Here is a 956,968-nt window from a genome sequence, read left to right on the forward strand (position 1 = left end):
AATCTAAAAGAAATTAGAAGTAATTCCTTTGGCAAAGCTGATTTTATAGCACAGCTTTTAATATGCTAACTCTTTGTGTATTCCAAATGGGTAAGTATTATAAAAATAGCTAAATAATGGAGGAGTAATCAAAAATATTACATTGCAATAAAATAGAGTTCAGAATATTTTATGGTACTTGAAATAGCAGATACTATAATTGTGGGTCAAAATGGGTACCTTTAAAAATGTATGCAATACCAGCATAAAGTATTAGCTGGATAGATTTGATGTCTCTTGATTTCTTACTATCCATGTTTTAATATTGCCAAGTGAAACTGTGGCAATCATAGTTGGAGGACAGAAATGAAGCATTTGTAGATAAAACAGGACGCTGTGTGCTTTCCTGATCCTCTTGGTGCCTTTTGTATGCGTATGTTATAAGCAAGAAGAATTACTTTCATGAAGTTATTGATAGCAAACAAACCACTTGGAGGTTGTTCTCATGGTATGAAAACAAAGACACGATTCTACTTCTGATCTGCCATATTAGAAGATAGTGACAGTATTCTAGGAAGTGCCAGTAGGTTTCTACTAATTTAGGGTGCTGATTCCTGTTAATTCAAGGACTTGGTAAATTCTCCTTGGCTAGGAAGGAGGTGGAGGTTGTTCTCTGGCCATGTAATCTAAAGCAGCAGAGACTGCTGCTCTCCTGAACTACTTCTTGTCAATAAAGTAAACTTTCAAGTATTTTGCATTAGATTATATTGTCAGAAGATCTCTGTGGGTTTTCAACTTGTTTTGAAACCAGATTAAAAAATGCTTATCATTGAGAAAGATTTACTGAAGAAATAGAGTCACATTCTATGAGATATACTTACAAATAGCATAACCTTTCCAGGCAGAAGGCTCAAGGCCATGAGGCAGTTTTAGGTCTGTGTAAAGGTGAAAAGCAGCATACCAGTCTCTAGGCTTTGTATGACTTTAAGTCACTTTTCTCCCATCTGATGGGCTATCATTTGAACTTAGCAAAGCTGCTGTAAAATACAAACATTTCAGTATAAACAAGAGCAAGGTGTTGTTTCTGGAAGGAGTCATAAATTCTGGATTCTTCCCAGTCCACTGGTTTTATTACTCTTTCAAGCACATTGCAAAACCAGCCTTTTTTTCATCCCTCTTTAGAAAGTGGTCCTGAGCAGAAAAGTGTGGGAGCTGAATACATATTTTAAATGACTTGATGATCTTAAAGGTCTTTTCCAATCTAAATGATTCTATGACTCTAAATAAGATTTACAGTTTATCTAAAGATACAGGATTAGTGTATTTGTTCTTAAAATTAGAAGTGGCAGTCATGTGAGTCACTCATTTATGTAACCTTTGTTATTGGCAAATTTGGTAGGGTATTACTGTAAATATTCAGGGTATGTTTTTCAGCTACACAGTCTTCTTTAGGACTCTAGAAACCTTGACTATAAACTAACCAAGACTGAAAAGAACTGTCCCATTGCTGTCAGAAAAGAGTTGTTTGTCATGTTTTGAAAATGTTTTATAGCTTTTCAGCTTAAAAAACCCAGACCAAAGTGATTGAAATGAACCTCTGTAAAGAATGCATCTAGATAGAGGCCAAATGGTAACTGCAGTTTCAACATTGCAAGCTTTTAGAAGTGGCTCACCGTATTAGCATTACCACTGCAGATAGGAGTTTAATGGAACTTAAAGTTTAACTGAGTGGTTACTTACTTTTCATCTGAATCACTGATAGCTGTTCCTAGTAATGAATCTCCTTTGCTTAATGCAATTCATGTATACAGCTAGAAGATGTTTTATGCAAGTTTTTAGAGACAATTCTGAACAGTTTTTGAAAAACATTGAAATTTACTTAGGTTGTATTTCTGTTTTTAGAGGGTTTTTTTTGTCAATTTATTAATGGTTAAGAGCTTACTTACAGAATTCTGGAGTTTTACACCCTGCAAGTTTTCACTTGCATGTATCACTTAGTCCATGTATCAATATAAAAAATTGTTCAAGTTGGCAGAATACTTCACAGTATTTGATAAACATTTGCCCAAAGGTCATGTCTGGTATCTTTCTATTGTTAAATTACATCCTAGGAACTTCCCTTTTTATAAGTTGAATTAAACAGTAGAATGAATACACAGCATGAATGTGACAGAGACTGTAAAATGCAGTAGTAGCCTTTGACTTTGTCAAGAGAAAAGCTGTCAAGATGTGAATTTATCACAAGCTGGAAGTGATCAATTTATACTCACACTCAGGTTTGTTCATCATTCCTCTTGACCTGCATTTTCCCGTTGTATTCAAATCCCATCATTCATTCTTAAGTTATGGTTCAAAGGTCTGTCTTCACTGAGTCTGTAGAGCAAACCCTTTTTTCCAAAGAAAAGTTTTTTGTTTTGCTATTATGATTAGCATAGACTTTCTTTTGAGTTCTGCATTGCTATATGTATACAATTTAGAACCCTAATCACATCTGTTGTCTATGTTAAGTTTTTCCATAGGCCTCATCTTTTTTTTTCTTCTGGTTCATCAACCTTAACCACAGGACTGCATAGTTTCTCCTTGTTCATTCCTTTCTTGTTTGTTTTGTTTTGTTGATGTGCTTAGCAGCACTTCCATGCCTACGTACATCATAGTCCTCCTTTTGTACAGAGGTATCATCTGTAAATGAACTTCAGTTTCTAGCTCTTCCCTGTACAAGTGGAACTTAAAATCTGCTTCTTGTAAAATGCTTAAAAGGTAGAGATTTTTTAATTGTGCACTAGACATCATAGTGAGATCGTGCTTATGAGATGCTGACTGAAATAACACAAAAACTTAAATACAACCATAGAATTTAAACATTTCAATTTGAAAAAGGCAGATCATTGGTTTTCCTTGAAAAATACAGATTTATAAATTTTATGTGCTATATATTTTATTTGCTTGCTCAAGCAAAACCAACACGTAGCATGAAAGAGAGAACTGGAGAGAACCTTGCTTTTCAGCTGACATATTGTCATAGGAGACTTGTGAAAGGATAAACTGAAAGCATTCTCCATGTTTTGCGTTACAGCTTCAAAACAGACAGCTGGCTGTTTCCAGATTTTTGTAGGTTCTTAAAGAAGACAACATTATACCCTTTCCTCTTTTTTGTTGAGCTGCACCCTTGTAACAAAATGTGCAGGCTACAGTACTTTTGTGGTGAATTTTAGAGAACTGAACATTGCTTTGAGAAAAGTAATGATAACTCTTACTCAATGTCTGGTTTTCTTGCAAGTGGGACTCTACAAGGCAAGTCCTGACTGTGGTCCCCTTCCTATCTGAAGAAGTATTTACTTTCTTAACCCAGGTGCTTGGTATTTTTTGTTATGATGCGTATACAGGTGACTTGTCTTGTTTTTACAAGTTGTAGCTAGAATAGCACATTAAATATATTCAAATATCAGAGCATGTTTTACTACGGAGTTTGGGAACAAACAGAAAAGAAGGAAGAGCTACTTGCTTCTGTATGTTGTTCTTCATGTTGCAATTTTTGCTCTGTCTTTTGCCTTAAAATGTAAAAAGACTTATGAATAATAGTAAAAAACCCACTTGACTGCACACAATCCTGATAAAAAGCCAGTTACTTGTACATTCCTTTATCATCTCGTGATTTTGTATAATGATACAAATTACATATTTTTGTTTTTCTCCATATTTAGCTCTATATTTACTATAAAAATTCTGTAGGAAATTAATTTGAAGATTTTGTTGCATTAAATTTGTTTTTCCAAAATAAAGGATTGAATAGAAATCAATACAGAATCTGTTCCCAAATGAGTTAAACGCTTAGAAATTTGCTCAGTGCTAACTGTGTTGACCTTGAGTGGCCCAGTCTGTGCATTCAAAACGTAACAAGTTTGTGAACTGAAGATTGCCAGGCTTCAGAGATCAGAAAAAAAAAAGAAACCAAGAAACGAACAAACAACTAATTAGGGTAGGATAGGATGACAGGAATTGGTTCAAAAAAGGGAGGCTATATACCTATGTAAGCTTCCCCAGACTGAACAAAAAGTAAGATCAGGATGCAGGTAGCAGTCTCCCCAGTGAAATGCAATTTATTCAGTTTGCTTTAATGTGACATGTATGATATCTACATACAAGACATGTTTTAATGTACTGCTGCAAAAAGCATAAATCTTGGGAAAGGACAACATTCTCTTTGCTAGGAGGAATCTAGTCTCTTAGGTGAAAAAATGAGACCTGGTGTCTAGCTGAGGTGACAGTGTCCTCTTGCACCAAGAATGCTCCTGCAGTAGAGACTCTTTCTAAGGATAGGAGGAAGTGGGTGTTTTAGATAAGATAAGGAAAGCTGGTTTATTTAAAAAAAAAATGTCAACAATAGTTGACTGACATATTAATCAACAGTATGAAGAAATAATTTACAAGTACTTCTGTGCCAGAAGCCCAGGAAACAAGATGTGGAGCTAGACTGCTTGGCATCAGATGACAATACTGACACACTAGGCTTTTCAGTGACCTGGAGGAAGAAGAGTAATCTGTGTGGTACAGTGTTGCCTGGGAACTAGCTTTGCAGGAATGACAGAGTAGGATTACCTGGTGAGAGAGTGTCACTGTATGAAAAGGATTATTGAAGTGTAATTAACAGACAGGTATTACAGAAAAAGGGAACACTGTGTAATGCTTTTGCATAGAAGTCCTGTATTTTAATAATAAATAAGTAGCAGTGAGATTGTACTGCTGATCTCTTCATCAGGATGCTGACGATGCAGAAATAAAAAGGGAGATTCAACGAGTTGTGAAGGACAGGCTGTAATCATGGAAGGTTTCAACTATCCACATGGAGCCTGCATCATTATCTTGCAAGGCAAGATGTAGAGATACAAAAATTTTGTGGAATAAGTAAGTTTTTTAGAACAAATAATCTTAGAAACCAAAAGGAAGAATACTGTCTGGATGTTGAATGGTACGCAGAACTTAAAAAGCATTAGAGAGAAAGCCTCTCTGTAATAGTTACCTCAATACAATGAGAAGTACAGAATCATGCAGCTTGGAAGGAGCCTCTGGAAACTGTCTTGTCCAACGTGCTGCTCAAAGTGGCATTTTGGGAAGGATCTTATCAAGTTTTGACAGAAGATGGAGGAGATGAAGCCCAAGGATGGAGATATCAGAACCTTTCTGGGTGACTGGTCCAGGGTCTGGCCAGCCTAATGAGCAATTCCTTTTTTATATCTAGTTGGAATTTGATGTATTCTAATTTGTGCCCCTTGGATTTTGTATCATCCACTGTGCTCCCTGGGAAGAGTCAAACTCCATCTTTTTGATACCCTTGCATTAGGTAGACAGCAATAAAATCTTTGCTTCTCCTAGGACTGAATACTCAGATCTTTCACCTTGTTGTTGTAAATCATGTGCTCAGTCCCTGACCGTTTGGTCCCCCTTTGCTAGACTTAATCTAACAGGTCAGTGTCTTTGTTGGAGAAGCCCAAAAGAAGACACAGCCACACATGCAGTCTCAGGAATGCCAAACAGAATCAATTTTGTAAACCCAATTTGACTATACTCTTGCCCATACAGCTAGTATGTTCTTAGCCTTTGCCACAAAGGCATGTCACTACCAAATGTTCAACTTGTTGCCCAGAAGTACCCTACTTTTTTCTGAAAAGCTGCTTTCCAGCCAGTTGGTGTCCTAGAATGACCTGTTGTCAAGAGTTGTTCTGGCAGGACCTTTGTCTTTGGTGAACTTCATGAAGTTCCCATCAGCCTATTTTTTCCACCTATGCGGTCTCTGTGAGCAGTGGTCCAGCCCTCTAGTGAGTGTATCAGTTACTCCCTTTAGTTTTATATCATCTGTGAACCTGCTGAGAGCAACTCTAACCCATCTTTGAGGTTGTTAATAAAGATATTGAACAGTATTGGTTCTGGTATGGATCCCCGAGGGATGCTTTTAATTACTAGCTGCCAGTTGGACTCTGCACTACAAATCATCACTCTTTGAGCCTAACAGTCCAGCCAATTTCCCAGCCACCTTACCTAGTTTTCAATTCAGATCTCAACTACTTGGCAATAAGGAGGTGGGAGACCATCTCAAATTCCTTGCCAAATTCAAGGTATACACCATTGCCTGCTCTACCTTTATTCTTACAGCCAGTCATCTCCTTACAGAGGCAGTCAGGTTGGTAAAGCAAGATTTTTCCCTTGGGAAATCCATGCTTGCTGATTCCAGGAAGGAATCACCTTCTTCTGAATTAAGTGGCTGGACATGACTTCCAGGATTATTTGCTCTGTGACTTTCCAAGAAAAAGAGGTGAGGCCTTTCCCCACATCTCATCCTTTATGATGGGTTCATGTGACAGCCTGTTTTTTTTTCTTCTTTTTTCTAAATTAGATTTGAATAGTAGCAGAAGAGAGTGGACTAAATCAATTGGACTGGGAATATTAACTTTGCAGAAAGGGAGCCACATAAAAATGAAGCAACTAGAGTCAAAAATCTGCAACCCTCCAAACACTAGAACAAGCAGTACAGAAAGGCTATGAACAGCTGGAGGCTGTTAAGAAAGGTACTGCAGCTGAAACCCACCTGAAATATGTGCTACAATTTAAAAAGTGACATTAAAAAAAACCCAACAAACCAGCCACCACCCCAAAACAGTGTTAAAAAGCTTTCTGTAGAGACTCACTGGGGAAGTTTATGTGACCTTCACAGAGGAAAGGTCAGTGTTTAAAACATAAGCTTGCATTGGTGCGGACAGGTACGTGCATGAACAGTGGCAGGACAAATGCAAGTGAAAAGTTGAGGGGGCAAGAAAAGCTCTTGGAAGGGCGGTTTTCAAAGATTCTTAGGCTATGAAAGTAACATTTTTCGTAAAGAAGCAGCCAGTTAGGAAATTTGTGGGTTTACAACGCCATGAAAGAACAGCTCAGTGAATCTTTGCCTCAGTCTTCCCTGGCGTTAAGATGCTGAAGATGCTAAGAAGGTGCCAACAACTCATGTATTCTTTGTAGCAGATAGATCTAAGGTGTTTGATCTGTTTGAAGTAACTGTACAGCAATTAGGAGGTCAAGCAGGTATGTTATTTGTTAATATCTTGGCGTTAGGATCTTCACACCCCGAGGAGCGTGAAGAAACTGGATTCTGCAGTTACTGAACTGCAGCCGCATTGGGAGCAGCCACTGTGCCAGTGGGCTGCCGTGCGCTGCAGCGACCGTCAGTGGGGTTGGCTCCAGAGGGAGCGGCAGACGTGTGAGCCTGACTGCAGCCATACCTGGGAAGGTGGCAGGCTGTCTTTAGGAGAAGGGGCGAGACACCAAAAATGGGAGACTGATCACTGAGCACAGATAAACACAGTTTTGTTGGGGAAGCGTCGGTGTGGCTCCTGTAAGGGGAAATCCTGCTTCATTAACCTGCTGGAATTGCAGAAGGGTTACAGTAACTATGTGGTAACAGTGATCTGATCTGTATTTCCCAATTGCCTTTGACAAGGCTCTACATGAAAGGCTATAAAGAAATTCCATTCTTGTGGGATTGGAGGAAAGGTCCTTTTAGCAGGGGGCAAGTTAAAGCAAGGGAAACAAAGGGTAGTGCTTATGTGCCACTTTCAGGATGGAAAGTTGGGAATCAGACTGCATAAACTGTTGGGCTTGTGCTCTCTCCTGAGTTGCATCTGCTTTTGCCTCTGCTGGAGGCAGAGCATTGGTGATGGATAGACCCAGTGCTGGTCTAACCCAGTTGGGCATTTCCGTCATTCATGCAAGCCAGTCACTGACTTGTATGGGTTGGATCTTGTATTACAAATTGTAATTTCTTGTCTAAGCTTGTCTGACATATTTCCAGCTTAGATATATCATAACTTCAGTTGGAGACTGTTTCACAAATTAATTTATTTGGAAGTGCTTCAGATATTCAGACTATAAACCTACCCCTTTACTTACTTCATATCATGTATTTACTTCTGCATGTCTTTCATCACCCTAAAAAAATTATGCAAAAGTTAAATCCTTTTAAAAATCTTGTACAATTATCATTGTAAGCTTTCACTTAGTGTGTGGCAGGTAGTATGTATAGATGCATGTAAGCATGTGTTCATTAAAAAAAAAATTTTAAAGGTGAAAAATAGCATGTCCAGAAGGTGGAGGTTCAAGCAGGAAGCATGTAATGTTGAATATAGTCTTTTAATTATGTAAACAGATAATGTTTTTTCAAGGACACGTTTTGCTATTCAGTCCAAAAAGTGAACATGCTGTGAAGAGTTAGAACAGTGGAGGTAAAGGCCACCAAGTCTGCATTATAGAAATTGATGATGACTGGGGCGTGGCGAATGAAAGAAGAGCAAAGAAAGTCAACCTGTGAGGGCAGCTGAGTGATCCTGGAAGTAGCTGAAGTCTTTATGTGTCATGCAAATCAAGTCACTTCAACTTTTCGTGTTTCTCATTTTCTTTACTTTGTGTGTTACAGCTGAGTCAGGGATGCATTTAACATATAATGTGCTTTAAATAAGTTGTATACTGAAAGACCTTTTTTTAAAATCCTTTCCTTACATTAGCAGATATTTTGGCAGCCATTTCTTTGTGCCTTATCCCAGAGGGATTTCGTAGATCATAAATTTCCCATGCAGCAGTTCAGAGTACAGCAGAAATGGCTGTGAGAAGATTGGCAATCCGGTGTTCAGAATGGAGCTAGAATAATATGCATTTCTACAGGACATCAGTTTATATTTTAAGCAAAGTTTGCATATTAAAGGACTGCCCAGTGTTCTGTTTACTGTAGGATCTTAGGTTAAAATGTGGGGACTTTATTGCTAAGTTAGTGCACAACTGTATTGTTAAAGATCGTGTCAGAAAACACAAGTATAAATGAACCGTTTAAATTAATGTCATTCATTCTAGTATTTCACAATGTGACTTTGAAACTTTAGCATTGGAATCCTGACAACTGCATTTGTATGTGATTTTAATGGAATGAAAACCAGTAATTCAGAGATTTTGTTGTACAGAGCTTACCTGGTTGATATGACAGGACAAACTATAGTAGTAATGCAGTAGTAGATCAGGTCTGAAAAAGCGTAGGAGGCATAATAATAATTTTCTCAAATATAATAGTAAGTTTCTCAAGTATTTCTCAGATGGTCGCTGGAAAAAGAGGAGTGGTAATGTATATCTGTACAAGGTTGGCTGGTGCTTTCCCCTAAGACTGAATACTTACTCCCCTCTTAACAGGATTCCCTTTACTGGTCTCCTTTTAATCTCAGGCATTTCCTTACATAAAATGACTGTCTGAAACTTCTTAGTGTATGTTAAAACCAACATTATATCCGAATTTTGTAAGTTCAGATATAGAAGTTTTAATCACCTGTTGTACAAATGACTCCTTATGTTTGAAATATGCTAAGTGTCATCAAATTAAAACTAATTCCTTGGTGTTAACAACGTTTTCCACAGTAATATACTGATATGGGTTTGGTTTCCTTTTTAAAACATTTTTAGTGGCATGTATGTGATTGTTCTGTGGTTGTTACTTTTTTATTTCTTCTTTTGTAGACTGAATCTTGAAGAAGAATTGGATCAGATGAAAGTACACCGATCTGTGGGTAAGTTCACGGTACACCAGTTTAATTGTTGGCATCAAAAAATGTAAAGTATAGTATTTTGTATGGTTGTATGTAGTCCATTAGAAATACTAATTTTAAGGGTTTTTTCTCTCTTAAGGGTAATTTCTTTTTCTTGAATGTGTGTTTTGTTAGCATAAGGCCATATGTATTCTTATTTCAAAGTATGTTTACCCTTAAGTTATCTACATGCCTATTAAATCAATTTCAATTTTTATAGATACACATAATATGTTTGCAACTGATATGTATGTACTACATATAAAATTGTTTTAAATATCTATCTATATGCATAAAATATGCATGAAATCTAAAACATGTTTATATGTTTATGAAGCTTTCCTCCAGAATCGGAGATGTTTTTTGCAGTATTGCAATACAGTGATACAGAAGTTTCATGATACTTCAGACTTTTTTTAATATTAGTCTCAAAAAGTATGTGAATTCAAAAGTAAATCAAAATGGTGGAATTCTTATAAGAATTATCATGGATACCTTATTTTATATCTTTACAAAATTTACAATAGTTGATGGTTCTGTGAAGATGGGTCTTTGTCAGTCAGATAGGTAATATATTACCATTGCCTCTCCATCATTGCTCTGATTCTTTGTATTGTTTGCTGTTCCTGGGTCTGGGAGGAGTATTCAAGAAAACATAGTTACAGTCCAGCTGGGTTTCACATTTGTGGTGAATTCTGCAAAGGAGCAGAGTAGGAGACTTGGAGAAGTACTCTGCATGTTCTCAGCAATAAAACCTTACCATTCTTTATCCCAGTTTTCTTTGGGTTTGGTGTTGGGTTTTTTTTTTGTTTTGGTTTTTTTTGTGGTAATCTTGGCCACTTGAATGAAAAAATTAAGATTTTTTTCCCCCTCTTGATTTTATATTTGTTTTATAGTACCTGTAAAACTAAGTGGAAGTATCTGCTGCTGAGGATTGGAGTTACTGCTTTCTTTTGTGTTTCTTCTTATCTGTTACTTTCATAGCCCCAGATAGAGCTGAAGGGAAGTAGTGAATGTTTCAAATATTGACTTTAAAAATCACTTCTCTTTTTTTTTTTTTTTGCAAATTTAGTCAGTCTTTGCACCGAGAACAGTGGAAAGGCAACCAGCAGTGAAAAGGAGTTGAGGGCCTGCTGGGCAATAACCATGCGTTTCCAAAAAAAACCAGTCAGATCCCTGACACAGCCAGTTCTTGACATGTTTAATGCTTTAACAATTAAGTCTTTTATTCCTTCTTTTTTCAATATCTTCTCAGATTGAAATACATCCTCCTGTGTGGGTGGATACACATTTTTAGTTTGGTTATTGTTCTGATGATCAATTGTTATATTGGGACTTAAGGGTTAAACTACTAGTGAAGTGTGTTAGCCAAATTTTATTTACCTTTTCCAGCATTTGTTGTTTTAGGTTTCATTTAGGACAGGAAATTTTTGGCAAGATTCAAAATCAAGTCCAAAGATATGTATTAAGCAACACTTTTTGTTAGCACATAAGACACAGCTGATTCCATCCATTTCCAAACTTTTACCACTTGAAGTATTAAAAAAAATAGTTTCTCACCAGTCTATAAAAAGTAATTTCCTTGTTCCCCTTGCAAATCCTAGGGTACTTCAGTGTGGTGGATACTTTTATCAATTAGTTGACATTTTCTAGAAGATCACACTGTAGTGACTGAAACTGCGTGTCCATCTTGAAAGATAAATAAGTGCATGTGAGCAATCTTTGCTCATGTGGTAAGAAAGTGTGCATACCCTCTGCCCTGAAATGCGTATTAAATACCTTCTTCCAAATAAAAGTGCAGCCTCAGGTCTGTTCCCTGTAGTTTGCTGAGAATCCAAACTTGATACAGTCTAAACAGACTTTGTTCAGGGTCTTAGTAAGTATATTTTCTTTTCTAAAAGTAACCCTGACGTGAATTTACTCAGCTTATGAATGAAGTTGGAATTCACTTTCACCTTAGCAGGTTACCTGTTTCCGTCAGGCATTCTCACATCAAGGATGAATTCTGAAAGAAGTGGGTGAGTTACCCTGTATTAAAAGAGATGAGCCTTATCCTTTTGCTTGATTAGATATCAATTGTGTATGTCAGGAGGAAGTACTGGATAGCTTTGTTGCTCCTCCATGTCATTTTTCAAACCCTGCTGGTCAAAGATGAAGGAGGTCAGGGGAAAAGGAAACTCTGCTCCTGCCGTTCCTGAATCCCTTTCCATTCTGATTCATTTGCCCAAAGTGTCTCTTTTGCCATTGTCAGTTATTTTCCAGCAGTCATCACATCCAAATTCACTATTCATGCTATTCATGTCATTATTTGTTATGAATGTAAGGAATGTGTTGGCAGGCACTCATGCCATTTCTGCCAAAATCAAGTGAGGGGGTCCATCTAATCCTATCCAGAAAAATAGCAAGTGCCTTATTAAAAGAAGGTGAAATGTTGGTCCCCTATTTCTTCGAGGAGGAAGTTGAAAGGCTTCTTCCATTGTGAGACTTCTGAACCTACCATGTCCACAGCTGATCTGTGAGAATGGAATTTTTTTCTTCTGGTCTTCACAGTGGTTTTTCCTACCAGCTGTTTCAGACTTGGCACATCTTTGGGAGCATGCGTGGCTACCACTGGAGTCAGTACCACAGTGGCTTTCTGTACCACAGCGTGTCCTGTCTGTTGGGGGAATCCTTTACCTGGTGCATACCAGAGGTAGAAATGTCATTCTTTTTGTGGTTCTCGTAGGTACTCTATGAGTGCCTAATACACAGCTCTGGTTTTTTTGAAACTGGTAGTTTTTTCTCTGTGTAAGAAGGCTTCCTGGAAATAATAATAGTGAACTGTAGTATCACAGTTCAAGTACCGTTTTGGCAGCAGTGTTGAGCTAACTTAGCATCAGATTTGGTGACTATTAATTAGGAATTAAGTGTTCTGTTCTAAAGCTGGCAGTTAACTATGTTTTCTCAGTGGGATGTAAGTATACTTGTGTGAGACCATGGTAATTTGATCACTGAAGATAGTGGGGTTTGTGACCTGTGGGCTTGTTCCTTGAGAGAGAGCTTGGTATTTTTTTACGTAGGAGTATGGTGGGTAGAGCGTATGTCTTGCTGAGTAGACTGATAGGATAAATCTTAACTGCTATCGTAGACAGACAGACAGTTACAGGCAATGCTATTTCACTGTCTCCCTAACCAATTCCTGTGAACAATTACATAACAATTAAAAGGGAGGAGGGAAGAAGAGGGCTGGATAAGCCATTTATTTTTCTGCTCAGTAGAAAGGGTTATGTATCAGTGACCTTTGACTTTAATAAAAGTTGCTTCTGATTTCTGTGATAATACTGAACATGTGTATAGTCTTTTGTATCTGTTTGGCTGTACTATATTCTCTGCATATAATATGTTTATTTATAGAGTTTTCAATTGTATTTTAATATATCCACATAATAAACATAACACCTTGTGTGCTTTGATCAGTTTCTTTAACTATGGGAAATAATTTTTCTTTTCAGTGGAGTAAAGTAAATGCTGATATAAAAGCTACAGCAGACATTCAAATGAGTGAATATTTAGAAAAAGATGAAAAGCATGTTCATATTATCTTTGTGTGTTACTTAAAGAATGTTGTAAATGTATGCAGTACCACTGTGCTGGGGGACTGTAGTCTGAAATAACATGGGAACTAACATATTAATATCAAGGTAAAGGTACATATTCCCCAGATGCATAGTTTTACCTTTTTCAGCTTTTATTATCTTTAGAATAGTGTTCCATTTATTTCATGAATACAGAAGTATTAATTGGCCATGACATGTTCCAAAGACAAAAGAAAGGTCTAATTCACTCTAACAAACTTGTTAGTCACTGTTTATATCAAGAGGATTGTGAATCTACAGAGAGTAACACTGTTTTCTTCTACAGTTGCTTTGTTTATAAATCAAAAATTTTTAAGTGACCTGCAGTGTCTGCTTGTAGTTTGAAATGATACTTCTGAAGGAGACCACCATGTAGCACAGACATTTATCCCTTAAGATTAATTCTTTAAGTTAATTTTAGGGGAAGAAGTGCACAAAAAGAAATGTGAATATTGTGGTGTTTTTGAAGTGTTGGGATTTTTTGTTCTTGAACGTAGTATTCCATATTCTAAGAAAAAGTCCTTCTCAAGTATGTAATTGCTCATTTCTGTGAGCAGTGGGCAATTTGTGAATGCTAAGCTCTTGGTTCAAATCTTAACAGAAGGCATTACTTCTGATTTACTGTATGTACTAGTACTTCTAAACTTTTTCTTTTCATTATTCTCTATGAATAGATCTGATTGTTAACTTGTCTTTTTTGTGGGATTTTTAGTACCTAAAGTGCACAGCTGTCTCAGAGTGATAATGCTTAGAGTCATGTTTGCTCTCATTAGTTCTATCAATTTCTAATTGTTATGAATTCACAGTATTACAGTGGAGTGATTTGTGTGATTTATCTGGTGAAGTACATGATCTTTCACTTAACAAAAAAAGGAGTTTAAAGTTTTCATCCATCCTGGTTCTGTTACTGTTTGCTTTGTTCACCAATCACTCTGATCCTCCTAGCAGGGGACAAGACCTAGAGAACAAAACTGGTAGCGACTGTGTAGATAAAAAGCTAGTGAATTCTGCTTTTAAGGCACAGAGGGAATAGTATATAAAAGAATAAAAATTGGAATGAAAGTACAGCGTCTTTAACCTGCAGATCTATTGTACCTTTGAAAAGCTTGTACTCTGAAAAAACATACTGTGATGCTACAAAGATTCATAATTATGTGACAGAACACTTTGAAAAGAGGTCACTCTTTAGAAACTGACCACAAGGCTTACTGAGAAAATAGACTACATTATGAATAATTGTAGAAGTAAAGAATGCATTTCCTTAAGATGTCTAGGTATTGTTTTATTGAAATACTAGGTGTCACGATGTAGTTTATTTATTCTCTGATACAGATGTATTATTTATTTTCTGACAGAGCCACTTTTTAAAGTTAGTGAAGATGATGGGGTCAAGAACAGTGCTCCAAAGGGGAATATGAAAGAAGTTTCACATCAGACATTACAGAAGGTAAGATACCAACTCCAGCATATAGATCTACATTTTAATGTAAGAACCATACATATATATATATATAGATAGATAGATAAAAGTCAGTACTTATTAATTGAGGCCATGATTTTTTTTCCTATTTCAAAAATACAGATTTCCAAAATTGTGTCAGAAATTAATTCTAGTGAAGTAGCTGTGAATGCATCCTGTGAGATAAACAGGGTTAATGTCAGAAAAGATGAAAAGCATGTTTAGAGATATAATATTAAAAATTAACAAATTATATAAATTGGAAGTAATACACACTTAGCATTTTACCACTGTTAAGTTCAGAAACCTTCATTTCTTTTCCTTAGTATTTAACTTTAGATGATATCAGGGTTAATCTCCACAGAGCTCTTGCTATGGAATAAAATTGATACATAATAGTGATAAATCCACCTTTTGCTGTATTTAAATTTTGGCACAATGTTGCATGTGCAAATGTTTTCTATATACGTGGGTTTATCACTCTTCACAGATAGTACCATATCCATTTAGTGTTCTTTGACTTAGCAAACATGATGAGTATTTAATTATTACTGCTCAACATTCTACATGTTTTACTTCATACCATAACAAGATGTTCTTAACTAGTTGTTATTTGTATTGATATTTGTAATATACACAAGTAGTTCAGTATGTTAACAGGTGTTCACTTAAGAGGGCTCACTTGTATTTTACCATATGTTTTGTTTGCTGCAAAGAAAAGACATCCTTCAGACAGTATCATGCCTTTTGTTTGTCATTTTGCAAAACAATATTTGTTTAATTACTTATAAATCTTTAAAAGCATGCTTAAATTGAATAAACACAAATCTATAACTTTGAATGTCAGTTCGGGTATGTCTATTTATTTTTTATTTGTGAATTAACTTGTAGGAAGTATGGTAATTTACAGCAGATGATGTGATTGCATATACTTGTAGCACTTGCCATATGGTCAGGCAATGAAGTCTGTCATCTCGTTATTACTGAATGACAAACATCATGTTAAAATAATAACACACAGAATAGGAAGTGCTCACATTCATTTATCTTAAGGTAGAGTGAGTAATTGAAATAATATGAATGCTACCATCTGAATTGTCACACAGTTTATGCTTGCTTATCATCTATATTTCAGAACTATAATTTTGTTTGCCAGGTACTACATAATTTTTATCTCTATGGATATACAGAGTTATGATGGTACCTTAGGGACAGGTGTAGAAGCTATTCATTGTTTGTTTCCTTCCAGCTGTCATCCATGACTTTAAGCATAGTGAGTGCAAAAACTTGCTTTAAAGAACTGAGAAAATAATAGCAGAATCTCAGTTCAGGAAGGTGGCTGAAGAAGGGTACTGGTCCAGCTCCTTTTCATTGGGGAGGAAAGTATAAACTATGATTTTAGTCATAAACCTTGGTTTCATTGAAGCATTTGGAAAAATACCGTTTGTTTCTAATTTCACGCAATAACTGTGTGTAGCCATAAGGCAATCCCTTTTAGTTGTGGGAGTGCTACAATTTCCATGAAAGGAAGACAGCAATGGATAGGCATGCTTATTAAAACTATCAAACTCGCAAATGCAATATCAAATTCACAAATGCATATGAAATTTGAGCATTCTTGCCTCTGTACACTAAGACCTCTCATTTATCTGAATCAAATCTGTAGTACCAACTTTGTAAATCATTCCATAAGTTTTAAAATAATTTTAATGCATTGACAAAATGTCCTTGGAAAAGCATATAGCGTTTATTGAGAAATACTATGGTTTCAATTATTTCAATGTCAAAGCAAGTTTTGATGTTTCATATTGCTACAAAGTGATGGAATTGGCCAGTATTTTAGAAGGTGAGTAGCTGAAGTTGCTACGTGCATTCTCTATAGCTCCTTGAAAAACAGTCTTTTCTACCCACGGCCCTAGTGAAAGAGCGGGCATGGACCTTGTAAAAACCAACCAAAAATATTTCTCAAAAATGACTAAGTGGTTACTGAGCACCAAACTTACTCTGATGCCCTTTGCAAGCTTCTGGGGAAGTCTCACAGACTAGATGTTCATTTTAGTATCCCCTGAAATTAAAATTGCACCTTATTTCTGGAAATTGTGGGCTTTGCTTGTAACTTTAAGCAAATATTCGAGAAGAACATTGAGAATCATTGTATTGTTAATGGCCTCGATTATGTGTAAGCCTTGGAGGACTGTACAAACAAAGCATATGCATCATACATAGGTAGAATATGCTGCTTTAAACTACATATGAGTTTACAAAGCAGATTCATTGAAACAGGGTAAATTGTCCCTTTCTGTGAGTAGAAAATACATTTCAGCCTTCATACTCTCAGGTGCTGAGCTTGGTTGGTTGGTTTGGAGTGTTTTGCAAGATCAAATTAATATTTAATTTGTGAACTTACAACACGTGAAAAAACTTGTTGATTTAAATAGGTAGGGCAAAGTTGTCAGTATTACAAAAAAAAATCCTATCTGAAAATGTGTTTTTTAAATTCAGTTAGTATGTATAACCATAACCAAATCAGTAATGAGCTCAAGATGCATCAGGAAGGTTCATTAACATACTTAAACTTCTGTGTCACTTTGCCTGGAATTTTAAGTTCTTTTACCATCTGCCCTTTGTTCAACAGCTGTATTATTGCAGCTAAAATGTTTTCATCTGCACTACATTAGAATTATTTTTAACTTAAGGACTATAGATTGCTTTTGTCCTTGTGCTCTAATGTAATATTATTGTCATATAATAAATACATTTGAAACCATAGGGTTTTTTTGTACGTAGAGGCTAAAATATTATGAATGCTAAAATCGCTTTTGTTAGGTACATCAACTAGAGAGAACATTCAAAGCTATTGAAGGGGAATTAAAGAAACAGAAAGAAGTAAATAAAGACTTACTGAAGGAGAAGAATTATTTGAAAGCATCTTTAAAAGTGCAAAAGGAAGATGCAGACACAAGAGAAAGAGATCTGGAAACTCTACTTAAGAGGATTTGTGAAATAAAAAAAGACAAAGCAGAGCTTCAGTTAGCTCTTGATGAGCAGGAAAAAGAAGCTGCATCTTTGAAGAGGCAAGTGGCAGAAGCTAACAGGTTGAGAAATGAAAGTGAAGATTTGCTGAGTCAAGTGCAGGAGCTGAAGTCTTCACTGGATGAAACCAAAGCAGTGGCAGCCTCTGGGCAATGTAATTGCAAGATAACAGGCACCAAGGTTAAATTAAAAACAGCCAAGAAAAAGAGCTCTTTGGGACATCATGGAGCTTTTCTCAAACAGTCCATCAAGGTTATGAGTAATGTATTTGAGAACTTCAGTAAGGACGGCTGGGAGGATGTAAGTGAAAGCAGGTACGGCTCTCATTAACTTAGCCCTGTAGAGGGGACACTGTGCATATGTAAAACACTAGCAAATGGAGATTGAATTTCAACTACTGTTGATTTGGTATTCAAAAAAAATACTGTCAGATCCTTTGAAATATCTTGGGAGGTCTTGTTCTGAGCTTATTGACTGAAATTTGCATGCAAAATTAGCCACAACTGCATGAGTATTTGAATAGGTGCCAGGAAACCCAAAAGAAGGCAATGCTTGATTTCTTCCAGTGATGCTATTTTCATGCAGTCATGAGGCTTGAAATTGACAGTTTGGCAGGTTGATTTAATTTGCTGGCCCTTTGCATATTCACCACTGACAGCTAAGGATTCCCAGGCAAGCCTACTAAGTCGGTTTAGTTATCTTGTGACATGCCGACCCGGGAGGAGAAACATTTTTTCCCCTTAATTTAGTTAGATAAATTTTGAATGACCCATTTCAGCTTGCTAGCAGATGTCTACAAGCTGTTTAACATCCTTTAAATTAAGAACCATCCACACTAATTATTTCATGTATGTTTTATGCACTGTCATTGTACTAACTTTAATTGAATGATGGTTAAAAATCAGTTCTTTAAAGGTAATTGTTACTGCATAGAGTCCCAGTCATGACTCACAAGGCCCTCAGAAAATTGCACTGGCAAGCTTCATAAATGTTTAGAATTTTTGCTTCTGCTTCTGTTTGTCCACACGTACTTGGGAAGGCAGCAGTAAACCACTAGGTAAATGGGTGTCACACCTTTTCAATACTTTGTCCTAAGAGACATGCAAAGAAATTTCTCAAGCCCATGTTTACCCAAAATACAGAGAAGGTGACAAGACAGTGAGGTAAATGGAATTATCTTCATAAGCTTCTTGTTAGCTTTATATGTCATATGGAGCAGATCAACAGTGGCAAATGAAGCCCTTTTCCTGCTTCTCCCCATGCAAAACAAGGGGCTCCTGAACATGGTATCTTGAGAGAGAAAACAAATAAAGAACTATGTAATTGGTCAGTTGCTATCATTAATGTAAAGCTTGTTTGTTTTTCTGTTTAATACTGCAGATCTGATTTTACAGAAAACATATGTTTTTCTGTTGCAATTAGCGAGGTTTTTTTTTTTTAATTTACTGTGTTTTGCTTTTTAAGAACAAAATCGAGCAAACAAATTGTCATTGCAATTTTTAATTTGACATGAAGCGGAGAGTAATTGTAAGGCTTCAGTTGTCGCAGCTGGCCATAAATACAGCTTCCAATAATTGTACAAGTATCAGGTTAGAGGATTCTTGCTGTAGAATAGTGAACATTTTGGAAGGTGATGTTTCAAGGTGTGATTCTCAACAAGTTAGGGAAATACCTTCATTTAGTGCCCTCTTCTACATGTTAATAAATATTTTCTCTGAGTTTCTAGATTCAAGCCTTCCATTTTCTAAACAGAACATTCCTTGAAAGCATTCAAGTGAGGGAAACTCATATACAGTTAGAAATACCTCTGTGCTACTGCAGCACCTTTAAACCATTACTCTGATTTCTGTACTTATCAGTCAGTAAGACATACCAATGTGTCAGGACATGTTTTGGATAGTATAAACACGTTTCTGTATGAACTCTTCAATTAGTGGCCATTTCTCAGGGTAAGTAGCCTCCATCTCTAAACTGTTGATTTCTATGGTGGTGCAACTTAATTGAAACTCAGTTGTGCCACCTTAAGTGTCTTGGTTTAAGAAGTTACAAATCAAAATTACCTTCTGTCGAGGGATTCGTTCACAAATCCAATTACACAAATGGTTATTTCTATGTTACAGAAAATGACATATCCAAGACTTCATGTTTTAAGGTGGACTTCACTAAATATCTGAAAAGAAATGATAATTTGGGGCAAGGCAGTGAAAAACTGGAAATTAAGAGCACATTGAGTGCAAGTTAAGGGAAAAATTCAAAGTAGAATGGAAGTTTCAGGTCCAGTTTCTCTGTGTGACCGTGAATTTCAGAAGGACTGCCAAGCTTGCAGAATTTAAAAGCACTCCAGAGAGGTGCTAGGCAGAGATTTCACTGCAGTGTGATTTTTGAGTTTGTCTCAGTTGACACTACAAATAAAGTTCAATTGAAACAAAATGTTATTGAGTGAAGTACTGTGCTTTTGTTTCTTTTGTTACCAAATGTGAAAGTGAAGGGAAGTAGAAACATAGTATGACTTTGTGAGCCATTCACAGACCAGAAGTACTATCAGGTAGTTTTTCATGTCTGTCACTTTTGTTAGACTGTAAGAAAAGCTGTCCTTTAAGAAGCAGTTGAAGTCTCAGACCATGCATTGTGGAGTGAGATTCCATTTGAGAGAATAGAACCTGATAATTTCAGAGATTTCTTCTTCATCATATTTGTAAGCATCTGTTGAATAGATCAACTTAGTACTCTTTGGATTTTATATTACTCTTCTTTCTTGCATGTGTTATTTTTGATGTGATCAAGCATTGGCTGTTTGGAACTTTTTAACTTTTAGTTTTACTGCGTTCTGTTTTCCTGAATGTGCTGTTTTAGTGACTCTGAAATACCAACTTCTGAAAGTTTGGAAACAGTGATTATGAAGACAATGCAAAACATTGATCCACTGCCCGATAGAAGTAAACAACAGGGAAAAAAGCAAATACAACATGGTCAAAAGCACTGCAACATTGATCATTTACAAGGCAAAAACCAGCAGTATAATAAAAAGGTATGTAGCAGAACTTGTTTTGTTCTCCTGTGCAGAGTGTTGAAGTTTAATGGTTCATATTATCACTGCTGTTCTCCTCTTAATTAATTTGACTCTTGTTGTAACCTGAAAAGAAAATCTGCTTCCAGATATTCAATGGATTGTTTCATTATAATTTAGAATATTTTCTGAACAATTAGCCTGCAAAAGTATTTGCAGGGACTGTCAGGAGTGCAAAAGCTGATTAAAACGTGTAAAGCTGCTGTAAGCTAGTCCTGCTGTCTCACAGGCCAGACAAAGAATGCTGCAGACATCACATTAAATTATTTCTCAATCAGCAAAGCCATACAGAACAGGGTGACCTAACCCATAACAAGGAAACAGCAACATCCCCTCCTCCCCTCTAGCCAAATGGTGTGCTGATTAATCAAGCATGAACACCTCTCGGTTCATTTGGTGTGTGCAGAAGGAGTTGTCTCCATCTTAGAAAGATGCTTTTGGCTCTGCTCTGTCCAGGAGATTCTATCTAGAGGAAAGTTTGCTTTTAGCTTCTTCTTAGCCCATTTACATTCATTGTCTGGGATTTGAACCCCTCATCTCATTCCTAACATCTATATGCTGTTTTCTCACAGAAGAGGTCCAGCTGGTTGTTTCCCAGGTCTTTAGAGGCTCTGTACAATCTGTAACAGATGACTCATTTTTGGACTTTTGAACACTGTCTAACACTTTTTCCCATCTGCGTTTGGCCAAATAAATCACTTCATGGAATTTAAAACGCAAGCAGATATTGTTGTTTCTTAGTTCAAGAAACAGAATACTGAAACACTGAACAACTTGCCTCTGTTAGAAAACTAGTTTGAAATTCTGTTATATATGGTGATACAGTGAAGTTTGAAAACAGATTATATTTTCATAGTCTCTAAAATTTTAAAGCAAATACAAACTCTGTGGTCATGTTAAATATTCTTGATTGTGTGTTTCCATCAAAAGATCTATTTTTCTGGCAGAAAAGGCGAAAAAAAGGGAAATTCTTCTGCAACCATCTTTTGGTACAGAATACACAGTATGAGCAGGTGCGCATGATATATGTGAAAATCTGACAGGGTGTGCTACTCCTGTTATCTCCTGCTGCTCCTAAGTGAAGATATACAAGGCAGGGAATCCAGGAGGCTGTGGTCTCTCTTGCTTCATAGTGCAGGCACAGCCAGCCTCTCCTGTTTGCCTATATAGCATTTACTCTCTCTTTCTGGAAAAGCCCAACACAGGTATATTCTGATACACACATGTAACAGATTGGTGGACTGGGAGCCTACACCAGAAGCATCCCAAGAGCTCTAAGCAGGTAAATATGCCTCAGCAGGAGTCCCCTGTTGCAGGAAAAGCACCTGAAAACATGGTTTGTGAGTAGAGAAGATAGTATTGCAAAAAGGTTTAGTATTGACAATTGGGAGCACCAGTTTTAACACAAGTCTTAAATCCCTCCTGAGGTTTTAAGGCCACTCCAGCTGGGTCATGGTATTCTCATACAAAAAGAGGGTAGAGAAATCTCCCAAACCTGAGCTATGCCTGGGGTTGGAGAGGAGATCATTTATGACACAAGGACTTTCTCAGTTTTGCCTTTTGTGTTGTAAATATGTAATACCCTGTGAAGTATCAGGAGAGTTACTGGCACTCTCTTACAACTCAAGTATTTATCAGAGCTGTGGTGCAGAGTGGAGATCTCCAGCTTTTCATTGCAGGCATGGATTGTTTGCTCATCATCTGCCAACAGCTCTGTTCCCTGTAACATAATCACTATTGCAGACTAACATTGATCATGCAATTACGTATCTTCAGTGAGTGTAAGATCCTCTGGACATACAGATAGGGACTTAGTACTGGTTTCCAGTGTTGTCTTTGAGTCATGGAATAAAATAATTAAGAGACTACTCGAAGGAGACAGACCTACAAAAGCTTGATCTCCTTTGTTTTGCTTTCATTTTAGCCTGAAAAAAGTGGCAGTTATATTTCTTTTTTTCTAGCATATCCTGTTTCCCTGTCCTTTGGATTTTGTGGTGATTGTATAAACCTAGAATTCAAAAAAGCTATCCTGCAATGTCAGTAATTTCTTCAGTGCAGTTAATAGATAGTCTGATGCTGTTTACTCTTTTAAATTTGATGAACAGCTATGTTAATTACGAATATTTCCAGAAACGTGTGTTATCACATAGAAATTGCAAAATGAAGACTTTAAGAATTGGATTCATGTTGCAGAATTCCGGAACAAAAGCATTTCAAAACACACTGAGTATTTAAGAGCTAGGGAAACAGTATTTTGATTTTGGAGTAAGCCATGCTCCAGACATTATCATTTAACATACTGCAAGGAGCATTCTTCTTTAGCCTCTGCTTCTTTCATTGAACATTTGATACGTTCTGGCAATAGCTGATTTTTCAAATCAGGTATTTAAAAGGCATGCAGCTGACTTTTGTTAAACCCTGTACAAACACAGGAGTTGTATTTGCATGTTCATATATATTCATGCATTTTCCAGTTACAGCTCAGTGTCTAATCTGATCTTCATCCTTTTGAACTAATAAGACTGTTACTCCTTTTTATTTTCATTTAAATAATCTTGATAATTAGGATATTGTAAGTTTTCAAGTAATACATAGCATCTTTTTTCCCTAAAAGTAAATGCATATCTAAAAAAATTCAAATGTTCCAGAACCTATCAAAGTGTAGGCATTAACAGACACTTCATTTTTCTCTGGGATTCTTTGGAAAGGGTTGTGGTTTACCTATAACAGTTTGTTATTTCTTCTACATTTGATGGGAAAGATAGAAGTTTGTACTCTTTGCTGGTTGATGTAAGATTGGTTTTCAAATCAAAATTATTTTGTGTATTATTTGAAGTAATTTTTGTTGTTTCAGTTCAGACTGCAAAACTTTGGAGTATTGTGGTTGCTAGCTTTGTACTTCTGTTTTTTATTTAACACCATTCACAGAATAAAGACACGGAGAGGTTGCATTCCAAAAGGAGAAAGATCTGCTGTCTTACAACATCTTATCCAACAATTCTAAGCAAAGGTAGGAATATCATATATTTTTGGCAGCTTCATAAGTAGGATTGACAAAGCATTCCTGCCTGATATTCCAAAACCTCTTGTATATTACATAAACCCACTTATATACTTTTGTAGGATTTGCTTGTTTAAATTTCCACAACCGTATTTTCAAAGATTTAGGTCATTATTTTAAATTGAAATTGTCATATAAAAAGTGACCAGCAAACAGCATCTTTTCAATGCAGTTAAAATATACTCTCTTTCTACTAGGTCCTACCTATTGAATCTAATCAATGAAATAGGCTTTTCACTGCCTGTTGTTGTTTGTCCCATGTAGCCAACACAGCCAATGAAACAAAAGTAACTGTATTTTGTCTTAGACCTTAAAAAAAATATCTGTTAACAAGACAGTGGTAATACCAATCAGAAATGAGACACATTTAACTTCCAAGTCCTTGTTGAGTTTGCAGCATTGGCACTTCAGAAAATTAATAACATAGAGAGAGCACTTACAGGTTAACTGAATTAATTTACCAGTTTGCTTCCTGAGAAATATTGTAGAGGCTAGAAAGAACATTGTTTTGAAGGGCCAAAGATAAATTAGAAATCATTTTATTTGCAACGATCTTTCAGTTTAATAACATGCTGTTTTATGTTTAGTGAACAGAACAAAAAGAAGAAATATCATTGTCCAGAAACCAGGCTACTGTGTTACTCTACTGCATGAAAGAATCAAGTCATTGCAGCAGCAGATAGCTATTTTACAGAATGAAAAAAAGACAGCAGTGTCTTCTGTGAAGGGATTTAAAGAAACCAATGAAAAACTAACAGCTCAGCTACATTTGGCTGATCAGAGACTTCAAACTAGTAAACTGACCATAGAGGTAAAGTACTTTTCATTATGGTGTCTTACAATGTTCAGCTTAATTCTGTTGTAATGCTGTGAAATTTTGATATCATTAATTCCTGTCTCTTAATATGTTTTGATCAAAATTATGAAATGTCATATACCAGCATGCTTTATATGAGATACTGAATCAATGTATAAATTATATTGAGGACTGATTTACTGTTGTATCAACCCAGTTCATTAATCCTTCTGAAAAAGAAGTGGTCCTCATGCTGACGTTTTACCTGCATTCAAATGGGTGAGGGAAGTTTCACTTTTAGCCTGTGGGCTAAGAACTTGCCTGACTACCTGGTCAGTCCACGTGACCACCACCCATTCCACTGGGAAGAACAGGCACTTCTGGAGAAACAGACTATCTGCATGGGCCCCAAGGGTGGAGCGATCAAGGCAACTGGAGTTTTCTTCTAAAGGGGGCTCAGACCAGTTCTGTATCTATTTAATCCCATCTCTTTGTCAAGGTGAAAAGCTAGAGAACAAGATTTATGAAAACAGAGACTTGTAAACTATTTGGTTAACAGCCCCAAAGATGCTAGCTTTCTTCTCTGCTTCAGTCTTCATTCCTACTTAATCCTTTCCCATACGATTACTCCTTTCTGGTTTTCCCCATTCTCATTTATATATATGTATTTTGTGTTAATCTATATGCAGCTCCTCAGCTGGAATTCTTTTCTAGTCATACTGTAGTGATTGGCCTGCCCTTTATAGAGCTGAATCAACAAACACTTTTGCAGTAATTGTCTCCTGTTGGTCACACACACATCCTGCTTCCAGAATTATAGTGCTACAACAGATGGACTTGCTGGAAGGAGGCAGACATTAAAAAAGAAATCAAATCCCCTCCCCCTCAAACTTCTCTGCATTTCTGTCTTCACACAGAAGGCAGAAGCAGTATCAGGAGCAGCACTTTTCACTTTCTTAGGGCTGGGGAACTGCTAATTTCTAGAGGAGAGAAAACCTAATTTCTGTTACTCATTTTGCATAACTATATATATGTAATGAGTTGTTCAAAAATAGTTTCCAAGGTCATTGGAACCAATGGAGAACTGCATATCTCACAAACAGTATCATAATGTAAAGTTTCATGGACAGTATAAACTTCACGGAGAGTTATATGTGTGATTTAGGTAAAATATTCTGCTTGCTCAGACATCTTCATGATTTGCCTTCCTAGAAGACTACACCTTAGGTGTCCATACAAGTGCAATGTGAGGAATAAAATAAAAAAGGCCATTATCAGGAAACTTAAAAAAAAAAAAAAAAAAAAAGAAAAGGCAGAATTCATGTCAAGATAAGTGCTGCTGTAATGTAAAAGACTGACTAGAAGTGATACAGCATTGTCTTTACACCAAACCAGTTTTATTTCACTCAGTGTTTCTGGAAAGTTTAAAAAAATTGGTCACTGGTCTATTTAAAGGGTGGTGCATTCTAAGCAAAAATAAATAAATGGTCTTGCAGTTACTCAAGGAAAAATCTTTATTAGGCATGCACATTTTTTTTCCTTCTCAGCAAACAATTCAAATTCCCTTTCTTACAACTAATTACTCTTCAGGTGCCATACTAGTGCTACCAAGTGGGAAATTTAAAGCAGAGGCTTGGGCTACTTGCCAAGTGAAAATTAAGGAGGTAAAGAACCTAAACCGTCACTGCAGGGTACATGCATGTTTTAGAGAGAGAACCATGATTCAGACAGATCAAATGGTTGTAAAGCACACATTTGTGTGGGGGTTTTGTGTTTTTTTTTTTTTTTTATAAGAAATACTACCTAGAAGTGAAGTTTTAAAATATTGCAAGGGAAATTACAATTTTTGGAAATAACTTTTTCACTAGCAAGAACACTTCTCACTGCTTCTGTTATTTTAGATTTTAGAATTTTCTTGAACAGGTAGAAGGTAAAAAACAGGTGAACAAACCATGAAAGACTGAAAGATTGAGACAATCTCTGGCTTTAGGGAGACTTTTTAACACTTCAGGAGTGTCAGAATGACTAATATATAAAAATAAGCTTCCATATATCATCATTAAGTTCTGAGTAATCTTATAATAACAGTGAACTGGTGATGCTGCCCTAAGGTAAGTATGGCATTGTAGCAACTGTAAACATTAACATCATGGCTTGGATGAGATGCCATGTTGCGTGAATTTAGCTAAGAAAATAAATCCATTAGTAGACAAGGGCAGAAGTTTTTGCAGTCAGTTCTTCATTATAATCCCCAAGGAATCTAGTGCTAGAAGGTCGACTCTAGTTTTAAGATGTAATGTTCCAGATGTTCATTTTGAGATAGATTTTACAGCTTGTACAGCCTAAGGACTGTCTAGCATCTCTTGATTTTCAGAATGTATCTACATGTGTGGTTTTGTGTATTTTTCTTGAAGATCCACACAGCAATGTATGTATGTATATATTTGTCTTTCTGCTTGTAGGAGTTCAGAATGCTGAAATACTTTTTTTTGTTTGGCCTTGTAAACACTTAGCAGTAATGTAGATTTCTTGCTTTGTTTTGTTTCTGCAAAAGCAATTCTTTGCATATTTCTGAAAAAATGACTGCACATGTGAGTCAAAGCTTGCATTCTCCAAGGATTCACATTACCACTGAGTCAAGACTGTCTGTAAAGAAGTACAGTAGTTCCATTTTGCTATCAAGTGTATAAAAATCACAGCTGGAGCTGGTACTTAATGTAGAAGTGAAGGGATTTAGCATTTTCTTAGTTTCTTTGAGAAATGTCTGAAAGGAATTGTTGGAAAAATTCAGGAAATTTTTTTCTAAGATTTATTCTGCCCCTCTACTCATTTTTATCACTGACTGCTTATACGACAACTGTATTTATTGCATACAGCACAGTAATTATCATTAGTTTTATGCAGTAGGTATCATTCTCATTGCAAAAGTTCAAAGTATATTGAATAAGAAATAAAAATCTTAAGCAGGTGAAGTCATTAGTGCTTATCTTATTCATGTCAAGGCCACTCACAGGTCCACTGCCGAAAAGTACCGCAGGATCTTTTACATCAGTTCTCCAGTGTTTCTCAGGTGATGTCACAGGAAAAGGTGCATTTTTTAATGGAATGCTGTAGACATTTGCAAAGTGCCTGTGTAAGTCTACCTCAGCAGGAAACCTGAATCTCAAAGAACGGTAACAAGTCAACCAGTCAAATGCTGACAGATCATTTGGAGAGAATAATGTGAAGGTTCAGATGCATTCCTGCAGATACATAACTATATTTTTGCTGAATTGGGAAGAAAAGTAGCTTGCTTCCCCCCCGCGCCCCCCCAAGAAGCCTCTGCTCATATTAGCCGTAACTCAGCCTAGGAATTTTTTTCTGGTACATATTTCTGAATTTATATGCACTGTAAATTACTGATGTAAGTGTTACTTACACAAAGATCTCACTTAGACTGGTTTTCATGAAGAGTGTTTTCAGTCATGTTTAAAGATGTATTGCTATTTACATAACAATTTTAGTATGACTGTGGTTTCCTTAAAGTAAATTTTAGGAATAAGCTTGAAATTATAAACTGAATGCTTTTTTAATTACCTTGCAGTAAGCTAAAACTGCTTTTGGAACTTCCTAATTTTTGTTGATTACAGCAAATGTGTAATTGTTTTGACAGTTTTTGGAGGCTTCCTATATAAACATTGTCCAGTTAGAAATTCTCATAGACAATCAAGTTGTTTTCTCAAAACACTTTTACCGGTGTTCTGGTTTTATCTTTTTGACTCCTCTTTCATAGAAACACTTCAGAGCATTTGTGCTTTTTTTAATTAAGTTTATAAGAAAGCTTCTGCAATCAGTGTCGTCTTTTCTAATTAAGTGGTGGGGTTTTTTTTCTACAGTAGCATGGAAAGGTATTTTTCATTATGTACATCAGGTAATACTAATCATACCTACAGAATATCTGAATGATAAAATTTTGTAAAAGGTTTTAGAAGAATTAAAATTTTGAAGACTTTAATTTAAACCTAAATATGGTGGTGTTTACAGATAAATTGTGTAAGAGGTTTTACTACTATGTCAGCAGTATATGCGGGAATTATAACTTTCACATACAGAAGCAGGAAAAAAAAAAGCTGCTGTAATGATCCCATATTTTAATAGGCAAAAAATAGTCTAATAAGAATAGAATTTGTTTCTGCTCTGTTCAACAGTGTCCCTTTCCATTCTTACAGGACACTTAAGTCTGGAAAATTTTACTTGTATCCATCTTAAAAATAAAATATAAAGCTAAATATACCCTATTCAACACTTTTGCCGATCTCCGTGCAAAATCATTTCTGCAGCCCTCCACCTTTGGCACAGAATGTAATGAAACAATGAAAGAATTCTGTGAAGCTGTTTAGGAGAAGTTTGTTCCCAGAAACATCAGGAGAAATGTGATCTTCCCCCTCTCCTCCTTTAGAAGCATACAGGTTATCCTTTCCTAACTGCTTTGAATAAAAGTAGTCTTGGTTAATTTGCCAAACTGTAATCTTTGGGCACAATACTGAAAAAGAAGTAAAGGCAGTTGCTCAAAAATACTTAAAAATCAAACCAGCAAATTTGCTATACTAGTTTTTCTTAAAATACAGCAGAAGTGAAAAGGTAAACCAGAAGGGATAAAGGTATGATGAAGTAGGATATACAGCCTGACCTTTCCAGGGTTTGCAAATAGAGTCTAAGAGAGCAGAGGTTTATCTGGTAATTGAACTAAACTATGTGCCAGTATGAGGACTAAAGTCTTCTCAAAATCTGATTGGGTATAAATTCTGTGTTTTTTTCTTCTAAGGTCACACTGCTGTTATCACCATGTATGCATGCCTTGAAGAGACCTCTTTGCAGGCACAGTGGGTAATTCAAAACTCAAAACACATCCTCAGTCTGTGTATTCTTGAAAGAAAGCCATTCTTCCTAGACTCACCACAGTGTTCCAAACCTGAACAGCAGCATTATCTGTAGGTAGGAAAAATTGTCTGCAATGTAATTCAGACTTTTAATTTTATGACATTTAGGTTCAATTTCTGGACCCTACCTGTAGCTTTTGAAGGCTTTGAATTGACAGCATTGAGGAGAATAGATTGGGCAGTATTGCAGTTTTATTAGAGCTTTGCTGAGCCTAATAAATTGGAAATTGGGCTGTGATGTCACACTTGAAAAGTCTGGAAACAGAGACAGACAATGCTATGTGACTCTGTGAGACTAGAAGTCACCTCTTTCAAGTCCTAGTCCAAAATTCTGCTTGGAATGAAACTTGATCAACTAGTTAAATAAGTTTGTTCAAAGATTTTGCTTACTAAATGGGGAAATCCCTATTTAATTTTTCCTCTGGTAGTACTGATTCAGTGTTGCTGCTGATACAAAACAGTTCTCAAATTTCTGCTTTCTCCTCTGTCAGAGAACTTGACTTGGAAATAAATTGAGGAATTTCCAAATGGTAAACATGAAAATAACTACCCTTTTAAAATGCATGTACTCAAAAAATTTATTTTTTTAATAGTTTGCCACATTGAAAACTTGCAGCTTCCTGAAATCAGTTCTGTTAACAGAACTACACTGTAAAATATATTTATCATGAAACTGTGTTGTCATTACAAAACAAAAATAAAGCAAAATACCTTTTACATTTCTATTGATCTCTGAAGAAAAATTACAGTAGACCTGTTGAATTATTGATGAACAACAGTTGAAGTACATTGTATGTAGGAAATGAGACTCATTCATAAATTAAAGAGAACAGTTGGCATGAACTTAGAACTATGAGAGCTGTATTATGCTGCTGTCAAAATGAAATATCTTAGAGACAGGTAAATTCTAGAAAAATACATAGAAAAAACTGAGAACTACGTGAAGTTCATAGAATATACTTGCAATCAACACGATTTATATTGCTGTATCATTTAGAAATCCTACGAAGTATACTTCTATATTAAAAGAAAGGACCTGTATCACAAAAATTAGCATGTTCTTGTAATGTTACAAATAGAGATGGTACACATATCTATAAGCATATCTAATATATTTCTATCTGCTAGTACAATACAGTAATAGAATAGACTTGTATGTAAATTACAGTAAACTCTGGAAGATACCATCCTGTAATTTTTACTTTATGGTTTTCATGTGATAGGTAGCTTATTTTTCTTCACCTTCCCTGTGATTTGTTCAAACTTTCCTTGTGCATTGAATCTTACCTTATTATTTTACAAAAAATAAAACTGGGTTTGCAGTTTTTTCCCCAAAAATTTCCTGAATAAGACACTGTTTGAAACCTGGAAAAGCTCAACAAATACTTTCGTAATAGGATTACCTTTTGTGCTCACAGGAATGTCTTCATTGAATGCAGTGTGATCTGCTCATTTATTTAAGCTATACTGGGTTCTTGAACCTTCTCTTCTACGTAAAGTTCTGTGGATAATACATGGTTTTGTTGCATAATATATTTTCACCAAAAATCTCACCCCAAAAGATTCATTGCTTTGGGAATGATTATTCATCTGTAGACAAGAGGTAACATCTTAGCTCTGGCAGTCTGATTTTTCTCACAGATTGTCACAGAAAACTGGTTTGGGCTGCAACTGGGTGAGTGCTCTTAGGCTTGTTCAGTGGAGTGGGCCATGAATGACTCATTCTTAGTAACTACCAGTATTAACTATGAAAGTGATGTACTAACCATTTTATGCATGTGCTTATTTCCACTGAATTCAATGAAAATTCAAGACCTCCTGGGTATGGTGGTAAAAATGTTATTAGTTCTAGTCTTGAATATATAGACCTCACTATGGTGAGAGATTCTTTTGTGTTTTGAACTTGCAGGGTAAAAATTGCAATAGAAGATGTAGCTGCATATTACCTTTAGTATTTTATGATTTAGTGTTCTGATAGACTATGCAATAACACCTCTGTGTACCATTCTATATAGGTGTTACTAAAATGCAAGAAATAGATGTCTTGGGTTTCTATCAGCCATATATCCTACCCTGGAAGTTTGAATTCTCTCCCCAGTTGTTTGCAATTGTCTGTTTCAGGATGGATTTTTACCTAACAGTCTCTCTTGTCTGTCTTTACTGGCCTAGGTAAAGGTTTTCCTGATAATGTCCTTACTAAAAGTTTTCAAGAGTCATGAGAAATTGGGGACATACTTCCACATCCCTTTATATTGTGAATGTCGAGTGAGTTGATTCTTCAGCTTTCTCCTAATGCATCCTTTTACTTTACTTTCCTTGCCTTTGTTCCTGTCATAATCTGTTAGATTTCCCTCATTGCAAAGTTAGGGAACAGAAGAATGGTGGAGCCAGATGTTAGCAAGGTAGACACATGTGATAGGTGAATCAGGTTTGTTCCTTACTTGAGCAGCTGGATTTTGTAAGGAGTGGAAGAGGCAGAATCATGGGATTACAAGAAAGGCTCTGTAACCTGAAAGTATCTAGAAGTCTTACAAGCACATCCACTCATTTTTGTTGTGTGCCCCTATGCAAGAGTGATTGCTTGTATTAAAATGTACTTAGGAGATTAAATTCCAAAAATTATCTTCATCATCATCAGTTTTACTTGGTATTGGGTTGGAGCTAAGCACTGACACATGGAACACAGTGTAGATTCAATGTGTCAATTCATGCCTTAAGGTTAAATTGGTGCATATAAGTACCACTTAATCATTTTCACTAGCTCAGAATCTCACGTACCATGAAATTAATTTTTCAGTTGATCCCTCACATGAATGATAAAATTATTTTTTTCCCCAAGATAATGGTTTACACCTTCCACATCTATTCTGTTTGGATATACTGTGAAATATATGACAGTCTTTTTGCTGTTTGTTTTAGAGGTAAAATCTTTCAATCATTTTTTAAAAATTAGTGGCAACGTAAAAAATCCCAGCCAGTGCAAGAGGATATCTTCAGTCATTGACGGCTACTCTAAGCTTTCAATCATCCACCAGAGACTGATTGAGAAGTATAGATCATTATGACCTCACAGTGTTTTTAATGAGGAAATCATTACATCATAATGAAAACCAATACATTGCTCAAGTTCATGTTGAGCGAGGCTGAATGGCTGTCTCCTGGGAACCAGAGACTTTGAAGAAAAATGAGAGTCCTAGTAGGTAATGAGCTGAGCATGAACTCCCATTGCCATTGTGAAAAACACTAGTGCAGTCCTTGAATGTATAAACGGGGGGCCATACAGCAGCAGCAAAGGAGTACATTTTTTTCCACTTGGCATGATTTGACTGCTCCTAGAATACTCTTACGTAGCTCTAATACCCAGAATCCAAGAAGGAGATTGATGGAAGTAAAAAGCATTTGACTTAGGAGAAAGATTTGAAAATACACCGTTCCAGAGAACAGTTTGAGATTTTCAGAGAGTAGATTGAAGGGCAACTCAAGTTTAGATATCTGAAAGTCTTCAGTCTAGCAAAGGAAGATTGAAAAAAAAAGATTCAGGGCTGCAGAGCTGATACAAGATAGACTTATACCAGATACGTGGTCTTTAATTTTTATGTGACTGTAACCGACCATTGCCTATTGGAGTCAGAACTGCAGTGATATTGGACAATTAATCTTAAAGGGAAGAATTAGAGAATCAACTGCTTGTGGTTAGCAGTGCGCAGAGTCTGAAGGGAATAAAAAAATGCATGTTCTGTAGGAAGCATTAAAAAAATAGAGATAGGAAGAGGGAGGATATGTTTAACGACATGAATTGAATTAAGGAAAAATTCAAACAGGAAGCTATGTTCTCAACTTCAGTAACACTGTTCATTTATCTGAAGAACTGATGGAAGAAATGTGCATCCTTCATAGAACACTGCTAGGCAACAGAGTTTTTGTAATGAAACCCAGCATTTAGTAGAGCTGTGGAGAAGAGATACAAACATGGATGATAAATTTAAGAAAAGTCAAACCAGTATTTTATAAGGTTCTAACTGAAGCCAAGGTGGAGCGTTGTGATCATGTTCAAACATCAGGTTATAAAGAGGAGAAATTCCAAGGCAAAGGAAGAAGCCATGGCCACTCAAGACATTAAAATACAGAGTCATGGCACAGGGGAAAATGGACAGTGAAACAAAGGAAGTAACCTAAAGGAAATCCATGTTTCACAGTGTGCATACAACAGGAACATTAAGAGCAGGTTATTCTTTAGCAGAAGAAATGCAGAGAAGTAACAATCACTTTTGTGGTGTACTATACACAGAATTTAGGATTACATTGGTCTGGTACAGCCCTTTAGAATTGCTGCTGCAGACCTGTAAGAAGACTAAAGCTCTTTATTTTAGGTAATGCATAGCTTGGTAAGGAAAATTCAGAAAAGAAACAGATAAAAAAAACATTTTTTAATACTTCCTTCATTTTTTTGTCTACCTGTAGGGCTGGGCATAAGGAAACAGTTTTTCAGTAAGGTAGTAGTGAAATATTTAAAGGAGAAAGCTTTTCGTTTTAATTGGGAGCATAGAGACAGATTAATCTTTTTTGAGTCAAAATCTTGATACAGGACTCAAGTAGAGATATTTTGTTAAAGGTTTGGCTTCCAAAGAATAAAAATACTTATTTTTCAAAGTATTGTTTGAAATAGAAAAATTGGCAGAGAAAAGAAAACTGAATTCACTACGAGAAACAAATGAAGGAAAGTAATTTTGATAGATAGTAATTTCAATTAAAAATCTACATGTAGTGCACTTAGTTGAAGATATAAATTTTATAAGTTCTGTGACTGAAAAATAAAGTTAAGGTAATCATGAGGAAAGCTAAGCAGCAGGAGACATAAATTTCAATTGTTGCCTTAGGAAAACCTATACTGAATCCTGAAACTACAGGAGTTATATGATGATATACAGTCTCAAGACCTCTACTCTGAGTAGTTTCCCTGAAGAAGAGAAAAGTTTTCTGATGTTCTCTGTTTTTATGAACCTAATTTTGGTAAGAAAGCATCACATATAGCTTAGAGTGCATTTTATTGCAGCCCACTGTCATATGTATTATTGTGTACAGTTCAAAAAGTACTTGCATTTTACAGTAAATTCCTCAAAAGATTATGAATATTGGATTGTCCTGACTGCTTCTATTTTTCTGTCAAGAATTGTAAAATTTTAGTCTCATTTCCATTGTTCAGTTGCTGCTTTGTGATGCTTGTTCTTTTCATAAAAAGGAGTTAAAAACTTCTCTATATATACAAATACATGTTTTCTTATTTACATACATCCACCGTGTATCTTTAGACTCGTCTTTACACTGGCAGCTTTTGTAGTAGACATCCTGTGTAGGGTATTCAGTTTATATATGTCAGATCCTCAAGGGCCGTGGCTTTTGCCAGATGAAGCACTTTTGATTTTGAGGCTGATGAAACACAGTGCTATTATTGATCTGTGCATGACACAGCCTGTCTCTCTGCTGGCAGAGTGTAGCAACATTTATCCAGGAATTTGTGAAATGTCACTCGGATCATGTTCATAAGGTAAACTGTGCAAAAAACAGGATCCAAGCTGAGAATCCATGAGGAATTGGACGTGACTGTCTTATTCCATCATCTTATCTTCTGGGTCAGCCAAGTGTTATTTGTTAAAACAATGTCTGTGTTTTGTATGTTGAAGACAGTATGATTATCACTAGCAACACCCTGTATATTATAGTCATACTGTTGTTTTACTCAGTTTTTTAGGTCACTTGGGAGAACAATATTTTAAGGCGGTGAAAATGATCTAAACATTGCAAGTCTATAATTTCTCTTCTGTTTGTAACAAAATGATAGTTCCTGTACAGCACCAACCAGGAAACTCTGCTTATATTTTCTAAAAGAATTTTCACTTCTTGCTTCACTTTGCTTTTAGAGAAGTGTGGCAATACATGTTATTAAAATCTCAGTAAGCAGTTGTGGTCAGAAAGGGTGTGTGACTGTTTCTACACATAAACCTGCCAAAACACTCATATTTACATGTTTTGTTTCTTTATAAATTATGATTGAAAAAGGCTGTGCATTTTTGTTAGTATCAAAGGCACGTCATGTAAAAAATAATGAAAACTAAGGTAAATAATAAAAAGGAAGGTTCCATATACTATATTATATGCTTGTAAAGGGTCAACTTTTTTATAAGTAATGTTTTTATAAGTTTTATATAAAGTTTTTTATAAGTAGTATTTCAGCAATAGACTCACTGTTATTAGCAAATGGATGTTGCACCTTCTCATTAAAAAAATGCTTAAAAATGTAAACAAGACACAAAAAGCTGCAATTCTTAATTTTCATTTTCTGTTTCTAAAACTGTTACGATATACAACAATAAAAATTTGAAAGTTAGCCATGAAAAAATATTGTGGTATTTGCCAACATTTTTTTATTTTAAACATTCAGATCTTTAGAAAAGTCTCTAGATCATTTGATTTAAAAATCATTTACTAGTTAGAGGGAAGAAGAAACTGGTTTTATTGAAGCTGAAGGTTTGCATTTGGCTATCTTGGGATATTTTCGCAAGTGTAACAAGGATTTTATTTCTGTAAGAGACTTTCTGTAGTTTGAATCCCATAAGACTAAATCAAGATTAAATGAAATATCACTTTTTACTTAATCTCTACTTTTTAAATTGTTTTTTACATGTTTGTACATAGAAATACATTAAGCCAGGAGGCAAAAAGTAGGTTTTGCTCATGAAAATATTTTTGGATACATGATGCATATATTTTTACATGTTATCCCTCCCTTTACAAGACTTGACATATCACAAGCGCATGAGTAGTGGAAAAAGCCAAAATTGCAGTTGGCTGGGTTTGGGGGTGGGTTTTTTTGGCTAGTAGATGTGTGTATTTACTTTGCAAAGGTCCGTAGATTGGACAGATACTGGCGTCCGTTTCTCAGGAACATGAAGATGGTATTTCATAGCATGAAGGCCACCTGCTTGTCAAGTCTACCACTCTTCACAGTAGAGCCATTGCCAGCTTGCCAGGCATTGTTTCTTACAGAGAATTTTACAGAGGACATTTATTTTGCTACTTGGCAGTGTCAAAGCACTCTGTGAAATACTGCATCTTGTTTTGGGCACCATACATAACATACACATATTGGAACGAAGGAGCAGTAATTCTAAGTAGTTTTGAGCATGTTAACTGTGAGAAAAGATTAAAGGAGTGTAATTAATGAAACCTATAAAATAACAGATCAGTGGTAAGGGCAGAGGAGTGCAATAGCCACCTTGCAGTGCAAGTAAAGGGCTAGTGGTCAGTTTGTGCTTTCTTAAAGGAAGGAAGATTTAGTTTTTCAAGAAAGATGATTTAAATATAAGGCAAATTTTCACTCTGAAGGCACTGAAGAACTTCAGAAGGCTGCCAGGAGAATCTTCTCTATAGCTAGACCAAAATTTTCAGGAATACTTTACTTAGGCTCTTTTGCACATGTGCTGAATTTAATGTATTGACATCATTACCAGTCTTTCTCTTGTAGAAATAATTTTTTTGTCCTCATTCTCAAATGGAAAGACTTTTATTTTTTTGGTTTTTTGTTTGTTTTTTTTTTTTTTTGGGGGGGGGTGTAGGTAACTAGCACAGGAGAAGTATTTTAATACTGAAGAGTTTGAACAGTGGGGCTAGCAGCTAGTCTTTGCAAACTTTTACTCCTTGGTTACCAAGTTCTCCTTTTCCTCCATGCGGCTTATTACTCTTTGGTTTCTGTTAAGGTGTATCAGTGATCTGAAAGCAGGACCGTAAGAGCAGCTCCCACATATTGTCCTTGGGGGAGCAATATCAGAAAGAAACGTATTTGGTCCTAGAGTTCTTTTGAACTCCTCCTGATTTCAGAAGGGGAATGCTCTCCACCAGTTCAGCACTGTTAGGACTTCTGCAAAGCACCAGTTACCTGTGTTTGACCCTATTTTCTTACCCATCCCACACGGAGATTTCTTTGTCTAGTGTATTGCACAAAAGGAATTGGCATTTTTGTTAGAGCTGGAATCTTACTTGAACTTTCTCATTCCCACAATCCCTTGTTTAAGCTTGTATGTTCAAAGTTAATGCTGGTGCTCTGTTGTCCTGGCTACTCCCTTTCACTACAGGAAGAAACTTCAAAAGACACATCTGTAGACAGGAGTACAAACCAGAAGAGTACAGCCATCCTCATCGCTTTACCAAGGAAGATGCATAAACCTTCAGACTGCATTGATTTTCTGGGGTTTTTTGGTCTCTAGGTATAAAGGAGTCAAGAACTAAGGCATTTTCAACAACAGTAGAAAAGGAAAGTGTAACAAACTAAGACTATTTCTGAGACAAAATTGGTGTCTGGGAACTACACCTGAGATTCCTTTTTAAAAATGGTTGTCTGTGGTATTCCCTCCTTGAGATTGTCCTTAGTTTTCACTGCCTTAGACCCTGGTTGTTGCAGACAGTGAATACTGGCTTATAGGATTCTTTAGCATCCCTACAGAAGTCAGATACTATTACTGTCCTTGTAACCCAAGCAAAGAGTTTTTGTGGTTTTGAAGCCATGTTTGTTTGCCTGAAGTGCCTGGACCTCATGGACTCAGCCAGTGCTAGAGGAGGTAGAAGAATGTTTTACTTCCTTACTAATGCTTTGCACCATCTGATTTGCTCTCCTAAAGTTTCATTGCAAATGAGTCATAATATTGATGATAGTCATGATAAAGGGAAAGTATATTTTGTTTTCTACATTAGGCTGAAAACATGGCTTTTTCTTGTGACGGTCTCTTCAGCTATTTAATATGTAATAAGGAGTACTTTTACGCTAAACTGTTCATTTATGCCTGTAATTTTAGCAAGGGTTCCAGTGATAACATAAATTACAAATTAAAGATAAGACTGTAGGGGTTCATTTACAAGAATCCAGGGATGAATTACTACTTTAACTTATATGCAATACACTGTAGTGGTAATTTTTAAATGTGATTCATGATTTTGAAAAACATCCCTGTTTTTGCATCCTCCACGATGTCTGTCATCAGCTTCCTCTTACCTCTCAGAAGTGGCTAGCAATATGCCTTTATTTTCTTACATAGAAAAGTGAATAATACATTAATATTTGTACATTATCTCCTTTATGTGACTAGAAAAATTCATGGTGTTTTACCTTTTTTTTTCCCCAACTCTTTGTTGTGTGTTGTATTTGTCCTGCTCTGTGAGAACATAGAACTTTTCCAGTATTTAAATTTGTTAAAACAGTTTACACTTAAAATGTTTTGCTTTTGCACAGCTGTCTACATTAAAAAATAAAAACAGCTTCTAAGGACATTTTTTACAGATTTTGTTGATATCTGAAGCAGTTACAAATGAGATGTTTAAATAATTCTATAAAATTAAATATAGAGCTATCTTTATAAATTTTGTTCCTTGAATAGTGCAGCCCCCTTCTGATATCTGATGTACATATTTTTTAGTAATTTTAATGTACAAATGCTTATATCACTTCCTCAAACCTTTCTGTCTTTTAGACATGTTTTCTGTAAATTGACAGCAAATTTAACAGCTGAAAAGTTGAGATTTAAGGAAAGAAAACCATATATAGAGGAGGCCAGAATGTGGGAGGTGGAACATCTTTCCCTATAAGCACAGAATTCCTACCCACTTACATTTGAGATGCAAAAGTATTTAAATGGAAAATGGTTCGCTCTCTGAAACAGATGGAAACGAGGAGAGGTTAGATTAATATTTCACCATTCTTTCAGCTGTTTTGCTTGTTTCTTTCTTCTATATTCTTTTAAAAATATTTTTAATCTGTAAAGGTACAAAGCTGTATGCTTTGGAAATAAGCCGGTAAATCAAAAGAAAGTTTAAAAACAGTCTTTAAAATAGCGTTTTCATTTTGGTTTCTCTCTATTTTATGTGAGCTATACGGAAAACAGATGGAAGCATTATTAATTTTTTCCCCCAATGAGTTTTAGTGCAGCGTATTTGTATGTGTTATCTGAAACATATGAATACTTAGTATTGCTGCTGTTAAATTCGTAATGAGTTGTAGGGATTGTGAAATTCCCTGACTGGCTCTCATGCAAGTAGTTCATTTGCAGTGCTTAGATGTGTAAAGATTAAGCAGGGGGAATATGGCAAGCACTATCCCTGACCCTAGATGAAAAATTCAAATTTCTAGCTTTATGAGCTTGCTCCAACTCTCACGTTTGGTGAAAATCAGATAAATACTATGTAACCCTGCAAAAAATCTTGCAATAAAACCTGATCCTAACTATAAAAGATTGCATGGATTCCATGTCTTATATTGAAAATTCTCCAGTAAGTACAAAGATGTGGAAATCTTGGGGCAAATTTTATGCATCAGATGCAAGTCTCTGCTTGTGTGTAGCAATACTTAATGTGCACAGGCATGTTAGGTGTTGGAACTTGTATTTGTGTAAATAGCAATGATGGGTACATGGGAACATTGGGTTTGGACTTCAGCCACATCTTGACAACTGGCTTGCTATAATACTCGTATATTTTCAAGTGGAACAAAGTGGTATGAAATTTGTCTGGTTATACTTTAATTTTTATTTTCATTTTAGTAAAACTTATTTTAATGTATGGTGTTGTGTCTGTGTAGATATTAATACTACAAAGAAATTTACGTATGCAAGATGAGGATAATATACTGTAATCTTAAGTTGTGGTTTTTTTTTTTAAAGAAGTGCTAATTTTTAAAGTTCTTTAATTCTTATCCAGAAATTTTAAGGCCTTATAGGCAGATCCTGCACATCTGTATATACTGGCAGTTTGCATCACCACATTGGAAACCCTGTCCCTACAAAAATTAAAGCACATAGTTGTGATAATATAATTGATCATATGAAACTACTTATATAAGTAATGTTACATACATAGTTAATAGTCCTTATATTCCTTTGAAATTTGCAAGAACAGATGGAGTGGTGCATCTGCTTCAGTATGAAGGCAAGATAGTGTTCTTAATATGTACAGAAATTAGGCATGGGATACAGCAATATTTACTCATACAGAGGCATGAAATGAAAGTGATAGAAAATGCAAGCTAAAAATATAATTGCTGCAGGTTTTCTTTGAATTGGTGTTATCACTATGCAGATGACATGATTCAGAAGCATTTTCATCATATTAAAAAATTTTACCTATATTATTACTAAGTTTTTTCCTATTCTGCATAATTTATTTGAGAAATCATTGGTTTTGCAGTGTACAGGTCTGTACTCAGGTTTGTCTGTTGTTTGTAACAGCAGGTGATTTCTTAGAGAATTGGGCAGATAATATATTGCTCTAATTCATTTAGACATGAGTATTTGTATGTTTCTCTAGAATAGATGTATGTGTTCTGGTCTTGATAGATGTGGTATTATCATTCTTTCAGAAAAAGAAAAAAAACCAAAATCTAAAATGGACCTATGTGTTCTGATTTTATTGATTTTTATTTTTTTTTAGTATTTCATAAGATACCGTAGCCAGATCAAATGTTGTAGTACTAAGCTTTTATGAGTTGTAGATTGAATTTCGCTATAAATTAGCTATAAAGTAGCTGAATTAAAAGTACAAGTAAAACATTTGTTTATGAAGTGGCATACAGTAAACAGCCTTTTATAAAGATGATTACTCTGATCAGTACTAGTGCATGATTAAGAAGACAGTCAAAGACTGATAAGAGACTTTGTTAGTGATTACAACTGTATTCCTGATAATAGCTGAATTTATAATTTCTACATGTGAAAGGGCCGTTCTGTAGATAACAGTGTCATCATTGCTTTTATAAAGCTGATGAACTGCAATTGTGTTACAGTGACATTATCAATATGACAAATAAGTCTTTTCATTAGTGAAATACTTGAGAAATAATACCTCTTATCTGCATGCTGATATCTCTGTTTCTCTGCTGGGAACTAATTTAAACACTTCATGAGAGACTGACATTTTCAGTGCCTTAAACATCCTTAAAAGCTGCTTTGTTCATTGCAGACCATATTTAGTATGACCTCATAATAATGTAGCACACCTCAAGTGTCGTGCCTGTCTTTACTATACACATTGGAGCTGTGTTCATCTATACTAGACAACTGCACTTTAAGGAAAGATATTTTTTTTCTTGATAGGCAATTAGCAGTAATTAGGAAGATTCACTTCAGTAAGATGTCAACATGAGATTGTTTAAAAAAGTTGAATGTCAGTGGCTTTAAAAGAGGGTGTTTTTTTTCCCTGACACACAGGTATGGCATGTGAAACATGAAATGTTAATTTAACTTTTCTGCTTATTATTCATGCACAATATTATTTTGTCATTCAGATACTACACTGACAGAGTGCAAAGGGTGTTAAAATAGTGCTGCTAGAATAAAAAGAGGATTAATCTACCATTGGCCAATTAGCCAAAGGGTACTTAATGGTCTCTAAAGGCTACTGAAGTCTAACAACTAGCTAAAGCACTGGCAAAAAGTCCTCTATATTACCTTCATTTACTTGACATTTTATGAAACAGTCAGCTGCTGATAACTGCGTCTGGCTGAAAAAAAATTAGAACTGAATGATACTATAGTTTTTACTAAAATTTCAGAAGAAGAAATGACAAATAACATTTTTTTCTTGCTTTTGGGGGGTCTTTGTTTCAATTTAGGGATAGGATATTAAGTCACTGAAGACTTCTGTTTCATATTTTGTCTTCATGCCTGGAATACTAAGTAATCAACCACTTAACAGCACTTGCATAAAAAAAATTTCACTGAGGATTTGGAGTTATTTGCCTTTTCTCTATATGATCACATTAAGTATGCAGCACAGTTGGCTTTCTAGTTTGGTATATATCTTTTCATATTTTCAGATAGCTACATACCATCTTTATTAATTTTTGCTTTTTTTCTGTGACCCATCAGGTAGAAGTAGGTTTTGATGCAAGAAAACAAAACAGGGTCAAGATTAGTGGGGTTGACTCCATAAATTTTGCCATGGGTATTGTAAATAGGTTTGTCTTTATGTTATAGTAACATTTGATAAGAGTGTGTAAAATCATAAATATCTAACTCTGTGCCTGCAGATTTGTTTTGAAGAGTTCTTTCATAGTTTATATGTGCAACAGGTAGTGCTTATCTTGTGTATTTTTCATTATCAGGCTAAAGCTGTGAGAAAATTGCATTCTGTTAAAACCTTCAGATGAGCACTGTTAGATTTTAAAACAGAACTTGATACAGGAGCTGTGCATATAGCAAATGTATTTTATTACCTACTGTAGCAAGGTTCCTTAGAGAAAAGAAAAGAGTATGTTGACTTCAGGTTTCTTACAGAGATCTCTATGTACATTGTGATGTTTTTGTCTACCAAGATTTTAGGATGGGAAGCTTCATAGTAAATACGATTTTTACACATCTGAGGTTATTTATATTAGTTAATAGTTGGCTTACAGTATGAGTAGTAAAATAAGGTTATGTCATTGCTTAAAAAGAGTTTCAAGAATACCTGATCTATATCCTATTTTGTGATTTCCCCTAAAAATATATTCTATATAATATAGTCTGCAAATATAAATCCATGAGATCATGTACAGCAGTAGCAGTGCAATATCAGCCACCACCAACAGAAATGACATTTTCATACATGCCAGTTGCAGTAGCAGGGTGACTGCTGTAAACTGAGCTAGAAGCTCCTCACCGAGTTGTGATGCCAAGGAGCAATAGGTCATTCCAGGAGCTTCCAGCATTAATCCATTGGGCCTTCCATGTAGCTGTCTTTCTGAGCATAGAGCTTATGGGAAAAAGCCTTGCTGAGTCACTGGAAGTTTTATGCCGACTACATAGAAACTGAGATTTCATCACTTATCCCTTTGTGTACAGCAGAACAGAGTGTCATGGGTATACCAGGAGCAAGGAGATTAAGATAGATGGATGTTGAAATACTGAATCTATAAACATCTGTTAAGCCAAAACACTCTGGAGGAGGTGCAGCGGACAAGTGCTGCTACATCACGGAGGAGCAGCGATAGCCTGCCTTTAACAACATCTGGTCTAGCTGGTGTTTAAGATTCTACCTTTCATCCTGGTGACCTCTTCCCCTGGAGTAAATCCTTTTTACTCTGTCACTCAGGATTTGTGTGCGTGGTAGCACACACACAAAAACGTCCCTCTGTCTGAAAGAGGAGAAAGAGCAAAAGACTTGACCCAAAACTTAGCAAGTGGTGAGGGACAGCAGGGTAGTGAGCTTGCTTGTTAAGCAAGTTAACGTAAGGAATATATATTTTGGGCATAAATATGTCACCAGGGCAGGGGGGCTGTTCGTCATATCCTACATAGATTGATACAGAATTTTCAGATACCCTTTCAATATATTGCAAATAGAAGAATAGGGTAATAGAATTATCAACCCTGTAACACCATTTACATAGTCTCCAGACTTGCTAAGAGACGATGTTCTTCATATCTCTGATTGCAGTTGCATGTCTGTCTTTGTCTGCTTTCACAAGTTGGCGGATGTTTCTCTTGTATATCATATACTACGTTCACTTCACCCCCATAGTTCTGGTGCCGTTTCTGAATTTATATTTGCGTTCATATTTTAAATAATCTTTTCTACATCCTCACTTAAGTAAATTCAATAACCAGTGTAGCACTGTCATCCTGGGCAGCTGTCCTATGAAAGCCCTTTCTTTTCCAGTATATTTGGTGTTACAGTTTTTGGTAATGTGACCACTGCAATCATGTCATTTTAGACCAGACACATTTTGGCAGCAGCAGTAGCCTGAGAGACTTCTGAGGGTCAAGGCTATCTTGGGCATACGTGGGGGCATTTCTAATTTTAATCGGAAATATTGATCTAGCTATGATTATTTTTTTCTTTCCTTTTTATGAATAATTTATTATAAAGACACTGAATCATGAAATTCTGCATGTAGAAATATTGGCTATACTGGAAAAATTAACCTAATCCTTGTATCTTTCTATACAACTACTGGTTTTGCTTATTAAAGAAAGTAGCCTTCATTTTGTCTTTCACTCAGACTGTATTAATTGTGAGAATAATACATTGGATTAATGAGTAGCCAATTGGAAAATACATTAACACTTACTTATGTCTTGTTCAATAATGACAGCAGACATGGAAGAGAATGGAAAGATTAACCCCATTACTAAAAACAGTACTTACCTCGGATATACATGTAAACTGCCCATTGGCTTTAATAAATGCACTTAAGTGTGAAATACTGTTGAGTTTTAACTTTAAATACAGAATACGTTTTGGTGTACCTGTGATACTCTTTTTAAGCTAATGCAAAATGTACAAGCATTCTCATGTCATTCATAATGGCAATAAACATGACCATAAGTAGTTTTTCTTATATTTGGATAGATGCCTGATCCTGAGATTAATAGCATGGAAGTGCCTGTGTATATGAACACATGTATATAAAAAGTTTTTTCTAATAACATCAAACAGTATAAAAGCTATTTTTAATTAAATAATAAAATGCTTAGAATTTTTAACTTTTGCTCACCTATGCTACTTTGTGTACCAGCATGTAATTGGGCATACATTCAGTTATTTCAAGGTGTAGTATCTTCTCCAGTTTCTTACCAGGATCCTTCATAAAGGAAGTTTTTTGGTTGGGTTTTTTCTTGCTCTTTGACAGATTTCAATACCATTTTGTGTCACTGTTCCTTACGTTGAACTGCTGTATTGCAGTCTTCTTTGGAATAATAAGATAGTACTGTAGTTACCCTCTTAAGGAGCAGTTGTTAGGCCATTGGTGGCTTTTGCCTGACCACAGATTTGTGAAAGTTAACCACTAGCATGAAGATTATTTCAGTTCCCCTTTTTGCAAAACAACATTCAATATTATTTAAATTAAATATTTTATTTATAAGATTACCTCTATAAGAAGTACTGTGAAATATATTGTTACAAGGATTGAATAAGTCTTGTCAGTTGTCAATCAAGTGCAACAAGACTGAGAGTTTGTTTGCATGTTATTTATTTGAACTAAATCCCTAACAAGCCTCGTCTGCTAATTGGACTTAGCATTTATGCTGCTAAATGAGAAGCGTTTTGGCTGCAGTATAGGGTGGTAAGACCTACCCAGTGGAATAAACAACTAACATCTGTTATCCTGTCCTGCTCCAGCTTGGCTTTTACCACTTAAGTACCTCAGCCCTAGAGTCAAGGTTATAGAATGTGTGGTTCTCTGGCTATGATGCATATATGTGAAAGGGAAGAAATAACACAACATGAGTAAAGACCAGCCAACCAGAAGTTATTTAGTGCAGCTGGTCCACTTTGCTTTAACCTCTACAAGCCCTACAAATATCAAAACAAAAGCCAAGAGAAGGGTGTATGTTTTATAGCAGTTGTCAGCACAGCAATTCAAGTGAACTTACAGTGGTCACCATGAAAACAGATCTGAAATTTAACCACCTTTAATATGCATTGGTGTCTGAGACACCTTGGTATTTCTTCACGTTCTGTGTAGAAATAATTACTGAATCTCAGAGAGGCTATAGATAAACAGGTTTCAGCAGTAACTACTGTTACAGTTTTGTATGATATTTTTTGTCGTGGTCAAAATAGCAATGTGTACAGTCAAAATTGAATTAGCTTGCCTTTTAAAAAAAATTGCTTGTTTTTAATTTTAGTTGGCTTCTCTTTCCTGCTGGGTTTGATCTTTGCATAGACTAGAGAATTCAACCGATAGCTATGCAACATAATTACAGATAATATATACTGGTTTATTCCTTTTGAATTCTGAACCAGAGAAACATCTCATATGATCAAGCAGAAATATTTTTAGGATGCAATTGTGATTGTTTCCTCTGTTTGCAAAACAGGTGTTGACCTCCAACCTGGCCAAGTGGCAACAGGAGAAGGAATATTTACAAGGAAAATTGAAGTTGAGAGAACATCTGTCTCAAACTGCCAGCAAGAGTGAAGTCACACCAGCTCCTTCAAAGAATATTGATTCCGAGATGAAACAGCTGCAGTGCAAACTAAAGGTGACAGAACAGATTATTTAGTGCTGAGGATAATTCTTATGAACAGTACTTCATAACTGGGTCAAACAGATACACGTATACTCACATATGCATATCACTTATCTTAGCCAATGATCAGCAACTGAGGTGATGTTCACTAGAAGCATAGTCATAAGAGAGAATTAGAAGTTACAATTAAGACCATTTTTGCAGATCAAATAGGCCAGACAGGGAGGCTTGCTGGGTTTTCACACAATGATTAAATACGTCTTGTTGGAAAGTGCTGTGGAATTAATTTAATGAAAATTGTGTTGATTCCTTGCTTCATTTAAGACAGATGTAAGCAATAGCTAGCTATCTGTGGAAGGGGAAGGGGAGCAAAGAATTTGAGCTGATGGGGCAGCTCATGTAATGTGACAGTGTCATGTTACCTATATGTCACTGCTATTCTTGTCTTCAAAGCGACAACGCTCTTTTTGTATTTGTATTTTTGTAGATTAGCTGGTAGGAAAATAATAACTCGCTGATTTCTTTTTTCAGTCTCCAGTGATGCTGTTAGATGTGGATGATGGTAGGTGCTGGTCTGCGTTGATCTGAGAGGTTTCTCAGCAGGTGGCCTGGCTCCAACATACTAATTCTTCCTCTCTCCTCACTGAAGGAAATACATGTGCAACAGAATGTCTCAGAGTTGGTTTTTTCCCATCACTTTGTGTTTAATATTTGAGGAGAGAGAAAAGGTCAAAATAGTACAGCTTGTTGCTGGAAGAAATGGCACACTAGCAAGCTGGCTGCCAAAGGATCAACTAGAAGAAAAGGCCATATTACATGAACAGTATAGCTGGCTCTGTCTCTGAGTACTGGATTAGCTGTGCTAGCGCGGGATACGGGTAGTGCTCGGACCTCTTTGCTGTTGATGGTAATCATGGTATTACAGATCTCGGTTGTAGCACACTGTAGTAAAGGCAGGCCACATTGATAAAGAGATGAGGGCAGCAGGGAGTAGCCATAAAAAGGCACATAATTTGATCTGCTTTCATGATGAGAGAGAGATCTTGAAACTATACACACTGACTTCTTGAGTGTTGATTTTAGATTTGGGTTTGACTAATCTGCTTCTGTTTCTGGTGAGTGGTAATTTCTGTTAATTAGGGTTGTTCCTTTTAGATGAGTGTCCTCATTATCCAGAAACCTAGTAGTCAGTTGCTCTAGAAAAGTAAGAAAAATACAAAACGAGGACTTTAAAAAAAAATACTCTTAACAGTAACACTCATGCTAGAAACTTACTTTATTTGTCTGCTACATGTGAACTGCAAAATATATTGCTGAAAAATCAGGGGTGGGGTTTTTTTTTGTTTCTGCAGCAGAGGAAAGTTGAGCAAGCATATGTACATCTGATGTCAAAATACTAACATGACTTTTAATTCCTTCTTGAAGATGTATTCGATTTTTAATGTAAAAAATAAACCATATATGCAAAACTACATTTAGAATAAACATAATCTGTGACCCTAAATCCAGATAGTAAATTCACTGGTTGCTGAATTGAATTAGAGTTTTGACTATAAGGGTCTTGTAAGCTACATAAGTTACTGAAATTTGTAGTGTTATTTCAACCTAGAAATTTTTCAAAAATCAAGTCCTGCAAGTCGTTTCTACCAGAAGAAACTGGCAAAAGTTGTCAACTATTGTTCCAGGCTAACTAGCTTGTTTAAAAAGGAGATACAAAGTTACTCTCCTAAAATGACTGAATGTAGGGGCAGCAAAGGCTTTCCTTATACCTCAAAAGCTCAAAAGTACCTGGTTTTGTTAGTTATTTTTTTTCCTCAAAACTGTCTTTGCACTGTTTGTTTATGTTGCGTGTATTGAACCTTTGCCAATAGGAAGAAATGTGTTAAGTGTGGGTGGTGAGTTTGGAAGCAAAATACCATAAGCATATGTCTGCCTCTGAGCCTGTGCAGAGGCCCACCTTACCAAGTGTTCGAGTTGGTATCTGGTGTGTAAACCGTGTAACGGGGTGCTGTGCTTCACACTAATGAAGCGCAAGCTCAACAAACAGGTCTCGGGAAACTCAGGAATATTCAGCTAGCATACATCATTTTAACAATTTTCTGGTTATACCTCACATTATAATAATAGTAAATAGACTAGACAAGTTATTAAGAACAGTATTTTACATCTAACTATGCACACAAGAATATATGCTCCCCTTGAGGTGCACAGAGTTATGTACAATACTGCCATTAATGTTAATAGGCATTACAAGTCTGCACCAAGCAGAGAAATTCTCCTGAAGTATCTTTGTTTACAGCATGTCTGATCTGTTCGCTTATTGTTTATATGTAAAGAGTAAAAAGCTTGAGTACGGTGGGTGAACCTGCATGCATGTATGCACACATACGTCTTGTGTGTACACTTAACACGTATGTATCTTTTGGCAACACCTTTTGGAGTTCTGAAATCTTTTTATACGAGATGTTTGAGCTGCCATTTTCAGCAATGGCATTCAGTGCATATGCTCAGATTGCTAAGATGGCTACTTAGTTAAATATCATATTTTTATTTATGTAGAGTGATTCAGTTGTTCGGTATTTAAATCTTGGGTAGATTATCTGTGTGTTTGCATGGACGCATTGAGGCTTTTTTCTTTACTTCCTACTATATACAATGAGCAAAGGCCAACAACTGTATAATTCTCCTTAACTGGAATTACACATGCCTGAAAGTTAGGGTCATATCTTTTTTGGTACTGAAATGTAGGATTTGTGTTAGTATGGCCAAATGGAAATGTCTTTGTCTTATGCTTTGAGTTTTAAGGGACACAAAAACAACTGCGCTTGTAGATTGTCTTGTATTTCTCAATGCAGAAGATGAAAGGGATCATAGGAAATTGTTGCTCTGTAAGGGTAGGCCCCTTGTGCTGTAGATCTGTACCATTCAAGGATGTAGCTCAAATGAAGATCCAGTTTTATTTCTCTTCTTTTCTGTTACCTTTTCAGCTGACCAGGCTATGCAAGAGGCAGTGTGGTCCCCATAGGTACACTGGGCTTGCAGGTGTCCTGGGGAATATCTATTAATCATGTATTATGTGCAGTGGAAAAGTATTGATTTTGTTCATATTTTCCAAGGAATATACTTCTACTTAAGTGTTGCTAGAAAGTAAGAATGCTCCTTTTGTGCCAATTAATTTCTAAGAATGTTCATAAAACACGTGGGAGTTTACACGGCCTGTTATTTCAAACAAATTTACTGTTGACTGTGATAATATTCCGTGTGATTTATTTATATTTTAATATTTTTCAATATAGAATTCGAATAATGAAATCACTAAGCAATCGACCACCATTAAGTCACTAAAAAACCAACTCCAGGAAAAAGAAGAACGGATTCGGGAACTGCAAGTGAAGTACGTTCACTCTTCTATCCGTTGTGTTTGGTGCCACCCAGTGGCAGCTCTATAATTGTTGCAACGTTAACCATTAGATTTTTAAGAGAATGTTTTATTATTCTTTTTATTGCAGTCTTCCAGGCTGTCAGAGGTGGGTTTTCTTTAGAAACTGGAGCAGTACATGTTAAAATTGTATTTTGTTTAAACTGATGAATGATTAGCTAGCTACAGTATCAGTATTGCAGTAAGAATACCTTAAATCAAAACGCAGACTCTAGAGTTGACTGTTTTATCCTTGACGTAAGTCTAAATGAATTCCTCAGCACTGTTATACACAGTCCTTCAAATACAGTAATTCTTTGCCTAGGGGCTAAGAGCTATGTCAAGGTTCAGATGCTTAAACAAGATTAAATATTCAGTCTTACATTCATAAAAAGTTCAAAAGGACAGTTGTACTTGCTTCTATTTGAATTGATTAAGGCTTACTACTGATTTTGGAATTCATATGTATTGTTGTGAAGTATTCAACTGAGATTTTTATTCTACCTACTTTAACTGATAAAATACTGTTCTTCAATTATATTACTATATAGACATAATCTATTGGTGTATCTGTGAAATTTTTGCATGTCCCAGAGTTTTAACTCTTCTAACCATTCTAGGTTTTTTTTATTTGTGGAAAGTATGCAGTTTACTTTTCTGAAATTGGTTCATTTCAAAAATAGAGAACTCTTTAAACTGTTAAATTGTGTACATTGGTTTTTTTTCTGTTTCAAAGTGAACCTGAATTTTTCCACCATGAGACCTCAATTTAAAATAGAATTTCTGGTTGTCATGCTTCCTTTATAAAATAGATACTGTTAAATAGACACTGTTTTTTTGTAAACTTTAAGATAGAATCACCAAAATAACATTAATAGTATAAATGTAATATAGATGGTAGAAATTTAAAGGTGCACTCTTTTCCTGGTTTTTTTTTTTTAAACGGTATTGACACAATATCAACAATGTTTTATTCCTGAACATTTTACCATCATTCATTTTGCTTTCATTTGAAGAAAAATAATATCCAGAAATCTGAACACATTCAGGTATTGTTTATGTTCATATTTAAAATATTAATTTGCATCATAATGGTGGAAGCATTGTATATGGCATAATTTTCCCATTGAACAGAGATAACGTTGTAGTACATGAGAGTTTATTTTTTTGAGAAGTTTCTGAAAAATTCTGATGTTATATCTAGGTTTTGCAGGTTTTAAGAATTATTATCTTATCTGACATTATTATAGGAATAGAGACTTTTTGTGTGTTTCTGTGTAATAGCTGGATGAAAGGAGACTTCCCCCTTTCACTTTCTTTGAAAAATAATTTTGTACAAAGCAGTGTTTGAATGATACCTGCTTGAGATATCTGAGAAATCTAATTGATTAAAATTTGTGTGTTCAACATGATTTTTACCTTTTTTTTATAATAGCTTAAGATTAGACAAGTTGGAGCATCAACCACAGCAAAAAGGAAATCACAAATAAATTGCATATTTAGAAATAGGTCTGTTTAGTAAGAGACTTGCAACTGGTTTTAATGATTGAGACTAGGATAAATTGCAAGAATTGCATCAGCTTTTATTTTTAGAAATATTCTAAACTACAGGAATTATATTTTGTCTGCTGCATTTATACTTTTTAATTGTTTAAAACATGTACAGGTTAACAATATTTTCTAACAGTGACATGCAGTGTCACTTCTTCCCTTCTAGGATTTCTCGATTGGAGAGGGACCTTAATATGAAAAGACATTTGATAGAAGACCTAAGGTCTCGTCTAAAAGCAAATGAAGAAAACGAGAAAGCCTCTAGTGTTTCATTAGAAAGTCTTGAGAGAAAGGTACTTCTTTCCTGCAGGGGATAGTTTTCAGAAAAGCAAAAGCTGGTAGATTTACATAAGTTACTTCAACACAGTATACATATTAAATCAATAGATTGCTTCAAGTAAACAATATAGAGTTAATTTAAGGGTGTAATTCCTTCCACTGTAATTTGTATGAAATCAGTATATGGTGATAGCTTGAATGGATTCAGCATAATTTCATGTATGTTCATAAGAGGTATCATTAAATATGAAGAATATTTAGAACACTGAATTGCAAGGATATACTGTAAGTAGTGACATCTAGTTTTATGCACTATAAGTTCATAAAATGCAATAGACCTGAAGCAAGGGTGATTTTACATGACACACTAATGAAGTCCATGCACCTTTCCTGGTTATAGTAGTTAAATGCTTTAATATGTAATCTGTTTTCTATTGCAATGTTATAAACGATTCACAGTTCTTACCTTAAATTAATTCTGTGTAAGCTAGACCTTACATTCTATGGCAAATTATTTTCTCCTGCAAAATTCTAGGATGATTTCGCTAAAACTAGGAAAACTTGTATATGTTTTGACATCTTTCTGTATTATCCAACCAACATACCGCACTTTGGCCTTTAATACCACAAGAAGATTATGACATTTGGTTGTCTTTGAGGTTATGCAGTGTTTGACCCCAAAACAGAAAAAACAAAACAATTTACTAATTTGCTTTTGCTTTCCTAGAATGGGGGTGCTTGGTGGGTATCACAAGCACTATCACTGCTTACAGTCATATAGCACTTTCAGCTCTAGAGAGAACTACTGTCTTACCCTCGGTGCCAAATACAAGGTGTTACTGAGAAATCTGCAGCCAGAGAGTGAGAGCAAAAGTAAGCAAGGGAGCTGAAGTATGGAACGAGAGAAATACCTGGTTTTGGTGTTAGATGAAACATCTTGAATGGAACAATGTGCTTCAGTGCTGGGTTTTTCAAGTATTTTAAGTGCTGCATTTCTTAGATTCCAGAGAATCAAATTCCATACATTAATTGGATTATTCCATGTGGAAAATCAACTTGATAAATTTTACATTTTCTTCAGCAGAAGATCAAAGAAATTCCCTGTTACACAATATTGCCAGGAAAAGTTTGTGATTAATACTGTCAGGAGGGCTGAATGATTTTCTAGGAGCATTGGTCTATTTCATTTTACCCAAAATCAGTGTTTGCATTGTATGGCAAAATTACAATAATTATCTAAGAGGCTTTACAGACTATTAACTTGTAGACAGTTATGTTCTCAGCAGAGTTTTGATTATTGTTTTTACCTCTGGTAGAAGAAATGAGTGGAAGTTGTGGTTTACTCCCTTTTGCACACACTGTAGCAGTGAAATATATATAAAAAAGAGCTCTGTAAATGAAGAGCTTTTCTTTACACTTAATATAAGTCAAAACTTTTATGTAACAAGATTGTGTGCAGACTGATCTCTACTGGATCAGCCATAGAGAATTATTAAAGACTGTAATTTCAGAAAAGGGTACTTCAGTCAAATTATTTATATAATACAGGCATGTTTATGTGATATAGGTAAGCATAGTTGTGATTTGATTTTCATTTTTAAGTTTTGTATCTTAATAGCCAATTGCTTTTGACCTTTCATTATTTCAGGTAAAGGCACTGGCTGAAGACTGTTCAAATAAAAAAACTTCCATTGACTCACTGAAACAAAGACTTAATGTAGCTACAAAAGAGAAGTCTCAGTATCAGCAGATGTATCACAAGGCTAAAGATGAGTTGGAGAAAAAGGTATATTAGCGTTGTGATGGCTCCACTGTGGAACTTTTTCCTACCTCACTGTCCAATGAAAAGTTGCAAAGTCATTAGCTTAGACTTTTTAAATACAGAAAGGAAGAAGAAAGCAGCTCAGTAATAATGTGTGTCTCTGATATAGTTCAGTCACATCACTGAACTTTAGATGCTGAAATGTGGACATAATAACCGAACATGAAATCACTTTTTCCCATGAAATTACATTTCATGTCTTGCAAGTAGAATGTTCTGTGATGTTTGTGGTCTACCATAGCTGTCTATCAGCTTTTACCATACCACTGCCATTTCTCTGTGGATTTATTTCAGGATCTCAAGCTTACCCGCCTAGAGAGCAAAATGATGGAGACTGAATGTGCCATGACTGAACTGGAGACTGCTGCATCTCAACAACTACATGGCTTGGCTAAACAGAGCGGACAGGCTTTGGAAACAGTACATAATAAGCTGCTGCTCACCAGTGACAAAGTAGAAGAGTTCATGACGTTTGTGAAGGTTTGAGTTTTGATTTTCTTTTGAGTGTTGAGCAAGATAAAAGTATTCCTTAGTGAAAGCAAAGTGTAAAAGATTAAATGAGTTTAATCTTTGGTGCATTCCCTGTTGTAGAATAATCTTTGGAGTTCCTGCACTTGCCTGGTGTCAACTCTGAACTGGTCTCAACAGGGAGAAAGAGTCGCTGGCTCTAGGTCTCTCTCCTAGACTTCCAAAGACTTCCATAATTGTTATTGGTCATCTCTTTCTATATGACTGCCAGTCTACTTGTTCATGAAAAAGCGCTTAGTTGTATAGGAAATTACTCTGCAGAAAAAAAATCTCCCAGCACATTAAAGAAAAAAATTCTTATCTGCTGATTAGTGTGAATTACTTCATTTTCCACATGCATTTGCTTTTTGTTGCAGAAATACTAAATAAGGAAACCTCTACATTGCAAATTTGAAAGCCGTTTTAAAAGCAGTATGTAGAATATTATTTCCATATTTTAGTTAAATACTTAACAATCTGCTACAGTGTATCATGCAATAATACTGTCTGTGGTGTTATGTAGATCTCTTTATCATCAGTGTGCAGTTCTACAGAAGGGACTAATCTGTGTTTTGTAACTTAATATTTGAAATATAAGTATTATTTGCTTTTCTGAAGTAACTATGTAACTAAGAATTACAATGCCTTATATATATATATATACACACATATATATTGAATATAGCATGTACCTACTATATACCTACCTTCAGACAAGGTTATATCTTACTAATCCATGAAACAGATCCATTTGTCTACTGTTCATGGATTTCTGTAGAGGTAAGCTGCTTTCAGATATATTTGAGCAAGCCTGATAGCATCCGAAGTAAAGGGCAGTGCTATTCTTATGCACTGTAAAAAGAAGACATATATAGTTATCTCTTAATGAATAACTTTCCTCTGTGGACTGAAATTTAGTAACTTAAATATTTGTGCATTTTACCTTCTTTCTTTCATCATCAGATAGCTAGTCACACTACATGGCAGTTTTCAGACCTCTGGCATGGCCTGAAACCATCCCATGTTCAGTTCAGTTCAATATAATGTATAACATTCAGTTCAATGTAAAATTCACATCAACCTCATTATGAAAAAAGACTGAACAATGTTGAATGCACTTTAAAATCCTAAATTCAAAGAGGTTGTAAGCTAAAAGATATAAAGTAAAAATTATGATAGATGTTCATGAAAAAAATGTACCTTTTATTTAAAAATTGTGTTCTTTTTAAAGTTTGTGATTAAACTAAAAGCTATCTTCTGTTTGTCCTGTTTCATAACCCTTGGGAAAGTGGTATAAAACTCATCACTGTGCCTGATGATTCAGAATTATCTTGTCTGTTCTTGAACAAGCTGTTATTTTTCAGGGGGGAAAATTGCTTTCTTTTAATACAGAATGCTTCCTCTAAGTGGAAGAAATGAGTGTTCTTCCCACAGCTGCATGCTTGTTTTGGCTATGCATGGGAAAGTCTGAATTAGTCTAATATGTTACCTATTTTTTTTAATTAAATACTCCTGTGTCATTGATGACAGAGAGATGCAATTCAGTCTCCATTCAGGCTGCTATGAATTTTGGAATTACTTCATTGAATAAGTTGCAGTAGCAATTACAGACAAAGAAGATGAATAAGTGTTCGTACTACCAATACTTTACATACTTCTATAATGAAAATTTTGTAAAAAATTGGAAAATGTGTAAGTAGATCTTCTGTTCTCAGAACTAGCTGTAATGAGGAAAATCACCTATCAGCAACTATTATGATACTTCATTCACTGTTGAATAAGATGGCTGCTTCTCTGTTAGTTACCATGAATATCATTAGTGTTTACATGGTTGTACTGTATGTGAAAAGAATATTAATATATAGTTTCTCTATAAATAATAAGAATATTTAGTTAATAAAGTAAAATATGTAGTTTCTCCCCTGGATAAAAGAGCATGCATGCATATTTCAGGTAACATTTTTGCTGACTACTGTTCCTCTGCAGCAAGATTTTTTTGAAAATAAAGACCGTGTCTACAAGTCAAACATTGATGATCAGGGAGTTCCTCAGTAGACTGCTTTGTTTAGTTATGTACTAAATATTTATGGAAAAAAAGTTCTCTGAAATCAGATTTTATTCACAGTATGCCACTGTAAAAAATACACTTGAAAATCCTTCTCATTTCAGTGGAATTTTGTAGTATATCAAGTAAATCCTATTAAAATGCCTCTTACATATCTCAGGCTATAACCTGTATTAGGAAGATCGAGGTGGCACAGTAAGTAGCAGTACTCCTTCCTGCACCAGCTCTTCCTTTGAAGTCTGGTCTGTCTCATTTTCACTCTCTCCTTCCAGGTAGCTGCCAGTTTTCCCCTGATCTTGGTTCTCACTTAAGATTCAGTAAATCAAATAAGTTTTTCTGTGTAGAGATCAAATTTGATCAAGTTTAAAACGTCTCTTGCTTAATCTGTTCAAGATACCTGTATTACCTTTTTATCTTTGTGGGCTATTCTGATCACTTCACAAGCCTTACTTGTTTTTCTGAGTGCAAGTGTAATCTCCTCATTAATCAATTGAATGTAGTTACTTTTTCTAGCTGTTCCATGTCTCTCATGACATTATATAGTTCTTTTTTTAACATACAACAATTAAGTCATTTCAGCGTTGTTAATTAATAGCTGCAGCTAGTAATAGGACAACAGAGGAACTTCGGAGAAGAGAGCGTGGCTCTTTCTGTTTATAGCAGACACAGGTACTTGCGTTTATAGTTACTGGTAACTGGGAGCCACACAATCCTGAATCCATTTGGATCAATATACCAAGTTACTAAAGCTGGAGAAAAGGTTTCTGATATGTCTGATGCACACTACTGGATCAAATTAGAGAATATGATGAATTACTGCTGAAGCACATATTTGTAATGACAATAAAGCGTTCTGTTGCTATGGGGAGTCCAGTTTGGGACACTTAGGCAACTAACTGAAATTGCTGCATTGTAAAATGTAGTGATAGTTTCTAAAAATGGTGGAAGAAATAATCACAAACAAAAGTTGCTGCATCCAATATGTTGTCAGTCATTATTGGACTTATTTTTGTTGGTGTGGTATAGGGTTCAGGTGTTACGTCCTAAGTTACATTCAGTGGGAACCAACAGGGCTTCTAAAATAGGTTGATTCAGAGCAGCTTATTTCTCTAAAGCTGTTATGAGGAAGATACAGGCTAGCAGAAAATATGAATAGAAATTGTGCATCATAACAGTTTAAGTAACCAAAAAAACACAGTTCCATAATTAGAGGGTAATACCTATTTCCATTTGATAGGAAAGAGAACACAGTATTTAGAAATAAAAGGGCAATATAAAGGAACTGGAAAATGGTTTATAGATAATAACCTGAAAATATGAGCAGCAATTGAGTATAGCAGCTGGAGAAGAGGCTGAAAGAATCAGGAGGAAATCTGTGGGTCGCAAGGCCAAGAATAACAGTAAAGGGGCAAGATGTAAAAATGCACTAGAAGATAGCTATTACAGGGTGGATATGATCCACTGTTTGATAAAACAACTTCGTGTAAGGATAGAAATCTTGTGCGAATATTTCTAGTTTGTACCTGCAAGGAAGTAGGCTGATGGTATATGAAGATGATGAAACATTCACAATCTGTTAGTAGCCGACGGAGGATTTTAAACAATTTCTTGAAAGAACTAGCATTTTTAAATCGAGAACTTTCATGGTTACAACTTTATAGGACTGATTAAGGGATTTTTCTCTTGCTGATCATCATTTTGAATAAGTATTCAAAGTAAGTGTATATATACACTATAACACTGCCATGACTCTAAATAATATTGAGTCGCTATCCAGAAAAGGCAGTCATGACAGGTATTTTTAGGTCAGTTAGTCTGACTTTATTTCTGGCTAAAATAGTGAAAATCTGATATGAAATCCAGTTATTAAAGTAGTAAAGCAAAGTGTATAATTATATTTCTTAGAATGGCTTTGTGGAAAGTAAGTTGAATAAATCTCATTTCTTTTCTGGAAGGCAGTACAAGTCAGTTGATAAAGACTACTATTCACTTTAATATATTCTTTTTTAAGATGTCTGACCTATCAGTGAGGTGTTCAGATAAAAAATGTAGGCTATTCAATACCAATAATATGTTAAATGGATTAAAAATGGCCTGTGTGGTTGATCTGAAAAGTAATTCATGAAATTTAGGAGTTTCTAGAGTTCTGTAGAGATCAGAGCTAAACCTTATTATTAAACATGTTCACAGAATTAGATATCAAATCCTGATAAAATTTGTCAGTGGCATTTATGAAGACTGATAAATATTAATGACAGTAAGGCTGTAAGCATAATGTAAGCCAGGCCCAATAAAACATTTTTATTACAGAAAAACACTAACTACCTGTAAGAGGGACCAGGTGGCTTTGAGAGTATTTTAGATGCCTTTTATAAAGCTACATGTTTTTATCCCATCCAGTTTCCATTAGCACCATAAATTCTCTTTGAACCATGCATCCAATTTCTATAATGTACCATTGTTCAGTATTTCCTATAACATGTATTACACTATCGGATCCTCAGATGGATCTTGCTATTTGCATGCAGCACAGCAACCAGAGCACAATGTTCTTTGTTGTGCTTGTAGTACCTGTGACAACACATGCAGAAAACAGCCGTTGCATAAAAGGAAAAAAATGCTATTAGACTACTTGACTGGATGCCTATCAAAAGTAGGGTACAGCATACTACTTTGCTATAAAATTGTCCAAAATCCTGCCCAATTCTGAGGAATTCTGTTTTCCTGCATTAGTCATTTATTTATTTGTTTATTTATTTGGCTCACCTAGACTTTGACCATATGTTGTTGAAGTTACAGACCCTTGTAAGTACAAGACTTAGTAGTGGTGTCTGTCCCATTCAACTTGTACATCAGCAAAACTCCTTTTTGTAAGTTAATCTGTGGTGATGACATCTGCCTGAGCATGAAAGTATCTTTCCTGACTTTTCTGACCTTGAGGAAGATGTTTTGAAGTATTGATAAGGCACCTATTTTAAATTGTAGCTGTAATAAATAGGTGATGGAGGCTGAATGCTTCAGAGTCAGTTGAGTGCATTTCTTAATTCCATAACGCCTTTGTGATCTGGGACTTGTGTGCCCTCCACAGTGGATACCCACTGAAGTACAGTTCACATCTGGTCTGTTCTGGCATTGCTCTTGATAGGTCTTCAGTATAACCATCTGATAGAACCGACTGCCAAACCCGAGACCCATGGCAATTTACTTGGCAAGCTCAGTGGATCACTCAGGGAATATAACGCTCACTCTCTTAAGACATCTGCCCTCATTTCTGCTTCTCAGAGCAGGGCTTAAGCTAGGTGCAGTTCTCCCTTGCTCTGTTGTTTGACACACAGCTATGTGGAGCCACACATGTCAGAGGTCTGCTTGGCTGAGTGATGTTCTGCCAGTTTTTGTGCCATTCAGTCAGTTTACCTTATATCCCAGTATATGTCAGTCTCTCTTGTCTGTCTGCAGTTTACCTTGAATCCTGGCATCAGTTTTACTGTGGCATATTTTCTCACTGCTATCTTGGGCTGTAGTTTAATATGCAGTTTAAGATAAAACTTCTGTTAAAAATTTCCACCTCTGAGTGACCCTCACTGCTCATATCTCCCCCTGTGAAACTTCCTCCCTCCTCCATTTATGAAATGTTATCACAAACATTATATGGGTCAGTTGTGAGCTTGCTCATGAAAATGCAGTTAAGCTCTGGAAAGCCCAGAGCACCGGCTTTTGTGTACCACAGTGGGTCAGAACAGGGACAGCTTTACATGGTTGCAGGCTAGATATACTGGGACTGCCCTTTAGTGGCAGTGCTAATCAAAAATGTCATGTGAAACTCCTGTTACAAAGAGTAAGTCTAATTAACAACTCACCATTTCCATGTTAAAAATTCCTGTCATTTGGCAAATTCCCACGATTGTCTTTTTCTCTTGAACTGTTTTGTGTTGGGAAAGATAGAGCATTGCCAAGAAACGTGTTCTTCCCAGAATAGCCATATGCAGATAATGTCCTATTAGTTCCTTATCTCAAAATAAACAAACAAACAAATAAATAAATACATTAGAGATAATGAGTAGTTGGGTTGGGAGTCTGAATATTTGGGAAATATTCTGTTGGTTTTTATCAGTTCCTTTCCAGCAAGAGAAGCAGCACAAGTACACTGCTACTGCCTGTACCCCCAGCTACAGAACCAGTTTTTTGGATGGAAGTAAATCCTTACAGGGGACTCTCAGAATTCTCTAGTTATGGTGAAACAATAACACATCTTCTTCACAGGACATCTCCACTGGTGAATGTATTCTCACATCCCGTGGGTTCAGTTTTCTTGGCAGTACCACTGCTCCAACTTCTTCCAGGCCTAAGGTGTGCAGAACGTGCTTTTTGTGTGGGTGCCTAGATCAGATGCAGGATGCCACTTGAATGATCATTTGTTTCTTCATCTAAAAATGCTAAGCATAATAGATATTTGTAAAATTTTATAGTTGGCAATAATGAACTAACTTTTTATTGAAATAGAACTATGGTTTGCTGTGCAGATAAAATTTGATTTATTTTGAAAAATTTGCAGTTGTATATGAACTGTGCTGATTTGGAGGTGTTGTTTGACCAAACAAAGATTTCTTCAGCAGGTCACTGGGATATTTTGCAAATGACATCAGATAGTATCACTTACATAAATCAGCACTGTCAGTTTTGATTTGAAAGTGGACACCTTTAATATAACTTCCAGTTGCTAGAAAACGTTCCTCAGTGGGAACACTTGAGAGCCGAAAGTAAAGTATATTTCATTTATTACACTCCAAACTGTCAACACCTAGAAAAGTATACCCAGGGTGATTGGTTTGCATTGTATGGAGCAGATGATGAGTGTGCCAATCTGTGTTCAGTCAGAATCAGCACAAAATTTGGTCACAGGCATGTGTTCCAGTCTGATGAGAATCAGTATACTTACCTGCAGAATACACACCTTTTAGAGAAGGTGTCCTATATGCAAAGCAAATTACGTGTAACTGAAAAAAATCTCACTATTAAAAAAAAATCAGGCATTTATTGCTTCTTTTTTGCTATGTGTCTGCTTTAGGAAAAAAGGAGAAACACAGCTTTTATTATGAAATACCAACCTTTCTTGGTTCTGAGAAGAAATTGGTGATAAATTAAGCTAATCTCCATCAGGATTACTCTGCATCTGGGATTTAGGCAAATTGAATCAGAGGCCTGAATAGTGACAGTGAATATCTATTAGACTGTAAACAGAATAATAGGCCCTGTGAATTTTAATGAATGAAGTGAATGGCTGAACTCTTACAGTTTACAGAAGGCATATGGTTAGTGATGCATACAGTGTGCCAGGAACAACATATAATGGAGATCTCTTAATGGATAAAATCTTGATTACTAAAAATGAAGAATAAATAGATTTTGAAAAGCTTTTCCTTACTCTTCTTTTTCTTTGCTTTTTATGCTTAGAAGCATAGCACTTGACTTTGGTTTTTGATTATGATAGGTAAAGATGATAAAGGATGTAGCTTAAAATATGTTGACTTTTTTTTTTATAAATATCGCCCTCTGTATTAACAGTTTAGAATTGATTTAAACGATTCAACCTATGTAACCAAATTGCAAGGTATGTCAGTTTTCTGTAGCTGCCCATACAAGTCTCACTTATGCAGGTGATTTTCTTAATATTCGTGCTGCTTAAATTTTTCTTACAGTGCCTGAGAACGATGCTCCTAGACCGTGACTATCAGATATTAGCCACTGTGTGAACAGGTCCAACAAGTTGAGCTGAACAGGAAATTGTTTTCACCAACTTGCAAATAACTTCCTTTTCTGCCTCAGGAAAAAAGAAAGAAAAAAAAAAGTTTTTCAGAGAACTAGTCTGCAGCAGGCTTAGCTAGGAGCTGCTTGGGGACTCTGCAGCGCACTCCCTGTAAGGGTATAGATCCACCTGTGATTCCTTTAAATGGCTTGGAGAGACTGCTTTGTAAAGCTGGTACTCAGCCCTGTGCGTAACCTGGAGATAGAAAGACGCCTAGTTTAAAAATAATGGGCAGTTCAGGGTCTGAAAGACAGAAATGACATTGACTGGAAAAGGGATAACTGGAGGACTTAGGGGACTGGACACTAGTACCAAGTGTATAGAAAAGGTTCTGGGCACGCAGCAATTGGAAAACAATTTGGCAAAATGACAGGAAAATTAGCAAAACTTGGAAAGGAGGAGAAAGGTCTCCAGTAAAGATTTATTTAAGAGTTGGTGTAGAAGTAATTGTTTGGTGTGTGTTGATCAGATTACAAGAAAGCAAGCTGAAGCAGAGAGAACAGAAAGCACCTATACACAGAGCCTTGTGAAGTCTGCACGGTAATTTGGAAAGGTGGGAGTTGAGGGGTTTCCCCAACGCATGTGCTGAAAGAGCTACAGAGAAATGGGAAGAATTCTAGGAGGGTGCAGTCATAAAAACCATGTGACATTATTTTGAGAAAACACGGTTGATAGGATTTATGGACTTTTTAAAAGAGTATAAGGAATACCAGAGCTGACCTCTTAAATGAGGTTCCAAACACATTTATTTCAGCAGTGCAGTGGCCTTACACAGGGCACATGGTTTATAGTTTTTATGCTTTGTGGGTGTTTTTGCAGAAAGATGGCATGACCTCAGACACTGAACTGAGTGTTAGGAGCTCTTGGTGCTCTTCACACCTTGGCCACTGACCTGCTGTGTGACCTCTGGAGTGCTGCTTCACCTCAGTATTTCTCGGTTTGCCCTGAATATTCTTTGTTTGCCATGTCCAGTATAACTGTGCTGACTTTGTCTGCTCTAACTCTTCAGATAATAAACTCTCTGAGATCCCAGGTATTTCTTAATGCACGTGTATGAAACTCTAATCTCTGTCAGTGCCTTTTTTTTCTCCTCTGTGTAAATAACTGTAATATATGATGTTTTAAAGCAATGATGCTAGTTTGGCTAGCACCTGAGTAAATCAGAGGTAATTCTGTTGAAACCAAAGAATTTACAGCAGGGAAGAAATTAATGTAAATGAGGTAGGACTTAAATGCTGAAGTAAATAGGACTTTAAATTATTATTATTGCCCATTTCACATAAATATAACTTTAGAAACCAATATATTTTGACAGAAATATTCTGCCTGTCATCCCACGCTGATTATACATATTTCAACTCATTCTCTGCTATGAAGAAAACTATTATTTTTTCCCTGTTATAGGTCACAAAACACAGTAATTGTGTTGAAAATTTAGCAACACTACAGCGAAAACTATGGAGTGTTTGCTGACGCTTTAAAAAAAAAAAAGCATCAGTCTGAAAACATTTGGGTCTAGAACTTAAACTTTCGACAGTCTTAAAGCTTAATGTACAGGAGAGATTAGGTAACTGTAAAGCTGTAATTTTATATATGACAAAATGTCCCTCATACCAGTGAGCTTCAGATGTACATTCTGTAAATGAGGTGCCCAGCTGATGCAATAAGAGGGGCTTCATTCCACGTGAAGTCGTGTTACAAAGAATGCTATGAAAAGAAACAGATTTTTAAGACAAGATTTCAGGTGTAAATGGAAGTGTGATAGCTAAACAGTTGCCAAGAAAGGATTAGAAAAGAGACAAAGCTGACCAGTAATACAAAATCCTCTCATTTTGAATCACAAGGGGAATTTTAAAATGCGCAAATATACTCATAAATATATATTGTGTACTTCTCTACAAAATATAAACGATATCATAATTGGCCAGAATAAGTCTATTGGTGCATCTTTGTTTAAATACAGTTTGTTTAAAAAAAAATCTAAAATTAAAAACTGTCCATGACTTAAGGTCACTTTTCTATTGATTTGTAAATAAATTGAATTACCTTTTAGACATAACACAATGTATTCAATTTCCTTGTCTTACAAATTTCAAATGTAGGTTGAAATATTTCTAATATTTTCCCCTATGGTTTTCTGCACCTAGAACTGGTTAAGAAAATGCAGTGAAAAGAGTGTTCTCAATTTTGCACTTGAAAATAAGTGTTTATAAAGAAATAATTTGTTTTCAATGGTTTTGAATCAGGAAGGAATGGTATTTTGGTAGACGATGTAGGATGAGATTGGTAGCAAAGGTATTTTTGAGAAACGTTGAGAAATACAGTATTTAAACAGTTGACAGCCAAGCGATACTTTTTCCCCTCTGTTCCCCTAATGGCAAGCAGGAATAACACAACTTAAGCCAGCAAAGTTGTACAAATTCAAATCTTACCTGTAATAGGAATCAGATTATCAAATTTTATGCAACACAGTTTCTCATTTCTGTTATTGTACCTTAATATTCTTCTCCCTTATTGCATCCTATACTGGGTTTTGGGTTGCAGTTCTAAATGCCAGGAAGCCGAGTCTTGTGTTTGAATACTGGAATCCTTTCTTTTACTGTGTGACTCAAGGGTTTTGTCAGGAAAGCCACAGTGGGTTTACCCTTAGTAGTTGAAAAACAATACCATGCAAATCTGTCTACACTTTTGCAGATGTTCTTATAACCATAGTTGGGTTTGGGATATTACTGAATTCACCTTTTCTAGTTCACAGTCTATCATCCATAGCTCGGAGCCATGAAGAAGGGAGGACTGGGCTGCTAACTGGAGATAACTTTTGCCACAAGGGTAGAAGAGGCTAGTAATATTTCAAATTTAGATAATTTTCCAGAACTTATCTGTTAGATCTGTAGTTATGCTAATGTGTGTTCAGATTTGCTTGTATTAATCAATGTGGAAATTCAGGTTGTAGATGCAATGACATTATCACATTATTTTGTATGTACATTCTGTGATTTCTCAATCTTTATGTAAAAAGAATTCTTGCACATCATCAAGTGAGGCATTTCTTCCAGGCAACGTGTGCTTTCATATTCCACTGATCTCTATGTAATGCTTTGAGCACTATTCTCAGTGCCAATCCACATGATTGTTTATTTAAAATCAAATATATCAACCTGTTACTTGTCTTTACTGGGTGTATTTCTCCCTTTCAGCTCTTTATTAAACTAGCCTTTGAAACTTCACAATTCTACTAGCTTTTATGTAATGTCGTCACTCTCATGTTCCCTTGTGTATCTTTTTCTTTTGTTTGGGTTTAAATACATTCTACAGCTTATTTGTTTACTTTAATCTTAATGGAAAAGGTAATAAAAGCTGATCTTAATTCCTCCAAGTATGTACAAATAAAGAGCTGAGCCATGTAGCTTGGACATATATGTTCGTGAATTTTAGAACTGAAGCAGAAACTGTGATTGAAGACAGATAAAACCATCACACCACATTATAAATTACCGGTGTGGCATTGGTAAAATACTGTTTCTGCCACTTGAACATTTGGCAATTGCATTCTTGGTTGGTATTGAATACTGAAGTTGGCAGAGGGAGATAAGACTGGTCTGTATCTCTTCTACACCTTTACACTCTGCTTTCAGGGCATCTGCTGGAATCACTGAAATGACATGTGATCTCTGGGGATCATAAGAATTAAGTTGACCTCCTGAGGCTGACTCATTTCCATGGGTCAGAATGCTACGTTACAGCCCTTGGCCAGACAAATCTACTGCAGTGGTCTGTCTTGTCTTTCTTTCTTGTCTGCACTCTTGTCCCTTTCCTGATTGGAAGAAAAGTTACGCCTAGAAGATATACTTGTTCAAGTGAAGGAGCTAGCTGTGGTAACTTAATTTATTTATATCTACATATACACACACATATATGTATAAAATTACGTTACTATAGAAGAGTTTTTCATTGACATACAGGACTCGTACTGTGAGATCAGTTTAAACATTATTACTAGAAGTATTTTGAAAGTCATTTTTAGAGAGGCAGTAAGGACCAAGTAACTGTACTTTCACTGAAAAAATGTGAATGCTTGTTTCAGCTGCTGAAACAGTGAATGACATCATCTTCCTGTGGCACTTTGTCCATTTGTCTTGTTGATCGTGAGCTATCTAGGGTGGTAATGCTTTCTCAAGCTTTTGCAGTGCTAGCGTCTACACTAAGCTTAAGCCAGCAATAACTGTTCTACCACAAAAGTGGAGAAGTTCTCTTAACTCAGCTTTCAGTTCTGTGAAATTCAGATCTTTTCCACAGACAGCTGCAACATCTTCACAATACTTTTGTTTCTTTAGGAAACTAACCTTGTTTCAGAAAAGATTTTCAATTTCATTTTTGGTGTAATGTTCTGGGTCACATCCTTGTACTGTCCCAATCTGCAAAACAAGTGGGTTTCTAAGAACACATTATTTGTATCTAAGGACACTCGTGTTGAACTACATGCAATATATTATGTGTAGGAATGTTCTGTATATTACACTGTCCTGTACATCTGTGTGGTTCATTGACCCCGGCCAGCAGTTAACCACATAGCTGCTTGCTCATTCCCTGTCCCCAGTGAGACGGGGGAGAATAGGAAGAGCATTCATGTATTGAGGTAAGGAGAGTTTAGTAAGTGAGGGAAAGAGGGGGAAAAAACCCCAAGGGATGTAGACCAATGCCCAGCCAGTGTCTGAGCAGTGTCTACCTGCCAGACCAATCCTCTGTGCTCCTCAGTTTTTATTATTGAGCAAGATATTATGTGGTGTGAAATGTCCCTTTGGTCAATTCTGGACACTTGTCCCAGGTGTGTCCCCTCCCTACTTCTTATGTGCCCCAGCCTACTTGCTGAGAGGGAAGGGTGGGAAACAGCGAAGGCCTTGATGCTGTGCATGCACGGCTTGGCAATTGCTGCTGTGTTATCAACACTGGTTCAATCCCAAATGCAAAACACTACACCATAGGATCTGCCAGAAGACAATCAAATCCATCCCAGCCAGACCCAGCACAACATTATTACTATTGTACAAAGCACAGTAAGGCTTAAAATATTCCATAACTAATGTAAGCCATGACTTCAGCCATGAGATCTGCACCAGTGCAAGACTGAAGACTGGCTACACATAGCTACAGTTCTAGCATCAGACTTTGGTTTGTCTTGGGGCCGTTAAGTTTTGTTATACTACAAACAATGACAATAGAGTGTGTAAATTAACATGGTAATTATGAGAATAATTTCAGGCATTGGCTTGGTCATATGACATTAACTGGGGCTGTTGATCCATTTGTATAAATTCCAAGAACAACTACTGTCAGAGCTTTTTCAGACATAAAGACCTTACTAACAGTGTGTTGTTAGAGTCTGTGTATCACCACAGCTTCTTTGAGTGTTTAATTAAATATGACCTTTTAAATGAAAGAAGATCTTCATCTTTATACATCTCAAAACTGGCAAAAGATACAGTGCTAAAAAGCAATTGCATGCTGAGACCAAAATCTAAAAATGTTATCTTAAGAATGGGTATTTTGGGTTGTGAAAATTAAGAGTAAAAAGGCTTATAAGGGAGGTATTATGGAACTGTATGCAACCCAGCAGATGTAATATATACTGTATAACCATACGGAGTTGGTAGATAATGCAACAATTGCTACAGATTAAAAAGAGATGGGTACTTTAAGCTCATGTTGTTAGAATTTTAAGCCTTTTTTTTTTTTTTTTTCCCCTAGTCAGACCAGTAGCAATTGCACTGGTCCAATAAGATGTGTTGTAGATTTGTTTTCAGGAATTAATCAGGGATTCCTATTCTAGTTGGCTGGCAGCAGCTAAGTGTATCCCACAGGAGCAGTGCTGATGGTAGCATCTAACTTGGGAAAATGGCTTTACTAACAAAATATCTCCTAGATTTGACACCAAAGAAAAACAAAGCGAAAAAATCAAATCCTAGTATTACTAGTACTAATAAAGGCATTGCTATTGTACATCAATATAGTACTGATAGTACTGAAGTCATATCCTGCACTGATATCATTGTAGGCAGTTTGCATCACCAGTGTATGCTTAGAAGTTTAAAAACTAGTACTTCTGAAATACACAGTGGGATATGTTTTTGTTTAAAGTCATACACTTAGCTCCAGAGTGTGTTGGATCAATTTCTTAATCAAAGAATAGATTATACTGGCTTCAGTACACTCACAAACAAAACCTGTGTTGGTTAAATCCTGGGTTTTTGTCATCTTCAGTTTGGAAATGGTTCTTCCTAACATAGTTAAAGACCTGTGTGGCTTTGATGTTGAACATTTCTGTAGTAAAGCGTGAACTGACATATAAATGAAATCACTAATAAGTAAACAATTACGCACATGAATACATTAGTATATGATGGATAAGGATATATCAAGAGAAAAAGCAACTTAAAATAATAGGGAGACTATCATTTTTTAAGGCATTTAGCCAGGGAAAAATGTGTATCAAAACATGATTATTACAACTTAATAATGTGAAGGCGGCAGGTTCAAAAATAGCTGGTCTTTGAGAGTCCAATTTGAAAGTCCGTTAAGTAGCCTTGTTTTTCACATATGGTATGTATTTCACTTAGGCTTCAGTGCCTTAGAACTGCTCAGGGAAAAGAGGAATTGAAGCACAAGTCCTCTGTATATATGGTCTACTGTGGTATGCTTGCATATCAAAATCTATTACTTGTAATTTTCTCTGTCCTTGTTTTTTGTTTAAAATTCCTTTTTTTTCCTTATTTTTCCTTTTTTTTTTTTTAATTGCTGTTATGGATTCTTCATGGTCTTTCTGGTACCTTCCTTTCTGGAGCTCTGAACTAAAAGGCAAGCACAGTGGAGTTGCAGTTTTGGGGTTCCACTGTTGCTACCTCTGTCAGCTTGTTCATTCATCATGCACCTCTTTTGGAGCTTGGATACACCAATGAAATTTATCTAATAATGCCATAAGGCTATTGTCTGGCAATGAGATGATGTCTGAGATGTTCAAGTGAATGTTTAACTTTGATTCTTCTCATGCTTTTTGTTTATCTGTGCTTGGCTATTTGACATTATTTGTAGTCTTCCCATGTGGCTTTGCAGTTAATTTCCTTGATGTTTTACTCCTTTAATTTACATTTCTTATTTGCACCAGTATACAAGTGTGCCTCTTCTAGCTCGATCACTTACATCTGACAGAGACCTCCTTACTTTTGAAATTTGGGAAGCTGATTCAATTTGATTGAAAAATTACCGTTGAGCATATTTTTTCCATTTTCAAATATATCTCCTACATGCTGCAGCAGCCAGTTTACTGTTAGACCATTTCAAATGCTACAAAAACATGACTTATCTGTAAATTTTTTTTCATAGTGTGTGCTTTTCTTTTTGGGGCTTTCTGCTCTCTTATTTGTTTCCTTCTATGAGCTTGGTCCAAGTTGCCCTAGCTCCCTGCCTGTAACATTTGAAGTTCTTCATTCTTTTCAGCAATGTACTTGCAGACATGTTTATGTAAAATACATTTTGTTAGAAATACTGTGAATGGAGAGACCCACCATGAATCACAAAACGGGACAAATTTCGTTGTACCTCCTCTCCCCAAATCTATAGTAGTGTAATTTTGGTTTTAGTAATTAAATTTTACCTAAATACAGAAAAACATTAAGTTAGGTAGGGGTAGAAATATAAACAAATCTTGGAATCAGATGAATCTCTTGTGCTTTCTTCAAGATATATCAGCAAATGCTCTTTAATGACTGTATTTTGAATACACTAGAGTCTGTAGAGTACTTACCGCAAATGCCAATAAACAGGCTTCATAATTCTGCACTCAGTTTCTATGAGATGAAGGCATTCTGCAGAAAAAGAATTTTCAGGAGTTAATCAGATACTGGTGAGAGATAGTTTAATAAGATGAGCCCCACATGTGATGATCGAAAGAAAACCTTATTCTCTCATTTTAAACTCAGCCAAGGTGCCTGTGTTGACAATCACAGTTCTGCTTGAGTCATGGATGTTGAATGCGCTAGGAGGATCTTCTGACAATAACAATGAGTTACTGCTGTTGTCTCTCAGCCAACAATTTTTAAATAAAAATGCTTTGCTCTGCTTTTGACAAAATGCTTTTGTCATAGTTGCATAAATATTGAAACAGAATAACTTAACTTACACAACTGATACACAACTGATGATTTATACTAATGCTTAGTGTTATTTCACGGAACCAGAGAACTGTAGCAATGGGAGAAGTAGGCATGTCAGCCATCAATTCTTTGTTGTGCAGTTTGGCTCATGCTCAGCTGTAGAAGGTATTATTCAAGCCTGTGTGCTGTTGGGGAACAAGAACCAAAATCAGGTTTGGATTCCATTCAGCTTTCATTCAGGTCAACAAAGTCTTTTCAACAGGATGTTTCATACTGTTTCTTTTATTCTAGTTAGAAATAAACAAAGGAGAGTGTCCTCACCCCTGCTGGGTTTCTTCTTTCCCATTAATTGCAAGTACTATTTTTTATCTAGTAATCTTGCAATTTTTTACTTTTCCTAGATTTTTACTTCAGTTTTACTAAATCCCAGTAATCCCTTTTCTCCCCACTCCAAATAATGGTTCTCCTTTCCTGTTGTTTAAACCTTGCAGTTTGCTTTTAATATTCTGGTTTTTATGGATTTCTTTTAAGCTGCAAGCATCTTTCTGGCTTAGGCAGTGTGTATCACATTTCAGAAATGATCATAGAAAAATTGTCCTTTATTGTTACCTTATTTATTAGTCACTAGCAAAAGGCAGTTTAATTATGCAGCATTAGCGGGATCAGACATCCTATCAAGCTCTAGTTCTTGCTTAAAATTAACTATAAGTCTTCAACAGCAGAAATGAGATCTAAAATTGACGCTTCTGTTGGCACCCCTGCTTCAGACCTTGTCAAAGCCAGTGTTAAAGAACAACTGCAACGGGTTTGGTCTGGTACCTGGTCTTCTTCCTCCCACCTGAGCTGGTGCCCGTTTAAAACACCCGCTAAGGGCACCCATGCAGAGAGGCTCCCTGCCCAGACCTTTTGTATGGGCCAGCTGCCTAGAGAATACAACCCTTCCCGTGCAAGCCTTGGATAATAATACAGCGGGCTTGTGTGCTCCTATGCTGGTTATCAACAATGGATAACCACTACTGTGATGATTTAAATTGTAGAAATTGTATCGGGAAGAATTGGTGGCCAGGGCAGGTTTGATTTACGGGAAACAAAATTTCAGGTTTTTGAACAAAAGGTGTTTTCACCAAATACTGGTATTTCTTCATGCAGTGAGGTATGAGTAAGTTTTAAAAAGATCTCTGACCACAGTGAAGTCTGACATTTCTGTTGTTATTTCAAGTACAGTAGTAGACTGGATCAGGAAGGGATTTTTAATTGATTCTACAGGAGCTGCTTTGTCTTAACTACTGATGGCATTATAAATATAGTTATATTGCTAAAGACATTGAAAAAATGTACCTATATTTAAGACCATTTTCTGTTTTAACGTTCATCTTTTGTGTTCTAAATACCATGTTATTTACTACTACAGCAGGTATGCTATTCAACCAATAATACAGAATGAATGTAATTCCATTCTAAAGGAGCTTAGTCTGAATGATACTGTTTTTTTCATAGTGTTTGCACCTCAAGAAAAATAGCAATGGAATGTTTTTTGCTTGTGCATCTTCCAGGCTCTAACCAGAGAGTTACAGCGCAGCATACAAGAGCTGAGAACAAAAATCAAACAGGCAAAAAAAATGGGAGAAGTGAGAGTGTGCAAAAAGGGTCTTTCCCAAGAGTCTGTTCAGTTGGCAGCATCTATCCTTAATGTTTCAACAACTGATCTCAAGGAGATATTAGAAGTGGATGATGATGAGGTAAGTTACTTTAAGGACTCTTCAGTAAAAAGGTGCTAGATCAGAAAATGGTATTCTGATCCTGAGGAAAAGTACTTCCAGGTAGAGACAAATTTCACTGTGCAACATCCAGCACAAACAGAACAGAACAGAACAGCTGGATTTAAATAAAAAGGTCAGGTTAGTGACTCGTAAAGTGTCAAGACTTCGGGCATGTATAAATAAAATATAAATGTACTGTTTTGAGCATGTAGATGTAGAGACATTATTTGAAAATCCTTAGTAGTTTGCTTTTTCATGAGACTGTTTGGCAAGGTTATACATTTTAAATAGACTTCTGCATTAATGAAAACAAAATTAGAATGTATCTTGCTGTACCAGATTGATTCCGTTGGCGCTTTCTTTCTTGAATTGTGATACCTATTAAAAGTATTTCTAGTAGACAGATGGTTTCTGGGGGAATCCATTGCCTTTTTTTGTTGATTCTATCATACATTTTACTATGCAATATTTGATAGTGTTTTATCAAATCACCCTCTATTAAATAGATATAGTAATAAGATTTCTTATTCAGATTTATTTAGGCCTGATCAAATAATACATGAAAAAGCTAGTACACTTACCTTAATAGGAGTGTCTGGGTGTTGAACATTACTGGACAGTAACAGTATTCTGGTGATGACTTAGGTTTAGCCTTGTTGGAGCTTTATATTTCAGAACTCACAAAAGAGAATTTTCACATTGATTAAATAAAGGTGCATTGTATGTGTATGCATTGATACAGATTATGTTCTTGAATACAAATAAAATGGACTGATGCCTGCCCTGTTTACTAACATTTATACACCCCTGTAAGGTGATTCACTTTTGACAGATTTGTTCCATACTTACCTCATTCTCAAAGTAATTTCTATGTCTTTGGTTGTAATCACTGTTGTGAATATATGTGTAAAATACACAATCATATGTAACTATAAATTGATAGCAGATTTAAAATACAGGTCATGAATTTACGGTACACAGATTTTATAAACATATTCCGTTTACTGGTGTGTAGACTCAGGCACCTTTGATCTAGTAAAATTTACACATAGATCACACGTACACCTTTATATTAATGTGAAAAGAACATACCATGCATATTTCCAGGGACATGCACAGACATTAACAGAGTCCTCATACTTGGTGGATATGCTTCAGATAACTAGTTTTGCAATCATAGTTCCCACTTGCACATGCTGTTTATTTAATTTATATCCAGTCACACATGTCCTTTATTGTTCGCTATGTTCTTCTCAAGTGGTGTCAAAATACTGTTTCTGTGTTATATGTCTCTATTTTTAGGAAACAGCGAAGACAAAAATGGAATTTGAAAAAGATAAAGAATGGCTGCAGTATATACAGAAACTTCTTGAAGCACAGGTGCTGAATTTATATCTTCCCTTAATAAATTATAACTTTCTAGTCAGAGTAGCTATGTGTTTTTAGGTTGTAATTAATCTTTTGCATTTGTATTATGTTGCCATTGATGGTCCCAAACTATACTGTGACAAGGCAACGTAAAAGCCTTGTTTTATATCATTTCCTGTTTATTTCTATTAAAATAGGAGTCAATGGATAAAACCAAAGAGATGTTAACCAAGGATTTGTGATAGCTAACTTAACAGCTGGAACCAGTGAAACAATGCTAGAGAAAATGAGCGCAGACCTTCCTTGGCAAATGTGTTAATTGAATTATTGAAACAGTGTGTAATGCTTGCTAGAGTGACAAGAATCCATTCTCTCATACCTCTTAGGAAAAAGAGATTTTTTTATTATGTGCCTTTAAAGTTAGTAGTTGATATGGACACCTGAGGAGTTCATGGGTTTCAGTGACCTTTTACTGTGGACCTGTTTCCAGTCAATTCATGTTTTCCTCATAGCCAGACAGCTGTTTATTATCGTGTCTTCTCGCATTCTCTACAATATTTTCTACTGAGACCTCGAGCAGCTTGTTAGTGGGAAGTAAATATTGATTTGGCATCCTGTCAATGCAGAAAGAATGAAAAAATTTCCACCAGAGGCCCCTCAAACATTTTCCTATCGACATTTTCTGGGCAGAGAGGAAAGCTGCATAGAGGATGACAAGGCTGAGACTAGTAGAAATCCCTGAGGGGTCCATTGAGACTGCTGCTGTGACCTGTGTGATACTTTTTCTTCTCTTTCAAGTCCTTTTTTTAATACACATGGAGTCTGCTGGGATGCTCCCCTCTTGTAAGTGATCAAGGGCAGTTTATTGGCAGGTGAGAGCCCTGCTTTTCTAGCCATAGTCAGCTTTTGCTTGGACATCACTGACAACATATACTGACTCTTGAAACTTTTCCATTTTATTTTAGTTGTCTGCTTTATTCAGATGATGGGTAGCTGATGTCTGAAAAGAAATAAAATTTGATTTACAAATCCAGTGTTCCTAATGCATATTCACTAGCATGGGTCCATTAGCAATGTAGTTCATATCAGTTAAGAATGTGAATGATTGAAAATATTTTGAAAGCCATTTCAAGGGAACACTCACATCCAAATTTATATATTTTATCATTAATAGCTTTTGTCTCTCGATTGTGTCCTATGACCAGATTTTTAAGAAGTGACAGTTTTTCCACTCTTTCATTATCAAAACCTACTACCATTAAGACTGCTTAATTGCTGCAGTGGAGGAGATGGAAATATCAGTTTGCTTTTACTGGCTTTGTCAGAAATACTGGCATTTTAATTTAGCCTTGTAATGTTATGTGGAACTCAGCAGTAAAAGCACAAATATTCCTATTCACTAAATTGCCTTCATTTTAAGAACTTCGAAAAAATCTATAAATTTCAAGATTCTGTTCATGTAAGGGACTCCAAAACACAAATCAGATTCATAGAATAACACAAAGAATTCTTATTCTTTTTTTTTTGTCTTGTTATCATTCTTTGGTTAATTGTTAAAAAATCCAAAGCAGAATTTTATCACTTCTCTTCATCTGATACAGGCAGCAAAAAGGCAGGGCATGGAGAGTTAGGGGTTTTTTGACTATGTAACCAACTATATTAGGATTGCAAATGTTAGCTAAGATAGAGGAGCTTATTGCTTTTAGCCGTATAAGTTTGTGTACAAATTAATACTGTTTTTCAGTGATTTTTTGTTCCATCTTATGGGGTTCCTCAGGAGGAGCTCTGAGGGTAGAAGTAATTCTTGGCAAGCTAGCTGTCTTTAGAATTGCAAGGGGATTAGTGCTTTTTGGAAGCAGTCAGCTCTGCTTTTCATTTCTGTCCATGCTGTCACATGGATGGAAATTGTTAAGATCTCACGGTCTCTATTTGGGAGCAGCTCACAGAAGATTCACTGTCCTTTAAATCCCTTAACTTACATCTTGTAGAGATTTGGGGGTTGGTTTCCTTTAGTAGGTATTGGTAATATTTCTGATCAGAAAACTGAAGCTAGAGGTGAAATGAAAGGTTTCTGTCAGCACTTTCTCATAGCAAACTGCTCACTTAGTGTTACAGGTTGGCAAACTGTGTAACCATTTGCATCTTGAACAAAGATCCAGGCTTGCCCTTTTCTGTTATTCTGAAAAAAATGTTTAGTTGAAAATTGCATCAGATCACTTAATATTGCAGTTTGATATAGTGTCTTTTTGTGCCATTGAGCCCAGACTTTGGAACATAATTGCCCAGCAGTATTGATTTAATTGCCTAAGTTTATTTGTGGACTCCTAATTATTGACTGGAGGTAAATTTAATGGAGAAACCTTTATGAACACTGGGAAGCTGCTGCTGTTGCTGTTATACATAATGAACTGCATCATATCCCTTTAGATCATTCTTCAAGCTAATTTTATTCCGCTGTGACAGTATGATAACATTTAAAATGTCATAGACATTTTATTTTTATTACTGACATACGCCATTTTACTGCTGCATTAGAATTTTGGGGGGGACTGAGGGAAGCACTAGTTGCTTTTTACTGTCATTTTATGGGTTCCCCTAAAGTGTAATGATAAAGGATAGCACACCTCTGTTTTACACTTCATCTGTACCTTTATTTTCCATACTCTCATGGCTTGAAAAAGTCTTAATTTCTGTCAGCTTTACAAGAATGTTAATATTTCTGTGATAAATATTTTTACATTCCCAAGGCTCACAGATACCAGTCCTTGTTTTATCAACTACTATAGAAACACATGTGGAGAAACTACAGCACTACTAAGAAGCTTACAATTTGATAGAGGCATCTCTGCTTCAGGATGTTATTATGTAAATAAGAATCATATAACTGAAAAGTACAGTCATGTTCTGAATTCCACAGAGCTAGTAAAAATCACTTATTGTCTAAACCTATGTCTTGAATGGCCAACAAGTGGTTTTTTAGTTGCCTTTTTATGTTTGTACATTAACACCCAATGACTAGAGTGTTCTTACTAAAGTATAAAAATGGAACATCTTAATAACTGACATTAGGATAAAAGGTTCTCATGCCTATGAATAGCCTGTATGTGAAGAGGCTTCACAGGAGCACAGGCAGAGATATTTGCTGCCAGCACAGGGGTATCTGAGTCATCTTGTATAGAGACATCAAACTGATTATGCATTAGTGATTGGGCATGGGAGAGAGAAGCTGGGAGAAGTATCGCATTATAGACCATTGAGTTTTCAGCAGTTCATGGTATTTGGGAAAGGAGGGAATGAGTATGGTTATCTCAATATGTATGTGTGTTTACAGCTTGCATGGGAAGTGGTGAGGCCTCTACCTACTTTCTCCCTCACATCTGGGTTTGTATGTCCGATTATTTGAACCTGGCACAGTATAGGCACTCTCTTTTTATAATCATACAAAAACAACCAAACAAAAATGCAACCAAACAAAATAGCAACTTTTCCTAGCTTTTTCCCATCATAGGAAACTTATATAACTAAACCAAGAGGATGACTTCCTTTCACGTAAACTTAGACAAGATTTCTTGTACCACCCTAGGCTTTCATTCATTGTGACTGATTGTAAGGAACAGCATCTCCAAACAATCCATTCATAATTTTGTATGCGAGTACAGCATGTTTGCAGGATCCAGATTACTGCCTGAAGTCTCCAAGAACTACTTTTTAATAAAATACAGATCATCTGCCTCACTCTTCCAAGCACTGAACTAAATGACAGCATTGATTTGGCATGTTCCTTATCCGACATACAGCAGCACTTGCCTGCCCTTACTTCTCATGTACTCATGGGGATGTCACATCTCACATAAACAAAACTGCCTAGTAAAAGCTTTCCTCTCATGACATCACGATGAATATACAAATCATATTCCATTAGTGAAAATTTCCAGAAGAGCTCCCTGCTGTCTGTTCTGTGGGTGCTCTGTAGGTATGTGTATAATCCATCTCTAGAACAGGGTTTGGAACACTATATTCACTCTTCATCAGTAGGAATTTTCTCCAGTCCCTTTTTAGAATTTGCACTGGCTACTAAATAGAGATTTCCTCTGGTGTCATCTGGGAATGTGCACTAACAGCTATGGTTGTTTCCTTATAAATTTCTTTTATTGAGTTGGAACTCGCCTGCTTTGCTTTCATTAGTCTTTCTCCAGCCTGAGTCTGTCTTCTGCTCTTTGAACAGGTCCCCGCTCTTTGCCTGACCTCTGCTCACACGCACACTTATGTATTCACTCATACATAAACACACCGGTGCACTCACCACTGCCGCCATCACCAGGTGCTTCAAGTACCTGCACCTGAAAAAGCAGCACCAGAGCAGTCTGAACTGTATCCTGGGCAGCTAGCATCGATACAAGGCCATCAGAATGTAATCATTATTTTCTTGTCATTATGAGAATAAGAGCTCAATCCTGTACATTGACAAACCGTTATGATATAAACCTATGTTTTATCTCATGCACACAAACAAAACCACATACCATCAATTCTGGGCTGAAAACAAGGAGAAATCGGCTTGATTACTCAGGATAAGAATACAGACAGGCACATATATTTTATATAATCATGTATATACAGCCATCACAAAGCAGAATGGCCAAAGAACAATAGTGAAGTGAAGCATTTCTCTATTTTTTTATTTTGTTTTGTTTTCACTTTTAGTTTATAGTGAAATTAGGAGGGTTTAGTCATTGTAACCTGAGTTCCTTTAGTTTTATTTCGGGTTATTCCTTGTGGTTCACTCAATTCAATTTGAGGCAGTTCTGCAGTGTGTTTGGATAGTTTTGTTGGGCAAATGTATTATACTGATGATGCATATGGGGAGATTTAAAACAGGTGTAATCACTGATTTGTGTATTCCAGAAATTAAATACTTTTATTTTTATGTTAACACATTTTAGACTTTGTGAAGCAGAGGCCAAGTAATGCTGTACTCTGTAAATGGAGACACTATGTCTCATTAGAATAACAACATTGCTTGGATTCATTATGAGTGTTTTCACTGACAAATCAGTGTATATTTATGCATTTGTGCTGAGTGAGACTCAGTCATGTCATGTAAGGTTGATAAACATTACTAGTTTATTTTTTACAGAAGGGATCTCCAAAAGAAGCATACTCAAGGTCAGAATAAATAGGTGAGGGAAATATAAGTAAATACCAGTATTCCTGACTCCAGGATCATACTGCTTTACAGTTACCCATACACCAAGATACCTGTCTGATAAGTTGTGTAACAAATATGCTATTTCATTCCTATGGCTTTCTAGTATCAAAGAAGAAATCTGTAATTCTGGTAAAGATAAACACGTAAATAAAACTCTTTAAATCCACATGTAGTTTGCACTTTCAAATGTTGTGAATTTATACAAATCATGTAAATACTACTTCTCTTAAGCCTACCACAATTACTGATTCAGGATCGCTATCATTGTTAATGCTTAGTGTTCAGTTGAATTGGTTGTGGCATAGATAACTGGAAAACATTTGAAGAAATATCATTCTATATTAAAATACATAATTATCAGTAGTATAAATAAGCTTTCACTCCTTAGGTGTGCACTTAGCACTCACTGAACTCCCAAAGCCTTCCCCAAGCATATGGCAGGTTTGGAAGCTAGGATGAATACTTTGGAGCAGAGACATCTTCAACGGTTGTGAAGTTCTGGGGAGAAATGTAGAGGGAAGCTTCCCAGGATAGTTACAGAGCCGTCATTAGAAGTAAATCTGACAGGCTTCTATTAAAGATTAAGACTGTAGAGATCATCCAGTTCTCGGTGTTTGTATGGAAGGAAAACCAGATAAAAACATACAGCACTTTCTCTGAAACAAACAAATGTTGAAGGAATGATATAACATTCAACTTCCAAATGCTCTTGATTTAAATGGAAAGAGTTCTTGAAAGGTCACTTTGATATGACATGGAAGCCACAGAGGGTAGTGAGCAGCAAGTAAAATGTAGCTGGAATTATACGAGCCAGAGACATCAATAAGAAACCATTCATCTCAGGCACAACATTAAAGAGGTGAAATGTATCAGAAATGAATGTAGTCAAGCTAGGCAAGAAGAATTAGAGACTTTGAGGTAATGGTATAGTGTTCTCATAAAAAACATATTTAGACGAGGAAGGAGAGCAATTAAGAATGAACAAGATGCTGGAGTCAGTGTTTTTAAAGCGCAGTAGCAAGTAAGTGTCACAGAATTTCAGATAAGATTATGTCTTATATTACTGTGAATAGATTTGTGCTCAGTGAATTGGATCCCTCTATTCCCCAAAAAGTCATCACAATAGTGTACAGGAGAAACCTGACAGGTGTAGGAGACTACTAGAAAATTCTTACCAGAGACAGAAGTTATTTATGACAGATGGAGACATGTCTGGCTAGCAAGTACCAGCTCTTCAAACCCCCCTTTTCTACAGAAAAGGGAAACAATGCATATTACTGTATTTTTTCAGTAACTGCAAAGTGGCTGGTGACCAACACGTACGATTGCCATTACAGCCATTTCATGACAGATGCTTGCTATTAACAAGATTTTCCTTGCTACCTTTTTAGGTTTTTTGTATTTTCCTGGCCTGTTAGTAATTATAAATATCAATATATTGATTCATATCTGTATATCAGTTCAGACATTACACCAGCATTTGTATTTGATAGACTTTTATGTCTGGGGTTTTGGTTTTGGTTTATATTTTTTATTCCACATATCTAGGAAACAGGCAGTACTCTATCTGGTGTAAGTACCATACAGTTTTCTCTCTAAAGATGGAATAGAGAAGTGAAAAAATAAAATCAGAGCAGCGATACTCAAATGCAGAAACAGAGGGTGGTCTAGATGCAGAAGTATTGCCTTGAACTACAGTTGTGAAAAGCAGAAGAAACTGGTGATTGCCCTGCTCAACGAACTGCTGTACATTACCTAATCTATTTCCTGTGGCTTTATTAAAGTCAAATTATCTTTCCTTCTGATATGAGCATCGGCTGTTACTTTTGGCGTGGGACTGACCCCTCGGTCACGCTGGTCTCAAGAAAGCTGACAGAGCTCTGTGAAGCTGACAAGACGTTTCAAGTGTAAACAGAAACTGTTCTGCTCTCCTCTGGCATAGCATCTGTGGCTGGAGCTGCAATGACGAGTGCTTTCTACCACCTCCAGAAGTACGTCCCAGCATACAGTGCACTGATGCACCAAGACTGTGAAAGAAAACCTCTTTAAGCACTAAACCAATGACACTGAAAAATACACCAAATCTCATTCTTTGAAGACATTGATTGTGTAAATACGTCTTTTAGGTTGAACGAGATGTAAAAGGGATACAAATTCACTTTTCTCTGTAAATACAAAATTTTGATAGTGTGTTTTAGAGGAGCAGACGTTTCTGTCATATCCCAATCCATCAAGGCAGTTGGAGCTTTTGGGGTTTTGGGGTTTGTTTTGCTTTGTTTTTTTTTGTTTACAAGTTTTCACATGTGAGTGTAAGACAGTTGCCACAGTACTGAGAGCTGAACTGGTAGTTCTATCTCATCCTCCTGAGAGTAGTGAACATACACTACCATTTCTGCATGCCCTAGAGATGACTGTAACCTTTTATTGATCAGCTGATTGAAGATAAATGACAGAGATGCTGGTACTGCAGTTTACATCATTAACATGGTCAGTAAAGCATGAATTGTTCAATAACGCGTTTATCTTTTTTCATTTTACTCTGTTCTTTTATCATTTTTATGGTAGAGAGCAAATTTTCAGACACTAACCAGGCAGGTGAACTTTAAAGATCAGATGTGTGCATGTGTGGTAGTTGTCAGAACCAAGTGAAATCTGGTGGTTTAAAGATACTTTATAAATGTTTTTCACATGAAGAAAATAGAGTTCAATGATCATTTTTCTTACTGTTTTTCTTTTTCAGTTTCCTTTTGCCTCATACTTAATGGATGCCATACTGGAAAAATTAAATGAGAAGAAGAAACTGGTAGAAGAGTACAGTTCTCTCATGAAATAAACTGTATGAAATTGCTAAGACCTATCTTTGCAAAGTGTGACTAAAATATGTGTTTCCTCCTGTCTTTCCTCTTCACATAAAGAACTGTCAATATGCATATCCAATACATAAGTAGAAACTCTGAACTAATTAATTGTTGAACAAGAGGAATTAATTGCATTCCTGTTCAGAAAGGAGTGTGGTATTTGATTCCCAAAGACAAAAAATGCTGCAAATCAATGCAAAGTTAGGAATTATTTTCCTTCAGGTCTGTTAGCAGTGAACACCAGTACAGGCTTTGTAGAAAGGGGATGTTTTTGCTACAACCAATACGCATCTGTAAAATTCTGAAAGTACAAAAAGCAGCTAAGTAGCTCCTGGTTGTACTAGTCAGACAGTAGAAGTAGAATTTGCAGAGGAACTGGGGATATCATTGAGATTTTGCATACCTAATTTCTTTTAGCTTCTTTGTAAATCCCAGCTTTATGATACATGCTACGTAAAATAATATGCTTTATGTTGGAAAACGTGAGAAAAATGAATGTAGAAAAAAGTATTCAATGTAGAGTAATACTCCTAAGAAAAGCTGTATTTTCTTCTGTGTTGTAGTGTATTGTGTACAGTGAATTTAATTGTATTTAAAAAATTCAATTCAGTAGAGTTATTTCCAGTGTGGGGTTTTTCACTAGTAGTCCCAATTCATTCCCAGCTAACACCAAGCTGCGAGCTCTTACTTCCCTTGGGAAAGTGGTAGAGTTTTTTTTACTCAGTTGCTTCCATAGGATTTCTCTGGCAGTACTAACAAATAATTGCTGCTTCTTCACATTTCTGATGTTAAAAGAGTTAGTATTCCTCTGGACCAACCCACCTGAAAAAAACAAAAGACCCAGGCTTCTGAATTCATGTGGCAATAACATTTAGCTCTTATATATGGCTCTTTGTCTGTGGATAGCAAGTTGTTTTACACAGGTATCATTATTCATGTCGAGTGGGGAATCGGAAGCAAAATCTATTTAATCAACAGAAGCATGAAACAGAGAAGTTTTCTGCATGTCAGTCCAGTGCTTTTCCTGCGATATCACTGTGCTACTTTTAATTTATGGAGTTCATTATTTGGTGGCTCTAAGAAAAGGATGAGGAAGACATCACTTAACTTCTGCTCAGTTTCATCTGGTGATAACCGGGGCTTGAGAGAATTTTTATTGCAGTTACTGAAAAATCACGCAAACATATTCTACCTGCACCTGTAAATTAACACCTAGAACTAGCCCTATATAAAATAAAGAAATACATCTTGAGGAATGGTTGACCACCAGCTTTTCCAAAGGAAGAAATAAGGGAATCATATGAAACTATTAGGTGATATATTCAAAGCAAGCAGAAGGAAGCCACTCCCATGCAAAGGGAACTGAGCTGCAGAACTGTATGCCTCAGAATTTTACTGAAGCTAAAAATTTATATGGGCTCCAGTGCCAATAAAATTATGCCAGTAACAATTACGGAAGATAAATCCATCAAAAGACGTGCAAACCATGTTCATATGATTTTCAGCAATTCCAGTAAAATGTATTTGAAAATAATTTCAACATAACATGTGTTGCTGGGTAGTGGTAGTGGAAAGAACTTCATGAGGCTGGAGCTCTGTACAGATTAGCCCCTTTGTCTTCATTTCCACGCTCCAAAACACATGCTGGTGTAAGTCTGATCCTGGTGCTGATCTTCTGTCTTACTGAAAAAGCAGGAACGTCAGCTAATTTACACGGAAGACTTTTTGAGACAATTTCCCAGACTAAGACCTTTTTCTTGTAACTTAAACATCTTGCTTTACTGGCCCTGCAAATTCCTTTTATCTCCTGGGCACCTGGGTATGGAGAGAGCTCTTTTCTTGGACTGACAGTAAACAAGAGCAGTGAATGCTTGTAGTGGGTTTTCACGGCAAGGTTTTGATAGTGGAGGGGCTACAGGGTTGGCTTCTGGGAGAAGCTGCTGGAAGCTTCGCCCACGTCCAATGGAACCAGTGCCAGCCGGCTCCAAGATGGACCTGCTGCCAGCCAAGGACAAGCCCATTAGTGGCAGTGGCAGCACCTCTGTGTTAACATATTTAAGAAGGGGAAAAAAAATATGTGCAACACAAAATTGCAGCAGAAGAGAGGAGTGAGACTGTGAGAGCAACAAGTCTGCAGACAGCAACGTCAGTGCAGAAGGAGAGGGAGGAGGTGCTCGAGGCACCAGAGCAGAGATTCCCCTGCAGCCTGTAGTGGAGACCATGGTGCTGTCCTCCTGCAGTCCATGGAGGTCCAGGATGGAGCAGGTGGATGTGCCCAAAGGAACCCATGGGAAGCCTGTGCTGAATCAGGCTCCTTGTAGGACCTGTGGATCTGTGGAAAGAGGAGGCTATGCTGGAACAGGTTTGCTGGCAGGACTTAGTGACCTCACAGGGGACCCACGCTGGAGCAGCCTATTCCTGAAGGTCTGCACCCCATGGAAGGACCCACGCTGGAGCAGCCTATTCCTGAAGGTCTGCACCCCATGGAAGGACCCACGCTGGAGCAGTCAGTGAAGAATTGCAGCCCATGGGAAGGACTCATGTTGGAGAAGTTCACAGAGAACTGTCCCCCATGGGAGGGACCCCACACTGAAGCAGGAGAAGAGTGTGAGGAGGAAGAAGCAGCAGAGACAGTGTGTGATGAACTGACCGTAACCCCCATTCCCTGTTCCCCCGTGCCACTTGAGGGGAGGAGGTAGGGAAATCGGGAATTAAGCCTGGGAAGAAGGGGGGTTTGGGGGCAATTTGTAAGTTTTGATTTTATTTCTCATTATTCTACTCTGACTTCAATAGTAATAAATTAATTTTCCCCAAGTCAGGTCTGTTTTGTCTGTGACAGTAATTGCTGAGTGATCTCCCTGTCCTTATCATTACTGACAAGCCTTTTGTTATATGTTCTCTCCCCTGTCCAGCTGAGGAGGGGAAGGATAGAGTGGCTTTGGTGGGCACCTGGCATCCAGCCAGTGTCAAACCACCACAATGCTGCAGAACCAAATTATTATTTACTTCATCTGAAGAGAAAGCACAAAACAAAATCCTTAAACCCAGGTGGAGCCAGAATTACCGCCATTTTTTCAAGGAATGGAAAATACAGCAGGTGTTGCTTATTTGCAGCTGTTTCCTTTGTGCATCATGTCACGAGACTCAAAAATGCTCTGCAAAGAATTCTTCATAAATCTCCATGGCCTAGGCCCTAAGAGTGACATTTGTTTTCTCCTTTTGAAAATTATTAGTGTCAGTAAGCCTGATAAGCTTGCTTGGCCAAAATATCATATTTGGACTCTACCAAACCAGGCTCTGCAGAACATCCTTCAGTAGAGATACATCTGTTTCCTTTCATCCGAGCCTTCTGTAATTGTCTGCCTTGTCTCTGATGAGATACTAACTTCTTCAAGTCAACGTGCTCTTGCTCGTAAGTGAGCCAGCAGAGCTGCCATCAGCACTTTTGCTCCATGGAAGAGACAGATGACAGCTCACTCTGGGAAAGTGAGTCACTGATGGCAGCAGCACAGTGCCTTAATCAAGTCACTATGTTGGGACTGCACATACTCTTCCAATGAGGGAAAAACCTCCCTCGCTTGATCTAGCAAAAAGTCTTTCTAAAAGATCACTTGAAGAACTTTTTGCCCTGTGTTGTCATCACGGGCAACACAACGGCTTCACGTTGGAGAATTCCCATCAAATTAATTTATTAACAAGCTTTTAATTACTGATTCTGGTATTGAGAAAGAAACAAATACATGAGTGCCTTGGGCAGTCCCAGGCCTGGTCCCACACAGGTTGCCTGCAGTGCCATCACCTGCCAGCTGTAACTGGATGCTCTGTCCTTCCTGCCTGCGTGTTAACCTGGAAGCCTTACCAAGGAAAAGTCTCAAGTTTATACTGAGGAAGCATGTGGTTAAGTACCTGATGTAAAGATTGGACACAAAATCATACAGATTTGCAATTTCTGCATTATTTTAGCTACCTGAAGTCTGCATGGCATTGCATCCCCAACCACTGCCTTGGGATATTCAGTGGGGTGGCCGTATTTGGCCTGCACTAGCAAGCAGTCCTCAGAGACTGCTGTACAGACCTGGCTGCTTTCTTTGGCCGTAGGTCTTTAAGCTTGCTAACGCACTAGCAGAGTTAAATGAATTCTCAAAAGAAATCATGGCAGCTATAGGGTTGCTTTTTCAGTTTCTAAATTTAGAATTACAACATACAGTCCATTTCTACCATTTATGCCGTTCTGCTCAGAGAAGCTAGTGCGCACAAGCCTTGTGAGCCATCAAAAGTGCAAAATGAGTGGTTGCCAGGTCTGTTTCCTCAGTCCCTCAAGCAGCCTGTTTCTGGCTGGTGCTTTCTCTTGAATGCAGACATGTGGAAAGAAGCAGAAGAAATCTCACGACATTTTATTTGCTATACCAACTTGTTCCTTCTGATGCAGAGAGGGTTAACTTAAAACATATATTTTAAGAAATGTTTTTTAAAAACCTATATCCAGCACTAATATTTGTAACTGGCTTTTCTGAAATATAAAAAGAAAACATTTTGAAAATAGGAGCACGCAGACAAAGGCATGTTTTCACTTGGATTCTGGTGTGTCTGGTGTTCTTTCCATGGCATTTATCACTCTTTTGGGTCAGTGGTGTGTCCTTCATCTCACAAGTCAGCTTCTAATTTCCAAAAACATCAGACTGGGGGAGCAAGGCTCAGATTATAATTTGCTGTCTCAGTTCTGCAGTGAAAATTCTGGATCAGCCTACTTGGATGTAGACTCAGCTTAGAGCCTGGGAGCTTGGTGTCTCCCTTACTGTGCTGCAGGGGCGCCTTCCCTGTGGGAAGGACGGAGCCTGGGCATTGATGACATGGCTTAAGCTCTGGCCTTTAACTTCCAACACCTGCTTATTAAAGACAATGCCGCAGCACCCGTTGCAGCAAGACAGAGGTTGCTATTAGCAAGCCAGTGTAGGTAGAAGTCATGATGCCAGTCTCCAAAGGCCATGGGACACTTCATAAGTCATCTGCTTATTAAATTCAGCAGTAAATAACTTTGTCTCTTCCTCTTTGTACATTGTACCGGACAGGGTATCTTGATTCACCAAGGAAGATGGTTCCAGAGAAAGAATACATGTATTGTCAGGTACCAGTTTGTCTCTTTATAAAAACCTCTGGAGTGGCTAGGATGGGATGGGAGGATGGTGGTTATCACTTGAAATAAAACCAATGTCTGCTGAATACCTCATTAGTCTCCTAAAATTATTTGGCCTACCGTGGCAAAGATTTTCTTCCTTCTTACATTTTAAAGTGGTAGGTACAGTTCCCTGCATTTGAAAAAGATACTTTTAGTACAGTTTTGTAGTGTGCAAATGGAACCCAAGTACCCTAATGAGAAAAGGAGCAGGAAAACAACCCAAAGCATAAATGAGATGTTATGATGAAGAGGAAGAAAAATAACTATACTTGACAGGTGCCTGAAATTACAGCACTGCTAGTCTTTCTGCAAACTTTGCTGGAAAGGTCTCTTAAGTATCTTTGATGTCTCTTCATCTTTTAAAGGTATTTCCATTCAACATTTCTGATTTTATATATACAAATGAAAGTGAAAGTATCAGCATTTTTCAGTGAAAAAGTTTTCATCTAGTTTGAGTATTTTGTAAGGAGAATAAAAATGCTGGTATTCCAAAGAAAACGAATTTTTACCTTTTTCTGCCACGAATATTGAAGTCTGTCTCTGCAATGAACATACTTGGGTTTACTGCTTATTTAATCTTTGACCCACCAACAGAAGAGGAGAGGGCTTCTGAAATAACCTATCTTACTACAAAATGATTAAAAGTACATGTCTGTATTATGTTTTATGAACAGTATAAAAATCCCTTTTTTGCTGGAACCAGGCTCAGATTACACATGCATGTTACAAATTTAGCAAAGAACTGATACTATTTTGGGGAAAAGTATTAGCTCGACACTTTCAAGATTATATTGCCAACAAAGCTAAATATAACAGATAATAAAAGCAGTGCTGTTTTGAACGAAACCTACAAATATCCAGAAAATCCATTTAATCTGTGTTTCTTTTATTAAGGTAGTAATTTTATATTTTGGTACTTGCTGATGTGGCCTCTAGATGGCAGACTTCCACAAAAAATGGGTCAGTGCTGGCTTCTGACAACGGCAGATGGCGGGTTCCCCCACGCAGCCTGGCTGGGACCTTGATTCCTGCAAGCTTCCAGATACTGTGTCAGACAGGCCTGTCACATAGCTGGTATCTCAACATGTGGAATATATGGGCTATTTACAACCATTACGTACAGTGTCTCAAGGGTGGGTGAGTCCCTAAAATTTAACAACTTAGAAAGACACACACAGACACATATATGTGCGTATGCACACAAGCATGTGTGTGTACACATACATGAATGTGAAAGCTTCAGAGTTGTGCAGAGCTTCAAAGTTTTTTTAAATGTTCTAACCCTTTCAAAAATTTTCATTATGTACTCTAAAATGTCAGAATTCAAGTCGGAGCATCTGTCAATAGTGACTTCTCACTTTATGTTTCTGTAGTACCATCTGTTTAATCCACACAAGTCCTAATTTACTCTGACAGGAGTCAAAGACATGAGTCTTCCAAAACATAGATTTCGTATTACAAATTATATCCATCTGCTTCCGTCCTGAGGATTCTCTATTAGAGAAATCATTGTGGGTGTCTCCCCATGTGCCTCAGCACTTCCTCATTGTCTGAATAATCTGGTTATATTCGGGGTGCAATTTTTAAGGCTAGGTATTTACATGATTGAGACTCTAGCTGGTTAGTGTAATTATATTATATGACCTAATGGTCACAATAAAGAGGAGTTCAGGGAGAATCAAAAACATTCCAAAGTGTTCATGTAGCCATCATGGAGTGTCTCACTTTTTGTATTCTTGCAAAAGAAGGGGAAACCTGTTTACACTATTACGTTTTCTCTGTAGTGCCTTGAAGAAAAATATGTAGAATAAAATATTATGCCGAGTCTGCAAGTCCTTCAGCCATGTACTTCCATGCTTTGCTTTCTTTCATTATGCACTATTCTCGTACATAAAATAAGGGTCTATTTTTGCAATTTCCTGATTTGAGATTTAAGAATTCCCATGGTACAATTATATGAAATTTCTTCTGGTATAATGAACGCTTGAGAGAGCTGGGAACACTCCCTGACTTCTGCTATAATCATATATTTAGAAATTAGTTGTGTTGCTAGCTGCGTTAATTTTTTGTTACTTTCAGGAATGCAGAGAGGCTATGGAGTCAGGAAGGTCTGTGTTTTAATTCTGGCTGTCATTCCTTCAGCCAGGTTATTTGCCTTTTCTGTTTTGTCTTTGCTATTGAATTAACATTTAGCTAAACTACGAGGGAAAAGGGAGCTAATTTCAATAGCTGAGCCGTTGTACACAGTTTATGCATCACCATTGGATTGCTTTGTATGATTAAAACTGGATATGAAACTAGTATGTGAAAGCAGTATGTCTCCAAACAGGTAGGTCCAGAGCCAGAGAAGCAGAGTCCAGCTTGTTGAAGATATTGGCTGGATATCTTGATGTTTTTAGGTCTGAGATAAATGGATTAATATTTGCATCCTTCTCAGCTATATATGATATATATATATGAGATATATATATATATATATATAAATATGAGGACTGTTTTACAGCATATTTAACTTGCTGGGGAAATTTAAGGCTCATGTCTTTCTGAAAGAATAAGCTTACCATACTAACAGCCTATTCTGATACCTGTGACAGACACTATAGAGAAATAGTTCAAACTCCAAAAAAATAGGGTTTTTGGGTTTTTTGAGTCCAAATCAACAATATTGAACTTACTGCAGAGCACTGATTTGACATCTTCCTGAAACAGGATAACTCCCTTGGTAAAAGAATCTGTAATTCAGCCAATCCTAGCTTTTGAAGAATGACAGCCAGATTTCCTTCATGGTTGGTTTCTGCAAAAACAGAATTTGCAGCTTAAAATGTCACAATTTGTATTTAAGAAGGTACTGAACCTGGGCTGAAGAATTGATGTGATGGAGAGTCCAGTCTAGTAGCCCTATGATCGATAACTCTTACAACTCAGGATTTCCTATTGAAATTGTCTAGCTTCAGTTTCAAAGCTTGGCATTTATGACTATCAAAAAATTCCCCCTGTGCAGGAAATCAAGGCTGTGAGCTAGACAGAACTTTAATTTTAAGTCATGGTGTGCATATGGGGAGGAGAAGCATGAGTGGACCACAATGGATCTTTGCTACATCTTTACACATTGCTTATTCTGCAGAAAAACTGTTTAAATTATGTGCCAAGTAATGGTCTCATTACACAATTATTTTTCAAAAAGTAGTGCTATTTCCCTATTGTATTTGATCGTTCTCAAGTTACACATGCAAGAATCACATTTACACTTAGCTACAACTTTGCATTAGGAGCTCATGTTGAACTGGTTATTTCAAGGCATTAACCTTCATTCTCTAAGTATGGCCAATGTCTTTATTCTTTGGTTTATGACCACACTTCAGAAATAAGTGTAGGCAACAGGAGCTCTACCTATATCTTATCGATGTGAAAATCAGGGTTTACAGGTGTCAATTGAAAATGCAATGATTTTTATTCTAAAAATACTGATTTTCTCTATGGTGTGCCTTTTACAAATGTAAATGGAAGAATAATAATGACCTTATAGAAACGCTAAGATGAATGGTTACTTACACGCTTATTTATGTAACTTACTATCTGTATTAAATTTAATTGAAGGTGCTCTTATAGTTGCTAATTCTACACTTTTGAAAATTAGACTTCTAAGTTCTGAAGAAAAATAATGCTTCAAAAATGAAATCTGGTTGTACTAGAAGAATATCATACACATAAGACATTTACTGATTTGGGAGTGCATTGCTGTGTTCTCCATATAGGCTACCCTTGAGCATCTGGCTCAAGACACGAATTTCTCTTGTCAATTTCTCTTATTGTCATGCATGTTTTCCTAGCACTAAAAAGCAAGTGAGGCTACTAGCTGGCACAAGTGAAGCATGAGCTACCCCCAGGGGTCTGTGATCTGTTTCAGACAGGACAGACAAGCTCGATGGTCTGAAAACCCAAAGACAGTGTGAACTGGGACTCCACCCCACCGTGTTCCCTGGGCCCTGCCATGTGCTTACTCCAGAAGCACAGTCTCATGATCCATGTCCAATGTCAGCCCAGGAAACCCAAACAATTCAGCAGCCGCAGGAGACAAGACTGGAGATGGGCACTCCTACAGCATAGCTCAGCCTAGGACTGGTGCCTGAGCCCGAGCTCAGGTGGGCTTCTGAGCTGAGGCGCTGGAAGTGCTGGGTGAAGGTTCCTAGAAGAGCTTCTGTCTCTGAAGAATTTAGGGCTCAGACAGCATTTTTCCTTCCTTTTCTGGCAGAGCAGAGTTCACTCCCCACTTCAGCCCATCAGGCTCCATTGTGTTGCTCCTCTCTTAACTGTGCTTTTTGATTCCTTCCTCTTTCTCGGCTCCTGCTGTGGTCCTGACCTGGCTTTCCAAGCCTTCACTGGATTAACATGGCTGTGAAGTTAACGTTCATACGTTGTTCATCTAGTTGTTGTCTTCACATATTATTTCAGAAGTAATGCATACTAGATAAGAATGCCTGTGAGGTGAGTCTGAGCTACTAGAGCTCATGAAAAAAATCTAGTACAGCAGTTCAACGCTGACTGAAGATCATCTTCTTTAAAGTCAGCAAAGTGAAATGCCATGGTCTCTTCCTCTGTCAGTTCAAATGGAAGAATAAGCAGTGATTTATTTTTTTTTTTAGGATGTTCTGACATTAAAATGGTTTCCTTCAAAAGAAGACTTTAGTAGGGCTTCCTATGGAAGGAAGTGGTTACAGGGTGGGGTTTCAGTCTTTTAAGACTGAAACAGCCACGTCCTCCAGATAGGATAGACCTCCCCTCCAAAAATGAACAAACAGGGAGCACATTGTTTGAAACTGATCTGAACTGCCACTAAGACAAATAGGATTCAAATGATCTTTGAACACAGAATTTCTCAGATCACTGTGATCCTCTTCCTTTTCTGTTTAGCATTTGAAACTCAGTAACTGGATTAAAATTTGAATGTTTCTAAAAGATGTTGAGACAGTAAGTGGGTGGATATTGAACATATGCTGTAAACTTTAAGTGGTAAATCAGGAACTGAAGTATTAAAGCAGCACAGGTTACCTATTTTAGGTAAAAGACCTGCCTAACAGTGGATGGCACTGAAGTACACACTATGAGGCCCAGTAGGCTACAGGAAGTGGCTAAGTTCCACTACAAAGCTTCATTTCGCATGGAATTAACTGGATAAGGGGTTTTCCTAGTATTAACCTCCCCCAAAATAGCATCTGTATTTAAGGTGCCATGCAAAGAGGATTTCTAAGTCATCTGTGAGGTCTAATTCAGAAGTAATCTTGGCATTATGACAGAATCTCAGCAGACACTTGGCATAGTGATGATTTAATAATTTACTTTGGGACTTCAAGGAAGGCTTTGATACGATGCAGGCTAACATTCTGTCTGGTCTGATATGATCCTGGCTTACCTACTGACTGACATACGCAGTTTGCTGAGACTTGAATATGTGCTTCCTGTTAAAGAGGAAGATTTCAGTATTCAGCAATATAAAGGGTTTGCAGTGGTGCGACACAGATGAGGAGGGGAACAGATTAAGTGCTGAACTTGAAGCACACTAGAAGTCACCTGGATATTAAACAGCCTCTTGAATCAGTGCTGACTCTGTTGCAAGCAGAATGAAGAACAATGATGCAATCGAAACACCAGATGAGCGGCAACACCTCCTTCCTGCCTTCTCATATCTGCAACTGCTGTGTATTCTACAGAAGGAAAGTCTCAAAACAATGCATTGTGGGGTGACTTCAAAGAAGTTGTCTTACCAATATTTTAAATTTCGCATTTTTGTTACTCTTAGAGCTCTCTGGATCTTGATATGTCTTGTGATTAGTGGAGCAATGAAAGGTCAGGATCCCTCCTGTTCTGAACCTGTCTTAAGACCTTGTCAAGTCACTTCTTGTTTGCTGTGACACAGAGGCTATTTGCAGGAGCTGTTCGGATTCCTTCATATGGCTTTCCTTTTTTTTTAAAAAAAAAAAAAAGTAATAGGCAGTATTTTCCACAAATCATTGTTCTTTTCCAAACCATAATGATTCATTATGATCTATTTCTACTCTTGTGCTTGCATATGTGCTTTTAATTTTGATCCTTGCACTTACTTGGAATATGATTCTGTATTTAGTCAGAGATAGATAAAGAATCAGAGACTGCTCAGTTATTAAAAAAAAAATCACTTTCCTTGAACAGTAAACATGGCCTAATAATAATTTTAATATTATCATTTTTATTGCAATAATTACCTGAATTAAATCTCCCAGCTTCCTGTATATGCAAAGTTTATTCGTCAACAGCTTCCTGGTGGCCTCAAAAACACCTTCTTTGTTACAGCTTTGAACTGGAGGATGTTCTGTGTTGCAGGTATAAACTAATCAAAGCCTAATTTTGATACCCTCAATCTAAAAAGTACCTTTGTCCACAGACTACTGAGATTTACAGAGTTTTTATCAAGAGTTGTATGATGGAGACTGGCACATCCAGATGCAGCAGCATCTGGAACTAGACTAGCAGCAGCATCTGACTGGTAATTAAAATTTAAGCTCAATGATAAAAGCCAACACACAGATACCAGCTATCTAATATTATTTGTGTCTTACATCCAAGGAACTCTTTGCATCCAAAGAACTGAAATATGGGGACAAGACTACTGTGTCCATCTAGAGAGATGGAACAAATCAGTTGTAGTCCAAGTCAGGCATAAAAAACAGAACTGTTGTTTTCCAGTGCTGCACCACACAGATCACAGATCCTGATCATATATGACAGCCAGTGGAATTCATGTTTCTTTTTAGCTGAGATGGGCACCCATGCTGCTTTTGCTATGATTTACTTCTATCACGCTGCTTTGCTGCACACTATCCTGTGCCAGTAGGTTGTAATTCAGATACCTAAACCTAAATGGCAAGTGATTCTGTTTTGAATCCGCTGAAAGAACTGGAGATTTGTGCAGGTGCTATGAAAAGGATAGGAAACCTCTGCAGCAAGGAGATAACCTGAGAAGCACATTTTAGTAGTTAATGTCTTTTATGAGCATTTGCAAGAAAAAAAAAGCACACTAATAGAGAATATGGTTTCAAAAAAGGTTTTAATCATTCATAAATGGAGATGCAAACCTATTGTAATTCTAACATAACTTTTACATTATCCAGTAGTAAAATCTGACATCAGTGACTCACTCCACCCCTCCCTATTCCCTCCAAACCTCTAAGAAAACTTTGTGACAGCGACAAATAGTGGCTTTTCACTTTTAAGCTCTATTCCCCTGAAACCTGCTGACTGAAAAAAAGCAGTGACTCATTCATTGTTCTTGTGTGTAGTTCTTCACTACATCATATTTATTGATAATGTGTGAAATGGTACACATATAAACCAAAAAGAAAATGCCTCTTGTTACGGTCTGTAGGTTGGAGACATAAATCCTAAAACACTACTAAAAAGACAGTGACTTTCCAACAAGTGAGTGAAAAGTGTCTCAATTTTTCATTAATTGCTGATGCTCTCAATTAGTCAATGACTTGGTTTAAAAGGAAGTGTGGGTGCATAGAAAAACAAGCCTTCTGTCTTGTGAAATATCCAATGGCACTTACTTTACAGGGGTTACATAGAAGTCTATCAAAACAGAGAGGAAAATAAATCAATTGTAACATGTCTATAGGTGGTCCCACAAAATAATCCTGATCGATGCTCATGAAATTTTCAGTAGAGTTCAATCCTGAGTAGCAGTAAATTGCTTCTGACATTGCAGTGGTTTATATACCATTTTTATTGGCTTAATGAAATATACATGTGTACATTCTCCCTTGTCTGCCCTTGACTCTTCTTAATGAGCTCATCTTTTTGTAGCCTTCATTTGCCATAGCAACCACCTTAAAGCAAAAGGAAAAATATAAACAATTTGATAACTGCTGCAAGTTAAACATGATATTAGATGTATTCTACATATTATGTATTATCAAGACTTCATACCATTGCCCATTCAAGCCATCTGTCCTAATTCTGCTTCTGAAAAAATATCAGTTGTCATTGAAAAAAAAAATTATTAGAGAAGATTATTTGGCCATAATTATTCTAATCATCTTATTAATTATTAATCACAATTTTTTATATTAACATATTATAACCCACCATAAAACCAAGAAGGCAATCAGGAGGAAGTGATCATTTTTAATGAAGAAGAGATCTATGTTTTAGATGTTGATTTCTAATCAAACTGAAGTCACAGGAGAAATGTTTGAGCTCACTCTGGGAATAGGACAATGCTGAGGCCTTAGAATTTAGGCAACATTTTGTGACCCAAGAGCAATAATCTAGGATACCTTTCTGGCTGGTTAACCTGTGAATGGTTTTGATTTAGACCATTGTTTGATATTAGTGGTAGCTGAAGGGGAAAGTGCACAGAACTGAATTAATTTATTTAAATTCTGATGGTATTATTAGTTCAGGATAAGCTCATCACTCTTAGTCTTGTTCACCTGTTCTACCATACTTTCTGCTTTGCTAGGACACTTTTTGCCTCCAGTGTCTGCTGCATAAATGCCACAATTGTCCAGCCTTATTCCATTGCCAGAAGAAATAATTTTAGCACATGGCTGATGTCACCTTTGTACAATGAACATAACTTTGCTGATGTTTGGAAACTTCTGAATTGTATTTCTTGGCTGGTTCTCTTGTATATTGAGAATTGACTGTATATATTTCTCTACATTTTCTTGTATGTATCTTCTAGCCATCTAACCTTTTATACTTGTTTTGTCTGAAACAGAGTTAATTTTACTTCTTAGCAGCTTGTATGGTGATGTGTTTTGGATTTGTGACTAAACCAGTGTTGATAACAGACCACTGTTTTAGCTGCTACTGAGCAGTGCTTGAACAGTGCCAAGGCCTCCTCTATTTCTCAAGCTGTGCCCCCAGCAAGTTGGCTGGGGGTGCACAGGAGTTCGAGAGGAGTCACAGCCAGGACAGCTGGCCCCAAAGGGTTATTCCATACCATATAACATCACCCTCAGCAATAAAAGCTGGGGGAAAGGAGGAAGGGGAAACATTTGGAGTTATGGCATTTGTCTTCCCATGTAATCATTACACGTGATGGAGCCCGGCTTCCCTGGGGGTGGCCGAACACCTGCCTGCCCATGGGAAGTGGTGAATGAATTCCCTGCTTTGCTTTGCTTGTATGCACAGCTTTTGCTTTCCCTGTTAAACCGTCTTTATGTCAACCCATGCATTTTCTCACTTTCACCCTCCTGATTTTCTCCCCCATCCTACTGAGGGTGCATGTCGGTGGATAGGTATGAGCAAATGGCTGCATGGGTCTCAGCTGCCCACTGGGGATAAACTGTAACAGTCTTCCTCAGACATTGTTTCTTAAAGGATTGCATGCTCAGTTACAGAGTGCTGTGAACTCTCACTTAGCTTCATTACAGACTCCGACTTCCTGTCCCTGAGAAAGTCTTACTGTTTTGTTAGGAATTCATTGTGTTCCTCCCTCCCCGCCCAACCCCAGTAAAGCCTGTGAGCTTCTTGTCCCAGAATCTGCTCCTGATGACTCTCTCAGCAGATGTCCAGCCCTTCAAAATCATAAGACTGGTTTGTTTGTTTTAATGAGGTTAGGCACTCACTGTCTTTGTGTTTTTTTAAAAAATAGAAATGTTTTCTTACATTGCACTTTTGTATAGAGTGCCATTCTCCCTGGCTTCATAGAATTCACTTGCCATTGCCCAGCTTAACTAAAAGGCATTCAATTTATCATGTACTTCAAAACCAGCTATTGTCTTCAACTTGCAAAGTGAACTTTTGTTTAAAACTTTTTCCAATACCCATCTCTACAGACTCAAAAGTCTATACTCATCTGCACAGACTAAACTTGTGGCAGGTTACTTTGGCTGGATGCCAGGTGCCCACCAAACCTCTCTATCCCTCCCCTCCTCAGCAGAACAGGGAGAGAGAAGATAAGATGAGAAAAAACCTTGTGGGTCAAGATAAAGGCAGTTTAATGAAGAAGCAGCAAAAGTCCTGCATGTGGAAGCAAAGGAAAACAAAAGAGGTTATTCTCTAGTTCCTATCAGCAGGTGATGTTTGGCCACTTCCCGGGAAGCAGGGCTTCAGCACAAGTAGTGGTTGCTCCTGAAGACAAATTTAAATAATGAATGCCTCCCCTTCCTCCTCCTTTCTCTTAGCTTTTATTGCTGAGCTGATGTCACATGGTGTGGAATATCCCATCGAGCATATTGGGTCAGCTGTCTTGCCTATGTCCCCTCCCAAGATCTTGCCCACCCACAGCCTACTGGGGAGGGGGTGGGAAGGTTGGAGAGACAGCCTTTATGATGTCTGGTGTGTTATGGCCACCTTTTCAGCTACCAATAGAAAGCACAGCACTATGAGGGCTGCTATGGGGCTCAGCCAGACCCAGTACAAAACCACAGTGGAGCTTTTAACTGCTTCATCTTTCCCATTAGAGTTTCTTTCCCCTGTAAGTGATGACCAGGCATTGCTTAGGTTGTGGTTTTACAGCCACCTAAGCCAACAGAAAAATTCACTGTCATTAAAAGTGACAACCTTTCCATCACTTTCCTGCTTTGGCTGCATGTCCCCCTACTCCCTTTGGGCTAGTGCTAGCAGCTGTGTAGGTAAATGCAAAACAAATCTTCTTTCTTTCCTTTGATTACTTTTCAGTTGTGTTGGTTTCCTGACCCAGCTTGCTACAGAGATGCAGAAATGAGCAATTCACAGTGTGCAGGGGAGCAGAGGAGGGCAGAATAAGTATGGACTTGGGGAGGACGAAGTGGAAGGAACTTCATCATGTCTTAATCTTCCTGCAAGAGATCTACTTTGTGTTCACCTGCATCAGCCTTGTCAGGCGACCTGTCCAGACCCAGGTGTAATACTGAGATTCTAAATTCAGGTTCTCCTATGTGTCAAGAGATTTTTTTTTCATCAGATGTAAGACCCCGTTTGATTTAAACAGAATAAAGACTTCACTTTGGGGAACACAGAAATCAAAGTAGTCCTTGTTGGCTGCTATGTGCTAGACATATCTTTCAAACTGTTTAAGCACACTTAGAGTGCTAAGGCTGGGGATGATCCCAAAATCAGAATTGATTGGAACCTGCAGAAAACTATGTAGCTTTTGTATGCTGTAAACAAGTAGTACAGGCAAACAGGATAGTCCCACTGTTATTACCGAGCATTATGAGCACAGCCCTCCGTTTTACCTTTGAATGTATAGATGGTATCAACTCAGATTCCGACCTTGTGGATACACCTACACTGCAGATTTGGTATGTAACCTCACAGGAATGTCAAGGTATGTTGGGTAGACCCTGCTTGGATGCCAGGTGCCCACCAAAGCTGCTCTATCCTTACCCTCTTCAGCTGGACAGGGAAAAGAAAACATGATGAAAGGCTCATCGGTCTAAATAAGGACAGCGAGATCACTCAGCAACTACTGTCACAGACAAAACAGACCTGACTTGGGGAAAATTAGTTTAGTTTATTACCACTCAAATCAGAGTAGAATACTGAGAAATATAATGAAAACTTAAAAACACCTTGCCCTCAACCCTTCTTTCTTCCCAGGCTTAACTTAATTCCCGATTTCCCTACCTCCTCCCCTCAAGTGGCACAGGGGAACAGGGAATGGGGGTTACAGTCAGTTCATCACACACTGTTTCTGCTGCTTCTTCCTCCTCACACTCTTCCCCTGCTCCAGCGTGAGGTCTCTCCCATGGGAGACAGTTTTCCATTAACTTCTCCAACATGAGTCTTTCCCATGGGCTGCAATTCTTCACTGACTGCTGCAGCGTGGGTCCTTCCATGGGGTGCAGCCCTTCAGGAACAGACTGCTCCAGCGTGGGTCCGCCATGGGGTCACAAAGTCCTGCCAGCAAACCTGTTTCAGCTTGGGCTCCTCAGTTTCTATGGGTCCACAGGTTTTGCCAGGAGCCTGATCTAGTATGGGCTTCCCATGGGATCACAGCCTCCTTTGGGCATCTACCTGCTCCAGTGGGGGGGGTTCTCCCTGCGCTGCAGGTAGGTGTCAGCTGCACCATAGGCTTCACCACAAGCTGCAGGGGAATTGCTGCTCCGGTGCCTGGAGCACCTCCTCCCTCTCCTTCTCCACTGACCTGGGTGTCTGCTGAGTATTGCTCTCACACATTCTCACTCCTGTCTCTGGCTGTAGTTGTGCGGTTTTCTTTTTCCCCTTCTTAAATAGAGTATCACAGAGAAGCACTACCACTGTTGCTGATGGGCTTGTCCTTGGCCAGCAGTGGGTCCATCCTGCAGCTGACTGGCACTGGCTCCATCAGACACAGGGGAAGCTTCTAGCAGGTTTTCACAGAAGGCACCCCTGTAGACCTCCCCTCCCCCTCGCCCCCCCCGCCCCCCCCAACAAAAGCTTGCCATGCTTTTTAAATTTTATTTTATAATTTTTATTTTATAGTATTTTATTATTGCCATAGTGCAAATGAGAACAGTGTAGCAAGTGCACCATGGATCTTTTCAGGTGTCTCCTTGTGGAAATGCCCTGCAAGGTCCTAAATACTGGCAGAAGTATTCAGAAAGGAAAAAATTAGTTTTAAGTTCAATAGAAAAGTTGTTGGTTCCAGGACGCTTTGGATTAAGTAGCACCTTAAGCCAAGTTTCAGTAAATGCTAACAGTATTGTAGACATTAAAACAGTGAGTGCCCAATCTCATTTGAAAAACCAAAGAAACTGTTACAGCTATGTTCAAAACTATTTTGTGAGACTGTTTCAGAATGTTTTACTCTACCATGATAAATCGAATTTTTTCGTTTTATGAAAAACTTTTCTTCCTTTCAGATAACTTCTCATGACATCTAAATAACCACATCAGTTTATTTCTTTTTTTCTTGGCATAAGGTACTAGAGCGCCAGGGTCTGTAAGAACAGTCATAGCCCCCATTGTAAAGAACATGGCACAAAGAAGGAGAGTGCTTTAAGGTTATCTAGTGATGTTGAAATTGCAAACCAGGTGTTTTAATTTGAAATCTAAACACAGAACAATGTTGTACAGATACAGGGAGTAGACATAAAGAAAAGCAATGCTTCATGTGTAGATGTGGTGCTTAGTGGTATGGATTAGTGGTAGACTTGGCAGTCCTGGGTTAACAGTTGGACTTGATGATCTCAAAGTTCTTTTCCAACCTAAATGATTCTATATATTTGTTTTAAAAGGCAAATCAAAAAGTCTTTTTTCTTTACTTTCAGATGAAAAGCATTAGTGCTTATCCACTGATAAGTAGATCATTGTGGATTCAAAGTCAGCAAACTATTCTGCTGTGCTCAATTTTCTATTTGGAAACTCCGTTCAGATTGAGATCACTGCACACATCAAAGAGGATACAGCTTTGGAAATCATTCTGTCATTCGGATTGCCCTTTGGAAACAACTCTGTCACTTTTGCACAGATAGTATGCTATTTCTTGTATTTGAGAAATAATTTTGCAATAATTAAAATTTCCCAACCAAAAATCTTGCCCTTATCTGCTAAGTAAGGCAATGTGCAAATCTCCACCTGAAACCTTTCCATACATTGGCTTTTATATTTCAAATAAAAAATCTATTGCTAAGCATTATCTGATAGAAGCATACACATGAAAATCTTTCTCACTGGTTGAATAAGACCAGACACAACATTGATCAATTTCTTTAAAATGATACTGTATTTGGAGTCATTAATTCCCCAGCTTTCTCTTTGAAGGAACCCATAAGCACAAGCCATTATTTTTAAGCAAGTTTCTTTGAAGATCTGGACATTTATTTTTTTTTATTTCCTTTCTACCATGAGAAAGAACAGTATCCTCCCAACAGATGCAGGTAACTTCCTGCTACTTCTTTATGATTTCTTTCCCTTGTGAAGTATAACTTGGCACCCAAAAGACAAAACACACATGGAAAGAAGAATGATTACAAAAGAATGAAAAGATGTAAGAGAATAGTGTGTTTAGTGGATGAGGGTCAGGAGGAAATTACAAGGAAAGACAGTTTTCATGGCTTTGAGTTTGTTAATGACTGCTTTGAAAAATCATGTGAAAGACTACTCTTTGGATGGTTAATACAAGTTGGTTACCTTATCAGATACACCATACTTTAGCCTCTTTCTATAGTGGCATAACTGGAACTATCTAAACACATGAGAAAATTAATGTTAAAAGCAATGTAATGCAGAGATCACACTGAATAGGAATTGGGAAGATTTGGGATTTGGGGCTTTTTATAGGTACTCCTTAGAGTTGCCCTTTCCCACATGCAATGAATAACTCCAGAAAGCATGATGCTGAGATTTTGGAAGTGAAATAAAATAAGAACCTGTTAAGAGCTGTAAGAACAAAACTGCAAAAATCTTACTCTGAGCACAGAATCACAATATACAGTTAAAGGATTTAATTCCTTAGTTATTCTATACATTTTTGCTTTCTAAGCAGGTCCACTAATTGTGATGATGTGAGAGTTTAATGCATTAATGATTGTTCACTGTTAATGCTAATCCACTGACCTTAAGCAGCTTGAGCTGAAGATATTTATAGTTTGGCACTGCATGAAGTCTCAAACGTTGAATGGGAAAGCAGTAAGTGCTTCCTTCGATTATTCGTTTCAGACTGTCAGCTTGGGCTCCTGGCATTCCATCAACATCTGGGAACAGCTGGCCTATTTTGTTTTGTATGCACTACTGTTGATAGAATATTTAAAATGACATTAGTAAGAATGGTCTGATGACAGTACTGTGCTACATGACCCATCATCCAAGGTCAGTTTCCAATTTTAAAGCATTATGAGAGAGGCAAGTGTAGGGCAGTACCACTTTAAGCAGTTCTTGAGACCCTAATGGGTTCTGAAAGACCAAACAACAGATGGAAAAGAACATCTAAAGCATTTCTTTTCAGAACAGGCCTAAGGCAAGTCATTGCTCTTTAGAAGAGGAAACAAAAGAGGTAGTTTTTTAATGCTTGGATTAGGTCATTGCAGAATCTGCCTCTTTTTTTTTTTTCTTTTTTCCCCTTCTTTTTTTGTAAAGTTAGTTTCAAGAACCCAAATGCAATCTTGAGGGAGGAGACTGAATCTTTACAGCTTCCATCTCTTTTACAGTAGGCCTGACTTTCTCACTAGGCTTAAAATCCAGTTTGCAAAGGAAAGTGTGCACAAAAATAGGGATTCTTAAGATGGGTTTTCTTTTAACATTGATATTTAATTTAAGGAGCATAGACCAAAAAGTAATAGTAGCAGAGTTCAGGGTATAATGTCGGGACTATGTTTTACTTAATGTGGTGAGCAAGGACCGCACCCCTGAAAGTTTAAAACCACCTTAGAAGGTCCCACAAGTATGCACACATCAGTACTCCCTTTCGATAACCAGACTGGCATACTTGGAGAAAGAAGTCTTCTGCACAAAGTCACTAAAGTTTTTAAATGTACCAAAACCCTGCCTGTTTTTCCTAACCATATCCTTTGGTCTAATGACCTACCTATAAAACATGCTTTGTGTGCATTTCAACAAAATACCATGGCTACACAATTAAATAAAGTTCACTTTTGCTGTTTACATACACAGTGTTTACTTCTTATGGAAGTCTCACTGGGACTTTAGCAAAGCATACCTACTCATGCTTAACTGGAAGGGGAGACACTATCCCTTTCCTAACATGTTAACCACATCTCTTTTTCCTTTTATTAATTCATCTTCTCTCCCAAAGCATCATCACTCACATAATATTATCTTTACAAAGTGAAAAACTTTCCAGCAAATAAATATTATTTTTAAATGTTGAATATTTATAACAGCAGAGTTTTTATTGATTTTGAGGTGTTGTTTTGGCAGTGTAGAACCTCAGTGTAAATCGTTGCTATATATAAAATACAAATTTACTGATTCATAGTGAATGTGGCATCACTGGCAAAGAGCAAAGATACGTTGCACTAGAGTACAAAACCACAAATGATGTTTCTTTCCAGCTATGAGGAAAAGGCATGCTTAGAAAGAGATTTTTGTTTCCAAAGATAGCACACATTTTTCAGTTATTGATTTCTTACCTCGAACACTTCTCTTCCAGATACGATGTAAGCAGTCCTCAGTTCCAGAATTGCCTGTTGGACAGGAAATACGGGTTACTTACGAGTTAAAAAAACAACAATCAAACAATTGAGTCTGTAACAAGTAGCTGCAGTCTTCCAATGGTAAATTAGTCTGAAGAGTATCTGAACTAGCTGCAAATTAAAAAAAGTATTAATGAAAAAAAAGAGAATTCCCCAAATATTATAAAATAGGCATCACAAATTAAAATGCTGCTGTCTCTAATTAGCTCTTCTGTCTCTCCTTTCGCCCTCTGTCATTATGAAGTTTTAGGGTTATTTTTGTAAAGAATTAAATAATCTCTTCACAGTAGAGCAGAGTCTCTCTAGGGAAGAAATTGCATCCTGTGGGCTTATCAGGGAAGCTGTGAAATCCTGCCTGAATTCTCTTTCTTGAGATGTCAGCATTGTTTGGTGTGTGAGTGTCCATGGCTGGTTTAATCATAAAACCTCCAGTTAGCAATAAGTGGAAGTATCTCTGTTTACATCTGTACCATTGTGAAAATCTGTCTTCTGCATATCTTTTGTACTTTTAACACACAAAAAAAATATACTTCCGCCCCTGCACCTATGCTGTCTTCTCCTCTGTCCCCAGCCATATTACCGCCACCTAATTTTAGGCATCTGCTTTGTAAGAAGTCTACATCAAAGCTGGTTGTCTAGTTATCTCTTAGAGTCCATTGAGAGAACAGGCCTATCTGGAAGGCAGTTCGTGTCATCTGAAAACATACAAATAAGGTAACTCCTACTCTAGAAGTAAATGTCTCTTTTTGTTAATTAAAAAGAGAGCTGTAGAGAGAGATTAGATCTACCCTTAGCAAGTTTGTGGATGACACCAAGCTGAATGGTGTGGTTGATTACAAGGAAGGGATGCCATCCAGAGGGACCCTGACAGGCTGGAGCGGTGGGCCTGGGCAAACCTCATGAAGTTCAGCAAGGCCAAGGCCAAGGTCCTGCACCTGGGTTGGAGCAATCCCAAGCACAAATACCGGCTGGGCGCTGAGTGGATTGAGAGCGGCCCTGCGGGGAAGGGCCTGGGGGCGTTGGTGGATGCGACACTCAGTATGAGTGGGCCACGTGCGCTTGCAGCCCTGAAAGACAACCGTATCCTGGGCTGCATCAAAAGAAGTGTGGCCCGCAGGCGGAGGGAACTCTCCCCCTCTACTCCGCTCTGATCAGACCCCCCTGGAGTGCTGCCTTCAGCTCTGGGGCCCTGTCATGGTTTAACCCCGGCCAGCAACTAAGCCCCATGCAGCCATTCACTCACTCCCCTACAGTGGGACAGGGGAGAGGATCGGAAGGGTAAAAGTGAGAAAACTCATGGGTTGGGATAAAGACAGTTTAACAGGGAAAGCAAAAGTCATGCAGTCAAGCAAAGCAAAGCAAGGAATTCATTCACCACTTCCCATGGGCAGGCAGATGCTCAGCCATCCCCAGGAGAGCCGGGCTCCATCACGCGTAACGGTTACTTGGGAAGACAAACACCATCACACCAAACAGCTCCTCCCTTCCTCTTTCTTCACCCAATTTATATATACTCAGCATGCCGTCCCATGGCATGGAATACCCCTTTGGCCAGTTGGGGTCACCTTTCCTGGCTGTGTCCCTCCCAATTTCTTGTGCCCCAGACTTTTCTCTTGCAAGGTCTGAAAAAATGAAAAGTCCTTGACTTAATAATATAAACATTACCCAGCAACAACTTGAAATGTTCCTGTGTTATCAACATTGTTCTCACACTAAAGCCAAAACCCAGCACTACACCAGCAACTGAGAAGAAAATTAGCTCTGTCCCAGCTGAAACCAGGACAGGACCCCAGCATAAGAAGCACGTGGACCTGTTGGAGCGAGTCCAGAGGAGGGTCATGAAGATTACCAGAGGGCTGGAGCACCTCTCCTGTGAAGACAGCCTGAGAGAGTTGGGGTTGTTCAGCCTGGAGAAGAGAAGGTATTAAGAGACCTAATACTGGCCTTCCAGTACTAAAGGTGACCTACAGGGAAGATGGAGAGGGACACTTCATCAGGGAGTGTAGCGATAGGATGAGGCATAATGTTTTTAAATGGAAAGAGGGTAGATTTAGATTAGATATTAGGAAGAAATTCTTTACTGTGTGGGTGGTGAGACACTGGAACAGGTTGCCCAGAGAAGCTGTGAATGCCCCATCCCTACAAGGCCAGTCTGTATGAGGCTTTGAGCAACATGATCTTGTGGAATGTTTCCCTGTCCATGGCAGGGCAGACATGTAACTAGCTGATCTTTAAAGTCCCTTCCAATCCAAACCTTTCTATGACTCTATGTCTTTGTTTGTCGTGGTTTAACCCCGGCTGGCAACCAAGCACCATGCAGCCGCTTGCTCACTCACTCCCACCCAGAGGGGTGGGAAAGAGGACCCGAAAGGAATGTAAAACTCAAGGGTTGAGATAAGAACAACTTAATAGGTGAAGCAAAAGCCAGGCATGCAAGCAAAGCAAAGCAAGGAATTCATTCACCATTTCCCACGGGCAGGCAGGTGTTCAGCCATCCCCAGGAGAGCCGGGCTCCAGGCAAAGCTCCCGGTTACTTGGGAAGGCAAACGCCATAATGCCAAATGTCCCCCCTTCCTTCTTCTTCCCCCAGTTTATATACTCAGCATGACATCAGATGGTATGGAATATCTCTTTAGCTAGCTTGGGTCACCTGTCATGGCTGTCTCCCCTCCCAGTTTACAGTGCCCCTCCAGCCCTCTGGCTGGCAGGGCCCAAGGAACTGAAAAGTTCTTGATTTAGTATAAACATCACCCAGCAACAACTAAAAACATCCATGTGCCATCAACATTGTTCTCACATCAGAGCCAAAACACAGCACTCTACTAACTACTAAAAAGAAAATGAACTCTATCCCAGCTGAAATCAGGACATTGCTGTACATATCTAAAGCCAGGTGAGAAGAGTAATGTAACTGAATATTTACAATTTTTTTTCTTTTTGTTTTCAATATGATATGCTTACACGAATTGAGAACGTCCATTTGTTTCTACCTTACAGATTTCCATTGCCTTCAACACTGCAGCACCTTCATGCAAATCAGAGTTGCACTTACAGACCAATGTGGGTTTAGCCTTGTGACATCACACTTGAACAGAAATTACAGGAATGCTAGCCCATTGGGAAAAACCGGGAAAATGCTTATGCGTTTACTAAATAGTGTGTCTTTGAACTGTATAATCTACCACTGAACAGTAAGAGACAATCTTGTTGTTTTTTTTGTGTGCAGGGAGTGGTGGTTCAAATATTACACAGACGACTACACAAGAACAGAGAAATGTGGTTATAGCATGTGCAAAAAAAATGCATGGTTGTCAAATTACAGGTGGAAGCGGTTGTGGATTCCTGCAATAACTGGATATTAAACCTCTGGCATAAGCAGATTAATGAGCTAATTTCTGTATTCTCCTCAGAAGCATCACTATTGTACTCTGGAATACGGGTGTTTGTTGTGGATGTATATGCTGGAGGTAGGACAGGAAACACAAAAATGTAACTTTGGATTATAATCCAGACAGGAAGGAATGAAATGAGCTACCCAATGCTTCAAAGAGGTCATGTGTCACAGAATCCCAGAGATGATGTTATATTATAAAACATAGGCTAGCCTATAGTCATATCCTCTTTAGGCTACTCAGCAGAAGATGGGTTGAGAGGTTTGCACAGTGCTCAAAATTCACTCTTTTCTTTTTGACTTTCTGCTTCCATTTCTTGTGGGGCATTGACGTTTATTTTTATGGAGTACTGAACACTTGTACAGCTACTTGCATTATTGCACTTCCAGAGTTAATGAAGTCTAAATACTGGAACCTTTCTAAAAAAGCATTGTGTTCTGGCAGGAGGCTGCTGTCTGCTTTCATGAGGCTCTATCTCCTCTACAATGCAGTGCAAGCTCAGAAGAGGCATACAGGAACTCTGCCTGTTTCAGCCTGCCTGCTCAGGTTGCACCGATTCCCCCATGCAGGTACAGAAAAGGTTATGAGAAAATACAGCTTAATAATCCTGCAATATTTTTGTGAGTTACCCTTACATTTTTTGAGAGAATGGCTAAGAAGCCCTGTAGCAAAAGAGCAGATGCTGTAGTGAAGAAAGAAGTAAACTTTGTTTCCACAGTATATGACCAGAACCATTTCTTCGTTTTTGTGTCAGTGGAGGTGTGGGACTTGGTATATGTACACATACACACACACACACAAACATTATATATATATAATTGTTTATATATATATATAGTTTATATAATTGTTTATATAATATATATATGTTGGGGGGGTGGGGGGGTGTAGAAGCAGCAGAATTTATTCCTTTTTCTTTTTCTGTCTAGTTTAATCCTTGAGGTTAGTCCAAACTGTGATTCCTAATCAATTGTATAAGCCAATTACATTTGCAGTATGACTTCACTGTAGCCACTGGAGATGCATTGATGGTCAGTCTTCACTTTCTGTACAAACTCTGTTATAACTCCAGTCTGATCAAACAAATGGGACAAAACCCCTGTACTGGAATTCTGAACGCCCCTCTTGTGCAGGGAAAAGACAAAATACTAATTATCTTGCTAGCTGAGAGAAGTGTACTGGTTACTTAATCAACAGAAAGGAATCTATAAAGTGAAAATTGTGCGAGTGATGCCAAGTTCTGGTTTGGATGCTCTACCTGTTTCAGCTTCCAGTGATTTTGTGAAAGTTTGGTCACTAAGGAGAGGGTAACACAGGGCTGAGAACCTGGGGCATCCCAGGCCCATATTAACACAGATGCTTTTGCAGTACCAAACCAAGTGAATGTAGAAACATTCCACTTAATGGGGGCATGATGTATGCTGTGTAGCAAAGGCCTCTTTCTTTCCATCTTCAGTATCAGCACTGTACAAGTCAAGGCACATGCATTTTTGATTGCGGTCCCTGGCTCAGTACCTAGTTGGGTCCTGTTACATGGTACAGTATGTAGCATTCTTATACGATAATTACTGCAAGTTTTTTACTGGAGCTGGTAATCCTTATCTAATTAGTGGAAACAAACAATTTAACAAAAAAAGCTCAGAAAGGAGGGAGAGGAAGCTGAGTGTTTCATTCACACTACTAAATATCGAAAGTTTATTATCCAGTTATTATTTATCCAGTCATTATTGGGCATTCAGTAGTACAGAACAACCAATCAGTGCCCAAAACCTCACACAGATTTGCAGTAATGCTGTGAAAAACACACATATATGGGCAAGAAATTGCATGTTTTGTTCTGACAAAGGTTAAGAAGTAATGGCACATCACTGAACCAGAATTCACTGCTTCAGCTGTTGCTGCAGAGCTGAAAGAGCTGTTTGTCCTTTAAAGATCTTATTATAATAAAATTTGCTGTGAAACTTCAGTTGTTTCATGCTGACTGCACAGGTAATTTGAATCTCTGATGATACTTTCACCGTAATAAATCCATAAAAATAGAGTACATTGGAGGTTCCCCAGTTCCATCTAGTATTTATGTAATTTACTCCCACCCCACCTGTCTGAAATGTTTTGTCCTCTATTAACCAACCAATGCTTCCACAAAAGAAAAGAGATTTGAAAGGTGAGTGGAAAGTCTGGAAAAACTGGCCAGTCACTGATTCTCAGGGCTTACAGTCTGAGGAGCCAGGAGTTTCTTTAGAAGGTCTACATTAGTTTGTATGAGATGCACATGCACCGCAATAAGACAAAGATAATAGGCTAAACATTTCTAAAGGTTAAAATCCTTAAAAACATCTCCAAGGGACAAAAAATAAAACCAAATATGAAACGGTCATTTAAGTACAACTGGAAATATAGCACTGAATTGAAAACCTGAGTAAGATTTTCGCAACTTTATTTATACATATATATAAGCAATTGTGATGAGTTTTCACTGCACAGTCTCTGTCTGAACATTGTAAACTATAATGAACAAAACAGTGACATATTTGCACCAATAGTGAAATATATCACCATGTGTACATTGGACTAAGTTATCTGAAATAAGACTATGCTTGCTGCAGTGCTTTATTTATGAATCTTATTGATACAGTACTGTGAGGGACAGCTCACCAACACAGAGATCACAAGAAGCACTCATTGATTTTGTCAAGAATAAAAGATGCTTACATTCTTGCTGTCCTCTATCTCCTGGGAATCAGGGATGTGGCCAGGCTAACACCTGTGCAGCTTAGTAGCTGATAGTGTGTTGCAAATAGTGACAGAGTATGAGCAATTAAGCCTAACTCTATTGCTGATTAAATCTTCTATTAAAAAATCTAAGCTAGCTGCACATCTAAGGCACATTTTTTATTCTACTACACACACACACAAACACAGGCATGTGTGTGCATGCCTCTTGTCTGCACAAGAAACAACCTGAAGGTATCCAAAATCCACTCCCAGGACTTCTGGCCCACTAAGACACCAATGCCTAGACAATGCAGAAGCTATGTAAGCAGAGTAGCTGTAAGGTGCTCCAGCATGTCTGAAATTGAGCTAGGTTATTCTCTGCTGCTAGCTGCCCTAGCTAAAAACTGGTGCTAAACGTCCTAGCTAAAGGCCTCTGTTTTGTCTGCAGACATTTTTCTGATATTCCTTAGTTGTTATATTGACAGGGCTGCTGCCTCAAAACATACATAAAAATTGCTAGTCAAAAAAATAAAGGTGTCTGAAAATTAATTTCATTTGTGTATCTTAATGATCTATTTATTATCCAGATTAACCAGCATCCAGTGAATGAAGGCTCTAACTACTTAACTACTTGCAAAGCTGAAATTAAAGGAGACTCAAAGATTGAAAAAAATCAATCCATGCTATCTCTTCGTAACAAGTGGAAACTTACTAGCTTACCAGTGGTGGTAAACCACAATGACAAGATTCATGATTGCATTGACCTGCATTTTTCAAATATGGAATTAAAATGGACAAGGCAAGACATATGTGCAGAACAGCACGATTAAGAACAGACCTCATTCAACATGGAAGGGAACTACATAAGTATCTTCGGGAACAGACAGGACAGACAGTACCCAGCAATCAATAAACTTATCAAAAATGTGCTGTCAAAAAAGGCTCTTATCAGCTAAGACAAGCAAAAAAATATTAGCAAGGTACTATGGAAAGCACACAGACCGTGTTTTCTGTTAGGCGTGGTGGCAGAAAACCTGCAGTGCTTTAGCAAACGCATGTTGAGCAAGTATACAATCAGAGTATTGGTACTGTGTCAAATTAAGCTTTGTGTACTTTTATAAAGAACTCTTGGACTTTATAGGAAACCTCATCTATCAAGAAAGAAAACTGAAGCTGCAAATCCATGAGACTGGAGATGGATGATTTGGAAGCGTAAATCTATCAGGACTGAACCTGGATAGTCTATGCTATGCTTAAAACAAACACAGAAATTCAGCTATTTAATTTGTAAGCTACTGTGTTTGGAAGAACAACAACACCTGCTAGGAACAATGCTGTTAATCCTGCTTTATTTTATTGGTTTGTGTGAAATGAAATGGTTTATGTAATTCATACAAGAGGATGGAGGTTATCGACATTTCTCTGTCCTGCTTCCTTCCTTGTTAGATGTTTCCACTGTAGAATGAATCATAGCATAATAGAATGGTTTGCGTTGGAAAAGACCTTAAAGATCATCAAGTTCCACTCCCCTGCCATAAGCAGGGACACCCTCCACTAGACCAGGCTGCTCAAAGCCCCATCCAACCTGGCCTTGAACGCTGCCAGGGATGGGGCATCCGCAATTTCTCTGGCTAACCAGTTCCAGTGTGTCACCACCCGCACAGTAAATCCTGTTTCAGCTTAAAGCCATTACCTCTTGTCCTGTCACTACATGGCCTTGTAAAAAGTCCCTCTCCAGCTTTCTTGTAGGCCCCCTTTAAGCACTGGAAGTCCACAGTAAGGTCTCCCTGGAATCGTATTTTCTCTAGGCTTAACAGCCCCAGCTCTCTAAGCATGTCTTCACAGAACAGGTGCTCCAGCCCTCTGATCACTTTTGTGACCTTCCTCTGGACCTGCTCCAACAGATCCACCTCCTTCTTATGCTGGGGGCCCCAGAGCTGAAGGCAGCACTCCAGGGGGGTCTGATCAGAGCGGAGTAGAGGGGGAGAGTTCCCTCCGCCTGCGGGCCACACTTCTTTTGATGCAGCCCAGGATACGGTTGTCTTTCAGGGCTGCAAGCGCACGTGGCCCACTCATACTGAGTGTCGCATCCACCAACGCCCCCAGGCCCTTCCCCGCAGGGCCGCTCTCAATCCACTCAGCGCCCAGCCGGTATTTGTGCTTGGGATTGCTCCAACCCAGGTGCAGGACCTTGGCCTTGGCCTTGCTGAACTTCATGAGGTTTGCCCAGGCCCACCGCTCCAGCCTGTCAGGGTCCCTCTGGATGGCATTCCTTTCCTCCAGCACGTTGACGTCACTACACAGCTTGGTGTCATCAGCCGACTCGCTGAGGGTGCAATCAATGCCACTGTCCATGTTGCTGACAAAGACTTTAAACGGCACTGGTCCCAATACTGACCCCTGAGGATTTCCACTTGTTGCTAGCCTCCACTTGGACACCTTCCCTTGCTTGGAATTTGTTACCTATGTTATTGTAACTCCTTAACTTCAGAGGCTGCCAAGATATCTCCTAATCAATGGAGGAATTAATCTTTTTAAGAGATAATGCAATAAGGGATTATTTTGTTTGTTTCCTTTATGTCTCACACTTACACAGTGTCCTGGTTTCAGCTGGGATGGTTACTTTTGCTCTCAGTAGCTGCTGCAGTGCTGTGTTTTGGCTTTAGTGTGAGGACAATCTTGATAACCCACGGACCTTTTTAGTTGTTTCTGGGTAATATTTACACTAAGTCAAGGAGTTCTCAGTTTTTCAGACCTTGCCAGAGAAAAGGCTGCAGAGGCACAAGAACTGGGAGGACAGGTGACCCCACTGGCCAAAGGGGTATTTCACACCATGGGATGTCATGCTGGGTATATAAGCTGTGGGAAGAAGGAAGCAGGGGACATTTGGTGTTATGGCATTTGTCTTCCCAAGTAACCATTACACATGATGAAACCCTGCTTTCCTGGAGAAGGCTGAATACCTGCCCGCTGATGGAGTGATGAAAGAATTCCTTGTTTTGCTTAGCTTGCATGCACAGCTTTTGCTTTCCCTATTAAGCTGTCTTTATCTCAATCCAAGAGTTTTCTCACTGTCACTCTTCGAATCCTCTCCCCCATCCCACTGTGGGGGAGTGAAAGAGTGGCTGCGTGGTGCTTAGTTGCCAGCCAGGATTAAACCGCAACACAACACCCAACCATCATGTTTCATTCTTCTTTAAATTAAACATTGGTTTAATGTTCACATGATTATTCAGTGCCTGCTGATTTACAGCCCTTGAATTCCCCCATCTTTGCTAATTGACCTGTAGTAGACTAGCTCAGATTAGGTTTGAAATGAGAACTCTGACACATAAGTTTTAATTTCTGGCTTAATTTCTGACTGAGCTATACAGCTTCTAAACAATTATAAGCTATTGACTAAACCTTCCCCAGCTCCCTGAAGTCCCACTCATAAAGGTGGTTTATATTTTTCATTCTTATGAAGATAGTATCAACAAAGGTTTCACACAAAATCATTGAAAGAGCACCATAAATAACTTCATAAATACACAAATTCTTCCCCAGTGAAAGCTGAATGAACACTTTAAGTACATTTTGGTATTTCTATGTTACTTTGATAAATTTGTATTTGTAATGCCTGATGGTTTCTTTTTTTGTTTAATTATATTGACCTTTGATTTTCCAATGTGCTTTTATAACCTAAGTGCTGAGCAGAATGATTTGCTTCCACTGCACATTCTGCAAGGACCTAGAATATGCAGCCACACCACCTTCCCCTGGAATTAGTTTTTTCCATCCTCTGGCTCAAGTACTTTTTCCTAAAATTTTTATATTATTTTTTTCATTTTGTTTTATTTTGGTAGGCAACTTAGCAAAGGATTTTGTTTTGCCTTACAACCCTCTGTGCTGTTGCAGTATTAGCTAACTGAGTTTTAAGAAAAAAAACTTCTAAAAAGCAGCTTGTATCAAAAACCCCGTATGAATCAAATTCATTGGGATATACTGAAGTGAATTTTCCCACTTACTTCACAAAATGATTTTCAGAATAAGAATAGCTGTACCACCTTTCATAGAAGCAATGTATAGTTTCTAAAAGAGATATTTAACTTGCGTAGAATTTGGATGTGAGATTTACAAAGCAAACTCAAGAGACAATGGTGCCATTCTTCCTTTTGAATGAAGTTCTCCAGTATGAGTTAGAGAACGTTGGTGCAGCTTCAATTCTTACTGGCTTTAGAGCTCAGCTTTGTGCAGTAGAGCTGCATCTTTAAATTATCTTACTTAGGAAAGGAGTTACAACAGCATGGGAGTTATTCTGTCTCATGCCACTGCTGGAAGGTTCCCAGCTAACTCTACCTCTGTTGCAAACACCCTAGCAGAAACTCTATCTGTAGAGACTGAAGCCGTCTGGAGCTTTGCTATGCATCTTCACCTCTCAACACTGGGAAGTAGACCAATTCCCAAATCCCTACAAATGACCTAATTATGTTGCCCCTTTACCCTCTGTAAAACGGGTTTAAGTTCCTTGAAGGAAAATATGAGAACTTGAGAACTAATCTAAGAATGGCCAGATAACAGGAATGAAACATCACTGTAAATGAATTACATGAGGATTTTGAGAAAAAACTGAGCACATTTAGTTTGCCTGTGCTCAAATGAAGTAACAGAAACACAAGACTGAAATCAGGGTGCAAATCGAATGGAAACAAGGTTTAGACCATGTGTTAAAGAAAATACTGATGACTGCCAACATTCAAATGTGGCAAAAAAACAGTGGAAAGGTTGTTGTACCATTAGGCTTAATGTGGCAGTGTGCTGCAAATTGCTACAATGACATTTATAAGGAATTTATTTACCATCTAGATATCCATAAAAGATTTTTACACGGTGTTTTGCTGAGTAACACAGTTTAGATTACTTATATTTTAAAAAAAGATGGTGCAATTTCATGTGTTCTGCTAGAGAAAGCCAAGGTACAGTTTTCAGAAATGTTCTGTCCCAATAACCCTGACAATGTTTGTCAGAGGTTCTGAAAATCAGGCAGCTTCAATGAGTAGCTTAACATATGAACTATCTCAGATTAGTTGTTCTTTTGAAGATCAGGTACAAGACAGTTTTGGTGTTTTGTTTTCTCTTTTTTCCTGTTTTCTTCTACACCTTCTCTGAAAAACAGATTTCATGACCAGGCAACTGGAAGAATAGAGAAGAATCTGATTCTAGATTCTTTGGAATGATATCATCGTGTAGGTTAATAAAAGCATCTATCTGCCACACTTACCTACCTACTATCAGTATTTACAAGGTCACACTAGAGCCCTTTGGTGATAAAAAATGCAATTCTTTCTGTGCAGATGGGTTATTTCCTATGTATTACTCCCCATTGTACTTGCATGACAGGTTTAAGTTAGCAAAGATTTTTGCTATTAAAATCATCAGATAATGCAAACAAATATTGCTAGAAGTAGCATGCAGTGCTAAATTTGCAAAATCAAGTATATGTAACATAAGAACAGATGTGATTAGCAACCTAAAGTCATAACGGTGTGCACAAAAGACAGGATTAGGGTTGCACTGATAAAAGCACTTACTGCATTTGGTTATTGCTTGAATATGCAACAATGATGTTTCCTTTATTTTTTTATTGTTAGAATTTTATTTTGCCATATAGAATAAAAAGAAGTGCTTAGCATATTACGTTTATTTATGTTAAAATGGGATTTGCATTTGGAATATATATAGACACATATACGTACATGTAGATCTCATAAATACATACAAATATTTCAAAATAAGATGTGATACATTATAGGCAAACATAATTTGCTATTGTTCACTACAGTTTATTAAAAACAGAAGTTATCTCACTGGAGCAGATTTAAAAGCATTATTCATGTAGATTGCTCCAGGAGATGAAGTCAAAATGGCATGATATACTGAAGGGCAGACACTAAATTAAGTTCTCTTTGGCTGACAAGGGTCACCATTAAATTTACTCAAAGTAGTTTTAAGTCCATTGACACTGACACACATAAATTTTGTTTTAATAAAGAAAATATTTTCGGCTCCCAGGAATATAGATGTTCTAGGAAAAAAAAAAAAAAGAAAAAGAAGTGTGAGCATGAGTAAAAGTGTTAGATTCAGCTCGGAGAATACAAATATGCATAGCCTGTAATATACGGTGAGTCAGGGCATTCAACTCCTTTTTGGTCTGATTTATAGCCAGGCAGCATACTAGTAATCTCAATCAACAGTCAGTGGAAGCTCCAGGGGCATAATACCCTTGAAAACAAGGCCTTGTATCACCAGGCTATCACACAGAAACTGAATTTGGTGGACCTTTCTATGCCCACATCGTCTCTTATTTATACTTCTGTTCACCCAGTTTGTATGTAAAATTTGCAGCAGACAGGAATATACTCTTTTGAAATAGCCAGCAAATGCCAGATCCTGAAATGTAACTTATTCAATTCTTATTCAAAATAACATAGAAAGTAACATAGAAATATATTCTAAATTTTCTATAAATAATTAAAATTATGACATATATAATTTTCATAGGTCTGCTTTCTACCTCTCACTGTGTTTTGCAGACAATGGAGCCCTTTCCCAAATACTAGGTACAATGGGGGTTTTCTGTCAAAAGCACAATGGCTCGCACAAGAAACACCCACTCCTTTCCTGGAATCTCCATATGGTCTCACTTTTCATACTTTAAAATAATATTAACACGAAAGTGGATGGAAGCATCTCTATGTGGACTTGGGACTAGGCCAGGAAGTGGTGCCTGCTAACATGCCCAGGACAAGGCGGCGGTAATCTCCCACTTAGTTTGTCGTTCTTCACTTTGGTAGTATACCCAAAAGTGCCGATGCGACTCATGTTCAAGATCCTTTCCCTCATCGCAAGTCACTTCCAAGAACTGCATTAAGTCAGTAAGACTCGGTGATCTGGAGGCATTGCTCTGCCTCTGGATGCCCTGCTGCGTGGTATAGTTGCTTCCCCAACACCTCATAGACCTGAGACAGGAGCATCAAGCCTGTGTGGTGGGGGCACAATGGCAAGCAAGTCCACGTAGAGTTTAGAAACAGCTTTAGGTACTTCTGAAAATGTTGTCACCCTGTCTGACTAGCTTGTGTTGAGCATTTGTTGTGACGGAATTACAAAGCCAATATAGGATGGCTGCTTTCAACCCGCTGATAAGAGCTTTGTGCGAGTGTGCATCTCCGTCGTACTAATTTGCAGCACACATATGCTGTGACTGGTCCAGCCTGCAGAGAGGGATCATTATGTTTGGATCACATTGCTCATGTTGTTTAGCCTTTTGCTGGCAGAGCCTGAGTTGTTAATTACTGTTCTGCCAGTGTTTTTAACACTGAACAGCTGAAGTACACGACTTTCACCTGGGTTCTAGACGTTTACCTTCAAGCCAACAGCCACCCCAGCAGGTTAGGACAGGCAGGCTTTAGATTTGCTTTTCTACACATCTCTGACATTGTGATGGGAGAAGAGCACTTGTTGAGGGATCCCAATTAGGCAGGCTATGACTAGCACCTGTGGTGTAAGGCAAAGCGGGCCTGAAGGAGCTGGTATGGCTACAACCGTTTCCTCAGCTATCTGGACCACAGCGATCCTGCGTTTGCTACAGCTCTTTTCCTCGTTACCGTTCCACCGATCCCTTCCCTGCGGGCTCCTTTACACCGGTGGTGCCGTGCGGGTCCAGGCGCCCCGCTCCTGGCCGGCGATGCTGTTGAGCCGAGGCCGCGGCCCGCGCAGGGCCAGGCCGCCGCGGGGTCCGGCACCCGTGGGCCGCACGGGGCGACCCCGTACCCCGGTGCTGGGGCCACTCCAGGGCGGGGGGGCCCGGCCGTCGGTCCCGACCGCTGGGCCGCCGCGGGCGGGCGGGGTGGCGGGCAGGGTCCCTGGGGCCGGCGGCCGCGCTGCAGCGGCCCCGCTTAGCGCCGGCGGCGGGTGGCTGCGGGGGCGGCCGGCACCTGGGGGGCGGTGGCGAGGGGCGGCCCCGCGCGCCCGGTGGAAGGCGGCGCGTCACCCCCCTGACGTCACGGCACCCCCGCACCGTCGCCGCCGTCTGACAGCCTCCGCCGGGCGCGCGGTGCGTGCGGCGCGAGCGGGCAGGCGGCCACCCCGCATCGCCCCTCGGCTCCCCTCGGCTCGGCTGCCCTCGGCTGCGGCGCCGCCCTCGCCATGTCGGTGGCCGGGCTCAAGAAGCAGTTCCACAAAGCGACCCAGGTACTCCCCGCCCCGCGGCGGCGGGCGGGCGTGGGGCGCACGCGTGGGTGAGCGGTGCCGGGTTATGCCCGGCTGTGCGCCCGGCGCCCGTGTGCGTGGGCATGCACGGGTGTGCGAGGCGCACGAGTGTGCGTGGGCGTGCACGCGTGTGCAAGGTGAGTGCGCTTGGACGGATGTTGTGCACGGGTGTGCGTGCTGTGCGTGCGCACGAGTGCGTGAATGTGTACGGGTGTCCGTGGTGCGCGCGTGTGCGTGGTTCACAGGTTTGCACGAACGTGCACGGTGCGTGAATGTGCACGAGTGTGGGTGGGTCTGCACGGGTGTCCGGGGCTTTGTGTGAGTGCGCAGGTTTCCCTCAGTGAGTGGGCTGTGCAGTACACGCGTGGGTAGGCCAGGGGCTGCCGGCCGGCCGCATCGCCGCCCCCCCCCCCCCCGTCGCCCCCCGGCTCCGGCAGCGCTGCGGCAGGCGGGCGGGGGCTCCCGGGGCGCGGGAGCGGGCACTGAGGTGGCACGGCGGGCCGGTGGGGCACGGCGGGGCTGTGGGCAGCCAGGGTGGCCGCGGGCCTCGGACCTTCTTTACCGAGGGCTGCACGCCGTGTTCCCACTGGCGAGCCTGACTGTAAATCAGCAATAAACATTACCTTTTTGTTCTGTTTTCCGGCTCCAGAGTACAGCTGAAATCTGAATGTTGAGGTTTGGTCCTGTTGCTTTAGGCACAGTGTGATATTGCAGGAAGGTCAGAGTGGATGCTTCACCAATCTTAGAGTTGTTTCATAATACAGAATCTCTGTGTTGTATTCCGTAAGGGTACTGTTTCTGAATTAGGTTCTGACTCAGCATGCTTTAGCGATAAATCTAAAATGGTTTCATAGAAGTCAGGGAAATTTTTTTGGAATTCGGAGTTTTGAGAACAAGACCAGCGTTATGTGACTTTTTTGTGGTTGGGTTTTTTTGGGGGGTTTGTTTTTTGTTTTTTTTTTTAGTTTGCTTACAACTAAGTACAAAAATCCTGATTATTTCCTACTAATTGTGTTTGCAGGCATCTTCAGGTACCAGTCTTGGTCACTGTAAGCAGTCTGTAGGTGCAGGCATGCAAGATGCAGCAGTCGTTACGCTTTCAGCACCTGTGTTTTTCCCTTTGTCATCCATCTCATCTCTTGTTGCACTGTGGGGAAACGTTACTGAAAGAAAAATTCTTAATACAAGCTCTCGTCCAAATTCTGATTCTCAGTGCCTTGCATTCGCAGCAATACCCATTATGATTCTAAATGCAGTGGGATATGTCAGGTCCTGCAGGTGCTCATGCAGGCATCAAATGACATTGTGTCTCACCTTTCATACCACATTGAGCTGCATCGTTGTTAAAGTAAGCTTCACAAGAAACCGGCTGTACTCATGACAGATGCAGGAAGGAGCAGTTAAGGGTATCTGAGCCCATCCTGCAGTGCCCATCTGCCGCTGCTGCTTTGTTATTTCTCCCCCTACTACCTACAGTGCTATCAGAAGCCCAGGAATCATCATTGCGGTACTGAGTTCTGGTAGTAAGAACTACATGTCTGTGTTATCCACATTTAGCAAGCAGGCAAGCTGAAGTTCACTTTTTAATAACAGAAGTCTCAGTTCGCTATGATTGTAAACTAATGACCATGCCTCCACAGCAGCAGAGGTAAACACCTTTTTTGGAGGGACCATGGTGTGAGAGGTCTGTGCATGCTGTTCTGTCCTTCAGATGACACTCCCACACTGATTGTCAGCAATAATGTCATTTAGAAGGAAAGGTTTTAGCTGGCTGAAACCAAAAACCTATGTTTTTGATGCCAGATTTAGCAGCCTGACATCAGATGACCCAGGAATTTTTGGGCCCAGCCTTGACTTTCACAGACTGTGTATGCAGGCCATGAAGATGGGAATGACTCACAAGTAGGTTGCGAGACTGATCTGTTTATTGGCTTGTTTTCAGTATAAGTGAGAAATCCAGGACTTAGTCGTGCTGACCTTACTCTAGGGAGTAATCCTTTTGACTAGGGGTTAATCCCCAGGTGAAACATGGATTGACATTGCTGGTATGAATGAAGCTTCCCAGATAGGACCAAAGTTTGGAAGTTTAAAAAATTCTCGATTATCCCTTTGGTTCTTATTCATGTAAGCACATGTGTATGATGTGCTGTCATAATAGAGCCCTAAATCATACCAGAAACAATTTCAAGTTATTTCTCAGGTTGCTATGTTCTTTAACCCAGTTCAGCATTGTGAAGTCTTGAAGTCTTTCGTTTAGTTTCTTTATATCTTTAATGCTATTTTTCTTGTTGTAATGTCAGTACCCCTTATACACAGAGAGTTTATGATCATGAGTGTACAATATTGTTAATACAAAATACAGTTCCAGTTAGAAGTGTAAAGATTTGTGGCCCAATTTTAATGTTATTAAGAAGTTTTTCTCTCATCCAGAAGCCCACTTTCCATAGCACAGCTTAAAATTATGTGACTTCTGTGTCTGGATTATTTTATACAATGTAAGCATTTTGCTTTCATTCATCGTTTTCTGACTTGTAAAATGTCAAACTAGCTTGCATGAAATAGGGCCATTCTTTTTTTTTACTAGAAGCCATGCTGAAGGACTTAATGCCTGTCAAATTCCGTGCACCAACTGCAACAGCAGTGAGTCATTGAAAAGCAGGAGGAAGCTGCTCCTTCCAGAATGAGTGGAGTGTTCACCCTTTTGCCTTTCATAAAAACTTCAATGGTTTTACCTCTGTGTGGCATCATAAAGTTTAGAAGAAATATTCCTGAGTTTGTAAAAGGAGGGTCAGCCTGGAAGTAGTGACATTCATGCAGAATTACAAGGTGTTAGATTGACAGGTATGGAGCAGGTTAGATTATTAACTACTCTATCCCAAATCTGGGTTCTTCACCTGGCATGCAAGAACCAATCCACACACAGAGTCACAATGCTTGTTTATTGCCTGTCTGTGCAAAGATGGGTGCTAGGTGGTAAATCCACAAAGCTACTGCACCTCTTAACACATGGTGAAACATGTTATACTCTTTGAACATTTGTTGATAATTATGTTTAATCACACTTAATTCTCGGTTGTTCTAGGAGCGTCTTCATTTATAGGTATAATACTCTTGCGCATGTTCTGTGGAGAGGGGGCTTTGTTAGTAGGTGGCTCTCTTTGCTCGAGGGTGGATCTTTTAGTATGCCAATTAGGGTAATTTAACATAGTTCAAGAAATTTTCTGTCTGGTCTCATTAACCATTTCTCCTGGTGTTTATCTCGTTATTTCTTAGCTTGACATATTTATGGTGTCTATTCCTTCTCCCAAGGCCACGTCTTGTTAACTGTTTGTAAGGGTTAATTAATATCCTCTGTTTTTCAAGTTCTTTCTTGGTTTTCATTATAGATATTGACTTTTTTTTTTTTTTTTAATAAATCATTCTTGTATTTACCCACAGAACACTTAGGAAGAAGTAACGCTATTTGAATGTTAACTGTGCTGCTGCAAATCTGTCAGACATCCTGCTGCAAAGGTTTTTTTTCTAGAAATGGGCAGCTAAGTGGTGTGCCACCAAAAGGTCCCTTTTTTATTTAGGCTTGCAAAATCCTCTGCCATTAGTGCTATGTCAGCGTGACCAAGAGACTGTTACTTCCTATAGGTCTGTATACAGTTTTAAAACCACCAGAGTAATTTTGGGTCATACAGATTTGACAGTCTGGGGCATTTGAACAGAGTTGTTTTAAAATAGCGTGAGCTTTGTTTCCACATGACTGCATTCATTGTATAATATGGCTCTTGTGAGGCACAGTCAAGACTAAGCTTTCAGAAAATAATTTCATACAGAAAGAAGTGAACAAAACTCCTGGGAATGGCCACATCCAACTTTCCCCTGGGAACCACTGACATTTAAACATCAGTCTGAATGTGGTGATTTGAACAAAAAGGCCTGTAATATGACTTACTTCCTACCACTGTGTTCTGCTTTTATGCTAGAACATGATTTGTCTTAACACTAGGACAGAAGTCGCCAGTTTGCACAGTTTTATAGAGAGACAGGTTTATTACTGACAGAAACAGCTGAAGACACAACTTCTACTCCACTCGTAGTTGTCAGTAACTTGTTACATGCCCTTGTTTTCAGGTGGAAAATACCATGTTTCCTCTGTAACAAGGCAGCCTGTGAAGAGCACAGTGAGTGACTGACCCTAGTGTTTAGTAAGAAGCAAATGAGACTCCTGCCTTGCTGTGGTATTACCCACATCATGGGGATTCCGCATTGATTCAGATCGGTCTATATAGGTTCATTCACAAAGAAGAGCACATTAGGGTTGAAGCAGAGTTTGAAATTGTTGATAATCTCTTTTGAAAATGCCCTGGAAGAGTGTCTGCTTAGTGTGGATCCAGCAAACCTTCTGTGTGGACCACTATAGAGGGTAGTTCCACTGAAATCAGTGGGAATATGAGTGTGACAGAAATTCATCACCTTGCCAAATGATTTTTATGTTGTGGTTTATACAGCTGAATGTTTGTTAAATTCGTTGGTCAGAAAAGTGTAAAATATTTTTCACTGGGGTGAGGGAAGCAATCCCTTATACACAGCACGTGTTCCACATTTGCTAAACTCTCAAACTGCAACAAACCAATTGATGTACCGTTCCTTTCGTATTGATAGAGAATGTGGACAGTGATGTGTTGATACCAGTATTTCCCTAAATCCCCATCAAGTCCCATATTCATATATTCCTGACTGTCCCACGGTGTTGAGTGGGACCTGTGCATGCTTGTCACATGGATTTTTCCAGTAAAAGCACGTCCCGTGGCTTTTCCATCTGACTGTGACTGAAGCTGGGCTCACACTGGGTCTGCCTGTCTCCTTCCATGTTTTGCCTCAGCCTTGCCCAGCAGGTTATGCTCAGTTCCCATGTATGTATGTGAGCTGGTCTGTGAAGCTGGACAATGCTGCATTTGTCCTGGTGTGTCTGCTGCACTGTGTGTTGCTTATGTTGGGTGCAAAAGAGCTCCATCCTCCTGCGGTGAGGAAGCTTGTGAGCAGGTAGAGGAAGGAGAGCCATTTGCAAGGTGGTGTGGTTCTGAGGATAGTGCCCAGACTGGCTATTAGAGACCTCTCTTCAAGAGCCATGTACCACCAACAGTCTGTTGGTTTTGTCAGTGCAGAGTGGTACGTTTTGAGATGAAGGAAATTTTTGATCTGGGAATAAAGACTATTTTTAGAGGAAAGCATTTACTTAGCTGTGGAGGGAATTATTTCTGTGGCAGGTAGGGGAGACTCTTTCTGTTTGTGCACTCTGGCTTGATTGCCAGATACAGTATTCACATTTGGCATCATTCCCATGTGTCCTTTTATTGATACTACATAATTGAAAGGGTGAAAAATTGACTGTAATCTAAATTGCCCTTTAGTTGGATGCTGTGTAACCCTTCTGAGTTGTTGATGGCCTAAAAAGCCTGTTCCAGTTTCTAACCCTGTTTCTGAATCTAATTGAAAGAACTGTTGCTTTGTGTACAAAAAATATAATAGCTTGTTTAGGGGGTGGGATTTCTCAAGCACCTGTTGCTGCAGTATCTTTTCAAATGATATATGCAGTTTCCGTTTTTATGTATATATGTATGTATATATAAAGCTGGAGCACTGATTGACGCCCATCTGCAATTTTTCTCTCAGTGATCTGCGGAGGCAAAGAATATCTGTGGAAGCGATGCTCAAAACACAGCCTGCATCAGATTTTTTATTTGTTACCTTGACTTTCATCTTTGCTGGAGATGTTACATAGCAAGGAAGAGCTGCTGCTCTTGTGCATTCATGCAAAACAGTGTCTTTAACACTTAAGTGTGCCCTGGTGACCATGACTAACATACTGATTGATAGTGTGCTTTATGAAGGTGCTGAAGCAGTGCAAACAGGTTTAACCAAAAAAAAAAACCCAGATTTTGCAGCGGTTACTGTGCAGAACATTCTGTAGTTCTACATGCTGTGGAGTGCAGATGGAAGGGAGGTGCCGGGTTGGTCTTAGACATTTGTTATGGAGGATGGAGGGTTGAGGGGCTTGAACATATACTGTCATGACCTATTAGTGTGACAGTGAAGTCTTTGACTTTTAAAAGCTCAACAGGAGGGAGGGAGTTGAAAATCTGCTTTGCAGGCCACAAGGGACTGTTGGAACTCTGTAGTGCATCTGCAGAGAAATTGCAAATCGACAGCATTGGGTGGAAAGTGCCCTGATGAAGCAGGCCCATGGCCCAGTGAAAGTGTGTGGTACTCTCGAGGGCAGCTGAAGCATCTTTTCAACAACCTTTTCTCCTGCAACTAAAAAGTCTCGCTTTGTGCTGCTTTCTGGCAATTTCTGTGACTGTGGTCTTCATTTTCTTCTCACTTAGTGGTCCCTGATGGACAATGGTGGTGCCAATTCTGTCTTAAATATCGGTAGGTGTGCAGACAAAAGAAAACTGAGCGACAGCATGGTATTATTATGACGGTTTTTGCCACAGCAGAATTACCTAGCCTTCAGTGCTTATCTAATCCTGCACTTAATCCTGGAGACAAAATAGTAGCTTTTCTAAACCCGAGGTTACAGCACATGTCACAGGAATCCATCCAATCTGTCACAGAAGTGATGGGAATTAAAATAACCTTTTTTTCTTCTGATGTGAAAAAAGAAAGGATGGAAATTCATATATACTGTGCAAATATTTTTCATAAGCTTTCCCTTTATGGAGTCTCTGTAGACGTGCATAGGAGAAAATAAAAAATGAGAAGCGGCTGTTTGAAGTTCAGCATAATTTCAGCTTGTCTGTGGATGGAAACCACTGTGGCAGACCTGGACAGAGTGAGTCATGTATATGTAGCTGTAACAGATGTATTACTGATGGTGCTCTTGTGCCCATGATGGAGGGCATATCTATATAACTAAATACTGTTTTAAAAGATATTTCCTATTACATAGACTGAAATTGGTAGCTGAAGTAGTCGTTGCAACATCACTTGGGTCACACCAAGAAGCAGCAGCAGTGTAACCTTGCTAGTGGCAGCCTGTAATGGTGGCTTGGTGTGATGCCAGAGGGGCTCCTGAAAGAACGAGAAAGTCAACCACTGGCTTGGTTAAGGGGCCTGTTACTAGAGGAGGGCTGGTGAAGTAAATATGCCACTATTTCACAATAGATAGGTGCCACGCTGGGTTCATGGTCAGCAAAACAGCAGGTATCGTATTGATGTGATTTCCCATTGGGCTGTGTTTTGGTCATACGTTCCTTGGGTTTGTTATCACTTTGTCAAATGGGGATACTATACCGAATCCTTTGTAAGCAGAAGTTCTAAAATAGAGAAAAGTGTTGGCTTTTCCCCCTGCTGTGATGGCAGAAAAGCACTTTACACTGTTAAAATGTTTATATCTTCCTCTGCCTTTTTTTTTTTTTGTGAATTTGATTTTTTAGTCATTTGTGTTATTTATGTATTTATCTACCAATTGTTAATTTTTTGATTGCCTAAATTGCAGTTCTTACTTGCCGCAAAAGGTCTTTAAATATTAAAACAGTTTATCTAAACATTTTAAAATAGGGCTTGTTTTTCACCTTTGTATTAAGAAATAGGTATGGTGTTGTGCAGTAACAGGGAGGATACAATTTATTTTCCATTTTAAAGTGTCCTTGAGCATTAGACATCATTTCTGATCTGCTTCTGTGGGGAAGAGTGCCACCACAACAAAATAGTGTGAAAAGGGGTTCCAAAAGGGATGAAAGTTGTTGGGTTTTCTTCCTTAGAAAGAAAATTCTCCTGGAAATTATTCTTGATTTTATCTTTCCTGTCTTTCAGTAGACTTAACAGCTCTTTTAAGCAAAACTAGCCAATTAGGTACTTTTGCTGAGTTCTGTTCCAGTCTGTACAATTTTCAGTCTTCAAGATATATGCCAAAAAATCCTTTTCATGTAAAATCAATCTAGATGCAGCAAACGAGTTAATAATTCATAAGGTATAAATGTCAAAAATAATGTTTTTCTTTCAGATGAGTCACTTAAGAGTTTGTCTGTCTTGGAAAGTTATAGCATCATCGTCTAAGGACTGAACTTGACGTGCTGCAATTTTACAAGTATAACTCTAAAATGGATGGACTTCATTCTCCCAGTAGATGAACAGCTTTTCAGCTTAATTGATTTTGTTTGGAAAGGGATCTGAGGACAGCCAACTAGGCCCTGTCCTTCCATTGGAATGACAGTGTTTGCACAGAGCTGGCCAAGGCATTAAAGATGACCAGTTCGTGTATTTTTCTCAACCAGTTCACCAGCTGAATTTGTATTTCTCTAGGAATGCTATCTTTGGCATCAAAACAGAGTTAGTTAAATGTGGGTCTGGCTTAAAGTGAAAGGAGGTTTCAGTACTTACGAGCAGGTCCTGAGTTGTCTGTTGGTTGCTTCATGCCATTTTTTGCATTGTCAGGAACGGATGGAATTTGATTTTACTTTCTGATGTAGTGAAAGGAAGTAAGGACATTTAAAACAGAGCTGAGACACAAGGAAAGTTCAACAACTTGCAGGTTTTTTTAGGAACCAAAACCTTTGAATGTGGAAATGTGCCTTGACATGCAGAATATATATATATATATATATATACACACACACATGTATATATGGTTTACTGATTAGACTCTGTCATCCAAGGAGCCTTCCACTAGCATTAACACATGGAAGTTTGTCTCAAGAAGGATGGCTAGATCTTACGGTACTTCTGTTACTTAAGTCTAAATTTGTTTTTTAAACTATGACCATACTGCTCTGAGGCTGGCAGGGAAGTCTCCTTCCTTTTCCACAAAAGTGCTGAAAACCATCTTGCTGTATATGAGGCGGTTCCACTGCTGTCAGAAGTGAATATGACTTGCAGGTAGTAGGCATAATGTACCATACGTCTGCCCTGTCTTAAGTGTAGACAGGTAAAATGTGAGTTTCTGGAGGAGAAGAAGACTTAATTGCTGAAAGCAGAGGCAAGCTTAGATAGGTGAAACAAACTGGACAAAACTGGTAGAGGAAAATGTATTTTTCTGCATAAAAAAACCTAAAGATTACATCACCTATGTAAACTGCTACAAAAGGGCACATGGCAGCAAAAATTAAGCTTTGCATGATAGGAATGGAATTCTCTAACTAAAGTAAGAGCCACAAATGCCTGATAGCAGAAGATACATGACTTTTTTTCTTTGTTTTGCAATGTTGTAATTCAAAATAATTTAAGTCAGGCTTATTTGGGATGTGTAATGTTCACGGATGTCACGTCCCTCCTCCAAGGTCTGGATTGGCACATTTCAGAATGGCTGCATTGTGGTGGCCAAAAAAACCTGTAACGTTTGAAATAGAATGTCAGGCTTTTGGTATTCTCTGGAGAGAATTCTGTTTTTTATTTAACTGTAAAGATGGGAGGGGAGTGAGATATTCCAAAGGAAAATGAAAGAGGATTAAAGAATGGAAAGGTCCTCAAGAGGAATCCCCGAAAATGTAGCAGAGGCAAATTCTGTGCTCTGGTATGTATGAGTGACTCTGGCTAGAGGCAGAAGTGGCAGGTATTAGTGAATGAAGCCAGCACTATCTATTTGCTGCTTCATTAGCCTATTGTGTCCAGGATCCTCAGTTCCTGATCATATACAGCTTAAATAACACCAGTGGGTTAAAGGGGTAAGTGTGGATGTGATGGTGTCTGTTGGTATGCATAGAATCAAATGTGACTAAGGAAGGGAAAAGCCTACATTGTTTCTAAGATGATGATGATCCCATCTGTTGCAGATTTCCTGTCTCATGGGGAGGAAGAATAAGGAAAAGGAAATACTCCTCCAATCCATGGCTCTGATTTGGGAATAATCTTAACAAAAAGTGCTGGACAGTCACTGGAAAGTAAGCTCTGCGTGACTCAGGTGCTTGTTCCTTCCCCTAGGGAGTGTTTGCTGTCCTGAGCCGGCTGGCAGGGTCTTTGTGTTTTGCACGTGTAAAGTTTCCCCAGTGCTGACTGCTAAAGGTTCTGCTGGGTTTTGGTCAGCGAAGTGCCTGCTTCAAAGCATCGACTCATTCAGACAGTTCAGTGAAGTTCGGAACTGTCCTGGGCAGAAGCTGAGCTCTGTGTCAGCATGTTCCTGGGGCTTTGCAGCGCTGTGACGTCTGCGTGGGGGCCTGAGGTGCTGTCAGTGACTGAAAGCACCTGGCTGGGTTGCAAAGGCAAAATGCGCGAATGGATTTATTAGCTGTACACATATATGGCTTTTCATGATGAAAGGCAAAGTTGTCCCCATTTGTCTTGCTTCTCCGTAACCCTGATGTAGGAGGGAAGACTTACTTTAATGTGAGAAAGCATTGGTGCAAACTCTTAAGGTAGGTTTCAGTGTATTTTTAGAAAATCAGCTATCCTGTTCTGTGTTGCTCGGTGCTTAGCGTAAGTGACTAAATTATCTGTCCTTCCTCATATCACTGTTAATCTCTGGACATACATGTACTTGTGGCACTTAAAGTCTAGAAAACCTCAGCTCCAGGAGCTTAGCTGGGGGTTTGGCTGTTGTGTTTCTTGATGCTCATCACAGATATACTGGCCAAGAAAGCAGCTGAGCATGCTTGGGTTGCCTTTTTTGACTGGAGCCTACTGGTACCACTGCAGAATCCATTTTAAAAATAAAGTAAGTTCCTGAGATAAAAACAAATTGGAACATGGATGGACTTAAATTTGAAAATACCTGCCAAACTACAGGAGAAAATTCAGTGATGTCCGAGGGCAGGTGTTACTCTAATTTCTGTTGCTGTGATTTTGTCTCTGGTAGGGTAATTGCTGATTTACTCCTCTCATCTTGAGAACAAGATGACTTCCCAAATTGTACATTAAAATCAGCTATATGGGATTTTTAACAACTTTTACAAAAAGTAGGCAGTTTTCCTGAGCAGGTTTGGAAGGTTCTCTAGAGGCATGCAGACATGGTGCTGTGCGTGCTTGTTCACTTGTATTCTGTGAAGGACTTTTTCTCTCTCTTCTTGCACAGCACATTGGAGCAAGAGAGGTTTGAAAATTTAATGAAGCTGCAATAAACCAGAGTATTCTAGTTCCATATTTTTCTCATTTGTGTTTGCAGATTAACTACCCTTGTGTCCAGGGAAATTTCTTGATCTATAAGAACTTAAACAGATTCACTGCTGTAGACTTTTTTTTCCCCTGATTTCCTTCTGATAATTGTTTAAAACCTTTGTAAAATATTATTACTGAGAACTGTATTTCCTTTAGACTCTACATTCATTTTCTTGCAGTGTAATTAGTTGGGAAGGTAAATTAAGCAGCTGAGGGAGAAGCCATGCATGTCAAATGAGCTTTTTGTTAAAGAATGAAGACCAGACCACTACAGCCTTGTGGACAGCTGAACCAGAGGTGAAGTTTGTTTGAATCTTAGCGCATTTGTGATCACTTGGATTGAGCAGGTAGGAGAAAGCCAGCAAAAGGCAAGAGTAGGACCAGGTGTTGACTTTGCATGCTGTGTTTTAGGAATTTTATTAGCACTACACTGAGGACTTAATAGAAGAGCATGTGAGGAAGATTATGACGGTTTTATTGTGTTTTCTATTCTCTAATGCAACATCATGCAAGTAGGACAGTACACTGGCTGTGTCACTTTCAGAAGTCAGCATTTGATTGCGGTGTCAGTTTTCTGGCTTAAAGTCTCCACTGTTGCCCTTGAGAGTGACTGGGTTTGTGGTTATAGTTCTGAGATGCGCAATGTTGAAACTTGCTGGCATGAGTAAGCATGGATGAGCTAATGACAGCTTGCTCTGTAGTATTCCCTAGTGAGAGGCTCAGAGTGCTTTGAAGTATTGCTGCCCCTTTTTTACTTGCATGGGCTTGCCTTGGAGGTTACCTTCTGTACATTGAAGAAGGAGGTGATAGCCGTTTCTGGCTTTCTTATGCTAAGCTAAGGCTTAAGGGAAAGATACGGGAACTCAGTCCTGTTCTATCATAGATAAACCTACCTTCCTGACAGAAAAGCTCAGGGATGGGATTTTGATCAGGTGGGGTGGTGGTGGTGGCGTGGGTGGAGAAAAAAAGAAATGAAAGCTTAGTAAACAGCAGATTTGTTTCCTGCCACAACCCTCCCCAGCCTGTGCCAGCAGGGAAAACTCTACAGTGCACTCTTCTGCAACCATTTTTCTTCCCACATCTCTGCTGCAAAGTGACCAAGAGGGATGAAAAAGCAACCTTTGCCTCTTTTCCTGTGCCATCCTTTGACATCTGAGGAATTTCTGGCAGAGTTCGTGAGCCTGATTTCCTCTGCACCGTCTCAATGTCACCAAGGAGCTGGGATTTAAGCAGTTAATTCATTGTAACTATGATTGTGACTCCTTGGCTGTACTGACATAATGTGGTTGGTTTGCAGGTGGAAAACCTAGGGTATTGTTGTGACGCCTGATCTATTCTTAAACAACAAGGGTGCTGTCATTTGCAACTGCTCTAAATTATAAAACAACGTAATATGGCTCTTAATTCTTAAGTGTACTTAAAAGGCAGCTAAATCAGTTCACAAAAGCAGACAGTGATCTTTTAATAGCAAAGGTGTTGCAAGCAAGCAATGCATTACCAAGACAGTCATCAAAAATGTTCCTAAAATTTCGTCTGCTACTGATAGTTGTTGCAAATGAACAATGGATGTGACCTGGTTGTTGATAGGAGACATTCACTAATGTATGTGCTGTTTGCCTTTACTCAGCAGCAAGAAAACATTCTGTGGACTAAATTCTGCTGATTTGGGGTGTTTTGCTTATTTATTTTAAGTGTTCAGAGGTAATTTCTAACAAAGCTTTTCTTTTTCTTTTTCTTTTTACTTTTTTTTGAAATCAAGTATTTTTGCAGCATATGATCCCAAACATGAAGAAAACATTACAAGATCAAGATGTTTTAAAAATTAACAATGCTGTCTCATTTTTCTTTTTTTTTTTTTTTTTTTCCTGAATTGTCTTGACATCAGGGTTTAAATTGTTAGTTCTTCTGACCGTAAAAGCTAATGTTTTGTTATAGGCGTATGATTATAAGACTTAAAAGTTAGTTATGAGGGGAAAACAATGCATTGCAGCAGACAGATGACAGCCATATCAAAGGCCTGGCAATAATTCCTCTGAGCCGTTTTGTCTTCTTAAAACTGAGCTCCTTTGGGAGCTGTTCCAGTTTAAAATGTGTGCCAGATCTTTGATGGGTGCATGGTTGTGGCTGTCCATTTTGCTTTCTTTCAGATTAAGTGATGTAGCAGCTGATCTGAACTTCTGAAGCTATGTTGGTGTTGGAAAGCAACAGTGCAAAATGCATGGGTCTGTAGAACAAAACAATTGGCACAGAGGATGCAGTGTCCCCCAGTGGAGGTGTATGATTTATTTATAGTTTGATTTTGGACTAATTCTAGTCTGGTCCTGTGAACTGAATGCCTGTTACTGGTTGAAGCACATCAGGTGAGCTCCTGGAGAGAAATTTCTGCTTCAGTTTCATTTGAAAGAAATCCAGGTCACACGCTGTAAGACTGCTCTGCAGTCTGAATCTTAGTAGAGGAAGTGGGGATGACCATGAGATTTATTTAATAATAATATTAATAATAAAATTAATAATAAAGGCATGAATTTTAACTGCCTTCCCATCCTTTACTTGCACTGCAGCTAGCTTGTTGTGTGTGGTAGGAGGAAGATGGGGACATACTGTACATGTTACTGATCTTCACTGAAATGATAATGCACCTGCAATCTGGAAAAGGTACTTGCTAGTTGCTGCACATTTGTCTTTTCAATTTATTTGCACTACTTAAAATACTTTTACAAGCCAGGTGCTTGTGAGAACTGCAGGAAATAATCCAAGTCCAGGAGGACTTTTCTATGTTGTGTGAATTTTTAAAGTCTTGTTTTCACACAGCTGTGAACAGCTCTCTGTTCAGCTGATGCATTACCTTGAGTTTTAAATTTAGTAAATTGCTTGGCTACTGCTAACTTCCTTTGCCAGCAAGGGTGTAGGTAGATAGAAGGAGAAAAGTAACATCATCCACAGGGAAAAGAAGTAATTCAGATTTATGGACAGAGATGGCTGTATTTTAAGTAATGGTGTAATAGTGAACAGATGTGGCAGAGCAAGTTGCTTTACCTTGAGCACTTTGTAAAGAACTAGGTTGTATCTTCTGAGACACAGACCTACATGGGGGCTGTTACAGAGCCATGAAATATTAAGAAGCCATTGACTGCTGAAAAGCAGTGTGCCTCGCTGTGATCTCTGGTACTCTGGGTACTGTCCTGCCATCAAGGAGCTGATCTGAGGTACTGGATGCCGTGCTACAGCACTGATTGTTCACATCTCCGAAGTTTGGATCATGGAAACCCAGAAGGCTGTTGAGGAACCACTTCTGTTGCTCTGTTGTGAACTCTGATATCTGCCTTACTTGGCCTGAAAAGTAAAGGATCCTTAACCACTACCTTTCTGTGCAGCCAGATAAAAGCTGGGCAATAGATATTCCTACTAACTAAGGGATCCCCACTGGCACTGCAAGCTTTGCTGTGAATTCCTCTCTCCCTGTTCTGTGTCACTTTTGTCTCCCCAATAATATGCCAAAGCTGTGATACTGAAAAAACAGCTGCAAGCTAGTGAGGAAACTCTGTGAATTCTTGGTCTCTTGATATTCCAAGAAGGATAGTTATTGTAAATGTGGTCCTTGAGGCAGATGTTTAGTTATTTGGGTTTTATTGCTGTTACGTATCTCTTTGTTTATTGCTGATGGGAACCATTGCTGTCATACGACCAGAGCCCAGTTAGTAGAGTGGAGTATGGTCTTGCCTTTGCTAGTCTTGCTGCAGGGGCATGCTGTATAATTCCTGATGTGCTAAATTGCCCAAATACACAGTGCTGGTGAGTAATGGTTCTGCCATACCTGTCTGTTGTCACTGATTTGAAATATGTTGTTTTAAAACTGTGGTTTGCAGCCAGAGATAGACCCACAGTTTCACTGAGAGATACCAGCTGAGATTTTGCCATTGATCAGGTATGCAGTGGGGCTGGAAAACCTGATGGATTTAATCTACACCCAAGAGGCAAAGCTTGTTGTAGGAACTGTAACATCTTTGTTAAATAAGGAAGTCCCTGGACTCTGATGCTGCTTGGATTCTGAAGGCTTAATCTTTCCTGATACTTCCAGTCAAGCAATGCACTTCATCAGAGCCACATGGCATGAATTTTAACTGCCTTCCCATCCTTTACTTGCACTGCAGCTAGCTTGTTGTGTGTGGTAGGAGGAAGATGGGGACATACTGTACATTTACATGATTTTTAAGTCCTTATATTTAACTTCTTTATAGAGTTGAAGATTTGGATGGGGAAAGTTTATTTGGACAGGTAAATGTTCTGCACTGACAATGAGTTGATCATAATGCATCATCTTTTTAAAATTTGGGCTGGCTACACTTCCCCAAAATTCTCACAAAAGCTTGAGAAATTGTAATAAACACTGCTTCTCATTAATAATTTCACCAAGGAGTTTGTAGTTTTGTTGATATATATAGTGAGAACCATTCTCTCTTTAAACAGATTGGTGTACCTCCTATTTAACCGTAGTTTACTCCAGACATGGAAGTTAAAGGTTTTTCCACAGGGATGCTCCCTGAATCTGCTTTTTTTGTGTGAACTTTCTTAAGTTGCTAGACATATAGGTGGAGCAGAGTTGGCCCTGAGATGCATAAATGTCCCTTCTGGTTTTAGAAACAGAGATAAAAAGCACCGTAGGGTATCTTCTGTTTTATCCATGAAAAAGCTACAGCTAGCATGAAAAAGTGTTTTCTTAGTAGAAGAGTAGGAGATGCCTTGGAGCACTCTACGTGTGTCTCCTGGGCAGTCATGCTGTGGTTTACAGTAATCGCTACAATGTAAAGGAAGAAATTACCCTTGGAATCGAACCTTTTGTGCCCATCTTGTCCTGCATTATTGGGAGGACTGTAACCACTCGTGGAAATGAAGTTGTGGGAAGACTGTAGGATATTTGTTCTCTGTTTATGCTGCCCATAGTAGTTCAAGTGTAGAAGTCCTATTGATAGTACATAAGTGAAGCAGTGCCAGTCTGTGCAATTTTAATCATTGTACCTACCCACAACTGTTTTTCCTGATCTTTGAAATGGAGTTGTGGATTTCAAAAGGTTTGGAAGATCACTGGTGAGAGAGCAGTTTGAAATAGTACTGTGTGTTTTGACCATGCAATTTTTGGGAGCCTTTTCTTTGAATTTGAAGAAGAGATTTTTTTTTTTTTAATGTCAGAATGTTGTCTAAGGCATGCAAGGTCTGAATCATAGAATCATTTAGGTTGGAAAAGACCTTTGAGATCATCATGTCCAACCATTAACTCAGGACTGCCAAGTCCACCACTAAACCATGCCTCTGAGCACCACATCTACACGTTTTTTGAACACTTCCAGGGATGGTGATTCCATCATGTCCCTGGGCAGCCTGTTCCGATGCTTGACCACCCTTAAATGGTACTTTCCAAGTAATTTTGAGGGAAAGAAAAAAAAAAAAGCTGAAATTCAGGAGAAAAAAAACAGTGTTATTTTTGCTTCTTTTTTAACACACTTCAGCATTCAACACTACAGAAGTTGTTAAAGGATTTATTTTTTTTAAAAAACCAATAACAGTTTGCTACACAGCCCTGAAAGGATTAAAGAGATGCTCCTATTGCCCATTCCCTGAATAGTGTTGGAGCCATGCTGTTCTTCATCTGTTGTCTTTCATAGCTGTGCTCCTCAGAGACAGATTTCAGTAAGTTTTAAGATATATACTAATATGTAATATAAATAACGGCTTTTGTGCTTTTATTGAGACGTGAGAATAGAATGGTATGGTCATACCAATAAAATATATAGGTAGCTAATTCTTTTCATGGATCAGTTAGATATCTTGTGTTTGGTTTAGCCTGTATTTCCTATTTATGATACTGACTCATAGAGCTTAGCATGCGTTGAAGCCTGAACATATTGATGAGTGGGGTGAGGAAACCATTAACTGCTCTAATTCCTTTTATTTTTGTGATGGGACATTTGTATCCCTGTAATAAAATGATACAGTATGTACGAGTAACTGCATCAAATACACTGTTTTACTATGTATGTCATTATATGTCTCTCTGGTTGTATCGAGTCATTGTGATCTCTACAGTCTTGCTTGGTAGAAGCATGTGGATGTCAAAATTTTGAAGGCTCCATAGATCTTTGAGGTTTCTAGAAAGATATTTTTGTTACAGAGTGCATTAATGTAAAGTGGATAGATATTTTTTTTTTCATCTTTCTAAGTCAAGTGTCAGCTCCATGGTGTACTTTACTACCGTGCTGCAGAAAGGGTGCTTATCTGTGCTTACACAAATAGCCTTCATGAGAGCTTTCTTCCTTCTGTTTACTTGTGTTTTCTTGCGCTGTTATAATTTTCTGCTCATATGACTTATAAGCATTGGTGGACAGCACTGCGAGCGATCGTGGTTTTTTCATGTGAACTAATTCCTTGCAAAGAATTGTCTAAGCAGTGGACCTCAACCTGAATAAGCTGTGTTGTATTTTTTCAGTGGTGTGTTCAAGGGAGCTGCACACTGCAGAGGTCTAGGAGGACGTGTGTCTAGGTGATAACACGGAGATTGCTTTGCCCTCAGACTGCTATAGCTCATGCTGCAAATAATTTTAAGGATAGGCATCTCCTATTGGCATCCTACTTGCATACCCAGTCCTCTACCTGACTCCTTGCTGTGAGGACAAAAACAGTGTGTGAAAGGCACTTCTGTTATACACCTTCCCTTTATACAACAGTAACTTGGTATGCACAGTTTTACAGCTCAGTTGCTTGGGTGACATCATGAAGAGTTGGTGTGCCACTGAGACTAACCCAGCTTTGCCTATTTTCAGATGCTTTGGCAGTTTGCTCCTTTTGGGTGATACTGTATATGGCAATTACTCTTCCTCTGTTCTGGTCCTGGTCCTCTCTCAAGAACTGTGAAGGTCTTGGGAGCCACAGAAATAACATTACTTGTACTTGCTTTTTTACACTATGAATGTATTTGTTTTTATAGCAGTTCTCCTGCCCACATAACCTTCATCTTCCCTGCTAATTGCACCTCTGCATGCTCTGCGGGAAAGCCTGTGAGTTACTCTTTGCTTCTCTGCATTTGGGCATGGATTTAAAATTCTGGAATCCAATTAGAGTCTCCCTGTAGACATGCAAGCCTTTTTCATTTCATGTTCCTCTGCTTTACTTGTCCTTGTGGAACTAGGAGTGAAATTACTGCAATGCATCCCCTATTCACAGATCTGTATATGATTATGTGTCAAGCACTCCAAGCTATGAGGATGTGCACATTATGCTCATGCAGAGGAGATACAGGCTTTTGTGTATGTGTCCATTTTTCTCATGTGTCAGCATGGGAGGTATTTAGGTGTATACATCCTACCTCTGGTAATTTACAGTACCTCTTTGAGCAGACTTTAGAATGAAGCGGAAAGTCACAGAAAATGACACCTACTGCTACCATATGACCAGTGCAAAATATCAAAAAATGGTGCTTCTGTTATATATGTGCCTGCTGCAAATGTAGGTGAAAAGGCAAAATGTGGATACTAGCAGAAAATACATTAGCATGCTTTTTGGAGCAGAGTTAAGCAGAGCATTATCCTGTTACAAATTAAAGGATGAAAGTGACTTCTGAAGTGGTGATTTTTATATTTTATCTTGCATATCCAAGTTGCGAATTATGGTAGTTTAATGAGACAAGTGGTACTATTTTGATGTATAGCATGGTCAGCTGTGAACATTTAAAAAGCATGAAGTGGGCCGTTATGGTACTGAGAGGCTAGATTAAAAGCATGAGTTCCTGAACTGGTTTTGTATTGTTCTTGATTTGAAGTTTTGGGTGTTCCTGTTTCCAAACCTTCCGGTGATTGCAGGGGCTGAATGCTTACTTTACAAGGCCACGAGGTAAACATTTTCATGTAAACATTTCCTTTAAGTTCTGGAGCTTTTGGGAAAATACTAAATAAAAATGAAATACTTCAAATTAGTGAAAGCTCAGAAATGTCAAATCAATAATTTCCCCTGTAGAGTAAATATAGTATATTGTCGCAGCATTCTCCAGACTATCAAGCTGCAGCAAGGTGTTTCACCATCTCATACCAGCACACTCTTCATGCCAGTCCCTCTGCTGCCTTCTCCTAGTCCTTCCTCACCCAGGGTGCACTCTCCCTCTCCTCTCTGCTTCTTCCCTCTCTTTCTTCCTCGGCTGCTCCCTCTTCGTTGGCTGCCCAGCGTCTTCCCAGAACCAGCCACAGCTGCACCTTATCTACATCGGCCAACCCACCGCCCCTGAAGCCAGCCCACAGCTGTATGTTATCAATGCTAATTACCCAGCTTCATTACGCTACAGTATATGACTTTTTTTTTTGTTGGTGTTGGGTTAATACCCTTCCCAACAAGTGGCCTCAACTGCTCCTACTAAGTCTTGCCCTTGAGGCCTCTTACCATCTTGGTTGCTCTCCTCTGCCCTCTTAATACCTTGATGTCCTTCTTAGATTGAGGCGCCCACAACTGCACACAGTACTTGAGGTGGAGTGTGTGTAGAGTGGGACAGTCACCTCCCCCGACCAGCTAGCAATGCTGAGCTTGATGCACCCCAGCACATGGTTGGCTCTTTTGGATACTGGGGCACGCTGTTGGCTCATACTAAACTTACCACCAACCCAAACCCCCAGATTTCTTTCTGCGGGGCTGCTTTCCAGCCTTTCGTCCCCCAATTTGTATGCATAACCAGGAGCACGTGTCCCAGGTGCAAAATCCTGCGCTTGCTCTTGTTAATTCCATGCGGTTGGTGATTGCCCAGCTCCCTAGTCTATACTGATCTCTCTGTAAGGCCTCCCTACCCTCAAGGGAGTCCACAGCTCCTCCTAATTTGGTGTCATCGGCAAAGTTACTTCATGTACATTCAATTAATGTGTCCAGATCATTTATAAAAAAACTATTAAAGAGCACTGGCCTTAATATTGAGCCCTGGGAACCCCACTGGTGACTGGCTGCCAGCCTGATGTGACCCCGTTTACCATAGGTCTGTGAGCCTATGTATTAGCTAGTTGTTCACCCATTGTATTATGGGCTGGTCTAGCCGTGCGCTGCACATTTTGTCCAGGAGGCTGCTGTGAGAGACAGTATCAAAGGCATGGATAAGGGATGCTTTAATTAATTACTACTCATCCTCTCCATTGCATAGTGTGTTTTTAACTACTTATGTTCACAACAGCAGAGCGTAAAACTTCTTTAACCAGTCGTTAAGGCTGTCAGGAAAGTTATTCTTGAGTCCCCTATAAAGTTTGCTTTAAAAGTCACCTCCTCCAGTTCTACTTTGTGAATTGTTTTCCCGTACATAAAACTGTCGAGATGACTCACCTGCAGTGGGTGATCTCTTCACCTCAGTGGAGTAGTTTTATAAAACAGGATTGCAGCTTCGTTCTTCTGCACGGTATAGAGGCAGTCAGCTCTGGATAAATTTCCCAAAATGTGCTCTGCATGTCAGATCCTCTGCCTATAAGGTGTTGTTCAGTGGCAGTGGGAAAGGAAGGCTCCAGCTAAACAAGGATCACTGTGCCAATATGGAAGTGTTATGACCCTGGCAAATACCTGTGATTGCTGTATTAACAATACCATTTGTGATTAAAGCCACTATGAGGCCCATACAAATAAAACAAACTATAGAAAAAAAAAAATTGCTTTGTTGCTTCTGTGCAAGTGGCTCCTTCTGGCAGGAGTCAAGTCAGTTCCCAGGCAATACTCAGGTAGCTGTGTCAGGACGAAGTATGCAGTGTGGATCTGCCTGAAGTGATTGGTGGGTGGGAAAAAGGAAGGACAGGAGAATGGTCGTGTAGGGTCACTCACGCTGGCCAAAGAGCCTGAAGCAATAATGAGTTAGGGAGAAATGGAGAATACGGAGCTTGAAGAATAGACAAGGCTGCAGAAGGCTGCTCAGAGGTGCAGTGTCTATGTACATCTTGGAGATCAACCCAGATCTACCGGTTCTTGTCGGATGCAGGACCAAGTATTCAGGCACTGTGCAGGTAAATGTTTTGTCTGGGCTCCAGGTTTTGATTTAAGGCTAGGAAGACAGAGTTTGATTCATCAAAGTAAACAGGAGCTTGTGAGATATTTATACATAGCGTATAGAAGTTTTGTATTGGTAATTTGTGTAGCTTAGTTCATTCCTGCTACAGAAGATGTATGGAAATTTTTAAGATCTTAAAATCCTAATGTTTATTATTACTTTATTGTAATATATTATAGAATTTTTGTTCTACATATTATGGGAGAGAAAGTAGATTATTTTTCTACTTAACTTCTGCACAGTCTTTTTCTTTGAACTTGAATTCTCAAATAAGTGGTTTTTCCTTGAGCTACTTCTGACATGTTGAAGACTATTCAAGACAAAAATATTTTAAAGGTTTGGTGATGACGTGAAATAATACATACAGTGATGACACCAGCTACTGTGGTGGTGGTTAGAACTATCTGTGATTCTGAGGTAAGAGTTAAGTCAAATCAAGAGGGCTATGGCATGCTCTTTCACTAGTAAACAATAACTGAACAATAGTTAAAGCCCAGTTAGGCTTGTGGTATATTTAAAGCACAGATATGTGCTTGGAAGTAAGTATTCTCTGTATGACTAAATGAAATATAAGTAGATATATGTGGCTTTGTATCTTCCAAGACATCCCTGACTCTCCCTGCTAAGTTCCAAATCCAGTGTTTATTCTTTTTGCTGGTGAGGCCACTGGATGATTTGTCCTGTGGAGATGGTTCTTCCTAGTATTATAATCATGTGATACGGGAGTAATGCTTTAACCCTATAATGCTTTAATAAAGGGGTCCTCAAACTACGGCCCACGGGCTGGATACGGCCCCCCAGGCTCCTCAATCTGGCCCCCTGTATTTACAGACACCCCCGCCCCACCCCACCCCCACTCCCCGCCGGGGTTTGGGGGGGGGAAACCAAGCAGCCGCAAATGGCTGCCTGCCACTGCATCCGCGTGCCGGCCCCCTGGTTAAAAAGTTTGAGGACCCCTGCTTTAATACTATAGAATAGAGTATTTTTTGCTGAGAACTACAAATTTCTGTCAGGTGTTGATAGACTGCAACATTTATCTGTGGGATGTAGAGGATGTGGACAGAAAGTCCTCATAAGCGCTTGGTTGGGGCACAGAAGTGTCAGTTTGCACTTGCAAGCATTTTTTAAGCCAGAGTTTGATTGGCTGTCTGCTATTCTTTTTTTAGGCAGCTTCAGTTTCTTAGAGCAGAGAGGTTATTTAGAAGTGAAAGGCTCTGAAAGCAAAAAAGGCATCCAGTGACGCTGCAAACCACAGCGTGCTTGTGAGCGAGTAGGGTATAGTGTTGTAAGAGCAAGGGAGCTTACCTGGTGATAAATTCCATCCTTCCTTTGATAGTGGTACAGAAGACCACCCCTCTGGGCCTTTCCTGGAAGCCCTGATGCTGCCTCAGTCAGCAGAGTGAGTTTTGGTTCAGCTGGCCAAGTGAGGGACTCCTCAGTATCAGGGATGCAGGTGGTAGCAGAATTACCATTGAGGGAAAAAATAGGGAAGGCTTTGGTTGCCTGTCATCCTGGAAAACACTGTGTCAGGAGACAAAACCGGGCTGTGGGTGAGCACAACAGTGATGATTAGTGGGTGAGACTGGTAGATGCAGCCCCACTGGCATTTTAAGCCAAATGAGAGTATTTGGTTTAAAATACTTTTATCCCTCCTAGGACCTCCTGTGGAAGCAGTCTAGTTGTGCAACTATAAGAGCTGGGCATTTAATTTTCCTAAAAAAAGGGATATTGAGTAAGTCCTTTCATATAAATAATAGCTTTTTCATAGGAACAGAAAGACCTCTTGAAAATTTGGGTTTCCATTGTAAGCTGTCTAAGAGGGAGAAGCACAAACATTCAAAACAGTAATACTTGGATTAAAAAATGCGTTTGTTTAGAGTTGGTCTGAGAGAGGAAAAGTGCTGATCCATTTCCAGATGGGAATGCAGTCTTTGCAGGAAATGCTGACACACTACAATAATCCCCTTTATGTTCACACAAGTAACTTTAGGAAACAGTGGTAAACAATTAGTTAAGAAATGAGTCACATGTGGTAATATACAAATACTTTTGACTGTACAGTCCAAATTATGGCAAAGACAATCGGTCTTTCAGTCTTGTTTTATGTGATGAGAGCGTCTTTGTGACACAATGATGGCTAAAGTTCTGACACATTTCAGGCTCTGACATGATCAGTGATGCTCATTATCAAAGTGCCACAGCACAGCTAAGCCACGGTAATTGTTGTATTGCACGCTTTTTGTCTGCAGCAAGCATAAATTCAACTTAATTTAGTAAATAATTTTAAACTGCTTTTGACCACTAACCTCTGCAGAATCCATCACTGTCAAAGGGATTATTCATTGTTCAAGGCTTTTAAGCTTATCTTTTCTCTGCTTTTCACCCCTCAAACTATGTGGAGGTCTACAGAGAGGATCTGTAGAAAGTGGATCTTCATGGAAGATTCAGGAGAATTGTGTGTTGTAGGAATAGCTTATCTGATTAAGACAGAAGGGGGGATGATTTGCAACATATTTTGGAAATTCAACAGCATCAATAAAATGATAACTTTGTAATTTAACTTAATATATAGGAAAGTCCATTTGACATTTTGGTCATGTTCAAAATACCCAAATCTCAGTGTACATGCTTGAGTTTTAGGTACTTGCTGTGCCAAGTAGATGGATTATTAGTGAACTAAGGGTTAAATGACTTCTGATGTATTGCAGTCCATAAGTAGAGAAAAAGAAAAAAGGTTACGCTGTTTGTCAAGGGAGTTTTCAAATGAGACAGTAAAAATAAGTACATTGATTTCTTGACATTGTGGATGAGACTACATAAATATATTCATTTTGAGCTTTGGCAATTTGGGAATCGCAGAAGAAGATGCTCATCTGAAAATCCAGTATAGACCTGAAATATGCATCGGTGTGTAATGGTGCTGTCTGTGGGACATTACAAGGTCACGTTTCTTCTAGGCTTCCCCAGAACACTGCTGATTTGAAAACTGAGTCCTCCTCTGTACTCTCCTTTGTGCTTACTCATGCAGAGATCAGTGACATTGGAATAGTGATGCCTCTTTTGGAACGTTCGGTCAAGTCTGTGGTTTCTAGCATAGAGCGTGCTATGTGTTGGTGTCCTGGAGTGTATTGCTCCCCTGTGACCTCTCCTTAAAGGGAAGCTGCACTTACTGTCAGCTCTCGCTTTTGTTTTATTTCAGCCTAATAAAAAGCTGTGGAGAAGCTTGACTGTGGTCTGCTTTTACCTTTCTTCCAGCACAACACTATTTAGTTCAATTTACATCCCTTTTCCATTCAGAAATATTTCAGATGTCTACTACAAGAGGGAGACTGAAGGAAATCTTGTATTTCTGTGTTCCATCTTTACTTTGAACTCTCCTGATACTAGTCTTGAAGAGGCAAGTGGGAAAAGTATTAATTTGCAGGAATTAACAACACACGCCAAGAGAAGAAAAGAAGTTCAGGCTTTTTGAGAAGTCCATCTTGACATAATCATGTTGCACCAAGCTGGTGGACGACAGATTTGGTACTGTTCATGTATGTGTTTTGGTGGCATATAAAGGCACAAGCATACAGGAAAAAGGGAGTGTTCACGAAAGTATCACTATGACATCTGCTTTTCTCTAAAAACATGTAATAGTGAGTAATAGTATGTAATAGTAGTGTTATCATTTAATACTAATTCTTGCCATGGTAGTGATGTCCAATATTTAATTCAATAGAAACCTGAGTTCCTTCTGTCTACGTGGCATTCACTGTTTGGTTCTTCAGTGTTTTTATAGTACCCTCTGTAGAGCTTATTTTCATTTTTGATGGAACCATACATATTTCTCTTAAGCAATTACACAGAGAAATAGTTTGCTCTTAACAACAAAACAAGAACTTGGCTAATTAGTACTGTTGAACTAGTGGAAAATACCCACCATTTTTGGCAGCAGATAAAAGGTTTATTTTCCATTTTTTCTTTTTTCCCACTAGAAGACTTATTTTTTTAAAAATACCACTGTCAGTTGCCTACTAGATGAACAGAATTATCTATATTTCCAAGATGACAAATACTCGTTTCAGTGGGGAAATCCAGAGCTTCAGCCAAATACTTGTGGGTTTACTACTTTCTTATTTTTAAAAATTTTACTAATTTACTAGTTTTTACTTTTGCAGACTAGGGGGAGTGGAAACGGGAAAATAAATTTGCTGAATTCTTTATTCTCATTTTTTTCTTGTCTGGAAGGCAACTACAGGGAGATGTGGAAGCTGGGAATAGCATTGTCAAAGCCAGACCAAAGGCCTGCAGAGTTCTGCTAACAGCAGTGTGGTTTGGCTTTTGGCATCATCTCTCACTAGGATGGAGGTACAACTGACGTAATAGAAAAGGGAAGAGGCTGTTCTGAGTGTTTATGTTGTATGTACCATCCCTCTTCACTTAGTTATCAGTGCAGACTGCTGCCAGTAGTTAAAAGGGAATTGAGGAGTTCACGGCAGCCTGTTCTCTGCCTTGACACTTGTGGCAGCTGGCTTATGGGTGAGCTGGAAGCAGTGATGCATTGGACACATATCTTAGGATTTCTTTGCTGAAAGTCTACAGGGATGTTTAAGGAAGCTGTGTGATCTCGGTGGTGGTAAGAGTGCCCCTGTCATTCTAGATCCTGCTGAATCTTTTGACAGAGATAAGTTGTCATTAGGGCTTGTAAAAAATTCATAACCACGAGTCTTGTGCTGCTGAAATGAATTTTAGACTGCTGATGGGTTGAAGTAGGAGAAAGCAGCATGAATTTCTTAGTTGTGGGAGTCCCATACTCACACACACTGTGCATGGTACCAAACAGGTTTTTGTAGATGACCTCTAGAAGGGTGCTCATTTGGCTCAGCTTGATGACATATGGTGTCTTACGATAATTCAGAGTTAAGCTTGCACTGTGATTCTGAAAGAATTCGAGCTTTCAGTCCATGAAGGCTTTGTTCAAGATACCAGGAGTATGTCTGCTGTCATTTCAGTACGTGCTTAGAAGAAAGTAATCTGGGATCATGTGTTGACTTCTTGCTCGTCACAATAGCCAGGAAATGGAACAGACTTTGTAACTGTCATGTGGGGCTGGATCCCTCTGTAATTGAAAGTAGTGGGAAAAATTGCAGTTGTCTTCAGTGATGGAGAGATCGGCCTTAGATTGAGTGTGGGCTGCTTAGAAATTAAGGAATTTTTATTCTGTTAGCAACTTTCTCAGGCATTTCATGCCATGGTCTGTCTATTGTAATCTCACAGTTACACAGTGTGGGCATCTGAATATCCACTGGTAGCTCAGGGTCAAAGTTATTTAATGGGCATTTTATTACATTAGAAATGTGTCCTAATATTTCGTGTGTTCTCTGTGCTGACAAGAAGCGTTGCTAGTGCTTTGAATAGTGATGTGGATTGAGACTGCCCGAAGGGAACAGTGGCATCGTCAATGTAAGTGTATTGTTCAATATTATTTTCCATTTAAACCTCACGCTCTTGCAAAGGAATAAAAAGTTAATAACACTTTGCCATTTGGACACGGCATTTTTAGGATACAGAGAACACAGCTACAATTTCTTATGCTTGCTATTCCTTCACTTTCTCACTATTAATAGTGTGGAAACAGAAGTACTTGGGAATTTGCAGTCAGATAAACAGTGGTTCCTGCAGGAATTCACCAAGGAAAAAAGGGCATCTCTGCAATACTTTGCCTTGCTTTGCACTTCTGGTTATATGTGAATGAACTTCACGTTCCAGACTACATCTTGAGAAGTTAACTTTTTCTGTGTAACATAATCAATTCATTTTTATATGCATATAAACAGAGGAAGACTTATTACAGTCTCAGCCAGAGACCTTGGCTCTGGCTCCTGCTTAAATAGTGGTTGCTGTTGCTGACTGTTGGGTGCTAAATGAGGAACATCCGTGACTAAAAGTGCAAGATGGTTCAGGTTAATCTTGGATCCAGAGGCTCCCTGGCTTGGGGTTATGACTGGTTTCTATGCTGCAGAGGGAGAGGATAGGAAGGAGCTGTCATTAGTGGATCAGAGCTAAATCATTCTGTCCATCCCTTCAGAAATACTTTTGACACTGTTGTTATTGGGCTTGGCTCAAACAGGGGTAAACCCTGGGACAACGACAGCAGAAGAAATTCTCTGTTGTTTTTCTGAGTCACAGCTCATTCAATTCCTGATGAGCTGTGCTTGGAGCATGTTTTTGCTGTAGAGGGTTTGTCACTGTCCTCATGTCCAGATAGTCAAATATGCTGTTGAAGCTGGGTCGGTAGCACTGATCAACACATTATCTCTTGCTAGGACTTACAGCAACTATGCTAAACCTTTTTAAGCTTGTTCTTGAAAGAACTATATTGGTTGTTTGCATTGGTCTGTTTTTGGGGTGTAGAGCATCATGTCAGCATGGGAGTGTCAGCAGTTGTTAGGAAAAATTTAGAGATGGCACCTCTGATGCCTGCAATGTCTGTGCCTGTACGCAGTTTCTCTCCCGTGTCTTGCACGGTGAGCACTCCCTTTGCCTCTATTTGGTGTGATGTGGGGCAGCTCGAGGCGGGGGGCTGATCGCTGAGGGGCAGCGCTGTGCCCCCCACAAGGAACGCTGAGCTCTGGGAGCCATTTGGGTCAGACCCCAAGCCCGGGGCGGGCAGCTGGGAGGTGCTCAGTGACTTCAGCGCAGCATGGGGTCAGGCCCTCACTTAACAAACCTCAGTTACCATCAGCTGTAAGCAGTGAGGGAGGAAGGGGGCAAGGGAACCGTGCTTTGCCCTGTGTCTCCCTTTTGCAGTTGATTTAAGAGTATTAAAGTGCTTACATAACGCTGCTGCTGCAGTGTCCCAGGAGGCTGGGCCAGCAGATTGTGTGCTGGAGGTCGCCTGATCGGAGACATTTAGGTTTATGAGCCCTTGTCAGACGGTCTCGCCCCCTACCCTCCTGAACTGATTTATTGCCAGCTCATAAAGTGGTGCAAGCTACTTTTATTCGCTCGATTTGCCTGATAGGAAGTAAGACTGTATTTATTCATGGGGTTCGATAAGCTTATGGGGGGTTTGTGGCTTATCCGTAGGTTACATAATGTCCCACAAACACAGGCTGGGGGCTCCGGTGGTCTTGGGCTGGTGGTGCTGGGCTGGTGCTGTGGCACTGTTGTCATGGAAATATGTATCCATTCATTTAGGATCGTCTCTTCCATTGCACATGGACATTTACAGAAGATGTTAAGGACAACTCTTCAGAAGCCAAAGCATCTAGAATAAAGACCTTTTTTTTCATTATTGTTATTATTCAAAGTGCTGCATACATGGAAAGTGAATAGGTGATATCCCAAAATAGTTGTTTTGCCATTTCTAAACTTTCAGATACCTTAGTGAGAACTGGATTTTGCCTGAAATCTCTCCAGTTTTGTTTGCTTAAATACTAAATATTAATGATTTGTATTATATTTTAAAAATACTTAAGAAAATTTTTGTGACCAGTAGCTGATACGATAATCCAGTAATAAAGACTCTTAAATTCTTGGATATTTGACTTAAAGATCATCGTTAAAGTTTAGCCTTGAAAGGATTTTTAAACTGTTTTCTTTGTACTTTATGAGCACTGCTGTTTTAAAAATTCTTTAAATAATAGCATATTTGTATCAGGTAGTGCTGCAGGTATTTGTGAACTTTGAATCCCTTCTGAAGTTCACGTATCTGGTTTCCGTTATTAGCACTGTTTTTTTAAGGCAATTGCAGTATTTCTTTGAAGTGTTCAAAGGCTGCTTACAAGATTTTCATCTTTATTAGAGAAGTATGAGAATTATAGGAATGGAGACATGCTTACTGGGGGATCTTACACCGCTTGGATGGTGTTTAAAGACATTTTTCTTGAAAGAAACTTGTATGTGGAAACCTTTTTTTTCTATATATTTTTTCTCCAGTTTGGTATAGACTGGCTTATGGTTGTAGACCTACTGGCAGAGTACTGTGTTTCTGAAGTACACTGCTCACAACGACAGCATCTTATGAAACAGCAGTATAAAGCAAGGAATTCCATTTATCAGCCTTTACAATGTCCCTTTAAATCTCTGGGCTCTTGTGACTCCCTTGAGTCATTTATGCTGGTTCCTAATCTGCTAGAAAGGGTTGCTTCAGAGAGAGATTGTAATACTAGTCTGAATACTGTGAAAGACCAAGAAATCTGAGAATATACTACTATAATACAACCAGTTAACCAGTAGTGAGCAAATTACCAATGTACAGCAAATGTTGCTTTCTCCCAGGATTATTTCCACTGAAGTCATAAACAAGAATAGAGCTGTGGGGCTCCTGTGACTACTTATAGATGGTGAATAATGTTTCAAAAGCTTTCAGATCTTGCAGAAATTATTTTCATCATGTTTGACAGATGAACTTCTGATGGCTGTAATACAAATGTACATTGGGAAAGCACAACATTTAAATAGATGTGGGTTACTTATCATTGAAGGCTTACCTGTGAGCTTTTACTAGTGTGCATTTGATTGCTTATTTATGTCAGGAATATACTTGCTTCTGTATGAAAGAGAATGTCCCTGTGTTGAAAAGCTGTCATGTAGATGCTGTTAAACATGTTGTGTTTCCATAGAAATGCCACTAGAAATAATGCATGAAAAATAAGAACTTTTGGTAAGAAATCATTATCATACTGTAATTTAGAAGATTCTCAGATTCAGGCCCAGAAACCAGTTAATACTGGAAAGATTATTTGTTTCCATTTCTGAATATATGGAAACTTCGCAAGTCACAGTTGCACTGCAGTGATATTCTAACTTGTCATGGATGGACTTAGAGCAGCCTGATTTTTAATATATTGAGCTATTAACTGATGCTTTGAATACAAGTCATCAGTGTGCAAGCATGGAGATACGTGTTCACAGATGAGATATTCTAAAAGTAACTGTCATGACTGCATGAAGAAATAAAAGATGAGTAAGCAGTGAAAGTGTGAAAACTTCAAGAAGTTCAAGTTGTTGCAAAAATTTCAATCCATATAGGAGGAGATGCCATCACTTAGGCTCTGATCTTGCAAGGATATTTTACAAGGCATGATTCTGGTTTCAGTCAAAAAATATATTAGGGTGCAGGTGCCTCATTTTTGTGTGGAACTGATGCTTTAGCCATGGAATAGTTTTAGTCAGTCACTCCAAAATCGGTTAATGTCTTCTAAAAATAAATAAATCTGTCTGCAATAAAGCAATTTACTTTTGCAAAAGTATTGGTTGTTTTCCTGTCTCTGCCTTGTCAAGAGTTTCTGTGGAGTTACCTTTGATAAGATGAAGGCTGCACCCTAAAAAAAGATTCTCAATAAATTAAAACGTTTAGTGAAGTTATGTATTAGGCACATGGGAAATGCTTGGATCAAATATGGGTGGGTAGTCAGTAAACGCATTTCACCGTAAACTGTCTTGCAGTGTTTCAGCAGAATCTGGTATCCCATTTACTGTATCCAGGTGGAAAAAAAAAATCACTAAAATAAGAAATTTGCAAGTTCTTATTTTGTACTAAAAGCTAAATGAAGATTTTGATTTTAAGCCTATATGGAATCATATCAAACCCTAGGACTTGTGCTTTGAATAAAGATTTCTCTAAGTATACTATGGAGAACATGGCAAAGAATCTCTTAATGCCTTTTTGCAAGTCAGTGTATAACCAATTGAGATTTCTGATAGGAAAGAGGTAGACAGAAATCGAAATTGAAACAGCTGGAAAATGAAAGTACATAGACAGAGATGCTACAACCACCCCCGGGTAACCTTGCTGTTTCCTACTGTAATGCATTTGTGAGCTAAATAAGAAAAACATATACCATTATCTATAACAGTAGGCCCTTCCCAGAGTCTTTCCCCCATGGGCAGATTTTAGGCAGAAAATGGCAAATCAGTTACAGAGTAAGATATAGGAGATGCATGCAAAACATTCTCAAAAAAGTTGAAAATGTCAAATTTCCATGCTTTTAATCTATACTAATCTGGGGTTTTAAGAATAGTAGTTACTTCAAGAAAGAGCTGTCGTTGTTTAGAAATTAAATTTGTGTTTTGTTTTGGGTTTTTTTCTGGAAAATAGTAGCCTTTTATAAATACTTCCTTAATGTCATAAATTGAAAAAAGCTGGACATAGCAACTGAGTTCAGTAATAGCAGCAGTGCTGGCTTTCACTAGCCCAACAGTGGTTATCTTTTTGAGTGAATGAGTAATCCGCAACCTAAATTGAACCCAGCTGTCTTAGCTTGTTATTTAACTGCTGCAGCTTCTGGATAAGCATGTGTTCGGCAGAGACTTCCTGGAGATTATCCATGCCAGTGAATAGGAAATTGTAAAACTCTGATATTGCCTAAGAGTACTGGAAAAATTAATTTGCAGTCTGATGATCTGAGCGAAATACTTAGAGTTGATGCCTTCTAATTTTGATGTGTTATGATTATACCAGTAATCTTGAGACCTTTCCTTTACATATAATCTTCTAGGGTTTTGGTCCTTTTTTTTTTTTTTTTTTTTTTTTTAGGAAATACATTCATGACTCATCATGAAGCAGATGGAAATTGGCAGAAATACTGGTCAGTATTTCTCAGCCTTTATCAAACTACATGCAAAGCTATGCTTCAAAAATTGATGCTTATTTCTGAAGGAAGGGAAGGGTAAACTGTGAAGTCTTCAGCTAGCCAAAAGCAAAATCCCTGGAAAACTGACATCTTAAAGATGCCATTACCTCTCTGGTTCTCTGTGTCAACTTGTATCAAAATGGAAAGACAACAGTAATGTCAAGTCCAGAGAATTTCTATGATTTTAAATTAAAGCATAGATTTTGGAAATCTATGTGCACATCTTTGGAATAATTCTGCATGCTTTCTAGACCTAGAAAGGTATGAGAAATATTTTTGTTTTTTATTTGCGAGTCTGTGAAACCTACCATATGTATACCCAGAAAATTCCTCTGCCTATCAGAAGAGGTAAATGCAGAGATATGTTTTGTTTTGAATGGCTTTTGTAGTCTTGTTGCATGTCAGTTTTCTGAAAGGATTATTTCCACTGGTCACTCTCCATTCTGTATTTTTCAGTGTGGCTTCATTTTGAAATTATGGGAGGAACTGCATGGGTCTTATATAACAATCCCTTATCAGTTAGTGATGACTTCTAGTTAGTGATAAAGTCATACTCTTCCACTCTCCTATTTAATTTCCAGCTTGCATGTGAATCAGGGCCCCAAGAGGATTTTTTCCCTTCTCATTTTCTTGGATTCTGAGTTGATTTTCGTCTTAGTTAAAACTATAACCAAAGGAGAAATTAAGAGAAGAAGGAGGCTCATACAGTCTTGTCATTTGACACTAATACAGTCTTTGCTTTCTACTGTGGCGGTAGGTGCCATTCTTTACTTGACAAGAAAACATAAAGAACACGGAGCTTGGTATGCGTCCCTTGTCCAGACACAAACAACTGCATCCAAGAATGATTAATATTTTTTTTTCAGCATTTGGATAGAGGTTGTAGTTTTGCTATTTTTGGTGGGGATGTGTTTGTTTCAGTTTTTTTCCTAGTGCAGAGTCAGTGTTGTTCACTGGAAATTAATTCAAAGACCATGCAAAACCCATCTTCAGTGGAGCTAGTACATGGTAGTAAACGAGCAGGCTTAAAATGTTTTCAATAAAACTCTATTTGTGCTTATGATTTTTATTTTTCATAGAAATAAAACTTTCAGGTAAACTTCATTTTCACAAGAATTTTCAGCTCCTTAAGTAAAATTTTAACTTATTTTATTAAATTTTAAAAAAAGTATGATTAGGAAATTTTTCCTCTGCTTGGGAGATGTATTTCAGGTGTATATTCCCCTTTATGGGCTAAGCTCTCAAGCTGGACTACAGCTGTGTGAAAAGGGGTATGGTCTGGTATGATATATATGCTTATGCTATTATACTTCTGTGCTATGTATACTTATGCTATTATACTTATAAAGCTTTTCAGAGAAGACTGGGCTGTATGAGGATTTTAGATTATAATTCTTAAGGACAGCATAATACCTTTTCTGAGTCATGTTTTTCTACTAGTAAAGGATAGAGCACAGGTAAAGTGATGTATTTTGACTATGTTTTATTTGATGCGATTAAGAACATTTTAAGATGATTATCAGACAATAAAACTAGCTTCATTCAGCAAGTCTACTAGTTCTGTTGAATACAAGAGAGATGAAAATGATACCTTGAAAAATTAATGTGTAAATGTTACTTCTTGATGCGGTCCTTTGTGTTAAAGTACTAATGAAATATTTGAATTTCTCTTTGTACAGTAAATCTTGATGCCTTTATTCAGTCTTTACACAAGAAGTACATTCATTGGCTTCAGTAAGCCCTTACCTGACTAGTAACAGAGCAAAACTGTACATTCAGTTGAGGGTGGGCAGGTCTGAGCTTAAATCAGTTGGTGAAGTGGTGGAGACGCTACTTTTGTGACATACTATTTTACCTATATTTTCTTTTCCTTGCTGCTGGTTTGTTTCTGAAGATACGTAGGCAATCAAGTAATGTTGCTGTCAGATGTGCTTTCCTACAATGTAATAGCTGCTAAAGTACTATGTCATGTAGATGTCTTTCAGTGGCTGCCATCCTATTATTTCTACATTTATCTTCACACAGTTAACTTTTATTTTTTGGTAAACAGGAACAGAGACTGAAGAAAAGACTGACTAGCCCATATTTTTCCATGGTGGTTTTGGTTTTACCAGGTAATTTTGTATAATTGTCATCTCAGTGCCTCCTTACTTAGGTCAACTGTATTCCAGTACTTGGAAATGTGTTTAATTGTTGGAGCTTGGGTGTTCTGATGGAGTGTAGTAGTATTTTGAGTATAGGATTATTTAAAGTGCCCAGATTTCATTGATTTGTAATCTGCTTGTATGCCAAAAGCTACCTATCTCTGTTGCTTTATGCAAACAATCTAACAGAGAAACCCAGCTAATGAGGACAACTTGCACTTAGTGCTTAATATTAGAATCTGGTAACAGTATGCTGCTGACTTTTATGTCCAAGAGCAAACCAAACAATCTGTAGTTTCCCCACTTGGAAAATTAGTGGGATGTCAGTCATTCATCTTGAAATCGATTTGCACTGATACTTGGATGTCTTCCACCATGCCTCCAGAATGAGTCTTTTATCACTTTCTGCAGAGAAAACCATAGGCAGAAGAAATACTGGTGAAATTCCTCTTTACATAATGTAATGTAGTGATACTGTGAAGCCACCAGAGTATATGCAGTAAGGAGTGTATGTTATGTAAGTGATTTTAATTACTTGCTTATATAGCTGTCTCATCATCATCCTGAGATTCTTCTTAGCTCCTGTGAACTACAGAAGAACCTTTAGGGTTTTTATACAGAATTTTTAAGTTTTGTGATTATTTTCCAGAGTCTATGATGGTGTGCTCTTTTTCACATGCTTTTTATTCAAACATGATTCACAGTTGAAAAGCAAGGCAGAAGTACACATTTTTATTGCAGTGGTGTAAAGTTTACAGGTACATAGCATCCCAGCATCATCTTCTGATACATTTACTGGGCTCCTCTGAGGTCCAGACTTGCTGCCATGTAAGACTTGGCTAAACATTTATGTTTTAATGAAGGACAAGGAGGAACAAGTTTGAAAGAATACAGATACTCCAGAACAGATCTCTGTGGTCTAGAATAAGAAACCTTTTACCATACCATAGTAACTGGTAACATGGCTTACTATACTTCTGAGTTATACCAGAGGCTCCTTCATATGATATGTAGTAATATTTTTGTGGACTAAAACAAAGTCCATTTTTGAAACACTTATTAAAGTTTTTTCAAGTAAAATAAAAATGTGATATGAAGAAATTGATACGGAGTTTATTGCTTGGCCAACTTTGGTGTTTCAACAAATGCAAAATGAATTTAATAAAAAGTTGGAACCCACAATAAATCACTGTCTCACTACAAACTATCAAGTTTTCTTGTTAGCTGCTAAATTAAGCAGGCAGTAGCTGCTAGCTGAGATGCATATAGGCCTGCAGTCATGTATTCTTAGCGAGTCACTCTGATTTTGCTTACCTTTGTGTTACCTACAATAAGTATCTCACCTAGTCATTGCTATGTATGACATTCATCTGCTTATTGCACCATTTCTCCAGTCCGAATTTCTTGCTAGAAGATACATCATCATGGTCTCTTAGCAATGAATTTTATTAAATTGTTGTATTTGTCATTTTAAGGGGTTGATGCTTGTAACCCTTTCTCAAGTGGTAAAAATTGTGCTTCTGAACTGCTTACAGGAGCATGCTGTCTGCTTAAGCATCAAATTTGAGTAAAAATTTAGGATTTCATAGAAATACGGTAGTTATACATTGCTTTATAAAGTCAGTGCAGTGTGACCCGAAATGGTGGATACACTGGAAGAGCGTTATGTTCTGATATTAAGGAATAAGAGCAGAAAAAAATGTGTCTCAATCACTATGCTTCTTTCCCCTCTGATTCTTTCTGGCCTGTTTGGATGCAGTTCACACTGGTCTTGGACAACAAGCAATAGCTGCTTTTTAGTGGAATCATGTGATTTTTGCTTCCTCCAGACTGAAGAAGTGTCAGCCACAGTTGCCTGTCAGTTGACTTCAAGTACTTCTGAGAGCCAGTCTTATCTTTGACTTTGTGCTTTGTGCGCAGGCATTGTTGGCAATCCAATTCAGTAATGAAACATGCATCTATTATTTTTTATTGGGGGCATATCAGGGAAATGGATCATTAACTTACAAGCCATTTTTATTCCTGCATAGATTTACCATTCTCTTGAGTCCAGGGGAGAATTTTGAAATTCTCTATATAGTATGTCTTCTTGACTAACAAAGTTTTGTGAAGGTGCTGCATTTCAGTGTTAGGAGGTGCCTACCTGTGCAGTTGTGTAGTTTTACTTTGGTAGGTAGCTAAAGTTACCTTTTGTGGTTTGGGGTTTTTTTTGCATCCTAAGTGCAGTGATTTTTTTCTTAATGGTGTCAGGATTCAAACTTAACTTGAGAAATAAAAGTCTGGCAGATTCTGTTCTCCAGTACAAATGGTAACAACATATGTTTTGCAGGCCATTTATCGTTACAGCTGGATCTGAAGGCAGATTTAACTGAAATCTGTCCCTGAAATTGCAAACTTGAAGTCCTGACAAATCCTGTTCAGCTTACCTCTAGGCCAGAATGCATCCAGACTTTTACTAGCTTTTAAAAATCTCTCAGTGACTTCAGTTCTGTTTGTGTGGATAACCAGTTCAATGTATTTTTCTCTACTGCCTTCACCTAACTGTTCTCTGAGGGCTTGGAAAGCTGCTAATGGAACAGAATCCCAGCTGTGGATGGAACATGAAACATGGGAAGAGCAAACAAGACTAAAAAATTAGCGTGCTCTGGTGCACGTGTGTGTGAGTAGAACTTTAAATGGTCTCCAGATGAGTGGATTGGTACATTTTCCTTTTCAGCAAAACATTGTGAACAATTAATTCCACAGGACACAGGGTCTGCTGGCATCTGTAGGAGCAAAACAGGTTTTAGCAGTAACTACATAAGAAAAGGGGGAAAAAAAGGAAATCTAATGTTTTGGTTTCCTCACAAGGTATTTAAATGCCTATGTGTTCTGGGCCAGCTGGTTCCAATTAACCCTGTGCATTTAGAGCAAATGATCCAAACAGGTTTTGGAGACATCTGCTGTAGTATAGAAGAAGGGGAATAGGAGGGAAGTCAGTTTACAGAATATGCATCAATGTGTCCAGATACTGTGACCAAAAAGGTACCCTGTCTGTCAAATACAGTCAAGCAAGGAATTTATGTGTCTGTTCCTATGCTCTTTATCATGTTGGTGTAGCTAGGCCCCACAAAGCAGAACTTAACAGCTGTTCATCTTTTTCCAAGAGGAATATGTGTGGCATCGCATCTGTTGAGTCTAACTTCACCCACGTTTTGCTTCACATTAAGAAGTTGCCTATAATGCCACTGCTTCCATGAATTTTTGTAGATGCAAAGTTCTTGCAATCATTTTTGTAAAAGCTGATTTCAAAAAGGGGAGAAGCATGTAGAGAAAATGGCCTCATAGGAGACTGAGAGATTTAGCTGGACAAATCCTGTTTCATACAGCAAGAACATATTTCACTGCCTTCCATGGCAGCAGCTCAAAGATTTTTATCAGGTTTTCACAGATGAGGAAACTGAGGTAACAGGATAAGCCATTTACTTGGTCAAATTGTAAGATAGCTCTCCTGTCCCCCCAAAAAATCATTTGTATGGGATGTGCATTTTATGTTAGTAAAATCAAAGGGTGTTTTGTTAAGGCTTTCAGTGGGAGAATGGATCGTGTAGAACTCTCTCAGGATTATTGATACAGCATTACTCAGATCCATTTATATCCAAGTAGAAAAAATCAACCCCAATAAGCATAGTTTGCTTGGAAGAGTTATATTATTGCTACTGTTGTGCAGGCAGAGAAAATCCGTCTTAGAGAGTTATTGCTCTGACAGCTTCATCTGTAGAGTTAAAAAGCAGAGTGAATCCATGACCTGCAAATGGCTAGCACATTATTTTTACCCTCCTGGACTTGTGAAGCCCTTAACAGAGAAAAATATGTTGCTACTAATGCTTCAGCCCTCAGTTTGAAGAGATTGTACGCTGAAAAATAAAGGGAAGGGAAGTACTCTTACCAGTTCCTGGTTTTGTTCAAAATGGACAAGCTCAACTTTTTATATTATTGTCATGATCACATAGACACCTGCGCATTTATCACTGTTTCAGTTAAGCCCCATAGACTTTAACACCAGACAGGATCACTCTTAACACTCTAAGTTTTATTTAAAGACTGTTCCGGGCATGATAAAATCTATTTCCAGGAAAGTGGGGCAGAGGCATAAGGATAAAAGCAGAGGTGTGATTATCTCACAGCTACTTACATCTGTATTAGTCAAAATCCCTGGCAAAGTACCCAAATGTACTTGTTCCCTTCCAGAGAAACAGACACTACATGTAAGTGAATAGCTTGTGTTAAAAATGTTGATCTGCTAATTTAACTCTGCCTTAGTTTTCACATTTATTTCATTTAATCACTCGGTGAATATAATCCTCATAAGTATCTTGCAAGAAGGAAATGTACTTTGTGAAACTCCAAATTCTTGACAGACACGGAATAGTTAATGACTCTTGATGTTCAGGTATCTCCCTATCCGGTTTAAAAAAAGAAAGTCTGCAAGTACTTGACTTTATATTTGATTATTCATGTATCATCCATAATGAACAGAAGCAATAAATCATCTCTAACTCTGATGATCCTTTGTAATACTCACAGCTTAAGAAGCAGGTTCCTGTCTTAAATCTTTCTAAAAATAACGATTTGACAAATGACAGGAGGATCTCTATGTCTCTTTTTTCCTTTATGACCATGAACTGTATCAGTGAATTTGAAATTAACTAACAGGTGGCACTGCAAACTCTTTAAGAAATCAGTCTCTTGGAAATCGAACATGAGCAATGTTCTCCCCTTAAGAGATTGCTTTGTGCCTGTCGTAGGTGATGATCACCGGCCGTGATCGTAGGAGTTACTTTATGATGGAGACACAATGCTGTGTAGTTGAGACTGTATCTAGGTTTTTTCGGATGACTGAACAGTATCAGCACTTATCTACTTGACTTTTAAAGAGACGAAATATTCCAAAGCAAGTCTGTCAAGTAAGTTTAGCACATGGAATATTGCAGGAGAGTGTGGTGTGTAGCTAATGTTATGCGGAGAGGGAGTTGGAAAGTGTTGTTTCTTTTGGAGCTGTCTTTAGGAGAAGTGGTGCATCTGTTTCATTTCAAGGCAGAATTAAAATACATATCTTCTGAAAAATGTCAAGGACTGGTAAGTGGTGCTTTTTCACCTTCTGCTGTCATGCTGTGTGTCCTTAGAAGTGCTCTTTTTTATCTCTAGTACACTGCCTTTTGATAGTTTTACTCCAGAATAAAAGAAAACTTGAATGTTTATGTGGGAAATTTTGATTAACTGTGCTTAATCTCATTCTTTAAATGCAAGTGAACAGGTATGGAAAGAGCATTTGCTATTGTGATATATGCACCAGCTTTGTTTGTACCTAGCATGATTACGAATTGCATTGTTATTATGTTGCATTTTTTGATGACTATAAAACAGAGAAGTGCACTTCTTTGTATGTAAATGATTATATCTGAAGTTCCAGCACTGGCTTCCATTACTGCTGGCTGCTATGGTGGATGGCATGTTTCCACATGGGGCCACTAATGAAGAATAACTGAGGAGTAGGTGACTCCTCTGGGGAGGAGGTGATGACCTCAGATACCCTTTTCTTCAAGCTGAGCTAGACATCCTTGGGAGCTAAATGTCACCAGTGCAAGGATAAGGTCCCTCTGCAGCTGCAAGGCCTGATGCCCTGGTCCTGCAGGTTGTAGATGGCTGACATGAATGACCAGGAAACATTTTGATACGTATTGCAAATGGCAGACTATGTGAAAACTCAGCTGAACAGTAGTCAGCATCCTTGAAGCTGACTCTGGGTTTAAATGCGGAGGACAGCAGTTTGCCTGGCCTGTGTGCTACTAGATCCTGGCCGGCAGCCCCCCTGCTCCTGGCAGTGAGTGCCAGCTGCTGCCCCTCTTTGCCATTGGGTGGGATTTTTCTTTTAATGAGAAAAGGGACCATGGCCAAAACTATCTCTTTCTGAGACAGTTTAGCTAACTTGTATTCTTTGGCATTTCTAATGGAAAGTACTGTAGTAGTATACATAGTGTGAAAATGCATGTTTCGTAGATCGAGTTGTAGACCTGCCCACAGCTTTACAGCAGTAGTGGTGGGTATGAACTGGTGCATTTTTTGTGCTGTTTAGTTACATCTGGAAAGAATACCTGTTTTATTGGTGATGCCTCCTCTTCAGGACTTCCACAGCTAATTAAGACCCAAACTTCTCCTGTTTGTTCTGTGATGCGACATGTCTGGGTTAGCTTCTGGGTCCCAAAGATGTGGGTTTTGCTTTGTGTGCTTTGCTCATGTTTATAGGGGTAGTAACCTGAGAATCCTCATTTCCCTATGCTGATGTTCTTCTCAGGTTTAAAAAGCAGCTAAGGTTTTAATGCTGCAGTAGGGCATTGAGGATAAAAACTGTCACCTCATATAGCACCTTACTGTAGCACCAGGGCAGACAGTCTAATAGGGCTTTGTAATGCAGATACTGTCATTAGAACCGAGTGAAGCTGCATAGTCACATTACAAGTGCCGCGAGTAACTGCCATAAAGGCAAATTCCAAAACCAGAAGTCTTGAGTTCCCATCTCAGTATTCCTGTGGGGTGTCCGGACCCATTTTCCTTGCTTTACACTTCCTTTTGTAATCTATGACTCAGTTTGTGTGCTGTATATTCATGCTATATCACTGAGAGATAAGAAGCTAGAAGTCTCAAACCACTGAAGAAATAGAGCCTTACTGCACCTTTCCTTGGCATGTCTCTGATTCTGTGCTTTGGGGCGTTGTCCTCTAAATCTAAAAAAAAAAATCTAAATCTAAAAAAAAAAAAAAAAAGCACAGAATAAGAAAGGAAACATTGCTGCTGGATGAAATAGCATAAAGCCCCTCCAGCTTAAAAGCTAATACAAACATTTTTTTAAAGCATTCTGCATCATCAGGTTAATCCTTCAATACTCGGAAGAATAGCTGACCTTTCAGCCCTTAACTTTGTGGTTAGGCAGTTCTGGTAGACCTTCCTGTAAAGTCCAGCGTGTCATCTTGTATGCTTGGAAAGCCTCTGGCTGAAGCTGGCTTTGCCACCAGATAAACATGGTTGGGCTGAAATGCATCTAGCAGATTTAACAAAACCTTGACCCCAGGTGATATATTTTCACCTTGAAATGTTCATCTTTTTTGAGTGTGTCTCTGACATTCTGCATGCTGCAGCTCAACATCTTCCTAACATAGGTAATGGTTTTATTGCAGACGTCAAGCAGCCACCGTGTCCTAATACATTTCTATAGATTTTTGTGCTGTACCTGCATTAAGTAATAATAATTCTTACTATCTTTGCTGCAAATGTTAATATATATATATATATATATAAATATGTATATATATACATATACATATATATTGAAATTTTGAAACTGTTTTCATAGGACCATAATGTTTCTGGAACATATTCCTGTTTAAGCAAGGCTTGTTTCAGTTTGATTTAAAGAAATGTGACTAAGTTAGTTTAAAATCTCATTACAAGTTAAAAATAGTGCAGCTGCTGATGGTAGGCAGACTTTTCCTACAGCTAGATACTCTATTTGATGTTAATTTGGAAAGCTCACTGCAGGCAGGGAAGAATAGAAGAAAGGTCTTGACCTGTGCTTTCATACTCTAAGAAAAACCTCCAAAATTCACAGAAATGCTTCTGTACAGCCCTTACTCATTGTTTTGCAGGCTACATCTTCTGCAGGTAGGGGAAGGGGTAATTTCATCAAGGAACAAGAAGAAATGTAGCTTAAATAGTAACCATCCTAACCAGAAAGTGGGTTTAGGTTCTCTCCAGCTGCTCGATTTCAACTGCTGCAGAAATGGTATAGCTTGATTGATTTCACTGGAGATACTCTCACTGAACTTCAGCTGGGGATTGAACTCGCAGATTCTAGAACCTCTGTTTACTTACTGTGTGTACCCTATCAGTATCATTAAGAGGAAGAAATGTGAATTGATAAAAGAGCTGAAGGTAAATTAGGATCAAGTCCTAGGGTGGAGTAACATACTTCATTGATGTAGTGAGTAGCAAGCTTTTACGTACATCATTAAAAAGTAATAAAGGCTCTGATGCTGGCAGTTTCTGCAGGGATAAATCCCCATACTGGTCTTGCATAAATAAGAGCCGAGTCCTTATGCGCAAAAGAGAAGAAATACTCTCATTCCTTGAAGTGAAAGCAACATAGTTGTAGAAAAATAATTTAACTGTTGTTTTTTTTTTCTTTTGCCCTTTAGATTTATTTCATTCATGATTTTGTGGCTTTTAATTAAGCAAGACTTTCACAAATTCATAAAGTTTTCCCATGGCATAAAAGAAAAGTCAAATATGCTTGCAATTGTAATAAATTGTTACTACAACCATATCATACAGTAACAACTATTTTAAATGTGACAATTTTTTCAATTTTTTGTGCGTTTTATTAAAAATGGACTTTACCCTGTGTTCCATGATGCTTTTAGAAATGGTGTCTTTGTAAAGACATTAAGGAGTACTTTTGCTAGGGGTATGGAAAGGCAATCCAAGTAACAGTTTTTTTTCTTTTATATAGTACAATTGTAAATATTTAGAGAAAAAAATCCGTCTTTTTACTGTTCACATAGCATCATGCTCAGAGATGTGGGTTTTTTTCTTATGTTTTGTCATAGTACTAAATATACTAAGATAAAATGTTAGTCATAAAAAGTTAAGACTTTTGAAGTAGCAGTAGCCATGACAACCTTCAGTCTTCTGGGTGCAGTACAAGGTCTTTCACAGTGTGGTTGGATAGCTTATGCTGCAGGTGGCTGGAGAGAATGTTACTGTATATAGTAAAAATAATTATGACTTCATTAGAAGACTACTTTTTCCAGGTCATGCAACAAATTAGCAGCAAACTGCAAGTCAGGAAATTAGTTGTAAGTGCTATGCTTCTTCCATCAAAGAATAGGTAGAGACTGTTGTGCAACCAACGACTATTAAAAGAGGCAAGTTTTGTGGATTTTTTTCTTTCTCTTTTCTGTTTTCTTCTCACATTCTGCTTCCTTTTCTTCCTTTCCTCCCTTCCTTTTTTTTTTTTTAATTTTTTTTTTATTTTCCTGTTTTCTGCACTTGATCATCCTCTGTACTTAGTACACACTTCATGACTGAAATCAAGTAGGCAATTTTGTGCATATTGACTTAGGTCGTGGGAAGAGGGGTATGAGTCACCTGAGGTGGCACTTCTGTTGCTGGGCTCTTGAAGCTGAGACTAATTGAAAATAACATGAAGTCAGAAACCGATAAATTTGCTGCAGTTTCAACTTGATAAGTTAATTAATACTGTTTTCATATATATAGTGCTGCATGAGGCTAATATTAAAGAGAGGAGTTTTTCAGGTGAATGCCTGTAGTGGTAGGTCTTGTGGTTACAGCCTTACAGTAGCTTCTATAGTTTTAATCATATCTGGGAGTCAAAGGAACCTTTCATCCATCGTTATTAACATTTCAGCTACACCTGTGAATTTGAAACAAATGTCTAGGTGAAAACCAAGCAAATAAACTCTTTTTTTTAACTTGCCTGGGCGATGTGCATGTGTTTTAACGTCATTTGACTTGTATTCATCTTCAGCTGCTTAATTCTCACTATAGTCAGCTGGAATAATTCAGATGTCTTGTGATACACATCTTTCATGACTTCAGAATTGAAATATGATGTATTTTCTGAAGGGACCTAAGGACATGTGGGTTTTACCAGGGATATATTTAGATGAGTGATGTTCTCTCAAGCACTTTCGGTAGTCAGCAATGCAGCTAGGAATGGCTGAGTAAAACTGTCTCTACTGTAGTGGGAAAAAAATCCTTTATGCAGAGGTTAAGCTTTGTACATAACCCCAAAGGTGTTTATGATCATTTGTTCTTGTGAATCTATAAATACTAGATTAAAAGGATATCAGGAACTGTAACTGCCAAACATAAAAATTAGGGCTTTCCACAATCTTGTAGAGTTGTTATTAAAATAAATTAAACCATAGTTTTGGGGCACTCAGTTTAGGTATTAATGAATATGGTGGGGAAACAACATTGTGAAGAATTTAATCTTTAGGCAGGATACTGTTTTGTGGTAAGACAGTCGTCCACAGATTGCGCAGTAGAGCTAAAGCAAAGTAAAAACCAAGTCTTTCTTAGATGAATAGTGCTCATTCAGTACAGCGAATGAGAAAATCATAATAAAGCTGAAAATGGCTCAGAACCAGTAAAGGTTTATATATATCATACTGGATATATACAGAGAGTCTAATTAGAGTTACATAGTAATTTTAATTGTGTCGTTTCTTGTATTTTTAATAGGTCTCTGTAAAACCTGTTACAACAATTTTATGCATGCAGTTTACCTTTTATATCTGTAAAATACAAAGGTGTGTAGACAGTTTTAGAAATAACTGTAGATAAGTAACACATTAGAAAGAAAATTATGGTTAGAATTAATTACAGTTTATATTATAATAAATTTATAAATATAAATTCATATATATTCAATTGAAGAATAAATATCTTCAATTTAAGACAATTGCTTGATTAATTCTTTGAAGTTTAGGGAATTTTTGCTTTTCAGTTGAACAATAAGAACACAGCTAATCTGTATTTTTATAGAGTCATTTGGGAATGAAGTAGGAAAAAATTGTATCCAGGCAACAGCACTTTAATAATTTTACAGCTCCTTAGGTCCACTTGGTTTATGCAAAACCATTCCTCGGCATAAAACAACATCTTGCATAAACTACTTACTTTGTACAGGTTTGTATGCATTTCTGGTGGATGTAAGCGTTCCTCCCCATTAATACGCAGCTAACAGTTAATAAATTAACAGTTAGTTAACTTGTGCCTGTATTCTTAGAGACATACACATCAGGCTGCACTGGCAGCGGTGTGAAGTGCAATGGATCGATAGGCAGTGGTCTTTGTACTTGAATGCAAGTGTTAGGTGCTGGCTTTCAAATGGCAGAAGGAGATCAGCGTAAAAACAAACAAAAAATAGGATCTGGTGGCATCTGCTTCTGGGTGGAAGCCAATGCAAGAGCCTTCTGTTCTTGCTCTTTTGGGGTAGCAGAGACCTGTCCCTGAGCCCACGCATGGTGACCCAGCCTGCTAAGAGAGAGGCCAGCGGGGCATTTGCCCTAGTTCCCCAGAAACAGTCATGGAGGGCAGGGGACAGGGTGGTAATGCACCATGGACCGTGACAGTTAATGAAGTTGTGCGTGCAGAGTGAATGCCTGGGAAATTCCAGGGAGGGAGGAAGAATCTAGGGAAGAGGAAGGTTCACCGGGGCATTTCAGACTATCTGGTGTGGGGACAGACTTGTGCATGGCAGCCCTTCGCTACGGGAAGTAAGGACAGCCCGGCATGCGTGGTGGTGCTGCCCACACGCTGTCAGTACCAGCATCTCTGTTAGTCAGGTCAAACTGGTCTCTACTGGAAAGACCCACAGAAGTAAGGATCCTGCTTGTGGTCCAGCATCTTCAGTTAGAGTTTGCTTTTCCTTTTTGTTCATTTGTACAAAATAAGAGAAGAGAGAAATCTGGCCCCAGGAGGGCTCCTTGTGATCAGCACAACATCCTGATACGGTGCACAAACCAGCTGACATGCTGCTTATTTGTATCTCACACAGCAGTGTGAGCAAGCAGGGTAAAAATGTGATTATAATGGTACAGTTCATATATTAGTTATGTAATGGCCCCTATTTCTTTACTGAACCTGAACATAATTATGTTTTCTTATATGTTTGACTGTACACCTGCATAGAAGATTAGTAACTTCTGTATTGGAAGACAGTCTTCTCTAAGGTGTTCTAGCATATAGTATGTGAGCATGTCAAGGGTGAGGATGGACTGCATTACCTGTACTTTAACGGGTGATGTATGTCTCTGATTTTGCTTTGGAACTGTGGCAGATGAGACTACTGTGTTTCTTTCTGTTTGGCATTAGTAGGAAGCTGCAAGTTTGTGACGCTCCACTAAATCTACCCCTGATAGGGCTATCACTTCCGATACCACATTTTCTCAGGATCACCAGTTTTTGGTATGGCTTTTCTGAAACACTTCTGATAAAGTTTTAATATTTAAATTTTTTTTATTTCCAAGGCTGTCCCTTGGACTTTAACATCTTTTTTTTTTTTTTTTTTTTTTTTTTTTTTTAAATTATAAGCCTATCTGTACCACCATTAAAGAAACCTGTCTCGTATACTAAGAACAACATGCATCTTGAGGGCAAAAATGGGAAAAGGGGTAAGTACAGAAGTATGTTGAGATCTTGTGCTTTGTGGCACTAAAGTTTTCATTATTCCTTGAAAGGAATAGCCTAAATAGCCAAGTTTTTCAGGAGCTATTGTTTTTAGCTAATTTAATGAAATAAAATGCACTGACATTTTCCCAAGTATTTCAGGATGACTCGGGAAGCTCATTGAACAGCCTATAACCAATACTAGGGTACAAAAGTAGAAAAAAAAAAAATTGCTCATAATTAAGTTGTATTTACTGATGAGAAGTCAGTACGCCTCTGTCTTAATGGTCTTAACATGATATTGCAAAATATCCTGTAGTTCTTAAAGGAGAACAGAGTTTTCATTTTTTCTTTTGTTTTATAGCTGCTTGGGATCACCTTATTTTGCAACTGTGGAAGGATTTACTTCTATTTTAACTCGTCTGAATTATTTTTTTCAACTCCTACCGCATTGAATGTTTATGACAAAGACATACAGTGAATTTAAAACACAGATGACTTATTAAAGATCAGGTAACAACCTCTATTTAAAAGCTGCTAAACTTTTTTTCATGGCAAAAGGGATAATGTTGAAGTTGCATATCTTCACAGAGATATGCAGTGTGCCGTGTATAGTGATCCCATGTAAATCACACACTATCTATACTGAAACATTCAGGCAAAACTGCCTGTGAAAATTATTTATTTTTAATTGTGAGTTACCTGAAAATCTGTGGAAAATTGTTCATAAAATAAAGCTAACCAAACCTGAAAATTGACTTCTGGTTGTCCTTGCTTGCTTTCTCACAGTCTGAAGGGGTGAAGTATCTATCCATCCTTGGACAGTATTTGCTTCAGAGGCTCCCAGTGCCCACCTACCCTCTTTATTTTGGAACTGTCTGTGCAACACTGCGTAGGAGATACACCATAGAGTCAGGCCTGGTGTATTAGTTTTCAACCTCAGCAGGCCAGATTCTGTTTTTACATTGTATAGAGCTCTAGAGCAAAGCTGTCATAGCTTACTGGGTTCTGTATGTTTCTTCAGATAAACTATTTTCTTGCAACATACATGACTCCTATGAACCATGCAAAGCTGAGAGGGAGATGTGGGACCTCCATCACTGGCAATCTCACAAGACAGCAATTTAGTCTGAAGGCTAATTCAAAGGTTCAGCAGAAGAGAGAGAACAGAGCTGACCTGCTGCTCCTGGTAAGGAACGAGTGAGCAGTGTTCTGTGTAACTGGAGCTCATGGAGGTCACTCTGAGCCTTGCAAATAATGAATTAGAGCAGTGAAGCTGAGAAATAGCAGGCTTAAATCACTGTCTCAGGACTTTCCTGCCAAAGAGGCATCTCAGCTTGAAAGCAGTCCACAACTGGCTAAAGTGTTTTGCTCAGTGCTGTGTTAGGGAGGCTGTGAAAAGCAGATATTTCTTCCAGAAAAAAAAGCAGAATTTAAAGCCCCTTCAGGGCTGAGATTTCAGTGTCACCATTAGCTAAGTCAGAAAGTGTTTGTTATGTGAGAGAAAGGACTGATAGTTTCCTGAAGCAAAATTCTGTTTGATATAAAGAAAAGAGGATTTAAGACTAGAAGTCTACACTATAAAGAGACAAAGACTTGTCTGTCTTGGCTTTTATGTCCTCAGCTGTCACAGTGGGTCTCTGTAGGCAGAGGACTTTCTGCATAGAATGTAATCATAAAGTCATTTTTCTTTTGCAGATGGTGGTAGGGAGAAATTTAAATTGTGTTTTTAATTTTCTACTTTAAGAAAGCACAATGGTTCTCATTCTTACACTGCTGCAAAAGCAATGTAAAATAGTATAAACTGTTTACATGAAAAAAAAGAGGAAAATCAGTCCTGTCAGTTGAACTGATGTTTACATGTTTGAAGAAATTGCTTCAAGAAAGCTGTATTAAAAGGATGATTTTGGATTCTATGAAGCAACATGTGGACATATAACAAACCATTTAATGTAATCTAGTGTAACCTAAGATCTGTGAATATATTTTTACATGATTTATTAAGGTCATTAAGTGACCTGTCTGAAGGCCATTAAATAACTCAGCACTGGTAATGAGGTTAACAGACTTTGGTCTTAAAGATCATCTTGTATCAAGATGAATGGTGTAGGTGGAGCTAAAAGTAATGATGCTTTTGGTCTGCCGCAAAGCCTTCTGCTAGCCTGCTTATCTCTACTCAGAGAATTGATAAAATAAAACCCTGACCACATATAGGGAATTAATTAGTCTTTTAACTTCGAGGGGTGTTGGCTGTGAACACAGAGTGATATGGCAGCTTATAAACTCAGCTTCTGCCATTACCAATCTGGATGTATCTAGACTGTTGTAGGGGTTTATTCCCTGAAAAAGTAGTCTCTCTGGCAGTTCATCTCTGTCTTCGATTAAAAAAGAACAAAGTATTTTTTCTCATGGGCCTGTTTGATAGCATCCTTGGAATTGTGTGTTCTGGTAGGTCAGAAATTCAGTGCAGCATTTTGTCTGTGCTGTGTTAGAAACGGAATGTGGTAATGCAGTGTATTTGCAAATGGATTTGTTTGTGTGATGTATTAGTGTACAATTATATCAGTATCCTGATTCAATACGTACAAAACAAGAGCACTGTTTTTGAAGTATGTTCCCTGTGAGCCAGTTTCATAAATTGAAGTTGCTTGCTAATGAACTTGGCTTTTTCTTGGTTTTTTTTCCAGCAATATTGTTTATAAATTCAAGGTTTCTTTGATATTCAAATGGATTGGTATTGGCAGAAAGCGTATTATAATGTTTTGTTTACACTGCAGAATTCAAAATATATTGTTGTCTTTTCCATTTTCCACAGAGACCTGGCAATTCTACCTGTTGGTAGAATTGATCCTGGCTGAATTAATTGGTACGTGAGCCAGCATGTGCTAGACTTCCTCAGGAAAACTTAAAGAACTGTACCAATTATCTTTGTTTCAGCAATCTGATTACAGGAAAATTAGTTTCACATTCCTTTTATTCCATTAAGATATGTTATTTTAACTTCTGGAGAAGAATCCTGCACTGTTCCTTCATCTGCAAAGATTTTTAGGTTCTTGTTCATGGGATAGCAAATTTGGGGACCAAAAATCCTGGTTTGTATTTGCAACTATATAGGAAGTATTCTTGCAACTAGGCAGTTCCCATTAAAAATAACATAATTTAGGAAAATTAATACAACCTGTATATTTAGTTACTTGAATACCCAAACAACTTTTAACCTTAATATCTACAAAAATTCTTGGAGTTCAATACCCATAAGACTGAAGCTATTCAGCTTTGACTAATAAGATACCATTAGAGACTTACAAAATAGTAAAGAATTGGTACAGAATTCTAGGGTGGGAAGACTCTGAGTTGTGACCTTTTGTGGCATTTTGTAGATGTGATGTGCAGAGGCACTGCATTGTTTTGTTACAAAGGCATCTTTTTACCTCTCAGGAGGTAAAGAGAGTATTTATTGTGACCCTCACTTTCCCATCAATCTTTGTACCTGTGCAGCGAATTGAAACTGCAGTGTTTACTTTCAGAAATGAAGCCCTATGGATTTACAAACTGTCCCAGAGTTTGCAGATGTTTTCTGCAGGGCACATTGTGGAATGTGTACTGCATATGAGATGTGGAGCATGGTAAGGCCCACATCTCTGATTGTAAACCCAGAAACAAAGGTGAGTTGTGTAGATCAGGCTTCAGAATTGTTTAGAGGGTTGGCAGTCAGCTGTTTGAGGACACTGATGTTATCTAAACGTTCTTTCTAACATACTCTAGGATTGAAAATACTCTAAAAACTACAGTGCAGTTGTGAGATTTCAAGTATGTCACGGAGAAAAATGTATGTCATGGAGAAAAATGTGAGGAAAGTTTTTTTGACTAGTAACTGTGGTTGGCATTTTTTCAGTTTTACATACAAGCTGTGTGCTTCTCTCTTAATTTGTGAGGAAATATATGTATTCTGATGAGCAGGTATTGAACTGGTGTATCGTAGGTTACCTGCTTAATTGCTGGTCACAATAAACTCAAAAACCCATCAAAGATCAGGGAAAGATCCGAGGAGTGATGATCGGTGAAGGAACTCCTGTAACCTAGTGCAAAGTACACTAAATCAGCATTTGGCATCAAAAACCACCAAATAAAATCAAAGACCATCAGAGGTGAGTGGCTAGATCATTGTACTTAATGCAAAAGCTAAGATGATTTAAGGAAAAAAACCTCCCACCCCAATTACTAATTGAGAGAGGTCCTCCTTATGGTTTCAACTGACAGCAGAGAAATCCTGTACTTTTTTGGCAGAACTTTTGTACAACTTAATCCATTACCAGTCGCTGTCCCATCAGAAGATACAGTTACTTCTCTGACAGAGTCTCCCCATCTACTGCATGCAAGAATAACAAGTAAGAGCAAAATTATGCCTCTTGCAGGAAGTTTGTGAAACAAAATCGATTATAATGTGTTGCTGAGACCATTGCCAAGTGCTTAGGTGAGATTATGGATGTTGAAAGGCTTTTCCAGTTCAAGGTCTTGCAAAAATTCAGCTTTCTTTTTGTTGCCATGAAGATCTTTTCCACCATAAATATAAACACAGCAAACATTTTAGATAGTAGAGAAGAGCTAAATGGATGGAATTAAGAAAAACAGTTTGTACTGTATCAGATTCCAAGTGTTACTGTAAATTTCATTCATACTTAAAGGAAAAATGTCTTATCTAATGGTGTCATAGTTTAATCCCAGTCAGCAACAAAGTACTACACAGCTGCTCACTCACACCTTCTGCCACAGTGGTGTGGGGAGGAGAATTGGAAAAAAGGTAAAACCCGTAGGTTGAGATAAGAATGATTTAATAATTGAAGTAAAATATATTACTACTACCACTAATAATGTTAATAATTGTAATGAAGAGGGAGATAACAGAATAAGAGAAATAAAACTCAAGGAAACAAACAAACAAAAACCAACCCCAAAATGATGCACAATACAAATCCTCACCACCCACTGACCGATGCCCAGCCAGTCCCTGAGAATCTTAGCAGCCTGATCCACCTGCTGGTTGTTTTGATGCTCTTCAGCGGCCCAACTCTTGGGTACGTGAACATCTATGTGACATACCTTCACAACCAGGTTCTCCATCTGGCCAGTGATACCTTGCCACAATGCAGCAGCCCAGGTGGGTTTACCTTTGTGCTGCCAACTGCTCTGCTTCCTTTGCTGCAACCACCCTCACAGGGCATTTGCCGCCATCCGTGAGTCAGTATAGAAGTAAAAGTATTGGCCACCTTTCTTGTTCACCAATGCCTAAAGCCAGCTGGATAGCTTTCACCTCAGCAAACTGTCTCGGTTCACAACTTGTCAACTTTCTGCAATTTGTCAACTTTCTGCAACTTGTCATAGGGGACTCCATAGCAGCTGCCTTCCACTTCTGATGCTTTCCTACAATATAGCAGGACCCATCACTAAACCAGGCATACTGCTTCTCATTTTCTGGTAATTCATTATACAGTGGGGCTTCTTCAGCATGTGTCATCTGCTCCTCTGGTGACGTTCTGAAATCTTTGCCTTCTGGCCAGTCCATGGTCACTGCCAAGATTCCTGGATGACTGGCATTTCCTATGCGAGCTTGTGTGAGAGCGTGACCCACTTACTCCATGTAGTATCAGTAGCATGTTGTGTGGAGCAGACCCTCCCTTTGAACATCCCACCCAGCACAGGCAGCCAGGGTGCCAGGAGGAGCTGCGCTTCAGTACCAATCGCTTCTGAAGCAGCTCAAACCCCTTCGTAAGCTGCCAGTGTATCTTTTTCAGTTGGAGTGTAGCGAGCCTCAGATCCCCTGTATCCCAAGCTCCAAAACCCTAGGGGTGGGCCTGGAGTCAGTCTCCCCTGGTGCTTTCTGCCAGAGGCTCCAGGCAGGGCCGTTCTCAAGTGGTTTGTTTGAGTTTACCTCCTGTGCGACTACAGGAAGTATGTTGGTAATTTCTCTTTGCAAAGGTCCTAACATTAGTACTGAAGAAAGACAGCGTTACAATCATGCACATCTTTTCTTGCCATTACACAGCCAGCCAGTGCACACAGGGGTTAATTTGAAACAGGAACAAATGTTGAATCCATTCAGGATATTGAATATTTGCTTGGGATGTAATCCTTGTCCAGTAGCTTTATGTACTGCTTGAATTAAAAAAAAAAATGTTTTGGGTCTGTGTGAGACTGAGGAAAAATAATAACGTGAAACTTGGTTTAGGTGGTTATTAAAGAGAGGGAAAGAGTTCAATTAAGGGCATGATATAAATCATTTTAACACAGTATTAACCCACGTTAAATGCTGTTTCTATAGCAAATAATCTGTTGTATGTGACTATTGGTAACACACAAAAGATCCTGATCCCTGTCCAAAGCCTTAGGGTTTTTTATAATAAAAATCCTTATTCCTGGGTCTGTGGCATCACATCCCTTTCTTACTTAGTTTCTACTTAATAGAATCATTTTAATTTGGCTGGTGCCTGTCTGGAAGCCTTAAGTCAGTCACAAAATGAAAACTGGACTATGGAGCATGTGAAGGATTCAGCTCTGCAGAAGACCTTCCCGTAGTATTGAGAGTGCTGTGTCAGCCTTGCTAATTGCAAAGATCCACCGGAAAGTATGAACAACACATCTTTCTGTTGGCAGGTGTGACTGGGTTGTGTCCTTCGTGCTGCAGACCTCAGGGCAGGCTGCTCAGAGGCACTGTCCTTCAGCTAGCCAAATTCAAACCAATCCTTCCCAACTACCCAAGGCATTTTGATGCCTGTTGCAAAGGTGGATTCGGCTCAGTCTTGAACTGTAAGTGGAGTATAGACCTTCAGTTTATAAGGAGAGGTGGAATTCACCCCAAGAAGAAATTGCTCCAGTCTCTTTCTAATACAAGTACTAGTAATTTTCCTTCCTGTCAACTTCAGCTGAAATGTAGACCACAGAATAATGATGATAGTGCATATTCTCTTAATATGTTAGAGATTTTGCTGGTATTGCCTCCTTACCTGAAAACCACTTGTTGGTAATTTTACACTCTCTCTGGGACTCAGCTCCCTCATGTCCAAACCACCTGTGCTGGTATTTTTTATGCTGGTGAATATGAGCTGCACAGCTCACAGCTCCATGCTTACATTGCTGTTTCAGGTATCCTTTTTCATTTTAGATTGATGTAAAAAATCTCTGCACGCATTAGCATTTCTTTTGCTCTATGTAAGTTTTGTTATTCCTGCTTCTAGCAATTTCTCTTCAGTTTTCTGTTTCTCAGCTGTTTAATTTTCATAATAAATTAGTTTGTTGCTAGTTGCTTTTGTCTTTTTTTCTGCAGCTTTGATGATTGATTATATTGTCTTTACAGTTCTGTTCCATGTGATTTTCACTTGCACTTGTCAGTAGATATCCCTTTCATTTCACAAGTAAGAAAAAATAAAATTTTAACCTGTATTTCTTGGAAACAATACTATTATCAACTTCACTGACAGTTTGAGATTTGTAAAATGACATTATAGGTTTGAGAAGTAATTGTCATTTTTAACATGACATGTCATGGTTTAACCCCAGCTGGCAACCAAGCCTCACGCAGCTGCTTGCTCACTCCCCCTCACCCAGAGGGGTGGAGAGGAGAATCAGAAAGGAGTGTAAAACTCGAGGGTTGAGATAAGAAAAATTTAATAATCTAAACAGAATAAAAAGGTAAGAACAGTAATAACAATAGCAACAATAATAATAACAATTAGGATGGAACCATGGGGAAAAAAAGGGTAAAATCCCAAAAAAGGGAAAAGGAAAAAAACCCCAAAAAAGTCATGCACAGTACAGCTTACTCACCACCCGCTGACCGATGCCCAGCCAATCCCCGAGCAATGATCCCCCCTAGCCAACCCTGCAAGTGTATATACCAAGCATGACATCCCATGGTATGGAATACCTCTTTTGCTGGTTCAGGTCAGCTTCCCTGGCTGTGCCCCCTCCCAGTCTCTTGTGCCCCTCCAGCCCTCTGGCTGGCAGGGCCCGAGAAACCAAAGTCCTTGACTTGGTATAAACATCACCCAGCAACAACTAAAAACATCTGTGTGGTCATCAACATTATTCTCACATCATAGGCAAAACACAGCACTTCAGTAGCTACTAAGAAGAAAATTAACTCCATCCCAGCTGAAACCAGGACAGTAACTTAGAACTGTTCATTCCTTAGGGAATTGACAAATACATTAGCATCTGAAGAGAGAGAGGATGTTGTAGTGAACTTCTTTGAACTGCTTGTCTTCTCCAGAAGTGGGGCTGAAGTGCAGTCATAATCTGTAGTGCAGAAAAAAAGGAGAAAGGGAGGAAATAGCAATAATTCGTACACAAAGGATTCTGTGCTTTGTTTCATTCTGCATCTGAGAGTCTGAACTGTCCCATGTCCTGGTCCTGTCTAGCTCCCTGGCTGGTCTGTACCTCTTGCACCTTTAAGCTGATTTCCTGCATTTCTCTTCCTCTTTTTTTCTCTCTCCTCTTTTTTTTTTTTTTTTTTTTTTTTTGGTAAGGGCGTCTGTGTAGTAAAGTGTACCAGTGTCTGGCAGGTCAGCTATTAGTAACAGTGACCTGAAAATCTCTAGCCTTTGGGCTTTAAGATCACACCTCTGCTGCATCAAGGGCACTGAAAGTATTAACCGGTGTATGTGAAGTCTTTGCGATGTCATGTGGTCGATAGCACTAGATCATGACCAGCAGCACTTTCTAGATCTAAGCTAATGCACTTCAGCCCTTCTGAGACCTTTCGTAGACATAGATTATTAACCCTGGGTAATGATTTCATTATATGAGCAGGTGGTCTGTAAGGTGAGCTTGAAACCAAACACATTTTCTTTGTAGGGTTAAGTGAAATTAAGCACTGAAGTGAGAGTGTAGTGTACGCACATCAACTCTGCAAAAGGTGAATCCAGGGAGAATTACTTTCATTCACGACGTCTGCAGATATTCTTTAGTTGTCTATTACAGAATGACATTTAGGCATCTACTGCTGTTTTTAATTTTGGTTTTATAGCTACTCTTTGAAAAGTGTTTATATAGCCCTTACAAAAACTGAAAATCCCTTTCAGTTTGGTAGTGTTAGATGTTAGAAGCATGGTGAACTTGCAATAAATTGGTGGTGTGTCCAAGGAGAAAGAAACCCACACCACCATCTGTAATGAGAGAGCTCTGTCGTGGTTATGAAACACAGCTCAAACATAGCATTCACTGAGTCATAGCTCTACCACAGTTCGTATAACTGTTGTAGGTGAAGCTAAACTGTGTACAGAGATGCATCTTACAATTTTTCATATTAAGGATTAGCTGGGCCTAGGTACAGATATGTAACTTGCAAAATGAAGCAGAACCATGGTTCATCCTGAACAGTCTTCAGACAAGTATGGTAACTTCTAATGTGTCTCCAATAGCTGCAGTAGACAATAGCAAAATATGCCCTGTGTCTTTAATATAATTCATGTAGAGCTTCATGTAATGGTGGTATTCTCCAGGAAAATAAGATCTGTATCAGCATCTTGAATATCCAAGGATAGTTATGAGATGTCCCTGTTGATAGAAGCTGGCTAAATTAACAACAGCAGTTACAGGCTGTACACCCTTCTTATGCATGTGAATTAAAGTTTAATCAACACAGTTATTTTAAGGAACTGTCTTGTAAAAAGAAGAGAAAGCATTTTACTGGAAACCTTTTTTTTTAATAATTAAAAATTTATATTGTGAATATACATTGAATATGTTTTTTATCTCTGAGTGTAAATAGGGATTCTGAATAAAGAGAGATACACACTATAATTACATACATGTTTTACAAAGGAAAGTAGTAGCATTCCCCTTTTTCTGAGAAACTAATATACCAGCAGGTGAAATAATGTGCCCAAAGCAATGCAGCACTGGTCACTGGCTGAGACTTGGGACAGGTGTTCAGATTCTTCACTGTCACTTTACAGTAGCTTTCCTGAATTTCTTCTATGTGCACGTTATAGTGACATAATATTGTTACATAATGTTGCTGGTTACAATATATGTTTATACTTGCACTTTTAAAAGTTTCAGACATAATATTTAATATATATGGTTGCATGTTAATTTAATTTTCATTTCTGTGGAAGTCCTGTCTCTATTAATTTCTGATTTGGAAAAAAGCCCTCTCATCTGCCTTTTCAACTCTGTATTTGATGCAAATAATGTATCAATTCGATCAAACTGTGCAGCCAAACATTCTGACACTTTCAGTGCATCTTTTCCTTCTGTCTCATCAGAATAGCAAATTGTGTATTTTATGTACAGGAGCTTCAGTGTTTGTGATGTCTGTTTCTTTAGTGTCACTCCTGCTGCACATAGATTATTTACCAGAGGTGTAATTAGTAAAATACTTCAACAGCTGAGATTACTGGCAGATAGTTCATCTCTTTTTTACAGATACTTAAGGGAGAGAGACCTGTGAGAGTGGGGGAGAGAAACAGCAGCAGTACAGAGAAGCTGGGATTTGAAGAAGGGAAATACAAGCGTGTGTAGTGGCTGAGAGGAGCACTGTGTTACCTGCAAACAGTGAAAAAGCTTTAGAGGAAACTCAGGGGGAAGAATAGAGTTCAAGTCATTGGACCTTGGATTACTGTTTTACTGTAGGCTAGCGGTACAGTATGGCCAGATAAGGGAACTGTCTGTAGCTGAAAATCTGTAAGCCTGAATGGGGCTGGACATCTTACTGTACCTGCAATCTTGCATCTTTTACAGAAACACCTTTTAAAAATACCCTGTGCCCTCCTAGTTGGCGTAGGAAGAAGTCAGGCAGCAATTCCTTCAATAGTGGGGAAGTTTGTGCACAAAAGATGTGTCAGGATCTGTTTTGTATCAGGGCTGGGGCTACTCGAAGATGCTTCAAAAGTCATCCGCAGGTATCGAGGCTTTTGTTCTGTCTTTCTGCTTGGGTCCTGTTATTTTTGTTCATGGCATTGTATAATGTCTGTCTTGTGACTCGTGGCTTACCGGACATCTTCCTAAAACAAAACTAAAAGAGCTGACCTGATAATAAATTGGACAAGGTAGTAATAAATGCTTCTTGTGTGGGAAGTGAGAGCAAGACTGTGAGTGAGAGTAAGACTGAATTATGATACCTCAGAGAGCGCCCCTCAAACCCAAAAAATGGGGAGAAAGGCACGTCAGGATGGATATATTACTGACTGCACACCTGGGATTTCTCCGCTCTTTAGCTGCCATTGAAAGTGCTTGCAGAAAAACAGAAGCAAGTTGAGGTGTGGATAGCAGTTTCAAACTTTCTACTGCTCTATTGGTAATGTATTTCTTCTCCAAGACATAAATTTCTGTAAAACCTAAAATTGTATAATAGTAATTAAAAAATGAAATAAACTTGGAACGAAGACACTTTTTACTTCTGAGTTGTTGCAATAAACCCATTATCTATGATGATTTCTGTGTGGGAATGGTTATTAAAGACATTGTACAAATCTCTGTATGATTAATACTGTTTCCTCTCTGTGCAATGCTAATTTAGGTCTAACACAGGAACGAGGCTTCTTTGTATGTGAAATTGGTGACAGGTAGATGTTAAATATAAAGCATATGTCCACTACTTTGCTGAGTAAGTGTGTTTACATGACCTTGTGACCTTTCTTGGTGTGAATTCACCATTTCATCAAATAATTAGTGCTCTTTTAAGAAAAACAAAAAAGTTGATGTGTCATTGATTTGACAGACCTGTCATATTTCCCAATGTTTTCAACAGGCATCACTATTGGAGAGTACAACTTTTACGAAGGTGTTGATTTGTTGTTGTTTTTTTTTTCTTTGAGTGTGCATAATTTTGGGTCCTAGCATTCTCTTTTTGGTTTTTTTTTCAATGCATACTCACAGTTAATGAATCCGTACAAGATGATATACTGTGCCTCTGAAACTTTATGTTAACCTGTGGTGCTTGGTGGTTATCAGCCTTGAAGCCAGCAGATTTCTATTTCTGCATGTATTTTGAGATGACACTTCTGTAGCTGTGCACTGCGGTTGTGGCCTAGTGATGCCCTGCTGTCTTAAAAGCTTTTCTTCTCTAAATATTTAATTTGAGCCAAGCTAATTTAGGAAACCTGTGCCACTGGCATTGGTACAGAAATTGGCCTAATGCAGCAGTCAGCTTAATGAGCCTGAAGACAAGAACTTAGATATGTTTTTGCACGCACTATGTGCATGCAGCAGCTGCTCACCTGTCAGGAAATACCTTATATTCAAATCAGTAAGACCTGCCAGTTTTACTGTAGCAGAAAGCAATTAAAATTTAATTTAGCAATTAACCACATAGTGAAAAGATTATCCTTCATTTCTTTAACAATATTTTTTTAACAAAAAACCTGGTAGTAATTATGTGCAGTCTAAGGACATATTTTTGTATTTGCACACTATTTTTTACATGCAGATGTAAACCGAAGGGAATTTGTGAGCAACTACAACAGCAATAAGTAACAATTCCCTCTAGCATTGTATAAAATGTTAAATGATTTGGTATGCTGCCATTCCTGTGCATAGTGTTCAACTGGACTTTTTACTGGGAACAGAGTCTGAAGTTTAAATACCAAATTTGTGGTATGTTTCCTACAACAAAAGATCTGCCTATGGGTTGGGTCCAGTCGGCATATCAGACCCTCCATTCCTCTCATAGTGGAGTCACTGGATGATCCAGCTATTTTTTCATTCATCTAATTGTTCGTGCAGACTGTAGCATCTCAGCCTGGTTACTGGGATGCTCTCAAGAGCCTTGGTAAAATTACATTAGGTGACATTTTCTGTGCTTTCTTCATGTCCAGATTTAGTCATTCTGCCCCAGAAGGCAATCAGGTTGCTTTGCCTTTGATAAATCCATGCTGACTGCTTCCAGTCACATTCTTCTCCTTCATGTCCCCAGAAACAGCTACTGAGAGGACTTGCTGTATGATTTTCATAAGGACTAAAATGAGACTGTAGTTCCCTGGATCTACCTTCCTGTCCTGTCTGGAGATGTGTGCAATATTTGCACCAAATTGTTCTCCCCCAGTCTTGCATGACTGTTCCAAAATGATAGGGTGCACCCTTGGTATGATGTTGGCTGGCTTGCTCAGCAGCCATGGATGCAGCCCATCTGATCGCATGGATTCATAGTAGTCACATTCTCTCAAGACAGCCCCGACTTAATGCTCTTCCACTCCCATAGCTCCGCTCCTCTGAACTGTGGCATAAAGTATGGAAGACATTACTAGTGGACACCAAGGCAGTGAATGCACTAAGTACATAGGCCTTAGCAACCCCCCTTGCAGGAATCCCTGCCCTGTTCAGCAAGGGGCCTCTTACTGCATCTCTTGTTGTCCCTTGCCAGTTCTGGCTCCAGCTGAGCTTTCAAGATTCCCAGCATGGTCCCTGCATACCCAGGCAAGGTTCCTATTTTTCTTCTTTGTAGCCTGTCATTGCTGCCATTGCCTGTATACAGCATTGAAGCTCAGCTGAGAGTGCCCTCCTTCGCCAAGCTGATCTCCTGACATGTTTGCCTATTCTTCCGAGCATGGAGACCATTCTTGTGCTCAGAGGTGGCTGCCCTTCAAGGCCCACCAGGCTTGCTGTGCTCCTTTGCCTTCCTTCACTGCCTCCCGTGGGACCACATCTACCACTTCCCTGGACAAGCTGAGGTCACTTGCTGTCCACAGCACTGTGCAGTGCTCCTGTTGATAAGCCAGATTTCCCAGAGGTAGCTGAGTATCTTTGATGTGGGGCTGCACTGTGCAGTACAGACGTGCACATGTGCCTCAGCGGTGTCAATCAAGACATGTTTGATACTACTCACAATTTAGTAGCTTTGTCAACATCCTTAACATCAGCAGGTTTTGTTGCCTCTGTTGGTCAGAGTATTTCCATTAGGTAATTAGGCATGTAGAATTGAAGATAAAGCATGAGAGTGGGATGTCTAGACGCCAAGGTTTCACTTGCTGACTTAGTCCTTAAAAAATTCTACGCAAAGGAGCTGGGGTAAAATGCAGCAATCCTATGCAGTGCATTGCTCTATTTGTCTGAAATATTCACAAAGCAGCAAAACCTGTCTGAAAACCTTTACCATTTTCTTGATTGGAAAGACTGACAGAAGGAATGGATGATTATCATTCTGCTGTGAATAATTGGCACTTATTTTAGCCTTTGTCAAAGCTGATGATTTAAAAGTAAAACCTTTTATTAAGTGTAGCAGGCTACCATAAAGTAGTTCAAACATCTCATTACAGTGCAATCGAAATAGGTAGTTTATACCTTGTGGCTACATACAAAAGAAAGGAAGATTTGCTGTGTCCTAGCAGCAGCAAACTGTGATGAGTGCCAGAATGCCTTTGCCTGAGTAAGCACAGTTGATCATTTAACTTCTCAAGAGCTATAGATGAATGGCTTTTTAATGGCTAGTTAAAACAAGAAACTTTATATTATCACGTCCATGGATCATGAAGAATTTATTTTGCTATTTTGGCTGGGCAAACAAATTGTTTTCCACTGGTGTATTTAGTTACCGTAGCTCTCTCTTTCTGGTACCTTTTTAAGTGGGAATCACCCAATGAAACCTCACTGATGCCATGGTAAGGCAAACCTGGTGGTTTTTGATTTACACATATGGAGGGAATCACACATTTTGCATTTGTAATGTTGTCTTCTACACTTCTTACCTTACTTTGTAACCTGAACATATTGACTGCTGACTTAGTTCTCAGTGCTGTCAATATTGTGATAGATAATGGGTTTGTGAACCAACTTGTCATCAACCTCCAGAGCAAGGTATCTTCCATAGCATCTATTAAAAACACAGCACACCTAGAAGCTCTGTAAGGAATAATTCATCAGATAAGGAAGAGCATGATTTTCTTGCTGTATGCAACTTTTCGAGATTTTGAGAAAATTTCCTAACTTGCATGACACTGGAAACAGTTCTGAGGTAGCAGAGAATTTTGGTGGAAAAAGCTGAAAGCAGCCTACTGAAATATGTACTGTTCATGCATATTTCTCCTGTGAACTGGCTGATCTTAATCTCTCCTTTCAGACCTCTTCCCCTTTGTGTGAGTTCCTTCTCCCCTTCCCTCACCTCCAAGTATAACTTTTACTGAACAGCTAAGGCTGTGAGACGTCAGAGACCCATGTTTTAGTCTCCTTTACATGTCACTTGTTATGTCCGGTTTTGAACAGAATTTCTGTCCTGGCATGGAGAAAACATTTCTCAGGTTATAGTGAAATGTAGAATCCTGTAAAAAAAAATAAAGTCTTTGGGCCAATTGGCATTATCTGTCAAATAACTATTTGAGAAATTCATAAACATCTTTAAATTTACTGTATAGTATACTGGTAGTTTCTATTTCTGGTTGCCATCCACAAGCCCTAATCTATGAAGATCTTTCTGCAGTTATTAAAGGCATTGATGCTGTGGGTTCCCAACTGTTTTTATGAAGAGCATCGGAATGATCAGAACCTGTTATGTAGAAGAAATTCCGGGGAAGAACAAGACATTGTTACATAGCTGTAAAATCTGAGCTGTTTAAACAGAGCTCAGATCAGTCATTTTCTTGATTGTCTTACACGAGATGCCCAGTGTTGTAATAGCTTCAGTTCTGTTGCTTTGTCTACAGTTGGCAGGAGGCTATAAAGCTCATGTGTAATGAGGAAGGTGAAAGGATTTTAATTTTTAGACTTATCCTTGGGCAGCTTGATGCTGGAAAAGTTTTGCTATGTTTTGCTTGTCAAAATGAAGGTATACATCTCCTCAGCACCAGTATCAAGCTGATAGTCTTGATAGATTGAACTAGCGTGATGATGTATACTCTGCATAAAAACAGTCTTGGCTTTACCCAGGCAGACTTACAGCTCAAATAAGCAAGAGGGTGAAACATTGAGGAAGAAAATACCACTCTCCAAAGAACAGTAACGTAGAAACCTTAGCAGCCTCATTTCAAGAAATGGCTAGCTCTGTCAGCTTGAATGGTTAATGCATCTGGTTCCAATCCTGCGGTCTTTTAGAATTATAAATAGTATTCCTTCCTGTGTCAGAATAGCGAAATCGGAACTATTAATTGTTTCGGTTTGGTTTATTTTTCTACCTTCAAATTTTACAATGATTGTAAAAGTTGTTGTTGATAAGTTATTCAGGGCACAACGTCCTTATTTTAAACTTTTTTTTTTTTTTCAGTGATATTACCACAGTATAAAGAAGCAAACATTCATTTGCAATTCTAACTTCATTTTGCTCTGTTTGACAGAAGCAACTTCATATGTCAAGGAAAAGTGAACTGGAAAAAACCCAACTTCACAAAAGAACGTTACACAGCAAGTAAGAATTAGAAACTGATGTTACACCTAAATACAAGTACAGTGTTTGTTACAAGAGCAAATTACATGCTCTTTTGCATTAAGCACAGTAATTTTTTCTTCAGTTTCCTCAGTAATTTATAGTAGCATTATCACTTAGAGTGGCAGTGCTGTGGTAAGATAAGCTTGAGAGTGAAATGGGAACCGTAGAGCACCAAAGCCTTCTCATGTCCCCGTTTTCTGCTGAACAAAATAGGTCATCAGTCACGAGAGTGGAGTGCGCTGCCAGCTTATCTCAGCAAATGACTGCAGTTGTACTGATGCTGAAACTGTAAAAATATGAAGTCAGGCTGGCTTGTGCCGAAACTGATGCATGAACAGATTCTAGTGTGGTATGTGATGATGGGAAATGAAAGAAAATGGTTGGGTAGCCACCAGGTCATGTGAGTTTCTAATGATTTTTCTGACAGCTCCACTACTAGACACTGCCTCACGTTCGTGGTGAAGAGCAGGAGATGGTGTATAGCTTGGGGTAGCCTTTTTTCCCTTAGAAAGAAGACTAGTCTTTGCGGTTTTGGCATTTTAAAAAGGAGATGCTGTTGGCCTTAGTTTTCCTAATCTTTTCCCCTGCATGCTGTCCCCTTTCAGAAGCATAGTGGCAGTACCAGTTGTCTATTGAACATTTATGTGGTGCTGGAAGGCAGTCTTTGCTAGGCTTCTGTTTCCCCACCGCTATAAGGCCACAGCTTGTTTTCCTGTGTGGCTCTTTCAAAAGTCCTAAGCCAGACAGGATTCAGTGGGTCATGGCCCACCTTGTCATGTCCTGCATATTGGTAATGGAGAACCTAAGGTTTGACAAATAAGAAGTGGGTAATAAGTCTTGAGAGCACCACCAGTATATGTACCCATACAATTTCTTTAATCTGCCCTGATTTGTCAGATTGTGTATACCAAGCTTATTTTCACAGTGTTACTTGTGTGTGGTGTTCATTCGGCTTTTGAAAAGGGCTGCTATATTTATATGTCAAGAGTATTCTCTTTTTGTAGCTCCCGTTGAACGTTTGTTCATGCCTGTGTTGGCATTGGGCGGCAGGCATATGAAATTAGCAGATCATAATCAGAAGGCAGAACATGACTGATTTGTAGATCCTATCACAGCTCACGCACACTTTTAAGAAGATACAAAAATGCTTTATTCTTCTGGGTATTACCATTTCACACAAGAGCTAAAGGAACTGGGACACAGAGAAAATGTTATTCACAGGTTCATGCATATTCACAATGTGGCTGATTTATTGTCCACCAGTTTACACAACTTCAAAGAGAGTGACATATTCAGCATAAATGAAGTACGAAAAATGAAATACTGCAAAAGCCAGTTTGACTGTCTGTCTCTGTACTCCCTAGCTTCAGTTCTAGATACTCTTCAACCACTACAGTCCTCTCAGTTTTGCACTGCCATTGGCTAACGGTGGAAGAGAGAAATACTAGCACTTACGTATCTGCATTTATGTATATTATATACATTTTTTATTATTATTTTAAAAGAACAATAACTTCACCTGTACTCATGTACTGCTGGTTTTCACATGTGACATGATGACCAATTATGCAGCAAATTTCACACCAAATTATTGTTAACAATATGGAATCTCAAGACACAAATAGTTCTTTATTCTTAAGGAGAGGGAACAAATTTTCTTTTTTTGGTTGCTGTAATGCCATTAGTCCTGTAGAGCTAAGTATTAAGGATGGATGCACCTAGGAAAGAGATGGGTATACTGTCTTTAGTGCTTTGTAGCCTTGAATTTTGTGTAAATAATTTCTGATCTTCCACATTTGCATTTAGTTTAGTGGATCAAAATGCTTTTATTTGTGTATTTAGGATATTCATAGTTAAAGTGTAGCTATATTTTCACTCATTCTAGTACCTTGAAGTCAGTCAAAGAGAAAAACCCTCCAAGACCTGATGGGAAGTTTTAGAAGGCAGGCATTCTTTATTACAGCCCTGGGAGTGCAGGGCAACACGTCCTCCGGGCATGCTCACCAATTTACTCGAGAGTACACATAATATACAGTAGAGTACTTGCACATTCACAGGGTATTACATATGCATTTCCGTTCACGTACAAGATTGCTTGTAAGTTTCTCACTTCTAATGCAAACTAGTACACATCCTCAGACAGCACTAATGAAGTTTTTTACTATGATACTCCCCAAGTGGAGGTTTGCCCTCTCTTGGTGGGACTTTTAGTCAGGTGTTGTGATTTCCCACTGCCACAGTTACTTTTGTCCTACCTTCAATCAACTTTCTATGAATGCCAACACTTTATCAACTTGCCTCCTCTTGTGGCCAGAACTTCCTCACTTAGAGGCTTCTTTCTGTGTAATTTAAGATAACTGTGTTCTTTTCACCATCCATTCTTTGTTTCCTGTCCTTCCCAAGGCTGACTGTCTTGATTAGAAGTCCCTTCATTGGTCACTTTTCACATCTTTAGAGAGTCGTCTTGGCCTAAACTTTGTGCACAGATTTGTTTAACTTATAAGCTACACACTAAATCAGAGTTAGTTCGGGAGTTTAGACATCTTGTCCCTTACATGGCAGCTGGCCGCCTTGGCCACCTGGGCACACTGCTGGCTCACGCCCAGCCGGCTGTGGACCAGCACCCCCAGGCCCTTTCCCACCAGGCCCTTTCCAGCCGCTCTGCCCCAGCCTGTAGCGCCGTGTGGGGCTGCTGTGACCCAAGGGCAGGACCCGGCACTGAGCCCTGTTGAACCTCACAGGAATGGCCTCGGCCCATCGCTCCAGCCTGCCCAGGTCCCTCTGCACAGCCTGCCTGCCCTAAGGACAGCAACACTCCCCCCAGCCTGGTGTCACCTGCAAACTTACTGAGGGTGCACTCAGTCCCCTCATCCAAACTGTTGATAAAGACATTAAACAGAACTGGCCCCAGGACTGAGCCCTGGGGAACACCACTTGTGACCAGCCACCAGCTGCAGGTCACTCCATTCACCACCACTCTTTGTGCCCAGCCATCTAGCCAGTTTTTTACCTGGCAAAGAGTACACCTATGTGAGCCGCAAGCAGCCAGTTTCTCCAGGAGAATGCTGTGGGAAACGGTGTCAAAAGCTTTACTGAAGTCTAGGTAGACAACATCCGCAGCCTTTCCTTTGTCCACTGAACACATCAAATGTTTTAAAGCCCATCAGTTCTGCTGCTTTGCTTGATCCTGTATCAATAATTATAAAATTAAAAAAATGCAGTGGGAATTTTTCTGCCCATCTCTGTGGTAAAAGGTCGGCTCTGGAAGCTACAGCATGTTTGCCAAGAAGCAAGTTTTGCCACCCTTCCGCTAAGAAAATCTGTACTTTCCAAGCATTCTAACGTGGTGGAAACTGTGATCCTCACTAATTAATCCATGTGGTGTAGGGAAGAATATATGTATGGTGAAATCTGATCACAGGTGATTAAATGACTTCACATAGGTCAAGCTCAGTCAATCAAATACCTCACTGGAAAAAAGCTGCAAAGCCAGCAGTGTGACAGAGACCCACCTGCACACAGGCTGAAGTGGCAGCTGAAGCTGTCTGTAGGGGCAGAGTATCAGCTGTAACACAGTTTCTGTCACAGCACTAGCTAAAGTAGCCAGCTGCAACAAGGCTTTTACCATCACATACCAGGTTAACTTCAGTAAGTAGTTCCTGCGCCTTGCCCCAGCACAGCCACCAATCCCCCGCAAGGTTTCAACAATTCATCTACTGTCCCTGCTGTTTCTTCATCCTTTTCAGGCCAGTCCACCCTGCTTCTTGCCTCTGCTGCATCCAGAGTCTTCCTTCTCGGGGTTCCTCTTCCAGCCAGCCTCTCCTCATCTGGGCCCCCTTTCTTCTCCGTGCTTCTCCTAGGGCCCCTCCTTGTCTCTACTACATCCAGAGCGCTCAGTCTCATCCCTGTGCTTCTTCCAGGTCTCTCTTCCTCTAGTGCTCCTCTTCCATACCCCTTAGAGCTATTTAACTACTTAGCAGGAACCAGCCACAGCTGCACATTATCCATGTCGGCCAACCCACCGCCCCTGAAGCCAGCTCACAGCTGTATATTATCAATATTAATTAACGTGCCTACATTCTTCTATAATTCCTCTACAGGGTTCCTTGATTGCTAGCTTTTTAGAAGGCTGTGAGGATAAATGCATTTAAAATATCTTTAAATTTTATAAATGTGAGGCACCATTGTAAGCAGGTAACAGTGAAAAATCCGTGCTTCTCAGAGTCTCAGTAGCCTGCAGGTTGTACTGCGATGGATACCAGGAGCTTGTCACGGAACGTTTTGTGCAGGGTAGTCTAGGATCTTTTCTAGATCTGAAGGTGCGTTAAGAGAGCTCATGACTAGCAGAGCGTATTTATAGATTTCAAACCACCCATCTCTGTGTATATTTTCTGCTTGTATGTTGTCTTTGGAAACTAATTCAAAAACTAATTTTAAAGCAAGAGAAACAGTGTGAAAGATTTGGGATTTCTCAATAATTACTTTCTACCTTAGACCGAGTACGCTGCTAAGCAGCTTCCCAGGCAGAGTAAGCTGGTGAACTATTTAGTAGCCATTTCTGTCTCTGTTTCTTTTACATCCAGCTGCAGGTCTGAAAGCTGGGAAAGCATACTAAGCCTAGCTTATTCTTCCTCCCACCCCTGCCAAGATAAAACTGTTTGGGTGTAAGGAACATGTTAGTGGTGTAGTTGTCTGCACAACAGACAGTAACTCTGCATACATTGGTAGTTAGGTTAATTAGGCTCATTAACTAATTACATCAAGAGGCTACTACTGGTTTTTTATTTATTGAATTCAGACATTTGAAAATCTCACCTGGTCTGCACTTTTTGTTCATTTTTTGCTTTTACAACCCCACAGAATTGTGTAAATTTTTGTATTTAATATAAATGTTATACTAAATTTCATCAGCAGAGTGACATAAAGTATCATACATGCTTTAATATCACATGCAGATGGCAAGATATTTGCATCCTAAAATTCAAGACAAATTTTAATCCTTACCAGTATGGGAAGTATGAGGAGGAGGGAGGGAAGAAGTGGTGTTACTTTCTTCTATACTGTAAGGCAATTGTCTTTAAAAATATTTTTCTATAAGCTACTTAAAATGGAAGACAAGTCTTACACATTTAGAAGGTATGTTTTACATGTCCCTTACCTCTTGTTCTGTAAAGTCTGCAGATACCTTTTGATGAAACTTGGTACCTCTGGAATAGAACCTGGCACAAAACAGATCAGCACCTGTCAAAAAACAGATCAGCATCAGACAACACAACAGAAATGTTTTTAAGAAAATGCATGAAAGAGGAGTTGGATTTTTCACTGACAGGGGCAGCACAGAAGATCTGTTAGATTTACTTATGTCATAAAATGGAAGCTGGTTTGTGTATGTTACACCAGCTGAAGATTGTAACTGCTTTATGCACTGCTTCCGTTGCTCTTTTCACATCTCCCTTTCTCCTCCTCCCAGGTACTCTTCTGCAGGTAGCAGGTAGTAACCTCCAGGTGTTTTACAGAAACTGGAAAGCCCCTTGCATGTGGCAAGGACTGTATAGCATGCTTTATGTCAGCTGTCTACCACAGAATAGATTCAGTCCAGAGAAGATAGGTGTCAGTGAGATGGCTGTGGATGTATAGGCAGGCAGGGTCTGTGGGAATGGGCCACAGGGGCTGCCTTTCCTAGTCTGTCAAAGACAAGCATGGTCTTTCTAAATGGGATGAGACAGGTTTGAACCACTGCTATGTAACTGTACTTGACATGAGTGTGCAGCTCTCTTTCTAAAAAAGGCATTTTTAGGATGGTCCCTCACCTGCATTAATGTGCTGAATCAATCAGGTGGGGATTTAGTATCAAGTAGTATATTCCCATATATACATTTCTGCACTGTAAGCTGTGAATATTATTCCCTTTGCATAGCTATGATTTTATTTTGTAGTGCACTGTCTAAAAGGCGATTGCCCTTTTTTTTTTCAGATGACATGCCTATGGTGTGATGTCAGCATTGAAAAAGTCTTCTCATTATTTTATGCGGAGGCTTCTGTATTTTTCAGACTTTTATCTCTGAAAGTAGTCTACCCATATGTGCATGTGCGCGTTGGAATCTACCTTGCCTGTTTCATTTTCTGCATAGGCTAATGCAGTGTGAGAACACTTCCATTATAGATGGTGGACTTGCAGAGGACTTCCAGACACTGAAAGCAGGGACTGAGGTAACAATAGATTAACTCCCAAAAGGCAATTCAGAAGAGAATCTGTTGTCACTTTTCATATTTTCCTATTAAGCAAGAAATGTAAGCAGTTCCACTTTTGCATCTTCCTAATCTGTTTTAAAATTAAAGGGCTGTAAATGACCCTGCACGGCCAGTTCCTGAAGGCTTCATAATATTTTTAGGAAAATTTATGGAATCTAATAGCTTTATAAAACTGAACTTACTCATTGCAATAATTTATTCTCATATAATGTTAAAATACAGGGCATATAACCTGGCAAAAAACAGCAACTGAATTTGCACTTTAGAAGGAACATTCTTCTTTTCTGTGAAACTTCAGCTATGTATGTAATTTGAGCCACAGTGTCTTAAGAGCTTCAGCTGCTTTAAGAGGCTGAAAGACTATGACAGACTGTAAAAGACTGTAAATATCTTGAGATAGTCAAAGGTGTAAATATTTACAGTTTTTAAGCTGGCCACAGATCCTTTTACCTAGACCAACATTCTTTCTTATAATATTTTCATCTGGATTCCATTGTTCAAACAAATTTTGAGCTAACATTAGCAAAAAGTGCCTATTTCATTGTTCTCTGTCAAAAATCTCTGTATCGCTCCTGGTAGTAAGACACTGCTTTGAAAATCAGGTAAAACCTTTAGGTTTTCATTTCCCTTTGTCCTTCTTAGAGAATCAGTATCTCCAATACTAGCTAGAACCATGGGCACATGTCATTACTGCATTTGTAGCAGAGTTTGTTGTGTTGATCCATATTATATTATGATCAGTCCTGACAGTGGTCATGAGCCAGTTAGTGAGATCATTGCTATAGTTTGATTCGCTTCCAGGGGATTTTATGCTCATTTTTCTCATTTCTTCAGTACCTCTTAAAATTTCCAAGTAAGTGTCAGAGCAGCAGGCTCAGCCCTCCTTTTGTTTTATGCCAGGTGTATTTGTATTGTTGCCTGGACTTAAGGGGTGCTGCTGGTGGATTGCAGTGGTGTTCAGATCAGAGCTGTCTTGGGTCTCATGTCTGTTTATGCAGGTTTTGTTTTCTTACGTTTTAAAATGTCCTTTGTGATTGGTAGCTGATACACACAGTGGTGAAAGGAGGAAAATTACCATCTTCAAATTTAAATATTAATCCCCTAGGGCTGTGGCTGTACACTCATTTTGGTAGTAATGGGCTACTCCTCCTCACTGCTAGGGACTCTTGACAGAATCCCCCTGCTGACCTTGCTGCAGCTGTGGAAGCAAAGATGATCGGCTCATGGATGCTGTGCAGCGTGCCCATACACAGTACAGTGTCAGGCTAAGTAGTGCCTTTTTTTCTCTCTTATATCTGGATGTTTCATCCAGTCCTAAGTCATCCAGTCCCCTTTCTCTTTTTTTTCATTTGTACACCTCAGAAGCACAAAAAGGCACACAACCATTTCATCAACCAAGGGCATCACCCCCAAAATACCCAGAGACTGAGCATTACTTTGTACTGTAGTGCTCTCCTGCCCCTGGTAACAGGCCTGTGCTTTGGCACAGACTGCTCTTACACAGTGAGTGTGAGACATGGGACATGAATTTAAGGAACGGTCATTCAGCTTCATTTATGTAGTGCTCCTAGGAAAACTTTGAACTTAAAGCAGATCTGAGCAATTTCTAAATGTGCTCCTATCGAAATGAAAATGGTGGATGGCTTTCAGTTGCTCTGTATGTAGTTAATAAATTATCAACACTGCCAGCAGCATAAGCAAATCCATAAATAGTTTGGACTGGCACTTCATTATCCTGTACAGAACGCAACCTTTTAGACATTGTGGCCATAGGAACACCAGAAATAAAATATGCATCACTACCAGCAACAGCTTAAAGACATACTTTCCCTTACAAACTCCTTTTAACACCTTGTCTTTGGCAGATAACTATGAATTTACTGGCAGATTCCAGCAAATGCATTTTCAAATGTATAAAAGACAAGTTCACAATAGCACAGTTTGTACAGCTGTTAAATCAATGAATCATGTTTAAGCCATGTTTTATTCTCTTGGCCTCTAACAGCTTCAGAATGTTCCTGGCATTCTCACATTTCCAGATGTTAAGGACTAGGCTGACTTGCACCCAGCAGAAGGCAAGCTAGACCAGTATACATTGTGTAGAGTTATGAAATATACCTTATATGGGATTTAATTGCTGTGCATTTCTTGTGCTGTTATTTCCCCATTTTTTCGGCCTGAGTATGCACTATTGATTTCTGCTAAACTGTAATTAATTCCTGTACTGAGAGGAAAAAAATTGCAACACCCTCAAAGCTTTAATACTCTGTAAAAATTAGTATTAATTTTTGCCTGATAAAGCCATGTGTTGTTTGTGCTTTACCAATCAACAGTATGACATTTAATCACTGCTTGCATAATGCTGCTTAGATATTTGGATTCCATGTTTTGTAGAGATCTTAGGAAAGTGTAGACTGGGCCCTTGTACTCTTCACCTGCTGTGCCTGCATGTGAAATACTCTAGTTTTTCAAAGCTGACATTTAGTGCTTGTAAGTTAGCTGGATCAGTAGCCAAGGCTAAATGTTACTCTTCATGAGGAGTGAATGTGATCTCTGCCTCCCAGCTGGCAGCTTAAACCACTGCTGCAGCAAGAGTCTTGTGCTGAAATGCAGTAGGTGAGCTGAAGCAGCCTGGTGACATGGTTTAAGAAACTGCGGGACTGTTTAAGCCATCCTGTAGCCAGATCAGGTCTGCTGTGTGCCAAGTGAAGCAGTGGGAACTAAAGTTTCTGCTTCCTTATTTCTGCTGAACTTAGAAGCTATGTGGATAGAGGAAGCATGAATGTGTGTATTCATGGAAAGAGGGATCATGATCCATAAGCATGCTGTACCTGGGATCCAGATTAGGATGCTGGATGGATGGATACATGCTCAGTGTTCTCCTCTCTTTTTCTGCTCTGTTTACTGTCAAACACCTCCATATATGTTTTTAAGATCCATAGGTCACCTGCCTGAAAGTGCAGCAGTAAAACTTAAAGCTGCAATTCTCTCTACCCAGAGGAAGCATCTTTCCCCTTAAAGCTTCATAAAAAATTGCTTTGGAGACATGAAAGAAGTATGAAAGTTTGAATGAATATGTAATTTCATGATTTACACTCACCTTCTAAAATGCAAACCCAACATATATTTATGGCAACAGAGCGTGATGGGTCAGGAGGTAGCAACGGATAGCGTTCCAGATGAGAAAGCTGGTGCTGTGTACCTCTCTAGGCAAGAAATCTGAGAGCCACCAGAACTGTTAGTGTTCTTGTATTGGTTTTGCCCCTCTCTCAGACTTTCCTTATCACCACCAGATGAGTGAGCCACTTAACTTTGAAGAAACAATCAGGCACCTACCAAATTTTTGGCACTCAGGGAAACAGAGCACAGATGTCCTCTTTTTCTGTGGCAGGGCAGGGCAAGGCAGGGCAGGACTCCCGCTGCTGCTGTGTGGAGAACTTGTAAGGATTGTAGGTCTGAATCCAGATCCCTTTGCACAGGACTGAAAAAACCTGTGAGCATTTTATTGCCCACAGGTTCACTAAAGGGACTGGGTCATGGTACTGTTGTCATCACAAGTAGAAATACTATGTGGGAATAGATAATGTATTGGAATAGATTCTCTGCTCCTTTTCTGTACTGCAAAAAAAGCAGATTGGCACATCTAGCTAATACAGCCACCTTTTTAATGCCAATTTCTCTGTTCTCTCATACTGGTGGCCTGCTGAGGAGTGTTAAAAAAGCACACAGTGTTCTGACTGTCCTCAGGTCTCTGGCAGTTTCTGAGCTTTTGCCAGCTTCTGTTTGCTAGCTCCTTAGGTCACTAAACTGCAAAGGTGCTGGGGTTATGACCAGCTTTCTGGCTGAAAAACTTTGCAGAGAACTGACCTACTAAAATGTGTGTTTGGTAAACATGTGAAACTTCAGTAATAAGTTTAAACGTGTGAAATGGATTCTCCTGGTTGTGATGGATTCACTGCAGTGGAATGCATCATACTGATGTAAATTCTTGTCTGCCCTAGGGATGGTTCACAGCGGATGCCCCTGTGCAGCGACTTTACATACAGAGACAGAGTGCAGGGCACTAGTACTTCCTCAGCAGTTCTGCCCCTTCTCTCACCCTGCTATATTTCACTTACCAGTGGACAGCTTCCGATGTAATGCAGTGGCATTGCAGCAGAGGCTCTGCAGTACTCCTGTTAGCGCAGGAGCTTGTGGCATAGTTTCATATTGTCTTACAGTGCTGAATGTGAATGACTCCCCCCTGTGATATTGGAATTGCAGGAATTTTGCAGTGTTGTCCTGGCTAGTAGTCAAAAATCAAAATGCTAGATCAGATTGATCAAAGAAAGGATTGATCCAGATACCACCTTCCCTCCCTTTTGACTGTTTTAACTGAAAATTAAAAACAAACAAACAAAAAAAACCCCACAAATAAGGGTTTGCATCTAAATGAGGAGAGTAAGAACACAGAACAGGTTCTCAGTGTGTTTTTCTTACACTGCAACAATGCTGAAGGTTGGAATCCTGATCTCTTTTTATGCTTCTTGAGGAGAAATAGTTCCACTGAGCTATTTTGCTTTTGCTCCAGACTATAATTGGTGTTACCAGAGATCCTATCCCATGAAGAACTTCCTTTGTGACTGAACAAGCTTTAGCAATGGTTTGCCTTTAGCGTTGCCAGTTCCGGTGTTTTATGTACAGCGCATCTATAGCCAACTTCCCTGGCTTTCTGACCTGCCTTCAGACTGTTAGAAGAGCTCTTAGCAGGACTGTGGGTCCTACTACTAGCAGCTGTGAGGACTAGCAAGACCAAGCTATTGTATAGATACATAAAGGGTATGTAGAAGACGCTTTGTGAGATGAAGGCAAGGCAAAAGAGTCCAGTCATAGCCTTCCCTTTTCATCTTGAGTTTCCATAATTCAGTTCACTTCCTGCTCTTTGAATAGTTGACATTCTGCATCCAAAAGCAGTCAAGGGAAATTTAAGGGAGAATAAACCTACTCAGCCTGTGGCTGGTGTGGTGGAACAGGCCAGTGAACGATGATTTCTAGCAGGAAGAAAGTTATTTTAGTGCTGTCATGGGAGGGAGTATATAATGTCCTGATTAAATACATCTGTTGAGTGACAGAAGGGAAAAGGAAAAGATAATCTCAGGCTTGTCTGGCAGATGCTTACCTTAACTACATCATGAACATTTCTGCTAGATACCCTCCTGATGGCAAGCAGTAGCAGGTGCAAATTAATGTTCACAATTTTCCCATGTGGCAGGCAAGTTTATTTCTTCATTTTGCCAAGAAGAAAGCAAATCTTCAATGTCATAATCAAAGTCTCAGTGCAAACAGGTGATAAACAATGAAGTTCCCTGGAGATTCATGGATCTCTCATTTTTTCCCCTTTTGCACTGTCTTCATGACCCCTTACAGCTTCTGTTGTAGCAGTGGAGTCACTGAGAATGTTCTGATGAGTTCCATCTGGCATTGTGGACTGCCCTTGTAGCAGTCTCAGCTGAAGAAGAGAAATTTACTAATGAAATGTGAATGGGCATTACTGTATCTTAAATGTGTGTGAAGTTGGGATCCTACTGTCATTTTACTACTGAAGTGGCTTGTTCTACATTCTCATGCCATGACCTATTGACAGCCCCTATTTTGCACAAGATGTTTACAAATTAAAAGAAAAACAGAATAAAATTCGAAGAATTTTAAATGCAAAGGAGAGGGTGATAAGCTTTCCTGTCTTGTGAAATCTTTTGTGTTTAATGAAAGTGGTTTTGCTCAGTTTCTCAGACAAATGAGTGCAATGTCAGTGTAAGGCTAATCAGACACTTCTGATGAGGTCTATCAAATATGTTGAGTTTCCTGAAGCTTTCCAAAACTAATGATACTGGATCATCTAGCTTGTAAATCATGAATTCCCTCATCTAGATGGCAGTTTGGAAAAGCTTGAGCAAAATCACTCTACCTCAGTTTGAAATCAGATGTTAATTTCCTTTCCAGAACAAGGTAGAGTGCTATGATCCAACACTGATGTTTTCCATAGCCTTTTAGTATTTCTGAAGATAAGCTATCTCCAGACCAGTCTGAAAAAGGCCCTTCTTTTCTTTTATATTCTGATGTCAATTGGAGAAGAAGTCTAAAATACAGCTAATTTACATATGGTTTTGAGGTGTTGTTTTTCTTTTCTTTTAGTCCTTATCCTAATTTATCTGAAATCAGCAGAAAATCTCTTGCTTACTGTTATTGCTAAGAGTGTGACTTGCCACAAGGAAGTATGCCTCATTATCTGCAGAGAACCAGGGCCATGACCATAAATTTGAATTGCAGATGTCAGGTGTTTTCTTTGGTAACAAATTCTGATACTATAAATGCCAAACTGTGCAGGATCTAACAGAGAGAAAGATTAGCCTGCAAGAAGCGGTTTTGTCTTACTCTAGTATGTGAAGTAGCAAAGGATAGAAAGCCCATTTTTGGTTAGAAACTGTACTTTTTATAAATGTTCTTTTTCAACTGTTTTAAAGCCTACAGTATTGGCAGACCTTCACTATGTGTACAGAGTTCTTCCCAATAAATGACAGACTTCCCATTAAAATTTGTATTTCTCACTACTTTCTTTTGCAAGTCAGCTATGTCTTCTTTGTGTTTGCAAAGCTAACAAAGCATCACAGTGTTTTAGATCCTATTTGAATATCTTCAACAAACCTGAAGATACTTTGGTCTCTGTGCTGCCAGAACATGAACGCTTACAGTTTCAGGCAAAAGTCAAAAAGGCAAAAACTGCACGGAAGAACTATAGTTCTTCTGTATCTGTGGACAGGCACTAAGCAATCAGGAATGAGGAATCAACAGGGTGATTTGCATTTATCAAGCACGAGCTACAGAGAGTGTTATTTTTCTCCAGCATGAATTTGTCATCTCCATCCATTACTGTTTCCTGTAGCTTTCATATTAATAAAATTTTGTTCCTACCACCCTTTCCACTGTGTGGCAATTTTATAGGAGTATAGTGTCAACAGCCTTCCTTTTAGGAATAGATAAGTTGTGCCATGGAAACAGAACTATGTGGTAGATAAGGAACATTGTGGAAGGACGATCTCCAAAATACCTGAATGGGAAAACTAGTCTAGGATTGCAGTAATGATAAAAGGTATAAAGAAGTAGATCACAGTCTGCTGTGTGCTTTAAAATGTTGCTGTGCTTTGTAGTTGGAGCTATGGATGAATGCCATAATGAGACTGTTCATTTTCAGTCTTACAGAGGTGTGACTGCTTTGCAAACTGGGCATTCAGTTTGCATCATAGGCAAAGACAGTGTATTGTGGTGGTAATGTATTCAAAACTGGTTTTCTGCTTCTACATAGAAGCAAGGGTGCCTTCTATATGTGCTACCGAACTAGTATTTAATGAAATTAATAGAGCTGCAGCCTCAGGTGACTACATTAAACTAAGTAGTTTAATGCTGATCTTGCTGCATTTTCAGGTTTGGGTAGTCATATATCATACTGTGTAAGGCTTTTCTTGTAGCAGGTGCGTGAACTTGTTCAGAAGGCACTCTAGTATGCTGCAGTGTCATAGTACTGAAAAGCATAATTCTTAAGGAATAGCTATCTAGTGTACATTTACGTTAATAGTTTTATGCTAATATCTTGTGAGTAGTGAGAGATGACAGCGTCAGATTCATACCGTCATTAGAGGACTGCTGTGTGGAGTATTGTACGAGTGATCGTCAGTGTATTCTATAAAAGGCAACTGGAGTTTTTAGTATATTCATAGTGACTGCACAAGCATTTTTTTTGTCCTGTGCAATGTGGTGCGTCATGACATAGCAGTACAAAAAAAATCTTAATTGAATAACTATATGAAAAATGGAACAAATGGCTCCATAAGTAATACCTAACAAGGTTTGTTGTTTCACATCAAATCCGTCTACCAAACCACATTCCTGCCACTATGGTTTATATTCCAGATCCTGTCAGCATTTACAAAAAAACCCCACCTTTTAAATATTATCTGCCAGGGGAAAGAAAAAAAAAAAGTGTTATTTCCCTCCTGCCCACCCCCCCCAAGTGTAGCATTCATGCCAGTTTTGTTGTCCCTACTGAAACCATTCTGACCAGCAGATGTTAACGTTCTGCCTGATTGGAAGTGGGATCTTCATAAAATTGGAATTTGAACGAAGACACATAGCACTTGTTTTCAGTCATATAAAATATGGCAATCCCAACTGCAATAGGTGTAGAAAAGGTCTGCATTTTTTTGCTGCACGAAAATGTTTTCATGACATTTCCCCCTTACCCAGATAATGATGAATAGGTAATCAATATTAGAAAGAGAAGGCATGATCACAAAATAACTAAATAATGTTGGCTGTGGTATCAGGTTAGGTCTTGATTCTTCCATGTGACTAGGAAGGGGTGCAGTATTGCCATTTTTAAAGACAACTCAAAGGGCCTAATTTTCATTCTGTTGTAAAGCAAGAACCCTGAAACCTTGACTCAAATGACATGGCAAAGACGACGTTTGTTTTCTGGCTAGCTGTAACTGTTAGCTGGCAATGTTTCTGGCTGCTTCACATCTTTAGCTCCAGAGCAGATCCTCAGCTTATGTAAACTGGCACAGCTTCATGACCTATAATAATAAAATCTGACAATCTTTAGAGAATGCTGGAGTGGTAGCTTTAATGAAATGCTTTAACAGTTCATTTGGAGGATGGGTAGAAGAGGGCTGTAGAATATCTCTAAATTTAGTCAATACAGTGATGAGATAGATGTGGGCTCTGTTGCAGATGCTTAGGCTGCTTTTCTCAGGCCCACTGCTCCCACCTGTCAGCTTCAGATTATGGCCTTGCAAAGAGGGCTTAGTATTCTCCTCTGAGTAGATTTCCCCCTTCCGCCCTAAGGGGCAAGAATTTTTGAGGGTTTAGTTTTTAATGTTTGGGTTTTTTCTTAAATTTGAATCCTTAATTTGAATTCTCGTGGCAGACTGCTGAGTGGCTCCTTCAAGAAGAAAACCAGTATTTAAATTTTCAAGTGGGATTTTGGTTCAGCTGCTCTCTTCCTGTGGTCTGTCAGTGCTTTTCCAAATCAGACTTTTGTCTGGGTAATGGGGGTGGAGGTACTTCCTTGAGGGCCTGTGAGGTAACTGTCCTGAAAGAAGACTCACCCAGCTCCAGAAGGGCTGAAGAGTTCACAGCTCCGCTCACTCCTTTGACTCACTTCTGTTGTCAGTGACAGTACGTGACGCAAAGCTTTAAAAATGAATTTTCTGCTTGGTACATAGCCTTATTAGTCACCTTACATGAGTGACTTATGACGGTGATTCTGAGAGTAATATTTACAAAGTGACCAAGAGTGGAAAGCATGTTTAGAAGAGAAGGATGACCTACCTTTTTGACGTGGTGGTGGGACCACTCCAGCAGGCTACAGAGCTGCACTGTAGACACACTAAGAATGTGTCATACGTTCCTTAGCTAGACTAACGATGAATATGAAGGAAAGGAGTGATTGCTATGGTTTGCAGATGTGAGATGGGATCTTTAGGGCATCTGTGGAAATGATAAGCCATGTTGTTGGAAATTCTCATCAACTATGAAATTATCCCAAAGTGATGAAAGGTAAAGCTACAGCTAAAAAGGTCTGGGACATTAATTACCTTTGGGTATTTTGTATCCTTAGAGTTCAACTTCAGTTATTAAAAACCTGGTTTGCATATTTAAGTACTAACATATTTGCATAGTGTTGTTTTCAAGGACCTGCAATCTTTATGGTAGAAAGCTCCTGTGCAGATTTTGCCACGTCATATGTGGTGTGAGGTCCATTCATGGGTTGGTGAAGAAAGCTTCTGGTCATTTGTGCTTCTTTTCTTACCATTTTTCACAGAAACTGCAAATGAATGGCACCTTTTAGGACACTGAGTCTATCCATTGTCCACTGCAGAATTGTTCCTAACAGCAGTGAGTTTAAGATCTATGATTTTTTTGTGGCACTTCGCTAATATCTGTAAGGCATAAGTTCACTAATACAGACCACACAAACTCATATGCATTCAGATTAATGACAGGAAAGTGTCTGCATGGATTTGCACATCTCTTCTGCATAGGAAAGAAGGAATAAGTATAGTTTGTTGTTTTTTCAGGATGTTTCATAGTATTGATGTCTCATTAGCGCACCATTTTGGGAACTAATTTTCGAGGAGCTGACAGAAAACAAACAGAGCTGGTAGCCATTTCCCATTGCACAGATAATTATAGCTTGCATTAATAAGTGCTTGGCCATGCTGAACTTGCAGCTTTGTTGGAGTGAACTGGAGCGAATTTGAAATTAATCAAATGTCTGGATTTTGTTAATGGCATGTAAGTGATTGACTGTGACGACTCCTCTTCTTTATACTAAAAGCAAGCTATGGAAGAGTTAACACAGTGATTGAAACCAAGAGAAAAAAAAGTACAGTTTTTCTTTTCTTTCTCCGTGTTTATTGTAGGAGTCACTTCACTGAAATCAGTAGATACGCTTAGTTAAAACAGTCTAAAGATGATTCAGAGACATCTAGGAAAGTTTGTAAAATTATGTGTTCAGTACAAAAAGCTAAAAATGGATAGAAAACAGAAAGTCATATGTCTGATGAATTTCTTGTGACAAATACCAGCCCAGTGAATGATTAGTACATTCAGTGGATCATATGCACCTGACTTAGTTATGGAATTACACCACTAAAACACTTTGTGACTGACAGTGCAATTGCTAAAATCTATTTTGAATGATGCTGCATAGCAGTTACCATTCAAATATGTTACTGTCACTTTTACTGACAGTAAGGGGAAACTCAGTTCGGTGTGTTCCACTGAATTAGGGAAATGAAAAAGTAGCACAAAATCATTTTCCAATTAGTTTGAGTATTTTTTTTAAAAAAGGACTATTGCTAAAGATACTGCACCAAAGTTCCTTTTCATTCTTTTTAATAGATCTGTCAGCTGGATATGTTATGTGTAACTGCTGTTAACCTCAAGCTCTTGCATGGTGTGAATGTGGGTTTTTCCATATCTGTCTATCACTTTTATTTATAAACCCAATTTTCAGCAACAAAGGTCTGGCTGTGGCTTGAATCACTATGTTTCTGACAGTTCTTAGGCATGGGTGCCTGTTGTCTTCTGTGTAGCTAGGGTCAGCCTTGGGATCGTCTCCTTGCTTTGTGCTTAGGCATGATTATTACTGTTGATGTTGCTTTGATACCCACTGGACAAAGCAGCTGGGGCCATGTTTCATCCCCACATAAAATATTCAGAAATATTTTAGTGCCTTGACTCCTTCCCCAGTTCATTCTATCTAGTCACCTCCTTCTTCATCAGTACACACAACCATGGATATTTCTGTCTGCTGAATACAGAACTGTCATTGTTGATTAATTGCTTGATAAGTTCTGAGATACAGACATTCATTCAACTGAGGAATAGAGGTGTGGTTTTGCAAAGACATAACAGGATGTACTTCTAACACCAGCAGAAGATTGGGTTTGTGAGTCTTAAGCAGTAACATTATTTTCTGATTAACTTAAGTTAAAATGTGTTTGAAATTTTTCAAAACGAATAATACGTCTGACTGTTGTACCAACATACAGGAAAAAAACCAAACATCTCCTCAGGAAAAGTGGCTAGATTTTTCAGTTATTGCTGAATGTGTTTGTTGTTCTTTTTTTAACTGCAGAAAGTGAGTGAAAAAGTAGGAGGTGCAGAAGGAACCAAGCTAGATGATGACTTCAAAGAAATGGAAAGGGTAAGTCTAAATACAGATGTGTATATTCATTATTGCCATTCATTTTTCTTTCTAGGACAGGAATTTCAAAGTTTTTGTCCCTGGATGACTCAAATAATTTTGAAAGACTTAAATTTATTCGGCAGGACCGAGCGTTCCATTTCTTACTTCTTTCTAACCAAGACATAGGTAATATATTGCACTCTATAATATTTCGTTCAGAGATTGAGGTTCAGGTAAGCTACAGATTAGTCTCAGTTAAACCATTGTAGGAGATCTCTGAAAACAGAGAGTCCATCTACAAGATGGCAATTCCAATAGCAAAGGGTGCCTGTAGTTCTCAGCTGTTTGACCATCAGTCAAGAGGAGCAAGAGCTAGCTGCCAAATGGGGCTGACAGTGGCACTGGGATACTCATTCTCAGGTTCAGAAATCCTGTTAGGCAGCCTCCACTGGCCGAGTGCCATGGGTAGATGGGGCTTATCCCCCAACAGTCTGCTTCGTGAGGCTGGCAGTGGTAGCACTGAGCGTTTCTGTGGAGTGCAGGCGATAAGAAGGAGCCAGCTGTGCGTGGTGGTAATATTTCAGTTGGAAGGATCGGTAGGGGCAGGATTTTTTCTGGCTTTGATTTTGAAAGGTACTATCAAATCTTGTAACACAAACTACTGCTAGGTGATTTGTAGGGGATGTATCTGACATAGAACTCTGATCAAGATAAACAGAGCCTTTTTATCTGTACATTTGTATAGTGAGACGGCAAAAAAAACCTTTAATGGAAAATAAAGGAGAAGGGCGTATTTTTTTTACATTTTACAGTGAAAGTACAGCAGAGCTGGTTTCTCTCCTTCTGCCCAGCTTTGCTTTGAATGTGCCACAAGTGTAGGCACTGCTGTCAGAACTGGAACATGTTAACGAAGATTCAGAAAACTGATGCAAGGTTTAGAGTGGAAAATAGGACATTGCAACAGCCAGGGGTGAGTCCCAGGTAGTGCTTGTGGGTGGCATGCGTTGGCAGCCCAGGAGATAAGAGCACTGAGAGTTGAGAAGAGAATGGACTAAACTCATTGACTGCCTCCCAGTTCCCCACCTGGCCCTGTATCCCCTGCCAGCTTTTCTGCAGGCAGTGAACATACTCCTGCCTATGCCCAGCCTTCTGTTCCCTTGCCCCCACTCTCCTCCGCAGCCTTCTAGCCATTTCTGGGCTCCTTACCAGACAGTTCAGCTACAGTCACCCAGGGCTGGCAGACCTCTTTCTGCTTCTTTGTGTAAAGCATAGAGCAGGACCTGGCAGATGGCAGTGGCAACAGGAAACAGGAAAACGTAAGTCACAGCATGCTGCAACCAACCTGTCTCAGGTGTTCTTTTTTTAAAATAGGAACTTGCCCTTATGGTAAAGGAGTTCACTCTGTGGGACACAAGTTACCCTGCAGAGAAATGCAATGTGTCTTCATAAATGCAGAGTACAGGACAATTTACAGGGATCCCCAAATCTGCCTTTTTTCTTTGAGGCCTGATTCTGGGAGGGAGAGTAGTTGCATACTTTGCTATATGCAGCTTAGGAAGCTAATGCAGCATACTTCTTAAAAAGCAAGAATTCCTATTACAGTAGAAGAAAGTAATGCTATTCAGTTCTAAGTATTTTAAATTCCTAAATACAAAATAATTTTCCATGGAGTCAGCCAGGGGAAATAAATGGTCAGTGCATCCATGCTGATAGGTTTCTTGAAACAAAACTGAGCGGTACCAAGCCTTCCTTACCCCATTTTTACCAGACCTTGCTCGGAAAGAGATAGACAGCCCATTTTATCATTGGTAGTTGGCTTTGATTGACATCAGCTTTCCCCTCATTTTGCCAGTTATTAGGGTATCAAGGATGGCTAATTCTTCAAATAATTTTCAGTGATCATTCTATCAAAAAGTTCTCCCTCTTGTGGACGCTTCACAGTGTGATGTGAAGTATCAGCATGGTACAGTGAGTTGTAACCGAATTCCTAACACATCCTTAGGTACTCTGTGCTAATGGCCTCACTTAAGAATGGATGTGCTATAAACAGAAATAGTGGACTCATGCTTTGGTAGTTTCCCAGATACTATTACCATTCTGGTACCATGGCTGTTCTCAGGGATACAAAAATAAAATTATAACAAGAGTTAAAAGAATTTATTAGAAGAAAAAGAAAGAAGGAGAACATCTTCCTTTTGTCTAACATCTTTTTTTCATGTTTCTTTCTGTTTAACTCTCTGTCCTTTAGAAAGTGGATGTTACCAGCAGGGCAGTTGTGGAAATAATGGCAAAGACAATAGAGTACCTTCAGCCCAATCCAGGTAATGTAATTTCACAGTCTCACACAGTATTTGTAGCACTTTTTGAAAATACTCTTTCTCACCAGTATGTAATCTGACAGATCTCATCCTCACTGGTGCAGTTAAGATGAACACAAAATTGGTGAATTTACTGTGAAGTAGAAGACAGGGAGAGTACGGGCTTCTGTGTTGTGCTGTCAGGGGTACAGAGACTGTCTTTGGAAGGGTTGTTTTCCTTTTGTGTGTTGCTTTAATTAAGGGGGCAGCATGTGCCTGGAAACCAGATGTATTTACCTGCAGGCATCCGAATGCCCGCGCTGTGTGCATGGAGGGCTCCCTGGGCGATGGAGGTGGTTGTAAACTCCCCAGGGATGGCAGGGCACAGGCTGGCAGCCAGGGCCCATCCCACTGCTCCAGCCAGGAGCAGGGTGGCCTGGGGCACAGGGGCAGCAGCAGCCCTGGGCGTCAGGCACCTCCCCGATGTAGTAATGGGTTTGCGTGGCAAGGGCTTGGTAGTGGGAGGGCTACAGGGGTGCCTTCTGTGAGAAGATGAGCCAGCTGACTCCAAGATGGACCTGCCACTGGCCAAGGCTGAGCCCATCAGTGAAGGTGGCGGCACCTCCGTGATAACATATTTAGGAAGGGGAAAAAAACCCTTGAGCAACAAATTGCAGCAGAAGAGAGGAGTGAGAATATGTGGCAGCAACAAGTCTGCAGACACCCAGGTCAATGGAGAAGGAGCAGGAGGAGGTGCTCCAGGTGCTGGAGCAGAGGTTCCCCTGCAGCTCATGGTGAAAGACAGCAGTGAGGCAGGCTGTCCCATGTGGCCCACGGAGGACCCCACGCTGAAGCACATGGATGCCCAAAGGAGGCTGGGACCCATGGGAACACCTGTGGACCCACAGAGGGAAGAGCCCTGTCTGGAGCAGGTTTCCTGCCAGGAACTGTGATGCCCTCAGGGGACCCACGCTGGAGCAGTCTGTTCCTGAAGGACTGCACCCCATGGAAAGGACCCACGCTGGAGAGTTTGTGAAAAATTGCAGCCCATGAGAAGGACCCTTGTTGGAGAAGTTCATCAAAGACTGTCTCCTGTGGGAAGAACTCCATGCTGGAGCAGAGGAAGAGTGTGAGGAGCCCTCCTCTTGAGGAGGAAGGAGTGACAGAGATGACAAACGGACCACGACCCCCATTCTTCCTGTGCTGCAGGGGAAGAGGAGGCAGAGAAATCAGGAGTGGACTTGAGCCTTGGAAGAAGAGAGGGGTGGGGGAAAGGTGTTTTGAAGCTTTGGTGTTATTTCTCATTATCCTACTGGGACTTGAATGGCAATAAATTAAACTACTTTCCTTGAGCTGAGTGTGTTTGGCCCATGATGATAATTGCTGAGTGATCTCCCTGTCTTCATCTCAATCCATGAGCTTTTTGTTACATTTTCTCTCCCTTGTCTAGCTGAAGAGGGGAGTAATAGGGTGGCTTTGGTGGGCATCTGGTGTCCAGCCAAGGTCAACCACCACACCTGAGTCCTGAGTATGGGGACAGGCCAAGGCCAGGCAATCAGCCCATGGGTGGGGATCAGGACAGGCACAGTGAGGATGTCTGCATGAGGCATCCCTTTGTTCTGCAGTCCCAGTCATTCACCCTGTGTGAGGGACAAGCACCAGGCAGTCCTTGCAGACCACAAGAAGAAAGACAAATTTCTGAAGCAACTTCCTCCAGGGTACAGGAGGAGACATAATAACACCTTTCACCTGGTCCTCTAGTGATCTACCATCCTCCTTAGACGGTGCAAAAAAGGATGGTCATGCTGAACTGGAGAAAAAGGGCAGATGACCAGACATAATCAGAGATGACTAAATTGAACCTTTAAAATAGAAATAAATGTTTGGTTTTCATGGGGAGATGAAAGAAAAGTTTTGTGATAGGGCAGATGGAGAGCTACATGCTCCTGTCTTGCCAAAGGAGCCTCACAAGTAGGGGGTGATCTGGAGCTGTTATAGTCAAGTAAACCATTCAATTGAAGAACTTAAAGATTTCCTTAGTGATCTAGGAACATAAGAGTTTTCATACTAGCATAAGTCAATGCCAGCTTCACTGATGGCGTCAGTGGAGTTAGGCTTGTGCAAAATTAGCATAAAGATGAGGCCTTCTACCTGTCATAAATGTCTTCAAGTTTCGTGGGAGTACAGACCAAATTCAGTCATTCACTGTTAGGAATTTGTTTCCTATAAGCTGGAAACACATTTGAACCAGTGTGAACTCCAGTGTGGTAGGATGAAGGGCTGTTGCTGGTATAGCTTAACTGGTGTTATTTTTATGTTAGATTGCAGAGGAAAAGAGGGTAATTTGATGATGCTGCCAGTGGATTGAAAAAAGTAGGAATAATATTTACAAATTCAGGAACAGCTAGAACGGTTTCTATGTCAACAGATGAAATACTGTTTATGACTTGAGTCTACAGCTTCATTGCCCATCGTCAACAAGCACTCTGCAGGAAAAACAATAGGATTGATAAACGTTATGGGGCTAGTGATAAAATTGTTAACTACTGTCAAGCTGCTGTTGTGCAACATCACATAGATTGAATAGTAAGCTTTGGCTGTTTAGTGCTTCTCTGGCTTCCTTCCTGACACATCTGACTGATTATGATTGCTGTGAATCATGGAAGAGGCTCACAGCAATGGCAGAGAGCAAAATTTCTGGAGGTAGCCAACAGTGTGATTTCAGGCGACTCAAGCTGATGTTGCTTTGTAGTGCGCAGGAAAGAGCAGTTTCCATATTCTAGCTACACATCCCTTCATCTGCTTGTGGCATGTGCAAGTGATATCAGAAAATTAGAATTGTAATAGGCAAGAGGAAGATTTACTTTCTAGCATATCAAATGAGATCATGTTATTAATTCCATGGCTGGGCAGTGGTATCAGTTGGAGGAAAAGAGGACTGACTCTTTTCAGTTCTCACCTGATCTTAGGTTGTTTATGCCAGTTGCAAAAAGGCTCCCTATAGTGAGAAGAATTACATGGAAAATTTCCTTCTTAAAGTTGTCCCTGCAACTGTATTACTATTTTTCTGGGGCATCAAAAATGCTGATTTCGAGTATCTCCTGTTTGCTTTCTCATTTTCATAAAAAATAGAAAAATTACAGCGGAGGAGGGAAATTTAATTAAACAAAAATCTTTAACAGCAATATTTAACAGAAGAGTTTCTTTAAAAGTTTGCCTGGATTTGGCAGGGAGAAGAGGGTTTGGGATGGAGCACGCATTCTGTTATAAGTAAGATGTGCCCAGAAAACATCAATATGCTTGGATAACATGGTACTGCAGTGCTAGAGATCAGCTGGCTTCATGGTGTTTTGAAGGATCAATAAATGAAGTATGCAGCATTGTCTAACTTCACTGAACAGTTAATCAGTGCTGGAAGAAAAAGGAAAGGAGGAAGGGAAGGGAAGGGATGGAAAGAGAAAGGAAAAGAATATTAAAGACAAAGTGAATTTATTGAAAGATGTTGATCTGAGGTTCGTGTGAATGAGAAAGATAGCTTTGTAGACTTCCCAATTATAATATAAAAACCTGAAGGACAGCTGAAAATAACTGAAGCTGAGCATGGTGAAGGCTCAGAGACTTTCACTGCAGGTGTACATGACCATAATTTCAAGAAAAAAGAAGATGCAGGATCAACAAGATTGAAAGTACAAGGTATGAGCAATTGAACCCAATGCTGAAGTTTCTTCTGAACTCTTTTGGCAGTATTCTTAGGGTTTGCCATGGCTCTGTTAACACTTTATATTAAGGCAAATAATTAGCGACACCATGAAAGTGAGAGAGAGGGAGTACAAATGGGAGAAGAATCAAGCATTCAGGTCACTTCCATGTATACATCTCTGCCTGTCCTCACTCAGGTTGAAACATAAAGAAGAAAGCATGTGGCACTAGCACAGTAAAGCAACGGAAATGAAAGGGCTCAAGAGCTCAAGATGGGATTTTAGATTGACTAAGCACAAACTTACCTCTGTTCCCATGGAAGTTGCTGGAGCCAACTTTAAAAGAAGAAAAGTGGAATGAGACCATTGGTGGATGTGTTCTAATATTTCCTACTAAATCAGGATTCTAATGTAATCATTATTAAATGATTAGATGAATCATCGAAGCATGAAATTTTCATGCTTACCTTTGTCTCTTCATGATTTATTTCTTCCCCCTTACCTTATTGTCCTTTCATTTCTTTCATTTCTTTCATTCTTTCCTGTATCTTTTGCTTTCTACTCTTACCTACCTGCCCAGAATATAGCCTTTTCAGTTTTTTTTATATTCCCACTTATATTTTTTCTTTTATTTCTGAACATATGCCCCCATTTGTTCCTGCTTTAATTCAGCTTGCTGCCTCCATTCCCCTGACTGATTTTGTTTGGGCCTTACAGTTTTTTTATGCTTCTGTATTTTCCCATTGCCACTATCATTTCAATGCCATTTTTAAAGGCCAGACATTTCATTAAAATGAAGTTTCTTATACTGAACAGTCAGCCAGTCTGCTGACAGTAGTTTTGTACTGGGTAGAAACTGAAGGCATCAAGAAATTCAAATGCTGAAAAGCATGATCTGGCAGCATTCAAGGGTAGTGAGTAGGCTTATGAAAACAAAAGTACTATATGTTAAAAATATGTTATCCTTTCATAGCTACTTGTCAGGCAAAGTAAGTACTGCAACACTTGCCTGATTTTTCTGTATCTGTCTCTGTGGCTATGTCTGTGCATACATTTTCGTGTCACAAAGCGAAACATTCAACAAAAAACATCTCATGATATGCACTTTCAACAAATTAAGAGCAAAACAGTTGTTGGCTCTAGTCTGCTAATGTTTTTGTTTTGTTGCAGAAATGTATGCAAGGTTAAGTTCTGAGCAGTGGAATCAGCAGACAACAGTGTGAGCTACTAATATTTTATAAACAGAAATACTAACTCATAAGAGCAACTTACAAAGTCAAGCCTTTGCAAGGAGCAAGATAGAGGCATGCATAGTTGCCTTCCTGTAGCACACACAATAACATACATAGAAACACCCACTGAGTCAGCTTTGCTGGCAGTGGGATTTAGTTGGAAAAATTTGAAGTCAAGTGCCGTTAATTAATTCACTCTCTGCAGGCCAGTCACATTCTGTACTTGCAAAAATTCCCTAAAACACGTCATCAAACAAATCAGTTCTTCTGTCTTTGCTGTCTTTGTTTTCATTAATTATGATAATTGTATGCCTTCTTCCGATCTCAGTTGTGTATCTGAAATAAAATACAAGCTGAAGTACAGTTGAAAACCATATTGAAGCAGGAGTTTCCCAAATCCCTGTAAAAAGCAAAAAGTGTTTCAAAGTTTGTTGGACATGATGTTTGGGGACATAGGTTTTATTTAATATTGTACAACATAAAAATTTACAAACATTTAAAAAATGTGGGGCACCAGAGTTTAATCTTGAGTGTACCTAGTCTGGACTTTTCCTTGAGAGGAAGGCTGGCTCATCTCCTATCCTTCTGGTACCTGAGTATTTTAAGGTTAAGAATTTGGGGATAGCTTAAATATTTATTATCTGCGTGAGTTGTAGCATGTCAAATGTGCTATCTTGGGAGTGTTCGTGGGCTTTCTTCTGTCCAAGTCGTTTCAAGGGAAGCTTTGTCTTAAAGTTAAGGTCAGAGCCCCCTCTCTAGCCTACCAGCAGAAAAAAAAAAGTCAGTGACCAACATTTCATTCCTTTGCTCTAAAAATAATTGATGATAACCAGGGCTTAGTCCTAAACTTAGATAATGTCCTTCAAATACATTGCAGGTAGCTCAGATAAATTTAAGGAGTTCATTCCTGTCTTGTCTAGTCAAACTGTTGCATGTTTGTAACTTCTTTTACTTGCCTGCTTCAGCTTCCAGGGCTAAACTCAGCATGATCAACACCATGTCAAAAATTCGAGGGCAGGAAAAGGGACCAGGTTACCCTCAGGCTGAAGCCTTGCTGGCAGATGCGATGCTGAAATTTGGCCGAGAACTTGGAGAAGAATGCAACTTTGGTAACCTCATTACTTCCCTTTCCATTACAATGCAATAAAAATGGCAGTAAAATTTAATATAACTTTTATTATTAAAGTGTTGCGCTCTTATAAAGGAAGAACTTCTGCATGAAGTATCAGCATTCTGCTTCATCAGACTTCCCCTTTAAAGTTGGTCTAGGCCTGTTGAGTATCATTTGCAGATTTGCAGTCGAGTTCTTTCCATTTGGACCCATATCCACATAGACTTTAGGCTGCCTGTCATAGATTATGTTACTGGGCATGTGTTGGGATGAAACATGTTCATGTTCAGAAATCATATTATAGTCTAAGTGTGTGTACAATAAAACCCTTTTGTCCTCAGAATCCTTATAATAAATGTTAACTGTCTTCATTACAGGCAAGGAACAAAGGCTAATGTTTTTTTAATAGACTTTGACCTTTTTTTCTGACCAAATTCCACATTTTCAGGCACTAGTGAATACTCCTGTCTTACGTGTCAACCATTCCTCCCTCCAAGCCCCAAATGGGTTTACAGCTACCTCCGTCAGAAATGTTAAACTGAGATTTAACATCATGTTCTTCAACAGTAGAGGTCTACTTAAAAGAGATGACATTCACGAAAGGATCCTTTGTCTTTCTGTCCTATTTATGTAGGCCTCTCAGTGGCCATTTTTGTATGGCAACACACAGGGTCCTCAAATAGGACTGAAAATTCTACTTCATATTTGAATCTTTATAAAATGTTGTTTCTGGCACAAAGATATCGGCAATGGAAAAGGTACTTTCTTGTTTGTTTTATATAATTTACTGGTTAGTTTGGCAGATGTGAGTTAATTTGTGCTGCAGACTACTGAATTGGTTTTATAATTGGTTGCCTCTCATTTGCTAAATTTCAAACACATTTTTAAAAGGAAAATGAAGAACTAAGAGAATTTTGTTTTTGCAAATTGCTGTATATTCCTTGATGATTGCAGTAGCACGCAGAAAAATACATATGGCAATTATTTTCACATTGTTAACTAATAGCAGCTGTTGTAACTGTTTGTCACTCTTCATCCGGGTCTGGCAGGCTCTCTGGTTTTGCAGTGCATTGCTCGCATCCCCTGCTTGGGAGACTGCTCCTGATTTCTCACATTTTTAGGTTTTCAAACCCTGTATACTCTTTGAAAATGCATTTTTTTCCATGAACATACATCTCAAACCAGGAGGGTATTTTTGAGCTTCATGCTTTTGTTTTTATGCAGAGGAGGTAAACCAGAGTGGTGGCTTTTGTGGCCCTCAAGTTAATATTGGAGATCTCGGAAGGCATCTAATTATTCCTGACTTTTATGAATTTGAGTAGGTATATGAAGATGATCATTTCATCAAAAATTTTTTAATCTAAAAAAAGTTCTGTGAAATCATTAAGAATTTTTACATTTGATACTGTTACCAGTTTCACTGATACAAACAGGGATACCTATACTTGCATCAGAGCTGTTTTTGTACATGGTCTGGTGTCTGGTGACAGCAACACTGCAGCAAATACGGGTAATTATTTTTTAGCATGTTTGTTTCACCAGAGTGGCGAATGAACAGATAACGAGGGGTGTGGAGGAGGCTGCCTTGATGCAGCATGGATCCTCAAGTTCAGCTGTGTTACAAGGCATAAACTCTGGGGGCTGCTGAAGTGTGAAATCCATGTTGCCCTTTCACACAGTGCGTCGTGCTTTGTTTCTTTCCTGACTTGAGACTTGAAATGTTAACTGAAATTTCCATGACTCAATTTCATTCTACAGTGATTTGGAATGAAGTTATTTTCAGATAAACTGGACGTCTTTTCTTTCAGGGCCAGCACTTGCAGATGTGGGAGAAGCTATGAAGGAGCTTTCTGAAGTCAAGGACTCTTTAGACATGGAAGTGAAACAAAACTTCATTGACCCACTTCAGAATCTCCATGACAAAGATCTGAGGGAAATACAGGTATTGCCCTCAACGTAGCTTTTTAGTTATGCCAAATGAACAAGTTGCGTATATGTTCAAAATTTATGTTAGTTGTGTAGTTTAAAATGGGCTTTCAGATTCGCAGATGATCTAATTTTAGTCTTTTTTGGTTTGAGTTTTACTTTTCAGTTCTGTCTCTTGTGTTGATGGTTTAGAAAGGGAAAGATCAAAATCCTAATTTTTTTTTATGGTAGCATCACCAAGCTTATGCAGGTATGAACCCAGTACTCTAATCCTACCATTTGGAAGCTCATTTCACTAAACAGATGAACAGATGTTTACATTCAGTTTTCAGGTGTATGACACATGAGGGCGTTTTGATAGTTGCCTGTAGACTGGCACTACTCTCTTATCTGCACGAAAACTGTTTCAAAAACATTCCCAGGAATTTTGAACACGAACACTCTTTGCTTGCATGAATTACATAATTAGTAATCCAAGAACCAGCCAGCATTTACCGAGAAAAATCTGTTTGCACACATACTTCTGTGGACACAATGTAGTTTTATAATTGTGGAAGTTAAATTGCCTCCCAATTCAGCAAATCCTTATCTGTATAAGCAGCTATTTTTCTGAGCTCAGTAAGGCTTTCATATTGTTAAATGTATGTGGAGAAAAGATGTCTTAGGCAGTTTGATATAATTTAAAAAGTTGGCAAGGTTATAAATATCATAATAGGTGACGAATTGATTCTTCTGAGGGAAAGTAAACATCTAAACTAACCATGATCATGCTGACAGCATTAACTTTTGGCCATCTTGATATGGCAACTGCTAAACACATTGACATGAATGTTATGTCAGTTAACAAACTAGAAAACCTTTAATAAAAGATAACATAGAAGATCCTTCAGCGGTCTGATGGAAATGATAATATTTTCTTTGTTGCTTTGTTTATGAGAACTGTTAAACAGGCAAAAATGTACCAACTTGTCCTTTTAATAGAGTTTTCTTTTAAGCATCTAGGGAAAACCCATAGTGTTCAGGTAATTCTGCACCAGAATTAAAAAGCTGGAAACTTGGTTATCTTTTGTACAGATGGCAATTGCAATTATCCATTCTGCGTGGCCTTTTTTGAGTATTGAAAGTCTGTCATTTACACAGCAGCACACCATCATTTCTTAAGTGATACGTAAAACCACTTAATTGTTCTGTATTACTCCCCTCTGGGGAAGGGTTGTTACACAGCAAACAACACAGGCTTGCAAATGTACATGGACTAACTGGTTACAATGTGGTATAAGGAGGGCTGGGGAACATCCTTTTTTCTGTGCTTGTGTTTGTGTTTTTGTTTTCTAGCACCACCTAAAGAAAATGGAGGGTCGACGCCTGGATTTTGATTACAAAAAGAAAAGACAGGGCAAGCTGCCTGATGAAGAACTTCGCCAAGCTCTGGAGAAATTTGATGAATCAAAAGAAATTGCTGAATCAAGCATGTTCAACCTTCTGGAGATGGATGTGAGATATCCCTTGCTGATCTTTGAGCTGAATCTTAAAAAGAGAAGGATACAAGTTCAGCAGTGAAGGCAGTCTGAAGCAGTGTAGAACTTGAAATCTGTATTAAATCCATGATGCTACAGATTCCTGTCACTGTACAATGGGGAAGCACTTGCTTTCTCATTGGACTCAGTGAGAGGCTCAGAAACCACAGTAATGTACCACCTACACATTAGTGTAGGACTAATTTTATAAGTATTTTATAGGTAACTGAGCTAAAGAACATAAATCCTCGGTAGCATCATTGTGCTTCCTAACTGCATAGTATTACTTAGAAAACAAAAATATATTATTTCTTAAAATTAGTTACATGTAAGTCATGACTTTTACTTAGCTGTGGTTTTAGGGTTTGAGCCAAGGCTTTTGCTCAAGTGTGTGGGCTGCTGAGATGATTGGTGAAGATCAGAGATGATGAACTCACAGCCCCATGGTCTGTGCTGTAAGCAGATGCAATAGTGACTAAAAAGGCCAGTTACTGTCACTGCTTAAAGCTGACTGCAGCATATTTTGTGCTTACAGACTGGCTTAGGACTGAGCATCTTAGTTTTTTTAATCTATTTATAATTAATGTTGAAACTGTAAAATCAAGTGAGAAGAAAAAATTCTCTTTTGGAGGAAAAAAAACATTTCAGCTGAAGTCTGTCTTACAGAATATGTAGTCAAAGGAAACTCGGTTTAAATATTTCTGTTGAAGTAAATGATTGGATATATTCAAAGTTTAAATACACATCTAATTCTAATTAATTCTTCACTTTGTTACCAGATTGCTGTAAGAGGGGCCATAACAAACCTGAAAATATTTGCATTTAAAAACTAAATACAGCTGTGCTGAAATGAAAGAAGTGTAACAAATTTGTAGTTTTAATCCTTGCAGTAACATCCAGCCCTGTGTGGCCAGATAATACTGACCAGCACTACACCACTCTATGTCTACCATGGAAACTGCTGGCAATTGCATTGCCAACACAAGAGTTTTGGATGTTTTTTCCCTCATGAAGTGGAATGCTATCTGCCTTCACTACAAATACTCTAAACCCCAAACGTCATAGTATCGTCCCATTGTTGTCTGCTTCACAGGCCAGAATACAACAGAAGCATGACCTTAGTCCATATGGTTTTGTGCCCCTCAAAGGCAGGGTGGGGAACATATGTAATGCTTTCATGGCAGTCTCATTACGGTCCTTTTATTTTCGTAGCGTATGCTGACCAGGGTAGGTCTGTAGGTTGCTGTTTGAGTAAATCAGCCATGGAGATGATCAGCAGAGAAGGGCTTCATTTACTATTCCAGTTCAAGTCACAACCAGTCATGGTAATGAGTAAAGACTGGTGCGTAACTGTTTGCATGCTACAAAGATGAAATCAGGTGTTTAGAGAGATAAGTAAAAATGCCTTTGCAGTGTCAGTGTGACAGTGGTCTTTACTCACTATTGCTGAGCTGTTAGCACTCGTCTAAGATCTGATGCTTTAATGTCAATCCTCAGATTGAACAAGTGAGCCAGCTTTCTGCTCTTGTACAAGCCCAGCTGGAGTACCACAAGCAGGCCACGCAGATCCTACAGCGAGTGACTTCTAAGCTGGAAGATAGGTAAGCACTTTTTGTAAGTTTGTTGAATTGTTTTATTTTTGTTTTACAGAGGCAGAGAACCTATGAATAGAATGCAACACTGTTACCTTTTGCAATCTGGTAATTGTATGTTTATGAAAACAAGGGCCATTTCATTAGGTAATTGCAGGCTAAGGTTTATATGTTTTGGAGATGCATATACTTCTGAGTATGATTGAGTGAGGACCAAGCTCAGGAAGGTAGCTCAGTGAAGCTGTTAAATGTGATATAACTGAAATCAAGTGTTTATAAAATACTGGTAGTCAGTGAGACTTACAATTTGGATTCCTTACCATTCCTGCATGTATTCACAAAGCACTCTCTGAGAGATTATGTTAATGATTGCTATTGAAAAAGAACATCTTGTTATGTTCTCATCTATGTGAAGATCTTCCTGAGCCAGGTAGCGAGACCCCCATCATTTGCAACTTATTAAATATTCTTTTTTTTCCAGCTTTATTATCAGATCAAACTTGATACAAGGCTTAACTGATTTTACCTCTTCCATCTCTTTTTCTGTAACTGCAAATGCTATCTCAGAGTTGATACAAAATCTTTTAAATAGAATTTTAGAATTTTTGGTTTAGAATTTTTGTTTTTATTAAAACAAAACAGATTGTACTCCCTTGAAATGAGGAAAATAATGTTTGTAAAAGCTTATCAGCTTCCCACACATACGTCCTTCTTCAAGGAAACTTCACATACAGGAAGATTTCTTTAGTTCGCATGGTTCTAGAGGACTCTTCCTAAAAGTTAGACATAGTTACCAAGAGCAGACAATGTTCACATACTGTGTGAAGGCAGCTTGTTAATCATGTATGATTCATTGCTGTTTTCTGATGTCATTAGTGTAGATCTAATGTTTTTGGGTACTACTGTGTCTGTCAGTGTTTATTTTCTCAGAGCACACAGTCTGTAAGCCTCATCCGGTTCAAAGTCCTAAAATTTCTTTGCAATTAGGAGCAGCGCTTGTTTTGTTAGGTAGGCTGCCCAACAGGCTGTTTCTGGATAGTTTGCAGTACTGTCTAAACAGCTAACAGAATGATTTTCAGCACTTAACGACTACTGCAATTCCGTTACTTTACATAAGCATTAAAAAATCCTCAGGAGCAGGTTGTTCTATATTGTTACATATAATGTATACATTACAAGACAAAGTGAGGATACCTTTCTCCGCAACAGATTTATCTTTCTGTATCAATTCAGATAATCCTTTGTCCTTTTGAAACTTCTGCTAAATGATCAGTATCTTTATTTTAAATTTCAGCTCAGTTTTCAACAGCCTCAGTCAACCAACCTCAATCAAACTTCTGTTACAGATCAGCTGAAGTAAAACTGCATAAACGTAGTGTGCATCCCTAATTGTAAAGAGTCTGCTGGCTAAATCATCCTTTGTCCACAGCACTGGGCACAAATTAGAGCACAGTGATATATGCTCATGCCAAAATATATCTTGTCTTTCCCTGCTGGTGGTATGCAGGCAGCAAAGAATGCATGGCCCTGGGTTTTAAGGGTTGTTTTATTGACCTTATGGACTAGAAAATAAATAATTCTTTACTTTTAAGCTGAGAAAATTTGTTACTGTTCACTCTCAGTGATGTCTACAACACATACTGCCCATTTTCTAGATCCTTTTTTAATAAAATGATGTGAATGAAACTTGTTCATGCTTTTCTTTGGCATGGACAATGTCTTCTAACTGCTAAGACTTTCGTGTTTAAAACATTGTCCAAAGAATTTTTAAAGCTATGAGTTAGACTGCAAGACCATGAAAAATTTTAAAATGCACTCAAGTCTTCTATTCTTTCTGCGCTCTTTAGCTTAGGCTTCAAAACTTTCTTCAGGAACTGTCAGTGCAATAATTTTCATTTTTCTTCTACACATTAGTGGAAGGAGTAAGCTTCCTTAAAAAATGCCACAATTACAGGAACTGGGACTTCAGAAACTTGACAAACATTGGGAGATTTGCAATAAAACTAATAATGGGAGGTCAGAAAAGGCTTTTCCTTTCAGACTCTTTTTCATCAAGCAAAAGGAGGCTGCAGTTTCCAAGTGAACAAGTGACAGAGCAACTGGGAAGCAGGAGTGGTTTCCTTGGAGATGTTTCTTTTCTTAAGAAACATGGCTCCTGCTGAGCTTTTGGGTAATTTTTAGCAAGTCACTAGAACTGTCACCTTCTAGTTCATAATCTGTATAAAATGGTGTTTGTTTCACAGAAGTATTAAGTGTAATGGAACTTGTTTAACTATTTCTTTCTTCCAACATTATGGTTTTGAAAAGGTAACTTCTGTTAATGAGTGAATCACAGCAAAGCCTTTTTATTTGTTTATCTTGACATCATTAATTTATGCTTTCAATATGTTTTATGTTTTCGTTTATGAAGAAGAAAAGCAGTCTCTGGGGACAGACTAATATTAATAACATTTTGGGTGAAGAGGAAACCCTTGTTATGAGGACAAAACCCAGTTAAGTTAGAAGCAGTTCTTTTAAACAGATAAATGAAAACATGCTATCAACACGCCTGGGCCAGATCTAGAGAAACTTAGGGCAACCAACTTGTCCTTTAAATTCAGAAGTCTTGACTCAAGTATTCTTTCATATGCAATATTAGAAATATATATGGCAGTTTTCTGCATAAGCTCCTCTGATTCTGTTGTCATCCCTTCCCTGGATGTTACCCTGGAATTTGAAGATGTACCCTTTTCTAGTAATTCTAGATTTCTCAATTAAAAGAATAAGTTGACATCAATGATACATAATGTTTTAATTTTGAGAATCAGGAAAAGTGGAGTTGTGTGCCTTTGTGAAACAAGTATTCCAAATTACAGATTACTGAAGTCTGCAACTGAAGTCAGTACATTCCCACACAGTCTCCTCACATAATGACAAGAGTTGGCATCAACCAAGTGACTAGTGAAGGCTTGCCAGGGACAGAAGCAAAAATCATGCTAAAAATGGGAGAAGAGATGTTTGTACAGCTCTTCTGTAAGCATTGCTCATCACTTAACAAGTTTTTCCCCATTAGAAGCGCTTTGTTATTGTTAGACAAAAAGAAGCCAGACAAAATGTTAAGTTCCTGGAGTGGAACTTCATGGCATAGTCACATCAGGTGGTTTTTGGTAATTTAAACTAAAGTAAACTAAAAAACACTCCAAATGCCAGAATGTGTTTAATCTGGATCATTGGTGGATGGCAACTTCAGCCATGGAAATAATGTTGTTTGGTGCATCTCATCTGTTAACAAGAATCTAACTCTTGACACTTAACTTCATGTTTTGGCAGAATAAAAGAGGCATCTTCACAGCCCAGGAGAGAATACCAGCCCAAACCTCGTATGAGCCTGGATTTCACAACTGGTGACAATACTCAGCACAATGGAGGAATATCTCATGCCACCACACCCAAACCATCAGGTAATGGCAGTAGCAATGTGAGAAGAAAAGCCAGCTCTGTCTGAAGTTTTGCTACAATGCAGAAGTTCCAAGTTCCATGCTTTCTTCTAGAGACCAGTTCTTCCATATTGAGGGAAAATGAGAAGGAGGATAGTATGGGTATTTCTTTGTAAAGTGTTCACATCCCCAGGCAGGAGAACAGAGATGGATCAACCATTGCTTTAAGTGTGTCTTTGGGTCAAAAATTTTCTTAGTCCTATGCGATGGTATGACCTTGACTGGATGTCCAGGTGCTCACCAAGCCACTCCATCAATCCCCTCCTCAGCAGACCAGGGTGAGAGAAAATAAAACAAAAGAACTCGTGCGTCAAGATAAAGGCAGTTTAATAAAGCAATAGCAAAGGTCGCATGCAGAAGCAAAGGAAAGCAGAAGGTGTTATTCAGTACTTCCCATCAGTAGGCATTGTCCAGCTAATTCCTAGGAAGCAGAGCATGAGTACACAGAGTGGTTGCTCTGGAAGATGTATGTCTTAAATATGCCCCCCCACCACCACCCCCTTCCTCCTCCTTTCTCTGAGCTTTTACTGCTGAGCATACATCATATGGTATGGAACATCCCTTTGGTCAGTTTGGGTTAGCTGTTGTCCTGGCTATGTCCGCTCCCAAGATCTCGCTCACCCCCTCCCAGCCTCCTGGTAAGGGGGGAGGCTGGAGGGGCAACCTTGGCTGTGTGGGAGCGCTGCTCAGCAGTAGCCAAAACACTGGTGTGTTATGGCCACCCTTCCAGCTACCAGTACAAGGCACGGCTCTGTGAGGGCTGCTGTGGGGAGAATTAACTCCACCTCAGCCAGACCCAATACATCCTAGAAGCTCAAAGAGATGCTGCCATGCTAAATTCACCTTAAAATACAGATCTTTATGAAACAGGCATTTAGAAAACTGAAAGAACAAATGGAAGTTTTCCATGAAAATGCAGAACCCTGAACCCTTTCACCCCTCCCCCCCCCAACCTCCATAACTTTATGCTACTTTTTAAAACTAGTTATTGCAACACAAAAAGCCTGGAAGTAAAAATCACTAAAAAGAAAAACAAAGCCATTTGGATTATTTTCTTTGTCCAGTTGGGAGCAACATAAGCAAGAACAAGCATTTGTATGATTGTGCATAATAGTTACCTTAAAGAAGTATTTATTTCACACTGGCACATGCCAAGAAAGCTTTATTATTTGTTTCTCCCAGTAATGATCTGTTTTCCCATGTTGTGGTGAGGACTGTCTTCTGCCTAAACCCTGACCTCAGTTATTCCAGTTTACTTCAGTGACAACTGCTAGCACACTCCACCTTGCAAGACTGGATATTTTTTCACTAGATTTTTAATCAGTATTTCCTTCCTTCCCATCACATGTTTTATGTTCTCCCAGGTACAGGCAGCAATAGCATCTCCATTTGACACCTGCAACAGGAAACTATCTTGCATGATCTTGCAAACTCCTAGTAAGCTACTTACTGTGCTAGTGAGGAGGGGGATACAATGGAGAGGCCTTGTGTGTGAGTGTGGTTTGAGTCTTGTATGCTAAAGATCTCATGCAGCTCTCATGCCACCAGTAATTTTCTACCTCACTTCTTTTTTGTAGTGTTTTTTAGCACTTGTCTGTGCTAAGATAGTGCAGACTGATGTTTCTGTGTCTCTTCAGCATTTTTGTATCACGAGAGTGATATTTTTGCAATATTTTTGTCCTAAAATAGCTCAAGCATAGGCCTTCTAGACATAGTGAGTGTTTGAAATGAATATACAGAAAGTTTGAATCTGAAACTTATCCATCCTGAAGCCAATACACATGAAGAAGCTGAAATATGTATTCTTAAAAGTGCCATTATAGTGGAGTGGCATGTGTTGGTTCATTCTGTCCACTGGAAGTGCATGAACTTTTACTATGGAAAGTCAGGTAGGGATATAAGATTCTTTACAATTTAGTGCTGCAAAATCCGAAATATTTTGACCAGTAACAATTTTGCTTTCGGTAGGCTTGAAGCTAAAGAGACTTCGGGGAGGGGGAATATGGGAAATAGGAAAAATATTTATTAATTTCATATAATGTTTGAAAATCTAATCTAACCAATAACATAATAATTTCCATTAGCCATACTAAAGGTTTTATGGTCAGATGTTCATGAACTAACATATTAGAAAGCTTTCAATTTCAAACTAGTTCTGAATCTGTCCTGGTGGCCCTTCAGTCAGGTGTTTTGTGGGAATGGGGAGGAAAAGTGTTTGGAAACCTCAGATTAAAATTCAAAGGATTAGGAGCATCTAGAGTGGTTTACAGTATAGCTGTACCAATGAAGTCTCCAAATAAAGGACAAAGACGCAGTTGTATCTTCACTGTTGTTTTAATTACATTATTTACTTGAATTAAATAGACAAAGCATCTCTCTGCCAGTAAAGCTGGAAATACATTAGAATTTCTGCTTTACGTTTTGTGTTTTACAAACAGATAAAAAATAGATTCCAAACTGGTCATAGTCATGCTTTTAGGTGTGGGCTTGACTGTAGCTTGGTTCTTTTAGGATTCTCAGACATTTACTAGCAGTCACATAGGAAAACTGAAGGCTGCCAAAGCTGATAGCTATCTCGTAATGAAGTTTAGCAGTCCAGATTTAGATGTTACCAAAGAACTGTCATCAGCATCTGAGTGATATGAGAAGCAGCAAAATCTGTGGTAGGTACAATGGTAAAAAGGATATGCTGTAACTGTTGGGATTTTTAAGCACATTGGTTTTTGTGTTTCTTCTCCACAGGTGCTCACATGGATCAGCCATGCTGCCGAGCTCTGTATGACTTTGAACCAGAAAATGAAGGGGAGCTGGGATTTAAAGAGGGTGATATCATTACCCTCACTAACCAGATTGATGAAAACTGGTATGAGGGGATGCTTCATGGCCAGTCAGGTTTCTTCCCCATCAATTACGTTGATATTCTAGTTCCATTACCCAATTAGGATGGCTGTTCCACCACCTCTGACCCAGATAGTTGTGTCAGTACCACTGCTTTCAAAATGCTGCTTCTTACACCTTGTAAGTACAAACTGCAGGGTTTAGAGTCATCAGTTTCCACGGAGCATCTTTGGTTTATATGTTGTCATGCTGCATGGTGGTGATACTTACTATCTTCTGAGCCAGCGTAGTGTGGGTTAGTTTATTGGCCATGCTGGCCTGGTGGTAACCAGAGCCGTTACTGAGGTGAAGCTGGGAAGATGATGGCAAGCAAAGCAGGTAACTCATAGTAAAGTAGCAGGAAGTGAAGGTGGTATTGGTGGTATTGGGAAGATAATACCTATCACCACTGTATTGCTTTTCAGTCTTAGTTCTCTATAAAAGAGGAAAATGTTCTTGCCATTTCATCTTTTCCTTCCTAATGACGCAGTTCACACAAGTCTAACATGGACTAACCAGAACTGTACCTTCCAACCAAACTGGCTTGCTCTTCTCACAGAGGCAATGTAAATGTAAACCCTCTGGTTTCTCATAAAGCAAACCACTGTACTGTGTGTCCTGCTGCTCTCTGCTCATTTTTACGTTCTTAATTATTGTTAAAAGGCCTATTTCCATCTAGAGGTAAACTGTAAACCATAAAATGGGGATTCCTGTAGTAAAAACCTTGGACCATAAAGCACCTGAATTTGCCCTTCAGGAACTTTAAGCATGCTCACCAAAAATGCCAGTAAGAGGGCAAGATGGGGAATAAAACTGGCATTTGTTAACTGTTTCTTGTCAAGTCTTGGCACAAAATCATGCTGCTTAAGCACCAGATATCCTTTGTAAACTCATCCACTGAGGAATACAATAACCAACCAAACATGACCCTCACTTCATTTGTTTCTGTCTACCATGTGTTCTTTGAACATCATTTGTGCATATTCTCTCCTCAATGAGGACTAAATAAAACTTACCTTTTTGTGTTGCACAATTAAAGACATGTGGCTGTATATGCAAAAATATTTTCCATATGTTTAGTTGGTTCACTTGTGTTCCTCTGTCCTGCACTTTGTGCATACAGTGCTGTGCCTAGCTTCTTGGCATTCTTTTGGTAACAGTTGCAGAAGTTCTGTTAGTTTAGTTATCCAGAGTTCTATTTATCTAAATTGTACAGACTCTCAGAGATTTAATGTGCTGCTTTGAATGTGCCACTTCAGTACTGGATGATGTGAAATGAAGACAATTCCCTACTGCTTAATGTATAAACTATATCATGGAAAGTATTGATATTTCAAATAAATGCTGAGATAATAACTAGAATAATGTTGTGGATTATTTTTTGCTTTCAAATCTGTCATGCTAAGCAGTTAACAAGAATTTTATTTCAGAAGGCAAATTCCTCATTTCCTGCAAATGTGAAAAATACTTCTTTTGTCATTATCATGTTGCTTCAGTTAATTAAAACTCGTATGTATAATACCCCTTATAAACAGGACACTAAGCACATTAAATCAGTGGCATGATGACCAGCAATCTTGTGGATAGGAGGTTGTTTCTCATTAAATAATGCTGGTGTTCACACCCCCCCCTAGTAAAGCTTAAAGACATGCTAACTTATAGTTTAATTTTTATTTCATATGACACGGCATTTTATTTCATTTTATATTCTTTGTTGTACACGTACTGTGGTGGACTAGCCTTGGCAAAGGGCCAGACACCCACACAGCTGCTCACTCGCTGTTTGTCCTTAGTGAGAGGATAAGAAAGTTGTGATAAAGACAGGGAGATTGCTAACTGGTCACTGTCACGAGCGAAACAGACTTGACTTGGAGAAAGCTAATTTATTACCAATTAAAAGTAGATCATGTATAGTGAGAAAAAAAGGACAACTAAAATAGCACCTTTCCTGCCCCATTTCCCAAGGTCAAAGTCGCTCCTTTGCTCCTGACTCCCTCCAACCAGCAGTGCAGGGAGATGTGGAATGGGAGGTTTATAGTCAGTCCATAACAGCTTCTTGCTGCTGCTCCTTCCTCCTCAGGGTTTTCCTCTGCTCCAGTGGTCGGTCCCTGCACATGCTGTGATGTGAATATCTGTGTCATGGACTGCCTCTTCCTCATCTTCCTTTGACCTTGGTGTTCCCTCTGCTGTTTCTCACTCTTCTATTTCCCCCCTCCTCTCTCTGCCTAGCGTGTTTTGCCCATTCTTAGGTTTTCTCTGAGGGACCACCATCTTGCCTGAGGGGCTCAGCTGTGTCCTGTGGTGAGTCCCTTTGAGCCCCCCACTTCTAGCGCCTTGCCACATAACCCCACAGGCCTGTGTTTAAGAGATGTCCCCAGGCACATTGACAGAGACTCTGGCAGAGTAGAACAAGGCAAGTCTGACAGAGGTGGAGCCTCATCCAAGGCTCAGTTCAAGGTCAGGTTGGACAGGGCTCTGAATGACCTGATACGGTTGAAGATGTCCCTGCTTATTGCAGGGGTGTTGGACTAGATGATCTTCAAAGGTCCCTTCCAACCCAAATAGAAATACACACACACACACACACACACAAATATATGTACAACAACTGTTACTTTTTTTACAGTTCTGACCTAAATCCTAGGACTGGCCTCTTGAGTCAGTTTCTGTTGATGATTGGAAGTAATCTGTACCAAACAGTTGCATTAATAGTGACTTACTACAGTTAAGAACTATGTTTCAGTTAATTATGTTAATTGTCCAGGCCTAGCAATCACAGGTAGTGCCCTAGCATTCCCCTATTTTATCAAGATTATGATTGTCTAGTGTTTTGGAGAGCATGTAAACATAAGGCAGTTATCTTAGAGATAATTTTGCATGGTTTAGAGCAAAAGGATAATTGGTGTCCCACCCAGCTGAGGGGGCCTGTTTTTTAAGTTGTAGGGAGATGTTGCATCTTTCAACAAGAACTAGGCCAGAAGGAATGCAGAGAATAGTGAAAAACTCTGTTACACGCCATCACTTGATAACATTGGCCCCAGTCTTGACATGTTACATGATTCTTGGCAGTTCCGTGTTGCTCTGTTCTCTGTCTCGTACAGGTAATCCCTGAAGAACGCTTTATTCCTCAGGTGGTAAGATCAAAATCTGACTTGGCCAAGGCAGAGACTGCCAGGGCTGACAAAAGTTTGCATCTAAAGCTTCGGTGTTAGGATAAAGGGTGTGATCCAGGAGCTGGAAGAAAGCAGGAGACTGCTTTCACATCTCAAGCAGTTCAAAGCTCTGTGTGCAGAGCCCTGTGACTGTTCCATTCCAGAAGTACATGAGATGTTGTTGATGGAGGCAACATCACTTTTTCACTGGCAGACTTACAGCTTCTGTCATCCTGCTTCTTAAGGTCTATGTTTTCAGAAACATTTAAAAAATGTGAAATGTGACATGTATTCCTAATTACCAAACTTGGCTGTAGAACTGCTGCTTCTCGCAGAGGAAATCAGGAAGTCTTCCAGCACTAAGCTATCAGCTGCTGAATATAGCTAAAGGTTTAGCTTTGATCATTTTTGTTGGGTGTTTTGTCAGTTGAACCTTAGGGTTTCATGAAGCTTTTACCTTCTTAGAGTTTCTCATTTATTGTGAAGTGAAACTTCCTGAAAAATACGGAAAAAAAACCACCCTGCAACAGTTCCCTGAGCAGTTCTCTATTTAAATAAAGAAATGATTGAACCAAACAAGGGCGGCTTTTTTCCTCTTTTAAAATACCCCTTCGCTGCAGATAGAAAGAAGATGATAGTCACACCCAGAATTTTATATTTGAATCTTGGCTTAGTGATTATACAGACAACTCTTTCCTTATGATCATAATGCTTTTCCAACATAAACTACATGGAGAAGACTTGAAAACTGCTATGAGGACTTCTTTTCTGGTTTCACATTTGTAGGTCTTTCAAATCTTTATGGCTACTGCTACGCTGAGCGATAGTTCTGTTTCAGGGTGTATCCTAGGCTTGCCACATCTACAGGCTGAGGAAACTGGCTAGACTTATGAAAGCAGGAAACAGGTTGTGTACAGATGAGTTTTCTTCCCAGCGTAGGAATAGGCTGAGTTTGAGATGGGCAAATGAAGTAAAAAATTAGGGCACAATCCCAGATAACACTGTATAAAAACAAGTGCATTCTGTAGAAGTGAACTTGATCTTAATTTTCTGTAAAGCACCAGTAGGTTGTCTTAGACTTAAACTCAGAATTTCTAGAATGCTCTGTAATTATTATTTTATTATTTTTAAAGTCTAAGTGCTCTGGTAGTTGGACACAGACTTGGAATTTCCAGAAGACTTTGCTGTCCTTCCTTGCCATTTGGACTAAAATGCTGTGGAAGATGGGGATAGCTTTGTGATATATTCTTGCTGTGCACTGTGAAGTACAGATAAATTCTAAGCTATTTACCTTCAATAGTATCTCCTTGGAGATAAAGCACAAGGGAGTGGGTCAAAGCAGCAGTAGCTTCTGCCATGCCTTTCTAGAGCTGCTGGCTTTGGAAAGCCCCTGCAGCTTTGGGACTCAAATAGAGAACATCTGCCTTCCGGATGCTGCTGGGGCAGGCGGTGGACAAGCTGAAGTCCCTGTGGTAAGACTCCTCCCCTGGCCTGCAGCTCATTTGGTAGGGTCATGGCAGCCAGCCTCATGCTACTCGCACTCACTTGCACAGTGCTCAGGGCTTGTGCCTTTCACTCTCCCTTCACCTTCTGTGAAACCTGGAGTTGGAAAGAAGCACTAACAAAGCAGGGAAAAGGAAAGGGAGCTCAATGACCTGTGTTTCTCTGCTCACCTACAAGCTGGGAGGCTCCAGGAGGGTCTGGACAGCTCTCTGAGAAGTTCTGCTTTCCCAGTACATGCAGAAACAAACTGGTGCCACTTTGGGTCACTGCCTGAAACTGGAGGATTCAGTGATTTACCAGCCACCGTCAGCAGTGCTCATTTATGGGACTTTCCTGTGCCTCAGTAGTCACTGGCATGTCCTTTGCTCAGAGCATCCATATGGTCAGTGAGGTCCTGAAGTAGGCACCAGCTATAATTCATAGCACCAAAAGAGTTATTTTACTAATGTTTCTAATGATCCCCATAGACACTTTGTCTCGTCCCACACCAGAGTGGCAAGAGGATTTCTGGGGAGATGGAGAGCGCGTGCAAAGAGAGAGGGTGGCTCCAAATCGGGACTCCTTCCCAAGACCTTGGGTGTCTGCACGTCCCTGGACTATGAGTCTGCTTGGCACCCCATAGCTACTTCCCATTTCTTCTCCCTGCTGTGGTGAGCACCAGCACCAGGCTCCACAGGCTGTGAGAGAGACCTCTTATAGGCCCCTGTTAGCGGTACTCCAGGTGCTGTGCTCTGGCTCCACAAAGAACACATACCACGTACTTTGGTTTGAAACCATGAACCCATCTCTTGTCCCACTTACAGACCTCTATTGTGACATGTTACCTTCACACTTTCTAACCTTTCTCCTCAGGGACAGGATTTGGCATTTCCCTTTGCTGAAGTTCATGAAGTTCCTGTCAGCCCATTTCTCCAGCCCATTCAGGTCCCTCTGGATACTAGCACAACCTTCTGTATCAGCCACTCCTCCCTGTTTTTTATCATCTGCAAAGAAACAGAGAGTGTACTCTGCCTAATCTTCCAGACCATTAATCATAGAATCATAGTGTCGTAGAGTCTAGGCTAAAAGGAACCTTTGAAGAACATCTCATTCCAACCCCTGACCGTGAAATGGGCAGGGACATTTTTCACTATATCAGGTTGCTCAAAGCCCTGTCCAACCTGAGTTTGAACACTTCCAATGATGAGGCATCCACAGCTGCTCTAAGCAACCTGTTCCAGTGTCTCACCACGCTTACTGCAAAACAAATTCTTTCTTATGTCCATTCTAAATTTACCCACTTTCAGTTTAAAACAGTTACCCTTTGTCCTGTCACCACAGGCACTGGTAGGAAGTCTCCCTCTGTCTTTCTTACAAACCTCCTTTACATACTGAAAGGCTGTAATAAGGTGTCCCCAGAGCCTTGTCTTCTCTAAGCTGAACAACCCCAACTCAGCCTGTCTTTATAGGAGAGATGTTCTAGTCCTCTGGCCCTTTTAATGGCCCTCCTCTGGACCTACTTGAATGAAGATGTTGAACAAGATTGGACCTGCTACTGACTCGCATTCATGGCTGGCCTTCAGCTGGTCATCGTGCTGCTGAACACAACACTCTGGGCCCAGTCTTTTAGTCAGCTTTCAGTCTGCCTCACTGCCCACAAATCTAACTCCTACTTTATCAGTTTGTCTATTTGGATGTTAAACCAGAGAGAGTGTTACAACACAGGACTCTCAAGATAATAATGTACACATTTCTGTAGCACTTGCTTGTATATAGCAGACCATAGTCTCCTAGAATATTTAGGTTCTTAAATAATGGGCAGATTCTTAAATATTGAACACTTTAAGTATGAAATCTATTTTCATGTTGGTTGGTGAAACATATTTTCATAGAAGCAAGGAAAAAACTAGATTTGGAGAGTCATCTGTGAAATCTAGTCCAATGATGAAACAAATTTTCATAGAAGCAAGGAAAAAATCAGATTTGGAGAGTCATCTGTGGAATCTAGTCCAATCTTCTGCTCAGACAAGGTGTGATTAAATCATGCTGCTCAAGGCCTTGTCCAGTTAAGTCTTGAACATATTGAAGCTGGAGCTGCAGATTCCCCAGACTTTGGTTTTTTTAGAACATCTTTTAGTTTCCACTGAAAATAGAGAAGTCACAACACTGTAAAAGTTAGATGGTATATGCTATGCATCAGAACACTTGGATATCCACAGGCCTTCAGTGCTTACTGTAGTGGTTGCCTCCAAAACTTTTATGTTATGTGCAGTGGGAAGGAGACTAGTTATGACCCTGTGTAACAGTTATGGCTATAACGGTTGACCGTATGAAGTACTTGAGGGATACTAAGGCATCTAATGGTTGATGTGACAATGCACAGCTTGCATAGTTTCACTAAGTTAACTGCATAAGGAGAATTCCACAAATACCTGGGCTAGGTTTCAAAGATTTAACATGCATTCTGAGTGCCTATGTCTAAGGCTTGATTTCTCAAAGTGCCCATTTAGTTGCCTCTTAGCCCAGTGGTCATTATAGGTTTTGTTTATAAAGTTCCTCAAGTGTCTGCATTTCTTACCCAGAAGCACTGAAGACTTGGCAAAACTCACCTGGTGACCCTTTGCAGGACCTTGATGACTTAGATAATCCTCTGCCAATACTGCAAGTAGAACTCAGACCAGTATGCAGCAATATTTTCTTGATTTATGCAAAAATCAGCTGGGTGATCTGATCTTTAAAGCCTATCAGCAAAAATTGTAGCGCTAACTCTAGCTGGACAGTCCCAGTCAAACATTTTATATCCCCATGTGCCTGTGCAGGAGCGGGCTGGAAACTAGGACCATGCGTGGCAATGAGTTAGCTGAGGGGAACGTGCTCCAGTGTGAATAGACACAACAATTAACAGGATGAGTCATGCTGAGACAGTGTAGGGGAGTGGGGGACGGATGGCGCCAAGGATGGCGCCCAGGAAAGGTAACGCCTTGCTGTTAATTGATGGTAGTTAACCACCAATGGGGGATTGCCTAGTATGCAGTGCTTAGCTCAAAAGAACCAATCTGTTTAAAACGCGCGACTTCTGAAAGTATATATACCCGTGTTTCTATACAATAAATTGACATTTGCTTGCATCAAGCTGTGTCCCGTCTCTCCATTGCAGCATGCCTGGACCTTCCAGAGATCACAAGAACAGGAAGAAACCCAGAAGCTCCTGTAGTAATGAAGAAAGTATTGTATGTCAAAGCTTCAGCCCATGTATGTGGTTGCATGATGAAAAAAGCAACTTTAGAAGAGGCAGAAAGGATGTTCAATCTGCTAGTAGAAAGCTTCAGAGCCAGAACTATCCTCTCTTATTGCTGACTTTTCAGGTGATGCGAGGAAGTTACTTCCTAAATTGTGAGGGAGCAGCAGAGTACTCAGCAAAAAAAGAAGGAATGTTATTTACCTTCTGTTCTTCCAGAGATGGGACTTATGTTCCTGGAATTTCTCTGATTTTAACCTTCAAGTGAAATGTGATCAGAGCTGTTTCTGAAACAAATACTGACATGAAGAAGAAACCAGAGCACAAATAGAAAACCTTGCAAGCATACTTTGCTTCTTCAACATGAGAGAAGGAGGTAGCCTCTGACAGTCCTTTTGCAGTGGGCTGAAGTAGCTTATTAGCAGCTCACAGCTGTCATAATGCGAACTTGAACTATCAGGAAAAGATCCAGTATGATGACAGACATCAGCACACATCAGTGGTGATGTCCAGAGGAAACTGCAGATGCATCAGCTTCATCAGTCCTACAGCAATCTTCTGATCCAGTGTCGTACCCAGTTCCTGTGAGGTGAGTGTCATAAAGAGAAGAGTAATGCTAAAGTAGCTGATCACCTCCTGCAAATCCTGTAAGCAGGTGCTTTAAAGCTTGGTCTTCAAAGAGCAGAATGAAAATTGCAGATATAAAATGAATAGAAGGCAGCTGGACTTTTTATGCCATCATTTTAACACTTCTGAGCAGGCAGATAAAAGGCCTCGTATACCACATGAAAATAACTTAGATCCACAATGTCCATTGCAAAAGAGCAGCAGCTGCTATGCCTAGCTGCGTGTAAAGCTGAGACAGCTGTTTAAAATGAGGAAGCTTCCAGAGGCATGGAACATTATAGACCATTTCACCATGTCCTGAACATTCCTTCTCCCAGAAAGTGCTCCTTGCTTTCACTTTGAAGCATCATGAAGTTACTACTTGCTTTGTCCTGCCTGGAAGTCTAGAATGGTCTCATGGGGCTCCCAAAGTCACCGAGGTCACATCGTACCAGTTTCCAGATCTGTTTAAGGTCCTAGGATGGGACTCGGCGTAGATTGGATTTAAAGTACTGGCAGAAAACTGTTACCAGAAACTGAGCAGTGAATTTAGTTTTAATTCTCAAAATGTACAATAGGGCTAATAATTCCATGTTTCACAGAGCTGTTGAGAGTATATATTAATGTGCATAAAGTTCTCAGACTTTGCACAGTAGACTTGAGGAAAAATCTGTTCAGTTTTCTCTGTACAACTACGGTATTAATCCAGCCAAATCAAAATTTCTGTTTTTACCCGAGGCCAAAAGTTTTACTTTTGCCAGTTTAAGAGTATTTACTAAGCATTAATACTCTAACCTTCAGTGGAGAGTCTGGAAAAGGAATTAAGCTGAAGGTATCTTCCACTGACTACTGGAATGATGTTTGGCAACTAGAGGCATTAAGGTGCTGAAATTTCACAGGTAGATAGATGCCTGGAGGTCGCAGCTTCAGGGCTTCACTAATAAGCTGTAGATGTGCTTCTCCACACCCTCCTGTCAGAGGGCCTATCAAGGACAGTGCAACCACCACCAGTGGTTCTTTTTCTCTTCTTCTCAGACTGCAAAAATAATAAATAATCCCGTTATCTTATGTATTTTTCATTTCTTTACATCTAAAGGAAGTTTGTAGAATTCCGTAATTCCCTACAACCCAAGAAAAGCTGTCACTTCCTGCTGCTCTCTGCAATATTGCAGTTATGAAAAAGTATGAAGAAATGAGTCTGCTGATCTGGCTTGCAGCACTATGTGCAAACTTCTAGAGATTACCAGGAGGTGAAAATGGAATCACAGAGAGGTGTTAAAATGTTCCTCCGGTGTGGGAAACTGCTTGCTGAAGGTCAGCAATCACCTGCGGCCTCATGCTGAGCAAGTATTTCCAGTTCACACAAGAAGCTCCTTATTTCATGTCTGAGGTGAAAAGCGCCCTCTTCATAGTGAGCAACTACCAGTCTTGTTTGTAAACTTGATACAGGCCAACAGTCGGCTTTTGTCACAGGTCCTGTGAGGGGGGCTAAAGCTGGGAAGGACTGCGCAACAGCAGGGATTTCACAGTCCCTGCTGAACTTGTAGGCTCTGCTGAGCTGTAGAAAATGTGGCAGCACATGCTTTGTTTCTATTTTCTTACCCTGGAAAGCATTTTTTCAATTGATGATGCATAACATGGCAGCCTCATTGCTCCAGTATGAATGTGGTTTGCTCTACCATGCGGTCAGCAGCCACTGGAAAAGGCAGTCCATTTTTTCAAGCAGCATACAGCGCATGCTGCCACCACCTTTTCAAAACGTGGGAGGGATCCAAATCTGTTTTTAGCAAGTCCAACATGTTTCAAATTAAATGCATCTGGCAACCTTCTCTTAGATTTTGGACTATAGTTCCTGCCGGGTTACAAATGTTTGATTTTTGTTGCTGTTTGGTGTTAATACTGTGAGCCAGCAGAGGGCACCCTGGCATTTCATTTTAATATTATTAACAGATACGTTTTATTTCTGAAAATTAAAGTTTTAAAGGATAATGGTAGAGGTTGCTATAAATAATCGTCATTATGCAATGCTAATGGTGAAAACCTGATTTTTCAATATCATCAAAACCTGAATATTAAAATTTAAAAAAAATCCCAAGCAACCCAAAAACCTAAGCTGTGGAAATTGCTGAAGTTCACCCTACCTATTTTCATCAATCATATTTTCATAGTGTAAGCAAATCTTTTTCATACAGTTCTTCAGAACAGGTTAATAAAACACACCTAAGGTTTTAAAAGTCCAGTAAAACAGTTGAAGCACCCACATACATTACCCATCTGTCCTGAATAAAGTTGTTTTTAGCTGTCTCCTAGCTACAGAACTTTCCAGCACAAAGCCTTATAATTTCAATCGGGCGCATACATGCTTATATGTAGCATTTTCTCCCCTGACCCCCATACAATAATAGAATTACAGATGCTCACCTTCAGAAAACATTAGAAAAAAATCAGAATAGCTTCTGAAATTGTTCGTTCAAGCACGAAGTATTCATCATGAAATACATCTGTCAGCCTTTAGCTGGAAGGATAGTTATGCTTACTTTGGGCCAAATTGTCTCAAGGAATTTATTACAATATGAATGTTTTGACAGTTCATAACACCTTTCATCTGAAGTTCCCCAAGTATTTAATGTATATTAACTGAGGTTCCTTCTTGTAGCAAAATCGTTTTATTATACCCAGTTTACATATGGGCCCTTGAGGCACAAATGATTAAGGCCCACTTTTTCCAAAGTGTGTCTTGAAGCAGTTGTTTCAGTGCCTGGTTGCTCTTCATCATAAGATTAGGGTGATTTGAAATGTGTTTGGCTTTGTTTCTCTAAAAATGTATTAGGAGTAAGAGGAGGTGCAGGTACTGATAATGTCTGAGAATTTAATTAATCTGTAACTGTAACTTGAGAGTAAGAGATTAGTATGAGAATAAGGATCAAAAAGTGTTTTCATTAATAAAGATGTGTTCTCCAGAGACATTCCAAAAGTTACTTATTCTGGTAAACAGCTAAGCTGGAAGTGCCTGTTAAGAGTGCTGAAACAAGTACTCATCATATGAAATCTTAAAACCACCCTCAAAACCAGATTGTGAGAATATCAGCCTCATGCACATGTGCAGAAGGAGACAGTGTGTGGAGCAAGAGGGTAATAACCTGAGGCATTATGGGCTTGGTATAGACAAAGCAGAGAGGACTCTGGATGTCAAAGGTACAGGAGCAATGATGGCCAATGACTGCCATGTGTGCCCTGTGTGGCACTGCCAGAGAGCTGGGCTGATGTCATCAGCAATGCCAGTGCTTTGCAAAATGTGGTTTTGCCCAGCAGCACACAGAAATGCATTTTCCTCAGACTTTCACCATCCCTAGCTATCATTTGACCCTTTAGAAGCAGTCAAAAAGAAAAGAAAATAATCTGACAAAAAGAAACTAGGTCTTTTCTTGGCCTCTTTGGAAGAGAAAAATAAGTAAAGAATGAGCGTGGGGTTAAAGCTCCATGGATGGAGGCTTCTGCTTCTACCTGTACACCACTGTTGTAAGAAAGGCTTACAAGCTGTGCTGCAGGCATAACAATGTCAGCACATTCCTTGCAAATATCTTGAGTGTGCACAGTAGAAATGTTTTGTTGATGAGCTCTGGAAAATCCCTTCTAGCAACCAACCTTTGTTGTCTTTATTCCTGGGTCCTTTCAAAGCACCATTAGTGACAGTGCTTGCTTTTGCTAGTATTTTATTCCTAAAGGTTTAAAGGAATTCCTTACACTTAAACCCATCAGGATTACAAAACACAAGGTTTCCAAGGACTAGGGAGTCCCAATGCCAAATTATTTGGATATTCTGTGCAGTGATAGGTTTCCAGAATTTCTGGACAACACAGATGGCAAAATACCTTCTGATGGCTGAAAGAAAATCCTTTTCATAGGATGTTTAAACTTTCATTCCTTTCCAAATATTTAATTTGATATTTTTGTCTCCAAAGTCTTTTTTTGTTTGCTGCAGGATTATTACAGGCTTTGTCCTGATCATAAGTAAGTAACTAAGAGTGATTAGCCATGGCTAACAGGCAAGAAAGCAAGAACTGATTGATGAGCCGTGGTATGGACCATGGATCAACAACTACCAGGAGAATGACATCTGAAACTGCTGGAAAGGCCTAATGTGATATCATTGTGTATTGATTTCAGACAGCATCTGGCTATAAACCTCCCCCAGTAACAGTTTGGGAAAGCTGGTAAATGGACACCTGGCATCATGTAGAAGCAGAGGGCCCAAAATACAACTGTTGAAACCTTGCCTGCCAAGCCCTCAAGCAGACCTCACTATGGAGCGGCTGGAGGGTGTCATTTTTTCTGCAGCCTCGATTTTCTGGCATAGAAATGGTGGGGGAATCATGTACATAACCATATATGTTAGCTCTCTGTGTGTGCATCTGTGCATGCACATGCATGTGCGTGCATGTGCACATGTGTGTGCAATACTTTACCTGACAAAGCCTATCACACTATTTTGACCCACTTAGTAAAGTCAGCTCAGCCAAGTCACGTTGTCTGGTGTACTTTTCCCCATGACATTATATTATTATCAAAGAAGAGAAGTTATCTTGCATCAAAATACTTTCTCCCTTTTTGTGAAGGACTACAAGTTTCTCTTACTTTTAAAATGTTTTCTGTAAAGATCTCAAATTAGAGAATTTTGGGGGTTTTTTAAGTTCTTGCTTTTGACCCAATATGGAGAGTCAAAAGTTTAAATGTTTGGCTCTCTGTTTTTAAGTGGTACACTTTAAAATAAAATGACGGCTATTTTCTCTCTCCTATACATTTCATATGCTACGTTTTACCCAGTTTCAGTAAAAAAGAAAGTGTATGAAACGAAGAAAATGAAAAAATACAGGAATATTTCTAGCTTTGAAAAAAATATTTAACTTTTAACCGTACACTTTTCAAGTATTCTTCTCTGAGTTGGTATTCTATGAAAATGTGCCACTGGAAACAACTTGCAATTAAAAAGTTTTTACATTTTTTTCTGATAAAAATAAGCTTTGTCAAACAGTTTTTGATCAACTCCTGAGTATCTCTGTAATTCAGAGATGTCACCTAGCTACAGGAAGACTTCTTAGGCCAAGATTAAGGTACATGGGGTGTTGTGTAAGATGGTATCTATAGCTGCCTGATAGGCAAAATTACTGGACAACTTGCACCATATCTTTGCCCCTATACTAGTTTTCCAGCCTACAGACTCAAGCAACAGCCTCACATATATATTTTTTTTTTTCATGTTCGTATGGAGGATAACTATTGTTTATACAGAGGATGCGTTTAGGGACATGGTTTAGTGGTGGATTTGGCAGTGCTAGGTTAATGGTTGGACTTGATGATCTTAAAGGTCTTTTCTAACATAAAAAATTCTATGATTCTATGATTCTAGGATGCACACCTACTTGTTAAGGAGTTTGTCCTGAAGGAGATGATTACTGAACCTCTGTTATCAAGATTATTATTCAAACTTTATTTTTTTCCTGTCATCACATCTGTCTTGTGTATTCACTGTAAACCATGAGAATCTGCTTATTTTTAGCAGAGACTGAAAACATTCCTTTTTACCTCTTCTGCCCATGTATCAGAGTAGCCTCTGCAACTCCTTTGCATTTGGTCTTTGCCCCATCTATTAACATTCTATAAACTTCATGGAGCTTTTTTTATTTTTCTGTTGGGTGCTCAGAAAACAGGGATCTAGCTGAAAAGCACTTTTTAAGATCCCAAATATATTTTAATCTTGGCCTAAGTAGGTTTTCTCTATATTTTTTATAATAGTTTTATTCAGACTTGCTCTTAAAGATCTCCAGTACTAAGCTCTGTAACGACAATCTTAGAGTGTAAGGGCAATCTTCAGATGCTGCTGCTCAAGTGCACTTACAGAGAAAACAAGTAACAGGTGAAGTGTCTAGCATTAGCAACATTTAGAAATGTCTAACCCTGTGTAGTTGGTATTCTTGGGGTTAGCACTCCTGCAGACTGGAAGCAGCTAGTGGGGGTGTCTGCATACAGAGGGAAAGGGATGCTGAAGGCTAGGAGTCTGGTGAATAACTCCGGTGATAGGAAAAGGTAATTAGAAATTCCTGGCTGGCTGGTATCACACAGCGTGCCATCCAAGGTGCCTGCTCCACTTGACACAAAGGAAATAGAAGAAGCAAGAAACTTCTGTTTTATCTCAGAGTAGTAAGAGGAAAAGCACTAGGATATGTTCTTCTCTTCCCATTAAGTCTGAAGACATTTTCTTGTGTGAGCATCTTTGTTGTGGTTTAACACCAGCCAGTAACTAAACACCACACAGTTGCTCGCCCACTCCCCTCCCCTCCTTGCCGGGATGGGGAGGAGAAAGAGTTAAAACTCAGGAATTGAGGTAACAGCAATTAAATAATTGAAATAAAATAAAATACTATTATAATAATAACTGTAATGAAAGGGAGACAGAGGGAGAGAGAAGTAAATCCAAAATAACTGATGCACAACACAGCCACTCACCACCCGCTGACTGATCCCCAGCCAGTCCCCCCAGATCCATCACCAGTTTTGGCCAAACTCCTCCCTTTTTCCCACCCCCAGTTTATATACTGAGCATGACACCCCATGGGTATGGAATATCCCTTGGGCTAGTAGGGGTCAGCTGTCCTGGCTGTGCCCCCTCCCCATTCCCCGTGCCCCTCCAACCCTCTGGCTAGTAGGGACTGAGAAACTGGAAAGTCCTTGACTCAGTACAAACAACAACCTTGACCCACCAAACAACAACCAAAAACATCTATGTGGCATCAACACTGTTCTAATACTAAATCCAAACCACACCATTGTACCAGCTACTGAGAAGAAAATTAACTCTATCCCAGCTGAAACCAGGACAGTTTCATAGTTTTTGGTTTTATTATTTCCAGTTAAAGGCAAGAAAGATAAACCTTCCCACAAAATGTATTTCCAAAGTGTTGATTTACCAGTCAAAATATTTTTCTGTAAGCTTCTGTCTGACTATACTTAACATAGTTTCTGACATCTTGAAAATAACTAAAACACAGATAACCACGTTGATAAGATATCATGGGTGGGTTTACTTTATAGAACTTTATCTTTAAAAAAAGAATGGCTATATTTTCTAATGAGCTTATCTATGTTACATCTTCTAACCAGCTTATCTGATGTTACATCTGCATAAATCCAGAGATCTTTCCTAATAATTCTGTGCTGCTGATCTGACATACAGAGGAATTAATATTGACAACCTATGGTTGCTCTTCAAGAAGAGATCAAAATTCCATTCCCCATATCTGCTTAAGCTGTCAGAAAGGTCTGAAGATTTGTGAGGTTTTTCTTCCCCCAACTTTTAATGTCTATGCTCTTTCTTCACCTTTACAATCTGTTGGTGCATGAACAGAACTGAGGATCTTGCCCCGTTCAAAACTGGTTTTCATTTTGGGCTGCTGTTAGAGGCTGATAAATAAAGATCATAAAAATCAGTGTCGGGTGACACCATGGCTGTTAGTACTGAGATATGGGCATAAAAGCAAAGGTCACAAACTTTTACACAAGTCGACATGGTGAGAAGCAGAGCTGGTGTCAGGTGCAATATCCTCATTAAGCATTATTGGGAAGAAATGTTCAAAATAAAGCCTCTGTGTAAATGCTAGTTTCTAATAGCAGACGTATTGACTTGTTCACATACTGGCTATGAATTTGCTACCTTTACAGCTGCATCCAGCAATTCAGAACAAATTCTACACTTTCATCCGAACAATAGCGCCACCAACTTTCTGAAACGTAAATAGGGTAGTAATCAGAAGATGTAGGGAGGCAATTTTTGTGAAATTGATGCCAGAATACTACGTACAACTCTAATATCAACACATAAAAAGAACTGAAAACTGGAAATACAGGAGAATACTGGCTAATTTTTTGAAGGCTAGGGAAACAGCTGGCCAAGACCCAGTCCTTTTTTAGCTTAAAAAGAAACAGAAATAACTTAATCTTGATATAAATGGGATAAAATAGAGAACATACTGGGTCTACTAAAGTTCATAAATACAGTAAAGAAAGGCTGTTGGCCAAAATGTGAAGGGAAGAGATGCATCACAGTCTGTTAATGACAGGGTCACTTCCAAAATGCAGTGCGTAATAAGGCACAGTTTATAGATGTAGTTACAAACTGGCATTGAATGAAATTCTGTGGCTTGAATAAATTTGTCTATGTGTTTAATAGCCCCTACCAGTCTGAAGGACAAGAAGTTGGTAGTGAAGAAACCAAGGGAATTGGAGGGTAGAGGAAGAAATGAATGTGCCATCAAAGAAGAAAATGTTGATAACAGGAAGGTAGAGCAATATCACAGTAATGAATTTCCCTTGATTAAATGAACAACACCAACAGTTTTTTAATAATAAGTTTTGTTTGGAATACCTGAAGAATGTTTTAAGTGATTCTTCAAGGTTTCTTCTCTAAATTCCTCCCTTTTTTTCATAAAAGGATGCTGAATGGGCCACTATCCCTGACTGCCAGCAGGTCAGACCAACAGTGTAATCTCAGTTGAATGGGTTAATAGGATCTGAAAATCTTGTATTTTATATCTCTAGCATGCTCTCCAAAAGAAGCTAAATATCATAATCTTACACAATGATAGCTAATCTTTAATGGTGATGAAGTTCACAGAAATATGGTATACAGAAAAAATGCACTGTGTAACTTACAAAAGTGTGGCAATATTTAACGTATTATTGTAAATGGCAATTCTGGGTGAAAAAACATTAGAAAAAAACAGACATGTAGTGGGTTTTTTTACAACATAGTTTTTCAGTATGATTTAGTATTGTTGTGTTTAACCCCAGCTGGCAACTAAGAATCACACAGCTGCTTGTTCACTCACATCCTTGCACCAAGAGACATGGGGAGGAGAATCAGTAAAAGGTAAAATTTGAGGGGTGAGATAAGAACAATCTAGTAATTGAAATAAAATAATAATAATAATAACAACAACTGTAATGAACAAGAGCAAGAAGGGGAGAGGAATAAAACCCAAAGGGAAGACAAAAAACCCGAACAAGTGATGCTCAGTACAGTTGCTGACCACCTGCTGGCCGATGCCCAGCCAGTCCCTCAGCAGCGACTGGCAGGTCCCGGCCACCCCCCCACCCCCACCCCCACCCCCACCCCCTCCCCACTTTTACTATGACCAGCAGTTTCACTCAAGTGCTTCAAACAAGGGAAAAGCTTTAGAGAAGGACTGAGGTGTTGTTAATATTTAAACTATATTTTCTTACATCTGTGGTTTTCACGCAGCATTCATGATCTGAGATAACTTTGTTGTGATTGAAATCAATTAAAAATTGATAAATGAAATTTAACGTTTACAGAATATAAAACAGAAAAATTTGTATTTAGGGACTGTTTTTCTTTGGAAATTTAAAACCATTCCTCCTCATTCATACTTGGCCCCTTCTGCTGTTCTTTGAAGCTGAAGATTCACACTTTTGTATTTGAAAAAGAAAATATAACACAAGCATCTTTCTATTGTGGACAGGTATGTAAATAATTTCATTTGGCATTATAGGGTCAAACTCTCCAGTATTTCACCTCCATAATCCCTGAACTGAAAATTTATCTGACTTCATTCTTTTTAGTTCAATAGCATATGTATGTTTCTACAGCACATGAAGAGCAAGGCAATATATTTTCATTATAGGTGATTTAAAAGTTTTTAATGGATGCTTTAGTCCCAGCTAGACCTGAAGAATGCTCTTCCACTGTACTTGGGTACTTGTAACTGCATGCTAGAACTGCGTACTGCAACAGAAATGTTATCACATTGAAAATCTCCGCCTAGCTGGCATACGAGTGCTTTTCCTTTTCTGTTTTGTTATGGAAAACATTCCTAATGTCAAGCATTATTAGCACACCTCTGGATTCCCTGCATATTTTCATTTTATAAAAGAAACTACATTGTCCTAGGGTTGGTTTTTTATGTAACTAGGGTAAGAAATCAATTCCTTATACGGTAAAAAGTATAATAATTGAATATTTTATTTTATATATATATATGTGTGTGTATATATATATATATATATTTCTAAATACATCAAACAACTTCTTCAAAAAGTGTAAGTGGGTAAAGTATATCACATAAGACCATACTGGCTTTTACACAGATACACAAGGCAAGCTGATAAGATGACAGGAACAAATTTTTTAACAAATATCTGTGAGACTTTTTTCATGCAAAACTAGTGTGGTCCTTTGACCTTGGCTGGACACCAGGTGCACACTGAAGCCGGTCTGTCACTAAACTCTTCAGCTGGACAGAGGAGAGAAAATATAACAAAAGGCTTGTGGGTCAAAGTAAGGATAGGGAGATCACTCAGCAGTTACCATCTGCTCCACCTCAGCCAGACCCAATACAATCTCCACCCCTGTTTTGCCCATGATGGTAATTGCTCAGTGATCTCTCTGTCCCTATCTTAACTCACAAGTTTTTCATTATGTTTTTTCTCCTGTATCCATTTGAGGAGGATAGGGATAGACCAGCTTTGGGCCAAACAGACTCAGCTTGGGGAAAGTAGTTTAATTTACTGCCATTCAAATCCCAGTAGGATAATGAGAAATAACACCAAAGCTTCAAAACAGCTTTCCCCCACCCCTCCCTTCTTCCAAGGCTGAAGTCCACTCATGATTTCTCTGCCTTCTCTTCCCCAGCAGCACAGGAAGAATGGGGGTTGTGGTCAGTTCATCACAGTCATCTCTGTCACTTCTTCCTCACCAGGGGAAGGCCACCTCCCACTCTTATACTGCTCCAGCGTGGGGTCCCTCCCATGGGAGACAGTCCTTCATGAAATTCTCCAACAGGAGTTGTTCCCATGGGCTACAATTTTTCACAAACTACTCCAGTGTGGGTCCTTTCCATGGAGTGCAGTCTTTCAGGAACAGACTGCTCCAACGTGGGTCACCCATGGGGTCACAATTCCTGCCAGCAAACCTGCTCCACTGTGGGCTCCTCTCTCCACGGTCCCACAGGTCCTGCCAGGTGCCTTATCCAATGCAGGCTTCCCACGGGGTCACAGCCTCCTTTGGGGATCCACCTGCTCCAGTGTGGGATTCTCCATGGGCTGCAGGTAGGTGTCTGCTCCACCATGAACATCCATGGGCTGCAGGGGGACAGACTGCTTCACCATGGTCTTTCACCATGAGCTGCAGGGGAATCTCTGCTCCAGTGCCTGGAGGACCTCCTCCCTCTCCTTCTCCACTGACCTGGGTGTCTGCAGACTTGTTGCTCTCACACGTTCTCACTCCTGTCTCTGGCTGTAGTTGTGCGGTTTTCTTTTTCCCTTTCTTAAACAGATTATCACAGAGGCACTGTCACCATCACTGATGGGTTCAGCCTTGGCCAGTGGTGGGTCCATCTTGGAGCTTGCTGGCACTGGCTCTATGGGACATAGGGGAAGCTTGTAACAGCTTCTCACAGAAGGTATCCCTGTAGCGTCCCCATTACCAAGCCCTTGCTACCTAAACCAAACACATTCCCTTGCCTCTGTAAATCATATATTTAATAATTATCCTTAAAATCCATATTCATCACACGAACTTCACAAACCTCACTCACACCAACAAAAAGAATTCCCTACACCAAATCAAAATAACATAATTACAGGACTGTACAAAAGCGGACAATTTACACACAATCCACCCCTTGTCCCTTCAACAAAATTACAACATAAATTTCCCACGCTCATTTTGCTCTTCACTCTCTAGCTGTATTCCAATTATATCTTTATCTCAAATTCCTTGTGCCCCATGTAGGGTGCCAAAAAGAACTGTGGTGGTTTGACCTTGGCTGCACACTAGGTATCCAGGCACTAGGTACCCACCAAGCCACTCTATCAATCGCCTCCTCAGCAGGACAGTGTGAGGAGAAAATAAGATGGAAAAAAATGTCATGGGTCAAGATAAAGGCAGTTTAATAAAGCAATAGCGAAGGTCATGCATGGAAGCGAAGGAAAACAAAGACGTTATTCTCTACTTCCCACTAGCAGGTGAAGTCCGTCCACCTCCCAGGAAGCACAGTGCCAGTACTTGTAGCGGTTGCTCTGGAAGATGTAAGTCATAAGAATGCCCCTCTTCCTCCTCCTTTCTCTGAGCTTTTACGGCTGAGCATACATCATATGGTATGGAACATCCCTTTGGTCAGTTTGGGTTAGCTGTTGTCCTGGCTATGTCCGCTCCCAAGATCTCGCTCACCCCCTCCCAGCCTCCTGGTAAGGGGGGAGGCTGGAGGGGCAACCTTGGCTGTGTGGGAGCGCTGCTCAGCAGTAGCCAAAACACTGGTGTGTTATGGCCACCCTTCCAGCTACCAGTACAAGGCACGGCTCTGTGAGGGCTGCTGTGGGGAGAATTAACTCCACCTCAGCCAGACCCAATACAATCTCCACCCCTGTTTTGCCCATGATGGTAATTGCTCAGTGATCTCTCTGTCCTTATCTTAACTCACAAGTTTTTCATTATACTTTTTCTCCTGTATCCATTTGAGGAGGATAGGGATAGACCAGTTTTGGTGGGCACCTGGCATCTAGCCAAGGTCAAACCACCACAGCTAAGAAGGCTTTGTCTTACTTCCAGTTCTTCAATGACCTTTAGCAATTGGCACCAGGCCAAGACAGAAAGAAATGGATACCTACAAGCACCTTTATTGCAGTGAGAAAAGGTTGCATACCATCCAGGCAAAGTGAGAAAAATCTTGGTGATGAAGAGGGAAATGCTGTTTGCACTTGGAGGTGTTCAATAGGTTCTTTCATTTTTCTCTTTGTTCTCAGAAAGCACCTATTATTGAGTATTGTGTACTTGATCATTAATACATTAAACTCAGTGCTTATCTTCCGAGCATCTCAAAAGTGGCTCATAAAACAGTAAGAGTTATAAAGGTTGGAGGTAGACAGCTCTTGACAGAGGAGGAAAATCATGTCCAGAATCTTTTGCCTGATGTAATGGCTGCATCAAACTGTGCTAGAGCCTGTATTACAGCAACTGGTATCTAATTATTCAAACTCTTTTTATTGCCTATCTCTTTGAAAGACAAGCAGGAACTGTACTTCAGATATTAGCCTGAGAAAGAATTTGCAAGGCTTTCCTGGAGTAAGAAGTGGCAAGGTAAATGCAGGAAAGTTAAAATACTAACAGTCTCAGTGCTCTGGTATGTTACTTCCTTTGGGGGGCGGGGGGGACCAGGCAGGGAAGTCAGTTCATTCCAAAGACTTTCAGAAAAGCTCCTGAAGTCAATAGGGAGTGTTTCTATGAGGAGTGTTTCATCTAGTGATGCAATGCCCTGCAAAGTATTTAAGGGAAATCTCATACTTGTATTCAGAAGGGACTTCCTGTGTTGCATTCTGTGCCCATTGCCCCTTGTCCCGTCACTGGGCCCTACTGAAAAAAGCCTGGCCCCATTCTCCTGACACTCACCTTTAAGATATTTTTATACATTGATGAGATCCTCTCAGTCTTCCCTTCTCCAGGCTGCACCGGCCCATCTCTCTCGGCCTTCCCTCATGAGGGAGATGCTCCAGCCCCCTCACCCCCTTGGCAGCCCCCCGCTGGCCCCTCTCCAGTCGCTCCCTGTCTCTCCTGAACTGGGGAGCCCAGCGCTGGGCACAGCACTCCAGGTGCGGCCTCACCAGGGCAGAGCAGAGGGGCAGGACACCCCCCTCCACCCGCTGGCCACGCTCCTCCTGATGCAGCCCACGCTGGCAGCGGCCTCCTTGCCCACCGGGGCACACTGCCGGCCCACGGGCCACTCGGTGTCCTCCAGGCCTCCCAGGTCCTTCCCCGCAGAGCTGCCTGCCAGCAGGTCAGCCCCAGCCTGTGCTGGTGCGTGGGGTCGCTGCCCCCCGGCGCAGGACCCTACCCCCGCCTTTGCTGAGCTTCATGACGCCCCCCCCGCCCCACTGCCCAGCCTGCCCGGGCCCCGCTGAACGGCAGCGCAGCCTCTGGGGTATCAGCCGCCCTCCCAGTTTTCTATCAGAAAACTTGCTGAGGTGACAGTCTGTCCCTTCATACAGGTCATTGATGAGTAAGTTGAACAAGACGACTGGACCCAGTGCTGACCTCTGGGGGACACCACTAGCTGCAGGCCTCCAGCTAAACTCTGCGTCACTGGTCACAGCCGTCTGAGTTCTGCCATTCAGCCAGTTCTCCATCCACCTCACTGTCCACCCATCTAGCCCACGCTTCCTCATCTTACCTATGAGGATGTTGTGGGAGACAGTGTCAAAAGCCTTGCTGAGGTCAAGGTAGACAACATCCACTGCTCTCCCCTCATCCACCCAGCCAGTCATTCCATTATAGAGGGCTATAAGATTGGTCAGGCATGATTGCTCCTTGGTGAATCCATGTTGACTCTTTCTGATGACTTTCTGTTCATCCACATACTTAGACATGACCTCCAGGATGAGCTGTTGCATCACCTGTCTGGGGATGGAGATGAGGCTGACTGGCCTCTAGTTTCCTGGGTCCTCCTTCTTGACTCTTTTGAAGACAGTAGTGACATTGCCTTTCCTCCAATACTCAGGCACCTCTCCTGTTCTCCATGACCTTTTGATGGAAGGTGGCTTTGCAATAATATCTGCCAGCTCCCTCAGGGCTCTGGGGTGCATCCCATTGGGCCCTATGGATTTGTGGGCTTCAAGTTTGCTTAAATGATCTCTATGTGAACCTCCTCAATCAAGGGAAAGTCTTCCTTTCTCCAGACTTTCTCTCTTGCTCCAGGTCTGGGAAACTGGAGGGCCAGCCTAGGTAATGAAGACTGAAGCAAAGAAGGCATTCAGTAACTCCACCTCCTCTATGCCCTTCATCAGCAGGGCAGCCACCTCATTCAGCAGAGGGCCCACATTTTCCCTAGTCATCCTTTTCCTACTGATGTACTTGAAGAAGCTCTTCTTGATGCCTTTGACATCCCTCACCAGATTTAATTCCAAACGGACCTTAGCCTTCCTTGTTGCTTCCCTGCATGTTCTGACAACATCCTCCCAAGTGGCCTGTCCCTTTTCCACATCATGTAAACTTTCTCCTTCTGTTTGAGTTTTGCCAGAAGTTCCTTGCTCATCCATGTAGGTCTTCTGCCTCCTTTGCTTGATTTCTTACTCATATGGATGCACTTATCTTGAGCCTGGAGGAAGTGATGAATATTAGCCAGCTCTTTTGGAACCCCCTACTTTCCAGAGCCCTAACCCATGGGATTCCTCCGAGCAGGTCCTTGAAGAGGCCAAAGTTAGCTCTCTCCTGAAGTCCAGAGTTGCAATTCTACTTATTGCCTTGCTTCCTCCATGCAGAATCTTGAACTCCACCAACCCATGGTCACTGCAGCTAAGGCTGCCCTCAACCCTCACAACCCTAACAGTTCTTCTTTCTTTGTGAGTACAAGGTCCAGCAGCCCACCTCACCCCGCTGGCTTCTCCACCACCTGCATTGAAAAGTATTGGCAATGTTCTGCAGGAACATCCTGGACTGTGTATGCCTAGCTGTATTTTCTTTCCAGCAGATATCCACCTACAAGGCTTCTTGCCAAGCTTATGCCCCTTAGGGTATTAGCTTGTGTTGATTCCACTAAGGATGCATGAGAGATATCTGGGTCATTTCCAACACAGACACACTGTCAAGCTAATTGCTTCTGAAACAGATCAGTTTCTAAGAAAAGGTATTTAAAGAGCTGCCAGTGGTTACCTACTATTTTCCCTGTTTTCCTATCCCTTTTTCATTTTGAGTTTTGAACTTTTCTACTGCTTGGTCTGGATCCTGCCTTTTAAAAATCATTAGAAGTATGTGCCATGGGATGAAGTCTGTGAAAAAGGAGTAACAGGACCTAACTTACAACTTTTTAAAGTTCAGGGACAAATATATGTAGAACTTGCCAACCATTTTTTTAAAGAGTTCTTGCCCTATTCACCTATTACTGTACTTAAAAAGCTTTGCTCTTTTCCAGTTTATAGCATACTCAATTTGATGCAGCACTGTGTGTCATAATAATGCTCATTTGTGACACTATGTTCATTTCTACAGCAATGAAATGCAGGATTATGGCTGTCAGCAAAATTATTCTTTTACAAGCACAAATATGCCACATAATAAATAGCAAAGGAAAGGTAGAAAATGGTTATGAACAACTATGTTATTCTGCATAGAAACATAAAATGATTAGTCTTAATGGGCTACTCGAGAGGCCAGCAAAAATTGGTTGCCAAGCATTGGTTGTTTCAATTAGAGGTCACTTAAAATTGCATTAGAAAATTTAGGGATGTGTTCAAGTGTCACTAAAGACAGAAAGTTTCCTGCTGAAAATGGGATACTTGTTACAAACATTTTTGATTCTATTAAGGGTCTTGGTGTGAAAAAGGCTCTAATAGGAAGACTTACAGTGGGAATTTTCTGATTGCTCTTGACAAACCATTTATCTTTTGATAGAATCATAGAAACATAGAACAATTTGGCTTTCAAGGAACCTTTAAAGGTCATCTAGTCCAACTCCCCCTGCAATGAGCAGGGACATCTTGAGCTAGATCAGGTTGCTCAAAGCTCTATTCAGCTGACCTTGAATATTTCCAAGGATGGGGGATCTACAACCCCTCTGGGCAACCTGTTCCAGTGTTTCATCATCCCTATAATAAAAAGATTCTTGCTTGTATCCAGTCTGAATCTATCACCTTTTAGTTTAAAACCATTACCCCTTGTCCTATTGCAACAGGCCCTACTAAAATGTCTGTCCTCATCTTTCATATTATTCCCTTTTAAGTACTGAAAGGCTGGAGCCTTCTTTTCTGCAGGCTAAACAACCTCATCTCTCAGCCTGTCCTTGCAGGATAGCTGCTCCAGCCTTAGGATGACTTTTGTGGCCCTCCTCTGGACCTGCTCCAACAGGTGCATGTCTTTCCTATGCTGAGGATTCCAGAGTTAAATGCAGTGCTTCAGATGGCATCTCACAAGAGCAGAAGCAGAGAATCACCTTCCATGACCTTCTGGCCTCACTTCTTTTGATGCAGCCCAGGATACATTTGGCTCTCTGGGCTGCAAGTGCACATAACTGGCTTGTGTTTTTCATCCATCAGTAGCCCCATTCTTCTCCGCAGGGCTGCTCTTTATCCCTTCATCTCCCATCCTGCATTGATACTGGAGGTTGTGCTGACCCAGGTGCAGGGCCTTGCACTTGGCCTTGCTTAACTTCATGAGATTCACGTGGACCCACTTCTCAGGCTTTCCCAGGTCTCTCTGAATGGCATCCTCTCCCTCAGGTATGTTAACTACATCACTCATCTTGGTGTCATCTGCAAATTTGCGGAGCATGCACTCAATCCCACTGTCTCTGTCACTGAAGAGATGAAACACTACTGGTCCCAGTACGGACCCCTGAAGGCCATCACTTGTTACTCATCTCCATTTGGACATTGAGCCAATGACCACTGCTAACTGGGTGTGACCATCCAGCCAAGTCCTCATCCACCGAATACTCCATCCATCACATCCATATTTAGAGAGAAGGATACTGTGGAAGGCTGTGTCAAAAGACTTACCCAAGTCCAGATAGAAGACACCTGTAGCCCTTCCCTTGTCCTCTGATGTAGTCACCCCATCATAGAAGGCCACTAGATTGGCCAGGCGAGACTTGCCCTTGGTGAAGCCATGCTGGCTGTCTCAAATCACCTTCCTGTCCTCCATGTGCAAAGTCTATTTGAAGGACAGTAGCTAGCAGCGTATCTCAGGGGTAAATACTGGGTACCAGTCTTGTTTAACATCTTCATTAATGATCTGGATTATAGGGCAGAGCATACCCTCAGCAAGGATACACAAAATTGGGAAGAGTGGCAGATACACCAGAGCATGATGCCACCATCCAGATGGATCTCAACAGGCTAGAGAAATGGGTTGACAGGAAACTCATGAAGTTTGACAATGAGCAGTGCACGGCCCTGCACCTGGGGAGGAAAAGGCCCAGCAGCCAAAATATGCTGGGCGTCACCCAGCTGGAAAGAAGCTTGTCAGAAAAAGACTTCGGGATCCCGGTGGACACCAACTTGACCATGAGGAAGCAATGTATCCTTGCACTAAAGAAAACAAAATGACATCTTGGGCTGCATTAAACCAGGATTGCCAGCATGTGGAAGGAGCTGATTCTTCCCCTCTACTCAGCACTGGAGAAGCCAGGTCTGGAGTCCTATGTCTACTTCTGGTCTCCTCAGCATAAGAGAGACATGGTTGTAGTGGAGAGAGTCCAATGAAGGGCCACAAAGGTCATGAGGATACTGGATCATCTCTTTCATGAGGAAGTGCTGAGAAGGACTGTTCAGCTTGGAGAAAAACAGGCTCAGAGGAATCTTATTAATGCATATAAATACCCAAAAGGAGGGTGCAAAGCAGACAAAGCCAAGCCAGGCTCTTTTTAGTAGAGCCTAGTGACAGGACCAGAGGCAGTGGGTGCAGACACAGGAGGTGCTCTCTGAACAGCAGGAAACACTTTTTTACTGTAAGACTGACTAAACCCTGACATAGGTTGCCCAGAGATGTTGTAGAGTCTCCCACCTTGGAAATATTCAAAAGCTGTCTTGACACAGTCCTAAGCAACTGGCTCTGGGTGGCCCTGCTTAAGCAGGGGCATTGGACCAAACAACCTACAGAGGTCACTTCCAACTTCGGTCAATCTGTTTCTAAGCTTATTGCCATACTCTTGCAGGCAGTTGAGCAGATGCTTTTCTTACAAGCATTTCTGACAGTGTCTTCCATTTAAAATGAAGCTTGCACCGGTATGGTCTCATATCCCTGCTAACAGAGGACAGTAGCAACACAACTGTTGGCAGCACCCCACCAACCTCTCCCACCCTGACCTGTGAACTCTACAAATGCAGGTATATCCTGGTTTTCCTCAGTTGCTCTATATGACAAGCTTCAAAAATGGAAAGGGTCTGGGGATCCCATTCTGCAAAGACACTGTAGCAAAAAGCAGTATCACTCCTGGGGTGTGAATAGCGACACTAGGCTCAGAACATCTTCCTCTGCCAGCATGGTTCCTGCTGTAGGACCAGCTCCTGGTTTAAGGCAGCAGCTTCTCCCTTCGCTTTTTCCACCCAGGCAGCAAAGGACCCTGTGCCCCTGGCAGACCAAACACCCAGCCTCTTGGCCAGGATTGGGCCCCTGCTACAGCAGGGCCCATCCACACTCCTGCAAGAAACTTTTTGCCAAACTGGCATTTCTTCCCTGGCCTCTTGCCCACATGCACTCACTGTACCTGCAGAGAGAAGGTCTGGGTCAGCTCTTTCTGCACAGTGTAGGTGAATGTCCTGAATGAGTTTCGTCCTTGCCTTCCTTCTTCAGTCCCTTGGAGATAAAGCACATGGGAGCAGGTCAGGCTTGATGCAGCCACAAGGAAACGCTCATGCCAGATCCAGGCCTGTGTTCCCCACCCAGTTCCTCCAGCTCCAGCACAGTCTGGTGCAGGATGCACCAGTGGGGCTGAGTCTCTTCCTTATATGCTGCTCAAGGACCCAGAGGTGCTGGGCCAAAACATGCTAAGCAAGTCTTAAGAGGGGTAACACCACCCCACATGTCCCTTGAAATGTCCCCTCAGGGAACAGTAGTGTTTGGAAGCACACAAAACTTGGCACACAGAGAGCAGCAAGTCCCTGTTACAGCTTTTCCCTGTGGCCAGGTCCCAACTTCCAGTGCCTGTCAAAGACTTACAGAGACAGTGAAATCTCAGGGGGCACTACTGAGAGTCCCCAGAGGAGAGACTGTCTTTGAGGTGTGCTGTACAGTGACGGCTGTTGGTCATATTGGTGTGAGCAAGTCGGTTAGCACCTTGCTTCAAGACCCTTGGAAAGGCTATCAGTATCCTGAGGAAGCATGTGGCTGAAAGCAAAGGGTAACAGCAATGAACACAAGGGTGTGATGGTGTCTGCCGCGCTTCCCTGCAGACAGACGCACAGACAGCGCAGAGCCTGAGGGCTGTGCTTATGCTTGAAAGGAATGGCATGTTGGGAAGTGGACAGAAGTGCCCAGCCATCTTCCCAACCCAGGAAAGAGGAAAATAGCTAGCTAGTGGGAAATATCTGATACCCTGCACCAAGTCAGGTCTTTAAAGAAACCTCTTCTTTTGCCCAACAGCCATGCAGCCATCCCTGACCCTCCACTGCCCCACTGGGAGTGGGACAATCAGAGCTGTGGAAAGGAAATGGGGTCCTGAAGGAGAAGCTCCTTCACCCAGCAGTGACCAGGAATGGTGGGCAGAAGCTTGGCACAACTTATCTCAGCACCCTTCTGAGGGCAAGTCTTGTTTCTAGAGAGCCAAGCCCTGTGTGAGACTTCAGGTGTCAGGTACTGGATCATACCACTGGCCTGAGGGGAGACACCCCAAGGTTTGCCCCCAGCTTTATATGAGGCAAGAGAAGCAACACTGACAGTTTCTGCTACTCTACCTGCACAAAGGTATCCAGAAAGCATGGAACATACAGGAACCAAAACACCCTGGTGAGCCATGCAGAGCTCCTGGATGATCTGCAGGCCAATGGCAACCCCTGAAGGGAGAATAGAGCAGCTGGCTTGAAAAGACTCCAAGCTTGGAGGACCTGGTGTCTGCGGGCTATTTCTAAGGCTGCCTGCCAGCCCTGCATGCAGCATCATGCCCTTGGAGGTACCCCAGGACAAGAAGGGGATGCCTGTGCCCCAGTTTTTCTCTCCCAGTCACACAAAGAGAAGGTCTGCGGTGCTGGAAGTCAGCAAGCTCCCATGGGAAGGGTTGCAGTCCCAAGGCAAGGCCCTGCTGCGTGACAGCAAAGTATGACTAAGCCACTCATTTTCATTCCTCAGGAAAGCTCTGTGGAGTGGGATAGCACAGAAGTGCTGGCAGGGGCATGCCAGGGCCACCAGCAAGGTGTCTGGTGGCAGGACTGGGCAAGGGAGCCAGTCAGCCAGTCATGCTCCTGGGCCCCCTGGTTTTGTCCCATGCCCCTGTGCCTTGGAGAGCAGAGCCTGCTGTGTAGTATCCTTCTGGGAGAGCTAAGCAGGAGCCCAGTGTGATGAGAGCCCTGCCTGCCTTACTTGCACTTTTTAGTGCCCAGTCAGAATCTGTGTGGTTGCAGACACTGCCTTTCTAATTTGCCGAACTTCGTGGGAAAGACACAAATAAACAATCAGTTCTGAGCTGGCCAGGTGAAGGGCCTTTACAGGTTAAGCAGGAAAATCCCACCAACGGGCCCAGGAAGTACCTTGTGCAGGGCCCTGTTCACCCCAGCCCTCTTTCCTAAAGTGCAGGATCACCTTCATAGTACGGATCTCTGCTGTCAGGCGTGCCAGCTCATTCCTCAACTGTTGCATCTCCCTGCTCGCAGCAAGTGTGTTCCTGCAGACACTGGGAAAGCAGATCTTGTCAGAGTGCTGTGCATCTCCTCCCAGAGCCTCCAAACTCAAGAAGAGCAGAGACAGAGGTGCTCAAGTTCCCTTTTCTTTCCCCAGTTAGTGAATGCTTCCCTTCCCCTCCAGGTTTAGCAAAAGGCTCAAGCAGGAGTGAAAGGCATGAGCCTTGGGCACTGTGCAAGTGAATGAAAATAGCATGAACTCATCTGCCACTACCCACAAACGAAAGATGGCTGTTACCACAGAGACCTCAAGTCAGCTGCAGGCTGCCCCAGCAGCACTTGAGAAGAAAAGGCTGTTTGAACCCCTGAGCTGCCAAGGCTTTCCTGAGCTGTTAGCTCTAGGAAGGCATGGCAGAAGCAGCACTGCCTAGAACTGGAGGAACTGGGTGATTTACCCACACACCTGCAGCAGTGCTCCTTTGTGGGACTTTCCTGTCAGATAGCAGCAGCCTTTGTCCACAGCATCCCAATCCGCATCAAGGTCCCAAAACAGGACAGCTGGAATTCACATTACCAAGTGTTATTTTATTAGGGATTCTAATGATCCCTGCAGTCATGCAGTATCCTCCCACAACAGGGTGTCAAGAGGTTGGCAGCTGACATGGGGAAGGGGTGCAGAGAAAGGCTGCAGCTCCATGTGGGGACCCTCTCCCTGGGCCTTGGGGCTTTGCACATCCCTAGTTTCCAGGCGTGCTTGGTGCCCTGCAGCTACAACCCATATGCCCCCTTGCTGTGGTGAGCCCCAACTCTAGTCTCCATGGGCTGCACATTCATTTCCTCTCTTGACTTTGGGTCCGGGTTGACTCTGCATGTAGAGACCATCTTGGGAGCTCCCTGAGCTGCAGACGTAGCAGGTTGGAAGGGCCCCACCTGCACTCTCCCCCAATGCTGAAGCTTGCACTCTGTGCCTTTGCTGGCAGTGAGTGAATACTCACCAAGAGCATCTAGGGTCATCACCAAGAGTCTCTTCTTTTTCAAGGTAATGACCTCTTTCCTGAAAAAGAGGGAGTCCCGGTGTCAACACCGCTCAAAAGCAGAGCTCTGCACCTGGGGGATTTTCTCTGACAAGCTGAGGAGCAGCAATTTTGGAAGAACCAGAATCTCCTGGTGGGGAGCATCACCAGCCACCCCCTGCTTGCCCTGACCCACCAGAACCCTTTGTCTCTGTGTCCATACTGGACACGTGCTGTGTCCACATGGTACAGATGCCTGGGATGAGACATCTAAGGAGGGAGACCATGGCCATCACCACACTGAAGACCAGCTTGGGCAAAGAAAACAGAGAAAAGCCTCAGGAGCCTTCTTGAGGACACTAGTCCAGTGCATGCAAGATTCTTTCAGGGAGATGGGCACTGGTTCTGTGCTCTCCCTCCCTAGGGCAGGAACAGGGGCATGAGCAGTTGCAGGGGGCAGGGGCAGGGTTATGCCCTGTAGAGGGGGGCAGCTGGGACTAGGGGCCGGAGGGCCGAGCAGGATCCCCTCACAGACAGGGCACTGGTGGAATGCCTGGGGAAGGAGGGTGGCACAAGTCCTGGGGTACCCTATAGTTGCTACAGTATCCCACAAAGACATGGCAGCCAGCTCTGTCATTGTCATGCAGCCGAGATGGCCCCAGGCCTCACTTGCAGCAGGGTGCTGCTGGTTCTGCACGGCTGTCGGACCCAGCCAAGCCAAGCAGGCTTGGTGCAAACACAGGGTGAAAGGCAGCACTGAACTTGCCCTCATTTTCTGCAGCAGTGCAGCATGCAGGACCTTGCTGGCTGGTGCCCTAGGCCTCCCAGGCTCTTACCAGGCTGCTGCTGGCTCGTGTCCTTGGCAGGGCAGTTCCTTGTGCTCTTGGAGAAGCCCTCATCATCATCCTCTTCAGAACTGAAGCAGTCCTGCAAGCTTACGTGCCCCTCTTCAGCTGCAGCAGTGTTGCCTGTCTGGGCAGATCTCCTCCTGAAGGTATCCAGGAGAACATGGGCCACAGGCACACAGCCACCAGCACACTGCAAGGTCCTTCCAGACCCACAGCTTATGGCCCATAGTGCCTGACCTCACAAAGTCCTGGCCCTGCACGGTGTGAAGTCATAGCTGTGACATCACAGACAAAGCTATAGGGAGGGAAAGGAGTGGTGGTGGAGAGAGACCTTGAAGCCCACCTGGTGCTGTGTTTTGCATTTGTGACTAGACAGCGCTGAAACCATTTTTGCTGCTGCTGAACAGTGCTTGCAGAGAACCAAGGCTTCCTCTCCTTCTCTGTGTGCCCCCCAGGCATGTAAGCTGAGGCTGGGAGGGGACACAGCGGGGACAACCAGCCTAAATTGACAAAAGGGGTACTCCATGCCATGTAATGTCATGTTCCACAATAAAACCTGGGTCTTTGGTCTTTCCAAAGTAGCCATTGCTTAGGGACTGGCTGGGCATTGGTCTGCTTGGGTCAACCCAACAGAGCCTGTTTAGAGATAGAAGGGTGTTTGCCGTGTGCTTTATAGTCTCCCAGTGGTCCAGGAAGGTTCCTGTGTGGGGGCACAGGGTCCCCTGAGGGCACTGGACATCTGGTGTGGCAGCACAGAGGTGCGGGGTTACCAAGCACAGACCCCTCTTCACCCTGCCTGGGCAGGGCTGGCCCTGCCAGCTTGCGGGGGAAGGAGGTGGGGGGGCATGGAGCAAGGAGGGGGTGAAGGAGGGGGTGCTGGCTCTGGGTGACTTGCGCTGGGCCTGCATGGGGCTTTGGCTGCTCTGGCTCCACATCATCATGGGGAGCTTCAGCCACAAAAGTGGCCCCAGGCACATGCCAAGGGGCTGCTGTGCACCTCCATCCTCAACAAGATGAATGAGCACCCAGAACATCACAGCAGTTCCTTCTGGGACAAGCCAGTTTGCAGGGCCTTGGCAGATCGTGGCAGGAATAGGCACCTACAAGGGGATAAAGATGGAGCCCTGCTGTGCACTGTCTCCAAGCCTTGTGAGCAAAGAGAGGGGGGAGCTGCTAGTGCCAAGGCCCTGGCTAGAAAGAAGGCAGACCTTGGAAAACCTCTTAGCAGATGTCTTTGCCATCGCTCCTCCACCTCATCTGCTTCCTGTCCTTGCCCAGGCACCTGTGCTGCTCCAGACACCCTCACCCAGTTCATTGGATTATTGGGGGTCTGTGTCCAGGTGTTTCCAGCAGGAGGGCTGCCAAGAGAGCCTTTGTGAAGAGAAGCCATAGCCGCCCCATGCCAGACACAGTCAGTCCTAGCCAGCTCTGATGAACCCACCACAGAACACAGCTGAGCGTAACCTGTGCTTTCCTGTGGCAAGATATACTCCAGAGGTGAGTGGTGGATCCAGTCTTGTTTAACAGGACTCCTGCCACACCTGGGGTACTGTGTTTGGTTCTGGGCTCCCCAGTACAAGAGAGGTGAAGAATTACTGGAAAGAGTCCAGTGATGGGCCAGTAAGATGGTGAAGGGACTGGAGCATCTCTTATATGAGCAAAGGGACTGTTCAGCCTGGAGAAGGCACAGGGGGGATCTTAATGTTTGTGAATACCTGAAGGGAGGATGCAAAGAGGACAGAGCCAGGCTCTTTTTGCTAATGCCCAGTGACTGGACCAGAGGCAATAAGCACAAACTGCAGCACAGGAGGCTCCATCTGAACATCAGGAAACACTTTTTCACTGTGTGGGTGACTAAGCACTGGCACAGGTTGCCCAGGGACTTGTGGAGTCTCCATCCCTGGAGATACTCAAAAGCCTGGATATAGTCCTTGGCAACCAGTTCTAGGTAACCCTGCTTGACCAAGGTGTCAGACCAGATGACCTCCTGGGATCCTTTCCAATCTCAACCGGTCTGTGATTCCATGGTTTATTTCAAATGTAGTTTTCTGCTAGGAATTGTGGTTTAATATCTTTCTTAGTTTTCAACTTACAGTGTATGAAGTAATGTCACTATATTGACACACTGCAAAAATTCATACCCAATCTTTGGGTCAGCCAAGTTTCTACTCTGCTGAGTTGGTGTGGTAAAGAAAAGATTTTAATTAGTATACACGGGAATTTCTCTATCCTGAACTCCCTTGTGTTCCTTCTAGGTCAGTAACAAATGTTTACTAACTTTGCAAGGCCCCTCAGTATCTACGGCTCCTTTTCGCAGCATCTGGCATAAACATACAGCATATGTTTTTATACTCTTGACTATGGCCAGTTGCTGAAGCTGTGTCTCGAAGTGATAAACAAACTCAGACAAAGCCTAAAATTGTCCTTTTTAACTCAGCAGGCTGAAGAAGCACTTGGGGGCACCTAGCTCTGGAATGCACACAGGCTGTATAAACCCACCTTTCAGATTTTCACATACAATTTAGGTATTGCTACACAAGTGTGTTAATTAAATAACAAGTATTAAATATTATAATAAATAGTTGGTACGAACTTTGAACAACGCAACCCTTGTATATGACATTTAGTGTGCTGGTCAGGTGCTGCTGAGTAAACATGAAAGTCTAAGCGACTTTTACATGTTGTTGACGCAGTTGCTTCTCCATTAGTCAAATTCCAGTGGCTTCCCAGAGAGAGAGCAGAGGTTCAGGTAGGGAGCAGAGAGCTCATTCTGGGTTGTGACTTACCAAAACTGTGAGCACTCTGGTGGAAGGGCAGAGACCAGAGCCTGATCTCCAAGCCCTACTCAGTGAAGCTCTATCATCAAGCTGACTGTAATACTTGAATGAGAGCTGACCTTGGGTTTCTGTCTGGAATTGCATTTTGATTATTTTTTCTCATTCTTTTATGCTTGCTAGAGCAAATGTCTAACAGACAAGGGAGTGCTTGCGGTATTTTTCTGCCAGCATAAACTAGATGATGTTCATTGCTTCTGTTGACAGCAATGAGAGTGCCATAGAATAAGATTTATTAATGCAAGTGTATAACCATGAAATCAGATGCTAGAAATAATGATATGATGTTAAGTGGGAAATGCAATAACTGCAGACAGTTGAAGAAGAAAGTGATCACAGTGTTCTGGTCAATAGGAACTTGCTTTTGAGAGTCGTAGCTGCAAAAACCCTCACAATTCTATCAACAGGTATTTTTATAAAGTTAGGAAAGCACCAGTAATATTTTAAAACATACAATTGTCATTATGTATGTTGAAGAAAGATGAACTGAAATTGAACAGCTGCACAGAAGGGCTACTATGAAGATTTGCAAAAGTATTAGGGAAGTTGAAATGCTTTTTAAGTTAAAGGATAACAGGAGTGCGTATTCAAGTCATTATACATTAGTAACTGAACATTAAAATAATAACCCAAATACTGTTACAGTAGTATTTTCAACCATCTATCTAAGGAGAAATTCTGTAATATTCTTTGAAATAAGATCACGGGTCAAAAAATTCCAATTATTTTAACATGAAGCTTGAAAAACTTAGAAGCAGGGTTTTACATTTAAAATAAGATCATTCCTAGGAGAGCAGGAATTAAGTTTTGGATATGTGAGTACATCATATTCCAAAAGGAGTTTGAAAAGAGTCTGGATTACTGTTTGTTTGCAGTCTGGCTTTGCTGTATTAATATGTACTTTGAGTCTTCTACTAGTTGCTATGGAGGCTTATTTCCCTGCCAAGGAAAGAAGACTCTTCTCCCTCCCATTCTTCCTCCCTCACTTGCTCCCCTCAGTAAGCAATTAAAAGATCAGCTGCTGGGCATTGTCATCTTTCTCTGAAGCACTGAACTGAAAATAAAGTAAATACAGATAAAAGGTGATTACTGATAGTAATTTTTATCTGGTGTCTGACTGATGTGACCAACTAATATGCTCAGGATTTAACAAAACAGCAGGTTTGGGATAAAGAAGTATTTTTCCTTTAGATCAGATTTGAAGAAAAATTAGAATTATTTTATTTCTCTTCAGTAATGTATGGCATGGTTTCCTGTTGAGGATCAGCTGGGATGTTCATCTATCAGGGTCCCTGCTAGATCAGGAAACTATGAGATTTGTGAGAACTTCTGTCCTCTGCTCACTTCCTGTTTCTTTATAGTCGTGGATTTTTTTCATTTGGCTTTAACTTTTCTGTAGGCTATTGAGAAGTGCTGTGGGTTCTATGATGACACACAGAATATAAATTCTATAGACATTTATCTAAGCTGAGCCTTTTTTACACTGTTTTTTTCATTGCAGCAACTGGACTTGGCTATCCGTCTGATCCTCTCCAATCTTATTTTTCTAAAACAGACTTCTTATTGTCTTACTGACTTGCTGCAACCACAGACTCTAGGGTTATACCTAAGAGTATCATTAAATCCTCTGTTACTTATCTTAAATTTCCAGTAAGAGTGTTGATTAATTTTGATTGTTATAATATCTTCGGAACAGCTCTTTTGTTTAGCTATAGAAAGCACTGTATATTATTACCAGTCCTGTGAGATTTGAGTCTTTCTTTTGACATGAATTGAAGAATTTATTCCTGCTACTTTCTTAAAGGTTTCCTATGATTCATTTTAATAGCATTTATTCCTCTTGTAAATTAAATGGCTGCAGAAATTAGAGACATTCACTCCCTCACCATCCTTTTCCTTATTGTGTCTCCCATGAAGCAAAGCTAGGTAGAACTGTAGGACAATTTAACAGCTAGTTATAGCATGGTAACTATCTGTTTTACCGACTGATTCAGTAGGCAAATGAGAGCTCGTCCCTGCCATTGTAGATGACTGCTGTGTCTTACTTTGGTCATGATTACAGATGATCAGGATTACACATACTTAACCAAAGCTCCAGAGCAGTAAGTGCAAGTGATGTCCCATTTCCATTTCGGTGTGGATATCATCAAGTCTTTTTGTGCTGACTGACTGAAAATCCTTGGAAGCTAAATAGGTGGTTCATTGGTTTTTCTTAAGTCCCAGGGCTGCAATTTCATTTACTTACCTTGGTTCACACCAAAGAACATTTTAGTATATGTTTGCAGGTAAAGGTGATCTACAGATTGAGTGTGCGTTTACCAGATTCCCTCAAGAAAATAGCATATTACCTTGTCCGTCACTTCACTATTTGACGATGTCCATAATACGTTACCTAAGGTGGTCTAAAACAATTTCTTCTCCTTTGTGGTCCACACACATTCTTCTGCATTGTAAACCCTGTTGACAAGTAAAATATGATGCACCTGATTTTGCTCCATTTGGACATTAGTAGACCACAAGCAGATACAGAGCTTATTTAATAGACCCTTTTGCTGGGAACCTAGGCAAATCCCTTCAGTTTAGCTTTCCAGAAGATGAGTGACATGCTTTTGTTTGCTGTTAGAAGCATTAGAGCGTGTGCTGAAACAGTGATCACGAGGTGCCTCACCAGATAACCTCAAGTCCCAGTTACAAGGTATTTCAGAACAATAGATAAGCTCAAGAAGTGGGCCAATGTGAAACAAGTGCAAGGTCCTGCACCTGGTTTGGGAGAACCCCTGGCATCGGTACATGCTGGGGGATGAAGGGATTAGATTAAGAGCAGTCCTGTGGAGAAGGACGAGGCTACTGATGGATGAAAACCATGAGCCAGCTATGCGCACTTGCAGCCCAGAAACCAACTGCCTCCTGGGCTGCATTGAAAGAAGTGTGACCAGCAGGCTGAGGGAGGTGATTCTGTCCCTCTACCATGCTCTTTTGAGATCCCACCTGGAGTACTGCATCCAGCTCTGGGGCCCCCAACATAAAAAGGACGTGAACCTTTTGGAGCGGGTCTAGAGGAGGGCCATGAAGATGATCAGAGGGCTGGAGCACCTCTCGTGTGAAGACAGGCTGAAAGAGTTGGGGTTGTTCAGCCTGGAGAAGAAAAAGCTCTTGGGACACCGTACTGTAGACTTTCAATACCTAAAGGGGGCTTATAAGAAAGGTGGGAAGGGAATCCTTATGAGGGCCTGTTGCAATAAAAGAAGGGGTCATGGTTTTAAACGGAAAGAGAATAGATTCACGCTAGATTTAAGGAAGACATTCTTTATGATGAGGGTAGTGAAACACTGGAACAGGTTGTTCGGAGGGGTTGCAGATGCTCCATGCCTGGAAACATTCACGGTCAGGTTGGATGGGGCTCTGAGCAACCTGATCTAGTTGAAGATGCCCCCATTGCAGGAGGGTTGGACTAGATGACCTTAAAAGGTCCCTTCCAACCCAAACTGTTCTATGATTCTATGTTTTTTGATTCTAAGTCTGTGTTCATACAGAACTTAGTGCTTGGTTTTTAAATACAATTCACCAAGGGGTGAGGAAGGATGTATGAAGGTGAAGAAGGCAGTAGTGTGTGTTTAGGATCCAATTTTGAATTGCTGGTCAAGACTTGATCTTGGTGTAATTACTCTGACAGACACAAAGCAGTGAAAACAAGAATTAAATTGTATTCATGGCTCATTACAGGGCATTGTTTTAGCTTTTTGGACCGTGCAGTCAAAAACCAAAGTTCATTATGAGTATTTCTCGCCATATCTCTAGTTTTGTATAAAAAGCTGTAACACGTTGATGTAACTACATGCACAATAAATCTTTTAAATATGTTCCTTGCTCTCATAGAAGTTGAAACTACAAAATTTCCAAGTGCTTTCTAGAGTCTCAAAAAAACCTGGGGACAGCTAAAAAGGGCATCTACAAGACCTTGAATCTAATGAGTTTTAAGAACCTTCTACTTATGAATAGCAGTTGTGACTGTATATCTTTATGGTGTTAGAAGTGCGGTTTGATAAGTCTCTCTGAAAAGTCACAAAAGACCAAAAAAATATCCTGAAAGAAAAGGAAATTCTAACTTCCCCAAATTCTCCACTTAGAGAAAAATGTGTTTCAAAGATGGTTTTGTTATCCTGCTGCTGTTTTAGCCTCCTGGGTGAAAAACTCTATAAAAACACAGGCATTCTGGAGTTTTAATTGCAGCTGACTAGTCTTTGCAATCGATCTCCTCAGTGAAGGTGTGATTCAGTCCCCTGCAGAGCTGTAGATAAAGATGAGGTTTCACCTCTATTTCTGCTAGGCTTTCAGGCATACTGCTTCTGAAATCCAGATTCTGTCTGATGTGGGATGCTTGTACAATGTGAGTGGTATCTAAGGAAAGAGGACAGGGCCCCTGCAGCCTGGGGGAATACCAAGCATCTTCCAGATACCAGAAGTACTTGGCAAATCTCTGGGATTTGACAGATTATTTTTTCTTTGCAGAGGGACTGAAGCAAGGAATGGATGTCAGGCAGATGGGGCGGGGCAGGGAAGGAAAGGTGGGGAGAAATAGTAACTACCAGTATCATCAGATGCTGAGCCTGTTTTGTGGCAAAAGTTTAACCTTTTCAAACAGCCATTTTCGTGGCCAGCTATTTGGTCAGCTCTCTTAACTGTGTGCATCTACAAGTACCACATTTATTATAGTGGGGCTCATACTTTGTATATCTCTGGCTTGCAATAGTTATTCACTGAAAAACTGCTTTCAGGTATTTTTTGTCTAAGTATTGCTATCTCACGTGATATATATGAAATAATTAAAATATCTTTAAAACCAACAGCATTTAAAGAAGACAATTCATCTCTCTGTGGCACAAAATGAATCTGTGTGATGGCGAACAAGGAAATAAGGAAGTGTTATTTACTCATATTTCTACTTAAATAAAAAAAGCTTCTTATCTTGCAAGAGAAAATATTCTGGCAAATACCAAAGATCCTCAAGATTTCTAAATGACCTATGAAAAATGTTAAGAATTCTGACTGATATGTGAGAAAACATGCTGTAAAGAAGTGAGCAGTTTAATAGATGGTGCTTCGTGCTTACCAAGTAAAGTAATACTGTATGCAAACAAAACTGATAAAAAGCATTTAGTTGCCTCTTAAATGTCCAGTACTTTGTAATGTAAAAGGTGGAACTTATGGAACATAATGCATGTACATTCCATGGTACTAGAAGAGTGTGCACAGTTTTAACGAAGTGAATAAGTTCTAAATATGAAATTTTAAAATAAATTAGCTCTGTTTCTTAATATGATAAAGCATTTTTTAAAATGTATTTTAAAATGTTTTGGTTTTTACAAAGCTCAGTGTTTTTAGTAGCTCAGAAACATCTAAAATGCATGTATTGTAACTAGTCCAGAGCTACAAACTAAGGTCCAAATCCAACATCTTTAAAACTTAGATATGATCATATCCAAGGTTTTGGTTTAGTTCGTCACAAGACAGCTGCAAAATCTGGATTCTGATGCAGTAACTTCCTCTGACTTTGCAATGTCCAGATGTTTGGTGGGGAGTGCTTCTTGCTTGGGCCATTCTATCTTTTTTTTTTTGTCTTTTTTTTTTTTTTTTACATGTTTTTACATTATTATTTTCATCTTATATCTGACATACATCTTTTGAGACAGTAAGCTTTATGCTGACTGTATTTGAAACACTGAAGTTCCTTTATTCCTGCTTTTTTTTTTTTTTTTTTTAATGCAATAGAAACAGGATAAGCATGATACTGTAGAGAGACTGCATTAATTCATTGTGGGATTCTCCTACTGGCCACTACCTTGAATTCAGTTTTGGAATGATCCAAATGTATCACTTAGGGGCTGGAAATCTTCAGCACATTGCTACTGCCTTGTAAGGTCAGTTAAGAAAACCACTGCAATTTTTTAAAATGGAGCAAAAATATTTTTCAAATGTGAGTTTTCAGTTAGAAGATTTATCTCATGCATGCAATTGGGTCATGTTCATATTGTGTTAGAAAGGTCTCATTTGGATTAAAAAATCCAAGATAAATTATTTTCAAAACCAGAACCAAATAGACGATGAAGACCACACAGTTTGTAATATACTGGCAGATCTTGCATTTTCATTTATTGTTATGAAGTTTTTGTTACTCCTTTTGGAATTGCTTAACTCCAACATGTCATCTCTGCTCCCCATTTGTTACTGATTTGTTGCTTCCTTTACACATGATAATCATTCCAATGAGTTGAAAAGTGCCATTGTTCTTGAATGACTGTACCTTCTCTGAACTGTTCATGGAAATGAACCTGGAAGGGTAGTTCTTTATAATTTAAGCTAGTGATATCACTGAAACAAGTATCTTGACCAAATCAGACTACACTTCAAGAAATTTTGTTTTGCTTTTGAATTAAATTAAGCCCAGAGGCCAAACACAGGGATGGACTTCTAGGTCAATTTACCTCATTTAGAAAACAAGCACACTGTGAAGGTCAGTACCTTTCACCAAAAATAGTGAATATTCTACTGACTCTGTATAATAACCTGTGTGGCGTGCAAACAAAAACTTCATCTAGGAGGGTCTGTATTTGAAAATAATTTCTTCTGTGGCATCTAGACAAAACCAGAAAATTAATTCCCTGCCTCATAAATATACTTCTTTTCGGCAGAAGTGTACTGCAGGTGGTGACCATCCAGAGGCAAAGCTGGGAGCACCTCTCAGCAGAGAGCTGGAAGATGTGGCTGCTCCTGCATTCTCTCCATGCTAAAAAGCCATGGGCTGTAAAATGGTGCATGCCGGGGCGGGGAGGGCAGGGCCATTCTTTGTGTGTCTCCCGTGCCCTACGATCAGTGTTCACTTGGAGCATGCTATGTTCAGTCAGTATGACTTCATTAACAGGGGACAGTTTTCACATCTAAGGCAAGGAGGAGCAGTGCTTTCTAAGTCACAGGGATGTTGACAAAGCTGAGCCTGAGCTGCGCAGGAACAGTGTGCAGACAAATGTTTGGCATCAGAATTACACTTGGGCTCCAGCAGTTTAGCTGCTCAAGTCCGGTGAGGCTCCACAGCCAAAATCACAATGCTCTGACTTCTTACTTTATAGAGACCAGTTTTATATTAGGCATCAACCTCTGCTCAGTTTAACCTACTTCATGCTGTATTGGGAGGAACTACTTGCAGCACCCTGCAAAGGTGTAAACATTTACTTACAAAGACAGCATGCGATATGTATTTCTGTTTAAAAAGGAATGACAAAATTAGCATATCAGGAGCTGAGCAGGACTTCCAGCTTCTGCAACTCAGGATAGTCTGAAAGTATGTATACTGGCTAAACTCCTGCTGAGCTGGCTAATAACAAGAATTCTAAAAGAAAGGCTCAGGGACTATTTTGTGTGCCATCTTTACTGGCAATGAAATACTAATTTATTTCATAAGTAGCCTTATTGGTCTCTAAGGGAATACTTGGATGGTAAGTTACTATTTAAAACATGTAAGAAAAGCAAAATTAGATCATGAAGCAGAGCTACCTTTACAATCTTGGGCGATTCAAAGCAAGTGGCCTTACAGTGGGCCAAGGAATTGCTGGCCTTTTTTTTAGAGCTCTGCTCATCTAATCCATCTCAACAAGCAGGGCTCAGTCTCTGGCATTTAGCAGCAGTGTGAGGGAGTGTACAGAGTGTACTTCCAGCACCAGAGGAGAAGTAGGACGCCTCTCATTTGCTTTCTTTATGGTTCCCCTTTAAAGAGTGCCTCTAGTGCATCTGGCAATCTCCATTCACCTACATGTAGGTGCAGAAGCATGTTGTACTTCTTCATGTACTTTTTCCTGGCAACCTGCTCAATACAAATTTTTGTACTTCTTTTAGCCCATAGGCATGATCAAAGGTGACATTTTGCTTATTTCTTAAATTAACTTTTAAATCTTGTAATAATAAATGTTGAACATTTTCCAAAACATTCAGATATGCATAAGTTAGTGCTATGAAAAAGAGGATCCTTCCTTTTCCTGAAACATAATAGTTACACACAAAGAATGGAAGGAGAATTGCTTTGGGTGGTACCATGGAGTAGAGCTTGGGAGTACTGGAGTCAGATGGTAATAAAGAGAAATCAGCATAGACGGAGCAATCAGAAAAAGTTCTTAATGAGTTAGCATCTCAAGAGGCATAGGGAAAACCCTGTCATATGGAATGCTTAACATTTCATGTTTAACGTTAGACTGCAAAATGGATTGAATGAGGGAATAATCCTGCTCTGGCAGAGGAAAGTACTTATAATGCAACTAATAATTTCAAGGCCAAATTCTCTGCTAGCATAAATAAGCCAAACTCTGCTGAAGTCAAAGGAGACCCACCCTTTCATGCCAACAAAGGATATAGTCTTCCCTGCTACTCTGAATGTAGCACAGTTTTGAATGGGGATCATTAATCCCCATGAAGCAGAGGCCTGTGTGAGTACTTGGCTTTCCAGGAGTGTTTCTTTTCTCCACCCCCCCCGCCCCCCTTCCCGATGAAAGACTGAATAAGAAAAAGCAAACTGTGGCATGCTTTCTTTAACCCCCAATGTGTGGTGTTTGTTGACCCTCATAGCAGTCTTTGTTCTAGCTGTGTCTCATGAGGCTATGTGACTTTTTCAAATCAGGTACTGCCAAAGAGAATTGCATTGAAATATATATTTAATTTTTTAATCAATATGCTTGACACAGCTAAGGGCATAAAAACAAGCAACAAGCATTCTAACTACATTCACTCAGCTAAACTCTATTTGGTTTTTTTTTGTGGTCCTTCTCCCTTACTATTTATACTTAGTTTAAACAGCTAAACCTCTCTTCCTTCTCTCTTTCTTCCCTCTGCTTCCACCAGCTTCATTCCAATAAATAATAGGCTCAAATGTGGGGCTAAGACGTATCCTGGGAGATCATCTAACCTTGCACTTTCAGACCTCCAAGTTTCACATGCCTAGCAGCAATTCACAATTTATTTGTTCTTGCTAGCTCCTTTGCAAGGCTTGAGGGAATTATCAAAACTTATTAGCAATTGCAGTGGAGAACTTTTCAGCCAGGAATGAAAGTTGCTGTCCTCAGGTAAATAAAATCTGATGAGATTTAGTCAGAAATAAAAATTAAGTCAGCATAAACCTCCATCTATTCACAGCACCCCTAGGTATTTGGTTGAGTAGGCCCAGGCAGAATATTGCTTGAAACCCAAAAGGGAAAGGGCTAAGTGTGATTTGGTGCATTATGCAGACAGAGGCAGCACACAATTTTTGCAAGTGTGTTAGAATATCTTTAACTCCAGGTTTGGGATCTGAATGGGCTTGACTCTTCTGTCTGTTTCCCTTCAGCCTGGGCGGGATCACTGCATTTAATAAATCAAGAGAAATCTTGCCACCAAGACTGGCAGAAATAGGCAGAAGTGCCCTGCAGAGGTAGCATCTCAGATGATCTAGTCTGATCCTTATCCTGACTAATTCTATGCCTATGCCACTTCGACACGACTAGTGTTATGATAGGAAATGCATTTTGATGGCTCTTCAGTAGGTTTAGAAAAACCCATTTGCTTTTATGGACAGTGGGAAAGAAAGGCAAATTCTAAGTCCATAGTGCTTTCTGTCTACCTTCTATGCCAAAATGTTGCAATGACGCCAAAATGGCAATATATTGAAAGGATGATTTTGCTACAAAGCACTTTGCATTCATTCAACCTATCCAGAACCCACCCAGCCTACTAAACTAAAGCTACTTTTCTAATTTCAGCTTGATGTTTGATAGACAGCAGGTCTTATTCCAATTTGAATAAGGGTGGAAATGCCTTATCTGGTGCTCGCTTTTCAGTAGGCATCATCAGGATGTATAGACTTGGAGGGAGACATGCATACAGTAGCCTTGGAAGGAACAGGAATTTGCAGGGCATGCTTTTATTACTCAGGCTTTATCTCTTGGGGTGTTAATGGATTGCTCCCTTCAGCGTATTCTGGGCAGTTTCAGAAATGGCCTTTATCAGGTCATCAGAAGCATTGCAGATTATTGCTTTCCTCTGCCAGGGGGAGGACCCATCAACACTCCAGGAGAGACAGACACTGGGACATTGTGTTCTTAAGTCTGCACTGATCACAAAGCCAGATGTCAGTCTAGGTCCTCTCTACAGTTGAACACCAGTCTTTCTTATTTTCAATGTGTAAAAAGCCTGCTTCTTTGGCTGAAAAAGACCAGTTCTCAGCCTAAAAGCCTCTGGGGTAGAATCATTTAAATTGGCAACCAGATGCCCATGTGGTGCCTATGTAGCTTCTTCAAACACTTCTAGAAAGAACAGGGCCTTGAAGGATACATCTGCCTGGCTAGGGACACAACCTGAAGGTTGTCTCTGGGATTCTCAAATATCACCATATATTTTGTACTGAGAGTGACTGTGTCGTTGTCTTTACCCTGGCAAAAACTGAGACTGAGATTCCTGTGATGCACACACCCTGATAAAAGCTTTCTCAGTTTCGTTGTTCTCACAACCAGAGTTCATGAAATCATTGATTGCAACCATATTTACTTAATTAGGCGAAAATGGTTATCACTAAGACTTTCAGATGGGTTCTCCACAAATTTTATAAAAGAATATTTACAGAGCATTTCCTGCCAACAACAGTCAGACCACACATTCTCATGTGTAACACAGACGCAGTGGTTGGTATTCTCCAAAAGACTTTTTACAAAAATAAACTTTCCCATAGTTGCTAGACTATGCCAGAATAGCATAAAAGGGGTGCTTTCAGCACATGCCCATGATCAAAAACTGTAGGGGAGGCTTTTAAAATTTTGGTCAGTACTCCTTCTCATAGACTACCTCCTGCATCTTCTGAAGGGTCCTTGTTTCTGTTGCCCACTTCTCCTCATTCATGATGACAGAGCACTGCTCTATGACACTCTTCTTAAGGTCATCACTTGCTGTATTTGTAATACAGTCCAACATGAGATTGTTCAGTGCCTTAAAATTGATATTTTCTCTGTTGCATTTAGCATGATACTTCTAATGTTTGAACAACACTTGCCTCCAGACTGCAAGTAACCATAGGATTTGGGGCCTGATGACACAAAGTCCATAATGTGCTCATCTGGCAGCAAATTGTCTGTCAACTCACCTAAACAGTCTGTGAGCAGCGGCATCCAGTCCCCTGAATGAATCACAGATGTCACAGAGTCAGTGTCATGATAAAGGCAACAGTCTTGCAGGGCATGTAAGAGGTTGTAAAGCTCTAGGTCCAGGTATGCCATGGTGAAGCACACTAGTAAAATGTTAGCGTTGGACTCTGGGGTCACACACGCTTTGGCATGCTTCCATGAGACAGTGGGCACATCCTCATTGATACAATCTCAGGAGAATACATCATAAGCCAGGGGAAAGAGGTAACCCTACAGCTCATCTGGTTCTTTTACAATGGTGGTGTTGGGTAGGTTGGAACTCTGTCTTAATATTCCCCATAGGGAATTTAAAAATGGTTTTGCAATCTGGCATTTGGCAGGGTTTTTCTTAACATGTTCAGGCCACAGAATGACATCTTCTTTCTGCTTTCTTCAACATACTAGCTTTTTTGTAATCATCTGTATACCAGGCTGGGTAGCCTGAAGCTTCCTGCTTCTGGCAGAAGTGGAGTTTTATATAATCAGGGAAAAGACTCCTACCTCTTGTTCAAAATGTCAAACCTCATAAATTTCACAGATCCTGTAGCCCTTTTCCAGAACCTTGACTGACTGATTCCCAAGAGTATCAGGAACCCACAAGAGCTCCTTCTTCATTGCTGTGGATGCAGAGGGCCAGGTAGCTTTCTGCACAAGGGCAGCACAAGGGACACAGTAGCTTGCTATTTACTTTCATGGAAAGCACAGAGGAGAAAGAGCCCATAAGGTGGATAGACCTTTACTTTGAACATCCCAAAGTAAGCTGTCAGGGTGCCAAAACTCTTAAAAATAAATCTGGGGTGTCCAAGAGGGTAATGGCTTTTTGCTGATAACGAGATAGAAGCCAGCAAAATCATATTAGTGTATTTTTCTGTCAGTTGCTGGTTTGTTAGATTCACAAACAGCATTATTATTGCCAGCAAAAAGCACATCTCTGGCAACCAGCAGTGTGACCAGTTTGTCCACAAGCTTCACATCTGATTTTGTCAGTGACCCGCTCATGTACCCTTTTAGATCTGATGTTAAAACCTGCTCTCTTCAGGTGGTCCATTTTTTGCTGTGTTGTGTAATATATATATCCAAAATTGGCCCCTGCCAGAGGGTTCCAGTCCTTTTAATGGTAGCATTTGATACAGCCACAGCAAAAGCACCCATTAAATTAAAAAGCTGTTGGCACTCTATCAATGACTGCATGGCCCTCTAAGAAGCAAGATCCTACTTGATATTCACCATCTTGCAACACATGACGTATTTGACTGTTCTCATTTTTGGCCACATATGTAATCCATTGAATAGAAAAGGCTGAATATCTCCTTTTCCTCTGACGATATCTGTCTGGAGGAAGGAGTATAACTGTTCTAGGTTTAAGGAACATAAACTCGTACATGGCCATGCAAGTAGAGGCCAGCACAATGTTAGCTATCTCTACAGTAATAAACCTTCACCTTTTCGCTGTCCTTTCTCTCAGAATGTGATGGTTCATCACTATAATCTCATTCTTGTACGATCTGCAGGCCTCCCTCAATATTTTTACTAACTCTGTTAATTTTTCGAGTCAAACCCCTCCTGATTAGTTTTGTGCCATGCCAAGAATTTATTTTTTTTCTTCAAGCTTAATGCTGTCCACTTCATATTCCAGTGGTGGAAGAGAGACCATATAACTGACTTTCAGAAATGTTGGAAAAAATGGGGGAAGTAATTTTTGCAGGTCATGATATTCAAAGCCTGGAGAAGGCTAGCTAATTATGTGGGTAAAAAACTGAAAAAGTCTATGAAATGTATACTCAGGCCGGGTACTTCTATGCATATGAGTTTACCAACCTAGATGATTAATTGCATGTCTTTTTCATTTAGAAGCTAACAGTGAAGTAGCTATCATAGCCTTTGGCATTATGTGCTAGGAAAGTGTAGCCCCAAAACTTTGTGGCCACGAACAACTGAATAAAGTCCCTGAAACATGTGTCCCCTATAAAGTCCCATTCTCCTTCAGTTTTCCTTTCTGAGCCTTCTTCTTCCTCCCAAGGGGCATCTGGTGATAACTCCATGGCAAAAATGTAGTTTGGAATATATGTTGCACTCTCCTGCACACATTCTATATCATAGTTACTACAGCCTTGACCTTCTCCTTTATTTTTGATCATGGACACGAAACACTGGTGTTGCTTTACATTACAGACCTGTGTGTAGCACATTCAGCATTTCCAGCTTTTACATTCATGCTCTTTGTCTACATAGACATTACACTTTTAACAAAAAGTCATAGCCAAATGATCAATTTATTTTTTTTTAATATCCAGAGCTTTGTGCCTTTCTGTAAGCATCCCCTAGAACTACACAACAGGCTGCAGCTTAGACACCTCCACCTCATACTTTTCCCCTAAGATAAATGCATGTTAATGAGATAAGCAGAACTGGCAATAATGGTAACAGCTATGTCTATGGTTATACAATGCTTGACAATGCTCACAAAAGTTTCTCACCCCAGATATCTTCCTGACCTCCTTAAGACCACAATAATGTTAATCTTGTGAAAGAAAGAAACAGATCTTGGGGTATTTAAGGCTTTTGTTTCACTTAAAAAATCCCAAACCTTTTAACGCCTCAGATAGGAAGATGATACATACATTAACATGCAACTGATTCACATGCAAGGGTGTGACACTCATGCACAGACCACCACAGTCTGTCATGTAGCTTTTGCTCTACTTAACACTCCTGCATCTGTCAGGTCCCTCTTGGTTGTGAGTACTGGAAGATTCACAGCAAAACAGAGGTTATTGCTACTGTTACTTCAAGCAACGAAATAGTTCTGGGTTTTGCCTGTAATTTTGGACTAGGGGATAAGCTGCAGGGTTCTGCAAACCCTGCCCCCTATGGCTTTCACAATAATGACAGGCAGAAGGAAAGTTTGATCAAAATACAGCTTTGCAGGAGAGTACTGACCCTATCTAAAAATTCTGTTGCACTCACATCATTTAAATGATCAGTGGGAGAATATACAGGGTCATGCATGCTGACAGCTTAAAAATGGAGCTGTGCATAACCACCAGATTCAAACAGCTGTCATAAAAGATGAAAAAATTTGCTCTACACCCTGAACAAATGTTTCATAAGCTTCAAGTAGGGATACTGGATGTAAAGTAATGTACTTTTCTATGTATCACCCAGCTCTGAACCTCTGCACTGGCCAGTCTCACTGCTTAACATGTTCCATGACAGCCACAGAGCAGACTACTGCCTCCTCCACCTCTGCTGCAATAACTTGTAAATCCCTTCCAGGGGGGTCATCTTCTAACCTAGAGGTTTGTTCACTGGTCCACATATTCAGAAAAGCAGTTTGCACCTAAAGGCTCTGGTGGTTCACACTTGCCAATACGGCATTTGCAGTGATGCAAAATCCATTTGGCTTTCCTAATGAGCAGTCTTTGTTCTAACTTTTTGTTTTGTTTTGTTTAGCTGGCCTGTAAGCCAAGGACCCAGAAATAACAGCCCCAGAAGCCTTTTTATCACCACAAAACTGCTTGTTACTCCTCTCTTCTTGAAAATAATTAAAAATGGTTTGTGACTGCTAAAACCTCTCTTATCGTTTATTGTTGCACCCACCCCAAAAACTCTTAGCTGTACTAATTAATGGCCTTATTTGTTACATTGTGTTTTGTTTTGATGTTCTGTGAACAATAGCCACAGCCTTACCAGCACAACTAACACTTTTATGACCATCCTCCTGACTTCTTCAGCTCCTGTCATAGCACTACCACCTGCCCTTTTAACAGCAGCATCCTGCTCATGTTCTCTGGGAGCATGGTACTGCAGTCTGTGTCCCAAAGCCTGGGTCTTGCTGCTTGTGTAGTTACCACAATGTTCTAAGAGGACAGTCTTGATGACATGCTCTGTCCTCCACCTCTTATTTGCAGCATCAGCCTAAGGATATGGAAACACCAACCTGCACCTCATAACTGTTACAGGTAGGTTGAAGATTCCCCACAGTCACAGATAAAAGGATCTCCCCACCAATACCCATCCTCTCTGTGTGAGATTGATCTTGAAATCCAGTTTAAAATTCATGGACCCATCAGACACTTCTTCCACTTTACCCAGTGTTTCTGGAGATCCCCTTTGTGTCTTGTTGCCCACACTTGCCTGCTCTTCTGAAGCTGGCATTTTGTTCTGATTTTCCACTTTTGCAGACAGTGTTGCCTATGTCTTGCAGCACCGAGCAAAGACACAAGCCCACCCCAGTTGCCCTGTGTGGCCACCCCACTGGGCTGAGTGCAGGCATAGAAGCCTCTTGGTCCAGCTCATGGGATCAATCTCTTCTTTGCACACAACAGGGTGTGCACCATTGGCCCCTTGGTGGGCACCTTGGAAGGGTACAGAGACCTTGGGCATGTTCCCCCCCACACTTTTGGTACCTCTCCGCCCTCTTGAAGTCATCCTCCCTCAAAGTGTTTGGCTTGTTCTACAGCCTGGTGAAGTGGGCGACCCCAACCTAGTCCCAACTTCTGTTTAATTGCTTTCTATTCACAATTAAACTTTAATCAGTCATCCAATTAAGTCTTATTAAATACTGCACTTTTTTATACCTATGCTTTCATGGATTATATATATTTTATTTCTATATTTTTATAAATGCATATATATAATTTATACATCTATATAATACTGTAACTATATCTAAATATATAGATATATACATGTCTTTACACTGCTTTGTACACATATTTTTCTATCTGTGTGTACATTGAATATGAACGTATATGTTTTTATATCTATGCTCATCCTGGTGCAATGGACACAGGCAGCCAGTCACAGGGCTGCCTGAGAACATGTGGGTATGATGGTGTCAAGAAATGGCCATCAGCCAATCCTAGTGCAGTATGAAAATATGTCGGTTACTATGTTTAACTAAAGGTGCCATAAAATGTATAAAACCACATGATTTTCCTGTAACTGTTCTGGTACAGATGGGTCCCTTTACACTACGTGGTGTCCACATCCCAGCTCCCTGAATTAGGTGTTGCTTTTATTGAACTTGCCAGGCACACATATGTCCTCACCTTTTTGTTGGGTGGTTGATTCTTTTTCTATAATTACTCTCTCTCTCTTTTTTTTTTTTTTTTTTTTTTTTTTTAAGTTCAGAACAAGCAGAAAAAAAGGAAAGGAGTTGACCCAAACAAGCAAGTAATCTCTCTCTCAAATGTTCTACAGCTTTAAAAAAAAAAAAAATAAATGGTGTAGAGGTTGAAACCGCCCCCAGGCAGCTTCAGTTTTTAGGATTGGCACTTACATAATTGATCATACTAGGCCTTACTTAATTTGGCAGCCATGCAGGGGTTATGTTTTTTGCATGGATGAACTGTTCTCGAACAATTTCTCCAATGTTTGAGCACAAACATGCTTTTCTTCAGCATCAAGCATGCAGGTCTCTCTCTCCCTTTCTTACCCTTTCCTCCCCTCATCCTGTTCTCCTAACAACAAATGAAGCTATTGTGGCCCCAGTGGTAGTGGAGTGGATTCTGTCTAACAAAAAAAAAAATATTTCTGATAGCAGGGTGCTGGTAAGAATGCGGAAAAGTAAAGAAGTACAATCATTTTGGGTTGGGTCACAACACACACAATTGTGCCAAAGAGGGAACGTACAAGGATATTGCTTGCCCCTGTGCTCCCACTCCGCGGATCAGCACTAGCCACAGTCCCTGAGGAACAGCAGTGCTCCAGTACAGACAGATGAGAGCCCTGACGGATCAGGGCACCTGCTGCTCCATGCCTGGGAGCGGGGCCGTGCGGATGCTCTTCCTCCACAGCGGTACACATCCAGCCTTCAAAGAGGGATGGGAAACCTTTCTCGTCCTTACTTCCCAGGATCCAACAGGCTCAGGAGAGGGCGCAGGTAAAACACCCAAGGGGCATTGTGAGTGGTTGTGTATACTTGATCCACCTTTTGCCTGCCTTTTGGGTTGTTTTCTAAGTCGTTTCTGTAGTTCTCACTATATGAGCAGCTCAGAGAAGACGAAAGTCATAATTGATGTTACAGTTTGAGAAAGGAATCTTCTGCTAAAAAATATGCTATATAGCTATTGTAGGAGGAATGGGGAAACTGGTATGTTCTTTTTCCAAAACAGTGGCCTCCAAATAAATATTCCAAAATATATTTCCATTTTATTTTGTTTTCATTTCAGATTCTCAATCAGGAATACAGATTGAGAACCCAATGGTATGGAATTTAGTCACTTTTTCTGGATTAGCCTGTGAGCTAATAAAAGCTAACAAACCATATTTATTATATAAGAGTTAACTCAAACAGTGAAAACCTGATAGCCCCACCTGGAATTTCCTCTCAGATGTTTTGATTCCATTGTTTCACTACCCAGGCATACCTAAACGAAACTTTGGACCTATGGATGTTTCATTTTGTTTATAGTCGATCTGATTTTTCTCATTTATTGACTTTTTTGTATTCCCTGCAAGATTTCTCATGGTTGCTTTTGTTAACCTCATAGTTCAATGTAATGTCTATTTGAAGGTGTTGATTTTACATCGTGGATTCATGCTAACAGCAGTATTCCCTTTGAAGGCACATGTTCATGTTTTCTGATTTTGGGAGATTAAGGCATCAAACTCCTTTTTAACACGTGGAGAATCTATTTTACTAAATATTGCAACCCTTTTACATGACTGTCGGGTTTCTCAACTTCCCTAAAAGGCTGCAAAATGGGGACTGCAACTGTTTGTTAACTATAGACGAACTGGGGACTACCTATGAAGGGAAACATAAATATTGTGGCATGTACTACACTGTGCCATCTGCTGTTCTAAAATCAGTCTCCAAACAGGCCTTAGAGTGATATAGGACATATTCAAAGCCCAGCCTGGCTTGCTTTCAAACCCCCAGTTTAGCTTGTGTGCTACCACAAAGATAGCCCTGTGGTAAACCCTGTCTTCCAGGCAATCAATAATGTGCTTTAACTTTATGTACTGAAGTAATGGGAGAGATTAAAAAAGTAACACAGTGAAGCAGTGGTGAATTTATTAGTTTATTATCAGAGATGTCAGGTTAGCCAGGCTACTTAAAAGAGCAGCAGGTATTTCTGTACATTTGAAAATCAGACTATAAATGGGGAAGAAATTAAGCACAGCAGCTTTAAAGAACATCTGAATGCAATATGAATGCAAGAAGACACTTCCTAAAAAAGCCCCATGCAGTTATGCTTAAATAAAACTGTTCCTTGTTGAATAGTGGATATTCCCCATAGGACATACTAGCAAGATGATGTAAAGTAGTTCGGGTGTGGGAGACCATACCATGAAGCACAGGAAATAGCTGAAATCTTTTGATATGTTTATAATGCTAAGTAAATGGGAAATGGCTACAGCTGAGGTTGTCAACCACTTCACAGTAATTTTTTCTGGCAGATGGTTGCTTTTCACTGTCAACATTTCTCTGAAATTGCATACACAGGCAAGGTATGCAGGCATGTAGTACTGAGGATATGCTCTTAAGCAAGTTGCTTTCAGTTTAGAAATTTTGCTTTGTTATTCCTCATCTCCTCTTTGAGGCTCCTGAAAACTCCGCACACACTTCAAATGTTTAAATATGGTGGATTTTAATTTGCTCTGGTGCGGGCTGAATGCTCTTAACTGTACAGCACATGCTTTTAAAACAGCCATGACAATTGTTTCCTTTTTCTGATATAAAGCTGATTTCCAGACTGCTGAAAATACAGCAGATTGGGTTTTGTCCCTCCCTCCCTCCCTCTTCCTTCGTTTGTTCGTTCGTTCATTCGTTCATTCATTCGTTTGTTCGTTCCTTCCTTCCTTCCTTCAAACCATAGAATCATGGAAACTTTTAGGTTGGAAAAGACTTTTAGGATCATTGAGTCCAACAATTCACCTAGCACTGCCAAGTCAACCAATAAACCATGTCCCTAAGTGCCGCATCTACACGTCTTTTAAATACCTCCAGGGATGGAGACTCAAACACTTCCCTGGACAGCCTGTTCTGATGCTTCACCACCCTTTCCATGAATAATTTTTTTTCCTAATAGCCAATTTCAATCTCCCCTGGTGGAGCTTAAGGACATTTCCTCTTGTGCTGTCACCTGTTACTTGGGAAAACCGACCAACACTCACCTCACTCCAGCCTCCTGTCAGGCAGTTGTAGAGAGCAGCAAGGTCTCCCCTGAGCCTCCTCTTCTCCAGACTAAACAGCCCCAGTTCTGTCAGCTGCTTCTCATAGGGCTTGTGCTCCAGACTCATCACCAGCTTTGTTGTCCTTCCCTGGACACGCTCCAGCAGCTCAATGTCTTCCTTGCAGTGAGGGTCTCAAACCTGAACACAGTATTTGAGGTGCAGCCTCACCAGTGCCAAGTACAGGGGGACAATCACTTCCCTAGTCCTGCTGGCCACAGTGTTTTGGGTACAAGCCAGGATGCTGCTGACCTTCTTGACCACCTGGGCACACTGCCTGCACCCTTTCTGATGGAAAGCTGGTCTTAGCAGCAGCTGGGAAGCAGCCACAGTATGTATGTGGATCTAGGAGCCTTATTCCCTGGTTTAAATGCATTTATGGAGTGCTTGTCAATCACTAGCCAGAACCCAAAACTACATCTGTCCTAAGAGAATTAATACATAATGGTCAATAGTGCAACCACATATAAAAAAATGTAAATACTAGGAACCTATTTGATAAACGTTAGTTTGAGGCTTCTAATGCAACACACAGTTTAAGCTTCAAGCTGATGTTGAATACACAGGAAGAGTTCTTAGGCTGAATGACATATAACTTATTTTCTATCAAACAAATATTTTGACATCCCAAATTATGAGTATCTTTAAAGGTCTCTGCTACTTGTAGTTTATTGCTTTCCTTGCCCTTTCCTAAATTTAACTTACAAGCAAGCCATTCCTCACTGCCTCAAAAAAATACGATCATTGTGGTTGGGAGATCAAACTATGAATGTTTTATGATCAAGAGAAAGAAGTAGTCTATTCCATGAGATTTTGTTCTTCAGACTCAGAGGACTTTAGACCTTGCTTAATTCTGCAGCCTGTACAATATGAAAAGCAGTACTGCAAGGTTCACCACAAGCATATCTGAGTCCCTTCTGCTGTAGCTACTATAAATTAACTAAGTGGTTTGTTCTAGTTTTGCTGTAGCTTTCATCCCATCAAAATTGAAAACCTGTTTAGCTTGGAACAAATTATTGGAATTGGTAAGAATGTTTTCAGCATAATCAAAGCCCCAGCTCTACTCCATTCTGCCTGAAATTTTTATTCATAATACAACACTTACTCATAAGATAGACTATTAGGAAACGGTACTACTCTGGGACATTAAAATCCAGGAAAAAGTGGTGGTTGTTCAAAAATTCTTACAGGAAACTGTAGAATTACATATCTATATGTATCTATATCTATATAGATATAGATATCTTTAAACCTATGGTGAGAGTCTTTTTCAATGCATTAAGGAAATGCTACTTTCTGCCCAAAAAATCTACATTCTCTGGTCCAAAAGCTAGAATGGAAAATGTTTACTAGAAAAAGCAAAAAATCCCTGCTTTACTCCATTCAAACAGTGAATTTATAGTTCCATCTAAGGTAGAGTAAATTCCATATATAATAAGAAATCCAATATAAAGCCTTTTATAGCAAGAGCATCCTTCTTTTCATAGAGCTCATCAAATGGTCGTAAGCTTGCCCATAACATGTAGCAGCCTTCAGTACGAATGTAGTAGACAGTCACTTCTTTAGGAAATTAAGTTAATTTTTCATTCTGACCTCTGTGGATTAATAACTATCAATGACACTATAAGAGGGAGATATAATTTGTACCTGAATTTTCATTATGTATCATAGGTCTTCATTTTGACTAGGTTCTGGCTTTCTGTTTGACTCACAAGTACTGAAATCTTAGATGTGCCTTAGATGATGGTAGTTCCAGTCCTACTATATATATAGAATTGTTTATGAGAAAATGTACTTTGGATGAATGCATATCACGACTGAAACATACTTATAATGTGGTTTAAAAATATATTTTTGTAATAATTAGATGTGTCTTGCTGAACACAATACAAAAATTTTAACCAGTTTGCTATATTCTGAAACCACTGTTCCAAACTTTTAAAAATAAAATCCAGTCCCTCCAGAGGTAAAACTATTGTAATGTTACTGCAATGAAAGCTTTGCAACAGACAGTATCTGGTCTTACAGGTAACAGTACTCCATTTCACACTGGCTGGTCTTTATCTCCCCTAACCCTATTATTTGTGACAGTTTCCAGCTTATAAACAAGTTACGATATCTTCGTATGCCTTTCTTTCCCAATGTGTGAAAAAGACAGCTTTATACTTTGGTTTGCAAAGCATGTGGAAAATTACTAATGGAAGAACAATGCCTAAACCAATATTTCAGGTTTGATCCATATGAATGCATTTTTCTTAATTTTTTTTTTACAGCACCTGAATTTTTGCCTGTTAACAAGTGCTTGGCTTATTACCTGGGTTTTTTTGTGTTTAATTTTAAAGAACATTTAGGAATTTACTTGGTCAAGTTATTTTCCTAATCATAATATGAACAGTCAGATTAAATCAAGAATACTGAATACTGTTCATGGCAGAAGGCACTCCAACAACACTGGAAGATACCCCATCCACAAAGCAATGGGGAGAAACAGTGCCTACAACCACACAGCTCTTGAACCAAACCTGATCTATGTGCATCAGCATCCTCAAAACAGCACATCTTGGCCTCTGTTCCTACTTAGTCTCTTCTAAGACTATTAGAGAGAGATGGCTCATATTAAACTTTTTTGTAACAGTAGACGTCATTCTCTTAAAACTGTCCCAAACTGTTTAAAAAAGACATACTGTGCAGCTATGAATTGATAATGTGTTCCATGCTGGGGAGCTCCAAAAATGGTCTTCTGATGATTCAGAAGTAAAGTCTGAAGTCAGAGTAGTGTCTTAGAATACTTTAGCTTCCTGACATTATATCAGTGATGAAATATTTCTATACTTTTCTGGAGTGAAACTGTTGAATTGTAAATGACAAAAAAAAAAAAAAAAAAAAAAAAAGAAGAAGCTATTATGTCTATAGTAGTCTTTTGTCTTCCTCAACAAGCCTAGCTTTGAATGAAAATTAACTAAAACTGGCTATTGCTGTAATAGTTTGAAATCCTGTGTTCTGCATCTGAATTGTATCTGACGTTATATAACTCCAGGAATAACAGGAGTGATTGCATTTTTTTTTCTTTCTCCCCATTTTTTACTATTGGGAAAATCTTCTTTAGGTTTCTTCTGTAAAAAAATCAATTTTTTGTGGTTGTCAAATGAATACTGGTGAATACGTAAACCCAATACAGCCCAAACACGTAAGACTCACTTGTTTCCTTACATGTGAAAATTAAACTTCCTGGCAAATAAGTTAGTCATAACTGATAAAGCCCAAAGACAAAAAGACAATTGAGGCTTTCAAATTATTTTCATTTAGACTCATGGGGCTATAGGCTTTTAATATATTTTGAAGTTAATATTGCTTGGCAATATAATTAAACATGTCTTTCTTGATTCAAGCAGTCTGAATGCTAATTTTGATTTAGCCCTGAAGGGATCAGTTCAGGAAGAAGTTATGTACCTTTTGCAATATTCGTAGCTTTCTTAGAAAAGTGGAATGCTGCACAAACAAGTAGAGTCACAAAGGCTCCTTATCTATTTATATTAACCCTCCAAGCAAAGTCTGCTCTCATCTCCTCACCAATAAAATATGGAATTCACTTAAGGTGGTTGATAGTTCCATTGTAGTGAACTGTGAAAAGCTTGTTTTAAACATATGTTAGCTTTTGTGATTAAATGTAAATTCTCTGGTATAAATTTTCTATGAAACAATTTCAATTTGCAAAGCTAACAGAGTTTTGCAGTTTCATTGTGGTGTCCAGTTTCATTACCTACCAATACATTCACATACAAAAATTTATGTCTTGTGCCCATGCACAGTGTTTTACAGGGTAACTTTTGCAGATCGATCCACTGCATGTGTCAATAAATTGTCCATAGCTTTTATATACTTTGTACAGGAAGTTGCTGTTTTCTGTATGGCATATATGACAATAGGGAACTGCAAAGCACTGGCCAATTCCAGCTCTAGAAAGAGCTTGCTCTCTGAACACAATTCTCATTGATTCTCTTCAGCAATTCTTGTTACATAGCAGCAGTTAAGATGGCAGCATTGCAGCTTGAAAGTGGCATTACTATGAGCAAAGAAAAGCAAGAAAGACCAATCATTCATGCCCTATTGGTCCACTATCTGAAAGTGCCCCACATTTAGTATATAACATAGCTATTTGTGAACTAAGAGTTTGAATGTGTGTGTGTAAGCGTGTGGAGTTATTGAATGTGCGTGATTTTTTTCTTTCTACTCAAAAAAGATAGAGTTCCTATTTTCTCCTTGTAAGGTCCACGTTGACTCTTGCTTCACAAAGGAAGTCTGATGGGGGCATTCTGGAAGTCCACAGGTTGTTTCTAAAATCCAAGGAGATAATTTATAATACTGGTTAAGTTTGAAATGTTCACATGCCTTTCTGTTAACCTTAATGCTGTTATGACGTGGATCCTAGTGCAAATCTTGTTCCAAACGGGCAAATGTCCACATTAAAGAGACTGGCAATATGAAAAGATGATCTTAATCAAAATGCAAAAGGCTAATTTCTTTCTCCAGCAGAAGGTATTTCTTATGAAAAACTGAATACTAGTAGTATCCATGCTTTACGGTTCAAATTAGAAAGCAGTTTACTGCTATATAAAGCAAAACAACAAAAAAACCTCTTCTGCAGAAATCAGCATTATAGTATGTAACAGTTTATTAAAGTTTGATAACACTTTCTGTTATTACTTAGAAGAATGAATGTCATGTAGAATACAAGGATAATGACTTCTCTAATTTCTAGTGAAGAACTGGTTAAAACTTTGCTTTAAGAAATTGGCAATGGCACTATGATGGAGCCTAACTCTTATCTGTGCTTCTTTCCTCCAGACAGGCATGATAAAGATAGCTGTGTAGATACTACCTCACAAGAAGGTGATAAGTTGTAACTGGATTTCTGTAAAGTCTCATCAAATCAATTTATTTTGATTTGAAAATCTGAACAGGTTTTAAGACAGTTTTTAATTCTTCTGTGAAGCAGTATTCAAGCCATACATAGAGATCGTTAAGTAAAGATTTTATGTAAAAAAACCCCAGGGAATTCCATTTTGGAACCTGAGTTTCTGCAGAAACTTTGAGTGTCAGATATTTGAGTATTTACTTCAGTGAAAGTAGGAATGCTTTTTCACACTTTAAAGTGTTGTTCTTTGTACTTCTTTTTCACTAGGCAAAGTAGTTGGCATAAATCAAACAGCTATTTTAAACACTGTTCAGATGTTTGTGTTTGTGCGATGTGCTATATCACAATCTGCAGATTAAGAATAGGTGGTGCCATGGTGCCTCACAACAAATTTTCACCTTGGCCTGGAAGGGAATAAAAAAGGAGTACACTACTGCTGCTTAGTGTACTGATTCCTTGTGGATTCCTTTGTGGAGAATCTTAAACAGTGGCAGAGACAGCTTTTGTAATGTGAATCCTTTTAGGCTCAAAATGGCCCAAAAGAGAGCTCTGAAAACAGGCAGCAATTTTATTTTATTAGTGATGTGTCAAGACTTTTTGTATTATTAGTTATTCTCTCTCATTTTTAAACTGCAAGCTGGAAAAAAAGGACAGAACCTGCAAATTGCAGATCTGAAGCCACACCTTCCCTAAACTGGGTGATTTGGGTTTATATTTTGTCAGAGAATACGGCAGATGCTAGCAGCTATGTTCAAGTCCACTAAAACTTAATGCAAATACTAAAATCTGGCAGGTTTTGGAAGCATGATTTTAGACTGTAGTCAGATGTGATTTGCACCAGGGTAACCAGGATATATTTACTGTAAACACTGGAAGTTCTGTCTTTTTCTTTTCCTTTTTTTTTTTTTTTTTTTTTTTTTTTTTTTAAGAAATGTTTGACTTCTCATAGGATTTTGATGCATTGGCTTTCTCAAAGCTTGAAGTGTTTTATTGAAGACATAAAATTTAGTTTAACTATTATACAAGATAACAAATCAATAATCATATTTGACTACAAGTATTTCTTCACCTTTATTAAAAAAATCTAGTTTGATAGCATGTAGTAGCCAAAAGCTATCTTGGATTGTGTATTCCTCATGTTCTGCCCTTCACTTTTTCTCTCCTCTTTCTTACACAAGGATGAACAGAATTCAGCTGTGGAACAATTTTGGAGTAACTGTTGATGTTCCTATCTGCATAACATCAAAGACATCTTCAGAAATTCTAAGCCAAAAAGTAAAATTAAAACCAATATGTAATCAACGTGTCTGGAAACGATTGTTAGGGCAGAGAATACTTTGTAAAGTATAAGCTCTAAACGGAACATATATTCTAGAAATACCTTCTCTGTTTTCTTTCTTTTTTTTTTTTTTTTTCCCTTGGTCAAGAAAGGAAAAAAGGTTGTGAAGTATTTATACATGCAGCTAGCAGTCCAGTTGTGTAGTGCTCATGAGAGCAGTAGGCTCTGCAGCCTGGAGAGCCAGTGTAGATCCCTTAGGGAGTCCCTGGTGAGTTGCTGAGCAGGCTGCAGAACGTTGAAATTGGTGTCAACTGTTTAGATGCTGTGCATGGGTATTTTCTACTCAGTTTCAAAAAAGGCATACGTAGGATTGGAAGGTCAGTCCTCACCTTCCTTCATACTGTGAGATCTTATCCTGACTGATAGGAGTCCTGTAGAAGAGGAGGAGGAAGCCCAGTTCATTGTATACTTTCTCCAGGGCAGGAGTTAGTCTCGGAAGTTACTGGAATACAAACCTGTAGAGGCACAGGAAAAACTACTGCTGAGCTCATCTTTCCTGCTCCTTATTTCTATTTATGCAGGAGCTGCCATACTAGGTGAAATGTTGCCTGCTTGGCTGAGGCTCCCTGTCTCAGTGCTGGACTGACTGTGGCCATACAGGCTAGAATTTAGCCAACTGTGTGCCAAAACAATGCATGCTTCTGCCTAGTCTTCATTTGATAGCTGGAGACTGACACATGTAACCTGTCCCTGATGCTTCCTGTACACCATGTTTTGGAACTGCAGTTATTTTCCTTGCAGTATGTCTAGCCCACTTTTCCTCCTAGTGATTTTTTAGCCTCAGTGACATCTTGTGGCTGTAACATGTTCATCTTTCAATTTTCAACAAGTATATTTTTTCATCTTGTAAGAGTTCCACATTGGAAACTTTGTGAGAGAGGGTAGAAAGGGAAATTCTTAGTGATATGGAACTGTAGATTTTTTTTAGACTATTATTGTTGTCATTCTAGAAAGAACAGTTTTTTCCATGCATTGTTCCAGCAAGCCTAATGTGCACCTTCCGAATTTCATAATATTCTGTTTCAAACCATCAGGATATAATGTGCTTTTATTGTTGGCTGCTGCTTCCGTTTTGTACAGAACACAAAGTGGTAACAGAACTCCTATTTTATTTTACCATTGCACTTTTAACACTGAGATGTGACATGTTTCTTGGTGCCAAAGGAGAAGATTAAGAAGTTAAGACTGCCTGAACTTTTCAGGTTGCTTTGTCTTTATGAACACATGGGAAGAAGAAAAGTAATTTGGTTATCTGTGCATGCCACTGGTGAATGTAAATGTTTTTACTATGCATACACTGTATATGTTAGGTTAAAAGAAGATATTTTATGTTGTCAATTTTTCCATACAACAGTTGCCTTCCTTCCACACAATAGCCTAGGCTTACCAAAGATTTTGGGCCTGATTCTGCTTTCACCCAACTACTACACCAAATGTGACTCTGCAAGAATTGGTCAAATTGTTCATGCAGGAGAGAATATTTGGGATCATGAGTAGTTCTATTGGCCCCTATTTTCAAAGAGCTTGAGGAACTGTGGTTGCTCTGCTCCCCTTGTACCTCAAACTGGTGTATGAAATTGAATTCAGTGTTAGAAGAGAAAAAGTTGGAATAAAAGGGGGAAAAAATGCTGAAAATTATTAACGTCTCTAAAGCATTTTGATTTTCAATAACTCTGTCAAAAGACAGTGGTGCATTGTAAACCTTAGAGCTTACAAACAACTTCTAGAATTTTTGGAGGATGCAAGAGGAAAAAGAGGAAAAAGTTATGCCCTTGAGAAAATCTTCCTGTGCTGTAAGCAAATAAAGCCAGATTATGGCTGTAAAGATCTGGCAAGGAATGAGGTAGGTAGTTCTACTTTTGTGGGAAGTTGATCCATCTTCTGCAGGGAAGGAAGGAATAAGTGATGAAGAGGAACAGCCCTTCCAAAACAGCTGCTGCTCTATATACCTGAAGTCAACATTTCAGGAAGGAACTTGATCATTCAATAAAAACATGAAGATAACCCCAAAATTCTGGGGATTTTAGTGATTTAATTTATGTAATAATAGACTCTGATCATTCTGAGTAATAGCGAATGATCTGGACTTTTTGCAAAGCAGGGTAGGTAGAAATGGACTGTGTATATTTTGTTACATCAAATGTGTTCCTACCTGTAACTTCAAAGAAAACACAACTCACACTATGGGGTAGAAGACTGATTACAAACAGTTGATACTAAGATCCAGTGATCCAGTGGACAAAAGGTTTTATGCAGCCATGGGATGTGTGAAAAACAAAAACTAACTAGTGGTGAATAGCTTATATTACCAGTGTATCCAGCACAGATGCAAGTATTGCTGATCATTTTCTTACGTTCATAAGTCATGCAGGATGCTAAACTAGAGAAGGCTCTTAAAAGAGCCAAATGAATGATTAAGGCAAGACCCAGGGAATCAAATCTACTTAAATTTGCCAAGCATAAAATTGATGAGGCTGTAGTTCACACTTGTTCAGGAAGTCCTGAAGCCCATCTTATGCGGTAAGTCAGGATAGGCGATCAAAATGGTGTCTTTTGCCATTTAGTCTGTGAAAATAAAGTCTCAGAGCAGATCTTTAAATACAGAATTGTTTCAGGTTTCTAGCTTTCAGGTTGACACAGTGAAAGTGGCAAGTGGCTCCAGCCTGCAGTTTATCAGGAGTATTATCTGATGTAAAATAAGTAGTATTTCATGCTGAAAACTGCAGTGACGGTGTTGTCCAGCCAACCTATTGACTTTGACACATTTGGTGCCCTGTACCAAACACTGAATGACATTAGCTCAGAAACATTTTTGGCCTGTAGAGTTAATCGTTTGAAATGATGCAGGAGCTAGGGATCAGGGTTGGATGGATTCAAGTAAAACAATAGACACTGTACTAAAATTCCAGTAACGATGCTTTGGAAAGATGGTGATTTACCAATATCTGGACAGTGCAAATGAAACAATTCTATGAAATTGGTTATGGATTTATTTGGGGCCTTGTATGCCTGCTTCTTGCATTTTCATTCCCTACTGTTATAAATCTCTCTGTTAGACTGTATGTCACTGAAGACTGGATTTTGCTCTAAAATAGGGCCAAATAAACAGGATAATAGAAGCCATCAGCGTGTTTGGTACTGCAGATGGCAATATGATTTAGAGGGAGAAAGCCTATTATTATTACAATTAATCTCACTACATGTGAAAGTGTCATGAGCAAAAGCCTACAATACTGAGAAGCTCCTTAGGAGGCAAATAAGACTGCTTGTTTTTATTATCAGATAAGACTAATAAGAAATACTTAACAAATACCAAAAGTTCTATTGCTAAAACATTATGACAGAATGTAGGACTTGCCATTATTTTTTATGGAATAAATACCAAACCTCAGGAGTTTTCCAGGTATGCTATAAATACACAAAAGCAGCAAAAAATGCCCTGGTTCTATGCTAGCACACTGTTTTAATGAAGAAAAAAAGCACCAGACCATGCAGATACTTCAGCCATGTCAGAGAGTGGCATTCTACTGCAGCAGAGAATGGTTTCTGGGGCTGGAATGTGTCACTGCCTGACAGCTCCTGTATCAACACAGTGTTTCCCATGTCACTCCATCTTCCAGTAGGAGGTAAATGCACTGTGCTAAAATACTGAAGTCTACATCACAAATGGTCATTTACAGGTCAACAAGAGGGTGAATCTCTTTTTCCACAGCTCCTTACACAGCATATTCAAATGTATTCTGCTCCCATCCCCTTTTCTGAGTGATTAAATCCCTTGGGAAGAGTTGAAGAACAAGGAGATTACAGAGTTTTGCTAACACATGTGTATTTCTCCAGCACTTGAGAGGAGACTCAGAATTGCAGGTGCAGGATAAACAGGATTCACCTTAATAACAGATCTTAAATGGATCTGAGAGAGGCTTCCTTCCCCGAGATGTCGCAGCACTTTTCCTGGGATGGATATACCTTGCCCTATGTAAAAGGATACTAGCAAGTTTGAGACCTGCTGGATTCTGTCCATGGATCTGGGTTTATATGCTGTCTAACATTACAGGCTGCATTCAGAAGTCATGGGAGTTGCAGGCTTTTTCACTCTTGTCATCCCTTTTCCTTAAATGACAATGGAGAACTGCTAGAGGAGGCTGTCCTGGAACTGCCCTGAATTGATGCACTTCTTACTGTAGACATGACCACATATTTTGGCAGCATTGTTGACTTCCATCTCTGGGGTTTCCTTATTTGGATAAAGGAAATATCTTTTAAAAAGCCCCATAGATCCTTGAAAAATCGTAGTCCTACTAAATGGAATCGGAAATTAAATTCAGTACATTATTTGTACCTGTTTCCTGATTACAAGTATAGAGACTTCTAAGCTACAAATGAGGTGTTAAGGGAATCAGAAATAACTTCTGCATCCGTCTGCCTCTTCCACGAATGTTACATATCCTAGTATTTTAAGTATCTCCTGCATATCCTTGGGGAACAGCAGATGGTAAGTGATTTGGGAAGGTCTTTAAACACTTTTCCACTGAGTGACAATTTCAACAACTTTTTATTGTTATTAATCCTAGATTTTGTACAGCTAGTTAAGCCTCACCCAGAAAGCCTCACCCAACAGAGTTTATATGTGTTATTATACTTTGGAATGTTAAGTGTTTTAGATGCAGTCTCTGCTGGGAGCTTTTATATAAAGAACAGGTTTTCTTCCATGAAGCAAGCAAGTATTCGTGCACACACACACATGCACACGCGCGCGCGTGCACACACACACCCCCATCCTAAAGTTGTGCTGTATTGTTTAACTTCTTAACAGTTCATGATGTCATTTTTTATAAGTTAAGAAAAACAAATGCTGTCACATTCTGCGTTTTGAACAAGCCAAAATCAAGAGATTAAGTGTTCCAAGCACTTAAACATTTCATCCAATTAGTTAGTTCAGTTTGGCTTCTCTGTCTTTGAACTACTTCCAATAAACCTTGCATACAGAAAGATAAACCCATTGATAAGTTTCTACTACTGTACAGATATAAGTTGCCTTTCATACAAAGTAGTTTTAATGTTTAAATTTGCATATGAATTCTTTGTTCTTTTTCTATACTGATTCCTGAATTTCTGTGGCTTTTTTCACTAGTTTACTATATTCTGTTACTCTGAAACAGATTCTGAAGGGACCTGATTCTGAAGACTCCTAAAGACCACCTCTGGAATAATCAGGTGTTTGCTGGCTGAGGGGCTACAAAGACAGATCACACTGAGAAGCTGAGCAGCTAGAGACAAAAGGTGATTGTCTGCTCTGATGCAAACAGGTGAAATCTGATTTTTTCCCATTGGCCACAGAGAGTCAACAAAATGCTAGCTTTGATCGTTTTAGGAAATGGGAAATGGCAGAGAAAAAATGGAGGGGAGGGGAGGGGAGGGGAGGGGAGGGGAGGGGAGGGGAGGGGAGGGGAGGGGAGGGGAGGGGAGGGGAGGGGAGAGGAGAGGAGAGGAGAGGAGAGGAGAGGAGAGGAGAGGAGAGGAGAGGAGAGGAGAGGAGAGGAGAGGAGAGGAGAGGAGAGGAGAGGAGAGGAGAGGAGAGGAGAGGAGAGGAGAGGAGAGGAGAGGAGAGGAGAGGAGAGGAGAGGAGAGGAGAGGAGAGGAGAGGAGAGGAGAGGAGAGGAGAGGGCACAGCACAGCAGGAGAGCAGAGTTGTAGAAATTCTACTTCACTATTCTTATCATTGTAATGCATATTTCTAGAGGTTGAAGCCCATTCAGCTTCACCATCTGGGGTAGAACTACACTACCAAAACTACATGTTCTAAGGAAAATTATTCACTTTTCAAGAATGAGAGTTTTTGCTCACTAACAAATTTAATATTTCAAACATTGCTGTTTTCTGCATAAAAAGTTTCCTACGTGGGTTGACATTTATTTAACTTCTAAGGTTCAAGTCAAATTCATGCCAGATACTAACTATAAAGAAAATTCGTGTTTGCTACTTATTGCTGATTTTGCATAATGTGTAGTTAAAAATGCAGAAGAAAATGAATCTGAAGATACTTACTCATACAATGTACTTCATCCACCCTGTACTTGAACTAATTCTTACCCTTGGAATGGAAACTGTCAAACAAACTGAAAATCATTGTATCAGTGGCTAGCAGTGGAGGAAACTAAGGGAAAACTTATACACACATTTTCTATATTCTTTGAAAAGTGCTGGGGCTCTTTACTGCCTACACTGAGCAGGAGGTGACATGCAGGAATGAAGGATCTACCCACCCCGTGGGACACCTGAGGGCTCTCATGCTCAGAATCCCCCAGCCATCTAAGCAGCAACAAAGTACCACAACAACTTTCTACATTTACCAAAGGATTAAGTACTTCCAACACAAGCTGCTGCTCACTGATGCAAGTTCTATTTATGCAAGTATCTAACTGAAAACTGTGACTATCTAAATGGAAATGTGGTCTACTGTGTAGCTTCTGAGACATTGAAAAACCTGGGTCCCTGGAATTAAACCGGCAGAAATACTGAGTGATGGGACATCACTATTGTAGTGCAGCAGAGCATTTTGGCCAAACACACTGTGTAATTCCGAGAATGATGTGGGAAAATGCCTAAAGCCTCAAATGTTTAGTTTAACACCACTCTGCCATGTATTATGCCTGCTCAAAGGCTCTACCTGAATTTAAAGCTGCAAGTCTGTGTTTAAAAATGCATTGCCATTTCTGTAGGAAATAACAAAGTTATATAAGAAACACAAAGAGACACAATCCTGTCTTGTAAAACCAAGGCAATGTTGCTGGGAGGAAAAAGATTTTCTAAGAGCATACCCTGCCTGCATTCTAAATGTGGAGAAAAGCATATCCTTGCTAAGCATACTGTTTGGCTTCTTCTGGTTAATGCTAAAAATTACTTCAAAGTTGTTAATGCATCCCTTTTTCTTAACAAGGAGAGTAATTCTTTAGGAAATCTCTTTATGTATCTCTCCCTACGCATTCAGCCTTGAGCTTTTCTTAGATCTTAAGAGATCTTAAATCTTCCTAAGTCTTCTCAGATCCCTGGGCTGATGACAGTGTAGATTTGATATCTTGTGCCTGGCAATATTGTTGTGAGTCTCAAAAAGAACAAGAAGCATACTTCTGTAAGTTCTGTTAGGTTCTTCTCTGGTTAAAAATAGTATTGTTAAATGTCTTCATGTCCGTTTAATTGGGAAGAAAGCTGTCATCTGTCATCATCCCCCCGCCCCCCCTCATCATTAATGCACAACTCTGCTGTTCTTCTAGACACAACTGTAAGAAAAATAACTTTTCCTTTTTGTTACATTTCTGTTAGATGACAATGGTACACTTTCAATATCAAAGCAGTGTAAAATCACCTGTAGCTAGAAAGTCAGTGTGAGAATAGAGAATTCTTACATTTCCTATGCTAGTAACACAGAATTCATAACATAAATAGTAACAATTGTCAATAAAACATTTCCTGACAATTAACATATAGCTTGGTTTTACCTTGAACCCTCAGGCCTTTCAGACAGTTGTAAATGCAGGAAATGTCCTCCTCATTTCTTAAAAGATAAGCATAGTTTGCAACATGAAACCTGTAAACAGCTCATTCCTGACAAATTGGATGTCATGTTTTGTTCAGCCAGATTGCGTTTCTTGGATCATGCAGCGTTTATGAAATGTTTTAGACCATACTACTCCATGCATACAGGAGCCTTAACCTCTATAACTACATGCTAATAAAAACAAGAACTACAGACTGTTTACATCTTTGCACAACCATATGTCCTTAGAAAGAAAACCAAAATTCCAGAAGTTCATCTGTCATGCATGTTCACAGCTTATTCCTGGGTGTACTTGAATAAGCAAGCAATTTTCAATTTAAGCTACTGTGCTTTATGTAGCTGTACTTGAAAGAGCATTTCTAAACTGTTAACTACAGCACTTCTGTTTGTTGTATAAATAACTGGTTGTAGAGGGTTATCATATGGAATAGGTTATAAACCTCAATGTAAAAGGGCTATTATGATTTCACTTACAGACCTGAGCCTTAAACCCCACACACCTTCTCTGCAGAAGGCAAAGACTTTCTCAGCTGGGATGAAATAACACAGAAAAGATAAAATGTGGCAGTCTTTAGTCCGTGCACATGCTGCTTCACCAACATATAGTTTTATTTAGGATTCCCATACAATTTCTTTGGCTCTTCAGTGAGAAGTACATTCTCCAGGGATAATCCAAGTATGTAAATACACGTGCACATACACTATGGAAGCATTTGAATAGGCTTATGGTGGGAGCTTTAGGAACATGTGCAGTAACCATACATTCTCTTGCGGTTGTGCAAGCAACTTATAGGAGTTGCCACACACTTTTCACAATTGGCCAGCAGAAATCTGGCCGGGTCGATGTTCCCGTTTGATTGCCACAGCTTGCTGTTCTACTATTCCATTAGCAGATGCTAGAGTTGCAGGTACTAGCCAACATCTTCAAGTGAATGCTTGAAGGCAGCTGAAAGCTCTGTGTGAGGGGGCTTTGCTCCCCAGGTCGAGCAGCTGCAGCCTTTACCTCCAGGCAGATGTGAGCAGCAAGTGTCACCACACACGAGCATTTCAGCTTACGCATCCTAGAAACGTTCGTAGGTTCAGCAGGCAAGCACTCCAAAGCAAGCCGACCAGCGGGCCCGTCCCTGGACCTGCGCACCCGGCGCCTGCTCTGCTCTGCTCTGCCTGCTGCCTTGCGCTCGCCACTGTGTCCCTCCCTTGCGACTACGCGCTGGTCCTGCCTCGGCCATCCCTGCCTGCGTGCCCCATCCCCGTGTGCCTCCTGCTGGAAGGGCTACCCCTGCCTGCCCGCCCCGTGCCTGCCCGTGCGCCCCATACCTGCCCGCCCGCCCCGTTCCTCCCCGCCCGCCGCATCCTCTCCCGGCCGCCGCCGCTACCTGCGCGCTCCGTCCCCGCCCGTGCGCTTTGCCCCTGCCCCAGCGCCGCGGGCACCCCTGCGCCCCCCGCCCCGACCCCTGCGCCCGTCCCAGCGGAGCCCCTGCCGTGCCCGCGCCGTCCGAGCCCCGCGGGACCCTCGGGGGAGGCGGTGGCGGCGGGCGGGGGCGGACTGGCGGCGGCCGCTCCCCGCCTCCCTCGCCGCCGCCCGGCAGCGGGGGGCCGCGCCCCCGCGCACCTCCCTGCCCTGCGGGGCCCGGAGGCGTCGCGCACCCCGCGCCGCTCGCAGAGGCGTGCAGGGGCGGCTGAGAGGCGGGCGCGGAGCGGCGGAGCGGGCGGCCCCCGGTGCACCGGAGCAGGATGGCCGCGGCGGCGGAGCAGCGCCGGGGCACTGCCGCCTCCCTGCTCGCCCTCGCCCTGGGGCTCCTCGCCGCCGCGCAGGTAAGGGCGTCCGGGGGCTCGCCCGCCTCCCCGGGGGTCAGCGCCGGGCCGGGCCCCCCCCGGCTCCAGGGGGGCGGCGGGAGTTCCGCGGGGCGCGGCGGCCCGCTACGCACCTGCGGCCGCCGTGATGCTCCTGTCGCCAGGCCGGGGGAGCGCTGCCCGGCTGGCGGCGCGGCGCCCCCTCAGCCGGCAGGTAGTCGCCTCTGCTGCCCCTGCCCCTGCCCCTGCCCCTGCCCCTGCCCCTGCCCCTGCCCCTGCCCCTGCCCCTGCCCCTGCCCCTGCCCTGCCCTGCGCGGGGGGCTGGGGGAGGCTCTGCCAGCATCTGCGTTTGCCGAGCGGACCTCTCCGGCAGCCTGCGCCGGGCTGGTTTTGCAGCCCCTGGAAGGGAGGCTGGGAGGGTCGTTATTTTCAAAAGTTGATACTGGTGCGCTGTGCCGAGTGTCAGCGGTGAGGCTCTCCGCCTCCTTCGGGCGTGAAATGCTCCCCGAGATGCGGGGCGGCTTTGAGAGCCCTCGTGCGCGTCCCTCGGGCGGCTGTTCGGTTCTGAACGCAGCGCGCTGAGTGTCACTGCACTTCCCTTGGGTGTAATTTACATCCTCTGACATGCTCTACAGGTAGTTTGCTTTGCTTAGTCATCAATTTGCCATTGCCAAGCTTTTATTTCAGACTGTAGCCACGGGAAGGAAAAAAAAAATATTTTTTTTTTAAAAGAGAAATAGCCTCCGATGATGCCCCAGGTCAGCCTTCTGGAGACAGTGAGCTCAAATTCAGCTTTCTATATGCCCTAAAGAAAAAGTGTGAACATGGCTCTCCTAAATCATTCCCGTTTGGTTTTGTTCTTAAATTTTGTCGATGAGTTTTAAACAAGTAATAGCACAATAGCAGTAAAGATTACAATCTTTTTATGTTTCAGGCACTTAACCCTCTCAAGAAAAAAAAAAACAAAAAAAAAAAAAAAACCTGCCTCAATGAAAAAAGAAGTACAGGGTCACTTGAAATAAACTGAGAGTCATTATTCTCTGTATAACTTCAGGCTGCTGCTGAATGGGACATTTCTTGTCTCTTCCTGAGCTCCTGACCAAGTATTTTCTCCTTCCTTGAACCTGTGTGGTCACTGTACAACCATGAGCATGCTAGCCTAGGGGTCTGAGTGAAGTTCTTAATTAGACAGAGAAACTTTTATGTTACTTTGCCTTCTGTTGTTGAACCACATCTGGGTCCCCTGCAAAGGAGATAATCCAAAAGCATAGTGGGGGCCGTGGGGGATGAGGTGTGATTCCAACCTACACCTGCAGACTTGTGGTCAGTGCTGGATCATGACAGTGTCCTTGGAAAGGTTGTTGACAAAAGGCTGCAGGGTGCACTGATAGCACTGGTGTGCCTCAGGAGCACACAAACTGGCCCATAGAGATGAATGTCCTATGGGATCTGGTATCTGTTTCTGATAAAGGTTGGTAAAGCCATAATAGATGTGATATAGCAATGGGTACCTCATCTGCCACACCTTTTAACCCTGCCACCAACTCTGTTCCCAGGGCTGAGGTTGAGCTGATCTCCTCTGGCACTCAGCTCTGTCCCTGCTTGTCCTGGCCCTGTGCACCTGCTTGCTCTCTTTCTTGCAAGCAGCTCCTCTTTGTGGGGAATTAAAATAACTGCTTACTTATTTTTTTTTAACATACAATACAGAATATTCAGGCTTACTTGTGAAAATTGTGGAGTGAGTGACATGCAGTGCAGTGGCCTGGGAGCTGGAACAGATAGACAATTTAGTTTCCTGTGGCTTTTATGTTGGATACTTAGATTAATTTTATTTTACAGTTATTGAGATAGTGTTACTCTTGAAATAGCAGTTTGGCACTGCCTCTTGCCTCTAGTCTCAAATTTACACAGTGATAGTGTGAATAAAATCAGTTGTCCTCATGGACAACATTTCCAAGGGCCAAGAACATAATCAGCCCAGGAAGCCTCCTGTTGTTTTTGAGTGTTTGTAATGTGAGATAGTGGAATAAGTGGGGATTAAAATTATGCTTTACTAAGCAGTCACAGGTATGTGAATGTATCACAAAGAAGATATTAAAAAACACTGTAATTCTGTAATGCTACATTGTATTAGTCTAAATTACAGTTTAAGATGAAAAATTATTGTTCTTATGTACTAAATATGACCAGGAATTTAGGACTTGGAGGATAGTGGCATACCATGTTACGATAAAAAGGAGCATATGAACCCCTTTGCCTTTTTTTGAAAGGAGAAGTAAACTGAGTCTTCAGATTGTGCGATGTTGTTATTACTGTGAGTCCTTCAGGAACTAGACCAAACTGGGTCTTTTAATGAGTAGTAAATAGGATCTATCAATAATTATAGGTATGAACTCTATTTTCAATCTATATTTTGGAATTAAGTGCTAGTTTGCTGGGGAAGACATGCATTCCTATGGTATCCTCTGTTCATTGTTCCTGTGAACCTAAGATGGCTTTTAAAATTTTATTGTATTATATATATTGTATAGATATTGTATATATATACAGTTATATATACTGTATATATATAGTTACTGGGTAGACTCAGCTGTTAGCTCTGCTTAAGACTACGTGTATGAGCTCTGTGGAGAAGTGCAGTCATTTTCACCGGTGTTTTATGAGCTGACCAGATACGGGCAGGTTTAGGTCCAGAAGAGGTGTAGGGAAATGTAGACCATTGGCAAACTGAGTTTACATGCTTGTCATTGTACTAGATTTTTTTGTGCCTCATATTTGCTCTATCTTGTTCTATCTTTATATTTAAATCATGTGGTTGCTACAGTGTTCTCTTTTTTATGTCTACAACACATGTTACAGGGTGGAAGGGAGTGAAGTAGGGGTATTTTATTTTATAGGAATAATTAATGCGAAGAAAAAGCATCCTTCTAAAACACTCGCATGTTGTGATATAATAGTAAATTATATTAAGCATCTGCCTTTATCTTTTCTCCAACAAAATACTAAGTAAAAATCCACTGAGTTTTCTTACGCTGTCCAGAAAAGACTGTAACATTCTATTGAATAAAGTCAGAAACAAAGCTAGTCAAAGCTACTGAAAATAGGAATACACTCACAATCCCTACATTTGAAAAACTAACCATATTACATTAGAAGGTCAAGATATTTCACTCTGGAAGCATTTTAGATGAGACTGTAGAAAAAAATGAGGACAAAATTAGAATACAAGTAGTAAATTCAACTAGTTCAACTAGTCAGCCAGCGCTGAAATATCACCATGCCCCTACTTGTTCCATGTAGAATCACCTTGAAAGCATCTTGTACCCATCAAAATAATTTTGTACTGTGTTTCTTATGGATCTCAGTAGTTTTATGACAAAAACTATATTGATGAGCATAATGATGGTTGGTAATGGTAAAGTTGATCAAAGTCAAAGAAATTTCACCTTGTTATGAAAGGCTTAAATAAACTTCTGTTGCTTTAATGATTGAAGCTGTCTTTTGAGCTATGTAGCAGGTAGTATGGGTTCTTGGTTATATTGTGAGCTGAAGGCATGAAGCTGCAGGAAGGTTTATTCTCTTTACATCATCATCTATTTTATCATTGAGGTTCTTGTTTCAAATATTAAGACTGCCTCTCCCCTTATAATTAGAATGACAGAATCACAGACTGGTTGAGGTTGGCAGGGACCTCTGGAGGTCATCTTGTCCAATTGCCTTGCTCAAACCAGGTCACCTAGAGATGACTGCCCAGGACCATGTCCTGATGGCTTTTGAATATTTTCAGGAATGGAAACTCCAACATTGCTCTGTGCAACCTCTGCCACTGCTTCGTCACCCTCACAGGAAAGAAGTGTTGCCTGATGTTCAGAGGGCACCTCCTGTGTTTGCAGGTGTGCACGCACTGCCTGTTGCCCAACCACTGGGCACCACTGGAAAGGGCCTGGCTTTGTCCCCTTGGCACCCTCCCTTCAGGTATTTATATACATTGATAAGATCCCCCTGAGCCTGCTTTCCTCCAGGCTGAACAGTCCCTCTCAGTCTTTCCTCACAGGAGAGATGATCCAGTCCCCTCGTTATCTTTGTGGCCCTTTGCTGGACTCTCTCTAGTGTGTCCATCTCTCTCTTGTACTTGGGAGTCCCAAACTGGACACTGGACTCCAGGTGTGGTCTCATCAGTGCTGAGTAGAGGGGAAGGATCACCTCCCTTTAGCTGCTGCAGCCCAAGGACAGCGTCTGCCTTTTTTACCACAAAGGAACATTGCTGGCTGGTGGTCAACTTTGTGTCTAGCAGCTCTGCCCCTGCTCTGTCCTTTTCTGCATAGCTGCTCTTGACTTACAAATTTAGTGAAAAGAAGACTTTGGGCTAACTTTTTACCATGGTGGGCACCTGACTTCAACAAAATGTTTTTAGGAAAGTTTCATGCAAACTGTAAAGCCATTTCTGAGAATTCAGGTGTAGGGGGTTGGGGGGGAGGGGAGGAATGTTATCTGAGGCAGTTCTAATGACCTTTCTTTCATGAAAGCCATAAGCCCCCTTAGCTTCTTCGTGAAGAAGGGTTGAAAATTGAGCGAGAGGAAGGCCTTGCACTGGAGATGTCTATTGCTAAAATTATGAAAGCAGGACTAAACTTCCCTCAGTTACAGGCCTCTGCACATTCATAGCCTGCAGCCCAAAAGAGATTTAGGCCATCAGCATTTTCACATGTTTTCACAGGCCATGTGTGAATATGTGCATATGTCAGGGAAAGAAGGTGTGCTTCCTCCTCTCCTGTTGCACCAGGCAAAGTCAAATTATTCACAAACTCTACTACATCTGGATCCTACAGTCGTGTTTTCATCTGGACAGGTTGTGCTGAAGTGGGGTGAATTAAGTACCTGAGGGATCCAAATGCACTGAAACAAGAGCTACAACAGGTCAAGAGATAAACACAGGGAATGGGAGTGTCTTTGCACTGCTCTGGTTGTACAGCTTCTGACAAGTTATGTCATCTCTGACAGCATTACTTGTTGCTCTCTTGTGTGACCCCAATAAACAACTCTTCTGTAATAGCTTTTTCCTCCTTAAGATGAAGGGAGAAGGAGGGAATCAAACTACACTTTTATGGCGTCTATCTGATTGGAAATTTTATCTCATCCCTCTTTAGGAGCTCTATGCTAAATTTAATGGACTTCAAAATACTGCCCTTTTCAGGGACGTATCATAATGAATGACACAGAAGTGTAGGTATATTTTTTTATAATCTATATTAGATTACTAGTATCATGTTCCAGTCTCATGTCCCTGTAAATTACTTCTTTTAATAAAAATGTAACCTGTGCATTAAAATGCATCTCTGTTCTTGGTCTGAAGTTCACACAGGGTGCATGAAGTGGACAGTACTAGAGATTTATAATGGAAACATCAGAGGATGCAAATTATTGCTGCTAGGTGTCTCAAGGATTAAGGAATTCTGTGTGGCTATTAGATAAGCATGTGTTTTGTATTAGAAGCTTTGAAAATCTTGGTTAGAAATTGAATCTTTTGCTCAGACTTTGAGATCACTTACCATGAAAAACCAAGAAAAAAAAAATACCCAGGAGCTCAGGTATGCTTTTAATCCTTTTTCACTTCAGTCCACACTTCAATACTTTTTTCTTCTACTTGTTTTCTTAGAATTTTCCCCCTACAAAATACAATACAGTATGATTTTCATGTGATCAAAAAGATGATCAAATGTGATGAAGTCTGCTAATGGGGTGATGTATGGTGAGTAGACTAACAAGTTATTGCTGGATTTAGCAACAACAGTATTCCCTAAATGCTTCTGTTCCTGTATTTTAAATCTTACCGTAGCAGCTCAAGTACGTGGGTGCATGTTACTATTATGCACCTTAAGGCACTTTGCACCCTAAAAATGCAGTTGTGTCCCAGCCACAAACAAGATGTTTCTGTTTTAGTAAGCAATGTAACAAGTAATTTACAAGACTTGGTGAATAATGCCATTTGCGTCTGAGTCATGCCCCTATTAAATTTAATTAAACTCTTTAGACCCTTTTCAGTCTCAAGGGCATGTATTTTGTATGCCTTTTGAGAGAAATGTGCAGTCAGCATAATTGTTGAACATGTATGTGCAAGGAAAGTTACCAAGTACGGGAGAAATGGAAAGAAAAGACAATTCAAGGCCTTTGGGAAATATATTAAGTGGAGCTACACTAGGTACCTTGGTATAAATTATGAGATGACTAAATCACTGTGTTGTTTCACACACAGTTACATTTTCTACAAATAAGAGGGGGAAAAAAAAGAGAAAAAAAGAAATTGCATAATTTGGACTGAACATACAGGGGAAATCAGATTATAACAGTGGATTCTGCTGTATAGCAGAAAGCCTGGTTCTTTAGCACATTATTCTACTGAGTGTACAGCAGCAGTATTGTATGGACAGCTTACACACCAGTTTGGGACTGGTGTGGGAATGGAGTGGGTGATCTTGCAGGACCATCCCATCTCAGCCAATAATACCCACCAGAGGAATTAACAAAGCCTATTCTTGCATCCATGCTTCAGTTTGTTCATAGTTCTGTATGGCTAGGTGCCATAAATAATGACTGCATTACATCAGTCCCAGATACGGCTTGTGGAGTGTTGTTTGATACTGTTACTTTTGACTCAACCAAGTGTTCCCAGAATTTTCATCTGTGCAAATATATTTTTTTTTTAAACTGACCCCATGTGTGTCAGTTCTTTCAATGAGGCATTTAATAGTGGAAGAGTGGATTCGTACAAAACTGCCAGTAATTGTTTCATTTACTTTTGTTTTGACTTGCAGATTAAATAGGCATACATATTGCATTGAACAGAGAGACCTATTTGTGGATTTGACATAATTATATTAATACTGCCACTCTCCGTGTAGCTCAGGTGGGCTGCAGAAACCAGTGTTCCTTTGGGCTGCACATATGTTTTTTGATTCTATGAAGAGCTGATATAAGGAAAGACAATGTATTAGAATGGCACTACTATGTAATATAGGAGACAAACCCTAGTCCGGTGTGACCAAGTGTTTTATTTTCTTCTGGTTTATTTCTCTTGGTGCTTTTTTAAGAGGAAATAGAGGGGAGCCAGACTCAACCTGACTTATGCTAACTCACGAAGAAATGACTGATCAACTGCTGCACTGAAAAACAGCCCTTCCTTTTTGCCATGGGCTTGGCTGAGCTATGTTGTGGTAGGGAAGGGGAAATGAAGAAGGGTAGGGTTTTTTTTAACAGATGAATGACATTTCATTTTTTCCCTTCAATTTCAGAAGATATGATGTTTAAGTATTTAAAATTTTTCAGTTGGCTGGAGAATTAAGGAGGCAGCAAAGGTTGGAGTTGAATGTCTCAGTGATCATTTTGCTTAACTAATGTTTGGGAAAATGGCACACCTGTAAAACTACTCTTTTTTTTCCAAGAAAAGAATAACTACTTCATTGTAACAGGCAATAACATCAATACTTCCATGGCAATCTACTATGGTAGACTGGTGCATGGAGTGGGGCATGGGACCATTTTGAATTTAATTTTTCTCTGACGTTTTATTAGAAAATTTTCCTTTTGATATCTGACTTTTTAAAAGTGTGTTTCAATGAGAAAAAGCTGCCTTTGCAAAATCTCTCAAATAAATAAAGGTGTGCCAATGCGAAAGATGGAAATCAGTTTCCAAATATTTTTTCTCTTCCCCCCTTCCTTCTACCTGGCTTCCTGAATCCTTTTGCTACAGCCGTCTTCCTTTAAGCGTTATGTGTTCTGTGTTTGTAACTTCCGTTGTAAGTGATATCAGTGAACCTGGGAAATTAGTCCTATGAATCAATTTACGTGTTTGCAGATTTCAAGACAGTGCCTGAACAGTCCTTAGGAAGGCAACAAGACCTCTATGTTCAGCATGTTCTCCCCCATTGCCTTTTACTTCTATCCTTTAACTCACAGTTAATGGCACTGGGTATTGCATCCAAAGGCTTATTATGAGCACTGTCACTGAAGCACAATGCTTCACCTGTGATTTGTACAGTGACTTTTAAAATTCTGTTCTGTGGAAGACTGCTGTTAAGAGGTAAACTCTTGACATCCACTTAGAATTTAAACAAAGTACCTATGAGTTTCTGTGCTGTACTGCGATGACTAATTGAAGGTCGTGTTTATCCTGGAGGTGAATGATTTTAAAACTTTGAATAGAACCTTTTTTTTTTAAAAAAAAAAAAGATAAAATTGCTTAACAAGTGTGAGTCAGCGTTATATTTAATGAGCTGTCTACAAATATGTTTTTGTAGAAACAGTCCTGTTTAGGGTTAAATTCTATGAGATATTAACCAACTTTTGCTGAGTCTTCATGAAGGAGTATTTCAGATTAAAGAGGAGTTGCTAGATGGGTCAAAACCTTGGATTTGGAATATTTATGTTGGTATTGAGGTTCCTACTGAAGTTCATTTTACGAGCAAGTGAGCTCTCTGTTTGCTTTCTAAATTCCATATGTTCGTATGGCATAGTTCATAAATGCTTAAGCATTGTCATTTGCTAATACTACACTTATCCTACAGTCCTTTACAAGAATAAGCTATTACAGTTTTACGCATAGACACCTGTATATATGGGGCAAAGGCAGAAGTCATTGTAGAGAGATCCCTTCTACATCTGAAAGCTACTTGCCCTCATTACCTTAGTATTCAATTACAGAGTGTGAAGCGAAGGTGTTTTAATGGGTGATTTTGAATATGAATTACACACTACTGAAAATGTGCTTAATGTCGTAAGCAATTAACATACAGAACAAACACCAGCTGCACACAGATAGGCAAGCTCTCTTTCTTTTAACCTGGAAGCTTGTGCAGTATTAACATTTTTATTAGAAAAATGTTTCTTTCCTCTCTGTTCTGTGTTGAGTTTATGACACTTTTGGCAACAATGTCATAATACTGTTATGATGTTTTGCATTTAAGAATAAATGAGCATACTGACATGAGGACTATGTAGTTTGGGGTTTTAAATCAAAGACCAGGAAATGGCTTTATCGTGGCAACGTTTTGTTTATTCGATTTTCCCAATTTGACAGAGTGAAGTAGTGTCGTTGTAGAATGTATGCATCTTCAAAGGGAAATTTTAAATGTATCTGCCCTGGGTTAATCACGGTGAGGCTGTAGTGTACAAAGGATTCATTATTTGATAAGTAGCTTTTCAAGAAGGTTGAGCATAGGGGTTACCTGACTGTCATTAACTTCTGACAATTTGAAAACCTAACAATATTATTACAATAACCGAGGAATCTACTAGACACTGAACAGGCACACAGTGAAGGATGTTTTTATCTGCTAGGAAAGACACATAAGGGAAAGAAACAGGAAAACTCGATGCTTGGTTGCTGTTCAGAGGCAGAAAGCCAACAGAATTAACCAGACAGGGTAGTTGTGCACTTTCCCTGACTGACTGATCTGCGGCAGCCTTGGGACAGCAGGCTGGGAAGCGCTGTGCTTAATGTTTTGGGTGGACAAAACAAAAAGCTGCTGCACCCTGATAGTGGGAAAATGACCTTACCAGATGCATGTGTGAATATGAACTCCACAAAATTATTTAGACTTGTTACTAAAAGACAGTTTTGGGAAAGGATTATAAATATACAGCTGAACATTGTTTAAAGAAATGGCTACTCATCAGAAGAAAATTGAAAATTCTTCTTAAGAAAAGCTTACTTCTAGAGCTTTTAGAAGTTCTGTAAACTATTCTTATTTTTTCTAAAAGCTTGATTTGAATTATATTTGAAGTAAAAAAATGTGACTTTGTTAGGCTCAATTCCCACCCCCACCCCCCACCCCCCCCCCCCCCCGTAATTGTCTGAAAATTTATACTTCATACCCGGTCAAAGTGGACCATTCTGAAATAAATCTAACTAATAAAACGTGGAAGCTGTTCAGAGGGTTTTGGTGGGAGGTGGGTGGGTTTGGCTGTTCATTTTTGCTCCAGATTTATAAGATTTCTTGGGGGGTAGGAGTCTGGGATCAGTTTTTTTCTTCATTTTTTTTTTTTAAACTGTAGCAAGAACATTTCTGGTATCTAAAATTTCTCTAGGAGAGGAACATAAATTTCTTCTTAGGTTTGAAATGCTACAGTTAGCTTACACCATGTCCTTATTTCTCACTCTCTTGAAAGAGGTGATGGAGTAGTCTTTGAACATGTTGATGTAAATTAAATTTTTGCACTGAGTGTGAAATCTTTTTCAAGAAATAATAACAGGGGTCTTCTTCTTCTTTTGTTGTTGTTGTTGTAGTCGTTGGTTTTTTTTTTGTGGGTTTTTTTTTTTTTTTTTTGTTTTGTTTTGGTTTGGTTTTTTTACTTTTAATTTCCTGAGACTTTAACCTCACATTTCAGCAGAAATTTTTACGTAGAACAAGTTTTATTCAGTATATCAATTGTAAAGCTGTAGTCTAGGGAAAATGTAAAGAGGCTTATATAGCACCAAAACTATCTTTAACAGTAATGAATAACTGTAGTTCCAGAGTCTTTGTCACATGTCTAGCATACTGGTGTTATTTGGTTGCTGACAAAAAGTAAGGAGAATTGATATTTTAACAGGATCCCTGGAATATTCTGTGTTGCAAAACAACCCTTCTCCTGGTCTTGGAGACTGCATGTTTTCATGTCAGATCACACATAAAGCATTCTGGATGTTGGATGCAGTTAAAATAAGTATTTACTGCATCCTTTTCAAGCTGGTTTACTAAGAAGAAAAATATTACAACTATAAGCTATGCCATTCATGTGACATCAACTTCCAACAAGGCGAGAATATAGAAGAAAACAGAAGAATTCATTAGATTAATTTGAAATGCTTATATGAAAACAATGAAAGACAGAACCTGTTTAGTAAAGGATGGGCTAGTTTTATTAAAAGGAATACTCCTCTGTAGCTGATTCTATCCTTGATATAACTTGGCACTGTATTGAGACTATGTCAATACTAAGAGGAGAACAGGTATATTTTAAATTTTTTAAAAACATTTATACATGTACTTTATGCTAGTGGTTTCAAATTAATTGCTGCCTATGTTGGATTTTAATGCTGATGTGCTGCTGTGTTTTTGAAAGCTTACATCTCTCCTGTCTGTACAAAGCCAAAGTGGTCTGTTGCCATATGAAACATTGGTTTGAATTAGACAGGTACATGCAGAGTTTCAGTGCTGGTCTCTGCTTTTGTGCAGAACAGATTTTGGCTTTGTGAACCTGAGAGCCTGGGTCTTCCTAGACCCCCTTAAAAACTGAAGGTAAGATGAAAATGTGGAAGAAGGCTAAGTATAAAGCTGCTCCTCTGGCTTTTTATAAAAGTATATTTAGAGCCTTGTCAGGCTCCTGTAATATCCTTACAGGATTTTAACTATAATAGAACATGTTCTGAAACAGTGACCATAACTACAGAAGAAAGTTGACATACCACAGGGTCACTGTGGGCATGAAGTATGACAAAATATACTGATCATCAACTTGTTTAGAAAAAACACATAGATAAGTAGATTGATAGTCAGTAATCCATATGATCCAAAAATTTTTCATAATATAATGACCATTTTTAGGTTGCAGCAGATATAATTGTCTGACCCCAGTGGTTAATAAGAGTACAAGTACAAAAGTACTACTGGCATAGCTACTGTTGGGGTTTTTTTGTTTGTTTCTTTTGGAAAAGAGCTCTTGGGATTAATGTGGGAGTTAAAGTCTTCTTGCATCTTATGAAACCAACCTTAGGATGCTTTTTGTGGGCCTGTGGTCAATTTGCATCCAACATTCAGTGAATGAATTTCAGTTAAAGAAGCCAAGATGGAAAGGTATATTTTCGCATTTATTTTGTTATCTTTTACTCTCTGAAAGGATTTAATCTGTCCTACAGAAAAAAATAGGAATCTATTACATGTAGGGAAGCAATTTTGCAGAAATACAGTTTTCAGAATACTTATATTTAATACTGTATTTTGAAGACCTGTGATCATGCAGCTGAAAGTTAAGATTTGTATATTGCATTGCTCTTTTAAGTTTTGCAGTCATAGCCTACTATGATGAGGTTACAATGTTGGCGGATAAAAGAAGAGTGACTGACATCATCTGCCTGGACTTGTGCAAAACATTTGACACTGTCCTGCACAACATCCTTGTCTCTAAAGTGGAGACACATGAATTTGATGGGTAGACCACTTGTTGGATAAGGAATTGGCTGGATGGTCACACTCAGAGGGTTGCGATCAACATATCAATGTCTGGGTGGAGACCAGTGATGGGTGGTGTCCCTCAAGGGTCCATATTTGGACCAGTATTACTTAATGTATTTCTCAGGGACATAGTGGGATTGACTGCACCCTCAGCAAGTTTGCAGGTGACACCAAGCTGAGTGGTGTGGTTGATAGTCTAGAAGGAATGCCATCCAGAGGGACCTGGACAGGCTAGAAAGGTAGGCCTGTGTGAACCTCGTGAGTTCAACAAGGCCATGTGCAAGGTCTTATATGTGGGCCAGGGCAATCCCAAACACAAATACAGGCTGGGTGGAGAATGGCTTGAAAGCATCCTTGTGGAGAAAGACTTAGAGATGTTGGTGGACGAGAACCTCAATTTGCCCACCAATTTGCGCTTGCAGCCCAGAAAGCCAAGTGAAGGAGACTTTTTACAAGGACATGTAGTGATAGGACAAGGAGTAATGGCTTTAAACTGAAGGAGGGTAGATTTAGATTAGAAGTTCCTTACTGTGAGGGTGGTGAGACACTGGAACAGGTTGCCCACAGAAGCTGTAGATGCCCCATCCCTCAAAATGTTCAAGGCCAGCTTGGATGAGGCTTTGAGCAACCTGGTCTAGTGGAAGGTGTCCCTGCCTGTGGCAACGGGGTTGGACTAGGGTGATCTTTAAGGTCCCTTCCAACACAAACCATTCTATGATTTTATGGGAACTCCTATTTAGTCCTTTATGTTGTCCATGGCTGCTTTGCTTTATCATTGGTAGCTCAAATGGAAATGCCTTAATAAGCACTTTCAATCCTGTTAAGTGGTGTTTTATTGTTTGTTTATTTACATTATATGTAAAAGCACTTAATTAAGGTCAAGTATTTTGTGCACTTATTTTTTATACTTTCTGAGTGTGTTCCAATTATAGTCTTGTTGAGGATTCACATGGACTTTTAGAATGTTTTAAGGAAGAATAAGAAAGAGGGTGGTGTGTATGTGTGAACCAGCAACGTAATTTGGTGTGATCATTTTTTAATTTCCTGAATTTTAACCCTCTCTACTGTCATAAGAGGCAAAATTCTCTGTTCTCCCACAGTATTGAATCCTGGTATGGATAAAGCTCACCTGACTTCTCAAGGGTAAGGGTAATAGCAAAAGAAATGGTACACCAGTTGTTCCAGTCTTTCTCCTTCCCAGACAATGTGTTAAACAAAAGAGGGTGTTAAAGGTGCCCTGAATTTTTCCTTATATGTAAGCAACTACAGTGGCCTCCCAACATTCTGTCCTAATGTATTACATAAATTCTGGTGGTTGCCCTATGAAGTCCCGTTCTGAAAAGAGAAGCAGATAAAGCCTCTCAAATCATAGCTAATGAATCCATTGTTTGCCACCCATGTAAATCTCTGCAGCTTGTACTCATTTCTCAGTGTTTCCTTTCCTCTAGTAAATGGCATTGGTTAGATCTAACCTGGATGGAGGTGATACATGCAAAACAGATTGACAAGTGAAGACTAAAACATTTCCAAATACTTGCTTCAACTTCCTCAGTTGTGAAGGTTGGAAGAGACATTGCAGAAAGCCTTCAGCCAGGTGTTACTTACTTTTTCCTTAGCTTTTATGCCCTGGTGAATCTTGACTTCAGCAGCTTGGAAAAGTGACTCAGCTCCTTGCAGTGTAGGGGCAAGAGGCATGACTGTCTTTTGCCCTCCTGATACTCCAGTATAACTCTGACCAGCACCAGATGCAATTATGATTCTTGCTTACAGAGAAGCATGCACAAAATTCTGCTAAACAGATTTAAAATGCATTGAAAAATTATGAGTTGAAAAATTTTAAGTGTTCGGCAAAATGTGTATGAGTATATAAATATTATTTATTGCATCAGGCTTATATGTGCATGAATAGATACTTTCCAAATGTTCATAGGTTCTTGGTGGAAGTCAGTTTCCTGTAGTTCAGAGGAAGGGACAATTGGATATTTAAATGGTAAAAATATCCAGGATTTTCAAATATTCATGAAAAACAGGAAAAAGCAAACCAGGTAAGCGAAGATAGTTTAAATATGTTTGCTGGGCTGGAGGATGCCTGTTTTTAGATTCAGAAGTCTGAATGCTTTTTTTCAGACTGTGAGACAGGAAAGCGATTATATTTTTAGTCATTGAGTTTTAACCAGCTATATATCCCCAAACTTATTATTCTGAAAGTCCTCCACAGTTGCCTGATATTTTTTAACCTTTTATTATGATGTAGCCTATATTTTGTGGGCAAGAAGGCAATTTAATATTACTTAGCATTGCATCCTGTCAAATGTAACTTTGTTCAAGCTTTTATGTGTATTTTGTATTGTAAGAGTGGTGCTGACTTGCAGTTCATACTCCTACTGCTTTAAAAAAGTACACCTGTGAAAATAAAACTGAGTTTGGGACTTGAAAAATAATCAAACATCCAACACAAAAAGAATTATTTATATGGTTGAATGGATTTTGAACAGGCAGACTCAGATATTCTGAGCCTAATATATACATGAACACTGCTAAATATTGTGTACATGCAGCAGTCTATAAACATAGCTGATGAATTGCTGTGTACTGTGAACACAAGAAAAAACAAGTAGTTTTTTTTAGGGCTCCTTACAATTATTGTCTTTACAGAAAGAAAAAAATAACCTCTAGAGGATGCAGATTTGAAACCTTCAGTTTCAGAGAGAAGCAAATGCTGGAAAAAAAAAAAAAGGTTATCCAAATTCTATTAAAAGACTCTTTTTCCTTTTTTTTTTTTGTTTTAATATATATACATGGGGTTTTTTTATTTATTTCTCCAAAGGGTCCACAGATAAAAAAGATAAAATGCTAAAGCTCCATACAGAAGCTTGTGCCATATTTGTGGCCTGGGCTTTAGCAATAGCAATACTGGAAAACTGAACAGATTTGTAAGAGTTATGGGATTCCAAGGAAACTGCATCACAACACTAAGAGGGCAGTTATAGCCAATAGAGGTTTTGTAATTAATCACTGCTTTAATTTGTTTTGTTTTTTCTTCTTTAAAGTGTGGAATAAAAATTTGTCTTTGAAATATGTCTTTGAAATTATAATTGAAAATTGCCTAAGAACTCTAGTTAACTCCGTAACTGGATTTAAAAACAAAGGTCCAAGTGGGAAGAAACTGAATGCAACTAATGAGCTGATGTGGGCTGATTGCCGAGGCTGAGCCTGTGCTGGGTCCGAGGTTGGGCTAAGCTGGGGGGCATGGGAAGAGCTGGTTTCGTCAGCTGATCTCAACAACTGGGAGCTCCGGCAAGGGCTGGTGTGAGACTGCGCTGCCGGTTTCTGTACTGCTCTGTTGCTCAGGTGCCCTGGTCATGCCAGGCCTGAAGCGGCAGCTAGATTTAGGGAAAATGGAGGTAACTGGGCTAATCTGATTCATAGGTTTTTTTCCAGTTCTAAGTGGAGAGAGGGGAACGAGTCAGGGATGGGGGCTGCACTAGGTGAAAGAGATGGGTGTGGGACTCAGTAGCAGATAGGGCTGACCAGACACCAGTGGGTCTAGGATTTGTGATTCAGAACGGCTCCAGAATGGGGAGGATTAAAAAGCTGATTTTGTGAGTGCTGTAAGAGTCTAGTGTGATTACTTCAGTATGTTGTTTGAGCAATTATTTTTTTTGTTAGGAAGGAAGCAATATGTGTTGAAACAAGTAGAATCAGCTACTAAGAGAACAGTGCTGCTTTCTGACACACCTTGCTGCAGATCAGTTCTGCACATCAGACCTGAAAAATATTTCTGAAAATATCACTGGAAGCAAGACATCATCAGTGAAACTGCAAAAATAGGAGAGAGAAACATTTTTCTTTTTTCACCTGTATGAATGCAATAGTGCAGTATATGTAGATTTTGTTGTAAGTTAGGGTGGGTTTTTTGTTTATTTGTTTCAAAGTGTTTTTAAAGAAGCTGAAAGAACTGTAGTTGAGGAGATCTTTGAGGTTTTTAATTGATTTGTAATGATCGACATGCTCCTTTCATCTTCTGTTTGGTTTGTACAGGATACCTGCTTTTGTTTTTCAAGTTATTTTCTGAAGATAGGTAATGGTGTAACAGGATAGTCTTATAAAACTAGTTAGCTTCATGATTAAAGGTCCATAGGTTTTGTCAAGTCAGATATGATAAGATGTAAATTGAAATCAGCTGTGGATAGATTAGGTATGTGTAAATAGATTACTTATGAAGTGATTTCCTCTGTAGATTGACCAGTTACAGGCTTGTTTTCTAACTGTTTGTATGTATAAGTTTATAAGAGTATAGCATGTATACAAGTGCATGTTAATATATGCTACTTCTTTCCATCCGCTCTTTAGAAGGCACGTTTGTATTTCTATACATAGTGGATTCCCATTCAGCCTTTGGGACTCAGAGTTTTACAGATGGCATATCTTATTTGTGACAACATCTATTATCTACTACAACCATATTTTATAGTAGGTATATTTATTGCTGATTTTGTCTTTGTTGCAGTCAAACCCAATATTTATTCAAAGGATGATAATCCACTGTAGGTTATCACTTTGCTCTGAAGTTTATATGCTCTGTTCTATAAGGTAAGTCATTCATTAGTACAGTGCAGAGGTAACATGCATTATTAGTGCAGAGGTAACTAGTTATTTTTAAACAAAATCTAAGAGTTAACCACAAAGAGAGCACCAGGTTTTTAAATTATTATACTTACTGGCAATGTTGTTGAAATATAGACAAAATATTTTGAAAAACAGAAAGGTAAGTATTTAATAAAAATAGGCTAATAAAATTTTGATATAGGTGTTGCACAGTGAAGCTACGGATAGACCTACTGGCTGCTGTGCCAGAAATAAACAGTAAGTTTTCAGTCTAAGGGAAAATTTCCCTTGTGTTGTATAGATATATTAGTAAACTGTCTATTTAAAGTCGTTCTTGGAAGGCCAGATTTCAATGCTTTTGCATGTGTGCCTGTGTTTCATAATAAGGATGGAGTGGGGCACACAGTTACATATCATGTGTAGCAGAGGAAAGCTGAATTTCCATTTGAAGTGGTTTGATTATTGGGGGGATTAGAAGGAATAGTCACTAGCAGAAAAATCTCACTGTTGTTTTTAGGTCAGTGTGATGGGAGGGAAAGGTTCACTTCTTTGAGTGCTATATCCTGCAACAAGGAGACAGGGTTGATATGGACTATTTAGAAAAGGATACAAGTACCAAAACAAGTTGAATGTGGCTGAAAAGAGGAAACAGATTAGTTTTACCCTCAAAGAAGAAAATAATGTAAGAGAAAAGGAATACCATGTATGTATTTACATCTCAAAGAGGGAGGAATTAATTTTGTTCTCATAAACTTGAACTCTGACGTCACATTTAAGATTTTATCCTCAACTTCAAATGATTATTCGATGAACAAGACCGAATTCTGTATATCGCCTGTTTCTGTGTGAAGAGGGGGAAGCCCTTTCGAGAATGAAAGACAGGAGAAAAGACTGCTGCTTCTCTTTTGCATACCCCTTCGACACTGGTGAATGGAGAAACATGAGAAGACAAGGAGTATGTTGGACCTACATCTTACTAGTTTCCCTTTGGGCTGTGAACCACAGTCTCTTAAAAACCATTTGCCTCCAGACTTTTCTTCCTGCCCCCACAGAAGTCTACACTCAGAGGCTGATATTTTGGTCATAGATCCTGCCACAGGATCAAGCTGAGGTCTTGAATTTCTAGCATCTCTTAAGTACCCTATATTTTACATTCTTTGTACAACTTTTCCAGTTGTAAAACAGAGATGAGAATTTATATTTGCTTATGTCTTTTATATTTTATGTTGGTTCCAAAGCAGGGATTTGTATGTTCTTCAGGCAGTGCACAGCACAACACAACCTTATTCTTTGCAAAGCTCTTCAGAAAACATTGCAATTTAAATTAAACAACTGTGAAAACCACAGGCTTTAATGGCAGAACCATAGCTAGCTGCATTCTTTCTAGCTGAATATTTTTGGATTACAGGATTAACACCTGAAATTGATGTTTAAAATAGTTGAAGTTAGATTTTTGCACATCAGCTGTGAAATTCGGCTTAGGATCTGCTGGGAGGATTTTTCTTGCTTGTAGTAACAAGATTACATGTCTTCTCCCGAAAGTCTACATTGTGTAAAGAATCAGTCATGGCCACATACCCTTCAGACTCCTTCCGAGTTCTCTTTCTGTTACTATCTCTGCTTTAGTCATGATACCCAGCTTTTTCCAGGATTACAGCTACTAATAAATTTGTCTATAATACTGGGTAAAACAATTGTCTGGAAAGCAGCGTGTAAAACAGAATTAGGAAGAAACTTCATCTTTTTTAATACTGTGCTGATATACAGGTGACAGAAGTGAAAGAAGTGACTGTACATCCTTTCCTCTGGAGGTACCACCTTCATGAAAAATTCCACTTCCAATTCTGCATGTTGGTGTATGTGTCTAGCTGATTGTCTTTCCAATACAGAACCTTACAGTAAGCCATAAGGCACTGGGGATATTGAACTTGATAGCTGTACTTCATTTCTCAAACATGAGGTTTTGGCACATTTGCAGTTCTTGCAGTAGGCAGTGTTTGTCTGACCAGTGGCATCTATTATGAACTCAGAAATTAGAATAGATTCTTGACTGTATAAAAAGTACAGAATGTCAAATATCTTAAGGCTAAATAAATGCTTATACCAATTACATTTGTCTACTGCATCCTATTGTAACAAAATAAGAGGATTTTTTTTTTTTTTTTACTTTTTAAGAGTACTTTGGAAGTACTTCATGCTGTTCATATTTAGTTTGTTTTATGGGGCTTTTACCTCTGTTTGCTCTTTCTAAATACTCCAAAATGTCCAGATGAAAGACTGGATTTGTAAAATGGTGTGATGGGAGATGAAGACAGCATGGAACTTAATTCAACCTGTTAGAAGTTTTCCCACTTCTAAATCTAAAGCCTAGAGATCCAATGATTCCTAGTTTCTTAAAAGCTCTGGGATATATACTTGCAACTCTGAGAAGGATAAATAACTTATACTGGATTTTAAAAGTTAAGACATTTTAAGTAATTTTCAATGTGTGCTCGAATGGCTAGAAAGAGTATATGGCCATGGGGCAATTTGAATATACTTTCCATGTCATTGGTGGGACCTGGTTTTGTGTGCCTTTAGTCTAAAAGGGTGGATTCTCAAATTGTGAAATTTTGAAAAAAAGATTTTTTCAGTTCATGTTTAACAGCAGCTTCTTCACTTGATGCTAAATTTTCAAAGTATGAGAGAGTTAGCGAGAGATCTGAAGAACTCCTTTGAAGCTATGAATGTAACTGGAGCTTTTTTCCCAGTGTTTCAGAGGTGAGCCTTGCCCTTAACGTTCTCAGTGGGACATGTTTCTTAGGAATCACAGATCATTAGGTTCAGAAATTCTAAGGATTCTTCTTTCCAGCAATGGGGAAGGCATGAAATTACTGGGATTATAGTTTCAAATCATTGCAATTTGTTTCATGTCACTAAGGAGTGCGGCAAGAAATGTGTTCATGTCAGGGTTTTTTGTCTGTTTGTTTGTTTTTTAAATAAAGGGGATCAAACCATCTGTGGAGCCTCAAACAGTAAGTGTTTAAAATGGTTCCTTTCCAGTCTAAACATGACTGGTTTAGATGAGCATGTCACTGATCTTACTGAGGTCAACAACAAGTAGAAAATCTCCTTTGACTTTTCATAGCTGAGCTGAGGGAACCTGTCTTGCATCATTTTGACACAACGTGGAAAATAGGAAATTAATGCAGGGCATTGAAAGCTGAGGGCTTAGAGTGTGTTATGTCAATTATCCATACAGTTACTATTTTTAAGTAGCTGGACAAAAAGACTAAATATGCCTTTGGAAAGCTTGTTTACATTATTCACGGATTAAATGAGCATACACAGTATATGTTTATTATTTTTAACTGCAGTGGTAAACTACATAAAACCAAACCAGCATTGTTCTTTTGTGTTTGGGCACTATGAGAACAAAGAAAGCAAACAAAATTGTACTATGCCATTTACTGGTTAGAGTGTGTAAGTACTGCTTTGAAACAGTTTCCTTAAATATGGTGTTTTTACATTATGCTGTGATTTAGTCATACCACTACCAATTATAAATGCTTCTAAAACCAGGGATCTAGCAAGGTTATCTTCGGACCAGAGTACTTTGGAAAATACTATCCTATTTCCAAGAAAGAGAAAATTCTAAAAATGAGGAAATATATGGTTCAGAGGAAGTTACAAAAACAGACAGGGGATGACCCTGGATTTTCACTTCATGAATTCCTCTAGCAACATTTATGAGCAGGCACAGGAACCTTACTGGAAATGTTTTGAATAGTTATATGCAATAATACATTGCACATTGGAAAAGAGTTTAGAGGAAAGTGTGGACAGAAACAATTAACTGAGAAGGTAACCAGAACTTAATTATGATAAACATGCTCCTTCCTTAATCTTTTTGGCTAGGTATTTCCTTTGTTAACAAACCTTTAACTAAATATTTATTTGTTCTGATGCAGCCTTTAGACTTGGACTTCTCTTGGTTAACAGTTCATCCATTAAATTTAAAAAGAAGGAAGGGAAGAAGAAAGAAAGAAAGAAAGAAAGAAAGAAAGAAAGAAAGAAAGAAAGAAAGAAAGAAAGAAAGAAAGAAAGAAAGAAAGAAAGAAGGAAAGAAAGGAAGGAAGGAAAAGTGATTGGCGTAATGTTGGCAGTAGCTTGTTTTCACAAAATTGCTATAACCATTGCATTCTGTATAGACACACGGCTTTTCTCATGTTTCTCTGTCTTCTTCCACTCCTACCTCTTCTAGTCTACCAGCAAAAATAGTTTTCCCCACAATAACATACCATGTCTTGTTGAAAGCAAAGTTTAATACAAAGATTTAATGTTATTAATTTTATAAAACCAGTGATAAAAGAAACAGGACTTAGTCCTTCTTAACCTTGAATAACAGGATGACATGCTAGTTATCTACAGAATCTTGGAAGAATTATTTACATCCTCTCCTGATGCAGATTATTTGTTTCTCCCTCCCCCTCTTCCCCCACCCACATTCCTCTGAAGCTCTGGAAGTTTGCCATGGCTTGAAGGATGTTGAGCTGCAAGCCCAAGTGTTGCTGTTTACTTGAGAAACTTCCCTGGTGCTTGGTTGTGTCATTTTGCTCATTGCTCATTCTTAAACCACTTGCTAGGTTTCTGGGTTCACCATCCTTGTGCTTTTCTCAAGATCACCTGGGAAGTTCCATTTAACAGATACTTTGTTGTAGGGGTGCCAATAATGTGTTCAATTTTTCCCTTCTTCATGAAGTGCGCATATTTGTGACCTTAGGTACTTTGTACAAAGGCAATGTGTCTATCCATCATTCCCAGGGGCATCTGGTCGTACGTTTGTTGTAAGCAAGCTATGGAGCTTTCTGAAATTGGCCTCTTATGTAGTGACCCACGTGATTCCATCCAGCCCTGTTCTCATAGCCCTGCAAAAAGATGTACCGCCAAGTGGGTCTCTTCTCTCTGTCAGGTCATTACATTTTGTAAATAATTTGTTATCAGCTTTTGTATTATCCATTAGCATGTGCTCTCCAAACTGCCTGTCTTGATTAATATTGTAATAAAATTTCACACTGTGATTAATCTTGTTAATCAGTCTTTTCCATTTTCTTTAGAATGCTTTGGATAATTAGATCTGTGTTCCTGTAGCTGATTTTATTCAATAGAAAGAAACATGACAAAAAAGCTAATAACAAAAAATTAATCCCTTTTTAATCTTCTATTAAACTTTTTTTTTTCCTAATCAAAGCAAATTGCCAGTGCATGCATTTATATTTGAAAAAAATATTTTGTTCTCTTCATCAGGAACTGTCATAGAGCTGTTCAAGGATATCATGGTTTTCTTACTATGTTAGAAGCTAGAAAATACAAAATATGTAAAGACAACTGAATTAATAACCATAGCCTGGAATAAATTAATTGGTACTGAAGAGCTAAGAACCACATTTATCCTTGTATTTATCCTGATATGAATTCAGTGGCATTTTAATGCAATAATGCATAGGCACTGTTGAATTAAAAACTCAAATTCTGTAATGCTGACATTATTTTCTCTGCTGATGTTTTTTCCTGTTCTTACTATCCCCACCCTCACCCCAAATCCTGCACGTGCGCTGGCACAATTTCACAGGAAAGTTTAGAAGAGGTTTTTGGATTTATTTTTTTTTAATACAGTGTCCTGCCCTGGAGAGCTAAAAATTAGAAGGTAGTGGCTTTTCGGTCTTTGAAGTACCGTGACTAGAAGAGGAAAAAGTAGTATGTTGTGGATCAAAGTCACCAGCTTGAAAGCAATAGCAAGGGAAACATAGATATATGCCTGTATGTGAAAGGAGAAGTGATGAGCAAACATGATAGCAGAGCAGAGTAGATACAGTAGAATGGCATGTAAGTGAGCCATAAACACAGAAAATCTAGAGGGACAGAAAATGAGAAGTAAAAAATTATAAGCAAAATGATACTGGGTGACTAGTGGGGGTTTTGTACTTTTTTTTTGCACATCTAAGGCAAAATAAATGAAGATATTAATACTGCTTTTGTACAAAGTTGTGACATATACTGAAAATGGGACTCTGCAATTAGGAACCACACTGGTTTTTGGTATTAGTCTTACCTTCAGCTTTATCTACACCATAGAATTTTACCCAAAGAATCTGTAGCTAGACAGTGACTTGTCTTGAAACTTAAGTTCGCTATGCAAGATTCTGATATATTGACTCATAATTATTTATCTCTAATTACCTACTAATATCATTGTTGCTCAAAACTAGTAGTATCTGCCCATTACAGAAAGCACAATATTTTGACATGGTACAAGTGATGTTTTTTTTGTTGTGCAGTAAGGATATTTGATGTGGGAGAAGGAAGTGTCAGCCTCATGAACTTCGGGTTGCATGGTAAACTCTTCTTGTAGCTATGAGCCACAAATACATTCCAGACATCTTGGTGAGCACAGCTCAGAGGCAAGGAACCATGTGACTCTGCAGGGACCCTGTCCTGGGACAATGCTGGACTGGGAGCCTGCTGGATCTTGGGATTTCTTTGCAGATCCTTCCACCCTATCTGGTAATTTGAATTATATAGTAGACCCCATGTTAGTGGAGGTCTTCTGTTGCTTATGTGAGTTAGCTGCTAGCAATGTAAGAGAGTTGTTCATAAGCGACATGTAGCTAAAACCCACGTGTTGCTTGCCCATACATTAAGTATGTGAACATGTAAGGAATTCTGTACTGCCATTTATATGATGGTCGGTATCGGCAGCAGATAAATTTAACCACAAAGGGATAAATTTGATAGAATTAATGAAGCACACATTCCAGAATGTGGGCAATTAGCCAAAGATGCATATTTTGACTCTAAGGTATGTGGTGCCATTTTCAGTAGATGGGAAAGCAGAAAAGCAGGTTTACACATGTTACTTCTGCTTGGGAACCATCCTGTAATATATAGGAACGCTGTTTAGATCAGATGGTCTAGGAGATAATATTTAGTAAGATCATCACTTCATTCAAAGAAATTGAGGCTCCTGAATCCAGTGCTGCAGAGTTATTTTCTGTTTTTAGCTAACACTGCTGCACAAAATTGAAAAGCACTGAACAATTTGAATTGTTTTAGGCTAGATTAGACCTAGAGTGAATAAAACCACTATAAAATTTATTATTTGCATTTTCTCATTTTTCTTTAATGCTTTGAGCATGCCTAGTTTCATTTTTTGTGAAAAGGTTTTCTATTTATTGGAATGTTAGCTGGGAACAGCCACCATTAGCCGCTGCTTTTCTAAGAGTTGACTGAGTCAACATACCAAAATCACCATGTATGGTATGGTGGGTACATTCAGTTCCTGAGCAGTGTGTACTGCCTGTTCCATGATCTTACTGGTTCAGAATTTAGCACAGATGCCTTTTTCAAGTTAAATAAATAAGACAAAATGCACACCCCTCATAGCAACACACATTAAAGGAATGTGCACATATATATATATATGTATGTAAATTTGTATTTCTATATATGTGTGTATTTACAAATTCAGATAAGGACAGAAGGAGTCAATCTTTTGTATATAGATTTGCATATCTCCTGTGCAAACTTAGAACTATTTTATTCCTCAAAAAAATAGCTTGATGCTCAAGGATATGCAAAATAAACCTTGGTTATAAAGAGAATAAGCATTTTTCTTAAAAAGTTTTAGATGCAACTTCTGTTTTCTTGCCTCTAGCTGGGGGAAAAAATGATATAATGAATTGACCATTTAAAAGTGTTAAACTAAATTGTAATTTCAAGGTATCAAAGTTGTCTAACATTGTATAAGTACTCATTTTAGTACTAGTTAATATGGTGGCCAGCAGTCACTTTTTTGGAAGACTTATGGACTAAACACAGGTTTATTTGAAAACTGGTAGGCAGTGCTTTTAATCAGTCTGGCAGTAACAGTATGTGATTTTGCTGTTTCATTCTTTGGGACATTACAGGGACAATCTATAAAGAGGTGTATAAAGGTTATTTAATTTTCCTATACCTTATATTTCCAAAAGGATAGGGCTGCTAAAATAATGGAGGATAGGATAATACTAGATTTTCCTGAATTTGTTTTACATGTGCTTTGTGTTACTTCTTTTGAAGAATCCAAAAGGCCCACCATATGAACTAAATTCTGTCTGGGGGATGAATGGATTGAGAGCAGCTCTGCAGAGAAGGCCTTGGGGGCACTGGGGGATGAAAAGCTGGACATGAGCTGACAATGTGTGCTCACAGCCCAGAAAGCCAACTGTATCTTGGGCTGCATCAAAAGAAGCATGGCCAGTAGGTCAAAGGAGGTGATTCTGCCCCTCTACTCCACTCTGGTGAGACCCCACTTGGAGTGCTTCATACAGTTCTGGGGCCCCCAACAAAAGAAGGACATGGACCTGCTGGAGCAAGTCCAGAGGAGGGTCACAAAAATTATCTGAGGGCTGGAGCAACTTTTCTATGAGGATAGGCTGAGAGAGTTGGGATTGTTCACCATGGAGAAGAGAAGGTTTCAGTGAGACCTTGTAGCATCCTTTAGATGCTTAAAGGGAGCTTATAAGAAAGATGGGGACAGACTTTTTAGTAGGGCCTGTAGTGCCAGGGCAAGAGATCATGGTTTTAAACGGAAAGAGCATAGATTCAGATTTAAAGAAGAAATTTATTACAGTGAAGGTGGTGAAATGCTGGAACACGTTGCCCAGAGAAGCTCTAGATCCCCCATCCCTGGAAACTTTCAAGGACAGGTTGGACAGGTCTCTGAGCAATCTGATCTAGTTGCAATCTGGTGTCCCAGCTCATTGCAGGAGGGCTGGATGACCTTCAAAAGGTTCCTTCCAGCCCAATTGTTCTGTGATTCTAAATACAAAATAGAATTATTTGTCCAATGCAATGAGATAGAGGACATTTGACTGGAGTTAGCAGAAGGAAGGAATAAAGGTTAAAAATCACCAGACATCAGTTGAAAGTCAGTACCCATCGATCTGAACATATGGAGACATGTGAGAAGGGTGGTGGTGTCAACTGACCACGTGTACATTCTTTCCATATATTTGTGGAGAGTTCAGTGAACCATAAAATAGCTTGGTGAGGAGTGCCTTTGGTTTAGATAAAATGGTGAAGAAGAGCTATTTTAGTATCTTCAAGTTTGTGTTCAAGTCTGTCTCTTGACAAAGATGAATAGGAGGCTTTTCAATGAGATCTCCTCCGTTGCTTTTCCAATGCAAGCAAATGATAATTCATTTGTAGGTTGTCGTAAAGATACGGTACAGAGGATTTGTCCAAGGACCAGGTGTGGAAGCAGTGCCACTATTTGACTTTTCCCTTTGACAGGTGACTGGAACTGAACACTTGTCTGGGGCTAACATTACCTCAATACGTATTTGGCACTGGCACAACGGAAAAGATTATAAAAGAAAATAGTAATGTGCTAAAATATGAAAAGGAAAAGATTATGGTTTCCTCCATCCAAAATTTGCTTGTTCATTCATGCAGCATAGATTGTCTGTCTGAGAGTAGCTTATTTCACTATTTTGTGTATGGAAACAGGTGATTCTTGCTGGATAAGGTATGTCTGGACATCTCTAGCCACTTGAATGAACACTTTCTTCTTATGTGATGATAGGCAGTGTTATTTATCATGCTTGAGGAAGGTTAACAAAGTGGTCGTGCTGACATTTTGTGTACTAGCATATCAAGCTGCCCCTTTCTTCCTGTTTTCTCAGGTCTAATTGCCTGTGAACTAATAGCAAGCTATGTTTAAAGTAACTTCTGCAGTAACACCTGGGAATAAGGGCACCTACCAGCTCCAACATCTCTGACAACTAAGTCCACCCAGCAGTCTGCTTTCGATTTTCTCACAAGCATTCCTGGTTTTGCTTTTCAGCCTTTGGGAACTTTATGGACCAGTTTTCCTTTTCCTCTTTGAAACAAATGTCAGCAGAGTCAAGATCCATAAACTCACTGTAGAAAAGTGAAAACAAAGTGCTGACTCAGCCGCAGGGAGTTGGCACCAGGCTGCTCCCATAACAGGTTTGCATAGAAATAGCTGCTATGATAGTTGGGAGGGTCTTGTAAGTTTGTTTTTTATTGACATTTCCAGATGGGCATCTGGTGTGCTTTTACATTATTGCTTGAATTACATGGGCTGCACAAACTTTTTTGGAACATCGAAATAGTAACTCTTGTTGAGACCATTCACTTATTTGTGTGTTTTTGTGTAGATATTGCCTGGTGTTAATCACTATGTCCCATTGCTCTGAAATGTAGCTGTGTTCGCTTCTGGGAACTGTACTGATATAACTACGATCTGGCAGGTGCAGACAAAGTGCGAGTGCTTTCTGGCTTGTATTTTATTTCTCCTGATTGCATTCTAAAGGTGAAATCAAAACTATTCTTTGCTTTTAACAAGTTCTATATCTGAATTAGGTAGGGTTTGCTCCCTTGAAGGCATGCCATGTGCTCTTATCCATTTACATCATCTCTGCAGTGAGAAATAAATCTAGCAAACAAAACCGGTTTCATTAGCCTTAACTTTATAAATTTTCCATGCTAGGCAGTTATCTAGTTAACATATGGATCGTGCAATAGATGATCCCAATGTGACTATGCTGTAAGCCACTCAAGGGATTCTGCTGCTGTGATCAATCACAAGAGCATTTGCTTTAGGGCCATGTGTTATTATTTATAATACATACTGTTTATACTTCATAAAACTCCCTTATCACTCCTTATTTCATAAAATCAATTTATTGGAAGAGCCAAAAGATTCATCATTTTTATACTAAAACATCTGACTTCACCTGCCAGAAGTAGCCAAATTGATTTTTAACGTCTGTTAATGATTTAACTTTCTCTTTTTACTGACGTCAATAAAAGGGTGTTACCACTCCCAGTCCTCAGTGAAAGAGTATTTTCAGTTTACAGAAAAATATACTGCTTGTCTCTGCATTTATATATGCATAATGGACGTTACAATATAATTGCTTACCTATGAAATTTAAAATATAGGTAAAGCCTAGGTAATAGGAAAACTAGAGACTTTGAATGTGGTGCTGGAAAAGAGGGCATAGAGAGGGGTTTTGTAATGATCATATCTTAATTTACTCTTCTTCTATTTATTATGAGTATATAAATTAAGACATCACTCTGATTTGCCTATTTATCAGTACCCCTGGTTGCTGTTCAGAGATCTTCTGATCAAGTACTGATTAAGTCCCAAGGAATGTGTGTGCACATGTGTTTCTAGAAAGAAAATACATTTCAAAATGAACTGAAGTCATTAATTTAATCAATGCTGTCTAGTGCTTTGTGGTATATAACATAAACAAAGATACTATTTTCTTAATTTCAATAAAGCTATCATTAGCATCCTGTGCTGTGTAAGGCTAGAGTGAATTTCAGCCTTAATTGTGCTTGTGTAATAGGTTTTCTTTGTTCAAATGGATTTTCCTTTCTTATTAAAAGGTTGATATAAATTCCTGACCTTGATTATAAAGGGATGTGATCACTTTGTATGTAAGATTTTTATCAGCTAAACAAAATATATCTTCGTTTACATGTTCTTCCTAAAACAGAGTTAGTCAGGTTCCTATCTAGCATATTTTCAATTATTGCCTAATGTATTTTGTCAAAATATTTAGTAGAAATTTAACCAGTTCAGTTTACCAAGACTTGTATTCTGAGGGTTTTTAACATCCAGGCTGGTTCTTTGGTTTCATAGTATGTAAATAAAAAAGAAGAGCACCCGTTACAGAGTAGCCAGAGAGATGAGAAAGATGCCTGCACAGTGACGAGTTTGAGTGTATTTGTCCTGCACTTAATTTTTAAGCTGTCACTGATAATTATTATTGCAAAGTCTTATGGTATGGTTCTTTGTTGTTGAAGAAGGAAGAGGTCATTTACTCAATTCTCAAATGGGAAAAATTTTTTAGCCTCCTTGTTCAGTCAAAAGCAAGCAGGTTTATGCACCTTCTGCAAGATGTGATTTGTTTCTCTCTTCAGTATATGGTAAGCTTAGGAAGACTGCCTTCCTAATTAAGCACATGTAGGTTAATTTCTGGCATCTTGGTGATTAACCACTTTAAATCAGTGGCCCAGTTACAGCCTGGGAGGCCACAGGCTGATGGAGAGAGCATTGAGCTGCTTTGTAAGAGTTACAGGAAGCTGAATCTGAGTACTCATTCTGATGTGCTTTGTCTCAGCTTGGTGTACTTTAAGTTTCAAATGGTCATGTTTGGTTTTTCTCTTGACCAAAAAAAACCCCAAAACAAAAACCCTGATTTTTTGAGATAACTCTTGGCATGAGCTATAATAATGAATACATTGTACCTGTTGTCTTAATTCCTTAGAAGTGAAAGGTTCTTAACTCTCACTTCCTTTGAAGTCTCGTATAAGTTCCAGTCATTAAAAAAGAACATTGCTGTGTCTATATTCTGAATAAATAGTTATCACTAATGCTTATTTAAGATCGTATTTTTACTTGGTACAATTATATTATCAAAAATACTAATTTTAAAAGGTGTGTCTGAGGAGCCTAGCTTTTTGTCTGCTTTGCTCTGGACAACAGTGAAATGTTGCATTCTTCTGAAAATCCACTTGCTATAGCTTGAACAATGGGTAAACAGAACTGTGTCAAGATAATATTGATATTTCATTATTTTTTTTTAATTTATATTCAAATGAAGTACAGTCCTCTTCCTTTCCTTCCTTTTCTTTCCCCTCTCCACCCTCTGAGATCACTCTCCAAACAGAAAAAATCAGTTTTCGGTTGATCATCAAGAGACCGACCATTTCAGTAGTCCATTTATGCAGATGTGTATCTGTGTTAATGCTCATATTAATTTTTCAGCCTCAGGAGAAGACTGTTCTTGTTTTCCCAAGGTCTTGCTTACACTCAGGACAGTGATAGCCAAAGTAGTTTGTTTCCTACTCTAACAAGAGCGTGGACCGTTACAGCTATTGCATTTACCCTGATAGAAATCACATTCCATGGGCTGAACTATTTCGGATAACAGAGTATGTGACTGAGCTTGTGTGCGCTGAGATTACTGACAGTGGCAGGAACTTAATTATACCAGAGGGAAAGAAATTCCAAATACAGTAACAGTTCATAAAAATATGGTGTGTAGACCGTGTCTAAGAGATTTCAAATCTGGTGGGAAGTACCAAAAGTTAATTGGAAGCATTTAGATGTGGAAATAGGTATGACAGATGTATCAAGATTATTTTTCTCTTCATTAGCAAGTCAGCTAACTCTGGCAGGAATGAGAGGACAAGGGAAGCTTGGCAAAGACAGGTCACAGGCAGTTTAAGTAATTATCAGGCTTTTCCAGTGCTTTGCAGGACACAATAAATTGAAGCGATTTCAGCTACTGGGTAGTTCAGTGTTACTGAGTGCAATGCCGTTTCTTCAGTGAGACACCTAGGAGCCAGTTAACTGTTACTTGATACGAATTAAAGTGGAGTTCCCCGAGTTTTGTTACCAGTTTCCCGAGAGTAGAGTAGGTCTGTTAAATACTTTCTCTGAAAAACCTAGCTATAGCTGGGGACTGTGTTTTGGCTTTATGTGGAGAAGCAACTTCAAACTGGCAGGACAAATATCTCTTATGGTGGTGAATGGTTCAGTCAAATCAAACGCTGACATTTCCCCATCCCTTGGGATCTGTACAGCTACTTTTTGATTACATAGCTAACACATGCCATTTTTCATCAAGAAATATGATTGCCCATATGGTGAACAATGCAACTATATCACTCTGGAAAATTAATTTCAAAGCTGTCTATAGGTGGGAGAAACAATTCGAAATTATGCTTGGGCGCCCACTGAAGTACTGTTGTGAGTCTTGGCTAGCAATGTAGCAGTCTCTCCATTTGTTTGCCTAATTGGATAAATACTCTTTCAGGGAGGTAACACAACTGAGAACAGGAGGCTTAGCATCATGGAAAAAATTGCAGAGAAAAAGGACTTGGTTTATTCATTGACACAGGATTAAGAATGCATGGTTCATGTTAGATCATAGTATAATGAATTAACTGCATATCTGTGCAATAGTTTTATTCCGCTTGCTATAACTTCGGTACATAAAATGGCTTTCACAAAAAGACAACTAAAATGTAATAATGAATGTGAAAAACTTAGGAATAAGGTTCTGAAATTAATTTTTTTTTTCTTTGACCAAAGGAAAAAACCTGCAGAGGACTGATAATACAAGCTGACAAAATTTGTGGTTGAAATCAGAACTGTGCCCCAGCTTTCTGCTAGCAATTAGCTGTGAGGTAAAATATGAATGGAGCATCTGTGCGATCCACCGCAAGTGCAAAACTAGGACTACAAAAGAGACTGACTTGTTGTGTTACTCTGTTTATTTTGGTACTTGATTGAAAGTTCTTACTATATGAAGCACAAGTACTTACCACTGATAGGAAAAAAATTCACATGCCCAAGCCTTCTGTGGCATGTAAGGTGCTGTGTGTTGCATTTCAAATGAATAGAGCATGTAATCTCCATTGGCAAAAGACAGACAAGCCAATACAAGCAGGAGTCAGAAAGTTAAGAATGCAGTGATTGTTTAACAAAGAGTAGTAATAATACAGATTGTGTTTTCTTACCTGAGGTAATTAACCATTTGTTGCTATATTTTGACAGAGGTTACAGTTGTCTTTCACTGTATGCACGTCTGCTGTTGAAATTGGAAGCAAAAGTTAAATTAAGCACAGATCTTTTACTTTTTTTATGTAGAACTTTTTTAACACCCATGTACACACTGAAATTAGAAAATAGCAATGTAAGAGTGATTTTTACTCAGGGATTTGATCCGAGCTCTGAAGAAGCCTGACTTTTGAAGACCTGAATAAAATTTGACCTTCAACATACTTTCTGCAACAACCTACCTTATGAACTGCAATTAATACCCACACAAGCAGTTGGGTAAGACGGAATAGGCTTGGAATACATAGGTAAGACCAAAACTTCAAAAATATAAAAAAATCACAAAATATCAAAATTTTATTTTCAGAGGTGGAAATTTCTTAGTAAGAATCAATGAGATATGGAGACACAGGTGTATGCGAGAATTTTAGAAAAACAAGTTTTTGGTCAGATTAAGGACTAAAGTAATATGGACAGGACTCTGAATTGTTTATATGGTGCAAATATTTTTTTTAAGATAAACCCACTTTTTAATATTTTCTTTACAAACTCATCAGTTATTACATTGAATGATGCCAAAGCCCTTCTCAATCCAGCATTTCCTTAGCTTTTCCTCATATCACATCCAGATCAGCAGCTAACCAAAAATAGTGTGGCAAAGGGATTACTGGCAATGGTAGGGTATGACTCTTCTGTTTTTCTTCCATAATCTACCACAATCCAAACGTCACACTACTTATTATAAAAATAAAAGTACTGCTTTTTGACTGGACATAGCTGCATTCTTAATTAAACTGGGAAAAGGGCTTCCATTTATACAGGTGGCTTGCTTAACTCTGAGATATTGATAGGGAGTTTCCCAGCACACTGCTGCATTTCAGAAGTGCCTTTATTTCCTAGTGGGTATTAAAGGGTGTGGCGTGGCACTGGATTTGTCCCAGCCAGGTTTGACTATAACTCAAACTCAAATAGACATCAAAAGAGGAATAGATATTTTTAGAAGATACTAGCCTGCCAAAAGCAAGCTCTTAATTAATTTCTCTTAACTGACTGTATCTTGTAGAAGTCTGATCTCTGTTCTGTGTGACCCGAGTACTCAGCTTTAGTTCCTAAGCTCAATAACTCACCATGGGCTTGTCAAACCCTGGTACTTATTTAAAAGGAAAGATACTGTAGTTAACTTTGGGCAGTAGACAGGACAAGTCCCAGGTTGATGTCTTGTTGTTTTGATGTATGTGTTTTCCTTTCCTTTTTCTTTTTATGCACCTTTTAATTTTCATCAAGATCTGTCTCCAGCTATGGAGTGAAAACACTGGTAAGGTTATGGTTCAGAAACATTGTAGGCTTTGAAGACTTAAATGTTTCTGGGTAGAACTGGTACCAGCCCTGGTAAAAAATGACTTTGATTTCTGTCTCCCTGTTCTATAGAGAGGGATTCTTATAGTTTGCAAAATAACTTATAGGAATGGAATAAGCAGAATAAAAAGTGCGTGGGGACTGGGAAGGCATTACTGAGAGCAAATTCTTCAATAGTCAGATGGGAGTGGATGGTTTGGCAGTATCTCCTCTCTCACTCCCTTTGTCCTCATTCCTCTTGGGACACAGATCAGTGTGGGATGTGCTATCTGTCAAATGCTTTAGGACAGAACATGCATCCTATGAATTCAGCATTCTTTCAGACCTTTACTTTGATAACATATGCAGAAAACTCTCCAGAATGAAAGGGTTTGGAACAGAGTCAGATGGTTTGTGGAAGCATTACAAACTTCATAAATTAGCTCTTCTGTGTTCAGGGTTTTTTGTAGGCAGTGACAGTGACAGGTTGCATGCTACCTTTGACAAATTCCATGGACTGCTTCCCTTCACAAGACTTGAAAAAGGCTATGTCTGAAGTGTCAGCTGAAAAGGGACTTCTCTTGAATACGCATGTGGACTGTGAAAATTGCAAAGAATAACTAACATAGAAACTTGGAAATGTAGTATGAAAGAGGATTGTTTCAAAGATTTTTCTTTAAAAAGCTGAGTATTATTAACTCTGTTATTTTTTAAATGAGAGCTGTAGATTTTCAGTATTTTGTTTTTTAAAAAAAGCTGTGTTTCATTAGCTTTGTGATTTCCTCTTAGTCACTGTTGTGGCTAGTAACGTAAGTGCCAAGATCTAGTTACATGCTAATAAAGGGGCAATATTCACAGCTTAAAATACCATTGATCCATTGTGAAGTAGGACTGAAAAATGAAATCTATGGCAAATGGAAGATATCTTTTCATGACAAACAAAAATGTACATCCTGTTTCTTACTCTTTCCCCCATTCTTTTACAATTGTAAACTGTATTACGTGCCCTGTTGATGAATTCTGATATGATGTTCCCATGCTTCAAGAGTAAACTTTCACCTTTCTCTGTCACCAAGGGAATCAGGTGTGCTAGGTTTTTAAAAAAGTTAGCTCTCATTTTGTAACAGAACACATTGCGGACTGGACTGTGTCTTTGCTCGTTTCCAAGGAGCTCCCAGATGAAAGGAGCTGGTAGGCAGTGAAACAGTTACCTTGTTTTTGCCAGTTCTGAACCCATTCTGTGCCAGTGGAGCCTGCAGTATAAATCACCAAGGTGCCGTGAAGCTGGCTGGCTGCCATTTGTTCTAGAGACCTACTAAAGAATTTGGGGATGAGTAAAACTTGTGAAAGCCCTACCTGTACCACTTATTCCCTGGTTACGCTCACTAGATGAGGAAAAAGGAGGACTATATTGTATTTGGCATTACGGGGTTTTGTACCATTTGAAAGCTTTAATTTCATGTTTCATCTTAAAACTGATCTGTACATATTTTAGTAAGATAGGTAAAAATTACAGTGGAAAAGAAAACTGACTAGAGCATAGTAGATATGGTGCCACAAAACTGTCACTTACCCATCTCCTGGTGGTATATTCCTCAATAGCTGGATTACACTCAAAATTAAAAAATCATGTAGAACATGTTAACAAGGGTTCATTTCACAAGCTGCAAAACATACATTGCAACAACACATACACGTTTAGTTTTAAATGTAGAGCACAGTTTGTCAGTACCATGCTTTACTGTGTACAGCTAGTTTAAAACTAATAGCAAGATGGCTTTTTAAATTGAATTACATTTTTCAGCCAGACAGTAGCTGATAGTAAGAAACAGATTCTTCAGCTTCTAAATCAGTGTCTCCAAAATGTATGCATTTATTATGTCCTTCTAGTCAGCTAAACATAACTTTGAAATTATGTACAACAATGGAATTTTAGTTCTTTTGAGAAGATTAATGTAAAAATTGGTAAGGAAAACAATATCTCAAGAGATTATTGAAAATGAAAATTTGTTCCTTTTTGGAATTTTAATTTAAGACTAATTTAAAAGTTGGTTTTACAAAGAGTGTAATAAGTATCTAAATGAGCTATTTCAGATTTAGCCTCAGATTAATTTATAACATGGCCTGTCTTTAACAGAGAAACATAGTGAAATGCTAGTTCCAGCACTAGCATTTAAAAAAAAAAAATAAATATGCCATGACTATACATAAGGAATCCTGTCTCTACGTCATTGTTACGGGCTTGTTTTAGACTGCTCAGCAGAATTTTAACACTTCCATTATCTCTGACCAGCTGCTTGTGTAGTGATTTCTCATCTGTAGACAGATCCCTGTGATGCAGAGGAAAATGCATTAACTCAAGAACTGAGATGAAGTCCCCTAATTCATAATCTATTAAGATCAATTTTGACACCATTTTTTCCTTCCAGTTGAACTCATTTGAGAAATGACCTTTGTTTCTGCATCCTTGAATGGCTTCTGTATCCAATTATAAATAAAGGCCTATAATGACTTCAGTATTTTCTAATATTTATACATATAAAATAAGTGAATGAAAATTGATTGATTTATATTATTAATGTACAAACTGATACTGTAATTTCTTTATGTATTCAATGTCCAATGAAGAACTAAGTAAATATAAATGTGCTATCTTATATTAAATTGTCTACCTTCTATGCACCACTGTTTGCGTTAGTTTGGTATTATATAAGCAGAGAAGAGAGTAAAGAAAATACCCTTTGCAGTTAATTGCCTTTGCTGCACATGTCTTAACGTGTCCATTTAAAGCATCTGAATTCACATGTAATTATTTTATGGATTTTCCTTTGAACTGAGGCATACTTGAGCTTGAACAGCTCAATTACTTTGGGAACAAATTTCCATTTTAAAATACTTTTTTTATTTTCTGATCATGTTTGTGAAAAGCTAACAGAACACATGGTATTATCCTTGTTATAAGTTATTGTGATAAAATAATGTATTTATGATTATCATTATGTGTACTGTGGTGGTGCTCAGGTGACACTTTAATCTTGACCTTTTTCAAAGAAAAAAATCCAGATCTGAAGAGTATATTAAAAGTTAACAGCTTCACACCCCACTGCAGTCTTTGCTTTACTAGACAGTGGCTTCATGTTCATGTTCATTTTCCGGACTTTTTCACTCAGGTAAATACAGAGGCCTAAAATTACCAAGTGCTTCAGTAAGGTGGCTGTATAAAGCTTGAGAGGTGGCAGTGTTCTGCCCAACATGGTGACACCTCTCAGCAGTTTTGTGGAAGCGTTTATCTGATCAAGAAGCAGTGCAGTCAGACAGGTGGGAGCAGGAGGACGCTGCTGAAGCAGGCTCTAGGGGGTGGGTTTGGACATCGCTGTGCCGAGAGCAGCAACCCAACTCAGCGCAAAGGCATGAATGACCAACTTCATTGAAGCCAGAGGTCTTGTAATCTCTAGCCTTTGAAATAAGATGCAAACACGGTAGTGTTGGAAGTAGGTTGCTACTCACTTTTTAGGAATGGATTTTACCTTAAAACTGCTGAAAGGCTGATGAGCTCCACCTTTGTCTGCAGACCCGGTGACCTTTGAAGACATCTGTCTTGAGTAGGACCTGGCCCCTGGAAGTGCCACTGAGCTCAGGGTCCACCGCCAAATGCTGCAGGGACCTTCTTGCACTGTTGGAAATGGGTAAACAGCGGGTAGAGAGGTCAGATTGTAAGTGCCCTATAACAACTATAAAGGCTAAGGTAATCTAGTAACTCCTAGTGGCAAAGTTGTAGGACACAGTGATACAGCACGACAAACTGAATGGACAGTAAAATTTACCGACAAGAAGTAGGTGTTTCACAGTAAACACTAGAGTAGGTGAGTTTCTAAACTGTAAAGGTACCATTAAAGGACAGTACCCAGATTGCAGGAAGTCATCGTGGTCACTAGATGGACTCAATAAAAACTCTCTGCCTGCAATACACAGCTATACCACCACATGAAGTGTGTTATAGGCCACTTTCAAGTTGTAAAATTTTCTGTATTTGATTACTGTACTGCAACAGGCTTTGTCTATCTGGCATGCCAATTATACTTGTAAACATTTCTGTTTGAGCCTTTAAACCACAAGAAAATATTTTAAGTAAAACTTCATTAGTTTTAGATGGGGATTTTTCTATTAGCTTTGTAAGTTTCTGTGATACTAGTATTTTTTAATACGAAGACTTTTGCATTACTATCTCTGGCTTCTTTTCACCTGATAATTTAAAAATTTTTGTTTTCTCAGTCCCATGACTAGACAAACGAAACAAAGACAATTAAAAAAAGAAAACTGACCACAGAGAAATCAATTTGATGTAAATCTTTTTCTACTTTCAGTTTTATCTGTGCTACCACTGCAATGTCTAGCAAGGCTGACACTAGTGATGCTCAGGAGGTACAGAATTTCATCCTGACAACACCTATAGCCTCAGTGGGGTTCTCTTCTGTTTCACTTTTTGTGGCAAAGCTGGGTCTTACAGAAGGCCCTTTTCCTGCCCTGTAGTCCTATCATGAAGGGCAAGATTAATTTGAAAAATTCTGAATGTCAGTGCTGAATTACATCTCTCAGACACACCAGGAGACATCAAAGAGAGGTCACAATGTGATGTAACATTTGAGAGTCCCATCAGATCTGCTACCAGACCCTGATTAAAACTTTTATTTCAAGGAACTGACTACAGTGACATTTAATCTTCATTCCCTGTGGTCAGCTTTTCAGTTACCTCTTGAAGTGCTCAGTTATAATCCAGTCATAGCTGAAATATTGATGAGAGAGAATGGACAGTGTGAACGAATTGGCTATGCATAGATAGATGTGAAGCATTTTTCAAGTCTGCTGATGTAGCTCACCCTTGCAACACAAAGCAAAACAGGTTTAGACACTTCATATTCCCTTTATGTACATAATGACCTCTTTAAGGTGGACAAATCTGCCTGCGCTTTCATCATTGCAATCCGTGTTAAAATTTTGTAAGTCAGATGGATAGAGAAGCCAGAAGCCATCTGTCATCCTGAAATTCCCCTATAAAAAAGGAACAATGAGCTTACTAGCCCTGAAGAATTAATTTTATCAGTTCCAATACACCTGTCATCCTCTATGTATTTTTCAGAAAGTAGTTGACCATAGTCTTGCTTTCTGGCTTAGTTACATCCTCCAAGCATACTTCTCAAAGGTTCTGTTAACTATTAAACATAGAAATCTTTCCTTTTCAAGAAAAGCTGTTTTAAAAGCTCGATTTAAAAATTCTATATAGAATTCTGAAATGTTTTAATATTATTTTAAATCCATTCTACCGTAAACAGTTACTGGTTTTGAGAAAACTGATTCTAGAGTCAAGACAAGAATATGAGCAGCAATGTGATAATTGATAGCACATGTGCCAATTAAAACCAGACTCAGTAATGTACATGCTGGAATGCATTTCAGTATTAGCTCCACTGTTTTGACATTTAGAATCAAGTCTCCACCAGATTCACTGAGTAGGGAAACCTAGTTCCTTACTGAAAGAAAATAAGCCCTGAGGGTTTGAACTTCTGTGTGAATCAATGGATTCTCTTGTCTCCACTCTTACCTAGCAGTGCCTTTCACCATAATATCTTGCCTCTGTAAGGTCCTTTCCTTACTATAGCACAAAGCACTGATCTAGAAAGACGACATTTTAACGGTTTATTGTTGTTGCCCAGTTAATCTGATCATATCCAGGTCTTTTCTGTGAAGAGAGAATTTGTATGCTTCTGTGTGTTTATCAACAGCAATGCACCTAGTAAGGTGGCTCCACCATTTTTGAGATAGCCTTATCCACAACAGTATGAGAGTAAGGCAGATTGTTTTAAATTGTGCCAACAGTGACTTTCTATATCAGGTCCATACTTCACTTCAAATTTTTTGAAAGTTTGACCAAAATGTGTGAAATATACTAGTGATCAGGGGTTAATTAGCAGATCTGAATCCTGAATATTTGGAAATATAGGTCCCCTGGTAATTCCCACAGTCTTCTAATCCCACTGAGACGCTCTCATTTGGTCACATTGGTGGAGGCTGGTTATATATGAAGTTGCTTCTGAGGTTGTTTGTCAGCATACTTAATGAGGGAAGTATCCTGTGGATAAGCACATAATGTAACTAAAGACTGCATCTTGGTGAATTCATACAAGGTTACAGCTTAAGACTACATCAACAATTCTAAGTTTTGAGTGACCTGATTGCTGGATTCATGAAACCCTGGCCAGTCCTAGCTTATGACCAGAGACTTTCCCAGGCCAAGTACGGAGTGTGGTGCTTTGGTTTTGCAATGTTTTTGGGACAACATTAGCCACAATGTATCCTACAAATGTAAAGTAGTTGTGTCTTGAGATATTCCTTCTTCCCAGTGCACTCCATCCCAATGTAAGCATCTTGTTTTTTAATAATTACCACCAAAGCAGAGGTGTGCCACCAAATCCCAATCTAAACACTAGTACCATCTAAAAATAACATTTGTGGGGAGTGCACAAAGGATGAAAAGAAGCAAGCTGTCATTTTCAAGTTCTAATGCAGGGTTGAGCTAATCCTTTTATGCTGTGATGATGAAACGGTAAGTAACATGTGTGACAGCACCTGCCAATAATTTGATGGTATCTTTGACTAACTGAACCGTAACTCTCCCTGTTTCATTACATGCAATGCCATGACATGGTTGAAGTCCTGCTGTGCTTATCATATCTGTACACTATCCCTGTATTTCACATGTCATCTACACGAAGCATAGAGACCGAGGGCAAGCTGGTGGTGTTGTGTGGATAGGTGTCACTTTGTGTAACTGGTAGATTAAGAACACCTGTTGGCTGATAACCTGGTCAGGTTTATTTGCAGCAGATGCTGATGAACAAAGTGGTTGTGTTAACGGCCACAGCTAACCTACTAAATTGTGGGCTTTGTTGCTTTCCAGCTAGGAGTGTACAAAAGCAGAAAGAACCATTCAGGTACTTGAGAAGCAGGCTGTTTGAGAACATCAGCAACAGGCTCTCTTGATTGTTAGAGTCTTGCTTTACATTTTACTTAATTTAGCAACCATTAGTAAGATCAACTGCTGTAATTTCTGAGATTAACTGTAGATCCCATTGTATTGATTTCATTTTTTTCAACATCCTTTCTCGGAAGCATGGTTATTGGTCTTTTTTGAAAAATAGTATTTTGTTTTAATCTTACTTTAACACCATTTTCATCCAAGTAACTGAAATATTTAACATGGATAGTTATCCCAATACCTAGAATTATTGTTACAGATATTCTTCATTTCAGTCCTGCACCCTGTGCCCCCATGCCAATTCAAAATATGTCTTGTATGAAATTAAAGTGTTCACATTCAGTGAGAAGACTTAGAATGTTGGCTAATTGCAGCATTTCTGGGTCTAGGGTGTGGTATTTAAGTGTTCAAAGCTAAGCAGCATAAATAGAAATGGTATTGTATTCATCTGAGCTATGGAGGAGTCTCATCTTTCATGGTTAGGACAGTGGAATTAGAAGAGGAGAATGATAGACTAGAATATATTAATGAGCATCTTGGTTTTCAAAAATATTAGTGACTTAGAATAATGATCTTCTTGACTGTAAAGCTGGTAAACCTTGTGGTTCTTGAGGTAAAAACATTGTGATGCCATTTTCAGTCATTTGAACAAATCCAAGGATTCGTACTTTTAAAGTACCAAAAGTGTTATAGAATTCCTCATGTATACAGTCACCAGCCACCATTTTTCAAATACCTGGTTTTAAAGAAAGAAAAATTATATATTTTGAGATTAAGTATGATTTCAGGGGGGATATAAAAGCCTACAAAAATATGTAAGTAAATAATAAAGAAAAATATATAGGTAGAGATCTTAGTTTTATTGTTTAAAATCCTCGGATCAGAATGTAAATGAGAATTGATTCTTATCTCTAACTTGCCATGCAGCTTAGGCTTCTTTGTCTTTCCCTTTGTTCTGCCATTTATCCATCTGTAAAACCAGGTTTGTACTTAAGAAAGCTTGGCTTTCTGATCTCTACTGTATGTACAGTGGAGAGCACAACAATATCCTGATTGTATGAGAAGGTCATAATCTTGATGCAGTAATTCTCAAACTTAGAAATAACTAAGACGGAAAAAATACCTTAAAAAAACCCAATTCAACTCAGAAGAGTTTGTGCTGAGAGGAAGAACATCTTATGGCTTCATCAGTTATAAATGACCCTTAGAAGTGAATTATCTTAGTAAAAAATTGTAAATTGTGTATATATTCTGCATCAACACATTTGAGACTTTAACTTTTCCCTTTTTTGGGTGTTGTTTTTATCTGATTAGTTTGCATGACATCCTGATGCCATGAATATTTATGACAAAATCCTTGACAATGTGAGTGAGAGTAGCCTGTCAGTCAGGATGCCATCTCACTAGGACATAAGAATCTAAAGGTTGGTGAAAACAACAATCCATATGGGAAACCCAGAGTTTTGATCTTTGACGTTAGGCAGTAATGAGTGCCAAGAGCTTTTAGGCATGCAATGCAAGTATATCATGATATTTTTCACTATAAGGCTTCTAGCATTTTGTGGCTATGGATCTCTGTGTTCCTTACTGGTGAATTATCTTATGAATATGACTCACAGTTCTTTGAATCTGTCTGTGTGTTTGACATCCATAGGGTCTCTGCAGTGGTGGTAACAGCATTTTTATTTAAGGGTAAAGTAAAAGCTAAATACATGTGGACATGTATACATACATTTGTTTCTTGAGAATGGAGGATGTCTATAGTCAGTCTTCAACGTGTAGTTCCCTTGCAAGCTTCCAAGATGTGTGAGACACTCTTAAAATTATTCCTAGAAGCTTCAGCTGGTCTGTAGCCAGCCTCCCTGCCCCACCCTCCAAAACAACCAACAAAGGAAGCAGCTCCCCAAAACCTGAACTCGAGGAGCAGCTTACACATGGCTCACACAAACATGGGAACAATCGCACCAAAGGGGTGAAGTGCCATTTATTTTAAGTAATGTGTTGATTATTTACAGTTTGTTCTGCATAAGGTTTTGGAAGACAATCAAGGACATTTACAGGAACTAAAGGCTAAAAAAAGCAAGATGTATTCTTCTCCTACACAGTTACACTGGGAGCAGAATTTGACCTTTTACTGAAATTGATTACCATAGGGGTTCTTGCTTGCTCTGCCTGAAGTGTTGGTGTGTGGGAATGGTATGTGACAGTACTGGCAGAGGTGGGTGAGACCCGTGAAATGTGAAGACTGAATAATGGTGAAGTAATTGTCAACCCAAGCCATTAAAGTTTTTTGATTCTTCCCAAGCACAACAGATGCTTGGTTGTATAACTAATGTAAAGGAATTTCATACTTAAACCAGAAAATTAACAAAGAAATTACCTTTTCTTAAATCTTCATGTAGTTTTATGGCTGCTGTCTTATAAGTGATTATGCTGTTTTCTTCTTATTATGTTACAGTTACACTTCAGTTGTAAGCATACCCACACTGATTTGCACCTAATCAACAGGGATAGTATCAAAGGTATGTTAGCACATTTTTATCTGCACAGGTCAAAGTAAAGTAGGTGCTGGCAAGATGCTGAGTGTGGCAGCTTTGCTATCATTGTCAGCATAGACCTATGCTAGGCTGGGCTTCAAAATAGGAAGTTTTACAATAGAACTGGTGATTCTAGTTGTGTCTGGCCATGGAGATTCAGAAGTGGAATTTACATAGGTCTTCATCAGCTCTTTTTGAAGTGCTTTGAAGTTCTAGAAAGTGAAACCACAGTTTACATTGCATTTTCTGTTTAAATAACATGTCCTATTTATAGAAGTGCTCTCTATGGTCTCCTGTTATTTCACATGTATGGGACCATGCACGTCATACATTATGCTGTAGCTTAGGATTTTAAGAAAGCGCAACTTAAATACATAAAGCTGAAGACTGTAGTGTTGTCTTTTATGTATGAGTATGTATATATTGGGAAGCATAATTAAGATTGTAGAAGTCCTAGCTTTGTCACATCTCTGACTCTTGAAAGCTTGATACTGCAGTTTTAATGTTTGTTGCATGTAGTTTTTTTCATGTGGAATAGATGGATCACTGGTAGTCTCCATGCAGTCCTCCTGGGAAGGAAAATAAAATGAGGTCATGGTTTAAAAAAATGATAATTATCTCAGTGCAAGACGTTTGGAGAGGAAGGAAGAATTCATGATTACATCATCTGCTAGTCATAATGCAGCATTAGTAAAGAGAATTATTGGTATTTATGGCATTATAACAGATTATCTTAGAAAACATTTGATAATTCTCTATCTGAAACTATGTGAATTTTGGTTTGGTTTTAGTTTATATTATTATTTTCCCTTAATGACTGCAAGGACAGGATAGATATAAACATTCAAAGCTTTGGAGCTTTTCTTCAGCTGTTTATGTAAGAAAGACATCATCTATCTGTTCTGTGGATAGCGATATCTGTTTTAACAGTACGTTGTCATGATATGCAGACACTAAGAGGTGATCTGTCTTCCTGAAAATACATCAGTATTGCCAGTTACCATGATTTTTGTCACAATTCCCTTGGGATTTGGTGCTGTTCTTTTCCTTTTTTTTGTTTTGTTTTGTTTTGTTTTGTTGGTTGGTTTGGGTTTTTTTTGTTTTTGTTTTTTTAAGCTCCCCCTTGTGGAAGTATGTGAATATGCGATTCTCACCTTCCACTTGGAAAAAAATGGTTTCCACTTGTTCTGATTATGGAGAAAATACTGCATATATGAATTCCTGTGATTTCAATGAAGGTGAGCAAATAAAAAAGAGTCTCATAATAATTTTACATCCTTACTCCAATATAATTTGGAAGACTTGAGGTGACCAATACTGAGATCTGATTTGTTGCATCTACCTACACTGGAAATTGAGCAAGATGCTTCTACTAACATTGAGTTTTGTGTGAAACATGACAGACCTTTTAATGTGTAAAATGTGTAGGCAGATCTCTGCTGCGTTTCAGAGGCAGGATGGATAACAGTCATAGGAAAGATATGATAATGTTGAGAGTTTTTTGCATGAAATAGAAATTAAGAAAAAACACCAGAGTGTCTGGTGGACATCTAGAGACTGTGTTTAGTCTTTCTAAAAACTTTATGCCTATTCCAACCTGGTTAGCTAGACTAAAACTGTAATGACTGACTGCTAATCCATGGAATAATGTTTTCTTCAGGTGGAGGCACAGCTGCAGGCAGACAGTTATCTCTTGCTGTTGGAAGTATAGGTCACCCAAGGTAATTCCTTCACATCAGGCACCTCCTCTTCTTTCTCCATCAATTCTGTAGCCATTGTGAAATATATAACCAGACTACTGTAATAGACTTCTTATACATTTGGATAAAATACTAAAGAAGCCTGTCATTCAGGGTTACTCAGAGTTATGCTCTGATGGACAGAACCTTTTAGCTTTGTAGGGCAGCCATGAGGTAATACTGGTATAAAGCATGCTTGAGTTTGCTCAGATATTTCTGTCAATGGAGAATTTTCTTCTGTGTTGTCAGCACCACAGAATTCAGTGATATGGCCCAGCCACGGGAGTCATTGCTGAGTTGATGCTTTAGTCTTGATTCTGCCTGGCTTGCAGGAAAGAAAACAGTACCTTTGCTTCAGAATGTCTTCTTCAGATGCTTATCACTAGAAAGCACCATGTTTTCTCATTTTGGGTGGTCATGGTTATAATCGTTTGGGAATTTTTGAAGAGTAAATACAGTGGTGTGTTTTTTTTCTTGTGAGAAAATGTAGATTAATCAAAACTGAAACAAGAAAACCTCAGTTTCTATAAATTTTTGATCAAGCTCTAAGCATATTTAAACATTTTCAGAAAAAATATGATTTTTCTGTTTTACAGCACCCTTCTGTCTTGAAATGCGTTACTTATAAAAAATTAACAGACATAATAAAAAATAAATATTTTTAAGTTATACCAATGAAATGTGATAACCTCAAACTTATTTTTAAAAATTGTTCATTATGTCACATAGTTGGGTAATACATTATTATAATAAATTAGATTTATAAAATAGTTATGACTATTCTCTGGTAATTTCCAGTCCTCAATGGCCAGGGTTCTCTTTATGGGTATTAGATATCGTTATGACTTTGTCAGTTTAGAGAGCTATCTACTATTGAAACTTAGGCAGATATTTATAACTGAATTTGAACAATCTATTTTTATTTCACTTACTAAACTAAGTTTCTGAAATAAGTTGTCATGAGGCAAAATGTTTCCTTAATTCCTCACGTTATTTTTGTAATTCACTCAGAATCTTTTTGAAATGTTCCAAATCTATTTTGAAGTACAGATGTCAAAGCTGAGTGAAGTGTTCTCAACAGTGCTCTAAACGTACGATATTACAACAAATATCTCTAAGCTGTTAAGATATCTTCCAGCAGGGGAAGGTGGATTTGGTAATTCTGGTACTTTTAAAGTGGAAAAGGGTATGTACATATGCAAAAATCTTGGTTAACAATTCACAAGTAATACTGATAGTGACAAAATCTCTGTATCTCTTAACTACAGAATAAAATCCCTTCGACTACTTAAGAATGTGAAGAACTTATTTTGTCTGGTAGGTAAAAATGAATTTAAACTCCGGTAGCATTTAAGAAAAACATGAGTTTTTGTTCCTGCAGACATTCACTGGTGTGTGGTACAATCTAAATATCAGGAGAAGTTTAAGATAATATTGAGACTGGGTATTTCTTTAGTTTGAATGATGCTGATTGCATGCATTAAATACCATCATTACTTTAGATCACTGGTGATGAGCTGTGAGATCTATCAGCTTGGTGTAGAACAATGTACAGAATGCAGCTCAAGCTCAACTTAAGGTAACTACATTTGTTCAGCATTTGAAACTCTGCCAGATGAGATTTACAGCAAATTTAATAGGCCAATGGCCATTCAGGCCCATCATAGCTTGTGGCTAATATTCTTCTATTGGGGTATGCTTCATCTCCTATATACTTTTAACAACACTGTTTGGTATAAATATGATGGGGTATCTGCTGATGAGTTTTACATGGTTCCCAGAAAATATTTGGCCTAGTGCATTAATGGTGACTTCCACAGAACACAATTAGGTTAAAGAAACTGGAAATAAAGTGCTGAATTATGAAGCTGATTTATCTCCTAGTCTTTCCTTTCCTGGTGTTCCTTCCTGGAGAACACCATAATTCAGCTGTTATGCAAGGATAGAGTCTGGACCTGTGGCAATTTTCTGTTAAATGTGAGCAAATATAGAATAAAATAATAAAATTATTATTTAAATTGCAGTGCTAGTAGGGCAGGGCCATTAATTAATTTCACAGACTTCATGACATCCTTTGGCTTGTACCATAAAGTCTTTGCAATACCTAAAGTCTTCTATGGCCATGGGTATCTTTTCAGTAAAAGGTGGCAAAAGTTGTTTATAGTCTGCTGTACTGAAATACAGCTCTCAATTCAGCTGAGAGGACCCTTCTTGTCTCGAGGTGTGCATGAACTCAAGATATATTAGTAGATCTAACTGATACTTCTAAAAAAGGGGGATAAAATGTAGGAACATGTATAATAACAAAAGCACGTATCTACTGGATGAAGTTTGAGCTTTGACCTGTTTTGCCCGATGGTTTCTAAGTGCAGCTTTGCTCTTCTGACTCATCTGTACATACATTGTACTTCTCCCCGGTACAGAGAACTCTTTACCCTGGAAAGTTAGAAATGTTCACAAAGTGCCTAGTACTGTAGGAATTTGGGATATTTCAGCATGTAACTAAGCAGATGTTCACTGCACAATTTTTTTTTTTTTGTGTAGGCTGGGAAATATCTCTTCTCCTTATAAGCCTGGTGCATAGCAATGTAACTTGGTTTTTGTATAATTACCTCTGAGGTAGTGGTCAAAAATAATTTCAAGCCAATCAGGTTGAATTTCTGTCAGCTTAAGCATGACAGCCAGGTTTGTAGCTGTAGAGAAATTAGTTTGTCATTTTTCTGTTTCACCAAGCTTGAGGGCCAAGATAAAAGGGAACATCAGGCCAGGAGATGACTTTCATCTCCTCTTCCCCTCCTAGCCTAAGGGATGTGTTTAGTATCACTGAAAACTCCTAGGGAACTTTTCTGCGCAAAGGCAGAATTTGTGCTGCAAGCAGGATACTTCTACGTCATCCATGGAAGGGTCAAGGGGAATTTAGGGAAGCTGGTATTAGAAATTAATGGCTGAACAGAACACACGCACAGTGTCTGAATGGTCATTTTATCCTTGGCTCAGCTTGCTCTGTGTGTTTACAGAAATTAATACATATGGTTTATTTTTTGAGATTTTTTTAATAGCTTGCCTTAATCAAAGGTCCCAGGAGTGAAAGCATAGGTGGGTGTAAAAAAATACCTCAAATCAACCCCAGTGGCAAGGACAGAGTTTTGATGCCAATGGGCAGAGACCCAGGATAAATGGTGGAACCAGCTGCCAACCCTGAGTAAAAAGCAGAGGACTATAATGTGCCTGAAAAAGACTGAGAAAAACAAAGACATAGTTTCTCCTACAGTAGTGCCAGTAGGCAAAGGTGTGCATTATAAAATTTATCTTGAAAACTGTGACCTATCAGTTGATCCTGCTATCTTACTAGCCCATTTCTCAAAATCTTTTCATTGGTTTAGATGCTGAGAATTAGACCTTTATGGTATTTTAAACATTTTACTGGTGTACCAGTGGTAGATCTATCACCAAAAAACCAAAATTTTCTTGCATTTCTTAATGTTTTTACACAGTGAGATACTTCACAAGGTGCTTCACAAGAGATGATCCTTACTAACCTAATGCATAGTTCTACATGAATAACACCCTGAATATTGTTTGTGTTTTCTCCATGGTTCAGCTGAAAATCTTTGATAGTTGTTTCAGAAAAAAATGGTATTTGGTCAGCTTCCTCAAAATATCTTGATCCATAATTACTGCATCAATGAGTTGGAATTTTTCAGTTGCAGTTCAGGAATGTGTATATTAATATTTAAGCTACCTAGAATTAGGATAGGGCTGGCATACCTTATCATCAGAGAACTGACTGTATAGCTTTGTTCTTGTATGGCTGTCACCACTTTGAATTGGCTGAACCATTACTGAGTCACAGAATCACAGACTCACACAATGGTTGAGGTTGGAAGGGACCTCTGGAGGCCTTCTTGTCCAACTCTGCCTGCTCAAGCAAGGTCACCTAGATCTCGTTACTCAGGACCATGTCTAGATGGCTTTTGCATATCTCCAAGGACTGAGATTCCACCACGTCTGTGCCAATGCTTGGTCACCCTCACAGAGAAGGTATTCCCTGATGTTCAGACAGAGCTTCTTCTGTTTCAGTTTATGCCTGTTGCCTCTGGTCCTTTTCACGCCTGGCCCTGTGGGAAAGAGCTTCCCTTCAGGTATTTATATACATTGATAGGATTCCTCCATGAGCCTTTTGTTCTCCGGGCTGAGCAGTCTCAGCTCTCTCAGTCTTTCCTCCAGTCCTTCATCATCTTAGTGGCCCTTCATTGCACTCTCTTCAGTATGTCCATGTATCACTTGTAACCAGAACTGGACCCAGTACTCCAGGTGTGGCATCACCAGTGCTGAGTACAGGGGAAGGATTGCTTCCCTTGATTGCTTGCAACACTCAATTCTAATGCAGCCTGGGACACCACTTCCCTTATTTGCCACTTTACTGGCTTGTATTTAACTTGGTGTACACCAGGACCTCTTATCACCTGCAAAGCTGGTTTCCAGCCAGTTATTCTCTGATGCATGGGATAGTTCCTCCCCAGGTGCAGGACTTCACACTTCCATTTGTTAAATTGCATGAAGTTTCTATCAGCCCATTTCTTCAGTGTGTCATGGTCCCTCTCACGAGACATGACTTAAGTATTATAAAAATCATTAACTAAATTGACACTGCAATATATTGCTGTTCATATATTAATTACAATTAAACTCTTGCTTCAAGAGTTACCTAACTGCTACATAATTAATGAAACATACATAAATATAAGACTTATTTTTACTAACTGTTAAATAAACAGTCAAAGTCCAGTCTGCCTGTTGTGTAGTAGAGTCCAAGTTTATTTTTGGGGTTATTTTTGTTTTGTTTGTTTTAGTGTTGTTTGGGTTTGGGATTAATTTTGTAGGAAAGATCTATGAACAGTACGATAAGTATTTTTTGTCTGTCTTATAGTTTCTCTTCTTGACTTACCTGACTTTTCTTTAAATTTCCCTTTATTCTTTGCATTAAAAAAGGAAGAGTTGTATAGAATTCCTTCCTCTTCATTCATCATTTCATCTTTGACAAATTTTTCTTCTTGATCTTCTTACTGTGGTCTACGAAGTACAACACATAAACAACTGAGCATGCTGGCCCAGATTGTGTAGCCTAACAGTTGAATTGCTGTCAGTACATAGTTACGGTGTCTGAATAAGTGCCAAATGAATAATACTATTGTAAGGATCACAGCTGTTGAATTTTAAAGAAAATAAGTCTTTGGATTTAACTCTTTCACAGTGCTTGCATTCAGAGATAATCTTGGGAGAACTTTCCCACACAGAAGACATGGCTGGCAGGCACCCTTCTGGGAAGCGTGTGTTGCGTATGGAAGTACACTGTAGGAGGATGGGAGCTGCTGATATTGAGCAGTCTGGTTGAAAAAAATATTTCATACCTCTGCTGTCAGAGGTAGCATTACAGCATGTGGCATAAACATATGCAGTTTATCCGCAATTTCTTCCATCAAAGACAACAGCTGGATTTCCACACATTTACTTGCTGTAAAATTTTCCTCTGAGCAGCACTTTTCTGTTAATTTGTTAAAAAAGAAATATTTATTTTTACAGATTTTTATGTTAAAGTTCATACAGTTGTATCTCAGCAATTGGGATAAATGGGATAAATGGTGATAAGTGGCTAAGCTGAAATACGGCTAGCTATAAAAGATAAAAGAAAGAAAATGAATATCCCAGATAAAAGAAAGAATTGGAGACTGAGTTCATATACTTTTGGCAAAAACAAACTGAAACTCTTACCTGACTTTGTATGGGCTTAAGCCAAACTGAAATGTCCAAAGAAATTGTAAACATGTTCCAAAAAAGCTTTACTTCAAAGTTTTTTACTTTTTCTTTGAAATTTCAATAGACAGTTTTGACCAATCCTACTTAGATACCTTAAAAGATAGTATAGCTTTGCACACAAATATTTTAATATTTTGTTCTACTTCTGCTCTGTGAAAAATAGAAGCTATGTACTAAAACCAGTCATTTACTCTCACTTGAATTCTTTCTCATTTTGGGGGGTGGGGAGGGAGAAATAAATAAATAATAGAGTTGGCTATAAAGAATTCATGATAGGGAAGTAACTTGAATGGGTTACTATACTAGTAACTGTGTCTATGTCTTACTGCTGTCCTTTTTATGATAATGCTGAGAGTGATATGGTCACCAAGAATATTTAGAAAAACTGACAAATACCGAATTATGACAGCTACAGGAGGATCTCTCGAAAGAGGAAGCTGGATGAGCTTCCCTTGACCATCACTTTTATCTTCCCCTTCAGGAAAAGGAAACTTAGCATTGTTTTCCCCTATCCTACCAACAGATACATTTGGAGTACATAATTTCCCACATTTTTCTATCTCTAGTACCGCAGTATGGAAAATGCATTATTTATAGAATCAGGTATGTGACTGATAAAGAAAGAGATTCCTCTGCACAATTTTATGTTCTGTTTGTAAGTATACATAGGGCATGGAATGGATTAAAAAAAAATACTAAATTTAAATCACATGCCTTTTAGACCAATGAGCAGAGAAACTAGATCTTTTGTGGTGACACTTAAACTCCAGGACTGAGTCTTCACATTTGTTTGCAATATAATCTGAGCATCAGATCATCATAGATATTCAGTGTACCTAAGAAATAGAAATTAATGAGTTGATATTGTGGTGTCTTAATGAAGAAATACATTGTGCAATACATTGATCTCACATTCTTAAAGAAAAAAATAAGAATTAGTGTGTAAAAGTGTTGTTTGTACTTCCTCTACAGCTGAGAATTGAAACCGTGTCCCTCTTTCTTCTCTAGATAGTCCTAAATCCTACAAAAATACCTGCTGAGATCTACATTTGTATGTTTTCAAGCTGGGCTATGTGTCTAAGTTACCTTTTTCCCAAAAAGTATATTAAAAATAGCTATTAAAATCCTCTAAATTTGAGGCATGCCCAGACGTAAGTGGATGGAAATGCAGACAGCAACGTATTTCTTCTTCATATAAATGGTAGCATGTCAATTTAAACAAAAATATATAGTGCAAAGTGGAAGAATCTTGTTTTGAGAACTTCTGCTTGAACTATCTCTAGCACAGAGAAATCGGAGGAATTAAAGTCTCAGAGGGCATATAATTCTTAGTGAACCTAGCGAAGTATTTGTTGGCAAAGGATTTGTCTTACCATGGAAAACAGTATTCAGCCTCTGTGGCTGGATGATGAGTGTTCTTCTCCAAATAAGTAAAAGGACAAGATGGCATGCTTACTCATCAGCTTCAGTTCTTTTCTCAAGTAGTGAGATTTCCAGGCATAGGATAAGTCTTTTAATTAAAAATGCTGAGACCATCTAAATTAAAAATGTAGAAAAAATCTGACAGTGAATGTGTTACCCATGAGAGGGGAGGAAATGACCACTGATATGAAAAGATATTTTACATGACAGCAAAGTGGCATGTGAAGTAATACATTACTCTTACAAGGGGTCCACCACTGGTTAATAATTACTACATAGGCATGGTCATTTTGGACCATATAGGCACAATGGAAAGCACTAGAGTTTTGTTCATGCTTGGATATAATGTAACTCTTACATAAATGTATGGTTAATATGCAATAGTAAAGAAAATACACACAACAACATTTCATAGTCAAGCATTTACAAGTTCTTTGTTTTGAGTCATTTCTTCTGTTTTGCCATCTCCCCATGATGATGCCACTAAGTGTCCGGAAAGACAGCTTTAAAACACCGATTTATGGATCTTCTTTTGTATGTGAAAACCTACAGTGTTTTTTTAAGAATCACTTATTTTCATTGATAGTTTGAAGAATTTCAACTGGTTTTTCCAAAAATTTCATTCATGCATGTGGAAATATACAACAACTTTGAAGGGTAAAAATAAAGAATGCTAATACTTAATCTTCATAAAAAAGAAGCAAGCTTCTTGTATGTTGCTTAACTGTTCACTTGAACAATTGCAAGTATAAAACATCCACTTTTCCAGTGAAGTTCTGCCCTGCCCTTTATGTCTTGACACCTTACTCCCTGCATAGCAAAGAATTGCCCTGAAAAGATATTTCATTCTTGATGAAGAAGTATAATTTTTTTTTACACTTAATAACTGTAAATTTAGCTAAAATTTTGCATAAATAAAAATGTTTAAGGCTATGGGTTAATACCATGTGATTTCCCAGGATAATGAGTTCAGCAAATGCTTGATGAGGAAATGAAGAGTTAGGTATACGAGCACATAACTTTAACTCTGTTTTCTTGGAACTGGCAGAAACCGCTGGAAATTGTCTGTAAGTGCTCCTGTTGCATTCATTATGTTCTTCTTGTGTTCTCCTAATGTAACTATGTTTTTCCAAAGTGAGGAACATGCTGTGGTGCAATTTGTAGTCCCAACTTGGAAGGCATTTGTACTTTCAGTTGGCCTACAGTTGCAAAGTATTCTTGTAGGGGATGCCTCTACATCCTCATTCTCCCTGACCACTCTGTGTGCAAACATAGCTTGTTCTTAGTAAGTCTAAGGCATCTGCTAATGCTTATTGCTAATGCCTTAGCAGTATATTTTCTCAGAACAGTACATAGCATTTTTATACACCTATCTTTCTCACATCAGGCATAAATAGCAATGGCATAAGCATACAACCTTGTGGCAATAACATATTTTTTTTGTTTGTCTGTGTGCCTGCTTTTACAGGTTTTTGTGAGGAATACTAGTTGTGTGAAGAATGTCTTTTTAGATTATGGTGTCATACCTCGCTGATAGATTTGGTTTGGAAAGCACATGGAATAACAAAAGAGCAAAGATCTTGTGGTGATATAAATTGATGTGAAATATATGACTCTCTTCTTCCTCAGTTTGATAACGTTCAAAAGGTATAGACAGCTTAAAATACCTGGCACACTTCTCCTTAGTATCAGCTAGCTCATTGTATTAATTCTGATTTTTTTCAGCTGAGTCGGAAAGCACAATTTCAAAGGGAACATTTGGGAATCATGGATGCCTTTATTCATCAGTGTTTGTTCTTCTTCTGACCTCTCCCTACCGGTATCCCTAACTGAGAGCTTTGTATCCCTGAGAGTTGTGATTCACATAAAGATGTCCCTTAATTCCTCAGCACTCTGCTTGAGGTGAGTGCCCACCCTAGTACTCCTTAGCTCTGCATTCAGACCAAGGGCTGGCATTCCCCGCATGTTCTCTCTGATGGTTAGACAGAGGTGGAAATTTACATACTGCCAGGTACACACTGAGGGAACAAGTGGAGGAGTTTAGGAAAACTTAACTCTTTTTGTCTTTGCTTCTAATAATTACACAGAGTAAGGTGGGATGAGTAAAAAGAAAGAGAGCAGGACTAAGAAAAAGGTGAGAGGTGAGAAACCCACATCTGGAGGTGTAAGAAACTTCAAAACCTGAGCTTCTGTGGTTTAAATTACAGATGCAGAAGAAAGTCCATGAGAAGAGCACCTGGGATGGTGGTAAATTGCTGCTTTAACTGTAAAATGGAATGAAACATACATTAAGTCAATCTATGTTGGAAGACTTTGAGGGAATATAACTTCTTTCTATTCTGTGCACATGAATTGGTTTGTGATGCCGGCACCTGCCTGAAGAGGGATTTTGACTTCATTGTTACGGCTTTTGGGTTGTTTTATTCTTCCCAGTGAGAAGTAAATGTCCTGCAGTATAACTGTCAAACGAGGGATGCAGGTACAGCAGTGACAATCACAGTTTATGCAATGAAGAAAAACCTATTGGAACCAATCAAGCACTAAGAAAGGTAGTGGCAACATGTTTTGTTTTGGTTTTTTGTCGTGAGGAGGTGGGAGCTGCAGGTTATATCTTTGCTCATTCCTCTGAGATGCTGATGAAATTGATGAAATCGTTAATGGAATGGAGAGCATGTGAATAAAGAAGAGTTAGTTACTATCCCTTCCAATCTGAGAACTGGAAATGCTCAAATTACAGCAATAGATGTTACATTAAAAGGAAAAAAAGGAGTGTATTTCTTCAAAATGCATATAATTAAGCGATAGGAAGGCACAGACTTAAAGAGCTGAGATCATAGGTGAGATGAAAATAGGCTTATACTTGCTCTGTTCTCATGCTCCCTCTTAAGTGACTGCTTTGGCCATGGTGGAGGCAGGGCACTGCTAGTCAGTTTCATTGAAACCAATGCAAATTCCTTATTTCAAAAAGAAAACTATTAATTGCTATTGAGACAGAAAAACAAAAAAATAAGCCCCACAAGGAAACATCTCATTTCCTGATGAAACAATTTCAAATTAGCATAATCATAACCAGAAAACACTTCCTATAGCAATACTGGCCTTGCCTGACTGAGCCTTGTATGAATACTCTAAAATGATCTTAGATTGTGCTCAGCACCTGTTTTTGAAAACAGTCTAGAATCGCTAAGGAGAAAACTCATCTAACTGAAACATTAGCATGTACTAAAGTTGACTATATCTTATTTTCTCAAGAACAAATTTTGTAGGTCATCTGTACACAAATAAATTTAAAAAATCCCAGACCAAGTAAACCCTAAGCAAGTTTGCCTGTACCTCTACGGTATTTGTGGTGTTTTCTTTTTATGAATAAGTGAAGGAAGAATGTTTATATCTCATAAAATTTTTGCAAGAAAAACTCCAGCAGGAAAAATCACAGATGTAACTGCCAGTCTTAAATTTCTAACAAATTACTCTGCCAGTCCCATGTGACTTTGTAATTGAAAATCTCTTTTGCGCTGAAATGTAGTGGGGGTGCCCCTGGTTTTGTTGTTTAGATTATTTGCTTGTCTTGGAATCAAAAGTTACTCTTTTTTTTTTTTCCCTTTTTTTCTTTTTTTTTTTTTTTTTTTGCATTTCTTTACATCTTCCTTTCATTTTGAGGATCACAGTTTAAAATATCTCCTTCAAATGGATTTGTCCATGCCCTGCTCTTCTGTTACTCCAAATATAAAGTAAGCTTAACTCGTCCATTTTTATATTATTGTCAAATAGAATTAAATGTAGCAAGAAACCTACCTGAAAGGATTTGGCTTGCAAACTCTACACTACATTAACCTGAAGGAAACAGTAGTCTAAATGGAATAATCCCGGTGTTAGCAAAGTTTATGCATTCTTGGCAGAAATAGAGGGAGGGAAAAGAAAGATATCTCAGTGCTCTACAGAATAATCTCAGCTGTCTGAATCTCTTGATATTCTAAATCTCTTTCCTATCCTGCCTGCACATTCCACTATGGAAATCTTTAGTAGCTAAATACCTAGATTAGGAGTTTCTGCAGTGGCGGTAGCCCTGCTTGTAAATCTCTTGTCTGATGTTTGAGCCCACTGACACTGCTGTTTCAGTGCTGACTATTCATTCGTAATTTTATTCACTGCTATTAAAAAATACAGCATGTGTCTCCTGCTGTTTCTGGAATATGTAAAGGATTGAGCAGAAACACTGCTTTCCTTGGCTTGTGCAGGCGTCCAGACTCCCCGACATACATGCAGAGGGAATGCCTCTCTCCTCACCTCTTTTTCATAAACTCCATGATCCCAATGTGGATCCTGAGTGGTTTCAACTGATGTTAAAGAAATTATTAAAAGTATAACTATAAAAGATTAATATGGAAGTAAGATTTAGAGGAACAGTTAAAGGTGATACTTCAAATATGCATAAATGAAGGTTAGAGAGAGATACCACTGACATTTTACCCGATCTCTCTGTAGATCTCTCCTTGCAGTTCAAAATACTTGGTATTAAAAGTTCACTAAACAGGAGCTGCTGTTCTAGTCCAAAAATGTTTTTCATGTGCCTTTGCAGAGTGAATTGTTCAAGTTCTTCAATAACCTTCAATGGTTAGATGTCTGGTGTAATATGTAAAACACGCCATTTCTTATCACCATCTCTACAAGGTATTGAGTTTCAAAGTTAATCTCATTGACACTTAATAGCTAGCAGTAAAGGTTTTGTATGCCTGCTTGTTGCCTTCAGTAATATTTGTGCAGTGATGTTACCTGGAATGTCATTATTTGACCTCTGAGGGAAAATTAGCAAATTGTTTTCTTTCAGGATATGAAAGGAACAAAAGCCTTTTCCTTTCCACCTTAACAAGGCTAATGGGAGTAAACGGTAGTAAATGAACAGTTGTATGTTAGCTCTGGAGAGCTGACAATGTGAGGTATCAACTATGTCAATATAACATTTACCCAGAAAAAAGAAATAGCATGGTTTGCTGTACTGTACTGAAGTAAGGGTCAACATCTGATGTGTGGTAGAGACTGTTTTAATAGGAAGCTTTTCAATGGAGGTATTACTGCAGAACTGTTGGGCCAAATCCTCAAAGACTACTTGTTGTTTCCACCACTGGAGAGCCTGGCAGGATGTCATGTCAGTATTAACTAGCTGTAAAGATTTCTTTTAGCATCAGTTGTATCTGAGTACTGATTTACAATTAATTTTGTGTTGTAATTTACTCACATAAAGGGAAAACTCTGCAGACCGTGTCTTTATGCATGGCATACTTGGCTGTATACTTCCCTGGTTGTTTTACCCAGGTTGCATGTGCTTTTACTGCGACACAAACAAATTCAGGTAGATGAGTGATTGTAGTTTGTGTCATCTTTTATATAGCTAAAATTAAATAAATTTTACTTATGGAAATGCATGTTAATGTTTTTGATTAAAACCGTTTTCATATCTGTAAAAGTTGTTTAGCCTTTTGGAGAAAAGATGCTTTAGAATCGTCTCTAGCATGTGCCCTTGTTTAAAAGCTGTTCTGCTGAAAATCTTGGCTGTCACATAACACAAACTCCTCTTTTACAACAGACCTCTTGCTGTTAGGCAGATTGTTTGGCCCTTGTAAACCTCTTTTGTTGAGTGAGTGTTCTGAGTACAAGCCAGGCTCCACTCTAATTTCCGTCCAGGTTCTGAAAGGCAAACCCAAAGTGTTCACATACACTTCTGTTACAGTATCTGCTGGGTTTTGGCTTTTGTTTGTTTGCTGTGCGTGGTCTTTTTTTGTTTGTTTGTTTAGTTCTTAAAAGCTATTTTAATTTTCCCAATTTATATATATATATAAAACATATAAAATTTATATATTTCTATATAAAATAATATGCATGATATGTAATATATAATAATGTGTATAGATAATGTGTATAATACATATGATATAATATATATGGTATATTTATATATATATATTTAAAATATATAATTAGATAAGTATTATGTGCAAGTACTACATTCATGGTCAGCGTCTGGAAAAATACCCTTTTCTATTGAATTGCTATGAAAATAACTATATTGATCTCCATGTTCTTGGGACTATGCAGCTGGATACAAAACTTTGCTTTCTTAAAAGCAAAGAGAAATGAGGAGAAAAGTGAACTGGCTGACACATTCTTCTCAAGAAGCAGATCTGTGCATCCTCATTTCATTGCAGACAACTTATCACAAGCCAATCTCAATAGTTTCCATGGGTATACAAGCCCTTTGTGAATTTGTTACTTTGAAGAAATTTCAGATGAGGTTTTGGATGATAACTGGGTCTGATTTGTTTGGTGATACTGTTATGCTACCACGTATTATATCATTTTCATTGAAAAAAACCTCTCTTCTTGGGGAATAATAATTTTGGTGTGATTCTAAAAATCTAACTGAAAGATTTACGATATTGTTCTTCATCCATCCCTCATGAAGACTTGTTCATGAATGGTCTTATTCAGCATAAGAAAATCAGGTAAATTAACTCAATGATTCCTGATCAGAACCAATATAGTAATATTTGTCCTCTGAGGACTATTACCATGTATAGACTAATTCCATCTACCCTTTCTGTGCATGTGCCTGGTCATACAACTTTCCTGTATTATTTCCTATACTTTTAGCCCTTCGCTCTCTTTAGCAGTTAAAAGCAGCTGTGTGTGGCTCTAGTGAGATTTATATTATGGGCTTGTGGCCTTTCACTGAAATTAGCTTCTAAAAGGTATAAACATTTCTACTAGTTAACAGGGGAATCTTGTGGCTGTGCTGAGCTGGCTTTGACTTTCACACCTAGCTTCACCAGTGAATTATAAACAATTTCTGCAGCATCCATTCATGTCAGAGAAAAGAAGAACTATTACTAAATGTGTTTGGAGTGGCTCAATACTTTGATGGTGGAGGGAGGAATATTTCAAAACAGTGCTTTTCAACAGCTGCAAAAGCAACTACATGTAAAACTGACATCCCAGTTTAACCCCCAAAAGGGAAGGTGCTGAATCATGCAGGCTGCACTCACACATCTATTTTCCATTTGAGCATGTTTTCTCTGCAAAACAAACCAGGAGCTTTCTCAGTTGTTAAATGAAGTATCATACTGTTTTATAGAAAATACACCTTATTACTCCTTTGGCAAGAAACACATTCAGCTCATCTTGTTTTTCTGTAATCATCACTATGATAAACAAAGTCGTCTTTATCTGTGAACTTGATTTAATCTGAAAGCACCTAAAACCAGCTTTCTTGCTGATTTGCATGTGTATGAGATCATCTTCTAGTAGTGGTAGCCTAGTGCTTTTATTTCTGGGGCTCAGTATCACATTTTACGCTCTGTGACTTGTGAATTTAAAAGAGAGTGGGTTGAAAGAAAAGTTCGTCTTGTCTGCTACATGCTTTAGCTAAGCAGACCTTTGAAGATGGCAGCCAAGTGTGTGTTTTCCTCCTCTGTTTCCCTAATCAGTCTGGAGGGAGAGGCAACCTCAACAGTGCTAATTTTCATCTGTGAAATTGGAGCTCAAACAGAATATGAGTTTGCTGCAGAGAAGTAATTTCCTAGGGTATTGTGAAATTACTCAGATGAACAAACTAATAGGTCACCCATGTTAATTTTATATGACAGGTAATTCATCTGAGTACAAGTTCTTCTGGAACAAATAAGGATAGGTGAATTTTCTGTAACACAGTTTTAGTGCTGTTTGTATCACTAGAACAACAGAGGGACAAAGATTCTAGTGCTGAAGCACTCTTAAGGGCTGACTGGTGACACCTTTTTTGTTTTGAGACTCAAGGCTGTAAATTTAACCCAGATAGTTGAAACATCCCCTGATATCCCTTTACCATACCAGGAGATAAGCAATGCAATTAAAATATCTTTCCACACTCATAATCCTGTTACAGATTTAAAAAATGCTGCAAGGATGGCTGAAACTTTTTATTCATTTGGAATAGCAAAAAAAATGGATTTTCACCATAGACTATTCTGGTTTCCTAGAATTTTATCTGTTTATTCTGGTTTCCTAGAATATTTTTCAGTCCTTGACTAGTAAGTACATGTAAATGGCACATCTGGACTAAAAAAAAGGGTTTGGGTATCTAACACAAATGTGGTGGTAGCACAACCATATGGTTATTGCTCGTTAAACGTTTCCTGCTTTTGTGATTACTTCAAATCTTTCTGCTTTGAACTCCCTTTTAGAACAGAAAGTTATCCCCAGCTGAGTAAGAATTCTGTTGACACTTGGCAAGTCAGTTTGTGTCTGGACCCATATTTCTGTGACTTTTGCTCATGTCCAGTTTAATAATAATAATAATAATAATAATAATAATAATAATAATAATAATAATAATAATAATAATAATGTTTCAATTATTTTTTAAGGCTCAAAACTTACTAAACCAACTCCTGTTTTTAATGTGATTGCAGTGGCTGCCATTAAAAGGTCATCTTTCACTCCCAGTTAACATTTACAGCGTTTGAAAAAGGATTATCTAGGTTTAGAATTGGAAGTTAATTCAGTTTTGTATAGCAGATGCTCTGATATAGAAACTGATGCAAAAGGAATTTGATCTGCTAGAAGGGCCTTCCATACTTCAGAGAAAAAATAGATAGGAGTGAATACTTTTTAATCAAAGATTGTATGCCTGTGACATTACAAAAAAAAAAAAAAAAAGGAAAAGGTTACGGGATTAGGTGATACTTTTTTAGGATTTTTTTAGGATGCTCTATTGCACACAGCTATACTGCATTCATTATCTGTCTAATGAATTGTCACTGATCCTCATTCAGCTTCTCCACTAACAGAGATTTACTTTAGTTCTGCTTACTTTGGAGAGTCCCAAATGTTTATGCCTTGATTAAAACATCCAACAAGTAAGAAATACAGAATTGAGGGCTATAAAGTCCTCCTAATGTCTCTCATGGAGAAGGAAGGTGGTAGAAGTTGTACATCTGCAAAATCTTCTTAAGGGAGAAGACACAGGAGGCCCTAGAATAAGTTCAGAAGTTAGACACATTAAGTCATAGACACATCTCCAAATGACAACATGCATTTGAGGAAGAATTCCTGACCTCCCCTGGAAGGGTTGTGAGTCTTTGTGTCTTCCAGGTAGCAAAAATGCAGCCCATGCAAACTACCTACATTTTAAAAAGTAAGTTTCTCAGAGCTCTTTCTAGTAAAGCTATTTTTGCAACAGTTTGCAGATGTTCAGTTCAGGCTTCCTCTAGAGAATTGTTCACTTAGGACTCTGGAACTGATGCAAGGGAAACTTAGATCATTTTAAATTGTCCCAAGTTTGTGTACATAATCTGTAATAAAAACTGAGAAATAGGAGGAAAGAGGGATTTCAACTGGCAAACTAAAAAGTGGTTTGTTTTCTAATCTACAATTTCAGGAGCTAAGAGTTTGGTTTTCATTATTATTTTTATTAGGATATTTTAAAATTAAGAAGCTTACTGAATTTTGCGGGGGGACACAACTAAATCTGTTGTGTAATGAAGTAATTTAGCTATTTGAAGACCTCATGGAATTCTTTTGGGAAGGCATTAGTGTACGAAGTAGTTGCTTTTTAGAATAGATTGTCACGGCTCTTTAAAAAGTTTTCTATAACTCTGAAGAACCATGGGCTCAAAATCAGTTTAGAAAAATATTTTCTTCATTTTAAAATAGCCTGAGAGAAGATACAATGTTTCTGAAACATGTTGGAGTTCTTTGTGAGAACTCCAGTTTCTATGCAAGCATGTGGATAATGTTTGATATCACAGAGTGGTTGAGCTTGGAATGGACCTCTGGAGATCATCTTGTCCAGCACCTCTGCCACTCAGCTGGTTGCCCAGAACCATGCCCAGATGGTTTTTTAGTATCTCCAGGGAAGGAGTATTTGGCCCACTCTGAGCAGCCTATGCCAGTGCTCAGTCAACCTCACAGTAAAAAAGTGTCTGAGTACATTTGGAGGGATCTTCCTGTGTTTCAGTTTGCTCTTATTGCCTCATCCTGTAACCAGGCATCACTAAAAAGAGCCTGGCTCTATCCTCTTTACACCTTTCCTTCAGGTGTTTATATACACTGATGAGATCCACCAGGAGTCTTCTCCAGGCTGAACAGTGCAAACCCTCTCATCCTTTCCTAAAAAGAGAAGTGCTCTAATCCTTTCATGATATTGGTGGAGATGGCCCCTTATTGGACTCTCTCCAGTATGTCCATGTCCCTTTTGTACTGGAGTGCCCAGGGACTGCAGGCGTGGCCTTGCCAGTACTGAGTAGAGTTACATCCTCTTTCATTTCCAGAAGTCATTTGACAACATCCCTCACCGCTGAGTAGTTCAGTATTAATGAAGACAGGTCCTTGAATAGCTGGGTGGTTGGCTGAAAAATAATAAAGCAATGGCCAGTTTTCACAGCATAGCAAGATCACCCATAGAGTTTCACAGACTCTGCAACTCTGCAGGTGCAGGCAGTTCTGTAGAATTGCCAGTGATCTGGAAAAGGAGTATGTGTCATTAGGGAAGAGAGTATGTTGGCTATACTAAGTTATTTCAGGTGGGGGCAGATATGAAGAACTGGAAATACATTGTATGAAACTGAAAGACGGGACAATAAAATGGTGAATGAAGTTAAATATGAGTAAATGTGAAGTGATGTTTTATGGGAGAAAACAGGTATCTTAGGACAGAGCTTGTAATTTCAGAAGTGAAGGACCATCACCCGGGAATAATAACTGAAATAGGAGGTTCTGTGGAAACGGTAATGCCTAGTAGCAGTTAAAAATGCTAAAAATTATTAGGGAAAGAATAGAAGTAAAAATAGGGAACATTATTACGGCCCTGTATAAGTCTCTGGTGCCAGTTATTTTGATTGATATGCAGAGTGCCGATCTAATCGATCTCAGAAAATAATAATAAAAAAAAAGCAGCAACTGTAAAAACTTCAGGGAAGGGTGACAAGAGTAATCAAAAGAAAGGATGGCTTTCCTCCCAGGAAGAATCAATAGCATAAATCTATATCTATAAAACCACCACTTACAAAGGGAGGATGTATAGAAATAGTTTCTTCTTTTTCCACCCAGTATAAGAACTAGGGGTCACCAGCTGAAAACTAGCCCATGGGAAAGCAAACTCAAGGAGATTATTCTTCACTCAGTGTGTAGTGGAGCTATAAATTTCATTGTTGCAACCTGCTGTGGACACTAAAAGTTTTTGTGGGTTGTAGGATAACTGGATATTCTGTGATAAACAGAAGTCCTGTAAAGGCTATATTAAAAAAAAAAAAAAACCGTAAAAATGCCATTTTTGGCCAAGGAGGTTCTTTCAGTACAAATTGTTGGAATTGGTGAGAGTATTTTAGGGAAAAGCTGTGTTTTTACGTTCTTCTGGGGGCATGCATTGTTAGAGACAAGGTGGTGGTCAATGGAAGTATAAGTTCACCGAGTACAGTTTCCTCGTGATTTTGTTGTTCTTTGTATGTCATTCTCCTGTGGACTGTTAGGTAAAATTAATACTTGCCAATGTCTGAACTTCAAGGAAATTAACTTTAAGCTGATGTCTCCATAGAAGCTAGTTCAAACAGCAGGTGCTTTGCAGAGGAAGTTCCTATACAGCTAAGGCGTTCTGTAGCTTCTAGCAAATTGGTCTTCACTGCTTTACTTCTGCAAGACCAGGCTGTCAGCAACTGAAGCTCTATAGGCTCCTGAAACTGCATATGAACTTCTTTGGGTTGCACGCGGGAATGTTTGGGATAAGGAGAGTGAAAAATATGGAAAAAATATATGGAGTTCAAGGTGGTAATAGAACTGAAGCAGTAACTTTAATGTCCTGGCACCAGCTGTCTGCATCAGGAATAATTTTCCTTTCTGATTAATTTGTTACAAATTTTTGTGACATTAATAATCTGAATTGTGAACTTAAAGAAAGGCAGTCATGGTCTAGGGATTTTGTATTGTTATTTTTTATGCAAAATTTTAAAATTGATAATATATTTTCTTTAAAATAAAGACAAGTCTTTCCAGACTGAGGTATGAAGCCAACAGCTGGAAAGATTTACTTCTGAGTTTGAAACAAGAATTATTAATGGAAATGGGCATCTTGTGTCTTTAGCTGTAACTTTCCACAAGGGCCATCAACATAAAAATTTATGTTATACATCTGATATCATAAACGGTGTTTAACCACTCATTGATCTCCAAATATTCAACAGACCCTATGAAAACAAAAGTGGTTGGACACTATATTTTAGAGGGTAAAGGACTTAATCTTGAAAATACATATATCGTTCTTTTCAGCATACTCGCTAGAAACAAATATAAACAAAAGCATAAATTAAAAGTTTATTTTTGCAACGTCTGAGCTGAAAGAAATGCATGACATAAGGAAAAAAACACACAGACAAGAACCTTTTTAAAAAATTAAATTTGAAGAATTTCTGATTTTTCTATCTAGGTAACAATCACTAACATACTGGATAACTCCATTTCTATAAAAATGTTGACTTTTTAAGGAAGAGGGAAAGAAATAAAGAAAATGTCAAGGAACAAAGAATCTATGCTTAAGAAAATTGTAGAATTGTTCTTTAAACTTAATACTCTTCACTGGTCCTATCCCCTTACTAGCTGACCTGGTTGGTGGGAACATTCTCCGGTCTGTCAGTCACTGAGCCAAAATCTGAGAATATCCCCCAGCTATTTTTATTCTCCCAGATTGTGTATAATTACTTTCAGGTCACTCCTTAAATATATCAGTAACATCCATCATGTGCTTATAATCAGCCTGTGATCACACTTTCCAACATGCATGCAGCATATTCTTTCAAGTAAGATGGGCTTCTATAGAGTAGATTGTCATGTGGAGCCTCTGTAACCTGTCCTCATCTGAGTTGTCATCTGGTCTCTTGTAGATCACAGAGTGAAAAGATGAAACCTACCAGCTGAATGCCATGGCAAGAAAATAAATACTGGCAGCTCAGCACAGGGCTGCTGCCTTACTGGGCTGAGTGTGGCTCGTTCCAGTTGGTTGGTCAATTACTTATAGTTACTGGACATTTGTTGCGCATACTCAGGGCAGGAATAATGAAAAATTCTAGTTGTGGGATGGCTGAATTTTGCTGTGGCAATGTACTAGCTGAAGCCTTTAGTGTGGATAGCGTTCACTGGGGTAAAGCTTTTGGTGCTAATCCTTTGCACTAGAATATGTATTTATTAAAATTAATAATTTAATAATTCAGTATAATAAATAATAAAATTAATTTAATGATAGAATTAAAAAAAAAATTAAAAAAAACAACTAGCAAGGAGTTTTGGCAGTGCAGAGGCCCGCACTTTCGACTTTGTTAAGCAGAGCTACAACAAACACACCAGAGGAGGCTGCTTGTTTAAGTGATGGGGAGACAGCAGCTAGAACAGTCACTCACTGAAGACTTTGCCAATTGATCAGAATAACACCAGTTTTGACTGGCAACTAGTTATATTTTTACCTGCTTACATAAGGTACTTGGAATACCTGGGGGAAAGGGCTCACTTCAATACAACTAGATTAACTAAAATGAAGCTCAAGTCCTATTGATCGGGGGAGGGGGGGGAAGTGGTAACTAGTAAAAGAGAGAAAAATAGGATATTACAAGAAATAGTTAAAACTAAGAGCTGGGAAAGTTGTTCTGTTACTAAATGATAAAGCAAGCTAACTCTCTGCCAGAAAGCACTGCTAAATCCTTGTGATTGTTGTCCCCACCTTTTTATTAATCTTGCTGAAAATTTAAAAGTAGAAAAATAACATTTTTTTCTACTTGGCTACTAGTTGCTTAGTAACAGATTTAAAGCCTATTGAACTTCTTAAAGAGTTTCCCAGTGTCTACTGTGAGACTTCGGTCTGAGTCTTATTTCTGTTTCATTTGGTCAAAAGCTCTTTAAACGCTTTTCGAGTCATGTAAAAACATAGCCTTGATCTGTCAGTGAGTTCTATGGACTTTCAGAGTTTAGTTTGTGTCTGTCAAGGTTCATAGGGGTTTATGTCAGCAGTAGCAGGATTTCTGAACTTGCTTACGTGACTTCAAGTATATTTACACTAGCAGCTGATATGCAAAATGAAGGTGCCTGAAATAACTAAGATTGGAAATTGTTAGGCTGGATCCCTGTGCTGCCCTGGTTACCAGACCAGCTTGAGTGTGAATATAGCACTGGAGTTGCCCTAAGGATAATAGATGGCAGGTCTGAATTTCCCAAGTCATGTAAGCAGTTAAGAAAGTTTTTGTTGCTCTTCAGCTTGGAATCTAGTAAGGAAAAGCTATTTAAAAAATAATGTAGATTTTATACCCTTTCAGTTTCTCAGTCAGTTTTTGACACTTCTCACTAGTTTACCCTATGTTAAAATAAATATCCTTCAAATGACAAGATAAAAAGAATGTTTCAGGGTACAAACAACCTCTGCAATCTTCCCTCTCCCCTTTCAGATTTTTTTAGATTGTTTTTCTTTTCCTCCTAGGGGGAAAGAGCAACACAACACCACAGCAAATTGTTGGGACATGTAAAGCTGCTTTTTGCTTTGCTGTGGAGTAATTTATAAAAATTCTGTTAATTATAAGGGTTGCATAACCTCTTCTGTTTTAATTGTTTACCATGGTATTGTTGTAAACCCTTTAAAATGGGAACTGAATATTTTCTTTAATGGTAATCTCACATTTAATCCAGCATTCATAGGTATAAATCCTAATTGAAACATTTATGACCTATTTTTCAAGATGTCAGATTACCTACTTACAATCAATTGATTCTTCTACTACCATTATAGTCAAGGAACTTTGTTTGCAATACTTGCATCCTTTTTAGCAATGAAAAAGATGAACCATGTTTATGAACCTAAATTATATTAAACAGGCACAAGCAGTCACTTCGATAAATTGAACATGATATGTGCTAATCACTGGTCACACAAATAAAAATTTGAACAGAGAATTGCACTTTAATAGATAGCATTTTAATGCCACTCCCTGGTATTCGGTGATAAGACACATGGGAATGGTTCAAAGCTGCATTGGGAAGTTCAGACTTGGAATTAGGAGGCGTTTCTTTATGAGGGGGTAGTCAAAAACGGAAGCAGGCTTCATACAGAGGTGGTCAATGCCCCATGCCTGTCAGTGCTTAAGACGACTATGGACAATGCCCTTAATCATGTGCTTTTAGTTTTGGTCAAGCCTGAAGTCGTCAGGCAGTTGGACTAGATTGTTGCAGTTTTCATCCAGCTGAAATATTCAATTCTGTTCTGTTCTGTTCTGTTCCATTCCGTTCCATTCCATTCCACTCTGTTCCATTCCATACCATCCTATACATTCTTTAATATACATTTGCCTAAATAACACGTGCCATCAGTAATTGAGCAGAACATCAGCCCTTTTTATCGATGTCACCAAACCACAAATGAATGTTGAGCTAAACTTTTCCCATGGCTATTTTCTGATCTATTTGCAAAGTGATTGCTGCACTTTAACCTGAGAAATGAAATTGCATGCTAGTCTGTCACTTTTTTAATAATGTTAAAATGTAAAGAATTTATATTAAACTTAACTATCACCTAAAACTGTAATGAAATTGTGTTTTATTTACTAGCCAAGTTGTATCTTCCTTAACAGTAGAAGGCACCTAAATGACATAATGGAATCCTTTAAACTACACCTGAGTGATGAAGTAAAATCTGGCTTTAGTCTCATGTTTATCAGCAGAAAAGAACATCAGTGTGGTGGGTTGACCTTGGCTGGCTGCCAGGTGCCCACCAAGGTGCTCTGCCACTCCCTCTCTGTTAAGAGGACAAGGGAAGAAAATACAACAAAAACCCCATGGGCTGAGATAAGGACAGGGAGAATACTTACCAATTACCACTGAGGGCAGAATAGGCTTAACTCGGGGAAATTAATTTATTGCCATTTAATTGTAACAGAGTAGGATAGTGAGAAATAAGAAAAAAACCCTAAAAAATACCCCCCACCCCATCCTTTCTTTTCTGGTTCAACTTCACTCTTGACTTTTCTACTCCCTCCCTCTGAGCAGTGCAGGGGGATGGGGAATAGAGGTTTGGGACAGTTCATACTGCTTTGCCTCTGCTAGTCTTTCCTCATCATGCTGTTCCCCTGCTACAGCATGGGTTCCATCCCATGGGATACAGGCTTTCACAGCCTTCTATACTGCGGGTCCTTCCTGCGTGGTGCAGTGCTTCAGGAATGGGCTGCTTCAGTGCAGCTTCCCCACAGGGTCACAAGTCCTGTCAGAAAACACACTCCTGTATGGCTTCCTTTCCAAAAAGCCTTGAACAAAGATACAAATTTCTTAGAATCGTGAATGCCTAAACTACAGTCTGATAATTGGCCATTAACTTTTCAGAAGAAGCAAACATGACATTTGAGCTTCATGACCTCATTTTTCCCCACTTCCTTCAGACAGATTGGTTTACATTAATTTCCTGCGAAACTCTTTATGAAAGTTGAAGGATGACTTGAGGGATTAATTTGTCCCAGGAATAATAATGAATTGCATTGATATCTAGGAGGGGCTTATCTGGACCTTTGATGCAACAAATGAGAATTTTAGAGTACGATATCCACAGGCTTTCATGGTGGTAATATCCAAATCCCCATCATTACTTCATAAGTGAAATTACTGTGTTCTCTTTACTAACCCTCTTCCTATAACTTCCAAGTTGACAGTGATCATGTTTTGGAAAAGAAAGTTTCTTATGAGTAATATAAGAAGCTTTTCTTGGATGCAGCTAAGGTGGAGATTTCACCAGCGAAAGTGCTTAGTCATAGAGCTTTTGATAGGAAGTCTAAGGAGATGGCATATGTAAAGGTGTTCCAGGACATGTTTTATGAGGAGAAAAACTTGTTTGAAGTTCAAGTGGGACTTGAAGATAATGGACCTGACAAAATCAAAACTTTTGCAGAATAAGCCCAGGGTGCTTTATGCATTCTACTGCTCTGCTAGAGGTGTATGGTGTTACACCAGCCCTCTGTAAAGATCTTGAACACAGTGAGCCAGATGCTTCTTTGAGCCCCTTTGCTATTCCTAAACTGCAGCAACAGATTCAATTAAGTTTGGCAGCTGCATGAGTGATTTAAAGCACCAGGACCTAATGAAGCTCTGCTTTCAACATACTCGGATGCCTCCTGGCAAACAGAATTTAGGCTTTTCCTTCATTCCTAACAGCAATCTTAACTAATTCTGTGGATGTCAAAGGGAGCTGATTACCATCCTGGAGCTGTTCAAGGTGCCAACCATAGCCGCCTTTAACCGCTTCAGCCTACATGTGTTAATCCACCAATTTTAAGTACTGATTACTCCTATCAACACAAAAGTGATGTAGGAAAGATAGAGAAATGGGATTTCAAAATAAAAAGAAATAATTAACTTTTGCTCAGCCATTGCTAGGCAAAAATGTATGTGTATTGTGCTGACGTGCACAGAGGTACTTACTTTGACCAGATGTAGTCAGTGCTCTTGTTGGATGTGAAAGTTGGATGAATTAGTATTGTGGGTTTCTCTTCTTTGAGGGCCCTAAAATAATGTTGAAATCCATGGGACCAAGAGCTTTGAATGCAAGGCTGAGGCAGAGATAAAAAGGAGAACTCGGGAAAACAATAACTATTAAAATGAGGCCAGTATTCATCCTGGAGGAATCAATAATTGTAAAACGAGTGATTTCAGGACTGCTAAAATAAGGTGTTGTTATCACAATGGAAATCACGAAGATCAGCAGTTACATGCAAACCAAATATGGATATAATCTTTATTACAACACAGGAAGTGGGCACTATTTATTGTGTATGATTTTGCTGTGATCTTAGCTTCCAAAATAGTGGTGGAGGAGGAAATGCAAAGCTTTCAGTAGGTCATATAGTGCTGCTAGTGGTGGCAAAAGTGGACCTCCATGAAAGGAAAGAAAAACGTCAGTTTCCTGTGAGGAAGGAAAGGTGGATGATTACTATCCAAGGGGGAGTCCACATTCAGCTGTTGTGTTTTCCCTTAAGACTTCACAAGGGAAATAGAAGTTTGTGCTGTAAGAAGGCGTGGGAACAGACTGTGAAAGCTGATGAACTGATCAGCTTCTGTTGAATTGGGTGAGGCATGGGAAAAGATATTGAAAAAAGTGGAGTAAAGGCACACCTTCTGTAAAACAAAGACCAGCCTGTTGAAAAACATAGTAAGAGGAAGCATACACCACTGACATATGGTGGTAATCAATAGACTGGTAACATTGATACAGGCATGAGAAAGACAACATGGAGAAATTAGCAGTGCTTTAAAAATTCTCTCTGCTATAAAGGAGAACTTTCTTTAAGGTTCTGCATCTGGTACCTCCAGAAAATGTAAGGTTTGTTTAAGGTGCCTAACCTAGCTTTTTAGAGGTTCAGATATAGAAACAGGGTATCAAAACAGTTCAGGTATTCACCAGCAAGGCGCAGCTGTCAATCCAGGAAAAAGATGCCTAGCATATTTTTGAACATCTCATTACATTATAAAAGTATAATTCTAGATAAGGTCAAAAGTTTGGTGCCATTTACCTCCATTGCCTTTATTTATTTTTTATATTTTTTTTTACCTTGTTATCTTCCTTGTATGTTTCTCATTTAACTAAAGTTAAATGGGATTTCCACTGTAAATCACTGGTATCTGTCTGCTACTTTAGATTCCGTTTCTGTAGTTGATTATTTTCCAGCTGACATATTTGATGGGAATATTTGTGTTTGTAAAAATCTGTGGGACAAATCTTTCCCTGTCCCAAAATATGCTCAGTTTGAGAGAGAAATTGGCCATAACTCTTTAGCTCTCAGATTGTGATGAAGCCTTTAGGGTAACTTAAGTACATGAGAGACCTGATAAATTAAGAAAGCCCTTCAGAGTCCATAAGCACTCAGAAGCGCTGGGAACAGAGACAAGTTCCTTGCTGTCCTTGGTAATGGATACCTGTGGGCTGAGTGTTGAGAGAATGTGAATGCCAGCTCCCTGCTCTGAAAATTTTTCAGAGGTCTTGGTGGAGAAGAACTGAAATCTGTTTGAAATTTCAGGATAGTAATACTGACATTGAAGCTTTACTCTCTGATATATTTTGAATCACAATGTTTAAAGACTACATAGATTGTCAGGGTAGAGGATGATTAATTTTTTTTTAATCTTTTTTTCCCTAACAAAACAAAAAAGTTCATTTATAAATACTGATATATTGACTGTAGGTACCAGCTTTATGCGAAATTAACACAGGACTCGAATGAGGGCAAAATTTTTGTGCAACACAGGGATTCACAGCTTATGACATTTAGACAATAAAATTACTTCATTCAACTCTTCTAATTGTAGAACAGGGTAAATGTATTCATCCCACTTATGATGTCTTCAGGCAAAAGGATCATTCCTGCAACATACAGTTGAACAACTCTTTCAAGGGCATGTTGTGGTAAAACAAACTAATTTTAACTCCTAAAGAAGTAAAAGGCATGTCAGAGATTTAAGTAGATCAGTCAAGATTTTGTCATCAGAGTAACAACCGCCTAAAGTATTTCTGGTAAGTGTTCCTGATTCAACCTGAACTAGAGAAATAATAGACATTATCTTTGTACAAATTAACATGTTGCTTGATGGTAGGTGAATAAATTACTGATCTTAAATTCCATACACAAACTGAATTTCCAAGATGTTTCCCATTTAGTTCAGGAACTACCTCTCTACCTATGGCCTTCATGGAACATTCCCATTAAATCTTTCATTATAGAAATATAGTGAATTTTTAAAGCATAACTTTTTGATATTCATAATACTTTCCTATCAGCAGGAATTGTATTTGCAGAGGCTGAAACACAAGTATGGTGATTGTCTTAAGAAATTCTAAATTGTATGTAAACTACCTAAAAAGCCTAATTGGAAAAGTCTTTGCAGCTATCTTTTTATCAAAGATTTCTCCTGAAATCTCTAATTGGGCAGCCCCACCCCTGGAATGCTCACAGCAACATATGCCTACAATTAAGTAGAGTGGACAGTGTCATCTTGTCCATACCTCCTGAAAATCATCTGAAAATGCTGTTGGCTCTATGTGGATCAGTCAGACACACAATGTAAAATTACCATGTTTAACATGTGCAGAACTAGGAAGGTGAGGCTTTTTGGATTTAAAAACTTGTTCTTGCGAGGATGAGCAAAACATCAAGGTTAAAATATCAGTCAGACAGGGGTCTGCATCCCAGTAAGATGTACAGAGTTGTTGAGTGATTTCTATATTCATTTTTAGCCTTTGTATCTTTCTTTGAGAGAAAAAGTGAGTCAGTCCCAATATTTAAGTCCTTCTCCTTGTGTCCACTGCCTTCTGTTACTCTGCCTTTCTAAAATATTCTCAATCTTTAGAAACAGTTAAGCCTACATCTGACTTTATATATCATGGTCCTCCAAAGTCTTATTAATCTTTAATAAATCTTAAAAAAATTGCATGGAGGTGGATTATGGTGAAAGATATTTAAAACACAGTGTATTTTACATTGTGATGTTGCATGCCATTTCTTCATAATCAGTTGTAATAGCTAGGATCACCAAGATCAAAAAGAAGATGCAAGAAGTTTGAGTGTCTTTTCTCACCTGATTCTTAGATAATGATAAAAGATAAAAAAATATGGGAATCCTCAGACATAAGCTGACTGATTAATTTTCAAAGTCCTTTACCGAGAGCACATAGCAGTCTTTAAAGTAAACTGTTGTACTTCTAATTGAGGAGGAAAACTAACCTGCAAAACAAATGCTTGTATTTTTTTAAATACACAGATGCACCTTCTGAATTGTAAATGCTATGGTGTTTAACTCCTTACACAGTCAAATTAAAAAATAAAATAAAATCCTTCATTAGTCAAGGAAAATGCTAAAGCAGAAACAACCAGGACTAACTGCAGACTATGACAGTGGCAAATCCTTCCAGCTGACTATTTGTTTTGGTTCTGTAGAGCGTTAATCTGCTATTAGTGTGTTAGCAATTCTTCGTTCTGGAATTATATTATATATGAATGCTAATTATTTCCAGTAGACTAATACTGTACAATTCCAGTGTGTTTGTAAAAATTGTGTTGGATAAGGTTTTTTGTTTACAGCAGCAGCACAGTTATTCTGATACAGGTGAAGGAGAGGGGGTGAGAACTGAAATTGCCTTTAGATTCACGCTGATACATGGTCCCCTCTCTGCTCCCACCCATAGATTAGATGACTTGTATAACTAATTAGCTTGGCTTCCTGGGGTGCTTTCTTCTGGTCCCTGGAGTCCCAGGCAATTGCCCTACTGGCTCATCCATAAAACTCTCTCTGAATCATGTTTGTGACATGCATTACATCAGTCTGGTAAAATTATGAAGACCTGTGTGTTGGCAAGTATGTATGATTTGAAGTACTAATGTGAACTTTTCGTGCCTCCCCCATTAATATGCTTAATCTTTCAGTGTAAAAATGTAAATCTTTTAGTGCAAAATATCTTTTAGTGTAAAATATATTTTAGTGTAAAAGGTGTAAAAGCATTTAAACAGACATGGTTTGGTCCTTAAAGTACTTCTGTTGTTGGCCTTGTGCCCAAGAAGTAAGTGAAGTCTTTTAAGAGTTTGTGTCTCTTTTATGGGAATGTTTCTGTGTGAATTCAGGCAAAGCAATTGATACTGAGAATCACAGGCAGTTCCTCTCAATTCCTCATTAGATGTGGTGCTTCTCCATGAAAAGTAGCCTTGTCTGATTCAAGCATCTAAAAATTAAGGTACCACCAAGTAGCATAGAGACAGAGTTTTGGCCTTGTGGTTCAAATTCTTCTGACATAAACTGAGGAGGACAATGTGTTAACTTCCTAACACTAAGACAGACAAACGCTTTTCGAGTTCCCTCAGCTGGGATGAAATAGAGTGAAACAGCTAATTAGTATGTAGGATGACAAGCATTAATTAAGCATAAAGTGCTTATATTATGAATGTAAATGGCTCTGTATCCTGTACAAAGATTTTTAGATTCTCCCAAGTTGCCCAAGAAATGTAAATATCACACCAGTGAATTGAGCTGAGTAATTGTTGCTTAGGAAGAAGTTATTCAATATGGGGGAAAAGTCATCCTTCAGTATGAATAATATGTGATTGGGAATACATATTACATTTCAGGAAGGAATTGTCTTTCGCAGAGGAGTCTCAGAGAATTCCCCTCCATTTTCAATCTCACTATTTGCATCTTCTTCTTTAGTGTCCTGAAATGAATCTGTGCAGCACAATTGGTCACAGACCTAGTGTATCAGAAGCATAGCAGGTAGATTAGACCTGGATTAGACTGGATTAACTGGATTAGACCAGCACTGGGTACATCCACCAACAGTGGTTTGTTTCCAGCAGAGGCAAAAGCAGATGCTGTTTCAGGAGAGTGCACAAACCTAACAGTTGCTTCAGTCTGATCCCCTCATACTTCTCCAGCCTGTGAAAGAGGAGAGCATAAGGTGGCAGCGGACATCCCTCCTTACTTCTCTTCACTAGCTATTTACAGATTTCCTGCCCATGCATACATGTGACCCCTTTTCATACCCACTGACACTGCCTGCCTCCGCAGCCTGATGGAAGCAAATTCAAGAAAGTCGCAAGCCACCACATGACAAAGTACATGGCTTTATTTTCTTTTATCCTGATCTCCTGCCACTTTCAACAAATGACCCTTACACTCATGCCATGGCATCTGGTGAGGCGGAGTCTCAAATTTAGCTTACCTGCTGCCTTCAGGAATTTACAAACCTCAGTCATAGTCCTCTTCAGCTTTTTCCTCTCCAAACTGAATCACTATTCAGTTTTTTAGATCTCTGCTTGTAAGGCAGCCAATCCACATCCTGGGTTACTTTAGCTGCTTTTCTTTTTATGTTGTCTCATTCTCCTATCTTCCCTTTGAGATGCAAATGACATGCAGCACCCAAGATGTGGGCACACCAATGTTTGTTACAGCCACAAACAGATGACCTGGTCTTCAGTGACCTTCCTGATGAAGCCAAACTTTTCCTTGGCTTCTCAGAGGCGTTTGCACTCTAAGCGCAGAGAGAAAAAATTTCAGAGAACTACCAAGGTTGACCCCAAGATCTTGTCCCTGAGTTGAAATACCAGTTCTGCATTGTTTCTCCTCAGCATGACCTTATATTGATGCTAACCTACCATATCCCTGTGGCCCTTCTACAGTTCCTGGCCATGTGCACAGCATTTGACTACCCATAAAAAGCTCAGTATCAGCTGCAGACTTGGAGGTTTCACAGTTGCCTCTCCAGGTCGTTGCCAGGGAGGTGATGTAAGGCTGTTGTCAGCAGCAACCCATGAGGGAGGGACCCTGCTTTTGTTGGCATTTTTCCATCCTGGAAGTGACACCTAAGTACTCCTTTTTGTTTCCTATGCTTTAACTGACTCCCTGTTGCTAAAAGGACCTCTTCTCCAGTCCTGCAGTAACGGAGTTTACAGCAGTTCAAGTGGAGCCTTGTTGAAAATCCAGGTCAGATTTTATCGACATGGTTATTGTTACCCTTCTGCAATTCCAATAGGTTAATGAAGCAGGATTTCCCTTTACATGAGCCACACTGGTGCCTCCTCAACATGTTCATCACATACAAGTGACTATTAAGTAATCTTTTCTTTCTCTCCCTTTTTTTCCCTTTTTGTCTTTTTTAGAGACAGATTGCCGTCTTCCCATGGATGGGACCAGTCAGGCTCACTGGTCTGTATTTTTCAGGATTCACTCTGGAGCCCTTTTTGTAGGTAGGAAGTACGATGGCAACCTGCCAGTCCTCTGGCACAGTGGCTCTTTATAGTGGTGGGTTACATACATTGGCCAGCAGTTCAGTAATTTCACATTTAAATGCTAAAGGAACTCTCCAAATTAATTTCAAAGAAGTAGGTAAGCTGTCTTTTCCCTCTGAATTTTGATATAAACCCACTTAATCCTTTTGGTAGTACAGTGATTTGTTACAGAGAAGGGAAGGAATCATTATATTTCACAGTGCCCGATTGTTTTTAGTCTTGCATTTCGTATGTTTGACTGAAACCAAAATTCCCCAACACTCCAAAATTCACGTTCAAATCATGGTTTTTAATTTTGATGTAAGGGTTTGAAAAGAGGTACCTTGGGAACAGTTGTAAACACGAACATTTACAATTGAAGAATTGAAAGTCAGAACTTTGCACTATTATTTTTAGTGATTTTTTTTTTCATGTAACACTCAGTGGACTGTTATAATTCATAGTGTATTTGAAGAATCTGGATACTTTACAGGCATGAAATTGACATATAAACTTCACAAGTGAGATAAGTATTTCCTTTTTTGGATGGAGTGCATAGGAAATCTCTGGCAGAACTTGTATATCTTGACACTCAGCTGTGTGCTTTATTGTTGAAGATTTCTTCTTTGGATAAATAATGTTTTTGGAATTTATTGCATTTGTCTAAAAAAAAATCTGTCTCAAACACAGGCATGCAGGAGATTCAGGGAGGTTAGATTCACAAATCTTAAATTTCAGTTCTAGGATTAAACCCTCTTGAGTTTCATGGAGGTTAAGTCCTCCAGAGAAGAACATGGCAATGACAAAATACTGTAGGTGCTTTCCTTTTGCACACCTCAAGAGGAATCTTTTAAATAACAGACCTTTTTCTTCTCTATGCAGCCTTCTTAAGTTACGTTGCAGGGAACTCTGGAAACCTTCACAGGTGTAGGAGTAATACTAATCTCTGGAAATTTTGGAGGTGGTGGTTGAAGAAAGGCAAGATGTTGATGCCTGTGAGAAAATATTCTCCCCTTGGAGAAACTTCAAGATCTGTAGCGGGACTTCCCACCTTTCTTCTTCTGTGTCATGTATTAGGGTGCACCACACATCCCCATCCTTACATGTGTGCAACACACATGATCTGCCCTTTATGCATCTACCTGTCTCCTGTTTGGGAAGCAGTCTCTTTGTATATCAGGTAATTGACTAGGGCTTATGCCTTTAACATGGTTCTCAGCTTTAAAATCACAGATTTTTGTGCACTGTAGGAGACTTAGTGAGACTGAAGATGGATGCTAACATGCTAGGTCTGACAGGTGACTGAGGATCTGAGCTTAAAATGACCACGGAACTTTTAAAAGGTTATGAAGAGTTTGAAGGAACCTTATGAACAGGTTGAACCCTGTCCACAGTATGTAAGCTACCACCTACTGTTGCTATTAGCATAAGAAAAAAGTAACCTCTCTTGTGGGTTTTCTAATGCTTTTTTTGATCCTTGGATAAAGAAAGTTTTCAACTTCTTACTTTGAAGCAACATGTGAATTTGTATTTCTGTTTGGTCTTGCAGCTGCCTAGGTACTCACACACTGCAAGTTCACGCTCTAGGGTGATCCTTGTAGTTATTAGCTCATCTGCTACAACTTCCTCACTGGAGCTGGTGCTGCCTCCCACCAGGATAGTCTAGTCAGGATACTTTTGGGCCACCAACAGAATAGGGAGTTGCCAAAATAAATGTTTTCCAGCAAGATTTCACACTCATGTCTAATGAAATAGACACTTTCCTAACTGTTGCTTTAGAGCTTAGATTTTCTTCAAGGTTTGTAATGAAAATATTTCATGACCTGTTGACATATTCATATGGTGATTTTCAAAAGAGAGATTTCGGTTACAAAATGGTCTTGGCAACAAGCTGGGATATCTGGGAAGTTGAACAAGGCTGTTGACAGGCAAAATTAGGGCTGAATCATAACTGACATTATAGTTTTGCAGCCGAGCCATTTTTAAAACTGACCAATAAGGTTGGCTCTGGTGTTTGTGAGAGTACAAAAGTGAGATGGCTAATCAGTGCATGCAATGGTGAATGTGGTTGTGGAGACAGTTACATAAATGATAGGTTTTGACAGAATTGGCTAGCTTTTAACTCAAGTGGCTGTGGACGCTACAAGAACAGCAGAGAGAAAATGCTTAGCTGTTAAGAAATAACTCATGGTAAGAAAAACTCTGAACAAAAACAATTAAAAGCACTGCAAGTAAAATAAATAAGACCTTTAGGTGTCCCTATTCTGTGTGGTTTTCCTTTATATCCTACATTTATTTCTTATCACAGTGGAGCAATTCCAGGTTTTGTCACATTGTCCATCCTCCCAAGTGCATCAGGAGTTGGCAGCTCATTTCTGGTGGTTCTAAAGCTTGCAAATGCCTCAATAATTCTTCATGTTTATGCAAGAAATGAGCACAATCATTTATGTAGATTGAACTGTAAATTCACTCTTGTCAGAGGGTCATGTTTTTGTGTGATGCAGAATACCTAAAAAAATTGAGGTTTTAATTATAGTTGTAATCATTCAACATCATATAAATGAACCCATTATCATTTAAGAGGGTCATCTGTCACTGCAAGAGGGTGAACAATATTCTTTATAATAGTGAAAAAAATAGTTCAGCCTTTTAACAGTATCACTCTCAGAGAAAAAAGTGCATATTCCATGCAAGCAGTTGCAATGTGAAACTTAAGAATCTATTCATTAATATGATGCTAATCACTGCAGTGGCTACTTTTTTATATTGGAGTATTTTACATAAGTGTGATAACCTTAAAGCATAAGGTAATCTATCTATAGATATGTATATCATTGCAATATAAAGCTGAAAACACAGATTTAGATGACAATTCAGGACACAATTGTTGATCCAATACAGTATAATTTTGATTGCTCTAAAATTTAATATAGCTTATAAACTGATTTTACCGATGGTGCAAAACAGAGAGTCTTATCTGTGGCAAACAGGGAATTTACAAATTTTATCTAATGTAGCTGAGCAATTGCTAGTCCTAAAATCTGAATACTGCCTTCAAATAAAATAGTGACACTTTGATAGTATCATCAGGGTAATTGAGGATGGCTGTAAAGTTGACTTGATAGAAATGGTAGAGTTATAGAAATGTATAGCACTTTCATGTACTAAACATTTTAAATACATATGCATACACATGCATAGAAATTAAATTATATCCATGGATTTTAATTTTCTGATGAAGTTTTAAATTTGCAGAAGTAAACTTCACTAACTGAAAATAAAATGCTGTGCTCTGTCAAAGCTCATTTTACCTCACTACATGTAGTACCGCTGATAAATAAAAGCAAAATGTTAGGGTTTGCCTTTAATAAGGGATAAGTGTAGAGATTATTTAGCATAGTAAATGTAATATGCTTATTGAAGAAATGCCAGCCATCTTTTACATCATCCACATTTTTCAAAAAGCAGAATAGGCTAATTGTTTATAGGGTCTGGACCACCTCAAATATTTTTTTGGCAAATAAAGGAAGCTGTGTTAAATGGAGAGCCATGACTTTGCACAGATGTAGAGCTTCACTGCTGAACATTAATTGCTGTGTTTTGTGGTACCACCACTTGCCTGCATCTTCTAAACAATAGGCTGTGAAGCAAATGTTTGTAATAAGATTTAATACTAGTGAAGCACATTATACATATAATGATTTATCCCCCTACCCCCCCCCCCAAAAAAAAAAAAAAAAAAAAGAGTAGGATGGATTAAAAAAAAAAACATAATGAACCATAAAAATCGTACCCTTCAACTTTCCTTCTAACACAGAGTGCCAGTGGGAACAGAAGTATGGAAACTGCTGATTATTTGGAGACTTGCTAGTCCTAGGTCCAGTATTATCAATGTTACAAGTGAAACAAGTTATAAACTTTGAGGACTAAAATATTTTGACAAACACAGTTCATGCTTCTTATCTCCTCAGTATATTTACAACCATATTTTGATCATATCATAGCTCACAAGTTTAAAAGTGTTAATTTCTCACTACATAAAGTGAGAAATTTCCTAAAAATGAGTATGTTGCATAAAAAGTTCCATGTACTCAGTAGTCTGCATTCTTTCATCCATTCTAAATTACAACAGGTTGGGCAGAAAAATAACATTTCATTTTGTAACAATTTGATTTTTGCTAAAAGGTAAAATTTAGTATGCTCACAAAACATAATGGTAAATTTGTCAAAATGCTTTGTATATAAGTTGAAATAGTCTGTTTGGTTTGTGGTTTTTTTTCATTTTTTATTTCAGAAACAGAAATTTGAGGGGAAAAAAAGTTTTGTGTTGTTCCAAAGATCAGTTGGTTAGGGGAAAGATTAGGCTGGAGAATTTTTCTGAACTGAGGTTTTTTGCAGCTTTGGGTTTGACAAAGTTTTGCAACTTTGAATTTTCCAGTATGAGATTATCTTAAAACTGTACACGTTATTAGCTTTGGTCATTACTCAGGGATGACGTGGGGAGACACTGCAATATGTCTTGCCTTATCTTCAAAAGCTGAGGTTCTCACAGCTGCTGATCATATAGCATAATTTATGTAACTTCATTGTAGCATTCTTTGAACAAACAGAATGTCTTAATCTGGGGTTATACGCTGCTGCAAAATAATTTCAAGTGGTAGTACTTCTGACCTTCCTTCACTGAACTTGGTAACATAAAACCAGAGGTAAAGATGGTCTGTTCGTGAACAATTTTTTGTATTTTTCAGATTGTGATGCCAGGGACTATCGCTTATCCAAAGTAACAAAGCACTGTGCTAAATAAAGCATGCAGTGCAGTAGTTAGCCTCCCAAGCTATGGTCTGAATCGTTCTACTGTTTACATTAAGCACAATAACATTTCTTGCACTCCTTCTGTGTTTTTAAACACAGCACAATATGCTTTAGTTTGGTTAAAGCCATTCCAGTACATTAGAGAAATTACTTCAAGGAAATATTTTGTCTTTGGTTAGTTCAATCTTCAGGTTAATATAGCTAAGAATGCTGTATTCCCCCTCACCTGAGTTTATTTTCTGTAATATTCTGTGGTCTGTCACTCCTGTGGAATGACATAATGTGTCAGTCAGAGGAGAAATAGAAATATGTTGTGAAAGTTATTGGTCCATTTTTGGCAAGTTACACAAAAATGCTTGAGTTACTCAAATTCAGCCTCATAGCATCCAATGATCTAAATTTTTCAGTTTGCATCTTTTTTATACTTGTAAATTTCTTAGAGCAACATCAATATCTTGATTTTGTTTTACATGGCACATAATAGTTCAAAGATACTAAAGCTTATTGACACCTAAACAGTAAATTGCAAAAAAAAGTTTGAGATAAGTAAAATATTATTTATAAATCACTGACCTGAACAAGATCTCCCAACTCAGTTTTGTGTCTGGTGAAAGAGGCATTCCTGGTTAGAAATGACACAGCCATCACCAACGTTTTTTTGAGTGCTCTGGGAAGAATGATGTGGTATTAATACGAATTATTTTTTTAATAAGAAAATTCAAAACAATGAGTATTGAATAAATTGGTCTTTAAAAAAAACCAACACTGCAGGTTTTATCTGATTTAAAAGTGTAAATATCCCTCGTATGCTTCAAAATAAATATATATTGATAGAATCAGTGACATTGTGAAGGGTTTTCTTTAATTATTTTTAAAGTTTCAGTTGTTCAGTAAAAAGGAAGATATCTAATAGTCGACAAAAAACTTTTGGAAATTCCTGAACAGATTTTACTCTGTTTAAAGACATTAGAATTTTTGTTGTTGTTGTTGTTTTAGCTGTAGTTCTCATTATTAATGAAGCCGTATCTGATAGATTTTTTTGCATTATTTCAGTGGTATTTTAAACTGATGTTAAGGTGGTGAAATATACACTAAAGCTTACTTGGCTGGGTTTTGAAGTCCTGGAAAGCATCCAACTATTTTCCTTTAGGTGGTCTCTTTGTGTCAAAGCATGAAGTTGCTATACCACTATAATATCGATATAGAATGAACTCAGAGAACACTGTTTTTTCTCATATTTACTGATCCCAAACTATTTTCAAATAACTTTTCTTTTCTTTTTTTTTTTTTTTTCCTTAAAGCATATCATCAGTAAGGGATGGTGGAATGACAGCAATTGTGGATACATGAAATTATCATGTAGTATACGTAAAACAGGTTGTTATATTCAACCTGTTTCACAGCAAACAGGTGTTTCTATTAAAAAAACCAACATTCTTACATCTAATAATAATTGAAACTCATGTTGCTGGGTGTTTAAGAACAAATGTCAAGGATTAAGCTGGCATGAAGCCTAAACTAACCTTTCCCTCTGTAATAGGTACATACAAAAAACTCTTCCAGTTTCAAGAAAGAGCTAAATTTATTTTTTATAATAATACTTGTTGAAGTATTATATTTATGTGCACACAGAAAGCTAAACTAGAAGCCTAAGTAAATAATTAAGTAAGTAAATAATAAGTAAGTAAATAATACTTATCATTGTTTTCTATAAATTCAACTGTAGGACTTACATGCAACTAGAGATCAGTAGTGCTTTTAAAATTTAGCTATAACATTGTTTTGGAAAATAATTTTCATTTCACATATGGAAAATTGATTTAGCTATATTAGATGATCTTGAAGCTTTTACGTTGGCCCATGCATGCATACCTAAAGGTTTTTAAGGCATGTCTTTGTTCTTAGATAATAAAAGGGAATAATTTTCATTATAAAAAATGCAGTGCAGGGAAAGTATTGTTTGAGGTGATTGAAGCTGTCCATTTCCCTGAGTAAAGAAAATAACAAACATCTATTTCTTCCATAAAAATGAGAAAGACCAGGAGTAATGAAGAAACAATTAAATGGCAGTAATGAGATGTGGATTCAGTGAGAGCTTTGAAGCCAACGTGCTTAAGTTTTCTCCTATAATGAATTCCCGAAAAGGCTTTTTAAACTTAAAAAAAAAAAAAAATTACAGATTAAAACCAATAAATTCAGGTTTTTTTAAATTAAGAAGAAGACCATTTAGTATGACATACTTCAGTAAGAGCAGAAACAAACAGATTTCTAATAGCAGGTTTTTTTCTGTTATTTCAGTCCTTACAGGTCTTGTTTCCAGCCAACTCAGTGGTAGCAAATTCAGATGTTTCACCCTGGTTCTGAAGAAATGCTTTTTTCTGCTACCTCAGAGATACCATGTAATCTCTCAGACTTTCATCTCTTTCAGCATACTTAGCCTCTCTCCATGTGAAAGAGGAATAATCTTTATTCCTCTGGGGGATCTTCCTTACTTTTTCTTTTCAAAATAATATAAGCTTAGGAGGACCTTCCAGTGGACCTGGTTGAAACTGAGGTACTCTGTGCTTTCTTTGCCTCAGTCTTCTCTGACATGATCTGATCTACCTGACTGCCTTTTATGAAGGATAAAAAGGCCAAATTTGTGAATAATATGAGGGCACTGGATGTCATTTACATTGTCTCAAGCAAAGCTTTGGACATTGTCTACCACAATATTCTTGTATTTGTTTTAGGATAATGAAGCTTGGGTAGGTGGATGAGTAAAATGCTGTTTGGGTGGTCATGGCAAGCAGGCTGCCTGAGAGGGGCATTCAATAGGGTCTGTCCTGGGACCTGTTCTGTTTCATGTCTCTCTCAGTAATTGGGAGGAGGGGACGAAGGGGACACTTGCCGGGTTTGCAGATGACTCCAAACTGTGGTGACCACTTCTCCATCAAATTCTGTGTGCTTTCCTAGGATATTTCTTATAAATTTTGAAAGGCATACAACTGAAAAACAGAAAATAGATTGTGATATCAGAGTGCTCTGTTTCTTAATTGCTTCTAGTTCAAGGATATAGGTTACAGTATCAAAAATGAAAATAAGTTGATTATATGAAACACATAATGTTTAGCTTAGTGTGTCCACCTCGGCTTCATCCATTCAATTTGTGAACTGGTGAGCTACAGGCATCACAAGTGAAAATTCGGAAAAGCAAGTTGTCTTTTGGTTTTACCCTGATTATTTTTTATGTGGTTTTTTTTCTTCCCTGCCCCCCCTTAACTCCTTTTGTCAGGCTAGTGTAAAGCAGTGATGTGATTTTGCTAGTGCTTCTCATATTGATTAACTCATTCCTTGAGAAACTTCCTTGTCTGCCCCAGAGGAGTGTTTTGAGGACCATTTCATATTCATTAATTCTTAGCATGCTAGGATTAAGTTTATTTTAAAATTAACAGCCTTGTTGTTTCTGATATTTCGAGGAATCTCATAAACTTGGAAAATCTTGGAACTCTCTTTTGGTGTTACAGTGCTGCTATTTCCTGTTCTTGTTGAAGCTGGAACGAAAGAACAAAAGGGGTTATCAGACCAGCTAGCAGCTACTATTGAGGAGAACAAAGACATTGCACAATGATTAAAACATCTCTTTGGAGATGTACATTGGAAATCTAGGGCACTGTTAAATATGTTTCTATTTTTGCTTAAGAATGTTTTAGCAATAAACAGTCTCTTGTGCTAATAACTTTCCAAGGAGACTTGCCTAACATTAACCTACCTTGTTTTAACATTCAGTTAACAGACACATGGCAGTTGGACAGGATCCCGTTGTTGGGAACACCCCTAAATGAAATGCCCCTCATTATTCATGATCCAAGTGGTATGTATAAAAAGGCAAAGCAGCCAACTCTCAATCTGTGATCGCCTTTAATGGGGGCAAAGGGGGATACTCTGGAGCCACGGAAGTTGAAAACAGAGACAAACATAGAAACAGCATGGTCAGGGGCTGTTTTAATCACATAATGGGAACATGAGGATTTGATCCAGCTACACTCAACACTTAGGAATAGATGGGGCTTCTGAAAACTGAGCGTATTCCAAAGCGTAATAGTTTCAGGTTCAAATGAGTTGGACTGCTTTCAACTGAATAATCAAATATCTTTCTCTCAGTCTCATGTATTTATTACTCGGATAAAAGAAAGAGTTGAACAGCAAATTATCACAAGCTGCTTTCTAACTATAGCACAAACTGCTAACAAGAAGAGCTGTAGAAGTTGGCACTACTGTATTTTGGGGATAGAATCTGCATCCTTCTGCACAGTGATAATTAGATGGCATATATTTAGCATTAAATGTTCCATAGCCTTGCAAAGAGAGGAGGAATAAATAGTCCTTGTCTGCTGCTTAGCTACTGTTTTCAGAAAACAGAAACAAAATGTCTTCCAAAGTCTCGAACTCATTCCGCTCTTATTTTTGTGGTAGCACTAGTGCAGCATAGGGACTCCTTTTTAGAAATAATTTATTTTTATAGCAGTGTCTTTTCTGATGGTGAATGTTTTGTAATTCTAATGTGGGATTGCAAGCAAGATCATTGTTCTTACCCAAAACTGCTTGCTGTTATTTGAAGAATGAGTAGCTTCCATAAATTCCTTAGCTGTTTTTGAAGATTCAGATCTGAATTTCTGATACAATCTGATATATTTCGAAATATATATATTTATGATATAAATACCATGTTTTTTTAAAATACTAAATTTATTGTGAATATAGACATATGTCTGTGGTGTCCTGTTAAAAGCTGTATGCTCAGAGAAGGCTGCATATCTTATTTCTACTTTTCCCTAAGCGGCTGGTAGTGACAACTACCACTGGGCAGCTGGGCCACACAAAACTTTGGCCTGATGCAATATGGTTGTTCTTATGTGTACACCGTTGTAAAGGAGAACATTTCAGGTTTTATATACTGCATTGTTGTAGCTTGAATTGCTTGTCTTTGATTCATGTACACTTAACTGACTTGAAGCTGAGATGAGATGGTTTGAGCAAAATACTGTGTTAGCAGCGAGCCTGGTCCAGGTGCCGGGACTGTCACCACTGGGAGGTGGTACAGTTTGCTCAGTAAGCTAGGCTTCTGACCAAGAACAAGCACGAAAGGTCAGGGTGAAATGTGCCGTTTTACATGCTCTGAAAATGTGACTTTAAATCTCAGTTCTAACTAGAATGAAGGTAATCTTCAAAATATGAACTTTGTTTAGGCAAGTCTGATTGCTTCTACATGAAGCCTTGAAAAGCAGTGTTAGGAACCTGACAGCTATCTTAATTTCTCTGAAGGCTTGCAAATTCTTTTCTACTAGGTACAAGTAGTTTTGTCCTGAAACTAGTATTTTGATTCGCCATATAATACTGAGTTTCCTATATGATTGTTTTCAGCATGCTAAACATCTAGGGCTTGACCTGAGGGGCTTGAGTATTGAGCTGACATAATGAAGAGGGTATCACCATACTTCAACCTTAACACTAAGGAGTGTGTGAAGACAGCTTCCTGGGAAAGTAAATTTTTTTCTTGTGCTTAGCGTTAAGTAGTATTTGAATATAGTGTTATTCTCAAGTACTGTTTTATCACTGTCATTCATTTAAATTTTAAAGATGAGGAATGCTTCATTTTGCACTGTTTTTACTTTTTGATTGATTTCAGTGCACTAGAGATTCTCAGCCTTGACTCACAGCATTAGAGAGGATGTATTTTTCTCCCTGCCCATCCTTAAGGGAATTACAAGACAAAGACAAAGACAGCCCTCGTTTTTCAAAGAAATTAATAAGTATAACTGTAGGAAATAAGGAATTATTATTTTTTATAATAGGTTAATAAATGATGATAATATTTTTTTTGTTTGTTAATTGCATATACCTAGTGTTTCTGTGTCTGCCATATGTAATGAAACAACTATGCACATGTATCAACAGGTTTGGGGCTTCACTGATATTTACCCAATGCTGCTGACTTTTACTGTTAAACAATGGAACTAGTAAAACTCATCTGTGGGAGAAGGAACTTGACAAAATGGAGTGCAACTACTTTGAAATACTACTGTGACTACTGAATTTAGTACAGTGAAATATTGAGCTAATAACATGTAGCTTTAGTATACTGATGTTTTTCAAGTAGATGCTCAAACCAACACATTTGATGTATAAAATTAGTTGGTATTATGACAACTAAATATTTTGTATGGTTTTTAAAAGTGATGTTCCTGTAAAATCTGGCCATTGTCGCCTCTGTGGGATAATCTCAAGGTGCACTAGGGTATAAGCACAACCATGTAGCTGGTGGTAGGTGTCCTGGTTCCACAGCTGTCAGCTGATACTGCTTGGGCCCAGCTGAAGTCACTGCTCGGCATTTCCCTTAGTTGGTTTGCAGTGTATGTAGGATTTTAAGCATCCAAATAACATGCTGGTCTGGCAAAACAACAGCAAGAAGTGGAATGAAGGTTTTAGTAAATTTAAGTCTTAAAAAAACTGTTTTAACACACCACTGGTGGAAGCTGCCTGAAATACCAAGGAATAATCTAACCTTTAGGCAAATGATGTCTGTATAAATGGTTCTCTTGCACAGTTTCAATAACCAAGTAGTTAATTCTACATGAAGGGCTGTTGTGCTTGTAATTCACAAGCCTGGCTTGGGGTGGGGGAGGAGTGGGGTGGGGAAGGGGAACCTGGGGCTGAAGGTCCTTAGTGCTTTGCAGTTTAGTATAGCTGCATTTTCAAAAGATGTTGGGAGTTCCCAAACAAGAAGGTTGGTTTTTATTGTTCACTAATACCTCTGTTGCCAAACAAGGGGGCAGGGCTGTCTCCCAAACTGTCTGTCATCCTCGTAGAATGTGGGGAGTGGAGACTTGAGGAGCACAAAATTAAATTTCATTGTGTAGCTAGGGACTCATTGTTAATGCCATCAAGCATATGGCACAGCTGTGAAATTTTTATGCCAGGCCTGGTGAGCTAGTGGGAAAGCTTGCAAACCCAGGCATGCCATTTGGACTGATGGTGTTGTTAGTAGGAAGAAGCAGATGATAAAAAAAATTTTATTTAAAAGCTTAGAAAAATAGCCCTGTGATTTATTACCTAAGCCACCAGATGTACTGTACTATACTGTACTACATCATTGAAACAGCATTCTCTGATGTAATATAGATATAAAATGTGGGTGGGTGGGTGGGGGAGAAAGAAGCAGTGGAATTGAGGGCAAGTTGAATAAACTGTTGGAGATTTGTTGTTGGCTTTTTTTTGTCTCATTGCAGAATATAAAATCCTAATATGCCGCATAACCAAAAGGCTCTTAAAAATAATGGTAGGCTCAGAAGGGCTGATTTTTGCTACAGATCAAATCCCTGGCAAGCTATTCCCTGTGTATGGAAAGATGGTTCGGATTTTGTCATTCTTTTTCAGAGTCATTGTTGTCAGCACAGGGAAGGTTAGTGACCTAGGGATTGGGTGTGGAGAGGGGAGAGGTTCGAGCTACTTTGGCAGGCTTCAGATTATTAGCAGGAAGCATCCAGGAGGAAACACACTGTTTCTGGAGCCCCGTCCAGTGCTCCTAGAGCAACAAGCAATGTGCATCATTTTTGGTAGCACAAATGGCCACTCTGGGCAGGGAATTCATGCTCTGCTTGGCTGGTTCCCTCAGGCCACAAGGTTTTCAGGTTGCGTCCCAGCCACAATTCGAGAAGTCCTGCACAGTTGTTATGTGAACCGCATTGCCCAAACAGGGGGGCTGGGAATATAGGTCAGCTGTAGATAAGGGAGGCAGGGAAGAGAGGTGGTCAGCGCTGGCAGATACCCACTGTGTCAGAAAAACATTTGACACCTGCTAAATGTTAGTTTTGTACCTGTAGATGTCACCTGTTTTGCATCATAATTGCATAAGAATCAAAAGCCTTGCAAGAACTCTGACAAAAGCACTTCAGTGCTTTTTTTTTTCAGACAAAAGCAAAAGGGAAAAGCTGTGTGAGAAAAGAGAAGTTGTAATACTTCAGTGCTGTGCTAAATGTCTTCTTTTCATAGCAGTGATTCATGTAGTAGACATAACTGTAAAAATGAAGGGATGAGGGGAGTATCAATGTCTGTACAATTTCTGTGAGCCTCACCAAGACAACTCATTCTAGATCTAAATTTCTGGGTATCATGTCTCGTTTTACAATAGAACTAGCAATGTACAGCTGCACAATTTTTTGTTTTCAAAGATAAACTGTGATATATTCAAATAAGACTGATTATTTGTCAAAAAGGAAAGGGAAAAGGAACAGGAAAAGAAAAAAAGGACTGTTATGTCAATAGGTTTTTTACTACTTAGATTTTGACTTTGTAGAAGAAAATTTCTCACTATTTTTTTCTGTCTATAAAACTGCAGTTTTACTGTTCATGCTGAATGCAGAAGCAGCCAAAAAGGTGAAGTTATAATTGAATAACAATTCAGTAAGGAAAGAAGTGAAGCCATTTCCCTACTCTCACCTCAGCTCTGAAACTAAGTATAAGAAATTGCAAGATACATCTGGGCCAGTTTCTTACAAAAGCATGGTTTTGACGAAAAATAAGCAAACTCTTATGCAGGAGAAATGTTGATTTTGCTGGAAACTTTTATTTAAACACAAATTCAGACTTTATAAAATTATGTTAGATTCAAATATTTAATTCTGAATAAAGGAATAGTTTGATAAAGGAAAATTTGCTGTTTAAAAATATATTTGCTCCAGCACATTTGTTCCGTGATTCAGGACAAAAGCTTGTAAGTGAAAAGCACAGACATGCCCATGAAGACAGATACAAATGTGTCTTAAGGACGGGGTAATGAAGCCTTTATCTGAGCAGCAAGAAGAATGCAGGTATTTGAGACTGGAATTTAAGTCTTGTAATGCAGCAGAGGCAAAAAGGCTAGCTTTTGACCCTTAAAATTACCCTGATCTATTGGACTCATATATTGATATTTCAGGTTCTGACTTGTGCTGTTATTATTATTATTGCAAAACTTATTGGTTTCAAGTCAACATGACACTACTCCTTCCTCAAATACCACGTTTTTGATGTCTGATTTCTTCTGTAAATTAGAATTCTTTGATGGACCAAGTCTCAGTATGTCTGAAGCGTATAAAGCAATGTGGGACATATATTCTGACAGTGACTCAATTATTATAGAAGTATGGAGGCTAGAGATTTTTTTTAAGGCATACTAATAATTTTAAAATACTTAATTTCAGTTATATTTGTAATTGGAGATGCCAAAGTGTATCAGAATTTTTGTCCTTGTTTGTTTCCTAGTACTTTGATACTTTTACTGTATTCTTAACACGAGAAAAAGGAAATGTTGAAACTACAATTTTCCAGTCAGGCTTAACAATATTAAAAACCATTATAAAGCCTGTGGAAGAAATTAGTATTGGGATTTCCTGGTATCTAGTATTTGCAGATTTAAAATTCTTTTAAGTTTTCTTTTCATTGTGTTAAATTTAGGGTATTGGCACATGTGATGCCTTCCTTAATTTTGCAAGAAAACATGCATACCATGGAAAGAAGGTGGTTCATGGTAGTGACTGATGAAGTGGTAGTTTCATTCTACATATATCACAAAAGACAATTCTGCAAAAAGGAGTTTTACACTGTTTGCTCAAAAAAATCTTTACAGAAGATGGATTGCTTTTTTTTTCATCTTGTATACATGCAAAATGTTCGTATCCTACAATATTTTATCTCTTTGAAATGATAGAATGTTATCTTAAATCACATTAAATTTGGCATGGCAAAAGACGTTTCTTGCTTATATTATTAATCTTAATTAAATTAAGTGAAATAATTTTCATCATGTCAGAGAAATGGGACATCCTGTCCATGATCATGATCTCTCTTTTGTGGCAACCTGAAGAAAAAGACTGAATGATGTTGCTATGCATCTAACCTTCCAGGAATTTTTCTAGAACATTTTGGGGGAATTTTTGTACAACTCAGCTACAGAAATTATAGTTTTACTGTGAACCTGTCAGTATTTTGGGGGATGGTTTTTCTTTAAAATTCCCACATGTTTCTGATTTATGCATTTTTATGAAATGTTGCCCTAAATCAAAATGAGTGCTACCTCCCTATTCTTTTCAGCAAAGACTCCTTTTTAGTAAAGGCATCCAGGAGCTGTGCATGGACCTCCTCATCTATTCATCTACTTATCTTTACCAAACCAAGCAACTTCTGTCTCTGAAGAATTATCATCTGGCTAATCAATGGAAAGGTTACTGTGTCAAAGGCCAAGAAAGAAACAGGAGACTGCAGTGATTCCTGGAAAATGACTATATTACATGCCCAAAATTTTCAGTCAGTGTGCTTTTCAGTCACCAAAGCATGTCACCATGACCTTTCCCTATCCTGAGACTTTACATGTTGTGCAGTAACATTTGCCTTGTCTCCAAGGGACCTGTATGACAGGCTTTCATGTGTTGAGGGGTGGGAGCTTTGCATTTTTTTCATAAGATTTGTTGGGTCTGGAAAACGGGGAAAACTCCTGGAGAGTAGGAGACAAATTTGTTTCTATTGACAAAAAAAAGTGAAGTGATGGAAGACTGTGGAATAAATGGGAGAGAAAAAATTAGCAGAGCATGAAGCCAGAGCATGTGCTGAAGTTGTTACATATCTTGCGTAGGTAAGTTGTCAAAACAGCAAATAAAGGTTTTGGATCTAGATTCTCTCTTTTCCACAGGGCTGTTTTCTGTACTGTTTTAATTACTGTACTGAGTGTAGGGGTTAATCAGAAGTTGAATTCAGTGCAAAGTACATAGAAAACTACAGTAAAACTTATTTTTGAGGTTTTAATGGAATGGAATTAAGTTTTTTTTAGCCAGCTAGTTTTTTGCCATAAGGTGCTTGCAAACTGGACTGGGGGTGAGCAGTTGTCCCAGGGTAATAACAATAGTAAAAATATCTGAGAAGTAAATGAAAACAAAACTAATAGTTTTTTATAAAACTTCTTTAGCTCATTATTTTCAAACCAGTCATCAATATTTTGTGCCTGATTTAAAGCTGCTGGGCTTTGAAGGTTTCTCAGGATAAGAAGTATCCAATTTAAATATCCCTTTTCTACTATATCTATGCAGTCTAGGGTTTTGTATTAACTATTTTATTTGTAGGGTCAGAAGTTCTCTTAAATATGATTCTATGCTGTGAATTTTGTGGAATAGAATATCTGTGTGTGATTTTGACTTCATACTACCCAATGCCATTTCTTTTCTATCCCTTTGTTTCTCAAGGCCACGTAATGCTTCTTTGTGTTGATGTCATCATGACATTTTGCTTTTTGTGCCAAGGTCATGAGTAAAACATTTTATGATATTGAATATGAGGCCCTTAGAAGCCTTCTCAGATTCCTGTCCTCTCTCATGCTGACTTAATTGTTGGGTTTTTTTTTTTTTCACCATTTGCTGTAGAAGAACTATTAAATGCTAGACATTTGATTTGATAAATCCCAACTTGTCCTTATCTTCACGTGGAGCTTATTTACTGTCTCTTTCCTTCCTTAGCTTCCCCTTACAATATTGTAAGCTTTTTATTTGCTATAGCAGTTACATTTACATGTTCCTCCTTCATAATACTAATTCTATGCCTTTGCTCTTGTGGTCAATGCAACTAATATTATTTAAAATTTATATCAAAATTCCATTTGTTTTTCTAGGCTGAAATTCTCTATCTTCTACCGAGCAGCATTCCTCTTTTTTCCCGTCTCACCATCTTTATTATTTTCTTCCTCAGGGTTATATCCAGTTTGGCTTTTAGTGAATGTTGTTTTATCCTTACAGTGCTAAATCCCAGCTTTCTTTGAAATTCAGTCTCTTCTTTTGCACTTCATTTTTTGCAGGCCCACATATTATTACTGATATCCCTTTATATATAATGATTCATTACATTAGTCCTAGATGCTTTCCTTACTTGTTTGAGATTTGTGTTCCAAGTAGGCCTTTTTATGTAGTTTTGACTTGGAGCTATTTAAACCTCTACACAGTTTGAGACTTTGAACTCTTTAGTTTGCCTTAATTTGCTTACCAGAGGCCTTATTTCTTCACAGGCTGATGTTTTGCAATAAAAGCCTATTCTACCAACTTATTTTTTAACTTTCCATCAGTTTATTTAAAGAAATAAATATTTATTAAATAAATAAACATACATCTACTTAATCCAAGTATATTTTCCATTATTTCATTCCCACTTACCAAAACTAGGTAAAGTAGTATTTTCGGGAGGTTTTGTTTGTTTTGTTTAGTTAATTGGTTTTCATTCATTTTTCAAGTTCTTTTAGCTATTGCGTCTAGAAATTACTGGAACTACCATTGTTAGTAGTCCTTCCTTTTCCAAAGTATGTTTGGAATATTCGTTTTCCTTAATGACACAATTCTTGCCAGTAGGTTTCTCTCCAATAGTAATACCGAGATTTTTGCCTCTCTCCAAATGAGACTGTAGTTGTGACGGGCAGACTTCTTGTGCAGTCCCATTAGAGTCCTTTTTTTCCAATAATTATTTCTCAAAATAATTTCCTCCAAGATAATTATTAAGTACATGAATGCTTACCCAACAGTTTTATTTCCACTCTTCTTGAGAAATTCTTTCCTCATGGTACTTGTGTTCAGAAGGGTTTGGGGTTTATGTTACACATAGCTTTACATTTTATACATGTCATTCTAGTTTGTTTAGTGTGTAGATCAGCCTTCTTGCATAGTTTTATGAAAATCTTGATGTTTTCTGTCATTTTTGTGTTTTCTTTAATTTTTTGATTGATTTTTTAAAATCTGGTTTTGTATTGTATTTAACTTGATTTTCTGTGTTCTGTGATGTAGAGTTATGAAAGGAAGACTTTCTTTTCTGTGTTTAGCTCTCTTCAGCCTCCCACTGGCCCTGACCTGAGAAAGCTATTATTTTATATTTTTTGAGTCCTTTTTCCATTTCTGCTTTCTGGCACCTAAAGGCAGCCTAAAGCACCAGTTCTTGATTTTTTTTTGCCATTATGTAATTCAATTTTACTAAGAAATAAAGGAATTCCACTGCAAGTCACCTGAATGTCTGCTTCCGTGAAACTTACCCAACATGGCAACTATATAATTTGCTTGGAAACATCCTTTCTCAAGGGTGGCTTAGGCTAATCAATGACAATCTCCCATGACCACTTTGGGATAGTTTTCAGCATTTAGATTGAACTTTGTAGCATTATTTTGGCAGATAGAAGGATATTCTGCCTTTGGCATCTTTGGTGTCAAGCACGGACTGTCTTTGCAAAGGCCATAAGTTATTTAGGCAGTTGAACTAGATGATCATTGCAGTTCCCTTCCAACTGAACTATTCTATTTTATTCTGTTCTGTTTTATTTTATCCTATCTACATGTTCTTTTTTTTGTTTTTGTTTGTTCTTTTTTTATTTTTCTTTGTGACTGGGCTGTAAGTCAGATCTTTCACTTTCTTTTGCATATGAAATATATGTATTTGTGAAATATATTTTATGTATTTCTGTTCTCTATAAGTTGCTTCTTGTACTGCCTCTGTGGCTACATACTTCAATGGCCACTTTCTTTAGCTAGTGCCCTGCTATCACACAGACAATCATATGCAGAAAGTTTGTTTAAAAGAAGCGCCCCAATTTGTTTGGATCATGGCATAAGATAAAGCTCTCATGCATTCTTTCAGACAGGATAATTTGTTACTGTCCAAATAGTGGTAGCAAGGGTCCTTGCTGTCATCAAAAGGACCAAGTGAAACTCTCTGAACTACTCTTTACACTCAGGTGCTCCTGCTTGACCACTCCAGAACATGCATGATTCTTCGTTATTGGTTGTCTTGGATTACATATAAATGTCTTCTACCTATATTAACCATGTACAAAGGACTGTTGTACATGACCATGTCTGCATCTGCAAGAAGAGTTTCTACTGGCTATTTTTAACTGTCATATTTCTGTAGTCTTTATTCAGTTCTGCATGTGAATCTCTTAGGGAGTATCTGGAAGGAAGGGTGGGATTTGTCCACCCAGGATATTAATCACCACATTGAAACATACAAACCGGTCAATGCACATTGGCCACCTTACAGAAGCCATCTTCAAGAGAGTCCAAAATTCCCATCCAAAGCACTCCTGAACCAAACAGTCAGACACTTTGTTCTGAAGATGGCTAGGATTTCAGTGGGCTGCCTTTGGTGTTTCAATCATTGCTTCAAATCAGTCCACTTTTTTACCTATGCAGATGGCTGGCTGGGGGCTTCCTGGATCATGCAGGGAATTCATAACTTCACTAGGAACACAGACTGGCACATCTCTAATACTAGACTAGACTAGATCACATTTACAGCTATAGGACAAACTTGATTTTCATTCTTATATCTTAGCTATTAGCTAAGTTCTGTAGCTCTTGCTACACTATTTTGTTGTGCAGGTTTCTGTAATGTCATTTTCCGTGGAGGTTCCTCTATTCTATCTTCAAATTCATCAGGAATCCTACTCTATTTCTTCTCGACTGTCACTTTTTCTTACGAGTTCATTTGGGAAAGAGTTCAGACATAATTATCTTCTAACAGATAACCATTCAAAGAAGAGAAGGCTTTGCACCTTATAAGGAAATTTTGCTGCATGCTGGTTGAGAATTTTTTGAAGACATATTACTATTATACCACTGAAGATGAGAAAAAAATGCCAGTTGCTAACTTTTCCAAGGCTTTTAGAAGTCCTGGGTTTCAGAATGTCTTGCCTTTTCATTTCCAGATGAACTGGAAGGACATACTGAACATTAGAATCGAAGATAAGAATCTGCACCGATGAGAATCAGAGAAACAACAGGCACAGGTGGTTGTGCTGCATAAAGAGTCATCACGATTAACCTTCAGAATGGGGATAAAAAGGTGTATGAGAGAGACAGTCTTAAATTCAGAGGGAGAAAGGAATGAAAAGAAGTTATTAGGCCTAGGGTGAAAGAAGGCACGAGTTTGTATTTTTTGTTAAAATTTAATTGATTTTCCCTAGTTTATTTTTGGTCTTGAAAAACTTTTTAATATGATTGTCCCTCAGAAGAATGAGAGACAAAGTGCATACATTGAAATGAGAAATCCACTAGCTTTCCTATGCAATGAGGGGAGCTAGCCAGCAGTTTCCTAACATTATTTTTCCAGTGTCTTCTCCACTCACTTGCGATACCTTGTTTTTCTGAATCCCTAGCCCTTTCTTCTGAAGGACTAATATTTCCTCTTTTTGCAGATTTATGCTTGATTTTACAGTGTAATCTGCTTGTATCACTGTTCAGAAAATGGATTGGTACCTGGAGGCTGGAGACTTTGAACAGCATTTTCAAATATTTTGCTTGTTTTAGCACAGTTTTCACCTGCATGTCTTAATACCTTAGAATTACTTTGTTTAATGGCCTTTGTCTCACTGAGGCTGGATGCTGTCCACACCAGTGACCTACTGTGGTTCTTTGTAATCTACTCCTTTTCTGTGTCTTTCTTTGGGGAAGAGAGAAGTAACAGCCACAGGATGCTTTTGTGCATGTGGCCCATCTTCTCCCAAGTAAAGGCTGTAGATTGCACAGCTGCAATTCCTTAGTGGAAGCAGATGAACCCTGACCTACTGCCAGCGGCCACTTTGGGTTACATCATCCCGCTAGTCACCACCCACTGCTGCAGACAGCCAGAGGGACGGGGTGAACAGGAGGCCTTTCATTGACACTTCATGAATTAACAGCTAGGGGCTGCTCAAGAGGAGCACAGTTGGCATCTCTTCCTCCTCAGAGACACGGCCTTTGAGATCCGTATGGCAGGAATTCAGGGAAAAGAGGATGGATTACAACAAGAATCTCCTTGCTGTTTTGGAATGTGTTGTCCTTTTGGCAACAATGGTTTTTTTGTTTGGGGTTTTTCCTTCTGTGCTACTAGGTTAATATATTATCTAAAAAGATAACCTTCTTCATTGCAGAATGCTTGAGGGAAGCGTTGAATTCCCATTCTTCTTGCATGACATCCTTTTGGTTCTCATTAAAAGATGACTGCATGTCTCTGTTTCTTATCATCTCTGTTTTATTCTTCAACTCTCAACAGGAGTGATGTGCACTGTGGTGAGCAAATGCTTCCTCTGTCTGTCTTGCTGATTTGAGATCTACTCCTATGAAGTGATCTGTCAGGCTGCCCTTGGTTAGAATGTGGTTTTACTTTCAGATTAGAAATCAAATGACGGATCAAACAAGAAGCAGCTAAGCAATGGTTTACTTTTCAATATCAGACCAGCAAAACCTACTTGTTAATTCCCTGTAAATAAGGTAATGTTCAATACAGTGAGGTAAAAGCTGTTGAAAATCGAGCCACTTCTGAATGGCATTTATCCTGAATTGCAGCTAATCTGATGTAATGACCTCTTAATACAGAAGCAAAGAAGTTCTCCAGGGCAAAAGAAGGTGTCTCAGTAATTTTCAGCATCAATGCACTACCTAAAGTGAAGGATAAAGAAGAGGTATTAGGCAGGCAAGATAATAACCCATAGCTGGTAGCCTGATCGTAGTTACTCGTATATAGTTTTGCATAAATTACTTCATACAGATGATTTTTCACATCAGTAAAACTGCATTTAGTATTTAAACCCAACTTTGTGATTTTCTATTCTACAGAGGTATTTATGACTATGAAAAGAAATCAGAGGCTTTAGAAATTCAGAATGTACTAAAAGGCATCAAATCTAACATTTTCTTATTTGAAAGATAACTAATAGCAGCTGCATCTATGTTGTGTCATAAAGAAGTGGTACTTACCGATCTGTGCTCATTTGTTTTAAAGTATAGTATATGAAGATCTATGCACCTGCTTTATTTTTGAAAATGGCTACCAAACTTGACATGTAAAAATTTTTTTCTGTAGCAGCTACTTCCAAGATTTCATTGCCTGATTTATTTTGGTAGAATTATATTTGAAAATTGAATAGGGAAGGGAAAACCATGGAGCAGTAGAATTCTTTTAAAAAATTCAAATGTGCCTCAAGTGATGTGACAAAAGGATGTAACTTGAAATAAAATAAGTGGTTTTAGTTTATATAGTCTTCAGTTTGTTTTTGTTCAACTGCACTTATAAGAATTGTTTGTATGATGTTAGACAGTCATCATTAATTAATTAATGTTAATTAAATAAGCCTATTTCTAGAGGAAAAATAAAATGGTACTGAAGGGAAAATTAATGTGGCCTCTGTCTGTATTTTATTTAGGAAGTTAATCCTACAAGGAACTGCATGGTCCTCATTCAGTGAGCCCTGGCTGGGTGTATTTGTATGGGTAAGGAGAAAATATTGGAAGATACAGATTCTTGATTTAGTTTTTCTAAATCCTTTAAAGATTTCTAACTTTTATCCTAAATTTTGTCTGAGTCATCAGAATCTGCAAATTTATCTGAGAATTGCTTGAAAATCTACAGTAAGTCTGCTATTATTTCCTACCCCTTCTTGGTCTGGGATGGCTGTTAAGAGCAGTTGGTCTGTCTTAATGGAGTTTTAGCACTTTTCTCTCCCGGGAGAAATGAAACTGATGGGAAAAACAGGAAACCAAATATCTGAGCAACTTCAAAACCATTTGTGGTTTTGGTTTTAGAAATATGAAGCTTTTTTTAGGTGGAGGCACACATCTATTTTATGAAGCAATTTACAAGCCCATAAAAAGTTCTTCAAACCAATGACCGTTAGTTGCTCCATTGTTATCCACACATTGTTGTGTTTAGATTACATAAATGCTACAGTAATATAGGTTAAAATTATTTGAATAAAACTGAAGTGATCCATTTCTTGAGAACTAAACGTTAAGCAAACAGTTGAACAATCTATAAATCTTTTCCTGCTGTCACATGAATAAATATAACAGCTCTAGAACTGGGTCACTGTCAGGCGAGAGCAGTAGGGAAATCTGTTTAATGGAACAGTGCAATTGGGAACTGAGTTCTTATTGGAAAACACCTGTTTCTTCCATTATTTCAATAATATGAATATACTCTAGTGATCACATTTCCCATTTTTTAAAATTAAAGTTATAGGAAGAGAGCCCTCTTCAGCTTTGCTAAATCCTGGAAGAGCGCTCACAGATGGCTGAGAGTGTGTAATAGCTGAGAAAAGACATACTGTAGAGAGGATTTAGGATTGTCTGAGATGAGTCAAGTGATGGTTTCCCTGGTTCATGATATCCTCTAAATTTCTGCTATAGATTAGATTAAAATAGCTCATAGAAACTCATTTTAGGGATTATAAGGAGGTACCATTAATATTCATGGGCTAGATAAGATGCCTGAAGCAGGACAAGGTTTTTTTTAATTACACTTAAATAATCCTTTTCTACAGTTTGCCGAGATGTTTTCTGAGGTTAGTCCTCTTCTTAAAAACTAATAATAAAGGAAAGTAATATATAATAAACTACATTTTAAGTGACTTCTGATTGTGTCTGATTAAAACTTACCCGAAGAAAAAAGTATATCTGAACCAAGGCCTTGTGCCAGTAAAAGACAAAGTGTTTTGCCCTGTTTTTTCTCAAATTACTGTGGCTTTTATGTTTAGGTATACTTATCAGAAGAAGAAAGTCCCCCAGAATAGGTGTTGGAAAAGAAAAAAAATTTCTTCTGCTGTAGGAATCAATTTTCCTCCATATGAAAATAGAACCAGAAGGAGTTTCCAGGGCCATTTAGTCCCATCAAAAACATTGTATACACCCTTGCAGGTTGAATTTCAGGTTGTATATTTTAAATATTACACACACACACAGAGTACTTGCATAGAGAAGATGTTTCAAAATAACTCACAGCTGATACTAAAATAAGAGCGTGAAACATAACTTCATGTGTCAAGTCAGGCACTGTTTTGTAAATTTCTTTATTTTATACTGGAATAAAATTAGTTTCTATCTTTAGTGCAACATACACTCAAATGAGACAGAAGCAATTAGGTTATGCATTCTGTTGCTCAAAGTATGAACAACTTTGAGAAGACAGTTCTGAATACCTAATGTGTGTAATGGAAGGTAATAATACATAGAAATACAAAAGAAGAGGGCAATTGAACTCCAGGATGCATATTAATTTCCTTATCATATCTGGATTTTCTATTCGGTCAGCTATGTTTATATACTGAATGGACAGCTTTAAAGGTCTTGGCTTGACTACTGTTCTACTTAAGCTTGTATTGGCGACATTTCAGAGTAAGCATAAACTCATAATTTGCAATTCTCATCATAAAAACAAAGGTGGCTTTATTTTATAATACTTAAAGATGCAAAACAATGAGGTCTAATATTACTACATTCATTTGAACTTCTTCACCTATGATTCAGAGAAGTGTCTAAACAAATAAGCTGCATGGTGAAGTACTGCTAGTACTGTAGACCCACTTAGCCTTAGTCTTACTCATCAGTGAACCAAATGAGAAAGGTAATTATTATGATCAGTACCACTGTTTTTTAGATACTGCAATGAGACAATTTGTTTTACACAAGCTGTTTAATTGTATTCTAGAAACTGTCATTGCTGAGCAAGTTTTTGTGCAGTAAATGATTCACTAAACCCATTTAGCTGTCTGTTTGCCAGTTATCCACAAGCAGCTCTGTTCACAGAACATCACTGAGCTTTTTTATTGTTCCCTGTGTCACTGCAAGAATCTCATGTTCAGTGATTTTGTCTCTTAATTCACTGATTTATAAGGTATTGAGGAACAAGACTGAAATCAAGGTTTGACTAATCTATATTTAGAGATTGTTAAAGATTGTTTAACAGATTGTTAAAACTAAGTTGCACTTACTTGAAAGAAGGAAGCAAAGGCTCATACATGTCCACTGAAAGTTTATAGAAAGGCTTTTCTTAATTAACTTTAAACAGTAAAGCACCACTATGAATGCTAGTAGAGTTAGAATAAACAGGATGGTGAGAATATAAAATCAAAGTAGCTGAATTTATTTTAGGGAATATATTTTAAGTGTTTGCTCAGCAGTTATAACTACCAGTCAACTGCATTACAATAGACAATGTAAAAATGAAAATTTTATTAACCCTTTGAGCCAGTCAGTAACTCTTATATAACTGAAGTTTTGCACTGGGTTTCATTAAGGGGAGAAATGTTCTTCTATTAAATGAGCAGATAAGTAAAAACTGAGAGCAATTTAGAACTAAGTAAGTGGTCTCTTGTAAATTCTCTGCCTACTCCATGCTTCATCTACAGCTTTTATGATAAGTGTTTGTGCAGAACATTAATTAAAGATATTTTTATCATAGCACCAGTTTGGTTAGGAGACAGCTGTGTGTACCTCATGGCAGATGGCTTTGTTTCTTTTAAGTTTACTGACAAAGAAGCATCCAGAAACGTGTAAAATAGTAAGAAGATTTCAAACTGGGAAATCAGCAACAGAGCATAAACAGATACATTTTTGACTAAATAATATTATGTGTAGCATTCAGGCCAAATGGGAAAAATGGTGTGGTGTATTAGACTTTGAAAGGATTTTTTTCCTATGTCATCAAGACAGTGAATCAGAATTTTTTAATAGCACTGACTGTTATTAATTTGCTACCACTGAAATACACTGTTATGTTTCAGTGTGTTGCATGTTGTGTTCTTCTTTTCCAAATATATTGACTGTAACAATATCCTCTAATAATACTATGTTTACTTCCTCCTAATGCCTTCATGTTCCTTTTTTACCTTATTCTCCCAATATATGGTGCCTATGTCAGAGAGTAAATACTGTTTCTCTGAGTATATAGATTCTATTTATCTTTCTTGTTTTTGAAAGAAGTGTAGAACTGTACTCATAATTTCTTATATACTTGCAGTAACTTCATTTGAATTGTGTTTTCTGACTTCTTATCTGTTACCAAAGTTCTGGACTCTGAGACCAGAAGAAGAGTAAGCTTCTTAAGTCCTGTGGGAATAACTTTTCCATGTGTTCTCATATATAATTTTCACCACCATTGTACAAGAGTACATTTTTCCTGCTTTCCTTGCTGCTTTTTTTTACCAGAGTGCCAAGGAGATGGATGATAGTGGCATTAGACTATGGAATTAGTGAGAGCTCTTTGGCAGCTATTATGCAGTGTATCCATTTGCTGTGCTAAGATTTGGAGTATATTAGCTCTTACAAAATTTTTCATTGCCATTCATAACATCAACTGAGTTTTTCTGGAGTGTAAACATGGTAGCACAAAACGTTACCCATGCAACGGAATTTAAAATCTTCATTAAGATGTGCCTGAGAATGAAAACACTACAGGAGATACTCCGAAACTTCTTCAGGAAGCATTTCAGTTTTCTGTGGGCTGTAGACATTCAAGGTGCCTATAATAGCTTTCTTCCTAGACTTGAAGATTATGAGAAGGGTGTAAGAAACTGTCTTGTGGGAGCCAGAAAATACAGAACTGTTTCCATTCTTGAGATGTGAGAGAAATCACAGGCTGTGCAGAAAAAAGTAAATTCAGCTCAGAGGGTTTACTTTGCTACTAAAAGTATCAGGGCAGGTGATAAATCATATTTCAGCCTGTCAACAGACTCTAAAGTTAGTTTTTAAGAATCTTACTGATTGTTAACAAAAAATACATTCCTACATTGTTTCTTGTAAACCATAGCTTGATGCTGTTTTCCAGGATCATGATGGCTTGGCATGATTAAATGCAGTGGTGTGAAGCATGTGACATTTAAAGACATTTTTGTTCTTTTCATCATGGTGGCTGTTTCACAGCTGTTGAAACAGCACCTCATTTTTCTTTCCAAACTTTCTTTGAATATACTGTGACTCAATGCACTCTGTTGGAGATTCAAGAGAAATAATTTTCCCTTCACTCCTTATAATTGCCTGGATATGGGCTTCTGGACAGCAGGCAATGGCATGTTATGTATACTCCTATTAGTGCCAGATATTCTACTACAAATTGGCACTGAGTGTTGATAAGCCCCTACAACGTTCAAGTTCTTTGATAGCTATCTTCAGGAGATCTACAGCTGAGTGTGGATGAACAAACGTGGAAAAGAATGTACTTTACCTGTTAACAGACAATGTTCTTCCAGTTTAAAACTGAAATTTGAAAATCCAGGAGCTTTTAGCTTCATGGCTTTATCCACTTCTGCTATAGGGATGGAGTCTTCCAGACCTTCATGATTAAGATCATGAACACATTATTTCACTGCATTCTTAAAGGAAGATATTCTATGTAAAAACTTACTTCTGAATAAAGTCAGTCTAGTTTCTCTTTTGTATTGCTAATACAACTGTAAAACTTACAGATTGAACACCCAGAAGTTACACGCTTGAGCTTCAGATGTACCAGATGGTTGTGGAGAGACAAATCAGCTTCTTTTTAGGAAGTACCTCACTTTTGTGTGAAACAAAGTCCAGTCACTAGATTGAGCTATAAGTTCTAATTTAGAAGAGTACATAATAAATTTGCTAGAATGTATTGCAACAGGAATATCAGATATCGTCAAAAGCTGATTTTCTAGTACACTAGCACTGACATCCTGAATCAGACTGGTGTTCATCTGGTCCTGTGGTATGTATCCAGCTTGAGAAATTAGTGGCTTCAGTCAAAAGTGCAGACATGGTGAGCAGACATAGTACAATCTGCCTTTATCAAATGGAACATATAGATGTCTCTGATTTTCATGTTCCCTGAACCCTAACAAGTACTACATATTCCAGTGTATGTTACCATTCACTGTGGTCACCCTGCATACTCTTCATATTAGTTTAAATGTTGGGTTCTGTTCTAATCTATTTCAGTTTTGATCCTACTATACTCAGTTCATCCTTTGCTAGTGAGTTTCACAGATCAGTTGTCTTTGGTGAGTATGATCACACCACCCCCCTGTTTCAGCTGTACAGTTCTGGGCAGCTTGCAGGATTGAACAGTGGCATCTGAAGTCTGAGTCAATAGATCCATACTACTGATGAAAATACTACGTTTGGCAGGATGCCTAGTTGCTCATATACTAGTGGGATAGTCCCTTAAATCAGTAAAAAAATCCAGAATTAACATATTAAGAAGGTGGTTTGTCTAAAATGTGCAACAGTAAGGACCACTAGTGAAAGCTGTCAGGAGGTTTAGATCAACTGGAAGATTCTTTCCATCTGGATTTTTGATGTGTTTTAGGCTTTTTATCTGGAAACTCCTGTGCATCTTTTGTTTCTTTTAAACCTCTGCAAGGAGTGCTGCATTTTACTCTGGGTTGTGATAAACAGAAAGGAGTTAAAAGTAAAAAATATCTTTTAGAATACCAGATCAAGGTATTTTACCCTGAAATACAAATCAAACCCTGAACAGACAGAACAGACGGGAAAATTTTTCCTGTTTTACATGGATGCCATACCAATGCTTGTAGCTTCAGGCTGGGAGAGAGTCGATTTCAAATTCCTTGAAGCCAGGCAGACCCTCAGAGGAGCCTCATGGCAGGCGTTTGGGAGCTTACTGAGAGGCTGTTTGGTCCTCGCTCTGTCTGCCTCTGTGCAGACTTTCTTGGCTGCTGGATTCTGCCTCTGTCTATGCCTCAACCATAAATGCATGCAGTAATCTTCTAGCATCAATCAGTAGCTGCTGGATGTTATACTTTCTCTAGCTGCTATTTCTTTCACTCACATATACCATGATTGGTTTTTTAGCTAAGGTGTACCAAGTTTTAAACAGAAAGATATGACAAACCATAGTGAAAAGCATTTTAGGAGGGAGTTCAGGCGTAACAACTCTTTCTCTTGTAGAGTCTACTTACGCTAGTACAGGATGCTATTTCATGCTCTCTAATCATCAGGTGGTAAGATACATAATTTTGAGACTGGATGCTTCTTCTAAAAGATGTATTTTCCTTCATTCAAAAGTTATTGATGAGTAATGCAGAGTACAGTGATGGCTTAACGTAGGAATTATTTGAAACTGTATAGCCTGATAATGAATGTGGCCTCTGGCCTTCCAGACTATGAAACTCGGAAAATAGTGATAAACACCATCAGGTGAGACTAAGAGGTGTATTTAACACAGAACAAGTTTCAAATAACTCTGCCAAAAAAAGTTATGTGACTTATGTTCTAGAAAGTTCTCTCTTTTCTGACTAGGAGCACAACACAGTGTAAAAGGGCTGCTCTGCTGTATGCAAAGATAGGGAGACAACCTATAGCAGAGGTGGTGAAGGGGACCTTGGTTGTGCTTGGGAGAGGTGGTGGGATTTATCATGAACTGGGAAGTGTGTGAGGAAGGTGTTCTCTGGCTGGATTCATCAGCTCATAGCGTTGGGCAGCTGCTGTGTCACTACCCACTGCACTTGGACAGCAAGGACTCAAACATTCTGAAAAGTGAATTATAGATATAGTATCTTGCTAAACAGTGCAGCCAGAAAGATGTATGGAAAGATGAATAAATAAATAGAAAGTCCTGCTGTGATTTAGAAAAAAAGTATTTTTGTTAAAGCAGGTATTATTCTTCAGCTGGTATAAATCAGTAGCTTAAATGAAGCTATGCTAATTTACTCCAGCTGGATATCTGGTCTGTTACTTGCTAGTTTGTGTCAAATACCCAGCCCCACGATCATCATCCCCAGAAACCATTCAGCTCCTTATTTAGAGCATAAAGATCTGAAAGAAGTTAGAAATTCTGATTGCAAGAGTCTGACCCAGCTGACTTCATTGATAACACATGTGACAGAGGTTTGGTAAACTAAATATGGAGAGATAAAAAAACCCCCAACCCTCCAACCCAATAAAGACAAAGCTTCCCCCCCCCCCCCCCCCCCCCCCCCAAGGGAGAAAAAGCAGCCCAACTCTTATATCCACATACTGTTCAGAATTAAAAGGACTCTCAAGTTATTAAAGCCAGTTTTACCATTGGAAGAAAGCATTACAAATCTCATCAAATGTATTTTTAAACTAAAATACAGGACATAAAATCCAATGTGAAGAAAAAGATCTGTCAGAGTCTATGAATCAAGTCTTCTAATACAAGGACAATCACAGTGGAAAGATTTACACAAAATCTCATGCCGTGAAGCTACTCATTCTGATACTTTTCTTACCAGATGTCTTGATATTTCACAAGCATGAGAAAATCCTGGCTTCTATTTCAGCATTGTGCAACCTGTCTGAAAAGGTTATGAATCTGATCACAAAACACAAAAAAGCCAATCACTGTATTGATGAAAACAGTGATAGGTTTTTCATTTGTGCTACCCAGTCAAGAAAGTGCATACTCACTTGGACTGAATAGAATTTGCAATGCTTTATCAGAAAGAAAGGAGGTAACTGAAACCTTTCTGATTGAATTGCAGGTCATAAAGATAATGTTGCTACTGTTTTCTAATGTCTGTATCGGCTATTTGAAGTCTCTAGCTTGCTGCAAATACTGTATGATTTGATTACCAGAGAATAGTATTAATATATTAAATACTATCCAGCAGTCTGACAGGACATTCCTGAAGTTCTGGTCCCTGATAAAGCAGCAAGATGGTCAGAGGCCCAACAATATGATAAGACTGTAATGAACAAACCGAGGTTTACATAAAGAACCTCACCTTGTGAGAATGACGTTGTGATAATTGCCTTATTTTGCATTAATGTGATAGAGATACGATAAAATAAACAGGACCTTCCACCACCAGTACTTAAACTCTGTGCGACTAGGGTTTGAGCCAGAATCCATAGTGTCAGCTCAATGAATTTTATACAGCATTCACTATTGTGTAACACAATGAAGTTTAACAGTAAAAAAGAAGCAGAATTAGTAGTTCAGTTTCTTTGCTTAAAAGTTCTCTGGTATTCATTGGTCTTGGGTCACAAAAGCCCAAGATTCAAGTACTAAAGAAAATGTGAAGATTATAATTGTGACATTCTATTTTCATGAGGAAAATATTTTGCTCAGAATGACCAGCAAGACTGATGAAGCAATTCCAGAGAACTTACTCATTTCTTCTTCCAAAACTCAATGAAAACTGAAGGAAGCATAACAGATTCTATAGTTCAGCTGAAATAAAAAACTTCTGAGGAATGGGATTGAAGGAAGAACAATGACAACTTCTTTAAATTATTTGGTCTCTAGATTTAATTATATAATTTAATTATTTTCCTGGATGCACATTTGTCATTTGTTATTTCCGTACTACAGAAAAGGTGTATTTGTAGCATTTTTTCTTATATGCACAAAAATACCAAGTGCAGTAAGTCATGACAGCCCAAATACAGCTAATTATGATATATGTTGCAAAATAGTGGCGAATCTTTTGTGCTAATAATCTTTTGAAATTAGGTACTGCTGATTAGATAACATATGAAGATGACTGATCTTGCTAATCCCAGATGATTATTTGTTCATGCAATTTAGCATAGTTTGTTAGGAGGGTATTGCAGGTTAGTGACAAGGAGTATTGATAAATGAACATACTGAAGCTTGCAGAATGATTTCTGAAGTTGTTACTTGGTCTACTTTCTTACATGGCACATACTGATTCTGACCATTTTAAAACTGATTCATCTTTTGAAAAATGACAGTGAAGTTAACTATTCACCTGTTGATGGTCAGCCAAGTGAGGCAACAAACAAGTAGTAGAAAATGTGTTCTCCAGACTGTATGTCTCTGTTTCCTTTAATCGTGTGTCACATAGCAATTTGTGTGTCTGCTTTCAAGTATTTTGAGCAACAGTTTTTGTTTGGCATGTTTTTGAAATCAAATTTGGCTTGAATTCAGACACAATCTTGCTCAAACCACAGTAGTTTTTTATTGTTTGTTTGTTTGTTTGTTTTAAATAACTAGTTTGAGGAATGCAAGTCATACCCATCTAAATATTTCTTGTACATCCAGTAACTGAGAAACTAGATAATGCTCTCTAATACAATTCCAGCTCTTGTTCATGAAGCTTTCTCACATCTGTGAATTTTATGTTAGCTACAGCTAGAAAGAACACTCTAATCAGCAGAATTTAAAAGCAATTGTGTAACTTTGATTTGTTTGCTTCAGTGTGACTTCACCTTTTTTCCCTAGTCTGCTCTTCTTTTTTTTTTTTTTTTCTTGTTTCTCCTTTTTTTCTGGTTCTTTCTCTGCTTCCCCCTCCCACGTTCTTTTTGGGCTAAGGTTGCTTAGCAGCAGGAGAATTGCTGTGGTTTTGTGCATTCTGCATTTTTGCCACTCCATTTAATGGGGCCATATTGGCTTTCTCCCTTGTTGGTACACTGTGGGTCAAGTGTAGGCGTGTGCATGCTTTACAAATTTATCCCCATCATTGCTAATGTCTGTCCAAGATGTTAGTAGCTGGTGGTTTTGTTTGAGGGACACTTTATGCTATAATTCTGGAGTGCAAATCACTTTTTGTTTCTTTTGTTCATTTATAATGAGAGACTGAAATGGAGCTTAAATAATTCCTTCAATGAATACATTAACCAGACTCTTCTATTGTGGCTGTTTAAGAACTGAAAATAATTAGCACAAAGCCACATTTCCGTCACAAAGCTTTAAAAGAAATCGGGGCATTACCATTAAGATAATAATGAATTCAGTCTCTGTGGAAAGGGAGGGAGGAAAGAAAAAAAAGATTAAATATATTTCAAGACAAGCAGAAAGATTTCTGGTGGGAACATTTCACCACTGAATAAAACATCCCCTTGGGAAATAAATTGTTATTTGGGTTTGTTTTTTGAGGCATTTTGTGAGTACCTTCAGAGAAGCCAAATAAGAACCTCCTTCTCTAAAAATTCTAAACCTACAAAACCACTACAAACAGTAGCCATTTTCCTAAGAGACAGGCTATTAATTCAGAAACAATATTATCATCTCTGTTTGGAAAGACTGGAATCAGAATGCAATATTGTTGATATTCAGGTCTCAGAAAAATATTTATTTTCCACAACAGTAAAGATTTGGTTGGTTTTGTTTGTTTCTGTCATATGACTTATCCTTCCCAGGATATGCAATCCTATTTTGACATGTCAGAAGAAGATACTGCAGCAGTGAAAATGCTAGTTTAGGATTGACTTAATTTCTAAATCTAGACTTTTTCCCATTCTTCCATTTAAAAGAAAATTGGCAAGCTGAGAATCAAAGTCATAAAAAGTAAGACTTGTAAGGCAAGAAATAGCTATTAACTGTCCATGTCAAGGAAAGCTGGGAACCCAACCTCTAAAGGTTGCCTTCCAAAAAAAAAAAAATCTGCTTGAACAAAGAGAACTCCCCTTTAAACCAGACTAACAGGAAAGATTGGAATAAATCCTTTGGATAGCAGCTAGCTTAGACCTGAAACAGTCTTTTCTACCATCAGTAGAGATGCTGAACTTCTTCCAAGGGCAATAAAGAATTGAAGGTAAGAGAAAAACAGAGTGAACATCCCAAGAATCTTGAAAGATCCCAAGAACTTTCTTACAAGCTTTCTACTTGCTGTGACTGCATGAGAGTTATGGTACAATCATGTGAATTTTATCCTCCTTTCTCATGTAGTGTTAAATTTTTTCTATATAATGACATCATGCCAGCAGGTGACTGTCAAGCATGCTAGTAACGGAGATGCCAATTTGAAAGTTATCAACACCCACATAAGCATATTTGTCACTGGGCTGTGGGGTCACTGGGATTTTAACCTCGTCACCTGTGGCAGATTTATTACAATAGCCCACAGTTTCCTTTAATTTTACAGTGGCCTAGAAATGAAATATATCATCTGGTCTGAACTCACAAAAATGAAAAGAAAAAAAAAAAGCATTTTTTGTTTTATTCTTGCAAGAAAACCATTTATTTGGACTGAATCCAAACACAAAATTTTATAGAAGGGAAGGGGTTTTTCATGTGGAGAACAATCATCTTCACAGCCCTAGTTCAAATCTGTGAGAATGCAATAGTAAAAGAGAAAGAAAAAGCTAAGCTGGATGTATTACTATTGCCTAACAATCAGATATTTTGTATTGGAGTCTACTTTATCTCTCAATTCACATTAGACATGGGTTCTTCTAGTGTCTGATTTAAAGCAAAAGCTGACTTCATGACAGTGAAAGCTTCAAATTATCAACTGTGTTACAAATGCATTGACATAGCTTCTCTGATTATCTAGGCCTGAATATTTCCCTATGGGGACCTAGAAAATTTGTTTGGAAAGTTTAGAATAATTCTGCAGGACCATGGTATTAATGTGTAATACAGAAGCATAGTGTTTGGAGAGTGATGTCCCTAATTAAGGGTAATATCTCCTTTTGCATGTACTCCTCTGAAAAACATAGTGTGCTCATACCCAAGACGTTCCCAGAAGGAAATATATCGAATAGTTTTTAAATTGTGCATAGCTTTCTGGCTCTCCATGGAGGCATGAAAACTGTTCAGAATGATTAATAGTGGCAGAATCAGTCTGTAATATCTCTGTGTATTTTCAGTTCTTACATGGACTTTGGTAAAGACAAACAGCTTTCAGAATTCAGATTTGGAGCCAGGCTATAACTGCTTCTAAATCTGGGACCTGGTGTTGGGCTTGTAACCCTCTCTACCCATCCTAATTCCATTTTGGAGAATAAAGTAAAAGAAAATTTGGATCAAAACTGCAGCAAAAAACCCTGGAAGATTAAGAGCAATGATAATTTTCTTGTTTCAGAAATCCCTATAAGATGTTGCTAAACATTTGCTTGAGGCACCAGTGCACACTAATTGAGTTTATTTGGTGGCTAGAAGCTGCTTAGACTCACCTGTGAGTCTTCTAGGATGTCTTTCCTTCTTCCTTCCACACACCTGATTGTGACTTGCAGGGCAAAGGGATACACTAGAGCTCTTGTCACCCATATAAATGTGTGACACTCTTTCACTTTTAAATATGCGGGCAATAAACTGGAATGTTTTTGTCAGTTTTTACTATGAGTAATTCAGAGTTTAAATAGATGCGCAAGTTGCTGTGCTGTTTAGACTGGAGTTAAAACTGAAAGGCTGTTGCCTTCAGTAACAGCTTGATAAAAGTCTGCATTCCTCATCTCTCACTATAAAAGCCCTTGCTACCTTTCTGGTATTTAATACTTCAATTTCTGTCATATGCTTCATGTTGTAATTTGTTTCTGTCATAAAATCCAAGAGATTCAAGCCTAAGAATATTACTAACAAGGGAAAGTAATCCTTCTTATCATTGTCAAGACACTCTAGGTCTCTCAAAAAAACCCAGTAAGCTTAAGGAACCTGATTTTTAAAATCATTTTGTCAGAAGAAGCATTTTTATTGAACCAGTTTTTTCCTCAATTTTTTATATTAGAAATACTTTTCTGGGTGCTTAGGGCTTTAAATATCCAAAATAAGAAAAGCTTTGACTGAGCAACTGTTCCCTTGAAACTGCTCCTGGGATGTGCCCAAATAGTTAGTCATAAATATTTGAGGCCGCATTTGATATTTCTGCTTTTCAGGTGAGACACCTTGGAATCCCTCAGCCTCTGTGCTGAGAAAGGTGCTATCAAAGGTACCATGATTATTTGCACCAGATTCCTGGCCTGTATGGTTATTTCTGCGCCTCTTGAATTCAACAAAGTATCACTATTACACCTTGCTATCAAAGAATTGTTAGTAGTTTATTGCTGGTCACAGCAAAATTAATGAAGCTCCTTGCACAGTAGGACAGTACTCAAGTGCAAGAAAACTTAGACACTGTTGCACGGGATGCATCCTTCTGGCTTGTGTTAGGTTTTTTATTTTCTAATTCTGTGTTTGTCAGCCAGAGTCCTTAAAGATTTCTGGCCCATGGACTCACACCACTGGATCTAATGGAACAATTGATTTTTTGCACTCATCTAAGAGATATAGGAACCAAACTAAACTGAGAAAAACATTTTTGCTTACATATTTGCTGGAATTTTTTCTCACCTCAATTTCATAAAATCTCCTTTGTAATGTCTACGGGGCATCTGAATACCCTGACAGCTTTCTTATGCTGAGAAACCGGTGCTGTGCTGTTGATCTTCATGCATGCATTAGTGAAACCTCATTTCCAATGCTGTTTGCAGGTTCTTGAAAAGTGACATATTGCTGCAGATGAGATGACTGCTGCTGCTAAGGTTCAGACATCTCCCAGGACACTCTTCCTTTGTATGGTTTACTCGCTGCTTGAGAAGAGTTCAGTTGTCTTATTTTTGAAAATTGTTTTCTAAGTTGGTCTGATCATGAACTGGCGGAACAGAGATGAGAGATGTGGTTGGTGACTGTGTTACAATGATAATAGGTTTGCTGAGGGAAAGAAATGATGTGGTGATATATATGTAGCCAAGACTTTAATGAAACTGGAAAAATGGAAGGCAGTCTTTCCAGATCCAGATATTGATCCAATTCACTGACACTCAACTAATTGATTCCAGCTCTCTTGTAAGGATGACCATACTCTACTAGGACTACGTTCCATCAGCAGATGTATAAATTACAGTGAAACCAGGAGGAACTACTGACTAGTGCTCAAAGCAGAAAAGTGTATGATATAAATTAAGAGAGAATAATCTTCTTTAGATGACTGCATCCTTTTCAGTTCTCTCCTTTCTTCAAGACTTTAATATTCAGATTTTTTGATTAAAAACAAACAAAAAAAAAAACCAAAAAAGGATTCATGCTCTCATTACTACAGTTCTTTTTATTTCTCATCTTCTTCCCACATTCTCAGTTTCCCAATGTCTTTTTTTGACTCTCTTGGTCTGTCTGTTCCTCCAGAATGGTGCCTCTGGCATCTACTTCCCTCCCATGTAATTATCAGCAGCTAAAGCATTAGTACTGATATGGTAAATAGTTAAGTTTTAAAGGTTAGCAATACTTTATTGAGATTGTTGATTCTGCTAATGCATCTGTTATGAAGGCTTTATTTTAACTATTGATAACAGGAAAATAACACAGTACTTCAGTAAGATTGGTTTCCTTTTGAAAACCAGTTAGAAATTACAATAACAGGAAGCGGACTGCTCTTGTAAGGAAAAGATTTTGTAAAATCTGAGTATAGTTCTATAGAGGCAAAATACATGAAGAAGAAAGATGAATAATAGGTGAGGAAGTGACTTTTTTTACACTTTGTAATTTGACTTCGGAAGCATGAAATTGTAAAAAAACCTTAAAGAATCATAATTTTATCATTATATTTGCTGACCATAAGTGCTTAAAATCACAAGTAAAGTCTGTTTGTTGAAAGTAAAATAAAATTGCAAATTTCCTTTCTTGAAGTTTTTTTTTTATTTTTCAACATTTTTTGCCACTCCATGAAACATGGTATGAAACATTTTTATGAACTATGAACTATTTCAGGGACATTCTTATTTGTAAGATAATGAATTGTCCGTAATTTTTATTACAAAAATAATATGTGTCAGTAGCAGGGACTTCTTTTTCTTTTGGATACATGCATACTTCTTCCTTGGACACCCCTGAGGATTCTGCATTGCCATGACTCAATAGTAAAAGACTAATATCAGTGGGTGTTTCTCTCAATATTATCCACAAAATGGAAAGCTAAGTGTAAATTTTAAAACCCTACACTTGTAAAACTCTGTTCCTTTATGGAAAGTGGTTCTGTTTTTTGTTTTGTTTTGTTTAAACTTAAAATTTACAACAGAGGAGCTCAAAGCAGCTGAAAGAATTAAGTGCTCTGTGTTTTACTACAAGAGACAAGAGGCTTACGTCAGAAAAAGTCTGCTGTGTTAACCAGCATAAAGTTTGGATTCAGGGACTCTTTACTTCTTCCCATTACCCACTTCATATTAAGATATTCCCATGCCCCACTTTATTTTTATTAGCTCATCTCCTTCTAGTCACCCCGTTATAGCTGCACTAGTATTGCAGCAGCTCTGATCTCACTTCCCAGCTGGCAGGGAGGACTGCCTCCTCCCAAGCAGCAGTACCAACTCACTTGGAGGGAGTGGCAAGGCAAATCTATACTTCATCCTCCCCCTGGACACTACACATCATATTCATGGTATTCCCAAGCCCTTCTTTTTCTCTGAACTTCTCAGCTAGCACAAGCAGTGCCAGGATAACTATGGTATCTGGCTACACAGAAGGATGAATACAAGAAATCGTCATAATAAAAGCAGCAGAGCATGGGCTTTCTTCTTAGTAAAATAAATCTAGTAATCAAGCACTTGTAAGTCCTAGCAACAGTCCACTTCTGAGTCCTGAGCATATCTTAAATACATGAGGAAGTACTGTATCTAGCATTTCTGATTCTAGTATCTTGTCCTTCAGATGGAGAAACAGGAAAAGATAATTCGAAACTCCAAACTCTGCAATTATCATGTACAAGTATCTCACATAGCTTTATAGGAAGATGGATCAGTATCTCATATAAATAAATCTGTTAGACTTGCCTAAGTCGTACTAGAGTTCAGTCTCGGTTGTCAAATACCAAACCACAAAATATTCCAAATATGGTGTGAAGTACTGAAAACTGAAAAATCTACTAGATTTCCATTTGATAATATGCTCCCTCTTTCTGGTTATTAACAACCCTTATGGATATTTTTCATGTAGTGGAATTCTTTATAGTTGGTCTGATGAAAAGCAACATATTTCATTAAGGTGTAAAAATCCTTCCTTGACATTTCACCCATTTCCAACATGTAAAATTTACTTTATAGCTAAAAAAAGAATAATAATCATCCTTTGTCTTGAATAACCAAAGAAAAAAAAAGGATGTGCAAGCATGAAGAATGAGAGAATTTGTGTTCATTATTTATTTCCAAAACCTATAACAATGCCAAAATAATACCTAGGACATTTTGATATCCACTTAGCCATTTTGATAGGACATTGATTAGTTAGCCACTAACTGAAGAAACAACCTCCTTCTCAAGTAGCTTATATATCTTCCTAAACTTGAAAACAAAAGGTGTAAAGTCAATTTGAATGATTGTCAATGCATGTGCATATTTAAGTTGGCAAGCCAAAGTACATAAATTTTTTTCCAGCCCGCAGAAGTTTTAAGCTCTAACTTCTTATGGTAACACAGTCAAAATAGTGTACATGATCTGCTCCAAAGAATAAAAAATGCTCTCTAAATATTATTTCATTTCACCAAAGAGGTTTTAACTGGTAACTGCCTTATAGACCATTGTTTTCATTAATGGCAATGCTGACCAGTTAGAATCAGTTTTATAATGGAAGTCAAAGGACAATTAATGGACATTTTAATCTTCCAATCTGATATTATGATTGTGTCAATGACAGAATTAAACTTCTGCTTTTCCTAATATTGTGTTTTCCTTCTAGGTTTTTGGAGACCAAAATCAAGGAGCAGTTTTCCTACGTGAATTTACATTGATTCGGAGAGAAAGTCTTCATGATGATTTCCTGTCTGATTTACTGAATAACCACAAAACAGAAGATCCGGTAGGAATTTTCTATTATTCTAAAATATTTTATCTGAAATGCTTGCGGAAATATAGATTTTGGTGATAGGTTTTTAATTTTTCTCCATCAGTTTGTGGAAAATTACAAAATTAGATTTGCCACATAAAAATGTCACCCTAAAAATATCAGAAATTCCATGTACATAAAGACTTGTTCATAGGATGGGTGACAAATGCGTATGGAGTGTCATTATTTTAAGGACAGACTTTTTCAAAAGAAGCACACATTGGTCTTTTGCTTTCTAATGAAAATTTTTCTCATTCAGGACTTTGACAGTCTAATTGACTACTGTTGCTTGATTTGCACATGCAAAGGAAGCTTATTTTTTGTTAAATATGAATGAGTGAAGTTAAATTCACAGGTTATGTAAAAAACAAATAATGCTTTGAAAAGAACAATTTTATGAAATGCACCAAGGAATGTAACATACAGGGAAAACAGTTTTATGAAAAATATGTTTTTGTTCTCTTCCATGTATGTCTAGCAAGATATTTGTTTCAGATCTGAAGGGTCTCATGTCTGTCTAGCAGCTAATACTCAGATGTTTTTGAAGAAAAGAATGTAGAAGTAAAGAACCCTGGAATCATTCTTAATCTTGCTTTAATATGAAATAAAGTAAGCAAGCTGATTTTAAACTGCAGTAAATTTATATGTCTGACATTTTCAAGGGCTGATACATTATGATATCCAATACATTCTGGTTTAACAGAAGTGGTGGTGCATTAGCCTCTTATATTACCATGAATTGGTAATGTATTTTAGGGATTAAAGTTCAAAATAAAGACTCGATGGGACAGGAAAAGAAAAGTGATTCTAGAATAATTAAGTGTTGGCACAGCCATGCTTACCGCCTTTTAATCAACTTTTTCTCATAGCTTCAGACTCCATTGCCTGAAGTTACCATTCTTAGTGCATGAGTGAATGTTAGCCACTTATTGTTGGTGGGAGCATGTAGACCTAGGTCTTTGGAAGCATGGGGTAGTTGACTTTTGATAAGTCTTGTTGCTCAGGTCAAAGAATCCAGTTAACAAAAACAGTGAAGGTATTAAACAATCCATTGTGTTTGTGCTAATCCATCTGCTCTCAGAGAAGTATCCTTAGTGCTTTACAACTGCAAAAAGGCATTTCAGATCAGGCAAAAACAACACTGTTGTACCACTGTGGGTAATTTTAAGGCAGTTCAGGATTGTATTAAGCAACCATTTTACTGCAAGGACAATAAAGATTTTGAACAGAGAGTGCCAGTCTTCTGCTACGCCCATTTGCTCATCGAGAAGGTATGGCTGAAATTGTAATTCATTAAAAACTTTTATTCTCTGTGGTCCAGAGAAGAAAGCAGCGTTTTATTACCATTTTGTCAGTACCAGTGGACTGATTTGTTGTTTTTCTGAGTTGTGCTGATCTTATACCTGTTTATAAGTGTATCATGATTGTGTTCACACAAGCAAAAAGTACTCTGCGAATTATTCATAGATTTGACATAAAGGTAATGTTATTTTTTATTATTATTTCACAAGGGTGATGTAATTCCTGTGATATTTTTGTGCACCTATGTGTGTATGAAAACACAACTATTCTGAAAGAATATCACACAGAATGTATGATTTTGCAATCTTCATTTAGATATGATTTAAGGAACTTTTATTCCAACCTAATCTCTTTGTGTTATCATCTTCAACTATGGAAGCACATAATGTTTACTCTGCATGCTGATTCAGTAGGGAATGGGTAGTATGGAAGAGCTTGAAGTAGCTTTTCTTTGCTTTACCTGAAATATTTTAAATGTATGTGTGTACTCATGATGTTTTCTGTGTGCTACGCAGACTTTATTTCAAAGACAAACATTAATTTCAACAAGGGCTTTTCTCTGGCACTTCTTAGAAATTTCTGTTTCTTAAATACTAGTGAATTTGTTTTCCTAAATTTCTGTGGCATATACAGGGTAGTTCCTATTTTATGGAATGGATGTAGGCTCAAAGGCTCACAGACATTAATGTCAAAAGCATCTACTTTTCTTGAGTGCTCTGTCTTAGACACAAGTATCTTTTTTTCTTTTTTCCAATTCAACTCACATGTCATAGCAGTAACTTCAGGGGGGAACTATTGACCTCAGATGCAATCATGAGTGTCCAGCATCTTTGTCTATCAAGCTGAAGATAACAGGTAAGGCATCTACAGGAACAGAGTATGTGATTACTAATGTAACAGAAAAAGTGCTGCAGGTGGCTGCGGTGGAGTGATACAAAATGTGTTGCAGAGGAAGAGATACACAATTTTCCAGAACTGAAAGCACAAGCTATATTTCAGGACCAATCTTTCTCAATTCATAGGACCAGTCCTTTTTTTCCTGTAAGTTCCATGGAGATCATGATATATCTCATGAGTAAAACTACTGTGAAGGTGTTTTTCTAACAAATGAGACACAGAGAAAACACCCTCTTGTATCACATTTCCCCAGTAAGTCTCCCACTTTGGTTCTTTTCAGGAGTCTTGTGACTAAAATAGGGTAGGCTTATCTGTTTCCAACTTTTCAAAATCAGTGTGTGCATGGAGCCTCAATGAAAGCTGTGCAACTAGTATGTCATTCATCATATAGGAAAATCTTTAACCCTTGTATTTCCCCTGATTATTATGTAAGCTGATTTGGTGCTTTCTGGGAAAATTCAGGCTGGTGATCCAGGTTCTGTCTGAAGAATGTGTGCTCACTCTTAAAAACAAGACCATGTATGACTATTTTTGTGGGAAAGTGAGAACATCCAAAAAGGTTGATTCACTTATGATGCTGGAAAATAATGTCCTCATAACTCCATAACCATCTGGGAAAAGAGATGCATTTCCAGACATGCCAGATAATCCTTTTACAGTATAAATGAGAGAGTGGCCACAGTTAGCAAGCAGACATATAGTTTTATGGGCCTATGCCTTAGTGCTGTTAGCAGCGATGCTATAATAGCACCTTGCAATTCCCAGCAAAACCTGGGAGAGAACAGAAGAACTTTTCTTTTGTAACCAGTTACTGCAGCAATTACATGCTTAATGAGCAAATCCATTACCTGCTTGTGAGGCAGTTGTAAGCAACTGTTTGCAAGCTAGTGTGCTAAAAAGTAAGTTAGCCCAAATATCTTAGCTTGCAATAGTCAATGTTCAATGAAGAACACAGAACTGTATGTCGGCTTTTTTTGCTGTACCATAGTGGATGCCTCGTTTATACAATCTGTAGGCTTTAACTTAATTATTGAAATAGCTCACAGAGATGCTTTCCATATCTTTAAATTTTATTTCCATTCTTCCAAATCATAGAATCATGAGGTTGGAAAAAGCCTTTGTGATCAAGTTCCCACTGTTAAGCTAACGCTGCCAAGTTCACCTCTAAACCTCTAAGCACTACTTCTATGCATTTTTTTAACAGTTTCAGGGATCGTGATTCCACCACCTACCTAGGCAGCCTGTTACAAGGCCTGACCATCCTTTCAGTGAAGAAATTTTTCCTAACATCCAGTCTAAACATTCCCTGGTGCAACTTGAGGCCATTGCCTCCTGTCCTGTAGCTTGTTACCTGGGAGAAGAGACCAACACGCACCCACCTACAGCCTCCTTTCAGGGTGCGATAAGGTCCCCCCTGAGCCTCTTCTTTTCCAGAGTAAACATCCCCAGTTCCCTCAGCTGCTCTTCCAAAGACCTGGACTCTAATGTGATTTAGCATCTTACGTGATTTGGGCATTGGGTCTTAGAGTTTCCATTTTAATATAAGCACTAAAATCTAAGCCTATTGGTGCAGCTCTACCATCATTAACTCCAGGGGGAGAAATAACTATAACCCAGAGGAAGATTTATATTTTTATCATTTTCTGTCTTGTGCAAAGCCAATAGCTGAGATTACAGTAATGAAATTATTCAAAGGAAGCCACTGAGGTATGAAATTCAATTCCTAAATTATGTTGGTTTTCTTTCTTTTTCTGGAAAAACGGAAATAATTTAAGAACCAGGGCAAAATTGTTAAAATATAATAGAGCACATGGATTTAGAATGTTTAGTGGAAACAAAACTTAAGAAAATTCATAATTTAAAGAATTTTTCAAAGATTATTCTACTAAAATTTTCTGAAAGTTCCTACTTATATGTTCCTGAAAGTCAGGGATAATAGTATTTGGGATTCATGAATCCTGAGGTAACTCTATAAGAAGTAACCACTATACTGAGAAATTATTTTAAAACTTAGGTAAAAATCCAAAGTTTTCTGTGCTGAGGTCTGATCTGGATATAAAGCTATTGGCTAGAATTTCTCTACATCGCTATGAAGCAAGAATGAAAGCAGGCCCTGTATATAGTGAAAAAAATCTAAGATGTGTGTCTGGACTTTGTGGGTTTTTCCTGTGTAACAGGAAATTCTGTTGTTTACAGTGTACTGCTTATGCATTTCAGATAGAGGGGATAGTTTTCAGAATTTAAATATTACCAGCATTTTATTTATGCTATTTCTTGAGCCATACATTTTTTGTTCCTCTGCACTCTGAATTATTTGACGTGTACCAGTAGAGAATGCTCAGCCTGTTGAGTAAGGAATTTCCAAGTGTCTCAGCTAAAGATCACTTATTTCTAAATGATGACAAAACTGCTGCAGAATCCAGCTTTGAGCTCCTTAGGGATGGGAAATAACCAGACCACAGGAATTACAAGGCCTGCCCCATGCAAAAGCTGACATAACAGATAAAGAAAAATACTTTGATGATAGGAAGGACTCTTCTCTGACTAGGCTTAGCTTGTATTTTGCTCATTGTAGAGAACAACTCTCCCTGGTGCAAGTTAAGACAGTCCCAAGTATGTTGTTGCCAACCCAATCATTTGAAAATCATGAGTCCATCCTGGTAAAACCATGAGATTGACCTCAATATTTTGGGGTGTAAAGCAGAGCTGCTTGCATTTCCACTTGCACCCAAAGGCCAGTGATTTTTTAAGGGTTCTCTGGAAAATAATGTCCTCTGAGAGATCCGTATCAAACTGGGGCTTTGTCTGAGGTGTTAAGGTCAGCAGTGGAAAACAGTTAGGGCACAGGCATCTCACAGGACACCTCTAGCAGCTGGTCATGCAAGCAGCATGGCAGAACATGGCTTGTGAAGCTCACTGTCATGTCATAACCACTTGGTTTCCTTAGAACAACAGGATGCTCCTAGGCCACAGGTTAAACATCATAGCTGTGGGAGAATCTCCTATCTTTTCAGTTTTTTCAGTGAAATGGAAGCTTAGCTGCAGATAGTGGGATTCGCTTTTTCCACATAACCTGGCTCGGCTCTTTCATCAGAAAAATCACTCAGCCACTGGTTGATAAATTGCGTTCTGATTTTACTGAGTCACATGATCCTTTGTGTTAGTGTTCTCATAACTGATAATTGTCAAGTTCTTTAATATATCAGTAATCTTTAAAAAAAATATTTTGTTAAACTTCTGTGTCATGATTCAACGTGCATTCATTACTGTTCCTTATCTACTTGCTGTTTTGAGCATGGACTCTTCTCAGTGAAAATAATTTCCTGCCACAAATGTTTTGAAATTTTTTATTCTATACTTTAAAAAATTGTTACTTGTTTTCTCCAGACTAAGTTGCTCTTATTTGATCAAGGTTTTCATGTTAAAGTTTCACCTGCTTTAAAGAAGGTAGGTATTAAATGCATTCAGAGATCTGTGGATCATAGAAAACAAAAAATAGGATAGACCACTGGCATTTCCCATTTACTTTATTTCTAAATACCAAAAGGTTCTAATGCCTTCTTGTCCACTTGTCCATTTTTCTGATTGCTTCTTTAATGATATTATTTACATCACTTTAAAAATAGAAGCATGACCACTGAATGCTTTGGATCCCAAAATGTTCCTATTTTTTCTTTTTCTGTAAAAAAGCCAGTCAAGAAACTGCTTGGGGGAGGGGAGGGGGGGGGAAAGAGGGCAAGATTACATTCCAAAGCTTTGAATCCAGGTTGCTCAGCTGCCAAAACTGTCCTGTGACTGTATCTAGTGCTGGAGTTACACAGGGGGAAAGGAAGCTGGTTTTAGAAAGACTGAGTTATTAACCTTGCCCACATTAGGAAAATGAAAAATTTAAATACAACTAAACCATGGTTTGTGTAATGATATAAAACTGTTTGGTCTACCACAGTACTTAAACAGAGTTAGATTTATTAATTTCTGTTCCAGTTACCTCTTTCCTACAATGGAAAATTTCCCTAGTTTCTGTCAGATTAAGTAGCATATCTGTTTGTTTCAGTGCAGTACTGGGATCTCCTTTTTCAGTGCACTGTTTCCACTCTACATGAGCTTAATTCAAATAACTAGTAACTTATTTTGCACTAATACAATATGGTAATGATCTTTATGTGTGCAAGTTGTCCTTCTGTACATTTTAATAAAGGTCTTCTGAAACTAAATTACAACTGTAGTGTAAATAGTCCATGAAGGAAATTAGGCAAGAAGTGTTATTACACTCAAAATATGTATATTTCTAGCTTTTCAAAGCAAACATTCAACATTGTTTTATAAGACTGTGCTTTACTAAAATGAGCCACTCCTCTTTTTTATGTAATCAGCAAAATTTATATAATAATTGTAATGGAATTTATCAATTAAAGTACAATGAGTGAAGGGTAAGCATCAAGTAGATGAAAGAATACTTTATAAAAGGTCTCTAGCAAATAAGACAGGATGCTGACCCGATGTATTCCAAACATCCTGCTCTGTCTCAGGTCATAAATTTCACCTCTATTTGTTCTGTAGAAGGCAGAGCATGAGTGGAAAGAACTATCTTAACAACTAGTGATGATTAAGAGTGGCTCATTTAAATGTTTTGGAGGAAAGTGCTCTTTTTTGTTGGACTTCGATTACAACCTTGACTAAGAATACCTTTTTCTATTGTTAGGCAAATGTTTGCTGATTTTCTATTTTATAAATATTAACTAATCACACTAGTAAAAAATATGTTTGTATAGCTTTAGCTGCTTGCAAGTTTACCATTCCTCATACCTTCACATTTATGTGTAGGCTGGTATATCTTTGAAGTTCTGTTAGTTTTATGTCTTTCTTTGTATGTGCATATATAATACATATATACCATATATAGCTAATTGCAGATGTAGGTACTACGCACTCATACCCCTTTATAATCTGCATTTGCCTGTCTAGATGCCATGTTTGCAACATGAGCCTTGGAAGTCTAAAGCAACGTAGACATTTTAAGAAATGCTCAGTGCTAAGTTGTGCGAGACAGACTAGAGGAACAAGTCACAGCTTAATCTTTCAGGTTTGCTCTCCTGGTAGTTATAAAGAGACTTCTGACTATGGCCTGTGATGCCTTAGAACACAGGCTTTTCAAGAACAATTCTCTTGCTTCCCAGTTCTATAGAGCTCTCTTAGCTGTGCTGAATATAGGCACAGAGATTCAGGATTAACATTGCCTCTTAATAGTGACTTTGTCTGCAGTCCTCCGTCTTTGGTCAATGCCTCTCAGCATCACTGCAAATGAAAAGGGGTTTTTTTGCTGTTCCCTGGTCCCATGGGCCCATGCTGCCTCCTGATGATGGGGACTGGAGAATCCAGCTCTAGGGAGTGCTGACTGTCTAGGGGAGAGGTAACACATCAAAGGGATTAGAGAATGTTAGAAATTCTTAAACTTTTCCCTTTTTGGGCCACTCTAAGCTATGCCAGGCCTTTATTCCTAGAAAAATTATACTACTGAAAAATCACTGGCAGAGTTCAGAGTCTAAATTTAGTTTTCTGACCTAAAAGTAAGTGTATATGCCTGCATATTTCCTAGCTGTCTATCCTGGCCTGGTATATTGAGTTGCCTCAGGTGTAAGACACTGGTGAAGGGTTTTGGAAACTCCGGCTTCTGAACTGTGTTAAGTAGGACACTTCCAATTTCAGTATCAGCAAATAGCAGTGGTGGATGAGTATATGGTTTTCACCGATGATCAGAAGGCTTGTATTCTAACATTTTCAATGTCAGTACCAGAAAACCTTTGTTTCTCTTTCCCTAGGTCTCTTCCCCCCCCCTCCCCCCCCCCCCCCCCCTTTTTTTTAAGGTTGTTAATTTCATCTTCATCTCGTGGTTGCCATAAAGCTTACAGTGATGGTATTCAAAAGTGTAAACTTTTACAGTGACTTTGTACAAGCATACCTATAGACAAAACTCATATGTTTCCATGTTCAAATAAAGAAATCAGCCAGTGGGTTTGTAGACCTGGCTAAAGCCCATACATGGTCAGAATCAAGTGCTTGCTTGCAGAACAGTTTTGTAGCACTTACTCTGCTCCTAATATCTAGATTTAGAATCATAATTACTTGAAAAGCTATGAATGGATGGCCACAGAATCTGAATAAATCCTGAATTTCTCATCCTCAGCTGCAGCACCCTTAAGCACAACGTGGTTTCAGTAATCAGTTGCCGCATACCAGATTGCTAAATCATGATTAATGCATTTAATCTGTTAGCATTTTTAATTAACATTCCATAATTGTCTTATTAAATCCTTATCTGAAGATTACATTCAAGTCAGCTAGTTTTATTCTTGTACGCTTTCCATGGCTTCTCTTCCTTACTTGCAGCTTTCAGATTAGCCGTGCAGGCCTGTATCCAAATATGTTGGCTGTACTCCATTATGCCTTATAACAAGATGTTTGTGAGTCTGATCATACAAAGTTTTTTGCAGACTTTTGGGAAAGCAAGCAGCAAAAGACTGTTGGCGAAGCCTAAACCCTGGATTTATCAGAAAAATTCTGCTACACGGTGTAGGACATATAATATCTAGCCTTGAAACGACAATCCATTGTAATACTTTTTTTGCTACATGAAGACTGTTGCTGGGGTGTGCTTTCAAAAGAAATGTGTTGCATTTTTACATCATCTTGTACAACCTTTTATGCCTACAGTGTCTTATCCAAAGAGTATTAGTTATTTATCATTCTACTGAGAGATTACTATTTGAATAGGAAGCTTATTTCTGTTTCATGTAGGCTTTTGCTCTACATCATTCTTGTCTGATCTCCTTCAGTAGCAGCAATACTTGTTCTTCCCTTTTCTGCAGGAGGAATATTGTGGTCACTGGAACAATCTTCTTTTTTGAATATTAATGTGTTATGATAGGTATTTATTATCATTCCTATTTATGATGAAGACAGGGGTGAATCTGCATTAGCACCAGAAGATAGTGAGATCTGGACAGGAAGGAAGGGTGGGACATCATCCCTCTGGTAATTCATTTTTCAGTATAGTACTCACCCCTAAGAAAGTTCTTTTCATGCAGAGATGAGTTTTCGCTATACTGTACTGGATCACAGAAATAAGTCTGTTGACCACTCCCTGTGTACTGAATTCAGTTTTCACATGCTGTATACCTTGCCTGTCATGCATCTTCTGGACTAAGATCTGGGTCAAGAATTTTACTCAGAACTAATGGGGAGCAAAAGATGGGTTTAATGAGGTCTAAGTACTCAGAGCAAGTTCCTTCACTTGGCACTGAATATTCTAGATGCCATCTTCTACATGATGAGAATTTTTGCTTCTTTCCCATCATGGGAAAAGAAAACTCTGTGGAAAACTCCGTTGCATTTTTGTGCTGCAAGAAAGGTGTGATGAGGCTTTTATTCCTGTATGCATTGCTGACCAGTTGTTTTACCTTCATCAGAGATATTTCTTTTTGCCTTCAGTTATGTGTGATTTAAACCGGAATTGTGATAAAATAGCTAGTAGAAGGATTTCTCATCCTTTTACACTAAACTTGATGAAGCACTCTGGCTTACATATATGAATCTAAAACAATCAAATAGATTATTTTTAAAATTTATTAAGAAATGTGCTTAAGGATCTCCAAGGTATATTGCATATTCTGTGTCTATTTAGAAACTATAGTTTGGTGTATAGTGAAGTTGGATCCACAGAGTCTGGAATATGTGTGTATGAATTTTTCTCTCTTTGGTTTCAACCTACAGAGAAGAAAATATGGGAGTGATTTATTCCAAAAGCATCTCTATGAGCTTCTTATTTCTCCCTTCCCCCACCCCCAAAAAAAGCCCCAAAACAAACAAACAATCAAACAAAAAAACCACCAACAAAAGAATCAGCCTGTTCTACCTCTTTGTCTTAAGCTGGTGAACTTGTTGGAAGCCTGATAATATCTGAAATAGAATTAGGTATAGTATTGTCAGTAATACTGAGGGAATTTTTAATATTTAATTCAAAACCACTTGCTTTTTGTGGTTTCAAAATCCAGGAAGATGTTAGAGGTCTGCTTTGATGAAGTTGCTTGAAAAGGAGCAATGAAGGGAGAGAGAAATAAAAATTGTAAAGACAAAATATTGTATATTGGGCAGGTATTTGTTCTGTCCTCTTGTTTCTGAACTGAGAATCTGCTAAGCTTAGTGCATAGCTTAGGCTTTTTTGAACTTCAGCAAACAAAGCTGCATTTTAATTTAAATTGCTTTTTTAGCAACAAGTATGAATTTACAGTATAGGAATATGTCTTCACTGACTTATACAGACATTTACTTCTTTTTTTTCCAAAAAACCTGTTTTAATTATGTTAACAAATGTGCTTGCTTGATGTTTTATTTAACCAAATCCACATTTCAACATACTGCTGGAAATTCCCACTATTATTATATGCAGATACAGCTCAGTCATTTGGTTTCCCTGAGTATCTCTGTGTACTTAAATGTCCATGAGAAACTGCAAAATAACGCTAGCAAAATTGTTTTGTACTGTATCCTGTTTATCAGCCTTGGCATACAGAATGGAAGAAAAATCACTTCAGCAAACTTCACTGTCTTTGCACTATTTATAGTAGAGGGAAAATTGTGGGGTTAAATCCTTACAGACTGTTTCATGAGTTTAAAATTAACTTTATGATAGTTCATAATTGCTCAATTTGCACTCACTTGGTAGTGTAGATATGAATAATTGACTTCCTGTTCAGGTCTCTTTGGCAATGTCTTCTGGATCTTAATTTTCTATGTTTTTCCCAGTCTTTCTGATGATATATGGTCATTAGGAAATTAAGTAGTCACAGGAAATAATAAAGAGAAGCAGGAGGTTGGGAAGGTGTAGGGAACAGGCAATGTTCTTTGCAACAGGAAACAATAAGTCAATAATTGATTGAACTGATGAGTGGAAAGGCATTAAGGATTGAGCAGAAAGAGGCAGTGAGTCTGATGCTACAAAAAAAACAAGTAAGTGAGCATGTGAAGATTTTGGGTAGATGCATCAAGGCAAATTCTGCTGCACGATGAAAGTGGGCGAGTACCTCTGGAAATAGACAGAAGGGCAGGATTACTCTAATTCAAGATGCTATGAATGCATTCCAAGCAAGCCTAATTACTTTTTCTTTGCAAGAAGAATCACAGACCCATGTGCTTGCACAGGCTGGCAGGGACCTGGGGAGGTGTCTAGTCAGGAGGTCAAACCAGGCTGCACAGGGCTTCACACAGTCGGGACATGAAGCTCTACAGGCAGGAGACATCCCATCTTCGCCAGGGCCCCCGCCCCACTGCTGGGCTGTCCTCCTGGGTAAAAGGCTTCTCCTTAGCCCTAGCCTAAGCCTCTTCTGTTTCAGCTTGTGCTTCTTTCTCTCACCATCCCTCCATGCACTGCTGTGAAGAGCCCAGCTGCACCTCTTTCCTCCATTCCTTTCCATCATTGCCAGGGATGCTGCTGGGTGCCCCTAAAGCCATCCCTCACGTCACCTGGCAGAAGCAGCACTGGTCCCACAGCTTCTCCCCACGAGGCGGGGACTCCAGCCCCACCGCTTTGGTGCCTTCCTCTCAGCTCCAGCCAGTCGATGTCTTTCTTGCATGCAGGGTGATATTCCTGATTGATCTGATGAACCTCCCTCGCTCTTGGGACTGTCTTGTGCTCACATGCCCATGCAATGTGTCCCTTGTTGCTGCCCAGATGTACAGGTGGCCCCTGCTTAGCTCACTGCCTGCCAGACTCATCCCCCAGAGCTGCTCCCTGGCCCCAATGGCCCCAGCCTGCATCCCACAGGGTTTTGCCTTCCTGGGGAAATTGTTCCTGTTAGGAAATTTCTGTCAAAGTCCCCCTGGATGGCAACCATGACCTCAAGGACATAAGCCGTTCAAACATAGTAGTTTCAAAATGTAAGTAACCATGTCCAAGATAGTCACATGAACAAAACATTGCTGTCCACAGAAGGTCCGGTAGGAATAGGTGCGAAAATATAGGCAGGAATAACAAAGAATAAATTGTCCAGTTATAAAATGCTTAAGATCACAAGATCGCATTGTGAATTTAGTCAGTCTCACAGGCTGTCATTCTGTGTTCAGCAGCAGCTACAAATTGAAGATTTCAGTACATCAGTGTTTTAGGAGAGTTGCAACATAAGCAAAAGGAATCACCGACGGCTGTTCCATACTAACTTACTGGTAGAAGTGCTAACACCCTTGTATGCCAAAGTGACAAATAAAGTAGGGAGTCTAGAATCAGGGAGGAAATGGTTTAGATAGAGGTATTTTTAATCATAAACAGGCATAAGCCTAGGGAATGTTACAGTATCATAAACACCACATACATACCTTGTTATATTAATGGACCATTAAAAGGACAGCTAATTAACATATGTGACCCTCTCCTGCATTGCTGTTTTCTGTACAGAAACTTTTATTTCTCTTTCTTTGTTTAGGCCCCAATAGTGGGGTTATTTGTGTGGGGTTTTCTTTTTTTTTAACTTGGATTTGCTTCAAAATTTGGGGCGAAAACTAAGGCTAAGATTTCTGGTTTTACTTCTGGTTTTGAGGTCTTTGTCTCATGATAATTTTTCTACTGCAGCATGTAATCTGAAGGGTAAATCACAGCATACTAAATTCCAATAAATTGCCTTATAGAATCAATACAAAACACACACTAGGCTGCATAGGATAGCAGAAGTACAGACACATGCTGAAGCCTTTTATTACATTTAGCTTTGAGAATAACGGATATTGTTTCTTAGTGAGAAAAACTAAGAACCAAGTGACAGAACACTGGGGAAGATGTGCCATTGTTCTTAATTAGGAGATATAGTGCTGACATCTAAAGCCACATTCACAATATCAAATTTAAATGTAACTTGAAGGTTACAGTTCATTTCTTTCTGTATGGTGTTCCACAAGGGTAATCTCCTGTATACCTGTGTGCTCAGAGCTTGCTGTTTAAACAGGTAGAGAGAGGTATGGGTTTGGGTTTTTTAATATAAAAAGATGAAGGCTAGAAGAGGAATATTTCTATCTACATAGCTATGCATGTTTCTTCACTATATGTAATAAAAATACATGTACAAATACAAATACATACTCTTAATTGGTCTTAGCTCTTTCATTAACTTTATGGTTCTTTATACAGTTAATGTTGGTTATATTAAATTTACAAAGAACAGAATAATTTAAAACTTCCTAAATAGTTAAACTAATGCTTTAAAAGCATAGATACAAATAATCATAATTATATTTGTTGATTTTAAGTATCTCTGTATGGACATAAACTTATATGGCAGTAAATATGTGTTTATACTGCTAGACATAAATGTGAAGTAAAGATAAATATTATTGTTATCTATCCCTAATGTGTGTTTTCAGATAGATTTTAATTGTACTTACCATTCAGCTACAGAAGAGATAATAATTATGAGTTAGAACATACTATGGTTTAATGAAGCAAATTCCAAATTAAAAAAAAATAATCCTGGAATTCACCATTATGGATTTTACAGTATCCCAATTATTAATAAAAATAAAATAAAAAAAGAAAAAAAACTTTAAAACATGGTTTGAGATCAGCAATGGAAAATGACCTGACATGTCAGATTACCCATCTGCTGTAATTTTTGTCCTTATTAACTAACTAAAAATCAGAAGATTACCATTAATATTTATGGGCAATCTTTTGCTTTCTTTTTGCTGTAATATTTACAGATGTAGTCAAGCAGCTTGTGGATTGTAGACCTTTGCTATTATTTTAGCTGAAAGACATTGCTTATGGTAACAAGAAATGCTTTTGATACTGTTCTTTTTGAGGCCTACGTTAAAATACATTGCCTGTTGGCCAGTAAAGGTTACAGAGCACCATTAAATTGACATCATACCATACCAGTTAAGAGGTACACTTGAGAAAGAGGAATTTTTCCTTGACTTTTACCTGAGCTCTGCAGATAATAAAAGCTAGCATATTGTCTTGTGAAATTCTATATAAATGCATGGTTGCAAACATATTGTTCCTAATCATACATGAACAACAATAATAGAAATCATCCCCTTTGATTTTTTTTTTGTGTTGATATTAGTTAGAAACAGGTTGAAATAAATAAACAGTAAAGAAAACCAAGGATTGTATTATTATTTACTTCTCAATCATTTCTTCTTCTTTATTTTTCCCAATTCCTAAGTCTTTCTTAAAAATTTCAAATTATTGTATCCTTCTTTCCCTCTGGATATGCCTGGGCTGTCTTTTTCTGCTATTTCTACTCTTTCCCTCCTTAAAAAATTGTCTAGTTCTGTGGGATATAAAGTGGGATCTGTGTTAACCAAGTCTTGCCAGTTTCCACATCTGTTTTTTTCAATAATTTCTGTGTTAAATTTTATTTTTTAAATGACAATCCTATAGTTCATCTCTGAAAAGTCTGTATAGGACCCAAGTAAAGCTAAGGATATTTGACTATAATCTTCTGTGAGGCTTGTGCATGCACTTCCTTTTGAGCAAACTATCTTCAAATTTAGTGCATAAATTTAACAAGGGGGAAAGACACAAAGAAATATATGAATGGAATATACCACTTGTGGCAGGAAACTTCCTACTGTAATTCATTTTTTAAACCTTTCTGACTCATCAAAATTCTATTTTATTGCTTTTGGTGCTTTTAGTGCCTCATTGCTTTGATAGGTAGAAATATTACTTCCAACTTCGCTTATGTTGTGTTTTACAGTTATCTTACAAAAGAAATCTGATAAGAATATGCCACCAGATTATTTTTTAAATGTTTTTTAAACTCCTTGATGCAGTGGAATGGATGGATAGCTTTCTGCCTTCTGACTTGAGAGCCTTAAACTGCTGATGACTTCCTTACATGGCTGCTTTCCTTTCCATGTCATGAGTCCTATTTCAGGTTTTAACTTTTTCCTTATACTCTATATCACCTTTCTTTATGGGAGAAAAAAATCTTTACATGATTTCCCAGCTGTGTATAAATATACTTTCACCTCAACTCGATCCTCACTGCAGAACTGCCTTTTTTCTTTACCTTGTGTATTTATTCACATTATTGCATTTATTAGTTATAGCCTGAAAGACCTCTTCACATTTCCTTCACGAAGTCTAATGGCTAGGGCAGAATTGTCTATTTTTCATGAGACTATTTTCTGTGACAAGTTCTATAATTTCTCTGTCTAAATTACCAGATTTAATATAGGACTTCCTCTTACAGGTTTAGTGACTCATTGGTGAATAACTGTCTGAGCTGCTGCATCCAGAAATCTCAGTATCTTGTTAGTAACTATCCATGTTTGGAAAGGTAGCCTTCTGTAGTGACACAATTCCTATTAATATCAGTTCCTCCAGTAACATTGCAGAAACCTGTATCCAAAACCAATCCCTGATTGTCCCTACATGAGAACATTTTAATTGAGCTAATGTCTTTTTTAAAACACTGTGTCCCTTCTTATTGTTTTGCAGGCTTTAACGACCAAGTGATTTTATAGCGGAACAATTTTAACCAATTTGAAAAAAAAATAGCAAGAGGAAGTGTTCCAGGATAAGGTTTGTAGGTGACACCGGCCTGAAAGTGAGAGAAGGCAGTTGAATATCATTGATATATTGTATATACACTTCTGCTTTTGCTCTTGTCTTGCAGCATGTATAATACTTTCCAGCAGCTACATTCTTGTCATAATTATAGTTCCCCAGAGTGGGAATCTCCAGTTTCAGGAATTCATATGCCCTTAAAATGTTTTTCTTGTACTTCAGAAATTATATCCTGTCTGTTGTGCTGCCTGGGGTCCTTGCCTAAGTGCATTTTTCCTCCTTCTACATCCAGGCTACAGTCTTACGTGATCGTGGGACTTACGCTTCCACCTGTATTGGTACACTTCTATTCCTTTTAACTCTTTGTCCATTATCATGTTGCCATTTGCCTATTTCCTTTATTCTCCTCTGTACCACAGTCGGGTGAGGAATGTGTGTGTCAAATGTCCCATGTCATCATAGAGCTTATCCCTAGAACTGATGAATGGTTTGCCTTGTGATGAGGACCAAAATAGTGTGACCAGCATTATGTATCAGTCCAGTACACAGATTATACTTCTACAGTGGAAATGCTTGTCTTAATGGAAGGAGCAGAAACCAGGAAGCAGGAAAAAACCCTGAAGTCTTATTTCAACTTCTAAACTCATATTGCAGACATAAGACTGCTTTGATCCAGTTCTGACTAACTATGGTTGGCTTTCCACGTGTCATTTTTAGGATAAACAATGCAATAAAATCAAGCTGGTTCACGTTATTCACAGTGTTTATTACAATAATTTGTCAGGTAATTTTATAAAGAAGAGAGTAAACACAATATTCATGATTGAAATATCGATTCAAGCGCATAATTTTCTGAACAGTGACACCCATGAATTGCCATCTGCAATGTTCAATAGGTTTTTTCAGAAAAAAAAAACCATGTTGCAAGATCAAAACCCACTGTTTCTGCCATCTAAAAGACATGGTCTTTATCAACAGTATATACATTTTTCTGAGTCAGAAATGTTATATGTAAAATGATGGAAGATACTGAATGTTAAAAATTCAATGGAAAAGCAAGTTTCAGGGCTTCAGAACCATGCTTGAAAAATGTTTGAGAGTAATCTTTAAAAGAAAGGGAAACTGTAACGTTTAGAAAGTTTCAGAACTATAAAATGACAAGTCCGTTTAACATCAGGTATCTTTTTAAAAGATTATATGACACTGGTTTCGGTTTTAATTGTAATTTTATTATCTTCAGGTTGTGGTGTGGGGTTTTTTTTTCCATTTTATGTAAGAAAATACGCATTGGTGAATACAGTCTGTGCAAAGAAGTCTGACTCCTAGATCCTGAATTTACTGTCTGCTGGTTGCTGTTGCATATTCAGAAAGGGCTACAAGTGAAAAACTCATTGCAAGAATCTTTTTCCCTTTACTCATCTCTTGAGAAATACAATGTCATAACTGTGTGAAATGATACATGGTGTGAATTGCCCTCGGAGCTGCAGAGGAGCTGAGTACTTTAGAGGCATATAACTGGATAATAATGGAGATTAATGAAGATAGATGCAGTAAAAAAGGCTGCTGTTAATAGAAGTATTTTTAAAATGTGCCATTAAACTGAGAAATGAATAGTCTCAATGTTAAAAAGAAAAAAAAAAAAAAAAGCAACACTGAGAAGCAACTGCCTTAAGGAATAAGTTTTTTAAAGCACTAGTGATCAAGAAAGTATGGATATTGGACAGGGAGATGTTACATTAGATTATCTTATCACTCCCACTTCCACAGCAGGAAATCAAATTCTTTAGTGCTTTATTCAGCATACTGTCAGGAGTTTTACCCAGGCGAGTCTTAAATGGCTTAAACAATGGATATAGGAAATTCCTTTATATTTTTCTGGCTGATTTATGTGGAACTTAAGCACAAATGAAATTCCAAAAGGTGGTCAGTGCCCTGAAGGCATACCTGGATAAGGAGCAATGAATGTGTAACTGTGTAAATGTGCCTAAAAATGAGGCTGATGATCAAGGAGTGTGAACATGCTAGTGCATGAGATCAGACACCTCAGTAATGGATTTAAAAGCCAGCACAGAATGCTATTGCATTTGCAACCTGCAATTCAGAAAGCAGCCTAGAGAAAGGAGTTTTGATGGAACTTCAATCCTCAGTCTTGGGGAACACAGGCATGGTTATGCAATTGTGCCCTTGACCTGTACTAATAAGAATCACTCCCTGAATGCACTTTTGTGAAGACACTGCAGAATAAGAATCTGATAGAACCACCTGCGTTTATGGACTAGAATAATTGCAGGATAAGTGAAGAAAAAGGTGGCATGTATTCTGTATACCCAACTGTATTGTGTTTGCATGGCAAGGTTTTGGTAGTGGGGGGAATACAGGAGTGCCTTCTGTGACAAGATGCTGAAAACTTCCCTCATATCCATTGGAGCCAGTGCCAGCTGGCTCCAAGATAGACTTGCTCGTGATGAAGGCTGTTGTCAGTGATGCTGCAGCACCTCTGTGATAATGTATTTAAGAAGCAGGAAAAAAACCCTGCACAACAGCAATCGGAGCAGAAGAGAGAAGTGAGACTATGTAAGAGCAACAACTCTGCACACACCCAGATCAGTGGAGAAGGAGGGCAGGAGGTGCCCCAGTCGCTGGAGCAGATTCCCCTGCAGCCCATGGTGAAGACCATGGTGAGGCAGGCTGTCCTTCAGCCCATGGAGGTCCTTGGTGGAGCAGATATCCACCTACAGCCCCATGCTGGAGTAGAATGGATGTGCCCAAAGGAGGCTGTGACCTGTGGAAAGCCCATGCTAGAGCAGGTTTTGTGGCAGAACTTGTGACCCCATGAGGGACCCATGGTGAAGCAGTCTGTTCCTGTAGGACTGCACCCCATGGAAGGGACCTATGCTGGAGCAGTTTGTGAACTGTAGCCCATGGGAAGGACTCACATTGGAGAAGTTCATGGAGGACTCTCTCCCATGGGAGCGACCCTACACGGGAGCCGAGAAAGAGTGTGAGAAGCCCTCCCCCTGAGGAGGAAGGAACAGCAGAGACAGCATGTGATGTGTGACAAACTGACCACAACCCCCATTCCCCTGTGCCATTGGCAGAGAGGAGGTAGAGAAATCAGGAGTGGACTTGAGCCTGGGAAGAAGAGAGGGGTGGGGGGGAAGGTATTTTTTAAGTTTTGGGTTTATTTCTCATCATCCTACTCTGATCTAAGTAGTAATAAATTAATCTCCCCAAGTTGAGTCTGTTTTGCCCGTGACAGGAATTGGTGATTGATCACTCCTTGCCCTTATCTTGACCCATGAACCTTCCGATATATTTTCTCTCCTCTGTTCAGCTGGGGGGAAAAGTGATACAGTGGCTTTGGTGAGCACCTGGAAGCCAGCTAGGGTCAAGCTACCATGCCAATATATGACCTTGTACGGAAAGACTACATCAAAAACTTTATCAGTGCTTTTCTTTGTGCCCTATCGTATTCTCTGTGAAAAGGACAAGAGGAATTTCTCCCATGGTAACTTCCCACAAGTAGTGAATTTTCCATTTTCAGAGCCTGAGAGAACAGTGATTCTGGTGAAGCCAGCTGGTGAGATTACCTCTAGCACAAATACATTGGCTACCTAGCTATACTGTGGCCCTTCATTTAGGAACAGATTTTCCAGAAGTGCTTGAAGATAACAGAAATGGGGCAAACCAGGTTGAGATATAGAGGTTCCTTTAATTTAACAGACCAAAGTAGTATATCTCAGAACTTTCACGTTCTGCATCGTCTATATTGTCATTCTTGAAAAAGACAATTTACATGTGTACAAAAATGATCTGCTTGTAAAGTAAGTGTTATAAATCATCACAACACTTCTTTTTTGTTGGAATGGAACCATAATATTATCTGTGGCAAAAGTCTTTTACATACTTATTTATTCAGTGTTAGATTTTTCTTTTTTTCCTTTACAGTAAAGATAACCAGATACCTTTTTTTGCTCCTGCATTTGCCTTTGCAGTCCTTTTTTTTTTTTTTTTCCTCATGAGTAGTCTTAGACAGGGTAATTTATGTTTTACTTGTACAAAACATTCAAGACTAGCTGGTATGAAATGCCTTAAACTTTTTTTTTTTCCTCCAGATGCATGATAAGTGGTAGAGAATGTAATTAAAAGTATATGCAGTTGGGTCTCACTCAGAAGTATCATCATAGCTACCAGATTTCATCCCAAATAGCTCACTGCTGTTTCACCTAGAGAACTGGGTGCTCACAGAACCTTTTTTCTCCTACAATCTCAGTTCTTTCCTCAAGAAATACCTTTTTTGTTTTCTATGGATCATGGCAATGGAAAATCCTTTTGCAGCCTCTGGATGACATCTAGAAATAGCATCTTCCCCATAAGCATCTTAATTACCATTCTTCAACTTTTAATTATTTCTTCGTAGTTGTTTTGACTATTATATTTTTCATGTGTTCTTCAGAAAAGTCCATTTGTTTTAACTTGATGTAATCATCTGGAATCTACACAGCAAATAGAGGCAGTATGAATATTATCCTTCTTGTTTAAAAACACAATACACCAAATTTCTTATTAGCAAAATTACATTGGATTGTGGCATCTGTTGGTGCCATTGTCTGTATAAGTAAATTTTGATTACTTAAGTTTTGTGCTTAGGAATAAAAATAAACAGGTGAAATATCTGGTTTACTTATAGGTAGAAAGTGATTATATTATGAAACATTTAAGGATTTCTATTTTGCAGCATCTGCAAGATATCTCATTTTAAATGGATGTCAGAAATCAATTACATGAACTGGTCTTCCAAGGTGTTTCTTACAGTGTAATTTAACAATGATGTAGGATAAAAAAAAGAAACCTGCATGTGGCTGAAATGAAATAAAAGCTCAGGTTGAGTGTAGAAAGTATTTCACATTTTTTTCAGGGATAAAACCATGATTCTTTCAGGAATATTGCTCCAAATTTTTGCTTTATTTTCTTTCTGTCCTTTACATATTAAACACGTTAGGCCAGATTTGTTTTTAATCAGTTCTACTAACATCAGCTGAATTTATAGTGGTAGTTTAATGTGCAATTTGTCAGAACTTTACTGAATTTAATAAGTCTAAATTTGATGTCATTACTTTGTTGTGTACTTTTATGCAACAACTATATCCCTTCTCCAGCATTACTGTTCTTTCACTTCAGAAAAGAACCCTTAAAAAAGGATAATTTCCTGTGAATCCATGCAAATGAATCTTTTTTCAGGAACATCCCATTTCTCCCTGTTTTATCAGATCTTTTATCAGCTGACTCACCAAACGAAAAAACACCAAACATGACTCTTAAAATCCAAAATGTTGCTCTTAATGTGCAAGGAGAGGATTTATGTAAAGGCCTTAGGAGGGGAAGATAAACCAATGTTTCTTAAAAGCACACTCATTTTTTTGTTTAGCTGGAGTTCATCTGAGTTTCCTCATCCATCCCGGATCATTAGTTCAGACTCTTAAAGTTGCTTTCCCATGTCTTCCAGTCATTAACATTCTGGGCACCTTAAGTATTGATTGCTGTTCAGTTTCATAAGGAACTCTGCATTTCCTACGTTAGTCCTTCAGGTGAATTTCTCTGGATGTAATTTATCTGAAAAAAACAACCAACAAACTGTATTGCTAAATAACTTCAGAAATTCATTTTAATTTCTAGTAGTTCTTTAAGTATTTAGTCTTTTTGCTGTTTCTTTCTTCTTTTTACTATTTAATGTGAGCTTTGCAAGCTTTAGAGAATATTAAATTCTTTTCCTTCGTCTTCTTTTTCTTTGATTTATTTTGGTAACATTGATTTTATTTGGATAGGTTATCTTGTCCTTCTGGTTTTATTTTGTCTTTGTTTTCTTTGTCACCATGTACACAGTACAGAATATTTGTTCATAATATTTTTGCAAGTGTTGTTGTAGACTTTATCTGGAGCCCATCCATAATGATGTGCTTATACTATTCACAAATACTCAGCTGATAAACTATCAGTTGACCTATCCAATTTTCTACTGATTTGGCAAGAGTCTTGATTATAGTATTAACTTATATGGTGAAGAAATAAAATGGCATGCAAGTAATACCCTCAGGAACTATGTGAGTTTGATGTATTTTATATTTTTAGTTTTATATAGCTATAAATAATTTGCAGGTTGTTTGCGGGAAGGTCATGTCCAACTAATGGCAGTGCTTAAAATGGAATGGTTAAAACAGATTATGATATATTGCAGCACTGTTTGAAATCCAGCTCCAAGTAAGAAGAAAGAGTACTGAAATAGTTTGAACACCACATGCTATGCTTGATATTTTATTGCATTTATATTGAAAGTCCTTGTTAAAAATATGTCAGTTTCCATGAAAACAAGTAATTTCTTCTTTTTTTTTTTTTTTTTTTTTTTTTGTATGTTTGTCTTCAAGCTTATTCTCCTTGTTCTTCACCTAGCATATGGTGATGATGGGAATATTCTTTCTGAACAAATAACAAATCAACAGACTGTACTGTAATGCAGCAGTTGAACCACTCTGTCTGCTACTGAAACCCCAAGGATATGATAGTTCCTTTTTATGGAGTACCATTGCCTTTGGTCAAGCATGAGTTCACTGGTTTTCCTACCACCCACCCACACATCAGCCACCAATCCAGTTGCTGGAAGGAGTTCTGTGGAGACAGAAATTGCAAATGGGTTTTTCTTCATTTTCCAGCTTAACAGAGTCATAATTATTTTTCTATAATAGATAAGGCTACCTGTGGTTGTCACTGAAAGGCAAAACTTTCTTTTTTTAGATTCTTAAGCAGTGATACAGAGGTGGTATATGCTTTCTGACTTAATTCACAGGTTGCTTGTTCAAAATGTAAAAATGTGCATTTTGGAATTGGTTTAAAAACCTTTTCTCTAAGGTCGGCATTGGCTTCTAAGCATGGTAACATAAGAGTACATTTTTCAGTTTATAAATCTGTATTTCCAATGGGTGCGTTCATTCTCAAAGTTGCACGGCAAGAAATTTCTCCAAAACAGACAATTTGACATGTTCTAAACTATTTAAAAATTATGGCACAGATTTGAAAAGGTAACTTCCTGTTTTACTGAGTTTCCTAATTACAGATGTACTGTGAAGACACAACTGAACAGTTTAGAGTGGCTATTCCTAATTATCTCTTAGCTTGTCTAATTCTCTAGTGGCTTTCAGTGTGTCATGTTACTGTTAGGTCATACCTCAGCCCAAACATCTGTAAACCCTCAAACATTTTACATTTCTGTAAGTGGCTTTGCCTCAGGTGCATATGATACTGTCTTCAGAGGCCACCCATGAACCTGTGTTGATTTTTTTCTGGGGGGCAGGAAAGTAAGTCAGGAAAAAAAAAACAAAACAAACTTTTGAATGTTTTGTTACCAAATTTATAAATAAAACATAAATAAGCCAATTCCCCAAAACAATGAGTGGCTGGTGGAAAAAAAAAATGGTAGGGTCTTTCTGTGAAACTATCAGTTTAATTCCTTATCTGAGATGGGTGCTAAGTTTTTATTATGTGAACTAAATACTTTTTATAATGTTTGGTTACCCCTATGCTTTACCTCCAGGAACTTCAAACCTATAGCAGAGTAATGTGGGTCTATTCAATTTTTTGTGTGATACTGGACTTTCTTATATGGTCTAATGTATCTGTCCATAGACACAAAATCAAATCGTTTGTGGTTAATTGTTTAGTTGTAGGGAGTGAATCTGGCCTTTATAACTAGAAGGAGTGCATAGACATTTTTTCTGGTAAATTATTAATCCTCTTATTAAAAATAATTACTATTGTTGACATTGAAAAAAAAATTGATGTAGCTTAATATGACTTGGGTTTGGGAAGTATCAGAAAGCCTTGATGCATTCAAGGCCTGATCCTTCTTTGCACTCAACTTTGAGTTATTAAATTCACAGAATTCAAGGAAAGGAATAGACTGGTCCATGTATCTAAATTATTTTCCCCTGAATGCTGAATTGCATACTTGGGCTGAGGTCAACTCTAATATATAATAGATCAAGAAACTTCATACTTCTTTGAGGACTGTAAATGCTATGTGGAACAAAACTAACTTTTTCAATTTTTTGTTCCCTAAGACATAAGTTAAAGTGGCTTGTGTATATTAGTACAGGTATTAATGGTGAAATATTTGTTAATTGCACCCCTGTAGTTACTCTGAGAAAAACTCCTCTGCATGTCAAATGGTTCTGAAACAAACAAAAATTGTTAATGTTTGCCTGAAAAAGATCACAGGGCACATAACAGTGGGCAATTAGACTTATGGTAAATTTATGATATTGGGGAATATTATATATAAGCAATACCATTTGCCACACATCTTGTTTGTATGTAGTTTAGCTGTTGTTTACTAATGAAAAAACTTTTCACACTACTTCGGGTTTCCTCTGTATGTGAATTTTCTCTCATGAATTTTAAACTGTGACTAATTTCTGGGCTTTTCAGAAAGTCGTGTTTAGTTTCATGTGCTAAGTGTGCCTCTGTAGGGAGCCCTCTGTACCAAGACCCTCCAAAACTGAAAGCCACTTGAGGTTTTGGACGCCATTTTTTCTTCTCATTTTAACCACACATAAAGACTGTGTTTTCTCATAATGTTCTTTCAGTTTGGCTTATTCAATAGTGGCAACATCAGGACCATTAGCCAAAGGATTTGTAAAAAGTCTGTTAACAGATTTCGTGGCCCTTAGCTCTTTGGTGGTGATATTTGGCAGTAGACTTCCATGTGGTACAGCAGTGCTTGTGTATAAGTCACCTATAGTATGTGGCTGAAAAATACACCTTTCTCTGTTCTCCCTTTCTACCTCATTTATCAGACTGAGAGTTTTTTCATGTTTGAAAAGAGAGTTAATCGAAGAAAAGCCTTCTGATTTTTTTTATAGAAGCCTTATTACACTGGCAGGTCTTCCTGCTCAGCATTGTAGTGGGATATATCACCAGATTCCTTCATCTCACTTCCCTTGAAATTTTTCCCATACCTTTTTGGGGGGTTGTTGTTTGTTTGTTTTACCTTTCATTCTGTCTCAGGGGCTTCAGGGAATTTACCTGCCTCTTCCAACAGCGTGTTCTGCACAATGATCTGTAGCTGGACCATTTCTTCCAGCTCATTGTATACTTACTGCTCAGTACACCAGACATCCAAAGCTGAATGAAGTTCAAGAGGAAGTGGAAAACAGTGAAAAAGCAATAGCATGATACTGGTTTCACAGCACTGTCAATTCCCATGAGATTTTTTTGTAAAGCCTTAATCTTTTAAGGCTTCCCTTTTACACAGCTCATGAAATATAGCTGTCCCATTGCAAGTTAATCTACAGTTTTGTTTTGTCTTTTTTTGTTTTCCCAAAGCTGCAGGTGTAGGAACACTGGATCACAGAATAGCAACGCTCCCTCTCCATGTTTTAAGGTCCCCGGCTTCTAAAGTTTCACTGGCAGATTGAGTGATGTGTTAACAGCAAAAAAAGGTGTGCTACTTGTCAGGCCTTCTATTGTCCTTTCTGTTTAAGTCCTTATGGGAGCTTTTTCTCTGCTTATGATTAAAAAATACTTTGTGTGGTGTTTACTTCACACTTTTCATCAAGGATGACTTATATACAGATATTACCCAAAACAATTCCCAGACATTTCAACACAGTCTACATGATCTTGTGTTTACCTGAAGTACCCATCAAATTCTTCTCTATAAATCTGTCATACCTGCAAATGCTTACACACAATTCTGTAATATTTACCGGAGATGGGACTTTGCCCTTGCCATCTTTTTTTCCAGACAATATACAATATTTCAGATTTATATCCAGCTGCAGAGAGCATTTGAATTTCTGGAGAAAGAGGAAGAGTTTTTATGCTGCTCATGTTTTCAGGAAGAATGTGAAAAGAGTTTGTGGTTTGCCTCTTCAAAATTTCTAACCAAGATTTGGGGGAGCAATCAACAAAACAGCCAACAGCTAGGGGAAATTAGGAGAGCTTACAAGTTTGTGAAACTGATGAGACTCATTGGAAATTGAATTAAGTTTTTGGTTACAGATTGTAACTGTAAATACATAATATAACCCTAAACACTTCAGCTGAGCCTGAAACTGCTCTGTGCTAGCAACTGTTTAAATGCACAGAAATCAAAGCCAGTCCTTGCCTCAGGGAACTGACAATCCAAAGTATATTAGGAAGAGGAATATTAAGCTGAAGACATCTCTGGGTCAGACAGAGCTTAGAACAGAACTTCTGTTTTCTAGCAGCTCATCTGAAGCCATAGAGGAGCCTGAAGCATAACATGATCTAAATAAATTCCTATTAATTACATATAAATATAGATATAAATATAAATCAAGATGCTCAAAGAAGTTTTGCTATGGCTTCTGGTTTTCATCATTCATAGTGCGAGCATCCATCTACTGCTACCACTAGAGACTGTTTCAGGCTTGTGAAAGGGAAACACTTGTTGATTGCAGTGGTCATGAACTCCTTCAAAAGCTCTCTGCATTACTTGCCAAATGATGGTACTGTCATCTCTGAAAAACTATGCTGACTTCAGCATTATTAGGATTAAGTTTGCTCAGATGCTTCTTTATTTGTATCCTCTGACCTGTCTTCTGCCAAAAATCTTCAGGAAATCTTGTCTCCAAACAGATTCCCAAGGTCAAATAGAATATTCCAAAATAACATGAGATTAAGAACGTGGTGGTATTCTCATATTCTCACCACCAGAAATAAATACTGGTGTTTTTTTCCCCTTTGTGGTACATTTTAGCATTGCGTTGAAAAGCGCACTTGTGTTAACAACTACATTTAAATTTTTTTGTTCTAATACAAAACACCCCAATTTTTCACTTTTTATTCTAAGTGTAGATAGATATTTGTTTAATTAAACAATGTGTGAATTGCAGTATACTGGACCAGTCTGATTTTAAGTTGTAATTTCTAAGCCTTATTTCCTACAAAAGAATGATGATTATAATATGAAAACAAATCTTTTTCCTTTAATCTACCTTAGAATTTCATTTTGGATTGAACTGAATTTGAGCAATCTGCTGAAAGCAAAATAAAATGGTTTCCTCCTCAAGTCTATTCTGAATTTTATGCATGGGAAAAAGAATTTTTTAATGACTCATGCCATGTCCTTGTTTCACTTGTAATTTTACTCTGCCTTGGACCTCAGCAAAACAAAGCTGAAATTTAATTGTAAAGCAAAGGATGTTGGCTTAAAGCATCGTTAACTAGAAGGATTTCCAACAAGTAAGCCTTATGTTGGTAGTGAACAAAAGCTAATTAAAGTTATGAAGTGCTTATAAGCACGAAAATATGACAAGTCCAGAAGTTGGTGAGAATTCTAACCAGACTGTAAAGAGTGCAAATCCGTTTGGTAAATCATAGAATTCTTGGCCCTGGTAACCTCCTCTAGGGCTAAGATCTCTGCATACATCTTGCTCTGAAAACCTTATTCAAATTTAATCCCATCATTTAGGAATACTGTAAAGTATATTAAAGTATATTATGAGTCATCCAAACTTCTTAATTAGAACATACTTTGACTTTTGTTAGCTGTAGGGCAGCAGGTATTTCTGCCTACTGTTCCGTATGCTTTACCTGCAGGGAACAAAAGTCAGCTTTTGAAAATCATGGGACATGCAAACTAAACAATAAGTAAGAGTGCTTACAAGTTGCAGGATGTGAAACAATTTTAAATTGATTGTTCAGATAAAGTAAGTTATTTATTCATGGCTGTCCTACAAAATGTTGTACTTTGATTCAGAGCCTGAAACAAGTTGAGGCATAGTTAAAAGACTCATGCCCTGAAGACTCTCCTTTTCCTGTTCTATTTTTTTATTCCTTTTTCCTTTTATTCTTGTGCAAATGCTTTGCAACATGTTTTAAAAACAGATGGGTGTAGTGCTAGGATAACAAGATGCTGGATGCTGAAGAATGCAGGCTTATCTTCTCCTTTTGTTCTTTAAAGCTATAATTATAACTACCTACAAGCTGAAGTCTGGTATAGAACAGTATCAGATCATGTTATTTCTCTTTCATTTACATGTTTCTGTATCTGGGTCAAATTTTTCATTCCCATAAGAGTAGTGACCCCAGAAGACTCAGCAACGATACTTATTGGATTATTCTCAAAATATCATACTTTCTCTCAAAAAGTACACTTTAGAAAAGTTTTTCAGTATGTCAGAGAAGAAAGCTCTTTTGGTAGGAGAGAAGCACAAAAAAGAAAATACCACATCTACTTTGCATAAGCAAATTTCTGGATATAGTCATATTTGCATGGAAAGTTAATTCTGGTTAAAGATTTAATTTACACCTTAAAAGTGATGATCCAATTAAAAAAAAAAGACATGTCTTTCATTTGTCTCCAAATATGTCTATAGCTTATATCTCACTGAAGTTTTCCATGGCTGAAGTTTTCCATTTGCTGAAGGAATTCTGAGCCATTGAATATTTACTTTACTCTATTCCTTGTTTTAAATATGAATACAGGAGTTAACATAAAATAAGACTTTTTCTGATGAGAAGATTCTTTGAATTTAAAATTAATTTGATAACTGCCTTTTGAAAGAGTATATAAATAGCAAGAGGTATTCCTGATTTATAGCTGAAAAGACTTCTAAAAATTTAGATAGATGTGTACTGTTCACATGGTTTTTTTTTTTAATTTCTGCTTTTCTAACTTAATTCAGTTGCATCTTTGTTTTTTTCATTTCTGTTTGCACTCTTATCTCTTTTACCGATATAACACAAAAATTCAGGCAATTACAGTTTCTTCATTCTCTGCTTTAGGGCAGCAAATTCATTAAGACAACTAATCTCTTTCTTCTAGAGGGATATCCCCCATATCTCTGTCTTCAGAAAGCAGTGGGAAAGAGTGGCCTTTTCTTCAGCCTGAGCCTTTAAAACTTTTGAGGGATTGTCTGGACAAAAAGACTTCATTTAGAAACATCCCAGGTTTTTTTAACCATATATTTTTCAACCCCAAAGGCAGAAAGGAAACTCAGAATACCCCCTGGTCAGTTTGGGTCAGCTGTCCCGGCCATGTGCCCTCCCAACTTTTGACTCACCCCCAGTCTACTGGCCTTTGGGGATGCAGGTCTTTGGAGAAATCCATGTTGCTATGTGAGCATTGCTCAGCCACAGCAAAAACATTGGTGTGTTATCAACATTGTTTTATCCACAACTGCAAAGCACAGCACATGTGAGCTGCTGTGAAGAAAGTTAACTCCACCTCAGCCAGAGTCAGTACAATGTGGAAATTGCTCAGCTTATTGGCGTACTGATTGTTTTATTGAAATGCTCATAGAAAGGCTATAGGTGCACCTGCAGGCTGAAAAGCACAAAGGCACAAGTCAACATCTTTCTCAAAGAGAAAGACAGCATGTGTTTACAACTGGACTTGAGAAATTATTTCATTCATTCGGTTGGAGAGTTAGCCATGTAAGGGTGATTATGTTCTACTTACCCAAAGTAATTTTCAGCTATGTGAAGCATTTACTTCTGCTTCCCGCCTTAAGCTCTTTCATTAAATTTCCCAGTGGTATTAATCATGACCATGTATCCGTGGAAATGGTCAGTGTTACAGGAAGTAGCTGTGTGGGGAAAATGAAATGACAGTATTCTGCCTGATTAACAGTTGTGCATCTGAAGGGTATTCTACAGTGCTTTATCTAATTAGATAGTTGCATTAATCTATTTACCACTTGATATAGATCACCACTTGAGATTCCTAGCATATATTTATTTACAAATAAATAGACTTTTCCTTTTGGACTGTACAACCACGCTTTTGAAATGCATTATGTATCTTGGATTACAACCTTCATGTGAATTGAACTGTCTGGGTTCTTTCATATGACAGTCCTCCTTCCCTGATGAGAGGTATGTCAGAAGTCCACCCTTTGACTGTTTCCCTTCTGTACCAGATCTTTCCATATATTTTAATAATAACTGAGACCACTCTGAATAACTTCTGTAACAAAAGCCTTTTTGATGAGAAGTGAGGAAAACACTTCTGTCCTTAAAAGCGAACACTTTTCAGCTCTTCAGCAAGTTCTGCCAATATCATCCAGGTTCAACTACCTCACCAAAACAAAAATAATTTGCAAGAGCTCTTACTGCTTCTCTTCAACAGCAACCAAAGTAAGCAAAACCTACAGAGTAGGTAACAGCAGCATCTGGGTGCCTTACATCTCAGCAAAACCCACAGGCAGTAAAAAGCAAAGCACACACCTTCACACTTTTCCACAGCTAGCCAGCTTCTGTGCATGAATGACACAGACGAAGGCTCTGTGGGATAGTCAGGCTCTGAGAGGTCACAAAAACTTTGGATGCAAAGGGAGAGTTCCTTTCCATCCCCTGGGTCCACGTACCTGAAACATCTACTTGCTCCTGCGTTGCAGAAAACTGACTAATGCAGCGAGTTTTCTGTATCCCAGACTGAGTTTTGCATCTCACTTCCTGGACTTAGTTTCACCTTGTACAGAAAGTGTTCAGTCACAGGACCAAAGGAATTGCTGCCTGACCTTCCCACATTTTACAGAGCTACCTTAATTCAGAATTGGTATCTCTTTTCCTGGACAATGAAATATTTATTTGCTGAATGTGAGGAGGAAATGTTCAAAAAGGAAGTGAGAATTTTCTCTCAAAAAGAAAGCACTGTCTCTTCTCCAGTAACTGAATGGGCTACGGTGCCTGACTGGAGTACGACAATCGGAGTTCAGGTTCTTGCTGTTGAACAGATGGAAAGAAATTCAATGGGCATCCAAAGTGGCCTTCCCCAAAACACTCTGTTCCCATGCTTGTTCTCCTCTCCCAAAAGAAGAATTTTTGGCAAAAATGTCTAGCTTTCAAGAATGCCACCCATGTGGCAGGAAGACTTTGGGATTATACATTTATTAGATTTGCTTAAATTAGTTTATTTTGATGAAATATTGTTTTAAAACTGCTCTATATTCTGATAGTGAAAAAAGTCTGAGAAATATGAATGGAATCATGAGCCAGAGGTATTCATAAACCTGAATGTAGGTTTTACATACATTGAGGGTCTGTGTGTAACAATATGAGAAGCAGTGACTCACCTTGAGCTCAGCAGTGGGGCGCAAGGCCAGGTTTACTCAGTACCTGAGGCAAGCAGTTATCTTTTAATAACCTTTTATGTTGTTTCACAGATAGAACAGAGATTATTAAATTAAAATGAAACACTATTAAACAATTGTTGGTTATCAAATGTCTACCTCTTCCAGAGTGCATTTTGTGAGTAGATTGCATAGGAATATAAAAGGAGCTGGAGTATATATTTAATTATATGACTTAATTTTAATCCATTTACAATTTCATTTTGGAATATGTTATTCAGTACTGGATCCTAAAATCTCCAAAGTCAACTTCAGTTCTAGCCACTGTGTCTGCACTTTGAAGCCTTTTGAAGTAGCTTTGGATTGGACCAAAGCTGACAGATAAGTCAAAACTTGGCTGCAAGCAGAGGAATTTTTCTCCTTCAAACCACTGGTTCCTCCCTTGAGTTGCTAAGGGCAGTGTCAGCCCAATCTGTAGATACTTCAAAGACTTCAAACAGCAGACGCCGTGGCTAGGGCTGAAGCTGAAACAGGCGGTTTGACAGAACCAAAGGATCATGGGGCCTCACAGTGCTTTTCAATGTATTTTAAAGTAGATTAATATTGCTATAAAATAGAAAGAGAAGTATATGAGTCTACCTGCCTTTTTCTTTGTGTGTGATCTAGATTTTACAAGGAAGAACGTCTGTCTGTCTTCAGATCTAAGTGAAACTCTTTCCCAGGGAAAAGAACAAAATAATCCTTAGCCAGTTGGCTTTACAAAGCCAAATATCCAGTCCCACTGCTCACTTGGTTTTGCCAAATTTATTGGTTTACTATTCAGGTGGAAAGCTGTTCACTTTAAGGCTGAAAGCTTTAATTATAAGCAAAAGGAACTGAAAAATACTCTGCACATGAAAGAAAAAAATATACAACACGGTAATTACTGTATTTATATCGTATATTTCATAACTTCCACCCAAAATAAATTGCAATATTTTAAAATTATTTTCAATATCTACTTCTGTTCCCCACTCAGATACAGCATAAGGTTGATGACAGCTGGAAATTAAACTAGGCCTTGAAAATGTCGTGAATTTTAGTTATTGGGCTTTCTCTTCTAATACCAGTAAGCTGTAATACTTACACACTTTAGGCTTTATTTCAAAGTATCACTTCTTGCTTAGATCTTATAAAGAAGGTATACTGTTTACTCCTAGCTATGTGGATTTACTTACACGTTGCTTATATATAGAAAAAGCTGATTTACATGTTAGTGGAGAAGTTGCATGTTTATCATAATAAAACCTTGACTGAAAAATAACTAGGTGCATATGAAAGATTAATAAGAAAAATATGGGATTGATCTGCTTGGTACAAAGAGTCTTGTTTTAGCTGATTTCCTTAGACAACACAGCCTTTCAAAGAGAATAACTTTCCTTTTAAATTTGTTTAATCAGATAAAATTTGTGGGCATATGAAAGGGATGGTGTGTGTATGGACCCAGGGGAGATTGTGCGTGGACATGCTCTGTACTTTCTGCGAGGAAAAGACAGGACTGTTGGACTTAGACAGAGCAGTAGTGGTCTTTCTATGGAAATCAGCAAAGCTTTCACATTCATCGCCCACAGTATTCTAGTGCCCACATTAGGATATTGTGGCCTTCATGGGAGGAGAAGTAGATGGGTAAAAAGTCAGCTCAACCTTGGGTCTCTGAAATATGTGATCAGTTCCTGATTCTCTGGCTGAAGGCATTCAGCTAGCAGGGTCTTGCTGGGGTCTGTCCTGCTACCTGCTCTGTTGAACCTGGTTTTTATGACCTGGAGATGAGAGAGTGATTTTTCATAACATTTGTAAATGACACCACAGTCAAGACAGCAGACACTGCACTGAAGGAATGGTTGCCAATATAAAGGGCAGACATGCTGCAGGGATGTTTGAAAAGATACTTAATGGTATCCAATAAAGAAAAGTCCAAAGTCATGTCCCTATAGCAGACTTTTCACCTCCATTAAACTTGTTTATAATCACAATCATGAATAATCTAGTTCTGTGGTAAGTATTAGTGCAGTTCATTTGAAAACAAGGTTTACTTTTTTGATAGATGTGTTTAATAAAACTGGTTCTGGCCTTTCTTAAGTTTATCCCTGCAGGCCAGGCAAGTCATTGACACAGTGGATGCAGAAGTGTGCTTTATTCAAGTGCTCTGTCTAAAATAGTCCCATTAACACAGGACCTCAAGTTGCAGACTTTTGCCAGTAAGAACTACCTTTATTTAAAATGAAAGCCTCCAGGATCAAGGCAGGGGAGTTTCTTACCTCAGCCCCTGGAAATTTTATATCCACATATTTGAGCAGTGTCTTTCAGTCCCAGGGAGTCTGGAGGGTGGATGTCATGGCATCCCTGCGAAGAGTCTGGAAGTGTACTGGATCCTGGGCTCAGTGGTGTGAGAGCCCGTGTCCGCTCTGCGTGGTAGGGTAACTCCAGGGCAAACCCCTCCCCTACAGGGTACAGACGTTGATGCAAGTGTGCCAAGCCCAGAAGGGACAACCTAAGCTGTCTGGTGCTTGACAGGTGCTGCCCTGATGTGGGCAGAATGTCAGTGACAGAAAGTAGGGCACTAAAACTCACTGAGGAAACCGTAAGAACAACACCACTGGTACCCAGATCCCTCCTTGTCTTGCAGCAGGAACGCAGCTGAGGGACCATTCTGTCACCCCTTGGGCAGCTTTACTTGTCCACTGCTGCTCCAGTGGAGGATGCTGCAAGCAGCAGCTCATTTCATTAGGCAAGACAAAGTGTTATTGAAAGGGTTGTATTTATCTACATGGAAATTGTACCGTTACTACCTTCCAAACGCCTGATGCAATGCACTTGATACTCCATTGACACTGGTCAGCTTTACATTAAACCCTTGTTGCCTGCCAGGCACGGGGATTTCTTACTGATTGAACTCTGTGTCATCATCAGTGTATTAGCTCAGAACTGAAAATGGTACAGTACACATTATAAAATACACCTGATTTATTGTACAGGAGGGAGTGTATGCAAAGGTGACTTTTCTTGGTTTTACATGTAGACAGCTGAACAGCTTGTCCTGTGATCCTGAAACTCACATTTGGATGTCACTCCTGTTCTGAACAAAGAGGAGCAGAGAGACCTTGTTCTTTAGGAGCTCACAAAGCTAGAATAAAAGTTTACCATTTTAGTTTAACATGTAAATTAGGGGGCTTGCTAAATAGAACATGCCATACATTCTTAAACTCTTTTATTGCCAAGGACTAAATACATCATAGTGCAAAACCATTCTCTGGCTGAATGATCCTAGCGATGCAAATATAAATTTGCTAGTCAAATAACCAAAATTCAGGCTTTACTAAGTTGTTTAATTTTAAAATACTGTTCATAAAAACAAGTACTGTTCATTGTCCCAAGTGCATGAATCAATACAGACTAAACATGTTGATAGGTGAAAAGTTAATTTACTTACACGATTCCGCACTGATACTCTGGAGTACTGCAAGTAGCTCAAGTTTGTGGGAAAAAATGTTAACTAAATCTATTAGCTAGGTCTTCAGTGCACTGAAATATAGTATTATGAAACCTTGATACCAAAGAAATTAAAAATGTTGTTAACTACATGTATCAGATCTTTAGGCAGGCATGACAATAGGCTAAGTAAAGTTGGAAGAATGAAAAGAAAGAAATACATTCAACGTGTAAGCTTAGATTACATTCAACATGTAAGCTTAGATAAGGAACAGGCAGATGTAAACATCTGCAAGTAATAATTTAGGTCTTCTGCTGTTTATTTTTTATACCTTTTGTAGCTAAGTGCCTGCTCTGCATAGCGACCCCCATGTTGAGATTTCGTTACAGTGAAATCCTTTTGATTCTTGATTTTGAACAGCCTTTTGAAATATCATCTAAATGTGGCTTAGATGATAATGTAAAATTTAACCACTAAAAAGGTTTCCAGATGTAACTGGATGTCAGATATACTGGCAAAGACTTTGCACTGGGGAGAAATGTATTGAAAGGTATGACCAGAGGCAAAAATTCCACACTAAACAGGCTTCAATGTACATGTTGTATTCTCTCATTTTTCTCAGCTTCTGGGTTGGATCAATATTCAAAGAAACACATTTTGGGGCAAGGATAGGTCTTTTCCTTCTAATCTCAGTTAAAACAGTTACGGGAAATAATTTCTTAATAGGCTGTCATGGCATAGATAACTCATACACTCCCCTGTTTGCTAAGATGGTCGTTTTGCCAATCCGCAGGCTTAAATCATAGTAACTGGTTGGTGTCACAGACAAGGATGGTCAGAGCTGCTTGATACAAAATTTGCGGTTAGATCATCCTGCTTAGATGGCTTCTAAGCTCCAAGGACAGAGAACAGAAGAGTCATCTGCATAATTTTACAGTTGAAAAAGGCAGATTACCTTCTTTCAGGTATGTCCGTGGTTGTTTATTCACAAAACCAAAAGGAAACACTCTTGTGATAGCAGAACTGGCTGTACATATGTGCAGGTAACACAGACGTTTGCCCTAAACATCCCTCTTACCTGTTGCCTGTCTCTAATTCCACGTAGTTCACCTCACACTTATTTATCTCTCTTTTTCTTTTCCCTTTTTTTAAATAAATGAGGATTTATTTCCAAACAACAATACTGCAAAAGGATGCAAGTTATCTGTGTTGAGAGTCATGTGACTGAAGTTATAGTAAGTGACTTGCCCAAGGCCACAAGGTCTGTCTCAGACATGAGGTGGAACTGAATTTGAGGCTTTGTTTTTGTCTGGCACTAAGCTAAAATGCCACATTTCTCAGGTCCAAATCACTCTTCCATATTTCACAGTTACGCCCCGCTGCTGGTTCCTGTGACAAGTGACTGGGGAAAAGCAAACACAGTTGCTGCAAGTCTCCTGGGAAGGGCAACAGACTGAGATGGCCTGTAGCTGGAAGTAGTAGGGCTGTGCATCTATCCTCCTGGTGTGGTTGTTCCACCCTTGAGGAGCTGCAAGTAAGAAGAGTCATTGCTATTTTCCCTGGTGTGCCAGTAACCCTCACCTGTGCTCTGTGTAGCTGTGCTGGCACTGAGAAACAGCATCCAGTGACCCATCCATTGTGTGGTGACGATTCAAGAGGAATTTTTTCTGGTTTCAGTGCAGCTCAGGGGTAGTTTGCTTTGCTCTGATTTGACTGGATTCAGCACCAATGAATGCAGTTGGTTTTGGGGACAGGCTTGGTTCCAGTTTACCAGCTCACTTCAGGGCACAAGCTTCTGTCTGGAACTAGTATAGGAAACAATGGGTGGTGGAAATTTTGATTGTGCTGACACTTCCAATTTAACCGTTTTCATTAGACCAAGATGCCACCTTTTTCCTTTTCCTGAAACAAGAAACAGCAGAGTTAGCAGGTGTGGTTCCTGCGTACTAATGTTTCATGAGGACAACATACATATCTTTTTCTCTTCTCACTAGTTCTTGCTAAGAATTTCCACAGATAAAACTATTAAATGGAAAAACAACAGTGATGAAAATCACATGGCTGCTCTGGGTGGGTGGTGTGGAGAAAGGCTTTCAACAAGTAGAGGTGATGGTGCAGAATTATGCAATGAAAAGGCACAGAAATAACAAGGACATGGCAGCAATACTGCCACTGCGTGGGCAATGAGACATGAACTTTTCCCAACCTGCCTATTGAAAAAAAAAACAACTTAAAAAAAAAGAACAAACCAAAAAACAAAGACTGCTTGTACCTCTATTACTTAATAGACTGTAGAGAAACAGATGATTTTTGATGTCTTCCCTTTGCACTACAAGTTTGTTTCACAGAAAACCCTGTAGTGAACAGTGAGATTAAATTTTAGAGATCATTGACAGAATAAAAAATGTTTAATCCAAGTATTCTGAGTTTTCCTGTTCCCAGGTTGATTTTCTAGAATGTATGTAACAGAGAAAGACCCAATTATTGTCCTTACTTAAGGAAAGACTGCAGGTTGGGTTGAAGTGTTATTAGTCACTGGAGAAATGTAGCTTGTATGAGCTATCACTGCCATGGGAAGAGGGCAATATTCAGCTGTCATTCAATTCCAAGGGGCTCACCAAGACTCAAAAGGATACTAGAAACCAAGCTGCCATCAACTACACGGAGAATAGGGTGCTCCTTGGTTTGGGACTTCGATATCACTTGTCACAGGAACCAGCAGCGGGGCATAACTGTGAAATATAGAAGAGTGATTTGGACCTGAGAAATGTGGCATTTTAGCTTAGTGCCAGACAAAAACAAGACCAGTACATCTTTAGGTAGTCTGCATTCCTTTAGAAAAGTAGAGTAGATGACAATGTTAAGAGTTAGAACATATATGAAGTATGTATGTTATTTTCTGCACAACATGGGCATTTCTGTTTTCACTGGGCATTATTTCTGGTGTGGAAGTGTACCATGCAGGTATTCATATGACTGCAACCTTAATAAGCATAAAACAAATTCAACAGTGTTTAACGGTTCAGTGTGGATGATGTGTTGGTGCATGAAAGAGAGTTGACTGCCCTCCTGCTAATCTGTGTGCAGCCAGAAAAAGGGCAAAGCTTTTCTCCTCTTGTTCCAGTGTTGCCGGCTGGACAGGAACCATCAGTCCCCTGCGGCGGTGGAAGACTGATGTTATCCTCTTCTTCATTGAAGCCTTAACCTCGTTGAGACAAAAGCTGAAAATATGGCAAAACATAACGTGGGGGTTGCTGAAACTGCAATTCCCAGCAGAATTAAGCTGAAAGTATAGTTGAACTCTCTGCCCAGAGACCTTAGTATTTGCAGCTATCCGTTTAGAAGAATATTTTACCAAGTACCCAGACAAATATTATGGGAGAGCTCCATCAATGGCAGATCTAGGGCTGGTAAATAATGACTTTATTTGAACATGAATCTTAAACAACAGTGTTGAGATGTTTGAGTCTGGTTTAGTTCCCTTATTTGGCCCTCTGGTTCTTTGCCTTCCTGACCAAACTGTCTGCTAGGCCTAATGCATGAGGTGTCTGACATTGTAGCGGACAGTCATGGTATGAGCTGCGTTTGTGGCTGATGTTTTATTTCTAGGCAGATATTCAGATGACTAGCACTTTCTGAATACCAGAGAGAGGAATTCTTCCAATTTCCACCACACTGTCCTACTCGTGCTACTCATCCTTCCTGCTTTTCAAGCTCTGTCATCTGCACTGCTAATGGTGGTTGCAGCGGGTAATCTTTAAGGCCTGTCCATATTAGTATGGCTGTTGGCAGAGATGATCAGAGCGCTCTTTTGAAACAGAGACAGTACTCCTTAGCCCACCAACATTTCAAATCTGGTGGTGGGAGCAGGGTTGACATCTGTAAGAGGAATCCGGTAAACTACTGATTACCATAAAGCGTCTAGATACTGTCAGGCAACACAACTGATAAATCTTGTACTGCATTTTTGCAGTGTGATATTATAGACCTTCTGAACACTCTTGTCACATCCTGACAACCAAATTACCTGAAGTGCAGTATTAATAGCAGTCATGATATTCTATAAAAGCCAGAGACTGACAATTCTTTCAGTTATGCCTCAGAAATTTGCTGGAAGTTGGAAATGAACACTCTGAGTGCGACTGGCTCCAGCCACTAGCGCATTGCTTAGCCCCATTTGTTTGACCTTGTTTTAGCTTCATTGCCTGACACTATCGCTGTGGTTTCTTGGTTAGGGGAACCAAATGTGGTTAACCCTTTCCTAATTTGAAGCAATCCTGGATTTTCTTTCACTTCTATACTAATTTTATTCACAAGAAATCAAGTTCTAAAGTACATATTGTGGTAGCCTTGCCTTCCTCTCTCCCATTCAGTGAGTTATACCTAACAACATTTGGTTTTAAGCAGAAATCACCTCTTTTCTGACTCAATTGATTTTCCTTGGGTGAAATTTACTCTGTCCTGACAGACGGCTGAAGGAACACTATCTGCCCACTTGAGCATGAACTCTGCCTGTAGAAGCACTGACCTAAGCATGGGTTGCTGAGATCCCACTGTCCGTGCTGCACTGGGCGCTGATGTCCTGCACTTTCCCTGGCCAGTACAGGGCTGTCCTGAGCCCAGGACGAGCTGTTTCAGGCAGCTGTGCTGGACAAATACTTGTCTTGCTTGGAGTCTAATTGCAGGGTCAGAAAAGTGCCAGCACCAGCATAAGGAATGGGGCACGCTTTCATAAAATGTGGTCCATAGGAGTTATTCATACCTCCCCAGTGAAAGTCCATTGGACATTTGTTTGACAAGTTTGATAAGTTGATAAGACTTGACAAATCATGTTATTATGAAGGCAACTTAAAACCCCATTCAAAGGAAAACAAAAGGACTAAAGATACTTCTGCCTTAAGAAGAGGAGTTAACTTTCTGCTAAATGAAATTACTCTTTCATGTATGCTAGTTGTTTTCCCAATGTTATTTTTTTGCTGCCTTTCATCAGCTAGCGCTAGATAAATTTGCATGAACTGGTGGCAAAGATCAAATCAATAAACAGACATTTTCTTTCACTGTGCTGATAGCTATAGTTACATTTAAGAGCTTGTTGTTTTCTTTTTAGATTTATTTTAATGTCTCAAGTATTACTTTTGTATAAATATATGATGTGAGTTCTGAGGGTAATTTAATGCCTGTGCTATATGTTTCAAAACTGAAAATACGGTTTGCCAATTATATGCAGTACTTAAGGAGTTTTGTCAAATAGGAATATATTCAGATCTTAAGGGTTGTGTGGCCAATGATGGATACATCCTGATGGATAAATTAAATCTGTGCTAATTAGGGTTTAAAAACCTGTAATTACAGAGCACCAACTTAATGTGATGTTTGCAGAAGATACCTTAACTGTACTTGTAAAGTGGGAGAAATGTGTGTTGTACACACATTGTACATTATTAATTTTATACTGTGTCCCTGCAACAAGACCAGAACAAACATTTTTGTGTCTACCTGAACTGCTGGGGCGGGGGTGGGCGGGCAGCATGTCTGATTATGTCTGGGGTGAGAATGGCGTGAACCATTCTCTATTGCTAATGTCTTCCTGTCTCTCTTTACTTCTGAATTCAGATGACCAGATGAGTGACATTCGCAACTCAGTCAAACCCAACAAACAGTACTTTCATGCTTCAAACAAACAAATAAACAAAACAGGCCAACAATTAATTCCCCACCAAAATGTGCAGTCTTTAAGGAAGGCCACCTTGTTCACAGCATTAGTAACAGCCTCCATGAGGGGCAAGAGTGGGGCTGAGATGTACCTCTGAGTAATAGGGCTGACTTTAATGGTTCTCATATTCAATAAAATACAACCTTTAATGCAGATTGCCAACCTATAACAAAAATAAAATGTTTGGAAGAATAAAAAAAAATTATTAAACAAATAACACTTTTTAAACTCCATTCTTCCGGGTATGCTTTCATTAGTGCTCATGTCACATTGGACTTTTTTCAAATTTTAGATTAAATGGAATTCATTGTTCAGTTGTAGAATTTTTTATTTGTTTGTTTGTTTTTTAATTTGTAGAAATGCTCTGATTATTGGTTAAGTTTTAACACATCAGAGATGAGGAGAGATTTGGAGTAACAAGTGTATAATTTACCAGAGGGATACACCATGGAGGAGACACGGTGATGTTATTGCCACCCAGCTTTTTCTTATTTCAATGGGGTTAGAAAGTTCCTGTTGTCACTGGAGGGTGAAGGAGCCTTTTCAGATGTCTGCTGGATGGGTGTGATAAATAATAACCATTAGCATACAACCTTTCATCCGTATACCTCAGAGCACTTCAGTGTGATTGAACTACATGCTGAAGTGACTTATCTTTATCACATGGTGAGCCAGTGGCAAATTTGGTTTGGTGGGTGAAAAAAACCAGCAGACAGCATAATTTTCAACTTGCTAGCTCATACTGTTCCTGTCACTGTCCAATGTGTCTCAGTTGAATATTCCCTCAAAACAATGCTGCATATTTCTGTAGTCTGTGCTAGCCTATAAGCCACTTCTATTATTCTCTGCTGGAGACATTGGGATAATGTCAGTGATTAGTAGCAAGAAAATTTCTTGTGTGTTCTTTGAGCAGTGAAGAACAGAAGCTTCACCTACTTACTACAATTTATCTACTAGATTTTGTCAAGTGTAATTGCTTACATTTGCAGTGATTTCTTCATGACAAAGAAAAAAGAGCATGAAATGTAAAGGGATTTGACACAAATATGTCTGCAGCTAATATACATCAGTTTTTGAGCATTAGCAACATCAACATGTGCCTCTGACAAGTAACGCCCTCGAGCAGTAGGAAAGAAATCTTTTGATATCTGCAGTTGCAGGTTAAGGGTTATATAATTAATCCAGGCATACAGCAGCAACATGTTAGCTTCATCTTGCTTTGACGGTATAGCATGTCATTAGGTATTTCTTTCTTTAAAAGCAAGCATTTTTTATCATCTTCTTCTCCATCTTTTCTCCCTTCCTTTTCTGTCTTCAGACACTGAGTAAATGTTGAACAACTTCCAAAACATTTTTCCCTCCCTCTTCTCCCATTAGATCTGTCCCTTGTCATAGCCAGGAGTGAGATTTTGATTTTCTAATAGATTTTTCTCATGACTGAGATTGTACATGTGCGCGTGAGAAATGCTTCAGTTGCATTCCCCATCTATCAACAGTTCCTTGATTTGTGGCTGCATCACCATTTTAAGTAGAGCTGAAAACACTGGAAGTTTAGACATCATGTGTCACAGTGATGATATGCTGCAATGGGGAATACAATTCATATGGTGTTGCATCCTGCTTTGTTACTGGGTTTCACTCCTAGTGTGACTCCCAGCTAGAGGCTGCCATTGGGTTTTGTACTTTTCTCCTACATTCTTCACTTTCTGCTGAGAGCAGCATGGATTACTTACCCAAAAGAAGTAAGAATTGCACAGGCCATGATGATTTTATTTCAGTGATACAACATACACAATGACTGTTGAACGCTAAAGAGAATTTTATTTCCTATCAAAAGTAATGGGAACTGAAGTGTACTCAGCATGATATGTGAACCTACTCTCCAGTATGTGCAGTTAAGTTAAATCCATGGAGATATGGGGGCATCCACCAAATTTTAGTGCAAATTCTCTCTAGGTAGCCCTATTAACACTTGCCTGCCTTGATTTTTCCACTTCTTTCATAACATTTGCACCATCCGCTGCTATCTCTCTACTTGCAGAAGTTGAAAAAGGAGAGATTTGTCAGCCACATTTATTTACTGTTCTCATTCTGTGCAGTGTTTCAGTGAGAAATGTGTGTTGAAATGGGCACAGTTGTCTTCTTTCCTGGTCAGCAGATCAGTAGGCTTTTGAACCCCAGCTAGAAGCAGGTCTCAAAATGCACCGTGGAGCTTCTGTAAGTTTTCATTAGTCATCTTAATAACTCTAGATTCAATTTAGGTAAATGAAATGGATTCAGAACAGAATCCTCCTGCTGCTGTTAGGCAATTGGCAGAATATGGTGTTGTTACAGCATGACTCTCCTCCTGTCTTGGCAGCTTTCACATGTGATTAGCGGAGTTCCTGCATGATCTTTCAGATTTTTTCAGTAAGCAGTCTCACAAATGAGAAAGAATTAACACCTTACTGCTTATTTTTCCATTCTGCTAACACACAGCTTTTACTATTCCTCACCTAAACAGCTACTCGGGAATGTGGTTTTTGTTTGCTTTGCCCTTTTCTGGGTTATTGCCATTCCTGTCAGGATACTCAAGAACAGCTGGTCATTTGGAAAACTTAATGGCTTGTGGTGACAGGAACAGAGAGAGGCAAGACAAGACCTTCATTTCCTTACCTACCTGATATTTTTAAAAGTCTTGAACATCAAGGGAGAATTCAGCACTTGACAAATACTGCCAGAATCTTTCCAAAATCCCTTCTGAGTTCCCTGATGGATTGCCTTTCTGATGCCTCACTATCACATTTGAAGATCATATTTGCAATGGGTCTAGACAGGATTGGATGGTCCAGAGTTCCATGAGACCTGTGTAGGTCACCCACCAAGCATGTGTATGTGTATGAAAGAGTACGAGATAGGCCTCCGTGGTCCAGCTGCCTACAACCCTGACCAAAGGGTGTATATTCCCACAGTTTTGTTCAGTTGATGCCTGTCTCTCCACATGACACTCGCTTGCAATTTTTATGTGTTACCTGAGTGCCACAGACATCATGGAGCCATTTCATATTTTTGCATGTGGCCAAGTGCAGGACTGCAGTATTTCCTTCCCAAGTAGCAGTGAACCAAAGAGTCAGGAAAACTCTGTAAAGGAACATCTTAAACAGCTGTTCTTTGTTGGCAAGCAAAATACTGAAGAAAGATCTGTGGAAAATTTACAGAATACTGTACAGAAAACTCTCTCAAGAGTCCTGTTCTGCTCCCCAGATGCTTCCTTAGCATCTTACTTAGTCTTGCTTTCTTCTCTGCTTTGTCCTGTCAAAAAGATGGGAATAGAGTTTTCTTGACATAAATTTCAGCTTGCCTCTGTCAGTTGACTCCCCTCAATGACTTCATAGTGTAGTTTGCACTCACTGTAATTATGAAACAAAATGAAATTGTGGTTGAATTCAGACACGCACCAGCACTTGTCTGACTCAGTAGGCCATTAGCAGCATCATTTTTTCCATGTGAGTAAGGAAGTAGACTAATTGGACAGGTCTACAAAGTATAACTGAATCGGTAAAATCTTGTCAATGTAAGAGGTCCTGTTAGTTGTAAAGGTGGCAGGAGCTGAACGTGATGTTTTCTAGGACTGTGGGAAAATAACACTTCTACAGAGATCCTTTTCCTATTCAGAGCCTGCTGTTTGTCATCTGTGACAATGTCATTTTAATAATATCCATCGTCCTCCAAGAAAGTAAAATTAATGGGACACATATATTACCCTGAGTCTCTTGTAACAGTTTTAGGCAGGATGACTCAATCATATCAATTTCAAAAATCAAATATAGTAGCTGAATTAAAAAATATAATAAGCAAGCTGAACTTTATTTGTATATTTAATTTCAAAATAAAAGCTTAATTATAGCATGCAAGTGGGAGGTCTTCTGTCTCTGTTCAAAGTGTATCTGAGGAGACTTAAAATGAATGAAAGAGGGAAACAAAAGAAATAAACTCATTATATTCCCTTGCTCTTTCCTATTTTTCAAGTGCTGACTGAATAAACAGAAGCATATAAATTTAAATGTAGTCTTATTGAATCAGAGAAGCATCATCCAAATATTTAAATGCAAGCTAAACAGCTTTTTTTCTGTGTCATCCCTTCAGTCCATGTCAGAGAAATCCTTTGGTGAGTTTAGTAAAACATTTGCTTTCAGTAGAGATGCATTATACTGGCCTCCTTTCTCTCCTCATTCAATCACCACATCCCCCTGTTTTTTTATTATTAGAAGAAGGAAGAAAAAGTACTACTGATGGGACACAGATTTATTGGAACAGAATATGTTTCAATTAGAGCAGGACCGTACAGTCAGAATTTAATAAAGAGATATTATATAGAAAATTTATCTGTCAATGGCAGAAAGCATCATCCTGAAAACAGTGGCTGTCAGGCTTGCAAGGTAGAGGGCAGGTGAAGAAATCTGTTAGATCCCACTATGGGAAATAATGTCTGACTGATGCTTACAGTGTCTTTTAGCAAGTTTCAGACTCTGTGTTCATAAGAAGATAAAGGGAAGGGTACACAGTCTTCAAATTTGTAAACAGCTGCTGTAGAAACAGGGAAAATAAGTTTGTACTCTGTATCCATAAGACAAGAAATAGTGGGTTTAAATTACAGCAATGAAGATCCAGGCAACATATCAAGGAAAAAAATCAATCCAATAAGGACAGAGAAGTAGTTGATACATCTGGCAAATCTGTGAAATCTTTATCACAGAATGTCTTTATGAATATGTTAAATGATGGTCAGTCTAAAATGTTTAAATGATAATGGTTCTGTATGAGAAGGGTGAAAAGACTGGAAAGCACCTTTTAGTCTTTTCCAGTTTTATGGTTCTACATTTTGGCTACAGCCAACAGACTTCAGTTTTACAGATCTTAGTCAGCTATTGCTGGTTTGAAATGTAGAAAGACAGAGTGAGCCACCCTGCTTCATTTGGGTGGCAGTTTCTAAATGTTGACTGAAGAACAGCTGAAATAGCCAACTGACAGGATACACTTTGGTCACACTATACCTGGATAACTTTTCTGAAATAGAACTATAAATTTTTATATATAAATACTAAAGAATCAGATTTTTGCTATTATGTTTATTTATGTTGTAATACACATACCATAAAATCTTGGAAATTTTGTGCAGGTTCTAATGCTTTTCATTGATTTTTAAAGTACTTTAATTTTTAGAATGTTCCATATGCTTTCTATAGTGGTTTTAAATAACATGAAATATTTTTTTAGACCTCTAGCAGGTTTTTACTTCGTGTAATGTTTTTACAAAGGGGACTTAAAAGGAAAAAGCGCTGACTTCTCTTTCAGTGATGATTTAAGGAACTGATCTTTAAAAAACTGGAGAGTAAATGATACTTGTGCATCACTTGCTTATTACAAAAGTATTAGTAGAGTCAGATTATGGGTCACATAGATGTTGCTCACAATTGTCTAGATTATGAACAGGCTTTTTGATTTCTTTATTCTACTTCCATTAGTTCGATACTGATTAAGTGAAAAATACTGAATTTTGTGTATTGCTGTTTTCTATTTTTTTGCTCTGACCAACATGTATCAAAGTTTCTTTGTAAAACTTGAAAAACGTAATGAACAGATTAGATAACGTTCTTTGAAAAAGATTTAAAAGCTTTCTGAATAATGTTTTGACCTCTACCTTAAAACTATTGATGGTTTCATAGAGCTGTACTTTTTTCTGAAATTGATCTTTTTACTCAGTTGAAAATTTCAGTGAAATGGAGATGTGTAAATTATGGTCTGGCTTGCCCTCCATTTGACCAGCTATACAATAACTTGCTGTGCTACTCTTGGCTGCAGCTCAGAGCTGCATCTCTCCTGGTTCCTCCAAAACCAGCTAACAACCTGTCTCATGCTTATATGGCAGCAGCCCTGCAAAGCATGGGATGTATTCCTAGCCCTGACTTTCCCTGTCATCTGCATGTCAAGCTGCATTTGCTCCTCTTGCATTGCAAAAAGTGTAAGCCTACAAAAACACAGCTCAAAAATTCTCTTATACCTCACTTCCAAGTGAAAAGCTGAGTTCATTCAAAAATACCTCTTAAGCCCAAAAGCTTTTGTTAAGACTTGTGCACTTCCTGCCTTAAGAGGCTAAACTTTGTAGTTTAGGGCAGGGAATGAGACACAAAGCTTGAAAAAAGTGCCTGTAATACTAAGGAAGATTGATTAGCCATTTTTGGTTCTCCACAAATGAGTAGTCTTTCTTATATAATATAGCACATAATACAAGTTGAATTCCCTTACAGGTTTGCAGCACCCAAGGCATATGTCAAGGATCACATCTTAAAATATGCTTACAACCTGTCCTGGGTATCCATTCTGGCCTGTCTTGACTCAGGTTTATTTTGAATTTGCTTCATAATCAAAGTTGTAAATTTAAATATTATTATCTGCCATTTTCTCAGCCACTTTCTGTACTGCTCATGGCATCAAACCTAAGACATTAAAAGGTAAAGGTATTTTTCCAGAGTTTTAAGATAAATATTCCAATTATATTTGCATGGAATGGAGATATTACATATACTCTCAACATGTAACTGCACTCCACCTCAGACAAATGTCACCATAGAGCCATCTGGTGCATTTTTCTTGCAACTCCACTGCAAAAATACTGATGCTGCACAAAATCATGAATCCATTAAAAAAAAAAAAAGATAAATTCTTCACAGCAGTGAATAGCATAGAAAACAAGCACTTCATCTTGTTGTAGTTAGTTTATGAAAGAGAAGAAGTCAAAATTATTTACTGACTTTTAGATTTATAGTAACAAGAATCCTTGCTCCAAAAAGTATGATCCTTCCCATGCATTTCTCAGCTTTTGCAGCTATTGCTGTTCTTGGGGGATTGGGAGCTAATTCAGCTAGTACCATACACTTGTGAAAATTCATGACATGGAAAGTGCATAATACAGGCGGTGATTGTTTTGTTTTGTTTTCTTTTGGGTTTTGACTTTGGGGGGTTTTTTCTTTTTTTTTTTTTTCTTTTTTCTTTAATAGAGCACCTGGTGATGAGTGGGAGTGCTCCTGTGCTGGGAAAGCCGAAGACAATATGAGCACAGAGATTAATACAAAGTACTGGCATCTGCAATTCTCACTGCCTATTTGTTTCTTTTATAGATTGTAATTTGTTGTAAATTAGGTCACTGTCTTGAGGAGAAGAGTAGTGCACGGGAACAAAACTACAAGGGTCAGAGATTCAGAAAACATATACATCATACAAGCAGTTGTGCAGATGATCCATGCAGCCACTGCAGAGCCGGTGTCACTTGTACTATTTCTCTAAATTCACAGAGAGAATGAAATCAGAAAAGATTGTTTAAAATCATCACTGCAGAAGAGGGGTTGTCAGGGAAAAGCAGAAAGATAGATTTTTGTGTCATTAATGATATCTTTTGTTTAAGGCTCTGGTTTCAATGAAAATTATGGAAAGACTATGTTTCTTCTGATATTGTCAGATAGCAGTTCTGGAGAATTTTGTTATGGTAACAAAAGAAGGGATGTTTCCCTTTAGTTGGGAGTCAGCTGCTGCTGTGCTCTGCCTTAGGAAGTTCATGCCATTCAGTATGAACCTCTTTTGCCATCTGCTGAAAATACCAGAAAAGATCGGTTGCATGCAGTTTATTTTTGGATAGGTCATGTTAGGCAAATGGGCTGATGCTCCTTATGTGCCAAGGAATGAGTGTTATGCAAAAATAGGATGAGGGAACAGGATAAGTACCAAAATAAGAAAGCCCTCATCATTTGAGCACTATGCAATGAAACAGAGTCATTTGGACAGTGCCTTGTGCTAAACTACTTCACTGGCAGGGCTGCAGCAGCTGACATGCCATATCTGGATTTCAGGGTTTTGTGCATTTATTTTGATGTTGGCTGAAGGATACATGGTGACTTACCTGTGACAAAAATGGGGTACTTGAACAACATGGAATGGCAAATGATTTCACTGTGTATACCCTTTTAAAAAAAATTTAGAAAAAGTTGGAAAGCAAATAATGTGCTCTTTTCCCACTTAGTGTACACTTCTTGCCTTTCAAAGATGAATATAAACTCAACTTGCCTTAACATTACATTCTATAACCATCTCAGGGACAGGTGAAGAATGAGCAATTTGACATCTGAAACAGTGGCCAGCAATTACCTCCAAAATTTTCTGGGTTTTCTGCTGATGAAAATTATTTTCCTGTCAGTTCCTCCAACACTAGGAATCTTAGAGCTTTCAGAATCCAAAATCATGATTTAAGAAAGTGAGTAGGGATGCTTACAATAACAATTGTCAAATACCCAGTTTTCAGAGGAAGATCAAATATCTTCATCAGTCAGGTCTTTTTTTATTGTGTTTAAAGTTGGATGCTAAAAGTCAATTGTCACTTCTGAAAATCCAGCTAGTTGTATAGAAAACCAGCTTGAAGCATAAAAGCTAGAAATAATCCTTACCCAAATTGATTTTGGGGTAGCTTTGGTCGTTTTCTTTCATCTTTTCTTTTTTTTTTTTTCTTCTTCTTTTTTTTTTTCCTCTTTTGTTCTTTCTGTGTTTGAATTAGGTGACTTAGTTTGTGACTGAAAGTCATCAGATGAATTCTGCATTGTATCTTTTATTTCTCTACTTGCCATTGTCCATACTTCACCCCTTTTTGGAAATGGATTTTAACCAATTAAAGACTCTTCTTCATGTGTATTGGTAATGCAGCAGATGAAATACCAACCTACATGCTTTCAGCTGGGAAATGAAAACCATACTAAAGCACAAAGCACCATCTTTCAGTAAAAAAAAAACCAAACAACCAAATATGGTAGTGAGAAACACTGGCTAAATGGGCATGAAAGTTGATTTATCATGACCTCTTCTTGGCAAGCTCAGAGAAAGGAAAAATTCCTCACATTTTCATTCTTTGTCTTTCTTGGTGAAGATTTATGTTGCTGGAAAATATTACTCAAATTATTAGTTTCAAATATTTGAACAGGTTTTTGTCAAAAAGCAGGTGGAATAGTAGAGAGATAAAAAGAAGGGAAGAAGTTAGAAAAAGATGAAGGAGAGCTTGTAGAAGATACATGCTCCTTGAACTTTTTATGCTATTGAGAGGGAGGTTATAAGTATAGAATTAAAGAGAAGCTTTATTTTTGTTGCAGGTTTTTCATCCAAATGTATATATTCTGTGACATGGAGAAAGCCCTGTATTCTTCTCCAACTATAAAATGGAACAATTTCTGAAGTAAATATTTCCATGAAAAATGGGGAACAAACTGCTGCAGATAATGCGTACTCTCTGACAGTAGTGATTATGTGAGACTGTAAAAACATTCAGGCACAAAAAGGCAATATTTCTTGTCTTCCCTATCTGTCAGATGTCACTGACAGCTTTTTGACAACTCCAGTATCTTTCAAGCTATTGTGATTTCCTTAATGGAGCTATTAACAAAACAATACCTTTTGATAGTATCTGGAAAACACTCCAGGAAGAATACATTTTAAGAAAATGTGAAGTTATTCTTTTGTAAAAGCAGGAATGTGATCCAAGTCACACATCTGCAACAATTTTCTACCTGTATTGCAAAAATGACTGATGTGTTTTTGCAAGAATTCTGGAAAGAACCTATCAGTCGCTTCTTAGCATCTCAAGGCATGCTCATGCTAGTCCTCTTAAATCTATTTACACCACTGTTCCAAAATGCTGAGAGATCAATAAGCTGAGGCACACAATACATAGCATTGGTCCCCCAGGCTTAAAGGAAGCTTGACTCCAGATACAAATTTGGCACCACCACCCTATCTCTAAACAGATCTTATGGCAAGACCTAGCAAGCGGATTTTGTGTCATCTAGTTATTAAGAGCTTGCATTTAACTTGAGTTGTTTATTCCTGCTAAAAGTTGTGTGGACTTGCTAACAGGATGAGAATCACACTGTGGGTTGCTGTAGGTGCTTGGGCTACTTCCTCAAGTATTTTCCACATTTTATTTGTCAAAGTATAAGATTTATAAGACAGCAAAACCACCACACACAGTAGTAAATTTATAGTTGCTTTGAAAACCTAATGAAATCTTTTTAAAAAAATTCAGCTATTTATAATCTTTTTCCATAAGTTGTGTGCCAAGAAATTCTGCCAGAAGAATTTATGCTTTGGCAGATTCTTAGCTATACTGCTGCAAATCACAAGGTCCTCCGTTAGAGGGTCCCATAACACCAGTTTAAACAGAATATGGTACCACTGGTAAAGCTGTGAAAATGACCATTAAAGTGCAGGTTAAGTGTCTGGGATGAACATTGGTATTTTGGTTGTAATATGTAAGAAGAGATGTGAAAAAAATACACATGCATTAGAGGGCAATGTAGCAGAGTGACACAACGCAGGTCTAAATTCAAAGCAGTTATGAGTAATCATAAAGTAGGAAATTTTTCCTTTGTTTTAGTGTAGTTGTTTACTTCCTTCTAGCATAAGTTATTTTTCAGCGTGTCTTTCAGACTGTAAACTTGCTATCACATCTCCAGATTACTGTTATATCTTTATTGTCCTTTCTTTGAGTCTTATTTCAACATTTATTTCAGGTTCTGGAACGCCCTCCTACTCATTATGTAATATGATCTTGAGGTTTTTGAAAACATCACACTTTACATACATACTTTGGGAATGCTAATATAGTACTATAAATTATTTCTCCAGTGACTTAAAAATTGATGCCATTTTTGCAAAGGACAGCAGAATTCACTTAATGCAAGGCAAATTTATACAATATAGATGAATTTTTAATTCGCGCCATGGTTTCACCAAAAAGTAGACCATTGTCAAACAATTTGTAGTATTCAAATCAGTTCTTATCTTCTCTGTGTTTAGAAGAATTATGGTACTTGAGAGGTTCAATAAGAAGTAATTGTTCTTATAACTTGTATTGTAACTAGATAATGATTTTACATATTCTTATTAAAACAAAACCTTTTCCTGAGAGTTACACTCTAATGTCTGTGTTTCAGCAGGAAGAATTTCAATCCATAAAACTCCTTCAATGAAAACTTTCACCTGAAAGGTGCCTTGAAAATAATCTGAGGATTGTAAGGTTGTATTTTCTTTTACCTTAATGCAAAATGAATAGGATTCTGCTAGATAACTGCAATAAGCTTTTGTTTAAGCCCTGTAATTCTTAAGGTAGTTAAAGCATTACATCACTTTTCCTGTGGAAAGGCAAAATTCCACTTTTATTACTTTTTAAGGTCTGTAGTGCAGCTCTAGGACTTACACTTGCTCAATTGTCCATATCTTTTAGAAAAGCCATTGTAATATGTAATATGTAATATGAATACCAATTATTTAAAGAAAGGATTTTTCTTGTTTGATTTGCTAATTAGTTCTTGTACAGTAAGCATTTATCATTAGTTAATAAAACTTTCAGGTACTGGAGTGAAAAGAGAGGATACTCTAAAGTCTGCAAGACTTAGAAATTAATTTCTTAAAAGAAAGAAAATGGGAAATTATTATATATAACTTGAAATTTCCATTGCTCAGGATACAGTATTCCTACTGGAAGACTTAGTAAGGATTTTTCACTGAGCGTTTTTCAGTAGAACTGGCTCAAAAATGAGAAAGCTGTTTCAAAATACATAAGAACCCTAATGTTTTGCACTAAATCTAAGTTTCACTTGGCAAAAACTTAGCAGCAGAACCCCAAAGCCTCAAACAATCAAATTTGAGGGTGTAACCACTCTCAGTAAAGATAAACTCTGTAAATTTTGTCTGCCCAGGAGTATAAGCATATTAATACACAATCTGCAGTCTACATATGATAAGGATAGACTTGTACTATCTAGTTCAATTTTCACCATTCTTTCATCACCATTCTTTGTCGTCAGCTGTCCTTCCAATTTCAGGCTATGTATACAATACTTTTTTCCTATTCTCTAAGTCTGAGAAATAAACATTTGAAATAAAGTTTTGCTTCCTTGAAACTTCTATAGCATCAGTTCCTCATTATCACAGTACTGACCAGATGATAATATCTGGAAGTACTGGTAAATGAAGCTTTAAAAATTATGATTACACTCTATTTCATAGATACTTTTTAAAACATGAATTAAATCGGATTATAGAGGGCTCTATGGGTTCCAGCTTGCAAAATTTCCTGCACTATATATTTTCAGGTGTAAAAAAGATGCACAAATGACAATATACTGCATCTATAAATCTTTATATGTAGCATATGAGTCATTTAACTACTGAAGCATCGATTAAAAGGTATGTTGAGCTGCCTTATTTTAGTAATGTTACCTGCATGAACTGTGAAGCCGGAAAGCATGTCCATAATTATTTATAGTTTGAAATGGCAGATAGAAGTATAGCAAATATCAGGAAAGCTTGTTCCATGAAAGATTAAAAAAAAAAACAACCCTCACAATAGCAAAGTGAAGACAGTAGAGGATAACTGATAGCCAGCACTTCTGAAAATTCAGTCACAACTCTAGGTGGTCCATGATACAGGTTTACAGGTATAACTTTATATATCCATCTTTGAAAGCCTTAGTGTACAGGTACAAGTTAATACTGTTGCTTGAGGACCTTTAGCTGTCAGTTGTAACCTGGGGTCCTCCCCGTTAATGTTAATGGAAAATATGGACACGTGCTTTCAGTGATTTGGTGATCACGGCTTTCACCATATTCTCTAGGTGTCTTTCCATAAATTCAAAATGAATTAATTTTTGAGGAACTAAATAAATAATACTGAAAGGCTTAATTTCAAGGTTTAGGACATTTTCTGTTTATCTAGTCGTTTGTCAGTTAAAGGGGTTGGGGGGTGGGGATGGGGAGGAGGGAAAGATCAACATGTAAAAATGTTACCGAAAATCGTAATCAAGAAAACCAAAATACTTTAGAAAGCCGACATGGGTTTATTGCGGTGCTGGGTGCATGGGGGAATTTTCCTACTAACATGCACACCAAATTATTCGAGGGTACACTTATATACAGTAGAGTACTCACATGTTGGTACTAATTACACATTCATTTTCATTCATGCACAGGACTGGTTATAACTTTCTCGCTTCTAATGCAAATTAGTACACATCCTCAGATAGCACTACTGAAGTTTTTTACTGACTTCACATGATCCCCAAGTGGAGGTTTACCCTCTTTTGGGGTGGGGGTGCTATCTGAGTTGGAGCTCACAATCTCCCACTGCCACAATTATCTCTGTCCTACTTTCAACTAATTTTCTGTGGTCTGCAGCACCTTATCAGCTTATCACCTCTTGTGGCCAGAACTTTCTCACTTGGAGGCTTCTTTCTGCATAATTTAGATAACGGTGTTTGTACCATTATCAGTTCTTTGTTTCCCAAGGTTAACACCCTTAACTAGAAGTCTTTTCATTCATCAGTTTTGACACTTGAGAGGGTAGCTCAGCTCGACCTAAACTTTGTACACATACCTGTTTAGCATATAGTTAAACACTAAATTAGAGTTCCATCATTCAGGAGCTTAGGCAACAAAGCCATATTTGGCAAACTTATCGTTAGTAAAGTTTGTGAACTGTGCTGCCAGCAAATGGTGACTTTGATTCTTATTAAATTAATTCTTAAATCCAGGAGAAGGATCTTCTGCTACCTTGAAATATGCAAGGTAATTCTGCATGTTTTCCAAATTGTAATCTTTTTCTCTGAGTTTTGACATCTAACCAAGAGCTCAGAACTAAAAAGATTTTCTGCAGGAACCACTTTGTTCTCTGTTAACAGCTGGAGGCACAGCACAACATTTCTATAGGGGAGGTATAACCATGTCACTCTGGATTGTAGGTTCGGGGGTGGGGGGGAAACATGTTTGCATGTCTGATTGAAATATTGAGATAATTCTCTCAACTTGCAGTTTAGTGTCTGTATCGTATCAGTTAGGTTCAGAGCTGATCATAATATATACCTGTATGAGAGTGAATTATAGCTCTCATGCTATGTTTTCAATGAGAGTTCTTCAACCTGTCTAGAGACCAGTTACAAGATTAGTACTGTTTAGGATGGGGGGAAAAAAAAAAAAAAAAAAAAAAAAAAGAAAAGGAAATATAAGTAAAGTATAGCATTGCTTTTAAATCAGAGTTGCTGTGTATCCACTGCTTGAGAATGCCTTTTGTTTTGCAGTATCTCATTTTAAGTTTGAGAATAAACGATGGGTTTTTTGTAGGTCAGGAAAAAAAATCATGGCAGTTCATAGAGTATAATGTTCTTGTTACCTTAATTGGTTTTTGTGATTTAGTTAGTTATCTCCTTCAATTTATATTTTTATTTGTTGAGAATGTATTTTGAAATAACTAAATAAAAGTTAATTTATATAACAGTGCAGTATTTTGGATATATCTGTTAGTGCTTACCTTGCAAGGCATACAGAATGGAGATGATGGGTCACAAATACCATCTAGATTCCAGAAATATGAGAGATTAAACTTGACCCTTTTTTTTCTCAGAACTGAAAAGTTTTTGTGTGGATTTGTCTGTGTATTTGTTTTTGCATCCTGAATCAGATCAAAATTCTTAGGAAAAAAGCTATTCGTTATCATTTTGTTAAGAAATGCTTCAACATTTTTAATGAATAAAGATTTACACAATTTGATGCAAAAGGTTAATTCAGTGGTTTAGCAATCTCAGCAACTCTGTTTTGAGGGATATTGAAACCCTGAATTCTGTGTGGTTTTAGGCCATCTGAAATAAGGGAATAGCTATTCTTAGTATCTTGGGATATACACATGCTTACACATATCACAAGTCAGTATTGCATTACCTTTCAAAGGCAGTGCACATTGCAAAACTGTATTATGCTAGCTGGTGTTAAGAAAAAAACTGTGTTTTTCAAATGTCATGGTTGATGGCAACAAATAGGAGGAGGGAGGTTCTAAGTGTAATAAGAGAATGTAATTTATCCCTGGTGTCAATTTGGTACTTCTAGGAACATTAAACATAGTCTTTTGTATTAAAAAAACCCAAACAAACAACAAAGGGAAAAAAAAGCCAGAAGTATCAGCCAAGATGGACCATTTCTGAGCTTGGCTATTATTATTTGCTGGTTTTCTGTATGCATTTTAGCTGAAAGTTATGGCAGAACAGAGGTTAGCTCTTAGAACTGGAAGCTCATGAAACTGTTTCTTGTATAACAAGGAGCCCAGCATGCCTCCTTCTCAACATAATCATATGGATTCTGGGCACGTGTTTAATGGGGTGATATACTATTACCCTGATGTGTTCTTACAGTCCCTCTGTTGCTCTTCCTAACTGATGTGTTTGGTTCAGTTTGGACAAAGACACAAATGCTTTCATATGCATCTGTGGGCTACTGTCACGCTCGGGCTGCAAAGGCTTGCAGTTCTTCAGGCTGGGACCAATCTGAGTGGCGTGATAGAAAAATCAGAACTTTTTTTGCAGGCTACACAATACCTACTCATGTCCCTTCATTTCCTCCTAGTTCTTTTTCCATTCTCTACTGCCTTCAGTGCCCTAAAGATGATGCTGAAGAAGTAAGTTGGAAGTGTTCCATTTTAAAGGTCTAGATTAACAGTTAATGTCAGCATATGGTTTGTGTGTCTTAAGTGTTCTGTTCAAAAGATATACACTAGGAGGCTCAGAGGCCCAGTGGCTTCAAAGACATGTTGTGAGGGTGCCCATGGGATAGGAACATTTACCAGTAGGTAGGCAACAAATTTCTGTGTCGGACGGTTCTCAGTTTTGTCAATTAGAAAAATCAGATAGCAAATCTGCTCACAAACTGCTTTGTGCAAGCTATTCCTGCATTTATATGTTCCTTTGGCCTAGTGTTACTGCAGTAATTCTGAAAAACTTCTTTTATTCTCAGGAAAAAGCACTTGACTGGAATTTTCTATGCTTTAGGTTTGCAGCCTACGTTTATGAAAAGATTGTGTTTAAAAAAATTACGTTGTTCGTCAACCCCAGATGACCAGAATTCAGGAGGGGTCCTTGAAAATGTTCTTTTTCATGTTTGTAAACTTATTTTTAACACTTTGTTGCGACTTTTGCTCACTAACTATTAAATAAAATATTTTTTGTGAACATAAATTAGTCTGAAAACATCTATTTCTTGTTCTTCAAAAACATAAGTAACATATGCCAATCTGGTATTCCTGCTGATGTCAGAGGAAGATGATTTTATTCACCACGTTGAGAATCCAGTTCATAGGAAATAAAATCATCTGCTAAGTGTGCATTGCAGTCAAGAACATACTTAAAACTGATATTCATGATGCTAAGATTTGGCCTTTCTACCATCCCTCTTTGGGTGGTCCACATATAGGTGGAGCTTCTCTGGGATAAGTTTTCTTTGATGTTAGCCTAAATTTTGCAAGAAAAAAACCTTTACTGTCTTCTTTGTCACCTGTGGAGAATCTTTTACATTTTTCTTTGGTACTATTGCCCTTTATATAGTCCATTTATGTTTTTCTTGATATTTTATAGAGTACAGCAATATTCTTTGTTATGTAGGTCTAGTAAGTCTAGTTGAAAAGTTTGTGCTTTCCTTCTATTTTTTTCTGTGATAGCATTGATTTTAAAGGATGTCTGTTTTCCAAGGCTTTGATAAATTCAAAATCCCCTCCTTTTTTAATGTTCCTTTTTTTTTTTAATGGTTTTGGTGCAACTGGCCGAACTGGACACTAAGGGGCGCTGTTTCATACCCTTTGTGTGCAACCCGTGTCTCGCCGGCACACACGCACGCAGGACCACACATGCTGCTGCACTTACGCTAATTCAGCGTCTCTGCAAGGTTATCTTCCAAATTAAAAAAGACAACATGAAGTGCAGTCAGGTGAGCTTTTTGGATCTGATATGTAACACCAGATAAGCACAGACTGAGGAAAATCATCGTTGCTTTCAGCTGTGCAACAGTCATGGCAATGATGAAGATGTTCAGCAAACAAAAAAGGCTAAAATAGAGCTCCAGTATAACATGATGGAGGGAATGTGCTCACACTAGAAATCCAAACCTGCCTGTGTGAAATGAAAGGGTAAAAGTATTTTAAATGTGGATCACTAATGTAAATCCACTTTTAAAACAACCAGCTAAACAAGCCATGGAGGAAAGCCTTGATAATCGAGACCTAGAACCCAGGTCTGTGAAAATTTGTGTCAGCTTGGGGTGGAGCATGCTATTGGAGTGGTTATAGCTAACTTAAATAGACTTTAAAAACTTCAGCTAAGTAAAAAAGAGTATACCTTGTGTACATTAATTACTTCTGTTAAATCACGGAAGGAAAATATATTGACAAATTTTATCAGAAATAATATGACAATATCTTCTTCTTGAAAAAACAGCAGAGACAAATTGTTTTTGTGTTTTGCACAGCTCCAGCAGTTGTGAGGGTGAATGCATAAACCTATGAGTCATAGCATTAGTCAGGTGAGATAAAATACAGCAGAGGAATTTAGTATGAAAGTTAGGTATTGGATATATTTTTGTCAAGCAGCACATATTCTGTGTTTCCTATTTCTGTGATAAATCTCAAAAAGTCACGTTTTCCCTATTTTGACATTCTTTACATAAACCACATTCCCTAGCTAACAATATGTCACAGGGTTTTGGCTTCACCTGAAGTGAGTCAGGTTTTGTTCTGCAGAACAGGTTTTAAATTTACCACCTCTCTGAAAAGGGAATGCTGTTGTACACGTATGTAGTAATTGATCATCGGAGCATTCTTACGGCCTCCTACTTCAGGAAATACTGGCCCTGATTCTAAAACTGACAATGAATCACAAATTACTTATAGCTTTTCCAGCTTGCATCAGACTTGGAATTCTCTGACTAAATGTCTTCCTTGCCACTCCTTTGAACTTATATAACCATTTGTGTGATTAACTCAGAATTTCAAAGTAACATCCACTTTCTATGCCAGTTTTAAAATACGAAAAATTGTGCATTTGTACCAAGGGATGATTTAATAAGATACAGAGGCCCAGTCCGATGACCTCACAGCTACAGCCTGCTTCTGCTCTTGTGTTTTATCTCTCCCAGAAAGTTTTGCAGTGATGAGCATGTGACTTCCAGCCAAAGGAAACAAAGCTTCTGAGGGCATTCTGTACTGCAGGTATGCTTATCAAATTGTCACATATGACAGGCTGGACAGTAAAGAAGAAAGTAGGTCTTACCAGCCAATAATTGTGGCCAGAGGGGAAGAGTGGTTTCATTGGCAGTTTCAGAGGTGACTAGTACCTGAATAGATATTCAGGTTTAGGTTGCCCAGATTTTAGACAACGGTTTTTGTGTTTGGTCTCATGTTTAGTTTTCTCCTCAAGGAGTCTGGATTTACTATCAGGAAACCAATTTCCTTCAAGGCACCTTAAATAGTGTCCTCAAAAACATTAGTAAAGTTAGAAAAATTTTAGCATAAAATGTGCATTCTGGTTGCTGTTCATCTTTTAACACAATGAAGATCAATCTTTGAAGAAAAAAGTAGGGGGATATTGAGCTGACAACAACAACACTTTGAAGGATGAAGTTAGTTAGTAAGCATATAATTTAGGATGAAGGCTTATTCATGGAGGTATCACATGAATAAAAATTTGCCCACTAAAGTACAGACTGGAAACATGCATATAAATGCTACTTTTATAGGGCAGAAACAAATAAATAATTCCATGTTCATTTAATGAAAGATGAAAAACAGGTTGAACCTGTGTTAACAGCTCTGTACATGAATGCCCCTAAATGGAGCATGGCCTGGTGGTACCTGGTGGTGTCCAGAAAAGTTAGATGTGTTAGCAAATAAGCATTGCACAGTTCTTTCATCCAGCATCAATCCAAAGGATGACAGCTGTATGTTTGTTGATGGATCTCCACCACTTTCACACAATCACAGAACCACAGAGTGGCTGAAGCTGGCAGGCATCTCTGGGGGTCTCCTGGTCTCGCCTTTGCTCAAGCAGGGTCAGCTGCACCACTAAGAAGAATCTGCCTTTGCCTTCTTTCCACGCACATCACCACAACACAACCCCCATCTGATATTAACCAACACTGGGAAAGTCCCTCCAAGCCTTCTCTTCTTCAGGTTAAAAACTCCACCTAATGCAGCCCAGCAGGCTGTTGGCATTCTTGGCCACAAGGCCACATGGCTGGCTTGTGGTCAGCATGGTGCCCACCAGGATCCCCAGGGCATTTTCTGGCATTCAGCTGTCTGGCCAGTCAGCCCCCAGCCCGTGCTGGTGCATGGGCTTTTTCTTCCCCAGGAGCATGGCTTGCTGCTTCCCTTTTGCTGGGCTTCTTGAAGCTCCCATTGCTGGATCACTCCAGCCTGTCCAGGCCCCTCTGGGTGGCAGCAAATCTACTGGTGCATCAACCACTTCTCCCAATATGTATCACCTGCAACTTGATGGAGTGCACCCTGGGCCACCACCTAGGTCATTCAGGAAGATACTAAAAGCTGTCGGCCCAGGTGCGCACCTCTGGGGTGCTGCACTGCAGACTCCAGACTGTAGCTGGACTTTGTGGTGCTGACCACAACCTTTTGAGCCCGGCAATTTTGCAGTTTTCAGTTCACCTTACTGACCAGTTACCTAGCCCATAGTTGATATTTTTTTTCTATAGGGATGTTACAGAAAAGGAATGTGAATTAAAAAGATCTTCTTGCTGCTGGTAGTAGTGATGTGCTTTGGTTTAAGCTTAATAAGACTGTGCTATTTTTCATCATCTATTTTAGCACTATCTTGTGAAACATGGAGGCTAGAAGCAATTATTTTGTCATTTAAACTCTGAATCTGCTGATATAGCAATTCAATTTCAGTACTATCCAAGAAATTGACATTCCCATGTTCTTTGAAATAGAAAATATATAAAAGATGACCAAGTAAATTCAGATCAATATTCAGTTTCCAACAAAGATAAAGATTTAAAAGCTCTTTGCTCCTTCTTAACCACTTGTTTCATCAACAGTTGTTCATTTTCTTTTCTTAAATTATTGGACTGAAACAGCAAGCCAAGAGAGGAGTAAGAAAACTCACAGTGAAATGGGAAAAGCAGTATTTTAAAACAGATGTTTATGGAAGCTAAAGTGCCTGTAGGCTCCAGAGATATCTGCAAGAAAGAAATCTGGCCTACAGCACAGTTTATCACATGGCACAAGGGAAAATGCTTAAAATATGGGTTGTTTGGCAGCAGTGAGATGAAAAGAGGATTCTATGTATGGCAAAATAGCTTCCAGGATGCAGACTGAATAGTCATAAAAATCCATACTCTACCTTACATTTCATATGCAAAGATGTTCAGCACAGATGTCTTGGGTTTCAATGAACACTGTAAAAATATTATTTTCAAGATGTAGAAGTATGTATAAACCTCCTATCATGTTTGTTTTGTTGGTGCTAGGGGAGGAGGTCATTTGTGCCGGAAATGCTTCCCTCTGTTATCTGATGGCTACTTTGTCCCGTCAGCTGGTCACTGGGCCCGTATCTCCCATGGACGGAAAAGCCATTTCAGATGCCTGCCTTCTCTTCATGAAGGCCAAGCACTGGCACGGTCTAATTGCCAGTCTGGTTGCTTTCTTGTTGCCTTTGGAAAGCTGTGCTCTCACTGCGGCTTTTGTGGTTGTTTCCATCAGGCAGTGTGGTCCCTCTCAGAGGCATAAGCATGCCAGACCAGCCTTTCTGAATCAGTGCCAGCCCTCTTACTTGGGAGGTGAAGCCAAATATCATATATTTAAAACCGTAATGCTTTGCTTGTCCACCTAGCTCCTGTCTCCTAAAGTCATTAGTTGTGGTTTTACTTCACTGTTAAAATACTCTTCAGTTTTTTCCCTCTTAGCTCTAGCTATTTTCAACTCTCTGTTTAGCAAGCTATGCATAGGTAAAATAGAGACATTCTGCTCTTCTACTTAAGACCTTTTGTTTTATATTCTTTTTGTGTCCTAAGGAAGTAGAATGTGTTTCTTATTAAATGTGAAATGCTGTTTAAATAATATTTAGGAGCTCTCTTAAATCAGCTAAAGCCAGGCTACTTAAACTTATTTTTGACATTCTGTCTCTGGCAAGTGACTATACACCATAGTGGACAATGAAAGCTAAACAGTGCTGGTTAAGATAGTTATTCATATGTTTTAATTAATGTTCCTTTCAAGATTTTGATGCTCGTTTGCATACAGTGTCTCCCTGATAACATACATATCTCAACAATAGGTGATCAGGGAACACATGACTTACCCAACATCAAAACTGGTTGTTTTTGACTCATCAGTCATGCTCTAAATCCCCCCAAAGAGCTAGATTCTCACTTACAGGGCTTGCTCTATCAAGAGATAATCAGACTCATCATTAAATACCTCATCAGTTAAAGGTCTGGCAATTCAAGATTCACTGTTGTAAAGGCTAAGTCGTCTTCTCACAAAACAGGTATAACATACTCATGGTCAGGTGAGGACAACTCACAGTCTGTCTCATTTTCTTTTCAGTCTTTCTGCTTAACTTGCAAGAAATTGCAGTCAGACTGCAGTGAGACATTCTATTAATTGACAGCAATCCAGAGAAAGGTAAATTTATACTGGTGAGACATTCTATTAATTGACAGCAATCCAGAGAAAGGTAAATTTATACTGGTCTTATATAGCACACTAGATATCAAGCAGAAATAGACTACTTTAGTTTCACTCCAAATGTGATTACTAAAATAATCTTGATTTTCAAGACAGAAGTATTGGAACAACTATAGCAGAAGGAATGCCTTCCATTACAATGAAGTAACATTGTTTCTTGTAATAGAATTATAGTATCATAGAATCATTTAGGTTGATAAAGATCCTTAAGATTATAGAGACCAACCATAGATGCCTCTGACTTTGGACTGGGTCTTCCAGAGGCCGGTAACAGCCTTAGATGAGAACAAGTCAAGACATTTGTAGAAAGACTCAACTTTCATGAGTGGCTTTGTGTTGTGAGTCAGCATGTGAGGACTGTTTCTGGTTATGGGGCACACCCAACAAGACTATCTACTCACTTCAAGTTTATTTTATTTCAGCAAGTCGGGTTGTAGGACAAGAAATGAAATCTCTTACAGTCTTTTCAAATCTTGGAGTTATCTTTGCTAGGAAATCTGAAATGAGCAAATCATTCATCATATTTATGTAATAGATTATTCAGAATAATCTATTTATTTTTGTATTTTGAATGCATATGTAATAGATGTTTTTGTTGGTGGTTTGTTGTTTTTTTTCTCACATAGTCACACATTGAATGAAAGGGAACTGGCTTCTCTGATTCTATGCTAAGTGTGACACCTTTGGGCAATACCAAAGAGTGTCATGATCTGACTCTGTCAGTCATACCGAACTCTGGCAGAAAAATCTCAGTACCAGCAGCTTTCTTGGATATACCATAATATCTGGGTCTAGTTTAATTTATTATTTTTTTTAACATACCAATTTCTTTGCTATTCTAACAAAGAAATACTCACCTACAGTATCTAGGCATTCCCACATATACCACGTACTCTTGTAAACTACCATGATAAATGAAAACTTATTGAGACAGTCAGTAAACACAGAAGCAAAGACTATTGAAAGGGTCAATAAAAAGTTGCCATGGCATGTTGATAAAATTCATTATATGGGATTTATGTTTCACCACAGCAAAACACAGAGATCTGGTGTCAAGTTAGCAAGGTCACCAGTCCTGCACTTTGAATAATTTAAAATAAGAGAAATGGGTGAAGTTTAGTCTGTGACTAGGATTGCTTTAAACTAACATTGAACAGAAAAGGAAAAAAGAAAGTACTAATTCACCTCAAATAATTGTTAAAAATAATAAAAATAATGGTGGACAAATCTGGTGCACAGGATGTCATCAATGCTATATAATTCAAGACTTAGGTGTAGTTTACTTATTTCATCTTATGTTTAATGGTCAATAAATTTCTGCTTAAAAAGAAGGTAGATTCTTGAATCCTTCCAGAATAGGGTCTGAAATTCTTTCTTGTTTTCAAATCTGGACATGACAAAAAAAATCATGAACATGTTAAAAGATACTTACGTTCCTAACTACAAGAATTACATGACTTTTGAAAACTCCATTACAGTATTATGTTATAAGGACTTCATATTTACTTGGAGATTTTATTTGTACTGGAAATTTATTATGTTTTTCTCTTTCATAGCAAAACAAGTATAGTAAAGTATTTGCTATAAACCACATCTTGTTATTGTTCAGCAAAGGTTTTATTAGAAAGCTTAGACATTGGAACCTCAAATTTGTAGTATCTGTCCTTTTTGGCTTCCTTACTAGGTTCTTGGTCCTAACCTGTCTCTAACACAATGCAGAAACTTGAGATATCTAGAAATTGTGTAATTTATAGGGAGGTTTTTATATAATGGAATCTCTCTAATTAATGAGTCTGTGAGAGACTGACTCTTCCAATGATGTCAGAGTTACATTGATAGCAAGGGAAAGAGAGACAATAATAAGCTGTAAACTAAAAATATATGCTTTTTTTAACGTAGGAAAAGTAACAAGCTGTCAGGTTTCTGATAAAATTTGCTGTGTTTGAAAATTTTACTACATTTAATGTGGTAATGGCATCCACACTGAACTGCATACTGGCTACGTGGTATGCCAAATGTATCAGTGATGGCCACAGTTTTGAAAGATGGCAGCAACAAATAGGTAATAAGAATTTTAAGAGCAACACAGGTTGAGAAAAGGTGTCCATTAGACAATTCAAAAATAAACATTCTGGAAAAAGGTGCCTTAGGCCATTCATGTTTTACAGACTTACAGACTATGTATTTCAAGAAGAAAAATCAGAGCAAGATAGCTCCAGCAGGCAGTTGTGAGTCTGAAGCAATGGAAGACATGGAGTGAAAAGAGCTGATGTATGAAGTACGACTTTGTTATCAGCTCACATTTCCTCAAATTCGTTCATTCCAGAGCTACACATCCAAATCAATGAAGATTTGTTCCTCTAACAAATTACTTTCTACTGCTTTTAGGCAGCAACAGGAGAGAGAGATACAGGGCTGGGATGCCGTTTGCCTACCAGTAACTCCTTAAAACATAGCAGAGAAATGTGGTAATGCATGGCCCTACTCCTTAGTAACTTTAGCCCAGCTAACCTCTAGAGAACAACCATTATGAATTGTCTAAATGAGCTGGCAGTTATAATCAAATTAATTTTATATGTATGTATATAAAGTCATTATTCATTCTACATTTCCTTCTGAGCAAGGCACTGGCTGGTTTGTTCTACGCTAAATGCTTTTTCTGTACCTATGACCTAATCTATGAAACTTGTAAACGACTTGGTTTAGTTTATGTACTGCTGTTAACGCTAACAGCACTTTGAAATCATTAAGATAATAAGTTAAGAACGTTGAGATCAGAAAAAAAATAATGATGCTCTTTCAGCATAGTGTTATTTTATAGTGAACAGTTAAAACTATAAGAGAAAGTTTGCTTTGAACATACAGATTTGACTTTGATTAATGGTGTTGCATAACATTTGCTTATTCCTAAAGAAGAAAAAAAATCCCTTTAACTGATACACATTAAGATAAAGAATTTACCATTACATTTACTTTTGTTAAGGAAATTCTATGTCAAAGAGCTGAAGTTGCATTCCTTTTGGAGGAAGTGTATAACACTTCTGCAGTCAGTCTTCTATGTTGTCTGTTTGGGCAATTGTTTGATTTATTTATTTATTCTTAGTGTTTCCTATTTTTCCTGTAGTTGAATTGGTATTTGAAAAGAAAAAACCTTTTCAATTTTACAGCCTGGAACAAAACTAAAAAATGTTTTCAGCTTTATTATTTTTTCTCCTCACGACATATAGTTTGAAGGTGTTACATTCAGTGAAACTTTACACTGTCCTCTCATTTTCTATTCCTTCTCTTTTAGTATCAGAACTCTTCTTTACTGATGTTCATTAGTTATTAAGAAGAAATTCTTCACTGTGAGGGTCATGAGGCACTGGTATGGGTTACCCAGAGAAGCTGTGTATGCCCCACCCATCCCTGGAAATGTTCAAGACCAGGTTAGATTGGGCTTTGAGCAACATGGTCTAGTGGAATGTGTCCCTGCCCATGGCAGGGGCATTGGAACGAGGTGATTTTTAAGGTCCCTTCAAGCCCAAACCATTCTGTGTTTCTGTGATTCTATAGGAGGAAAAAAAGATGAGAAGATAGACGCAGAGCTGCATTACATGACTTAAAAACATATATCTTTTTTTAAATAATGCATACTCTTGGCCCCTGGTTATCAAACATCTGCACAGTGTTTACATTAAGTTGTTAGTCTGTATTAGTTTGTATTAAACTTTTAATGTGTATATGAGAACTATGTGAAAATTAAGTTATGTCACTGTGCTTGGGTGATCTGGTATACCTCTGAAAAGGCAAGAACTTTATTTTCAGACTCAGTGTAGTCTTATATACAGTGGGGTATTTGTGCCCGTTCCAGCTGTAAGGAGCCCTCTTTACTGTCTTACACTCATGAAACTATATTCTGAGCATAGAGCACTTAGCTGAGGGACACGTGCTTATACATGGAAATTTACATTGCTTTATATATTTATTATAAGGCAGTTGTACATCTACCAAACCCAGCTGGATGTTAAGTACCTACATTGTGATGTTCAATGACAAAGCCTACTGAAGATTAGGAAAGTACTTAAATAATAAAAGTAATATATGGCATATTAAACTCCATGGCAAAATGTCCTAGTCAAATGATTAGCATTCTTGTGGCTAATATTTTTTCTCTGGGACTATTTACTATCCCATTTGAACATTTTTCTCCTCTTATCCATGTGGTGATGCTCTTGTAGATACATGACTTGCAAGAACATCAATGCCAATTACATTTTTTATTGCGTTCGTATCAAAGGGCAACCCCAGCTCAAAGAGGTCAGACCATCTCACAACTCATTTTGGGATCCTCTGTGTAGTCTTTCATATGCAGTTTGGGTGAGATAGATATTCTAAGAAATAGAGGCTCTGGCATCGAGAGGTGATGTTTCAGTGCTAACCAGGTGTATTTAAGACTGTTGGATCCTCCAAGGTGTGGAAAGCAGATGGAAAATTACTGGAGCACACTGATACCTCTCTCAGGCCAACGTGTGAATTACAGTCAAGACTGTGTAGAAACCAAAGTGTTCCAGTCTGTAAAAATAAGAGATGCATGAACACATATGTGCTTCATTTATCAAATAGTCTGTCCATATTTGCAGTCCATCAGCCTCTAGTGCCTGATAAGAACTTACTTCATGGTCAGTTGTATTAGACAGAGGCTTCTATGATCGGCAAGTGCCTCATCCCTCAAAGAGCCTGTATCTGCTCATTTGTGTAGTCAGGAGAAAGAAGGCAAACACACCTGTCCATGAAGGCTAGTTTTGTCTGTAAACAGTAAGACTTTTTGATGTCAGTCATAAATATCTTCCAAACTGCTATAATTTTTCATGATGACCATACTAGACCACCTTGGCCTCCTCTATACAATGGGTGCAGAGCCCTCCGAATTTCCCAATTTTTAGAAGCTCAGTAATTTTAACCACACTTCTAACCCTGTCCTCCTTTGAGTTTACTTCTGTAGTTTCCAGCTTCCTTTAAGTGACTGGAAGCTCTGTCCTCTGTCTTCTAAGACTCAGCTCATGTGTTTTCCTGGCTTTCAGGTTTTCCATGCTTCTAAGATGCAGGATAATGAGACTTCTAACAAGTCTTTGCCCTTCGCATAGGGTTTGTAATACGATTGTGTGTCTTTGGCTGCTTAATATGTAATAAGCACATTAATTAGTCTCCCTAAGTGTTCTAATCACGCTAATATTTATTATTTTTTCTTGTGAGAATGCTAAGTAAATCAGGTTCCCATTGTCAAAGGCCCTATAATATTTCAAAATGAGCAGAAAGATTTTCTTCTTTTAAATTGCAATGTGAGATTTACCCCTGCAATAGTAATAGGTGGATTATGTTAACCTAAATTACCTTTAGAATTGCAACATTTACATATTAAAATGCTATTTAAAGGTCTGTTAGGGAAAGGTTGGAATTCTTATATTTCAGGTCTTTTGAGTAACATATTAAATTTGATATTAGAACAGAGCAATATGCAAGATAATCTCTCTCATTCTTATATTATAAATTCTAAACTATGCCTGAATTATTTTCCTGTATAAAATGTCTTCTAAAGAACAAATGATAGCACTGCATAAAGATTTTATTGTTGCTTCTTGGGGATCACCTACACAGTCCACTCATGACTTGACTCTTAGAAGTTCTTGTGGTCTTTTCCAGCTTGTGCTGTGTCATTATGCCTCTCTGTAATATTTATTTTTGGTATTTTATACTCTTGCATAACAAACCTGCCAAAGAAAATGTGACCTGCTGGTTCATGTGGTTGCCTAACTGCCATGAATTAGTGTCAATAGCTTCTCCAGGGAGAGCTATCTAGCTCTGATGAACTTGAAACATTAGCTCAGAAAGTGCTCCTGATCTCATCCAGTGTGAATTTTATGTTATATGATGTTGCAGCTGCTCCTCAGTGTCTTGCATGCTGACCTGTGAGAATTTTGAGTGTAGCTGTCATGCAAGCCTTCCATCAGGTGTGTTTTCATGACCTTGTGGTTAATTCTAGGTCTGAGGCATTCTTGCTGGGCTTTGCTTTTCCTCATTTTATGGTGTGATGTTAACTGGCAGTTCACTAGAAATAGTTTCAAGCGTGTCATCTGGAAGGCATCTCTTCTTTGTCATTGATCCTCAGAGGCCTCAAATGCTCAGAAGATAGGTGTGTAAAGTGGGTGAGTAAAATTCATATTGCTGTACTGCCAGCTTCTTATTGGAAATACGCATGCCGCCAGTGGAAGCAAGGCAAACATTAGGGAATTTTTAAACCAAGGTTCTTCTATGCTTAAGTGTGTGACTTGCAAAATCTGTGTCTTTAAACCTAGAGGGTTCCTCCTTACATGCCAAATTTGCTCTCCAACCCCAAAACTAAATGTCTGAGTCTGATAATACTTTCCTCAAGTCATTGGAGGTTTCTATCCCATCTGAATGAATGTTTTGCCTAATTAAAAAATCAATGCTAACTGTAGCACGGTGCTAGGGAAATAGTATTACAAAACAGTATTGTTTTGGTCTAGATGTAGCAATCTATTTTTGTGCCCAAAGGCACAAAAAAAAAATTAAATTTTGATGAATTTTCCAGTCTTTTTTCTGACTAAAAGCTGAGAAATACTGGGAGGGAGGTGAATATTCTTCTTTGACTAATGACACCTCTCTGTCTTTCTTCTACCCCGTCTGAGTAACATAACTCCTGTTTGCATCTTTACTGCTATATCTGCTCGTGCTCCTGGGAAGGACTGTCAGTTGCCTGGCACCTGATGTGTGTTTCGCAGAACAGCCTACCTGGGTAGGAGGGTGTGGGTAACTCAGAGCTGTCCAGCCTGATGCCTCAAGGCATGCCCTGGTCCAGCAGCAGCAGCCACTTTCTATGCAGTTCACATGCAATGTGCAAAGTCAAGTCTCTTGCAACTGCTTATTGAGAACCAAGCAGCCCACAAAGTGACCTGCCTTTCTCTAGCATTTTATCCTCTTCCCTTGGTAAGGTCTTTTGTGCCTAGGAAAGTGAAATCTTGCATCTAAGCCAGGGTCCCGTCATCTGTAGAGTCAGACTGCTTGGAACAGGGTCACAGGGGCCTGTCAACAGCAGCCACATGCCAGGCAAGATATCATAACTAAAATCCTGTCTTGTAGGTGCAGATGACAGGAGCATAATTATGTTTGACGTGCTACTAAAAGAGGAGGGAGGCAAGCCACACAACAGTACTTTCCCTTCTCTCAGAGCTTTATTCACCCCCTCACTGCTGCTAACGCTCTCTGTTAACTGATCATTTTAGGTTGCTGACATAATGGGAGCCCTGGGGAATTAGTCTGCACAAGATGTAAGAAGCCGCTTCTTGGTAATGTATTAGTCATTTCAAAACACTTTAAGGAGGAAGCAGAAGAAAATGACAAGCTAATTCTCTGATATATTTCAGAGGTATTCAGGCCCCTGTGAGAACAATACCTCTATTCATGCCTCAGCACTGTTGGGAATTCATTTTTCCTTCATTCAAGAGAGTGGCCTGACCAGAAACAGAGGGAGAGAGGCAACGTGCTCTTCCCTAAGCCATAATTTCTGCAACTATCAGAGTGACTGACTGGCAGTGTTCATTAACTATAATAGGAGAGAAAGCCCAAGGATGCATTACCTTTACAAAGTATTCTGTGAGCAGTCTTTCCTCTGGAAGTCTTGCCTTGGTGTAGTGCACACAGGAATCAGGCAAATCTGTTGGCTTGCTTCCTTCTGATACCTGCATTTTCATATGTAGGGCAGTAATTTTATGAGGAGAGTATAACATTTGATTTATTGGGAAAGTGTGCATTAAACACGATCACCTAGCTACCCATTCTGTGAAGGAAATGGCAGTCAAATGTAACAAGCTAAATATCATAGCATGCTATGAGGAGAAGTGTTGGCTGTTTTCCCAGTGCTGTGTTAGCTTGTTCAGTTCTAATGGGTATAGGTAACGGCAATCACGGAATATGGCACGATAAATAGAACTGTGAGTAGACTGGCATTAATTAATTAGAATGGTAGCCAGTTTCAAAACTGGGAGTTGTGACTTGCTGACAAAAAAATTCTGGGAGTGTTATGATACTTTGTTTCAGTGTATATGGATATTGAACAATAGGAGTGCAATTTTCATCTTCAACCAGTTGTACCCGTGTAAAAACCTATTTCAGTTTACAGCCAATCCACCTCAAAGAGTAGTAAGCTGTATAAACACCATCTCTATGAATAAGGGTACAGGCAAGGCTCTGAAAATGTCAGTTGGGCGCCTTTCAAAACCCAGGCCCTCTAAACCTTTCCCAGAACTTGAAATAAACTGAATTGCTACCACAAACCAAAGTAGGAAACTCCACTGAGAGACAATTTTCTCTTTCTCTTAGTCTTTTATTACGCAGCCCAGCTACATATTTACCTCATTCTATTTTCACATGCTCTGTGTTACATCCCGATCTTGTGACTTGGGAAACTGTTTTGCAAATGACAGAGACATTGCAGAGCATGCCTTACTGCTTAGAGTTATGTCTTTTCTAGAAGTTGCTTCCCAGCTTTGCAGACAAAGGAAGTTAATGGAGTTAGTAAAAGCTTTATCTGATTCGACGAAGTATTTAAGCAGCTATCTTAAAAAATAAGTGTTCAAATGCTTTGGTAAGTATGGATAAAAAATATGCCCCTTCTTGAAACGAATCTTCTCCTGGACATAGAAAACTTGTCTGAGAAAAGAAGTGCTGGTAAGAAAGCCTATTAAAATGCATATATTCCTTCAACAGTTTTAAATCAGCAGCCACAAATAAATAAAATTATATTTCTGAAGACCAAATAGTTCAGTGAGTTTTAATGAATTGTGTGAAGAATAGTGGAATCTTTTTCTAGTGACACAGTAAGCATGGCAGCATAAGCATTACTTGGTGTGAACCTGAATGTGTTTCCTTAGAGAACTGAAGCATGAGTGTGAGTTTTGTGTTACGTACTAAGAGTGATGTGTTTTGTTTGCAGAAATATCTTCCTAATAAAAACAAAAGAAAATGGAAGAAGCAGAGAGAGGTGACCCAGGAGGAAAATAGAGACACCCTCTGGGCATGCAGTGATGGGGCTAGGAAAGCCAAATCCCACATGGAGTTGGATCTAGTGAGGGGGGTGAAGAACAATAAGAAAGGTTTCTACAAGTAGATCAGCTGCAAAAGGAACACTAAGAAAAATTGGACCTGGTGCTGAGTAAGGCAGGGGCCCCAGCAGGCTCCTGAGAAGGGCAAGGGGCTCAACACAACCTTCACACCAGTCTTGTCTTTACATAAGCTTCCAGGAATCCCCCAAAACCAGATACCACCGTGCAAGCCCAGAGCAAGGAATATTTACACCACTGGAGGAGGATCAGGTTAGGAAATATTTAAACAAACTGGACACGAACAGGTCCACTGGGCCTAATGGGATGAACTCATAAGTGCTGAGGGAGCTGGCCTGCATCATTGTGAGGCTGCTCTTAGTTATCTTTGAGTGGTCATAGCAACTGATGTAGCAAATTTAATTCCTATCTGAAGTGCAAAGAATATCTGGAAAACAAGGGGCAGGTCAGCCTGACCTCAGTCTCTGGGAAGGTGATGGAGCAAATAATCCTGGAAACGATTTCCTAAGACATGAAGGATAAGAAGGTCACTTGGAGTGGACATGGATTTACAAAGGAAGAGGTCATGCCTGATCATATGACAGCCTTCTATAATGAAGTAATGGACTCAGTGAATGAGGGGAGAACAATGGATGTTGTTAGGTCAACAGTAGTAAGGCTTTGCACACTGTCATTTGCAAGATGATGAAATACATCCTAGGTAACTGGTCAGTAAGGTGAACTGAAAACTGCAAAATTGCCGGGCTCAAAGGGTTGTGGTCAGCACCACAAAGTCCAGCTACAGTCTGGAGTCTGCAGTGCAGCACCCCAGAGGTGCGCACCTGGGCCGACAGCTTTTAGTATCTTCCTGAATGACCTAGGTGGTGGCCCAGGGTGCACTCCATCAAGTTGCAGGTGATACATATTGGGAGAAGTGGTTGATGCACCAGTAGATTTGCTGCCACCCAGAGGGGCCTGGACAGGCTGGAGTGATCCAGCAATGGGAGCTTCAAGAAGCCCAGCAAAAGGGAAGCAGCAAGCCATGCTCCTGGGGAAGAAAAAGCCCATGCACCAGCACGGGCTGGGGGCTGACTGGCCAGACAGCTGAATGCCAGAAAATGCCCTGGGGATCCTGGTGGGCACCATGCTGACCACAAGCCAGCCGTGTGGCCTTGTGGCCAAGAATGCCAACAGCCTGCTGGGCTGCATTAGGTGGAGTTTTTAACCTGAAGAAGAGAAGGCTTGGAGGGACTTTCCCAGTGTTGGTTAATATCAGATGGGGGTTGTGTTGTGGTGATGTGCGTGGAAAGAAGGCAAAGGCAGATTCTTCTTAGTGGTGCCCAGCTGCAGGACAGCAGGCAATGGGCACAAATCAAAATCCTGGCAATTCCGTTTAAACATAAGGAAAATAATCCCACAAACCATTTCTACTGTGAGTGTGATCAAACACTGGCACATGTTTCCCAGAGAGGCTGTGGTCTCCCTCCTCGGACATACTGAAACCAGCCTGGCCATGGCCCTGAGCAATCTGCTGCAGCTGACCCTGCTTGAGCAGAGGTGAGACCAGGAGACCCCCAGAGGTGCCTGCAAGCTTCAGCCACTCTGTGGTTCTGTGATTTCATGATTTGGTGAGAATACTGATATATTCCACTCAGCACAAAAGTAAAAACCTGTGTGATGTGAAACGCCTTTGATGGCCTTTAAAAGTTAGACTAATATTGTGTTTCAACATGAAATATGAAAGCCTTCAGTCATTTAATTGTGCAGTAATGGATCTTAAGATTCTGCATATGCAACGTTAGGTATTATTACTACACAGACATCATAGGAGAGTAAGCATTAAAATATTTTTACAAATGAAAATGCAATACTGGCAAGGTCTGCGTGTACTGAATTAGATTTGCAGAGCTGTTTAATTCCCCTTTACAACATGTGGTATAGAGCAGAGCACACATCTGTAGTGGCTTTGTTTCTGCAATTTCAAGGTGTCTACATGGTGCTGTGGTGGTGGAAATTACAGCAGAATGAGAACTGACAGCACCAACTTCCAGTTCTAACCCCAGAGCTGAAAAATAAGGAAAAGTAAAAGTTTTTTTATACAACAGAAGTTCAGAGGAATAAGCCAATTTCTATTTCAAATGACAATTTTCTGATGAAAAATCAGAATTTACATATAATTAATTTTGCTCGCTTTCTGTCATGGGACTTCAGCATTTAAAACAGGCAAGTGTGAAAGCTTATGTATGAAGAAATAGTAAATATGCATTTAAATTCTCGTTCAGAATTATTACAGAATAGCATCCAGTAGATTTCTGTAATGAATGGCGATTCTTTTATCTTGATAATCTTGCCCCATGTGCAGTTTCATATTTGTTTGGCTTTTTTTTCACTTTTCTTTTATGTTTGTTTTTTTTTATGTTTTGGTATTTTGGATCTGAAGCAATATTCACTTTGCTGTTATAACTAAATGATATTAATATTCAACAGATTCTTGACTTCTCCCATGCACATCATTACTTTCTTGTTTTCTTACTGAAAAGTACTGATGATGTTGCTGGTTTCCTCAACTGTGCTTTGAGATGTGAAGCATCCAAGCATCTTTTCCAGCACTGCACATTGACTCAGTTTTTTCCTAGAGTATAACTCTAACGATTTGGATATTGTATAGGAACCTGAATGTTAACATTTAAATTGCACTATCGAAAATATTTGCATCTATTTGTTTAAAGCGTTCTCACCTGAGCCTATGTGAGACATCCCATTCTGCAGATACACATAAGACATAGAGTGACTGTAAACCGAATCCAACAAGACATGGGATTTTCTTGTCTTTAAACAGGATCTTAAATTGCAGAGATACACTGCCTACCCTTTACAAGAAAGATCCCTCTGAGATCCAAAATTATGAGTTTACCAGCCAACAGGATAAGCGTGCCCCTAGGCTGAAGACTTAAAATTAACATGTTTGGAATATATGTTACTAACCATATAATGACAAAAGGGTATGTCTTCAATCTTGCCTCCATGCCAGGCTGCTATGAAAAACTCACCCATTCAAGGCAGTTTGTATATCGCAGTCCTAAAGGCAAGTGCCCATGGCCTTCTTTCAAGGAGCTGAGCAAAGCCAATATTTTTTTCTTTGTAACTGGGAAACTCAAAGGAATTTGAGCCTCTGCGGCATGCCACCTGAATGAACGTTACAAATATTGAAGGGTCACCCTATTCAGAGCAGAGACACGTTCAACTTCTATGGTGCTTCAGTACAGAAAATGGGGATAGGACTGCTTAGCACAAATTGCACACAGAGGGAGGCTGGAGTCTTTCTCCAAGGGACACTACAATTTTTTTCTGTAATGACTTTAGAACCTATGAGTCTGAATAGTTTGAGAGGAGTCACTGAGCTTCCAGGCTGCAAGGTTGTGGTGCTATATGGTATGCTCAGTGCCCATCTTTCCAGCAGTCATTTCTGTCCACACACAGAGTTGGTTTCAGACCTGTTCCTTTTGTCCGGTGTGAGGGTGTCCTGCTGATACTAATAAGGTCCTCATGTAACAGAAGTAATCATACTTGACTTCAGACAACCTTCTCTTTTCATGACCCCACTCGCATTTTAAAGCAGGAGAAGACACTGAGCACAGACAGGTAATTTTTATCCCTCCCTTAGTACTGAATTTGATGACATTCATACAGAACCCTTAGTTTTTCCCATTTCTTTTAAATGAACACATACTGATTCTCTAGTGTTTTGCCCTTCTCGATGTTTCTTTTTCTCCAGTTCTTTAACCAATATGGTTAGTGATGCTGGCCTGCGGAGATGTAGGCATTGCAAGAGGGAGAAATGAATCAAGCAAGGAAAGGGGCAAAGAGACAAGCTGCATGTGGTCAATTGTTATGCAAGGTTTTGCATGCTTATATAATTTCATTTTAAAATATTTATTTCCTAAAAATGACTCAGTGGTGAAACAGGAAGTAAAGAAAGCAACTTTCAAAAATAATCTTGGTAAAACAGTTCTGCACAGCATTCTGCCTATAGCAAACCATGCTACTGTGTATATACATACATGCAACATCTGTTACTTCATGCTTATTCACAAACATACTCTCAGCAGACAGTTGTTCACCTTTTTAAGGTGTTTTGCTGAAAACTGTGATATGCAGAAATTAATCAGTAACAGTGGGTAGCAATATGACTCAACAGTGCCACAAATCTATGATCATAAAGTAAATAAATGCATCTTAAAAAACCTATTCTAGTTTGTTTTTACAGTCCTATTGATTTATAATCATACATTCAGAGGCATTTGTCTCTGTCAGCTGCTCTCTATGAGGCCTTCTTCTATCAATAAAAAACCCTACATTTGTTAATACGGTTCATGTCTGTACTAAATCAGGTTGTATGGGGGATTTGGATTTTCCATTTGAAGCTCCTGAAAGTTGGCTCTAAGTTCTTTTGAATGAGAACAGAGTGTTCTCATTTGAAAAATGCAAACCGTAAGTCAAAATAAGCTGCATTTGGGGCTTTTTGGGTTTTTTGTTTTATCAGGTTTCAGATGTTAACTCCAGTATGAAATCCTTTTATATGTTTTGATTCAAATAATTGTAATGTCCAATCAGATACAGTCTTTCTGTTTTGTTTAAAACTACCTCTGCATATTCCTGATGTAGCAAGTTTGGCCAAATGCTTCATCGAGTTATTTTTATGACATTTCTGTAGCATTCACTTTGATGCTTTGCAGTGACCTGTTCAGAGAGAGTGCTGCACTGCTGTTGACTTTACATAAAGGTAAATACTGAGACAAAGTGAAATAAGTGATTTACCAAAGATTGCATGGACAGGAAGAGGGAACAGAACTCTTATGTCAGCATTCTCAGCCTTTTGCTTTAAGTGTACACCCATATTACTCCCATAAATGATCTATGCCCACATAATAACAAGGAATACTCTGTGCTTCAGTGTCACTGAGGAGGAAAAGAAGAGAAACTGCCGAAAGATGGAAGCTAGTGCTGTCAAGAATTTGAAAAATACAATTATTTTTTATTAGGGCCATGAGTAATGATCAGCTCTTTCCTGAGTAAGTATATATCAAATGTGGAAAGGATATCCATCCCGTATATGCAATTTTCTTCATAAACCAGGTTTTCAAAAACCAATTTTTAATTGTTGTTCTTCAAAGTTTAATGTGCAATTGGTTACCAATAGTCTTCCACAGCTTAAATTTCATGCACTTTTTATTCTGCTTTTTGTCACCTTAACTAAGAAATTAAAAGGCTTAGAACAACTGTTTCAGAAGTTAACAACCTCAAAGATTGTCTTGGTAATTTACCACAGAATAGTATAAATAAGGGTCCTTTTAAAGACTGGAGAATCAAGTAGCAGCTAAGTGAATTATAATAAAATATACTTCTGCAGTATATTCCCTCCATGAATCAGTCAATATTGAACTTCTCATAAACAGACTCAAAATAGTATCACTATGGCTTTAAGTCTCAAACAGGGTAATAATTAGGTGCAACAGTGTGTACAAAGAACTCTACTAGCCTGTCCATCTTTGTTGCTTAGGAAATTGGGGGTTGAGTAAGCTATTCTAAAGAGCCCTGTAAACAGCAGTTCAGCCCAAATTAGCATATACCTGGATTACTATGCTAATTTGTTTATGAGACCTAGGAGGCTGGAGTACTAGAGCCTTAAGGCTGAAAACAGTGGGGTTTTACTCAGCTAGGTGCTTTGCATAATGGAACTGACACCCCTATCAGTTTAGAAATGAAGAAGAAATTACAAGATTTATTCCAGCCAAGACTAGTAGTCTTGGTTGTAGCAAGCTAGCAAGTAGGAGTTACTGGGGAGTTAATGATTAAAGGGAACAGCTACAAATCAAAGTAATGTTTTTTTTACATAAATTCTTTTCTTTGTTAACTCCAGGCCTAAAGCAGTAATCTCTGGCTGGAGAGCAATGTTATATTTGCAATGTGAGGGTATTTACTGCATAAGAAGTAATTGCTTGCTCATGCTGTGAGGCACTTTTTCGTAATGTACCCCCTACTATCACAGAAGAGGTGAGATGAATAGAGTACGTGTTTAGTTTTATGCTTATTCACAATGGTATAGTCTGTGCATTTTATTCATGGGACTCATATTACCATTAAATTTCATAGCAACTTTAAATTTCCTAACCCCATATTTTAATAGCCAGGTTCAACCCAAGCGTGCTGTATAAAGTGCTAGAAATGTTTCACAAGATCAATGAAGGAAAAAATCCAGGATATCTTAACTCATTTTTCTTTTCGTATACTTTTCTCTTATACTGTAACTTGTAGGGTAAGACAAATGGTTTGAATATGGCACCCTTTGTCCAAGCTTTTTATTTTCCTCCCCTTATTTTGTGTTCTATTGTCTCCCGGATAACTGGGAAAAGGGCAGGTTCTAATACTGAGAGCAAGAAGAAGAGAGTGGGAAATTCTTGCTCCGGGAGGGGTGGAGTAAATACAGGGATAACAGTTATTAGGAAAATTTAGAAAGGAAATATGATCTGGACTAAGTCTTTGGAAAATACTGCTGTGTCTTTGAAGAAAGTCCCCTTTTCCTAAGCCCCCGAAGTTTTGTTTTATCTTCTCTTCCGATTGTTCTTAATTTCTAACCCATGAACCCTTCCTGAGAAATCCCAAGAGCAGCCCAATGTGCTCCCCTCACACTTCTGCTGTTCTAAACCACTTATTGCCCATTGCAGTGGTATTTGAATGCCCAACAGAGTCACAGGCATCATTAATAATTGCCATCATCAAAATAGTTTCCTTTCCACACTTCGTCTGTTCAGTGTTTCCCTGTCTTGTAGAGCATACACTCAGGGGAAAGGCTTGATTTCCAACAGCTCCTCAGCTGTTCTGGATGGCTGAGCAGGCCCCAAGAACTTTCAATAATTTTTTAAATAGTGAAGTAGCATTGAATGCACAGTAAATTAAGAAGAAGATTTTGCAAACCGCTTTATTTCTTCTGTTTTCTTTATTATTTCCATCTTTTCATCTGGAATCTGAATGATTACCAGTAGTTGTACCCCACTGTACAGAACACTGTCATTTCTATGACAAAAATGTCTTTTTCTCTTCCAGATTCTGTCAAGTCTTTCCCTTCTTCACTTTCCAAATCATGAACTTTCACTTAGTACATACAAAATGGAGCTCCTTGTCACTTTATAAACAAAATACGGCCTTGTTTTTTCATCCTTTATTAAGTATTATGATCTGCTTCTCCACTGACCAAATGCCACTATGCTGGCATGGCACCGCTAGTCTGAAGTAAGCCCTGACAGAAAAACTGTTGACTATAAGGCATTACCTACCACTGGAGAAAACAATAGAAGCACAGCAGAAAACAATTTACTTTCTCATATGCTTCCTCCTTGATGCTGCCTCTGTTACTACATAGGAAAGACAGGTAAAAAAGCAGATCACCCACATGTCATGCAGGGATCTTTTAACATTTTATATCTGACTAGTGTAGGCTTGAATTATCATGAAAAGCGCAAAAATAAATTAAGGATGACAGAATAGAATAGAATGGCCTTGCAAGCCTCCAGTTTGGTCTTTCTTATGACGTTTATCCCTGGGTTGAGTATGGCTCCAACAAAGAAATTTCAAATGGATTGTTCATTCGCAGCTGATGGCAACAAAACAGAGCTGTCAGACTACTGGCAATGTAGGGCAAAAAACCTACTCAATAAAGGCAATTTCTGGTTATGCTCACACTGTAAACTATGCTCTACTCCCCGTTGCCAAGTTTGTTACACAGTTAAGTAATTAGGCTTCTGAAACTCAGGAGGGCTTATAATTGTGTGAAACTGAAAATCTAGAGTTTTCACCTATTAAATTTGCACACATATGCCGCTGGGAAGGAAAATACTTGATAAGCATTTAGGCATTACCCAAATTTATCTAGTAATAGGTGAGATGTAAACATACTTTTTACAAATTGAATTGTTTGGAAAAGTTAAAGAGTTGAGGGAGATGCAGCAGGCAGAGAGTTGTAGCCTAAATTGGGCATAATAAATCATGGACCATACATTTCATGCTATGAATAAAATAGAAATCATTCAGCTCTGAGTCAGTAATTTCATGTCAACATCCTGGTGCTGGCCTAAACTGTTTGAACATGATTCTTGTGGGTTATGGAGGCATCAGAATCCTGAAATGATATTACAGCACTGTAATTCATGTCTGTCCATTTTCTGTGTATATGGATTATAATTTATTATTTTCTAATTAATTTATTCTAATTTATTTCTTTTACTTAAACTGCTCTGTAAAATGTAAAGCAAATGTAGAAATCATTTGGCAATGTGATTTCTTTTACTGAATATAGAATAGTTGCAAATAAAAATCACTTAATCTTCTAATGCTAACATCACTATCATCAGCTTTAGCTTTGAAGCAAGGAACATTGTGTATGTACTTCAACACAGATGAATTCCAACATAGGTGAATTAACAGATAACACAGTAACTGTAATGCAACTGTGAACCAGTGTCAGGTATCAGTTCTTGCAGCAAACCAGCGAGACAACCTAACCATGTTAATGGAAGCATAGTACTATTGAGGTCTATTCCCTTCGTATTATATGTTTAAAATTCCCGTTGCAGGTAATAAGAGATGCATCCATTGATGGGAGGATGTGGTGACATTGCTTATGGCAGAGCAATTTCTGCAAGTTCCCCAGAAATTTTAGTAAATACATCCTTTGCATGTTTGCTTATAGCTTTCAGGAACATACGAATGTGTTTATGGTAACACCTTAAACAGAGATGAAATATTGCCTTTTTATACTTAAATACGAAAGTACAAAGGCCTCTCTTTGCCTCTAGAAATACTGGGATGGAAGGCAGGACCTGTGGCATCAAAAGGTGGTATATTCCTATACTCTTTGGAAAGCACTGGTAAATGGCAATGGCAACTTAGCGAGCTACAAGCAAGTACACACAGAAAGACACATTCGGCCCTGCCATTATTTACAAGAAATATGCCCAGCTGCCCTCTTTGTAGAAATCATGTAGCTGGGCGAGCACTTCACACGCACAACCACAGATCAGTTTTAAGTTATATAGAGACAAATGCCTATCTGCAGATGTTGAACAGTGAAAATAGGGAGGGAAATAGGGAGGGAAATACTCTTATTCTACACAGTATTTCAAGACTAACAGTAATCTGATTGTTTTGCTCATCTGCTTCATACCTGCAAAGAAAGGCTGTAAAAATACTGTAGACTTTATTGACTAATACAATTCTTTATCATACCATGCAGTTAGAAGAAAGTTATTTTTTCTTTTACCTTAGAACAAGATCAGCATAAAAGTATCTTTTGACGAGCCTTGAAGTAGCCATGGGACTTGCTTTCAGTTGTACTTCACAGTTCACCCACCATATACCTTCAGCTGTTAGAGCTGGACCTTTACACATGGTTGCGCATGAAATAGTTTTACCAATGATATAGCAGGATGAAAAGCATGGCCAAATGACAAGAGCTTCTGGGTGTTTTCTTACATTACAGCTATTGATAAGAGTACTCAATAAGAGTATTGGGTGGTATCTATATGTCTTGTAGTAAAAGACAATACACTTCAGCTACCAAAATGTGTCAAGTGCTAATGCCTCTTTCTATGTTCATAATACAGATAATATATAATGTAAAGCACAAGAAGCACAATGTGTCTCTCCCTTGAGGAAAGGCTGAGAGAGCTGGGACTGTTCAGCCTGGAGAAAAGCAGGCTCAGGGGAATCTTGTCAAAGTATATCAGTACCTGAAGGGAGGGTGCAAAGACGATGCAGCCAGGCTCTTTTCAGTGGTGCCCCGTGACTGGACCAAAGGCAATGGGCAAAAACTGCAACACAGGAGGCTCCATCTGAACATCAGGAAACACTTTTTGATTGTGAGGGCGACCAAGCACTGGCACAGGTTGCCCAGGGATGTTGTGAAGTCTTCACCCTTGGAGAAACCAACTATAGGGGACCCTGCTTGAACAAGAGACTTGGACAAGAGGGCTTCCAGAGGTCCCTTACAACATTAACTATACTGTGAAATTGTTTATGATGAGTTTTGGCTTTCATGGGACATAGAATTAAAATCTTTTTATAGACATATTTTGAGCTGAACACCACAGGGATTTGCAACACAATTAGGAAGAGGAAGAAGGAAAAGTAAAGGCAAAATTAACTGCAGAGCCTCTGTAGCTGTCCTACATAACAGGTTTTTAATAAAACCAGGTTCCTTTACACGGCATTTTAGTTCATTAGCTGTATAAAATATGCAACTAAATAGTGCTAAATCAGATGACTTTGTGCTAAAGCAGTTGAGTGTCGGTAGCCCCAGCATCACCCGGGGCCTTCAGCAATTCACCAGTTGAACTGAAATGAAAATAAGATTAAAGATTTCGTATCTCATAACATTTTTATTATATTAGTTGCCTAGACAGAAGGGGAGTAGCATCAACTTGCAATAGTCTGGCCTGTAATTATATTTTTTGTAAGACATTGGCAAGAATCCCAACAAAATATTGATGTGAAATCTGATCTACCAGCACTGTGGAATTTCTTCTGTGTTGGGATTGAGATGGGAGGTTTGAAAGTGTTTGGCAGCTGTTGTAAATTCAGAAGCTGGAGACAAGAAACAATTCCTCTAGAGCAAACCAGAAGTTAATATCTTACATGGCTTTACAACTGTGCTGTCTTCTGCATATGCATGGATGGATGACCAGCATCTTTTCCTCCCAGATTCAGACTCACATTCATTTAATTTTGCTACTTGAAGTTGGTAAAATTTGCCTTTCTTCTGTTAATTTTTAATGAGTTTTTGCAGTGATTACATTTAATAACCCAAAATAAAATCATAAAATTAGCCAGTAAGAAACAAAATGGTATTGTTAAATCCAATTATACACCACTTCTCCCAAAGAAGTGCTCAGGCACAGAGAGGTTTACCATATGTTGTAGTCATTAACACCTTCAGACTCTAGCAAATCACCAGAATATATAACTTAAAAGCATGGGATACCTCTCTGCAGTATTGTCCCAACAGCTTCCTTTTCAGCAAGAGATAGCTGATGTGGTTCACCTGATCCCAGCTGTTGTTTTGTTGTGTGGAATAATGATTTCTGAAGCAATGAGTTCTCAAAATGTACAACTTCTGAAGCTGTAAAGCTTGTATCCCTACTTGCTGGAGGCAATGCTTAGCCTTCAGAAGTATACAGCATTTTGTCTGCAAGAGCTACTCTATAAGGCACAAGTTGCAAGAGCATTGGACACTGCATTTATTTAAAAGGACCCTAAATAAAAGATTGCATACACAATTTCAGTCACCCATCAGCACTTGAAAAGACTTCCCCCAAAAATACAAGAAAAATAGTCACCTCATTCTGTTAAACCCATTTCATACCTCCTGACTGCAGGTAGCATCTGCACAGTCTAATCATTTTAATCATTGTCTACATAACATATTGGACACCAGAATCTAGTATACCTGAGTGAGGTCCAGCACCAGACCTATCACCCTATCACCTTTTCTAGTGTAAAGGGACGCACGTGGGGCAGCACGTGGCAATGCAATCCATGCCCAGATAAAAGCTTAGTAACTGTTTCCTTATAGGAATTGGAAACATTGCTTTCCTGGAAAGGAACACGAGATTTTGATTCAAGCATCAACAAGATACCAACTATTGAGTATTCTTCCAGTCACCTAAAAGCCTTGTTTTGTGATGTTACCTGGATGGATATTTACCTCTCTCTAAACTCCTCTAGTGCTAGCTGCTAGAACTTGATTTAATGCAAACAGTTTTCATGCCTGGTATTCAGAAAAAAATAATATCTTATTTGAAGGGTTTATCAGCAGGTCCTCTATGTAGATGGGATTTGCACTAATACTCTGCTTTGATTTATGAGGAAGCATCCATTAAAATTTCAGTTATAATAATATACAAAAGAAACTACTAACATTTAATGACCACTTGCTTAGTGGGATTGTATGCTTACAATCAGTGAAACCCTCACAAAACTGTGGAAATCTTTGCAGAACAAAAAGCAGAAAGATTCATCTCTTTGTAGCACTTTTTTCTTCTCCCTGCCACACACCACCACCCCCCTCCCCCATATTCTGGAATTCATTTACATTGGGAACACTAGAACTAAGCTGGGTGGCAATGAGTGATGTATGTGCAGTAGAGTCTTATAATGTGCTATGAATTACCAGCAAGAATTGTAACATTTGGATAACAAATTCTTTTCATTGTCTGAGGTTCTGGATTAAAAGTATGTTGATCAGTAGTTTTGGTGTAGAGAGGCAGTACTTTCATTCTCCTCATAATAGCAAGGTATTTCAGCTTGTAAGCTTAAAAAATGAAGGTTAAATTAATTTCATTGTCACACTGATGGATTCCCGTTAACAGAAAGCAGTCTCTATACTGTCTCCATTGTATCACCAATTAAATGTGGACTCTGAAATTATAGATCTTACAGTACATCTCTGTCCTGCTTGTACTGAATCACCAGTACTATATTCTCTTTCTCACTTGCTTTGTTTTTTTTTTCTTTTATGCAAAAGTAGTTTTCTTATTTAGCTCCATCTATCATAGTTTGGTCACAAAATGGTTCTTGTAGAAACTAGACTCCCCAGAAAACTGACTGAAGCCTAGAAGGTTATTTTGTAGGATGTAACCAGAGTCTCTGACAAACAGAAGATAGCTGGAGATCAATGGGAAAATGTGAGATTTAAATAAAAGAGGGAATGAGACAGGAAACAAAACAAAAAAAAAAAAAAAAGAGATTTTATTTTTCTGAGAGGTGGTCCATTGGTGTTTTGTATTATACACTTGATATATTTGCTGGAAGTTTTAGCTGTCTCTGTGAAGTGTTGTTCCTGAAATTGAAAAGATGGTGCTCTATCAAAGAGACTGTGGCAAGTTTTGCATTGTGTTCTTAATTGTGCTATCCACTTGTTGTCCTTTAGATAAGATGCAAGTTGTGTCAGATTATTCATTTAGCACATCATTGATTGATTTTACGAACTTCCTGTGAAAATCCAAATTTAAATATATCTTATTGTACTAGCTAGAAGTTATTAATAGACTGGTTGGATAACTGGTTTTCTTTTAAAATAATAGTACTTACTTGAGATAATACAATAGAGCTACTAATTTTTTATCAGAATCTGTTTTAAGTCAGAAGTTTTAGTGACATTGTGGATATTGCTTTTAGCGTTTGATCAATGATTTGCACCTGTGATTGAATAGAGTGCCAGTGCAGTTCTTGATTTGGTTGACTTCCTTTAAATGGTGGTACAGTTGAAGAGGAAAATATTTTAATTTTTTAAATTTAATTTTAATATTTTATTTTAATATTTTAATATTTTTTAATATTTTAATATTTTAATTTAATTTTAAATTAGAGGCCATAATAAAGTGATTGATCCAAGTGCTCTCTCTGGGGTGATAAACCACCTGCTTATATCTACAGAATATATCACAACAGTTTTACCGTCAAAAGAAACTTGCTTTAGGTTAACAAAGCTGGCAAATACAGAAGGGTAGAGAAGCTGTCACTGCTGCCATAGCATGAGGGATGTTTGCTGCATGCTACTTTCAACCTTGTTGGTTATTTTAATGTCCAGTATTGAAGAGCTATGCCAGCCCTAAAAGTTCCATCTGAGGTCAGACAGCCTCTTACTAATTATGTTGATCATTCTGTAATAAAAGTAACTGTAGATAAGAAATCTTAACTTATTAGTAAAATGAAGGTTATATGGTTCTAAATTTATCAACAGGTGTGTTGAATTTTGTTGCACTGTTGGGTTTGATTGATAGTTTCTTGGTTCAATTTTTCAATAGTTCAATTTTTCAGAATATGGTGGTATTCTAAACTTCATCAAGATTTTGTTTCAGAAAAACATCCAGAAACATAGCAATTTAAATAAAAATAACTCCACAGGCTCCAATCTGACAGTGAAACATAATAATTTGAACCTTTTCTGGCTTTGACTGATTACGAAGCATCAGGGAAGAAAAACTTTTTGGTGGCATTTTGGTTTTAGCAGGAAGCCTAAGGAATACATTTAAGGACTTTTATTTGGAGAAGTCATTTAATGCTGTGTGTAAAAAGTTGTGTTTTTTCCTAGATTTTTAATCAAGCAATGCACTCTTGTGGCAAGAATAGCCAACAGCCTCCTGGGCATCATTAGTGGAATGTTGCTGGCAGAGCCATGGAAATGATCCTTCCCCTCTGCTCAACTCTGGTGAGGCACATCAGTATGCTGGATCTGCTTCTGGGCTCCTCAGTGCAAGAGAAACGTGGATATACTGGAGCAAGTCCAGCAAAGGGCGAAATGATAGCACATGGACACAAACTGAAACACATGAAATTCCATCTGAACATAAGAAAACACTTTTTTCCCATGAGGGTGGTTGAACACTGGCTCAGGCTACCCAAATTGGCTGTGGAGTCTCCACCCATGGAGATTCCCAAACCTAACCACATGCAGTCCTGGTCAGTCTGCTCCAGCTGACTGCTTGCACAGAGGCTGCACTAGATGATCTCAGGAGGTCCCAACCTCAGCCATTCTATGATTCTACAATTCTGTGACCTTCCTATGTTAAATCCTAAAGACTAAATCCTTAATACAACACATTCACAAATTAATGATTTAAGCTGTGCACCCAAATCTTCATCTAAGTAACATAAGAGAGTTTAATGAAAATTAGATTTTCAGTGCTTCTGACATTTAGACTGTGTATTAAAATTTTCTTGATGCAGCTTATCCTGATTTAGCATTCAGATGCAATCAGAACTGTAACTAGCTCATTATCTTTATATGAATGAAAGCATGCCAGTTTGCATACGCTATATTCCCATGTAGGCCACATGGTATATGACACAAGAAAACCTGCAGAACTGTGGCCATTGTGGGAATTGTACTGGTATAACTACTTCAAAAAATCTCTTAACTCTAGGTCTAAGAGCACTCCTGTTTTGAAAATAATTTTAAGAATCTGAGTATGCACATACTGATGGGCAGATAAATGCAGATTTCATTTGACAAAGCAGAGTGCTTGAAAAGTTGCTTACACTCACTGAGATTGCCTTGTGATGAGCAGGCTAGGAAAGTTTTGCCATTGGGTTTAGCTTGGTTAAACAGCCAAACTCCAAGATGCCTGTTTCCAAACTGTTATCTAATCAATCAACATATTTTTGATTAAATAAGTATAGAATGGCAACTATACTTTTCATCTTAGACTTTCACCACGTAGCACCAGAGAATTTTCAGGAGTCTAGTAGAGTTTAAACACATTTCTAATATCTGTGGGCAGCCTCCACAGCAATACTCCAAATTCTGTCTCATGCATATGTCAACATATGTTGCTATGTCAGCAGGACATCACTTATTCCAAAGGTGTTCTGTAATATTAAAACTTTTTGCCTGTCACCCTAACCAAAACTAGTAACTGCAGAAGTGTGCCAAAGTAATGAAACATGAACAAAGTATTTTAAGATTTTTGAAGACATTTGTTTGGCTTAATATTTGAACAAAACTTTCAGGTTTTATTTCCCTTTTACCCAAGATGGGTTGTGGGTGGTTAAGCATGTTCTGTAGGAAAGTATGAAAGTTTTCTGTATGCTTAACATAGCTAGTTGTATATGAATATCCATTTGACTATCTGTACTTTCTTCAAGTATCTTACACCATGACTTTACAATTTCATGCACCACGGCCCAAACCAACTGGGATGATTGTTTAAATGGTATGTAGCTCTTATCTTGAATCAGGAGTGAGCTAACAATTTCCATACATCCCTTACTTCAAGTGCATCCTTTTCTTATCTACATTCACATCCTGTAGATGAGTTTATGGCTTTTAGCACATAAGGCAATATATACTATTGCACTGAGTAACAGGGCCAATTGTTATTTGATAGGAATAAGCAATCAGACTAGAAACTGTCCTTCATTTGCTGTTCATGGGCAAGCCCATGTAGAGGCCATTCACTCACAGAGTGTAAATCTGAGTTTTGTCTTCCTTTTCTTATCAAATGGTACAGGATTTTCCCTGTTCTGTCTTCTGATTGCCCTTGTTACATACCAACAATTTCAATTAGTTTCATATACAGGGCTTAGAACCATATTTACAGGAAGTGTGCAAAGAAAATTAGTGCTTCCAATAAGTACATGTATCAGTGATTTATGAATGCACATTTATATCTGAATCTATTAATGTAAATTAGATTTTCTTTTTTACTATTATATAAAATTTGCACTTTGCATTATGAAAAATTGTTATGTACTCATTATTTTTCATACATAATTGCTTTATTGACTTTAATGACATGAATATTACTTTCACTAATGCCTGTATTCATGTCTTTGCCTAGGACATGGTCATAGTAAGAATATTTTAAACTGTTTTTCAATTTGAATATCCAGCTAGGATGGGTTTGAAGAATTTCACTGGATTTCTTCTGTCATCAAATCTCTCACTGTGTCTGAGAGTTGAAAAAAACCCCACCTAGAAATATGAAAGAGAATCTGATATTTTTAATAAATATGCTTATTCTTAATTTTCAAGATTTCCAAACAAGAAAGAAGGAGTGAAATAAAAGCCAAGTTGAACATGATCTTTAAAAAAGAAAATTAAAAGCCATGAAATACATGTTGCTATGTTGAATGTCGACAGGAAGCTGCACTTACCTTGGAAGCGTGTTCAGCGATGCGAAAGAAGACACCTAGCATATCCTAGAAATTAAAAAGTGTAAGACATTTTTGTTGTCCTGAAGTTAATTAGAAAGTGGAAACAAAAGCTTACAGGAACACTAATCTTTAACAGACAAATATGAACCTAGTTTCTTATAAAAGGTAGCAACTAAGGAAATAGTATTATGAAAGGAATTCAGGTCTTCATGAATCAATGATAACCTCAGGGTTTAGCTGTTAAGTGATCTGAATGGATAACAACCTGGATGCTACAAAGGACTGTTGGATTAAGACTTCTTTAAGGCAGTATTTCAGGAAATCAATTCCAAATGTAGCAAAAAAACCCCAAGGAATTGCAGAGGGCAGGTGATCAAAAAAGTCTTGGCAAACAAGTCATGAAGAAACATGATATGACCTGAAGATTATTAGCTATAGCAAGATGAAGCCAAATGCCAACCCAAAGACAGAAGTGAATACATTAACAATATACTTTGAATTTTGGTAATTATTAACCTTCATTGTTTCCATTAGTTCATATTAACACTAGAAGAGTTAATCTGATGCTGGAATTACAAATTTGTTCTATGGAAAAGTAAGAGCCACAAATAATCTCTTGCTAGTTTTCCCCTTATTATAAAGCAGCCTTGCTGTTGGTGAAGACAGAAGAAAAGCCTACAAGCAAGACTTCTGTTTAATAAGGGAATAAGTCATGAGCGGTATAAGACAGAAATAAGACTGTCGTCTCCAAGACTGTAGTCTGAAGTTCCTCAAATAAAGTCTTCCAATTTGGCATACTGAGCAAGAAACAGGTTAGAACTACAAACTGCTTTAATATCTGGCATGAATGCATCTTTTGGAGTCTAATTCTACTCTAATCCCCTTTTCCTAAATTATTTTGTTAGATTTAAGAACCATTATTCTCCTACTATCCTTAATTTGCTCTCTCCCCTGCCCCCAATTACATTACTTGAAATGATACTTCCTTTTCCTAGATCCCTGCCTGAACAGTGATAAAAGAAGTGAGCATTAATTGTAAGTTGTAGCCCTAAGAGGAGCCAGCTTGGCTTCAAGTCAGCCTCCCTTGGTGAACCAGGGAAATATATAATCCTGACTGATTACTCCCAGAGAATATTTTTGTCATTTTCAGTACATATGTTTGAATTTCAGCTGTTCATTTTCCCCCAAGGTTTTGTCCCTTAATATTACAAAAGGGAAGGGAAAAGGGATAGAGATGAAAGCTTGGATTGTAGTCATGTGCAGCAGTAGGAAAACAACACCATCCAGACTATGGATGGAGCCAAGCCGAGCTTTTGTTGTATACGGAGTAATATGGATGTCAAATCGCAACTTGTCTCAAAGCGTTCATGCTTTGTATGCACCAGTTTTGCTCTTTGGGAAGAAGATACTATTTACTAAATAACCAATGAGAAAATGCTTCAGGTACTGGGCAACACTAGCATGCATCAGGGTCACTGTTCTCTCAGCAAGGAAGGGTGAATGTTCGGTTTGAAAAATGTTCCCTTTTATATAAATTATATTAATTAATATAATCCAATATAGTAATTATAGTCATAGTATAGTTTATGTAATCTCATATATTAATAGCACATGTAGATAATAACAACACAACACAATATATAGTAATCCTACAGTATTTAGAACAGAATAGAATAGAATAGAATAGAATAGAATAGAATAACTATTAAGTAATATAACTCTACCCAAAAGGCTAGACTGGCTGCTCTGCAATCTGGGGATCCTGCCACAGCACAAGTGCCTCACAAGCAGCAGTGGTGCCAGCAGTTAATATGACTTTAGCCCCTAGACACTGCTGCTGACATCTAGTATTTAGGTAAAGAAATGCGCTAAAGGAGTCCATTTTACAATACTTCAGCTAGAGAAAGAGCTAAACACAAGGACTGGATCCGAGTATGATCTTCGTCAAAGCCGAGGTGTGTGTTTCAAAAGTTCAGGTCAAGGCAATCCCTGTGCAATTTTAGAGTGTTATTAACCAGCGTTTGTGGTGATCCCTGTATTACGAATTAGAAAACAAAGAGCATGATGATAAGCAGAATTGGTCTGTGTTTCTTCATGAAATTTAGAAAACCCCATGCTAACTTTCTTCTAAATATGGATGATATTAATGAAGTCAGTGAAGTTATTTGGAGGAAGGTTAACGCATCACTCTAGAAGTGCTGTTCTCCACAAAATCTTTCCTAGCTGTTTTCCCATTATAGGACTTGGAGAAAACTGCCCAGATCCAGATATTTTCCTAAATAGAAATGATCCTTTCTTACATTCTTCTCTGTTCTTTTAAACATTTCTAGGATAAATAGAAATTCAGAAAAATAAATTAAACACTACAAAACAGAATACAGTTAGTAATTCACAAAAAACAGAGCAAAAGCTAGAAATATTTACCAATATTGTTGGTTTGTCTGAGGAGAAAGGAGAAAAGCTTACCAAAGTACTCCAGAATACCCTTTCTTTAAAATGAAAGTAATATTTTTACCACTGTCCTGTGCAGTATATATCTTCTGCTGGAGCCAGGTGACCATCATCTGCCTGCCCTGAAGCTAATGACATGTCTCATAAGCCCTCCACAGTTCTTCTCAACATGGAAGCATGTAGGCGTTAATCATTCAGGTACTTTGTTAAGTTCTACCAAAAACACCCCTTGGCTGAATAGTAAATTAACCATTCTTTGCAAATCTCTTATGCTACTACCTGTGCTCAAAAGGGGGGAAAAAGGTTAAAAAAAAATTGTTTTCTTTTTTCTTGACTCTTATTTAGTCATTATGACTGAACATAAACAAGACACTTGACATATTGAAGCTTTCTGACATTTTTAATAAGGACATTTTGGCCATTTGATTCACTGCATTCTGTTATGTACTTTTATTTGGAGAGGAAAAAAGTAAAACATGCATCAAAATCTCAAAACCTGTACTTTTTAATTCTAAGTGTTACTTCTGTTAAAGTAAGAAAATTATTTTTGTTATTGAAAACATACTTTCAAGAAAATGTTTACTTGAAATAGCATCATAATATTCTGTTGTCAGAGAGTGTTTTCAGCATTTTATATGCGTATTTCTTTTATGTATTTGATAAGTTTTTCATATGTGTTTGGCTTTCTACATGTTTCTCTGTCAGGAGACTTTGCTGGAAAATTTTGTGTGTGTGTGTGTTTTGTTTCGTTTGCCAAAACTACTCCACACAGTTTTATTTAGCAGTCATATTGCCCATCTGTATTACTGAACACAAGCTTCTCTCTGTGCAGGTGAGCACGTGAACTCCAGACTTTCAATCTATCTTCCTTATCAAAAGGGAAAACTGTTAGCTATATTAAAATCTTAATTCCTAACTTCTGTTACTGGAGTAACAGTACTGTTTCTGAACACTGACTGGTGCTGAGTACAAGGCACTGAACCTTTCTCTAAAATCAGGCAAACCAGTTAGTGGAGAGCAGCTTACGCACTCTACTTTCACGTTATTGTTTGCTGCCTAATAAACTCATCTTGCAGACAAAACCCAGATTTGTTGGTGACAGAATGACTTATTGTGTGAAAAAGTCATATATTACAATTCAGTGTTATGTTACTGTAGCAAGTGAAGTCTTTATTTGTTTTCAGTGGACTAATTGCTTGCATCAGCTTTTACTTCCCTGCCCTTTCCTTTTTGTTTAGAGAACTTTCATATCTCTATAATGATTTGGAAAAGGGTCAAAAGACAAGGTGTGCTGACAGCCTCCTAAAGGGGTGTATGTTGTTGCAGTTCATTGTCATGCTATAACGAGAACAGTGTACATTTCTTATGGTATCAGGGTGGCTGTTAATAGAAAATACTTCTTTGCAGTATGGACAGACTGCCCTGGACACACTTACAGAGTTCTGCTGGCACTGTCTTCTGCCACATGATACTTGTAGCTATTTTCATCATGGTTGTAACATATATTGTAAAAATGAGGAAGTTCACTTGTTCTTTTTATTATTTTTTTTCTTTCTTGTGATATCTAAAAGACCATAGAAAGTGGGGACTCACTTTAAGAAGCCACTGTTCTCATTAAGGTCTTCAGCTACTAGTCATGTAAGCAGAATATGTGCAGTGGAAATGCCAAAACAAGGGTTCAGATGTGAAATCAATTAAAAGCCGAGGGACAACGCATACTTCCTACATTCTCACTGAGCACCAAACATTAGGAGCAAAACTCTGGCCTGCTGGAAGCTGCTGGAAAAACTCTTACTGACCTCAGAAGGGCCAGAATTTAGTCTTTGGGGACTGTCCACCCAATGTACAAACTTTATCCATTGAAAGCTCTGGTGGCTTTGCATCAGTGGGCTGGTTTTTGACTTGCTTTAGCAGAAGGCCTAGGCAACATTATCAAAAGTTTTCCTTCTGCAGATCATAAAGTACTTTCCAAAAAGACTAAATATTATTTAAGCATAGGCCAGTTAAATGGCTGTTCCATGTTCACAAAGCAGGTAACTTGAAAGAACCAGAAAAAATGTCTTCCACTACAGTTATTCAAAGTGAAAAGCCAAACCAAACTAAACCAAATGAAAACAAACCAGAAACCCCACACCAAGAAAACCCAGTTTCCTTATTGAACTTGTATTTTGTTTCTTCTGAGTCATGTTATCAATTCTGATGTTTTGGGGTTGCCAAAGTTTCATCATTTTAAAGTACTTTTAAAAAATATGTTTTGGGAGAAAGCTGGAGAATGACATGAAGAGAAAAGAAGTATTAATAAAATCGAAATGAAGGGCCTAAGTCAGCACTAGAATTCTTGATTGTAACATATCTGGCATGATTATAATTCTCTGGATATTGTTATCCAATTCACAAGGTACTTCTGATGGCAGAAAGGCTTGCTGCAGAAAAGATCAGTCACTGATATAGCCCTATTCACATTCATCTTGTACACCCCTTGCCCTCCAAGACAGATTCATAAGTTGCCCAATGAAATGGACTCTTGTGCTTGGTGATGCAGACATGGTAGGAATCTGTCCCTGAAGTAATTTATGAAGAAGGTTTGCCACTCTTTTCTTTAAGGATTAGCAAGGGAACAGGGGACGAACAGGGACAGAGGAAAGGGAACAGTCTTCCCAGCTTCTTTGCTGTCATCAGCATGATTCTGTGTTTTCCTATAAAAAAGAAACTTGTGTTTTCTTTTCTGTCTTTGCAGTCTCTAATTGATTGTACTTGTAATTTTTAATTGTTTGTACTGCCAAATTGGCTTGAGGAAGAAAGCCTGGGAGCCTAGACGTTCATGTAAATAGATATTTTGCCTTGTGTTTGCAACAAATACAGGAGAAAATCCCCAGTAATAACACAAACATAACGTATATGACTCAAGGTTTTAGCAGGTTACACTCAAGTTACAGATGGTTTCTGAAAGGACTTTTTTCTCTTTTCCTGTATTGTTTTCTGCTTTGTGTTGCCTTTTATTCTTTAACTCACAAGAGCTCAGACATTTTTAGCTAGTCAAAACCTTCTGATTTGTGTTTTAAATCATAATCTCTCTTCTTCGTTTTTTTTTTTTGTTTTGTCGGTTTGGGGTTTGGTTTTTTTCCAGCCAGTTCCTGATTCATTTACAGGCTGTTTTCAGGTGATCGGTTCACTGCTGTCAGCATCTGTTCTCTGAGTGGCACGGTGTGGGTGCAAGTCAGGATCAGACACTTGTAGCTTTCGCTGTAAACTTAACGTTCAAATTTAGTCTCTTCTGTTCTAGAAAGTATCAGACACCTTTTTGTTTTGTTTAAAACTAAGAATTAGAATATGGAGACTGATAATGTTGGAAGTTCCAGTTTTCATTTTTAGAATCTGTCTGGGGAAAAAAAATGTTAGGAGAAAGTTTAACAGTGTTGCTTCTGATTTAGTATCACTGCTGTTCCTGGCACTGAAGTGGTGATGGAGGAAGGTACATGACCCAGTGCTTCTGCAGTTTAAGGATCCAGTTTTAGGGTTTGGCTTAAGCATTATACTGAGAGAATATATGTCTGGGGGCTTTGTGCCCTTGCAGAGTGAAGAAAGGCCTGGGACTTGTGCAGGAAGTGGATGGAGTGCTGACCAGCCACTCTTTCAGTGAGATTTAAAAAGCACTGTTACTTTTCTCCCAGGCTCAGGTAAAACCACTGAGGGGAGTACAAGATTTTTTCCTGCATTCCACAGAACCTTGGGCAAGCTGAAGACATGTCTCTCAGTCCTGGAAAAATCTGTTTTTTTTCATGCTTGTGCCCTCTGAAGCACTGTGGCCTGCATTATTTACTGGGCCAGATGGAGGGAGAAGGAAACAACTGGTGCCAGAGCAGAGAGGGAGCGTTTTTACCTGGCTTTCCATTAGACCATGATAAGCATCAGACTCTGGCACTGAGCCCATGGCAGAGCAGAGTAAAGGCTTTCAGCAGCTATCATAAATCCATGGAGGTCTTGGGAAGTTCCATGTGTTAATCTAGATGTTTACTTGTCTGCACCAATGGTAATCCTCCTCCTTCCTCACCACCAATCAGTCCCTCACAGTAGAGGATGTGTTCATCCCTTCTTAACAGATTGATACTTCCATCAAACATTTGACTAACGTTTCCTCACCCACCCTCATACTCCTTGCTGCCCTTTTCACAGCCTCACTGGTTTTGTGATACTTGGTCATTCCTGTTGCATGATCTCAGAAAGCGCTATGCACCCTAGATAATCTAGTTGTTGTATCTAATAACTTCAGAGAAACTTACTGAGGCTGCTAGTGCTTCAGAATCATAGAATCATAGAATGCTTTGGGTTGGAAGGCATCTGAAAGATCATGTAGTTCCAAGTCCCCTGCCATGGGCAGGGACACTTTCCACTAGACCAGGTTGCTCAAAGCCCCATCCAACCTGGCACTGAACACTTGCAGGGATCAGGCATCCACAGCTTCTCTGGGCAGCCTGTTCCAGTGTCTCACTGCCCTCACAGTAAAGAATTTCTTCCTTATATCTAATGTAAATCTACCCTTGTTCGGTTTAAAGCCATTACCCCATGCCCTTTCACTACATACCCTGGTGAAAAGTCTCTCTCCAGCTTTCTCATAGCCCCCCTTTAGGTGCTGGAAGGCCGCTATAAGGTCTCCCTGGAGCCTTCTACTCTCCAGGCTGAACAACCCAAACTCTCTCAGCCTGCCTTCACAGGAGAGGTGCTCCAGCCCTCTGATCTTCTTTGTGGCCCTCCTCTGGACTTACTCAAACAGTCCACATGCTACTTATGCTGGGGGGTCCAGACTTAAACACAGCACTCCAGGGGGGGTCTCATAAGACCAGGGTAGAGGGGGAGAATCACCTCCCTTGACCTGCTGGTCATGCTTCTTTTGATGCAGCCTAGCACACAGCTGGCTTTCTGAGCTGCAAACACACATTATCAAGCGATGTTGAGCTTTTCATCCACCAGCATCCCTAAGTTCTTCCCCTCAGGGCTGCTCTCAATCCTTTCTCCACCCAGCCTGTATTTGTGGGATTGCTGCAACCTACATGCAGGACCTTGCATTTGTCATTGCTGAACTTCATGAGGTTCACACAGGCCCACCTCTCAAGCCTGTCAGGGTCCATCTGGATGCCTTTCCTCCAGTGTGTTGACCGCACCACCCAGCTTGGTGTCATTGCAAACCAGCTGAGGGTGCACTCAATCCCACTGTCCACATAGCTGACAAAGGTGTTAAACAGGGCTGGTCCCAATACTGACCCCTGAGGAATGCCATTCATCACTAGCCTCCACTTGAACATCAAGCCATTAACCACAACTTTTTGAATGCAATCATCCAGCTAATTCCGCCGAGTGGTCCATCCATCAAGGCCATGTCTCTCCAGTTTAGAGACAAGGATGTAATGTAGAACAAGTATCAAGTGCTTTGTGAAAATCCAGGTAGATGACCTAGGCTTGTTCAAAGAATCTAAATGTGGTAACGGTATGCAAGAATCAAAGGCACTAACTAACCTTGCAGACCTGGGCAGTTACCCTACAAAAAAAGCAGACAAAGAGAAACTACCATAAGGAGGCCAAATGGATATTGGAAAATAATATTTTACATATGAACAACCTTCAAACTGATGCCTTGCTGTTTAGACTCTTATTGCTTATTTTCTGATAACAACCTAGGTGAATCATCCTGTAGTTCTATTTCCTATGATGCAGTTTTCAGTATAAATGAAGCAAAAATAAAATAAGAGTTAAAAATAAAGTTGTATTTTTTCCTTCAGGATTCTTCCCTAAACAAAAATTTATCAATTACTTAATTGCTACTGTGGCATGAAGATAAAGGGAAAAAGAAACACAGGTCTGTAATTATTGTTCAATTATGTAATAGGTTATTTTGGTTTTCTTTCTTCTTCAAAATAATTTTAGCGGCATGTAGCAATTCATGTTAGCTAGACAGGTGATGGTGTGATTTCACAGCATATCACAGAACCTTGTCCCACTGAGTGCCCCAAATGGAAGGGACAAAGCGAGAAGCATAAAACTGATCCCATTCATTGTGTGGAAGGTTCTGGTTTGGAATTCAGGTATTTTGAAAGTGAAAAAGAAAATCTCCAAAGAGTTTGTAGTTTAGTGAGTAAAGTACTGGACACGAGCCAAACCAAACTTAAATAAGTATGGTGGTCTCAGCTGAGTTCCTAGCAAACTCTAGCCTGCACTGCAAATTCATCATGAACAATTATATGTAATTTGGTACAATTGCCACCTCCTGCTTGTAGGCCTTTTATACTGAGCTACAGAAGAGACTGAATTACTTCCCATACCTAATGGGAGCATTACTCCTTGCTCAAGGGCATATCATGAATACAGGCACTGCTGTCAGATCCTCACTGAGCAAAAACCAACCCTCATGCTGGACCATGAGCACAGGTCTGTGCTGACATTCAAGATCAGAGTAGGTTACTCACAACAGGCAAATTTTCTTGGCTTTGATGCTGACTGTAATGCCCAGATGTAGTCCTAAGAGCTTATGTCTGAGATGTATGCATATATGCACGTTGTCCTTCAAATATTTGACATTTCTAGATTGGAGTTTTCAAAGTAGTAATGAGCAATTAGATGTCTAAATGTCAATGAAAATCCATTGGGCTCTTAGCCTTGATGTTTAAAACTACCCATGTAGCAGCCACAATAAAGTGAGCTTAAAGTAGGCATGGGTTGTCATTCCCTGGGAAGACCAGGGTGCAGGGAACTTTAAGGCTTTCGAAAGATATAATTCTTTTGTCAATATAAATGTGATATTATATCAGGAATCTGAGTATACTCAGCTGAAACAGAATTTGAACTTCACTAATTTGAACATTTAAGTGATTTTATGAATAGAAGCTGTCTTGTGAAGTCTGTCCTCTGAGGGACTTTAATGATATATAAATGTAATAAGCTTTAAGAGTTAAGACTAAGTTCCTGAGTGAAATATATCCACTGAATTTCAAATAATTTTAGAGATGATAAGGTCACAAATCTGAGGCTTATGTATAGCCTAGTTCTTGGTAAGCAATTTTCTATGCCCTTTTAGCTGGATTGCTATTCCATGCAGATTCATTGCATTTTGTTCAGTCTTTACGTTGTTGTTCCCTGAAATCCAGGGTACTCTTCTCTGATTACCTGCAGAGCTGCAGGTAGCAGCAGGCTTGGAAAGTAATAGCTTATTTGCACATTTACAGTTATGCCCACAAAGAGAGAGGATGGTAAACTTGCAATCAGACCTTCAAGCTACTGTATGTTTCAGGATGTACCAGCCTAATGTAGATATGCAAAACATAAATATAAATATTGACAAGAGCCTTTTTAGGATTTATGATACATATAGATATGAGAACAATATGTTTAAACATAGTATTAACCATGAGTGCATTTATTAACTTATAAAAGCACTAAAAACTTCTGCATACTTTTGGAGCCAGTCTGCCTCATTCTGCCTGTTTCTACTTTGTTTTTTATTGCAACACTTCTAAGGATGAGAAAGATTTGTACTGAAAAAGATAAAAAGCATCTTTAAGGTGCTGACCATGCTGTCAGCTCAAACATGCTATAGCATCCTGACTGACAAAATGTTTCTGCAGGTTCCTCATGGTATCTTTCTCTGCACCAATAAAAAATGTTTTCATGTCACGAAACAACAGGCCAGATCACCATACTAGGATTTCCTTTGTAACCTACCTCTCTTTCCTGCAGCTTTAAGTTATTGGCTCCTCTCTGTTACTTAAAAAAATGTGTATTGTTGTAGTGCCTGAGATGTGGTCATCAAAAGAACTAGGAATTCCTGTGTCACAAAACATTAAGATGTCTCAGAAGTTTATGTTTTTCTGTCCCTGAATAGGCTTTTTGATTTTGCATGCTTGTGTAATTTCTTTGTTTTCACTCTGTGTGATATCTCACATGATCCGTACTTGTCTACCTTCTGTGAATGCAGTCCAGTGCATTCTTCTCTGCTCAATGTGTTAGGTCTGTGTAGTATTTAGAAAATATTTAGAAAGCTGTGCCCAACAGGATTAGGAGGTCTGAAAGCAGATAAATATAAGAGCATCAGAAACACATGATGACAAATCACAGAGGAATAACAAGACTTCTATAATAAGACCAAAAAAATTTGAACTGTTTAATGTTGTAGTACAAAAATTACAGAGGAAGTAGAAAAAGGCTATAAGGTGGCTGCCATAAAAATATGCTGAAGAAAGTAGATTGGGTTAATTTACTATTTCTTATTAGGCTTTCAAATAAAATTCTATCAGTTGTTGAATGTGATTCAAGGCTCTAATAAATCCTTCTTTTCTATAGTGTGTAATTAATAACAGGAGTATGCTGTGATAAAGCATAAATATAAATAGACACTGTCAGAAAGCAGCGAGCAGTGCTCCCATGAGGGAGTCTGAGCTGGGAGCTGATAGTGACTGCAGCACAGGCCATGCTTACACTGACAGGCACAGTCCTGCAGAATCTGACCACAATGGGCAGCTGGTGCTGATAACAAGGTTTATCAACATCCCAGGCATGGCAAGGGAATGAACGGCCGGAGTACAGCCAGAGGCTCCTAGACATAACACAGCTCAGGCCTTAAACAGCAGCTTTGATGTTGTTATACTGCTAAGTTCAGCTCAAGTGGGAGATCTTGTGGTAGCTTGTGATAAGCTTATAAGTGTCAGTAAATGAGGGATTTATCATGTGAATATTTCTGAGTCCTGTAAAGATGTGTGTAGCACACCTGTGCAGCAGCCACTTCTGCATTGCCATTTTGTAGTTCAAGAAACACAAGCGAACTCATTTAATTGCCCCACTCAAGCTCCCTAAAGCTTGTTGTCAAGTCAGCTGTAAAAGTTGAGCCACATAAGAACCCATTCAGAGGGAATTTGGGAAAATAATTGTTGGAACAGGATAGTCCACAACATGCTGATCTAGGAGAATACATGCTGCAGAAGCTTCAGGCATTGAGCCAACAAAAAGCAAGAGGCATTGTGCACCAGCTTATGGCACAACAAGATCAAATTAACAGTGTGAGTTTACCTCAACTATAGCCAGAAGAATCAATGGAATCTGTGGCAGAAGGGAGAAGGGGTCCGGTAGGTAAGGTTCTGGTCTTCTACCACTCCAAAATTGTTACTGGGCATTGAGAATCATTAGGTCAGTGCAAGGGTTTGGCAGCATGCTGCTTCTGCCAGCTCCATTGCCTCCAATGGCTCCAATGAGGCATTGACACTGCTTTCCCGTGTCTGACTGATGTCTGGACATACAGAAAAAGTGATGGTGATATTGTCTGTACATCCTTAATGTTAATTTGCCATTGTCATTACAAATAAAAAATTTCCAATAGGAGGAGAAGTGTATTCCAACAGTGAATCTGACCAATTATGTGCAGTAAAAGCCAGTAACTGCAGACTAAATATGCCTCTACCATGTTTCTACTCTGAGCCAAACCTGGACATTTAAGCCAGAACTATTTGGCAACACTGAGCATAAGAGAGAGGCAAAGTAAGCCCCTGTCATTTGATTTTGTGTAACTAATACTGAAGATCAAGGCAAAAAATCATGTCTTATTTTGTGGGTACTGTTTAAGTTTTATTTTGAATCACAGTGGTAATTATTTAATAAAAGATAGTGAAGTTAGGCAGAAAGCTGAACAATGTACATTGAGTATTCTATCAGGCAAATGCTTTAGATCTGCCTGTTCAATCACTTCAGAGCCTTCTTTTACTGTGAGGGTTTGATATTCTTTACTATATTTAGCGAATGTGCTTGTAATACTAAACAATTGAACTCCATTAAAGATGTACTGCCTGTTAAATCATACCCCTTAATGAAGGAAATAACATGATGTTGTAAAAGCCAAGTTTAGCCTTGCCCCACAGGTCTGTCTGACAAGGCTTCTGGTAAAATCTCTGTGGGATGTGGTCTGCAATAAGATGAAGTGTCTATTTTTAAATGCAGGAAAAACATTAAAAGGTAGATGAGAATTGACAGGCTATGCATGAGCAGGAAACCTGAGCTGTCATAAAAAACAAAACAAAACAAAAAAACCCAAAAAACAACAAACTTTCATCAGCTCAAGAGGTTTGAAAAGATAGATTAAATTTACCAAATTTTACTTTGAGTTTGTTAAAGACAAGGAGTTTGAATAACCATGGAGTAACAGAAAGTTGTGCAATGTTCATCAAGAAGAATGTGAGCCAACGTTGTGAGCAGTTTGCTGCTTGTTGTTCCATTGGCTGAGCTATAATGACAGAGTTTGGCCAAGTGTCCTCTTTTTGGGGTACAGCACAACACATCAGCATCCTATTAAAAGAAATTCCATTTTCAGATTTGGTTTTCTTGGTTTTCTTTTCTTCTCCTATTTTTGAATGTGCAGTTACTATTATGCCATGCATAACTTCTCTGTTCAGTCTTGCCTTCTACTGAAGTAACAAGGCAAGACTCTCAAAATCCTTGACCAGGTTCCCATGCCCAATCAGACTTTTAAAATAATGAGACAGATCCTTAGCTTGTGTTTTATTTTTGACTTTGACATTTACATTGTATTTATCTTCATAGCTCAGGCTTATAGCACTGGATGACTAAGAAAGTAAGGGAATTTGCAAGATCTGGTGTTGAAGTACTACAGCCACTGTCAGCTCCACCACACAATTTTGGTATCAGTTATTTGTGCAGCGCCTAGCATTTGAGGTGGTGCCCTTTCGTCAAAGGGAGGGGAAAGTTTCTTCTGGACTGCTGAAACATGGAACTCATGACCCAGTATCAGGGAAGGGAAGGATTAATTTAATGATGTTATGCCTCTGAATCTGGATCATGTGTGGAGTGCTGAAACTGTCAGCTGTGCACGTCCTGCAGTCTCTCTCCCAGGATGTTCTCCAACTACTGTGGCACACCCCTTCTGTCAAAGTTAATGAAAAACTTTTAGGCTATTCCTGATGTTTAAAGAGGGAGTTAACTTTCCTGGCCAAACCCAGAGCTTTTAAATGCCCTTGATCTGGCTTTATCCTATATGAAACATGGTAAAAAGGGAGACAATGTAATAAGTGCACATAATATACTATGTTGAAAAACTGTATTGTAATCAGCATGCTGAACTTCTTTGGATTTCGCATCTAGTATTCTGTGCTGTCTTCTGTAATACCACTGGCCCTTTGCTTCTTGCACATCTCATGGACCTGCGGTTTGGTATTACTTTGCCATCTCATCTCATACTTCCATGGTATATCCAGCACAGTAAAAAATTCAGGGTTTCTGCTTTAGTGTGTTATTTGTATACTAAGAGCAGCAATTCTTTTTTTTCTTCAGACAGATTTTGATTTGACTGACACAGTTGGCTCTTACCTTAATAAAACCATATTAATGCATAAAAATAAGCTTCTTGTTTATGTAGTATGGTTTGTTGTTAAGTGTATTTTAGGAGTTTTCATTTTGGAGGTGAGTTGTGTTCCTTTGATCTGTGAGCAGGCCCAACCTGAGCCATGATGTTTTCCCAATTGCTTTGAAACTGATGAAGCATGTTTTAGGGATGAAGAAAACAATCTTCCAGTACCTTATTTTCTTCCCTTTAATTTTTTGAGCTAGAGTTAATCTTGGCTCCAGAATTTAAATGAAATGTTTGTAGATGTTCCTTTATAAAGCAGGAGCAGCTTTGGTCCAAAGACACATCAATTTTGAAGTGAACAGAGAAAAATTGCAGATCAAGTAAGGCCAAGGAGAGGATCAAAAGATGAGTTTAATTGCACTTCTGTGTTTACTCTCTTCTTGAAAGCAGATTGAATTCATTCTGACTACTGTAATCTGCTTCATTATTTATCGTTGTTCCCAATGATCAACTAACACTATTCACAAATGATAAAATCATAGCGAAACAGAAAACCAGTAAATTTATTCACTATACATAAGATCAGAAGCAATAAAATACTCTTCAAAAGCTTACACCTTTCCCATTCCACAGTTAGCCCAAGGAATGCCTGATTTGGTACAACTCTGTGGTCAAATTTGATGTACTGGAGTTCAAAACAGCTTTTGGCTGTCTTTTACCCCAATTAGCACTGGAGATTTTCCCTTCACTTCCCCATGTTTTGGCCAGCAGGTGGAAAAATACCCCTCTTGGTATATGTCAATCCCTAAATCCAGTTACGTGTTCTGTGCAGTGAGCATTGCAAAGTGTAGGCAGTCAAGTGGATGTGTTGCAGGACAAGAGTGAAAAGAGATTGCCTGATGCAAGGACAAGGGTTTCTCCAGGAGAATGCCATACTGTCAGTCCCTTTTCTCTCTTTTGAAAGGTGCCATGATATGAGCATGAAAAGGCTGTGGGCTGTCAGGGATGACTTTATCACATGTGGCAATATCAGAGAATTTAACTTTTAAGTAAACATAATGAAGTACTAGAAAAAAATATCCTGAAAGTTACATGATAATAATCTGCTCTGCTAGTTAAAGAACTTGTTTTCTGAGTGGATGCAAACTACATTGCTGTGGATCTGGATAACTAAAATATGGCTGTTTCTGTCCAGAGAAAGATGATCACATGCTGTTGCTGTAAAATATTGATGGATTTTCTTCAGTGGCTGATAATCTATATAGTTTGAAATCTTTTCACAAATAGTAGTTGCAGGAAAACCCTGTAGGAATATCACATTTTGCAGATTTCCTCACACACTGCAATCTCATCAACCTAGGCTTCAGTCACGTTGCTGTCATTCATGTCCCTATATTGCCCTGTCTAATATTGTCCAGTCTTTGGACTGAGCAAGTCTCTGATATGAAGTGATGATAGGAAAACCCAAAGCAAAAAAAATACAGCAGTTTTCCAGGACTGCTTGTTGGCTCTTTGCACAAAAAAAAAGTCATGATCATATATCTCCTAGCACGTGTAGCTACAATATGTGTGACATCTACCAAAACTCTAATTGGTATTAGACCCCTTCACTGAGTCCTCTCGTTCCCAACAGGTAACTTAGCTTGTCTTCAACTCATCATAATAACTTGATTTTTTAACCTAGCATATATCAGCTGGAAACAGTTCAGGTATAATGGCCTATCATTCTCTAACTGTCTTCAACTTTCAAAACAGATTATTTATTTGCCTGGTTCACAGCCCATGGAAAAATTTGCTAATGTTTGCTACTTAGGAATGTAAGACCGGGCACTATCTTCCTTCTTGCTTCATCTGTTATGAGTTATGTGGATACTTCCTACTATTTTAGTAGTTTCTGGTTTGCACAGTATGTCCACTATGGATGGACAAATCTAGGAAAAGGTGAGTTGGTGCTACTCAAAATTTTTCTTTTTTGTGTTGCATCATTTTGGTACATGGTGAATTCAGCTTTTTCTGCAATGCTTATTTATGCTCTGAGATAGCTGACTCTGTGGCTGAAACACAGCTTGTTAACAAAGTCAGGCCAGATTGGTTATGTAGCTGAGCATGTTGTAATTTTAAGAAATTCATGTCTATTGTGATGAACCATGATTTTTATTTTTAATACTACTAAAGCTGAGGAAGTAGGATTGGGTAGTTTTGTTTAAAAAATTCTAAAATGATGGAAAAATCCACAATCTGGAAGGTTTTGGTTTTATTTTGTTTGGGTGGGATTTTTAATGATAACACTGCCATCATTCTGTACTCAGTTAGTTTCATTTTTCAAATAAAACTCATTTACAAACTAATAGTTTGTATAATCTTCCACACATATACACTCTTCCTTCACTGTGAAGCAGTCTCTGTTGGTATATGTTTGAGTGGACCTATCCAGTACAGCTCCAGTGCCCCTATCATACAAGACATCATTAGAAAAATAGAGCTTGAAAATGCCTGTTTCCTGCAGCTGGTGGCTTAACCAGGGTGGTGTATATCTATAATTTATATCACATAACAAACAACTTATTACACCAAACATTAAATGCAAACTGCAGCTACTAGACAATTTATATTGTAACTGAAATGGGTATTTTAGTTGTTTCTTTTGTATTTTTGTTTATTAGTATACACTTGTTAAAACAAAGTATTCTTGATGTGTTTCAAGAAATCTGCAAATTAATTTTGCACTAGATACAAAACAGTATGAACAAGATGCATACAAGTTTTTATACATTATGGTTAAGATCCACAATCTGAGTGCTAGTAAAGTACTCTTTACTGTATGTCAGATTCAATATTACAGAAGTCCATGCTAGTTTGTGATGAAAATCACTTATCACAGGTGAAGAAAACATCTTTTTGTGTTTGACATATTGTTTGTTGAAACAGATTTGCTTAGCATCAAGACTGAATTTGTCAGAACAAAAAAAATGCATATGGTTGCTTCAAGTAAATGTTCATTGGTTGGTTAGTGTTAGAATACATGGATAAGACCAAAAGACAGAAAAGCAATCAAATCACTCCTGCACTTGCAAGTGAGTTTACTTGAGTATTTTTGGTGTTTTTTTCCATGAGGACTTGACAAAATACACTTCACTGTTTAAAACCAAAATTGCTCCTGACATGTTTAAGTGGAGCTAGTTTTTTAGCTACAATCCCGCTTCTGTTTCAAAGAGCTATGAAGGCACCACTGCTTTTTAAAATAAATTGGACATGGAGATAGTTTCTAGGCATTTGGGTGACAACATATTAAGTGTACCTGGGTCTGAAAGTTGAAACTCTCTTTGTTTTTGTTGGGCTAGTTAGAAGACTAAATGTTCATCAGCTTTTGGCCTGATCTGCAAACACAGAAATCATTCCTAAATATGTTGTGTTTTCCCTGTAAAGATTTGTAAGGCAGGGGGTGGGGGTGGGGGTGGGGGTGAGGGGAAGAGGAATTCTTTAAAACTTCACTTACATTTTGCATCACATTTGTCTCAGCGAAGATCCTAATGTCTTGGATAATCAATAGAAACTTCAGTCTGAACAGGCTGAGCTTCAGAACCTGCTCCAAGGTCTACTGAAATGCCACAGATCAGCCCAGTGTTTGTTACAGCCCAAATACCCTTTTTGCATTACAAAATGAGCATATTACCTTTAAAAGTAATACCATTTCTAGGTTAAACATTCTGTGCCAGAAGTAACTCTCCTGAGGGAATTACCCCTAATGGAGTAGTCTCAGTTATATCCTGAGTTTGAAAAAAGCTGTGCTTTATAGGAAAGAAAAGGGTTTAGCTTTCATGATTTTTGACAATTGCAGAAAAAAAGAGTTTTTTAGGGTAGGAAATATGTCAGCCTATAAGCTTGCTGAAGGTATCAGACAGCTGTGACTTATCTTAGGAAAGCTATCTCATTGTCACTGTTTTCTGAAGTGGATTCTTAGAATTGAGCCAGCTGTAGCAAGTATTATTTGTTTTTCAAAGCAGTATACCAGAGTTGTGGTGTGCCTAGGGGATCAAGGGAACAGAGCCTGGGGGTTCTGGGAGGATATGAGGGGAGAAGCAACAAAAAAAGCAGAGGAAGTTTTGGAGGGAAGGATAGGGGATATCTCTCCTCACCATGCGTTTCACTGTTGCTGATGCTTGGGGAGTGTGATCTCTATGTCTTGTTTTCTCCTGATACTCTACTGTCAGTTCCAGGTACACTACACATTTTCCTTTTTGCTGAGTGGTTGCTTATGGCTTCACATACAAATATTTCTGAGAGCTACCATGCCTGAGCTTATACATGGATCGTATGTTTCAGAATATTACCTTTCCATTTCACTTTGTACAGGAAATTCCAAGTGTCTAAGTGTTCTATTTTTCATGTGAGTTTAGGCTGAAATAAGTGTAGGGAAAACTTCAGATGAGAATTTACTGCTCAACGAATTCCCCAAGCCAAAAGTATAACATACATTTGTTTTAGTCAAAACACGTGCAACCTCCCATGCATGGTGTCACACTCACTAGAGTTGTGTTGTACTAGAGGTTGCACAGCAGAAATTACACTTCCTACTGTATTTATTAACCAGCTGCTTGCTTTTCACTGTAGGTTTGTTTGAGATACAGCTGTATCTCTACCTCTTTTGTCCTTTGCTCCATAAAAGAAGGAAAATCAAGTGAAACCAAAGTTATAACATCAAATCAATGATAAGAAGTGTGTGGCACAGGGATGTAGTGAGAATTACAAATTTTTTCTTCCCCAAGGTCTATGTGTATGTAGTCAAAGGCAATGTTTCACACACTGTTGGAAACTCTTATAAAGATTTCCTTTCTGCTTTAATGCATTGACAGTTCTGCTTTGCCATCCTTTGGGATTAATAGAAGTTGCCTGATCAGATTTTTACAGGAGTGGGGACTGATTTGTAGAATGTATCATATGGAAATCAGCAGTGAAGACAGAATTCAGTATCTAATTTTTTTATATTATCATTTGCCTTATCATCTATTACATTTAATATTTTCTATCTATTTTAAAGTCTATTTGCTGAAGATCCTGTATTATAAACATACAGCAAGAACCTGTATGGGGCACATTGTAGAGAGCACTTTATGTTTTAAGTATCTTTATTTAGGGTAGAGGCCAGAACATCTTTCAGAGATGGTGGCTCAGTCTCGATCTCCACTTTGACTTTTCTGTCTAGACACCAATGGCGCTTATAAGCCGATTATTTAGTATTGCTGTTCACTGGATTTATGTATTTATGGAGTACACTGGGCTAGAAGAGCATTGTGTACGTAGCCTTAGCATATGCCAGACACCTGCAGTTGTGTTCTGAATGCCTCTAGCTTGGTAGGTTAACATCTCTAGAGAAGACTCTGGAAGATGATTTAATGGGACTTTGTGACAGGAATAGAACTAGTGGAGTTTTGCAGCAAAAGTAAGGGGACAGAAGATATTTTTCACTCTACTTCTCTAAATTTGGTAGTGACTGAAACAGAGCAAAGGTTTCACCTCACTGACAGATGGGAATGCTCAAATGTTGTCCATATTTTGTCTTGTTCTTTGAAGCATTTTAGCCTGACAAGCCAATACTTGAATCAGCTTTCCAGCTGATTTTAACCTATTTGTTCTCTTTAGAGCTGACCTTCTCTCAGCTTTCTAAGAACTGTGTGATGCTTTTGCACATTGCAATGATGCTGTTATTGTAGGGTCTCTCCCCTCAGCTATTAGTTATATGCTCTATATGCTAATAAAGTATGGCTTATTTTAATATTGTTTGGCATCATGTGCACCTCCTTTTTCCACCCTTTTCCTTTCTTTAAATCCTAATGTGGGTAATTGCTCATAGAGAGCTCCCAGCTTTCTTCACTGGTGGCAGGTGTCAGATTAGCTTTTCACAACAGAAGTGAGGGGAGGGTTACTGAAAAGTCCAGCGTTCAGCAGCTCCTGTTTACTACTCGCTCAGGAGCTGGTTAGGGCTACTTTGAAAAGCCACAGGATCTGTTGTGACTGTGGGAATTTTTTGTGAGTTGTTGTGGATGTATAGAAGGGCTAGTGATTAGAGGGTAATTTATGGCACTTCTTAATCAATGTTTTGCTGAGAACAGTCTTGCTTCATCTTTATGAAAGCATTTTGAGTCCAAACATTCTTGTACCATACGTATCTATTATGGAGTTAAGATCAAGAGGAACTATTTTAAAAGAAAATTAAAACAAATTTGTGTCCTCGTATCAAGTTCAAACTTATGATACATTTTTAACAGATGAACCACATGAACAATTTTAATGAAACAAAACAAAGTTAATGAACCTGAAATTTTAATATGACGCTCTTTACTTCTATGAGTTCCTCTTTCTCTTCTGCTTTTTTTCTTTTTTTTTAAGTTACCTTTTTGCTTTGATATGGATAACATAGGATCTTTTAAAAAAATCAGTGTCTGACTTCATCTTGGCAGCAGTGACTGGGGCAGAGCATGAGAACCAGTGCCCAGGAGGAAGGACCTTATAGTGTAACAGACCTCATCTTGTTGTGTGGTTCTGATTAGGCAAGAACAGTATCATGTTATGTTAGGCAAAACTAGAATTTAATTGATTGAATGGGATTATTGAAACTGATCTTTTAGTAAGTATCATAGGTAAATTTTTAAATTTGTTTGGATGGCAATTTTAAGTGGTGTTTTGAGTAATTTTCTTTCTGAACTGTATTCATAAAGCACAGTACATTTCTGCATTTATACTCTGTGTTTGTAATTGTCATTATTGTTATAACCCATGCTTGGCAAGGTCCAAGCTTGTCTGCAACTTAGACACAATTTTTTCACCACGTAAGTTTCTCACAGCACATTTCATGCATACTATACCAGGTTTTAAATATTACAGAAAACAGCAGGTGCAATTTTTAGAGGACTTTAAGCCAATTTTGAGAGTTTGATCTTGTAAAGAACATGACATTTCCTCTGTCAAATTTTTAATAAAATTAAGTCATTTAATCCTCTAAATCCAAGATCAGACCCCTAGTTATCCTAATGAAATTAATAAGTGTTGCGTAAGCCATATCCAGAAAATAAGACTCTTGTGTTTAGCAGGAGCAATTTTGCCTGAGTAAAAGCCAGGAGATTAGCCCTTATGGATTTTGCTCCATTCTAGTATCATGGAAGAGAGAGAGACATAATACCATTCTGTATGTATAACAGCGTCATTACTGAAGCACCTCAGGATACTTCAGAAGCAAAGAGGAATTGCTAATAAATTATTGTAATGAAAAATAAATGATTGTAATGAAAATTATATAGGGTTGCATTTACTTTTGTAGAAGTGTAACATCTTTAATCACTGGCTACAGTTCTTGTAGTAAGCAGAAAACTATTAATTAAGTTTAATACAAAGAAGCAAACAAAAAAAAGGTTCCTAGCTGCTAGTGCAATTTTGGCTCTTGTTTTGACTTAGCCACTAAGCAGAACTTGGCTGACATTTTGCTTTTGCTGATGCTTGCCACATTCAGAGCTGCTAACTAGCAACACATGTCACGAGAGTGGAGTCCTAAGAAAACAGAGGCACAGCTTTTATCTTAATGGATTGTCTGTCACTTTGCATAACTTCAGCCTTAATATTTTCTCTTAGTCCTCCCACACCTTCCTCTCTCCCACAAATATGCATACTGCTGTGCTGAAATAAAGGCACTCATATTCTCTGATGATGTGCAAATTCATGCACTTGAGTAAGATACCAGAGTACTAATATAGCACCCAATTCTTGATGAGGTAGTCAACCTGCTTCCCAGTCCAGAGAAGAAATGATACCTATATGAAGCTCCACCTCATATGGACATGGTGGATCTGGTTACAGTGCTGGTACTAATGAGAATGAACCCAGAATGAAGGACTGCAATATCAGACTGAAGAAACTATCACTAATCCTACAGATTCAGATATGTAGGATGTGCCTTTGCTTGAAAAAAGTAGTTTTATCATCATTTCAGTATTGCTGCTACCTCCTTGCTGTAGTTCCATTCTCATCTAAGTTTGACAGGAGACACCAGAATTTATTATCAGTGTGGTAAATACACCTTACAGTTATTCTTAGATGTCATTTTCCTTAGCTGTGCTAAAGGGACAATCACAAATTTGGGATGATTAAATGTTGGCCAGGAGATGAATGTGTAATTATGGTGCATTACTTTGGCTAAAGAAAGCATTCACCAAGTTCCTGTCCTTCAGACTCCTTGTGCAATATGAAAAAGTAAATATTTTTCTGGATTATGTCGGCCTTTTGGTGTTCCCCAAAAAGCATTTTTGCAGTACACCCTCTAAGGGGTTCTACTGAGTTTCCATCGGGGGTGTGCCTTTAGCTGCAGTAGTTCCCAGGAATCTTGGCTGGGTGGTATTTGGTGTGGTATCAGTTCAGTCAGAAGAGGTCTCCCTACCGGTGGGTCTGAAACACAAAAATACATTTTCTATTTAAGACACTACATGTTTTCTTAGACATAGACTTAATTACTCTAGGATGGGTTGCTACTGAACATTGGTTCCTTCCGCTACAAGTTGCAGGCAAAGAAAATGCAATTTTGAGGTGATTAAAATATATAATGTACCAATTATTGCTAATTAATTCATTTTTTAAAACCAGATACAGAGCCAGGTAACACCATGAGAACAAAGAGCACCAAGTCGCTTTTAAAGTTATGTTCTCAATGGTACTAATGATTCTCAAACTGTATTTTTCCTTGTTTGGTTTACACTAAGCTAGTATTGTTAAAATATGAAAGAAAAAAAAAAGATATTAAAAAATCTTTGAAATATAGCTTTAGTTACACACAAATCCATTTTCTCAAAAAGAAAATGCATCACGCCTTTTTGAAGTTGACATAGCAGAAGGGATAACAATACCTGCATACTAGTTATAATCTTTTTTTACTTTATAGGCAAACTGATCTTCACCTCGGCCACTGATTTTAGCCATGCTACCTATTTTCCTGGATTCCAAAAGAGTAAACCTCTGTGTAGAGGTTGGTTCAGTGAATGTACAGATTACATGGAAGTCAGAAAATAATTAAGCATTGCAGGATTTCTGGGGTTTGATAAATCTACCAGAGAAGGAGTAGTCAGTAAATACTATTTTGTGTAAGGTGCTGTAGTGCACTGCATCGTATCATGTGTTAGGACAGGTTTCATAGCAGCAGGAGGACCGAGAGGCAAGAAAATCTATGCGCGCCTGTGTGTATGTGTGTGCATGTGTATGCTTGCTGTTGTGGCATGTGCAGAAGGTGGAGTGGAAATATTTCTGATTCACTTGTGCATTCAGCACCCTCATTTCTGTCAGCCATTTACTATGCTATTGTAAATAAATACAGAAAATTTAAACATTCATCCTCTCCCCAACTAATTCAAGCTAATCACAAGTTCTCTTATCTTATCCAGGAGGGAAGAAGGAGCTGGAGATAAGTGGGAATATAAGAAGGAAAATTTCCCATGAAAAACAAGAATTAGAGGATTTCCAACCTGAACAAACTATCCATCAGATAGTCATGTTCCCTTTACTAGTGAAAGGCTCTGAATTTTGGGTAAACCTGAACTCAAGCACCTACTTCTTCTCCTTCTTCTGTTCTCACCTGAGAGTCTCCTACCTTGAACTTCTGTGAATCATTATTTCAGTGGCCAGTGAAAATACGAGGGTATTTTTAAAAAACTGTGCTGTCCCAGTGTTAGAGGGAGGATGTAATGTCACTCCATTTTCTTCACATTGCTAATGCTGAGCACTCCTGGACATACAAACAAAAGGCCTCTCTGAGCTCACTGATGTAGCAGTTCTTAACTGTGGAACTGATGCCATGGTACAGGCTTTTTGTGTGGTTATTCTGTAAATACAGCTACCTTGCTTTAATAAAGCTAAGGCATAAAGGCCTTTTAAGTTCTTGGCTCAGAAATGCCTGCTTGGTTGTTGGAGGTCCATGTCCAAGTTTGAATGTTTCTGAGCCAATGCCTCTGTCTTGTTGGTTTAACACCAAGGCACAGGCTCTTCTTTATTACGGTTTTTCTAAGTAATTCCAAACTGGGCTGGTGTCACAATCTCTTTGACTCGTGGGATCACCAGAGCCTCTTCTTCAGTAGTTTGATATCAAGGAATAGGTTGTATAATCATGGGAACTGGTTTTGCACTTTGTACTCATTTGGTGCCCATGACCAGACTGCTATACATGTTCCCATCTCACAAATGAGCTTAGTGAAAGCTGTCTTTTTCTTTCTTTCTTTCTTTCTTTCTTTCTTTCTTTCTTTCTTTCTTTCTTTCTTTCTTTCTTTCTTTCTTTTTCTTTGTGGGGGTGGAGTGTGTGTGTGCACATGCTTTTGTGTGTGTGTTGGTGGTGGGATTACTGCCTTTTCTGCTCAAGATGCCTGGTTTTGTGTGAGAGCCCAGGTTTCTGCAGTGTTACTGACTCTGTTTCCAGCATGTCACTGATGTCTAACCTCAAGCCTCTTTGTAGGATTATTGACTCAATAACTTTGTTTTATTGAGCTTGTGTCAAGATCTAGTGAACAAGAAAACTCAGTTGCCCACAACATGGCAGGGTGGGTGCCAAGGCACAAGTTCCTCAGGAGTTATTTGCTCAACACTTCCAGATAAATTTGGTTACCTTTTCCAAATTATGTACAGTGTTTGGGGTGCTAGGTCAGCACACCTGGACTTAGCCATCTTCAGCTGCACAGGACAAGAGTTGTTCAACTACCCTATAGTTCACCTGTTACAGAGAGCTTTTTCGTTCCTGAGGGTGAAATTTGTCCTGTTTAGATCATCACTCCAAACAACATCTCCAGTACTACCACTTAACTGGCTATTTCTGTTACAGCGCTCTGACAGATGACTGTGTTCTTGGAATAAAGCTAATAGTTTTCAGTTTCAATACTAATAGATAGACCCTGTATCTAGAGTTAGATTCTTCTTCTGAATTTTTACAATTACGTATTTTTTGTGACTCTGCAATATCAAGTTCAGTGTTCAAATGGATCTACATGCTCTGACACTAGCTGTACCAACACTGCATCATGAGAATGAAAATATGCATGGTATCTGGATGTGGATTCAGGTATCTCAAGCTCTCAGTCACCTTGGTGTTTGTTTCCTTAGCTACCTTCTGTGGAGGCAGACAGGGGCTTCAAAGGAAATTGAATTTAAAACATTGTGATTCCTGTGGCAGTGGGTTTTGGGGAAATAGGAGATTATAAAGCTGGAAGAAGATAGCAGGTAAGATGTCTGGCTCTTACAATATTAATGACTGAAAGGCTCATCTCAGTGTAGCATAATTACCTTATTCAATTTGATTCAATATAGGTTGTACATGTACATTCTTTGCATCAAGTTATTAAATGGAACGTTTAATCAGCTGCTTTGCCAAATAAAGTCTTCCCATTATACTTGTTATAAAAACTACAATAGAAGAAAAACATAAAGGGAAACCAAAGTGTTGTAATGCTGAATATACATTCCGTGCTTCTTCTGTATGCTAGTCTAAGGTACAAAGAGCTGACTGAATGTTAATATTAGAAAACCTAGGTTTAGCTAGACCTATGCGTTCTGGGAGGTTTGAGTTTCAGATTTTGTAAACAGCTCAAGCGGTTCCCTGAATGGTTTTGTCAGTTGACCTTCTCCCTTACTCTTTTTCTGAGCTTTTTCCAGGTTTAGTATTATTTAATCCAAAATAAATCACATCATGGAAAATAAGAAATATTGTCCTGTGAAGCTGGTTAAAAAAAAATAGTTCATATTAATTCTGCATGAATTTACATAGGATTAATATAAATCTGTTCTAGATCTTACCATATACGTTTGTTTGGACCTTCCCAAGTCTGCTTTGCTCCAAGGAGGCTGAATGAATGGGAAAATTGTATATTAGTCCAGGTAGAGCTAACATCTGCCTTCAGAGACTCATACAGAAAATTAAGTACTGCATGTTATCCTTTGTTTTACCAGAAAGTGCTTCTACTGTAGTATTATTTTGATGTACTTAACACTGAGCAAAAACTGTGCTTGAATTTCTATGTCAATCAAATGATAATAAGACAGACTTTCAGCAGTATTGACTTGCATAATTTTGATGTTAGTGGAAATTACTACTGATTTACCCCAGCCAAGGACCTAAGCTTTGACACCTTGCTACAGACTTTACACACTAAAGAGAAAACATTCAGGCCATGAGAGGTCTGGACCGAGATACCATCAAAAACAAATGGCTAAAGCTGTGACATCTTTCTGACTTCTCTGGCATGCAATTCTTTGCACGGTCTCTCTTCATTCTGTGATTCATCTTTTACAAGGAGAACAGTCTCCCTAAAAAGACATCTTTGAAGTTTGTGGTAGCTTTGGAGTAGAAATACACAAAAATTTGGAGTGGATTTGCTGAATTGATCAATGCATCAACATAGATCAGAAAGTGTATGATCACCCTAGGATGACATGCTGTAACAGAGGTGAGAGGAACCATAAATACAAACTCTGAAATAGCTACAGAAATTGTTTTTGCTGAAACAGTGCTGTCACATCATTTGAGTATAGGTAAGAGAGTTATACCTGTAGTATTTATGTCTAAACTTTCAAATAAATGTAAGTTTTTAATGTTTATAAATTTTCAGATGTTACCTTTCAGGCATTCTCTGCACAATATATTAGCATCTGGCACCAAAGGAAATTGTACAGCAATAGTCTAAACATGTAAAATACAATCTTCCCCTCCCTTTCCTTTCCCACAGGAGTTAAAGAAACCAATGTTATTCCTCACATATGCAAGCTATTAGCTTATTTATGAGTACCCTGTGGGCACACCTTTACCAGCATAAAATCAATCACCCTGCTGTCACATTTGGGAGGTACAGTTTTTCTTTCATTTCTGAGATAGTGTGGTAAGCCAGTGAACTTGTACAGAACTCAGTGCTTGTGACGTTGAATGAGTGTCTCTGCTTCCTGGGAATTCATGACAGTTTGGTGCCTAGCGTATGATAGGCTTGGGTTGGGTTTGACTGTTGAGGAAGGAATAAAGCAAGCAGAGAAAATAAGCATCTTGCATTTTAATAAAGGCAGTTACGATTTATGGCTAGTAAGACAGATATCTTGCAGTAGAAGGAAAAAGACATTTACCAAACCCAAAAAAATTCTTGTTCAGGAGTAGGTTGCTCAAAACTTTGCATAGTGTACATAGATTTACATGTAAAGGTGCTAGAATGTACCTACACACATGCATCTGCCCCTATACAAATGTAGAACACACACACATCTTTTTGTATTTTGGAAATCTTTTAAAGGATCCTGGTCATAAAGGAACTTTGTTCACATTTCAAATAAAAGCAAACATACTTCACTCAAGGGCATGTAAAGAACTACTTCTACATTGATGTTACAACAGGTTTGTCTTTTCTTTCCCAATTATTTGTTTTCCTAAAACTAGTAACCAGCATCCATATATTTTAAGTGAGTTAAAAAAAAAAAAAAAAGGAAGTCAGGAATAATGGAAAATTTGTAAGCAAGGCAGTATCTGTTAACCGTTATCTGATTCAACAGAAATAATCTTTCCAGTTCTTACAGTATACATGTTATGGTTGAATGCTTTCCTTAAGGCCAGGCCGTGTGGATGCTGGCTAATTTTTTTTTCTTTTCCTGACCTTGAAAACATTGAGTTAGTGCACATTTGGAATGACAGTCTAGAATAATCACTGGAGTTATCAGTCTCATCCCATGTAATTGTAAGCAACCAAACAGAAGATATCTAATGAAAAAAGGATCCACAGAACATCCATGTGAGAAAACATCAGGCAGAAGTAACCTTCCAGCAGACAGTGCTGGCCTCATTGCCTCTGCCCTTGTTTCTTCCAGTCTTAAATAACTTACATCTCTAGTTCCTTTACATTACTACTGTTCCATCTTGTCTCATGTTATTCTTCTAATATATTATTTGTGTTCTGTGAGAATTCAAGTTAATCCATATTTGTGGCTCAGGACACTTGATTTGATAGAAAAGTACTTTAACTTCTCAAAAAAGAAGATAGGTAACTTTGCTACCATTTGTAAAAAAGAGAGGTTACTTGATGGAAAGATTAAATAGTTTGAATTAATATATCCGCTGAAAAGCTAGGAATGCTACCCTTTTCTTCAGACTAGAGGCTGAGTGCCTTTCACACTGCTTATGCTAGTCTCTGTGTTATATTTTATGTAATATTAATCTCGATCTATCTTTCTGATGATCCTTGATGAAAATACCTTTTCATATTTGGAGAAAAGTCAAAGAACATAAAAAAAGCAAACAAGAGTACTCACATGCTTCATTTCTGAGATTTAAGAGGATAATTATGTGTTCAAGACCATTCAGTCCTTAGTCTTGCAGATGGTTGGAGGTATCATTACAGAATAACTACTAGCAACACCATACAAAATCAATTTTCAGACAGCTTGAGGCTCCTGACCTTCCCACGGAGGAGTTACTACCAATTTTAATCACGTTCTTTGATGTTGTCATCCAAAAGGTAATTGTTGGCACATCTCTTTTTCTCATAAACTCCCTGCACATTATGTAAGAGCTCTTATTCTCTGTTCCTGAGACTGAAAGATGCATTTGTATTCCATTTGGCTGGAAACTTTCATGTAATACAGGAAGATTTTTGGACAAATTGGAATTTTCTTTGTTTCTTTCAGTGGCAGCCATTTTTGGTCGTGTTAACATTTAGAAGGTACTGTTACTTTTACCTAAATTTCCTTCCATTTTGCCCTAATTTAGACAATGGTCACAATTGTTCAGATCCCATATCAAACCAGAGAATATTACATTACTCTCCCTACACACAGAATTAACTTTGAATATATTCCAAAACTAATGTGTTCTTAACTAATACAACAAACTCAATATGATGCATACTAGAGCCTTCAAAAGGCATCCAACATCTTGAACACTGACTGAAAATAACAGTAAAGTACTGAAAATGACATTACGATTTGCATCCATTTCATTGGTTGGCTATCTCCACATTACATTTGCTACCCAGATTCCTGGTGTGTCCTTCATTCTAAATACGAAATTAGGAAGGAAATGTGAGGCTTATACCTGGGTGGAGGGGAGTACTTTACCTCTCAGGCACAGGGCAAAAACTCATCATAGAACCTTGGACTCACTGGAATGTGTATGGTACCACCATCCTGTTTAATTAAATGCAGTAATTTACAGAAGAAAACTGAAGGTTTACACGACCAATTATTGACTGATAGTGGTTAAAAATCATAATCATCTATAGTAGTTCAGTGGCTCATGACAAACAAGTTGATGGTGGTTTTCCACTACAAAATGCTAAGAAGAAAATGAAAAATATAAAATGAAAGGCATTATAGTAGTGGGTTTCAACAGAAATTGTATTAAGTATCTGAATTATTAATAAGGAGTTAATTCAGTCTGTAATTTGACTGAGCTTTCATTTAGGATTCTTCCTCAAATATAGAACAGATTTTTTTTTAAAAGACAGGAGGAAAAAAAAGTATTTTCCCACATACGCAAGTAGTTATTAGTGAAGTTAAAATGAGATTTGCAATAATTCAGTGTCCTTGAAGGCAGTCTACATGAAGAGGCCAACAACTAACAAGTCTGACAGCAGCCCAATATGCAATGAAATCCTACAGACAATAAAGTCAGTGACAATTTTTATTTGGGATTAAGAAGACAAGACTTGATCCATCCTCTCTTCAGGTGAAAGCTGTACAGCAGAGAAGAACACAGTTATACTTGTGCCACATTTGTTTTATATTAAGAGAACTCTGGACCCCTGGGCTGTGAATGAGTTACTGTTCAGTAACACTAAATTTTCTTTAAAAATGGGGACAGAAACTGTAGTAGAGATTTTGAAAGACAAGCAATGGTACTTCAAGAAATAGCAAATCTGATTATTGAGAAGTATGTTTGTAATTACTAAGAAACTGTTAATTGAAAAAACTAGCAAAAACACTCTTACTATCTGTCTTCAAAACTGGCTGCTACATATTTTTGAGACCACTTTGATGCTTCAAATATGCAGCTTGGATGTGAAAATATGAGAGTTTCTGCTGCTGCTGCTTGCACTCTGAATTTTGGAGGTGACTCTCAGTGTTTGTTCTTGGCATGCAAATTGGCATTGTTATGGGCATCTCAACCAACTAAATCCTCAGGAGTTTCATTGGTAGGTTGCATTCATTGGTCACTAGACTGTACAGAAGCACATTGTAGATTAGCATGTCATACAAAACCAGAAAAGGAACTCAGAAAAGGGAGCATGAAGTTGCTGCCACTGTAAATAAAACAATGCTGCTGTATACCCTGGGCTGCACAGAAGTCTCAAGTCACTGGCACTGAGAGCTCAGAGCTGATAGGCATTGATTACCCATGTTTTGAAAGGAAGATTTACGTGTTAGAGTAAGGTGGATTTAATATTGGTACAGTCTGACTTGGATAAGTATTAAACTTCCTGCTTGCACTCTATAATGATGTGCTTATGTCAGTGTAAGCAAAGACCAGTTGATCTGTGTACTCTTGTACAGACAAATATGTGTGAGATAATTATAAATAAGTATATATATTTATATATAAGTAAATCTATACTTGTATAAGTACAAATAAATAAATAAATAGATGGACAGACAGATAAATAAATAAATAAATGGTGTTGTACTTTGTCTCCAAACGAGCCTGCTACAACTGTATCTTTTTCTTTTTCAGCAGACTGTGATTAAGGATCAAAATGCAGAGCCAATGTTCAGCTGGTGCAATCCTGCATCTGTTTGCAGAGCAACTAGACTGATTTACATCAGCTGAGAGTCGGGCCTTGAGGTTTTCTTTTACAGTTGCATTGTATGAGCCCCAGGCCCCTTAAAACACAATCTAATAGTTTTCCCCTAAAATTTCACTATAGTTCAGCCCTTAGACAGACAGGTTTGCAGCTGCCATTTAGGAGCTGCTTCCCCTTACAAGTAAATATATATGGTGATTAGAAACTCTCAACTCTTTGCTTTATGCTGAGAAATAAAATCTGCATTTCCTTCATAAACCACATCCATAGGAACAATATTAAAATGGGGCAACACTGTCAAACATCTAAATAAATTGTTTAATTGAAAATGTGCAAGTTCTTTTTTGTGTTTATTTCAGCTTCTGCATTTTTAAATTATTACAGGCATTTGCATAGGCACTTTGAGAAGTCTTCTGGGTTGTAACATCTGAAGGAATAAATTAAAAATATAGAGAAGCAGACAGCAATCAGATACCAAATATCAGGAAATTCTGATTCAAAATCAAACTAAATGAGTTGGCCATGTCTCTAGTGGTTGTGTTCAAACTGGAAAATATTCTAGGTTTTGCTGTCTCTTCAGATTTGCAGTTTGAAATAAGTAATACAAGAAATACAGTCTAAAATAAGTTCCCTTTGTATTGGGGAAATACTTTGACCCTTAAGGATTTTGAAATCTTACCCTTGCAGAAGGGGAAAGAAGGCCTAGCAGAATCCTGTAGTGTGGAATAGTTCTTATTACAATCTGACTCACAGTAAAGTCAGTGATATGCAAAAGTGAGTGGCTTCATTTTTTTTTATTGCTGGTAAAGTAATTTTAATGTTTCCTTTGAGAAAAGACGGGAAGCATTTTAGGGGAAGAAAGCTGTGCTGAAGGATAGGTAGAAGTTATGCTAGCTGTAATCTGGTTGCGCTACTGCTTGTAGTGTAAGGGTTAATGAAGTATCCAGCCTTTGTGCCAGACTCTAGCATGTCATGCTTGTAAGATCCTTATACATGAACTCTCTCTCATTTGGTGGTGGCTATCTCTATCACCTCCTAAGTTCTTACAGGAACCCACCGTTACCAATTTTTCCAGGGTGTTTCACCGGTGTCTTCAAGGCCCACAGGGGTTTCATGTTGAGAAAAAAATCTGGCCATGTGCACGATTCTTATGGTGTTTTTATTGCTTCATAGAGAGAAATTACTTTCTGCTCAGTTTAAACAGGAATTCATATTTATGCTTTGGCTCTGGAGAAGAAAGATTAATAACAAAGAAAGAAAAGCTTTTAAATAACAACCAAAGTAGAGTCAGTGACATGCTCTCTGGTCTTATCCTACCTTGTAGTTCGATCTTTTTCTTTAGCAGCCCCCATGCCTGGGAAAGCGCTTCATCCCCTTTGGAGAATGGCAATCAGGATGTCCAGGAATGATTATAGGTGAGGCAAAATTACAAAAGGTTTTCAAATTGGACCATCTTGACCCTTTTGGGGTAATTTTGATTCACCTTTCTTCACGTGTTGATCGGTGATTTGATGAGGCATGTTGGTGTGAGGTCAGAAAAATGCAGGTCTTTCCCTTCTTCCACCTCTCTCTGTGCATCCCTTATTAACTGTCCACCTTTCAGCTGCCTCTCTGAACAAAGAGATTTTCCCCAGTAAAATGTACATTAAAGTCTCCCTGTATAATCAGTATCATCTTTACTGGTCTGCATTAGTGTCAAGAGCCCTGCGTTTCCACTGCCTCCAGCTTAATGACAGTGTTAATCCACAACTGAAAAGCTTCCTTAAAATAGCATTTATTGAAAGCTGAAAACAGTTCCAAAAGAAGTCACAGTCAAATAAAAAGAGAAAACAGTCAAAAAAAAAAAAAAGACAAAAGTATCCTCTTCACAGGCAGCCTGAATATAGCTCAGCAAGATCCCCAAGGTGCAGTGACCTGGTGGTGGGGATATGCTACAGACCTGGTTGGGGTGAGTAAGTTATCAAAGTCTTCTGAAGTAACCTGAGAAAGTCTGCAGGTCACAGACTGTGGGCAAGGTAAGTCAGTCAGGGTGACCAGGTTTTGCTGCTCAGAAACACAGCTGAAGACTTGCAGGGGTGCAGTATGGCTTTGGTTGCAGCACACATGAAGAAATGGATAGGTGAGTAAGGTGGATAGAGGGATACAGATCCTGCATTCGAGGGGAGCAGATCTGGACTTACTCTGGAAGCAAGGTGGTTTTCACATGGAAAGCAGCTCTGAAGGGTAGGGTAGCTCAGGAAACCTGGCAGGGATTTCAGGTCAGCCTCCTAGAAGCACAAGAATGTTCTGCTGCAGTACACAGATATATTGGGAGTTTGGCTAAGCAAAGAGCTTGTGACAGAGCTACAGTGCCAAAATGCAGCACACAGGGTGGGAACATGGGCAAAAGCTACAGACAGGGGTAGCAAAGCATTGCCTAGGCATGCAGCTTACCTGTTGGTTTTGCTGGGGAAGGGCCAGCTCCACAGCAAAAGGCTTCACAGCCTGTGAAGGGACTTCACTGCACCACTGTATTATTCTGTCTGTGTTACTATTACATACCTGTACAGTCATCATACCATTTGTGACTTTTTTCATTTTTCCATGCTTTTCCTGCTGCCTTACCTAGCTGTTTAATAAAATTGTTATAACGTAGGTTTTAGGACACTCCTATAGCATATTCCTGGAGAAGAGTGACTGGAAAGCTTCCTGGTGGAAAAGGACCTCGGGATGTTGGTTGACAGATAGCTTAGCATGAGCCAGCAGTGTGCCCAGGTGGCCAAGGCGGCCAGCAGCACCCTGGCTGGTACCAGACACGGTGTGGCCAGCAGGACCAGGGCAGCGATGGTCCCCCTGTACTGGGCACTGGTGAGGCCGCACCTCGAATGTTGTGTTCAGTTTGGGCCCCTCACCAAAAAAACAGACGTGTCCAGAGAAGGGCAGTGAAGCTGGTAAAGAATCTAGAGAATAACTCTTATGAGGAGCGGCTGAGGGAACTGGGGCTGTTTAGCCTGAGAAGAGGCTCAGGGCAGACCTTATTGCTCTCTGCAACTACCTGACAGGAGGCTTGTAGGCAGGTGGGGGTCCATCTCTTCTCCCAGGTAACAAGCTACAGGACAGGAGGCAATGGCCTCAAGTTGCACCAGGGGATGTTTAGACTGGCTGTTAGGAAAAATTCCTTCACTGAAAGGATGATCAGGCCTTGGAAGAGGCTGCTCAGGGAGGTGGCGGAATCACGATCCCTGGAGGTATTTAAAATACATGCAGGTGTAGCGCTTAGGGACACGGTTTAGTGGTGGACATGACAGTGTTGGGTTAACGGTTGGACTCGATGATCATAAAGGTCTTTACCAACCTAAATAATTAAATGATTCTCTTCTCTGACAGGTAAATATTTAGGTAAAATATTGTAATTTTACTAAAACCTTTGCATCTTCTGGCTGTCAAGGATTAATCTTTGTTGCCCTGTGCTATGAAGTCTCGCTTACACCACATGCAGCATTTGAGTCTCCTCTGAGTACATAACTGCTTTTTTAAACACTTTTTTTTTTTTGTAGAACTGGTGAGAAATAAAGGGTAACAAGAAATATACACCAGCCTAGCTGTTTTGGGCCTAGTTCAGAAGTTTTCAGTAAGATCACGTTTATCTGATGACAAATGAGTTTCAGAATCAAACAATACTTCTCTGTGAGTTGCCTTTTGCATTCAGGGCTATGGAAACTGTATGGATCTGTAACATGTGAGCACAAACCTACTGTGCTTTTCAGGCAGAGCATGCTCATTTCAAAATTGTTTTGCCTATGCAGCTGAGTTATTTTAAAATAGGCAGTGAATGAACATATCTTTTTAAAAAGATATTTGAGTACTTAAAACTGACATTTTAAAGCAAACATTGTAACTGTTGCAGAATCAGGTAGGCATTTATGATTTCAGGGAACCACAAAACCCAAAAGGAACACTAACATTTGAATGCAGAGAAATTAAGTGACTTTCATTTCTTCAAAAAGAAGCAGATAATAGTCTTTTGTCAGGACAATATTTGCTTCTTTTTCTCCCTATAGGTAGATTGTATACACAATATACATGTATAATACACATATTAAACCACAAAACACTTATATGGTTTCCCGCTATCCTGCTTCTCAGTGGTTTTTGGTATTCATATCAGTGGAGCTTCAGGTCAGGATGGACAAGGATTACTAAAGCAGATACAATTAGTATGGAAAAAAGAACATCAAATTCCATTGTAGTATTTACAAGAGAAAACATGATCTGAGATTAATGGCTGAACTGATAAAAATGTGGAAAACTGAATTAATCAGCACATGTATGTAAGAGACAGTTGTTTGTCTTTTCACATCTGCAAGCTGAACCAAACATTAAACACATCATGCAGAAGTATTGTTTGGATATGTGAGACTCCTTGGAGGACTTTAGACATATGAAAGTGAATGGATTACCTGGAGACATGAATATACCTAGGGGCAGCGCACATGGTAAGGCTGCCCTGGGACATCAGGTTTTAATAATCTTCAGCCTCAAGTCTGGATGGTAGGACTATCTCCAACTCAAAATTTTAGGAGTCCAAGCTCATAACCAGTCTGTGAGATAAACTGGCAGAACCGAAGTTTTGACTGGCCATTACTGGAATGACTGTGCACAACATTTCTGATGAAGATACATTTCATAAACATATTCCTGTGTTTTCTTACTGATATGTGGAAAAATATCAGGATATGCATTTCTCCCCACCCCAGCATCATAAGGCCCTTTATAACAGCATGTTACTTTACATTATGTTATGCTGAACTATGTTTTCATCTTTTTCTTGGACTTGGTAGTTGCTTGTAATATGTACATTCTCACTGTGCCTGCTATTAGTCCTCCCAATACAACTGAAAACATAACTACACTAGCTGAAAGCATTCATAGTTCAGCTATTGCCTTTTTCTTTTAGCTCTGTAATATGCATTTCTTTGAGTCTTAAAACTGTTGTCAAAATAAATCAAAAGCAATGTGCTGATTTTAGTGGTTTGCAAATTTTTTTCCCTGGTATATATTGCACATCAGCTTCTGATGTCATAAAATTGGACAGAATTTTACTGAAAGCAATTTTCTGTATGCATATAAGTAAATAAATTTTGTGTCCATTCTTACTAGAGTGCCGGAACTATTTTGGGTAATATTACACAAGTGTGCTTGGAATTCACAAGTTTAGACTTTCTAAATCTGACTTAATGTCTTTTGCAGCTTCCACCACATATTGTATTACTTTTTGCAAAAAATTTGTTTTCCTTGCTTAATAAATGACTGCATTGTGGTATAATGGAAATCTCTGCCATCTTCAAAAAAGCACTTTACATTCTTCCGTGGGAGGAATTTTTATGTGGTGGGGCTAGGAAAAATGAATGGGAGTGGGGGTGGGGGTGATGTATTTAAATGAAACTACATTTCTGCTTTCCTAGTTCTCTAGCCACTATTTTGATTAAAGTTGAATCACACTTACAGAAGCCTTCAGGGTAGCTCCCTCTATTCTGTGAAGTAAGCTAAATGCTTCAGGTTTCACTTGAAAAAAAAAGAAATCTTACTGGTTTTACATATCCTTTTGGATTTGCTTCTGTAAGCCTTTCATATACTGAACTCCAACTGATGTGGATGGAAATTCCACATATGGAGGGCCTGGAGAGTCAAACCTATTGCTTTTCACATGTTTTTCCCTCCTTCAAATACGCCGGAATGCATGCATTGTACTGGTATTTTATAAATTTTATGACTATTTCCAGAGCCAGCTCCAGACTTCTCAGCAGTGAAAGCAAAACCCTATCTGCCCTCCCCCCATCCCTCATGGATAAAGGCAGAATGACTTTATTCTTATTGTTAGGTCAGCAAAATTTGATTATCTCATGGCAGCTGAGTGGTTTCTGGAAAAGGCAGGAGGAGGAGAGACAGCATGGGTCAGTCAGAGGGCAAGGGGCTGAAAAGGGTCAGTGGCTCCATTCATGCCTACCTGTTTACCTTTTTCTCTCTCCTTCTCACACTCTCCCCCAGCTGCAATACTCCTCCCTTCTCAAACCCCTTGATTCTGCTGTATTTGAAAAAAAAAAAAAAAACCTGATAGGAAATTTCTATAGATTCTAGTCTCCATAGATGCAGTAAAAGGTGTGAGGAAAATAAGTCATAAGAAAAGGATCTATATCGATAGATAAATTTATTAAATAACTTTTTTTTTCTTTTAATTTTTTTTTTTTTTCTGAAGACCGGTGAGGGAATCTGTGGGACTGTGTCAAGGGGAAAAAAATATGGAGAATCTAGCTTGGGACATTTCTTTTGAAATTTCCACGTTTGAAAAAGAGGGGAAAATATGCAGGCATTGGGAAAGGATGCTCATCTTAAAATCTGTATTCTAACAAAAATATTGGAGTTATTATTTCATAGTGCTGGTGTGTAGCAGTCATATATTGATACTATTGTTTACTTGCATATCACTGAAGTCATGGACGTTCTCTACTTTTTAATTTTTTGTCTGTACAGTACTTCCACATTTTTTCTCACACTGTTCAATGCCAGATTGTTTAGACAGTCAGTATATGTGTCCCTTATTTGCTTTCAAGACACATGTTTTGCAATAATGCCTCTGTAACTGACATTTCAAGACTTTTAGGAAGATTCCCATAAAACTGTCTCACAAGTGTGCCATCAAGCAGACTTTTCCTTTAGAAGAGGATATTATGAATATTCCTTGAGGTGCGTATTATGCCAGTTCCACATGTTGATTGTCATTTAAAATAAATCTGAAACTATAGGATGTGAGCAGTCATGAGATGGGAAAGTTCCCATTCATTTAAAGAGGCTTAAATTGGCACTAATTCCCACCAGACCTCCAGAGCAAGACCATAGCAAACTGGCTTCTGAAAGGCACTGCCAACTGCCAACTTTTAACTCCATTGAAGTGGGCAATACATCACTAACAGATGTCTTTGAAACAGCTGGAAAGTACAAGGATTGAAAAGAATTGCATTCATGCAGAAGCATGAAAAAAATAGCTTACCTGTCTCTCCAAGTTTTAAATCTTTTCTTCCCTGTTCCTTCTCTCTCTTTCCTTGAGCTCTGCAGGAAGGCAAAATGAAAGACTAGAGAAATGTCACAATTGCTTTGGAAAGATCTGCTGCTTAGGTTAACACCTGAATGATAATCTAAAATATTTTCAGCTAACTTGGAACCAGTGAACAGGAATTATAATATCTAGACTATTAAATTAATGTTACTCTAATAAAGACATAAGAATGTCTTAAAGTCCATACCTGTTACCAGCCACTCTGGTAAGGTTAACATTTATCCATCATGACAGATGGTTCATTTGATTTTTCCACTTTCCGCATAGTTGCAAAGAGGAAAAGAACCTCATAGATTATTTTATACAACATGTAGCTTTGGGCCCCCACTGTTACGTGTTATACACTGAAAGCACAATAAAGAGAGGTACATCCCATAAACCAATGTTTTGTAGACTTTAAAATGAAGAATACACCCAGCAACTGCAGATCCTGTGAGCAGTAAATATCTCACTTCTATTAAAACCAGTTGCGTACTGTGAACAGGATCTCATTTCCTACGCGCATACTCTGGGAGCTCTGTTCTGCCGGCTGTGGAGCAGCACTGGCTCCCTGGGCTGCCATCGGATTCTGCAGGAGCCGATGAATATATGTCAATGTCAGCCAAGAGGAGAATCAAGCTCTTTCTTTGAGGGTCTCATGAGCTTAACAAAATATGCAGAAAAGTAGAATAATATTTGCAATAAGTTTACACTGCTTACTTCTTTTTTTTTAAATCTCTGCTTTGATCTAAGCAGCAACAGCAGGCAAACCATCTGTATCTAGCTATCTAGTTATCAAAAACTGAGGGATCTCCTGTCAGTCTCCCATATTTTTGTGGTGATTTTTTAGTCATTAATTTTTCATTGCCAAGTATTGTTTTCTCTAGGACTTCAGCTGAGTTAGTCTGTAGCAGCATAACCATTAGAAACCACTAGAAACAAGAAAGGAGATCTTGGTCTCTGGTTGTTGCCTACAAAAGTCTTTGTAACCTTTGCCTTTAGACTGGAGGTTCTGGCCTCCCACTTTGTTCTGTAATTCCCGTTTTGCCTGCTGCTCAGTCTCCGGCTTTTAATGCTTATCAGTCATATTTTCTTTGATTGTGAACCTTCTTCACTGCGGACTGTTTGGCTTCTATGGAGAGATCTTGCAGCAGACACATCTTTCCATTCCTCTCCAGCCAGTCTCTTATGTCCACTGGGCCTTCTTGCTCTGTCCCTTCCACGTTGCCTGTCTGTCTAGAGGGCAGTGGGGAGCAGTGAAGAGCCAGTTCAAGTGATGTCAATTTGTTGAAACAGCCAGACTAGGCCAAGTCCTATCTTCTGAAAATTTTACTTACTGTCATTTGCTTGTGAGCAGATGAATGACATTGCAATGTTAAGATACTAGCAATGCCTTTGACTTCTCATTCTGAGGTCTGGGCATTTTGGATTTTGGTTTTTATTTTATTGCTTGTGTTATTTGGAAGCATGTGAGATAGGTATTCTGTGGATATGTCTAATCTGAACCAGTGACAGGCCTCCAACTATTATGCAACATTGGATTCTGGTGAATCAGATGATCCAGTGTCATGCTCTTGTTTCTGTCTTGTATCCCTGGCTTTCTTCTGTTCTGTGTCAATGTCTTTGGAGGAAAGGAAGGGGAAAAAAAACAGAAAAGGAGAAATTTAAGACTGAAGCATGCAAAGAAAAACTCAAAGAAAAGCAAGCCATATGAAAATATTTAGGGATAGAGTGAAGGGACATGACCCTTCAAAGAGTGCAAGCCATGTTATCCTTCCTACAAGTAAAAGAAATAAGCAGTAGCTAATATGCTGTTTTGCGACAATGGATTCACCTTCTAAAATACTGGGACCATGACAGCCATAAATGTCCTCCAATGTCTTTGACAGGCACCATCCTTTAGATTTTGTACTTTAAAAACACAGTGATACAAGTGCAGTGTGGCCATTTTGCTGAACGTAATATTACAGAGAAGCATGAGAATCTTCTACATGCATAAACTTCGGTACCTGGGTAGCTGAAATTCTTTTAGTCAACTTTTTAGGCCAGACACTCCAGCTTAGTTCCCAAAGCTGACACAGATATGTGTATTCCGTAGCTGGAGACCACCTATGTCTCCTATGGTCTCCTTCGCTGCTGAGGATCTTTTTTCTGTGTAGGGCCATTGAAAAAGTTCAGCTTGCCATGTTGTAATGAAATGATTCTACTGCAGAAGTAGACTGAGATGATGACAGGAGATGAAGTTGTGCTGGAATGCTGAAGCAAACTCTCCTGTGCTTATGAAAAAAAAGCCATAAAATGTGAGATCTCCAGCAAGGGAGCTATGGGAATATTGTGCAATGCAATATTTGAAAGACACGACAAACTGGTCCATAAAAACAACAGCACCTATAAAGCATGCACATGTGTTCTACTTCAAGCTAGCAGACAAAAATAGGGGAAATAAAACTAATAAATGGCAAACTGAACTTTATCTCGGTTTTCTTTTGGTTTTAATTGCATATCATTGGCACTACCACCAAAGATGGTCCTTGGAAAATTTATTTCCCCCTGAAGAGGCATGATGCTCCTCTTCATTTAGAAACAGTGAGAAATGGTGTTGTCATTGACTATATCTTATCATGGAAAATCTTGTAAGTTTGGACTATTCATTTCAAGATATTTTGATGAAATGGTAACTGTTTTGTTTCTGCAGAACTACTACCTTGTATGCATGAATTTTAGAATCCTTAATTCTTTAAGTAGTTTCTGATTTTCATCACATAGTTACATATTGAACAATTGTCACAGGAAAAGTCCATTTTGAATCAGTTGCCTGTATTGTAACTTTAAAAGGTTCTACATTAAAGTTATTTTTCCCATCTGACCTTTTGATTTGAACTAAGGCTATATTTGGAAAAGTATTTAAGGCTAAAGGTATAGAAAGGATTTCTTCTTTCAGAAAAAGAGTACACAAAGCAATATTTGTCCAATTCTTACTACCATTTTGTCTATTGTTTCTAACTTGTCATTAGAGAATTAAAATGCGAGTGGCTCTCCTCTCCTGCTTTTCCTCCTCCTTTCACATAAAAACCCAAAGGGCATTAGAGAATTTCTGGTCCGGTTTGTGAGTAGAAAAAATTCTAAGCCTAAAACACATTAGCAGAAATGACTAAGAAAGACGGAATAAGACTGAGAGACAAAAATTTTCATAGTTAAAAATGGGCATTTCCAGTAACTTTAAAAAAAATCTTTGTTGTTACTTGCACGATTCCTGTACAAATATTATCAAATGAAAGTTTAATTTTATTTTTGTAGTTCAGTTGTCTGATTTATCATTTAATACCACATGAAATTTTAATTTCTTCAAATTATAAAAATAATATTATAAATAAAATATAAAAGTAGGTATTATATCATCCAAGACACAAAATGTCTTTTCTCTGTAGATAATAAAGCAATCAAGCTGCTGCTCATGGTTGAAATTTGATTTGGTCTCAGGAACTATTAATATCAACACTAAAATGTGTTTATAACTTAGATATCAAAACAACAGTTGTACTCAACACAGACATTCTAAGCAGTGTCAGCCATGGGATTTTGCAAATCTAGACAAGGCATCCGAGCCCTGTGGGTGAAGAATGGGGCAAAGGAGACTATCATCACACCGGTCAAAACAGAGGGGCCCAGCCAAAGCCATGGTTTTAGCAGTGCTCCCTCTGCCACTTGCTGGTGCCCCCCCTGTGTACCCAGGGGTGAGCTTCCTCTCAGTCCTCATAAATTTCTTTTACCTGCCTGCCTGTCACCCACATGTGTACTTTGTAGTCCTGAAGGCCATTAGAAACCAGTCATAGTGAAAATTACTCTCTCTGCAGTAACACTAACGACACGTGACAAAAATGGCTTATCTGCATCTGTTGTATGGTAAAAGAAAAAATGTTATTTTAGTTAATCAGTATCACAAGACCTTTGTCTTGTACCGTGCAAAGAAACACCTCTGTCTTGCTACAACACTAAACAAGCAGCAGGAAACCATTCATTTTTAACAATATTCCTAAAGATTGGCATTATCTTGTAATTAGCAGTGAAGTTTCTTTCCCTTGAGCTGATAGGGTTGTACTGAATTTTCTCTGTTTACATTTATTTCAGGTTTGCTTTTTGGTTTTGTTCTTCTGAGCAAGGAAAATAAAGAGCATAAGACAAAGTAAAAGACATTTTAGTTGAACTTTCAAACAAAACTGTACCAGTATACATACACATATAATACAATTATTGCTCACAGTTAATGCCTACAATCTGTAAAATTGCAGTCTCTGTGCTTGGCATTGCAGGCAGAAAACAAAATGTGCTTTGCTCCAGAGAGATTTTGATACATAGTGCCTCAGCTTTCAGGTGAATTGCAGTATGTAAGTCATCAGAGTTGACAAAATGTCTGTGAGAAAGGCTTTTCCTGCTCTTACCAGCATTTCTTAACTGTTAGGTCTTCCACAAAAAAGAGTGTCGAAGCAGGAAAACCACTTTTGTTGATCAGGACAAAATCTGTTGTAGGGTCTGTATGCCTATTGATTTCATTTAGGGTCATCTGAAGGCCAAATCTGGCCCTTCGCATATTACAGCATTAAATAACATTATGTTGATGAAGAATAAGGGTTTAAATATCTTTCCTATACAGACTCTGAATAAATTTTAAGGACACCTAAATAAATTCTTTCATTTGTATTGACAGGACTTTGGGTGAGCACCTGGCTTACTCAGTTTTTAAAAGCAAACTGAATTCAAGTATCATCCAATTGAAGAGATTGAAGACAGGGCTATACTGAGAATCTGACCCAGGTTTTTTTTTCCTGTGGAAACTGCCAAATCTTGTGAACAAAAGTGAGTAGCCTATGTTGAAAGGTTAGTAAGGTGCCACATAGTGCTATTTCTCACTGATATTCACAGAAGCAATCTTTTAATCAGAAACACAGCCACTGACCAAACAATACAATAAGAGGCATGTTAATAAATACCAGAGGACCACGTGACCTTTCCGTTATTCAGTGCTGCTTAGAAAGCAGCAGCCATGTGAAACACAGGCTGCGCTGAGCACTGAAAATTGCCGCGTAAAATTATATGCTTCCAGCTGTTATTTCTGCTATTCTCTCAGAAAAGGGGACAGATGTCATTTCCAGTGTGCATCACCACCTCCTCTGCATTCTTGAATTCTTTAAGAAAGGACAAGGATGGAAGGAAGGGGCTCATTAAGAAGCCTATTATAACAGTTTTACTGTCCATTTTGTAACTTGAGCACTTTTGCTGTTTTCACCTGGGGAAAGAAATGTGCTACCCTTACAGAGAAAGCCACCTGGGCTAGAACAGCAGCTAGCTATTAATTTCAAACAGCTGCGACTAACCTAGTTGAGTAAAATTAAATCAAAACAGCCATTTATGCATTCTTGACAGCACGGATACTTTACTGCCTGTTGTCTTTCTGCTCTCTAATAAAGAGGAGATCATGTTTTTACTCTGTAACAACCCATGCCCTTCCTAGGGTACCAAGGGACATTTCAGGGTGGAGGTGGACCTTGGCTGCCAGTGTGCCTGGGAGTGCACCCCTTCACAGAGGTGAGTCTTTCTTCCTACCCAGTAGGACTTTGAGGGTTCATTCTTGGCTGGTCCTTTAGTTTTTCTCCCTTCTCCCACTCCAAGTTGTTTCCCATCTTGCTGCTATTCTCTGCCTGATCTTTTCGGCATACCCTAGAGGGGGCTGCCGCACTGTTGGTCTCTGCAGTGGTCGGCTGCTAATCTGGGTGCTGAGCCAGTCCCATCAGCATCGTCAGACTCCCGCTCTCTCCCCTGGCACACACTTCATACATACACCTGCACACAGAGGTGCAGCCTTCATCCCCAGCTGGCTTCTAGTGGCCCATTTGAAGACCATTTTGGTAATGAGAGTGTGTAAAACAAGGGACAGTAACTTTATCAATCAACATTTACACAGATAAACTGCTCCTTATAAACCAGTGATCATGCCTAAAAGGGTGAGCAGCCTATGTGAAAGAATATGCGTTCACATTACATGGGGCTCCAACTGTGTTTCCTAACTAAAAAATGGAACAAATACTGTAAATAGTATGAAAGCAATCACCATGATGGCTCCCTGCTACAAGTCTATCCCATGCTCTGGGCACCTTGCTGTCAACAGGGAATGTCGTTTCTTACGGCATGTCAAAAAATAGCGATGATTCGGTTTGCAGATTACTAGTTGTTGTGGTTGTAAATCAGTTGTCATGCAAATGTCTAGTTTAGTTTATTATGTTTATGAAAGCAGCTACTTTTTCATTAATCTCTGGGGCTGTGTTTTGAAGATGAGGCATTCTTTCCAAAAAAGCTTATAACTGGAAATACTTAGCAGGTGTGTAGCAAGCATAGAAAGCCTCATCCTATGCTGTTCACTTGGTGTTCAGAAGAGTTCAGTATTTCATGTCCAGACTTCTATACAGACATATCAGTTCAATGCAAATAACAAATTATGCAAACACATGCCACCACCTCTTAAAAACTCCATTTTCCACAGAAGCATTCCAATGCCAATGAATATATCTTTTCAAATTCTCTGGGTCAGGCACCAAAACATGTCATTAGTTACATCTGATATCTTTGATTCAGGACATTTTTGGGGAATATGGCTTATTATGTTCCTTGAAACTACATTAGTTGCTCCAGTTGTGATACACAGGAAGGAAGCAGGATAAATCACAGCAAGTGATGACACCCACACACACAGAAGAAGCATGTATTCATGTGCTTTCAAAAAAATGATGAGAAAAAGTTTTCAGTCATACACAGCACTTCAAAAATCTTGTGATGTAGAAGCCAGTAACTGTGTGTCTAATGCTGGAAAATCTGGCACTATTTATTCCGAGATGCATTGTTTTACGGTTGCCAAGTATATGCAACTGAATCTTCTCTATACTGCTCTACCTCCTGTGTCATCTTCACAAGACTAGTGGGATCAAGAACAGGTCAGTCAGCATCACCTGAACTCCTGTTTTCCATTGATTATCCTTGACGTAGAGTCTTACCTCTTGTTGTCACTAAGGATCAAGGAATTGTTCTCTGAAATGCAATCAACCATCCATGTTCCTAAACCACAGATCCAGTAAGAACCACTGGTTGGAAAATGCTCATTGTAATGGAAACAAAGAAATTTTAAGAGATGGGAAATAAAAGTATTAAAACTTTGTGCAAAAATATTCTTTGGAATCCAAATATATGCTATTTAATCAAACTCATAATTATTTCTTCCTAATGGAGGTTCACTTTAATTGCTTTCCCCTCTGGCAACAGCTTTGAACAACATGTAAAATTTTTTCATGTACGGTATAGGACTATATAAACTGGGGAAATGGCAAGCTCCCTGACTGTGCAGGTCCAGCTCAGTGTTCTCTGGAACAGTGGCAGCATAGTCTACATGTTACATGGTGATGCTGTAGTAAAATATTCAGACTAAGTGTTTCCCAGACGAATAAAAGAAAATATGCAATGAGCAGAAGAAAAATATAGGTGGAAAAGGATGTTTTTTTCCTGAAGTACTGAATATCAGCTGTACAGTTTGACTCTGCCCTGACCAACACCCACTCCATTCTTACTGGAATCACTGGGCTGTTTTGTCAGGCCAGAGTGAGACACTATTTTTTATTGTGCAGTAAAAAGTACTTATTTTCCCTTTTTAAACTCTTTAAAACCTCAAAATGCAGAGGGGAACCTTAACTCAGCTTTGCCTCTCCCACAACTTAAGTGGTAGAGCTACTGCTGTGTTTGTACTTCAGGAGAGGAAAATAAAGCTAAGGCTGAGAAAATTTGAACCAGTAATGTAACAAGTGTTTGATAAAGGGCTGTCCTTGGACGGGTGCACCAGCTTCCTAAAGGGAGCTCTGGGTACCCTTTAACAGCAAAAATTGTATCTTGATGTTACACACGTAATTTAAAATGGTTCTGTTTTATTTTATACACACACACAGTCACTGCAGAGGGTGGAATGGTGGGTTTTACCTTCCTGGGTATCAGATAATAGATAACTAAAGCTGTTGTTTCATTAAAGTAGTCTTGATCAGTGTTACTTCAAACACAAAGCACATGACATCTGGCCACATGCTTAAAAGAACTTTCTTTATTTACCACTAAGCCAATTAGGCACAGGGTGGTTTGGTGATCATTGACCAGCATCTTGACACTTCTAGGGAATCTTTATGTGATTTTGAACATACCATGCACTTCACTTGCCTGTATCATATTCTCACATCTGTATGTGGAGAATAAAAGATACTTCCGAATCACATGGTCATAACTATGCTAATGGATAGGTATACCTATAAATTGCAAAACCTCCATTTACTGTGACACATTGAAGAAACTGGCTAATTTTTTAGTTTGTCAGAGACTTGTCACAGCAATCCTAAAATGTGCATTAAACTCACCAGGTGAACCTCATTTGTATGTGTCAACTTTTTCGTTGAGGTGGATGTTTCTTTGGAAGGGCTGCCCCTAACTGTGAATATTAGTGGGACAGTGGAATTAATGACATACAGCTTGCTTCTCTGCCTGCATTTTAAGGACTCCAAGAAAAGACTGCCTGCCTGTTAATAGAAGCAAAGCTGTATTGGACAGAAAGGCCTTAGAAATGTAAAGCCTAAAGATTATAGATGGCACTGTAAATGTATTAAAGACACATAAAACTCCTGGTGTTATAGTCTTTGCTGCTAAGTGATACTACAAAACTACAGTCCTTTAACCTTGCCCATTGCTGTTGCACAGCAAATCTGAGCAGTTTTCCTCCTCTCACCAGATAGAAGTTTTTAGTTAGCATATATCTTTCTGAATGTCCAGCTACATAAAGGTTTTAGAGAGTTGAACCTTTGATGTACTTCATATAGATAAGGAAATATATATTATAATATATTAGGCATATAGTGCTGTATTTCTGTCAGTGTGAAAGTTATTTCATCTCTAGCTTCATCCAGTTTACCCTCATCAGCTTTTCAACTGGTAATGGCATCGCAGGAAGTCATTGATGAGCTGACAGTATTTTTGATGCAGTGACATGCCATTTTCTCTGTCTGTGTAGTGAAGGTCTGTGCTCATAAATGTTAAAGAATTACCAACAAAAGAAAGCAACTCCCCTCATTACTCACAGAGAAGACACAATGCAGACCTACAATACAAAATATCTGTTCTGCTTTATCCTTCACTGAACTTTGACAGAAGTCCATACATGTGTGGTCAAAGCCAGGAGGGGCAAGGAGAGAAGGCAGCAGTAACACATAGATGGGAAATGTAAATCTTTACATAGAAATGATGCTGTAAAACCATGGTAAGCAGTTAGGGTTGCCTAGGTAATCTGCTCCTGATTCATGATTTAGATACAGTTCTTTCTTACTACATCAAAACTTTTGGCCAAAGAGTGACTATTAGCCAATAGTTGTTATACTCTGTCACTGAACAAAGACATACTCCAGCACAAGAATATTTCTCATCAACTTCCATGTTGTTGTGCAGGCAAAGAAAATTACAGTGGTCAGAACAATTGTTAACATCAAAGATACATAAAGGCAAATTTTATGAATCAGGATTCTAATAAAAGAAAAAAGATAAAGTCAAAAATAGCTAACAAAGAAATAGCTCCATAAAAGTCTTTGTAAATTAAATGTAGAACAGATTATGCAGTGCATCATGAAGAAATAGTTTTTGGAAACACGTATGCATGAAATACAGCATCCGTTTCAGTGGATAAACTGCTTAAATAAGACAAACGGCACCTGGTAACAGATGAATTATAATGACGGTTCCAAGAGGTTTTTTTTTAAGATATGTGAAGATATTTTTGTACAGCTGTGACTTCAGGCAAGATGTTAGATGTTTCAAAAACAGACCAGTCTTCACAGACTGCCATTTGAAATGGCTAAAAAGACACTGTAAAAATCTTTCAGAGAGTCGAGAGTCTACGACATACAAAGATGATGGGACTATAAGCTTCTCTTGTACATATACAGGAAGTCCTAGATCAAGGCATGCGTGGTGCAACAAGATATCTGAAAACATTAAATTCTCATGAGAATTCATCAGGTAAATGGCCTCTGAAGTTAAAGCTCTGATTTCTAGTAGGCTGCAGAATTCCATCTTATGTGCTTTTCCCATGAAAAAATGTTGGTGCAGCAGGCTTTGAACCATTGAACATGTGAATAAGTGATGTTTCAAAATAATCCAGTCCTGAAATTCAGTTAAACAATTGTTCCCATATTTGCTGACAATGTTAGGGAAATCATTTGGCTTCTGACCCCTAGTAAGTCTAGTCAACCAACTCTGCTGTGCTTACCCATGCAGCATTATCTGCTGTCCTCAACATGTCCATTAATATGTTTTGATAATATATATAGACTAGTTTGATAAAACAGGCTGTGCATGGAGTTTAGGGGCAGATATTGAGTTCTTGTATGACTGAGGGGTTTAGTTTTTACTGGTTAAAGCTGGTGAGGTTTATTTTTGAATGCTCCTTACCCTTCATTACTTGGAAATTTGTGTCTACTGCAGTAGTTGATTTGATTGGAAAATCACATCATTCTCCTCTGAGGGGAATGTTTAATGTTCTTAGTCCAGACAGTTTTCTTCAGTTCCTTGGTGAGTATTTGTCACCCTTAGTGCTGTGATGATCTTTACCTTTGATTGCCACATGAAAGGATTTTATTTTTTAAATTCAGATTAAATGAGCACACACTGAATTACATGGTAAAAAAATTATAATGCAGATGATATTTCATACAAATTTAAGATTTTTCTCTAATTCTTATATTATTTAGTTCATAAAAGATCCTACTCAGTTCACTTTCAGTATTCCTGATTTTTTCCATAAATAAGAGAAGGATTAGGCTCCTAAGATTAAATCATGTAACCACATGCCTGGCTCAGTGCAAGCTACTCATATATTTACCAACCACAATTGTTCTTAAAATGTTATATAAAGAGCCTTGTCTGTAAAGATTCAAGTCCACGCATGGATTTGAATTTTGAGTTGCCAGCCATCGTGAATGCAAACTAGAGTCTCAGTAGATCCCACCAGGTGTAAACACAGGGGAAAAAATATTTCATTTTTTCACCTGTTTCTCTGATAGTGAGAATATTTCCTCTTAGCTCGAAAGAAGAATACTCTCTGTCTTGTTTCACTGCTTCCTGTATTTCTACCATTTTGAAACTGTTTAATCCATCAAGTAGAAATGGCTGCTCTTTGCATAGTGAGCTGCAGTGCTGAGAAATTTAATATGGAACATGATAGCCTACTAGTTATTAATATTATAGTTTCTTCCAGTATTTTACTGGTTGCTTATAAATACATTTTTGTTACAACATAATAGTGTATTCATGGTCATGGCTGTATACAGGTAGGAGTTGTTCACTTTTCTCAAATATTTGCAAGAAACATAAACAAAACCCATATGTTTCAAATATTTAACTGGATACCTTTTTCCACTTCCGTGCATGTGTTGCAGCCATTTGAGCCCTGTTCTGTTTCAAAAATTCTACCACTTATCCTCATGTTTTATGACATATTCTTTATCTAAATCTGTACTTAAAATGAGTTTCGTACTCTAAGATTTTTTTTCCTCAGCACTGACCTTCAATTATTCTCCATCTCTGTGATTGTCACACAAAGAATATCAATTCCAGCTTTCAAACAGATCATTAGGTGGTTTTGTGCTGTAATCCTTGTTGTTTGGCTGCGCTGTTAATTCATATTAACTTGGTGAACTTGGGGGTAAATACTTTGTGTCTTTTGTATGGAGTCCCTGTTGTGACTGAGTGGCTGTTCCTCCATATGGCATCTTCACTAGTGTTTCGATATCAAAACACTCATGCTAAGAAAGAAGGGTTTCTTCACTGCTTAAATACCTTGCTGGTTCAACATTTCAAAGTATGCTTTGTGATGTCCAGACATTGTCATTAATTGCTAGCACAAGAGATGGGCCAAAACCCAAAACCCTTGAATCCAACTCCTCTACTGCCTCCACACCCCTTGTCTTTTGGAAACTTTGGAAAGCTGAATCCAGACACAGAGCCAAGTATTGCAAATTGGCCAAACCCCAATCCCACCTCCCCCACCTTAGGGGTTTTCCAAATCCTGATCCAAAATGTATTTCCTAGTCTTCTATTCTTCCTCGTTTCTTTGTAAGATTCTTAAAACTTGCATATTCTTTCCTTGATGATGTTTTGGCAGTTTCACCTAATTACTTTTAGGTTTGCTCACAATGGTCTAAGCCTGCCTGTAGAATCTCAATATTGATAAGAAGAAAAGGAAAGTGGAATCAAATCCCATCTGCATTACAAAAGCTAAAGAGCAATTTAAAGGATTACCCTATGCTCTACTGCCATAGAATGAAAATGAGACAAAAGTCCCTTAAGTTAAGAGACCCAAAGAGGTTGAAAAGTGTGTGTGGTTTTTTCATTTGGTTTGGTTTTGTTTCTTCAGTAATGTAATTTATAACTCATAAAGCTCCAACCAACTTCCAGCTGGGCTGGTTTACAAAAGTATAGGCTCTGTTCTTGCACTATTCAAAAGGAGAATCATCAACCGCAAGTGTTGCTGTGTAATATCTCTAAAATCACAAGCCTGACAGCTCAAATTATGAGACTTTCAATAGCTGCATGCAAACCTGTTTGCATCTGCTGTTGGTATCCAAGCCTTTAAAGATCATGTTTTCTGGGATTTTTTTTTGCCGAAAGTGAGCTAGGAACATTTATGAAAAGTGTAACAACTCGTATATTGGCCTGACATCTGAAGCTGGGCCTGTGAGTTAAAAATCTAGTAATGACTATGAAACTGGTCATGGATTTGCAAACGTTGTCAGTATAGAACAGGTCTAAGTCCGTTGCAAGATCTGAATGTGTTCTGTAAGCTAATGGAATTGCTCTGCAGTTGACATCAATTTATTGACATACTGCTCGCAGTGTATTTCTTATTGCCATACTTAGTTAAATGAGATTTACTTTAGCAAGATTTCTTATGGAACAAACGACATATTGGTCCGTGTAGCCAAGGCTGCTAGTCTGCGTCTTCTGAAATCTTGTAAAATTCTGTGCTCTGTCAGTGACTTCAGGTAAAATCAAAGGCAAGTTAGTCAATCTCCCTGTATCTACATTGCCCTCTTTGTAAAACATTAAAAACTGTATTTCCTGTATTTTGTTGGCTGTTTACAGAGTATAGCTTGTAAACAACAGAGGAAGCTGAGATACAGTACTAGCTGAGAAGCAAGAGGCGTGGAAAGACTGGAGATAAATAAATTACACAGGCTTCTGAAAGTAGACTTGGAAAGAAGCATGCAGCAGTGCAAAAACTGGGGAAACAGTCTTCTGTGAGGAAAAGAATTGGAAGGTTCACTTTCCAGAAAGAGTTTGAGTGTCCCAGAGTCATGTGTGAGCCCACTCACAGACAGGCACTGGGACGACACTAAAACTAGAGTACATCTTAGTCTGCCCACAGGGAGCATGTCCAAAGATGAGGAGAGATATTAAGAGTATGTAACGGGCACCCTAGGACAGGAACAAGCCTGAGAGATAAAGTGTTGGAATAATGATGGATAGCTGCCTGTCTGTCTTGCCTGGGATTCTCTATCAAAATAGGAGGAGGAAGCAATGTTGCATCTAATGTTGCAGAATTCCCCAATTTTGCTGTTGCAATTCAGATCTCAGGCATTTCAATTTAAGATGTTGGGCTCATCTGCTAAATTACCACACCTTTCCGATGACAAAATGTGAATACAATGTTAAATTGTTGTGAAAGACACTGCAAAAGTCTATAAACTTTTAGATATTTTGGTGACATTTTGGTTTAGATTTTTCTGATGACAACAATGGAGGGCTGTTACTGAAGCACAACAGTTATCTTAATTCGTAAGGTAAAGGGTGACAGTCTAAGGTGGGAACGGGGAGGATGTCTTTGTAGCTCATTGCTTCAATAAGTGCAGTTAAATTTATAAAAAGAAACAGTTCTCACATATGCATTCACTCCATCTCTTCCCACAATTCCCACAGAGACAGCAACTGTTCAGCTTCAATTTTGAAAGCTCAGAATGTTTCATGTGAATGCATCTCATCAGTCTGATTTCTGTCCAGCTAAACAAAACTGATTAAGCAGTATTATCTACCATCTCTTTCTTGAGATTTCTCACATTAGATATAGAGGTTCAAGTGGATGCCAGAGAGGTTGCAGCACATGAGTTCTGAGGTGACATCATTGCACCCCAGTGCTTGTGGCAACGAGTCTCTCTTACAGGTCAAAGACTGGATGAGTCTAAAGGCTGAACTATCTATCTATTGTCCTGCTAGCAGTGAATGAGATATGCCTCAGAGCTATGTTGTTCCTGCTATTGAACATCTGAATTTTATCTCAAGTCAGAAGTTGAGGTAGAAGTTTTGTATGCATCAGAACTTTAACCTTTGATGAAAGTGGTTTCGTAATCACAGGTCATGTACACCTGGGTGAGCTTCATTTTGGCAGTCCACGATACTGCAGTCTTCATAACTTTCATTCTAGTTTCTTTCATATCTACTGGAGGCACACACACGTGTAAATGCTAATCCTATCTAAAGCTCCTTATAAAGCACTGGCTCCCTCCTGCTTCTCACTTTGCATATTTGCACAAGCTTCCAGGTTCCCAGAAATCAATCCAGGCTTATAAGAGAAAAAATACCTAAGAATAACTGTTAACTGAAAAAGTGAAAAGAAATTTAAAAATTGTGTTGCTACAGACCTGATGGCAAAAGAGAGGTCCAACCTTCAGGAAGAGACAGGTGGCTTCTGAGTGAAAATGGTATCATTCTCCCCAGGGAGATCAGCTCCAAAGTTGAGTTCACTCTTTCCTGCTATAAAGCATATTGATGTTAATGGTTTTCTTCTGCTTGCACGCGTGTTTTTCAAATTAAGTATTGTTAAATCTGTAGAGCTTAAAATACTGCTTCAGACACCCTCCTTTGCTTCTACTTCAATGTCATATAATCTGCCATAGGTGTACAGTGCTGATAAGCTGCACTGCTTCTCACAAACAGATGCAAACCAATTTAATTTAAATATCTGGCAGAGGTAAAGGAGAACTGCAACTAATGACCAGTTCAGTAAGTGGAAGGGGTAATTTTCAGGACATGGAGTACTTTGTATCAGTGCATTCACTCTCCCTGAAGACAGTGAAAGGGTTATGTTTGTAATATCAGCGTTTGGAGGTGACATATTTGCATGTGTATAAAGTGTTACTGAATGCAATAATCCTGGGCACACCAATCTCTAGTATCTATTTTGCAAATGATATTAAAGGACTCAGGACTTCATCTGTAGCATTACAATTTTGCTGAGAACAACCTTTGTCTCACTGGTGAAAGAAAGTGCTGGGCACAGTAGGCACAGCTATAACTCCTGCTGCGGGTAGAAGTGTCTTATTGCTCTGCATGCTTGCATTGAGGTGCATGGCAGAGACAGTTTGGAAATGAACAAGGCCTGAGATTTTGCACCTTTCAGACAGTGTTACCTTGTTTAGGGCATCTTCTTCTTCCTACTACAGGCTTTATTTTTCAGTATGTATGCAATGCAAAAAGAAATATCCCCCCCCGCAACTAGTGTTCCCTATCTAGAATGACCTTTCAGCGAGATAAATAAATGAACTCCATAAAAGGTAGATATATGCAGTATAACAAAACTCCAGGCATGAACAGCAGGATATGGCGATGTTCAGCTCCAGAACGCTTCCAGGCACTTCATGCCTTAAAGTAATTTTTCAGTAAAGCTTCGCTTCTTTTTCAGTTTTTTTTTTTATTTTTTCAGTTAGGGATAATTCAAATGAGCCTTTAGCTAGATGCAACACTGCTCTGTAGAAATTGGCAGATATTGGGCATGACTCCTCATTAGAGCTCTATGCAAGAATTTGAGTAGACCTTCCCTTTGGACTTGATTCATGTGAGTTTCCATTCCTTGAATTTCACTTTGATTTCTAGGTTCAAATATGTGCAGAAAACTGAAAGCCAAACTTTTGGAAGTATGACATTCATGTGGTTTCACGAAAAAAATATTGGGTTTGCATGAGTTTGTTGTGAAAAAAAGAATTAAGCTGTATTTTAGAATCTGGAGTGAATCTTAGATGTGCAACAAAATATCAGGAATGGTGAATTTCATACAACTCACAGTGCTATTGTGAATGTCTTGCTGCTCTGCTACCGATTAAACACATATCTTGAATAAACAGAGTCTTTATAGCTAAATCACCTTTTCAACATATCTGAACATTGCAGGCCGCATAATTTGGTAACATTACCACAAGATCTTTAACTCACTACAAGAAAGACATTGAGATACTGGAACATATCCAAAGAAGAGCAACAAAGCTGGTAAAGAGCCTAGGGAGCAACTCTTATAAGGAGCAGCTGAGGGAACTGGGGCTGTTTACTCCGGATTAAAGGAGGCTCACAAGAGACCTTGTCACTCTTTACAACTACCTAAAAAGAGGTTGCAATGAGGTGGGTGTCAGTCCCTTTTCCCAGGTAATAAATAATAGGATAAGAGGAAGTGGCATCAAGTTGTGCCGGGGGGGGTTGGGTTGGATATTAGGAAAAAAATTTCTTCACCGAAAGGGTTATCAAGCATTTGAACAGGCTGCCCAGGGAAGTGGTTGAGTGGCTGTCCTTGGTGGTATTTAAGACATATAGATTGTGGCACTTAGAGACATGGTTCAGTGGTGGCCTTGGCAATGTCAGGTTAGCAGTTGGAACTCGATGATCATAAAGATCTTTTCTAACCTAAATGATGCTATGATTCTATGCTTCTGTTCTATGATTCCTTCTCTCGTCATCATTCTCCACACAAGATGCCCATCAACTGCAATGGGATGTCCATGAGCAGAACAATGACAGGATACATGGAATCCAAGTATAATCCGGTTATTCCACTTTAGATGATTTAGTTGCTTATCGAGACCTTTGTACTGATAAGAACAATCTCTAAAACTTCCTTTTAAAGCACACATCTTCTAAAGTTGAACAAGAAATGTCCAAAATCAGGAATTCTAAAATGGGCTTATGTAGCATTAGTGCAATATATCCAGTTTAAAGTTGGGCTAAGAGATAGAAAGAAAAAAAAAAAGAAAAAAACAACCATATAGTTATGAAAATGTCCTTCTCAGTTGTTTCATGCATTGTAAGCTATGTAATTATAACTGCAGCAGTTTAGTTCTTAAAAATAAAGCAGTTATCATTTCATCTATTACATACTACAAATGTTGCTATTTACCATAAAAATCTGGCATTGAGAATTTCATGTACAGGAATTCCAGAAGCTATCTGTAAATACTTCTCCTATGATGCTAGTCTTCTTGAGTACAGGAGAAAACAGCAGCGGCCAAAAGATGTATGGAAAACATCCTGTTGTGCAACTCTCAGGTGTGTATTGCTGGTGAAGCAAAGGATTTATGGGTTTTCTGTGGTGGTGGTGGTGTTACTTACAAAACGTACACTAGAATTCTAGTAGATCTATATATTTAGTTTCCTGAGTTTTCAAGGGCAATATGAGAAGTTGTAAATTCTGCCATGATGTCATTCTGTGGTGATTTCCCCACTTCTGAGCCAGGGGATGATGCAAAGTGGTCCATTCTTCCCCTGTCCTCCAGGAAATGGTCTCTGAAGTTGCTGTGTGAGGGTATTTGGACACATAAAAGACTCACTGGTGTAGAGGAATCTTAGTAGCCATTTTAGCCCTTTTCTCACTGCTACGTTCAGTCCACCTCGCTGGTTTTACATTGCAGCCCCTTCCCACTGAATCTTTTCAGTCTTCCTGCCTGTTTCACTTCCCATCAAGCCCAAAGGTCCTCAACCAAGCTACTGCTGCCCAATGCAACATGAAGCCTGTTTCTCCCACTGTTCCTAATTACTTCCATTTCTTGTTCCAGATTTCCCTCTTCAGCTTAATTTCCCACACCCAGCTCTGTCTAATTTCTGTCTTTTCTATTTTGGCCTTCAGATGTCTTCAATGTTTATGTTTCTGCTACTGTTGTGCCAAGCCAGACCCTCTTCTTTGCTCCTATCTGACTTCTCAACATCTGTAACTCTTTTTTTGCCCTCTCAGTTCCTTCTCTCTTGCAAACTCTGTATCATTGTCCATCTGCTAGTCCAGCTTTTCCTCCAGCCTGTTTTTCATTTCTACTGATGTGCAGTTTTCCTAAACAGTCTGTTGTCTACACTTGCTCCTTTTTCCTTTCTGTCCCCAGTCCTGGTGCCTTTGGCAGTTTCCCTTTTCCACTGCTAGCTTCTGATTTTAGTCGCTTTTAAGGCTCATTGCTAGCATACTGCTATCCACCCCTAACACACATGTACCTTGCTTTTCTCCTTTATTGTCTGAGCTTACCAAGGTACCACAGCGAAGAGCTTAGGGAAGACGGGGTTTTCTACATGTTCATCTGAATGTAGCATGCCATGCAACATTGTAATACTGTGATTGCAAGAGATGTATAGCTCAGCCCCATGCAGGAGAATGCCTTCTGCATTGAGAAAGAGTTCTTGGATCCAGTTTGCACTTTCTACTGCAGAAAATAAGAGACAGGCAAAAAAACCCCAAACAAACAAACAAAAACCCACAAACAAACAAACAAACAAAAAACAAAAACCCACCAAAAAAAAAAAAACCAACAAAAAAAAAACCACACTGAACACTGGAGACTTCAGGCAATGCAAGAGCATAGGCATAGGCATGCAAACTGGATGAACCCTGAACAGAGTGAGAGCAGTGATTTGAAACTTCTGTCAACTTAATACTTACAAGTCAGAGTTCCCAGCTTTCCTGAGGAACTCTTGCCTTTCTGTGCAAAATTCTTCCTCCCGTATGCTCACTTTCCTTCTAATGCAGAATAGGATATTTTTTAAATTCCCCCCAAAGAGAAAAGTAGTGACAGAAAGACAGTCACACTGCTAGAAACACTCCTGCTTTGCAGTTTGGGAGCAGAGTCAGACTCCTTTATCGCTGAACAAATGGTGTAAAAGGGTTCCAAGAGAGCATTTTTCTGTAGAGAATACAAGGCTTTACTGAAATGTACATTCTCCCTGGAGGATTTCAGCATTTTCCAATTGGTGCCTTTCATGGCATGTGTTATGTATTGACACAGATTAAGTTTCCCTCCTGTCTGGAACAATGCACACTCAGGAGGAGAGCTACTGACCTAGCAATAAGCGTGAACAGTTCATGGCAAGTGGTGGAGCAGAGCTCCTGGAGGACGGCTAGCTGAAGGCAGAGCGCTCCCTTCAGCTGTGCCATTCCAATTCTCTCCTCCTCCTTCTCCTCCTCCTCCTTTCTCTTTTTTCCCTTCCCCTCCGTCTTTCACTGTTACACTTTCCCTAGACCCCTTGGCTTTGTTGAGCTGCATGTCTGACTAGCAGGAGGGGATTGGCTGCCTGCCGGCTCAGGGAGCGCTTCCCGCAGCTCACCCCAACCCACCCACCCACGCCTGGGTCAGGAAATGTGAGCAGAGCTGATGGAGGCGGAGAAGCGGGGCTGAAGGTTTGCACCAGCGCTGGATGTGACAGCAGGCAGCTGAGAGCTTCGCAGCTTGCGCAGTGTCCAACCCAGGTCCGGCACAGACCTGACCATGGAGGGCTGCCACTGGACAATTGCTGGCACCCTGCTTCTGGTTTCCCTCATCCTGGTAAATGCCATTTCTTTCCTGCAAATACGTGTAGCTTGTAGCTGATACTGTATCTATGTGTATATATGCGGGTGGGTGTGCTTTTAAGATTGCAGTTACGAGTTTGTTTTGAACAAATTATATAAATCTTACCCTCTGTAAAGTATTAAAGGCTTGGAGCCGTGATATTGTGGATTGCTGCAGGTAGGACCAAGAAGCTGATATTGGCATCACTTCTATAAACTTAGAGAGCAATGACCTGTGAATGGTGATTTAACTGCTTGATATTTAGAGAAGAGCTGTTTCTCCCCACACTGTAATGTACCTGAAATGCTCTTCCTTCCTAAAACAAACCAACAAAAAAAACCCCAAGCCCACAAACAAAGAAAAAAACCCACAGAACAGAAAAAATGTTTTTCAATTGCGCACATGCACAGAAACCAGGCACTGAACTTTTTCCTACAGCCAGTTTAAATAAGCTTTCATTACTGCTGTAACTCATTATTGAGACAAGTTTATACCAACTTTTGTAAGATATGTTATGTGATATCTGGTATACTTCAGGGCTGTAAAGCTGATTGTTACTGTATGACTTCCCCTGATTATCTTGATAGGATGCTCTACAGCTGAGTGCCATAACTCTGCTGTTTGGTTGAGATTAAATATTCCATTTTGACTCCTACTTGATTTTATAAGCTGTATGTTTGCTATCAGAAAACCTGCAATAAGATTATTATTGTGCACGCACTTTTGATACCATAGTCTTGGCATACACGTCTGTTTTCTGAATATTTGACTTAATGAAGTTATTCAAATAGCAAAGAACTTACAGAAATATATGAACTTCATAGCAGCTTGTGTCTTCTTATTTATCTGTATAACTTATTTATTAAATATATCTTATTTATCTGTATAATCTATGGTAATAATTATGAATTAATCTTAACACATTTTTAGTAACCACAAGGGGACCTAAACAGTAGGATAATTCTATTCAAAATACTTACTAAAAATAATTCTATGATTAAAAAAAAACACCTTTTGGATATATAATCAGTAAATACTAATTAATCACTAGAAATAAGAATGCTATCTGGACCAATCTAAAAGTCTTATTTTGTTTAAAGGGCTACTTTCCATCTAAAATACTGCATTCACACAAAATGGCATAAAGTCAGCACAGATTTGCTTTCATTTATAAAAATGAGAAGTTTATAACCTGATGACTGTAATATATTATGATCCAATCCTGCAGTACTAATTTAGGGAAGATCAACAGGAGATATGACTCAACAAGACTGTGTAAGGACTGTAGGATTTGGCCCCGTGTTAAGCTCATACTCATAACATTTGTACTTTACTCTGCTGCCTGTGAATTAAGTTCTCAGTCCCTAATTCATAAAAATAAATAGTGCATTCTGCTGCCAACTATTATGCATTATATTCCATATATACTAGTTTATATTTGTATAACTTACCCTGCCTCAAGAGATTTCCTCTCCACCTCCCATCAAATCTCTTTGTGCCTTAAGAATAGTGATGTGAAGCAAGCTTAACTTTCTTTTTTGAATCAGGCTATTCTTTTGCTCCTTCCACACTCGAGAAAATCTCTCACTTGCTTTCAGCAGGAGATTAGGTAAACATGCAAGGATTTGACCTATAGCTTGGATAGAGATAGAGGTAAGTTGTAGGGTACCTTGGGTATACATGTTACTGGTGTAGTTTATTGCAGCATGAGTTCACACAGGGCATGGTAGGAAGTTCATGGATGTTTCTGAGGGGAAAAAAAAAAAAAAAAGAGATGTTGGATAAGGCCCATGACCTGGCTATTAACCTCCTAAGTATCAGCCTTCGGTCAAGTAGGTGGAATCTGTTTGAAAGCTGTGACAATCAGCATTTGGATATGTATGTTCCACCTTGTATCCCTTTAAAACTCCTGTCGCCCACACTGAGCAGCCTGTGGTCATGTCGCACTCTTGGTAACATCAGCAGAAGTTCACAGTTGTAACTAGGTAACAAATACTTACAGGATTACTCTTACAATAATTTATCACATGTTCCTATATTTTCATTAAGAGGCTGGGAAGCAAGGTAGCACCTAAAGTCTATGTTGGGCATCCCTGCCTCAGTAAAGAGGTTGTGTAGCCCAGACACATGCACAGCCTGTGTGCACATGATACTAAGGGGATGGACAAGCCCACAGGCAGTATCAGCAATAACCTCTCCTGCTCCCCTCGTTAGTCTGCAGGTATAGTTGGCTCCAGGGTAGGCCACCTGGAGCGGTGAAACAGTGAGTGTAGCTCACTACGCCATTAGGGTTCTTAAACTTCTTCAGAATAAATTGTAATCATTTTCAGTTGAGTGGTGTTTAAGTAACGTCTGTGGGGTCAGCAGTTTATGTGTTAACTGCCCTAAAACTTGCTCCATACTCAGACATCCAGTTTCCCTGGCATAAATGGGAGTTAGATACTTTCATAGATACTTTTGAGAATCTGAGACGTAACATTAGACGCCTGTCTTGAAAAAATAATATCAGACTGGAAGTAACTTGAAAAGACAGTTTCTCTCTTTTCAGACTAAGACCAGCTATTTGGGGAATTTTGCTCATTGATTTGTGAACTTTTGCATGCTAAGGAAATATTAGCACACCATTTTTTAAGAGAAACAAAAGAAAGCAGGCATTCTGTTCTGGAGATTTCCCTTTGTATTGGTTTAAAAATAAAAGCCTAACACGAGAAAATCATAGTTGTCTAGCTCAAAAGAAATGTGGCCAAAACCATAACCAGCCATGTGTTCATCCAAACTTGGAAGTCAAATCATGTCAGAAGGGCATTTAATCACATTTGCATTTGTTATTTACATCTTTTCAGCAGCTTTTTTTAGCTCTCTTTCTTGCTGTTGTGGTCCTTACAGAAGTGACACTAGGAATTGTAATAAAGTACATGTGTTTTTCTGCAGGATTTCTTTCTTTTGCTGTGCTAATTTGTGCATGGAAAATAGTCAAATACAATAGTCAGTTCCTTCCAGGCTCTTTGGCATTACATTCTCCTATTATCTAACTAGGCCTGTCTTGGATGATCACATGCACAATTAGCCAGTAGAATGAATATAATGTTTCTTGTTTACATCTAAATATACAAAGCTTGACAGTTTTTCCTTTCATGTGTAGATAGGTCTACCTGCTGTTGTATGTCTGCTCCTCTCTTTCTACAATTGTAGCTGTATAGGGAATGATTTTTCCAGTACAGTGTCCAAACTGCACACACATATTTTCATGCATAGTCATGTATATGTGCAGCCTGGCATTTGATCACATCAGTTGAGTAAGGATGCACTGAAATACGGAGTTCAGCTATACAAAGCTAAGGTTTGTTCACATGACAGTGTGCAAAATTTCTCACCATTGTGGTTTGCAGCCAGTGCTGCTGTAGTCCAAATGCCTCATGTCTATACAACAAAAAAATTTCTTATGTGAAGGTCTAAATGCTGCTAAGTGTATATATATACTCACCACTTTCTTCCTGCATCCCTCTGAAATTTTGTTTTTGCACTTATTTTATTAACCTCTTCCTTCAGAGATTTCTTGAAGTGTATCGTTTATTTGCTCTTTTTCTACCAAGAGCAGACTTGCATGAGCTGAACTAAAGTTGTTGATGGAATTTTTTTCTTTTGGACTTTAGTGAATGAGAATCAGTACTTAGTGTAGGCTGTTGAGACTCCTTCACCAGTGTCCATAAAGTTAAACATATTTTGTTTTAATGACTTCTGATTTAGGTCTGATAAAAGAATAATTAAAAAAAAAACTATGAAACTGAACATGTGGAGAGGCTGAAGATTGGAATATGGTCACCTGTAGTCATGGATCTGTCAGATGGACAAACTCATATGCTCAGAAGGTTCATGAGTTAATGTAAAGTCTGAGTAGTCCACATGCCCAGACAAATAGTTCTTTAGAAGAGGGGTATCAATCTCTGTATGACTGAATTTTCACTGAAGCAAACAAAAACTGAATCCCTTGTAACTGTGTTGTTATCCATCCAGCTATAACTTCATGTTTTCTGTTACAGTGTTGTCTTGTCAAATCTGCAGACAGCACTGTTATTTGTATTGCTTTTCATCTCTGTTTTCTTAAGTTTGTAAGGAAAGTCAGTTCTCTATGATCAAAAATTACCTGGGAAAAAAAAGGGAAATTGCAGTCTATTGCAAGACAGGCATGTGTTCTCTCATATAAGAAAGGAAAGCAGAATATCATCCTTACAGAAACAATCAGAAAGCTGAAGGCAGTGAAAAACCAGTGAAAACACATCAACCACTAGATGCTATGGTATCATGATGGGGAACAGGAGAAACAGAAAGAAATTACTTGTTCCAGTCCAAGCCAAGGACATTTATGAAAAAAGTCTTCTTATGTGATGGACAGCAATCAATTGAAAGCTGGCATGAAACGTGGAATTCCACTAGAATATCATACTCTGATATGAACCACTTCTTCCTAACTGGTGTATAGGAATGGCTAACTTCTGATTTTGGCATCTCTGTCTTTTCATATCAACAGATGGACAGTAGGCTTGTCTTAACAGGTTGGCTGACAAGCTTTGGATATTCAAGGTCTTATATCATCCACTAGCATGAACATAAATCTATGTTCAGGCAAAATGGGGGAAGTAAGCAAGAGGTACACATTTCATGGAGTGGTAGAAAATCTTCTCTAGGTCCTTAACCTTGTGCAGTGTTGAACACAGATCAATAATGGTCAATGCTTAGTGCAATCTGATCATTTAGATGTCCTTCTATCTCAGGGAATGTAAAACATTTCACTACAGGTCTGAGATTTGCTATTATGCATGCTAAAACTCACTGTACATGTTCAGACCTATTTTTTTAACCAGTCAAAATTTTTCTGTATGCAAAAGGAACAAAGACAGAGGGTTGTCCATTGGGCGTTAAAGATACTAGAAAGATTTAAAAGTTGGCATCATGGTTTTAAATATGCCATTCTCAAATTTGTCATTTGTCTTTCAAGATAATTGTATGCAGTATCTTACCTGTTGAAGGCTCAACGCTATCTGTTGAAGGCTCTCCCACAATTGGATATGTTCATCACCATTTACAGGTTTTGCCCTTCTTTTTGGAAATGGCAAATACCATTCTTAGAATACTAACTTTTAACAAAAATATAATGATTCATAAGCATGCTATTAGCTGAGATTTGAGAGCAAGCTTCTCATCTATATAAATCAGTTTGCCTCTGTTAACTGCAATAGTTATGTTGAATTCCACATTCTTAGACTTTGTACTGAAGTTTTTTCATTGAATAACTGTTTATATTTTGAGTTTTTAAATGTAGTATTTATATGTCATGCACAGAAGCAATTAAAATACCTCCAAAAAGCACTGGTCATTAGTATCTTCTTGTGAAATCTCTGAATGGCTAATTTATTGTATTTTCAACAGAACACCTTTTCTGGGTGTTATGCATGTGTCATGGCCTGAATCTGAGTGTGCACGTTGAACGCTACTGTAGGCCAGGACTTTCTCTGGGCTTCATTGACAGTGAGATGTTATCACATCAAAGATTACCAACTCCAGGTGCACTTCCAGCTTTTTTCTTTTTTTTTTCATTTCACATATGAGCATTTTTTTTCCTTTTGCTGCCAGAACGCAACTTTTCCAAATTTCTTAAAAAAGTACCTAAAGTTGTGGTGAAATTGGAAGGCAATATAGACAGGTGACTGGGGGAGGGAAAGCAGTGTGTGTATTTGTGAGTTTTAATCTGTTTTCAAGGCAAGCATATGTAGAAATCTTAATAGTTTTGCCACCTGTGAATTATTTGGACACTGCTTATAGGAGCAGTCCTTCTTCTAATTATGTAGAAAAAAAAATTGGTATGTTCACTGGTTCTACAGTACACTAATTTTCACATTGTTTCCATTTTCATCCTCACTGCCTTTATGGAATTTCTTCCAAAGCTTCAACCCTTTAGAGGTTGCCCTGGGATTTCTGGTTTTCAGGGACTTCTTGTAGAGCAAGTTCAGCAGGGAGGGTGTCAGGGCGGAGGGAAGGGGGTGTGTGATAATGTAAGACATCCTGAAATAAATTCCAAGAGTGCTCAAGAAATGAGACAGGAAATTATATGCAACTTATAATAAATTCAAACTGTCCCATAAAATAAATATAACTCATTTTGTTTTTGTATGAATGTACTGTAGGGGTGTTGAATTTCCCCTTCTAGCATTGTTGGATATAATCTCAGTCCCTGTTTGAAGTTTGCTAGTGTATTGTTCAGATCCTGCGCTGTATCAACAGACCCAGAAATGAAAGGGAATAAAGGAAACAATAAGGTCTCCTACTGTTCTTGTGCTGGCATCAGCTTGGCGGATTATTTATTTAGTTACTTACTTACTGGCTTATTTAAATCCCCATATTTCTTTCAGCCTGGACTGTTAAAAGCATCTGTTGTTGAGGGCAAATATAACTGCCCTTAACAAGCCCAGGGCTGTCTTTTCTTTTTTTATTATTTTGGTATGTGGATGGATTATGATTGTAAATGTGTTTTGGATATGACATTTTCATAGTTCCTGTAACTTTTAAAAAGAGTTGGGGATTTTCAAGTTACTGTAGTATTGCCAATATATTCCTTAAAGGTTTAGCCAGGGCCACATTTTAAAGATGAAAGATCTGAATTAGCTAAAGGGGAGAAGGAAGTAATTCAATGGAAATCTCTGGAATTAAAAACTTGAGCTGCCACAGCCTGAATTGTAAGACTCTACTTTGCCAATCCAAACTTCAGCAGTCTCATCATTCTCTGATGGGCTCAGCTGGTGCTGGTGAGCACCAGGGCAAGCAGGGGTGCATTATCACATCTTACCAGAACCGAAGACTGGCATAAAGAGAAAGGCATACCCTTCCCTGTGCAGCATACTGGCTCCAAAGTGTGGATATGTCTTTCCTTTTATTTGGTGACAGCAATGGAAACATAAATATTTTCATCCTGCGTGATATTAGAGGGCAGCATGAGAATAGCAGCAGCTTGTATCCTGACAGTGGTTTGTTCCTTCCAACTTTCTAATTCAATGTAAAATAATTACAAATAATCTGGTACTCCTAGAAAACTCCCCCACCTTGGTACTGCAAACACTCCACAATTGAGTGTATTTTCCTTTAAAGAAACACATTCATTAATTTGAGATCAATTACTCTGTGATTAAGAGGGGAATAAATATGTTAGATAAACTCTGAAGTTTATAGTTAATTCCTAAGGGTCCAATGAGCATTTTTTTTCCTGTCTTCCCTTTATTTTTTGGTATGACATGGGATCTTGAGCTTTCTCCATTATTTATTTATTTATTTACTTCTGCCTCTTTCCTTCCTCTCCCTTTCTTTCTTCCTTCCTTCCTCCCTCGCTCTCTTCCCTGCTTTCTTTCTCTTTCCCTCCCATTTATTTATATAAATATCACCCTTTCAGTTTTCCTGCCTCCACCAAGGCTTAACGTTTCAACCCTTTATACGGTTCCTTGATGTTAAAATAAACACATACATAGGTCCATGAGGTAACCAAGGGAGATGGCAGACCATCAGAAGAATAAGATGCTTCATTTATTTTGAATAAACCTCATAGCTGTGAATGTTTATCTGAAATCACACAAATCTTTGGGGAGCTCTCCTCCCTTCTCTGAAATGCCTCCTGTCAGGACAGTGCCATCTTCCTGTTGCAACCTATGGCACCTTGTCTTAATGCTCTGACCATCTCCAAAGGAGACTGAGCCATCCCAGGACTGACAAGCCCATTAAAACCTATGCTGATGTGACAGGTTCTTCTAGCTCAGACTTTCAGAACTGGAGTTTCTACATCCAGTCCACGTGGGGTTTGGTGCACTAAGAGGACTCATTATTAGACATTGTGACCTGTACAGAGTTAGGCTGGGTGAATATATGAAGCTTAAGGTCAATTTAGTAAAGAAAGGTAAAATGGCTAACATACACTTCAGTGTATTACCCTGCTCTTTGGGGGAGACAGTGGTTAACTTCTGGAGGTGGGAGTGTCAGCTGTATGTTGGCCATTTTTTCCTGAAGCTGACGAAGACAGCCCAGCCAGCACACAGTTTTCACTTAGAAAACACTTGGCATGCAAATGACCTTGTGACAGATACCAATTTTACTTTTCTGCCCTTTCTTTTCAGTGTGTCTCTGCGTGCTCTTTCCCTGCCCCCAGTTCTCCTATGTGGAAGGCAAACCCAAAGTCCTCGAGTGCAAGATGCACTTTTGAACCCATGCTGTTGGGTGGGTTCTGAATTCCGGAAAGTGATTTCAGCCATCCTCCATCCGAACCAGTCCTAGCCTTAAAAACCCTTCTGAGTCAATAAGGCGACAAGTCTGAGGCTGAGCCAGCTTGGACCTGCTCTGCATTGAATCACCCATGCCTGTTATTTACACCAGCATGGTAGGATTTAAGTACAACAGGGTGTAGTAACTTAGGTCTGTGAGAGCAAGAAAGAAAGCACTTGTATTCATATCACTCTCCTGGTGTATATTTTCATATGGGTAAGTGGAGTGAGAGATAGGACTGATCTGAGTTTTATAAGGCACTGTTATAAAATGTTACAGGGAGTGCAGCATGCAGTGTGTTGAAGTGATGTGGTGTCAGCTCCATCCTCTGCCAGCAACCCCCACCCCCAGCTGGCTGCTGCCCTTTTAGGAGAAGAAATGAGCTCACATTTGGCATATTTCTCCTGGGATCCAACTTCCAGTCCAGGTTTGGGGATTGCTGTTTAGCTCCTAAAGTCCTGAGATGTCTGTTTATCATTTCTTTGCTGTTTTGTTGCAGATTGGAAGCGGTGTACTCCCTATTATAAGTTTAAAAGACTGCATACATATAGCTCTGTGACTTGCTTCAGGGCAGGAAGAACCTCATGGGACTGTGGGGACAGCACTGGCAATTCTTTTATCCTTCAGAGACCACTTGATGTGTGGAGCTAATGACTGTCAGAGGGTGCAAACATGTACAAAACTGAGACCACGGACATTCTTTTTTCAGGATGACAGATTTCAGTGTGACGCCTTGTCCCTATTACTTGTTCAATAACCATATCGGGTCATATATGGCTAGGAAGGGATGAAGGGTTATTTCCCCAACATTGAACCTTTGCTTTCCTGTGCAAAAGGAAACAATGTCATAATTTCCTTTTGTCTGTTCCCCTAGTAGTAAGCATAATTATGCTGTTAAGAGTAAAAGAAGACAAAAAGGAACACCGTGTTGAAAAGAACTAACACAGCAAATTTTTACTTATGTCCCTGGGAACTGAGCTAGCTCTATGCCTATCAGGTGTCTTCCTTTAGGGTAAAGAAAAATTGTCTACCTATTGCTCTTCCCCTTGCCTGCATTCACAGAAGCAGAATAAGCACTGAAAAACTGCATGAGGAAGGATCTCAGTGAGATTTCCTCTTCTCTCCTTCTCATCAAGGTGTCTTCCCCTGTTTATTCCAAGTGATGGATGATTTTGATCCTGAAGAAAGAGTAAATTAAAAACTACCCAGAAGGAGATTTGGAGGTTTTTGTTTATTCCTTTTTAAGAGACTGGAATGAAAAAATAAATCCTGGCACATTTATTGGCACTAGCGAAGTCTGAAGCATAAAGTAATTACACAAAGTACAGTATATACCCTCACACGTGCATGCTCCTGTGCCAGGGCCTTCCTTAGGGTGTGGAGTCACTCAGATCAAGTGTTCCCTGTGCCAGGGGTTTTCCATAGGAAATACTCTCCTGATCCCCTTGCAGGCCTTTTGCTTGGTCTTGCAAGCACAAAGGAGACAACAATTCCTCAGTTAATTTCCCAGACTGTGGAAACCTGGGGCAAGTGGGGTGATACTGTTCAGCTCACTGCCCCACACCCAGCAGGAGGGAGCTGCTGCCCTCCAGGAAGCAGAGAAGCCAGTGTACAAGGTGTAGCCACTTCCAGCTCAGTATGTCTGATGCTTATTGCAGCTACTTTTCTTTCCAGGTTGTTTGCCAGAGAAAACACTAGCAGTAGTTTGAACAGTTCTGTAGGCATCCTTTTGATTTGGCCATATGGAACAGCACGTAGTTATCCCATGATTATCATGGGAGCAATTGCAACTGTCTGTCGTTGCTCAGCATCTCAGATGCAGTAAAGAGTTCTGTCAGCTTGGGCAGAAGGGCATTTTCTTTTCATCTTCTTTTAAGTTCTGTAAGACCAGAACTCCCATTACCTTGGTAAGAATGGAAGGTGGGCAAGTTTTTCTGGCTTGTGGGGTCGTTCTGGAGGGTGACTGGGTGGCAGGTCTGGTGGCTGAAGTCCTCTCTTCATCTTTACATGGGATACAGTTAGGATAATGGGAAGACAAACTATCTACCACACCAGATAAACAGTGTTCATCCACCCTGACCCTGAAGCAGACCCCTTGGGGAAAGAAAATAGGTCAGCATTCATTCCATCAAGTCCTTGGATGTATTGCTATAGCTGGCTTGGGGACCTGTGCTTTCATGAGGTGCATGAGATGGGAAGATATCTGCTTGGAGCTGAAGGATGGCTGTTGTCATGGGGAATCCTAGTGCTTCCAGGAAATTATACTCCTCACAAGGATGAGGCTTACTTTAATAGCCCTTTCTTCAGTATGGTACAGTTATTCTGGAAGAGTGGATGTACCTCCATCGTATAGTACTGTTTAAAATGATGTGCAGCTCTTGCCTAGATACATTAAACATGGGGTTTGTGCATTGCAAACTGGATGTGTCAGAATATTTTACTTAGGATGTTTCCAAGATAATAGCTCTGAAAAGTTTCAACAGCTAGTCAGGAATGTCTAGCATGTTAACATTTTGTTTGACAGTAATTATCAATATTAATTCAACTGGCTGTGATTTTGCTCTGCCTTGCCTTCCTTCGAAAGCCAGTTTTCCAAGCAGTTTCCCGTCTGAGCTGTAATCCAGCTGTTAACTTGGATAGAATGCAATAAAGATACACAACATTGTGCAACTGAAATCTTATAAACCATTTATTTACATTGGTTGAAGATTTGAACAATACATTTTGAAACTTAGGTGTCTTAAAAAGAGATGAGGTCACAGGCCTTGTCTCCTGCTGTTAGGCACCTAAGTGCTGAGAGTCATTTCTTCCTGGTTCACTACAGACAGCACTGCAGTACTGTGTGAAGTATGTATTTGACCCCAGTGACAAAATAACATCAAAGGATCCTCAAGGATTACTCAAAGAGGGAGAATGTATGGCTTGGCAACAATTCGTATAGGGATGCGCTTGGACATATCTGAAAAGGGAGAGCAGAAAGACCATATCATAGGGAAAAACACTGGTTTTCTGTCTCTAATACCATTTTCACGGTAGCAAAAGACAGGTTTAGGCAATGGCCTCAGAGCAGCCTTGCATATTGTCACTGACAGTTCATCATACCCCTAAACAGTGCGGATATGATAAGAACCAGATGATTTAAATTTCTTAACCAAACTCAGCAGTGCATATCATCTGGGAAATAACTGTGGCTTAAAGTCTGTATCAGTGCCTTAGTCCAACAAGAGGTTAACTGCATTTTCCACTATCTATATTACTGTTCAACATAGGGAGCACACTGGGTACTTGAAAAATATCTTTAGCCACATTTCACTGAACAAGGAGGCAGACTTGATCTCTTGGAAACCAAGGAGCAATTAAACTACATGGTCTTCATTTATAAGCATTCATTTGTGTGACACTGACAAATAGTTGGATTGTGTAGGGATAGCTCAGTTCCAACCAAAATTTTAAATTCAATCCCAGTATGTGACTAAGAATTATTTTCTTAAGGCTGAACTCCTTTTATAGGTCTCAGGGTATGAACAGCAGTCTTCGTACTTTTCATGTTTCTCCCTTTGTGCACACACACACGTGTATACACATGCTCTTAAAAGAAACACAGTTCTGTCATCAGGGATGCAGCTCCTGGATGGTCAGGCAGCTGTTGTGATTTAAGGATGTGTGACACTTGTGGGTTTTACATACTACTCCAGATAGTTTATTCCTGTGTAGTGTGTGTTGGTGGAGAAGGTAGGAAAGACCTGTTACTCATCTTAGTCTCAATAAAACATGAATGCCTGACAACTCTTTAATAAATTCAGAAATTACTGTTAAATACTGAAGCTGGATTTTTTCTAAGAATAAAACTGGGTACCTAGCTCTTTTAATTTTACTTGATTACGTCAGATTACTTTTGTTTATATTGTAAGAAGTCCTTTGTTAGCTCATAGTTTAAAGACTTTTTTTCTTTTGTAAGCATCTTCACCCAAGTGCCCTATCCACCAGAAGTGGTTTCATTTTGTACATGTGATCCTTCTTGCTTTCTTGTCCAAAAGCACAAGGTGATCCTTTTCTTTCTCATCAGAGAACTCTTTGGGAGTCCTGTCTGTTTCCTCTGGAGCTGGTGTGTAGGGTGGTAGCTGTGGGATCACCCTCAGGTTAACTGTGTCTTAGGGAAATGAGGGATGAAGAAAGAGCTGATTTTGATTAGGGTTAGCAGACTTATTGGTTTTATGTACGTCATTAATAAGCAAATTGCTTGCAGGTGACACATCTGCCACTGGTGCTGTAGATGTCAGGACATCATGAATTTTGTGTGGACAAAGCAGTGAGTGTTTCCTGGGAAGCTCAGATTGAGATTCACCTAAAAGGGACAGAAAGGGGAAGGAAGCTTTTTGGATTCTGATCCTATGACTCCATGATACGAGCAGCAGGGCAAGCCTTGATGACTGTCTGCATTTTGTCTTCTTTGGCATACACTGGTATTTAGAGAAGCACCAACCTAGGTTGCTTTTGGCAGAGATAAAAGACTTTTTCTAAGAGGGGAATGTTACTTAAAAGAAGCTTGAAGTGGTGGCAGCTTTACTCCTTGCAGGTTTAAAGGCATGTACACACACACACTCCCACCACCTTTGCTTTTTTCTTTTTTTTTACCCCCGTTCTTTTTTTTCATTATTTTTATTTTTTGTGTTTACTCTTCATGGCAGGAACTTTAGGGCTTTAAAGGAGTGCTGTAGGAGCTCTTGTGTTGCAGAACACTGCAATGTGCTTTACTGTTAAAGAGTATTTTGACATAGGTCCTTCAGTTTAGTTCACTGTGTTGAAAGTGGGTAAAAATTATTAATTAGTGGTATAAGCTACTTTTGAAAAATCTCTGCTAAACAGTGAGTTCTTAGCTAGTAATGGCGTACATACTTTGAAGCTGCAATAGACCTGCAATAGACAGTCTTCAGATTTAAAATGGCTTGTCAGGCATTGCTAGAATTTCAAGATCAATCTTAACTTTGTAGTTCGCAGGAGGGAAAACCACTCTACTTTTTTTGACATTAAACATGGATGGAGTTGAAATGAATTATGTTTATTCCACTTGTTAAAAAAAAAACTTGGAGCCTGTTCCAGTTTGAGATCACATGCTTTCTGGGAATATGTAGGTCTTATAACAAATCTTGGAATGCAAATAACAGGCACATGAGTCTCCTCTGGGTGGGAGTACAATTTATTTCAGAAGAATTTGGACCCTTAGAATTTCTAGCTGTGCTGATGTTTATAATCTGTGATGAGGTAAGAGTACTTGGTTCACATGACTTTACCTTCTTACCTTTACCTTAATTATGTCTTTGGGCTTTCAACCAGTGGTGAATGATCAGGACAAGCACACATTTGCAGTCTGAAGGTATTTGTTTCCTTCCTTGTTGTAAACTAAAAGCACAGGCATACATTTTCTTTTTAGTATATTAAAAGTGCAATCACACATTTTCATTTTATAAAAAGTACCCTTCAGAAAACAGTCAGCTGAAATAATTTCAGTAAATTGGAGTGCCACTTCTCTTATCTCAAATGTAAATGTTAATGAGATTGTATCTAGAGAATGCATTGCATCTGGCCATGGTCAGAATTCGATCACTTACTTTAATTTTTTCATTTATCTTTGCAATTATTGCATTGAAATCAAATCCTTTTGCATTTTATAAAGGTAAAATAAACTGAGACTGTCAAATAATTGTTACATAATCATTAGGCAAATTCATCTCTCACAGACTAAACTAATTTACCTTTTTTTTCCCATTAGTAACCAAAAATTACCCTATAATAAATGTTAAAGCAACAAAACACTGACCCAATTACCCATCTAAACTATCTTCCAAAAGCTGTTCTGCAGAAGGAGATGCTACATGTGTTTAAAATGCCACTAAAAACTGTGTATCATTAAACAAATTGAAAATGGAGGTTGGCCACACCATAGAATAATAATTTGATCTGGCGCTCAACTTGGCAAAAGTGCTAAGTTAGAGCAGCATGATCAGAGTGGACATGCTTCAGCAGAGGTAGCAGAGGCATTTGAAGAAAGCTTGCCTTCTGTGTGCTTGGTTCAGCTTCCTTCTCATTCACAAGATTTATTTGATTAATTGAAAAAAATAGTCTCTAAAAATTGTCTTGTGTCCCCTTTTCAGCCTATCTTTTAATGTTCTGCTCCTGAACCCCTTTAATTTGATGGAGTTTTCATTTGACCTCAGCATGCTTTGGACCAGATGCTAAAGGTCTTTCAAAAGGTTTGGCCTTCTTTGTGTCAGAAAGCCAAATAGACTCAACTCTATTTAAGTGTCATTTGTGTATTTGCCTTTCAAAGTACTCTGTTTAAAAAAAAAAAAAAAAAAAAAAAAGCATTCATGTTCTTGAAGAGTCTGTGAGCAGCAGCATGAGAAATGAAGCAGGCAACCATTGTGAGATGCTGGGGAGCCACCATTGGGTGGATGGTCTTGTGTGTTGTTGTACACTAGTCCTACACCTGACCCTTGCCACTCACTGAGCTCTTCCTTTCAAAAGAAATAACCATATTTCTATGCTTGCAGAAGGGAAAATCCTTTCTTTGTTTACCCATTCTGCCCAAACTGATTGACTCATTCTTCAAGATCAGGTCTGGACCATATCTTGATAAAAGCAATAATGGAAAGAGAGGAAAGGAAGAGTAAATGGCTGGACAGGTGTCCTTCAAACCTTAATTTTTTTTTTTCCTTTAAACAATATCTCCATAGAAGTTTTCCAGTTTGGCATACAGTCTGAGCTCACTTAAGCAGGTTTAAAATGACCAGCTTTCATTTAATTACCACTAGATTATTTTGCCAGTGTATCTCAGAGCAGTATCAGTCTTTTGGAAGAAATATAGCAATACAATTATTCTGTCAACCTGAGTAAGCCAAGTCATCCGTGAGCTAATGACTCACTTCAGGGAAGGAAGACTCTCACGGGACCATGGGAACAGCACTGGCAATGTTTTCATCCTTCAGATGCATGGAGTTAACAACTGTCAGAGTGTGCAAATGTGCACAACACTGATGTTACAGGCTTTTTGTTTTCAGAACAGAGTTCAGTGTGAGTTTTTGGCCTTATTACTGAGCTATGTATAAAGACAGCTAACAAAAGACATGGACTTTCACTTCAACTAATCTTATGCCTGGCTGTTTACTCAGCTTCATAGATGACACTAGTGGGTGAACTTCAATCCCCTTGCAGAATTTTATAGAACTAAATGCTTTCCATATTGGAAAATTCTCTCATTACTAATGGTTAGCACATATAATGCATTCCTGGCTCATTAAAGTATACTGAATAGTTAAACTCTTACTTTGATAAATCCCAATCACCACACATTTCATATCCTTTGCTTACAGACACAGACTGCTCAGTTTGGGATCTTGTTTATGTATAACAAATTCAGTGTCTCCCTTGAACAGATGTATATTGAAACTATTCTCAGCTCTAAACCATCACCACCATTTCCTTTATTTCTGTGAATAACAATATTCAAGACTGGTATATTTCACCAGGTTTCAGTTTTCATGACAAAATTTGTACACAGCTTCAATGAAGATGAAATTATTTCAGTGTTGAACTATCTCTGTGTCTCAAGTAATCCCTCAGTGTTGAAAGCTGAAGTTAATTTCTCTAACATGGTCTGGCAATGATGTTTACTGATGTGTCTCTGTTGAAGGCGTGCCATTGAAGTCTTCCTCATATAGTTGTCTTGCCTTCTTCTTTATTTCAAATACACTTCAAATGCTATTCTCCAGGTGCTGGCCCACCACCTAAGCCAAGCTTTGAACAAGAACACTTCCTGGTCTCCATCAGACACTGGCATTTTCCATGCACCTTTGCATGTTCTTGTAGGTTATTTAGTTTCTTCCAGCAAACCCACATAGATCGTGAGGGACAATAACTGTCTAAATGGTTAGGTCATTTGTGTCCTTACAGATCTATGTTTCAGAGATGCATTTGCATGAATGAAAATGAAAAGCTGGATACATGCATGACTGCATTATTTGAGGCAGGTACTGCTGTAATCTGAGAGAAACTGAGTGTTCCTAAGTCCATCAGTGCTGCTTCTCTATAAAGTTGTTTGTGCCCAGCCATGGGCATTAATAGTAGCACTGCCTGGATCTGTGCATTGCAGAACTTCAGCTCTTCAGGTACTATGCACTTTCTTTGTTACGCTATCAAATAGTAGGGATAAAACAGAGAATCTTTGTCCTTAAAGATTTAAAGGGGATCTTTGGACAGAGGAGCAGTAGTGACAGTTCCAGTTCGTAATGGTGAGTGCATGAAAGTCATCATGTTGAATGCCTTTGTATCACATTGATTCACTATGTTGTGATTCTTTTTTTCCTCAAGAGCATCTTGGATGGCACCTTTTAATATGTGATTTCATAGTTTCTAACACAGCAACAAAACTTCAAGGCACAATTTCTAATGTCTACAATACTCTGCCTCTTTCTTTTAATCAGGAAAAATCCCTTGTTACACTGTTGTCCAAAGTGCTTTTTAATAATTGTCATCACCAGGCTCAAATTGAGACAGAGTATGATACTCAAAGGATTGAAAACAAATTCATACAGCAAGACCCACTACAAGAACTGGCTGCCAGTCAGTAGTAATGTCAAGAGAATAGCAGATTTATTCAGTGCTTTTAATGACCAAGATGATATCCAGTAAAAAGAAAGGTTAAACTAGCAACAGTATTTTTTGTCCTTTAACTGATTTTTCATGATTTTTTTCCTTCTCTCTATCCTCAGAGCTCCAGAACAGCTCGCTCAGAGGAAGACCGAGACTCACTGTGGGATGCCTGGGGCTCGTGGAGCGAATGTTCACGCACTTGTGGAGGAGGGGCTTCGTATTCACTGAGACGCTGCCTGAGCAGCAAGTAAGTGGGTGAATGCTTTTTACTTCACTGATGGGATAATTCGACCTACTCGTATGTGTTGACCATAAGAAGTAATTAGTAAAGGTCTTAAACTGTGTGGAAATTTCCAAGTCTATGTCAAAAAATGATGGTGGTGTATTTTTTAATTCAGGCAAGCAGCCAACATGTTTGATAAGGCAACACCCTCTTAAAATAAAGTGAGACACTATGGAGATAAAAAAAAGTTGCCTGTAAAACTTGCAAGGCTGCCAACTACAGAAACGTGAAACCTCCCTACACTTTCACCACTGAAGTGGTAAGACTTTTGACATACTTGTACCAGACTACAGCTAATTCACTAGCTTTAGCGCCCCATAGTCTCAGCCATACAGAGACTATAAAAGCATCACATTGACCCAACATGGCATCCTGATCTATATAAGAAAGAATAATAATTCTGCTGGGGATATCTTACAATTAAATTTCAGGTATGAAGTCTTCCATACCAGCAAACCCTTCCCAACAGGCAGAAGTAGAATGGCCCAGTATAAAGGTGAAGTCTGGATACCCTGTCAGGTATCGGAGATTTTATTCCTCTCCAGTTACTAGCTTACAGTGGAACATGGACAAGTCATTTGACATCATTTCCACTTTATACTATATGGAAATTTTGCCTGCAAAATATTTCTAGCAAATATTATTTCTATCTACTTTAGGAAAAAATTTACCCGCAGTAAACATGGTATATGTTACAAATGTTAACAGGTTCCTGACAAAGGATATGAAGGAAACCTCCAGACCCAAACTTTGTGTCTTACTGTCGTCTCTGATACCCTATATATTGTAGTATAAAAAATGTAATACAATTTTCCATCCTGCATGTGTTTCTTTTGTATTTTCTTTCATGTCCTTATAAAAATGATGTTAATAAAACAGCCTGTGACAATACATTCCAAATTGTTTCCTACATCTGACATTTTAATACATGAAACAACACGAATTATTGAACCATAAAATCCAAATGCAATATTCTGTATTTTAGCTTTATCTGTGGACAGTTTGGTCTTCTAGTTCCAGCAGTTATTGTCTTGACAGTGTGCAAAAGTCTGCTAGAAGAAGAAAAGATAGACAAAGACATCTACTGAAACCAATGGGAAAACAGTGTTTTTCTATTCCATTCCCATACGAAAAAAATTAGAATAATTTGGTTTTTAAACCTGGGACCAAATTCTCATCTCTTGTTAGTTGCACAGAAAATAGTGGCTCTGCAAACATCTTGAAAACAGGAATTGCAGAAAGAGGAGCCGATTTTTAATCACAGTGTATCCTTTTCAGACTTAGAAAAATAAGTGACCTTCTGTATGCTCCTTTAATGTTAACATTAATCAGGCATATCAGGAGATCTGGGAAATCTAAGTAATACAAGGACTTTCTGCTCCCTCACTGAGAACTGCTTCATTTTTTTCTAGAGGGGAGAAGTCTTGAAGCTCCATGATAGCAGTAGTAGTAGTAGTCATAGTGCTCTGTAGTGTGTGAGTATAAACCACTCCTGGGCGGGCTGTCCCCATCTGCTTCTCTTTGATTCTTGTACTATTCAGGATGTCCCTGAAGCTACCCCAGTGGAACAGGGAATAAACTCATAAATCACACAGTACTTGTTTTTCATACAATACCTTACTACTGTCCCATCAGTACGTAAGTGATGCTTCCTGCTGTAAGAAACCAACTGTAAACTTTGGCCCATTCAGATGTGGAAGCCCCCTGTGCCCAGAAGAGGATGCAGGGGTTTAATTAGGTACACAGCTTTTGCTTGCCAGTGACAATAAATTGTAAATAGTAAAATTTGACCTGGAATTAGCACGGTATCAAATGTGTGATAGCTTTTCCTTTTCCCTGGTCTGTGTGCAATTGCTGATTTGATAAAGGGTTTAAATGATGAATTTTTGTGCTAGGCAAGCATTTTTAAGTCACTAAGAAAAAGGCAGAGAGGGAGCAGGTGAAGCTCATTCAGACTTTAAAGATTTTGAAATAAGCCTGTGTGCATGAGTATTTCAAACCTGGCAAGGCTAGAACAAAATGTTCACTTCTCTGGGACAATTCTTGGTACAGTTTATCTCATGTGTTTGCTGTATATAATTTCATGGCAGCATGAAAGAAGATCCTAGATACTTCTGGCAAATGAGAACTGGCAACCCATTTAGATGTTTTGGAACAAATTAATCCTAAATATTTCTCATCCTGGGAGGAATATTCATAATGCCTTATGTCTTTTAGTTCTGTATGAGGTCACTTTCAGGGCATTACATGAAAAGAGAGAATCCAGTGCATCTCCTTTAAAGAAATGCAAAAACTAATTGTCCATTCCTAAACATAGTTAGCATATGCAGCTAAATAAAGGAAAACAGTTTTCTTTCCAGCTTTTCTTTGCCAAAGTTATGTTAGTGCTTGTGTTGTTTGTTTTGGGAACATGTTTTGTGTTAGGTCTTCACAGCTGTGATGAAAGAATGGAAAGTGTTAGTGAGAAATTCTATTTTCTAGTGGTTTAGAAGGCAAACATTTCAGGGTAGGGGCTGTTTAACAGTGCAATTCATCAGAACAACTGGTCCTGATTATGCTAAGGACATTTAGTGTGATAGTGGTACAAATAAATGTGCCATTCGTACAAGCAGACAGGAGTTGTCAGCCCAAGTGAACCATGCATCCCAGTATCCCATGCTGACAGTAAGCAGCATTGGACACTCCAGTTGCAGAATAAGCCCCAGGAAAACAAAACCTTGCAATTAGTAGTTAAAGACTGGGCTAAACCTCAAAGCATAACACTTTTCATGCTCTTTGTTGGCATTATCTCTTTATAACTTCCGATATTCTTGTTATTTGCACAAAAGGACAGACCTCCTGTAAATGTTACAGTTGTTCACCTTGACTCACTTGAAAGTGAACCTCTGAGACTAATTATATATTGGGCGAAGAAGTTTTTTCTTTTATCATTCCAGAATGTTTTGCCCTTCAGTTTCAGGTGGCTTTGTTTTTGTGGTGGTGGTTTTGGTTGGTTGTTTTTTGGTTTTGGGCGTTGGTTTGGTTTTGGTTGGGCTTTTTGCGGGGAGGAGGAAAGAAACTCCTCATCCGTCTCCATCATGAACTGTCATGCAGCACTGCTGGTCAAAACCTGTAGAATGGAGAACGACAGACCACTTCTGTTCTACTTGAAGGCCAAGCTAGCAGTGCTTCTACAGAGAACTGAGTTTTATTAGTTATTGAATACCTTGGCTACAGGGATGCTGGAAATATATAAGCGGAGCAGGCGGAGAGACACTGCAATACAGTCTTAGCCCTCTTCCTTGGAATCTAGCTGTTATTTGTTGCAGTCTGCCTGTTGCACAGTACGGCTGGAGTTTGTCATCTAGAATAGTGCTTGGTAGTACCCACATACCTTCAATCCAAGTATTAATAAGTGTGCAAGCTGATTCAAGCAAACTCAAACCCAGTAATAAATAGCTGAAAGTTCATTAAATACCTGAAGTTCATTGCATTTATTTAATTTCTCTGTATCCTAATACATTTTCAAATCATAAAAGAAATTATCAATTATTTTATGCCAAGTTCACCCATCCTGCTCCTAAAGATATTCTGCATGCTCTGGAATTGTAATGTACTTATTGAGAAGTACTGCAGTAATATGAACAGTGTTTTACTGTTTCTAGGCTTGGTTACATGATAATTGTGATTGATTTTGTTTTCCTATCATATTCCAAATTCATCATCACTTTCTAGTTACATGTGTAGATAGCAGGAGAGCAGCTTGTTCTAGAATTTTGGGAATGATTTTAGGGGATAATATTTTAGGGGATAACAGATAAGTAGTCTTTTTTTTTTTTTTTCTATTTCAACCTGCTTAGAAATCCTACCTGTTACTGTTGTTGCAGTTTCCAGCTAAAACAAGAAGCAGGGAACAGCTTGTGTGAGTGTATAGCAGATTATGGTTATGGAGTCCCATAGATACTAAGTCTGGTTTAAGGGGTCAAGATTTGAGTTTATCACTCTTACCTCTGGGAAACCATGTGTAAAGTGCTGAACAAAGTGTAGGTTTTCCACCATTAGATGAGGGATGTATGTTTAGTAGCATAAGAAAGTCAACATTAACATCGTCCTGAAAAATTTCTCTTGGGAATAATAGTGACAGAGATTTAAGAAAAGAAAAAATCAAAAAAAATAAAAGGAAAAAGTCACAATCCAAGGGTTTTTTAGATGCTTCACACTGGCTCTGTTACTTGCTGGAATATATTCTTTTCCCCCATTTCAAATATCTCCCCTCCTTCCTTCCTTCCTCCTTCAGCTGATGTCTGCCTTTTGGTAATGCAAGCAAACCATCAGTGTGAAATATCCTTTCCACCAGCTCTGCTTGCTAAACTAGCTGAAATGATTCACTAGTTTGGTTGTTCAGCCCACTGCCATTGCATTCTGCAGGATGAAAACAGATCTGCATAAATGACTCGGGTTTATTGCAGTTTGACACTGTTGATCAGTAAAATAGCCACCAAGACACACTTTTAGAGGTTACATTTTATAAACTAGTTCAATGAGCTAAAATTACATCAATCCTATGCTCTATGGCATTTTTCATAAGGCAGAAGCTACTCAACATAAATTGGATTTATGTCATTAAGGAGTAGTATTTTCTCATTTTGATCACACAGATTATCAGTTCACAAATCAAGCATCAAATGACTTTCTGCCTGTCAGTTGATGATGGAATAGATGCATGTTACTCATGTTAGTTTGAAGTTAAATAATAGAGTAAGAGCCCATTACAACAACATTGGCTAGCGCTGAAAAGGGGAAACATCAAATGCTACGTATTTTTTAAAAATACTGTTAAAATATTTCAGCTCTATATACCTTTAATACCAAAACATTTTCTAATGTTGTGTTGCTGCTTCACAGCTGAATTTAGAATTTAGTCCAAGCGTGTGGGCTGTGGCTCCTAGTTTCAGGCTACCATCACAGGCTCCTCTGTCTCAGGGGCTTAGAATGCAAGAGAATCTGAAGTTTTTAACATCTAACATTATTAGTAAAAGGTCCTGTAAACTCTCTAAGTGAAAAATACAATGGAACCATTATTCTACTTTTTGGGTTGCCTCTCTATCAGACAGATGCTAACATAAATCACTGCAACTATTACGTAATGATGTAAAGGCAGTGTGCTCTAATCCTGGCACTACTAAGTAAGGCAAATTATACCACTTTATGAAATGTTCTTATGCCATCCAGAATGATCATTTTAAATATTGTGGGCTTTTATGACTTCTAGAATAAGGTCTTTGCTATCTTGAGGTCTGTAGAACAAAGAACAAAATAGTTTTGCAGAAATGCCATCATAATTAGTGGATACATCCACAAAAGTAAATAACATTCTGATGAAGCATTCCATGTCACTCAATGGAAGTACAGTCAATGTCATAAAATTCTTAGGTCACTTGTGCTACCACATTATTTTAGAGCATGGTTCTCATTACCCTGATCAAAACTATATCTGTATGCTAGCTTAGTATATTACTTCCTGCAAGTGACCTTCAGGATACCTCAATAGCTGGCTTGTTTTCTGCTTCAGTTGATAACCATAGCTGGTTTACTCTGTAGAGGATATCCTCTATGCTATATTGGGTGATTTCAAACATTTGGAAGAATTTTGAGTATATATAGTTTGTAGATGCTTCTGGTTAAAGCTGTTCCATCTAGCAACATTTTAAAAAAGGGGGTGGGAAAAATCTATTTACTTTGGGATCAGTCAAATCTGTTATTATGAAAATATTTTCTACTTTCATTTGCTGGACAAACATTTCTGTTTTTAGAGACAGATTGCAGTACTAACTCTTCCTAATGGCAGAAGCAGCAACAATCTTAAATTTGAATTAATGCTATAAAAAGCTGCACTGCACATTTCACACAATCTAGATCAGCGTTGTAATCTGTGGAGTGATTGCTGGTGGTCTTTGGAGAGCCAGTTAGTGGTCACATTGTGCTGGCTGCCCTAATTTCCAGCTTCTATGCCCCAGTGAAGTAGCTAAAAATATATTAAATGCTTTCCTAGTGTTGTTTTCTTGTGTAATTCATTGCTAGAGCTGCCACAGGAATGTTATATGTTGGTGTTTTGGGTGAAAAACTGATCTGCTTTAGTACGAATGCTAGTCAGCATTGTTCCTACAGATGAGTGATGGATATGGTTTCCATAAATCTGTCTCTCTTTTGAGAAGTAGCCTGCCTAACAAAAATGTCTGTGAAGCCTTCACTTGGATGATGAACTGTTCATAAGTCCAGGTTCACTAGAGGAGCTCTTGTATATTCATAATTCTTTCAATAAATCTGTTCTGGGATTTAAATGAAAAAGAATTAAATCAGCCAGACTTTTGCATGATGTGCAGTTTTTGTAAGCCTTATTACCTATAAAAAAGAAGTTAAGATGTAATTCTCTAAAGCCCCAAGCAATAGATTGTACATGAGAAGGCATGACCATTTCACTGGAGCTGGCTGACACACATGACTCAGATCCAGGTTTAAACTTCCTCAAAACATGGGGAACTTAGGTTCCTGTTCAGCACATTTGTTTTGTAAAGACCAGCTGCAAAACTTGGATCTAGATCTGAGTTCAGGCATGTTCAGATTTGGGGCATTAGTACTTTGGGGCCTGAAATATGTTCTAGATGCTGTTGTTGTGATATAGCAAGCCAGGTGAGGTTTAGTATTGTGTTTTCTTTCCACTTTGGCTGTGAAGAGACCTCTTGCCTCTGTTTTGCTGAAAGGCATTTCTTTAATTCTTGCTTTTTTTCTGCCTTTCTTAGCTAGTGAGCAACTGAAAAACAGTTACAACTGTAATTGCTTTCTGTACATCTGCAATATGTGTTATATGTGCAAATCTAAAGCAAAAGACACCTTTTAAAGATTCTTAAGAACACAAAAAATACTGCAGTGACAAACTGTGTCACTGCAATGACAAAATTTAGTGAGAGATTAAATGCATGGAAATAAACAGTAGGCTGAAAGCTCTCTGAAATTTTTTTCTCCTTCTTTTCCTTTATTTTTCTCAGATTTTATTTTTGTTATTTTAATTTGACTAGCCAGTTATATTTTAGTGAAACATTAGGGAGTGTCATTTAATGTCATCTGTTTCTTAGAAAATAACATCCAGTTGCTCTGAATAATGCAAAGAAGGTTTTGAAATTAAAAATTAGAATAAACTCTATTCTGTTCAGAAATCTGTGCAGCAAAAGTCCAAGGTCTCCCTGACTTTTGAGTAAATATAATGCCAGCCTCAAAGTCCAAGGGTAGCAGAAGCTACCCAGATTAAGAGTTTTGTATGGGTTGGAGCACTATTGGAGCTGTGGGTGATCATTGTTTGTACAACACTCCCAACAAAATTGCTGAATCCAAACTGTTCCCCTCATCAAAATTCCAGAATTTAAAATGAAATTGTGGCACAAGCATAATGGTATCTTTAGAAGGAAAGGCTTATGTCTACAAGACCAATATATATATATTAGCCTTCTCCGGACTGTATGCTGTTTTGGCTAGACTGATAGAAATAACAACTTGATATTGGTAGCTGGGCTAGCTACTTTTAGGTTACTTTGGTTATTCCTTGCGCTAGAAACAAAACTTTAGATTGGATGGAATTCTCTTGGGAGCATTCAACACAACTTCAGCAAGCATTAGGTAGCCAGAAACAAGTAGCTGTTTTGTACTAATACCACCGTGAAAGGGACTTCATCTTTGAGAAAGACTATTTACTTCTTCAAATTCCTAAAGTCAATCAGGGTTTTGGTTCAGGCTAAGTATTAAATAAAGGCATTTTTTCCTTTTTTTCTAACACCATCTCTTTGATATAATGTATAGTCATATTCCATACATGCGTATCCATACTCCATTCTTTTGATTCCAGTGAATTTACTCTAGATATACAGCAGAGTTTCACAGAGTAAAGCCCACTGTGATGGCTTTTTAGTTAGTTCTGTACTCATCCCCTTCACGTACATAAGGGTCAATGCTTATTTAATTATATAATCATAGAATGTTTTAGGTTGGAATGAACCTTTAAAGATCACCTAGTCCAAACCCCCTGCCATGGGCAGGAACACCTTCCACTAGATCAGGTTGCTCAAAGCCCCATCCAGCTTAGCCTTGAACACTTCCAGTGACGGAGCATCCACAACTGGGCAACCTGTTCCAGTGTCTCACCACCTGCATCATTAAAAAGTTCTTCCTTTTGTCCACTCTAAATCTATTCTCTTTCAGTTTAAAACTATTGCCCCTTGTCCTGTCAGCAGAGGTCTTGGTAAAAAGTCTGTCTTTCATATAAGCTCCCTCTAGATATTAAAAAGCTGCAGTAAGGTCCCCTGGAGCCTTCTTTTCTCCAGACTGAACACAGAATCACTGAATAACTCAAGTTGGAGAGGACTCATAAGAATCATCGAGTCCAACTCCCTGCTTCTGGAAGGACTACCTAAAACTGAACCATATGACTAAGAGCATCACCCAGGTGCTCTTTGAATTCTGACAGGCTTGGTGCCATGACCACTTCCTGGGGGAGCCTGTTCCAGTGGTGGACCAACCTCACAGTGAAGAACCTTTTCCTAATGTCCAATATGAACTTCCCCCGATGCAGCTTCATTCTGTTTGCTTGTATCCTATTGCTATTCACCAGAGAGAGTAGATCAGCACTTCCCCCTCCACTGCCTGCCTTGAGGAAGCTGTAGACTGCCATTAGGTCACGTCTCAGCCTTGTCTTCTCCAAACTGAACAAACCAAGTGACCTCAGCCCCTCCTCATAAGTCTTGCCTTCAAGACCTTCCACTATCTTGGTCTCCCTCCTCTGGACACATTCTGATATCTTGATGTCCTTACCCACAATGGCATGCAGTACTTGAGGTGTGGCTGCAGCAGTGCAATGTAGAGTGGGACAATCATCTCTCTCAACCAGCTAACAATGTTGTGCTTGATGCACCCCAGGACATGGTGGCCCTTCTGGCTGCCAGGGCACACTGTTGACTCATATTCCACTTGTCTTCAACCCAAACCCCCAGACGTCTTTCCACAGGGCTGCTCTCCAGCCTCTTGTCCACCAGTTTGTATGTATAACCAGGATTATTCTGTCTGACATGGAGAATCTAGCACTTGCTCTTGCTAAGTTCCATATGGTTGGTGATTGCCCAGCTCTCCAGTCTATCCAGATCTCTCTGTAAGGCTCTACCTCAAAGGAGTCCACAGCTCCTCCTAGGTAAGTGTCCTTGGCAAACTTGTTTAATGTACATTGGATTCCTGCATCCAGATGGTTTATAAAAACTTTAAAGAGCACTGGCCCTAAAATTGGACCCTGGGGAACATCACTAGTGACTGGCCACCAGCCTGATGTGACCCTGTTTACTATAACTCTTTAAGCCTGACTCATCAGCCAGTTGCTCACCCAACATATTATGGAGCTCTCTAGCTGTATGCTGGACATTTTGTCCAGAAGAGTACTGTGAGAGACAGTATCAAAAGCTTTTCTAAAATAAAAAAACCTCCACATCTTCTGACTTCTCTTAGTCAATTAGATGGGTGACTTTGTAATAAAAGGAAATTAAGTTACTTAAACATGACTTTTCCCTCATGAACCCATCTTCAAACCCAGCTCTTTAAGCCTTTCCTCAAAGGAGATGTATCCAGCCCTCTGATAATTTTTCTCACCTTCCTCTGAATCTGCTCTAACAGGTCAATATTTGTCTTGTAATGGGGACCCCAGAGCTGGATGCAGTACTCCAGGTGGGGTCTCACCAGAGTGGAGTAGAGGAGGAGAGTCACCTCCCTTGCCCTGCTGGCCATGCTTCTTTTGATGCAGCCCCAGATAAAATTGGCTTTCTGGGGTGCAAGTGTGTGTTGCTGACTCATATTTAATTTTTCATCCACAAGTATCCCCAAGTCCTTCTCTGCAGGGCTACTCTCAGTCAGTTCATCACTCAGTCTTTTTTGATATCCGGGATTGCCATGACCCAGGTGCGGGACCTTGCACTTGGCCTAGTTGAACTCCAGGAGGTTCACATGGTCTATTTCATGCCAAGTATGATAACATTATTTACATCAGAATTGTTGTTTCCCTAATAAGAAGATTGCAGAAAATATTATGTATGCAAAAAGTAGGCCTTTGGTGGCTGCAGACCAGTAACCATGTTTTTATTTGCCTAGCCATCTTGCTGTGTGTACTGACTCAACTTTGTATTTTGCCTCCTTGTTTATTTTCTTACTCCTGCAGAAAGAATATTTATAAGATCTTTGACTAAATTTGCCTGGGAAAGTTGGCTTGTCTATCCCTGCCCACTTTTCTTGTCTCAAAGTTCCCTATTCCTGTAACATTTCTGGTATTTCACTATTTCAACAAGGTGCAGAAGCCTATAGGAGACAGTCTCCCAAACACAAAGAATGAAAGGTTTTTACAGTTGCAATGCCAAGCTGCATGGCAAAACATACCCGTGCATCTGCACAACCCATTGCAGCAGGCAACGTGCTTATCAACAAAAGGATATGGAAAAATGTTTACACATCTTTTGAAATTATTGTCAGCTGAAGTGGACATGAAGTTGGGCAGACCCAACCAGACAGTTTGAAAAAATGAACTCATCAAGTCAATGCAGTCCTGATGCATCTTCCTTTTTCATAACGATTTGATGTCCATGGCCTTCCCTTACACCTCATTTGTGGGAAAAAGAGGTATGCTGAAAGAATAAAAGAGACTCTGTTTTCCCCAGAGAAGGACAAACATGGAAATTGTATTGAGGATGAGATTTGGGAAAGAGGTAAGAGGAACACAGAGAGGAAAGAGAGATGCAAGATGGTGTTACTGTGTGTAGCCTGGCCCCATGCCTGCTGGCACCAGGGGAATGGGAGGGCTGACACAACCCAAGATCTCATGGGAGGAAAAGGGCACACAGCATACTTTCCTCACAGGTACAGTGCAGAAACCAGAATCTGTCCCAAAAGACTGGTTATCAAGGAGTGTGAAAATAAAGGAAAGTGAAGATTGCCCAACATTACAACCACTTTCAAACCGCTGTGATGAACAGTAGCATCAGCGTTCGCATCCACAAAAATAACCCACCTCTACCCCATAGTTGCTGGTTTATGTGGAGACTTGTTTCTTAAGAAAAGCATTTCAAACCTTGACGACTGCTGAGAGTGGCAGGAGTTGATGAGGTCCTTCTCTGCAAATCTCTTTCATCATTTTTGGTAATTACAGATAAAGGCAGCTTTGGCATGGGCTTGATATTCTTTCTGGCATGCATTCCTGCAAGATTTCTAATTCTAGCTGAGCACAAATACACATCTACTTTAGACTTCTGGAGGTGGGAGGGAGTTGAACTAAGTCCCCCCACAAACGAGCCTGGAGAAATAAATACCAGGGTTTGGGGTTGTTTACATTAGAAGAAGTGAATATTTTAATATATTAAAAGTTGTTAACCTCTTTCAGGAACTTTACTGGAAACAAGTGGCTAGTTTTGAAGAACGAAACATGACTCACAATAGCTTGTTTTTCTTTCATATTCATATGATAATAATTGTCTGTCAAGCCAAACCCTCCCTCAGCTACCTTTTTCCTCTGCAAAATCCCCTGCAGCACATAGATAACAAAGATGAGAAGCACCTCTTACTGCTCCCACTCTTTGTGTGCTCTCCAGGACAAATTTGCCATTTTGGGTGACTTCTGACTTTTGCCAGGCAGCTGCATGTATTCCTTGTTGATGTGAGTTCTCATTTATACACTGCAGAGGTTAGAGGTTGTGTGGTGACTGTATGTCATGACATAATCTCCCTAATCTGCTGTGGTCCTTACTTGCATGTTAAATGCTGTCTGCTGTGACATTGTGCAAAGCATCTATGCTGACTTGTGAGACCCATAGCATTAATTTGAAGCCTGCCTAGAGGAGAAAACCTAGGCTGGCCTGGTGTCATACAAGATGCTGTGTATTTCAGTCTGGCAGGATTACGTTCACTAGATGGTTTCAGCTTCCCTATTATAAGCATAGACAGGGTCAGAAACAGAATTCACTTTTAAAAATCAAAATTTATGCCCCAAAAAGCTATTGTTTAATTATATTTTTTTTTCAGAGTCATTTTAACCATCCATTGATTTTCTACAGATCCTATGACTTGGAATCCAAAAGTAGACACCTGAGAGATTCTGGAATACTGTTCTGAAGCAACATAGATCTGAAACACAAACTATTCAGCAAATCTGTTGTGAAAATATACCACCTTAGGCTGAAAGCAGTTTGCCTGCTTTCGGGTGATAGGTGATAACTGGGAAACTAATGTGCTTAAAGAACAAAACCCCAAAGTCTGATCTTGGAGAGAGGACAAGGGGAGTTTTGCAAGAGTGGATCCTAGTGTTCATGAATCATCACAGCACTAATGATCACAATCCAGAATTGCACATTTTTTCTGAGCAACCCTGGGCGTTAGCCAGACGGAAATTGGAAGAAAAATCTGAATAGTTCTGTGGCATGTGTCTAATGAAATTATCTATTCTTTTCCCTAATGCAAAAAATAAGTGAAAAACAAGTGAGGTTTTTCTCATTTCAAAACAGAAAATGTAAAGAAACTGTGAAAATAAAAAGAAACTGTGGGGCAGCTGATAGAAAAGAACTTTAAATTTCCTTGGTAGTTCAATGGTTCTGAGGTTAATAAATTGTGGTAATTGAAATTATGGTAACAACAGGTCCGTGTGAAACAGAGAGGTGTCTGATGGGTTGAACGGCATTTCTGAGAGTCAGATGGGGTATGTATCAAGCTTGCTAGACAAGCTATTCAGTGTGGTGTACAAGGTCTGCACTAGAACTGCCTGCATGCTGCATAATACACTTTTTCCTTTGCTACCTATTGCTGTAAATCAAGAGTACGTCTATGAAATTTAGTGGAGTGTAAAAGGTTTGGCCTGCACCACAGTATCTCTACCAGATTGCCTATATTGTTCAGGATGTCTGGGGAAAATAAAAAGAAATTTTAAAAATTAAATTTTAAAAATTTTAAAAAAATAAAATTTTATTTGAACTAGTTTTATATAACCGTACAAAAGCATTTAATTAGAGGTATTTCTATTATGCTTTTAACAGCTTGCTTTATATGCCAAATGCTACACTACAGAATATGCATCTTTCTGGTTTGTCTTCTGAAAAAGTTGTAGGGTTTATGTACTTGTTTATCTTCTCTTGTGATCATTTACACCACTGTGATATGTCTGCAAAACTGTTTTCCCTTGATTTTCTACTCACACAGGTGTAAATGATTTCTGGAGGAATTTCACAGTTAAGTCTCATGGATAAAGATGGAAGAAAGGATGACTTCAATAATTTAAAGGAAAACTGCTCAGTTTATTTTAGAGTTAACTCAGTACGGAAATTTTTTTCTGTTTTTAAAAAATGGAGGACTAAAGAATGACACAAATGCATGCAGACGCTGTCCTTTCTCTTGGATAGTTTGAAATGGCTTGGATTTTAAAATTCAGTCTTGGCAGAGATGCAGTCCTCAAGGAATGTGTGCTTGTTAAATCCTGGAAAAAAAAAAAAAAAAAAAAAAGTGGGGGGGGGAAGGCTGTGAAATTAAGAATTTAAAAATGTAAAGAATTCTATTATTTTGAAAGATAATCTTTAAAAGCCAAACCCCACATTCTGAACTGTACTGTGGACCTTCACAGAGTAGCTGTCTGAACTCATAAACCACATGAAACTTCCCCTAAGGTCAAATACTCGGAATACACACTGTGGAGTTCTAAAAAGATATCTGGGTGTTGACCTCTCTTCTGGGAGCCTTGCCAGCATCAGGGCTGGCATGGATCTGCTGTAGGGGAAGAGCAGGAGAGCCATGGAGAGCACACGTCAGGGCACGTGCTCTCCTTGACCTCCTTTGTTCCCAGCTGCCCTTTGGACACTGCTGATCCCTGTGCAATAGGGGACTGGGAGTAGCAAGGGGCTGGTGGATGGGGGGAAGTTTTATGCTCTCCTCCTCTCATATCAAATTGGGAAAAAGCCCTGTCCTGCTAGCCTGTCATTTCACACCACTGCAGGCAGGATTCCTTCCTCCCAGCGCACAGGTTGCTCCCCAGCAGGCAAAGCCCAGCGCACAGGTTGCTCCCCAGCAGGCAAAGCCCAGCTGCTCAGACTGTGTCGGTGCTACAGGGTGAGCCTGGGCAGGCGCAGAGCTGTGTCCTTGTGAGATTGCTGTAGATAGCTGGCCAGACATGTGGCAATATTAATGTGATTCAGATGGTGATTTCCAGCTAGGTTCCCTACAAGGACCTCCAACCTCATTCATAAACTGATGCCACCTTCTAAAACCACCTTTGCTTTTTAAAGCAAAGGTAGGAAACTGAGGAGTTTTAGAATTTATATCTCCGCACCTTTATAGGGACAGAAAGCACTTTACTTTGGGGAAGAAGGTTGATGGGGGATTAGGTGATTAGAGATTTTTGTAGGAAAGATGCTGGCAAAATAAACATTATGTGTTTGCTTTTTATATTCAGTTACTAATGTTTTTGTGTTTGTTTTTAATTTTTGGATACAGGACCTGTGAAGGGCGAAACATCCGATACAGGACGTGCAGCAATGTGGTAAGTGAAATACAGCTTTGGTATGATACAAACTATCACATATGACAGTCACATCCATATAATGCCAGTAATTCGGTAATGTGATAGTGAGAATACTGGAGCAATCTAAACTGCCTTTATACCACAGGACCAAGGGCAAACCTTTGTCAGTTTCTTGAAAAGCTGATGCTGAAACTGTTTGGAAGGGATTGCAGTCACAGTCTTTCCAAACAGAGTGTCAGTGAAACTTCAGAGCAGCAATTTACAAGCCCCTGGCAGAATCAAGACCAGTTGTGTTCCCAGTATTACTTTGGTAACCAGCTGCCTCACATTGAGCAGTCTGTCAGGCTGGAGGATTGAGCTGCTAAAGATTGAAGACGAATTAGTAAGAGGTTTCTGTTCACCTGTGCCCTCCCAGCACTGGCATTCTATTGCATGTCTTAGAAAAGCAGTTTTAGGTAGACTGCACCAATGTTTTGGCCTTTCCAAAGGCTCTTGCTTGTTTTTTATATATAATGAATATAGTTTTCAGTGCAATAAAATAAGAAGCTTCAATTTCTGTGCTCACCAAAGTGAAAGTGTGTTTTCACTGGTGAAAATGGAAATAGAGGCTTTCATAAGGAAAGTTTTATTGGGTGCCAAGAATAGTAAAAACTCTCGAATTACATGGAGAAATGTCAGTTTTACCAGTAAAGATGGAAAATGAAATCGAACTTGCATTGGACCAAGCTTTCTCATACCTGATAGGGACATATTCAGAAGCCTTCCAATAGGTGCTTTGTCTAAAAAAAGTTTTAAAAATGAGTACATTCCCTCATATTTAGCTTATATGTTCTTCAATAGACCGCAGTTCATTACGAAAGAAACTGCTTCTATCTGAGTTGTAGTCTCCCATGCAGTAAGATGTCTCTCACTTCTTTTTCTGGGTGTATTCCTTGGGTTCCTGAAATCTCTCATTAGCCTGGACATCTGCTTCATTAACTGACAACACCTAGAATAGTCAATAAATAGGTCTGTTAGCTGATAAACAATCCAATTCTATCTCTGAGGCATTCAGGCTATACCACAACCATGGAGGGAATGGAAAGGTTGATTTGTGGCAGTGAGGTTGCGTGATGTAGCTTTGTGAAGTAGGACACAATGGGGGAAAAAAAAGAAAAAGAAAAAAAAAAAAGAGAGATACTGTATACTGGTAAAGGCTAATTGAAGTACAAATAGACCCATCAATTTTTTTTTGGTTTGTGAATGCAAGTACACTGTAACAGTCCCCTTTCCTTTCTGACCTGCCCTATTGTATGCTAAGAGCAGTGAGACAAACCCTGCTAGTTCCTGGATCACCCTTGAGATGCTGGGGTTTTACCTGTGTTGCAACCCTTATTTTGGAATTGAGTTTAACTTTTCAACATAAGGAATAACTTTTTTAAACCTTATTTTTAGCTTAGGTTCTGCTTTGAAAATGTGTACCTGAACAATTTTTCTTTAAAATAAAACCTTGCATAGTTCTGTCAGGCAATTCCTTTACATACCTTGTATTTGGCAACACTTTCTCCAGACTTTCCAACAGAGCAGTCAGGCATGCAGCTGCAGAACTCACTTAATTATTTCATACCAAATAATCCAAACTGAAAGTTTCAAAGTGCTTTACTATGTTGAAATCAGTGACAGTTCTGCCACTGACTTATGAAGGCCGAGGACTGTATTTATGATTTTTACCCCTTTGTTTGGAGAGGGTAAAAAATGGGTTGTGCTACACTGTTCTTTTCCTTAATAAAAGGACTAAATGAGTTTTCATTGTGTTTGGTTTTGGTAAACTTGCAAAACTGGCAATAAAGCAAACTACTCTGAAGCTTCTGACTGCATCATGCCTTGACCAGGCCCTCCAAATACAACTTTATGTCATAAGAAAAGTGCTTGGCTGTATTTATTTCACAGACATTTGCTTTCAGGAGACAGTATTTTCTATTTTCAAAGTATGTTGAGTATTTGATTCAGATGTTAGGCCCTTCCACTTATCACCTTTACTAATCTGAGATACTTTGCACCAGTATTCACAATATCAGTCACTGCAAGGACACTGCCTCCATGGTCAGCATCAGAACTTGTGGGAAGATCTTGCCACAGCTGTGGCAGTCCTCAAGCCCCATGTTTCTGGGGCTAGGTACCACTTTGAAATACCTTGTGTGGCACCAGTGGAAACCTGAAGCAGTTTGGGAACCCTGGATATGCATCTGCACTGAAATCCATTCTGTTACTGAATTGTGTAGCTGTACTACTGAAATACTGTTTGTCTCTCAGAATAATGAAAAAAAAAAATAATATACTTTCTCTTTAATGAGGTCTACTGTCTTTGCCTCCACAGTCCAAGGATGTGTGCACACAAATACAGCCTTGGAAACAACTCATTAACCCCATGGCTTGTCATGGCATTCTGCACTGGAAAAGGCACACAATATTGTGTGTGTGTATTTTTATAAACTCAGACTTTGCCTTTTAAGATTTCATCCACAAAGGCACTTAAAATCAGGAGGACTAAACTTCCAGGCTCAAGGAGACCTACATTTTAATCTGTTAGATGAAAGTCTGTTGCTTTAAAGGAAAATGAGAGCAAATCCCCATCCCCACCCCCGATTCCAGATTCCACCTCTGCAAATGAGGCTAACTATCATGCCTTGTGGAAAATTCCTTTTTGATTCTTGTGGAAGTCATTGAGTCCTGAAATATAAGCTTTCATTACCATTAGCCTGTGCATAGCTTGAGGACTGGTGTTACTGTTCATAATATAACCGGCCTTTTTATTTTCTGCAAACTGCCTTTCTGTGAACAGGCATGGGGGTTTTTTTCTATGGCTGTCCTTACAGGAAAGGATAGGTAATCGTGTATACTAAAAGCAAACTCCGTGTTTCAAAGATGAAATTGGAGAATGGGAAGAATACTTCTTGGAGTCTGGCAATGAACACGTTTTCATAGGCACTGTCATTTGCAAGATTTTGCTACAGCTGGTTTTAATTCATCCCGAAAGGGGGAAGAAAAGAATGAGATAAAGAAAAAGAGAGGCAAGGGAAGAGAGTGACATGCCTGTTTCTTCAGTGACCTGTATTATTAGAGATGAACCATTTTGCGTGGTATAGACTAAAAGAGAGCTTGATACTGCTATCTATAAAGCTTCTGAGCAGCCCTTAGAAGAACAAATCCTGTTCAGTGTGTTCACCACTTGCTTTGCCTGGTGTTGATCAGACACTAGAAAGATTATGGGTATGAACCCACACGTGTAAATAGTAAAAGAAGGAATGAGGGAATCTAAGATGGTTTAGGGTTTAATTGCATCTGCTTTTTTTATTTTGACTATTCATATTGACTCCAAGTATGTTTCCAGTCATTTTAGAATATAATCATGGGAGGGAGACAGGGAGTAATTTGTTTTTCTTTAGAAAATCACTCTGAACACAATAAAAAAAGTCTTTGTATCTAACTGGGTTGTTACACTAAACATTATGCAAAATAAAAAAAAAATATTTCCAAACTTTGAGTAGGATTATTTTAGTAGTCGGTTGGTTGGGGTTTTTTTTTATCCCAAGCTAGAATGCTCTCTGTTGCTTCTTCTAGGCATATTCTTAGTTGCCAGGTTCGCTCCAGCTTTTGTACCAGGCTATCATGCCACCTCATTTGTCTTTTCTCTTTTTTCAGTCCTTCTGCCACTATGCTGTTTTTTGCTTTCTCTCCCCCATTTACAAGAAAATCTATGTGGATTTTTGTTGGAATGTGTATTGTCTTCATGCCTTCTCTCTTCATTCTTCTCAATTATCAAAACCCTTACTGTGATTGAAAATATTTTTATTTTCCCTGATACTTTTTGTTTTATTGTACTGCTTTATGAACCAGACCAGAAAAAAAATTAGAAGGAGGAGACTGGCACTTCATTCCCAAAAGACTTTGCTTTTTGTATTTACTTGTTTATACCTGCCAGCATGATGATGAACACTACATATAAATCTGCTCTTGAGATTTTGCTGTTTGACATGAAAACAGACAATGATGGAAGCTGCACAAAGTTACTAGCTCTTTCAATAAGTTTTAGAGCTGTTCTGTTAAGACTAAGATAAAATTTGTAGACGTTAGATCCTATTAATCAGACCACAAAAATTTGTTAACACCACCTGCAGCTCTTTTTTATATACCTCACTTTCTTCACTTGGCTGAAATACCATCTTTAACAACATCCCACATTTTTTGGCTTGCATTCAGACAAGCTACTTCCACCCCTGTTTCTTATCAGCTCATGCTGCATTTTGTACACATCAGCACTGGTATTGCCCATCTTCACTTTCAACAAAATGACACTCCTCTTTCCGTGCACCAAAGCCCAGCCTGTTGGAAAGTGTCAAACCCAAACTTCCATATAAGGGCATAATTCTCAGAAGCATTGGCTTAAGTGTATGAGAACCATCACCATCAGGTAGAATTTTTTCAGAGCTACAAAAATGATTAGCAGGATTTAACTTTCCTACCCTCTGGTGGCTAGAAAGGCCATGTGAAGTCTTTTGCTATCAAACCTCTCAGTTTGCTTTTTGCAGTAAAATGAAAAAATAATAGCTAAAAAAAAAAAAAAGTATTAGCACTACATGTACCTGCTTATATAACCAGGTTTACTTAATGTCAGTTTAATTTTTAAGAGGAAGTTCTTCCAAACTCAGATCATTTATTGTGGCTACAGTCTCTTCTTCAAAATGCTGGATTTTAATAGCTACCATCATATTTCTGAATGGGTGCATTTTAAAGTCTCACTGTGTCATCTAGGAATTATTTCTTCAAAACAAGTGTTTTTAATCTGTTGCTGATGGTAGTAAGCTTTGACTTCCAGATTTGCTATCTTCACAGCCAGCAGCCATGAAACTTTGGTTATTGAAAAGTAGAACAAAAAAAAAACCCGAAAAACATTGCTGCCCTTCTATGTAAATATATCCAGATCTTTGTAGGCCGAACAACCTGGATCACTTCCATGACAGTGGCATATCAGGACTGTTTAGGACTTTTCAGGACTCTGAATGATTCATAGGTTTAAATTCAGTATTTCTGATAATAATATTCTTTTTTTATTTTAATATATCTTTTTTATCTGCCAGTGTAGCACCCATGGTGCATTTAGGAAAGTGTACTCCAATATTATGTAGGTGCATTAGTTTTTGACTGAAATATTTAGAGGTTTTTCAATCTGAAATACAAGTTACTGTATCTAATTTAAACTCTTCATTTTAGTATTATAAAGGTAGGAACAAACAAAAATTTTAAATAGACATGAAAGGCTGTGTATTGACTTATTTTCCAAAAATAGGAATTTGTTTTTTTTAAAAAAAAGGCATTTTTTTGTCAAAAATTGATTTTATAAATATTTTTGATGACAAATATCCATGGAGGTTTAGATTTATAATTCACTGACTATTTTAGCTATCATATCCACTCCATGTTTATTTAATAGAGTAGAAGCATCTGCTGATATTCCCTCATTTAATTTGTTCATATTATTTCTCTCATGCTTCTCTCTGTCAGATACTGCGGTGTCGGGGTTGTCAGCAAAAGCTATACTATGAGCCCCTCTCCATCTAAGCAGCTAGGCGTGATCCTAATGTATTTAGAAGTTCACAGGAGTAGACTAGTGAAAAATATGGCTGCAAGAAATTTGATTCAAGCCGGGCACACAACAAGGCTTCAAGGCCAAGTGGAGTTTCCATAACACTTTAGATCTCTTAGGTCTCTGTACTTTTATCTAAAGTTCTTATTTAGTCTTGGGCGAGCCCCTACTTGAGGACCTCAGGCTTTCTTTCTCCGTCGGGAAATCAGCGCAGCTGAAATGCCATGCGTACTTCATGGAACTGGTTCAATAAGCTGTACTGTCAGATGCTGAACAGAGTAGTCCAGTTGTTAGTCGTTTTTTGCACGATGAGGAAAAGCTCCAGGTATAGTAAATCATTCTTGGCCTCTGCAAATATACAAGCATACATATTGTAAACTGTTTTAAGGTTCTTTGACTGGTTCCACCTATCGCAGCCTAGATACGATCATCCACATTTCACCCACTAAGTAAACTTTAAGAAGCCTGACTCTCTTTTGTCCCATGAAATCTGATCTACCTATCACCATCAAGGGACATCTGGGATTCATCTTATCTTTTCCACTGGTTTATTGATTAATAGAAAATGTTTGAATGGGATTCAAACATGGCAAAACTCCATGGACATTATGAATTACAATAGGGTCAAATAGGAGGTCAATTAAAAAGAAAAAATTTTGGATGTGAGGAAGCAAATGAAGCCGTGATAATACGGCTGCCATTAGGTGCCTAAGAGGTGAAGATGAAACACCTGTGTTTATTTTAAAATAGGTTTCACACATCAAAGGAGTTTCTGATCATCTTTAAAATTATACATATATTTTCACTGCAGTGGAGTAAATCTTGACCTGATAGGATGAACAGGATTACAGGTATCCAACACAGGCTTAGTGTTTCAAGAACATCTCATGAGCCTTCACAGGCTAAAGGTCATGAAACAGCCATCTAGGACTCACAAAGTCAGAGGAGGAACAGTTGTTTCCCATTCACTGGAAATTTTCTTCCCTAAAAAGACTTAATGAATAGGAAGCGTGAAGATAAATGGACTTAGATGAGACTTTCAAGTTTATTAGGTCTTTCCTCATTCTTCAAGGTGTACAATGGCAGAGGTTTCTCATGTCTGCAGGGGCCCACAGATAATTTCCAAAAGAAAACAAAACCAGTCAGATTTGAATATAGCACCAAAGCTGAAGTAAAATGAAGCAGGACTGCAGTGCTTTTGCGGCCAGACACCAGCACTGCTGCATGCTCCAAGCCAAACACAGGCCATGCGGATGTGGTTAGCTAAATACCTTGCAGAACTACGTAACCCATGCAATGATATGCTAACTTGGGTTCATGGCTGCACTGGCTTGGTCTGTGACGTCTCGCTGTCTCAAAGTGTGGGCACACCTTTGCCTGTCAATCTGTTGTGCAGCTAGACAAACTGCACACTGTTAGATAGCTTCCAGGATCAGACCCCTTGGTGGAGTAAAACGTAACTTCACTCAGGCCAATGCAGCAGTGCTAGCTAGCTGGCAGCTGTGGAGGATCCCCTTCCACCAAGCTCCCATGGACATACCAAAACCAGGCTGATTTTTTTCAAAGGGGAAAAGACTTTGGGGAGTCAGTGTCTGTAGTTTGTCCTGTCCAGGAGCCAGCACTGCAGAAGCAAGGCACAGCAAGACTGCCTCAGAATAGCGAACACTATCTAAAGGTGTGCAACGTGTTTAGAAGAAAATGACAATTTATTGCTTGAATAAATATGCAACAAAACACTGGCTTTGCCTTACCTGTTATTTCAGCAACTGCAATGCTCATTTATAGGCTGTGAACTTATATTTGTCTTTCATTATATGATTGCACAAAGCCCGGCCTGAAGAGGCTGTGATCCCCCCTGACTTACAATACAACAATAAATAGTATGTTTAAAAAAAAAGCCTACCAAAACCATGGACAAGATGTTAATAAGCAGTACCGAGTTTTGCACGGTTCCTACTTTTTCAGTATCAGTGATCTGTGTCTAATGACGGGTAATATTCAGACCACTACTTCTCTTAACATCGTCCATTTTAGTATGAATAAATATTACACAGGTTATGCCAGCGTTATGTGTGTAGGTGCAAGTATGTATGCTTTCTTAACTGGAAGGAAGGTTTCCCCCTGAAGGAAAGGGATCTTCAAGACGTAGCTTTAGCATTCAGAATTTCAGCAGGAGAAAAGTGACAGGCCAGACTGTGACCTTTTTTCACATCTGTGTGCCAAGATAAGTACGCATGTCTGCATTTTTGACTGCTTGAATGTATTCCTCAAATGGCTTCGAGTTTCACATTAAAACTTTTTAAACACAAGCTCTACTATTTAAATCCATTGTTTTATTTTGATCATGATATCAAAGATTGGAAGTTTTTAACATTGGTCCTGGTCACCTGCCGTGTCCTGAATGCTTGTTATGTTGACTGTACTTTTTTTCCTTCTTTGATTTAAAAATAAAATCCAACACAACAAACATAGTATTGAATACTGTACAAAGCAGGATTATGAACTCTGTATGTCATGCTCTTCATTAGGCCTTTCTGTCTTTGTAAAAACAAAGCTATCACAAGCCAGGAAGTTTCAAAGATAGAGCCAAGCTTGAACCAAACAAGAGGGTTGGCTTGGATCTCTGCACAAGCCTACGCCAAGCCAATAGACCTGACTGTGTTCATTTACGGACAGAAAAATTCAGAGAAGGGTATGCATCAGAATATTTTGTGGCAGGAAATAAGACCACAGTGTTCCTCTTCGCTTATCTCTTCCCCATTAAAAAATAGAGCTAAAGCAGATCTTGGGTCAGGCTGTAACTGTCTTGTTCACCTTCTGTTTAAAAGCAGAACATAAGGACCACTTTTTTCTTTAATTACACAGCTATAGAGGAATAATGAATTTCCCACATATTTCTCTCCTCTCTTTGGTCTGTGCTGCTGTCCAAACTTTGTCCTGTACCAACATTTTGCCCAGACTGCAAAAAGGGCCTGACTGCCACTAGGTTTTTCTGGAGATTTTAAAATCAAACTGAAATATTCCCAATATTTTACTTTAAAAAAAAAAAAATCTTCCATAAAATATGAATGGAAAAACTGTCTGCTGTCTATGTCCTCCAGCAGTAAAATTCCTTACAAGCTTGGACTTTCAGCCTCTGCTTTCAAAAAGGATGAATGAGCTCTGGATTATTGCCCTTTGATATATATTTTTCTAGAGCAAGATTTAGTCCAAATCCAAATTTTCCCTTACACCTTAATCCATTTAACACTCTGTAGCAGGAACACTATTCCCTTCAATTTAGCAGAACTTTTGATTGGAGCTCGCCTCATTACTTTGGGGCTGCATCACTCTCAAATACCAAGCAAATTAACTAAAAATTTGCTTTGATGTTACAAAGAAAATAAGTTGAAGATCTGTGGCTTAAGGCCACAGCTTGTATGTTTTTGTAGTTCACTACAAAAGGAATGTTTGGAGTTGTGTGATCCAACATCACTGAACATTCAAACAGAATGGGCATAACCACATTGCCACTCTGCTGTGAATGAGGGACTGGGTTGGTTATCCTGGGTTTGAGCCAAGAGTATACGAATGACAAATTTATAGCCAAAAGTTTGCCAGTTTTCTTCAGGAGGAGAATTTGAAAGTTGATTTTTAAGACAGGTTTTACTCTACTAAACAATAATCCTTTAATGTCACAGTGACATGTGGCCCCCATGCCATTTGTGTTGAGAGCTGTGAATGCTGCCCTATTTACAAAGAGGCAGAAAAGCATTCGTGAATGAAGGTGTAGAAAAAGATCTGAGAAACAGAGGTGATTATTTAAACCTCAGATATTTTGCCTCAATAGCAGCAAGACTTTCCTAGCTGGGAGGATAAGTAGTCTGTGAATAAAGTTATCATTAACAATACTTGAATTTCTATAGGATGAAGTAGTTTGAGGACAGAGAATACAGACATCTTATAACTTATTGCCTAGTTGTATATACATCAAAATCCTTCCCTACCAAGTCTATAATCGACGTTTATTAGTCTCTACCAAAACCAAATGTTACAGTCTCAAGCAAAGGGTATGACAGGTATTCATCCCACCTGGTATTTGACCAGGTATCATTGAGGAGCAGATTTCCTTATAGCAGCAAGGTGGAGGACTATGGCACCTTAATAATCTGAGGCAGCCATATTTACTGGCATTTTCTTTTTTGTCACAGTTCTCATACTGTTTAATGTTTTTCCTAAAACTTAGCTCCTGATTCCTGTAATTATGCGAGTAATTCAGGTTACTTCTAAGAAAAACAATGATTCTCTAGCCTTTGTGGTTGGTTGCACGGGAAAACTTGAAATATTGTTCTTCAAGGACCAAAAACTGGAAAGGAAATAAAAAGAAATCATGTTTATTTTGCTTGAAGTCTCATGATTTTGAAGGTCTTCTTGCTCTCTTGAGAACTTGACTCATGGTTTTCAATGCTAAATGATGGTAAGAAAGTATATGTGAATAAGAAAAGCCTCACGTTCTCATCAACAGGAGACTTTAAGCAGTACAAGTGGTCTTTGGTTTTTGTATTGGGTGTACTGAACTCAGAGTAGGATTTCTAAGTCTCACAAACTTCCTGAAGGATTAACAAAAGGTATTTTAAAAGTCTTCCCAGTAAAATAATAATATCTAATTACGCAAGTTATAAAATCTTACATTAAAGAAATGCAAATAATGTATCACATTTTTCTGATGCTTGTTGCCCTACCTACATACAATAAATAAATTATTTAGGTCACTAAGGCAAACAAAAAAGGAGAGCTTACCTAAACAAACAATTTAATCACATAATTATTTTTTCTTCCTCTTCAAACAAAGAGGAAAATTTGACTGGAAGAGAGTGGCCATGGACACACTTCTCCACATATGTGCACACGTGGAAAGAGATTCAGCAAGAGCATTTCAGGGCTGTGGTTAAGATACATACAATGCATTTCTTATTTCTTAAGCATATTTACACATGGTCTTGATGTTCTCTCAGTACTTGTGTGGAAAGAAGAAAGAAAGAAAGGTATAATTATTCAGTTGAATTATGTGTTGCTGTAGCTATTTCAATCAGTCTTCTTTGTCTAAACAGAAAACTCTCTATATCTGGCAGCTGCGGAGCCCAGCTGGCTGCATGAGACTGTGACCAGCTGTCCCGAACAGACCCGCTGACCTTTTCCCCTTCCCTTGATGCAGGACTGCCCACCAGAAGCAGGTGATTTTCGCGCCCAGCAGTGCTCTGCTCACAACGATGTCAAGTACCAGGGACAGTTTTATGAGTGGCTCCCTGTCTCTAATGACCCTGACAACCCATGCTCACTGAAGTGCCAGGCCAGAGGAGCAGATCTGGTTGTGGAGCTGGCACCAAAAGTTCTGGATGGGACTCGGTGCTACACTGAATCCCTGGACATGTGCATCAGTGGCTTGTGCCAGGTAAGGAGAGAAGCCCTGCCCGAATGCCTTTCCTCATGACCCCTCCGCTCAGTTCTCTCTCACATGCTCACTCTCTTTCCTCCTCCATACTCATATCATTTTAGGGTTTTCTTTTTAATCATCTGTTTTCTTTATCTTAAGTTGACCTCTGTCTGGAAGAGATGTACTTTAGAGGTTATTTTTCTCACTTGATGCTGTTAACTTGGGTTTTTTCAGAGGAATGTATTCTCAGTTTTTTAACTGTTTTGTTGAGTTAGTGGCAGTAGCAGATCTCATTTGAAAGCACTGTAGGAAAACAATGCTTTAGCTTTTAATCTGGGTATTCCAAAGTTTTCCATGTCTATGAAATTACATTGTCTTTGAGGGTTATTGCTCTCTGTAAGTCACAAACCATATAGCAGCAGATGAGGTCCTAAACTGGAAAATCCACTGTTGATTGATTACAGCACTGAGCAAGCTGGTCAGCTTCCTTGTTTGTTAGAAGTGAGATACGGGGACTTTGCAACCCTTCATGTCACAGTGCACGGAGGTCTATTGATCACTCAACCAATTTATTGACATCTTAATTTGGTTTTTATTACCCATGTGCTTTCACTTATGTGCTGCTACTCTTTTGAACTTATCTACGTCAGACTTTAGTCTCCTGAATGACATGTAGGCTACAGGCTGATAGAGGGGAGGACATTTGCACCATCTCTGTTAAGCACTGGACACAGCTGAATCTCAGAAAAGGTTGAGTCTAGCTTCATGTTTCATTACTCAGTCACCTTCAAATCTCTGTAGACTTGTTGTTGGCTTTCTAGTGTATTTTAAACCACTTCATGTGCCTTTGAAATCTTTCCTCCCTGTTTCCTTTCTCTTTGATTTTTTGTTCCGAGCCAGAAGCAGTCCTGCAGCAAGTGAAACACAGTAGGCAGTTACTAGTCTAATCTCATTTGTGATCTGAAGAAGGCAATCATCTAGACCTCTTGACTTCAGCTGAGTGCACAAGTTTCTCAAAATTGTGAATTGCCTAATGAGACACACTAATTTCAGTCTTCTTTTGTGTTTTTTAATCTTTTAAAAACTTAGCTGGAGTCACAGGAATATGGATGGGAAAATGATTCAAAGTATTCTGCCTATAGTGGTCTACAAATTAGGAGTAGTGCATTCAGGCTCGGTGTCAGGCTGGTTTCTGTTTTGGTCAAAAAATGAAGCATACTTTTCCAAGAAAACCTTTGCTTAGGAGCAGAGGTCATAAGCATCCACTACTGAAAGAAATTAAATTACATTCGCATGGCACTTCTTACTCCTGGGAGGTTGAAGGTAGCTGCACTATTACAACTATGAAGACTAATGCTATTTTTTAACTGTCTCTGTGTCTAAGGTAAGTCTTTTGAAAATAAACAAGCATGCTAGCACTACTGTCCCTGAGGAATTTCAGTTAAACTAACCCTTTCCTTATATAGCTTAGAATGGTAGAGTAATTTTTAATGCATAAATGCAATTAATGTATATTTTCCAGGATCTTCAGCATTCAGTTTCTTCATGAATATTTCCCCTATACTTTACAATTACTGCATCATTTTTTAGGATGGTCAAAAAAAAAATAATAATATGAATGCTCATGCAGGATTCCTTCAGTGAATTCCTTTATTTTTGGGAGGGTGTTAAATTTAAAGCAACTGCAAGTATTCTTGTCACAATGCATCCCTGCTAGCCAGTCAAATCTTTTTGACAGTAGAGGTAGTGCATTAGAATGTTCATAAATAGGTTTGCCCTAATCATATGCTTTAGGACATATTTTTTACTATGTCACTATTAGCAATAGCTGATACTAACTAAACAGCCCAGAAAGCTAAACAGTATGAAATTTGCCAGACGTAATGGTGAACCTTCTTTGAAAGCAATGTTCTTCTGTGCCTTTTATAAAGGGTCTTTTAAAAGAATGGCAAACCGTAGTAGTATTATGGAAGAACAAAATGGAGCATTCTTGCTCTGTAACATTTGTGTCAATAAACTTTCTTCTGTAAGAATGGTGAAGGTATGTAAATTTCAGAGGAAACAAAATATGATCTTAGAAGTTATTTCTATGCATTTGCAGTAGTAGCTGCAGGCTACCACTTGTCTAAAATGGCTAACACACTGTAGACATAACAAACACAGCTCTCAGTAGTTTGTGAGGGTTTGTAATGATCTTGGGGGTTCAACAACATTTTCATGAGATGTCTCTGGAACTGCAATTTAGGGCAGTGCAACACACAGCTGTAACAATACAAAGGCATGATTTGTCACAACTGCAAAAAATGCAGTCTTCTGAGATTTGCATTCAGTCTAAGGTCGTGAAGATTAAAACGTGGAATTACGTTTGTTAACAGGTTCATTGCAAGAAGTATATACTGAGTCATGGATGAAGAGGTATATTTTCTGGATTGCTCAGAGCAAAACTGCTCAAAGCAACTTTAAATTTGCTATCCTAGCAGGCTTGCATTGATCCAAGGATCGTTTGACTGGGCCTTTATTACAGAGAAGTATATGGAATTTGATAGTATGTTCTGATTACGCCCCTAGGTATGTTTTTTTACACTGTAGTTGGCAACCAAGAAGGAATTTAATGTCTTTCAGCTAAAAAAAAATTATAAAACAAATAAGAATGTCTCTTCAATTACAATCTGTGCAAGAATCCTGAATTAGTAAGTGACATCAGTGTATGCTTACATAGACATAGTGCATTTTGCCCAGTGGATCCAACAACTGTGCCAGCTCTGAACTAACCACAGGGATATTTCTTAGCATGCAAAATCTGGGCCAGCCCCATGGCCTGTTGTGTTCTCACAAGCTGTTCCTGAGGTTGTTAATCGCAGAAATGAAGAGTTAATTGTATTGCCTTTTCTGTGCCTTAGTTTTGAGAATGTAAGCAGTTTCTGCATATGGCAGTTGAGGTTACAAAGCTGCAGTTACTGGTCTCAATTTGCCAGTGATCTTTGGTTGCACCCATGAAACTCATAAGAAATTGTCTATCTTTTGTGGAAGCTGCATTTCAGACTCACTAATCACTGTGAGTACTGAAGTAAAAACAAGTTTCCTGCTCACCTTCACATTCACTGAGAACAAAAGCTTTAAAAAACCTCCGTTATTAGCACTAAAAATTCACTGTTTATAGTACTGCATATCTGAAAGTTACATTTCTATGTCAGAAAAACTGACCATTCTATTTCTTTTAAAATATTTCATATTATGCTTTTATTTGAAATCAGGATTGTCCTTTCCTATCACAGAAACAAAGGGAATCACTGCACTGAGCATGTGTTAAAACACTTGATTTCTCCACTGTGCTTCATGCAGTTCACACCTAACGTTAATCACTCTGAAAAGGAAACAACATGGATCTTTTCTCAATTTTTCCTTCATTCTTTCCACTTTTTCTTATTTCTTTTCTTTCTTCCTTCCTTCCTGCCTTTCTTTCTCCTCTCCTTTCTTTCTTTCCTTCTCTCCTATTTTTACCTCCACCTTGCTCTATTTCTTTCTCTTTTTTTTCCCTTCTTTCTTCTTAGTTGTTCTTGAAAGAGCTGAAACTTTTGCACGTGTCCTAATTCTCTTTTCTCCATTTTTTGCAGCTTTGAAAGGTGTTGACTTTTCCCTTTTTTTCTTGTGTGAGAAGGCTGCACAAGCAGAAGGAAGTAGCTGGCTCTTCAGAAAGAATGAAAATTGCTGTCAGATTCTGACAGGAACTAAACTGGGTAGCAGTATATATAACCCTCCCTCCACCCCATCCATCCCACCCCCACCCCATTTCTTTCTGTTCTAGTAAACTCTACTAAAACATCTAGGAATTATAAAAGAAAGTGGATGTTTTCAGGGGAAAATATGATAGTTAAACTGAATGCCCTTGCTTCTAACAAGGATTTGGTCTGATCTCTGGAGCATCCATTTCTTAGTCATCTGAGGGGCCAGACAGTCTGGCAGCTACCACCACCCTCTGTTTTCCAAGAGGCTCCTGCTCCAGAGGTGTTATTACAGACCACAGTACTATCTGCAGATTGCTGGAAATTCACCCGAAGAAAAATTCTGTCATCTTTCATTCACTTCATTACACAACAGCCTGATGAAGAGCCAGCCTTATTTGATGGTCACCAAAATTATACTGTGATTTGGTAAATGTGTGGACTTCTCAGCTTCTGTGATTGCCAAGTCATCTGTTTTGTTTTCTGTCACTACACATTTTTTATCCTGTCTCACGTATGACTTCATTTGGTTGTGGACTGTGACCTTTCCTGATATGTCCCCATTGCTGCCTGCCATATCTCTAACTGGGTGTTCTCCCTTTCTTGCTCAGCCAAGCAGCTGCCTGTTGGAGCAAGTCTTTCTTCCCTCACACTTCCACACTTCAGGTTTTAGACAAATGTTAGCCAGGTTGCAGCACTGGGTACAGGAGTATGGCCCCTCACGTTTTGAAAGGCCTGTGCCCCAAACACCAATAACCTATGAAACCTATTGGGTCTCTTACTAATGAAACCAAAATCTCCTTCCTGTTAGCCAGTTTCCTGCCACAATCAAAAAATCTTGGATTCCTCTCTCTGTTTCTGCTGAAGGGGAAATACTCCATTTTCATTTGGGGCTTTTTTCTGTTTTTCTTATCCCTTTCACTTGTTCTGCCTGTTATCATGGTCTTCACACTTGGTTCTCTCTCAATTTAGTTTTTATCTTCTGCTTGTGTAAATTCCGCAAAAGTTCCTTTTGTTAACTCTGACAAGGAAGAACAAGAAAAGCCTCTGCTTTTTCAGATGGCTAATCAAGGATTATGCAAAGCTGCCTCTATCTCCAGCACCAATGGCAGAACCTGCATGTTTCAGTATAGCACCAGATCAGAATATTATTCTTTTTTTTTAATAACTAGTGTTTTTCATTAAATATGTGGCCAGACAGTAAGATGCTGTACAGTGTTTCCAAAAAGTAGGTCCCATCAATATCATAGCCAAATCCCCACAAGATGTAAATGAGCGTTGCTTCCCTGAAGTCACATTCATGGATGAGGTGCTTGCAGTCTGGGCAGTCTTTAGAAAGACTTACACATATGGAATGGCCCTCCTCTTCTGCTGTAATTTCCTCCTCCCCTCCTATGAAGCCCAGCTTCACAGAAACCAGGAAAGTGAAAATATGGCAGTTTCCCTGTTCGTGAAGTGTTGTTTCCCTTCCATTCTCACAGGCATCTCCTCTTTTCATATACTTTTGGGGTGGGTTTTGGTTTTTGGCCTGCAATACAAGCCACAGCAAAGTGTGTAATTTGGGGTTTTGCTTTAAACACTTCAGCCACAGCACAGGACAACAGGTGTCCTTCTCTATGAAAAATCGGCCTCTACAAAGCTCATATCATTGTTATATTGAAAGGTTAGATATCAAAAATGTCCGAACCAGAACACTCCCTTTTAGCTAACTGCTGAAAGGGTGCAATGATGTGAGGTGTCCCATCAAAGGCAAGAAGTGTAGCCACTGTTTCTGAAAGATGATATAAATTTTATTGCAAAAGCCTGGAGAAAAAAATTATGCTACAATTAATAGCAACATTTAGTTGAATGGTGCCTGTTAAAGACTCAGAAAGAGTCTTACTAGCCCAAGAAATTGGTGAAACCTCTGTCTGGGATATGTTAAACACTGACTGGTTTCTTATACATGCAGGTGTATAAGACCTATCAAAACCTTTACATTTCTGCAAAGAATCAAGATAAAAGAGGTCTACTTTTGCTTTCTGTTATTTCAACATAAACCTGGAATAATTTACAGCAGTTTCAGACTGTTCTGCTGTTGGAAAATCAACTCTGATCCTAATTAGATGATGATGATGATGATGATGATGATGATGATGATGATGATGATGATGATGATGATGATGATGAAGATTATTGTTGTTATTATTATTACTACTACTATTGTTGTTGTTGTTTTTATTAAAGACCACAGAATTTTTTCATATATAGTGGAATAACGTAATCAATCATATTACAGCTCTTATAGAAGGATTAGATGGAACGATAAAAAAGCTGGGTATTTCTAAGAACGTGTTTAAGTAAACTTGTTACTACATAAAGGTTGTTTGGGATTGGGAAAAGCACTTCTGTTTCTTCTCCCAAAACCTCCCCTCTTTCGCTTTTAGTTGTTGGTTAAAGAGAGCTGCATCCCAGAAATGTTTATCTTAGCGTCTACTGTTTATGATAGTATTAAATTGGTCTTTACAGATCTACTATCAGCTACTACTAGACAGTTTTTAACTTCTTTGATTTATCGATTACTACGACTTTTCCCTGTTAGGCTTCATGTTCACTTCATTAGACAGTGAATTGAAGTCAGCTGATAACAAATTCAGTTTCCTTAGTTACCTTTAACAGACAGTGCAAGTGGTCAGTCTACAGACCCCAGTATACTAAGGGCACAAGCTTAAAACCACTGATTTTAAAAAATATTAGAAAAGATGATTTTTAAAAGTGTGATGGCCTGCTGCAGCTTGTTTATTTTTGAATTCAATACTCCAATAGAATTGTAGCAAACAAAACTCAGCTGAATTTCCAATTCTGTCATTCATCTCAAACTGAGGCAGTGAATGCACTGTGTTAAGAATATTTTGCCAGAAGTGTATTGACAATAGTTTCATACAGCTTCTTCACAAATAAAACACTTTCATTTGAAATATTAGTATTAAGCACTGTTGCTTACTGGTTTTATATTACTTATTTTCTGTTATATATCTATGATAGGCAAAGAAATTGATTATGAATTTAGATTCACCAATTATAAACATATTTTTAATGTAAGGCAAAAATCAACTTCTGGATGGTCATATGCTACTTTGTTAGTTAGGGTTTGGAATTTAATAGGTGAAATAATAACATAAATACAAAATGTGATAAATAGGAACTTCTGTCATTATACAGGAGCTAGAAACTTACACACCTGATCTTCTCCCGTATCTAACTTCACAAACCTTTTGCAGACTTTACTACAATGAAGATATATTTTGTTAAATAGTTTTCCCCACTGTATAGTTACCAAATTGTTATGTTCTATATATACAAATACTGAAATAGCTATATATACACATGTGTGCTTCTAATTTTTTCTCATCAGAGACAGAGGCTACACTGGCTAGTGCATAGTATCAGAAGAGTGGAAAAACCTGCTCTCTAAATAGGTGACTGTGCTATATGGCCTGTCTATCATGATTTCAGGATGGACAGTTTCTCTTTCTCCAGTCCGTTTATAATCCGTGTTGTTGCAGGGATCCTTTCCTGTTTCTAGCTCAGCCCAAATATAGAGCTAATCAGGATAACAGTGTTACTTAACACTGTCTTTGGCGTGTTTGGTGTGTAGATATTGTACTCACTGGCACAGTAAACTTGTTTGATGCAGGTAAACCATGGATTTTCAAAAACATGGATTAGGTGGTCCCCTCAGCAGGCTCTTGAAGGCTCATGAAACTGCCTCAGGCTCCGACTGTCACTGTGGAATGCACCTGGGTCACTGCTCTGGAAATTGGCACCTGGACCCATGGTCATTCCTAGTTGTTCCTTTGCTTGGAGTCTGATATGTTTGCGTATCAGACCCTTCAAGTCAACTCCAGTTTTGAGGAAGGTGAAGGTCAGAAGTCTTTCTTGCCCTGTCTGAAGCCCTGGAAGAAAATGACCTGCATTTTTCCACCCTGCAGCACTCATTGTTCTGATATTAGAGACCATTCTCATCCATGCCTACTACCAGCAGCACTAGGGATCACATGCTTATTTTGATAAGGTCCCATTTTTATGCACTTTAATTTGTCATATTATCTAACTATGAAAACTCTGAGATACAATAATTTCCAGAAAGAGTTTTTTTACCTGTGTTGCTCTTTTACATTCACACAAGTGCCTGTTCAATTGTCTGTTTGATGGCAAAGTAAAGAAATGAGTGACCTTTGTTCCATTAAATGTCTACAAACAGGCATCATTTGTGTTTCTACCAGTGTACATTCATTGTTAAAGGCATTCAGTCCCCCATAATAGCTTGCAATAATAATCTTTTTCTTCTGCCAAGGCTATGACAGAAGTCAGGTTAAAACAAAGAAAAGCATTGGGAGAAAAAAGGTCTAGGTATTTACACGTTGCTGGGATTTCAGTCTCCTGTAGTTATAGCTATTTCTGACTCCTGTTTGTAGATATATTTTATTTTTTTATATTTTCTGGCTATAAATCACCAGAAGAAAAATGCAAAAGGTGTAATAATGACTATATTATCTAGGCAAGATGATGCTTATTTTTCCTCAAGTATGTAGAAGGTATTACAACAGGATCAGTTCTAAGTTGTCTTGCAATTTAGCCCAGACTTTTGGTGTTACGATTATAATGCCTTTTCAGTTTCTGATATCTGCATCAAGCTTCTGGGTCTAAATGCTCAAAATTAAGCTCAAAATTCAATACACTCCACCTTTTTGTGGAGTGTATTCAAATCTAGATGCTTTCTTTGGAGATAACATTTCAGAAAGTACTGGATTCTTTATTTCTGATGGTCAGGTGCTTTTGAACTGGGTCCACTGAACAGCTGAACTGCTGTTTGAACTTTTGTCTAGTGCTCTCCGTCCTCATCTGTCTCATATTCTATGGATAACAATCTTAGGTTTGTTTCCTTATTGATGAGTATCATTGTTCTGAGGTGAAAGAAGTAGCTTTTCCCCCAGCATGACATCTTTCCAGCACACAGAAAGGAGTGGGGTGGATAACCTAATGAGTCATAAGTGTAACAGCCAAATGCTTAATTTGCTGTAATCATGCCAGGTAACAACATTTTCATGTCAGAGAGTGGCAAGGAAATGGAAATGGGGGTATGTTTACTGTGTGAAAGAATCTGCATTTACATTATTAGAACTGCACTCCCCTGCCCTGAGCTATCAGCTTTCCACTTTATGGTACAATAGAGATCAGCACCACTGCAAAGGTACTTTGTTCTAGTCTTTCAGCAGAAGCAGTACCAGACAGTACAAACTGTCTGCTGTCTGCCGTGGGTATGTATTTGACCAGCAGAACACAGAGAACATCTCTTTGCTGGGGGGGAAGCATGCTGTAATTTACGACCTTAACAAAAAGAAGAAATTCAAAAGAGCTGCTTGGAGACTCCCAAGAGGTCTGTTAAAGTTACCAGGAAGTCATCTGTGTCGTATTTTCTTAGCACACCTAAAAACCTGAAGTGTGTAGAGTGGCACAGAGGGTTTAGCACTATATGAAGATGGCAAGATTTCCACACTGGCTGGGCAATTTTGACAGTTCCCATCAAAACAGATGTGTGATTCTCACTGAAGTCTGTGGCCAGACTTCCAGCTACCGTGAAGATCCAGGACAGAAGGGTTGCAGGCACTTTAGCTAGTTTCCTCTGTCATTTCAAGTGCCTTCTCACAGAGCCTGCATGCACCCTTTTACACACTGAGCAGCAGGTTGGAATACCATATAGACTAAGCCCATTCAGCAGTGGCTTGGGGACGAGCTGTATCTCTCAAGTGGTTGAACCATTGGTGAAGTCTGTTCCTTGACAGCACAGATGGTGCAACTGCCTGAAGCACCAGAAAGTCTGTGCTGGTGCTGTTAGTACCAAAGCACTGCAGCTGGATCCCCACTGACAGAGGACTGGCTCCTGTCATCAAAAGAAGCCTGTCTGAGAGAAGGAACCTTTTACACCAAACAGAAGAGAGGTCTGATGTCATGAAGTCACCAGAGCTTACAAAGGATTACAGTCAAATGTAATGTGTCACAAGTACCAATTAAATCCTTTTACAGTTTAGTGTTTCATAGCCTAGGAGAAAAGAAAGGGTCCAGAGGGCAAACTTTGTTGAATTTACTTTTGGTTTCTCAAGCACATTGTTCTAAGGAAGCTGAAGGAGAGCTGCCTTTATGAGTTTTGACTTAAAATAGCCTTTGCAATCTTTTGTTGTAGTATTTTCATTTTCCACATAACATGGCAATTCTTTCCCCTGGAAATGCTAAGCAAGCTATCTATCCAGACAATATATGCAATTCATCTGGAGAAAATGAAGCATTTTAATAACAACCTGCTATAGAGCACTGACTAAAAAAAGTTAGGGTTTTTTGTTCTACTCCATCAATAAGAGCACAAGCATGCAAGAATAAAGCAGAAAGTCATCCTTACTCTGGCAGAATATGGACACGTGAACCCAAATCTGGCCAAAACCAAATAAAAGTAAAAATTAAATGGATAAGTGAATACGGACAATTACAAAAGCCTCTTTTCTTCATCTTGTCATCTGTTTATAAACTCTTGGAACTTAATTCTGTCTAAATTTGCTCCTTACAGAATGGCAGTGTTTGGATTTTTCTATCATCAGAGAAAGAACTAGATATGGCTTCGTTTCCACATCTGTGGGCTCTCCTGTGTTGGCCCAATAAATGGGCTTGTTATGTACAACTGAACCTGAAAAAATTAATCTTTTTTTATGTAGGGAGATTCCTTCTAATGAAATTTGCATATAAGGGTAGGAGTTGTCTTTTCCCACATGCAAGATTTTAATGACTCTATAAATCTTCATTTAGAAGTTGTATCTTTAAAATTGATTTAATTGCTTCTTTTTAAATCAAGGGAGGTTTCAGAATAAGGTTACCTTTATTCTTTTCCCTGAGGGAAACATGAGAAATAGGAATTTCTCTTGAGTTCCTTCTGATGCTGGGTGTTTGCTGTTTGTTTCTAGAGCTTTGGCTGAACCACTGATTCTCAAGGTATTGTGGCTGCTGTGCTGGTCAGGTGAGGCTCCATGAGGGTCTTGTTGTGGGTTTAAAAATAGTAATAGCAGAGAACCCTGGCTAGCTGGGAATGCCAGACTGATGGGGCAGATACCCAGCAGGATCTGCAAATTGGTTCCAGTAGATCAGTGGCTGATCAGGCAGCAGCAACAAATCACTGAGCTGGTCAGCCACGTGCTTAGTGTGTTGCAAGGCGGATCTCAGTCACTCCAGTGGTTACATTTAACAATTTCACTACTGATCAGTGGCTAAAGTTTGCTTACCCTGTCTGAACGGTTGCAAGTTGTCTTTGGCTCAAATGCCAATCAAACACATTGATTGCACATGTCTCTGAGCCTACTGTTACCAGCACAAATTGCTTTGCCATTGTGAAAATCATCTTACAGTCTTCATTTACAGTTGCTGATTGTGGTGTGCTTGCACCTAAATTCCTTGGGACAGGGGAGGATTGTGCCTAGTGCTTGGTGCTGCACAAGACTGCCTGTCACAGGGTAATGTTGGCAGGCTGTGCCAGAAAAGTGCTGAGGCTGCGAACTGTCACCACAAGGTGTTAGTGAACTGAAGCGCAGATACCACTTTGGCAGAGTAGCAAGTCCCTGTATCAGAGACACCAGTCTGATTCCAGTTCGCTGTACAGCCTGGAGCTTGTTCTCTCCACAATAATTTAAGGAGTACAAAAGCTCTTCATCCTGATTGTAAAACAGGATTTTGGACCCACTTGAAACACTGACTCTGATCCAAAACTTCTTTCAGCTGAGCGGTGACAATCAACACAAGTCCCAGATTGAGCCCCACATTAATATCCATGTGAAGGGCAACTTTGTTTTTTTCGGATTCTCAGAACTTCTTGTGTTTGAACTGCAGACATGCCCTTTGAAAAACAGAGATTTATTTATAATTGGCTAGATTTGCAAGCTTGCTTTATTACATTATTTCCTGCCCAGAGTTTCTTAATACTGAATAGAAATTATTATGAAAACTTCTTACTTCAGGGCATTTCCAGGCTAGCAGGGCTGAAGCAGAACCTGTCATTGCTGGTCCAGTTTTATTTCTGGAAAAATCTGCTAAACTGAGCCAAAGTTCAAGTCTACAAGGGGAACACATACACACATAACATTCATGCACGCACTCAGCGAGTTAGTTCCAACTCCTGTTGTGGGACATTCAGCCTGATGCCTTTAAATGATACATGAGAAGTTATTCTGCTAATTTGATGACCATCTTTTTTCTTGCAGGGTCCTGTAAAAAATATTTTGCAAATGTATCTCAGAGTCAGGAATATCCCTGTTTTTCAGTTTTGCCAACTCACTTGCTGTCAGCAGAGTAAAAGTGGGAGGGGGGGGGCGGGGGGAGAATCAAACTCAGCATGAAGTATGGGACGTCAGCCTAAATTGTAATATGGAATCTTTACTTCTGAGCAGAACCATGGTATCTTATGCCAGAAAACAGTACAGGCTCGGCCAACTAGGGATTAGCTGTTATTATTCTGGCTTTTTGTTGCTAACTTTTTTATGCTAAACGCATAAAGAGAATACAAAAATCAGCTCACTTCAGAGGTGGTAAAGAACTGGGCAGGGAGTTGGTACTGGCCTGTGATAGCTCTGCATGATTTGCCTTTGCTTCAGTAAGGGCACTTAACCACAATAGCAATGAGCTTCATAGGAACACCTTTAGAAATACGCAACAGCTTCATCCAAAACCTATTGAACTTGTAAGTGCATTTTCTTGATTTTAACGGGGTTTGGATTAGATTGTCAGGCAACTTAATGGAGCTGCCTTTGACATTTGGTGTGGTAACAATCTGCAGTTCAAGCCTCTGACCGCACTTCAGCAATTTGAAACTAGAAAGATTTCAGGGTGGAAAGTCTGTGCCTCATTACACTCTTTAAGGGGAGAAAGCTTAACTTGTAATAGAAATGAGTATAAGAGCTGCTTACTTCAGAACATTTCCAGGCACAACTTGATTCAGTAATCCATTTTCATTCCTGGTGGGGGCTTCCTTCCCAGCTCTTTATGGACTCAAAAAGACTTCATCTCCCTAAACCCCCCAGGATAGATTAAGATCAGGGCTAGAATGCATTGGAAAAGGAAGTTTCCATCCCACAGAAACTTCAGAATTTCGACATTGTTTGTAGTTTCAAACCAGGATGAGGAGTTGACATTTCAAAGCTTTTCAGAGAGCGAAATATTCCCCAGACCTCTGATTCAAAAATGTCGGTATTTTGTTTTGAACTTTGTCCACCAAACCATTATTCTGAGCTGTAGATTAAGAGGTACAATGTCCCTATTCACTGGTGTGCCTACCAAGATGACCAAGCAGTGTCTACCAAGGTGCTTATTTTCATGGTGAATCCTCAAACAACCCCAGTCGGATGAGTGTGCCCATAGGTCAGTGTCTTGACAGAATTTCATAGCTCTGCAGCCCAAGTCAATCTGCTTGTCCTGATAGCTGGGTCTCTCCTAGTGTATTGCATCTTTGGCATCCTTGAGAAGAGTTATTCCAAAACCTCTCTGTTTTGTTCATGTTACGGGTGGATGCTGAAGGAAGCAATTCTGCCTTCCTGTTCCTTGCTAACTCTGTACAGATTTCTGGGGGAATGGTCTTATTTTCACCCATACCTTCATCTTTAACAGTCAGCTCTCTGCAGCCTTGATGGAGAGTGAAAATAATGTTATGGTAATTACATATTCTCACTTTGGCTCAGCCAAACCTATGTTTCTTCTGCTTATAGAGGCAAAAGTTATTATTGTCATGAAGTATGTATTTTTTCAGGAGCACTTTAGTATTTCCTTGTCTGAAGTTTGCTTTTGTAACAGTCCAGCCTATATAATGTTTTTGTGTAAGAGCTACTAAAAACTAATATAAGAGATATGGAGTAGCGTTTTTCATTTTAAGGCTTCAGTGACTCCACTGCAAACACTACCAACCTTTTTACTAAATGTAATTACGTCCAAAACATGGAAGAAGGATTTCCTTAGGTAGAAATGGGAGGAAAAAAAAGAGAAAGACAGTGAACTTGGGAACATTCACTCATAAGGGTTTTTAATGAAAATTTCATAACTATCCCCAGAGCCCAGAGCTCTGGATATCTATTAAGACAGATAATCTAACAGAGTAAAGCAAAAAGCTCTGCAGAAACCTGGGGGAAAATAGGAAATTTATTTAATTTATTCAAAATTTCTAAGAACATAAAACTATCTGAAAAACTACCAAGTACAGGAAGATTAAAATACATTTTGTAAATACCAGGTAAGTTTTGGTGTTCGCAAGAGGTCTCCATTTTGCCATACTTCCATTCAAAATACAGTATTCCACCAAAGTAATTATTTTTGTGCTATACAGTGGCAATGGCTGTCCCACTCAAAAGAGCAGCGAACCTTAATATAACTTCCTTTCACACCTGAGGTTTTCCTGGTGGTTTCCTCTACAAGTTGCAACCCAGCTCCAAATTGCTCAGTTTAGAAATTAACTTTAATCAGAGTACAGGCCATGGCAACGTGTGAGCTGATGATTCATAAAATTAAAAAGGCTTTGAAGTAGTAAAAGATAATATTGAAATTGGTTGCCTCATACCTGGATTTAAGATCCAGCCCTTTTTACATCCAGGCAGTTCACATATTCTTCTTGAAATATGTGAAGGCATACAGGTTTGGATATCACTTTAGACTGAACCATTGAGTGAATATAAAATATATGATTTGAGCAGATATGAAAGGGAATTCTGACCTTTCCTTTGATATCTGGGTTCCTCAGCAGGACTGTGCTCACCGTGGGTACTAGTAAGCTGTAATTCACTTGATGGAAATGTGTCTGATTTGTAGGCATTATGTCACACAGTGTTCAGATCATGAAAGTGATTTTTTTTTATTTTGTCTATATAGAGACATCCATGAAAGCAAAAGTAAACCAGTCTGTGTATATCAAAGGTGGTTCAGCTTCTGTAAGGGTGTTTTTATTCAGAAAAAAACAGACCTAAATCTTACATGGTGGCACTCATAGAATTTAGATATCTGTACTTGGATGCTATGTATGGAGTAGCCACAGAAAAGATAATCTTAACTTTGCTTCAGCTATCTAACCATTATTTGTCAGGGTGTTTCTAATGTGATAAAATGTCCCTTGCAATCTTGGTATGACAAGGTTTTCAGGGAAGAGTATAATTTATGCATGCCTGTTACTCCATTAGCCCTCATTAATACCCCTGGAGACGTCATAATATACTGTAGAAGAATAGGAGATTGATCATGTTCTGACCCAGCAGAAATGAGTAAAGTCAAAGACATTTGATGATAGCTTTCATCAAGTCTGAATCTAAACCTATAATGATTGAAATTAAATTAATTATACCATCAATATCACAGATAACCAAGGAAACTGCTATTCTGCCACTAGTAAAATAATGTCAAAAAGGGGAATTGAATTACTAAAAGTAAATACTGTTTATTAATCTAAGCCTGCATTTTCACAGGCAAGCGAAAAGGAAGTGTCAAACCCAGAATTACATCTCACCCTAACAGAGTTCTTCAATTCTGCACAAGTAGATTTGCACAGATAAAGAATATTATTCTGAATGTATGAGGGCAAGTTACACAGGCACTTTTATGAGCCTGGATGCTAAGTGTACTATTTGCCTTTATCAGTTTCTAGGACCCAGCTCTCTGAATTAACTGCAAGTCAAAGATGGAGGAAAGTTTAAAGCTGAAATAAACATTTTACTTATAATTACCTGTGTTTATATATACTCTCTGTTTGGCTAAGAGTCATAGCACAAACTCTTTAGAAGTAGAATTTATACACAAATATTTTTCATTGCTTCCTTTGCATGCCAGAATGCTAGAAGGCCTTTCATTTTCTAGTATGTGTAAAGATAATTATACCACTGTATGGACTTGCTTAATTTCTTGGATTCCAATTATTTATGTGCTAAATTCATAACTTGAATGCAGAATTCAAAGTTCAAACAAAAGGCCTACATTAGTACTGTGCTAAATAAATTTATATTCCATTTAATTAATTCTAAATATATTTAATTATAAATTTCTGTTTGATTCTCCAGAGAACTGTAGCTTTTTTGCAAAGTGAGAATATTTTTCTGGTTTATCTATTCAAGTTCTAAAATCTTGAGCACATAAGCATAAAGCCAGTTTCAGAGCAGGTAATTGCATTTCTGACTCTCAGTTCTTTTGTTTTAACCATTCCCTCCTTCTTTATCAGATCTTTAACAATGTCTGAACACAGGCATTGATAGTGTGGAATGAGATTATTGTCAAACATAAGTAAAACCACATGTTTTTCCCAACTGCATAGCAGGTAAAATTTCACTGACATCTCAGCCATGTTGCTATTTATCTCTGCTGCTCTTTACTTTCATCTATCTGTCTGTTTCCTATCTCTCTTCTTACCTATTTCAGTTATTTTTCTTTGTTAAACTCTAAGAAGTGAAATTCCTGATAGGACTCTGACCAAGAAATGTTCACAATCCCCTAAAAAAACAATCTTCGACAATACTCTTTCCTTTCTCTGGACTGCAAAAGCCATTGAGTACTAACCCGCTCACTATCTCACATCTGAATTCAGTTCAAACTCCCAGCCAGATTTGCTCAGCCTCTTTCATTGCTAAGGTACTTTATGGCCCTCCAGAGATGCTGAGAGAGAACTTTGGCGGTAATTAGTTGCAGAGATGGATCGAGCAGTCAGTAGGTGCTCATGTTGAACTGCACATCTTTCTTTCTCGCCAGATCGTTGGCTGTGACCGCCAGCTGGGAAGCACTGTCAAGGAAGATAACTGTGGGGTCTGCAATGGCGATGGGTCCACCTGCCGGTTGGTTCGAGGCCAGTATAAATCCCAGCTCTCAGCAAATAAATGTAAGCTGTCCCTTCTGTTAAAGCGCCATCTTCCCCTCTTAGTGAAACACACATTTCTTGCAAGCTAGATTGCACCCTACTCTTTCTCGGGCAGTTGGGTGATCATGGTCAGTCTCGTTGTCCCTACAGTTTCTTCCCTCTTGGATTAAATCAGGCTTGCTCTGACTACAGCTCTAGCTGCGGGTTTGGACAAAGGACTGTGAAAAGGTGTCACCAGTACATTCCCCATCTCAGACAGGTAATTACTTGGGAGGAGTGGGAGAACAGAAAGAGCTGGCTCTACCCACACTGCTCTGGCTGTATTAGCTGGCTAGGCACCGGAGTCAGTCCATGCTGCTCTGAACAAAGCGGGCTATGCTGCTCTGTGACAGAGGGGAACCCTGGGGAGATGGTGGTGCCAGCCTGGCACAGCGCTCCCTCCCAGACCTACCAGTGCTCCCTCCCAGACCTGTCGGCCAACTGCTGAGCATGGTGACTCGGTCCTAGGGTGGGCTGAGGTGCCTGTCATCAGGAGGTGCCTGCATGGATGGGTATGAACAGACATGGGCCTTCCTGCACACTAAGTCAGCTTTAACTCAGAGTGGTAAAGCAGCTTCAGAGTGCCCCAGTGGCAGGGTTAGCTTACCCTGAAGCCCAGGCAGAGTTACAGATGGAGCCATATAGATGGTGCTATAAAAGTTTTGGGACAGGAGATAGGGCATGTCTGGTCAGTTTGAAGGAAGGGTAAAAAGGAAGGTGCACTTTCATGCCTGTGTAGGCACACCTAAGGAATCATGTGTGCTGGCCTGCCAACCTGCCCCAGCCCTACTCAGTGGCACTAGAGTTTAATCAGACCAGCTCTACTACTTTTTCAAGTGCTCAATAGCACATGACCTAAAAGAATCAAAAAGCAGTGCAACACCTGCTGAAGACTATGTGTGTACACTTGTGGATTCCAGTATAGGTAACATGCAGTTTCTGTGCAGAACAGAGAGAGATGCTTTATACAAAAACTCTCACTGTCAGAGAATAACTGCTTGGGTACAGAGCACAGCACACAGAGCAGCAGTTAGCACAGTGCACATCTGGGTCTGGGTTTGCTAACTGAGAGGGAGACAGTAGGAGAAAGAAAAAGGGAAGGAAGGAAAGAAAGAAGGAAGGAAGGAAGGAAGAGGAAGGAAGGGAGAAAGAAAGAAAATTAATGAAAGAAAGAAAAAGAAAGGAAGAAATAACTATTTTGTATGAAGAAAGGAAAGAAATAATCCTTATAAAGGTTCCATTGCTGAGGCAGAACTACACATTAGAGGGCAAAGGAAATAATTCACAAAGATTAAGGAATGGAATTTCACCTCATTGTGCAATGTGCATGAACAGATTCAGGAATCTCCAGGCTGCTTGAGACATGATAGTATTTTTTTTTTTTTTTTTTTTTTTTTTGGCAAATGTCTTTTCCTGTAGGAATAATTCATTGTTTTTTCAGTTGCTTTGTGGTAAAAAAAGGTGCTCCTCTATTTTCTACTGGGATAAAGGCACTAATATATTATGCACAGTACTAAAATGTTTATAAAATAGCATCCCTACTCACAACGGTTTGCTATTAAGTATAAAGAATGCTATAGAGGTAGAAGAACAGATGGCAGAGAGCACAGTCTTAGAGTGAGACAAATGTGAAAAATATGTCATAGAATGGATTGTTCAGGTGCATTTGCATGCAAGTAATTGTTATACAGAATTGAATGATTTTGCATGCACTCCATAAACCACGTAGCATTATTCTCTCCCCTGCTGTAGACATACATGTTGTTATGCAACACAGTATGAGTTTTGAATATATCAAAACTAAGTGCTCCTTTAAATCAGCTTTTCACAATTGCAAAGACACACTTATGGATCTCCTTCACATATGTGAATTAATATGATGAATTCTTTTTGAGGTTTGCTTCCAAATGGTTTATGTACATGCTGCAAAAATTCAAGATTTCAAAAGTTGAAAAGCTTTTAAAAATCTGCTGTTTGGTTTTTGCATTTATCCTCCTCGCACTGTTTGAATACCTGTCACTTTCACACTTTGTGTCAGCTTCTTGCTTGTTTGTCACTGTAAACACATCTACATAAGCATATCTGGGATCAGGGACTGATTTTTTTGGTAGAATGACTGGATTACATTTGGCTAGTCAATAGCTTAATTCCAAATTATCTCTATAAAATAATCCTCATTTCTCAAGAATTGTGCCTATTTTGTCTGTGGTATGAACAAGGCATGAAAAGCCTATGTAAGCCAGACTGACTTGTGACATGAAAAAAATCAGAAGGGGCATGTGCAGGAGTGACCAAATATCAGCAGAGGTGTACTGTGGGGTCATGTAGGATTTTTGTTTGCCTAACAGAGCACAGCATTCAATTTTGTAAGGAAACTGTACAGTGACCTTTATTCCAGTGCTGTCCAATTAGTTTCAGAAGTTGTTTGTATCTCAAAACACCCCAGACCCAGTTTTGAGCTAATCATACTGAATTCATTTTCTCTTGGTGGTCATATCCAGTTCCATTCTCCATGCTGTTTGTATCATGCAGAGGAATAGGAGGACAGTACTAGAAGAAATTCATAGAGCTTTTAAACAGCACTTCCTACAGGAACAGCTTCTTCAGTATTTATAAGGCTAGTACAGATCTCCCAGTGGTCTCGGAAACAGAAGCATAGCAGGGCAGGAGGCAATGTGACATTGAATTCTCTCCAACATTTTTATGAAAAAGAAAGCCCTGTGTCTATGTCTATGATCTTGTTTCTACTTATTAAAAAAAAAAATAAAGCCACAAAAAGCTTTGTTCATTTCAGAAATATCCTTTTCTCCAAGTCCTATGCTTGGGTGGTTTAATCTTTCTAAGTCTGCAGAAAGTGATACTTTTTTTTATAATACCTCTTTCTGGAAAGGGTGTGTGTATCTTCCTGTGGAGATAAGCTAAATGTAATCAGGCTTCTTTGAATTCACCAAGGAGCTAAAAAGTTCATCCCATAATTGGTGGATGAATTCTGCTAATCACCTTTTGTGAAGGTAGTATTTCTGTAAAAGAGGATTGACATCTACTAGTGAAGTAGATTAATTTTAAAAGAGAAATGTAGAAATTGCTGTGCTGAGGCAGAATTGATACTTATCTGATTACTTTTGCCACGGTTGTCAAAAATAGTTACAGTTCCAGATTTCCATTGAACATCATTAATAATGGGGAAATAGAAACAACTCAATTTTTCATCATGAGAACTGACAGTTAGACCATTTGGACAAAATCCAAATTCAAAATCCAAAACCAGAAGAAACTGATCTCTCACAGGAACCTGAGGTATGTAACTAATATATAACCTTTTCCTAAATCCTTGCACTTTCTTCACATCCCTGGGCCACTGTCCCCCCCAGTTACCTGGGACTCTCCCTTGCTTCCCTATGCATCTTCTCTGGAGGAAACTACCTGCACATTAACATCCTTTGTGCCCCTTCAGAGTGCTCTATGTGGCTGCTCCGCAATCTGCCTCTCTGCTTATTGTTGTAGTGAGCTGTGACTAAATACTGCTATGCTTACTTCCACATGTCTCTTCACAGGAAATGTTTCCTTCTTATCACTTTTAACCTCAGGAAATTATTCTTCAATCCCTACTGCTTCTGCTTTGTGAAAGCAGGAAGCACTGTGATAAGCATAAATCCCCCAGAGCTTTGCAGTTCACGTAAAGTGTGCTAGGATTTCAAATGGAGAGCAACAAGATCAGGTGAAATACAGTCCTAGCAATACCTTGGGGCAGAAAAGACATGCTAAGATTATATGATATGTAAGCTTGCATGATCTTTAAACTGTCTGATTTTCCTCTGATGTATCAGTGAGTTGTTAACTCTAGCCCAGAGCTCATAGCTGAGAGATGGTCAAATATAATGACATGGGACTATATTTAAATAAGACTTGTAAAAATATGATTAATATTTTTAAAAAAATTGAAGTTACTGTTTTCCCCAACTCACTCCAATAAGAGTGATATATATACAGCAAAATTGTATGTCAAACTCATGGACTTTGTTCCCCAAAATGAATAAAATGTATTTATCCCAATTGGGTATCTTGAATATGAGCACCAGAATGATACCAATAAAATCAGCATTAGAATATCAATATTCAATTAATTTTGTAAGACTTGAATATTTGTCTTTTCAAATAGAAAATTTTAATTCTGATAGAAATGAAAAACATCAATCATTGCTAATTAATGCGGTATCAGAGATGTATATGAACAGAATGTGTGTTGAATAGACTTTAACCCCAGTGTTACAGAAGTCTTAGGAGACTGAAAATTCTGGATAGGTTGAGGAAACATAACCAGTCAGATTTTGAAAATGAAGATAAGGTTCAGAGGAATCTGGGCACATGAACAGGCTTTATCTCCACACGGCTCTTGTGACAGTTTTATGAGATTGCCTACATTTGGCACCTCACTTCTGCAATATTAAGAGGCCACAAAAGTATGAATCCCATAAAGCTCTCCAGTATAAGTATCAGAAATTCCTATGGTGTATGACTGAATTTAAAATTTAAAAGGGTTCTAGTTCACATTTTTGAGATATTATAGGTTTGGATTAATAAATGTCTTGTTTAAAAAAAGTCATTGTTTCGTGTAGTTTTCCCCCTTCCTGCTGCCTCTTCACTTTTTGACATAAAACAACAACATTAATAACTATTTTGCCGTTAACTGAGAATCCTGATTTAGCTAGGCTGGAACAGTTTCCCCAGTTAGGTCTAGTCAGGAACTTTAAGGCCCTAGCTCATGCTTGGATGAAAGATAATATGCTTTTCTTGGCTGAGTTAGCCCTACCTGGCAAAGCAACACATTGCTTTGAGAGCAGAGCTATAGTTCTTGCTAGCAGGCGTTACACGACACAGATGTGAGCAGCTCTAATGAACATATAGTGAAAGGGGCGTCATTCCTCTCTTGTCTAGTACTTCCCCAAAAAAACATCCTGTTAGGAATGCATACTTTTTTCCCCAACTTGTGGTCATAAAAAGAGACAGAAGGGACAGGGGAAGGTGAATGGAAAACCTAGGCATGCTGGTTAGCCCAGGTCACTGTTCTCTGGGCACCCACTCCACGACCCAGCAGAGAACTGGGAGCATTTTTTAGCATCATTTCACACCTTGCCTCCCTGTCTTCCTTTAGGACATGAGGTTGCTGCCCCTTTAGAAATGCTGACCTAACTAACTTTCACAGCAGGATTTGACCTACATGCTAAGTTCCACCTCAGTTTAAATCCACTTGGCAAAGCTCCCAAGGGCTTCATTGGTTCAAGATCCTGCTCTAAGACCTGTTTACATGACAGTTGAATAGGCTTCTGTTTTTCCAGGAGCTTTCTGTTAGTGGTGTTGAAAGGGAAGCAGAATTACAGCACTCCTAGTCATTAAAATAAAAGGTGTGAAAGCGAAGGCATGCCTGAAGGCAGTGGGAGATCATCACTAGCATGGGCAGGGTTGTGGAGAAGCTGTAGAATTCAACTGGGAAAGAATCACGTGAAGGAAAGGGTTGTTCTGGTGAAACATCTGAATAGGTTTATGCTTCTCTACTTCACCACAAACAGCAATTCAAAATACTTGGAAGAGATTTAAGTGGAGTTGTGGTGAAACAGAAAGCTATTAGGTATTCTTGAAATCCAGAAATGGTTGTGAAGGAGTTGAGAATAAAGAATATCATCAGGTTTGGGTTCTTCTAAGTAGAAGATTCTTGCCACATTTAATAATTTCTTTTTTCAGATTTTGAATGTTCTCTCATAATTTATAGGGCTGTTTCACTGGTCTGAAATCTTTCCTTTTGACTGCCTTGTAAACACCTGTTTTGCTGCTTATTTGAAAACAGATGGGAATTTCTTTGCTCATTTACTCCACCTATTTTTGGCTTCCTGCAGTGGATGATACAGTGGTTGCTATTCCCTATGGAAGCAGGCAAATTCGCCTTGTGCTGAAAGGACCCGATCATTTATGTAAGTAGAATAAGTTAGTCTACATTTGTTTAAGAAAGCCTTGTTAACCCGCAGTGCTCTGTTTACACTGTGGTCTCTGGTTTTCCTCTCTAAGATCACTGATTTCAACACAGGGATGAGTCCTGCCCTCAGAAGCTCTCCTCAGACTCAATTACATCAGTGGTACATACTTTTCAGAGCAAAACCTGACCAACATTGCAGAATCCTTTGCCCCACCATAATTTTTCAGTCATTTCTGTTTGCTTATCCTGTGGTAGGCTCACTTGGTGCCAAGTGCTTTTATTTAAAAATTATAAAATATATCCCACTGAGTGAAGAAATGTTGAGGACACTAAAGTATAAGCTTCCCTACAGCTGAGCTTTGCCATCAAACTGGTGGTGACTTTAACATGTTTCAGATATGATAATCTCTCTTACTCCTGTAGATGCACACACACACACATCCACACATGCACACACGTACAGAATCACAGTCTAAAGACCAGAAACCGCTTGCATAAGTCAAACCATGGTCCTTAGTAGTCATATTGCTCCGAAGAGTTAAGACCACTGAGTGCTGTTAGCCTGTGACTTGGTGGCTATAACACTTCCCTGCTCCATCTGACAGGAAGCTATGTATCCCAGCAGCTGTATATCCCTTTTCTTTGCTGGGAGAAGAATCTCAGGGTTTGAGAATACTCTGGGAAAGCTGAAGGTAAATCCATTTATTCTGTGAGTAGAAATTCCTTGCATACCCCTGTCTTACCTTGCAATGTAGTAGCTGCTCACAAGCTGCTCCTTTTTTCATCAGCAGCAAATGAACAGTAGAGTTGGTGAATGGGATTTACTGTCAGAAAAACCACAAACTATACTGCATAACCTCTCAGAAGCACAAATTATTGTAAGATAAGTAGGGCTCCATTTCTCCTTTTCCAAAAGAAAATAGGACTTTTCTGTAGCACGGACCAGATAAAGTACTTTGTGTTTGTCAGTGTAAATACAAACATTAGTGTCAGCAAGGAGGTAAAACACAAAATCATTCCCACTCTCTAGATTTCTTTCATCCAAAGAACTTACACTGAGTGGCAAAATAAGGGGTGGTTTATCAGCCCTGTTCTGTACTCACTGCTGGTGTCGAGAAAGCAGTGGGCATGCCATAACCTTTTAATGGTTCTTTAGATTTAGAGCTGTGTTATCAGCAAATTACAGGTTATAAACTAAGAAAAAATGTATTATGTTTTTCTTAAAAGTTCAAATGCTGCCTGTACTTCAGTTTTAAGTGGCCCTTTGGGTATTCCTGAGCTGTTTCAGTATGGTTCTTATTATTTTCCCAGTAAATGATTTGCAGTCTTCCTTTCTCTGCTGTCTTCTTTTCCAGTATAGATGTTCTCTCCCAAGGTAGAAAACTTTTGTACTAGCATTATTTTTCCAGTGAAATTGAGCTATAAGATAGCTTAGAGAGAAATGAGAATTTAGCAAGAGAGATTGATCTAAAACTGTCTTCACTTAGGCCATATCACATTTCAGGACAAAAAGATTTGAATCAGTGAGGTCTGCCTGAGTCACTGGTTGAGATTTAGATTAACTGCTCTGTGTAAACATTAATAAGTCCAAATACATGTATTTCATGTTTCAGATGTCTCCATGAATCTTTCTGTTCACCCATCAAAGGATTTTATATATGTATCATCTACAATCACTTGGTGGGGAGGGAGTATTTTGCCCTGTGAACTTTGGTTGTGGGAGAAGTCAACATGAGGCCGATTATATATATGTTTTAAAACCAGCTTTATCCCTGATGCATGCAGCCTTGTCTAGAAATAAATATATGGCCAAGTGAATCACAAAGGAAGAAACTAGTCTCACTGAAAACCAAGGAATTCATTAATACAGAGCAAATTCTTAGTGTACTGTCTCAGCAACTTCCTTCATGAATTAATTCCCATGACCCATCCCTAAAAGCAGTCTAATTACTGCAATTATCTTTTCCCCCCAATTAACAACTTAATAAATGCTAATAAAAACGTTTCTCCCATTTACTGTCTTTGAAAATACGATTCCATCACAGATTACTAGTATGTCCCCATATAATTCAGATTTTGCCTTAGATGCCTCTCTATGTGGGAGAAGATTTGTACATAATTTCACAAATACATGTGAAAGGACTACAATGGATTTGCCATCCATGATGAAAGGCATTGTCACTTTGAAATAATAGTTTACTGGTAAATGTTCTGTGAAGCATAATCTGGAGTTGGTGGGGAGGCTAGCTCAACGGAACAGATCTTTCTGACTTGATTTCCATTTAATAAATCACTTAATATCTTTATCATGATTTAACAATCAGAAGAAATTGTTGCTACCAAAGAGTATCTGAATTAATCCACTTTTTCGGTGCTGTGAATGCAGAAAGAGCTGGAGGGAGAGCTCAGGTGAGTTCAGTACTCACCTTCCCCTCCTGCTCCACTGGGATGGATCACACTGCTTCTGGAGAGGAGTCAGGATTGCTGTCATACTGATCTTTCTTTCCTGGATGTCTTGCTTTCAGTTAGTTGTCTATCACAGCAACATGTGGTTAATGACCCACCTTTGAACTGAAAGAGGGAACAGCGACTTAACAAAGCCAGCACTCATGGGTGAACATCTGAGTTATGCTCCACATAGAACGTGACTTACTCAGAGTGACTTAAATGACAGCAAATATACCTGATGAGGAATGGATTAAGATGTCTTGGAAGAGAGTAAAGACATGGCCTATGGGTGAAGAGGTGAATGAAGAGCTAGAAATCTAGGGGTTGAACAAAGACCAAAAAAAAACAAAAGAAGAAGGAAAAAGAAAAGTAAAGCATGGGAATGTGAATAAATTCTGGAAAAGAACAAAAAAGTTGGATTATCACTAATTTAGGAAGCAAATCTGCACCACCACTATTTTGTCTTGGTTTTCTTTTTCTGCTCTCACTTCCCTTTACCTTAAGTCATGTTGCTCTAGTTTCCTGATAATTTTTTTCTATTTGTCAGATTTAGAAACCAAAAGTCTCCAGGGTGTGAAGAGTGAAAACAGCCTCAGCTCCACAGGCTCCTTCCTAGTGGACAATTCTAGCATCGACTTCCAGAAGTTTCCTGACAAGGAGATACTAAGAATATCTGGGCCTCTCACTGCAGACTTCACTATCAAGGTGAGGATCATTGATCATTGACTCTTAAAGCAACATACATTAAGACAGGTTTCATTAGAAAAATTAAAGACTTTTCTAGATCTTAATTTTCCAGTATACATTTACCACAAAGCTTAGTCCAGGGTCGCTTTTGAACTCTACATGAAATTCTTTATAGCTAATATCTGATGAAAGCCTCATTGGACACTCCTCAGGAAAAAGACTGAGTTTATACCAAGAAAGGCATACCCAAGGTATGTCCTAAAGAGAAAAGATGAACTTATTACAAGAAAAAGCAGACAGCTTTCTGTGTATAAAGCTGAGGTACATATAAATCAATAATATGCAGCTTGCTTTCTCTGTGACAAGCAAAAAGAAAGTCTGTATCTTTGGCCCATAATTTGTGGCATTTATGCTAGTGTAATTGCACTGAAGACTGTAAGAGAGGGGAGAATGAGGTCCCCAAGCTCCAAAATAAATGGGATGACTTTGCTTGAGAAATGGTGTCATTTCAAAGTTCTGCTTTGTGTTGCACTGGCAATAAGAATAAAATTGTTTCCTCCCATTAGAGCATTTCTATTCTTCCAGGTAATATAAAACACATTGCTGGAAGCAGTGCACACATTCTGTGGGAAAACACACGTAAAAAAATGAACATTTGGGAATTACAATGAAATAAATCCTTTTCCAGTAGGTCCAAGGAACTTGAAGGATTTCAGCTGTAAAACTGTAAAACCTGTATCATATCCAGGACTATATAAATTTTACCCCATGGACCCCAGAGGCAGATGACATTTGCTTTAACCTAGAGCTGATGGCAGCTAGAAGTCTGAACAGTGAATTGGAAAATGCACTAAGTGATTGGGTTGAAATAAGTTGAGCTTGTTGGACTGGAATGGTTAGCTCAGGTGATAGCAGAGCGCTGTAGACTGTCCCCTACCCATCGTGGTATGTTAGGAGCACAAAAGGCAAGCTGAAATTATCAGGACTGGTTCACAAGGAGAAGCCTGACCTGAAGAATACGTTCTTTTCTCTTTGAAGGTCATAATGAAAATACCTTAATTAAACAGATCCTGGCCAATTCAAAATGTCTAAAAGCCTTTTACCTGTGTTACAGATGATATCCAGATTATGAACTTAGTGCAATGTAAACAGTATTGCTTACTTTGCATTATTTGTGCTGTCTATTGGTTAGCACATACCTGTTGGGGACAGCTGGTAGTGTAGACCAATGGCCCTGAAACGGTAACAGGTGGGTTGGACTGTGTTCCTGGTATTTCTACTGTTACCTTTTGACAGAGAAAATACCTTTATTGCTTGTGCTTGCATTTCCTTCTCTATCAAAGCAAAGTAGGAAGCACTAATTAAATCAAAGGCAGTACCCTACTTGTGTGATGACTCTCTGGCCAATATGAGTGTACAAGCTGGCTAGGAATGGGCAGAACAGACACTGCTGAGTTGAGATTAAACTGTTTTAATAGTTTTGCTGTGTGTTTTCACCTTTTGAAAATCAGACTAGCATGCTCAGCAGGTATTAATTTATTGACTTATCCTCTGTCTTAAGTAGATACAGAAAAATGCACAAACAAAACCCCTGTTCAGAGTTGTAGGATCTTTTCTAAGATTAACATTAGATTTTGCTTTGGATAAGGTACTTACAGATTTCTTGCATTTGAATCACATTTAGTTTTTTTAATAAACAGCTATGGAAGGTACTTTAGAAGGTACTTCATGCAACAAGGATATTATTCTATGCTATTTAATTATTTTTCTAACAAAATATTTTAGCTTCTGGATATTTCATTTGTTAGTTTTTGTCGGATATAGGAATGTACATAGAAGTAAGGCTAATACAGGAGTACCAAAATGCATGCAAACTCTCAGTTATGTCAGACTTAGCAATTTATATATATAAGTATATAAGTTATATACTTATATACTTACTATAGCCATGACTATTTTGCCTTCAGTTTGTGAAGGGGAAGTACTTTTCTTTAGAAAATCAGCTGAAAGGCTTCTCTGTAGTATTAGCAAGTTTTCCTTACAAAGTGGGATCTCTTCGGGTGTCAAGATTTACTTTCCTGGGACAAGGCAGTTTTTACACAAACAGACCTAGATGAATTTGTAGATGTAGAAGAACTCTAGTTTTAGGATCATTGTCTCCAGAATGACTGTTATAATCCTTTTCAGTTGACCTTGAATGCTCTTATTCAGAGGGGTCAAGTTAAACACCTGAATATAATTCAGAAATAGAAACTCAATGTGGGAGTTGGCATTTAAGTTTCTTTATAGGTGACACAGAGTGCTTTAAATTTGAAAGAAAAAACCTCATGCTGTTCCTGTAGGAGCTGAATCGTGTAATTGCTAGGTTTCTTGACTTTGTAATAGTGGTACATTCCTCATGAGCTAAACTCTTGGCAATCTTTTCACAAGGTAAGTACATGGTAAAAACAATTCAGTAAAACAGCTCTTTAAAAAAATAAAGGAGTTATCACAAAATGAGAGAAGGACTCAAGTTTTTAATGTTCTTATTTCTTATACGGATAGTTTGAGAATTACAAATTTCCATTATAAACTTTTAATGTTTGAAAGGCAGAAGCCCCGGAAAAGATGTCAGCAAACCTAAATTTCACTTGAATTTTGTTCCTAAATTCTGAGGATTTCCCTGTTTTGACATTTTTTATACAAAATTCTGATTTACATGAATAGAAGAAAAAATGTCATATTTGATAAAATCCTGGTGAAATGATGGTCAGTTTCACTTGGAAATCTTTCTGGCTGACACGGTGATCCAGAGAACAGAGCAGTATTATCACACAGGGGGACTTGCCTTTTATTGGCAGAGCTGCCACTGATCTGCTGCATTGCCAAGGTCACATGTTTATCACATATTCACCTGCCTGTGCTTGAGTTTCCTCTGTGAATACTGTCCATTTCAGACATGAAATGGAGAAACTTGGAGTGACCATTCATGTCATACGCCTGTACTCCTTTGGGCAGGATGAATCAATACTGTCAGATGGGGTCTGCACCTGATAATGTGATGCTGACACTAACCACCAGTTGACTATTCAAAGCAATCAGCCCTGTAAATATGAACAACCTGAGTTACAGGCTCGCTGAAACAGCCGGTAGGAATTGCCAGGGAAGTGTTAAGGCCAGCAAAGCACAGCATTTCAGGGTTTGTTTTACAGGCTGTGGTTTTCACATACCTGGGGCCCTAGCCCTGTGGCTGAGGTGTGAGGCAGAAAAGACTAGTGGGTTTAAAACAGGGTCTAGCAAAGGGTGTGCCCAGGCTTGGGGATGGTTTGGAGGAGAAAGCTGTTGGCCTAGATATAGACTAGACCAGGTTTATGTTGTTTTTCAATACCTGGTATCAAGATGAAGGTTTGTTTTCAGGACCTGCGTGGACCAACAGCTTTACATCAGGGTTGCGCAGGGCTGTATCAGATAAATGTTTGTCTGGAGGCTGTTAGAGGTTCTTGGATTAGGAACAGATTTGTGTTGATGTTGTCTTTTCTAATGCTAGGGCTGACAAGCTTTGGTTAAGGGATGCTGCCAGAAGAAACTGTCTGGCTCTTTTGTTTTGTTTTGTTTTGTGCTGGTGTCTGGGGTGCTGCTGGCTAATTTTGAAATGGTGCAGTCTGGGTTACCTTGAGCAGAGTTACTGCTGAGATCAGGATTTTGGTCACCAATTGTCCAAGAAGTCGTAAGAGAGTTCAAAACTGAATGCTAAGTTACACAGGTCACTGGAGCTAGCCAGACAATTCTTATCTCAGTTGTGATCTAGCAGTGGCAGAAACTTCTGGTGAGAGAAATGCATTTGATTAGAGTCCAGGTTAAGAAAAGAAAATAAGGCTGGGGCTTAGCCTAAGCTTCCTGGGACTTGCAAGGACATGCAGGAGAGAATGCAGGTACAGGCAGCCAGCTGGCAGAGTGGTTGATGGGCTTTGTCAGGCTAGGGCCAGGGCTGGATTAAATAATCACTTTTGAACAGGAGCGTACAGTGATTTACCATGCGGAATGAAATAAGAAATTACTTTAATACTCGCTTTAGGGAAGAGGCCAAAAGTTGCAAATCTGCTCTAGCAGCAAGGACCTACTGTTCATGGCTAGCTTATTGTTGAATTTTAGAGACATTACCATACAAGGATTTGGGGTGATGACAGTAAGGGTCTTCTGTGTAATTTAGTTCTGATGCTAGCAAGTTTCCAGGGGAGGTTGTGCCTCATATTTGGGAGAACGGTGCAGGTCAGGCAGGAAGTGGTGAAGGATCTAGTCTTGGAAGCACTGGCAAATCAGGGTTAGGATGGTGCTCCTGGGAATAGATGAGCTAGAATCAAGGCTGAGTGCACAGAAATAATAAGAGTTAAGGTTTCATTGTGACTGAGACAAGTTTTGTGTTATCAAGGTCAAATGGCTGAAACACTTTGCTTAATCTAGAAGAGACCATTGGAATACAGTTCCTTTATCATAAAACAATGCTACCTCTTCAGAAATATGTCTTCCTGAGGTCATGACTGTAGAGTGCAGATTGGACCTACCTGGAGGTGTGTCTGTAACATGATCTGTGTCACTTGCTTGTATTAACTTATGTTGGCAATCAATACTTTTTTTTTTTTAGCAATAGTCCTAAAAATCATACCTGATCTCCAAAAAAACCCACAATTGTAATAATTTCTAGGTCAAGCTTACAAGTAATGACCAGTTTGAAAAGACACTTCATAATTATTTATCTTGAGTAGATCTTGGGACAAGTTCAGAAGAATTCTACCCTTTTCCTCCTATTTTGGCAGATGTGGTAAAATTGATGGAAAGCCATGTAGCAGTCTTCTTGAAAACGTACAGATTCTATTTCATATCTACGGGTTTTTTTTAATGTTCAATACAAATTATTTCTATTAATAGTTCTTAGAACATGGTCATTCTCTGAACTAGTGTATTTCATCCATAAGTACATTGGAGCTGCCATACTAGGTCAAGCAAAAAGTCTGCTTCACTCAGGTTTCTATTTCAGAGAGGAACTAGTTTCAGGTACTAAAAGAGAGAGTACAGGAAAGTGATAAAAGCTATCCACTGCTTCCAGACCCTCTTTCTTGACCCTCATGTTGCATCTGTACTATTGTGTCTAACGTCTCAAAAGAACCAGTCTTCAAGAATTTCTATAGGCCTTTTTGTGTTATATTTGCCTTTCTGAAGAAATTTAGCTCATGGAAGTAGTTCCACAATGAACTATGCAGTGTATAAAATAAGGAATTCATCTTATTTTTAAACCCTTAAGTGCAATATTTTCACTGATTCTTTCTGGTTTTCCCACTCTGAGAAACATGAAATCATTACTACCATTTACCCCTTTTCTTCATTACTTCTATATTTGAGATCTCCATCATCATCATTTGCCTCTTTCCTAGGGTCCTCCTTTATTTAATCTTTACGTCTATGAAAGATGATCCAGATAAGGGTTATCCTTATTTGCCTTCTCTGTCCCTTTTCTGGTTCCATTGTGGTTATATATTCATAATTTTTATAATATACATAAATATTTTAGTTCTGACTAATATTTAAATGTATAAATGTAAATTTTTAAAATATCCATTTCCTATGTGTCATTTAATAAAATGTATTTAAAGTATTTAATATTTATTTAATATAAATCTATTAATTGTATGATATGTAAATACATATGTTGAGAAAGAATCAACTACACATAATGATCAGGACACAAATGTATTTATTTTGTGTAATGTTCTCCCCTTTTTCCTCCCTCTCTACAATATTCTGTTAATCATTTTAACTGTTGCTGCACACTGAGCTGATATTTTCAGAGGAACCCTGGACCTGCTCTTTACAAACAGAGGAGGACCGGTGGGTGATATGTTGGTCAGAGGACATCTTGGGCATAGCAATCATGATATGATAGAGTTTTCAGTTCCCAAAGAAGCAAGGAGGGGGATGAGCAGAACTGCAACCTTGGAGTTCCAGAGGGTCAGCTTTGGCCTGTTTAGGAGCCTTGTCAACAGAGTCCCTTGGGAGACACACCTGAAAGACCAAGGGGTCCACAAAGGCTGGACGTTCTTCAAGAAGGAAGTCTTAAAAGTGCAGGAATGGGCCATTGCTATGTGCCGAAAGATGAACTTGTGGGGAAGAAGACCAGCCTGGCTAAACAAAGGGCTTTGGATGGAACTTGGGGGGAAAAATAAAGTTTCCCCCCTTGGGAAGAAGGGGCAGGCAACTCAGGACTATAAGGATGTCACGAGGCTATTCAGGTAAATGGAAAGGTGAAAGCCCAGATAGAACTCAGGCTGGCCACTGCTGTAAAAGATAACAAAAAATGTTTTTACACATACATTAGAAAGAGAAGGAGGGTCAAAGGTGATCTGCATCCTTTATTGGATGTGGGGAAGGGAACATTGCCACAAAGGATGAAGAAAAGACTGAGGTACTTACTGTTTTCTTTGCCTCAGCCTGTAATAGTAAGGCCAGTTACCCTCAGCGTACTCAGCCCCTGAGCTGGAAGGTGGGGACGAGGAGCAGAATGAAGTTCGCATAGTCCCAGAGGAAATGGTTAGTGACCTGCAGCTCCACTTGGACTCTGTGGTGCTGGATGGGATCCACCCTGGATGGGATCCACCTGAGGGTTAGTGAGGGAGCCGGTGGAGGAGCTGGCCCAGCCACTGTCCATCAGTTATCAACAATCCTGGCTAACCGGGGAGGTTCCAGAAGACTGGAAGTTATCCAGTGTGACACCCATCTACAGGAAGGGCAGGAAAGATCTGGGAAATGACAGGCCTGTCAGCCTGTACTTGGTGTTGGGTAAGGTTATGGAGCCAATAACCCTGAGCACCATCATAGAGCATGTGCGAGGACAATCAGGGGATGAGACTGAGCCAACATGGGTTTATGAAAGGCAGGTCCTGCCCAATGAACCTGATCTCCCTCTAAGACAAGATGACCTGCCCGGTGGATGAGGGAAAGGCTGTGGATATTGTCCACCTAGACTTTAGTAAAGCTTTTGATACTTTCTCCCACAGCATTCTCCTGGAGAAACTGGCCGCTCATGGCTGGGATGGGTGTGCTCTATGCTGGGTTAAAAGCTGGCTGGACAGCCTAGTCCAAAGACGGTGGTGAATGGTATGACATCCAGCTGGCAGCTGGTCACAGATGGTGTTCACTAGGGCTCAGTATTGGGGCCAGTCCTGTTTAATGTCTTCGTCAGTGATCTGGATGGGGGGACTGAGTGCACCCTCAGTAAGTTTGCAGGTGACACCAGGCTGGGGGGAGTGTTGCTGTCCTTAGGGCAGGCAGGCTGTGCAGAGGGACCTGGGCAGGCTGGAGCGATGGGCCGAGGCCATTCCTGTGAGGTTCAACAGGGCTCAGTGCCGGGTCCTGCCCTTGGGTCACAGCAGCCCCACACGGCGCTACAGGCTGGGGCAGAGCGGCTGGAAAGGGCCTGGTGGGAAAGGGCCTGGGGGTGCTGGTCCACAGCCGGCTGGGCGTGAGCCAGCAGTGTGCCCAGGTGGCCAAGAAGGCTAAATAGCATCCCAGCTTGTATCGGAAATAACATGGCCAGCAGGACCAGGGCAGCAATTGTCTCCTCATACTTGGCACTGGTGAGGCTGCAGTTTGAATGCTGTGTTCAGTTTTGGGCCCTTCACTTCAAGAGGGACATTGAGGTGATGGAGTGTGTCCAGAGAAGGACAAAGAAGCTTGTGGACAGTTTGGAGCACAAATCTTACAAGGAGCAGCTGAGAGAACTGGGTTTGTTTAGCCTGAGGAGAAGGGGGCTGAGGCAGGACCTTAATGTCCTCTACAACTACCTGAAAAGAGGCTGTACACAGGTGGGGTGGGTCTCTTCTCCCATATAAATATCACCAGGGCAGGAGGAAAAGTTACACCAGGGGAGGTTTAAATTGGATGTTAGGAAAAAATTCTTCATCAAAAGGGTGATCAAACATTGGAACAGGCTGCCCAGGGAGACAGTGCAATCACCATCCCTGCAAGTGTTTAAAAAGTGCATAGATGAGGTGCCTCAGGACATGGTTTAGTGGTGGACTTGGTAATGCTAGGTTAATGGTTGGACTTGATGACCTTAAAGGTCTTTTCCAGTCTAAGTGATTCTATGATTCTATACCCATAACAACCCTACTACCATTCTGAATAGCACTAGTTAATGTGGAGAACATTTTCCTGTATAATTAGGGTATATAATTGTTTTCCCTCATAGGCATTATTTCTGTTTTACTGAACCTGAATTTAGTCTGCCAAAGCTCCAACTGCTTTTACAGACAGTTCCAGTTTAGCTATGATTCATAAGTTTTTTCATTAGCAAACTTGGTCAGCTTGTAGTTGACTCTTTACGCTGTTCATCGGGGTGTGTGTAGCTAACAACTCATGCCCTGGCACACAACCCTGAGGGATTCCACTGGTCCTTCATCCATTGCAAGAACAGGGTATAGGACTGTTCTCTGTTACCTAGTCATCAGTCCATGGAAGGATCTTCTTAACTCATGTGAACTTTGCCTGGGACCTTTGGAGCGAGACCTAAAAGAAAAGTGGTATCTAAACTACCTTTATCAGTGTCGCTTGTGAATCTTTGGCAAAGCAGACCACAATGTTTGGGAAGTATCACCCATTGCATGGACCTGTCTTTGAGTTCTGTTCTTTATTTTCATTCTATCTACTGACCTCCTAACAGAGGTAGAGATTACTGATTTGCAGTTTCATGCATTACTCATGAAGCCCCTTCTAAAAAACGTTGTTAAAATTTTCTATCTATTTTCCTGTGGTCAGGAAAGGTCAGGAAAGGCAGCTTGTTCAAGGAAATAAGCTAAATGTGATCATACATAATTTGCATTCCTGTGCTTTTCAAAGAGTACATGATCTGAAACTACTGGGTGGATGCTGCTTGGATCTGGAGATGTGTTACTGTTAATCTTACATACTTTAAAATACTGCTGATCTGAAATCTACTGTCAGGTTTTAATTTTAGGCAATAAAGACAGTTTCTTAGACATGTTATTGTCTATTCCTCTGACAAATTGTTCTCTATAATTTTTCCTTTTCTTTTTCTGCAACTTTTTTTCTGGTATCATGTATAAATTCCCCAAGCCTATCTATTTCAAAAATCAGTCAGTTTTAAGTACTGTGAAGCTTTGATACCTACCTTATTCAGTTTTCATCATTTTAACAAATTCTTTTTTGTCAAACATTGCCTTTTTGTTTTGTTAATTTTATTTTTATACAGTATCACAATAGGATCCTATTTTTTATATTAATTTCTTAGGTATTGTCATGATTAAACTAAGTTTAATAAATATTTTGTGCTGGAGATTAAGGTGGCTTACTCAAACTTGAATTTTCTTACCTTGGGAACATGTTGCTGGTGGTGAAATGGTCTTTCCATAGATGAAAGGGGTGTTATGGGGAGTATCCACAGAAGAGACACAGCTGGGCTGGCTTTTGTGTATTTGGGGTTCCCTTTGCTTCTGTTGAATAACTTTTGATCTTCTCATTTGTTGCGTTTAGTAGTGGATTCTGTACAGGTTATCATAGCTGTTATACTGATACAGCAGCTCTGTTGCTATCCTAGCCAGTCCATTGCACTCATTTTCTGTTTTGTTCTTCCTTTGGGAAGAAGGATGAAATTTGAAAAAGATTTGGACCTTCTATAGATTTTGGGTTTGGCTTTGTGAGAAATTGTGTCTAAAGGCATTTTAACAGTCATCCTATCACCTAAAGAAACAGTGTAATCCAGGATAGGGGCATGGTGAGCAAGTTCAATTGAGACATGTTTTGTAAAGCATGTAAAGTGGTGATAACGTAATTTCACAGTGGTTTCTCTGGCTGATTTAGAGACTGAATTGAGAAGCAACAGACAGAGCTGTCTTCCATATACAGACAACCCAACATCAAGCTGATCCAACACAGGACTATCATAATCAAGGGACATGAATGCATAAGTGGACAGTAGATGTTTCCTGGAGCTCAAAGGCAGAGCTCTTTCCACCATTCCATGGGAATTAAAGGGCAAGCTCAAAGGAATTATGGTGTAGTCCTGTATTATGGACAGTATGCTTGAAAGCCTTCAACATCTCTCATGATTTACATTTTTTTAAACTTTTTATATTATTTGCTTATGAAATTATTTTCCCACAAAAATATCTGGTTCCCATTTCTGTTTCATGAACAAATTATGAACAGCAACAAATTTCTTGCACATCCTCCTTTTTCAATGTAAGCTATCGTTTCATACAAACAGGAATATTAAAGCACTCTAAGTAAAGAAGGGAAAGCATCATACAAAAACTTAGCTTTTGCTGACCTGAAAAGCACAAAATTACATATGCCACATGAGGATATTTCTCCATGCCCTCATGCCTGATTTCTTTCTATGTAACTTAGAAGACTTCAACGTTGAACTTCTCATTAATAATCAAACCTAATGATTAGAGATTTTGCACATGCAGAAAGCATTTGTAATAATAACATGGAAAAATCCATTAGAACTATTTTAATAAGCATGGTGGCATGGAGCTAGATCTTAACATACCAGATCAGATTTCATAAGACAAAAGACAGTATGCAATAATAATTCCCTCCCCCTGTCTCCAGTTTGGGACACACAAAGAGAGAAATGATGACTTACCTCCTCCCGCAACACACACTATTTCATAAAATGAGAACACCTCACTGAATACACTTTTCATGGTTTAACCCTACAGTTGACATCACTGATAATTGCTCAGTTATCACTGCTGGTCATAAACTGGTGATTAAATTTCACAACTGCCCGAGTAAGGTTAGTGCAGTTTTGTAAGCCAAAGCATGCGTTCTTCAGTGAACATAAACAAGCTGTTCAGGCATATGCTGCCAAAGCCAAGCATGAAAGGACTGGGCTTTGGAGTACCTTGCTTGTTTGTTTGTTTTCATGTGAACTAATCAAATTTGGGGCTATAGGAAAAACACCACAACACAGAAGTGAAGTTAGATGCTGCAGTCTCTTTGTCACCAGACAGATCAGAATAATTCAAAAAGATTATGCTGCTTTTGTGTTTGAATTATGCCATCTGTTGTTTTCATTCAGCTTTCTGTGGATATCCCCAAAACCAACACTGCATTTTATCAACCCAAACTCACCTGAGCAATAGCCTGTGCCTCTGTTGCACCACTCCAGACAGTCATTTACAAAATCAATTAAAAAAAAACAGGTACAAGCAATGATTTTTTTTTTTTCCAAGATTTTTCTACAAGAAAAAATGGTATATCTCTGTTGCTAGTGACTATAGGCTAGACAGTTAATTTTGGTGGATAGTCTGAGAACTCGAATTTTAACTAAATCTTTATAAGACTGGTGATAACCTCTTGGGTCTTACAAAGTGGTGAGGGCTGCTGTGATGTTCAGAATACTCCAAACTCCCCTGAAACTGAAAGGAAATCAAGGATAATGTCTAGGACGTTACAATGCACAAACACAGGGCTGAGTGCTCTGCAAGATCTGAATACTTTTGCTGTTTTCTATTAACAAATTTAGACAGAATTTGATTTGCAAACATAATGAACAATTGCTGTTTTTTCTGGTTCAGTGACCTAAGGATGCAAAACTCACTGTTGGTTAAAGGACTAAAGTTTCTCAAGTATTGACCATCAGTTTTTGAAACTCTGGCATTTCTTATAGCTAGCAGGCTGTTGCAGCTACTGTAAGGGTAAAAAAATCCACCATACTCCAAAGCTGAGTATTTCAATATGTGGAAGTTGGCCCTGTGCAACAAAACCAGGACATTTATTAAAGCATTTAGCTATCAGGTCTCACTTTGAGTTTTGCAAGGCTCAAGCAGCCACTGATATTTTCTTCTGGATCAAGATCTTAGCTTTAACAAACTGTCAAACAAAATCAAAAAGAAATTTTTGCTATGTGGAATCACCATACATTGTTCCTTTTCTGCTTACAGTACCCCTTAAAAAAACAAACGATACTGTGCCTGCTTCTTTCATTTGCTTGTTTTGTATCATTTTAGCTCATGGCTGTGGCTCATTGTAATTCTTTCCCACCTATGTTGTTATCATGACTGTCTAAGTGTCCTCCACATTATGCTGGAAGAGATGTACATCTGTCTTTTCTCTGTGTCAAAAGAGACAGACAATTCTGCAGACATGCAGGAAGTCTGTGGGGAAAGGAACTCTTCTGTCTTCCTGATTTTTTTCTTTTTTAATAAGAACTCTTTTCCTCTCCCTTTCCTTTTATAGTAGGCTCTGTGTGAGCTCTTGGTCTGTTCTTCATGATTCACTGAAGACCATAGTGCTGAGTAGATCTTCTGAGTTCAAGAATTACTGATGATCCTTAAAAAACAAAGAGTAAGAGCAGAATTCTCCCCAGTGAATGCTTTTTCTGCACTTTCAGATCAGAGACCTCCCCGAATGGCTTCCAGCACAATAGAACATTTTTCCCAGGAGTGCCCGAGGCTTTCATGAGCCCAGAAAGACCCTTCTGAAGTGTGATTAATGCACCATCCCTGCACAAGGAATTAGATATCCTGTTTCTGACACACAGATTCAAACAATAGTAATCCATGCAAAAGGCCTCCCATTTGCTGAAGAACCTGCATTGCTACAGCTGTATTTTTTTTTTCCTGTTGGGAATTTACATCATTGTTTACTCTAATTAGAAAAGGGCAGCCTTAGTCTCAGTGGGCCAGATCTCTTACAGCCATCAACATCTCCTGCGGTATTTTTGCCTTCTTCCTTCTCTTCAAAATATATTTTAATTTGTAATCATGTTTCTGTCCACCTACAGGGGAAAAGAAAACAAACCCAGATTACGCTGTTCAGCTCAATTTGTCATATTTTTGCTCCTGTTTCACAGTCTACTCTTTGATAGTGTCTCTTGGTGTTTGGAAAGAGGAAAGGAAGGGCAGATAGAAAAATGGTGTTTCCAAAACAGGCCTACTTGCTGAAAACATGGGAAAAGAAAAAGTAGGCAGTGCTGAAACATTTTAAGCTGTCTGGGAAAAGGAAAAAAACCAACACCAACACCCCACCCCCACCCCAAAAAAAAAAGAAAACAAAAAAAACAGAACAGGGAGGATTACTCCTGGGAACAAGAATACTGACTTGGAGAAGGGTCCATCTTTTCTCGTTACTTGGCAGTTTCCTCTCCTGCAAAAGCATCATGCCACTGATGCAGAGGTGCTCAAGCAATGCCAATACATTATGTCTTAGGACAACTACTCAACTGGGACAGGCTTTTAGTACCAGCATTCTAATTCTTGCATTGCCAGCTGTTCTTGCAAAGGCTTAGAAGTAAAGACAAGGAATACCCTGCAGAGATTCTGAGGTTCCCATAACCATATTAATCAGCACAGCTATCAAACAGGAAGGATTTTTCCTGGGTGCAAGTGGTGCTGCTTTAACAATGTGAAGATCTCTTCTCTTACTGTATTCCTTGCACTATAAACTCTTGTTTACAAGGGAAATCCATTCGGCACATGAAGTACTGGAAGCATAGTGAAGCTCAGGTGGCTTAAAAGCTGGCAGTGCTTGTAAGCTCTAAAGACTGTTTTCTGAAAATGCGCTTGGCTCCAGCCAAGAGTCCATGCCTGTGACTAAAAGAAGCATTTTTGCAGCCAAAATAAAGTAAGCAGGACAGCCTTATAATAATGACAGTACCACAAATAAGAATAAAAAAGAGAGCTTGTGGCAGAAACAAAAAGAATTTAAATTAGAGGTTTTATACTTTTGTATTTCTCACAGCACAGCCATTTTTTACTCCAAAGTATCTAACATAATACACAGTCTCAGAAGGTGTTTGGGAAATACCGAAGATCTAAAATCCATGTCAGTGTGTCAGGTATTGGTAGATGATTTTCTGATGGAATAAAGATCAGGCCATATCCTCTGTCCTCATAAAATTATTCAGTAGCCCTAACCATGCATTTACCGTGCATTCATTACTTCAGGACATGGTCTCAGAATGGTCAGAAATGCCACTGAATATGCCTGGAAATTTAGTTGACTGTTTTGCAGCCAAGATTTTGCCACCAGTCTGTGCTCTGTTTTGTGCATTTTCCTATTGCAACGTATCTCTGGTATTTCATGTAGCTGCAAGATGCATGTGGCAGAATGCTTCGTCCTGGTATTTATGTCAGGTTCATTCTTTGGCATTACATCTTTTTCAGATCCGCTATGCTGGTGCTGCCGACAGTTCAGTTCAGTTTATCTTCTATCAGCCCATCATTCATCGATGGAGGGAAACTGATTTTTTTCCATGTTCAGCATCCTGTGGAGGAGGTAATGAATTACCACTGTATTCCAAAAACAGTCATCTGCATTCAGTACCTGTCCCAGCTGCTGCACTGAGATTTGGACCTTTACAATGGGCAAAATCTGAAAATGAAAGTAGTTACATCTAAATGGAGGGATGTAGCAACAGTGGTAGTAACCTGTAGATTTTTTAGCAACACACCAAGCTCCACACATAAAGTACATTTTGATATCCACATGACTGCATTTAATGCGACAGCTGTCAAATATAAGGGCTGGTGGGATCTGGGCCCACTTTGGAATCACAAGATGACTCCATTTGCCCAGTGCCCACCAGCAGCTTTACCCTCTGAACTGAAACCGAGTGTACAAATCTTGGTGGCCAAGAAATTTCAGCCTTTGTTTTGTCTTTTTGCTCTAGGCCTCTGAATTTTTATTTGACCATACTAGTTATCTTTTCTTTCCTACTACATGTGAATTGTTGTTTTCTCTGGGCTGTGAAACAGTAGCTGTTATGTTCAAAGGTGCTGATATTTTCGGTTTGCTTTTTACCAAACCAGAATTTAGATGCAAGAGAGAGACAGGAAGAATACCACATCACATATTATTTCTTCCACTGTGCATTGCAGGTTATCAACTAACATCTGCTGAATGTTTTGATCTGAGAAGCAACCGGGTAGTAGCAGATCAGTACTGTCACTATTATCCTGAAAATATCAAGCCAAAGCCAAAACTTCAAGAGTGTAATCTGGATCCTTGTCCTGCAAGGTCAGTCAGCTCTAATTTTAAAAGAAACTGGGCCCTAAAAAAGTAAAATAAAATAGGAAGATGTTCTGTTGCTATTGCTTACAGTGTCATTTGGTCTATTCAATTCAACATTTAGTCTATGTAATTCAACCTCTTTCTCATCCTGAGGATGTACTGCATAGAAAAAGACCTCTGTTTAGCACCTCCACATTGCACAGACTGTGATTTGAGGTGGTTGTTTCTTCCCCTCTGATTGTGTTTTGCCTCATTAAACATTATAAAGTGTGAAAAAACTAATTATCCATAATACCATCCCATGATCAACACATGCCTCTTAAGTGTTAGTCAGATGGGAAAAATTCTCTTGGGGTAAAAATGTTGTTGGAGAATGGTTGTCATCACAATTACAGGTGTTATTTTTATGGGTTTTTTACATATTCTCCTTAATAAAAAACTTACTTGCGGTCATGTCAGCTTATAAGAATATAAGAATTTGTTCTTACAATTTGTTCTTTGGCCCTGCACAAAAGACTGCTCTCTGCTCACCTGCCAAACACTCTTCCTTGGAAGATAAATAATAAAAATAGGAAGCTCACAGAGTCAGATTTCCCATCTATAAGAAAAAGAACAAAATCACAAAAAGGACCAGTCCTGTGTTGCATAGATTCCCCTGAACTTCAGTAGAAGTCAGTTTGTAGCTGCTTATAAGCTGCAAGCATCTGTTTGTGTAATACAAATTTTTCAGTCCTTTGCTAAAAGATGGTTAAGCACAGCCCAGCAGACATGCATCCAGGGATGCCCTAAAGCCATTAAATTTACCTGCTCCTTTCCCTCTAGATGAGTTTTGTGCCAAGTTTGATTAAGTGCGTTCAAACAAGTGTCACCTCAAAAGTTGCTATGGCCCTTCAGATTGTTGGAGGTTGCCATAGAAAAAAGATGTACTGACCAGGAGGAGGATGTTTTATGGACCTATGGGACTATGTATACACCTGACTGAGGATGATTGCTTCCCAAATTAGGTATACCAGCTTCAGACTAGCTAGGCATTATCAGTGCAGAACAAAACACTCCAAACCTAAGATACTTTTTACCTCTTCTAGAAATTTTTCATTAAAGTTCTTTCATTTTTCATAACTGGAGTTAATACTCAGGTTTCCTCATCACTGAAGACACATTTACATGGAGTGTATGGCAGTTAATATTCCTTTGTTCTAGTAAACACATTTTTAATGATAATTCTGTTTGTAAATAATTAAAAGTCAGATATGTTCTCATACAGTTTAAAATTTTAAGTTGAAAGCTCCCAGAATTAAAAAGTGGAAATATCAAAACTTGAAATGCAACATTATCCCACCTGTATTGTGCATTCTTTAGGTTACGTACTTTATCATGTATTTCATTAGGATGTATTAAGGATTTAATATTAAGAATGCAGCTTCACTAGGGTTTTGTGAAAAGTATTTGCTGTTAGGCATGTACTCAGAAGTGATTTATCAACTCAGACATTGCTTTCCCACAATGCAACAAGACCAGTTTTTCCTGTAACAGTATTCTGTCAAGTTCAGTGTCTGACTTCTCTTATCCTAGTACTTTATACAAAAATATACATATTTAATTTCTCAGTTTACTTAAATATATTAACAGTTGCAACTAGAAACCTTACTTTAATACAATTCTTGTATTTTTTTCTTCAGTGATTTTCTAAGATCAAAACCCGTTTCTTTGAATTCTCCTTTGAATTTTTTGAAACAAATGTCAGTAAAGTAGAGGCAAGGTATGATCAGGTAAGAAACTAAATATGAACATCTCAGAAAAAGGATTGCTGGAAGGTGTAAATCAATATGAAACCTGTCTTCTAGATTCATCTTTCACAATACCAGTAAGAAAGTAATTTTATGTAGCTGCTTTTTTTTTTTTTTTTTAAAGCTCAAGCTGCAATTTATTTTAATATAGTTCTGAGTCAAATGTGCGATTTGCCTCTGGAATATGTACTATGGATATTTTCCATATTTCCCCAATAATTTTAAATGACACATTCTCAAATGGTAAGTCAGATGACTGCATCATACATGGGAGGGAAGAGAGAAAAAAATAACAGGTGGCAGATGTCAGGAAACAATTTTTGTTTTATATAAGACATAACAAAGCAAACTTGGTGACATAAAGACCCTGAAGGGAAGAAGAGTAATTTAGAAGTACAGCTGTGCCGTCCCAAGGTACAAACAGTAACAGAGAGGAATTGACTTTTTGGAAACATCCTCACAGAATGCCAAATAGCAAATGATTATTTTGAAAAGTGCCTTTGTAAAGACTTCAAGAATCAACAACCCAGACAGAAAACCAGAGGAAATCTGTGGTAACTTCTGGAATCCTGATGCTTTCTTAGTCAAGGTAGTTGAAGCAGAACAATGGGGTCAGGAGCATGAACATGGAGGGTGTCTTGGCTCTGCAGTGTATTTGCTGTGTGGGAGCCGTTCTGCTCGGCTGGTATAAAATGAAGATGTTAATTTTTCCTGGCAAACACAGTTCCAGTGAGGCATAGCTGATTAGTGGTTGCTAACTGTTCCTATGGTGTGTCAATGAATGCCACAGAAAATAATCGTGGAAGACCACAGTGGTGCTGAATAAAGCAACTGAGAGAGGTTACTGTAGGAGAACTTACACTAAAATTTTAAGCAAAGGGCAGGCTGAAAGAAAAGTTTAAATGAATACCAGGAGTATTGTGTGGGCCTGCAACCAGTTGCCTCTTTAGGCTTAGTGTACAGAAAAGTTTTACTTTATTGTGCTTGTTATGACAATAATTAGCAGTATTGAAGGCATCATGAGTAGCAAAAAATACCATAGACTGAACGAACATGCAAAATGAATCAACTTTTCTTCCTGCAAAGCCAGTTTCTCACATACTTGGAGGAGAAGCAGTGTGTGGAAGGTTATTTATTAAACATATGTCATTTATACTTGTTCCTTTTTCACATTAAGTAAAGGGGACCCATTCACCTAAGTTTGGTAGTTAGTGTCTTGCAGGGTAGATGACAGGTCATGTCACCAAGTCCATTTTTGTCCCTGCATACTATCAGTGCTCTATCCAGCCTCTCTCATCAACCCTCTTTGGGATCCATCTCCCACCTTAGAAAGATAGACAGAAAAGATCTATTTATTTACAGGCCATTAAGATTTTACAGCACTCTGTACTTGACTGGGAAATATACTTGTGATGTCTAGTGATGTGAATAGTGCCCCGTTTGATTTAATCCATCCCTTTCTATGTAGCAAAGTCCATATTAAGTTTTCACCTATTTAATTAATTGAAAATCTTTTAACTAGCCAAAACTTCACAGACTGAAGGACTTAGGGGAGGTTTTCTAGCTATCATTAGCATCCTCCTGTCTGATATCCTCTAATGAAAGGTGAATGGAATTTTATTCTGCTTTGAGAAAAAGTATGTTTAGATTAGACTTAGCTGGGTGTGCTTGACACTCAGGACAGCTCTAACATGCTATAAGCTGAAGATACTGTTTCTTTCTTAATTCAAAGGCATTCCTCCAAAAAGCAATTTTTACAAATATTAAAAGAACTTTTACACCACTCATCATTCATCTACTCACGAGGATACTCTAGGAAGCAACTTCAGTGCTGCTTCTCAAATTCATCTTCAGCTTTTACGTGGCATTCCCAGCTACACTGTTCTGCATTTTTACCAATATCTCCTCTATTTTTTGCCTTTCTCTGTTATGTATTTATGTGGGGGTTTCTGAGTCACAAAAGCTCTAGTGGTGCTCTTACCGGGGAATTTCAATGGTGTATAAAGATTTCTAAAGGCATCTTCAGCAAAGATTCTAACTTCATGCAGCTACTGTCTCAGGAATTTTGTATTAGCAAGCTTCTAACATGTGAGCTTCTTTTTATCACTTTGCCAATGATGCCAGTCTGATCTGCACCGGCAAAAATCCTGGAATGTGCCTAGAGCATTACCTGTAAGATTGCCACCAGAGATAGGGCTAGTACCGACTGAAAGTTCAGGGGAAAAACCCCTAGTTCAAGCAAGACTTTCAACCCACAGACAACTGAAAGGATTCTCAGATATCCAGTTTATGAAGTTCTTCAGCAAAACTGCAAGCTCCTCTTCCTACTTGTCAGTTTTTCATTTGGCATTCTCACTTAATTATCCATACTGGGTAGTGGCAGCAGGAGGCAGTCATCAACAAAAAGAAACTTAAATTTAAATAACATTGTATTTTTCAGTTGTTAATTTTCAGCTAATCTAACAAGAGCAGGTAAGTACACAAAGTACAAGTAAAAGAACACAAATGACTGCTAGGATATTGCAGTCATTCAGTAGTGAGAATGTGATGTGAGTCTATACCATTTCCTGGGCAACAGTGCAAGATGTGCATAACTTTATATATTTCATTCAAAAGAAAAGGAAGTAGTAATGAGTAAATATGCATGATTAAAAGGGCAACATAGAGTATCCTCTTAATCAGTAACAGAGGTCTCCATGCTTCATTACAAATTGGCTCTCAAAGCAGGAAATCACCAAATGCTTGCTTTTTGCTTGTTATCAGCTTCCCTAAAGGTATAATATTATATAGCAATTATAAGGCAAGTATCACAGCAGTGCAGTTCCCATTTTCACTACATTCTTTCTGGGAGGTGAACAAAACTGGAGTACTGGTATGTTCCTGAAAAGACAGGCTGCATTTTCTGATTTACACAGTAGCAGCCATAGATCTGCAGTGATGAGAGGGATCTGAGACACAATGACTTACTTATTGTTGTTGCCCTCAACTGGGACATATGGTAGATTTAAGCTTTGTTTTGAATACTTCTTCACAAAAAATATCCCAGTTACTCAAGATACTGGGCTTTTTGACAACACTCCAGCTTTTTGCATGGATGTGGGACACTGGTCATGACAATGCCCTTTCCTGATCTCTGCCTCAGGCAAATGGTCATTTTTGTGGATTTGCGTTTTTACTTAAGTTCTTAATTTGTTACAGGAGGGTTGAGAAAGCCTTTATGCCTTGCAGTGCTCTCTGAACTTTGGTTGCCTCTGATTGCTGGGTCTGGTCTCAATTTCCACAATCAATCATATGCATATGAATGATCCTAAAGACAGCAAGAGATAGGCATTCCAGGGGAAGATGAGACATGAAGGGTTTAGCCGTCAAAGCAGAAGGGAGAACAAATCTTTTCCACCAGTACAGTTGAAGTGGCACATGCTGGAGAAAGCGAGACTGGTATTAGCAAAAATTATGCTGCCTGCAAATGAGCATGCACCGTCAACAAACATCAGCCATATCAGCTGTATATTTATGGAAGGTGATTTTTTTAAAGTTCAGAATTTACTGAGGAGCTACAAAGGCTGCTGGAGAGATGAACTAAAGTGATGTGTTATGCATGAAAAAAGTAGGGGGAAAGTTTAGGAGACCAAAAAAAAAAAAAAAAATTCAGAGCAGCAGGAAAAAAACAAAACAGGTAAGTTTTCAGGAAGGCTGAACTGGAAATAGTGATGCATTCAAGTAGAAATGCCAGTATGTATGCTTCCAGATACAGGAGTTGTAGATGAAGAAGGACCTGATACCAGTGGTAATGCTCCAGTAGTTGTAATTGGGGCCACCTGAGTTCAAGAGCATAATGAAGATGAGCTGCAGATACTCCTAATGCCTAAAGAGACAATTTTCTTCTCAAGAAAAATAGACAAAACCTTGAATTTTTGGGCAGGGTAAAAGGCATTTAAATTAAGCTACAAAATTATTTTGTCAGAACAGGCAGGGAATGTGAGCCAAGAAGCATTTGCCAGAATATTAAAAGATGTGAACAGCAGAGCAAATTCAGCTCTAAGGAGATAGTTCATGTTAAAAAAGGACAGAAAGAAAGGCAGAAAGGAGCTGTCAGGATGCATCAGATAACAAACTATAAGGCAGGAAATTAGTTCTTGTACTGCTTTGAGCATTAAATACAAATAACTCTCTGCCCAAGTTGAAGGTATGGGAAGAGCAGTCTACTTAAGTTCTAGAAGAGATAAAAACTGCAGCAAGTAGTAAGACAGTCACTTCGAGAGATTTTCCCTAGTTAGTCAGTTTCTAATGTTTTGTAGTGGAAAATAACAAACTGCCATCTTTTATCAAACACCACCATAAAATATTAAACTGAATTAAAATAGAGACTTTTAGAAGCATTAGTCATGCTACAGGAAGGAAATACTTTTGCTGCTTCCAATTGATAACACCCATTTCAAGCCCTGGAAAGAGATTAGGTTTTAGCAGTCTATGGCAGTGACAAGTAAACCATATGTTTCTTGGAATTTGAAATCATGACATGAACAAGTCATTTATTATAAAGGTGAGACACTGTTGTGCTGAACAGACATGCTATCTAAAGTGTGAGGGTTTTCTGGATGTAGTCACTAAAGGATAGCTTTCTCTGCAGTCCTCTGCATTTCTGAGTAGGCTATTTAAGTGTCCACGGACATGCCACTTGAAAATGTCTAGTGAGAAATTGGCTTTTACCAATCCCTAAAGTACTAAGACAGTATAAAAGGTTATATAAATACAAACTACATGGTAGTTCTTCAGGTTCCACAGTGATAGAGCATAATGTGGTAAGATGATCATAATACTATCTTTATCTCAGAATTAAGCATGGTGGGCCAGAAACCAGAAATGTAACTAACTCATACTGGTAGTATAACTGAGAGTTAAAATACTCGCTACCTGCAAATGCAAGCATTCAAAAGCCAATATTGCCTGTACCTGTGGTGTTACTGTGTGTGTTGTCTACTCCAGCTCTGAATGGAAACAGTGAGTTTTAAAGAGTAACACATGGGAAACGTTAACAGATACCATCTATTTGAGGGCCTTGACACCTGTATCTGAGGGCAGAAAGGACTCTTGTAGCTCAAGGTGATAATGTCTCAGTGTGGCATCTTCACAGAGCACTGTGACAGGAGGGTGCAGTATCACACACTGCCTTGGTGTCAGGATTTGTAGTGTTAAAGTGGAGACTTTTTCACAAGCCTGACATCCGTCCAATGAAAATCATGGCTCTCAGGGAGATGTTGATTCAGATACTAAAATCTTACTTATGTGATGAACTTAAGTATTTCCTTACATTTAATGAATGAATTAGCTGTCCATAGCCAACTTAGGCTGCTCCAACATTTTATTATTATTTGTGAATTACTATTAATACTTTTGACATACTTTGGACCATTGCTTAGACGGCATAATCCCTGACACGCAAATCATTTATTTACTCTCAAGTCCTATAGATTTCAGTGAAGGCTTATGGCCACCCAGGATTGCAGGCACCCTGCAGCTGCAGCCCTGTGGGTAGGAAACCTCCAGGAAAACAGAGCCTACAGCAGAACTGAAGGCTGTGAACCCGAGACGTCCAAGTGTCCTGCAGAGGCCGGGCACTGGACAGCAGGGTGTGGGAACACTGGCACAGGAGCCGCAGGTGCCCCTACCCACTCCATCCTCCACTTGTCATGTCCATGCAGGGGCAGACCACCCTGAGGCATCTTGATGGGAGAGTCCTTTCTCTCTGCTGGCTCTTCTCCCAGCTCTAGCCCCTGTGCCTTTGCTTGGCTCAGCAGGTGGCTGACCTGAGAGCCATGGGCATGCAGGAGAGGGAGGTGGGAAGAGCTGGCACCTCATCAGAGAGTCATCAGGAGAAAGGCGTTCATGCCTGTCATTTGTGCTAAGGGGGTGACTTGAGGACAAAAGGGAGCTACCAGGGAAGATAACACCAAACGTGACTTTCAAGGACTGTGGCTGCGGGCACCTATTGCAGGAAAAAGCTGAACATTTGCGGAGATGGCAGACCTGGGTGCAGCACACCCACCTCTGGCATGTGCAGCTCCCGCTCCAGCTGGACGTGTGCCTTGGAAGAGTGACTGTGCTGAAGCTGCCAGCACTCAGGAATAAAACAATTCAAATGTATATGACACAACTTGTTGGTCCGAAAGGCATGGGAGATTTCAGACATATGAGACACAACAGCTTTTCAAAATAATTTGCTTTGTGCTCCTGATCCTGCCAAAGCAGGTTTGCTCTAGGTGTTGCATGAATGAGTCCTGTTAGCCAGAAATCTCAGCGTAGTGGAGGAATTATTATTATTATTTGCTCTGTTCATTTAGCTTGCCATCACCTTTGCATTGTCTGAGTAATGTATAATGAATAAAGCCCGTAAACTAGATCTCATCTATCTCTTCATAGAGTATGATGGACTGATAGATTCATAGACTTTAAACCACTTTGTCCAGTCAAAAAGCACAGGATTCACCGAAGTAATCCCTAAAATGTTTTTTAAATCGTTCAGTTAGGCTTGGTTTTGTGGGGTTTTTTGTGGAACACACACGCAAAAACCACACAAGACTAGCTAGGAAAGATGCAGTAGGTATTACCAGTACAACAACCATCTGCTGTTCTGTTGTATCTTCAAGCTGATTTTTAAAGTGATATATTAAGCCATTGTTTATTACTGCAGGGGACTTTTTCTGTTGCTGAGAATCATTTTCTTGCAGTAACAGAATGAGAGCCTTTGGCAGCCTCTCACATATGCACAAGGACAGTGTCAGTAATTCTATGGACCTCTGTTACAGCATTTACAGAATTGCAATTTATGTATGCAAAATTCTTTGAGGGTCAAACCTTTCCAATGACAATATTAATCTAGTGTTTTGTAAATGTTATTTAATCTTCATAATGGTGTTTGAATGTGGTACAGTTATTTCCATTGGAATGGCTTTGGATATTATGTGTTCTAATGCATGTAGACCTGGATTATGCATACAGATCATGTTTATTAGAAAGAAAACATTTCTTACTGCAATGAGTGAGAAATGTTTTGAAAACTATTTCTTCCTTAGGCAGTAGGTGCTTTTATAGTATAATTATTTCATTTCTGAACTTGGTATATTAATCTTTTTTCCAACCACTCCTCAGCAAGCTGATGAGCTGGAAAGTGCAAAATGCTTCAGCGTAGAACCTCAGCAGCAGTGGTAGAAAAGTCAGGAAAGCAGCAGAGATTCCCAAAAGCATGAGCAAAACATCAGAAAAAATCTTCTTCCATCTTCTTAAAATACTAATACACAATTTCACAACTTCTCCAGGCTTCTACCCACCAAGCTAAGTCTGAAAAGACTTGTTCATTGGCCATATTCAAAATGACCCGTTAGACTTTTACAAAGTTTTCCAATGCCAGAACTGCCTCTCCTAGATTTTTGGGTTTTTGTGGAGACGGGCAGCTCTCCGAAGATGCAAATATGCACAGGCATGCAGAGGGCTCCTGTGACTGCAGAGACTGCTCATCTTAGAGGCAGCTGTCTAGTTCCCATCACAAGCTCTCAGAGCTCCAGTGTCTTCCCATGCTTTAGCTGGAAAATTCCAGCACTCTGACCTGGCTCTGACTCCTCGCTGTGAAAACACAATGGGATCCATTCTCCTATCGTGGAAAAGTATGCACATAAAAAGCCTGTTGACTGAAAGAATAGACCCCTTCAGCTTTAGCATGACAAGACTCCTTTGAATGCTTACAGCATTTTTCAGTGAACTCTGTTGAGTAAGGAGAATACTTTCTCCCTTCCCCCTCCTTTGCTCCTTCCCCCTTGCAGAAATCCATAGCAGCACACCTAGCACCTCTCATCTGTATAAGGCTCTCAAAAACAACTTTATTCTTTTCTGTCAGCTTCCTCTCCAAAACTTGGGTAGGGACATGCTTTTTATTTTAATGTATTTGGCATTCACTCTTCAATGGTTCTGCCCACCTGCCCCATCCAAGTCATCTGTGGCATAGTGGCTTTGATGAAACTGATAGATTGGGTGCTCTGGAATCATATGGCTGATAATTGGGAGACAACATGACAGCATGGTTTGACTTACTCTGAGTCAGAATCTCTAAAAAGTGCAGACAAAAGATGAAATTCCAGACTAGCAATTCAGTGAGACCCTATAGTTGCCAACAAGGGAAGTGACATTCATTTCACACATAACTGGCATGATGATTGTTCAGATAATTACTAATATTGCCCTCTATAACCTTTACATATTATATTATTTAGATACTATACCAGTAACACTACAGCAAACCAAGGCAACCAGTCATGACATCACCAAAACCAAACAACGAAAAAACCAATTAAACAAAGTGACATATTACTCTTCTCTCCAGCTCCTTCTTTCTTCCAGAAAAAAAAAAAAAAACAAACAAACAAACAAACAAAAAACAAATAAAGAAGCAGGTTCTGAAGATGAATTAATTTGGACTGATTTAAGGTGGAAAGACAAGAATCGCAGTTTTGAATTCTTGCACTGGGTTTCCTCAAATTTCTAATTCTGACCCCTGTAAAACCAGATGTTTTATCCAAAGGGCAGAAACAACCATATAATAGCTCAAAAAAGAGGGGTTGATGTAGAGATGTCTGAAGTAGATAGAAGTTTCCCTGTTGTCTTCAGTGACTTTGGATCCAAGCTCCAAGAAAGTACGAAGTGTAGAATTTTTTTTATGGCAAATAGAACTTCAGAAATCTAAATAAAGTTTGGACAACTCATTTGTATTACTTGTGGTAATAGATTGCTTCTTAGTAAAACAGTAATATATTCATAAGAATAAAGTAGTAATCAGTGTTTTATTCTTCGAGCAACTCAGAAACAGTAGGATGGGAACATAAGTTTTGTTTCAAATGTAATAGCAACTTAGCTAAAATATCTTTTGTGGGGTTTTTTTGTTGGTTTGTTTGTTTGTTTGTTTTTAATATTGTGTAAAAAAAATGTATAATGTAATCATTTAGTGTTTATTTTATTATGTGTACCTTCTACTCAGAGGGTTGGCATTATTGTTCCTAACAGTGATGGATACAAGCAGATCATGCCCTATGACCTCTACCATCCCCTTCCTCGGTATGTAAAACAATCAACCAGATATTAGGATTAACAAATGTATTTACTTCTTTTTTCCTTTTCTCTGCATGTCTAGCTGAAGCAGCAATGCAGACTTATTAAGTGTGCAGTCCCTTTCTTTCTCTCTTTCCTCACCCCCACCCCAACTCCCTTTTCCTCTCATAACTTTCCTTTTTCTTCCTTTTACTCAGCTCTGAACAGCACTATAAACTGTGGCTTTGTAATGAACATGAGACTTTCTCGCTCTCTCCTGCAGTGCCACTTCTTGCATGCTTATAAATTCTGAAATGTTGGGTTTAGGCAGTATTAGTGATGTGTTCTGATCCTGCAAACCCGTGCTAATGTCTACTTTAGGGGCATTAATCCATAGGGTTTCTAAGAAATCAGAGATCAGGGACAGGAGTAGGATCAAGGCCTGATTTGTATTATTAACTAACTCACAATTTAAATGTCTTTAATGTAAGACCTGAGATTCTTATGGAAATAATCACATAAGTAATTGCTCTTAAAGCAATGAATAAGACTGATGCTGATTAAAATATTTGGTGGCTGAAGGATAATAACATTTCAGTTTTGAAATACCACCTGGACATGCAATAGTATTATTATGTGTTTCCTTCTTCATTAATTTCATGTAGTATGAAGTCATAAAAAAAAAAAACCTAGGCAACTTGTTTTCATGCTGATGAGGAGACAACCTCCCTCAAATCATGGTAAGGCCTAATACAGAGAGCTTTCAGCATCAGTGCGCAGGCGCCATGCGTTCATGTTCAACAGAGTCTCCAGCCAAATTGTGGACCCCCTGAAACTGTGAGTGAGAAGACGAGGAGGTGAACAGCTTACGTGCCAGGCATTGTGGCTGCCATTCATGTTGACACCCTTTATCTGTGTCATTTGGGTTAGGCTTTTCCTAGCTAAGTGCTTATGGTTATGTACACCCAGCCATTTTCACCAAATATATCTGAGATACACTTATTAACTACATCACTGCTTCTAATTCCTTCTTTCTGGAAAACACTTTTCTCTGTTCTTTATTTTTAAAAAAACACCACATACATACCTCCTAACCTCAAAAATTAAAACTCTGTTAGTAGGGAATATGGAAGGCAGAACATTAATATGGGGTTTAACACTCTAGCTTTTAATAAAACAGATTTTATTTCAATTGTGTACAAAAGACATGTACATTGACAAAAGACAGAGAACAATTTATATCAGAGGATGATTCAGCAGTACTTGCCAGTAGAGGGACTGTACTTAATGAAAAAGTATCCTGAACTCACAGAAGCTTTTTTACTGCTGAAGAAAATCCAGGATAAAGGATCAAAATGCCCTGAGGTAATTGGCTTTCAGTAACACTGAAAGCAAAAACAAAAGGACATTTGCCTTCTGGGGGGAAAAAAAAAAAAAAAAAAAAAAACAAACAAAAACAAAAACAGAAACAAAGTGAAATGTTTCCAGTGAGGTAGAACTTTTATACCACAGGATTACACAGGAATAGCCTCACTGGGTCATGACAGTGGTCCTGGATCCTGTGACAATGTGACAATGTCTTGGATATAAGAGAGGAAATACCAGACTTATTTTATGTGGCCAGCCATGTACACGTAGAAGACGATACATATATTATTGTATATGCATCACCGTAAAAAAAGGATTATTCTCATAAGTATGCATAGCTTTTCAGCATACACCTTGTTCTCTGGATTTATCATTACATTCTCAATTGGCATCTGTAGAGAAAAGATGGTTTCTCAGTTCCTCTCACTGCCTCAACTGTAAGGAAACAAGGCCCATATCGATTATCCATCAGAGGCCACGTATCCTATCAGTATAGTCACGCTTTCTTTTTGGTAATTTCCTTCAATCTTTTTTTAACTCAACTCAATTGTTTCACTGGAAAGAAACACTGCTGCTTCCCTGCACGTTCATGCAAAAGGAACATCAGCTTCAGAGCATGCTGAGCTTCCAGTGATTAGTGACAAAGATTCTTTGGAAAATGACAAATTGTGAAAACATGATAATCTCATCACTTATGAAAAAAGGAATTAAGTTAAAAGAATTGAGTTTCTGTGGCTATAGTCACTGGGTTAGTAGGAGAGTGATTTCATATTATTAATCAGTGACTTAAAGACAGCAGCCATGAGAGTGCTTTGCTGTTATGACTCTTTATGAAAATATGTATAGGATTAATTTTTAATTACATTAATCAGGGAAATAACCCACTTGCAGATAGCAGTTTATGCATTTGGGGGGGTGGGGCTGGGGGACACAGGGTTTCCTTTTTCTGATGCCTCTCTGTTTTGGGGTTGGGTTTTTTTCCCCAGATGGGAAAGTACACCCTGGACGGCCTGTTCCTCATCCTGTGGAGGGGGCATTCAAAGCCGCAGTGTCTCATGTGTGGAAGAAGACATTCAGGGGCATATCAGCCCTGTGGAAGAATGGAAGTGCATGTACACTCCAAAGATGCCTGTTGTCCAGCCTTGCAATGTATTTGACTGCCCAAAGTGGCTTGCTCAGGAATGGTCTCCGGTAATCAGCTTAGCTTTGTTGGTTTTGTATTTACCACACTAGAAACATAAATTATAGTTTAGTGAGCTTGTGGAAGTAAACATTCCCTACTTACTTTCCTTATTATCATGACCTCTGTTTTTAATTTTGCTGTTTATCTAACTGCAAAGTAAATACTCAGGAATAATGTATTAGTAAGATTGACATGATTAAGGAGAACAATGGAAAAATAAATCAGATCTGTATTGTTAATTAGTGACCTTCTACTAACAATAGACTGGGAACATAAACAAAATGCACAAAAAAAAAGTAAGCATGTAATGGCACATCTTTATTACAAGTTTTCAGCCATATATTGAATAGCATGAATTGCTGAGAGGCTTCCAGAAATACATGAAGCCATAAATGACTCTGCTCTTTGATGCTTGTTGTTGTCTGTTCCTCACTCACCTCTCCTTCTGTATGAAAGTAAATCTCTTTGACATATCAGTTTACAAAAGAAGAAAAGTACTTTGATTTTGCACATAAAGATCTAATTGGAATGTGGTTTCTCACCACCCCACTTTCTCAACAAGTAAAATGGGGTTTAGAAGCCAAGCTATCTCACCCACAGGTGAGGTGTTCTTGAGTCATTGCAAAGTGTTTAGTGATTTCCAGATGAAAGCTGCTATCCAAGAGCAAAGTAATATTGGTAGTGTCCATAGCCCTTCCCACTGGTTAGTAGTTTTGATCCTCTCCTGTGCAACCAGAACTAAATTTCTGAAACAATCTGTACAGGGGCAAAAATTGATGTACCTTACCAAAAATAAATTTTAAAAGACACTTAAGAAATTGTCTGAGGAAAGAAAGCCCAAATAGTTTCCCATTCTGTTTGTTGCTATGTTCCAAAATAGTTGAGTGTCACCCCTGTTAACCCTTAAGCCCCAGTACTTTGTCCAAGCAAAGCCAAGTGGTTCCAGATGAAACTAACAGGGTGTTACTGAGGGACAGATGGCCACAAGCCAAGTATCCAACACTGTGAGAGTGACACTGCAAGAGAAATCCAGCAGCAAAATGTCCAAACCAAGTAAATGAGAAAAAGGGAAAAATTGCAGTCAATTTTATACCACATCTGTAACTACCAAATGTTATGAATAATTTATGTTCAGAGTTGGGTGTTTCTGCATCATGTATCACTCTGTTAAGTACACATACTGCTATTGAATATTCCCCTTACCACTCTTGTGACATTTTTTTTTCCCTCCAGTGCACTGTGACCTGCGGACAAGGACTCAGATACCGTGTGGTCCTTTGCATTGATCACAGGGGGATGCATACAGGAGGCTGTAGTCCTAAAACAAAGCCACACATAAAAGAAGAATGCATTGTACCCACTCCTTGCTACAAACCCAAAGGTAATGAGGCAGAAGGGTTTTCATACATTTTTTGGATGTCTTTGCTGCTGAGCAGTTTTGTTTTGTTGCTGGTAGCACTGATTCCACCTGCAGTGAGTTGTGTTTGCTCCTTTAAGGCCTGCCATTTCTATTCCAGTCTGCCTGCTAGCAACTTGGAGTGAATGCTGGCCCCTTCCTCTTTCTTACAAGTTCTCTGGTTTCCACTGTTAATTTGTGGTCCAGCAGACCAAGCAATATAAATGTAAATTTGACCATAAGCATAAGAAGGTTTGACCTCACTGATTGGTCTGGGCTAGATTTCCCCTGTATTTTTAAAGGCATTAAATATATAAATAATATTTATGATAGATAAATGTAACCATAATTTTAAATTGCCTGTTCATAACTTGGAGCTTGAAATAGGTCAGAAGTAAGCATTGTATATCCCAACATGAAATTCCTTTTACTAGCAGGGCTGCAAAATTTGGCAGACTGTTAAACTTGAAGCATCTTATAGCAAGGAGTACTTACAACCTGTATAGAAATGTTGCTGGACTTGGGCCTCAGACAGAGAGTAATACTGGGGCAAATCCCCCACCTTTTGTTGAGAGAAAGACAAAATATTTCTGCAGCTGTTTGGAGGTTGTTATGGGGTGGGAATGTAAAAAAAAAAAAAAAAGTCCTGGAGAATGGATTGAATTAATGGACAGTAGCCAGGTGCAGCAGACACAGGTATCTGACTGTTTCCACGGGTGTATGAGCATGCATGTGTTTGTGCATGTATACAGATCTATCGATAAAACCTCTGTGTCTGTATGCTGACTAACTTATGGAAACTTCCGGGCTACAGAGATGCAGGTGAACTGAATTTCCATAAACTGGACCTAAATCTGCCCATAAAAATAAATCAATTCCTTTTAAAAAATGAATTGCTACCCTGATCCATATTAAAAGCACTTATATGAAGCCCTGTGAAATGTGACCTATGACATCATGCTGAACCAAGATGGAACATTGAAATTTGGAATTTTAATTTCTGCACTCAGTGGCCGATGATGGACGCATTTGCCAAGTTTCAAAATTCCAGTTTATCTGGACTATGAGAATTCACTGTGCCTGCCAGCCACCAAAGTGGTGAAACCCAGACACAGGGCCTCTGGGGAGCAATGAGTATGTTTGCACTGTATTTTGCTGGCCGACATGAGCTCACTCCATTCACCTTCCAAGATGAAAAAAAAGGCTCTGTGACTGTGTTAGCATGACTCTGAGCCACATACAGAGATTGAGAGGGTTTGGACTCAGTCAATCAGCTGGTTTTATGGAACTTTACCTGCTTATGGTGTTCAGAGGACAGGTAAAGCAAGATCCTGTCTGCCTGCAGCATACAGCATAAGCAAAATGCAGTAAGATACCAAAAAATCAGGTGCTGCAAACCATGCACATCTTGCTTTTGCGTAGGGGACCTAAGAAGGGTGCAAGACCAGCTAGGAAAACTTGGCATTTGTCAAGAAGTCTCTTCCAATGGAATTTGTCTGAAAACAAAGTCAATTGCTGTTTGCTGGAAGCCCACCCTTTTAACAGAGTGGCATCTTTACCCTGGGTAAACTCTTATGCTGCCCTTTGAAGTAAAATCATGAGTGATTTCTGATTACAGGCAGTTCTTTCTTTCTTCCATTTTTTTTTCCCATGGGATGAGAAGTCCTATGTGAAGTGTATTGTTTTGCTTGTGTTTAATCTTACTTCTCATCTTGGTTCTGCAACACTCCCACAGTTCTCTCTCCATAACGCAAGTGGTAATGGTTGAAGACCCATATACCTGAAGGCTGAATCATGCTTTCAGAAGAGAGTTGGACCAGATGATATCCAGAGGTCTCTTCCAAATCAAATTGGAAAAGTGCTGGACTTTTGTCCTTTTTATTTCACAAATCTAGTTAGAAATTTAGAACAGAAAGGGTACCAAAGTACCTCTCCTCTATTGAATTTTTTTAATCTTAGCCTGCTTTGCCATCTGGAGCTGGATTAACACAAAGCAGAAAAACAATCTTCCGAGCTAACTGAAGCAGCAAGACAAAAGATGTGGAATTCCTTCTTCTTTTAACACACTGTGTTAAACAGAAATAGAATTCAAATAGTTTATGTAATTTATTTTGGTTTAGTTTATTTAAGCACTGAGGCACTTTATTTTACACCAATAATGGGGAAAAATAGGGTATCCCTGGATTAAGCAATGATTTTCAGTTTTAATAATGAAAGTTTATTCATCTAATAGAACTTTGTAACATAGAATTTAATTGCTTTTACCGAAATTGTTTTATAAAAGGAGAGACTTTACTTTAATCTGCAAAGGTAAAAAATCCTTCTTAGATTACATTAGGAGTACTTTTTATTCATTTTTTTTTTGCCATAGCACAGTGTACAGCATCAACATTTCTAACCCTGTAACAAATTTTACAGTGTAGATGGTAGTTAAGTACATCTTTAAAAAAGAAGGCATAACAGGCAATGATACACAAGAGCTTTTGCATTTTACAAGTATTTGCATCTAAGCAAAAAAGCACAGAAGTAAGATCTGGCTTTCCAAAACCCATAAAACAAGCTGCAGAACATAGAAATAGAAATAACTCCTACATATTTTGGATAAAAAATGTGGTAAAATACAGATTAAACTAAGAACTGTGCTGGCAAATATTCATCCTTAAATAGCACTAATAAATATGTTAGAGTAGGAGCTTGGCAAGATATTTCTAAGAGAAAGACATAGTAACTCTGTTACTGTCCTTTTTTTCCTGAGTTAATAACTTGCTCCAAGGAAATTTGCTTGACTAAAGTTGCAGTAGCTGTGAAATCAAGTTGTAAGTTGTTGTTCCTCTATGATACAGCTGACAGATGGGAAATTTTGTGTGCATATCTGAAAGGTTCACTGTTGTGCACAGCAAAGTCACAGAAAATACCCAACTATTCTGAACAATATTAATCTGCTCCCACTGGCAAGTAAAAATCCATGCATTATATAAACCCGAAAGGCTTAGGTGACTTGTGAGTGGCAAATAGGTCTGGCCCTGGTTCTCCTCAGTGGTCTGAGTCTCACTCCCTTTTATTTGTGTTTTTTCCCCTGATCCTAGCACAGAACATTTTGTTGAAATGCAGAGCTCCTTCTCAAATTATAGTGCCAAAATTGCTCTTTCTTTATACCCCATTAGAGCTAAAAGAGCTTCACCACCTTCAGCTCAAATATTCCACTTTGACACTGCATGAAAGCAGAGCTTGGCTCATGGAGCAGCATGGCCGGGCGCTGTGCAGAGCAGACCAGCTCGTTACACTGCACACATATCCTGCATGGGAAGAAAAGCAGCTCTACTGTTTTCCATCAGAAATGACAGGAAAAGTATCAATCTCATTTTTTTAAATCCACATAGCTGATGAATTGATAAAGTTGAAAAGTATAGCTGGTCCATTTTATTACAGTTTCTCTGTCTGTGATATTGCTCATCAAATCAAGATTTTCTTCCTTCTTGTGATTTATCAAAAACAAGCTTAATTTGTCTTCTGAAGTTCTAAAATTTAAGTGTTAACACAGGAATTTTATAAATTTTGCCTTTTCAGTGTCAGTGGAGGCTCATTAGACTTGCAAGACTCCCTCCAAAAAATACTTTCCAAAGTGTCTACTTTTACAGCCCAGTTGTATAATCTGAAAAGGACTGAATTTGCCTTTCTAGCTTTAGAGCACCATAGCCCTTCTAGCTGCAACAGTGAACTATCTGGTCATATAACCTTGTAAGCCTTATAGTCCAGGTGATGGAGTTCCTTTATCTCTCTCCTTTCTTTCTCTTTCTTCTTTGTGCTCCATGTGGATGAAGGCACATCTGCATCACACGTGTGCTTGGTGAGAGAGGGGAGACTGGCACACATAGCAGCATTACTGCATGTTTCCTATTTTCATGTGCTTGTATTTGTTTCGTAGAGAAACTTCCCATGGAAGCAAAGTTGCCATGGTATAAGCAGGCTCAAGAGCTGGAGGAAGGAGCAGTGGTTTCTGAAGAACCTTCGTAAGTCTTAAAAATTTGCTTACAAAAGGTTCTTACGATGTGGGGATATGGGGCTTGCACTGAACTAAGACAGTCTCTTGAAAATGTATTTGGGTTTTTTTTAGGGTATAAAGGCTAAATAAACCAAACCCTGTGGAAATCAACAGGCTTAAGGCTGTGTCACTTTTAGGTATGAAGAGACAGAATTCAAGAGGGCAAATGCAGATTTCATTTGAACAAATATACATATGTTTTATTTAAGATCATTTACAATAATATTATAGTAAGAGTCTGCCTACGTATGTAGTTGTGTGTTCCCCACTACCACTGTATCTCCACAGCTTAGCGCCTTTGTTTACCCTCACAATACCCCTGTGAAGTAAGAAGTAAAATACAGGCAGCCAGTGCTGATTCCCTCTCACCTCTCTGCCCAGCAAGAGTACAGTAGCAGCAGAAAAATGAATTAACTTTAGCAGAAAATAAGCTAGAAACTTCAGCCTATGGTTTGGATTGCCTTATCATCACTTTACCACATCATTTCAGGGACTTCCCCCTCCCTGCATTTCTAGTCACTTCATGACAGTCTTTGCCCAGCCATGCTTGCAAGATCAATCTTAGTCAGCACCTTGTACCCCATTAGTAGCTCCTCCTCCTGCTGCACAACCTCTTGGTTGGCAGGTTGGCCTATGTACATACATTGGCAATCCTCTCAAATTAGGGCTGCCTGAAATGACGGGAACTGTACATTTTCCTCCTAAATACATAAAATTATATCGTGTCCCATAACTGTAACTTTTAGGTTTTTTCTTTTCCTATTCATTTGTGTTCTGTTTTGTGAAAAAGTTACCATGGAGTTAGGAAGAGGTGGAGGGTGTAAAATAGCTACAGGTGATGCTGAAGGAAAATAATATTACTTTATTATTATACTATTATTAAAAAAAAAGAAGCTGGAAAAGAACACTTCCACTTAGGGTTAATAACTGCCTTTTTAGTGTATCAGTAAATAAATCTGACTGTATGAATCTGACTTGGTGTAGCCAAGTTCTTCACACAGTGCCATTGAAAATGCAGTTTAGCAGTTTCTGTATGTGCTCCATTTCATTAATAGTAGGACTACAGAAAAAGTTAGAAAAATTAGGTGGTTTAAAAAAAATCCCCAGAATTTCATTCAGGGTTGAGTTTTATTGTCATTTATGGATAATTAATCTTCCTTATCCCAATAAAACTGCAATGATAAAGAAGCTTCAGTAAAACTGGCATACTGTATAAACCTTTAGCCATGAGGCCAAGAAAATAAAAATACTGTTATGATTGTATTTTAGATTTTTTATTCTAGAACTGTGATAAATGCATGCTATAATTGTAACCTCTGTACAGACGCTCCTTGTGGCTGAGCACGTGACATTTTTTCTGCAACGACAGCTGTGTTAGTTTGAAAAACATTACTTGTTATGCAATATAATTTCAGTTTTGACATGGTTAACCTGGATTGAAGTTATGTGAAACTGGAAAATTGAAATACAGCTAGAGACCTACATAATAAAGCCCTCAAGATAAAAATTATTTTAATCCAGCTGCCATATGTGTACATAAATATATACATATATACACATACATGTATACACACACACGTATATACACATATTGGAATGCTCATATTCATATGTATATATATTAGGAGTAGCTATTGCATGTAATATAATGAGATCTTTAGCTGTTCCAGTATCATAGAATTTGTAGGTTGATTCATTCAGTCAGAGTCTAGAAAATTCAATATTTGTGAACATAATCATTTTTCATTTGTAAAGTGTACTCTATTTTCTTGTGACATTTTATGATTATACTAAACAACTTAGCTAAATGTGCATTTAGCAAACTGTAAATAAGCCCTGTAAGCATACATTAAAAAAGATGTATTATCGGGAAGTTTATCATTTCATATCTAGAATAATTTTTACACTATGAATTTTTTTGATAGATTTTGTTAACAGTATTGACAGTGCTGTAGAAAAAGCATGTAGTAATATATTTATGATTATATGTAACTTTAAATATCAATAAGAAGGAGTTTCTAGAGAATAGGCATAACCTGCAGGGAAAGATGAAGAGGCTTTTGTTTATCATGACGTGCATTTTAATAAAATATTCTGGAAAACCTTACGGGTATATTACTTGTGATGTTAAAAGACATCTTGAGAGATATAAAGGGAAAGGGGTTTAAGAACTTTAGAATATTTTAAGTGCAGTTATGACAACTCCTTGCTTTACAGTTCACTGCTTTGCTGCAATAAAGGCCCTGTTCTGCAAAAACATCCTAACATTTTTACCCCATCTCATGCAACATTTCAGTGATGCCAGTCAGATACTAGCATACCAACACAATGGGGCACAGTACAGGCTAGACTCATGCTGCCATGGGGTGATATTTTGTACATGGGTTTTTTTCCCTGCAAAGCACAGCTCTAGGAGCATGTATAATCTTTCTTTTTGGCTGATGAGAAATCAACATGACAATCAATTAAATTAAAGTATAGGGTTTTATATGTGTTGACTAACAGCTAAAATAAAGGGCGCAAAGCCAGGACCTTCCTGCAGACTTCCCCAAAACTCAGCAATATCCATGCCTTGTGTTTCATTTGGAATGGTTTTAAGTCATAAGGCATGAGACAGAGAGACCAAATAAAAACTTAGAAAACTTGTGCTGAAAGGGACATCCATGCAATCCACATTTGTAAACTGTAGCAGTCATCTGCATACTGTTCCAGAATATCTCATCTGTTGGCAGCAACCTTGAGCAGTTGAACCTCCACATAAAATTGGTTTTGGTGCCTCACTATTAATAGTGTTTTTCATTAATGTCTGACTTTAAACAGCTATTTTTTAGGTCCTGGTTATTAGTTTGAAAAACTGTATGTAATGACATAAAGAAGGAGACAAAACATTTAGAACTCACCAAGATACAATCAACAATCAACTTTCACGCCAGTTTTATAGCATCGTTTGCCTTCATTCAGCTGTGCAGGATTTCAAATACACCAGATATTGGAAAAGCAAGGTGTATTACATGATAATGCATGTTTTGGCCTGTGTTTCTGCAGCTATGCAGAGACACAATGTAATGCCTCATGGCCTACCGTGCTGACAGATGTCAGGCTATCACCCACATGTTTTGGCTGATGAATGATCAGTCTGGAGTGTAGGTGCACGCTAATTTGAGGTTTGGAATGGTCGAGAGTTTTTGAATGTTGGATCAAAAACTAGCTGGTGTAAGACAGTGTGTGATGTGGCCAGCTATTCTGCTGACTATGAATTTGAGTAATTAGAACACGGCCACTAATTTCTTACTGTCTCAAGCCTAAGTGTGTTGTGGTGTATCACTTTGCTGCAAATATTTTCAGATAACATACCGGGGGTTGCAAAAAAAAACATTGTGATTGCTTGTTTCACCTCCTCAGCAATCCATTTATTTGATTCAGCAGAGCAGAGCTGGCTGAGCAAGGTTTGAGGGTGGGCGTGGAGCTGGGCAGCCAGGATGGGATGTCTTTGAGACCCTACTCCACTCAGCAGGAGCGATGGGCAGAGGAGCGCCAATGTGGAGGGAAAGGGGAGCAGCTGCAGAGCAGGAGGAGTAGCAGAAGGCTTTCAGTGACACAGTAAGCCAGATACTGAAAAGGCAGCATTGTGTGTTCACAAGGGTGTTTTCTTGAAGCTGGAGTAATGGAAGTTTACTCAGACAACCTATGCTTATGTGATTTTCCTATTCACTCTATATTGGTGCAATAATTACTAATTACCTGACTGCACTTGGGCAGATGTCAGTAAGGACTTTTTTTTCTTTTCCTACACTTAATCTGAGGCTCTTCCCAAGCTTTCTTATGCCACCAAGTCACAGGCCCTGTTCTTTTTTACAGACAGGGTCATTCTTTGGAGCCAGCAGACCATTCTTCCCATACCACTATCACCCTTTCTTCCTTATCATTCTTTAGGCAGAGAAAACAAACCCCATCTATAAGCAGCTTTATTGTCCTTCTCAAGATGTATTTTTGCTTGGAAGTTGAAAAGCTAAAGCTGAACATTTTCAGCATATTTTTTCTATGCATTGAGTTGTCATATTTGTGAATCTCTGTATTGCTGTCTTGTGCATTTTGTGACTTTCTATTGAATGAGTTTTGTTACAAAATTGCATACCATGAATTATAAAGTTACTTTTTTTTTTTTACATTGTCCTTCCACCTGTAATTTGTGACCACTCTCTAACATATGCTGCTAGAGCAGCTGCTAGAGCAGCAGATGCCTTATTTTTATTCTATCCATGTGTAGTGCCTTTCATTATTTATTTCTTCAGGAATTTCTAAAGGAAGCAAGTCTTACCGTTTAATTTTGTCTGTATATGTCTATCTGTCAGTTGCCTTCCTCTTCTCTTAGTAATGTCAGAATTTATTCCTATTAACTGAATCTGACAGAGGTATAAAGTTGTCACGGAGAATTTTACCCCTCTGTCAAATTTGGTTGATGTTCACCAGGAAATTTCAGTGGTAGTGTTTTCCACATGTTCTACTGAACAAAATGACTAGGTAGAAAACTGACACCTTACAATTCCCCAGCTGAAGGCAAGGTTTTTGAAGGAGTTCAATCCTTAAAGAGATACCAGAGAATCCACTTGGGCAATCAGCCTTCAAATATAAATCCATGTTAAATTGGTCTTCATCAGTTCTGCTGCTCAAAGAATTAATCATAACCAGCTCAGCCACTTGAAGGCTAGAGGGAATAGTTATGTTTGTGTTGTCTGACCTGTTGCACCCCTAGATGGGGTCAATTAAATATAAATTGCTGACAGAACTACTATGAAATACTCTAGGTTGCTAAGAAAGTATTGTAATCTTTCTTAGGACAAAGGTTTAAGGTGAGAAGTCCTGTGTTGTTGTACGTGTATGTTCTCCTGTTGTTTTCCATCTCTGAAGTGACCATTCACCAGGCCTTAGAAATATGTTATCTGAGAGAGGAGCCACAGTATCTTTCTGTCTGACTTCTTTCACTGGAGCTTATTACACCAGCACATCATGACAGCCAGAGTCAGAAAGAGCAGCAGTCAGGATTAAAAAATCATGGTTTTTTCTATGTATAGTGTGATTGGTTTGGGGGGTTGTAGAGAGTTGTTTAAAAGATTTCTGTCTCTAACTCTTGAAAAATACTTTTGTGTGTTAACACCATACCCAGCTTTTAACATACTGCCATAAATAATGCTGGTGCTAGCCATAAAAAGGGGGAGAGGAGGGGGAAGAAGGAAAACAATAATATCTGGATGCCAGATGGCACCATCATAGTGATGGGGCTGGTTCAGTAAAAAACAGGAGGAAATTCCTGACATGCATTGGTGTGGGAGACAGAGCCCTCAGGGAACTGGACATGGACAGGGAGGCCAGTGTGGCAGTCACCCAGTGTCTCCTTCTTACTTTTCAGTAGTTATTTATGTTTCCAAAGACATATAAGCTCTTTTATTTTGGTTTTCCCTTTTAAATATTTTCCATCGTGATGTTTGTACCTGATTCACAGGTTAATAAGTAATTTTAGAACTTCCTATAAATGTTTTGCTTTTAAAATAAAGCATGTTATGATTATTGCATTGCCAAAAACAATAGTGAATGCAGACAGAGATACTACCAACTGCTATGTTGTTGCTTCTCCACTTCAGTGTCATGCAGTAAAAAGGAAGATGGAATTTTAGGGAAAGCTCTTCATATCAAGATCCAATGGTGAAAATGTTAAACTATGTATGTGCTCGGTCATAGGGAAGATCAACAGTGCAGCAGCATAACATTAGGTAATAATTTCTATCTGTTCATTCAAGGAGCAACTTAAGACAGTCACCAATACTTAAGATTTATGTGTATTATCTATACAAAGCAGAAGTAATTATCTTTCCCTGGGGAGAAAAACAGCAGTGAATTTATGGAGAACACGAACAGTATAGAATGATTTGACACAAGGCTGAAGGAAAAGGTCATATTCAAACTGAAGAGAAACTATAGAGGGACAATTGGTAATCACTCAGGTTGGAATTGGACCTATGCATCTGGCTCTGGTGCCATTACTCCTACAGATGGAGCCCTGAGATTTTGTTAATGAGTGATCATGACCTCTGTTACACTTCTCTGAACAATGGCACCAGCAGTTACCCAGTATTGTGTGTGAGTATCCTGTGGTGCTACCCACACCTGAAAACCTATGGAAAGGTGGCTTCTTCTGGAGAAAAAGGACAGGTTTGCATTTCAGGTCAAGACACAGAGTCTGGAAGTCTGAGCTCAGTTCCGAGTATTATCACAGAGAATTTCTAAGTCTTTGAACAAGCCACTGAGCATTTTATTTCAGCAATAATATCTGATTTCAGATGCCTTAATAGATAAGTCTCTGTGCCTTCAAACACTCAGTCTTACTGCTACATGCAGTTCACAAAACCTCAGACTTTATCTGAACCATGGATTTATCCAATGATGGATTTTTTTTTAAAAAAAGCATTAAGTAATAGAAATTAATAAACAAAAATACATTATTAAGTAGCCATGAAGAAAATAATCTCTTTTTCTCTGTAGTTTAGAGGACATCAGTCTGTAAACACTTTTTTTTCTTCATAAGGTACATTGTAGTAACCCAAGTCCTAGACAGAGGAGGCAGTGGCTATCTACATCAAGTGTTCTGGAGATCTTCACAAAACTTAGCAGGGTGCTCCAAGGGGGTCAGCTTGAACCTACTACGCTCTGCTGTGGAAGGTCTCCCATTGTTGAGCATTGACTCTGTCTTTGTGTTTCTCTTATTCTTACTTCCCCAGTTACATATATGTTACTATATGGAAGGGAATACACACCAGTCCTTAGCTGTGCTCAGAGACTGAAGGATAAAATATCATTATCCCAACAGTAAATACTGCCATTGTCATCGCTGTTCTCAAATTTTGATATCATTTTTGCTGTCTTTATATACAAGTGATATATAGCACATTGTAGTTTAGAAATGCTGGATTTTAAAATACATTCCCTTTATATTATTTAAAGAAAGGAAGTGTTTTTTTCAAACACTAGACACACTGTTGACTGAAAGAGAAATTTTCATGTATGGATGTAACTAATAATATATACAAGTGCAAATAGTCTTTTCAGCATTGAGTTGGGCAAGGGGTGTCTACCCAGTGTTCATTTATGGATGAAATTCTGTGGACAGCTGCAGTTCACTTGTACTTGCAGGTACATTGGATGTGCAGTGTGAAGGCTGGACTGCTGTGCATTTCATAGTTTGAGCAATATTTTTTATTAAGGGCTTTATATATAAACTTGGTAAGTTGGTTTGGCTGTCATTTTAAAATTTCCTTAAAATATATTTTCAGTGATTGCAATACACTACAAAAGCAATGAGCCAAAACCAGCTCACACCTGAATGACTCCTGCAGAGGTCCATCAATGTCAGTGGCAACACATTTCTTTTCCTCTGTTCCTAGAACACATTCCTACAGTGTAGGCTAATATGCACATGAAAAATGGTGCAACAATAGTCCCTTCAGCTGAACACAATCTTGTGCAAACTGTGAAACCTCAACTGCTAACAGAAACCACTGAAAGATGCAATGTCTCTTGTAAATCACTCTTTTGTGAGGGTGTTCATCTAATGGGAAAAGGTTGCTGGTCCATCACCATAAAAGTTCCCACAGGGCAAAGAAAAAGAATAAGCATTTGTGTACAGACACCATTCACTTTTCAACCAGTTTTCTTTGGAGAGTTTTCCACCTTTCGTTCCAACGCTTTTCCTTTTCCAGCTTCAGACCACTGCTGCCCATGGAGATGCCCTCTTGGTGCAGGGTGACAGGCAGAGCAACTCTTCAGCTGTCCCACAGCTGGGTGCTGTAAAGCAGTCAGTGATCCAGCAGTTGAGCAGCAGCAGACACGGCTAAGTCAGTCATAGCAAAGCAAGGCCATGATTTTCCATCTTTCCAGCCTTCACTTCTCCACTTTATAGTGATCTCTTCAAAATAGGAGTAAAAGACTCTTCTTTAAAATATTCATCAGAGCTCTCAGAACACACTGCTGTATTTTTCCTCTGGGGAAGAAGCATTGTCATGTCTGCTGGGCAGGGGAATAGATGAACTCTGAGGCAATGACATAATGTTAATCACCGAGAAATGTGCTAAGAGCTATGAACCCATGTAACCTCTTTGAGGCAAGCGGCAACTTTTTAACTTACATTTGTAGAGTTCTTAGCACAATTACATTCTGGCTGACAACTACTACTACCACATTAGTAGAACTAGTTACTATCTTTTTCTTATTTATTAGGGCTGTTATTACGGGGACTATTGTTACAGTGGGATTTAATTAAGCAACATGCAGTGACAACTGAAACACCTCCATCATTTCCTGTTTTCTAAAAAACTGGCTTCTCAGTACATCTATTCCACCACTTCCATTTTCAAAGAAGACTCAGATGTTAGCATACAGAAAATCATGATGCTGTACAGCGGCTAGTACAATATACGCAGAACGAATAACTTTAAACCCATGGAACTGACTGCTTATTACACATACTTTTTGTGTTTTGTACTCACCATTTGGCAACATTTATCATTAATGACCACACAAAGATATTTGAAAGCCTTTGTAATTTCCTGGGTTTAGGATGATGGAAGATTCAGAACCATTGTATATTTATATTATACGTTCACATTACATACATGTTCAGTATCTGATGACAAGTTCTAAAGGGAGATTTTGTTTGCAGGGTTTTCTTGGGTTTTCCCCTGCATTTTCCAGTTTTCAACTCCTTTGATTCTACCAATTGCCTCTTTAGCAGCCAACAGTTATATTAGAATTAATTTACGCTTCCAAATTTATCACTTAAAATGTAGAAATTGGACCTAGATAGATGAATAAAATATAATTTCCTGAAGGTATTCCAGTGTTTTCATTATGAGTTGCTGACTAGGGTAAAATAGAATAACCTGTGGCATTTATAGATCAAGCCTTATTTCAAAAAGGATCTAGTCTGCCTTAATAGTGCTCTTACTTCCCGTTTGTGTCCTCTCTCTTTTGTTCATGTGTTTCTACGTGTGATATACATCATGTGTAAATATTCTGAGTATATGAAGTACCTCTGTTTTCCTAAAAGAATAATTTTAGTACCTGGCAAAGTATCATCCCTTTTGGTTTGGAATACAGCAGCTCTTCAACAAAGCAAAGGTACACAACTACTCATAGTGTTAAAAAATATAAGGAAGACAATTTCTGATGAAGACCAGTGCCTTTTCTTTTTGTAACCTGATTAGGATTTCTGGCTCTTAGTCTGTCAGGTCAAGAAGCTATACATTTAAACTAATCAAAATATTGAAGTGTCAATGGCTGACATAGACTGTTTAATCTCTGACAGGAGATTTTCCACATCAAAATAGTATTATAGAAGTCGCACAGTCTTAGAAAAAACAATTTGAGTGGCCCAGCTGTACTGTTAAAGACTATAATCCTTTCAAATTGAAGGTTATCAACTTTGAAACAAGACCATTATTTTAAGATAAAATGTCTCAGAGTAGTGAAATGAAATTACTTTGCATCATTAGTTTCTCAAAGGCTTTGCTCCAGAAAGAAAAATTGTGGTCTTTGTAGCAGCATTATAAACAGTTTCAAATGTTCTAATAATATATATAATCCATTTCTTTCCTTTCTATTACCTCCTGTGTATATTGCTAGAAGTAGATATTGGATTTATAATAAGACATTATAAACACCCACAAAATGTGGGTCAAGCACACTTTCTGCTCTAGAAGACTATGCTGTTCCAGTCAGGAACCTTGCTGAGTTTGAAGGTGCTGACAGATCCCAGACAATTACTGTTAATGGGAAAGTGTTGTCAATAGGGATTGTTCCTGTGAGCTTCTTAAAGGATTGCTCTTCTGTTCTAGCCCTCCTAGTGTATCTACAACCACTGTCTTAGAATTTGCTCATGGCAGAAATTTTGGCAGAATGGCTAATATAGAAGACAAGACAATCAGACAAAGCTATCTGAATCACCCTGTAACCCTGATTCATTACTGCAGTGCCTATGACCTGGAATCATTATTGCAGTGCTTTAATACCACCAATGTGAGGTATCTCAGCATAAAGTAATGCAGGTCATGGCGTACTTTGGAACCATTGTTTCCAGAAAGATTTAGGAATCAGCAGAGATCAAGATGAGCTCAGCAAAACAAGGTCTGTTACATTTAAACGAGGTGGTAATGGTGTGGTATGAAACTGAAAGTGACCCTTCTACTTGATGTTATTTTAATTAAAATGTTAGGCCAATTTCCTAACACTGATTTTTTTAAGATGTTGAAAAAGTGGCAACAACACAGGAAAATTAAGAAAATATTCTATTGTTGAGGAAAAGAAGGAAAAACTGGAATTCAGTCCATTTTGCTTATTTTAATCATGACTGCAAGGTCCTTCTATGAAAGTATGTATGGACTTTCAGAGGCAAAAATTTGGAGCATGTAAATGTTCCTAATAGATGAGACAACAGCAACAGCCAGAGGAATACAGAATAAAATGGAATGCTGCTTTTTTAATGGGAAGGGGAATTAAATGTGCTAGGACAAAAAAATAAAAGCAGCTAAAGAGATGGTGGGTTCAGCATGTATTTTATAGCTTCAAATTAAGGCTTAAAAATTATTACTGCAATACAGGAACAATGAAATTATTTTCCATGTAATGCTGCAACTAGCTGATAACAGAAGCCTGTTCAATACTTAATAGTATTGAACTTATAAGTCTAGTAAATATTGTTACTTAATAGACATAATTGTGATATCAACTAAGGCAAAGGTGATCTACATTGAATACTAGAAAAAAGTAGTTAGGGGGATCATGATGCACGTTGGGAGATTGCAGGATGCCTCGCATTGAGACATTTCAGGATCAAAGCAGGTGCTTTAAGCATGTTTCTTTCTTCCTGGATGTAAGGAGACACTACACACGAGTACTTGAGAGACCTTCCAATGTTGCCATTGAGTTGTCCACAATATGTTAAGGCTTTTATGTGTATTTCATAATAGTCTTATGGTGAGGTGAAGCATTTGGCTCTCATTAAACAGAATTTAGCCTGGACAGGACTATACTTGCCTGGTTGGTTGTGGACATAAATTTTCTTGCTCTTTTTCTCTCACAGGTTTATTCCTGAGGCTTGGTCCAGCTGTAGTGTCACCTGTGGAGTGGGCAGTCAGGTGCGGCTTGTGAAATGTCAAGTGCTCCTCTCTTTCTCTCAGTCTGTGGCTGACTTGCCCATCGACGAATGTGAAGGTCCCAAACCTGTGTCTCAGAGAGCCTGTTACAGTGGCCCCTGCAGTGGGGAGGTGACTGAGTATACCCCAGAGGAAAGTGACCTGCTGTATGGTAGCTTGCAGGAGTTTGATGAGCTCTATGACTGGGAATACGAGGGCTTTACGGAATGTTCAGAGTCCTGTGGTGGAGGTAAGTGCATAATGTTTCTATGATGGATTTGATTTCCCTCTTCAAGTGCGTGCTTTGCAGTTGACACCCACAGATGTGCTGCTTTGCTACAGTTATTTAGAATTATAGAATCATTTAGGTTAGGAAAGACCTTTAAGATCATTGAGACCAACTGTAAGATCATTCAGTCCAACTGTATTTGAAAAGGTATGACTGAAAACAGTGGGGAAAAAAGCATGTGCACAACATGTTTTTGCTCAGGACTTTCAGGCTCCATGAGCAGGCTGTCACCAAGAGTGATCCAGTGTATCACAGGTCTCTTTCCTTGTATCAGCTGATCACTCAGAAGGCACTACACAAAAAAGACGAATGTTAAAGTGGTCTGGTGTACAGACTAAGAATCATGTGTCATTTTTAGTTTTTATCTCTCCATCTGTACTGTGCAAGTACAAACATGTGGAATAAATCGTCCACCCATAGCAGATGCACTGAATTATCAATATTGTAAGGGCTCAGCTGGTTCCCCAACTGCTACCACTAAGTGACATCAGCTCCAATTCCAGGGCAAAAGAAAACATATGGTAAAAAAGCCCTAATAGTGTGATTGTCTGAAGCTAGCAAGCTTGGCACTTGGAGTTGCTCAAAGTTAATCATGGTCTCAGCTTCCCCATGTCACAGACTATTAATGCACAGTTCTATGGTATCTTTTCTTTTTTTTATCCCATCATTTTGTCTAGCTAGTTCTGAGAAATACATCCACTGCAGTACTTTTAGAATTAGACTTCTCCTGCTGCTGACTTTTTACAAGTTTCGGGCTATTTAAAAAAGGATTAGTGTAGATAAATACGGAACTGGAAATCACTCGGCATTAATGGTGTGATCTCTACGGGTACACCAGTAATCAATTACAAATTTAAAAAACACAGTAGAAAATAATGCAAAGGTTTCCTGTGCTTACTTTTAGCTTGCTGATGGTAAGCAGTCTTTAGAGCAGTTCACAGAATGTTATCAGTCCATTGCTACTATTGCTTTGTTTCCTACATAAAAAATATGACACACTAGTGTATGCTAAGTGGTGACAAACACTGACTTACAGGAGTATCTGTCATATATTGAAGCTATCAGCAAGCAGTAACAATTTGTCACACTTATATTGTGAAACCTGAATAGATTCTAGAAGTATCCTCTTGGGGTAATTTCTCTGAATATAGTGACTATGTGTGTATTTTTCAACTATAACTCACAGAGACATGTTACTTTATAAATTTAATCTCTTTCAACTGTCAGCAGAAACTGTTAGCTTGAAGAGGGAAATTTATTTTCATCTGATGTCAACTCCAAATTTTCCAGATTAGCAGATGCTAAGTCAGATATTTTTGTAGCCATAGGTGCAAGACCAGTCAAACTAATTTTATTGGGTTTGGAGTCTCAAGAGAAGAAATTAGATAGATGCAGAAGTAACCTTTCACCTCCCAGAAGTAACAACCAGAAGGAATTAGTTAGTTATTTAGTCTGCTGTCAGTGGCTGCATTTCCCAGAGCTGTCATCAAATATCATGTAACAATTATTCTATTCTGGTAGATATAAACACAGAAAACCTCATTTGATGGTATTTTGAAAGTGAATTCAAACTGCCTAGATTCACATCCTATCCTTACACCCTTTTATATAATGATTTCCTATTGAGAACTGATTTATTTTTTCAGGGAAAGCAATTTTAAAGCAAGCAACTTTTTATTCTAGTAGTATTGTGCAGTAAATAATGTTTAGAATTCAGTTGCTTGGCAAATAAAATTCCGGAAGTTCATACACATTTTTTAATTATCCCTATACCGTGAAACTTCTGACTGATAGAGGTCTTTATATTCTCTAAATGTTCAGTGATCCATCCTTGATTTAAAGCTTATAACCATTTGCCTCATTGACCTATCAAAAACAGAGGGACAGGTGTTTTCAGTACACTGACACTCTCAGTGCCAGATTCAAGGAGAAGCTGAAGGAAGTGATTCTGAGCACATTTGTTTACTGCTGAAGAAAGCCAGATTCATTTTTTATTATTATTTTTTTTATTCCCTGGCACAAACCATTTAAAGCCAGAAACTTCTGTCAATACATCGTCTAGTAACCACAGACTGGTTCAGTTCAGGCAGGAGCCCTTTTTCTTCAGTACCCATGCTGTCAGGCAAGATTACTGGTCATGCTGGTAATTTTTTAAAAGGTAAAAAATTGTAAGATCTCTGAAAGGGAATTATAGTGAGCAGAGTAGAATACTGGTAGGATAGGCTAAAATTATTGGAAATACAATCAGAGATTACTTAGGTGGCAGGAATAAGCATGGGGAATGAACTCATGAGGAAGTCTGGAGCAGGCTAAATACTGAAAACTGAAGAGCAGTAGTATCAAAGCTTGGCTATATGAATTTGATAAAACAAAACCATCTCTGAGAAACAAAGAAAAGACTGAATTCAAGACCTTGCAGTCAATCACTTTTGAATAGTCAGCACCAAAGCAGACAATGGAAGAGTGTTAAAGTAATTGATGATCATTGATCAAGAGCTCATTAGTGACACTCTTCAGAGAGGAGAAATTGAAGCTGTAAAAGTTTACAAAATCTTGATCTGGAAAGGAAAATACCCAGCACATAGAGATGGTGAGAGAGCTGTATCCCTGGTAGGCAGGATGATGTCACCAGCATATGGCAGGACTCAGTGGTTTCCTTCCACAGAGTTAAGAGTACTTACCTGGTTTCCATACCTCTGGATTAGCAGACCTTCTCTCCTAGCTTCATCTGATTGTCTTGCTGCCAGGCCTGCACGAGTGATCAATGCAAAACAGAGACCAGTAACACACACAGTGCCATTTCCCGTCAGCTAGAGAATCACTTCTGTTCTGCAGCCAGAAGCAGTCTGTCCTGGGGAATCAATTCATACACCTGTGTTTGTGGTACATTATGATAACATCCTCAACAAAAAAAATGATTGCGCTGGGAAGATACCGAGCACGACAGGGTGGAGAACATATTGCTTGTGTATAGAAATTTCATTGGTTTCTTCTCCTAGAAATAAATCGTTGCCATTTATCTTATTATTTCAATGCACTATCCTTTTTACAGTTTTTTTAAGCATTTTGGGCGAGTACTTGAATAGCAAAAGAGCTTAAAAATATGGGGCCACCTTGTAAAGAAGAAACCCACAAGAAAGTTGGCTGACTTCAAGGACTTTGCTAATTTTGATGTTGATGTCCATGTCCAAAAATGTCTAATTTCTTTCTTTTCTTCAGCACCTTGAGTGCAGTGGAGAGGAGACACTGCCTATCCTTGAGTTATAGGCATGCCCTGAATAAGCTTGAACACATAGGAGCCAATAAAACACTCAGCATGCCACTTCACTGTGGGCCTTTCCTCAGCCTGTACTGAGGATAAGAGGAACAAACCTATGCATAGTTTCAGCAGTACAGGAACTACAATAAGTTGCAGCACTTCCATCCTATTGAATAATATTATATCATTGTTTGCTTAATGACTTGTGCTCTGGCATCAGGAACAGCAATGGGTATTGTCAGTTCTGTTATACTGCTCTCAGAGCTGTTCAAACTCTTTCGAAACTTAAAAAAAAAAAAAAAAAAATCAGTATCTTCAAAAGATTGTGAGGTATTCTGGAAAATTAATTGTTGGACTCGAGATGATGCAATTGTTACAAGTTCAGCTAATCTTTTCCTAACTCAGGAAGTAGGAATGCATGTAAAAAGCATACTTCCACTTTGCTTGAACCACTGTGGGTTAGATTTTTTTGAAGTTGAGACCAATTATTATCCTTGGACCCCCTGGGGAAGAAGTAGATCCTTTCTCACTAAGTACTCTTCTATGACATGTAGTGTTGCAGTCCCTAATTTTCTAGCTTTCTAACCTTGTGATCAAAAAAAATTGTAATATTTCCACCTTAATCATAGGAAAAATGAGACAGAGAAACTAGTATGCTGAAGAGTAAATAGGAATTGATATCACCCAGGATTTCCTGAATTAAAATATAATCACCAAATCTCCAAGCTTCTCTCTTAGTCCCAACCGCTACCCCTGTTCTGTTCCAGCTCTCAGATGAACCCTGCAGGTTAGCATCTTCAGTTTAGAAGCAGGTCTGCGGATGCAGAAGAGTAACTGAGAGCAGCTGAACTGTCTGACCTTGTTTTACTTTACATTTGCATGCATAGCAATCATACTGTTGCTTAAAATACAGCATGCTGAAGTCAAGGCCATCTTCATGTCTTATCCTCCTTGACTGACAAATAAACAGCCCTATTGCACTTATAGTGAAAGGATAAGGCACTACGGAGCACTGAAGAATTTTCTGTCTGGGGAAGGCAAGTGGTGAATGAACCTAGGGACATTCATTGTGGTTAAGACACCTAGTGATACTGAAAGCAAGGGCAAGTAAAATATGAGGTGTTCTGGCCAGACCGTCTGGTCTGGATATAAAAGGTGCAGTAAACAATTTATGACTGTCTGGAAAATTGCAAGTTGCAGATAAAAGCTTTCCCCTATAGAAGGGAGAAAAGAGCTGTGATTTTCCCTACTCAGGTGCGCGCTGTGCTGGGAAACATCCCCCTTTGATAGACACTCATACCATACTCCTCAAAGACCATCAGGCAGAGCATTTGGATGTGGACAGCCAACACCTCACTGCCATGCAGGAAGCAGCTTCCTTCCTCTTTGCAGCCTGCCCCTGCCTTCAGTTGGCCCTCCAGATGCAGAGAGCTGACAGTGACCATGCATTGTTGCGTGCAGGTGTCCAGGAGGCTGTGGTGACCTGCCTGAACAAACAAACCAGGGAGACCGCAGAAGAGATGCTGTGTGTAACCAGCCGCCGCCCTCCACAGCTGCTGAAAGCCTGTAGCCTGGACCCCTGCCCCCCAAGGTAGGCTTATTATATCTTATGTCTTATCTTCTTACATTTTGTCTCATCTCTCTTACGAGGGATGTGACCACTGATAAAGTTGAGAAACTGATCTTCAAGCTCTCCATGAATCTGAGATGTTTGGGGCCAGGGATGCTTGGATCTGGGTATCACTGAAATGATTCCTGGAGTACAGGAGTAAAACATACAGACATGAGCCTGAGATGTCTCCTCAAGCTGTAGTACCACAGACTTAGCTGTCTGGGGTCAGCGGATCCATGTCACTCCCCCAGGGACTCCCTTTAACTGACATGAAGTGAGCAGAGCTGATGTGAGCGAGCAAAACACTGCTGCTGTGTAAGGTAGCAGGTTGGTAGTGTTATCAAAGGTAAGGATACACAGGCCAGGGCTCTTCAGTCTTGTCCAGACATTTTGAAGAATCCATGATAAAAGCAAAACTAATACATAAGTGTGGGTGTTTGTATTGCAGTGAGTTGGCCAGAGCTATTTAAACAACACTAGAGGTACAAAAAAAAGAATTTTAAGTAAGTTGTGACCCCAGACTCAGTGGCCTTTCATTCCGGAGGCACACAGTGCCTCACACATGCTCTTTCTCAGACTGCAGGGGCTTACAGCATCCTTACGCCACAGTCATATCGACTAGGAAGTGCAAAGCTGTAGTAAAACCAAAGATCAAAATTCAGATGGCTTGCCTACTCAGGTTCTGCAGGGAGACAGTTTATGGGTTGGCTCAACTTTACCCAGAGTCGTGTCAAGTTTAAGGAGACTTCTCCAGCCTCCACTTTCACAAAAGGTTTTGCAGAACCTGTTCCTCCCTGGCTTCAGGCAGGTTCCACAATCCTGGCCTTAAAAATAGCAGATCTTTTTCTGCAGAGATACACATTTTTATGCTCCACAACAGAAAACAGTTGTCATGTGGTTCCAATGGTTTATTTAAATAGGCCTAGGCCTGTCAAGTCTTCAAGATGTACTGTATACATATTGTCTTTATTCCCAGCTGTACACAGGTGCATTTACTCTCCTCTGGTAGTGTGGCAGGTTTGAAATACATTGATTTATAACTTTGAACTATTTAAAACACTCAGTGCTGTCCAGATGGTAGATATTCCTTAGAGTGTATAATGGTAGGTGTATGTATGCTTTATATGACAGCAGCCTATACAGGGTTATATCATTATGAATATTAGCAGATTTTGGATACACAGAGAAGGTTCACATGAAAAATCAAATACGGTGTCATATATGGCCAGCATCCAAGAATGATAAGGACAAAAATAACTGATTGGATAATCAGGATTTTGAGTCTGTGGCAAAAAGAGTCAAATAAGCTGACACATTTCACCATAGCATTACAGGGATTGCTTATGAGGATATTGCAACCCTGATTTTGTTAAATGGTCTGTATTGCTGGCAAAAACAAACAAATATTGTATTAATACTTGAAAAGAATTTTGCAGGTAGGAATCTCACTGTAATTGGTAGATAATAACATCACTGGAGCTGAGAGTGCATCGTAAGAGATTGATCACCCATTGATTCTGACATTGAAAATAAATATTCGCTGGTTAAGAAAAAATAAGGCACACTCATGTAGGCCAGTATTTATGTGAGTTCTGTTACAAAAGTAGTCTGATAAATTGAGTGGATGCTTTTTTAATTAGTCTGTATGATAATCCATACCACTGTGGTAACCTTGCTACCAGAGTGGAGCTAGTTTAAAGCAACCTTGGGCATGTAGTTAGCTCCATGGATTACAAGATTATCTTACTGTAGGTCAGTATCAGGCTGTGAAGCAGAGGTGAAAGGGGACTGAGGCAGTGAGGGGAGACTACGAAGCTTTCATCCACCCCTAGGGCTGCAACTGAGAAAAGGGGAAATTACTCCTTTCCCTGTATATACATCTCCTCTCCCTCCAGCCCCCTTGGTCTGGAGGAAATTGCCTGTCTGCAGAAATTTAAGCGGCGCAGAATGAAGAACAGCACGTGTTCTGCAAAATGGCTCCTCTGTTAAGAGCAAGGAGGCCTAAAACTCAAGGCTGCAGGCAGCAGGCAGCACGGCTAATGGAAAAAGAGGCAAGAAAGAAAGTTCATGTGTCTCCCAGGCAGGCTGTGACAGGATAACTTACTTATTTCCTGCAAGCTTCTGAAGTTCCGTGTCTATTTATGCCATTGTATTAAATACAATGGTATATCAATTAGACTGATAATATTTAGTGTATAAAGATTAATCTTTATAATAATTAATTGCAACAGTCTTAAGACTTCAAAAAAGAACACATAAGAAAGAAAAATAAAAACAAAGAAAATAAAAAATAAAGGCTTTAGGGCTTTATTCTTTTCTTAATCATAAAATGCTTCAGTATTATAATTCAAGAAATCTTGATCCAGGAATCTGGTGGAAATTTAGGCTAAAATCCTGTCCTTATGAATGCTGAAGAAGGCATTGATACTGACTTACAAGTCCAAAACTTCTAATACACTGTGGCTGTGAACTTAGATCCTTGTTACAGAAGTTCCCAAAATGTGATCTGGGAACCATTGATATTTCCCAAAGCTTTCACTGATGGCTTATAAAGAATGCTTGCTGGTCTCATAGTGTTGGCTCTTCTCTCTGTTTTCCAGCTGCTAAAGTGCATTAACAGAAGCTAAAGGTATAACAACCACTTTCCTAAAATGTCCTTGATGTGTAAGTGACTCGGAGCATGCAGTTGTGGTGGGTAGAGGAGGCAGTCTGATGAAAAGACAACTGAGGTGGTAATGAATGTCTCAGCAGACAAGGAATGTTGTCCGCAGCATAAAGAAGCTGAGAAGTCTTGCACAAGAGAAAAAAAAAATCCCTCCTAATGTATTTAAATGAATTATTCTAGTTATGTTTCTTGAACCAAAACAGCCCAGCATGCTTAGAATTTAATACAGTTCAAGATCTTGTTTAACTTAAGTGGAAGAACACCTAAAAATTAGAACTTCCAAACTTCATGTTGCTTCTGCTGCAGGCACTTTTGGTTACATGTGGTGTTCTCTGTAGCCTCTCAAAGGGTTAGTCATGTAAGCCTCTCCTAGTCAACAACTGGTTTACCTATTTTAATACAGATAAACAAAAGCATTGAACCACTGAATCTTTCCGAAAGGTCAGAAGGCATACATTTTTAGACAGACCTGTAGAAGTAGTCAGTGAAGAGTAATTTCATTCTGGTTTTGTTTCATCATTCTTTTTGGACACTCAAGAAGAGTGATGCTAAAGGGATCTTCACTGTTGGTCTTCTTTTTGCTCCCTACTAATAATAGATGTGGACAGGCTAGAAGACTTCATTACTCGCTTAATGTTTCACCTTGAAAACACTCTGTGGTGTCGTCATCCTCTTAAGTTCCTAATTGCTCTGATCTTTCCTGGAACAAATTTTATTAAAAGCTAAAGTATACTGGCAATAGTTCAGATTTATGAAAACACTGAAAGGTGATGGTGCTTGTATAGCAGCTGAGAGAGCTTTATCATTTTCATTGAAATTCTGGCTTAATATCATTAGTAGCACATCATCAATAGCACATTGACATTCTGAGTCCTTTAAAAAGAGACAGAAAAACTAGACCACATAAATCTGTGTTCAACTATTCACAGCTATATGAGTCAGCAAAGTCTCATGCTTAAAATTCTTACAGAAGAAAGAAGAACCAGGAAGAGTTGCACATGAAAACTGTAGGTTTCATCCATGTTCAGATCCCAAAGCATCTGAGTTTCCTGTAGTTTCAGACTTTGTTGAGAGTTTTTTTTCTTGTTGCTTCAAAAACAATAGCAGAAAAAGAGCTCAGTCTCTTTCATCCAGGAAAACAGTATAACAAAATTTCCCATTTTGCTCTGAACTAAGAAATAGTGAACCACTGTGGAGGTGATTGCTAAGATGAGAGCTAGTAACTGATTTTCAGCACAGTAGGTACAGGATAAAATTTTATATCATTAATTTGGTATGCTCTTGTTTGATATTTCCATAAAAAGGATATAGCCTGTTTTGATATACCAGGAAAACCAGCATGCTTTCTCCAGGAAATAAGGGAATGAAGAACACTACGAACATTTTAATTCAGTCATTCAGTTACTTAATTTGTGTCAGTTAAGCTACATCACTTCCAGAATTACATAGTGGTACTTGAGCAGAGCAAAGTTTTCCCAGATGTACATGCAGAATAGATGTTCAATGTCTAGAAGTTTTTTTTCTAATCTCAAAAAAACAAAAGGGCAGATCACTCAGTTTTGCCAATTGCTATGTTTGTATTCCAAATTACTAAAAAAAAAAAAATAATCAAAAAACCCTGTTGTTTTCTCAGTGTTGGCTTTATTGTTTTCACCAACAAAATTACTCACATCCAAAATGTGTCTTTTCCTCAGCCTCCACAACCCAAAATACAGAGGCAGTCATCATCTAATCAGATATAATTGCTCTTTTTTATAACAGCAACAGCATAAGCATCTCATGCTGAGCCAACAAACTCTACCAAAGGGGTAAAATAGAATGTTGTAACTGTGTCATTAATTATAACTGCTCAATAGTTTGGTCAATGTGTGTTGAAAAGATTTGGTAAACATGGATGGAGGAGTGGAGAGAAGCAATGAAAGCCAGATGGCTGAAAATGGATGAAATTCCAGGCAATTTCTACAATTTTGTTCTTGCATATTTTCAAAACTGAACTTTTATCCCTGTACAACAAACAGGGATAAAAAAGCTGAATGTTACAAAACAAGTGGGGAAAAAAAGATCATTCTAGGAATAGCACACAAATTCACAACACTCCCCCTTTACTCCTTCTAGTTCTGCCTCTGTTGTTAGCAAGAAAAGATAGGAAACCGTCTGAGTGGTCCTGATACCTAGCTGAAGGGTCAAGGTAGCCTGAGGTAGGCTGGGCTCTAGCTCATTGCACAGTATCTTCTTTTTCTCTTCCTTTTCTTTTTTTTTTTCCCCTGCATCTGCTTGTTTGTGGTTTTGCAATAAATTACCTGTTATTATTTTAATGTTTATTTGATGAATGCAGTATTGTCCATCTGTTTTGCTCTGTTTCATTTCCCAGATGAAGTCAAACTATCAAGGAGAAAAAGATAAACATGTTTTCTGATTCATTTGGAGACATGAAGTATTAGGTTACTGGTAGGTCAGACTTAGTGTAAGATGGGCTCCCATCAACAATCTGAAATTAATTCAATATGTGTAGCAGGGCCAGAGCTTTCTTTAATCCATTAAAGGCGACCTCTGTTAGTGGCAGGGTGTTTTGCATCGCTCAAGTGAAATATTAGAGCATATCTGTCTAGTTCATGAAAAAGGTTTAAAGATTTGCAAGTCATTATGTCTACAGATACTGCAGGATAGCCTTACTGACTGGAGATGCCGGTTCTTCTTTTGTTGCAGTCAGTCCTCAGAGCTGTAATTTACAGCTAACATTAATGAGGCAATGATGGTGTTACTGTCTCTGTGCCACAAAAAGATGTTCAACCCCTCAGAAACCCCTGAATATTTTTTTTTAAGTGGGATGTATTTAAGTCTATTTTGATCTGAAGTGCATTGAGAATGTCTGTGACAGCCTCTTAAGTTGTAACCCACAAAGCCTTCTGGGATCACAGACCATAGCTTGAACCATTGGTAGAGTAATTGGAAAATTAGACATTAGGAGTATGCTGTCAGACAGGGTAGATTCACCCCTATTTGAAGCATTTAGGGTGAGAAACAGCTTAAACAGGAGTCACAGGCTCAGTGAGAGACTCAGAACCACATCTGTTGGCTGGGTTTACTTTGCTAAAGACAGGACTGTACAAAGACATCAAAAGAAGCTCTGTCCCTAGCTGTACCTGCATTACCTGTATGACTACCCTGCACTACTGTAATATCACCTGGGCCTTAAAATGTATTAATCTGTGACCTTAAAACATTTCTCTTTCTCTCCCGTATTTTTATAATAAACCGCCCCTTTTTTACCCTCTCCAGTTGTTAAGAGCTTATCCAAGATGTGTCTGACAGCCTGCCCTTCCCCATTCTCAATGGATGTGTTGCCTGTGGGGGAGCAGTAACTGCATGCTCCTCAGTATCTCTCATTCAACAGCAGCTACAGTGGAGTCACCGAGGGGATCCATAGAAAGCAGTCTTTTCCTATGCACGTCACATCTAAATGTGAAGCAGAGCAACATGCAAGTTGCTAAGGTCAGTGGAGCATCTCTGGAGTCTCCATTACAGTCTGGCTTCAGCTCTTCTAGTTTAAAATTTCAGACTGCTTTCCCGGCCACTTTGCTTTTTTAAATAATTTGATGGTTCCTTCATTAGATAGGATTTCACCCATAGACATTTTCCTCCATTTCAAGTTATATTCCATCCAGGCTACTATGTTTATAAAATATTAGAGGGCAATTGTAAATTATTTATTTAATAACTTATACCATTTTTCCTTCTTACTTCAAAGAATAGCAGGCAACACTTCTTATTCCAAATCCTATATACCTAGTAGATTATTTTCTTCTAAAAAATCTCTAGGTTACAAATTTCACCAGGTTAGTACACCTTTGTGTTCAAACAATCTCACCATGCCCCACCACGGGTTTTTTGTAGCTTGGTTTGTGATGAGTATGATTTTAAAGTCATGGTAGGAACTTAGTGAGTCCCTTTGCAGAGGAGAATTCCTCTTCTGTTTTTTCCTGGCACTGTTAGTAATTCCACCTTAATACAGTCAACTTCACTCTACCTTTCTCTTCTCTAACACCTGTGCTAACCAGAACTTAATATTCACTTCCACTTTATATTTTTCAGTATTCTGAACAAATATGCTCTCACTTCAGCATTTCAGAACTTCTAATTCTTAGGGTTTTTTCTGCAAATTTATCCTCAGTTTTCTTGTGTATTAATTTACTGCCTCAACAGCAGGATTCAACTCCCAAAAGAAAGCTTTCCCAGCAGTGACAATAAAGAGCACTCCTTTGCTCTTGTGCCAAATATAAAGTTAAGTAAAATGTTTTGTAGTGTAATGGCCAGGATTAACTTTTTCACTGAAGCATTAACCTGTGAAATAAGCTACAAGGTCTTATAAACGGGCTGATTTTACTGTGTCATCACTACCTTTAAAAATGGGTGAAATGAAGAGCACCATTATACCTGCCATTTACAGTACTGCTGAAGTAACTTATGATAGCAGCAGCCTAAAGAATACCCAATACTTTCAAACCAATGAACCTTCATGATAAAAAGACAAGGTATGTAAAAGGAGAACAAATAAATGTCCCCAACTGTTGCAAATGTATTGTACAGTTCTGTACTATACTTACACATCAGAAGGACTCACACATAAAGTAAATGGAGGAGGTGCCTTCATAACCATTCAGTTTGGAGTGAATTAAGTACCTATAGAAGGAGCCATACTGATTAAACAAGGAATGCTATATCTGCCAGGTAAGTCTGTCACATCTGCAGAAGCACAAGCAAGCCATCCACCTACTAAAAAACTAGAGGAAAACCTTATATGCTTGGTTTTGAAAGACAGTCTCAGTTTGTACCTTCTGCACTGGCAAAATAGTTCAGGAACAGTTCATCCTAATGAAAATATTATCCCTGTAATGCTGCCAGCCAGGTCAGAAAGAAGCTCATGTTATCTGCTGTTTTTGTGGCAGTACTGCTTATAAAACGTGGACTGGCTAGAGAATTACTTAAGCCCACTCCATTTTTTCCGAACACTGTTTCATTCATGAATCTGCTTGTTTTGTCCATTCAATCCAGTAACATCTCCTTCGCTTCTTTCCTGCACTGATCATTTCAGCAAAGGCATCCTTGAATTTTAGGAGTCTTGTTACTCTGTGGGACAAAATCACATGTTCTTCAATATTGATCTTACAAGTTGTGAAGTCAGACTTCTGGTATATTCTTCCTGTTCCATCTACATGCATTTTCAGCTATCCCATTTTTAAATTGCTTCACTTTAGATTGTATTTCAGATTACAAATAATCAGTTCATCACATATCTTTCTCACCTGCTGAGCTTTTTCTTTCTTTGTCTGTAAGCTTGTTGATTTCTCCTTTAGGAACTGTTTTTTAACATATTCCATGTAGCATAAAGTTAGGCCTAGGAAGAGGTTTATGAGACAGTCCAGCACAGAGAGCACCAGTGTGAAAAGAGCCAGAGAGCACTCAACACAAAGCAGCTCTGTCATGGGCAGCAGGGTGTTAAATTCCCTCTGCTTCTTTACAGAACCATATGAGAGCACTTCATAGACTGATGCACACAATTTATTTCATAAATTGGTGGTTCTTGTGTTTTTTCGTTACTTTAATGTAAGTTTAGGGCAAGGTGTAGTTCCCAAACTGTGTGTCCCTCCCTGACTCCTCGTTCAGTTTCTGCCATCTGTCATTTCAAGTGCAATTCATGCAATTTCTGCCGTATTCATCAAACCTCCCTATATTACTTCTTAATCAGCTTTCCACCTTTACGTTCATTTCTCTGTTCCCCCACTGTTTCCTATCTTCATTTTTGAAAGGAGTTACCAAGGACCTATTTTCATTGTATCTCACATAAGACGCTGAACAACCTCCTTGTAAGAAGTTTCTGCTTTAAGCATGAGTCCAACCTAAACTTGAGACAGAAACTGCTACTCGTTTGTCTATGAAGCCTAATCTGATCTGTGTAGCTGTATCAAAGACATCCATTGCTATCAGTGCCACAGTTATACAGAGTAAAAATCTCTTGTGAGGTACTTTTCAGTAGCTAACCTCTCAAACCAATTCCTTGCCAAACCTGTTCACCTACCTAAAATTGTCTTTTCATGTTCCTCTGTGTTTCATGTATTCTGCATCTGGAGTAGTCCCCTGAAAGACCTACTAGACAACCTCCCACTGTTAGAACTGTTGGCAGGAAAATACAAAACCTCTTTTCTGACCTGCTCTAATGGTTGATGTCCTCTGCCTTCAACCCAAGGGAACAGCAAGGTTTTTTTACTGTAAGGAACCTTCTATATATTGCTCAAAACATATCAGGTTATTCCAACAACAAAACGCACCATTTTTAGAGTTGTTGCATGCTTATTTACCCGCTGTTCTTCTCTGAATTTTGACATCCTCCTCTATTTTCTCCTATTTGGCTCTGTTCTATAAATATTGGCTCCCTTCCATGTTCATCTATAATGAGCTGCAATATTGACACTGACAAGTCTACAGAATGAATGCAGGGCACTTCTGTCAGCTCCCAGAGCACCCTCATTGAGCCTTTGATCTGCTTGCATGTGTTGGCTGCATAGGCATCTCTTTAATGGATTCCCTTCACTTGCAAGGAAGATTCTTTTCGTAGAAAAGCAGCTCATCCTCCGTTGTGCACAATGATCCCCTGAAACCTTCCCTGCCCGTTCAGCTTCCTTTCACTTTGATGATACTGAACAACAGATTTTGTCAGCTGGCAGTAACAACAACTAAGTATGAATTATTTTTCTGTCACTGCTGATAATCTAAAAGTTCTTTAACTTTTCATTTTTATTGCTTAATCAAATTTTTATTAGCTTTTTCAAAGCCTAGTTAAATCTCTGTTTTCCTCTGAGATCTGAATGAAGAATTAGTTGTAGTTAAATTCTTGTCTTTTATGCCCTTTTCTTGGAACTAGTTTGATTATAAAGCCAGGTACCAACCCTGGAGTCCTCATCTCCACCCTGTAGCTTCACTGCAGGAAAGTATGCTACCCAAACAGAATTGACAGTAATTCTCTCTGCTGCCTAAATTTTAAGATCACTTCTGGATGACATTTAAGACCTGACACTGAGGATATTTACTCAACCCAAGATAGATCTGCTAAAGGAGCCTTAAGAAAGCCTTTCACACCTATGAAACAGGAAGATTTGCCAGAAACGCAGCTCCAGATCAAGAACAGATCTCCCAAAAGGAAGGGATGAGATGTATGGGCTCTGAGTTGACTTCTCAGTCTGCAGGATCCAACAGAGGATGTGCAGGTTGGCAGAGGACAAGGGGAAGCCAGTATTGACATAGTATGTGATTTACTTAGCCTGTTGCATGTGCATATACACAGCTGCCACCCAGTCTGTGTGCACTGAGAAACATCTCTATGCAGGCAGGTGTCAGATGTTAAGTAAGACACTTCCAGACAAACCTTACTCCACACTGATGGATGTTTATTTTAGAACTAAGAAGAGTTCTTTGTATCACTTTCATATGGTTTAACCACATAAAAATGACAATAATTCAATTTTTTTTAAACTAGTTTGGGAGGTCTTTGTGTAGAAAGGTATTTACTTTTCCTATGCAGCGTTCAGTTTTCTTGGCAGAGCTTGAAGGGACTCTGTCAGGATGAAATCCTGTGTCTCTAGAAAATATTCTTGACTTATAACACCGAACAGCTTAGAATGCTTTGGGTTTTACCATATATACTATGCATATAGGGACTGATCCAAAGCTGTTGGCTCTATAGCGCTTTGGCTCAAGACTGTGTATTTTTCATGTTCTACCTACATCATTTACTTTTTCCAAACTGACTTTAGCAGTGTGATAGTTCTTTGTTCTGAAGGCTCATTGCTCCACTGGGGCAATAACTCTAATTCTAGCAGCTTCTCTTGCCATGAGTAGCTGCTTACTAGCTGGTGCCAGTTTCAGGTCTACTTAGATTGCAGAATTATTTTGTGGGCTCCAGTTCTTGTAGCAATGAGTGGCACATTTCAAAACTGAGGCAACAGTGCATTGTTGTCCCTGTTTTTATTTGTAACACACTGATGCCTAGAGGCTCCTGTCAGGCTGAGAGCCCCATTGTGCTAGGCAGCACATAAAGACAGAGTAAGAGATCATCCCTGCTGTAGGACCACAACCTAAGCAAAGAACATGGATGAAGCTCAAGGGGAAAAAAAGTATTGTTACAATTTTGCAAACGAGATGTTAAAACACACGTGGAAGAAGAGTATTATTCAGCCCAGCATCTGAGTCTTCCCATTGGACTCAGAGGGTATATTCACATAACCACAGACTAGCTCATGTTTCAGAGTTCTGATCTCAGTCACCTCTGGAGTTCAGGAACGAGGTCCTGCTCGCTTGATCCTTCAGTTCATCACCTGAAGTGCTGGGCCACAATATGACACCTATAATTTTTGTTCTGTCACAAGAAAGAAGGAAAGTTCATTTCTGATTAAAATTAAATGTCTGTAACTAATTAGAAGTTCATACTCATGTGATAGAAGCTTTTTTTCTTTTTCTTTTAGACAACTTGATTATAAATGTGCAGGCTATATTCTAGTTGAATATATGGACCCTCACTGAACTTGAAAATCACTAAAGTAAAACATGATAGAGTTTAATTTAGGGTTCGCAGGCAAGATTTTCATCAAGATAATTTCCCTTATTAGAAATAACATGGTTAAGCTGTTTTTTGAGAGCATCTCTAATGTTTATAGACCTATATTAATGATGCAGAATAATTGTGCTGTGATAGAAATCAAGATTTTCAGATTATTGGGCCTTTTTTTGGCAACTGGAGCTTCACAATTGTTCTCTTTTATGCAAGGAAGCTGCAAATAGTCACATTTTAAAATATACTGACTATGAATAATTGTGGAAACTGCTTGTTTACCTGGTTAACCATATGTGTAAGCACTGCTTAATGAAGCCAAATTTATTTAATGAGAATGTACCAGAAAATTACAGATTCTCACTGGCCATTTAGAAATTAGAATTTTAATTTGTAAAATTAATAGTATGTTACCAATTATTACTTTGATTCATAATATGAACTGGGTGTTAGATTTCCTAACTGGTGTTTTCTTATTCATAAAATCTTCCCATTACTAATTCACTTTGTTAGTTTATAGTTCCTGGAAATTCAAGAAATGTGGTGCTGTTGTTGGTTAGGCTTTTCATGAGTTTATGTCCAGTTTCTAGACCACACCCTTAGCATCGTGTATAAGAAAATCAAAAGGAAAACCACTGCCTTAAGGAGTCAGATCAGGTTCACTACTTAGTTTGCATATCTTCACATGCATTATATGTCTCTCTATATTTCAACAACCTAAAAAAAACTAAGACATCACAACAGTCTGCTGGAAGCAGGGGATTTTTCATTTGGAAAGGGAAAATTTTCTGTGATCAGTTTTATATTTTGAATTCATTATGATACTTGAAATAAAGCTGTATTTTGAGACCATACTCTGCTCATAATACATTTCCAGTGGAAACCTGGTTTTATTTATGTTCATTTGAAAGATGTGCCTATGTGTGTATTCTAATACATGATTCACTAATAGATACATACCCATTTCAACACATCCAGCCCTATGAATTGCCTTTTTCCTGTTACATTCATGTCTGATACCCATCTCTAAATGTCTTCGCAGTTTGGTATTAATGTAGTTCTCCTTCACTCATTTCAAATATTCAATGTATTGTATGTACATCAGCCTCTGCAGAGGATGCAAACCTTTTGAATTCTGTTTTTTTTTTTAAGAAGCATAGTAGTTGAAATATTTTAAAAGTCTAGTTTGTGCTTAAATACATAACCACTACTTAGGTATTCAGGAGATGGGGATGGAGACAGACAACAGAAGAACTTATAGACCTGGAGTTAGGACAATCCAAGGGTTTAGGGGCACAGACATGCCAAAGTCCTACCATTAAGAAGGCTAAAAAACCCACATTGTTTCTCTGTTGCTACATGTTAGTGTAGCATTGGGCACTAGCAAAGGAGGAAGAAGGAGGGATAAAAAGAATGTTTCAGGCCAAAACCATGCAATCTCTTCACCAGGCTCTGGGAAGCAATACACAAAGTACCTAACTGGTAACTGGCAAGTATGCAGATTTTTACCAAAGTCTTTACAGCCATGATCAGCTCACAAGGTTGACTGCTTTATTTGCACAAGGTTTCCATAGCTTGATCCTGTAACTACCATATTCACCTTTTTAAGTATAGGATTATTTCCTACTTGAATTTTAATTCTGGTGTTGTCAGCTGCATGCAGGACATGGTGGGATTATTCTTTTTTGTATGTCATGTACTTTGGAAGAGTCAGTGCAGTATGGCCAAAACACCCAAAAGGAAAGAGACAGAGCACAGATAAGGACACATGAAGTAAGACAAGGATTATTTCAGCAAGCATCACATGAAATTCTACAGTAAGGGTAAAACTGTGTTATGACAGAAAAGCACTATTTTTAGAAAAAATTATCTCCAACAGTACAAGCAGTTTAAAAACTAAATTGTAAATTTAGTAGAATATTACTTCAAAGCATTGCAAGGAACTTTAGCTCTTACATAATAATTCTGCAGCCCTGTGATTCTATTCTGTAAGATTAACACTGATCTTCTCTGTGTTTTCAGGGCTTTGTAATTCTGCTGATCGTATATATATAATCTGTGGGTTTGGTTACCTGAGCAGTCCTACTCCACTTTGCATGTCTCTGCGTCCTCTGTGTTCTTTACTTTGTATCTGTGAAAGCCATAAAAGTCACTGGGGACTATGAAAGTACAAGAGTAAGAGAGAATTTGACCTCATATTTCCTGAGCACCTCTAAGGAATCTGCTGTTTAAAGCAGCTGGAAAGAATTGTGAACAACCCAATGTTATGGGTAGGGCAACAGATGCAACCTGCAACAGAAATTTCAAACGCTGGAGAGAAAAAAAACAAACAAACAACTTCTTTTTACTGAAACACAGCATTTCTTTCTGAAAGAAGAAACAGCCACCCTCTTCTGTAGAAACCAATATGTCCAAAGAGCTTATGTGGCCTCCTAGCCACTGAGATGTGAACTGCCAACAGAAACATTGTGCACTTACACAAATAACAAGCAATGAGTTGCTGGAGGCAATAGCTATTCCCACCACTTGAATAAAAGAAACTCTGGCAACTAACCATGTATCAAAATAGCTTCTGGAATAAGAAAATGCCTTCTTTTCAGCAATGTTTACTCAAATATCTTGGTTTAGATTGTGCCAAAACTGAAGGGTAGCTGATATCCATGTTAATTCTGACTGACAGTTTTATGGGAAAATCTGGGAAGACCTTTCCCCCAGTACTATTCATATGGAGAACATACTCCAGATTAGCCTAACTGGCTGCCAGATGTCACTCCTACTCCACTACTAAATAGCTCCTGGTACACATATCAGGCTTTAGTGGTCTTCAGTGTATTATGGCCTGGAAAGTGACCATGGCAACTTCTAACTAAGTATGCAAGATGTTTTAATTGTTAGAAAGGGTTAAGCAGATTTTTTTCATTGCTACTAGCAAACACAAGTGTCTAAAAGCCAAAGTTGTCTAAAAGCAAACTATAGTGCCATTGGTGTTTACCATAATGCTCAGGACATGTCCTGCCCTGTTATAAAATCAGAGAATGTCACCAGCAGATGGAGCACAGAATTTTCCTCCATCAGCATTATCATCTAGGGAGGAAAAAATATTTCTTGCCTACTAAGTGTTCCAATTTGATTTGTGTTACCAAGAAGGAGGGAATAAATGCTCAAAACAACTTTATAAAATATATAGAGGAAATAAAATTGTTCTGTGACTGTATGATGGCACAACCTTGAATGATTATTTCCATAATGTGTTTACTAACAAGTTGCATTTTACATGTGCTGAGCAGTTTCCATTGACTGCTGGTCTCAGACTTGCTGAGTGTTTTTCCTCTGCTTCCACAAATTCTGTTTCATGCTGCTGACAGGTTTCATAACTTCCCTTCGTTGCTGTCTGCCTTCATCCTGCTTGGAGCCTGAGGATCTGTTTCTTCATAATCAGTCTCTTTAGTTTCTGCCTGGCTTTGCTTTCTTCAAGGAAGATTGCCTGAGCCTTCCTTGTCCCGAATGTTTAGTTTACTACCCCAGCAACTGGTTTCAATGACTTCATGCAGGAAAAGAAGCCATTCGTCACGGTTAGAAAAAGTGACAGTATCTGACTCTCATACCTTCATTTTACATGTGGGAGTGTGTCCATGTCAGTGTAGTGTTTTGCGTAAAGTTGATGAGAAGGCAACTATATTCTCATTTTTAATATAGAACTTTTTTGTGTACTCACTTCTGCATATCTCTGAGGTGCCTTCTAGTAGAGTACAAGAGTGGAAGACCAATATTTTATGCCACCTTCTGTGTATGGATAAGAGAATTAGGGTTTGTATTTGGTACAGGTCAAACAGCAGAAATCTGGCTTTAATGTGATGGACACTGATATTCAGTCTTCAACAATCCTGTTGGTGCAGGATTTACATAGCTAGTGCAGAGAAGGTCTGGCTCAGTGGCCCAGAGGTTAAAGAGGATCCCCCTGCTCTCAGGGCCTTAGCACTCCCTACCTCCACAACAAGGAAGAGTCTGCCAGGAACACCACAATTGGATCTTCTGGAAGAAACATCTGCGCAGTGATTCCTTTGATGGACTTTGTTAATATCTGCCCTCTTTTTTTGTTAGTGACATTAATAAAAACAGCTAATTAAGTCCATTCTATCTTGAAATGCATTAGCCAGGCTCCTACACACCAAAAACTTAATTTAGGACACAAAACTGTTACTGTGATATTGCAGGAGTCTCAAAGCCTTGAAGCCCAAGAGTTTTTGACAAGAACCAAAAATGCAGAGGAACAATAAATATTCTTCTTAGCCTCATCGTTCAGCTACAAGAAGGGTGATGGTGATCAGAGAATTCCCTTTCATTTACTGCTTCTTTATTCTATCTGATATTATAAAAAGAGAAAAATTAAGGTGACTTTATTCTGTGCTTAAGGTTTTCTCTCCTGACCCCTTCACAGATGGGAGACTGGGAAATGGAGCACCTGCAGTCTTACCTGTGGGGTTGGATTGCAGACACGAGATGTCTTCTGTTCTCATCTACTATCAAGAGAGACTAACGAGACCGTGATTTTGGCAGATGAATTGTGCTATAAACCTAAGCCATCCCTCGTGCAAGCCTGTAATCGCTTTGACTGCCCACCCTCCTGGTATCCTACAGAATGGCAAGAGGTAAGGGCATATGTGTAATCTTATTTTATGACTCCCAGAAGTAGTAGTCTTTGCATGCATTATCAAAGCATCGCTTTGCCTTAGCCCACCAAGAGGATCATTAATCATTTTAATGAGCCATTAAAAATCTGGAAAAGTGTGTCTTTTTGCTCTTTAAAAAAATGCATCAGTGTTTTCATATGTAAATAGTGACTGTGGCTACTTCTAATGCAAAGTTACTGGAAACTCTTTAGCAGCTGGCTATAGATGCCAGAAAAAATATGTGGAATATGATGGTCAGCTGCAGTGAGTGAATTTGGGTCAACAATGTCAAGATTTCTAGAAATACAAAGCTATAAGGACCAAGGAGGAGAGAATCTCTAAAGCATGTTTAGTATTCTATATATTGTCAAGTAATAATGTAGTTTAGGACAAGAAACACTCTTCATTCTTTGGAGTCACAAATGGGAATTAGGCACTTCCCTTTTGGAGATGGATGCTTTGTTACAGTAACGCTGAAAATTGCTGTTTGCACAATGGATCTGTACAAGACTTTCCATCTTTGGAAAGCAACCTGAAATGAGTTTATTTGCTGCCATCTGGTTGCAAAGGAAAACACTTGTGCAATTCAAAAGACTTGAAGATGATTCTGTTGGATATAATACTGCACAGAAAGAAAGGATCCTGCCCTGTTATCAAGAATAAAGGAAGATTTTGCTGTGTTATGGAGGTGCAAGCAGGAGGCATTCACGTCTGCTGGATGCAAGGATTCATTCCATCCTATGAGAAAACTATGAGCATTTGGCCTGGTGCTTACATATTGCTACACATTCTTCATCTATCAAATCTGCTTGTTACTTAACAGCCAGGGAGATGCTAATATACTCACTTAATGAAGCTGATTAGCCTGTGAATCTGTACTTCATGGGAGAGCTCTGAGTTTAGGCTGCCAACCCAGTAACAAAAATTTATGCCAGCCTGATGTTCTGTCAAAGCTAGGTAACTAGGCTATGGCATTAATCTTATGTTTGAAACAATTGAGTGATGATTCATGCTTGTATTTGCCTACTGTATGTGCTCAGTTGCATTTTGAATATTTCTAGGCTATAGTCATACATAAATCCTATATTTGTAAATAGCAAATAGTATTCTACTAGCACATAACATAATAAAGTCAAGCATTTCAAAGTTAGGATATGCTAGAAGGAATGCCTATGCTTGCTAAAATCCTACAGTTGGCCACAGTCCTCACAGAAAGCAATTTTCTGTAAGGTTATTTGAACACTTGAAAGAGGTGTTCATTACAGCTTGTTGAAAAATTGGCTTTCTGCTAACAATGACCATTGGCTAGAATGGTACCAAAATAGTTTCTGCTTCAGCAGTGTCCAGAGTTTTTTTCAAGTTTTGAGCATCTTCCTCAACAGTGAAAACACATGTATTTCTGCCCATCTAAAGTAATTTTTTAGCCATTTTTGTATCTGCTCAGGAGCTCTCAGATATGTTGTATTTCTGAAAGGTGTAGCAGATCTTACAGAGGATGGAGCTCAATTAAATATAAAGGCTTGACCAAGCATATTAATCGTGAATTAAACCAAACCACTCAGTTCACATGTTTTGTGTTAGCTGCTGCCTTTTCTGAGCTGTGTGGAGAGAGAGAACTTGTGCTGCAATTCATTGCTACAGCTTAACAAAGGTCATGTTATAGATCTTCTGCTTTTACTTGCGTGGGCTTTGCAGGCTGACCAGCTGTGTATGTAGCTCCTCACTACACAGGCACTGAATATTCCCTGTGCTTATCTTTCACTAGGAGAAAACAGCACAAAAAAATGTGCTTCTCTACCTACTGTCTTCTGCCTTTGTTTAGATGGGTATAGTGCAAGAAAAAAAAATAAAAACCTAATCTATCACAACAGATTTTCATTCTCTCATTTTTCAAAGGCATGTGTCTTCCATCTTTGCACCAGCAACTTCTGTGCAGTTATTTCCACCTTGTAGGAAAGCCAGTCCTCACAGCCTAGTCTCACAAGTTTCCCATGGATGACCTCCATGTGAAAACCTACACTGTCAGGCCAGTGCATTGTACTTAGGGATTATTACAGCTGTTGGCTCCTGTCATGTGTCAGGGAAAAGGCTATCTGGCCAGGGTGTGAGTAGCTGAGACTTCTGGAGGTGAGCTCCAGCCATGCAAAAGAGCTGCCATGGAGCCCTCCAGCAGAAGAAAACCTGCAGGATGATATGTTTCCTTGCATTAAGGGAACCCACAACACCTCCCATCTCCCTGAGTCCCTGAGAGGATTCCTCACATATGCAAAGCTGCCTTCCTCACCCTGCAGAAGGTCCTTTTAAAACTTCACTGACACTAGAGGGTAACTGCTCTTCACACAGCCTGGTTTGAAGCCATTTCTTTGGTCTAATCAGTGGAGTTGGTTGAGCCTTTCAGAACATTCTCTCACAATAGTTTCAAGTAAACAAACAAAAGATTTAAACTGTAATGAGCAATGTTTTCTTTTTTAAAGCCTTTTATGCTTGTTAAGCAAGGGTTGTCTGAATCAAATGCTGTTAGAAGCCCCAGTGTTCCTGGCAGATAAACACATGATAATTATCAGTGTTGTAACATTCCAAGTATTTTTTTAAATATGACTTTACAAATTCAAGACTGTTTATTTTCAAATAGTTCTGTTTCTTAGTTAAATCCATTAGGGTGTTTGTCTTGTTTTCCATAGTGGGTTTCTGGAAGAAAATGAATGTGAGCTTTCATTTTTACAAGGCCCTATAAATAAGTCCTCTGCAGACCTTAAATGGGAGAGAGACATCCATTAGTAAATCTTCATCCTCCTTTATTTTATTACTGAATAAGTGCCATAGTCTCAGTCCCAGCATTCTCTTTTAGCTGCTCGGTGCTATCCTTGCTCCAAAGATAATTAGAACAATGGCTTGACAACAGAGTCAGCATGGGAAGACTGATAATATTTTCAGATATTTTCTTAGCTAATTTTTCTCCATATTGAAAGAAGTCCTTTCTAAATCTTCAATGTCAGGCCTTAGAAAGCAACTGAAAGACCTGCTGAAAGAAAAATGTTTACTCCTTTTGCAGATGCTTTATGTTACTGTAGAGTCATAGTTGAGAATTCTTGTAGTGCTGTAGTCCCACCACCCTGAGCAAAGGACAGTACAACATTAAGCCACCTGGGGCAGCTGAGGGGTAGGATAACCCCTTCCTCAACTGTTCCTGTAAGCAGGACTGACATAAAATTACATCCTTTCAAACATCCAGCTACTGCCCCAAACTGGTAACAGTTATGGTGCTGAGTGACAGTTGCCTAGCCCTTTATTTTTTCATTAACAGCTACCTTTTTCCACAAGTTGGAGAAGAGACCAGATTCCCCGCCTCCCAAACAATGGAAATTGTGGTTTTGCCTGACTCCTGTGCATTGTATGCATGTGTGTAGATGCTCATAGGCATGAGCTGAGGTAGAGAGATGATCTGCTTTGCCTCTCTGCTTTCAACAGTGACCATCAATTCTTTGTGTTAATTATTGCTTACAGATTGTTGTACGAGCAGAACAGATACTAAAGCAGTGTCTGCTGTAAGAGAGGCAAAGGCCACAGTTCCACCAGCAATTTAGGATGACATACGCCAGCACTTCTACCAAAGGAGAGAACAGCTGCTTTGGGGATCTCTTTCTTGCTCTTATAGCACCCACTCCCTCATACCTCCAGAAGCACCATGCAATCACACAGTGGTCCTGGCTGAAGCTAGCCAGAAATACAATTAGCTTTAGCCTAGATTAATTTTCCACTCTGGTTTACTATACAGCCACATAAATGCTTACGCCAGTATATGGGACAAGGCAGCACAAAATCAGGAATGCCTGGTGCTGGCAGAATTGGGTGTATAGCTTCTTATTTGGTGTCAGCCTTGCCTCATGTTTGCTTAAGGTAATTGTTGAACTAGGCATAATCAGGCAGCAATGTGGGGAGATGCCACTCTGGAAGCTGGTACCCTGGAAAAGTACCACATCCCCTGTAAAATAACATCAGGGATGCTGGGTTTGGCTCTGCTCAGAAGCTGTGTGGAGCAGGAATATCGAGAAACATAGTTCCAATAGCCACACTTAACCTACTTGAGTGGGTGAAGTGAAACCACCCCAAGCATCTTTCTCTGTTGTAATGGTGCTGTGAGATTTTTCTCAATTGCAGAGATAGAAAGCATGTTACTCAGATGGGATACACCCAAATGAGGATCCTCAAAAACCTGCTGTTTCACATTGCTTGTAAATACAAGCAGATGTTGCTGTCATTGATTACCCCTTTTCCTGGAAAAACTTCATGGCTGGAAGCTTCTACTAGAGAAAAATCAGCAAGTACCCTACAGTAGTGAAAGCTCCAGAGGTGAAATAAAGGTACAAGCACAGTGCAATAATCCATGACTATCTTAGAAGAGCATTCCTGCAGACAAGGAGGAACCTCATTACTGTATTTGGCTCTCTCTGGCACTTAGCAATAGAGTTTGCTGTTGAGTAGCAAGTTATTCTTCACAGAACAAAGCTATGTAAGTGACTGAAGGTCAAAAAGTAAGAAAAGATCTGTTTTGTCATATTGGTAGTGATGGAAGGGCAGGGAGACTTCCTGGGATTTGACTGACTGACAGAAGGAACATGCTTTTTTTGGTATTTATACAGTGCCTAACCAATTTTGGCTCTGCTATATGGTGACAGTCCTTAGGCAATCTTGAAATAATATTTTTAATCACATTTTTCTTGATTTACTCTCTCCTCAGGAATGAATTGTCCTCAAATGAAAGGTTGATAAACGTTTTCTTTTGTTGAAAACTAAAGTATTGTTTTACTTTTTTCATTTTTTTGGAAGCCTTTAAGATTTTCTAGCATTCTAAGTAGGACAAAAGTTATTTTTACTCATTGAAGTACAAAACAAACCAAATATAAGCACATCTTTCTACAGTTCCTTTCTGTCTTTCAGGGAAAATGTGTATCCTAAATAATCAGATTGGCAGTAAAGTTTATGCAGCCTTTTCTATGCAAGACAGAAGGGCCTTTCACAAATGCAAGATTCTCTAAAACTGTCCCTTTTTAACTGCTGGAGTTTAAGTTTTAATACTTCTTCATATGGTTTTCTGCTTCTCAGACATAATTCCCAAGTTGCAAGCTATAAGTAACTCCTGGTCATGCCACTGTAGTACAAGCTCCCCCTCCTTCTTTGCTAGGAGAAGGGAGAAAAGGAGCTGAGCTGGCTGGATTGAGCAGAAGAACTGGGAGCCTGTTGCCAGCCTCAGGAAAAAGATCCTCCGGAAAAAGGGCTGAGCAACAAGTTTTAAAAAAAAAAAGATTCAGGAAACTATTAAATCTGCTTGTTTAAAATTTCCTGCCCTGCTTGGGTAGAAAATGGATACAGAGAGGGATATTTACATTAAAGAGAGGCAAGATGGATCCTCTGGGTATGAGTCATTGCAGTTTACTGTGACTCAACCTTCCTCCTTACCTTTTGGAAAGAGCACATACACACTGCTGTCATGGCAGCCATAAATATAAAAAGGCTGCATGGGTATTTAATGGTTTATTATATTAACCTTATAAACCAATTACTGAGACTAAGAGCAGATTGCAGTTGATATACACCTTTTCTGTGAATTAAAAATCAAAGAAATATCGTAATGCAAGAGATCTTCAAGGACAGGAATTCTGGACTGGATGGTTAAGTTTTGAGCTGTCTTAGCAATAGACATCATGCAGGTCACAAACAAGAAATGAGAAAATTACAAAAGGAAGAAAAAGCAAAATGATAAAACAAAAGTTATTTATCACACTCTCAAAATTCCATTTGTTTTTCTTGCTAATACAAACATTTTTTTAGCAAGCTAAATTTGAATAATTAGTTCAGGCTATCTATGTCATTCATAGCTACTGTTATCCAGTATGCATGATCAAATCCTGGAAATGAAGGTCTAGTACTAGAGAAGACTTTTCCACTCACTCAGGCACTGTCAGAAGGACAGTCAGAGCTCAGGCAGAGGCATTAGATATAGATCCTCCACATCACATGCAAGTGCCTCATTTTCCAGTTGGTGGTTACAGGAAAGGATGACTTTTCTACCTCCATACTGCAATTCTGACCCACTGTTCTGTGTCTTTTATACTAATGCCTGAAAACAAAACATTTCAAAAATGCTGAAGTATTTTTTCTAAATATTAGAAAAATAAGCTGCTTCCACATTCCAAAATATTTTTTTCATTTTTAAAAAAATTTTGGTTTGATGTGTCTGAAAATGTATTTTGTATTTTCTTTTTGGCCCAAACTGAGTGTTGACTTCCACCCAAATTTACAAGCAATTTTTGCTGCAAGTTGTCATGGTGCAAGTGTGATGTAAGGTGGCTGACTCTCATCTCCCACAGTGTTCACAGACATGTGGCAGTGGTGTCCAAAAGAGAGATACACTTTGTAAGCAGCGCCTGGCAGATGGAAGCTTGTTAGAGCTGCCAGAAACGTTCTGCTCCACACCAAAGCCAGTTACCCAACAAGCCTGCAAAAATGAGGATTGTCCCAGTGAGTGGCTTCTCTCTGACTGGACACAGGTATGCTAGTTGTATGCATGAGTATTGTGCTGTTCTGGGTGATGAAGTTCCTTGGTCACTCGTGACAGAGGAGCCAAATGAGCTCAGACAGCACAAAGTATGTCATGCCCAGTTTTGTCCTGTATTCTGTTCTTATCATCCTGGTAGGCCATGTGATCACTAGCTCAGTGTTCCTCTTTGGAGATTGCCTTTAGAGATGTGGTTTAGCCATCCTTCCAAACAATTAATCAAAAAAAAAAAAAAAAAGCCCAAATAAAACCCTGCCTCTGTCCATGCCTGTGCTTATGTTCATCCAACGCATCAATGAAGAGTAATCTTTACTCCCCCAGACTAAATGCTTTTATTTTCCAAATCCTGGCTGTTCTGATGTCAATAGTGTTTTCCTCTTGAGGCCACTCCATTCTTTCCTTATGATGCAGAGAAGAGAAGGGATTCCAGCAGCCTCTGATAGGCACATCACTACATACACCAAGCTTCTTTCTTTCTAGGACACTGCTCTTGCAATGTTAGCTAGCTACTTCCTTCCTTCAATTTAGGGATGGCAAAAACAAACTCACTCTACTGAAGTATTTTGCACTTCCCCAGATTCCTTTTCTGACCCCATATGGCTTAAGAAAAATTCCCTTTATATTTATGAGAGTATAACTGAAAATAGAATTTGACCTTTTAAGGTCAGTAAGCATGAAAATCATTCCGCATCTTGCAATCTTTGCCACCACTCTCCCAGTTCGCTTTCATGGAAGGAGGTGGAAATCATCTTATTTGTGAAAGAAACACCAGTCATCTCATGGAGCTGTCCCACCTGCACCCTGTAGGTGTACAAAGTACTACAGTACAATGTTTGTCTTTGCACTTGGTTTCTACATGTCTGTGTCTGCTGGCTGGAAAAACTCCTGTTCATAGCCAAGAGGAGACCACATTGAGTTGCACTTCACAGATACATCCTGTATAAAATCTGGCTAAAATCTGGCCTAAACATAATCTTTGAACTTTACTGTTGCAGTTCTATTACAAATAATATATGGATGAGTGTTTCAGATACCAGTGAGTTACCTCAGCCTGGTAGTTACTATACATGGCTTACAGAAAAGAGTATAAACCCTTTAACACCAGACTGTGGTGCTCAATGCACAGGTGGGCATTGTTCGATGGAATTCAGCATGCCTATTTTATTTCACATTTATGTATACAGCATCAAAGAAAGTGAGAATACAGGGACTGCCATTGCAGCAGCCTGTAAAAGTGCTGGGAAGTGGATTGAGTGCTGTGAAGTTGGTAGCTCTGAGACACGTGCACTGCTGTTACATGTAGGTGTATACATGTGGTAGTGGGAATTACAGATGAAGTGAGGAGGTGAAAACACACTAAAGGTAAGAAAAGCAAAACCATGGCAACTTTCAATTGAAATGGGGAGGAGAGAATGAAGTCAGATTTTGATTTTACTAAGTACAAATACACAGAAATGTGAGTTGTATGGATGTCAACATAAACCAAGTAGCACAACCTCTTGTGAGAGAGGTCACACTGGGGATAGAATTACCATCTTCACTGCCAGAATGACTATGTGTCTTCTGACAGCAGACACAGACATGTAGAAACAAAGTGCAAAGACAAACTTTGTACTGTAGCACAGCAATATTAGAACAAGGGACACCATCTGAGAGAAAAGGTGCTAAAGGGAGCATGGGAAGATTCAAAGCCTCAAAGGACAGAAAATACCTGATATTTCGTCTCCCTGCTGTTTGTAACTGAACGGCCAAGGGCTGCTCTGCTTTATTCCACTGTGATAGTTTGAAAGCTGTAACTGATCTGTACAGTGGTATGAGTATGCATTGTGGGTATGGGAGGTGGGGGTGAGGGTGTGTGACAAGGAGCACCCTTTTGCTTTTAATACACTTTGTTCCTCACATTTCTTATTCTGTTCCTAGTGTTCAGTGAGCTGCGGAGAGGGCACCCAGAGTCGAAATGCCATTTGCAGAAAGATGCTGAAAACCGGAGGTTTTGTCATCATCAATTCCTCACTGTGCCCACCTTTGCCATTCTCATCCTTGGTCAGGCCCTGTGCACTAGGCACCTGTGCAAGTAAGTGGAAAAGATGCTTGGGAGTGTCTGGGGGAAGGGGTCTTCCTCTAAGAAATCATCGCTCAGATATCCTCATCACTAAGAAATTCATGCTGTCTCAGGCTCCGTAACCTTCTTTTGTGCTAGTGTTACTCAGTCTTGCAGAGTGGCTGCTGCTGCTGAGTTTTTCTGTCTTGTGCTTTGTTTAGCAACAAGGCAAGCCAGTGGATGAGAGCTATAAATTTTACTGTTGGAGATGGGTCTGAGCCAATGTGCTGGAAGGGAACTACTAGTCTCTAGAAGAAATGGCTCAAAACTCTGACCCAAATCTAGAACTAAATTTCACAACTGGAATGTAAAGGCTCAGAGATACAGCATAGCAGCTGAGGGTAGCTGCAAATAAATTTTCTGCTTAGAAAGTGGTTGGTAATGGATTTTTTGGAAGATCATTTTAAAACATGTTCTATTATGTCACTCAAGCCACTATGACGTGGGATTTCTAATGAACCATACAACATGTTACATGTGTTCTATGTCATTATTTCATGCATTTGGTGTTGCCCTCCACAAGAGCAATAGTCTCCCTGTATGCCCTTCCCTGGCTTGCAGTAAGCCAGCTGGGTATGCTGTTCCAAAGACAGCCTTCCTTCAGATTAAAGCTGACTATGAACTCTGAAACAGCTAAATGTTGGGTACATCAGGGAGAAAACAACATCTGACATTCAGAGCCAAAGCTGGGACCAAACATTTCATGATATTTACTAATAATATACCTATGCTGGTTTTTTAGTGTTTCATTACAAATATCTCTGTCACAGAGATCTGGAATCTGGAAACACTGAACAAGTGTGCTTTAACAGTATTTAACATGGTTTTAAGCTTAGTCCAGAGAGGTTTTTTTCTGTTCAACATTACTTCTTGAGGTAGCAGCACTTTTACTCTTCCCTACTACCGTGAGCTGCAAGACCATGTTGCCTTTGAGGGTTTGAATAGTAAAGACTTGTCTTTTCAATGTATTTATTAAGCAACGATCTTCTTTTAAATACATTAACAACAAGACCTACATTGAAAAGGTTGTGCAGTCTCCTTCTCTGGAGATTCAGAACCTGCCTGGATGCAGCTTTTGCAAACTGCTGTAGCTTCTTTAGCAGGGGGATGCACTAGATGTCTCCTGAGGTCCCTTCCAAACCTGACCATTCTGTGATTCTGATTCCACTCGGTTTTTCTCCCACTTCTAAAGCTTTTGTCACTGGCTCTGGTTTCTGCATGTATCCGGGGCAGGACCACTTTTGCATTCCTAAAGTGCTCCTTGTTAGTTCCTCTTACTTTGATTGCCTCAACTTAATGTTCAGCAGCTGGTGTTCAGTTTCTCCCATTACTGTCTAATGGGTTGACTGCTGTCAGCACCAAAGTAAACTGCTTGTTTTGTTTAATGGTATCACATACTAATAGTTTTAATGATTATAATTTCAGGGCACAACAGGCCAGCTCATAAACAAAGCCCCCATATTATGGCCATAAAGAAAGTTTACATCCAGACAAGGAAGCAGAAGAAACTACACTTTATTGTGGGTGGGTATGCCTACCTGCTGCCCAAAACCTCTGTTATACTCCGATGCCCCACAAGGAGGTTCCGGAAATCAATGATCACTTGGCAGAAGGATGACAAGAGGCTCGTCAGCTCTGTTCACATCACTATTGCACCCTACGGGTACATGAAAATCCATCGTTTGAAGCCTTCAGACACTGGGACATACACCTGCACAGCAGGGCCAGCCCAGGAGCATTTTGTAATTAAACTAATTGGAAGCAACAAAAAGATCATTGCTGGGCAGCCAGCTGGTATTAGGGAGGGAGAGGTCATGAGAAAAGCCAGCTTAAATGAAGCCTTGCGAACAGAGGAGAAACGTATCAGTGGGATTCTCTTCAACGGAAGCAAGGCTGAAAAGCGAGGACACCTTAGTGATCCCAGCAGGTGGTATGATGATATCGTCTCAAGGCTGCTGCAGCACAGGGGCTGGCCAGGGGAAGATCTGGAGTCCTGGGAAACCCAGGAGTCGACAGAGAGAAATGCATCCTCAGAGGAGGACCAGAGCCGGGAGTATAGCTTGCCATTTACTATGGTTACAGAACAGAAACGCTTGGATGATATCATAAGGAATTTGTCTCAACAGCCTGAGGAGCTTAAAGATGTCTACACTGAGCAGATTGTCATGCAGCTAGCTCATGAGGTTTTCAAGAGCCACATGGAGCACCAGGAATCTGTCCTCAAAGCATCAAGGCGAAGAGTAGATTCAACCTCGGTGGAGTATCCTCTCCACAGACACGTTTCTGGATTTACCAGCTCCCTGAGGACTTCATCTGCTGAAGCATTTCTTCCCACCTCTGTAGACCTGGCAAAGGGCTTGCACAGACCTCATCAAAAGCCTGCCATCCTCAGAAAGATTTCAGCAGCACAACAGCTTTCTGCTTCAGAGGTCGTTACCCACCTGGGACAGACAGTGGTCCTAGCCAGTGGTACACTGAGTGTGCTTCTTCACTGCGAAGCAGTGGGAAACCCAAAGCCCACCATCACCTGGGCTAAGAATGGAGAGGAGGTGAAATACAACGATAGGTAAAGCATATTATTTAAATTTTAAGAAAATAATTGATATTTTGACTCCCCAGTTTTCATGTTTTACTGCCTGTCAGTCCCATGGACAAAACCATATTTTGCTGTAGTCCAATTTCATAGCAGAAAGAAAGGCTGACACACCTGAAGTGGTAAACAGGGCACTGTAACTCTTCAACAAGGTCTGGATGCTGGGTGGGTCTGGAGCAGCAAACAGGAACTTCTGTTCTGTTTCATTAAGCAAAAAGACAAGTTCATAAAATACTAAAATAGATAAGTGCCTACTGCAGCCCTTGGAGCACTCCACATCTGGAGACTGGAAGCCTTAGTGTATTTTCCAGTCTGAAGGTGGAGGTTTCTGCTATGAAGACTGTTTCTGAGATATGAAAACTGATTACTGATTATTATTATTATTATCCTCTGTTGGAGATATGAATTTAATTTCTCATAGTGCCCCAGCAGGGTCTATCTGACATGCTTGAGGTAGCAGAAGGTGAAGGAAGAAAGGCTTCTGCCTTCCACATGTGTATGTATGAGTAAAATCACCACAGGACAAACCTCAGGTGGCATTACCATCACCATTCTCTGTGTATGTCCCAATAGAGGCTGGAAACTGTGGAACCATACTTCATGGATATTTGCAGCTATGCTGTCATCTCAGCACACTGATCTCCAAGCACTAGCCTTCTGATGTGACTCAGTGCATCCTTGTCTGTTCAAACTCCAGTGTGCTGGCCCCACATGTAGCCTGAGAACATGACCAACAAAATGTTTTTAACAGTGTACCACAAAAATTATGCTGTTTTACCTTCGGGTAGCCTTTACCTGCATATCACTCCATGGTGTTCATTTATGTGCGAAAACACATGAAAAGACTATTTTCAGTGCTAGCTGTGTGCTTAACTGTGTTGATAACATACATTTTTCTCATATGTATACTTGAGCTCATATTTTGGTTCTGTTCTGTGAGAAACTGGTATATGAGGATGGGCAGAGTGTAAGAGGCAGTTATATTAAGCAACATTGTACAACAAAGCAGTCCAGGCATCTGATAGAAGCTCTTTCTGCATAAGATACTGACCTCAGTTAAGACATCTGCATTTAATCATAGGGTTAGCTTAGGAAATTAGAAAAGATGGAGTCAAAAATTAATTTCCAGTGTGGTGTCTGTGGATCATGCAGTAAAGTCTCGAGTACAATTGCTCCTTCTGCATAGTTTACAATAGTTTATTAGCTCCTTTCTCGTTTTAGCAACAGAATCACTCCAAAATCATTGTTTTCTTTAATGTACTGAATTTCCAGGTTCTTATCTCTCATTTTCTGTGTCTGAGGCCTAGTAAGTGTATCAGGTTTCTTACCAAAATATGGTAACTTTTGCAGGGGGAAGGGACACTAAGAGCAAGTATGTATCTTTTGCAGAAATGACATGCAGTCTCAATCAAGGCTTTGGCCTGTAGTGTCCTTCTATTTTGCCATATTCCCGTGAAAATATCCTCATGACCCTCCAAAAGTTTCACATGTAGATTTTTATTGCCAGTGGTTACATCCTGTTGGAATTGTGCCATATTAAGGGATTAATTTTCTTTTTTCTGTCTTTGAAATGACTGTAGTTTCTGTGGTATGCTTGAAAGGGAATGAAGGTTACATAAAGTCCACGTGGTTAATGCCAGACACTACACTCATGAGAAAATTACAAGTTTATCTCACACCATATAAGCAGCCATGGTGTAGCAACAGGCAGATTCATTTAGATGACAATAAAACAGTCTTACAATTTCTGAAGTTTTAGTTTAGATTTTTTTTTAATCTTACAATGCTTTTCAACCGTTTTATTTTCACTCAGTTTGGCTGAAATAGCATTAAATGCTGTGCTGTATTTCTGAATTATCAGGCAAATATGTGTGCTCAGAATTTCTATTGGAAAGACTTTGGGAAGTATGGTTTATTTGCCAGTTAGTAGCATTACTCTGCTTTAAAGGTTGAGGCCATTTCCACTTTATGAACTTCCTTCTGTACTCATCACTCCAGGTTGGTGGGTGAGGTTGATCCAACATGAAGCACTGGGCTTCAGAGATAGTCAGCATTTGTAACTTTTCAGTTAATGGAAGTTTAGAAATCATGGTGCATATAAAAATTGGGTTGTGGATGTTTTACTGGGTTCTTAACAGCGGTATTCTGGTCCTGGCTCAGAATAGTCTTGCTGGCTGCCAATCAGCTGTACAAATGAAAGCCGCGATTTAAGCAGTCTCACAGTGTAGTGCTGCAAACTGCAAGGCCATCTGCATGCAGTGGTGTTTGGTATGCTTGAGCTGTCTTTCAGCTCTGCAGCTTGTCTTCTCCACACATTGCCAGCCTCTGAATGGAAATGAGAAACCAGTTTTCTAGCCCACCTCCATCTTAATGGAGTAAGAGAATTAATAGAGATGGGTCTTCCCATACCAGTATCAAAGAGAGATACTCTTGGTGAGGAAGGTCAGAGAGTGGTGCTGAAGTCCCTCAGCTCATGTCCGACTGAGTATACTGAGATTCCAGTTGTATCTATTTTTTATTGTGATTTTTAGAGTGTAGGCTGCTGGTTTTAGGTTGGGTGATAGCAATCTGTATTGTGTATTACCAAATACCAAGATAAAGGCACGCACTTTCATGTGTTGTGGCCATGGATTTCATCTGGACCAGTGATGTAGCAACACATGGCTCTATTCCCATTGCCTCTTTCCATGAGCTGTTCCCTCCACCTGGAAGCATTTAGGACTCCCACTAGAAGTATTTATGACTCCCACTACATAGCTCCACTTGCAAAAATTAATTTCTTAGTTTAGTTTAGGTACTGTCACAAAAAGATATAACACAGGCCCCAAAAAAGTGTTGGTTTTCAGTTACTCAATAGAATGAAAACATATAACACAAAAAGCTGCAGCAGTTGAAAATACATGTGTGGTTCCAGTAAAAGATCTTTGACTTGAATTTGCGTATTCAGCCTGGGTACCTATTTAACACGAGTGTCTATAATCTCTCCTAAGGTTAAAGTGTCAGGTTAACACCAGCATGGGTTCTCAGTGCACTTTCAGAGCCTGCTAGCATCTATACCAAAGTCTGGAGACTTCTGTAAATGCTGGAAAATGTTCAATTTCAAAGAAAATTCAGATAACTTCCTTACGAACCCATTTTAGAAGTGAAAAATCTTTATGGGATTTATGCATTGTTTAGCAAGCCTTCCAAGTAAGCTGTAAATTCCACCACTGGAAACCCATCGGTACTTGATAATTCAACTTTCCAAAACCAGAAATGTGTTTTATAAATGGACATGAAACAGAATGTAAACAGTAGGTGATACAGAGTTAGGTGTTTGCGAGGTGCCATCTCAATTAGTCACAGATATACGTCCTATAATTTTTTTTTGTCTTGGACACAATGGATGCAGTGTGGAACAACTGACATGAAACTGATTAAACATCAAGCTGTATTATTTTAAGTCCATAAATGAGATTCTGAAGACATGCTGCTGACAGAAAGAATTGCTACAGCTGGTGTTTTTTTCACCACTGACAAGCAACCCAATACTTAACAAAAATAGCGATCTATGAGCAAATAGGGAATCCAACCAAAATAATTCTATACAAAGAGGGATAATAAAAGATCTGCTTTCAAGAAAAGCAGCTAGGCCAAGTTGTGACACACAACCACATTATTGAAAAGAAAAGGACATTAGCTTTGTTTCTAAAGGACATTAAAACAGGTTGAAAAGATAGAAAGATGGAGCAGCTTTGGGGTTTGGTTTTTTTTCAAGGCAGGTACCTACCTGTCCTGTTACTATTTCTAAAAATAGTTGCACTAGATCTTGAAGTGACTTAAGCTGACAGAGATTTATATCAGCAGTTGATTAACAACAAACAAATTATGATCCCTTGTGTTTTAGAAGGTGCAATATTAAGCAAGGTCTTTCCTCAACCTAAAGGTGACAGAAATAATTCTAAAAACTTTTTATATTGGGTTGTAGTTGTTTGTTTGGTGTAGGAGTGACTGATCAGCTTAGATACTATATTTGCACACATGCAGGCAGAACACACCCAGCTTTTAACTGCTATATGCTAGTGTAATTTGGGACAAATTCTGAAGCTTTAATGAATTCCTTGTAGAGATTGAACCAGTCGGTGTCAAACTAAAAAATTTATGTGTGAGCTACTGATGCATGTTAACACTGGTTTTGTAAGTAAATTACTTCATCAGTTTCTGGCACTGTTAGCAGTGGCTAACTAGAAGTCTGCCCTATTTATGACTAAGTGGTAAGAAAGAAATGATCCTTGAAAGCAGAAGTGGGGAGGGAATTCTTTCAACTATTGAGGGGTTTTTGCTGTTCAAGCAAAATGCAATTTAAAAATTATTAATGTCTGTTTTGCAAATGTGAATTTTTCTAGGCGCTTGGAAAGCTTCATTGACAAAAGGCAGGTCTTTCCTTTTATTAATAATAATATTTACCATTATTACTCAAAAAATGGTTAAAAAAGAATTTTAACTCTGCATTTTTTCCTATAATAGATTTTGATTGGTGGTCCTAATCTGGTTTGTTTTAGAGATCTACCACCCACAGTGTTGTGCAAGATCAAGTATCTGCTGAATTTTTGTCCATGAGACACCAGTTTTCACTGAGGGGGGAGGGGCGGGAGTGGAGAGAAACTCATCTATTCCAGGATCTGTGAGCAGACTTTTATTGTATGTGTTTTACAGGCATAATCCTCCCACCACTTTCACCCTTGTCTCTGTCAATCATAGTCTCAACCAAGAGTTCATGTACAACAGCTGCTGAAAGCTGCTGCTGAGAAAAATAATTTGTGATTAGGTTTTATCAACAGTTTCAGCTAAAAAATTAAGAGAAAGGAACAATAACCATGACATAACTGTGCTGAAATTAAGGGTACATAAGCATTGACAAGAGCCCATGGACTGAATTCCTGCTCAAACAGGTATATGTCACGACCTGATGGGGTTATACTACTGCAAAACTGACTGTGAAAAGTAGTTCTTAAGAACTCTAAGACCTCATTCATCCCATTTACCCAAGGGCAGTACACTGAGATCACAGCAGGTTCCTTTTAGTGGCAGAGGAAAGAAACACTTGGTACAGCCCAAGGAGGAGCTGAATATTCATTCCTCTGTATTCACTGAATATTAGGGGAGCCACAAGACTGCTGGGTTTGTACAAACGGCTCAGCAATTAAAGAATGTGGAGCCTCTTTCAGGCTTTGATGCTGAGCTTGTGCTTCGCTTCACTTCTTCCTGCCTTCTTCAGCAGGTTTCATGAATTTTCCCTTGCAATAATTCGGCATTTTCTTTACTTTACTACTTTGCAGAACTGGGAGACAGGGAGGCTAGGCAACTCCTTCAGCATTATGCAGGAGGTGACACAGCAGCAGAGGAGGTTTCACAACCACAGGCAGGTGTTCTAAATACTCAGCAATCTTTCTCTAATACACCTATCAGCAGCAGAACTGGGAACAAGACTAAAATTTTTAAAGGCCTGAACTGTAAAAAAAAAAACGTAAACCTGAAAAAATCCCAGTAAGTTTATTCATGCTCACGCAAACTAAAAGACTGTTAAATGTTTCTTTCTGCTTTACTCCAGGATGCTACTTCAGCCTGATGACTCCTTGCAGATTCTAGCACCTGTGGAAGCTGATGTGGGTTTCTATGCTTGCAATGCATCCAATGCCCTGGGATCTGACTCTGTCTCTATTGCTGTCACTCTAGCAGGTAAATTGTTCACTCTCTGTGATTGTAGGATGGTCCTTGCCACTTGTGTGATTCTGCACAGAAACTGTTAGGGAACAGGTGGCTGAAGATGCTGTGTGGGCAAGGTGGGTCAACAGAGGTATACTGCTGAAAACACAGGGTATGAACTCTGGAAAACCCTGAGGCATAGTGCAGCTTTCACAGTTAGTTTATGAGATTTGTGAATTTCTGCAAGAGATTGATGCTTTTTCTCACTTGCTGCATCTGTCATGCTCTCATCCTGGTTATTCATAGCCTATATGGTCAGCACAGTCCAAGCCTCCCAATTTGTATGCTTCCTTTTAAACCTATCACTGATCTCTTCAAGTCTAACAGACTCATTGAAGGACTTATTCAGATGTACATTAGGCAAGCCTGAAAAATAGCAGAGCTGAAGAGCCGGGCCCTTGCAAGATCAAGCCCTTGTATCATATTTGATCCATTGTGGCAGAAGAATGGCTGACACTTTCAATTGCTGGGAAATAGATGTTCACAAAAAAATTAACTTCTAGGTTTATATTTACCTAGTATCAGGTGAGTTCTAAAGCAGACTAAATATCCTTTGTTAGCTTAGATTTCTGTTCTAAAGAAAACACACCTGAATAAAAGCCAAGGGCAAGGGGAGGTAGTGCGTGAATCCAGCTTCTTCAAGGTTCATTGATAGGCAATGTCAGCAGGCTCACAACCACATCAGGACCAGCAGAGAGGCAGAGCAGCAAACGTGAACGAGGAGCTGTTGAGTAAGATGAAGAGACAGAAGAGACAGACAAGGACTGTGGCAAGGCAGAGAGGTCTTGGAGAAGGAGGATCCTATTTATCACAAAGGAAACACATTAGAAATGCTAGAAAGCTTATTGATTTTTCAGACCTCTCCATTTTACTGCTTCAGAATGTGAAAGTATTTGGAGGCCTCCAAGGTGCAGGCAATGACCATCAGCTGCCTATGTATCCATGTGTAATTAAAGGAGGGAATAGCAGTTGATGAGTTTGAGGGTTTTTTACACCAAACACAGAGAAACTTTCAGGCAAGAAGAGCATAAAGAAAATCTAAGAATGAAGCAATGGCCTGCAGTGAAGTTCTGATGATCAGTAAACCAACTGGAAAGAGACCTTGTCTGTCCCTTAGAAGGAGAACAGCTGAATCCCCCAGAGTGGAAAAGGAAGATCTGCATCAGAGCTACATATTACATGTAGGCAAAAACAAAGATACTGATCCTTTGTACACTACTGCAGATCAGCAATATCTTTGCTGAATTCCAGGCAGCAGGGCAGTGGTGTTGCTGCTAAGACAGTTAGGAGCAACTCCATAGTAATCCTCTTTTATTGCACCAGCAAGCAGCTGAATACAAGATTTAAAAAATATTTTTAATATAATTTATAATAAAAAATTATTTATTAAAGTCAAAAGTACTATTCTATCCCTATTCCTTAAGTGAGTTTAAAAGCCAGTTTTGTACGACGTAATTTGTGTGGAGACAATACTGTGTGAAGCCACAGAAAAATAAACTGAGCATTAGGTGTCCATGTGGCACAGGAAGACTAATAGCTGTTTTATTATAATTAATTATCAAGGCTGTACTTTTAACTGTTTTTAGATGAATTAATATTCATGCACCCCAGACTCAAGCTGAACTCTGCTTAGGAACTGGTATACACTTCCATCTCACATCCAAAGCAAAGAGCTGAGCGTTTTATAAAATGAGGCCATAAATATCAACATGAGATATTGAGCGGGTTTTGGAACAAAGCAACAAACTTTCTGGCAGAATGGAAGTACTTTCTCAAAAAAAAACTGGAAAGCTGAGACTGTCCTTAGAGGCATCAGGAGTGGGGCGGAAAGCTTTTTTCATTGAAGAATTTTCTGATTCATTTAACACATGCATGGAAAAAAAGATAGTGGAATATGCTTCCATTTTTATCAATGGTTTGTTACTTTTTATGGGTTGAACAGCTAAAAGATTTTTAATCTTTTAATGAGATTGTGGAAACGAATGAGGAAAATAAAAGGCTGATGTATAGCTGAAGAATTCTTTTCTTTTCTTTAGGCTTTGCCACAAAACATTAAAGCCTTGAGAGATATTACAACAATAAAATGTAATATTTTACTTTGCTATTCTTAGGCATTAAAAGCACCAAAAGAGAAATAAAAAAAATACAAAAAAAGAACCCAAACTGATATGACAGGAATTCCAGATAAAATGAATATTTTAAAAGCCCTGGAAATATATGCAGAAATTTATAGTTAGGACTGAATTCAATCTTCAAGACTCCCCATGAGCTCAATGAATCCACTTTTTTTTTTTCTCACCTACATATTTTCTTCCTTGACCACCTTCAAATTAACATGCAAATGAACCCAGCGGTAGACATTAGCCTAGAACTGCAGCTTTTGAAGGCAAATGATGATATCTGAACCTGTTTTGTATCTGACCCTTCATTTAAAGGGGAAAAAAATGTGTTTATAGATTTTTGGATAAAGAGTTTGTAAATACAAGTCAAAAACACCCAAGTCCCATACCATTTGAAGCGATGTCATGTTCTACCCCTCCATCCATCATCCTGCCTGCAAAGCATCTTGTCTGGGGCAGGGGTCTGCCTTAACTCAGCTCTGTCAGCTCTGCTGCTTCACTCCCCTTTCTCAGAGCTAAGCCCAAGTATCTCTGAACTGTTTTGTGTCATGTAGTCATGCCTTTACAGTACTCCTATGAAAGGAGTATTAGAAGGCTCCTTAAGCCCCTGGTGGTAGATAACTCCACAGCTAATCCCACATGGTCAGGGACAACAGCAGGAGAACACCTTGACCCACTTGCTTGCTGTCACCTGTGTTGGAAGCACACTGAAAACAATTTGGAAAGTTTGCTGCAGGCAAAGAAGGTATCTGTTAGAGACAAACAATGTTAATGCATAGCACCGTTACTACGGGCTTTAGGAACACAAAATGGGTTAGCTCACAGAAAGTAGCTTGTTTATGTCCCTCATTTTCTGACACTAGCCATTATGAGAAAACTTTCTGGTTATGGCGTGGTCTTCCCAATCCCGGTGTTTCCACTATAGACTATAGAAAACACATTTGATGTGTAGAAACAGCTTGCAGGTTGCTGTAAACCTCCCTCACTATTAATGTGCCTGTAGCCATCACTCCGGATTCTTTTCCCTATGTTTGGCCTTTGGCAAAGGGTGGTATTTTGGTTGCAGTACCACGCAAACATCTTGCTGCAGCAGCCTCAATTGTGCTGGTGTTTATTGATCCAGCTGGTTCTTATTTGTGTCCATATGGCTTTAACGCTATCCTGCCTCTGCTCTAAGCATGCTTTTTCTTTTTCCAAGACAGCTTTTCCCATGCAATTTGGTGACACCAATATTATAAAAAGCAGGTGGGTGTCCCAGAGTGTCCCAGGCCATCTGTCCCATGCAAGCTCGGTGTGCTTGGTCTGATAAATCATGTTGGTTCTTCTCTGCAGGAAAGCCACTGATAAAGGCATCAAGAGCTACTGTGATAAACACTGAATTTCCAGCTGTTACTGTGGATATCGGAAGCACAGTGAAAACAATCCAAAGAGCAAATGTTACAATCAGCTGCCAGGTTGCAGGTGAGAAATTACTTGGTTTCCCATGCAGATGCCTTCAGCTATAAATTTCTGCGGGGTTCTTTGCTAAGTTAGTGTCTCCAGGTGCAACTGGGTGAATGCAAGGTTTTCCTAGAACTTGGGCAAACTTCTTCACTTCCATTAATTCCTAGCATAGAAATTGCCCTCCTTTTATCAATACCAACAAGAAAAGTGTGTTGGCTTTAGAAAATCTAGAAGATACAACAGGCATCTTTGTTAGAAATACACAGTATGGTGCGGGTACAAAAAAACATATATATTCCTACCTGTTGGGCATGTTTGGTGAGAATATACAAGCATGGACTGACTGACTTATTTCCTCATTGATGAGGGTTTTAAAGTCCACTCCAGTTCCTTCTTTTCCTTCCAAACTCTTTTTTTCAAATTAAGAGTATGTTAGCACACTCTTACTGATTTTTCTTTTTTCATCTTGGGAGTGCCAGAACTCAGAGGAATTCTGCTGAAACAGGGTCCTCCCTGAAACTGTTTTCCAGCCAGAGACTGAATAGCCCTCAGTCTTATGGCAGTAGTTTGCCTGTTTCCAACAGTGACCAAAAAAAGTTGATCTGTGTGTTGCAGTTGGTGGGAATGTTGGTATGGGAAGCAGGGGTGGGCAGAGAGAGAGATCTGGGAAATCTCTACAGAACCAGGGCCAAACCTTTGATTCATTACACCTTTATGCACAGTGTGAGGGAGAACAGGAGGGGAAGGGAGCAGCTTATAAAATGCAAAGTGAGCCGTGCTGAGTATTACACAAGTATCTGCAGTGGAGACTTATATGAAGTCCCTTACACCCTTGCTTTAGCTTCTCATACCTAGCAGTTATTTCAAATTACCCTAATTAAGCATCTGCACTGCAAATATCCAAATATCCTGCTCTTTTTTTTACACTTTTTACTCACTTCAAGCACTTAGTGAATGTCAGTTTTCTTTCTTCAGGTGCTGCCAACCACACCTCTATGCAAATTATTAAGTGAAAAGAGTATTTGGCTCAAGTTTCATTATTTGGTCGTTTGTCCTTTAGCAAAACATTCACAATAGCTGTGCAAATACTAGGCTGGGATTCCAATTTATTGATTACTTTCAGTGGGATTCATGAAAGAAAAATACAGTATCATTTTTTCCTAGTGGTTCATGAGGGAATAAATTCAGTAATTCTGTTGCCCTTTCAACATAGACACTAGACACTCACTTGCAATCAGACCAATGTTCAGTGTCTTTCAAACACAAGGAGATGAAAACTGTACTGTTTTTCCCCAGGCCCTTGTATGCCACCTGCATTGCCAGTGTGTGAAAGAAGCTAAGTAGTATATGAACATAAATTATTTTAGATTTCTGGGTTCTCTCAGCTGCAGATGGGGAAGCCCCATAGATGTAGACAATGACTGCTGATTTAAGAAGTGCAGCCATTTCCCTTCAGTATGAAGACATCATGAAAAGAACGGGATGTGGCTAAGCAAAGTTGCCACAGTTCTTATTGCATCAGAAAACTACAGGAAGGGAGGACAACATGGTCAGGGGCACTAATACAGTGCCTTTTCTGAGAGGAAAATAATCTCCAGCAATTTTATGCAGCCTATCTACCAGGACAAAGTCATCCACAATGGAAAATTCTAGCAGTGTCACAGTAGAATCACTACCATATCTCCCAGAAGAAGGCTTTTTGCGATCTAGTGACTTTACTGTATATTGGATTCTTCTATGATATAGAAAAAAATTGCTTAAATTATGATTTTTTTTCATGGGCATTTATCTTCTACTACTGCCTCTGCAGAAAATGTCAAATATGACATCAGAGATTAATACTGTTGAAATTATGATAAAGTCATAAACCACAAGCTGGGATGTTACACAGGTAATGAGAGTGAGTAATAAGGAAAGAAATGTTTTATAGGAATTAGAATCCTATTTTCATACAAATAGTGTTGATAATTAAAAAACAATTTTTAAAAAGAGCTGCATATGGGAAGAGGTCTAGGAACAGAGTGATTTCCATCAGCTGTCTCACCTTTGTCTGGGAAATAGATCATCTCATAAAACCTGTTGAAGAACTTGACAATAAAAATAATTTTCCTTCTAATATAAGCACAGATTTTTTTGGTTTAGCATCAGGGTTGTGATTGTCTAACCTTTTAATATTTTTTTTATCATTCTACTTAGAATGATCAATTCTAAGGAGAAGAGTAACATGCACTATTGCTTCAGTCAGCAAATGTGTCATATCCTAGTGACTTCTTCAGAGTAGATGGAGTTTACAGCTATGTGGTTTGCCAAAGTTCCCCAGAAGGCACTAACAGTGAAATGACCATCATATCATAGTAAATTAATGTGCAATGTTTGATGCAGTAACTTCAGATAATAAAAGAAAAATTAGAATGTGAGAATTAAGTGAACATAATTAGAAAGCAAACTAACATATACAGAAATTATGTGGAGAATATCCAGATGAAAAAAAAAAAAACTCTTCGCACAGCTTTGTAAAGCTACAGTCTTTTTTCTTCTAGTACTTTCCCTCTAGTCATTTCAGGATGCCCTGAGCCAGCATAGCAACTAAGAGTTGTCCCGGATCCAGATGAGGTACCTGTTAATCTCATCGTTGTTAGCTATGTTGTTATCACAGTGTTGTATAGCCTGTAGTATAGGACCATGCATGTATTGGATCTTGGAGTTTTGTCTCATATAAGGACACATCTTTACTGAGAGTCAACAAGACAGCAGAATAAATATTTATATGAGAAATATTAAGTATAAGGATTGGTTATGACATTTTCTAAAACTACTCCTGCTGTCAAGGGACAAAAGTATACACTTGCTCCTGACAGGTGTTGATAAGCCTGGAGAAGGTTTCCTAAAAACAGGAGATAATGAAAAAGAACATTACCAGAGCCTAGGAAGTAATTTTGTATTGCTCTTTAACTTCTTATGAAAGGCATAAACACTGTCAAAATCTATGTTCTCAGCTTAAACTTACAGATACTGGCTGTAAGACAAGGAAAAACAAAATCATTCTGGGTGCATTAGAGTTTAATTGGCCCCTGATATGAATCATGTCAGGATGAAAATCTATTTTGGTTATACCACAAACAGTGGTGTGGTTTTGTTCAAGGTTGAAAATCGGCCTTATTTCACTTGACATAATTTCACTACTTTGTTCATAGAGATGAAAGGATTTCTTAAACATAGTTAGGAGAATGCAGTCAGTCCCAGATTTCTCCAGAAATAATCCTAAGGTAACTCCTACCCAGAACTCCACTCAGGAGTCTTGCAGATGCCTGTGAGTTCCAGCTGGAGGATTTTCTCCAAGCTTCAAAAAGCCAGCAGCATTTCTGAATGGGCAATTTGATTGCTGTAGGCAATTTCACTTCCAAATGGGATGTAGAAGTAATCTGGATCACATCAGTATCACTAGGAAGCTTTCTGTTGACTTCAGCACTGAAATTGTGCAGATATTCATTCAGATACCAGAAGCTTCAATCATTCTGGCCCAAGCTGTTATTGAAAATACAGTTGGACATGAAAGATGAAACAAATTTAAAAAATCTGTTTCATAGGGCATTTTTCCATGCTGTCCTTCAGACCATAAGACTTCTAACAGAGGCACCTGTCTGAAAAGTATCATATACCATTAGTCACTCTTGAGTCAGAACAGATTTGGAATAGTAACTTAAAGTACATTACTATCCTGCCTTGCATGGCCTTCTCTCTCTGATGTTTCAGCTTGAAGTTTTTTCAACTGTTCTAAACATTCCTTTCCTGTCCATTTCATCTGTATACTTTGCTTTATGACTCGTGGCATTGTAAACCAGTCACCACTGCTAGATCCTTGTATTGCTATGCCTCCTTCGTCAAAAGCTCCTGGTTTAGCAAAATTATCTTGATTAACATGCACAGTTCTGCTTGCTGCATATCCCAGGTAGCCTTTTTGTGCTGGATACATGCACAGTGATGGAGGGGAAAGCTAAAGAATAGATTTAGGTAACTATTCACTATCTAAAGACTTGCCTGCCCAGCAACATGAGTTCTGTTTCCACCTGGCACCTCTCAGACTTTCAGTCTCTGTGATTGTTTCTGCAAGGCAAACACACTCAGCCCTCTGTCCTTTGTCGTTCACTGTTACCCAGCAAAACTGAATGAAATGCTCTTGCTACTTTCCACCCCTCATGGCAATGCTGTGCAGCGATGTGTTTGCTCATCCCTGTGCTGGCTGCATTCTATTCCTATCTTGATGCTTACAAGTGTCACTAAAGGCAGAAGCACAAAGGAAAATGAAGTTGCTACTCACTGACATACTGCTTATCTTCCCTAAAGCAAACTGTAGGGACAGCTGTACAGGTTAGTTTCAAATAATGCCCTGTTATACTGGAAACTTCATATTGAAGACAGAGGAAGAACACCCTTTGCAAAGTATCAGTCAGAAAACTATTTTTGTAGAGCTTTTTAGGTACAGTGCACCTTTTCTAGACTCAACAGTAATACCTCATCAGTAAGGAGTCTTACCTTTAACCTCTTGTTGCTTCTTCTGCTAGTGAAGTGTATACAGGAGGAATCTGCCTTTCTGGACTAAGACTATCCAAGCAGTTGTCTGCAAGAAGAATATTAGTTTTATTTGTCTCCGTATGTATTTATTTATTTTATTTGAGTCCTTGCTCTTGAGGACTGTGGTCATAGGAAGTCCTCATCTTCTCAGCACTCCTCATCCCTTCCTCTTGTCCCACTATTTGCACTTATCTTCCATTATTTTCAAGAAAAACTTGAAAGCTCCACCCAGTTTTGGTCGTCAAAGAAGGAGGATGAGCCCTGGTTGGAATTAGAGAAAACTTCACAATTTCATATGTGATTGTTTATTTCTGAGGTACATTTCTTGATACTTCCATGACTGAATTCTGCAATAGCCATAATGTGAAAACCTGTGCGCTGTAAGTAGCTTAGCCTGCAAAAGAGAATGGATCATACCTTCACTAGTGGCATTCGGAGGACAAGTGCTGGGATGTGAGTGTTTTCCCATCCCAGGGGCTGCAGAACTAGAAAAGTCTCCATTTTCTCTCCTTTGCTCTTTGGAGCTCACCTCTCAAACTTCCTTTCCCTGTAATGGAAACACAATAAACATGCAGGGTTGAATAAACTCAGGGGTTGTGGTTGTTTGCTATCCATCTGTTGGCTGAACTCCCCTGAGGACTCTGGAAAAAATCAGAGTGAGGTTTTAAGTGGTGGTCAGCCCACCCATGCCACATAGGTCAAAGAGTAGCAGCCAGAGGGACAGCTGTGTAATGGTCATATCCCAGCGGGGGGGCGGGGAGGGGAGCATGTCAGAAACAGGCCAAAGCCCATCCTTTTAAAAAAGCTGAGTTGTAGCAATACAAGAGGATAAACCTTGGGAAAACAGCAGCATAGGCAAGAATGATTAGTTCTCTGGGTATGCCATGAAGGGTCCAGATTAGCATATGCTATTTACCCTCAGACAAAGGTGAGAAAAACCCTGCAGTCTTTTATAGCCTGCTTCCTGCTATTTTCTGAATGTGGACAAGACCCTCTGCCCTTACAAGGCTTCAGCTTTCCTTCCTGGCTGCCAGGCTCACACATACTCATTCCAGATGTCTTGGCAAAGCCACCAGGTGACTCATGGAGAGGTGGAAAAAAGGCCACAATCCTTTGATGTGGAAGAATAGGAAAAAATCTCCCCTTCCCACTTCCATCTGCACATGCTTAGCAAGGCACCTGCAATCAGGCACTTACTGCAAATACAGTCAAATGGGTGGCCATGCTCAGTGACCACAGCCCGAGGGAGGTATTTCTGATGCCAGGGCCACAGAACTGACAGTAGGGTGGGGTTTTTTGGCATGGAGGCACAACCAGAAAGGTAGTGCAATGGGCAGAAGAACATGTTGCTGTGACATGAGGCAGGGAATGGTTTAGGTGGGCAGCAGATACTTAAGAATACCTGCCTGTATGCATGATCTTAATCTACAGTAGACATAAGGAAACTGAACGTTCATGTGAAAGAGATTAACTGTGTCCCACATACAGACAGTACCGCAAGCAGGAGAGCATGCACTCCAGCAGTTACCAGGATTGGCAATGTGCTGCTCCTTACAGCCATGGGTCCACACAATATCATTTCCTCCCAGGCACAGCTCCAGAGGTCTATCCCATCTCTTAAGACTTCCAATACCATTTCACATAAACCAATTGCTTACTAGTCAGTAAAACTAAGTTACCTGATCTGGTATGCATTTAAACTGAGGTGGAAATGCCTATGTCGAAGAAATACTATCTACAGCAAGACCAGAGGTCTTGCCAGCTGCACATGAGAACCCATTCTGGTTTTGTTGGGTACAAAAGGGTACCCAACAGAGATAGCTGGGACCTTAGATCCAAGCCACAAAAGGAGGCAATTCTTCCTGTAGCAGGTTATGGATCTGTAACGGTCTGTTGCCTGAGGCCTCCTGGTTAGATTGCTGAAACTGCTTTTCTGAAGATGTAAATGCTAAATTGTTTGCATAATTTCAAAAAGGAAGATCACATGAGTTAAAAGAAATCCATGGGGCGCTCCTAACTGCACAGAAACTACTTCAGGCTCCAAAAGTTCCTGAGTTGAAACTACTGGGAGGCTGGGAGAGGCACGAGCTTATGGCTTCTTCCAGAGACAGCATACTAGGCTAGATTAACTTTGTTCTGATCCAATATAGGCTTGCTTTTAAGATTAATGAGTCCAAAGTTTGCTTGTGCAACTCTGGGACACTGAAAGGGAAGACTTCAATTCAGTTTTAACTCTTCTGCTCTGTCTCAAGGTGATCTAAGAAACACAGAGACAGGCAATGTGAAAGAATTGATTAAACACTTCTGAAGTGCAAAATATTCACTACAAAGTCATATTAAAATATTAAAATTAAAATTGCTCTATCTTAACATTTTTTTCTGTAGCAACCATAACACTGTTTAGCAACTACTGTATCTTACTTGTGTTATGTTTTGTCAATGTTTTTGCAGGTGTTCCTGAAGCAGAAGTTACTTGGTTTAAGAACAAGGTCAAGCTGTCCTCTGCTCACCATCTGAATGATGGGTTGCTGCTAATTGCAAACGTTTCCCTGTCAGATCAGGGGTTGTACTCCTGCAAGGCAGCCAATCTTCGTGGGGAGGTAACTGAAAGCTCCCAGCTGTTGGTTCTTGGTGAGTCCAGGGTATTTTGCACTTGCAGCAATAGTAATGTGGCTGCTGGCACATCCAGGCAGCAGTACTAATCAGAGTATGTGGAAAGAGGGAACGGCGTACAGGAAGCCCTGTTCTAAGGAAAGAACCAGTCTGTATTTGTTCACTGGGCAGCGTCACATGAAACAAGGTGGTGGTAAAAGGAAAATGGATAAGGAGAAAATGTTTAAGCACAGGGACTGCACCTCCCAGTACTGAGATACTTAGTTTCACTCTTTCAGACTTACTAGCTAACAAAAGCATTTATTAACCATTTCTTAAAGTGGCTCTCTTGAAATAAGAAAGATGCCACCTGTCCCCTGTGAAGTGCTTTGCGTCTGCTGAGCAGACATTCCGTACATGGCTGTGTGATACAGACCCATTTCACACCTGGTACACACCACACCGTTGTGCATAAACCCAGTGTGCTTTTAAAAAGCACTTCCCAAGTTCAACAAATGGCCAAGTTTACTGTTTCTTGGGTTTCTGAACAACAGACAGAAAGCCCAGCTGGGTGACTTGAAAAGATGTGTCAGCTGTGAAGTGTGGGTGGAAGTGGAAGTGTTACCTGTTCATAATCTGATGTGTGGGAAAGGGGTTTCCTTTCCTGGCAACTCATCTTCTATCATTTCTCCATGCCTGGCAGATGAATGATCCAGCTAGACTTAGTGATTCTGTACATACGATAGTGAAACCTAGTCCCTGTTATTGATGGAACATCATTAAAGCATCTTTTACAGCTCTCATCTTTCATGACTAGAGTAAGCACAGGTTCCATGGATGATGCAGCTTCCAAAAGAAGTTTTAAAGTGAAATCAACACTAAAACCCCTCTATGGATGTTCACATGAGTTCACTGTGAATCCAGACTTGCTACAGAAAATTGGTCTAAAAACATTCGGGGGTGTGGAGGTGGGGGGGTGCAGGAGAGGGAGGGACCAACTGGGTTTCAGCCTATAAATAAAAATTTCCACATGATCTTTACATCCTTTTCTGATCTTTATAAATGGTTTAGTTTTTACAGATGGAAAGTTACTGTGAGCTACACAAGCTGCTTATGTTTGTAGGCAAATGGCATGTTTAGTTCCTTGATGGAAAGAAACAGACCAAGCATCCATGACTCGTACTTCTGGTGCTAAATGTGATCAGCAATAGAAAACTTGCTTAGCATGTGCTGTCATCTAATTGAAAGGGAATGAAGCTACCATTCACTTAAATCAAACATCTCATCATTTCCATGACAAACAGAATTGGGAATGATAGGCAATGCAATCGATTTTTAAAATAGCATTATGGTTAGTGAAGAACTAAATCCCTGCAGTTGACAGCATAGACTGATCCTCTTGAGCTCTGAACTCTTACACATTTGGAGCTTTACCTAAATATACCACAGGATTTGGCAGGGTTATAACCATATCTAATCAGGGCTTGATCCAGGCTGTAGCAGACATTAAATTTTTTTCCAGCCACTGCTGTGGACACTGGATTTAGCTTCTGTGCTGTATAAATTTGCTCTTTCACCCAAGCTGTACATGGTATTTCCTGATATCATGTACCTTTGTCACATATGAAGAGGGTCAATCAGAATGCCATGGTATCCTTCAGAGAGAATTTATTTTATTTTGTGGTCATACTGATTCAGATGTTAGTTTAATACTTTCTCTAGTGCCTTACCTAAAGTGAGGCAAAGCACACCTTTAGTAGTCGCCCAAAGCTGCTTAGGCTGCCCCTCTGAAATCATTATATTGCAGCACGGCAAATAATGCAGTAGGTGTGGGTGGGGGTGGGTGGGGGTGGGGTGTGGGGTGTGGGGGGGTGGGGGGGTGTATGTGTGGAGGGGTGGGGGTGTGTGTGGGTGTGTGTGTATGTGGGTGTGTGTGGGTGTGGGTGTGGGGGGGTGTGGGGGGGTGTGGGTGTGGGTGTGGGGGGGTGTGGGGGGGTGTGGGTGTGGGGTGTGGGTGTGGGGGGGGGTGTGGGGGGGGGGTGTGGGGAGGGGGGTGTGTGGAGGGGGGGAGTGGGGGGGGGGGGGGGTAGTGTCTGATGTCCCTGAGATGTTTTCATCTATAGTGTTGCTCATCACTTCAGTCTCCCAACCTGTTTGTTACCAGAGCCTCCACGACCTCTTCCTTACCTAGAAGACTTTACAGCAGTGGTTTCCAGTGCTGGGACCAACACTCATTCAGTGCTGACCTCTCCTTCAGGAACAAAAATGACCATCAGTCCAGGAAGCTCTGCTCTCATAGGTAAGTCAAGTGGTTTAAGATTTTTTATTATTATTAAAAGGGGTTTAGAATTAGAATACAGTTAAGCATCCAGTTATCCATTGCAGTTAAGCTTCCAATTATCCAGCCATGAAGCACTGAGACAAAACACATCAAACCATCAATGCATTGTCAGTCATAATTGCTGCCAACTTGTTCTCAGAACTCAGAAACTCATTTTTAAAAAGGAAGTCCTTTTATTAGTAAAATGTCCCAAAGCATGTGGAATAAGGGCTCCGTTGCACCACACTGTGCAGCACCCTGTAAGAAGCAGTCCCTGTTCTAGAGGCTGCCAATCTCATTCGAAGCAAGACTTGGCAAACTCATGTGCCAGTTGATCTAAAAGAAGAAACACTTGTGGTTCTGTTTTTCTTTTTATTCTGCATTTCGATACTAATCCTTCCATATGTCTGATATTCATATTGCATATCCTACTTCTTCAGAGCCTTTCCTAGAGTTTTGCCTCTATCCCTCTAGACATGTTTTTCTCTTGCAAGCTCCTTGCTTCATTGTCTTCATTTTATATGTCTTTGGTATATCATACAACCAGTATCTGTGGAAAGCCATATCTGGAAACTATCCTTAATGAAATGCTTTTCTTCTTTTCATCCTTTTCTCCCTTCCATATCTCTTTCTCCTCTTTACACTGCAAGTTCTGTTAGATGCTGTAAACTCATTTCAAGTCTGTGGGTGTGATTTTTTTGCAAAAAGAATCTCATCCTTTCCTAAAGCTCAGGGTATGTTTATTTTAAAATTTTATTTCTTACGCTGATCTCGAGCCTCTACAAACTGTCAGGCTCAGACAGGCAAACAGCTTCTCTAATGGCCTTGTTACTGCATACAGTGAAATCTTGTCAAGTCCTGCAGTTTCAGAGCAATCTTTTTTCTTTTCAGAGCTAGGCATCTGAAACTTTTAGCAAAGGGTCTGTAGCTGGCCTGAGCATTTATAGCTCTGGTCTCTGTACCTTCCAAAACACTCTTTGCTTACATTTAGTAGCAATTTTAAGATTTTATTTCACAGTGGAGGCTTTCTATTTATGTTTTCAGTTTTGTATGGTTTACTTTTCCCCAGTGCTGACATTTGCATACGTTTGCAATGGCTTTTAGCTTGCAGCTCTGGATTACATTTCTGCTTGCACAAAAACTGCACTGAAGTAGTCCTTAGTGGGGGGAATACCTGAAGGTATTTAATAGCATTTAATAAATCATTTTGAGCATGGTTTTATTGTACTCACTGTTGTAAGACTAGGTCACACTCTGTTTCATCCATTTCCTCTCAGGTTTCTGGAAAGAGATCTTAAGAAGTTGTAGGGATTTTTTTATTGTTTGAAACCAGTAATTGAACCACAAAGAGTGTTCTGCACTGCCTGTGCACAACCACTTCTAAATTAATTTCATTTGGCTGTGTCACCCTGTACCCTGCGATTCTCCTGCATGGGCAAGGAAACTCCATGAATGTTAATGGCAAAACAGCAAACCAGTTTCATTCTTGAGGCAATTCCCTCGACTTCACTGGAGTTTTACTGACTTGGATTTGAGGCCTGTTATTATTAAAACCTAAGGAACCCTCCTGAGAATTTTTCTGCAATTAAAAATCAGCATGGAATGGGCTATCCAATCAATTAGAAAACTACAGTCCAGTGTGCTGCATCATGTTGCATCACTCAGACAAAAACACAAAGCATTCAGCTTCCATGTATGTTACTTAAATACATTGCCTGTGGTTGTACCAATGCATTTGAATTCATCCATAAGGAGAATAATCATTACTGGGGAAAAAAAAAAGAAGGACTCATCTCTCAGATTTTTTTTTTTTTTTTTTTTTTTTTGTATCTACGTCTAGTTTACTCTTTAGGTTAATATCAGTATGGATTACAATCAAAGACTATATTTACTCCCAAATTTGGTCTCCTCACAGTCTTCCAGTGCAGTAGCTAAGTTTATCATGGACTACAGTGACACCTTCATAACTAACCTTTGCTTGAAATGTTGCTACACTGGAAAGAAAATCTGCATATGATTCTAAGCACCAGCTGCAAACACCAATGTGTGAACAATTTCTGAACTTGTATGTCTGTGACCCATGTCTGTATTGTCTGTCCACAACGTCCCCTACAAGCTGTCCACTAATTCTTTCTATTCTGCCACCCAGCCAATTGACTTTAATCCTGTTAAGTCTTTCAGCATTGACTGTGTTGGGGTGTTTGCTCTACATGCTCTAGATTCCCCATGTAAGAACTTTAGGTATATAAATTACTATGTATAAAGTCCCGTGTCTGTTATACTGCTGACAGACACCAGCATCTCTTGGGACTCAGAAGGCATTGAATTAGACTTGGTATTTGGAAATCTAAGCATATGAGGTTTTGTTGAGTGGAGAAGGAAAATAGGACATCTCCAGAGAATGAAATGTCAAGAAAAGGAGTGGTAAGCAAGCTTTCAGGAAACTTTATATTTTAAAGGAGTTAAAAGAAACCAAAGGTGAAAAATTATGTTAGAAACCTGGATAAACTCAGGTATGGGTTTGCCAGGGTTTAAGAAAAATGGGAATCAAAACTTCATTAAACACTGGATTTGTACCTTGAAAAAAACCAGAGCGTATTAGCAGAGCAACAGAAGATTAAATTTGCAAATAAGAACTTGTTTAGAAACTAACAACTGTATAATAGATAACAACAATTAACAAGCTGAATTGAAAGGGGAGAACTTCAGCCTCCAGTTTATCCTACATGCTATGCACTTTCTTTTACAAGTGGAATTATGCAATGCTTCCACCATAATTTCAACCATTTGAAACAAAGAACTTGCTCTCTGGAGTCAGTTCCTGTCTGTTTCTTCCACATAATTTTCAGGGGATTTGCAGAGGTTGAAGGTCAGGGTCATAACACATATCTGCTTTAGAGGTCTTCCTATTCAGCAGTCATTTGTGTGCCTTCACTCTAGAAGTAGAGGAAAAGATCTGTTACAGACCCATGCTCTGCCCAATGGAGTCAGCAACCTGCCCATCAATATCTAATGTAAAACATCTTTTTGCATGAGCTTACAGAAACATCTTTGTCTTATGTATTTCTTACTTTTACTTCTAAAGGGGGAGATTTCAGGTAGCTTTCTAGGCCAACTTGTCATCCAGTTAGAGAGCATGATGTAGAGAGTGGCTTGCACATATTGATGCTTACCCTGCTCCTCCACAACTGTTGGAAGTATGTGTAGAGTACTGCAGTCCTCCCCAGCCCTCAAACAAACGTTGACAGGTTATGCAGTAGACATTTCTGTATTATCTACACATCACACATCTGAAGGACAGGACTTCCTGCAAAGCAGAAGCTAATAGCTATGAGTTTTGGGGTATTTCTGAGTTTTACAGTAGCACAGACTGACAATCAGTAATGAGCAACAGGTTGTCATGCACTTTCTGATGTCCTTGGTTCCTGGCAGGCACACAAGAAGACTTTGTATCACACATAATACAGAATACAGTGAATTTCTAGAGTGACACCAATTTATATTTCTTTAGAAAGCTTTCATGTTAGAACTTAGTCTTATTAAGATTTCTTTCTTTGAGACTCTAAATTTTGAAAAGTTTTCCTGAATGTTGGTAATGAAAGTATTATGAGAAAGTCTGCGCTTGTCCTCAGAAAGAAATTTTGTTTGTCACCTGATAAGAACTTTTGTTTTTTAACAACATTCATGACCATTTGACTTTTCTTAAGTCCTGATTACTTTGTGGAATTATCTTTTTGAAGTAAAGGAACATCTTAAGTTCATCTATTTTCAGTAGAGTTTCTTTATCTATGCTACAAGTATCGTTGTATCTTGAGCTTTGTAAGTGTTAATTTTGGCAAAACTGCATGGTGTTTCTGACTTCTAACAGTCCTGCAGAAAAGTCTTTGGACCTATCAGGAATACTTATTTTCATTTCAGTTTAAGCTTGTTGTTTCCCGTATTTGAAGACATTTCAGTAAGAAAGTCTAAAGGTCCTAGTGAGGATGCACTACAATTTCTCAAATTTATTGTGACCTCATTGGAAACCTCAGCAGCCTTGTCAAAGGATACAAAATGTAATATAAAAATGTCTCCTTATCTTAGCACAGAAGAATAATGTATTTATTGTAGATACGTGGCATAGTGAAAGCTGAAGCTTTAATGACTTTTACTTATATATATTAATTATATTTAAGTGAGGGTTCTTGCAGGAGCATTGGAAGAAATGTCAGAAATGAATACTTCTAGGAATATAGAAATGTAGACAAACCTGTAAAATGTCATAGTGAAGGAAAAAAGGTTGAAGAAGAATCTACTATACCTGTAACAGCACAGTGTTTCTTGGCATCTGTTGCTTTTTCCAATATTTTGTTGCAGATGAACCCTTGGAGTTGCACAGAAAATGTCTGTGAACACGTTTCCCCAAAGCTTCAGGTTCATGTCCCACATGTTTTTTCAGAAATCCTCACCATGGGTGAGGATTTCTGAAAATATAATGTGCACTTGAGAATACATATATTGAAGGAAGGAGTATTGTTGTATTGCACTTTGTATATGATTAAATAAAGGTTTTGGATTGTATTTATGAGGCATCCAGAGGAAGGGATGCATCTCTATTTTGGAATGCAGCACAAGCTCACAAATTTGAAGAGAAATGGGAGCATAAACAGTTAAGATAACTAGGACTGAAACAAAAAAAAATATCTAGCTCTTGCTTGGCACACTGCAACACTTAAGCAATGTCTTTTAAAAGGGAAGACACCTAAGAAGAAATAAATGTTGAGATAATGGTAGATGTTGTGTATAGCTGCAATGTATATTTTTAAGGCTAACTGTATCCTGATGAAATGTTCATATTTTGGCTAAAAAGAAAAAAAAAATACCAGCAATATTTTTTGATTGAAAGAGGAGATACCATCTTTATGTAAATTCTTGGCCTTTGTTCTGTTTTTATTCTTTGGATGAAATGAACGCAATGCATATCCTGAAGCATAGTGGTCATTCCAGGGAATGTGAAATAGAAGTAAGCCTATGGGGAAAAGCCTAGGCAATTATTTGGAATCTGGTTCCCATCCCTTTTATCTCTCCATATATGTATATTCTCCAGTTTGTTTGCTGGGAACCTATTGTCATTCCCAACTTAGGACTCTGAATTTGCACTTTTCCAGGCTACGCTACATCTATCCAATTTTGTGTATTTAGCAGAAAAAAGTCCTGATTTTTAGGAGATATTGAAAATAACCATAATGTTAGATGAGAAAATGTACTTTTTTTATGACCAGAAAAGTATAGCTCTATATTTATTGTGTTCTGCCTGTTGACTTCCATATCATATTTATTCATTTCACAAATCAGAACATGATTTTACTAACTGCCAGCATATCAAACACAGCCCTAGAAGACAGATTTCTTTGGTTTTGTACATTACCACCAATGACCACAGAGTTAGAACAGCTTAGGTGCCAAATTCACTGCTATTTCAGAAGACGAAAAGCTAGACTAAAAATTCCTCTTCTGCAGTCACCAATGTTACTTAGCGATGAAGTTGTTTTTAAAACAAAGTAATAATAGAAAGCTTAAACTTATAAGTGGCAAAGGATTCCCCTTACCAAAACCAGTATTTCCCTCTCATGTTTCTTTTACTGCTAATAGTATACCCCATTAACTTTCCAGTAGAGTCACTTAGATGCCCAGAAGAAGCCTCAGAAAACAGAATGGAAAGATATGGCAGCCACCTTGCTTGCAATGGCCAGCCTTTTGAGTATGAATAAATTACTTATTCCGAAAGGGCCAACTGCATTAGAGCTAAGGTGCAAAGTTCAGGAGGGTTTTCAGTCTAGTTTTTTGTTGGGTTTTTTTTTTTCAGAGGGGACCTCTTCAAGTCTGTGGCTGGTATTTGCCTACCTGCAGATTTAACGGTTATCTAGATGTCACACTGAACAGAAAAATTAACATGGAGCTTTTTGAATGTTCTGGGGTGCATTACAGTCAGTCAAATTCTGTGTTGCTGACTACTTTAGGAGAAGAAACAAACTGATGGCATGATCAGGACCAAACTCTTTCAGCAGAGCAAGAGAAGTTAGTGGTACAATTGTTTCCTATGTATTTTGCTTTTGTGCCAAAACATTTTAGCGTGGGACTGATACTTGATCATAATCAGTGTGAAAAGCAGTAAATAATCCAGATGAACCCAACTGATCTCACCAGTACAAATTTCTCGCAATGGTTGGTGATATACTCAAGAGCAAGTGTATAACTTCTTGAAATGTAAGTTTTCCTTTACTCCCTTTTGCCCCTCCTCTCTCTACCATGAGCCTGATCTAAATTTTTCTAGGTTTTGGAAATTACTACTTCATTAAAATTGGAAGCAGAAATGCAAAATACAAAATAATTTACAGTCTGCACAGAGTCAGCAAACAAAAGAACTCATAAGTAGTTGTGATTAAACCAGTGTCTGTTGTCCCCTAAGAAAAAAGACAGCTGCAGAAGTTGTGCAGTAGGAATTAGTTAAAATCATGGCTGTCTGAGAACTTACTTTTCACAACATCATTTTTTATCTCCTCACTCTCCATAGTAAGTTTACTATCGTGTTTGAAAAGTAGTTCTAATTCTAAAGAATGTTTTTTTAGCAACTTTATTTTATACCAGAAATACTTCCACTCTGATGAGGATAAAGCACCAGGTGCATTCATGCAGTAATCTGTCCTGTTAATTGCATTTTCCAATTACTTCCATTTTTGTCTTGGTGTAAATTCTGCCTTGTCACCCTGTTTAGGAAAATTCTCAGGTAAGTGACTTTTCTATAAAGATGAGCATTAATTTCAAGAGTATGCCATTATCATTGAAATTAATTCCCCAATCAGGCTCTATCACATTGATTGCATTCTAAATATTGTATAAAGTTCATACAGGATTGCAGAACCTTCCTTCTACATCAGACTACAGCATAATATTTTATTGAAATGTGTGGCTTTTCATTTGCATATGCATACTGTGTACATTTCAGTGTATATGGTATGTGATGATACCTCTGCTTGGTCAAACATTTTGACCACCCTGATACAGTGTTTGTTCTTCAGGCAATCATCCACTAGTCCTGCTGCTGCCAAGCTCTCAAAGCAAAGTCAAAAGAGCAAGGTCCTTTAGGCAATCTCCCGCCTTGGGTTTTTTTCCTGCCTTCTGTCTGGTGCCATGAATGAGCTAATCTGATCTACAGCAGTGGTCCAAAATGCTGCCACATAACATAGTATCACTGGTCTCTGGGGAAACATCAGTTTTAATTTTGGGTTTGTGGTAAGAGTTGTAGCCCTTGAACTTGTGTCTCTAAGCTTTTCCAAAATCGCTGACCTAGATCCTGTTCTAATGTAGATATAAATGATGCAGAGATCCACCGAGGCAAGTTCTGGTGAATAACCAGGGGTATAAAATTTGCCACAGGTATCCCAGGCTGAAGACCTGTCAGTCTGCTCCTTCACATAAAAGATCTAGCCTCTTGCACAACTTATGTTTTGCTCTAGAGTAAGTGTTAAGGGAGTTTCCAAACACTGTGAGATTTCTGACCTGTCAACTGAAGGACTTATCCATTCTAAGTTTTGAAGCACCCTCTCCCTCCGTGTTGGTTCTCAGAAGCTCTCCTGAAGGGCTAAAGCACTTCGTTAATGGGACAGAAGTTACAGCCTTTCTGGAGCCAGCAGCACCGGCTTTCCTGCCTCTATCTGTCCTCTACCTCCTCTGAGAAACACTCTTTCAAGAGTTATTTTTCTCCTGTAAATGTACTTGTACACTTAACCTGGGGCTGTAGCAGTGGTGAGGCAAAAGTTTATACTGAAAGGTACTCCTTTTCCATTTTTGTCATGCACTGAATTAACCCACCAGGGTTAGCCCGGGAGATCATTTCAGCATGCTGTATCTATTCTCTTAGGCTTTGGTTTCATGATTTGCCATTGGTGATTGTTTTCAGCCCAATCCTTATTAATACAAAGGATTCTGGGTGTATAGGATTCTGATTGTCAGAATCATTTTATAGAAAACAGTATTACTACCAGGGGTTGAAAATTCCTTTGCTTTTTTAATGGGCCCGCTCTGCAGCTGTATGTTTGGGAACAGTTTTTACAACCTCTGTGGGGCAGGGATTGGGCCTAACTCAATTTTCGTTGAATACAGTCTAAATTTACAATGCTATGTAAATGTTATCTGATAACAGCATGTGCGGCATTGAGTAACCAGTTTAAAACTGAGAACTGTTTAAAAACCATGTCATATGTTCAGTCTAGTAGTTTTCAACTGTTCCTTTGGAGCCATAAATAGATATTTAAAATATCTTCCTTTTTTTAAAAGGCTACTGTCATCAGCTGAATTGGCCTATTTCAAGAATCCCTCAATACATGGTTTTCCTGGACTAGCATAAAATCGTGTTCATTTGACCTCCTTTAACCTGTTACAAATAAATGTTATTCTTGTATTAACATTCATTCTTTCTTTTGGGGATTTTCAGGATCACATTACCTTTTATAAGTTTTATTTCATTCAGTGTATGAAAGCACTGGGAAGTAATTTGCATAACACTCTGAGTTAAAAGTCTGTTTAAATTTACACTTTGTACTGTATTGAAAAATCTTCCCACATAAAATGATAGACTTGTCACTTAGTTTTGCCACTTCAGCAAAACAGGATTTATATACATATGATTTTCAGCCGTGAACTTACCTACCTTCATTTGGTTTGACAGCATTTTAAAAAGTTGAATACATCCTGTCAAATTTTCTTCCTTATGTTAGATACAGGATGGAATGAAATTTAACTCTGTTAGGTTTAGCATGCATTTCTCATTTCAGTGACCTAAGGAGAAAATCAGGTATGGCAGGACATGTGGGCAGCACATCTCAGTGCCAGTCTGAGCCCACCTACATAGCATCAGCACAGTAGTACAGTGTGAACTACAACATTGTAGTTCAGCACCAAGCTTCTGTCTACTAGGAGGCTGATCTGTGGCTTGTCTACATTTTGTTCCAAGCATTTTGTTCTTCATTTCATCCTTAATCTTGCTTCTGTTTTGAAATTATACTTCAACTCTTTGAATGTAGAGATAGAATGGAAATACTCTCAGGTTTCAAATCCTGTGGCTCCATTATACTTGTCATTTTAATGCAGTGTATTGTGGTCTACAACACTTCTCTGTCCATTCAGTAAAATATAGAGAGAATTACAGAGTATTTTTCTAGCTTGCTTTATTTTAGTTTTAATATAATTAATAATTTTGCTGCCAAATCCTTTCTTTCCTCCTTTGCTAGGCATTTCAGATAGTAGTCCGCAATCTTCTTTCATCTCCCAGCTTTATGTTTTGCTAGGTACATGTCTGTGACTTGCAGAGGCAGGGACATAGACCTGCCGGTTTGTAAGTCTAGCTGAAGTTTTCTGTGGGCTTTCTGTGCTACATTTATTGTACTTTGTGATGTCCTGAAACATATGCCTAACCAATTGGGATGCTTATTTTGTTTTCAAATTCAGCCTTTTCTAGTTGCTGTTGATTCAAAGTATTTTGAACTGACGGAGCACAAATATTTGCCTATTTTGCAAAGAATGATCACTGATGGATAGCAAGAGTATAAAACTGAACCGCAGACATGTTGATGAACATTAATACCAATGGATCCAAACTGCATACACCACAGTGTGTGTTTGTCTCCAGTGTGGTTTGCTACCCAGACCTGTCTTTTAAATAGGAAGTAATTTCCAAAGATGAAAGCATTGGCCTAAGCCTACAGGAGTTTGATTTCCAGCTCCACTGCTTGGCCTCAGGTAAGACAGCATGCACCTCCATGTGCCTTGGTTAGCTGTCAGGAGAATGGAAAAGGTGAGCTCACATCCCACGACACAGCAGCTTCAGGGCTGCAGTTGGAATGCTAAGTAGATTGTTTTGCTCAGACTGAAGGACTATTTTGTTTAAACAAATTTCAAAGAAACTGCCTCATCTTGACCTGAAGTCTTCGCTCAGATTCCATCTTCAATAAGCATTAGAAATATTGCCTGGGATCAATCAGCAGGCCAGTAGTAAATTACAGAGCTATTTGTTAGACAAAAATGAATGCATGAAAATAATTCATATTTTAGGAATAGGTATTCTTTTTAAAGGCAATCCTGTAATTCTTTTTTACTTGTTTTACAAACTGTATTTATTATTTGCAAAATCTGTTTATTTTCACCATTGCTTTCTATACAGTTCTGTTGATGTAAGGTATCAGGCTGCTAAAAAAAGGAATCCTAAAATCAACAGCATTTGCACCTCGTTTTTTTCTGTCGTTCAAGTCTGCAAGTGAAAGAGTGATGCATGCTCCATGTATTTTGTTCTCTTAGCATTAGCACAGTACCCAGAGTCTTTGTGCAGTCATACAGAAAGTGCTGCAGAGGTATAATGGGCAACTGAATTTGGCCTGCACTGTGCATTTATTCTTTCCTCTCAAGAAATTATCAGCATTGTTGTGAAACATTGGTCTTCCCTTTCCAAATATCCCTTTGTTATCCTTGGAATATTAACACTTTCCCTGCTAAAAGATGTAATATTAATTAGATTTTTGTTTGTCTCTCCAAGTTTTGCATATCCGTGACTCATCCTATCTTTAATTAATTCAGAGTCACAGTAGGCTTTGGAAGGGAGGCTGAAGGCAGTGTTTAACTGCTTAAGGACTGAAGGAGAAGAGTTCTTTCATGCCAGAGCTTTCACTGCTCAGAAACAGTCCCCAAAAAATGTTCCCCCTTCACCCTCCTAAGGGCTCTGATGCACTAAGCCTCTGCAATAGCTGTGCTGTCTGGAAATAAAGTCAGTTTTTCCATCTCAGGTGTTATAGGGACAGGTGTTGATCTCCTGCAAGGATAAAGCGGCCAGTGTCCACAGGGTTGGGAGAAAATAGAGAATAGGTGTTGGTGATCTGCATTAAATGGTATTAAAATTATTCCTGGGAAATGAGAATGGGGTATTAATGGAACATAGCTTTTATGCATCCATATGCATGGGAAATGTATAGGACATGTCACTTGTGAAATGCAATTGATAGGTGTTAGTATAAGTTTTATTGTTAAATGTTTTAAAAAGTAATAATTACTCACTGGTAGAATGTGCCTGAGGAATAGTGTTTGGGGGCTTTTCCCACATATTATTGATTACTGGCTGTTCCTTTAGCTAATATTTTATATATACATTTTGGAAGAAGAAGTAATATACAAGATAAGTAAAATAGTCAGGACTAGGAAGATTATATTGGTTTGCCTGACAATAAAACATTTAAAGAAAAACAGGCATGAAGTAGGATCACATGCATACTGAAGTAAATCTCAGTTTCTCTGTGTTTAACATCAAACTGACCTTTCTGTTTCTTCATTTATCATGTGCAGACTGATTGCAAACAGAGTAAAACGAGCTCACAGCATGTCTTTGTCAGTTGTCATGGCTATATGCTGACCTGTGGAGATCCCTGGAATTATCTTAAAAGACAAGCAAGCTATAAAAAATTAGAATACTGTAGGGAAAAGCCATACAGCCACTTACTGTTAAGTTTGTCCATTTCCTGTATATTCCATTGTTTTCCAATGGTTTAAACTTCGGGAGCCTTAAATCTGTGAGGCTGAAATCTTTCTTGTCACTCATTCACTTGAGAATGAGTATCTTAGAAGTTGCATGAGTTGTTTTACAGCACCAGAGTAGAAAAAAACACGTCAGTACTCAGAACAAAAGGGATAATGTAAAATGAAGCATAGCAGGAATAAATAACAGAGCTTACAAGAATAGGAAAAAGGACTGAGTAGCAAAGAAAGCTGTGTCTTTGTGGTCAGGAAGTGAGCACTGGGGAGAGAACTGCTGAGGGTAAAAATGCATTAGACCTTGCCAAGGAAATTAAAACAAATAAAAAAGACTCTTTAACCTTATAAATGAAAGTGGAAAAAAAGAAAGAGGGGAGACCACTGTGAGCTGTGTGCACTCTCTCATTCTGCCTTTTTCTCCCCTTTTTTCCTTTATTATTAAAATTTAGCTGCATTAACTAGTTCTTTATCAGTGAAACATTCTCATTGTAACTGCAGACTACTGTGTGTGGCTCTCACCTTCCACAGGGGAGCCCTTGCTCTCTCCAATACCTGTTTCACACAGAGGGAAGCAGCCCCAAAGGGCAGCTTTATCCAGCCCACACCTTTCCCTGCTGTGGATGTAGGCAGAGCTTGTCAGCAACGGGGGACACGGTAAAGACCCTTGTAGCCACTGCACAAGTGAGAGGGCCAGTATTTATCTTGCTGAGTGGCAGAGGGTGTCATGGTTTAACCCTGGCCAGCAGCCAAGCCCCACGCAGCTGCTCGCTCACTCCCCCCTCACCCAGAGGGGTGGGGAGGAGAATCAGAAAAGAAAAACTCAAGGGTTGAGATAAGAACAATTCAACAGGTAAAGCAAAAGCAAAAGTGCACACAAGCAAAGCAAGGAATTCATTCACCACTTCCCATTGGCTGGCAGGTGCTCAGCCATCCCCAGGAGAGCCGGGCTCCATCACGCGTAACGGTTACTTGGGAAGACAAACACCGTAATGCCAGATGTGCCCCCCTTCATTCTTCTTCCCCCGGTTTATATACTCAGTATGACATCAGATGGTATGGAATACCCCTTGGCCAGTTGAGGTCACCTGTCCTGGCTGTGTGCCCTCCCCATTCCCCATGCCCCTCCAGCTCTCGGGCTGGCAAGGCCCAGGAAACTGAAAAGTCCTTGATTTAGTACGAACATCACCCAGCAACAACTAAAAACATCCATGTGCCATCCCCATTGTTTTCACACCAAATCCAAGACACAGCACAGCACCAGCTACTGAGAAGAAAATTAACTCTATCCCAGCTGAAACCAGGACAGATGGGTTCTCCCTAGTCCCTGGATCTACCTCTGAGCATGTAAATGGCTAGGATGTGCCCCAGGTCATCACTGGCTTTTTCCATCTTTTATGAGTTCTTCTGCTTTGTATGAGCAGGAAAGCTTCAGTTCCTGTGGGCAAGGCAGCATCCTCTGCATAGGAATAGTGTAATTGGAGGTATGATTAGTAGCAAAAGCAAAGACTACCATTGCCCAGTCCCTAGTGTTAGTTTAGGGGGGTGACCAAAGTCAAAATAAAAAGGGTAGCAAGGGTTCCTAAACAAAGTAATGTGCTCTTCAAGTCTCTAGGATTTGGTCTTGATGATGGCTGGAAATCAAACTATTCAGCTTTCCTGGGTAGGTTAATGAAAATTGTATTTTTATTCTTGCAGTGATAGGCACCTCAGTAAGGTGTAGGAAAAAAAATCTTACAGAAAAAATGTATATTTAGATACAATCTTGATTGCAGCAACTCTAAGTCATCTTACCTCTCTCACAGGAACAGTACTTGCTCACTATACATTAGCAGAGGATCTCGGGCGGACAGAGAAGAATGAGAGGAAGAACAGTAACAAAAATGTCACATTGCAGTGTCTGTTCATTGTGTAATGCAGCTACAAAGGCATCATATTCACATCCTCATTTGTCTCAGTGAATAATAAATAATAATCAAATGACATGGAGATGACAATGAAGAAATACCAGCTGGTGGAATTATTTCTTAATCTTAGAATAGCCTTCCATCTTACAGTATTTTAAATTTGTACTCTTCCTTTTGTTACCCAATTCCTTTTGAACAGTGCCAATGTGAATGTTATGTATGTTATGTAGTATACTTCTTTCAGAAGGGCTTTTGTATACAATAAGTCATTCATTACACATACATACTAATATAAACAAAAGTGTAAAGCTGCATTATAACAAACAATCAGTACAGACTGCATTTACAGAAACTTCAGCGAGACCTCTCATGTACCAGTGAGCTGCATGCAAGTGAAGGAGTAGCCTAAGCCACAAGCAGTCCAAGTAATATGCCATCCCCTGCACTTAGCTTTTCTGACTCTCCACTCCTGCAATTTGTGTGGATGCATTGCACCACAGAAATTGCCCAATTCTTTCCTTTTTTGCCAGGAGACATGTAAGGCAACTTAGCTATCTTTCCCAGGATATACAAGTCTCACAAATCTTCTGCAATTCATCATGACTGGAAAAGTGTGCCACTGGTATAAGGACCACAGGAAATAGTATCTTACGGATACTCTCCTTCAGCTTAATAAGCAAAGAACTCTTTGAACCTACACCTCAACAGCTGTGCTGATGATCCATAGGCGTACCCATACAATGCTTCTGAACAGCAGATACTTTTCCAGTTGCAATTTTTGGTTGGTTGTTGCTTGGAGAATTGCCTGTTGCTGTCACAAAAAAAATCTAAACCAGGGGTCCTCAAACTTTTTAACCAGGGGGCCGGCGCGCGGATGCAGTGGCAGGCAGCCATCTGCGGCTGCTTGGTTTCCTCCCCCAACCCCGGGGGGGGGGGGGGGGGGGGGGGGGGTGTCTGTAAATACCGCGGGCCGGATTGAGGAGCCTGGGGGGCCATATCAGGCTCACAGGCCATAGTTTGAGGACCCCTGATCTAAAGGCTCAGTTTTAGCTCTTTGTTTTTTCAATAGTTTTTTGCATAACAAGAATTTTGTGAAAACTGTCTAGAAAAAACTCTGATTTTTAATATGAAAAACAAAAGAAGAAGGTGGCCCTGTGGTTTAAATAAGAGATTTGGAGACCAAGTTCTGTTTGTATTGCTTGTTCAAGCATGCTCCTTGACCTTATACTGGGTGTGTAACCTCTCTAACTCACTTTTCTCAATACTAAAATGAGGATGATCCAAAACAATGGGAATCTGAGAAGGCTTGATATAAATATTTCCAAACTGATCTGCAATTTTCATATGGCTGCTTAACCAGCTTTTGGATAGATATTTTTTTCAGCTGATGAGAAGATATTTATTACCACAGTATTTCCATTTTTCATTATGAGAAAATGGGATGGAATCAGCTTTTTCCCCTAATTTTGACCACTTCAAAGCAGTTTTCACTAGTTTCAGTACTCAACAGGTTTCTTTCATATCCCTGTGTTTTAGGTTGTGCTGTGGATGGTCATCCAACCCCGAACATCACCTGGCTTTACTCTGGCAAGCCTTTCAGCCTGCAGCATCGCCTCCTGGCAGCAGGCCGTATTCTTCAGATATTCAACATCAGTGATGCTCCTGATGGTGAATTCAGCTGCCTTGCTCAGAATGAGGCTGGCTCGCTCACACAAAAAACGTCCCTGGCTATACAAGGTAACCTTCCAGTTTCAGTCCATCTGCCCTGTGAAGCTCTTGCCATGGACTTCCTTGTACTGCCTTTCTCATCCTGGATTTCTCCCCTCTGAGGCCAGGACTATCATGCACAACAGGAAATAGATGGTCTGATGTTTTACCACTATGGATATAGATTTGCAGGACTACCAGGTACCTTACAGTGTCTTAGGTCTTACTTTACCAAAACAACACCTGACATTTCTGGCCTGCTGAGCATAAAACATACCTTACTGATTCAAGCTACACTTACGCTTGTTGAGTCTGGACAACTTTCTCGTCCAGAAATTCAAGACAGAGGTGTCACAGTTTGAGCACCTGAAATTAGAAGCCTTTCTGTTAATCTGCTAAAGTCAGTGTTTCAGAGTCTCTTCTTGCTTGAAAAGCCTTCACTTCTAAAAAGGACGCAGCTGTTACATATACCCAAGAAATAAGCTGAAGGTGATATAGCCACAGAACAGAGAAGTGCAGATGAGATGGAACAGAATATGCAGTTTTCATTGCTCCGGTTGTCAGGAATGGACAGAAGAAGATGGACAAAATATGGACAGATGGAAAAAATGTAACTTTCCTTAAATTTTGTCATAAAACTTCAACTGTGTTGCAACGCCCCCATGCATCTTCAGAATGGATGATCTATATATCTGTCTGGCGAGAAACATACTGCTGTAAGATCGTAGATGCTGCTGGTAACTGCAGTTAACCACATCTTCACTGAAACACATCCCTTTAAAAATATACGTGCAATGTTCTGTGTCACTGGAACTGGACTTAGCTTAACTGCTCCTCCATGTCATTCACTTTCTATGTCTGATGCTTCTAAGCATCAAAAAATTGGGTTTGTTACAGCAAAGACAGTCAGTGGCTTACCTCAGCTGGAATCCTGTTCCTTCTCTGCTCATTGAATGCTTCCTTGTAAACATAGGTAATTCCCCTTCACATGAGACACTGATTCCAAATATTTCATGCTGGAGAACACCACTGACTCTTTCTTTTCTAAGGGTCTTCTTGCTGGCAGTTTTGAAGTGTTAACATGTCTCTCCTGTACTTTTTGGCAGAATACCAGTGGTCAGTGGACAAGCTAATGGCTTGTTCAGCTTCCTGTGGCCACAAAGGTGTGCAGATGCCCCAGCTGAGGTGCTTACTGGATGGGGATGAAGTCAACATATCCCACTGCAAAGAGAAGCCCAAGCCAGTCCTGCAGCCCATCGCATGCAACAGGAGAGACTGTCCTTCACGGTTCGTCTGTCTCATGTTCAAATGTCATACATGCTTTTAAGATGTGCTTAAAGAGTTCTTTGAACTGGACATCATGCCATTGCAGCATCTCTGGTGCTTTTTGAGAAAAGTCATGGCTACAAGGGAATTTATGAGTGCTTAACCTTAACAGCTGGGAATTTGTAGCAAAATTTGTGGAAAACATTGATAGTACCTGGTAGAAAGAGACTTTACTCCTCCCGTAATTAGTTTAGAAAACAATAGAGAGGCTATTGCCTACTTTTTATTAGCAAAGTTCACAGCTTGAATTGTCTTGGGTGATTCCAGCCTCACTCTGTGTTGAATGCAAGTATCATGCCAGTTCTGAGCTCTGTATATAAGGGAGTTCCGTCACCCAGGAACTGAAGGGTCATATCTTTTTGGTGTTCCACATGGCTTCATACCAGTTTACACTAACAGTGTAACAGACAAGAAGCTAGGTTTAGCAGCTATTCTGGGGGTTTATTCTGAGTCCCTGTGTTGCCTGACCATCAAAATGGGCAGGACTGGAGCTGGAGCTGTGAATTCCCTTAGCAGAATGAAAATGTCTTTTGTAAAATGGGCACATCCCATCAGATCTAGTGCAGATGAAGAGGGATCAGACTGCTCCTTTTGGTGACTGCTGGCTTGTGGTTTCCTTAGGATTGTAACTCTTCGCCTGTGCAATCCCCTGTTTTTCCTTTACTGTTAAATACAGTGAAGCCGGGGCAGCATGAAAGACTTCAGACTACACTTAGGTCTTCCTCTACTGCTTCCTCCCCATTTAAAACCCTTTCCTCTTTGACACTCTTTGGTGCAGAGAAGAATACATCCTGAGTGCCTATCCACAGAATCAGTGCAGTTTTATACTCACTCCATGTTAAAAATTGCCCTACTGATGCAATTCAGTGGCTCCTTAGCTGAGATATGTAAACATGCTTTTCCATATTTTTCTGGTTTTTTACTCCTTCATCTGCCTTATTTCCACTGTGGACATGGTGTGTTTCAGTATACAAGCACTTAAAAGTAGTCAGGATCTCAAAAGGAAGTTAGTACAACTTCTGTCATTCAACAGTGATTTGGGACTTGTATTAAAAGAGTCTAAGCTGAGGTAAGGAGAGGTGCTAAGCAATCTGATGAGAAGTGGCCAGATTTACCACTCTTGCTGTGTCTTGGGTATATGGCAAGTTTCTGTTTAATTACCTACCCCTCTTTGCAAGCAAATGTTTTCTGAGTTGTCAGCTGAGTCATAAGAAGGAAACCAAAAGAGATTTGGTGATATATGAAACACACTCATTAGCAGCAGTTTTCCTTGGTGATGGCAATAAATTCTGTGGGAATGGTTTATGTCTTTTTATACCTTCCCTGAACTGTAACACAACCCAGAATCCTCCCTCAGTTCCCAAGAAACTGCTGAGATGTGAGCTCGGAAATAAAACTTGATTGAAATGCAGAGCAGAGCTTTATGAGGGGTGCGGAAATCTCAGATTCAACCTCAACAAACTGCATGAAAAAAAGTAGCAGTGTTTTTGTTTTCCATGTTGGGAGTACGTTTATATACTTCTTTCTGTGACCACAGGAGTTAATCATGTGCAGAAGGCTGAGGAATAGCAATGGATGTCTTTCCTTGGGCCTGGAGGACATCTATTGCCTATCTTGTAAAGTAGTCATAAATACTGAGGGTTGCGATAGGCACTATTTTCCTCTCAATAACATACAAATCCTGACAAGTATCCTGAAACTTAATGAAGCAAACTGCTGACCTGACCATAGGAAAATTCATCAGAAAACTAGTACTTAGTCACATCCTTCCTGTTGCTACCTATTCCCAAACCTGACTGTATAAGTGTTTCACCTAACGATCTTTGAAGAGACAAAAAGTGTTGTCTATTGTGGTAAGAGTTTGGACCTGGACTGTTATTTGCTGTTGCTACAGGCTTTTTACTAGGAGTTTTTTACACCCCAGCACACAGAATTCAAAGTCTCAGCCCCAGCTTGTGAGTGCATGGTCTGAGCTTGAGAGGAAAGAATTAAGTTGTTCTTTGTCCCTGGGGTGACTATGCATTGGTCCCATCCCTGAGCAACATTTTCTGGGTTATCCCAGTTGTCAGGGACAGAACAGAGTGGGCAGACACCAGCAGGACCCAGCAGGCTTTTAGCCATTCTGTCAGCAGCAAGTATCAAGTGGCCTGTGAGATACTCCAGCAAATTTATGGAGATAGTTTTCCCTGCTAAGGGGCGTAAATGGGCTGGTCATTCCTGGCGTAGTGACTGGAGCCAGCAATGTGTCTCTGAGGCCCAGTGGTGTAAGAGCAGCCGTGCCCAACCCCTGTGCCTGGGCTAGAGGTATTTACTAAGCCTTTAAAAACAGCCTTAAGGGCTAGAAGATGAATTCTGGTCCCAAAGAGCCTTGAGAAAGATAATTTAATTAAAAATGTGCTGTTTCCTCACCTTTCATGCACTGAGCAGTTTTCAGTGACTGCTATGGGAGGCTGAGGCACTCAGCACTTTCCAGGATGGCACCCTAAATGATCCAAGCCTTTGTCGCCTTTCTTTGGTCCAATACATACAGACCTGTTTGCATTACCAGTGATCCTGCAGAGGGTGGCATGCATCTCCTCCCTGACCTGTTTGTCTTTCCCTCACAGATGGATGGTGACGTCGTGGTCTCCTTGCACACAGAGCTGCGGTGGAGGCATCCAGATGCGGCGAGTGACGTGTCAGCGCCTGACAGCAAAAGGCAACTCTGTCCCAATGTCAAACGAGGCTTGTGCCCAGGTTTCCAAGCGCCCTGTGGATGCACAGAACTGTAACAGGCAGCCCTGTGTTGAGTGGGTGGCCTCCTCCTGGAGTCAGGTAAGGAACAAGCTGGTAGTCCAAGGACAGCCCCATAGTGTGGGCTAGAAAACAATGACAGAAAGTGGGAGGAGTGACTTTGCACCCTGGTATCTTTACATTATGATTTGTGGGCTTTTGAGGGGGCAACTAATTTGTTCAGCTCTTTCAACTCTATATTTGATGCACTGCATGCTTGGATTTCTGTAGCTTCCCACAATTCTTAAAAATGCTGCTTGTGAACCGGACTTTTTACTGCAGGCTGCTGTATCGTCCCCAGTGGAAAGGTCTGCAGCTCCTCTTTGTAGTGACTGGTGACACATCTGGGAAATAGTCTTCTCCATGTCTTTATTCCCCTTACCACCCAGTGAGTGTGTTTCAGTTTTAGCTGGCAGGATCACAGCTGATGGTTGTAATAGGCTTGGGGCAGGGGGACTGTACAATGACCTAGTTTTACAAAGTTGCTGGTGTTGCCTGAGAACAGCAAAAAGTGGGAGCTTTCTTGATTTGTTTCACAACAAAAAGCAGAATGGAGGGCTAAAAGCATTTTCAAACTACTTCATGCTGTTTTGCAAATCTTAAAATTTTCTCCTTCATACAATTTTCTCAGCTTCATACACTGATCAGATGTTAAAAAGCTTCACTCCATAAATAGCAAATGTTCCAAGTTTTTAGAGTTAAATCACTTTATGCTGGGAATCCACAGAAGAGTTTTGTCTTCGTGTCTCTGTAAGAGATGAGATTTCCTGAAAGGACATGTGTCAATATGTAGTCAACTATAACCTGGGACTATACGCTTTCCTCCCTTTCCTCTCCACTTCAGCTTGACTGAGCCATATGTGAAGGTTGGCAAGTCCACTACAGTCCAGACTTAGGGATAAAAACTCAGATATTTTAGCCCGAAGATCTCCAGAGTGATGATTTACATGGGTGTATTGCCTTCCAGGGTGAATGAGAGACAGAGTTAAAACCACAGAAGGAAATTTTGCTAGACATTAAACTAGACACCAATACTACTTTAACTTACTTTTGGTGAAATTAACATTTTTGAAGGGAAAAAGAAAAAGCATTTGACAAAACCAAAGTAGTCGTATATCTAATTGAAATGATGAGTCCGGTAAAGATACAGAGGTGAGGCTTCTTACCATGCAAGAAAAGGCTAAGAAAATAATTACTCAGAGTAGTAACTGTCAGTGTGGATGTATAGTTAGCTATCATGAAATATTTTGCTTCCTTTCTAATTAGCACATGCTAAGTTTGAAGACAATGGCTCATTGTATTAGAGGTTAGGGTAATACAATAATATTTTATTAATAACCACTTGCATTCTGTATTTGCACAGTATGCACAATATATTGCACTGCATCAGAGTTTTTTACAATGTTAGTACAAAAAAGTGTATTTAGCTACTAGAACTTGTTCTCTATTTGAAAACATCATTTAACTCTTGCCTGTGTATTTCGGAAATTTGTCTCATGTAAGATGATTGAGTTATTGTATTACATTTTTAAGTAAAGCTTGGAATTATCCTCTTAAATGAAAAAAGCAAATTTTCACTCCCTGTGGCATTCCAGGTAATGACTCGATTATCCTTCCAAAAAGCCAGTTACCTCATCCTTATTTTGTGTATCATTATGGGCTATATTGTTCCCCATGACATCATACTTGTCTGAGACAAGCAAAGAGATCTGAATTAATTTGTCAGACCTAAACTCTGTGCATTATAATATAGTATTTCTTCTACCTAGCTTAAAAAAAAAAATCAAGTCCCACATGATTCTATACAGCTTAGCCTCCAAGCCAGAAGACTGTTACCTGATTAGTTAGGAATGTACCACTGTCTCAGTGGATCGATGTGACCTCCTTGGTGCTGTCACGGGTCCATTGCCCAGGTGTAGTGACCAGCTTCCCCAATTCACTGGGAAAGTAAACAGACTAACTGCTCTACCCTCACCTCTACAACAAATTCCTTTTCTTCATTTAATGTTAATGCCATTTTGATTTCCTCTGTGTAATCCCATACATTTTTAAAACTAGTGACTCAGGCTTGTTGGTGATGAGGACCACTAACCCCCGCAAGTATCACAGAAGTGTTCCACATACTCCATTGAACATTTCCATCCACCTTGCTCAATGAGGGCGTTGACTGGGAGCAACTGGGAACCTGGCAGCCACTGATTCTCTCTCCCAGTTGTCAAGGAGGGATAGACCTCCTACTGACGGAGGGGTGGAGCGGACAGAGCGATTGGTTAGCAGCCCACCCCGGCAAAAATTCCTCCCTCACACTAAGGTCCCTTTCTTCAACCCTCAGTATGCTCTTGAATATAATTTCCAGATATTTAGAAAAACAAAGTGTTTCCTAACAGCTGATATAATTCTAAAAGAACACAGAGACATGCTTCACACCTATAGCTAATTATGATTTAATCAAAGGAGAGGACTAGAAGAGTTGAACCGTAGACATGTGAGTGATAAGCTTGAACAGGTTAGGATAACCTCAGTAATGGAGCAAGCTTGCAGATCTGCTGTGTTCTTCACACTTGCCGCTTTTGTTTATTGTCCTGCAATATTTTGGAATTATTAAAAGGAGTGAAATACATTTTCCCTTCAATGCATTCTTGGTTATTAACTATTTGCCCAGAAATTGTGGTAGTACAAGCTGCAAAACACAATAAAAGAAATGTATTGAGATTTCCTGTATGGATCACAGGATCTTGGTTAATGACATGAGAGCATTTTATTTGGCGTAACAGATGTACTTTAAGATGTACTATTGAAGAGGAGGGATCATAAATCTGCAGAGCAGATACAGAAGTGCAGTTTTAATGCTGCTGGAGGAGAGTGAGGTAGGGCATAAGATGTCTGCGAGTGCAACCTTCAAAGCCTGCAGAGCTGCAGGAAGTGCTTGAAATCTCAAAAGTCACTGCAAAGCCATACACATTTTATTTCCCCAGCAGTCTTATAAAAGGGGAACATGTCCTGCCTTTTACCTCCCTTAAGTGATTTTTCTGTGTTCACAGTGTAACGGGCCTTGCATTGGACCACGACTGGCTGTACAGCACAGGCAAATATTTTGCCAGACCAAAGATGGGACTTCTGTGTCATCTGATCAGTGCAGTGCCTTACCGAGGTAGGACGGGAATCTTATGTCTGAAACCCTTTACGGAGATGTTGAATGGACTAGTTGACTTAACTGAAAACTTCTGGATTTCTTCTGTGTAACAGAGGTCATGCAGCAGCCCATACAGTTATGTGATACAAACCTCACCAGGCATAAACCCAAACTTTGCTGTTTGTTCCTATGAGCGCCCAAAAAAACACCAGCTGGCCAACAACTGGGAAGACTTCTAGGCATGCCAAATCCTGACTGAAAGGCTGTGCTATCTCTTCTGAAGCTGCCGCTCTCCTTCTTTCTTATTTAAACACAAGCTCCAACTTGGGGGGGGGGGGGGGGGGGCACTCCACAGCTTTTGTTTTCCTGCAGATAAACTCCACTGTCAACATAGTAAAGACAGATCTACTTAACATGAGGCTTAGCTATGTAAATCATGCCTGATCATGACTAAAAATTAATATAATTGGCTTTTTAGCTCCCACTCATGTGTTTTCATTATCTGTGCAACAAATAGGTGGAAACAAGTGTGCACCTTCTGTTAGGCTGTATTGAAGGGAAAAGGAGGGCTTCAGAGAGTCGGTTTTGTTCCCAACTGGCTGTAAAACCATACAAAAGTTACAAAGCCCTGCTGGGTCTTATGGTTGCCACTGTATCTTTTCAGTGGACCTCTGGTTTGGCATTTCACGGAGGGGACATTTCAGCCAAATCCTCAAGTAGTTCAAATGGTCATTTAACACCAGTAGTGCTATACAAGTGTGCAACCACTGAAGGTCTGGTCCTTAAGTGCACTTATAAATTGCCTTTCAGTATACTAGAGTTACCCCAACTTGTGCCTTTTGAAGAGCTAACCCATACGGTGCTTCTGAGTGAATTGTGTTTGGGATATGCAAAGCTTGCTGCCCCCAGAGCTTGCATGACACCTAGAGTGGCATTTGCTTGCTCCCTGGGCAGCGTGGTGATGGGTCACCCGCACCTCCCTTCTGTTCACAGGCCACTGAGCACCCAGAACTGCTGGACTGATGTCTGTGGCGTGCACTGGAGGGTCAGTCTGTGGACCGTCTGCACGGCTACATGTGGAAACTACGGCTTCCAGTCCCGGCGCGTGGACTGCGTCCACGTCCGCACCAACAAACCAGTGCTGGAGCATCACTGCTCCTGGAGGCCACGGCCGGCAAACTGGCAGCGCTGCAACATCACACCCTGTGAAAACGGTAAGTTGCTGAGAGGAGAGGAGGCAGTGTGGTGGGAGGGAGGAAAGAAGGCAGAGCTGTCTCTCAGAAATGCAGCACTGGACCTTGCAGCTACGTGTCCTGGGGAACCTCCAGCCCAAGCACATGCAAAATGCAGTGTCCACAACTCAGCAGCCCAGCAGGGAGTGGTGCCCATTGTGGTTTGTTGGCAGTGGTGTTAGCGCTGTGATTGCATCTCCTTGCTGACACCATGTGAAATGGCTCATGCAGTCTTAACCTCCCCTTAATAGTACAGACAGAAAGAAATCATGAATCACAAACAGACTGCTGGCTATAGTTAAAATACAATGTCTAAATCCAGTAGGTGGGTTGATAATGGGAATTCCTGGAGTGGAGGCTGCTTGCTTTCAGGTGACAAGCAACTAACTGGGCTTGCCAAAGGACTACAAAAGTTACAAATATTTTAAAAATTGAAAAAGAACAGATGATGTGCCTGTTTGGAAGCAATGAACCACTACAGGCTGCTTGGAAACACCAGGCAGCCCAAGTTAAAATCACTGTCTTTTCATTTACTCTGTCTCATTTCACGTGCTGATTTTTATGGGCAGATCCCATCCTCTAGCATGCAAGGAGGCTGCTGTGCAATCATCACAGAAGCAGCAGCAGAACGCACCTGTGCCTGCCTATGGCTGCACCAGCTTTGATACTCCCTCTCAGTAAAGGCAAAGTAGACTCCATATATCCAAACCTGTGAGCTGAGGTGGGATGCCCTAATGGAAGTGGAAGGGCTGAGGGAGCTTACAGGTACCAAGCAAGACCTCTTGTTACTCTAGCCTCTTCTATATAGAAATGTCCCACACCTAGACAACAGTGGAGTTACTTGGCACAGACAGTACTGGAGAGGGCTGTACAACTGCCCTGTGATGATCCCCCTTTCCAGCCTTTGCAGTGGGAAGTGGGACTCCCTCAGGCAACAACATACCCAAGGTCTTGCAGGCATACTGAACACGTCCCATGTGAAGCTAAAAGCATGAGGGTGCAGTCCTCAAAACCATTCCAAATGATACCAGGACTTAAGTCCTAGGGAAGTTCAAAAATTGTCTTAAGATCTTCACCCCAGCTGTGTTCTGCAACACATGCATGAAAAACACAACACAACACCCAGTCAGCTGGGGTGACACTCCACACGCTGTCTTTTCAAATGCAAAAGGTTGGCCAAAGTGCCTTTGAGATGCTCAGTTAAAAGAAGTTTCCAGTTGTATTTACTACTTCATCTTTGGTTTAACAATGGTTATGAAACTTCTACAGCCTCCCTAAAATGCTGATAGATAGACAGACAGAGTGTTAGAACAGCTTCAGGAGACCTTTCCTCAGGCTCTGAAAGCAAAGGTTGCCCACCATGTTCACCTTTGAGCCTTTGGCTGCTTCAAGTCCCCACTGAGTCTTTGCAGCAAGTCAAGCTCATGCTTACAGTGAGACCTCCCAACACAAAGCTGTCTTGGTTCCCCCTCTCAGCCACCCCAGAGAATGTTCTTAGGTAAGAAACCCTTCTTTTGTTGCTTCATCACCATTTCTCCTTTTTTGTTTCCCCTTCGGCAGTGGAGTGCAGAGACACAACAAGGTACTGTGAGAAAGTGAAGCAGCTCAAACTCTGCCAGCTCACCCAGTTCAAGTCACGCTGCTGTGGGACTTGTGGAAAATCTTGAAGAGAAAAGCAGTGAAAACGGAGGAACACGGGGATCACAGACTTTGCTTCACAGAGGCAAGGACTTTTATGGAAAATATAAATGGAATGGAATTCTTTTTTTGCATTTTATTTATTTATTTCCCTAAAAAAAGAAAAGAAAAGGAAAGAAAACCTTTTACCAAATTGTTGTTGTTAAGGGACTTAACAAGTTTTCCCTTCTGTGAATCTGGGAGACAGAGTGCAGCAAAACATGGTCGTGAGGGTACACCACAAAGAGTCAGTGAGCCCCATGGCACCAGCAATGGGCCTGAGAGGAATGGGGTTACCCTATAATCCATGTATGTGCCCGGGGATACACCAACAGTCAGATGGGGCAGCAGATCAGGGTAAAAGCCTAGCATCACTTTGGGCCACCACAATATGAAACAAATAACCAAACAGATTGACAGGCCATGGGGTACTAGATTAAAAAAAAAAAAAAAAAACAAAAAAGGCTAAACCAAACATTCATCTGAGAAAATAAGCGTACAATTTTGCTTTATAAACCTATTTGTTACATCCAAGATTGGATTCCTTTTTTTCTTTCTAAACCCCTCTCTCCTTCTCACACCAGGTCTTCAAATAATTCCAGTGGGAGATCCTCATGGGCTTAGAGGATCTGGTGTCTGGAGAAGCTGGACAATGGTGTGTAACATGAATGAGTCTAAAACACACCTGAAAATGTTCCCAGGTTGTGCTTGTGAGGGAGGATTGGGGATAGGAGGGTTGCCCTCAGCACAGAGGTGAGGCAACATCATTAATTATTACCCAGGAGGAGGATACAAAGCACCGTCTGCTGCTGACAGGCTGTAGTACAAACCTGCAAATGCTGTCCTGTAGCAAGCACATCCCTTTCTGTCCTATCTATCACATCCTGTCAAGGAAAGATAGAAACTGTCTGTGGTAACAGGAGCTACTTCCACTGCATCCTACTAACACTTATTAAAAGAGAGGAGGAGGAGTTGCCAGATTTCAGGTGCTTTCAGGCCTGGAGTTCTGAAAAGAAACTTGAGGAAGAGGGTTTTCCTGTCCTGCTAACACAAAACTTCTCCCTCCTGGTAGCCAAGCCTTTTGGACAAGTAGTGGAAAAGAGCTGTATTCTGATTTTTTGTGGTTATTTCTACTCAAGCAGAAACAGTGTGGATTCAGCATCAACCCCAGAGGACTAACACAAATAATTTTTAACAAACTTGCTTCTTTCCAGCTGCCTCCGGCAACGAAACAGGTGCTACAAAGCAGCACATTTTCAAGCCCATTTATAACACCCTGAAGATATAATATAAAAAGTGGGGCTCAAACATCACACCCACAGCACGACTTTGCATGTTGTCTGTGAGTCTTTCCCCCAGCCAGCTGCATTGGTTATTCAGCCAGTAAAGTGCTTCATGCTTTTAGTTCCTGGGCACTCTCTGATCTGCTCAAAAAGGGCCCTAAAATTAGAGGAAATCTGCAAAGTAGCAAGGTTAAACATCACGAAACTTTAAAGGAGAGCTGTCTGGACCTGAGGCTTTGGTTCAAGACCATCTCTAAATTAAAGGCTTGGCTGTGCCCCTCCTGTCACACCCAGTGGGGCTCATGCCTTGTGGTATGCTAACAAAATGCTGTTCAAGTAATGCTGTGTTACAGCTTCCATGACGTGGATTTTTCAGCAAAACTGGGAGTCTGCTTTTGAGGTCAGTGCCATCATGACATTAAATTGCCTCAAGTTGGGTTACTTCAAGACACATCTGGCAGTGAACACTCTTCTTACAAATGGGTCTTCAAGAAAGAGCATTGCTAAGCGTCAGTTTAACTTTTATTTAAATAAAGAAGAATGTCTTTGTATGTAAATGTATATCTTTTCTGTATATTTATTAGGATTTCTTGTATAAAAAGTGCAATATTAATAATTGTATATTATTTTGTCCAGATAAAACTATTTTGGGTTTTTTATTAATCTCCCCAGAATTTTGTTCCTCTAAAATCAACATTAATAGTGTATTTCTCTTAATTCTAATAGCACTTGCATTTAATTGGGGATCTGCTTCACTGTGCACAGAGTGCTTTATAAATTATGACGTGAGGTAGGGGTGATATTTTTAATTTGTGAAATGATAGTTATGCATGGAATGAAGGACAATTCCTTAATTACAATAATAATAATGATGACAATGTGGTGGATATTTATGGTACAGTAGTTAACAAAAAGCAGTACAGGGAAGTATTTTCATTTGTTTAGTATTCAGATGATCACATGTTGAATAGCAGCTGTGTAACCGTGCACAGGGTTAACACCTAGGCTCAGATCTGGAGGCGCCACTGTGTTGTCTCTGCATAGTGTGGATTTCATTTCATGTCTGCCCTCTGAACAGTGACTTGGCAGCATCTCAGTAACATAAGGATTGCTGGATATTTTATGAAAGGACACTTTCCTTCTCTAAAAAGAAAACAAAACGGCAAACTTGTATTTATATAACCTTTTGTACAAGTAATGCAGGTTACTTATTTAACTACTGCTGTCTGATGTGTTGTTTATTAATTTTAAAAACAAAAGTCAAACAAAGTAGCAAACCTGTTGGAGTACTCTGTCCCTTTTCTGTATAATGATAGCAGCACAGAGCTGTTACAGGAAGTGTATGACCTACCTGCCTTGGGGAAAGAATGTGTCTTGTTTATAGTTTCTAGCCATTAGGATACTGCACCCTTAGACATCTAATTCTTCATTTGACTTTCTTTATTCTTTTTCACTAATGTCTTGCCTCTGTTGCTCTTGCAGAAGTACAAAGCCATCACTGCTGGTCCTAGGATCATGGAAATCAGTAAAAGCATACTCCGTTTTTCCTATGCAACAGTGCTTAAAGACATCTTGTAACTCTCCTCAGCAACCTATAGCATGAAGCTATCCTGATTACTTCAGCCTTTCCTTGTAGGTTGCTGCTGCCTTCAGTAATGGAGCTTCCAACTCCTTGAAGCATCAAGTGTATGTGTAAAGGAATCCTGGTTAATGGTCAGAATTACGAGAGGGAAGGAAAAGAAAAAGAAAAAAAAAAAAACTAATAAAGCAGAAGCATGTTCTCTTAACAAAGACAAAATCAAGTTTTGAAAACTAAGCTGGTTCTGCTGTTGCCCTTTTCAAACAAATGATACAGTATCTCTTCTAAAAGGGAACAGGGATTTGCTCTGGTTTACTGACTATTTCCCTAGGATGATGCTACTGCATATGCTTTTTAGGCACCTACACTGCATGTAAGTAACACCTCACGCATACATAAACACACAGAGAGATGCAAGCCACAGACCAGACCTAAGACGTCCCAGCAACAGTACTGAAAGCAATGGGAATTCAGTCATTCATTTCGAGTAAAACAAGTATAGAATCTGGTGTTGATGTAAAATGAACAGCAGGCTAGCTTAGGTTCTCAAGAGAATAATTATTCTCTTTTTATGCATGTGGCTCTAGTTACCAGTCAAGTCAAAAAGCCTTCAAAACCTACAAAGCGAGCTTCTAGTTTTGTTCTCCCTACTAATTTTCCTCAAGGAAGAAAAACAGTTCTGCAACAAGCAGAAAAATGCAGTGCTGAAAGGTTTCCCACAGGAGACCTACTCCTGCTCCCTGTTACGCAGCAAGGTAAGCACAGCTAAACTACTCCAGGCATGTATGTCTGCATACATGCTTTTAAAACCATAGAAGCCATAAAACCATAAAAACATGGTTTTTTAAAACCATAGAACAGTGTTTTCCAAAGTAATCTCTAGCTGGAAATTTTTTCCTACTCTCTGGCTGCAGTCATTTGGACTGCAATTGAAGCTTTTTTCTTTTTAATTTATGAGCTGTTTTGCAAATTACCCTATCAAACAAAAAGCTAATGATCACCTTACTATCTGTTTGGTGCCCAAACAGTGATTCATAAATAAATTTCATATTCCCTATCAGCATAAGCTGACACCTCTATAGGTAGAGAAAGATGAGCCAAAAGGTTACTTTTCCAGGTTCTCAGTACTGTAGAAGTCCTCCTACGTTCTCAACGGCAGCTGCCAGTAAGCCACTGATCATATCAGCTAGTAGTTGAACAAATTAACTTCACTCATTCATCTGATTTTTAACACAAAAGGTTTCAAACTGTTTTGAATGTCAATTTTTTTCACAGACTATCAGTGTATACAGATGGGAAGCTCAAAACTACTAATGCTAACTGTGGCTGTGCATATTAGCTGCAGACCACAGCTTGGGAATCATCAGTTTAACCATTCCCTTCATCCTTTTGTTCAAAGGTATAGGTATATTTATCAAAAGTGTTATGTATTAACTATGTCACACTCACCTTTTTCTTGTGGAAACTAAGCCAAAGTACATGTCAATTACTTTAGTTTGTACAAAACTGAGGGAGGGGACAATCAGACACCTTTTTCTACTGATCTTACACATTTCTCACACTAAAAGCATATTGATTAAGCATCTTCACCTGCATTGCTTTTCATCATCTCCACCCAACATCTCCCCTCTAGTCACTAAGAATGAAATCTGGTCATAGGATAGCCATTTTAATAAAATCTTGATATAAAGTTCTCACTAAGGCATTTCAATAACATGCAACCCAACATATTATTTATCCAGATTTGTAAGGGGAAAAGCCATGCCTCAGCATCTCCTCTTCTGATTACAATACTTACTTCTATCCTCACCTGCCTACTCACTGAGATACAATACTTGCTTCCATTCTCAACTTCATACATGAAGACATGAGCACAATACATTTTATTTTCCATCTGTCCCTTTGAGAAGCAAATACAGTGCTCAGCCTCGTCTTCCCTTCAGTGATCACTGATTAAGACTGAGACTAGAAAGTCCACAAAATCACAGACTCCAGCCCTGTTGGGGCTTTTCGTGGGTTTTGGGGTTTTTTTCCAGAGTGTTACAAAACCCAGAACAGCCTCTACTGAGCCATCCAATGCATTTTGGGTGGGCGAGGCAGCAACGCTCAGAGTGCACAAGTGCCTTCGCATTAGAGAAGTATCACATCAGGGTTCTCTGGAAGAGTTTTTTCAAATGAAAAAAAAACTGACAAAACAGAGCACAAAGTAGCTCATAAAATGTATTTACAACAGGATCATCAACAGTACTCCTCACTGATCTGAGTTTGTACAGCAGCTCATGCTCATTGAAGAAAGCTTTAAGCAGACAGAAACAAGGTTAGCACAGCAAAAAAATGGCTTCTGACCAATAAAAAAAAAAAAAAAAAAAAAAAAAAAAAAAACAAGATGAAACAAAATCAGTTTTGTAAGTACTATTGCTAGAGACACTGAAGGCAAAGCATATACCCTGTCACTGATGTGGAAAGTAGCTGAAGCCTAAAGTAATAAATAAAAGTGTGAAAGCTGAAATATTTGCTGCCAATATCACCAGCTATAACCACAATCAGATGTGATTAAATCTCATAAGAATCTTGCCAGTGCTTTTTGTTTTGCTTTTAATGCAGGAAGCCCACTGGACACACTTTGCGCTTCACGCACAGCACCTTAACACTGGTGCTTGCCTTCAGCACTGTGACTGATGAGCACACGTGTCTGGGAGACCTGCACATGCTTACTTCACGCAGAAACAGGGGATTGCATGGGAATGTCTTTAATGCCCCTCTCTGATTCTATATCAGTCTGTACCATGTGCAAGTTATACCACCTCAGGATGCTCTGAAATGCACATGTGATTGTCCACAACGTGTGGCAGATGGGAAGCAGCGATGCAGCATTGCATCACCCATCCCACTCCCATTTCTTCTTGGCCCCTCGCTGTCCCAGTGGCAAAAGCCCAGAGCTAGTCCTCACCCCCCTCGCTTACGTAGCTCCAAAGAGTTCTGCAGGTCTTTGACCGCTGCTTTAATTACTAAATTTTATTACTAAGCATTACTTCTTTCCAAGGAGAGACTCCATCCTATCATGTTCCTTCCACACTCCCTTAAAATGACTGCCTCTGTCAGCAAGGGCAATGACTTTTCAGGAAGATGAGCACCATGTTCCTAAAGGCCAGATTCCTCTGCACTGTACGTCAGTGAAGCTACAGCAGCATCGTCACTAAGCTCACACAACATAAACAACCCTGGTACCACAAAACGCCCATCCTTCACCAAAGACACCATTCTTACCTCACAGGACACCTCCATGCTTGCCCAGACATACAAATTTCCCAGGTACCAGCTGAAAGGCCAGGCATTTGTCTAAGTGCATGAGGCTGCAGGAAGGCTGCAGCACAGCAGGCAGGGCTGCACCAGCCATGGCCCCAGCTGAACCAGCCACCGCAGAAGACTCCTCTCTGCAGGCAGAGCAAGTGCTCTGCACCAGGGAGGAGCACTTTGGCTGGCTTGAGCAAGGGATAAGGTTTATGAAACTCTGATAACTAGGGCTTTTGAGACAAAACAAGTAACAAACAGTGTGCTGCTTCATCAGGTTGCAGTTCTCTAGCCTTCCTGCTAACACACTGCTTACATCTTAGGAGAGGGGGAAAAAGGGAAAAACAAAAGTGTTGCCTAAGCCTTTAACCTCTTTGCAAATAAAAGCTTTATATTTGTGTAGATGTAAATAAAGTATGCAGGTTTATGTGGCTAAAAGTGAAGGGGACACCGGAGGGTTGTACTCTGGCTATGTATAAATACTGTTTCTTTGAGCAGTGGCAGTATGTGAACAATTGCAAAGTAACCATACAGTTATCCATGCATGCTTAGCATGACATGGGCATGGGAAACCACTCCTTACTATTATCCTCTCTCACACTGTATAAAGTGGTCTGCTGCCTCTAGGTCTCACATGAGGTCTGAGCCTACTTCGTTCACAAACTCCCTAGGGCTGGTGGCAAAGGGCAATAATAAAACCTGAACCAGAAAGATGGCACCGGACAGGCCATGAACAGTTTGCTCTTCAAGTGAGGAGCCAGGCAGGATGGCTTTCTTTTTTCTTAAGAAACTGCTTAATGATTGGTCTGAGGAGTAATTTGGTATGGGCTGCATGGAGACTCCCCCTCACCCTTTTCAACATGATGCTTTTTTTTTTTAAAAAAAAAAAAAAGGCATAAATTATTGTTTTAAATAAATAGCCCATGAGGTTTGTGGATGCTTATTAAAGCACTTCACCTACTGAAACACTGATGGAGTCAGTTTTCAACTAATAGCGTACAACCTAGTGATTTTATTACCAAAAAAGAAAAATCTCACCATTAACCCCCTACATACAAACCACAGCAAATCAAATCCAGCTGTGCAGGGAAGATCCCACAGGCACTTTTCTTTTTTAGCAGATGGCAAAGCAGAGCAGTGATCTGATTGCCCAGCAAAACAGCACACACAAACCTGTGTGATGGCACCTGGCAGCACTGCATGAGCCCTCTCACAGGTCTGGGGGCAGTTTGCCCCAGCAAAGACAGCATCAGTGAGCTGATGGAAGCAGAGAATATAGAGCCAAATATACCATTGCCTCTTTAAGAGTTGTCCTATTCCTTCCCTGCTGAATGCAGTCTAAAGCATCTGTGGGACAGACATGCAGCCACACAGAGAAGTGAAAATTTGGCTGCCCCAAAGCAGTATTTCCCCACAAAAGCAAGAAGAGAGGCACAAATCATGAAACCACTGCTTCCAATGTTGGAAACAGGTAGAGAGAGACGCTAGTACAGTAGGGGTAACAAGGATTTGTGACAGGATCAGCCAAAAGCAAACACGTTATGAAGTTTCCCATCGCAGCAAACCCAGACTGCAGTTCTCTACCCAAATGCCTCTTTGCCATAGCTCCCTCAGGGAGATCCTATGCATGCTCCAGGAAAGTTCTTTTCTTGTCTTGCAAAGAAACAGTTTGCTTTTTCACACATTGAGGCCAGTTGCCTCCTGTTTCTGGAGTACCATGCCTAGGATCAATACTGCTTCTTTCTGAATATGAATGTCCTCAGTCCTTACTGAAGCTCACTAATCTTTCAACACTTGCTTCATGGCTCTGAAACACTTGAGGTGCTGACAATTTGCTCTCTCTAGCAATCTATAGCATTGGGTGAAACCCTTTTTAGAGTTTGTTGTGGCAAACTTCTCACAAACTTTCTGCCTGTTATAACATACTGATTTTTTTTGACCACTTGCCTATTGCCAACTGCAAATCCTCTCCAGATAAAATAACTGTCTACTGGAAATGTGAGGCACTGAGGTTTTCAGCCCTTGCAGGCACTTGTAGTTGAAAGGCTGATATCATGCAGGTCAAAACCAAACTGATTAGTTTTCTCCCCATTATTCCAGATAACTTGGTTTCTTTGGGGGTTGTTTTATTTTGATTCCTGCTAAGGGCAGGGGAATAAGTATTTTTGCTCAGCCTTTTCACAGGCAGGAACCACAGTCCTGCCAGCCTCCTGGCTGTGCAGACATTCGGGATCATCCAGGAAGCTGCTACCCTTCCAAATTTAGTTTGGACATCTCTCCCTCATCCAGCTTTCATGCTTAAGACTTGCCTACAGATTGTGCTTTGCCCTGGAGGTCAGTAGCATTGATGATGACTTCTCTTCTGTGTTTTCAGGGATGCAGAAAGAAGCTACCCCTCCAAATAGGCTCTGCAGTATGTGTACAGAAGATTGTTCCTGTGCACAGCTGATGTCTATTGGCAATGATTACAGTAACTGATACCAGTGTAGCAACCTGCTCTGGCAGTGAAACTTTTCATCTGTTATTGCTTAGCACAATCCTCCTTGTTCTTTTTCGCATGCTTCATAGTACAGCTCCCCTGGATGCCTTTCTCAACCCTGACAAGGACAAAGCCCATTGCTTTCATCCTTGCATTTTGGCTTGTGAAACACTTTTTGATAGTAGCTTTTGTACTGTGTTTAGGCATTCTTGCCATCATCCATTCTTCAAAAGTACCAATGAATGAAGTAGGAGGTTGATTACAGCTGACTCTTGTCTTTGCACCCATTCACACCGAGTGAGAGGTGTTTCATGCTGCATCATGAGTTCAAGGTTCATCAGCTCCCTGAGGCTGCTCCCAACACTGGAAGCTGGGCCAAAGGTGGGTAGTCTTTTTTTTTTCACTCATTATCATCCCACAAAACAGGCAAGATCACTATAGAGCATCTGAGAGGTTTCTGAACAAGCTCTAGATCATCTAGCACTAGCATCTACTTCTGCCAGGCACACCAGTGTAGTTTCATTTTCCTCCTCTTCCTCCTGCATGTAACTTCAAAAACAATGACATAAACCTGTGGTGCCGTTCAGTGACCTTTTAAGCTCTTTTTCAGAGCTTCTAACTTACACTTGTACTTCCTTCTTTCTGAGAGTGTGACCACTCTAAGAAAAGGTTAAATATGATTGGCACAAACATAAAGTACAAGTAACTTCTGATCCTTTAACTGTACATTCATTCTGCATGAAAACAGTAACCAAATCCTGTGCCCTGCAGTGCAGCCCATCTTTATCTTGTGTTAAACACCTCCAGTCTCTCTCAAATTATAGTTTCCTCTTATGCTGGTTTTCTAATGACACTGCCCATTTTGCTCAAAATTAAAGCGCAGGCCGGGAAGAAGTTGCTTTAGCTGCATTACAGAGCAAAAGGAGAACGGCTGCCTGCACAGGAGGCTGGGAGGAGCCAAAGTGCAGCACTGCCCATGTGCCGGACAGGCTTGCCTTGTGACAAGCACCCCACTCAGGAGAGGAGGAGGCTGACAGGCAGTATTAAGCAAACCCTCCAAGGGAGGTCAAGCAGCACAGAAAGGCTCTGCTTCAGGACAAAACCAAATGATGAGGCATCAAACAACTGGTTTGGGAAGGGGGGATGCATTCCCACAGCAGTGCCAGCCCAGCCAAGTCTGGGCCACCTGAGCCACGTGTTTCTTTCTGCACTGACCTAAATTGGTAAGTGTGCAAAGTAAATGGGTCTTAACCTTACTAAAACCATGACTTGACTTCAGCCAGGTCAGTCTCTTGATGTAGCCCATCATGCAGTCAGACAGCACTAATGCTGTTACCAGAAGGAGAGGCAATGGGGGAAACATGCAACTGCAGGCAGAGAAAGGTGAGACCACAGCAGCCCAAGCTTTAATCAGCTTTAATTTCTGTGGAACCCTTTAGTCATTCAAGTGAACTCACATTGTTCCTTAGTGTTATCACATATTTGGTTTAGTAAGTTGTTGTGGTTTTTTTACATTTAGGTACAAGTCAGGAAAAAAAAACCCAAAAGTGTCTCATGCTGTCAAAGTGTTGGAATTAAACCAGTCATGACTGCTTGGTGCTGCTGTGAGTTGGTCCACTGTTTGTAAAATCAAGCCTCCTGTCGGTAATATTCAAAATCCAGTAATATGCTAAGTAGCATATTGCTATCCATTTTTATAAGACTAATTTCCACCCAGGATAAAAAAAATACACAAACCTGTAATACAGATAATTTACACGCTAGACTCTCCTGGCTCTGCATTTGCTGCCAGCCTCACATCAAGGCATTGAAAGAACAGACAGACAGTTTGCTACATAAAAGAACACTCTCTTCTGCAGCCACAAGCCCCAGCTGTTTGTTTTTTTTCTATACAAATTCTTGTTTCAGAATTGACAGAATTACAGGCTGATCAAGAAAATCAGAAATATAAATGAATAAAAAAGATAGAGAAGAAAATATATTTTACTGTCAAAGCTCAACATTAAAAGACATGAAGGTTCAAAAAGGCTGGTAAGACAGCAGGAGCTGAAAACAATGCCAAATATACTCTAGGTCAGCACTGCACTACAGGTGAGGGAATATTTTACAGATTCCTGGATTTCTGAAGGCTGTATGGAGCCATCAATGACCACATAGTTTGGCCCTTTCGTATAGTGCAATTTGTAGAGATTTGCCTAGCTGTTCCTGCTGCAAGCACATAATTTTTCGTTGAACTAGAGCATATGTTTAGAAAAGGCTTCTCAGACTGATTTAAGGACTTCAAGTGATGCAGAACCACTGTGCCTCTAGGGTGATTGTTCCGATGACTTCCCACCCTCAGGGTTAAGCATTCATATTTTCAGATGGAATATATTTGGCTTCAGCTGGCAAGCACATATGGAAGACTTCTATCCCAACAGGTGTCAAAGCTTTTCAAAAGTTTTAAAATGCATTTGTACAGAAAATTCTCTTCCACTTCCTCTTCAAAAGTAGCCACTTTGATGGTGAGACACAAGCCTTTCCTCCAGCATGCAGCAGCTCTACCTAGCACTTCAGCTAAATACTCAGGAAACAGCCAGACCTCAGACTTTGCTATCCAGCCATGACTATTAAGTGTGACTACACAGCGTGTAGTTCATCTGAAGAGGCTGCCCTGCCTCTGCCATCACAGACACAGCTGAATCCCTGTTACACTAAAAATATTGTGTGTCGCTACAAGATCTCTGTTTTAGTGTCTCAGCAGAGGGATTTCTCTCTCAAATAAAGAGCAAGAGTTAGGTGAGAAAAAGAAACAAAATGCAGAGAAACAAGCACCAATGTGTCTTTTCCCTGGATTTTATGTGTTTCATTTGAGCAAAAGATCCAGTAGAAGCCAATGCCTGGGAATTAAGTTTATTTTAAGAGCTCTCCAAATATGAAATCAGTGATTGGTTTGAAAGAAGGTTACAAATAAAATCAAACTGTCATTTGTCATTGAGGCTCTGCTCTTTGAATATATCTTGAAGAGCACTGCATCCACTATTTTTTCCTTCAGTGTCCACCTTGCAGGAATTCACTCTTGGAAGCAGGGAGATAGAATTTGTGACCATCGGCATCAGTTCCCTCAAAGACGTAACCGGGTGGGTCTTTGTAAGAGGCCAAGCATCTAACAATGCCCTTTGGTGTGTAGCTGGTAGTGTAGATCGTTTTAGCATCTAGCACAGTACGATGCTTTGGGCCTGACCAGCCAGGTTTATAGCTCTTTACAGCTGTAAGCAGATAAGGCACATAGTGGGTCTGAAAGGTAGTCAAGCCATCCATTGGTTTTGCTGGGAAAGTCAGCTCTGGAGCCTGAGTGATAGGTTCTTGTTTCTTGCACAGCCAAGGCTTATAGTCTTCCTTCATTATCGAAGAGCTATTGAACGGCTCAGTGCTTTTTTTAAACTGCTCCAAAGATCGACACATCTTGGCTGGCCTGCCATTTGGGTGCTTGTAACATGTCTGAGTAGTGGTGTGAAGGTCCATTTTCTCCAGAGGAGGAAGATATACGTCAGGGTTTTTGCTGAATTTGGGAGGCCGTGGCCAAGCTCGGTATTTTTCCTGAAACTCAGTTGTAGCAGAAAATGGAAGATCATGACACTTCAGCTGGTATGGTTTTGCAAGCTTGGCTGGTAGACCAGCCAGCCCCTTGTAAGAAACTTTGTGGGTAGTGAGATCATCAAATGGGACCTCATTGGCCTTGTATTTCTCATTTTTATGGACATAACGTTTCTCCAGAGGACACTGCACATAATTCACTCTATGACTGGTTATATATTCAAAGGGAGCCTGGGTTTTCTGGACTAGATTCAGAGGTTTGCCCTTTGAGTGGCAGCTGGCCCCCTGTAGAGATAGTCATCCTGGACAGTGGTTCTGTGATTAAATTTTTCTTCTGATGGGCGAAACCTGTTGTTTGGTCTGATCAGCTCTGTCTTTGGTTCATCCCACAGCACGTAGTCATCTGAAATGTAAGAGGAAGCCTATCTAAGTGTTCAACTGAATTTCTTTGGTGAGTTTAAGCATTTACCATATTTTGTTTCGATTATTACATTTTTCTACTGTACTAAATATTTGTTGATGTTGTAATGATTGACAAGTCCTATTAAAAGAGATCCTGTAGAACACATTATATGCCAGTATGTTAATCCCTGGAAATGTTTAGCATCTACCAAAAAAAAAAAAATTGAGTGAAAATAGTCCTGTATCCTCCCATACCTACACAGATGGTGAAATGCAATGTCCTCATGCTCAGTCAACCAGAAATCATGGAAGCAGAGTATCATGGCACTGACTTTGATGCCCTTCATTTACCTTCCTGCAGCTATGTTGTGGCTGGCTCAGAGCACAAGCAGAGTATGCCTATGTCTGCAGAAGGCTGTTCAGGTGTCTCCCACAGTATCTCTGGGGCAAAGAGAACCGGATGCCTACCATCCCACTCTAACAGCCGATTTGCAGAGCTACCCTTCCTATTTGTACGTTCTCATTTGGGGATGACCTGATTCTCAGCTGCACAGATGTGATGCTGCCTACTGTTTGCTGGGTTCAGGGTTTTGTTGCTCATCTTGGTGTCAGCAAGCTGTATTCTGTGGCATCTCCTTGGCTCTTGGCTTTGCTTTCTGTGGTACTCCTGCTGTCACTACAAGCAGAAAGCAAGGAGAAGCTTGTACTTCTGTCTCCAGTTCTTCCTTATTAGAAAAACCATGCTGGATTTTGCAGACCAAGGCTACACTGATCTGAAGCATTGAATCATATCACAGAGATAGTCCATACTCCAGAAACCTTGTCATCTAAATTCATGACCAAGAAAACATTTTAGGCAGCATTTTAGAGACATTCATATCTTCCTTCCTCAGCAGAATAGCAGGGAAAAAAATGAGGCACTGAGACTTAAAAAGATTTGCACTGAGTCACACTAGAAATCTATTGCAAAGCTGACTAACTCTCTGAACCAGTGCTGCAGCCGCAAGACTATGTATTTTCTCTTCCTAGGAATCTTGTGCAACTTACCCTAGAGAGTATCATGGTTACTGGTAAGAAGCTGAAATAGCCTTGGAGCTAACCCAAGTCTTTCTTTTTTTTTTTTTTTCATTTTCCCTCCTTTCAAACCACATTGAGAGTCATGAGGCAAATAAGCTTCCAGCTGACTCTGCACGGGAAGGAAGTCTAGATTTCAAAGTACTAGAGAGTAAATGATGCAATTAGGTATCAATATATTTGAACTTTCCAATCCAAACAGAGTTATTTCTTCTGAATGGCAGTGACTATTGCACTGCACAAACACAATTACACAAAGGACGTGTTTGTTACAATGTGATGTTGATCAAAAAATAACTTTTTGCCCCTATTAGGTGTCTGTTTAAAGTTTTTCTGGTTCAAATCAAGTTCTCTGCCCTGGCACACAAGGGGAAGCAGCAGCCACAGGTGCCATGTTGCTCCCAGTGAGCACCCTGACCCTTGAGTACAGAGCTGCCCTCGTGCCACTAATTAGCATAGCCAGCTGGGAATGCAGGCCTGCCTGCGTGTGCCAGCATAGACTCATTTGCCACTAGTGGTGCCACTGAAGCCCAGGCTGTGTGCCCTGCTAGTACAGAGGGTTTTAAATGTCCCAGGTGCTCCTGTTTCTCTGGGGGAATAGGAGATGTCCAGGCACCATCACACTGGTGGGACACTGACCTAGTGTCCATGCCTAGGTTACATCATTTTGCTGGAGAGATGGTCCACCAGGGTGAACCACGGCCATATACAGACACACCTCATTACAGGAATAAAGTCTTATAAAGTGAGAAACTAATGAGATTCAGACCATCTCTAAGCAGTCTCATTCAGAGATCTAACATTTCAGAGGCCAACCAAGATTCTCCCATCATCTTTGCTGGAAAACAGTCTGTGCATTTTGGACGTTAAAAAAGCTTTTGCAGAATATTCAGAAGAGGACAAGCAAATCCATCTGTCTTCAATTTTAAAAATTTACAGGCTCTACATATTTGGAGACCTCATAGGCATTATGAATTTATTTTACTTAATGTAACCCAGCAGTGCTACTATTCCTTCAAAATATGTTATGATTTTATTGTAACTCTAATTCTTCTCCCATAGATATTAATAGTTTCCCACGTAGCACAATCTTGAAAACATTAGGGGGTACAGAAGGGAATGGAGGATATGAACCATATGTTATTGGAGGGTTAAGGACACCTCACTATAACCAAACAAGACAAATCTAAAATTAGATTGCATACCTGCAAATAGATAGAAACAGCAATATGTGTAGCTTGGAAGAGATAAGAATTTTGAAAGCTTAAGTTTCAAATTCATCTGATATTAATTGTGATATGCAATAGCATCATCTTAAACCTACAGTGTTGTCTGGGATATGGTGTGTTTAGCAGGAAGGAGAATACAGTAGGAAAAGTAACAAAATGCCAGTGTCTCACTGTTTTATATGCTGGTTAAATATTTGAATTATGATAATTAGTTGAATAGCATGTTTCAAAATTACACATTTGAGTAGTGATCAGTAAAACCTAACAATGCTTGGAAAACAGCACAATGAAAAGTTTATTTTTTTGTGAACCTGGGCCTTTAAAGGGGAATTCATTCAGTATGCAACTTCATCTTTGAAGGGGTTTGGGCAAAGATTTCCATTTGCAGTGCTTTGAAAAATACTGTAAATTATAATCAAACGTTGCTGTGATACGTTTTATTAGAGTTCTGGAGTAACAGTTAAGGTGCTGACCTAAACACTGATAAAAAGACAAAGATATACATCTGGTTCAGACACAGAGAAGTTAAGGATATCTAAACACAGAAGGATCCTCCACTTGTGCAAAGCAGCCTTTTTTTACTGGCTTCACTGAAGCTATTCCAATGAATACCATCTGGTCACAATGCCTGTGCAAAACAAAGTGTTCAAAATCATGTAAACGTGGGTATTTTGCACCTGCAGGTCACAGTATTCACAAGTCAAGTCATTTTAAATGGACAGTATTTCCTGTGTGCTTAATGTAAAAATTCTAGTTTATGCTGTTCCAAACCTGCAGCTGCACTAGAGTCTGACTTTCAGTCATTTCAGCTGGGTAATCTTAACACTGCATTCACATACCTTTTATTTCCTTACTTCCTTTATCATTCTGAGTTCCAAGAAAAAAAAATGTTTCTGTACACTGGACAATGTACAGACATGCATGACATGCCAGCACCAATCATAAGCTTTTATATTTGTACAGCATAATGAAATGAAATGAAATTATTTTAAGAAATACACAAATGCTAGCTATCTGCTTAGCAGTGTTAGCTGGAAGGCATGCAGAGGGGAGGCAAAGTCCTCTGATTTCCTACTTATGACTTACTACCAAAACTAGTTACTACCAAAACTAGCGCAGTTGCTGTAACTTTGTAAATGGAAGTTTTCTCCCAGCGCATGCAGAAGAGAGGTAGAGAGAAGGTGGAGGAGAGGAAGGAAGGAAGCCCCCAGAAAGACAAACCACCTACACTGTTACTGCTGCTGAGGAACAAGGGCACAGTTAGATGCACACAGAGATCTATTTTATCAGGAGTAGAGCTTGAGTGCTTTGGACATTTGTGTGGAACTTCTGTGTGTCTGTAATTGCCATACACATCTCTTGCACATCCACATATTAACTCTGCAGCACACACAAAAAAAGGGTCCCATGCTTCATGACCTGCTCAGACCCAGAAAATTCTACATATATTGGATGTGTCTGATCCACTGAATGTACGGACCAGCCCTGCAAGTATACCAAGAGTATGTTCAGTGTATCCTGAAGATGATGATGCTGGACCCACTTGCAGGAGTTCACATGGCCCTGCTTCTACCTAGACTGCCTGTAGGCCTGTCAGATATGCAAAGCAGCTGAACTCAGAGAGATTCCAATGCTACCATTAATCAGAGCTGTATTCCCAACTATTTGTGTCTATGTGTTCCCACACAACTTGTTGACATATGCAGACAGAAGAAATAACAACTGCACTGTTTTGATCTGTCTCCTTCAAAAACTGAAGCTACTGGTGAAGTTCTGAGAGGAGCTGCAAGGGCACATACCTTTGTAACTGGTTCTTGTTTCCATCTTGGAGCTGAGGATGTGTCTTATCACATGGGAGAGGCATGGAGGTACTCGAGAGAGAGTGTAGAAGTTATAATCTTGTTTATAAGTGGTGGTTAAATCCATACGCTCATCACTCTCGAGATACTTTTCAGCTGTTTTAAGTTTCTGTGGCAACACTTCATGAGCTATGTAATCCTTCCTGTGAATAGAATAATTTAATTATGTCTTTTGTCTTAAGGAAAAAATTATGTTCCTTTTTCTGGACACACAAAGAAATTACTACTTCCCCTTATCTCCACAGCCTAAGGAAGCCTGGATAGAATACAAGCAGTTAATGAAACACACAAGCCTTCCGCATTTGGAAACCTGGACTCTGAAAAAGGCACTGAGGCAGCTCTGGACAGCCTCAGGCAGGCGAGATTCCCCCTTCTTTTCACCCAGTGAGGTTAATGGCCTTACACAAAGCTATCTCTGTTTTACATCGGACTTACATCAGAAGACCTAACTCCTTTTTAAAGCCAAATAATTACAGCAGGGTGTCTTGTACACATGGGAAACCTGAGAGAGCCAACAATAGCCTTCCCAGACAGTACACTGCAGAGCAATTCAGCCAGGATCAGGAGATAACAACAGAACAGCTTTATCAGCATGGTCAGTCAGTCAGCTTTTTCTCAGGTACCACTGTAAAAAAGCTATTTTAAGATACTGGAGCATTATATACTGTTACTTACTCCAAGAAAACATTACAGAAACAAGACGGAGAAGAAAATAACATTGCCATCCAACATTCACTAACCTGAACCTATTTCACTGCCCGCATCCTTTGATACAGGGCAGAGAGTCTGCGCCTGGCACCAGCGAATTCAGCCTGTAATGTCTGAGTACTTTCCCACAGGTGTGCAGATCTGTTTACACCATTGGCAGCTGGCCAGGACAAATGGTCAGTGCAGGAGCTATTCTAATAATATTGTGCTTTACATCTGGAGTGGTGCTAGGTGGGCAAGAGCCTGAGCCGCTGAATATACTTTATTAATTACATATTTTAGCAAATAACAAGGTACTCAAAAGTCTGTGTGGACCAGGAAAAGAGAACTGACATTGCAAAGCATTAGATATAGGGTTAAAAACAGAAACGCAGAAGTTAAAAAAAATCCAAGAGCATCAAGAGGTGTCCACAAATGTTGTAGCCCCTTGGCATACTTTTGTCAGCAATTTAAAACCAACAGCTCTTTCAAGAAAAAGACATGCAGGAATACAACAGGATGCAGCACCCTCAGTAGCAGAGAGGGCACAGCAACAGAGAGGGTCTTTCCTGAGCTACCCACAGCATACCACACAATCCCACATTTGAAACAGCTGAGCCTGTACAAGAGGCAAGTAACAGATCACAGGCCGGCAATTTTTCACCAGCATGATCAAGGGTTTTCTGTCAGTGGGAGTACCTTTTCCCACTCTGACTACTGCAATACAACAGAATCTGCAATGGAGATAGTAGACACTGATCTGCTGATAAGGGAGTGCCAACCTGCATCCAAGATGCCATGAAAAATGGTATGCCTGCAAGTCCCAGACTTTATCAGGGGAGTTTGTTGTTCCAGTGTGACACCTAACACTCAACAAAGTGCTATTAGAGAAGACTGCTGACAACTCAGTGCCCACTGGCCTCACAGTCCCTGCAGTTACTCTCATTCTCTTCATCAGTTCATTCTGAGTTTAGCCACATACAACCAGAGCTTTTAGCAGCCCTCCAATAGGCAGTGGCACTTTTCCATTAGGCCATGGTACTTTGATGCTGGGTGTATTTTCTTACCAGCGTTGCCTAGAGGACGGCAAGACCTGCAATCCAATGGCTAACTGTTCAGGCTCTGTGTTTTCTCCTCTTAGAAGGGTAGACAAGTTTTATATATTTGGTAGAGTACATGCTCTGAAGAAATATAGGGAGTTTCTGCACTTTCTTAGCAGACTACTTTTCAGAAGTTGTACTAAACTCCAGGAGTAACAGTTACTGTGGGAACTGCTAGCCTTTTCTGAGCCGGTATAGTTTTGCTGATTGAATGGCAAGTTTCTAAGGACTCCTTGACAGACCCCGCACAGTGGTTGCCCCTCCTTACCTGCCTTAAGAGTACACCACTGAGCCCAGGATTTAGTTATAGGCAGACACAAAGATATCTAGCTGCTTTGTCTCATGCTGGAGATGGAAGGCACATACACAAGTGAAGTCTGCTCTTTGAAACTCCCTAATTCTTTCAGTCATTGCTGAAAACTCACATGCAGACAGAGGTATCTCAAATGTAAGTTGGGCATTTCAGACTTCATCAGCTACATTTGTGATTTAAACTGACAACTTTTTAAAAGGCATAGGTAGAGGAAGGAGTTGGTAGAGCTTCTTCCATGTCAGGATGAGTACTGAAGGAGCTGGCAGAAGTGCTCACTGAGTCACTTTCAATCACTTATCAGCAGTCCTGGCTAACTGGGAGGTCCCAGTTGACTGGAGGCTGGCAAATGTGATGCCCATCTACAAGAAGAGCGGGAAGGAGGATCTGGGGAGCTACAGGCCTGTCAGCCTGGCACTGGTGCCAGGGAAGGTTATGGAGCAGATCATCCTGAGTGCCATCACATGGCATGTACAGAGCAACGAGGGGATCAGGCCCAGACAGCATGGGTTTATGAAAGTCAGGTACTGCTTGATGAACCTGATCTCCATCTTATGACAAGATGACCAGATTAGTGGATGACAGAAAGGTGGTGGATGCTGACTACCTAGATTTCAATAAATCCTTTGACACCATTTCCCACAGCATTGTCCTGTAGAAATGGCTGCTCATGGCTTGGATGGGAGGGCAAATGGGTGGTGTTAAGTGTTAAGACTTTATTAAGAGCCATTGGCATCTCATAGGTCTCTAATTCATGGAATCATAGGACAATAGAATGGATTGGGTCGGAAGGGACCTTAAAGATCACCTAGTTCCAATCCCCCCGTCACAGGCAGGGACACATTCCACTAGGCCAGGTTGCTTAAGCCCCATCCAACCTGACCTTGAACACTTCCAGGGATGGGGCATCCACAGCTTCTCTGGGCAACCTCTTCCACTATCTTGCCACCCTCACAGTAAAGAATTTCTTCCTTATATCTAATGTAAATCCACCCTATTTCAGTTTAAAGCCATTAGCCCTTAGTGTCCTTTGATGTCACAAAGATAGGGAACATCAAGATCAGGCAGCAGCTGCTGTTTGAGGCAGCAGCTGCTGTTTGAGGAAAGCAAAGTCCTCAGATTCATAACAAAGGATAAGATTCCTACTTCTTACAAGTTTCTTCTGTGGACAAGCACTTGGCACATCACTCTACCAGCAGCAGGGAAGTCTCAGAAACTACTTCCAACAGGGAAATGGGCACAGTGCAAGTGTGAGGACTTCTGCCAAACACCAACATTGAGTAACAACATGGATGAGAAGCAGAAATAGCCCAGCAATCCACCGTGACTACCCTGAGGAAAATACTAACACCCCCTTTCAGTCACCAAACTCTACCATATTCACAACTCCTTGGAAACTAGTCACTTATGTTACAGTGTGCAAAGTGCCACACAAAACCCAGAACAGAAGAAAAATATTCCTCCAGCATCATCCATACTTTCCCAGATCACATTTCTGCTTCCCAAAACAAAGAGTGAGCAAAAGTCAAGACCACGACAGTGCTTCTGTGGCCCATGTATTCTCTGACCAGATCACATCTCAGCCTCCAGGAAGTGCAAGAAAAATAGCTGCTTGTCTCCACTACAACAACTGGCCTCACACAGACCTTCACTCCTCCTTCACAGAGCCCTCATGAGAGTTTGTACAACCGTAACATTGTTCTTTTCAGGCTCCCCTTGTGAAAACAAATCATTTTTTTCTCCATTACCCATCTCTCACACACACATTATCTAAGTCACAGTTCTCACTCTCTTTCACTACTTTTCATACTTTGTAGTCGAGATGCCTTCCATGGGTATCTGTGCCATCTTGGATGCTTCCTTCGGTTTTAATGAGCCTCTGGGAAGAGTGATGGGATAAAGTGGGTATTGCTCCGTGTACTCCGACAGCATGCATGGCTTCTCACTCTTTTCATACAGCCTGGTGGGCAGGTGTGAACAACGGTGACATCTGCAAAGGAAAAGACCAGCACAGGAGTTGTGACTCACAGGTAGCTGATTAATAACACCTCATTGTGAAAGGCCACTGCAGACTGCAACTACAAAACAGTGGATAAACAAGCATTGTGATAGCTGCTACAGTCTTGATTATTTAAAGTGGAAAAGCATAACCTGCATAAAGAAAGGGTTCTTTCAGTCTGCTACTGTAGCCTGCAGTCAAAAAATTCCATGAAGCCAACAAAAACAGCCTAAGAAAAGCAAGTTCATCTAGATGAAGAAAAAAACAAGTTAATCTGAGATACAGCCATGTGTCCTAGTCTGGTAGACTAGAAGCTCTATTTAATGTCCCTTTTGTTCCATTTGTGATAAATTTATTACCATACTTTACCCACATATTGAGCTCACTAGTGTAGACAAATGAGCAAAAAAGTAACAGCTGAGGAGTCTCTATTCACTCACACTTGGGCAGCACTGCTCTGCCCATCTTTCTTTCTGAAAGCAGCTCAGTCTGGATACTGCAAGACCTCTCCACAACGTGCACCAAAATGAGGACAGTGAGAACAAACTGATTTTCTGATGAAGCTCCCTCCTGACTCTAAAATTCCACCATGGATCACCCATCATTGGTGACCTGCTTCTTTCCACATTGGGACGAGACCAGATCAGGGTGGGCAAGGCTCACCCATAAACCAGAAAGAGGTCTGGGATCCCACACTCAGACTTCTTCCCAGAGACATAACAGTTTATGTCCCTTTCTGTTTTGAGCCAAACCTGCTAGAGTCAATGCAAAGGCTGTTGATTAAGGACTTCAGGAACCAGCCTACAGGAATTACTGAGAGGAGAAGGCCTCTGGTTTTATGTCTTATGCATCGTTCCTGCCAAAGTCAGTGTTCCCTAGTGGATGTATGTTTTCCAGTGCTGTGTCTAGTCCATATATGAATTAGTCATTTGAAAGGGCTTCTATAACTTACAAAGTCCCTGTTAAATTAAATGTTGAGCAATCTAGGATCAGTAGCTGTCCAATTACCTAAATTTATACAGATAATGTCTGGTCTACATTCAAGGGCACATCTTCACATACTGAACCCTTTTCCAAACTAGCACAAGATGGGAAGAAGGACCCAGAGGGCTCAAATAAAATTCATCATCTTTCTGACAAGCCAGTTTCTCACTTGCATTATAAAGCCTTCTGTGAAATCATAAATCAGAAGGAATCCTAGTAGGTTCGGTTTTGCCTTAGAGAAGTTTTGAGTTTGGACCCAAAGGGAATCCTTACAGGGAGTAAGGCAGACTATCCCTGTCAGTTAAAGTACTAGAAGAAAAGATTTCAATGTGGAAATCTAAAAAAAAAAAAAAAAAAAATCCCCTCTCTCTTAGGAATATTATAAAATTCACATAGGTTTCACATAGGTGAGGAGGTGCAAACAGGAAAATAAAAAAAAAAGATGAATATGCTCACTCTTGCTGGTCCATGTGACCTTGCTGGAATGGATTGTGACAAAAACCTTCCAAACAGGCTGCACTGACACTTCTGGCCACCCTTGTGGTCTTCCAGCATTCCTGGGAATAATTCACTGTCCTCCAAGGGAAAATGATCTGCCTATTCTTTCTGCTTCAAATGTGCTGGCTTCATATCACCCCTAAGTACACTTTTGTCCCTTCTGCCCTACTGAAGTCTGTAAGGCAGCAAGCTAGCCTTTGGTTTTGCTTTGGAGCGTGCTGACGAGGCCCTTATGTTAGCTTTTTGTGTTAAAACTGCACTCAGACTGGAGCAGGGGAAATAGTGATACTGCTTAGTCCATCGTGGCCCTGCACACAGTACAACATACACTGGCCAACAGTAGCATTTTGCAGATAAGGAATGCCTGATCAGGAGAAAATTAATGACACTCTGCTAATACCATCAGTTAGTATCCCACTACAGCTCAGCCGCAGGCACAGCATTTGGAGACACTCGCGTGCCGCACCGGGTTTCCCAAGAGGCTTTGTGGAGCTCCCTGCCCATACCAGACAGGCTCTCCACCGCAGACACATTATCCCACATCCTGACAGACACTTGCAAGACAGAATCTTGCATCTGCCCAGCAGCACTGTTGGTGCTGGGGAAGGTGAGGGGTTCTGTGGATCAGGAGGGAAAGGGCGTGCAATGCAGGTATCCCTCCGCAGACCCCACAGGAGCCCACAGGGAACACCACTTTGTGGAACATACCTTTTTCCCCTTGCAGACATTGCTGACAGCATGAATGCTGGGGGATCTCAACAGCACAGGATGGGAAAAAGGCCAGGATCTCCTGCAGAGACAGCGGCAGCCCCAGGCTGCCAAGCTTTTTGCCCTAGGATGAAGTTAGCCTTCAGTGTGATCTGGCAATGCAGGCGGCTTTACACCTCAAGTATTCACCCACTCTTCATGTGTACAACTTTGTTCTCTTTGTTGAACTTCAGAGCACACAACAACAGAATGAGATATTTCAGGGTTATCTCTTTCCAGCAAAGAAATCCTTCCTGATGGGGCAGAGTAGTATACCTGAATGTTTTGTCTCTAATATTTTGCACTAAATTGTGATCTTTTTACAGTAACATGCACTGTATTACAGACAATACTCTGTATTACAGAGTATGAGCAGAAAATTATCATCAGTGATAATTCAGCACCAATATATGATACTATAAAAGCTTTGCTTCTGCATCCAGAAAGATATTCCTGAAAATATTTTTTACTGGAGACTACCATAAATAACAGAGCAAGACTCTTAACAACGAAGAGTGGAACAATGCTAGGTTTTGAGGTTTGCTACACTTTGTTACTCCTAGCATGATAAATATTTATAAAACAACTACATGATTCTTCAGTACTGAAGTCACTGCTATGTGACTGGAGCAAATCAGCATATTAATGTCAGAGCTAAACAGTTAAAAATACTCTATAAACATTTTGATACCACAGTTGTCACACTGTACCTTATTTTCTAAAAATTGATGAGAACTAAATTTTGACGTTTGTTATGATTGCCTGCTTAGATATTGGTAGTTTTTGTCTAACTCTACTCTGATTTTCACTTGTGCAAATTATGCTTTAGTTGATTGAGGTCTATCAAGTAAGTCTGGTCAATGTTAGTAATAAAATATAAGAAGGGGGGGAGGGTTGCACTAAAAATTACAGAAGAATAGCCGATCTCCTGCCTTCAAAAGAGTTGGGTTCATCTAAAAAGAGGCAGAGATGAAACATGTGAACAGTTTCTCAGCTTACATTAAATACTTGCTTAAACCAGGCAGGACAACCTGGAGCCACGGCTCAGGACCAGAATTCAGGAGGTCTGAATTCAATTTCTGCATTCACCATGGTCTCTCTGACCAGCACTGGCTGCCAATTAAACTGCCAGCTGGCTCTCTGCCAACTAAAGATAAAATACAGCCTTTTCCAGAGAAGAAAGAGGAAGAATCCTGTAAAATGTATGAATTTCTCAAGATAAGCCTCTCAGACTTACCTGATATTTTAAATGTCTATGATATATAGTAAAAGATTATGAGAGTGGACTTAAAATGCAGGTGGAATAGTAATGGTATTAAGTGGTATTAAAATCCTAATTTATCCCAGCTATGTGGCTTACTACTGGTAATTACTGTCCGTAGAGGTCATGGATGCCACGGAATTACTGCTTGAGAGAAAAAATATGAGAGCTGAACTGTCATTCAGGAGACTTTAGTTTTCTTCTGTAAATAACACTGGTCTTTAGGCCAGCCCTCGCAGGGAAAAGCAGTATCTCCTTGACCACATAACCCACCTCTTGTACCATCTCTAATTTCCACGAGTGGTCAGATCAAGTCAATATATTATAGAAATCTCTGGTCCAGATGGAATGATGATGCTGTCCAAAGAAAGACAGGGATGTAAAAATGTGCCAAAGAACTGGGGCAGAGTCTAATAGCAGGAACTGATTGCCCACAATCAGGCTGCAAAGAAAATCACTGAAAGTGAGCCTTTATTTATGCAAATCTTTTCCAAGCAATGGAGGTGCCCATCAGACACACAGCTACCTGACTGGGTTACAAAAGGAAGGATCACAGATTAGATGTTTGTGAAGGGAAGAAGAGCATCCATGTGCAAAGTATCGAAGTATGTCACATATAAATGTTGAATATGGTAAAAATATCAGGAAAATAAAACCAAATTGTGACAGGGTCATATGGAAAGTAAAACATTCTGCTTTTAGATAGTGAATGGTTTTGGAAAAAAGAATTGAAAGTAAATGGACAATAAGAGTAAGAGATCCCTTGAGAGAAGTTTGAAGTCCTTGTGTTCAGAACAGGACAAAAAATATTAATCTGAAACCCTTGGAAGGTTAACTGCAATTACCACACAGCTCAGAAGACTTTTTATTTGTGTCATATCAGAACACTGAACTCTGGATGCCAATCTTCACCCAACACACACACTCACCAAATGTTAGAATAGATGGATCGGTAATCATCTCAAAATGAATAAAAGTGAGAGTGGAAAAAGAGGTTTCACACATTTGCATGCACACAGTCTTCACTGTGATTTCAGGCAAAAGTTTAACAAAAGAGAAACATAGAGATATATGTGTAAATATATATATATACATATGCATATGTATAAGTAGATGTATAGCGCTCTTCAGTGCCAAAAGAGTGAAATAAGATGATTGGTCAGTCTTGCAAATTCACCCCCACCAGAATGCCAGCACTGGCAATCCAGGGCAGCTGGAAGGAGGACAGTACCCTGGAAGAGGACAAAATGGTGGCATTTGCTATTACATGTCTTTGTGCTTGTGTCCCTCTCAAAGCTGCAAAAAGTAATTATTTTCATGCAGTTTAGTGACAGTGAACTCTGAGCAAGGCTATGTATTAAGCTCACTATACTCCTCATGGCCACTCTCACCTTTATTCACATTTTTTGCCTTGCTTTCAACATGTGCAACCAAGAACAGAAAATCTTTAATATAATCTTCCCATTAATCTCATCTCAAATAACCCTCAGTGAACAAGAATTGTATCATTACTTCACGTTGTCGTCAATACGATTTTAGGTACTACCACTACAGCTCAGAGGCTTTGTTGTCTTATCTGTACTTCAGTACCTAAAGGTTCACAAGACATAATTTGCAGAAATAAATACTATCTTCATACTTCTTTCACATGTGTCCTCTTTGAAATGATATAAGTAAAGATTAATATTGATTTAAAACAGGAAGTATAGCAAGTAGAAGGGAAGTCTTAAAGATCCTGACTATTATTAGTCCAAACAACAACTGCACAAAACCAGAATATCATACATATTGAATAACTCTTGTATGTTGTCAGAGTTCAGTCATCCCAGCTAAATGCAGCAAACAGTGGAGAAACTGATGCCAAAGTTCAGTTTCAGGTGTCCCAGAAGAAGTCATGGTGCAGAACCTCCTGGAAACTGTGCTAAGGCACATGAAAATGAGGTGGTTAGTGACATCCAACATGGCTTCACTAAGGGAAAATTGTGCCTGACAAATTACTGACCTTCTATGATGCAGTTACAGTATTGGTGGATGAAGAAAGAGAATCTGACATCATCTATCTGGACTTTTGAAAAGCACTGGACACTGTCCTGCACGACATCCTTCTCTCTAAACTGCAGAGACACGGATTTGATGGAGGGACCACTTGGTGGATAAGGAATTGTCTGGATGGTCACACTCAAAAAGTTGTGGTCAACAGCTCAGTGTCCAAGTGGAGACCAGTGATGGGTGGTGCTCCTCAGGGGTTGGTATCAAGATGAGGACTATTTAACATGTCTGTCAGAGACATGGGTAGTGGCATTGATTGCACCCTCAGCAAGTTTGCTGATGACACCAAGCTGTGTGGTGAGGTTGACACACTGGAGAGAAGGGATGCCATCCAGAGGGACCCTGACAGGCTGGAGCGGTGGGCCTGGGCAAACCTCATGAAGTTCAGCAAGGCCAAGGCCAAGGTCCTGCACCTGGGTTGGAGCAATCCCAAGCACAAATACCGGCTGGGCGCTGAGTGGATTGAGAGCGGCCCTGCGGGGAAGGGCCTGGGGGCGTTGGTGGATGCGACACTCAGTATGAGTGGGCCACGTGCGCTTGCAGCCCTGAAAGACAACCGTATCCTGGGCTGCATCAAAAGAAGTGTGGCCCGCAGGCGGAGGGAACTCTCCCCCTCTACTCCGCTCTGATCAGACCCCCCTGGAGTGCTGCCTTCAGCTCTGGGGCCCCCAGCATATGAAGCATGTGGACCTGTTGGAGCGAGTCCAGAGGAGGGTCACAAAGATGACCAGAGGGCTGCAGCACCTCTCCTGTGAAGACAGACTGAGAGAGTTGGGGTTCTTCAGCCTGGAGAAGAGAAGGCTCCAGGGAGACCTTATAGCGGCCTTCCAGCACCTAAGGAAAGCTGGAGAGGGACCTCTCACAAGGGCATGTAGTGACAGGACGTGGGGTAATGGCTTTAAACTGAACAAGGGTAGATTTACATTAGATATAAGGAAGAAATTCTTTACTGTGAGGGTGGTGAGACACTGGAACAGGCTGCCCAGAGAAGCTGTGGCTGCCCCATCCCTGGCAGTGTTCAAGGCCAGGCTGGATGGGGCTTTGAGCAACCTGGGCTAGTGGAAGGTGTCCCTGCCCATGGCAGCGGGGTTGGAACTCGATGATGTTTAAAGGTCCCTTCCAACCCAAACCATTCAACGATTCTCTGATGACTATGAATGTTTAATGTCAATAATCTTACTGCAGATGGATGCCAACAAGTTCTGCCTGTGCTTAGGATACAAATGAGGTCAGTAAACCCTGATTGGGATAAAGAGGTCAGAGATAACACAGTGACAACTTACCTGCTCTAGTGCTGAACTGCTCAACCATATTAAAGGCTTGCAGGGCTATTACAGACTGGAAAGCACCTTTAAAAGAATGATCACTCCATAGGGAGGCACCAAACGAAGGCAACATCTCTTCTAGACTGATGACTATCAAAAGCTGATTGCATGGATGACAGGCATCATTAGATGTTATGTTTTCTGCTTGCACATTCACACTATACAGGAACAAACTTCACAGAAACAACTACATTGTTGGGAGATGATGGGAGAGATTCAGAAAAACTTGTGGATTTAGATACTGCTTAGGCTGCAAGACTGGTGGCCAAAAGAAAGACTGCAGTTGAGGGCATCAGAGAAAGGAATGGGGGAACCAACAAGTACTGAAGACATCACGATAAGGCCAGTATGCCTGCTGAAATGCTAGGCACATTGGACTAATCATGCCATTCTTCCTCACTCTGAAAAACACTGATTGTGTAATATTTCAAGTGTCAGTAATATAGTACTTCTAGAGTGAAGAATGATTTAGTGTAAAACAATCATCAGGTTTTTCTGGACAGATGGCTACCAGTCCTTGCAGAGAGGATGGAGGGTTAGAAAAATCAAGTACACCTCCACATGCTGAGGTCAGGAATGGCAAATAGTAACACACATCTGAGTGAATTAATTGCCTTCTGGCTGCAGACAGGAAACAAAGACAGGCATCCATGCCCCTGTACTGCTCATTCCTTCTTTGTTCAAAAGTCCAAGATACGGCAATGCTATGCCAAAAAATTGAAAACTTGTATCCTCATGAAGGAGCTGTTGAACCAAAGTTTATTCTCTGTCAGTACTCACAAACAGGTGAGATCTTAAGTGGAGATCTTTTCCAAATGTAAAGCCGTACCAAATCCCTCAATCCAATCAGCCTCCCCAGTTCTGAACTGCCCTGGACTTTCACTTTGGATACAAATGTTATGTTTGCCCTCTACATAATAAGGAGCTGAGGCAAAATCTTGGCCATCTAAGCATCACAAAAATTTAAGAAAATTTAGATTCAATTCAAATGTTGATGACTTCAGCTCTAAATAGAACAATGTTAGACTTTTACAAATTGTTCCTGTTCCACTAATAATTTGCTGTATATTCTCAGATGAAAGAAAGTACAGTCCAGCTGAGTGATGGGGAGAAAAAAAAAAAAAAAGTAGAGAAATAATGGAGCTGAAACATCCACAAAAATCCATGGAAGGAACGAACCTAAAAGTCCAAAGTTGCTCTTCTGCACACCATTGCAAAGTGTGAGTAAATCCAGAAAGCCATCTGAGTCATGACAGCAGCACAGAAATAAACTAGAAATAGTTTATTTCTATGGAAATATTGAAGATGTATACATAATAAATAAAATATTAAATACATAGAAACAAGTATCATAAACTAGACACAAATTATTCCAATCCTCATTAAAGAAAATGGTAAAATAGATATACAGATACTCAGGACGAATGCACAGAGAAGGGTTTAAGCATAAAATTTGAATGCTTACATGATAAGCTTCTTAATAATTTCTGAGATGTGAATCCATCAACTTCAATCAGAAAAAGTTTCCCTTGGTTTTGAGCTAAATTAACAGCTGTTGAGGTGCAGCACACTGGAAAATGACAACAAGGTGTTACTCAGAGCCACAATGGTACGCTTCTTCCCATTTGATCTTGAGAACTTCCTGTGTATCTAGTGCAAGCTGCTCAGCAAGGTTCCTCTTGAAGAAAAAAGCAGAAAAAAACTTTATCCCTGCTTACAGGTTTTCCACCATTGAATGTCAATTAACTTACATCTCCCAAAAAAGTAAGAATTAGCATTGTCTTATTTCTACCAGGTAAGTTGCCAGGATAGAAGCTTTTAAGCCATAAAAAAATTTTTGATGGGAAAAAAGTTAAATAGAGTAAGTTATGCATCAGGAAAAACTTAAATTTCCTATTAAACTATTCCCTATATGAAAGAATTCCAGCCGTGAGGAAGCTGTCAGAAATCCTGAAATCCTTAACAGCTTTCCATTTCTGGAAATGGAAAAGTAGACAGTAATTCTTCACTGCTGATAGGTGACGGGCTTCCATAGTTCCAAAGTTATAAAGTAAGATCACAATCAGCCCTTTTGAGGAGAGATTAATTTCCTAGTCCATCCTTCCCTGTAGTAAAATATGTCTTTTGAATTTTCATCTCTGTTCTATCAGACTCTCACCAGTTAGAAGTTTGAACTGGAACCTGAATTACTGACAGTTTTTCTTGGTCAACATTGTCTAATCCAAAGAAAACAATAAGTAACAATAACTATATTTATACTATTTTTTATATATATATAAACTATATAGGTATATATAACTATACATAACCGCATCTATACTTCAAACAGGTCCTGTTAACTGTGGAAAAAGCACACATTTCTGGTGAAAACTTTGAGCACTTTCACCTTCTGCAAAGAGGTGCATACACTTGACATAAAAGTGGATTTATTAATAGTGGGTTCATCACAAGGCCCTCTAAGCAACAGCCAAATATTGTCATAGCTACCATGTCCTTCCTCTTTTTTTCCCATTGCCTTGATTTTTTTTTAAAGTGCAGGAAATGCAAGAGAAAAAAAACAGAGAAATGTAAAGTATAAATATATATATATATATATATATATATATATATGTACTTGGTTTCTACCACAATGCTTACATTGGATATCTGTATTACTGTCACATGTAGCTACTTATACTCTAATGCTAGAAACACACTTAACAGTTGATAGTCACCATTACCATGCACTTTGAACATTTGTATAAATACCTTGAGATTTCTTTTTAAATATTAACTATTCAAATATGTTTCATGAAGCAAAATGAACAACCAGAACTGCAAAAATTCTTTGCGTGTATCTCATCCAGTAAATATGGAAGAAAAACTTCTTTTGGTAAAATACTTAGCTAGCACACAAGCTACCATTTTATCCCTTCTTAGAAATGGAGGGCAGCAAGTTTAGAACTCACAAAATACATTAAGACTATGCGTTCTTCTTCAGTTACAAACCATTACTTTTAATGCAGGTACCACACAAAATACCTTATGAAAGAGGTCACACTAGGTAATGACACATCCTTCTAGGCTTGAAATTTATTTTCAAAAGTACTTAAGGGATGTAGATATCCATCTTCCCTTTGAAAACTGTTAGCACAGATTATTTACCTTCAATATTTAGAAGCTTTTTAAAAGACAGTATATTTCTTGGAGACATGCTAATGCACCAGCAAATAGTTTACAACCATTCATTCACAACAGACACCACCCTCCAGAGTGTGCTCCCTTCACCTGATTTCAGTACTAGCAACACTATTCTTTCTGCCAACCTGTACCATGCTGCAACATGTCAAACCATTCAGATATGAACCAGTTGTTTGAACATTTAAATAGACAGTAGCAAGAATTATGGAAGGATCAGTGACATTCCACACATAAAATTTGCCTGAAATTTTATTAAAGGGTCATTTATTTAGTTAAAAGTTTCTGGTTCTGCCTTTGGCCAGCTCTGTCTGTGTATGATGTAATGCCTAAATTTTGCAAATCTGGGTGCTATAATTTATTAAGGTCTTTTGTTCATATCGCTTTCCTAAAAAATTTAGAGGAACCTAAGATACTTCCAGATGACACAACTTCTAATTACAGTAAATTTGCAGAGTCAATTTTGGGTAGTTAGGAACAGCCATCTGTAATACTAAAGCCTTTTTGGCAGAACAAAATGAGGCTTCAGAGTTTGTAAACTAGGAATTTGTAACAACAAAAAACAGAACGCAGCTCTCATAAGTTTTATGTAGGTTTCCAAACACCAGTTTTTACTACAATCAGGTTAACTATATCAGCAAGCACTGTTAGGTTTTAGAAGGAAAAAAACATATTCTTTTAATTAAAACTGCCATATTTTCTGGATTTTCTTTCCTGAAACCTGCAACTTACAAGGCATGAAGTTGTGAAGCTTTTTCTTTAGGAAACTATGTACCCAAAAACAGAAGATACCTAGAACATAAGCCAAAGCATTTGAGGCAGAGCACCGGGCACCAAGCGGCTTAAGTCAGCCAGAGCATCACCTAACACTACCTTCCATTCAGTTTTGGTCAGAACGGTTAGCAAGCACCCCACTGCAAAGAAAGCTGAAAACACAGGTGCAGCAGCAGCACCTGTGAGAAAGTCACAGCTGTCGGTGACTTGTGATTATCCACAGCCACTGGCAGCATGGCAGACAATCCAATAAAGAAGGTAACACATGGTGAAGAGAATAATGTCACATCCATAGATGGCCTGTGTTGTGCACAAGGTCACTATCCAGGGCTGAAATTGATCAGGTCAGAATGAGTGTCCTCTGCCCCAAGGTCTGTGCTGTCACTCTGCACCAGACCAGAGGTACGAGGTCCTTGGATGCAGCAGAAGGCACACTTGTGTCAGGCAAGAGAAACTCAGAAATCAGTATCTACCTGCTATGCCTATCCTACATGGTAAAGAAGTTGTGGATTATATGTCACTGAACAGTGCAGCTCTATCCTGGCAGCCACCCACCCAATTCTCCCATGACAGCTGCCTTTACCAAAAATTACCAATGTTCTTTACTTAAAACTGCTGGGTCAGCTGGATTGTGCCTACTCAGGTGAAGCCATGCTCACCACCCTTTCATTTTCTCTTTACAGCCAGATTGACTTGCCTTCTGACATGTATAAATTCACGTTAAAATGACCATACAGTTTTATATTCTTTATTTCTGCCTGTATCTATCAAACTTTCCAAATTGATGGTGTACTCTGTTGAAGGGAATTTTAATTGCTCTCTTTTCCTTTTCCCTAATCTATACAATTACTTCCCATACGGTCATTTCTATGCAAATTATTCTGGAAATTTTAAATCAAGAAGCCTTACATAATCACTGATGTCTTAGTGCAGTTTACGTGCAATCCTGATCAAACACCTAGGCTGAGTCTAGAGTGTAGAATAACATCTTTTCGTTGACACAAGGCTTTATACGCACTGTTGCTAAACACTGTAATTGATAAAGCACGCTGATATTTTCAAAGCAGTTTCTGGAAATGCTAGGAAACATGAAGGGACTTTTCTCCAGGTTTTTTCTGTTTTAAAGAAGCAGGCTGTGAGTACATAAAAAATTGGTGAGCACAGGAAAGACCTCTTCCAGCCCTTATTGACAGCCAGCTAGGATCTCAGAGGCTACACTTCATTCGTTCATGTTGAAAACACAAGTTTCCCATCAGAAAAGTCTCTACAGAAGTTGGGTATATGGAGGGAAGAAAGCTGAAAGGTGAGAGCAGATGCTTTCAGATGTATAAAGTACCGTGAGAGAGATGCCGGGGGCTGAAAGCAGCAAAGAGGAACCCCTGAAACTAGAAGGAGCAAATCTGCTTAGGGGGAAGCTGGGGAGAAACCACACAAAAAGACAATAAAGGCACTGTCTGGCCTTAGACAAGAGGACAGACAGTGTAGAGGGGTATCAATATATTGGAGCGAATTATGGAAATCCCTCAGAGGTAAAAGGATACCCAGGATTTAAGTGGGAAGGAGGAAGTGTGGGAGAAGGGAGGAGTGGTGTCACAAGGCTAGGAAAAACAGCCACTTTGGAAATCTGGGGTTTGCTTTTAGTGGTCAATTTCATGATATAACTAGGCAACTTGCTCTAGATGTAGAATAACTTGCCAAAATATATGCTTGTCTTTGGCATGTTAAAGCCCCCTTATACTACTGCATTAACTTGCAGGTTCATGAACTCATGGCAGCTCACTAGCCAGAGGCACTCAGTCCCTTTAAAAACCAAATATATTGAAAGTACATCTGTGTGCAGCCTTTTAACGCTAAGTAGTGTGCATAATAAGATTTATAACAAAAATATACTTGGCCATTTAAAAACTGACAGCCATCATTCCTGGCTTTTGGTTTGTGCAAAGCTGGTCATCAGACAGACTTGAAAGCCCCACCAGTGGTGTTTACTAGGAATGCAAATGCAAATCTTAACCTAACCAAATGAATGAACTTCTGCCATCTTGTATATTGAAAGAACTATTATGATAACGACATTACCATTACTTTTTCATAAGTATGCCTGGAAAGGCTGCTCTCAAATAATGGAATCTGAAGTCTTCTGATGTCATATTCCTCTTAACATGACACATATCACTTAGCTCTTACAACAATTAATGGAAACAAAGGGGCAAAATGAAGAATTCAAAAGCAAGGGGACACCAAAACTGCCATTGCCTTCAGCAGATCGGTACAGCCCTGTTGTCAATGCGGAGTGTGGTATAGTTTAACTTACACAAACACCAAATTTTCCACAGATAAAGACTCACTTGAGAGCCAGAGTTTCCAAGAATTTGGGGTTTACTTTTGCTTGGTTTTTTTGGAGCTGTTAGCATGTATTGCTGTAAACAGTAAAAACAGCTGCAGGCACATCACAGATGTGGATTAGGAATCAGCATGTAATATTTAGATCTGGCATCTTGGATGCAGTCTGTTTTGTTTCTGTTGGCTGACAACTGGGTTTGGGCAAGCCCAAGTAACCTTAGGCCAGGTAACCTCTTCTTATGTGTCTGCCCATATTGAACACCTTAAAGGAATTCAACCTCAGGCACACAGGGAAATCCAAAGTTTGGCATTAAGTTTTACCAAGTCATGGTGCAATGGATCACACTGGTTGGACTTGGTGTTTTACTTCTCATCAAAGAAAAACACCTGCACATTTTCCCCTACTTACATTCTTCAGAAGGAGGATTTTGCCAGTGGTGAAGTGATTCTGCAATATTTGAATGCACCAAAAATAAAAAGTTCATAAATTTATCTAATTGACATTTTGTGATTGTCAACTTGCTAAACATTTACTATGGTGAGGATTAATTTATGGCTACAGGGTAAAAAATATCTTTGTTTCTCTGGCTAACATAGATTATTTTCCATTAAAGATACCACAAAACATCTGGAAGAGCTGCTGAACTCCACATTTTTAGTCAATATTTACATAGGCTTTTTATTGAAAACAAGAACTCTTTCTGCATTGTACAGTATCAGTTCCACTCTTTTCTCTACTTTTGCCGTCCCTGTCACTGAAAACGTGCTTTTATATTTAACTGAGATTTATTGCCAGGAAAATTAATTTTAGGAACAGAATGAAACATTTTCCTGAACTGAAAGGCAATATGCAAGAAATGCAAACTTATTTAAGCAACAGCTCTACCTGCTTTGATTCTTCTTCCAAAATAAACGCCCTTGAAAGACTGTAAAATGAAAGCACATCACTGAACAATGGCCAGGACTTGCAGACCAGCAGCCAGCCAGATCTACAAACCCACAAAACTGCTTGACACGCAATGCTTTACAATGCCCAGTTTCTCACTGTAAGCTATGGTAAATTATTCGGTTCAAAGTGTTTAGCATAGTTACCTCCACATTTACCCAACAGTAAGGACCGGTGCTCTTGGTGACCAACATCAGCCTGCTGCCATCTTCTGGTGAAAAGTTCAGGACCCTGAAATACCACCATCAATCGGTTCTTGCTCGCTGCCATTATCCGTGGGCTTTCACTCCACAGTAAGGCAACGTAATGTTACTTGTGCAGTAATATTACTAAGAGAGAAACAAGCAGGTTAGTGATCTCACAAGGAGTAAGGATTCTTTTCACAAATCCCCTTTCACTGACCCTTTACCATACCTACAATAATCTGGGCAAGCTTTAGCATTAAGTAGTAGCTATTATTTTACTTGGGAAAATACACCAATTCAGCAACAATAAAAGGTACTTCAGAAGCCACCTGTTTGCCTGCTCTGCAAATAGGAGAAATAAAACACAAGTAAAGTCAGGAAAGGCAGATTTTGATACTACCTAGGCAAAACAAGATTATGTAAACCAAGTCAGAACAGCAAGAGCATGAACAGATGCCACTCCACTCACTTCTCTGTCGGTTTGTCTTGACTCTTGCCTGGTCTTTGCACTAAGCGCATGCAGCTATTAAATGTTCCTCACAGAATGACACATCCTGGGACATAAGAAACCTGCACATGATAATTCCAAGGGGAGGCACCGGATTCACATGCCCAAATCACCTCTGCCCATATTTGCAATGAAAAGCAAATTCTTCACCACAATGTGTTCCAACTAATGGCGAAGATAAGAAATACAGATGAGAAAATTACTTTACATGCACTCTGGTATTAGAATCATAGAATCATTTAGGTTGGAAATGATTGGTATCACCAAATGCAACATTAATCCAGGACTGCCAAGTCCATCACTAAACCACCGTGTCCCTAAGCACCACATTTATATGTTTTTTAAACACTTGCAGGGATGGTGGTTCTACCACCTCCCTGGGCAGCCTGTTCCAATGCTTGACCACCCTTTCAGTGAAGCATTTTTTCCCAATATCCAGTCTAAACCTCCCCTGGCACAACGTGAGGCCGTTTCCTCTTCTGTCACTTGTTATCTGGGAGAAGAGACCGACACCCACCTGCCTACAACCTCCTTTCAGGTAGTTGTAGAGAGCGATAAGGTCTGCACTGAGCCTCCCCTTCTCCAGGCTAAACAGTCCCAGTTCCCTCAGCTGCTCCTCCTAAGACCTAAGGACCTCCAGATCCTTCACCAGCTTCATTGCCCTTCTCTGGACACGCTCCAGCACCTCTACAGTTTTGATGCTTAGAATATCCAGGAGAACGATAGCAATTGGCAATCTTTAGCCCATTTAATCCCACCATAACTAACTCTTGATGAACTGAGGTTGATTCACATGAAAAATTATTATTGAGAGAGCCACTATTTCAAAAATGTAGATGAACATGTTCACAGTAAGATTACTCGGAAGGCAGGGCTTCCACAGTTCAACTGAGTGTCAAACATTGCTAGGGGTACCACATGCAGGTCTGCAAATTACTCTGGCAGACCAAGCAACAAGAAGTCAGATGCACAATTTGCAGAATGCTTTGTAAGGCTGAAAAAAGTAATACAGTGCTTACATGCAGTAGTCATTCCTTTCTTTAGGGAACAGGAAATACGGACCTCCCGGTGCACTCAAACATAAGCTTCCCTATAGCCTGAAGAGCAGACTTAAGAAGGAAACTAAAGATGGACTGAAGGTCACAAGTTCCCAGTTGACTTAAGAAGACCCACCTTCAAAACCCTGCCAAGAGCAACTATCTGTGCTACCATAACACTGAGCCAAGTCGTAATAGAGACAGTCATTTTTGGTAGTTGTTTTCCATCAGAAGGTACTGATGGAAATAATTCATGAAAAGAGGTTGGGTTTTAGGCAACTTAATGAAACTATTTCTGTTTGATTTTAAAAACAGGTGTGTTTTCCTTTTAATTGGTCTTCAAATCTTCCTTTTTTAACACTTTAAGTTTTTAATGTTTTACTTCATGTTCTGGCATTTTACGCTCTCATAATGCTGTATCGATGCTTCTGAAAAAAGTTACATCAGAACATCTTACATCACAAAACCTCTTTTTTCAATCCACTTGCATTACAATTCAGTAAATAGAAGTTTCGAATTAAGGTTAAAAAAAAATACATTTTGCACTCCTACCTATGCAATAAGGCACGAAAACACTACTAAAGCATTAAACTGTAAGTCCTCAATAAAATCAGGATTTTCCAACATTAGCACTCCTCACTATTTGAGAAACAATGACTGCAATAAATATTAACTGATCATTAATCCTGACTTCCAAATTAAGCAGCAGGGAAAGGCCTTAGAGATCAGTGTTGAGTAAAGCTGACTCTCCTGGCCAGTATTACCACAGAGATTGTTCCTCCTCCTGCAGAAAAAGCAAAATGACATAATTAAATATGTATTCAGTCTGTTCACTTCCCCGCTCCCCCACCCCGCCCTCCTTAATAAAATCCCCTTGCTACATAATGGATGTAGCTTTTAAGCAGCACCCAAGACTATGCTCCCAACTGTTTCCTATACATACTTATAAAATATCTGATCTTTTAAAATAGTAAATTGCCACTTGCCGCGATGACAGGATGACAGGACGCTGTTTGATGCAAGCAAGATGTCGATTTATTGTATGCAAGCACGAGTTTATATATGTTTTCAGAAGCTGCGTGCTTTAAACAGATTGGTTCTTTAAGCTAAGGATTACATACTAGGCAATCCCTGACTGGTTAGCTACAAAGGACACTTTAAGTGTTTACAGTCATCAATTAACAGCAAAGTGTTACCTTACCTTTCCTTGGCGCCATCCTTGGCACCATCCATCCCCCACTCCCCTATGCTCTCTCAGGATGACTCATCATGTTAATTGTTGAGTCTATTCACACTCCTTGTCCTCCCAGGGTTCGTGACCTCGAGCACATTCCCCTCAGCTAACTGATTGCCAGCATGGTCCTAATTTCCATGCCCGCTCCTGCAGGCACTTGACAAAACTTTCAGCCCCAATGACAAGAAATAAAAGAACTTCCAAAAAATTCAAAGGTAGGAATATTGGGTATCAGAACCCTGTGTGTTACGAATACAGACAACAGTAGTGAATCCTGTACTGGGTGAACCTTTCTCTGAGATTGTACATACTCCAAAATTCAAATCAAGCACCTTTGATAAAAATTACTGTCAAGAATCTTGGTCATTTGGTCTTTCGATGGCCCTGAACTGCCTGTGAGTCAAACACACCTTCCACCCTGCAGGACAGCATGGAATGTGATAGCAGCACTGCATAAGAAGGAAGCAGAATAGCTGCAGTAAAACTGTTCCAAGGACAAGAGAATCAGACATTTCTCACACAGTTTATGTCATGGCCTTTGATGATCTATGCAGCACTGTTCCTGCACATGCATACTGTTTTCTCTTATATTCTGATGAACCACATTAGCAGCACACGTCTTACTACTCCCTTTCTTTCCCACAGGCTATCTTACTTGCCATCTTCTTGACTTGGAACAGGTGCCAGTTCTGTCCTGTTCTCCATTTCTCTTCACATGCATATTTTCTATAGCAGCTACAGCATACACACCACCAGTTCTATTTGAATTAAAACTATCCTTCTTCTTGTGATAAACGCAGTCATGATTCATGTCAAAAACAGAATGTACTGTGATCAGTGTAATTGTTGTACCCTGTGTAAATCTGGGACCTGTATCACAGTTGTGGTGAGTGGGCACGTGTGGTTCTCCTTTAAGACAATGTGATGGCTTCCCCTTCCCCTGAGGCAATCACTGCCTGGAAAAGCCCGCCAAAGGAGACAAAGAAAGCAAAACCATGCCAGAGAAGGCCCACCGAAGGAGACAAAGACCTTGGGATTTGAAAAAACTGCGCCAAAGGAGAGCCAGTAGGAGGAGAATGCGTACCCTAACGGCCCGGTGGGGAAAGAGCGGGGTGAACATCTGGCGAGAAGAGATTGGTCAAGATCCGGGGATAAAAGACGCTGCTTTTAGGACTCAGGTGTGCGTGTGGTGGAACTATTTGAGTTCTCCGCGCACCCAGAGCTGGTTTTGCTTATTGTTTCTCAACCTAAATTGATTGAACCCAAAATAAATTTGTTTTAATTGTTATCGTTTATAACATTTGGAACTGCCCGTAAGTCAAAAGTTGAACTTCTGCAGGGTGGTGTATACTTTTGTGGCTAACACCTTAAGTATACATTTGGTTGGCATTCAATTGCCGTTTGGAGCCTGGCAAGTTCACCTATAGGGCTCGTTTGGTACGGTCTCGCTTATTACGGGCTTCTGACTTATTCAGTGTGGACATTTGACTCTGATTATCATTATTGTGATTTTGGCTATATTCTTGGTAATCTTGCTTTTTACGGTTTCCTGACATATTGGATGTGAAATTTGACTCCAATTATTGTTATTGTGATTTTGGCTATACTCTTGGTAATAATAGTGGGGTTTTGATGTTGCTGTAGAAAGGTACCTGCGTGCTGCATTTTGTAAGTGTTAAGTGTACTCTGCTAGTGTGAAGCAGGAAAATGGGAGGAAAACAAAGTGGTGGGATTTTAAAGAAAAGCCCTTTAGGATGTGTCTTAAGTCACTGGAAGGATATTGGAGGATCTGCTGGTGGGAATGTGAATAAGAAAACATTAATAAAATATTGTAATCAATGGTGGCCGCTATATAAGCTGGAATGTGGAGAAAAATGGCCTTTTAATGGTACTATAGACTATAATACTTCGTTACAGTTAATGCTGTTCCTACGGAGAGAAGCAAAATGGGATGAAGTATTGTACGTCTATATGTTTTTCACTCTGATGAATCACCCAGAGTGGCAAAGGGGGTGTGGAATTAACCTAGCACCACAAGATCCCTTAATATTGGCAATGGAAAAGGATATGAGGAAGGATGGGGCTGGGAAATTGAAGAGGTGTCATTCAACATGTAGTATTGGACAAAGATGTTTAAAATTAAGTGGATCAGAGGAAAGAATAGATTTTGTTTCGCCTCTACCTCCTGTGCAGATAGGTGGCGGCGTAGGAAAGGAAACGGGAGCTGAAGGAACGAGAGATGATTTGGATCAAAAGAAATCTACTCCGCTAACTGCCCGTACAAGGAGTAAAGCGGGGCCGGTAATTCAAGTCCCTTGGCAGCAAGCTATGGGATCTAACGGGCCTGCCAGGATAAAGGTGCCCTTTACCACAAATGAGTTAGATTCCTGGAAAGAAGCAGTAAAAGGGTATACCGAGATGATCTGGAGACAGTCGCTAATAGATTTGAGCTAATTGTAAAAAACCTGGATCCGGATTGGAAGGATATAGAAATAACGCTGGCTGCGTTGTCTGAGACAGAAAAACAATTAGTAATTAAAACTGCTCGGACACAAGTACAGATTCAAACAGTAACGGGAGCTTTCTCAGGCACGGTGGAAGTTCATGTGCCTAGAACGGACCCTAATTGGGACTATAATGATGATAATGATTACCAATTGTTAAAAAGATACCAAGAATGGATAAGAATTACTTTGGAAAATGCGGTACCAAAATCGGTTAACTGGTCAAGATTATATATAATAAAACAGGGACAATCTGAGACCCCCACGGAATTTCTTGACCATTTAAGAACAGCCATGCAAAAATACACTACCTTAGATCCCTCATCTGAGGAGGGTAAATCACAGCTGGTTTCCCTATTTCTAGGACAATCTGCCAAGGGTATAAGATGGAAACTTCAGAAAATGAAAGGACCAGATTTGAGAGATCTGGAAAGATTGGTGGAAGAGGCTTGGAGGGTGTTTAGAAATCGGGAAGGGGACGAAAGACAGAAATTAGGGCAAACTATTGCCGCAGCTACTGTAGCTGCATTGAGAAAACAAGAAGAACCCCTTCGGGTTAGGGGTGGGGAGCTGGGAGACGAGGAGGGCCTCAACAGTCCTTAAGATCAGATCAGTGTGCCTGTTGTAGGGAGATAGGTCATTGGAAAGTAGAGTGTCCGAAATTGAGTGGGACCCGACCCGTGATAGCTAACATTTCTCCTGACCAATGAAGTGGTCCGGGGGAATACACCCTAGCGGATCCACTGGTTAAAATTAAACTAGGGAAATTGGAACAGGAAATGGAATTTTTAATAGATACAGGAGCCTCTTATTCAGTGCTGAACCAGAAACTAATACCAGAAGATAAAGACTTTGTGACTGTGATAGCTAAAATCGGACAAAAAACTAATTTGTCATGGCCTCAATCCCTCCCTCTAGCATTACTCAGAATTAGAGTCAAACCTAGAATAAAAGAAAATTTGAGTCCCTTTGAAATTTTATATGGAAGACCATACCAATTTATATTTAGTGGACAGGATTTAACACAGTTAGGATCAGAATATTTATATACTTATATAACCGAACTTCAGAAAGAATTAAATAAAATACATAAATTTGTGCTAGGAACCAGGGCTAGAGGATTGGATCAACCAATCCATCCTTTTAAATCTGGAGATTATGTATATGTAAGGACTTTTTCAGGACAACCCCTAGAGGAGAAATGGAATGGACCATATCAGGTGTTGCTGACGACTCACACCGCTATCAAGATTAGAGAACAAGTCGCTTGGATCCATTATTCAAGAGTGAAGAAAGCCCCGAAAACACAATGGGAAGCCAACCGACGGGACCCCTAAGATTACGACTCTGTCAAGGAGATGGGCAGTGATAGTTGCGGTAACAGGACTATGGCTGGGAAATGTCAAAGCATGGGACCAGAATGTATATTTGCAATTAACAGGGAGAATTGTACAAAATTTTAATTTGACCTCTTGTTGGATTTGTGCCCAAATGCCTGAAAATGCTGGTCGAGGATTTCCCCTAATAGGTAGTGCTTTCCCAAAGGAATCCAAAATACATACAGCTTTCTCAAATATGGATATTTCAGAATATACCCAACTGAAAATTAAGGATTTGGTTTGGTCATTAGATATTGAAAGTCCTTTAAACTCTAGTACAGGTGTTCCTTGTGTCCAGAGGTGCTCCCTGAATAGCACCGAACCTGAAACAGGAGGGAATGCGACTGATAAAAAGGTGTGGGAAAACGATTTTCATAGGAAGTTACCCTATTTGTACCTCCTACTGGAAGCATGGAGGTGCAAATCTTTGGAATATAAATCAAACCAGGAGAATAAAGTCACCCCTAAAGGGTGGCCCATTCCCATGGGAATGGGATGGTACTGGTTATGTGGAGAAAAGGCTCGAAAAGTTCTACCACTGCGTTGGCAAGGTGAGTGTGCCGTGGGACCTGCTTTTCCCTACATCTCTATAACTTACAATTTGACACAAGGACTCATTAGATCATATATGAAAAGATTCAAACGACGGACCAACCCTATTGTGGAAAGACCCACGGGGTTTCATAGCTTTGCCCGTTGGTTTTTACCATGGTTAGGAGTAAATGAATTAGAAAAAGCATTAGTCAACCTCTCTGCTACCATGGAAATTGCCATGAATTATACTATTGATGCCATACAGGCACAACAAGAGGAAATCAAAAGCATTTCAAAAATAACTCTACAAAATAGGCTGGCACTTGATATGTTGTTTAGCAAAGAAGGAGGAGTGTGCACAATAATAAATGCAAGTTGTTGCACATATATAGACAATGAACAGAGAATACCTTTAGACTTCGAGGAAATTTGGAAACAAACCAGAGTACTACACGAGAGTACAAAAGATGATCTTTCTTGGGGATTTGAAGAAATATGGAACAAGTTGACTTCTTGGTTACCTAACCTTCAATGGTTAAAACAGATTTTTGTTGTATTAATCGTTTCTATAATATTTGGAATATTTGTATGTGTATTATTTAGATGCATGCTTTGGTGTTTGAATGCAAGTAGATATATATGATGCAAAGGAATTTGCATGTACCTAGAAAAAGGGGGAATGATATTGTATGAATTCACTGTAGGATAGAATAATGTCATCCTCAATGTGTATTGTGTTTGTCAACATCTTGTAATGCTATCCTGTTATCTGCCAACACCTTGTGAGGCTGTCGACATCCTGTTATCTGTCGGCATCCATCCCCTGTGTATTGTGTGTCTGCTGACACCTTGTGAGGCTGTGGACATCCTGTTACCTGTCGGCATTTTAACACCCAAGGAGGAAAGACAAATAGCAAGAGCTGATTGAAAACAGCCAGCTCAGCATTTTCTGGCAAAAGGTGAAAAGTACACCTTCCTCCCAAAGACCACCGCCCACGTCCCGAGGACCCCTGCCCACAATTCATGGAAGAATTTGCACAAGCACAAAAGACTGATAAGCTAATTAACGTACGAAGCGAGAGTAGGCGGGTTTAGGTAATGACTATGTATAGGTGTTAATTGAATAGTCATTGGTTTATGGTATAAATATAAGATAGTTAGTTACTTTGGACATGCACATTAGGCGGAAGGATCCCCCGTGCATCCAGTGCTGCCAATAAAGGATACTTAGTCATGAAGAAATTTTGACTTCGTTCTTTAAATCAATCCAAAAAGGAAAAAGCTCTCCTCTTAGAGATGTAATAAACCTACATACAAAAAAATCAGAAGCCTCCCTGCCAATTGTTTATTCATATGACTAAAACAAGTAGTACATGGTCGAATAGGCAGAATGAGGGAAAAATGCTTCCTGTTTTAAAGCTTCTAAAATGCTCTGTAATTTTTCATATACAACTTATGTGAGTAACTGCAGCCCTAAAGAGCAGTGCAGCCTTCTAGCCAAGTAACTCCAAGCTACTTGCCCTAGCCTCTTTTACATACCCACAGGAGCACAGCTGACAAATGCAATTCTTCAAGGATGGAATTACTTGCAAAGGCACAGGCGATACAGGAGACATGTTCGGTAAGAAAATGTTATGGTTCTGCTCTTTCCCAGCAGATGCTCTAGAGAAAAAAAAAAAAAAAAAAAAAAAAAAAAAAAAAAAAAAAAAAAAAAAAACCTAAAAAAAGACCCAAAACCTAAAAAAAATTCTTCAGAAGCAGCCTCTGGAGTCAATTATGTCAAAAGACCTAGGAACCTCCAGAAGCAGTGACAGTGCACACAACACTGATACTGTTGGCATTAACCATCCCAACAAGCTGGCTCCATTCCTGGGGCAGGATGCCCAGGTTCCTCTGGTGGCATCTCAATCAGAGCTCTGCAGCCCTGCTTTTAAGCTTCTTATGACCAGGGCATGAAAGCCCTGACAGTCACCTGGGAAACCTTTGTGATGTCACCAGCACCAAGCTCTAGAGCACAAGTCTGCAAGGAACATGGCTGGGCCTGCTCCAGACAGATGGTAGCTAAGGGCAGACCTTGCAATGCTCTAGCTGTTTGACCATGATTAGATCAACATGTAAATGGCCTACTAAGAAGCACTTCCCTCTTAGCTGTTAACATGTTAGCAGCCACATAGCTTCCACAACCAGCCACATAAATCTCTTCTCACAAAGCTTGTCGAATTCTCCTGTATAAGGAATACGTCAAATACAGGCAGAGGTCCTTCTTAAAACCTATTTGCAACTGTTTTGGAAGGAAGGAGGAAGAAGATACTCAAGAACAGAAAAACAACTTTACACAGCAGTGCTTCTACAATTCTGTAAGCACATCAGGTTAAGGGCCAATACTTTTACAATATGAACTTTATCTGCTGGAACCTCAATTTTTACATTCCCACCCCACCGCAAGCTGTATTATCAGTTAGTTACATCACAATGTCATAGATGTATACTAATATGTTGAAATAAAGTGGCATTAACATTACCACAAGTTGTAAAATCATAAAATTTTAGTGTAAAATGTATTCAGTAATAAGGCTCAAGAAATAGGCACATGTCCCGATCCAACATCGGAAGTTGATATCGGGGACAGTTCTTAAACAATCCCAAGAGCGAGATTAAGGCACAAACGAGGCCAGACGCTGTACAACAACTGATACTTGCGATAGGACAGAGAGGAAGAGAAAGTCAGAATCCATAAGCGAGAGAACGGGAGAGGCGCATCTATCCACCACCAACAGGACTCTGTTGGGGTCTGCAGCGGGTCTGCAGATAAGTTAGTTGACCACAAAGACTTAGCCGTGTACCTTTAAGACAGACACAGATTGTCAGGTATGTAAACAGAATGTGAAGAATCGGAACTTAGAACCGCAGCATACTGGCACCTACAGCAACAGGAAATAACAAGCAAGAAGGACACAAAAACCTATCAGGGTCTAACACCTGCACTGTCTAAGATATATAAATAGTTTGTATAAACAATAAAGGCCATTTTTTGTCCGAACCCAGCCATGCAGACATAGTGTTTAAGTCCGCCTTGACTTGCGTCACCACAGGACTCCAGCGATGTTTTGTCTCGGCGCAGTTGTCCAAGTCCCAGACTCCGTGGAGGTGAGTGAGTGAGCGAGGGGGTGGAGCAGGTGGAGTCAGTGAAGCCCGTGGAGTCCTCCGAGTCGCTGAGTGTCACGACGGAGGGAAGACACAGTCACTCAATATGAGTGACCAGCAGACTTCGTTTATTGTCCCTTACAGTCACCTTTTATGCCTTGTTATAATTAGCTCATACATATTACAAAAGTTAAGCTCATTATTGGTTAGTTGCCTAAATACCAAGCCCGCCCCTAGTTTCTCTTCTGTAGTTATCTGTTCCCACCTGCAACATTCTTTTCCCACCGCAACCTTCCTGTTACTGTGTAACAAGAACAGCCAAGGACAGTGTATTTTTGCTTTACTTCAGGTAAGCTGAGAGCGATGTGCATTTTTGTCCAGCCAGCCGGACTATGTCTATGTGACCCTTTTCAGCCAGCCAGTTATCCACAGCCGAGCACAGGAGTGAGCAGAGCCCCAGCAGTTATAGGTTTCAGTCCACACCATTTCCCCGAAACACTGCCCAGTTCTCTGAAATAGTTTAGTTCGCACCATTTTCGCCCACACACCCAGGTGTTACTGTGCTGGCTCCCCAGCCCCGGTTCCGCCAGGCCGCGTGTCTCCGGTGGCAGCATCCCATCTGAGGCTCTTTCTCGCCAACAATAGGATGCTGTGGTCACAAAGTAGGTAAACAAAGTCCCTTCTGCTCAGCAACAGGAAAATAACAGACGTGAAACAATGATGTTGAGACAATTTTATTTTCTGTCCTTACACAGCACTTCAGAAAGAAAGTAGCCTCTATCAACAAGTAGAAATTATGTCAATATTGATCAGAAGTCTCAATAAGAGAAGAATCTAATGAATGTAGAGCACCAAGGAAAATTTTATTTATTCACGTTTTGTCTTTTTGGGTTTTTGTGGTTTTTTGGGGTTTTGGTTGGGGTTTTTTTTCACAGGAGAGGGAATTAGGGGCAAGATAGACACTGAAGACTTCACTATTTCTCATTTGAGCCACTTTTTCCCATTTTCTAGGAATATGTCACCTACTCAACATCTGCTATTTTAGAAAATATACTTAACAAGTATAGTTCTGTACATAAATGATGGACTGTGCGTAAAATGTTACTATAGGTGACATAAAATTGGAAGAAACAGAGTAACCAACTGACACTATTAAAGAAACTGGAATACAGTCTCCGCAAAAAATAAAAAGAAGTGCAGCCTCTCCATCTAGGCAGTCCTTGGTGAATATGCTACACACTCAAGTGAATCGTAATTGTGCTATTACAGTTAAGCTTCTGCCACACAAATTCTATTCTGATGATGGTTCCTCCATGCTCAATTTCCCATTCAACTGCTCTTTATCTGGAAAAAAAAAAAAGTATGTTAGTTAGCACTGAGTAATACTCAATTAATTGACTGAAATACTGGTTCAAAAGTGTCTGATGTATGTTAAGAAAAGCATATAAGAAACAGTACTTCCAATTTTCCTAAATGTTTCAAGTAAGGTAAAATCATCCGCTATCAGTACCGTTTCAAATTTCAAATTCAGAAAAAGCTATACTGTGGCAAGCCATGTCACAATGCATAAATCTCACTAGTCCTTCAGACTAGTTTGTTGTGCTAACTAAATACCATCTGTTTTGGTGAAGTCTTCCATATAACCATCACTGGCTAATTTTTATTAATACATTTCAAAAACTGACCTTCACATGTAACTAAACACTTCACTCACTACAGCTTCAAGTTGACACTTCTGTGGAGATGGGGTAAGGGGGCAGGCAGGCCAGACTGCAGGAGCGGTCTGCAAACTAGAACCATGCGTGGCAATCAGTTAGCTGAGGGGAATGTGCTCGAGCTTGTCTAGACAACAATTAACATGATGAGGCATGTTTGCAGAGCACAGGGGGGTGGGAGACGGATGGCGCCAAGGAAAGGTAACACCTTGCTGTTAATGGCTGGTAGTTAACCACCAATCGGGGATTGCCTAGTATGCAAGGCTTAGCTTCAAGAACCAATCTGTTTAAAATGCGCAGCTTCTGAAAGTGTATATAAACTCGTGCTTCTGTACAATACACTGTCATTTGCTTGCATCAAGCTGCGTCCCGTCCCTTCATTCGCCGCACCAGACTGCAGGGTACTTCATACTAGAAGGCTTATTAATAAAATATTACAGACTATTAACACCTGATACAACTCCAACTACCAACAAAACATTTCTAAATACCCAACATTGTTCAGAGTAAACACATTATTTCAAACTAACTTTCTGAAATCTCAAAAATTAACTTCAGATTACTCCATTACAAATCACCTTAAGGCTTTTTTTTATACATAGCTGCAGATTATATGCAAAAAGTCAGATAAGCATCTTCCAGCTTTCAAAATGCTGATAAAATTAAAGGAAGCATGTTTCTGTTCTTTTTATGTCCCATCCTCTCATCTTTAAATGAGTATGAGGATTAAAGTATAAGAGGTGATAAAAATCACACCAAGATTCTACTGAAAGTATTACTCACTTCACCATGATTTCTAAGCATAATAACTGCACAAGTCCCATACTCTCAAATCAATCTGTTTTTCTTCTGTCCCTTCAGTAACGTAAGTAATCCAAGAAGAAAAATGTAGAGCTGCTTTATATGGTTTACGCTTTATTTTCTTCCTCAACACAAAGGGGATACTACACAGGAAATAACATCAACGTTAAATCAAATTCACAGTATTCACATCTTATTAGGCCTACATCTTATTAGGCCTTCTATGTTGTGTTACAGAGAGAGCCATTAGGATAACTCCAGCTTCACTGAAATGACGACCTTGTCTTGTGTGGTGTGTACAATGTCAATGAACTAATCACATTTCTAATTAATGAGTATTATAAAAACAAAGTTGTAGACTTACATAGATTTTCTGGAGTTCGGGGAATTTCTTTCCTTGTTAAAAACGGGTTCTGTGCCAGTAGGCTAACGAGATCTTCCATTGCCATTCCTTTTTCTTCACCACTCTGAGGCGACTCAGATACCACTGCTTTTGCAACCTGCAGGATGTTAGAGAAGGGCAACTCCTGAGAAAGCAAAATTATAACCTCTTTATTTCTGACAGTTATGGCTTGAAATAAATCCCATTCTCCAAATGATCTGAAGAGTCTGGAATTTCCTGACTCTTCTTCTATCATTTACTACCTAGGCTCACAATGACCAGCGTCCTACAAACACAAAATGATGACTGGGGACTGAAACAAGACTTCAATTCCAAGTTCTCTTATCATCTTTAAAATGAGAAAACGTCCTCATATAGAATATATTCTAAGACACTAGCCAAGAACTGAATAAGCACGAAGACTAGAGCTATATTTACATAAGTAACACATATTAGGATATGAAAAATAACTCCACCATTTCAGCGAAAAAGGCAATTTACCTTCCAAATCAAGCTGTGGCACATTTTACAGTAACCCTTGCGAAGAAATTCTTCAGTTATATCTTAAATAAAATACCTAAACGGCAAAATACTTAGATTCCTGTTTAACATTTCCCAGTCCCTGTTAAATATTTAACCTGCGTACCTTCAGAAACTAAAAGGACTGCTGAATTCTTCATATATGCAGCAGTGCATGGATTAAAGTATGAGAGGTGATAAAAATCACACCACGATTCTACTGAAAGTATTACTCACTTCACCATGATTTCTAAGCATAATAACTGCACAAGTTCCATGCTTTCAGGGTGTACTTCATTGGGCAGTCACCGCTAAAACTTAGTGCCACTGATTACTATCTAGCAGAAAAAAATAGCTTTTGACATACATAGATTACAAGGAGAATTTTACGATATAATTGGTAAACTGTTCTCTGAACTTAATGACCATTTATTTAAAAATACACAAAAAACTTTAAAATAGGTTTTCCTAACCGCTTCTGCCAGTTCTTCTGTGAATTTCTTAAGAGGGTCTTCTTTTTTGGCAGGAGATTCTCTCTGGATAACATGATCATCTGCATTCTGCCATGTTTCTGAAATGGCAGATTCATCCCTTTCACCTTTTAAGATCTCTGGAGGCACAGGCTCTTCCTTCCCCTTCAGAGTTTCAGTATGCAAGTTCTGGAGGAATCACAGGAATTCTTAGAAATTTTAAACTCAAGTGTCAGAATAGCGGCATGAATACACCGCTGTACAAATTCTGAACAGCAATGGCCTGACTAGTTAATAAAAATATTTCAGTCTTGAACTCTAACTAAACACAAAATATTTTTACAATCCTATTTTAAGTAGCACATAAGTAGTGGCTACAACAGTGTGTTGCATAGAAAACAGGTGACTCATCTGCAACTACCTAGAACACGCTACGCTACAGTGAACAACTGTGCAATGGACAACTGTATCTCCAAGCTGCTATTAGGCCATGTTATAGCCCTTACGTTCACATACAACTTAAAGAAACATCAAATTCTGATCACTGCTCAACAAAAAGACTGTTTCAGCAAGCAGGGAATCAGCGAGACACTGTATGCTGTACTGGAAATCAGGTGCAAGTGCACCTACTTCCTACTGTCCTTTCCTAAAGCTTAATGAAGTCCCTGACAGTTAGCTTTTGCAGTTTTACAGGACTGACCCAGATGCATACAAATAGTACTTTAAAAAACAAACAAACAAACAAACCAGCCAACCACACGCCTCCCCCTCCAAATACTAAGTCTAGGCTTCAATCAATGTAAAATGCAAATCTAAGTTTAACTTCCTTGACAGGCAGGAAATTACTGAAGAGTAACCTTTCCAATTAGCAGGTCTCTGTTTTCAGATGCTTCTGACAACTCCAAAGGCACTGAAGGGATCCCTGGGCGGCTGGGGGAGTGGAAAAAAAAATTTAGAGACAAAGTAAACAAGTAGCATGCAAGTCTTAGTAGAAGGCCATTACATATTGTGTGCCCCGTATCTGTCCGTTACGATTTGTCTCAATTCATCCCGGTCATCAGAAGGCAATTTTACTATAGGGAGAACATGTGACAATTAGAGCAGATTTAGCCCTAGCTGTGTATCAGCCTCCCAAAATGAATGAATTCTGAAACTTTTTCCTTGATTATCCAACAGAAAAAGATGGGATTTTGTGACACATTTTTTAAACAAGCCTTCTGTATTCTGCAATCAAAGGTAAGTGAAAAGTCTTCTGCAGATTTGATAATGTTCTTTTCCCTAGATACCCTTCCATTGAATGGCCTCTGGCATCCACAGATCTGTTCCTACATGAACTCACTGACATTTAACCTGGCTACCAAAAGCCTCAGCCTTATCACTTCTGAGGAGCATAGTGATAATTGTATAGCTCTCCAAAATGTAAGATGCAGCCCTCACCTGTAGGATAGAACGTTAATATTTGCTGCTACCCGTCTTTAGAATCAAAAGCACACAAAAATCCATGCTGTATTAAGTCACTCGAGAAATCCAGGCTTTCATTGTTAACCCCTTCGACAACTGTTGAGACTCACATGCAACTACACCTACTGATGTCTATTACAGGACAGCTTTCCTTTGCTAACTCCTTTTCTCTCCTAGTAGGCAACTTTCAAGTATCTGTAGGAGACTTATTATGGTATGCAATGTTATTCAAGAAGTCATGAAACCTTCCTGGACTAAGTAAATGACAAACAAGCCAAAAGGTTTTAAAATACCATTGGTTTGCATTCTATTCTTTGCTGGAACTGCAGTAAAAGAAATTACAGAACAAAGTTATTTTAGAAGATTCATGAGAAAAGCATTGTTGCAAAGGTTTAGCACAGTAGCTCTGCTTGCAAGTCACATTTATTCGTCTCGGTTCGGATTCAGTTGTTTGGGGTTTTTTAAACACAAAAGAAGGGCTCTTGTCAACGTCTGTCCTTTTATTCTCAGGTTATACTGAACATATATGCCTACCTCGATCCAATCTGAGAAACAGAATTCTGTTTTCTCCACCCACCTCTTAAAGCTAGAAAGAATGTAGTTAAAAGTGAGACAAAAACCTTGCAATGTGGCTGCTGCACATCCTGTTCAGCACCAGCTGATCAATCAGTCAACAGCTGCAGAAAGCGACGGTTACTTTAGAACCATCTTGCTAAATCAGGTGGATGTGGCATGTAAGGAGTGGGCTACTGAAATATTCCACTAAGGATCAAGAGGTGCAATATATTCAACTCCAACAAGTGTATTTCTAATTTTTCCCACTGCTTTTTCATCAGTTTCTCATTAACATCATACCATGTTGGTGGTGCTGCTGACTCATCTATCGTAGTTCCCAATGCCCCGCCATCCTTCTCAGAACGTCTTTCAGCAACAGAGTCACAAACATCTAGAAAAGCAAGTCAAGAGTGTTACTGCTGCTTCCACTTTTTTTGCTGAGGCTTACCAGGTGACACAAGTGACTCAGACCACTTTTGTAGACTACTCACAGGATGGACTTTACAAATACTTCAAGAAAAAGAAATTAATACCTAGCAGGACAGTGTAATCAATCCTTTTGCGCAGGTACCACCTGCAGCCACAGAGGCTACCAGCAGCCAGCACCTATTTGCGTTGCTCCTAAACGCATGTTTGAAAGGCGTGATCCTATCTGCTGCTCTGCCTGTATCAATCAATCATGAAACAAAAATGTGTTCCCCTCTCCTCGCAACTACAATCCCAGCCACGCGTCATCATCATCCCCTCCTCTTCACATACACATCACTTGTGTGGTGCATCAGTTCCACAATGGAAAATTCTACCTACATTATCCCACCATCTTCATCTGCATTTATCAATAAATATCTCTGCAGATATACTCATCTCTCTGACCAGTGCTGCCTCAGTATAGGCAAGGCAAAGCACACTGTAAGGAAATGCTTTTCGCATTATCACAGGTATACATAGCTGGGCTCAGGACTCTAGAACAACAAACACCAATTTTGGCACATCACTGGGATAAAGAGCCAAAGTTTAACCTCAGCAGTCCTATACTAACCCTAAGTTTCAGCTTCTGCAAAAATAAAAGGCATTTCCTTTTGTATTTACCTCAACACCACCTCTAAATTCCAAACTCACTTCAAGAAGTTAGGTGAGGTTAACATTTTTTTTTAAAGCTCACCACGTTAACAGGCAGAAAGTTAAGTTTTCTTAGTGGCTCAATTCTCAGACCAAGCATCTTAACAACAATGTAGAGAATGCCACAGACACCGATTTGTCTCAAGCTTTCTGATATTACCAGAAGCTCACAGCATTACTCACATGTTTCTGTTGGTTTTATGTCTCATCGTCTCGTCTTGCATAAGGAATAAGCATACACATAATCTGTCTCCCTACACTTCCACAGCGGGCTTCAGCTATTCAGAGCAGGTTATTTATTTTTATTTTTATTTTTATATATATATTTATATTTATATATTTAAATATGTATACCCAGTGGCAGAATAGACAAAATCTTGTTGCTCAAGTACAGGGACACTTACCCTTCCATCTGCGTATTACGTCTGATGGGATTTTGTGTACCATTGACGCCATTTCCTCCAGACGTTGACAGGATACCAGTAAAGATGACAGAGAATTTTTTTTTTCATTAAGAGATTCTGGTGATGGAGTCTTGGTAAATTCTTCATCCAAACAAAAGTGTTTTAGAGAGCCGCACGATCCATATCTGTTTTCTGTTGCAAGAATTACAGTTTCACCTCCATCATGTGTTTGGTGCAGCTTCTCTTCACTTCCAGATGGAGTCTCTTCCAGCACTTCATAGATGCTGAACACGGACTGTGGATCTAGCTTCGGTTTTTCAGCATTTCCATGATTTTCTGAACCACCTGTTATGTATGTGCTGTCTGTTGTACCAAAATCAGACTGTGAGCTTGCACTTATGTTGAGACCTGCACTATAAAGTTCTGGAAGCGTCTCCTCAAGTATTCCCATGTGGGCAGATTCACAACTCATAGAAACTAAAAACGGTTTAGTGTGCATCACACGCACTGAGGAACTCTGGCAGTGGTCTGAAAGTAGAACATTTGTTCTGCTGTTGTGTTCTGAACCAGTATCTTCAGTATTCATGCTCCTCTTTATATATTGAAAAGTATGTTCCTTTGGATCTTCTACGGAACTTTTGTTCAAAACAATACATTTTAATTCTTGTGCTTCAGTTCTCTCACCACTCTCTTGCATTCCCGATGTTTCTGAAACTGGAGATTCAATGTGATCTCCGCTCACCTGCTCGTAAGGTCTACATTCCATAGAACTTAATGGGGACTTGCTTTCTGACAAGGGAGGATCCAAGTCAGGTACAGGAGATGCAGGGACAGAGCACACAAATCTAGAGTCTGTTGCCTTCTGCATTGCAAGTCTAGCATCCACTGGCACTTCTATCGTTACTTCAGTTTCGGCCAGCTCTACGTCTGATGAGCCCTCAGTCTCAGTAGCTTTTCTCCATGAGCTTCTAATTTCATTAACTAAACGGAAAACCAAGGTAAAATTTTAGTACTTCCATACTCTCAAATCAATCTGTTTTTCTTCTGTCCCTTCAGTAACGTAAGTAATCCAAGAAGAAAAATGTAGAGCTGCTTTATATGGTTTACGCTTTATTTTCTTCCTCAACACAAAGGGGATACTACACAGGAAATAACATCAACGTTAAATCAAATTCACAGTATTCACATCTTATTAGGCCTACATCTTATTAGGCCTTCTATGTTGTGTTACAGAGAGAGCCATTAGGATAACTCCAGCTTCACTGAAATGACGACCTTGTCTTGTGTGGTGTGTACAATGTCAATGAACTAATCACATTTCTAATTAATGAGTATTATAAAAACAAAGTTGTAGACTTACATAGATTTTCTGGAGTTCGGGGAATTTCTTTCCTTGTTAAAAACGGGTTCTGTGCCAGTAGGCTAACGAGATCTTCCATTGCCATTCCTTTTTCTTCACCACTCTGAGGCGACTCAGATACCACTGCTTTTGCAACCTGCAGGATGTTAGAGAAGGGCAACTCCTGAGAAAGCAAAATTATAACCTCTTTATTTCTGACAGTTATGGCTTGAAATAAATCCCATTCTCCAAATGATCTGAAGAGTCTGGAATTTCCTGACTCTTCTTCTATCATTTACTACCTAGGCTCACAATGACCAGCGTCCTACAAACACAAAATGATGACTGGGGACTGAAACAAGACTTCAATTCCAAGTTCTCTTATCATCTTTAAAATGAGAAAACGTCCTCATATAGAATATACTCTAAGACACTAGCCAAGAACTGAATAAGCACGAAGACTAGAGCTATATTTACATAAGTAACACATATTAGGATATGAAAAATAACTCCACCATTTCAGCGAAAAAGGCAATTTACCTTCCAAATCAAGCTGTGGCACATTTTACAGTAACCCTTGCGAAGAAATTCTTCAGTTATATCTTAAATAAAATACCTAAACGGCAAAATACTTAGATTCCTGTTTAACATTTCCCAGCCCCTGTTAAATATTTAACCTGCGTACCTTCAGAAACTAAAAGGACTGCTGAATTCTTCATATATGCAGCAGTGCATGGATTAAAGTATGAGAGGTGATAAAAATCACACCACGATTCTACTGAAAGTATTACTCACTTCACCATGATTTCTAAGCATAATAACTGCACAAGTTCCATGCTTTCAGGGTGTACTTCATTGGGCAGTCACCGCTAAAACTTAGTGCCACTGATTACTATCTAGCAGAAAAAAATAGCTTTTGACATACATAGATTACAAGGAGAATTTTACGATATAATTGGTAAACTGTTCTCTGAACTTAATGACCATTTATTTAAAAATACACAAAAAACTTTAAAATAGGTTTTCCTAACCGCTTCTGCCAGTTCTTCTGTGAATTTCTTAAGAGGGTCTTCTTTTTTGGCAGGAGATTCTCTCTGGATAACATGATCATCTGCATTCTGCCATGTTTCTGAAATGGCAGATTCATCCCTTTCACCTTTTAAGATCTCTGGAGGCACAGGCTCTTCCTTCCCCTTCAGAGTTTCAGTATGCAAGTTCTGGAGGAATCACAGGAATTCTTAGAAATTTTAAACTCAAGTGTCAGAATAGCGGCATGAATACACCGCTGTACAAATTCTGAACAGCAATGGCCTGACTAGTTAATAAAAATATTTCAGTCTTGAACTCTAACTAAACACAAAATATTTTTACAATCCTATTTTAAGTAGCACATAAGTAGTGGCTACAACAGTGTGTTGCATAGAAAACAGGTGACTCATCTGCAACTACCTAGAACACGCTACGCTACAGTGAACAACTGTGCAATGGACAACTGTATCTCCAAGCTGCTATTAGGCCATGTTATAGCCCTTACGTTCACATACAACTTAAAGAAACATCAAATTCTGATCACTGCTCAACAAAAAGACTGTTTCAGCAAGCAGGGAATCAGCGAGACACTGTATGCTGTACTGGAAATCAGGTGCAAGTGCACCTACTTCCTACTGTCCTTTCCTAAAGCTTAATGAAGTCCCTGACAGTTAGCTTTTGCAGTTTTACAGGACTGACCCAGATGCATACAAATAGTACTTTAAAAAACAAACAAACAAACAAACCAGCCAACCACACGCCTCCCCCTCCAAATACTAAGTCTAGGCTTCAATCAATGTAAAATGCAAATCTAAGTTTAACTTCCTTGACAGGCAGGAAATTACTGAAGAGTAACCTTTCCAATTAGCAGGTCTCTGTTTTCAGATGCTTCTGACAACTCCAAAGGCACTGAAGGGATCCCTGGGCGGCTGGGGGAGTGGAAAAAAAAATTTAGAGACAAAGTAAACAAGTAGCATGCAAGTCTTAGTAGAAGGCCATTACATATTGTGTGCCCCGTATCTGTCCGTTACGATTTGTCTCAATTCATCCCGGTCATCAGAAGGCAATTTTACTATAGGGAGAACATGTGACAATTAGAGCAGATTTAGCCCTAGCTGTGTATCAGCCTCCCAAAATGAATGAATTCTGAAACTTTTTCCTTGATTATCCAACAGAAAAAGATGGGATTTTGTGACACATTTTTTAAACAAGCCTTCTGTATTCTGCAATCAAAGGTAAGTGAAAAGTCTTCTGCAGATTTGATAATGTTCTTTTCCCTAGATACCCTTCCATTGAATGGCCTCTGGCATCCACAGATCTGTTCCTACATGAACTCACTGACATTTAACCTGGCTACCAAAAGCCTCAGCCTTATCACTTCTGAGGAGCATAGTGATAATTGTATAGCTCTCCAAAATGTAAGATGCAGCCCTCACCTGTAGGATAGAACGTTAATATTTGCTGCTACCCGTCTTTAGAATCAAAAGCACACAAAAATCCATGCTGTATTAAGTCACTCGAGAAATCCAGGCTTTCATTGTTAACCCCTTCGACAACTGTTGAGACTCACATGCAACTACACCTACTGATGTCTATTACAGGACAGCTTTCCTTTGCTAACTCCTTTTCTCTCCTAGTAGGCAACTTTCAAGTATCTGTAGGAGACTTATTATGGTATGCAATGTTATTCAAGAAGTCATGAAACCTTCCTGGACTAAGTAAATGACAAACAAGCCAAAAGGTTTTAAAATACCATTGGTTTGCATTCTATTCTTTGCTGGAACTGCAGTAAAAGAAATTACAGAACAAAGTTATTTTAGAAGATTCATGAGAAAAGCATTGTTGCAAAGGTTTAGCACAGTAGCTCTGCTTGCAAGTCACATTTATTCGTCTCGGTTCGGATTCAGTTGTTTGGGGTTTTTTAAACACAAAAGAAGGGCTCTTGTCAACGTCTGTCCTTTTATTCTCAGGTTATACTGAACATATATGCCTACCTCGATCCAATCTGAGAAACAGAATTCTGTTTTCTCCACCCACCTCTTAAAGCTAGAAAGAATGTAGTTAAAAGTGAGACAAAAACCTTGCAATGTGGCTGCTGCACATCCTGTTCAGCACCAGCTGATCAATCAGTCAACAGCTGCAGAAAGCGACGGTTACTTTAGAACCATCTTGCTAAATCAGGTGGATGTGGCATGTAAGGAGTGGGCTACTGAAATATTCCACTAAGGATCAAGAGGTGCAATATATTCAACTCCAACAAGTGTATTTCTAATTTTTCCCACTGCTTTTTCATCAGTTTCTCATTAACATCATACCATGTTGGTGGTGCTGCTGACTCATCTATCGTAGTTCCCAATGCCCCACCATCCTTCTCAGAACGTCTTTCAGCAACAGAGTCACAAACATCTAGAAAAGCAAGTCAAGAGTGTTACTGCTGCTTCCACTTTTTTTGCTGAGGCTTACCAGGTGACACAAGTGACTCAGACCACTTTTGTAGACTACTCACAGGATGGACTTTACAAATACTTCAAGAAAAAGAAATTAATACCTAGCAGGACAGTGTAATCAATCCTTTTGCGCAGGTACCACCTGCAGCCACAGAGGCTACCAGCAGCCAGCACCTATTTGCGTTGCTCCTAAACGCATGTTTGAAAGGCGTGATCCTATCTGCTGCTCTGCCTGTATCAATCAATCATGAAACAAAAATGTGTTCCCCTCTCCTCGCAACTACAATCCCAGCCACGCGTCATCATCATCCCCTCCTCTTCACATACACATCACTTGTGTGGTGCATCAGTTCCACAATGGAAAATTCTACCTACATTATCCCACCATCTTCATCTGCATTTATCAATAAATATCTCTGCAGATATACTCATCTCTCTGACCAGTGCTGCCTCAGTATAGGCAAGGCAAAGCACACTGTAAGGAAATGCTTTTCGCATTATCACAGGTATACATAGCTGGGCTCAGGACTCTAGAACAACAAACACCAATTTTGGCACATCACTGGGATAAAGAGCCAAAGTTTAACCTCAGCAGTCCTATACTAACCCTAAGTTTCAGCTTCTGCAAAAATAAAAGGCATTTCCTTTTGTATTTACCTCAACACCACCTCTAAATTCCAAACTCACTTCAAGAAGTTAGGTGAGGTTAACATTTTTTTTTAAAGCTCACCACGTTAACAGGCAGAAAGTTAAGTTTTCTTAGTGGCTCAATTCTCAGACCAAGCCATCTTAACAACAATGTAGAGAATGCCACAGACACCGATTTGTCTCAAGCTTTCTGATATTACCAGAAGCTCACAGCATTACTCACAGTGCTTTTATCTTTGACATTTTTAAGGCAAATGACCTTCCATTTGTAATTCTGTAGCCTTTCCTTTGCAGCTTCTAGCCCTATACTTATATACTCTCAGACTGCTGGAGCAGTGCTTTCAGCTTTTTAACCAAAAGGATCTTCTCCATCTTGCTCTGCACCTTGAAATTCCAACACATTTGTCTGCTATGCCATTTTTCCTAAAACGGATTGCAAATGAGACATGATTCAAGTCGTCTTCCCCCTCCTTTTTCCACCCTTGCTTTGCAGTTTCTAATTTGTAAGTCTACACTAGGGACAGTCAGCACTTGGTCAATAAGCACTACCCAGTAAAATACAATCAGCTCATCAGCCGATTAGAATGTGCAATATCCATGTCTCGCAGAGCCCAGCCCCAAAACTGAAAACGTCCAGCTACCGCTCCGACACAGTAGGTGCCAAAACCAAAAGCTGCTCTGTTGCTGGCCCTCACCTTCCCTTAGTTGCCTTGTTAACAGCCCCACCAACACATAAGCTACATGCTTTCTTAGCCACAAAATATTTTAGCAGCAGAATATAGAGTGCCATTCATTAACGACATAGACTCAAGCAGATGTCTCATTTCTAATTAACACATATCCTTTATAATTAGTCATATGTACCGCTTCCTGGGATTGTTTTCAAGAATGAACAGGTGAATGATGTCTCAGATTAAAGCGTTTCACATAACATTCTCTTAGTTTCTGTACCCTCAGGCACAGTCACCAGCCCCTATTAGTTATGCTCCTCTTTATACTGGCAAATCAATTAAAATAAATTAAATTGCTTATAAAATCTTAACCTTGCAACAAAAATACTGAAGAATCTTCACTAAAGACAATTCAAGTAATTTTCATAATAGAAATAAGTAAATAAAAGCACAGAACAGATAACTTCCCTATACAAAAATAAAAACTTGGAATTACAGCTACTTAAAAATTTTCACCGTTAAAATACTTAAATCAATGCCATGCATTGTTATAACAGTAATAATTTCTTCTCATCAAAGTGAGCTCTGATCAGCACTGTTAACCTAAAGACTGAAAGCAATCAACACAGATCAAACGGCACAATAACTGTGGAACAAGTATTTCAGAATGCACCAAGGAAAGATGCTTACCTGGGAGGACACCTTAAATTTCTTTTCCCAGCTGGACAATGAGAAACGTTTTATCTTTGTCTCTTTCTTGTTACCCCTCCAATCTGAAGCAACTGTTACTGTTAAGGTACTCCCTAGAACCCATGAATGAACCTTTGTACATGGAAATCTGTGTCAACATCCCTCATGCAAGAAAACAAAACACCAAACAACTCCAGCATTGTTCTTTTGCCGTATCAAAAACCTCAGAGAATCTCTTGAGATAAGACAAGGTTGAAAAATGCAAGGCAATTGTGGCAAGAAGTCATTCAGAACCAAATTATCAGAGACTATCAAAGATACTTGCAAAAGCAAGCAGTCTTTTCAACTCCAAGTAATTTTTAACAACTGTGATGCGAGACAGGATGAACAAAAAGAAGCTTCTCCTGCTCACCCACCTGAAACTGAAAACAGATGTGGACTACAGTCGATATCCTCATCTTCTTCTTCTGCAACATCAGAACAGGGTGGCAAAGCTCTTGATAAACCAAGTACCTTTCAAAAGAAAAAAAAATTAACACAAAGCGGCTGAAAAAGATCCACATATCGACATCAATTAACAGACAACTATTTACAAAAGCTTTTCTGCAAACCAGATTCAACATGAAACTTCTCTCTCTCTCTACTGAGTAGCTAGGTTAGGTATTATCTCAGATCCCTCTATCATTGTGAGTGTCAGAATGGAAATTATTGTTCATTCATCAAACAGATCACTTTAAAAAGTAAAAACAAAACTTAGCAGATGTTCACTGAATCACAGAATGGTCAGGGTTGGCAAGGACCTATGGAGATCACCTAGTCCAACCCACTGCTAAAGCAGGTTTACCTACAGCAGGCTGCACAGAATCACATCCAGGTGGGTTTTGAACATCTCCAGAGAAGATTTCACAACCTCTCTGGGCAGCTTGTTCTACTGCTCTGTCACACTTAAAGCAAACAAGGTTTTCCCCACATTCACATGAAAATTCCTGTGTTGCAGTTTGTGCCTGCTGCCCCATGTCCTGTCACTGGGCACCACGAAAAGAGCCTGGCCCCATCATCCTGACACTTGCCTTGAAGGTATTTGTAGACTTCTCTTCTCCAGGCCAAACAGGCACAGTTCTCTCAGCTGGTCATAAGGGAGATGCTCCAGTCCCTTAATGATCTTTGCAGCCCTCCGCTGACCCCTCTCCAGTCGCTGTCTCTCCTGAACTGGGGAGCCCAGCGCTGGGCACAGCACTCCAGGTGCGGCCTCACCAGGGCAGAGCAGAGGGGCAGGACACCCCCCTCCACCCGCTGGCCACGCTCCTCCTGATGCAGCCCACGCTGGCAGCGGCCTCCTTGCCCACCGGGGCACACTGCCGGCCCACGGGCCACTCGGTGTCCTCCAGGCCTCCCAGGTCCTTCCCCGCAGAGCTGCCTGCCAGCAGGTCAGCCCCAGCCTGTGCTGGTGCGTGGGGTCGCTGCCCCCCGGCGCAGGACCCTACCCCCGCCTTTGCTGAGCTTCATGACGCCCCCCCCGCCCCACTGCCCAGCCTGCCCGGGCCCCGCTGAACGGCAGCGCAGCCTCTGGGGTATCAGCCGCCCTCCCAGTTCTGTATCATCAGCAAATGTGCTGAGGTGACAGTCTGTCCCTTCATCCAGGGCACTGATGAATAAATTGAACAAGACGACTGGACCCAGTGCTGACCGCTGGGGGACACCACTAGCTGCAGGCCTCCAGCTAAACTCTGCGTAACTGGTCACAGCCGTCTGAGTTCTGCCATTCAGCCAGTTCTCCATCCACCTCACTGTCCACCCATCTAGCCCACGCTTCCTCATCTTACCTATGAGGATGTTATCAAAAGCCTTTCTGAAGTCAAGGCAGGCAACATCCACTGCTCTCCCCTCATCTACCCAGCATCTTTCCAACATAGAAGGCTATCAGTTTAATCAGGCATGATTTCCACTTGGTGAATCCAAGGTGATTGTTTCTGATGACATTCTTTTCCTCCACAGGCTCCAGGATGAGCTGTTCCATTACCTTTCCAGGGATGGAGGTGAGGCTGACCAGCTTGTAGTTTACTGGGTCCCCCTTTCTGCCCTTTTTGAAGACTGGAGTGCCACTGGCTTTCCTCCAGTCGTCAGGCACCCCTCCTGTTCTCTATGACCTTTCAAAGATGATGGAGTGGCTTGACAATAGCATCTGCCAGCTCCCTCAGTACTCAGAGATGCACCCCATCGGGGCCCATGGATTTGCATAATCTCTAACATAACCTTCCTCAACCAAGGGAAAGTCTTCCTTTCTCCAGACTTCTCTTCCCTCTGGGGTCTGGGAACAGAGGACCGGCCTTGGCGGTAAAGACTGAAGCAAGGCATTCGGTAACTCTGCCTTCTCTGTGTCCGTCACCAGAGCACTCACCTCATTCAGCAGTGGACCCACATTTTCCCTAGTCATCTGAAGCTCTTCTTGTTGTCCTTGACTGTCCCCACCAGATTTAATTCCAAATGTACCTTAGCCTTCCTCATCACCTTCCTCCATGTTGTACTACATCCCTATATTCCTCCCAAGTGGCCTATCCCTTCTTCCACATTCTGAAAAGTTCCTTCTTCTGTCTGAGGTTTGCCAGAAGCTCCTTACTTATCCATGCAGGTCTCCTGCCCGCTTTGCTCGATTTCCTGCTCATGGGGATGCACCAATCTTCAGCTTGGAGGAAGAGATGCTTGAATATTAGCCAGCTCTCTTGGACCTCACCTGACTTTCAGAGCCCTAACCCATGGGATCTCTCCAAGCAGGTCCTTGAAAAGGCCAAAGTTAGCTCTCCTGAAGTTCAGGGTTGTAATGCTACTTTACTGCCCTTCTTCCTCCATGCAGGATCCTTGAACTCCACCTCAAGGTCACTGCAGCCAAGGCTGCCACAATCTTCATATCCCCAAACAGTCCTTCTTTCTTTGTGAAGACAGGGTCTAAGTGCACACCTCATCGTGTTGGCTCCTCCACCAGCTGAGCCAGAAAGTTATCATCAACGCTCTGCAGGAACCTCCTGGACTGCATGAGCCTAGCTGTGTTGTCTTTTCAGCAGATACCCGGGAGGTTGAAGTCCCCCACGAGAACCAGGGCCTGTGATAGTAAGGCTACCTCCAATCATCTGTAGACCTCATCAACTTCTTTTTCCCGATCAGGTGGCCTGTAGCAAACAGCCACAACAGTGTCCCCCATGTTGACCCGCCCCTCAATCTTTACCCATAAGCTCTCAACTCATTTTGCATCCATCCCCCTAGGAAAAGCTCACTACATTCCACTTGCTTCTCACACAGTTCAGACTGATGCTATACAAAAACTCAGTTTCCATGGGGAATGGACATGGACAAAACCAAAACTAATGAGCTTGCTCTTATGCTGATCTACTGTCTTGACAAGATGGTTCCATCCTCCATCTCAAATGAAGAACCATCTGTCATTAAGACAAACACATTTTTAAGAAAGACTACTTCATAAAGCGATTTCTGGTATATTGTGCTTTCTAATTCCCTAACCTTACATATAAAGCTTAAGTGTTGCAACGGAACACACCAGCTTAGATGTACATCCTCTCTCACTTTCATCCTTTCTCTTCCCTGAAATCAGATAAATTGAATGCTACTTACAGGACTCTGATCTAAGGTTAAATTAAAAGGACACTGGCCAAGAAAGTCTTCCCACGTCACTTTCCAGTCCTCCTGTTTTCTAGAAATAGATCCTCTTGTTGACAAAAGATCCTGTTGCTCTATTTTCACCCTATAACATATAAGCACGGAAAATGAAATAACACATCTGTTAGTGGAGAAAACAATGCTGCGTGAAGATGGAAAGTATTACATGTTCCACTTATCCTGCAAAATCTTTGCTATGTATCAGTTTGTGCCTGCACTAAGAACTAACTGAAATTCACAACCTAAAAAGCAGCTGCTAGGTAGTCTTCATGTTTCTTACAGTGGAACTGGAAGAACTATACTAAAATACATATAAACAATCAGATACACACTTAAAGTTCCCGTAAGCCAGTTTCAGATAAAAGTTTCAAAATCCCAGAACTGACTAACATAACAAGAAAAAAAAACAAACCATAAAGTCAGACCACCTAGCAAACAAAGTCCCCAGGAACAAAGCCAAAAATATTAATGAAGCAAGGACAAAAAGCTGAAGTTACATAGAGAAAAATCTCAGTCAAACATTACACAGACAATCAAGACAACTGTATTTCCTCGAGTGAAAGGAAAAATATTGAACCAATATGTTCTCAGTATAAATTATATTATTTCAGAAAAGACTCAAAGGTAGAAAGACATGATCATTAGACTAAAGAACAGGGAACCACCAAAAATTTCCAGACAATTACCTGTTCGCTTCCAAATTCTGTAGTAGTCCATTGCAGAGCATAATACTGTTCTCAGTGAACTGAAGCAGCTGACTTAAATTACACTGACAATGTTGATCTCTCAGTGCCCTCTGGGCTTCATTTAATAACTTAATGACTGTTAAGAAATTCAGGTTTTCAGCTTCATATATATTTCCTGTGCAATGCTTGAAGTACAGCAAGCAAGAAAAAAAAAGAATGAGTGAACAGCATCAACATCAGAAAGTTAAGTCTTTTGTAGTCAGAGCAGGGATACCAAGTTCCACTTTGCAATTTTGATTTGGTCCCTGATTGCTTCATTTTTCAAAAAATGCACCGTACATTTAAGCCTCCGGTTTGTTTTCTAGAATCAGCTGTTTGAAAGGAGCCTGTAAAGAAATATGAACTAAGAAAACTTCAATCAATGAGGTATTCTGTTTAACTAGTGTTCCAAAAGATGTGGCCAGCCTATACAGCACCATATACTACACACTGGAAATAAAAGCCCATTAGTTAAAGCAATAGTTAAACTGATCAACCTAGCTTTAATGTCTAAACAACAAAAAATCAAATACTGAGACAAACCTAATGATGCAGTTACTGAACTTAAGAGATTAATGGCTGAAACATAACCAATGCCAAACAGCACCATAATCATAACAAACTTTTACATACACATCACATATTTTATCCATCCTTAAGTAATCATCTCTTATCATCTGTGAAGTTTTCTTTTCTTAAAGGTATCTAATTACACCCCTGGGGACTAAAAAAAAAAATACAGTTCAACAAGAAGGACAAAAATTACTTACTTGGTATCCATCACTCTTGACTCTGTCACACAACAGCCTGGGAACACTGAAAACATTAGCTCCATCTAAAACGCGCTGACCAGCACAACCTTCAAGTACATCAAGTACAGAATCCACTTCTTCCTTTTCTTTTTTCAGAGATGCAAGCATTTCTATTACAAGTGTCCACATACTGCGGACCTTAATAGGCAAGGACGACAAAAACGTTACATTAAAATGTTTACCATAATACTTATCATTAGTATCTGCACGAAAGCAGAAGAAGGGTCTAGCATAATCAGACATAGACAAGTGGAAATAACAATATCTAAGAATAAATGTTGCAGAAATGTAAGAAGAAATACAGTATGTTGCCACAGGAGAAGAAAAATGCTCACCTTCTTTATTTTCTCAGTTCTATCAGTTTTGTTTTGGTCATGTTGTTCTGTCCTACAAGCACACGTAAAACAAGTTCAAGTGGTCTACAACAAAACTATAGTTCATATTTCATAAAATTGAATAAGAAATCAATCTTATATATGCTAACTTAGTTACACGGGAAAACACTTACTTGCAAAACTGCGTCTTCAGGACTGCATATTCAGACTCTATCCGCTTTCTTTCTTTAATTAAAATTCTAGGAAAAATGTTAACAGATACCATAGATTTTTACAAAATCCCAAGTTTCTACTCTGCTATTCTCTGAATTCCTTAAAATCACTAAACAATCATGCTCATTCTTTCAAAATCTGTGTACTGAGGTAGGTTTGGAACAATGGGGGGAAAAAAACAAAACAAACCAAAGCAAACAAAAAAACCACACACACACAGAACACACAGAGAAAAAAAAAAGGAAAAAAATGGGGAAAAAAAAACCAAACCAGGAAAAACTCAAAACCAACCTAAAACTTATTATCCTTGATTTCATTCACCATGACTTTGTGCAGAAAGACAGATGGGAAAGCCGTGAAGATACTTGCAAATTAAGCAATCAAGCTATCACTTACTCTATTGCATAGGAAGAGCTTTTATTAGACCCAAGAACAACAGTGTACTAGAAACGTACATTAACAATACAAACCTCCAAATATATTCAGCAATTGTACAGTACCCAAATCCCTCAGTTTCAAAAAATCAGAGAACAGAATACTGGGGTACAAGCAGCTGGACGACCAAAGGTCTTCTGCCAAAGCCACAGTGCTCTTGTTAAATTTTTAAGCATGTAAAACCACAGTGGGCTGATTTTCAGAAACACTGGGTGCCTGAATCATGCTGAATTCTAAAGGATCTGCAGAGTTCTGATGCCTTGTTGAGAATGAAAAAAATACACAGAACTATGTTTTTTAAAGGGAACCACTCACGAGGTAAGCAAGAGCAGTAACAGTTCTGAAGCAGGGTGAGAGGAGATTCAGAATTAGAAATCACAGATGCTTAGGATACTTCAACCTCTGGAAATTATATTGTTGAGCCTTCCACTGAAAGCAAAGCCTTCAGTTAAGTTACTTGTGGTCCTCTCAAGCCAAGTCTTGAATGTCTGCAGCAAGGGAGATTCCACCACTTTTCTGGGCAACCTATTCCAGTGTTCAATTGTTCTCACAAGGGATTTTTTGTTTTTAATCCAGATGGAGTTTTCCCTTAAGCACCTTGGGCCTGTTGCCTCTTGTCCTGTCACCATACATCTTTACGAAGACAGCACCTCCATCTTCTCTACAACCACTTTTTAGAACATTGTGATTAAATCCCCTGAGCTCTGTCTTCCTCAGGCTAAAAAAACCCAGTTTCTACAGCTTTTACCCATACATGTCAAGTTCTCCAACTCTGTGATCATTGTGGTCCTCTTCTAGAACCTCTGCTATCTTTCAATCTCTCTTCTCAACTGGGAGAACCAAAACTGAATACAGCATTCCAGGTATGGCCTTAGAATTGTCAGGTAGAGTGAAATACACCTCTTGATCTGCTGGCTGTGCTCCTTTTCATACAGCTTAGGAAACTGTTGATCTTCTTGTCTACCAGGGCACACTGCTGACCCGTGACCCCAGCCAATCTCCTGCAAGCCTGGGCTGCTGTTGGGATTATTCCATCCCAGGTGCAAGACTTTACGCTAATCTTTGTTAAACCTCACACAATTCTTGCTGGGCAAGTCTTTAAGCCCAGCAAGGTCTCTCTGTATAATGGCTCCCCATTCTAGTATACCTACCTTTCCTCACAGTTTGGCATCATTTGAAAGCTTGGTGGGTTTGCGTTCAATTCCATCATCCATATTCCTTATGAAGACATGGAATAGTATAGACCCAGTATCAACCCCAGAGGAAACCCACTTAGGATCTGCCACCGGTTAAGACTTCAAGGCATTACAAACCTTTCAGCTCACCCCTTTAGCTAGGTTTCTATCTTTCCAAAGATGACAGAGCAGTTCTGAAATGATGCCAGGTAAGTATCTCTGCATCCTTGGATGCATTCCCTTAGGTAGCAAAGGTTTCTGTATGTGAAGTTTGGACACATGAACCTCTGCTTTACCCTCTATCAGTGGTTTGTTGCTTCTTTCACTGTTGCTTCTTGGCACAGAGACTGGGCTACTGACCTCATCCATGAACACTGTGGGAAAGACGGATTGGGTATTTCAGCCTGTGACACTTGTAACTTAACTTACCATTTCCGTCAGAAGCAGCCATAAATCCTCTATGAACTTCCACTTCCTAATAACATACCTATGGAAGACTTTTTTCAGGCTCTTGGAGCTTTAGCTAAACTTTGACCTTCATAACTACACCACTGCACCCCTGAAAAATATTTCTCTGTTTATGTCTGGAAGTCAACCTCCTTCTCCATATTAAATATGCTGCTGCTTTGGTTTCTGAGCTTTATCACTAGCTAACTGTTTTAACCAGGTTGGTTTCTTTTTCCACTTAAGGCAATGGACCACACTCGAGCTTCAGCAAGGATTTCTGAATATACCCTAGCACTCCTGCTAGGGTATATTCAGCCCTTCTGCTTTCCACAAGGTACCTCCTAGCAGTTTCCAGGACAAGTGGAAATTTGTTCTTTTAAGTCCAGTGTCATTATTCTTCCACTTGACTTTCTCATGCTCCTTAGGATCTTAAGTACTACAGCCTTGATTGCAGTGACCATAAGGCTCCTGTTGGCAATTACATCTCTGGAAATTTCTCTTACCTGTCACCAGCAAATTCAAAAGAGCACCACTCCTACTCAGCACACCCACTGATTGCATTACAAAGCCATCCATGATGCAATCCTGTTTCCCCAGATTGCTAAGGCACCACTGCATTGCCTTCCCAGCAAACACCAGGGTAAACTTAAGCCCTCCTGTCCTGGTTTCAGCTGGGCTAGTTAATCTTCTTCTTAGTAGCTGTGGTTTGGATTTGGTGTGGTGAGAATAATGTTGATAACACACTGATGTTTTTAGCTGTTGCTAAATCATGTTTACACCAAGACAAGGACTTCTCAGTTTCTCAGGCTCTGCCAGTAAGAGGGCTGGATGGGTACAAGAAATGGGGAGGGGACACTGCCAGGACAGCTGACCTGAACTAGCCAAGGGCATATTCCATACCCTAAAAGGTCATGCTGAGTATATAAACTGGGGGGAGTTGGCCAGGGCCAGCCGAGCACTGCTGAGGGACTGGCTGGGCATTAGTCAGCAGCTAATGTGTAATGGCCAGCAAAAGTGTTGTGCATCACTTGGCTTTGTCCTTTTGGATTTTGTTCCTCTCTCACCTTCTCTACTTTTCATTGCAATTGTTGTTGCTATAATTCTTACTATTGTATTTCATTTTATTATTAAATTGTAACAACTTTGTGGCTGGTGCTCAACATGGGGCACGAAGGGTTGAGGTAACGACAGATTTGACTAGTGTGTTAAAACAAATTTCTCATAAGTATCTATATTTGTTGAATAATCACTCACCACAATGTTGATTTCTTTGCTCTAGAAGTTGCTGCCCATGATCTCAGGCTTGTGTTATGTACTTTACTTGCAGAATGTGGTCCCTGTTGTGCTGTTTATTGTCCTTGGAGCCTGGACAAAAATTATCATTGTGTTGTACTATATAGTGTGGGGTTCTGATACAACAAGACTTGCTGGTTATGAAATTTGGTCTGTGTACTCAGTTACCATCCCCTCTGTACTTTGGGACTCATCCAGCGGGAACTATTATTAGTAATTACACCTTTTGCCTTGTCTCCCGCGGAGGAAAGAGACACCCTTCCACATCTTGCCCTTCCCGCCACGTTAATTACAGTAGCTTTGAGAACACTGAAAATTTTTAATATTCTTGGGATGCTGAAACCAGCATGACCCTATTGCTAGGAATGCTAAATGTGTTCCTGGTCTTAGGTTAAACAACTAATAAGAATACCACACAGAGATCTGTTGTCAAGTTGGATAGTTATGAGTGGAAAGGCGTGTGGGACATTATGGGCAAGTACCTAGGACAGTGGGCATCTCCAGTGTTTCAGAACTTCACCCCTGAACAAGTGCAGAATCGGGGAAAACTAACAAAATATTTGGAAGAATGTTACCACCGTGGCAGTTCCAGAGAGGCACAAAATACTGCAACGTGCTGGGGCCTAGACCATGCCTACCAAGTCCTGTTGAATGCTATTCAGCACCCTCAAGGGCAACAGAAAGTCTCTGGATCTGACGGTAAAGTGACAGGCACTGCAGCTACGCGAACCCCCACAGCATACACTGCAGCTGAACCAGAGAACCAAACCATGCTGCTATCAGTTGCCCCTATACACAAGAAGAAATGGACAGAAGTGTCAGCTTGTTTAGTAAAGGAGGACAAAGCAGGGCCATCGCAGGAACAGGAGGAAGAGGCAGAACAAGAGGTAACCACTTGATCTCTATCCCTGAATGAGCTGCAGGATATACAAAAAGATTTTAGCCATGATCCAGGTGAGCAAGTTATCACCTGGCTACTTCAATGCGGGGATAATGGGTCTAATAGTTTGGAATTAGAGGGTAGGGAAGCCAAGTAGCTGAGGTCACTTTCTAGAGAAGGGGGCATTGACAAGGCAATTCGAAGAGGGACACAAGTCCTCAGCCTCTGGAGTGTCAAATGTGAAGGTATCTCTTCAAGGAGGACATTACATGTTGCCCAGGCAAGTGGACTGCAATAGAGAGGTATCCAGTACCTGAGGGAGTCAGCCATGAAAGAGATAATTTATTATGACCAGGACAATGCGCAGTTACCCACAGACCCCAACGAAGTCCCATGCACGCAACCCATGGGCGGAAATTTGTATGGAGCACACCATCACCATATGCCAACTCATTGGCAGTAATAAGCTGGAAAGATGAAGCACCACTGACAACAAATGAAGTGGCTCACCAGCTCCGGAAATATGAAGGGAACATCTCGACCTCCCTTGTCTCAGCTATCCAGGAACTGGTCTAGCAACTCAAAAAGGATCGATCCTACTCCCCACCTGTACAGATCCACACCTCACCTACTAATAGTAAGTGCCCTTCTGCTTGAAAGGGAGAACATAGGAAGTACACACCACAGAGTACGCTGTGTTTTTCCCTGTGGGACCATGGACAGGACATGAGGAAGTAGAATGGAAAACCCACCTCAACCCCGAAGGCATGGGTACATGAATTGCAAGGAAAAATCAAAAATAAGGGTTCTTGCAGGAAGGTTGCTGCTCCAGTCTCCAGTGGGCAGTTTCCCACAGAGTGGAAGAACTGATCTTACTCCTGATCATAGGGAAAGGAATTCTAACCCACTTTTACAAGTAAGTGGAGAATCCTGTGACCAAGACTAGAGGGGCCCTGCCTCCAGCCAGGTGGAGGGAACAACCAGGTTTACCGGATGTGGCTCTGATGGCATGGCACATCAGGCCCATAGGAGCATAAGGCTTTAGCAGATACCAGTGCACAGTGTACCCTAATGCCATCAAGCTATGAAGAGCCAGAATCCATTACTGTTTCTGGAATGACAGGGGATCCCAACAGCTAATTGTATTAGAGGCTGAAACAAGCCCAGCTGGGAGTGAGGGCAAAAGTACTCCACTGTGACTGGCCCAGAGGCTCTGTGCATCCTTGGCAGAGACTATCTCAGTAGAGGGTATTTCAAGGACCCAGAAGGGTACCAGTGGGCTTTATGTATAGCTGCCTTGGAGATGGAGGAAACTAAGCAGCTGTCTACCTTGCCTGGTCTCTTGGAGGACCCTTCTGTTGTGGGGTTGCTGAAAGTCAAAGAACAACAGGTGCCAATCACTACCACAATTGTGCAATATTGCACCAACCAAGACTCCTTGATCCCCATTCGTAAGCTGATTCACCGACTGAAGAGCCATGGAGGCATCAGCAGGACCCGGCTCACCCTTTAATAGCCCCATATGGCCAATGCAGAAGTCTAATGGAAAGCGGACGCTAACAGTAGGCTATTGTGGCCTGAATGAAGTCACAACACCACCGAGTACTGCTCTGCCAGACATGCTAGAACTCCAATACGAACTGAAGTCAAAGGCAGCCAAGTTGTATGCCACCACTGACTGATAACACAAATGCTTTTTTCTCAGTCCCTTTGGCTACAGAGTACAGGCCACAGTTCACTTTCAGCTGGAGGGGCATCTTAATACACCTGGAACTGACTACCCCAGGAGTGGAAACACAGCCCCGCCATCTGCCATGAACGGATCCAAGCTGCACTGAAAACAGCATGAAGCTCCCTAACACCTGCAATATACTGAAGACATCATCATATTGGGTAATACAGCTGAAGAAGTTTTTGAGAAAGGGAAGAAAATAGTCCAAATCCTTCTAAAAGCTGGCTCTGCCATAAAACAAAGTAAGGTCAAGGTACCTGCACAGGAGATCCAGTTTTGGGAATAAAATGGCAAGATGGACATCATGACATCCCAATGGATGCGATCAACAAAATAAAAGCAATGTCTCCAACAACTAATAAGAAACACAAGCTTTCTTAGCTGTGACGGGTTTTTGCAGAACGCACATTCCAAATTACAGTACGATAGTAAGCACTCTTTATCATGTGACCCGGAAGAAGAATGATTTTAACTGGGCCCTGAGCAACAACAAGCCTTTGAACAAATTAAATAGGAGACGGCTTAAGCAGTAGGTCTTGGGCCAGTCCAGACAGGGCAATATGTACAGAATGTGCTCTGCACCACAGGTTGGGAGAATGGCCCTACCTGGAGCCTCTGACAGAAAGCATCAGGGGAGACTTGAGGTCGACCGTTAGGCTTTTGGAGTTGGGGATACAAAGGATCTGAGGCTCGCTACACTCCAACTGAGAAAGAGGTATGGCCACTTACAAAGGGGTTCAGACTGCTTCGGAAGTGATCACTATTGAAGCGCAGCTCCTCCTCGCACCCGTTGCCTGTGCTGGCCTGGACGTTCAAAGGGAGAGTCTGCTCTACACATCACACAACTGATGTTACGTCAAGTGGGTCATACTGATCACACAAGCTCAAACAGAAAATCCCTGTCATTCAGGAATCTTGGAAGTGATCACGGACTGGCCAGAAAGCAAAGATTTCAAAATATCACCAGAGGAGGAGGTGATGTACTAAAGAGGTCCCATTATATAATAAATTGCCAGAAAATGAGAAGCAGTATGCCTAGTTTACTGATGAGTCCTGCCATGTTGTAGGAAAGCATCAGGGGAAGGGAGCTGCTATGGAGTCCTCTACAACAAACTGCTGAAGGAGAAGATGAATTGAGTCAGTTTGCAGAGGTTAGACATTGCTGAACAAGAAAGGTGGCCAAAACTTCTGAATAGTGAAAGCTGTACCACTTATCTAAAGGATGACGCACCTATGTTTAAAGTCGGAGATGTCCAAGGACCCTTACTGCAACATGACAGATGCACAAACTGCTAAGTCCTTGGGTTGGTTATCTTTAGAAGTGACATTTTGACTTATATTCCTATTGTACATGCAATGTGGCAAAGATGGAGACTTTAAACGTGACCACTAAGGAACAGAGTCTGCATAGAGACAACTCCTCAAGGACGTTGTCCAGGCACAGATATATTAATGTTGTTAACTTGAAGATATACTAGGTCCTTGAATGGAATGTGCTAATTGTCCAGGTGTAAGATATGTCAATAAGTTCCTGGAAAGTTAATGAATAGACATGAGTGACTTGTATAAAGAGGGGGCTGAACGGTTCCCTCGGTATGAATGACTCTGGTGGAGCGATCCCCCATGCATCCAGCGCTGCCGAATAAAGATAACCTCCGCTCGCCTGAATATTGCTGACTGATTCTTCAAATCGCTTCACCTCTTAGACTGACTCATGGATGGTGGCAGATGCCCTGTGAGGGTGGTTGCAATAATGTAGGCAGAGCAACTGGCAGCACAAAGGTAAACCCATCCGGGCTGCTGCATTGTGATACTGTATGAATTCACTGTAGGATAGAATAATGTCATCCTCAATGTGTATTGTGTTTGTCAACATCTTGTAATGCTATCCTGTTATCCGCCGACACCTTGTGAGGCTGTCGACATCCATCCCCTGTGTATTGTGTGTCTGCTGACACCTTGTGAGGCTGTGGACATCCTGTTACCTGTCGGCATCTTAACACCCAAGGAGGAAAGACAAATAGCAAGAGCTGATTGAAAACAGCCAGCTCAGCATTTTCTGGCAAAAGGTGAAAAGTACACCTTCCTCCCAAAGACCACCGCCCACGTCCCGAGGACCCCTGCCCACAATTCATGGAAGAATTTGCACAAGCACAAAAGACTGATAAGCTAATTAACGTACGAAGCGAGAGTAGGCGGGTTTAGGTAATGACTATGTATAGGCGTTAATTGAATAGTCATTGGTTTATGGTATAAATATAAGATAGTTAGTTACTTTGGACATGCACATTAGGCGGAAGGATCCCCCGTGCATCCAGTGCTGCCAATAAAGGATACTTAGTCATGAAGAAATTTTGACTATGTTCTTTAAATCAATTGTGGCAAGATACCACTGCTGGGGTAGAGAACCTGGTTGTGAAGGTACACCAAATAGATGCTCACACACCCAAGAGTCAGGCCACTGAAGAGCATCAAAACAACCAGCAGGTAGATCAGGCTGCTAAGACTGAAGTAGCTTAGGTAGATCTGGATTGGCAACATAAAGGTGAATTATTTATAGCTCAGTGGGCCCATGATACTTGGAGCCATCAAGGAAAAGATCTGACATATAGATGGGCTTGGGATCAAGGGGTGGACAGGACCACACAGGTTACCCGCAGGAGGGGGCCTGGAAATCAGGACCATAAGTAACAATCAGTTAGCTGAAAGGAATGTGCTTGAACTTGTAGGCCACAAACCCTGGGAGGACAAGGAATGTGAATAGATAACAATCAACAGGATGAGTCATGCCAAGAAAAGGGAATGAGGAACAGATGTTGCCAAGGAGAAGTAACATGTGGCTGTTAATTGATGACTGTAAACACTTAAAGTGTCCTTTGTTTGTAGCTAACCAGTCAGGGATTGCCTAGTATGTAATCCTTAGCTTAAAGAACCAATCTGTTTAAAGCACGCAGCTTCTAAAAACATATATAAACTTGTGATTGCGTACAATAAATCGACATCTTGCTTGCATCAAGCTACGTCCCGTCTCTTCATTCGCCGCAGTTACCTATGAATGTGAAACCTGCACTGCAATTAAGCAAGCCAAGCAGTTACAGTCTCTGATATGAGGGGCAACAGCTGAAATATGGGGAGGCCTGGCAGACTGACCATATCACACTCCCACAAATGTGCCAAGGCAAGCGCCATGTGCTTAAAATGATGGAAGCAACCACCAGATGGCTGGATACTATCCTGTGCCCCATGACACTGCCTGAAACACTGTTCTGGGCCTTGAAAAGCGAGTCTTATGGTGCCATGACACCGCAGAAAGAATCGAGTCGGACAACAGGACTCATTCCCAAAACAACCTCACAGACACCTGGGCCAAAGGGCACGGCATTGAGTGGGTATATCACATCCCCTATCATGCAGCAGCCTCTGGGAAAATCAAATGATACAACGGATTGTTAAAAGACTACACCAAGAGCAACGGGTGGTGGGACCTTCATACACTTGTATACACATTTAGCAAAAGCCACCTGGTTAGTCAATGCTAGAGGAACTGCCAGCCAAGCTGGCCCTGCCCAGTCAAAGCTTTTACCTACTGTAGATGGGGATAAAGTTCCTGTAGTGCACCTTAAAAATATGCTGAGGAAAGCAGTCTGGGTTACTCCTACCTCAGGCAAAAGCAAACCCATCCCCAGGATTGGTTTTGCTCAAGGACCTGGATGTACTTGGTGGGTAATGTAAGAGGATGGGGAACTTCAATGTGTGCTTCAAGGCAATTTGATTTTGGGTGAAAACATTCAAACTGTGTGATGTTAATTGTTACAAAACACTGTATATTGACACTTCTATATACTTAAGGCGTCCACCTCTGCCATTCCGGATTTGAACATCTGAAGCTGACTTCCTTCCAACTGCCATATTAACCGGGAATGAATTTTGATGAAACCAGACCAGCACCGCGGTGATAGAATCAGAACTGGCTTTAACATGCAACAATCCCAACAGCTCACACCATCTCTCCTGCCTTGAAATTTCAACTGTTACGACAGAACGAGCCCAGTATCATGGACCAAATGAATTCAATGGATTTTAGAGGGATGGTCCATCCTTATATCAAAGCACAGGGAAGGTGACAGTGTTGGAAAGTCTAGCCTGATATAAATGGTATGGAATAAGGGGTGGTTATTGTCCCGGGGGGGATCTGGCCAGGGCCTGCCAACTGCTGCTCGAGGACTGACTGGGTATTGGTCAGTGGGAGGTCAGCAACTGTACTGTGCATCACTTGGGTTTTTTCTAGTTTTGCATTTTATTCCTCTCTCCCCTTCTTTCATTTCCATTACAAGTGGTGGTGGTGGTACTATGATTATATTTATTTTTATTTCAATTATTAAATTGTTCTTATCTTGACCCATGACCATTACCTTTTTACCCCATTCTCCTCCCTATCCCAACAGGCAAGTGGGGAAGTGAGCGACCAGCTGCATGGTTCTTAGCTGCTGACTGGGGTTAGACCATCCAGTCCTGTAAACAATCCCACTCAAGTTCTGTAAATTCCACTGATATATAACCCTGTGTCTGCATAGGAAGTTCTGGTTATTCCTTTTCTCAAACAAGAATGAAAATAGCACAATTTTGGTAAAGTAGCTAAGGATTATCATCATGGTTCAATCCCAGCTAGCAACTAAGACGTCACTCGCTCCCTCCCGCCGCAGTGGGATCAAGGAGAATCAGAAAGGTAAAAGTGAGAAAATCTGTTGGCTGAGATAAAAGACAGTTTAATAGGGAAAGCTCAACACACGTAGGTGTTCAGCCGTCTCCAGGAAAGCAGAGCTCCATCACACATAATGGTTACTTGCAAAGACAAATGCCATCACTCCAAACATTCCCCCTTTCCTTCTTCCCTCAGCTTATATACTCAGTATGATGTTCTATGGTATGGAATATCCCCTTGACCAATTCAGGTCAACTGTCCTGGCTGTGTCCCTTCCCAGCTGTGTTCCTCCAGCCTCCTTGCTAGCAAGGCCTGAGAAACAGAAAAGTCTCTGACTTAGTATACAAACACCATTTAGCAACAGCTAAAAACATCGGTATATTATCAACGTTATTCTCACAGAAAATCCAAAACATAGTACGGCATCAGCTACACCAGTTACCAAGAATATTAAGTTATCTCAGCCAAACCCAGGACAATGATGTAAATAAAATGTGTCCCACAGTGGTTAAGCAAAGACTAAATGTTTCATCTTGAGACAGTTATATTCTAAGATATAACCCTTCAAATGTTAAGAAATCAGTACTATACATGCAGAGCTCCCTGATCATTTTTAATGCCCAAGTAACCACATCTTCCAAAATCCAGCATCTCCTAAGTGACGAACTAATTTATTTAGACTACTGTGCTTCACAAAGTCCCTATACACAGCAGAACAGTCAATTAAGGGAAGTACAGGACGAAAAAATGGGGAGAAGCTCAACAGAATTCATGATGTAAAGCAGATGCAGCCTCCTCAAACCCTTTTAAAAACACACACACAGAAGTCAGCTTTTATGAAAAGACTCCATTTCTTTAAATGCATTACTTACTGTGCTTTCTCCTCATATTCCTGAAGAACAAAATCTTCCCTTTGAAAAACTGTCAGAAGTTTATTGTATGCAACTCTGTGTCTTACATCTGCCATGTACATATACTCAGGGCTCAACTCTACAGCAAAAGGTGCATCAGTCCCTAAATGGAAGTTAATGTTTGGATTAATTACATCATTTGCTTTTAGCAAATAGACAGCTTCCTAATCTACCTAGTTTACATAGATTCACAAATCAAGAAGCCCACTGTCTTTTTTGCCAGTTCTTTCTGTTGTATACATTTTCATTCCCTCACTCTCACACCCTTTACCTATTCTTTATGTTACCAAAACAATACAAGATGACTAGAATGGACAGTTCTGATCTTCAGAATTCCCCAAGTTGTAAGAATATAGTATAGTGGTCCAGTACTTTTGGACCAAACCATTGCTTGTATGGGTAACAGCGTACAGCATTACTCATATGAATCTTGAAGCAAGACCCATAATGCAATATAAAGCAAACCAATCTGTATCATTCTATGAGCAGTAGCTCTATGCAAGCACACAGAACCCTGTAAAAGATTTTGAACTGAGCAGTCAACTCAGAACCACTTAGTGCTCTTGGCATATATTAAAGACTTGATGGATGCACTGTCAAACACAACAAATTATGCATTTTTATTGTTTCATTACGGCTTACCTACAGAGTCATTTTTCAGCTCCTTAATCACTACACATCTTGCCAACTGATAGAACATGTGAATGAGCTTAGGACCAACAGGAAAAGTAAATACAGAAGCTGGAATTTGTAGAACACAGTCTTCATCTTCATCCTAGAAAAGTTACATCAGTTTTAAACGTAAAACTAATCTAAGAAATAAAGCCTAAACAACAGCTATCAAACATTTAGCTGAGTACCAAAATACTGCAGCTTATTCGCTATCAAGCCTGATGCAAAGCTAAACTACTTTGCCACCACAGCTGATATTTTAACTCCAGTCAGCAAAAGAGACTAGAACTTTTTCCATGTTCCCCCACCATCCCTAATTTTGTATGCAAAAGACAGTTTCAAAACAAAGACTGAAATCAGTGTTGGGTAAACGTTAAGAAATCTCCGTCCTCCTAACTCCTCACAGGTAATCCCTACTTTTGAAAAAACACTCAAGTTTTCTTTCATATTTTCTACTGAAGTCCTTAATCAGTGTACTTTCTTCTGGTTTTATCTTACTCAAAGGTACTGCATTGTTGGTTTTCACCTTGTCCACTGCTACGGAAAAATAAGCGTTCCAGTACATAAAGACCTGATTTCTAGAACTATCATTAAAAGAAAAGGCAGCATAAGAAGATAACATAATAACCAGTGATACCTTAAGCAATCAGTGCTTGTCTGTCTCTTTTGCTATAGAAAGTTCACTTTAAACTTTAGTCTGAAACCGCTTTCACAATAATGAACACCTTCCCAGGCAACCTAAGCAAACATGTCTCAAGTTGAAGAAAATTATTCTCACCCAGAGCCGAGGAACCCTCCACACCTGCGTTTAATCAAATACCATTATCCTGAAGCAAGACACAGCAGTTTTAAGACCAAAGATAAAGTCTCTGTCATTCATCTAAATTCCACCATGCCACAATCTTTTCCTCAAACAAGGACTTAAGACAAACCATGTGAAATAAGACACAAGGTAAAACTGAATTCTTTAGTAAAACAACCTGATTTAAAACTCTTATTTAAAAGCACTACATATTCTCTCAAAAATGAATGCGGTCACAGAAACCCGAAGAGCACCAATTTCCACTCTTCATAATACTCACTGCCATTTCTTTTAGCCGTCTACAGTAATTCTTCCAAAAATGAGGCACTGCCAAGAATAATGAATAGCCACAGTTTCTGCATTTAAAAAGGATGGGAAAAAGAAGGAAAAAAAAAAAGCAGTATCAAAACATGTTCAAATACTCAGTTATCTAATCAACCACTACATAAGCAATACCAAGACAAAGATTTCTTAGCGATGCCTGCTGGAGGAGCCAGCATTTAACCTTGGTCAAGAATAGCTAAATGATATTTGTCCAGTTACAAGGTTTTCTTGCCATGATAAGCTAAATGCAGACTTCAGAGACGGATTTGTTTGCAACTCTTTTTAACTCAGGAGAAGGGAAGAAGGAAATTTTTGTATCATTGATCTTTCTCCAGGTATTTCTTTAATGCGTAAGCTCCAATAGCTCAGCCATGTAAGAAAAAGCGTTCAAGAAAATGGAGACTTCTTCCCACATGGAAGATCCTGGCTGCAGTCCTTAACTGGGAAATGTTACTTGCTCTTTGGTCTGGGAAAGGAATAGGAAAGGTAGACTACTTTGCAGCTAGGAAAGTTTTTACCAAACTTGCCAAGTTACAGAACCTATCAGAAACAACTTTAAGTAAAGGATTGTTATAGTTGAATTGAAATAGCTAAAGTCTGAAATAAATTCACTAAGTATTTATTAAGGCAGGAAAGCGAAAACAGCGCACTGGGCGGCCGGGGAGTCGCAGCTCCATCCAGGCTGGCAAATTCCAACAGATAACACAGCCCTTTTAATCTCAGCTTCAAGGCCGGTTTAAGTAAAGTTATGCTCAGTCCCGTAGCAAGAAGCTGTACATTACAAACTAAACTATTTTTACACTAAAGTCTAGACAAAGACAAAGTTGTCATAGTAACTTGAGATTATGGTTTTGTTACCGAAATCTCAGAATGAAGAACTTATCGACACCAATGTGATGTAGATAAGCAGACACTTCTTTATTGACGGCCGGGTGCGTGAGCGAGTCCTCTCACGATCAACGCACACCAAGTCTCAAAATCAGACACCATATATAGAACTTACTCATACATATTCACTAAGTATTCATGCATAATCATAATATTTCCCATAAATCATTAACATATTCTCCTCCTAGATCTGATTCTGCGCAGTAGAGCTTAGAAAGGTCTAGAAATGGGTCTGGGGTACGATTTGGGTAGGTGGTATATGAGTCGGTGGTCGCGATCTCCCCCTGCCGGAATTACCTTTTACTAAAGTTCACGATTTCTTGGCAGGTAACTACAAGCTGTTCCAGTCAACTCTCCCCAGTTTCCATTAATCTTATATTCTGACATTTCAATACACCTTCTACATACAGAAGACTGGTCAAATACAAAGAAACCTTTCAAACCCTAAATTTATTACCTAAGTTTTAAGAATGGTTCTAGCCCATTCTTCTAGCCTTGGTACGGGATGTACAGAAGATCTCATAGCAGCTTTTACTGTGCAACTATAAGTTTCATTAAAATATATTTCTTATCCTTCTATATTTCTATTTTATAAAATGATTTTTATAAAATCAAATAATCAATCAAATAAAGTCAATCAATCTTAACTTATTAGCAAATCTATAACAGTTTAACACTGGCCTTGAGGAGGTACATCTCCAACCTCATGGTTAACAGTTATCTCTTTTCTCACCAGACAAAACATTCTCAGATCTGTTACAGCAAGATCATTCCTTTTGTTAAAAACCCCTTTGATCAGCAAATTACCCTTAGTGACTTATTACAGGATGGATTCTGATACATTACAGAGTTGTGATCAAAACAAAACCAATTTTCTGACTTCCACAGCGTTCCCCATGAAGCCACTTCCCCACCCCCACCCTCCAGCAACTGCATAAACCATACCCTTGATTATATGCAAAGCAGCAACCTCACAAGCCAAGTACTTACTTTAAACTTTCCTCTGCAAGGTCCTGATCCAGCTTAGTAAAGATGAAGTGGGCAACGGCGAGAAACCGGGTGTACGATGTATCAAACGCCACCCTAACAGGCAAACATCAGAAGCAGTTAGGATGCTGAATTAACACCGCATTTTTACCGGCCGCTTAAGGTTACAAAATACTGCATTATATTATATTATAAAGTGTTGTAAGTGATGTATCGATTACCTTATTTTCTGCATAGTTAAAAACACGCATTCTCCAGCCTATTTAACAAAGCTTAAATAATTTCAGGAAGAGCATTTTACTCTCAAAGACGTTTTCAAACCAAGAGGTACGGCGCCTGCCAGTTCACTTTCTCCATACCACTGTGCGGGATGCCTCAAGGGGAGAACAGGAGTTACAACGATTTCTGGGTTTCACTTCTTCATAGCTAACACAGGTCACTACAGCAGTTCAGGCGCTTCCTCTGTCACCATCGCCACTGGCACCGACCCCCTCGGCGGCCGTAGCCAGACCCCCTCGTCTTGACCTGCAGAAGGGGTCCCGTCCGCCGCCGCCTCCGCCCCGCTTCTCCCTCATACTTACCCTCCGAGACCCGGGCTGCCATCGCTATCGCCATCGCCATCGCCATCGCCATCGCTATCGCCATCGCTATCGCCATCGCTATCGCCATCGCTATCGCCATCGTCATCGCCCGGGTCAAAGCCCAGGGCCCTCACGTACAGCCAGAAGTGTTGCATCTCCCACTTGCTTTCCATAGCGTCCAGCCACTGGCGGAGCACCCCCCCGCCGATGCATGCAGCAGCGCAGCCGCCTCACGGCCGCCAAGATCTTCCCGGGCCCGCCAAAATCTCCCGCGCGCGGGCCCTGACACCGCGAAACTTCCGCCCGGCCCTCGTTGCCTGGACACGGAGGAGGGAATGGCGCGGCACGCCGTTACACCGTGCCACCGTTACGCACGGGCGGGCGCCTCCCGCCGCTGTGACGGAAGCGGCGCCGGGGGGGCCGCAGGACGTCACCCCGCCGCCGCCAGCACCACCACGACCACGACCACGACCACGACCACGCCGAGCGGCCCCGGAAGAGGCCGGGCCCCAGCAGGGGGCGGAGAGCGGCGGTCCGTCGCTGGGAGCCCGCGCCGAGCAGCCTGAGCCGACCGTAGGGGGCGAGAAGTCCCGGGCGGCGCTTGGCCCAGGCGAGCTGCAGAGGGTTTAGATTGTTTTGTAACCGATTTACAAAATTTAATACGAGGAACGAGTGAAACTCACACCGGCAGCAGGCTGTGTGGTTCAAACGTTTATTCCAAGGCATTTCAGTGACTAGGATTCACAGCTTCCGCAAGAGCCAAGCGCTAGGCGACACGAGAGCAGAGACGCCATGTGCCAGCCGCCGCGCCGTGTTCCCCGGCCGCACAGAAGCAGCACCGTGCAGCATCCCCAGCCTTGCTGCTGCAACCCCGGATCTCTGCGGGAGGAGCCCCCCGGTCCTCGGAAAGAGGCGTGAGGAGCCTGCCCCCAGCCCCGCTCCCATAGAAGTCGCTGTGCGCAACCAAATGTGGATTCGACATTCCTTAGCAAATACCTGAAGTGTTTATTTAAACATAAAAAGCTCATCGCCGTCACCAGAGGTATCCCCACCTTCTCTTTTGTTTTGTTTTGGGTTTTTTTTTCAATTTTCTTTTGCCCTACATCCATTTGTATCATTGTCCTTACTTTTTACAGTCTCTCCCCCTTTCTTTTTTAACCGTCATCCTCATTCCTGGAAAACTTTACCATTTAAGCATTTACCATCTTCTAGTCTCAGGCCCCACAACTGACAGCATCAGGATGGCCAAAATTTTTGCACACAGAAGGCATGTAGAGAGAAAGGGAGTCTTTTTGTGCATAAAGCAGTCTTGCCAAAGGGAAGCTCTAAGCTCTGTAGGTACAGAGCCTTACAAAAAGAACCTGAGAGAATCCGAGGCAAAGTCTCTTACCCCTTCCAGCAGCAAAGAGGTAGATGCAGAAGTGCTTTTCATGTAGACTGAAAGGGGAAAATTTGTGGGCAAATCCTCATCCAAAACTCCTTTTGTTGGCAGCCCTTTATGCAAAGCACCAGAGTGTTCTCATGGCTGCTGCCAGCAGAACAAATCATTAGCAAAGTTGAGATCAGTTGGATACAGTGGTTAGGCTATACCTGGCTTATAGAATGGGAGTTTGACAGCCATGCTAATGAATTAACGTAGCATGCATTCCTTAGATAGAAAAAAATCAGAATTTTTATGCAGCTAAGTGAAACAGTGATTTAAAAAATATCCCCAAAATCCCTAAGCTAGGCAGGTTCACTTAAAAGGAGAAATCTAAGTTAAACATGGCAAAAATACATTGTGTCAAGAAGACATTGTTATGCCTCTATTCAGCTCTCTGCCCTGTACTGTAAGGGCCATTTGTGCGTGAAAAGTCTTGTTGATCATCTTCATCCAAATCCAAAATGTCTGGGATATCGTCCGACTCTGAAGACAGGTCTGTAATAGTGAAATCAGGAACCTGTGTAGGAATGAAATTTCAATGAATTTAAAAGTAAACCCAAACAAATTTCTGCAGTAATCACTGAAGTCAAAGATGCTCAGCACCTCTAGAAATCACACGCAAAATACCAAATACAAAGTGAAATATGCCCAGTCACACATGAAACACAACATTAAGACAGACCAAATACTACGCAAGATGCAGACCCATTGCTTAGCACACAGGGCTTTAGAGATGGAACAGAGCTAAACTTAGTGGAGTGTATTTAGTGAAATTGGTTACCAGAAAATTAAAAAAAGCAAGTTTTTAAACATATTTTGCCTTTATTCTTTCCTTGGGAAAAATGGGCTATACAAAGGAACCTGCCCTGAGGAGCTTGATACGGATTGCCCTTTACTGCTCTGCCTGCCTACCACATCAAACCTTTCCCAAGAACCAAAGTAACTGCAACTGCAATCCCACTTTGGCTTCTGTTTTAACTGCATGTAGAGTATTCTGCACTGTTAAGCACCACCAGGTTTCAGGAATTGCCAGAGACATTAGTGGATGCATGGATGTTACACACTTCTAAAAATGTTGGCTAAGACACTTAGGAGCTTAAATCCCAACCCTTAAGCCCCCTTAGGAGGACTTAGACTACTTAGGCACTTCTGAAAAATGGGATATAATTAAGAAATTTCCTCATAACCGCAAGATTTTTGCCCCAAGTGAAAAATATTTGTACTATAGTTTCATTAATGGTAACCGTTTTAACGCAGGTGATGTGACATACTTGGAGCAACACACAGTATCAGCACGTAACAATGGCTGCATGCTGACAGGACTTTGGTTCTGCACATACAAGAAGCAGCAACTTGGAAAGGCTTCCAGGCATTTGTGTAACTTAAACTCAGTGCTGTCTGGAGAAGCAGTTTTAATCCATTCCTTAACTGCAAAACACCTTGCTTATGACTTACTTTCATGACAGACAGCGTGCAAGATAAATGTGTGCTTTGCTTGCTATGGAAGACATTGGAAAAAAAAAGAACACATCAAAGGATAAAAGGATTACTGTTTCAGCTATCAAGTTGTAGACAACATTAAAGCAGGGAACACAAATCAGTTCCTTAAGAGAACTCATAAACCCTAAGGCACCAGGGACTTACGACTAGTAATTGAAGTATGAACTAAAACTAAGCTTCAGAAGAATTTAAGCAGCATGTCACTTACTAGGCACTAACGTGAATACAATGAAACATGTAACCACTTTGAGAAACTAAAATGAAATCAGTGATCTTTGTCTCCCAAAAAGCCAAAAGGCACTAGTAACTGAGGAGACACATCTTTCTACCAGCCGGAATTATCTTGCATCTTTCTGCTTATGGTAGTTTACCTTTTAGTAATTTTACTAATTACTGCACTTACAGAAATCACTAAGCTATCCCATTATCAGCACATCACCCTGTATTTCATATTGCAGTACAAATGGGGATGTCTTAACAACACTTAGGCCAAGTAGTCCATATGCAAACTTTTTTAAAATGTGCCCAAACGGATGGCTTAAACAAGTGGTTTTATTCTATACTTACACTGAGCAGGGCACATGACCATTTTAGTTGTGTCTGTCAAGTGACAATTTTCACCACATCCTAAATTTAAGACACTTTTATAACCACGTCATTCTTGCTGACAATAGGATAAGCACTGAAATTTAATACCATGCTTTCTTAATCTCCTTAATGCACACATTATAAGCAACTGACTCCTTTAGCATACTAGTAAGATGTTCACAGCCATGAAAGAATTTCAGATTGGAGTGTATCTGTCGGCATCAGAATAAAGCAGGGCTTATGTCAGTATGATTTATCTGTTCTGGAACATGCTGAATTACATTAGGACAGTGTATTCTGACACCTGCACCAGTCTAACCAAAACAATGCAAAGCCCTTGGTGTTACAGGCTTGCTTAGGTAAAGGACCTTCACCTCCACTACCACTTTTCACACTTCACAGGAAGTTGAAACACAACAGTAAGTCAATTCTTACAACAAAGAATAAGGCCAGATACGACTCCTCCTCGTGACATTTCTCCATAGGATGCAATTGGATCATTTACACAGAACAGTGCAAAACTTGCAAAATCCTTGCATGGAATAGTGCAAAACATACTTCAGTGTTTAACATTTGTATATGAAAATTGCAAATGTCAATACTAACTTTAAATTAATCCATTTTTTCTTAATAGGTTTTCAGAACTAAACCACTAGCAATTTGAGATGGTTCTTATTTGTGCACTTTCAGAAAAAGCACTTATTTTTAGTCACAGAGACTGTATTACCCAAAAGAAAATTCCCATCTTAGTATGAAGAGAAATACATTTATCAAAACTGTGCACAAAACCTCTAGCAAGCTGTTGCATTTAAGACTTTCTGATCACGCAAATGACCAACAGATCATGCTTAAAAAATTAGTTACATGCTGTTTCCTCTTTTTAATTAGATGGCTTAGGTAAGTTTTTGGGTCGTTTATTGTTGTTTGGGTTTAGGGTTTTTTTTAATAAAGTAATTCATCAGTTGTTTTCAAATCCTTTCACCTATTTTACTGGCTATATAGTATTTCTGTAAGTTGCAGTTTGGAAAAGATTATTGAAAAAAAAAAGACATCTTAAGGTATGTGAGACATTTTAAAAGCTTTCCATCTTTCTTCAGTTTAAGGCAAATAGCTTTATCCCTGCAACTCCAGCTCTTACACAAATCCTGTAATTTGGATTTGACCAATGCATATGCTGCTGTGAATATGATGTTTGTGAAACTTTCATATCATATGGAGCTATTTACAAATGTTTGTATTTAAAACTTTTGTAGCTAAGTATTATCAGCAATGATAGAGTAGCTGTCTGTTAAGTACACCCGGAAGGTGGAAGTTCCAACTATGATTTTTTTATCTCTTGAACAGAAACAATTATTTTCTGAACGCTACATAAACCATAAATAATCTTATCAGTGATTACTTCATTAGCACTCTGTTGCCATCCTAGTTTTTTGCACGACTAGCAACCTTTGACACACTTTTCCATTTCATCTAGTTTTTCTGCCTTGCTGCAAATAGGATCAACTATTTCCTATAATTTTCAACATACCTAATCTTACCTTTTTTAAAAGGTTCCAGAGATTTCACAGCTTTCTAGCCCAAGCTATATCCTCAAAAGTGGTTTTGGACTAAGAGCAGGCAAATTTCTATGCAGCGTTGCTGAGCTGCTTCATACATGCAGTTACAGAGAAACAGCTAAGCTAACAGGAAAAATTTATGAGTATACTCTGCTCTGTTAATATCTTAGGTTTTCCTCCTCCTGTTTGAGAGTTTTCAGCAATTATCAGCATGTACTTCAGATTCAGTCCACTGTGGGGAAAAAAAGCCAAAGAGGTCCACATAGTTCTTGCCTCCAGCAGACATTTTAATAGTCACCCTAACTCCACTAGAAAAAAATACCCAGTTTTGTCTGTATTCTAATTACAAGTCTAGAACCTAAGGATATGCTGTACTAAACTACCAACAAGAAGACAGCCTGGCAAGCTACAGTTGCAGTTCAGTGCTGTCATTACTATGGGAGTCATAATTTCAGCCCAGAGACACGTTCAACATAAGTCAGGAATATACTGAACTGCTGCTATTCAGCCCTCTTTTCCCCCCCAAGGAAGGGTACCTAGTTCTACTGGGAGGGTGGACAGAAGCTTACACACTTTTGGCAGGGGGGGCTCCAGGAGCCAACAGAAGAATCACACCCCAGAAGAGCATGACACAGGAACTTGCGTACAGCATTTTGGTGTAACAGGCTTTACCTGTTACCATTAGGTAAGCAATTAACCAGGCATTTCTCCATTCATGGCCATCAGTTGTGGGCCAGCTGTCAGAAGTCAAAGGAACTTTTGCACAGAATCCACCCACAGTCCATAGTGAGGGCAAAATAATTTGGAGGTCTAGGCTGGTAATATTTTCCCTTGTTTTTCACTTCATCTGCTCGCTGACATTTAGCAAGGCTGGACAGGCATCTAAGCGAGTCCAAATCAGTAGTCCAACTTAAGGCAGAACAGAGAGAGTTATTGCTTTTGCATTAGTACTAGGAGGTGCTGCTTATTCCTCAGTCCCCAAAAGACAGTGAGCACTTTGAATATCTAACTTGATGAATCACCTCAGAACAAAAGCTCACAGGCATCAGATTTTAAAATACATGTAAGAATGGGAATTCCCTTCTTTGAACTACCAGCTGCTCCCAGACCAGATTAGTCCCATTCTGTTCCTCAGCACCTCCACAACAGTAGATACACTTTACAAGTTTTATTACAAATGGAGATGAAAAAGAATATTCTCTGGTTGACTCATTCAATACTTGAAGTAAACAGAATGAATTGCTGAAAGAATTCCAGAAGCCTTCACACAGGCCCTAGCTGGAAAGAATTCTCACTATCTCATGTCAATTTCTTGTTAAACAGCCCCCTTACAAAACCCAAGTATTTATACCTGGAAGTTACGGAATCTTTATCTGTAATCCTCCGTTCCTTCATTTTTTAATACTGTGCTTAAAACAGTCTTGATGCAAGCCCTCTCACAGCAGGCTACAGTACATGTCATTTGCTTTAGTGCCCACGTTGTACCAGCAGTAGAGAGGTATTGCTCCATGTAGCAACATGCCACCAGGTGGCAAGCTTCCTCTGAACTCTTTTATTTTCCTTTACACTTCCTCGGTGACCTCTGAAAACGGTGGTCAGCATTGCTACACAAAACTCAAATTTGCACAGGGCAGCATGCATTAAGAACAGAGATGCAACTTACCTGGACAGCCCTAAACCAAGAAAGCCTATTTCTCAGTGACTGTAATTCTCTTCCAGGAGAGGGATTCACAGAATCTACTGAGGAATGATTGCACCCAAGTAGCTGAGTGTTAATATATGCTAGTCACTCAAGTTCAGAAGAGGGTAAATAAAGTTAAACAGGTTAAAACTGGTCTTTGCAGCCCTGAGTATATACTGTTTATAGGGAGCCAGCTGCCAAAGCAGCTAGCCAGCAGTCCCATGCACACAGAATATCTACTGCAAAGTTAGGACAGGGCATTTTTTTTGTCTGTATCCTTCTCTTCTCAATATTAATATATCCATCAGCTCACAGGTTAGGTCATCATTAAAGGCAAGCAACAGAAAACACCAAAAAAGCAGCAGTAAAGCTAAGCTAAGACTGAATGGAAGGATGCACAGGAACTCAAAGGAAGGAAGGACATGCTGCAGCAATCTCTTACCTATCTATACATACGCACACACATATATTTTCAATGCATGTCTACTTCATTTGCATTTCAGGCTTGCTTTCTGCTGGACTCAGTTTGAAGGAGTCACAGAACAGCAAGTTACATTTGTTTTAAACACCACTGAAATGGAGACAGACTTTGGCTACTGAAGCATTTATTGCTAATATACAAAATGAATTACACAAAGATGGCTACAAAAAAAACAACAACCCACACAACATCAGGCACCTGGGTACAAACAGCATGAATCTTGTCTTTATACTGTATATTAGAAAAACATGTTGATAATGATTTGGTCTGTTACTGCAACAGGCTCACCAGGGAAGCAGTCATGGCACCAAGCCTGTCAAGAGTTCAAGGAGCATGCAGACAACACTGAGTCATATGGTTTAGTATTAGGTAGTCCTGCAAGGAGCAGGGAGTTGGACTCCATGATCCTTATGGATCCCCTTACAAGTTTAGATACTCCAGAATTCTGTGGTCAGGTTACTATGTTATACAATAGTTAAGTTTAGATAGTTAATGTTAACACTGTCACAGCATTTAAGTAACTCCAGCTGACTCATTCAGAAACCCCACTTTCAGCTTTGGAATTCTGTACTCACAGACCTTTTGTCATGAACTGTGTAGCAGCAGAATTTGAGACAGTCAAATCCATAATCAAATGTGCAATCCACAGCAAATACGGAATTCAAACATATCTAGCTAGACTGCAGGGCTTTTAAATGCATTTCATAGTATGCAAGGTTTTTATATCATTCTGGTACAGATTAAGCAACAAATCAAATGCTTTTACCTATGGCACGTTTTATTTAGACTAATGGTATTAATACCATTCATTAATAAGCATGGTGAGGTTTCTTAACTTGACAAACAAGCATCTTGACAACTGTAAGCTGCCAGTATTTTGGCACTCAAGACAGTTTAAGTTAAGTGTGGCTTAACTACAAAGGACAATGCAGGTCATGCGTGAGCGTCCTTTTTCCTCTATGCTTATTCCACTTGTATGTTTATGGATTTTTCTCCAAGGCTTTTGACAGCTACACTTGCTAAGGCTACTTGTTTGGTCAGTCAGCAGAGTACACACGTGCCATGCAGTTTATTCAATAGCGTGTTCAGGCTGTTTGTCTTTCTGGCTGGAATTTTTCTCCCCTTCACCTTTGCTCTCAGCATGCTGAAGGCCAGGCAGTTGTGGGTAAAAGGGACCTACCAGCCAGTTGAGCGGTGTGTTGTTAACAAGATAATCCATCACATCATCCAGAGACTCCTTCATTTTCTTCAGCTGCCCTTTGCTAGTTTTGAGAAAGCTGTCTGATAACTCCTGGAAGGAGGATGCTGACCGAAAGCTCTGGTAGACATCACCTGCCATTGACCCAACATTGTAAACCTGATCCTGCACATTCTGTGGCAGCCCCTGTACGCTTGAAACCAGTGTGAGGCAGGTGGTCTGAAGCTGCTGAGTGAGGGTCCGGGCAATAGCTAGAGTTCTTGACTCAATGTACTGGAAACAAAAAGTTTAACAGCACATCAATATCTTTTTATGACTGTAGCAGCTTCATGTTGCTCAAGATATATCAAGAAGCAAAGTAAACATGCAAGTAACATAAAGCTACAGCAGATAATAAAACAGGTCTTAAGCCTGAAGAGTAAGAGACTTGAAAGTACTTGATATTTCTTCAAATCTCAAGTACTTTGTGGAACAGAAATACTGGTAGCTTCTACCCAGTCAACAGATAAGCAAGCTCTTGTTTCCAATCTGGATAAGAAGTCACAGTAGGCAAGTATATTCTAATAAATAATTTGCATGTAGCTGCTTACATGTAAAACACAGTGAGGCTGTGACTAAGACCGTTTTATGATGACAAACGGTTATATGTCATTTGGCCATATCAGGTATGTGAGTCCTAGCTGATCTAAATACAGACATCCCAACCCAAGTTCATATGCTAAACAGGATGACCATTCTCTTGAAAGGAGAATGAACCCCAGAGTGTTTGCAGCAAGTAGGCTCACTGAAGAGTTTGCGTGTCCCCTACTTTCCATAGCAGTCGCTAGTCAGCTGCCCTGCACTTCGGTATTCAAATTCCAATTTGCACATAAGCTTCTGTGCTGTTAAGATGCTGTGCACTTTGAGGACTGTTAGTTTGCCATTACCTTGACAGTATACAATCCATTTTTTTCTGGTTTACATTTACATCTCTTTACCTCAGTGCTATGTGAGTCATCACCATCATTTTGGCCTGTATTTTTCTTCCATTCTACCCAGGATTGATAAAGCTTTTCCTGAGCATCAAGAAGTTTCTGATTGGCACTATTCATGTTCTTTCTGGCATACTCGATCTGAAATACAGCCAAATAAGGAAGTAAAGCAAAGTCTATAAAAGTTCCATTAGGACTACCTTAACTTACCTGCTTTGTAAGCTCCTTTTTAAATACTTTAAAAGTTCAATATAAAATTTTGGGTAATATAAGCGTGCATTCCTTCTCTTCAAAGCAGAGAAAACAGAATGCAGTTTTAAGATGTTATATAGCATATACCTCTTCCTCAACTATTTCCCCCTCCCCCATTCACATCCTACACAAGGATTTGAAAGTGTATAGAAGGCCATGACTCTTTATGCACAGTTTATCCTGTACATAAAGGTACGTTGTTAGGATAAGACTACTGAAGTACCCAGGAATGCTCAGAGATACCCACAGCAAGATATGCAAGCCCACAAAGAACCCGACCATTTTATTAATATAAAGGACTGGAGTGTTGAGTTGCAAGACATTTACTTCACTGAATGAAGTCTGTGTTAAACTCAGCACTTCAGAACAGAAATATCACTTTAAATATGTCACTTCTATTCCTGCAATGCTCAAAATTACAAGCAGTTCCTGGCTCGTTTACAGCTTAGCCTGATTTAAGATCTCTCCTGAATAGTGGTAAAAAGCTCCGAATGGGAAATCCTTTATACTCATAAAACACACTTAGTATGAGAAAGCAGTTCCAGTTTTCCTATGCCTCTTTTTGGTTATTTTCTGCACTCAAACTGTGCCAGTGTTTGCTTTTCATAACTCAAGTGAAAGCTTAAACTTACCAAACTAACAGTGTGGTGGAGCTGAGAGATTGCCTCCTGGCTTTTCTGTTTAGCATCTCTAACTTTGTTTAAGGCTTGATGGTAGGCACGTGTGCGAACCTTTGAAGACAAGGATCCTAGTCTAATGTAGTAGCTTGGCTTTCGAACTCCAACTTCAAAACCTTCAACTTTTGCAGCTTCTTTCTCTAGATATGTAGAAAGGAAGCAAATTGACCACTGGAAGAAAACTTAAGCAAATGTAACTGCCTCAGACCTCTAACAGCTGAATACTGGACCTGTTTAGTAGCCCTTTAGTACCATAGTAAGTTAATAAGACTACCACATGTGGAAATCTTTATTTTTCACTCTGCTTCCCTGTGAAGATGCTACTACAAACAGCAAGGCAAAGGCAGCGTGGGAAGCACATGCCTTCTCCCCATTACAAGTAATAAATGGATGATTGCTTGCTTCTCTCCAATACCAGCATTCCAACAAAATCAAACCTTTAATTGGTCTTACCTAGTTCTGCTTCTGTAAGTGGGAGATACTGGTCAACAAGGGTCTCCGATTTAGTGAGAGCACTGTCCATTCCACTGCTCACCATCTGCACCACACGACTTCCCAGGACAGTGTTAATGCTGCCATTGACAACTGACTTGGTCATTTCTACGCTGTCTTGCATCGCTTCTTTAGTCTTGCCCACAACTCCAGTGATCGTGTGAGCAACAGTTTCCTTGGCACCAGTCACAGTGGTTGTTACAGCTTCTCTAGCTCCCACAACTACATCCTTGGCATTAGCAACAACCTGCCGTAAGAAACAGGCCGATTCACTAAAACTATTTCCTTAAGGAGATACATAATCCAGGAAATACAGATTTATGCTAAAGCTTGTAAAATTATCAGTTATCTAGGAGAAATTATGTCCTGAAAACATATGTACAAGACAAAACAAAATATGACTTCCCTGCAGCCTTCAGCTCGAAACACTTCAGTGATGTAATTCCAGTACTATTTGCTTCACACTGAGCAGGAAAGAGACAAGGACTCAAATTTTAAAAAAAAAATGCCCATCAGTGAACAGATCCTAGACGTCTAAGATGTGTCAAATGTTGGGCAAGTTCTAAAATCAAAAAAAAAAGCAGCTCAATGGCATCCCAAAGGCAACAGAAAAACCTTTTACCTCCTTACTGCTTCTAAGCTGTGCTTCAAGCACAGCTTATTGAAATCTGTCTCCCTGCATTTTTAGTAATAGGAAAGAGGAAGGGTGTACAGTTCTTCTGCTTCACGTAGGTACATGGAAAGAACTTACCTTGTCAGTGGGTTGATTCAAAATAGGTAGTCTCTCTTCAATTTTGTCCAGACCTATGCACGCATAGTTGTTGGCAACTACGACTATAAAAGAAATTACAATAGCTGGTTTAAAATTTGGAGTTTGTTTTCCCTTAGTATAAATAAATCCAGTTGAGAATTCCTCTTGAAACAGAGCTCAGCTAAAACACTCTTAAAGTAGTCTCCTCCCTTTTTCAGTGAAATTTGAGGCAGGAAAGCCCAGAAACAACACAGGTTTACAGCAACAGGAAAAAAGCTCACTTAAATCCATTTGACACTTTACAAGCAACTGTTAGAACAAGACAGAAGCACCTGGCTGCCTGCCACTTCATGAAACCAGGTTACTGGTTACAACAGTCTTGTGACACAGTTGCCAAATTTAATCAGTTGTTCTCAGCAAGAGAAAGTACAGGAGTAGCATTTGAAACCAGGTGAAAGGTAATGAAGGTGTTGAGCAACAGACTACATAACCATCTGGCATATCAAGATGAATCAGTCAGTTTAGGATTACAAAAGCTGGAATCTGCTTTGGCTCTAGACGGTTTGGGGTTTTTTTGCTCAATCATACCCAGCTGTAATCAGTTACTTAACAAGCCATGCAACAGGTTCAGTCAGCTACCTGAAACAGCACTCCAGACTGGCATGACCATGTTAAACTGTAAGTACATCTGGATATATAAAGCAATCAGTTTAATTAAGTTATCAACAGTTCCATTGTTGCCTTACTTTGTGGTTCCAGTTTCTGGATGATAGGCATAGCACTCGTCACGGCTACTGAAGTAATTGTCTTCACTCCTTTCTCTGCTATCTCACATACTGATTTCAGATAAGGATGGTTATCCTTTGTGGTGATGTAAGCTGTGGACACCATATCATAGGTGGAGCTCACCAAGGGAAGGTTAGCAACCCTCGATACAATGTTCTGTTTAAAAAAAAAGAAAAATGTTAGTTGACTCATGTTTCTGAATTAGGCATAAAGAACTATGGGGCTATGTAAGACCAACCTGCTGTGGATCAATTGCTGCCAATGCCATTTTTTCAGGTCTTGAATCTCACTCAGCCTGTGAAAGAAGCATATTTGAGTTACAGCATTCTCATATCCACTCCATTTAATCACCAGACTTTGAAACCAACAACCCTTTTGTTATCAACTCCATTGATCAAGGCGACTGGCATGTCCAGATTCTTGCATACAGGAATTACATTTTATTGTAGAAACTTAGAAATCCAAAACTTTGTTTCCCAATTACTTTGGTTTAGGCAACAGAAGTAGGGCACATGCAAGAGACAGGCTTTTTGGTAATTCTTCAGTGAAGTACTGTACCTCAGTTACCAGTCAGTTGATCAATCTATTTTTCTAGAAGACACACACACTTGGGCTTATCTGTTGAGCCAGGCCAAAGAAACACCAGCCAACAAATCACCAGAATTCTAGTTTAGGATGTCTAAATCAGATGAAGCCTCCACCATCGAGGTCTTTAATCAGATCAGATCTTCTGTTAACATAAGGGAGTCAAGTTTGACATTTGAGTCATCACTGCTGCCCAAATCTTGACAACACATGGAAGATTGAAGGGGAGTACTTATTTCAGTAACCTCAGCTCAATTCCCAGAAGTCATTCCACTAAGCTCAAGCAGTTCATTCTCTCTAGTGGCATGCCCAATACCCATGCAGGACTCCCCTGCTCAGCTTGCTCAAAAGTTAGCATTCCTGTAACACACAAGGTATAGGACTTTCCCGCTGCAGAAAATCTCTCCTTTATGTTAATTTAGACTTAATTATTACCTATCCCACACTGAAACAGGCAGTCATCCAACAAGCCCATGCTACTCAGTTATCTTCCAACACCTATTCCCATGGAGAAAACACTAGCAGCTCTACCACCCATATGAACCCTGTAAGAAAAGAGGGGTATTGCAGTACCACATAAGGAGCACAATACAGAAGTGCACTGTCATCCAATGTGCACATACAGGCTGAACATAATTTGCTGGAACCACTTTTTGCATTGATGTTTTCATATGACACTTAAGTTCCCTACGAATCTGCATAAGTAAAGGCAACAGAAAGGCAAGCTTAAAAGTCAGTCCTCAAAAGGACTGTGGTTTTCAAGACTTTCTGCTAAGTTTGTCAAAGAGACACCAGCAGTTTTCTTCCTCATAGGTATGACAGTATCAAAAGGAGTGTGTTAAAATCCTGCCTGGGAACAAGTAAAACTTTTCCCCATTACATAACAGGGAACAAGGACAAAGGCATGCTGTTTACATTGTAGACATATTTGCACATATTAACACATGTGCCATAAGGTAATGCCTGTAATGAGATTAACCACTGTACATGGGACATACAAGCAGGTAGCTAACACAGGTTACAGCAGTAAAAGGGTTGTTTTCCTTCTATCTATTAAATATTGAAATACCCCCAGGAACATGTTATGTTTCTTGCATAGCATTACAAGTCTGATTACTCAGAGTACAGCTGAATTTCATTTTGGGCTGTAAAGCACACTGTAGAAGATGAGAAGAGGCTAACAGCAGAATCTGGCCACTGAAAGAGGAAGGGCCCTTACTTTAAGGATTACTCAGTATCTATAATACATCCAAAAAGATTGAGCCAAACACAGCATGGATGTAAATTTTAGTCAACTAGTTAGTCTGTTAAGTTATCCCTGCTCTTAAAGACATCAGTGACAGCTATGCTCTTGCACAGTTTTAAGAATTCCTTGCAGTTTCAGCGCCGCTAGAAGTTGGATCCACTTCATTGGAGCAGGTGAGTGAGCTGCCCAAATCAAAGCCCCCAGGAAACAAAAGCATATTTCGGAAACAGCAAAAGATGCTGAACAGGAAAATAAATTAAGTTACAGCTTTCATTTCTACCTTCCCTCCCCCGCTATGACACGAGGCTAAAGGCCAAAAGGCAGCAGGCTGACAACCCCGCCGAGGAGCCCAGGCACTCGCCCCGGCCAGCCGCGGCAGCCGGGGCAGGCCGGCGCCCCAGCTCCAGGAGCCGCCACAGGCCTCTTCAGGGACGGAGCTGCCCGATGCCTCCCCCGGGGGCGAACAGGCATCCCGGGCCCTCCAGGGCCCGCGAGCGCCTTAGGCAGCCTACCGCAAAACACCGGGACGTGGGGCAGGGGGCCCCGCAGGCGCAATGACGGAGGCGACGGAGACAGCGGGGGCGGGCCGCAGCCCGAGCAGCAGCCCCCGCCCGCTCCGCCGGTAGGCTCCACCATACTGCGGAGCCAGCCCCGCAGGGCCGACGACAGCCGGGCCGGAGCGCCGCTGCCGGTAGTACTCACCCGGGAAAAGCCAGGAGGGGCACAGCCAACCGCACCTCGGGCACAGCCACTGCCTTCCCAGGCCCGGCCTCGCCCCGCTATTTATGGGGAGCGGCCGCCGCCGGCCGCGCGCCACCCGACCTCTCGCGAGAGGAGGACGCGTCACTGCCGTCGCGCGTCAGCGGGGGCGGGGCGGGGCCGGGGCGAGGACGTGGCCGTGCGTTCACCCATGCCGGTCAAGCATCAGAGCGGGAGGGCAGGGCCGCACCCAGAAAAAGAAATCGTAATAAAGGAAACGCTTGTTGAACTGCTCTTTCAGCGGAGCCGTTCGTAGTACCTCAGTGCGAACACAAGGCCCAGAAAGGGGCCGGAAGGGTCCAGGCTTTCAGACCGAGGTGTGTAGGCCCACAAGTTGCGTGGCCAGGAGCAGAGGTTACAGACAAAATGCTTGCTCTCTTCACTCAGAATTCTTTCAGCTCTTCCAAATGGGCAAAAGAACGAAGCAGGAGGTTAGGCTGTGTTGGTCATAAATTAATCACACCTCTTCCTTTACCCAGACTTCTTAAGCAGGACTGTCCCAGGTGGGGCTGGAACACGGGGTGTACTGAAACGGGGGTCGACCAGCTCGGAAAGGCAGATGAGCCTCCGGTCTTCTTCTCCAGCGCTATGAGTTCAGTTCAGCACACTCACAGATAATCACCTCCACAGATTTAAACCCACGTTTGTTTGGTGTTCTTAACTTTTGTAACTCCAAAGGTGCACTTCACTTTTAACTTATAAACAAATGAGATACGCATCACAGTTAGACACATCAAAGCAGCAGGGAAAAACGGTTGTGGGCAAAAGTCCAAATACATATTTATAATTCAAGTTGTATTCAGCGTGCTGTTGCAGTGAGGGTGTCTGGAAAGAACTGCTTGACAAAGATCCATGCCTTAAGGGTAATCATGTGCTACAAACCTGTACAAACAACTTCTGCTTGGGCCAGTAATTTTTGCATAAGTATTTTTCCTCAAGGAAATTTAAACTGGCTTCCCAGAAAACTTAATTTGTTTCAATGGTTAAAATTGACAACAAATCACTTTATCCCTAAGCCTCACAGTACAAAGACTCCTTTATGCTGTTTCTGCTCCCTAAACAAAAGTGGGCCATACAGATTCTGCTTTAATTTACACTGCTTAAAACAAATAGACCTCTTTTTTCTGCTTGATGCCACTTTATAGATACCACTGTATATACATTTATGTCAACGTATTCTGTTAAGAGAAAATCGCTAGCTCACCAAAAGGCTTTAACCTTTCGCTCTTTCAGGATTATGTTGAAATACTTTTGCCATATAAGGGACAAGATGTCTAAACTCCCGAATTACCAAACTGATTTAGTGTGTAGCTATATGTTAAACGAATCTGTGCACAAAGGTTAGGCCAAGCTGACTCTAAAGTTATTAAAAGTGACAAACAAAGGGACTTCTAATCAAGGCTGTCAGCCTTGGGAAGAATGGGAAACAAAGAATGGATGGTGAAAAGAACACTGTTATCTTAAATTATGCAGAAAGAAGCCTCCAAGTGAGGAAGTTCTGTCTGCAAGAGGAGACAAGTTGGCAAAGTGTTGCAATTCACAGAAAGCTGGTTGACAGTAGGACAACGGTAATTGTGACAGTGGGAGACCATGACCTCAGACTCAAATAGCCCTGTTGAGAGAGGGCTTGGGGAGCATGCTTACTAGTTTGCATTAGAAAAGAGAAACTTCTAACCAATTCTGTACATGAATGAAAATGAATATGTAATCTACTATGAATGGGTCAGTACTCTATATAATGTGTACCCTCAAGTAACTCGCTGAGCATACTCAGTGGAGACATTCCACAGTGCTCCCAGTGCTGTAATAAAGAATGCCTGCCCTCAAATCAAGTCTTAGAGGGTTTTTCTTTGTGAACAACTTTACAGTATCATGCTCAATAATGTGACAGAATGATACCAATACAGAGCAGTACAGTAAGAATATCATTATCTGACCAGGACAGGGGAAGAAAGCACCTTCCTCATTGGACTTACCACCAAAAGAGTCTGAGGTCTGCCTATAAAGAAGAGAAGACTTCTTGCAAAGCCTTGGTAGCAAAATATACAAGCCATCTATTCTTATTATTTATTTATTACGTATACTTACATGTTATGGTATTATAAAATGTCCTTTGCTTACTGCTTGAGACATTCTGACCTTTGCTCCCTCAGAACACTCCTGGGGTGGAGAAGAGGCATCTTTTTTTTCCAGCCTATTTCAAGAATACCTTCCCACAATGGTCGCTTAGTTTGTGTCTGCAAAGATACCACTTTTGTCTTCATGTTCCACAGCAGAACAGATAGAATACTATTCTGGAATAAACCAGAAATTTTCACTTCTCTGAACTGTTTTATTAGGCCTTTGTTAGGACATACCAAACACTTTACAGACACTCCACTTTTTCCTTACATGGCTGTTATCTGAAACCTCCAGTTCTTTCTTGTCCACAGTCTCACCTGGCTTCTCAGGTCTGAAACATTCAATGCACCCATGACAACCACAAAATTAATTAACCCCTTTTGTCAGGGACGTCTGTACTGGGAATTCTAGACTATTCCAAGGATTCTAGTTACTAACATATATCACCATTATTTGTCCTACAGAACACCTGTGACTCATGCAGCCCAGTGACACACTGCCAGAATGCAGTAATTGGAGATAGTATCAACCCCTCAACAGTCCTTGGCAGGCTAAGAATTCAGGTTCTGGAAATGGTTTTCCTTGCAACTATGAACTGAGTTCTATGAACTCAGAGGGGCTTGCCCAAAAATCTGAAAAACTAGGAACATGCCCCTGAGAACCTTGTCTTGGTAACAAAGGGGGGGGGGGGGGGGGGGGGGGAGAGGGGAAGGGTGTTAGCACTTGGATGGACCAAATTCCTCAAATGTCTTAAATGAGAGATAGGTGTGGTCCCAGTTAAGACTGAAGAAGAGGAAGGAAGGACAGCATCAAGTGAAGAAGTAGTAACAAGTAACACAAAAGTGAGCTCAAAGAGGAAGGCAGTAATAGTACAACCCAGCCTTCTCTTCCACGGGGCAAAGGCAGATGTTTAAAGTCATGTAATGCATCTAATGAAAGCGTTTTCATTCTTTCAATCTGAGTAACACATTGCACGTTCACCCATTCAAGTCCATTTAATTAACACTTTAGAGCAGAAGTCAACCTACCTATCCTCAACTTCAGAAAAAATCGGTACAAAATGATGGATCAGACAATAAAAATATCTGTCTGTCCTCTGGTGCATCTATTTTAAACTCATGATAACATCCTCTCTGACAGGGACTACCTCAGGTTTCAGCCTCACTAGCTTTGTAACACCTCTCTGCCAGAGACAGCGGCAACAGACAGAATTCAGGTCCTCCAGCTTTCCTCACAACCCTAGCACAGCGATAGGAGCTCCTGCTGTAGTGTCGACGTGAGGGTCCAGCCTGGGCAGCTCCCGGTGGGGCAGCAGGGCTGAGCCTTTGTCCGGTCGCCCGGCAGCTGACTGGCTTGCAGATACAAGATAAATAGAAGCCGAGTGTGTTATTCAACTTGAAATTTTGCCAAAATATGTGAATATCTATAGTGAAGAACAAGAGAGAGTCTGAAAGACAGCGGATGTTACAGACAGCTGATGGGACATGTCCTCGGGAGAAGGGATAGGCTCCATAAATACCTCAAGGTGGGGCACACCTAGATACACTCAAGAAGGACCAAGTAGGTAACGACACTAAACAGATAATTACTGGAACTACTTGTAAACTATCCTAATTCGCATACTAAAAGATCCACCCTGGAGCAAAGAGAACCCCCTAATAACAAAGCCCCCTCCCCACAGAACATGCACGGTGAAAAAACGAACACTGTACCTTTAAATGGAGACGAGACTTGCAGGACTCAGTGAGAAACAAGTGTGGCTAAACGTAACAGTAAACAACTGTTCAAAACGTTAACAAGTGTTTTACCATGTGTCAAGCGCCGCGCTAGAGCTGTGGGTTTGCCACCAGCAGCCGCCTCTGCGCAGAGGTGCGCCAGCGGCGCCCGGCCCCGCGCCCCCGGGGGAGGCACCGAACCCCGCCGGCGAGGCAGCACCCGTAGCTGGCCGCCGGGCTGCTGGGACGGGGTGGGCAGCCGGGGGGGGGCCCAGCCCCGCCGCGGGGATTGGGGACCCGGGCTGGGATCTCAGCCCAGCGCCCGGCAGGGCTGAGGGGAGCTGAGCCCGGCCCTGCCGCAGGTCGCGGGAGCAGGAGCTGGCGGCCCCGGGGTCTTACCGGTAGCACAGCACTACAGTCAGGATTGCCGGAGGGACACAAAGAGAAAGGAGGTGTTCAGAGCTGTGAAAGATACATAATTCAGGGTCCATAATATAAATAATCAAGTCAATTGATTATAATGGTACCTCTGGCCTTAAAGATTTCTAATATTCAGAGCACATTTTTCTTTTCCATGTTTATAAATCTTGCTTTGTCATGTGAGATGCAAGTGATTCTAATGAACTGGGAATCAACATACTTGTGCTGGACACCTGTTACCTGTGAAATAACACAACTGTCAAGACTGTCTTCCCTCAGCTCTCTCAGTTTTCCCCTTTCTTTGTAATCCCACGAGAATCCATTTCCAGGCTTTGTATTACTGCCTTGCACCATTCTGTCTTTGGACTTGCAATTAACTCCTTACCCACTAAGCTGCCTATCTACCTTACTCTTTGGTTATGCGTTAAGCATTTTGTATGTTCCTGTACGAAAAGCTTTCCCCTCCTCTTGGTTAATCACACCAGCAGTTTCCCTCCTGTGACTCACTTGGATTTTCCCTCTCCAGGAGAGGATATCAGATGTGTGAGACATGGTCCTCCTTTTGTGAGTCCACACTAATTGTCTTTACAAAAAGTAGCATCCGTATGCTGCCCTGCCCAAAAATGAAGCACTCCCACCTTTTGTTTCTGAGCAGCATGATCTGCACATTTTCTCTAAGGCATACTCCATCTCCTCTGGAATGTACTTAACGTGTCTTCTCTTTTGTTAGCTCTCTGAGGTTTATTACTTTTTACTTCTTCAGTTGTAACTGAGTTAACCTGACATTTGACTCAAAAGAGAGGAACTGGGTGAAAAGTAGCTCTCTGAACACTTGAAGAAAGGCAAAGACAAGCAACGGTGCTATGTTGCAGGCAGACAGGTACTATTACCCATGTAGCATGGATTTATCTAGGTATCATCAGTTAAACAATACAGGAGGGTTTGTATTGATGTTAACATAATCCTGTTACCCCAAATCTGGGTTCTTCACCCGGTGTGCAGGAGCCGGTCCACACACAGAGTGGAGATACTTGTTCATTGCCTGTCTGCACAGCAGCAGGTGCTGGGTGGTAAATCCACAAAGCTAGCACACCCCTTAACACGTAGCAAAACTTTTTATACGCTTTGAACAATTGCTTACAAATACGTTTAGCCACACTTGTTTCTCACTGGTTCTTACAAGTCTTGTCTCCATTTAAAGGTACAGTGTTCGTTTTTTCACCGTGCATGTTCTGTGGGGAGGGGGCTTTGTTATTAGGGGGTTCTCTTTGCTCCAGGGTGGATCTTTTAGTATGCAAATTAGGATAGTTTACAAGTAGTTCCAGTAATTTTCTGTTTAGTCTCATTAACCATTTGGTTCTTCTTGAGTTTATCTGGTTGTGCTCCATCTTGAGGTATTTATGATGTCTATTCCTTCTCCCGAGGCCATGTTTTGTTAACTGTTCATAAGGATTTAATGAACATGCTCTATTTTTCAAATTCTTCTTTTTCACTATAGATATTTACTTTTTTGCTTTTCCCTCTGTTGTTCTTTTCAAAGCAAATAATTCTTATATCAATTTCTTAATTGTTTAATTGCATTGCATTAACATCCAGAAGACGCAGTTATAGATGAGTATTTTATTATGATAGATACCACACATATACAGGACAAAAATATCCAGGGCCTGTTCTAGAACTAAGGAATAGATCTATTATTGCTAGTTGGATAAAGGACAGCAAATTACAAGGATTTAAACTATGGCAATGTCATACACAGTGGAACTGAGAGTGGATGTGTAACTGTAAGCCACCAGCTGAGGTGTCGAGGAGATATATCTGAAGTAATAACTTATAGTTGCCTAAAAGCTGCAGCAGAAACCATTCTACTAAGCAGAGGGCAGAGAATTTTGTTCTTAAGCACTTTTGACAAGGACACGTCTTCTTCACATGTAGCACAAGTGCTAAGAGGAGGGCATAGAGCAAAAGAATTATTGTTAGTACTGTGCTACTGAAAAAATCCCAGCTGTCAGTTTTCAGGCTGCTTTGCACTTTTCTTAAGAAATCAGCACTCAAAAAATGTTTCTGTGTTTTTATATGAAGTTACGGCTTATTTCTCTTTGAGAATGTAATGCTGTTCAATCAGTTTAGTTGGTGCTTTAGCAGTTCATAGTTATCATCAGTGGTTACACTGACATTCAAGAATTCTCAATGTTATGCTTACAAAGAGTCCCTTGGAGACATTCCTTTCAGTATTAGCCTAGTGACTTTCGTACAATTTGTTTTTCAGATAATTTAGTCAGGGATTTTTAAATTATAACAGTAGACCTAAACCACAGACTCCTTCCTACACAATAAAATTGTGGTATATTTATTAAGGTGCATAGAACAATAGTTATCATTTGCGTTTGACTGGTGCAATGAGAACACTGGGTACAACACATTAAATGGATTGTGCTATGACAACGTTATCAGCCTATTAAACTACTCCAATACCTTCACTCATTTCCTCTTTACCATAATGCCTTCGTTTTACACAGCATGCTATGCCCATGAATACCATCACGGCATATATGTAAGGTGATCTTATTCAGAATTTATAACATAACCAGAGAACACTCTATTGGTTGTTTTCAAGGCATTCTATTTTTATTTTTTTATTCTATCATTATTTTTAAGAGTGTGCTGCCATTTCAGTAGACATTTCTGTGAGTTTGGGAAGGATAAGGAGTTGAAGAATCTTTTAATATTGGCAATTGCTCTGCTAGACATGTGTTCTCATATTAAAGTTTAGTACATTCTAGACAACAGACAGATATGAAAAATCTATTTCTGTACAATGGTTTACTTTTGAACTGGTGGTCTGACAAAAAAATGGTGTAATGCTGGAACACAAGTAGCTTTCAACAACCTTCATGTTCACTCAAAAAGTTGCACAAAGCCTCTCTTGTTGGTGAAGCCTGTATTATCTACAAAGTAACACTGAGAAATTTTAATAAATCAGAGCAATAGTTTATTAACTGAGGTTGGTGGTCTATCCAATTTCATTTTGGTATTGGTAGAAACTACTTTGATGGAGAACTAGGATATCTCTGAAGGCAATGGCTTTAAGTGTCAGGGATGAAAACGAGTCAGACTGCTCTTTAAGGAAGAAAAAAGACACCCAAGGGTCAAGGATGACCCCAGCACAGGCAGTGCCCTCAGTGATGACACAGTACGGTCCCACAGAGTCTGTCTGAACCAAGCAGGGTCAGGTTCAAGTTGGTGATAATAACAGGTCCCATCAACAGTGTAGTAATCATCGGCTAAGGCAAAGTAATGAATCAGGTTCTGGGTGAAGTCAGGAAACCCAAACAATTCAAGAATGATAGAAAACAGGAATGGAGAAAGGTACATGTATAACACAGCTCAGGACAGGATGGGATGGATGCTTAGGCCTGGACTTAAATGGGACTCCTGGGCCACGACAGAGGGTGCATGGGTGATGGTTCCCAATGAGACCAGTTAAGGCAATTAAGGCTTGTAAATGCACTCATGGCCATGACAAAAAGTCACAATTTGCACCCTTAAGAACTCCTGTGGATGCAGTGATGTGTATATTTTCCTCCACACACTTTCTAGATGATAATGACTCTAGATCATCTGATGAGATGACAGTTACCACAGAAAGAAAGGGCTAGAAGACACATTAATAGATCATTATTTCACTTCCCTGAAACGAAAAGCAATAGTATCTGTCATTTCTGACAGAAATCTGTTCAATTTATTTTTAAGACCCTCTGACAATTAAAGTTTCACATCACACACAGGCAAACTGTGTCTTAGCATTTATAAGGTATCCTTAATGTTTATACTGAGACTTTACCAGTGCCTTTCAAGCACACTGGGGGGTCTTCTGTCCTCTGCAAAGATAGGGACCAAGTATTCCTCTTTGGGTTGAAGAACTTAGTTCGTCCAGTCCTCCTTCTTTGGTTTCATTTGTTAGCCTGATGATACTTATTCTTACCAATTGTCTCAGCTCATTCTCAGGCAGAAGGAAGCACTGCGCTCAAACTGAAATCCTCCTAGTCAATTCATATCACCAAAATCTCAGTACAATATTGATCTCTATCCTAGTAATAAAGCAATGTTGACCACATAGAGATAGCCTGCAATCTGTTATAATTCTCAGTCTTCCCTGAAGAACACCTGCCTGACAAATTGTTAATTGTCCAGTGCCTATGGAGATTATTTCAGTATTAGACAACATCCTGCATTAAACTTTAGTAAATTTCACCCCATCTTTTTATTTAGACCACATCTTCAGTATCTCAAATAAGCCAAGTTAATTTTGAAATCTGATGCTTTCCTTCATATTTCAAGTTATTTATAGTGGAGTACATTTCAAGAGGACAACTGTTAATGTAACATAATGCTTCAGAGTAACATTCAGATGCCCTTCATAAGTGTGCAATGAGTTACTGGGGTTTTCCGTAAGACCTGTTACTATTAATCATATAACTCCTGACCTTTGCAATATGATAAGGTGTGACTGAGATGACTCAGTACATTATCTACTCTATTTCTTAAAAGAAAATAAACCTCTTTTGTTGTTCAGTAGCACTGCAGGTACCTAACTGTTCTCTAGGACCACAGTGCTTAACAAGGTGCAAATCTCTGCAATCCACAGACGGTTAGCAGAATGCAAGAATGAAGGAGGTTGCTGTTACCATTTACAAGCGATACAAAAGTAGAATGACTTATTTGAAGTCATATAGCAGATGACTGGCAATACTGAAAGAAGAACTGAACTCCACCAAACCCCCCATTGCTTCACTGAGCAGTAAAACATTTACTGGTGTCCTCCTGACAAGCACTTCCATAGTTTGAAATGTTGCCCCATAGGTGGGTTCATTACCTGACACGCAGCACCAGGTTGCACGAAGCGGGGAGCTGGGTGCCAACCCACAAATGCCCGGGTCTCCACCTGTCAAACCGCCATACTGTTTGCACAGTTTAAAAGCATACAAAGACATCACCCCTCGCTGGTTACCAGTTACCCAGCTCCTTCATTACTCCATTTCCCATTTGTCAAATAATCCTCTCACTTCTCAGTCAGTTCACATGCTCAGTCTCAACTTCTTTTGGGCCTGGGGCATTTCCCGAGTCGGTGGTCAGTGAGTGGGTGGTTGCGATCTGTCTCTGCCGGAGTTACCTTTCCCCTGGCTTTGCTGAGCTCCTTGCCCATGTGAGCTCCCTGCCAGCCCATCCACCCACTGGAGGGGCTCCCCTTGGGGAGCTGCTGTTCCTGAACAGAAGGATTTGCCGGTGCCTCACGATGCGCTCAGCAGGACAGGCACAGCCCTTGGAACATGAATTCACCCTGAACAACTCGTTCGCTGCAACTGTCTCAAAGTCAAACCACCACCAACATTCAATTTCATTAACTAATGGATATCAAAGTCATACCAATGAGTCAGCTATCTTGAAAATGAAAAATAATAAGAAGGTCTTTGTCTCTGTGCCTTCTGTGCCTTATTTACAATCTCCTCAAGTTCAATAAAGGACTGAACACATTTAAGGAGAATCTCTTCATCAATTTAGCCCTCTCTACTGAGCTTAGGAGTTGATATTACCTGTTATTAGAAGTTTTCATTTTTCAGAGAGCATTTCTGTTCACTTTTTTTTAGGGAAATACTAAATTTGACGGCAAAAAGTATAGTCTATATAAGTGCTGCGTATTTACTTAGCTTTCTAGAATGCATCTACACCATGCAGCACATAAGAATACAGCATAAATAAGGTTATCACAGGCAATTCTAAAAAAGTTAAATCAATCTCTTTGGCTGTAGCATAGGAGACCCTGTCCTTTTAATTTGTTTTTTTCCTTACTTATCACCATTGTACAGTCTGGTTTTTAAGTTATGATGAAAACCTTTTGTTATAGTCAGATCCAGGTCCCATTATTGCTATACTGAATCCTGACTGTGGATTCCAAAGCAAACAATGAAGCACGATTAGGTACTCTGTCTTGATATTGCCATAGATGGGATTCAGTCACAATGAACTTGCAAGCCCTATGCACTTACAAAAGGAAGACCTATAAGGAAAGATGGATTAACTTATGGCTGATACCATTACCATATGTGAACAGTATTTTCTTTTCACAGTTTTTTGTTTTCTCTCAATAATGAAGAATAATTATATCCTGTTTTCCTTATGACAGAAGAAAATTGCCAGAGGTCTCTAATACATAAAGGATTAAATCCTAAATAAAACATTAACTGGCCAAAGATGGTAATTTTAAGGACGAGCTTAAACAATATCTCAGGATCCTAGGAGAAAGGTGTTCCATTGAAACCAAATCAGCCATTCTTCCTCAAAGATAAAGGTAACTCCTTTACCAGAGCATTCCCATTTAGAGCAGTACTTTTCCCTCTTCTCCCACAGGCTATTATATAAGACTTTTCCACCACAAAAGCTGAGATACCTCCTGTAATTCTCCACCTAAACAACATTATTATTTATTTTCCTTTTAGAAACCAGCTGCTTATTAGAAACTAACTACTGATTTTCCATCTGGGTCTGAGAATTTCCTTTGTTAAGCTCAAAGAGGCTCCTTACTGGAAGGGTATTTAGGCTTATACATTACATAGAAATCTAAGAGGTGTGCACTACAAAACATTCATGCTTTCCCTATTTACTTTTCCTTTTACATGATAGAGAAAATCAAGGCCAGACAAGACAGATACTGTAAACCTTTTAGCATTACTGACTTCAGGGGTTATGTGCTGACTTAGCTGCAGAAGGTCTTGCTGCAAGAGCCTTTGGAGACAGAATCAAGTCTCAGGTCTGACAATGTTGGAGACATTCTTTTGGAATCCAAAGAGACTTCCACTGTAGCCTTGCTCTTACTTCTTTATATATGTCCTTCCTTGCTAGTCTGAGGTTTCCACAAGCTCCCCACCTTTGTGGTTTCTTTCTTAAACAAGGCTAAATGGATTTCTCTTCAAAGCATTTTAGTGTCCCTGGGGAGTACTGAACCAGTGTCCTTTTGACAAGACATTGGCTTTGCATATGATCTACTGGTGTGCAACTAGGGCATGGACATGCTAACAAACCCTGGTTAAATTCCACTTGGCTGCTTTGTCACAATCTATGAAAATTACTCATCTTTTACTGTAGTACAGAGTTCACCAGCCTTCTAAATCAAACACTACTATTAAAACAGGCTATTAGATGCTTGCTGAACTGTGCTGCATAAGATGCCAGAATTGTTCCACGTGTACACAAGATGATGTATTCTGGTCAGTGATGCAAGGAAGTGAGATTCAGCAGATCAAGGTTCAAATCCAGTGGTAATGTAGAGGCCCTCCCTTAGACTTCATACTGGCTAAACACAAAACATGATCCATAAGTTTTTTATCACTATGTTAGCATGCCATTCCTCTCAAAGTCATCAGCTTCATTGAGAGGCAGAGCACTGAGAGGCAGAGCTTAGGCATCCCATTTCACTGACAATGTTACATGACCTCCAGACTGCAGATGCCTGTCTACTCATCAGACTGGAGTGTAAGGCTGTGGAACTGGAGTCCATCTGTGCTGACCTACCTTAACTTACAGAATTTCAAACTAGTTACTTAATTTCTCCCTATCTTCTCTAAAAAAGCTTTGCAGGGATGCTGCGAGGTTTAACTCTTTGTTTACCTCTGAATGCTTTTATCATGTAGATGGCTACAAACCCTTCAGAAGGTATAGGCAAGGAAGGAGAGGCAGTGAGGTAGCTCTGTTCATCAGGGAATGTTTTGACTACCTAGGCCTTAATAATGCCAACAAGGTCAAATGTTTATGGGTAAGGACCAGGGGAAGGCAAACAAGGCAGATATCTGGTTGGAGTCTATTACAGACCACACAACCAGGATGAAGAGTCATATGGAATATTCAACAAGCAGCTGGGAGAAGTCTCATGGTCACTAGCTCGACTTCTTGTGGGGGACTTCAGTCTACCAGATGTCCAATGGAAATGCAACACAGCAGAAAAGAAGCAGTCTAGGAGGCTCCTGGAGTGTGTGGAAGATAACTTCCTGACAGAGCTGGTCAGTGAGCAAACCAGGGCTGATGCTCCACTGGACCTGCTGTTAACAAACCAGGAAGGACTGCTGGGAATCCTGGGAAGGATATCTTGGGCACAGCGATCATGAAATGATAGTTTTCAATTCTCAAAGAAGTAAGCAGCGGGGGCTCAGCAGAACCATTTCCTTGGGTTTCCAGAGGAAAACTTTGTCCTGTTAAAAGCCTGGTCAAGAGTCCCTTGGGAGACAGTCCTGGAGGGCCAAGGGTTCCTGGAAGGCTGGACATTCTTCAGGAAGGCATCCCCATGTCCTGAAAGACAAGCTGGTGGGGAAGAAGACCGGCGTGGCTGAACCAGAGAGCTTTGCCTGAAACTCAGGGGAAAAAAGGAGAGGTTACTGCCTTGGGAAGAAGGGACAGGCAACTCTGGAGGACTATAAGGATGTTGTGAGGTTATGCAGGGTGATTATTAAAGAGGCAAAAGTCCAGCTAAAACTCAGGCTGGCCACTGCTGTAAAAGACAACAAAAAATGTTTTTACACATACATTAGAAACAAAAGGGCGGTCAAAGGTGATCTGCATCCTTTATTGGATGTGAGGAAGGGAACATTGCAACAAAGGCTGAGGTACTTAATGTTTTCTTTGCCTCAGCCTTTAATAGTAAGGCCAGTTACCCTCAGTGTACTCAGCCCCTGAGCTGGAAGGGGGGGACGAGGAGCAGAATGAAGTTCCCGTAGTCCAGGAGGAAACGGTCAGCGACCTGCGGCTCCACTTGGACACACACAAGTCTATGGTGCTGGATGGGATCCACCTGAGGGTTAGTGAGGGAGCCGGTGGAGGAGCTGGCCCAGCCACTGTCCATCAGTTATCAACAGTCCTGGCTAACTGGGGAGGTCCCAGAAGACTGGAGGTTAGCCAGTGTGACACCCATCTACAAGAAGGGCAGGACAGATCTGGGAAACGACGGGCCATTCAGGCTGTCCTCAGTGTTGGGTAAAGTTATGGAGCCAATAACCCTGCGCACCATCATAGAGCACGTGCGAAGACAATCAGGGGATGAGGCCAAGCCAGCATGGGTTTATGAAAGGCAGGTGCTGCCTGATGAACTTGATTTCCTTCTACGACAAGGTGAACCCACCTATTAGGGAAAGGCTGTGGGTGTTGTCTACGTGGACCTTAGTAAAACCTTTGACGCCGTCTCCCACAGCATTCTCCTGGAGAAACTGGCTGCTTATGGCTTGGGTGTGCATACTCTGTGCTGGATTAAAATCTAGCTGGACAGCTGAGCCCAAAGGGTGGTAGTAAACAGTTACATCTAGCTGGTAACCAGCCACAAGTGGTGTTCCCCAGGGCTCAGTATTGGGGCCAGTCCTGTTGCATGTGGGAGAGCAGAAATCAGAGCTTGCGTATCCACACAGCCAGTCCTGTTTAATGTCTTTATCAACAGTTTGGACGAGGGGACTGAGTGCACCCTCAGTAAGTCTGCAGGTGACACCAGGCTGGGGGGAGTGTTGCTGTCCTTAGGGCAGGCAGGCTGTGCAGAGGGACCTGGGCAGGCTGGAGCGATGGGCCGAGGCCATTCCTGTGAGGTTCAACAGGGCTCAGTGCCGGGTCCTGCCCTTGTGTCACAGCAGCCCCACACAGCGCTACAGGCTGGGCAGAGCGGCTGGAAAGGGCCTGGTGGGAAAGGGCCTGGGGGTGCTGGTCCACAGCCGGCTGGGCGTGAGCCAGCAGTGTGCCCAGGTGGCCGAGGCGGCCAGCAGCACCCTGGCTGGTACCAGACACGGTGTGGCCAGCAGGGCCAGGGCAGCGATGGTCCCCCTGTACTGGGCACTGGTGAGGCCGCACCTCGAACGCTGTGTTCAGGTTTGGGCCCCTCACTGCAAGAGGGACATGGAGGTGCTGGAGCGTGGCCAGAGAAGGGCAATGGAGCTGGGGAAGGGTCTGGAGCACAAGGCTTATGCGGAGCAGCTGAGGGAGCTGGGGCTGTTTAGCCTGAGGAGGAGGAGGCTGAGGAAGGATCTTATTGTCCTCTACAACTACTTGAAAAGAGGCTGTAGTGAGGTGGGTGTTGGTCTCTTCTCCCAGATAACAAGTGATAGGACAAGAGGAAACAGCCTCAAGTTGTGTCAGGGGACATTTAAATTGGTTAATAAGGAAAAAATTCTTCACCAAAAGGGTGATCAAACGTTTGAACAGGCTGCCCAGGGAGTTGGTGCAATCACCATCCCTACAAGTGTTTGAAAGCCTTGTAGATGCGATGCTTAGGGCACAACTTAGTGGTGGACTTGGCAGTGTTAGACTAATGGTTGGATTTGATGATCTTAAGGGTCTTTTCCAACCTAAACTAGTCTGTGATTCTATGAATTCTGTGATTCTATGATTCATATCCAGAAACAGAGCCCCTCACCCACAGTGCTGAAAGTCAGCAATAAAGTCAACTTTATATATTTATATATAATGCTAATGTCACAGTTTTTAGATGAGTATCTACTGTGCTTTATAACGTAGTGTTGTCATTCTTCAAATTGGCAAGCCTGGGCATGTAGCTGACATGACTTTGCACAAGAGCATGTTTTGAAGTCTGACATCTAGTATCAGGCTGCCTTAGAAGCTGAGTTCTAGCTCTTAGTGCTTTATTTTTCCCAACTGTAAAATATAAATATTGAGTTCACGTTGTTGTTAAAGAAATAAATATAAGATACACTCAGTGACCTTCAGTGCCTGGGAAAGTTTTCATCTACAGGCAGTCCAACAAATTCATAGTGGAAGCTCGGGAATATCAAGAAGTCAAAGATTCTTGTCTTTGATAGCATATCACACGGGACAGGAATGGATTGAAAAGAGGAGGAGGAATAAGGGGCAACTGGACAACTGAGAGGCAACAGGGCTGAACTGTAGGGGAATTCCTGACAGAACAAGGGCATACTCTACCCCTGCAGGAGTTGGACAACCCTGGCCTGCAGATTACAAAGTTACTTTGAAGATCTTGTACTGTCCTTGAATAGGCAGAATAAAGAATAATGAACATTGTACAAGAGCAAAGACGGATGCCAAGCAAGATATGAAAACTGCTAAACTAGCACATCCTTATTAGGCACTTGCAACATGAATACATAATTAACAACCAATCAACAACTAACCTGAATACGTAATTGTAGTCCAATCAACAAGTAACCTGAAGACATAATTGCAATCAACTAACCAATGATTTTTACCATGTGAACAGTGTATTAGGAGTATAAATATGACTAAGTTGCTGAATAAAGTAGGACCACATGTAGCCACATTGGTGTGATTGTCATTACTCGGCTGACTCTCCAATTTGGGACTCTCTTCACTGAACCTTAGACTTACCAACGACAGGCAACTTGTTAATCAGTTCTCCTGACTGGAGAAACAGGATTCATCTAAGACTGACTCACATTTATGGTAAACCGATCTGTTTAAGCACCATGAGGCTCAACCATGCTGATTCCCTTTTCTTGCATGGAATGTCCTGGCTATGTGCATTAGGAGTAATAGGTCTATATAAAGGACAGAGCACACAGGCTGCCAAGGGATGTAACAGTGCAGCTGGAGTACAAAATTAGGGCTGCCTGAAATGTCTGTTTTAGGAATACTGGGTTTCCTGTAATCTGCTTATTAAAAATGTGTTTTCTCAAGTCATCTGGTTTGCTAAGGGACAGCAAACAACAGCTGTTTTGGCAATAATTTTAAATTCCACTTCGATATTTTAATCCAGGATTTAATAGTCCCCAAGTCCTAAATTTCTCTTTGTTTGAAGTCTTGCCCACAGAATACAATCCAAACATCTGCTGTGCTCTTGTGGGGTTGACAAGGGCCAGTGAATTGCAGAAGAGCTGCCTTGGAGGGGCTCTTTCATCTCTGGGCTTGAATAATGTACTGTTCAACTTCTAAGTACTTCAAAATGCTCATGAATGATGCAGCCACAGTCATTCTATCACAGACAAAGCTTCCATGTGCAAAGATACCCACGGGTAGCCTTCAGGCAGGCTTAACAGTACCTGTATATGCTCTGAAGTGTTGCTATTCTATATGTTAGAACCATATTGTTTCTGTTATAAAGGACTTCTATATTGGTGCATGGTGAGTTACAGAGCTTTGCTCATAAAATTGATTTTTGACATATTGGTAATTCCTGAGTTTACATTTGTGTTTCTTAACACTTCACAAGAGGCCTTATTTCATCCACAGCAAGCATCTGAATAACTCCATGCTTAGAAGTTGAATCTAAGCCGACTGAAATCAGTGGAAAAGCTTCTAGTTTAAAGGTGTCTGTATATAATCTAACATTCTTGTAGCTTGGTGTTTGCTGCAAGAGGGGGAAAATTTTTCTTAATCTGATCAAGAAAGTATTCTTCATCTGAACTAGCTAAATAAAAATTAATCCTAATGAAGGGAATGTATTTGAAGGTTTCATATCAGTGGAAGAGTGTGGGAAGCCTGGTACCTAATATGTTAGTTTGTGAAGCCTATACCTTCACTGACTGTACATTCAGTAGGCTAACTGAAGAACTGATTTTTTTTTAAGAGAAGGCTAAGATAGTTTAGCCAGCATCTTCTCTTCCAGGTTCAGCTTTGCAAGTGGAAGAGGTTATTTTCCCAAGCTGCTTGTCTTCCTTTTGCTTTATGAAGTTACTTTTTCCTTAGATTTATTGGCAAGGGACTTCCTGGGAGTGTTTCTTAATTTACTTCTGGCAAGATCAGCTAAGCTTGCTGGCTTAAGCTGGTTCAGACAGGTTCAAGGCAGACAACAAGCAACTTGCTTTAGGCTGTGGGAGGATGTTTCTCAATGTTCTGCCCCCTGAAGTTCAAGGAAAGCTAGTAAAAGAGGCAGACATTGAAGGTTGTTCCTTGCCAGGTCCTGTTTCCACTAAAAGCAACAGAAGTACAGACATCACCAAGATCATGACAGTCCAAGCCTATAACAGCAACTGAAATGGAGCCAGAAGAAGAAAATGCATTTACAACAGAATAAAAGATAGTATCTCCATAAACTTAGTTGAATTTCTGAAAGCAGAAGGAGTTCAGCTGTTATGCTATATTTTAAGTGTAATCTGAAGGCTTAAAGAAACTGCTCTCCTTTCTCACACACCTCGCTGTTCTTCCACCATCTAAGCAGTCTGTATCACCAGGGAAGGATTCCATTGGTCATGAACCAACTGGTTCACAATTGGTTTTGATAGTCAGTAATTACCCTCTCAATGTATCCATGTGTCTCAAGTTCACACATAATTAATGCATTAACTATATTAATCCCCTATTTTTTACAGAGAGGAGCAACCACATTTGTTTCAGGATATTATGACCCAGTATTCTGAAACCTGTTTGTACAAGTTCACAGAAGAGGACCTGAAAGACGTTTTACTTAGCAAAATCAGCAAGTTCCTATTTCGCTGCTACCCCTGCAAATTTCGCTGCTACCCCTGCAACTGAATAAATGCAAAGACAAAATGATACAAAGAAACATAGAAGAAATTACTGCCCTAACCTGTTCCCCGCTCTACTGGTCTGTGTCACGTGAGATGTCAGCACCCTGTCAGATCCGCCAAATGAGTCAACTCCATAATACTCCCCAACCCATGTCCATCTAAGTAAACTTGGCTATTTCATATAGTTTAAATAACACTGTTAACTCATCTCACATTACCTCACGTGGTTTAATAAATGAATATTCACACAAGCAGCTCAACTGCTAGAAACTCTGGTAACCCTTAGTAAAGAATGACTGTTCCATCAGCATTAGTGAAATTAAAAGAAGTTGTGTCTCCCTGTATAACACTGTATAATCATGCAGTAAGAGCATCACAGAACAATACTTGGTAGAATTACATTCTCACCAAAGTAAAATTTCATATGTCAGTAGTCTTTCCTAGGATTTCACTTTGAAACAGTTTGAATGAGGGCTTGGTGTAGTACGCAGGTATTCTATGTGTAAAGCCCTGCTCTGTACCCAAAAAAACTATAGATGTTGAACCTATGAAAATCTCTACAGGAAGTCAGTGAAACTGTGCTTGTAAGAGGTTTCAGGTCAAAGGTAAAACCAACTCTAATTACATGTGCAGAACAACAACAAAGCTTATCTTTTGGAACTACATATTCCATCCACACAGTGGATCATGTAAGGAACACAGTAGCTTGAATACAGAAGGGGAAGATTAATGGAATGGTCAAGGCCATCAGTCTCTTTTGGGGAGTGCATCAACACCAGCTGAAGCTACAATGGAATTTTGTTTCTAGATTTCCTTCAGATATACTCCTGGAAGGCATACGTTTCATGTGTACCTGTTACAGACTGGTGTAGTGCTGCATTTTGTTCAGCAGTTTTCTATAAGCAGACTTAATTCTGGTTTCTAAGTTCCTAATTTCCTGTGTCTTGACAGTCACTGTTCATTGCTCTGTTAGGCATGCTCACAAGCACAGTTTTCTTCCAGGATATCTAGCAGTATGACTGCTTCAAACACCTAAATAAATGGCAAACCTTTATGCATGTATGTGTACATTTAATATATACAAAATCAGCAAGAACTCTGTTTAGTTCTTTATCCTGTAAAACCAGATAGCAGAAAAGTATTATACTTTAGTAAATGTAAGTACTGTGAGTGCATCCCTCCTCCCAGAGGTTTGGTTGTCTGGGCTGAGGCCTCAAGAATGCCAAAACTGTTCACCGTGAAACACAGGCTGGCTACTCCTGAAAGGAGGGGAGCTGGGAGAGACCCCAAGAGCTTGCCACCCACAAACCTGTCTCACATCATCTGGGCAAGATGAGTAGGACCTGTTCAAGTGTACTGGCTTTGGCTGGGATAGAGTTAATTTTCTTCATAGTAGTTCTATGGTGCTATGTCTTGGGTTTTTGATGAAAACAGCATTGATGGCACACCAAGGTTTTAGTTATTGCTGAGCAGTGATGATACAGCACCAAGGCCTTTTCTGCTTCTCACACCACCCCACCAGCCAGGAGTCTGGAGGTGGGCAAGAAACTGGGAGGTGACACAGCCAGGACAGCTGACCCCAACTGGCCAGCTGGATATCCCAGACCATATGACATCATGGTCAGCAATAAAAGCTAGGGGAAGAAAGAGGAAGGGGGAACTTTTTGTTTGTCTTCCCAAGTAACCATTACATATGATGCAGCCCTCCTTTCTTGGAGATGGCTGTCTGCCCAGAGGAAGTAATGAATTACTTCCATAATTTTGCTTTGCTTTCATGTACAGCTTTTGCTTTAAACTGTCTTTATCTCAGGCCATGAGTTTTCTCGCTTTTACTCTTCTGATTCTCTCCCTCATGTCACTGGAGGGGTATAAGCAAACAGCTGTGTGGGGCTGAGCTTCTTGATAGGGTTAACCACAACACCAAAAACTGCTGCGAGTAACACAGAGCCCAGAATACCAGGCAAGTTCAAGGTGATGAGACAGGGTAAAGGGGAAGCCAGGAATGCAAGTCAGAAACTCAGAGACCCATAGTGATGAGGAAGGTCCAAGGCCAGGTTGGGACATCATCCTGTGGGTCAGGATCTGGGCCCAGATCAGTGGGCCAATGGTCAGGAATAGGCAGGCTTTTGCAATGCAGTGGCATCTATAGTTCGGGTGGGATCCAAGCACTAGAGCCTAGAACCTTAGATCAGTTCCCACAGGAAGCTGAGGACTTCTTGCAGTGCAGTTTGGAAGGGATGTCTCTAGGAGGGGTGCCTCCAAGGTCACCAGAGGGAGGGGACAGTCCTCAACTGTACTAAATTGGCCCTAAGCACAGTCAGCCAAAGCTCCAGGAGAAGGGATGCTCTCAAGGCCCTTAAAGCAGGTATATTTAATAGCTCCATTAATTAACAGCTGCTGAGTGGAGGAAAAAACCTCACTCAAGACTTGAGAACCCTTCTCATGCTCTGTCAAACCAACTTCTTGCTCCATCTGGCCTTCTTTGGCTCCTTTTTTCATTTGCCAGATACTTAAGGTTTCTACACTTAAGCTTAAAAACAGAAGGATGATACAAAAGCGAAGCAGAAGGGAATGCCCTAAGTTACCACAGGCTAGCTAAAAAGAGGTAACAGTATGTCTGTTCCTTAAAGAAGTTAGGCAAATAGATTCAGAAATTCAACCCAGTTTTAACTGCTTGGAAAGTAAATAGCTTTAAGGCTGTGACTGGTATTTCAAAGAAGAATTAAGACAGATGTCCAGTAACAGTTATTTAATTGATGAAATTGCTGATAAAATCACGTAAGAACAAAAACTCAGAATCCTCTGCAAGTGACTTTTCACCCAAATGCCAGCAAGCAAGCACTGAGCCCACAGGTACACACAGACCTATTTGAACATCCATGTCCTTCCCACCCCAGTGAGGGGAGGATTCCAGAGGGCTTACTTTCTGAAGACCCGTTTTCTGAACATATGCAAAATATTATCTGGGAGTCACTTCCCCTCCTTAGCAGCTTAAGCAGGTAGAACCTACTGCAACCATTACTTATAAGAATATCACTAGTCTTTCTTCCTGACCCCTATTGAAAGCCTGGGCTTCCCTAACTTTTCTTATTTTTGTCACAATCAGGTTTTGTTGCAGTCAATATTTTCCTGTTCTAGCTAAACTGCCATTAAAAAAAAGAAAGCCTATAATGTAAAGTTAAAAGTAATTCCTTTACTACTGCTTACACTTAAAAACCCAGGGTTTTTTTCCTTAATTTTCTTCAGAACTATTCGGCTAATTCTGAAGTCTTCTTCTGTGGAACCACTTTTTCTGGATGTGATATAATAGTGAGTCAGTGAGTCAGCAGACAGCAAGCTTCCTGAGTGAAGTCAGCAGACCCTATTTCCCCCCTATTCTGTAACAGGGTAGGATGTGTCAGACAAACGTTGCCAGACTACTATATATATTTACCAGGACTACCTCATACTTAATCTTTGACCTTTCTCCTAATTTCTCTTCTTTCTTTTTGTACTTTCCTGGTCTTTTGTATCAAAGTCAACACCCTTGATTTGAAAAATAAGGAAAGGAAACAGATTCACAAATTAGGGTATCTGCTCCTGTGTCCTTTTACACTTGATCAGCCCTTATAGATCAATAACTATACACAAATACTAGGTGCAGAACTATTCAGGTAGCAGAAATACAAGAATTTATGCACTAAATAATTAATGTCAGCACCTCATTTTTTGCTAAATCCCTTCAGTGGGACCTACTTATAAGCTCTCTTTATGATAAAACTGGAAGATCATGGAGCTTCTACCAGGAAACAAACATCATGGCTTCCTTCCTTTACAGGCATGTAATGTTTCTCAGAACAGCTACAAATAAGAAAAGCAAAGCAAAAAAACCCAGCTCTGTGCTATTGTTTCATAAAAAATTTTAAAGTTTGGAACCATGAACAGCGATATCTCTAAATGCCATACTGAAGAAAAAATACTAACTTTCCAAAACTGTAAGGATCTTCTCAAAATGTAGTATACACTATTTGGAGCACCAAACATCTTCATGGACGTTATGCTAGTAACACTAAGTAATAACTATACTCAATGGTTTTGCACTGATAATTGATAAAGGATATAAATACCTAATTGGGAGTGGAAGAACATTTTTTCTTAAACAGCCACTCCACTTCTGACAGTCCTAATTCTTAGACTTAAAAAATATATTAAAAACTTGTTGGCAAAATTCTTAACTTCACTCAATTTTGGGTTACACTCCAAGTGATCTGTTTAACATCCCTCAAGGAGCAGGCAAAGATTCAAATGGCTATTGCATAAATCTCTCAGGATTTAGAGGCCATGCTTTTATGACAGTTATTCTAAGGAAAAATGTAATTTTTTATGTTATTGGCAGATAATGGTTCATTTAGATCTGAATAAAAACATAGGAATAAAGCACTGTGCTGTAAAATGGCTGGTATTCATAAGCTGAGGCACCATTTTAAACCATGAAAGTACATGTGATTTATTAATGCAAAGGCTTTGTTCCCCCAGGTGAAACAGCCTCACAGTATTGTATTTGCTTTTGTGGAATATCTTAAATTTCACTGTCACTTTCACATCCCTCTTTCAAAAGACAAGTCTTATGAACTTAGCTTCTAGGGAGTCAGCAGCATAATTGCATCAAATCAAATGCAATATTTAGGTCTACAAAAAAAAAGACACATTACACACAAGAAGAATCTCAGTACTGTACACAGGGTTATGTAACAGGGGCAATGATTTCAGTACACTGCAATTATTTGTTGATTAGCAGCAAGACTGGTATATATGTGTATGAAATATACATGAGGAGCCTGAGCACAATAACAGGCTTTAATCAGACTGACCAGCCCTGTAACAATCATTCTCTGTGTTTTTCTTCTAAAAACTCTTTACCCAGTGAACTAGGGGTTCAGCTGCCTTTGTCCAGAATCTGGTCTATCAATGCAGCTGTGCAACCTTGGATGAGACTATTGCGAGAACAGCTATTGGAAGAAAGAGCTGTTAAAAAGCATCATCTGAGGCCTGCACCCACTCACCATCTGCCCATTCACTAAGAAACTGGATTTAAACCCAGTTCCTTGCTTTTGATCCTTACCTAATCAAAGCATGATGTAAGCGTGTTCTGCCTGGTCTTGTACCTAGCTGATCCTGAACCTTCCTTGCAAAATAAAATTCATAGAATCACTGAGGTTGGAAAATACTCTTAAGATCATTGAGTGTTGCAGCACAAACAAACTAATAGGCTGCAACAAGGCTTTTACCATCAGTCAGATTCTACTGTCCACACTGTTTCTCCACTCCAGAGGCCAGGCCAGGCTAGGCCACACTGCTCCTCTCCATCCAACACCCTCTCCCCCAATCTTCAGGGCTATTTAACTACTTAGCAGGAACGAGCTACAGCCACACATCATCCACGTCAATAAACACACTGCCTATGAGGCAAGGCCACAGCTGCATGTTATCAATGCTAATCAATCCACTGCCTTCACTCCTCTACAATTGAGTCCAACTATTAACTTAACAATGCCAAGGCCACCACTAAACCATGGCCCTAAGTGTCATGTCTGTACAACTTTTAAATACTTTCCAGGGATGATCACTCAGCCACCTTCCTGGGAAACCTGTTCCAATGCTTGACCACCCTTTTGGTGAAGAATTTTTTCCTTATTATCCAATTTAAATGTCCTCTGGCACAACCTGAGGCTGTTTCCTCTTGTCCTATCACTTGTTATCTGGGAGAAGAGACCAACACCCACCTCAGGTGGCTGTAGACAGCAGTAAGGTCCGCCCCTCAGCCTCCCCTTCTCCAGGCTAACCAGCCCCAGTTCCCTCAGTTGCTGCTCATAAGCCTTGTGCTCCAGACCCTTCACCGGCTTCATTACCCTTCTCTGGCCACGCTGCAGCACCTCAGCGTCCCTCTTGCAGTGAGGGGCCCAAACCTGAACACAGCGTTCGAGGTGCGGCCTCACCAGTGCCCAGTACAGGGGGACGATCACTGCCCTGGTCCTGCTGGGTACACTGTGTCTGGTACAAGCCAGGATGCTGTTGGCCTTCTTGGTCACCTGGGCACACTGCTGGATCGTATTTGGGTAGCTGTTATGTTTATGCTCATTTAAGCTACTGTATTCAAAAATTATTGAATGTCCCATCGAAAACTAATGAAACAAACTATAACTGAAGAGTCAGTTTTGCCTTCAAAATCCTAGAAAGAATGCTTTTGCAGTCATCAGTGCTTTAAAATTCCTTTGCAGACTAAGTAAATAATGCAGAATCCACATGGTTGTGGTGGTATTCTTTACATTTTTCTAAGAAGAGGTATGTGTTCCTGTCTGTCTGTAATTGTGATTCTAAGGGAATTTTTGATTGAATAATGCTTTCCTAGACCTGTCCTGGTGTTTCACTGTGACACAGCTGGCATAACCAGTAATTCTAGTACATTATGCTTTGATTAAAGTCTACAGAACATACACAGCATAAAACCTGACAGTATCACAAGCCTGATCAAAGTTTCGTACGGTAGTAACAGTTGTTATGCAATTCGACGTACATCAGCATAAAAATTATCTGTGCAAGAGTGAAACAATGGTTCAGAAGAAATTATTCAGAATTCAGCACAGTAAGCACATCATGTTGCATAAGACATGAAAACTGTAACTGTACTAGCATTACAAAAGTGTTGGCCAGTTCAGCACAGAAATAATCATTGAAGGAAAAAGCCAATTCCTGTTACATTAATGCTGATATGAATATGCTGAGCAGAACCACACTAATTCTAAACAACTTCTGTTGTTCCCTGGGTGCCTATTTACTTGTTCTCTTCTTAGAATCTTTGTTACTCCTACAAAATACCGAGGGATGGTCAGCTCTACTCACATGGTTAGTGACACCCCATTCTTACAGGGCAAGCAATGTCAACTCAAACCACATGAAATTCTGCCTGACTTTCCAAGACTCCTCAAACAGACTAGATTTCCCTGTGCCAAGGGGCAGGAAGAGGCTCTTTTCTAGAGGTCAAGAGCCTTCAACGCACTGAGACAACTAACCAGGACAGCTTCACTTTGGGAGAAAGTAATCTCTGAATCAGACTCCAAAACAGTGACAACCAGTAGAGGTATCTCAGTGAAAAAGTATTAGGCACTACTAGAGCAAATGATGGTTTATAATTTCTGTCCTTCAAATACCACAGAACAATAAGTTGTTTGACAGGAATACTATTTTTTCCTAAAGTACAGTTTTCTTCTCAATAAAACTAGTTGGAACATTTACTTCTGCTTTGCAGGTGTCAACTAGGCAATTCAACAATATTTTACGGCTGCCAGTTTACAGACTTTTTTAAACAAAAGACATGAATTAAACATATTAAAAGAATGCTGGCTTCTACATTTGTATGTCACATATGGAAAGAAGCATGTGTCACAGTAGAAAGGAAAATTTAGACAAACAAAATTTTAAATACCTTCCTATGAATGCCGCACACATCACTAAAAAAATTGCAGAATCTTTACAAAAGGCTATAGTATGAAGGACGGTGGGAGGGAACAGCCCAGAATTCTTCAAACTATCTCCATGGAATATGAACAAAATAGAAACTTAAACAGCAGCTTTGTTTATGTATAATAACCACAAACCTATTTACAGAGTTTTGGAAGCAATAGCTATAATTTGAAATATTTTCCCTTTGTCTACAAAAATTACACTATTGCTAAGACATTTAGAACCTGTTATGCTTCCTCCCACCACCACATGAAGGAATAAATCCTAAACCAGAAACCATTCCCTTCCTCCCCTGCTTCAGTACAGTTGTATGTGCTGTGAATTACAAATAAAACTAGAACATTTGCATTTCAAATTACAGCCTGCTATTGTAACTGCATCTCTGTGCAGTAACACTCTGGCTACACAAAGCCAATGCAGCATCAATGGGACACAACACATTTGAATTCATCTGAAATGTCAGGACCTCCCAGACCATCAATTTTAGCCTGTTTTCACAATTTAAAAATCTACATCAGAAAGGTAGGTATGTAGATAGGTATTAAGGTCCATGTGATAATGAGGTTTATCTCAACAGATATTTATTTTATCCAGTCATATGAGGAATTCATAAGATCCAATTCGGTTAAGTGCTTAAACGTTCATTTAATTTAAATAATATAGGTAAACACATTGATTGGGGGATTTCACTACTATACAGACATACTTAAATCCTCTCTGCTCCTGTGTTAGACTCCTTTTACAAAACATTGTGGTCATACGGATTTACTAAGGATTAGCACAAAGTATTAAAACACTATGATCCTGATTTTATGTTCTGTGGAAAATACAGCTTGACAACATCCATAATTAGAGAAGCCTTCACTCTTACGATTTTATTGCTGAACTTCTGAAAACATTTTCAGCTTTTTAGATAACACAGAAACCAATTTCAGTGTCTGAAGTTTTCTGAGAGCAGTTTATATAAAAAGGCCACATTGTATCAGGGAAAACTGAAAGCACATCAAAATCAAATAGAAGTGGGGGTAACCTGATGGTAGGAAATTAAATCAACTCTTCCATTTAAAGGATTTTTAGCTCCACCTAATGGTCAGAAAGGAAAAGATTTTTCTGTCCACCTATTTGCTATGTAATCATTATCTGAAGACACAATTGAATAGGGTGCATCCAAGCAATAGATATCATTATAACAAAATAACATTATGAGTAGGACTTACAGCAACAATAACTTTTATTGGTTACATTAAAGCATTATCTCAACAACTTTACCTCATACAATTAAAAGCTTATGGACACATGCTGTCCTTGGAGCTGTATCAATGTTTATTTAGCACAGCAGTTTCCAAAGAACAGGGCATGCTGACTTTTACTGCATTTGTATATTAAATAATAGGAAAGATCCTTAGTGCACAAAGATTGATAGCGCTTGAGGGAACTACATGAACTTACATTGGTGGAGATCTGGTCATTATGTTCTGCTTTATTTGCTGAAGCTTTGTTCCATATTGTACCAGTTACTTGTGTAAAGTGCATTCTCTAGATAAAAACAAAGTCCTTCACACATGCCACTCAAAGATGAATGTACTCATTTATTAGATACTTGCAGGTGTTTTTCGTCCCACCAGGCATCAACTTAGAAGTATAGACCATCAGGCCAAGTCAGTGACATGTTGTGGATTTTTTTTATGTTGATATGCACAAATTCTGTATTTACCTTAATGCACATAAAACATCTTTCTTGTAAGTTTTGAGAAAAATAATGGGAAGGTACCTGGGGTTGCATAAACTAGATTCTTATAGTAAGTAATTCAGTTTGAATATTCATGTGAACACTGAAATATATAAATTAAAAATATTCTCCCGAAGTGCCATAAATTACTAAGGAAGATTTTAAACACTTTGTTGTTTTCCAAAAACTAATGCTGTTCTCACATCTATAACATCTGAATTTGTATGCAGTGTATTTTTAGTAGTGGTAGATCTCCATGGAAAATCTTTCAGTATCACAGTAGCTTCCATCTCGAAATGTGCCTCTGGCTCTAGACACTAAGTCACCAAGAGTGGGCAGATTTGGGCTTAGTTACAAATTTTTTATGAAGAACCTAAATACAGCTGAAATGTGATCTGACTTGTGTAGTCATTAGCTTCAGGGAGGGGTAATTCTGTCCCAGACTGTATGCAGAAGCGTGTAACGTCTCTGTGTTTCCCTGCTTAGTAATTTGATGGGAGGTATACACAGGTGACACAACTTCTAAGATGACGCTTGCACTGCTATCTAATAAGAAAATACCAAGAACAACTAATAACATACCACAAGAAACTTCAAAAAGCATTTTATAGCCTGTTCTGTTAAATAGGGTTGTAGCTTAATGTTCATTCTGCAAATACCACTATCCTTCCTTGGGCATTTATGTGCACTTTCTATTTAAAAACAGAAAAAAAACCCAAGAGGACAAAACCATCATCAGATAGAATCACGGGATCATAGAATGGTTTGGGTTGGAAGGGACCTTTAAACATCATCGAGTTCCAACCCTGCTGCCAGAGGCAGGGACACATTCCACTAGACCAGATTGCTCAAAGCCCCATCCAGCCTGGCCTTGAACACTGCCAGGGATGGGGCAGCCACAGCTTCTCTGGGCAGCCTGTTCCAGTGTCTCACCACCCTCACAGTAAAGAATTTCTTCCTTATATCTAATGTAAATCTACCCTTGTTCAGTTTAAAGCCATTACCCCACGTCCTGTCACTACATGCCCTTGTGAGAGGTCCCTCTCCAGCTTTCCTGTAGCCCCCCTTTAGGTGCTGGAAGGCCGCTATAAGGTCTCCCTGGAGCCTTCTCTTCTCCAGGCTGAAGAACCCCAACTCTCTCAGTCTGTCTTCACAGGAGAGGTGCTGCAGCCCTCTGGTCATCTTTGTGACCCTCCTCTGGACTCGCTCCAACAGGTCCACATGCTTCATATGCTGGGGGCCCCAGAGCTGAAGGCAGCACTCCAGGGGGGTCTGATCAGAGCGGAGTAGAGGGGGAGAGTTCCCTCCGCCTGCGGGCCACACTTCTTTTGATGCAGCCCAGGATACGGTTGTCTTTCAGGGCTGCAAGCGCACGTGGCCCACTCATACTGAGTGTCGCATCCACCAACGCCCCCAGGCCCTTCCCCGCAGGGCCGCTCTCAATCCACTCAGCGCCCAGCCGGTATTTGTGCTTGGGATTGCTCCAACCCAGGTGCAGGACCTTGGCCTTGGCCTTGCTGAACTTCATGAGGTTTGCCCAGGCCCACCGCTCCAGCCTGTCAGGGTCCCTCTGGATGGCATCCCTTCTCTCCAGTGTGTCAACCTCACCACACAGCTTGGTGTCATCAGCAAACTTGCTGAGGGTGCAATCAATGCCACTACCCATGTCTCTGACAGACATGTTAAATAGTCCTCATCCTGATACCAACCCCTGAGGAGCACCACCCATCACTGGTCTCCACTTGGACACTGAGCTGTTGACCACAACTTTTTGAGTGTGACCATCCAGACAATTCCTTATCCACCAAGTGGTCCCTCCATCAAATCCGTGTCTCTGCAGTTTAGAGAGAAGGATGTCGTGCAGGACAGTGTCCAGTGCTTTTCAAAAGTCCAGATAGATGATGTCAGATTCTCTTTCTTCATCCACCAATACTGTAACTGCATCATAGAAGGTCAGTAATTTGTCAGGCACAATTTTCCCTTAGTGAAGCCATGTTGGAAGCCACCATTCACTTGCCAATGCCTTAGCATAGCTTCTGAGAGGATCTGCTCCATGATCTTGCTAGGTACAGAGGTGAGACTGACCATCCTGGGGTTTCCTGGGTCTTTCTTATTTCCCTTTTTAAAAATGGGGTTATGCTTCCCCTTTTCCAGTCCATGGGAACTTCACCAGTCTGCCATGACTTCTCAAATACAATGGATAGAGGCTTAGCCACTTCATCCGCCAGTTCCCTCAGGACGCATCGATGCGTCTCACCAGGTCCCATGGACTGTGCATCTTCAGGTTCCTTAGATGTTCTCAGGGCTGATCTTCTATAGTGGGCAGTTCTTCATTCTCCCAGTCCCTGCCTTAGCTTTCTGCAACCTAGAGGGTGTGGCTGAAGCACTTGCTGGTGAAGACAGGCAAAAAAGTCACTGAGTACCTGAGCCTTCTCCATGCCCCAGGCAACCAGGTCTCCTGTTTCCTTCCAGAGACAACCCACATTTTTAATTTTGTTTTATCACTGACATATCAGCCTATAGAAGCTTTTCTTCTTGCCTCTTTCATCCCTGGCCAGATTTAATTCTATCAGGGTTTTAGCTTTCCTACCTTGGTCCCTGGCAGCTCAGACAATGTCTCTGTATTCATCCCAGGCTACCTGTCCTTGCTTCCACCCTCCGTAGGCTTCCTTTCTGTGCTTGAGTTTGTCCAGGAGCTTCTTGTTCATCCATGCAGGCTTCCTGGTATTTTTGCCCGACTTCCTCTTTGTTGGGATGCACCACTCGTGAGCATGGAGGAGACGATCCTTGAACATCAACCAGATTTCTTGGGCCCCTCCAGGGCTTTATCCCATGGTACTCTACGAAGCAGATCCCTGAAGAAACAGAAGTCAGCAATCCTGAAGTCCAGGGTAGTGAGCCTGCTGTGCGCCCTCCTTGCTGCCCTAAGGATCTTGAACTCCATCATTTCATGGTCACTGCAGCCAAGGCTGCACTTGAGTTTCACATTGCTCACCAGCCCCTCCTTCATGGTGAGAACAAGGTCCAGCATAACACCTCTCCACCTCTCCTCGTTGGCTCCTCTGTCACCTGGAGAATGAAGTTATCATTAATGCATTCCAGGAACCTCCTCAATTGCCTGTGCCCTGCTGTGTTGTCCCTTCAACAGGTATCGGGATGGCTGAAGTCCCCCATGAGGACTAGGGCTTGTGAATGTGAGGCTGCTCCTGTCTGTTTATAGAGGGCCTCATCTGCTTGATCTTCCTGGCATGCGGCCTGTAGCAGATCCCCACTGTAAAATCACCTGTCCCTGCCCTCCCTTTAATCCTAACCCATAAACCCTTGGTCATCTCCTCATCCATCCCCAGGTGGAGCTCCGTGCACTCCAGCTGGTCATTGAAAAAAAAGGATGACACCTCTTCCTTATCTCCCCTGCCTGTCCTTCCTGAAGACCCTGTATCCTTCCATTCAAACACTCCAGTCATAGGAGCCATCCCACCACATCTCTGAGATGCCAATAAGATCATAGCCCTGCAGGTGTGTGCACATCTCTAGCTCCTCTTGTTTATTCCCCATGCTATGTGCGTTTGTGTAGAGGCATTTAAGTTGGGCCCCCAGTAAACCTGGCTTACTGGCTGAAGTGGCTGGAATTCCTTTGTGCTGCTTTTCAGGTAGTCTCCTGCTGAACTTCAAGCTATGGCATCTCTTGCTGGCACTGGCATTAAACTGGTAGGAGCAGGATGGATTGAGGTTCCCTTCCCCCAGCAACTTTAAAGCCCTCTCCTCTTCACCAGCTTGACAAGCTGTCACGTGAAAAGGGAATGTGGGCTGTGGGTGAGAGTGTTTCTTGATCCCTAATGTTTGATCTCTATCAGCACCCCAGGGAAACTGAGACTTTTGTCCCCAACCAGTCTGTCAGCTCCCCTTATAGGGACCCTTCACCGGACAATCCCGCTGGATCAGAGGGCAATTCAACTGACTTGTTCAGGGAAACACCCAACAGCATAAGGGGGACCCCTCAGTGGGTCTTCCCACTTTATTAAAATACATTATCCACATCAGAGACTGCTAGCACCGCAAAGGACTAACACTAACAGTTTATGGAATAACACTCTTTATTAGTATCAAATCGTGACAGAATAAGGTTCAAAGATTGCTGGAGGTAAATACACTGACTGCAAAGCAAGCTTTAAACAATATATGTAATAACAGCTAACATACGTTAGTCATAGGAAAAAGGTTCTCACCCAACAAGGCATCCCTGTGGGGGAGAAGACAGGTTCAGCCCATCAACTGATCCCAGAGGTTACAGTGGAGTCTTCCCCAGCTTCTCCCCTCAGCTGTTCACCTTTCATACTTCATCGTACATTGCATATTCATTCATCATACACAGGACTGGTTGCAAGTTTCTTGCTTTTAATGCAAATTAGTACACATCTTCAGATAGCACTGCTGAAGTTTTTTACTAGCTACACATACTTCTCAGGCAGGGTTTTGCCCTCTTTTGGAGGGGGCTATTTGAGTTGGAGGTTGTGATCTCCCACCACCACAATTATCTTTATCTTACTTTCAACTGCTTTTCTGTTGATGTCAGTGAATTGCAACACCTTATCATCCTGTTTCCACTCATATGGGAATTTTTGAAATTTTTTTTTCAAAAAAGCTAGAGCTTTCCTCATTTGAAGGGTTCTTTCTGCATGACTTAGATAACAGCGTTCTTTTCACCATCTGTTCTTTGTTTCTCATCCTCCCCAAGGCTGACTACCCTGATCAGAAGTCCCTTCACTTTAGAGTGAGTCAGATTGACCTAGCTTTGTGAAACTGAATTAGAGTTGGGTAATTTGGAAGTTTATAATTCCCCCGAACTCTGCACTTATTTAAGTCCAGGATTAGTCCATTTCCATCACATTCAGGTCAAGCTTGAGTGACTCTAGCCATACAGACTGTGGTTACTAACTGGTATATTGTGCCCGGTGAGGTGTAGTAGTACTTTGGAGGCAGGTAACTTTGAGATGGAGGTGTGCGTTAGTATTACAATGAGATTATTTCATTTGTGGAGAGCCATTTTGCCACAATGGTTGACTAAACCACGGACATCTCATGGATTCTTCATGCAACAACTGGTATGCAGCTTATCAGCTGTGTGATGCCATCAAGTTCCATTCCTAACAGAGCATGACCTGGGTGTCTCTAATCTGCTCCATCCTCCATCACTCCTATCAGCATGTGCTGAGCTGGCAGGATGTGTTGCTTAGGGAACAGAGGTGATGTAGATTCCATGCATGCCAACCATCCTGAAAGTGATAGCTGTCTTTTACCCTAAAAAGCTTTCTGTAATACTATTCTTCTATTAGGACCCAATTTTCTTTAATTCCCCCCCTCAAGGCGATTTTCCCACACAAGCCTATGACCAAAGATGCTCTTCCCATTCTTGTCAGATGGATCCCATCAGCCCCCAGTAGACCACATTTCTCAAAGTGGGTCCCATGGTCTAAGTAGGTGAACCATTGGCTGTGGGACCACTCCTGTAAGCATTTGTTGATTCACCAGATTTGACCAGCCCTTTTTAACTCCTTCCCTTTAACCCGGAGAGTTGTTGAAAAAATCACCTCTGCTCCAGTGTTCCTTACTGCTGCTCCCAGGGCTCTGTAATCCTTCTTTTAAAGAAGATAGAAAAGAGCAACAAGAAGACCCTAGAAATAGATTTACATGTGCCAACATAAATATTTTTAATAAGCCACAAAAATATATAAAATGTTTTAAACAGTCTTAGTTTGTTTAGAACTGAGAAGAAAGCTTGCTGTACCTAAACCATAGCTACTCCAACTAAGTTTTTGTTAGACTGCACTGTCATTAACATCACTTTACAGATAGGCTGTTCTGCAAAATTTTGTAGGTGTTCAAAATAAAACCAGTTAACTATTAATGGAAATACATGAAAGTATGAAATATACAGTACCAGTTTCTCATTAGGATACTTAGTGATCCAGATTCTAATCACACTAAAGCTCCTTAACGTCCTTGTTAACAATTGCAAATAGGAAAACTTACTATTTTGGAAATGTACATATTTTAGTGTACAAGTAAGTAAGTATAGACTTCAAGCTACAGTACAAAGCTATTCTGAATTTGATTAAGATTGCTGTACAGGTATTAAACTGTATGCTCATAATATAAAATGCTAAAGGAACAACTTCTGCTGGTGTACAATAGTATCCCACTATGAATGTATAAAGCTCTTTATCAAATATTAATCACTCCATTTGAAATATACTCAAAATAAAAAAAATAAATGTATATAAAATAATGGTTTATACCTTTCATGTTTTGGAAGTGCCAAAGAACACTAGATTTATGAAAAGTTTGAGCTCTTATCGTACCTCCATTAAAAAGAATACACAAATATCACTGTACTGCAAATAAGTACCTTAGAAGTTATATATCCACAGAATGTCATAAAGCATGTGACATCAGTCCATGCTCTCAGTCAAATCTAGATAGTCTAAGTCTGTTGTGTTTGGGCAACACATAAGCAAGGCTGACTACCTTACCAGGCAACTATTTCTGAACTAATGCATATCATTGTGTTTCACCCAGTGCCAACCATACATTTATTCTTGCTATTACTTACTTTATTTGTAAAATAACATTTGCTTTTGGATTGTCTCAGATTAAAACAAAAACTTTACAGGGGTTTGCAATGTTTCATGTATAAACCCACATAAGTTACATGAAGTCTGAAACCAGTTTTAGCAGAGAAGTATTTTTCTATTTGAGTCCTAAGTTTTCTAGTTAGTCAATAGTAATGTAAAATTACAACAATACTTCACACTTTTGGTGTGCTTTTATCCTGATATGTCACAAAGTTATGGAAAATATTATTTATACAATATAATGATTAGCACAGAGGGATTAAGGAATTTATTCAAGCTAGTTTAAAAGCCCAGGGGAGGAAGTAGAAATATAGTAGCTGTATGTATTTCTTGTGCCTTTGTGATATGCTCTGCCTACTAGATTTTGCTGTTTCCTGAAAACATATAAATGAACAACATGAATCTGGAACATACCTGCACATTTCACTGCCAAAGAGCACTGAATAGATCATATACCTAATGCTGTCTCTTAGTTATGTGGTAGGTAACAAAACTGGGAAAGAAGTGGAAAGCTGCAGCAAAGATTCAGCCGAAAAGCACAGTGAGCAGTTACTCTTCTGAAAAGAGCAGAGAAATACATGGGGCAAAGAGAACACAAACTTCTAAGGTCATGACTGAAACCACCACCCATGGTAAACTGCAGAGAACTCTATTTACTTTAGAGAGATGAAAGGCTGAGTCATTGAGCCAATGACATAAACCTTGGGTAGGGAGATATCCTACCTCATTCCTCACTCATCTGATGCCAGAAATATGTCACAAGGTCATTCCCCCAGCTTTTTCAAGCAGGAGGTAGAAAACTTGAACAGAGAGGCCTCTGGGAATGCTGCAGTCTTTTTGTGTTCAAATGAAAACACCATTAGCTGAGAAAATAAAAGGGCTAAGTGGCATTCATCTAGTTAACTGTTCACCTGTGACGCCCTGAAAAAGAATCACTTCTGTACTCCCCAACAGGATCAAATATTCTGTTTCTACATACACACCAATCTCAGCACTCAGTCTGTTCTCACACCTGACTTCCCACCCTTTTCCCTGTGAAGTACTTAATAAATGAAAAAGGAACTGTGAAAGGGAAAACACCCAAACACATACACACCCATTTGCTATATTTACATACGGTCTGGAACATAGGACCAAACTCCATTATTTGCACTGATTGATTATTTTTCCCTTTGAGGGAAGGGTCTCAGGTAGGTGCTTCCAGGATTAAAATCATAACAGTGGATTTAGCTTCTAAGTCTGCTTAACTTCATTTACCCCGAATTCAAACTGTGAAGTTTTTTTGTAGAAGCCTGGAGTATCTGGATGTGGCAGCTCTACCTGCTGTCCCACACCTCCAGCAGTACTTACCTGCTTCCACAGTAACTCGACCTGCTATGAGCATGTAATTGCTTTTCAGAAGTACTTTCTGAAGGATTCCTTAAGCTGACTGACTAGCTTGGGAAAGGAACGCCTTTGCTGCCTTTTTTTCACTAGCAAAAGCATTTGTGAAGCCACAAGAAAACTAAACCTGTGGGGGTTTGTTTGTTGTTTTTTTTTAAAAAAAATATGTTAGCTGTCTGTCTTATTCACTCCACAAGAACACGAACTGTCTTGCCAACATAAAAGAGTTAAGAAGAGAACTAAGAACTAGGCACTGGGATGTGATGGAGGCTTCCTCAATTGGCCTGAGTGTTTGTGTAATCATAACCTAAGTTAAAGGGTCTTAGATTGCATTAAGACATCTGTCTCTGCAGACATACTAAACCTAGTCTTCATTAGTATGTAGCCAAAGATCCTACCACTAAAACTGCTTACCAGGAAGCTTTTCCCCTCATATATATCCTCACAGAGTGGGATGGCTGAGGACACATGGCTGTCACTGAGATTAGATAACTGGGGGTTAACAGGGAAGAAGAGGAGCAGTAGAGTCAGAGGACAGAAAAGTAGTGAGAAAGCTACAGTCAAGCAGCAGAAGCCTGTGGCTAACTCTCAGGGAGAACCCCTCCCCCACCCCTAGTGAGGAGTAACTGATGCCATGCAGCTCCCAGACACCTGGGTTCATACTCAAAGACCCTCACAATACCTCTAGTCCCCAGCTACATCACCACTCCCTTTTCAGGAAGCATTTGCACTTCCCTAGTGTAAGAATTGTTGTTCCTTTAATTCTTGAATGGAAATGGCAATATAATGATCTACGTTTACTTGCCTCCATTTCCTTTTCTGTTTTGTTCAGCTTTCTAGGAGCATGCCTATTTCCAACCGTATCTGTCAGACTTAACAAGGAATTCAAGGAATTACTATTAATACTGACAAAGTTTTCCGCATCTACCTTTTATCTTTCTGTTAAGGGCAAATAAAATAAATAAATTTTGCTCAGTGTTACACACTTCCAATCAGTCCTCCTCACGGGACCAATCAAAAGCTAGTGGGGTAGGCTTTATTTTTTAAAATAAATGAGCTAAATGTCTAAATTAAAAATTGTTGTTTGCTCTTTGTGAAGGTATTATTTATGCTAATCAAGTCAACCCCTATCTTTTGATAAACTGAGAAAGTTACAATCCTTTAGTCTCTTTGTAAAACATCTCCTCCAGGCATTTTCAATATATTCAGCTGAAATCATAACATCTCTAAACTAAACTATATATCTGTTTTCTCTAAGACTGCCCTTTTCAGTACAAAATACCAATAGGTACCTTGGCCACACAGTATTCCCCAAGGACTGATAACCATTTCTGCCTCAGACTACCAACAGCTTCTGTTTAATATGAATCACTAGGATATTCTCCTTACCTTGACTGTTACTTTATGTATCTGTTACACACATTATATAATGTGTGTAACAGATACATAAACATATTACAAGAGAAGAGAAACCAGATCAAGTTCAGAGTCACTTTGCCATCATTGTATTGCAAAAGTCAAAATGGAACAAAAATAGTTATCCATGATGACTATTAATAACAAAAACAGTGAAGACTTAAGATACTGAGAATTTCAGGATCTATGGTACTGAACTGGCTACAAGAAATCAGTTTTCTTGGAAAGGAAATTAAAAATTATGTTATGTTACTAAACACAGCCAATAATACCTAAGTAAGTACCTACAGGTTGTAAGTCGGGTTTGATAGGCAAGGGACAGAATGAGTCAGCATAAACTGACCTGAACTTTGAAACAAAATTTATGTTCAGAGATATTCCTATTGGGCTAGGGTCAATTATCTCATCAATTACAGGTAGATCAAAAAACACATAAATCACAAATCTGAGCATACTTACAAAATAACTGTCTTTTGTACACTTTTGCTCGCACAGGCTGACCAGTCAGGTCAACAGCAAACAGAACATTCAGCTGAGTAGACAGAAGTGGCTGTTGTGTAACAGCAAACCCAGGAACCTGCTAAAAAAAACAGAGCAAAAGCTAACAGCGAAGATCAGACAACCGAGAGTTGTAGCAGAAGCAGACATTGGAAGAAACTTGTGTTATTTAAAACTCCCCATTCTATGGGCTGCCAAAACCAAGAGGTACAATGCTTAATTATTTTTAGCAGGAGTAACATCTCTTTTTCAACTGCTGGGGGCTCATACAAGAAATAATACTTGAGGAAATCATAAACATTTTGAAAACAGTTCTAAGACCCATTATCTTCTGCAACTGAAAGCTTTTAGAGGGAAAGGGAACATAATGTTTCCAGAAAAATAAACAGAAAAAGCCTTAGGAAGATAAATGTTTCAAAAAAATCCTACCACATTTTAAGGAGAGAGGGTCACGATAACTTGATTTCTGAAATGAATAATTTCAAAGTATTCCTGAATTTAGGCCAGTATTTAAAGCAGCATATGTTAATTTTTTTAAAAAGTCTGTAAAAAGAAAAGAATCTTTCTGCTCCCCTGCTGGTATTTATGAAGACCTTTTCAGCAAGAACAGCCTGTCTGACTTGACAGACGACTGTGACAACTAGAGAAAACTTACAAGATTGGATTGAAATTCTGACACTTTCAGACAAAATGGTGGTTTTCAGATACATGGGTTTGCTGAAATAGAGTTGTCAATTACAAGTACATTTTTAATTAAAGTGAACCAGATACATCTTTTAAGCTGAAGTTATGTTTATCTGTATGTTTATCCTGTCTCTGTATGTCACTGATTAAATGATTAAAGCCAGAATGAGCTTGTGCATCTTCAGTTTCCACCCTATATCATACAGCCTGACTGAATAAATTGTGAAATCATACCAGCTGTACAAGATGAAGTATTTAGGCTCAGAGGTTTCTGTCTTATACAGCTATTCAAAGGTAAGCAGTGATCAGGATCTTTCACATACTACAGTGACAGCATTGCTTCAGGCAATTTTTATCAGATCACAATTAGCAGAATTCCTTGGGACAGTAGGCAACCAACCATCCTTTTGTTAATTTTCATTATCCGCTTTCTGGACAAAACTTGTACTCCATATGTCAATTCCAAAAGCCAGAGAAGCCAAAGTGGTCTCTGATGTCATGTCCATAGTTTGTATGACTGTGGAGGCAACTACAGGATTAAGGAATGAAATTTTACAGTGGTTATGAAGAAATTATCAAGTGCTCAGTCACGAATATGTCAAGGGAAGGAATTTTTATTCCCAAGGACTCAAAATAAGCTTATCACAGACTGAATCAACATAAATCCACACCTATTCATGTCAGAGGCACCCAAAGTTAATAAATTGTTTACTGCGATGAGGCTAAAGGATCAGGTCTTCCTGGAAATGTAGATTTGGCAATTGGCAACAAATGAAAATCAAGGCAATTCCTGAAAACTACCTGAACCTACCTTGAAGAGGGTTGGTGGTTTTTTTGCTACTCTGATGGAACTTAAATGAAATTATTTGCTATAACGTAAAATTCTTAAATTACAGGTTTTTAGCATCAGTCACAAGCTGCCTGGCACATGTGTGCTATTGAGTATTATTTTTGAACAAAAAACCCCACATTGATGCTTCCATTATCTGCTCCTGTTAAAAGGTAATAAGGGCAGGGTAGATCAAGAGACCCATGTTATTCCAGAACAAAAAATTATTTTAGGTGCAAGGATCAGAGCTAACCTGTCTAGGCCAAAGTGGTACAGAAAGACATAAATTAGCTGCCTTTCATGTGGCCTCTCTCTCTCCTTTGGATAGGTGAAATTTAATGATAGCATGAGCAATACAGTGACTAAGTGCTACCAAAAGGATGGTCGTCTCGTATTTTATGGCAGTGACTTTTTGGGGTGTCTTGTTCAACTCACAAATTCAGGGAAAAAAAATGAACACTTTAAAACACATCTTGAGTTTCCTAGTGGGTTAGAGAATTGAACTGGCTTAATGGAACTTCTGATGATTGTCAGAGCTGCTGCGAGGTGATGGAAATCTGCAGCCAGAAGGGAAGACACAGTCCTTATTTAGAAAATAATAGAACAAAATAGAATAGAGCAGAACGGAACAGTTACAGTTGGAAGGGGCCTACAACAATTATCTAGTCTGACTGCCTGACCACTCCAGGGCTGACCAAAAGTTAAAGCCTATTACTGAGAGGATTGTCCAAATGCCTCTTTAGGCACACTAAAGACACTGACAGACTTGGAGCATCAACCAAGTAACGAAACGGTTCCTAATCTCCAGTCTAAACCTCCTCTGTCACAGCTTTGAGCCGTTCCCACATGTCCTGTCACTAGATCCCAGCGAGATCAGCACCTCCCTCTCCATTTCCCCTCCCCAGGAAGCTGTAGAGACCAGTCAGGTCACCTCTCAGCCTCCTTCTCCCCAAACCAGACCAGCCCAACGTCCTCAGACGCTCCTCATAGGACACTCCTTGCAGCCCTTCCCTCCAGCTCTGTTGCCCTCCTCTGGGTGCATTCAAGGACCTTCACACCCTTCCTAAACTGCGGGGCCCAGAACTGCACACAGTACCCAAGGTCAGGCTGCACCAGCGCTGAATGCAGCGGGATAATCCCCCCTTCTGACCGGCTGGTTACGGCGTGTTTGGTGCCCCCCAGGACGCGGTTTGCCCTCCTGGCTGCCAGGGCACGCTGCTGACCCAAGTGAGCTTAATGCCCACCAGCACCCCCGGTCCCCTTTCTGCAGGGCTGCTCTCCAGCCGCTCCTCTCCCAGCCTGTGCTTGTGCCTGGCATTACTCCATCCCACATGCAGAATCCGGCATTTGCATTTGTGAAATTTCATGCCATTAATCTTTGCTCAATGTTCCAGTCTATTCAGATCCCTCTGCAAGGTCTCTTGTCCCTCAAGAGAGTCAGCAGCACTTCCCAGCTGACTTATCATTGACAAATTTACTAATGGTGTGCTCAACTCCTGGATCCAGACAGTTGATAAATGTATTGAACGGAACTGTTCAATCCCTAGAACGGAACCCTGAGGAACAGCACTGGTGACCGGTCACCAGCCAGACGGAGCCCCATCCACTGCAGCCCTCTGAGCCCTGGCATTCAGCCAGTTCCTCACCCAGTGCACCGTGAACCTGCTCATCTCACAGTGGGACAGCTTGTCCAGAGGGTGCTGTGAGGGACAGCATTAAAAGCCTCACTAAAATCCAGAAAAACTACATCCACCACTTTCCCTTCACCCACTGGGTGGGTGACCTTATCATCAAAGGACATGAAATTAGTTAAACAGGACTTTTACTTTGTGAACCTGTGTTGACTGTGCCCGATGACTGCACTGTCCCTTAAATGGCTTTCAGTAGCTCCCAGTACAATCATCTCCGTAATTTTTCCAGGAACTGAGGTTAGACTAACAGGTCTGTAGTTTCCCAGTTCTCCCCTGGTGCTCTTCTGGTAAACTGGAATAACGTTGGCTAGCTCCCAGTCAGCGGGGACCTCCCCAGGCTCCCAAGACCTTTGGCAGATGATCAAGAAGGTTCTTGCTGTAACATCTGTTAGCACCTTCAGTACTCTGGGATGAATCCCACCAGGCTCCATGGACTTGCGAACATATAGCTGATCTCTTGTGACTTTAATGACATGCACCCCTTGCCTGTCCGGGGCCCAGGCATGTCCCACAGCTCGTCTATCCCACTAAGCTTCTCCTTTCAGAAAAAGCGCCAAGTAGCAGGCGGGTAAGGAGAATCACACAGGGAGCAAGCGGCCTTTTCTGGGCAGATGGCTGTAATGACCTGAAGAGTCAACTTTCTGGTAGGTCTTCTCGTACAAACAAATATCTTACGGAAGCCGGGGCGCAGGCCAGCACCAGCCGGGGCTGGCACCTCACAGAAGCCTACCCTTCACCTCGCTGCCTGCCCGGCAGGCCCCCCGGGCCACCCCGCCCCCCGCCTCCCCGCTGCGGGGCGCAGACCGCCACGCAGGTGCCCGGGCCGCTGGACCCGGCCGGCCGAGGCTGCCGCGCTGCCGGGCCTCCCCGGCGCAGCCTGGCCGACGGCTGCCGCCCGCGGGCGCCCCCTGCCCGCAACAGCCACCCCGGCCGCGCTGCGTGCCCGCTCCCCTGCCCCGCCGCCACCGCCTCCTTTCGGGGCGGGCCTAGACCCGCCTGTAGGCGTTTGAGGGGGAGAGAATAACATGGTGGCCGCTTCCTCCCCAAACAGGAGCGGCGGCGGGGTCGGCGGTTCCTGAGGAGGAGGCGGACGCGGGGAGCAGCTCCGGGCCGGGAGCACCGCGACCGCTGGGGCGTGCGAGGGGCGCCCGGTGGCGGCTGTCGGCGGGCCGGCCGGCGGCAGGTGAGCGGCCGCGGGAGGCAGGCAGGGAGGCAGTGAGGCAGGGAGGGAGGCAGTGAGGCAGGGAGGGAGGCAGGGAGGGAGGCAGTGAGGCAGGGAGGGAGGCAGTGAGGCAGGGAGGGAGGCAGTGAGGCAGGGAGGCAGGCAGGCAGGCAGGGAGGGAGGCAGGCAGGGGGCCTGACAGGCAGGCAGGGAGGCAGGCGGGGAGCGGGCGCTGGACCTGGCGCCTTGTCGACTTTCGGCCGCCCCCTCCTCGGGGAGCGGCGGGAAGCCGGCACTTGGGCGGGGGGAGCCCCCCCGCGCCTCCCGGCTCGCTGGCCCATTCCCTCTCCCACCTCCGGAGGAAACTTCCTTCCTCGCCAGAGAGGGAGGGAAGTTTGGGGTGTTTCCCTGACGCTGAGTCCGTCCCTGGGAAGGGCTTCTGCCCTGCCCTGGTAAAGCCTCTGCGCTGGGGCCAGCCCTTACCCCGCACAGCGCGGTGCCGGGAGGGCGAAGGCGCTTTCTGAGCTTTTTAATCTTATTATCATGATTATTGTTGAGTTCCCTGCCCCCGTCCGCCGCGGCCGTCCCTCGGGAGCGCCAGGCCCTGCGGGCAGCGGTGGGCCCGCCGCGGCCGCCGGCGGAGGAGCGGCAGCGGGGCACGGCGCAGGTGGCAGGCGCTGCAGGTGAGTCCACGGGCTGCTCCCTCCTTTATTTCTCCATTTTTCTCTCCCTTTCCCTCTCCGGCTCCTCCCCTAGGCTGCGGCGTCAGCCGCTTTAACCCTTGCGGGGTCGGAGGCGAGGCGAGCGGCAGCGGGGCCCGCGGCGGAGCGTTGGCCCTTGCGGGCGCTCGGGCCTTGGTCCGCGCCCGCACGGAGATGGCGAAGTAGCGGCGTCGGGGCTGTTGGAAGGGTGTTTGAATAGCAGGGGTCGTCCCTTCCCTCCGCGCTCTGCTAGCCGGTGGCAGAGGCACCATTACCAATAGTCGTGCTGTGTTTTGGAAGCTGATCGTATTGGTAAGACGTTGTAAAACTTAGTTTAGTTCTGCCGATTGAAAAAAAGGAAAAGCTAGGGCCGTAACTCTTCATCAGCCTCTACTATCATCTGAGGATATGTGATGTGTCTTTGCTGCGTGACCAGATAACCTCTGTAGCAACTGGATCTGGTGATATGCTAGGGCCTTCGTTTGTCAAATAGGGAAAAATAGTTGCAGAAGCTGTCAGAAGCTTTAAATGTGATGTAAGCTGATTAACTCTGCTGTTAATGCCAAACATGATCTTCCAAAGCACCCCAGTACAACTTAATATATCGTGATGCCACAATCTTAGAAAGGGTGCAAAAACTGAAAGAAGTTGTATTAAATATAAATTAAATGCCTGTTTTGTAACTGTCTTTTTAATGCCATTTTCTCTTTTGGCTGTTACGGTTGAGCATGTTACAAACATGGACTGTTGTGCTGATTTCAAACTTAATGCCTGTGGCTAAACTTTTAGATCTCCTGAGCTTTTAGCTTGTAAACAAACTAGACATTTGATCTTTTTTTCTGTAAGCTCTGTTAGTGTGACTTCTGTAGTATGTCTTGTCTTATTGTGATGTTTTTAACCAAGCTAAATTGAGCCTGTACATGGACACATTAGTAAAAATAAAATTATTTATTTTTAGTTACTTTTGTTGGCTGTTTTCTTGTGTAGACTAAACACAAAGTTAGTAAAAGTTACTGCATCACTTCTTAAGGTAGCATGTTAGAATACAGCACTGAGTGTTCTCTGCGTTCTTGGGGAGAAAAATAATGACGGGATGTAAATCACTTCATAACTATTTGGAAAATGAAAGGGGTTTTATTTGTATTTTTTTATGAAAAGCAGTCATGACCAAACTTAGTGATTAACCAGACTTACTAACCAGACTAGCATCTGTATTTCAAATGCTTGAAACAAAGGATACAAACTAAAAATAGCCAAAACTGTTAGATAGCTTGAGAATGCTTTTAGTGTCAATGTGACTGTAAGTATTTTTTAACAATTTTTTTTTAATACTTGGCCGACAAGCTGCTTTTTGCCATTCCAGTGGATATGAAATGCTAATTATGCGTTCTGTTTTGGGGAGCGCAATGAAAGAGTTCAGCAGAAACCAGAAATGTAAATATTGGCTTGCGGACATGACTTCTGACTTCTATGTTAAAACGCTTAGTGGCACACATAGACACTTAGTACTGCTAAAATCTAAACTATTGGGTATTATTTTTTTAAATTATTTTAAGTATGTAAGAAAATCCCTATCTTAATTTATAAGTATGTTATGTTTGGTTGTTACTTTTTAGGTTAAGGTTGGGCACTGTGTAGCCCAGAGTGAACCTAACGAGATTTTGGACCAAGTCTTACTGTTTGTTTTCTTGTTTGAAGATGGTGTGTGATTACTTTCCAATCAACTTTTGTATTTTTTTGAATGAAAGCCATCAAACTTGAGCAAAATTGGGATATCCAAATGGTGATACGGATAGCATCCCGCTGATTTAAAATGTGTGAATTCTCATTTGGAGTAGCAGTGCGATGTATTGTTGAAATACAGTGCTTGAAATGGTATCTTTTAAAGCTTGGTTCTTTCTTAGGTCTGTCTCTGACCAGTGGAAAATTGAATTTCGAATTCAACCTTGGTTTGCTTTAAGGACAAAAAAGTTCCTGTGTTAGCCTTGATGCATGCATCTGGGTTTGCTTAAAAGTACAACAGGAAAAAAGTCTCAGTAGAATGCGGTAGGCAAGGTATATTTCCAAAGTTGTAAGAGGAAGGTAATGTAGTCTTTCAACTGTTATGTAAGATCAGATCTCTTATTAAGCTTTCAGATAAATGTCAATGGCAGCCATAGGCGCAGAGCAGTATGCTAAAGACTGATAATGTTTGGTGATCTTAATGTTTTCATGTAGCAGTGCTTCCTTTGTTGGCTTGCATAGCCTTCTGACTGAAATAACAACAAAAAGCACCTGTAACCTCTAAATCTGGCATCTTTTTGTTTAGAGGTACCTTGCACTGTAAGAATCTTTCTGGTAGAACTTTCCCCACCCCCCCCTCCCCGTGCTTGCTAGTCATCCCAAGGCATGGATCACTCCCTCCTGTTACCCAAATCTGGGTTCTTCACCCGGTGTGCAGGAGCCGGTCCACACACAGAGCGGAGATACTTGTTCATTGCCTGTCTGCACAGCAGCAGGTGCTGGGTGGTAAATCCACAAAGCTAGCACACCCCTTAACACGTAGCAAAACTTTTTATACGCTTTGAACAATTGCTTACAAATACGTTTAGCCACACTTGTTTCTCACTGGTTCTTACAAGTCTTGTCTCCATTTAAAGGTACAGTGTTCGTTTTTTCACCGTGCATGTTCTGTGGGGAGGGGGCTTTGTTATTAGGGGGTTCTCTTTGCTCCAGGGTGGATCTTTTAGTATGCAAATTAGGATAGTTTACAAGTAGTTCCAGTAATTATCTGTTTGGTCTTATTAACCATTTGGTTCTCCTCGAGCTTATCCGGTTGCACCCCATCTTGAGGTATTTATGATGTCTATTCCTTCTCCCGAGGCCATGTTTTGTTAACTGTTTGTAAGGATTTAACTAACGTGCTCTGTTTTTCAAATTCATTCTTGTTGTTCACTATAGATATTTGTATATGTAGATATTTACTTTTTTCTCCCCCTCTCTTTTCCTTCTTTAAATAATTCTTATATCGCCACTTTCTTGAATAATGTTCAGGATGCTGAAGATCATGGTGTAGGTGACCTCTGAAATAGTTCATAGGGATCATTGTCATAGTTACTAAATTGCTCCCCATGTGAGTTGCCAGATAGTTGTCCATTACTACTTATTTCAATCTGAAAATGAGAATCAGTTTGCTGCACTGTGCAGTATGAGACCTGCTTTCCTCCTATAGTGCTTCAAACTGTAAACTGAAGTCTTTGGATTTTTAGATGTACTTTTGAGCTTACATCTTGCTACAAAAAATCATCCCTCTCTCAAAATTGTAGCCCTCAGTTACACAGAAATGTGATGCTGCTTCTTTCTTGTTGGATAAAAAGGTGGTGTTGCTGGGAATACTCCACCCCGACAATGATCATGAGAATGCCTGCTTTCTGCAGATTTGTGGAGCTGAAGGCTTACAATTCAGACCTCTGTGTTGTTGAAAGTGAGTTAGTTCAAGACTGTTTCTGGTCTACAACATGGGTTCTGGTGGAGTGTGACTGTTTCATGTTCAATTATTCTTATGACTGCATCTGTCACACAATGTGCACATACAGACTTATGTATTCTAAGGTTCCAGGAATACAGTTACACTGCTCTGCATTCCGAGGTGGAACAGAGCAGAAAATTTTGTCTTGGTTAGTATCTCACTCTAGTCCTTTGTTTCTGCTTACAGGCTCTTCGAGGATATAAATGTGGTCCTGATGTTTACTGTTTGCTTTGGCAGATAGGAAACTTGGAAACAGTTTTCAGAATAACAAAGATTATAATGAAATTCTGAGTTTATGTATGTGACTTTTTTTTTTTTTTTGAAGAGCAGCGAACTCGAGATTGTTGATACAGGGAACAGTAAAAACGTACTCATGATTTCTTGCCTAAAGGTTGGCTTGCCTGTCATTAAACATTCCATTTGCTTTGTTTCAGTTAAATGCAGTGAGCCAGTTTTGCCTTATTCTGCTTTCATCTTACATTTTGTGACACTTGAGTTCCTTTCCTTTACTCTCAAAACCTTTCTAAAGAGACTTGATGTTTTTAAAGCATCAACCAAGAGCCTGTGTTTTTTCTGTCTAAAAGATGTTAAGAATAAATCGGGGATTGACTTGCAAATTAAGTTGTTCAGTTCTGGCAGCAAAAGCCGAGTTTACAATTACCAGTCTCCGAAGTAGCAGAAGCTTTCTTCCTCTTGAAAGTGTTTTCCAGTTGTGAACAAATTGTAGCTCTACTACAAAATGTAGCCATTTTTCATCAGAGGCAAGGAACCCCATGTTCTTGCTTTCTTTCTGAACCTACACATTTCAGCAATAGCTTTTGCCTTTATAATTAATTACAGCCTTTGATCAGTAATGCTTGAGCTGAAGTCTAGTCACTGGTGCATTCTTCAGTGCTCCTCTTCCCTGTTATACCCTGCAAATCTTTGACGTTGAAGCATTGTGTGACTGGTGAAAGCAAGTGTTGTTTGGTGGGTTTTTTTTTACTTTTTTTTTTCTTTCTTTCCCCTGTTGGGCTACCCAGTGCTGCTATTCCTGGTGTCACATAACATGGCTCCAGCCTTCTTTGTTATTCTCTGGGGAAGAAACTATACTCTCACTGAGATAAGAAACCTGACATAGGTAGAAGTCTTGCAAGTAAGATATCCTCCAGGCATGTCTATATAATGTGTAAACTATATCTTTCTTCTTTGAGAAAGGATAAAAGTGCAGATGAAGTTGGGAGAAAGAGAACCACAACTAGAAAGCAGCTACCTAGGAGCAACGTATGAAGAAAAAGTAGTTCAAGCACTTAACTAGTGTTAGAAATCAAGGCATCTATAGCTATATAGTTAAGCCCTGAAACTTCTATAGGATATCCATACTTTGTCTAAGAAAAAATTAAAGGAAAAACACACTGCTGAGTCACAGCAACAGATCATCCAGTCAGTTACTCTAATCATTGAATGGAACTATTGCAAAATATTAAAACCAGTGTGGCCAGTTCTCAACAGTTGATCAGCCATCCATCCTTGGGAGTAACAGCAACAGCAACCGCTAGCCTAGTCTATGGAGTCATTTATACCTATGCCTTCATTGTTTTCTTGATGCTTAATTTCTCCCAGTAACTTTTTAAGCAATGAGTGATCCTAATGAGAATGTAAACTGCTGGTTATCTAGGTTTAAGTGGCAGAAAATTGTTGTGTTTGAGGTTAATCTGAACTTACGTACACTGAGGGGGGCTTGTTTGTTTGTTTTTTTAAGGCATGAGCAATATATTTTGCAGGTTTCCTTAAATCATAAAAAATGTGTTTTTGCAGAGGAAATAATTTCAAGGATCTGGAGAGCCTGAGAAATGTTTTATGTACATAAAACATACGTGTCTTATACCTGTTAAGCTTCTGAAATGGCCAAAGATGTGACTGAAGAGAGGTATTGACAAGTTAGTTTTAGCCTAGGGAGACCCATCTTTCTTGGCTCCCTTCTTCCTCTGTTATCCACCACTTTTTAGGGGCTAATTCCCAATGAAAGCCTGACTTCAGATGCCTTCAGTTATCATTTGAAGCTCCACTTACACTTCTTGTAGAAGGAACCTAGGAAAGCTAACCATGTGAAGTTAAGTTTAGTTTTCCCAATAGATCCCACAAATATCTACAAATAAAATTTGGAATTGGCAGGAGGAGGAAGAGTACAAGTAATTTTCTTGTAAGCTTTCTAAGTCATGAACCACTGTGATGTGTAGATCTGGTTTGTTAATGAATGGGTTGTATGCCTTTTATTGGTCACATCCAGGTTTGTTTTCAGTTCTGAGTATTAAAGGCTAAGCAGGACAGAAAAGAAAACTTCCAAACTGCCTGAACATGTTACTGTTTACTCAAAGTTGTGATGAAACCAGAAAAAGCAAGTCCGTATCTCCTATGAATTGCTTACTTGACTCAAATCACCAGTTAGAATCACCAGTGAAAGACTTAAATTTCTTCTGACACTAAATTCTTGCATAACCTTGGGGATGCATCCTTACTTGTTATGTTCTTCTTTCAGTTATGCCTTAGGCTTTAAGTAGTAATTCTCCCTGTGTAAGACTGTGTTTTGTTACTTGAATAAAGTATAAGCATACCACTGAATTTTTCCAGTACTAATAAACCAGTTGTGTTGGTGTAAGAAGATCACAAGTCATAAACAGAACAGTCTGCAAATGAAAAGTTGGTTTTGCTGGTAGTGATGTATTTACACAGGGGCTTATACCAGAATACCTGTATGTCTCTGAAGAGCAGGATTATTCTGTGCACTCCTGGCCTGTGCAGGTACAGTTCTAGGAATAAACCAAATCTACATTATGCATAAAACAAGGAATATGTTGTTCAGGATTTGGTAGACCAAGTAGAAAGTTTACCTTTGAAAAAAGGCACAGTATGTGACCCACGCTTTCTTAAAAAGGGAGTGTCATTTTGAACTCTGATGTGTATACTTTGCTGCATTTGTGCTTTGAACTTTTTTTTGTAGGCATCATCTTGTAAGATAATTATATATGAAAGCCTTAAGTTCCTTTGGGTTATGATGACTCATTCACCATGAATGTAATGACTAATGTGACATTTCAGTTTATTTTAAAGAAAACATAACAAATCCTGCACAAAGACATTTACAGCTTTTCTTCTGTGTGATTCAGATGTACAGTGTATGCACAGTTCATCTCAAAACCTCTTATTCTTAGTGTCTTTGATCTAACTAATTCTGTAGGGAAAAAAAATATATCTTATTAAATATAAGTCACTCCTCTAACTTTAAGCTGGTTTCCTAGCTATATTAACAGCCAGATGAGGCACAAGTATGAGAAGGGAATCTGCTGTGAGCCTCTAGTGTGTAAACGCCTCTTCTTGTACCTTTGTAAAAATTTCATCCTTAATTGGTATGCTTGCTGCATTGAACATCTGAGTTGAAAGCATTTGAGTTGTCCACATTGGTATGTGCAAATTATCTTGTATCACTCCATTTGTATTCCTTCTCCTTTTGTCTGTATGGAGTATTGATGCTGCCCTAGACCTATTAAAAAAAGACAGAGGAAGAATGAAGGTGGGGAGGGGAAGAGCTTACAGGATTAAAAATGTGTTGTTATAGAGGGCTGTGTGATGCCCTTTTTTTTTTTTTTTTTTTTTTTTTTGAGCAGAAACTGAAATGCTCATAGCCTACCTCTCAGGTAAATCTTATGACCATGTGACTGTTGTCCCACTTGCCTCTTCCTAGAGCCAGTAAAGTGTGCAGTGGAGCAGTATCAGTGGAGGAGAATGAGGGTGTTCCACTACTGTATACTTGGGAGCAGATAGTAAGGGCTGGCATACTTCCCCGCCACCCCCCCACCTCCATTCCCCCACCAAAGGAGAAACTGTGCATTCCACTCCACACTGTGCAGGAAAATTAATATAGGGGTCTCAAATGTTTTTTTGCATGCCGCAGCAACTGAGCACTGGGTAGACTTGGCGGGACTGTGCGGTTATGTAAGGTGTGTGGGAACAAACCTTGGGGAAGGATGTCTGTTTGAATTTCCAGACAATTTAGAAAAAGCTGAAATCAGTGATCTAAGTAAATTGGATTAATCCATTCCTAGATGGTTAAATTGGAAGTAGGAATGCTAAACAACTGTGAATTATGCCCACAGTAGTCATAGCCTGCTTTAGGAAACCAGATTTTTCATTTCTAGTGTATTACTATATCAATATAAGCATTACATAATGTTTTGATATATAACAAAAAATGCATAAAACCATGCATAAATAGTGTTTTAAATAGGAAGACAAGTGCATGTGTTAAATTATGACAGAAATGGATGTTGCAAAGAATAAAGGGTAAACATGAACAGCACAACAATATAAACCAGTAAATCAATGTTGCCTTTTTTCTCTTTGCAAAAGAGAGAATGTGACTTAATATTTAAATTTGCTTTCAGAATCCTACCCATAGATAAGTTTTATGCTCTCTGAATGGATAGTTCTCCAGATTGTTAGGCAAGTATGTTGGAGGCTGCTAGTAATGTTGGTGGAAATTTAAAAAAAATATAACCTTTTCTTCCTTTCTCTCTGTTTGTATTGTAACTAAGCAGGTATACTCCTAGCAATGTTCTGACTTAAGGTACTTATTTTCGTGTTCAGAATCTATATAGCTCATTCCAGAAAATCAAGTTTCCTGTAAGTGTTTTGTCTCCACCAGTGTGTTGACTAATACAGTATAGATATTTTAGTGTTAGGTGATAATATTATGCAAACAATAAAAATAGATGTAATGTCAAACTTTACATTTATTTGCCATCTGGTGAGTGGTCAGGTTTCATGACAATCATGGGCTTGCTATTCTGTTTGACAGGTTTTTTTAGTGTTTGAGGAAAATATTTGCCTAAGTGGTACCTTTCTAATGTGTTATCTTTCATGATTATTTTCTTCAGAAGTTCATATAATACACATATCTTTAATATACATCTAATTTGAGATCATTAGACTATTCAGAAGACTGAAATGTGGGCTTGAATAGATTCAGATAGTTCTGAATATATTTATTCAGGAATATAAGTGAGCACAGCAAGAAGCAAGGATTGATAACCAAGGGCTTTTAAGAGGTGGAAGCATAAGTTTCTTTACACATACCGCAGAATTCAAAGGCAAAAAAATTTTGTGATGAGTTTTTGTGTAAAAAGCAGGTGTTCTGGTTGTCTCAAAAGTGACTGAAAATTTTAACATAAAAGGAAAATACAAGTCAGATTTTCCACAGAATGACAAAACTTTATTGTCTGTGGATATAAATTAATTTTGTCAGTACAAACTTAAGCAATATTTTTGTTTATTCTGGAGCAAAAGTTGTAGTCATAGTGAAAATTTTTGATTCATTCTACATGTGTGGTTTCACAGATGCACCATCCACTTGATGACTTTTATTTGTGAATGCCTTTCCATTTCCATAATTTTAAGATGGCTTTACTATCCTTTAGGTGGCTTTGGTCCATTTTATTCTGGCTTTTGGAGTTGTGACTGGACTGGAGTGTGGTTGCATGGGTCCTCTCATGGACATTCTTTAAAATAAATCAGAAGAGATATGAGAGGCAATCAATGACAGTTACTGCACTTTCTTACATTGCCTTAATCCATTTCTCTATTAGCCTTTATCTAGGAATGGGAAGAGTAGCTTAGATGCTAAACAAAGATCTTGTCTTTGGAAAGAGTTTCACTAAAACATCTGACAATACAGAAGATACTTATGAAAGTTGAGGGCTTAAGTTTTCAGGAACCATACTCCTGCCTAAGCTTGTTATGTGTGATTTTTGTTTGTGGTAACTTCATTGCAAGATGACCTGCAACGTAAGTGATGTAGAGGGATCACTTGGAGACCTAACTTGCACTCTTTCTGCATTTGCTACAGATGTGCTAATGCAAACCCTCACTGCAAAAATGTGCAAAAAAAATCAAGATCATGGTATGCTCCATGCAGCATAAAGAGCAAAAAGACAGTTCTTCCTGTAAGGTTCTCGCTGCTGCAACGTAAGACCAAAACCATGAATATTCTAACTGCTGTCAAGCATGCGGTTTGGACTTTTTTAAGCCATCTTGGCAAAAGACAAGTTTCTTAATGAGGAGTTGGCAAGAGGATTAAAAGACAGGCTTGTGGGGTGTTAATAAGCTCCTGCCAAGCTTGAAAAGCAGCTGAGAAAGAATGAAAACGCTGACATGAAACCAAGTGATTTGAGGCTGGTGTCATAGGCCAACCAAAAATGGGAGTAGTCATCTTGATTGCCGGGAAAGGTGTTCAGTGGGGTGGGCACAGGTTGTGAGGCTCTCAAAATGTCAGTGAACCAGCCTGTGTTCGATGTGATAAAGCTGCCAATGGAAATACCTACAGAGAAGAATGACATCTTCCTGCAGTCTGATCTTTTTTTTCCCCAAAAGATAATAATGAGGAAAATCATACTCCTCAAAAACTACTGAATGGGTTTTCCACTGTGGATTTGTGGAGCCCTTAGGAGACAATTTCAAGAAGCATATGGCTGATTGTATTGTAGGCAGCTAACAAAAATGAAATCAAAGCATGATTCAGTGATCTGGCAATCTGTCACTGGAGATTCTGGCAAAATAATTTCAATGCTAATACTTAATTATTTCAATTCTTACTAGAAAGAGAGTATGTAGCTTACTTCAAGTAACATCTTAGGTGTATTTGAAACAGAACATCTCTCCTGTGACCTCCCAAAACCAAACCATAGTCCAGCATCACCCTAACAAAAAAAGGGCACCAAAAAACCTACAACAAGCAATCTAGGAGACTTGGGCTCCCCAAAGGCACTTAACCACCTCACTATTGTGCCTTGACTTTTTCTTCACTGTTTTATTTTTGTTTCAGGCTACTATATTTGGCTCTGTTCCAATGGAGTTTCCAATTACAGAAAGAGTTCTCTAACAAAGAATGTTTCCAGGGCCGCAGATGTTTCACTTATTACATAATACTGAGCATGGCTAACCTTTAAAGCTTGCAACTGGGGCAGTAAGTGCATTTTATAAAGTACTTCCCTTGCTCTGAGAACTATTATTATTTGATTTCTTTCTTGGACTATTTTCTTTGCAGCCTCTGGAGCAATTGCCATCTCCTGTTACGTGAAAGGACAGTTTGGGTACAACAATGATGGAACAAGATTAAACTGGTTTATTAAATGAGTGTATCTGGACTGCTTGATGATTGTCATTCTTCCTTTCTCACATCTTTTCCATTTCTGTTTTCTGTCCTTGGCAATAGAACTTAATTTACTGGTACCAAATTTGCCTTCATTGATTCCAGCTGTTTCTACTCTAGAGTCTGCAGGTCACTTTGGAGTTTGTTTTTTGGCCTCACATGTCTGTAACCATGCCAATTTTTATACTATTGGACAACTTGAAATTACTGTACAATAGGAAAACTTCAGCTTTTGAGTGTGGTAGAAGTAGCTGGAGTTGGGGTGGTTTGGTGATTTATTTTTTTTTCTTATTATTTTTTTTTCCCTCCACATTGCTTTTAGTCTGATTTTAGTCAGAAAAATGCTCAGTTCTGCTTCTGAAGACAAAATCTTAAATTGTTAGTAGTATGCTTTTGTGTCTTTTCTGAATAATTCTGATGTATTAAATATAAAGCTAAAAATTTTTGACTAGTTTCCTCCTTTCCTTTGATTTTTGTTCTAGCAATCCAAGGACTCATATACAGAACAGGAATACATAGAAATTGCAAAGAAAATTCAGGGTAAAGGAGAACAATAATATATTTTCTTTAAGGGCAAAATGTTCTCCATGTGCTTCTAAAACGGGTCTGAAAAGCTGCAAGACTTAACACTGACAAAACTGATCCTTAAGTGACAAACACAGCAGAGAGGACACAGTCTAGGAGGCTCCTGGAGTGTGTGGAAGATAACTTCCTGACAGAGCTGGTCAGTGAGCAAACCAGGGCTGATGCTCCACTGGACCTGCTGTTAACAAACCAGGAAGGACTGCTGGGAATCCTGGGAAGGATATCTTGGGCACAGCGATCATGAAATGATAGTTTTCAATTCTCAAAGAAGTAAGCAGCGGGGGCTCAGCAGAACCATTTCCTTGGGTTTCCAGAGGAAAACTTTGTCCTGTTAAAAGCCTGGTCAATAGAGTCCCTTGGGAGACAGTCCTGGAGGGCCAAGGGTTCCTGGAAGGCTGGACATTCTTCAGGAAGGCATCCCCATGTCCTGAAAGACAAGCTGGTGGGGAAGAAGACCGGCGTGGCTGAACCAGAGAGCTTTGCCTGAAACTCAGGGGAAAAAAGGAGAGGTTACTGCCTTGGGAAGAAGGGGCAGGCAACTCTGGAGGACTATAAGGATGTTGTGAGGTTATGCAGGGTGATTATTAAAGAGGCAAAAGTCCAGCTAAAACTCAGGCTGGCCACTGCTGTAAAAGACAACAAAAAATGTTTTTACACATACATTAGAAACAAAAGGGCGGTCAAAGGTGATCTGCATCCTTTATTGGATGTGAGGAAGGGAACATTGCAACAAAGGCTGAGGTACTTAATGTTTTCTTTGCCTCAGCCTTTAATAGTAAGGCCAGTTACCCTCAGTGTACTCAGCCCCTGAGCTGGAAGGGGGGGACGAGGAGCAGAATGAAGTTCCCGTAGTCCAGGAGGAAACGGTCAGCGACCTGCGGCTCCACTTGGACACACACAAGTCTATGGTGCTGGATGGGATCCACCTGAGGGTTAGTGAGGGAGCCGGTGGAGGAGCTGGCCCAGCCACTGTCCATCAGTTATCAACAGTCCTGGCTAACTGGGGAGGTCCCAGAAGACTGGAGGTTAGCCAGTGTGACACCCATCTACAAGAAGGGCAGGACAGATCTGGGAAACGACGGGCCATTCAGGCTGTCCTCAGTGTTGGGTAAAGTTATGGAGCCAATAACCCTGCGCACCATCATAGAGCACGTGCGAAGACAATCAGGGGATGAGGCCGAGCCAGCATGGGTTTATGAAAGGCAGGTCCTGCCTGATGAACTTGATTTCCTTCTACGACAAGGTGAACCCACCTATTAGGGAAAGGCTGTGGGTGCTGTCTACGTGGACCTTAGTAAAACCTTTGACGCCGTCTCCCACAGCATTCTCCTGGAGAAACTGGCTGCTTATGGCTTGGGTGTGCATACTCTGTGCTGGATTAAAATCTAGCTGGACAGCTGAGCCCAAAGGGTGGTAGTAAACAGTTACATCTAGCTGGTAACCAGTCACAAGTGGTGTTCCCCAGGGCTCAGTATTGGGGCCAGTCCTGTTGCATGTGGGAGAGCAGAAATCAGAGCTTGCGTATCCACACAGCCGGTCCTGTTTAATGTCTTTATCAACAGTCTGGGTGAGGGGACTGAGTGCACCCTCAGTAAGTTTGCAGATGACACCAGTTTAGGGGGGAATGTTGCTGTCCTTGAGGGCAGGCAGGCTGTGCAGAGGGACCTGGGCAGGCTGGAGCGATGGGCCGAGGCCATTCCTGTGAGGTTCAACAGGGCTCAGTGCCGGGTCCTGCCCTTGGGTCACAGCAGCCCCACACAGCGCTACAGGCTGGGGCAGAGCGGCTGGAAAGGGCCTGGTGGGAAAGGGCCTGGGGGTGCTGGTCCACAGCCGGCTGGGCGTGAGCCAGCAGTGTGCCCAGGTGGCCGAGGCGGCCAGCAGCACCCTGGCTGGTACCAGACACGGTGTGGCCAGCAGGGCCAGGGCAGCGATGGTCCCCCTGTACTGGGCACTGGTGAGGCCGCACCTCGAACGCTGTGTTCAGGTTTGGGCCCCTCACTGCAAGAGGGACACGGAGGTGCTGGAGCGTGGCCAGAGAAGGGCAATGGAGCTGGGGAAGGGTCTGGAGCACAAGGCTTATGCGGAGCAGCTGAGGGAGCTGGGGCTGTTTAGCCTGAGGAGGAGGAGGCTGAGGAAGGATCTTATTGTCCTCTACAACTACTTGAAAAGAGGCTGTAGTGAGGTGGGTGTTGGTCTCTTCTCCCAGATAACAAGTGATAGGACAAGAGGAAACAGCCTCAAGTTGTGTCAGGGGACATTTAAATTGGTTAATAAGGAAAAAATTCTTCACCAAAAGGGTGATCAAACGTTTGAACAGGCTGCCCAGGGAGTTGGTGCAATCACCATCCCTACAAGTGTTTGAAAGCCTTGTAGATGCGATGCTTAGGGCACGACTTAGTGGTGGACTTGGCAGTATTAAGTTAATGGTTGAATTTGATGACCTCGAAGGTCTTTTCCAATCTAAATGATTCTGTGATTATATGAAGGTGTATATGCCTTACAAAACTAAAGAAGTACGCCGTATGATTATCACTTATTACAATACTGGATTTGCAAAAGTCAGTTCACTTCACCAGCCTTTCTTCATATGAAGCACACTATTGCATCATTTCAAAGGCTATGGTTTGAAATAGAAAAGGAAAACTACATTGGAAGAGTACACAGACCCGTTTCCCTTTATATGAATGGTGTAGTGGCTCTTATGAAAATGTCAGTAACAAATAACCAAAGAGAGAGCGAATATATGTCTTGCTTAGGCTATAAAGAACTATGGATGTCTTCAGCCATTGTAGAAATTGAAGTGTGAAAAAGATATATTCATTTACCACCTGTGGTGTTTTAGCCTTTTGTCTTTGGTGTGTCTGCTAATTTGATGTTAAGAATTTTTGATTTAATCAATTTATAAAATACAGGTTTTATTTTTCAGCATAACTGTAGAGCTGTGTTTGACATTTTAGGAGCTTAAAACAGAAGTGATTTTGTTCTCATTCATTCACCGTTTGCAGAACCCTTGTGCTCTAAGAACTGCTTTTTGTACAGGTGGAGAAAGAAAAAAAGGGAACTGTTTCACTGAGTTGTTTCTAGGTGTGGTGCCTTTGGTTCTGTAGGAATTTCTTACCTGAGGTGATTTGATGTTCTATTTCTGCTTCTTTCCAACTCTCATGCCCTGATCTATTTGGAATGCTTTAGAATACTTTACCAACAAAGCTGATTACATTAATTTTATGCCTGATTTTTGTTTGGCTGCTGTCAGAAAAAGGTCTGGTACGCAAAAAGGTAGTATAGGAGTCAACATTTTTTTCTTTGAATATGTGTAGATTTGCAACAATTTAGCTGTCTGACACAAAAAACCAGTTTGATTATTTGCAGTACCAGACCTTGATACAACTTTTTTTCTGGATGAAGTTTTCAATTAACCAATAAAAGCAATCCTATAGAAATACTTCATTAAATGTAATTGGCAGGATTTTTATCTTTCACCTTGTCCTTAAGTTTATTTTTCACAATGTTACAGACCTCTGTAAGATAATGAGCTTGTAGCTTGTAATTTGTAACTTATTTCTGTTGTGAAACCACTACATTCTCAAATGTTTACTTGAAAACTGCTAGAAGGAATTGTCCTGTATTAGCATATGTGCATGTTCAGACCCAAGCATGGGTGATTGGGGTTGTTCCAGAGCTGGCTGTGTGTAAGACAGGTAAAAGGTGGGCATTGCACGTCTGTGAAGTTATTTTTGTAATTCTAGTTTTTCTAATACTGTTTGATTTAGTCAAGTGACTGTAACTGTTACTTTATTTCATAATTTACAACAATGTGATATGCATTCCAAAAAAGAAAGACTATAAATGCATGTCCAGGAGTTCTTTTACTCTTGTTACCATCTGTCTGTAACTAATAATCTGTGGACAACTGTTTTTTCCCTCTGTTTTAATCCTGTTCAGTGCTAATGGTACTCGTGAAGTAATATCTTGTCTTTTGTTGTGGTGTATGTATATATGTGTCTGTATATATTAATCTATATTCTTACACATAATAAAATATGCTTAGTAGAACTCATACATAGACATGTCCATGTAACTTCCCTATGTGTTGCTAATGATATGATTATGATAATGTTTGATAACCCTCATAGTTCACCTGAACTCTTTTAGCATTGTTGAGTAGTCTGGTTTATAATGCTCCATCCTGTAATAATTTTCAGTCATCTGTGATGGATACACAAGGTCTGATTTCTGCTGTCCCACATGCACCAAACTGAAACACATCAGCTGGAGTTGCACTCTTATCTGAGTAGAAATGGGCTTGCTTAGAAGTGGCTATAGTATGGGCAAGCATACTGATGTGAGCGGTAGCAGTGTGAAGACAAGCTGGAATGGGCAAGCCATGGAACGCAAGCTTTTTAGGAACACTGTGTGTATACTCCATTTATGTTCTGGTTGTTAAGTGGTAATATTAGTGACTGTCTTTGCATATGCTGAGAACATTTAAGCCTGCGTGAGTATATATATGTGCTAGAATCATACCTGTATTTGACGTTTTTAAAAAAAGTCTGAAGTTTCAACAGCCAAGGATAGTCCATGATTGCATTACTTAGTGCTTTTCAAAGTAACTTCAATATTAGCTTCCATGTCTTGAAACAAGGACAAATTTTGAGGCAGTTAGAACAAAAGCAATCATTCTGACCTCCACCGTATTCTGTTGCTGTGAATTACAACTAGGAAATAGCTGGAAAAAGAAAAAAAACAACAGAAGAAAGCACTATTGTTGATGCATTTCCACCAATAGGCAGTTTTGAAAAATATTATTCATAGTATTAATACTAATTATTATATCCAATTGTAGTTTCAGTCCTTTAGCATTTGTATTTAAGATTTGATTATTAGAAGCAGTCCTAGAGACAAAACTCTTTAAGTGATCAAGTCCTCATTGCTGAGTTCAGGCCTTCAGGTTCTTCTTTCTCCAGTGCCAGGGGACTAAACTTTGTTGCTCTGATTTAAGATCACCTTTTCTGCAAAAGTCTTTTTTTAATCAGTGTTGTCAGTTTTTCACACCAGCTTTGTCATGCCTTTATTTTTACCACTGTTGTGATATAACTGCTGCTTTTTTTGTTTGTTTGTTTGTTTTGTTTTTTTTGTTTTTTAAACAAGGCCTGCAGTGACAGGGTAAGGGGGGCAACAGTTTTAAACTGAAAGAGGGTAGGTTTAGGTTGGACATAAGACATTTATGATGATGCAGGTGGTAAGACACTGGAACAGGCTGCCCAGAGAAGCTGTGGATGCCCCATCCGTGCAGTGTTCAATGCCAGGTTGGATGGAGCTTTGAGCAACCTGGTCTAGTGGAAGGTGCCCCTGCCCGTGGCAGGGGGGTTGGATTAGATCATCTATAAAGGTACTTGAAATGTGTGCAGAAAGGGGGGTGGGGTGGGGGGCAAGCTGAAGGGTTGATGCAATCTGTCAGTATCTCTTTGCCATGTATGACAGTGATTTAGCTTCTTCAAACATGTTTTTAAAGTAATTTACAAATCTTCTTTTAATTTCTTTCCATTTTCAGTTTTAATGAATAGCTGATGCTGCTTTACCTCAAGAAGTATGCTGTCTTGCTGGTTGCTTATTTTAACTGTCTATGCATATTATGTAATGCTTTTAATGTGAACAAGGAACGTTTCTGAAGTCACTGATGAAAAGAAATTCTGCAGTGGTTGCTGTGGTATAAAATTAAGATTTAACAAGATTCAGTGAAGATTCTTTTTTACAAATGAGAAAAAATTATTTTTCCCACCCCTTCACCAATAACGTTATTTAATCTTCACACAAGTTAAAAGAATGGTCTGTGTGAATAAAGAAACAGATCTTTCCCTTCTCTACCACAGCAAAGGAAGTTCCTTTCTGAGTTTTTGGAAAGGTAAACAAAGTTTGCCTGCCACTTCTATCTTCTGATTTGTTCACTGGAAATAATAGAGAAGTTGCATGTATAAAGACTTGGTTCATGTAGCTTATTAAGTTCTGTATTGGGGAGTGAGGTGCCTGTGGTAGTCCTTGTGTTGTCTATGCAGATTTGCCTAGCACAGTGTTTGGAAAACATAGTAGTGCTTCCCTTTTACTTAGATTGTAGCCCATAGATTTTCCAAATGTTACAATGACTTCCCGACACACTGTCTTGTATCCATCCAGTAGAGTATTTGTCTTTTAGTTTAGCAGAACTATGATCTTTAGGCCAGTTTATTTAAGAGTAAATCTCAGAGCAGAATGCATATACATTTTTCTTGCAACTTCTTTACTGCCAATAGCTGGGTATAATTCGCTTGCATTTGTGTAGAAGTTCCAAGTTGTGCTTAACATCTACCTTGCTTAAAAATCTGAACTGTCCAGGCTGTGTACAAAATAAATATTTCAGCCACATTGCACACAAATTGCTGAAGTTATTCTTCAGTCTGGATTAAAATGTATTTCCTATGCAGTCTGCTTCTAAAAATGTTACTTGGTTATGAGGAAAGTATCCCATCTTGTCTAAGTTCTTCGGTCATCTATGTATGCATACTGTAGGCTTTCACACAGCAAACACTTCTTCCTAAGCAGTAGTTTCCACACATTGTAGTTTTTGGTCACTGTCAGTATCTGAAAGAAGATACAAATGAGTTTAATAAACTGCAAATTGTATGTTAGCCATCAATCATTTGCAAAAATGCCATTATAATTTCACTTCTTTGACCATCAGTTCACCTGTATTTTCGGTTAAAGAGGTGTATGGACTTGGATTATATTGAAAATAGGTTGAAAAAGGTCTTCATGGCTTTAGTTTTATTTGTGATTTAGGGTCAAGAATATCTCAGTTCTGAGTCTTCACGTGAGTAGTGAAGGAAAAGGTCACTGATTATAAGAAAGAGTTGATCTTTCTCATAAAGTATTAAAAAGGCATCTGCTTCAAGGGAGCATTGTATAAGATAATATGGTTACTTTACTGCTACTTACTGCAGTGTCTTCAGTTGCAGGAAGATTGTGTTTTGTCTATGAAACTGGCTGCCATCTCTCTGATATTAGGCTTGTACTGATCTGGTTTCATGTATTTCTAGGGGACATTTGCTTAAAGCAGAATTTGAAGCTAGTGAGATTTGTATAAGTGAAGTCAACTATTTCATAGACTTGCTATGTAAAAAAGAGAACTTAAATTTAATTTGTGTATAGTATGCAGTGAGTTTTCTTTGTAGGTAGTAGAGTGGTCACAGATGAAGAAATAAGAGGCTTTTAAGACCAACTTGATTTTTCCAGGACCCTGTGCAACTGTTTGTTGGCTTTTTTTGTTGTTTGTTGTTTGGTTGTTTTTTTAAGAAAATGCAAGATCAGTACTCCAGTTAGGAGTGAACTGAAAAAACCTTTGGTATCCACACACATGCTTGACAAATTTATTTTATTTATTCACAGAGATACCAGCATCTGTGCCACTTCTTTCCAGTAGCTGAAAGGAAGAAGTAATTACTCAAGGATTTACCTGCACATAAGCTTTAAAAAAAACAACCTCTGAACCCATGCTATGGGTGGTTATTCTTACTCTGGACTAAGTGTGTACACAGGTTTCCTGGAATACCTTCTCCTTAGTAATGTCAGATACAAATATGGCATTTGTATGTAAATTATCAGATTAGAATTTATGGCAAACCGTTTCCCTTTCTGCGGCATGCAGTTTTATAAAGCTTCTGTTTCCATTTCTTTAAGTCCACTTGCCAAAAACCACATTTACTTGTACCATTTGTTTCTAGACTTACACTGGCTTTCCAGTCTGATTTTAAAGGCTAACTCAACGTTTAATGCATTTTTAGGATTAGGACAGACCCGTACTTAGAATTCTAGACTTCCATCGTTTTATCGTGGGTTCAAAGGGACATAGTGTAACTTATGCCATGAATTTTTAGGAATGAAAGACTTCTAATTAATGAAAAGCTTTTCTGCAGAAATGGCCTCTTTTCTCTACTGGCGTGAACGTTCCTGAGAAGTGGAGGACAATGTTTTATTTTCTGTATTAGCCTGGGGTTTTTTTGACTGAATTTAAACTGTGTTAGAGGTTGGTTCAGACGTGCCCAAGTTTTTTGATTCAGCATGGGAGGCCCGCATGGTGGTGGGACCACACTGCTGTGTGGTCCTGAAAATAAAATAGCTGCAAAAGTTCAGTTGATAGGCCAGGAAGGGTACCGTAGTTAGACTTATATGGCCACATTGCTCGTGGCGTCTGAGTTGGTGCTGTAGGTGCTCTGCACAACATTATTTGGCATAGTAGTTATGCCGATGTTGCCCCCCCTGCGGGCACGCAGCACCAGGTCGCACACTGAGGTGCGACATTCCTTACGTCCTTATTCTGGTTTGCACGAAGCGGGGAGCTGGGTGCCAACCCACAAATGCCCGGGTCTCCGCCTGTCAAACCGCCACACTGTTTGCACAGTTTAAAAGCATACAAAGACATCACCCCTCGCTGGTTACCAGTTACCCAGCTCCTTCATTACTCCATTTCCCATTTGTCAAATAATCCTCTCACTTCTCAGTCAGTTCACATGCTCAGTCTCAACTTCTTTTGGGCCTGGGGCATTTCCCGAGTCGGTGGTCAGTGAGTGGGTGGTTGCGATCTGTCTCTGCCGGAGTTACCTTTCCCCTGGCTTTGCTGAGCTCCTTGCCCATGTAAGCTCCCTGCCAGCCCATCCACCCACTGGAGGGGCTCCCCTTGGGGAGCTGCTGTTCCTGAACAGAAAGATTTGCTGGTGCTTCACGATGCGCTCAGCAGGACAGGCACAGCCCTTGGAACATGAATTCACCCTGAACAACTGATGTGTTCTAATTCTCTTAAAGTCAAACTACTAACAATACATTCAATGTTACTAATCATTTGCTATCACTGATGTCCAAAGTTTGTTCAAAACGCTTTCTGAAGTACTTGAAAGCTTCTAAGACTATACATGCTGCCTGCCAGATCACCCTCCTAGCATCATTTCCAAGAGCCTTTTTCAAAAATGGAGAATGTGGCCTAAACATTTGATGAGGTTAATGGGTTTTGCACCTCGCATACTATTTTCAGAACAGATTTTTATTCCAATGAATACTATCTTAAAATAAAAAACTGAAATGAAAGGCTGAAATCGTACTCTCATACTTTCTAAAAAGATAAAAATTGCATGTCATGCATGTTTTCTAGGAACTTTCTAACATTTAATAGTATTAGAAAATAAATGAAAATTCTTAGGATATGAAAGTTTTAGTGTACTAATTTTGCTAGTACTCTCTTCTGCTGCACTTTATCTGTACTTCAGATAAGCAGACAAGCACTTTCCTGTAATTGCATATTTGAGAAATGAAGTACTGCGCTTACGGAGAATTCTAAGCAAATGTTACTTCACTGCAAATAGCTAGTGCAGTAGTAAAGCAAATGATGTTCATTAATGGATTTAAATGGAGGAGTCCTGGGACAATAGTTGTGGATACAGTAATGTTAAGATGATTATTTACTATCACTCAAGAATATGACAGGTAGCTGAAACAGACTTCCACAAATGCATATGTTAGAGAAGTCTCTTTTTTCTGTGTTGCAGATAATGCAGAAGAAAACTTTTTGTTATGTCTAAAGAACAGGAGTCCTCGGTTATGGCAATATCTGTAAATGAAGACCAACAGCTTTAAATCAGTAATCTCCATTTTGGAATTGAAAAGCTTGTTACTATGTGATAAAAGCAACATAGCTATGAACTAAAATACAGATACAATACTTACATTGTCATCTTTACTTCATGGTGGCTGTTTGTAACTTGCTCTCATGCTCTCACAAATTTTTTTATCTTTGCATGAACAGCTCCTTGTTGTATTTCAGCTAACTGTAAATAGAGGAAAATGCAGTCTAGCTGCATTGAAAGAAAAAAACTAACTGGTGTTTTTAGACAGCAGTCAATAAACAAGTAATTTCTAATAATGTAGTGTTTTTTTTGAAAAGCGTCCAGAATTCACAAAAGTGATCCTAAGAATGGAAACCTTTCCCCAAGGCAATTTCATGATAAAATGTCTCCTCACGAAAGGGCTGTGGTCCATATGACACTAATAGTTGAGTTACTGTATTTTTGATATAACATTGTGGAAGAATTTTAAAATTCCATTTTTGTTGTGAGAAAGACTGTCTTTTTAGAGAGGTCAAACTTAAATGGACCGTAGGAGAGAACATTTTGCCATATTCTGGTGTTTTACAGTGAAAAGAAGTTGGGTTTTCTTCACTCCTATATATTTGTGCTAAATGGATCTCTTGACTTAGACTAGTTGTACTAACCGCCTTTTAGTGTAGTCAGTGCAGGTTGGTTTTGTTTTTCATCTACAAAACTAATTACTTCCAATAGGAATTCCCTTTAGAAGCGCAAGGGGAATTTAAAAGAACATCTCTTATCTGAAGACTTCCTATCTTTTTTCCTGTTATTAAAAAATAATTTTGTTTGTAAACTGCTGGTAGCAAACTTCCCTATTGGTGGCCTATGAGTGAACTGGAAAACTAACTTCAATAATTTCTCCGTAGCACTTGTGGATCTGTATGGACTTGGAAGTTTGTAATTCCTCAGACAGTACTGTTCCACTCTTAAAACAGAAATCCCAGGTTTTGTTTGAGTTTGACAGGAACTGAAGTAGACTTAAAAAAAATAATAAAATTCCTACTTGGGACTTTTAGGTTGACTTTTTTTTCAATATAGCTAGCGTTTTCATCATCCAACACCAAGGTAACAGTTTTTATTTTTAGATTTTTTTTGTATTTGAATTTTGCCCTACAAGGGAATGGGGTGTTAGAATAAAAATCCCAATATTATTTTCTAAATGTTGAGTTTTCCTGTTAGTCTTGTGATGTCTCATTGAAAACTAACAGAGGCCAGTATTCCTTGAAATTACGCTGGGGAAAAGTTGCCATGATAAAACTTAAGATAGGTCTCTTGACCAACCAAACAAAGAACGTTTTTTCACTGGTCTATTAAAAGGAGCAGTGTACGTACTTATTCTTATGTGAGGAAAAAAAAATAGTGGAAAATGACAGTGGATTCATCTTGTTCCCACACAGATTATATGTTTATTTTTTCCTGCAGTTCAGAAGGCAAAGTATGCCTATAGACTAACTGAATTCTCCTGTTTCTATTTGTTTTGGTGGCTACCTGCTAGTGTCTATCTGTACTTGTAAAGCTATTGCATTAAGGATGATAACCATGGCTTAATAAGAGCTATTACTTTAAGTTCTCTTTTGAGAGATTGTGTTACTTTAAATCTTTCTGAATTTGGAGAATAAATTCATGAAGAGCTGAGTTGCACTGCTTACTTGAAACCTTACTTCTCTTATTGTCGTGGAAAAGGAAGGGAGCTGTTTTGAGAGACTCGGAACATTTTGACAAACTTGCTAAATGTTGTGCTGACATATGATGCTTGTGTGCCAGGTTTTTCAGCTGAATTGTCTGGTGACTTTGACTTCTGCATGCCATATATTACACAGAGTTTCTGTGAAGTAAATCATAGACTTGGCTAAGAGAAAAATATAAAATCATAGATGTAAGGGTATGCTCCTTAGCAACGAGTTACTATATATATATAGTTCTATTGATCCTTACTGGTAAAAATGTGGGAATGGATTCTCTTAATTTGTGTTCTAAATTTCCAAATCTTAGTATTTAATTTTTCAGGTCCTTTAAATTTTTTCTCCCTCCATTTACCCAGGAAAGCTAAATTTTCACTTTAAAACACATTAAAGGATAATATTAACGCAAGTCCAGGGGCTATAGCTGTGATTAAAAATAGAAACTGTTGTGAGATTTTTGACGTACATTGTTAGTGTTACTGGTTTATTTCCTGCTGTGTGGTAAACCTAAGCATGGGTGACAATTTTAATGTTGCATTGAGAAAACGTGATACCAAGCTGTGTGAACGTGTAGCAGGTAATAAAAGTCTGGATTATTTAACAAAGGTGGGTTTTGGGGTTTGTTTGTTTGTTTTTAGGGGTTTTTTTGTTTGTTTTGTTTGTTTGTTTTGTTTTGTTTTTTTTAACTTTATATGATGCCAACTATATTGCTATTTTTAGCAGCTTGTTCCAGTAATTTGGTTTCACATATGTCAAGTGTGAGCAGTACTTTCCAGATTACAAGATATTCTGGTTCATGACTTTCTATTCTTTTAAGGGGAACAGGGAGAAGTTTGTTAGTTTATTTATTTTTGTAATTCTGTGAACAAGTCCAAGCATCTTATGAGGCAGACTGAAACATCTTAGACTCCACTGTTTAATGATTAACCCAGTGCAAGTCAGTGCTGCTACTGAAAGGGGCATACCGCTGCTGCTTTTGGGCTAATACAGTGCATCATTGGAGAACTGCTCTGCTTGAATACTAAACAGTCTCTGGCAGGTTAGCATCCAGTCTGAGCGTTATGTGATTGCACAAACTATAGTTCGGGACAAAAGGGAAGGTGGGAATCAGCAGTGGCAGTATGGGGAGGGACCTTTTAATGGAAGGACCAATTTGTATGAGATCAAGTTGAAGCCATTACCCCTGCATTTTATGCTGACTCGCTTACCTGTAAAGGGCTTTATCACTAATTTCATGTTGTTTACGACAGTAAAAAGTGTAAACTTCTGCAAGTTCTGTAGGTGAAGGTGATTCAGAAGTTTCCACAAGTTGCTGTGGCTTTGGAGTAATTTTCTTGTTCTTTGGGAGACTTAGGCACTGAACACCTGACAAATTGAATGAGCCTTTCATTGCTCCTGTTGATACAGCATCCCTATATTTTTAGGTCTGAAAATGCAGTCATGTGAGGAACTGTCCAATGGCTTTCCCCTTTTCGGGGGAGTCAAACACTTCTGTGTCTCTTCCTCGGATCTCTGTTTATGGATTGCCCTATAAAAGCTGTTAGCCAAAGTGTTTAGAGAACACTGAAGTGATGTTGTGAAAAGCATTGTGGAAAAATATTGCAGAGGAGAAGAGTCTTTTAGAGGGTGTCGGTACTCTTCTTTCAAGTTTGAAAGGATTTGAAAAGTTGTCATTTCAGTGTTAGAAAATAAAAAGTGGGGTTAGTTGGAGTACAGAAGTATCACAAATTTGCATGAAGTTATTTTCCTTCCCCTCCCTACTTCCATCTCATGCTACAGTACCTTGCAAAATAGTGGTCGGTGCGTAAGTTTCATCATCTTATGCTAAGTTTTCTTAGTAAGCATGCAGAATGCATAACTGATTTTTCCTTTAGCTGAGTACACAGAACACTTTTGATAACAATCTTTAGTAGTCTTATAAAAGTGTGAAGATGTGACATATCTTTTCAGTGTAATTTCGGTAAGAAAGAGCAGGATAAGAACAGGAGGAGAAACCACATTGCAGGGAACAGGATTATGCTATCTCCACCACACCACCTTTCTGTTGGCAGAGGCCGGTGTTCCTGCAATTATCAGACTAGGACATTCTAAATACAGGAAGACTTCCAATTTTGGTGCACTTGTTAGCTGTTGTTAGCTGGTAATACCCATGGACCGCCACTTCTTGGTGGGTGGTACCTTGGCAACTGTGGTGGTCTTGTTTTCTAAGCTGGGAACCAAGCTTCCATTCTTGGTTAGTTTTCTAGAAGGGATCCCCAGAAATGTGATAGAAACATGGAGATCTAAAAGAAGGTGGTTCCTTGCTCCCTGAAGGGGTGTAATAGTATTCAGTTTTATTGCTTGGCCACTACTGTTTAAGTATTTCTCACTCAGCTTTTGAAAAGATAGGTATTTCATGAGACTGGATACTTGAAATTGTACTTGGGATATTTGAGCATAGTCTGTCTGCTCTTAACAGAAACTTGCATTTCACAGGTTTAAAATCATATGCTTAGTGAACATCACCAGCATTGTGAGAACAACTCTTTCTAGATCTGTAATGTGCAGCTAAGCAATTGTGTGTACAGCCTGATCAGCTGATGAAATGTGGGTTTGGATGTGTGATTTTTTTGTAAATGACTTCCAGATGTTGCAGTTGCCAGCTGAATGTCTCAAGATTGCACTGTTAGGTCTAGATTATGAAACAAAATGGAGGAAATGTGCCAAAGGTAGTGAGCTTATACTTGGAATTGTTGCCTCAAAAATGAAATTAAAAAAAAAAAAAAAAAAGAAAAAGAAAAAGCAGCATGATTCTGTAATCAAGTTACTCACTAAGCAATGGATGAAAAATATAGATGCTTTAAGTTAGGCATAGCTGCATTAATTTATAGCTTGTGAAGAACTTGAACGGTCTAATAGCTAATGCCAGGCAATTTTCTGTGTAGCTGCTGTGTTAGGAGGTTTGAGTTCTTTATCTCACTTAAACTTTCTTGTACTAAAACGTGACTGTTTCAGTGCTAGAACTGAAATCCAGTTACCAACAATACTATTTCTTTGAACAGCAGAAATCAAAGTTTGCTTTGGAGTTTCCCTAGAATTTTCATGAAATCTTTATGTAGGAAATTTTTTATTTGCAAAAGTTTCTTTAAAGATTTTAAATTCTCATACTTGTTGAGGGAAGGGGTTTAGCTTGAAAACAGAGTGGTTGACTTCTTTCTCTTTATTTTCCCCAGGAAGTACTGACATAACCATGATAGAAGACAAAGGTCCACGGGTGGCTGACTACTTTGTAGTGGCAGGGCTCACTGATACAGATACTGCAACCCTTCTGGACCAAGAAATAAGCAGACATGAAACAAAGTCAACTGGTCCAAAGGCTCCAATTACTGACATTGCTGTGATAATTAAATCAGCTGGTGAAACTGTCCCAGAGGGATACACCTGTGTTGAAGCCACCCCTACAGCCCTTCAAGCCAACTTAAACTATGGAAGTCTAAAGAGTCCTGAACTTTTTCTTTGCTACAAGAGAGGCCGGGACAAACCACCTCTTACTGACATTGGGTGAGATTTCTATAAGAATTCCATTCCTACTTCAGTAATAATAAAATCTTATTCTGCATAGATGATGATGAAAACAGATGTGAGAAAACTTAAAAACATATTGTCTTTGAATCTATATTGCTTATTGTGTGTATCTGTGTTGTATTTTCTTTCTGAAATAAGCTGAAGAAAGTGTCAGTCTTCTAATGAACTTGTCTTTTTAGAGTGAATCATAATATTTTACTTAAACAGACAGGAGATATAGATATAGAGAGAGATGGCGCAAATTAAATGTGAGAAAAGAAGTTCTCTGCTGCAGTTTTATGAAAAGTGAAAGAATAGTACAAAATTGAAATGGTAAAGTGCAAAGCCAAAAATATAACGTGTTTAAAATGAAAGCTCTGACTTCAGGAGACAAAAATTACCACTTAGTGGGATTCACTTTAATGCTTAAAAGATATCACTTAAAAATCATAGGACACTGAAACACAGATCTTAAAATTATCCACCTACCTAGCCACCTACCTAGAATCTTGTAGCCTGCCTTACTGTCAGATCACAGTATTTGTGAGGTTGCTTACACAACATGGTTGGCTGCAAACACTGGATTATGTAGTCTCTTGGTAACTCTAATCATTCTTGTATTTCAAACCCAGGGTTTTTTTATGTCTGAGGTGTAAGTTCCTAAAGAGATACTAGTACTGTGTTTGAGAACTTTAGATATAGTCAATGCTTTAAGTTCAGTGCTTAATAAATGCAGGGGGCAACCTGGCAGGGAAACTCTGAACTAATTTTGTTGCTTATAGGATCCTGAGTTTAATGTAAATATTCAGGACCAAACCCACAAAATCCCCCAAGATCTTGAGCTGGTGGATATTATAGTCTGTCCTCAATCTGTAATAACTCATGCAGCTCCACAGTATTGCTCTATATAGCACTTTTCTGGTTTGGATAATGATGTTGTAGAATTACTGGGGATGTAATGAGAAAGAAAACAGAACATGAGTGAGGGGAACGGTTACAATGATGGCAGAATAAGGAGTGTATGTGTGTTTCCTTATTTATTTATTTATTAAATAGTAAAGAGTAAAGGAAAAAACCCTATGCATTTATATGTAAGCTGTAATAAGTTTAGTAGATTTAATGTATAAGTTTAAGCACATTAGGCACAATGTCTACATACCCTGCTTTTGACCTGCAGTTTGAGTGCTAACTGGCAAGTAGAGTCCAGTCAGGAAGAAACCAATAGTGAAATTTTAGTAATGAAGTGAGTTACATGGCAAGATCTTTGCTCTTCAAGTTGTATAATTAACATGGTACATTCTAATTTCAGTTCATTTTGATAATCTAAATTTTGTTATAATAATCTTCAGTGAAACTGTGGATTTTTAAGATAGTGTGTTCCCATGTGTGTGACTGACACTACAAGATGAGATAACTGTTACAATGGGATTTGACTGTGTGGAATTGCAGTATGAAGTTGTTCTTTGAATGGTATGTCAAACTTCAGTAAGTTCTAGCAGAAGGAAGAATTTTGAGGAGTTCCTCACATGGATTCCTAAACCATCAGTCTTCAGCATGTGCCTTTATGGAAGCAACTCTGCTAGCGCATGGTTTTTTTCACGTCTCCCTCAACTTTAGGAGCTTGAATGCTTGGGTAGCTTTCATAAGGAATATTTGATAAGCAAAATAGGCAAATAGTTGGCTGACTAAGGGTTTCCTGAAAAGAGACACTTTTTAAAACTATTGGTGGAAAACTGTGGTATTTGGCAACTGGTATTTATTCTATATTTTGTTTTACACAGCTCTAATTAGAGTGTCACACCTAACAAATCATGGCAGGCTTTTCTCTCTGTGCAATGATGCATATGAGTGTTTTCCCCCTGCTGTTCCTGCTGTTTTGCAACTACGTGCAAGAAATTGTTAGAGCAAACTTTTTTGTGTTGTTACGAATTTCAATGTGTTCAAATAAAAGTGGAGTTTGGGCAAGAGATGTATGTACATTCTGAAGACTAATTTATGCTGTTCTATACTCTTTTAATTAAAAAGAACCAATTGTGAAAGAGCATTTTATCTTTCAGCCTTACATATCCATTAAGTCAGCTGACAGGCTGAGTGAACTTAATAGCTCGAGAAAGAATGTATCCCTTGAAAGAGTCAAGTCCATAGTCTTCTGTCAAGGTTGTTTATATGTGTGTGTGTATGAAATTGAGTTATCTTGTAGCCCCAGCATTCAGATGATTCTTGGTAAATGTGTGTGTCTGTATTTCTTTCAGGGCTATTTTTAGGGAAACTAATGAAACAAATACTGTTTTGAGAAAGGGGGAGATGGGAGCGTGCTCTGCTGATTCTCTGCCATTGTCCTTGTGTTCTCAATTTCTGTACCATCCTCCATCCTCTTTCCTTCCTATTCTTCCACTGATTCTTGAGTTGGAGCATCTGTAAGCTGCTAGTGACTCCCTGCTGCAGGTGCTCATTTGCACATAGTTAGGTCATGTGCTGTGCTTCTAGGTGTTGCATTTGGGTAATTCAGCTATTTGTCATTCTGTTGCTTTCCTAACCAATATTTTTGCTAGTGTTCCAGAAATGGACAAGAACTGAGATTTGAGATTTGTTTTGTGCAGTGAGACAAGATCTCACCTCTCTTTGTTTTACACTTTAGTTAGGAATATGGGAGAGCTCCAGCACTTGTTTCTTAAACAGAAGAAAATCTGACAGAAAAATGCTTTCCAAGTGGAAGTGGTTTTGCAATTTCTAACACCTACTGTAGAAAGGACCAAGGGAAGAATATCAGGCTTCTAGTCTGAAGTAGGGGTTCTTGTATTACTGAGTAATGCATAAGTTAGGTAACTTGCATTATGTAAGTAAAGAAATACTGATATATATTTTTTTTTTTTAAACTAGTATGGGAAGCTTTAGTTTAATTAGTGGTTCTGTGCCAAGGACCCATCTCACTGTGCATATCTGGTTTCTGAAAATACCTGCAGGAGTATCTTGCTTTACAAGAGATGTATTTAAAAAATGAAAGTGAACTGAGATTTCAAGAAGCGTAATAGAAACTGGAATATGTTCTTAACAGCCAACATCTTCCATTGTTCCTTAAATCCCAGCAGTGTGACAGCTGTAGTTGGGTGTTTGGAACAGCCTAGGATAATAATGATGAAACTAATCACTTGTATGTTTAGACAAATAATAATAGTAGTGGCAGTAGAAATAAAAGATAAGTCGATCTTTTCCCTACTTGACCCAATGCTTCTCTGACCCTTCTACTGCCTAGTATATTTATTTTATTTCCTTTACTGCCTTCTCCTAAATGAGACGGGAAAGGTTATTATAAATACTTACTTTGCATAAGGACTGTGAGAGGCAGGAATGTGGTTGGACATAGAGAAGTCAAGGCCAGAGAGCAGTCCCACACAATACAATTCCAACAGTCCAACTATTCTGAAATTATTTTCCAGAAGCAGAATTTTCTGTGGATTAAGGTTTTTAAGAGCTGCAAGAAGGTAGTATTTATCTTTTCTGAACTCTTGTCTGATGTATTGAAGTATACCTTTAAATAAGTAAAACTGGTCATGAGAGAATTTCCATGTACAATATGAAACGGCCTTACGAAGATGTAAGATTTTTTTGGCCTTTCTTACAAAAAAAAGGACCTACTAAAGGAAATGGTAGGTAAAATTTTGCTTGAAATTAAACGTTATTGAAGTTGATAGAATAATGTAGCAAATAAGGTATACTTAGGGTGAAGGCCAAGGTATAAGCTCATAGGAAAAGGAAACCAGTCTTACCCTGTTCAGTACTATTCAAAGGCAGACAAGGGGAAGTTTAAACAAGTAAGTTTTACTTACTTTCTCAGGGAGGACTTTGTGTGTACAGGGTATCGTGTTAAATATTTCATGCATCGCTTCTGAATGTTTTTGTCTGAATCATTAAAATAATTGTTTAATTTGAGTGATCCATGGGGGGTGATTTTCTTCTGTTTGCTTGTTTTCTGAAATTCAGTACTGTGCGTTAGGTCAGGAAATGGTGTGGGTTTAATACTACTTCTTCTGGTATTTAAGTAGGGGTGAAAGTTGCTTTCATTTTCTTTTTGCTTTTGATGGGAGGTGAACCCACTGTTACAGTTTTCTTGAACACTGCTCAGCCCCTTACCCCTTAGAAGTGTTTGCACAACTGAGATATTCTTCAGTCTTTTAAGTATTTTTCTGAGAATACTTGTAAACCTATTAAATTGAACTGCTGGAATTGTCTGATTAATAAGGCTTTCCTTCTCAAAAGCTGTCAGCTGACAAATGATTCTGGAATAACTTTAAATTTGTGGATTTTATTTAAAATACATGACATCAAAATAAAACTGAACTGAAATTTCTATTGGAGGCTGCTCTGTTAATATTATCTTCTGAATAATGTAAGGCAGTGATGTGAAGATTTCATGTGAACTCCATGCACAGTGAAGGTGGCCTGAGAGCTGCTGCCATTGTAGTTGTTCGGTTTGTGTTTGTTTAGTTTAGTTTTGGGGCTTTTTTTAAACTTATGAAGTAGGTAACCCAATTAAAAAAGCAAAATACATGTTCTTTGAGAAGATGAGTTAATTTAGAAGTAATGTGAAGCATGTACTTTCTCTGTACATATCTTGAAACTGTAGCAAGTATACTAAAACTTGTTTCAACTTGGAAACACTGGTGTTAGGCTGGTTTTGAACCTGAGGTTACACATTGTTTAAAAAGTAATAGTAGTTTGAGTATCAAGACTTCTTACAAGTGAAACAATTATCGAAGGCAAGAATATTGTCCTCCATGAACTAGCTGAATAAATTTATGTGGCAGCCTGGTAGCTACATCAAGATACTCCCAAATTATATGATTTCTTTGGTTTATTGAAATATTCTAGGACTGTAGTTTATGTATATCCTCAATACTGTAACAAGATACACGTTTGTTCTGTGGAATTAGACTAAACAGTAATATTTGCATATTCCAGTTTGAAGATGGACAGTAATGTTTAAGTAATTTGGAAATTTTAATAGTATATATATATTTTTTGTGAAAATGCTGAGAATTATTTGATCTGGAAAAAGCTGTGGTTTTTTGTTGGTTGGTTGGTTTGGTTTGGATTTTTTTAGCTTATGCACATGACTTTTTGAAGTTTTCAAATTTGCACTTACTAATAGCGTGTTAAGCATTTAACCAAGGGTATTTTGGGGACAGCAAAAGATACATTGTAGGGTTATTTTTTATTTTAAACTGAAGTTGTAATACATGACATGTGGAAAGCTGCAGGTCACAAACTAGCAAGTTGTAATATGTTACCTTTATCCTAAATCTTGCCATGTATTATAAAGATGAAGACTCATGTGGGTGGCTAGTACTCTGTACATACTGCAGAGAATCAAGCAAATGTAACCATTGCTTATTGGGGTGTGCAATGGGAGATATTGCCCTGTCATTGCAGCTGTGCATCAAAAATATGCAGTGATGCGTAGTTTGACTTCCACATTTCTTCTTATGGTTGCTTCCTAAGAGCTTATGTTTGGGAAAGATGGTGTGTGAACTTTTTAGTTCATTTAGCTGCTGTGAAGCCATGAAGGATTTTTCTTTTCCTGCTAAGAGTGTGGTGTTCTAAACTAGTGATCTGGCTAGAAAATCCAGGTACCATGTGAATGTTGCTGTAAGGCCGTATGTTGTGCTTTCTAGTAGTACAGTTAACTGTAGTTATGTCTTCCTTTACTGTGGAATGGAGTACTAGGTGGTGGTTGTTGTTGTCGTTCCCCTAAATGTTATTCAAACTATGGATGTAAATCATTACTGAGCTTGGGGTTTTTGTCTGTAAAAATTCATCTAGGGAGCACACTTCTGTCTTCTGTGGTTCTTTTGCAACAGCATGCCTTAAAAAAAAAAAAAAAAAAAAAAAAAAGAAAAAGTCAAGCTTGAAATTACTTTCCAGACATTTTAGTGATGGAAATGTATGCAAGCAGTGTAAAGCTTCCTTTGTGTTTAATTTTCATTGATTGTGCAGCATTCCTACTAATTCTGTAGCTAAATCCCTTTCATTATGGCTTGATTTTGTTTTCCTATGTTTACTACAAAGACTATGATTTGTGCCCACAGAGATTTCTTATATTTAAATATTTCTGAACAGTTTCTTTGCCTCACATTGTGCATGATGAAAGTATATAAAATGCACATTAGAATGTTGCAAGGATGACATTGGGTGGTAACGAATGGACAATTTCTGTGAATTTGTTCAAGTAATTTCATATATATTTGAATGTACAGAATATTTTGCTTCCTTCCTGTCTGCAGAGTTCTATATGAAGGGAAGGAGCGCATCATTTCAGGCTGCGAGGTGATTCAAGCTACTCCTTATGGTCGTTGTGCTAATGTTAACAACAGTTCAGCTTCTTCTCAACGAATCTTTATCACATATCGAAGGGCTTCTCCAATACGACCTCAAAATTCATTGGCAGTGACGGATATCTGTGTAATTGTTACCAGCAAAGGAGAAACCCCTCCTCATACTTTCTGCAAAGTTGATAAGAATTTAAATTGTGGTATGGTGAGTATTTAAAAATGAGTTCTGCTTTTTGGGTTTGGGTTTTTTTTTTTTCCATAACCCTCAAACAAACCCATAGGAGTGCCTCTTAAACTCTTAGCACTGTTATCATTGCGTTCTATCACAGTTCAGTTTTGTAAGTTTTATAGCTGTGATTTCCTTTCATGTTAGGAATTACTTGTTTGTACTGATTACTTACTACTTCGTTACATTTTCATGTCTAGGTGCTATTTAGGAGTTGTGTGATGGATTTTTTTATTTATTTATCTATTTTTAATTATCCCCTCCTCTTTGGCGATGCTGGCACTCAGGATGAATCACAAATGCTTTTTTGCTAGTTAGCAATAATGCCTATGTTACTAAGACACATAAGAACGATAACCACTGCTTATAGTTTCTTCATGTGCTTTTATTTAGCCTGTTTTGCATTTAGCTTACTTGGGCTGAAATAAGTGGGGTTTTTTTGAATGGTAGAGTGTATTTAGACAAACTGCAAAAACACTATGTAAATAATCAGTTTATGGAAGTATGGGAAAAGCTTCAAGTGATGATGTTTAGAATTTCACTTCTGCTGATGAGGTTCCAATAAGAGCCTCCTTTTAAATGACCAAGAAAACATGAAGCTGCAAAGTATCAGCTTCACTTTTTCCTATTATTCTGTAAGTCAAAGAGTAACGTGGTGGTGTGACTATTTAACATAAATCTTGTAACCTGTAAGAAATGTGAGAAGGGTCAATTCTTGTTTTCATGATTTACGGGCACTCAGCAGCCAACCAGTCATTTTATTCTATAACACTTTTTATTTAAATGTCTGCTTTGTTTATGAGTGGGAGTATATACGAATGCTTATGCTTGATTTCTCTGTTGCCTGTTGTCTTTGCTGGTTCTAAGATAAAACTTGTGTCTTCTAGTGGGGTTCCAGTGTATACCTTTGTTACAAGAAGTCTGTGCCAGCTTCTAACTCTTTAGCATATAAAGCTGGTAAGTAATTTTAGAAGCAGACCGTCTAAACATGCTAACAGAAGTATTTGAATGCCTTGTTGAAATCAAATAATACTTTAAAGACTTTTAAGTGCTGTCTGTCACAATTCTGTTCCTAGAGCATGTCATTGGAAATCAACTCCTATAATGTTGTCTTTGCTCTCCTAACTCTATCCTGGGGCGGGGGGAGGGGAAGGGCACCTTAATAGGAATAGCATTGTTCTGTATTAATTTTGTTCTTATGATGACAGCTTTGGTAGCTTAGGAGCTTTAGCAGAAGGCTTAGCAAGCATTTCAGCTGTAACAGAAGTCTTCATATTGCTTGTGTTGGTGATGATGGAGGAGTAGTAATTAAAAATTCTGTTCAACCTTACTCATATTTCTTTTTATCTTTCACAGCTAATGCAACATCTTTCATTTAATTTGAAAATTAAAATGTGTTCCTTCAGTTCCACAGCTATTCAATTATTTCTTATTTGAGGAGAGACAAAAAGTCTTGTCTTTTAAGTCTGGCTTTTATTAAGGTTTTTAGTGCATTGCTACAGATTACAGATTTATTTTTTTTAAAAGAATTTTAACTTCCTGAAGAGTTTCTGTGGAGCACTAAGTGCACAAAGTTTCTTTGAAAAGAGTAAACTAACAAGTAAAAGTGGAAAGCATAGATAGTGAAGTCAGTGCATCATAAAATAAGCTAGATAAACACCATTAGTAAACCAATGCTTATGTGCGTATTGTCTACCAGCAAGATTAGATATGTTTCTGAAAACTGAATGAATTTGTTTTAATTGAACATATTGACTGATGAGCAAAAAATGTAGACAGTCAGCTAGTTCATCCTATTTTCAGTGGAGGTATTGCTGCTGGTTTTACGGTAGAGAAATTATTACTTTCTTCAGAGGAATTTCTTTGTAATAAAATCTATTCCAACAGCACATTTAGATAGCACAGATAAACTGGTTTAAATTAAAAATCTTTAATGAGTTTTTGCTGTGTACTCTTTTCTGAGCAGTTACCAAGAGGGAGTGCTTCAGTATTCATAAACAACTTTTAAATGATTGTTTCTTGGATGACTTAGTCTTACTGTCAAATAAGAGACTTTCTTGTTCTGCAGATGTAATCTTCAGCTATAAAGTCCAGATAACCAAGAGACTTTGCTGTATATTGTGGAAAATATATTGCTTACATTATTTTGGGCTTACAGAGCAAATGTACTTAATTTTTCCTTCTCTTATTCTGAAGGCTTGATTTTCAGATATCCTCAAGAGGACTATGAGTCATTCCCGCTGTCAGAATCTGTACCACTCTTCTGCCTTCCAATGGGGGCTACTATAGAGTGCTGGGACCCTCAAACCAAATATCCACTACCAGTGTTCTCAACATTTGTACTGACCTGCTCTTCTGCAGAAAAGGTATGGCTCCACTCTGTGTCTAGTTTTTTCTTTTAGTTCGGATGGCTGCTGTGGAGATAAATAGGCATTGTTTCCTCTGTATTTGAGAAATACTACAAAATGAATTGTTACATCTTGAGCCTGTGTGTAAGGCAGAAGTAAACCAAAACAGGAAATAGCTGCAAGACTATGTGCTGTTCAGTTCCATGTAAGCTGAACCATACACTTAACAAAACCAAAATAACAGTGCGTGTATTTTCCTGTTCTTTCAAGAAAGAAGTTTCTGGGAATGGAAACATAGCCTACATGTTACAGAGATGTTCACTTACCACATGTATTGGCAATGTTTAAGTTGGTAACAGTTTTCCTATGGTTGACTTAAAAGCCACTCTCTGTGAGTTTGTGTAATTGGGCTCTGTAAGTATCTGTGTGTGTGAATAGGAAAATAGTTACCAGAAAAACGACTGGGTAGGGGGAGGAAAAGTATATGCTGAAAGGTAGCATCTGAAAGGCTCTGAAGAACTGATGAGCTCCTGAGACCAGTGATCATGTTGAATTCACATGAAGTGATAGACGCAAGACACCAGCAGTCTGCTGAATCTGTACAAGACCACTAGCACACATGGGCACCAAAAATGTGTTGCGTGACTCAGCCCACATGTGAGAAGTCAGTGTCTGCTATACACAAACAGAACGACAGGATTATAGGTACACCTTGATGAAGCAAGGGAGACCTTGGTTGAGTTTGGTCTCACAGCTGTTACTTCAGCTTGCCAGCTGTGTCTGTGTGTGTGTGAACTGCATGAAGGAATAAGTGAATGTAATGTGTGATTAGCTCTCTGTGACTAATAAACAGCAACTTAGCTTGATTAGTGGTAACAGCTCAGCTTCCACTCTGCCTCAGTCCCCTATCAGGGAAATTTTATATTCCTCCATTTCCAATCAACAAAAAAAGTCTTTCTCCAATATATTAATAGTTATTTTGCAAGGAGGAATGCAATAGCAGCCAGTATTTTTCTCCAAGAGAATATATGCTGTAGTATCCATCTTTCCCTGTTCTGCTTTTGCTAAGCTTGCCAGAATAATTCAGTCAGTTATGAAACTGACAAATGGGGAAGGAGTATTAGAAAAGCTGTTTAGCTTAATAAAATGAGTGAAGTCAAAGCTAAAATAATTTTATTGTTTAGTGTGGTAGTGATAGGGTAATGTACTGAACACTAGCATTTCATGAGGTATTTTTGTGTTTGTTTGGATTTTTGATCATGTTTTTCTGGTTTGTTGTTGTTGTGGGGTCTTTGGGGTTTTTTTTTACCATAATTATTAATGGATAAGGTTTTGTCACAGCAATCGTTTTTTATCCTTCCCTTTCAATTTACTGAATATGAATACTTTGTTGAGGAATAGTGCAAGGAGAGAGACGGAGAGGCACAAGAGTCCAAAGAATTTAGTTTATAAGTGTACTTTGTGTATGTTGCATACGTAAAAGGTCATTTCACAAGCTACCAGCAAAAGCAGTATAGCATGTGTGTGAACACCAGGCACTTACGGATGCTTCGAAATTTCTAACCCAATCTGCTGTTAAATACTGGGTATGCTCAGCTGGTTTTCTTCATCTTTTAGGTTTATGGTGCTGCAATTCAGTTTTATGAGCCTTATCCGCGGGAGCTGCTAACAGAAAAACAACAATTGCAGCTGGGTCTCCTGACAGCTGTGGAGAGGAAAGCAGTTACTTCCAAGTCCATCAATTCCAACAAATGCATCTGCCTTCTCTCACACTGGCCTTTCTTTGAAGCCTTTCGAAAATTTCTTATGTTCATCTACAAACTGTCTGTCTCTGGACCTCATCCCCTTCCCATTGAAAAGTAAGTAAAACCTTTCTCAAGTTAATGTGGAAAGGTAGCTGTATCAGCTCAAGAAATCATGTGATTTATACATGTCACAGTTGGTATATTTGCTCCATCCTCTTGCTTGCACTGTGTAGCTTATGTTGTATTGATAGAAATTATTGCTGCTTCTGTTTAATAGTAGCGGCTCTTGCAGTGCCAGGAAAGTGAACTGAATTTTACCGTGGCTTTTCTGTTAGAGAATGTCAAGCCTGTTTACCTTTGTCTTAACTGTGTCAAACACAGAAGACGGCTGAGCTTTAAGATACATGCCAACCTTTGCAGTCCCGCTTTTTAGGTGAATAAATACAAGCTGAGGAAACACCCGTGTCTGTTTCCAGGCACAGCAACTGCTGCCGATGTTTTGTTTGTCTGTCGGTGTAAACTCTGTAGAGGATGCTTTTAGTGGTCCTAAAAGTGTGCTGATATACAATGTTACCTTCAAAACTGTATTAGACATCTGGCAGTAAAGCGTATAGTTTCTCTTAGCTAAGCCTCGTTGGAAACTCTGTAGCATGGGGTTAGGCTGCCTGGGATTCTAAATGGCTTGCCTAAGTGCCAGTGTGTTCTTATCTTTTGTATACATATCTGAAGCTGCCAGTATTAATTTTCATGCATGAAATGTGAGTGAATGGAGCTTCTTTGTTTCAGTTTGCATAGGTAGGCTCTGAAACTTATCAAACCAGTAAATAAATCCTAACAGCCTTTCTAAAACATGGTACCATAGTAATTCCAAAATGTGAGTAACACTGTTTTCAGTCCCTAATTACTCCCTGGTGCTGATTTTGTAACATCATGTCTTTGCAGGCACATATCCCATTTTATGCACAATATACCTTTTCCTTCACCACAAAGGCCAAGAATTCTTGTGCAGGTAAGCAAAACATTCGTTTCCATTTTTAGTTACAGTAACAGCAAACCATCTTTCTTGCTTTTGAAAGCCTGGTTTCTTCCTTTAGGCTTTTTTTCCGAGTTTTAAATACCCATCTATAGGAAGGGAAATGGGAAGAGATGAATGGGCTTGCCTTCTCTTTTATTTGTGTAAACCTGGGGTAACTTAGCAAAGCAAACTGTTTTGGACTTAAGGTGATGCAGGTGGTAGCAGCATCCTACTCGCACTTTGAAATTTCTGCCACGTATTACCTATTCATTTTATAGGCACCATTTGCATTACCTCTGTGGGGGCCGTTTGTTTTCTGTCTTTCTCTCACTTGTCCACCCACTACTGTGGGTCATAGGTTAGTCCCCCGGGGCCCTGTCTCTTATGCTTCTCTGTTTAATCACCTAGCAGCAGTGACATGTTCAACACTGAGTCACAGGCAATTTCCTGTAACTTCTGAGAATCGTTTCAGTGACTAATACAAGCTGTGTTGACCTAGTGAACACAAGTCCAAAGATTGTCACTGATTTGCTTCCCTCGCATGGCATTGTGACTCTGTCTGCCAGGCAGTTTATGAGACTGTGGATGTAAGTTTATGTTGGAATATTAAACTGTATTAACCTTGGAGTTGTCCATATCAATCATACTACTTTGTGTTTCAGCTTTCTGCCCATGATGCATTAATACTGTCTCAGCCAGTTTCTACACCATTGCCATTAAGGTATCATTATTAATGCTTTAAATGTATGGTACTTGAAAAATTCAGAGGTAAATCAGAATTAAGTCATAGAAGGAAGCCAAGCATTACTGCAATATTAGTAGATTTTATAAACAGAAACCTCAATATGCATTCATAATATTATACGGTGTGTCTTTCTGACATAGACCTGTCCCTTGTGGAAGAATAGCGTCACTAATTATCCTGAAATAAAGATGAATTGCCAGATTATTGTAGAAACTATGCAGAAAGAAGCAGCAGGCTGTAAGGAAAAAATATGTATGTATTTAAATATCTTGTCATTTCAAAACCTGTGTAGTAAGCAACTTTTTTTTAATAACATAGACTATTATCTTGGTTTTTTCCCTTTTTGGATCCAAGAGAGACATTTATATCAAGCAGATGTGTAAAATCAGTCAATGCACAAGTATGCAGATACTTTGGAAATTTGTAATTATACCTAAAAATTTGTATTTGTGCTTGAAGGTTGATGCAATCTCTGTGGGTACTGCCTGCATCTTCTGGGCTGTAGTTCAGTATGATGACATGGGGTTTTGCCTGAGTAGTTTTTAAGTTAAAAATCAAAATATTCTCCCTTTTTTATTTTTTCTTCCCTTAAAAATTATCATACAATATTCTATATGCAGAAGAGTCCCATGTTAAATCAAGTTACACAGCCTCTTAAGTGAAAAATTGCAGCCTGCCACCAAACCACGAAGCAACATGCAAGTGCTTTTCTAAAGACGTATTTTACATCCCTGTGCTCTTACATATGCCATTACAACTTGTAAATATGTACAGTCCAAACAGATGAAATGGAATATAAACTATAGAAATGCATGTTGCTATCAGAATCATGGATTGATTTTACTTGACTAGTATTAGAATTTGATACTGTGATTCTAAGATCAAATGGATATTCTAGTTCATTATTTTTGCCTGAGGTAACCCATCATATGAAACTGCTAGTGCTATTTGTGCTTGGATTACTTGTTAACCAGTTAGATCTTTTACTGTTACAAAGACAAGATGCCTGTGCATATATGAGAGAGAGTGCCATAAGCAACACAAACTCACCAGTAGCATGGTATAACATATGTTTCTTTAGTGGTAGAATTTGAATTAAGGTTTATTTGTGGCAGTGTAAGTCTCATACTGAGGTGATAGGTATTAGATAAGTAGATAGACATTTAATGTATGGTAATATACATTAGTTGGTCCCAAACAGTTGTCAGAAGTTTGACAGTAGTGATTTTTTTATTTTATTTTTTTTAAATCATGTAACATTCTTATTCTCTTCTCCCTTCCCATCCACCCTTTCTTTAGTGGAGCAAACTTTAGCACTCTGCTCATGAATCTTGGACCGGAAAACTGTGCCACTCTGTTACTCTTTGTGTTACTAGAAGGCAAGATCCTCCTCCATTCTCTTAGACCAGCTGTGTTGACAGGAGTTGCTGAAGCTGTGGTAGCTGTAAGTACAAAGAGTTCTGTACAGCAGTGAGAGAAATCAGTTCAAACTCCACAGTTATTACAAGGCGTTTTAAAGTTAAAATGATTGATGCACTAAATGATCATTTTTCCCAGAAACAGCATTTAAAGTGCTCTAGCATATCTTATTATTATAACTGTTAGAATCATCAGCATTTTTTGCATAGATTACTAAGAGATATGCTGTAAGTTAGTGGTCAGACTTGAAGAATTTTTTCTGACAGTGTAACTGTCATTTCGACTTGAGGCATGTAACTTCTTGGTTTTTATTGTACTGTATCTGTTGTCTTGTTTTAATGCGTTGATTTCATTTAATTTTTCCTTCAGATGATATTTCCATTTCAGTGGCAATGTCCATATATCCCTCTCTGTCCTTTGTCTCTGGCCACCGTACTCAGTGCACCTGTTCCATTTATTGTTGGAGTTGATTCACGATACTTTGATCTGTACGATCCACCACAGGATATTGTGTGCATTGATTTAGACACAAACATGGTGTACATGTAAGTTCTGTGGAGTTTTTACATTTATCTGTAGAGGGAGAGATTGCTGAAATGCTCAGGAGATAAAACTTTTTTAAATACCCTTTTATCTGATATCGTCTATTTCTCACTGTCCTCTGTTCTTTTTCTTATTTCTAATGCTTCATAGCAAATTAAGATTTACTAAGTTAAGGGGTGACACTTGGTGCTGACATTAAAAATGTGATGCAGATGGCGCTATGAAGTTAGTAACAATGGTAATGTGTTCTTTTTTGTTTTGCCACTTCCAGTATATCTCATTAAGGTAAGGGGATAAAAGCTAGGAAAGAGGAAGAGTTGTTCCTGGTTTGTGTTTGGGATTTTGGTTTTTTTTTTCGTGCCCCACCGTTTCTTACATTTCCATCTTGAACTACCACTTTTGAATTTGGTTTGCCTGTGTTCAGTGACTATTAGTATGAACGTGTTTCAGGACCCTTTGTGTCAGTTTTTGATGCTGTCTTACACTCAGAGCACTTCATGTTAGTGTTAATAAAGAAATATTTCTCAAGTTACAAGGGCCAGATTTTTTGTGAAATCAGTCAAGCTAAATTTGATGTCTTGACTACATTCAATCTAAAACACTTTCGCTTAATTATCATGGTTTTAATGCTTTTCTTAAATTTAAGGCGTTGCATGAAGTTTCCTCTCACCTTCTTGAGGAGGGGCTAAGTCAGAGTAACTCTTCTGTTTTTCTGTAATGTATCTCAATGAGAGAACAAACTTCAGGTATTTAACTTAGTAACTTTATTAATTACCTTTCCGTTTTTAATTAATTAGATCATAAATGGAAAGAGACATCTGAGCTAGTTGAAGACGAAGGTGAACATCCCTAAATAAAGTGCACATCTTTTTGTTTGTGACAATATAGTTTTACTTCATCTTGTGTCACTTCTTAACTCTCGAACTTTATTTTTTTTACTAACTTGAGTTGGAATTAGTAAATTGATATATGGGTCAGTTGAATGCATCCTTGATTTTCCTTGTGTCAAAAGGACCCTTCCTCTGCTGAAACAAATGTTTCCTTTACATTACTGAAATGTTTTGTTTTATTAGTAGCATCAAAGGAAATGCTGAACAATGGAGCAAGTTAAGTTTATTTTTATTTGTTTTTTTCTCCTTCCCCTAGGTCCCCATTAAAAACATTGCAAAATACCCATTTTTTAATCACTGTGTGTTGAAGTATTATGCCACCGAAAGAATAATCATAATAGGTGTTGTGAAAGAAGAATGTATTGAAGAAATTCAAGGAAGATAATTTGTTTGTGTGGAGATAATTGCAGTGAAAAATACCTGGTCATAAATAGAATGGAAGTTGAAGAGTGGGTTGCAGAAAAATGAAAGAGAAACAGGGGATTTAGCAGGCAGATAAGGATGTCAAGATTCTGTTGGGATGACTGCTCGAAAGAGCAAGTACCAGCCTTACCTGGATTGGTTACTGAACTAAAAATCTACCAGTGGCTGAGCTCTTACGAGACACTCAACTGGAAATATTTTTCATCTTTTCTTATAAGTCCATTTCTCCTTCAGTAGTCAACTGGCATTTTTCTTTTTTGCTGCCTGTTATGCATATATCTCACCTGTACCACTTACTGACTTCCAGAGGAATTTGACATCTGTAACATTTGACTTGGGTAAATGTGAGGTGTTAGTACCTGTGTTATAAAACTTTTTTAACCAGGAAATGAGAATGTTTTTCAGTTTTGGAGATGTGTAGGCAAAACTAAATCTCCATAAAGCACTTGTGTTAAGCTCATACAGAATTCTAAAATGCTGTGTTATTAGTTATTTAATTTTATCCATGCCTGTTTCTGCCCCTCTTTGTTTTTTTTTTTTAAAGGTGTAAAAGGTAAAAGCATTTAACAGCACTGTTGCTAACTTTGGAAGACTACATAATAGAAGAATAATGTTTGAAAAATACCGTATTTTCTAGTACATCAGTCTGCCTAATGTCTTTTTAGAGCAAATTTGCTGCTATCTTCCTTATCATAGACTGAAGCTTTATTTGCTGCCAAAAAATACTGAAGGCCTTTTACTCATTCAGCATCTTCCTTAATGCCTTTTTTTGGAGGTTTTAAACTATCTCTGTGAAAGTAACATTGAAAGCTGCTTAAGGAAGGTATCCTTTTTAGGGCAAAGATTTGAGAGTTTGTTTTATTTTTATAGCAGGGTTTTTTTCCCTTGCGTATATGGAATAGTACCACTTATATTGTTTATAGGCATGCCATTATGGTAGAGAAAAAATGGGCAAAGGCATCCATAAGTCTGCATTTTTTCTTTAACTCCTGATTCTTTGGCTTGCTTCTTAAGACAGTTCTGTGTCAATGCCAATTGCAAAGTGCAGAACAAGCAGTGACAGCATCAGCTTGGATAGTAATAACTGATAAGGCTTTGCAGCCGCAAGGTTCGTTTTATTCCTTGTTACAACAGTTCTTCCCCACCTTCTGTCTTCCAGAAAAAGGCATAGGAGTTCTCAGGATTGACTCCCTACTCTCTCTCTCTCTTTATGTCAACTGCTTAAACAAGGTCTGGCATTGTACCTAACAAAGATGAGCATCCCTTGAGGCCAATTTATCTCACTGCTTAATCAACCACATCATTTTCAGACTGTGAACTGAACTCCCAGCCTTCCTAGTTCCTGCTAGCCTGTGGCTTAAGCTGAAAAAAATGGGTTGCCATAGAGGTGTCACAGTGTACTATATGACTATAAAGCCACCAGACTGGTCTTCCAGCATTTTACGGTAACAAGTTCGTGTATTCCAGACTGGCTTTATTTGTAGCAGTATAGCAGGTTTATGGTAGTATAGACTTCGCATAGTAATCACATACAGATTAGTGTGCTTAAATTATATTAGCAAGACTGATAAAAATTCTGAAAGGGAAATCAGCTAAGTAAAATTTAAGCTGAAGAGTCTAACCAAATCTTAATGCAGATTCTCCTTACAGGCTGGAGAAGACTTTACTTCTAACTCGATTTATACTGTTCTGTGTCTGAGGAAAATAAGTCCTGAATTGTGTCACTCCTGGGTTTTTTATTTTTGACAAATAGGGACAGTGACAAGACTTCTTTTCAAAATAATTTCTTTTTTTTTTTAATTTACTATGTTCTGAAAATAAAGCAACTTAGGGCTGTGGAAGCTATTATTTTTTATACGGCTTGTATTTTATATATCCCTTTTCCCCTCCTCTGTGCTTTAGATCAGATGATAAGAAGAGCACCAACTGGAAGCAGTTTCCTAAGAAGCCCTGTAAAAGTCTGCTCAGCACCTTAAAGAAACTGCACCCACAGCTTGCGGCAGGTGAAATATATAAAATAAAATGGGAAGGGGAAAGAACAGAAACTGCCTAAAGCAGGAAAAGTAAATACTCAAAGAAAACTAGTAAATTTTCTGATACACACCTGCAAGTCTTAAATTATTGGTGTATAAATGTAAAGAACTTCCTTCTGTCACGTGTGGTGTGAATTATTTTTTCAATATTTTATTTTCTTTGCTGTGATTTCTTAATATTTAAGCTACTTTTTTAGACTTTACTCATGATTAGATTATATTCAAACAAAGATTCAGCTAAAATATGTTTGGATCTCAACCTAAACCAATATTCGCACATGTTGCGATCATTCGCAATAATGTTGCAGCTGTTGTGCAAATACTGCTGAGTATTTCAGGTAATAACTCTTCTACAAAAATAATCAAGTAGCTAAATTTTGACATATTTTGTCAAAAGAAAAAGAAAAAATTACCATCTTCAGCCTAATGACTTGGGACAGGTAAAAGCAAAGTTATCACTAACGGAAGAGTTTTCAGGTATTGCTTCTTTCTGACTTTAAGGTAAGCTGGTTCAGAGTATGTTAGGTTGCATCATTATGGAGGAGACAATGATTGCCTCATAGGTATATAAGATACAAAAAGCTCGTAAATTACGGAAAGAGACAAGTACACTAATTAAGAGACAAATGGTCTTGCCTCTGGTTTCCTTTTTTTTGTTTTTTTTTTGTTAAGATAGCGTTTATTTCATCTGTCAAAAGACCTTGGCTTTTCTTTTGGTTTAATCAGTAGCATGTCATGCAAGCTACCTAATATAAACTTGATCAGAACCAGTGTTCTTTTTTTGATATAATATTGCCAAAATAGAAGAATTATCTAATATTTATGTTAAAATAATTATGTATATTCTTACATAAATATTCATATTATGATAATTGGTATTTCTGTTATAATAAAAAACAGGGAACTATAATTTTCAGCAGTACGTGATACTGTTTTTTTTTAAGAGTGCAAGAGTGGTCTCTGCATGTCACCTACTTGTTCTACCCCTTGGTACACTAAAATGTTAGAATTTTGATGAGAAAAATAGTTTAGGCCCTTTCTTTCTCGATGTGCAGTCTTCAGAACAGGGAAAACATGGTCCTTTGTGTTTGTGTTGAAATGTTCCTGGAAGACTACATTCAGTTGGGTATGTGATAACATCAGCCCAGCTGAGAGCCTTCTCCTTGTTTTATATCCTAGAGGGCTGTGTGAGCTACAAAACCACATAATTAACTCCTGAGATAACTTACCTTTTGTATGAGCCAGGTCAACTGGAAAATAGTCGCAGGATTTCTAGTGTTTGTCACTTCCGAATATGGGCAAGTAGGAAAAAGAAAAATCCATCTTCAGCATCTTGCAAATTTTTAATATAGGATTGTATGTGTTGTGTATTGCTAGTTCACAGGAAGACTCAAGAAGGCTCTGCAGTGGAGATGACTCCTATTGAAGCAGATTTCTCATGGCAGAAAAAGATGATAGAACTTGAGATGGAGATCCAGGAAGCTTTTCTCCGTTTCATGGCATCTATTTTAAAGGGTTACAGAACATTCCTCAAGCCAATCACGCAGGCACCTTCAAATAAAGCAACTGCTGCTGACTCTTTGTTTGATCATCAAGGTGAGGGTGAGGCAAATCAGCTGCTGTTTGTGAACTGGCAGTGTTACAACTTTTGGATTCAGGAGCTGCTTAACTTTAAAAGGTCAAAGTTCTTTTCGGTTGTACAATTCTTGGCAGTATTTACAATTGCAATTCTATGAAGTTAAAGTATTCAAAGTTGATTCGAACATGGATATATGCACATAGAACTGCAATTCTGCAATAGTTCAGGTATTAGAAAAGCTGTCTTCTAGTAGCATGATGCCTTCTCTCCATGGCATATTCCATAAGGACAGCTCTTGGGAATGAAAGAATGTTTCTCAATTTGTACAGACCAAAAATGCCAGAAGCTCACTAATGAAGAACAAAGTAATGTTCTTGATATAAATGGGAAGATAATAGAGAATTGGGCAGAGATCAGATCAGCAAAAGTCATTTTATATTCCTGATCTTAGCACCTTAGCTTTTTAGAACTGTTCTAGAGTTGACTGCTAGATAAGATGACACAGTTGTCTTTGGTTTTATGTGATGGAGGTGTTAGGCTGTTGGTTTGTTGTTTTTTTTGGGGGGGGGGGTTGTTGGTCTATTTTTTTAGTTACTAGAAGCGAGATTTTTAGTCAAAGCTTTGGGAAGTCTTAAATATTTTCACACCTATGACCTCTTAGGATAACATAATTTTTGTTTTAGTATTATTTAGTTTTGTTTTAACTGTTAGATACTTCTGCTGTTGTACAAGGCCATCATCTCCTTTTTCTTGCACAAAAAGTCAACAAACACATTGAGCAGATTGCATGGGGGTGATTGCTTGCCACGTATTGTTAACTGTGGTAAAAAAGCATTGTTAAAAACCCAAAGTGTTATTTTAATCTTCCAGTAATAGTGATAAGTAGTTGTTTTTATTGATAAAGCAAATACTTTATGTATTAGCACTTTAAGTATTTTATATTGACCCTTCATATGTTAATTTCTAAGGGTACTCATAACTGGTATTTAGTTTGTTCCTTTTTATAACCAGGATTTTTAAAAAGCAGAGACCGTGCCTATACAAAGTTCTACATGCATCTCACCAAAACACAGATATTCAGCCGCTTTATTGAAGAGTGCAGTTTTGTGAGTGACAAGGATACTGGCTTGGCATTTTTTGATGACTGCATAGAAAAGGTGAAAAACATGTAGCAATACTATTAAATTGTATGCTTCTATTAATTTTGTGTTACTGTCTGGGTTTTTATTTGTAAAGGTAGATAGCCTCTGCAGCAAGTGTTTTGAAGGACTGGAATTCTTGGTGGTTTTTGCAGAGTCAGTTTCTTCCTTCGTTATCTTTCACAGTCATCATTTTATGTGTTGATGCAGAAAGCTTTCATTACAGCCCTGTAGGATGTCAAGCTGTAAGGTAATGTGAGAAATATCAGTAGCTGACACTTTAGCACAATCCATGTCTTCCCTTTAAATGTTGATCACCCTCCCTCTAATGTGGAATTATCTACCAGTGGACATCTGCATTGTTGCTCTTTTTCACACAATTTAAACTTAAACCCATTTAATGTCAACAATTATTTATGTGGATAAGATCCCCTTTCATTGCCTGTATTTTAACCCAGTCTTGTTTTTTGAAATTAAGTCTCTTCAGCATGGTTCTGGTCTAGGTGTGTTATTGAGTTTCTAGTTTCATCTGTAAAATACCAAGTTCACAATATAAAAATTGGGGACTAGAGAATGATAAGTTCTTAAGGGGTATATATGTGATTCTTTCTGGACAGAACCTTCATTTTCATACCAAGTTCTTACAGAATGAGTCTTTGATTCCGATCAAATCAACATTTGTAAACAGACCACAAAATAAGTGTTTAAATGTTTCCTTGCCCTTATTTTTCTTTCTTCTGAGTGTGGGGTAAGCATCAATAGCATGCATCTAGAGTATACTTTTTTAATATTGTTAATAATTTTATATGATTGCAGGTTGTTTATGTCTTGCATATTTAAATTGTCATATTGCAAGTATCTGCAAAACCAGCAGTTTCTTTCTAAACTGAATGAAAGCATTGTCTTTTGATAGATTCAGGATTTTGTATTTAGTAGATAACGTCAACAAATTGAAAGCGTACTGATTACTGCATTTTCTTACTCTCAGCAAAGGAAGTATTTGAAAAAGAGATTAATTGGTTCCACAGTAATATGAAAATGTTTCCTATTTAATAATGACAGAGCTTTGATAGAATTATTTAGGATTTTTAATTTTAGTTATTTTTTTCCTCTTTTCCCAGCTTTTTCCAGATAAAGGAACAGAAAAAGGAGAGAAGGTACTTTGTCCTTCAAAATGTTTAGGGATATCTGATCCTGAAATAAAAATGGAGAGACAAAGCTGTGGACTTGATATTTGAGTAATTAGAACAAATATAATTTATTTTATGTATATAATTAAATACTGTATATATTAAATGTATTTTTACATATGCTAGCATAACTAATGTTAAAAAGGACATTTTCTCCTGAAGCCAAACTCTGTACTTAGAGTACAAACTCTGTTTTTAGGTTGATGTAGATTCTGTGGAAGATACACGGTTGATTGAGCTTGACGAGTCACAAAAAAGTGAACACACAGTGTTCATAATGCCACCAGAACCTCCTGCTGATGATGGACAGGACCGAGTGCCAAAATACAGGTACAAGTTAAACAGCGTCATGTAGTGAAACCAGAATGCTTGTGACATCAAGCGGGGCAGATGTTCCGCCTTGGTGCACAACTTGCCTTAATACAATGTTCAGAAGAATCTTCAAAAAGATAGTAACTGCCTGCCTTCTTGTAAGTTTCTGAAGCTCTAGAAGTCAATGTTTTGTGTGCGTGTGTACGTTTCAGGGCATGTGGATCTTGATTTTAATTTTTCAGTAACTTTTTGCCAACTTTATAGTAATATTTTTCTACATGTATTCAGTGTCTGTCTTTCTCTTTGAGCCATTTACTTGTATTTTGTAGCAACTGCAGTGCAGTTTGTTTCACAGTGGGAATGACAGAGGGTGGGTAATGGATCTGCCCAGTATTACTGATCTGCAGCTGTCGAACCAAAGGAACAAAACACCCATTCCGCTTTTCAGACTTCTTTCATTCAGTGTTTTTCAGCCTTGTGCAGGAAGTGGCATTTCAGACACTCTGGGTATGATTTTTTCCTTCCTGTCTCTCTTGGAGGTCATGAAGGTTCTGTTTCCAGCTGTTGTCCTTGTTAATCATCATCTGTGCTTCCCTGACTTCCATGATATGGATGGCAGTCTGGGTCTTGTTTCCATTATCTGTGGAGATTTAGTGTCCCAGGCATCTTCTTGTGATATCTTTGTGAAGACTAAAATGATCTTGCCTATCTTCTTTCCTTCCCCACCCCACCTCAGTTGTTTATTCTCCTGTTTGTCAGTTCTTAGCAAGCAAGGTGTCTTTGTATGGCTTTCCTGCTATCAGCAGGTATATAAAAAGCTTTTCTTTTCTGTTGTTTGTTTGTTTTTTAATCATCTTTGTAGCTATAAAAACTTTCCACGACTAGATTTCAAGCTCTTTGACAGGCCACAGGAGCTCAAGCTCTCCTTCAGCAGACACCCAGCTGGAAGCAGCATTTCAAATAGTCCGGCACTCATGGCAAAGAGGACAAAACAGGTCAGATGAGTCTTACTGTAATCACTGTGTGAACACTGAAAGATGTGAAGTTTTTTTGTAAAATTGCCACTAGCTATTTATACTATAAGTTAATGTTGGTAAAGGTTAGGTCTTTGTAACTATTGAGAATCAACACCTGCAAAAGAAAGAAATAGAAGGCAACAAGTAAACAAATAAGCATCTGAGATCACAGTTCACTGTCAAACACATTTCTAAGCTTTAGACTGTAACATAAACCAAAAGGAAAGTAAAATTAATGCTTGAGTGGGGAAAGAAAAAGAGGATTAATTCTCATGCTAGCTTGTACTTGCATAGAGCCTTAATGAGAGTGGTGAGAAGGGAGCTTCAGTGAATGTTTGTCCATTATTATTAAGTGCTTACTTTTAAGAATCCTGCTGAGTTAGTAATGGCTTTTAAATTTGGGATGTTACATCTTTTGTCTGCTTTTTTGTTTTGTTTCACCCTTACAGGAGATAAAAACAGCTCATAAATTAGCAAAGAAGTACTACGTAAGCCCTCCACAGTGGGCTAAGTGTCTCTTCAGTCACAGTTACAGCCTATGGTTTATTTGTCTGCCAGCCTACATCAGAGTTGCACATCCCAAGGTCAAAGCACTGCAGCAGGCATATGATGTTCTAATTAAAATGAGGAAAACGGATGTGGAACCACTGGATGAGGCAAGTGCGAATAGAAAAATGTTAATATATATATATATACGGAACAGAAGAAAAGGTGCAAAGATAGTGTGTTTCACTGCCACCACCAGGTTAAGCATACTTACAGTTTGACCTGTTACAAAGCCACCTTGAAATGATCTCAAAGAAGTCTGCTTAACTAAAGCAACTGAAAATTCATCTCCTTTATCACCAGCTTAGTGTCAGCTGGGTCAAGTACTCAAACTTAGTGTTGCTAGTCTTCTCCCAGATTTCTTCAAGAATTAAGTGCTTGAATATCCCTAATTTTAAAATGGACTTTGATTTAATGCTTTGCAGCCTTACTAAACTGAAGGGATAATGGGTTTGTGTGCAGCATACCATTCTTGCAGTAGTATCCACAGGCTCACAGAAGCAAGTTATCCTGCTTTTTGCATGGGTGTTTCCTTCTCTACCTTGTTTTGCAAACAGAAGAGCCGAGTGGAAAAAAATTCAGCATTCTAAAGATGTGACTGCTGATGTTATCTCAGGTCCTGCGATTTCCTATTTAATTTTTGCTCCCTCTTCTGGCTGTTGAGTATTATGTACCGAGCAGCTACTCTCACATGGCTTTTCCTTTTACATGTGTAAAAAGCTGGAAATTGGGAAAGAGCTTAAGCTGTTTCAGAATCCTTGTCATCAGTCCATTTATGCATTTCTGTGTCTTTTCAGGTCTGCTACAGAGTTGTAATGCAGCTCTGTGGACTGTGGGGTCAGCCTGTTCAGGCTGTGAGAGTCCTCTTTGAAATGAAAAATGCTGGAATACAGCCAAATGCCATCACCTACGGCTATTACAATAAGGTAAGACAAGTCTTGACGAAGGATGTTGTACCAGTGTCTCTCTTGCTGTTGTCACTCCCCTTGTCCTGTAGCACATTTAGAGGTGGTTTCTTACAGCTCTTCACTTAGATTAGCTGTTTTTATTGGGCAAGCTATCATTTTGGTCGTGCTTACGGTTCACTGGATCTGCACCGTATGGTTTTATCCTGTTAAGTTTACATTCCTGTGCTGTGTTTGGCTAACCAAAAATTCTGTTGAAATACATTTATAGTGTTTCCGTTTCCAAGTTTTGGAACCCATCTAATGCTTCCATGTTAAAACCATCTGTTCCTATGTGTATCCTTTAAGGTAGCAGGATCCATGGTGGATGAAGGCTGGAATTAGGCTAGTAGAAGTAGCCTCCCCCTCATTTCCTTGCTTCCAAGTTCCCGTAACATGCTGATGAAACTTCTTAGTAAAGTAAACTGTGTAAAGTGATAGGAAAAAAGGTTCTACTGTGGTCTTTTGTTGCTGCTGAAGTTTATAAGTAAGAACAAACCCGCCTTGGGTACTTAAACAAATCTTGATCCATTGTTTCTTGTTACTCAGGTATTGTATTCAGACCTGGGGGATAAAAGGGAACAGTTCACAAAAGGGTACAGCTCATAAAAACTCAAATATTTGTCTTTCTTCACATGGTTCACAGGAAATGCCTTTTTTGAATATGGGAAGAAAAGCTTCTCACTGTACCATGTGTCTCAGTGTAAGTTTCTTATTGTTTTTGTTATTGCAATGTCTCTTTCTGTAGGCAGTTTTAGAGTCTCCCTGGCCTAGCAGTAACCGCAGTGGCGTATTCCTGTGGACAAAGGTACGGAATGTAATTCATGGCACAGCACAATTTAGGCAGTGCTTAAAGAAATCAACGCAGAGCCCACGAGTACCTGTGACATCAGGTAATAAGTTAGTTGAAATGGATTTATTTCTGCTGAACAAGAGCATGACGTGCTTTCTGAGGGATTGCAGCTAACATTGTGGCTTTTACAAGTGGAAAATCTTTCCCTAAGTATATAAAAATTGATGATTGCCAACTCAGTGCTTGGAACAGTCTTAGAATGTCTTTGGCAGACTGAAGAATTAATTGCCTGAATTCTGTTGCTACATTTTCATATTTTTATTTTATTTGTGCAAGCAAAAGTATTTACTGTTGTCTGAAGAGGTTAGATATATTTAAAAATCTGAACGGTTAAATCCTGTCTTACTAACCAGCTCTTGTTCATGTCTTTAGCTCTGCGGAGTACCACGGGTGGAAGTGATGGGGACATGGTGAGCCATGGTAGCGTGGATAGTTCTAATGATGCTAACAGTGGGGAGCACACTCTCTTCGTCAGTGACTTAGTCAGGCTTGATTCCATTGATAATCACTCTAGCACAGGTACTAGATTCTGCTGGGTTTCACTACTAACAGTCCCCCAAAAGGCTAAATTTTCTAGTCTCTGGTTGATTTCCCCTCCACAACCACATCCTTCCCCTCTTGAGGCTGTAGAGAATGAAGCTGAAATTAAACTATGTAAAGAAAAATAAATACACTGTTGTTGAGTATTACTTTTTAATGCAGATCAAGCTGCTTTAGGTTAGAGTGAACTGTAGCAGAAGTACCATTACATTAAAATAAATGTCTTGCTGTGGTCTCATGAACCTTGCTTTTTGTGTTAATCTTCTGAAGAGGCATGAAGCCTCTGATATATGAATCTGTTCGATTTTTGCAAATGTGATTTATTTATAGAGATGATAGTCTGTGTGAGTAAAACCTTTCTCTGCGTTAAAGGAGTGAAAGTTGCTGAGGTGATTAGAAGCTAACACTTTAAAATGTTGCTTGTTGATGGTAATCCAGAAAGGCCTAAGTAGCATTCCTGGAATTAGTATGTTATGTTTGGTTATAGTAAACTTATGCTTTTAAAGGCCATATTCAAACTTCTTAATAGTAGTTGCTAAACTTGGAAATAAATATAGAAATTATCAGAACATTGTCATACAGTCTTTTTGAGACACCCTGGAAGTGGAAAGATGGGTGATAAGCTGGAGAAAAACTCTGCCTTAAACGTAGTGTGCACTCTCCCAGACAAACTGGAGTAAAAGAGTGCATGGAAGGTTGATCACTTGAGATAGCAAGATAAAGTTCATGGTTCTTCATATCTGCTTTAGTACTGATTACATCCTACTTGTGCAGTGTCAACTAAACTTCCTTTCTGTGTGTATTTCAAAACTTAATGTACAAGTGGTTCTTGCACAGTCTTCATGTTTTTAATATCTTGAGACCTTCTGTAAAGAGAACTTTGAGTCTGATTCCTGTGCTTCATCTGATATGCCTACCTAGATTACTGAACTTCCCTTCTCTCTGCTCTTTGTTGCTCTGCTTTTTGCTCTTTGCTGTCTCTTGGGTGCCGCATTTGTCCTTGGCTATCACGGTGTGGGGTGCAGACTTATATGGTGTGAAGCCTTGGATGCACGTGTGCATTATTTCTACCCTTGAATGTTACTTCTGCAGGTAATTCACCCATTTATTGATAGGGTGTTTTCACTTCTGTGCAAAGCAGAGATACTAACATTATTGAAATGGTGATAGAGAGAAAATAAGGGCTGAAGAATGTCAGAACTTATTTTTCTATCTAAAAGGTTTTTAACATTTTGACATTTAATTCTTTTTTACACGTTTACTCTTTGTTGGCAAAATAAACAGTAGCAATATGTATTGTAGATGAATTATGTCTGTCAGTCAAGTTTTATGGAGCTTCCTAATACCTTTCACACTTAGTAACTTACTTACACTTTGATCTTTTAAAATACTGTCATGTATTCTAGTAGGTATTCTTAAGGCATATCAACAATCCTGTTGAACATTTTGATGTGGGATATGTCCCATGTAGTATTTTTGTATTTTTGCACATGCAATAGCACTTTAGGTAAAAACAACAAAGAAAAGAGTGTCTTTCTGGATTGCTTCCTATGGCAGACTTTTTGGACTTTCTTTTTTTTTTTTTTTAAGAATGAGTTACAGCTGTCAAGTTTAACTGGTATTGTGGAGGAGCAGACTTTTTAAAAATGTTTAGATTTTTACTTTTTTCCTATTACATTTTATACTTTCTACTGTAGCACAAAGATGTAGGCCATTGATGGTAAAGTTCTTTTTAGGGATGTAGTCACTGTTAGAAGCTTGCTCAATTATTGTCGTGCTTGTCTAACTTTCTTTTGTAGATGCATTTGAGAATTTATCTTGCCCAGCAATGAAGTATTTCATGCTGATGAGAAGGGAAAGGAATGAAAAGGAGATACAGAGCATTAAAGGCAGTTAGTCACTGTAGTGTTCCTGGGCGAGTAACTTGTGTTTAATATAATAATGAAAAAAGTACATTTGGATTGTAAGGCCTAAGTATCTCTGCTGTTACTGTCACCATCTGTAGATCTGTGCACAGATTAGACATTTCTGTGATCTTACTATGAACTTTACTGGTGAAACAAAATGTGAAATTAATTAATTTCAGTTCTTTTGTTTTCTTACTGAAAAAAAAAGTTAGGAAAGTAAAACAAATCTGAGGCATGTCTTTGTATTCCTTCAAACAGGTGGTCAGTCAGACCAGGGCTATGGATCCAAGGATGAACTTCTAAGAGATGATGGTGATAGTCTTCATGCAACTGAAACACAAGTAGAGAAGAATATTTCTTCTAAAGCTGAAAAGCTAATAGGAGGTTAAGTATGCATGTTTACACTGATGAAGGCATTTTGTAATAAATCTGTTTCATGGTGTAGCCTCAGCTGTCAATAAAGCACCACACAGTCACTTGCTGGCTCCCCCTTGGTGGAATGGCATGGAGAATCAGAAGAGTAAAAGTAAGAAAACTCATATGTTGAGATAAAGACAGTTCAACAGGTAAAGCAGAAGCTGCACACACAAGCAAAGCAAAATAAAGAATTCATTTGCTACTTTCCATCAGCCAGCAGATGTTCAGCCATCCTCAGGAAAGCAGGGCTCCATCATGGATAATCATTACTTGGGAAGCCAAAACATAATTCTGAACATTACCCCCTTTATATGCTGGGCATGACATCACATGGCATGGAATACTGCTTTGGTCAGTTGAGGCCAGTTGTGCCGACTGTGTCCCCTCCCAGCCTCTTGTGCACCCCCAGCCTCCTCACTGGTGGGGTGTGGTGTGAGAAGCAGAAAAGGCCCTGATGCTATATCAGCACTGTTTAGCAATGACTAAAACATCCCTGTATTATCAGTGCTGTTTTCAGCACAAATGCATAGCCCCATACTACCTACTGTGAAGAAAATTAACTCTTAATACAGCCAAAACCAGCACAATCTGCTTCATGCATTAGACTCCCACAAATACTTAATGCATTGAATTCACGATGTCAAGGTCAAAATATGACTATGTGAAATCTAATGGACTACTTCTGTAGCGTGGCTAATAGCAGTGGAATACATATAGGTAGAAATAACCTTTTATTAGACTAGTTTAATATAGATGGAAAAATTGGACAAGTGCTGGGGCACACAGTATTTTGTATTATGTTCTTCTCACTTCTGTATTTGAAAATTTGACCTTTTTTTTAGCTGTACAAGTTGACCTAATAAAAGGCATTACTTTTTGCTACAGACTCTTCCCAGCTGTAGAAAATACAGTCATCTCCTGTCTTCTATCCAGATTTTGCCCTTAATTTTTCTGTATTTTGTCTTTCTTGTTATTGCATCTGTTTCATACCTGTGTTAGCAGATCCTTAATGTGAATTAGGGCTTCTAAAGTTGTCATTAGACAAATAGGTCTGCATGAAAATAGTGAGAACTGTGGGTCCTGCTGTACTTTGCTTGTTTGAAAAAATACCAAGGGAAGAAATTTGCATGTGTTCTAACCTTCTGAACAGCTAAGCACTCTGCATAATGCTGCCTAGTGACATCCATCTGGATATTATTTCCAGGAAATGCTCAGTACATAGTAGGACTGATCCTTTAGGTTCTAAGTGTTTGAGTTTATATTTTCCATGATAGTGCAAATGCAACTATTCAGTTAAATTAACTAAAATTCACATTCTTTTTCTTGTAGAGGTTGGTACTGAGAAATCTGATGAAAAACAACAGCTGAATATAGAAACCCGTAATCCAACAGACGTGCCTGCTGGAGGTAACAGTATTGTGAAAGTTCCATCTGGCATTTTTGATAGCAGTGGAAGGAAGAGCAGTGGTGGTGAGTCACTGGGTGAAATAGAACTTGCTGAAGTCTCAATCTTGTTCTGTAGTGTTTTACAATATTCCATGCTGTGGAAAGAAACACAGCTGCTATTTGAGGTGCATATACTTCATGCATTTGCTTTCCATTATCCTTTGCAGGTGACTTAGAAGGAACTTGTGGATTCTAAGGTTGAAAATCACTGTTGAGTAATTGAAATCAAGATTGTCTCTGTTCCACACTGAGAGTTGTTTCAGTAGTGTACTAGAAAGCCAAGAGAACTAGGGTCTCTGCTCTTGACTTTTGTCACCTAAACTCACTAAGCTTGGACAAATCTCTTCATTCCTGTGGCTTACTTTGCCAGTGTATAATCTAGGATCAATACATGTTGTCTTTGTGCCATACAAAATTTATTTACATATCTGGAGCTTTATGATGAGGAGACTTATGGACATAAAAGCCAGATCTTGGGGCCCATTTTTTTTTCTGCCTTTGTGCTTGTCCTTGTCTATACTGAAGCAGTGTAGTCCAGCTTCAGTATAACTTGATAGCAAAGAACTTAGTCTCAGGCAAAAAGTTGCACAGAATGTTTCTGGCAATTATGAATGTGGATGACTTGTCAAGAGGCAGCATCAGTGTGAGACTCAAACATCCTCCAGCAGTGGATATGATACATTGGGTCCTCTGTTGGTGACCCTAACACAGTAGATTTCCCATACTTCTGGAGGTTTTTGCCTAGCTAAGACAGCTTTCTAGACAATAAATACTCCCAATTCCCCCAAGGAAATAAGATTATAAGATTAGTTTACATCTTCACATGCTACATTTAATTAGTGTTTTCTAAATACGCCTGTGTCATAAATGAAGTAATGCTTCTGTGTTGTGCAGACACACACAGTAGGTTTTTTTTCAGAACCAGAGTGAACTATGGGGTTTGATGTATAGATCTGTGAATACAGCTCTGGAAAACAAAAAACGTGCAATCTTTAATTATACTTTGCTTTAGTTCATGGATGTAGTACCTATTGTCTGCTGGGTGTTTGGCATAGGGAAAGGAAGTAGAAGCTGTAAAAAGCTTTGACTTCAAGGAGTCAGAGTAGGTGACTTTTGATCTGTACGATGCCTTTACAGCCAGTAAAAGTCCCTTGTTAATACTAGTGTAATTTCCTAATGGGTAACTTGCTCCCAGTCTCCTCACAGGTAAGGAGATGTAGAGTTTTCATGTAATTTCAGGAAATAAACATGTTTGGTGGCTATGGATACCATATTAATGCCTTTTCTCTTTTAGAAACTGGTTCTAGCCCACTATTCGTAACTGAGGATTCAGTTGAAGATGTAGTCTTTGGTGATGTTTCTTTTAAGAAATCGAGTGAAAAAAGACAGAAGAGGCAGAAACTGTTTTCAGAGAGAAGCTGCAGTTTCAGCAGTGAAAGCAGAGCTGGAATGCTGCTGAAAAAAGGCAGCTTGGACTTGAATTCTAAAGAAATAGCAATAATGATGGGAGCAGATGCCAAGATCCTCACAGCAGCTCTATCTGGGGCCAAAACTTCACCCTGTCAAATGAATAAATCCCACAGCTTTGAAAGTGTTGTTGACCAGCAGATTTCTGGAATAAGTGGCACCTGGGGTTGTGTGACTGAGAGTGACTGGGAAATGGAGCATAGGTCTTCACCAGTGCTGGAAGAACCTGGGGAAGGGCAGGAGCATCTTGAGAATGGAAGAGATGAAAACATGACCACAGTGGAAGACATGAACCTGGAACAGTCAGCTGAGTCCAAAAATGAGAAAGCAGAATCCAAAGATGCAACTACTAAAAGGAATAGCTTTTATGGAGTGGTTAAGCCTGTTGAAAGGGAAGATGTTGAAGTAGGCTTGGACCCTTTATCTTTGCTGGCTACTGACAACACACAACCAAGGCATCCAGAACCTGAGGAAAAGTTGGTGTCACCAGTTGCAGCACGTAATTTGGCAGATGAAATAGAGAGCTATATGAATCTGAAGAACCCATTGGGCAGTAAGTTTCCCAGCATGGAACTTCACAAACCAGGCAGGGAAGCAGAAGCCTCTGGTACACTTGGTCACTCCCAAGAAAGGAGGTCGAGCCTGCCTTTGGATCCTGGCCTGCCATCTCCCAAGTCTTACGAAAATCGGAGAAGTCCTGTCTCCAGATCCAAAACATTCACTGGACGACCAAAGCAACAAACCCATCCTCAAGTTCAAAAGGAGCGGTCTTCATCTTTGACAGGACTGGGTCGTTCTCCACATGGCTCATTAGGATCTGTCGTAACAACTTTATCAAATCTGAAGTTAGACAATATACTGTCTGGACCAAAAATGGATGTTCTGAAATCAGGCATGAAGCAGGCCGCCAATGTGGCCAGTAAGATGTGGGGAGTTGTTACTTCAGCATATAGTTACTCAGATGATGAGGCAAGTGTTTTTCAATATGAAAAATTTGGGAATTTAGAGGAGTAACTTTTGTGTCCAGTAGATTGCTTTGTGAGATGGTGTTTTGTATTAACTGTCAACTTCAGTTAGCTAATGAAAATTGCACTTAATGTGTAGTGCAGTTTTCCTGTCATTAAAAACCACTTTTCAGACAAAAGCAAATTAAAAGGTCTTGATGCAGTATACTTTGACTTTTTGTTCTCAACATTCCCCTCCCTATTTATTTATTTATTTATTTATTTATCTTTTTATTTATGTTTAAAGAAACTGCACCAAGAAACGCTTGTAAGAACAAAATTATGTCATCTTAAATGATATCATACTGTCTGTCTTATTTTAATAAATAAAAGGTTGTGAAAACAAATCACAAACCTAAGAAGTCAGGCTGATGAGGATTAAAGTTGCAAATAGTGAGGGACAGCATGAGATTTAGTAAATTTAATCAGAAATTTGGAAACAGTGTTCTTGTACTTGTGTGAACACAATTAACAGTCTTTTTCAGAGTAAAACATTTAAGAGTATAATGACACAAATGAAAGAGGAGATGGAGGGGTGAATATTACAACTTCCTCCTTCCTATGTATGTCTTCTTGTTGTGCTTCCAAACATAGTTTTCTGTCTTGGAAGGCTTCTGCTTGATCCAGTTTACCCCTCAATGTCGTGTTTTGCTTTAAGGATCTTTTGTCTCCCCTCTTCAGGCTGTTAAGATACCTTCTTGATACGTTTTTCAAATTCTTCCTCCTTTCCCCAGCCTCCATAAAAGGTGGGAGAGAGGAAGACAGCTGTCTGGCTTTATTTCTGTGTGAAACAGATTTAACTGGTGTTACTAATAGGGTTCTTCTTCTATGACATAAAACATTTTTCTTTATATATAAAAAAATTTTTTTTCCTTCCCAGATATTGCCTGTGACAGTGAAAACTTACTGGTTGGCCGCCTTCCCTGATATTTTTTTTTCCTGGGACCTAGGTTTTCCTGTGTGTCTTTCTATTATACTGACATAATCCACAGAATTTTGTTTAATGGCACATCATAATTCCCTTAATGTGACTTATTTTAATTTCTTTCAGGGATCTTTTAATTCTCCCCTCTTTTATTTCTGTAACTTTCATTTTTAATGTCCCAATTACTATACTTTGTCATGTGCTGTGTCTTAGTGACTGTGTTATTGCTGCATCATTTCAGCTGGTATGTTTCATTCCTGTCTTAAGTTAAGTTCTGAAAATAGGACTTTAACTTGGACCTTTTTTTCTGGTCATTCCTACATCAGGATTTTGTCTTAATCTGCTACTTTAATTTTTATTTATCAGGATAAAGATGGAACTCAAATAATGGATCTGGAAGTACTCAGAAATGCTAATTTTCTTCTTCTTGTATTAAAGGAAGAGAACAATCAACCAGACTTTAATTTCCCTGCTGGTTTTGAAGATAATATTTTAGGTGATAATCTGTCATCAAGAACTGGAGTCCCAGGGCTGATTACGAATGAGCTTGCACAAAGCACTACAAGTCTTGGCAGTAGCAGTAGCAGTGGAGATGCAGGAAGACAGCATTACAGTGCAGGTGAGATTGTTGGGGTTTTTTTTGTTTCCCTCTCCTGACTTGTTTATAATACAACAAACAGGGAAAACTATTATGGTGAAATCATTCATAACAGTGGAAGCTATGGTAATCTGAAATTATTTCAAGCTGTTAAGAGAAGTACAAGGAAATTTGTATTTCCATTCTATACTCTTACCTTGCAGTAGCAAATAGCTAATGATTCTCTCTTTGTTGAATGTTTAAAAAGTTGATACAAAATACGGGGATTTAACTGTAAAAATACTTCCTAACTAGGTATAGCCAGGAATACCTGCTTATTCACAAAAATAATATCACAAAATGATAACACAAAAATTATAACTATCTATGTTTTAATTATAATATTAATGAAGTTACAGAGCTACACATATCTGGAGATCTTCTGGTACAATTTTCTGCCTTGAAGTTATTTTCTTTGGGAATAGATGAATTATTTTTTCCTTGAATACAAGACACAGACAACTCTTTCTGCACAGGTGAAGCTTCATTCCCAAGAAGTATGAAAGTTCTAGATTCTGAGAAGTCAGAGCACAGCTCTTCACATAATACTAGTTTATCCAGCATTTTCCAGAACTATGCAATGGAGGTAAGATTAATAAACTCATAGATGAAAGATATAATTATTCAGTATTACTGTATACATTAATTACCTGTTTAGTTGGATGCAGTTAGATTTTTCAAAACAATTTTTTCTACATTTCTATTTCAAAGATGCTTAATACTTTTAGCCCAAGGTATGAGAGTACCTTTAAAAAAGAAAAATGTGTTAAATGCTTTTAAGTATCTCTCAAAGTATCTCTCAGATATATGTAGAGAGAGATAGATACATACATATATATATATATATATATATAAAGAAGAGACAACTGAGGTAAGGGTCAAAACTTGAAAAGAGAAATTAGAGAGGAAAGTTGTTGGGTTTTTTTTTCCCTTCAAGCTTACCCCCTCCATCCCCCCTTCCTTTAAGAAAATGATGTCTTATTACTGAATAATTGTGGTGGGTTGACCACACCCAGCAGCTCGGCCCTTACCCAAGTACTTGCTTACTCCCATCCCATCAGGATGGGGAAGAGACTCAGAAGGGCAGAAGTGAGAAAAAAAGCAAGTTAAGATAAAGACAGTTTAATAAGTGAACTGGGGAAAAAGAACACAGGAGGGGGGACAAGAAGAAAGTGATGCAAAGGTGATCAGTCAGCACCATGACACCCCAGGAAACTGCTACCTTGGAAATACACACACATCCCCAGTTTTATCACCGAGTGTGACATTACAGGATATCCCTTCGGTCAGCTGTCCTGGGCATTTCCCCTCCCAACCTCTTGTTTGCCCCCAGCCTTTGCTGGGTTGGGGACAATGAGAAAGAAAAGGCCATGATGGTGTGTAAGGCGTTGTTCATCAATAGCTAAAACATTGGTGTGTTATCAACACAGAGTTGGTCACCACTCTAAAACACAGTACCATAAAGACTGCTGTGAAGAAAATTAACTCTATCCCAGCCACGCCTAGAACGATAAAGCTTTAATATGCCTTTCTGTTTCAGTTGTCATTTATAGTTGTTTTCAGACTTCAGCTATGACGATAATGGTCACTGTGTTTGCACTGGTCACATTTCTTTCAGGTGGGCACCTGGCATCCAGCTAAGGCCAACCCACCATACCACTATAACGGTTTCTTTTGTGTTTGGCTGTTTAGAGGGTTTTTTTCTTTTTTTGAAAAGTAGACATGCGTTTACTTACACAATTCAAAACAATTCATATATGATGAAGGCTTCATAGGAGCAAGCAATTGCAAATGTTAAATTAGTAGCATTTCAGATTTCAGGGTAGTGCTTCTTCCAGGTCTCAAAATACTTAAGAAAAATAAATTATTAGTATTCGCATTTCATAGGTAAAAGTTATGTAGACAAGATAACTGTGAGTATGGTAAGAAGTGATGAACTCATGCCTCCCAGCTGGCATTCTGATACCCGTTTAAACTCCTGTGATTACTAAGCCTATAAACCCAATTATAAAACAGCCATGAAACAAGACTGATAGTATTCGTTCTTTGCTGTTCTAGGTATTGATGTCAAGCTGCTCTCAATGTAGAGCTTGTGGTGCTTTGGTTTACGATGAAGAAATCATGGCTGGATGGACAGCAGATGATTCAAACTTGAACACTACTTGCCCTTTCTGTAAAAGTACCTTCCTACCTTTACTTAATGTTGAATTTAAGGACCTACGTGGCACTGCAAGGTTAGTGTGTTTTATAGATACTCTTGTTCTGTCTTTCCACCTGTAAATGGTTATATTTTTTTCACAAAAGGTTTTCGTTATACCTCCCAATGTTTTTGTCTAGATGCTAATAAGAACATCACTGTTTGTTTAATGGTCATGATCATATTGAAGGAAATTCCAAGTCATAAAAACTATTGAGTTTCATTGTAAAATGGCCAAAAAGGAAAAAACTGGTTGCCTTTTTACCACTTTTTCTTTTTGTGTCTTCTTTGTAAGCATAACTATTTAGAAGGCATAAATCTATTTTCGTTTTCTTAGCTTTTAAAACAAAGCTAATGGATCATGTACTTTTTAAAAGCATATGAAGCAGTTTTCAAATCTGTCAGCAAAGAATTTATCCCAAATCAAGTGTGCTAACAGCTTTTAGTTACAGATGCTCCAGCTTATAGTTTCTTCGGTAGCTCTCCAGTTTAAGGTTCTCTGCTTACTATTTTTACTGATTTCAATTGCACTTTGAAGGCTGAAACTTACTTTAAGGTAATTTAAAATGGATTCTCACTGTAGTCATTGCTGTGAAACAGAGCTTCTGCTAGTGTTCTCTGATGCTGAAACTGAACATCTGTAGGGTGTGTACTTAGAAAACCTTAGCAAAGCAAGACATGTTCTTCTTGTCTTGTGCCTAGAATGGTGTATGGTGTTCTAGTCTTACAATGTCAGATTACAATAACAACCATTTTCAGTGATGTGTCAGCTATTGGTACGCTGTTGCCGCTTGGGAACTGTGACAAACTAAGGTGACTTGTAATGATTTATGTACACTTTAGGATTTCTCCTTTTGCAGTTCAAATCTCTTGTGTGTGTTCATTTACTCTGCCTGTATAAGTTACAGTGGAAAGAGCAGGATGAAGCTTGTGTCCCATTGTCAAGCTTTTTAATGTTGTGTTTCCTTATTTTTGCTACTTTTCGAAAGTAAATGTAGAAAATAGTAACTCTTAAAATTACTTTATACTTACATCTTAACTTTTTTATTTCTCTCCTCTGCCATTCATGTTGTAACTTAGCTTTTTCCTGAAGCAAAGTACCTCAGGAGATAGTTTACAGAGTGGTACCCTTCCATTAACCACTGATCCCCTGGAGCAGAAGTTGTCCAGTCCAGCTGTTGCTGACTTGATCAGTTTTTCAGAACACCCACAATCCAGCCACACCATAGCTGAAGAAACTAGCTCTGCAGCTGAGCAGAGGTAGGCAAAACAGGTTTGTTATTTCTGTCAGAAATGTATTAATGCTTCCAGTATTTTTCCTCTACTTAAAAAGTGAAGGTTGACTTATGTACCAAATACAGTGGAGAATTACAATTGTGACTTGTTCATCTGTTTCCTCTTGGTTTTTTTTGCATGTTTGAAGCATGCTTTTAGCAATGCTGGTTCCACTAAATGAGCAGGTTTTAGAGATAAAACTATAGAAATAAACCTTCAGGTCCATCCACTACTGAGTAGTAAGTAAAACTTCTACTCAGTACTGTTAGAACGCACTCACCTTTTAAAGACACACAGAACTTTCTCCTTTGCTTGAGTTTAGAATTTAACAAGAAGGACAACACGGCATTATGGGGAAAAAGAAGTTCACTTGCTGGAATGCTCTTTTTTGAGGGAAAGGTCTTGGAGCACTCGATGGTGGTACTGAGCATGCATTCTGTGACAAATTAACACTGATGTAAAACTGAAACTCAGAAAAACAATACCACTTGTGAAACAGTTTATAGAAAAAAGCATTAAGGAGAAGGTGTCATGTTGGTAGAATGAAGAACTGAAACAGTGCTGTTCTGAACTGTGACCTTTTTGCAGGGTTTTCTTGACATTTTGTTGTAAAGTTTTTTTTAAAAATCGTTGTTCAGTTGGGAATTCTTATCAGTGCCTGTGAGCTAATGAGCTAATGCCTGTGTCAGACTATTAAAACTTCAATCAACGTGATAGTACTTAGTCTTAATACTCTAAAAATGAAAAGTAGTATTGCTTATGTTAATCTCTTAACTCTGATGTAGGATATTTTTAACTCAAGTCAAATTTAGGAGTGAAGATCACCTCTACATTAATCTCTTCCCTCTCTTTGCAGATTTGGAAGCAGACACTTCTGTTTCACTTGATGTTTTTTCTTCTGTATTGTAGTTGGATTGTTTTTATCCATTGCTTCTGTTATAACAGGCACAAATTAAATATTCCCAGATCTGCAAGCAGCTTGATTGCTTGGGTTAAGTTTGACAAGCCTGTAGTAAGAGTTTGCCTAAATTATCCTGTAGGATGACATTGACACTTCCAATTTTAGTTTTTCAGCTATTTTAGCATGCAACTTATAAATTGTTTTCTATAATATTTTTGCTCTCTGCTTATGACGTTTAGAGGAAGTAAACTTAAGGGAAAGGAAAAAGGAGCATAGTCAGAACAAGATAATCTTTGTGTGTTGACAAAACTGTACATTGCCATTTTTCTAAGCAAGGTGAAACTGTACCAGAGCAATAGTACCCATACAGAACTTAATTGCTTTCAGATTCATGTCTTAGGTTATACCTAGCTGCTTTTCTGGAGGGATGGTTGTACTGTTTTTAAAGGCATTTGGTTTTGTTTTCCCTCAATGGTAGAGCTAACTGGGCAAATATTATTAATCGAGAAACTTGGTTTGGGATAACTTACCTGGCAGCCTTTCTCTGTGTCCTTCCTGTTGCCATAGGAATGCTGAATAGTTTCATATTAGCATATTCTCTTCTAAAATCCAAACAGTGATGTGGCAGAAGAACAGACTAAAGATCCCACAACCTTGAAGACATCTGCCAATAATCCATCAAAAAGGGGAGTGTCCTTGACTCGGAGCCACAGTGTTGGAGGTCCACTGCAAAACATTGATCTTTCCCAGAGACCGTCTCATGGCATTTCAACAGTTAGTCTTCCAAATAGTTTGCAAGAAGTTGTGGTACGTCTAGAACCTGCACATTCAGTTGACAGCAAAATACTGAATACAATAAACTTACAATTAATAATGTTCTACTACTAGCATTCTTGTCCATCTGGGGAATGGGAATGGCTGAGCATATTTTCATATGACAAAAAAAAATCTTGGTTCAGTTAATCTAAAATTGCTTTTTCCGTACATTATACAAACAGTGCTGCTGGATTTGAAATGTTCTCCCTAGCGGAATGAAGCTACCCTTTGTCTTTCTGAAACTGGGAGTTCATTTTAAAAATAACAACTTCTACAGCAGACTAAACACGATAGTACAACCAACACACTGTTGCAAGAGTGAAAGTTTTTGTTCCTTTTTGACGTATTTACTTGCACTCTATATTCTGGTAGGCTCACCCATTGAGTGTATGGGAGAAGGTAAGAGGCAGGATTGAGACTATTGCATTATTCTTACAGGTGAAACAGTGTTTCTCCTCTCTCGGTGCTTTTTATTGGCAAGAAGCTGTCTTAACATGAACTCATGATTCAGTTCCACAGCTGATGTAATTACTGACATATTTCTGCAATCTCCGTCACCACTGGCTTAGTACCAGCTGAGACAGCTTGAAACTGCACAGTCAGGAACACCTTAGAACAAATTACTGTTTTCTCTTTTTCACATAATAGACCTTAAGTTCTTCTTCTTTAAGAAACACCTCAACAGTCAAACCCGCTGATGCTACTAAAGTTGTTGTGTGTTCAGTACTTCCAGAGGCTTCTTCCAAATATCAAAAGAAACTGTGCAATCAGGGATTTTCTGGGCAAGTAATACCGAAGCGTATTTCTAGAAGAAATTTTTTTTTTTTTGTAAAAAATTACTGATTTTATTTTGTGTGTATTGTTTTGTTTTTAGGATCCTTTAATAAAAAGACCTAACCCTCTCCCTGTATCTGTGCCCTACTTGAGTCCTTTGGTACTGCATAAAGAGCTTGAATCACTGTTGGAAAATGAGGGAGAGCAAGTAATTCATACATCCAAATTCATCAATCAACACCCCATAATTTTCTGGAACCTAGTTTGGTATTTCCGGCGGTTGGATCTACCTAGCAACTTACCTGGACTCATTCTAACATCCGAACACTGTAATGATGGAGTGCAGGTAAGTGGCTTCCTGAAATTAGAACTGCAGATATTAGAGTAAGCTAAATGTGAGAGTTTGCTTCAAAAAAAGTGGGTAAGTAATTTCTGAGTAGCTTGGATCTGGGTTCCTTTTTTTTTTTGTAATACAGATAGGTTTGTTTTCTGCAAGGAATCTTGAAGGAAGATGAATGAAGATAGCATTCAAATTCTAGTCAGGCTGTTCTCTTTTTAAAAAGCCAGGCATTAGAATTCATTAAAGAGAGGCCTGATATATAGAAGGAAACAAGACGTGTCTGTGGAGAACTCAGAAACTGCAATACGTTTTAATCCACATAGTGTGGGTTACGTACTTCAGTATACAAACCTTTTAAGTTATTGGTCAATATTTTTTATTCTTTTAAACTAATATTTTTTACTATTCATACTCCACCAAGTTTCATTATTATATGAATAGAACACAAAAACGCAGAATGGATGCTGTGGTTTTAGTATTTTGCTTTTCCCATTTAAGGAGCAGGTGTTTTTCTGAAACCTATATAATTTGTGTATGTAAGTACCAAATTTAATAAGTATATGATTCATGCGAAAAAGTAGTATTTTCCTATCTACGTGTATGAACTTTGCTTTTAAAATTCTCTCCCTCAATTTGAAAAAAACCCAACAACCAACAAACCCACGCAGAACCAAGAACAGTCTTCCAGGAAATGTAGTTGAAGACCAATAATAATGAAAGTTAAAGCATACTGGCAAAATACAATGTAGTATCAGGGAAAACCACAAGGTGGGACATAATAAATACCTTGTAATTAATACTCTAAATCAGCACACTATTGGTCAGTTTTCTTGTCCACTAATTCTTGTTGTATTAATGATTCCAGAGGCACTTATAATTACAAAATAATTACAGAACTATCGTTTTGACTGATATATATTTTTAATGGGAAGAAATGGTTCATATTTGTATGCAAATACAGATTGTTTCTTCTTGGTGGGAAGACCGACACATAGACGTGCATACCAGGTCTTAATCAGGTCAGAAAATACTAAGGCAGGGCATGATGAGCAGTACAAATTAAGTAACGTGTTTGGTGCACAAAAAACATTTTTGGATATATGCTTGTAATGGTTTAACCCCAGCCTGAAACTAAGTACCATGCAGCTGCTTACTCACTCCCCCTGCCCCCTGAGGGGATGGGGAGGAGAAATGGAACAGAATGTAAAGCCAAGGTGTGAGATTAAGAACAATTTTATAATTAAAATAAAATAGGAGGAAACCACCCAAAACAATAATTATAGTAATAGCAATTATAATGAAAAGGAAGGAGTAGAGGAGAGGAATAAAATCCAAAGGGAAGCGAGAAAAAAAACCCTAGTGATGAACAATACAGTTGCTTGCCACCTGCTGCCTGATGCCCAGCCAGTCCCCCAGCAGCGACTGACAGGCCCCGGTCAACTCCCCCCTGTTTATATACTCAGCATGATATTCTATGGTATGGAACACCTCTTGGCCAGTTGGGGCCAGCTGTCCTGGCTGTGCCCCCTCCCAGTCTCTTGTGCCCCTCCAGCCCTCCGGCTGGCAGGGCCTGAGAAACTGGAAAGTCCTTGACTTGGTACAAACATCACCCAGTAACAACTAAAAACATCCGTGTGCCATCAACATGGTTCTCACACCAAATCCAAGACACAGCACAGCACCAGCGACTGAGGTGAAAATGAACTCTTATCTCAGCCACAACCAGGACAATACCCATAAATATTTTCTTCAGATAGATGTAGAAGAAGACTGAATGGTCTTCATACACTAGTGTAAACTAAAAAAAGGGAATTAAATGTTGCGATTCTTGTGACTTTGCTCTGGTTGAGTGCAGTTTCCTCTAGAAGATATCAACTTTTCTGTTTGTTGGATTCAAGATAAAGAAAGTAAACCTTCTTTGTTTCCAAAATGAGTCAAAAACCAGGTTTTTTAAACAGTAAGACTGTACTGTTGTTTTTAAAACTTCTTCCCTTTCCTCATGTTTTTTAGCTTCCTTTGACATCTCTTGCTCAAGATAGCAAGCTAGTATACATCCATCTTCTGTGGGACAATATCAACCTCCACCAAGAGCCAGGGGAGCCCCTGTATATATCTTGGAGAAATCTCAGTAAGTAAAACAAATGTTACAGAAAGCAGAGGGAGCAGAAGCTGTGGAAAGAAAGAGTTTTGCAGTGTCTGGAGTGTACACAGCCTATCAAGTTGGAAAGCTTTTTTAGTGTGTGAAGCATCCACATTCCCATAGGTAGTAAACATTAGTCTCGGTGTCAAATTATTTGTGAAAATATCTTACTGATCTGTGTGAAAAGGTGTGTCACTCATCCTTTATATGTCATACACTTACAAACAGAGTGGGAGGATTTTTTTAGATATGGTGCTAAATAAGCTTCACCTGATCTGACTGTTTCAGTGCATTATCTGGTTATATCTATGCAGGCATGAAAAAGAAGACTGTATTACAAAAAAGTATCTTGTGTTTCTATAGATGAATGAAAGGTACAAGCCCCACTAATAATATTTGGCAGCCTACTTGACTGTCAAAAAATAAGGTCCAAGAAAGCCATCGTCTGCCATAATGAACAAAAGACAGACAGACTGGTTATGAGAACTTCGGAATTTCATTACTTCTGATCAGCAAAACCCCCTTCATCAACCTAAACTTCTCAGCCTGTATTTAATTTTTAAAACTATGCTAAAAAATACGTAGCATGGATATTCTGGGTCTAAGGAAGAAAAAAGGGTGTATTTGAAGTCAGTCCTAAAAATAAACAGGCTGATCAGAAAATTACAGACAAGAGCACAGGGTAAGATGTGATGTTTCCTTTAGTTTCCACAAAAGCATATTGATTTGAGCACAATACATGAAAAGCATCCCTAAAGCATTCAGATGTGAATGAAGATGCAGAAATATATATTTTTTATGTAAATAAAGGAGCAAAAGGCCTGTTTTACATGTTGAAGAAAAGTGATAGTATTGTAGATAGGGTCTACAGCAGTGTCAGAAACTATATGGAAAACAGGAAATTATATTTGTAAGCCATCATATATGTCAGTTATATGAAAACTTTAGGCTGGTGTGATTTTGATTACTGGCTTCAGTCTACATTTCATTTGTGCCATGTTCTTGCTGCCTAATTTGTAGCCTTATTTTTTTGCCAGTAAATGGACTCATTCCCTCATAAGTCATTGTTTTCCAAAGAATAATAGTTCAGTGTTTTTCTGGAAATGGTAATATAAGCAACAAATCATGGTGGTATATGTCCTGATAATTTTCTTTCCTGTTTGACGCAACTGTGCATTACCATGTAGCCCAAAGTTATCAATAAATTCTAGGTGGCTTTTAGGAAGGTCTTTGATAAGAGAAGTTTCGTTGATAAGAAATGTGACAGTGTTTTCTTTTGGTTTATTTCTTTTTGTGTAAAAAATAACTTTCTTGGATTGAACATAGTTTTTGAAACTGAAGTACAACGATAAATCTGAGCTAAAAAACATTACAGGCAACATCTGATGCTGGATGCTCTTCAATCTCTTGTATTTCTCTGTCATGTGGGAGCTCTTGAATATGGTTCTGTAGTTTGATTAGAGGTTCTGTATATGTATCTCAATTTCTGAAATACCTTCTGGTTATTAAAGTGGAAAAAAAATATCTTCACTGTTCTAGTAATCTATATGGTTACATTTCCCAGATTCTTCTGAAAAGAGACCCTCCACAATGGCAGAAGATCAGCTGGCAACAAACACTTTGTTGGAGAACATCAAACTAAGTATTCAACACAATGACATTGTTAAACCAATCAACCTCCTCCTACAGAAAGTTAAGCCGGATGTGAAACGACAGAGGTAAAGGGGTGATTTGTTCTTACTTTGACTCCATTCAAACTTAAACAAGATCAGACCATATACACTTCATAATGATTATTCCATAAAGACGTCTTGGGAATATTCAGTTTCATTTGTGTCCACTAAACACTGTGTGAATTTGTTTATGCCATGTTTACACACAGGTGCATTCTGTAGCTAGATGCATAATTCATCCAAATAGTTAAATGCAATTCTGTTATCAAAATTGACGTTTTACAAATGAGTAAGAAAAACACAGATGTCAATTATGCAGATTTTCATGTTGTTCCATATCTAGCAAATTGATGAATACAAGCATGTGGCATCCTGTTGCAGTGTCTGGAGTATTCTCCAAACTACCTAGTTATATCTATAGAAATTCTACCAGCCTGGAGAATTGGCTAAGAAAAGTGGATACTGCATGATCCACAAACAAAGGGAGACATGTAAATAACACTTGTACGGTACATTTTTCCATCTACACTACAATTCAAAGAGGGCTTCCCACAAAAGCATAGCTTTTGAAATAAATTACAGCAGATACAAGATGTGTTTGGAGTCTGTCATGCTAAGTTACCTTTGCTTCTGTGGTTTGTAGTTATTAAAAAGAAGCAAGAATTAATCTGCCTAGAGGAGAATCTTTTGAGTTCCACAAGAAAAAAATTGTTCAGTGACACCCAGTTCTGAGACAGATGGTGACATCCGAAAACAAAAAGTGTGGGAGATCTAAAGTAAGACTGCTCCCTGTACTTCACCATGAGGCAGGAATGAGTTAATAAGTGGTGCTTAATTTTATATGTCTTGGGTTTCTGGAGTTTTTATGGCATGTTTATCAAAGAGATTTTTCATAGAAAATGTAACTGCTGGGATTTGGCGATAACATAACTGCATGCATTAAGGAAAAATACTCAGGCATGAGAAAACCTTAAGCTAGTAATCATGTAGATAGATCACTTTCTTCACAAGCAAGATTAACGGAACAGTTGCAGAAACTACATAATGGAAGATTAGTGTCTTCAACATTGACTTTCTAAACTTCGGATAGCTGGTGCTTTCATTGACTTGCCCTTTAAAATATTTCCTAGGAGTTTTTACAGAGAAATTCTTTTCCTGTCTCTGGTGTCTCTTGGAAGAGAGAACATTGACATTGGTAAGCGAAAAATACTGTGAAGTGCATAGTGTCTGTGTATGAAATATATAAGTACTTTATATGAAGACTAGTGTATAAAATTTACTTTTCATCTATGACTTTCCAACTAACTTTTTAATAGCTGTTATAGTGAAAAGTACAGGGCTGTCACTCTTCAATTAGGTGTTGCTTTTATGAAAATTTAATTCAGATGAGGCCATTAATTCTGACTTTGTTTGAAACCAGTAATCGGTTAATCTAAACAAAATGTATTAGCTTGAAGCTTTAACTCCTCGTGTCTGAAAACTTGTTCCCAGTCTGGTCCATCTTTCTCCGACCCAAATATTAGACCTATGACATCTAGCCACCTGATTGCTCACCCTTTCCTCATCTCCTCTAAACTGACTTCTGTTTGGTAGTATGCAAGTGAAGGGACTCCCTTATGGGATGTGGCAGGGGAAATACCCTGGGAACAGGCAAGCTAAACTGTGATAGAGGTAATGGGCACCTACTGTGGTGCTCTGTGATGCTCCAGCATGAAGATGCTTTTCAGGTTCTCTGAGAGGATGCATTCTGAAAAAAATAAATCAGTGGCTAATTAAGTTAATTATTTTGTTGTTATATAAAAATCACCAGAAGTATTTTATATTAACAGTAGCATGCACTGTACAGGGTTTCTTTCTTTAATAACTTCTACCATTCTTTTTCTATTTCAGAGGTCTTTGATAGTGAATACAGACTTGCACATAAAAATCTACCAAAGGATGTTCTTGAAAAGATGCAGAAAATAGATGCTCCACCAAGCAGCAGGGTTGAGTGTTGTAGGAAGTGCTTTGGAGCACCTTTGATATAAAAATGAGGAAGACACATGCTATACTTCAGTGAGACAGAAGTAGAGGTGAACAAACCAGGAGCATGGTGATATACACTTTGAATCCCAAAAGGTGATAATTGAGCAATTTGACAAAGCAATTTCATTAAGCTACAACATACATTGTTGTCTTTCATCTCATGAGACACAGTGTGAAATACATTAAAGTGATTACAGACTGTATTAATAGGGTGAATTGGTTTCAGTGATTGACCTGCTTTTTTCCCCCTGTATATACTTCTCCTTTTCCTCCCTCAAATCTTTTCCCCCATGATACCAAGTTGTTCAAAAGGGTGATAATTAACCAGCAGCCTATAGTTGGTGACTTTCTTAAGGGCCAGCAATATTTGTGTATTCCAATGAAATACCTTTGTTGCAGCAGAATACTTAATTCTTGTATGTAAATATTTGAGTCCTGGGATTGGAAGTTGCAATGCATTTGCTTTTGTCAGATTATAGTACCTAAAATTGCTACCCTTCTCCTGACCCTTGCCCAATCAGCGTTCTAAATTATCTTTGATTGATCTTTTCATAATGTATGTCTATAGTTGTAAAAAACAGAAGCTTACACTCAGTTTTCCTGTATTCTCAATATCACAAATTCAGGACCTTATGAACATACTGCTGGTTTCTCCAGAAGAATGATAGCATTCTACACTAAGAGCTCAGAAATAGGTGGTGGTCTAAAAATTAGATGGGAAACTTACATGGCATTAGGATACATACATACTGTGTGGGAAAAAAAATGCTTTATATTGTATACATGTATGCTTAAAAAGTGTCTTTTCCTGGAATTCTTTATCATCCTGTCCATGGTTTCATGCTAGCCTGTGGGTTAGTTATTTTGCACTGATAGTCCAAATTCAATATTTCAATTGAAATATATTTTAAAATGTGGTCTTCAAGGTGTATATTATCACAAACAAAGTGCTTGAGTGTATGCATGAAAAAATGAATCTAACTTTTTGATTGCTTCTAGTAGGTAAGACAATTTGTCACCTCACATACGTAATTGACTACAGTAGTTGTAGTCTTGACCAGAAGAGCCTGTATACCGTTCAACAGTTTAAATGTTTCTGTTACTTGAGGAATATCGTAAGATTTATTCCAGTTTTTTTTCTGAAATTTAATGGTGTAGCTTTTCTGATGGAATTATTCCTAGGAAAAAAAACCACCTGTAAGATCTATATTATGTTAAAGGAGCATAGCTAAAACTATAATCACATCTTAAGTATGAATGTATTTACTTCATGCTACTCTCTTTCTTAAAAATTTTCATTCTTGAAAATGATGAGGGATGAAGATCTGTCTGGAACAGCTTTCACATGAAAAAAGAAAACCCAAGTTTTGTTTTTTCATGAGGCTAAAACATAGGATTGCACTATTTGTGACAAAATACATTTGCATCCTAGACTGATTCCTTGTATTTTGTCTAAAAGTGCTGATTCTAAGTAAATATGGGGATATTGTCTGGACAGATTCTCTCCTGATAAAAATACTGTGCTTTCTCAACAATTAAAAGCAGGAGAGCACACACTGTCTTTTTTTTTCATTCTTTATTATTTGGGTTTATGCATGTTTGCTTGCAGATACCTAACCTACATCACAATGAAGGGTGGAGCCTGATTCTTTGTATTTTCCTCTCTTCTTCTATTACATAGTTGACATGTGCGGTTCCATCCTTTTAAAGTAAAAATCTGCCTGAAGCATTCGTCCAAACAACTTGATAGTTCTACAAATCAAAATGGCAAATTTTCCTGTATAATTTTATACTGATCTTAAACATACAGCTATACAAAGATAATTTTTGAGTGTTAAATGGACAAACCATATGATTATGTGATGCAACTTGCAAGGAATCAAGTTTTCATTACCCTTAAATTCTCCCAGCCCATTAAATTACAAAGAAAATCTGTTTGGTGAGTGCTGTTTTAGGTAATTGGTGACATCCAATTGTAAATTGGTGACATCCAAATGACAAACCATTGTAAATAATACTACTATAAAATAAATTCTGTAAGCAGATTACCTTCTTTCAAAACAAACTTCTCATCTGTTGTTGAAATTCCAGATTCATTTGCTGTAGAAACAGCAAAGCAGATTGTGTCACAGCATCTAGTGCTAAATGTTAGACTTTCCCTGGGTATATATACACTAAACAAAAAAAAGAAAACCTAAAGCCTGAGGAGAAGAGCACAGCTGCAGGACTGAACTTGCTTTGGTTTGCTGCTGCATATTGGCATTTCTGTACACTACAAATCAACTTCTGTTCCTGCCTTCCTGTGGTAGAAGTCCTGCATGTGACTACTTGAAATCTTGAATCAGCCTATTGATACTAATTCTTTAATGTAGAGTGACAAAAGTAAGCACTTGCTTTTTTTAATTTGGATTTTTTAATGCCTAGTTTTTAATAGTTAACTTATCATCTGGTTCTTGAGTGAAGTCCATAGTTCAAATGAAAAGTCAGATCTGTGAAAGCAATTTGTTTATTAAGTTTTCATCTAAGGAGGTGCTTTTTTTTTTTTTTTTTTTTTTGTAGGAAAAAAGCTCACAAAAATTTGAAAGGAATTAAGAACTGAGTGGGTTTTTCCTAGCTGCTTTCTCTCCTTTCAAATGCATGATGGCACTGCCTGTTCTTCCATTGACTTTCAGGTCTCCTCCTACAAAAAGGTAGAGACTGCAGTTCTTCCTACACAAACTTTCTGAGATGCAGGCTTCCCTAATCTGAACACTGAAAGAACTGTGAGCATGTGTAAGAAAAGGGCGTGGCATAAAATAGCATAGCATGGTTCAGTATTTGTATGGTTGAAAATCTGGCCAAAAATAAACAGCGAAAGGACTTCAAAAGTTTTTTGTGAGTGCATTGTGAACACTCTTGTCTTTCTGAAAATTGGGTGCTAAAGGCATAGTTCTTCTCTGCAGGTCAGTAACAGCATGAACTTCTTGGGCTACTTAGGAGTGTGTTAGTCACCTACAAATGTGTCTTAGTGTGTTTGACACCCCACTCCTAGTAATCCAAATTTATCTGAATCCATAATGCATGAATGAGCTTGATGAAGTGTTGCGAAGGAGGGGTGTCGATAAGCTTGATCTTGGTTCTGTTTTCCTCTCCATGTAAGCAGAAAAAGTAGCATTTTGCTCACTTGCAAAACTCTTGCCTCCAAATACTCTGTCTAGTAACTCAACAGCCAGTGTTCAGGAGGAGATGGCTCTTCTCTGTGTGTTTGGAATTCTCATGTATAAACGTGAAGAAAATGCTTGCAGATCAGTGTTAATTTCAAAACCTGCAATGCATGCACAAAGTGAGGGTGTAAAGCAAACTGATTGTATACATGGATGCAAACCGTTAATGAATTTCAGGTAAGCCCAAGAAGTTAGAAAGTTTGTGCAGGAAGAACAGTTATCACAGAGAAACTTCCTTGCACTGTTGCCCCAAGGATGTTGAACTGCAGTAAGTTACGGTGAGAAGATACCATTCTGCACCTTTCACCCAGCTGTAAAGCAGTTACATATAGCTTGTGTGTTCATATCAAAATAGCTATTTTTTGTAGAATTGAAACAACAAATAGTGTCTTAAAAGTTTAGAATCAGGATTCTTAAGTGACAAAGTTTTTCTTTGTGAATTATAAATATATTCTGTCACATTACCAAGACGTAAGAACTTTCAAAGCCCCATAGGTATAGAGACTGCAGTATCGGCACAGTAATAGGTACCAGCTTTTACATGTTACTAGAAGCATCTATACGTTATGTTACTTATAGTCATGTCTTCACATTTTGTATAACTCGAGTTTAGACAATACAATTTTAATGGAAAATAATTTAGTATATGTGTTCCAAACTACATTCATTTGTTTTGCTAGTAACTTAGTCTTGTTCCTAGTGGAATTTCACAATGGTTAAGCTCAAGCTACATTGCACTTGTGAATGAGTAATTTTATTCCATTTTAACTGTGAATTAATGGCTTTTTATATTGCTGCAGCTAGACGAATATACCATTCATTGAGTTTACTGCTTTCCTTGAATAACTGCAACATAGGGGATATTTTAAAAATGTATATTACATTAGATCATCGAAATTATATTTTTAAAACAAATTGTTAAAATGTAAGTAACTGAGGAATCCACTTAGTAATTTTCTCTTTTTGAAACTCTTTATTCAACAATTATTTCAACGCAGTTAACAATATTCCATTAAATATATAAATGGTAAGCAGGTCATTTAAATGGTAAGCAGGTCATTACATTCATATAACTGTACATTTCCAACAAAGGGTTTTTTTTCTTTTAACTAATAAAAATCTTAAAATGCCTTCTGTATATCAGCTTCTCATTATGGAACTTTTTAAAAAACAAACACACAGCCTTGTAACTTTTAAGTCTTGAAACTGAATGGTTGAATTGGACTCTAGTTCTGTATCCTACAGTGCTGTATATTGTGATGCATACAAGGAGAGAAATGGATGGGGTTCTTATTTGTTCTTTCAGTCTGCATCAATCAATGGTGCAAGTAAAAGGGATTGTTTGCTGTTTTTTAGAAGCACATTAAACTTCTAGGAGTTTAAAATAAACTATTGTAATGAGGATGGAAAGGATGTAGTGTGAATAAATAATGAATTTATTAAGTGAGTTGGGAAGCTTTCTTTAATGCAATAAAATTTGCACTGGCTTAGAGACGGATTTGAACTGTTGAAGAATGGCATCCATTTACTGTGCTTTGATTAACAAGTGTTTCTCTGTAACGCTTTTGTACATTTGACAAATATTTCTTGAGTTTAAAAGGGCACTCTGCATATTCTGAATTCTGTATAGACATCCTAGTCTAAGAAACAATTTTTAATGTATTTCCCGAATAAAGTATGTATGCATCCTGTGTAAAAAAATTTAAATTGTTCAGCTTTTTTGCCACTGTAATTTACCTCCTTGACAGAATTTAATCTTAAGTATAAATTCAGCCTATGGTTGGGCAAAAGCAGAGACTTTCATCTACCTTTTTGGGGAATTGTTTCATAGTACCTCAGGGACTTCTGAATGGTGAGAAAGAGCAGGAGCAGTTGGGGCAGGGGGAGAGGAAAAGATGGGATCCACTTGTAGGGATTTTGATCACGAGAGAGGATGTCTCTGTGGCACCTTAAGCAAGCTATGAGGATGAGCAGAGGTAAGAAGAACTGAGAAACAGGCTGAGGGAGGCAGAATCCATTAAGATCTTGTCTGCAGGGAAGTCTTGGACCATGGTTTCCTGACAATAGAGCTGCTGCTCTATTTTCCTGCTGACCAGGAAAAACATTGATCACTGGGTGGGAACAGATCGGTAGGTGGCTGTACTTGGCAGGACACTTCCCCAAGAGTTCTGGTTTCTCGATGGCTTTGTGAAGGGGGCACAGAGTAGTACTTTCAGTGATGCGTCCTAGGTTGCAAGAGACACTGGTGGACCTCCTGCCTTATAACATACTTCCAGGTTTACATGCAGTTTCCTGATTTTTATTTTATTATTAGTCTGTTAGTAAAAATAAGAACGCCAGACCCTAAAGACTTTTCTCTTTTAAAAAAACGATACTTGGAGCACAAACTGGTAGCTTGTGGAGAAGATGCATGATAAAATTATCTTTTCAGGCCTGTTTTTAGGTAGAGAGCTTAGGAACAGTTAGTCTTCTGGATTTTTATAATCTTGTCAGCATCACAATGCCTTTCCTTGTTTTGCTCAGATTGCTTTTGTCACTTCACTGCTGTCTTTTTAATACCTGCTAAAAATACTACACTGCCTTCCTAATATGCTGCCTTTAAGGTGACCTGCTGAGGGAGGATGTAACAGACAGGATCAAAATCTTGCATTTGGGGAATCCCCAAAGCATGAACCCAGGATTTGCATTTGAAGCTATAGGGAGGAGGGAACTGCTGTCTTCTGTGCCAAAACCAGGTGGGAAACTTGAGGGAATGTGATGGTAGAAGGCAAGAGCAGAAGGAGCTGGCTTGAGGAAGAAGCTCTGGTCTTCCATTTGTTCAGAGCTACTATCAGGAATACTCATTAACTCTGTAGAGACAAACTTCCACTGTTTACAAAGAGGAGTGAAAGAAGACTCATTAACTTGACAAGCTGGAGAAAATCTGATGGGATCTAAAAGAAAACACAAAGGTCCTGTCTCTCAGTAGGAATAACCTCATGCACCAGTGCAGGCTGTGGGCAGACTAGCTGGAGACTGCTTGGGCAGGAGAAGTGTTCCTGGTGGGCAAGCACCTGACTGTGAGTGAGCAGGGTGCCTTCACGGCAAAGCAAGCCAGCAGTGTCCTGGGGTGAACTAGGCAGAGCATTGCCAGCCGGTGGAGGGAGGTTGTCTCACCCCTCAGTGCTAGAGTGAGGCATATCTGGGCACTATGTCCAAGTCTGGGCTGACTAGTACAAGAGACCTGAACATTCTGGAATGACTCCAGGGAAGGGCCACAAAGGTGATGGAAGAGCTTGGAGCACCTGTCTTGCAAGGATGGGCTGACAGAGCTGGCACCATTCAGCCTGGAGAAAGCTTGGGGCAGGGGCTCAGGAGAATGTCATCCATGTGTCCACATTCCTGATGGGGTGGGTGGGGAGTAGAGGAGGCAGAGCTGGACTCTTCTTAGTGGTGCCCTGTGCCAGAAGAGGCAATGGGCATGAACTTGAACCACAGGAAAATATACTGAAATATTTAACTGTGAGGGTAGTGAGACACTGAACAGGTTGCCTGGAAGGTTGTGGAGTCTCAATCCTTTAGAAAAAACAGACCTGAATTTTTTTTTAGGTTTGCACTACAGGCTTCCAGAGTTGCCTACCAGTCTCAGTGGCTCTGTGGGGACAAGTGGCAGCCAGAAACTGCTGGGAGGAGCAGAGGCCGGATTTGCATGGTTACCAGAGTAGTTTAGAGGGACATGTTCTACCATTTTTTTTTAGGTTTCAAGGTGTTTTCCTTTGGCATTCAAAGAGGGTCCCCCGTGGAGAGTCGGCCAAGTCACAACAATCACACCAATATGGCTACATGCCGTGCTCCCTCTATTAAGCAAACAGGTCATATTTGTAACAAACCGACCGCTCACCCGACTTTACACACAGGTGATTGGATAAAAGTTTCTGGTCAGGGAGTCCCTGTCGCTGACTGGTGAGCATGCTGCAGGCGCCTGGTCAGAGTGTGCTGGTCAGAGTGTGTTGATTCCGCGGTTCCCAGGACTTGCTCTGCACCTGGCTTCTTGTTTGGGCATAGCTGGTTTTCTTTCTCACACTGCTTGTTCCAAGGACAATTTAAAGTTTGCGGCAAATGAAGAGACGGGACGCAGCTTGATGCAAGCAAGTTGTCCATTTATTAGTGATTTTCTTACAATTATATACGTTTCTACCTTCTACATATTACACACTGATTGGTTAAATCTTAAGCGTAAAAAACACTGATTGGTTGATATTTAAGGCACACTGTTAGAACAATAGGAACTTATTAGTTTACCTTGACATAGCAACAGTTTCTATTCCAAAGTTAGGGGGTTTCTTTCTACAAGGCTTTCTTGATTAACAAAGTTACATATCGGCGCCATCCGTTCCCTTATCTGGCTACTTGTTTCTCTGTCCGTCTGGTTGCCACCTCAACTGTAACGGCTCCGGGGTCTGCAGTTAGCTTGTTCCTTTGTTCCCAGGGCTTGTGCCCTACAAGTTCTGACAAGTCTCTATTCACCAGGCTATCAGTACTTGGACTCTTGTCCTTGAGGCCTTGTCCTACAAAAGTTGCTCAGCAGCTTCAACTAACAGGCCTGGGTTGTCCAACCCAGACAATGGTAATATATGTCCTCGGTCCTTTAAAAATCCCTGTACAGGCATTTTTTTCCGCCTTTTTTCCTGTAGTGTCATACTGTCTGAATTCAGACTGTGCCAGTTTAAAACTGATTGTATTGGTCTTATGTGTGTTCTGTTTCTTTGGGTTGTTGGACTTCAGCAAAGCGTTTGACACGTTTCCCACAGCCTCCCCCTGGACACACTGTCAGGGTACAGCCTGGGTGGGTGATCTGTGAGATGGGCAGGCAGGTGTCCCACAGGCCACACTCAGGGTGCTGGTCAATGGCTTTTACTCAGGCTGGCAGCCTGTCACAAGTGGGGTCCCCCAGGGACCAGTACGGGGCCCTGCGTTAAACATAAACGATCTGGACAATGGCAGTGAGAGCATCCTCGCTGGGTTTGCTGGTGTCACTGAACGGGGTGGCAAGGTGGAGGTGTCAGAAAGCAGAACCATCCTTCAGAGAGCCCTGGACAGGCTGGGAGGGTGGGCTCGCAGGAACTGTGTGAAGTTCAGCAAAGGCAAGTGCAGAGTCCTGCACCTGGGACAACAGAGCCCAGCACCGGCCATGAGCTGTGGCTGGGCAGCAGCATTGCAGAGGGGGACCTGGGGGTTCTGGAGGACAACAAGCTTAACAGGAGTCAGCAGAGTGCCATTGCGGCAACCAAGGCAAACAGGATCCCAAGCTGCATCCTCAAGGGCATTGCTAGCAGAGATAGAGATGTGATCGTCCCGCTCAACACTTTTCTGGCTGCACGTAGAGTACTGGCTCCCGTTCTGGGCCCCGCAATTCAAGATGCAGACTGGAGAGGGTCCAAAGGAAGCCATGAAGATGATCAAAGGGCAGGATAAACTGCCCCATGAGGAAAGACTGAAGGACTTGGGTCTTTTCACCCTGGAGAAAGCTCAGGGGAGATGTTATCCCATATTCAAAGCAGACAGAAGCCCTCTCTTTGAAAGGAACCACAGAAAGAAGACAAGGGGCAACAGGTACAAGTTGACCAGGAGAGGTGTCATTTCAATGGAAGAAATTTTACAGTGAGAATGATCAATCACCTGAACAACCTCCCCAGGGACACAGATGATTCCACATCACCAGAGGTTTTCAAGACATGACTGTAGAGGGTACCAGATAATGTCATCTAGGCTCTCCTTCTCATGAAAGGTTGGACCAGATGTCTTTCAAGGTCCCTTCCAACCCTTCTACAATTCCGAGACATGGTATACCCAATTTGCACTTGCAGACTGAGGACTGGAGAACAAAGCAGCACAGGAACCACAAAGGAAGATTAAAGAGAACAACTGATGGGAAGCAGTACAGCAAGGTTTTTGTTATTGGGGGTTAGGCTGTATTACTTCCTGGCTCTAACAAGGCCACACACTCTCACCCACAGCTTAACAAAAATAACCAGCAGCTCACCCGCTCTTCTTGCCCACTAATACAACTGGGTATCAGTTGCACTGCTTTTAAAAAAGACCCATTAGTAGCCCATAGAGTAGGACATCTTTTTTAGGACACAGGTCTCTTTAGACACTTACCTCGGTGCTTGGTGACCTTGACCAACGCAACCGCCTCTTAATTGCAAGTACCTTTTACCAGGATGCAAAACAGAAGGCTGCTGTGTTAAGGAATGAGTTGTGCATTTCTCTCCTGCATGTTCCTGTAAAATTTCCATCATTGTGAATTTAGCGAGTGCTAATCTCATGCTTAGATGTGACTCCCTTTTGCTTAACAGAGCCTGGTGATAAGACTTCTTTACTGTAAAGATTTGCAATGCAGGCAAGTTATTCAGTGAACGGGTTAAGATTGTCATATGAAGCATATCTGCCAGATGAAATACAGATTTAATCTGTTTTCCACATCAATTTTTGCAGCTGAAAGACTAGCACTACATTTTAAGTGGATTTGTGAAAGATAACACTTTCTGTGTTAAGTGAACCTCAGGCTTAACAGGGCCTATATAGCTATCTTCACTACTAGAAGTGAAGAACCTCATGTTTAAAGTGAAACTGTATGTCTTTAACATGGCCTCCATACATTGGTGTGTTTTTTTGGAGGTAAATTTTGTTCATTTCCTGTAAAATGGTATCTTCTTAAAATTTTACAAAACTAGCCAGCCTTCTTATTTAACTCATGCTGAAATGTTGCTGACTTTCTTTGCCTTTTCTCATTATGTAGTTGATTTGTCACTCAAAAATAATCTATTATTATTCCACCTGAACAGCTATGCTGTGAAAGGCCACTTAAAATGGAATCCTGGAGTAACTGCTTCAGCCAATTCTCTTGGTCTGAGGCTTCTACTGCACATAGATGCTTCATAGCAAATTCTACCCTTGTCAGAGATCTGTATACCATCACCCTAACAAACCAAAAACCCAAGGATGGCATTCTGTGCCCAGCATCTACTGTCAGCAATTCCCATGGTTCTGCAACACAAATTCCATTCAGTGTGTTAAAAAATTGCTTCTAGCCAGTCAGGTGGGGGCCTGACGTGAAGAGCCTTGCCATGCACACAGGAAGGTAAAAATAAAAGCTTCCTTACTTCTTAGGCTGTGATAAAGCTTAATGTATTGAAGCGTTTATACTGGAAATAGAAGCACCTATCTTGACAAAAACTGTGGATCCCAATTACTATTCTAAGAACAACTAAGACTAGCTGCAGACCATTCTAACATGAAACACTTAACATGCATTCTCAAGTCAGAGCAGAACTCCCATCACCCTTACCTGGTACTAGATCTGCACAAAGTAGTCTGAATACATAAAGGGTACTGTAACGTTTCTGTCCTTAAGTGAAGTCAAACCTTTTAATTGCTGACTTACTCATGCTCAGTATTCAGCACCAATTTCAAGAGCAGAATGCCAAAATACAGCACCACAGATTATATAAAGTTGTAATGGGCCCATAAAAATCATTGAGTTCAACTCCCTGTTCCTTGCAGGGCTACCTAAATTAAATGATACGACAGTTATGCAGACTCTCCAATTCTTGACAGACTTGGTGCTACGACCACTTCACTGGGAGCCTGACTGACTTAACTGCACTTAATTCTGCCAACAGTCGGCTCAAGGCTTTGTTTTACAAATCTTACAATCAAGAGTGAAAGCAAGTGACATGATTCCTCATCTGGAAACACTATCCTGTACTCAAGATTAAACAAAGCCCAAACAAACCACGGAACAGTACTTAGTGAGTTCTACCCAGAGCTACTGAAGATTAGCTTACATTCAGTTCTTGGGGACACTGTTGAACCATCACACAGGATTTTGCTGTTACAAGTAACTACTTCTTGTAGAAAAAT

General features: G+C 39.2%; 7 protein-coding genes and 5 long non-coding RNA genes across 31 annotated transcripts in view; 6 read left to right on the plus strand and 6 right to left on the minus strand.

Moving 5' to 3' along the window:
• Positions 1-81,953, plus strand: part of CNTLN (centlein) — a 197,755-nt gene extending 115,802 nt beyond the window's left edge. For all 3 annotated transcript variants that reach the window (XM_080371891.1, XM_080371890.1, XM_080371892.1), the window contains 14 exons: positions 9,517-9,566; positions 14,554-14,645; positions 17,484-18,004; positions 20,544-20,718; positions 23,686-23,767; positions 24,406-24,629; positions 46,375-46,539; positions 49,824-49,921; positions 51,663-51,789; positions 53,424-53,561; positions 53,892-54,077; positions 71,673-71,858; positions 73,182-73,259; positions 81,197-81,953. In XM_080371891.1, the coding sequence (XP_080228017.1) occupies positions 9,517-9,566; positions 14,554-14,645; positions 17,484-18,004; positions 20,544-20,718; positions 23,686-23,767; positions 24,406-24,629; positions 46,375-46,539; positions 49,824-49,921; positions 51,663-51,789; positions 53,424-53,561; positions 53,892-54,077; positions 71,673-71,858; positions 73,182-73,259; positions 81,197-81,289 (2,215 nt within the window). In that variant the 3' untranslated portion in view covers positions 81,290-81,953. The remainder of the gene's footprint in view (positions 1-9,516; positions 9,567-14,553; positions 14,646-17,483; positions 18,005-20,543; positions 20,719-23,685; positions 23,768-24,405; positions 24,630-46,374; positions 46,540-49,823; positions 49,922-51,662; positions 51,790-53,423; positions 53,562-53,891; positions 54,078-71,672; positions 71,859-73,181; positions 73,260-81,196) is intronic.
• Positions 81,954-106,877: 24,924 nt separating this feature from the next.
• SH3GL2 (SH3 domain containing GRB2 like 2, endophilin A1) lies at positions 106,878-224,604 on the plus strand. 3 transcript variants are annotated; one of them, XM_080371897.1, is made up of 9 exons: positions 106,878-116,929; positions 197,355-197,423; positions 199,654-199,726; positions 205,598-205,741; positions 207,552-207,685; positions 209,005-209,163; positions 210,684-210,787; positions 214,088-214,218; positions 216,997-224,604. In XM_080371897.1, the coding sequence occupies exons 1-9, from the start codon at positions 116,885-116,887 to the stop codon at positions 217,194-217,196; spliced, it is 1,059 nt and encodes a 352-aa protein (XP_080228023.1). In that variant the 5' UTR covers positions 106,878-116,884; the 3' UTR covers positions 217,197-224,604. The 3 variants fall into 3 exon arrangements, with proteins under 3 accessions (XP_080228023.1, XP_080228021.1, XP_080228022.1); XM_080371895.1 differs by lacking the exon at positions 106,878-116,929 and adding an exon at positions 139,019-155,961; XM_080371896.1 differs by lacking the exon at positions 106,878-116,929 and adding an exon at positions 168,448-173,975.
• Positions 224,605-286,548: 61,944 nt separating this feature from the next.
• Positions 286,549-735,809, plus strand: ADAMTSL1 (ADAMTS like 1). 2 transcript variants are annotated; one of them, XM_080372870.1, is made up of 30 exons: positions 286,549-286,631; positions 400,717-400,836; positions 562,685-562,812; positions 577,372-577,417; positions 588,217-588,453; positions 604,941-605,067; positions 610,977-611,051; positions 614,049-614,206; positions 628,357-628,468; positions 629,071-629,209; positions 640,042-640,092; positions 642,420-642,624; positions 643,850-643,997; positions 647,938-648,022; positions 659,183-659,484; positions 664,244-664,373; positions 680,100-680,310; positions 686,700-686,879; positions 688,808-688,961; positions 690,414-691,554; positions 697,172-697,299; positions 700,779-700,907; positions 707,913-708,092; positions 710,218-710,352; positions 725,367-725,567; positions 726,644-726,824; positions 729,470-729,677; positions 732,677-732,786; positions 733,762-733,982; positions 735,561-735,809. In XM_080372870.1, exons 1-30 carry the CDS (start codon positions 286,551-286,553, stop codon positions 735,665-735,667), a joined length of 5,430 nt encoding a protein of 1,809 aa, XP_080228996.1. In that variant the 5' UTR covers positions 286,549-286,550; the 3' UTR covers positions 735,668-735,809. The 2 variants fall into 2 exon arrangements, with proteins under 2 accessions (XP_080228996.1, XP_080228997.1); XM_080372871.1 differs by lacking the exons at positions 286,549-286,631; positions 400,717-400,836 and adding an exon at positions 535,967-545,612.
• A 5,215-nt stretch (positions 735,810-741,024) lies between these two features.
• SAXO1 (stabilizer of axonemal microtubules 1) lies at positions 741,025-763,395 on the minus strand (the record flags this gene model as incomplete). Its single annotated transcript, XM_080372619.1, is given in 6 exon segments — positions 741,025-748,148; positions 748,151-748,307; positions 750,567-750,598; positions 752,345-752,592; positions 756,357-756,594; positions 763,368-763,395. Coding segments are annotated over 6 exon segments (1,512 nt in total). The 3' UTR covers positions 741,025-747,339.
• Positions 763,396-779,648: 16,253 nt separating this feature from the next.
• LOC308056926 lies at positions 779,649-782,160 on the plus strand. Its single transcript, XR_013925028.1, has 2 exons — positions 779,649-781,245; positions 781,609-782,160. It is a non-coding gene; the product is annotated as an uncharacterized lncRNA (long non-coding RNA).
• Positions 781,893-817,491, minus strand: HAUS6 (HAUS augmin like complex subunit 6). 7 transcript variants are annotated; one of them, XM_080372872.1, is made up of 21 exons: positions 817,005-817,490; positions 816,427-816,519; positions 814,505-814,580; positions 813,393-813,525; positions 812,712-812,853; positions 801,136-801,201; positions 800,963-801,014; positions 800,586-800,765; positions 799,777-799,961; positions 799,046-799,175; positions 795,838-795,934; positions 793,281-793,371; positions 791,822-791,894; positions 790,968-791,153; positions 789,958-790,120; positions 788,598-789,578; positions 787,375-787,465; positions 785,916-785,988; positions 785,062-785,247; positions 784,052-784,214; positions 781,893-782,515 (listed from the first exon to the last, which is right to left on the minus strand). In XM_080372872.1, the coding sequence occupies exons 1-21, from the start codon at positions 817,175-817,177 to the stop codon at positions 782,463-782,465; spliced, it is 3,387 nt and encodes a 1,128-aa protein (XP_080228998.1). In that variant the 5' UTR covers positions 817,178-817,490; the 3' UTR covers positions 781,893-782,462. The 7 variants fall into 7 exon arrangements, 6 of the variants coding, with proteins under 6 accessions (XP_080228998.1, XP_080228999.1, XP_080229001.1 ...); XM_080372873.1 differs by having other exon boundaries at positions 784,052-784,187; positions 817,005-817,489; XM_080372875.1 differs by lacking the exon at positions 785,062-785,247 and having other exon boundaries at positions 784,052-784,187; positions 817,005-817,491.
• On the plus strand, positions 804,375-812,652 carry LOC308056927. Its single transcript, XR_013925029.1, has 2 exons — positions 804,375-808,952; positions 809,524-812,652. It is a non-coding gene; the product is annotated as an uncharacterized lncRNA (long non-coding RNA).
• Positions 817,492-817,702: 211 nt separating the features above from the next.
• On the minus strand, positions 817,703-832,044 carry PLIN2 (perilipin 2). 3 transcript variants are annotated; one of them, XM_080372878.1, is made up of 9 exons: positions 831,894-832,043; positions 829,599-829,655; positions 829,321-829,516; positions 828,575-828,657; positions 827,785-828,070; positions 827,287-827,471; positions 826,409-826,543; positions 825,414-825,704; positions 817,703-818,944 (listed from the first exon to the last, which is right to left on the minus strand). In XM_080372878.1, exons 2-9 carry the CDS (start codon positions 829,626-829,628, stop codon positions 818,810-818,812), a joined length of 1,341 nt encoding a protein of 446 aa, XP_080229004.1. In that variant the 5' UTR covers positions 829,629-829,655; positions 831,894-832,043; the 3' UTR covers positions 817,703-818,809. The 3 variants fall into 3 exon arrangements, with proteins under 3 accessions (XP_080229004.1, XP_080229005.1, XP_080229006.1); XM_080372879.1 differs by lacking the exon at positions 826,409-826,543 and having other exon boundaries at positions 831,894-832,044; XM_080372880.1 differs by lacking the exons at positions 817,703-818,944; positions 826,409-826,543 and having other exon boundaries at positions 824,341-825,704.
• Positions 832,045-850,240: 18,196 nt separating this feature from the next.
• Positions 850,241-868,883, minus strand: LOC308056930. Its single transcript, XR_013925031.1, has 2 exons — positions 868,810-868,883; positions 850,241-864,591 (listed from the first exon to the last, which is right to left on the minus strand). It is a non-coding gene; the product is annotated as an uncharacterized lncRNA (long non-coding RNA).
• A 4,193-nt stretch (positions 868,884-873,076) lies between these two features.
• Positions 873,077-950,199, plus strand: DENND4C (DENN domain containing 4C). Of its 4 annotated transcripts, none has more exons than XM_080372865.1 (33): positions 873,077-873,235; positions 899,751-900,078; positions 906,363-906,615; positions 907,524-907,593; positions 908,833-909,002; positions 910,602-910,843; positions 911,672-911,738; positions 912,407-912,465; positions 913,789-913,933; positions 914,278-914,453; positions 917,667-917,767; positions 919,175-919,393; positions 920,388-920,533; positions 921,637-921,672; positions 921,905-922,035; positions 922,880-923,012; positions 923,483-923,689; positions 924,377-924,505; positions 925,272-925,416; positions 925,749-925,895; positions 928,082-928,207; positions 929,570-929,710; positions 930,981-932,126; positions 933,525-933,701; positions 934,196-934,305; positions 935,778-935,953; positions 936,997-937,176; positions 938,710-938,899; positions 939,783-940,028; positions 942,033-942,150; positions 943,727-943,880; positions 944,966-945,030; positions 945,726-950,199. In XM_080372865.1, exons 2-33 carry the CDS (start codon positions 899,768-899,770, stop codon positions 945,860-945,862), a joined length of 5,853 nt encoding a protein of 1,950 aa, XP_080228991.1. In that variant the 5' UTR covers positions 873,077-873,235; positions 899,751-899,767; the 3' UTR covers positions 945,863-950,199. The 4 variants fall into 4 exon arrangements, with proteins under 4 accessions (XP_080228991.1, XP_080228994.1, XP_080228993.1 ...); XM_080372866.1 differs by lacking the exon at positions 873,077-873,235 and adding an exon at positions 873,278-873,897; XM_080372868.1 differs by lacking the exon at positions 925,749-925,895.
• LOC308056928 lies at positions 920,438-922,884 on the minus strand. The gene is made up of 2 exons (XR_013925030.1): positions 922,122-922,884; positions 920,438-920,758 (listed from the first exon to the last, which is right to left on the minus strand). It is a non-coding gene; the product is annotated as an uncharacterized lncRNA (long non-coding RNA).
• LOC308056925 lies at positions 924,512-938,714 on the minus strand. Of its 4 annotated transcripts, none has more exons than XR_013925025.1 (4): positions 937,472-938,714; positions 935,456-935,568; positions 934,370-934,465; positions 924,512-925,087 (listed from the first exon to the last, which is right to left on the minus strand). It is a non-coding gene; the product is annotated as an uncharacterized lncRNA (long non-coding RNA). The 4 variants fall into 4 exon arrangements; XR_013925027.1 differs by lacking the exon at positions 924,512-925,087 and adding an exon at positions 927,485-928,153; XR_013925024.1 differs by lacking the exon at positions 935,456-935,568.
• Positions 950,200-956,968: the final 6,769 nt, after the last annotated feature.

This window comes from Falco punctatus, assembly GCF_963210335.1.
Source record: "Falco punctatus genome assembly, chromosome: Z".
In the NCBI taxonomy this organism is placed as follows: domain Eukaryota; kingdom Metazoa; phylum Chordata; class Aves; order Falconiformes; family Falconidae; genus Falco; species Falco punctatus.

What these genes read in the sequence shown, in the direction of transcription:
- SH3GL2 (XM_080371895.1), top strand. Translation starts at nt 155,803, where the DNA reads ATGGAATATTGCAGGAGAGTGTGGTGTGTAGCTAATGTTATGCGGAGA. An exon ending in AAGATCTGAGGGAAATACAG is followed by an intron (nt 207,686 to 209,004) that starts GTATTGCCCTCA and finishes TTTGTTTTCTAG; the next exon opens with CACCACCTAAAGAAAATGGA. An exon ending in TCAACCTTCTGGAGATGGAT is followed by an intron (nt 209,164 to 210,683) that starts GTGAGATATCCC and finishes GTCAATCCTCAG; the next exon opens with ATTGAACAAGTGAGCCAGCT.
- ADAMTSL1 (XM_080372870.1), top strand. Translation starts at nt 286,551, where the DNA reads ATGGCCGCGGCGGCGGAGCAGCGCCGGGGCACTGCCGCCTCCCTGCTC. An exon ending in CCAGCTCTCAGCAAATAAAT is followed by an intron (nt 605,068 to 610,976) that starts GTAAGCTGTCCC and finishes GGCTTCCTGCAG; the next exon opens with TGGATGATACAGTGGTTGCT. An exon ending in TTCTCTCTGACTGGACACAG is followed by an intron (nt 686,880 to 688,807) that starts GTATGCTAGTTG and finishes TTCTGTTCCTAG; the next exon opens with TGTTCAGTGAGCTGCGGAGA.
- HAUS6 (XM_080372872.1), bottom strand. Translation starts at nt 817,177, where the DNA reads ATGGAAAGCAAGTGGGAGATGCAACACTTCTGGCTGTACGTGAGGGCC. An exon ending in GGCAGCCCGGGTCTCGGAGG is followed by an intron (nt 816,520 to 817,004) that starts GTAAGTATGAGG and finishes TTTGCCTGTTAG; the next exon opens with GGTGGCGTTTGATACATCGT. An exon ending in CGTAATACGCAGATGGAAGG is followed by an intron (nt 787,466 to 788,597) that starts GTAAGTGTCCCT and finishes TTGCTTTTCTAG; the next exon opens with ATGTTTGTGACTCTGTTGCT.
- PLIN2 (XM_080372878.1), bottom strand. Translation starts at nt 829,628, where the DNA reads ATGGCATTGGCAGCAATTGATCCACAGCAG. An exon ending in CAGCAATTGATCCACAGCAG is followed by an intron (nt 829,517 to 829,598) that starts GTTGGTCTTACA and finishes TTTTTTAAACAG; the next exon opens with AACATTGTATCGAGGGTTGC. An exon ending in ACTTACAGAAGCAGAACTAG is followed by an intron (nt 827,472 to 827,784) that starts GTAAGACCAATT and finishes CTACATATCTAG; the next exon opens with AGAAAGAAGCTGCAAAAGTT.
- DENND4C (XM_080372865.1), top strand. Translation starts at nt 899,768, where the DNA reads ATGATAGAAGACAAAGGTCCACGGGTGGCTGACTACTTTGTAGTGGCA. An exon ending in GACCTACGTGGCACTGCAAG is followed by an intron (nt 935,954 to 936,996) that starts GTTAGTGTGTTT and finishes GTTGTAACTTAG; the next exon opens with CTTTTTCCTGAAGCAAAGTA. An exon ending in TATATCTTGGAGAAATCTCA is followed by an intron (nt 942,151 to 943,726) that starts GTAAGTAAAACA and finishes TACATTTCCCAG; the next exon opens with ATTCTTCTGAAAAGAGACCC.